At 42.5% G+C, this 1,146,173-nt stretch overlaps 5 protein-coding genes and 2 long non-coding RNA genes across 10 annotated transcripts; 3 read left to right on the top strand and 4 right to left on the bottom strand.

Moving 5' to 3' along the window:
• The first annotated feature begins 104,407 nt into the window (after positions 1 to 104,407).
• AGAP1 (ArfGAP with GTPase domain, ankyrin repeat and PH domain 1) lies at positions 104,408 to 757,939 on the top strand. The gene is given in 23 exon segments (XM_030579564.1): positions 104,408 to 104,601; positions 332,941 to 332,999; positions 353,867 to 353,954; positions 354,743 to 354,754; positions 383,744 to 383,829; positions 399,685 to 399,826; positions 405,055 to 405,189; positions 458,684 to 458,811; positions 468,584 to 468,739; positions 474,073 to 474,165; positions 539,959 to 540,063; positions 560,794 to 560,962; positions 593,212 to 593,373; positions 620,689 to 620,850; positions 687,043 to 687,202; positions 687,819 to 687,827; positions 689,522 to 689,595; positions 697,550 to 697,557; positions 697,559 to 697,627; positions 697,629 to 697,673; positions 697,675 to 697,775; positions 747,762 to 748,017; positions 748,591 to 757,939. Coding segments are annotated over 23 exon segments (2,586 nt in total). The 5' UTR covers positions 104,408 to 104,438; the 3' UTR covers positions 748,795 to 757,939.
• On the top strand, positions 219,159 to 228,626 carry LOC115659437. The gene is made up of 3 exons (XR_004002551.1): positions 219,159 to 219,234; positions 222,615 to 222,621; positions 228,614 to 228,626. It is a non-coding gene; the product is annotated as an uncharacterized LOC115659437 (long non-coding RNA).
• A 20,881-nt stretch (positions 757,940 to 778,820) lies between the features above and the next one.
• Positions 778,821 to 781,427, bottom strand: GBX2 (gastrulation brain homeobox 2). The gene is made up of 2 exons (XM_030580379.1): positions 780,887 to 781,427; positions 778,821 to 779,780 (listed from the first exon to the last, which is right to left on the bottom strand). Exons 1-2 carry the CDS (start codon positions 781,395 to 781,397, stop codon positions 779,260 to 779,262), a joined length of 1,032 nt encoding a protein of 343 aa, XP_030436239.1. The 5' UTR covers positions 781,398 to 781,427; the 3' UTR covers positions 778,821 to 779,259.
• A 21,903-nt stretch (positions 781,428 to 803,330) lies between these two features.
• Positions 803,331 to 864,409, bottom strand: ASB18 (ankyrin repeat and SOCS box containing 18). The gene is made up of 5 exons (XM_030581020.1): positions 864,140 to 864,409; positions 835,881 to 836,148; positions 812,650 to 813,154; positions 808,838 to 808,951; positions 803,331 to 804,348 (listed from the first exon to the last, which is right to left on the bottom strand). The coding sequence occupies exons 1-5, from the start codon at positions 864,342 to 864,344 to the stop codon at positions 804,163 to 804,165; spliced, it is 1,278 nt and encodes a 425-aa protein (XP_030436880.1). The 5' UTR covers positions 864,345 to 864,409; the 3' UTR covers positions 803,331 to 804,162.
• A 38,321-nt stretch (positions 864,410 to 902,730) lies between these two features.
• On the bottom strand, positions 902,731 to 1,058,720 carry IQCA1 (IQ motif containing with AAA domain 1). Of its 2 annotated transcripts, XM_030580166.1 has the most exons (19): positions 1,058,336 to 1,058,720; positions 1,042,782 to 1,043,109; positions 1,037,709 to 1,037,828; positions 1,035,251 to 1,035,442; positions 1,033,310 to 1,033,381; positions 1,020,772 to 1,020,977; positions 974,951 to 975,035; positions 964,336 to 964,473; positions 959,114 to 959,189; positions 950,936 to 951,042; positions 950,620 to 950,718; positions 940,607 to 940,665; positions 937,112 to 937,194; positions 933,629 to 933,736; positions 929,273 to 929,472; positions 916,184 to 916,270; positions 911,198 to 911,375; positions 907,401 to 907,639; positions 902,731 to 903,339 (listed from the first exon to the last, which is right to left on the bottom strand). In XM_030580166.1, the coding sequence occupies exons 1-19, from the start codon at positions 1,058,344 to 1,058,346 to the stop codon at positions 903,199 to 903,201; spliced, it is 2,529 nt and encodes an 842-aa protein (XP_030436026.1). In that variant the 5' UTR covers positions 1,058,347 to 1,058,720; the 3' UTR covers positions 902,731 to 903,198. The 2 variants fall into 2 exon arrangements, with proteins under 2 accessions (XP_030436026.1, XP_030436027.1); XM_030580167.1 differs by lacking the exon at positions 933,629 to 933,736.
• Positions 1,058,721 to 1,084,441: 25,721 nt separating this feature from the next.
• On the bottom strand, positions 1,084,442 to 1,105,065 carry LOC115659339. The gene is made up of 3 exons (XR_004002525.1): positions 1,105,055 to 1,105,065; positions 1,099,614 to 1,099,650; positions 1,084,442 to 1,084,484 (listed from the first exon to the last, which is right to left on the bottom strand). It is a non-coding gene; the product is annotated as an uncharacterized LOC115659339 (long non-coding RNA).
• Positions 1,105,066 to 1,130,701: 25,636 nt separating this feature from the next.
• ACKR3 (atypical chemokine receptor 3) lies at positions 1,130,702 to 1,141,258 on the top strand. 3 transcript variants are annotated; one of them, XM_030581096.1, is made up of 2 exons: positions 1,130,702 to 1,130,807; positions 1,139,295 to 1,141,258. In XM_030581096.1, the coding sequence occupies exon 2, from the start codon at positions 1,139,322 to 1,139,324 to the stop codon at positions 1,140,414 to 1,140,416; it is 1,095 nt and encodes a 364-aa protein (XP_030436956.1). In that variant the 5' UTR covers positions 1,130,702 to 1,130,807; positions 1,139,295 to 1,139,321; the 3' UTR covers positions 1,140,417 to 1,141,258. The 3 variants fall into 3 exon arrangements, with proteins under 3 accessions (XP_030436956.1, XP_030436957.1, XP_030436958.1); XM_030581097.1 differs by having other exon boundaries at positions 1,130,706 to 1,130,811; XM_030581098.1 differs by lacking the exon at positions 1,130,702 to 1,130,807 and adding an exon at positions 1,132,003 to 1,132,118.
• The last annotated feature ends 4,915 nt before the right edge of the window (positions 1,141,259 to 1,146,173 follow it).

Consider the following 1,146,173-nt stretch of genomic DNA (forward strand, 5'->3'; position numbering starts at 1 on the left):
CACTAGCAGCTCTTGCATATTCCCCAAGATCCACTCATGGTATGAGCTTTCTGGTTAACACATCACCACTTCAGGGGTACGTGACAGCCCCTGTGACAGAGACAGCAACTTGACAGAGGGTTCTGAAACACTAAGACTGAAACTTGTTACTAAGTTGCAGGAGAAACAGACCTATATGCATTTCCTTGCCTCAGATTCTTCACCACCCTGGAGAAGTCTGAGGGCTTCCGCAGAGCCCTCTGGAGCGCCTAGGAACCTTCCTCTGCCCCTCATTGCTTCTCTTCAGAAACACGGACTTTTTCCAGCTCAGCTGACTCTCTGATCTCAGCTGGTCTGCAATTCAACAGGACAGAGACACAAGAGCCTATCTTTCCCCTTCTGCTGCAGGATTCCTGTTCCAGTCTCAGATTTAAATGCTCCCCTACCAACAGCATGTTCTTTTCTCCCACTGCTAGTGTTTTTCTACTCTCCAATTCACCAGCCCACTGCAGATAAACTGGAAGAAGCAGCTTCTCTCAGCTCCAAGCAACCTCTTTAGCACAGAGGTTCTCAACTGGAGGTACGCAGAGATCTTCCAAGGGGTACATCCACTCATCTAGATATTTTCCTTGTTTTACTAAAGGCTACATAAAAAGCACTAGCGAAGTCGGTACAAACTAATATGTCATACAATAGTATATACAGCAGCATAAACAAGCCATACACAAACGTAAGGACAATGTTTATATTCCATTTGATTTATTTTATAATGATATGGTAAAAGTGAGAGTCAGCACTTCAATAATCGTGTGCAGTAATACTTTTGGATTTTTATGTCTGATTTTGTAAGCAAGTAGTTTCTTAAGTGAGGTGAAACTTGAGCGTACTCAAGACAAAAATCAGACTCCTGATTATAACCGTCTGGAAAGGTTGAGAGCCACTGCCTTAGTATACCAATTGTTCTATCCAGGGCACAGTCATTAATGTTGACAGTTCTTCATTGTATCTGGCCTGGGAAACGTGCTATAGCTATAGCCCTACCAAATTCACGACCATGAAAAACGTGTCACGGACTCTGAAATCTGGTCTTGTCCTGTGAAATCTGGTGTTGTGTGTGCTTTTACCCTATATTATACAGATTTCATGAGGGGGAGACCAGTGTTTCTCAAATTGGTGGTCCTGACTCAAAAGCAAGTTGCAAGAGGGTTGCAAGGTTATTTTAGGGGGGTTGTGGTATTGCCACCCTTACTTCTGTGATGCCTTCAGAGTTGGGTGACTGGAGAATGGCGGCTGTTGGTAGGTCGTCCAGCTCTGAAGGAAGCATCCAGCCAGCAGCAGCACAGATGTAAGGATGGCAATACCATACCATGCCACCCTTACTCCTGCGCTACGGATGGCAGCTCTGTCTTCAGAGCTGGGCTCCTGGCCAGCAGTCAGCATTCTCCAGCTGCCCAGCTCTGAAGGCAGCGTCACCACCAGCAGCAGTACAGAATTAATGGTAACAGTACCGCAACCCCCCCCCACCACACACACACAATAACCTTGCAACCAACCCCCCCCCCACACACACACACACACTCCTTTTTGGGTTAAGATCCCTACAATTACAACACTGTGACATTTCAGATTTAAATACCCGAAATCATGAAATTTAAAATTTTTTAAATCCTGTGACCATGAAATTGACCAAAATGGACCATGAATTTGGTAGGGCCTTAGCAATAGCCCATGTCAGAATAGGGTGACTGGATGTTCCGATTTTATAGAGACAGTCCCGATTTTTGGGTCTTTTTCTTATATAGGCTCCTATTACTCCCCACTCCATGTCCCAATTTTTCACATTTGCTGTCTGGTCACCCTGTGTCAGAAAGCTGTGGATTCCACAGCCACTGAGGCATTCCCCAGATACAGCTTCCTAACCGGATTTCATAAGTTGTACAGACAGATTCCTCAAGTTGTCAGAGCCCCGTGTGTGTGTGTCTAGACACACAGCTTTCATGGCACAAACCACTATTTGGCTCCAAGGGGCTAGAGGTGGCAATAGAAGAAAAGCAGTATTGATGAAGCAGATCATTTCAGCCATTAAATACTTTCTTTGGTTTCTGTTTATCTACTCCCTTGCCAGGAAATGCCTCCTCTGACTGGTGTTTTTCCCCACCTGAATGGCCATGCCTGTACCCAGTGCTCATTTGTAATGAAAGGTGCCAGGGCTCAGGTAATTTTTTTTAATACACATCCACCCCACACACACTCATAATGGATAAAGCAAGCCCAGAGGTGCCAGGGCTCAGCCCTGCCAAGCCCTGGCACAAATTAAGCACTGCCTGCGCCCTATGCAGCCATCTCACTTATCCAGCAGGCAGCTCAGCGGCTGTCTCTGTCAGGATAGAACCTTTGACACCAAGTGATGTAGGTGAAAACTAGGTCAGTGCTATTAACCCCTAGTTACTCCACCCAACCATCAACTTCCCCAACAAGTTTTCTAAGCACTGGCTGTGTCAGATATGAGCTCCACTGTACGCAAGATTGTGAAATCCCATGGTGCCTGCCCTGTTCACACAGTAGGACATACCACATTGACATAGGGACAACAGATGGGCCCCAATGTGGAACTTTTAGCCTTTCCTAAAAGGTCATGTTCTACTTGAAGCAGCCTGGGTTATTCTCTTACATTTTCTCTATAGCAATACAAGTTTCCCTGCAAAGACTGGAATTCCTAGGGGAAAGAGAAATGCTTACCTACCGTATTTTCATTTCGAGACAAATGCATCTCCAGCATCTTTACGCACCTCCACTATGCTTGCACACGTTGATAGGGGAAGAATTTTGAGGTAGTGTTTGAACAGAAATTAATTGGAAGCGAAAAAGCAACATTCAGTAAAGCAAAATACTCAACATTCCTTACATTTCTTAAAACCACAAATATTTCCCTCTTCCTGTATCTCCCGTTACCAGGTCCTGAGGGGGTGTCCCTCAGCCCTTTGAGTCTCATGCCTGCTTGTGGGTTTGTGCCCTCTTTGATTTCTCTATCAAAGGGCTGCAGACATGACCCTAACCCTGCCATTGATACTCCGCCATTTAAGAGGTGGTACCGAATGACTACAGACTACCTGTGAGAAAGATAGGCCAGTCACTTGACATCCCTCAGCTGAGCACCATCATGTCTTATTTTCAATAGTAAACTGTATATGCATCAGGTTTCACTTAGAAAGGAGGCCCTCAGTCTAGAGCCTCTGCATTTCGTCTTTGAATGCATGCTACATATTTGTTAGTGTGGCGATTCAGGCTGCCTCCCCTTATACCAGTGATGACAACCGGGAGGGGCTGGGGAATGGGGCTTGCCATTTATATTCAGTCAGCCTTTATCCCCCTACTCACCTCTCTTGCCTGGAAGGCTCAAGGGAGGTGTGAGAAGGCTTCCCAGTTATGTCTGCCATAACAGTACTGCCAACTTCCAGAGCTGGAAGGATCAGGAGTTGCACCCCCAAAAGTCATGAGATTTTAATAAGAGGATATTGTGGTTTTTAGGTCAGTCTCAATTTTTTATCTCCCACTTCCCATCCCCAGGGTGTCTGCATGTGACAATTAGGGTCACCCAAGCTCCCACATGTACTGGATAAGGTGATTTTGACTCCCTGCTGCAGGAGCTCTCAGCCCCACATGTGCCTGTCTCCTGCCCAGCAATTAATCCTGTCCTTCAGTGCCCCATCAGTTCTGTTCCCATCAAATGCCCCTCAGTTCAGCTCTGCCTCAGTTTGGTCCTCCAGCACCCTGTCAGTTCAGCCCCCTACTCCATCGATCCCTACCATCCTCCCAGCACTCACCCATCTGCTCAGAACCCATCATTGGTATAGCCCCCCACACCCCAACAGCCCTCACCCTCCTCACTTCAGCCTCTCTGCAGCCCCCAGGCCACAGCTTCAGCCCTCCCAGCCTCACCTCTGCTCCTTAGGGTTCTTCACTCTCCAGGCCTGGGGCAGCTACAGTGGGGTCCCGCTCCCACTTACCAGGCTGACAGTTGGAGCCCCATGGCCCAGGGCTGAATAAAATCCTGAGCTTTGAGAGTTCTTTCGCAAGATTGTGAGTAAGGCTTAAATTTTACCCAGAAATCGCATCTCACAATCAATTTGTGAGAGTTGGCATGTCTGCTAAAGTGACCCTTAAGGCTCAGCCAAAGGTCTTACTTGAGGTGGCCTTTAACACCCTACCATAAGGATTGCCAATGATGGGAGAGCCCTGTGACTCTCAACGACCCTCTCATCTACCCTCCTACAGATGAGCTTCAAGGCACGTTAGATGTGGCATAAAAAAATCTAAGTCTTGTGCTGATAAGGAGTTTCACACAGCCTGCCATTGTTATCATTCCACAACAACCTCTGCTCCTAGTTAAATTCCTAGTCCCTGTCCTCTGACCAGGAAAACGCTTAGCTCTTTCAAGTTGATTGGGCAGAACTTAAGCATGTGATTGCAGACTCACTGATAGGCTTAGAGGTTGTGTCCGGAGATGAGTGCAATGGACACTTGTCCTCATGGCAACAATAGGAGAAACCCTATATCCTTAGCGTTAAAGGATATACTTTAGTAACATCCCCAAACTCCACGGCAACACAAGCGTAAGCTAGAGAGGTTTGACTCATTACTATGAAACACACTATTGGATTTTTCTTCTTAGAGACAAGCAACAGGGTCATTTCTGAACTAGGTTTCTATGAGTCTTGGAAAGAGCCTCATACTTCACATCATAGTCAACTATGATGTGAAAATAAATGACCCACAGAAATAATGCACATTCAGAAACTGCAGCTACTGCAAGTCTCTCCCTATTGTATATTCCTCTAACACCAGCCTAAGGAAAAACTACTTGCTGGAGAAATTGCTGCAGAAAAAAAATCAAGGCAGCATAACCTTGGGGGCGGGCCCAGAAATATTGCAACACTAACTCCCAGCGTCACTGTTAATGCTTCCATGTACATTCGTGGGGCATCCTCACTAGGTATGGATTTTCCTCTTCCCTCATGTGAAGGTGTGGACTCACCACTAGAGTGAGAGATTGCAGACTTTCCCTGCAGGCCTCTTCTGCTCTTCTATTCCTCTCCCAGCCCCTCCCCAACTGTGCTCCATCCTCAGTTAAGCCTGGCTCTCCCTCTGGGTGCAGCCTGTTATGTTAATTGTCCTGCCAGGCCCCACATTAACCCTTTTGGAGCTTGTATGGGGATGCACTCACCATTACCCCTCGCAATACAGTTTAAGGAGGTGTTATATTCATCTGGACCTATCAATGAAAACCAGGCCAATGCTGCTCTCTTAAGCCCCCTTCTGCCCCGCACCCTGAAGACTGACAAAGCAGATACACATCTGTGTTTATCTTCAAAAGATGCAGTGCTCATTGCCAGAGAGGTCTGTATCGTTTTCAGAGATAGTGCTGGTTCTTGGAAAATGCATTCCCTCACAATGCGCAGAAAACTGACACATTGCCCCTGCTGTATTTCAGAAGTGAAGCAGGGAGTTCCCCTGCGTGCCACCCCCGCCCCCCTTACTTGCTGCAGGCGGCCCTCCCCGCGCTCCCCTGCCCCAGCTCCCTCCACCTAAATGCCGGCGGCGACCGGGGCGGCTGAAGATCCGGCCGCCACGGTCACTGCCGAAGAAAATGGTCCCCCCAAATCCCAGCACCCTAGACAACCACTTAGGTCGCCTAAATGGTTGCACCAGCCCTGTTCACACCCCCTCAGACATAGGGGGAGGGATAGCTCAGTGGTTTGAGCATTGGCCTGTTAAACCCAGGGTGCTGAGTTCAGCCCTTGAGGGGGCCATTTAAGGATCTGGGGCAAAAATCAGTCTGGGGCGGGTCCCCCTTTGAGCAGGGGGTTGGACTAGATGATCTCCTGAGGTCTCTTCCAACCCTGATATTCTATGATAACTGGGTCAACCTAAGGTGTAGGTGATGCCTAAGGCACTCTTTTCTATTTCCCACCATTAAATAGAACTCCATCATGTCATTTTAGAGATTATAAAGCATTTCTGCAATGGTGGCGAGTTTGCCTCAATACAGAGGAAAAACTTCAATTCGTGAGCTGAGAATCTTTACTTCAGTTTCCTGCTCTGCTGTTGGCTCACTGAGTGACTATCCATCTCACTTTCTCTCACCAGTTTCACACTTCACTTCCCTGCCTGCACTACAGTATGTTAACAGTAGGCATCTAACTTCAAACTGACTGGAGAGAGACTATTACTTCTGCATGATTGCATCACCTAGAGACAGGACTTCTTGTGAATTCATAGCTAACGAGGGATTTGGTGAACACAGGGGATCTGTGAACAGGTAACAGGAGGGGCACTTTTGAGATTGTCTGTACTTTGTATGATTCCAGAGCACTGCTCACAACAGGCTATTTAAGGCAGCAGGTTCCTGCACATGGTATTGTGGCAAGGCAACTCCTCCACCTCAGTGGGCTCGGTGCTTCCCCCTCCGGCGGTGAGGGCCTGGAGTAAGTCAGCCCCACTCTGGATGGTGTTTACTCCACCCCCTCCCCCTGGTTGTGGGGAAGGTATTTCCCAGTCTTTTCCAGGCAGGCCTCTGGCAGGGGCAGTGGAACCATTTGTATAGTGGAGGTGTTGAGTGACATTGAACCAAACTGTGAACCCAGTATAGGATGGAAACCACTTGCAGCATCCAATCACCCCTAGTTCCAGCACCCCCGGCCTCAGGGTAGGCCCAAGGTGTGCCCCTCTGCCAAAGAAAAAGAAACCAATTCCAACACTAAGCCAAGGGGACCACCTTTTCCTACCCCCCACCCTGAGGGTGGGTGGCCTTGTTACAGGCCCTGGGGTGCCAGTCCTTTGCTGAAACAGGCAGCTAGTTCTGTAGCTTCCTCTGTAGGGAGAGCAGCTCTCTTCCCTGCTGCCACCAGCCCTGCAGCAGCCTGTCTCTCCTTCCTCCTCGCATTGCAGGAGGAGTTTTTAAAAGGTCTCAGGCAGCCCTTAGGGCAACTAGGGACACCTGAGTCCAACTGAAGTGTAACCTCTTTTCAGTTTACAGGGGAAAAGGGCCTTTATCACTCTAGGGCTAATATACCAACCTTCCACCACCCTCTTACAGCTGTCCAGCATGACTGTCACAGTGGGCTTGCACACAGGACCAGATCAGCCCCTAGGGTGAGGCAGTGTAACTAGTGTCAGGATTCTCACTGCATCTGGCCATCCCCTTCCTCCCTTCCCAGTGGCTGCGTGTATCTTCTCCTGTAGCACTAGCCCTGTCTCCTATCCCTTGATGATAAGCTAGCTGTCCTTCTGCCTCCCTCCGAGCCCGGAGCCAGAGCAGATCCCCCCCTGCTTAGGGACACCACAAGCAGCCCAAAGTGCCGGAACAAGTCAGCCTAGTGAGATCTCTAAGCAAGCCACAACCCAGGGCAATGGCTAATGAGGGAACGTGCATGAGCAGAGACCCACAGCCAGTGTCAGCCTCACCAAGTCAGTGCTGGAGTCGTCATCTGTTCAGACTGCAAACAGACAAAAGAGAGATTTGACCAAATGCATCAGCACCACCTCTGAGCACTCTGCTTCACTCCCCAAGCAGCCTTTGCACTAGTTTTGCCAGCGGATGGTCCTGTGCAGGGGGTGATGGCAATAGCTACCCTGGAAGGGGTGTGGCAGCAGTGAATGCTCCCAGCAGAATGCTTGGTAGGACGGTACAGACCTGCACAGCCCACAGGGCACAGTCAAGCTATATACAGCATGTGACAGAAATAAGGATTACAGGCCCCTCTAGTTTACTCTACAGTACCTCTTGAAACACCTTGAGGGGCAGGAGAGCAGAATGTGGCTGTGTTTTTGCACACACACGCTCTTTTCTTACCATCCTCCTACAATAACTATGCATATTTGCAACCCAGAAACACAGGTAGCCCCTTGGAAATATATCTGAATGATGGGGCATTCTTTAGTATTGCATTTTAATTTTACTTTGATCCCCTCATTTAAGTCTGTAAATTCTCACTACATTTACGAATATCTAACTGGATGTTTCAAACGCCAATCTTTCCTCGGCGAGTGGTTTCTTTTTACAGTAGAACCTGAGAGTTACGCACACCTTGGGAATGGAGGTTGGTTCTAACTCTGAAATGTTTGCAACTCTGAACAAAACGTTAGGGCTGCTCTTTCAAAAGTTTACAAGTGAGCAGTGAAACTTTGCTGCACAGAAGAAAAAAGCTGCTTTCCCTTTAGCAGTTGACGTTTAACACAGTACTGGACTGGCTTGTTCTGTGTCTCTCTGCGGCTGCCTGATTGCATACTTCCCGTTCCAAATGAGATGCGTGGTTGACTGGTCAGTTCGTAACTGAGGTTTTACTGTATCCCACGTGCACACAGGTTAGCTGTTGTAGAGTTGCAGAGGCTGAATTTAACACACCCCAAAAAGCTCTCTGCACTCTATCAGTGAGGGTCAGAATTTGAAGCGACACTCCAGGAGCAACAACCATACTACCACATGCATATGCACACTAACTCAGCCAGCCAATATACCATAGCAGAACAGCCCCTAACTGCTGCCAGGAGCTTACCTTTGGTTTGTACAATGTTCTTAAGAGCCAGTCCAAGTTATTTGGACCTTCATAATGAATGCACTTCTCAGATGGAGAGGAGCATCAAAGCACATTATGAAGAAGGGACATCTGAAGACTTCCTGGCAATTTGCAAAAAATAATGGGGCAATAAAAGTAGGTCAAATTTGGACCCTACCAACTTTGACTGTCATGTCCTCAAGTCACCTTAACCTCAGCTGCTCAGGGCTGGATCACTTGTTTGGTTTCAATCCAGACAGTCTGTGTGGTAGTAAAAGCTTCCTTTTGTTGTGAGGGCAGAGTCATCTGTGTGTTCATTGAGTGCCTTCACGCACTGCAAATGGGACTTAATCCGGCCTTTGCACTCAGTAACTTAGTTTTTACAGGATCCTCTATGGAGTATTTAGTCTCTAGTCTAACTTGACAGTGAAGTGGTTCCTCCCTTTTTAGACTCCAAGTAAGGGTGGGGGCAGTTGCACTCAAAGTAAGAGTGTAGGACCTGTGCAGGCAGAGCTGAAAGTAAGTCGGGACGCCGTGCCGGACCGGACCGGCTTCGCCAGTGGTGATTTAAAGGGTCCAGGGCTCCAGCTGCTGCAGGGAGCCCTGGGCCCTTTAAATCACAGCCAGAGCTCTGGCAGCTGGGCTCGGGCAGGGATTTAAAGGTCCTGGAGTTCTGGCCCCATTGAGGCCACGCCTCTTTCGGTTGAGGCCACACCCTGCTCAGGACTCGGGCATACCAGTAAGTCCTTTAAACTACTTTCACCCCTGTGTGCAGGGCTACTGCTGCTAGCGCCACCAACCACCCTGGGGAAAGTAGAAGGAAGCAAGGTCATGGGAGCCACCTGCCGTGACAGTCTGCTACAGCCCCTTGAAGGGTTTCAGCTACCACACTGCTCCTGGTTTGCATCCCAATGGCATGCAGCTCCACATGCCCCTAATACAAGCCTGGGCCTATGGAGCCCTATCCCTAGGTGGCCAGAGAGAAATACCTGTTTAACAAGCCTGAAAAGCTTTAACAGGTTTACAGCATTTTCCTCAGGGGAAGTGCAATATTTGGTTTGCGGGGGGGTAACAACTGTAACAGACTGTACACTTCTGTAATACAATAACTCCTCACTTAACGCTGTAGCTGTGTTCCTGAAAAAAGGGACTTTAAGCAAAACCATGTTAAGTGAATCCAATTTCCCCATAAGAATTAATGTAAATAGGGGGGGTTTAGGTTCCAGGGAAATGTTTTTCACCAGACAAAATACTATATATTATATAGATATACACACAGATACGTTTTAAACAAACAATTTAATACTGTCCACAGCTATGATGATTGTGAAGCTTGGTTGAGGTGGTGAAGTTAGAGGGTGGAAGAGGGAGGGATATTTCCCAGGGAATGCCGTGCTGCTAAATGATGAACTGGCACTTGTCTGAGCCCTCAAGGGTTAACACATTGTTGTTAATGTAGCCTCTCATCAAGGCAGCACAAACAGGAGGGAGGGGAGACAGCATAGCAGACAGAGACAGACACACCTTGTGTGTGGGGGAGAGAGATGCACACTGCCCCTTTAAGTAAGCTGACCCACTCTTAAGCGTGTTGTCTTTTTAAGTGGATCAGGAAGTTGAGACAGCAGCTGCTGCCCCACGCTGTCTCTCTCCTTCGGTGTCCCCTCCCTACTCTATATGGAGAAGGGGTAAGCGGGGTGCAGGAGTAGGGGGGAGGGGGATACCCTGACATTAGCCCCCCTTCCCCTCCCACACAGCAAGCAGGAGTCTCTGGGAGCAGCTCCAAGGCAGAGGGCAGGAGCAGCACATGGCAGTGGGGGCAGGGACAGTTGAACTGCGGATCGATAGCCTGCTGGGCAGCTGCAGCACAGGGAACTTAGGAGAGCTGGGAGCCGGTCCACCCTGGTTCCAAGCCCCCACCAGCTAGCTGCAATGGGCTGCTCTTCCTGCAAGCAGTGGACAAAGCAGGCAGCTGCCAAACAATGTTGGAAGGGAGCATCGCACAACTTTAAACGAGCATGTTCCCTAATTGATCAGCAATGTAACAATGAAACGACGTTAACCGGGACGACTTTAAGTGAGGAGTTACTGTACATGTTAAGGAAGTCAAATGAGTGACTACGCCCTCCATCTGCTTATGGTAAGCTAAGGGGCAGGTCAGAGCACCTTATCAAAGCACCTTTTACGTAAGGGTAGTAAAAAATCTAAAATAAGCAGTATCTGCACAAAACACTTAGCTAGTAGCTTAGGATACAACTTGTGAAAATTTGATGCACAATTCATCTACAGTGTGCTTCTTGGCACCCTTTCTAGGGCACAACTTTACTATTTTTAATTGCTTATGGCAGCGTCCGTCCTGTCTACTTGTGCTACTGTGTAAGAACACACCCCTGCTGTGTTTGTTGGGGGCTACTTTAAGAGGACTGAGTATAAACGAGCTGGAAGTCTTACTTGCTACTGCAGGTGACTGCTGCTTGGAGGGGACCACAGCCGGGATTTAGCAGCTGTGGGCAAACTGAGTTTAGTGACATCATGGTAGATATTTTACACCTTGCATTAGTGCAACAGTTTTCACTCTTAAGAGCCATGGGCTGTTTCTGTACAACTTTGAAATCCACATCCAGTCTTCCATGTTATGTGTGGACAGTTTAGACTGAACACCTCAGGGTAGGCAATGCCTCCACATATGAGTCTGTAGAGCACTTAGCGCATTGAGGCTCCCATAACATTAAATTGGGCCCTAGGTGCTAGTGTAAATTAACTGGCTGGGTTTTGCCTTGGCTGTTTTCACTCCTGTCGCCTCCTCAAGCCTGTTCTCCAGACTTTAGCAGCACTGGAGATGTCCTACCATGCCAACTTTACATACAGTTGTGTTGCAGCCTGCTTCCCTCCCTGTCACCCATTCTTTTCAGGTTCCAGATCCAGCTCGGTCTCTCTAGTTTGCCCAGCCCATCCCAATCTCAATTCCAGTCTCATTTATACCAGTGTAAGTCCAGCTAACTCTTGACTTCAATAGGGCAGTGTTTAGTCCCTGTCTGATTTACCATCGCTCTGCCTTCCACTCCCAGTATTTCACTGTTCAAGTAAGAGCAGCTCCCACATACAAGAAACCTCTTGAGAAGCTCTCCAACTCAGCAACTAGCATCTGTTCAACTGCAAGTTGAAAAAGTTTGGATCCTTCCCGCCTCTCTCTCTCTAGTATCAAGGGAGTACTGTGATTCTGAAGCATTTTAGGACACTGTCGGCACAGAGGGACTGCATCAGTAGCATTATTCTATAGTATGGTGCTGTCTGCTGCCCACTACAGGCCTGCTCCTTCTTGCAGGCCAGTGTATGCGAAGAAAACCAAGGCCTCAGTGCCGTTCTGCCCACCTTGCGGCAATATCTGCCCTCTGGACTGCATAAAGTGAATGATCTCTGCTCCCAAGCATAGACATGAGGGTCAGCCCTGGTGCGGGACTTGATGCAAGTCTTCCAGAAGCCACTCCAATCCTCTAGCTGCAGAGAGCAATTTTCCCCACATGACCTTCCCCTATGGAAACAAGGGGGAACCCTGAAATCTGACCACCAAAAATGGAACATTTCAAGCCAAAATAAATTGCTTAAAATTTCAAAATTCAGAGTCTTAAAACAAACGTACTCAACCAACACATTTAGCTTCAGTGCAAGTGTTGAAAGGAGGTTCCTCTTCCCCCAGAAAGAGTACAGAAAATCAAGTTTGTTTGTATCCTTCTCATTGGACAAACAGTCATTCTTCAGGCCTGGTGAGCTGATCACTGTGTAGTTCCGTTTTTCATACTTTGGCACAGCAACCTCAAGCACTCAGATGCTAGATGTGCCATGCAGAGAACCCAGCAGATACCAGAGCTGGGGACCCCTTTTAGTAATAGCCTAAAGGGAGAGCAATGGATGCCAGTGGAGAAGGCAGGCAACAAAGCTGCCAGGCAGAAGGTAGAGTCCAGGTGTACCAGCCCAAGTCATCTTTCCTGTTCCTAGGTAACTACAGTTTAGATCTTGAGCTGTGAATCTCCTCAAGTTATAGGATTTGTCTACACTGCAGCTGGCAGCATGCCTTCAAGCCTAGCTAAACAGGCAGGTTAGCTCTGTTTGAGCAAGCACATTAAGAAGTGTTGATATGCAGTACAGACCCAGGGGGTTGGGTGGGTTTGTACACTGTCTGGGCTAGCCCGTGCCTTCATCCTTGCTGCAACATCCTTGGCACTATTTTCAGCACACTAGCTCGAGCGGAGCCGGTGTGTGTCTGTCTGGATACTGACAGACATGCTCCCAGGTACAGCTTAGAGACATACCCTTAGTATTCATGATTTCCAGCAATGAGCTTTATTTCTCAACACCACATCTTAAGTTTGGGCCTAGATTCCAGCTCCTATTCAGGATCAAATCCATAGCCACTTTGGCTATCAGCCTCCACTTTCTACCTTAAGTCAACCAAGCTCTGAAGAGCTTCAGAGAAAAAGTTTGGTTTGACGTCGAAAAGAAGAGCACTCACACAAAAACTCTGAAGGTTTTGAAAGCTACTTCACTGATTACTTAGCACATGTTGAATTCATACAAACACACTAACTGCCTGCTTGAAGACTTAATCAAATGGAGATTTACCGCAGCCAGGGACATACTTGCATCCTGCCCACTTTACAGGAGGTCTTGGAAGTTCAGAGTGACTGTTTCAGACAACAGTGAGCAGGTTCTGGAGTCCCAGGACCCTCACTGACTTCCTTGCCGGCAGCTGCCTCGCCCTGTTAATAATGAGGCAACGTCATTATACCCAGCAAGGAAAGCTGTGTGCTGCTTTGTGCAACATAGGCACTTTCCAGTAAGAGACATTGTTCACTTTTAACCAAGAGAAATCACAAGCAAGAGATTTTTTGGAGACTAAGCACCTGATAACTAGCAAAGGGCCTCACTCAGCAACTCTTTATTCCCGTTCCTTCCCTGCTGCAGGGAACAGGTTAGCACATTAATAAATGCACATGTAGGCATTTTAATAGTCTTACTTAGCTAAGAAATCCAGGTCAACTCCTTTAAAGACAGTGGACACTGAACCTAGTGGACATTTACACCTGAAGGTTCAGCATAGTTCTAATAATAGTGCAGCATTGTTACAGATTCATGTACAAGCAGTTTGTTTAAAGCAGTGGTCTCAACCAGGGGTACATGTACAGAGCCGGCTCCCGGGTTTTTGCTGCCTCAAGTGGCGAAAAAAAAAAGCCGCGATCGCAATCGGCGGCAGCTCCACCGCGCCGCTTTCTTCTTGGGCGGCAATTCAGCAGCAGGTCCTTCCCTCAGAGGGACCGAGGGACCCGCCGCTGAAGAGCCTGATATGCCGCCCCTTCCCCTTGACCGCCCCAAGCATCTGCTTGCTGAGCTGGTGCCTGGAGCTGGCCCTGTACGTGTACCCTGGGGGGTATGCAGAGATCTCCCAGAGGTACCTCAACTAATCTAGATATTTGCCTAGTTAAACAGGCTACATAAAAAGCACTAGAGAAGCCAGTACAAACTAAAATTTCATAGAATATCAGGGTTGGAAGGGATCTCAGGAGGTCAGCTAGTGCAAAAGCAGGACCAATCCCCAACTAAATCATCCCAGCCAGGGCTTTGTCAAGCCTGACCTTAAAAACCTCTAAGGAAGGAGATTCCACTACCTCCCTAGGGAACCCATTCCAGTGCTTCACCATCCTCCTCGTGAAAAAGTTTTTCCTAATATCCAACCTAAACCTCCCCCACTGCAACTTGAGACCATTAATCCTTGTTCTGTCATCTGCTACCACTGAGAACAGCCTAGATCCATCCCTTTGGGACCCCCTTTCAGGTAGTTGATTGAAAGCAGCTATCAAATCCCCCCTCACTCTTCTCTTCTGCAGACTAAATAAGCCCAGTTCCCTCAGCCTCTCCTCATACATCATGTGCTCCAGCCCCCTAATCATTTTTGTTGCCCTCCACTGGACTCTTTCCAATTTTTCCACATCTTTCTTGTAGCTCAAAACTGGACACAGTACTCCAGATGAGGCCTCACCTATGTCGAACAGAGGGGAATGATCATGTCCCTCGATCTGCTGGCAATGCCCCTACTTATACAGCCCAAAATGCCGTTAGCCTTCTTGGCAACAAGGGCACACTGTTGACTCATATCCAGCTTCTCGTCCGCTGTAACCCCTAGGTCCTTTTCTGCAGAACTGCTGCCTAGCCACTCAGTCCCTAAACTGTGAGCAATTTCATACCAATGACTTGTTTATACTGATCTATATTCTGCACATTAAAAAAAGTACACTATATTTCACTTGATTTTATTGTACGGTAAAAATGAAAAAGTAAGCAGTTTTTCAGTAATAGTGTGCTGTGACACTTATTTTTATGTCTTATTTTGTAAGCAAGTAGTTTAAGTGAAGTGAAATTTGGGGCATGCAACAAATTAGACTCCTGAACGGAATACAGTAATCTGGAAATGTTGAAAGCCAAGTGTTCATGCAAAGGTAGGGGCATGTATATTTGTTGCAAGATTGTTCCATTCAGAGAAGCATAAAGGTATTTGTGCCTTATCAAAGGTGATTCCAGTATTAGTACAAAGCTGTATTTCTGATGCCTGTGTTTGTCCTAGTCTCTCCAAAGAATTCTTAACCCTAAGCAAGGTACATACAACGCATAACAGAGGATATAATTGTCTGAATCTCCTGTTACACCTGTTCAAGACAGAAGCCCTCCAAAATCAATATTAAGCTGGTTTAGGGTGACCAGATGTCCCGATTTTATAGGGACAGTCCCAATATTTTGGTCTTTTTCTTATATAGGTGCCTATTACCCTCCACCCCATCCTGATTTTTCACACTTGCTGTCTGGTCATCCTAAGCTGGTTTTACCCCTACCTAGGGGAGAACAGAACCACTGCCATGCCTAAAGTTTGGAAGTCTTGCAATCGAAGTAATGGATGTATTTCCAGTCAGACTGGAGTCTGGGAGGCAGCTTACCCAGATCTTATACTGATTTTACAGTGATGCCACTGACACAAGAATCTCTGGGCCTAACTTACCCCTGGCGTAGCTCCATTTAATGTGACAGTTACATCAGGTGCTGTTCAAAGGCGTTGCAGTTGGAACTTTGGCTGGGATTCCAACAGCAAGTGCTGGACACTATATCCCGGCAGAATATACCGGAAATAAGGCATCTTTTCAAGCCATTTCCCCTTCTTCTGCTGTGTCAGAGAATTGGCATTCCCAGACTGACACAAAGAGGCAAGGGTAACGTCAGGCAAACCAAACAAACCGTGGCACTGTCTTGCTGAAGATCATCTAAGACTGAGGAAGCTCGGGATACTGGGCTGCCTCCAGTGTGAGTCGTCACAGCTGCAGTTCTCACTTGTTCTGGGAGCACTGTGAATACGCAGCATTGATAAGTCAGCTTGCACCTGTGAAAGTAGAATGAACTATATTGTAAAAATAAGAATGGATTCAAGAAATGCTGTATGTTCCTTTAAGCAGAAATAAGGAACGTTGAAATACAATTGTCAGGAAGAGAAACATTAAGGTACGAAACAATGGGTCCACTTAAGCTAATGGTGGGACATTAAACAGGAGAGCAGCAATAGTTAGTAAGGAAATAAGATATGCATGTCTAGCCCAGGTAAACTTATCAGATTCTGCTTCCTTTGTTATCTTGTTAAGTTCGCACCTTTTTATCTGTATAAATAAGATAATGTGAGCACCATGCAAGACACACACTATCTGGGTGTATTAGCAGAGCGCTTTGCTAATAAAACAGAGTGGTCTGACAAATTGTGAGTCCTGACTCTGACTTTGACACACCTCAATGAAGAGCTGTGCATTTCTTCAAAACGAACAGGAGTACTTCTGGCACCTTAGCGACTAACAAATTTATTTGAGCATAAGCTTTCGTGGGATACCGCCCACTTCTTCGGATGCATAGAATGGAACATATATTGAGGCGATATATATACGCAGAGAGCATGAAAAGGTGGGAGTTGTCTTACCAACTCTGAAAGAGCAATTAAGTAAGAGGAAAAAAAAACTTTTGAAGTGATAATCAAGATAGCCCAATACAGACAGTTTGATAAGAAGTGTGAGTGTACTTACATGGGGAGATAGATTCAATGTTTGTAATGGCTCAGCCATTCCCAGTCTCTATTTAAACCTAAGTTGATTGTATCTAGTTTGCATATCAATTCGAGTTCAGCAGTTTCTCATTGGAGTCTGTTTCTGAAGCTTTTCTGTTGCAAAATTGCCACCCTCAGGTTTGTTATTGAGTGACCAGAGAGGTTAAAGTGTTCTCCTACTGGTTTTTGAATGTTATAATTCCTGATGTCAGATTTGTGTCCATTTATTCTTTTGCGTAGAGACTGTCCGGTTTGGCCAAGGTACATGGCAGAAGGGCATTGCTGACACATGATGGCATATATCACATTGGTAGATGTGCAGGTGAATGAGCCTTTGATGGTGTGGCTGATGTGATTAGGTCCTATGATGAGGTCACTTGAATAGATATGTGGACAGAGTTGGAATCAGGCTTTGTTGCAACGATAGGTTCCTGGGTCAGTGTTTTTGTTCAGCGGTACATGATTGCTGGTGAGTATTTGCTTCAGGTTGGGGGGTTGTCTGTAAGCGACGACAGGTCTGTCTCCCAAGATCTGTGAGAGCGAGGGATCATCTTTCAGGATAGGTTGTAGATCTTTGATGATGTGCTGGAGAGGTTTTAGTTGGGGCTGAAGGTGACAGCTAGTGGAGTTCTGTTATTTTCTTCATTGGGCCTGTCCTGTAGTAGGTGACTTCTGGGTACTCATCTGGCTCAGTCAATCTATTTTTTTCACTTCAGCAGGTGGGTATTATAGTTTTAAGAATGCTTGATAGAGATCTTGTAGGTTTTTGTCTCTGTCTGAGAAAGCAGTGCCGCTGACTTGACCAGGACACACCACACGATCCATTGTCTACAGCCAAACTCTAAGATACAACCACATTTGCTCCAACCTCTCACTTCAAAAGTTTTTTGTTTTAGTTTGTTTTTTTCTCTTACTTAATTGGCCTCTCAGAGTTGGTAAGATAACTCCCACCTTTTCATGTTCTCTGTATGTGTGTGTATATATATATATATATAGACTCATAGACTCTAGGACTGGAAGGGACCTCGAGAGGTCATCGAGTCCAGTCCCCTGCCCTCATGGCAAGACCAAATACTGTCTAGACCATCCCTGATAGACATTTATCTAACCTACTCTTAAATATCTCCAGCGATGGAGATTCCACAACTTCCCTAGGCAATCTATTCCAGTGTTTAACTACCCTGACAGTTAGGAACTTTTTCCTAATGTCCAACCTAAATCTCCCTTGCTGCAGTTTAAGCCCATTGCTTCTTGTTCTATCATTGGAGGCTAAGGTGAACAAGTTTTCTCCCTCCTCCTGATGACACCCTTTTAGATACCTGAAAACTGCTATCATGTCCCCTCTCAGTCTTCTCTTTTCCAAACTAAAACAAACCCAATTCCTTCAGCCTTCCTTCATAGGTCATGTTCTCAAGACCTTTTATCATTCTTATGCTCAAATAAATTTGTTAGCCTCTAAGGTGCCACAAGTACTCCTGTTCTTTTTGCGGATACAGACTAACACGGCTGCTACTCTGAAACCTGTGCATTTCTTAGTACTGCTACCTCACTCAGAATAAACTTTTGCTTCCAAGTGATGGCTCTTTACCCTTTAAAGTTTCCTTAGTGATCTATCTTCTGCAGTCGCCACCAGCCTTCTCTCCTTTGACTAGGAAAAGACCTTCTTGAAGCTTCAGGCTTCATTGTAGACAGTTGAGTTTTAGATACTCAAGTTCAAAAAAAAAAAAAAAAAAAAAAGTTCAAATCCTCACTCACCGATTCAGCATAACCCTCAGCCAGAATGGGAAAGAACCTCTACAAAGTAGTTTAAGCTTAGTTCTCAGCTGGTTCACAGGAGAGCCAGGCTTCATGTGGAGGTTCAGAGGGTTTGAGACTAGGGTTAGCCTCTGAGAGTTTCCAGATAACATCCCTGTCTTTAATGCACACTTTGAGACCTAGCTTACTGGCACTCACTTCTTTGGCAAAGGGGAAGAAAAAAAGACTGCTCAAGAAAGTACTGCCACTGAGTCAGATTACGGCCCTGGAGAACTGTGTAGGCTGACACAGGGCACATTAAGTTACATGTTTTGCAAGTACTCCAGCAGTAACTCTTTCCTTACAGAGGAAATTTGCACATAAAGGTAGAATATAGTAACCCATGTAGAAGCAGGGTAAATTTACAGCAGACTCGTTTATAAAGGAAATATGTATGCTCGTTTGGGTGCAATGCAAGATGAAGGACTCATTAGCCAGTTGCTGCTGGAAAATGGAGCATGGAGGTCGAGGAGTCTTGAAAATGAGGAAGAAGTGCCTGGTTTTATTTACATTATTGGTATGTTGTTTCCGCAGGACTACTTTATAGGAAGCTATGGAGTTAGGACATTACAAGCAATCAGAATAATTTCTGATGGTGGCACTAACGAAACCCAGTCACTCTGAAGCTGCTTTTGGTTTCTACCCATCTATCCCAACTTCTTCACCATCTGACAAGCTTGGATAAAAGCTTCTGGGCAGTTAGACATTTAATACCTTCTACAGAGAGTTCAGAAAAGTTCCCATTCTGGTTCTCTGCTCTTCCAGCAAACCCAGTTAAAGACCAGATTTTATATTCCCCTATTTCCAAGGTAAGTTTGGTGCTGTTTCTCCCCACTCCCAACCCATTTTCTTGCTTTTGTCCATCTCCTGTTAAACATGACTCAGACAGTGCTGAACTGGAAGCTACTATGAGACTTTCTTCTGCAGCTACTTACACTGGAGCTGCCCCTCCCTGGGGCAGGGAGCAAACATTCGTACTGCAGTGGTTACACTTTAGGAAACAGATGAAGCAAGAGAGTGGATGGAAATGTGCATGGAGACCTCCATACAGGAGAGAATTTCCCTTTTCAACATCCAATCTACATATTGGGTACACAAAAAATGTAAAGTAAGTCTGATACCCTCGTGGGATTTCTGGTGACACTTGAGAGTGTTTCATAATATCAGAAATTCCATGATGGAATTATATAACCTTGTAGTCACCTACCACTTAGTTCATTGTATTATAAACCATGGTGCCAGTTACTTGGAAATTGCTATAGAATCCGCTAGCTGATCTAAAAAGGACATGGAAGTAGTTACCCATTTCGCCACATGGTGCTTGGTCCATTTACGATGGTTATTGCATAAATGAAGAGCAGTTGACATTTGTGCCCTCGCTAACACAAAGCCCTGGTGGTGCTCGTGCACAGGAAAACAATTGTCAGCAGAACATGGCAGCTTATTGGCTGGACAGATCTCAGAGGCAGTTCTGAGCCCTCCACTCCCATTGTAAAAAAGGAAACAATACAATGGTCTGCTGTTCCCTGACTCATGATCCCCTGCTGGCCTCTTAACAGAGATTCAGTAAGGCAACATTTCATACAAATACATATAAACACCATAAGGAGGAGCTTTATTCTAACCCACCATCTTCAGATTCAGAACTCTTGGGAAGACATTTATGCTTGGGCTAAGTCTAGAAAAGAGGTTCTCATCAGAAGAAAATCTTTAAGAATTAAGATTCTAAGAACTCCCATACTGGGTCAGACCAATGGTCCCACTAGCTTAGTATCCTTCTAAGATAGTCTCTGTGACAGGTTGGATCATAGAACCCCCCTTGGGAGCTGCCACCAATGTGCCAAGACCACTTCTGCCTCTGCTTTCCTGCCCTGGCAGCCTAGGACTTCAGTGCCCTGCCTGGTTTGAGCCAGACTCGCTAGCCTGCTGCAAATGCAGACCCAGGTCTGAACCACATCCCCTAATAGCTGTAGACTTACCTGAAAGCAGCTTACAGAAGTATCCCTGTCGTTAACACTCAGATGCCCAACTCCCAATGGAATCTAAACCCAAATAAATCCGTTTTACCCTGTATAACGCTTATACGGGGTAAACTCATAAACTGTTCACCCTCTATAACACTGATAGAGAGATATGCACAGCTGTTTGCCCACCCAGGTATTAAACATACTCTGAGTTAATTAATAAGTAAAAAGTGATTTTATTAAATACAGAAAGTAGGATTTCAGTGGTTCCAAGTAGTAACAGACAGAACAAAGTAAGTCAACAAGCAAAATAAAATAAAACACGCAAATCTATGTATAATCAAACTGAATACAGATAATCTCATCCTTAGAGATGCTTCAGTAAGTTTCTTTCCCTCAGACTGGACACCTTCCAGGTCTGGGCACAATTCTTTCCCCCAGTACAGCTCTTGTTCCAGTTCAGGTGGTAGCTAAGGGGATTCTTCATGATGGCTGCTCCTTTGTTCTGTTCCACCCATTTATATATCTTTTGCATAAGGCGGGAATCCTTTGTCCCTCTGGGTTCCCACCCCCCACTTCTCAATGAAAAAGCATTAGGTTAAAGTGGATTCCAGTTCAGGTGACATGAGCACATGTCACTGTAAGACCCCAAGCCTTCATTCTTCCCAGCCTGACTCACAGGAAGGCTTGCCTGCAGACACAGCCATCCACAGTTAATTGCCCTGGTTGATGGGAGCCATCAAGATTCCAAACAACCACTAATGGCTCACACTTTGCATAATTACAATAGGCCCTGAGAGTTCTCTCTCATATTTCTTGTTTCAAATACAAGAGTGATACGTTTATACACATAGGATGACCACACTCAGTAAATTATAAGCTTTGTAATGATACCTTACAAGAGACCTTTTGCATAAAGCATATTCCAGATACATTATATTCACTTATTAGCATATTTTTTAAAATCATATAGAGTGCAACGTCACAGTCTTAACTCCAGTAAGTTAGACTACAGCCTCAGACTTGGGGAAATTAACAAGTTTGAGTGTTAGTGAGGGTCCGATAGAAATGTGCCAAGCATTTGAGACTTAATGTGCAAGGTGAGGAGCACCCTTGATTTGATTCCTCTCCAGAGGTCAAATTAACTTAAAGGATTTACTGATACGCCGGAGTCCTGAGCAGGGCCTCAACTGGAAGGGGCGGGGCCTTAAAATCCCCTGGCCCTTTAAATCATCATCGGAACCCCACCGCCACTACCCCAGGGCTCCGGTAGCGGGGCTCGGTCAGCGATTTAAAGGGCCCAGGGCCCCGGCTGTTGCTACTGCCCCAGGCCCTTTAAATCTCCTGGGGCCCCCAGCCACCACCACTAACCCGGGGCTCCGGCAGCGGGCTCTGGTGGCAATTTAAAGGGCCCGTGGCTCCAGCCACTGCCGGGAGCCCCAGGCTCTTTAAAATCGCCGGCCTGGGGAAGCCAGTCTAGTACTGGCTTACTTTCACCTCTGTTCCTCTCCCTTCTTTTCCACTTTTCTCCATGTTGCCCCCTACACTTACAGTTCTTGTTAAACTTTACTTATCAACTTCACTTTACGCATCAACTCTAGTGTCTTGGCCTGCTATATTTTTCTTTAGCAAGGTTTCTCCAACCCCATTCAACACTGGGAGAGGAAAAGAGGAAACTATTTTAGTTTGTGTAATGAATAGTAAGTTTCTAATGCACTATCTGGGCCCTATTCTCATTTTAATCTAGATCAGAGGTCACCAACCTTTCAGAGGTGGTGTGCTGAGTCTTCATTTATTCACTCTAATTTAAGGTTTTGTGTGCCGCTAATACATTGAACATTTTTAGAGGATCTCTTTCTTTAAATCTATAATATATAACTAAACTATTTTTGTATGTAAAGTAAATAAGGTTTTAAAAATGTTTAAGAAACTTCATTTAAAATTAAATTAAAATGCAGAGCTCCCTGGACCAGTGGCCAGGACCCAGGCAGTGTGAGTGCCACTGAAAATCAGCTCCCATGCCAGCTTCGGCACATGTGCCATAGGTTGCCTACCCTTGATCTAGATACTCGATTGAAAGAAATGCATTGGAGACAGGAGAACTAAACTGGTTCACTGAGCAGAGATCCCATGCAGCATACAGGAACTTGACTACTGATTTTATGTAGAAAGTTCTTAGATACAATAATCTGCAGCAGTGTAAAACCTTAATGTGTATAGACAAATAGTACATTTATGTGCACATATAGTAAATGGCTGACATTTGTGAAGGGCTTTAGACATGAGAACTTTATGACTTAACCAGCCGTAAGTGTACAGGGGGCTCTTCCCTAACTGAGTAAGCCAGGTGGCCCAGTGGTTCCTGTACAACTAAATTATTCAACTGGATCCCTAATTCACTACTAACATGAAACATTGTTCTGAATAAGCACATTAATTTATAAGACATTAATTCAAACCTGTTGTACAGCAGTTCAGGTAATTCAGAATTGCACTCAGCCCTACTGCACTTGTTTCTACAGTATCCCCATCCATTGAAGCCCACCAGTGGGAATTAGGGTTAAACCTAGTAGCATACGTGAGGCTATCGGTGGCCACTGGGGTGTGTTAGCAGCCCTGCTGCCCAAACCTAATGTGAATAGGTTTGCATAACATGGTTGCAAAAACACCACACAGCTTCTGGTGCTCTTTAAATTCATGCTCCCATTGTTGCTACGTCAATGGAGCTACACCAGTACTACCAGTGGGCTGAGGGTAGGTTTCAGAACAAGGTTCTTGCAGAAAAGGCTATAGGAGGTGAAGACACTTCCTCTCAGCAAGTCAGAGGCAGACCCAGAACCACCCAAGAAGCCTGACTTCCTTTCTTGCTCCAACTGCAGGAACATGAAGCTCTCTCACGAATCCTTACTTTTAAGCAGTCTCTAGCTTTAGGTGCTATTCTTATCTTGCTATAAAAGCTAGGAGCAATCATCTTTTTTATGTTTGTTCACTCATTTGTGAAGCTTCATGTGTAAAACAAGATGCATGAAGCTGTCAACTGTCTCCTCAGCGCTGAGCTGAAGTCACCTTGCTACAGCCTATAAATCTTGCAACTAAAGAGTCTGCAAAGCCACAGGCATTTTTCCAAACTCTGACTTCCAACAGAATCCTGGGATTAGAGTCCTTTCAATCTTTTTTGAACTCTGAAGGATGGTGGCTTACGAACCTAAAGGTACAAAACTGTCACTGCAGAGTAAATTGTTGTCAAGCTACAGTGGCTGAATGACTCAAAATGCTGCCACGGAGAGATTAAAGATAACCTCAGTTTCCTGAAGCATTGCCCGAAATACCATTTGGCATATTTAGCAAGAAAAAAAAAAATCACGTCACCCAAGGGACCCTAAGCTTCAGCTAATGACACTCAGTGACAGTAAACCAGTAGTTTAAGAGTTTCTGAAGCAGGAGTTCAAGTTCAACTAATAGCTTTCACCACAGCAGACAGAGGCTGTTATGAATTGGATTTGAAAGTGCAGCTGCAGTTTCTATTATGTCTCTACTCTACAATATCTAATACAGATAGCCAGAGCACTCAGTGATAGCCATGTTCCAACAATGAGTTTAATTGAATCAATGTTCTTAACTCGATATGTGGGAAGAGCAAACATTACATTAGACTATAGTTCAGGGATACCTGTAACTGACAAGTCCAATAAACTGCTAAAAGGATCTCATAGAATAGAATGTCAGGGTTGGAAGGGACCTCAGGAGGTCATCTAGTCCAACCCCTGGCTGAAAGCAGGACCAATCCCCAGACTGATTTTTGCCCCAGATCCCTAAGTGGTCCCCTCAAGGGTTGAATTCACAACCCTGGGTTTAGCAGGCTAATGCTCAAAGCCACTGAGCTATCCCTCCCACCCATGAGCTGTTGGCCTCAGCACAGGATTGTATAAGCTTCACGGCCCTGGGTCTAGCACCATGTCTTTACTGTTGGTGAAGCACTGTCAAAGCTGACCTATTAGGTAGTTGACAATGCCATTGGCGACCACTATTAGACATCTGGGGTACATTTTTCAAGAGGCTCTCAGTAATTCTAGAGCCTAAGTCCTCCTTTCAACAATGGACATGGACGCTTATGAAGCTAAGTGGCTTACTCACTTTTGAAAACTAGAAAGGAGTCACTGGCAGAAGTTTGTATCTGGATCCATTTTCAGAGGAGTTTGGACCAGACCTACATCTGCTCATGAGACCCACTTGAGGTCCAGCAGTACTAGCTCTTGCTGGAAGCAGGGCCGGCTCCAGCTTTTCTGTCGCCCCAAGCAGCAAAAAAAAAAAAAAAGCCAATCAGCGGTAGCTCAACTGCGCCACTTGATTCTTCAGTGGCAATTCAGCGGTGGGTTCTTCACTCCCTCTCTTCCTCTTCAGCGGCACTTTGGTGGCAGCTCAAGGAGGAAGAGAGGGATTGAGGGACCTGCCGCGGAATTCCTGCTGAAGACCAGGAGGTGCCGCCCTGATACCGGACAGTGTGCCACCCCAAGCACTTGCTTCCTTAGCTGGTGCCTGGAGCCGGCCCTGGCTGGAAGGACAATTTACCAAAACAGACAGTTAAGTATTACTGAAATTGACTAACAGTATTAAGAGAGAAAGTGCTAGTACACATGACAATAGAGATTGCCTGCTTATTGCAACTGCAGCAGAGAGTTTAGGGGAAGGTAACAGCTTTCTTGAAAACCAGGCATATTTGGGTTCCTCAAATATTTGGCTGCTGATTTCATCCTAGATCTTAAGCCAACAGTTCACCACAGTCTATTACAGAGAAATCCACCACCAATTAATGTAGAAGGCTTCTTGAAAAATGATTTTTTTTCCCATGCCCACAAGAAACTGTGCTTATTTTTGGAGTTACTATTATAGCATAATGAGCACAGCTTGACTGAGCCTAGTATAAAACATACATATGCTCAGATGACAGTTCCTGGAGGTGTCTTCCCACATCCATTTGTTCAGATTCCCAGCTGATTCTTCCCAACAACCCTTTTCACTTATCTGGTTCAGTGAATTGATTCTCAGTCGTCTACTACTTTATACACAAGGGGATGCCTTGAATTTAGACACTGTTTGAGCCAAACCACATTGGGAGCACTCAAGTCTTCTACTGATGAGCAGGGTTTGCTGGACCTTTTTTGTCCTGCTGTCCCATCTCCCAATGGTTCTTGCTCTACAATCTCAGAGGGGATCTTTGAGTAAGAAGTTATCCAAATGGGCCTAAAGCATTGTGGAGACTGAAGGAAGGGGAGAAAACTGAGTATTTTCAAGTCACACACTGAACTGTTGCCTAGCAGCAGTCTTTTGCTATTTGCTGTGCTAAGGCGATCAAAAAGGACACAAACTCTAAACTGGTAAACCCAGCTGCAGTTTTATTAAATTACACCAAAATCATCTTTTAAGCATGGAGTTGCGTTTTTAAACATGGGGGGTTTACAGTTAGAGGACTTTGAAAGTATCCTAATATTGTCAGTCCTCCAGCATCTGGAACATTCATGATGTGGTCTGAAGCACGAGGTTGGCAATGAGGTAAAGATCAAGGAAAACGCACTGTATAACTATTACTGCACTCACGTGCTCAAGGTAGGATGATGGGCTTTCTGCCTTGACTAAATAATATTCCATAGCCATAAAACCAGCCTATCAGTTGCATTGACTCGAAGTGTGTCAAACAGAGTTGAAAGTGAGGCACCAAATTCCCCATCTCACACTATATGACACTGCACATTTTCACTACAATCCCGAGGTGCTAAGACCTTTGCAGCACAGCCCTTTTCAGTACACGCAATAGTGCTTAGAGGGAGGGCAGTGACTGGAGCGGCTATACTAAAAGGTAACAAGCCACCCAAGTGCCGCTCTTGAAGTTCACACCTCAGTCCTTGCCCTTAATTTTTGCAGGGAGATGGAAACAACTGCACTGTGAGAGCGGGCTGAGATTTCCAATCGCAATAAAAGCCAAAGTTCAAATGATTTACTCATTCCCAGTATCAGAATTTTTCCCCATATCAAGTCTTTAATCTTACTTGCAAGTCAAATTTCTATCAATGTGTTTCGCCTGTGCTGAGTTCTCAGGTCTGTTTTAATTTGAGCTCTCTTAACAAGTTATGAATATCGGCTAGTTTGTCATTTTGACAACGGAGCTGCATTAAGTTTTATTATAGTGTCTGCAGTTCTACAAGCGTACACCAGGGAATACATTGTGATGGCCTGTAAAAAAGATTCACTCAGGAGCAGCGCCAGGGTTTCTGGCGCCCTAGGCAGAATTCGGGAGGGCGGCATTTTGTGCACGGGGTTCATGGGAGCTTCTGGTTCCGCTCCCATCGCTCTGCCGAAGAAGGACCCTCCGCCAAAATGCCGCAGGCGACAGCGGCAGTCATTGAGCTGCTCAACTGCCTGCTGCTGTTTTCTGCGGCACGTCAGCAGAAGGTCCTTCTCCGGCGGTGCGACAGGAGTGGAACTGGAAGCTCCCGTGCGCCCCGTGGGGAGCGCACAAAATGCCACCCCCCAAATCCTGGCACCCTAGGTGACTGCCTAGAGTCGCCTAATGGAAGCACCGGCCCTGGATTCACTCTTCCATCTTCTAGCTGATTTCTCAAGTCCTCACTAACAAGCACTTACTTTGAATAATTTGGAGCGTAATGGTGTTGCATTCAAACACTTACTACTGTACAAAAATGTAAATAGCCTTATTTTACAAAATGATTTATATCAAGTAATACCAGGCTGGCTGTTTCAGTATGTAGAACCAGAATTTATGAGCATTGATACAAGAGACAGCAGCCAGAACTGCCAAGTACAAGATTTACTTTGAAATGCTTCAGTTCTCCTAAAAAGGAGTAGCTCTCTAGCCATAAGGATTTGGACAGGCTGCTACAGAGGCTGGGGTTTGATAGTGGTTAGATCTATATGGAGAGGGAACTTGTGTTACATCATTTTGAAGAGGGATCCATTCTGTTCTTGTTCAATAAGTAAAGAAATTTTGTTTTCTATCATGGATATTTAGGGCCTGCTTCACTGTTAGAAGTAAAACGTTCTCATTTTAAAAGCCAGACTCAATACACCTATCCACAGTGTTGCAAACTCTTGCGATTTTATCACACATCTTCCAAAACTTGGCATTCTGGAACCCTGCAATTGGAAGAATTGTGGATTTCCCATTAAGTAAAAGCTATTAGCCCTCGTGGTTATGGAGAACCTAGAAAGTGTTACCTAAATGATCCCAACTGTTCAAACCCAGCAGGCAAAAAACACACCCAGACCAGAGGTGGCCAACCTGTGTCACACGCAGCTCTTCAGAAGTTAATTTGCGGCTCCTTGTATAGGCACCAACTCCGGGACTGGAGCTACAGGTGCCAACTTTCCAGTGTGCCAGGAGGTGCTCACTGCTCAACTCCTGGCTCTGACCCAGGCCCTGCCCCCACTCCACCCCTTCCCACCCCCTCCCTTGACCTGCTGTGACCTTGCTCCTCCCTGCTCGCTCCCAGGGCCTCCTGTACACCAGGAAACAGCTGATCAGGAGGTGTGGGGAGGGAGGGGAAGGCACTGATCAGTGGGACTGCTGGCACTGGGAGCAGGGGAGGGGAAAACTGATGGGGGGCTGCTGACATATTACTGTGGCTCTTTGGCAATGTACATTAGTAAATTCTGTCTCCTTCTCAGGCTAGCTGCCCCAGACCCAGACACTTTCAGGAAAATCATTTTTCAGCCACGTGTGACTTTGGAGGGCCTGATACGCGAGGCTGGCAATACTATGCACATTTAGGCATGCGATGAAATGAGAGGCTGTCTCCTCACAGTCCATATTAACCAGGTACGTGTCCCGCTTTTCCTCTCACACCTCCTGCTCATCCAAGTCAAGGGTCTGTATTATGCTGCAGTAATTATCCCTTTGTGCATTCCCACCACATCAGAAACCCTGTCTGCCTCAACGTTCCTGATTATTAAAGCCACAATTTCGCTGGGTGTTTGCTTTCACCCATAGCTTACCTGATTCAACTTGGTATTGATATACATTTAGTCAAGTTGTTTTAACCAATGTAATAGTGACCACACAGTTTTGCACCAGTTTATCTGTTTAGCTTGCGCTTGTAAGTTACATCCGGTAAGCTTGTCCTGGTAAAGCCAACTCCACACATTGGTGTGCACAAGTTTAAATCAGCAGAAGCAAAACCGGAGCAACTCACTGTTAGACAAGCCCCAATTCTCCACCACTAGCAACAGGTGAAGTGGCAGAGTCTTAGCCTTGACCAAGAACCTCAAACCTGAACTGAAGCATTAAGGATCTGTGTGGTTTAGATCAGGATTTTCCAGTCAGTAATTAAACATTTCATTACTTCAACACAAATCTTCATTCTCTAGGAGAAGAGCTCTCTGCAGCCAGTGCAGTCTCCAGAGGACTATTAAGGGTTCTACTGCTGAGTACATAGGCCACTCACACCTCAGATGATGTCAATTTTTGGGAGGAGTGAGCCTAAAGACTTACCCTCAAAGTTGGAGGGCACTGACTAGGCTAGCCAGCTGCCCCCCCAAGATTGGAGAGATGCAGTGGTTGCCATGGCTGGAGCAGAGTAGTGTTCTACCTTCTTATTACACCAAGGTAAGGGGGAGTAGGCTCTACTGGAAAATCATGGGGTATTACTGGGGAGGTTAGCGTAGTTTAGCAGGCAAGATACTAGAGCTTTGATTAAGATCCAAACCCAAGTCTCAGTCCTTTGGCAGTTGGTCAGAGCTTCTTCATTTTTGCAGTAGGTCACTGACCAACTAAGCACAGATTTGCTAGCATTTATTGAAGGCAGTCTGCCAACTCTACAGAAACTTGTATGCCACTGCACAAGCACACAACAGCTATAAGCAATGGCACCATTATTTTAACAAGTTACTTCATGCATGAGCAGCCTTAATATCAGTTCATGCCCCATGACAGAAATAGTAAGCCATTCTGCTACACTGACAGGCACACACCCTTCACAGAAGAAAGGCTACTGATACAGAAGTCACTGATCAGCTAATTGTTTCCTTCACCCATTTCAATTTGTTCAATTTCATATTGTTGATAAAATACTGGTTTCAATATGAAAGATACAATGGGAACCGACTTTGCCCTGCAATACAGAATTAGACACTAAGCAAGAAGAAAAATTCTACAGTAACACCAACTAGTGAAAACAGGAAACTCTATAAATAGAAAGATTCCTTTGAAGCTGCTTGTAACTTTAAGCCCAATTTTGAGCTAATATCTTTCTATGGAAAGACTCTGCAGGAGAGCTCCCACTACCAGAGCTATAAATAGCATGAATGCATTAACAGAGATCTTTTCATGACCAAAGTTATTTTCCTGTATTGCATCATGTCACTGTGGCTCCCAACCCATTCTCATTGCACAGACTACAATTGTGTAGCTTCCAACCCAGGCTATTTGCTGAGAATTTCACAGGAAGAAACCAAGATAGATACAAAGAGCTGAAGCTTATTATTCCCATGCCAAAAACCAGTTTAAAAAAAGGCTAAGAAGCATGATCTGTGTCTTGAGCATTTTCAGAGCTCCTGTAAGCTTTGTTCTCATGACGTGCTCACATACCAAATGCTTCATACAAAGAACAGGGTGTTTTATTTTAGGGACCTATAATTATTTTCAAAAGGTGTTCAAGGGAAGCCAAGTTCAAAGTCAAGGAAATTCTCAGGATCAACTACAGTAGATTCTTGTATCTATGTATGTACCAGCTACAGCTCAGGCAATAAGTGTGAGCTTCCTAACTCTCCTGAAGTGCTTCAGTGCCTGGGAGACCCTGCTTGATTTGAGGTATTTTGTACTCATGTAGTTTCACTGGCACAAGCCTTCAGTGTAGATGAGCTGCATGAGGTTAACGACTTACACTTTTGTCATTGCTGTGACGGGCACCAATATGGCATCTACATTAGGGGGGTTGTATGGGTGTAGCTTCACCAATGCAGTCACATCAGTGCAAGCCTCCTTATTCTAAGCAAACCCTTTTCCATGCCCACTCAGTTCTCTTCTCTTCTGGACACCTTTTTCATTAGTGCCACCTACCTTTTATTGTGTGGACATATGTCCCCTAGGGACTAAACTTGGCACACTTTTCCTATAATGGAGGCAAAACAAAGAGGCACCACATATCACTACCAGTTTGGGCTGGGTTTGAAGCAGCCTAGAAGCTAAAAACATAGAATATCAGGATTGGCAGGGACCTTAGGAGATCATCTAGTCCAATCCCCTGCTCAAAGCAGGACCTATTCCCAATTAAATCATCCAAAATCTATGGACATCAATCCAAACCGCTTCAAGTTCTCGTTTTAGTCTAAATTGTAACCCAGCACCACTAAGTCAGCATGGTTATTTAAATTTAATCATGTATTAACATCTCAGGGGTCCAGAACTGATCCAGGTCCTCTTCAGTGCTAGATGGGAGGTAGGTTACCAAGTTTTATGGCATGGGATTGTGATATGTAAAGTTGAGAACGATCCGTTTACACAAACGGAAGCTCACTCATTTCCTGCATGTCTGATTTATAAACAAACATTTGGCAAGTCACTCCAGAATGTTATCAAAACATCGCTCCACTTGAAGGGCAGCGGTACTTCAGTACAAGAATCCATGTGATAAACAGATGTGAAGAAGTTCGACTTTCTGAGCACTAACCATTCAAGTACAGCATTAAACTGGTAGGCACAAACTGATGTTTGCAGTCTTACCTCTTTTGCAACAGTAAATTCGTTTACAGCCTCGCTCGTCCTACCATTCAGCAGGACACCTTCCTCCCTCTCCTTGCCACACACACTGAATAAGTCCCTTCCAATCTCCCGAGCACCTCCTTGTAGTTGTTAGACAGCCTCTGCTCAGTCTCAACCATCTCAACTCAGATATTTCCTTTAACCTCCTAGCATGGCCGCTTGTCCCAGGGGACAATCAGAAACCAGATATGATAAGTGTTGGGTGGATTTGTCATACTGAGAGAGTAGACAAGTAAATCTTAAAAGGTACCTCTCAGTAACTCAGCTCTGGCCTCCACAGGACAGTGCTTTCCGCAGTATCACCTCCCAACCCTAGGAAACTAGCCAGTCCCCACTGTATTTAATAATTAGAGGTAATAATTTTGTTCTTGGCTTTTGAAACCTTGGCAGTGAACTTGCCCAAGTGGCCTCTAATTTTGGAATCCTAAAATCCAAAACACTGGGCATTGTTTCCAAAGCCTTGAGCACCCAGGAAGCCAGTTAAAATCAGCGAGACCTATTCAGGCTAGATTTTCAAATGCGGTAAGACTTCAGAAGCTGTACACTCAAATTAGAGGCCACCTGGGGAAGCAGAGGTTAGCTGCCATGTCCAAGTTTCCCCATGTATAAACAGGAACACTATTTCCTCATGTGCATAAAGCTCTATGTTCTTAAGAAAGTTATCTGAGGAATGGCTAACACTCAGCAACAGCTGAATGGACACAGAGGGATGAAAACTGAAAGCTGAAATACCCCTAGCACATTTAACAATGAATAAATGACAGATCATTGCATGTTACCACTAACCTGAGGAGTCCATGCGGGTTTTGCAATGCCGAGGTTCTAAGCACTTGTGAAGGAAAGAACTTAAGGGCAGATTTCAACCTGAATCAATCTGCTTCATGCCAGTAACCTGGTAATTGCTACTGTGGATTGCCCAGCACAAGGAGTATTTCTGTGTGATGTAGGGTCTCCTCACCCAAGATGTCTAACAGGCAAGACATGCATAGCTGGAGCACCTTAATGCCTTGGCAATCCTTGCCAGCCTGAATGGCTAGTTGGGGTCATGGCAGCTGTTATTTTAGAATCATAGAATCATAGACTATCAGGGTTGGAAGGGACCTCAGGAGGTCATTTAGTCCAACCCCCTGCTCAAAGCAGGACCAATTCCCAACTAAATCATCCCAGCCAGGGTTTTGTCAAGCCTGACCTTAAAAACCTCTAAGGAAGGAGATTCCACCACCTCCCTAGGTAACCCATTCCAGTGCTTCACCACTCTGAGTGAAAAAGTTTTTCCTAATATCCAACCTAAACCTCCCCCACTGCAACTTGAGACCATTACTCCTTGTTCTCTCATCTGCTACCACTGAGAACAGTCTAGATCCATCCTCTTTGGAACCCCTTTTCAGGTAGTTGAAAGCAGCTATCAAATCTCCCCTCATTCTTCTCTTCTGCAGACTAAACAATCCCAGTTCCCTCAGCCTCTCCTCATAAGTCGTGTGCTCCAGCCCCCTAATCATTTTTGTTGCCTTCCACTGGACTCTTTTCAATTTTTCCACATCCTTCTTGTAGTGTGGGGCCCAAAAATGGACACAGTACTCCAGATGAGGCCTCACCAATGTCAAATAGAGGGAAATGATCACATCTCTCGATCTGCTGGCAATGCCCCTACTTATACAGCCCAAAATGCTGTTAGCCTTCTTGGCAACAAGGGCACACTGTTGACTCGTATCCAGCTTCTCGTCCACTGTAACCCCTGGGTCCTTTTCTGCAGAACTGCTTCCTAGCCATTCGGTCCCTAGTCTGTAACAGTGCATGGGATTCTTTCTTCCTAAGTGCAGGACTCTGTACTTGTCGTTGTTGAACCTCATCAGGTTTCTTTTGGCCCATCAGCCCTGAGGCTACTCAGGTACCCCATGGACCAGGCTGGTCCACAACCAACCCTAAAACAAGCAAGCCAGCCTAAGCAGTTCAGGACAATGTGGGAACACAAGAACATTACAGTGCTCTTGCTTTTCACATACGTCATCAGTTTGTGGAGGTTGGGATCTTCCAGTATTTAAATAGATTTATGCACCGGAAAGCGATTTACAGTCAAGCAATACCAGTTCTCTACAGTGGCAACACTGAACAAGCCTTGGTGTTGTGTCTAGCGAGGTGCAGATACAAACTGAAGTAGTTGTGTTTTTCCCCCAGATGGTTCCTAGCTTTGAGTCTAAGAACTACAATTCCCAGGATGCACTGGGCAAAGGGGGAGAGGAGAATGAAGAGAAGGACGAATGAAAGCTCTGTGCAAGAGGGAGGGGAATAAACATCACCTTTGCTATTATCAAGCTTCCTGAGTCTTCCTTAAAGAGGTTCAGGTACCCCAAAAAAAAAAGAAAGAAAGAAACCCACACTGGTGATGAGCATAAAAGAACCAGAGAGAAACATAAATTTAACTATGTAAGTACCTCATGATTCCTGCTGCTGTGACTTGCTGCTCACAGGGAAACTCCACAGGCCTAAAGCCTGCTGCTATCTGCGACTGCAACTTGCTGAGAAGAGAAATGCCTATTTCTTCATAGTGCTCCCTCTTCCTCAGCCAGTTCTGAGTACCCCAGCTGCATCACAAACAGCTTTACAAGGCCAGCCAGCCATTTCTGTGACCAGCATTTCTTACCAACTGATTCTTCAGCTTTCTTGCTCAACTCACCAGAGGTCTCCAGCCTGCTTCCATACTTGTTACCATGATGCAAGTTTTGCCTCCATCATTGTTCATCCCTACCCCAGGAGATCCTTCACAGCCATGGTAATGATGCAAGTATTACTTCAGCAGCTATGTGCTTGCTATAGAAACTACTTACACTCCAGACAGTAGAAAGCCTTACTGCTTCAGTTCCTCATCCTGCAGGAAAACAAGTCTTCAAGCATCTCCTTCCAGCTACTGGCTAACCTCAAGATACAACGCCATATGATGCTGCCTCCAAGCCATGGCTGATTAGTAGAGGATTAAAACAAATGTTGATGAAAGCTTCAGCTTCTATTCCCATGCACAGATGCCTCAAGCCCAACCACTATGTAATTGCGGTATGTGAGTTCATTGCAACCTGTGAATTTCCTAGTTTCACAGATGAAATGATCAGAGATCAAATTGTCATTAAGATGACCAGTTTTAAGATTTGAGAACAACTCCTCATAATGGAAGGCCCTACTTTGGAGAAAGCCATAGAAGCCACCTGGTGAGTGAAAAGCATTAGCCACTGTGATAAGTCACTTTTTGTGACACCTGGTGTCTTTGAGCCTGCAGAGATTAATGCAGTCCAATATGAGACTGCAACCCACAAAGCTCCTAAGTCTACATCCACAATACTTTTACCCTGCTACACACCACTAATGCTACAAATGCAGCAATCCTGGTCACAAGGCAGACTTTCAGGGTGTCCTGCCACAAAATCAGCATGCAAGAAGTGCAACAAAAGGACATAAGAATGGCCCTACAGGGTCAGAATAAAGGTCCATCAAGACCAGTATCCTGTCCTCTGACAGTGACCAATGCCAGGTGCCCCAAAGGGAATGAACAGACAGGTTATCATCAAGTCTAGTTAGACTCATGAATCACTAATTATGTGTTAACGAGTAGTTTTCAATTTTTTGGTAGTGGGCTGAACCCAACCCAAACCAAGAAGTACTGACACCACATAATCAAGCTTCCTTACAAGACAACTCAGGGAGTCGGTAGGTAAGATCCCATGGGAAGCAAGTCTAAGGGAAAAACAATTGAAGACAGTTGGCAGTTTTTCCAAAGACACATTATTAAGGGCATAAGAGCAAACTATCCCACTGCGTAGGAAAGATAGGAAGTATGGCAAGAGACCACCCTTGCTTAACCAGGAGGTCTTCAATGATCTAAAAATCATAAAGTCCTACAAAAAGTGGAAACTAAGTCAAGTCACAAAGGATAAATATAAACAAATAACACAAGTATGTGGGGACAAAATTAGAAAGGCCAAGGCACAAAATGAGATCAAACTAGCTAGAGACAAAGGGTAAAAAGAAAACATTCTACAAATACATTAGAAGCAAGAGGAAGACCAAGGACAGGCTAGGCCCATTACTCAATGGGCCGGGGGCTGAATAACAGAAAATGTGGAAATGGCAGAAGTGCTTCATGACTTTTGTTTTGTTTTTCACCAAGGTTGGTGGTGATTGGACATCAAAAGTAGCGAATTTCAGTGAAAATGAGGTAAGATCAGAAGAGGCTAAAATAGGGAAGGAACAAATTAAAAAATATTTGGACAAATTAGATGTCTTCAAGTCACTTGATGAAATGCATCCTAGAATACTCAAGGAGCTGACTGAGGAGATATGAGCCATTAGCGATTATCTTTGAAATAAATAGGACAAAATTCAATAAGGCAAATGCAAAGTACTCCATTAAGGAAGGAACAATCAGTTGCACACATACAAAATGGGAAATGACTGCCGAGGAAGGAGTACTGCGTAAAGGGATCTAGGGTTCATAGTGGACGACAAGCTATATATGAGTCAACAGTATAATGCTGTTCACTTTTTTTTGCAACAGCATTATACTGTTGACTCACTACTCCAGATGAGGCCTAATCAGAACAGAGTAGAGCAGAAGAATTACTTCTCGTGTTTTGCTTACAACACTACTGCTGATTAGGCCTCATCTGGAGTAGCGTGTCCAGTTCTGGGTGCCACATTTCAGGAAGGATATGGACAAATTGGAGAGAGTCCAGAGAAGAGCAACAAAAATGATTAAAGGTCTAGAAAACATGACCTCTGAGGGAAGATTGAAAAAATTGGGTTTGTTTCATCTGGAAAAGAGAAGACTGAGAGGAGACATGATAACAGTTTTCAAGCATGTAAAAGGTTGTTACAAGGAGAAGGAAGAAAAATTGTTTTTCTTAACCTCTGAGAATAGGACAAGAAGCAATGGGCTTAAATTGCAGCAAGGGAGGTTTAGGTTGGACATTAGGAAAAGCTTCCTAACAGTCAGGGTGGTTAAGCACTGGAATAAATTGCGTAGGGAAGTTGTGGAGTCTCCATCATTGGAGATTTTTAAGAGCAGGTTAGACAAACATCTGTCCAGGATGGTCTAGATAATACTTAGTCCTGTCTTGAGTGCAGGGGACTGGACTAGATGACCTCTCGAGGTCCTTCCAGTGCTATGATTTACAGCTTGATCAAGACTCAAGATTCAGATGGGCAGCCAAGCTTGGGGTTCACCATCACTGATGATGCACAGGCTAACCCAGCTCCCATTTAAATCAATACAGATTTTATCTCCGGGTTGCAGTAGCCCTAATAACATTGTTCTATTCCTCTTCCTGGGGAGAAGAGTGTTACACTACCAGCCCAGGGTGCTATTTGAAACCAGAGAGTTTTATTGAACCTCATTGGACTCCTCCACAGAGATTGCACAAGCCCCACTGCTGGAGTACGTTAGGAGCTCCCAACTCTGGGCCAACCACACCTTTGCCCTCCAGGGCTGCACCCTCTGATCTCACTTCCAACACTTAAAGGGACATGATACAGAAACACATAGCCCAGACATTCCACCCAGTTCTTGCTCCAAAAGAGTTTACATGTTGTACCAACATACTACTCAGGCAGTGGCAAACCCAGTTGCCTGCCAGTAGGCAAGCAGGGAGCATAGTGCAGAATCTCATACTAATGAAAATTTACCACATAACCCTGGGCATAGTTTGGGGAGCAGAGGGCATTGCCCCCCAAACTGAAATCCTTGGGCAGGTATGGAATTTGCCCACACAAGTTGGCTTGACTGGACTGACTCCCCGCCCCAATATGGAAGTCAACCTAAGCCTATAGGGCATGGTGGGCTCCTCTGCTTCCCAGGTAGTCCCAGTCGATAATTTAGCCCATTCCCCAATATCATAACTGAACTGTGTTTGTTAACCCGTGAGGAAAGATGGCAAGTCCAACACAGGGATGAGAACTCATCTCATTTACATAGAAGGGCTAGTTGGATTTAAAAATAATGTTCGTTTATTTTCATGAACTCCCCCTCCTCCTCCTCAACGGTGAGCTAAAGCACTTATAGCAGGCAAAGTCTACAGCAAAAAGTCCCCAAGCAGTGCTATCCAGTTCAGCAACACATATTAGTGTCTGATTTCCCTTCCACAGTTTTATCTTGCCACTTCAGCTTGTAGCATGCTACAAGAGCTAAACTGGACACTCAGCCAAGTCTGCTTGGGCTATTACTCCTTTTCTCTCTCTTTCAGTCATCCTCAGTTTTGTATAGGCATCTTCCTATTTTTTTTCCTCTTTCCTCTTATTTTCTACTCCTCTCAAACTGCTCTTCCTCTGGATGGGTCATAGTTTAAAGGAATATTGCTGCCAGACTTGGACCTCTCCTACAAGTTTGGAAAGACTCTTTTCCAAAGGTGATCAGTGATTGGTTACCATGAGGGTGATCAGATGTCTTGTTTTTATAGAGACAGTCCCGTTTTGGGGGACTTTTTCTTATATAGGTGCCTATTACCCCCCACCCTCTGTCCTGTTTTTTTACAGTTTTTATCTGGTCACCCTAGCTACCGCTATCAGTAATGATTCAGATATCTGCTAAGAGCAGCAGCAATATAGAACTGCTAGAGACCCAAGTAGTGACTACAGTTCTAAGTTTCTGCCAGTGAGCAGTTGGGCTCTGGTAGGTATTCTGACTGTGGGGGAGGGGGGAAATGGGCATTTTCAGTGTGGCCTACTCCAGTGGGCTTCCTCCTCTGTTTAAAGCCTTGCAGTCATTCAAGTTGACACCTACGTGAAATACTTTCAGTCTAAAAATGGTGCTAAGAAATCATGCTCTGAAAAAGTCAGTTGTGTGGCTTTGGTTGATCAAGTATCCATCCCTCCAAATTGCCAGAGCAATATGCCAGGTAATTCTCACACTGCTAGGGCTATAGCAGTTTGGCCTTGTCTACACTAGGATTCTTGATTTATTATTGCCAGCTCAGTCCTGCCACTGCCAGTAGCAAGAGTAGCTGCGGACGAGGTGCTGCCTGCCTTCGGTACCAGGTTCTCTACACCTGCTCTCAGCAGGATGGGGTGTCAGAATGCTCAAAGCAACAGTAACGGCATGGAGCCTTAACACTGTTTCTGCTCCACCAGTACTGCAGTGGGAGGGAGGTTTAGACAAGCAATTCCCCCCCAAGAAAGCCAAGCTCTAGAATGCTAGTGGTGCATATAGGCCTCACTGAGAAGCAGCCACATGTAAGGATCCCAGCAGGATCCACGTATGTATTCAGCCCCCCCTGCAGGGAAGCTGAGCCCAACGCACATGCATGATTCTATTTTAACTTCTGCACAATCTGAGTGGTGTCTCCCGGGGACACAGCTTGTATTATGGAGGGAGCTTGGAATATTATCACCCCCATTCTCCAAATGGAAACCTGTTGGAGTACAGTGCTGCTTGGTCAGGATTTAACCTAGTGTGACTGGAGCTTTTAAAGTTCCAAGTATGCATAATAAGCCTTTTCCATCGAGCCTCAGTACACGTATACAGCCCATGACGTGAGCCTCCCAGCCTGGATCAACAGATGGGGGCTCACAGTGCCAAGCTAAAAGTGAAGATGTGGTGGCATGGGCTGGAGCTTGGGGCCTGAAGCTCATCCCCTCGCTAAGCTTCAGAATCTGAGCATAGGTGGCAGTTTTGTATAATTTTTGGTGGTGCCAAAATGGTGGTGCCCCCAGCTCCTGCCCTGTAAGCCAATATAAAATGAAGCTACAATGCTTTGGCACCACAAGATTACAAGGGTCAATTAAAAGTGGAAAGTCAGATGCAGCACTTGCCTGCTTCAATATACGGTATTATATTTTGTTGCACCTGTTGTGCCAAAGTGGAAATGTTCTTAATGTTTTCTCTGAATACTGTGTGGGTGCCTCAGTTTCCCCTACAAGGTGCCAACTGAAGGTGTTGGGGACAAAGAGATCAGGTGGCCTCCTTGTCCAGAAGAGACACAAAGGCCAGAGGAGGTAGTGTCAGTTTGGAGCTGGCTGGGGAAATGGGGAGAGGCTCAGAACTCGGGTCTGGACTCCTCACCCCCCAAGATGGACTTGACTGAGGGGTCCTGTTTTCTGTACCTACAAGCTCTATTTTAGGCTGTGTTCCTGTTGTCTAATAAACCTTCTGTTTTACCGGCTGGCTGAGAGTCACATATGACTGCACAGTTGGGGTGCAGGGACCTCTGGCTGCCCCAGGATCTGCCTTGGCAGACTCGCTGTGGGAAGTGCACGGTGTGGAAGGATATGCTGAATGCTCTGAGGTCAGACCCAGGAAGGTGCAAGCTTCTTGCCCTGGAGACACTACGCTCAGAGAGAGGAGGCTCCCCCAAAGTCCTGACTGGCTTTGTATGGAGTAGTTCCAAAGCATTTCAGCATCCCCTTCCACACCATGCGCTTCCCGGAAGTCCGCGCAGACACTGACACTCCCTCCTCTGGTCTTTGTCTCTTTTCCAGGCATTAGGAGGCCACCTGATCTCTTTGTTCTCCAACACTTTCAGTTGGCACCTTGCAGGAGAGTGGCCAAGGCCATCAGTTGCCCGGAGACAGGGTTTCAGCCATTCTCTGTGCAGATGGCATCACACTGGCCCTCTTGAGCTCTACAACAATCACATCCCCTTATCCCACCATCTGGATCCTTGAGAAATGCATAGGGGACCTGAGGCACCCACACAATATTCAAAGAAAGCATTAAGAACATTCCCACTTCATAACACCTGTATACGACTAGTTATATACTTTAAAGCGTGTAAAATAATCAAGTATTGTGCTAAACACAATGATACTCCAAAGTGACCACCAAATTTAAGTTGCACGTTTTCCCCCTCAAGTAAGGGCTCTGGGGTGGGGCTGCGGATGAGGGGTTCACAGTGCAGGAGGATGCTCAGGGTTGGGGTGCTGGGGGTGCAGGCTCTGGGGTAGGGCAGGGCTGGGGATAAGGAACTTGGGGCGCAGACAGGCTGCCCCAGGGCTAGGGCCAGAGAGGACCACCCCCCACTGGCAACAGCAAGCTCCAGGAGAGGGACCTTTCCTATCCCCCCCCCCCCCCCAGCAGCACACTCACTCTGCACCATGATCACTGCTAGGGTGACCAGATGTCCTGATTTTATAGGGACAGTCCTGATTTTTGGGGCTTTTTCTTATATAGGCTCCTGTTACCCCCCACCTCCGTCCCGATTTTTCACACTTGCTCTCTGGTCACCCTAGTCACTGGACATGCTCCTAGGGCCTCTTTCAGGTCAAGAAAGCCCACTTGCCTCTCCTATGGTGGATACCCGGGTGGAGGTTGCCATCACATGTGGCCTCCCCCGCTGCTGCCCCTCACCATAGCCTCACTGGGGATGGGGCTGCCCCTCGCCCAGCATGGGGCAGGAGTGGGGACTGCAGGGTGGTGGCTGGGGAGGGGCAGGGGCAGGGTGTCACAAAATTCACCCAAGCCCCAGTTGCTCAGGTCTAGGAAGACCCCCTCCCCCATCTCCCCTGTGGTGGGTGGGTGAGTGAGTGCTGGGAGGGAGGACTGCCATCGCATGTGGCTTCCCTCTCCCCTGCTGCAGCCTGCTGCCCCTCGCCCTAGCCTCACTGGGGATAGGGCTGCCCCTTGCCCAGCATTGGGCAGGAGTGGTGGCTGCGGGTGGAGGGGGTGGATCACAGGGTCAGATCTCACTGAAGCCCCAGCAGCTGCTCAAGTGAGTGAGGTCCACTCCAGATGTTCATCTCCTCCAGGTGGGTGCCGGGGGACGGGAGAGAGGGCTCCCAAGCTCATGGGTGCCTCCTCCCGCCTCCTCTCTCCCTCTCCCCCTCCCCCTCCTGAGGTGCTCCAACAGTCTGCAGGCCGCTGCTCTCTATAGCCTTAGGCAGAAGCAGCGGCAGGCAGCCAGCAGCACAAGCAAGGGAGTGGCAAGGGCTGTTTTCTTTCAGTCAGGGAAGCTCCGAGGCGGAGGGGGAACAAAGCTCCAGGGCAGGGCGGGGGGCAGGAGAGAAACCCAGCTCCAAACATTGGTGGAGCACAGACCCCAGCCTTGAATATTCCTGGTGCTTGGGCACCACGAGCCCATATAACCTACCGCCCTTGAACTCGAGTGCCAGCCCAGGCCACAGCTTCAAAGCACTGACTACACAGCTCTTTTTAGCACAGCAGCACAAGCCCAAGTTTGTTGACCTGAGCGGCTTGCTGCTGTGGGCTGTGTAGCTGTATCCTCAAAGTGTAAAGAAGTGAATGCACCGTGCCAACTTCCCAAGGAAGTCCTGTGCAAGGCTGGACTATCAGCAGCTTGTTTGGTTTTGGCTATGGCCTTGAGACCTGTGAGATGAGACAAGTGGTGGAGTGATTATAGTAACTCATCCTAGAGTAACCCACGTGCAGATTTCATCTTGCTGGAGGAGTGTATGTGAACCAAGCTGACATGGGTAACAGCTTTCCCCCTTGCTTTCTGCTTTGGTTTTGTATACCGCATATCCAAGTTACAAGAATGTTGCTCAGGGAAGCGCAGAAAGTGGGTTTCTTGTAAAGATGAATATGCTGGTTGACAATAAGCATGCACTCACCCTACACTAGCCCTGCAAGGGCAGAGGTCAACTAAGTGGGCCCACTTAGCTAGTTTGGCTGCAAACAGGGGAGCATTTGGCTGAAGACAGCTAATTACAGCGAGGCTCACCTGTGCAGGGACAGTGTAAAGCTATGTAAGTTGGCTGAAGTGGAGGGTTTCTCCCTGCAGCCACACTCTGAATGGAGAGAGTTAGAGGCTGGCAACCCCAGACGGGGAAGCCAGGTAAGGAGGAAGAAGCCCAGCGAAACAGCGCCGAGAGGTAGGACTGTACCTGCTTGTTATAGTGTCCCTGGGCTGAACCCAGGTGTAGAGGTCAGGCCCATGTTCACCTACCAAGGGCATAAGAGAAGAGATGACAGCTGGCCAGTCAGCCTGGAAGGCCTTTGATTTCTCTGGAAGGGGAGGACTTTAGTGACCTGGCCAGAGAGCCAAGCCACAAAGAGGACGCTGCAGTTCATGAGGCTGGGAGAGAGAGGGGCTGCAGACCAGACAAAGAGACAGATGATGGCCTACAAACTCCAGATGGGGGCATTGGACGAGCTAACCCCCAAAGTGACCAAGAGGAAGTGCTGTACCAGAGACAAGTGGTGCACCCCATGACACATGCAAACATTCATATTTGATACAGGGGAAGGGGAAATGCTAGGTATGTGAGCCTGCTACTTACACTACAACTAGTGTGTCTCATTTTTGCCCTACAAATCTTTACCATGTCACTTCAGTAACAAATGTGGCCCCGTTGGCAAAGGCAAAGTACCACCTATGTTACTACATAAGCTCGGAAACCTTAACTTGTATCTTAGTAACCAACCCTTTGATATATATCTCATGACTATTCCCGATTTTTCCTTTCTTCAAGAAAATAGAAACTGTGGTGAAGTGATTTGCCCAAAGTAAGCTGATCGTGATGCTTTGCATATTAACTGGACTTACTGCAGAGCCATACATGAGCAGTGTGTTAAACTACAATGTTCTCCATCTCACTCGTATCACGAGACTTGTGCCCCATCCTACAAAGCTTGTCACTCAGACTGTCCTTACCTCTTGGGAATGCTCCTGTTAGCTACAAGCTGCTGCAGCCCCACTGAAATGTTGTTAAATGCACTCTGCTTTCAAACAGTCTTGTTTGTGGTTTTTATTTCTCTGCCTTCTCTTTTTAATAAAGAGAAGTATAAAAGCAAGCCTTCATTTGCACCTAGATCTTTAACTTCCACCAGAAATGGTCTGCAATCTCAACTGATTTTTGCAGAACTGATTATGTTGTCCAAGCCAGGGGTTATGATTAGGGTGTGGGGGGTAAGCAGCAGGAAGGGGAAGGCTTGAAACAAATGAGTTTTGTTCTAAATAAAATGTGGTGAACAAAGAACAAGGAAAAAGAAACAAAGAAAACTGTGACAAAGGAGCGTTGTTTCCAAAGGGAATGTTTCATGTTTTTCCATCCGGCATCAGCTGCTCTAGTTCTTATGGAATATTTTGTGAATATGCCTGCTAATTTAACGCCCAGCTCCAGCACTGCATCAAGAACACAAAGGCAAAACACCAGCCGTCTTTTTGTCATTTTGTTTTCTTCCCTGCTGACAACTGAAAGTTTAATTGTACCCACATGCAATTTACACATTAGCATTCTCTATTTTTCAAGATATTAGATGAATATTCCAGTGTCTGTAGCATAAAAGACATTTTTTTCATACTAGATTGACAATTGCTTCATGCAGATAAACAACAGGATGTGCCAGACTGCTTCCTGGGCACCAACCCAAGGAATACATTTGGTCCATGACATAGCCTGTGTCACACAAGGCCAGAGCCTTTAGACAACAAGCAGGATAGCATTGAAGGGGAATAACTGTACAATATGGCTTGCAAGAAAATTAGTGTGTTTACCTCTCCTCTTAAAACGAGCTCTAGCTCGTCTCCTGGAGTTGCTCGTGGGCTTAGCAAATTGAGCTAATGCATTTTCCTAGTCTTCACTCAAAAAAATGTTAAAAATCAAGGCATCCAATATATGTATAGGTTCAGATTATGCCAAGACCACTGTAAACTACATAGGTCCACAATCCTCAAGTACCTCTGAGGTGTACTATGCCTCTGAGTCCCTGCACAACACTGCCCCACCTGTTGGGAGTTTACTGCACATGTGGGCCTGATTCCTACCCGCCCCAAGCTAAGGAGGCTTGCAACCAGGCAGTGCTAACTGAAAACAGGAACTGCTAACAGCGGACAATAGGGGCTACACTTTTGACTGATCCTTGAGTGAAGGCGTATGAAGAATGCCTTGTGCCTTCCCAAGTGTGCCAGCTTCAGTCTGGCCCCAGAAACAGACCGACATTCATCACTCTAGAGTTCCACGGCTCAGCAAGAGGGCGGCAGTCACAAAACTCAAGTCAAAGTTCAGGGAGACTAAATCACATTTATAACATTTGCTTGTTTGTTTGTATTTATTGAGAATGAGAGAAAGTGTTACCCTCTCCATAACTGATCTTAGAAAAGCCATTTTATAGCTTATAGATGTAATTGTGTACATCTCTCAGCACTTTGTCCCAGTCCTGGATAAACTGAGACTTGTTCAGAGTTTAGCACATGAATCAATCTTCATTTGAGGCAGGTAGGAATGATTATCCTTTTGTTAACAGGAAAGAATGAGGTTAAGTAACTTACCAGAGCCAAACAAGGAGGCTGTCAGAGCAGACAATGGAATACATACCATTTAACTTCCAGTGCTACACTCTTGTTTCTTGCCTCGTTAAAAACGGCTTTGTGGGGCAAGCTCAGTTATAGAAACCTGTAAAATTAAGTATCTCCATTTTTATAATGCAGTTGATACCAAGAGTACAGTGATGGTAGGTCATCATGACAGCTATTAAATGATCAGCAATAGCCCTAACCTCTATGGACGTTGGAGCCTCCTAAGGCTTGTCTGCGTTAGAAAAAGGGTTGCTGTTACAGGCAAAAAAATTTAAAGAGAGTCACACACCGTCCAATATTACTCTACTGGCAACAGCTTTAAGTGTAGACCTGGCTTACAATGACAACGACGGTTCCATTTTTTTTTTTTTCTGGACAGCGTTCATTTTCACAGGGACAACCACACAACTGTTGTTTAACATGCACACTACAAGCTTAGCCCAAACAGGGCCCCTTTCCTGTATTTTAGTGCAACCCCATGCGGCATCACTTGAGAGCTCTGAAGTTCCTATCAGTTGGTGTTGTAGCCACTGCTGTAGCCGCCTTATCGGGTTCAGCAGTGGCTGCCAGCCCTATTAGTGTGTAAGCTGAATCCGCAGCTCTGGCACAAAGGTAAAGTGGGCAGTTCTAATGCCTGGCTAAGGGTCAAATGCTGCTCCTGTCTAGTTCAACAACAAAACAAACATGGGCCAAAGAAAGCGTTTTACAGTTCAACTCCAGCTGGAATTAATATAAAAGGATGTGGAAGTAGTATAGTGAGGTACCAAAGCAGTTAAACAGCCAAAGCAAGGTTAAAAACTCAAGCCAGTTCAATACGTTTAAGCAGGGCCACCCGGGGGGGGGTGGGGTAAGAGGGGCAATTTGCCCCAGGCCCCGCAGGGGCCCCCACGAGAGTTTTTCGGGGCCCCTGGAGCGGGGTCCTTCACGTGCTCCAGGGGGCCCAGAAAACTCTTGCAGGGCCGGGCCTCAGAGCTTCTTCCGCTCCCGGTCTTAGCCGGCGAGGGGGTCCTCCCACTCCGGGGTGGAAGGACCCCAGCCAGCAAATTACTGCCCAAGTGGGACCTGCTGCCAAAGTGCAACCCAGTCTTCAGCGGTAATTCGGCGGCGGGGGGCCCTTCCGTTCCAGGACCTGTCTCCGAAGTGCCCCGAAGACCTGCGGCGGGGACCCCCCGCCACCGAATTACCACTGAAGAGTGGGCTGCACTTTGGTGGTGGGTCCCGCTTCGGTGGTAATTCGCTGGCAGGGGGCCCCCGCCACGGGTCTTTGGGGCTCTTCGGTGGCGGGTCCCAGAACGGAAGGGCCCCCCACTGCCGAACAGGGCCAGCTCTAGACATTTCGCCATGCGGGAGGTCCACCAGAGCCGCCTGCCGCTGACGGCCCCAGGCCCCCAGAATCCTCTGGGCGGCCCTGCGTTTAAGCCTATCGTTGTCCTCCTCCTCCAGCCTTTATAATACAGGTTAAGAGATGCACCCAAATCTGATCTGTTTTGCCAGGCTAGAAAGCCAATGTATTCAATGGCTTCAGTGGGGCAAAGACTATGAAACATGCCTTGCATATCAAATACTGTATGTAAAGCAAAAAAAGCTACAGGAGGGAAATCAGGTATCAGTATGCACTGCTGAAACAGATACCACTAACCAGGAGTCCCTGTTGCATCAGCACTACTCGGTTACACATGCACTGCAAGAGACTCATAGGCTGAGAGATCATTGTTACAGCAAGGAAACAAAGTTAATAGAGTAGAGGACAAGCCTCCAAGGTACCTCCTGACATAGATGCTGGAACTAGGGGTGCTGGGGGCGTGGGGGCACCCCCTGGCTTGAAGTCATTTCCTTCATACACAAGATTTACAGCTGGGTTCAATGGCTCTCAGCACCCCCACTATACAATCTGTTCCAGCACCCCAGCCTCCTGAGAGGCGCTAGACTCCTTCAACTCCCATAGCTCCAGTTCTCCAGCCTTCATTTACAGCAGAGCTATTACTGACAGACAGGGCTGGTTTTCTCTCATGGCAAGGCACCCGTGCAGTGCTAATAGCAAAACTGCAAAAGCCAAAAATGTGGCTGTCTCCCCCAAGTAAGCCCTTTATGCACTCCGCGGACCCATGTGGGAGCAGTCCACACTTCACGAGCAAAACATAAAGCTCACGTTTTAAGACACTGGCATGTACAGCTAGAATAATTGGAGTCTTATTTGAAAAATGCATTTCTTCTACTAGAAATTCAGAGCCTCAAATACACAGTACACAGCAGCATATTCCTGCTAAGGATAAAAAAATAGTGTTTGCTGAATCATTGCATTAGTCACCATTGATAGCTGGTTTTAAGAACTAGTCAGGCTAATCAGACTGGAACCAATTATTCTATTAGTGTCAGATAGCCATAAGTGGCTAGATTGGGGTGTTGTATTCAGGGATACACTAATGATTCAGAAGGGAACCTCGATTCAGAAGAAAGATGCACACATTTTGCACATTGGAAAGTCAGATACCACTTATAGAAGATGTAGAAGTGCATCTGAAAGCCTTGTGCTTAAATAGGAAAAAGTAGCCTGCTCCAGGCGGAGATACCACAAGTTCAACAGGGTTTTTAATATTTGCCAGTATGATGGGGATCCATTATGGGATAGAAAAGTCATTTGGGAAAGGCCAGGAAAAGCAACTGCAGGCAGGGCCGGCTCTAGCAATTTCCCCACCCCAAGCACAGCGGCACGCCGCGGGGGGAGCTCTGCCGCTCGCTGGTCCCGCAGCTCCGGTGGACCTACTGCAGGCATGTCTGCGGACGGTCAGCTGGTCCCGTGGCTCCGGTGGAGCTGCCGCAGGCATGTCTGCGGGAGGTCCACCGGAGCCGCAGGACCAGCGGACCGTCAGCAGTCACGCCTGCAGCAGGTCCACTGGAGCCGCCCTCCCAGCAACCGGCAGAGCGCCCCCCGCGGCATGCCGCCCCAAGCACGCGCTTGGCGCGCTGTGGCCTGGAGCTGGCCCTGACTGCAGGAGCACAGTTTAGTCAACAGGATACAAATTACAAACTCAATTTTGGGTTCCATTTTAGACAGTATGTCAAGTCACTTGCCATCTGTGATTTCCCCATCTTTTCTAGTTTGAAGTTTGTGGGGGTAAGGGACCATCTCACCTTGTTGTACAGCACCTAACACTATCTCCGTGCTTCTGAGCACCTATAGGCATTACTGTAATATAGACATGCACTTAGGCCTCTCAGCCCCCAGACATCTCTACTTGAGGGCCACCCTTCCACCCACAGGAACCCAGAATACAATAACCCAGAAAGTTACTAATAGCACAACACCAGTGCAATAGCAAATCCTATCCTGGGGTTCTCTAACTCATGAGCACAGGTTAGAGGATCTGGCACACACATGTGGTGACATGGCTCCAAAAACAAAAGCATCTTAATTGTCTGGGGATTTGCAGCTACACCTAAGTGCATCCCTTTAACATCAGGGCAACCCATCAACTCAGGATTCAGTAATTTAGAAGCATGATCTCACCATCTGAAATGTTAGCTAGCCATCTGGAAACTAGAGGCAATTAGCCTGATCCAATGGGTTACCAATATACTTTCAGACACATGAAAGAGTAGTTAGAGGTTATTCTTTGTTGGTTCTTCTGTCCCACTTCAACCTGGTAAATACCCGATTACTATTTATAGCTAGTAATAACTTGAATGTTGCTCAGATCCATAGCACTTTTAAATACTGACATACGAGTATATTTTCTAGCCACCAGAAAAAACAATTCTTTATGGCCAGCATAATGGTCAATACTAGGGAGATGCACCTAATGCAGTGTGAGAAGGCTGCCCTCTAAGGTGAAGCCATTCATTTCTGTTGAAGGGTCTTAGTTCTCTACCTTAGAAATAAGGTAGTTCAGCTACTTTATCTTATACCCATCAAACAATAGGAGAGCGGAAATATTTACATGCACCCCCTCTCACTTGCAGTGTCCAATGCAAAAGAGTGAGGGAAACAGTGGGCAATAGTAAACGCAGTATTTATTCCGAGCTTTCAGAAATCATGTGTTGACTCCAAAAAGATCATGAGATTCATGAAAATCAGTTCAGGGTTTTTTAAGTCAGAAGACTCAGCCCAATGGCACCTTTCTGCTCATCAGGCTGGAAAGAAAGCACTTATGAATGCCACCTCCAATCAGTCCTAAATGGCCAAGGAATGACCTAGGCATCAGTGACCAGAACCACATTGATTTTGGTGAAAAACTGGGAAAAACTGTAAAAGGAAAATGGGAGGGGGACAGCTCCTCCCACAGCTGGTTAGCACAGCCAGCAGCTTCAGCCACCTCTAATTGTGTATAGAGCACAGAACTAGTAGATGGCAGCCATCAAGACAGTACACCTCACTTTAGCTCTGCCCATCCTCCCAATTCAAGGCATCAACATATTAAATTGTGAGACCTTGAGAGACCTCTCCTAGCCAGAGAAGAGAATGGAGGGCACACAGAGTCGCTGGCATGGAGAGTGGGACACTTGTATTTCGGGGACCTCCTACAAGGGGATGGCACATCGGGAGCTCATTGGAGGAATGCCTGGTGCTCACAGTGTTTGCTGTAAGCTTGACCTACAGAAGCAATCGTGGGAGAAACAAAGTGAGAGACCATCCAGTTAAATTTGCCCATTGATCAGAGCTTTAGGGTGCACTCTGGTCAAGTTTTCAGACATCACTGCAAACATGAAGGCTAGACTTCTTTCCGCTACATGAAAATAGATGATCTCACAGAGTCCATTGACTCCATGGGCCAAGTTTTGAACAACAGCCAAATAATGATACTTGTAATAAAGTGGTTCAAGTCGGCAACACTTAAGAATATCTGCTAAGTTCATTTTAGTAAGATGTATGGGACTAAAAATAAGACTTTTATAAGCATGCTCTAATTTTGTTATTCCAGCACGCTTATGTCAGTATACATAGAATGTATGGTAGCAGCCTTCGGTGAATGCTCCAGAATAATGCCGTCAGGACAGAATTGACATGTTTCTAATGTCTGTTAGCCCAAATGTGACCCAATCAAGCATTCTCCCTTTCAAGTATAGTTGTTAGTTAAACTGACACTCGGCTACTGCCAAGCTCTGCTCTCGGGACAAAGCCTACTCCACGCAGGCAGAGTGCTCTCTCTAAGCTGAACAGGGAGTACTCTAAAGCTCAAGATATGCTGGGAAAGCCAAGCATGCATCATACATGGAGTCCAAATACACTGTTCCCTACATGGGATATTGCAAGGAGAACTTACCACAGAGCAGGGACGGCCAAGGCTAGAGATTACACTGTTACATATCCTGCTGCAGAAAGTGATCTCTGGGTAGCAGAGGTTACCTTAATCATTAGGCTGGAATAGCTTCCACAGAGAAGCCTCAAAAATTCTCCATGGTCTGGAGGATGGAAGGAATTCTCCTCTACCCCTGATTTCCTCTGGCCAACTTTTCATTTGAGATAATGGTATAGATTTGTTCCTTTGTTACACCCATGATATCCTACTGACTTCAGTGGAACAGCACTAACGTGAGGGAGGGATAGCTTGGTGGTTTGAGCATTGGCCTGCCAAACCCAGGGTTGTGAGCTCAATCCTTAAGAGGGCCATTTAGGGGTCTAGGGCAAAAATCTGTCTGGGGATTGGTCCTGCTTTAAGCAGGAGGTTGGACTAGATGACCTCCTGAGATCCCTTCCAACCCTGATATTCAATGATCTCTGAACTATCCCCCATCAGATGCCAGACCTATCTATCCATGTGTTTGGAAGAATTCTTGTCATGCTTACTGGGAAAGGCAATTAAATGCTATTTTCTGTATTACTACCAAAAAAAACTTTAAAAATTAGTCACTGAAACAGGAGAACCCCCAAGAGTCAAGTACAACTGCCTCACACTAAGACAAGAGGGACAATTGGCCTTTTCTAGCTCTTACCTGCCACGAAATCAGAGGCCAAAGGGACCACCATATCTAGTCTGACTTTCGCTATATCACTGGCCCCTAAGCACCAGCCAACCACCTCTACACCAAGCCCAACATAACCAGAATTTGATCGATGTTTACAGCCCTCAAGGGCCTGAACTATTATGTGCTACAGGCATCGAACAGGTCATTTGATCAAAACTGCAACCTGCCTTCAAGTCAGAAGTAAAGCCACCTTGGTTGAGATTAAGTTCTTCCAATGGGAGAACCATACTAATGAGAGGGCAGCAAGGCATGATTTGGTTTCCATTAACCACTCGAAAGAGAATTGCTCCTACAGGTTACAGAGCCATGACTTAGATTATGAAAGCCACAACAATATGCACTGGAATTACAGTATATAAATTTAAAAAAGAAGAGGCATAGAGAAGGGCAATGAAAATGAGGACGACTATGCAAGCAGTTCCATTCAAAGGAGAGATTAAAAAGATGGGGACTATCATCTCAGGAAAGGGACAACTAAGGGGGGGTATAATTGAGATCTATAAAACCATGAGTAGGGTGGAGAAAGAATAGGGAAACATTATTTACCCCTTCACAAACACAAGAACTAGATGTCACCCAATGACATTAAATAGGCAGCAGGTTTAACACAGACATAAGGAAGTATTTCTTCAAGCAATGCAGTCAACCTGTGGAACTAGTTGCCAGAGGATGTTGCCAAGGCCAAAAGTATAAATGGGTTCAAAAAAGAATTAGGTAAGTTCATGGACAATAGGTCCATCAATGGCTATTAGCCAGGATGGGCAAGGCTGCAATCCCATACTCTGGGTGTCCCTAAACCTCAGACTGCCAGAAGCTAGGACTGAATGACGGGATAAATCACTCAATTGCCCTGTTCTGTTCTTTCCCTCTGAATGACCATCGTCAGGCAGAATACTGGGCTAAATGGACCATTGGTCTGACCCATTCTCAAGTCCTAAAGCAAGACCTTTGACATTCTGTATTCTTGTACTGCAAATCAGCCTGTGTATGCAACAGCAGTGTTTAGTGATGGACTACATAAACGCATAGCTTTCAGATTTCTCTTGTCACACTCAATAGCCCTTCGTTCTATAGCCAAGAACAGTTTGTTCTCAATATTACCACCAACCCAGGTGTAACTTCATGTTAGAAATAAATCATTTTAACAGGGACCTAGAACATTAGAATCAAGCTAAGTGGAATACAGGCTAACATTTCTCTATGCTCCCCCCACCCTAAGCAATTCCAATAAATCCATCACCAGAGTCTTTGCTCCACCAGTTTACTTAGATCACAGTAACGTCTGGAGCCAGCCAAGGTCTAGACCCCAATCTGCTAGGCACATTAGAGATGCAAGACAGCCACTGCCACAAAAAGTTTAAAACCCAAATAGATGAGAGATGGGGGAGAGGAGATTCACAGAGAGAGAGAGAGAGAGAAAGTGACTTGTGCAAGGTGTCACAGCTCCTAACACAGCAGGTTACTGGCAGAGCCAGGCCCCAGGTCTGATTCCCAAGCTTACTATCCTAGCCAACGCTACCTCCACATACACTGCTGCTGTGACAAGACACTAGTAAGCACCATGCGTGGTCAGCTACCTGAACCCCTGATTCATTCCTATGTTCCTCCAGTATCCTGCACTGAGACACCCAATTAAAAAGACTTCATCCTCTTCTAAGTCGTGTATTTTAGAGCATGTAGGTATTTATGACATGTTTTCACTTGCCTGACTTTCCAGCGAGATGCTCCCCCTGGTGTTATTAAAGCACACGTTCCTCATCTGACCACATGCAAGTCAAGAACCAGACTCTGGCCTTGAGTCAGGTTCAAATAGATGGCAGACGTACAAAAGTGCAGAGTGTATATTTCATCACTGAAACACTGTTTCAATGCTTGAAGATAACTGAGTTCTTTGGCTCCTCAGCCAAGTCCAGGGCAGACACCCCCTGGTTTTTAGAGTGTCTGTTCTTCAGTTTACACCATCTTGACCTTGAACCGGAAGTGCCACTTGAGCTGTAATTGCATCACTTAGCTTGGTGCTACAATGTACATCACTAGTGCCTGGGTGCGTAGTGTTAAAAGGAAGGAGTAAACAGCTCTGTCAATATCCCCCAGAGGGATCCAATAGAATTGCAGTCCAGGAGCAGAGCATAGGATACTCCAGCTCTACTCCCACAGAACCACTCACACCAAAGGCCATGAGTAGACAGGTAGGTGTAGACTGTACCCCACAAAGAGTTTACTGTGCTTATGCAGCCTCTACATGTCCAGGATCTCTGGGAGTTAATGCCTTCTATTGTCCCTCCAGGTAGGGCCGGCTTTAAACCGATTCACCCGATTCCCCAGAATCGGGCCCTGCGCCGAAGAGGGCCCCTTGCCCAAGGGGGCCCCACTTCGGGGGTCTTTGGCAGCATTTCAGTGGCAGGGGGTCCGCTCCAGGGGTCTTCAACGGCATTTCGGCAGCGGAGGTTCCTTCGGTGCCACAGAGAACCAGAGTGGATGCCCAACTGCTGAGTATTCTAATCAGGCCCCGTGGGTCATAAAGCCAGCCCTGCTCCCAGGGCTCTTCAACTCTCAATTATGCCCTATGCCTAAGTGACAATCTCACCCTCCACACATCACTTGTACCCATGTACCATGTGAGTTCCACATTAAGATACTGACACTACAACTAACTACACCATTGCTACCATCAGGGCACCAAACTGGTACAGTGTGAAGATGAACGGTGATTTCTTCCAAAGAATGCCTCTCCAGACAAAAAAGCAAGAGAACTTCATCAAGTATAGTTCTTTGAAAAGTAATTAAGCCACGTTATTACACTAAATCAATCAGCCCTGTATTCCTTTTTTTCAAGAGGGTGCAGGAAAAAAGTTAGGCTTGGCACACAAGATCTTAGATGTGACTAAAATACAAATGCTTGGTGGCAGCAGCAAACCGTATATATATTCCTTAGGTGAGAAGCCGCATTCTTTTTGTCAAGTCCAATTCATTTTTGTAATGGTTAAATTACAAGAGGTTTCAAACTACATTGATGTAATCATTTCCTTTTAAATGTGCATATGCATGCAAGATCTAATCTTAATTGTGATAATTAAGATTGACATTTCATGTACCCTGTGTAGGTGTAATTAATAAGCAAACTGTAAAACCAAATCCAGCAAGCATAAAAAGGAGGCTGAATCTTTTCCTTATTATTGGAATTTTGCAATGATGGGGCGCATGTGAATTAGCCAAGGTTTCATTCAAGTCGTTGCTGCCAGAGTTTACCTTGATTTGCCAAGTGTAATGAAGCCTATTGGAAATTATCCGGTTAAATTGCTAGATCTTCAAAGGAAGGTGTTATATGCTCTACTAAAGGGAATTTCAGTGTAATAAATGTGGTTGCAAGTCAATGGGTCACTTCAGTTTTGTGGCTTTTTGTGCACATCTTGCTTCTGATTCTGTTCTGTAATTGTAAGATCCCGCTGAGAATTGAGAACTTCATCAACAGAAGCCCTATGTGGTGAATACTAGGGCATTGATCAAAGTCAGCAGGAGCTCACGGGAATGGAGTCCCAGCACTTTCTAACAGCAGGAGCCCATGCTTATTTTTTTCTTTAACCGACTCACTGGAAAAAGGGGAAAAGTGAAGCCTAGTAAAGAAGGTAGGATAATTTGAAATGCAACAAAGGAAAAATTCTAGAGGAGTGCTCAGACACTGACATTACCACTATAGGGTACTTGCTTTAATGCTCTGACATTCCAAAGAGGGATGGAAAGGAAGCCACTCAACACACTCAGATCAGACTGGGTGTGCAAAGCTGAGCTAGGCTAACACAGTTAACGTCGCCTCTCAGTTTAAGTTTTTAAAGGTAGGACGCACAAGGTGAAAGTATAACTGTCGTTAGCTACAGGGGTTAAGTGAGCACCAGTTCCAAAAAAAGTAGCCTCGCTGGAAGTGTGCCTGCTTACAGAGCCAAGTGTGTTATCCCTGAATGTGTCAGCATCTCTAGCCACTCAAACTGCATTCAGACAAGGACTTGCACTTGAATACTGAGACCAAGGCCCCATGGATTTTGGCACCTATCCATTTTATATTTGTGTATGGAATGCAGGGAGCTCCCCCCACAAAGATCATTCTCTTGCTCTGCCACAGGATTCTTTGCTGCTTTTACAGATCCAGACTAACACGGCTACCCTCTGATACCTGATAATAGTCCCAACTGGCGTACTACCGACTGCCTGGACCTAATAGGCGTGAGGGCTGTCAGCTATCCGCACCACTCAGAGTCATGGCACAACTTCTAGCGACAGCAGCAGCTACTGGAGGAGCCGAGCACCGTTCACCAAAGCTGTGTGCGCTTGGAGCAATAAGAAAACCTTATTATACTTCAGCTTGTCTCACTGCTGCATCTTTGTTACCCTTAAGGTACATCTGCACTGCATAAACCTTAGCACAGCTGTAGAGTATAGATGCTGCGCCCCCCTCCAGCACAGGTATACACAGCAGTGTAAACAGTGAGGCACTGCCTAGGCCAGTAAAGAAACCTGAACCTGTGAGCATGTACCCTACACAATTTTATATACGCCTGAGCAGTGCTTCACAGTCCATACTTCTCCCCGCTGCTGGAGCCTTTCCCCACCATAGGGGGCTGCCAGAACCTTCCCCCCATGCCAGAACCTTCCACTGACACGCATAGCTACACACTGCAGCTTGGATCCAACTTCCCTTTCAATGCAGCATGTAGTTACACATACCCTACATGCCACCTCCAGGGCTGTGCACCGTAGATGTAGTGCTAGCAAAGTAGGCTGGTATTTTGGGGCACTGCATTACAGGGTAGCTATTGAGCGCTCTATTTAAGAGCTGTCTGGGGAAGCTATTTCCAGTGCACACAAGTTATTGGCCCAACATGCAGGAACTATGCAAAGTATTCTTCAGTGCCATCCACTGGCACCATATTTATTTAGACACTTGTGCAAGAAATGTGTTTATTAAAGTAGATTTATTCAAAATAGACTGAGAATTCCACTGGAGGCACATGCACTGTGTGACTGGAAAGCTTTCCAGCATTCTAAGCTGAATACATAAATGGACCAGTTGTCAAAAGAAAAAAAATAGGTGGCATTAGTTGGTAGGTTGACTCATTAAAGTAATAATTGTGCTTTAACACCATGACCTTCCTTTCCCCCTCTCCCAGATGGGTAATAAATTCACCACTAGTGAAGGTAAGAGTCTGCAAAATTCCAAGGCAGAGAGCTCTGCCAAGCGTGAGGGTCACATCAGGAGCATGCATCTCCCAGGAGAGAAAGTGAAATGAAGTATCTCTGCTCATGCCTCTGGTTTGATGGCTGAAGCTTGGTTATCACTGCAGTGCTATTTCAGTTTGAGCAAAATTAGGCTACAATCTCAAAATTTAAGGCCGCTATCGAGAACTAGAGATTAATGGATGCAAGGGATAGTATTGTGTTTAACCTTCTGTATTCGAACTGCAGGTATCTACTACATTGTTCACGCTCCACTTTACTAAGGATAAGGGTTTTACAGCAGTGCCAAGCCAATCCTGAGTTCAGTGTGAGATTATTCCTCTGGAAAGTGCTAGTACATGTGCCCTCCCTCACACTACATCACCCCAGCCCAATCTGACATCATTTATCTTCTCTGCATATGTTAGGATCAGGAAAGGCACAAGCTGCTTTCTCGGTATGTGGTGGCTGTTCTTGCCTAGGTTGTATGTGGTCAGACAGGATGGCTGCAAGTCTGTGGAAATGCTAGCCCCACTGGGAATAGAGGTTAAGTTCCCATGACAACCATATGGCTGGGGGAAATGAATTAGATAGCTGAAAAGCAGCAACGAGATTTAACGGGCAGGGTTGTCAGGTGTGACAGTTGTGCTCAGAGAAGGATAACTGATTGAGTCATAATTAAATGAAAGACAATGAGATTTTAGAGAGGGTGTCTGGATGTGAGAGCACACTGAACACTGCTTTTCAAGTCCCACTTGATAGAATGTTATTCCATGTAATTTGCATCATGCCGTTTTACTGGAAGCACATAAAACTCATTTAAACAGCAAAAATGGAAGAGACTGAACACACATAATTGCTGACTAGTCATGATTGTTACTGTAATGCACAGTTGAAGCACAAACATGTATTGAAGTGTTTTCTTCTTAATGACTAGCAAGAACGTTATTGGCTAAAAATAGGACACACTCTGCTATTGCTGGGATGAAAATCATTGAGGACTAGATCCTGCTCTAATGCAAGTCAGACAACCCCAATTATCTCCACCAGGAGAGATTTAGCCCTGTGTTGACAGTAGGTTTTAGTACTTCCTCTTCAGACACCTTATTCAGATTTCTCAAATCCCCCCTTATTTTAGATTTTTGAAGTATTCCTCTAGTACTCTTTTACTAGCCCTATTCCTTCCCACAAGGGAGGGACACTGGCCATATGGTTATCACACGGGACTGAGTCAGTAGATCTGAATGAAGCCCAGCCACAAGGTTCCTGTGTGACCTTAGTTCAGTCACTTCATCTCTTCACGCCTCCATTTCCTAGTCAGCGTACTGGAGACAAAGCTACTTCCTTCTCCCTCACCTAGCAGTAGCGTTTGTAAGATGCTCCCGTACTTTGGGGTTGAGTGCCATAGAAATGACCATGACTGAAATCATGGCCCCATTGACAAAGTAGATTTTGCGATTGGCTTCAACAGCACCACAATTTCACCCTATAAATCTGATTAATTTTAATAGCAAGTTCATGTTTTGATTTACCAGATCCTCCCTGCTGTAAAGAAGGGTCCTCTACAGTGACTCCTCCATTGGTAGGATTATACACATCATAAAATTTATACTTTGACTTAGACACACATGGCTTCCAGCAGCTTCAGTAAGAGCTATATGTATGCCTGATGGAAAAACTATACCCTGTGTTACGTAGGCACCTGACACTTACTGACTTCTTGGACTTCAACTAAGTTGCATCTTGGACCAGCTTTACAGCTGATGCAAGATTGTTTTCCCATCTCCCACCCCAGGTCCTCTCTCCCTTATCATTACTTGAGGTGTTCTTACCGAAAGAATCCTGCTACCTTTATATTTTTTAGCTATAGCTCTTTGGCATTGTAAAACTTGTGACAGCACATACTCTGCAGATATTTCATTAGAGCAGCATCCTACTCTTAGAGTCACAGAAGATTAGGATTGGAAGAGACCTCAAATAGTCTTCTGTCCAACCCCCCGCTCAAAGCAGGACCAACCCCAACTAACTCATCCTAGCCAGGGCTTTGTCAAGCCAGGCCTTAAAAACCTCTAAGGAAGGAGATTCCACCACCTCCCTAGGGAACCCATTCCAGTGCTTCACCACCCTCCTAGTGAAATAATTTTTCCTAATATCCAACCTAGACCTCCCCCACTGCAACTTGAGACCATTACTCCTTGTTCTGTCATCTGCTAGCACTGAGAACAGCCAAGCTCCATCCTCTTTGGAACCCCCCTTCAGGTATTTGAAAGCAGCTATCAAATCCCCCCTCACTCTTCTCTTCTGCAGACTAAATAAGCCCAGTTCCATCAGCCTCTCTTCATAAGTCACCTGCCCCACTTCCCTAATAATTTTTGTTGCACTCCACTGGACTCTCTCCAATTTGCCCACATCCTTTCTGTAGTGGGGTCCCCAAAACTGTACACAATACTCCAGGTGTGGCCTCACCAGTGCTGAACAGAGGGGAATAATCAATCACTTCCCTCTTCCACTTCCCTATAGTACTATATATTTGTGATGCAAGTACACTAATCAGTTTGGGTATTAATGGACTGGAGTACAAAGAAAAAGCAAGGGAGCCGAAAGGGCTGAGAAAGAAATATTAATCTATACATGCTTAGCTTAACTAAGAAGCAGAGATGTAAGTAGAAACTACACAAGTGCAGACAGAGGGAATGGAGCTTATGGTGCAATGTAGAGTGGAGTTAAAACTATATAGAAGTGAATTTGGACTGATTTAGTGAATCTTTATGTCCAGTTAAAGTTCTTTCTAGTTGCAGTAAATCAGTTTGTGATCAGACAAAGCCAAAACTGGCAGGTGTTCCAACTCCAGACTCTTCACATGAGGAAAAGTAGAAAACCCCTTTGGTAGAGACATTCTGAACTACACTGGACAATGCACTATGAAGTTTAGTATTCAGATAAACATTGCATTGGAAGGAAGATGAATTAGACATGCCTTTTCCATCTCTGTGTTCTATTAGTGAGAGCTAGAAACTATGCCACAAAAAAGTGGCAAAATAGCATGCTGCAGATAAAGAGTCTGAAACCATAAGTTAAAATTGTACTCTGTGCTTATGGATATTTTCTGCAGTGGTATTAATTGTGCTTACTTTACAAGGACAGTTAGTGTATTTTACTCCAACAATCAAAGTAACATTTAGAATACTGTAAAAAATTTGTTTAAAAAGCACTTACTACAGAGCATTCTGTGCAAATTTCTGCAAGCCACATCCAGTGCTACACCTCTTAAAAGGGAGGTGGAAGTTAACTAGTTAACTATTAATTGTAATTAATAACAGAGAGCCTACAGTTCCAATATGATTTAATGCAGCTATGTGGATGTTTCCCTTGAGGAAGTCCTGGAGTATTTATTAGCAATTAAACCAATGGCTTTTGTGTAAGACACTAGAGAATATGAGTTTTTAAAGTAATCCTTGAGATTCCTACAACTGTCCAGTACATTCCACCTGGATAAAATCTACAGAGAACTAGTAATGGATGGGGAAGACATCACATGACATCTGTACCACTACTTCAGATCTATTTTGCTGCAATGGTAGTTACTACTCTATGGGTCTGAAGTGGCAAACCTTTACATGCGAAGTACTTACTGATGCACAATCTGAACTGAAGCCAATAGGTCTATTGATAAGGCTTATCAGTTCAGTCATGCGCCTGCCTATCTTCTGTTATTGAGGAATGAAGTGACAAAAGCATTAATTCATTAGCCATTCTTCACACAGGCTGTCTAGTTGAGCCTCCATGATTAGCTGGCTAGAAAACCCTGTTCCTACCCATTTCATACAAGCTTGATAAATAACTCCTTTCAGCCACTTTCTGGCATCTCCATACTGGGGTCAGGGTTCAAGTGATATGAACCTTTAGCAAGAGGAACTGAACTTCTGATATTTACTGAGTAAGCTGAACAGCTGTTCACTTGCTCCTTAACATCTCTGGATTTGTATTTTGAGTTCTGAAACTTCAAAACCACGGTTGTTACAGAGCATCACAGTACTGAGGTCAGGGGGCAAGACACCACATGTGTAGATGCCTGAATAAATTGCCTTCTTCTAAGGAGTGCTGAGCACCAAGCAACTGGAGAGATGCTGGCTACTCAGCCCTTAAAGAGTATTACTTTACATCTTTGATTCTGCACCATGATCTCCAGTGTAAACAGAGCTGAAGACTCTGGTTTGGGTCAGGAGTCCACAGACAGATCTCATTAACAGATCAGAGGCCTCGAATCTGTTCTGTCCCAAGTGTTTTGGGGCCAGTCTAATGCAGCTGTGCAGGTCAGTGAGGGGGACTGACCACTTGTACAGCTGCATTAACATTCCCCACACTTCAGCTGGAGGAGAACCCCCAAGCACCTGATCAGGGAGGGAATAGAGTCCAAGCTCTGCCCCACAATGCACCAAGCAACCACTGAACTAGTGTAAGGACAGAAAATAGCTTGCACTCAGTCAAGGGCAGGCTGAATTCTTTCCTCCATCCAACCCCAAAGCAAGGGAGAATGTGACAGGTGCAATTCTTTCCCAGGGCAGCTTTTGACACAGCACAGCAATGCACTACCCCTTCGTAACAAGAGGTAAAAGCACCATTGGGCCCCTAGTTTGTGAAGATTGGACGCAGTTACAACATAGCAGCAGCTCCTGTGTAAGTGCATTTCTGACAGGGGAAAAAAGTGTCAGAGCCTGAAATGGCCAGTGTAGGGAGATCACCGAGTAAGCAGACAGATTGTATTTATTTGTGAAGAATCCATTACTCTGTAAAAAACTATGCTAGGAGCCTTTTTGGCGCAAGGTGAGGAAAAGAATTATTTGCCTTCTCTCCATAGCATTTCTACAACCCCTATAACTTAACCCAGGCTGTACTCCATGTGTGCTGGGTTGTGCCAGGAGTTTATGCCTTGGGCAACACAGGTGTGTCTTGCAGAGTTCCAATCTATCAGGTGCAGAAGAGCTGAACAGAAACAGGACCTGAGAGTGCCAAGAGTAGGTTATGTGCTTCAGAACATGCAGCCCCTGCCCTGAATAGTTTACAGTACATTTTAGAGATGAGTGTAACCAGAGGGAAACAGGATGCGTAGGTCATAGCCAGTGATGCTTCATAACAATTCAGTATCATCCCTGGAGTCCCATTTCTCCCCTCTCACTCAGTCCCACTCTCCTGAGCCATATTAAGACCTTTCTCCACTTCGAGGTACTTTAAGAATTCCCCCATAAATTGAGCAGCAGTCATAAGAAACCAACACTGAAAGTTTGCTAAGGCACAAATTTTGCACCCAGTCTCCCCCACCCAGAACCACACATCATTGCACTGACACCTGCAACATGCCCTACCAAAGCCCACATTCTGAACCAATAATCATCCGAGTCTCCAACCAGGGCCTCATTGTGCTAGGTGCTATACATACCACAGAGGGACTGTCTTTGGCCCAAATCTTAAAACTCAGTACAAATCACAGGCAAGCATGTTACCCACAGGGTACATCTATATTGGCATTAAAGACCCACAGCAGGCTTGGGTTAGCTGACTCAGGCTTTAAGGATTACTCCAATTTCCAGCCTGCATCCAAACAGCTGCACAGCAATGTTACAGCTCCATAGCCCAAACCTAAGCCAAATGACCCAGACAAGACATCTGAAGTCTCACTGAATACTAACCAGGTCAAATGTCTACCAATTGCACCTTTGTATTTCAGTTAAGCTATCAGCAGCTTTTGATGTAGAAGTTGAGGCTCAGTAGCTTATAGATGTGAAAGGCTCTTCAGCTCTATTCTAGGTATGCTCAACTTTACTGCTGTAGTTGAAATGACAGCCCCCTCCCAGATGTTGCTTTGGTTTTGGGGGTGGGGGGTTTACTAGATCAATCAAACTTACTGACATCTCTCCCCAGCAAGTTCAAAGCCATTTGTGTGAAGATACCTTCTCTTAGATCAGAAAACAAATATGTACTTTGAGTTGGCTGAAGAGAAATGTTAAGTTACAGGATGTTGGAGGCAACCAGCATCATATATATATATAATAAAAACACCACAACTGTCTATATAGACTGTAAACTGGCAGTGTCGGAGCTCGTCCCTCTCAGGCGCGGCGGGGAGCCAGGGCACCTCCTTACACACAGCAGTCTGGGTAGGCCTAACCCCTCAGCAGGCGTTGAGGGAATAAAGGGTCTGTAAACAAAGTATATCAGCCCAGGCCCTTGGACAGGGCGGGGCAGTAGCAGTTCAGGCTCAGGCCTTCAGCAGGCTGAGCAAACACAGTATATCATACGTCCACACAGAAGGCCTCCTCAGGCCAGGGAGGGGGGAGTCTGCCACCCTCGGGAGGATGGCAGGGGGAACGCAGGCCCTCCCACTCCACTGCGTTCCAGCCCGGGGCCCTAGCAGCGGCAAAGGCACGCTGCTGTCAGTGGGGATCCTGGTCGAAAAACACTGACATGGGTTCAGGCTCTTCAGGAGCCAAACCAGGGTCGGCTACCCCTGGGCCACTTCCGACCTCCCGCTCTCTGGGTACCTGTCTCTCGCCAGCTTCGTCTGGGGGGTCCCAGACCATGGGCTCCTCCGGGTACCGGTCATAGGGAGGCTCAGGCAGCTCCTCGGGATACCGGTCGTAGGGAAGCTCAGGCCGCTCCTCGGGATACCGGGCGCAAGGCAGGTCAGGCTGACGTTCCTCCGGGTATAGGGTAGGCTGGGCCCGGCGGGAGCTCGGGCTCCAGCATCTGTCCTCTCTGGCAGCCAGCCACCAACTGAGTGCTTGGGCCGGGGTTTTATACTTCCTGTCCCGCCCCTTGACTTCGGGAGGGGGGGAACAGGCGGCGGTGGCTCCGCCCACTGAGGCACCTGCTCTGGCTCGTCCCTCTCAGGTGCGGCGGGGAGCCAGGGCGCCTTCTTACACACACACCCCCTCAAGGCTGTCTCCCGGGCAATGGGGCCAGGCTCGTCCATACCTCCCAAGCGGGAAAGGAAGTCAGCATTGGCATGGTCCTTTCCAGCCCTGTGGAGGACGGTGAAGGTGTAGGGCTGCATAGCCAAGTACCACCGTTGAAGTCGCATGTTGTGGTCCTTCATACGGCACAACCATTGGAGGGCGGAGTGGTCAGTGACCAAGGTGAACGGGGCCCCAAGGAGGTAGTAATGCAGGGCATCGCAGGCCTACTTCGCCACGAGGGCTTCCTTTTCAACCACTGCATAGTTCTGCTCTCTGGGGAACAGCTTCTGGCTGATGTAGATGACCGGATGCTCCTCCCCATTCACCTCCTGTGAGAGGACAGCCCCGAGCCCCACTTCCGACGCATCGGTCTGCAGGACGAATGGTCGATGGAAGTCAGGGCTAAACAAGACCGGCTTGCTACAGAGGCTTGCCTCGTCACACTCGGAGGTCCCCCATACTTGTCGCGGGCTGTCCTTGGTGAGGAGCCCGGTCAAGGGGGCGGCAATTGCCGCAAACTGGGGGATGAACCGTCGATAATATCCCGCCAGCCCCAAGAACTGGCAGACTTTGCGCTTCATAGTCGGCGGAGGACAGGCTGCGATGGCCTGAACCTTGTTCACGAGAGGTTTCACTTGCCCATTTCTGACAGTATACCCCAAGTAGGTGGTCTCCCGCCAGCCGATGCGGCACTTCTTAGGGTTGGCCGTTAACCCAGCCGCCCGCAAGGACCTTAGGACAGCGGCGACCTTTTCTAGGTGGGTCTCCCACTGCCGACTGTAGACGACTACGTCATCTATATAGGCTGCGGCGTAGTCGTGATGTGGTTGGAGGAGGCGGTCCATCAAGCGCTGGAACGTGGCGGGTGCCCCATGAAGGCCGAAGGGCATCTGCATGTAGTGATACAGGCTGGTCGGAGTGGCGAATGCGGTCTTCTCCCTGGAGGCCGGTTCCAGGGGGATCTGCCAATACCCCTTGCTTAAGTCCAGGATAGTGATATAGCGGGCCTCCCCCAAACGGGCCAGCAGCTCATCTATCCGGGGCATGGGGCAGGCATCAAACTTGGAGACGGAGTTAATGCGCCTAAAGTCAATACAAAATCGCTAGGAGCCATCGGGCTTTGGCACCAGGACGACTGGACTACGCCACTCACTTTGCAAAGGTTCGATTACTCCCAGGTCTAGCATCGCCCGCACCTCGTCGTCAATGATCCGCCTTCGGTAATACAGCAGGAGTCTGGTCGCGGCCTGGATCACCACCCCTGGCTCCGTCTGAATCCGATGATAGACCATGGAGGTGTGTCCCAGCTGGGCCGTAAAAGTACGGGGGAACGCTTGAAGGAGGCAGCGGGTCTGCTCGAGCTGTTCTTCTGTCAGCATTTCCCCAAGCTGGGGTCCCTCAGGGTCTTCATTGGGGTGTACCTGGGGCCCTAGCTCGGGTTCCGGTGGATAGGGATTGATCAACAACCCTTCTCGTTCTCGCCAGGGCTTGAGGATGTTGACGTGGTACCGTTGGAGCTCTTTCCGCCGGTCAGGCTGACGAATTTCATACGTAACAGGGCCCACCTTTCGAACCACCTCATAAGGGCCCTGCCATCGAGCCAGGATCTTGGACTCACTGGAGGGGAGGAGGAGTAAGACCTGGTCTCCAGGTTGGAAGTCACGGGTGCGCGCATCCCAGTTGTACATCTGGGCCTGCATTTCTTGGGCGGCTTTCAAGTTTGCTTGGGCCAGGGTCCCAGCCTGTTTGAGATGCTCCTGGAGCTGGATCACATATTGTAGGAGACCCTGGGCGGGTGATGGGGTTTGCTCCCAGGTTTCCCTCATCAGGTCCAAGAGGCTCCGGGGTCGTCGGACATACAATAATTCGAAAGGTGAGAACTTGGTTGAGGACTGGGGGACCTCTCGCACTGCCAAGAGTAAGGGCGGGAGTAGCTGGTCCCACCGGCAGAGGTCCTCGGGGGGAAATTTTCGTAACATGTCTTTCAGGGTTCGATTGAACCTCTCTACCAACCCGTCAGTTTGGGGATGATATACTGATGTCCGCAGCTGCTTGATCCCTAGGAGCCCGCACACCTGCTCCAACAGCTGTGAGGTGAAGTTGATCCCCTGGTCCGTGAGGATCTCCCAGGGCAAGCCGACACGGGCGAAGACCTTGACCAGTTCGCCTGCGATGGTGCAGGCAGTGATGTTACGGAGCGGGATCGCTTTGGGGAACCGGGTGGCATAGTCCAGCATCACTAGGATGTACTGGAACCCTGCAACACTCTTAGAGAGGGGCCCCACCAGATCCATGGCCACACGCTCAAAAGGGGTCTCGATTAGTGGCATCGGGACCAGCGGTGCCTTGGGCATCCTTGCCGGAGCGGTCAACTGGCAATCCGGGCACGAGGTACAATAGTCCTACACCTCACGGTGTATCCCCAGCCAATAGAAGCATCCCAATATTTGGGCCAGGGTCTTTTTGGTACCCAGATGTCCGACAGCCGGGGACATCATGGGCCAGTTTCATGACCGCCTATCGATGACATCGGGGCACGAGGAGTTGAGTTCGGGGCTCCCTGGTGTGCCGGTCCCTCTCGACCTGATACAAGCGGTCCTGCCGCAACTCAAAGTGCGGCCACCAGGCTGCTCGACCCGGATTGAGGATAGTCTCATCCACGGCAGCGAACTGCTCATATGCCCCGCTGAGGGTGGGGTCAGCTCTTTGGTCCCGGTAGAAGTCCGCGGGGGCTGAGAGACCCCTTGCCTCCCCCGGGGAAGCATCGTCCCCATCCTTTATCTCGACGGGGTGCTCGGTGGGGTCCTGCTCATCCTCCTCCATTTCGGGGGCCCCCCGCTCATCTTCCTTCCCTTCTGGGGTCTCTCCTTCCAAGGCCGGTACGGGACCCATGCCGCCTCCGGTATGTTGGCGCGGGACGGCCGGAAACTCGGGCCAGTCCCAGCCCAGGATCACTGGATACGCCAGCCTGGGTGCGAGGCCTACTACCAGCCATCGGGTCACCCCGTCTATTGTCAGTTGGGCCCAGGCGCTGGGGTAAGGCCATATGTCGCCGTGGATGCACTGCAGGTGAATTTCCCCCAGGCGTGCATCCGCCTGGGAACCTAAGTGGTCACAGATTAACGTCTGTCCGCAGCCGGAGTTGAGGAGGGCCACGGTCGGGTACTCCTCAATCACCACGGGCGCCGTAATCTTGGTGGGCTGTCGGCGACGGGCCCGAGCCTCCCTGGAGCAGACTTGGCCAAAGATGCACTCCATGTGGGGGCAGTCTCTCTGGAGATGTCCTGACTTGCCACAAGAGAAACAAGGCCCCAGGTCGGTTTGTCCCGATCGGGGCCGAATCCTGGGGGAGTCCCGAGCAGGGTTCCAGGGCATCTTCCGGGGAGCGGGAGTTGGGGCTTGGGCCGGCCTCGCAGGTGGGGCTGCAGCCCGAGTGGGCGTCGCCTTCTTCTCGGGGTTGGGGTGTTCTGGCCCCGATGGGGTTGTTCGGCCATTTGGGCCCACCGGGGCTTCCGCCACTAGGAAGTCCTCCATCAGGGTAACAGCAGTGGCCAGTGTTGCCGGTCGATGACGGAGGACCCAGGCGCCTCCTCGCGAGAAAGGATGTGAGTGAACTGTTCGAGGATCACCTGCTCTGCCAGCTCTTCCGACGTTCGACGTTCAGGCTGCAACCACCGCCGGCAGGTCTCCCGGAGCTCCTGGGCCACCGTACGAGGCTGGGCCCCGGCGGGGTACGTCAGGCCCCTGAACCGCTGTCAGAAAGTCTCTGGGCTTACATCGAGGGCGTCCAGGATAGTGGATTTCACCTGACTATAGTCCTGGGCGGCCTCGGCAGACAGGCCTCGATAGACTGCCTGAGCCGTTCCTGTCAGGTATGGGGCCAGGATGGAGGCCCATTGGTCAGGGTTCCACCCCGCAACGGTCGCCACCTGCTCGAAGGTGACCAGGAAGTCCTTGGGGTCATCGCCGGGGCCCATCTTAGTCAGTCGGATCGGTGGGCAGGGGCTCGGGCCCCCATCGGTGCCTCCCGACTGGGCCCCCTCTCGGGGAGCCCGCTCCGCGGCAAGGTGCTGGAGGCATTTCAGCTGGAACTCCTGCTGCTGCTTAACCAGGTCCTGGATCAGCTGGCGTTGTTGAGTCCCCAGCTGCTCAACGAGCTGCTGCTGCTGCTGAAGCTGGGCGGCCTGCTGCTCCTCTTGCCGCCGTGACTGAGCCGCTTGCTGCCGATCCTGGTTCTCGGTCAGAAGGGCAACGAGTTGGGACATGTCCATCTCAGGGGAAGGGGCTCCCTCTCCCGCGGCCCCCCGTTCACCGGCGTTAAGAGTCCACGCCCACATCCTGGGCGGAACTCCCCACTTCTGGTACCACGTGTAAGCTGGCAGTGTCGGGGCTCGTCCCTCTCAGGCACGGCGGGGAGCCAGGGCGCCTCCTTACACACAGCAGTCCGGGTAGGCCTAACCCCTCAGCAGGCGTTGAGGGAATAAAGGGTCTGCAAACAAAGTATATCAGCCCAGGCCCTCGGGCAGGGCAGGGCAGTAGCAGTTCAAGCTCAGGCCTCCAGCAGGCTGAGCAAACAAAGTATATCAGCCCAGGCCCTTGGACAGGGCGGAGCAGTAGTAGTTCAGGCTCAGGCCTTCAGCAGGCTGAGCAAACACAGTATATCATACGTCTACACAGAAGGCCTCCTCAGGCCAGGGAGGGGGGAGTCTGCCACCCTCGGGAGGGTGGCAGGGGGAACGCAGGCCCTCCCGCTCCACTGTGTCCCAGCCCGGGGCCCTAGCAGCGGCAAAGGCACACTGCTGTCAGTGGGGATCCTGGCCGAAACACATTGACATGGGTTCAGGCTCTTCAGGAGCCAAACCAGGGTCAGCTACCCCCGGGCCACTTCCGACCTCCCGCTCTCTGGGTACCTGTCTCTCGCCAGCTTCATCTGGGAGGTCCCAGACAATGGGCTCCTCTGGGTACCGGTCGTAGGGAGGCTCAGGCAGCTCCTCAGGATACTGGTCATGGGGAAGCTCAGGCCGCTCCTTGGGATACCGGTCGTGGGGAAGCTCAGGCCGCTCCTCGGGATACCGGGCACAAGGCAGGTTAGGCCGACGTTCCTCCGGGTACCGTGTATGAGGCAAGTCCGGCCAGCATTCCTCGGGTAGTGAGTGCGGGGCAGGTCAGACAAGTGCTCCTCCGGCTACCGAGCGCGAGGCAGGTCAGGCCAGCGTTCCTCCGGGTAGCGAGCACAGGGTAGGCTGGGCCCGGCGGGAGCTCGGGCTCCAGCGTCTGTCCTCTCCGGCAGCCAGCTGCCAACTGAGTGCTTGGGCCGGGCTTTTATACTTCCTGTCCCGCTCCTTGACTTCCGGGGGCGGGGACAGGCGGCGGTGGCTCCACCCACTGAGGCACCTGCTCTGGCTCGTCCCTCTCAGGCACAGCGGGGAGCCAGGGAGCCTCCTTACAAGACCCACTTTTATTTTTAAAGTCTTATACTAAGGTACATAGAAGTCAGGGATACAGCTGAGCTGCTATATATATATATTTAAGTTCAGCAGCTGAACCAAGAAGATCCAACACAAACTTTTTAAACAATGCAAAATGAGGATGTCACCAGCTGCTTTACTCACTGCCTGTGTGGCACCTCTTCCTGGTCACTCTGGGGACTAGCTCTCAACACCAACACCCCCATCTGCAGTCTGCACACAGTGACACCCACTCTGGTCTACAGCTCCTCTCACTCCAGGACCGCCAGTGTCCTCTTCACAACTTACCCCTCCAGCTAGGTCACTGAGTGTTCCCCCTTCCAGGATCAGTCCACCAGCAGTCCATCCATTCACTGCCTCAGTCCTGCCCTTCCAGGGTCAGTCCATCCATTCACTGCCTCCATCCTATACCACACCCTCAATAGCTGATCAGGGCAGGCCTAGGGTCCCCTTTCTCCAGGTTGGATCCTCATCTCAGCAGTTGTGACCTTCTGCTCTCTGCCCTCCCTGGGTTGCTTCCTACCACTCTGGCTCTACTTCTCTCTCTCTGGGTATCTCAGCTCAAAGAATCCCCCTCCCTCTCTCCAGAGTGGGGCTAGGGGCTGTTGCTACCTGCCTGCAGCCTTTCCCAGCAACCCCCAAACACTTCTTCTTCCCAGTGAGTGACTTCCACCTGCCCCCTTCCAAGATCCCAACAGGGGCAGTCTTTCCTAGGAGCAACCAAACACTTCTTCTACTTCCCCTACAAGCGATCACCCTCTCTCAGCAGCCAAGCCTGCTGCCTGCTATCTGGCTTTATAGGCCCCACCTGTTCCTGCACAAGTGAGTCTGTTCCTAATCAATGTCCTGTTCCCAGACTCCTGCTCCAGGCACAGCCTGTGGAGTTAATGGGCTAAGGGGCCACCTTAACTTCACCTCACCATACCTTCCCTCAGGCCTGTGTGGGGTGGACACCCCATCACAGAGGGGGCTTGGTCTTTTTGGCATTCTACCTGTACTTTAAAATGAATCCACTCAATTTTGACACTTTTGATACAAAAAGTCAGTGTTTTGTTTGAAATGTTAAAATGTTGCCTTTTTTTAAAAGTTCATTTTTCTGGCTGAAACTATTTGCTGAATTTGACCTGAGTTCATAAATAGATTCAGTCAACCCAAAACTTTGGGTTTTTTGGTGATTAAACTATTCATCCAAAGACATTTTGCCCAGCCCTAATCAGGGCCTATTAAAATTAGAATTAGTGCAGGCAGGCACACTGTAACCTCCCCCCGACAGCTCTGCAATAAGGCTTAGCCATTATGGCTACCCCAATAGGTACACTAGCAATGAAAGTTGCTACAATCATGCTGAATGCCTGGTTAGGTGTTTGGGAGAGAGAAGCATGGAGACTAGCCATCTACGAACTTTGTGTCTGCTTTGGAATCCCACTTGTAATTTGGAAGCTGAGTTTGGAGGTTAATGAACTAGTTTACAGCTTTCCCTAGGCTCCCAATGCTACGTACACTGTAAGAGGCACCATCTGTTGTTTGGAAACTAGGGCAGAATCCTGGGTCCTGGAGTAATTGGCTGCTTCCTGAAAGGGCATCCTGCAGAGCCCATAAGGGAGCAGGGACATGAACCTCCATTTGGAGAGGGCAAGAGGATGCCCTACATTAGCAATCTGTATATGTAAATACTTTGAGGGACCTATCAAGTTTTGTACCTTGGTGGGCTGCTTCATAAAGCCAGTGCAAAGCAGCTTCTGTCCCAGAAGGCTTTAGGCTCTGTTGGCCAGACCAAGAGTAGGAGAAATAAGTTAATTCCCATTTGACAAATTGGGAATTGAGGCATAGAGTTTAAGTAGTCTGCACGGGATCATATAGGTAGCCTTCAACAGAGCTGAAAACTGAACCCACATCTGAGTTCAGTGCCTTAGACATGAAAACCACGCTGCCTCTCAAGATAATCCACTGTAGGCAGAGGGTAGCTAACAGGAACATTGGTCAGTGGGGGCTGATGTTTAGACTTCTCATTCACGTCCAGCTGCCTTGCTGATACATAGCTGACACATTTGACCCACAGATTAGCTAGGTAGCATTCATGATGTGTTCTTGGGACACAGAGACTGGAGTTAAACTAATAAATCATTCTGGGGATACAGTCATTTCCCTCTCTACATTTGGAATGATTACACTGCTCTACAGCCAAAATGCTTCTGAAATAAATGTAGTCCAACTTTACTAATTCTGGGTCACTGAGAATGAAAATGATGCTTAAAATTGTTGATTGGCTCTAGTTTTCAAGATATGCTATTGGATCAGTATATACGACCCTTGACTTGGGAATGGCGGAGGATAAGTGAGTTATAAAGGGAAGGGATCTCAATTTAAACCAGAAATGACTAAAATACATCTTTGACTGGATCTATGAATAAATCTATGACGGGGTTTGGACAGTACTTGCTTTTTAGGCAAAACAATGAATGACGCAATCTGAAGCTGGTATTGCGTCATACATTATATGAATTGCATCATGTTATTCCTAGAAGTCATGGATGATGCAATCATAACGAAGCTTACATCACTCTGCTGAACAAATTGCCCTATATCAGCTCTAGAAATCAGACAGTGTCATGCTCTCTTATTTGTCAGTGTTTGATTTTGCAAAGGGACACATTTCTGTATAGCCAAAGTGAGCAGAGATGCCTCGTACTTGTGTGAACAGTGCAGATAACTTCTGCTATGTTTGTGGTGAAGTGACTTTTGCATCACAAAAGCGCAGTCTAACCACTATGGTTAAGAAAGCCTATCACCTTTATTTTGGCTGCAAAATTGGAGATCAGGACAAGAGGTGGGCCCCACACATATGCTGCAACACTTGTGCAACAAATCTTGGCCAGTGGTTGAACAGGAAAAGGAAATCTATGCCTTTTGCAGTGCCAATGATTTGGAGAGAGCCAACAGATCATACCAGCAATTGTTACTTCTGCATGGTGCCTCCAGTTGGGAAAGGTATGTCAAAGAAGAAAAAGTGGACTGTGCATTATCCAAACATTCCATCGGCTATACGCCCAGTACCCCACGGAGAAGGACTGCCGGTTCCTGATGCACCAGAATCATTCTCACTTGAGTCAGATGAGGAAGAGGAAGAGGATGAAACTTCTGGTCCTGAACCATCAATGTCACAGGACCCACATTTTCTCCCATCCTCCTCCTCTGAACCACACCTCATAACACAAGGTGAACTGAATGACCTTGTCAGGGATTTGAAACTACCCAAGAGTAAGGCAGAGCTGTTGGGCTCCAGACTACAGCAGTGGAATCTCCTGGCAGGCTATCAGGGCAAATGGAGCCCATCAATGCCTGCAGACTATTGCTGGACAGTGACAAGAGATGCTCCATTTAATGAATACAAGAGACAAGCCAAGAAGCGCCGAGTAGACACTGAATAGGACTAAACTATGTACATAATAGTTTTTTGCCTTTTGTTTCATAATAAATTTTATTTATATAACCCTTTTGCTGATTTTTAAAGTGTTACATAAACAGGACAGGTGAAATATTATCATGTTAAGCAACCATAAACTCATGAAAAGACCTAGCTTTACAATTTATGATTAAAACTCTACTATCGACACAATATACATAGACATAAAATATAAAAACTTAAATATCTTAGAAACAGTAGCCAATCAGTTGTTTTAATTGTCATATTTGAATTCAGCACATCAAAATACATAATAAATATCACATTTTATCTCTGAAGCAGACGACTTCTCAAAAATTGTAGACCAGTGTTATTTCAGTCATTTAAGTTGGCCTTTTACAGTCCCAAATAGCCTAACCCTGAACTTATTTTCCTAAGGTCTACTATGTTCTTCTGTTTCAGATTTTAACTACGTCTTGCAGACTCCTCGATTCCCCTGTATACTCCAAGGATACTCAGTCACTCTACCGTTTTACAGCTGTCATTTCTATCACTGAGATTAGTTCCACTCACCAAGATCCCTGTTGCTTTTCCTCCCACTATTTTGACACCCCTTAGCAGCCTCTTAGCTTGTTTTGATTCACTGACTTCACTAATTAAAGCAGCCAGCAGATAGCATGCAAGATGGTGTAGTCACATTTCAGAAAACACTGCTTAAGATCAGTTTTTGACTGTACAAGTGAAGCCACTTCAAAGAAGCTTGGCCCTTGCTAAGTACTGGACAATGCTGGAGATTTTATATGCCCTGTCGACGAAGAGCTATGCTTTAGCCTAGGAAGCTTATTAATCCTTTTGGATACAGAGCGTGGTGGCCTAGAATAAAATGTTCCTGTTGCATATATAACAAAGGCTGCAATATGCTATTAGTGCAATCTTAGTGATGCATAGCGACGCTATCCTCTCCTGCAGATCTTTCAGCATTTCTTTTCCCATCATGTTTTATTATGTCTCATCCTGCCTACTGGCGGACTTACTAGAAGATTGGAGGTGTTTTTTAAACTGTAACCCTATTTGACTGTACCCCTCATTCCTCCGTTTCGTTACCAGTTTTCACTTGTGCAGCACTTAGTAAAAGGAGGCCTACCACAGTTCCAATCTTTAAGCCTTCCTGTAACTCAGCCTTTATTGGAAGAGACAAGTATTGCTAGTACATTCACCGTCTAGTTGCTCACTCTGGTCTGCATACTGTGTTAAGACTCTATTGTGACAGGCCCATGCAAATAGATATATCAGCTACTGACTTGATTTGTTATTCATTTCGTATGGGTCTACCCTGGAAGATCCCATGTAAGGTTCAGCTAGTACAAAGTATAGTTGCCTACTTTTCTGTCTTTCATGGAACAAATTCACCTAGTCATAATGTGATCAAAATTCACTATCTGCAAGTCTTCTGCAGTATTCACTTACAGTTCATCAGTAGTCACAAACTTGCTTAAAATATTAGTGAATAATTTTGGTGAAGTTTCACTAAAATTTTGCAGTGTTCACCCAATTCCAGGCATACACCTGCTAGCGTCTCCAGTGAAACAGCTATATTTACAATGCTTGATGTCAATCTCTAGGGCTTCCATTCTGCAAAACCATTTCCAAAAAGCTGTGGAATGCTTACCTGACAGCTGCCATTCTCTTATAAGTCAACAATCCTACTGGAAAGGATCAAATGGATTCTGCTGACATGCTGAAAAATGTGACTTATTACCACATCTAGCTGTGTACTGAGAGAGAGGCTCTTTAGTGGAGGGATCTAGGCCAGTGATGAGCTGGAGCCAGTTCGTGTGAACCGATTGTTAAATTTTGAACTAGTTGTTAACCTGGTTCCCTGTAAGGGGGAGCTGTGGCTTTGATGGGCTCCAGCTGGGAAGTGATGGTATTCCTCCTCTGGCCGCTGGGGGCGCTGCGCTGCAGAAGCCAAATAGGCGTCCGCCTGGCCCTGAGCACAGGCCCTGGTGCTGCTGCTGAGGCTCCTCCTCCCCTCCCCTTGCCCTGACCCTGACCCTGACCCTGGGGCTCCTGCTGCTGCCTGGTGGGTCCCCGGCTGCTCTGCTGGGCCTGCGCTGTGTCCTGCTGCTCAGGCTGCTCCAAGCCGCTCTCCTCATGAGTACCCACCACTCTGCCCACAGCCAGCCCCTGCCACACCCCTGCCCTGCTCGCACCAGCCCTGCACCCCCTGCTTGCAACCAGCCCCGCACCCACTGCCCATAGCCAGCCCCTGTCGCCAGCCAGCCCTGCACCCCCTGCCTTTCTCTAGCCAACCCCTGCTGCACCCCCCTGCCCGAAGCCAGCCAACCCTGCACTCCTCTGTCTCCAGCCAACCTCTGCCACACACCCCTGCGGCCCTGCCGAACGCCAGCCAGCCCCACACTCCCCTGTCTCCAGCCAGCCCCGCATCCCCCTGCCCTGCCTGCAGCCAGCCCCTACCTCCAGTCAGCCCTTGCCCTGCCTCCAGTCAGCCCCATGCCCCCTATTTCCAGCCAACTCCGCACCCCGGCCCTGCCCACAGCCAGCCTCGCACCCCCTGCCTCCAGCTAGCCCTGCCCCATGCCCCTCTCCATAGGCGGCAGGTTATATGGGCTCGAGGCGCTCAAGCACCAACAATATTCAGGGCCGGGTGCCCTGCTCCAGCAATATTTGGAGCTGGGTCTCTCCCCCGGCCCTGCCTGGATCAGGCCCCAGCCCGCGCGGGACTCCCCTCCCACCCCGCCGCGTCCCTGCCTAAAAGAAAGCGGTGCACGCCTCTCCGGTGCCTGCTTGTGCTGCCAGTGTAGCACATTCCTATGTGGAGCGGCTCCCGGCAGAACTGCTGTCTGCTGCCCCAGGGTCCTAGTGCCCCCCACCCCAAAATGGCAGGGCAGGCTGCCCTTACCCTGGCCTTCCGCCCTAGGCCAGAGCCTCTCCAATGCCACAAATCCCTCATCCCCAGCCAGAACCCTCATCCCCCTGCACCCTAATCCTCTGCCCCAGCCCTGAGCCCCCTCCTGCATCATGAACCCCTCAGCCCCAGCCACAGCCCTCACCCCCCCTGCACCCTAATCCTCTGCCCCAACCCTGAGCCCCCTCGCATCATGAGCCCCTCATCCCCTCGCACCCTAATCCTCTGCCCCAGCCCTGAGCCCCCGCATCATGAATCCCTCATCCCCCTTGCACCCTAATCCTCTACCCCAGCCCTGAGCCCCCTCCTGCATCATGAATCATGCATCATCCTCAGCCCTCACCCCTGCATTCCCTCCTATCCCACCCCCTCCCAGAGCGTGCACCCCCTCCCTTCCCACACACCCCTTCCCCCCCAAACTCCCTCCCAGAGCCTGCACCCCTCACCCCTTCCTACGCCCGCACCTCCAGCCCAGAGCCTGCACCCAAACTCCGTCCCAAAGCCTGAACCCCTCACCTCCTCCTGCACACCCACCCCCGTCTCAGCCTGGAGCCTGCACCCAGCACCCAAACTCCATCCCAAAGCCTGCACCCTGCAACCCTCCTGCACCCTAATCCTCAGCCCAGGACCTGCACCCCAGACCTCCCCCCCTCAGCCCCCTCCCAGAGCCTTAGGCAGGTGGGGGCAGAGTTTGGGGGGGCAGGTTCTGGGTACCACCAAAATTTCTACAAACTTGCCACCCATGCCCCTGTCTGCAGCCGGCCCCACGTCCACTGGTGCCCTGCAGTTCCGAGGGCAGTAACCCTGCAAACCTGCTTCAATGAGGGGGGCAGGGAGCAGCTGGGATCCACACATGTGCACACCGGATGACTATATAGCAAGTGTGAAAAATCAGGATGGGGGTGGGGGGTAATAGGAGCCTATATAAGAAAAAGACCCAAAAATCAGGACTGTCCCTATAGAATCAGGACACCTGGTCACCCTAGCACACCCCCAGGGAGTGGTGGAGACCCACACATGTGAAACGAAGCTCATTTCTAGTTCAGGCCCATCGTTTTAAAAGAGAACTTTAGGTGGAGTTAACATACATCCGTAATTTCCCGGACATGTCAGGCTTCTTGGTTCTTAAATCGCCATCCAGGGAAAATACAGACTTATGGTAACCCTTTTGGTACAAAAAATACATATTGTGGCACATCCCTTAAATCAGAACTTTTTATAGTGAACCAGTTGTTAAGATTTTGGCAGCTCATCACTGATCTAGGCTATAGGTTTGTCAGTCCCTGAAGAACCCTAGGAATGTGGGAAATGCTTAGCTGAAGCCTTTGTAAAGGGAGGATACTGCCTTCCTTTCTCTGATTGTTACCTTACACTTGGCCAAGCAGGGAATTAAGCTCCCCTCTTGTTATATTCTCACCTCGGCATTGACAGAGAAATACAAAAATACTCTATCTGGAAGGTTGCACCATAACACTTTATTTCTTGGAATCCAGAATCTAACACATAGACCAAATACAGATACAAAGCAGGCTGCTTTTTAAAGCAGAGAGGCACATCTCAACCTTCCTTTTTCCAGGCTGGCTCTTTGCAGACTGCCCAAAGAGGACCTCGATCATAGGCCTTCCCTCAGAGCAGGACCAGGCAGGAGCGGTGCCAGGGTTTCTGACGCCCTAGGCGGATGGCCATTTCGCCGCCCCCCGCGGGTCCGTTGGACCTACCGCAGTCATGCCAGCAGACGGTCCGCTGCTGGAAAGGCTCTGGTGGAGCTGCCGCAGTGACGTCGGCGGGCGGTCCGCTGGTCTAAAGGCTCCGGTGGACCTGCCGCATGACCAGCGCACCGTCTGCCGAAATGACTGCAGAGCTCCACTGGAGCCTTTCCAGCAGCGGACCGTCCACCAGCATGACTGTGGTAGGTCCAACAGACCCACGTGCTGCCCCCGCGGCAAAATAGTGCCCCCCAAAAATTCTGGCACCCTAGGCCATTGCCTAGGTCGCCTAAATGGTAGCACCGGCCCTGGGACCAGGATAACCCCTGTACATTGTAACCGTTTCCAATACCCTCCCCTTCCTATCCCTTTGCTTGGACTATCCTCTTTTGGGTCAGGTTCAAAATCATCCCCTTCTATTGGATTATTTGCCACCTTGAGGAAACAAGGGGGCAGGGAGCTGAGCCTTGATTCCACTATGCCCCCTGAAATGTTTGAGTAAAACACGGATTTCCCCCTCCCTCGTTGTCTGCAGACTCTGTACCATCCAGATGAATGGAAAGGTTTAGTCATCTCTGACACCCCTGCCCCCCAACATATTTCATATATTCACAGACTGAATGCACTCATTTTGTCTATTCACTCCTCCAGCTTACAAGGTCAGTGAAATGTTGCGGTTGTGGCCAATCCAGCCTGTCTGAATACATTCCATGAACTTCACTCAGCTGATCAGCTAACTATTTGAAGTTTCCTGCCCTTTTTGCATGTAAGTAAATTGGGGTGAGACTGGCTCTGCGTTACTCCTTGAACAATATCAATAGATTCTGTTTCCAGAGAAACACTTCCCCCGAAGCCCTTTCAGCAATGTGCATCTGGCAGTATCTCTCCGCACTGAAAAGTAGCTTTGAATTGAATGCATTGCTGTGAAAATTGTCATTGCCTGTACAGTGCTTTTAGCAGAAAAGAAGAAGGCAACCTTTTACTGCAGCGTCTCTACTGGAAAAGCTTGGACAAAGTTTAGTCTTCTTGCTTGCCAATATTTAATTGCTGTGTTTTATCATTGTTTTTTTCATGAAAGAGTCATCTGCAGGGTGAAGTGCCTTAGTTGGATATGCTTGAAGGCACTTTAATCCCATGTTTTAACAGATTCACACTTCACCTCAGAAATGTTTGTTTCTCTTTTTACATGATAGCTCTGAATACTCTCCCAGTAAAATATAAATTATGACCGAATTAAGATAGAAGGAGCCTTAAATTTCAACTTTAATCCCTGAGTATACACAAGTCACCTCCAAATATGCCCTACACTTTTGGGTTAATCCGGATCATTTTTAGTCTTAATCTAGCCCTGTAAATGACAGCACAACAACAAGTGACTCCTAGATTCTATATTGCAAGTCTGCCCTGGTGTCAGTTCCGTGTAGATGTATCAGCCCCAAGATATTAGAGAGACAAGGTGGGTGAGAAACAAATGTGGCTTAAATAAATCTTTTATTAGAGTAAAGAGTCCTGTGGCACCTTATAGACTAACAGATATATTAGAGCGTGAGCTTTTGTGGGTGAATACCCACTTTGTTGGATGTGGCAAACATTTATTGGACCAACTTCTGCTGGTGTGAGAGATACGCTTTCGAGTTTACACAGAACTCTTCTTCAGGTCTGGGAAAGGTACTCTGAGCCTCACAGCAAAATGCAAGATGGAACAGTTTGTTTAGCGTTAGTAGTTAGCACACATTGTAAGGGAACCATTCAAGGTAGAGTGGCCCGTTAACAATTCTGCAGTCTTAGAACAAACAGAGGGGTTAGTGGGTTACCGATGATTGTAATAAACCATAAATCCAGTGATCACCCTTCAGTCTCCCTAAGCCAGACACACGAGCATCTCACCTATGTTTATGTAAATAGAGGGTATGAAGCTTTATCCTTTCCCCACTATGAGGAGACCCCAACATATCACACACACACCCATTATTTGTATACGTCCCAGAAATTACCATCCCACACCTAACAGTTTGCCATTTTAGAGGCCAGTAATTCACTTTATCTGTAAGGACTTAAGACTGAAATACAGCTTCCATGTAAATCCCCCAATTGAGGATCATAGACCTTTACCCAATCCACTATACGTCATCTAAGCAGCTGAGTGCTGAGTAGCCTATTTAAAACTAGCCTAGTTAAGATTTTTATTAAGGAAGATCTCTGCTTTCTGTAGAATGGATTATTTTTGTTTTTATTTCCATGATTTGCAGTCTCTAGACCTCTGATCTAGAAATGTTAATTTAAAGTCTTTCCATCCATTGGGAAGGTCTAAAAGTTTCATGTTGCCTTTTACTTTATCCAGTCTCTCCACTCTGTTCATCCATCAGTGATTTTGGATCAAGGCTCAGGTTTATCTCCAAAAGATGACAATGTATCTAGTCCTGTTATTTGGCAGCAATAAAAGCTTTAGAGACCTCCCAGTCTAGTTGGGAAGATAAGAAAGATGGCTGCTACAGTATGCTTTGCATCACTCCAGTTTTACATGTAATATTCTCAGATCTGAGGTTTTTTTGAGAATCACCTCTTGTTTCTGGTACCCAGAAACAACTAGCTGCTGAGATTCCAAGCAGGTTATGCCAATTAATATTTTCAGGATTTATTAAACTGTTATTACTCAATATTTTTATTACAGTGCATCCCCAAGTGTCCACTGAACTAGATCTTGTGCCAGGACTTTTCTGGGTTACTCTGTCCCCTGAAGAAACAGAGAGGCAAAACCTTGACTGATCAGATTGCTGCACCTGGTGCATTTTTGAGTGAGTGTAATGTCATCTACCCCAGAAGACTGAAATTTACATAAATACTAGCCAAATAGCTAGCTGTACCCCTGATCCCATGACACACTTACAAATATCCAGAGGATATTTCAGGATGTTTCCACTAAGTAGAAATCTACCATCACCTGTTACAAATAGGGTGACCATATGTCCCGATTTTGGAGTCTTTTTTTTAATATAGGCTGCTATTACCCCCACCCTCGTCCTGATTTTTCACACTTGCTGTCTGGTCACCCTAGTTACAAAAAAAGAATTCTAGAGCTGCAGAAGAGAGTTAAACAGTAGGAGTGCTTCACTGGCACTAGATCCTGGTTGGGGGAGGGGAAGGGGGAGAGGATCATACACAAGTTTTAATCAAGGAACAAGAACGCTTACTATGTCACTGCTTTGAATACTAGAACAAGGGGAAGGAAGCTCAGAATTGCTACAGGAAGATTTGTTCAGACTTGCCACAGTTAATCAATTGGCTCAAGAAACGAGGGAAGCATGATTTGGAAACTACAGTTCTAACTTTTAATTACATACCAGTGTTGTCAACAAGGCTTCTCTTTTGTTTATGAAGTAGCTTCAGTTTGTTCATGCCTAGCCATTTCTTCCCTTCCCTTTAGAATTTACACTTCCTTTGCAGTACCCTATGATGATGCTGACATAGATGCTGATAGAGGAGTTGTTTCGACAGGGAGGCATTCTTCAGAAACAGCAGCTCTGAGGAACCTCCCCATAGATTTCAACATCCAGGTTGTGTATTTAACCACTAGAATATTGGGGAATTATGCACCTGTCCCACCCTTCAAAGCACAACCAATGTGTCTAGCAGATAGGGGCTGTTCAGGTGGCACAAGCATTCTGGAGCAATTTTACGTGTTCCTCCTGGTGTGGCTGGCTGGCACTGCTGAGCTTCTTCTCGGGTGCTCAGTCCCCTCAAGTCATCTCTACATCCCCCCAAGATCAGGGTCAACAATTCTAAGCCCTTGTGGGAGTGACAGGCTAGTTGGTGGCCACAAGATGCTATGTGTATGTTAGAGCAATGCATCCCCTAAAAGTAAGAAAATCTAAACAAAACATCAGAACAACCAAAGACCAGCAAGCCTCAACTTCAGTCTACCCTAGTAAGATCAGTAGGCTTGAGAGAATTCAATTTTTAAAAACAAATTACAATGTCCATGTTTATGTTTAGCTTTTCTTTTAATCTATTTCAGTTATCACAGTTGTGGGAAATTATGGGCAGGGAGCAGATAACTTAATGACAGTTGACTTGGGATTCAGAAAGTTAAATGTTTATAACCATTAAAAGACAAAATTGTCAACATCACATGTCAAAATCTTCAAAGTGAATACCTTTAATGTAAACTGTAAAGTTCTCAAACAGCATTTTTTTCTTTCTTGTCTAATGTGTGTGGCAGTTATCGATGGAAATATTTTTGTTGGTTTCTGTGTGTGCGCTGTGAAATTGACCTTTACTGATAAAAAAATCTAATTCTTCCAAAGTCCAGTATCTGTGTTAAGAGTTGGGCTGTGAGAGCAAAGTTTTTTTAAACGTTATTACAATAATTTAAATACTTCTACCACAGTGTGAGTAATTCAGTATCCATGAATTGGAAATTAAGTTTCATCAGGCCTTTAAAGCAGATCAGTTTAAGTCTCCACCTTCGCATGGAAGAGGCTTGAGGGCTGAGCTAACACGTCAAGAATGAAATATTCTAGAAGTCAAATTATTAGTAGAAGGGCCACTTAGGTAACAAGAACTCAGCTCCCTCCTATGTGGATGTCTAAAATGAGCATGTTGGTGCTTACCAGCCTTCCGTGGCTGTTGAAGTTTGAGTAATTCATTTTTGCTGGCAAAAGTTAAAACAGAAGAGATTCACACCAAGAACAGGCAATATACTATTATTAAATAACTTAGTATTATTTTATGGTTCGCTTCAATGTTTCCTGGTCCTTCTGAGCAAGACATTTTCTACCTGGAAGTGACCAGCTTTCCCTATCTCTTGTTTCTGTTCAATTTATACTGTATGTTCCTTGAAGAAAAATGTGCACATTGTTTAACTTGAAAGCCTCAAATATCCTAAAGTTTAAGTGCTGCAGCTTAAACTGTTCAGGTTAATAATGTAATGTACCTACCATAATGTAATGATGTATTTTTTAGGTTTACAGTCTCCATAGGAATCCCAGCTACCCAGCTACTGCCAGAAATAATATTAAGTCAACTTGACACTATTGGTGACTTTGTTTACACAGTCTTTCTACAGCAGTGGAGCTGTAGTTCTGATGTATGCATTCATCAGCTAAGCATTTGTTATTAGTATTCATTTTATACTCCATTTTCCAATAATCTCAATCTAGCATCACTGAAACAGAATTACTGAAGTCAACATTAGAACTCAGATCTTGTGTTGTGTCAATTAGTTTAAAAAATGCTGCAGACAGCTAAGGTCACCCCTTTAGAGATACAGTTTCAGAATAATTTTTCTTGCAAACTTAAATACAGATGAAAGACAGTAGGCTTTGGTAATATTTCTTCCAGCCCTACATTGCTTTGATTCCTTAAATTAAGATGTTAATAGGACCTGCCATGTGTAGACATTAAGCAGCAGGCACTCAAGTTACAGTAGCTGAAAAGCCATGGGATATTCAGAGCCATAGAAACATAGACTGGGTGGAATCATAGAGGACCTCAGAAGGTCATCTAGTCCAACCCCCTGCTCAAAGCAGGACCAATCCCCAAACAGATTTTTGCCCCATATCGCTAAATGGACCCCTCAAGGATTGAACTCACAGCCCTGGGTTTAGTAGGTCAATGCTCAAACCATTGGTTTATCCATCCCCCATTGCAGCTTATGCTGGAGATCAGATTCTCAAGACCAGGGATTCAGATGTGCTTGAGAAATCAAGAGGCAATGCCCATACAGCTATTTTTAGCCCACTAGCTAGAGCTTTGCTTGTCTGAGTCAATCTCTCTGGACTGGGTGGCTCACTGCCAGCTGCAGAGTAGCCATACCCTTATTATTTCCTGGACATAAGAGAATCTTGTATGGTGGTTTGATCTTTGAAGTGCAGTTTAAGTCTGGAGTTCTATAATTTATCCTGATCACTACATAGCAATTCTACAGCTCCTTTGGCAATCTCAGCACCTCCTTCTGAGGGTACTCCATACCCTAAGCTGAGGAACCCTACCATGCTTTGGAGGCTTACAGATGTGATGAACTTAAGGAAATACTGAGGCTGCAACCAGAGTACTTTAATGTAACAGATTGCCAGCCAATATCCTCACTACAATCCTCCTGTTCCCTAAAAGTTTAAAAAACAACAGAAAGCCAAGTCTCATGCAACAGTGCAATTTTAGGCCATTTTAATGCAGAGAAAGTATCCTTTTTCAAGACACATTTGCTTCTTGTTTTCTCCTATAATTCCTGTGCACTTCCCCCTATTCAGGCTAACCAGGCCCCTCTTCCTGTCACTTGTTTCCCTCTCTTTTTGTTCCCTTTTTCCCTGCATATGCTATCTGGTTCCCAGGTCTGCTTCTCCATCCTCACATGCCATCCAGAAACAAGTTATCTGCATTGCTTCTGTAGATGTTCCATTTTAGGCTCTCATTTCCACCCTCCTCCTCCTTATGTATCACAGCCCTTGGAGACAGCTAGACTTTTAGGTGTCTCAGGCACAGTGCCAAAAAGAGCAGTGGGATATTAGACTATAGGATTGCATCTCTTAGCCTTCTCCAGTGGAAAGAAACTAGTCAGGCAGATCTGAGTTGAGGAGCAGAGGGACCAATACAAGAGTTCTGCAGCCTTGTCTCTTCCCACCCCCACTCATGTTGTTGGTGCATCATACATGGGGCTTTGTTCTGCTGGTCAGGGGTGACCAGACTAGGACATACAAGGTAAAGCCATAATGCTATTCAACTTACAATGTGGGGATACCCTGAGTAACAGAAAACTGGATCTGAATGACCTCATGCAGCAACTCCTACCTACTCATCAGGTAGGGGAAAGAGGAGGGGTGGGAACAACAGCATCACAGAGTCCCCTGGCCTTATGGGCAAGCACTGGGTTTACATGGGTTTTCCTGACCTTTGCTAGTGTCCAAAAAGCCATGCAGATTTGAAACCATCTGCAGTTTGACAGGCTCAGACATTCAGTATATCCCGTAGGAAACAGATATTGCCCTGCCTGGAGCGAGCAAGCAAGCTCTATGACTGCAAAATTTCTGTGCACCATTCTCCATGCCTACATCTAGCTAGCTCAGTTTTAGTCAGCTCAGTGCCAGTTTAGATCTTGTCATTTCCACTGTCTCCAGTGGAGTGAAGCAAGCACAAAGTGTATCTTTTCCTGTTCCCAGATTTCTCTGGGGGAATAATCACAATAGAATCACAGTACTAGAACCACATTTCATTCCATAATTCATGTGTCAGGTACCAGTTATGGTAGATGAGCATTTGTTCAGCCCATGGGACACTAAAAACTGGCTCCTTGCTCTTTAAAAAGAGAGTCATCAATATATTTTCTAGTATAGCCTTCTCATGGACTTTCAGTATTTAACTCAGAGAAGATGCCTATGGTATTTGATGGACATTTACTGTTGTCTATGATTGCCTTGCCTGGATTGGTGCCCATGTCCCTTTTTGTCAGCACCCTCCTCCCCTCTTTCAGCTACATTCCCTTTCCCCCACTTTCCTTCCCTTCCTTCCCAATGCTTGTTCCCCTCCCCTTCTCCTGAATAGTGGTTGTACTCAAGGGTAGGGCTCCCTTGGTTGCCCTGCCCCCATCTTTTCCTGTGGTGACCATCTCGACTGCCACTGCTGAGTTACTTGCCATTGCCCCTACTGGGGCACTAGTGCCAGCAGCATGGTGGGGACTCCATTCTTGGCGTGACCTCTGCCTCCTCCACCTCTGGGGGGTGCCCCCTCGGCCAGCAGGAAGAAGGGGCAGGAGACCTCCCTGGAAGACCATGAGGGGGGCACTGTTGCTGGGCCTTCTGCCGCCTCCCCTGCTGGAGCCCGGCAGTTGGATCTCGCCGAGGTCATTGTGGCAGTGTCCCTCCCCTTCTGCACCGCCCCCAGAGGAGGCCCTGGAAAAAGCCCTCCTCACCCTGTTGCCACCTGTGCCCCCTGTCAGCACTGAGGTGACTGCTACCTGCATTGCTGCTGAGGGAGACCTTGTGGTGGCAGGTGGGAACTTTACCTCTGTCTTTGGGGAGATTGAGGCCCTGGGCCTGACCCTGGCTATTCAGGGAGAGGACAACTCTCTGTTGGAGATACTCGGTCTGGGCAGTGACTATGTTCAGCCACCCCCTTCTCTTCCTTCCCTTTCTTTGCAGGCCACTGTTCCTGCTGGCATCTTTGAGGCACCCTTGAGCTCGTCCAGCTGCAATCTGCACCCTGTCTGAGGCTGCTGAGCCCATTGTGGCGACTTTGGCTTCTGCGCGTCCCTTCATGGTGGGACAGCTACCATTTACCTCATCTAGGGGCTTGGGTTTAGGTGCTCTCCTATCTGGATCCAGTACCGTAGAGGGCCCATTTTCTCCATCTGTCCCTTACACCCCTGTGCCCAATCAGGAGGCACTGCACCCCGAAGACTTGGCCAATGGGGCCCCCATTTCTATTCCTGTTCCTGTACCTGATCCCCATCCTGTCCCTGTCCCAGATCCTGATCCCAACCCTGTTGTTGACCCTACCCCTCTTCCCTCTCCTTCCCATGTTGTCAAGACGCTGATTCCCCACTCTGGCATTTGAGTGTAGAGGTGGGGGCCTGCAAGGATTTTTAAAATTAATACTGGCCACTCCAGGTTTGTATTAAACTCCCAAGGCTACACCTTTACTCTGACCTTGGCTTAATAAACGCTGCCACCACCCAAATGCAAACCCCTTTGGACCCAGGAAGGAGCACTTGGGAATTCCTTCCTGTGGGGTACCCTCAAGCCCTTTCACACACCCCTCCCCCTCAGGGAAGAGCTGAGAAAGAAAACAAAGGAAATTAGCAGTTGCCACCAGCTAATTAAAAAACATGCACAAACTTCTTAGGGACACAACAATCCAATTCTGTTCTTAAAAAAGGTAAATTTTATTAAACCCCAAAAGAAAGGAAATACATTTGAAATTTAGGCTTTTGTTAGATTTTAAAAGAAACAGTTACAAAAATTAAGCATCAGGATAGCTCTCTTGAGGTTCAACTTAAAGGTTACAAGCAAAACAAAAGCATCAGGGTTAACACAGAAGAGTCCACAAGCCAGTAAGAAATAAAGAGAAACAACCCTAAACATGTCTTTCTAAACATTCCTGATCTACCTACATATTTGGGCTGTTAAAAGTAGTTCTAGATATGATCTGATGATTTTCAAATCTGGCTTAAAGCTTCTCACAGTATAACTGCTCCCTGTTCCCCTCTTTCCCGGAGAACAACAACAGAACACAAAGGGAAGCCTTTTTTCCCCAATTTTAAAAACTTCTAGCCTTCCCATTGGTTCTTTTTGTCAGGTGCCCACTCCCTTTTCTTTACCTGGGGACTTACAGGTAAATCAAGTAGAAAACAGCTATCAGGACGAACTATATAGCTAACTGGCTGGCTGGGTGTCCATAAAAGGGAGCTCCCCTACTCCTTCATTTATCACACATATGTTGCCATCCCTAGGTTTGTCTCATTTCCTTTTTCTGATAACCCCCCAGAGGCAGCATTTGTGTTCTCCCTCTCCTGACCCATTTGGGGCTGCTGTCTTCCCTCTGACTGCTGTCCTCTATGCCGGGGTTTGTGTGGGGCCGGTAGAATGGGTGCCTCATTGGAGGTCTGCCCGTCTCAGTAGGCCATGAGGCTGTTGTGGGGACCCAGCCAGAGGACAGCTGGGGGTCTGTGACCTCTGCCCATGATGTGCTGCAAGACAATCTGCGCTGTTTTCTGCTGGATACTCCTGGTTCCAGGATTAGGATGCAGCTTGCTCTCCAGTGCTGGGGGGATTTCTATCTCATCCTCTGGGCCATGAGGGTCATTTCTGGGGAGAGTAAAGAGACCTACCAGTGGGCCTGCAGCTTCCATGACTCTCTCTTGGCTTTCAGGGTTGGTCACGGATTGCTGTGGGGTCCAATAAGGGCTGCTAGCATCCCTGCCTGTGAGGATCCTCCCCAGCCCTTGCTATGGCAGTGACCATCTTCACCATGTTGAACACCCAGAGATGTAGGTTGGGTCTCTGCAGGTGCCAGGTGCTCTCCTTCCTTTAGGATGGGGGATTACTCTGTGACTTTCCTGCAGGAGACCCACATGGATCCAGCCACTGAGTCTAGCTGGCAGATGGAGTGGGTGGCAGGTGTATTTCAGCCACCTCACAATTCGTTCGGCTAGGGTGGCCACCCTGTTCTCTCCCGATCTATGGACTGCAGTGCTGGGGGTTACCGAGGTTGTGTGAGGCCGCCTGATGCACCTTCAGGCTCGTGTGGAGAGGCTGACATTGAATCTTGTCAACGTCTACGCCCCGACATCGGGCCCTGAGTGGGTGTGTTTTTTGTGGCAGGTGTCCATCTTCCTTGGCTCCCTGCCACTCTTCCACGCTACTCAGTCTCCATTTTATCCCTGATACTGATCCTAGACCATGCAAAAGCCGCCTTGACTTCTGGAGAAGATGACTGTGCTGTAATTGTGCCTACATGGGAGATTTATTTGCAATATCCCCTTTGTGCTTGGATCCAGCAGCTAGGATTTAAGCAATGCTATCTATTAGCCATGATCTAAATGCTTATTTAGGGCTAATAACCCGCCCAAGCTGCAGTAATTTATCTGCTTTCCTCAGGAAACACAATCTGTGTAAACTATTATTGCCCGATAAGTTGTTTTCCAATCCTGCTCTGCAAATGGGAGGGAAGTTAGAAAGGAAAAAGGCCCAGACCAATCGCTACAAAAATAACTTGGTGTCTCACTTCAACAGTTTTTCCTATATGTCCCTTTTAAACATATTGTTTTATTTTCCAGCCTGATCTGTGTGCGGAGCTGTTTGTTATGGGTAGCACTAGAGACCAGCTATCAAGTCTTAGAGCCCCATTGTGCACAGTATGGCTTGGAACTGAACAGAACTGCTGCTGGATGAAGCTTGTTTAAAGCTTGAAATTCACTGATGCTGCATATTTTTCTCTGTTAATTTTATGTTACATAGCCAGAGATGATTCTTGAACCACAATTAGTCGCTGCGGAAGGAATACCCAGGTTTTAACAGCTGGGGCCATTCCCAGCACTGCACTGTTAAGCCGGCCTTACTGAATAGAACTAAGTCATATACAAACCTGAGCAAATCAAAGACAAATGTGACCATGGATCCATGCCCAGGAGCCTGCGTTAGTTCTGGACAAGAGAAATAAGCAACTGGAGTTGATTACACATTTATGAAAGAGAAAGCTACAAAAAAAAGACATGTAAGATGACTTCTACTAGGGAAAGGATTCCAGAGCAATTCAGGCTGGGATATTCCTTAGTTAATCCATGGACAGAAAAATGTGCTAGAAGAGGCATACAGTTGGGACTCTGTTTTAACTACGGACTTAGACTTCGTCTTCTCTAGAGCAATACATTCTCTCATGAAGTGAGTTTTTCAGATAGCTTGTCTGCTTAGACTAAGAAGCCAACAGCAGATGCTGAGAAAGGGCAAATAGTAACTTCATTTTAGTTTGTCTTTGAGGTCTGTGTTAAAGGTAGCAGCTGATGGCAGTTCCAGTAGGGACGTTCACATTTCTATGTGAGACTATGGTCAGTTATTCTGGATATTATATATTAAGTTCCGATTCTCTGCACTGACTCTTGGCATCTAAGAAATCTTCTACAAGAGTTTCATACCCATAATAAAAGGGTTGCAGTGCAGCCAGTGTGCTAGATAAAGTTACTGTTGGTATTTCAGTAATTGTTTCAATACAAATCTCAATCACATTAAAACCAGGCAATGGGAGCTCCATATAGAATCACAGGGTTAGAAAGAACCGCAAGGGTCATCTAGTCTAACCTCCTGCGAAGATGCAGGATTTGTTTTGTCTAAACCATCCAGGATAGAAGGCTATCCAGCCTCTTCTTTAAAACCAGCAGTAAAGGAGCTTCCACAACCTCTCTAGGCAGTTTGTACCATTGTCCTACTGTTCTTACAGTTATGAAATTTTCCCAGATATTTAATCTAAATCTGCTATGCTGTAGTTTGAACTCATCGCCTCTTGTCCATCCCTCTGGCAAGAGAAAACAATTTGTCACCATCTTTTTTATGTTAGCCTTTCAAGTATTTGAAGACAGCTATCATGTCCCCTCTTAATCTCCTCTTTCCCAAACTAAACAGACACAGTTCCTTCAACCTTTGCTCATATGGCTTGCATTCCATCTCTTTGATCATCTGCTGCTTGCCTCTGGATCCTTTCCAGTTTCTCTACATCCTTTCCATACAGCTGAGACCTAACCAGTGCTGAGCAGAGCGATACTATCACCTCCCATGACATGCATGCTGTGCCTCTGTTCATGCCACTCAAAATTGCATTTGCCTTTTTTACAACAGCATTGCATTGTTGACTCATTTTGAGGTTGTGATCCACCACAACTCCCAGATCCTTCTTAGCAGTGCTGCTGCCAAGCCAGTTATCCCCCATTCTGTATTTGTGCATTTGGTTTTTCTTCCCAAAGTGTAGGGACTCACATTTGTCTTTGTTGAATTTCATTTTGTAGTCTATAGCCCAGCTCTCCAAATATGTATTGGGATGGATGCCTTAGCCTGCTTGCAGCTTTGGAACAGAACCAGAGTTGTCAGTCTCTAGCAGCACAGGAATATCCCACACCTGGAGTTCCCCTCAGTTCAGACAACTGCCACAGGCAGGGTAATTCTGTTCTACTTACCTAAATTAAAGGTTGTGCTAATGGTACTCAGGTCTCTGTGCTCAGATCATGGAATTTCCTGAGGAATCTGACTTTTCACCTGACATGCAGTTCCATGTTTGGCCATGGGTCTGCCATTTTGCTGCAGCCAGGTGCCTGATGTTTTGTTCTGTGCTTCACTAGGGGCTGGCTGCAGCTTCCTCTGTGCTGCTTTCACCACAACAGGGAGTGCCTGACATAAGCAGCACACGCTTGCTGCCCTGCCACATGAGTGGTAGAGTCTGAAAGCAGGACAGAAGTTCTCCTGGCTTCTCAGGACCACTCTTAGGGTACGTCTACACTATGGGATTATTCCGATTTTACATAAACCGGTTTTATAAAACAGATTGTATAAAGTCGACTACACGTGGCCACACTAAGCACATTAATTTGGCGGTGTGCGTCCATGGTCCGAGGCTAGCATCGATTTCCGGAGCATTGCACTGTGGGTAGCTATTCCATAGCTATCCCATAGTTCCCGCAGTCTCCCCTGCCCCTTAGAATTCTGGGTTGAGAGCCCAGTGGCTGTTGGTGCAAAAATCATTGTCGCGGGTGGTTCTGGGTAAATGTCATCAGTCATTCCTTTCTCTGGGAAAGCAACGGCAGACAATCATTTCACGCCCATTTCCCCTGGATTGCCCTGGCAGACGCCATAGCACGGCAACCATGGAGCCCGTTCAGCTTTTTTTTTTACAGTCACCGTATGTCTACTGGATGCTGCTGACAGAGGCGATATTCCAGCACTACACAGCAGCATTCATTTGCTTTTGCATGATAGCAGAGATGGTTACCAGTTGTTCTGTACTGTCTGCTGCCAGTGTAATTTGGCAATGAGATGACGGTTATCTGTCCTTCTGTGCTGTCTGCTGCTATCATGGGTGCCCCTGGCTGAGATCGGCCGGGGGCGCAAAAGCAAAACTGAGAATGACTCTCCGAGTCAATCCCTCCTTTATGGTTTCTAAAAATAGAGTCAGTCCTGCCTAGAATATGGGGCAAATGTACTAGAGAAGCAGTGTATCAGAGAGCACAGCCGCTCCGTGTCAGATCCCGCTGAAATGATGAGCTGCATGCCATTCACGGGGGGTGCCCCAGCAACAACCCCACCCGTTGCTTCCCTCCTCCACCAACCTTCCTGGGCTAACATGGCAGTGTCCCCCCAGTTTGTGTCATGAAGTAATAAAGAATGCAGGAATAAGAAACACTGAGTTTTTAGTGACATAAAATGAGGGGGAGGCAGCCTCCCGGTGCTATGATAGTCCAGGCAGGACATTAAGCAGTGTGGGGGAGAGGAGCCCAGCATCCCACTGCTATGATAGTCCAGGTAGGACAGAATCTTTTCTTTTCACATGAAAGGGAGGGGGCTGATTGAAGCTCAGCCCCCAGTTGCTATGATGAAGACGGTTACCAGCCGTTCTGTACCATCTACTGGGAATGACTGGGAGTCATTCCTATTTTCACCCAGGCGCCCCCGGCCAGCCTCACCTGAAGCCAGCCAGGAGCACTCACGGGTTCATAAGAAGGACGGTTACCAGTCCTACTGCACTGTCTGCCACCACGGAGGGGAGAGGAGCGGATACTGCTCTTCACTGCTGTAGCATCGCGTCTACCAGCAGCATTTAGTGGACATAGGGTGACACTGAAAGAAGTCAAGAAATGATTTCTTTCCCTTTTCTTTCGTGGGGGGGGGGAGGGAGTAAATTGACGAGCTATTCCCTGAACCACGCCAGACAATGTGTTTGAACATACAGGCATTGGGAGCTCAGCCAAGAATGCAAATACTTTTTGGAGACTGCTGTGGACTGTGAAATAGCTGGAGTCCTCAGTACCCCCTCCCTCCCTCCATGAGCGTCCGTTTGAGTCTCTGGCTTCCCGTTACGCTTGTCACGCAGCACTGTGTAGCCTGTAGATTTTTTTTTCAAACGCTTTGGCATTTCGTTTTCTGTAACGGGGCTCTGATAGAACAGATTTGTCTCCCTATACAGCGGTCAGATCCAGTATCTCCCGTACGGTCCATGCTGGAGCTCTTTTTGGATTTGGGACTGCATTGCCACCCGCGCTGATCAGAGCTCCAGGCTGGGCAAACAGGAAATAAAAATCAAAATTTCGTGGGGCTTTTCCTGTTTACCTGGCCACTGCATCTGAGCTGAGATTGTTGTCCAGAGTGGTCACAGTGGTGCACTGTGGGATACCGCTCGGAGGCCAATACCGTCGATTTGCGGCCACACTAACCATAATCCGATATGGTAATACCGATTTTAGCGCTACCCCTCTCGTCGGGAAGGAGTACAGAAACCGATTTAAAGATCCCTTTACATCGATATAAAGGGCCTCGTAGTGTGGACGGGTACAGCGTTAAATCGGTTTAACGCTGCTAAAATCGGTTTAAATGTGTAGTGTAGACCAGGCCTTAGCTACCTTTGAAGCCTGGGAAGAAAGTGGCAGCCAGGGACCAAGCAGATCAACTACAAGTGCTGGGCATAGCTCCAGGTCACCTAGGCTGCAAGTGTGCAGGGCTGGATTAATGCTACCTGAGGCCATTAACACTATAAAAGACCCTTTGTGGCTCTATCCCTGCACAATAGCCACACCCTCCACCTGAGTGGCAGTTGCCTCCTCCAAAAATGGCAGGAACAGTAGCATAGGACCCCCTTCTTAGTTCAAGAGTGGCCTCAAGGGGCCTCCTCCCACTGAGAGGAGTATATGCAACAGCAAGGTCCCCCATACAAGCCCCAAAGAGGCATGTCAGTGGGCTGTGTCTCCGCACCACTACATAGACCCTCAGCTTCTAGGTAAAGTGGACAAGGTCTGCTGCACTATTCTCCTGCTACGGAGCCCTCCATAAGGGTTGTATTGTGAGGCCTCCTGGAGCAGTAGGTAAGTCATGTGGTTCATCCCTCTCTGAACTATTCTATCGGAGTCTGCAGACTCCAGGGGACATCACTGCATTGAACACTGAGGACTGGAAACCTTTAGCTCCCTTCTGGCCCTACATTTATGTTTTAGAGAGGTCATCTAGTCTATTCCCAGTACTGCAACAGCACCAAGTAAACCTAGATCAGTCCTGGCAAATATATGTGCAGCCTCTTCTTAACAACTTCCAATGATGGGGATTCTAAAAGCTCCCTTGCTAAGCTATATCAGTATTCAACTGTTCTTCTTGTTAGAAAGATTCCGCCCCCCAATAGCTAATTAAGTTTCCCATGCTACAGATTAAGCTGATTATTTCTTGTCCTGTCTTCAGTGAACATAGAGAACAATTGATCACCATACCATTGTAACAGCTCTTAAAGGTATTTGAAGACTTAGCAGGTCTTCTTTTCTCAAAACTAAACATGCGCAGTTTATATAACCTTTCCACATAGTTCAGGTTTTCTAAGCCTTTTATTGTGTTTGTTATTGTCCTCTGCACTCTCTCCAATTTGTCCACATCTTTTCTGAAGTGTGGTGCCTAGAATTGGACACAGTACTCCAGCTGATACCTCAGGGCCAAGTAGAATCAGACAATTACTTCCCATGTGTTATATGACACTCCTGTTAATAGCCTCCAGAATATTAGCCTTTCTTGCAACTGCATCACGTTCTTGACTACTATTCAGTTTGTGAACCACTATAACTCCCATGACAGACCAGATGCAGCAGTGGTTCGGGTGGGTGTGGGTGGTCATTAAAACCCACTGGAAGTTTCGCTTTAACAAGATCTCCCCCTTGAAAAGTGGCCTGGCTTAATGCGCATGATAGAGGATGACCCAATTCTCCAGGCCCGTCACCAAAAAATGAACAATGGGCATCCCTTCACTTTTAGCACTGAGCAAGAGCCAGGCTTTGAAATGCTGTAATCAATAAAATCATGTTGTACCTGATCAAGCATGTCTGTCCTTATTGCATGCTACTAAGGAACTAAGACTGACCCATGAGTCTCAGTGGGGCAAGCACTGGGATTGACACTCAAATTTCTATCGATTTAGTTTAAGAATTTTAGCAAAAGGAAGAGTTAACAATACTTCAGTGACAGGTTTCAGAGTAGCAGCCGTGTTAGTCGGTATCCGCAAAAAGAACAGGAGTACTTGTGGCACCACAGAAGACATTTATACATACATACATGTATAAATGTCTTCTGTCTGTGAGTTCCACTCTATGCATCCGAAGAAGTGAGCTGTAGCCCATAAAAGCTTATGCTCAAATAAATTTGTTAGTCTCTAAGGTGCCATAAGTACTCCTGTTCTTTTTGCAATACTTCAATGTGGACCTTAAATTACAAACAAGATAGTTTAAAGCATTTGAGTTTTTCCAAGCTTTCATCATGCTCACAGAGCAGTTACAAACATTTCCTGGTCTGCAGAGTGACCAGTGGGAACAGCACAAGTTATATGGATGTGCAGAGAACTACTAGGAGTTCAATAGCTCTTGGCATCTTTTCAGGAAACTATCCCTAGTGTTCCTCCCCAGCCTCTCACACCCTAAAGTGTGAACTTAGAGCTAAAGAGCTGACGCCAGAGCCACGAACTTTCAGCAATTTCTGAGGCTATTCTGTGGACTTGCCAGAGGAAGATGCCATGTAGAGTGGTTGCCTTCAGTTCCAGATGTACTCTGCTACTTGTCCAGGCAGAACCTTCAACTACATGTCCTATTCTGCTTGAGAATATAGCTGTGAGGGCTCAGTACCTCTTAAAGTCAGGTCAAATACATTGGCCGTGACTTGTATTTGGCACAGGAGCCAGGGGAGAGAGGAACGCTTCCTTTAAGTGACTTTTGCACTTTCTGTATTCTGGTCCAGGCTCCCAGTGTAGATAAGGCCTAATGCTACTGTCAGACATCCTTGGTAGAGATGCAATTTATACTTGCGCAAGAGTTCTTTTGCTAGCATAGTTTATAGAATCTTAGAAATATATGTACCCACGTTGGAAGGAACCTCAAGAGAACATCTAGTCCATCAACTCATGCAGTGATAGGACCAAGTATACCTACACCTTCCCTGACAGGTATTTGTCTAACCTGTTATTTAAACCCTTCAGCAACAGGGATTCCAAAGTATCCCTTGGTAAACTATTCCAGTAGGTAACTTCCCTTATAGTTAGTGAAGGGTTTCCTAATATCTAATCTAAATCTCCCTTGCTGGAGATTGAGCCCATTACTTCTGGTCCTACCTTCAGCGGGAATGGAGAACAACTGATCACTGTCCTCTTTGTAACAGCTCCTGATATGTTTGAAGACTATCAGCCAGTCTCCCCTCAATCTTCTTTTCTCAAGACTAAACTTGCCCAGTTTTTTTTCTTAACCTTTCCTCATAGGTCAGGATTTCTCAACCTTATAATTTTTGTTGCTCTCCTTTGGACTCTCTCCAACTTGTCCACATCCTTCCTAACACCTGGCACCCAAAACTGGATACAGTACTCCAGCTGAGGGTTCACCAGAGCCAAATAAAGCAGGACAATTACCTCCCGTTACATACATCCCTGTTGAGACACCCCAGAATATTAGCCTTTTTTGCCACTGCATCACATTGTTGACTCATATTCAATTTATGATCCACTATTACTGCCTAGCCAGTTCCTCCCCATTTATAGCAGTTCCCTAAACAAAATAAGCCATGCCAGCAAAATAACTTAGCCAGTAAAACTGCACTAACACAGTAGGATTTATTTCCAATGTAAAAATTGTTACGCCAACATGATGCCCACAAAAGTCTTTAGTGTAGTCTTAGCTCTTTCAGTCAGAACAGCCTCAGGGTATCGGTAGCTTGTGCTCAGGCTAGCCAAGAGTAGTTTGGAGGACTAGACCAGGGCTGCCCGGGGGAGAGGGGGGCAAGTGGGGCAATTTGCCTCAGGCCCTGGGCCCCACAGGGGCCCTCACAAGAGTTTTTCAGGGCCCCTGGAGCGGGGTCCTTCACTCGCTCCAGGGGTCCCGGAAAACTCTCGCAGGGCCCGGGCCCCCAGAGCTTCTTCCGTTCTAGGTCTTCGGTGGCAATTCAGCGGCAGGAGCCCCCCGCCGTCGAAGACCCCAGGCCCCCTGAATCCTCTGGACAGCCCTGGACTAGACAGTCACCCCCCAGCATGCTGCTGAAACACTGCCTCTGGTGGAGCAACATAAAGGGGTCTTAGGGCAGTGGAGAATCAGGCCCATACCTTTTTGTATAATGACTTAAAAATATATTTTGTCAAAACAGCCACTTTTATACAGAATAATGTCCTTTAATTGCAATCTCAAAACATAAGCAGAAAATCCACAATGGATTATGCTGTCTATTAGCCTACCTGTAAATTGAACTAAAAATGGTACATTTATAATAATTATGTAGTCAGCTGACACATTGACCAATAATAAATTCCCTGTAACATAACCTTTGTAAAGAAATGTAGATAAAAATACAAGATTGCAAAGCTATATTAGAAGAATCCATAAGTCAAAGTTAAGTCTGTTGTGCATCTCTTTGTTCTTGGTAAGATTTAAGGGCCCAGTCTAATGCTCCATTACCTTACACCTTGTGTATCACTTATGCCCATGCAGCTGGTAGCATATGAAGACCGCCTTGCATGCACTTTCACCATGCGTAGATGACTACACAGAATGTGAGACAATGAAAAAAAAATCAGGCCTAGTATATTTATATTTTGTTATGTGGGCAATTCAAGATTGGGCTCCTTGACTATTGATGTCCTTACTGCTCAGTGGTTAGGGTTGGTGAAAGAAATTGTCACCTGGAGAAGGTACTTAATACTTTTATTCAAAAAGAGGTTCGGGAGAAATAGCAATGGATAAAAGGTAGACACATGGAAGGCCAGGTATTATTAGCTTTCATTCGGTAGCTCTCCAAAATAGAATAGTTAATTAAATAATCTTGTGGTATTTAAAGCTTATGTGTGCATTACCACAGGGGTGGGCAAACTACGGCCCATGGGCTGGATCCAGCCCCTCAGGGCTTTGGATCCAGCCCGCGAGATTGCCCCCTGTGGTGCTGCGGGCCCCGCACCACTCTCAGCAACGGCTGGCCCAATGTCCCTGTGGCCCCCGGGCCCTTACCTTCAGGCACTGCCCCTTGCAGCTCCCATTGGCCGGGAACGGGGAACCACGGCCAATGGGAGCTTTGGGGGAGGTACCTGGAGGCGTGGCAAGGGCAGCACACGTGGAGCCCTCCGCCCCCCGTCCCCCAGGGCTGCAGTGCTTCCTGGAGTGGCGCAGGGCCGGGGACAGGGCAGGCATGCAGGGAGAGCCTGCCCTGGCCCTGGTGCGTGCCACTTCCACCCCGAAGCCTGAACTCCTCCTGCACCTCACCCCCCAACTCCCTGCCCTAAGCCCCCTGCCTGCACCGTGCACCCCTCCTGCACCCCAACTCCCTGCCCTGAGCCCCCTGCTGCACCCTGCACACCCCAACCCCCTGCCCTTAGCCCCCCTGCAGTCCACACCCCTGCCCTGAGCCCCCTCCTGCACTCCACACCCCTTCTGCACCCCAACCCCCTGCCCTCAGCCTTCTCATACATCGTGAACACCTCCTCTGCCCCAATCGCTTGCCCTGAGCCCCTTCCTGCACCCCACAACCCCTCCCACACCCCACACTCCCTCCCACACCCCAACCCCCTGCCCCACATACAATTTCCCCACCCAGATGTGGCCCTTGGCCCAAAAAGTTTGCCCACCCCTGCATTAGCAACAACAAGGATGTTCAGGAGTTATATCCTGATCAGCAAAGGCCCATCAAAAATTGCTACTCACTACCCAAGAGTAGAGGAATGAGGAAAACCGTTTCTATGGTGTTCTCCTTTCATTGGAAGATGTTAGCCTAGGGCCAGGGAATGAGTGAAGGTAAGGAGAACCAATCTGACAAGAGTGGTCCTCATCTGGAATTACCACCCCAGCCACAGGAATCAGGGAAAGCTGAGAAGGAGCCATTTCTGACAGGAATTACTACCCCAGGGAGAATGAGAATCAAGCTTTTCGCAACGAGAAGCTAGGCATGATAGAGAGTTAATGCCAGATTTTGCCAGTGGGAGAAAGACAGCCACAGGGTGGTTTACTGATACAACCCTAGTTTCTGGGTATTACAGTAAGGTATTGAAGATATATTGCTGAGATTGACAGTGAACCAAGTTCTGCTGGTGTTCTAAAAAGGGAGCTAAGGCAGTCTGACCAGAGATTCCTGTGCTAGAGACTAACAGTTAGTACTGGTAAACCATGTTAGTCTCAATCCGTAAAAAGTGATAGAGTCCGAAGTGAGTATTCACCCACGAAAGCTTATGCTCCAATACGTCTGTTAGTCTATAAGGTGCCACAGGACTCAGGCTCTTTCTGCCACGATATAGCCACTTTTGGGTATGGGAAAATTAGTTTCTTGTCAATATATGACAGGATAAACAATCCAGTGCTAGAAGTGGGGAAGGAACAACTAAGTTGATGGAACTGGGACCTTGTTTGTGACAGAAGTCTGAGCAAAAGCCTAAGTGAGTTTGAGTGGAGCTATTCTAAACAGAAGGAAGGGTTGGTTCTCCAGTAAGAAAAATCAAGAGAAAGCTTTGTAGAAAAAAGGGAAGGCGTTTATTTTATCATGAGTTGAAGTACTAGAGATGATTAGTTTGATGAAAGGCCCCGTTAGAAAACAAAAGAGGAACTGCAACCACAGACTGGTCCACATGCAACTCTAGCAAACAAGACATTGGTCTTATTTCAGTTCCACACATGTAATATCAGAATTCACTATTTAATGAATGAAAATAGGATATATTGTTGAAATCAATTCTATGGAACTATACTGTAATATGGAAGTTAAGCTAATTTGGGTGTATTAAACTACAAGTTATTACCCTAAGAACATACATTACAGGTTACTTGACATTAATGATAGTGTAAGCATTGAAATAGAGGACATAATACTGCCCTCAAATGCTGCCAGCCTATTTCCATACTCAGCAAGCCATGCACTTACAAGCCATCCACCTATATAATTGGGTTCTCCCTTTCCCTAAAGTATTCACAATACTTACCAACAAAGCAAGAAATCAGCAGCCTATGGATTAGAAAAACATATGTGCAAACTTTTTCCGTTTACTTTATTTTATATCTCTATATTAGTTTCTAACATCAAACAATATTTCACCTTCTCTTACAACTGCACAAGTTCCTAAATTGCATCTTATAAGATAACATTACAGATGAAGATAGATATAAGGCTCCAAAGAATCAGTTTGTATTACTGATTAGTCATAGCACATCAACACAGCCCTAACTTCTTTAGGGGGTAAACAGGAAAAAAATATTTTCCATCTATGGTTAAATGACTTATTTCACCTGTTAGGCAAAAAGATTCTTTTCCCCAAGAATCAGGCAAGCACAGACAGTACTGAAGGGGGTTTATTTACAGTCTTGGGAAGACTGACCAGCAGCTTCAAAAATATGGTGCCACCGTGGCCAGTTATATACATTCTTTTATTAATTCATTTGCATTTATTTGTACATACAGAGACAGACGTTTCAAGTTGAGAAAGAACCCTGAACAAAGATAAAAATAAGAACAGTACATACATATAGAGGTCATTCTAATTACATTAAACATCTATGACTGCCTTACGGGGGAAGGAGGCAGAGTGTGTGTGTGTGGCGGGGTAGGGATGACTGCTTACAGATATCCAGTGGGCTGTGAAGGGAGGGTTTATTCTGTTCTAAGAACTAAGTTACTGGGCAGGCATTGTGCTACTGAAATATTCGTGCTTGCTTGTTTGGGCCCAATCCCGCTTTCCTCGCTAAACTGTCCCTTTTCATGGGCACAAGCTTTGTTCCTTCTTACCAATAAGCTGAACTAAATTATTATGTATTGACAGAAAATATGTCCTTGCTACTCAGCAGTTTCTGTCTTTTTTGCTGGCTGAATTTTAACTCCTTCCTGACACACCCAAATGACCAGAACAGCCACATTAAAAAAAAAATATCCCAGTCTCCAGTCCATCTGAGAAAATGATAAACTGCATTGTTCTTTTCATTCCTTAAAGAAAAAACACTAATGTTTTTCTCTCCAACTCTGTACCAGCCTACAAACTTTAACAATAACACACCTTATATTAACCAATAACACACCCCAAAATCACCATGCATAACCTAAAGTTCTTATTTATGTTGGAGGCAGTCCTTTTCTCTTTCCAGAGTCATTTCTGCCTCATCCTGAGTGTCTCTGTGGTAATGAGAGACAGTTGTGGCACTTCCCAGAGGAAAAGAAATTAACTACTTCCATGCCAGGCCAGAATAGGATCTGTACACCCAGTGGCAGGGATTTTGTGAAAGGGCTTTTGGAAGGACTCAATAAATTACATATAAACTCTTTTATCCACTATTGTGTTTACATGGTGAAATAATTTTACTGGATTAGAAAGGCACAAGTTTCCTTTCTGGAGCTCTTGCTAGTTTGTGTATATTACGTTATGTTCTTCTAGAAGATGTTATAATTTAGGCCACGAATTCAAAACTGGGAGTCAAACCAATGCTGTTAGTAGGATTTGTTTTATGCTAATGTAAAAATTTACCGGGGTAATGAAAAGTATTTAGTTTACAGACAACTGCTTTCAAGGGTTTCTATCTAAGAATGATATTTTATTTAACTTGAAACCAGGACTTCAGTTCTCTGCTGAGGTCATGGCAGGGCTCACAAAGTAATACTGTATTTTACATCCCCTCTAATACACTATGGATTGTCTTTTTTTTTCAAGACAGAAATGCAAATAACTGAAATGTTAATGTTTGAACGTTTACTACTGCAATTATTCATGCAAACTTGTCGAGAGCACTTTAAATTAACATTCTGTCTTTTGTCCTTTTTAGTTATTTAATGGTCAAAAGCAAACAGTGATAAAAAGCTCTGCAATGGTTCTGAGGAACCACTGAGTTATGTCTCATAGATTCATAGACTTTAAGGCAGTGGTTCTCAAACTTTTGTCCTGGTGACCCCTTTCACATAGCAAGCCTCTGAGTGTGACCCCCTTATAAATTAAAAACACTTTTTTATATATTTAACATCATTATATATGGTGGGTGCAAAGTGAGGTTTGGGGTGGAGGCTAACAGTTCGCGACCCCCTTTGTAATAACCTTGCAATCTCCAGAGGGGTCCCAACTCCCAATCTGAGAACCCCTGCTTTAAGGCCAGAAGAGTCCATCACGAGTCTGACCTCCTTCACATTGCAGGCCACAGACCCTCACCCACACCCACTCCTGGAATAGAAACCTAACCTCTGGCTGAGTTACTGAAGTCCTCAAATCATGATTTAAAGACTTCAAGTTACAGAGAATGCACTAATTTAAAGTGACTCATTCCCTCTCCTGCAGAGGAAGGCGAAAACTCCTTCCAATCTGCCCCAGAGAAAAATTCTTTCCTGACCCCAAATATGGTGATCAGTTAGACCCTGAGCATTTCAGCAAGATCCACCAGCCAGACACCTGGGAAAGAATTCTCTGAAGTAACTCAGAGCCCTCCCTATCTAGTGTCTAGGGTTGCCTCCTTTCTATTGGCTGGTAACCAGACCCCGAGGCCCCATCCCTGCCCCACCTCTTCCCCCAAGGTCCCACTCCTGCTCCACCTGCTCACTCAAGGCCCTGCCCCCTTCTCTGCCTTTTGCCCTGGACCCCCATTCGCCACCTCTTCCCCCCACGGCCCCACTGCTGCTCCACCTCTTCCCCTATTGCTTGCTCCTCTCCCCCCACCCATCACTGGATTGTCTCAAGGAGCCTGCCTGCAGGTAGGAGGCGGCCCTGGCTGAGCATTAATGTCGGCTAATGACCCAGTGCCTCCCCCGTACCATGGTAACTGGACTTTTGGGTTGGGTGTCATTTAGGGTTGCCAGGTCCCCTTTTCAGCCAGACTTTCCAGTCAAAAACTGGCACCTGGCAACCTTAAATGGCACCCAGACATAGAAGCCAAAACCCAGACTGTGTGGGTAAAACCCGGACGAGTGGCCTTTGGAGATATTTGCTGCTAGCATGCCATTATAGGCAGTCTCATCATACCATCCCCTCCGTATACAATCAAACTCAGTCTTGAAGCCAGTTAGGTTTTTTTGCCCCTCCCGCTCCTCTTGGAAGGCTGTTCCAGAAATTCATTCCTCTGATGGCTAGAAACCTTCATTTAATTTCAAGCCTAATATTGTTGATGACCAGTTTGCATCCATTTGTTCTTGTGTCCACCCTGGAGCTTAATTTAAGTAACTCCTCTTCCTCCCTGGTATTTATCCCTCTGATGGATTTGTAGAGAGCAATCATATCTCCTCTCAGCCTTCTTTTGGTTATGCTAAACAAGCCAAACTCTGTGAGTTTCCTCTAATAAGGTAGGCTTCCCATTCCTCAGATCATCCTAGTAGCCCTTCTCTGCACTTGTTCCAGTCTGAATTAAACTTTCTTAAACATGGGAGCTTAGAACTGCACACAGTATTCCAGGTGAGGTCTCACCAGTGCCTCGTATAATGCACTTCCCTAGCTCTACTGGAAATACCTACCCTGATGCATGCTAGGATCACATTAGCCTTTTTCATAGTTGCATCACACATAGTTGTCCTGTGATCAGCTAAAACACCTAGGTCTTTCTCCGCCTCTGTCATTTCCATCTCATTCCCCAGCTAATAGCAAAAATTCTAGTTGTTACTCCCAAAATTATGACCTTGTGCTTTGCACTGTTACATTTCATCCAATTTCTATTACTCTAGTTTACAAAGTTGTCCAGATCTTGTATGATATTCTTGTCCTTTTCCATATTGGGAATACTTCCCAACTTCGTGTTATCCGTAAATTTTATTAACACATTCCTACTTTTTATGTCAAGGTCATTAGTGAAAATGTAAATAAGATTAGTTCCAAGACTGATCCCTGAGGAACACCACTCATTATCTTCCTCCGGTCTGACAGTTCACCTTTCAGTATGACTTCACCTTTCATCAGTGGTCTTATTGATAGATCCATACTGGTAAGCATTACTACAGATGACAGTTCCATGCTGTGCTGACAGGGTGTTAGGATGCACATTTGGTATCAGTGATCTTTGGATCCATATTATGGATTGACACCAGCTCTGGCTCTAGTATTTCTGTTGCCCTGTCAAACTGGAAAAACATCCAGCCCACACAGCCTGCAGTCACTTACAAAATAAAGTCACTAAATGACTTTCACCCCCTAATGAGATAGACCAGAATGAAGTGCAGTCAAAGATTATTGCAATCCAACACTTAATGCAAATTTGTTGGTTTTGTGCTTAGTACATGGGTGAATGTAATAGACATGCAAGAGATTATAGATAGATAGATTAGATACCATGCCTCTTTAATCTGGAATTTGGAGTCAGTACAGTAGTGATGGAGTCTATTTCAGTCAGTGCCAGACTCTGGGGCTTCAGGATTCCATGTGAGTATGTCATTCAACCAAATCTCCCTCTCCTCCACTATCACTTTTTGTAAGCAATGTCCCTGATTATCTCTGTCACTATGTGGTCAAAGTCCTCTAGCTTTGGTCAAGGTGAGCTATTTTCAATATTTCACCTGGCTTGATTAGTCTTCAGCTGTCGCTAAGACTGCGCCGATCACAACACGTCCGCCATTCTTCTCGCATTCTTGCCTTTCTTCTCCATGTTCGTCCGAAACATTTTACAATGTCATCTTCCCATCTTCTTGGAGGCCAACCAGGTGGTCTTTCTGTTCTCGTGAGTACCACTCAGTAATGATTGCGGTCTACCTATTGTCCGTGAACCGTGCTATGTGGCCCGCCCATCGTATCTTATTATATCTGCTTTCCACGACAATATCGTTCACACCGCTGCCTTCTCTAATCATTTCATTTGGGATACGATCCAGAAGGGAAACTCGCAACATAGCTCGTTCCATATTTAATATTTATTAATTTATTATTAAGTTTTCAAGGGTGCACAAAACGTTCAAGGTGCCTCCCAAAATGAGAAAAGGCTTGGTCTCCGCCACATACCAATTCAAGGAGACAAGCTGAGTGAGGTCCTGACCAGAGAGGAAATGGGGGGCATATGGGGATGGAGCACAAGTCCATATGGCTGGTCATTCAATGAGATGCGTGCACTCTTGGCAGGGTTGCTTTCCCATTTGGTGTCGACTCACACTTGGGGGCAAAAGGGGAAAGGGAAAGAAAATCTGGTTCCCGCTAAAGAGATGACTTTCCCCTCATCACGATAAACCCCGCCGCATGGTTTCAGATAGTTTTTTCCCTTTGAACTGAGAATGTGTAACCCACTGGTGAGTGTATGTTACAAGTCACCCTTTGTGGTGATCCACAGACCACAGAGGATATGAGTTGTTACAACCACAAGTTAAAGTAGCTTGGATGTTTAGTTCAAGCTTTAGTAACTCATACTTTTAGCTCTATAGGTCCCTGGTTCAATCCTCCATGTATTAGTCAAGATGGTAGCCATTACAAGTGCGCCTCAGGGACTTCGATCCCTGTTCCCTGCAGAGATGAGGCTAGTGATGTATTGAGAACTGTGTTAAATTGAGGGCTATCACTTTAAATTTGAAAGGTTTTCCTGGTCCTGCTTGCAGGCTGGGGCCTCTGTAGGGAAGCATGTGATGTAGCTATAGCAGCAAGCAGCCAGTGTGCAAAGAACTAGCCTAGAGCAAGGTGTGGTAAGTTGTGCCTCTCTGCCTTAGGGACCGTGCTTCTATATCCTGGGAAATTTCCCAAAATCTGGGAATTTGTGAGTAAAATGTTTGAATGAAAATTCCCAATTTCCCAAGTTGAAACATTTTACTCACAAATTCCCAGGTTTTGGGAAATTTCCTAAGATATAGAAGGACTGTAAAAAACCTTATCTGGGAATTTTTCACCAGATTTGGGAAATTTTTAGCGCTACGTTGGGAAAAGTTAGCATCAGGATACAGAAGCACTGCTTAGGGAGCAGTCTGCTTTGTCTGCTTCCGTTTATTGGTTCTCGTTTGTTCAGATTCTGGATTTTAAGAAATAAAGTAGTGGTGCAGTGCAACCTTCGCGCAAGAGCCTTTTCTGTTTCTATCGAACTTTTCTTTTCCTAGACCATGAACATAACAGGCTTCAGGGTGGGAGTGAGGGGTACAGGGCAGCAGACACCGATTTAGCACCACCTCCCCCTCTCATCATCTCCTCCCTCCTCCCCTTCACTTCCCCCTCCCGCCCCCTGATCCTGCCCCTTTTCTCTCTCCTCCTCTTCCCGCCCCTGATCCTCCACCTTCCCTTTTTCCCCCTCCCGCCCCTTCTCCTCCCGCTAATTCTCCCTGCTCCCCATTCCCTTCCCCCTCCCGCCCCTGAACCCTCCCCCTTGCCCGCCCGATGCTCCATTCTCACCCCCGTTCCGTCCGGGCTGTGAAGGGCCAGGTGCCTCGCAGGGACTACAACTCCCAGGAAGCAGCGCGCAGGGACCGGGGAGGGGGCGTGGCAGCAGAGGAGCGCGGTGACGCAAGGGGCGGGGGCGTGGCCTGCGTGAGCGTGCCGCGGGGAAGGACGCGGTAGCTGTAGCGGGGCGGCCGAGCCAGGTTCTGTGGCGCGCGGGGTGCCCGGTCCCTCCCCCGCCCCCCTCGGCTGCTCGCGGCCCCGGGCACAGCAGCGCGGCCGGGCCGGGAAGCTGTTGGGGCTCAGGAGCCGCCGGTATCCGCCCCGCCGTGGGGCTGGGCCCCCCGCGATGAAGTGACAGCGGGCGGCCCCCTGTGCCCGCGGGGAGGCGGTGGCGCTGCCGGCGCGGAGCCGAGCCGAGCCGAGCGGCCGCGCCATGAGCTACCAGCAGCAGCTGGCCAACTCGGCAGCCATCCGCGCCGAGATCCAGCGCTTCGAGTCCGTGCACCCCAACATCTACTCCGTCTACGAGCTGCTGGAGCGGGTGGACGAGCCGGCGCTGCAGGGCCAGCTCCGCGAGCATGTCATCGCCATCGAGGGTAAGGGGGCCGTGCCGGGCCGTGCCGTGCCGTGCCGTGCGTGGGGGGTGGGAGCTGGGATGGGACTGCGCCAGGGCCTTGCCTGCAGTGCCCGCAGGGGTGGATGCTGCTGTGCATGGTGGGGGTTGCTCTGGGGTCCTGCCTGCTGTGCTTGTGTGTGGACGCTGCCCTGCTTGGGGAGCTGCACCGGCGTCTCTGCCTGCAGTGCCCAGGCTGGTGGATGCTGCCCTGCAGGCTGGCTGTATTGGTGAGTGGGCTGCTTTGAGGCGCAAGAGCGGGGCTGGTTGGATCTGTCCCGTGCAGTGGATGCCGTTGCCCAGGGCAGGGCTGGGTTCTTCTTTACCGCTCTCTTCTCCGCATGGGATAGTGGGTCTGAGCAGAGGAGCAGCATAGATCTCCCACCTAGCTAAAGCTGAATTGTGCTGAGGCTTGAGACGGGGGAGCAGAGCACTGTGGAGTCAAGTTTCTAGGTGCTTGCAGATTACTGCCAGGATAGGGAGAATAGCGATCTTATTAGGCTAAGGGATGAGTCTTTCCTGCATTCGAGGGACTTGGTGCAAAGAATTCTTTGGCATTCAGTTCTGTTTGTGTAGTAAACTCTTATGCTATAAATTCTGATTTGGATATATTAAAGGGCAAGCAAGATCTGCCGCTGGTTTAAAAGACAACAGTATGTACAGTGTAAGGACATAGGTGTGGAGTCTTCATAGTAGAGAGAACCAGTTGTATTTCATAGATGTGTATATACATAAATTTAAAGGACATGTCTGAGTAGGACATGGATGTGCATGATTAAAAGTCCATTTCTGAAAACTCAGCTAAGAAACTTTTTCCTTAAATATGGTGATGCAGCTGTATGGGGATGCATTGGAGAAAAAACTGTATATGAAATAAGGAAGCTACTGTATCAAGGTCAAAAGTTGATGACCTGAATCAAATTTAGGGCAGTAATTACAGACTTTAGCAATAACTTTGAGTATTCTCTTTACTGTAGGGGACCTACTGAGTTATGACCTGTAGCTTTAACATATATGGTGGTCCTACCATTAATCTGAAGCAGAAATCAAGTTAGTAGAATAACATTTGGAATTGACATCTAGCTAAAATCATTCAGCTTGGGTATCTGATTTGTCTTTTTAAAGCATCCGTAATGAAAACCTTATAGGAATAGATGCTGTTGAAGCACAGTCATTTGAAAGACTCGATTACCCATCTGAGTGTTATGAAATACAATTTGGGTGGAGGCATACATATAATGTTACATAGTGAGTTAGCATTTGAATAGCATGATAGAGTTGACTAGCAAAACACAGAATGACAACAATGACCAATTTGATAAGAGACATAATTTGATCCAGTGATGCATGGGGGAGGGGGAAGGGTTCAAACAAACACATCATACTGCTGTGTTTGCTTTGTGGTGCTTGTAACTTACCTGAAATCATAGCATATGGTTGCCATTCTGCTTGATCCTGTTTCTGATTCCTCTCCTCTACTTTTCGTTGAAGGTAATGGAAACTTATTAACATATGTTGTTGAAAGAATGTAACACGAGCAACCACTTTTTTTGTTAGTACTATAATTTTTTCTCCTTCAGGGAGAGAAAATGCCCTGCTTTGGAATGTTTTCATTGGTAGGTAACATGAGTTATGAAGGTTATGCCTCATCTTCTGTAGATAAGATGCTCTGAATGTCCTGCTACAAACAAGTGCATATTCATCCTTCTAACAAGGTTTTAGATTAGAAGAGGCTTTCTATAATGCATCATTTTTTCCACTAATCTGTTGATCCATCTAGAGGGAATGTGAAATCAAACTGTGTGTATAGCTATCTGCATAGCATATGATTTATGTATGTATTGTGGTTTATCCCATGTTATCTATATCTGGCTCACTTCATATGAAAATCATTGAGATTTCTAATAAAACTAGGATGATGCATGGCAGTACTGATATTCTTCAAAAGCTGGGTCTAGGAGTTGATGAGTAAAAATTTCTCACAGCATTTTGTAGCTGTGTAACTTGCATAGGACAGTGAGTCAGGAAACCAGTAAAACTGACTCATGAGAAACATGAATGGAAAAAAAAGACATTTTAAAATCATGCTTATGTTCTGGAGGCTTCCCTGGTAACTGAGAATCTTGTGTGGCATTCTATTTAATCAACCATTGGATTATAACATTTAAGCTAACAAGCTCACTCTTCATTCATGTTCACTTTGCTTTAAAAGATACAGACATCTTCAGCGATAATTGATCAGATCTGCAGTAATTTCCTACAGTGTGTAAGATTACTATCCTCTATATTAGCTCAGCTTCTTTTGGTTATATAAGAAACAAATATCTGCACTTCTGTCTGAGCTTCATTGAATGTAGTGATATTTATGAAATATTGGTATATTCTGCAATGGGCCTTCCCCAAGAGAGTTGTCTTTCAAATTAGTTTGCAAGATTGACATATTTAAGTAAGTAACAAACAAAAAGTGGGAATATACTGTGTAACTTGCTGTGGTTTGTATACAACTCCATAGTTACTAGTAGTCATGTGAAATGTTGGGGGGGTAGTTACAGGAAAACTGATATATATGGCATGACAAATTTTGGTTAAAATGGAGTATAACTTATACCTTAGCAGATACAACCTCTGCAAATACTATATTTGCTGGATTTCTGATGTAGTCAGATTAAAACAGATTTCAAATCTAATAATTGAGTGAGACTTATTTTAATGAATTAAAAAATACATCATTCTGAGAAATCCCTAAATAAGTCATTCATCTAACAAATCCCTTCAAAATTAAGTACTGTAAATCTTTAATTTCAAAAGCTATTGTGACATTATTATTTTAACTTTAATACCTTTTAAAAGTGGGTTATGTCAGTGCAGCTGCTGGAACAAAAACTCTTGAAATACCTTGAAACTCAGCCAGTGACCCCATGTTACTTATGATTTTTTTGGTGTGATTTCTTTGCATTGATTTAGCCCTTGAGTTGTATTTAGTCCTATAGAAGTAAATGTATTTGGCAATCACCGAATGTGCCATCTCACTAAACCTATATTATAGTAAATTGCTTACCTTACATGATTCTCAAAGGTAGTGTTAAAGCATTACAAAAAATCTTGCTAATATTTGTGAACTTGTGCATATCTTTGCCTGAGTTATGACAATCCATAATGTCAGTTTCACTTTAGGTTCTTAGAGTTGCAATATTTGTGTTCAGTCACTGCTTGGAAATGTTTTGTTTAAAAACTATTTAATTAAAACTTGGACATTTTGTTGTTTTTGTATTTAATATATGTTGGCACAAGTCTGTGCCTCTGGCTTCAAGTTCAAACACCACCTAACTAACTGAAGTATAAAATGAGTTCTAATTTTCATTTGTTACACTTGAGATTTAATTAACCTATCAATATTTCTTAAATGTTACAAAACCCCAAGCAGTAACTGAAGAAAGTAATGTGTAGTATTCTTTGTGTACAGTGACTTAAAATAGGGTTGTTTTAAGTAATTTATCAAATATATCCTGAGATGCCCAAAATATTTGAGATTCAGTGTCTGAGTGTTATAGCAGGCATGTTGATGCCATTAAGTGAAAGATAATTAATGAAATTGGATCAGTTTTCATGTTCTTCTCTCCCCTGCTTTTATCAGTTCCAACTCGCATTTGATTATGAAAGCTTAACCATTGAATGGTGTATCTAGCATCAGTAATATTTTAGTAATTCTTGGCAGTATTATAGGACATCATTTAATGATCTGTGGTCTGTAATTAAACCATCATTACCTACTACACCAAACTTTGTTGTGGTACTTCTGGTTGCTGCACACAACATAACTGACAGCTTGAGTTACTTGGTCTAGGTTTTGTGTCTTATAATAAATCATTTCTAATTCTTCATCCACAGACACACTTTTTGCCATAATACAGCTCCTACAACCGTCAACACTGTTTCCTCAACATATCCTTCTGCAAACACACCTTTTCCAAATTTCCCCTGCCAATGCTATATATATAGCACAACTATTAATTGTTAATATTTGTAGTAGTCTGTGTTGGGTGGGGCTAATCTGGTAAAACACTGCTTCAGGTGGTGATCAGAATAGATTCCCCTTTATTGGAGAGAGTCAGGAACCAAGTGTGTGCAGGGGGTGGGTTAAACCTGCTTTTGCTCAAACACTAAAGGACTGGGGCTGAAAGATTAGCTTTAATTGACATCTGGAAAGGACATAAACTGTGTTTTCCCCCCTTCATTTGCTTCTTTAGGATGTATAGAAAGCCTAAAGGGTTTCTTTTTTTTGGGGCGGAGGGGAGGTGATGGGGTAAGGTAAGGGTATTTTTCTTGAAAATTTTTGGATATGTTAATTGGATAGCCTTCAGATTTGGGACACAGAGCAGGACCTTCACCAGAGTGTTCAGTGTGAATCTCTCTCCCTTTAATTGGAAGGGTGCAATAGCTAAAAGATTCAAAGATGTAATGTCTCCAGAATGATGGTTACTGAATTAAGTAACCAACTAAATTCTAGCAATTGTCTTAAAAATAATTATCCTCTGTATTGCTCATATGACTAGAGAAATAACATCTGTGTTTGAAAGTAGCTAAGACCTGAATTTCTAATTTAGGGGAGAGGGCAGGTAAGTTTTTTTTCTTTTTTTTCCCCAAAGGGCAGCTGCAAAGAGTCTTTTTTTTTTTTTTTTTTTTTTTTAATTTTTTTTTTTTTTTTTTTTAATGTATAAAATAGGTTGAAGCCCAATTTTAGTTTTCTTTTGCCAGGTCATCTTTAAACCTCCCATCCTACTACTTGTGGGTCAGTGCACCTGAAAGGTGGCATCTGACGCAACCTTTGGAGTGGGGGGGTGTGGATTGGGGGGAGGAAGGAATTTGGCTCTTAAAGCTGGTGAGCTCATCTCCACATGGCTGCTTTTAGCTCTGTTGTCCTTGATTTGAGAGCCCATTAATATTCCCACAACGGGAATAGTTCTAGTATATCAACACCAGGTGTGATGTGAGAATAATACAAAAAATAGGGACTAAATGGTAGAGAAGGAAAAACAGAACTGAGTTCTTGGAGTTGGAATTGCATTATTTTCCTGTGGTTACTAATTCGAAAACTAACATTATTGCATTCATAGCTGCAAGACACAAAGTAAACACCTGCCTACTCATAAAATAAACTTTACTTGGTATACCATAATGAGGTAGTAGCCTGTCCCAGATAGCATAGTTATTGCTGTTCTTCCTCTAAACTTCTACTCTGTCATGTGCCCCCTCATTCCCTATGAAAATGTGGTCATGGCTAAGTGATGATTAACACAATAGTGCATTAGCAATTTCTGTGCTTCCTTTTCACCTCTCCATCTAGTCAATCCTAATGTGCAATATTTTTAGTTTTTAGAAAACCTGACTTTGATGTGCTAATAAAAAATTCAATTTGAACGGTAACTCATTTTTCAAGATCAGAACTGGCATATGTAAGCTGCTATACTTAATGTGTGCCTCCTTATAGGCCTACAAAGACCTTATTACATCATCTTCTCTTTTTTTTTTGTTTGACTTTCCCTAAACACACACACTTAAGCAAAAAGGGTAATAGTATTTTAAGTTTTCTATGAGGTTGGACTTAGTTTATTAAGAGATCACTTTCCGTTCAGGGTGTCCTCCCATAACAGATAGGTTTCACTGCAACAGAGAATCTGTTGACCAGAGGCTGACTACAGGAAAAAGAATTGTACACGTGCTGGACTTAGGCCTGGTCTACCCTGGTGGGTGGGATTGATCTAAGTTATGGAACTTCAGCTATGTGAATAAAGTAGCTGAAGTCGACGTACTTTGATTGACTTACCATGGTGTCTTCATTACGGTGAGTTGATTGCTGCTGCTCCCCTGTCGACTCTGCCTGCACCTCTCGCCGATCTGGAGTACAGGAGTCGATGGGAGAGCGCTCGGGGGTCGATTTATCTCATCTAGACTAGTGTGATGGGGATCCTATAACTTGGTGAAAATACATGAAATCAAACTGGAAAAGAGCAAACATTGCTTGCAAGAAGGGCAGTTGTCTTAGTAAGTAAGACTATAACTTTGTATTAACTGTTTAATTGCTCAGTACTCGCCCTGTTAAAGTTACTGGTCTTGTGTAAGATTTATTTTTGACTAGTCGTTAGATACCCTATTCTTCAGTGCAGTGGCTCTCAACCTTTCAGGCGTCCGATTTGTCTAGCTTACAAAATCAGACCTAAAAAGACAAAAGTCACAGCACACTATTACTGAAAAGTTGCTTGTTTTTTTCATATTTATCCTACTATAAAATGAATTGGAATACAAATATTGTCCTTCCATATAGAGCAGCATAAACAAGCTGTCTGTATGAAATTGTAGTTTGTACTGACTTTGCTAGTGCTTTTTACGTAGCCTGTTGCAAACCTAGGTAAATCTCTAGATGAGTTGATGTAGTCACTGGAAGGCCTCCGTGTACCCCAGGGGTACATGTACCTCTAGTTGAGAACCATTGCTTTAGTGCAGCAGTTTTCAACCTGTGATTTGCAAACTATGTCTAAGATTTCCAAAGGGGTCCATACCTCCATTTGAAATTTTTTAGGGGCCTGCAAGTGAAAACAGGTTGAAAAAACACTGCTTTAGTGCAAGACCTTGCTGTGAGTCAGCAACATCATTAGAAAGCTGTCTGATATTATCTTTACCTCCTGAGGTTTCTTTGCTGACAAGTATTATGAAAATTTTTTTGCCTCAGGTATTGAAACCTTGAAATCAAATGGCAGAGGTCATTGAACCAAAGTTCATGGAAGGGGAAGACTCTAACCTGTTTCCCAGGTATATGGAATAACTTGCCCAAATGTGGCTCTTCAAATTGGATATTGAATGTGCTACTAAAATTGCTTGAGATATGTGTGGTTGCAAATACAGGTTCTGGGCTGACTTCTTTAGCTAGTGGAGAAACACCCATGTGCATGCAAGTGTACTTCATGTTTAAGAATCCTATTTAAATGAATTGTAGCTTGCCTGCAGTGCTACTCATGCTCCACACTCTATTTTTGGGCTGGATTGCTGTCATTACTTGAGCTGCTGCTGCTTCCCTTACCATACTGAATAATTTAAACACTTCTGTAGCCATGGAACTTTGTACTGAAATACTGTCAAATCTTGAGCTGGGGCTGGGTTGTTATTTAAATAAGATGTCTAAAGATCATCTGCTGTATATGTTTATAAAGTGCTGTTAAACTATGTCACAATGTGAATAAGTGTTAAAGGAAGCAGTGCAGGTGAGTGCCAATCAAATGTAATGTAGTGCAAAGGTTCTAGCCGCATGAGATGGGCGTGGACATTGCACATGTTTATCATTGAAATAATGAGCATGCAATGCAGATCAACCCAAACAAGTGACAGTAAAATCTTGATACCACATTGCCTAATATCCTGCCATGTTTTTGAGACACTCTGATAGATTTTTCTGAGGGTAAAAAAATTCAGGGCAATGTTTCATTTGCATGTGTATCATTATGCCTTAGTTACTATGTCTCAAGCTGTGTAGTGCTTTGAGCTGGTTTAAAAAAAACCCAAACCCCAGAAATCTAATAAATATAAAACAAAAGATTTTTAAGACTTAGTGTAAGGACTCTAAAGTCTGACAGCTTGGGACTGTCGCAGGTCTGGACATGTGTATCTATTTGGAAAGCTGGCAATCTCCCCTTTCCAAAAGCAAAGCACCTGTTTCTAGCTGCAAGAGAATGAATTTTAAAGATATTTCCAGTGACAAAAAAGCTGTTCCTAGCTCAGAGCTAAGTCTTGTCATAGTGGGCGTAATTTTTTGGGCAGTGCTGAGGGAGCCCTGATTCTGGCAAGACAATAAATATTTTTGAGAAGGGGAGGTTGAGGACTAAATGAACTTCAAATCTTAGAGTAAGTCCTGGGGAGCTGGGTTAGTAAGAGGGGGGTTCAAGTGAAGCAGTCAAAGGTGTAGGGTAAGTCTTAACACGTGAATCTTTTTCACAGATCTGATTTGTATGTAGTTCCTGTGTGTTTATGTAAAAAGACACTATGAGATTAATGGTGATTCGAAATAGAGATAGTGGTCTAAATATATGCATTTGTATACTATCAAGAGGTTAGAGCAAATCTGTATTAAAGCCATTTGTATATTGCCACTATGTGGGAACAGATTTGTGGTCTTGTATCCACAGTCTGTTTTGTCAAACTTAAAAGTAACACTTCCTTGTTTTGGTGGTATGATAGCATTAGTTCCTGATTGCACATTTGTTCAGCCCTCTCTACGCACATTTAGTTCTACTAGCTTCAGTCACATATAAATAGTTCATAATGCCCTGTATCAAAAAAGAAAAGGCATTCCTGCCAAATTAAGACTACAGTAGGTTTAAAAATCATGACAATACTAAAAATTAAATAGTCTCAATTGCTTGGTTTCGTTCTTATCTGGTGGAGGATACATTCTGCTAAGAGTTGAATTATATAGTAATATGGTCTTAATTGTTTGGGATATGTCTTTCTAAAGGTAGAATTTTGTTTGCTTTATTCTAGCTAACAAAAAATTACTGTAGAAATTTGTAGCTGCTTTTCCTCCTGCTTCTAAGAGGACATTAAATTGATACCATTGTCATAATATCAGATGCTTAGTGAAGGAGTGGGTATAGCTGATTAAAAATACAATGCTGTGAACCAGTGATAATAGTCTGTTCTCGAGCCAGAAATGGACATTTTACTATTAACTGCTGATAATGACCTCTGTTTTCTTAAAGCAAAGAAATAAAATAAGAGATGCTCTTGCAATGAATTATTCTGATATCTTCAGTCAATCGTGTTATGAGGATTTAGTGGATTTTTCAAGGGAGTGTGCAGGCTTCCCCTGCCTTTTTGTTTGGGAGCATTTGTGTATGTCTGTATGGAATGATAACACAGCATAAATTAGAAGTTCACACTGCAATGTGTATAAAACCATTGTTTTAATTTCTTTTTAAATTAACAAATAAGTCTTATACACTCAGTAATCGGTGTACATGCAGTAAAGAAAATCGGGCTCAAGCTTTAAAATCAGATTTGGACAGATCTTGTGCACTTAAAGTGAATACACACATACTGTAACAAGCAGCTCTGTTTTTTAATACATTGAGATCAAAGCTATCTTTACACTGCCTCACAATTGAGACTGGGGGTGTGAATAGCAGTGTGCACCAAAGCAGAGTGTACCTTTTGAAGAGGATGGCAGTAATGAGAACTAGGAACCTTTTAGTTTACGCCCACAGGATCCACATGCTGGCAGGGGTTACAGTGCAGCGCTTTAGTGTACTCTGCTATTTACAGCTCTGTAGTTTCAACTGCGGGGCAGTGTCATAGCTGACTATTAATGTTGGGTGCTCAATCTGAGCCATGCTAAAGGGCTTGACTTTTTTTCTTTCCAGGTAGTGGGTGTCCCCCAGGAGTCTGTACTAGGCCCAGTCCTTTTCAACATATTCATCAATGATCTGGAAAAAGGGGTCAACAGTGAGGTGGCAAAGTTTGCAGATATAAAACTACTCAAGATAGTTAAGACCCAGGCAGACTGCAAAGAGCTACAAAAGGATCTCTCAGAACTGGGTGACTGGGCAAAAGAATGACAGATGAAATTCACTGTTGATAAATGCAAAGTAATGCACATTGGAAAACATAATCCCAACTATATATACAAAATGATCTAAATTAGCTGTTACCACTCAAGAAAGATCTTGATGTCATTGTGGATAGGTCTCAGACATCCCCTCAATGTGCGGTGGTGGTCAAAAAAGCAAACAGAATGTTGGTGTAACCCTTCTGCCCCTCTGAGTTGGCAGCAACAAGGGCCGGGTTCAGTATCCAGGGGTTCCGTTTCAGTAACACAATGCATAACCGGCTCGAGCCCCCACCCAGTGACCTGGGACACTCACATACCACACTCCCCTGGGCGCCTCTAGGAGGCAATACTTCCCCTCTCGCAAGCACGGAGTCTGAGTGTAGCAAAATCTTTTTAATAAAGGAAGAAATCAATGCGGCATCCCATTGGAGAAACACCACAAGCAGGGTTATAACACAAACCATAAACAAAAACCCACCTCCAAATATGTTTGGCACTGTCCTTTTTCCCCTTAGGGTTTTAAGTCCAATCACTCCAAAGTCCAACAACCCAAAAGTCTCTGGTCAGTGCCACCCCAGAGTTTGAGAGTTTATCTGTAGAGGTCCCTCCCCTCAGCCTGGGTAGAAAGAGGCACCTTACATGGTCCGGGGCCAACTGCCCTGCCTCTCCGTGGGTTCTGCTTCCGCCTTCTCCACGAACTGCTCCGCTTCACCAGCCGCTCCACTCTGCTCCTCCAGCCATCCTCAGAAACTGCTCCGCTCCACCGGCTGCTCTCCTCCATGAGCTGCTCCAGTTCTCGGCTCCGCTCACTCTGAGGGCCGCTCCACCCGTCCCACAGCTACTCCGCTCTGCCAGCCGCTCCGCTGCCACCAGCTGTCCCGTGATCCGCTCCAGCTGTCCCCGCAACTGCTCCACTCCGCCAGCCGCTCTGTTCCACATTATATCTTCAGGCTCCCCTACTAGTTAGCAGAGTACTCAGTGCTCTCAGCTCAATAATTTCAGCTCTTATAGTGATTTCAACTCTTAGTGATCTCAGCTCTTAGTAGGGGAGCCCCAGTGCTAGTGCACCATTAGCCCAAAGTGAGTTCAGCTCAGTAACCTGTATATAGATTCTTGAGGGAATAAAAAAATCAATTCTGACATTTCACAGTGGAGAGAGGAGGAGGTGGAACTGGTGCTTCTGGCTCCACAAGGAGACTGCACCACCAGGCACAGATACCTGTCCCCAACCTCTCTCTCCCCTCACTGGGTTTTGGAACCCATGTCCCTTGTCTAGCGAGTACTACCCAACTGAGGGTGAGTCATTTGTCACCAAGCAGTCCCACAGCTCGGCAGTCTGGGATAGGGTAGGTGTGCCTATGCAAATACACTCTCTGAAATTCTTTCCACCAGATGTCAGGGTAGATCTTATCCTGACTCTTCTTACATTGGGAATCATTGAGAAAGGGGTAGATAAGACAGAAAATATCATATTGCTTCTATAAAAAATCTATGGTACACCCACATCTTGAATACTGCATGCAGATGTGGTCGCCTCATCTCAAAAAAATATAGTGGGCTTGGAAAAGGTTCAGAAAAGGGCAACAAAAATGATTAGGGGTATGGAACGGCTGACGTATGAGGAGAGATTAATAAAATTGGGACTTTTCAGCTTGGAAGAGAGATGACTGTGGGGGGATATAATAGAGCTCTATACAACCATGACTGGCATGGAGGAAGTAAATAAGGAAGTGTTATTTACTCCTTCTCACAACACACAAACAATGGGCCACCAAATGAAATTAATAGGCAGCAGGTTTAAAACAAACAAAAGGAAGGTGTTTTTTTTTTTACACAATGCATAGTCAACCTGTGGAACTCCTTGCCAGAGGATGTTGTGAAGGCCAGGACTATAACAGGGCTCAAAAAAGAACTAGATAAATTCATGGACGATAGATCCATCAATGGCTATTAGCCTCTGTTGACCAGAAGCTGGGAATAGATGACGGGATGGATCACTTGATTATCTGTTCTGTTCATTCTCTCTGGGGCACCTGGCATTGACCACTGTTGGAACACAGGATACTGGGCTAGATGGACCTTTGATTTGACCCAGTATGGCCGTTCTTATGTTCTTAAAATCAGGCACCTTTGTTGAGCACTTAGAATCACTCTTCACTTCCAAAATTACTGTCTCAATGGTTATTTTTATCTTAATCATCTTTTTTTTTTTTTTAGGTAGTAAAGGATTAAAAGCTGTTCTCATGTCCACTTCTCCTTTTTTAAAAAAAAGGATTTAATTCTTTTCACCGCTTGGAAATGGTCATAATACTTAAGGCTATTTAATATTTGAAAATCCTTTGTAATTTGTCTTTGACATCCTTGTAAAATGAGTATTAGCTTCAGTTTCTGGATGAAGAAACATAACCACTAGAGTTCCTTGAGGTTACAGGCACAAGTAAGAGTTCTTGGTCCCTTGCTCAGGTTTCACCTCTCTCTCAATTAACAGCTGTCCTGTCTTTGTGATACAACATTTTGCCTGATGTGAAGTCCCATAGGCAGAATTCTTAGTGGATAAAAGTTTAAACTCACGATGCTGAAATTGCTACCAAGGGATGACGGGTTCTTGCCAGCAGTTAGTCTGAGTTGTAACAAACCATGATGAAGCAATCTAAAAATAATGTTTTCAGTGTTTGAGTTCTTGGTACCTTAAACGTTTTTATGCTTGGGTATCTGCTGGTCAGGATATTTCACCTCAGTAGAGATGCTTAAGGCTCTTTTCCTGTTCCTTCTTTGAATTCAGGCTCAATGCTGGAGTGCTGCAACACTTCACTCTGATGTCTGATCTCCCTGCCAGTTTACTTGGCCTTAATCTGAGAGCTACTCTAGGGTCACTGCTTTTCACAACAGAGTTGGAAAATGTACATATTTCACCTCTCAAACTGCTGGGAACTAACTATGCATTTTCAGTCATTGAAACCTGTGGACATTTTTCTAAAAGCAGCCTGAAGATGCTGGTTACTAAATCTGCCTTCCTGCTGACTCTGTCAAATGGTGTTGTTTCATTGAGAGGAGCCATTTCCACTCTGGTCTGTCTTCTGCTAGTGAATTTACAGTTAAAAAAAAACAAAAAAAAAACCCTTCAGGTAGGGAAGACATCCTGGAACTACCCTTATATCATCTAGGTATTTCCTTCACGTTGTAGTTTATTTTATGAAACAGGGCTTAGAAAAGAGTATTGCATGAAGAAACCACACCACTTTTCCTTTTCATGCTCCATATAACTCAAGAATGAGACATTCTCTTCTCATCAGTACTGGTTATCAGTGTTATTTAAGACAAAATGTTGTTTTCTTAATTTGATATATTGCCTTTCCTTTAACATTAAACTGATATCCATATAGCCTATATGGAGAAAGTATTTACATCGGTTTAACTTCATCAGCAGTAGATCATCCAGGTTTTCAACAGTACATTTAATCATGATACCTCATTCATCCTGACCTTCATAGACACAATTTTAACAAAATATGAAGCTTCTAGATGTGTGAAACCTGGAAGCTACTTTAATTCCTAGTTAAAATGTCAAACCTCTGTTTCATGTGAGTGACTAGCTCACCTGATGTTGGCCTGCTCCAAATATCAGACCTTCTCCGAATTTTTATAAGTAGTATACATTAGGGATAGTTTCACTTACCTAAAGATCCACTTCTCTGTCCTTAGTTCTTAAGCTCAGGTTTTGTCTACACTGTTAAAAATAAAATGCCCATGGCAGCAAGTCTCAGAGGCTGGGTCAACTGACTTGGACTTGTGCTACAGGGCTAAAAATAGTAGTGTAGATGTTCCCACCCAGCCTGAATGGGAACAACATAGATGGAAGCTTTGGGACTCTCTGCTGCTGTGTTTGTGATGTTGATGTACCCTCAGATTTCTGTCACTGGACTTCTTTACTTTCATGTTTGTTTGCTCATAGCTGGTGGACAAGACTTCTCGGAAAACTGCAGCTCCAGGGTGCTGGTTCAAGTCCTTACCACAACCTTCTTGCAGTGGATGACTCACTACTTCTTGATTAGCTGTGAATTGATATAAACCTATTGGGAGTCCTGTGCATTATAGAACCCTTATATCTGTCCTTGAAAAGATGGAAATCTGGTTAACCAAAAAAAAATCTATTTTTTACCTTTTTACTTTAAGCTCAAATACTAGAAGGTGAAATTGGCTTTAAAGTCATTCTACAAAAGACCAGAGTGGATAAAGTCTATTAACATCAGTTGTATTTCAGGAGATATTAAAATGTTTGAGGGCCTCCAATATTTGTTTGTAACAGATCAAGCACAAAAATAATCCAATAAAATGACTCCTGGAAGCATTAAAGTGTATTTTGCAGGGTATTCTTACTCTTGAACTCAGAAGCCTACAGCTCTGTCCAATGAGAATTGCAGTGCAATCTCTTAAATGGCAGTTACTTTAACAGGCACTTAAAGAAATTTTCTGCTTGGCTAATGCAGCTTTCTTGCTTCCCTGGGTTGAAAACAAGCAACGGATTAAATTCACCAAAAACCTTTATTTTTTTTTTTCATTTTTCTTGAGATAACTTGTTGCCTAGTCTTTTTCATTCACTAGGAACTACTGCTTGCTACTTCCCACAAGTAATGGCCAGACCACTGGATAAGCAGATAGGAGAGTAATAGGTGACTTGTCTCTCTTTCTTAAATGGATGATATCCACTGTTCCAGCAGAACCTCATTATATTTTTTTAAAAATTGTATGATCTCTACAAGTTAATAGAATTCTAGCTTTATCATCTATAATACTGGTATTGATATCCTTGACCTAGTAATTAAAAAACCTGCTGGTTTTGGATGTCACTTTTGTCAGGGTAAGGCTGCAGCAGTTCAACAGAATGAACTTAAGTGCCTCATGGTAGAATGAGAAGAGCCTAGTAGATGAGTTATAGCTAAAGCAGTGCTTGTCTTCCATTTTGATAATGAAGTTGCTTCCTTTAATTTTTTTTAATATAGCACCAAAACAATTCTAGCATGGTTGAACTTAAGTTGAATAAGGTGTGCACTTAATATGATGGGATGTGTAGTAATGGAATATCTAGCATATTGTAAGTGGACTGTGAGGGACAAGGTTGAAGACAGCATACTTCAACTAGCCAGATGAATGTGATTCCAACTGCTCTGCCTTGGATGGGACTGTTAAAAATTAAACATTTGTGAACCATCATTTTTACACAGCTCAGAATCCTGCTGTCTGACTGGATTTTTCCTTCATTCAGCCCACTTTACAAGTAAATGTTTTCCATGAGTCCTTTATCTTCAGATGCACATGTAGTATGTCTGCTAATAGATTCTACAAGATGAGTTGTAACGGTGCAATATTGTAATTCCACAATTAGACCAGAAGTTTACAGATTAGCTTTATTGCCATCTCAGTCAACTTTTGTATGTCTTCCCATTAAGTTTAGCTTTACAAAGGACTGAGCTTTATCTCATGTCCTAAATCTTTGCTCCTCCAAAATTAAATGCTAAGCACTATAATGGGAAAGGTCTACTTATCTTAATCTCATAGTAAAACTATGGAAAAAATTGCTCACTGTGGGGATGGTAAGCTTGCACTGAATCTTAACTGTAAAACACCATATGTAAAATATTGTACATGCAAGAGATGTGTGCTATAAAAAGGATTTTTTTATCAGTTGTAGATCTTGAGCATTTTTGCTGCCTTAAGCGTCAAAAATTAAGTATCATGTGCACAGTTGGATCACAATGGTAAATTACCCATTGATAAACTAAATAAATATGAACAGATTTTTTTTTTTTTAAAAAGCAACTGAATGTGTGGTAGTCTTAATTACATCTGGAAGTTTTCTGCTTTCCGTCAGTTTACATACACTTTTTCAAATGCCTTAGCTTATTCTAAGTAGATTTCTTTTGATATGGACATGGCATTCTTGGATTTCAAGCTGCTAGTTTGGAATTTAGATGAAAATCTTAAGTGTCTAACTTCAAAATATAAGGAGAAAAATATTGATGTACTTAAATGAAATGTAGTGAAATTTGTAGGAAGAGTAATTTTGATCTTAATTGGTGTTTCCATTAGTGGAGAGAAAAGGCAGTCATATCCGCTGGGGTTATAGTGTTAGAAAAACACGGTTTAAGATTTAATATTTTTGTGAATTTATCAGTGGAAAGAGGAATTCTCCATATTGCCACCAATAACAGTCCCTGGTTAGTACTGTATCTGTGAGACATCTCTCCAAAACTCTATTGGTTGAGTTCAAGACAGCCTTGAAATGAATGGAAACAGGAGCTATGACACTTACAAGCAGAGGATTAACCTATCAAACAGGATTAACTGTTTACTCTGAGTTTCTGCAAAAGAATGCCATACAAATAGCTTACATAATGCTCTTAACAAGGAGTATCAACCTCACCCCCTCCCTGTGATGACCCAGACTTAACTACTTCCTTCTCCTTTCCTTTCCCTTTTCCCATTGCTTAATTTCAGTAAGCCACTTTACCAAATACCAGAAATAAACATATAAGATCAATAGTAAGGTATGTCATTTTAGCTTGTCTTTTATTAGCTTTTTTGCTTTCATAGAAGGATAAGGAATATAATCCTAGCATATTAACAAAAGAATATTTTTGTTTGGTGTTACTCTTGTTCTTCATTTAAAAAACAAGCAGACCTTGAGACCAATAAAAGGAGGAGAATGGCATTTCGACTGTACTTCAGTAAATGTGTTAGTTGTTTGAGCTGTTTAAATTTCGCTTTCAACTTGCTCATTTTATAACTACAAGTGAAGTTTTCTAACTGTCCTTAACTCATGCTGGGTTTTGTCCATGTGCATTATCACCAGTAGGGTGATGGGTAGACAGTGCCTTGAGTTACAGCTGTACATACCTCTCATTTGGCTTTATGGTAATTCAGGTTTTAGAGAAGATTATTTGACTTACCCCAGCAGTGTAGACAAGGCCTCAGTCTACGTAAGTTATGCTTCTCTAGCTACACGAATAACATAGCTGGAGTTGACGTAGCTTAGGTCAACTTAATGCAGTGTCTTCACCGCGCTGTGTTGATGGGAGATGCTCTCCCATTGACTTACCTTACTTTTCCATGGGGCGGGGACTGGAGTACCAGAGTTGACTGGAGAGCACTCCGCTGTCGATTTAGCAGGTCTTCTCTAGACCCATTCAATTGACAACTTCTGCACTGATTGCAACAGTGCTGGTCTTCCCGGTAGTGAAGACAAGCCCTTAGTATGCGGAGGAGAACCCAGTCTGACTTACTCTTTGTACTGTCTTTGTACTTGTGGGTTTAGTTTAACACAGCCTTTGGATTTTTTGTTGGAACGCTTCTTTTATGAACAAGAGCTGTAATGTTTAATTTTCCAACTACTTCTTTTGGGCTGCAAATCCATGGTAAAACTACAGAGCAGGAATCTTTCAAAGTTGCAGGTTCATGCAGTGTATGAGGTGCTGTCTGCTCTATTCTTGTGAGCCAGTAGGCTGCTGACACATAAATGTGGGACTTCTATTGTTCTATCTCCCACAAGCATGAAGCTAGTAAGGCAAAGGGAGTGACATAGCATGTCAGCCAAAAGAAAACAAGTCTAAATTTAGGCCTTACAGAAACCCTGTTAGAGCTCGCCGGCGGAAACCCAAAGGAAGCCTCAAGTGTGAAACTTCTTTTCTGGTTTTGCAACCACACTTTAATAATGCAAATTGAACTACCCGCTAAAATCAGATACGCTCACTTAAATATAAATAGTTGAATATATAAATACTTAGCTTCCCAAATGTTGGGGTCAGACCCTTTGATAAATGTGAATCAAAAGCAAGGCTCTCTAAACATGCAGTCTATGGCAGCTTTGTCTTGCCGTAAATTTCCAGTGGGGCTGGAGGGGTTAGCGACCCCAATGAATCTTATAAGGCTTATGGGGGTGGCATGTGAACCGGTGTTGGGAGCAAACATCATTTGGGAAGCAGCTGACAGGCATGCTGGGGTAGCACTTAGGATACCATCCTTTGAGTCCAACAATGCTTTGCTCAACCTTGAATTGCTCTGGCAAGAATTCCTTGATACTGCTATCAAACAGCTTGCAGTTCATATAGTCTAGCACCGTGATACTCAGACCTCAGTAGTACAGGAGCCAAATTAGTGATCAGCATTACCCAAAAGATCCACAGAAGTGTGAATTCATTGTTTCATTTACTATATATATTAAAGGTCTGTCAAATGATTAAAAAATCACAATTAATTATGAGATTAAAATCATGATTGATCGCAGTTTTAATTGCACTGTTAAACAATAATGGAATACCAATTTAAATTTGGCGTGGAAGCTTGTCCTCTGGAATGGTGGTTGAAGCATGAAGGGGCATGTGAATATTAACATATCTGGCATGTAAATACATTGCAATGCCGGCTACAACGGTGCCATGCAAATGCCTGTTCTCACTTTCAGGTGACATTGTAAATAAGAAGCAGGCAATATTATCTGCATTAAATGTAAACAAACTTGTTTGTCTTTGTGATTGGCTGCACAAGAAGTAAAACTGAGTGGACTTTGTTTTGTTTGAGTGCAGTTATGTAAAAAATTCTATATTTTTAAGTTGCACTTTCAGGATAAAGAGAGTGCACAAAAGTATGTGTATGAGGTGAACTGAAAAATATTTCTTTTTTACAATTCAAATATTTTGAGCACCGTACACTCTCTATTCTGTGTTGTAATGAAAATCAGTATATTTGAACAGGTAGAACATCCCAAATATTTATAATATATTTAAATTGGCATTCTGTTATTGTTTAATAGTGCAATTAAAACTGCAATTAATCACAACTATTTTTAAAATCTAGTTAATTTGTTTTGCATTAATCGCTTGTGCTAACTGTGATTAACAGCCTTGTATATTATTCTCACACCAAAATGACTGGCCTATCATCATCATCAACTACAATTGGTTAATAACATAATAAAAGCATCTAGATTGGTTAATTAAATCATAGTGTTTTAATATCATGTGCTGCAGAGAGCCACAGGAGACGCATTAAAGAGCCACTTGTGGCTCATGATTCTCCGACTGAGTATCACTGGCCTAGCACTTGCCCAGTGTAGTGAATGGCACTAGGTAACTGGATGCCAGCATCTGGTTTGGAAATCACTATTTCTGTTAGCTACCTGTGGTGGCATTTGTATAATGTTGCTATAAAATAGTTTACCTGTTCATGTCACTTTCTGGCCTAAGGCTGGCAGGAAGACATTTAGAATGAACTGAGAATGATTCAAGCAAAGCTCAGGATCCTGAACACCCTGATGTGTGACAGTGTCCCAGAGGCTGCTTTTCTTTGTCTTTCACACTATTAAATAGTGCTGAGACCAAATGCTTGCAAATGTGCTATATTAAGCAAGTAAGCAGATGTCTGTGGCGAGAGGCATATGTGATTTTTGTGACTAGTTCAGCTGATGGATTCTTGGGCTTATGGCATTCACTGTAGCTCTGGACACAAAAAAAACAGTTGGGTTTTAGGCATATCTTCTCATATGGGGTGGATTGTGAAGTTCAAGAACATGAAGAGATTAGGGACATGCTGGGAATTGAGTGCCCAGGACACTATGACTTGCTGTTGGACTTGAAAGCCAGTACTGGAGCAAAGAAACTGGCAGACAAGGGATTTTTTCTCTCTCAGATTCCCAAACTATTTCCAGATGGATAAATAAGTAGCATCTGGGGGTGCTAAAAAACAATGATCTAGGCAAAGTTAATAATCTGCCACCTTTTTAACATGATATTGTGCTTCAGCAGTACACCCAGCTCCAAGATATTGGTCTGAAATTGCCTTTCTTTAAACAGTCATTACCATAATATTTGAGTACCTGTCTAACATTATCAAGTTCTCCTACCTCATGGGTGTATTAAGGAGATATGAAAAAACAAGACACAAAGAGTTTGTGACTTGCCAAAGATTGCAGACAGAATGGCAGAGTTGAATTGGGGCTTCCAGAATCCCAGTCTCGCACCTTAACAAAAGACCATCCTTTGTGTTAAAATGATCACATTTTGATGGAGAAAATGCCTAGCAATTCCACTGGGATTTGTGAACCAAGGTGACGAAAATTAAATTTGCATCCAAAGTAGAAAAATGACAGTGACCCTTCACTGGCATTGGAATCCTGTCTGGTTGTTAGTGAACAAAGTTCCAGATGCATTTGGGTTTGCATCTTGAAATTGTTCTAGTTAAATAAAAATTTAACATGGTATGAGTTTAGCTTTCAGTAAGGACTACCACACAGGAGGGCCACATAAACCTAAGCACAACCTTGTGTGGTCCAAACAGACTCTACATATTTAAGATTTGAAGGCACCTGTATTGATTTATATTTTAAATACATATGAAACAAGCTGAGTTTACATAGGTTGTTTCTATGTACAGTATGGTTTATTTACACACTGTTTTATAAATTAAAATGAGAGAAACATGATGACAAAATGCTAATGAATCGGCTGTTAGTAGTGGGGTTGAAGCAGACCACATGTCTTATGAAATGCTTTGGTGGCACATAGGTTGTGCACCCCTCCTTAAGCAATATTAAAGATTTTGGAATCCCATGGGGGGAAGTTAAGATTTCCACGCTATTCATAATCCTTGGTATGAGACACTAAGAGCTGTCAAGGCATTAATGTTCATACAAACATGTCTCCTTGGAGATGCCTGATTTGGTGGTGGTGGGTGACACACCACTGTTATGTTCCTGTGGCTATAGGTAAAGACGTATTAAAGGAAGCAGATCCAGAGAGCTGAAACTAAGATGGGAGACAACGGGGGGTTAAAACAGAGAAGCAATTGCATTAAGAATGCCCCTTTTTTGGTCCAGGCAGCTTTATTGTGCATGTTTGAATTTTTTTTAACAAACTTTTATTTTAGGTACTAGAGTAAAATTATAACTATAAATTAATTTTTTTTTCCTCTGTGGTTGATAGTATTCTTGTCAGTTTAGGAGTTTCTGGACAATCTGTACAGGCCTTTTATACAACCACAATGGAGAGGGAAAACTGGAATTGCTGTAGTACTTTAAAATAGTTCTGGCCTTTGACTAGATTTCAAATAGATAATCTTGTTTTACCTGTAAGTGGTGTCAGTGTGAAATGGTGTTCCAGAACTGAATACAGTTCCTTGGGCATCAAGAAATTCATCTCTGCTTTGTACATACACGCCACTTGATGACAACCATAAAGTCTATTACAAAATAAAATGAAAATAAAGAAGTAAATGAATGTTTCCTCATTTTCTTTCATCAATAAAATCCATGCATAACCTACTTATGATTCTGCAATACACTATAATGTAATGCTAATGTGGCCAAGACAAACTATTAGCATCCAGCATACTGTAAGTGGCTTTAAAAAAAGGGACTGAGTCTTATATGCTTCCCCAGACAGCATGTCAGGGTGGACTGATTTAAATGAATGTTATTTTAATCACAATTTCAAGTAATTGTAATCATGTTTTGTATTTGTTCTTTTTAGCTACTTCTTAAAGTAAGGTTGATTCTCATTGGTTGGTAACCATTAGAACATGTTGATCTGCAATTAAATATAGCCTTTAAACTACATTTGGTTCTGTTTGCTAACCAGGAAGATACACTTACCTATACATAGTTAAGTAGTTATATGGTTTCATTGACTTTTGTTAAGATTCCCATTTTTTTTATTATTTTATAAAATGGTGAATGATGTAGTTCTTAAGTCCTGGAGGAATTTATTTGATTTGTGCCAAGCTCTATGTAGAAACAAATTCAAATTCAATTAAAATTCACAAAACCAACATGTTCAAATACTTTAATAAAAATATCTTAAATGTACTAGATACATAAGAACCTAGTACATTTTCCTATCAAAACTAAAACAAAGGAAGTCTTGCCTGTAGTTAGTGAATTGAATTGATGGCTTCTGGTCACAATGTCCTTCAAGATTTTATAACTGGTAGGTCTCATCCTCTCACACCTAGTTTTTATTCATAAATTAGAAGAGGAAAACAAGCTTTCCTGCTTCTTCTTTTTTTTTTTTTTTAAATCTTAATTTTGAAGGAACTAGTGATTGAACTGAACTAACTGAATTAAACCAAAATGAAGAAAATACCTCTGGTGATTGGGGAGGAAACTACTGTTGTCAAAAGCTGGTTTAGCACTTGAGCAAACTCTGGTTCCAAGTGCATAGCCAATAACTGCCATCACTTGAGTGTCTGACTCTGTTTAAAACTTGGCAGCAAATGTGCTACTTAATGTTTGTAACCCTTCTGCCCCTCTGAGTTGGCAGCAACAAGGGCCGGGTTCAGTATCCAGGGGTTCCGTTTCAGTAACACAATGCATAACCGGCTCGAGCCCCCACCCACTGACCTGGGACACTTACATACCACCCCCCCCCCCGGACGCCACTAGGAGGCAATACTTCCCCTCTCGCAACCACGGAATCTAAGTGTAGCAAAATCCTTTTAATAAAGGAGGGGAAACAATGCAGCATCACATTGGAGAAACACCACAAACAGGATTATAACACAAACCATAAGCAAAAAACCCACCTCCAAGTACGTTTGGCAATGTACTTTCTCCCTTAGGGTCTTAAGTCCAATCACCCCAAAGTCCAACAACCCAAAAGTCTCTGGTCAGTGCCACCCCAGAGTTCAAAAGTTTATCTGCAGAGTTTTACCTCCCTCAGCCTGGGTGGAAATGGCCGGGGGGGCCCACACAGAGTGGTAAGGGGCACCTTATGTGGGCCAAGGCTAACTGCTCCGCCTCTCCGTGGAGTTCTGCTGCAGCCTTCACCACAACCAGCTCCACTTCACCAGCTGTGCCACTCCTCCAGCCAACCCACAAGCCGCTCCACTCCGCTCACTGCCATGGGCTGCTCCAACATGCTGCAAAGTGCTCTGCTCTGCCAGCCGCTTAGCAATAGGTCTTCAGGCTCGCCCACTAGTTAGCAAAGCACTCAGTGCTCTCAGCTCAGTAATTCCAGCTCTTTAGTGATTTCAACTCTTAGCGATTTCAGCTCATAGTAGGGGAGCCCCGGTGCTGGTGCACCATTGGCCCAACATGAATTCAGCTCAGCGGCCTTTAGATGGACTCCTAATGGAATCAAAATTAGCTCTACTCTTGAACAGTGGAGAGAGGAGGATGTGCAATTGGTGTTCCAGACCCTCAAAAGGGCCCCAATCCCATCAGGTACACACACCAGTCCCCAACCTCTCTCAATTCACTGGGTTTTGGAACCCATGTCCCTTGTCTAGCAAGTGCTACTTAATTTATATTGAGACATCTGTCATAAAGCAGTCTCATAGCTCCTCATTCACATAACCAGGTGGCAGCACTTTATTTATCCTGCCCCAATAACAAAGAAATTGGGGATCCCAGAGCTGTCAAAATAACCATCCCAGGCTGCCGTGGGCTATGCTAGGTAAGGTGGATGTGCCAATGTAAATACCTGAAATTCTTTCCACACTCCCCATAATTCACCACCAGATGTTGGGTAGAGCTCATCCTGACTCTGCTTACATGTTGTTTTTTAATTTACAGTATATGAATGGATTACCATAAATTTAGGCCTCAACATAGGTTGTCATAATTTTAAATTTTATTTTAGGTACATTTATATTTTAAAATAAACCTGTATTTAAACTGATTTAAATAATAGTTATATTTTTAAATAGTTTTTATCAGCTCTCTATCATCTAGGAACCTTAACATTTAACCTTTAAACTACACTGCTTATTTTTATCTCCCTTTGCACAAAATATAGACAGTCTCAAATACTAGTTCGCTTCTTAAGGCATGAAGCATTCAGTTGTGTGATTCTTTGCATGTGCGTTTGGCTTCAAGTGCTAGAGTATCCCTTAACCTGAAAAAAATATGTACCCGCTCTCACAAACGTCGTGTATCTGCAATCTTTCTAGGATAGCCATTGTCATTCATCATTTGCAAATATACACCACCTCAGTTCTTGAACTGTAACCTCACAAGTTCAAACTTACAGTTGACATGGGGAAAATAAAGAATGCTAAATATTCAGAAAAGTGCTTCAGAGTAAGATTGTGAGAACTTTGAGAACTAGAATTTTTTTCACTCTGGGAGTTACCTTTCCAGCTCCGTCTAATTATCCTTCTCCCCCCAAAAGAGGCAAGGTTGTAACACCTGGAGCTGAATAAGATAAAACATGTTCTTTTGCCACGGTATGCTTTGCATTTAGTGACATAATGTAGGTATATGTATTTCCCTCATGTATGCAGAGCTTTTGTTATTGACTTGTGTTGAAAGACTTAGACTCCTGAATAGAATGGATCTCGCGGAGAGAAGACTCTTTGCTGTAAGGCAGTGAACGGTGATCCCCAACCTTTTTGTGGTCAGTAGTACATTCATGTTTTCAAAAGTGTGTGGAGGGTGCAAACAATTACTCACAGGGCCAGCTACAGGCACCAGTGGAGCAAGCATGTGCCTGGGGCAGCACGTGGTATGGGTGGCATTCCATCCATTCTGCAGAGTAGGAGCGTTTTTGGCATCAGTCTGGGTAGTGCAGAGAGAAGCCGGGAGGACAGAGAACACTGGTGCCTGCAGCCCCAGAGTACTCTGTCCTAGCAGGTGCGGGGCTGTGGCTTCTCTCCCCTGCTGGGCACTAGGCGGGCGCACATAAATGCCCTGGCGGGCACTATGGTGCCTGCAGGCACCACGTTGGGGACCACTATCCTACAGTATACACTCGTTCAGTGGTGGGTGTACAAATTTAACTGCAGCCCTTGGGGAGCAGTAATTGATGTGCAATCACAGATAAAGGTGCCTGGTAGCTCAAATACTCCAGTACTTAGAGGGCATATTTCCTTTGGCAATGGCTGCTTAACACATTTCTTAGCTAATGCTCGCTCTACCCAAAGTCATGAAGCCTATGCGTACTTTGACAAATACTTCCTCTTTAGTTTAAAAAAAGCTAATAGAGCACAGAATACTTTCCTTAAACCACTAATAAACTTTTTACTTTCTTTGAATTACAGTGGAGTATCATTAAAGGACTAGTAAATCAGTGTATTATGCTAATTTGGCAGTCTGGGCAAAGTGCATGTGCTAACTGTCCTGTTGCAATCCTCCTCCAATGTCTTCTATTACAAAAGGTCTTCAGAAATGAATTTACATGTAAGTATCTAGATATTTTAAAACTGTACCAGCGATACATAGTGAATGTGTTAAAGGAACAAAGCCAGTTCTATTCATTTATCTAATGTTAGTATGGGTTAATTTCAGATACGGTCAGATGCCAGTGAAATAATCCAGCTGGCTCATTGCACAGGGTAGTCTAAAGCAGTTTTATAGTAAGTTCCACACCTGCTGTGTAAATATTTTTTGAGTTCTAAGAAGGAACTCTTATAAAATAACTTTACCTCAGACTTCCAGTGCAGCTGCAGAAAGAGAGAGATCCACAAACAGTTTTGTGGTGAGGTAAGAATGAAATGGAATACAATGTAATATTTCAAGAACTATGAACTTGTCTTCTCCTGGCACAAGGACTCTGTGTTGTTTTTGCTGATACAGACCACTCTGAAACCTGTGAATTTACAGATTATCAAGGATATTTTTCAGTGGCCCATCTCATTTGTACATAATTCATGTCCAGTACATAGTGAATTTACTGTAGATGGGTTATAATGGACACTGTAGGAAGAGGATTCTTTTACACTCAAAATGAATTCTCAATACAACAAACTATCTGCAGAATAAGAGAAATGGACAAATTTACTCTCATTCTGAACTTCAGAGATCATCTGCACCTTTGAATGTCTGTCTTAGAGCATAAGCAAAGACTTCCTGTACAAATACCATAATTACTAGAATCTATTTACACAAGTTAGGTTTGGCAGATTCTGACTTTTTTAAATAATTTTTGTGTATAATATCAATCTTTGTGTTTAAGCATTTTTAGACCATTTTAAATTTTCAGTTGTGCAGAGTTATGGATTTCAAGCATTTATCTGTTTAAATTTTCATAGTTGCAGGAAATGATGGGTGAAAAATCAGAAAGTTTAATGACTGTATATGTTGAGATTAAAAAAGTTAGTTTTACAACTGTTTAAAACAAATTGTAAAAATATACAAAGTAAATATCCGTCAAGTTTGATTGAAGTTCTCAAGCGGCATTTTTCTTTGCCTGTCTGTAAATGTTGATTGTTGATGGAAATATTTTTTTCATGGTTTGTGTAGTGAAATAGTTTACTGATGTTTACTAATATAAATCAGATCCTCCCAAGCCTAAATATAATGCCCAGAATGTATTGAACTCTGATGTTTAGGTAGCATTTGTGTAATATGAAATATGTTCACTGCCTCTTTAGCCTTTAATTCTTTTTTCTGATGGAGGATAATTTTGATTGCCTTGAGATATTCTAATTTATACATTGTACTAAGGTTTTTACAGGACAAATAAATATCAAGTATTCTATACCTGTCATGCTTTGCAAATGTTTTCATTTTACCTGTCATATGAATTTGTTTGAAGCCGTCCATAAGATGAAAAAATTAATAGTAGGCTTCCAGGTTTGTGATTTCAGCGTGTAAACAATAGTGATCAGTTTTACAGGTGTAGACTCATAGACTTTAAGGTCGGAAGGGACCATTATGATCATCTAGTCTGACCTCCTGCACAAAGCAGGCCACAGAATCCTACCCATCCACTTCTATAACAAACCCCTAACCTATGTCTGAGTTATTGAAGTCTTCAAATTGTGGTTTGAAGACCTCAAGCTGCAGAGAATCCTCCAGCAAGTGACCTATGCCCCACACTGCAGAGGAAGGTTAAAAACCTCCAGGGCCTCTGCCAATCTACCCCGGAGGAAAATTCCTTCCTGATCCCAAATATGATGATCAGCTAAATCCTGAGCATGTGGGCAAGACTCACCAGCCAGCACCCAGGAAAGAATTCTCTGCAGTAACTCAGATCCCATCCCATATAACATGCCATCACAGACCACTGGGCATACTTACCTGCTGATAATCAAAGATCAATTGCCAAAATTAGGCTATCCCATCATACCATCCCTTCCATAAACATATCAAGCTTAGTCTTGAAGCCAGATATGTGTCTTGCCCCCACTACTCCCCTTGGAAGGGTGTTCCAGAACTTCACTCCTCTAATGGTTAGAAACCTTCGTCTAATTTCAAGTCTAAACTTCATAGTGTCCAGTTTATATCCATTTGTTCTTGTTTCCACATTGGTACTAAGCTTAAATAATTCCTCTCCCTCCCTAATATTAATCCCTCTGATATATTTATAAAGAGCAAGCATATCCCCTCTCAGCCTTCTTTTGGTTAGGCTAAACAAGCCAAGCTTTTTGAGTCTCCTTTCATAGGACAGGTTTTCCATACCTCGGACCATCCTAGTAGCCCGTCTCTGAACCTGTTTCAGTTTGAATTCTTCCTTCTTAAACATGGGAGACCAGAACTGCACACAGTATTCCAGATGAGGTCTCACCAGTGCCTTATATAACGGTACTAACACCTCCTTGTCTTTACTGGAAATACCTCGCCTGATGCATCCTAAAACTGCATTAGCTTTTTTAATAACCATATCACATTGGTGGCTCATAGTCATCCTGTGATCAGCCAATACTCCAAGGTCCTTCTCCTCCTATGTTACTTCCAACTGATGTGTCCCCAATTTATAACTAAAATTCTTATTATTAATCCCTAAGTGCATGACCTTGCACTTTTCACTATTAAATTTCATCCTATTATTATTACTCCAGTTTACAAGGTCATCCAGATCCTCCTGTATGATATCCCGGTCCTTCTCTGTGTTAGCAATACCCCCCAGCTTTGTGTCATCCGCAAACTTTATTAGCACATTAATGCTTTTTGTGCCAAGGTCAGTAATAAAAAGGTTAAATAAGATCAGTCCCAAAACTGATCCCTGAGGAACTCCACTAGTAACCTCCTTCCAGCCTGACAGTTCACCCTTCAGTACGACCCGTTATAATCTCCCCTTTAACCAGTTCCTTATCCACCTTTCAATTTTCATATTGATCCCCATCTTTTCCAATTTAACTAATAATTCCCCATGTGGAACCGTGTCAAATGCCTTACTGAAATCTAGGTAAATTAGATCTATGGCATTTCTTTTGTCTAAATAATCTGTTACCTTCTCAAAGAAGGAGCTCAGGTTGGTTTGGCACGATCTACCTTTCGTAAAACCATGTTGTAATTTGTCCCAATTACCATTGATCTCAATGTCCTTAACTACTTTCTCCTTCAAAATTTTTTCCAAGACCTTACATACTACAGATGTCAAACTAACAGGCCTATAGTTACTCGGATCACTTTTTTTCCCTTTCTTAAAGATAGGAACTATGTTAGCAATTCTCCAGTCGTACAGTACAACCCCTGAGTTTACCGATTCATTAAAAATTCTTGCTAATGGGCTTGCAATTTCATGAGCCAGTTCCTTTAATATTCTTGGGTGAAGATTATCTGGGCCCTCCGATTTTGTCCCATTAAGCTGTTCAAGTTTGGCTTCTACCTCAGATGTGGTAATATCCACCTCCATATCCTCATTTCCGTTTGTCATCCTACCATTATCCCTAAGCTCCTCATTAAAGACTGAGGCAAAGTATTTATTTAGATATTGGGCCATGCCTAGGTTATCCTTAACCTCCATTCCATCCTCAGTGTTTAGCGGTCCCACTTCTTCTTTCTTTGTTTTCTTCTTATTTATATGGCTATAGAACCTTTTACTATTGGTTTTAATTCCCTTTGCAAGGTCCAACTCTACATGTCTTTTAGCCTTTCTCACTTTATCCCTACATGTTCTGACCTCACTAAGGTGGCTTTCCTTGCTATTTCCGCCCATCTTCCACTCCTTGTACGCTTTCTGCTATTTCTTGATTGCCTCTCTGAGATGCTTGGTCTGCAACTCCTGCCTATGGTTTTTTTTCCCCTTTCTTGGGATGCAGGCTTCTGATACTTTAAGTCGAAAGTGCAGAAACTAATTCCAGACCTCCTCCGCCTTTAGATCCCCAAGTTCTTCAGTCCAATGCACTTCCCTAACTAATTTCCTTAATTCTTTAAAGTTAGCCCTTTTGAAGTCAAAACCCCTAGTCCCAGATCTGTTTTTGTTTATCCTTCCATCTAGTTTAAACTGAATTAGCTCATGATCACTCGAACCAAGGTTGTCCCCTACAACCATTTCTTCTATGAGGTCCGCACTACTAACCAAAACCAAATCTAAATTGGCATCCCCTCTTGTTGGTTCTTCAACTACTTGGTGAAGAAATCCATCAGCTGTCACATCCACAAAAATCTGAGCCTTGTTACTGTTACTAGCACTTGTCCTCCAGTCTATATCTGGGAAGTTAGTCTCCCATGATCACACAATTCCCATTAGTGTTTACTTCACTAAAAACATTAAAGAGGTCTCTATCCATATCCAAATCAGATCCCGGCCATCTGTAGCACATCCCAAGCACTATCTCAGGGGAGGCTCTAGTAGCTTTCTTTCCCAATGTGATTTTTGCCCAGACAGACTCTGTCTTATCCATTCCACCACTTCTTATTTCTTTACAGTTAACCTCATCATTGATATACAATGCTGCTACACCACCTTTGCCCTTATTTCTGTCTTTCCTAAACAGCACATAGCCTTCAATACCTGTACTCCAGTCATGACTACTATTCCACCGTGTTTGTTATCCCTATAATATCCAGTTTCACTTCCTGCACCAGTAGCTCTAGTTCCTCCATTTTGTTACCTAGGCTCCTCGCATTAGTGTACAAACATCTTAATTTTTGCCGTTTGGCTTTACTGACATTCTTTACCCCGTTAGGCACAGACATTCTACCACCAGCATCACTTGTTAGACTGATATCTACACTACCCTTCCTCCTTCTGTCAATTCTTCTGTCCACGGCTGTATCCTCTCTTACTTTGTTTTCTTCCCTCTCAGTGTTAAATTCCGGCCTGGAGATTACCCGGACATCTCCCAACCATCTTCCCCCAATTCTCTCTCACATCAACAGAAGTTGGTCCAGTAAAAGATACTTCATCCACCTTACCTCTCTAACTTTCACATGCTCATTTTAAGAGGGGAGAATAGAGTATATATACATTGTGGCAGTTAGAATTGAGGACAAACTCAGTGACAACCTAAACTTTGCCATAAGTTGAGGGGGGAATTCCAGTACTCATTGCTAGATGTTCTGTTCCCTTCATGTAATATATATTGTTAAAATAAACATGCTGGTTCCTTTTTTAGCTTTGGGAATCTCCACAGGTGTGAGTTGTATGTTGTTGTTCCAGCTGAACAGTCTTCTACTTTGGCTTGATCCCATAACTAATCTCAATGAACATTTAAATGAGACTAACTAGTAACAGTTACAATTAAAAGCTTCTACTATGTTTATGTTACAAGGAAGCAAAGGAGATGCATGTTGATATACTGTTTCCTTTCTCTCTGAAACATAGCCCCTGAATAGTTGGGCACAGAATAAAAATTGTAAGCACTTGCTCCCTCACTGAAAAAGAACAACCAACCAACGCGTTCCCTCCCACCCAGTCCCCCTCCAGTAATGGACCTTCAGGATAAGCTCCCATAAACAACTCCTGTGTTGCTGCTCAGTAGCAGCATGTTTGTCACTTAAACTTCCACTTAGGTTTTGTGGAACCCAATTCTTACACTTGCCTTCTAACAGCTGAAAAATCTCTCTTCTGTTCAAGTAAAATACTGTTGCCACGATGGCCATTGAGGTTTTTTACAGCATGTTCATAAAAGTGAATTATATTTTGCAGTCAAAGATCTTCTCACTGTATCCAATTAAATCTGAAACCTAATCTGCATACAAGCCTAGCTTTGCCCCTCGTGCGTATATTCTGACACTTTCATTATGTGACCTACAAAAAACCTACATGAATGTTAAGAAAATAGAGTTCAAAGGGAATATAGACATATTACACTATATTAAACTTCATTAAAACTTTAAGGTTGCAAAGTTAGGAAATGCCAGCCTTAAGGTTGCCTGCGGAACCTTAATTAAGCCCCTTTATGGATATGCATTATGAGACTCTCTTCAGTTACACACTTTTTTCCACAGCATTTCTGCTTCATTCAGCAGCAAAGAATCCTGTGGCACATTATAGACTAACAGACGTTTTGGAGCATGAGCTTTCGTGGGTGAATACCCACTTCGTCGGATGCATGCCACAGGATTCTTTGCTGCTTTTACAGATCCAGACTGACACGGCTACCCCTCTGATACTGCTTCATTCAGTGGACAGGATGGGTGTTGCTCACTTGAGGACCAGATTTTGTTTTCTCCTCATTGTTCAATGTGCAACCCTATGCCTTATTTACTGAACACTATTCAAAATCTGCTCTGAATACAGAATTATTCATTTTCTCATGGGGTTTTCTCAGGTGCTCATGGCTATAGTATCTCAGTTCTTAATATTTATCTTCCCAACATCCTTGTGGGGGTGGTATAGATTCACAGATTCTGCGACTGGAAGAGACCTCGAGGGATCATTGAGTCCAGTTCCCTGCCCTCATGGCAGGACCAAATACTATCTAGACCATCCCTGATAGACATTTATCTAACCTACTCTTAAATCTCCAGAGATGGAGATTCGACTACCTCCCTAAGCAGTTTATTCCAGTGTTTAACCACCTTGACAGTTAAGAACTTTTTCCTAATGTCCAACCTAAACCTCCGTGGCTTCAGTTTAAGCCCATTGCTTCTTGCTGTATTCTTAGAAGATAAGGTGAACAAGTTTTCTCCCTCCTCCCGATGACACCCTTTGAGATACTGAAAACTGCTCTCATGTCCCCTCTGTCTTCTCTTTTTTCCAAGCTAAACAAACCCAATTCTTATCTGCCTTCATTCATAGGTCATGTTCTCAAGACCTTTAATAATTCTTGTTGCTCTTCTCTGGATGCTGTCCGCTTTCTCCACACTTAACAGATGAGGAATTGAGACATTAATGTAAAAAAAAAAATCCACTAATTTTGGGTGCTTAATTTGAAGTAGCTTGGACCTGATTTTTCTGAGTAGTTAGCATTATATAGCACTTAGTATGTTCACAGCACAAGTCTCCTTGATTTATTGCAGTTGAGCATGAGTGTTCAGCACTGCTATAAATCAAGCCTGAGGTTCCCAAGTCAAATAACAGAAAGTGAGGAACACAGTTAGTGTGTGTTAGTGACAACCTGCAAAGAGTTGAGTTAAGTGACTTCCTGAACATCACACAAACTCTGTCAGAGCCAGAGAGACTGTGCAGTTCTGCAGGGCAGTGTTCAACTTCCCTAAACATGAGAAGACCATCTTTTTCCGTTCCTGCAATCTTTTTCCTCATTTACTACTCACCTTCCAAATGCTGCAACAAATGAGTCTGGGGTTCTTCACAGTACACTGTGTGCTAAGTCAGGCTCTGTGGACTTGGTGTTTCTAGGCGCGTGCTTGACCATCCACACTGCATTGTAAACCTGGGTTTACAGTCACTGGATGCAGATCTCTCAGCCATGCTAATGTATTCATACTCCACTACACAGAGCTTCTGGCTCAGGCCTGCAGCTTAACCTGTGTCCATGCTGCAAAATGTCAGGGCTTGAGTCATGGTGAGACTTGGTCTCCCTTTTCCCCCCTCCATTCCCACCCCACTAGGTTCAGAACCTGGGTCCTGCATGCCTGTTGACCTAAGTGAGGCTGACTTGTGTGTAGACAGAAGGGGGGCTTGGGCTTAAACCTGAATCAGAGCCTGGGCTTGGTGAGTGGTGTCGACATGCCTTTAGACAGCAGCCTCCTTCCATACACAACCCTGATTCATCCCCTGGGAAAGCCCACCCTTTGCACAGAATGAGGTAGTGTGTTGTAGAAAAAAGTGTGTAATTAAAGATTGCCTCGTAATGCATATGCACTAGGGAGCTGAATTATGGTTGCAAAGGACAACCTTAATTCTGGCATTTCCTAACTTCTGCATGCTTGACTCTGCAGCCTTCGTAATGTTCTTGCAATGTAGTTTTGTTGTATAAAACTTCTCAACTTTTAAATAAACTGAAAAAATATTAATCCCATTGTTACATGATATTGACACGCACGTGGCTTTTTAGCAAGGTTGAAACCTTTAGATCAACTGCACAGACCTCTGCCACTTGAAGAGTAAGTGATAGCAAGAGCAGGTTGTCATTCTCTGTGGACCAGCACTAGAGAGGGATGAGACACAAACTTAGCCAGTGGTTTACTGATAATTGCTGATAGCAAAGGAATGCCATCAGAATCTTGGGTTTCATTCCAGACTCTCAAGAGCAGTGGCCTTTAGTGGGCACAAACTCTTCAGCTCATTCACCCAAGCTTGACCCTTTTTGCTTTGTCCCTTCCAACCTGGGTCCCAGGTGCTGGCTTGCAGCCATATCCCGGTCTGAGTTTTGGTTTCCTACATTAGAATTAAATTGTTTCTTCTTCCATGCTTCCTGGCTGCCAATAGGATGGTCATTGAGAGCATAGGAGTGAGGATAAAATGCTTAAATTATCTCAGCCACCAGAGTCTGGCACAACTTTTCAGTATAAGTGTCCTGCAAATATGTGAAACGGCATGACAATTGAACATCTGATTGAGGATGGAATTCTTTTGGAAAACAGTTTCCAATTTTAGATGAGCTAAGTTGAATTAGTGTCTTCCTGCTTAACTTTATAGGGACAGTCATGCTTTTAAACTGAAACGCTATCAGTAACGTAAGCTAAAAGAAAATCAGTACACTGTATTCAGATGTAGTTTTCCCCCTGTTCGTCTGAGTCTTTCCTGTTTGCGCAGACAAAGCAAGTAAGTGAGACCTCCTACATAGAAATAGACTTTTCTTGGTAAGCCAGAGATACTAGCTTATGAGCATGGTTTGTGTGACTGTTCAGACAGAATGCCCCCCCACCCCAAATCCTGACTCTTCAGAAAAGAGTAACAAGAAACCAACATTGTCCTTCAGACAGTTTTTCACATAGCTTGTCTAATCACTTTGAAAATACAGTAATAATATTTAATCTGTGTGTATAGAATGGGCAGTGTCTAAGGCAGAACACTTGATTCATAAAGGAAAATGAAGCACTATGGATGTGCTATGTATAGTTTTAATAACTGTTAGTTAAACCAAAAGTTTTCAAACCTGGCAAAGCATGCACTCCCCACTGAGGACTACATAAATGCCAGTTTTGAAGCTTCAGATGAAACTGAGTCGTCAGACCATAAAATTCAACCATAAATTAAAAAAATGACTCAATAGATCTTGTCAAATTTCATGAAAGATTCTGGGCTGAGAATGATCGTGACAAACTTTCTCTTTGAAAAGAGAATTTAGTGTAATTCTGACCGTGTAATACGATTTAGAATGGAAGAGCCATCAATTCAAGCCATGTGTTATAGCTTTGCTATAGTGTCTAAATGGTCAGCTGCAGATGTTCACATAAATGAGATTTTTAATTCTCAAGTGGTAGTATAGACATGGCTTATGTTGCGCAGGGGTGTGAAAAAAAATCCCCTAATGGACATAAGTTTCGCTGGCATAAGTGGTATTGTACACAGTGTTATGTTGGTGGGAGAGCTTCTTCCACTGACGTAGCTACTGCTGCTCATTCAGGATGGGTTATATTGACAGTAGAGCTCTCTGTTGGCATTGGGGAGGCCACACAAGCAATCATATGCCTGGTCTACACTACGTGTTTAAACAGAATTGAGCAGCGTTAAACCAATTTAACCCTGCACCCGTCCACACAACAAGGCCCTTTACATCGATATAAAGGGCTCTTTAAACTGGTTTCTGTACTCCTCCACGAAGAGAGGAGTAGCGCTGAAATGGGTATTGCCATGTCGGATTAGGGTTAGTGTGGCCGCAAATCGACGGTATTGGCCTCCAGGCGGTATCCCACAGTGCACCATTGTGACCGCTCTGGAAAGCGATCTGAACTCGGTTGCACTGGCCAGGTAGATAGGAAAAACCCCGCAAACTTTTGAATTTCATTTCCTGTTTGCCCAGCGTGGAGCTCTGATCAGCATGGGTGGCGATGCAGTCCCAAATCCAAAAAGAGCTCCAGCATGGACCGTACGGGAGATACTGGATCTGATCGCTGTATGGGGAGACAAATCTGTTCTCAGAGCTCCGTTCCAGAAGACGAAATGACAAAGCATTTGAAAAAATCTCCAGGCTATGATAGACAGAGGCCACAGCACAGTGCTGCATGACAAGCGTAACGGAAAGCCAAAGAATCAAATGGACACTCATGGAGGGAGGGAAGGGGGACTGAGGACTCCAGCTATCCCACAGTCCCCGCAGTCTCCGAAAAGCATTTGCATTCTTGGCTGAGCTCCGAATGCCTGAAGAGTCAAAAACATTGTCAGAGTGGTTCAGGGAATATCTCGTCAATTTACCACCCCCCCCCCATGAAAGAAAAGGGGAAAAAAATAGTTTCTTGCCATTTTTCAATGTCACCGTATGTCTACTGCATGCTGCTGGTAGATGCGGTGCTGAACAGCAGCATCCCCCACCTTCCTTTCCTGATGGCAGACAGTACAAAATGGTGGAAAACTGTCATCAGCCCTTGAGTGCTCCTGGCTGGCCTTGGTGAGGTCGGCCAGGGGCACCTGGGTAAAAATAGGAATGACTCCCTGTCATTCCTGGCAGATGGTACAAAATGCTGGGTTACCGTCCTCATCGTAGCAGCTGGAGCCTGAGCTCCATCAGCCCCGGTCCCCCTTTTTGTGCCTAAAGAAAAGATTCTGTACTCCCTGGACTATCATAGCAGTGGGAGCCTGCGATACTCTCCCCCCCCCCTTTAATGTCCTGCCTGGATTATCATAGCAGAGGGAGGCTGGGCTCCTCTCCCCCGCCACCCTTTAATGTCCTGCCTGGACTATCATAGCAGTTGGAGGCTGCCTCCCCCTCATTTTATCTCGCTAAAAAGTCAGTGTTTCTTATTCCTGCATTCTTTACTACTTCATCACACAAATGTGGGGACACTGCAACGGTAGCCCAGGAGGGTTGGGGGAGGAGGGAAGCAACGGGTGGGTTTGTTGCAGGGGCACCCCCTAGAATGGCATGCAGCTCATCATTTCTGTGGGATCTCGGGAGCCCTGACCCAGAGCGGCTCAGCTCTGTGGCTTTCTAGTAGACTTGCCCCATATTCTAGGCAGGACTGACTCTATTTTTAGACAAAACATAAAGAAGGGAATGTCCTGGGGAGTCACTGCCATTTTTGTCCATGCGTCCCCGGCCGACCTCAGCGTGGCCAGCCAGAAGCACCCATGACAGCAGCAGACAGTACAAAATGATTAATAACCGTCATCGCCACTTTCCAATGGCAAATGGTACAAAGTGATTGATAACTGTCATCTCACTGCCAATTTACAATGGCAGACGGTGCAACAGGGATGGTACCATCTTTACCTTGCAAAGGCAAATGCATGCTGCTATGTAGCACTGCAGTACTGCCTCTGTAGCGGCATCCAGTACACACATGGTGACAGTGACGAAAGGCAAAACAGGCTCCATGGTTGCCATGCTATGGCGTCTGCCAGGGGAATCCAGGGAAAAAGGGCTCAAAGTGATTGTCTGCCATTGCTTTCACGGAGGAAGGATTGAGTGACAACATTTACCTAGAATCACCCACGGCACTGTTTTTGCACCATCATGCATTGGGATCTCAACCCAGAATTCCAGTGGGCGGGGGAGACTGCGGGAACTATGGGATAGCTACCCACAGTGCAATGCTCCAGAAATCGACGCTAGCCTCGATACATGGACGCACACCACCGAATTAATGTGCTTAGTGTGGCTGCATGGACTCGACTTTATACAATCTGTTTTACAAAACCGGTTTATGCAAAATCGGAATAATCCCATAGCGTAGACATACCCTTACAGCTGTGCTGCTGTAAACTCTCTAGTGTAGACATAGCCTTGGTATTCAATAGAGAGATGCTTTAGTCTGACCCTTATTTTGTGGAGTGAAATTTAATTAAGTCTCTTACTTTCTAAGAAATTTTGGGATAAACTGGTCTTCTTAAAAACTACTCTGGATAAAATATATAAGAAATGAAACTTTTAAATCCTCTTTATGCTCCTTCTCTATTCTGCATGACAGAGGTTGTGGGGAATACTAAAAAGGGGGGAGTCTTCCTCAGATTATATTATGGTATTGAACACCTGCAGAAACAATATTAATGTAGTTTATAGTAGTCTTTGACCTCCTTAATCACTATTTGACATGCATTACTCACTACTTTAGAAAGAAGGCTGTTCTGTGGCTTTTTAAAAAGTGTTTCAACAACCAGTAAGTGATATGCACAAAAGTAGTAAGCTTGTGAGGATGAGGAAGAGTTAAGTCTGGCTGAAGCCTAATAAAAAACATGGTGTTTCTTTTTAGTTTTTCACTAGCAAGCAGGACCACAAGTAATCATAAAAATAGCAACTTGAGAACTGAAATGTTCTGGATCGTTATATTTTTCTCCTCTTTCAAATATTATTAAATCATTGCTGTGCAGTCATTTACTGTAATCCATTAACTCACAGTATAACACAAATATCATATGGAATCTTTTTTAGGCTTTTTCAGTAAATTGTAGCTGATTTATATTTCCAGTTTGGATTTTTTTTTAGCAACCCAGCATAAAACTAATAAGTCTTGGCAAACAGAAAATCAGTAGTTTTGAGAAATAGATTGTGTATACACGAGAGAGTTGAAACACAGATAGCTAAACAGATGGGACACCACCAGTAAGTACCGATGGCATGGTATCCTCACTGGTTATACTGTCATGCGTGCAGTTTTGCCCCATGTGAAGACTTGACTTGACTTGTCCAATAGTTGCAGTTGCACAGCTTTCTGACACCTATCCCACAGATCAAAAACCAGCTTCCTGAAGTCTTTTGTGGAGATTTCATATGGTCTCCAGGAGCATAGGACAATTGTGGGTCAAGAGGTCACACATGCATAAATCCAGAGGGGAGACTGCCCTAAGCACCCAGGTACTAGGCTGTTTCCAAGTTATCTCCTCAAATTGGAAGATTCAGTTCTTGCTCAACAAGAATTTTGTTGGCAATTATGGAGAAGTACTTGCGAGGTAGTGAAAGTTGTTAAAGAAGCTACTGCAGGGAATGACTGTATGGCTGCAGAGGTGGTTCTCCTCCATTCCCCCTTCCTCGGCACAGTGAGAGGCTCCATACAGGCCTGGAACTAGCAGTGATGTCTGTATAACTTGAATTTCCTTCTTCATCCTGCTCTGTTATAGTGAGCTGGGTCTGCATTGCACCAGCAGGTCATCAAGATGCGGGCATTACTTTGGAATGGTCCTGGCTCCCATGTGCAATCTGTCTATCTTGCATGTTGGCTGGTCATTTGGGTACTGTCTTTAATCTAGGAAATCCATGGAAGTTGCTGCAGTGGTGACAATTCATGTGACCCTGCATGTAGAATTGTTGAGGTTTGACAGAGATGGACAGTGAGCCAGATATCAATGAGGGCCAGACAGCTAACTGTCTTAAACTGTGAGGACTAGGGATAACACTCACATGCATGTTCTTTTTGACAAACCGAGGAGTACACTGCCAGAAGGGGTACCGATCACCGGCTGTCCCGCAAACATTGGTTTTGGTCATTGCAGGTTCCTGGCCATGTATATGAAATAGCCAGGTCAAGTATATTGGGTTAGAATTTCTGAAAATGCTGAGCAATCAGAGGGAACTGATGACACTGCACAGTACTACAGTGAACTGCACCATCCCCATGGTGACTGCTGGCTTAACAACCTTGATTACATAAATCCAAAAACATCAGAGCATCTGTGTGCTCAGCAGGTGCATGATGGTGGTGGAATGTGTTTTTGGGTGTGAAAACAAGTGAGAGAGCTGACATAAAATCTTAATTCACTTGCTAATACAATTTAACATGTTGCTGTTATATGTCAATGCCATGCTGAAATGGTCTTTGAACAACTGAGTAGGTAGTGGGACTTGGAGCAAATTGTGCACAGCAGATAGTCAAGATGTTGCATCTGAGGCTAATTCCTTATATTAGGTGACCTCTGTCTGCTTCCCTAGAAAAAGCAGCAGATGTTGAAAAGACCCCCCTTTTTTTTAAACCAGTTTCCCTATACTTTGCTATAAAGCTAGAGCTAGAGAGGCGCTTGACCCTCATTTGTGGCTACACCTACTGACTCAACATTAATGACAGCGTTCATTAGATCTACCTCGGTGCAGGGGTATTTGTACAAATAAGTGGCTTCCGGTAAAGTTGACCCTTCTTTAGTAACATCCTGACCGGTCACCTAATCAGTGAGTAGAACATCAGGTGGTGGTATTGGCATTGTTGGGGCTACTGTATCAGAGCTTTCTGGTCAAACTGGCACGTGCTGGTGCAGAATGACACACTGGATGACTAATGGCTAACCTTGCCTACAGCAACATTGAGATGATGATTATTGGAAGCATTTTTTGTAGGTGGACACAATGTGTTAGTGTCAAAGGGATCAAAGTGCTTAGCATGCCAAGAGTGCCTATTATGGATAAAGCCAGAGAAACAAGATAGCAGGTCTTGATGACGACGTGAAATAAAGCCGAACTCTTAAGGTAGATGGAATTTTCAATGAATATTTCATGCAAAAGAGAAAAATTTGGTGATGTGGTCATTTTGAGTTAATATAGAAGTCTGAGCACTAATCAGGATTGCCCTGGCAATTTATAGATTCATAGATTCTAGGGTCAGAAGGGACCAATGTGATCATCTAGTCTGACCCCCTGCACAAAGCAGGCCACAGAACCCTACCCATCCACTTCTATAACAAACCCCTAACCTATGCCTGAGTTATTGAAGTCTTCAAATTGTGGTCTGAAGACCTCAAGCTGCAGAGAATCCACCAGCAAGTGACCCATGCCCCACACTGCAGGGGAAGACGAAAAACCTCCAGGGCCTCTGCCCAATGTGCCCTGGAGGAAAATTCCTTCCCGACACCAAATATGGCCATCAGCTAAACCCTGAGCATGTGGGCAAGACTCACCAGCCAGCACTCAGATCCCATCCCATCACCAACCACTGGGCATACTTATCTGGTGATTTGCCAAAATTAGCTCTCCCATCATACCATCCCTTCCATAAACTTATCAAGCTTAATCTTAAAGCCAGATATGTCTTTTGCCTCCACTACTCCCCTTGGAAGGCTGTTCCAGAACTTCACTCCTCTAATTAATTAAACATTAATATTTAAGTCCAGCAGAACAGCTGAAAAATAGGAGGGCTGTTAAATGGACAAAGAATTTCTAAATTCTGCAGACAATATTTAAAATTCTGCAAGTTTCATTTGTTAATAAATAAATGCAGAGGCTCAGCATGGCAGTGGAGAGCACAGGTCACTGGCTGCATGAAGGTGGGAGATCACCCTGCAGCCCCCCCCTATCCCCGGGACACAGACTTGGCACTGAGGCTGCATCCGACCCTGACATAGCACAAGGCCTGGGCCTGCCCCAGAAATATTCTGGGACCCCACCCCTCTGCACCAGGTGTGAGGCAGGCAGGCTTAACCAGGCAGGATCCAAGTGTGGGGGGATCCAGGTTTGGAGTGAGAGGATTCTATGTGGTATAATCCTGGGTGTAAGCAGCTCAGTGGGGGTGTGTCTAGGTGCATGGGGGATTGGGATGCACAGAGGCTTAGTTGGGGGTCGGGTTCCAGGTGCAGGGGCAATGGGACTCTGCAGGGGCTTCCAGATGAAGGTGGTTGGGGCTCAGCAGAGGGGTTTGAGTGTGGGGATCTCAGTGGGGGTGTCTGGGTGCTGGGGAAGTGGGGTTTGGTGGGATCTGGATGTAGCTAGTTGGGGGTCAGTGGTGTGGGGGTCTGGATGTGGGGGCTCAGTGTGGTGCAGAAGGTGGAGGTTTGAATGCAGGGAGCTCAGTGGTGGTGGTCTAGGTGCAGGGGTGCTCCAGATGCAAGGTTGGAGGGTCAGTGGGGTAGAGTTTGGGAATGGTGGGCTAGAGAGGTTCTGGATTTACCGGGTGAGGCTTGACAGGGGTGTCGGGGAATGGGAGGTCCAGATGCATGAGCATTGGGTGGATGGGTGAGCAGCCCCGTACAGTGACCACTCCCCCACAGCTGAAGAGGGATGGGGGCAGGAAACAGGGGAGAATACTGAGCTTCCTGCAGCTAAGGGAGGTTACAAGGGGTGGGTCAGACACAGCCCCAGCCATTCCTTGCAGGGGAAGAGGAAGTTCTGTCCTCTCCAGCCCAGCTGGGAGTAGCAGCTAATCCTGGCTCAGGATAGGAACCACTGGCTGGGGTCTTTTGTTAAAATAAAATGTGGGGAAAAAAATCCTGTATGGCTGACTTTGTAAGATGTTCCATAGCTTCTTGTGGTGGTCTCTTATCAAGTACAAAATCTGAAGGAAAGGCTATAATCTGTTAAAAAAATTTTTGGTTTAAGAAATTTTGCCTTTAATCTGTACATGAGTCTAATTTCCCTTTTAGGGCTGGGTTGGGTGGGAATACTTAATTACAGATACCCTTTTAAACATATTTAACTTTAATATTTAATGTTAATATTAAGTCTGGTTTGATTTCTAATGATGGTATCAGTATGTGTATGAACCCTGATTCGTTACATTTAGCATCAAGTATTAGAAGTAATTACTTTGTTTTTCTGCAGAGCAGCAGGGAAGAAGAATCCTCCCATTTAAAATAAGGGCTAGTCTATACTACTGCAGTGCAGCTGCAGAAGAGGCAATTGCCGATGGGATAACGCTTTCCCGTTGGTATAATTACTTCGTCTCAACGAGAGATGGAAGCTATACCAACAGGAGAATATTTTTCCTAGTATAGCGTGGTGTGAACACACCTTTAAGCCCTGGTCTACACTGTGTGTGTGGGGGAGGGGGAGAGATCAATCTAAATTACACAACTTCAGCTATGTGAATAACGAAGCTGAAGTTGATGTACTTAGATCGACTTACTATGGTGTCTTTGCTGCGGTGAGTTGAGTGCTGCCACTCCCCAGTCGACTTTATCTGCGCCTCTCGTGGCGGAGGAGTACAGGAGTCGGCGGGAGAGCACTCAAGGGTCGATTTATCCCATCCAGACTAGATGTGATAGATACCTGCTGGATCGATCACTGCCCGCCAATTGGGCGGGACGTGTAGATGTACTCTTAGTCCATGTAATTTACATCACTCAGGGCGGTGGCGTTTTCACATCCCTGATCAACATGAGGTACATCAACTTAAGCGGTCATGTAGACAAGCCCTAAGAAACCCCCAGTACAACACTGGGAATTATTGACCAGAATAGTATTTTGAAACCACTTTTGAGCATTTTCAAGTTGACTAATTTAAAATGGGGTTTTTCCACTCATATAGGTAGTAAAAATAATTAGACTGACATTTGTAGAACACCTGGGATTCAAAACTTTTGACATTCATCCAGTTTTACCAAATGGTAACTTAAAAGACCGTGTGAAGAAACTCGCCATATTAGTATTTGTTCTTTATATACTACATATCCTCTGGCTTCATTGTGGTTCCTCTGTTTACAGTTTTAAAAAGCTTAGGGCTGAATGTTGTGAAAAGGAAACAGCTGGAGTACGTGTGGGTATGTTGTAATGTGCTGCCAGTCCTGCAATGTAATTCTTTACAGAAGAGGATGAGACCTAATTGTTAATACAATTAAAGTTAATATAGCATTAACCTAAGGTTATAAAAGAAGTATTTATTGTCTGAAAAGGTGTCAGTGTGCATAAGATGAAGTTTGTAGCTCAGATATTTGCTGCTTTATCACTGAGAGAATGGTGTTGCTTTGGCTTGGAAGTTGAAATGTGGAGCCAGACATGTACTCTCACCTATCAAGTGTTTTTGACCAAAATTATTTAAATGTTCTTTAAATTTGAAGGAATGGCTAAGTTGCTCAGAGGAGGTTACTTCTTCTGGATTGCTCAATCTACCTTTTAAATTTATATTACTTATCATTGTCCTGATAACTGCACATGTTTTACCCAAGCCAGGCTTCCAGTGTAGCTGAAATTTTATTTTAAATATCAGTGCTCTTGGTGCATAGCTGCTGTGTGCATACTTACACTGAACTGGCCCAAAGGCCATTAATTTGACCTCCAAATACTCTAAGAAACTTAGACTATGTCTACACTGGCACTTATGTTGTCAAAACTTCTGTTGCTCAGGGGTGTAAAAAAACCACACAAAACACCCCCTAAGCGACATGAGTTAGTGCAGTCTACACTGGCACTTTTATTGGTGTGGACTGCACTATGTTGGTGGGAGAGCTCTCTCCTGTCGGCATAGAGCACCTGCACGGGAGAGCTTACAGAAGCACAGCTGCGTCGGTATAGCTGTGCCACTGTAAGCTCTCTGGCGTATATGTAGCCTAAGTGTAGACATGGGCTTAGACCTGTGCATCTTTGTTCAAACTCTCTCTTCATTCCACCAGCTAAGGACTTTATTGCAAGAAAACGACTTGAGTTATATTTATAATCAGTCCGAAAAGCCTATTCTCCCCCCTACCCCACCCTTGTCGCCATTTTTGGGCTTCTGCGTTGGTCTTTTGTTTGCTCTTTCAGTACCCTGAGTTTATAATTAATCTTGAAGACCCAGTTTAGTTAAAATGACTTATTTCTATTTTTTTAACCTACTAGTGTTGCAGGTAGGATTCAGTAACTTCCTGTGACCTCTGTGACTTCTTCAGCAACCAGTGTGACTGACCTCAGAGCCACCCAAGCAGCTGACCCCGGGACCAGCTGCTTGGCCAGCCACATGGGCCGCTGCTAGAGCTGCTCTGCAGCCAGCCGCTAGGGTGGCTCTGCAGCCAGCTGTGTCAGCTGCTGCTCTGGTGGCCCCGGGGACTGCCTGAGCAGTGGCCAATGCGGCTGCTGGGGCTCCTCCCAAGGGATATCTATGGTATAAGTCATGGACACATCACAGGCCATGATTTTTCGTTTCTTGCCCATGACCTGTCCATGACTTTTTACTGAAAATACCCAGGATTAAATTGTAACCTTATGTATGACCGCTGTAACTAAAAGATGAGGAAAAGCAATTACTTTGATCTTGATTCAGCTCATTGAGTTTGCAGTTTACAGCACTTCGGATAAGCCTGCTTCTATGCTGGGTTTTTCACACTAACAAGGAGGAATCAGTGTCTAAAACCAAGTGGCAGGAGGACTAGGGGCAGATTTTAGAAATAGAAGCAAATATGAAATTTTTTACATGAGCTGGATTTTAGGGTGATATAAATTAAAACACTAATCATAAGAGTGAAAATAAGCGTGAACACTTGTAGAGATGAAGCATACTGGCATTTTTTGCTGATTGAGTATCTGCAACTCTCAAGTCTTTCTATAAACAGCAGGAAACACATATTATAGTTAAAGGAGGTGCACCTTCCAGTATTTAAATTAGTCATAAAACTACTCAAAGATAGACCTTGGCCTGCAGATTTTCCATCATTTAGATCAGTCACATGTATGTAACTTGTGGCACTTGAATCCGAACTTGTCACTTGAAACACCTCAATATTTTGGACGATGGCGGTAACTTGATCTTAACATTTTTTAAATGTGTTGGGCAGCGTATGGGATAAGGACCCTTTGACAGTTTTCCACTGTGTGCACAATTGGTCACAAATGTGAAAGATCTCTAATAGTTTGCTTAGGATTACCATATTTCAGGTTCCCAAAAAGAGGACACTGTAGTTCGGGGTAGGGGTGAAGGCAGAGGGACCATAATTTGGTAAACTGGGGTGGAGGGGGCGCGGTTACCTGCAGCAGGGATACTCACTGAAGAGGGGGGCAATGTCACTCCCTCTGTCATGGTGACAGGGCAACTGGCACAAACACAGGATGTATCAACAGCTGTCAGTCAGTGCCTACCTGTGGGACCCTCTCCCTGGGGCTGAGGTCTGGGTGAGTGGGATCCGGCAACTGTGGCTGCAAGGAAATGGACCTATCTGCTGATGCATGAGGGACTAATCGGGAAGTGAACCAATCGGACTCTTTCTGAGCTGCAGTGTCTGCTCTGAAAAAATCCTGGCTGCTGCCTGTTTGAAAAATCTGCCTGGACAGAGGACAGAAGCTTAAAGAGGCAGTGTCCTGGAAATCCTGGACATGTGGTAACTCTAAGTTTGCTAATCTTTTTTTGTAGTAATTTAATTTTATTTTCTCCTTGCAGCCTTATGACTGACTGACTGTGCAGTAGGAGTTCCTTCCTTAATATGTAAAATTTACAGGGAGTCCAATTTTGAAGAAGTTGTATAATCAATCAGGTATTATCAGGCTCGTTCATTCACTATGAAATCTTAAATTTGTCTAGATTGTCACAGCCTTGAACTGCCTCCTGCTATGGGGCAGTGTGTATGGGGGGGAGGCATAATGGAGAGCTATGTGCTGCTGTAAAGTACACCCACTAAAAAGATGAATAACCTTTCCTGTGTATGGTCATTCCTTCACATGACTTGGAACGTGGCCCTGTTGAAAGAAGTCTAACTGGTTAGAGTACGTCAGTAACTTGAGGTCAGAAGTGTTGTCCTCAAACACAGCTCCATCCCCTGTTAAGCACTTTACAGTAAATCTGAAATATTTGGCTAATTTGACAGTTTGGTTCAAAAGTCAGATTTGTAGCTCAGCTTGTTTCTGACGTGGTTCACAGTGTTTTTTGTTGCAGATAGGACTCATTATGCTCTAGTTGATCCCATTTTGGGGGATGAACTTTTTTCAGTGGGGGAAAAAAGAGGTCTTCCTCATAATTCTGACTTTGTTACCAATGAAGCTTGTTTCTTAGGCAATATACCTAACTTATTTTAAAAAAGTCACACTAAGTTATAAAAACGGTCAAACTGCAAACAGGATCTACATACAGTGCTGACCCCACATGTGAGAGGAACTAACTTTGAGATGGTGGATGATAGGCTTGTGTGACAATGCTCCGAGCCTGTATTGGTGGGTCCTGCGCTTCCTGGCGGATTCAATGGCTTCAGAAGCTTGCTAAGGCCCTCAATATGACCTCCCTTTCTCTGTATGGCGGCAAAGGTTACAGTTTATTGAGCTACTTTCATCACAGGCCAGTATGGGATGTGGGAAGGTGAAATACCCACAGTCTCTGTGGTTAAATTGGCGTCAGGTGTCTTGATTGGCCTGAAGTAGCCCTTGTTTGGCTATCCAGGGAACAGGGACCTACTCATTCTGAGGCTGATATACCTGCCTTCCACTACCCTCTTATATCCTCCTGGCCTGAGTCCGTCACACTTGTTAATTAGGTACTACTTAGAAATTAAAGGGAAAGGCTTTGGATCATAGAACAGTAGGCTTACTTAGAAATGTTGCTAGTTACCTGGTTTAGAAATGAGACTGATAAATAGGTCAGCTGATCTACAGTTCACTGTACGAATTTTTACTTGTTTTCAGTACCAGCAAATTGATTGGTATTTTGAGTTATTGGGATGTTTCACTCATGTTCAAACATTGTTGTTTAAAAATCCAAAAATTAATTTAAATGAAATTTGGAACACTTTCAATTCAGTCATCTCACAAGTCTGTCTGTTTCAGGAAGTCCAAAATAAACTCTTGATGCCTTTGTTGTGTCAAGGACACCTGCAAAACTGAAAAGGAAGTGAATGTGGACTAATAAGAAATCAATGAAACTAATTGTTAGTAACAGAGCCATTAGAAGCTTGCTGAGTTATTGCTAAATGCTGTGGGAGGAATGCCTTAAAATGACAGATCTAACTACATCTGGTGGGAGAATATCATATATTCAGTATTTGAAGGTTATTAAAAACTTTTTGGCACAGGTAGAAAAAGTGTATCCTTGAAACCACATTGGTTTTCATGTAGCTTCTGCAGCATCAGTTAAATATTTTCAAGAGAATTTGTTCATAGTTCATAATGGCTGGTGGGAACAGTAACAAGGTTCACTAAGTGTTGGAACTGTTAGATATTTCTGGAAGTTAGAACTTTTTAAAAGGCAAATAATGAAAATTCTTGAGTGGAGTATAAATGTTCAGTGTACAGAGTGGGAAGGCATTCTTTGTAATAAACCTTCTGCAATGTAGAATGGGAGGGATAGCAAATTCCGATGTAGCTGATAAAAGCAGCAAAGAGTCCTGTGGCACCTTATGGACTAACAGACGTATTGGAGCATGAGCTTTCGCAGGTGAATACCCACTTCGTCGGATGCATGTAGCTGATGACATTTTACAGTAACAGGAATGGTCAGCGTTTGTGAGTATACAAACTGTGGGCTGTGCTGAGCTAATGCTACAACAACAAAGCAGTTAGAAGATTGTTAGCCCCTTAACTGACAACTACTTGTTTACACTGAGGTAGAGATACGCTTGTTAATATGTTACCTCTGTGTAAATGGCTTCCTAACACTTCTGTACAAAAGTGAGATGGACTCAGTTCTATTGGCCCGCTTGCTTGTATCTTAGTTTTGGTACCTGATGTAGTTACTTATATCTGTCCTGGGAGTAGTGTGGTGAGTGTCGATGTAGCTAAAAATTTCCTCCTTGCCTGAAGAAAAATTACTGCAACTACTTAAACTTGCTGCTTACAACATAAAAATGCCCTGATCGTGTGCAGGGAGACCTGTATGCCCATGTAAATGAAGCTCTGCATGAATATAGGGGATCTTCTGTGTAGCGCACCTTGTAGGATTAGGCATAAAGCACTTGTTTAAGACTTGTATAAATCCTATTTAAATCAGTTTCTCCAGCCTTGTCCAGTGTTCCCTCTATTTTTTCCCATACATGTGCAGAATGAATTTTATTTGCACCAGTTTGGAGGTGCTGTGTGACACAACACCTCCATATTGGAGCACATAACACAATTAATGTGGTGGGGATGGGGCTGAGGGCTTTGGAGTGTGGGAAGTGGCTCAGGGCTGGGTCAGAGGGTTGGGGAGTGGGGGGTAAGGGCTCTGGCTGGGGGTGTGGGCTCTGAGGTGGGGCTAGGGATGAGCAGTGTGGAGTATAGGCTACCCCAGGGTTATGGCAGGGAGGGAGAGAGCTCCCCACAGCGTGCTCTCCCTGCAGCATCACCTGGGGTGGGGCAGGGAAGGAGGAGAAGTGCCATTTCCTGCTGCAGAAGCTCTGGGGCTGGACTGGACTGGGGTTGGGAGAGGGGCGCCTCTCCACACTGTGGCAGGTCTGGCCTGGGTTGGGGCCGGGGGAAGGGTGCTTCTCCCCTGGCTGCGGCAAATCCAGGGCTGGGGGAGAGGCGTCTCTCCCCTCTGCAGCCCTGAGCGCCTGCGCGGCCCTTAAGATGCTGCTGCACGGCCACACAGCTTAGAGGGAACCTGAACCCTTGTCACTGTTTTTGCTGCTCTTTGGTGCCTTCTGGGCTTTTTTCTTCGCTTTCCACTTAGATTCTTACCCTCCCATCCTTGGCTAGGTCTTAAACCTTCTAATCTCAAAGTACGGCATTATGTTTGTCTCCAATGTTAGAAAAGCCAGTAACCCTTACATAAAAAAGAGCTCCCCTTAGAGAATGTAAGAGGCTAGGAAAAAATGTGACCAGGGAGGTCATCTGAGTCAATTCAAACCAAAGGATATTTTGGGATGTTAATAAACAGCTTTAACTCTACTCCATAGCAGTTTGACATCAGCTGATCCTCATTATTGGATTAGTGCTATCTTCTGCACTTCTAGGGTTCCCTTTATATTTATATAGCATATTATAGTAAAATCTATACCTTTGTACTGGTATCTGTGATCGCAAAGGTGGAGCTCTTAAAATGCAATGTAAAAATTAAATAGTTTTTTTTTTTTCCTGGTAACTTGAATATGCTTGTCTATGAAATTGCAGTGCCAGCTTTTACTTCATCGATAAAGCTTAATACTGCTAAATAAGGTAGAAGATTAAGGAAGTTACCTCTGCTGTGGGATTCCCATTCCCTCTGCAGACCAGAACAGATAGTTTTTTGAAAAATGTCACTCTTGTCTTCACCATGCAGGATATCCTCGTACATTGAATTGCTTGGCTTGATGTAAAGCTTAACAATAATAGGTGACAAAAACAGTTGTGGTGCGAGTTCACCAAAATGGGCCAGTAGATCTTTAGCCTGCCCACTGTTGACCTTATGTAAGTACATGGCCACATACTGCACATGTTTGTTTTTACTTTAAAATAGTATTTGTTCACTGAACAACAGTTCAGATAATCTTAATTCAAGAACTGTAGCAGGTTATGATAACAGTTGGCATCCAGTAAGAACTCTACTGAAACAAACGGTTTTAGATTAGCAAATGTATTAAATACCAGTTTAGTGAAATCTTATTTCATACTTTGAAAGCTGGAGCTTTATTTTAGGAATGACCCTTAATAACTTTTTCATTAGCCAGAAAATAAAATTAAATTGATAGTAAATTGTCAGTTTATAACTGGGAGTAGTTTAGGAAAATAAGGCAGCAACGGAACTTCAAGACTCCTGATCTGGCTGTTTTTGTATTCTGCCACGTGTTCTCAAACACTGGCTTTTAAATCAGTTGTCTATCTCTGACATCACTCCCTTAAGCTTTGCAAGTGCTTCAGTTCATCAAAGTAAGGATCCATTTTGAACTTGGTATAGTAAAAACGAGCTTCTGCATGAATTGCCAATGTATGTACCTCAACCATCTTAGGCTTTCTGTTGTAAAACCATATTGAAGTAGAAACTAGCCACTGTCAGAGTGTATTATCTTGAATAGAGAAGTGAGGACTAGGATCATACAACTAAATTAATTACATAACTGAATCCCAATTAGATTTTTTTTCTTTCAAGGTCAAAGCTAGTGTGTTTTTAAATGTATATTACACATTTGGAGAAATGACACCTCTGTCATTTGTTTGCTACCTCATTGGAAAACAGACCTTATATATGTGTTCTTTTTGCTCTTGCCCAAGAAAGTAGCAATCTAATATGCTTGTAACAAAATTTCTGACAGGTAAATGTGATTTGCCTGCTTTAATTACACCAATTTGGACAGCTGGGCTCCTCTGTGATTTCTGCAGCAGCCAGTGTGGCTGACCTCAGGGCCGCCCAAGCAGCTGGCCCTGAGGACAGCCACATCGGCCACTGCTGGAGCAGCTCTGCAGCCAGCCGCTCAGGCGGTCCCTGCAGCCAGCTGCACCAGTCGCTGTTCCAGCTGACCTCGAGGGCCACCCGAGCAGCAGCCGCCAGGAGCTGGTGCTGCTGGCTCTCCCTCCTGCTTCCTCCCTTGCCCCCAGCAGCAGTCTTCACCAAGATTTAGTCAGGGACATTTTTAGTAAAAGTCATGGACAGGTCACAGGCTGTGAATTTTTGTTTGTTGCCTGTGACCTGTCCGTGACTTTTACTGAAAATACCCATGTCTCAATCGTAGCCTTATTCATGATATTTAAAGTTCTGTTTACAACCAAACTGTGCATCCATGATGCTGTGGAGAGGGGTGAAATCACCCACCAACCTCTACCAGTTGGGTCCAGTGGGAAAAATTCTTTGAGTGCAAAACAGGCAATTTGTCAGACCTCGAGGTTCCTAAGAATGCCAGTTCTGGGCTGCAGGAGGAAGTGGTAGTTAGCAGAAGCAAGAGACTTTTGAAAAGCCAAGGAGAGCTTAAATTAGCTATGTGGGGGCACATGTGAGAGCCAATGGGTGAGCCCAGCCCCTCATCCGATGGAAAAGTTGCAGACGGGGGAAGCAGCTCCTTTCTTGCCATATTATGTACTCCATCCCTACCCCTGTTAGGAACTGTTACATCCTTTGCAGCCAATTCAGGATCCCCCTGTTCATTGCACTCTCCCAGGCATTGCTCCGTGAAGTCTTGTGGGAGGGTTACAGAGATGGACTCCACAGAGAGGAACAGTTCAGTAAGATGGCAAAGATGATGGTGCAGGTGACGGGTCAGTGGATCAATCATCCATTAGGCAGATAATATGTCTATTCTTTCTGTGTAGGAGATGTGCAAGGACTCCCAGATGCTGCTATAACTAGTGGGTTGAAGTTGCAACAGCTGCTTCCCAAACTACTGAGGTGTGGGGGGGAGAATTCCTTCAAATCTCATCCAGTCAGTACTGACCCATGAATTCCATTGCTATTCCTGCATCCTAGTTAATGTCAGTTTTGTCCATTATTGCTGGTCACTTGCACACAAATATTAAGTCAGCAGGTGGTAGTGGGAGCAGCTGGGTTGTGGGAAGAGCATGGGTAAAATAGAACTAATCTCTTTCTTCCCAAAAGAATACACCCTTGAAAACTTACCTCAATATATAGTCTACCTGTAGCTTGAAGTTAGCCAGGGAAGTTGATTTAAATCTGTTTCACCCTCCTCAAAAGTGGCTGAAATTCTCATAGAAATCATTAACACCTGAAATAAGTATCTTCACATTGCTTGGGACCCGGGTACCTGAGAGCTATCACTTCTCTTCTGAGCATCAGCTGCCACAGTTGAGTTAAACAGAGGTGTATGAGTTGGGATCTCCCTCATTATAAATGAAGGAGTTGCTGGTGGGTTTTCTCTGAGGAGTGTTTGGGCATATTACAAAACCTAAAGGGAACAGTCTTGAGCCACTTTACTTAAGAAGATGGCAGAAGGGGGAGGGATAGCTTAGTGGTTTGAGCATTGGCTTGCTAAACCCAGGGTTGTGAGTCCAATCCTTGAGGGGGCCGTTTAGGGAACTGGGCTAAAAAGAAATAAATTTGTCTGGGGATTTGTCCTGCTTTGAGCAGGGGGTTGGACTAGATGACCTCCTGAGGTGCCTTCTAACCCTAAGATTCTATGATTCTATGACTGGATGGGTTGAGGTGGATATCTTAATGGGTAGTCCATTATTTGGTAACTTCTAACTTATAGGAGTGGTGTCTACTGTTGTGTTTTTACATTTTTAAAATACATGTCAAATAAGATGGTCCTGAGATCAAAAACCAGCCTGCCTCATTTTGTGAGGTATGCATAGACATGCGTCTGACAAAGTGGGTATTCACCCAGAAAAGCTTATGCTCCAATACATATGTTAGGCTTTAGGGTGCCACAGGACTCTTTGTTGCTTTATGCATAGAATTGTTACTCCTGAGCGCATTCTATGCCCACACATTAAAAATTCTGTACACATTTTAAAATTCTGCATGTTTCATTTGTCACTAAATAAATGCAGAGGCTCAGCATGGCAGTGAGGAGCACAGGTCACTGGGTGCATGAAGGTGGGAGATCACCCTGCAGCCCCCCCCCATTCCTGGGACACAGACTCAGCACTGAGGCTGCATCCAACCCTGACAGAGCACAAGGCCTGGGCCTGTCCCAGAAATACCTTGGGACTTCGCCCCTCTGCATCAAGTGTGGGGCAGACAGGCTTAACCAGGCAGGATCCAATTGTGGAGGGGCTCAGTGTGAGGGGATCCAGGTATGGAGTAAGAGGATTCTGTGTGGCATAATCTGGGTGCAGGCAGCTCAGTGGGGGTGTGTCTAGGTGCATGGGGGATTTGGATGCACAGAGGCTTGGTTAGGAGTCGGGTTCCAGGTGCAGGGGCAATGGGACTCTGCAGGGGCTTCCAGATGAAGGTGGTTGGGGCTCAGCAGAGAGGTTTGAGTGTGGGGGTCTCAGTGGGGGTGTTTAGGTGTTGATGGAGTGGGATCTCGTGGGGTGGGATCTGGATGCAGCTAGTTGGGGGTCAGTGGTGTGGGGGTCTGGATGTGGGGGCTCAGGGTGGTGCAGGAGGTGGAGGTTTGAATGCAGGGAACTCGGTGGTGGTGGTCTAGGTGCAGGGGTGCTCCAGGTGCAAGGTTTGAGGTTCAGTGGGGTAGAGTTTGGGTATGGAGGGCTAGGGGGGTTCTGGATTTACCGGGTGAGGCTTGACAGGGGTGTTGGGGAATGGGAGGTCTAGGTGCACGGTCATTGGGTGGATGGGAGCAGCTCCCTATACAGTGATCCCTCTCCCCACAGCTGAGGAGCGATGAGGGCAGGAAATGGGAGGATGCTGAACTTCCTGCAGCTGAGGGAGATTTCTAGGGGTGGGTCGGACACAGCCCCAGCCACTCCTTGCAGGGGAAGAGGAAGTTCTGTCCTCTCCAGGCCAGCTGGGAGTAGCAGCTAATCCTGGCTCAGGGTAGGAGCCACTGGCTGGGGTGTCCCCAGCCCTGCTTTGATCTGCCTCTCGGCTGGCTGCTCCAGGTGCCTGAAGCAATGTACCTGCGCTGCTAGGGAGTAGTGCATGACTGCTCTTGCAGCTTCCCTTAGCTTCTCTGTCAGACAATCATTTTTTTGCAGGGAAGTAAAGAGATTTGTGGGGGGACATGAATTCTGCGCACGTGCAGTGGCACAGAATTCCCCCAAGAGTAAATAATTGTAATGTAATCACCTGCTACTTAATAAGAGGATCAAAGTTCTATTCAAGGACTTGACAAAGGAAGGGAAGGAAATTATATTTGATACCGTTTCTTTAATTTGCTTTCAGAGATGCTTTGCTACAGCCATGTCCACACATTAAAATCAAGCATAAATATGACATCAGGAACTGGCTTCCTGAAGGAACAGTGAATCAAAAGCACTGAGCAATTTTTGGTATGTATGTTCCATTCTGTGCATCCGAAGAAGTGAGCTGTAGCCCATGAAAGCTTATGCTCAAATAAATTTGTTTAGTCTCTAAGGTGCCATAAGTGCTCCTGTTCTTTTTGTGCATACAGATGAACACTGCTGCAACTCTGAAACAAATCTTATAATAAAGTGTCTTGCCTCAATTGGAGTAATCTGTTTTGGGTCTAAGATAGTTTTATCAAACTTGTAATTTTATTGTATTACATCACGTACTTTTAGTTTATACTTCTCAAATAGGAAGTCTCTGTTTGCTTAAATATATAGAAGCCATATTTTATAAACTTAGTGACAAGAGCTTTAACTTCTTGTTGATTCTTGTTCCATATATGATACAGGACAGCAGTAAACCGTACAGACTCAATAAATTTCCTTTGTGTTTCCTTGAGTTTTGTCACTGGTATATATTTCACATTAGTAAACAGTTATCTTGCCTATCTCCTCAGTGTCTTTCGAGGTTTATTTCAAAGGAGTCAGTATAGTCAGAGGTGCATTCAATGGTGTGGGATATGAAAAAGCAGTATGCAGTAATTCTGTGAGCCTAAAGTATAACCGTGATTAACAGATACATCATATTGAATCAGTCTTCAACAAGATGGTAAATTATACTGTCTTCACTAACCTGACTTTACACTTCTGCTGAGAAACATAACTCATTTAAATAAGTAATCCAGCTCAATGTAATGGTAGGCAGTAAAGGTCATTTGAGACTTTTGACTAGGCTTTGGGGGCATAACTGTTCCTAGACCTTGCATTTTCAGGTTCATACGATATGCTTATTCTTTAAATAGAAAGAAAGATTAATGAAATGTGCCCTCAAAGCAACGTTTGGAAAGCTTTTTTTTTTTTAAAGATGAAACTGCCTCTGAAGAAAGTTGACATTGAATGTAACTGATCCAGACTATAAAATGTGATGCAATCATTCATCAAACTAAAAACAAAGTAACAATGTCTATATGTTGTATAGGCCTGGTCTACACTACAGACGGATATAGGTATAACTGCATCACTAGGGTTAGAAAAATCCACACCCCTGAACGACATAGTTATACTAACCTAATCCCTGGTGTAGACAGTGCTATGTCAATTGGAAGAGGTGGATTAACTACACTGGCAGGAGGGCAAGGAGTGTATTGACTTTAACACTACAGTGGCAGAGCTGCACCAGTGCAGCCTTTTAAGTGTAGACCTACCCATAGTAGTAGCTATCAAATTTGACTTGAAGATTGCGTAGGCGTAACTATTTATTTGTTGTGTGTAATGAATTAGAATCTTTTGGTTTCTGTGCATTTCAGTAAGTGCAATAATACATGTCAATATATTTGAAGTAATTTATCAACACAAGTATTGATTAAACACAATTAGGAACTCCTGAGTCTAAGGCTTTGTCTACACTACCACTTCTTTTAGACACAAGATGTACATTACTCACTTCATCTCTCTACAAAGGAAAAAGGACTGTAAGCTGTCTAAACTCCTACCTGCCACATGGGTCCACAATCGTGGTACCCCCATCCCACCCAGCAATATCATCAATCTATCCAACTGCATACTCAGCCCAGAAGAAAAGTATGTCCTATCTCGGAGACTCTTTCTGCCCTGCCACCCCCACTAACATGATACAATTCTGCGGCGATCTGGAAGCCTACTTTTGCCGTCTCTGACTCAAAGAATACTTTCAGGACAACACTGAACAGTGCACTGATACACAAGTACCCTCTCACCAACAGCACAAGAAGAAGAACTCCACATGGACTCCTCCTGAGAGTCGAAATGACAGTCTGGACCTATACATGGAATGCCTCCGCCAACGAGCACAGGCAGAAATTGTGGAAAAACATCACTTGCCTCATAACCCAAGTCATGCAGAACGCAATGCCATCCACAGCCTCAGAAACCACCCAGACATTGTCATCAAAGAGGCTGATAAAGGAGGTGCTGTTGTCATCATGAACAGGTCTGACTACCAAAAGGAGGCCACCAGACAACTCTCCAATACCAAATTCTACAGGCCACTTCCCTCAGATCCCACTGAGGAATACAATAAGAAACTGCACCATCTACTCAGGACATTCCCTACACTAACACCAGAACAAATCAACAAACCCTTAGAGCGTCGACCAGGGTTATTCTATCTACTACCCAAGATCCACAAACCCGGAAATCCTGGAGGCCCCATCATCTCGGGCATTGGCACTCTCACTGAAGGACTGTCTGGATATGTGGACTCTTTACTCAGACCCTATGCCACCAGCACTCCCAGCTATCTCCGTGACACCACTGATTTCCTGAGGAAACTACAATGCATTGGTGACCTTCCAGAAAACACCATCCTAGCCACCATGGATGTAGAGGCTCTCTACACAAAACATCCCACAAACAGATGGAATACAAGCTGTCAGGAACAGTATCCCTGATGATGCCACAGCACAACTGGCTGCTGAGCTCTGTGCCTTTATCCTCACACACAACTATTTCAAATTTGATGACAATATATATCTCCAGATCAGTGGCACCACTATGGGCACCCGCATGGCCTCACAATATGCCAATATTTTTATGGCCGACCTGGAACAACGCTTCTTCGGCTCTCGTCCACTCACGCCCCTTCTCTACCTATGCTACATTGATGACATCTTCACCATCTGGACCCATGGGAAGGAGACTCTGGAAAAATTCTACCACGATTTCAACAGCTTCCACCCCACCATCAACCTCAGCCTGGACCAATCTACACGAGAGGTCCACTTCCTAGACACCATGGTGCAAATAAGTGATGGTCACATTACCACCACCCTATACCGAAAACCTACTGACCGCTATGCCTACCTTCATGCCTTCTGCTTCCATCCCGGGTACATCACACGATCCATTGTCTACAGCCAAGCACTGAGGTACAACTGCATCTGCTCTAACCCCTCAGACAGAGACCAACACCTACAAAATCTCCACCAAGCATTCTCAAAACTACAATACCCGCACGAGGAAATAAGGAAACAGATCAACAGAGCCAGACGTGTACCCAGAAGCCTCCTACTGCAAGACAAACCCAAGAAAGAAACCAACAGGACTCCACTGGCCATCACATACAGTCCCCAGCTAAAACCCCTCCAACGCATCATTAGGGATCTACAACCCATCCTGGACAATGACCCCACACTTTTACAGCACTTGGGTCGCAGGCCAGTCCTCGCCCACAGACAGCCTGCCAACCTGAAACATATTCTCACCAGTAACTGCACACCGCACCATGGTAACTCTAGCTCAGGAACCAATCCATGCAACAAACCTCGATGCCAACTCTGCTCACATATCTACACCAGCGACACTATCACAGGACCTAATCAGATCAGCCACACCATCACCGGTTCATTCACCTGCACGTCCACCAATGTAATCTATGCCAGCAGTGCCCCTCTGCTATGTACATCGGCCAAACTGGACAGTCTTTACAGAAAAGGATCAATGGACACAAATCAGATATTAGGAATGGCAATATAAAAAAACCTGTAGGAGAACACTTCAACCTCCCTGGCCACACTATAGCAGACCTTGAGGTGGCCATGCTGCAGCAAAAAAACTTCAGGACCAGACTTCAAAGAGAAACTGCTGAGCTTCAGTTCATCTGCAAATTTGACTCCATCAGCTCAGGATTAAACAAAGACTGTGAATGGCTTGCCAACTACAAAACCAGTTTCTCCTCCCTTGGTTTTTCACACATCAACTGCTAGAACAGAGCCTCATCCTCCCTGATTGAACTAACCTCATTATCTCTAGCTTGCCTGCATATATATACCTGCCCCTGGAAATTTCCACTACATGCATCTGACGAAGTGGGTATTCACCCATGAAAGCTCATGCTCCAAAACGTCTGTTAGTCTATAAGGTGCTAAAGGATTCTTTGCTACTACCACTTGTTGGTCAGGGGTGTGAAAAAAATAACCCCTCTTACTGACCTAAGTTTCATTGACAAAAGTGCTGGGGTGGATAAAAGTATGCCGCCACTCGTTGGAGGTGGTTTAATTATGCCAGCAGGAGAGCAACTACATTAAAGAGAGCTTACAGCAGCACAGCTATAGTGGTACAGCTGTGCCACTATAAGGTCTGTAGTGTAGACATGGTCTTAGTGCCATCTGTCATAGACACTCTTTGCATCAAGTAAATTAGTGAGTCAGTTTGTTATTGAAATGAGGATAAAAACCTTAGATCATGGATGTTGTGAGGATGAAAAGCTATGAAGTACACTTCATGTTTTTGTATTACAGTAAAGTTTGGAATTGCACTAGAAGACCCAAAAAAAGATTTACTTTAAAAACAAATTCAGTAAAGATCTCGGTTGAGTAATATGTGCTAGATAATTTTGTTTTAGTCTTGGAAATAGAACAGCTTCCTTGATAAGTGTATTCAGGAATAGTAAGGAATGAGAACAACTGTTACATAGTGAACAATGTTACTGATGGACCAGAAAACTAATATCTACTTTAGAGACACTTGGATTCTCTCCTCTGGCTGCAGGCAAAATGACATGATGGCAAGACACAGATTTTGAGCATTTAATGATGAATTCAACCCAGGTTTTTGGCTGGTACCTGTGTTAAATTCTCTTGACTTGCTCCTTAAGGGACTAATCCTGCATTATTGAAGTAAATGGGAACTCTTACAAATGTCAATGGGAGTAGGATCAAAACATTAAACGGTCAGGGGGAGAAGGAAGTCCATCTTAATTGTTCTTGCTAATCAAGTAAGGAATAGCATGGAACTTAGTGTGCAGACCCTTTCTTATCTGGTCTTCACTACGGAACTAAATTGGCGCTGCTGCAATTGATGCAGCGGCATCGATTTAGTGGGTCTAGTGAAGACACGCTCGATTGACGGGAGAGTGCGCTCCCATCAATTTCTGCACTCCACCTCAACAAGAGGCAGAAGTAATGTGTGTCGGTGGGAGAGTGTCTCCCATCGACATAGCGTAACACGGACCCCGCAGTAAGTAGGTCTAAGCTACGGTGACTTGAGTTTTGCTACTAATATAACTCAAATTGCGTAGCTTAAATTGACCAGCAACTGTAGCGTAGACAAACCCTCAGTATGCAGCTTGCTGGTAGTAGTGCAGGATCTCGCAGGTGGATTTGGATGCATGTCTTAAAAACAAGAAAAAATGAGAATCCTTGATCTTCCAGAGCTGTATGAATTACTATCATTTTTCTGTACCGCAAAAGAAATTGAAAAGGCAGTTGACTTCAACTTTTTTTGCAGCATTATTTCACATACATACATATGAAGTGTAACTTCTAGACACATTTACAACCAAGGTTCCAACATGTAATTTAATGAAAATATTAGTAGACCTCATGTGGTTTCTAAAATACTGAAAATACCTCTCAGTAACTGTAAATCAATACATAGGCCTTGCAGCCTGTCATGGAGGTCCACCATCTTGGGTCCCCTTAGACAAGTGTTCAGCAAATCCCAGAATTCGGGGTCCTCTGAGAATGGTTTCCAATAGCTCTTTAAATATAGGGACTCTTCCAGAGAATATACCAGGCTAAACAGTAAAGCTGTTACCCAAACATACATAGCTTAAGAAATCAAAAGCCAACATCTCTACTTACATGGGGAAAAAACTTTGAAATGGTACAAGAAGCACTGCTTTCATAACACTGTTCTAGTATGTACCTCAGTCTCGTACAACCTGCTCCACGAATCTGAGGGCAGGACTACACTTAAAGAGCTTCTCCCATTGGCCTAGTTAATCCACTTCCCTAAGAGGCAGTATCTGTGTCAATGGGAGAAGCCTTTGTGCCAATGTAGCGCTGTCTGTGTGCTAGGGGATAGGTTGGTATAACTATGTTGCTCAGAAGTGCGGATTTTTAAGAATATAAATCTGTACTGCTGGAGTTATTTCAAAGGGAAGTTGAGAATTTTGTTATGAGGAGTAAGTGAAACTATAGGTGTAGCCCTTTAGTGTAAGCTACGTGGTGCTAGAAATGTCACATACTACTTTTGAGAAAGTATTTTGCCATTGTAAGTTTTACATACCTAGGAATGTTGAATGATAGTCTAGTAAGAGCCTAATTGTTCCTGACACATTTTAAATTTTGATTGTGTACCTTCAAGAAAATATATGTATTGGTGTTCTAGCTTAATGTTATTGGAAGCCATTGTCTTTAAGAGTGCTGAGCTGTAAGTAATGCTGCTGATCAGAGCATTGCCAGTGTTGAACGTACCTTATTAATGTTTTCCTATTAAAGCACTATGACTGTGTGTACGTGTGTGTGAAAGAGAGAGGGAGCAACAGTACATGTATACTATGCTGTTGAGAACACTTGGTAAACAAAGATCAGATTTTTGGAGATAGAATCATAGAATATCAGGGTTGGAAGGGACCTCAGGAGGTCATCTAGTCCAACCCCCTGCTCAAAGCAGGACCAATCCCCAACTAAATCATCCCAGCCAGGGCTTTGTCAAACCTGACCTGAAGGAGATTCCACCACCTCGCTAGGTAACCCATTCCAGTGCTTCACCACCCTCCCAGTGAAAAAGTTTTTCCTAATATCCAACCTAAACCTCCCCCACTGCAACTTGAGACCATTACTCCTTGTTCTGAAATCTGGTACCACTGAGAACAGTCTAGATTCATCCTCTTTGGAACCCCCTTTCAGGTGGTTGAAAGCAGCTATCAAGTCGTGTGCCCCAGCCCCCTAATCATTTTTGTTGCCCTCTGCTGGACTCTTTCCAATTTTTCCACATCCTTCTTGTAGTATGGGGCCCAAAACTGGACACAGTACTCTAGATGAGGCCTCACCAATGCCAAATATAGGGAAACTATCACTGCTTGAAGTGTCCCTACTTATACAGCCTAAAATGCCATTAGCCTTCTTGGCAACAAGGGCACACTGTTGACTCATATCCAGCTTCTCATCCACTGTAACCCGTAAGTCCTTTTCTGCAGAGCTGCTTCCTAGCCACTCGGTCCCTAGTCTGTAGCAGTGCATGGGATTCTTCTGTCCTAAGTGCAGGTCTTTCACTTGTCCTTGTTGAACCTCCATTAGATTTCTTTTGGCCCAGTCCTCTAATTTGTCTAGGTCTCTGTGTATCTTATCCCTACCCTCCAGCGTATCTACCACTCCTCCCAGTTTAGTGTCATCTGCAAACTTGCTAAGGATGCAATCCACGCCATCCTTCAGATACTCAGGCACTTCACTCTCTCCCATTGATTTAAGTGGGAGTTATATGTCCCTTGACCATGTAGTACCACAGATCAGGCTGCCCAATTCCTGCAAGTGAATCTCCTCAAAGTGCTCTCTCCTTATATTAAAGGGCTACATGAGAAGAGTACTGGGTTGGGAACATGCTAGGACAGAAGGAGGCTGGTGTTGGTGTCAGTTTTGTAGGCAGATCAAAAGCATGGACCCAAACATTTCATCAGCGGAGGGCAAGATTTCAGAGACCACCTTTGTGCGTAAAGTGGTGAAAGCATGCATCTGTCCTTCTGTTAACTTGTATGCCTGTTGTGCTGGTGAATGGTATAAGTGTCCACTGTAAATTCATCAATTTGCAGAACACTTATCCAAGAGGAGTTGAGTATAGTTTGTATTGCTTAGTGGGAAAACAAAATGGGTATCAATAGTGCAAAATCTTGACTGTTTTATATGTAATTGCTGATGCCCTTGAATTGGTGTTCATGGAATAATTTTTTTCAAGAGCGGCCTCTTGATCAACTCTTTTTTTAAAAAGGCAGAGATTCAAAATACTCTTTAGTTTTTCCTGTTGACTTAAGACCATAAATATTGTTACTAGATATGAACGCTAAGTTTTTTTATTTCCATCCATTGTCATTCACGCTTAATTAAATGCTTGTGAAGTATAAGCCTTTTTATCCAATAACCATGTGACTACTACTCCGCAAAGTTGATCAGAAGTGCAATAATATGACATAAACCATTGTTCTGAACTAAACTGAAAGGAACCCCAGTGACATATGAAAGATAGAATTCATAATACAATATTCAGTCAGAGTTGTTTTTCTTTTAACAATTACTCAGCTCAGCATGCTTGTTAACGAAGGCCCAGGAAAACCTTTCCCATTTTGGAAAGGCTTATATGGGCTACAGAAATTCGCTTCTTGATTGCTGTTGTATAGTTCTCAATACAGCACTTCAGATGCCTATTAAAGTGGCCAGTGGCCATTTAGAAAATATATGGAATACAGTACGCAGTGGAAAATAATTGAATGGAGATATAATATTCATATAAGTAACATAAAAGCCTGGAAGGTGCTGAAACTATAGTGGAAATTGGAGTGCACTTTTAACTCGGAATGAACAATTTTTCCCACAGTCAACAGCTTTGTGCGATTGCTTTTCTAGTGGAGAACACCGGGAAAACAGTGAACTAAAGCATTTATCAAGCTGAACATCAGATGTGTAGGATGAGGACTTATGAAAAGTTAAATGGCAATTCATTAGCTTTTAGAGATTTTTAAGGTGCGAACTAGTAACTGTAAAAGTCTGCAAGTCAGTCTAATTTAGGTATGTATAACTGAAAAAAAAAACTTTTATAATACTGTAACCCATTATTACTGTATGAATAAATTGTACTTATGTTCATGGGCTCATGATGTTGACCTAGAAAGCATACCTACAAATGGGGAGTGAGGGTTGGCAGAAAAAATGTTTTCAAGGGTAATTATGCCAGTGGGATTTAGAATGTATAGTGAAGTACAGCTATACTCTAAGGATTTGTCTACACTGGAACCTGAACTTCCCTCATTCAGAGGTGTGGAAAAAACATCCACTCAAATGACAGAAGTTTTGCTGACGAAAAGCGCTGGTGTGAACAGCGCGTTGTCAGAAGTAGAGCTCTTCTGCCCGCAAAGCTACCGCCATTCGTTGGGGGTGGAAGTTTTTTGTCGGCAGGAGAGTGCTCTCCTGCTGACAAGAGCTACCCTGTGTGACTTTGTCACTGGCAGGTGCGTAGTGTAGACATAGCATTAAAAGGTGATGGGGCGAAGTGTTAGATTTTGCTCAATATATCGAAGAATTTCTTTGTATCACTAAATCGATATTGGCATTTACTGCTGCTTATTTCTGGTAAGATTCCAAAACTGCAAATGTGTGAGATGGACTTGCTTTCTTTACTGCATAACAACTAAACTATTTACTGTGTTGCAGTTGGTTAAATCTGTCCAAACTGTTGAAAGCCGTGAAAGGAACGAGTGTCAACATGGACCTAATTTGTCCTAGGAAAACATTGAGTTGGTGATTTAAGGAAAAGGAACTTCAACTTTTACTATTGGTTCTCAAAGCAGATGTTGAGCAGGTGCTTGAAAAAATAAATATATAAACGGAGCATTTTTCTTATGAAATATTGTTAAAATAGACAGCCCTCAATACTAGTTTTAATGTATCTTTTTGGAGCAAAGGTAGAGGAATAAACTGAGCAAACGTGAATACACATACATCTCTTCTCATTTTTATTCTGTGGCTTTCCCCTATGCCTCCACTGCTTGGCTTTTTATCCTGTTTTTCTTTGGTTTCTGTAGCAGCCCTGTGCTGCAGTGTTCCAATCCTGTCAGTTCCGCTCACTGTAACTGAGTTTGGGGAATGTACAGAGAGACCAGAGTTAGATTAAAAAAAATAGTGGAAATTAAGCAGCCAGTTGATGATAAAGGTAATATTTAGCAACTACAGTGCCTTACTGTGCGTATATTAAATGACAGTTGGTGAATCTACTTCACAGGCCAGTCAATTTCAGAGGTTATCAAGATGTTCTACATGCAGGGTGAAAGTAACTTAAGGGACTTATCGGTATGCCAGAGTCCTGAGCAGGGGTGTGGCCTTAACCAAAAGAGTCGTGGCCTCAACCGGAAGAGGCAGGGTCTTTCAAGATTTAAAGCCCCTGGGGCCCCAGCTCTGTCTGGGAGCCCTAGGGCCTTTAAATCACCCCGGAGCTACCAGCTGCAGAGGCGGCTGGGAGCCTCAGGGCTCAGGCGAAATAAAGGACCCAGGGCTCCCCGCAGCGGTTGGCACACTGGGCCCTTTAAATCACCGCCACGGAAGCTGGTCCAGTCTGACGCAGCGTACTGGCTCTTACCGGTACGCCGGACCGGGCCGGCTTACTTTCACCTCCATCTACATGCAATGTCCTTATTATCCTCTGTGATACTGCAGTCTTTAACTAGCTTCACTAACACTGGTTTAAAGCTGTTCTGCCTGATGAATTTGCTGTTCACAAAATTGGCTTATTTCAAAACTTTAAATTTAAATGCTGACATGGGTTGAAAACAATCCTAAAAGGGGCCCCAAAACACCTGCCCTAGTGTTAAGAATTATTAAACATTTTGAACTCTGAAACTTGTAAAGTCCTTTGTAAAGTACTGGGAGGGAAAATGAACTGAAACAACTTAGATGAAACTTGACAAACTTCTTATTTTGACAAAATTCTATAAAACTATTGAAGTTTTGATGAGCCATTCAAGCATAGCAAAAAAGCAGTCTTTCAGATTAATTTCACATTGAAATATGACCAGTTAAAAGGATGAATTCACTTCTGTTCTGAGAGCCAGCATGGGGCCTATGAAATATTTTAAGGTCTAATTTAGAAATCCAAGTCAAACTGAAGTGGAAGATATGTGCACCGTGTACTTGTCCTCTGCCACAGAGTGAATTGTATTCAAAATCATCTCTGCTTAAGTGGAAGGCTGTTCTTGTAAGAGTGATGCAATTTTTAGCTTACAAAACCTTAAGTATTGGCAACAAATGTATGCTTGTACACTAGTAGGAGGTTAAACAATAAAGTTAAATAAGAAATGTAAAACACTTAAATCACCATAGGAAATGTTGGGTGCTTGTGTGCCATGCTTGAGACAGAGCAAATGTAAAGCTGCGAGGCTGTGTACTGCTTTTACTGGCATCAAGAATTTGCTTTCTTTCTGCTCATAGAGATACTAAGGTATTCCTTTGTAGTCAGGACTGGTGTAAATGAAAGTAGCAGGGCTGTGATTGTCTCATAAGGACAAATTTTAACTTGGGTTCTCAAATCTGGGACTTCAACATGGCTAGGAATTACATTTGTTTAGGCAAACAATACAGTGTTTTAATGTTACTTTGAGATGTACTGGAATAGTTTCTTCATGTACTTTATGCCTGTCTGTTGAATTTGCATTGGCAAGAGGCCCTATTTGCATTTATTTCTGTCTGAGATGTAACCCTGAAGTCATGTTAAACCTGTGCCACAGTTTAGGTTTCTTGAATTAAGAAGGTCAGTTGTAATTATTTTAAGGCAAAAAGTTCTTGGATTCTTTCCAAATCTGTCACACGTTGAGTCTGAGTGAGGTCAGAATACTTTGGAAATGCGTGGTTCTAAGACTTTTTTAAAACCTAGCTATTAGGAAACTGAAGTGGGATAGAATCATTTGAGTATACCTGACTGATTGGAAAGGTGATGAGGCAGTACTGGTTGAACCTCTCTAATCCAGCACTCCCTGGTCTGGCAACATCCGTGGTCTGGCATAGGCGCTGACTCTGTGGGTGCTCCAGGGCTGGAGCACCCATGGGGAAAAATGAGTGGGTGCAGAACATCCTCTGGGGTCAAGCTCCTCCCTCACCCCACATCTCTGTGGTCCTAACCTGGGGCAGTGAGGGGCATGGAAAGGGGTAAGCCTGGAACCACAGCTGGGGTGGCTGCAGAGGGCCGGGGCCAGGAGCAGACCCTGGTGGCTGGGACCCCAGGCAGCAGCAGAGGGGCTGGCAGCTGGAACCCTGGGCAGAGGGTCACGCTGGGCACAAAGCCTGGGGGTGCTCCAGCATCTGCCACACCCCTACTTCCCCTGCTTATGGAGGCCCGCTGGCATTCTGCATTGACCTCCCCTGATTCAGCAAATTCTCTGGTTCGGCGATGGTCAGGTCTCAAGGGTGTCAGACTATAGAGGTTGAACCGCTATAAAATCTTGGTTAATAGGTCATGCTGCTCAAATAAAGGTCAGGAGTATTTGTAATGCAAGTAACAAACGGAAGTTGCAAGAGAACCAAAGTATATTGATTGGTTGCTTTCTTATCCTGAAATGTAGGCATTGGGGAAGAAATAAATCTGCTATACTGAAAGGAGGAATGTTTCAATACTGGAAAGTAAACCTCTTTGCATTTCAGCCTGCAAAGCTTTTCACCTTTGAAGATATTTTCAAAAAAATGTATCTTTGACAAATGTGGAGTGGAGTCACAAGCTAGACGAAAGGAAGTGCACACAAACAGGAAGGCTTGGCTGAACTTGGCAGAAACTCAAAGTGATTAGTGACCCAGCTGTGATTTGATTGTTCAAAACAATAAATATAGGAGTTCAACTTCTAGTGTTCATGCTGGCCTCATGCCACGGCTACTGTAAAGAAGAGTATCCTTTTGATCCATTAAATACCTAGTGATACTAACTTTTAATAAAAAAGTATGAAATTATTTATACTCCAGCCTATATAGGTAGGGAGATTGCCATGAGGAATTGCTGGGTTTAAATTTGCATTTCAAAAAGGCCTCTTGGCAGTAAATGACAGGCAACCTTTATGTAAGTATAACTATCCTTTGTAAATATGAAGGGTTTTTTTGCGTTCTAACTTGGGATTTCAGCTTAGGTTGGGAAATTAATTAGCATTCTCCTAACTAGTCTAGGTCAGTTCTCTAGGTTAAATAGGAATGACAAATCTGAATTCAACCGTGTTAAAGACAATGAATTTAGTGCATTGTGGGTGTGTAAATGACAATTCCAGGTTTTTCTGGACAGTTGTCATAAGGTATTTGTGGACTGAAAACAGAAAAAAAATGCTGTTACTGCACACTAATTACTGTTCATAATTCCTTGAGGAACTGTTGATAGAAAATCATGACCGTAGGTCCACATTGACAAAATTGGACCATATATCACTAGTAGTTTGTGGTGCAACTATTGGTGGTCAGATGCTGTGAATGCTTGTCCTTGTCTCCACTTTCCAAAAGGCGTTATAAGACATCTAAGGATACATAAATTTTTATATTGGATGTGTATGGAGGGGCAGGATAGCTCAGTGGTTTGAGCATTGGCCTGCTAAACCCAGGGTTGGACTAGATGACCTCCTGAGGTCCTTCCAACCCTGATATTCTATGAATTGCAGTAGTTGCCACAGTGGTGTTATGTGGAAGCTCATGGTGGAGGGGACTGTAGTCCTCACTGCAGACAATGCTGAGAACTCCTGTCTTAGGCTGTGTGCCAGTCATTGGATCAGTTTAATTCAGATCATTATAATGAACCTTAACTGAAGACAAAAGTTGAATTCTGTTTTAAGATTCTAGCTTCAAAACTGTTTTCAGCAAATTTTAGACACTGTGGTTTAGTCTTTACTTCCGTGAGGTGAGGGAAATTGGGCCAGCAAAGGACAAAATTAACGTACTGTAAAAACTGCTGGCGTGATTTATCTTTGCTGAATGAGTGAAGACTGAAGGGTACATCAGAACAGTGGCAGAGCACTTGTGAATCACGTCCAAAACCTTTTAAATGGATTTTATCTGTTTCCTCAAGGAATTAAGGAAAAACAATTTTGAACTGGTTTATCTAGGGAGCTTGAAGATGTAATTAGACGGCAAAGATAGTATTTAGCAATGCTAATTTGTTTAACACTGAGTTTTTGCTAAAAACAAGCTAAGACTTAAAGAAATGTGAGCATGTTCTCTCATGTGCACTGCATTCTGATTGATATCCTTGGTAATATTTAAGCACATTAAATTCACTGTTTAAGTGGTGTTTGGAGCAGTAATTCATTGTTTCAACCTTGTACCTGCCTATTAGAAGATGCTGAAAGACTTGATCGTATGTTAAAACTAAAAACATTATTTTTATCAGATGAGCTGTCATTTATAAGCAATCACAGCACACTGAAAATGCAGCCTTTCTCCTGTTAGGGGTGGGACACTAATTGTTTTCTTTTTTTATTTTAAACAGTTTTCCTTGGATTTTCCAAAATATTCTGTCCTATTAGCTCAGTTTCAGGTCTTGTACAGATGCTGTGCTCAAGACTATTTTTGAGCAGGAAATGTTTTGATGGAGGCTAAGGCATGTAGTAGGAAGAAAGTATACAAGGGTGAAAAAATCTGCTTATTTTAGCCTTTGATTAGGGAATAGGCTTCATGTTTCAGTGTAAATAAACTATGTAATATACTAATCATGGTTCAGAGACAGTTGCAGGAAACAGTGGACTAATGTATTAGCCTCTTTCCGAACTGTGTTAAAATTGAAAGCTTGGCTTTGGTCCAGTCCAAGTGGCAGTTGTTAAGTGTATTGTTTGACATAATGACCGCCTGTGTTTTAGGAGGTTGAGTACTGGAGTAGGAGAGGTGGGACTGCAGTATTGCCAACCTCGAGCCCAAGAATTGAGTCAGACCCCTCTCCTTCCCCCCCTGCCCAAAGAATCATGAGATCCTTGAAGACCAAAACCACAATATAATCAGTCTTCGCTTTTGAACTCCCCCTGCCCATCCCCAGTGTGTCTGTAATAGCTTGTGTTGCCCATTCTCCCAAATGTGTATGGGTAAGGTGATTTTGGCCCCTGCTGCAGGAGCTCTCACTCAAACATCTGCCCCTCCCCTTCCAAACAATTCTTCTTCTTTATGCCACCCCCCTGCCCACCTTCAGCCCTCAAGCCTCACCTCTGTAGGGAGAAGTGGGAGGAGCAGATATGCAGTCCTGTAGGTGTTTCTCACAGGAGGAGCTGTGCTGGGCTCTTTGCTCCCTCTGCCCTTACTCCCTTCTGTGAGAATGGCAAGCTGAGGGAAAGGAGGGATTGGAGTTGCAGGGAGCTGCTGGGCTCTTCCCCCTCCTTCCTTCCTGTGGGAATGGTTAGCAGAAGGAAGAGACTCAGCTTGCTTCTGGGATAGGAGTTTCTTGCCTCGTTGCAAGACCAGCTCCAGATACCTCTGAGTCCCGTCACTCGTGAGAAAATCATGAGAGCTGGCCATACTGGGGGACTGTTACAGGATTTGAGAGCATTGGCAAAGCAATGTGGCAAACCCTGTTTAGCGTTTTCCTGCATATACTATTAATACCTCCTTTTTAGCACTAAAATGATCAGATGTGCTTTCAGAAATGAGAAAAATCTGTCATTCACACAAATTGAGATCTGGCCAAAAAGTAGCATTTGAACTGCTGTAAATATATGGTAGTATCTGATAGGACTGTACTCTGTACTATGAAATGTTGGAGGGCAAAGGGGATCTTGTTTGATTCTCTTTTGAGTATATATTTAAGTTGGTTATGAAAATGTAATTTTCAAATATTAACCTGCAAAACAGGAATTTCTCTAAGTTCCAGAACTATAAATTTTGAAGAATAGCTTTGAAAAAAACTAAGCATCACTGAGGCCACTAAGATGAATCATAGATCAAAAGTACTCAATATATTAGTGTTTAGGTACGTTGATGAGACCTGTGGAGTACCTCCTGGGCTTTCTCATAGAAAGTACAAGGGGGATTGTTACCCAGATCCCTTAAGGAATCGCCTGCTAGCACCGAAGAAGCCCAAGTGGCATGTTTTTCACCTCCTTTCCAAATTAAAGGATTTCCAGTAGTACTTTTTAGAAAAGGAATCCTCATTCAATTTAATAAATAAAACTTTAAAATACATGAATTAGAGATTGTAAAATGTTACCTTAACCAGTTGGGGCCAGTCTCACGCCCACTAGGTGGAAGATTCATCCAACTGTTTAATACATAACTAAGCCCTCGTCCAGACTAACCCGCGGCATCGGCGGGTTAAAATCGATTGCTCGGGGATCGATATATCGCGTCTAGTCTGGACGCAGTGTATCGATCCCCGAGCGCGCTTACATGGATTCCGGAACTCCATCAATCCGAACGGAGTTCCGGAATCGACACGGAGAGCCGCGGACATCGATGCGGCGCCGTCCAGACTGGTGAGTACCTCGATTTTAGAAATTCGACTTCAGCTACGTTATTCTCGTAGCTGAAGTTGCGTATCTAAAATCGATTTTAATTCCTAGTCTGGACGTGGCCTAGGAGTTGTGGCATCTTGATGTGTTTAATCTTTCCTCAGAGAAGCTACCTCAAAGCAAAAGCAATCCCTGTTAGGGTTTGCCCAGTCTAATTAACTGTAACTTTTTCTAATAGTTATGGCTAACTCTGACCTAATCTCTACCTCTGGAAAAATGTTTAGGTGGGGAGATTTTAGGATTTTTCTAACGAGTAAATGCATCTGTAAAGGCTTATGTAAATGCAATAAGGTATATTTTGAAACGTACAAGCTATGGTGTTAACTAATGCAATTTAGAACTTTCAGTCCTTTAGTTAAAAACATCATAGTTTGCACAGCTCAGAATACATCTTTCACTGATGTTTAGCTAAGCTCCAGATTCAACTCAAGTGGCTGGCAGAGAAGGTTCCTTTTTTAGTTCTTGGTGAGTACTGAACAGGGTAGACACCAATTTCCAGTATTATGTGGCATTTTCATCTGTTCTCCTGTGTGATCCAATTAAACTAGCCATGCCTAAAATCAGATCAAATTTTCCTGCTGTTGTGGGGCATCTCTCTCCCTCCCTCCCTCCCTCCCTCCAGGGACATGACTATGGTAGCAGCCTATTCATGGATTTATTTTGTCCATCTTGTGGACCAGTAACCAGTACTGTTCCAAATTAATGTTGTTTGGGCCTTCATTTTTCTGTTGCTATAGTTTAGAGCATCTGGGTTAGTTTCTGATTAATCATGTATTACTCAGGAGATTAAGAGATAAGGAAAACCCTCAAATCCCATTCAGAAATCTCAAATCTGTCAGTTCTCATAGGTATGTTGTATGAACATGTTTATGTATTTTTGGCTAAATAACTATGTGAAAACATACATTAAAAGGGGGAAAATTGACATTCTTAATACCCTGAAGGAAAGATCTCATTCTACTTAAGCTTCAGCAATTGAATTGGTACACTGAGGATTGCTTTCATCTCATACTACTGGTATTTATATATTCTTAGACTAGTGCTTGTGGCCTCAGCATAGTACTTGTCTGTAACTAAGCATCAGGAGTATAAACGAGGAGTCCTTGTGACACCTTAGAGACGAACAAATTTATTTGGGCATAAACTTTCATGGGCTAGAGCTCACTTCATCAGATGCATGAAATGGAAAATACAGGAGCAGATATAAATACATGAAAGGATGGGAGTTGCCTTACCACGTGTGAGGTCAGTCTGAGGCAATTCACTTAACAGCAGGATACTAAGAGAGAAAAGATAACTTTTGAAGTGGTAATGAGAGTGGTCCATTTCAGACAGTTAAGAAGGTGTGAGTAACAATAGGGGGAACTTAATATTGGGGAAAATAGGTTTATGTAATGACCCAATGACTCCCAGTCTTTATTCAGGCTTAATCTGATGGTATCCAGTTTGCAAATTAATTCCAATTCTGCAGTCTCACGTTGGAATCTGTTTTTGAAGTTTTCTTGTTGAATTGCCACTTCTAGGTCTGTTTATTGAGTGACCAGAGAAATTGAAGTGTTCTCCAACTGGTTCTTGAATGTTATGATTCCTGATGTCAGATTTGTGTCCATTTATTCTTTTGCGTAGAGACTGTATTAGTCTCTAAGGTGCCACAAGGACTCCTCATTGTTTTTGCTGATTTAGAGAGTGGTAGCCATAGAATAGAATTATAGGGTTGGTAGGGCCTCAGGAGGTCATCTAGTCCAACCCCCTGCTCAGAGCAGGGCCTATCCCCAGACAGATTTTTACCCCAGTTTCCTAAATGGCCCCCGCAAGGTTTGAACTCACAACCCTGGGTTTAGCAGGCCAGTTCTCAAACCACTGAGCTATCCCTCCACCCTGTGTTGGCCTGTAACTCATCAGGAGTATGTTACAGTTTCTGCCAGGATGAGATGTGAAAGTGAAATCTTCTTTTCGTCTGTAATTGCTTTCCCTTTTCTTTTTATGTGCTTGCTATAAATCACTGGGATGAATTGAACAAGATCATTATGCTGCTGTAATTGTTAGCAAATGAAATGGGAACATTTTGTCTACATACAGAAAAGAAAGAAGAGTAAACGCAACAGCTCTCAATAGCAAATTTAAAAACAAGTATTTCAAGTAAGGAATTGGAGTAGTGTGTCCATTTCTTTATTCAATGTAGGCATTTTATTTCACTTTGACAACACTGTAAGCAGTTTTCACATAGTCTTTAAAATGCTGCCCTCTCCTGGTTATTGATATATCTGTGCTCCATTCAGTGGAATAAAGGTAAAGATTGATATCTACTGTGTGTAAATAACGTTTAAAGTGTTAAGAACTTAAAACCATATCTCTCTCTTCTCACATAATACAGATGGAAAAGCAGAAAAGAGTGAAAGTACTTGATTTTAAGAAGATGCTATCAGACGCAATAATTCATAATTAAAATATAAATTGTTGGTTATAAATATGGCAGATAGAACAAACCCCAAATTCTACTAGACCATAACTTTGAAAATACAAAAAGTGCTTGAAAACCGATGCCTTATATTTCCCTACAATATTTGCAACATGAATTTTCTAGTTCTCATGTGTTAGCCCAATACAGTAGAGTACTACTGATTAAATAGATGTAAAATGAGCAATTTTCTTTTTCTGAATTGTGAAACCCTGAGTAGATGGTGAAAAGAGTATACCTTAATTATTCCTGCTTCCTTTACTAATGTAAGGTGCACCGTTCCAGAATTTATAAAATTAATGCAGAAATAATACAATACATACTTCAGATGTAATTATTTCAGCCCTGTTTGCACTGTTGGGAAACTATTGCAGCTTGAGGTTGGCCTTCAAAGGAAAAATAAGTAGAAATATCAGCATTTCAGGAAGATGTTTTTGTCTTAAAATGCAGTGCTTACTCAGCTAGCATTTCTGTTCTTCACATATGTCTCATGTATGCAGGTGCCAACTGATGTTACTCTACAGCCCTTAGGAGAAAGAGCTGTAAAAACAGTTCTGGAGATGAGCTAAGCAAGAAGCATTTCTTTAACATCCCACCAATGCTCCCTTCTTTAGGTTCAGATAAAATACAACAGCAGTTCTCAAACTGTGCGTCGGGACAGCAAAGTGGTTCATGACCCTATTTTAATGGGGTTGCCAGGGCTGGTGTTAGACTTGCTGGGGCCCAGGCCCGAAGCCCAAGGCCCGCCAAGCTACCTGGATAGTTGGGCTTAGGCCACAGGTCCCCCTCTCTCCTCCCTCCCCCCTCAGTGGCAGGGCTCAGGTAGGCTCAGGCTTTGGTCCCCCTTCCTGGGGTCGTGTAGTAACTTTCATTGTCAGAAGGGAGTCACGATGCAATGAAGTTTGAGAACCCTTGAAATAGGATAATATCCCAAGCCCTTCTGTAACAATTGCAGAATCTAAATAGTACCAGTTTTCATTGTAAATACACTTACAGCTTGATACGCTCAGCTCTTAATGCTAAGATGCATTAAATGCCTAACTATTCCCTTGGGCTAATTTTAAAGAAAATAAGTCCCATTTCTTTGTTGACAGCATTAGGAATAAGGGATTAAGTTTGTGAATTTAGTCATTAATTACCTGGTAGCTAGAATGGATAATTCTTGAGAGAATTGGAAACAATAAGCAAAAAACCTCAAGCATAGTTTGTTTTAGTTTGCCATCTTTTTCACAACTACATTCCAAGTAGGGGCAAACCTACAAAATAAGAATATTTTGACACCACTAAAACTGGAATGTAGCTGATGTTATCCAGTTCATGAATAGTTACATGAGAACTGTTTTTTTAAGGAAACAAGAAAAAATATTTTGAAAACTTAATAGAAATTGAACCTGAACAATGGCCAGATAAATCAGACTATGGTAGAAGCAGTGTTTCATGTGTGGTTTCCAGCAATACTATTGCTCCTCTCCAGCTTGTGATGAAACTGACAATCAAATCCATGCTGAAGGAAGTGTAAACAAAAGGAAATATATAGCACATAATTTTGCCTCAGGTTGCATTCCTTTTGGAACAGTCACATAAAATAGTCACATATATAATAGGAAAAAAATCCATTTTGATCGTGAACTTGGCTCCCAGAAGGACAAACTTGCCTTAATCGCAGATGATCAGAGATGATAAAACTGCTCTTTCTGGTGGATATGTGCTAACTGGTTTTAAAAAAATAAAAACCTGTGCCAATATCTTCTGCCTTGGGGGGGCGGGGAAGGGAATATGGTAGAAACATAATATGGTAGAAACATAATTCTGTAAGAACTAAAATAGTAAATGGAAAAAAGCGATCTGCCGTCCTAGAATGTGCTTGTGTACACTCTGCCCCTGAGAGCAGAAGAAACAATCACAATGGCTCCCTGGTAGAAGACTGGGAATTTGCTTCACGGAGTTCATGGAAATAGTAATGTGGTAAAGGTAATAGTGTTAGGGAAGGAATTGCAAGAGTAAAGATAGACTACACTGAATTTAGGAATTGCTTTCTAAAAATGTTTCCTAAATCCAGAACGTATAACTGTGCCTTGTAATTTTAGACATTGCCTTTTAAAAGGGTAAATGCTATTAAACCCTATTTCTGAAGTTAAAATAATGAAGGATTTTAAATGTGAATGTGTGCATTTGCCTAGTCATGGTACAAGGAACATATTAAAAGTAACTGTACTTATATGTTTGATATGGAATATGCCTAGTACTAAAATTGTCATCTAAGTTTTATATATTGAAACTTACGTGGGCATTCTGATGTACTGAAAAGTTTGTTTGCTGCTGTACTGCTTAACTTGAGATGTGTTTTACAACCTGATCTGGAAATAAGGTGGTCAGATTGCTAGTGCACTGCTGGAGTAGTTTTTGTTTCATGCTGAATTAAACTACTGTTCAAAATGGACAGATTTAGTGATCAGATTGCTGTAACTTCTATAGTGCTTCTGCATTTTGTAAGGTCAGGCAGTCAGCAAATGTGAACTTGCAGCAAACTATGGGATTGACTAATTTAAATTGTTTAGAAAATGGTAAACACTAAGTGTTCAATATTTGGATCACACTGGTTCTGCTTTTCCTTTTGGCTATATAGTTGGATTAATGCAATTCCTTTTTTCACTTGTTGGTTTCATCAGGTTTGTTCAAAGAAGGAAGCTTTGTTGAATGTGTACATATATCTTATGATATTGAAGCTTTTGTACGTAAACGCTGCTGTTTTAAGACCGAGATTTTAAAATATAATCAAGAATAAAATATGAAGTGTTTTTTGTTTAAACAGGATTTTACAAGTGTTAACAGTAGGTGGAGGTAGTGAGATGTGTAAGCAAGTCTAAAATGGCTAGTTGGCATGTGGTAAAATAAAACAAAAGATACAATATTGAATTGTAATTTCATGGTTTATATTTCCTCCATATAAATTTCATTGAAATTTCAGATGAATGAAAACGTAACTTTTACTGATATAAAACATTTTACTTGAGCAAACTACTCAGTATGTTTGCACCGAGTTGTTTTCCTGACACCTCTCACAGGAAAAAAATTGCTCTTCATCTTTTTAAGGCCATGTTGAAGTTACTTTTAGAGAGGACTGTAGAATGATAGATAACACTTGATTTGCTCGTCTGTAGCAGAGTTTTTTCCTAGGTGTGCCCTTTACTCACTATTTTGGCTAATATTTCAGTGTCTGGTTTTCAGACTTCATTCAGTGAAGTTAGCTGCAGTCTACAGGAACAAATGTCAAGATTTAAATAACAGAAGAATTGAGATGTTGACTTAACATAGGGATTAATGTACCAGATCTAGACAGAGATCCTTCTTATCAGTATCTTGTCTGACAATACCCGTACTAGATGCTCCTCAAGAAGGTGCAGTTATATTGTGTCCCCAAGAAAAGTTTTTCTAATTTTTAGCAGTTGTTTGCTTACCCTTCTAAATTTTGTATCCTAAGTTATGTAATTGAGTTTTCATAATCTCTAAGCATAACATTAAAAAAAATTCTACTAAGACCTTTGCTTCATGGGATTCATTATTTTGTGGTAATGAGTTCCTATCTGTAAAAAGGGGAATAAGGACAGCCCACGGGATAACAGATCAGTCAGCTTAATTTTGGTACCCTGAAAGATAATGGAGCAAATAAACAATCAGTTTGTAAGCACTTAGAAGATAAGTAACAGGCAACATGATGAATAGATGTGAAATCAACCTAATAGCCTCTTTTGACAGGGTAACTGGCCTTGTGGATTGCAGGGAAGCAATAGATGTGGTATATCTTGACTTTAGTAGGGCTTTTTTTTCTATCTCGCATGACCTTCTCATAAACAACTAGGGAAATGCAACCTAGGTAGAGCTACTACAAGGTGGATGCAAAACTGGTTGTAAAACCATTCCCAGGGAGTAATCAGTAGTTCACAGTCATGCTGGAAGGGCAAAAGGAGTGGGGTCCCACAGGGATCAGTACTGGGTCCGGTTCTGTTTAATATCTTCATCACTGATTCAGATAATGGCATAGAGAGTACACTTTTAAAGTCTGCGGACGATACCAAGCTGGGAGGGGTTTGGAGGATAGGATTAAATTAAAAATGATCTGGACAAATGGTCTGAAGTAAATAGGATGAAATTAAATAAGGACAAATGCAAAGTGTTCCTTCCTAAGTGGAGTAATCAGTTGCACACATACAAAATGGGAAATCACTGCCTAGGAAGGAGTACTGTGGAAAAGGATCTGGGGGTCATAGTGGACCACAAGCTGAATGAGTCAACAGTATAACACTGTTGCAAAAAAAGCAAACATCATTCTGGGATGTATTAGCAGGAGTGTTGTAAGCAAGACCTGAGAAGTAATTCTTCCACTCTACTCCATGCTGATTAAGCCTCAACTAGAGTATTGCGTCCATAGTTACTAGTTTATAGATTCCAACACTAGAAGGGGCCATTGTGATCATCTAGTCTGATCTCCTGTACAACACTGCCCAGAGAACTGCTCCAAATAATTCTTAGAGCAGAACTGTTCAAAAAACATACTCTTGATTTGACATTCATGTGTAACAAGACAGTATTTACCACAGTAAACAAAAACAGTGCTTTTGAGGTGGCTTAGGAATAAAAAAAAACCTGCTTAATTATTGCATTATTTTTACAGGTTTAGTGCATTCATGTTAAGTTACTGATACAGCAGTGTATTTTTCACTGCAGTTAAAATATATATTTGAAGCTGGCTTCTGATAATTCTCAAAAGCAGCTGCATTAAATTTCTGAGAATGGCTGATGTTTCCCAAGCTTGCCTCACAGATGTTAGTCACAAAGGTTTGATAGTAATTCAGGGAATGTTTTTACTGTAGAATACTTGGAATAAGAGGTTTTTGGAGTGTTTGCGTTACCATTCTTATTTACTTTATTATATCTTGTACTGGGAATTGCTGCACCCTATAAAGGACATGCAGTCATTCAACAAAGCCCTGGGAAACCTTGAAGTTGTTCTTCACGGTTCCCTCTTGAGCAGTGAAGAATAGATAAATATGCACCTCTGAAGTGTGGAAGTTGAGATGACTAAAAAGAATGGAATGAAGCAATAGAATCTGAAAAACCAAGGGAAAGAGTGACTTATCAGAGGGGGGTAAAAGGGTAAAATGATGTTAAAGGGAAATCAAGAACAGGGAGTAAGTGACAAACTGAACATGACTGCAACTAAAATTAAATTGAATGGCCAAGAACGCTAAGAAAACAGTTGAAAAACCAGATAATCCACCCAGCAGCTTTTATTACGTTTTCTGTGTGCCAGACTTAATGATTAGTTTTGTTTCTACTCCTTCACCTAACCCATCCCTCCCATAATTGCTTATTCCTTTGGTGCTTCCTAGAAACTACCTGATAATTTTAATGTCAAGTGTTGGTCTGTAAATCATAGTTTTAGTTAAAGCTTTCTATTTTATGTATGCGTGTAGGTGTGACAGTAGGAACTGGGCTTCCCAAAATAGGGGCCCCCTTTCTTTGTATCTGATGCAACACAACTTGTACTTTGTTCTCACATAAAATTAAATTTAATTGGTTTCTATTGCTGTATTTTCAGGAGTTAGTGGTAGTCATATTTCATTTCAGAGGAGCTGGAGGCTGTTTTGGTCCCCCCCATCCCGTTATAACAAAGCTTTGACTGAGCACTTCAGGCACGTGTACCATCACTACAGTGGATTAAAATTGCATTAGGAAAAGCAAGAAGAAAGAAAAGCCAAGAGAAGCAGAAGAATTCACTGGAAGATTTTGAATCCCAAAACTATTTGAGAGCCATAGGCATGGAATTGGAAATAGATGCAGTCTGGGAACACTGCAGTGCCAAAACCATGATCTTCCCTCTTTCTCTTGTTTCATCTTCTAATTTAAATTATAAATAACCACTTACTATCTTAGATCAGATGATGCATGTGTTTTCTATCACTCCCACTCTGTCTGAATATACTCTTCTAGAGGCAGGAGTTCAACTCATAATTGGCTTAGGCCTGGTCTGCACTTTGCAGTTAAGTCGATGTAAGGCAACTTATGTCAACCTCATTATGTCGGTGTACACATTACAGCCTTGTCTCAGCGATGTAAGTTCCCTACTCCACCGACAACATAACTCCACCTCCAGGAGAGGCATGGGGCTTATGTTGGTATAGTTGGGGCAACACAAGCTCATGCTCCAATACGTCTGTTAGTCTATAAGATGCCACAGGACTCTTTGTTGCTTTGTTCTAGTTTCGGAAGGGTAGCCGTTTTAGTCTGGATCTGTAAAAAGCAACAGAGTCCTGTGGCATCTTATAGACTAACAGACGTATTGTTAGTATTCACTCACGAAAGCTTATGCTCCAATACGTCTGTTAGTCTATAAGGTGCCACAGGACTCTTTGTTGCTTTGTTCTAGTTGAGAAAATAAGCAGACAGGTAAAGGAGAGTTAAAGTTTTTATATCTTCTATTAACTTTAAACTCTGAAAATCAAAAGCAGCAAAAAGTTTGTACAGCACTTGACTGCTGTGGACACCTTGCTTTTTGAGAGAGAGAGTTCAGTTCACTCTATTGCTTAGGGTATTCATAAAGTTAGTACGGATGCAAGTTGATACTTTAATCATTGGTATTATGTTTCTAAATATATGATTTGAGTACTTTTCTCGTCAGTCTGTGGTATAGCATTGTAAGTTATTTATGTGACTTGAGTGGGGCTGGGAGGATAGCTAGGTTCTAAATCCCTACTGGGTGGAGTTTTGGGGGACCAATATGATGTAATCAGAACAATCCATAATATTCTGTTGCTTGGCTATTTCAGCTTCTCATACTTTTAATCTTGCTAAGAAAAAGATCACTTTACATAAAGTAAGTTTTTTTTATTTTTTAAATCTTTGCAGTTGTGTTGCATTTTTCCTTAGTCTACAAAATTACTCAACTTGCAGAAGTTGTGGCTGCTTGTGGATAGAATAGCACACCTTAATATTGGCCAATATTAGAATATACGTTTTTTCTGTTGAAGGAAAACCGTTATCCAGAACTTTCATTACTATCTCTATCACAAAGCAGAGTATGAGTTAATGCTGTTCATAAATGAACTTGGAGCTTTAGATTGGCGTTCTTCAGACTGACTAAAAGTAGACTGAAACCAGCCTCCTTACAATCGTAGCTTAATCAGGAGAGATGCAAGAGCTGTTGGTGGTGATATACTCTGGAAATCTTCTTGTCTGTCTATTCTGAGGTCTTTCAAATAGAAGTAGTAGGAAAAGATGTATGAGGTGTTAGCTACTATCTAAATAAGTGAAGGCTATTCCCTTTATTGCTATTCCTCCTTGGAGGAAAGGGGTTGTAAGAGGCTATACCTGATTCTCTGTAATAGGACAAAAGGACTAGTTCCAGAGTCTCATGGGGAAGGATCTCCTAAAATATGCAGTGTGCATTGAGTAGAGGCTTCATAGGGACATCAGAGGAGCGAATCCTGTGTGAGGGAATTAATGGTGAGGATTAGCATCTGGAGGAAGCCAGATTTTTGGGAGAAGTCTGTTTTCGGGAACAGTGGGTTATCAGTGACCACAGTTTCAAATCCACTAAAAACCCTTAGAAATGTATTTTGTGGTAGAACCTAGTGGCATACTACTTTGTGTACATTACTGTGTATTGTATTTCTACTGAAACATTAAAATGTTGGTGTTTGCTGCCCAGATGTGTCATCTTTATTTACTGTACACATGCATGTACTCCCTATTTCGTGTATAAGGTACTCACATAACTGTGAGAACTACGTAACCTAGACATTAAAATGGCACAGGTGTGGGAGCTAAAAACTGCTTTCATATGCCTCTTACACTACTGTGCATAATTCTGACAGGAACTAACTTTCTAAGTAGCTGTTTCTTCTATTTATAGCCTAGGGATGGACTTTTCAGAAGTGCTTAAGGGAGTTAGTCAGCTCCTTTTGGAACTCCAGAGGAGTTGGATGCTTAAACTTGCTCTTAAAAATTCTACCTGAGATGTCTACTGTAGTTTATTCCATTTAGCAAGGAAAGGAAAAGTTACCCATCCCTATAGCTTGGATCTCTATTCCTTGTCTACTTAATTGGTCCCTAGGTTATTGTGGTGGTAAATATTTCCAACTAATTTGTAGTGGAAGAGAAGTTCCAGATTAAAACTGGTGCCACAAACACACATGCTGCTTTTGGTCCACCTGTTTCAGATAAGGATAACATATTTCTTTTCATAGTGCGTTTATTTGGTAAGGCATGGAGTCAAAACGATCCTCTTGGTCCTAAACATAGTGCGTAAGAATGAGGCAACACTGAAGTGCGAGGAAGGCTATAAAGCTGCTTTTTATATGTCGTCTGAATTTCAGATAAATGACTTGTCTCAAACTTTGTTTTGCTTGTTATATGATGCTGAACTGTCATGCCACAAAGAGTAAAGTTGAGGGAAGGAGAAGAAAGAGGGCTTGATAAAACCAAAAGCTTCAATATTTTCTTCCTTCCTCAGAAGTGATGAGCCATGGGCAGAGTAGGACAAAGATTACTCTGAGGCCAAAATATTATTGGCTTAGAAACAAGAAGACCTCCTGCAAGCCCTGTGAATAGACAGGTCTGTTTGCCCTCATTTATCAATAAAACCAATAGGTGGTTATCACTCATATTATTATTAATATAATCACTCATTATATTATTAAGTGATGGGTCTGAACTTGGACATAGAAATAACATACTTGGTGCATTTTGAAAATTTGTTGTGAATTGATATCCAAACAATGTGTTGGAGTGTCCTTGTACAGGCCTTAGGAAGTGTCAGGAATTATTCTTTGTTTACTCACATGGCAACCACGATTCAGAATTTGTTTACAGAATGTATGTACTTAGTATGCTGAAACAGCATTCAGCAGGAATATAGTGAGCTCTCTCTCCTGGCTCTTACTGTATAATAGAGATTTTGTATAGATGTTGTCATATGGTAACATGGTTTTAATCCTAAAATAAAAAAAGCTCTGAGCTTTTACTTAGCGATTCCAGAGGTGGGTGTGAGGATGAGATTTTTACTGTGGGATTCCTCAATGTAGTGCCTCTATGGATGCATGCTGATTAAGGAGATATTAAATACTCAGATGAAGGTTTCAACATTTCCCATAACATAACATTGAACATCAGAAATTGACTTTTTAAAATGAAGGGTTTGTCAGTGGGTCACTGTACATTCAGTTTATTTTTACATCTAAATTTCCTTTCTTTAGTCGTACAATAGGAAGAAGATGAAGTTGAAACTGATAAGTATGATAATGCATGGGGACATTTTGTCTGGATGACAGCATAATTGTCCAGACACATGCCTGTGTAATATTTTATTTTTTCATTAATTTGGTGATTTGTGTACATGTGATTATGAATGTGACAGCCTTTGAAATGGATAAAATTGTATTATTGTCAGTGAAGTTTTACAAATGAGGAGACGATTAATACACTTGAAATGGTCATTTTACTAACTATTTGCTTTCACCTTGTCTTTTCTCAGTTTTATTGGAAGGATTTGTGTGTGTAGTAGAGCAGAAATAAAGGCTGATATCAGTACAAACCCACTGTTTATCCTCTTTTTGGCGATTTCTAGCACATTTAGCTAACATTACCCTTGGTGTGATATGAAATTTATTTTTACTCAATTGCTGGGCTTTGATTCCACATGGCTGTTTAAACTGGGGCACAGATGCATCTTCAGTGTATAATGCATGTGCATAATCATAAGCGCAGGATTGCAGTAAATAATTCATGTCAGCTGGGGCCCTTGGTTCTCGTAATGAGATCTCAGGGGCAAAGCCTCGAGCGTTTGGCTCTTTCCAGATCTATGAAATGAGCTTTGCTGTTATGGTTATTCAAACCGACAAATACTTAGTTAACAACTAATGGGATTTGTGTGTTATGGGGAAAGGAAATTCCTCAGCAGTTCATTCTATCCTACTTTCATTCCTCTTTGTCTCTTTAAGGATGAGATATAAAAGGTAACAATTGTAGATGAAAAATTTAATTTTTTTTGTAGCACAGCTGATCACTAGCAATGACTTAAACTCAGAGTGCCACAACAGATTAAGGATATTTTCAGATGGTGGCTTCCTTTTATGGGTGCACACATGACATAATGTTGGTGCACACCCTCAATGGGAAGAAACTTTAAAACCTGTGGGGTCAGGTGTTGGTGCTTGAAAAATAAATGTGTAGAAAGTGTATGTGCATGTGATCAGGTTGAGGCTGGTTTGAAAAATTAAGTGATTGTTCTTAGCTTTATTTGATTGAAGTATATCAGAGTTAAAATATTGTGAGGGTATTGCTAGTTTCAAACATGGTTGGTTCTCTGAAAGGATAAATTTGGTTGTTCTTGAGCTGAAACTTCTTGCTTGTATTATGTAGCTCTGGTAGTAGTGTAACAGGCTTGTATTTTTGTCTCCTGATTTGCAGCTTACTCACCACCTACTGAATTATGTAGGAGAGAAGTGATGATAAACATGACTTTACTTGCCTAACATAGGTTGGTTTCCTTTCATACAAGTCTGGTAAAGTCTTGTAATCAAAACCTTCCAGTTTCAGTGAAGCCTCTAATTAGATTTCTGAAGCGCATATAGGTGAGATACTGTAATTGGGATCATCTTTCAGTTCGTGAACTTCCACTATCCTTTCAGTGCAATAAGGGTTGGGCTCTGTGTGTGTGCTAGAGGACCTCAACATGTATTTTTCAACCATTTATGGTTTTCCAACCATATTGAAATCCTGTAGGAAAAAGGTCAAATTAGCACACATAACTATAGTCTTAGCCTAGTGTTTACCAGGTCACATTATTTAGTTATAATTATGAATAAAAAGAAATATGAAGTTATTAATATAAATTGTTAATTACTCTAAAATATTCCTTTGTGAATGTGTTTAATTGGTACAGACTTCCCTAGTGTGTAGTACTGTAGCAGTCCTGAAAAGCTCTTGTAATTAATAGTAAATTAGCATATGGTTATGCTTTGTGGTTTATGCTGTATCTCAGCCCATCTGCTCTTCATGACACCTGGCTTTCAGTAGTCCTCCTGCATTGTTGCCACTTCAGATGTTACAGATCAGCCAGCTTCTCTATTAGTATTTTCTCTTTGCTTGCCTTTCGAAGTCTGTTTAAAAAGCACCCCACCTGTGGATGCATGACTGTGTTTAGATTTGTATTCCAGAACAACCCAACTCCTGTGAGAGAACTCCCCCACATAATCCATTAGGGTAGGGTAGCACAGTTCAGAAGTGAAGTGGACTGCTAGATTCTACTCTTGAGGTGACTCTAAATGTCTCCTCTGCTTGGCATTGTTCCTAACTGCATCGCTTGTGTAAGCTTTCTCTGTCTCATTCCACTGTCAGTCCCCCTCTGCATAGCACAACCTCCCTGAGTGCATCTGTAAGTGCATTTTAGCTACACGTAAGTCTCCCTTGCAAACTCCCCTCTGTCATGCTGGTCACTGTGAAATTCACTGACTTGTATGTAAACTGCAGCCTTTCTCCTTTGTCTTAATCTTGCTAGCTGTCCTGTTCCTGGATTGAGAGTTCCTTGGATCAGGGACCACCACTCCCGAGGACATTTGGAAAGCCTTTAGCACCTAATGGATATTATTGTAAACAGATTTTAAGATAAGGAACTGAACTATGGAAAGCTGTTCTGCCATTATTGGAGGAAATTGGGCAGAGAGGGTATATCTGTCTACATGGCACCTTAGAGTGCGTGTCCCGTCTCCTCACAATCCACCCACGTAGACAGACTTGTGCGAGCTCTACTTGAGCTAAAAATAGTAGTGTGGATGTTGTTGTACAGGCAGCAGCTTGTGTTAGATGCCAGGGTTCAAGCCTGTCTTCCCCTTCTGCACCCCCTGGGTTTGAACTTGGTGGCCAGCCTTAGCCACCATATCCACACTGCTCATTTAGCATGCTAGCTCCAGTGGAGCTAGTGCAAGTCTGTCCTCATTGGCTGAGAGGCTCGCACCCAGCTGCAGAGTAGATATACCCAGCATGGCTTGTTTCAGGCCAGGGTTTTCTGGATTTGGGATGGGAGTATGTGTGTGTTTGGGAGTGGTGAGGTGGGGGAGATAGGATGTCTGGTGGAGGAGAAAGTGAGTGAGCTTTAAAACCAAAACCAAAAGTACATTTTTGGTACATGTTCTCTTGGGAATAACAGGTGCTGAGAGTACAAAGCACTGCTTTGAATGAGTTACCTGTTCAGTGTTTAGCTGTGTGGTACAGTATTACGTATATTTTACTTTTGATTTTCAGTTCCTTGGAAACAGGAGTTGTCTTCCTGTGTTTGGTGAGAATCCGTGTTTTTGTAAATGCTACCATATTAGAAATAACAAATAATTATGTGGTCACTTGATGTAGTAACACTCAGACAAAACTCCTAACCATAAGGATGTTGCTAAATTAACACACAAATATTGCCTTCGTTCTGTTAATTAAAGCAGCTTGATGTTCTGACTTGAGCTTTCTAGCTTGAGTGAAAAAGCTGAAGTATTCAGGTATTCCCTACACACTTACAGCACAGAATTACAGCTTATTGCTTTTGCAGTAAAATGACCCTTGTGGGAGTGAAGTTGACATTGTTGACAAAGTAAGTTGTTGTTGTTGTTTACTTACACACAGATTGCTTTTCCTTCCTCTCTTTTAATCCAAAATATTCTTCTCTTCCTAAACCCACCAAAAGAAAATGACTGTTTATCCTTAAAAATAGTTGAGAGGAATGTAGCATGTTAATTTCTTACATGAGTGTACATGGCAAATTTAGTGCAGAGCATAACAAAACAGTTAATTTGGCTGTTCTGCAGAGGCTGAATTCACAGAATAAGCTAGTGCTCTGTTTTTTCCCCCGAAGCTTAGCATGTAATGGTCCTATGGGTTTCTGCAGAAATGGTCAGATCCATTTTTCTTTTTGCCTCTGGCCATTAAAAGAGAGAAATCAGAGGCTTGCTTTTCAAACAAAACATGCCAAACCTTTTTCTTTCAACTTCAGTATCTCCCCACTTTAAAAAACGTCCCCTTACTCCCATTTTCACAAGAATTGCACCATTGGAAAATGCGGATGGACACCTGCTAAATAAACATGATTAAGACAATTCTGAAAATATGTCATAAAGACTGAGTTCCAAGTCTTTAAACATTTTAGCAAAGGATGGAAAAATTGTATATACTTATTTCAGTCATGCTGAAACATTGATTAAACAATGGACAGGTTTAATTCTAAACTTCATTGGCTGTCCTGGAGTTTATGTTTAACATTGGAATGTAACTGTGAAATAAACTCTTTCTAGGTCTTTAGGGGTTGGACATGGCCCTGTATTTTGTTATCATATTAATTTGAAATACAGTAGAGAATATTTTTGTTTCTTGGCTACCTGAATTAATCTTAGCTAACTTCGTTGCTAGCATGTTTAAAATCTTCTAGTTCGTGTTTTAAAGTAAAATAATTAGACTGCTGTGTGAGTGAATAAAAAAGAATTAGGTTAAAATAACAAGTATAATTTAGCCTGCCAAAAGCACTGAAATGCAGAATTAAGGCTTCCACTGTTATCCTTATGTCACCCTGTTGTCCTTAGCTACTGGAATGATCTCAGAATGTTGTCTATTCTTACATACCATATGTGCTGCAGTACTAGTCAAAATATGGTGAGCTAAGGATGGAATAGTAGTGCTAAACTGTTTCATAAAGTTCTTAGAGGTCATTATATAATTATGTAAGTGTTTTGTGTGGACCCTTCAAATGTGGTGGGATTCATCCTTCACCTAGTATCTTAACACAAGTGAACAAAGGGGCTTATGCTGTTTAGAGAAAGCATGCAAACTTAAAATTTATACTCCGTGTTTTTAGGCAATGAGATTCAAAGTATGGGGGAAGGTGGTGTCATAAACAGATAGCTAAGGGTTAACGTCTTTCACTTGGAAAGAAGTAATCTGAACCACCTGACCAGAGGACCAATCAGGAAACAGGATTTTTTTCAAATCTGGGTGGAGGGAATTTTGTGTCTGAGTTCTTTGTCTTCTGTCTGTCTGCCTCTCTCTCAGCTATGAGAAGGATTTCTATTTCCTGCTTTCTAATCTTAGGTTTCCAAGTTGTAAGTACAAAGTTGGTTGTTTCTTTTGTATTTACTTGTCTATAGTTGCTGGAGTGCTTTAAATTGTATTCTTTTGAATAAGGCTGTTTGTTCAATATTCTTTTAAGCAATTGACCCTGTATTTGTCACCTTAATACAGAGAGACCATTTGTATGTATTTTTCTTTCTTTTTTATATAAAGCTTTCTTTTAAGACCTGTTGGAGTTTTTCTTTAGTGAGGAACTCCAGGGAATTGGGTCTGCAGCTCACCAGGGAATTGGTGGGAGGAAGAAGTCAGAGGGAGATCTGTGTGTGTTAGATTTACTAGTCTGACTTTGCATTTCCTCTGGGTGAAGAGGGAAGTAATTCTGTTTTCCAGGACTGGGAACGGGGAGGGTGGAGTCCCTCTGCTTAGATTCACGGAGGTTGCTTCTGTGTAGCTCTCCAGGAGCACCTGGAGGGGGGAAGGGAAAAAAGGATTATTTCCCTTTGTTGTGAGACTCAAGGGATTTGGGTCTTGGGGTCCCCAGGGAAGGTTTTTTGGGGGGGACCAGAGTGCCCCAAAACACTCTAATTTTTTGGGTGGTGGCAGCAGTACCAGGTCCAAGCTGGTAACTAAGCTTGGAGGTTTTCATGCTAACCCCCATATTTTGGACGCTAAGGTCCAAATCTGGGACTAGGTTATGACAGGTGGTAACAGCAATACCACCACTTTCCCTTCTTCAGTATCTATTCCCTCTGACAAATAGCAGAACATTACATCAGAGGATGAATTGGACCCGGTTTGTAGCGTAATAGCATTTACGTTATGTTCGCAGGTTGACTACATGGGCTTTCAGAGATGGGCAGCTTGAAATTGGGAGCTTCAAACTCCAGTGATGCAATCTTACCTAGTATTTGGATTCAGGTTTGCCATTGGTAAAATAGGAATAGTTGCATCATAGAGCTATGTGAGGTTTCATGTTTGTAAAGCATGTGGAAGGTATAAAGCCCTCAGGTACTAAATATGCTTTTTTGGTAGAGGATTTTTTGTGCCCTTGTTAACTCAGCTGCTTTGTTTGCTGTTAGTTCCTGTAACTGTCTAAGAATTGACAGAGGACAATAGTGTCTACCCTTGAATACAACACCTAGCCTTCACTCTGTTGAGAGTTAGATGATGCCGGTCTGTCTTGACTGGCAGTAAAGAGACACGGCTTTCTTCACATACAGATTATATCAGCAGGTATCTGTGGATTTTTCATAGTGCCCTTCAGTTTTTGCCAGGTATCAGTTTCACTTGTAGGTGACAGAAAATTCAACAACAAAAAAAAAGGAACCCTATCTCAGGGGATGAACAACAAAGGGATTTGGTCAGGAAATGAACCACAGTTCATTTATTTTAGGCTTCTGTGCCATAAGCCATTGTACTATGTATTAAGTCATTTGCAGTGCATCTCAGCAGAAAGCCAACTTCTTTGTCACTTGGATTCTTTTTTATTATCTGGGATCTTTTAGTCAGTCAGAGGGATTTTCTTTCCAAGTGAAAGCATCGATTGACGTGTGTGTGTGTGTGTAGGTTCTGAACATAATTTAAAACTAATATTGCAGAATAACAGATAAACAATGTCCAAATTTAGGGTTAAAGACTTAAAAGTAGGCATATAAGCAGGGCTTTGGAGCTGTGCTCCGGCTCTGCTCCAGCTCCAGACAAAAACCTGCAGCTCCACTGCTCCGGAGTTGCTCCATGCTCCAGCTCCGGGCTCTGCTCCAAAGCCCTGCCTATAAGACATGCCTTTTGTCTTACATATTCATGGAGTGAAGAGGGTTACTAGTTTTGATTTCTGTAGCTTTCACCTCAGAAGGCAGAAAAATAACTTCTCACATAAGGAAGAAATAAGACAAGTTGCTTTCCTTCTTTTTTACCAATGTAAACAAGTGGCTACTCAAGTTTTTCCTTACTAGTGAGTCTGACAGGATGACTACTAAACTAAAATTGTCTTGAATTGACTCTGGCTGTTGACCCCCTCTTTTGATGTGTGTTCCATGAATCTCAAGATCAACAAATTGTACAGAGAAGTCAGGAAGCTTGGCTGCAGATCCATGGTTGAAAGGAGCTCCTTGGCAAGCCATCCATGACAGCCCAGTTTGTCTCTTCTGCTGTCAAAACCATAATAGATTTTTCCGTCCTTTCTTGCTTGCTCAAGTCAGAAATACAACCTGAAGGCAATTAGAAGTAAAATTGGAGTTTTAGGCACCAAAGACTTAAACATAACGTGTTTGGCAGTTGCAAGATGACATTGCCTGTAACAAGTCAGTTCAGAAAAGCATTGTTATTTACTAAATAGATTTAATAAAGCTGTATTGTGAGAGTCAGGGGTCACTTCCTGTGATCTTTTCCTTAGGTACTGGAGAAATGTTTGCAATTCAGTTGTTTCACTTTTTGTGAACAATGCCTAATTGTTCAGTTGACTTAATAGGCTTTTCTTACAAAAATGTACTGAATGTGTGCATATACCGGTGTGTTAATATTACACGCACAGGTTAGTTACCATGCTGCTGCACAGGATTCTATCTGAGAAGCAAGAGACCTTGTACAGCTGAGGCTGGGATTGTGAGTGCACCAACATGATACACATATACTAGCATTCAAGTGTATTATGGTGACAGCGGCAGTCAACATTCTAATCACATTACTGCAGTGACGGTTCACCCTGTATATGATGATGGCATAAAATAAATACTAGAGTAGAACAGTGTCAGGGTTCCTTCCCCACTCTGAACTCTGGGATACAGATGTGGGGACCTGCATGAAAGACCCCCTAAGCTTATTTTTACCAGCTTAGATTAAAAACTTCCCCAAGGCACAAATTCCTTTCTAGCTTTAGTATCGCTGCCACCACCAAGTGATTTAAACAAACATTTAGGGAGGGCCACTTGGAGCCCTACCTTCCCCAAATATCTCCCCAACACCTCCTTTCCTGGGGAGGCTTGAGAATATCATCCTCACCAATTGGTACAGGTGAACACAGACTGAAACCCTTGGATCTTAAGAACAATGAAAAATCAATCAGGTTCTTAAAAGAAGAATTTTAATTAAAAGGTAAAAATCACCTCTGTAAAATCAGGATGGTAAGTACTTTACAGAATAACAAAAGACTCAAGAACACAGAGGATTTCCCCTCTAGGCAAAACCTTAAAGTTAAAAAACCGGAGTAAACCTCCCTCTTAGCACAGGAAAAATTCATAAGCCAAAACAAAAGGTAATCTAACGCATTTCTTTTCTGCTATTGCTTACTGTTTCTGCAAGACTAGGTGCTTAGTTCAGATATACTTAAGAGGATGGAATTTCCTTGCCTGGTTTCTTGGCTGGCTCCGAGAGACACAAACCAAAACCTTCCCCCACAGATTTGAAAGTATCTTCTCCCCTTATTGGTCCTTTTGGTCAGGTGTCAACCAGGTTATCTGAGCTTCTTAACCCTTTACAGGTAAAAGAGAAATTAACGCTTTACAGGGTAAAGAGGGACTTTATGCTTCCCTTAGCCATAATTTTATGACAAACAGAGAACTAATTTAAAGTCATTTTTCTTTATCCTTAGCTTGTAGGAAAAAGAGGAGCAATAAATTAAGAGGAAGAATGGGTGACAATTGACGTCAAATTCAGAACTGATTATAAATAAGCAAAATGCCATTGGTAAGGTGGGGGTCTACCAACTTATATCTGGTTTGAATATGTGAAAAAGTACTTGTTTAGAAATATATCATCAGTAACTCCAGACAAATTGTAGTTGACTTTTTGCACTGATTTCTGTTTGACTAATTTTATCGTGATGTTCTTTAGTCTATGGAAAATCTAGCTTTTTATGCTGCTTTGGTCAAGCTCAGGAAAGCATCAGTCATAAATCTGTGTTCTACAGCAGGTGTTAATTCACACACTACATTGCAGAGAGTTGAGAGTAACAACGGTGAAATGTCTGTATATTTTTGTTCAATTTTTCTTAATTGGGGAAAACCAAACACATAAGCAATTTGTAGAGAATAGCTGAGTACAATTTGAAAAGTCATATCTAAGCCAAAATGTACATCGTATTCTGAGCAAATGTTATTTATTATGTTATTTCCTTGTTGATCCAGTAATGTACTTGCAAAAAACACTGAGCTCTGTGCCTCTGTCATACCAATAGTCATGAGTATTTTTGTACTAATAGACCTTCCCTTTCCTTGCTGAAAGTTAACACAGCTGCAGACATAGTCTGCATGATGTAGTTTGCCAGCTGACTGAAACATCTGGGATTTATGTGCTTTCTGCATGATGACCTCTGCTTGTGGATTCAGAAATATAAACAAGTGTGCTCTCCTGTTGTTATTGGCTTTGGTGGAACTTGACCAAAAATCAAGACTACTTTGCGGTGCAGAACTTAAAGGTATGTTCTGAAGCTCTGGATGAAAAAAATTGCCAGAGTTTTGAGAAATTCAGTTCAACATTTTTAATTATTTTGTCTGGAATGCAGAAAGCAGTTTCAAGGGTCCTGGGCCGTCAGGTTTGGGGCTTTCACCCTATTACTGCCCTTTTTGTGACTCCAGCAGAGGAACGCAGACTGAGAAGCGAAGCTACTGTGTGGAGAAGTTTGCACAAAGCCTGCCTGTCTTGTGCCTGATTTAATATTAACCCTGCTTTAGAAATATAGACACAGATTCTCTTTCCACCTTTTCAAGAAAATTAAAGAAAAACCTTGGTTAATATTTTCAAAACTGACTAGAAAGCTCACATCTGATTGAAAGTCAATGAGACTTAGCCTTCTAAGTCACGTTGGAAAATGGAATTTAGGCTCCTAAGTCATTTAGCGGCTTGGAAAATTTTACTTTGAGACATTTTATGGCTTGTCTAAATTTAGTAATAATTGAATGATGGTGCTGCATAAGTACCGTATTGTAATTTTTAAGGAAATCCAGCAAGTTTTAATCTAAACCAAGGTTTTTAATGAAGTTGAGAGCTTCCCAACTGAAACATTGTATCTGCTATTTTGGCTAAAGTAGCTCTGTCTGTTTTAGCCTGTCCGTTATGCGCAAATACAAAATTTCAGCAGTAATAATATTGGTAGATGTATTGGTTGCACCGTGTTTGCGGATGGCAAATAATTTTCAAACCGCAGGAAGTGACCTCCTTTTCCCTAACATTTGACTTGCTTCCAGCTATGTTGAGGGCTATCTGAATATGTAGACCTTTTGCATTAAAGAGAGAACCTTTTACTTTAATATGTATATCAGTTAAAAAAAAAAAAAAAGTGTGATTTTTTTCAACCAATTGGGATATTATAGTATAATGCATAGCAAGTGTAAAAACTTAAACAAGCTTGAGTGTAGTTGGCTAGTATAGCTTAAGCTATGTGTTTGACTCTGTTCCCCGTGTGTGAAGACTACCCAAGCTGCACAGTTATTTACCTGAAGAAACGGAATATAATACAAGCAGAAATTTAAAAATGATTTGTTGATTTACTGTTAAGTTAGGCCAATATTGTTGGCATCTTTGGTTAAATTATTAACCTTGCTTAGTTCCTGATATTTGTTAAATGAAAGCTTCTTATTTCATCATTATGGGATTTGATTTATTTTTTAAATTTGGCCTATGTACAACTTTGTGAGCCTCATCTGAGTCGTCACTGACACCTGTCAATTCACATGTTCCAACACTGTTTCTGTGTCGAACAGATGGCACACACTGTTTGCTCCTGTGGCCCTGAGAGTATGGAAGTAGCTCCAGTATAGTTCTACATCTTCCCCTCTTTCCATAGTTAAGAAATCCCACTCCTTTATCAGAGGATTTCTTTTTTGGCCTCTGGTGTCTGTATTTAACCACTCCATTAGTCATTTTGATACCATTTAGTTTTTTAACTTGATTTATTTTAATGGTGCTGTTCCCAGGGGCTCTGTAGCGTGGACAACTAGATGATTTGGAAAAAAAACAAAACCTTCTTTTGCTTTTCAGGTAGCACAGTGAATGTTGAGGTCTTTTTAAAATTGCATATTGACTTTAACACTGATTTTTAAAAGCAGTTCTTCAGATTGGTAATGACCAGAGATTAAAAGATTACTATTTTGTTTTGTAATTTTATAAACGTATATGCATAAGACTTGATATTGGATGACCAAGAGTCAAGTCAGGATACGCTTAGCTCAAATGAAAAGTAGCTGTCTTGTGTTGGGTGGGACTGAAGAGCACAGCGTATAATTACACAATCTTCAGAAATAGAGATCACAGTAATTTTATAGTGTAGAGGAATTATATTTTGGTAGATTGTGGGACTTGCCATATCAATTTACTTCCTGACAATTTTTAAGTGATTCTGAATCCAGAGCAAATCATTATTAAAACTTGCACAGTAAGAGCAAAAAATAAACCTCACGGGAATAGGAACAGTCTTTCTTACCTGGTTGCTGTCTGATCAGATGGGGGTTTCAACCTTTTCATGTTATTACTGTATGGTTTTTTTCATCATCTTCAAGTTGGGGGGGAACTTGCCTCCCAGAAAATGATGTGGTTGATTGTTGCCCCACAAAGGCTTCTGACACTGAAATATAATAAAAGTGAGGGGGAAGATGAGTAAATGACAAGCTCTGTCTTTCTATTATTTTTGATGTTTAGAACCTATGACTGATTTTCTCATTATCCTTTTCCTCAAATGGATGCTTCACTCCCTGCTCAAGAAGGTTCATTCATCAAGAGGTGAAGCAATAGCTGCTGACACAACAGAGGGTTCCTGAAATCCTGCTTAAGGAGCAGTAGCTCCACCTTTCTTCTGAAAAATCTCAGGGAGCAGCAGTTATGGAAGGATGGCTGACAGCTGATGTGTGCAAGGAATCTTACCAATTACTGTGATATTTCCCATGGTTGCTAAGGTCATGTCTATACCTTACACTGCTTTCCAGAAATTTTTCGATCTATCTTCAGGAGAGTAGCGATAGACTAGCCTTGTTCATCCTCCACCACACTCCTAGGATCTCTGAGAGATTAACTCTTCTTTAGCTGGAGAGGAGGAGGAAGTGAAGTGGAATACATAAGATCCCCATGGCCTCTTGCCTCCCTCTCTGTCGTAGGCAGATTGCCAGGAACAGGCAGTGGTTTCTTGAGCTGCAGCCAAAGGAGTAGTGAGCTCGAGGTCAGTTTCATAGTAGGGAACCTATTGAGTTTGCCTTCAACTCATGCTCTTTGTCTCTAGCTCTGTAGCATAATTTGGTAAAGGTGCTTTCCCCTAGCTTCTGCTCCTCAGTCTATCCTTGACTCTTAGAGAGGGGTTCTGCTCCTCTCCTGCTTCTTGAAGGAGAAGTTTCTATTGCCACAGGTGCAACTGGTCCTCCTTGTTACTGGTTGCTGTGGCTTCCCTGCCTCCACTTCCTGCAGCAAAGAACATGGTGACTGGAGCGGCACTTTCAAAGTGTCAGTTCTCAGCCTCATTGATAATATAGGAACTAAAAGAACAATCAGGAATGTATTGCTGTAACTGAACACTCCAAATCCTTGTGTTCCGTATTCAAGCTCAGATACTCTACTCTTAAGGGCATATTTGAAATATTGATGTAGGTAGGTAAGGGAGAGAAGGGCTTAGGCATATCCCATTGCATTTTTTTGGTGCTTCCACTTTATCTGTGGCATCCAAATGCACCTCAGTGGTGGTCCCATGGTAATCTCCTTGCTTAATTTGGGTTGCCAGAGCCTCAAGTTTGTCTGCAGGCAGCTATGTACCTTTCTGCAAGCTTTTTGTTTTTGCTCAATATTTCTACGAACGTGTATCTAATTTAAGTTTCTTGCCTGCAGACACAGTAAAGGGGGTCACTTGTGACAGAGGAAAAAAAGCCTGTTTAATGCCTGTGAGGAAGCAGGAAACACGTTGGAGAAATCAGTCCCTTGATTTTTACTTTTTTGGCATTTGTGCCTCTTAGTGCTCTTTGATCTTTGAGGCAGAATGTCTGGGGATGCAAAAGAGTTTGCTGTAGCAGTCTTTCCTTACAATAATTCAAAGCAGGATACCGTGGGATTGTAGTACATACAAAATGTCTGCCATCGTGGATGACTGATTCTTCTCTCCCTTTTCTGGTGCTTATGGACAAAACACCCAGTCAATGCCACAGAGCTGTTTCACTTAAGTTTCTCTTTGCAGCTTTCTTTAATTCAAAATTTTACTGAATTTACAGATAATTTAATAATTGTGTGTGTATGTCTGTCCGAGGTGAAGATACAAGCACTTGTTTTTTGTATTTAGTCCTATATAAAGCTAAGTGAAAAAGCTACTAGAAATGCAGTGCAACGCAGACCGTAGCATTTTGAGATGAGGAAAACAAACCTTTTCTCTAAGTGAAATTAATGCTCCCATGCTTTGAGGAATCAGTAGGTGAATGATTTCTGTGTGAGTAGTTCGCGTAATTCAAGATTTAAGACTATTTTGCATAGGTGTATAGATTCTCATATTCATGTGACTACTGAGGATGTGTATGAACAGTCCATTATATTTTGTCAAAATTACTTTTACAGACACTTCACGTGGCTCACACACATTTTTCTATATAGATAACCATATCTATCCCTTATCTTCAATGATTTGGTCCAGTGCAGACTTATCTGAATTAATCCACATGATCAATAATTATCCTGCTCTCCACTCTCAAGAGAATGGATTTAGAAAAGAACGTGTTTCCAGGACTGATAAACAATATTAAGTACTTTTTTGGCATTACCTGAACTTTGCCAACCTTCTTGCAAGTGGTTGAACATATGTGTACCCATAACCAGAGTAAATACAGCTTTGGGATGATAAATACAAAAAGGATCTGGTAAGAATGGGAAAAATAACAGGGGACACCATGTGAGTTAAATCAGTTCAGTTATCATTCAAAGTTAAGGGAAAAGGGTACACAGAATAACTTGGTTTTCTGCTGTCTGAAAATGATGGATTAATTGAAATTTCAATCCAATCTAGCTTCCACTGAGCTTTTATTTAAGCATGACATAATGTAATAGCCTTGGTTTTGGTTTTTTGATTTAATATTTTATATTCATTTGGCTAATTTTCCACTACTACATTTATTCATTAATTCACTTACTCGTTTATTCCTTAGTTCCTTCGTAATAAGCACTTTAACACTTCCATACATGTGACATTTTTCTTTGATTTCAGTATCACTTTGTTTGGACATAAAAGTTCTTGAGCATCACAGACTCAATTATACTCTCAGATACAGCTGCGTAACCTCACTAACTTCAGGTTGGGGATGGCATCCTTTTCAAAAGCTTAGTGTTAATCCTGATGTCCTTGCTGACTTTTGGCTTCAGTAAAATTTTTTGTAACCTGAGTTAGCTCACAGAATTCCTCAGTTAGATACATTCTGCTTCACTTTGTGTTCTGCTTCACGTCTGCCACACTTAACCCCAGAAGGGGTTGCATTTTATTGGTGAAGAAAACTATCAGTCGCTGCAAAATGTATGTCTGGATAATATTTAAGGAATTGTCTATGCTGAAAATTAAATTCTTCAAGGGGTTGCAGACATGCAATCAACTCAGGTGTGCACGTGCCCAGCACACTGAAGGCTGAGTACTTTGCCTCACAGTACCCATAAAGGCAGTTTTCATGCCTTCTAAACCCTTAGTCGCTCCCCTGGCTATTTGACAGTGCCTCCCCAGGTCCCCTCATGTTCCTTCTCTCTACCAACGGCTAGTCTCTGAACATTCTGTCTGGTATTTTACCTCACACTTCGGTATCATAGTTCGTCTACACTTCAGGGTAAGTCTATATAAGTTACACGGCTTAAGTTATGTAACTTATGCCAATGTAGTTTACATCGATTTACCACGCTATCTACACTGTGGTATGTCAGGAGGGGGAGGTGGGATGCTCTCCCGTCAACATAGGTTGTGCCTCTCGTTGAGGTGGAGTACTGAAGTCGACGGGAGAGGTACTGCCAAGCCTAGTTACGATAGTTATCCTGGTGAGATGCCCTCACCAGGGTTCAGACGTCTGTGTGGGGCGGCTGTCCCCAGTAGCGACCTCTTCATGTGGTATTTGTGCCTGGGAGAAGGTCACATTAAAGAAGGAGGTCCGTCAGAAAATCATTTGAAAAAAATGGAAGTGGCAAGTGATTTATATTTGAAGCAACACCTTTAGGAGCAGGCTATGAAACCTATTGTGGCATTGGGCACCTCTGCTGATCTTCAGCCCCCTCAGATGTCTGAGCTGCCATGAGCTGTTCAGCTATCTCAGATTCCTCTCCCAGGAGAAAGACATCATTCCCCTTCTGCTGGTCCTTCCTAGAGTCCTCCTTCTCCTCTAAGAAGAGTGCAGACTGGCACTGTGCTTCATCCAATATGTGCGAGAGAGCGGGACTATCTACTTGCTCTCTGGTATTGAGGCGAAAGCAAGAGGGCATTACCACAGACTCTGGTACCATCCATTGACATCGGTATTAGCACCAGCTGTTTCTATGCCAATGATGTATCAAGCAGCATTAAACTTGCCTTGCCTGTCTGTTCCTGACAAGTGTCTAGTTTGGGAACATTTAGATGTAGTAGCTTCTTCGGTATCTTTGACACCGTCTAGATTGTGCCAGCAAGAATGGTAGGTTTTTAACCAGTGTTCTGTGCCTCTTCCAGATCAAGGTGCAGAGTTGAGATTTGGTTTTCTTGTAATTGAGGGTCTTGTCAGCCTAGGTGCTATTTTCTGTGCCAGTGATGACTCTGGATGTCCTCACAATTGGTTACTGATATCCTCACAACCCTGGATGCCTCCAGGAAGGGTCACACCCATGACTCCTTCCCAGCTAGGTCTAATAATGAAATAAGGCCATCTGATTCAAAACTGATGAGAATAGCTGCGCTGTCACAGGTGAGGATAGAGCCAGCTCCCCTTAAAGGGCCAGCCAGACTGTGATAAGATACTTTAATGTGAAAATATAAGCTCCTGGGTGTGTGGAAGTTCAAGAATACAGTAGGTAAAATAACCTGTTCAGAGAGCTTTTTTTAGGACTTAATCCCAAATTGAAGAGGGACTATTTTTGCTGAAGGCATCTGCTGTTTGTTTAATGGAGGTTTGTCAAACAATATCTAATGTTGGGGACTCCTGGCTCTAGGTCCTGAAAGAGAGAGTGAAAATGTCATGAGCCATACAGTAAGTGGTCCTCTGGTTGTTTGATGATCGCTCTGCTCAGCATGGCTCATGGTTGGTGTACATAAAAGCTCATGATGTATATTGCAAGAGTGTCGGAGTAAGCTCAGCATGTGGAGAATGTCACTTTGGCATATTACAAGACATTCTGAGAAACCACGTTTTCAGGTAAGAAATTATCCCTTCAGTTAATTTGCATTAAGCTTGTAAGGAGAAAAACACCTGTAAGAAGTTATTTATGTAGATGTAATTGTCAAAAATCCTTATTTGAAAGTACTTACTATAGGATTCTTAATTTTCAGCTAATTTTATCCATTTTTCTTTACGTGCAGAAAAATCAGTTGTCCTTGTAATACTACATCAAATTAATTTTCCACTTCAGTTAGCAATGCTTGATAAACAAAGAACAGAATGGCAGCTCAGAGGAGTGTAGCATGATTTATTCTTTAATTGTCCATTTTGTGGTGTTTTTAAGTCTCCTGTCATCTACAGCTTTCAACTAATGACAGAACCATTGAAGGCACGTTTGTGCTCTTCCATCAGTATGGGGCCACCTTTCTTTGCTGCTGTCATGGCAACAGCTCCTCCCAACACCACTACCTCCATTAGATGTTCCCTTAATTATTTGAAATGGGGCATGTATGTTTGTTCCAGCTCTGAGATGGGACTGCATTATGTATGACTCGAATGACAGACAGCAGCAATGTGAAAAAACAAAGGGAAATGCAGTAAATGATGGACCGATTGCTAGTGTGCTTTCTGTTGAGTTATTTGATGTAGTTGACATTTCTTAACAAATTGTCAAAAAAACCTTATTATGGGGCCTGTGGCCTGCATCCTAAATATGCAAATAGCATTAGCAGTAGACAAATGGTAAGCAGTCACTCAGAGAATCCACAGAACTGGCAATAATCCTGTATTAAATATATAGAAAATATTTTGAATATTTCTGATGTGCTGTTGCCTAAACAGCTATGCTAGTCTTCAGCTAACTGTGTCTTGCATGTTCTGGTAGACTGCATTAATTTATTATCACAGGCAGCCCAGGCTGTTAGTTTTTTCCATCAATTGTATTGAAATACTTGAGTTTCTGTAGATGACACACTTAAAAAAAAATTCTGGGAGTTCCTACTAACTGAAAGATATAAGATCAAGATGAAGGCAAATCTTCTTCAAGGGATGGTCCCTATATGTGTTCCACACATGGGGATATACATGTGCCCAAGACAGGCATTTTTTTTGCAAACGTCTGTTGGCCCACACACATGCTCAGAACTGAAGATCTAAAAGGTGGCTTGGACTGATGTCTTTCCAGTTCCTTCTTATCCCTGCATGATCTGGGTCAGAATCTTCAGTGTCCTCAGCTCTTTTTTTACTGCATCATTGCTGTAAGCAAGTATATATAGCTAGTTTTTAAAGTAGTTTTGGTAGAGTTTGTAGTATAGTTTAGCATAGTACTCTAGAGAGTTTCACCCCTTTTCTTCCCCACTAGGGAATCCTCCATCAACCCAAAGAGTGAGATTATGTTCTATGTCCTGGGGCTCAAAAACTGTTTACCTGCCTTTTCGGTGAGCAACAAACATCAATGCTATGTGCTGGATGAGGCTAACATTTCTTTTAAGTACAGCATCTGCTACTCTTTCTCACTAGGCAAGGTGGTCTTGCTCTGTACTCCTGACCATAAAAGAGAAAGGTAAGACCACCTCCTTGTTCCTTTTACCACTAATATCCTCAGGGGCTGTCACATGGAGCGTTTATACATCTAGAAACACACAATGCTATATCCACTGTTGCTTGGTACTCTAACTTCTAAGCAAAGAGTTTCTTTATGGGATTGCTGAAACCTCCTTTCCTGTATTGATTCAACTTTATTCCGTTCCTCTGACATTTGGAGGCCACCGTGTCCAACTTGACACAAACTGGAGGGTCCTAACTACAGAAAAATGGATATTAGAGATTTATGGTGGCTGTCTGAGTTTCTGATAACTCCTACCCACAATCCCTCTTCCTGGTTCCTTTTCAGGGACCACTGTCATGACAATACAGTGGAGCCATGAAAAGGGTTCTATATCAACATTAAGGGAAGGGATTCTATTCTCCTTGATCTCCAAGGAGAATGAGGAATAGAAGCTAATTCTCTTTTTGACAAAGCTGAGTATGTTCACTAGAAAGCTAAAATTCTCTATGATATCCTTGGTATTGCTAATTTCCTCATTAAAGGAGGGCACATGGTTTGCGGCTCTCTACATGAGACACACATTTTCATATAGACATTCACCTAGCCCCCATGTGATTACTCTTTAATCAAGACCATTACCTGATCAGGTCCTCCCCTTTGGTCTACCACAATACTCAGGTCTTCGCAAAGGTTTTTTCAGTAGTGGCAGCTTCGGAAGGAATTTTTATGATTTTCCCTTACCTCAACCACTGGCTTAAGACTGTCAGTTCCTACGAGGAAGTCCAGCAGACAATCAGTATTCTGCTCAGCTTTGTCTTCCCTGGATGTTTGCATCAATCATGAAAAATCCATGCTGACCCCCACGAGTTTCATAATTCTATGCGAGAGCATATCTACTTTTGAGGTTTCATGAGTGCTCTCATATTTCAGGGCACACTCAGACCCAGTCAGGACATGAATCAGAACTTGTGTTTCCCTCGTTGGCCACATGGCTTCATGCGTATAGGTAATGCTATTCACTAAGTTTCATCTTTGCTGCCTACGAGCCTTGTTTTTCTCTCTGTGCTTACCAGAGATGGTCAACATAAATAACCATTCTGCTCAAATTTTTAGGGTCTCAGTTGCTGGACAAAACCAGAGAAGGATTGGGTGGGCATCTCATTCTTCACACTAATTCTCAAGATAACCGTTGTTACCAATGCCTCTCTCTTGGGTTGGGGTACTCCCATGGGTGATCATACAGCACAGGATATCTGGACCCTATAAAAGTCCATAATGCATATCATTCAGTGCCTTCTGCCCACTCATCTGAACCCGACGTGGCCAAATATTATTGGACACCATGACAATAGTATTTTATATAAACAAGCAGGGGCTGAGCAAGATCTCTCCTTCTGTGATGTAGGTAATCACTTGCTAGAATTGGTACTTCAGCCATAGCATAATCCTATCAGCAGCATATTTACCAGGGGTGCAAAATTCTATAGTGGACTATCTGAGCAGACATTTTTCCACAAATCATGCATGGAGATTCACAGGCTGATTCTCAATGACGTCTTTGCCCAGTAGGGAATGATGATCTGGGACTTTCTCCCCTTGCTGGTGAACAGGAATCATCCTGGATACTGATCCAGAGTAGCCCAGGGCAACGATTTAATGGGAAATGCATTACAGGTGTCATAGAAGGATTGCCTGAGGTACACCTTCCCTCCTAATCCATTGATACCACAAGTTGTACAGAAGATTCACCAAGACAATTTGAGTCATTCTGATTGTACCCAACTGGTCAAGACATTTCTGATGTACTGCTGAAGTTTTCAGATTAACCGCCCAGCTTAATCACGTTGTTGGACCTGCTAACACAGCACAGGGTCAGGTTCAAGCACCCCAATCTAGGGTTTCTGCAGCTCAGAGACTGGTGTTTGGATGGACATCTGAAATAGAGCGCTCATGTCCAAAAGGGTCCAATCCATCCTTAATCAAAGCAGAGAAGACTCTGAGAAGCTGTTGTTCAGCAAAACGGAAGTTTCTCTTCTTGAACTCACCAACGTGACTAGTTTCAAGAATCTGCAAAGAACAAAGACGCACACACTATTTGTTGCTGTAGTAGAGTGATCAAGGGGTCAAGCTGTATCATTGCAGAGACGTTCAAAATGGATCTGAGACTGTATTACCCTTTGTTTCCAATTAGCTCTTATTTCCCTGTGGAGGTGGTGAGGGCTCATTCCACTAGAGGGTGAACTACTTCAGCTTTATCTCAGAGATGTACCCACCTAAAGAGATGTAAGGCAGCTCCTTGCATACTTTCATGAGACACTATGCTCTGGTACGGTCATCAGTTGTGGATACAGCTATGGGGACAGCAGTACTATAGGCAGCTGTCACTTTTGCATCCTCTCACCCATCCCCTGTCTGACTGCTTTCTCACGTATGGATCACACACAGGTACCATCACTCAGAGAAGAAATGGAGATTATCTACCTGTGAGTTCTTCAAGAGATGCGGTCCCTATGTATATTTCACTATCCGTTCTCTGTCCCAATCCACCTTGTCTCTTGAATATTCTTGGACCAACCCAATGACAAGACCACTGCATAAACTGTTCGATGTAATTTTTCCTTTTGCCTTAACCAGCATATTTTTTATGCCAAGTAATAAGTGCCCATTAAAAAGAAGGCTAAGATGCCAATACTCAAAACTTTCATTTTAAGTTGTCATAAGGTGGATAGTTAAACTGTTGTCTTAAAAAAATGCACACACACGTTCTTGCTTTCTAGGTTATCCATGTTAGCCTATATACTACTGTAAGGTGTTATTTTGTAGGTTACTGGCGTCTTCAAGAGCTAGCTGCACTTCTAATTGCCATTGACAAGCTTTCTCCACCCTGTAGATTACTAGTATAGAATTGGGAAGTGTTTTTGATACTGACCCACTTGTTGTTTATACAGACTATGTATTATATGCTGGTAAATGCAATGTTGACCCTTAAATTGGTGAAATATAAAAAAAAAGCTTGTATTAACTAGCTCAAACCTTTGAACTTATTCTCGTTTGCTACTTTAGTTTTGTTTTAAATCAGTGTTTTAAGATGCATGTAAGAACTCTGTACTATGTTTTAAAAAAATATACAGAATAATATTTAAGGTTGATACTGCAGGAAAGAGTTAAGCTTTTTGCATTTGTGGGGCCCTTGAGACACCTCTACAATTGGGCTTGACCAAAATATCTGACCTGCCCAGACTCAATGTAGAAATACGGAGACAAGTCAGTCTGGTGTTGGCATTTCCCCTACTCCTACCAACTGAGTCCATGTAGATAAATTCTTAGCATCCAAATTTATACATAAGTTTGTGCTCAGTTTTTAATTTTCAATTTACTTTAATGTCAGACAATTTAGAGTTGCATTATGATTGAATATGCAGAAGGCCTCAAGTTCCAACAGGTCAGTAATACTGTGGTAAATGTGTCCTTAGTGGGCAGGCCATCCAACTTTGAAGTGAAAATGAATCTACAAATCTGTGATCATCTTTTCTAGGGAATATACAATAATTGAACTAAGCTTGTATTACACCTTCTCACTCGTCATTGTCTCCAGGAGGGAGTTGTTAATTATGCCCATAAGAGCTTTTCTACTGCAGAGATCTGTTCCCTAGTGTTTTTTGTCTCTGATCATACTGGGTTTGAAAGAGCTCTCCGTGGGATAGCCTGGGTACAGCATGCAAAAGTGATAGCACAAAAATAAACACGTAGTAGTTTTATATTGACAAAACAAGTGCTTGCATAAGAGGAAAGCTAAAGTGGAGCATAAATGTACTGCAAAGGAAAAAGTATTTATGATAAAGGAATAACAAAATCTTAATATTTTCTGCTTTTTTAACATTAGGAAAAATCAGTCTGATTATAGCTCTTCTGCTGGTGGACTAGTATAGTCATCTCTCATGAATGAAATGTGATTTGCTGCTCTCCCAAATTTCTTTTAAAGGGAAAAAAGATGTTGAAATTAAGGCCTGATCTACATAGTTTTAGTACTGATGCAACTATTCTGCCTATGGGTGTGACTGTCTTAGACTGAAAAACAGGATGTTTTAAATATGGAAACGTCTCCCTCAACTGGGAATTAGGCAAGCTGCAGATCAGTTGGCGATGGCATAAGCCTGTTGTGATGTCACTTAGTCCTTCGGTAATAAACAAGGCAGTCCAAAGCTGATAGTCATGAACTTTATTAAGTATTTCAAAACAAATCAGGTGAGTAAAAACAAGTATTACCCAATAAACCATGATTTGTAGGTGGCCTGGAGATGCAATATTTTATGTTTAATCTGTTGGGGGCAGAAAAATCCAGTTACAGGCAATCAGAGGACTGTCTTGAAGGGTGTTTTTTAGGAATGTGACTAGTAGCCATACATGAAACTGACTTGAGGGTTTATGTAGGGCACATTGCTAAATATCTGTGCATGTTTTGGGACTAGACAAAGCAGGACCTACATCAAATGAATTCATACTCATTTCTGCTTCAGTGGTTAGGTCTGGGGTGATGCAGTGTGTCCTAACAATAAACCAGGCTACAGCAAAAAACAGCCCTAAGTTAGGGGTCTGTGCCATTCTTGTTCATGTGACTTGTTTGTCATTCTTGTTCAGGGGAGGGATAGCTCAGTGGTTTGAGCATTGGCCTGCTGAACCCAGTGTTGTGAGTTCAATTCTTGAGGGGGCCTTTTAGAGATCCTGGGATTTAGCAGGTCCTGCTTTGAGCAGGGGGTTGGACTAGATGACCTCCTGAGCTCCCTTACAACCCTGATATTCTATGATTTTTAGCTAAATACTGACATGATGAAAAACTTTAAAACAACCACAGTATACTTCACTTTTTCTTAAATATACTGTGATGTGAATTGCATTGTTTCGATGGTTGTATTAAGATTACATTTGTTTTATTCTTTGTTATAGACTTAGACTTTGTGGAGCTTTGTAATGTTGGTGGACCTTGAAGCTTAAATCATTTCCACCTGCTCCAAGTATGCATGTTGGGCAATGTGATGAAGTAAACTGTAAATATTATCTTATGATGCAGTGTACCTGGCTCTGTGTGATGGATAGAAGAAAATTGAACTTTTGAGGCATAATTATGGTTATTAATCAGTTAAGATATTTACTTTTTTCTGGTTAAATAACACCGTTGCACAAGCAATAGTAATATTTCTTAATCATCTTGGTCAATCATCATTTGCTAATTAGTTTCTCTTGCATTATCTTAGAAATTATTCAAATACTCATGAGTATTTCTGGATTGACAGTCCAAAACCGAAAATCCTGCTTGTTCACAAAACCAGGTAAAGCCCAAGTGGCAGTATACAAGCTTTCCCACAAAACTTTGCCAGTGGGTCTCAGCTCTTAGCAAGAAAGAACACCTCTGAAGTCTAAAGTAGTTATTCCCTGCCTAATGAACCATTGGCAGGTGCCTTGTCAGCGCTTGTGAAATTGACCTGTTTTGCTTGCTGCCACTTGAATGTATCTGATCCAAAGAAGAGCTCTGTGTAAGCTGGAAAGCTTGTGTATCTCACCAACAGAAGTTGGTCCAATAAAAAATATTACCACATCCTCCTTAACTCACTAGCAACCAAGAGGGACCACTAGGAATGACCTTGTCTCACTACGAGCTAGATACTATCACCTAAAGCCACTGAACAGCGGTCAGGTGGTTTTGACTTTCTGTTAAGAAGCTGGGCCAGGTTTGATCTGGTGAACTAGTTTAATGGTTTAAGGTTAGTAATGTTCTGAAACATTAGCCCTTCTTACACCAGAACTGTTTGGAAGACAACTTGACTCTTGCTAGCTCCGTAATATACTCAACTATAGTAACTGTCTTCAGATGGAGAATTCACACATTTTAATATAGGAAAAAAAAACACAACTGGGTATTCTGTACTGAAGGAATGTGTTGTCAGCCACATGGGACATGTATTGATTAAACAGCGTCTACGAGTTTGTTTCCCAACACGTACCTTTGCATAGCAGAAGGATATAAAAAATATAATAATTTATAAATGAGGGAACAAAAGTTAAGTTCTCTGCTTCAAGTCAGATCTACATCCCAAAATGTCTTTATCTTTTCCTGTTCACTCCTACCTCACCAGACTTTGAGCTGCCTTCAAGATATGGTTTGGTTCAGAAAGTCTCATCAAATTACATGGCAAGTCAATTAACATGCTCAAATAAATAAAGTGTATTAAAAACATTACACTCACCTGAAAGTTGCTGTTGGGAATATAACTTTAAAAGTCACCTTTCCTCTCAAATCCAATACTACTTGTTTTGAGCTTTTAATTTAAAGAAAAGCTAAAATGGGACCTTCAAACAGATCTTAATGCGTCTCTTAATTAAAAAGCAAGATAAGACCTCTATGATACTACTTAAGAGTGTTGGAAGTAGGTAATGAATGCAGCAGCAAGAACTTAGTTGTGGTTGCTCCTATCTGCTGTCCTTAGCATTTTCTCTTTTGGCTTCCAATTTTTTTCTAATAGTTTTTCCTCCTTCAAGCTGCAATGGAAGTCATCTGATGACAAAATCCTGACTTATTCCCCTGATCTGAGAGCCTTATGGCTTGGAGGGAAGGAGTTAAACAGCATTTCATGAGGAAAAATGGTTGCTGCAGTCCTATACTCTGAGAAACTTGATGGATTAGGATAATAAGATTTTGGGAGATCACTTAAGTATCCAGACTCCTGGGAGGGAATCAATGTGAAAAAATGGCAGAGGGCTGTAACACAGTTCACATATGAGGCTGATTGAGGAACTGTTGTCTGTGCTGCATTTTAAAGTTACCCTGTTGTGTTCATGTTTGCAATAACTTCTTCAGTCCTGTTCTATAAAGCAGTGGTTTCTGTAAAGGCTGTCCAGGCCTAGAGACTTTCTGTATCAAACTTACTCCAAATCTTTAAAAAAGTACAACAGACTTGCAAGAATTCACTAGTCATTCAAAGGTTTTTATTACTAATGTATTTTAATTTGTGAGTTAATACATGCTACTGAAAGATTACTTTTGTTGTTTCATTCTTTCATGTTACCAAGAAATATAAAATGCAAAATTTCCCCCACCTTTTCCTTTCATCGACGTTTTCCTGGTAACTCATAATGTGAATTGTTTGCAATATTTGTCCTTCACATGCCATATTTGAAAACTCTCTCATGTTGAGGGCAAACATTAAATTCTTTTTTCTCATTTATTGGAATATATGCCTACTCTAATTTTGTATCATTATAGAAAAAGTAATCTCTTCTTCTTTCAGTCCTTTCACAAATTGCTAAAATACTGTGTAGTTGCAAGTTTGACAGCAAGTGAATGTTCCATATCCACACACAGGGACACCAGATTAAGTATTTGCTTTCTGGCTAATTTTTATGTGAGTTGACGATTTCATTACTACTGCTTCTCCAGTCTGCTACCAATTTGTAAAGGGAGGAAATTTTTCTAATTTGCTACGAGCATTGTGACTGCCACCAAAAGGTATATCAAGGTATGGTGGTAGCTGTAGTTACTGACAGTCCTAGTAAAATCACTAAGACAATTGGATAGTGTGTGTTTTATGGTCTTAGATTTTTTTTTTTAAACTCAGTGTTTCTGCGTGGTTGGCTGTTCCCATCAAAGATTTTCTTGAGTATGAGAATTGCATCTGGAATGGCATCTTATCTGACAGTGACCAGTACCAGAGGCTTCCCATGTGGATGTGAAAACCCCACAGAAGGCAGATGTGGGAGTAATCTTCCCACCTTATGTCTCATCTTTGTCTCTAATAGAGATAGTTTAAGCCCTGAAGCTTATGTTTTAATATCCCTTTCAGAATTGTTATTGTACCTTTGGATATTTTTGTAACTATAAAAACTGCAGTCTCCTCTTTAGAGTTCATAGCCTTAGCTTCCTGTGGGAATGGGTTCAACAGTCTACATGCTGGAGTTTCCTTTTATCAGTTTTGAATGTCAGCTTTTAATTTTGTACTGAATGTCCCCTTTTCTCTTATGACTCAAAAGGAGAATAAAAGCTCCATATCTACCTTTTCTATACCATTTATATGCTTTTATTGTGTCCTCTTATTTATGTCCTTGCAAGGCAACATATTGTTCCTTCTGTTTTCACTTGTGAGAGATGGCTTCAATACATACACTTCTTCAGTCCTAAAAGCAGAAGTTTTTTGCCTTTCTTGTCAAATTACCTTTTGCAGGTTTCCTATTTTTCATTCTAGTATGCTTGTACATGGAATCCATTGTACATAAAATTCTACACATTAGATTACCTTTTCCTATTTATCGGATATTTAAGAATTCAAATGAAATGTTCTATATGTCCATATTGTGGCTATTTTTGCAAATACTGAAAGAATGGGTAATTAATCTTTTTAAAACTCCTGTATAATACATGAATTTATCAAACAAACATTCTGTAGCATTAGCCTTCAATCCTTCTGAAGCAGTATTTCCTTTAGGGTAATTGTGGTCTATGATTTGTGCTAAGGGCATAGTTTCACTAGCATCAGGCTAGTAAAAGTATATGAAAAATGCTTCTGTTCTTTCCTGAAGTTTTTTTCTATGATTAGTCTGAGAACTCAGTATGTGCACTGGAAAGCTAGTAAAATAAACAAAGTTCAGTACTGTGGCAAGATGCGATGTATGCTCTGTGTGTTAAACTCTTGTTTCAGTTCTGTAGCGGTTTTAATAGAAGAAAAACCACAACAATATGTCTCCCAACTTAGTAATTGACTTTTTAGCTACTCTTTCAATTACCCTACAAATAGATTTCTAAGTCAACGAACTGTAGTTCTGAATATTGAAAATCCCCAATAATGAGCTGATACTTCCCATGTGATTTACTGGGAGAGCCACATAACTTCTTTTAAATCCCCTGGTGTGGTACATATCCTACTCAAGCTCTGCAGCAACACTCTAGCATGTGCCAGGCTGTGGTATAGCTCCCATGGTGCCTTGCTGAATCACGGAGTGAGGGAGCTGGGTGAGTGATAACTTGTTCAGCACAGGAAGTGGCTTTGAAATCTTTTAACATGATCTGTGATCAGCTATGCTACTTTGCCAGCTTGCAGAAGCACATGGAGTAGTAAACTGCTTGTGTGTCCCATCTCAGACTAGCTCTGTGAAACAGCAGGACTTGAACAGACTGTCACAATGTGATATCACCGCACACATCACGTTGTAGCGTGGGTGCTTTTGGCAATATGTGATTTAGGGGGATCTGAAGTAGAGAGTGAGAGAACTTGAAATGACCTCTATACTGAGAGTTTTATCCTTTTGACACTTGTGTGGCAAACAAATGCATATACTTCATTACAAATTGATTTCACTTTCAAACATAATTTATGCTATGTAACCTGTAATCACCTGAGTAAACAAAGTGATCTTGTGCAGATATAGATGGATATTAACTAAGCGATTGAATTTCTTTGATCCACAGCAGCTTCTAGTTAGCCCCAGTAAAAATAAGTGTGTTAATGATGCTTTATAATCTTGGTTGCTTGTTCTTAGTGGTTAATGGCCTGTGTCATGACCTAATTTAATCTGTATTTTAATATGGATTTACTGTATTCCCTCCTGTATTTGCCATACTATGCTTCCTGTTGAATCAGAAATAGAAACTGAGTTCTGTTGGTAAATAGCACATGAAAGAAAATACTTGTTTTATTTCCACTACATTTATGATTGGAAGAAATCCTGATAAAATAAAACCTATTTCCTGTGCTGCACTGGAGTTGAATTGGTGTCTGCGTTTATCTGGTTCGGCATGTTAGGAAGAACTGCTCCTAATGACCTTCATGGCCACAAGCAATAAAAGGTGTTGCAAATTGATCCAAGAACACTTCATGCCACCTGGCCAGGGAGTTACAAGAATATCCTGATTTTAAACATTCTGGTTCACCAAAGAACATCATGTAAGGTCTTAAATGAAAGTCAGGGGGAGGCAGGTCATTAATATTGATGTGAAATGTACATACAGATACTATGTAAGGAGGTAAGTATGTATACTAGAAACATGTTCTTAGATTCTGTGTTACAGCACAAGTGGAGAAATGGGTTTCCTGTAACACAAGATATTGATTCACCTGTCTCTCTGTTAGCATGTAAATAAACATTGTAAGGTAACACAGTGGAGGCACACTTACATATGAAGTCAACAAGGAAAAGCACACAGCAAGCAGGGATAGAGAAAGTTTTGCTGTACTATATTTGGGGAACAAAAGACACCCTGTCTCCTGCATCTAGCAAGTAAATGAGCAGTGCATTTATGTTCATGAAAATGACTTCACAAAACCCGTCAGAGGACATTATATGATGGGATAAACTTCTTTATACAGGAAGTTAGCCTACTAAGGTAAGTTTTTAGTCTCTAGAAAATGTTGTGACTTTGTTTTATATGTAACCTTCTGTTTCTGTTTCTTACTCCCTCTCTCTTGAATCTCCAATCTTTGATATTAAACGTATTGTTTTTCTCACTACAAATATATCTCAGTGCTGTAGTATTAAGCAAGGACTTGACCCTGAGTTGACTCAGACAAGCTTGTGTGTGCCCTGTTCCCTTGGACAGCAAACCTGGTATTCCTGAGTGTTCAGTAGATAAGAGCCTGGACACTACCAGGGAATGCTTCAAAGGGACTTGGGGACTGGGGCCTGCCTATTGTTAATCTGCAGGGCAAGGTAAGGGCTGGCATAGCACAGAGAAGAGAGCTTGGGTGGATATTGGGCTGCTGGTGGTGTCAGTGCACCACCCAGTTAAACACAATCAAGTCTTCCTCACAGTAGAGGCAGGGGGTGTAGCAAGGTGACTTACCGTTCTGGGTGCCTCAAGAACCATCACACAGGTCTTTCACCTTCCTAAAGAAAGGCACGAGGAGTGCTGGTGTGAATGATAAATGGGTCTCTAATACATCCAGTAGTTCCATTTACTCAGATATCACTGACACACAACTTGCTAAGAGTAAAATTATCTCTCTAACCCCATTCTGAGAAGCCATTTCTTCTCCTGTAGACAGGTGAGCTTAATGTAATTGGATACCAGTGGACAATCTTTGATTTTTCTGAATTGTGATCCACTCTTATGATCTAGTAAACTGCTCATTGTGATTGTTTACCAAACTATCCAGTTCTCTAAAAAAAATTTTAAATCTCTAGACTGTCCATTTTGAAGCTTCTGAACTTAAAAAAAAAATAAAATAAAATAAAGTTTTATAATTCATTGTGTTAAACTGTGTATATTGGCCCATATTCTGTTACCTATCACCAGAAGTAATAAAAAGAACCACTTGGGTGTATGTTGCAAAGTGCAGTGTTAGTCTGATGTGCACTCAAGTTTTAATTTTATCATGTGCATATGGTACTAAGTTTAAGTAATCAGATTGAAAATTTTCCCACTTGGAGAGCAATGTGGTGGGAAATTTTGTGGGCTGGAACAGACTGGAAACACAAACTTCCTGGGTATCTCTTCTTGAGAAAATTTCCTTTTGACTTAACATCTGTTTCTCTCTATCTCCAGATTAACCTTTAACATATTTGTTTTAAAGTTAACTCTTAATTATACATGGGGAAAACGGGACTGTCTTACATGTTTGTAACTGTAGATTTTCTGTGCATGTTTGCAATGGAAGTGTGAAATTACTGTATACTGGGTATTATCCAACCAGGATATAGAAGATGATAATTTGATGCACTATAAAATACGTGGGACATGTTTTTCACTCCTGCTGTAGGTTGGACTGCATATAATGCTAACAGTGCTCTAAATTAGAAAACATTTGTTTAAACGTAAATTTTCTATTTTCCAAGTTATCATTCGGCAAGAATTTGAAATCAGACTTGTGCTTGGTTATAAATTTGGGCAACAATGCCACATATGAAAGTTCCAAGCCTGGACTTGCTGCAGAGATTGTTTGTCTTATGCCCATAGGTTATCTTCAGGGCTAATGAAAGCAATGTGCTTTCTGAGCATGTTTAGTAATGCAAATGTCCTAGAAGTATTTTCAAACAAATATTTGTGACAATATTTTGCCTTAACTAAGGCTGTGGAGAAGTATGGAAGGCTTTCGTTAATTTTAAACATATGCATTGTCTAAGTTGTAACTGTGCAAGTACTGACTTAGGTGCTTGTGACAAACTACATTTTAACCCCAGCTGTTCCACCTTTAGATCATACTCCTCTTTGCTCATTATGGTAATTGGTACATTCATTCAAATATTAGTACAGAGACATCCGTCTCTAACAGGTATTAGATCATACCTAATATCCCTAGCCATATCTACTCTGCAATGTAAGCCTAGGGTTAGTAGAACTTGGGTTAGGAGAACCTGGGTTTAAGCTAGAGTGTGACCGTCTCCATGCATGTGTAAGCACAGGTTAGGAACTGTTGAACCCTGGATCCCAACTTGTATCTCCATTATCTACACTGCATTATGTGGCCACCCATATCCCAGACTTATTAATGCCCTTCCAAAATGTGGCAGTTCTATCCCTTTGTGACACAATGTGGGAAAACGTGACTGTCCACCAGACTTGACTGTCCAGAGGAGAAAAGTCAGCCCATGGAGTTATGGTATTCTTTTGGCAGACTCCCAGAGCACGAGTCTGGTGAGGCTGCATCTACACTGCAGAGCAATAGTGCTTGACCCTGGGTCCTGGCTTGACTCAGTTTTGGACCTTTCATCCCTATAGCGTCCTGGGATCCTGCATCTGAGCCTTGGGTTGGTGCAGTTAGTGTGTAGATGGATGGGAAGGTTAGGCTTGAGTCTGAGTTGGAACCCTGGGCTTATTTTGCAGTGTATACATACCCTGCTTGTCTGAAAGCCAGGTGGGCTTTCAGATGTCACAGCATGCATCAGTGGTGCTCATCTGGGAACTCCTTGCCTATGTAAGACTGGTTGGGGGCCAACGGAAAATAAGAGAAGGTGACAGTCTTGTAAATTCCCTTCTCCCTCCCAGTGCACTGCTTTCACAGTGCTGATCTGCTCTGTCAGCAAGTTTGTGGCCCATTGAGTCGCTTTAAACTCCCCAAATTTAGCTGTCACAATAGGAACTGCTCAATATTAAAATGTTAATGTTTATGAAAGTGAGTAGGCCACAGACGGGTACTGAAAGCTGTCTAGATTCTGAGAGGCCAGTCAAAATAATCTAGTTTGAAGGACATCTATTAAAAATTAGAAAATATGTTGTTTAGTTTCTCTCTTTTATCAGCCTTTTACTAGCACCTACGTTTTTAGAGTGAAAGGCTATACTTATAGCCCTACCAAATTCCCGGCCAAGAAAAATATGTCACAGACCATGAAATCAGATCTCCTGCTGTGAAATCAAGGCCTTTGTGTGCTTTTACCCCAGTGGTCCCCAACCTTTTTGTCTGGTGGGCGCCAGATGAAGGACCATAGCAGCGGTGGAGCATCCACTGAAATGCCACCGAATTTCTGCGGCGTTTCAGCGGTGATGCCTCTCAATGATGTCACCTGTCGGCAGCAAGCAGCATCATCGAGAGGCATTGCTGCCGAAATGCCGCAGAAATTCGGCAGCATTTTGGCGATGCTCCACCACTGGCCAGGATGTGGGCACATTTAGATGCCCCCATGGTGCCCGTGGGCACTGTGTTGGGGACCCCTGTTTTATCCTATAGTTATATAGATTTCACCAAGAGACCAATGTGTTTCAAATTGGGGGTCCTGACCCAAAAGGGAGTTGCGGGGGTGGAGGGTAGGGGTCACAAAGTTATTTTAGGGAGCTGCAATATTGCCTCCTTTACTTCTGTGCTGCCTTCAGAGCTGGGCAGCCAGAAAGCAGCAGCTGTTGGCCGGGCACCCAGGTCAGATGGCAGTGCCCCACTCCCAGCAGTGCAGAAGTAAGGGTGGCAGTACTATATCATGCCACCCTTAATTCTGTGCTGCTTCCTTCAGAGCTGGGCAGTCGAAGAGTGGCGGCTGCAGATTGAGGGCCGAGCTTTGCAGGCGGCAGCGCGGAAATATGGGTGGTAATACTATCCCATGCTGTCCTTACTTCTGCACTGCTGCTGCCGGCAGCTCTGCCTTGAGAGCTGGGCTCAGCCAGCAGCTGCCTAGCTCTGAAGGCAGAGCCACCACCAGTACCCACGCAGAACTAAGGGTAGCAGTACCACAACCTCCCCACACCCCACAAGAATCTTGCAACTTCCCCACAACTCCTTTTTGGGTCAGGACCCCTACAATAACACCATGAATTATCAGATTTAAATAGCTGAAATCATAAAATTTATTGTTTTTTAAAAAATCTTATGCCTGTGAAATTAACCAAAATGGACCGTGAATTTGGTAGGGCCCTAGCTATACTGCATGAACTGACAATATTTTCCCTGTGCTACTTCAGGTTGTTCAGAGACGTGCTAAGCAGGATAGTGAGTATCAGGTGTTAATACTGCTGCACTATTGTGCATGACCCCTGTACAAGACTGCTTCCTCTGTTATACTTTTTTGAAGACCAGTCTAAAAAGAAATCTGAGAGTAAACAAAAGTTAGTTCTCTTAAGGTAAGAATGTAAAGCTTGTGCTAGTGGAAAGTAGCTTTAAAATTGAAAAATAAATTGCATGAATGGTAAGAATATGCAGTTGTGATGTTTTTACTAAATATTTGTAATTTTGTATATTCAAATTCCTTACAAATTACCGCATTAACATCTTAATTTGTAGAATAAAAAACTGTTTGCCAATGTCATCTATTGATGCACTTTCTTGAATGACCAGTGACTGGTGCTGACCCTCATTCAATCTTTTTTATGACTTCCTTAGATTTTCAGGGAGAACTCTGCATTTTCTGTCTGGGAAGCACTTATGACATTGAGTGCTATTGGAGAAACAAAAATGCTATTAAGGCTTAAGTTAGCATGTGCTCAACTGCTTTTATCTTCCCCTTTGTACAACAAAACGTCCTTGATTTTGATAAAATATTGAAGAAAGCGATCTTGAAAAACTCTGCTTTGCAATAGAATAGGTTTGAGTTCTGTTACAAGGAGCTGCTTAGGTGACTGTCGGTAGAATTTTGATGTACAATTTCTGACCATCAGTGGGAGAGCTTGTGGAGTATGTCTACTTCGCAGTGTAAGCTCAGGGTTCAAACTCAGGCTCAAGCCTAACCCCCCTTCTGTCTACACACACATCACACTAGCCCAGGGATCGGTCCCAGGACTTCACTGGATTGGAGGGTCTGAGCCTGAGTCAAGCCAATACCTAGGGTTCAAGCCCTGTTGATTTTCAGTATAAACGTAGCCTCATAGAAGTGTCGGACTGAAAGGGACCTCGGGAGGTCTGCTAGTCCAGTCCCCTGCACTCAAGGCAGAACTGAGTATTATCATGACCATGCCTGACAGGGGTTTATCTAACCTGCTTTTAAAAACCTCCTGTGGCAGGGAGTCCACAACCTCATTAGGCAATTTGTTGCAGTATTTAACTGCCCAGAAAGTTTTTCCTAGTGTCCAACCTAAACCTCCCTTGCTGCAATGTAAGCTTCTTGTCCTATCCTCAGAGGTTAAGGAGAACAATTTTTTCACCCTCCTCCTTGTAATAATCTTTTATATATTTGAAAACGGTCTTCCAACCAATTATCCACCCACCTTATAGTAGCTTCATCTATGTTGTATTTCCATAGCTTGTTTTATGAGAAGGTCATGTCAGACCATATCAAAAGCCTTACAAAAGTCAAGATATCACATCTACCACTTTCCCCCTCACCACTCACAAGGCTTGTTACACTGTCAAAGAAAGCTCTTACGTTGGTTTGACACAATTTGTTTTTGACAAATCCATGCTGACTGTTACTTATCACCTTATTATCCTCTAGGTGTTTGCAAATGGATTACTTAATTATTTGCTCCATTATCTTTCTGGGTGCTGAAGTTAAGGTGGCTAGTCTATAATTGCACAGGTTGTCCTTACTTCCCTTTTTATAGATGGGCACTATATTTCCCCTTTTCTAGTCCTCTGAAATCTCTCCTGTCTCCCGTGAGTTTTAGAAGATAATCGCTAATGTCTCAGATATCTCCTCAGTCAGCTCCTTGAGTATTATAGTATGTATTTCATCAGGCCTTGGTGACTTGAAGGCATTGAATTTGTCTAAAGTAATTTACTTGTTCTAAAATCTCTATTTTAGCCTCTGATCCTACCTCCTTTTCATTGGCATTTACTATGTTAGATGGCCAATTGCTGCAAAACTTTTGGCTGAAAACTGAACCAAAAATAAGTCATCTTGCACTATTGCCTTTTCCACACTTTATTATTGTCCCCCCACCATTGAGTAATGGGCCTACCCTGTACTTGGTCTTCCTTTTGCTCCGAATGTATTTGTAGAATGTTTTCTTGTTGCCCTTTATGTCTCTAGCTAGTTTGATCTCATTTTGTGCTTTGGCCTTTCCAGTTTTGTTCCTGCATGCTTTTGGTGTTTGGTTTGTATTCATCCTTTGTAATTTGACTAGTTTACACTTTTTGTAGGACTCTTCCTTGAGATTCAGATAATTGAAAATTTCCTGCTTAAGCCAGGGTGGTCTCTTGCCATACTTCCTATCTTTCCTACACAGTGGGATAGTTTGCTCTTGTGGCCTTCATAATGTCCCTTTGAAAAACTGCCAACTCTCTTGAACTGTTTTTCCCCCTAGACTTGCTTCCAAGTCTCTGTGATGCCAGTCTTATCTACCAACTACTGAGTTTGCTAAAGTCTGCCTTCTTGAAATCCATTATCTTTACTGTGCAGTTTTCTCTCTCCTGCCATTCCTTAGAATCGTAAATTACGTGATCACTTTCTCCCAAGCTGCCTTCCACTTTCAAATCCTCAACCAGGTCCTTCGTATTTGTCAAAATCAAATCTAGAACAGCCTCTCCCCTAGTAGCTTTCTCCAACATCTGAAATTAAAAAAAAATAGTCTGAGGTTACAAATGAGAGTAGATGGTCACATGCTAGCTCAACAAATCAGCATCTGTTAACTCAGGGTATGTCTACGCTACGGAATTATTCTGATTTTACATAAACCGGTTTTGTAAAACAGATTGTATAAAGTCGAGTGCACGCGGCCCCACTAAGCACATTAATTTGGCAGTGTGCGTCCATGTACCGAGGCTAGTGTCAATTTCCGGAGCTTTGCGCTGTGGGTAGCTGTCCCATAGTTCCCGCAGTCTCCCCTCCTATTGGAATTCTGGGTTGAGATCCCAATGCATGATGGTGCAAAAACAATGTCGCAGGTGATTCTGGGTAAATGTCATCACTCATTCCTTCCTCCGTGAAAGCAACGGCAGACAATCATTTTGCGCACTTTTTCCCTGGATTGCCCTGGCAGACGGCATAGCATGGCAACCATGGACCCTGTTTTGCCTTTTGTCACTGTCACCATATGTGTACTGGATGCCGCTGACAGAGGCGGTACTGCAGCGCTACACAGCAGCATGCATTTGCCTTTGCAAGGTAGCAGAGACGGTTACCAGTTGTTCTCTACCGTCTTCTGTGCCATTGTAAATTGGCGATGAGATGACGGTTGTCAGTCGTTCTGTACCATCTGCTGCTGTTATGGGTGCTCCTGGCTGGCCTTCGCTGAGGTCGGCCAGGGGCGCAAAGACAAAAATGGGGATGACTCCCTGAGTCAATCCCTCCTTTATGGTTTATCTAAAAATAGTCAGTCCTGCCTAGAATATGGGGCAAGTGTACTAGAGAACACTGACTTTTTAGTGAGATAAAATGAGGGGGAGGCAGCCTCCCCGTGCTATGACAGCCCAGGCAGGACATTAAATGGTGCGGGGGAGAGGAGCCCAGCATCCCGCTGCTATGATAGTCCAGGCAGTACAGAATCTTTTCTTTAGACATGAAGGATGGGGGGTGGGTGCTGATGGAACTCAGCCCCCAGTTGCTATGATGAGGATGGTTACCAGCCGTTCTGTACCATCTACTGGGAATGACCAGGAGTCATTCCTATTTTTACCCAGGCGCCCCCGGCCGACCTCACCTGAGGCCAGCCAGGAGCACTCACGGGCTGATGATGACAATGAATAGCAGTCATACTGTACTGTCTGCCACCGGGGAGGGGAAAGGATGCTGCTATTCATTGCTGCAGCACCGCATCTACCAGCAGCATACAGTAGACATAGGGTGACATTGAAAAAAGTCAAGAAACGATTTTTTTCCCTTTTCTTTCATGGGCGGGGGAGGTGGAGTAAATTGATGAGATATACCCTGAACCACCCCGGACAATGTGTTTGACCCTACAGGCATTGGGAGCTCAGCCAAGAATGCAAATGCTTTTCGGAGACTGCGGGGACTGTGGGATAGCTGGAGTAACAATACCCCCTCCCTCCCTCCATGAGCGTCCATTTGATTCTTTGGCTTTCTGTTATGCTTGTCATGCAGCACTTGCTGTGGCCTCTGTCTGTCATAGCCTGGAGATTTTTTCAAATGCCTTGCCATTTCGTGTTCTGTAATGGAGCTCTGATAGAACAGATTTGTCTCCCTATATAGCGGTCAGATCCAGTATCTCCCGCATGGTCCATGCAGGAGCTCTTTTTGGATTTCGGACTGCATCGCCATCCGTGCTGATCAGAGCTCCACGCTGGGCAAACAGGAAATGAAACTCAACAGTTCGCGGGGCTTTTCCTGTTTACCTGGCCACTGCATCCGAGTACGGATTGCTGTCCAGAGCAATCACAATGGTGCACTGTGGGATAGCAGCCGGAGGCCAATACCGTTGATTTGCGGCCACACTAACTCTAATCCGATATGGTAATACCGATTTCAGTGGTGGTACTCTTGTCGTGGAGAAGTACAGAAATCTGTTTAAAGAGCCCTTTATATTGATATAAAGGGCCTCGTTGTGTGGACGAGTGCAGCGTTAAATCGGTTTAACGCTGCTAAAATCGGTTTAAACGCGTAGTGTAGACCAGGCCTCAAACTCTACTGACCATGGGCTTACATTATAGTGTAGACATACTCATGTAGCACACACATCCATATTGCTACATAAGCAGCAAAGAATCCTGTGGCACCTTATAGACTAACAGACGTTTTGGAGCATGAGCTTTCGTGGGTGAATACCCACTTCCTCAGATGCATGTGACATGCATCTGAGGAAGTGGGTATTCACCCACGAAAGCTCATGCTCCGAAACGTCTGTTAGTCTATAAGGTGCCACAGGATTCTTTGCTGCTTTTACAGATCCAGACTAACACGGCTACCCTCTGATATATTGCTACATAATGCATTTAAAGTCTCATTCTAGAACAACATGGGAATAAATCAGTTTAATCTGAAACAAAAATCTTTATAAAAACTCTTCACTTTCTGAACCTCTGAGAATAAGCATTTCTGCTTGGCCAATTTTTATTCAGTAATGTGACTTGCAACACAGATGCACGTGAGTCTCATCCCTGAAGTCAGGTTATAATTAGGAATGTGTAAATCGGCTCATTAATATTAACAGCCCAGTAGAGCGCAGAAGATTTGTTTTGATGCAGTGTGGAACAGTATGTTTGTATCCAGTGATGTTTACAATCTCTGAACCATAAGTTATTGCCTGGTAGTGAAAAGTTAAAATTGGCTGAGTTCATCCACCTGTAAATTCAACCAATGTGTTTTGACAGCAACGTGTTTTGCTTTTTTTTTTACTGCAGGAAATGGCAAACAGCTGTTCAGTTCCCTTGCGTTTATTTGTAAGAAATCAGACTTGGGGCATGCCTGCAGATTTTGCTCTATATAAAAGGGTACAGCTTGCTCAAGGTGGAGGGGTGCCTAATTCTGCATGATACATGAAGTGTGTTTCATGCCCCCCTAACTAATGGTTTGTTGTTTTACCATTGAAAAACAGCATAAAGATCCCAGGGAGGAGAAAGATAAGTAAACTAAGGGCATGGAAGAAAAGTACTATTTGAAATCCCTTGGTACACCAATAAAGCTGTAAAGCCCTGAAATTGTGGGAGAATGGAAAGAAAAACACTTTCTCCCTTGCAGCAGATAGGGTGAGGGACTGGAGCTTTAAATAGATCAGATATCTATTAGAGATTGTTATGGAAGTTAAAGCCATCAAGCATTATCCACATAGCATGGAAAGAACTCTGGTAGACATGGAGGCATTCTCTCCCACTTCCTAATAGCTGACTATGGAAGTAGGTGGCTATCCCTGATGCAGGGGATGTAACAGTCTCCGCAGAGTGTTTCAGATTGGTGTTTGGTTAGTAGCTTAATGGCAAACTGCTTTGGACCTAGTATTCTTAGCCCATGATTATGTGACAGGTTTGCAGAATCAGCTCTACGACACTGCAATTTATTGTAATCTTGACTACCCAGCCCACAGTGTACTCCAACCCATGAGCACCTGGCCATGTCCAACTCTTCTGTCAGGCCTGGTCTGCGCTACAGAGTTAGGTTGACTCAAGGCAGCTTACGTCGGACTAACTATGGAAGTGACTACACTTAAATTTGACTCACACCAAAAGCAGCAGAGTCCTATGGCACCTTATAGACTAACAGATGTATTGGAGCATGAGCTTTTGTGGGTGAAAGCTCATATTGCAATACTTCTGTTAGTCTGGATCTGTAAAAGCAGCAGAGTCCTGTGGCACCTTATAGATTAACACAGCTACAGCTCTGATACTCGCACCAAAGTAACTGCCCCAGTATGCTGGCTTAACTCCATGCCCCTGAGCTGCGTAGAGTGAAGGCTGATGTAGTTATTTTGATGCAATAATAGAATTGCACTATAGGAAGGAGGAATTGAATTTAATGAGACTCTCACGTCATCATTCATATTCTGCCAGGGATATTCACTTGGTGTTCCAGTAAGTCTTTGCCATTTCTGGGTGCTATGATCATAACATCAGTGAATCTTGTGAGACTTAATAGTGGCATTATTGGATTTTTCCACAACTAAAATGCTGGGATACTCAAAGCAGTTAACAAAGTGTCCATTACTCTGTTGTGTAACAAAATCTAGAAATGTAGTTGTATGTGATAGGCTAGAGGAAACTTTAAGTGTTGATTTTAGTGGGTTTTGGTGTCTTGTGTTTGTGTCGGACTCCAAGCAAAGTACACTTTTTTTTCTGTCTTCTGTGGTTTTCCTTTGAAGATAAATTTATGTAATCTCTAGTAGACAAGTGCTCTTATGATTCTGCTGCATTCACACGTACAACTGAATGCCAGAAATAGTCCCCAGGATTTTTTCCTAGCCTCCAAATGATGAAGAAATAACCCATGTGGTCTGTGAACCAGGACTTTGAGACCTTCCTTCAAGATCCCCCTTACACATTTACAGATGGGGTGAGCACATACTTCCCCATGCTGTGGATGGTTACAAATCACTGCACCACTTTCAGAGAAGAAGAGAAGGAAAATCCCCTTGGTTTCAGTGTGTATTGAGCGGTATATTTAGTCCAATTTTTCTCAAGTTAAATTTCAGGTGGAAATACTTCAGGATCCTGAGTGCTCTTATTTGCGAATGTTACATTACGAAACAGATTTTACTAAATCACATGGATCAGAGCATTAATTTTACAGGTTAAAAAAAAGTCACATATGACCCAAGTTGTAGACTTAGATTCTTAGGTGCTGAGTCCTCTCTTTTTGAGCAAGACTGCAGAAGTAATTTCTGCCAGTAGCTCTATGTGTTGCCTGTTATCATATAGGGCAATGGGCAAATGTTAGTAACCATAAAGGTTGGATTCAGAAGGATTTTGCATGTTTTTGAGTTATGGCTGAGTAGCTGCAATTAGTGGAAATTAGTATTCAGGGTAGCAATCGATTGATTTGTATTGTAAGTTGATTCTTTTGTTAAAGATCACTAGTTGTATGAACAAAGTTGAAATAATTCTAAAAATACAGAAAATGTCTTTTGACCCAGAAGCTTCGCCAGAACAAAGTGCAATGATGTCCTAACTTCTCACTTTTCACCAACAAAAAAGTACATTGTCATGTTAACTTAAACGCCAACCTTAAATATTGTAGAAACCAGCTATTGCAAAATGTGACTACAGATTTCCATTAAATATGTTTTAAAACTATGGAAGCATTTCATTCCCCTGAAGTGCTCGAATCAAACTCTACTTCATTATGCATGAGAACCAAATGTTGTAGAAACTGACAATAAGAAAATGAGTTGTCAGTTGATTTTCTCCCTTATGGGCTCCTGATGTTCCATGTTCCTTTATAACTAGGTTCTTCCTCATCTTTTAAGGCTGGGGATCCTCCTCCCTTTTAACAAACCAACCCATGGGGTTCACAGTGTAGTGCCAGGAAGCAGACCTGCTCAGAGAATTGACTGCCTCTCTAACTCCCCGGTGCTTTGCCTCCACTTAAAGTTAGCAGTTTCTCATTCTCCTTTCTCTTTAGGCAGGAACTTATTTCCATTATGTTTTGGTTTTATTTTTCCTTCAGCTTGTTGCACCTGGTAGGGAGAGAATGCTTGAGTACAAAATCCTCAAATAAATAAAATAAATGGTTGGGGGGACACAGCAATGTAACATACCCAACTAAAATCAAAGGGTTCCTGCTCACAACCCCTCTGAGCAATATTGCATTGCCTCCCTAATGTGTCAGGCAAGCCTTGAGCTGCTTAGGGTGGAAATTCAGCCTCAGGAACTTGGCATTTTGGACAAAGCAAGCCAGATGGCTTTCCCTTTTTTGAACTGGGGTGTGAAATAATAGTGCCCAGGAGCCTCCAAGAGGCTACTAAATCAATTGGTATGAAAAACCCACAGCACAGGATCACCTACTACTTTCAGGTTGCCTCAGTAATCAGATATTTTCTCCCCAGTTCTTGTGGTAAGTTTCTTGAACCCTTGCCTCATTGGTGGTTTTGATGGGTTCCTCTATCGAAGGGCTGGTTTGACACTGAAACTACAGTTGACACCAAACCAACCACTCAGGTGGCTCTAATTCCCGCTGTTTTGAACCAGTTGCCGTTACTTCGGGGAAGCCTGAGGGTTCTGTTTACTAATTCTGTTCTTAGCTCCCTCAAAGATGGATTTGTGCTGTGTGGCAATTGAGCGTCTTTCCTTTGCCTCCCTCAAGCATGGCCTAGTCAATCCTCAGTTGTACTGCTATGTTCAGGCTTGTTTTTGTGAGATGTGTTAGAGCCATCTAGTCCCTGCTGCTAGCCGAGCAGTGTCAGTAGAGTTGGGTGAAATGTTTTGAATTAATTTATTCATGGAAAATTGTGTGTTTGGATCCATAGAAACTATTCAGAATAGTTTGGTCAAAACAAAAAGGAGATTGTTTGGGATACAAAATGGGAGGAGGTGCTTGGGATAAGAGGTGTCAGACTCCCAGTGGCTAGCAAGCATCCTCATCTGGCAGAACCACTGTGTATAGTAACAGGAGTGGGGGCGTGAACTTGGATCTCCCCCCTCTCATGAGAATGCCCTGACCACTGGACTATAGTCAGTCTTTCTCTCTCAGGCCCAGCGACTATTCAAGTATTTTATATAAAGTGGAACAGCTTCAACAGGCAAAAATTTAAATAGACCCACCTCAAAATACCCTATAGCCCAATGATTAGGTCACTTTTCTGGGGGGTGAGAACCCTGTTCAGAATCTTCCTCCACATCAGGCAGAGGGAATGAACTCAGGTCTCTCACATCTCTGGTGAATGTCAAAACAACTTGGCTGAAAGTTAAGGCAGCTGCTGCTGCCTTGGCCTCAAGATGTTTTGTGAATCCAGCCTTTAATTTCCTTTGTTCTTATTTTTTTAAAGTTATGAATAACCAGAAAGGAAAGTTTGTGGTTGGTTGGTTTTTTTTTTTTTTGTTTGACCTGAATCGATTTTTCCCCTACATTTTTTTGGAACTGACAACTGAAAAATCATTGTTCCCCTAGCTCTTGTCAGTAGCTCTTCTGTTTTGTTTGGCTTCCTTTAAGTTAGCATGGTCTAACCAAGCTTGCCTTTTTACAATATCTCATGGGTAACAAAAGCTATGCAGCAGAGTAGATAGATCATGAAAACAGCAGGAATCTGCAGGCAGAGATGCAGGTATGCTTTGTCTTCTGGTATCCCTTCATGTGTGCTAGTTTCACCTAACTTACCACGTTATTGAGCTTGAAAGCAGCGTTTGTCCTGGTGATGTTGCTTAAGGTCTAGTTTGCTCACACCATGGGCCTGCCTGTTCTGATGGATAATCTGAATGGTTGATCCTACACAAAAATGTCAGCAGGAAGGGAAGAGAATGCACCCTTTTAAAATCACTTCACAAAACTTTCAGAGCATTCATACTCAAGGAAAAGGCTTCAGCATGGGACCTCATACTTAGGTCTGCTCTTCTCCCCTCCCCCTTCCCAAAAATAAGAACTTAGCTGGTTTCAAGACTTAGCTTGATAAGTTTATGGAGGGGATGGTATGATGGGGCTGCCTGCAATGATATGTAGCTGATCTGTGACTTCTAGCGCAAAAATCTCCAACGGCCAGTGATGGGACACTAGATGGGAAGGGTTCTGAGTTACTACGGATGATTCTTTCCCAAGTGTCCAGCTGGTGGGTGTTGCTGAAATGCTCAGGGTCCAACTGACTGCCTTATTTGAGGTCAGGAAGAATCTTCCTTCTTGTTAGATTGACAGAGACCCTGGTTGTTTTTTTTTTTTTTTGCCTTATTCTGCAGTGTGGGTCATGGGTCACTAGCAGGTTTAAACTAGTGTAAATAGTTGAGTTTCTGTAACTTGAAGGCTTTAAACCATGATTTGAGGACTTAAACTCAGCCAAAGGCTGTGGGTCTATTACAGGAGTGGATGGGTGAGGTTCTGTGGCCTGCAATGTGCAGGAGGTCAAACTAGACGATCATGATGGTCCCTTCTGGCCTTAAAGTCTTAAACCTTGTTGTCTACACTGCAGGGTAAGTCTATGTAAGTTACGCAACTTAAGTTGTGTAACTTAAGTCGACATAGTTTACATCGACTTATCGCAGTGTCTAGACCATGCTGTGTTGGCAGGAGATGCTGTCCCGTCAACAAAGCTTGTGGCTCTCATTGAGGTGGAGTACTGAAGTCAACAAGAGAGCGCCCTCCCATTGACTGAATGCGTCTTCATGATGCAGCAGCGCCGATTTAACCCACAGTGAGGACAAGCCCATAGTCTGTCTGAGATACTATTTGTAAATACTGTATGGACACTTCAGTTTTTCAAGTGCTTAGGTGTCATCTTTTTTCAGAAGAATTTCTTAGCATTCTTTCTGCATCTGGACCACCTTTGGTTACTCTGTCACTTTCCTGGTTTTAGTCCTGTTGCCAAAGAGAGATTCACTGTTTCTTCTAGGAACTCAAAGTATTCTCCAGGGACTCCAGTTACTGTATATGACACTGACTGGATGTGGAAACTGTTGTGTGCTACTGATGTATTTATGTATTCTACAGATGTTCCTGATTATCAGTGGAATTTATAGAATCTGGAACCAGCATTTCTACAACCCTGAGGGAGCTTGGATAGACCCCATTCACTTCAAGTCAGATGGTAGTCCCAGGAAGCTCATCAGAATAAATTCATAGAGTAACTTTTTCTTTTTTTTATACAACAGATAGATCAAGAAACTATCTTGTCTGGAGATAAATAGTTAATCTTTTGTGATGTTTGTTAATCAGAAATTAGTTTGGGCAGTAAAATGGGACTTCAGGGGTATATCTACACTGAAATAAAACACCTGGAGCTGACCTGTCAGCTGACTTTTGCTTGGACTGCAGGGCTATAAAATTGCAGTCTATGCATTTGAGCTTGGGCTGGAGCCTGGGGTCTGGGACCCTGCGAGGGAGAGGGGAATCTACATTGCCATTTTATTGCCTTGCAAGTCCAATTCAGCTGACCTGAGCCAATCCGTGGATGTTTTAGTGCAGTGTAGATATACTCAAAGATACTCAAAAAGCAGCAAAGAGTCCTGTGGCACCTTATAGACTAACAGATATATTGGAACATGAGCTTTCATGCTCCAATACATCTGTTAGCATATAAGGTGCCACAGGACTCTTTGCTGCTTTTACAGATCCAAACTAACATGGCTGCTACTCTGATACTTGACCTCAAAGATACTCAGTTTTCTGAACAGCTCCATTTGTAAGCATTATGTTATGAAGCCAGAGACTAGTTATTCGAAAGAAAAAAAATGAGACGTCTCCAAGCTTGGAAGATGACCAAGAATAACCCAGTTATAACAGGTCATGGGGCACCAGATAAGAACATATTATGGGTACTGAAATGCTACCTTTCATTTTCCAAATTGAGAAAAATATAACTCAGATAAAAAGTGAAATAAACTTTTAGATTATAACTTTAAAATAATATTTTAAAATGCTGAGATTTAATAACTAAGGTTGCAGTATTGAGGCAAGTTCTATACATTCCGCGTGACCTGGAAGTATCTTTACTCAAGAACATATCTAATTTATTAGTGATGATACTAATATGGAATTGAACAGTCATTCTGAATAGAGGAGTCCTAAAACATTTGCTCTGGGGGACATAAGTAAGAGGGGTTTCAAAGACCTAGTGTGGTTGTCTTCTGAGTGCCACACCATTTTTCACTTCTGACAGTTCTTTTCCATTTCGAGCTTCTGTTAAATGGAGTCCATTTTGTTGCAGTGTCTTCCTCCCACCCCAACATAGTACACATTAAACTCTAATCTGGAACCCAGGATATCATTCTCTGAATGACTCTTACTCTCTAGATCAGTCTAGCCTGCTGGCTAGCGTGGTCCCTTGCGGAAATATTAAATTCTAAAGGGTTACTTTCTTCAGGCTGTAGAGAAATAAATCATGGAAAGAGAGCATCTCACTAGTAATATTTGAAGACTTCAGTGCAGAGTCTAAGAAAAAACATTTTTGTTGTTTTCAGAAATCTTTGCATGTTATGAGACATTAGCATTTTTTTAAAAAAAACCTGTAAAGCAGAAACTGAGCTTAACATATTTTGTTTAACCAGATCTTTACTAAACATGATACGTAAAAGCAGAAATGCCAGCACACCTATTATACCATCTGTTAAGACACTTGTGCCTTGTCTCTTATTAACAACTATATTCTCTATGGTTTAATGTGCATAACACCGTTAGAATGTTCACACAACTGTGTCAAAAGCCGCTCCACTACCCATCAAGAACTAGTTGAGGTGCTTGGCAAAGTGTGAACTGAGGGATAGGGCAAAGGAATACTTCATAGCTATGGCTGACACATTTTACACTGACCTGCATTGCATATTTGGTTTGGAAAACCACTTCGTAATTATTTGGTTTACTGAGATTGTGGTAAGTCTTGTGGGATTGCTTGGGAGGACTCGCTAATATGGTTCTTTAATGGGATGTGGTACACTGAGCTCTTGGCAAATGCACACTGATTCAAAGCTTACCATTTAAAGGTGACCTGCAGAGGATTTTTTTTTTATGTGGGTTTGTACTCTTTATAGGTGCAAAAAAAAAACCCCAACCAAAACCCAACCTTTATCTGAAGTACCAGAAATGCCAATCTAGTACTAGTATTCTAGTTGTAGTGGAGGATGTCTTGGGAGTTTTGCATTGTAACTAAAAGGCAGATGTGTTGAAGCAAATATACTCATCTCCATAAAATCATAATCACTGGGGTGAAATACTGTTGAAATTGATTAATTTTTGTTTCCCTGCCCCCCCAGGTTGCTCAGCTGTCCAGTTTTTGCTGCTTTTTGTCATTTCACAAGTTCTTTAGGAAGGGATTTTTATGTGCTCCTAGGTCCCGTTGAAAGTGAATGTGACACTTAGTCATTGTCATACATTGTGTTTTAAGATAGACAAGATGATAATGTACAAGCCTTTTTTTTTAAAAAAAGTGGGGTGGGGAGAGCACTTGTTGGGGAAAAAAGGCCTGGAAAGTTTTTGATGATCATGAAGAACAAAAGCCACAAGCCGTGTTACATTTCTTTCCCCCATCAGGGAGGATCTTAATTTAAAAGAAAGGAACCACCTATTCCTGAACTTCAAAAACAGCCTTTGCTTTAGTTCCTTGCACTTAGCAGGGCCCACAGGTTTCTCCCTTAACTGAGCCTGACCCAGATTAAGGTCTAGTGTTAACAAATTCCAAGATCAGCTTTTTTTTTTTTTTTTTTTTGGATCAAGCATTTTGCACCAAACAAATATTGTGCATGATTTTCATGATGTAGAAACTAACATTCAAGTCAAATGAAGGCACCTGCAGCAGAATAATTGTAACAATTATAAACTCTAAATTATGAAAACAAATTAGTAACGTGTTTAAATTTATGCCTTCTGAAATAAATTTTAATAAACTGAAAGGGCAAAGCAAGTAATTTCATTTCATACATATAGTAATTTAGAAGTGTGATTTGTCTAATGATGCATACGGAAAGCAGACATTTCAAAATGTCAGTAAGTAGCAGTGGGAAGTATGCATAAGAGGTTGATAAAGAATATTGTTAAACATTGGTGAGTTGTAATGTTAGTCCCACTTTCTATACTTATATAAATTATTTGATCTCCAGGAGAGGAAGTGTGAAGTTGTGTTTTACCTTTCTCAGTCTTGAAAAACTATCACTAAACATCAAATCCATTAATGCTGTTTACCCTTAGTATTCAAGAGTTTGTGGAACATAAAGATGTGAACAGCTGTGTTCCGTACAGGGAAGAAATAAGAACAGTTGGATAAGATTTGCAGATGAAAACTAATATCACAAGCAAAGTAACCAATGGTTTGAGTGAGAGTCAAATCAATTTAGGCATGTTTTGCTAATTTTCTTAGCCCTTCTTTATCAGCATGTATTGATTTAATTGGAAAAATCATTTATAATGTCCCTTTATTTTGAGGACTTCACTGCAGGTTTCTCCCTGCCATTACTCATCATTTAAGTCCGTGTCCTTCATCAGGCAGTGCTACTTGAATACTCCTTGGGACGGATTGGGCTTTGTCTTTAGAAAGCATTCCCAGCATGCCTCAGTGCTTAGTGTTTTCTCCCTTTTTATGTGAAGCCCCCCCCACCAGAAAAGAGAGGCTCTGGCTGTACCATTACTTCCTTCTTGGTGGCGCTGTTCTAAACAAAGGACATGCTTCATTAAGGTAGGTTTGTTTTTTTTTGTCACTTCTCTAATGCTCTCAACTTACCGGTCAGCTCAACACAGGAAACTTCAAACAAGCTCTCAGCAGAAGTCCATAAAACCTTATCAGAGAATGCAACTCACTCCAGGAATCTGTAAAAACCCATTCCAGGGAAAGTTTGACTTCTCTGCGTCTCCTGATTCTGTTGTTGACAACCAGAAGGTGTCCTTTATGGATTCTTCTGTTGACTATACTTTAGCAGTTCCTTCAAGTGCACCATCTTGCTCTAGAGAGGTCACCCAGGCCAAGGACCCAGGTAATTATAGGCTTATCAGTCTGACATTGATTCTGCAAAGATAATAGAGTGGCTGATCCAGGACTCAATTAATAAAGAATCAAAGTAGGTTAATACAATTAATGCCAAACAACATGGTTTATGGAAAATAGAGCCTTTCAAATCTGATATCTTTTGCTGATGTGATTGCAAGTTTGAATGATAAAGATCACAGTGTAATATACCTAGACTTCTGTAAGGCATTGGTACCACATGACTTTTTGATTAAAAAGTAGAGTAATATACATTTAAAATAGTACACATTAAATGGATTAAAAACTGACCATCGGATAGGTTTGATATAATTGTGTATGAGGAATTATTGTAGAGTGTGTGTGTTTCCAGGAGTATCCCTCAGGAATTTGTTCGTAACCCTATGCTATTTAATATTTTTAGCAGTGATCTGGAGGCAAATATGAAATCACTGATAAAGTTTGCAGATGACACAAAAATTGAGAGAGTGGTAAATAATGAAGAGGACAGGTGAGTCTTGCCCACATACTCAGGGTTTAGCTCATTGTCATATTTGGGGTCGGGAAGGAATTTTTCTCCAGGGAAGATTGGCAGAGGCCCTGGAGGTTTTTCACCTTCCTCAGCAGCATGGGGCACGGGTCACTTGCTGGAGGATTCTCTGCACCTTAGTCTTTAAACCATGATTTGAGGACTTCAGTAACTCAGACATAGGTTAGGGATTTGTTATAGGAGTGGGTCAGAGAGATTCTGTGGCCTGCATTGTGCAGGAGGTCAGACTAGATGATCATAATGATCCCTTCTGACTTTGAAGTCTATGAGATGAACTGCTGGTGGTGGGGGGGTGAGTACTTTGGCCATTTTATGAAGAGTCCAAGGAAAGGGGAGAGAGATGATTACTGGAGACTGACTTTATGGCATTCTTTAACAGGGGAAAGGTCTGAGTGTGACAATAGGAATTATCAGCTCTCATATACGTTTTTGGAGTAGTTAACGTCCATTGGTAGGGAAAAGAGATGTTTTTAGTTACTCTTACTCAACAGACTTTGGATATGCTACAGCAGGGGTCAGCAACTTCTGGCATGCAGCTCAATAGGGTAAGCACCCTGGCGGGCTGGACCAGTTTGTTTACTTGCCTTGTTGGCAGATTCAGCCGATTGCAGCTCCTACTGGCCGCGATTCGCTGCTCTGAGCCAATCGGGGCTGTGGGAAGCCATGGCCAGCACATCCTTTGGCCCGTGCTGCTTCCCGCAGCCCCCATTGGCCCGGAGTGGTGAACCATGGCCAGTGGGAGCCGCGATTGGCCAAATCTGCTGATAGGGCAGGTAAATAAACTGGCTCAGGTGCCAGAGGTTGCTGACCTCTGTGTTACAGTAAACCAGCTTACTTTTGCTCATATTTCAACAAAAAGCTTAAAATAGTTTGGTAATTTTTCTATTGACTGTAAACTTGTGGCAAAAATTGTAGTGTTAATACAGTACTTTCTCTCTGCTTCATGGAGAGAGAAATCAGCTGAGCAAAAACATTTTAAATTAAGGACGATTATCAGACTGGACCATAATTTTGTCACGGGGAAAATTAGTTCAATATTAGACTTTTAAAGTTCCCTTGTCAAATTGTTGATGATTCATTACGTAAATTAAATGAGGGAGTGGGGACATGAAGCAAGATCTGTAACTGGTTTTACCACTTGAGTCCTGCAATCATATAACTAGTTGTTACATTATACAGAAAAATGGACGCAGTCTGAGGTGGTGCCGGTTCTGATGAAGTTAGTGAATGTCTATTGTGCAAGTGGAGGACTGTTGCACTGCTGTTGGCTACTTTACTGATGCTACTTGACAAAGTAGATGGCTGCTGATTGCCTCTTGGGGATGAGGTAATGGGAAAACATCATATGTTGCTTTCTCACTTACCTTCTGATGGAATTCATTCAGAACTGAATTTGTAGGAGAAAGTATAACTGAATAAACTTTGTAACACAGAATCATGATGTATATTACGTAGGTATGAGTGAATCAATTAACAAACCATCTTAGGAACATCTGCTATGCTTGGGCTATAAGCGTCTACATACAAGCGTGAAAATATACAGCTGCCAAAACTGCAAGTATCTCTATGCCAAAACAATTGAGTATTAAAGCTAGATATTTGTATGTGGGCAAAAAATTGCTTGTGGGTTAGATCTGCTCATTCTACGACTGGAGGCAGCTTTGGCTTTTAACTTTTCTTTGGTGAGTTCAAATACTTCCTGCTGGACTGCATTAGCACTGCACTCTGACCCCTGGTCATTGCCACCTCAAAGGGCAGCTCTAGGCTTGCTGCTGTGCTGAACAGGGTTTAAGTTAAAATGTACTGCTGGGACTTTAAATGAACATTCTGGAATAGTCGGAACCTGTTGACCCTCCTTTTAGGGCAACCTGAGAATCAGTTAGTGTTGCATCTGCATTACTTTAGCCTCCCTCGGGTGTATGCATGTTTTGTCTCCTAGCTCAGCCCACTGTTTCCTCGCCTTTATTACAGTAATGCAGCAGATTGATTTAGCCCATGCTGCCAGCCTCACACCACTGTCCCATTCCAGATATACGAATCCCTCTTTATATGGCCTGTTCTTTTTGTTGTGTTCTGGGCTCATTCTTTGCTCATCACAATTCACATTTTATTCCTTTCCTACTAATTCCCTTTTATACTCTAAACACTGGCAAGTATTTCCCTATCACCTAGAACTATGAATACTATTAGCCTATTAATGCTTCCTGTTATGCAATACCAGCATTTCCAGTGCTGTTGGTGTTCCCCAGCCAAGGGATGTCTGGCATGCTTTGCACTGTCTTTTTCTCACAGGATTAACTTTTCTAACTTCTTCACCTGCTCTGTCAGTAGGGCTTCAAACACCTCCTTACATCCTTTGAAAGCAATGCTTTTACAGTCCGTTTCCAAAAAACTATTCTTTTGAGAGAGTTCAGAAAACTGCATTGCTGGGCTGTTACAAGTGCATTCTTCAACACTTAAATACCCTGCTCCTTTAAACAAACAAAAAAAAAACAACAACCCACCACCAAAAAAAAATTGCTGCTTTTAAAATCCTGAGTTTGGTTTGAAGGAGCGGTAATGAGTTTGAAATCTAGCAAAAGTTTAGACTTGGATATACTTGTGTTCAGGCCAAGTTAATAAATAGTGAGAAAATTCTGCTGATACCTTATGCAAGACTTTACACAAGCACAAGTGTTTTTTTGTGAGGAAGCAGGAAGCTCATCTGTTTTTCTATCTTTCCGTTATTCTTTGTTTTCTTGTAGGCATACTAACTGATGATGTTCATGGTGTTCCTCCAAAACAGAAAAGCTCAGTCACCTTAAGTAAAGTGGCTCTATAAGAGTGTTTAATCAGATTACACAATAATTGCAGCAGCTATGAGTATTCTAGAATGAAATGTCAACATCAGGGTCTCATTATACTGCCTCTACTAATTTAATAAGGTTGTCTGCTTAAAACATCTGTTAGAATTTTGTAAAATAAATTTTATGTGAAGTATTTGACAGATTTACACTGGAAACATTCCACTGTTTTTTTGTTTTTGTTTTTGTTTTAAATAAGATGTTAGTACAAATTCTGCAGCAATTAAAAGTTCTGGCTTTTTTGTTGAAAAGTTTTTTCCAGCTCAATTCCTTAAGTGCAGCCATTTTAGGAAGAAGGAAAACTCTAGAACCAACAAGGAACCCCTTTGGAATTGCCAATATTTTCCACTTTTAGTATTGTCCTAGTGAACTGTGGCTTTCCCCCATAATTCTTGTATTTAGTTGTAAGGTACAAAAGCAGTACTTTATGCAGAAAGATAATCTTTAATGTGAAATGTCAGTGTAGGAATTTTCATTAAAATTTCACCTGATACAATGCCATGGAAGTGAACCTACGTAACTGAGGAAAACTGTGGTTGGAATAGATCTGTATGGTGTTGCAGATGAAACGTTTTGTTAAAGTGTAGAACAGATGTGAAGTAAATTTCTGTAATTATGCCAGGAATTTATTTTTAAATATCCTTTCCTGAACTGTGTTGACTAGAGTGGTTATGATAATGGACAGCTTAGGTGCCGTTGCACGTGTTCTCTCAGTTGGTACTGTGCGTGTATGCATGCACACTAAAAAGATGCTTCAGAAATACTGAGAATTGCTTTCTGCTCTGCAAAGCAGTGCTAATGAAATATAATCTGAGCCCTTTCAAACTTGGTCTTCAGGCCCATTGAATTAAAAGATCCTTCATTACGTCTTACAAACTAGCTTATAACTTCCCTGAATCAACTTTAAAGATATTGAAGTGTGGCTAGATAAAGCATAAAAGCTAAGTGGTGTGTCCTCATTACCCTAGCTGCATGCATGGAATGAATAATAGACTAACAACTATTTGGAAAGAGGCCATTTTTTTTATCGCTTATGAAAATGTTAGCATATCCCTTGTGATCATTTCTGGATTGACCTGCAATTATATGTAGTATGGGACTAGCTGTTACACACTCTAAATGATGTAATATTTTGTGGGTGGAAGGAAATTTCCAAGAAATCTAGCTAAAATCTGTAAGTGTTTTGCTTTTATATTATGAATTTATGAAGGGGAGCTAGTGGAGAACTCACAGTAAAGTTGGTGTGTATGTGATATTTAACTGGCTCACAGTTTGAATCTTTGAAACATGGTAACTAACAGAATTTTAATTCTTTATCCAGATCCAGAATGTCTGGAAAAATTGAAATTAACACTATTGTCCCGCTGTCCCATTCGCCATACATGAACGCTGCATACTGAAATGTTGTTCAATTACTGAATTATTGTAGGGTTGCCCAGGAATAGCATTTCTTAATTTTCTGACTTCTAAACGCTTCATAAAACTGGTTAGACATTACTCCTGTTATACAAATAGAGTAACTGGGAGAAAGGTTCGATTGATTGCCCAAGGTCGTACAGTGAGTCTTGGCGGTAGGATTTCTGAACTCAGTCTTAGCTTCAGTTAGCTCAGCTGTACCTGCCCCTTGATTCCAAGTTGTCACTCTTAAAAGTATCTGAAGTTTCTCTTCTGTTTTACTCAGAGTTGTACAGAGGTTTCAAGGGGCCTGGGGCAAAATCTGAAACTGAACCCCCACCTCTTCCAAAAAAATTACCCCCAAGGGTAGGCCTTAGAGAGGGAAGGTGGGCTAGAAGGTGAGCTTGCACCACACTCATCCCACAGCAGCATCTTGGCTTCTGTCCTTCAGGGCTGGGCCTGGCTCCCCTTCTTCAAGCATTGTTACACCACTCAGGTTTGGCCTGGCTGCTCCTCCACTGCGATGGAGGGGCTGCCAAGCCAAATTTCAGTGAGTGACGTTGCGGAATTGCAATGCCTCTTAGGTTTGGCCTGCCTGCCTCCATCATGACAGAGGGGTCACTGAGCCAAACCTGAATGTCAAAGAGACTCTGCACGCCTGGTCACATCACCACTTGGTTTTGTGAGCCCTCTCAAATGGGGGCCTAGGGCAAACTCCCTCTTTTGTACACCCTGAGTGGCCTTGATTAGTAAGTAAAAAACAATAAGTACAGTTATAGCCACTTCACTTTTCTGTATTGTATGTGCCACCTAATGATCTTACAGCTTCACATACACTAAGCTTCTCAATGCTCCTGTTACATGGGAAGTATTACACCTATTTTGCAGAAAGCAAAGTGTACAACAGTTAACTTATTTGACCAAGGACATTCAGTTGTTGGGAGAACAGACATAGAACCATGGAATACTACTTTCTACTAAATACTGCTTTTTCCTACTTTGCAAATACTTGACTGTGAGACCATGTTATCTACCATACCTCATTCATTAGATTAACTGAAGCATGTTGATTGAACTGGTAGATCCCTGTGTGTTTTGGCCAGGAGTTCCTCTGATCTCGCTTTCTCTGAGATAGAAAACAACACCCTTGCAAGGCAATCTTATTGAAAAGTGGTGTAGTCGTCAACCAGACGGTGATTCTGCCAATGAACAAAGGCTGGAAAATGCTAGCTAATCAGAAAGGATGTGTTAATTCTAGCTTGCCTGAAAGGAATTATAATGCAATGGATTTGACATTTGAGGGAGGAAAGTGGAAGACAGGAAAACACAGAATAGAACAGGGAGTTTTAAGGTACTCTAACCAATTGAAAAAAGGAAAACTTTACAGAAGGGTCATCATAGAACCATAAGTTTTGAAGGGAGCGCAAGGATCGTCAGTCTAACGCCTGCTAAAATGTAGAATCATACAAGCAGTCTTTTCTGCATTGGTTTTACAAGTGTATATACTTAAACACTTGAATTGCACACTTGCATGAATTTTATCAAAGTACTTGTTCGTTAATTTTGTAGACTCTTAAGTGCCTAAATCTCTTTCACAATGAGATTTAGGCTCCTAAATCAATTAGACAGTGCAATGCTGAACACATCTAAATACCTTGAAAAATATGGGCCTTGGGGCTAAGGGGAGAGAATCCTAAACACACAGTTAACATCTAATCCAAGGTTTTTTCAAGGAAGAGCAAACCGCAGATATGCGCTTCAGAATTAAAATTCTCTTAATGCCCAAGTAGGAAAGCTGAGTTATGCCAGGGTGTATGAATGCAATGCTGCTGGAGCTCCTGGACTTTCTCTCTGGGGTCTCTGCTGTAATGACTAAAATGCTAGGTAAAGAATATTACAGTCCTGAGGAAATTATTGAACATAGTGTTCACATTGAATCTATTATGTAGCTGCAATAGCCATGATTTTCTTATGCAGTTGAGAATTCTGTTAATTTAGCAACATCAGCCAAGCAGAAAAGGTGAGGGGGAGCCAACCCCCAGCCGCCTGGGATGAAATAGGGTAAAGTAGCCTGCTGACTACAATGTTTTGGTGAGATGTCCAGGTCAAAGGAAGATTACCAAAAATAAAATGCGCAGCAAAATGAGTCATTTTGTTTTTCATTTGGAGAAACAATTTTTTTTATTAGAATGGCTCTTTTGCTTTGATTTTAAATGTTTTTCCTGACCACCGCTTATTTTAACTTGCTCTAAACCAAAACCTGTGTACAAAGTGTCAGTGATAAGTGTTGTTTCTTTTTATCTTGTGTCTACCATTGTGAAGTCAGCCTGATTCATTCGGACAGTTCTTTCCTATTCTTATTCATGTGATATTTATCTACATACATAGTTCTGTGCTTCAATTTTGAATGTGATGAAGTCATAAAAGAAGGTTGAAAGAGGCTTTACTTCATAAGCATAAAATTTTTCTAATGTAGCGTCTTGATTTCTGGCCTGTTCACAGTATGTGAAACCTTTGACAGAAGTCCCGATTGATTCTTCCATGTTAAATGTATTCATTACAATGGTATTTCCTGGACAGCTGGGATTGCTTAGCCTTAGAACTAAAATGGCAAAAGCAAGGAAGTGAATTTTCCAATCAGTTTTTTTAAAATGTAAGAAATTTGTGCTAAATATCCCACTTTCCATATTGATGGAATTAAATGGAAAATGTTTTGGGGACTGGGGAGAGGGAGTGGATCAATGCTATGCTTTTTATGCCCCTGTGTGTATTAGAAGCCTAGCTTCAGAAATAGCCTTGGGCCCTTCAAGGTGAGTGAAAACAAGTCATTGCAGTAATGACGTGTTTTCAAGTAGTGTGGTGGTTACGGTATTAATCAGTGCTCCCATTCCAGGCACGATAGTGATTTTTAAAATGATACAAGACTAGGTCAGAAAAAGGACTTGGTTTGATATTGATACCATATGGGAGGTCTTAACTTCTGCAGTTCAAATATCCACATTTTTAATAATATTGAGCCATGGTCTGTAGTAAAATAAAACTAAGCCAATGCATAACATAATTTTGACAATCCGTAAGCTGGTGTATTTGCAAGAGAAAATGTACACTAGTTTGTAACCTTTATCTAAAAGGTGGATGGAAGAAGTGCTTGCAAGTGTGTTTTCACTTTTAATCTAACTTAATTTTTAAAAAGTCTCTCTTGCTTTTCATGTTTTTTTCTCGTTTGACGTTTATTTAAATTAAATGAAGCATGTTGATTGAGCGTAACTGATAATTCACTTGAATTTAGATCACCTAAAGGACTGTGATAGGATCTCAGAGGATTTCACTTAAACTGCATAATAGTGTGTAATATCACAAGGTAGGCGTTTCCTCTCTGGTAGGTTGAATAGTTTATAGAATAAACAAGTTTTCTGATATTTGTCTCTAAAAGTCTATAACAAACTTTTCAACTTACAAGTTAAATATCTCAAACTTGTCCTTTTCCACCAGAAGCAGGCCAACAGTCCAGACTTCTCCCACTCAAGCGGCTGCTATTTTCTTTACCCTTTTTAGGCATGTCAGCTGTATCTGCTTTCCAGCCAACTGATAGCCCTGTAGATCTGGCAGTGAGGCTTGGCCCTACTGGGACAGCCCCAGACAAACCATCCAAGTGCCTCCTTGAACTTAGACAAGTGGTATGCTCAATCTGCATTATATCCATTCTATGTGACTGTGCCCATCATCATGGTATGATTGCCTGTGAGTTCCTCCTGTCGGTTGGGTGTGAACCTGTGTGCACACTCTGCTCACCGCACCCTTGTCAGCTGTTGGCTTAGTCAGGGGGGTCTTGAGTGGCCCAGCCCTCTAAGTCACACTGTCTAAAATGGACAAACAAACTCCTTCCAGGGTAACAAAATCCAACAAATGGTTGACTCTCTTCATTGTCTTCAGCCCTATCTCTGGGCCTGTTTAAATTCCAGCCCCTTTCTCAGGCTTTTTAATGCTTTTAGCTCCTCCTTGTGGCTTAGGCCACTTCACCAGTGGCCAACAGAGTGGGAGCTGCTTGCCCACTACTCCGGGTCCCAAACCCAGGGACCCTATAAATAGCAGCCATGTGCTGCTTTCTGTAATAGCTGCTGCTGCTGGGATGCTTCCTCCTCTGGCCCATCACCTTTATGGAGTCTGTCTGTCTTCCTTGTTTGAGCAGGATATTTCCCAGGCCTCCTTGCCTGGAGAGTTTATCTGTTTCTGCCCTGACTTCTCATGATCTTCTCTTCTCTTCTCTCTCTCTCTCTCTCTGGAGAGCTTGTAATAGTCTCTGCTGCCTTTTTAATCAGGTTTCTCTCTCCTAGGCCTCTTTGTCGGAGGAGTATCCCAGCCCTCTATTTGCCTGAGTAGGGTTTCTCCTCGGTCTCTTTCCCTGTGGAGTTGCCACTGCCTTTTAATCCTCCTCCACTCTGCTGATTCCAGCCACTGACTGAACAGCTCAGGCCCAGCAGCCCCTTTTAACCAAGCCTGCTGCGCCTGGGCTGGCTGCTTCCCTGCAGTCTTTCTATGCAGGTCTGGAGGACCCACCTTCACTGCCTCTTTTTCTGGACAGAGTGTGGTAGGATCATGAGTCCGTCAGCATATCCCATCACATGCCTATATATAGAATTGTTGGGGATACATGAATAGTCCAATAGCATTTTAAAAAATGTACGAGACTAAAATCTTTATAAAATGGATAGAATAGTAGAAAAGCATGTAATAGTGCCCATGTGGGCTGATAGGCATAACTTGTTTGTGACTTCAGAACTTGATTAATGTGAATGTCCTAGACTCATGTGGGTTAGAACCTTTGTGCACATGATTATGGATGTTACATATATATATTTTTGTAGCAAACGTTTCTCTTGGTTTTAGGAGGAGCAAATGGCTGAAAAACTATAGTTTCCTGTGACCCAGGGGAACCAGCTAATATCTGACAGTCTTACAGTAGCCCACACACCACCTATTCCTTGTGAACTCGTACTCTCAGAAGGGACTGGATGGATGCGGCCACATTGCTACTATATTATGGTGCTGGGTGGCCATAGCTAACGAACATGCTTTAGAGCCAGTGTAAATCCAAGCACCAGAATGAGGGAGTCACAGCTGGCTCTTCTGTGTACTGCCCTGGCTGTGTTCAATGTGTTAGCTGACCCATGATATCTCTAGACTGTACGTACTGAGTATCACGCCCTGAGGGGAATATTCAAAAGCCCTGTGTTGGCCTAATTCTGCTCCAACAGTGTAACGCTCCTATTTATTTCAGTGAGAGTAGAATTAGTGAAAGCTTAGAGCACATGAAAAAGGTCACCCACTATATACACCTGTATTAGCCTACACAGTTTGTGTGCATGTATAGCTGTATAACCCACATGCTTTTGTATGGCAGCATTTTATTTGTTTGTTTGTTTAAGCCCAAAGAAAAGGTGGGCAGCAATGGGGAAGAATGCTTGCTGGAATCATCTTTCTGCACGTGTGCAGAGAGCAGAGCAAGGGACACAGCTGCAAGTGTGAGACTGTTTGTGTGGTAAGTGAAGGATTAGAAACTCTATAACCGAGGTAGCTGTTATAACTCAGGTTTCTGTTACATTAATATGTATAGTATAAAAGCAATACGGGGGGAATGAAAACTTGGCTTGGAAGAATTACACTGATACTGAATGGTTTGGTCTAAAACACTTTCAAATTTCAAGTACTGCTTAAAATACTTAACTTGCTAATATTAGCTGGAAATATAAAAATACCTCATTTAGTACAGAAAACACTATGGTTGTCTGATAACTATTAAAACTTAAAAATCCAGATTTCCAAACATGTTCGGCAACCAACAGCTTTTTGTAAAAAAAGCTGAGCTGTTGTCAAAATCTGAACTCAATTAAGGATTGAACACACATAAATCTTGGCCTCAAAGTTAATTACATTGCCCTAAGTTTGACTTGACATAATCTTTCTTGAAGACCGAACCAAGATATTTTCCTTTGTGCACTTTAGCTCACTAGCAGTACGTATGTTGTCCTGATAAGTTGATTACATACACTTGGGAGGTGCCTCTTAGACATCTGCAAAGCTACTTCATTATTCATCTTCAAATCCCTCCTCAGAATTCTCTTTTGCCAGGATGCTTACCAAAAAATTGACAATGACTTGACAGTGGTTAGGCTGCTGGTGGTGTGCTGAGAGATATCATACTAACCAGTATTGGCTCATTGTTTTCTTGTACTCCCCTATCTGTCCATTTCTCTTATGCTTGCTCCTGGAGACAGGCACCATCTTTGTTCTGTTTGTACACACGTTGCACAGCAAGGGCCTGTTCCATGCCTAGGGTTCCTAGGTGTCACAGTAATACAAATAATATGCATATTATAAATACATTGAGATCTTTCTCTCAACTACATAGCCATATGGAGTGCATGGTGGTGTGGTTTGTCATACGAGGTATTACTGGTGTAAGCTTGATACATAAGTAATTTTCTATTACTGCCACTTGTGAGCTATGAAGTTCAGCCCAAATGAGTACTGGTAGAATTTTACCGTAACACATTCTGTAAACTCTACCAGTCATAGTGGATTTTAGCAATATGTTCGTTTTCCAAAATGTATCGGGACTGATTTTTTTTATCTCACTTGTAAAGCCAGATGACTCTCAGTTGCCATGATTACAACTACTCAGAACGAAGAAGGAGAAATGAAAGTAACTTCTCTGCACGCCATTTTTGCAGGACCTTGCAGGGCTAGAAGGTCAATATTTCAGGGGTAGAAGGTCAATATTTCAGGAATCTGTCTCTCTCCCTCTCCCTCCCAAGATAAAGTTCAGATTCTCAAAAGTGTGGGGGCCAATGCCCCCTTTTTAAAAATGGGAGCAATGGCTATTTGGCCCCCTATCTTCAGCGCCCATGATCATAATCTATTGTCGTAATGCATTGAAAGGCATGTTTTTGTGTGTTTAGTACAAAGTCATAGGCTTAGAACAACAGATGTGATTTTTGAAAATAATAGAAAATTATTTCTGCTGGAATGTGATTAATTGCTGGAACCTTTTCTGGTAAGTAGAGGTGAATTATTTCTGAAATTCTAACTTAGATGTTTTGTAAGCAGCTTTTCTCTTGATTAGTGTTCAGTTTCAGAATGTGGATGTGTTGTTTACTACTAAACGTAACTGTTCTATAAATCTATTCACACTTCTGGGGGAATTCTCCATTACTGCTCATGTGCAGAATTCATGTCCCCCTGCAGAAAATAGATTCTGCTGGAGAAGCACAGCAATTACACCTTTTGTCCACCATTGGCTTCTGAGGCCCCGGAACAGAGGGCCACCAGCTCACAGGCTGGAGCAGTCAGCTCCGGATAGGGAGGGACAGTGGCTCTGTTTTTCACAGTGCTCTGCCCGCGGGGCCAGGTAGAGAGGCATGGGATATGGGATGGCGGATGGAAAGAGCAGGACACATGGGGCCTCTGATGGGTCTCAGACTGGGATTCAGAAGGACTAGTGGGAGGCAACTGTGGCAGGGGCACAGGAGCTAGTTGAGTGACAGCATTGAGCCAGAGGCTGAATGGGAGTTGGAGGTGCAGGACCACATGGGAACATGTGGGTGCAGGGCCACATGGCATAGACGCTGACTTGGTGGGTGCTCTGGGGCTTGAGCACCCATGGGGAAAAATTGGTGGATGCTCTGCACTCACCGGCAGCCAAGTTCCCCGTCCCGCCCCCCTGCCTCACCTCCTCCTCAGCCTATGCCTACTCCCCAAGTGCAACGTGTCTCCACTTCTTCCTCTCTCCCTCCCTCCCAGCGCTTGCTGTCGCCAAACAACTGTAGCAAGTGCTGGCAGGGAGGTGGGAGGAGCAGGAATGTGGCATGCTCAGGGAGGAGGTGGGGCTGGGGCAGGGATTTGGGGAAAGAGTCAAATGGGGCAGGAAGGGGGTGGCATTGGGGTGGGGACTTTGGCAATTAATTGATCTTTGACTATTAGTGGTAAATATGCCCAAAGGCCTCTGATGGGACACTAGATAGGGTGGGATCTGAGTTACTATAGAGAATTCTTTCCTGAGTGTCTGGCTGGTAAGCCTTGCCCACATGCTCAGGGTTTAACTGATCACCATATTTGGGGTCAGGAAGGAATTTTCCTCCAGGGAAGATTGGCAGAGGCCCTGGAGGTTTTTCGCCTTCCTCTGCAGCATGGGGCATGAGTCACTTGCTGGAGGTTTCTCTGCACCTTGAAGTCTTTAAGCCACAAGTTAAGAACTTCAGTAGCTCAGGCTTAGGTTAGGGGTTTGTTACAGGAGTGGGTGGGTAAGATTCTGTGGCCTGCGTTGTGCAGGAGGTCAGACTAGATGATCATAATGGTCCCTTCTGACCTTAAAGTCTGAGTCTCTGAAGGGGTTGGAATGGGGCGGGAGGATGTGGGGCAGGGTTGGAGTTGGGGCAAGGCCAGGGGCAGAGGGAGAGTCAAGTACCCACCGGTGCCAGAAGAAGTTGGTGCCTATGCCACATGGGGCTGAGGGGGAGGTGCAGACACACATGGGGACAGGAGCAGAAGTGCCTGACTTAATGCATGAGGCTGGGAATCAGCCAGGATCTGAGAGAGAGGCTCCCTAACAACACCTCCCCCCCCTTACATACTATTTCCACCCTTCCCAATAACCCTCCAGGTCCAGTCCCAGCTCCTTCCCAGCAATTACTTCCCTGTCCTTCAGCTTCTCCATTACCTCTGACTTCCCCCAAACCTTTGCACTGCTTCTGGGGGGTGCAGGAAATATGTTTCTGCATTGTTGTTTAGATGAGTTATTACGCAGTTTTGTATTACTATGCCTAGCAAGGAATCTATTTGTTTAAAAAAAAAAAAATTCCCAAATCTCTTTTGTTGTCTATATTGTTCCAGACATACTTGCTGACAGGTATTTTGAAATAAATTACCAAAATAATTGAAACTGGCATGATTGTATTGTTATTTTGACAAATATATAATGTAGAATTTTGCAGAATTTTAAAAGATTGTGTGCAGAATTTTTAATTTTTTGGTGCAGAATTCCCCCAGGAGTACTGTATAAGCTTACATGTGCATTCTCTCATTGTTTCTTACCTTTCATTACATGCATATTAATGTGTACAAAACATATGAATTCAAATATTTGCAAAGCATAACTTAATGCTATGTAATAGTTCTGCAGAGAATTAGTTGATATTAAATTTAGTTGAAAATGTACATTTTTCATTTTTGCTCACATCTAGAGAGGTAACATGGAGTAACTCAGCCAGAGGTTATGGGTCTGTTACAGGAGTGGGTGGGCAGGGTTTGGTGGCATGCAATGTGTAGGAGGACAGACTAGATGATCACGATGGTTCCTTTTGACCTTAGTCTCTGAGTAACCCTTCCCAACTATTAATTTGTAGACAAACTATCTCAGGTTTTCTTCTTTACTGTGTGGACTGCCTCACTTGAACTAACAGCAGTAATGTACAAAATGGGGAAAACTAATCTCTAGTCTCTTCAAAAGTGTCTTTAAAATTCAGTATCCAAAGATATAGAGAGGTGACATGGAGTAAGGGAAACTTAAACATTGTAAGAGTTAATTAGGTGGCAGATCAACCTTAATTTATTTTACCTTTTTTATTGAAAAATCTATCAAATAGCATTATGCAGCCAGCTGTTTGGATAAGATTCTGAGGCTACTGCAAGAGTATGTATTGCAGTACACTCTATTGTTTCATGTGTTCGGTTCTTTCAGCATTCTTACTGTTGACTGGATTATTCTCTCAGTGAACTTTGTTAGATACATAGAATGTTTTGTGATTAAAACCTTTGTTTTTATTTAAAAATCTGAATAAAACGGGTTATGCATTTTTTAAATATTCATTCTACATGTGTTATTTTACTTTGATAGGCTGCTTCACGAGTCTTCTGACATCAAAGAGGATAGGCTTCCTTCAAAAAAATCGTCACAGTGAGAGAGAGCTCATGCAGAACTCCTCCTTTTGGTTAAGATTAACTGTCTAGTGAGAAGACAACCTTTAAGGTTAGCTTGTTATATCAGTATAGACCTGACTGCAGTCAGAATGTTGTAGGCTGAGGAGGAGGAACAGAAAGAGGAATAGGCAAAATGTGTTAATCATGCTGGCTGCAGAAGATTGAGGACAAAAATTAAAAAGATGCTGCTGCAGAAGAACATTAAGATTTTCTTCTTTTTCCTTGTAAAGAAACTATTCTTAGTTCCATTTTAAAAAAAATAAATGTTAGATGGTATGTCTTGTCCAGCCATCAAAATTTAAAATGTAACAATATAAATCCATTAGTTTTCAAACACCTTCATAACTCTCCCCCTTAGTAGAGGTTGTTTAAAGAGAACTTACAGTCAAATTTCTTACTTGCACCTACATTGTGTTAAGCTGCCATAATTGTTTGTGACATTATAACCATTGTCATAACTGGTTATGGCCTATTAAACATGAGAATGAATGGAAAGAAGAGGAAATGGAATATGCGAGCAGTAGTTTTATTAAGGGAATGAGCCTTGGTAACAAGCATGACGTAAATGGGAGTGAAAAAAGCATAAAAATCCACACTTTGAAATTTAAACTCTTACTATACCTTATAGTTTAATAGCCACTATAATTACATATTCTGTACTATTAGAGAGGACAACCATTGTTTGAAGTTGAAAAGGAAACACTAGTGTTGTTTAATTTCTTAGATCTGTATTGCATTAAATGGTGCCTTCTCAGCTAAGAGCTTTGGATAAAAATAAAGGTTTAGAATAGCTTGCTAAGATTTTTTCTTTCATAAATGAAATTGTAATGGAATCAGCATATTTATCAGTTCTTCTTTTCATCAGCATTTTTTCTCTTCTTGGTTTTAGGTTTATAAAAGGATTAAAGTAGTTAATTTTCCAAATGTAAATGTGATGGCCTAGGACCTTCCTACCTGAGATATTGCCTCTGCATATGTAATCAATAGAAGCATGTTCACTACAGCCTCCTCATTTAGACACAAGAGGTGGTTTGCTGACAGGACATTTTGCATAACTTCTGCATTCATTCCTCCCTTATTATTAAAAGCCTGAATTGGTTGAGGCATGCTGCAAAGACCATTTTGTTTCTCCAAGCATTTAAGGAGAGTGAGGATGGGGAGAATTGAACTTTTTAATACAGAAAATAGGAAATAACTAGTGAGCAGGGGTGGCTCTAGATATTTCACCGCCCGAAGCACGGTGTCATGCCGCGGGGGCGCTATCCCGGTCCCACAGCTCCGGTGGACCTCCCACAGGCGAGCCTACGGAGGGTCTGCTGGCATGCTTGCGGGAGGTCCAGTGGAGCCTTGGGACCAACGGACCCTCCGTAGGCATGCCGCCAAAGGCTGCCTGCCTGCCGCCCTCCCAGCGACCGGCAGAGCGCCCCCCACGGCATGCTGCCCCAAGCACGCACTTGGGGCCTGGAGCTGCCCCTGCTAGTGAGGTGTCTTGGCAAATGTTGGTTTTTCATTGGTAGCTACTATACTATGTACCTTCAATTTGGTTGGGATAACTTAATTTAATCTTTTGCAGACAAAAAAATTGCCTTGCAGTGAATTGAGGCCTTGCTTAATGGACGGCTGCGTAGTTGCACAAGAGCTCAGATCAGTGATTTAATGCAAAACCCTGTGGCTTGAGGTAGAGCTTGGGTTTAGATTCTGGGTTACTGTTACCCTCCAGCACGATATTTATTCTTATCCAGATGCCTTCTCTTATTCCTTCATTGCACATTGATTTGTAGTGACGAACAGTGGATGGAAAGCTGTCTGTCTTTATCTCTAGATAAGAAAAGAAAGTGAAATCACATCTCATTTTATTGAACTGAACTGTTCTTGTGACCTAATTTCCCTTTATTCCGCAAAGGAACTTTGCTCCAAGAGGCAGCTATCTGGAGTGATACTTTGCCTCTAGAGTTTAACCTATATTAACTGTACCACATTATACACAACATTAAGGCTGTGACAGGTGCTAACAAAATCAAGTAATTTAAATGTAGAGCATTAAAATGGTTGGATATCTTCTGGCACTAAAGCAAAACAGAGGCATGTAAAGAAAGCTACACTCAGAGTTCAGCTCACTGCGTAAGAAGCTGTATCCATCTAAAATGAGGACTCATTACAATGAAACAGAATCATAACTATGTAAGATAAGCTACATGATGTATAGTTTTTGTAACTTTTCAAATGTCGAGAAGGGAAGAACGAAACATCCCTTGACTTTCAACATGCATATAATGGAGGGTAGTGATAGGCAATTTCTACAATGATTAACATTATTAAGAGTATTGAATTTTTAAAATAGTTTTAAAAACCCACAATCATGACAAAAATGAAGATACCTTGATAGCTGTAGGATTTCAAAGCTTTATCCAAAGTGCTATATTATACTGTTTGCTTAAGAAGGGAGTTTCATCTTGCTATAACTTCATTAAAGATGAGCATTAAAATATTACTAGATATATTTAACTTTTAGAGTGGTTGCCGTGTTAGTCTGTATCAGCAAAAACGAGGAGTCCTTGTGGCACCTTGGAGACTAACAAATTTATTTGGGCATAAGCTTTCGTGGGCTAAAACCCACTTGATCAGATGCATGGAGTGAAAAATGCAGTAAGCAGAATATATATTATAGCGTGTGAAAAGATGCGTGTTGCCTTACAAAGTGGGGGGGTTAGTGCTAATGAACTGATTCAATTAAAGTGGAAGTGGCCTGTTCTCAACAGTTGACAAGGGGTGAATACCAAGGGAAGGAAAATTACTTTTGTAGTGCTAACGAGGCCAATGGAATCCAGGTGAATGTCGCCCATTTTCAACAGTTGACAAGGTGGTGTGAGTATCAGCAGAAGGAAAATTACTTTTTGTAGTGACCCATCCACTCCCAGTCTTTATTCAGACCTAATTTGATGGTGTCCAGTTGGCAAATTATTTTCAGTTCTGCATTTTCTCATTGGAGTCTGTTTTTGAAGTTTTTTTGGTTGAAGAATGGCCACTTTTAAGTCTGTTATTGAGGGTCCAGGGAGATTGAAGTGTTCTCCTACTAGTTTTTGAATGTTACAATTCTTGATGTCTGATTTATGTCCACTTACTCTTTTGCATAGAGACTGTCCGGTTTGGTCAATGTACATGGCAGAGGGGCATTGCTGACGCATGATGGCATGTATCATATTGATAGATGTGCAGTTGAACGAGCCCCTTATGGATGTGGCTGATGTGGTTAGGTTGTATGATGATGTCCCTTGTATAGATATGCAGACAGAGTTGGCAACAGGGTTTGTTACAGATATTGGTTCCTGGGTTAGTGTTTTTGTTGTGCGGTGAGTATTTGCTTTATGTTGAGGGGCTGTCTGTAAGTGAGAACTGGCCTGTCTCCCAGAGTCTGTGAGAGTGAGAGATCATCCTTCAGGGTAGATTGATAGGATAGGTAGATCCTTGATGATGATCTGGAGAGGTTTTAGTTGGGGGCTGTAGGTGATGGCTAATGGTGTTCTGTTACTTTTTGTTGGGCCTGTCCTGTAGTAGGTGAGTTCTGGGTACCCTTCTGGCTTTAGTTACTCCTTAGCCATAATCTTGGGTAGTCAAAAGATTAAAAGGAATGTCATGAATGACCATCTAAATGTCATAAAATATACTTGTCTTTGACAAGTGCCCTCCTGTGCATTTGTGTGGTTCCACTGTCTGTGCTGATAGCTTTCAGAAAAGAATTAGAAGAAAGATTTCTGTTGAATAATAGATATGCAGGGCTCTTCACCATATAGTTGCTGAACCAAGAAGAGGTGAAGACATTTTAGATCTTGTGTTCATGAGTAGTGAGGACCTCATAGAACTGGTTGTAGAGGACAACCTTGGTTTGAGTGATCATGAGCTAATTCAGTTTAAACTAAATGGAAAGATAAACAAAAATAGATCTGCAACTCTGTTTTTTTATTTCAAAGGGGCTAACTTTAAAAAAATTAAGGGATTTAGGGAACTGGACTGGATTTAAGAACTCAAAGATCTGAATGTGGAGGAGGCTTGGAATTACTTTGTCAAAGTTGTAGAAGCTATTTGAAGCCTGCATCCCGGGCAAGGGGAAAAAAATCATAGAAGGGTGCAGACCAAGCTGGATGAGTAACCATCTCAAACAGGTAATCTAAGAGAGAGCAGAAAACCTACAAGGAATAGAAAGTGAAATGGATCAGCAAGGAAAGCTACTTCTTGGAGGTCAGAAAGTGTAGAGAAAGTGAGACCTGCCAAAAGGAGCTGGACCTTGCAAAAGGAATTAAAACCAATACTAAAATGTTCTATAGCTATATAAAATAAAAAGAAACAAGGAAAGAATTGGGACTGCTAAACAGTGAGGATGGGGTGGAGATTAAAGATAATCTGTGCATGGCCTAATGCCTAAACATACTTTGCTTCAGCTTTTAATAAGGTTATGAAGAGCTTAAGGGTATTGGCAGGGTGGCTAATGGAAACAAGGATATGGAGGTAGAAATTACCACATTGGAGGTGGAAGTCAAATTCAAACAGTTTAAGGGGACTAAATCGCGGGGCCTGGATAATCTCCATCCAAGAATATAAAAGGAATTGGCACATGAAATTGCAAGCCCAATAGCAAGGACTTCAATGAATTTGTAGAGTCTGGGGATCGTACCCTATGACTGGAGAATTGGTAATATAGTAGCTGTTTTTAAGAGAATGTGATCTGGGATACTACAGGCCTATTAGTTTGGCCTCAATTGTAACAAGGTCTTGGAATACATTTTTAAAGATAAATTAGTTAAGGACATAGACTTTAACAGTAACTGAGATAAAACACAATATCATTTTGCAAAAGGTTGGTCTGGCACAATCTATCTGATCTTCTCTGAGAAGATAACAGATTATTTTAGACAAAGGAAATGCAGTAGTGGATTTTAGTAAGGCATGTGATACAGTTCCACAGTGGAAATTATTAGTTAAATTGGAGAAGTTAGGCATTAATATGAGAATTGAAAGGTGGATAAAGAACTGGTTAAAGGGAAGACTACAATGGGCCATACTGAAAGGTGAACTGTTAGGCTGGAGGGAGGATACTGATGGAGATAACACTTTCATTACTGGCATTGGCTCAAAAAGTGGGAGTTTGCTAATAAAATTAGTGGCTGACCCAATGTTGGGAGGTATTGCAAATACGGAGGAGGACTAGAATATCATACAAGAAGATCTGGATGAGCTTGTAAACTGAAATAAAAGCAATGGGATGAAATTTAATATTGCAAAGTTCAAGGTCATGCATTTAGGGACTAAGAAGAAGAATTTTTGCTGTAAGATGGGAACTTATCAGTTGGAAGTGACAGAGAAAATGGAAGACCTGGGTGTTTTGGTTGATTACAGGATGACCACATGCCACCAAAATGATGTGGCCATGAGAAAAAAGTAATGTAGTTTTATGATGCATCGGGGAGGTATTTCCAGTAGAGATAGGGAAGTGTTAGTACCATTATATAAGGCACTGGTGAGACCTCATCTGGAATACTGTGTGCAGTTCTGGTCTCCATCTTTAAGAAAGATTAATTCGAACGGGAATGGGGCAGAGAAGGACTACTAGGATGATCTGAGGAATGGAAAACCCACTTTATTAGAGGACACTCAAAGAGTTTGGCATGTTTAGATTACCAAAAGAAGGTTGGAGAAGATAGGATTGCTGTCTCCAAATACATCAGAGGGATAAATGCCAAGAAGGGAGAGGAGTTATTTAAGTTAAGCTCCAATGTGGACACAAGAACAAATGGATATAAACTGGACATCAACAAGTTTAGACTTTGAAGTTAACCATCAGAGGAACAGTCTTCCAATGGGAGCAGTGGGAGCAAAAAACCCCTAACTGGCTTCAAGACTGAGTTTGACAAGTTTATGGAGGGGATAGGATGATAGGACTGCCTACAATGACCTGTAGCCAATCTGCAACTGCCAGTTTCTCTTTGAAGTCTGGTCCTGAAGTTTTTTTGCTGCAGGATGGCCACCTTAAGGTCTGCAGCAAAAAAACTTCAGGACCAGACTTCAAAGAGAAACTGCTGAGCTTCAGTTCATCTGCAAATTTGACACCATCAGCTCAGGATTGAACAAAGACTGTGAATGGCTTGCCAACTACAGAACCGGTTTCTCCTCTCTTGGTTTTCACACCTCAACTGCTAGAACATGGCCTCATCCTCCCTGATTGAACTGACCTCGTTATCTCTAGCTTGCTTGCTAGCATATATATACCTGCCTCTGGAAATTTCCACCACATGCATCTGAAGAAGTGGGTATTCACCCACGAAAGCTCATGCTCCAAAACGTCTGTTAGTCTATAAGGTGCCACAGGATTCTTTGCTGTTTTTACAGATCCAGACTAACACGGCTACCCCTCTGATACTTGAGTCTATGAATGCATTCTATGGCTACACTTGACATTTCAAAGTGTGTGAGTGTAGTCGGAGCACCAGCGCTGGGAGAGAGCTCTCCCAGCACTGCACGTAAACCACATCCCTTACGGGTGTAGCTTGCAGCGCTGGGAGCCGCGCTCCCAGCGCTGCAGCACGGATTACACTGAGGTTTTACAGCGCTGTATCTTGCAGCGCTCAGAGGGGTGTTTTTTCACACCCCTGAGCGCAAAAGTTGCAGCGCTGTAAAGTGCCAGTGTAGCCATGGCCCTAGTCTGGAAATTAATGCTACTAAAGTACAACTGCCTTTTTTCCTTGTAATTTTTCATTTGGCTTGAAATTGAGTGTGTGGTGTTTTCTTCTGTCACCTGTTTATCTCTAATAGGTTTGGTCATGCAACCCATACAGGCACTCATTGTTAGGCATCTTGTCAGATCAGCTAGGCGTTTGTAGTTGCAGATTTAACAGGAGGCATAGATGTTTGCTTTTGCATCTGAAAGCAGCTTAAAGCCTATTTTTTTTTTACAGTGGTGTATTGGGGAAAGGGTGTGGCTTTTGCACTGTTACAGAAATGAATGACAAATCTTTAGAAGCAGTCTGGATAACTGGCTTGTGTCTTACAACTGGGAATTTCAGAATGATTGCTGTCTGCCAGAGTGTTTTCTGGAAGAGGTGTTGAGACTTAAGTGCAGAGAGAGATTCTCTGCTAGGAGCTTCATGTGTATGTAGGAATCTGCTCGCCCAGAGCATCTTTCAGAATTGAAGCTGAAATTATCTATAATCAACCAGCAGCCAGCTGGAAATATATTTAACATTCGCTATATGCTTTCTGAGCTGTTACATGGAAAAATAGGTTTTCTGGCAACCTTTAAAAGAGTAAATTGTCTTAATTGTTATTAAGGGATAATTTTATGAGCATTTTTAATCCTCCCCAGAGGCTCAAATGGAAGATAGTAAAGGCCAAGTTAAAAATAATTTTAAAATTATAACCTCTTATAACCCGGGATGCTGAGGAAGTTAAAAATAGTTCTAGAAACAGTTTGTATCTGTAGCAATGGCCACTACTTCATGTTTTGATCACGTTGCTATTACTGTTAAATGTTCAAAAAGTAAAATGTGCTAGAGGCTCATATTCAGCAGTGCTTTGAAACTAAACTCGATTGTGTGCCTGGAAGTGGGAGATTGACAACACTGGCTAGAGGCAATGCATGTTTCGAAGAGGTGCACGGCAAGCCTTCATATGGTTATGCTGATCCACCTGAGTCTGACCTGCTGTGTTCTAGTTCTAAGCCTCTCCTGTGCAGGCATGTGTAATGAGTTGTTACCTCAGTCTAATCTTATGGCAAAGTAACTTGGTTTGTGTAAAGCAAAAGACCCACCAAAATACTTCGCAGTTAAAGCTTCTTCAAAAAATAGTAGTTTAAACACGTGCAATATTGGAGTAATTGACAAGCAGCATATAATGGATGTTTCATAAATTAATAGCCAATTAATATCCACCTATGATATAGCTGGCAAAATTGTTTGTATCAGCTAATTGTGTGTATTAACATTTTTAAGGTATCATTGCAGTTTATTTTGCAGTAACTGTTAGTAGAGTAGCTGTTTGTCCTTGAAGAGAAGCTAAAGGAGACTTGGATCACTGTGCACGTCTTCAAGTGTAAGATAAAGCAGGCTATCTTTATGTTAGAACATGCATCCACCCTGATTTTTGGTAGAGGAGAGGGGGGAATCTGTGAGGAAGCCAGCAGAGTTAGATTTGGATATTTTAGTTCAATTCTTGGATATGCCACAGATTTCCTGAGTGACTTCAGACACCACAGTCTTTGCCTCAGTTCCCCACCTGTGAAATAAGGATACATTTTCCTGCCCCACAGGGAGATAGATTTTTAAATATTTCTGTTGCGCTCAGATATGAAATTGATGAAGGTTGTAGAAGTCCCTTGAACTTGGCCAACAGGCCAAAAGAAGTTATGCTTTTATTTATTAGATATACATATTTATGAAATATTTAACTTGTTTTATAGTATTACTTCATTTAAAGGAATTTCCTGGAGGGAAAATGACTCCTTTAGCAAACAATATTTTCCTGTTATTTCTTGCTTTTAGTATGTACAGGGCCTTTGACATCTTACTTTTTGGTTCAGTGACATTTATTTAGTTCTCTGTGGTGTACAGTAATTTTTTAATAATTTTATGTATGGCAAACTAAATATAAAGTTTACAAAGTTGTATTCCTGCTATGGTAATCTTACAGTACATTGTTAGGGTGAAATACCTATATATTCGAGACTGCTCCAGGGCAGTTGGTAATGACATGGGGTAAGTCCTTTGTCAGTTATGGAGAGGAGCAATGACTGCACATTCAGATGATACACATTTGAATGCCAGCAAACTTGGTTGCATTAAAAGAAGTATTATTTCAGTTGAAGGATGGTAAATAATGCATGACTTGTCAGTCTGAACAGCAGATGAGTCCATCCACCACTGGTGGCCTCTTTGAAAGAGATTGTGTTTGTTCTGTGTAGAATGGTATCGGAACCATTCTTTAATATATGTACTCTCATAAGTGATGTAGATTGTAACAAACCCACAGAAATAAGGTTTGACTGAAATAGGATAAATTCCATTGTAACAAAATCCAAAACCTGTCTGCAGCTTTCCAAGTGTAATTAAATGTTTACCCTGGCAAGAGCTTTTCACATGTGCCATCCTTTGCATTGGGTCCTGCTATTTTTTTCTGGTGGGGAGAAGTGGTGGGACTTGTGAATAGATGATGGAATATACAGTCAATGAGGGATGTAACAGCTGTGTTTTAGTTGAAAAGAATAGTGTGTTTAACGAGAGGTTGAAAGAACATTTGTAGACTATGTGTGCTTGAAAGAAGTTCCAGGGAAGATTTTCATCTAAAGCAGACAAAAATGGATTCTTCCACTTTGTAGTAAGAAGCCTACTTGCATGGTACAGCATAGTGGAAATTGTGGCATGGATTATTTTTGGAAGAATTTGCAATAACTGATGATGCTGAACACTAATATGTCTTAGTGTTAGTTGTATGAAGTGGTGGTGTAGTTGTGTTGGTCCCTCCCAAGATATTAGAGAGACAAGGTGGGTGAGGTAATTTAAGATGTGTAATCTTGAAAGCTTCTCTCACCAACATAAGTTAGTTCAATAAAAGATATTACCTTACTCACTTTGTCTCTTAGTGTTATGTTAATGTTTTGTGACACTGTTACACCTAGTGAAGGTATTGTGTGCTTTCACAAATACTGTATGATTCAGGACTACTCTAGCCCTGAAAAGCTAGAAATATTAGTCTGGAAATGTTAAATTTATAATGGTTTGCAGTATAGTGGAGTGAAATGATTAAATGTGTTGTAACTAGCACTTATAGCAAATGACCATTTAGGAGAGGAAGTGGCATTTTCAGTATTCTGAAAAACTTCATATAGCTTTCAAAGCTTTATCTTACTCTGGGAGTAGAGCAGCAAACATCCACCCAGAAAAGATGGTAGAAACTGTGAATATTTGCTTTTTTTAATCTGAGTGCATTGGTGTGACTGAAGTGTGCAAACACTATTCTGGCAGCAAAATGAGCTGTAAAAGAATGAATCACAATGTTACAAAAAGAAAGGTTACATCGAAAGGAAAGGATGACTGACCTTAATTCACCCTATCATGTGAAGTTATTTTAGTGGGTTCCAGCTAGGGTCAGCGGATGTCTCGATTTTATAGGGACAGTCCAGATATTTGGGGCTTTTTCTTACATAGGTGCTTATTACCCCCTATCCCTTGTCCTGATTTTTCACACTTGCTGTCTGGTCACCATAGTTCCAACTAATGAATGATCTATTAGATGTATTACGGTACATGGAGACATTAATAACACAGGTAGTGGCTGTAATACAGAATCTTCTTGTTTGAAGCTGCAGTAATTTTTTGCATTCAGGTGAGGCGGTTTCCCCAATACTAAGGTTATTGTAGCACTGAAATAGATGCATCCAGTTTCTGTTTGCATTTAGTTTTGAAGGCATAATAGGGGCTATCATCTGCAAAGCTTTGGTTTGCTTTCTTGATGGTGTTAAAATGTTCTTAGCTTCTCTAGTTTACTCTGTCCCTGCCCCCCCCCCCAAAAATGTGTGTTGCTTGTGAAGGGTGCCAGATGTAACAGCTCTGGAAAATGAATTCACTATCTATGCACCAGATAGGTCAAGAGCAGAAACACTTGAAACTCTCCCACAGTTTTTGACCTGCCAATGAGTTTCAACCCTGACCTGGTGGCATCTACAGGGATGAGAATATAGCTCATTCTGGGTATCCTTTCCATTTTTGGCTTCTAAGAGACTGACCATCCTCAATGCCAATTAGTGCCCTTGATAGTTCACTGAGACTATGCGACAAACTCAACGTGCTTTACCCACCAATCAGCTCTCTTTGGGAAATGACTGTGTATTAACACTGACAAGGACTGGTTTAGGACTGGAGACTAACAGGTGAAAAGCTGCATATGCCGGGGGTGGGGGAGGTTCCATGTATTTTTAAATCCCTGAACATATTGATATCAACAAGTGGATGAGGAATGATTGGAGGTGGTCTGAGATTTTTGTAGGGCCATTAGATGAGTGACTTCACTTTGGAAGCAGTGATCTGGCTGGGGCAAGAGGAACAATGTTTTCTCTCTTGTTGTGTTCTTTCCACGATTAAAAAAGAAGCTCTTGCTGCTGTGCAATGGGCGTGTTTGGGTTTAGCCTAATCATTCCACAGAAGAGCCGTAATCCAGTCCAGCATTTCAATCCTGCCGCTGCTGCTGGAGGCTGAGCTCTCCGAGGAGTGTGTGGACTATCTGCTGTTTCCTGATGCCGGGGGACTCGGCGGTGCGCTGATTGCGGTTGGAGGGGATGTTTGTCTGGGGAGTCGGGTTACTCTGACCCTCTGCAATTGGCGGCAGCGGGCGTTTTCGTTTTAAACATCTCCCGCTCCTCCATTCGCGGCAGCTGATTGCGGGGATAATTCTGCGCGATTTTCCGTTCGCAGCGCGGAGGAGAGGGAAGATCAGCGGATTTACTCAGCAAAAAGGACACACAATGTGCCAACGTGCAATCCACTGTAAACAATGAAATTGCAGGCGGCTTCGGCTCCAATGCTATGGCTAGCAGAGCCCGCTTCTCCTGAGCGGTGCATTTCGGGATCTGCGGCAGGATGCATGCAGTCACTAGCTGGATTGTAAGCGGCGGTGCGGGTTAGTTTAGGGGCGGCTGGAGATCGCGTAGATGGACGTCGCGGTGCCGAGAACCGGCGTGGGTCGGCGGGTAGGGCTGGCGCTGTGAATCCTGCCTGGCAGCCCCTGCGCCCCGCGAAGTGACTCCGCTTTGGGGCCGCCCGAGGCGGGAGTGGTTGGCGTCGCCGCGGTCTCTGTGGCTGTGCCGCCGAGGGAGCGCTCGTCGGGGCGGCCCGGGCATGGCTCGGCCGGCGGCTGCTGCCTGACGGGCGGAGCGGAGCCATGTACCTCCTGGACAGCAGCGAGCCGCCCTCCGCCGCCTCCCCCGAGAGGATGCAGCGGGGGACCCCCCAGCGGAAAACCGTCTACCGCATCTCGCTGACCATGGTGAAGAAGGAGCCGCTGGCAGCCGACGGCAGCGCCCCCGCTCCCGGCCCGGAGCCGCCTCGCCCCCGGCGGCGGGCAAGGGCCCCGCAGCCGGGCTCCGCCAGCCTGACCCGCGCCGGCCTCTTGCTGGAGGAGGCCGAGGAGCTGCCGCCCAGCCCCGGCGGCTTCCGCACCTTCCGGACCCTGAGCAGCGGGCAGCTGGAGCTGGGCCGGCTGCAGGTGGCCAGGCGCGCGGGGCGCCGCGTCCCGCCCGAGCTCGCCCGCCGGGGGCCGGGGCCGGCGGGCAACGGGAGCGGCTCAGCCCCCGGGGCGCCCCCGCAGGCCGGGCCGGCGGAGGCTGAACGGGGGCTGCGGCGGAGCTTCAGCTGCGGGCCCTGGAGCGGCGGGGAGCTGGCGCGGGCCCTCTGCCGGGACAAGCGCCACAGCAGCTCGGGCTGCCTGGCCCCGCCGCCCGGGCCCGCGGCCGCCCGGGCCGAGAAGCGCAACACGCTGGACGTGGGCGAGGTCCTGAGCCCGGCGGAGCCGCTGGAGCGCTGGGAGCGCGGCAAAGCCAAGAACCGGACCCTGGATAACAGCGACCTGCAGCGGCTCTCCGAGCGCCTGGGCCGGGGCAGCGCCGCCTCCCACGAGCACAGGCTGCTTCGCTTCTTCAGCGGCATCTTCACCCGCAGGGGCGGCACCTCCACCCCCTTCGGCAGCCCCAGGCCCAGGGGCTACTTCGGCAGCCTGCGGAGAGCCGCCGCGGATGTGCAGTCCAGCAGCGAGAGCATCGGCGGCTCGCCCCACAAAGGTGCCCTTGGCTGGCGGGGATGCTTGCGGGTGGGCCTCGCAGGGTGACTACCAGCACCCCTCTGAGGAGACCTTCCCTGGGGCTCCTGCTGCTCCCCTTCCCCTTGGCCTCAGCTGCACTTGTAGGGGTCCATTGAGCGCTGCCCGCCACCTTCTACTCAGGTGCAAGAGGTACTCGCTTATGGTGAAGGCGGCTTGCTTAAGGAGTGAGGAAACGCCTTCCTGTAGCTTTGTTCACTGCCAGCATAGTTGAATGTGACACACGTGCAGCTTGTTCCTTTATATAGGTTACTAGGTCACTCAGTGCTGTACTGTGCTTTAGAATCCTTTTTACCATTTGGCATAGTAAAGAAACTGTGGTAAGTCTGTTCTAGAATACTTCCAATATTGGTACGTCTCTTTTTTAAAAGTTTGGTAGTGAGGATAGGCAAAGTATCTGTCCATAGATGACTGCTGAAGCTAAAAAGCCATAGGGATATCAGGAATGTGACATATTCCTTTGACACTTTCCATGTAAATTAGAGCTTGCAGTAGTTAAGTATTATAAACTTACCTAGAAAATCATGGTGAACTTCTGGGACTCAATGCTACTGATCTTTTTGGAATACGAAAATAAACTACCTTTTCACATTATGTTCATGGGAAGTAAGAATAGTTGGGACAGATTGCCCACACTGACAGCAGTTTGTAAGGCCATCTTTTTAAATCTGGCCTGGAATGAGTTGTCTACTCAAAAAGAAAAACATTAAAAATCAACCTGAATTTAAGTTATGCAGCATTAGTGTAAAAAATCCTGTTTTTCTACTTCCCAATAGTGCTGTTTTCTGGAACTGTAATAGATAATTATAGATTTTATATGGCATTAATTATATCAGCATCTAGACTAAAAATACTCGAAAGATTAAGAAAAAACAGTTATGGACAAATAATAGCTTACAGCTGAAGTACTTCCACTGACACAAAGGTTTTTAGTTTTTTCTTTGCATGTGCAATTGACAATGTTTCCAGAGTGTGTACAGGTGGGTGGTTTATTTTGAAGAAGTAACTATAACTTTTCATCCTTAGCGAAGTGTTGCAGATCCAGTGACCCAACTGTACAGGTGCAAATAATGGCTACATTCTTTAGGTTGTAGACATCATTATAGCAAAGTTGTAATGTAGGCAACTAATAACTTCATGCATAACACTACATCAATAAAATATTAAATATGTCCATGTGGGATTGTGGCAAACGCTACCCTAACTTGTGGTCTGACCTCTGTAAAGTTGAAGTAACCACAACAAAGACATTAATTTATTTCACACAGCTTTTGGTATTCGTTTCATGCCAAAATGCTTAAGGTGTGTATATATATATGGAAAGTACAACATTCTTACATTGGGGGTAAATATGTAAGGAGAAAGGGACCCTTTCATCCATCTTATAAAGAGGTATGTTCAGTGTTGGTTAAGCAAAAATATTTCCAGAGACATTTTTTCCAAATGCAAATACCGTAATGCTTGTCAGTGAAAAATTTTCAACTAATCGCAACCCTTAATATGGGCTAATTCTTACCCTGCTTAAAAAGTTTGTATTACTGTACTATATATGTGTAAATATAGTTAAATGTCATGCACTGTTTATTGTGTAAGTCCCATTTTTATGTTTTCAGCCCTGGAGGGAGTGTGTGTGTGTGTGTATGTTGTTTTTAAATTCACGAACAATCTTTATGTTGTTTTGCCTCCAACAGTAACTCCCTCCTTCTCCTCCAGAAAAGAGTATTTGGTTTCCATGCAGTTGTTTGTTTGTTGGTGGCTTTTTCTCTTTGTTGTTGTTACTACCAACAATGTACTTCTTTCCAAAAAACACATTTTGAATTTAGTCTTCAGTTTTGGGCTGGTGCTTCTTGGTATAATGCCAAGAAATTCAGATTTAACTAATTTTGTCCTTTATTCACCCTCTTTTTGTTTTTGGGTGCTGCTAGGGCTTTGGAGCTGACATGTCAAATAAGTTCCAGTATATAAATAGACTGTGTCAAGATAAGAATGGAGTGGCAGTCGTTAAACTCTGCAGGCTTTCACTCCTGACAGTTCAACTCTGACCCTTAATGTAACCTTTACATTTTGTTGCCTTTGGTTTTTAGTAGGCACCAAATGATATTTTAATTAATCAAGGTGTTATGGGAATCAGAGGTTGAAGTAATGGTCAGCAACAAACATCACACGGAGCAATGTATACAGGAAGGAGTGTTTGCATCTCATTTTCTTTTTTGTAGAGAGAACTTAAGTTATTAAAGCAGCTTCAGTATCATCTAATTCAGCTTTCTATGAATCTTATTTTGCAGGGTTGATATTTCTAATTTTGGTAGATATTTCTGTGCATAGATATTTTTTAGTTCATATTTTGTATATGTTAAGACAAAATGGTGAACCAAAACAAAGTGCGTCTAAGGCAGGGATTCTTAAACTGGAGGTTGGGGGGGCCGTATGGTTACTACATGGAGGGCTGTGACCTGTCAGCTCCACCCCAAACCCTGCTTTGCCTCCAGCATTTATAATGGTGCTAAATATATTAAAAAGTGTTTTAATTTATAAGGGGGGGGGGTCACACTGCAGAGAGGCTTGCTATGTGAAAGGGGTCACCAGCACAAAAGTTTGAGAGCCACTGGTCTAAGGCATGTATAATGAGTAAGAAAATAGATGGCTTCCAAGCCAGTACAGTAACTCCTTGCTTAACATTGTAGTTATGGTCCTGAAAAATGCAACTTTAAGCGAAATGATCTTACACAAATCCAATTTCCCCATAAGAATTAATGTAAGTAGGAGGGGTTAGGTTCCAGGGAAATTTTTTTCACCAGACAAAAAACTATATGTTATATAGATATATACACAGTATACGTTTTAAACAAACAGCAATGATGATTGTGAAGCTTGGTTGAGGTGGTGAGTTAGAGGGTGGAAGAGGGAGGGATATTTCCCAGGGAATGCCGTGCTGCTAAATGATGAACTAGTACTTGTCTGAGCCCTCAAGGGTTAACACGTTGTTAATGTAGCCTCTTGCAGAAGGCAGCACGAACACGAGGGGGGGAGACAGCATAGCAGACAGAGACAGACACACCTTGTGTGTGGGGGAGAGAGATGCACACTGCTCCTTTAAGTAAGCTGACCCACTGTTAAGTGTGTTGTCTTTTTAAGTGGATCAGGAAGTTGAGACAGCAGTTGTTGCCCCAGGCTCTCTCTGTCTCTGTCTGTCTGTGTCCCTTCCCTGCTCTATATGGAGATGGGGTAAGCAGGGTGCAGGAGCAGGGGGGAGAGGTACACCCTGACACTAGTCCCCTCCCTCCCTGCACAGCAAGCCGGAGTCTCTGGGAGCAGCTCCAAGGCAGAGGGCAGGAGCAGCACATGGCAGTGGGGGGAAGGACAGCTGAACTGCCAATGTATAGCCTGCTGGGTGGCTGCAGCACGGGGAACTTAGGGGAGTGGGGAGCTGATAGGGGGGCTGCTGGTCCACCCTGGTTCCAGGTCCCCACCAGCAAGCTGTAATGGGCTGCTCTTCCTGCAAGCAGTGGACAAAGGCGGCTGCCAAATGACATTAGAAGAGAACATTGCACATCTTTAAACAAACATGTTCCCTAGTTGATCAGCAATGAAACAGTGTTAACTGTGACGACTTTAAGTGACGAGTTAGTGTATAAGGGAAAGGAAATTGGTAGCTATCATTCAATGTTTACTGAGCGTTTTATTTGTGTGGCTTTTGTTTTAAAATTGGCTGCTTGTCTCCAGGTAGTATGTGTTTGGCTGGCAACCTCAAATTTCTAAACTTTTTGAAGCAATAGGATAGAAATATTTTTAACCTTGGAAAGTAATTTTGCTTTAGGTAATGACACTTTACGTCAGTGTTCTTCCAACTTTAAAAAGTGGAGCCTCCTTCAGGAAACCTAAGCCAATTGTGCTCCCTGCGATCCCACCATGTGCTGGTGAAGGTTCCATACCCATTCCTGGCGATTTCTTTGCCTTGCCCTCTTCCCCCTCCCCACCAGCTTTGATAAATACATGATTTGATACTTTCCCTTCTTTCTAACATGCTTTGAACAACCTGACTTAGTTAATGTTGGCATTCAAAGTATCACCAGCATCAGAGTTACACCCTTAAAGTGGATGGTGCGGTTCTCACCTCAGCTGTTGTTTAGGCATTGAGCTAAAGCATACAATTTTCAAAAGCACCTAAGTACCGTTGAAAGTTAAGACTTAGGCTCATAAACCACATCAGTGCTTTTGGGAAAAAAATGCCCAAAGACTTGACTTAAAAACAAACAAACAAAAGAAGGCCTTTTTGCCACTGAGACAGTTGTTTGCATCTGCCTTCAGGAGGTATGTGTGCGCCCCACATTTTGTGATGCTCTGCTTTGCATATTGAGCTAGTCATTAGCTCACTCATGATTTTTGTTTTCATATGCATCTTATTTTTTGATATTTTTTAGAAAAAATCGTGTATTTGTGTGTGCTAATGCAAAACCACTCAAGGGTTGAGGAAGGAACCAAGAAGGCAGGAGTCTGGGGCCTTAGAGATTTTGTACTGGAGTTATTGATAAAGCAAATCCCAATGAGAGATTGAGATCTAATTATCCTTACAAGCTCTTACCTGAAATTCCTCTCTAGGACAGAGACCTAGGGGAATTTCATAGGACTCCATAGTTTACACCATTAGTTTTTTGCTTTTGTGCTCTGACCCAGAAATCCCCTTCTTTCCAAGCAGCTTGTGTTCAGTGACTCTCACTTTGAGCTAGGGATGCTTACATCTCAGTTGTTTAGATTTAGGGTCTTAAACATAATGGATGTAAAATATTATTTCCATAGTAATTTTCTAGTCAGTAAGGATTAGCTGTGTGTTTGAATTAGAGACTGGGCTTTGTCCAGACATTGTCATGATAAAATAAAATCCAAGTGATAAAGGGATTCTAATCATCTTAGGCATGGTCATGGCTGGTTAAGAGGTTTTATTTTTATTTATTGGGGAGGTTCTGTGTCTGATGCCAGCTGTACTGATACAGCCAGATGATTAAAAACTGAACTGGTATTCAGGTCACTGGCTGCATTAGAGAGAAAGGGGAAGATTAATTTTTGTGCATTATTCAAGTATACACCAGATGCCAGCAGTGATGGCTTTCACATTTTCTGTTTAGACAAAAATCACATTTTAATTTCTAAGGTTGCTCTGTATTTAACTTGACTGAATGAATGGCATTATGAGCTGTGTAACTTTCTGCCCAGGGCTGCAGTCTTGACTGAACACTGAATGCTACAGTAATACAATTGATAGGTAATTCTGCATGTTCGGTTATTGGCATGCTTTCCCCTCTTCTGTCCCCCTCAAGCCAAGCACTGTTGGCTAAATGAGTACACCTTTTGCCTGAAATCTGGCATTTTCTTGGCTTATGTTGTCATAACTCTCCTACTCAGATCTGAACCTTAGAGTTCAGAACATGAGAAGTTAGCATGAAAACTCCAAACTTAATTACCAGCTTGGATCTGATATCGCTGCCACCAGCCAGAAAAATTCCAGTGTCTGGCTCACTCTGGTCTCCCCAAAACCTTCCCTGGGGAACCCCAAGACTCAGATGCCCTGAGTCTCTCCACAAAGGGAAATAACCCACTTCCCTTCCCCCTCTTTACCTTCTCCCAGATTTCCCCACCCTGGGGACCCTAGGATACTCCCTCCTTCAAGTCCTTGAAACACAAGTACTGAGAGATCAAATCTCTCTCTCCCCTCACCCAGAGAGTATGCAAAGTCAGGCTTAGTAAATCTAACACAAAGAGATTTTCCCTTTTCCCCCCCATCTTCTTCCTCCCACCAAATTCCCTGGTGAGCTGCAGACTCAATCCCCTTGAGCCCCCACTAAAAAAAAAAAATCCAACAGGTCTTAAAAAGAAAGCTTTATATAAAAAGAAAGAAAAAGACATAAAATGGTCTCTGTATCAAGGTGACAATATACAGGGTCAATTGCTTAAAAGGAAAAAATGAATAAACAGCCTTATCCAAAAAGAATACAATTTAAAACATTCCAGCAACTACACACATGTAAATACAAAAAAACCAATATAAACCTATTGTCTTACTATCCTTGTACTTACAACTTGGAAACAGAAGATTAGAAAGCCTGGAGATTCCTGTGGTCACTCTCAGAGCCCAGAAAAAGAACAGACCAAGAACAAAGGACTCACACCCAAAACTTCCCTCCACCCAGATTTGAAAAAGTCTTGTTTCCTGATTGGTCCTCTGGTCAGGTGTTTGTTACCCCTTTCCAGGTGAAAGAGACATTAACGCTTAGCTGTCTGTTTGACATATGTACATGTCAGTTGTAATATTTGGCAGACCAAGAGAATTATGAAGCTTACCTAGATCAGTTGCTCTCAATGTTTCCAGACCACTGTTCCCCTTTCAGGAGTCTCGTTTGTCTTGCGTACCCCAAGTTTCACCTCATTTAAAAACTACTTGCTTACAAAATCGTCACAGCACACCATTACTGATAAAATTGCGTACTTTCTAATTTTTATCATATACGGTAATTATAAAATAATTGGAATATAAATATTGTCCTTTCATTTCAGTGTATAGTTATATAAAGCAGTATAAACAAGTTATTGTATGAAATTTTAATTTATGCTGACTTCACTAGTGTTGTTTTTTATGGAGCCTGTTGTAAAACTAGGCAAATCTCTAGATGAGTTGCTGTACCCCCAGGAAGACCTCTGTGTGCCCCTGGTTGAGCACCACTGAGCTAGATGATTAGACCATTAGCTACCCAAGGTCTAGTGCATAGAAACACCATCTTCTCTCCCCTCCCTCCCTCGTCTTGCCCTGATCTTGATGAGCTCAGGTTGCACCAGGTAATGATGGTGTGTTTTTGTTGGCTAGAGCGTGGCAGCATGGGTCCAAGCTATGTAGCAGGACTGAGGGTATGTCTACATCTACAATTTTGCAGCGCTGGTTGTTACAGCTGTATTAGTACAGCTGTATAGGGCCAGCGCTGCAGAGTGGTCACACTTACAGCAACCAGCGCTGCAAGTGGTGTTAGATGTGGCCACACTGCAGCGCTGTTGGGCGGCTTCAAGGGGGGTTAGGGGAACGCAAGAGCTAACCGCGGGGAAGCAGGTCTCCTTCCCCGCGGTTTGCTCCAGTGTTCCCCGAACACCCTCCCCCCCCAAGCAGGTCTCCTTCCCCGCGGTTTGTTCTCGCGTTCCCCGAACCCCCGTGCAAGCAGGTCTCCTTCCCAGCGGTTTGCTCCGGTGTTCCCCGAACCCCCGTGCAAGCAGATCTCCTTCCCTGCGGTGTGCTGTCGCGTTCCCCGAACCCCCCTGCAAGCAGGTCTCCTTCCCAGCGGTTTGCTCCGGTGTTTTTTGAACCCCCGTGCAAGCAGATCTCCTTCCCCGCGGTGTGCTGTCGCGTTCCCCGAACCCCCCTGCAAACCGCGGGGAAGGAGATGTGCTTGCACGGGGGTTAGGGGAACGCGAGAGCAAACCGCGGGGAAGGAGACCTGCTTCAGCGTGGTTTGCTCTCGCGTTCCCCGAACCCCCCTGCAAACCGCGGGGAAGGAGACCTGCTTGATTACCAGAGAGGCTTCCTCTGGTATGCTGGGATACCTGTTTATTCCACGGAGGTCAAGAAAAACGCTGGTGAGTGTTTACACCTGATCACCAGCGCTGGATCACCAGCGCTGGATCCTCTACACCCAAGTTTCAACGGGTGTACGGCCGGTGCTGCAAACAGGGAGTTGCAGCGCTGGTGATGCCCTGCAGATGTGTACACCTCCTAAGTTGCAGCGCTATAACTCCCTCACCAGCGCTGCAACTTTGTGGTGTAGACAAGGCCTGAAAGTCCATTTCAGGGCATTGGTTTTCAGAAGTATACTTGAGCAGCTCTGGTTACTTTCCCTAAGGCAAGACAATAGAGCTGTAAAGTGTTTGAAGGTTCTGCTAATAGAGAACTTAAAACCTGCGTGGTACAGGCTTTTGCAGTTTCTAAAAGAACTTAGGCCATGTCTACATCTAAAATTTTGCAGCGCTGGTTGTTACAGCTGTATTAGTACAGCTGTATAGGGCCAGCGCTGCGGAGTGGCCACACTTACAGCAACCAGCGCTGCAAGTGGTGTTAGATGTGGCCACACTGCAGCGCTGTTGGGCGGCTTCAAGGGGGGTTCGGGGAACGCGAGAGCAAACCGGGAAAGGAGACCAGCTTCGCTGCGGTTTGCTCTCGCGTTCCCCGAACCACCCTGCAAACCGCAGGGAAGGAGACCTGCTTGCTCGGGGGTTCGGGGAACGAGAGAGCAAACCGGGAAAGGAGACCAGCTTCACCGCGGTTTGCTCTCGCGTTCCCCGAACCACCCTGCAAACCGCAGGGAAGGAGACCTGCTTGTTCGGGGTTCGGGGAACGCGAGAGCAAACCGGGAAAGGAGACCAGCTTCGCCGCGGTTTGCTCTCGCGTTCCCGGAACCACCCAGCAAACCTCAGGGAAGGAGACCTGCTTGCTCGGGGTTCGGGGAACGCAAGAGCAAGCCGGGGAAGGAGACCAGCTTGATTACCAGAGGCTTCCTCAGGTATGCTGGGATACCTGCTTATTCCACGGAGGTCAAGAAAAGCGCTGGTAAGTGTCTATACTTGATTACCAGCGCTGGATCACCAGCGCTGGATCCTCTACACCCGAGACAAAACGGGAGTACGGCCAGCGCTGCAAACAGGGAGTTGCAGCGCTGGTGGTGCCCTGCAGATGTGTACACCTCCTAAGTTGCAGCGCTGTAACTCTCTCACCAGCGCTGCAACTTTCTGATGTAGACAAGCCCTCAGTCTGTTGACACTAGAAAAGTGACCCATTACTGACAACTTTTGGTTCACACTTTCCCCCTTCAGCTTGTGTTGTTGAAAACCATTTAATTGCTACAGTTCACTGACATTTCACATTCATCCAGACCAAAACTTACTCTGATCTTTTCTTAGTTTTATGTAACCTGTTAGCAGTCCCAATTTTATAGAAAACAGTACTTGAGAAATTCAGTATTAAAGTTTTCATACTATTATGCCAAATGCAGTGTTTAGAAGTTAACATAAAACAGTTGTTTACACTGGAACATTATTCTTCACTTGTGTTCCTACTATCATGTTTCCAAATAAGTGTTTTGTAGGGGGTGCAAATTAACTGCTGCTGCACTGTGGACTTGTTTCATTCCTGATGTGGGTCAAATATAAAAAGGATTATTATCAAAGATTACAAATATATCAGTTTTGCCCTTTACAATACTGTTGGGATTTTCTCTAGGCAACTCCAGAAAACCTACAGTAGAGAGAGGTTGTAGGCCAAAAGAATCCAGAGTGGACATTTTTATATGTGAGCAACAGAAATGCCATTAAAAATCTAACTTGAAAAGCAGATATCTATTCTGTCTTACGAACACAAAGTTAACTTGAAGGAACCTTAAAAATCAAGTATTAGCTAGACTTTGTTTGCATATCTCAAACAGGTACAATTACAATGTTTGTTGTCAAATAATTCCACAGTGTGTACAAAATAACTCCAAATGTTTCTTGTAGCAAACTATCCAGCAAGGTTAATGTTACTGTGATAACACATGATATGCACCATGGCTTTCAAAAGTGTCACTTCCTTCATTTCTTCTCAAACCTAGTAATCTGGCACAGTATATTAATTTGTATGCAGGAGCTTCTCATTATTATTTTATTGGAGCTTTGTGTAGTTGTGAATAAAATACCATGATCATGGGAAGAATGCATATAGGACCTAATTTTTCATAGATTGCTTAACACCATAACTCCATTTACATTCAACAGGAGCTGTAGGTATTCCACCTTTAAAAATGAGGCCGATGAGCTATGAAAGCACATTTAAGTTTTGTAAGAAAATAAAATAATTAAATTCTTTACTGCTACGCATGAGCATCCGGGTGAGAAAAGTAATAGGTATACCGTTGCACCTGATGACCAGTATGGGGGTGAGTTTGATACTTATGAATAAGGGACAGTGCACTTGATTATAACTTCTTAAATTTTCTGTAATTTGCAGTTGTTGAGGATGCTTTTTAAGGATTATCAGTTGTTCATATAAAGTTACCTTGATGTAGAGTTATTGTAGTTACCAAAACAATGAACATAATTATAACTTGGAAGGCGATGGTAAAGACTTGGTTTTCCCTGAGTTACATAGCGTGTGTCTAGAGAAAATCTAAGCCTAAGAAACATTTATATAGCGTGATGGTTTTCTTTTGATAGTAAAAAATTCATTTGGGATCAACATTAAGATATTGTAGAAAAATGTTTCAGTAAAATATTTATAATAATTACTAGATGACACACGTCATAAATCTCATATCCATGACCGTTGGATTTTACAAATGAAGATTTTAGTAGAATGTGTTAAAAATTGTGTACTAGTTTCTAAGACGAAGTCTGACTCCTACTATTTTAATTCTGAGAGCCTCAGTTACCTCCATAGAGTAATGAAGGGCATTTTGGTTTAGGAGAGAACAGTTTATGGATATGGCCTTTTATCTCTGGTGCTGCAATAAACTAAGAATGCTGTCCTTTGGAACTGAAATGAATCTAGCTGTTTGTTACTGGCAGTCCATATGCAAGCTTCTTAGCATTTGCTAGCTTATGTAATTCTGTCTTACGTTCTTTTATTCGCCATTTCAGGGTTAGGGGCACTTTGGGAGACAGATTCCCAGTTTTGGATATGTATGAATTAAAATTCCTCTTTCTACGTACAGTACCATGACAGATTTCAAGCAAATTGCTATCTTATCTGAGGTTTTAAGTGCTAATCTTTATTGAAACGGGAGTGAATTTGAGATGCCAGGAATCACAAGTGGAGGGCAGAAAGCACTGTTCTGATTGCTACCAACTCCAGTGTTTCTGATTTGCTGTTCATGCATTGATCGCTTCAAATTTCCATGGATAAGAACTTGTTGGTGGGCTTGTCCAGTTAATTGGAGAAATAACCCGTTAATACTGTTCAGATTTCCAGAAATATTTCCCAGCAGCTGTCGTTTACCCAAATTGTTAACAATTTGAAACCTCTAAGTAAATATATTTTGAGAAGAGGTGATTCTTGTAACACTACTGCTAGTTTTGGCCACCTATCCTCATGATGATAATTATTTCACTTATTCTAGTCATTAAGACAGGAGGAAGCCATATATTAAAATCTTCCTTTTGATTTGAGAATCTTTCCTTATGGTGCATAGTATGTATGCCTTTGTGGAAAGGACTGCTGCTTCCTCTGTTTTGTAGAGTGCCAAGCACACTGACACTTGGTGAATTTGTACATATGCACATAGTTGTCTACTAGGGGCAATCCTCCAAATTAGTCATGTCCCGGGAGCCTGCTGTTTTGGTCATCACTGTACTATGATGAGCCCTAATTTCAGATTGTTCTGCTGTAAACATTACTGACCACAAAAGTGTGGTATTTGAGAAGAAAGCTGTGCTCCTTGACTCTGAAAATGAATCCATTTTAGGAAAGAGGTTCAGAATTACTGATGTTTATTCTGAGTAAAACTGTTCTACTTACGTGGACATTGTTATTACATGTCTGATTGAGAAACTGGGACAGTGCCCCTCGTATTCCTTATGCAGTTGTTTCACTCTGGAATCTTCTGGTTTGACAAACATTTTTATATATGTTGGCAAGGGAGATTGCTTTTCCATCTCAATCCCTAGATCCCATGCAGAAAATATTTCATTGTGTTAATAGAGAACATGAGAATTAACTCTCTCTTGTAACTGTTTAGAGTCAACTCTATTTCAGCTGTTAAAATGGAACTTCAGGCCTGCATAGAATGTTTGACAAGTTGGCTTTATTATGCACAGGACTTGAAAAACATACCTGACACTTACTGGCTCGAGCCAAGTAGCCTGTTCTGCCATGCTAGGGGGATTAAAACAAAATAAAGTAAAAGTTGTGGACTGTTGTTGTTAAATAAAGTAAGCAACATATTGTCAATAACTTTACTATTTCAGCTGTAATAAATATAACTTATAACTACCTCTTTCTGTTAAAATGTCAGTTTATTTATAACCTGAAACTATAGTCTCTGATTTGTAAGCACTGGGCAATGGTAAAGTGAGAGTGAGTGAGCTGAGTCTTGTTTAACTGCTTCCCTGACATCTCTATTGTTTGGTGCTGCTTACTGTTCACGGGTTCTTTAATTTTGATAGTTCAATAACCTGGAGCGTCCTCAAATTCAGATATCAAAGAGCCTGGCATCCATCACTTCTGCTTCATTTAGCTGTTCAGGAGCCACTTGCTTGGGAAAAAAGGGAGTGAAAGTCTACCTTGTTTTGGAAGGCATTCAGTACATTCTTGGTCAAGGTATTTCCAATATAAAAGGAATAGTGCAGGGGTCGGCAATCTTTTAGAAGTGGTGTGCGGAGTTTTCATTTATTCACCCTAATTTAAGGTTTTGTGTGCCAGTAATATGTTTTAACATTTTTAGAAGGTCTGTTTCTATAAGTCTATAATATATAACTAAACTATCCTTGTATGTAAAGTAAATAAGGTTTTAAAAATGTTTAAGAAGCTTCATTTAAAATTAAATTAAAATGCAGAGCCCCCTGGACTGGTGCAGTGAGTGCCACTGAAAATCAGCTCGTGTGCTGCCTTTGGCACACGTGCCAGAGGTTGCCTACCCCTGGAATAGTGCAATCTTTATTTTGTCCATTTCTCATCTAAGCACTTTTCATAGTTCAGTGGCTTTCCACTTGTTATATCGAGCAGCTTTGAGTTTCATTAATCATGTTATACACAGGTCTTTGTCTTGCCAAGTAGAGCCAAATTATAAGAGTTGCTGTCGTTACTTCCTGTAATTAGGATTCAGAGAAACCATCCCTCTTTTGGTTTGTAATTTTTAGTCATTAATGGTCATTTTTGTTTGTCCTATGAAAAGTCAAAAAACTAAGAATTGACTGTGCTCTAAATTGTCTTACTGCCATAAAACCACCTCTAGCTTTTCATGCTGCTGTTCCCCACAGCAAACAGTTTGATCCTAGTCTAAGAACACACAGGATGATAGAACAGCAATTGCACTATTATTATGCATATTAAGGTTGTTAGATCAGGAAAACACCCTGATTTTGCTCTTGATAGCTTCAGTATTTCTGCTGTGCTGTGGAAATGTCTGGCTGAGGACAGAGGCAGGGTTTGCTTTGTTAAGGGGGAATCAGTGTTCATGAAGAGTACTGGATTGATAGCCCTAAAGGCTGAAATCTTCAGTTCATTCTCTGAATAATTATAGTACTTTATGGGCAACAGTATGAGCCTCCCCACTACGCTGCAAAATTAGATCACCCCAACAGAAACAGTCTCTTGGAGAGGCGCATAACCATTCAGCTAGCATTCGGTTAGGCTACCAGTTTGTTCATCTTGTGATGGTAGTTTTGTGATATGGTAAGTGTACACTTCACCATCCATTGGCTAAGTGACTTAGGTGGAATAAGTTGGTAATATCTTCAGTTTCCTGCCAAGTGAGGTGGAGTTTAAATGGATATAGTAAGAGTACCCTGAGCCATCTATTTCCCCAAAGTTCTTACACTGATATTTTTTGAGATTCTTCTTTGAGTAGATGCAGACGTGTATTCCAAGCAGGGGTGTGCACGCTCCGTGCACTGGAGATGGAGACTTTTGCCTAGCAGTAGCCATAGAGGGGCGTTGCTCATGCCTCTGATTATGTAGCTCTTGCTCTGGTTATATGATGAGGCACCATACCAACCCCCCTCAGTTTCTTCTCTCTGGCCCATCAGCTGGAGTCAGAGTTCTTTGTGGTTGTTTTCATAACCTTACATTAATTCTTTTAGCTTAATCTAATGACCATAGTTAAGAGTACATTTTAGTTAGTTAGGATTAGTTTTAAAAAAAACAGAGTGTACTGTTTGCAGCGTGCTCCCTGGTGATGCCCCACTGGGTTTCAACCATTGCCCTTCATGTGGAGTGATGATTCCCAACAGTGACGTTCACATGCAGTGCTCTCCCTGCCTTGGCGAAGCCCGCCTTAAAGAGTGCTAGTCGATCTGTAGATCATTCAAGACAGGGACTCAGGTGGTGCAGGACCTTTTACCTCAAAGAGCACCTGCTTGAACAGGCCTTGCGGCCTGACCTGTTACGTAGGTTTACCTTGGGCCACAGATGGCCTTCAGGCTTGGATAGCGCTGCTACCTTTTGTTCCAAGGCAGGAACCTCTCCAAAGAGGCACAGGTGCTGTTCTCTGTCATTGGTGCCAGAGAAGAGGTCTCAGAAGATCGATTGTGAGTGATCCAGGGCCACTCTTCTGCTTCCCATAAGAAGAGTACAGACCGGTCCCTGCAAACTTCCCTTGGTATAAGCTAGGGAGGGCACAAACCCCATACCTTTGACTCCGGTTCCTGGTATCCGTTGAGTCTAAGGATTGGAGCAATGGTGGCATGGGTGGTGTCTGACACTGTCGTACCATGCTGTGGTGGATCTACTCTGCCTTTTGGTCCTGTCTTCACTGCTAGTCCAAGAGTTTGCAGGGCTGGTGCTTGTGATAGCTCCGGCAGTTGAAACATACTTTCAAACTCTCAGGCCTTTGGGTTCTTGAACTGTGACGAAGTGAGAAAGTTTCTCAATATTTTGTGAGAGTGCCGCATATTCAGTTAGGTGGTGGGAAGAGGTTTTACTGTTGCAGAGATCCAGAGGACCAGGTCTGACTGTCACCTGGGCCCAGACAATGGCCAGAATGTTTTGTAACCTAGCAGTTGATGACCCTTGAGACCACCCTCTGCAAGAAACCACCAGGCTGCAACCAACTGGAGAACAAAGATGGACCAGGGGCCATTAGGTGTGGTATAGTGTATGGGGCTTGAAGCAGGTCACATGCTTCTGGACTAGGGCCAAAGGAGTCTTAGCCCACCTAGGCTCTGGAGAGACCCAGAAGGACTTTGCCAGGGGTAGGCAACCTATGGCACATATGCTGAAGGCGGCACACAAGCTGATTTTTAGTGGCACTCAGACTGCCCAGGTCCTGGCCACCAGTCTGGGGGGCTCTGCATTTTAATTTAATTTTAAATGAAGCTTCTTAAACATTTTAAAAACCTTATTTACTTTACATACAACAATAATTTAGTTATATATTATAGACTTATAGAAAGAGACCTTCGAAAATGTTAAAATGTATTACTGGCACACGAAACCTTAAATAAGAGTGAATAAATGAAGACTCGGCACACCACTTCTGAAAGGTTGCCAACCCTTGGACTGTAAGTTGCTGTAAGTTTCTATTCTCTGTGCTGTTCCAGTCATCCAATGAGCCCTTCTGTTTTTACAACACTAAGAGTCGCTCCAGTCTAAAGAGGTTGGGGTTGCATTGCTCCCTTTTGAGCATGCAGGTCTTCCCCAGTGGTCCTGTTCGAGTGAGCTCACGGAGGGGAGCTCCCGGAACGCGGCAGGCGTGCTGAAGGCTCAGAGGGTTTGGATTGAGGAGATGGTGAAGTCAAGGGGTTTACCCCAGCAAGAGGGTAACACTCTGAAGGGATCCTCCCAAGAACCGTTCCAGAGCCATGCAAGAACACTGGACCAGTTCTTGGACCTCGTTGCTGTCAGTTCAGCCTCCCATGGCGTTTCCTTTCCTTGCTGACGACCTTGTGCAGGACCGCAGCTGCACCCTGAATCTGATGATCAGTTTCCTACACCTTACAGCGTGGGTGCTGCATGGCTGAATGAGAAGGAAGAGCATTGTTCGGAAGCTGTCCAACAGATCCTACTTAAGAGTTGGAAACCTTCCACTTGGATGGCCTACTTGGTGAAGTGGAAGAGGTTTTCCATGTGCTCCTTGGCTTGTGAGACCCAGCCAGTGGAGCTTCCATCCAGGACATCTTAGAACTGAGTTTCTCAAATGTGGCCACCAGGGGCTTTTCTTGCAGCCACAGCTCCTGGGCTCTGATGGGGGGAGGAGGGGCAAAATAGTAGCTCCTTCCCGTTTCTCCTGGATACACTGCCTTGGTGTTGATTGCTGGGGCCACCAGCAGTGGTTGGGCCTTGCTTCCCCTGTCCTGGGGCACAATGATGGAGGAGCAGGCAGCCTGTGAGTTTCCCACCTTCCCAGGGGTGGTGGAGTTCAGGCTTTGGTTTTCAGCCCTGGGGTGACGAGCTTCAGACTCTGGTCACAAGGCTTTGGGCTGCAGCCCCCCAGTGTATCTCCCCTCCTTACCCCCATTCACTGGCCCTCACTGCCTCTCCGGACCCTCCCATCTAGGGCTTAGTTTGTCCCCAGGCTTGTTGGCAGCGCTGAGTAAGTCTGCTGTGAATAGTGATTTTTGTATATTTGTTAACTCTTTTTTCACAGTGGACTTACTAGCTAGCATAAATAAAAATTAGTGATTTGGCCATGTATTTGTGCATATTTATTTGTTTTCCTTAAAGCTAATTAAGTATATTGGGGAAAAAGTCACTAGCAAGAATTGGTGGCCACAGTCTGAGGCCACCAAAAATGTCTTCGTAGAATCCCTGTCTTAAAATCCCTACACCTTCAGGAATTGGGCTTGGCACTCAGTTCAGTGAGAGTTCACTTTGCAGCAATATCCATATTTCATCCACCTAGCCAAGGGAAATCGTTTTTTCCAACACTGTGGTGATGAAATTTCTTAAAGGACTTCTCCGCCTGCATCCTCTCATCTGAGAACCTATTTGAGTTTTGCAGGCTTCTGGTATGAAGGAGTTAACTACATAGCGCAGTACTACAACTATTTATATCCATGTATAGTTGCATAAATTAGGGCTGTTTGCTGGATGCCAGATGAGGATTATAAAGTTTAAATGAGTCTTGTTCTGAAGAACGCATTTTGTAAATAGTGTTCCAAGGTATCTGGCAGTTAATGGCCTTTTCCAACCCACGCTGATTCCCTTGTTAGAAAGGATGCTGGCTCTGTTCAGAATAAGGAGTGATAGCTAGTCAACTGTAAAACTGTAGAATTTTGGCTCCTTAAATGCGCATTCCAGATGGGGTTAATATTATACCTGGCTGGTTTTAGGGATCTCTGAGAAAGTGGAGGCTTCTGATTATGAAATCAACTGTACTGTGGGGCTGGCCTGTTAATGCTACTGAAGAAAATGCACAATGTCTTAACTGTTTTTCATGGAGAATAATGCGGTTTCCTTTTTAACTTTTTGCCCTTTGAAACTTTGTATTTTTGTTCACTCTAGGCATAGCACCGAGGTAGTTAATCTGACTATTGCTGGTGTAGAGGAATAACCTTTGGTGCTCTGTGATGCATACAAGAGATTAGGTGAATACTAAATGCTGTCACGTCAGCCAGTAGTTTCATTTGACATTGCCAACACTAGTCTGGTTTGAACTTGCACATAAGTATTAAGTATTATTGTTATACAAAATACAGTTTTTTTTATTATGCATCTTAAAAAGCATGACATTTTGAAAATTTTTATTGCTACAGTTTTATGCATTTAGTTTAAGAAAATCAGTGCTGCTTAAAGGAAATAGTCTTGATCCTATCATCTTGCTTTTAATTACTAAAAGTGCAAAAAATTACCTTAAATGAGAACAATATTATTTTTCTTTCTTGGCAGTGTGTTGCTGTGCCTGAGAATGAACATAAAGAAATTAACAGGAATTTGTTCTGTGTTTTAGTCTTTGGGAACCTGAAGTTACTTGAGTTTCTGTCAACATGAAAATAAAGAGGATAAAGAGAGAGCTTTTATTTTTCCACTGAATTAATGTATTCAGTGATCTCTGTAAGCTAAATTCCGTTTCATGATTGTCTATACCTCTGTCGTATAAAAGGTTAGACAATGGGGGTATGTCTACATCTACAATTTTGCAGCGCTGGTTGTTACAGCTGTATTAGTACAGCTGTATAGGGCCAGCGCTGCAGAGTGGCCACACTTACAGCAACCAGCGCTGCAAGTGGTGTTAGATGTGGCCGCACTGCAGCGCTGTTGGGCGGCTTCAAGGGGGGTTCGGGGAGAGCAAACCGGGGAAGGAGATCAGCTTCGCCGCGGTTTGCTCTCGCGTTCCCCGAACCCCCCTGCAAACCGCAGGGAAGGAGACCTGCTTGCTCGGGGATTCGGGGAACGCGAGAGCAAACCGCAGGGAAGAAGACCTGCTTGCTCGGGGATTCGGGGAACGCGAGAGCAAACCGCAGGGAAGGAGACCTGCTTGCACGGGGGTTCGGGGAACGCGAGAGCAAACCGGGGAAGGAGACCAGCTTCGCCGCGGTTTGCTCTCGCGTTCCCCGAACCCCCCTGCAAACCGCAGGGAAGGAGACCTGCTTGCTCGGGGATTCGGGGAACGCGAGAGCAAACCGCAGGGAAGGAGACCTGCTTGCTTGGGGGTTCGGGGAACGCGAGAGCAAACCGGGGAAGGAGACCAGCTTCGCCGCGGTTTGCTCTCGCGTTCCCCGAACCCCCCTGCAAACAGCAGGGAAGGAGACTTGCTTGCTCGGGGATTCGGGGAACGCGAGAGCAAACTGCAGGGAAGGAGACCTGCTTGCATGGGGGTTCGGGGAACGCGAGAGCAAACCGCAGGGAAGGAGACCTGCTTGCTCGGGAGTTCGGGGAACGCGAGAGCAAACCGGGGAAGGAGACCTGCTTGATTACCAGAGGCTTCCTCAGGTATGCTGGGATACCTGCTTATTCCACGGAGGTCAAGAAAAGCGCTGGTAAGTGTCTACACTTGATTACCAGCGCTGGATCCTCTACACCCGAGACAAAACGGGAGTATGGCCAGCGCTGCAAACAGGGAGTTGCAGCGCTGGTGATGCCCTGCAGATGTGTACACCTCCTAAGTTGCAGCGCTGTAACCCCCTCACCAGCGCTGCAACTTTGTGATGTAGACAAGCCCTGGGATTCAAAGCTTCCATTAACCCAAAGTCCAATGTATCTTGACCCCTAAGGACCTCTTGCAGGACCTTCTTTAGGAAAACAAGTTCTGCACTAGTGCAATTATATTTGTGCCATCAGCAATGGGGGCTCTGGCGTAGACATGGGACAGGTGTTTGTACTACTTTGTTGCCTAGCTTTGCAGGTTTGTAGGTGCTACCTATAGTGTCAGAGCGATCCTGGTCTTTAGGATGCTTTATTTTTATTCACCATCTTGTTTTCGCTTCCCCAGTTGTGCTGCTTTGCTTCACCCCATTCTGTGAGGTGAAGGAAGGGATATTTATTAAGTCTTTTGTCTTCAGCAGTGCTGTCGTTGCTTGAAGGAGCAGTTTTAGTATTGATTAATCCTGCCGTGTTTGTTTCAAAACACAGAATGACACTGAACAGCACGGTAGGAGGGAGAGACTGCAGAAAGGGGAGGGGAAACAATAAGTCAATGACTATTAAAATAGTTTGTATTCATCCAAAAGCAAACTGGAGATACAAAAGCAACCTGGACCCGAATATGTATCCTGAAATAACAGTGGAAGGACCAGGTACTGAAAACACTAGCTTCTCTTTTGTGTCTGCAATTTGTGGGCACAATAAAGCTCATTTGAATGTCAAAGCATCTGATTTGGAGGTTTGGTTAGGTCTTTGGATGTTTAAGTAGCATTAATTGTCCCTGCACTTTTGTGGGCTCAAAATTGCTTTAGACCTGCCTAAGGCTAGGCTGAAAGTTTGGCCCTTATGGGTCCTTCCTTTTTTGTCTTTTCATATAATCCTAGGCTGTGGCTACACTGGCGTTTTACGGAGAGGTGGAGTACGTGGAGCTCTCTCCCAGCGCTGGCATCGCGACCACACTCGCACTTCAAAGTGCTGCCGCGGGAGCTCTCCCAAGCGGCGGCACTTTGAGTTTCGAGTGTAGCCAAGCCCTTATAGATGGATGGACGTAGAGTTGGTGGTGATTCCGAAAGCAGAATCTAGTGATGCTAGTTGCAGTTGATTCATTGTGCACTCAAACTTAAATATGCTCCTACTATAGTGTTCCCATGTCTAATTGTTTCCTCTTCTGTATTTAAATACCTCAGATCTGGTTGTTCATAATGGTGGTTAAAGTAATGATCCAGCAGCAGACAGACATGTGTGGTCTTTGAATTTTTGGCTCTCTGCTAACCTGTTAACACATTTGATTGCCAACACACTTGCATCAGTTCTGTTGTTAACCTGAAGCAGGGAAGTGGCGGGGGGCAGGAGAAGTTTAAAAAGAGCCCACCTCAGATGTAGGGCTAATTATACTGCATTGTAGCCACTTAGTGCCTGTAACCTAGTCTTTCATTTCTCCTCGGAGACCAGTAAACCTGACATAGCCAAAGAATGCTTGTCTGAAAAACATGTTACAATGTTTAAATCCTTGGCTTTGACACAGGAGCTGTAGACGCTGCTAGACACTGAACTTAGGGTCTCTAAGATCAAGCCAAAAGGATAGTTACTTTTTAAGAGCTTGATCCTGGGAAACCAATTGTATGTTTAAGGAGTTAAAATTTTCAGTTTGATGGGATAACTCATCCAGTTTGAGAGCATAAAGTTTTTTCCCTTATGATCTCATTTGGAAATTATAGGTGGTCTGGGACAACAGACTTCCTGCAATTTGCCCTAAAAATATGTTCGGGGGATGTATCAGGTAACTCATTTTTTGCTGTTATGCAGTACTTGCCCCCTCTCCATATAGTCCTGGCTTTTTTTATAGTGAAGTATTTTGACTGTATTCAGCAACCCATATTTTAAAGTTTTAGTTAACTTGCTCTGGTGGATGTAACAAATGGGCACTAATTTTGCCCTTTAATTGTCACCAAGCAAAACAATGCTAGACTGATGAAATAATGTCTGAATTGCCAAACCAAGACTAAGCAGTACCTGCAACTGGTACTGTAGATATGAAATCTCTGTCACCGGGGGTGTGAATGAATTCAGAGGCAAACCAACCTCCATCTGAGTTACAAGGTTGGATATTGGGGAAACTGGGGCAGAGCAAGCCACGGAACAGCACCAGAGTTGTGCTCTGGTCTAGCAGCCAAAGTAGTTTCTACAGCTATACTGCTCGCACTCAGCGCGTGTGGGCAAGGCAGAAAGGAATGAGTGGTCCATGGTGGGAGATCATCTCCCCCAGTTCTCTCCTCTTTACATACATAGCACCCCTCCAAACATCTGGGGAGCTGTGTGCTGTGGTTCCCATGCACTGCCTTACCCAAATTCTTTGGATGCACTCTCGTCTGCTTTTATCAGTTATTAGATACCCTCTGGACCTGCAGAGGTAAGGGCTGATGTTGCTTCTTACTGCATTGGCACTTCAGATTGGAAGTCTTAGTAGCTGTCATCAAAAAAACATCTTGTGTATTATTATGAGATGCATTTCATTTAATTTCTGAGGACAAAATTTACCTACTTTGAGAAACAAAAATTGAGTGAGTGTGCGCGCACACACACACACACACACACACACACACATTTATTTCAGCCAGTGAAGGCAGCAGGTTCCTTTTGTCAGTGAAGCAGGGAATCAGTCTGCATGGGAGATTTTGGTGCCTAGTCCTTGTCATCCTGGCATGACTCTGTTTCCCAGTTTTTCCTTGTCTTTCTGCGAGAAGCCACTTGAGTATAAAGGCTTTCTTTTGCTACAGCTTTCCTCGGTTGGCCTTGAGATTCAACATGGAGCTGAAGCTCTGCTTCTCTTATTTCATTCATCTATAGCTGCACCCATTGATAGTGGGAGCAGTCTGCACTGTGTTCAGACCTGCAAAGACTTGTAACAGCCAGTTGGCAGCACACGAGCTAGTGGATGGGAACCAGATAAAAAGTATTATGATTCCCGGTACAGAGAGAACAGGAATTGGTGCTAGGCTATTAGAGCCAGGGCAGGGATATCAAGGAGGAGCTATGACTGGTTCAGAGTGGAAATGAGAGGGATCCCACCCGTTACCTCCCTTAGATCAGAAGCATGGCTCAAAATGGCCTATGCAGCCTCAGTTTCCTCATGGAAGATATAGTTGAATGTCATCGCTGGAAAAGGATTGAAAATCTGGAAGCATTAAAACTTTCCCTGAAAGTCTACCATAGAGACATTCCTCGGGTGCTTATTATCCCTACTGGAGTATCCTCCTACCTTTCCAAGAGATGACTTCCTGGGGTCAGTGGCACCTCTGACCACTCCCATAGTTACTGCTCCATTTCCTCTCACCTTCAGTTAGATCTCCAGGAATTCCCTGGAAGGCTTCCCTCATCGATGATGAGGGACCTGGGTGGATAGAGGGGCCTGGTTCCATTCACGATCACCCTCCCATTCTTCACAGAAACTTTGGTGCCAGCTTGTATAGGTGAGGTGCCTAGTCCCCTATTGATACAAAGGGGGGAGAGGTAAACATCTTTTAGACAAAGCTCCTTATATTAGGTGACAGTCCTGAATTACATTGCTAGATCTACCATATTGGAGGAATCCTATCACAACCACCAGCAGATCTTCATAAACCAGCCTGTCAGAGCCTGGAAGTTAATATGTCTGCCGCTCTGCTCCTGCCCCCCAGTACACACACACACACCAGTGAAGCCACTGCTGTTACTGCCAAAGCTCCTAGGAGCCCCTTTTGCTAGGCCTGTACAAACACAGAACAAAAAGGAAGTCCCTGTTTCAGAGAGCTTCCAGTCTCTTTTGCAAGTTGTTGTAAGCCTCACTTTTCCCAGAGGATGTGTGGGAGCAGCTGTGAGAGTTTTTCTGGATTTTCTGGAGTCTGGCTGAGGAGGGGAGAAGGGGGCTTGAGAGGGGGCTGTGACCTAGAAGGGAGAGACTTGCAGGAGCTTCTCAACACCCTGTAAGGCTAAATTGGTGTATTAAAAGTGCAATTTCAAATTCTGCATGAAAAAATCACATTTAAGAGATTAGACTAATCGTTGATTCCTCCTTTGGTTTTTACAGCCCCCTTCTCTCCCCAAATCAGGCTTAGTTACACTTGCATATTGTACACTTTCAGTCTTAAAATAGTTTAAATAATGTATTTGAACACATTGAAAGATTATACTCAAGCATCTTCCTCTGAAATCCCAGCAGCCCCATAATGTGATCATGGGTCTTGGCTAGAGAGGCTCTCTATCTGGGACAGACCAAGCAAATTCAAGGGAGGGAGCTTTTGGACACGATACCTTTTCCTGGTAAATGCCATTCTGATGTTAAAAACTGGAAACTGCCCCAAAGGAAACTAGAGCTAACAGCCTCCATATATGTATCTAAAAACATTTGTTATGGGGAAGGTCTTTAATACTGTTGTTCACTGATAAAATATGGTCCTGTCACAGCTCTTCTTTGCTGTACCCTCTTGCTAAACATGTAAGAAATTATAAAGGGATTAGGTCAGAAGGCTACAGATATATATGCAGAATTAACTTGTATTATCACATTCCATAGGTTAGGATTTTAAGTCATGCAGTTGGCCTTGAGATTCAACGTGGAGCTAAAGCTCTGCTTCTCTTGCTTCATTCATCTGTGGTTGCACCCATTTTTAGGGCAGATAGAAAACTGTAAATAAACTACACCGAAATTACCCTTTTTGACCTGAGTGGTTAGCCAAAATTTGGGTTCCTATGGGTTGATTCCCTTAGGAGGAGAAATTGATGGTGGAGTCAGGTGTTTGGTGCAATCATGTTATGTTACAAAGAATGTAGACATGCTCCTGTTTCCTGAACACAATAGGAATCATACAGCTGGAGGCAGTTTCCTTGTTCACAGTTCCATGCCTCTTTCCAGCCAAAGCTCTACCAAAAAGCTCTAACAACTTTTTTGAAGTCTGGGTCCACGCTACTACACTACAGATTTTGGCCTGCATGTTGGTTATGGTCAGGGATATAAAGATGTGTGATACCTGACCGACATAGCTGTGCAGGCAGAAGTCTCTAGCATAGATACAGATGTACTGGCAAAGCTGGGGGTTTGGAGGGAAGTTTATTATGCCAGTAAAAAGTGCATCTCTGCCAGTATAGCTGTGTCCACGCTAGGACTATGTCTACACTGCTCATGTTACAGTGTGGCTGTGGCACTGCTGCCATGGCAGTACTGTGATGTGGACAAGGTAATCACGCTTTATCGCCGGGGGAGAGCTTTCCCAGTAATAATAAAAAAAAAAATAACCACCCCAAACAAGGGAGGGTAGCTGATAAAGCACTGTCTATACTGGTGCTTTTCAGTGCTAAAACTTGTGTTGCCATGGGGGGTGTTTTTTCACACCCCTGAATGACTAAAGTTTTAGTGCTGAAAGTGGTAGTGTAGACAGGAGTGTTTTACGTGTATAGCATGCTGGTATTCCTATACCCATAAAGCACTCCTAGTGTAGTCATGGCCTCAGGGTCATGCTCTTGCTGTCTTTGGTGCTTCCTTACTGCTTTCTGTGGCCATGTCTACATCTAAAATTTTGCAGCGCTGGTTGTTACAGCTGTATTAGTACAGCTGTATAGGGCCAGCGCTGCAGAGTGGCCACACTTACAGCAACCAGCGCTGCAAGTGGTGTTAGATGTGGCCACACTGCAGCGCTGTTGGGCGGCTTCAAGGGGGGTTCCGGGAACGCGAGAGCAAACCGGGAAAGGAGACCAGCTTCGCCGCGGTTTGCTCTCGCGTTCCCGGAGCCACCCAGCAAACCGCAGGGAAGGAGACCTGCTTGCTCGGGGTTCCGGGAACGAGAGAGCAAACCGGGAAAGGAGACCAGCTTGATTACCAGAGGCTTCCTCCTTCCACGGAGGTCAAGAAAAGCGCTGGTAAGTGTCTACATTGGATTACCAGCGCTGGATCACCAGCGCTGGATCCTCTACACCCGAGACAAAACGGGAGTACGGCCAGCGCTGCAAACAGGGAGTTGCAGCGCTGGTGGTGCCCTGCAGATGTGTACACCTTCAAAGTTGCAGCGCTGTAACTCCCTCACCAGCGCTGCAACTTTCTGATGTAGACAAGCCCTGTGTGTGCATCTGTGGTTTCGTCTACTCTGCCTGCTGCTTGCTTGCAGACATATATAGTTGCAATCAAATCAATACCTGGCCTCTGCATTTGTTGTTAGACCTCCAGGGGAACTCCTTGGACCACATGGTTCATCTACTACCCAGGCTGGTATGTGGTCTAGTCATTGAGTGGTGGATTTCCATTGATTCAGCTGTCATTAAACAAAGGGGCATTTAATGTTAACTTCCTTCTATTCAGGCCAATGGGGTGCCATGCCCAGCCCTTCCAGAGAGGTTCATGGGTTGCCCATCCTCCATCTTAAGTGTTTTAGCTTTGTGAAAATAAACTTATGAGCAAACAGATACAGTTAGGAAAAGATGGAATTACTTCACTGGTTTGTAGTACACAACCAGTCCATTACCCCAGTATTATACAGTACAGACTAATTGTAAGAAGTTCATTCTTTCATTCACTAGCTTAACTTTTCTGCAGAATAATTCTAGGAATGTGCCATTGTCTTCATCCCATATAGTGCTGGGCGTGTTTATTTACACTTGCTGCCCTTCCACGGCTACTGTTGTTGCACCAGCCTGTGTGCTGGCACAGGTTTAGAAAGAGCCATACTTTAAAAAACAAAACAAAACAAAAAAAACAGTAAAATCCTTTAGAACCTTTATAGAAAAAAGATTTGGCAGGAGAGCTGTGACCTCAACAAAAATATCTACGCCTCTATCCCAATACAATGCTGTCCCTGGAAGCCAAAAAATCTTACCGCGTTATAGGTGAAACCACCTTATATCGAACTAGCTTTGATCTGCTGGAGTGCGCAGCTCCGGCACCCCTCCCCCCCCAGAGCACTGCTTTTCTGCGTTATATTCAAATTCCTGTTATGTCGGGTCGCGTGTATTTTTCTTTTTGCTAAAGTAATTAAATGTAAAACTCTAGGTATTTGTTTCTTCTGCTGCAGAGAACTGCTCAGTGAACAACTGAAATTAGTACTGAAAGATGCAGGTTTTGGGATGAGATATATGAGCATGGAAAGGTTAGCCTGTGTACGGCTGATGAGAGATAGGGTTCCTGTGGCATATTATAATTATCTTTAAGTGCTTTAGTCACATACTGACTAAATTTAGCATACGAAAACAGGCAGGATTCATAACATCTGCTGTAAGATAGCCTGTTACATATACATCTGAAGAACAGAATGTCTTTCTGTCTATGTATTGTTGTAATAGATTTTTGTTGATGCTTTGAGGTAGGTATAGTTTGTGTATGCATTTTACGTTTGACTAGTCCTTCAGTGAGTGCTGTCAGTGTGCTGTTGGTTTGAATATTTGTTTTTGCTTTGATCACAGTTATGATAACTTCAGTGATTTTAATAACTACAAAAAGATTTTATTGCTAAAGCTAATATTTGTTGTTTGGGTCTGCTTGTATATCTGTGTGGCAGTTTCTCTGTGGAGCTTATAAATAGCCAAGTGTAACAGTACTGTACAGTGAATCACTGTTAGAAGAAAAACTTCTCTTCATCTTAGTCTTTTCTAAGGGTTCTTTTTATTTACAGCTCTCTTAGCATCTCTTGACATTTACTAAAATTAAAACCTCAATATAAACAATGCAGTTTTGATTGAAAAAAGAATACAAAATTTAAGTGGGGAACTGCTCAATTATGTATTAAATTGTGGCTCAAATAATTAAAATGGCTTTTGGAAACACTGTTGACTTACTGGACGTGAATAACAGAAGGTTGCCATAATTAGACCATTACCTGAGTATGTTGTGATCCAGAGTTTGTGCGGTGGGAGGAACTGCAGTCCTAAAAGTTTACTGCTAAGAAGAATTTCCTTACTTTCAGTGTTTCCTTTTTTTGAAAAAAGACATGCTGTGGTGGAGTGGCAACTGTCTGCACAGTGAATGGGAGGGCAGGGGATGACTTTTTAGGTGATGGACAGTACCTGAGCCTGTAACCTGAGCCAGACGAGGGGGAGGGGAAGTCAACACCTTTGCCCGGGAAGCCAGACAAAGGCAGAGGGCCTGCTGGAGAGGGTTGGGTCAGTTTCGGTTTTGGGCTGGGGGGTGCAGCGCAGGAAATCCCAAGCTGGGATCTAAGCTCCCTGAACCCCCAGAAGAACTTGACTGAGGGGTCCTGTTTGTACCTACAAACTCTGCTGTAAACTGCGTTCCTATTGTCCAATAAATCTTCTGTTTTACTGGCTGGCTGAGAGTCACGGTGAGTCCCAGGAAGAGGGGTGCAGGGCTGACTCCCCCATACTCCATGACACATGCAAGTTAAATTCTACTTCTGTCTGAAATGCTTTGCAGTGTAACTCGGTTAAACACCTACAATTATTATAGTCAAGAGTGCAGATTTTTTTTTGGCTGGCTCATGTAACATGGGACATTGTGGTAAATTATAGATTACTACTACTTGCATTATCTATATCTCAGGGTAACTCTTGTTTGCCGTATGGAGCAGTGTTGTGTCAACCATAGATGTGAACACAGTCAATCATTATTAGACATCAAAAGTAGACGTTTTATCAGAATGCTTAGATATGCTGCTTGGTGGTTCTGTGCTCTGTGGTACCAGTGCAACAGAACAAGCACAACTGATGAATAGGCATCAGAGTTCTCTTTTGCACTCAAACCTCTGTCTCTCTCACCAATCCATATGCCTTAATTGTCAATCTTACTTCCGCTGTTATCAGTGTGAGGCCAGCAGTGGTAAGAAAAGCTCTGCAGGGAACCAGCCCATGTCTGTAAGCACCCATGATTTCGGGTAGTATCTATCCTGTAAACAGGGGTCAGAGCATATGACTGCACTGTATTTCCCCTTTTTTGAGAAAATCAGTGTTAGCCAGTCGAAGAGAAAATAAAGTGTGTATTTGGATGCTGTGTCTGTCAGGTGAGATATTAGGTCAAATTGTTTGAGTACTATTGCGCTTCCCTTTCTGTGCCTCATTTTAACTCTTTGCTGAAGTGTAGACTAGAATTTTCTTCTTCAAGACTTTCCAGAAACTGTTACACATAGTCAAACCTGGGGTGTTGTATACAAAAACCTCAGATAATGGCCTAACTGCTCCCAGGAAGGTGAAGAAAGAGTACCCCCAACATAACGTGTAATCATTTAATACAATCATTTTCAAACAGCATATGAAATCTTTGAAACAATGTTAAGGGTGTTTCTGGGTAGTAAGTCTAGAGGTAGTGTGCTCTTTCTAAAGAGTTTTCCAGTCTGAGGGTGCTGCCATTACAATGTAGCATTTCCACAAGACTTTGAACCTTAGAATCATAGGGTTGGAAGGGACCTCAGGAGGTCATCTAGTCCAACCCCCTGCTCAAAGCAGGACCCATCCCCAGACAGATTTTTACCCCCGATCGCTAAATGGCCCACTCAAGGATTGAACTCATAGCCCTGGGTTTAGCAGGCCAATGCTCAGACTACTGAGCTGTCCTCTCTCTCCTCCCATTAGTTCAGCATGCACACCCACATTTTGTTTCCCTGTGATTATTTTAAAAGATTGTATTTTGGGAGATTTTGAGAGAGAGCTACTCTCAGTAGCTCCTGTGTTCCACCTTGAGTGCTTAGTGGCTCAGGTCTCAGGCTGAGGATGTGTATGACCTACAGAACTGCCTGTGTGTAATAGCAACTTTCTGTAACTTCGATAAAAGCAGCCTCCACAGCCAGCAAGTCAGACTCTTTAGCTAGGTTCTTTACTTATTGAGAATCAGGTTAATATTCAATATACAATGTAGTATTTTAATTTTTTATTGGAGTGGCTTTTTTGAGACTTTTATTAAGGCAAAGCTTCTATTAGTATCGCCATCTTCTGGCTTTGTCTGGGTGCTTCTGTCAGAGTCCTTTGCACTGCACAGCATGAGTTTACAGACAGATTCAAGCCAGTCCGTTCCATGCCTCATGCCCCCTGCTTTCTTTGGACTACAGTAAAATAAAGTGCTGCAGTAATAAAAGCACATGGGTTACACTTCTGGCTGTTAGGTCTATAGCCATTACAGTACAGTCATTTCTTTTGATGTTTGGGTCATTGTGGCCACCAGGAACAGGGAGAGAAAATTCTAAATATGATTGTAAAACCATTATAATTGGCAGGGGACTGGACCAGGTCTAGTAACTGAAACTGCTTTTAGCTAATCTTGTAAGGACACTAACTAGATTTCATGGTTTGTGTCTTTTTATTCTTTCTAGTAGAGGGGGAAAATCATTTGGACTTTTAAGACCTTCTGTCTCGTCATTCCTCCTCTCATTGCATCTTGGGCAAACTCCTGTGAATTAGGACGGAAACTAAATCCCCAGCAAAGCTGGTGTAAATGTGATTGTTGATCAGGTAAAATGGCAAGGTACATCTTAATCTCAGATGAAGTCTTTCAGTTTCTGGGCAGGTATCAAGTTTTAGGAATAACTACACCAAATGCTATTCTCCCATCAAAGTAAGTTTGTATTTGAAAGCAGTTTATGTGGTGTTAGAAAGTGTATATAAGATATATTCAGATTTTCCACAGTGGGTTTGTTTATAACATATAGAATAATTGAGTAGTTGATATATGTCTTTACCATGTTGGATACCTGTGTATGCTGCCACCTGCTTCTGTGCTCTGCCTGTAAGAGACACTGTGCTAATTGTAATATGCTTCTTAACTTGGGTGAGCAGTGCTGGAGATCAGGTGATCCATTTATTTACAATTCACAAATCTCCAGCTTTCACACTCAATAGCTACTGAAGTGTATCTAATTCACTGTTTGACTTCCCATTGTGCACAGTACAATGCGTATTTAAGGCACTGTAAGCAGGCACTAATAATTTAATGGAGGGCTCCAACTATAAAAGCCATTGTTCTGCCTCTTACTGATACAGTACTAGGAGTTTACCACCCCAGCATAATGAAAGAGGTTGGTGTAGTGTGATGTCATCAGCTATAGCCGTAGCTTTTTAGCTGGTGAAATGGAGCCCTTTCACTACCATGTTACAAGCATCTTCCAGAGGTGTACAACACTGTGTTTCCACAATGCACTCCGGCTACTGTTTGGAGTGTATCTGCAGATAACGTAGGTTATAGTGTACATCAGTGGCACCACACTAAGAGAAATGTTGTGAAAGTGAGTTCTTTGAAACAAACTGTAATTAACCCTATTCTTTATTCAAGGTAACATTAAATGCAATAGGATTTTCTGCTGTGGCTTTCATTCTCAGGGTGTTTCAGATTGTGTTCCACAGTAATGAATTCTATTTCTGAAGTAAATTATTGAAGTGGTGATTGATACCACAGGCTGAATGACACATTGTAATCGAGAGTCCCTATGAGAGTGGGCTGTGCACTTTTTGTGATTATTGCTTGTGTGTAGGCAGAGGTGGCAGCAATGATATGCTCAGCAGTAACTCACCTATAGGTTTGGACATTGGAACTTGTTTATTGAAAGAAGGGCCATTTTATGTTTTAACTGTAATCTTCAATAGGGGCTGGTTTCAGAACATTGAGAAGTTTTGAATCACACCTCAGTTTGGGTTTTTGGAGGATGTTTAAGCTGCAAATATTAAATTGAACTACGGTATTGTAAGGTTGATGGTTATATACAGGAGTTGCAGTGGGAGGATAGGTGAACTTCTTGCTCTGGTGTTTGAGCAGGTGACAACTTGTGGAGGGATAAGTTGGAAATTTAATTATTTAAAAATAGTGTTTGAACTTCAGATGAATATGCTACCTTGTGCTGAATCAGAAGTAAATGGTAAATAGAATAGTGTCTGCTTTCAAACATGAAAGGCACATGCAGACAGTATATATTCGACACTTCTTCATATCCCTTCTGGTCATTTATGCAGCTCTTGCTAGAATTCCCAGCATGGCTCTGCATGTTTGAATAGGTGTTGGTGAAATTTAAACATCAGTGACAGTATTGTTGATCATCTTAGCTTACTGTTCCTTTTACTTTAGTACATGGTACTTGTATTTCCAAGCAGTATTGTTTTTGAGGGGTGTGGAAGTGGGGATATATTTTAATAACATAAAACCAAATAATTCCCTTTTGTAAAACTCAGATAATTCAGAGAGGAGAGGTCAGGGAGGAAGAGATTTTTCCATCAAAAACGGTTAGTACAAAATTCAGTCAAAAATGTAAAGAATTTTTAATTATTGCATTAAAATATTCATTTTCCACCTGTCAAATTAAGAGACTTTCTTTGGTCTCAGTTATGTCTTGACTGTGATTTTAGTGTCAATTGATTTCTATATCCTCTATGTACCATTATGGAATAACTGTTACTGCTCTTGTCCAGGAGACTGAGCAGCAGAAGGTGTCACTCTGCTGTCCCCCTCCACCCCCCTCCTCTCTGGCTTCTCATGTTGTGGTTTCTGTCCTTCAGTGTTTTCTTTGCATGACAAAGGTAATCACATTTCTGAGATGGCTAAGTGCCAGAAGGGAAGAAAAGTAAGCTTATCACTGTCCTTCAGTCAGCTACAGAGATTGAAGACTGGGGTGGCAGTAACTTGTCCTTAGATTTCACAAAGAAAATCTTTCCTTGCAATGTGCAGGACATTTTATTTACAACACAGGCCAGAATTAACCACAAATTGCATCCTCGGGTATGTCAAGCATTGTAGTGGCTAGGAGTCTCTTTTGGTTGTGTCTTTTGATGGAGGAATTTCCAAGATCCAGACCTTGCTATTTTCAATTTTGATCTTTATTGCACAAACACTGGTAGAATAAAGGACCATAGGTGATTCTAGAGTCAACAACTTTTTAGAAGATTGCAGCTTAATTTAAAAAAACAACCACCTTAATTGCATTGAAATCGGAAGTTTATTTCGGTGAGATCATACTATAATCGTGGTTTAATGCAATGGTCTCAAGCACGCGGCCCACAGGCTGCATATTTGCTGCATCCCGCCAGCTCCTTGCGGCCCCCCCCGCCCTCCCCCATCATTTACCTAGTGTGGCTGTGGCCTGATGCGCACTGGGGGCAGGGCAGGCTCTCTGCCTGCCTGCCCTGCCCCCATGCTGCTCCGGGAAGTGAAGAGAACCGGGGGGAGGAGAGGTGCAGAGGTGTGTGTTGATGTTGCTTCAGGCACCGATCCCCAGCGGTTCCCCATTCCTGGCCAATGGGAAATGTTGAGGGCGGTGTTTGAAGCAACAACAACACTCTCCGCCTCCGCCCCCCCACCCCCCGTGCCTCTACTCCCCCAGGTTCCGTCCGCTTCCCAGAGTGGCGTGGGTGCAGGGCGGGCAGGAAGGCAGGGAGCCTGCCCTGCCCCTGGTGCATGCTGGGCCAGAGCCCATCCCCGAACCCCTCCTGCAGTCGAACTCCCTGCCCTGAGCCCCTTGCCGCACCCTGCACCTCGACCCTCTGTCACACCCTTCTTGCACCCTGATTCCCTGACACACCCCACACCCCTCCTGCACCCCCTGGGGGCAGGGAGGGGGCAGAGTTGGGTTGGGGATTTCAGGGAATGCATTGGAATGGGGGGTGGGAAGAGGTGGGGCAGGGGCAGGGCCTTGTGGAATGGGTGGAGTGGGGGCAGGGCCGAGGGCGGCGGGGAGAGGTGTCAGTAATGCGGCCCTTGGGCCAATGTACTAGTCCTCATGTGGCCCTGGTGGTCATTTGAGTTTGAGACCCCCGGTTTAATTACTATATAGCCTTTTTGCCTTTGCCTTTGCCTTTAGTTCTGATTTGGTGTTGGAAGATAGTTTCTTGAGAGAGACTAGAGCTAAAAACCAGTGCTATACAGTATACCAGCTTCCAGAAATGATAGACCACTGGTCTTACTCCAGAAGTCCAAGAGGTCCTGTGTTATACAGGAAATCAGACTAGATGATCACAATGATCTCCTCTGATTTTGGAATCTACAAAATCATGTATATGACTCCTTGATTTAAGGAAAGGAGACTCTGTTTGATGCTGTTCTATACCAAGGACAAAAGATCTTTGCTCTTAAAATAATTTGTCTTCAGAACAGAATCTCTTTTTCAAGCTGTCAATTGTTCCATAGATCTCTGTTGCTCTTTCATTGATCAGACTGGAAATGCTCCATGCAGTTGTCCTCTAGAGCAGTGGTTCTCAACTGGAGGCCCAGGGCCCCTGGGGGTGCTGCGGGCAGGTTTCAGGGGGTCTGCCAAGCATGGCCAGTGTTAGACTTGCTAAGGCCCGGAGCAGATAGCCAAAGCCGCGCTGTGCAGGACTGTAACCTGGGGCCCCAAGCCCAGTCATCTCAAGGTTGAAGCTGAAGCCTGAGCAACTTAGCTTTGCAGTGTCCCCTGTGGTGGGCGGGCCCCAGGCAACTGTCCTGCTTGCTACCCCTTAATGCCGGCCTTGGCATTTATATGCAGGAAAATAGTTGTGGCACAACTGGGCCATGGAGGTTTTTATAGCATGTTGGGAGGGCCTCAGAAAGAAAAAGGTTGAGAACCCCTGCTCTAGAGTGTGTCAACAGATGACTACCTAAGGCCACCTCTGCATGAGAAAATTGGACCAGTTTTATTTAAAGGATGACTTTTAACTGATTTTAGTTAGACTGGTGCAAAAATATGTTACATGCTTTCAGTTTTAAATCAGGCTTATTTTGGTTTAGTTTAAATCTCTTTTGGAATCTGTGAGCTAAGCCAAAATAAGCCACTCATAAACTGGTCCAAATCCTTGTGTAGACACTGCTTAGGCTTCAGTAACTTGGTTTAAAAACAGTTTAAGTTCAACCATGTGAACTTTCTTGTGTAGACAAGACTATTTTGTCCCTGACTGTCAAGCTGTTTCCTACAGCTCTATGAGATGCTGTCTGCTGGTTTTCCAGAAGCTATAGGCTCCATGTCACACACCAGCATGGATCTTGTAGTGGTATTCCCAGTGATATTGCTTCATCAGTCTCTGTTCTCTGGTGGAGGGGAATTAGTTTGCCATCTCACACTTTACCCATAAGGGCAGTAGTATATATCCTTAAATCATCTCTTTGTGGCCCCTAACAGATCAAAAGGGAAACTGACCTCACTCTCACTCTCACTCATGCCCGTCGCCCGAATTGGGGTATGAGCCGCCAACCACAGATCTCCAGAGTCCTCTACCCTGGGCCATTCGCTCCAGCTGGTTCCAGGTATAGCCCATTTTTTTGCTATCAGCCTGCAGGTCGCGTCGCCAGGTGTTTCTTGGACGGCCTCTTTTCCACTTGCCTTGGGGGTTCCACCGCAGTGCCTGTCTGGTGATGTTAGTTGGCTGCTTACGTAGTGTATGTCCTATCCAACCCCACCTTCTCCTTCTGATTTCTTCCTCTGCTGGGAGTTGACAGGTCCTCTCCAAGAGGTGGATGTTGCTGATGGTGTCTGGCCAGTGGATCTGGAGAATCCTTCTAAGGCAGCTATTTATGAGGGTCTGGATCTTCCTGATGGTTGTTTTGGTTGTCCTCCAGGTTTCAGCTCCATACAGTAGGACTGATTTCACATTGGAGTTGAACAGTCGAATTTTTATTGCCAAAGACAGCTCTCTGGAGCTCCAGATGTTCTTGAGCTGTAAGAAGGCTGCTCTTGCCTTACCGATCCTTACTTTGATGTCTGCGTCTGTGCCACCCTGCTGGTCGATGATGCTACCTAGGTAGGTGAAGGACTGCACTTCTTCCAGGGGGCTTCCATTCAGTGTGACTGGGTCATTGCTGATGGAGTTAATCCTAAGGATCTTGGTCTTGTCCTTGTGAATGTTGAGGCCAACCTGTGATGACGTGGCTGCCGCTACGTTGGTTCTTCTCTTGCATCTGCTGTGCGAAAGGAGTGCAAGGTCGTCAGCAAAGTCCAGGTCATCAAGCTGGGTCCACAACGTCCGCTGGATTCCGTTCCTACGCTCGTAGGTGGATGTCTTCATAATCCAATCGATGACGAGGAGAAAGAGAAGTGGTGACAACAAGCATCCTTGCCTGACTCCAGTTTGCACCTGGAAGCTGTTAGTAAGCTGCCCTCCATGGATCACTCTACAGTGTATACCGTCATATGAGTTCTTGATCAGGTTGACCACCTTTGCTGCGATGCCGTAGTGCCGACGGAGCTTCCCGAGGGTCTCTCGATCCACGCTATCGAACGCTTTCTCATAATCAACAAAGTTGATGTACAACGAGGAGTTCCACTCCACAGACTGCTCAACTATGATGCGAAGCGTTGCTATCTGGTCTGTGCATGATCTATTCTGCTGGAAACCTGCCTGTTCATCTCGTAGCTGTGGATCGACGGCATCCTTCATTCTCTCTAAGAGGACTTGGTTGAAGACCTTCCCTGGCACCGACAGGAGTGTGATTCCTCTATAATTGGCACAGTTGCTAAGATCTCCTTTCTTGGGGATTTTGATGAGATATCCCTCTTTCCAGTCTACCGGAATCACTACTTCTTCTCATATCTTCTCAAAGAGGGGGTACAGCATTTCCACTGAAGCATCCAAGTCTGCTTTCAGGGCCTCTGCTGGGATGTCATCAGGTCCAGCCGCCTTCCTATTCTTCATCATGGTGATGGCTTTTCTGATCTCATCTCTGGTTGGTTTATCGCAATTAATTGGGAGGTCCTCATTGGCTGGGTTGATATCTGGTGGATTTGGTGGTGCTGGTCTGTTCAGGAGTTCCTCAAAGTGCTCCGCCCATCTGTTGTTCTATTCCTGTTATAGACTTTCCCTGTTTGTCTTTAACGGGACGTTCTGGCTTGCTGAACTTTCCAGACAGTCGCTTGGTAATATCATACAGCTGTTTCATATTACTGCTGTATGCTGCCTGCTCTGCTTCTGCTGCCAGTTCATCCACATACTCTCTCTTGTCCTTCCTGATATTCCTCTTCACTGCTCTATGGGCTTCAGCATACTATTTTTGAGCTTTGGCCTTTGCTGCTCTAGTCCTGCTGTTGTTGACTGCTGCCTTCTTCTTTCTGTTTTCTATCTTGATCAAGGTCTCTGCTGTGATCCACTCTTTCTGCTGGTGTTTCTTAATTCCAAGCACTTCCTGGCATACTGACCTAAGTGTGTCTCTCACTTTCTGTCATCTGTTTAGTACACTGTCTTCCTCTTCCTCAGACCGATCCTGTAATACTGAAAACTTATTCTTCAGCCTCAGTCCAAAATCTTCCTTGGTCTTATGGTCCTTCAGAAGGCTGATGTTGTACTTCACTCTTCTGTCTGACGCGTCTATCCAGTTCTTTTTCAGCTTCAATCTGGCCACCACTAAGTGATGGTCGGACGCCGCGTCTGCTCCTCTTCTAACTCTAGGAAACTGACCTACATGGGCCCAAAGTGGCTCATCAGCTTTGTAGTAAAACTCCATTTCAGGATGTGGCTGTCAGTTTATGATATTAACAACTGGTTTGGGAGACAGGTAGGCACTGGCCAGTATCCAAGATATGTACATTCATCATCTCCTGTATGCTGCCCCAAATGCTGATCAAGGTTCACGTAGGGCTCACTTCAACTCTTACACTGGCTGTGTGTGCGTAGCTGATAACACTTAAATCTCTTTGCCACACTTGCAGAAACTACTGTGGGAGTTGCTGGAGCCCTCTAACTGTAAAAACTGGCATCCATCCCCCCATTCTGAATGACTGGCTAATCTGGGCTGTGTCCCAAGAAGCCTAGCTATGTGCAATAGAGAGTACTATAGTTAAGCATGATATGGTTAAAAAAATCGTTTTCATTGGCAGTCGTTATCACATCTAGAAATGTGGTTCAGCAGCAGAAAGGATAAATCTATTCTTTAGAGTACACAATATAATGGAACTGCTCAGAAAAATCAGTTCTTCCCCAGATTCTTTCCATCACAGGGCCTGAGATGACTTATGCTACCACTGGGGTCTCTTATGTAGGAGTTCACCTCTGTGTGGGATTGCATTTCAGAGCCTTCCTATTGTTTCTACTGCACGACGGCGCGGTGGATAAACAGACTTTCATTTAAAAAAAAAATCCAATTTTTATTTAAATTGGATTTTTTGATTTTGTTAAATTATATTGTTTTAAAATAAACCTGTTTTAAAATGAAATCTGAATTTAATACAAAATATGCTAAGACTCTTTTAGTATGATTTAGTTGGAAGTGTAAAACATGTTTTGGTAAGAAAAGTGTATGTATCCAAAACCTTAGACGTTTTGTGTAATAAAAATAAATTTTATATATTGTTTTGTGTGTGTAATTTAAATTCTGGTTGCCATCTTAAAGCAGCTTGACACAAATCATGAGCAAAAAGTGAGCTAGAAATAAGCAATGTGTCATTCACCATTTTCTAACATACTAAAATATAAAATTAATGAGCATCTGAAAACATTAAGCTATATAATTGCTTAAATATATATAGTGTACCCGCTTGGGTAGCAAAAAGATGTACAAAATCTGGTATGAAGGCTCCATTTAATTGTAAATCAACGTATTTTAAAGATTATCTCAACCAATTAAAAGGCACATTTCTTTAGAAAATAAATGAAATAAAATGGAAAAGATGATGAAAATTGGTGATTTAAATTGAGTTTTTCCACCTGGTAATTTAAATCGCCTTAATTTAAAAATCAATGAATCCTGCGCAAGGGGTCCCCAAGTCTTTTTAAGAATAATTGGGCAGTCTGTTAAAGAGCAGCTCTTCCATTTTGGTTTTGTATTATGAGTATCAGAGGGGTAGCCATGTTAGTCTGGATCTGTAAAAGCAGCAAAGAGTCTTGTGGCGCCTTATAGACTAACAGACGTATTGGAGCATGAGCTTTCGTGCATCCGACGAAGTAGGTATTCACTCACGAAAGCTCATGCTCCGGTATGTCTGTTAGTCTATAAGGTGCCACAGGATTCTTTGCTGCTTTATTATGAGCAGTCATGCACAACGCCAATTGATGGATAAGCTTTCTCATGTTCCATTTCAGCGACTTTTTCAAAGTTAACTTTGAAATGGAGTGAAATAGTTTTATTTTTAGTAGTTGTTTCCTGTATACATAACAGAGGATCAAAACCCTCAATACTGTACACAGACCCTACCTCAGTGAAGAGAACTGGATTGGATTCCTTCCTGTCCTGCGTTTCTATGATTGCTGTAAATAGAGCATGCACCCAATTTAGTCATGCACAGACCTGAATGCACAAGTGCAAGTTGGAGTTTGTGTGTGCAAATGTTGACACAGCCATCCATCAGGAATGAGGGGTGGACTTGCACGTGTATTCTTTGAAGATTTAACCAAAAATGTACCTGTTTGTATTGGGAGAAAAATTATGCTCCCCACATAGTCATAAACAATGACTTGATTGGGAGGTACCAGTAAGTGCAGTTTAAGGAATGTCTCACATCTCACTGCTCATAATTTAAACAAAACATCTGGCCAATTTAGAGGCAGAATTTATAGGCTTTGAAAGGACTCTAATGCAGTTTTTGACTAAAAAGTAACAATTATGTGAAATCTGGAGGGAGGAGTGTAACTTGGGATTGGGGATTGAAAGGAAGTCAGCATTTCAAACGCCTGAGGTCTGTTTTTTACAGAGAAAATTCCATTTTAATGAAAAGTTACATTGATGTTCAGTATTTACTTTATTGTTTAATGTGACAATGAAATTGGTAGATCCACCATGAAATTAGAGCCCACTTTCTGGGCACTGTTTACTGACTGGCATATGATAAATCTGTTTAGGTTAATTTGGCTGAGTGCCCTGTCTCCACCACCACCACAGGAAGTGACAGTACCTTAATATGGCTCATTCCATTTGGTTGCCTAATTGCTTATATGCAATATCTAAATATAATTTTTAATTACCAACTGATCTTGCTCAATGTGATGTAACTGTAGTACCAATAAGATGCTATGAACTTATATACTGGATTGGGAAAGCTGTTTATCAGATGTGATATCAGGATGGCTGCAATTAAATACTAGAATTGTGAAGCAAGATCAGGTTTATTCTAACCAAATTGGTAATCCCTCTTTGGGAAGTGATCTAAAGAAAATTTTCTTAAGTATCCTCTGTTTCAGTGCTGTCTCTTTCTGATTCCTGTCCCAGCTCATCTTACTGTGTTCAGAAAAGAATTACCATGTGGCGGCAGTTTTGTCTCAGTGAGTTGGCCTCAGTTTACTTTTTATCAGAAAACATCATAGCATCTCTGACTTACACTCTTGTTGGTGGAGTCAGCAAGGAGGAAGGAAGAATCGACTGTCTTCACCCTTTAACAAATTTGTTACTGATTAATGATAAAGCTGAAGTGTGTATTTAGTGCAGTATACATCATCCTGCTCTAACTACTGTTCTGTGGACTTGGTTTTCAAGTGCAAAGAATCCTAGTACTTGTAGCAAGCACAGATTCTGCAATGAATTGAGTGTTCCTGGTTGGCTCTTGGTAATATTTCAATAATTAAAACTGTTGCATAGTAGGAACTAAGGCCATGTCTACACTACAGACCTTACAGCAGCTCTGATGCTATAAGGTCTCCCGTGTAGCTGCTTTGTGCTGGCTGGAGAGAGCCAGCATAATTAAACCACCCCCAACGAGTTGTGGTAGCTACATCAGCGGGAGAGCATCTTCTGTCAACATTGTAACTGGGTGTAACTTAGGCTGGTCAGGGGTGTGGTTTTTTCCACACTCCTGAGCAGCATACATTTTACTGACAAAAGTGGTAGTGCAGACATAGCCTAAGCATCAAGGTGGAATAGTAAACATTTAACAATGGGAATACCCTTCCTTTGGTCCTTTCCCTATATTAAATTATTTTATTTCAACAGGGGCAATAGTTTGCAGCTTATTCATGTGCCCAAGGGGTCAGAACTAATGTTGCATCTACAAACTGTAAATCTGCCGTTTCCTGACTTTCAGGTGCATGACCTACCAACCTAAATAATGCACCTTTTAATGTATATTCTTTGTATGTAATATCCCAACTTTTAAAAGGAAAAATAAATTCTATTGTGCACAACTGTAACAACCCCTCCCTGCTCCAGCCTCCTTCCATAAATCAAGAGCAGGGTTTGAATCCCCAAAATTGCTTTGCCTCAGGCCCCCTGAATCCTCTGGGCGGCCTTGGTTCTGCATCCATTTCTGTTCAATATCTTCAGTGATTTAGATAATGGCAGAGAGCGTGCACTTGTAAAGTTTGCAGACAACACCAAGCTGGGAGGGGTTGCAAGTGCTTGGAGGATAGGATTAAAATTCAAAATCATCTGGACAAACTGGAGAAATGGTCTGAAGTAAATAGGCTGAAATTCAGTGAGGGAAAAATGCGAAGTACTCCATTTAGGAAGGAACAATCAGTTGCACACACACAAAATGGGAAATGACTGCCTAGGAAGGAGTACTGTGGAAAGGGATTTGAGGATCACAGTAACTGTTGCAAAAAAAGCAAACATCATTCTGGGATGTATTAGCAGGAGTTTTGTAAGCAAGTCACAAGAAGTCATTCTTCTGCTCTACTCTGTGCTAATTAGGCCTGAGCTGGAGTGTTGTCCAGTTCTGGGCAGCACATTTCAGGAAAAATGGGGACAAATTGGAGAAAGTCCAGAGAAGAGCAACAAAAATGATTACAGGGGAGTCGCATCTTATGCGGGGGTTAGGTTCTGAAGTTAGCACGTAAGGCGAAAATCGCGTGTAGTCAAATGCTCATTGAGTGGAATAGTGGGCGGAATCGCCCACTCTACCAGTACAGTGTTTAAATTGTGTTTTTCTCTTTTTTTGTTTTGTTTTGCTGAGCGCGTATAGTTAAAATCACGTAAGTTAAATGCGCCTATGATGCAACTCCACTGTAAAGGTCTAGAAAACATGACCTATGAGGGAAGATAGAAATAAAAAATTGGGTTTGTTTAGTCTGGAGAAGAGAAGACTCAGAGAGGGCATAAGTTTTCAAGTACATAAGAGGTTGTTACAAGGAGGAGGGAGAAAAATTATTGTTCTTAACCTCTTAGGATAGGACAAGAAGCAATGGGCTTAAATTGCAGCAATGGCACTTTAGGTTGGACATTAGGAGAAACTTCCGAACTGTCAGAGTGGTTAAGCCCTGGAATAAATTGCCTAGAGAGGTGGTGGAATCTCCATCATTGGAGATTTTTAAGAGCAGGTAGGACAAATACCTGTCAGGGATGGTATAGATAATATGTAGTCCTGCCTTGAGTGCAGGGATCTGGACTAGATGGCCTCTCGAGGTCCCTTCCAGTCCTATGATTCTGTGACTAGTGAGGTGTTAATATTTGATATGGTCTGGTTAAATTGCAAGCCTGCAATAAATCCTGATTTGCTAGTAAAGGGCAGCACAGTCAAATTAAACTGTGAGCACCTGCTGATTGTGGTATAACAAGGAAGGAAAAGCCTGCTTTCCAGTGTCTTTTTCTCTCATGATGATCCACGGCAAGTCATCGTCTGACTATTTGGATTGCCAGCAAAACCTCTGGTACTGCTGAAAGTACTAAAAATATATCTCGGCTCGTACAATAATGGTTTATTGTTCCTTCCTGAAGAGCTGAGTCTCTGTAATTAGTGAGATTGTGAAGCCTATTTTCGGTTTTGGTTTTTTGTAGTTTTGGATGCTAAAGCTACGGTATAGTAGTTAAATATTGACACTGCCATGGTGAGACCAGCTGCAATTGTTTCAGCTGCTGCAATATGTACCGTTGATAGAGTAAATGGATGCCCTGAGTGTTGTCTCCTGTGTCTCCTTTCCCCCCCGCCCCGGAAGAACAAATTCTTATAGTTAGGGCCTTACCAAAATCAAGGCTGTGCAAAATGCCATGACATTTTATATCCCCTGTGAAACCTGGCTAGTGTATGGGAGGGGCAGGGCCATGTGCCAGGCTCCAGAAGCTAGTCTGGATGGGCTGTGGAAGGACAGGACTTTGTCTTGCCCTGCAGGGGGCTGCTTCTGGAGCTGGGATAGACCCGGGCTGCAGGAAGCTCTGCTGGCGTGTTAACACTGTGACCCCCCCCATAATAGCCTTGTGACACCCCCCCATAGCCCCCTTTTGCGTCATGATCCCCATGCTTACAACACTGGAAGAGTAAAATATCTGAAATTGTTACATTTGTGATTTTTAAAATCCTATGACTATGGAATTGGACAAAATGGGCCATGATTTTGGTAGGGCCCTACTTATAGTGGAGGATCTGCCAAACATGATGTGACTTAGAACAGAAGATAATGAGGATTTTGATGCTACATTCGCTATCAACATATTTTCTGTTGGAGATGGTTCTTCCATTTTGCACTTACTTAGGAGGGGAAGATACCTACACAGTTCCATATAGAAATCAAGGGCAACAAAAATGATTGCTGCATTTCATTACATGGTCCCAGTGAATTGTTTAGGAGCATTTATCTAACACATGCTTTTTTGTTATTTCTTAAATGTATTACTTTTTTGTGTAAATAATTGTCCTTTTTTCAGCGGTGTTTTCTTAAAGATCACGATCAATGTGCTTTAAATGAAAAGGTGGAAAAAATCCCTTTTTTTGCTGAGTTGTCCAGTGAGACCATAGGACTCACTTACTGAATTATTGCAAGTAGTTGCAAGGCGTGAGACAATAGCCATCCTGAGTATCTCTTCCCCATCTCAGCTAGTTGTGCAGCTGCTTTGGGATCCTGCTTTCCACTCAAATGGAAAGAGGAATGCCAGGACTGCAAGAATATTTTGAATTTATGCAGTGTCTGTTATCCAAGGCTCTAAGATCACTGGAATAAAAACGTAACATGCTTAGAGGCTAGCAGTTGCCTAAAAGTTGGTGTCTGTTGTCAAACTTAAGCAGAGCTCAGATCTCTTGATTTTGGTCCTCTGCTCTTACTATTAGGATTGATGCCTCTATCCTGCTTGTCTTTTGCCTTTTTGCTGTAACTAAGTCCTTTGCAGTGATTCCAGCACAATATCATTTCCCTTTGAGAGAGAGCTGGATTGCATTAACATTTTTTGACATTTGATGAAAACCTTTTTTTAAACAAGTCAGCTGTGCATTAGGCCAATAAATGTAAGAAGAGAATAAGATTATTCCTGCTGCGCTGTGCTCTGTTCTCATTTGTATGTTTTCCAGGAATTGTCTCCAAATCATTGCATGAATTATATCAAATTAGGAAAATTGGGCTCACTGTTACATATGGTATGAGCAGGGAAAGAGACAGTCTGTTTTGACAACCAGCACTGCAATCTCTGAGACATGACTTGAATTCTAAAAAATGTTTATACAACAACAACAGATTTCTGAAAACCAGTCATAATTCTCCACATAGAGAAAATGAATATTTTTCCAAGAGTGCTGTTATGCTCATGTGTTGGACTCATTCTCTGTGGCTATGATTTAAAGCTTGTAAAAGCTAACTTAACTTACTAATAAAATGCAAATGAAACGGCATTAAAAATAAACTATGAATTGATTAAGGAATTATAAAGTTAAGACTAACTCTTAATTTTGCCCATTGTGTCAGTATACTGCAGAGTCTTACTATGGTGACGTCTCAGAAGATAGTGTATAATAGTAATAATTTTTTAGATAGAGTCAGGAGGCGGGCTGGGTGGAGTGTGTGCTGTGTTTGCATTCTTGTTTAAAAACTGCATTTTAAAACCAGCTGGCATTACACCAGCTTCCAGCTATGCGAAGCTAGCTACTATGGATGAAAGTGGACTGATCAAATGCTTCTCTACAGTTTTAACAATGGTTTTAATATGTTTCATTCCCGTCGCATGTAGACCATTTTAGGGGGAATGTCTTCAATTGCTCAAGCACTGTCTGTGTAGAAAACCTTTGGGCCGTGAGCCAGATTATTCCCTCACACCCATATAAGCACATTGACTGGATTGTACATGGCTGTACAGGCAGAATTTGGCTCTATGTATGTTAACCACATCCACTGCTAAAATACAGTTACCTCTGAGGTGGAATGTGATGGCCAATTCCACAGCATCGCTATTACAGTTATTAGAAGTGAAGAATGAAAGGAGTTTTTTTAATTCCACATAAACATTTCAGTGTTTTAGAAACATTCCTTTGTGACTTCGCCTCCATTCTGATTACCCGTCTATGGCTCTGATTGTCCTTCTCACCACGTGGGTTGTTGACTTCATTTGGTCTTCATGAAGCACTTCTTTTTTTCTGCTGTTGTTGAGTCCCCCCTCTCCAGCCATCACCTGGTCTCTTTCAGCATCTCTCTCTCTCTCTCTCTCTCTCTCTCTCTCTCTCTCTCTCTCTCTCTCTCTCTCTCACACACACACACACACACACACACACACACACACACACACACACACACACACACCTTTCTGTGATGTCCAGTCCAACGTCATTGGCAACTGCTCTCTTCCCTTGCACTTACACTTCTGTCGATTCTCTCCATGCTTCACTCCACTCTACCTTTGACTCTACAGCTTTTCTCTCACGTTGCAAGTTCTGCCCTGCCAACCACCGTCCCTGGCTCACAGCCAATATCTACTGCCTCTGCTCCTGCTTTCATGGTATAGAGCATCCTTGGCAGAAATCTTGAGACCAGGCTGACTTCCTCCACTATATATTTGTTCTCTCCACCTTTACTTCTGCCACCTTCTTTGGCAAACAGCTCTACTTCTCCATCTTAACTGAATGGCACATCTGCAATCCTAGTCACCTTGTCATCATCTTTATAATCTTTGACTCACTCCTCAACACCCTACCCTCCTTCTTCCTGCACGGGATCTCACCATTTTTTTTTCCAACACAAAATCTGATGGCTTCATTTCCACTCCCGCCCCCTTCAGTTTGTTTTCCCTCTCTCCCATACCATCTCCTCCTGCTCCCGATCACAGATGCAGAAGTTTCTAGTCTGCTTCTTGGCTAACTTCTCCATGAGCTCCAGTGACCCCATCCCATCTCCTCTGTGCCCATTCTTATCCCCTCCCTCACTCTTCCCCTTAAACTCTCACTCTCCTCTAGCTTTCCCCTCATAGTACAAACATGCTTAAGTCTCTGCCACCTTTGATTCCACTTATCTCTCCAGGTATTGCTCCATCTCCCTTGTCTCTTCCATCTTCCATCTCATTGAATGTACTGTCTACAATTGCTTTCTTGAGTTTCTCTCTGTTCACACTTCTGTACCGTGCACTCCACTAAAACTGGTCTCACCAAAGTCTGTCTTTCTAACCAAACTCAGAAGCATTATTTCATCCTCCTCCTTTTCGACCTGTTAGTCATGCTCTTCTTGAAATGTTGTCCTCCCTTGGGTTCTTTGATTGTCTTGTTCTCCACCTATCTCTTGATTTACTTCTTCAGCATGTCCTTTGGAGGAACCTCCTCATAACCCCCATGAACCTTCTGTGGGTTCCACAGAGCTCTGTCCTTTTCCTGTTTTTTCTTTCTCTACAATTTTAGTCTGGGTAACTTCCTCCACAAATTCAACAGCTGATGACCCACAGGTCTGCTTTTCTATTCCTGACCTGTCTTCTGTCCAACCTAAAATCTTGTCCTATCTCTGACATATTGTGGATGTCAATCTGGTACCTTAAGTCCACATGGCTAAAACAGAGCTCTGACTCTCCCCTGCTTTCTTGGTCATTGTGGGCACCACCATCAATCCTGCCTATGAACATCCTGATTATAGGGCTGGATATCTTATAGATGCAGACCTCGCTTGGTCCTCGTATCCTGGCTTTGTGTAAATGTTGCCAAATTTTTCTGTGTAACAGCTCTGCGATACCACCTTCCTGTGGCCACACAGCTAGAACTCTCATCAACTCACATCTCAATTGCTGTAGTATTCTTTTTTCTGGCCTTGCCAAATGCAGCCTTTCCCTGCTCATATCCATTCCAAATGCTACTGCAAAGATCATTCTCCTAGCCTGTTACTTTGACCGTCTCCCTCTCTTTGAATCCCTCCACTGGCTCTCCCGTCTTTGATGGCATCACACACAAACTGATTGTCTTCCCTTTCATGGCCTTTCACGACTTACTCTGACGGTTCCTGTCATCTCTCATTCACATGCATGTCTGCTCATGTCTCCAGTCGATGCATGATGACAGCCTCCGGCTCCCTCTTAAATTTTTAAACAATAATCTTCATGCTGCTGCTCACGCTTGGGAAGAGCTCCCTGCAAACCCTTGCAAAGCAGTCTCATCCTCTTTAAACCTCTCTCCTTTCTGTGATGCCAACAAAAAACTTAGTTAAGCCAATAAGGTACAATGTGTCATGTTGACAAGTATTGTCTCATTGTTTCCTAGTATTCCCCCATCTATCTGTCTCAATCTGTTGTCTCCTATTTTATACTTAGCTGTTCGGGGCAGGGACCATCTTTGTTCTGTGTTTTGTACAGTGTCAACACCAGAGGGTTCCTGGCTCATGACTAGGACTTCTAGGCATTCTGGGAATACAAATAATAAATAATTGTAAATAACACTTTCTTCACTTAAAGGATTTTCTGAAAGGCTCAATTTAGTTCTGATATAGTTTATATTAATCACCTGCATTTATTGTATCAAATGGCATCAAAGAATCTCTGTCATCCCTGTTATATTGATTCATTGTCACCACTAACTTTTTAAAGCATTACATAAAAATTAACTATGAGAAGATAACTATTCAGTACAGTATACTTAGGAAAAAATGCATGAATACTACAGAATTTCGTATGCAAATTTACATCCAGGAAGGAAAGAGGCAAAGATTTTCAGTAGTGACTAGTGACTTCGAGAACCTCAACTTTGGGGTCCCCAGTTTGAGACACATGGAGTCTTTTTTTCCCACTATTGGCACTCATTATGTAAAACTCAAGCTTCTTAGTTATTCCAGGTTGAACATTTCCGAAGGGATGCTTCCTCCTACAGTCACTACTTGTTTTTCAAGTCTTGTTCATAGACTTTCTGCTCATTACAGTTTAAAAATTGATTCCCCCTCAGACCGAATCTAAAACAGATAGGACACTTTGACCTCCTTTCTGGCCAAGTAAAAACAATAGGATAGATCACAATGACATGGAGTCTGCTTGGGCCTCTGATTTGTTTTATAGGCTTATGTGGTATTGAAATTGTCTACTCTCTGCACCTTTAATAAGTGCATTTAAACAGACTTTGAAAAGAGATGCACTTAAATCTCATTTCATTTACAAACCTACATGTCTTGTGCCGAACGAAAGATCACAGCTTTATGGCAGTTCCCCTGGCAGATACATATTAGATTTCAGGCACCTGCACAGTCCAGTGACCCATCACCGTAAGACAGGGGGAGGCACTTAGGATCGCTATTGGCTCGCACACCTAGCAAACAACTGGAACCAAGTCATGCTGCGTGATAGAGCCAAATGACCTGGCTGTAGAAAGAATTTTAGTTGAGGCTCCTTTTCCTACCTCTCTGTATATCATTGTGCACTGTTTGAGTGGTAAAGTCAACTTATGTCTGTATAAGAGGATATATTATTTTGTATTTTATTGACTTATCGGTCAAGAACAAACAGTAGTAAATCCATTGCAATGGTAGGATGTCAGACCTCAGTGTGATTTGAAATGTATCGCATTTTGATAAATGACTCTGGCTTCACTTCCATCTTTATTTAGCATCAAGAAACCAAGATCCCTGTCTGTGACAACTTTTTTCTCCTTTGATGTTACTGTTCCTTGAACTGGCATTGTGTGGAATCTAATTTAAATGGGAAACATAGCATAATTTATACTGAAAATAAAAACTCCCTGAGAGAGCTTTGCCAGGCAGAGCAAAGAATTTAAGTTAAGAAAGATGTTCCATTTTCACCCATAAGACTTGCTCCATTCATAATTACGCTATGCCTGCCTAAGTTTTCTCCTGTAGTTCCAATTGGGAAAGGAAAATTCTGTCGCTAACAATCACTTCCTTCTCGTCTTCCCTACCTGTGCCAGCATTTCAGGTTTTGCATGAGTGAAAAAATAACATACAAAATCAGTGTTTGTTTTACTTTTCAGTGATTTCTGTGCACCACATGGATTGTCTGGCTGTTAACTTCGTTATTTATGTAAACTCTGTATTTCATTAAATGTTTATTTTATGAGTTCTGCATTAATGATGATCAACAGCTTACTCCTGGGGGGGTTGTGCGTCACTGCGCATGCGCGGTATTCACGGCCTGCAGATTTCTTTGCTTCCCCACAGAAAAGTGACTTCTTAATGGGAAGCAAAGCGCAGTCATGGGCCCTTCCCCAGCAGTGCAGGCAGGTCGGTTTGAGTGCCTGGAGCAGCCAGTAGAGATGTAAATCACCGCTGGAGGGGAGAGGATGGGCAGTTATGTGTGTATGAGAGAGAGACACTCTGTCCTGCTCGTTCGCTTGCTATTGAGGCACACTCAGTGTGGAGGGGCAGGGCTTTGGGGTGTTTCTGAGGAGGTAGGTGTGGGACAGGCTCTGTCCCCTCAGGCAAAGAAGAATGTAGCAGTTTGCCTGCTTAATGAATTGTTCCCATTGTTCTTAGTGAATTCCCCTAGGCATATAGAACAGGTGTAACAATGTGAAGGCAACTTTACATTGCCAGAGTGGTGTAAAGGAGCCTTGTTTTAAAGGACGGTATGACCTTAAGTGTTTATGGTGCGTTAGTGATTAGAACTGGACTACATTTTTGGACTGAAAAAATTTCCTATCAAAATGTGCTCCATGAACTGTTTGCTATGGACCTATTTGGAGCTGGTCAGTAGCCAGTATAAATTGTGAGTTTGAGTGCCCAGCCCTTGTTTGCTCTTCAGCTGTGTATTATGTAACACTGAGCATCTGGCTGCGTACATTGAATAATCACCAGAAGTAAAGTGTCAATACTAATGACATTACTATTAGAGGGAGTTTGGTGATTTCTTCCAATGCTCCCCACTCCTATTCTCTATCCATTGTATTGTAGTTTAAATCAATTACCAAAATAATTGAAACCAGTGTGATTATACTGCATTATATTAACAAATAAAAGATGCAGAATCTTAAAATATTGCATGCAGAATTTTTAATTTTTGGTGCAGAATTCCCCCAGGAGTAACCGTTCATACCAGTGCTGAAATGTCCAGTCATATTTTAATTTTACACCCTCCAAAATGCCTTGACAAGGAAGTCTCTTGTGCTTCTATCTTGGTTTAAAAAAAAATCTACCATAATAAACAATCCGGCTTTATTTAAGAGTCTTTCAAACACCAGTATTATTCTTTGATAGCTGATACATTTTGGAGGTTGTCTTCACTCTTTACTAAAACTTTGTAGAGAGAGAACTGAATTCTACTTCTAATTGTGTAATCCTATTTAATCCTAATCTTTTTGTACATTTATAAATGTACATTTTGTAAGTGTTAGGTTAGAATCTCTTATGGAATAATAAAAAAATATTGACTGCAACTTAATATATCCTTTCAAGAGTTTTGTAAGAGTAGAATATTATTGCTGCAGAAGTGTGATCTTCTCTGGTGACATGAAATCTCACTGCAGATTTGTATGTAGAACACACTTTCTAGCCTCTCCATCCAGACAGTATTGATTGGAAAGATTAATGGAGCTATAAGTATCCATAAACTAGGTATAATTGTGACTTCGTACTGTGCATCTGGTTGATAATTTGAGAACAAATAAGAGGTCAGTTTCCTTTTGTGGAGACAGAAGAAAGATGGGAAGATTGATGGCACATTTAACTTAGTGAAGATGAAGTTTGATCTGGGTGATGCCCTTTAGCATCTTAGTCTTTTCGTTTCTGCTTTATTTTTGCTTAATGAGGGAGAACTGGAGAATTGGACAAGCTAGTTGGAAGTTGCAGAAATTATGTACAGCAACTTTTGACAAATTATTTTATGAAGTGCTTTGTTTCAAGGTAAATTGACTTTAATTTTTCCTCTTTTATGTTTATGGAAGGGGGCTACTTAGATGCCTGTTGAAAATTCTCCTTTCCTTGCCCCTCACTGTTTTTGTCTACTTTATATCCTTGGCCTTGAGCCCCCATGGTGTTACCACCTTCCTTTCCCTAAAAGAGATTAGTTGGGTTGGTTCATCGGTCTGTTGGCAATTATACTGAATGACAAGGAAATATGTTAATTCATTTTCTTTTTAAAACATGCTGTATTATCTGCAATTTAAAAAAAATGTTTAGTTAGGATCTGTTTAAAAACAATGCAAACATGCTCTTTTGCTTTGGCTTTGCGCCAGCGTATCTAGGGCTTTTCACAGCCACTATATGCTCTTCAGGCTGAGAACTTATTAGAATTCAGAAAACAATTTGATTATTTGTATAGATAAGAATAACCACTTATACAGCAGCTAGAAAAAAATACATGGCATTATGCCAACATTTCTGATAGAGGAGTCCATGTCAAGTCTAAAAACAAACTGATATTTCATGATGGCGAGGAGATGATTTCAAACATCCGAGCCCAGTGTTTATTGTATTATATAAGAGCAAAATATAACCTTTCTGTGTTTGCTATTACATTTTGTAGCCTTGGCCATCTGGCTAATGTAGGTAAGGCTTTGTCTTGCTTGCTTATGTATTGATAGGAATATTAAACTGTTTTGGAAATAAGTCTGCTAGTTAAATGTACAACAGCACCAGTACAATACTGTTGCAGTCCGAATTAATAGTTACGTAAATGAACATTGAAGTATTTGTCAGTATCTTTAAATGTATTTCTGTCAAGAGGGTAAATCCCTTCAGAATTCAGTAAATTAGAGGCTTAGATCTTTAGTCATGTTAGGTCTAAGCTACTTATGTATCTTTGTACAAGCACTAAGTATTTAGATCCTTTTGCCTGTTTCTCTACGTTTTACTGACATGTCTTGTGGGTGGGTAGTGCATCTATGTGACACAGAGAAAATGTTTAAATTAAAACCATATGTGTTGTTAAGTTTTCATTCTTTGCTCCACTATGGAAAGTAAATGTGTGAAACAATTTGTCCTAATAACAAATGAACTGTGATGGAAAAAGAAACCATTAGATTACATAGATATATCATTGTTAAAAACAATGACATCATTTACTTTTTGTAAAAAGACTTCTGCTCTTCAATACAGTTTTTGTGCTTTAGAGCTGTGGCTTTTCGAGTGCTTGTTCGTGTGGATTCCAATCAGGCATGTGCGTGCGTGGTAACTGGGAGATTTTCCCCATAGCAGCATCCGTCAGGTTCGTCCGGGCACCCCCTGGAGTTAGTTGTGCCTTCCTGGCTCTCAATATAGAGCCCTGCTGACCCACCACCCCCTCAGTTCCTTCTTACCACCCTTCCAACTCTCTGGAGCCATGGTCCCCAGGGTTTAAAAACTGTGTGATCTGCCCAAAGCGCATGCCAAAGAACGGTCCACGCTTCTTGTGTTTACGGTGCCTAAGAGAGGGTCACCAAAAGGATCGCTGTAAGATCTGCTGTGAGTTCCGCCCTAGAACCCTTAAAGAAAGGGAGCAACGGCTTAAAGTGAGCCTCATGGAGGCAGCCCAATGCCCCAATTCGGACTCTGGCTCCTAGCACTTCCTTGTCGACACAGAGTGCCCTGGTACCATCCTTGAGTTCGGTGCCAAGAAAGGACTTATCCCGGGATGCTCAGCACTGGTGTGGCACCTCCTGAGGCCCAGCGGAGAGCAGGCACCAGTCTGACTCACTGGTGCCTCAGAAGAAAAAGAAGCTGGACAGTTGGTCACCCCTGGCTAAATCTAAGGAAGTGAGACCCCAGGTGGGCCACAGCTCCGGGTCCCCCTGTTAGGGCTGTGTCGACTCCTGTCCAGGAGAGGCGGTTGAGTCCGAGCCTTCCATGTTCACCAGTCCCTACAGACCAGCAGCTTCCTTTGACGCTGGGAGCTTTTGAGGCTGCTCGGAATTTGCTGCACCTTATAGTGCTATTCTCACCCCCAGAAGGGAGGAACCTCCGGCGCTGGCAATCTCTCCCTGCCCCTGGGTGCAGTTAAGAGGGAAGCTGGCAGTGATATCCAGGCATTCCTGCTCTCCACGTCCTTCGGCACTGGCCCGCTTGGACAGAGAGCCTTGTCACTCCCCAAGTTCTGGACACTCAATGCACCGAAGCTTGGCTCCTCCATGGTCTTCAGTCTCTGAGAACTCGGAGTCAGAATCTGATTCCTACCACCCGCAGAAGAGTAGGAGCCAACTATCAAGGTCAAGGCGAGACAGGTGAGAGCTCCAGGCATGGCGATCTCAGTGGCAGAATCCACTGCAGTGGCCATTCTGAACCCCCTGGGCCTTTCACCAGAGCAAGGGAGGGATCCAAGAGCACCACTCCTCAGCATCTTTGGCTTCAGCCATGTTCGTCCCGCCGTCAACCACGCAGCTCGCTTCAGCGCCTACCCACATGCCAACACCGTTGGTTGTGGTGCCGGCACCAGGGAGTCTTTAGACCTTGGCGCCAACAGCATTTTCAGCACGGACAGCAGCCATGCCACCTTCATCGGCACCAGCTCCACCATCAGTGTCTCCGCCCGTACCAATGCTGAGTTTGGCATTGACAGCCCCATTGGCACCGACGGTTCCCTGAGAGTCATGGGACCCCTTGGGAGCTGATGGCAGGGAACGGCCACTGCTTATAGGGGCTTCCTCCTCCAGTGCCTCTGGACAAGGCATTGGCAGGCACAGCCATAGCCCTGTAGCATGAGGACAGACCACAGGGTGCTACAACAGTTGCCGTGAAGAGTCTGGGCATTAAGGGTGAGGAGGTGGTCGAGAAGGCTGATCCCGTGGTGAATATCCTTGCCTCCTCAGGACCATCTCGTATTGCCCTACCACTTAAGATTATTATGGATACCAGCAAGACCCTGTGTCAGACCCCAGCTTGCCTGTCAACCACTGCCAAGTGCAATGAGAAGTGTTATTTCATGTCCTCCAAGGGATACAAACATTTGTACTCCCACCCAGCTCCCGACTCTCTCTTGTTGTGGACGCTGTGAATCAGTGTGTGTGGCAGTGTTTCTAGAGGCCTTCCGCTAAAAACAGGGAGGCTATGTGACTATACCTTATAGGGAGAAAGGTCTACTCTACAGGGGGTCTTCAGGTCCGTATTTCGAACCAGCAGGCCCTCAGCAGGTACTCCTATAACACCTGTGCGGCGATGGCCAAATTCGTGAAGCTGCTGTCTTCAGACTCCAGAGCTGAGTTCTCGGCCGTGGTGGAGAAGCTAGTCTCCCTTGCTCCCCCCCACCCCCCGGCTGCATTGAACGGTGCTGATGCCACCACTAGGGGCGTGACTACTGGGGTGACCATGAGAAGAGGCTTCAAGTCTTGGGGCTCCCTTATGAGGTCCAACGGACTACTCAGGGCCTCCCATTTGAGGGTGTGACTCTTTTCTCTGAAAAAACAGACAAGAGGCTGCATAGCCTGAAAGACTCATGAGCCACCCTCAGGTCTTTGGGCCTGCACACTCCCACCACACAGCAGAAACACATTAGGCTGCAACCTCCTCCGAGGTTCTGTGAGTAGAACCACCAGGACTGTTCTCTGAGGAGGAACAGGAGTGACAGGAAAAGACAACACCTGTCCTCAGACCAGGGCTCTGGCCAATCCAAACGATCTTCTAGCCCAAAACAGGCCTTTTGAAGGTGCAGTCGAGGACGGCACACCAGATGGCCAACTGGATAGACCCCGCCTTACCTTCTCATCCCAACTATCCCATTTCTACCATGCATGGTCCTGGGTTCTCCGCATGGTAGAGAGGGGATACTCCATCCAGTTCTGTGCCCTCTCACCCTTCCACCCTCCTTCCCTATCCCTCTTCAGGGACCATTCTCAGAAGCAGCTCCTTGTCCAGGAGGTGCAGTTGCTCTTATCTCTAGGGGCATTGAAGGAGGTTCCTCAGGGGCTTTTATTCCTGGTATTTCCTAATACCAAAAGCAAAAAGCAGCCTCAGGCCTATATTGGACCTGCGAGAACTCAAAAAGTTTGTGAAGCATCTCAAGTTCCACATGGTCTCTTTGACCTTCATCGTCCCCTGACTAGATCCAGCAGACTAGTATGCCACCCTTGAGTTCAAGGATGCATATTTTCATATCACAATCACTCAGCCCCTAGACATGTCAGTGGAATCCACAATCACTCGGCTGCTCTTCCTGGACCTTCTGACACAAGATTATGGTTGTCTTCAACATCTGAACCTTGAGTTACTTCACCTCAGAGTGTGGAAGCTCCATGGGTGAACCTGATGGAGCTTTTCTATTCAAACCAGGTTAGACAGGTCCTCCTTGGCAGCAGAAAACCCTCTGCGAGAGCCCCATACCTTGCCAAGGGGAAGAGGATTTTTAATCTGGTCAGCGCAGCGCCATTCATCCTCGATGCTAGCCTCAGTGCCACTTATTCTGGACTCTCTCCTCCATCTGAAGCATCAGGGGCTTTTGTTGTCATCAGTAAGGGTGCTCTGTGTTTGTCAACCCTATGGTCAGCTGGTTCTTAAAAGGGCTTGACAGGCTATATCCGAATGTCTGTCAGCCTGTCCCTGCCAAGGACCTCAACCTGGTCCTTTCTAGGCTCATGGGACTCTGCCCCCCCCCTTTGAACCATTAGCGATGTGCTCCCTGCTCTACCTCTCTTACACGCTGGCATTTCTTGTAGCGATAACCTCAGCCAGGAGGATGTCTGAGCTCAGGGCCCTAACATCAGAGCTTCCTTACACCGTGTTCTATAAGGACAAAGTGCAGCTCATGCCTCACCTGGCTTTCCTCCTGAAGGTTGTCTCCCAGTTTCACATCAATCGGTATTCCTGGTATTCTACCCTAAGCCTCATTTCAGCATCAGGGAACAGAGGCTTCACTCTCTAGATGTCCATGGGGTACTGGCCTTTTACATCAAGAGAACGAAATTGTTCAGAAAATCGGTCCAGTTATTGTGTCAGTGGCGGACAGGATGAAAGATCAGCCTGTATCGTCACAACACATCTTGTCATGGATAGTGTTCTGTATCTGTGAGTGCTATAACCTGACAGGTGTCCCAGCACCCCAGATCACTTTGCACTCCACTGTGGCACTGGCTTCTTTAACAGCATTCCTGGCTCAGGTTCCCACTCAGGAAATCTGCAGGGAAGCGACATGGTCCTCTAGCCACACTTTGACTACGCGCTGTGTGATTCCCCAGCAGGCCAGAGAAGATGTGGCCTTTGGATGAGCAGTGATCATATCAGTGGAAGACTCCAATCCCACCACCTAAACTTAGGTTTGGGAGTCACCTGATGGGAATTGACATGAACAAGCACTCGAAGATAAAATGGTTACTCACCTTCTCGTAACTGTTGTTCTTCGAGATGTGTTGTTTATGTCCATTCCAGTACCCCCTCCTTCCCCTTTGTTGGAGTAGCTGGTAAGAAGGAACTGAAGGCGTGGCAGGTTGGCAGGGTTCTATATTGAGTGACATGGAGGTGCGACTCCAGGAGGTGCCCAGGCCGGCCCCACAGATGCTGCTGGCGGAAAAATCTTCCAGCTACCATGCACATGCCTGCGCACACACCTGATTGGAATGGACATGAAGAACCCCTCTTGAAGAACAACAGTTATGAGAAGGCGAGTTACTGGTTTTTTTTGCATTTTGGATTTTTGTTTTATCAGCAAAGATATGTGCCTAAAACGGAAAACCTGGCATTTTGCATAAAAATCTGTTTGTTTTGTATTTTTAGAATTGAATTGGGTTGCACATAAACATTGGCAGCCAGTCGTTTATTCAATTTTCCATTACAGTTTCCAAATATAAGAGAGCAAAATAAAAGGAATTGACAGCTTTTCTAATGGGTGTTTGCTTTCTTTTTGAAAAATAATGTAAATGGACTTTTTTAGGCACTATAACAATGTTTGTGTGGTGTGAAGAGAAAGGCAAACTGCATAAATTCTGTACTTCTTTTCCTATTACAGCCAATTTTTTTAAAAATTCACTTTGCTTACTGATAAGTTGGTAGTAAATGTCACTGTTTCTTTTTACAATATTTTGTGACTAAACTTAAATCAGTGAACTCTAAAAATGTGGCTAACAGTATGTGGGGTCACTTCTGTATTTGATTTTTGAGTTTGTGATAGAATAAATGATAACACTGAGGTTCATCAGGAGGAAGTCCAGGAATCAGCCATTGTTCAGGAGAATATTTAATTTGTGTTTGAAGTGAATCTCCGTTGAATGGCCTGGGTTTCTGGCTTTATGATGAATGTCAGATGAGTGAAGAGACTGCATAGATATGTTTTGGTTTTCTCTCCAATGCTTTATAAAATCAAGTGTGTTTGAACAATACTGTGGTGGCACAATTTCCTTCTCTCTCTTCCTTTTTACGGTAGTGATACAGTGATTATTGATGCAAGTTCTAGAGCAAACAAAAGGAAAATTAGGAAAATGATGTGAAATCTATCCTTCCAGCATTCCCCCCACTCCCTAAATAAACAGAATAAATACAACAAATTTTGAAGTTGACTTTGAGTATTAAATCTACTGGATATTGTGAAAGTATTTTATTCCTTATATTTATTCTTGTTTGTTTATACCACCACCATCATTGATTTATATGGAGCTTAACAATCCAAAGGAGATAAGATCTCTGCATTCATAAGATCAGTCTGACTCTAAACTGGTGTAATATAATGACTTAATATTTAAGTGTGAGTAGAACAAGATGGCATTGAGGAAGGATCAGCATTGGAACATGAGTGGAAAGCAGTAAGTGTTAAGGAGCTATTGAGAAGAAGGGAGGAGGAGGAGTTTGGGTGTATGGGTAAAAGAGGCAATGCCAGGGATAAAAGGCAGGAGATGACAGTACTGGAAGGGACAAGGACAGCAGTAGGGGCTACAGATTAGGTAGAGCATAGAGTGGAAGCAAGATGTAAGAAAGGAACAACCCTAGAAAGCGTAACAGGAGCTTGAGTTTTATGCCCACGGAAAAGGGTTGAGGGTTATGTCCTCAGATCCAGAGAGAATATAACAGTGTGATGCTTGATATTCTAAGTATAGAGATTATTTCTTGGATATCTTATAACAAATTACCTAGGGAGGTGGTGGAATCGCCTTCCTTAGAGGTTTTTAAGGTCAGGCTTGACAAAGCCCTGGCTGGGATGATTTAGTTGGGAGTTGGTCCTGCTTTGAGCAGGAGGTTGGACTAGATGACCTCCTGAGGTCGCTTCCAACCCTGATATTCTATGATTCGATGACATTTATAAATGCACAGAGTAAAGGGTGTTGTTTTTGAGAGAGACTGGGAAAAAACAAACCAACCATGGCGTCAATGTGTTTCTCTTATCTGACTGTACCTGGTTTAGATTTAAATTGATTTTCACTGTAAATCTATTGTGCAATCAAGAGAGGGAAATGAAGCAAACTTCTCAGGTATGTCTAACCTCTAAAATTTTGTGATATCTGCACCCCATCTCTCTGCCAGTAAGATAAGTATTGAAGGATTCATGCTCTTGAGCCCCAGTGTCAAATTCAAAACTAGGTTAAAAATTTTCTCTAGTACACAAGTGTACCTGTGTGCTACGCAGAATGATGCGTAGGGTGGGTTAGAGGGAAGGTCTCCTAAAAATGCTTCTCAAGTTCTCAAAAAACTGGGCATTTCAACTTAGTTTTATTTATAAATATCTGTTTCTAAACAGAAACTCTAAATAGTCTTGCAACCTTTAGACAAAATCACTGATTCGTCTGAAACTCATAATACCTCTTATTCAGCCTTTCTAGGAATACACAAATAAGTAGCCACAGCAAATATGCTTCTGAGAAACTTTCTAAAAATATTCCATATCTACAAACAGAGGACTATATTGAGTACATGTATGTACTTTTGTGTGTTGTTTTTGTATGTGATACTAATTTGAACATGTATATTATGTAGCGTGTGTATTGGTCCCATATTCTCAATAGATACATAATTACAAATTACTAATTTAATAAAGTAGTTGAAAGTGCTTTTTGTCATGCAAAACCCAACCATAAGAATTCCATACAATTTACTACATTTTTACTTTCTTATGATCTGGTGTATCATTTTTCTTATTATGTTGGGAAAATATCCCTTTGCTGCACTTATTCCTGAAATAAGCCCCTTGCTTTCCTTGTAGTGCCTTGTCCTATAAGAGAACAGGAAAGGGACCTTGGGATACCCAGAGGCAAGCTTTTAAGAGGCTTTCTAAGAATCATAAAAGATTCAAGCCTTTTATGTCTTTTCTTGAAAAGCCTTTCTTCTCTTTCCTCTTTGTTCCCTTGAGGAACATTTGCTATGTTTATGTCAAAAATATATCTGTACAATTCATGGGTTTTGGTTTAAATTAATAGTCAAGGTCAAAATAGTGCAGTGGTACAAGGGACAAAGTACACAGGCGGAACAAGAGATTGTACAGTAAATCAGATGGGCTAGGCATGAGTGCAGCAGCAGATGGATGTATTAACCTTGTCAGGTTGATGACAATTGATTGCATATAGAATCAGGGCATATAGGCAGTTTGATCAGGTCTCACAATATAAGCTGTCTTCTCTTGTCAAAACCATGACAAGATACAGACGAAGAGAATTTGGATGGTTTGAACTCTTTAAGCAGGAGAGACAAAAACGCGGAGAGGGAATATCTATTTGATAACGATCAGATACAACTGCTGAATCAGTAGCATGGCTGACTAGCTGCTTTGATAATGAAGCTCTGTGGAAGGAAACCGTTTGATTGGAACTTCAGTATGACACAAATTCCCAAGTGTAAATTAAGGCATTTTAAGCAAATGTGATCGTTTTGGCCCTGGAGCTAGGAAGACAACTACTTGCCCTATAACTATGCTGTGAAAGTCAGTTGTAGTGCTTTTGGTGTTAGTATCTGAAGCTGGAGCGGGGTGGAGAGGCATAGCTCAGTGGTTTGAGCATTGGTCTGTTAAACCCAGGGTTGTGAGTTCAATCCTTGAGGAGCCACTTAGGGATCTGGGGCAAAAATCAGTACATGGTCCTGCTAGTGAAGGCAGGGGGCTGGACTCAATGACCTTTCAAGGTCCCTTCCAGTTCTAGGAGATAGGTGGTATATCTCCAATTATTATTAAGACTTAGTAAAAAGTTATCTGATTTGGCACCCATTTCCATAACTGTATGTGCTCAAATTACAATTTGGTGGCTGTCAAGGCACAACGGGGCAGGTTTATTGTATTTTGCTTAGTGTTGTATTTAAATGTTTTTGTGATGGCATGAGGTTTTTCTCAGTTAACCAAAGTGGCATTTTCAGTAACTTTCAGGGTTCATGCTAACTGGTATGCATTGTTTGTATGCCATCTATCCAGATTTGATAAAATGCCTGGGTATTAAGTTGATTGACATTTAAGAAATGATTAAATGCTACACGTAGTAATATCTGAATTTGATAGTTGTGGAAGAAAATGTTATCATTTTGTTGGGGAGCTCAGCTGACTTTGTGCAGAGTGAAGGTTCACCCCCTTGCCTTCCCTCAGCTCAGACTGGGCACGCTCACTTTGGTGTGGGCAGGAAAGGAGCCAGGCAGGATGGAAAAGAACTAGCTTTGGGCAGTAGTGTAGACTCATAGACTTTAGGGTCAAAAGGGACCAGTATGATCATCTAGTCTGACCTCCTGCACAAAGCAGGCCCCAGAATCCTACCCATCCACTGTAGTAATTAAGCAGTGGCTAAACTAAACTCCATATTCCCCAAATCTGAAGTGTGTAAACTGCATTTGCCCGGCTTTACCCTCAACTCCACCACTGGCTCTGGGGCATGCAGTCCTTCCTTCCTTCCCCATCTCCATGAGAGGAGCAAAGCCGAAAGGGCAGCACACCAGATGGAAGATTAATATATCCTAAAGCCAAGGTGGTTATTCCAGCTTCTGTTGTGGGTTGCTATGCCTTGCCAGTGCTGCTGCCTCCTCCCTGTAGCACCTGATCATGGAGGGATCAGAAGGACAGCAGTGCAGATGTGGAGGAACAAGCAGGCAGTAAGGGGCCTCTTGGCTCACTGCTTATTTTATTTTGTGCCTCTTCCCCTCCCAGCATTTATTTTATTTATAAGGTCCCTTAGTGTGCACCAGTCCAAATTTCAATCTAATTTCATTACTGAAGGTAAATGTGGCTATTTCCTGAGTGACCAAGATCTCAGTGTTGCTAATGGGGAAATTTTTGCCTTATAAAGTAGCCTTCTCACTATACAGGCCCTTCACAGGAAGCCGTGTCTGTGCAGATATTGTCTCACTTGCCTCCTTTGGGCATGAAACCTCTCATGTGACATCAAACCAATACAAAAAAAGAATTAAGATTTGTCCTCCGACACTATAAAGAGCCTCTTCAGGCTTTCACAAGCAATGCTGATGCGGGTGAACAGTAGTATACACGTGGCCTCCCTCAACCTGAAACTTGCACTGCCTCTGAGAAAGATAAGGGGGCAGAAATCTTTCGCGCAGATGTAAGGGACTGTGTTTTTACTGGGCATCTGATCTCAAGTATTAATTTCCTGATCTTAGTGATACAATGGGAACCATTATGTAAAGCTGAGACTATTCAGTCATAGGAAAAATTGACTTACAGTCCTGGCTACTACCAGGCATGATAGAAATGAGTATTGGTCATATGACAAGTTGAGGCAGTCCCTAAGATACAACAGGAGAAAGTGCCACTTGGTACCTGGTAGCTAAAACAAGTGCGGGGTGCTGATGTGAGGTTTACAGGCATGCTCAGTTGTTGCAGAGCTATCTGCATGATTCCCAACCTGCCCTGTCTGGAATTTGACCATGTTTCAGGCTCATTCAGTTTGGGAGAAAGTCTGCCTATAGCTTTGGTCAAAATTAAGCCAGTGGCTGTTGTCTGGAGGGGGTACTGTATGGAGTTGTGCAGGAATTGCAGGAACAGCTAGGTGTTGTTCCCATGGGTATGACAGGACATGATTGAAACCATCCATCTCTGTATAATCAGAGTAATATAACCCATTTTCCATATTATTTCTATCGTCAGACAGTAGAGCACAAACAGTGGAGGGCTCTATCTACACCATGGTTTTCAACCTTTTTTCATTTGTAGACCCTTAAAAAAAAATTTCAAATGAAGATGCTGACCTTTTTGGAAGTCATAGACATAGTCTGTGGACTCCAGGTTGAAAACCACTGATCTTACAAGATCTGAAAAAGTTCCTAAAAGAGGGTTACCTTCACATTCCCATTTTATCATCCCCCAGATAATTCCTCCTTATGGACAGCAGTTCTCCCTACACCCCACTCTCAGCTTGATCAAGACCTTTTCATTTGATACATGCTCTGAGTCTCTTCCAGGATCATGGCAGTATTCATACAGGCTTTAAAGAACAAGTAGACTCAATTACTCTCCCAGGACAATTTGTTCTTATTAAGGCTTTGTGCAGAGAGCAAGCTGAAACAAACACAGTGATATGGTTTGTGGAATATATCTTGTGTTCGTAATAAACAGACATACAGTGTCAGTCAAGTCAGTCCTTGGCCTGGGTTCAGGATGAATACTATCAAATCCAAGGTGTCATCTTAGGAGAACGTTAACAGAACATGAAAAGGAAAACACAGGGCATAAAAGGAACAATAGTCCACTTCATATTATTGGAACCTATTGGGAATATGGATTCCATACACAGATATGCTTCAGTGATCCAGAGTTCATATGAGACATGCCCAGTAAGTCCTGTGATTCCCTCTGCATCTTGCCCCAATCATATTCGCTGTCACAGATAAAGGTTCCGGTGTATTTTCTTAACTGCCTTGACTGGTAATGTAGCAAATCAGATTGTTTTGGAAGGATCCACTCTTTAGTGACTCAGGCAGAGCGAATCTTACGTCAGATGTTAGCTGGATAAGGGAGGGGGGCTCATTCCGGTCCCAATTGGGTTCAAGGAATAGATATCTCTGAAAAAGAGCTAGGACAGCATCCACCAATTGGAACAAAATGATTCATTGCCATCACAGATCACTTGTTCCTTACATGGGTACTCAAATCTGTGGTGTTCAGGACAGTCAGGAAGCTTACTGGAATTTTCATAGATAACCTAGAACAACACAATCATTCCTACTGCAGAGACAATCAACCCCTACTAACTTTTGCAGAGCAAAATTTCCTATCTCTAGCTGCACTGCCCAGTGATGGGGAGGAGAACTCAAGACTTCATGTCAGAAGTTGGTTCTCAGAGTGGCTACTGCACTCAGGAATATCCTCACTCACTGATGATTGACCTCTTTGCTTCTAGAAACAGTGCCCTGTTGCCTTTCCACGTGTCAGGATCTAGGATGTGAGGTTGTGAATGAGCTCTTGCAAAGATGGACAGTGTCTCTGCAGTATGCCTTCCCATGTTTTCCACAAGTTTCTATGACAAGGGAAAGAGAACACTAGTGAGCAGCAGTTTATACCTTTCTGCTGAAGAAGCTACAGCTCTCAGACTTGATTAAATTAATGCTGGGTATTTGGATTTCTTTCTCTGAAGTTTGATATTGCAAGACCAATCCTCCATCTGGGGCTAGACAGGTTAAAATAGATGAAGTTCTCACTCTCAGGGACCCTCAGAAGTCGATAAATAAAACTTATTGTACTGACTGCAAATTCCATAGCTGAATTGCCATGCTAAACTAGTGTGCAGTGTTGTAGCCCTGTCGGTTCCAGGATATTAGAAAGAGATGTTGGATGAGGTAGGATCTTTTTATTGGATCAACTCTGTTTGTGAGAGAGGGTCTTTTCTTTTGTGTCTCACCAGCACAAGATATTACCTCATCCACCTTGTCATGCTAAATTTATTGAAATACAGCCTTGAGTTCTTCCAGGAGGGCCAGAATGTGAGTTTGTAAACAAAAAGTCTGTTCTTTTCAAGACTGATTCCCTACAGATGTCATCTTCCTTCCTATCCATTAAAGTAGACCTTCTAGTAGCTACTATCTCCAATCTTATGAATGTTATAGTGGTGAGTTTTCTCAGCTAAGGGCATGGCTACACTTACGGATGTAGAGTGCTGTGCGTTAAACCTGTCTTCGTAGAGCACAATAGGGGAAGCGCTACAGTCTGTCCACACTGACAGCTTCAAGCTCTCCGGCATGGTCACATTTGCGGCACTTGCAGTGGCACTGGGAGTGGTGTATTATGGTCAGCTATCCCAGCATGCAAGTGACTACAGTGTGCTTTTCAAATTGGAGGAGTGGGTTGGAGTGTGACAAGGAGAGTGTTGTGTGTATGTGTGGGGAGAGAAAATGGGTTTTTGGGGTGCTGAGAATGCGTGAGCATGCTCTTTTGTAAGTTCAGACCCTTCTCTCTCTCAAAGCAAACAATAAATGTTTGCTTTTTCTCAGAGCTGATAAGCAGCCGACTTCTCTGAAATGGAGCTTTGAAAGGGCATTTCCACATTCTTGCAGCCAATTTCACAACAATGACAAGGATGGTCACTTGATTTAAGGGGATTATGGGATGTTTCCAGAGGCTGATCACAGCGCAGTAACAAAACACTTTGTTCACACTGGCACTGTGGCGCACCAGCAGGGGTGCAGCAAACGTTATTCCTCATGCAGAGGTGGAGTACCAGCAGCGCTGTAGCTGCAGAGTCAGAGTGCTGTACGTGCCTTTCCAGTGTGGACGGGGAGTGAGCTAGTGCGCCCGGGGCTGCTTTATTGCGCTGTAACTCGCAAGTGTAGCCAAGGCCCAAGACTCAGTACTGTTGTATCAATCCAGATAAGTAGTCTTCACAACTCAATAAATATTCTTCTGACAGCCCCTTCCTCCCCCCGAAAAAAAAATCCTGCTGTTTTGCATTAGTGTCCATGCTCTTGAGGACTGGATGATCGCAGGGGAGAGTATTTGTCTCCTGTATGCGATCTAATAGGTGGCCACATAGCTATCAATATATACATTCACCAAAATTCCACCTGTTGGTCATCCAGTGTTCACCCATTCCCATATTTGGCAGTCTTAACACTTTCCCAGGGAAGATGGAGGTTATGCAATATGTCTGGTTTTGCCTGTTTCCCACCCTGGAAGGCTACAGAAATACCATTATGGGATCTTTGGACGACAGCACAAAGAAGAATAGGAAAATGCACATGCTTACCTGAAAATTTCCTTTTTTTGGATGATGAGTTCCACAGATCAGTCCCAGAATAGAGGTGGAAATGGATATCCATGGACTTAAGTTAGTTTTGTTAGGGAGAATTTCCTATAATCCTCAATAGGATAAATTATTGTTCATTCTTTTCAAAGTATAATTAACACAATCCTTAATTTAGGAAAGTAGAATTGGATTATCTTGGCTATGGAAGTTGACTTAACTGGAAGAAACTTCAGGTTGTGGGCATTACCCCGCTGCTAGTGACCAACAGGTCTGGTTCTACCCTAAGCTACAAGTAGACTGAGGTATGCAGTGTAATGGGTCTGTGGACATTATTACTGGAAGAAAGGAAATTTTCAGGTAAACACATGTATATTTTTCTAGTTTCAACAATACAGATGAAGTTAAACATTTCAGCACTAACTTCTAATATCTTCAGTACAAATGTTAAATAGTTTAAGTAAACAACCTATCTTTTGTGAGGGCGTGGGGGAACAACTGAACATCTCATTTAGTACTTTAAAAAAAGTTAATCATTTTTCAGTGTTTGCAGTTATACTACTGCAATTTTTATTTTAACAGTAGAACTGGAAAGTGAGACTAAAAATAGAGTTTATGTTCAAGGTTAATGAAAGTGTTAATTAACTAGCAAAAAATATATATATTCCAGATTCATTTAATGCATTGTGAATAACGCAAATAAGGAAATGTATTTCGAGACTATTTTAGGAATATAGTTTTACTTGACCTTCACCTTCTAAAAATCAAGGATTGGCAACATACAAATTTTAATCAATGTGTAACCTAAATGAACAAGACACATAGTGATTATTTTTAAAATTTATTCCTTTCCTATGTTGTTAAACACTATACATTGCACTCACTTGAATTCCAGAGTTAAAGAAATGCAAACATAAGCCTGACAGTTCACCTACTTCATAAATATGATTCTTTTTAATATGCAAATCCAGTATATTTCTGTCCACACTTACTAGTTTAATTTTTATTGCACTAACTGTGTACTAACCCAACTTTCCCTTAATGTGCTATAAAGTGTGGAAAAATAGGGGAAAAACTGTATATGGATCTGTCTAATTTGTGACATAACACACCCACTAACTCAAGCTGTGTTGCTTTCCTTGTATGAAAAGAATGTTAAAAATCTTGTCAGTCCTATTTTACCTGCAAGGCTTTGATCTTTCTCACCCAAGTTCTCAAAAGCCCAAAATTAACTCAGAATCAATCATTCATTATTCCAAGGTTTCTGAGTTATAGTACTAATTGGTGAGCTGTATATTTCTTCCTCTAACTTCCACTTAGGTAATGATTTATTAATCTTTTCTTGCAAGTCATTTCTGCTGAAATTATTGGAGGTACTGCATGCCATAAGGAGAGGTGAATAGGTGGTGCTTCATGAAATAGTGTTTCTAATTCTAGTTCATAATTGCCCTCTAAAATTGCCATCTTAATTTCTAGTAAGAGAGAAATATTCCATCCACACAATTAGGTTAAAAAGACAAAATAATAAAAATGAACTTTTTGGGGAGTAGGGGGAAAATATTTGTTTATGGACGATAATTGACTTTTGCAAAGACTTAACTTAATTTTCTGGGCAGACGTAGCATTGCTCTTTTAGTAGGTTGTAGGTTTTTATATAAAATGTCTAGCGTCGTTAAGATTGGGGAAAGAGAGTGGGGAAAATAATTAGACATTGAATTTGTTGTATGCCATAGGTCACTTGCAGATCATTGTTAAAATGCAAAAAAAAAAAAAAGCCCCCAAATCCCCCCCCCCCACCCAATCCCCTAATTTAAACCAAAATGTCAGTTATATAATAGATTTATATTTATTGTTATAAAGTCCTGGGATATGTTAGGCATGGAGTCATTGCTTGTCGACTAACTCCTTCTACTTAAAATAAAACTGTTTGTTTTAAACATTTCCAAATGAATACATTATTTACATAATCGTTTAAACAGGAGCCACTGTTTATGCAACCATTTTGTAAAAGGCAGAAGAGTCTTCCAATAGCTCAGTTCTCTGGATTTCACTTGGTTTTGTGCACAGTATTTTTATGGTGGCCTTTTAGTGAGGAGAATGGGGTCAGAAGGGAAACAGGCATGTATAATATACCACTGGCCCCTGGTTGAATTGTGCTTTACTCATCTGGTATGCCTACTAATGATTTCTCACTTCATATTTTCTGTCACAATTTACAGACTCTTGGGAATGACAATTCAGGGCTTCAGACCACGGTGGGATATTTGAATTCTATTTTGGGGGGATGGCAAGGGCTCAGGCCAGCTCTGCACAGTGGGGTCCAGGGGAGCGTCACTTCCACCCCTTGACTCACTTCAGCAGGCCACTCACCTGTCTGGCTGAGGGGTGGGTGCTCAACCTAAAAATATAACTCAAAGGAGGGCCTCAGCTCAAAGTTTGAAAAGCACTCCAGGTGCAGGCAGGGTGTAGCTAAACACACAGACCTAAGATGATCCATTCACTTTGACAACTAACTGCATTGCCTCTGTAATGCTGTTGCCTCAGCTGGCCCATAGAATAAGGAATCAAATAGATTCACAAGCTGAACTGTTGCATATTCTCACAATTTATTGTTCTACCTCTTGGTCAGCAGCGATGTCCCCTCTAATTTTCCCCACACGTGTACGGAATGAATTTTGTTATGTGCACCAATATGGAGGTGATGGCTGGGCTGGGTTGGAGCTGGGGGAGGGGGCACCTTTTCCCTGGCCACAGATGGTCCAGGGCTGGGCTGGGGCTGGTGGGGAGAGGCCCTTTTCCCTGCCGTGGCAGGTCCGGTGCTGAGGGGGAGGCATCTTTCCCTGCCGCAGCACCCGAGCGCCTGCGAGGTGCTTAATAGGCTGCTGCATGACCATGCACCTTAGAGGGAACTCAGGTCAACAGCCTCCTCTCTTCTCTGTGCACCGGTCTCCCTTACTTTTTCCTTACTCTCCACTCCATTCTGACTTCTTTCTGCTGTCTTGTTTTTATTTATCCCACTGTTCTTGCCTCTCTCTTGTAGGTGCACATGCGCTGCTCCTTTGTGCAATGATTCTCTAGCTGGAGTTATGCCTTGCAGGAGGAGCGAGGCAGAGTAAAACAAAAGTTTGTCAGTGTCCTTCTATTGCTTTTTCTAATAACATAAGTGCAGGAGCAGCACAGGCACAGACGTGCAATCCTCCTTGTGAGCAAGACACGAGAAGTCGTTCTTCCGCTTTACTCTGAGCTGGTTAGGTCTCAACTGGAGTATTGTGTCCAGTTCTGGGCACCGCATTTCAAGAAAGATGTGGAGAAACTGGAGAGGGTCCAGAGAAGCGCAACAAGAATGATTAAAGGTCTTGAGAACATGACCTGTGAAGGAAGGCTGAAAGAACTGGATTTGTTTAGCTTGGAAGAGAGAAGACTGAGCGGGGACATTATAGCAGTTTTCAGATATCTAAAAGAGTGTCATCAGGAGGAGGGAGAAAACTTGTTCACCTTAACCTCTAAGGATAGAACAAGAAGCAGTGGGCTTAAACTGCAGCAAGGGAGGTTTAGGTTGGACATTAGGAAAAAGTTCCTAACTGTCAGGGTAGTTAAACACTGGAATAAATTGCCTAGGGAGGTTGTAGAATCTCCATCTCTGGGGATAATTAAGAGTGGGTTAGATAAATGTCTGTCAGGGATGGTCTAGAGAGTATTTGGTCCTGCCGTGAGGGCGGGGACTCCACTCGATGACCTCTCAAAGTCCCTTCCAGTCCTAGAATCTATAAATCTTTACAAGATTCTTCAACAAGGGAATTTCTACTGTGGGGCCTGTTGGGATTAATGAAGTCCCTACAGTGTGTGTAAAATCCTGGATGTTTGTGAAATCCACCTACAGTTCGGATAGAGAAAAGTATTGTGAATAATGTTACTGCAGCAGATGACTGAGGGCTAGTCTACACTAGAAGCGCTATAGCAGTATAGTTGCAGCACATGTGGTGAAGAAGTTCTATGGCGACAGAAGAGCTCTCCTGTCAGCATAATAAATCCACCTCTGCGAGAGGAGAAAAAACATATGCTTACTGTGTAATGGCTTGTAAGTGATTCACTTTAGTACTTGCAGCTTCTGCATCCCCATATATTCCATATACTGTATTAGAAGCGATAGTCAGCATCTGTTAATTATGTGGCTTTTTGAAAATGAAAACTTAATTTGTTTAATACTATGATTTTTTATTGAAATTATTTATATTAAAAAAAAATCAAAGGAATGCCAAGTCCTTACTAACTCCATGGAACTGATACTTAATTTAATCCAGTATTTTCCAAACTTTTGAAAACTGAGTCCTCTTTCAGGAAAATGAAAGTAATGGTACCCTGAGCCTCCCCTCTCTCCTTACTGCACTTTCTTTTCAAGTCTATCATGAGGTATTGAGGTCCTAACACATCTTAATTTATACATCTTACTTGCCACCTTTGGTAGTCCTGTGCATGTTTCCCCAACCCTATCCCTGCCGGGAGCACACTAGGCTGTGACACTGCCTAGCTGAACCAGTGAAATTAATGACAGGCTAGCTGGGTACATTTGCTACAGGCCTATCACAGGTTGCCATCCTGTTATTCTCCCTCTCCCCTTCCTATGCAAAATGTGAAACCACTCTCATTGGTACCTTTGACATGTCACTGAAATCATCGTCTTTGTGCTGTTTCCCTGTTCTTTACTTTGATCTGTTTAGACTAACTACATGGTAATAATAATACATAGCTCTTACATAGCACTGGTTGTCAATAGATATGAGAACTTTGTGAAAGAGGCCCACATCATTATCTCCATTTTACAGATAGGAAAACTGAGGCACACAAAGGGGCTGTGGCTTCCCCAAGCTCATCAGCAGGTCAATAGCAAAGTTTGGAATAGACTCCAGATCTCCTAAGTCCCATTTCAGTGTACTATTCACTTGGCAACACTGCCTCCTAATAATTGGCAAAGCCTCTTCCAATGGCTTGTAAATTAAAGAGCTAATTCTTAGTCTGTATGTGATACGACTAAATATTTCTATTCATTATTCACTGAGCTATAGGATTGTATCATTGCACAGAAGCAGTTTAAGTCAGTGTTGCTAATGGAGAATTATTTTTGGTGTAACATTTAAAATTCTGAAAATATTCAGTTACTTTTCATCTTGGTTTATCTGGTTTTCCTTGTTGCATAACGAACATGTATGTTCTAGAAAAAAAGGTCATTTACACGCAGACGTAAATTAGATGAGAAAATTACATTTGCAGCAATAGTGTCAAAACGTACTGCTATGTATGTATGTTACATAACCTACTGCAATTTGCCCCCTCCCCCGCTCTCCCAGAAACACAGAAGCGCCAAATCTTTATGGAGTGCTTTGAGGTCTGACCTTTATCTCTTTACCAAGGAGACTTGCATCGTAACTGAGTGGCAATGTGTTCAGTCTAGATTTCAAGCTTCCATGGGCAAAGACTGTAACTTGTATGTATTCCGCATGATTGAGATCAGTGGCTGTGTTCAAATAATAATGCTAAAATTAATCCTAGTAATTTCTCCTGTAACAATAAGGATAACAGAATATTCAATCTAAATTCTGTGATAGATATTGCTAAACAGTTTGAGGTTTGGTCCACTGTTGGATTTTATGTTGACTGGGTGAGTTCTGATCCTATAGAACTCCTAGAAACGGCAGGTATAGCTGACCTTAGAGACCTAAATAAGTGGAATTCATCCAGAAGATTTCAAAGCCTGCTGGGCTGTCATCTGAATAACCCCCTAACTAACAGGAGAATTTGTGTGTCATTGTGATCGTCACAGAACTGGAACTGTACAGTACTTGGATATGGATGTTTTGTGTACTTGCATATTTGGGAGCCTTTTCTGAAATGCTGTGACTAGTCCCACCTACACAACTATCTGAATTCAAAGGCAGAATTGAAATGTAAAATTCTTTGAGTGCTTGCTCATGTCAATTCCAATGAGGTGTGTGCATGCTGCGTGCACAGTCGCTGGAAGGTTTTTCCCTTAGCGGTACCCATTGGGTCGGTTCAGGTGGCGCCTCCATGGTGCTGAATATAGGGTAGTGCCAACCCGCCGCCTCTTCAGTTCCTTCTTACCGCCTGTGACAGTTAGCCGGAACACTCATTCCTCTTGCTTCAGCGGGACATTGTTCTTGCAGTTTTTTTACTCTAAGCCATTTGTAAACAGTCGGGAGAAAAAATTCCACTTTTTGGACAGTAGCTGGGATGTGTTGCTCATGTCCATTCCAAGACCCCTCTGTCAGAACAATGCGAGTAAGAAGGAACTGGAGAGATGGTGGGTCGACAGGATCATATACATGGCACCATGGAGGCGCCATTCCAGGATGCGCCTGAATCGATGGCTACCGCTAAGTGAAAAACCTTCCGCCTACTGTGCATGCAGCACGCATGCACGCACCTAATTGGAGTGGACATGACCAACACATCTTGAAGAACAACAGTTACGAAAGGTAGGTAACCGTTTTATGTGGGCTGAGTATAAAAAGGAGAGAGAAAATGCCTCCAAATCAATGAGCGATACCCAATTGTGTATTAAATAACTACATTTTTCTTTGAGGGCTAGTGAGGGGAAAATGTGTTTAGAGTAATGAAACATTAAGATAGAGTGAATGCTCTGGGATTTCTCCCACATTCATAAGTCACTGGCGAAGTTTGCATGTAGTTCTTGCTTAACTTGTAGGGAACACAGATGGAGTTTGTAAAGCATTTCCATAAATTGTGGTTTTTACCAAGTCCATAATTTTTTATGGTGCAGTAATTTAGGGCACTACTACTAGGACTTCAGTGCCTGATACTTATTTCTTCTCCAGTATGTTAAATAAACTTTATCGAGAGAAGAGTTACTGAACCCTTGCTTAAATGTAAATGTTTCTCCACAACAGAACTAGAGGTTTATTTCTGTCACTTATAGGCAAGACTAGAAACTCTGGGTGTGAGAAGTTGACTTAGTGTTTACTGAGTTTAGGGTGTCGTGTTTGACATTTTCAAGTTGGCTGTGAAGAAAGCCTATATCTCTCTAGTTTTTAGTCAAGCACTGTTGTCAGCGAAGAGGACAGTTTCTTTGAGAAAGTGTGTGTGAATTGCTCTGTACAACCAGAACTTGCTGATGCCATATGTTTGTGAGAGATTAATTTATTTTATTTAAGCCCTAAACTTTACATAGAAAGCACTTGTGATACTTGTCACAGTTACTAAAGTGCCCCTCTGACCCCTCTTCGGGTCTCTGAGTGCAACCCCCCTACCCCCAAGCCTTGGGCCTCTCGCTTCAGCTCTCAGGGTGGAATCGCATGATTCCCTGCTCTCAGGTCTGGCCCTGTGTATAAAACATTATTACCTCAGCAGCTCTGATTTATGTCCAGGCCCTGTAATATTGTTCCCTCAAGACGTGCAAGTGCTAAACAGTTACTAGTCAGCCTTCTTAGAGCAACATTTTTGTGTAAGATCTGTTTGTCTTAAATACTTTTGTACTAATATACTGACTATATGCATGTCTAGTTTACAAGGTGTCTAGTCACCTTCTTCTTGGGATCCCTAGTTGGTTTAACTTACTATAGACTCCTCCTCAAAGCCTCTTTCTCTTCCCTTTATGCACTCTCTTCCTGCTTGGGGGAGTGTCTTTCAGTCTTGCCCAGTTGTTTTATCACTCCCTTTCATGAGAATAGTGTCACCTTTTAACTGTTTATATCCCTTTGACCTGGTAACTCCCAGCTTTAGCAAAACGAGGCTTGCAACTTGTTGAAGGCAGGAGATAGAATCCTCAATGCTGATAGTTCACCCTCTCCGCTCGTGTCTTTCACGTGCATGCCTGAATGCCATTATGTTGTCTTCCCGCACAGTCTGCATTGAATTCAAGCATTACAGGCATATAATAAACATTGCACCAACGCTCATAGAAGATATTGTGGCAGGGTCAGGCCAGATGGCTACAGGAGAGTGTTAGAAAGCAGAAATATTAGTCCCAGATTAAGTAGATCTCTTTTCCCTGGGTAATGTAATAGGGGCAGGTCCAGAGCAAGCAGGAGCTTGCTGGAACCAGTTAAGGCAGGCAGGCTAATTAGGGCACCTAAAGCAAATTGAGAAGAATCAATTAGGGCGTGCTGGTTAATCAGGATCTCACTTCAGTTTGTAGTGTGCATGTGAAGAGGTGGGAGCAAGAGGCACTAGGAACTGAGAGTTGGAAGTCATATTACTGGACGATTGAAGAGTACAAGCATTGCTAAACACCAGGAGAAAGGTCCTGTGGTGAGGATAAAGAAAGTGTTGGGAGGAGGCCATGGGGAAGTAGCTCAGGGAGTTGTAGCTGTCACCTCCTGGAACAGCTGCACACTATAGACAGCTGCAGTCCACAGAGCCCTGGGCTGGAACCTGGAATAGAGGGCGGGCCCGGGTTCCCCCAAACTTCTGAACTCCTGATCTGATCAGATACAGGAGGAATTGACCTGGACTGTGGGCTCTGTCAGAGGGGAAGGTCTCTGGGCTGTTCTCTGACCCACATGGTGAATCTCTGAGGCGAACAAATCTGCCAATAAGCACAGGACCTACCAAGATAGAGAAGGAACTTTGTCACAATATATAGTCTGTCTCAGTAGTTAGGTCACATATAAGTGTTTTTCCATTATTATGTAACTGGCTCAACAACTGTTCAAATATTGAAAAATCAGGTTGGGCTGGGAAGTCTCTGGAAAGGAGACTTGTTATAAACTTTACCATTCTCACTTGTCTAGGTGTAGGGGGAAATAACCATTGTTGGTAAGAATTGCAGTCCTTGATGTTCAGCTTGACATGCTGTCCATGAGTGACTTGGTATGGTGGAGAAATTGAATTAAGCATCTCATGTAACCAGTTGATCTCTATTCAGATGAGGGGGAGAGGAGAAGAGTTTTTTCCATAACCTGCAAGGATTGAATTAAAATTCTGACTGCAATATAAATCCCTGTTGGGATCACATGATAAAATTAGTTATGTCTGTGCCTTTTGCATTGTCAATACATAAATATTTATTTTTCTTACTGTATAAAGTAAGTTTTCAAGTTAGAATTTATTGAAGTGTTAATCTTTTACTGAAGTTTGAATGAGGCTTTTCCTTTATTTGAAGGCGTAGGTGCTTTTTTGCCTGCTTCAGCAGGAATAAAAAAATACAGCTTTAGTAAAGTAAGTGTGTACCTTTCTAAATATATGTTTTTTTTACAGATGCTTTTGTAAATAGCCAGGAGTGGACACTAAGTCGATCTGTACCAGAGCTGAAAGTGGTAAGTAATATTTCATATTTACATGTCTTTTCTTTACTTCTGCGTTCCATTCTTACTGCATTACACAAGTGGAACATTCGTAAGGTTATATTTTAAAGTCTGCCAGATTTTTCCTTTATAAAAACATTTAGATGATTTTAAACCTTGAATATAAATATTAATGGGGCATAACTTACAGACTCTTCTGTCTAAAATTTTAACATCTAAGAATATTACTGAGACTGGATACAATGCTTTTTCCTGTTTGTTTGTTTTTTTCAACTTAGTTACTTAGTGCAATTAACAATGTTTTGTGTGTAGTAGTCATTTTCCCAGTGTAACTTGCTCTGTATTTTGGGGGTAGAGAGTGGGTGGAATGGGAGAAAAAAATGTTTGAAAATAAAAATATTCTAAAATGCAAAACTGGGCAGGTGGACTAGGAGGCACATGTAGTACCTGAACAACTTTTAGCACACTGTTTGAAACTGATCACTTTTTAAGTGGAATGTGTCTATTAGATTCCTCCAGGGTCTCTGCATAGGACCATTCTTTTTCACTCCCAAGTTTTAAAAAAGAATTTCAAAATGAATTGTCTGGCTGATATGATTTTTTCTGTTGCTTCTTGTCAGGACTCCATTTGATTTTCTAAAAGACTGGAGATTAGTGGGAGGCAAGACACCCAATTGTCTTAATGTTAGTTCCAGAAGAATGCGAATTAAAGCAGCATTTTAGAAATGGTTTATTTTTGGCATTACTTTAGCTGAGCTTGAAGGGAGCGTATGTGGGAGATGCCATTGACGAAAGGAATATCTGGAGATAAAAATGCATGGCACAGATGAGGGAATTTCACAGAGCTGCTGTTTTGAAACCAAAGAACCACACTAGAGGCAGGAACTGGAGTTCCCCAAATGATAAGGGGGTTGATACACTAGCTGAGAAGCTCCCCTTCGCAAGTTTTGGGTTGAAGATGGAGAAAGAACGTCCTTCCAGCATTCAGATGGGGACAGGAAGATTTCAAAGTTATCAGGCACCCATGAGATACTAATACAAAGCACAAACTGTTTATCCTGCTGGGGACAACCTCCTAATAATCCCAGCACTAAGACACGGAGCTAGACTTAGTGCCTGTGAATGTCTGCAGCTTGGTGGTGGGAACTGTTTTGTGTGTGCACATTTGACTTTTATAGTGATTTCTGGTTAGTGAGTTTAGTTCTCTGTCTGTTAAGTGTGGTAATTTTTCAAGTCCAGAGCATAAAGCAAGTTACAATGAAAAAGATCTTGTTGTGGCCCAGAAGAATTGAATCAGTAACTCTCCTGTGAACTCTCAGCTGTGTGTCTGTTCTAGGATATATAAGTAACAGTGGGACTAGAAACACAAGAGCAGCCTCCTCTGAGTTTCCTTTGACTGTAGGGTTCTTATGACAAACCTCCTACTTTTTACCTCATTGAATTGGTCATAGACTTATTGTGTCTGCATTAAACTGTTACACCATACATAATATGTCAATTGATCCTACAGTAGCAAACATTTAGTTAACAGTAGGCATTGGCTATTCCCCAACAGTTCAGCACCTTGGGGACTAACCAGTTCAAAAAGCTGGGCATACTACATATGCTTGCTGCTTTCAGGCATTGTTGGAGGAGTCGAGGTAAGTAAGGGGCCTTTGTTTAGTCAGAGGCTTTGGCTTCATTGCCCCCCAAAAAGTCAATTGTTACTGTGGGATAACTAATACACATTAGGATGTTACAGAAATATAGCTAGTGGAGACAGGGCACATTGTGGTTTTACCTGCAAGGTAAAAAGTCAGGGCCAATGCTCTACCCTCGTTTGTGGCTGACCTCACCTATTTATGTCACAAAAAAAACTCCAGTGCCTTGTCTCGACTAAGTTTTTGCAGCAGTATAGCTGATGTGTGTTAGTTATCCCTCAGTGAAAACAAAGCCGAAAACAGGATCTCATGCTGTTTGTGCAGGATTCCCCCTCTTGTCTCCTTATCTTTTTTCTATCTTCTCCCCATCTTATTTTTTGTTAGCGTAGAGGCTGTTTGTATGTATGATGTGAATAGTCTGAATTTCTCTTTTGCCTTCACTCTTTTGGGGATATGAAGATGTTCCCTTGCCGCCTCATATTTTTCTTGTGCAACCAGATCAGAGCCTGTCTCTCTCCTGCTGCCTTTTAAAATAGAATCTGCAAGACAAAACTGATATGATTCTGTAAATTTGTGCAAGAATTTATTCCTGGTCTACATTACACAGGTAATTTGATGCAAGACAGCTTACATCGACATAGCTATGTATGCGTATACACTTAAATTTCATTCCCGCCCACCTAACTGCTTTGTTATACCAACTTAAAGTCACCTCCTCTGGTGGCGTAGAGTCACGGCTGATATAGTTTTATTGTTGCAGTGTCAGTGTAGACATTGTTACTTATATCAACTGTTAATGGCCTCCAGGAGGTATCCCACAATGCCCCACCCTGACCACTCTGGTCACCAGTGTGAACTCTGCTGCCTAGCAGCCAGCTGGCCAGAGAACTGCATCTCTCCTTTAAAGCCCTGTGAATTTTTGAAATTCCATTTCCTGGTTGACTGGCTTGGAGAGTACACCTAACAACTGCCTAGCTGACCACGTTGACTACATGCTGCGGATGCTCCCCTGCCTAGAGAAAACAGGAGATGGTGGATTTCCTGGGTCTGTGGGGAGAAGAGGTTTTGCAGGCACAGCTCTGATCCAGCTGTAGAAACATCGACATCTGTGAGCAGATTGCTTAGGGCATGGAGGAGAAGGCCTACAAGAGGGACGAAAAGCAGAGCTGTGTGAAAGCCAAGGATCTGCAACAGGCGTACCAGAAGGGAAGGGAAGCTAACAATTGTTCTGGTGCATAGCCACAAACTTGCTGCTTTTACAAAGAGCTGCATGCCATCCTTAGATGGGACTCCACCACCACTCCCAGGAGCCCTGTGGCTACTTCGGAGAAGCCAGAGTCAGAGGCCTCTGCTGTGAACAGTGAAGAGGACATGTTGGATGAGAAAGTGGAGGAGGGGTGGCATGGGGGGGACAGGTGATTGGGGGAGGCAGCTGCTCAGTGAACCAGGACATGTTTTTGACTCCAGCGCAGTCTGGCCAGTCCAGCACAGTCAATCCTGATGCAGGGGAAGGAACCTCTGGTAAGTATGCTGTTTGCTTTGAAATTACAGGGATGGAACCCACAAAATAGCAGTACACATCTATTGATTTACTCTATTCTAAAAGAGGCAGTGAAACAACTAGCAGAGGAAGAGTTATTGTCTGCTTCTCATCCCCCTCTCGACAGTTAGGCATAGGGGCCCTGTGGAACACGCTATTTATGTGCCCCAGGATGTCCCATGAATCTTCATAGATAGCTTGATGAGACTTTCCTGGAGTTTGCTGCAATCCGCTGCTGTACATTTCGGGGCAGGGCTGCCTTATTTCTTCTCCCGTGGTAGGACACTTTCCCATTCCCATAGCGATTACTTGAGCGGGAACCATTGCAGCATGGAGGCTAGCAGCATAGGGTCCCAGCCTGCAGTCAGCCTCCATTACTCTCAGAGGTGAAAGGTCAGCTAATATCACCACCGCCTGAGGAAAGCGGTGCCAATATTCAGTTCATTTGCCCTGTACACGCATACTCATGCCTGTGAGCTATCTCCCCTCATTTCCCCAATTTGCCCCCCACCCCAGGGCTGTGCTCGCCATGGCTCATGCTGTATAAATCCCAATGAGAAGTGAGAATGTAGTGCTAACAACTTGTGTGGATCAAAGGGAGTGAGTTCAGCCTCCTAAGTTTTGGTTTATCTCATGAATACACTGACAATGGTATTTCTGTATATTGTATCTGCAGCAGCTGCAAATGGGGCCATGAGGGTTCCTTCATCCACACCAACAGAATGGACGAGCTGGATAAAGAGAAGAAGGAAAAGGACTTGGGATGACATGTTCCAAGAGAGCCTGCAAGCCTCCTTTGCCTCCAATAAAAGCGCAGGGCTTAGAGGATCACCTTTGCAGACAGCATGGAGAAGGATAGACTAGAGAGGAAAAAGCTGCAGGAAAAGGAGAGGGACGTGCAGCTGGAGATGCTTGCACTTCTCAGACAGCAGACAGACATGTTGCAGACTCTGGTGAATCTGCAGGTTCAACAATCCTGTGCTTGCCTCTCTCTGCAGCCCATACAGAACCACATGTCGGGAACTCTCGGTGCCCCTTAACATTCTGTGTGGCATTGGACTGCTGCACTGCGCTTACCATTCCACCCCTGGGAATATTAAAGGCATTCACAACTGCACATATGCTGACCTGGGAAAGACATGGTTGGTGTATATGAATTTGAAATGGAAATGACTGTTCTTTCCCCATCATAAGTTTTTTCCTTAATGTATTAAGTTAAAAATATTGTTTCTGTTTGTATCATTGTGGAATAAATGTGTTTTTGGAACCATAATTCATGTTTTAGTTCACAACATATGCTAAGTGGTGCCGGCATTGTTCACAAACAATATTAATAGATGCATTGGCAATGTTAGAATATCGGAGTTGGAAGGAACTTCAGGAGGCATCTAGTCCAACCCCCTGCTCAAAGCAGGACCAGTCCCCAGACAGATTTTTACCTCAGATCCCTAAATGGCCCCCTCAAGGATTGAATTCACAACCCTGGGTTTAGCATGCCAGTGCTCAAACCAATGAGCTATTCCTCCCCCTGCCCCCCGATCACCAAATACTTCCTACAGGGCTTCAGAAGAGCAAGGACAGGTAGAGTAAATTACAGCAACACTTTCTACTCTGGCTTACTATTTAAATGGTCTTTCAAAGCCTCCCTGAGCCATATAGCTCCATGTTGAGCTCTTCTTGTAGCCCTGGTATCTGGGTGCTCAAAATCAGCGGACAGCTGCTCCATCTCCACTTTGATTCACAGATACTATGCAGGGCACACCAAACAGCTATAACAATGTTTTTCCCTGAGGGTCCAACCTCTTGAGTAGACAGTCCCAGCAACCCTTCAGATGCCCAAAAGCCCATTCAACTGTCATTCTACACCTCCTCAGCCTATAGTTGAAGCATGCCTTGGTGCTGTCAGTGTGCTGGTGTACGGCTTCATGAGCCATGGGAGCAAGGGGTAGACTGGGTCTCCCAGGATCACTGTTGGCATTTCAACATTGCTAGTGGTAAGCTGCTGGTTGTGAAAGCAAGCCCTTGCTTGCATCTCTCTGAACAGTCCTGTGTTCCTAACGATGCGTGTATTGTGCACCTTCCCTGGCCAGCCCACACTGAGGTTGGTGAAGTGTTCCCAGTGATCCACTAGTTCTTGTATTACCATGGGAAAGTAGCTGTATGGCAAGATGGTCTGATGCCAAAATGGGGATATGCGTGCCCTCTATCACTCCACCGCAGTTTGGGAAGCCCATTGCTGCAAATCCACCCACTATGTCCTGCACGTTGGCCAGATTCTCAGTTCATCCTAGCAGGAGGCAATTAAAGGCCCTGCACACTTGCATCATAACAGATCCTGTTTTGGATTTCCTAACTCCAAATCAATTACTGACTGATCGGTAGCAATCTGGCATTGCAAGTTTCCACAGTATGATCACCACTCGCTTTTCCACTGTCAGAGCGGATCTCGCTTTGGTTTTGCTATGCTGGAGGGAGCTCTGCATGCAGATCCAGAAGTGTGACCTTGAACATCTGAAAGTTCCGCAGCCAGTGCTTGTCATCCCAAACCTGCATGACCATGCTTGTTTCTTGGGCCCAAAACTGACACTCCACTGTCTGAAGCTGCTCCATGAATGCCACCAGCAACCTTGAATTGTTTCTTTCTATGTCCTACAGCAATATAGCTTTCAAGGAATCATCGTATTCCCCGCAGCTCCTCTTGCAGCTCTGCAAATATTGTCCTGGGCTCACGCTTATCACAATAGTGCAGAGCTGCTCAGGATCCATGCTTCTGTCACAGATGGCGGACAGAGAGGTGGAACACGCAGGTTTGGGTGGGTGATTTTGAAAGGTGTGAAACATTATGGGATACAGATAAGATTATGGGGTAGACTCATAGACTCTAGGACTGGAAGGGACCTCGAGAGGTCATCGAGTCCAGTCCCCTGCCCTCATGGCAGGACCAAATACTGTCTAGACCATCCCTAATAGACATTTATCTAACCTACTCTTAAATATCTCCAGAGATGGAGATTCCACAACCTCCCTAGGCAATTTATTCCAGTGTTTAACTACCCTGACAGTTAGGAACTTTTTCCTAATGTCCAACCTAAATCTCCCTTGCTGCAGTTTAAGCCCATTGCTTCTTGTTCTATCATTGGAGGCTAAGGTGAACAAGTTTTCTCCCTCCTCCTGATGACACCCTTTTAGATACCTGAAAACTGCTATCATGTCCCCTCTGTCTTCTCTTTTCCAAACTAAACAAACTCAGTTCCTTCAGCCTTCCTTCATAGGTCATGTTCTCAAGACCTTTAATCATTCTTGTTGCTCTTCTCTGGACCCTCTCCAATTTCTCCACATCTTTCTTGAAATGCGGTGCCCAGAACTGGACACAATACTCCAGTTGAGGCCTAACCAGCGCAGAGTAACGCGGAAGAATGACTTCTCGTGTCTTGTTTACAACACACCTGTTAATGCATCCCAGAATCACGTTTGCTTTTTTTGCAACAGTATCACACTGTTGACTCATATTAAGCTTCTGGTCTACTATGACCCCTAGATCTCTTTCTGCCATTCTCCTTCCTAGACAGTCTCTTCCCATTCTGTATGTGTGAAACTGATTGTTCCTTCCTAGGTGGAGCACTTTGCATTTATCTTTATTGAACTTCATCCTGTTTACCTCAGACCATTTCTCCAATTTGTCCAGATCATTTTGAATTTTGACCCTGTCCTCCAAAGCAGTTGCAATCCCTCCCAGTTTGGTATCGTCCGCAAACTTAATAAGCGTACTTTCTATGCCAACATCTAAATCGTTGATGAAGATATTGAACAGAACCGGTCCCAAAACAGACCCCTGCGGAACCCCACTTGTTATACCTTTCCAGCAGGATTGGGAGCCATTAACAACTACTCTCTGAGTACGGTTATCCAGCCAGTTGTGCACCCACCTTATAGTAGCCCCATCTAAATTGTACTTTCCTAGTTTATCTATAAGAATATCATGCGAGACTGTATCAAATGCCTTACTAAAGTCTAGGTATATCACATCCACCGCTTCTCCCTTATCCACAAGGCTCGTTATCCTATCAAAGAACGCTATCAGATTAGTTTGACACGATTTGTTCTTTACAAATCCATGCTGGCTATTCCTTATCACCTTACCACCTTCCAAGTGTTTGCAGATGATTTCTTTGATTACCTGCTCCATTATCTTCCCTGGCAGAGAAGTTAAACTAACTGGTCTGTAGTTTCCTGGGTTGTTTTTATTTCCCTTTTTATAGATGGGCACTATATTTGCCCCCTTCCAGTCTTCTGGAATCTCCCCCGTCTCCCATGATTTCCCAAAGATAATAGCTAGAGGCTCAGATACCTCTTCTATTAACTCCTTGAGTATTCTAGGATGCATTTCATCAGGCCCTGGTGACTTGCAGGCATCTAACTTTTCTAAGTGATTTTTTACTTGCTCTTTTCTTATTTTCTCTTCTAAACCTACCCTCTTTCCCGTAAGCATTCACTATACTAGACATTCCTTCAGACTTCTCAGTGAAGACCGAAACAAAGAAGTCATTAAGCATCTCTGCCATTTCCAAGTCTCCCGTTACTGTTTCCCCCTCCTCATTGAGCAGTGGGCCTACCCTGTCCTTAGTCTTCCTCTTGCTTCTAATGTATTGATAAAAAGTCTTCTTGTTTCCCTTTATTCCCATAGCTAGTGTGAGTTCATTTTGTGCTTTTGCTTTTCTAATCTTGCCTCTGCATTCATGTGTTATTTGCCTATATTCATCCTTCGTGATCTGACCTAGTTTCCATTTTTTATATGACGCCTTTTTATTTTGTAGGTCACGCAAGATTTCAAGGGTAAGCCAAGGTGGTCTTTTGCCACATTTTCTATCTTTCCTAACCATCGGAATAACTTGCTTTTTGGCCCTTAATAGCGTCCCTTTGAAAAACTGCCAACTTTCCTCAGTTGTTTTTCCCCTCAGTCTTAATTCCCATGGAACCTTACCTATCAGCTCTCTGAGCTTACCAAAATCCGCCTTCCTGAAATCCATTGTCTCTATTCTGCTGTACTCCCTTCTACCCTTCCTTAGAATTGCAAATTCTATGATTTCATGATCACTTTCACCCAAGCTTCCTTCTACTTTCAAATTCTCAACAAGTTCCTCCCTATTTGTTAAAATCAAGTCTAGAACAGCTTCCCCCCTAGTAGCTTTTTCAACTTTCTGAAATAAAAAGTCTGCAATGCAGTCCAGGAACTTATTGGATAGTCTGTGCCCCGCGATGTTATTTTCCCAACATATATTTGGATAGTTGAAGTCCCTCATCACCACCAAATCTTGGTCTTTGGATGATTTTGTTAGTTGTTTGAAAAAAGCCTCATCCACCTCTTCCACCTGATTAGGTGGCCTGTAGTAGACTCCCAGCACGGCATCACCCGTGTTTTTTACCCCTTTTAGCCTAACCCAGAGACTCTCAACAATTCCATCTCCTATGTCCATCTCCACCTCAGTCCAAGTGTGTACATTTTTAATATATAAGGCAACACCACCTCCCTTTTTCCCCTGTCTATCCTTCCTGAGCAAACTATACCCATCCACACCAACATTCCAGTCATGTGTATTATCCCACCAAGTTTCAGTAATGCCAATAATGTCATAGTTGTATTTATTTATTAGCACTTCCAGTTCTTCCTGCTTATTACCCATACTTCTTGCATTTGTATATAGGCATCTAAGATACTGGTTTGATCTTGCCTCCCAGCTTCGCCCTGACCCCCTTTCCTCTCTGCCATTATAGCCCGTGCTCCCTCCTGTTTCCAACCCGTCTCCCAGGTCTTGTTCCCCACTTACCTGTGGGCTTTGCTCACCTGTCCCCGTCGAACCTAGTTTAAAGCCCTCCTTACTAGGTTAGCCAGTCTGTGTGCAAATAAGGCCTTTCCCCTCTTCGAAAGGTGAACGCCATCTGTTCCTAGCAGTCCTTCCTCGAATAGCATCCCGTGGTCGAGGAAGCCAAAGCCCTCCTGGCGACACCATCTTCGCAGCCAGGCATTCACCTCCACGATGCATCTGTCTATGCCTGGACCCCTACCTTCAACAGGAAGAATTGAAGAGAATACCACCTGCGCTCCAAACTCCTTAACCCGTACTCCCAGAGCCCTGTAGTCGCTCTTGATCTGCTCAGTGTCACACCTCGCAGTATCATTTGTGCCCACATGGATGAGTAGCATGGGATAGTAGTCAGAAGGCCGGATAATCCTCGACAATGCCTCTGTAACATCTCGGATACGGGCCCCTGGGAGGCAGCATACCTCCCTGGATGAACGGTCAGGGCGACAGATGGGTGTCTCCGTCCCCCTCAGCAGAGAGTCTCCAACCACCACTACCCTACCCTACGGGTAGAAAACACTGCATTATGGGAAGTTGAACCTGTGCTCCCCAGGGTCCCTGTATGACTTGTTTCTGACCTATGAGGCATTGTAAAACCTTCCCCAAACACCCTACACTACATGGTGGCAAGTTGCACAGTGGGATAGCTACCCATGGTACAGTTTTCTTTGCATTGATACAAGCGCTTCTAGTGGGAGGCGCACCACCAACATAAAGAAAATAGTGTTGACACACACACAAACTATGTAATAATTGTGCTGGCTGAATGCCCTTGTAACTTAAGTCAATGTAATTCTGCTGCTGAGATGAGGTGAGAAAAGAAAAGACTAAACCCAGCTGAAAATGCATAGCGCAGGTTTCCAGCAGGAGCAGTGGTGAAAACTAAAAAGATTATGCTAAGATTCACTCATTTTTGCTCAACTTTTCCAATCAGCAGAGCACAAAATGAAATGTACAAAATTGTATTAGTTTAACTTCCTCACTCACTAAGTAAACTTTCCTGTACTGAGTGGGAGTTTCCCACCACCACCAAAAGCCTTGGTTAAAGTGGAGATTATCCCAGCATGCAAGAAACGGCAACGGTAGATTTGCACTTGCCAAATCCACCTATCGGTCAGAACAGCATCACAGCTGACAGTCTGTTAATGACAAGTCAGCCAAGTTGTTTGTTTTTATTTCAGATGCGTACATGCTACACAGAGAGTGAAACACACGGCAATACCTAGAACAAAACGATATTGAATTAAGTGCTAGTGTCACCACAACGGATTGACTTTCGCTAATACTTAAAAAACAGCCTATTGAATTTTGAAATAAACTACATAAAGGGAAATTGGTTGTGTACTCTGTTAGTACTAGCAGTGTTCTGTTGTGCAATTGTACTGGTTTGATAGATAAATCATTTGCTTAAACCATGGTTAATGACACACATGATACATCTCCTCTTCACTTCCCTTGTCTCCTTGCTGGCTGTCTGCTTTACGTACCACACTTTTTGGAATGCTTGCATTTCCAAGTGATCACATCTTGGCTGAATATGAGAGCCCATTTCACCATGATTCCTATCCTCCTCTTTCCACAAAACTGGGGACAGGGTCTTGCAAATAGTGGAGACAAACTTTTGATGAGCAGCTGCTGCAGAGAATGAAATTCAGGTTGTCAGGCGGTACAAGTTTTACGATGACCTTCTGCTGGTTTCATTTTTGTGCAGACCCTGCTAAAAGCAAAGCTCCATTTTACCGTTTAATAAAAACAGAAATTTGATTACACTATTGAAATATAATTGAAATGAGCTACACCAGCTGTGCCTGTGGCACTTGTGCTCGAGCAGGAAGGATGGCCAAGTAATTCCACCTCAAGTCTACATTCATTCTTAATCTATAAATCTGCTGTCATGAAGGAACTTGTGTAGTGAATCATCACCCTATAATAGGCCTTGTTCCCAGACTAATGATCAACTCCATTATATGCCCAAGGAAGTGAAGGGCCATGTTAACTGCTAAACCTGCTTCTCTTGTGCCACAGCACTATTATGTTCACTGCCACTTAGATTAATTTTGGGTTGTGTGTGTCTGCTTATGGCTCTTTTGTTTAGAGATGTAATGGAAATATGAGAAGCATATAGCATTTGTTCCTGTCACAAACTAGCATATTAACAGCCTTGGTTAAATGGAGCAATTAGGATGCAGACAGGAGAAGATGTTTACTGTAGTAAATATATGCTTAGGGGCTTGATACTTTAGATTGCTGAGAACTTCATTCAAGGTACTCAGTGCCTGCAACTTTCACAAGTTATTCAGGGTTTGCTCATTTAGCTTCGTTGCGCTCTTCGTATACAGAGTTCTATCTTGTCCTCTCCTGATTTCATTAGTTCTCTTTGCAAGCTACCCCAAAATACTGGGAGTTGCAAGTTAAACATCAGGAGAGTGTGTTAATGTACAGTGGAGCAGAATAGTACATCATGTGGTGGTTTTTCTGCAGTGAAGTTAGTGTTACCCAATCTACTGTAGTTGTTGTGTTGTGTACCGATGAAGAAAAGGAAGCACAGGGAAGTTAAGTGACTTGTCAGAGGTCACATTAGCAGTGTCATTGAAATACAATGCAAATCTTTTCATTCCTAGTGTGAGGTTTTAATCACAAAAGCATCAAGCATCCTTCAACTTGCTCGTATAGAATGACTGACTGTTACAAGGGGTTCTCAGGAACAATATCCCTAATGGCGGACAGAACTGTCTCTAGGGACTGCAGGCAGCATGAGGCCAGCAGCCCGGAGCCCCTAGACTTCCAAGAGCTAAGCAGATTTTTAGAACTACACCTATTTCTGGTAGCTGTTTGTCAGTCATCTTACTGGGATGGAAAAAGACTCTTACAAGTAATACTGTTCTCTCACCAGAACAATAACTTCCTATGCGGTATACTCTACAGTACTGCTACTCCTCTTTGAACCATCACTGTTAGGCCCTGTCAATTGTCTGTTGTATTATTATAATAGATTTTTGTTGGTGCTTTGAGTAGGTATAGTTTGTGTATGCATTGTACGTTTGACCAGTCCTTCAGTGGGTGATGTCAGTGTGCTATCCTGTTACAAATATTAAAATCTTAGAGAAGTTTCTGTGGATGGGCTTGCCTGTTGTGACAGCCACTGATTACCCATAAGACTTTCATTTTGTCCAATCTGAGCATGCTCTTTGCTGAGAAAGATAACCCTTATGGTCAAGACCTCAGAAGCTCCTGCCTGGTGCAGCTTCACAGCAGACGGCAGCTAGACTGTAGCCAGTCACAAACAGTATCTTTCTATGATCTTTGTTGTTGGAAAGCTCTAGGCTGTGATCGGTTAAGGAATAAATAAATACCCAGCCTTTTCTTTGTCAGGAGTTTGCTTCATTTCTGTTCTATAGAATGCCTGCAGTATCTATCTGCTAAACCGGATGACATCCATGTAATATGTTGAATATACTTTTATCAGACAGAACAGTAAATTGTACTCTTCTGTTACCTGGAAAACAGGCTTAGTTTTTCCACAGTTCTTTAAAATTTAGGCTATATACCCTTATCATAGTTTAGCCCATCTGGAACACTGCAAACAAAAAAAGCACTCCAAACTCATTTGCATGCCACTCCTAAACATGCTAGGCACCATACAATTTGCTTGTCTGAATCCTTTGATAATTTCCTGATTGGTTTATGAAGGCATCTCAGATTACATAAAATGTACATATGTGTGGAAGAGGGGAATGTTTTATGTTGTCTGTGCACGCTAGTTCTCAGCAAAAGTATCAACCTGATGCGGTTAAAAAAAAATTTTAAAGTAAAAACGGATCAGTCAGGAAGATAACTACATAGTGAAAACAGGCTGGTGTATTCGTGGTTCCTGTGGTCCCTCACAATTGCTAATCTTGATTAACAGATTAATTCCTTGGTACGGGGCATCAGATTTTCCCAGTATTTACTCTATTGCCAGCAATCTTCAGTGATTAATAACAGTTAGGGGCCCTGAGTTTTGTGAAAAATGATTTTTATTTTCTTATAATAGATACATTCATGAACATGGAGGACACAATTAGATACAACCTTACACTTCACAGATGGAGGCAGCTGAGTTGAAGAGATTTTTAAGAATCTGATCTCCCCTTGAGATTGAGCGGAGGGTGTAACTAAGTGCCAAAGGGTGCCATTTAAATCATTGAAGCTAGAACAGAGAATAAACAAATGAAGTGTTACAGAAGTAGACTTGATGGAGAACCATCATAACTATTTTTGGAGCCTTCCTGGGGTTAATGAATGTTGTTGCTATGGGAGGAATGAGCCCAAGTCAATACTTAAAAACGTAAAACTGATCTTACACACTACCCTTAGCTAATTGGATAAAATGATTTGTGTTAATTACTCCTAGGGGAATTGTGCTCCACTGTGTGTGTGTGCAGAATTCATGTCCTCCGCAGATTTCTTTGCTTCCCTGCAAAAAAAAGACTTTCTGACAGGGAAGCAAAGGGAAGCTGGAAGAGCAGTCATGCACCACTCTCTAGCTGCGCAGGTACATCATTGCAGGCACCTGGAGCAGCCGGAGGAGAGGTAGATCACTGCAGGGCTGGGGACACCTGAGCCGGGATCAGCTGTTAGTCCGTGGAGGTGGGAGAGGATGGGACTTACTCTTTCCCTGCAAGGAGTGGCTGGGGCTGTGTCAGACCCACCCCCAGAAACTTCCGCCAGCTTCAGGAAGCTCAGCATCCTCTCCTGCTTCCTGCCCCCGTTGGTCATCAGCTCTCCGGGGAAGGGCCACTGTACGGCAAGCTGCTCCCGCATCCGCTCAACCCCTGTGCATTTGGACCTCCCATATCCAGACACCCCCACCGAGCCTCACCCCTTACTCCCAGAGCCCCCCATCCCTCCATACCTGAAGCACACCCCACTGAACCTCAACCCCTGCATCTGGAGCCCCACCTGCACCCAGACCCCCTGCCTCCGGACCCCCACCCTTGAACCCAGACCACCCCCCAACTAAGCTCCCTGCACTCAAATCCTCACCCTTATGAGCTCCACCTCCCTGCACTTCCCTGAGCCCCCATATCCAGACCCCCACACCACTGCCCCCAACTAGTTGCACCCAGTCGCCTCTGCTGAGCCCCAACCACTTTCACCTGGAAGCCCCTGTAGAGTCCCATTGCCCCTGCACCTGAACCCCCCCCTCCCCATGAGCCTTTGTGCATCCAGAACCTCTCTCACCTAGATCCCCCACTGAGCTGCCTGCACCAAGATTGTTCCATATGGAATCCTCTCACCCTACACATGGATCCTGTCTGGTTGAGCCTACCTGCCCCACACCCAGCACAGAAAGGCAGGGCCCCTGGTTGTTTCTGTGGCAGGCCCAGGCCTTGTGCTGTGCCAGGGTCACGTGCAACCTCACCACTGAGTCCGTGTCCCGGGGTGGGGAGGCTGCTGAGCCTCAGCATTTATTTATTGAGAAATAAATCTTGTAACATTTTAAAATATTGTGCACAGAATTTTTAACTTTTTGTCACAAAATGCCCTCAGGAGTAGTTAACACATTCCACAAGTCAGGTGTATTACTTACACTCATCATGCCTTTTTTAGCCAATGGATTAAAATACAGTAACTCCTCACTTAATGTTGTAGTTATTTTCCTGAGAAATGTGACTTTAAGTGAAACGATGTTAAGCGAATCCAATTCCCCCATGAGAATTAATGTAAATGGGAGGTTAAGTTCCAGGGAAATTTTTTTCACCAGACAAAAAACTATGTATTATATAGATATACACAGTATACGTTTTAAACAAGCAGTTTAATACTGTCCACAGCTATGATGATTGTGAAGTTGGCTGAGGTGGTGAAGTCAGAGGGTGGAAGAGGGAGGGATATTTCCCAGGGAATGCCTTGCTGCTAAATGATGAACTAGCACTTGTCTGAGCCCTCAAGAGTTAACACGTTGTTAGTGTAGCCTCTCTCACAAGGCAGCATGAACTTGAGGGAAGGCAGACAGCATAGCAGACAGAGACAGACACACACCTTGTGTGTGGGAGAGAGAAAGATGCATTGCTCGTTTAAGTAAGCTGACCCATCCTTTTTAAGTGGATCAGGAAGTTGAGACAGCAGCTGCTGCCCCAAGCTCTCTGTATCTCTCTACATCTGTGCCCCTGTATGGAGAAGGAATAAGTGGGGTGCAGAAGTAGGGGGGAGGGGGACACCCTGACAGCCCCACTTTCCTCAGATATTAGGAATTGCAGTATACAAAAACCTGTAGGAGAGCACTTCAGCCTCCCTGGCCACACAATAGCAGATCTTAAGGTGGCCATCCTGCAGCAAAAAAACTTCAGGACCAGACTTCAAAGAGAAACTGCTGAGCTTCAATTCATCTGCAAATTTGACACCGTCAGCTCAGGGTTAAACAAAGACTGTGAATGGCTTGCCAACTACAAAACCAGTTTCTCCTCCCTTGGTTTTCACACCTCAACTGCTAGAAGAGGGCCTCATCCTCCCTGACTGAACTAACCTCGTTATCTCTAGCCTGCCTCTTGCTTGCTTATATATACCTGCCCCTGGAAATTTCCACTACATGCATTCGATGAAGTGAGTATTCCCCCACGAAAGCTCATGCTCCAAAATGTCTATTAGTCTATAAGGTGCCACAAGACTCTTTGCTGCTTGTACAGATCCAGACTAACACGGCTACCCCTCTGATACTTGCCACTTTCCTCACCTGCACAGCAAGCAGGAGTCTTTGGGAGCAGCTCCAAGGCAGAGGGCAGGAGCAGCACATGGCAATGGTGGGGAAGGACAGCTGAACTGTTGGCAATTGATAGCCTACTGGGGTGGCTGCAGAACAGGGAACTTAGGGGAGCAGGGAGCTGATGGGGGATCTGGTAGGGGGGCTGCTGGTCCACCCTGGTTCCAAGCCCTCACCAGCTAGCTGCAACGGGCTGCTCTTCCTGCAAGCAGTGGACAAAGCAGGCAGCTGCCAAATGATGTTGGAAGGAAGCATTGCACAACTTTAAACGAGCATGTTCCCTAATTGATCAGCAATGAAACGACATTAACCAGAATGACTTTAAGTGATGAGTTACTGCTTTGGAATTGTGAAGCCTTGTATGATAAATGAATGTGGGCACTCCGTTATGTTGTAAGATTTGGAGAAGCTTGTATATTAACGGTGTAAATATAGCAATGAATAACATTTGTGAAGTGTAATGCTTTTGATCCACGATCCACAATGCTTAGGACTTGAAACAAATACATAAAAAGAAAACAAATAGTGGGGAAAATATACCACAATTATTGAATGAACTGTTGGACCATAATTACATTTCCTCACTGGGACCCTTCCAAAAGACAGTGCTACGTCTCACAACCAGAACATTGTGTGTGCTTTTCTTCCTTGGTCAACTGTGTGCATCAAATGACAGTGGAGTTGATACAGATTTTAAAAGAAATAAACTTCAATTTATTGCAGACATCATTAAAGTGACCCCTTACTCTTGACGTTTCAGTCCTTCCTGCCTAGTCCTGCCCTGCTGTTTCATTGCCCTCTTCTCCACCAATTGGTAGCATAATTTCTCAGTTAGGTTGTGAGCTTTTCAGGGTATGTACCTTATCTTTTGTGCATACTGTGTGGCACTCAGCAGAGATTTTCAAGTGATGTAAAGTAATTATGGAAATCTGGAAACGGCCATGAATACATCCAGTAGAGAACTCATGTGCAGACTAAGGCTATGTCTACACTACTGCGGTAAGTCGTCCTAAGAGTCACATAGCTGGAGTTGTGTAAAACGTATTTGGAGTTGACTTACTTTTAGGTCGACTTACTGGGGTGTCTGCACCGCACTGAGTTAATGGTAGACACTCTCTCTTTGGCGTACCTTACTCTTCTCATTCTGGGTGGAGTTCTGGTGTCAACAGGACAGCACTCTGCCGTTGATTTAACGGGTCTTCACTAGACCCGCTAAATCGACCCTCGGTGCATTGATCACCAGAGCGTTGATCTGGCGGTAATGTAGACATAGCCTGAGAAATAACAAAATGTCTTTTCTAATATTTGAAGTCTTTGGGTAGATTAAAAAACAAACAAACAAAATATCTAGCCATGGTAAAAATAGACTTCCTTTCTTTGTACCTCTGTTCTGTCATTCTGGAATCTGATTTGATGCTTTTTTGATTGTTGCAGGCAGTTCCACCTCTAACTGACTTCTAGGTTTTTGACAGCCAGAATGGCCTACATTAGAATCAACACACACTTGCTCATGTTCTTAACTACAGCCTTCTTTGCTGTGAGACAACAGCTCCTGCCACTGTGGTGGCAGGAGTGATATAGCAATTCATTGGGGGGCTGCAGTGACTCTGGAGTAGACCTTGGGTATTGTATGGCAGGCCTATTCTCTTCTGTTTGCCTCATGTGACTTCCACCCTCTTCCTTGGGGGTAAGACGGGAGCAGATGGGACACTAAAGCTCAGTGCCTTCCCTCCACCTCCCAGACTTCGCCAGGCAGATATCATCCTTCCCTCTGATTCTTGGGATCCTGGGGAAATTCTGGACATAAGGAGGTTCTCATTCACTTCAGAATGGTCCTGCTAGTTTTGCTGTTCAGACAGATGACCCTTTTGTTCAGAGAGCCTCTTCTCCTTCCTTTCTTACCCAAGCTCTCTTATTCAAGGCCCAATGTATTGCCAAAATCCCCCTCCCCGCCTCTCAAAAAAACACAGTAAAAAAAAACAATCTCCATTAAAGGTCTTGCTCAAAAAAGAGAGCCCCTGGCTAAACAGCACTTGTCAAACCAGGTAGTCTCCACTTACAGAAATAATGTTGAAGGTCACATTTTCAGCCAGACTGCAAATTCACCCTATGCCAGTTATGTAACTAGAGATGTCAAGTCAATTTGATCACATAAATGTTTGTTTTCATGCAGGTTGGTCCTGGGATGCAATTTTCAGAGACAAGTTTTGAAAGTTTGGCCCAAAATGTTTGCAGCCACACAATTATGTAGAAAGAACAAGGAGTACTTGTGGTACCTTAGACTAACAAGTGTATTTGAGAATAAGCTTTTGTGGGCTAAAACCCACTTCATCGGATGCATGCAAAATAAAACAAAAAAAAAACAAAACCTTTTGTAGTGATAATCAGGATGCCCCATTTCCAACAGTTGACAAGAAGATGTGAGTAACAGTAGAGGAAAAATAAGCATGGGGAAACAGTTTTATTTTGTGTAATGACCCATCCACTCCCAGTCTTTATTCAAGTCTAATTTAATGGTGTCAAGTTTGCAAATTAATTCCAATTCAGTAGTTTCTCTGAGGCTTTTTTTATTTTATTTTTTTATTTTTTTTGAGTATTGCAACTTTTAGGTCTGTAATTGAGTGATCAGGGAGATTGAAGTGTTCTCCAACTGGTTTTTGAACATTATAATTCTTGATGTCTGATTTGTGTCCATTTGTTCTTTTACGTAGAGACTGTCTCCCTACTGTTACACCTTTTTGTCAACTGTTTGAAATGGGCATTCCTGATTATCATTACAGAAGGTTTTTGTTTTTTCTCCTGCTGATAATAGCTCACCTTAACTGACCACTCTCGGTATAGTGGGTATGGCAACACCCATTGTTTCATGTTCTCTGTGTAAATATATCTTCCTACTTTATTTTCCAGTGCATGCAGCTGATGAAGTGGGTTTTAGCCCACAAAAGCTTATGCTCAAATAAATTTGTTAGTCCCTAAGGTGCCACAAGTACTCCTCGTTCTTTTTGCTGATACAGACTAACACAGCTATCACTCTGAAACCCGTTACAATTATGTAGCAGTCTTGTATGCTTTGGGGGGAAGGAGAGGAATCTTCCAAATGAATTGGCATGCCCTGTCAGTCTTAGCAGGATTTCCGCTTTTACCTCTAGCAGTAACCTAGAGATGTTTTTGCGTTCAGTTGAAGCAATGTCACAGGTTACAGAGCGCATCCTTTTGTTTAGCTGGTATTTGAGAATGAGGCAAATGCAAGCTCTCCATGTGATGAACTTGTCAAGAATCTTACCTCACACTTATTTTTAGATGTAGATGTTTTGCATATACCAGTGTACTCAGTAATTCCTCTTGGGTGAAAATTAGATTAAAAACTTCGGGTGTACTCCTTTTAAATGCTTTTCAAAGTCAGTTTACACAGAACCTTACTGAACAGATGACCTTCCTACTACCACTTAGCTCCAGCTTTACTTGGGATTTATTTATTTTGGTCTGTTGCTTAGGTTGGTAGCACATACGCTTGTAAATACAGTGGCATTTCCCTTGACATAATCCTGTTAGTTTCTTTGCTGCGACTTCCAAGCTGCTTGTCTTCAAGCTCTCCTTCCCACCCCCACCCCCCATCACTGTGGCCCAGTGCAGTAGGTTTGATCCCTCCATTTCCTTCTGTCTGTCTGTCTATCTAAATTCCTTTCTGCTTTTATTCATGTTTTCCCCTTCTTATAGTCCACATCACTCCCTGCACCTATGGCCTATTGGACAAGGGCTGGATCTATGAGCTTTGATTATGAGCTCTATGCTTAAGATACTTCCACAACTGCATTATTGGCAATCTTTGGAGTATGGAAGGAGAGTGAGCAGCTTTCAGGAAGCTATCTTCACCTAGTTCTTTACTGGAGTATGTTTGCGGTGAGGGAGAACAGATCCAGGATCATAAGGCTTTCCCCAAGCCCACTTCTCCCCAAACTGTCACTTTGGGATTGTTTGGCATCCTACCTGCTGTTTTGAACAAACTTTATTAGGAAGACCACCTTAGTTCAGCATGCTGATAAGAAGGATTCCATGAAATGGATAGAATGTCTGTTAATATATTATGGGTTCATTGAACACTTCTGTTGTGTTCGGAGATCAAAAGTGCACAGTGGCGCACAGTCACTGACCCAGGAGCTTACGTACTGAACTAGATGGATGATAAAACAGTTGAGACTCTCAAAGGAGAACCAGGAAAAAGTGTCGTCTTGAAATCATGTATAGTATTCCACCTTTTCAAAAAGGTATGATCAAGTAAATACTTTCAGAACTGTATTTTAAGGAGGAATTTGAATACAAGGGAATGATTGACAAATGCACAAGAGGGTGCTTCTTCCGAGTGTAGGGGTCAGCATATCAGAAAGTGAAGTAAATGGGCTACCTAAGGGGTAGTTTTAAAGCAAGAATTTGGTGAAGCGAACAGAGCAATTGTAACTGCCACTTACTTGCAGGTTTTTAACAAATAAAAATTTCCTTTGTGTGACTCATAACAATAGTGTTTCTTCTGCTGACTCTGCGGCAGCAGTTACACCAGAATTGCTACCTGGGATAATTGACGTTAATGGACAAAGTAGTCCAACATGGTCTGAAAGCTTTAGATAAGTTGCATTTTTTTAAAAAAGCATGAAGGATAGAATAAATGTTACTTCATTTTTTACTCAATCTTGATATGCAGTTGAATAAAGAATGTTCTGGAAGTTTGGCATCCTTGGGGGTGGGTGGGTGGGTTAAGACTGCAGTGCATTATTGTATAAGATGTACAGTATTGGTGTTGTGTGTGCCTAAGGAGGAGTAGAGGGAAAGGACTATAGATAGCTTCACTTCTCTGGCATTCCTTTTGCACTATGTATGTGATGTGCTCTCACAATGAATTTTTTGGGAGTTCTGAGATACATTGCTTGTTTTTCTTATAAATGGTATTTCTCCTAAACACAGATGTTAAAATATTAAATCTGCTTTTGGGGGCTGAGACGTTCTTTGTTTAAATAAAATTATACAAATCATACTATTGATTATATTTTTTAAATATCAGAAGATTTTATTATTGCTCAATGTGTATCATCTTTTAATTGTAGGGAATTGTGGGGAATTTAGCTAGTGGCAAGTCTGCACTTGTGCACCGGTATCTGACTGGCACGTATGTCCAGGAGGAATCACCTGAAGGTAAGTGGATATGCAGATGATTAAAACCATGCTGATTTTAGTTCTTTTGCTTTCATGCAATGCACTGTTAATCCTGTTTTTATATATCATACAGAAATATACAGTAAAAAAAAAATCATCATTGGTTGTTCTGCAATGTTGGTAAAAAAATAAAGTATGTTTCCTTTTAACATTTGTCATAGTGGAGATAAGTAGCAGCAACGACAACAATTGCATACCTCTTTTTTTGTAATATCTTAACATTTTAAAATTCTTTCCCATGAAGTATTTGTGCATATGGGAAATGTTCTTAATCTCAGTTTCATAAATGCAAACACTACCCAATGTAGTGTTTACTACTATGAGTACTTCCATTAATTCCAATTTGGCTGCTGAAGGCAATTACTACTACTCTTGGTATTGGAAATATACAGGATTGGGCCCTTCAGTTGTTGTACAAGAGACAGTAAAGATTTTCAAATAAAACTCGTGTTATGAATTTGCTCCATTATTTTTGGAACATTAATTTTTGGGCCTGGAGGAGAACAATTTTTTTTTCCAGTTCTAGTTTTATGTTACAGTTTAATATGTAGTTCAAAACTTTCATTGTATTTGTTATTTTAATTTAAGCTTAGTCACTTGTACCGTTTGAGATCATGTATATCATCGTAGCACATAATTGAGGTATATTTTTCACTAAAAATATTTTCTTGATTTTTATTTATTCTCCTTATGAACTTTAAATCCAACTCTGAGACACTGAATTTCTGGTTCCTTCTTTTCCTTACTGGCTGTTCCATTCTTTGCAGATATGGATGCAGGTAACTATTCATTCTCTTCATGGCAGTGCTTGTCTTGTTTTGAAGAGGGAGGAGGCACAGCTTTTGTACTGTAGTGTTTTCCCTTTGTTTTGTGTATCATCTTAATTTTGTTTTTCTTTTGATTTTCTTAAATTTTAAGCACATCTCTCTCTGTCTTGTCCCTTTCTGTAGATGTCTTTTTAGCAGTAGTCGTATGTAGCTTCATGTGTCTACTGTAACACTTGTTTCAAATTAATGCTTGCCATAGGAGGTTATACAGTTCAGAGTGTTAGAGCATAGTATTCTTGAGGTTTTAACTAGTCTTGGTAGTTAAAATATGCAAGGCTTCACTGTGGAGTTGGCCATTTTCATAGTGGTGCAAACATTTTCTAGATTTTATTACTTTGCATAAAAGAGACTTAGGTCTCATCTCTACTGTTGATAGAGGTGATGTGTGAGGGCCATTGCAAAAGGAGCAATAGTTGGATTTGTACATTAATGCTCAGAAATCCTGTACTGGACTGTTGGAAAAGGTGTTGGAAAGTCACTACCTAGTACTGCCGCTTCAAGCGGCTATCAATAATGAGAAATAAATGAAGATAAATGGTGGGCAAGTCCCAAAACAGAGTCTGACAATGAACAGAGCATAATCAGTATCGCCACTGGTTTTTATTTATTTATTTATTACTCTCATAAGCAGAAGATAATATTTGATTAGTTCTTTCAGGAGACACACTTGTTTCTGTTCTGTAGAATTTTAATGGCATTCTTTCCCCTAAACCTGGAATATTTAGTTTTTCTTGATTCTGTGATTTGTTGCTCTGTTCTGAGCATATTCCCATCTGTTCTCTTTGTCTTTAGGGATAGTTATTTACTGTACTTGAAAGTGACATTTAGGCTGTTTTCATGGACAGGATTAGATCACCAGAGCAGAGTCGGATCATTTCTTTGCACATCAATGTAGCTGACAGGCCTTACTAATGGCACCATGCATTTTCATTAACAGGTAAAACTGGAACAATTAAAAGCCATAATTCACCTTGTAAGCAATAGGGTTAGGCTGTCCAGTGAAATCAGTACTTAGGAATTTAATTAACTCTGACAGCCTGTCGTTAGTAAACATCTTTGGAAATAGCTCTAGCCCCACATAATTTGTGACAGTAATAGTTTATCCTCTCCCCATATCCTTGTGTGAAAACATACCCTGTCAATCTGGATCCATACTGGCAGTTCGAGTGAATCTAGGCAAGGGAAGGAGCTTGTTGCCCCAAGATCTGCATTGGGATTTAGGTTCAAGCTCTGTGCATAAGAGATTCGGCTGACCTGTTAGCAGTAACCTTCAGATTGGATGCTAATGTGAGGAGTTGCCTTTGCCCCTTGCTGATGACTGAAAAGGAATATGGGCTCTTTAAGTTGGACAAAGAGTAGAACATACCTGAGATGATGTGGCTTATGCCATTTCTCAAAATAAAACAGGTTCTTATCTCAGTAGTATTTGTGAGCTGTTGGTGAGTGCATGCTGGGTGGCATGGTAATTTACTCAGCGGCTCAACTACCAGTATCTAACTGTAATGTACTTAGGGTATGAAAGGCACCAGATACAGCCCCACACTGTTTTTGTTCCCTTTATCATTTGTGTCCCAAGTTGCTGCCACCTCAATAAACCACCTTCTGGCATGGGTTGGCTAAGTGCCAGACCTCCTCGATGGCTGTCGAATGTTTCTCACCACGCCAGCAACTGTTTCTAGTGAGCATTTAAGCATCAATATGGGCAATGTCTGTTTTCCTTCCACTTTCTTTGAGCCTAAGTGTTTCTTCCACCCAAAAATACACTTGAATTACATCAGCATATGGTGCAAAAAAATCTTTTCTCATCACTTATCTGGCAGCTCTTTGGATTTTTAATTCTAAGCGAAAATTAGAAAATGAAAGCTGATTTATTTCCTTCAGTAACAATCCAGGAAATAATGCATGTTATAGCAGGCTTTAATTCATTATACCAACCTCCCACTATGCATATATGCATACCCAGTGGGACAAGCATTTTCATTATGGAGGTATTTTGGTGTCTGACTTAAGAGAAAATAGATGTCTGAAACAACCTTGAAGCCAGAGTAGTCTGAGATTTGCAGTTACATCGCACTGATGTAGAAACAGGGAGCTGATTAAATATAGAAGACCTGTTGAAGTTGTCTGCCTTCTCATAGTAAAACAGGGAATGATTAGAAAAGCAGCCACCAATCAGCAACTTGTATTGTGCAAGTACAAGACATGTAGTTGAGCTGCGAATATGTCACATTCAAACTGTCATCTTCACACCTACATTTGAAGAGTAGTTCTGGTTTCTTGAGAGGGGTGAACTGGAAACTGTTCTCAGTCACCAAACTTGTCCTCTTAACAATTATCTGTGAGTATATGTACACTTCAGTTAAAAACCCATGGCTGGCCTGTGCCAACTGACTCAAGTTAGCAGGGTTCTGGCTGAGGGGCTGTTGAAGCTCTAGCCAAGCTTTGGGACCCTTCCATCTTGCAGTGGTTCTAGAGCCTGGGCTCCAGCCCGAGACCAAATATCTACACTTCAGTTAAACAGCCCCTTAGCCTGAGTCAGCTGGCAGTGTAGGCATACCATAGAATCATAGAATATCAGGGTTCGAATGGACCTCAGGAGGTCATCTAGTCCAACCCCCTGCTCAAAGCAGGACCAATCCCCAGACTGATTTTTGCCCCAGATCCCTAAATGGCCCCCTCAAGGATTAAACTCACAACCTTGGGTTTAGCAGGTCAATGCTCAAACCACTGAGCTGCCCCCCTCCCCCATGTTTGGACTAGTAAAAATCTAATTCCATGGATGGTGTTTTTCTGCATGCACAAACTTTGATACCTCTTTTGTGTGGTGCATTCCATTGTGATGATACTGTACAGTTCTAGGTCCCCTTCTATTTGAGAATATTAAAATGTTTTGCAAACATAAATGAATTAAGCCTTGAAACACCAGTGTGAGGCAGGTACTGTTGCCATTTTATAGAAAAAGAAACTGAGGCATGGAGCAGATACATGACTTGACTTAACCAAGGTGTCACATATAAGAATAAAATCCAATCTCCTTACTTGTGTCATGGTTATTTAGAGAGGTTTTGTCTGTTTCAGCCTCCTTTTGAAGTTTCAAGCAAGTTAAATGGAAACCATAATAAAATACTTCTCCTATCCAAGAAGCAGCAGCATGGGGGGGGAACCCAGTACGCACAGTAAACCTGGACAGTGTGGGAGGGTCAAGTAGGCAGCTGAGAGAAGGTAAACAAAGAATGTGAGGTGCTCAGTCTGCCCAGGGCATTTTCTAAGGATTGGAGGAGGGAAAGGAAGTAATAAGGAACTGTTATCTGGGTCCCTTTTTTGGACATAGGAAAGTGTAAGAGCTGGTGCTGAGAGGGAAGCAGGTCTCCTGCAGGAGGGATTAGAGACAGGATGAAAGATAGCACCAGGTTATAGCTAGCTACCAATTTTTTTTTTTACAATTCAATATTAGAACACAAACGCAATGGCAACTTCAAACGCTGTTGTGTGTTTAAAGATGTACATTCTTCTATAAAGATATTTAAGATAGTAAATTCTTATAAAATATGCTGATACTTTAAATTACCAATACGCGGACATTGCAAAAATCATCCTTTACGTAACCGTAGAGATTGGAGGTTACAGTTCTTTTCCTCTCTTCTAACAGCTGATATCTTCAAGCAGCTCTGCTTTAATTGTAGAAGATTATACACAGCTGTGGTGGTACAGGACCCTGAGTGGCTGCACTTTGGTACTTATAATTAAGGAAATATGCTCAAAATATTAAATTATATTTAAAACTCTAGTGTTTGAAATATTTTTTAAAGATTGGGAAAAAAAAGTCCGTAAAAGCAATAAAAATCCTCCTCTTCCCTCATTTGAAGTGAACAAACATAGCACCCATTCTTGCAACTGATTGATTTAGGCAAGTACGTGATGAGGTCAGCAAGGCTCTGTATGAGCACAGGAATGCCTATATGTGGGAGAGTTTACAGGATCGGGGCTGTAGTGTGGATCGAAATGTGGCACAACGCCATCCCCCACCCTTTACACTTCAACTCCTGCTTAAATCTTTACTGTGACATGCTAGAGAGTAACCTGCTATTCTGAAACATTTAAATGGGGCATGGTTTTTCTTTTTCAGAATAAGGATTTTTTTCTATGTTGTATAGTGTCTCCAAGGCTGGACAGGGCATGTCACGTCAGATTATTCAGCTTCACAGTGGCTTTTTGTGTCTACCATTGTCTCCTTTTACAGATTATTGAAATATTTCATCTTTGTATATTTGCTTTGGTTTCAGGCACCTTTCTAGAAAAGATTCACATGGTATCAGGTTTTATTCCTCTTGTCTCAAGGTTTCTCCAGACTTGGTAAAAAGTATAGATTTCAGCTTGTGGTAAACTTGAGTAAAAAATGGTTTTCTAGTGCAGGTTGGCCATAGAAAGTGTGAAATTTGTTACTTTTTTATGCCTTGATGCTTCTAGCCATCATATGAACTTTACTCTTCTTAGTTTTGTTCTTCTGTTGTGTATTGTCCAAGCTACGGTCTCTAGTGCCTATTTATTTTTACTTATCTTACAGTTTTGACGGGAGAGAATTCTGTGCAAGAAGAAGTGGGAGTAAATGTTCCTTTTAGAATTTCAGCCACTTCTGTGGTTTAACTTTCCCCTGACATTCCTTTCATCTAATCATAAACTCATCATAAAGTAGTTGAATACATCTTTTACTGGAAAATGTAAATCTAAGAAATACTTGATTTGTTAGTCTTGATAACCTTCCCTTTGATTTGTTCATCTGGGCAGTTCACTAACTCATAACGATGCTTGATGGTTGAATAAATACATGGATGGAGTTTGAGCTTCTCCTGTTTCTCTAGTCAATTGAAAGCTTTTACTTTGTGTTTAATGTGTTTTGCTTTGGTGAAGTGTTTGGAGTAAGAAGATTTGAAAGGAACATCTTGTCCTAACACTTTCATTTTTCCCTCCAAATGCTTCAGTCACCCCAAATTTCCATTTTTGCAACTGGGACCTCCAGTCATGCCCTCCAGTTCTGATGGACTTGAATTGTAGCAGGTTCTACCTATCATTCATTATAGAAGGATTATCGTGTGTCTTTATCCCCTGAAATGCGTATATGAGGTGGAGCTATTTAGAAATAAGATACTTTATGCATTTGTGTACTCCTAATGTTATAGAGAATAAAGAGAGACAGTATACAGATTTAGATGCTATGGTGTAGATCTTGCAATTAAGTCCACACAGACAGGCCGGGTGTAAGGCGCTTCCTGTGGAAATATGCTATGTAATCTCCGATTTCAATCATCTACTGCCCAGCATTATATTCTGAGTTGAGGGGAATAGCTCTGTCCCAAAGGTTACATTTTTTGTTTACTATACAGTGCAAGTAATCCTTCAACTTCTGAGCAAATAAAGAGTGCTAAGTAATAAAGGTCACTTTTTATCCTCTGAATAGAAACTTCTCAAAGGACCTCCAGGCCCTGCTGAAAATTCCATAATTGGTGATTGAATAAAAATTCATGGACTTCTAAACCATGTAAACTAACTCAGCTGTGCAATACCTAGAAAAATGAAAATAGAATTCCAAATGCTAAAATGATAGGATTTTCAGTCTGCAATGTGTTAGAATGTAATCTGATGTGATTACACAAATGAAAAAAGGAAGACCTTGAACTGCACATAGATAAATACTTAAATACTAGGGCTCTATTCTTGGCTTGCTCCATGTCCCTTTTGAGTGGGCTGAAGCTATCTACTGTTCTACTAGCGTGTAGTACCTTTCGTGATACCATTGTGCTCCACTGAAATTGTTTAGGTGTTGCACACGTGTATTCAGTGTGGAGAGTTGGGAAGCCAGGCATTGCTGTCTGGACAGTTGATATGAACTCTTTACAAATGATGATTGGGGCGCTTTAGAAAGATAAAGGATGCTGTCAGTATGAAGAAAGTTAAAAATAATTTCAGTGTTTTCTTTAAAAACAAAGTCAATTTTGCATCATATTGTCTGACTCTCCTTTTGCCAGCAGTCATCATATAAAAGAGCCAGGTGTATAAAAAAAAATGATTTTTTTTTCTTGCACACAATACAATACACTCAACCCTCCTCTCACTGCCCTCCCTCCCCCCGAGATGCCTTGCACAGATATGTTTTGGTTTCCAGGAAGTTCAAGATTTTTTAAATTTGCTTCAGTTTTGAAGACTGCTTATCCTCCGTGGCTTTTCTGGGAAGCTGCTAGTGGGGGAATCTGTGACCATGCTCTAAATACATGCTGCCACACTAGTATTTACAAAGGTCTTCCAAACATCTTGGGGTTTTACCTACCAAAACCATATTTCAGTTATAAGTGAGAGTTGAAGAGAGAGTTTCTAGTTGTATATTAATGTAGAATAGTAACGTTAAGTTGACTGGTGTCCCTGTAGATTGTACAGAATATCCCACCTACTAACAGAAAGCTGTGTAACAGCTGAAAGAAGCCAAAGTTATTTGAAGTGAGTTGGAATATTTCTCCTAGCCTTGCAGACTGTCCAGCTAGTGTTCTGAGGCTGTATGAGAGGATCGGGTTTTTGTCCTCAGGAAACTGAAGCGCTCTTATAAATAGATTTAGAGGGAAGCTAAGTGTAGTTGCATGAAATTGTTCTTCCTCTCTACTTTTTGCTCTTCACAGCAGCAGGAAAAGGAAGAAAATGGCTAGTCAGGCCTAGTTGCTGATGGAGTGACTGATTAGGTGCAGGATCAACATATGCCGCTTTTGCAGTGGAATATCACAGACTCAGAGACATGTAGGGCTGGTAGAGACCTAGAGCGGTCATCCAGTCCAGACCCTTGAGCTGCGGCAGGACCCTAAGTATACCTAGATCGTCCCTTTCAGGTGTTTGTCTAACCTGTTCTTAAAAATCCTCCATGGAGGGGTTTCCACAAGCTCCCTTGGAAGCCTGTCCCACTGCTTAACTATTCTTATAGTTAGAAAGTTTTTCTTAGTATCTAGCCTACATCTGTTGCTGCTAATCTGAGAACAATTAATCACCATCCTTTTTACGACAACCCTTAAAATATCTGAAGACTGTTACCAGGTTCTGACCCTTCAGTCATCTTTTCTCAAGTCTAAACATATCCCCATGTCTTTCTTCATAGGTCAGGTTTTCTAACCTTTTATCATTTTTGTTGCTCTCCTCTAGACTCTCTCTCTCTCCAGTTTGTCCACATCTTTCCTAAAAGTGTGGCATCCAGAATTTGACACAGTTCTCCACTTGAGGACTCAGCAATGCAGAGTTGAGCGGGACAGTTACCGCATGTGTCTTATATATGATGTGCCTGTTAATACATCCCAGAATATTAGCCCTTTTCTCCACTGCATCAAATTGTTGATTCATATTCAATTTGTGATCCACTATAACCCCCAGATCCTTTTCAGCATTACTATTAACTGGCAAGGCAGTACCCCATTTGGTAGTTGTGCATTTGATTTTTCCTTCCTAAGTGTAATACTTGATATCATGTAACACTTGTTTTTACTGAATTTCATCTTGATTTCCATCCAGTTATCCAATATGTCTGTTTTGAATTCTAATCGTGTACTCCTCTTGGTTTGGTGTCATCCAGAAAAGATATTAGAGTATTCTCCACTCCATTATCCAAGTCGTTAATGAACATATTGACTAGTACTGGACTCTGGACTGGCACCTGTGGGTCCCCACTAGATATGTTCTTCCAGTTTGGCAACAATCCTTATATTATGGATTGTTGTGGATGTCTTAAGATTTCATGTTCTCATTACTCATCTCTGTGGAAGATTTTTTGGCTTTGTCTTCTTTGTCTTCTGTTTAGAGATGATGTTTCAAGCAGATGAACTATTTTTCTTCAGGTTTTTTTTTACTGTTGACATTCAAATATGGAATGATTTTCTGGATTTTTAATCTCTTGATATATATATATTTTGTAGACTATAAGAACTTGAGGTATATATAGATATAGATATATATAGATGTCAAGTTCTTGTAGTCTACAAAATCCTTGCAACAGTTCATTAAAACAGCATCTCTGTTTATATATGCTGAATCCCCCCTTTCTCATTCGCTGATAAGACTAACAGTGCAGTTCAGAGAGAATTCTCTGAATGCTGCTGCAACCCAGAGCAATACTGTTTAAGCATCCCACAAATAAGGAGATGTTCCTTTTGTGGTGCATATTCATTCTAAAGCAGAAATTTGTGCCTGCTCTGCTACTAAGGAGAAGTTTCTAAAGAAACTGTTTCCTGGAAGGAATTTACCTCTTTGCTGGTGTGCATGGGGGAAAAGAAATGATTATGGTTAAATAGGGTTGCCAACCCTCCAGGATTGGCCTGGAGTCTCCAGGAATCACAGCATGTCATGTGAAATGAAATTTCCAGGAATACATCCACCAAAATTGGCAACCCTTTTATGGTCTGAATTAGTCTTTTTTTGAACATCCCAGTTTTAATACATTTCTAAGAGTTCAACAGCTGACTCCCACTTAATTTCAGTGGAATTTGGGGCCCTAAATATCATAGACTCCTTTAAAGATTCCAGCATAGATAACAACAATTGCAGTCAACTCAGATTTATAGCTAAGATTACAAGTAAATCTGCTGCTAGTGATAAAGATAAATCCTACCAACAAAGCACTGATGGACTTTCTGTGAGTCTGAGTGAGATGGGGTCACTTGATAAGCTATTGATGGAAAAAAGGAGTTCCTCACTTTCTTTTATATATTTGGCTTTTGGATTCATTTTAAAAACCACAAGTTGACCTTTCTAGAAATACCTTTATTGTTAAGCATCTTAAATCTTAAAACTAAGTTAAACTTCCCTTGACCAATAATGCAATGGAATTTTCCCCAACTCCTGTTTGATTTGATTTTCACTAATTTTCATCCATCTGATTAATCCGTTGCTCCTTTTTTGGGGTCTAGTCACAAATATATGTGAAGCATCAACTGCTTGCAGGTCCTTAAGTTTTCTTTGCATCAGATATCATTAGCTGAAGTCCATTGTGGTTGATGCCAAGAAGGGTCTCCTGGTCAGCTGTTGTAGATGCTTTTCTACTGGCCTCCCACACAGCCAAGCATGGCAGGCACCTTCTGTCTGACCTTTGGAGGTGTGACGGGAGGGAGTGGTTGGTTGGACTCTGAAGAATCCCTGTTTTCAGAGGAAGTGGGAGAGCAGAGCTTCCTAGACAGGGAGGGTAAGGTTAACAACCGCTTCATGCCCAGTATTTCAGTCATTCTGACTCAGTAACCTGTTTATTTTCCCCCCTAGGTGGGGGGAATGCCTAGGTGAGCCTGTGCAGGGGAAATGAGGGCTGGAATGCAGGACCAGCCTTGCCCCTCACACCCATAGTGAGCAGTTCCCAAGAGGAAAAACCAAGCAGAATTATGAGGAGAGAATAGGTGTTAAGTAGACTCTCTCTGTTCCAGAAGGTCACCAAGAAGATTGTGAGCTCTTTGGGATAGGGACATCTTGATTATTTGAGTACAGTGTCCACCACAGCGGGACCTTTATTCTGATTCTGGCTTAAATCTTACTGTGTTACATATTAATAAACTATATCTGTGTGTCCCAGCTCCCATCAGTCATGAGTAGCTTTTCACTTTCCTCCAGTAAAATGTCTGTAACAGGAAATCAGAGGATTCTGATTTCATAGTCTGTGCAGCATACAATGTTCCCCATAAATGTCTGGGAACAATGGCAAAAGGATATTATCGGAAGAACTTTCAAAACTCTGCCAGATATATAATTTCAAGTGAAAGAAAAATGTAGCTTTTGCAACTTATCTTCCTGTAAATGATCTTTAAACCAAGAAAATAAAATGGGTAACTAAAATACTATCATTGGTTGGAGAGAGTTCCTAAATTAGTGGACCTGGATCTTAAATTGTCACTGCTTAAAGTTAACTACTTAATAGACTGTTTTCTTAACTTAGTACCTCCTTTTCATTTCACTGGAGCTTCTGGGTGCTCTCCACTTAAGAAAATAGGTAATTTAGGTACGTAGTAGTAGGCCCCTGTTTTTGAAAATGTTATCTGTGGGCTTTCAGGTGTTCCCTTTTCTCTGCATTATCTCTCAGCAGTGTTTGGTATGGACATGGAAGATGGTTAGTAGATATATAAAATAAAGGTGAATGTTACATGTATAGTTTCTAACTTTCAGTTACATGGTAGTGTGCTTTGTCAAAATTACTGTACATTTAAAATAATCTTGGTTCAAAATAGAAAAGAGAACATGTTTTTGTGTTGCATGAAAATGCATTGCTATTATTCCAGGTTTCCTTTAGTTTTATTACAATTCTTTTCTTTGATTAGTTTACAGGTTAATTGCTGCTAGATCAGTCTAACTTTAACTTCAGGGGTATTAGCTGCAGAGTAATATTGTGATGAAAGGGCATCTACTGTATAGAAGCTTGTGGAGTTATGTTTTAGATCGGGGTAGGCAACCTATGGCACGCGTGCTAAAGGTGGCATGCAAGCTGATTTTCAGTGGCACTCTCACTGCCTGGGTTCTGGCCACCAGTCTGGGGGGCTCTGCATTTTAATTTAATTTCAAATGAAACTTCTTAAACATTTTAAAAACCTTATTTACTTTACATACAAAAATAGTTGAGTTATATATTATAGACTTCTAGAAAGAGACCTTCTAAAAATGTTAAAATGTGTTACTGGCACACGAAACCTTAAATTAGACTGAATAAATGAAGACTCGGCACACCACTTCTGAAAGGTTGCTGACCCCTGTTTTAGATAGTCCTGGTATCCAATCCAGGCTGTGTATGTTTGCTAAACTGTGAAATTATGCTGAAAGCTTGGGAGGTTTACCTGACCTAAAGAAACTTTAGAGAGCTGGTGTTAGTGAGAGATTGTTGTGTGTTCCGTAAATAACCTACAGAACATGTTAATGTTTGGTGAAATGAGCTAATATTATGTAAGCTGAAACACTGAACATCTGTCAAGGTTCGGATTTTAGGAGATACTTTTTGGAAAATAAGTTTTTTGTTTTGTTTTGTTTTTCGTTGGGGAATACAAAATTAAAAGGGCAGAAGTACTTTCAGTTGGTAAAAGACTATTCAGCGCTGCTCTTTTTCAGTAAGCACTGTTGTGTATTTAAACTTTTAGAACTTAAACATGAGTTTGAGCACCTTTGGTGTCCTGTCACCAGCACCGAAATACACATTTGAGTGTATTGTATCCTGCCCAACAAAGCGGATCGCTATTTTGAAAATTTTGGAGAATGGTGTATTGATAAAATACATCTTACATAGACTCTAATACAGAATTGGGGGGAGACTTTCAGAGACACAGATGGTAATTAGGTGTCTGACTCCGGTTTGTACATTAGAAAATCTCCCACTTAATGCCTGCACCTAACAAGAATTCTTTCTTCTAGATAAAACTAAGCATCACTAAATATGCTTCATTATAAATAAATAAATACAATGAAAAATGGAAGCTGTGTGTGCCAAAACTGAATAAATACATTATCACATAATCTGGAATCCCTGGCCCTTCATGTCCCTCCCAGATGCTGGTGTGTTCTTTCCTAGCTCCTCTAGGGAAGGTATCATTTAGGTTATAAGATCTTAAGAACATGGACTTCTCTCCCATGTTTTGTGTAAAGCATCTAATATTTGGTCCTAGAAAATAATGATGAAAATGGTTTTAGAAGCAGATTGTTGATGGAGATTATGAAAAATTCATTTTCTAATAGTGAGAGGTGTTGTCGGGTACTGATTGTCTTGTTATAAAATAGGTTGGACAGATGGTTTAATAGGTGATTTAGGTAACTCCTAACTACGTTATGGGGGGGGGGGGAAATTCCCTGTAGGTTGTAATTTAGATACTGTGTTTCTATACTAATTGGGGGATGGGAAAGGAACAAAATATGTGGGGAGAGGAATATAATTTAGAAATTGTGAGGACAAGCAGAGGAAAACATTTTTAATTTTTATATTCTTGTGCCATGCTCAAAATTTTTATTTGAGAATAGTTTGTATTTGGAGTTTCGTGTAGATTAAAGGGTCAGAAAGATGAGGGGAAAACAGGTAAAATATTTGTGGGATATTTTAAAACTTGTAATAAGATACTTGAGTTATTAAAGGTTTTAAAGTCCTTTTAAAGATCCCATTAATAATTATTCTTTTTCACTTAACCCATTTTAGCACAGAGAAAAATCATAATTTACTTGATAGCCTCAAAAATCTTTGTTAGCCTGCTAGTCAGAATAAAATTGTAGTCTAAAGAAGCTTGAGCAAATGTGATGGTATTGTGCAATCTGAATTAAATAAAGCAAAGAGGAAATGGTGCTAGGAAAGGGTACTGAAAATAAGGAACAAAAGCAAAACAACAGTGTAGGAAGAATGCCTTTTAAATTTGCAGTAATAGGTCTTCGTGGAAAGGAGGTAAACTAGGATCAGGAGCAAACAGTTCACTTCAGTAAGGATTGTTGAGAGCGTGGCTGGAAAAATCCAAGGAATGGAAGCTGTACAGCTGCAGTTTACATTCACTTTTTATTTTAACTGCTAAATGAGTTTTAAATACAGCCTGAAAAAGGAAGGCGTGTGGCTATGAGCATCTGGGTGCAGCATGGGGTTGAGTTGGGTTGCTGCTGCTGCCCTCCGCTTTCTCTGAAAATGTCCCCCCATTGCAGCTCTTCCAGTACTTGCAGCAAAGGAAGTTAAGAGTGCTTGCTGGCACTTTTCTCATGCTGTTCTAGAACTGTGCTAGTGCAGATGACATTGTTAAAAAGTCAGTGGCCAGTCTACATGACCTATGACAACACAGCGAAGGTGGGAGACTTAGGAGGTCCCCAGGGTAGGTAAGTTCTGGGAGATTCATGTGACAGAGCTTCAGCCTTCATTCACGTTAGTAGGCATTACATGCATCATTGAGAAAATGTATTTACTTTTAAAACATGCAGAGTCTGCATGTAGATGTCACAGTTCATGACAACTGCTCTGACCAAAAACAACGAGGAGTTCTTGTGGTGCCTTAGAGACTAACAAATTTACTTGGGCATAAGCTTTCATGTGCTAAAACACACTTCATCAGATGCATGGATTGGAAAATACAGTAGGAAGATCTATATACAGAGTACATTAAAAAATAGGGATTGCCTTATCAATTCTAATGAGACAGTTCAATTAAAGTGGGCTATTATCAACAGGAGGAAAAATCACTTTTGCAGTGGTAATCAGGGTGGCCCATTTCAAACAGTTGACAAGAAGATGTGAGTAACAGTAGGGAGGAGAGTTAGCATGGGGAAATAGTTTTTAGTTTGTGAAATGACCCATCCACTCCCAGTTTTTATTTAGGCCTAATTTGATGGTGTCCAGTTTGCAAATTAATTCCAGTTCTGCAGTTTCTCGCTGGAATCTGTTTTTGGAGTTTTTTGTTGAAAAATTGCCACTTTTAAGTCTTTAATTGAGTGTCCAGGGAGGTTGAAGTATTCTCTAACTGGTTTTTGATATTATAATTCTCGACATCTGATTTGTGTCTGTTTTATTCTTTTGCTAAACTGGACAGTCTCTATGCAAATGTACATGGCAGAGGGGCATTGCTGGCACATGACGGCATATATCACACTGACCAAACAAGGGCTCTCATACTCAGGCTTCTGGCTTCCCAGACTTTGTCTTTCTGGAGTGAAGTCCTGTGCCTCTCTCCCTCCTGACCAGGGTATTTCCAGGCTGAACAGTTCCCTGCCTTCATTGTTATTCCCAGCAAAAGATAATCTGTCTATACAGGCCTGCTTGCTTTCTCTGCAGAGAATAACAGTGTCATTTCCAGAAATTTTAAGTTATCATACAGTTTTTTCTAAGCAAACATAAGGTAGAAGCACCACAGAGAAAACATATTGAAAACTGTAAAAGAACTTTCTTGTGTGAACAAGCTTACCAGAGGGTATCTGCCCCATCCCTGCAGTCTCCAGAAGGGCTCTCGTTGGTGTCGGTCCTTCCAGGCTTTCCCTAAGGATTGAGCCCTCTGTGGAATGGAGGGACTGTCTATTTGCTGTATCAGAACAAAAGTCCTCTACCTGCTTAAAACCAGCTATTTGTCCCAAAATCCCTAATTTGTCATTGGTCCCTGGAAAATCGAGTTTGAAGTACCAGGAGATGTTTTCAAAGGGGCTGATTGCCAGAGGAATTACCTTAGCATACCACCTCCTTCTAGAGAAGCTACCTACAATCTCACAATAACACAAACAATTGCATTTTTAATACAGTGGACCCCAAAGATATTAAACTTAGTAGAGTAGATTTGTCCAGGATATGGCAGGAAATTGTCTTCATTGTTGCAGTAGTTTCCAGGGTTTGGGGCATATGCTTCTTACAGAAATGAAGAAGTTTTTTCCCCCTGAATTTTACATTCTTTGCAAAACTGAAAATACTTACCAGAAGAAAATGTGTTGATTCACAGTGCTAGTTTAGTATTGTGGACTCTTTAAAGCCATATCTGTACTTACAACACTTAGTACACCTCTACCTCGATATAACGCTGTCCTTGGCAGCCAAAAAATCTTACCACTTTATAGACGAAACCATGTTATATTGAACTTGCTTTGATCTACCAGAGTGCGCATTCCCCCCACCACCACCTCCGCAAGCACGGCGTTACCACATTATATCTGGATTTGTGTTATATCGGGTCACATTATATCAGGGTAGAGGTGTTCCCATATTCTTGCAATGGTCCAGCTGTACAGATCTGCTCCCTAGTGTACACAGTGCTCAGGTGTTTTTACTGCCTTGTAATGTATACCCCTGAGAAAGTGGTAAATATTATGCGGTCATGCCAGGTTCAATCCTGAAGAGTACTGAGTCTCAAATCTACTTCGTTCACTAGTTAGATATCACTGTCATATGCAGGTTTCTTGTGCATCATGATAGGAGAGAACGAGTGATTTTTAAATACAAATCTGTTTAAATGCCATAGAAATTATAATATTTTAGATGTGATATGAAATATACATTTAATATTCTAAATATGAACACCTTTTCTCTTTGTTAGGGCTAAACAATAAGGTTCACAATGAGATCAGGAAGATACCAATTAATGCTTCGTTTTTTGATCCGTCACAGCAGAAGCAGTATCAGGTACCTTTATGTAGCTTAGTGTTTGCTTTTATGTCAGCTATTATGTAGGGAGATTAAACATCATTGAACAGATCATGGACAATAACAGATATTTTTAAGTTTAAGTGACTAAGGGCCAGATTTTCAGATGATATGAAATGATGTTGCTTTACTGAATTCAGTGGAACTATGCTGGTTTATATTTCTAGTTGTTCAGATATCTCAGTCTGGCCCCCTGTACTGACATGAGGTCCTCCTATATGTCCCCTAAACACTAACTGGTACATCTATGGTAGGAGCAATACAAGCTTCTACCTTGGTGCTATAAAGTATGTAAAGGCTGATGTATATGAACTGCTTCTGGGAGTGTAAAATTATGCATAAATCAGGGGTTTTGGCAAATTTGTCACTGATGCTACCACCAGTTTCGTTCCGCTGACATTAGCTATTGTGGGAGTGCTATTCCAGACAGGATGTCCATGGTCACTGTTACCACCAATGGGAAAAGTTTAACAAAGTCTACTGTAGACAAGACCAAAGCCTATTCAGTACTTGGTCTCTTGGTAAGACTCCCAATAAGATGTCAAATGTAATGGTGGGTTTTGGGAGTATGCAGTATTTTTCTCTGCAGAAAGTTCCACATTTCCTAACAATGGGATTCCAGAAGTGTGGACTTATCATTGAAGAGAAACTTTGAAATGGCTTTGGTGATACTAAATGCATCAGCAACCACCATATGTTCAACCAGATTTGTCAGAAACAGATGAGACAAGAAATGATCCACTCCTGTGCTAGTGATGTTTTACCTGAGACATTGGTTTCTGTTGCAAAGGAGTCACCAGAAGTTAACAGTAACATTTGTGGCAAAAGGCATCCCTAAATCCTGCACTTGTGGGCCAGGGGACAGTACGTTCCTAAGAGATCACACAATAGCTTAGCCAGACAGGCTGTTAGCTTAGTGGGGTACTTCTGTTGGTGGAAACAGAGCAAAGTACTTCATAGAGGGCAGAATAGTCACAGTAGCAACTTGTAAGAGTTAAGGGTGATATGGAATGGCCTTGAAGCATTTAATATAGCTTCTCAGTTGAAATGACCACACTATGATGAGGCTTGGCAGAATACGTTCTTCAAGTAATTGCTTATGGCTATTCCAGTTAGGTCTGTGCACACTGTGTGCACGGCAGCCAGAAGGTTTTACCCCTAGCAGTACTCGTCAGGTCAGTCTGGGCCCCCCCGGAGTCACGCCTTCATGGCATTGGATACAGGGCTCTGCCAACCCACCACCACATCAGTTCCTTCTTACTGACTGTGATGGTTAGCGAGAATGTTCGTATCTCTTGCTTCAGCAACACTCCCCTGTCTGGGAGAGCCACAACCTGTAGCTGCCATCCATGCTGGAGGTATTCGAGGTGGTCAAGGATTTTATTGCCCTCATGGCACCACCCTACCCTCCACGGTGGGATAGGTCTCCTACATTTGTCTCAGTGGCATCCAGGAGACCCTCGGTGCTGTTCAGGGGTAAGCCAGTAATGATGTTGCACCAGTCACCTTCCCCCTGTGCTCACGTAGGGGAGCTGCACCAGTCCCCAAGTTCCTGGCACCAGTCTCTGGCATCGATGGGCACCGCTCCTCTGTTGTCCTCCAAAACAGAGTCCTCTACTGGTTGAGGAGAAGCAGGAGATTCAGGTCTAGTAAGCATGGACGGCAGCCTCATCTGGGACCGTGGCCTGATCAGTGTCAGGCTCCTGCCTAGTGGCCGTTCTGGACGCCCTGGGCATTCCACTAGGGCCAGAGTCAGAGATCCTATTCCAGGTTGGCTTTGGTGCCTCTGGTGTGTCAGCAGGACCAGGCGTTCCCCATGCCAGCACCTACTGCCCTGGAAGACTGGGCGCCGAGAGATCCCCTTGGCGCTGAGGGCAGGGAACAGGGCCTGCTCCCAGCTAGGGCCTCATCCTTGTCCTTGCCTGATGAGGTGGTGGCGGGAATGTCAACGGCCCCTGCTCTGGAGGAGAGCAGGGTGCTCCAACCACTGCTGAGGAAGGAGGCACAGAACCTGGGGATCCAGGCAGAAGAGGTCATTGAGACATCAGACCCCATGGTGGACATTCTCGCCTCCTCTGGTCCCTCCGTATTGCTCTGCCACTTATCAAAACTATTAATGATACCACCAAAACTGTGTGGCAGAACCCCGCCTCCTTACCACCAATGGCAAAGAGGAACAAACAAAAGCACTTTGTTCCCTCTGAGGAGTTCAAGCACCTGTACAGTCATCCCCTGCCAGACTCCCTAGTGGTAGCCGGAGCGAATGAGCCGGAGCGCCGAGGCTACCAGGGTCCCTCCCCAAAAAACTGGGAGGCTAAAAAACTGGACCTTTTTGGGAGAAAAATCGACTCCAAAAGAGGGCTCCAGCTCAGAGTATCTGACTACCAGGCCGTCCTCAGCAGGTACATTTACAACTCCTGTGGAGCAATGGCAACATTTACCAAGCTGTTGCCAGAGGACTCCAGGGCAGAGTTTTCCTCCTTAATAGAGGGCAAGCTCATTGCCCAAGCTTCGTGGCAGGCAGTCCTTGACGTGGCGGATACAGCTACCCACACCATAGCCTCGGGATAACCATGAGAAGGAGCTCCTGGCTTACAGGTTTCAGGGCTCCCATATGAGGTCCAACAAACCATTCAGGACCTCCCTTTCGAGGACCTGGCACTCTTTTCAGAGAAAACTGACTCTTGGCTTCATAGCCTGAAGGACTTGAGCCACCCTCAAGTCCCTTGGCCTCTACACTCCGGCTGCACAATGGAGACACTGTAAGCTGCACCCATCACCTTGTTTTTTCCATCCACAAAACAGGCAGAATTTTTCTCGGAGGAGTGGAAATAATAGGAAGAGGCCACCCCCTCCCCTCAGGCTAGGGCTCTGGTCAGGCAAAATAGTCCTCTGGCTCAAAGCAGAACTTTTGACGGTACACCCAGGGGCAAAGCACCAGTCTGAATTCTGGATCCATCCTGCCTCACTTTCTCATGCTGACTGTCCCCGTTCTACCCTGCATGGGCTCGAATTGCATTGGATCGTTGGGTACTCCGCCCAGTAGAAAAGGTGGTTTGAGCATTGGCCTGCTAAACCCAGGGTCGTGAGTTCAATCCTTGAGGGAGCCACTTAAGGATCTGGGGCAAAATTCAGTACCTGGTCCTGCTAGTGAAAGCAGGGGGCTGGACTCGATGACCTTTCAAGGTCCCTTCCAGTTCTAGGAGATGGGTATATCTACTATTATTATTATAAAAGGGATATTCCCTCCAGTTCTCCCTCCCTCCCTCCCTTCCACCTTTCTTCTTGTCCCTCTTTAGGGACCCTTTTCATGAGCAACTCCTCGCACAGGAGATGCACTTGCTCCTAATGCTGGGGGTAGTGGAAAAGGTTCCTCAGGAGCCGAAGGGCAAGGGGTTCTATTCCTGGTATTTCCTAATACCAAAAGCCAAAGGTGGCCTCAGGCCCATCCTAGACCTGTGAAATCTCAAGAAGTTCGTGAAGAAACTGAAGTTCCACGTGGTCCCCTTGGCCTCCATTATCTCTTCCTTGGCTGTGGGGGACTGGTATGCTGCCCTGGATTTTAAGGGTGCTTACTTTCATATTTCAATACTGATGTCCCTCAGAAGGTACCTTAGATTCATGGTGAACCACAGTCATCATCAGTTCACAGTCTTCCCATTCAGCCTCTCAGTGGCTCCTCAAGTGTTTACGAAGTGCATGGCAGTCATGGCCGTGTTCCTTCACGAAGATCAGGTGCAGGTGTTTCCATACCTTGATGACTGGTTAAGCAAGGACCGCTACAAAGTGCAAGTGGAGGCTTCATAAGGGCTACTTTCGATGACCCGGGCCTTTTACGGAATGTGCAGAAATCAACCCTATCCCCCATTCAGCGAATAGAGTTTATAGGGGCAATATTGGACTCTACACAGACAGGCGTACCTCACAGAGTCACGTTTCCAGTCCCTGTGCGACATCATACAAAGCCTCAGGCAGTTCCCTACTACCGCAGCAAGGAATTGCCTAAAGCTTCTGGGACACATGACCTCTTGTACCTATGTGGTACTGCATGCCAGATTGAGACTCCGACCTCTTCAGGCGTGGCAGGCTTCGGTGTATCAGCCGATTCAGGATGGTCTAGAGTTTTCTAGACAAAGTTGTCACTCTTCCTCATCTGGTCCTTGACTCCCTCCTATGCTGGCTCAACCTGCAGGAGATGTGGACAGACATTCTCTTAGTCAGACCCCAGCCATCCCTCTTGTTGGTGACCGACACATCAGCATTGGGGTGAGGTGCGCACCTGGGAGACCTCAGGTCTCTGATCCCAAGTGGAGCTCTCACTTCACATCAATGTCAGAGACTTGAGAATGGTCGGTCTGGCATGCCAGACGTTCCAAGTTCATCTGGAAGACAAATGTGTGTCGGTTATAATGGACAATACAATGGTGTGTTTTTTATAAATAGATGGGGGTGCACGCTTCTCTCCCCTGTGCCAGGAAGCCCTCAGATTGTGGGACTTTTGCATAGCTCACTCAATACATCTGGAGGCATCATAGCTCCCTGGAGTACAGAATGAGTTGGTGGACTATCTCAGCAGGTGCTTTCAAGGCCACAAGTGGTCCCTATGCCTGGATGTTGCAAATACCATTTTCCAACAGTGGGGGTTTCCCCAGATAGACTTGTTCACCACGCAACACAACAGGAAGCGCTTGCAATTCTCCTCCTTCCTGAATCATAGCCCGCACTCCATCGTGGATGCATTCCTCCTTCCCTGGAAGGGACACCTCTTATACGCATTCCATCCCATACCTGTCATTCACAAGGCGCTTCTCAAGGTTCGAAGGGACAAAGCTTCGGTGATATTTGTAGCTCCAGCCTGGCTCTGCCAGCACTGTTATACATCTCTCCTGGAAGTGTCCGTGGACAACCTAGTCACCTTACTCCTCTTCGTGGACCTGATAACTCAGGATCATGGCAGTCTCCAGCACCCAAACCTTGAGTCGCTTCATCTCATGGCGTGGAAGCTCTGTGGCTGAATCTGATGGAGCTTGCCTATTGGGGTCTGGTCCGGGAAGTTCTCCTGGGAGTAGGAAACCCTCCTCTAGGCTACCTACCTAGCCAAATAGAAAAGATTCACAGTTTGGTCTTCCCAATATCTCCTGTCTCCAACATGTTCGTCAATACCCATGATATTGGACTACCTACTCCACTTCGACCAGCATGTTTTTTCCTTGTCATCAACAAAGGTCCAGTTGGCCGGTCGATGTTCGCCAACCCTTTGGTGAGTCATTTCCTAAAAGGTCTCGACAGACTATACCCTCACATACAGCAGACGATCCTGGTCTCAGACCTTAACTTGATCCTATCCAGGCTAACAGGGCCATCCTTTGAACCGCTGGTGACATGTTCTTTGCTGTACCTCTCATATAAGGTGCCGTTCAATAGCGATAACATCGACCAGGAGGATGTCTGAGCTCAAGGCCCTAACACTGAGCCTCCTTACACCATGTTCTTTAAGGACAAAGTCCAGCTCAGACTGCATCCCGCTTTTCTTCCTAAGATTGTCTCTGAGTTCCATGTTAACCAGGATATCACTTCCTTCCAGATTTCTACCCTAAGCTGCACGCAAGCAGCAAGGAGCAAAAACTTCATTCACTGGATGTTCGCTTTCTATATCTAGTGCACAAAACCATTTCAGAAGTCCATTCAGCTGTTTGTTGCAGTAGCATACAGATTGAAGGGGCTTCCAGTCTCCTCCCAAAGGATTTTGTCATGGATCGTGTTCTGTATCGGGCCATACCATAATCTGGTGAAGATACCTGCCCTTCTGCTTACAGCACACTCCACAACGGCACAGGCATCATGGGTTCCTGGCCCATGTTCCAACCCAGGAAATTTGCAGAGCTCTGATGTGGTCAACAATACATATTTTACCTTGCATTATGCTATTACCCAGAAGGCTATAGATGATGTAGCCTTTGGCAGAGCGTTGCTGCAATCAGGGGGCCTTTGAGCTCTGACACCAAAACTTAGACCTGGTAATCACCTAATTTGAACAGACATGAGCAATCACTCGAAGAAAAAACGATTACCTACCTTTCGTAACTGTTGTTCTTCCACATGTGTTGCTCATGTCCCTTCCAATACTCTCCAGCAACCCCTCTGTTGGAGTGAAATGGCAGGAAGGAACTGGAGTGGTGGTGAGTTGGCAGGGCACTATATCCAGCGCCATGAAGGCGTGACTCCTGGAGGCGCCCGGGCCAACCCAACAGTTATTGCTAGTGGAAAAACCTTCCAGTTGCCGTGCACGCAGTGCGTGCACACCTAATTCGAATGGACATAAGCATCACATCTCGAAGAACAACAGTTACGAAAGGTAGGTAACTGTTTTTTAAAATTTTGTATAATTTAGGCAGATAATATCAATATTCATTTCAAAACTTTTTAATTTTTTATCAATTTTAAATTTTCATATTTGTGGGAAATTACTAGGGGGATCTGGCAATGAGGGGGTCGGACAATTTATTTAATGAGATATTGAGATTCAAAAAGTTGCTGCTTTATAACTGTTAAAACACAAATTGTCAAGATATGTCAAAATATACAAAGTAAGTAGCCTTCAGTCAAACTCTAATATGTTCTTAAGCAGCATTTGTCTGACAATCATCAAAAATGTACAGATAGGCAATGGAAATATTTTTTTCCGTTGGTTTGTGTATATAGGGTGAAATCAACGTTAATCAACATTTATCGATAAAAATCAAATCCTTCCAAGCCTAGCTATAGCATATCTGAACAAGTAGAGAAGAAACGGATCTCCCAACCTGCAACAGGAGATTAGTCTTAGAGTTTGAGCAGGAGAAAAACCCACAATCGTTATATGCACATCGCGTAAAAGGGAAATTTGATCTCAGCACGTATTAGCTTAGCAGGTCATAGCTGTAGCTGAATGGAATCTCCAGCTCAGTTTCTTCCTTTGCAAAAAAAAACAAACAAACCGAACAACTTAGCTATTGATCTGTTTGCCTACAAGACTCCAGATTTTTCTCCAAGAAAAGAACTCAACTGACATCAGTGACTCAAAATTTGGACAAGGTTAAGGTACTGTTGCAAAGAACATGGGTTGTCTCCAGCACCGGGAGAGGTGAATCGTATCCGACCTAGAATTAAAGATGGGCTGTCCTTTAGAAGGAAGACTCCAGTGCTAAAAGGCCAAATAACAGCATTATTTGTCCTACTGGAGTTCGTGGAGGAAGACGAACTTGTTTTGACCAGGAAATTAAATGTTTTGCAGGTTCATATGACTCAATTGTGGTATTTATCTGTGCATCAAACATCCAACCTTGCTATTGAGCAATCTGTCTCTCAATAGGTTGTCTATTTAAGTGGTTGTTCTCGCAGCTGTTGCCACAGTAAGGAGACTTGGAATTTAGTATGCTACCTGTGGGTGCTCAAGATTGGTTCTGAGGTCTATCTTTTCTGAATGGAAACAATGACATTTTTCTCCAGGGTCAACTTCTTGTTCCACAGGACACAGCGAACAGTGCAGCAGTCACCCTATCTGAGGCCATCACATATATCAGAGAGATTAGGCCTTAAGTTAGATGTGTGCAGGTGCTCTAAATCTAGAGAATATGCATAAGTCGCTTCTGAAGAGTTGGCCTTTTTTTAATTTTATATCACCTAGATGCAAAGGATATGAACACTTCAGTCTCCATTTCGCTGAGTGGGGACTATGAGAGGAATGTAGCCAGGAGATAGATTTGAAGGTCATCCACATGATAATCCTAATCATAGTGCCGTATTATTTTATCCCAGTGGCAATTTTCAGTAAAAAAGATGGTGAACAAAATAGAGCCAAGGGGGACACTGTGACAAATGACTGATTGCTTGAGTGAGTAGTTAGCCAATGAAACACGTAGTCGTTAGCAAGAGAAACTGAGATTTGATACTCTTTGACTCACAAGCTCACCTGGGTGATGTAAAAGGATCCCCTAATCTGCAGTGCCAGTGCATAGAATTAGCATTTAACATATGCATGTTAAACTAAATATTTCAACAAGAGACACAGAGTTCCTCTAGCTGCTTCTCAAACCAAACGGTGCTTGACATAGGGCAAAAATAGAAATTAGATTAACAAGCCTGCCCTGATCTCAGCCCAATATTCTGATGCATGCCAGGCCTATACTGTGGCTGACAAATCTGTGACTGATGCATGGATTTATTTTAGTTTTATATTTACTGAAGCCAGGCCCTTTGTCAGATGGCTGGGCCACCTTTCAGTGACACTCTAGCCTTTTATAACTATCCTAGAATTTTAGTTGTGTGCAACATGGGAGAGGGGAGCGTGAAAGAGAGATAATATATATATTTTTCCTATTCATCAGCACTTTCGTGAATATGTGGATTATGTAGGCACACAGATATCTCTGTGCATGTATGCATGAAGTTTTCACATATGTAATAGTTGAGTTTGAGTCCATGCAGCCCTAACTTGCACAGACATTGACATGTTTGCACACATAAGTTGATGTGCAGGTTTGAAAACATGGGCGTGTGTGAATACTTCCTAAATCTGCTCTGAACAGACTGAGGAGATACTACTTCTTGCCTTGTGTAATATTTTCAGTCATAACACTGAAGTTGAAAGATATCACTTGTTTAAACTGATCTGGAACTCAGCTTTCCTGTATGCTGAAGTATCCCTCCACACAGTCTTGTGATTTTCTCCTCACAAGATTTTTTTTCTTGTAAAGCTGATGTGACTTCTTCTGAAGTCAATATATGGGTAGTATTTTTTTTCTAATTACACTGGTCTGCCTGATAGCAAAGATTATTTGTCCATAAATTGATCAGTATGTTTAACAGAGCTTTCCCCAGCCATCTTTCTAATAAACATTGCAAAACAGGTTGAAAGAGGGTAGCCATGTAGCCCTGGCTGCATGTGTTTACAAAGCAGTAATAGCTTGGATTTAGCATTTAGGGAGGAATTCCTCCTGTTTCTGAAACAGGGGAGCCCAAACTGTCTTATTCATTTAGATCTCTGGTTCTGTTTAGAATCTCTCTTAGGACTGGCCAAACTTCAGGATTTTTTTTTCCTGGCTGCATCCTTCAGGCTTTTAAATTGTGTAGATGGAGTATCTTGGAAGGAATCCTACCTGTCATTTATAACTTAAAGCCAACCAAAATGAGTATTTGAATGAGGCCAATATCAGTATATTTTCTGTTGTTGTTCTGTTGTTAAACATTCCTCAGTGTTGTTAGTAACTCCTCAAACTACTTATATCCTGAAATTAGAATCCTGCACCGATAACTGTTATGGAATGAACGTTCATTAGAGGTGTGTCAGTTTTTATAGGCTAATGTTTTCCTTTTCTACCCTCTTAGGGTTAGAGTTTCTCACTTTACAGTCCAATTTATTTTGTATTTGCTTCATTTTTGAGGGATCTCTTGTTTCCCAATCAGAAACTGTCTGGAAAGTTCCAGTACACTAGATGGCTATGCTGGTGTCTTTGAGAGCACTAGTAGAAAGTATATTAGTATGTTCTTCTAAGCTCTGCAGACCAGAAAACCTTAAAATACTTCGGGAGTTTTTCCTGCCTCTCACTGAAAACTAGGATCCCCCAGAGCGAAAATCGGGCAAGATAACTACAGAAAGATAGGGTTATAAGGAAAATAAATCTTTCTTGCATCTATCCATATGTAAATCCAGGCTGTCATAGTATCACAAGTTACTATGCAGCCTTAGAATGGCATGAGAATTGTAAATAAATTGGAGAAATTTAAGAATTACTTCAGTAACTTTTCTGTATGTGATCTTTTGATTTGAAGATTTGTTATTGCTGTACTTCTCAGGAATACAGGAAATGGTTGCATTAGTATGTAAGTATAAGGAGTAAAAGATTAAAATAACACGCAAGGAACCAATGTACTCGACTTTAAAGGCAAGGTACCAGGCTCATTGTATTGGAGTTAGGCATATATTTATCCACTGTAGTGCCATTCATTCTAGCATGATTTACTTAATTAAATTGATGCAAATTTGATATAAGTAAGGTAGGAATGCAGTAGTAGAAACTGAATTGTAATAACTGCCCTTTTGGTTTCTGAGACAAGGTGGATGAGGTAATATCTCTTATTGGATCCACTTCTGTTGGTGAAAGATAAGTTTTCTGGCTACACAGAGCTCTTCAGGTCCTGGAGGTAACTGAAAGACAATGAAATATAGTTTTATGTAAAGTGAACATAATTCAGGTCCCGAAGAATTCTCTGTGACGCTGGAAAGCTTGTTTCTTTCACCAACAGAAGTGAGCCCAGTAAAATACATAGCCTCACCCACCTTGTCTCTCACATGTCCTGGGACCAACACAGCTACAAAAACACTGCAAACAACTTCTGGTTCATGGCACATGATGTTTTGGGAGGAAAAAAAAGCAACCCGTCAAATGAGAACTTGTGGATAACATTATTCATATGGGTGTGTGTGTGGGGGGGAACTGTGGCTCAAGAGCTGCATGCAGCTCGTTTATAGTTACTGTGGCTTGCGGAGCACCCCCCCCAAATCCATTCTCCACCTACCAGACTCAGGAGTTGGGGGGGAAGCTCAGGGCTTCTGCCCTGTGGTGGGGTGATGGGGCCAGGGTCTCTTCCAGAGACTACTCATGCCTGCTGAGAGTGAGGGGTGTGTGTGTGTGTGTCACAATTTAGAGGTTCCCCTACCCCCCCCCCAACAGTTTGACTTTGGCCCCCAAGCACACCTTCCCTTTTATCCTCAGCGGCCCCTCCCTGCAGCTCCCAGGTGTTAGCTCTCCAGGGAAACAGCTGGGGACTGCAGGGAGGGGCTGCTGCTTTAGCTCTGCAAGAAGAGGCAGCTACAAAAGCAGCGGCTCTCCCTGCAGCTCCCAGGTGTTTGCTGTTGCCTCTCCCTATGGCCACAGCTCCCAGCTTATCAGTTCCAGCAGCTGCTGCACAGGGAGGAGGCCTAGCGGCACCATGTGACCAAGTGGGACCAGCAAACCCTGGCAAAATTCTGGGTTGGGGGGCACATGACCCCACATGCTCCCACCATGCATCGCCTGTGGCTTCTGCCCAGCGGGGAGGGGTATCCTGGGGCTTCAGCCCTGTGGGAGATGCGGGGGCCGGTGCGCCCTGGCTCTCAAACTTCTGGAGATTGTTGTATGCAGCTTGGAGGGTCAGTAAGTTGGCTACCCTTGTCAGATGTTGATTTCCTACTTCTGCTTCCCCCAAAATGAATCTTTGACATGTCAGACACCTTTAAGGATGTTAGGTTCTCCCAGTGTAATGCTAGTAAACTGCAGCTGCCACTTCAGATGACAGGGAGAAGTGGCAATCCAGATAAGTGAAATCTCTCTCTATGGTGGTTGCAGCCGCTTTCCCCTTACCACATACATACCGTACACACTTACTGTGTTGTAATTCTCCACTTACGCCTATATTCCTCTTTTAACCTCTGAAGACTGTGTGAAAATGCATTGAGATCTACATGGCCCAAGACTTTCTCCCCCTCCCCCCCCCGAGTGAATAAATGATGGATCGTGAGTAAGATGGATGCTCTTTCTTAAATGGGTATACGTTAACCATTGTATAGTTAGCCTGTTCAGCGTTCCAATATTTACTATTAAAAGATGGGAAGGCCGAAAACTGAGGGCTGCTGCAACAGTTGCTCAGAATCTTCACTTTACGTCAAACTACACTACCTTGTCATTCAGCTATTTAGAGCTTAGAAATGTACATGTCCCCAGAGGAGTATATTATTGAGCATTTACAATACTGAATTCTATTAATTCTTTACTAAGCCTGTTACATCTTTTTTGATAAACTTTATTATTTTTTTCGAAAGAAAATAATGAGATTAATGGAAATTCAGACTAAGTGATCTAAGAGAGTCTGCTTTCTTTAATCTCTTTAATTTTATTTTTAGAATTCTATTAATGTTGGACTTGAAAGGATTTTTGTCTGGGACTTGATCTTGGGAGCCAAAAGTTCAATCCAGCTAACCAAAAGCTTCTACTGAGCTACAGTAGATCCCAGTTTTGTATAGTTTGATGACCAGACAAATCAGTATTTCCCACGCTTTTACTGGTGCTTCTGAGCTATATGTAATGAAGACGTGTAAAGAAAAAGCTGTGGTCTAGCCACTTTTACTCAATGATTTGTAGCTATCTTAAAAACTGAATTCATTGCACCTTGCTGAGCTGTTCAGTAATCTCAGCAAATCAAGCAATTCTATACTGATACAGCGTTGTAGCAATCAAGAAGGGGAAAAAGGTGGGTCTGAAGTAGCCAGTGTTTAATTTTGTATTACTTCCCTGAATTCCATTCATAGTTCTGTTAAACGTTTCAAAGGATTATTGCTGGCTTCTGCTTGCTGACCTTTTCTCTTTGTTGTTTGAAGAATGATACACAAAAGACTTGAGTTGAATGCTCTTCTATAAGAACACTTATTTCAGTAGTTCATTTTCATATGAAATATTTTTTCTAAAGTATTTTTCAGTTTTACTAGTATGACAAGTTTATGAAGAAAAGGTAGAGTTGAGAAATTAGGTTGAAAACAAGATGAGGAAGAATTGGAAGTAGCCCAAGTTTTAGTACAAGAAGAGGAAAAACTGGACATATCTTATACCAATAATATAACATCATTAGCATATCTTGGCCTGTTGAACTCAGATGTGGGTTAATTGGAAGGCATTATGCATAGAGGCTGAGGGCTTGTGTGGCTTAGTCAGTAAGATAAGAATGCTTTCACTTCTAGGAGCAGAGTATAAATCCATCCTAAGGCCTTAAGTGGACCAGGTTTGCTAATCTTGGTTCAGGCTCAGAAACCTAAATGTAATCTGGCATTATCTGGAGTCTGTCATGAGAAACAGCACGGTGCCTGAAATACCTCTCAACCAAGGGAAGGGTAATCCCTATCTCACCCGCAGGTCAGACTTGAAGTCATTGACCAGGGCAGTGGTGAGGAAACTTTCCGTGCCGCTGCATGCCTCATTTAATCTGTGACTGTTGAAGAGGTCAGAGTCTGAAGTGCCAGTTCCTTGGTCTTCACAAGCACTAAATACTCCATTTTCCTTTCAAAATATGTATTTGAAGCCCAGAAATAGTTCTTGCTTCAGATAAGGTTTTGTAGCTTCTACCATTTTGCCGCTAACCCAAAAGAAGTCTCTAATTCATCCTATTAGTAAATGGTACAGCACTTCTCTCATAGTTTAGTACATCTCTCAGAGGTGCCATCATTGTAGTTCTTCTGTCTAACGTGTGTAGTGTTTCAGCATCCTTTCCCTAATTGTGACTTGTGAGTAGAGAATACCATTTTCATAATGTTAAATGTTGACTTTTAAGAACTGGGCTTCTCTTGAGGAAAAATAAAGGGTGAATGTAGCTTAATTATATTAGTTTGCATATGAGGTATTGTGAAAATTCAGTATTGTATGTAACTTCAGATTAATATCATTTTGTCAAAACTTGCATTTCCCAAAATTACTATTTTAAACCACATCAGGATTGTGGACAAAATGACTTGACTTCATATACTAGCTATCAAAATTTTTAGCAATCTCTTATTTCTTTAGCAGCATGTGAATAGAGCCCTTGAAATATGCTTCTCACTCAGACATATAACTCCTTAAAAAGATGTAATTGAATTAGCTTTCTTAAATAAGTCTTGCATCCATGAAACTTGATAAATTTGAGCTACATTTGTAATTAATACATAATACATTATTCTTATGTGAGAGTCTTAGAAATGTTATTTTCCACAAGTGAAGCCTTTGTTTGTGTTTTATTTTTTCATTTGTGTAATGAGTTACTTTGTGTGACAGGTGGGAGATTCAAGAAAGAGATAGTAGTTGATGGACAAAGCTATCTGCTGCTGATTAGAGATGAAGGGGGACCTCCAGAGGCACAGGTGAGCATTGCATTTACAGCTTTAATAGGCTAGACTGTAAATCATGAAAATGAGTAACAACTTTAATGAAATTATGTCTCACTTGGTAAAAGAAAAAGTGCAAAGGATTAAGACAGTAGGTTGAGAAAACTTGATGTTTTTATAGGAAGTTGTTAAATGTGTTTAAGAATATAAATGTGATGGATTAAAACTTGCTCATGTAACTCAAAACAGAATGCACTGATTGCACTCCTAGGAAGGCAGTGATGTGAACAAGCTATATCACAGTCTGCTCAGGTCACCTAACCTGAAAGCAAAGCTGGCTTGTTGCCCCACCTTTTCCAACAGCCTGAGGAAAATGGAGATGTCATTTAAGTCTACCTTTTTAGGGGAGAATTTCCATACACTTGAACATGTAATGATGTGTGTATTTTAAAATTACATATGATTAATCAATAGTGATGGTCTTTGGGGCAATAGTAAACGTTCTCTGGTGAAAACTAGTTCATTTGTACCTACAAAAGGGGCTAAGTTGTAAATTTCACTCTGATACACTAGAGGAATGTAGAACATGTGGACTTCTCTCCCATCAATGCACAATTCAGGGCTACAAGGCTGCTTCACTGACCAGGTAACTACACTGCCTTATATTGTTGTTAAACGTTCATATTCAAGGAAATGATTGAAGTATGCTTTGAAGTCCTTTCATATTGTTATCATAGCAGACGTTCTCATGCTGAAATGTGTTAGAAGTGTCTGCTTTGGCATCTCTGTCCTTCTCCTTCATTCTGCCTCATCTCTGCTGTTTCTACCTTATTTCTTCCTTGTAGTGTTGTGAGGCTCTCTCTAGCTCTCCAGGCTTCAATAGGGCACCATTGTAATCTTATGCATTTCCTGTTTGGTTATCGAAGTTTTATTTAACTTCTTTTGTCCCGTACAAGGCTGTTCTACTCCACACAGAATTTTGATAACTCTGAAGAGGAGACAAATCGGTCATTTTTCTCTGGTTCCTATATTCTCGGCTGATACAAATTGAAACGTTTAACAAATTTTGTCAGCATGTGCTCATATGGGCATTAGTACATATGGTGAAACTCTGGCTACAGTCAGTGTGTCTGGGGCTATGAGGACAGATCACCCTCTGCCTCCTCTTACCTGGTTATTAGCAGGGTTGCTCCATAGAATCTACTGGCCTCACTGCCCTCAGCTGTTCAGTGATGGAGCCGCTTCAAAGAATAAGCAGCAGGAGCTGCTGAGCTGCTCAACAGCTGAATGGAGTGTTTCAAGCAGCATCAGCAGCTTCTGTTTCAATGCCCCATTATTGCCCATTAGCCATGGGAGGATTAAAGCATCCTTGAAGAAGTTCAGACAAAGGAAAAGGGAAGAGGTTAGGCAGGGGAATGAAGGAGACTCAGAGGAGAAGCCATTAAGGGAAGTTACAAACAAAAGACATGCTTACTTAATTCAACCTGGATCTTGTGAGGTAAATGTGTGTGTTGAGGTAAGAGAGAGAGCCAGACTACTTGACACTCAGTGTGAATAACTTGTCCGAGAAATGTGTTCACAACAACTACACACACAGTGGTTATAGATGCAGAATTTAGGACATGACACCCAATTTTCATTGTATCTAGTGCTGTTACAAAACTGTTCTTTGGCAGATAAATTCCAAATATTAGATTGAAATGATCAGAATTTGTGTCCAACAAAACACTTCATAAAAGTCATAATACGTATCAGAATGTACATTTTTCTTCCTGTTTGCCAGTCAGTATTTTGCAGAAACAAACTGTATGTATACATGAGTAATCTCTCTTCTTAAGTTATTTTAATTATAATTTGGTCATGTAACATTGTTACAGAAAAGATCTGAATTTTTGTAATAATTTTTTTTTAATATATCTAATTCACCAAATAAATAGAACTACTGTTTCTGGACAAATTACGATCATAAGCCAGCTGGTTTATAAGCCAAACCCTCTCTTCCCACCCGCCCCTGCCGCCCCCCAAGATGGATAAGGAAAAATGGAAAATTTTTATGACTCATTCATAAGCCAACCCTGTAATTCAGGGGTTAGCAAACTTTGACTCCCGGGCCATCAGGATAAGCTGCTGGTGGGCTGAGATGGTTTGCAGATGTTCGAGGTAAACAAACCTAAGTAAACAACATGTCCCGGAGCACCAGCTGCTAACCCTGATGGGCCGGGACAGCAACTGGTGGGGAAATGTTTTTTTGTTTTGAGGGACGGGTTGGGGGAGAGGAGCTGGGGGTCAAGGGAGTAACCGCTGTGACCACCCCCCACATTACCCTAACCGAGGAGCCCCACACTCTCCCCATCCCATCCCTTCCCACCTTATCTGGGGAGGGTCAGGGAAGGATGTCTCTGGCCTGGCTGGAGGCTGGGGGCGAAGTAGCGTGGCCAGAAGTGGAGAGGCTCTGGCCCCGCCTCTTCTCTTCTGTCTCTGCTGGCTATGCTGACTCTCCTTGCTCCCATCTGGGGGAGGGACTGTGTCCACCTCTCCCTTTCTATACTCCTTCATAAGCCGACCCCCTTCTCTGTCGCTTCCCTTTTTTACTAAAAAAAAAAAATTTGGCTTATGAACAAGTATATGTGGTAATATTGATAATTTCTGTAATAGAAGTGGAACACCTGGAGGAAAATATTGTTTGTAACCTTCACTGCTCCTTTATAATTCATAATGATGGCATGAGAAAGTTTTCTGGGTTTTAAAGAGTTTTTCTATGTTGTTTTTACTCATAGACTTTAAGGTCAGAAGGGACCATTATGGTCATCTAGTCTGACCTCCTGCACAACGCGGGCCATAGAATCTCACCCACCCACTCCTGTAACAAACCCCTAACCTATGTCTGAGTTATTGAAGTCTTCAAATTATGGTTTAAAGACCTGAATGTGCAGAGAATACTCCAGCAAGTGACCCGTGCCCCACGCTGCAGAGGAAGGCGAAAAACCTCCAGGGCCTCTGCCAGTCTTACCTGGAGCAAAATTCCTTCCTGACCCCGAATATAGCAATCGCTTAAACCCTTAGCATGTGGGCAAGACTCACCAGCCAGCACCCAGAGAGAGAATTCTCTGTAGTAGCTCAGATCCCATTCCATCACAGACCATTGGGCATATTTACCTGCTAATAATCAAAGATCAATTAATTGCCAAAATTAAGCTATCCCATCATACTATCCTCTCCATAAACTTTTGTCAAGCTTAGTCTCGAAGCCAGATATGTCTTTTGCCCCCACTACTCCCCTTGGAAGGCTTTTCTAGAATTTCGCTCCTCTGATGGTTAGAAACCTTCATCTAATTTCAAGTCTAAACTTCCTAGTGTCCAGTTTATATCCATTTGTTCTTGTGTCCACATTGGTACTAAGCTTAAATAATTCCTCTCTCTCCCTGATATTTATCCCTTTGATATATTTATAAAGAGCAATCATATCTGCCCTCAGCCTTCTTTTGGTTAGGCTAAACAAGCCAAGCTCTGTGAGTCTCCTTTCATAAGACAGGTTTTCCATTTCTCGGATCTTCCTCGTAGCCCTTCTCTGTACCTGTTCCAGTTTGAATTCATCCTTCTTAAACATGTAAGACCAGAACTGCACACACTATTCCAGATGAGGTCTCACCATGCCTTGTATAACAGTACTAACACCTCCTTATCTTTACTGGAAATATCTCATCTGATGCATCCCAAGACCGCACTAGCTTTTTTAACAGCCATATCACATTGGCTGCTCATAGTCGTCCTGTGATCAACCAGTACTCTGAGGTCCTTCTCCTCCTCTGTTACTTCTAACTTATGTGTCCCCAATTTATAACCAAAATTCTTGTGGTTAATCCCTAAATGCATGACCTTGCACTTTTCACTATTAAATTTCATCCTATTACTATTACTCCAGTTTACAAGGTCATCCAGATCTTCCTGTATATCCCAGACCTTCTCTGTATTAGCAATACCTCTCAGCTTTGTGTCATCTGCAGACTTTATTAGCACATTCGCGCTTTTTGTGCCAAGATCAGTAATAAAAAGATTAAGTAAGATTAGTCCCAAAACCGATCCCTGAGAAACTCCATTGGTAACCTCTTTCCAGCCTGACAGTTCACCTTTCAGTATGACCCATTGTAGTCTCCCCTTTAACCAGTTCCTTATCCACCTTTCAATTTTCATATTGATCCCCATGTTTTCCAATTTAACTAATAATTCTCCATGTGGAACCGTATCAGATGCCTTACTGAAATCGAGGTAAATTAGATCCACTGTGTTTCCTTTGTCTAAAAAGTCTGTTAACCTTCTCAAAGAAGGAGCTCAGGTTGGTTTGGCATGATCTACCTTTTGTAAAACCATGTTGTATTTTGTCCCAATTACCATTGACCTCAATGTCCTTAACTACTTTCTCCTTCAAAATTTTTTCCAAGACCCTGCATACTACAGATGACAAACTAACAGGCCTATAGTTACTCGGATCACTTTTTTTCCCTTTCTTAAAGATAGGAACTATGTTAGCAATTCTCCAGTCGTACGGTACAACCCCTGAGTTTACTGATTGATTAAAAATTTTTGTAATGGGCTTGCAATTTCATGAGCCAGTTCCTTTAATATTCTTGGATGAAGATTATCTGGGCCCCCTGATTTCGTCCCATTAAGCTCTTTGAGTTTGGCTTCTACCTCAGATGTGGTAATATCTACCTCCATATCCTCATTCCCATTTGTCATCCTACCATTATCCCTAAGCATCTCAATAGCCTCATTAAAGACTGAGGCAAAGTATTCGTTTAGATATTGGGCCATGCCTAGATTATCCTTAACCTACACTCCATCCTCAGTGTTTAGCAGTCCCACTTCTTCTTTCTTTGTTTTCTTCTTATTTATATGGCTATAGAACCTTTTACTATTGGTTTTAATTCCCTTTACAAGGTTCAAGTCTAGATGGCTTTTGGCCTTTCTAACTTTATCCCTACATGTTCTGACCTCAATAAGGTAGCTTTCCTTGCTAATCCTTCGCATCTTCCACTCCTTGTAGGATTTCTGCTTTTTCTTAATCACCTCTCTGAGATGCTTGCTCATGCTTGATCTACAACTACTGTCTGTTAATTTTTTCCCCTTTCTTGGGTTGCAGGCTTCTGATAGTTTCTGAAACGTTGACTTGAAGTAATCCCAGGCCGCCTCCACCTTTAGATCCCCAAGTTTTTCTGTCCAATCCACTTTCCTAACTAATTTCCTTAATTCTTTAAAGTTTCAGCCTTTTTGAAATAAAAAAAACCCTAGTCCAGATTTGTTTTTGTTTATCCTTCCTCTAGTTTGAACTGAATTAGCTCATGATCACTTGAACTTAGGTTGTCCCCTACAACCATTTCTTCTGTGAGGTCCTCACTACTCACCAAAACCAAATCTAAAATGGCATCCCCTCTTGTTGGTTCTTCAACTACTTGGTGAAAGAATCCATCAGCTATCGCATCCAGGAAAATCTGAGCCCTGTTGTTATTACTAGCACTTGTCCTCCAGTCTATATTTGGGAAGTTAAAGTCTCCCATGATCACACAATTCCCATTAGTGTTTACTTCATTAAAAAGACTAGAGGTCTCTATCATATCCAGATCGGATTCCGGCGATCTGTAATACACCCCAAGCAGTATCTCAGGAGAGATTCTAGTAGCTTTCCCAATGTGATTTTTGCCCAGACAGACTCTGTCTTATCTATTCCATCCCTTCTTATTTCTTTACAGTCTACCTCATTGTTGATATACAATGCTACTCCACCATCTTTGCCTTATTTCTGTCTTTCCTAAACAACACATACCCTTCAATACCTGTACTCCAGTCATGACTACTATTCCTCCATGTTTCTGTTATCCCTATAATATCCGGTTTCACTTCCTGCACCGGTAGCTCTAGTTCCTCTATTTTGTTACCTAGGCTCCTCACATGAGCGTGCAAACATCTGAATTTTTGCTATTTGGCTTCACTGACATTCTTTACCCATTTAGGCACAGACATTCTACCACCAATATCACCTATTAGACTGGTATCTATACTACCCTTCCTCCTTATGTCCATTCTACCTACCTACGGCTGTATCCTTTCTTACTTTGTTTTCTTCCCTCTCAGTGTTAAAATCCGGCGTGGAGATTACCTGGACATCTCCCAACCATCTCCCCCCATATTCCTAGTTTGAAGCTCTCTTAATGAGTTGTGCCAGCCTCCATCCTAGATGTCTATTTCCCTCCTTTCTCAGGTGAAGTCCATCCCAAGAGAACAGTCCTTTGTCCATGAAGGCTTCCCAGTGGCCATGCATCCCAAAATCCTCCTTATAGCACCACTGCCTGAGCCATCTGTTGATTGCCATAATCTTGTCACACCTTTGTTGCCCTTCTCTAGGGATATTCTTTTTACTGGAGGAATAAAGGGATGTGACATCACAATAGGCAGAAACCTGTGCTGCAGCCTTCCCAGTTCTTGGTTCAGCGGTTCTCAACCTGTGGCCCAATTAGCACAGAGCTGCAGCCCATGTGACATTCTCAGGGCCATACGGATAGTATTGGATGCAGCCCACATAACACACATTGGGGTGCATATGGAGCCGAGAATGGTAAATAAGTTGGGAAACACTGCCTCAGTTAAAGTGAATCTTAAATCCCTTGACATTCTCTTCTTTCTTAAGTACCAACTACTGCTCGTTTCAGCTTATTGTGATGTCACCATTTGAGTCCTCTAGCAGAAAAGGGAACTTGGAATTGGGAATTGGTGTTTCAGATCCGATCATTTGTCTAATACATGAAGCTTCAGATTAAGGTGAAAAATCCTGAAGCTGGCAGTTATGGGGTAAATTGCCTGTAGAGAACTTTCTTTTCTAACCTCTCGATTTGGAGTTTGGGTTATGCCCTCAAAAATGAGAGTTTATATTCTAGACTAAACAAAAGTAGGAAAATTCATGATAAAGGTATAGTAAAGGACAGTCACTGCTTTTTGCTTTACATTTTTCTGTGCCAAATTAATACATAAACAGTTTAAAAAATCTCATTTTAAGGATGAAATCAGAGTGAAATATATACTACTGGTCAGTTGGTGGTAGTCTGTTTTTCATCCTCATCCTTTTTAAAACATTCCAGTTGTGAGTAAATCGCCATTTCCATTGGTCACCAGCCATGATTTTAGTTCTTCCGGGCCTACCACAAAACTGTTCAAGTCTCCTATGATAAAACACCACACAATAGGTATGAGGGATTTGGATGGCTCATGATACTTGTTCTGGGATGCACGTTATAGGTTACTAGTGTAATTTTTTTTTTTTTGGCCTCATTTGAACAAGTGTTCACCTTAATTAAAAAAAATAAAAATGGATGTCTTTGGTGCCATTCAAGACACTGAATGCATTTGAAATTGAACTGTCCTCTCTGCCCAGACTGCTGTTCTCTGCCACAGTGGGAGTTGAACGCTGGTGAGGAAATGAAAGGGAAGCTTGAATTTGCCATTGCTTTTGCTGTTTTTCAAAGACTTCAGTTCTTCGAGTGATTGCTCATATCCATTCCAGTTAGGTGTGCGCACACCAAGTGCACGTTTGTCGGAAGATTTTTACCCTAGCAACACTCGGTGGGTTGGCTGGGCGCCCCCTGGAGTGGCAACGCCATGACGCCGGATATATACCCCTGCCGACCCAACCGCTCCTCAGTTCCTTCTTACTGACCGTGTCGGTCATTGGAACAGTGGAGCGCGGCTTAGCTGATCTCCACCTCCCTAGCTTCTCGTAGTTCTTTCATCGTTATTCTGTATATAGTTCAATTTTCTATATTTCTACTTAGTTTTATTAGTTCTTTAACGTAGTTATTATATATAGTTAAGAGGGGTTGGGGATTAGCCCTTTCCCCTCACCCGGTGCCGGGGCCCATGCCCGGTTCACTGAGTTTCAAACCGTGCTCGGCTTGTCACAAGCCAGTGCTGACAGGAGATCCTCACAACTCCTGCCTTAAGTGCCTGGGGAAATCCCACCTCGCAGACAAGTGCTGCATCTGCAAGGCTTTCAAGCCGCGGATGAAAAAGGAGCGGGACTTTAGTCTCAAACAGCTCCTGATGGAGGCAGCCCTTACTCCTCCGCCCTTGGCACCAGACATTCTGCAGTGGGGACAAGTGCATCTTCAGCACCGGAGCGCACTGGCACCGCGATGGCCCCTCGGCACCAACTGTCGCTGGCCCAGAAGCCTGCCCGGCACCGCTCTCTCTCCCCACGAGTCAAGAGGCACAAGACTCCTGCGATTCCCGTGTCTACGTCGCAGTCAGAGGACCTGCCTAAGTCGGACTGCCCGGCACCGACAACTGCCGCGGCACCGACAACTTCAGCGCCGTTGATTCCGGCCTCGCAAGAGCCGTTGAGTCTGATGGCTGACAGCTCCCTGGCACGCGCCGTGGTTGAGCTTATTGTTCCCTCCATGCTGGAGGCATTCTCTACGGCAAGGGAACTGATTGCCCTGACAGAGCCTGCACTACCTCAACCCCCGGCACCGCCAGTGCGGGTTATTCAATCAGTGGGCAAGCCTTCTCTCATGAGACCATCCTTGCTTGGCACCGCTGAAAGGCACCCGTCACGATCGAGATCCCACCGGCACTCTCGGTCCTGTCACCGATCCAGGTCCCGACGCCGCTCGCAGTCCCGGTACCGTTCGTACTCGCGGCACCATTCGAGATAGCACTCGCCAACCCGATACGTTCTGCACCGATCCAGCTCATGGCACCGCACTTCTCACAGCTGCTCTCAACGTAGAGCTTCGAGGTCCCGGTCGACCTCCCAGCACCGCTCCGGTCGTAGGTCCTGGTCTCATTCCTGGTACCGGTACGGCGCCCGGTACCGTTCTCCGGTGCTGCATGGAGACAAATCAACCAGATGCAGAGACCCTTCCCAAATGGTTTCAGCTCCTCTGTGGCTGTCTCGCCATACATCGGTATCATCACACGCGGACAGTGCCTTCTATGCACACGACCGCGATTCGGATACACACAGCCGAGTCTTCCAAGAGACCCATGGCCCAGACCAGGACCTCACCAGTGTTCCTTCTGGACACCTTGGGCATATCACCAAACCCAAGGTGGACCCGCCATGACATCACACTCCGTTCCATCGGAGCACCGGTTGCCAGAGGCCACTGTCAGCCGCCCCCCTCCTGCAGGTACAGAGGAAGCTTCCACCCACGCTCCGGACCCTCAGGTCCAACCAGTCCCTGACGTCCCCCACGATCAGGAGATCATGCAGGACTCACTCTTTTGGGGCCTTTCGTCTTCCTCTTCCCCGGATGAAGCAGTAGCGTGGACATCCTCATCGGGCCTGCCTCCAATTGACCTCAGGGCACACCAGGACCTCCAGAGGCGCATTGCCCTGAATATAAACCTGCAGGTGGAGGAAGACCCCGGAGGTTGAGGACCCCGTGGTAGATATATTGTCAGTGGATGCACCAACTCGAGTGGTCTTACCTTTCATTCGGTCGATTCAAGCTAAGACAGATACCATCTGGCAATCCCTGGCATCTATTCTGCCCACGGCCAGAGGAGTGGAACGGAAGTACATGGTGCCCTCTAAGGGGTACGACTACTTATACAGGCACCCTGCTCACTGGTTGTACAATCCGTAAATGAACGGGAGCGCCATGGCCAGCAAGCCCCTGCCCCAAAATCCAAGGAGGCTAGGCATATGGATTTGTTGGGCCGTAAAATCTACTCCGCGGGGGGGGGGGGGGGCCTCCAACTCAGGGTAGCAAACCAGCAAGCCCTACTTAGCAGGTATAATTACAACACCTGGGAAGCGGTAGGAAAATTCATAGAGCTGGTCCCGCAAGACTCCTGCCAAGAATTTAAGGCACTATTGGAGGAAGGAAAAGGAAAGAAGGTTGCGAGAACCTCTCTCCAGGCCTCGCTAGACGCTGCCGATTCGGCAGCCAGAACTGTGGCCTCTGGAATCGCCATGAGGCATATATCATGGCTCCAGGTGTCAGGCCTGCCAGCTGAACTTCAGCACACTATCCAAGACTTGCCATTCAATGGCCAGGGTCTATTCTCCGAGAAGACGGACCCTAGGCTACAGAGTCTAAAAGACAATTGAGTGATTATGCGTTCGCTCTGGATGCATATACCACAGACTCAACGAAGATCCTTCCGCACCCAACCTCAACGCCCTTACTCCCTGCCTAGATCAAGACAGGACTTCGGCAGAAGGCGAGGTCGAGGCAACTGCAGATGGCAGTTTGGACCCCAAGGGGGTCACAATAACGGTCCCTCCAAGCCAACGACGAGATCCAAACCAAACTTTTGAAGGTGCGCCTGAGGACGATGTATCAGTTGTCTCTCAGGATCCTCTTCAGTTTTACAACTGCCTTTCCCCTTTCCTCCCTGCGTGGACCCAGTTAACCTCAGATTGTTGAGTCCTACGCACAGTAGAATTCGGATACCACCTCCAGTTTATTTCACTCCCTCCCTCCCAACCCCCCTCCTCGTCCCTCTTCAGGGACCCCTCTCACGAGCAATTCCTCTTGCAAGAAGTACGGACGCTCCTTGCCATGGGAGCTATAGAGGAGGTACCAGAGGACTTAAGGGGCAAGGGGTTCTATTCCCGGTATTTCCTAATCCCCAAGGCGAAAGGAGGCCTCAGGCCTATCCTAGACCTGTGAGGACTGAACAAGTTCATGAACAAGTTGAAGTTTTGCATGGTATCCCTGGGGACAATCATCCCATCTTTGGATCCGGAGGCTGGTATGCCGCCCTCAACATGAAGGATGCATATTTCCACATTGCCATTTACCCTCCACACAGACGGTACCTCTGGTTTGTGGTCAACCATCAGCATTTTCAGTTTATGGTCTTTCCGTTTGGCCTCTCTTCAGCCCCTCGGGTATCCATGAAGTGCACGGCTGTAGTCACTGCCTCCCTCTGTCAGCGTCAAATGCGTCTTCCGGTACCTCGACAATTGGCTCATTTGGGGGACCTATGAGGCCCAAGTCACCAATCATGTGGGCGTAGTCAAGGACCTCTTCATACGACTAGGCCTAATCATCAACCTGGAGAAATCTACTGTAGTGCCCACACAAAGAATAGAGTTCATTGGGGCCATCCTGGACTCTAATCTCGCAAGGACCAATTTACCACAACCCCGATTTCAAGCAATAGTATCGATTATACAAAGCCTTCAAAACTTCCCGACAACTTCGGCTCGCACTTGCTTTGGCCTCCTTGGTCACATGGCTGCCTGCACGTTCATGACCAAGCACGCCAGACTATGTCTGCGTCCCCTTCAAACTTGGCTCACCTCGGTTTACCGCCCAGGCAGGGATGCCATAGACATGGTAGTCACCATTCCCCCGAGCATCCTAGGCTCCCTCAACTGGTGGCTGACGCCCTCCCTGGTGTGTGCAGGACTGTCGTTCCATCCGCCACAGCCCTCCGTGTCCCTGACGACGGACTTGTCATCTCTCGGCTGGGGTGCTCACCTCAGACATCTTCGCACTCAAGGCCTTTGGTTGTCTCAGGAGCTGGCGCTACACATGAATGTCCGGGAGCTAAGAGCAGTCCGCCTGGTGTGCCAGGCGTTCCAGCAACATCTACAGGGCCATTGTGTCTCAGTGTTTACAGACAACACGACGGCCATGTACTACATAAACAAGCAGGGAGGGATACGATCATCCCCCCTTTGTCGGGAGGCTATACAACTATGGGACTTTTGCATAGCCCACTCGATAGACCTGGTAGCATCCTTTCTCCCAGGAGTTCGGAACACTCTGGCAGATCAACTCAGCAGATCCTTCCTGTCTCACGAGTGGTCAATTCGTCCATACATAATACATTCTGTCTTCCAGAAGTGGGGATTTCCCCACATAGACCTCTTTGCTTCCTGTGAGAACAGGAAATGCCAGAGGTTCTGCTCCTTCCAAGGTCTCTCCCAGAGTTCGATCTCGGACGCCTTCCTGATTCTGTGGAAGAGCCATCTACTTTATGCCTTTCCACCATTCCCGTTGGTTCACAAGGTCCTCCTAAAGCTCCACAGGGACAGGGCTTGCCTGATCATGATCGCCTCTGCGTGGCCCAGGCAAAACTGATACACCATGTTGCTCGACCTGTCGATAGCCAACCCAATCACCCTGCCTCGTCATCCAGACCTGATAACTCAGGACCACGGCAGACTTCACCACCCAGACCTGCAGTCCCTTCACCTCACAGCATGGCTCCTGTGTGGTTAACCCAGTCAGAGTTATGTTGCTCTGCCCCAGTGCAACAAGTACTCCTGGGTAGCAGCAAACCTTCCACCCGGTCTATGTATCTGGCCAAGTGGAAGCATTTCTCCTGCTGGTGCGAAACGCAAAATGTTACTCCCATCGAGGTCTCAATCCCCACCATCCTGGACTACCTCTGGTCTCTCAAACAACAGGGCCTAGCGGTATCATCTTTGCGGGTGCACTTGGCAGCCATTTCTACCTTCCACCCAGGAGAAAATGGCCGCCCCATGTTTTCACACCCAATGGTTTCCAGGTTCCTCAAGGGCTTGGAGCACCTATACCCCCAAGTACGCCGCCCTGCCCCTACCTAGGACCTCAGCCTAGTCTTAAACAGACTTATGTCTCCACCATTCGAGCCGTTGGCAACTTGCTCGCTGCTATACCTGTCCTGGAAGACAGTTTTCCTCGTAGCCATTACATTGGCCAGACGAGTCTCCGAGCTTCAGGTGCTCACGGTGGACCCACCGTATACTGTGTTTCACAAGGACAAGGTGCAGTTGCGACCACTAAAGCGGTATCTGCCTTCCATACCAGCGTTCCTCCCTAAAGTGGTACTGTCCTTCCATACCAATCAGGACATCTTCCTTCCGGTCTTCTTCCTGAAGCCGCACTCTTCACGACAGGAACAACAGTTACACTCCCTAGATGTCCGTAGGGCGCTCGCATTTTATATTGAATGGACGAAGCCCTTTCGTAAATCGCCCCATCTCTTTGTCGCAGTGGCAGACCGAATGAAGGGCCTACCTGTCTCCTCCCAGAGGATCTTCTCTTGGGTGACGGCGTGCATACGCACTTGCTATGACTTGGCTCATGTTCCCTCGGGCCATCTCACTACACATTCTACCAGGGCTCAGGCTTCATCTGCTGCCGTCCTGGCCCATGTACCAATCCAGGAAATACGTCGCGCAACTACCTGGTCCTCGGTCCACACCTTTGCTTCGCATTATGCTCTGGTTCAACAGTCTAGAGATGATGCAGCCTTTGGCTCAGCAGTTTTTCTGCCACATCTCACCCTGACCCCACCGCCTAGGTAAGGCTTGGGAATCACCTAACTGGAATGGATATGAGCAATCACTCGAAGAAGGAAAGACGGTTACTCATCTTTGTAACTGTTCTTCAAGATGTGTTGCTCATATCCATTCCAAACCTGCCCCCCTACCCCACTGTCAGAGTAGTCGGCAAGAAGGAACTGAGGGGCGGTTGGGTCGGCAGGGGTATATATCCAGCGCCATGGTGGCACCACTCCAGGGGGCGCCCAGCCGACCCACCGAGTGTTGCTAAGGTAAAAAATCTTCGGACAAACGTGCACGTGGTGCGCGCACACCTAACTGGAATGGATATGAGCAATACATCTCGAAGAACAACAGTTACAAAGGTGAGTAACCGTCTTTTTCCAGTACTGTTAACATGGCACTTTCATAACATTAAATTACTTAAGAGGATGTGTAAATTAGTTCTCTGTACACACACACACACACACACACACACACACACACACACACACACACACACACACACACACACACACACAGAGTGACTGAAGGGAACTATTTTAAATAGTCTCCTTTGGTGTATCTCATAACCGTTAATAGATGGAATGCCTTTCCATCATTGTACACTAGTTCCAAGAAATTTCAATACGTTCTACAGAAACCATTAGTCTCATAAATTATTCTTTAAGAAAATCAGTGCTGCAAGCAAGAATTCTAGACAGAATACAATTGATTCTATGGCATGAGATTAATTATACATTAAAATCCACCAGCTAGACTTTCTCCAGTTTTTTATATCTCTCTCATGCTTTTCATTAGGCTTCCAGTGTTGAGAACAGTTCAGCTCACACACATTGACCGCGTTGAACATTTCCTGCCATATATTGTGTATTAGCACAATACAGCATTGGCAATACATTGTAAGGAGTTGGTTCATTAAGTATCTGTCTTGAGAACTGCAAAGATTTGTTTTTGCTGTTCTTACACCTTGATCCTACATGAAAAGACGTCCTTGTGTGTTAGTGTTCAGATGGTACATAATCATTTAATTTGTGTAAATTCTTTTAATAGAAATAATGAAACATGCACCCCAAAAATAACCTGTGGATTCCTATTTTCTTTCTGTGCGTTGAGCCTTGAGGGTTTTCAACCTTTTTTGCACAACTGTGAAAGTTAGTAACTTTTAAATGTAAAGAGGGATAATCACATGATCCTAGGAATAGATACTTTTAAAAGATGTGAAGCGTTACAAACTTAAAATTGCAAGAGTTAGCAGTACTGAAGTAACAGTGGAGAACAGGAGAACAATAATGCATAACACACGGATGTAAACATAAAATATGCTAGTTATGGAGAGCATAGAGGCAGTGTTGTCCATGGATAGAGCATTGGACTGGAGATTAGGAAACTTGTGTACTATTCCTGCTCAGACACAGGGCTGCTTGATGATCTTGGGTAAGTCACCTTACCTCTGTGCCTCCATTTCCTCATCTGTAAAATGGTGATAGTGATATTGACCTGCTTGAGATCTACTGATGAAAAGTGCTAGATAAGAAGTAGGTGATGTTATTTTTTGCCTTGTCTGCTCTTTTCATAGCATCTTTTGCTGTGTATATATACAGTGGGGCCCTGGCCTTGATTGGTTCTGTAAGTATGATAGTAATACGACTAATAATTATGGAAAGATAATGTCTTGTTTAAGGTTGCAGCTGGTTAGCTTTGTATTATTGATGGAAATTTTAGTCTTGGAATGGACTCATTTATAAACACATGCTATTTATTAGCTTAAGAAATCCTCTGGCAATCTGTAACCAAGATGAATTTGCTGCCTCGTTAGTTTCTTTTAATATTTCTAACCAGTATTTGTGATATGAAATTTCCCCTGCAGCTATGGTTGTTTTAAGCCTTACCTGGGCACAGAAGTGCCTCTCCTTTAGTAGATTTACGACACCCAGGAAAACCAGTTCACTTTCTCACTACAAAACCTTAAGGCATAATCATTTTCCTTAAACTTCTATAATTATGGCATTTGCAAATTCAGCTATCTTAAAATTTGAGTTTTAGAATATAAAAGAAATGCAAGCAGTGTTTGAGATTTTGCTCAAATCTGATATTTAGTGGGTAAACTTGTAAACCCTTGAATGTAGTGTTGTGCTTTTAATGTCAGTGCTGATGTTAGTTAAGAAATATATATATGATGAACGGAAAGTAGCGTAATAGTTTTTTGCACTAACCTTTCATTTCTAGATACTAGTTTTCAAATATTCCTTTCGTTCACAAGTGCAGAGGCAAACTCATTTCATTACCAATTTTTCTATGTAACAAAAATCGGTTACTACTTAGAATATACCCGGAATTAATAGCATACATTTTGTCTCCCAGATTCTTTCTGATTCAAGCCAATATTTTAATATGTGTATCAATCCCTCACCATATGCACCAAACTCCCTGTAAAATGAAAAAGCAAGTTCGGAGTTCATAATGTTAATGGTTAGCTTTCTCGAATGCAGCATTCTTTCTCCTCTCCCTTCAACACAGGATAATCCCACTAATTTTATTGACTATTCCTCAGTGCTTTCCCACTGAATATCTCTCTCCTGCCCCCTCCCTCTTTTTTTCCCCCTCTATAGTTTGCCATGTGGGTCGATGCTGTTATATTTGTCTTCAGCTTGGAAGACGAAATAAGCTTCCAGACAGTTTACCACTACTACAGTCGTATGGCTAACTATCGTAACACTAATGAAATCCCAATGGTACTAGTGGGAACTCAGGGTAAGTGCAGTCTTGATTATAACATCTCTAAGATGATACCAGTATTCTAGTTGCTGTCTTCATATTCTGTTATCTTTGGCTGATTACCTGTCTGAAAGTGTCTTTAGAGTGACAATTTTGTATTCGAACTTCTTTTTAAAGACAAACATAGTTAACTTGATCTATTTCCTTTCATACTAACCTTTTAGGGGGCATAACTGATATTTCCAGGCACTTGGTTGGTAAAATGCAGTACATTCCAGATGTTAACAGAAAATGGCTGTTCTGAACCTCTGGGGTAGTTTAAAGTGTTCCTAACTCTGGCCAGTTAGGTTTCATGCTCTGAATTGGGTACATGCAGAAGTATTTGCAGGATCATGACCTAAATTAGGATGGGACTCAAATTGCCTAAAGATCCAGAATAGACCAGTCCTTTGTTGCCCTTAAATCACAAACAAAACAAGAGAAAGTAAGACTTGGCAATCATTCCACTATAAATATTTATAAAAAATGAAGGTTGTCATATACAGACCAGACCTCAATCCTCGTTATTTTAGATTTGCTGCACACTCACTTGCGTTTTGTGTCACTTAAAAAGAAACCCCACAATTCTACTTCACCCCATTTAGGAAAAAGCTATCCTGCAGCAACAGTGCTAGAACAGCAATAGGCTATTGCAAGACAGGCGAGCACTGAAGGTGGGCGCAATTTCAGATCTTCTCCTGAATGTTAGGTACTTATTCCCCCTCTCCTCAGTGTTTTCAGCTGTGGTTTGACTCCCGTTCCCCTCTAGCCTGCAGCAGTGTGAGAAGTTGGGGGTGGTTTAGTGCTGATCTAGGGCTTCATTGCTTCCTCACCTTGTCTTTTTGCCAATTAAGACACTGCCTGGGGACAGGGAGCGGCTTGACAGCCCAATGCCTGATTGCAAACTCTGAAACCAAAGCTGTTCATTGTGAAGCCCAGGAAGTAGGAGGAACATGGAGGGGAAAGAATAGTAACAACGCAATAAGGCGGAAGCAGGTGACAGATAAAAGGGGGAAGTAGATGGGAAAAAAATCCTAGGGTGAACAGAAGAAGCTGCAGTCAAAAAGGGAAGTGAATCGCTTAAAGGGACGTTGTCAACTTAAACATTTCACAATGTTTTAACACCTAAGATTACTGTAAGAGAAAGGTTAGGGGGCAAAAATATTTATTCAAGATTTCTTTGCTTGGTGTGCCATTTTCAGTGTTTTCCCTTACAGCGTGGTGGTCAGTGCTAGAAGTTTTGTATAGGTCTTTCCCAGAGCAGCATAGAGAAGGAGGGGGGAATTTTAATGATAGCAGCGCTGGAAGGTAGAGAGGCAGGAGCCAAGGGTAATTAATAAAGGGCATCACTCTTAGCCCCACGTCAAGGTGACAGTGTCCTTTTTAATGTTATGGTGTCGATTATATCTGACTGGTTTCTGCTACCGATTCACTAGGAAATCTCCCTAAAATGCTAGTGTGTGCCCTGCTGCTGCTCCTGCAACCAAAAGTGAACCATCTCCCCATTGTGAATATAGAGGGGGATATGTTCTCCACCATGTCCAGGTGAAATTGAGGTCCAGATTTTGACATCAAAATATCTTTTTAAGTGATGCTGCTGCTAATTTAAGATGCATTTATTGTTCACATGCCTTCAGCACCCTCTGCTGGTTTTACAAAGAAAAATCCTTAGACTTGCTTCCAAGCAGACATGTTTGTTTTTACCTTTTATGTCAGGTAATAGATAGCAGTGTAAAAAACAGTATGCTTCAGTTGGTAACTCACAGCACATGTAAGTTTTAAAATGTTTGAAACATTAGTCTAAGTAATATACTTCAGACAGGAATGCCAAGTGTGGTATTGATTCACAGTAATGGCAATTTATATTGAAGTTCAGATGAAATTTTATCTCATGGGAACCTCATTGGTTTCTACTGAATAAATTGTAGCTGAATCTTAGGTACATTTTCTGATCACTTTTGTGATACTGCAGTTCTTTGCAATGTTACTAAGAGCTGCCATGGGAAACAGGAAAATTTTATCATTGTGTGTGTTGATCTGAATTGTAATGGGTTTTAGTGCTATATGACTCAAAGTATTTTACAATATTAACTAGTCCTTATAATGCCCTGACAAGTGGGTAAGGTAATGCTAAAAACCCTATTAAAGTAAATTGTGGTTTCAAACAATACATACATTATGATTAGGTCTCCTTGCTCTGTCAATTGTTCCGTGAATAAACTCTTTAAAAAACCCCTTTACATTATTCCTTTCAATTTTCTGCACTACCTCTTCAAATCTTCCCATTACCTGTGTGGGATAACTACATCTCCCCACTGTGAAATGAATGAGGATCATCATGAAGGTAATAGCTTAGTATACAGAATTCAGAAATGTATATATAAAAATATAGGTTTTATATATATATATGTTTTCCTAAATAGCAGCTGATTGTATCCAAAATGTGCTGGATTCTTTTTTCATATGAGATATAAAGGTAATATAGACCTTCATTTAGCAAAACACTTAAATATGTATTTAACTTTTAAGAATGTGACTAGTCAAAGAAATTAATGGGATTTAAGCATGTGCGCTTTCCTGAATTGGGGCCATATAGCTCGTGAGGAAGAGGTGTGTAATTTCACACAGTATCAGTTTGTAAGTGGTACAGGTGAGAACTGCAATGTAAAACACTCTGCTGGAGTGGAGTTTTTATCAGGACTAAACTAACCACTTTCTTAGTTAGTTGCCATTCCTCAGAGTTCTGAGAGCTGAACAAGGTGGCAACGTGAGTACAATCATATCACTTCAAAATATTGGGAAATCCTGGCACATAGATGATGATTTATTATGGTGATGATACTATAGCAGCAGTTTGGTTTCTGACCCTGGAAGCTGAAGGATGAACATCAGTAATAGTTTGTGTAATATGATTGCTATGAGCAGTCAAGAGTTAATCCTCGCAATGACTCTCTAATTATGTTAATTGTTTATATTCAAGCGCGTTGATAAAATCTATTGCTTGATTGGTCCTGCTGGACCAATGGATATCTACAATCAGCTGCTATTTAGGAATACCACTATCCTCTTTTAAGTCAGTGTCATCTGTTGGGTCCTAAGGTGCGAAATTCATTTCTCCATGATATCCGTTTCTTTACTCCAAAAATTTTAGTGTGATTAGTCTTGAATTATTTGATGTTGCCTCAGATACCATCAACTACTTCTGTTTATGTTTCCAGAGGGAAATGTTATCAGTTATGTATGTACTAGGTTACAATAGGACATTGATTGTAACCCGCTATACTGAAGATTGCATAACAGTTGCTGTTACATCCCCTTGTTTTCAGTTGCTCATTACTAACTGACATTTTGATCTTTTGTGGATGAAATTTTCCAGAAATGATCTCTGCCCATAAGCGAGTGGTTTTTGAAAGTTAGAGCAAAAATGGTTCAGTCTTTTTGAACACAAAGAGAAGGAAACCAGTAATCTTCCTATAATAAAATAATTCTTGCAACCTATTCAAATCAGCCCTACAGCTAAAATGCCTGACAATTTAGAATTGAGATTTGCATGGAGAATAGTCCTGACTGAGGAGTTTTGCATGTCTTATTGCATCAGAAAATGGGTTTGATTTCTCTGGCCTTTAAAATGGCATTTTGAGCATGTACAGGTGTGTTTGCGAAGCTCATGAATGGTGTAATCCAAATTCATTGACCTGAATGGGCTTTGGATCAGGCCCTAAGTGTAAATGTAAGAAAAGATGGGCAGTGCATGTATGCATTGCCACTTTAATTTTGCAGTAAACTGGGCTATTCACCTATGCCCAGACCTGTGCAAAGGCTTCTGAGGACTATTTCAAGTTGCAGTGGTTGTAAGAAGGGCTGCTGTATATTGGATGTGTAGTGGTCAAGAAAAGGGAACTGGCTGACTTGTGAAGTATGCAAGTGAGGTCTCCTAACTGCCACCTATACCTAGGCAGGATGGCTGGAGATATATCCTCAGGTAAGCTAAATGTAAACTAAACTTAATGCATAGTTTGTGGGATGTGTAGGGGCTGAACCAAGGGTTTGCAGAATCTGTAAGGAGAGAAGAACTCTTGTGACCCTTGTAATGACTGCAAGGACTGTGGTGAGAGAGTTGAATTATGGAATTTACACTATACGTTTTGGAACCCGGTAGAGTTCTGTTGCCCTTGGTCCTTAGCCAAGTCTTAACTTTTATTTTTTCCATCTTTTTATTTCTTAAAATTAAACAGACCACACTACCCAACAATACTACATGCAGAGGCCATCAATATTGGTGGTTAAACACTTAAGTGAAGAAGTGTGCTTATGTATTATGGTAGTATCACTTCCAGGTCCCTACATCCTACTACTCTCTATATCAGACTGTCCATGAAAGTCATTTTTACATCATGCTTAGAATATTAGTCATTGTTCTGGCGTTAATAAGGGATCTAAAAGCAATTTGCTTCCTTAAAGGATTACAGCAGTATTGGTTGTATTTTGTTAATGTATCTTACTCTAAGTATATTGTTACTATTTAATACAGCTAAATATATTCCACTTGGTAGCCTTATATGTGTTTTTAAGGTAACTTAGGGGGAAAAGTTAATTTATTTTCCAGTTAGAATTGTGTCAGTGACTTGAAGATCAGTAGTATAGAACTATGAACTTTGAAAACAATTTTTTCACTAATTACAGAGTTAAATGGTATTTTGAAGTATAGCCAGTTCTCTGGTGAAGTAATACTTGACTTTATTAAGACAGCTTGTTAGGTCACAATTAAAAGTACAATATAGTAGAAATCATTGAAAAAAGTAATACTAATAATAGAACTCTGTGTTTCCTGAGAAGAGTCCAAGATGCACCTCTGAACAATGCTTTTATTGTGGAATATTACTAGAGGAAACATTGTCCCTTTATGATATATACGTCTTAGAAATTAGAGAATTTATATAAAAAGCAGTTTGTGTTGGATGTGTATTATATGCTAAACAGGAAAGTTATGGTTCTGCAGTCTTAAATGGACAGTACCTGGCTTTTTTGCTTATCTGTCCAACCTGTAGTCTCTTTATGAAGTGTTTTGTAGGAATTTGTATTTAGGGTTTCATTTAAGCACCTTGTAGGCTCTGTAGGCATAGGATGTTCTGTAAATATAAACTGCTGCTGTTGAATACAGGCTTTATCACGATAACACTGCTGATGCTGTTGCTTTTTTCCCCCTCTGCATGCTGTTACTATAGATGCTATAAGCTCTAGTAATCCACGTGTTATTGATGATGCCAGAGCAAGGAAGTTGTCGAACGATTTGAAGAGATGCACTTACTATGAAACCTGTGCTACTTACGGACTGAATGTGGAAAGGGTCTTCCAAGATGGTAAAGATGGATTTTTTTTTTCTACTCAGTATCTCACAGCATACTGTAACCAAAGTGTTCTCTAGATTAATGACCACTGCCTGCCATAGAGTTCAGAACATTTAATCCTGGTTGAGATTTTTTATTTTGGTAACACCTAGAGTCCCATTGGGAATTGCTCAGCACTGTGCATACACATACAGCCTTCTGTACTCCAATTATCTCCAGCTGCTGGGTTCAGTACCTTCCTGGCTGGAAAGAAACACTATATTAGAACCATAATATCATAAGTACATTTGTTGTTTATGCAGATTATATTTATATCTACTTAAGAAATGTCTTTATGCAGGTATACTATATAACAGACACTGAAGTTGTGTGACTGTGGGTAATCTTTTGTATAATTACCCTCACTTAATAGACATATATAATAAAGACATAACTAAACACATTTTTAAAAATTAGTAGAGAGTAGATGTGAAATCTGATGAGATAAATAAAATGCATAAGATCAGTATTAAAATTATCTCATGGCATCCACATAACTGTTATCAATTGGCAATGTCACCTAGCCATCAGAGTAGAATTGAGTCTTAAGGAGGGATTTAAAAGATAGGGAGTAATGACTTTATGGACTGGTGTGAGAAGATAGCTCAGTGGTTTGAGCATTGGCTTGCTAAACCCAGGGTTGTGAGTTCAATCCTTGAGGGGGCCATTTGGGGATTGGTCCTGCTTTGAGCAGGGGGTTGGACTAGATGATCTCTTGAGGTCCCTTCCAACCCTGATCATAATAATAATCTAAGATGTTCCAACTCATTATTACAGCATGGAAGAAAAACACTAAATATGTAACTTGACTGACAATTGTATACTTGGACAGTTACTCCTGGAGAAAGCTCCATTGTGTACCTGGGGGGAAAACACAATGGCTAAAGAAAATAAAACAAAAAAATGGAAAAGAAATATGCAGTTCCTAAATATCTTCTGTGTATGAAACAAGTCTCTGTGCTCCCTCTAGTGGTAGTTCCACATACTGTGTATATTTGAGGCATCTATCTTCCACTGTACTAATCAATACGTTACTTTATCCCCAGCTGTAAACTGGCCACTACAGAAATTATTCTAATTAAAAAAGAAAAACTTTTAATTAGTTAAAATTCTTTCCTGAGGTTCCTGATCTCTGCCATGTTCTAGTCTCTGGGTTTTCTCTTGTAAGAACCATAGTTACATGAGATCCCATCTCATCAACTAGTGTCTAAGGTTATGTCTACATTACACACCACTTTTGCTGGCATGTAGTATATGTGTAGCTACATGTTGCAGTGAAAAGCAGGCCAAGTCCACGCTATGGTGTGTCGCTACATGTGTCAGGGAAAGGTTCTGGCAGCTGCCCCTCCCCTGCCAGAGCCTTTCCCTATTGCAGGAATGTTTCCCTGTGGTGAGTCAGGGCTCGAGCCTGGGAAGCTGCCCGAATCTTTCTCCATTGCCTCCCCAATGCCAGAGCCTTCCTCAGTGATGGAGAGAGGCTCCATCAGTAGGGAGGTAGCAGCACATTATACTGCTAAAAATGACAATGTAGACAGAAAGGCACTGCTTGAGCTAGTTCACTTGCCTGAGCCATTCCTCTCTGGCTACGCTGCTATTTGTACCTCTGCTAGGGTGGCTACGCAGGTGTGGACACTACATACCACCAAAAATGGTGTCTAGTGTAAACTAGTGTAAGTGGTGTACGTGCAAAAGAAGTGAGGACAAATAGACCAAACGGACTTTCTGTAAGTGGAAGTACTGAAGTGCATTGCTCTTGGTTTAAATTCCAAATAGGTTTTTATTCTTAATAGTTCAGCTAATACAATTTGTTTACCCACGTTGGTCTTAGAGTATTGAGGAGAAATCTTTGTGTTCTCTTCGTATTTCCTGTATCAAAGACTAATTTCTAAGATTGTATGTGCAAAAAATAAAAGTTTAATTTCCTTTTTTGCTATTAGCTGCAGTTTATTTTTCATTACATATACCCTAAAAACTTTTTGGATTCCATCCTCTCTCATTTCTCAGGGAACTCTTGGGAGATGGAACTCGCAGAATTATAGTGTGATACAACTCCTCCACTTCTTGTGCATATCTGTACGGGATAAGCTGGTTATTACATACTGGGGCCTTCTCCTGTAATGTTAGTGATGCTATGTAGTGAATACAAGGAGTAAATATACTCTGGGAAAACATTGTTAGAATATGTGAAGTGGTGGTGAATTTTAAATGTTCAGTATGCTGAGTGGCATAGAATTGCCTGTACATAAAGTGAAGCGTTTTTCAGACTAGGACAGCAGCCCCTATTGTCATTGGAGTCAGTGAGAGTTGTGACATTGACTTCAATAAAAAAGAGAGAACTTTGGGCCAAAAAGATAAATTTATGGCAGGTAATACAAATCCTGATCAATGGCCAATTGATTAACTGATTTCAAGACATCTTCGGGGAAATACTTACCAAGATTAAATATGACTCACCTGTGATTTACAGCGATAGGAAACACCAGATTCAGTTTAGTCTTTACAAAATCACTGCAGCATTTCGTAGAAACAAAATTACAGTTCCTTGAAAGTGAAGAGGTCTTATGTTACCATATGTCAGTGCTTGGCCTTACGTAACAATGATTACGGGGGGAATAGCCTTTTTAAGATGTAGGGTTTTATCCTTATAGGACTATGCCTGAGTAATTCCCATTAGTGCTCTGAGAAAATCAATGTGTGTAATGAGGAAAATCTTATATAATTATTTTGTCTTTGTTACCGTCTTACTTTTTGGCTGAAGAACAAAAAACCTTTTGCGAAGCCATATTTAATAGGTAAGGAAAATCAACCATTTTTGAAAGATCCTATATTTAAAATATACTGTGTTCTATTTTAATTTCTGTACTGGATGGCAGATGGTGTTAGGGGCTATTTAATTTTGTATATATACTTCTGACCTAATTTACTGAGGGTGCCAACAACGTGTCACTACTAATGCACTAAAACGTCTGAAAGGTTGCCCACTGTAAGAGATTTTTGGTGGAGAGATGGCAGACATGGAACATTTTAGCTTCTTGTAGCTGTTTTGAACATGCTATATTAATGTTTTATTAGCTTTTATATAGCACTTTGTATGGTCGAAACTCTGTACAGGCATTCAGTTGTTATCCCTCCTCTCCTGTGCTTCCCACTGGTGATACTGAAATAGATGGAAGTAAGAATGATTATCCTCATTTTATGTATGAAGAGTCGGAGGCCCCAGTCCTGCAAGTTACCTAAACACCCACCTAACTTTAAGCATTCCATTGACTTGAGTGCATCTGTTCACATGCTTAAAATTAAGCATGTGCTGAACTACTTTACCATGTCAGATCTTGTCCAAGTGACTTGTCCAAGGCAGCACGGCAAATAAGTGACGCAACCAGGATTAGAACCGAGGCCCGCTTTCATTCCTCAACCAGGCCACTTTCAATATTAGGAGGAGTGGGGGAGGGGTGGTGCTGGTGGTAGTTACTGTTTGTTCAGGCACTTTACAAAACAGGAATACGTTATCCTGTGCCTGAAGTCTAGTTTTAGGGACCTCCTATGATAAGCATGTATGGGGGGGGGACGGGGGTGAGAATGGGGTGAGTGAAGGAGTATTGTAGCAGTAAGATTAAACTCTGATCCTGTATAGGCATGCAAAGATATTTTCATGGCCTGATTACAATTTTAAAATTCTATTTAATTAAACATTTTTGATTTGAATCTTGCAGCCTTTGTAGAATGTCAATTTTGAAGAAAGATTTGATGGTTGTACCTAATGTAACTGTGTACATGGTGGTGATAACCTAATGTGTGTGGTAATTCCTAATAAAATTTGGTGGTAGAACAATTTCTCTGTATCTATGGAACAAACAGGCTTTAAAACATGACTTTTTTTGCAAAATCTTCACCAATTAAGCAGTCTTCAGAAAGTACTGTACACAGTATGATGCAGGCATGCAGCAAGTTACCAGTATGTATGTAAGGAAACTAGTTACTGGAGCCATTAATAGGACACGTTTATGGGTACCAAAATTAATTGTAAAACACACCAGTTCAATAACTATCTCTTCTTGGATTTTACATATAGATTTTTATCACTTTGTTTTAACCTGATAGGGGGTAGGTAACACACTGTATTAGATACCTCATAAACCTTCACAACTGTTTGTTGTTTGTATTAATATGTGTTTATGATCATCACTATATATTATACAGATGCATATGTGCTGTCTAGTCACCTTTTTTCTTATTCTCCTACTTCTTCCTTGTCTTTGTTGCTGTCCTGTCATTCTGTTTTAGATTTTCCAGTAATGGTGCGTGGTAGTAAGCATTGTATAAAGAATAGGATTATAGAATTAGTAATAGTTGATAATTTTTAGCATTAGGTTTGGAGCTCCCATGTTAGAATTCGAGTCATATTTAAAAATTCACCTGTAATTTTGCACTCACAAATACTTGTGGGTATAGGTGATGGAATATAGTCATCTACCAAACAGGTTACTTACACTATCAGGAAATTAGGCTACATAAATTCAAGTTCAGAATTTCTAAATTCCTACCCAATAGCAACCCTAGGTTTCTTTCATCTTTTCTAGTTGGAATTTAATTTTATTATTTGTCCGCTTTTTAAATATATCTTCTCTTGTGTATTTTCTTCCTTGACAAATGTTGGTAAATCCTCCTAGTTAAATTTTGTCTACAAACTTCAGTAAAGCACTGTTGGCTGCTTCATTCAGATATTGTTAAGTAAGACTGGACGGAAAATTGATTTTTACTTGGCTGTTGTTGACCTGTAAACATTGATGATCTTTTTGCCACTTTTTAGTCTACTTCATTGTTCCTGTCAATAAGCAAATTGAGTTTTTTTAAGTAAAATTTTGTGAAATGGTATCATGCTTTATGAAAATCCAGATATATTGCATCTAGCATGTTCTATTAAAGTAATGGAAATTTTGCTCTTGACATAAATCACATCTGTCTCGGAAGATCTATTCTTTAATAAGTTTGTTGCTTTTGTTAATATATCAATGGTATTTTCTAGGATTAGGTAGTTAATAATTCTTCTCAATATTATTTTTCTTTGAAATTTGAATTGTAGAAATTTGAATGGTCAGGACAACGTAATTTTATCTTTTTTGGAAATCTGTTTGCCGTAGTCTTACTGTTCAGTATCCTCATGGTGGTTGATGATTTTTCAAAAGTGATTATTTGTGGTATAATAAATGCAACTAATTCTCTCAGTTCCTTAAGATCCAAAAATTGGGTCTGTCTGATGTGTTTATGTTCAGACTTTCTCTTATGTGATTTTCATTGGAAGTTATTTTTGCTTGGTCATCTTCTCTTACTAATTGTTCAAACTTAATTAAATTGAAATTGAGAGTGCTTTTTTTTTGGGGGGGGGGGGGGGAATTAACGTGATAAATAAAAGCCTGGTTTTCCTGCTTTTCTGCATTGACTTCTATGGGATTACTTTGAGATAGGGCACTATTCAATGCGAGTAAGGATGGCAGAATCAGGCCATAAATCACTGCTCTAAATAAAAGAAAATGGGTTTTCTCTTTGTGTGGTATTCTGTGACCAACTTTTACAGGTCATAGGCAGTTTATATATATTTTGGTAGTAGGAAAAATTGTTTGAAGGTTTTTTATAAAATTACAATGGATTGTTTAAAAGGTCTCCTCATTAAGATGTAGTTCTCTTTAGCCACACATCGAAATAGTTTTATCAGTGAAACCGAAAATGATTATTTTAATATTTCTTATCAGCACAGTATTGTACTGTCTGTGTTCTGCCCCAGCATATCTCTCTAATTACTTTAGCCTGCTTGAATTAGCTTGATGTACTGTTAATACTTAAGAATAGGGTTTTTTGTTCATGATGTATTCATAATTGCATGTCTATGTATTCATAATAGCATGTCTTAACCCCATGCTATGTAACTATCTCAGTGTACACCAACAGAGAAGAATATCAAAATGTTATCTGCCTGTGTAGTTTGCTTGCATCAGGTGCAAACTGATTTAAAGTTGTTAATGTGGGCCTATAATTTGAGTTTAATGGACAGCCTGATACTGTAGTTTAGCAATCAAATTTTTTTTTTTGCATTTAACAGTTATGGAAGTTGGAGACAGTTGCATATTTTTTTTATAAGCACAGTTTAAACATGAACATCACGCAGGGTTATTGTTCCTCACTAATACATTGTTGTTAATATAAATTAAAGTTATGCAGAACACAGACATGTTTATAGGTTTTTTTCACAGTTCTAAATTTCTGGGGTATTTCTCTTTTTTAAATCGATTGCTTTAAGAATATGAGCTACTCATTTTGGTAGTGGTAATGCACAGTTTTTCAAGCATTGCTGAAATTTCAGTATTGCTTACTTTCTAATTGTTAAGGTGCCGCTAGACAAATTAGAGCAGGCCCTGGAAATAAGTCATCACTTGAATGGAATCTTTCAATGTGATTTAATTATCCCAATTACTGTGGGTAGTGTGGCTGCAATCATGTCTAGTGAAAGGTGAATTCCTTAGCTTCTGAAATAGTTCAGAACATGTGCCGAAGGAGGAAAAAGGTACAAGGCTCAGAAAAATAGCTTGTTTAGCTAGGGATTTAGTACGATAACTAATGAGGTACTTGTATGGCTGTGTGCAAGATCTAGCCTCTTAAATCAGTTCTGCTGCTGCGTCTCGCATTTTTCCTTTTCTAATTGACCACATATTAACCACCGCCACTAACAGTCGCTACCAAAGGCTTAATGTAGCGATGAGGTTGTAGACTTGAATGCACTGTGTTTTGAGTTATTTGAACCAAGTATAAAAACCTCAAAGTTGGATGAGAAGAAAATTGACCACAGTTTATAATTTGTGCCCTTTGCTATGTCCCCCTTACTGTGTCAGGTTGAAGAAATCTGGAAGTGGAGCTGTTGGAATCCTGAAATGCCTACTGAAAATTAAATTGATTTTGTTGGATGCAGTATGTATCCAGTGTGGTGTATATATATATCAAAGGTATATTTTATTTCCCAACCCTGCCCACTGTAGTACTGACCCAACTGTGTGAGGTATTTTAAAGTGTAAACTACGAACTCTGTTAAAGGGTAAGGATGACTATTAGTGCTTGTACATTTGGAATACAGGGAGAGGCTGTCGCTCACTATCAGTCTTATAGAGTCAGTTTTTACAGATATATTTTCATTAAGAAATGTTAATCAGCTTAATGGGTAGAGAATAAAGTCTTAGTCCTATTTACACTGACAGATTTTAGGAAGAGGCAGTCTTCACTCTTATACTAGATGTGGCCCCAAGGGTTCCTCAGTTGGAAGTCAGATGCTGGAGCAGTGTGGATCCAAGTGCTATGCAGAGCAAGGGAGCAGGTCCTCTGGCTTCTGTAATTACTTGGATTTCAGTAATGTACAGCTGTGACCTTTTGGTAGAATGCTTATGGCTACAGTACAGCATCTGAAGTGACATGTGTCCCTGATTAGCCATTAGCCAGACTAGTCAATGCTGGACAGTATCAGTCTGTTTAAATTCTGAATTGCTGCAGTGCAGCAGTAGTACTGGGGTATTAATCCTTTGGCTCTAGTTAGTCTCAGGTATTGGTATTTTTTCTTTTTTAACAAAACAAACAAAAGATACCCAATTATTTTTGTGCACATTTAGCCTAGAGTACTAAAATCTCATCTCTCCCATTTATTTTAAGCAGTTATTTGCATCATATGAAGGCACATTTTAGTGTAAAACATTTTTTCATGGAAATAAAACATGACATGTTTATTTGACCAGTATTCATAAACAGCTAATTGTTATGGCACAGTATTTAAGATCTGTATCTCAACTTGCTGCATTCTTACTCTCAATCAAAGACTAACATGACCGGATAAAGACTGCAGTTTTGATGTAGTCCATAAAATACTTGGTAAACTCAGTGTGGAAGTAGAAGTAATTATGTATCTATTATTTGGCCCTTTTTCTGCTAATGGTCTGTTCTAACTAGTACAGTATGTTTCTGTAGTCGATTAATTGAAGAGCATTCAATATCTAATTTCATTACAGAAATGCATAGAGAATAGGCATGCCAGTCCATCAAGGCTGTTTTAGTTTTGGTGTTATAAAAAACATTTTGTCTTCTCTTGTTAACTTGATTTGGAGAATAAGATTTTTTGAAGTAGCTACTGCTTTAAGCCTCTTGTGTAATGTCCTCTTCATTTCCCTATATGCATATACATACATATATATAAAATCTAGTGAATGACTCATGGAGATATACAAATTTTAATATATCCCCTTTATTAAAGATGTTAAAACAAATGTTCAAAGTGTACTGTATTTATAAGACTTTAATATTCTCGGGACACACCCTTACCCTTATACTGACATTAGATATATGATAAAATTTTCAAAGATTCCTAAGTCACTCTGAATGTCAGAAATGCTTAGACTCCTGTCACTTAGGTGCTTTTGTAAAATTTTACCCCTGAAGGGCTAGATTATTTTGTATTTTATTTACTAAGCTTGGTTTGGAGCAATCAAGGCAGAAACTACCTACTACTGAGTTAGTTTTGTTTGTTTGCATAATTATTGTGTTTATATGGAATATAGAATGTTTTTCTTTCAGCAGAACTTGGATATTTTATCAAATATTGTGGGAAAAAATAAAGTATCTTGTAATTTAGGAAGAGATCACTAGGGAGCAGTGTAACAGTATCCAAGGATTGCTTTTATGCAGCTTCCACTCCTCCCCGTTACTGTTGAGAATACAGGCATAATAAAATTAACACACTGGTTTAAGAGATCATTTAGACCTGCAATAAGACACACTCCATAAAGTATGAGAAGTTATTGGATCAGCAGTATACAGAAGTAGAAGTTTAGAAGAAAAAAAAAACTCCTTGGGAAAATGGAGGGGAGAGGAGTTGAAAGGTTAAATAGTATAGAAAATCTCTCTGGATTTCTGCAGCCCATTAAAAACAAAAAGTGAAGGTCAAGATCCAATAAATGACTCATTTGATATTACAATATTAAAAGAATTTAAATATAAAATCTCCCCATGCTCCTATTGGAATCTTGGGCATCTGCCCAAATTTTTCCATTATGAAGACTGCATTCTGGAGGGCCCCGTGTTGCTGTCACTGTAGTACTAGGTTGGATTATCTTCATAATCAATTAACTCTGCTCTTAAATTGGCCAGTGAGACTGTAGTAGCATGCTATGGATTCTGCAGGACAGTGACCTAGCATTCCAAATGTTACAGTGCACTGAAGTTAGCTGAAGGTGCTTACATTTTTTTTCAAGTCAGAGCCCTTTATGAATGAAATAAGAAGAGTCCAAGCAGTGCAATATATATCTCATATTATTTATATTGATATTAAAATCAATATAAATTTCTCTGGGAATGTGTTTTCAACATATGCTGTTCCTAAATTTGGAGTTTGCATGATGCTGCAGGATTTTGTATTAACAATGTTGCATTGCAGAAGTAGTTGAAGGAAAGTGGGAGACTTTGGCACAGTGTATGGAAAAGGTGGGAGGGTCTGGCAACCTGGAAAGGATGAGAGTTGGTTTGGGTGTTAGTTGCTTATAGGGGATATATTTATTCTTTACTTTCTTCCTGTAGACAAATACCTCATTTGGGAGGTGGTGGCTGGAGGCGGTTGATTTGATTTTCTGGTTCCTTGTACCATTAACTCTAGACAATGAGCAGGCACCCTCAGCCTCCATTCTGGCAACAAGACAGATACTTGCTAGTTGGATGTTTCTGCTAAAATGATCAGCAACTTGATTTTTAAATGACATAGGTGTGGGTTTTTTTGGTGTTTGGTCAGTCTCTAGTCATAAAGAAGAGCAATGACTGTGATGATGGCATTTCAGAGTGCCTAGCATATACTTACTGTTGGAATGTCTCTCTTACTGGAATCCATAAACTGTCCTGCATGCTGGATTTGCTGTATAGGATGGCTTAAGAAATGTGCTCAGTACCTGACAGACAAATAAGAAAGGCATGTTGCTGCACTGAAGAACTTACAATCAAAATATAAGACACAATGGACGTGGTAAAAACAATGGGAGAAAGGAAGCACGCATGTTACAAATGTAAGGTTATTTAGATGCATCTTAAGCAAGTCTTAAATTGCTGAGATATGTACATATTGCTTTTTAAAATCTAATTAAAACTAATTTTAATAGTGAGGCTTTTTAGGGGGAATAAAGCTGTTAACAGGAGTTTGGGAAGGAATGTGAAAGTGGGCAGGGACTGGGAGAGCAGGGAGATGGGGAAGAGATGATGGGGCAGAGAGGGCTGGGAGGGACACAGGTGTTGAGAGAAGCTGAGGATCAGGAATAAGAGAATGAGAAGCATGGTGGAGTAGGGTAGATGGATAGACTGAGATGTCATTGGCTGGTTCTAACAGAGATTTGCATTCGGAGGGGTGAGTGCACTGCTGAATTTGAAAGAATACGGGTCTTGATATTACAGAAGGTGCTACTGCTCCTGAGCCCCCTGGAGATTTTCAGCTCCACACTTGGCAGACTCAGCTGGGAAGGTTGCTTCATGGTGGTGATCTGCCACTTGGATCTATTGATCTTTGGGCTGACTGTCCCAGGATCCAGTGATGGGAATGATATGTAATCTTTCGTGCGATTTATAAAAATTTAGCTTTGGGGGAAAGGCTTGATTTAATACCAGGTGCTTGGGTGTTTTGTTTCCTTTCTAGCTACTAGTTAAGATTACAGTTGGTATCACATTACATTCATTTCTAGCCTATATCAAACTGTATTATTATGTTACACTTAGTAATTGAATCTGGTTTCTGCTGTTCTTCACTAAATACCATGTTAAATTCATTGTTGCTATTAAATGCAGACTATGTTAGCAAATATAAGATTCTGCATAAATACCTGTCTGCAGTATAATGCCCTGTTATTTAAGGTGGTATGCAGCAGTATCTTTTAAAAATGTATTACACATGCATTTCTATTGCTAATCTGTTTCTGCTGTATTGTTATTTTGCAGGCTGCAGTATCCATTTATTTCAGGTTTTGCAGTTAGCATACTGTGAAAACATGCTGCTGCAAAGTGTTAGAGAATCAGATCTTGCAGAGCTTTATTCTGAATAGATTGGAAATAAGCAGCGATCCTGTCAGTATGAGAGGTGAGGTTATAAAAACCATCCTGCTGTTAGGTTTTGAGTGCAAGATTTCCTGGTGGGACCAGTGGAAGAGGTTGAACAGAGGAATGATAAATTCCCAGATTCAGTGCTAAGGGATCTGAATCACAGTCTGATTACTTAACTTTGCTTATTGAGTTATTCTGCAAACTCAGGATGTTCAGTTGCAGGGGATTCATCTAAATGCATGAATAAGAAACGCAGCTCACTTTTTGTAATGGTTAGCTAGCTAGAGCTTTAAGCTCTGCTTTCAGCTGTTGCAATGAGGGCTGGTTGAGTTCACCATAAGGTTAGATAAGGGCCAGGAAGGGCTTCACCAGAGCATATGCTGTTTTAAGTGGTAACCATTTAAATCTGTTTATCACATTTGACATCCTTTTCCTTACTTCTGACAGTCTTTTGTTTTCTGAAGCACCTTCTAAACTACTGCTCATTTTCAGCACAGTTGCCATGTGGTAAATAAGCAGCCTGACTTTCACAATAAGCCAGAAATAAAGCTGATCCCATTTCAAAACAAGACCAAAACGAGCCAATCCATAAGAACACACTGTGACTGGATCCCCCCGGTGTGCAGTCTGGGACTGTGGTGGGCCCACTGTGCACCCCTGACGCTCTCTCTCCCTTGCCGGGAGCTGATTAAAAAAAAAAAGCAACAAGCCAAAAACTAGCCAACAAGCAACTCACAAGCCAATTATGCCCAAAACAAACCCAATTTCTATTGTTTTCTTGCAGATTTGGCATGTCTAATTTTCAGCACTTTTTTGGGGTAGACTCCTTTTACATTGCTCTTTTTTACTGTTCTTACTGTAAAGGCTCTTGAATTCTATATCTTGCCATATACAGGTTGCTCAAAGTTAGTATTTATAGTGAGGGTTTTAACTGAAGTTCTGAGAGAACTTCAACGCTTACATTTTCTTCAGTAATCCATTGTGCCCGTTCTTAAAAACGTGTATAAGTACCACAGTCTATTTTTCAGCAAGGCTGGAGTTTAGCATGACGTTGTGTGTGAAGTGGTTGATTTTTAATTGTGCCTAACGTGTCCTTGTTCTGTCTATTTTACAAGGTTTTGATCTTCCAATTATAAATATGGTGTTTCATTTTTAGTTTAACTTTAATTTAACCTCTAGGTCTTCCACAGATTCATTTCAAAACATATTCAGTGGCTTAGTAATAGTGAATGAACAGAGTTGGGGTAAAATTGTCAGATGTGTCTAAGTGCAAAGATCCTTAGCAAGAGGTATGAAGATATATAGCTTTCTATCATTATTGTAAGACTTACTCTGTAACAAAAGGGTACAGAATATGAGCTTCCAGCTCAGAATGTCATTAGAACAATGTCACTGCTTGTTAAGTTTCACAGCTTTAAACAAGAATTAAACATGTGTGAAAGTAGAATTAATTATATAGTAAGAATAAAAATGATTAAAAAAATGTTGTCTGTACCTTTAAGCAAAGTTGTTGGAATGCTGCAACCAGGTGTCAGGAATACAGACATTAATATAGAGCAATTGCACCGTTTAAGGGCAATTGGTAAAGCATTAGCCTTAGATCGATAACAGCTAGTAAGGAAATAGGATATGCATGCTGTGCCCCAGGTGAATTTTACTGTTTTGATTTCTTTGTCCCTTTGTCTAATTCCCGCTCTTTTATCTGTATAAATAAGACTGTTTGGGCCTTGCATGGGCACTCACATATTCTGAATGTTATTGGCGGCGCGCTGCGCTAATAAACAGAGTGGTCTGACAAATTGTGAGTCCTGATTCTAACTTTGACAATTTGGAGGTTCCACCGAGATGGCAACCGTCTTCACTGGGGCTGTGTGATTCCTGACTGTTTTTGTAGGATGACCGTGGCAGCCGGCACCTGGGAATTTGGCCCAAGCGGTCCTCCACTAGAACGGAAAGGCGCACAACCACAGTGAAGTCTATGCCATCGAACCTGTTGGTTCCCACTCTGTTCTGGTAGGGATCCTGGGATCTGACATCAGGAATCTGGTCAGGTAATTATTTCTGTGTTTTTGTCCGGACTGAGGACTGTCCTGTCTCTGTGTCTATCTGTCCTCTTGTGGAGTGTTTGAGTCTGTGTGCCATCTCCATCCGGGGATAGGCCAACCAAGGGGTTCCTGTCCCCGCGGTCTGAGTGAGTGGAATCTGCACAATCGCAGCCACACCGCACTTTGGGTAAACCCCCTGGTGTGAAAGCAAGGGCGACTGAGGCAGTAGCTTGTGGACTCCTTTTGTGTGTTGCACTGGGCATCACTCTGACTAACCCAAATTTCCTTCTTGTGTGATTGGTGTGTGAAGTCCTCGTGTATGGGTAACCAGACGTCTAAGTTGGGACAGTTCCCTAAATGAACGCCGGCTCATTTTATGTATTTAGGATGGGTCCAGACTCCTGTAAAAAGGGTCCAGACTCCTGTAAATTTCTGGGAAAATGGTCTAGGCTAACTCAGGGGGATCCCAGAACTCAGTGGCCACTGTTAAAATCTTGGAACAAAGACTGAGTGGACGTCTTAAAGGACAAACTCGGCCAACCTAAAACTAAATTGGCTAAAGGAGAGGTTAATTGTTTCATGCAGTGGTGGCAAGAGGCAAATCATAGGTGGACAAAATCAAAACTGGCCTCTCTCAATTATTCAAATAATAAGTTAAAAGCTTTATTAAAAGCCTCCTCTCCCACCACTAGACCGAGCGCTCCTCTTTACTCTGTTCTCCAAACCCCGGATCGATCCAACCCCCTTCATACTCCCATCTCATTGTAAAAATGACCAAAAAAGCTCCTTGTTCTGTTCCCCTTTGTTGTCTGCCTCAAAAACTGATTCTTTAGTGTTCCACTACCAATTCAGCAAGGAGGGTGGGCTCCTCAACTAGCCCCCACCCTTCCTGGTCCCTTTCCTTGAACATTTCTTTCAAAATTGTGAAATGACCACAATATTACTCACATTATCTGGGTGTTATTGGCAGAGCGCTGTGCTAATAAAACAGAGTGGTCTGACAAATTGTGAGTCCTGAGTCTAACTTTGACACATGTCAGATCAAGAAATGCTCTTAGTAGACTGAGTGGACACAATCAAGATACACATACCTGTGTGCACTTTGGGTGAGCTGTTGAAAATGTGTCAAGGTTTAATCACAGTTTGCTGTCAACTTTTCTCACACAGCTTCGTATGCATAGTATACACTCCATTGCCTTTACTGTGAATTTCTTGACTTTTCACTTTGAGCAAAACTTTTGTAGATTCCTGTCATATTTTGGTTTGTTTTCTGTGTTTTTTGTAAACTTAAAATATTTTGATGCAAGTAACTGAATAGTTATTTCATTTTCATCATATAAATACACTTGACATTGGCTACTGTGACTTCTGAGTTGTCTACTGTCAGTCTTATAATATGTCTAAACTTAACATAATCTATTGATGGCATTGGATCCTGGTAGTGGACATGTATGAAGTCCATGTTTTAAACAGAGTTGTATTTATTGAAAAATGTTGCACTTCAAAAAAAGTTTCTGAACTACTTGGCTAATTCTGTCTTTAAGTACCCATTCACAACTCCCACTGAAATATTTATTTATAGGGGAGCTGCATTTTGTATCCAGTGGCAGAGTTCAGCCTAAACAACCCCACAAAAGTTCTTTCTCTTTCCTCTCTTATGCATGCATATAAAAGTGCATGTGCACTCGTATGTAATGATCCCATACATCACTTTCCATAAATGAGTGCTTGGACCAGTTAAATTACCAGTTAAAAATAGGGTTGAGTTTTAGGAGTACAAAAGCCTTCTGCTTTGTAATTAAAAAATACTACTTTTAAAAATATGGTTCATATAGTTTATGGCTGATTGATTAAACATTGAAAATAGAGGTCTTTAATAAACCTCTGACCATTGTTTTAACTATAGTGGTAACGGTATGTTGCTACAGTACAAAGTTTGTTATCAAAGTTAGCAGTTGTGGTAATTGCCTGATAAGAATTGTAACATTTAAACCTCATATAATATTTTTAATCAAATTTTCATCAGTACTACTGTACGGTTACCCTTAAATATAAGTTTCTCTTTACTCAGTTTTTAGTTAGTTTCATGTTCTTCCAATGGCTGCAGTTCGGAAAGTCAGATCCTGTCAGGTAACAAGCATTTGAAATAAATATTTAGAACAAATAATCTGCACTTGAGTTAAGTTCTCTGTTCAGTTCATGTCTTTAATTGTTCCATTCTTTGCCATCAAGACATATGTCATAAGAAGTTTTTAAAAGCCATCCAAAAGAGGTTGAGTGTGTGTGTATGTCTACTCAGTACACTAGTGTCTAGGGCTCCATGTTTGTCACAGGGGCCACGAAAATCACGGATTCTGTTACTTTCTGCAATCTTCGTGAGTTCTGCAGAGGCCAGTGTGGCTGACCCTAGAGCTGATGGAGCACGGGCTCTGCATCCAGCCCCATTGGCTGCTACCTGAGTGGCCAGAGCAGCTGTTTCTTGGTGGTCCCTGGCAACTGGGGCCACTGGCCCCCAGGTGCAGCCCCTCCCCCCAAGCAGCAGCCAGCGCTGCCCCCCAGTTTGGTATGAGGTATAGTATAAGTCATGGACAGGTCACGGTCCGTGAATTTTTGTTTATTGCACGTGGCCTGTCCGTGACTTTTGCTTACACTACTCGTGACTAAATCGTAGCCTTAACCTTGTCCACAGTAGTAAAGTAAATTTAAATTCTTTAGCAAGGCCCTTGAGTTCTTATTCTAGTGCAGTGTTCTAGTGGCAGCCACTTCTTGTAACTCCAGAGTGGTAGGTTAATTCAATATAAAGAATAATGCAGTCTGTCAGGATAGATAAAAATAGATTTTTTTTAAAATATTTTTTATTTAAATAGGATTTGTTTGAATTCAATACAAGTTTCTTTTTTAAAAATCTTTTTTAAATTAAATTTGAAATTAACAATCTATGTTAAGGCTTACATTTATTGTAACTTGGGCTGTTGATTAATCATAGTTAACGCATGTGATTAACTCAAATTAATTGCAATTTAAAAAATTGATTAATTGCAGTTTTAATTGCACTGTTAAATAAAATACCAGTTGAAATGTATTACATATTTTTGAATATTTTTCTACTTTTTCAAATATATTGATTTCAAATATATTGATTTCAATTACAACACAATACAAAGTGTACAATGCTCACTTTGTATTATTATTTTTATTAGACATTTGCGCTTTAAAAATGATAAACAAAAGCAATATTATTTTTCGGTTCACCTCATACAAGTACTGTAGTGCAATCTCTTTATCATGAAAATGCAACTTATAGATGTAGATTTTTTTTGTTACATAACTGCACTCAAAAACAGAACAATGTAAAACTTTACAGCCTACAAGTCCACTCAGTCCTATTTCTTATTCAGCCAATCTCTGTGCCAAACAAGTTTATTTACATTTATGGGAGATAATGCTGCCTGCTTCTTAAAATGTCACCTGAAAGTGAGAGCAGGCATTTGCACAGCACTTTTATTTTTGAATGCAGTTATTTTTTTGTACATAATTCTGCATTTGTAAGTTCAACTTTCATGATAGAGATTGCACTATAGGACTTGTATTTTTCAATTCACCTAATACTATTTATTTTGGTTTTTGTATTTTATTTTGCAAATATTTGTAATGAAAAAATATAAAGTGAGCAATGTATATTTTGTATTCTGTGTTGTAATTGAAATCAATATATTTGAAAATGTAAAAAACATCCAAAATATTTAAATAAATGGTATTCTATTAACAGTGCGATTAATCACATGATTAATCACAGTTAATTTTTAATCATGCAATTAATCACAGTTAATTTTTAATTGCTTGACAGCCCTAATTATAACCTATTAAAGTCATTTAAATTAAATACAAAACAATAATAAGCAGTAAATTTTTGCTGCCTAGTTTTACAGTCAAACAGTTGAACTATTGGATGTCACCCGCTTATCACATGGGACCAGAGTTTGTTGAAGTGCTCAACAAGTTTTTGACAGCAGTAGCCCCTTCTGCAGGTGCAGAGAGAATATTTTCTTCGTTTCAGTTTAAGTAGTTCAGTTAAAGGACAATTTGATTTAAAGTTAAGAAATGAATTGGGAATTGAAAAAGCAAAAAAGCTTTTTCTCTTCTAATCTCTGAATAAAAAACTAAGTGTGAAAGGATGAGATCTACTAGTTCTAAAATCTTGAGGGGCATAGTCACCAGAACCCCTCAATTCAGTGCCCTGGCTACAGATATCTCCTTTGTTTAACAGATCAGTTTTAAATGTAAAACATGTTGGATCAACTTTTTGTTATGTACCCAGCAGATTTAAGGTAGACTGATATAATAATAATGTAATACAATTCTGCTTTTGTGAATTTTTAATTGAATTGAAATTCCATCTAAATATTGACATCACAAATAAAAAGCTAATCATCTAATAAAAAAGAAATGCATCATTTACAATTTTAACGTAAAATGTAGAAATTAAAATCTAAATAAACATTTAAAGAAAATGTGCATAAATATAGTTTATCTTGGTCAGCAAAAAGAAGCATGCCACGTTTTGTGTAGAATTATATTTAGTCATAAGTTAGCATGTTTTAATGGTTACCAACCAATGAGAATCAACCTTCTTTATGAAAACACACACACAAAGTACAAATGTAAAACATGATTAAAATCAATAATTTAAATCAAAGTTTCCTTTTTGCTTATTTAAATCATAATTAAAATCAGTGATTTAAATTGTGTTGATTTAACAAAATCCACCCTGCTGTCTGTACAGTATTTCTTGCTGGTATTTTGATAGTCTGATTTGATCTGCCCTAAATAATTTTCCAACCACAATAGGCCACAAGAGGTGACTTTTTATTTTAAATTGACGCTGCATGGTTGCATTGTGGAAATGTTCAGAGAGAGGCTGGAGAACTTGGCAGATGAGCAGGAATAGTTCAGACGTTCCTACACTAGGAAAATAACCCATTCCTTAAAAATGGTTTTAGCAGTAGGGGAAGCTGAATGAATTCTGAAAGCATAGGTCAGAACAAACTGAGTTTGGTATCAGTTTGGAATTGATCCCTGTGTATAATTAAAATTCAAAAAATATTTTTACATCTTCTGGTTTGAAAGGCACTATGATGCTTATTTCTTATTTTGAGCATCTTTAAAGCTGAGATTGATAGCATCTATTACTCCTCTTTGCATGATATTTACGCCAGTTCGAGCACTTGTTCAGTCTGAAATAAAGCTTCTGTCCTGCCACTGTTGCAAATGTCACTTTTTTAGCAAGAAGGCTGTCACCAAGTCTTGGTCTTGGAAATGCCAAGTTTAATGGGGAAAAATTAAACTTTTAAATGTAATTGTTACCCATTTTGTGCAGCATAGACGTCTGAAAGCTAAAAAAGATAATACAGCAGAATTCACTTGATTGGCAGTCTGAAAGCAGGCATATTCAGAATAATCATGTAAAAGATTTAATAAAGTGCATGTCAGTGACTCAATAGATGAATGAGACACTGACTGTTATCTACCAGTAGTAAACTGATGTGAAGTAGTAGCTGGCATGCATTCTCATTTAGCTTTCAGTTCATTTCATGCTGCTTCTCTATTCTGTTTAATGAAAGTTGTTTTTAATGTAGTCCATACAATATTGTTTGAAATATTGACTTCTGCATCACACTGACAGTAAACAAACTTTCCCAACAATTACAATGTAAGAACCACACAATATGAGAAGTTTCAGAGTAGCAGCCGAGTTAGTCTTTATCCGCAAAAAGAACAGGAGTACTTGTGGCACCTTAGAAGCTAACACATTTATTTGAGCATAAGCTTTCTTGGGCTACCGTCCTTATTTTCTATACTTGTAGGGAAATGCTGCAGTAACTCATGTAACACTGTGTGGTACTGTGCGTCAGCTGAGACCTTTTAATGGTGACCATTGTAAATATCTCTCAACATAGCGTGTTCTTAAAAGTATTTGCTGTTTGGGAAAATCACTTAGGTCTGATCCTGGAATGATTTAAGCACTTACTTGTGTGTGTCTCTCTCTCCCCATCCCCCCACCCCTGCTCTTTTGCTTACTGAAGTAACCAAGTCCCTGTGTGTAAATGTAATCGTGTCTGTCTTTGCAGGATCAAGGCTTTAATTGGGATGTTTGATTTCCATTGGTGCCTGTGTCTAAAAAGAAAATTCTTCTTTGTTTACCTTCCAATCTCTATTGGGTCATGAAGATATTTGCCTTCCATTAGTGTAAATATTTAGACAGAAGAACAGAGCCCTTGTTAGTCCCTTAAAACAGAGTGTGTTGGCTACACAGATTTCTCGTTAATTAGTTTTTTGTCCACCAGGTGGTGCTGCTGTTACAGCAACAGATAAAAATGTCTAACTCCTCTGTTTTAGCTCAGCTTCACCTTTTGGGGAGAAGCAAGAATCATGTCATCTAATCTTGGGAAATAGTCATTGTGTTCCATTGAAGAAAACAATTAATATAACTAGACATAAAGCAGGTGTGGTGGGCAAACTGAAAGCTATTTACTAGTCTGTTTACTGAGAGCTGGCATATTGCTATTGCAATCTCACAGTTCAACATGCTGCTTTTGAATTATTCGTGCTTTGTCTGTGCTCCAGAACAGGAGGAAAAGCACTAATAATTGGAGTGGGAGCATGAGTGTGAGAGTTTTCTGACTCGGATTCTAAAATTGGCAGTCCTAATTTGCCCTGTTGAACCATACATAATATATTGCATTTGGGTGATCGATCATTCTGTCTCCTAGGAGAAAGAGACTTGGCTACCTTTGTACAGCAGTGCCCTTTTGTCAGCCAGTTAGTACGGCAATGGTATTAGTTACAAAGAGATCCGCTTGCTGTTCTTACCACTTGAAGTAAAGGTACTTGGAAAATAATTTAGGAAGCTTTTGTAGAATTTGTCACAGGGAAGAAGTTAGAAAGGAGAGCTATTATTGTAGAGCAGACATAATGAGACAAGTTCATACCTCACAAGTTAGCAAGTTTCCACTTGTATTAATACCATATGTTTTCTCTCAGCAGTTTTAGTATCATAGACCCCAAGATTGCTGCCAGTGTTCATTGTCACTTTTTTAACACACAGGATATTCTTTCCTCAGCTAGAGCCTCCCTGACGGCTTAGTTCTCTGCATTGCTTATTAATGCATGTATGCTCCTTTAAAAAAAAAAAAAAATCTGAAAATAACTTCCAGTTTAAAAAAAAATTAGGTACTACAGCCTAGGACTATGATTTTGTCTTCCAGGGACCTCTGTAACTTGAACCCCCAGCGCCTGGGAGCGGTAGGGTCTCCCGCCACCTCTGGCGGCTGGAAACTGCAAGGGCCCAAGCTCCCAGCCGCAGAGGGAGATGGATACCCCGCAGGCAGCTCCCAGCCGGGGCGGAGGCAGGGGTGTCCAGAGCTCTGAGGTGGCGGGCAGACCCCAAACTCCTGGCCACTATGGGTAGCGGGGCTCCTGAGAAGTCCCAACAGCCATGTGCGCCTTGGGGCTTGAAGCCACCACAGGGCTTGGAGCCACCACAGGCAGTGGGGGACCCTGTAACTCTGAGCCAGGCCCCCCTGGGTGATGTGGGGAACCTGCAGCTCCCCATTTTGTCATGCATATTTTTAGTAAAAGTCACCAACAGGTCACGGGCAATAAAGGAAAATTTACGGATGCCTGTGACCTATCAGTGACTTTTACTAAAAATATGCGTGACAGAAACTTAGCCTTACAGATAACTGCAAGGAACATAATTGGCAGAGAACAGAAGAAATATTTTTTCCATAGAAAATGTTTTATACATAAAACTTGTTTGTTAATAGAGAGCAGGTCATTACCTATTTCAAGTCAAATAATCAAACTCCAAGAGATGTTGTCCATTAGCAATGCATCTTTTTTTTTTAAAGAAGGAATTGTGAGAAGTCAATCAGCTACAGATCATCGTGTACAGTTGACTTGCTTGTATCATTTATGCCACTTCATATAGTGGCAACAGTTGCTTATATCTTATTCATAATAATTTTCAGTGCAACAGAAATGTATGTTTACATTTAAGCTATGCAGCAGTGTAACCAAAAACACCTTGATGATCAATAAGAAAGCCTCCTAGACATTAATTGAAATCTGAGGTCTCAGCAGTTTCAGTTGAAAGAAAAATCTTTGAAGACAAGACAAACTGACTCACATGCTCAGTTGTTACATGAAAAACAGTCCAGATAAATATTTGGCATTAGTCTCATCCATAATCATCCTGTTTCATTGGTCAATCTCTAAAGGAATCTCATGGCTCTCTTTTGCACCTGTCATTTTGTAAATGTACCATTCTTGCTGAACCTTAGTCTTGTGAAAATGTCTAAATTTCCCCATTAAGTGCTTAAAAAGTAATAAAACTAAATCCATTAGCCTTCACTCATCAGATCTGTATCAAGAAAAATATTATTTGGTGCAATAAATCTGATCAAGTGTTCGACATTTATATCATTCGAATTCATTCTCTGGAAATGGACCTTTGAAGGTAAATTGCATTAAGCAGGGCAGTTTAAATTTTTAATACAATCTTATTGTAACTGTTAGCAAATGATTAAAGTGCAAGGGGGGGGCTTTATATGTTTTGTAAGATTTATTCAGAATGCTGTTTGATTCTTATACTCAGGCAGGCCACTGATTTTATGACAACGAAAATGCCAGTCTCCCGCATAGCCCCCGTGTAGAATTTAGCCATAGTTATGGACTCAATAGCTTTCTGTCAACATTCTTAACTGTGGAGAACATTTTGGAAAGAGGGATTTATTTCACATTGGACTTCAGCAGCAGTCTTATTAACAGGCTTAACTACTAAAGTAGCAGATTTTAAGGGGGGAAAGTAATGTATTTTCTAATGGGAAAATTAGTGTGTCTGAAGTAGATTTTGTTGTCTCATGAGGTCAGCCTGAACTCATCAGTTAAGGGGTTTTATCTTATCAAACTGAAGTGGTGTTTTACTGGCTTGGTTTGAGGGATAATTTCAGTGTCCCTTATGGAATAGGAAAACAGTGCTGTCATTTATTTCATCTTGATGACTGGGCTATATTTGCATACCCATATGCTTCAGATCAGTTGACATTCCCATGCACATTTTGGATGCTGCTGTGCTTACGCTCATGTTTATTTAAATTGGGCTTTTTTTGAAAAATGTGTTTCATATTCAAGTCAACTTGTAAACTGCCCATTAATTTCATGAAGGAGAATGGACATTTGAGGATCATGTGTTGCCAAGCACTACACTTGTGAAGTTAGAACAGTTGTCCTAAAGTCTTTTGAACCTGAAGGATTCTGTTTGATTATATCATGGTGAAGCATAAATGGATGGTAATTACTAACAATCAAAAATGTTGTTCCTTTTGATTAATATTCCGTTGGGATGATTTGAGCGTGCAAACTGAACCCTTTCTTGATATCACTTAAAGGTTCTGATGGACAGAGTGAACTCTTTGGTCAGTAGTATGAAAACGTATATGTGGGACTTCAGTTTAATTTGGTTTATAGAGGAAAAGTGATGGCAGATTAAATATTTATGGTGGGGCAACAGTTAAAGTTGGTATTTCTTAAATAAGAGAAACAGGGTGCTTTTAGACACCTTCATTTACGTTTATACAGCATGTAGCCCAGTGATACACTGGTCCTGACTGAAACCTTTGGGCACCACTGGAATGTAAATACATTACATTCATGATCACATAAATCCCACTTTAAAATGAATTAAACTTTTTTTTTGTTAAGAACTCGAAAACTGCATTGCAACAAATGTGACCATGTAATCAATTCCTTAATTTAAATAGAAGAGGAGTTGGATTAAATGACTTTATCAGTGATATGAAACTGCAACAGATTAAAAATTCAAAATCAATCAGCTTTCATTGTTTAAATAATTAACATCTGCATGTGATTAGTAACAAACATGACATCTTAATCAGTAATGAACTCAGTATTCTAAATCTAAATACAATTAGATTTAGATCACTTACATGTTCATTCTCACTTGGACTATTAACCCTTTGAATAGCACACACAAAAATTATCTGCAAAAATGGCTCTGTCAACACTAATTCAGTTCTCACTTCATTTTGGGATGTATAACATTTTATTACTGTATCATTCCTCCTTGTCCCCATATGCATTTCTGATTCATAATGTTTCCTTTATTTTGATGAATGCTGTACTTCCACTGTCAAATGCTCATAAGGGTTTTGGGTTTTTCTGGAGTTTAGTGTTTGACTTATTGTGTAACCCATGAGAGTTCAGGGTTTTCGGGAATAATGTTTAAAATTAACAGCATGATTATTAAACTACATAGGACATTGGTAACAGTTTTCACTAAGCCAAATTTAAGATTTTTTTTTTTAAAGAGAGAACTATAATTAAAAGTTACTAGGTAGGAGACAGGGAAGTATTGTATAAGTTTAATGCACAAAATCCTCTTTGATGAAAATGTCCTGTCATTTAATCACACTTTCTAATTGCATCATAAATTTACTGTAATTTGGCATGACTAACAGTCTCTGTCCATTCTCAATTCAGGACTGGAAGAGTTGGGGTGCTTAAGATTAGGTTTTAGGTTCATTGACATATCTCATGCGTGGAAGACAAGCGTGGATTGCGTAGCCTTGTTTGCAACATGTGTGGCTCTGTATAGTGCTATTAGTCACTTGCATTACAAAAGTGATACTAAACACTGCTTTTAACAAGTTTTGTCGAGCTTTTTGTATCACTTAAAATCAAAGTAGTGATTTGTGACCAACAAAATACTCCAGAGATTACAATAATGCAAATCCTATTTCTTACTACAACTAGGAGAAAACTTATTAGTAAAATTACCGAATTCACCAGGAGTATGCCGTGTTACCTACTATCAAAAGAATTGTTTGTACCCTGAGTGAACTTTCTTTTGGCTGTTGGTGCTCTCTTTAGCATTTTAAGAGGAAGGATAACTATTTGTGTAAATGGCACATGTGCCATGGGGTAAACCTTATTCTGGTTACTAATTTCCAGTGGGTTGGTGACATACCATGCCTCAGATTATACTATGTACATCTTCATACAGAATATGTGCTATATTTTTTCCTTCGAGACCTACAGTGCCCCAGAGTTTAATGACACATGCCTCAGTCTTGCACTAATAACTTTTCACAGTGTGAGGTGGTCTGAAGGGCTAGAGATAGATGCTGTATCTCAGTGGGGATGTGGAATTCCGGATGTACTGTTGTTGAACCACCAATAAAGATCTTACTTTCTAGATGGCCGAGAGAGAGAGAGATTGATTCCCTTAAACGTGGCTGTACAGGTGGCAAGGAAGGACTCTTCAGACCTCTGGGGGACACGCTATAGTTTGAGAACCTTGATTATAAAGCGTGAATTTCTAGATTTGGTATTTCTGAGTATGCATACAGTATTATACTCATCGCAGTGATATCTGGGCACTCTATTGAACTTTGGGATTGTAAGACTTTGACTTATAAGGAAAGCTATTTTATATCCCTTTTGGAGGCTTTAAAAACACTTCCATGCTATTCTTTCTGGCATGCCTGATTTTGGTACCTAAGGGAACTTGGCTTTACAGATGGAAAGGATAAAAAGTGTTACCATTTTAAAAAATGTAAACATGAAAAGCCCTAAAGAAACTTTTCTCCGAAGGGAGGCAAACTAAATAAATGTGACAAGGCATAAACTTTCCTTTGTACTCCTTGAACTAAAGTTTCCATTTATGGATAATGGAAATCTCAGAATGTTTCCTGTAAAGCCTTTCTCCCACCACACCCTGTATACGTGTGTGTGGTCAGCAATCTTGATAGAGAATTGTCAAGCTGTGTAGACATGACTAAAGTTGTTTTTTTAAACCACAATTTTATACTATCCCTGAATATGTTGCATAAAGCACTTCAAAATTTTGCTGCCTACTGAACTAGCGTGCCAGCTAGTAAAATATTTACAAATAATACTGTAGTACCTCATTTATTTAATAATTGGTTAGATTACTCATTTTTGAAAAGGTTCTTAGTACAGAGTGTTTCTGAGAATCTTTATTTTTACAGTGATATGTTAAAGTTAGGCTATGGAGACGAAGAATGTTGACAGACATGCGTCATTTGCGTATCACCTTTCATTTAACTTGTATGCTAGCTTTTTTTTTTTTTTTTTTTTTTACTTATAACAGTCTGTTTTAAGGACAGCACTTACTCACCTCACGTAATATAAGGTGATAGCTGAATGTCTCATCTCACAGATGAATTCAAGTGCAAAGATCTTCACCTTAAGCGCTATGTCAGAAACATTTTTGTCGTGGAAAACTCTTTCTTCTCACATGGCAGCTTGATGAGTTGAGAAGAAAGGATGGGCTCATTTTTTCTCATTTGCCATTTAGAAGCCAGACGCCATCCAGATTGTGTAGGCAGTTAATTGGAATATTCACCTGTTTTATCATGGGAGGCAATGATTTGCGTCAGACTTGGGGCTACGTGTTACGGAGTGTGAATCATATTCTTACCTGTCAAACAGGTTTAGTTTGGCAATGATTAGAGATTTTTAATACAAAGCCTTATTTATAACCAGATTTCCATGCCTGGTAAAATGTGAATTGTCCTAATCTTCAACTTCTACAGCAAGGTGCTGAAATCTTGATTTTGACTGACATATCAATAAAAATGTAATGCCTGACTAATGTAGAGTTTTTTAAATACTTGTAAGGGGGAGTGCATGAAAAATTGACCTCTGAGAACTGAAGTTGATTAAAGCCTTGTGTCTGGAAAACTCACTAGATAATAGAGGTGGTTGTGTAACAGTGTATGACCATAAAGAATTCACCTATTACACAGACATTCCTCAATCAGTTGAGTTATGAATTACCCAAACAAAACTGTCTCAGAATCTAGCTGCTGGGATATGAGCACTATAAAATAACAAATTTATCAGCAAGAGAGTATAGAATTATTCTTCCTAAGAGTGAGAGGATATGTCTCTAAATTCTTCCAAGATTCCCAGTTACTGTCAAGAATTACACTTTACCAATGTGTAATACTAACAATATTAATGCTTTACCTTGTAAAAGTTACTGTATGCAATGCAAGCTCTTCCTGAATTAGAAATACAATAGCAGGCACTAAAAGAACGTTGTTACAAAGCCTCCCAATTGATTTTTTCCTTGGATTATGTAAAGAACATCATGACTTGTGTGTGCAAATTGGGGGAAGGACAGTCTAGGTTGCATATTATATTGTTAATAGGACAGATTTTTCACTTCTAGGTCACTAGAAATTTGGATTATTAGTGATTTAAAAGTTGTTAGTATCTGAGTTTTTTTGGGTCGATAGTATATATAGTGAATTGTTGACCTTGGCTGAGTAACTAGATTGGAGACATTCATGAACACATACCAACACAACTAGTAGTATGTCAAGCAAGTAAATGAGATCCTGTTAGAGGTAGCTCTTGGAACATTAACTTGGTGTAATGGTGAAGCTTCCTTGCATTTTCTTGTGCTTAACCTTGGGGACTAAGTCCTCTATTTATCACTCTGACATTCTTTACACATTCACTAAATGCACTATGAAGGATTCTCACTAAGCGGTAACCTCAGCTTTTCTATCCCGGCATGTAAACTTAGCCCAATAGAAAACACAGCAGCACTAGAAAACACCAAACCAAACTAAATGTGGAAGAGGAAGCACTAAATATTTCCAGCAGTTCTTGAACTGCACCAGGAAAAATGAACTAATGAAGGAAAAATAAATCCGTTTGTCAGGAAACTGGAAGAATGAATGAGGAAGCTGAAATTAGTCCCAGTTTATAGAAAATACAACAACTGTCCTGAAAGCAGGCTCTGAAATGAAGATTTCAGTAACTTCCATTATTTCTTGAAAGTGAAAAATCTTTCCTTGGGTTTGTGGTTTGAGTAACATGGTTTGCTAGTGACCAAAAGCATGCTTATTGTCGAGTATGCACAGGAGTTCATAATGTCAGCATCTTGTTGACAGAAGAGTATAAATGATCAAATCAGATCACAGTATATTAATTTGAAAAGTTTGGACCTTTTAAACAAAAATTTAAGCAGAGAAAGTTTAAAACGAATGCATTTAAATACCAAATGTACATAGTATTATCTACTCCTTTAGCTTTTTTTAAAAGGGGGAGAATATATATAAATATACACTTTTGTATATTTGGCTGCATGAGAAATTTTCTCCATTCCAAAATTAACGTTAGCAGCCTTGACTTTGTTCTGTCCTGAAGGTAACTGTTTATTACAGTCAGCATTTAAATCCCCCAATTAATAGGAGCAATTAAACAATAGCTTCATTTCCAGCAAATTAACAGCCCTAAGAGGTAATTGCGACATAAATGAAGATAAATTTGTTTTAATACAATGAGATAAAAAGAATATAGACAAGAACTGAATCTCAGATTAAAAATTCAGTCTTCATTATTTCAGGAAAAATTTGAAAGTTTCACTAGTCATCTGAAATAAGTTTTTGAGTAAGATCTGGTTAAATCTTGAAATATGTCTGAGCAGGGCCCGTGTGCACATTCTGAGGCATTATGCTGTGTATGCACAGTACGCACGCTACAGATGGCTGAGAAATTTCAGGTGCTTATTGGAAATGTTTGAATCTGAGTGTGTGTGTTAAAAAGGATCCTAATTTTTTTTTCAGTCTCTTAAACTGATTATAGACTCATAGACTTTAAGGTCAGAAGGGACCATTATGATCATCTAGTCTGACCTCCTGCACAATGCAGGCCATACAATCTCACCTATCCACTTCTTTAACAAACTCCTAATCTATGTCTGAGTTATTGAAGTCCTCAAATTGTGGTTTGAAGACCTCAAGCTGCAGAGAATCCTCCAGCAAGTGACCTGTGCCTCATGCTGCAGAGGAAGGCGAAAAACCTCCAGGGCCTCTGCCAATCTGCCCTGGAGGAAAATTCCTTCCTGACCCCAAATATGGCAATCAGTTAAACCCTTAGCATGTGGGCAAGACTCACCAGCCAGCACTCAGGAAAGAATTCTCTGTAGTAACTCAGATCCCATCCCATCCCAGACCACTGGGCATACCTACCTGCTGATAATTTGGCAACTGATCTTTGATTAATTGCCAAAATTAGGCTATCCCATCATACCATCCCCTCCATAAATTTATCAAGCTTAGTCTTAAAGCCAAATATGTCTTTTTCCCCCACTACTCCCCTTGAAAGGCTGTTCCAGACCTTCACTCCTCTAATGGTTGGAAACCTTCGTCTAATTTCAAGTCTAAACTTCCTAGTGTCCAGTTTATATCCATTTGTTCTTGTGTCCACATTGGTACTAAGCTTAAATAATTCCTCTCTCTTCCAAATATTAATCCCTCTGATATATGTTAAGAACTCTCACGAGTTTACCTGTGCCATGTCAAATGAGGGAAGAAGACTAATGCCTCTCTGTCTTCGAAAAACTAGTTTTTTAAAAGCAATGTTAACTTAGTGTGTCATAGTTTAAAAACACTTTACAGACATTAACCAAGCCACCCATCATTTCTACGACTTAAATAATGAAGGATGAACTCCAGATGGGGAAATTGAGACACATTGAGGGATCACGTCTTGCCATAATTAGAACGCTAGAATTCTAGGTGTAGGCTCCCAAGTCTATACAGTGCTCCAGATAACACTGGGGCATGCAGAAGGTGCAGCTTTGATGGAGAGACCAGACCATTGCTGACAGTAGTTTGATGGTGTTTGCAGCTCGCAGAAAGGAATTAGGAGGTAGAAAGAGCAGTTTACAGGATCGGTTTGTGTATGTTGACGGGCATTGCAGACAGCACAACTCTTGAGTAGGACTAGGCAGTCAGAAGGTGAGTTATAAGTGAGATCATTGTCGGAAGCATACCAGAAGAATAAAAAATGTTGTTCCATGAAGATAAAGGGCTCAAGTTGTAGGAGAGTTGTGCATGATCCTCTGTGGGGTTTACTCATTGAAAGAAAAATGTGATATTTTCTTGGATGTGTAGAAACTGTGCTCAGTGCTGTAGATATTGCAGATTAGTGCAGATGGACTTCACACTAAATCAGTTTTTAGTTACAAAAGGCCATGTTATATTGTCATTCATCACAACATTTTTCTGCATTACTCTTTGGCTGTCTGGTCACAGTCTGAGGTGTCAGTGATTAGATGCTGCTATTCTTATATACATGACAGTTATTTCAGACATTTTGTTCCCATTGTATTACTTGCAAGAAGCAGGGCTTCTCACCTTTTGATGGTCAACGAATTTTGGCCCTATTTATCTATTTTGGGGTGGGTATTGTATAGCACCAAATGCTCAAGCTCATATTGTGGTAGCTATCAGATTTGCTTGTTAGCCACTTTTAGAACCAGGAAAAGCAAACACTGAGGCCTTGTCTACACCACCATGGTAAATAGATCTAAGTTACACAACTTCAGTTATGTGAATAACATAACTGGAGTCAACGTAGGTAGATCCACTTGCTGCAGTGACTACACTGTGCTATGTCGGTAAGAGACGCTCTCCTGCCGACTTATCTTACTCTTCTCAGGGACCCGGAGTATACAAGTTGACCAGAGAGTGCTCTGCCATCAATTTAGCAGGTCTTTACCAGACCTGCTAAATCAACACCGCTGCATCGATCTCAGCAGTGCCAATCTAAATGTAAGTATAGACAAGCCCTGACTTTCAGATGGGGACAGTCAGAACTGGAGGGTGCTTTAGATGACTAAACCATTAAACATATTTATGTCTACTGTCCTCTTTGATCTACTGGTTAAGCCAGAGAAGAGGCTCCTTTTATATTAATTAACTTTGGTCAGCTACAGTGTAGAATGGTCAAGTAGATTAGCATTTATGCCTCTCTTTGCCTGCTTGTGGATGTGTATTGAAAAGGGAGTAGAGGAGAGAAACTCTTAAGCACATGACTAAAGTCATTCTATGTTTTGTGTGACATCTGCCCAATGTTCACAAGTCAGTGAGGTTTAATGGAATAGTCAACATGCAGTGATTAACTATACAACCAAATATAAAAAGACTGTAATGACTTGATTGCTAACACCTTCTGAATTGGAGTTTTCTTTTGACACATTAAAAATGATATATCAAGTAGTCTCCCTCTTTGTATGTAGATATCTACAAACTAAAGCTGTAATACTGACTAATCTATATGTTAAATGGTGTCTGAGTGTAGATGGTATTTTATCCATCCTGGTTTTGTACAAATATATATTATACATACAAGGTCTTCGCTAATTTGGCTGTCATGGCAGCCTTGCTTACATGACACAGAATCTCTCTTATTAAAATAGCCACACTGAAATAGATTAGTTAGGAAGGGGAGAGGATATTGTGTTTTTCTTTTTGTAGTTTTGTTCTTAACTGAGGGTGCTGCTTGATCGTGTGGCTCCATAAGAGAGGTGGTCCTCTCGGTTGATATTGGAACTGACTGGCCCCTTCCCAATATACTTCATTGTCCTTGCTACTTACCCATGCAACTTAACTGTTACCCTCTTGTGTCCTGAAATGTCAGGTTGCTCCATAAATGCAGCAAAAAAACAGACTAAAATTTCCTTGAGAACAGATTTTCTCTTGGGATTTGGGGTTTTGTACTTGTTGAAAATGTCAAAAACGACCTTCATCACAAAACTACATTGGTTTTCCAGTCCCACCTAAAACCAGGATATTCTAGATACATGTGATAAATATATTTAACTTGCTCTTTGGGGGAATGGTTTTGGGTTGGTTCTTTTTGTATCCATACTTAGCATGCAGAGGATCATGATACAGGATATATGAATTGCATGTTAATTGATTTTACATTTATTTAAATTTTACATGATGGTTTGTCTGGATAACCATACATGCTAAAATAAGTGCAGGCCCTCCTTTAAAAGTGCCATATGAAAGTTGTTAGGCCTAGAAATTGGCTTGCATTTAAGAGAGCACGCAGAGTGATTTTAAAAGTGGATGCTTATGTTAATGTTTCCTTTTTCACAAACATTTTAGTTTTAGTGCCTGTTCTTCTTGTTATTACCGCTGTGCTCGTAATGTGTAATTGCAGAATAAATTTATTTTTTATTGAACATTTATTTATTGTAAACATGGGATATTGAACTAAAATACAGTTGCAATAAAGTTACCAACCAGACTTACATCCCCAGTTCTAGCAATATATTGTGCATAATGGCTGTTCAGGAAAGGCTGATAAACAAATTGTCATCAACAGGGTTCATTGGAGGGATGGAGAAAGTAAATTGTGTGAGAGTAATGCATGAATGTGTCTCATTCCTCCAACTCTGCTAAAGCACAATTCTACTGGTGCTATACTAATCATGGCTAGATTCCTTCCATCCTTTTTTTCTCTTATTTAGCTTAGGTATGTTATTTAGGAATAGGGGCTACTACAGGGATTGGTTTATAATGTAAGGCTACTTATTGGTATACTATGGCATTTTTCCCATTAGTGAGCTTAAATGCTATTTTCTACTTCAATGTCTTCTCCTTTCCTATGCCCAAAAACCTATTGTTTCCAGTCAGAACAAGGACAATGATTTAGGCAATTTAAAGAACCAGAACTCTTTGGTAGGAGAAATCAAACTAAATCAGACTGTTACAGAGAGACTAATTTGAGAATGAAATAACCAATTCTGTTTTGAGAAACTGAAATGTTTAAAGTGTGCTAATTATGGTGAGACCGTTTTATGGTGTTCCATTTGTGTTATATTGCTCTCTTCTTTTTCAGAGTATATCTATACATGATGGATGGACAGGGAAATACATGTAGATATTAATTTATAAATATACTTGCCAGAATATATACTCTAGAAGTGTATCTAATTACTTATAAAAACTTCACTGCATCTCCACTATGGGACCTAGGGGAAATATTTTTTTTAAAGGAAGGATTAATTCCTGTAGTTCCCCTAATGTGTAATTCCCCCAATTAGTTATGTATATTTTGCTACTGCCCTTCACTGAATATGTTCTGTCAGTCCATCTGTGTTGAGAAATCTCCTGAAAGTCACTTAAAATAAGCTTTGTTTGTATCAGATACACAACTTGACACAGCACAACAGCTAGGCTGGAAGATTTACACCACAGTGCCATCCAGTTTTAAAAAAAATTCTGACCACAGCCATGATTAATGGAGCAGTAGTTGACCGATTTAGGCATTAGTTGCCAGTTGAGGACTGATTTGGGTCATGGGATTCAAAAAGGGCCTGTGAGAGTTAAAGACCCAAAGCAGAGGATAATGGACCATTTTCTTACAAACTAAGGATCACAGTTTTTTTTCCCCATGTAACCTTTGGGATTAAGTGTTAACTTTGTCACTTTCTAGAGAGATTACCATCCAGCCCTTCTAATGGTTGGGCATCCTACTACTGTTTGCATTGCAAGGACCCAGCATAACACAAACATTGCTCCATTGTCCTTATGATCAATTTAGCTTCATGAACTTGAAGGCCAGATGGGACTATGGGATAACCTAGTCCAGGGGTCAGCAGCCTTTCAGAAGTGGTGTGCCAAGTCTTCATGTATTCACTTTAATTTAAGGTTTCGCGTGCCAGTAATACATTTTAACGCTTTTACAAGGTCTCTTTCTATAAGTCTATAATATAGAACTAAACTATTCTTGTATGTAAAGTAAATAAGGTTTTTAAAATGTTTAAGAAGCTTCATTTAAAATTAAATTAAAATGCAGAGCCGCCAGGACCCAGGCCGTGTGAGTGCCACTGAAAATCATCTCACGTGCCACCTTCGGCACATGTGCCATAGGTTGCCTACCACTGATCTAGTCTGACCTTCTGTGTGTCACAGGCAGCTAAATTTCATCCAGGTACTCTATAGTGAGTCCAGTGACTTTAGTTAGTCTAAACTTCGAGGATTTCACAGAGTGCGAGTTGTTCCAAGGGCAGTAATAACATCCTGTGCACCTGTATCTAGGGAGGAATCATCTGAAAATACCATCAGAGCAGCATATTAGCACTGTTTGTAAATGGTGTTCAATGTCCCCAAATCTGTAACAGAATTAAGATGTGTTAGTAACTAAAAAAAAAAGCTTGTTGAGCTCCTTTGGATTAATTGGCCATTAACATCAGCAGGAGTTTTCAGGTTTCATTAAAGCCGACACTTGCAGTTTTGGTTGGTTTTTTTTAAACTCTTGAGGTGCCATATTTAATAAGAGTGACTTTTCTGCATTGGCATAATATATATATTTTGGACATCATTTGAAAAGTGACCTATCTGATCTGGAAGATGGCTAGGAAATCTTGCTCTGTATCCTCACTAGTTGGTTGTGGTCTCTGTTGGGGTATATTTTTTTAAATAGTAAATATAAATGGATAATGAATAGTCCCTCCTTCTATTGACTGGGCTTGATGCAGCCCCAGGTTACACCAGCTTCTCCGTTTATACCTGCTGGTCCGAGAACTGTCCTAAACACAGTTTTGGTGGGTCTAATGGGCCCTCCATTTGAGCCTCTGCTGCCTCTCCTGTGTCGATAAATACCGTTCCTGATTGCCATTATGTCAGCAGCTTGTGTGTATGAGTTGCAGGCTCTGATGGCAGGGGCTCCTTACACACAGTTCTCCAAAGAGAGACAGCCAACGTTTTTATCCAAAGTGGTCTTTAGTTTCACACGACTCAGCAGTGTGTTTGCCTGTATTCTTCCCTAAGCCGCATTCATCCCCTGAGGAACAACACCTCCATACTTCGGATGTTAGACAAGGTCTAGCCTTTTATCTGGATAGAACTGAACCATTATGTGCCTTGCCTCGCCTGTTTGTGTCATTCGCACACTGTGCGAAGAGGCAAGCAGTCATTTCACAGACCATCTCCAGATGGATAACATCCTGTATCAAGACTGCATATGAGATAGCTTCAGTTACTCCCCCTCGGTGGAAGTGAGCTTATTTGAAAAGAGCACAAGTAACATGGATAGTGTTTCTCAATGACATTTCCATATTGGACATGTGCAGGGTGGCCACGTGGTTGTCCATACATATGTTTATGGACCATTATGCTATTACAGCATCTTTCAAAGCAGACAGAGGCCATGGTAGGGTGGTCCTGCAATTCCTATTTTGGTAGACTCCTGGACAGGGGTACTGCTTATGAGTCACCTAAGTGGAATGCATGTCTGCATCTACTCGAAAAAGAAGCAATGGTAACTGTAACTGTGTTTTTTTGAGATGTGTACTCCTCAACCCACGCTCCATCTCCTCTGCATCAGTCTCTCCTCTCATGAGCTTTCAGGGCAGAATCAATCAGGGGTGTCAGAGCAGTGCTGCCACTTACAGCCAGAGCGGGGGTCACGGTGGCGTTCCCACATATAGCCAAAGGAGGGATCACAGCCATGAAGCTCGAGCATTCCCCCTCTATGGGTACTGCTAAGCAAAAGTCTCTGCCTCTGCAGTGTTGGGTGTGCACACACCTAAGTGGAATACATGCCTTCATCACATCTCGAAGAACCACAGTTATAGTAAGTAACCATTTGATACCTTACACCTTTTGAGATATATTATGACAACAATGTGTTGCCAAAATGTGTGTCAGGCTTGATGTGGGTTACAATGTGGGGGGCCCTCTGCCAATTGGCCTTGAGGGGCTCCTGGGGCCACAACTACTAAAAGAACTGTGGAACTGTCAATGACTATGTAGGTGACTTCTTGAAGTATACCTAGTATGCCTCTGTCTGCAGCTGTGTCAGTGAACCTTGACATTGGTACAGGAGCCAATTCATGACAAAATTTTCTCGATGTCAGCCTCTTGAGAACTTACTTGTGGGCTTGTCATTCTTCAGTAGGCAAGGTCAATGTTGAATACCTTTGTTGAACCAAGATGTACATGCTTTTTTTCACTGGCAATGTCTCTACTATACTTGGTGGTGTATCACAGAATCCTGGGGGCCATCTGTGTTCAAATCCTTGATTTGTCAAATTCCAGCTGTACGTACATCATCTACACTGACTGGTGGTGGTGCCACTCTCCCACAGACAGTGTTTACTATTGCCTCTACATGCTCAGTGAGGTGCATCAAACCTGTAGTCAGCTCTAGCTTCTTACTAATGACCTCTCTGTCCATTGCATCTGCAGCAATCCTTGTCTACATTTCTTCTTTGTGGATTTCTTGTGTTTGTGCCTCTTTGGTGTCATTTGTTTGCGATGTCTTTCACCAGTCAGCTGCCTAGGTGGAATCTTAAGAGTCCAAGTCTTGAGAGTCAGACCAGTTATGCCACCATAAAGATGGTGATTCTTCAAGTGCTTGCTCATGTCGATTCCATTGTAGGTGTGTGCACGTCCATGTGCACAGTTGTTGGAGATGTCTGGCTTAGCGGAATCCTTGGGGCCAGCTGGACTGACGCACTCATGCGCTGGTATATCAGATGCTGCTGGCTCTATGCCCTCTGTTCCTTCCCTGTGACAGTTGGTTGGAGTGTCTTGCCTTGCATCACAGGAGCATTAGCGGTTTCTTCATAGTCTTTCTCATAGACTTCGTTCTACTGGTTGTTGTTGATAGTAGCTAGCTGATAGTGTTAAGTTAGTTAGTAGAGTCCCTGTGGGGACTTTTCCCCAAGCCGGGCATGTCCCCCTCTTCTGACTTCAAGTTGTGTTCGGCATGCAGCAGGCCGATGCCAATCAGTGATCCCTACAACAGCTTTCTCAAGTGTCTGGGAGAAAGCCACAGGAAAGACAACTGTGGCATCTGCAAAAACTTGCACTCTTGGACCCAGAAGAAGTGAGATATTAGCTTGAGGGCCCTCCTGATGGAGGCAGCTCTTTGCCCTGTGTCAGAGCCCTGCACCACAGAACCCACTCTGAGTACATCGGCCTCAGTGCGCAGTGCATCGGCGGCATTGGACTCGGCCCAGCACTGTGTCCTTTTGCTGTGCCAAGGAAGCATCAGACGAAGCTGAGTCCCTTGGCGCTGAAGGACAGGGGGTCATGCGCAAAGGACCCGTGTTAGGCCATGTGCCCACTCTAGGGTTTCAGGGGATGCCAATCAAGTTGGATCTCCCAGCCTGGCTCGGGACCCACCCCCCCACTCCAGGCATCGGCAGGACCCCGAGCCTATCGTGTGGCCTTCAGTGCCTGAAGCAGTCCTGGTGGCTAGAGAGCAAAGCCGACCAGCTCCTTAGGTGCCATGCCAGGTGAACGCAGCGACTTCGCCCCCAGCATTGAAGGGCAAGCCCACCAGGGTGGAACATAGGCAGAGCTTCGCCGTACCACAGACTCAGGTCTCTAGTGCTGTGGCCCCGGACCCCGGCATTCTCAATGGTTTTCAAGTCCCATAAACAAATTAAATTTGAATCCTGAAAAAGGAATGGTGCTACATACCTCTGGGAGACTTAATAGCACTTACCTACCATTGTTCTTAGTTTTCATTATGTCAAGAGTTTTAAATAAAACCACCAATGATTAATCCAATTTGTGCATTTTGGAAACAATAGCCATATTAGTTAAATGTGGGGGACCTTGCTGACATCTATAGGCCCATCCTAGGATGTACCTTTTACTTTTTCACAAATTTATGGATACAGTGAAAGTTTTGTTCACCCCAGATAAGGCAAGATTTCACTTCACTGCTCTGTTGTGTGGTTTGAGGTATCCTTGTACTCCAAGTTTAAAGAGAGAGCGCTAGATCTCTCTCTCTCTCTCTCTCACCTTGTGCTTTAGACTTTGCAAGAGTGTTTTTCCCCCAGGAGTCTGACTTTCTTTACCTGAATGAAGCTGTACTAATGAGATTTTAGAGTCATAGCTGCTCCTGCCAAAGAAGTTTAATACTGAACAAGACGTTGACATGAACAGCTCTTTGAACCAACAAAAGACAGCTGTCTCAATCCAGTTACTCTAGCAACAGTGTTTCTAATGGCAATTAGCTCAAATATTGAGCACAGTGAGGACTTGGTTCATTATGGAGGCCTAGACCTTGGTTTCAGGGAGAAGACTGACCTAATGTTCCTCCCTAACATGAATTCAGACCTCAGCTAGGCATCCTACCTTCCTTTATGTCGCACCCTTGAGAGCGAAGCAGGAGTGTGTGATTTGTTTTTTAAAACTGGTGTGATTTTTGCTTTAGCAATGGTTAACTCTTCTATGTGCGTGTGTATGGGAGTGTATGGGAAAGAAAAAACTATTTGCTTAAATACTTGTTTAACATGACAAAAATGGTGTCCTGGATTTAAAACACAACATTCATGTTGAAAAATAGTTGTTTTTTTTCCTTTGTCCATATTTCAGACTACTCTGCTACTTTTTTTCTTATATGGTAATACTCTGATTCAAATGTTCAAGATTAAAAACAAAAACAAAAAACTGGGGGGCGTGGGGGCGAAAAGACTATTATCTTCCAGGAACCATGGTCCATTATATCTGTGGTTTGTAGGGGATGCTTACCAATGGAATGATTTCACTAACAAAACAGTTAAGAAGAAAGTTGTGAGGAGTAGGAAGATTAAATTAGTTTTTGTAACGTAGGTCAAGCGTGAAAAAGAGGCATTCAGATAAGGACTTCTTGTGAAAATTTGCTCATTTATTACAGACCAAAACCTTTCCATGCCCTAATTTATCAAGACTTTAAAATTAAATCTGTTGTGTGCCTATTTATGAAAGTGACATTTTATTTTAGAAGGAGTTCATATGAATCGCCTCTTTCAAACACACTATTGTTAAACATTTAATTGTGTTGGGTGTTAGTTTTATACTACTTTTATGGATTTTTTTTGTTTTGACTGACTCCTGTGCTATGGCCATTTTTCGTTTTTTAAATAAAACCTATAATCTGGGGGGTTTTAAAGTTTGCAATTAGATTTTTTTTACGTTTATATCTCTCTAGATCATATGGCTCACAGTAAAACCATTCTGAAGTTGATATCTTTTACATAAGCAATGAGAATGTAATTTTCTTTAAACTAAGAATACTCTCAGTATCTTTCCTACTTTGGAAAATGTATTTTATAAAGAAAATGCCAGTATTATAAGCTTCAGTTTTTCATTTTGGCAGAAATCCATCTGCAGAGCTTTTATTCAGATTCACAAATAACAAGATTAGCTTTGTGGGCAGAGCAGAAACTGGAAATATGCAATTAACTGTATTTTTCTTCTAACACAAAATAAACAGGTTTTATTTCTGCTATATTTATCGTATATACATACCATATGAATTAAAAACTCAGGATTAGTGTTCAGATTCAGTCATTTTCTTTTGATTAATCTTGTATTGCAAATGAGAGAGATGCTGCAGTGTAAAGATAAGCTTTCCAGCAAAGGGAGTCTGGCTTTATCTCAATTAGAGACACAAAAGACTCATGTGCCTCTCGCACATCATGAGTCCTAGATATGGCTGCAATAAAACATGGAATGTATGTTCATGTCATGATAGTGTCCCTGTAGTTATGTTTTAGGAGGCCAATCAGTACTCTAAACCCCTCTTTTCAGTCTTTCATTGCTAGCAGACATGAACTTTTTGGTTGAATATTTCATATTTAGAGCCAAATCCTAGTTCGCTCATTTGGATTCAGTGGAACTGGGGTCTTGCCTTTGAGTCTGAGCCCAGAGATTTAATCCAAGCTTTTGGTTACGTGTGTTTGTGTATGCAGGTGATGAGGCATGGATATATTTATGTTCTATTTTAAATATTTTTTCCAATATTAAATCGTCTCCTCCTCATACGGTCAATTAACTCAGTCAGGAAGAAAATGTAATAAAGTAGAAAACCCGTGGAATGCACCAGCACAGTACGTTAAGATACTTTCCAGTTAAGATACTATTGTGTTTAAGTTATAATCTAAACAGATTTCAGCCTTGCCACACACCCGGCTAACTGTACTTTTCCCCTTCCCAACCACTAAACAACTGCCTCTCAACGAAAGAAGGCAGCAGGAGGAGTTCAACTGATCTGTGGGGGTTTTGAGTGCCTGTCATTTTAAATTTTAATTATTTTTTCATTTCTTCTGATAGGCAAGGCTTGGATTCAATTCTTTCGCAAGGTAGCTTTTGAAGGAGTTGGCAGTTCAGCTATTATCCCACAGATTAACTGTCATTTGTTTCATGTGTGTCAAACTTTGTAGGGTCATGGTGCTTCCTTAGGTCCTTCTAAGGCTTTTAGTATCACAATATGCAAGGGGAGGTAGCCCAGACCATCCAAAATGCTAATTGAATATTGAGTATGTGATCTAATTAAGGGGTGACAGCTACATAAGTGTAATGAAAGAAGTCAAGAGCGTTTGCTGTCTGAGATGAGATCAGATTGTATAATTTTGAATGGAGGAGAGTTATTTCAGGAAGAATTGGCAACTTTGGGGAGATATCAGAGTTGTTGCCGAAATGGGAGAGGATCAGAAAGGTTTGCCCGCTGGGAAGCGGGTTTCAATTAAGTGCAGATCATTTTCTCCCTCTAACAAAGGATAAAACTAAGAAATTCAGTGCTTAAAAGTACGTTCAATTTGAGAATTTATAGATATAAGAAGTTGTCATGATAGGGTTCCCACAACAATATTGCCATGGTTACATTGAACAAATGAGTACATAGTATTTTTAATGACTGTTCATTAGGGGTTTTTTTTGAGTTTGATTATACTTTCCAGCCACACTATGGATATCTCTCTTGCCTTTTGTAGTTGTTTACCAATCTGAGTGTTTCTAAAACAGTTATTTTCATATTTTAGTCTTTGCTTGGATTTTCAGTCTTCAGATGCTGCCTCACATGTGATTGAAGGCAGGGGTTTGTGGGTAGAGTCCTGGGTGGAAATTTGTATCCACATCTGATCCACAAACATGATCCACAGATATCCGCATCTGTGGATATAAAGTGGATCTCCGCAAATTTGCAGTACTCTATTCGTGGGACACTGTGCTTGTGACACCGTGAGTAGCACAGAGTAATACAGGGAGCTGGTAGACATGGATGCTGCCATCCCCACCTTTTCTAGGATACAAGTTTAAAAAGGTTGAGGTAGGAATAGCCATGTGAATCTCAAATGTACATTCTCTACTCAAATAGTGCTAAAATGAGATCAAAGAAACCTGTCTCCTCTTATATCCACTTTTATTAACTTAGATGGTTTGAAATACACCCCTTCTGTTTTTCACAAAGACTTGACTCAGAGCAACTGTGCGAAAAGACAGGTCATAGTAGGCCATCCAAATCCTAGCATAGGATTGTGACCCTGATATCAGTATTGTGATCAGATAAAGGAAAAGCACACACACCACCCCTCTTCTTCACAGCAACTAACTTGGGTGAGCCTGGCTGTAGTAAATGTTCAGACAGACGAGAACTTGGAGGAAATATTTCTCTTTGAAAGTCCAGAAAAGTTTCTCCTTACTTCTGGGACTTTTGTATCCTTGTGTTAGGCTGTTTCCTCAAACAATTAGAAGTTTCTAGGAAAAAGACTGGCTAAGTCTTGCTGGAGCTTTTGAAATGTACATGAAACAATGTACTGTGTGTTAGTGGGTAGACCTAAGGAGAAAACAGTTCTTGCACCACCTTCTTGTGTCTGCTATTCTACTACATAGTATGGTCTTTGCTTTTGAGTAAGAATATTTCACCTGTTGTGGGAAATATTTAGGGCTATATCAGCCCTTGAGGAAAAATAGGTCAGGTATATTCAATAGTGTGACTGTGATCAGGTGGTTGGTTCAAATAACAGTTTATAAGTGGAGAGGGTAAAATTGTTCCCTATGATAGTTTAAATAATCAACAGTTTATTTGAAAAAGAGCACAGGGCCAACATTTTAAATGTGTGTGCCTGTGTTTATGCTGTAAGTGGTAACTGCTTAGTGGCAATTTCAGGAAAGAAGCAAACATTTGCCTTAACTGGTAATATGTCTAGTGTAAGACAGAAAAAGTTTTGCAAGGAAAGTGGCCTCTGTTTATCTATGATATTTTTAATTCAGTTTTTGATCTTAATATTGGCCTTTAACATGTATAGTGAAGATCTGACCTTCGCTTTGCTCTCTGCATTCAGATAATGATTTTTAAAATATTCTAATATATGGCTTCCATGACGCCAGATCAATAAACCAATAGTTCTGAAATGACAGAGTATTACGATATTCCTCTGTAATTTAAACATGATTAGCTGTTGAAGGTTATGATCAATATGCTAGAAGAGGATAAATTAATTGATATCCTTTCAGGATGATAAGAGGCTTATTGCAGGTGGGATGCAACTAATGAAGCTGCTTCTTCATATAGATGAGCCATTTTTAATACAACATATTCTCACTAAATCATGGTTCTGCCATCATTCATTTACATGAAAAACATAAGCTGCAGACCAGTTCCTTATTAAAATTACATTCATTTGAAAAGAAATTGTATGCATACACAATATCTAAACTAAACAATATCTCTGTCTACATTATAATGTACTGGGAAAAACTAGCTGCTTATTTACATAAATATCTTTTTATACTATCTGAACAAGACAGGGATTGAATACTATTGAATGTAATTACATCAGACTTCTAATTTCTTATATCAACAGCAACAATGGTTGCAGTATTTCCAGTGTAGTTACAGTTACTGGAGAGAGTTACTGGAGTGGGCAGAGCTAATGGACTACAGACTCCTTTGCAGATTGTAGGACAAAGTTCATAAAACAAGTTTCCCAGTTTCCTTTAGAGAAACTAATTTAGATCTTAGCCTGATCAGCTTTCAGAGTGTGCGCAAACTGAATGGTATTTGAAATTAACTTCTGTACTAACAGACAAAAAGAGGTGGCAACTATGTATAACAATGGCTATTACTATTAAAAACAGAAGACCCACTTGACATTTTTGAAGTATGGAAATGAACAAATTAATGGAAGGTAGATAAGTGTTCATATACAGCTCATACGGGCCTTTTTAAATAAATGTGTGTAAAATACTACACTGTATGTTCAAAAAATAAAACTTCGCCCTTGTATTCTTGCCTCACCTTACCCTGTAGACCAGTATGTTTGTTATATTCACCCACACTGCCTCATATACAGTTCAGCATCTCAATACCCATTACCTTGTCTGGGCCATAAAAACGTCCTCAACTGTGAACCAGCAAATAGATATGGCCTATAGGCAATCCTCCATTTCCCACACTCTTTATCAGCAAGACAAACCAAAACAAACATAGTCCATCCCTTCTCTGTTCAGAGTACTGCCCATTGTGGTCAATAGACCCCAACAAATCCCATCCTATTCCTCAGATATGGTCGAATAACACATTTACCCAACCCATAATTCCACTATGAGGCAAGAAAAATGGATCTACTTTTTCTAACCTCCATGTATGCACCAGAAATCCCACCATAGCAGACAGTATATTTTATGTTCCCAAGAAGCTGCAAACCTTTAGGGTAGCCTATCTATCAAACCATAGAGGAGAGAAAGGAGTCAACATGTCTTTTAGAATGTGTTGCATTTTCATTTGCAGTTTATGATTTCAAAAGTGTCTAAAACTGGTGTTGTGTGTGTAACCCAGTTTGATCAATGGCAGGTGCCTGTGTGTGGGTGATGTGCTATTTTTACATGTCTGTTGCATTGTTTGAATGCTTGAAGTGTGACTGTCCTTGAATATTTGTTTACCTTTCCTTTAACTGTTTGTTTCCTTACTTTAATAAAGCTAGAACATTCTTTACTACACATATCTAGTAATAATCTTAATTTACGCTTAATAAAGCTTGTTTGCTTTTTTAAAAATTGCAGGGTCAGCGTAGAACATACATTCTCCAAAGGTTCTCACTACTTCCCAGGGTCTCTGGTTCTTTGCCCTTCAGCATTTTGTAGCACATTGTTTCCCAGGCCCCCAGCTTTCTGCCCTGTGAAGCTTAGGAGTGATCCATAGCATTCCCTTTTGTCACTTGTATGGATTCAGAGGGCACCCCTTAGGCCATGTAGGCTTCCTAAAGTGTACATGGCTGAAAAATACAAAGCTAGTTTTTGTAAATAGTAGAGTTAGGGCCCTACCAAATTCACAGCCATGAAAAACACGTCACGGACTGTGAAATCTGGTCTTTTGTGTTCTTTTACCCTATACTGTACAGATTTCACAGGGGAGACCAGTGTTTCTCAAATTGAGGGTTCTGACCCAAAATGAGTTGCAGGGGGTGGTCACAAGATTATTTTAAGGCGGTCACAGTATTGCCACCCTTACTTCTGTGCTGCCTTCAGATCTGGGTGGCTGGAGAACAGCAGCTGTTAGCTGGGCACCCAGCACCCTGCCAGCAGCAGCACAGAAGTAAAGGTGGCAATACTGTACTAGGCCATCCTTCCTTCTGCGCTGCTGACTTCAGAGCTGGATGGCCAGAGACTGGCGGTTACTGACTGAGGGCCCAGCTCTGCAGGCAGCAGAACAGAAGTAAGGGTGGCATTACCATACCTGCCATCCTTAGTTCTGCGCTGCTGCTGGCGATGGCTCTGCTTTCAGAGTTGGGCTCCCGGCTAGCAGCCGCCGCTCTCCAGCTGCCCAGCTCTGAAGGCAGCACTGCTGCCAGCACCAGGACAGGAGTTAAGGGTAGCAGTACCACAAAGCCCCTAGAATAAACTTATGACCTCCCCAACTCCTTTTTGGGCCAGGACCCCTATAATTACACACCATGAAATTTCAGATTTAAATAGCTGAAATCATGAAATTTACCATTTTTTAAATCCTATAACTGTGAAATTGACCAAAATGGGCCATGAATTTGGTAGGGCCCGAAGTATGGTTGATTAGCCATTGCTGTAGATATTAATCTACAGTTAACTGTATATAAATTTGAAATATTACCAACATCCTATTTTTAGCTAGTGACCCAAAAGAATTTGGATAAAGTTTCAACAGCATCCATCGCTTGCAAATGGTTTGCCCATAACCCTAACTTTCAAAAAGATTCAAGTGTATCCTGAAAGTTATCCCACAAATACTGTACTTTTCTTATCCAAAGTTATATGGTGAGTGTGGATAATTGAACCCTTCTTGCAGTCTTAACTATAAAGCTGTCACTGGATGGCTCCATATTCAATGTTATTTTAATCATCTCTAACTCAGTTTATATAGTTTTGTGTGTGTTGCTGAAAATTTCTCCTTAATCTTCCAAATGAATTTGGCATTCTTCATGCTGTATTAGTGTTGCAAACTGAAGAAATAGGGGACTAAAATTAGAAATTATAGTGTAATATTTTTGCCGTTTTAGTTATTGGACTATCCTCATTCCATAATTAATTTGGATATCTTTTATCAGTTGTCTTGCCTGAAAGGTGACATAATTTGAAGCAGAGGTAATATGGGGACTTGATCAGCAACAATATATCTGTGTCTGTCCTTCTCAATCTTTTTTCTCTTGTGTCTGTTCAGAGTTGGCAGCTGAAAGTACTTCTAAAGGTGCCCAGCTTTAAGCCACAACAGCCTTAATTTAAAGTAAGGCTGTCAATTAATCACAGTTAACTTGTGATTAACGCGCACACACAAATAATCACGATTTAAAAAATTTAATCGTGATTAATCAGTTTTAATCACTGTTAAACAATAGAACGCCAATTGAAATTTTAAAAACGTTTTTGGATGCTTTTCTACATTTTAAAATATATCACTTTCTATTACAACACAGAATACAAAGTGTACAGTGCTCACTGTATATTCTTTTTGATTATAAGCATTTGCACTGTAAAAATGACAGAAGGAAGAGTATTTTTTAGTTCACCTCATACAAGTACTGTAGTGTGATCTCTTTATCATGAAAGTATCAGAGGGGTAGCCATGTTAGTCTGGATCTGTAAAAGCAGTAGAGAGTCCTGTGGCACCTTATAGACTAACAGACGTATGGAAGCATGAGCTTTCGTGGGTGAATACCCACTTCGTCGGACATGCATCCAACACAGTGGGTATTCACCCATGAAAGCTCATGCTCCAATATGTCTGTTAGTCTATAAGGTGCCACAAGACTCTTTTCTGCCTTTATCATGAAAGTGCAATTTAGGAATATAGATTTTTTTTTGTTACATAAATGCACTCAAAAACAAAACAGTGTAACACTTTAGAGCCTACTAGTCCACTTAGTCCTGTTTGTTGTTCAGCCAATTGCTAAGAGAAACAAGGTTGTTTATATTTATGGGAGATAGTGCTGCCTGCTTCTTAATTACAGTGTCACCTGAAAGTGAGAACAGGTGTTTACATGGCACTGTTGTAGCTGGCATCACAAGATATTTACGTGACACGTGCTAAAGATTCATATGCCTTTTCATGCTTCGGACACTCTTCCAGGGGACATGTTTCTATGCTGTAGCTGCTCATTTAAAAAAAAATGCTTTAATTAAATTTGTGACTGAACTCCTTAGGGGAGAATTGTGTGTCTCCTGCTCCGTTTTAGCTGCATTCTGCCATATATTTCATGTTATAGCAGTCTTGGATGATGACCCAGCACATGTTCATTTTAAGAACACTTTCACTGCAGATTTCACAGTACACAAAGAAGGTACCAATGTGAGATTTCTAAAGATAGCTGCGGTGCTTGACCCAAGATTTAGGAATCTGAAGTGCCCTCCAAAATCTGAGAGGGACGAGGTTTGGAGCTTGCTTTCAGAAGTCTTAAAAGAGTAACACTCCAATGTGGAAACTACAGAGCCCGAACCACCAAAAAAGAAAATCACCCTTGTGCTGGTGGTATCTGACTCAGATCATGAAAATGAACATGTCAGTCCGCATTGCTTTGGATTCTTATCAAGCAGAGCCCATTGTCAGTATGGATGCATATACCCTTGAAGCATGAAGGGACATATGAATCTTTAGTGCATCTGGCACATAAATATCTTGCGTTTCCGGCTACAACAATGCCATGAGAACGCCTGTTCTCACTGTCAGGTGACACTGTAAACAAGAATCAAACAGTATTATCTCCTGCAAATGTAAACGAACTTGTTTGTCTGAGCGATTGGCTTAAGAAGAAGTAGGACTGAGTGGACGTGCAGGCTCTAAAATTGTACATTGTTTTATTTTTGAATGCAGTTTTTTTGTACATAATTCTACATTTGCAAGTTCAACTTTCATAATTTGATTGCATTACAGTACTTGTATGAGGTGAATTGAAAAATACTTTCTTTTGTTTTTTTACAGTGCAAATACTTGTAATAAAAAATATAAAGTGAGCACTGTACACTTTGTATTCTGTGTTGTAATTGAAATAATATATTTGAAAATGTAGAAAACATCCACAAATGTTTAAATGGTATTCTATTACTGTTTAACAGTGCGATTAATCACAACTCATTTTTTTAATTGCTTGACAGCCCTACAGATAATCTATTGTATTTATCTAGACTCCATTTGAAAAGGCAATGTACAACACAAGAGCCATGCACATAGCCCATTGTAGAGACAAGGTGGGTGAGATAATCTCTCTTATTGGACCAATTTCTGTTGGTGAGAGAGACAACAGAAATTGGTCCAATAAAAGATATTACCTCTCTAGCCTTGTCTTTCTAATGTCCTGGGCCCAACACAGCTACAAGTACACTACACAGTTTATTGTAAAGAGATGTATTACTGCAAGGTTAATTGGTGAATGTATAGTGCTAGTGGAATGCTCCTGTTAAAATGAAAGTGAATGGGAACTTGAAGTGCTGGTCCTTGTGTGTATTCCACTGTGGTGCACATTTGTTCCATGTGCCTGACAGGAAGATATTTGCTAGAAGTGTCTGTTGGTCTGCACCTGCACCCTTCTCCTTGTGCTCCAAAAAGAGGGCAGTTGGGGAGCAGGGATAACTGCCTCTCCAGGTCTTTTCTACCGCTGCGTAGTGTGAGAGAAAACTCTTCAGCGTCCACAAAGTTTATCTTAAACATTTTTCCTTTAAATATTGTTAATCCTTCCTTCACTGAGCGGAGATGACTGCTTCACCTCTCTTGAGATGAAGGATGCCTACTTCCACAGAGACATCCGTTCCTCACACGAAGGTTCTTCTTCAAGTGCTTGCTCACGTCGATTCCATGTTAGGTGTGCAAGCGCCACATGCATGCTGCTGAAGAATTTTCCCCTAATGGCATCCATAGGGCTGGCTCTGGAGCCCTCTGGCCCAATTGGTTCTGCACCCTCTCAGTTCCTTCTCGCCGTACATGACAATTGCTGGAACAGTGCTCTTGCTTCGGCAAACCTCTAGTGCTTTCTCCTGATTTCCATTGTAAATAGTTGTTGTTACAGTTAGTGTAGTACAGTTTCTCACTGTTAGTTAGTCCCCTTAAGGGATGGTGTTCCCAGGATGGGGCATGCCCTAGTTCCTGGGCTTCAAACCATGTGCAGCATGTGCTAAGCCCGTGCCAGTCAGCGACCCTCACTCTAGCTGCCTGAAGTGTCTGGGGGAAGCCCACATTTGTGATAAGTGTAGGATTTGCAGGGGCTTCCTCCCACGGACCTAAAAGGACAGAGACATTAGGCTCAGAAGCCTCAGCATAGCTTCCATCAGGACAGCTTTGAGTCAAGTCCGTCAGACCGAGCACATCCTCCTCAGTGCTCGGTACTCCTCCGGCACTATGTCCTCCTTGGCACCGTTCAGTATCCCTGGCATCAAGGAAAGAGACAAAAGAAGTACACTGAGAGAGGGCTCTCCCTAGTGCTCACAGAAATATGAAAGACTCGGGAAGCGAGTTGCGACCCACTCCTGGCCGCTCGCAGTCCCTGCTTGCAGTCCCTCACCAGCGGCCAGTCCAGCTTGGGACTGACCTCATACACCCGGCAGAGATGTGCCACATCTTAGGGTGCCCCTCCACGTGTGAGGCCTGTTAGGTAGCAAAAGGACCTCATGGCTTTGCTGGTTCTGCCCACACTTCATGACTGGCAGTCGGTTACCAAGCCGACTAAGACAGTTGTCTCACGGCACAAGCCTGCGTTAGGGTCTCCGCAGTGGTCACCTACTCGGCACCATTCACTGTCCCCAAGCATGTCCTGAGACTCAAGATGGCATTCTCCGGCTGGCTGGCATAAGTTGCCATCCCCCAGGTGTTGGTCATCCAAGCCCTGACATCAAGCTTCTGACTCCAAACGTCAGTCACCAGAACCTAAATGCCTTTCTCCCGCCCCCCCCAACTCTTGTCCCCAGAGTGGCACCGATCTCCCAACCGGAGATGATGCTCACCGGAGTCCAAACACCAATCCCTGGACTCCCAGCCCTGGGTACCCAGGTCCGGGCACTGATCACTGGTCTCCCATAGCCAGTCCTCAGTGCCAGAGCATCTTACCATAGCTGGCAGGAGTGTTCCATGGGCGCACCTCTATGGCCTTCCTCATCAGACTCCGAGACCTTGCCCTCGCAAAAGAGGTACCATCCCCTGGCATACCAGACTGATGTGGGTACTGTCTTACCCATGGGCCTGTGGTCCCCGGTCAATGGCCAGTCCAATGGCAATGCTGGAAACCGTGGGGGTTTCTGGTGGTACCGAGACCTTTCTCTCACCCACCTTCAGTGGCGATATCTGAGACACATAGCACAATCCTGCCGCAGCTGATACCAGAGCAGACCTCAACTCGGAGGACAGGTCTGAGACTCCAGGTCCTCCCCCAGCAGAGACAGTTTCTGGAGAGGTAGAAGCCCCCATTGCTCCCCCACAAGTGGTATCTTCCTCATCTTCCCATGACAAAGTACTCGTGGGGCTCTTTAACCTTCTACCGCTAGATGATTTTAGAGCTCTTCGAGTCTATGGTGGGTCACAAACACTACCACTTTACGGTGCTCCCCTTTGGACTCTTGGCCACCCCAAGAGTCTTCACAAAGTGTATGGCAGTGGTGGCTGACTTCCTCAGGTGCAGAAGAATGCAAATTTATCCGTATCTCGACAACTGGCTGATTAAAGGCCGTTCAAGTGACCAAGTTCAGAACAGCATTGCTATAGTGTAATGACCATCTGCAGAGCTCTGGGCCTTCTCATAAATCAGCAGAAATCAATGCTGATCCTGGTACAGAGGATAGAATTTATAGGAGCAGTGCTCGACATCTCTCAAGCCTGGGTGTTCCTCCCAGATCCAAAGCCATCACGGACTTGATCTCTCAGCCGTTAGCTTGTCCACTGATGTTGGCCCAGGGATGTCTGTGGCTTCTGGGCCACTTGGCAGTGTGCACTTAGATCATTCGACACGCACGGTCACACCTCTAACAACTCCAGATGTGGCTTGCTTCGGTTTTCTAAGCAAGCAAACACCGTTTGGACTCAATCCTCACCATCCCAGGGTCAGTCCTGGCTTCCGTGATGTGATGGCTGGACCCAGTGATTGTCCTCTCAGAAGTGCCCTTTGAGACTCCACAACCTGTGATTATCCTGGTATCTTAAGCATTGGACTTAGGCTGGGGAGCCCAGGTAGGCAGCCTCAGGACTCAGGGTCTCTGTGTGAGAGACAAGTTGCCCCTACACATAAATGTGAAGGAGCTTAGGGCAATCCACTTCGTATGCAAGGTGTTCTTCCCCCAGCTTGCAGGCAGGATGGTGCAAATGTTGACAGACAATACTGTGGTGGTGGTCTATGTCAACAAGCAAGGATGGGCCCATTCCAAGGTCCTTTATCAGGAAGCTCTCTGGCTATGGAACTTCTGCGTGAAACATTCCATCGACAGAGACCACACGCCTGCTGGGGGAACGGAATGTGCTAGCAGATTGCCTCAGCAGGTTCTTTTCTTACCACAAGGGGTCTCCACCCAGAGGTAATCAGTGCCCAAAGCATGGCAGGTCAGTCTTCGCACAGGAAATGACAGGCAGAGTCATCAAAGGGCTAGAAAGGCTCTATCCGCAGGTTTGTGACCCATCCCAACTTTGGACTTGAGCCTCGTTCTGTTTAGTCTCTGTGGGCCACCCTTCAAGCCTTTGACTTCATGGCTATTCTGCTACTCTTCTGGGAGATTGCTTTCCGGGTGGCGAACCCTTCAGCAAGAAGGGTTTCTGAGCTTCAGGCTTTAACCTCTGAACCTCCTTATACCACTTTCTTCAAGGACGAGGTCCAGCTGTGTCCCCACCAAGTTTTTTTGCCTGGGGGCCTGGCTTGGAACAGTTTATTCTCCAAGCAGAAATAGTATGAGCAAGCTAGTCTAGCTCCCTCAAGGGTGAGAGCTTTTCTCACCTGATGGGAGAACAAGGATCAGGTCTTAGTTATTCTTCCCCACCCCACCCCTCCTATCCGAGAAGACATTGATCACAGATGCTTGGCTGTTCCTGCCTATTCAAGTGCTGTCACACAACATGTCAGCAGTGTTCTACATCACCTAACTGGGAGCAATAAAGCTTTGGAACTGGTATATTCCCCAACAAATCACTCCACTTGTCGGTAGTATACCTGCCAGGGATGTGCAACACGCTGGCAGACTGCCTCAACAGATATTTCTCTCAGGATTGTGAATGGGAGATTCACAGTTCCATGTAAACAAGGTATTTCACTAGTTGGCATCCCCTGGAAACAGTAAATGTGCAATTTATTGCTCTGCAGGAGCACAGGGTCAAGATACCCTCACCAGGGACCCAGGAGTGCAACTGATGTATGTCTTCCCGGGGATTCCTCCCTCATCTCAGGGTCTGAGGAAGTTCAGGCAGCATGGGATACTGGTTGTGTTGCTTTCCTCTCAGGTGGCCTGGGCAGCCTTATGATTCCCTAACCATCCTCAGATGTCAGCATGACCATGCATTAGTTCCCAGATCTTCCTGGACCTACTGACTCAGGATGGGCAAAATCAGTCATCGCATTCCAGCTACCCTCCACTGAGAGCCTGTTTTTTTTGGATGGACATGAAACCTAGAAAATACGTGCTTGGAAGCACTTTAAAGACAGTAGTAGAAAAGAATCTACTAGGAAATGTTACACAGCCAAGTGAAAACTTTTTTCAATCTGTTCACAATCGTCAGTTCCTGTGACATCCCCGTTTATTTTGGAGTATCTTTTATTCTTAAAGACCTTGGGTCTCTCAATTAGCTTATCTCAGTTCATTTGACAGCTATAAGCACCTGTCATCCTCTGACTACTCCTGTTTTTACCTTCCTGTGACAGTACCTTTTTTGAAAGGCCTGGTTAGAGCTTTTACACCTGTGAATAGGCCCATTCTGACATGGGATTTCAGTTTGATCCTCTCAGCACTCACAAGATCTCCATTGGAACTGTTGTCTTCATGCTCCTTATCCCACTTATCCATTAAAGTCACCATTCTAGTGGCCATCACCTCAGTTAGAAGGGTTGATTAATAGGGAGCTCACCATATATGCAGTCTTTCACAGGGATAAAATGGCACTGAGGCTACATCCTAAGTTTTCTCCTGAAGTGATCTTGGATTTCTATATGAATCAGTCAGTCAACCTACCTAACCTCATGCTGTTAGTGAAAACAGAAGAGTTCACTCCTTGGCATACATTTAGCCATGCTGTTATACCTACAAAGAACAAAACTATTAAAAAAAAATCATCTAGACTATTTGTATCATTCTCAGAATGGATGAGATGGGAAGCAGTCCCTTCCCAAAGGCTTTTCAAGTGGATGTCGGGATGCATTCTACTATTATGAGTTGACAAACGCTCCTCTGCTAAAGGCCAGGCCGCCTCAGTAGCTTTTCTGCAGGTTGTTCCTATTGTCAGTTGTATTTGCTTGAAGAAGAAAGTGAAGTTACTTACTTGTACATTAACTGGAGTTCTTCAAAATATGTAGTCGCTATATATATTCCACTACCTCTTTCCCTCTGCTTTGGATGTTAGATGCAATTCGTTGTAGAGAAGGAACTGGAGTGGCACACGAGGAGGAGGAGGAGGGCGCAGGCATAAAGTAATGGACATTGGTAGCAAAAAGTCTTCTGGTCTCAGGTACATGGAGCGCGTGTGCAGACGTTTTTGATACAGACCACACATCTTGAAGAACTCAGTTTTGGTACATGGTAAGTAACTGCTCCTTTCGTGTCTGACCTCACTGGGGTGTTCTGGAAGTTCTAAGTCTTTCTCACTCTCCCCTCTGCCCCTCCTCCCATTTTGACGCAGTAGCTAGTGATCATTCCCACTGACTAACCTTTTGTAATAGTTTAAAATGAATATTTATTAAATATAGTAATGCAGGGGTTCCAAAATGTTGGTTCCTGGCCACTGATGGTGGTTTTCAGGAAGCTGACTGGCCAACATGGCCTGATTCGTGATCCACAAGTTTCATTCATAATCATAGGAGCTCTAGATTTTTTGCACCTATGAAAATCAGGGCAATGGTGGGTTTCTCTTTTTCCTTTCCTTAATTCCAGCTGAGAAACAGACTAAATAGGGGAATGAAATAAAGTATCATTCTACAACAGTTTTAGTCTGAGATTAGTCGAGAACTGTGTGTTCACTTTACTTGGATTCAGTCCCCATTCTTAGCTTCCCCTCCCCATATAGGAGGAAATATTAACCTCTTCACAACATATAGTTCATTATGGAGCATTGTTTCTGTAGCTATGTTCTGTAATAATTTACCCTTTAATCTCCTCTTTCAAATGAAATATTGTATTTACTATAGGAAATAAACAGGAAAAGGTGAAATTATAAAAAATACCATGACAAAGTTAGTGGTATATGGTAGCCCTGTTTTAAAACTGGGTTAATAAACATAAGTGATACTGTGTTCATTATATAAATATTAATGTTTATGCAGTGAGCATCTCATGTTTTCAAGTATTACCAGTGAATTTTCAAGAATTCTATGCTGTTTAGGGTTGCACATATAGTAGAAATTTCCATAACCATTATCAGTTAGTAACCCTGCACCAGTGTGTTAGTAAAGGCACAACAAAGGTGTTTTTACCAGGATTCTTTAAGGGTTTATCTCCACCTGATGGGTTCCTGTGCAATTGTTCCTAATAACTCCATGTGTGGATGCTCTTATTACGGAACAAGAGTGCTTTGTTTGTGGAGTTATTCAGGAGCAGCTATTGCAAATTTACACTTGTGTTTACTTGCAAGTTTAGACAAGCTACAACCATACTTATCGCAGCTAGCATGCTCTAACATTTCCTTTGTTACAAGAACCGTTGACGCGCTACCCATTATCAGAAATGGGTAAGAATTTCTAGTTTTCCTTATGTTTTAGTTGGATGAAGCTGACTTTCAAATATCCATTGACTGAAATAAATGCAAAGAGATGCAATGATGAGCACACCACAGAGGAACACAATAATAGTCTGCTAGCTTAGATTTTTGTGAAGTAGTACCTTCAATTTTAGGACCTCAGACCTTGAAGATTAGTAGTGTAGAATTGTTTCCCGCCTGTGTTCTTGTCTGTGTTCTATGCACGTTTGAACTGTGATACCTTGCAGCCTACCCTTTTGCTGAATTATTTACATGTTTATCTCTTTTTTTGTTTGTTTTTTGTTTTTTAGTTGCCCAGAAGATTGTGGCAACAAGGAAGAAACAGCAGCTTTCAATAGGCCCCTGCAAATCTTTACCAAACTCTCCAAGTCACTCGTCTGTGTGTTCTGCCCAAGTTTCTGCTGTACATATCAGCCAGGTACAGAATGAAATGTTTGCTTTGAAAAGAAAATGATGCAGTGTTAGAGTGCATTTAAAGCCATTACTTTTTTTTGCTGCTTTGTCAGCAGTTAGATTTTTCTAAAAGCGTACTGTGATCTCTAGTATAAAACAGTGTGTTCATAATTGGCTCGACTTTGCTTTAAGTAACTGCTGTGACAAAACATTTTTATTGGGAATTGGCTTTAAAACAATCCTTGATCATGCTGGTTATGTTCTGCAGCCTGCTGGTATGGCTGGAGGGATTGTTACAGTCACAAGATTTGCTGTTCTGCTTTTTTAATTAGCTTACGGTGCTTTGGTCATTGTCCTGGTTTAATCATCCACTGAACAGTAGTTGATGCAGCTTAATAGTTAACACACTTCAGTCTCAAATTTGGCACCACCATTCAATTTTATTACCCGTCCTGTGCTCAATTGAAACCATACACCTTTAGTGACATTACTGTGAATGTTTGCTGAATTGTTTACATTGCAGTAAATTGTTTGACAGCCAGCAAGTACTAGGTAAAAAATTAAACTGCTGTCTTCTATGCTGAAATACATTACTAATTTGCAATCAATATTATAATGTATACCAACTTGATACCTGCATTACATTTAATGCTCGTAACAATCCCATACTTTGTATGCTAGTGAATCTTTCCCCAGTATCTAAATTGAATTTCCCGAAAAGTGTACATTATAATCTTACTTGTACTTACTGTGTTTGATATTTTGAAAGATCTTAAAATAGATTGTGAACGTAGTGCAACATTGTCTTACACTATTTATTTTTGTAATATCTTGTTAGGTGCCATTTTCAATGAAAATTCCATTCTGTTGAAATATTTGGAACATTAGGAGTAGGCAGGTTTAATTGTTCCCTTGCTTTTGTCAGCTTAACACAACACTCATAGGGTGTACGTCCAGACTACCCGCCGTATCGGCGGGTTAAAATCGATTGTTCGGGGATCGATATATTGAGTCTAATCTAGACGCGATATATCGATCCCCGAGCGCGCTTATATCGATTCTGGAACTCCATCAACCCCAACGGAGTTCCAGAATCGACACGGAGAGCCGCGGACATCGATCCCGCGCCGTCTGGACGGGTGAGTAATTCGATCTTAGATATTCGACTTCAGCTACGTGAATAACGTAGCTGAAGTTGTGTATCTAAGATCGATTTCCCCCCTCTAGTGTGGACCAGCCCATAGACTCTAGGACTGGAAGGAACCTTGAGAGGTCATCGAGTTCAGTCCCCTGCCCTCATGGCAGGACCAAATACTGTCTAGACCATCCCTAATAGACATTTATCTAACTACTCTTAAATATCTCCAGAGATGGAGATTCCACAACTTTCCTAGGCAATCTATTCCAGTGTTTAACTACTCTGACAGTTAGGAACTTTTTCCTAATGTCCAACCTAAATCTCCCTTGCTGCAGTTTAAGCCCATTGCTTCTTGTTCTATCATTGGAGGCTAAGGTGAACAAGTTTTCTCCCTCCTCCTGATGACACCCTTTTAGATACCTGAAAACTGCTATCGTGTCCCCTCTCAGGGCTTGTCTACATCAGAAAGTTGCAGCGCTGGTGAGGGAGTTACAGCGCTGCAACTTTGAAGGTGTACACATCTGCAGGGCATCACCAGCGCTGCAACTCCCTGTTTGCAGCGCTGGCCGTACTCCCGTTTTGTCTCGGGTGTAGAGGATCCAGCGCTGGTAATCCAATGTAAACACTTACCAGCGCTTTTCTTGACCTCCGTGGAAGGAGGAAGCCTCTGGTAATCAAGCTGATCTCCTTTCCCGGTTTGCTCTCTCGTTCCCCGAACCGCCGAGCAAGCGGTTCTCCTTACCTGCTTGCTCGGGGTTCCGGGAACTAGAGAGCAAGCCGGGGAAGGAGACCAGCTTCGCCGCGGTTTGCTCTCTCGTTCCCGGAACCCCGAGCAAGCAGGTCTCCTTCCCTGCGGTTTGCAGGGTGGCTCTGGGAACGCGAGAGCAAACCGCGGCGAAGCTGGTCTCCTTTCCCGGTTTGCTCTCTTGTTCCCCGAACCCCGAGCAAGCAGGTCTCCTTCCCTGCGGTTTGCAGGGTGGCTCCGGGAACGAGAGAGCAAACCGCGGCGAAGCTGGTCTCCTTCCCCGGTTTGCTCTCTCGTTCCCGGAACCCCCCTTGAAGCCGCCCAACAGCGCTGCAGTGTGGCCACATCTAACACCACTTGCAGCGCTGGTTGCTGTAAGTGTGGCCACTCTGCAGCGCTGGCCCTATACAGCTGTACTAATACAGCTGTAACAACCAGCGCTGCAAAATTTTAGATGTAGACATGGCCTCAGTCTTCTCTTTTCCAAACTAAACAAACCCAATTCCTTCAGCCTTCCTTCATAGGTCACGTTCTCAAGACCTTTAATCATTCTTGTTGCTCTTCTCTGGACCCCCTCCAATTTCTCCACATCTTTCTTGAAATGCGGTGCCCAGAACTGGACACAATACTCCAGTTGAGGCCTAACCAGCGCATAGTAAAGCGGAAGAATGACTTCTCGTGTCTTGTTTACAACACACCTGTTAATGCATCCCAGAATCACGTTTCCTTTTTTTGCAACAGTATCACACTGTTGACTCATATTAAGCTTGTGGTCCACTATGACCCCTAGATCTCTTTCTGCAATACTCCTTCCTGGACAGTCTCTTCCCATTCTGTATGTGTGAAACTGATTGTTCCTTCCTAAATGGAGCACTTTGCATTTATCTTTATTGAACTTCATCCTGTTTACCTCAGACCATTTCTCCAATTTGTTCAGATCATTTTGAATTATGACCCTGTCCTCCAAAGCAATTGCAATCCCTCCCAGTTTGGTATCGTCCGCAAACTTAATAAGCGTACTTTCTATGCCAATATCTAAATCGTTGATGAAGATATGGAACAGAGCCGGTCCCAAAACAGACCCCTGCAGAACCCCACGTGTTATACCTTTCCAACAGGATTGGGAGCCATTAATATCTACTCTCTGAGTACGGTTATCCAGCCAGTTATGCACCCACCTTATAGTAGCCCCATCTAATTGTACTTTCCTAGTTTATCTATAAGAATATCATGCAAGACTGTATCAAATGCCTTACTAAAGTCTAGGTATATCACATCCACCGCTTCTCCCTTATCCACAAGGCTCGTTATCCTATCAAAGAATGCTATCAGATTAGTTTGACACAATTTGTTCTGTACAAATCCATGCTGGCTATTCCCTATCACCTTACCACCTCCCAAGTGTTTGCAGATGATTTCTTTAATTACCTGCTCCATTATCTTCCCTGGCACAGAAGTTAAACTAACTGGTCTGTAGTTTCCTGGGTTGTTTTTATTTCCCTTTTTATAGATAGGCACTATATTTTCCCCCTTCCTGTCTTCTGGAATCTCCCCCATCTCCCATGATTTCCCAAAGATAATAGCTAAAGGTGCAGATACCTCCTCTATTAACTCCTTGAGTATTCTAGGATGCATTTCATCAGGCTCTGGTGACTTGCAGGCATCTAACTTTTCTAAGTGATTTTTTACTTGCTCTTTTTTTATTTTATCTTCTAAACCTACCCTCTTCCCGTAAGCATTCACTATACTAGACATTCCTTCAGACTTCTCAGTGAAGACCGAAACAAAGAAGTCATTAAGCATCTCTGCCATTTCCAAGTCTCCCGTTACTGTTTCCCCTTCCTCACTGAGCAGTGGGCCTACCCTGTCCTTGGTCTTCCTCTTGCTTCTAATATATTGATAAAAAGTCTTCTTGTTTCCCTTTATTCCCATAGCTAGTTTGAGCTCATTTTGTGCCTTTGCCTTTCTAATCTTGCCTCTGCATTCCTGTGTTATTTGCCTATATTCATCCTTCGTGATCTGACCTAGTTTCCATTTTTTATATGACGCCTTTTTATTTTGTAGGTCACGCAAGATCTCGTGGTTAAGCCAAGGTGGTCTTTTGCCACATTTTTTGTCTTTCCTAACCATCGGAATAGCTTGCTTTTGGGCCCTTAATAGCGTCCCTTTGAAAAACTGCCAACTCTCCTCAGTTGTTTTTTCCCTCAGTCTTGATTCCCATGGGACCTTACCTATCAGCTCTCTGAGCTTACCAAAATCCGCCTTCCTGAAATCCATTGCCTCTATTTTGCTGTACTCCCTTCTACCCTTCCTTAGAGTTGCAAACTCTATGATTTCATGATCACTTTCACCCAAGATTCCTTCTACTTTCAAATTCCCAACGAGTTCCTCCCTATTTGTTAAAATCAAGTCTAGAACAGCTTCCCTCCTAGTAGCTTTTTCAACTTTCTGAAATAAAAAGTTGTCTGCAATGCAGTCCAGGAACTTATTGGATAGTCTGTGCCCCACGGTGTTATTTTCCCAACATATATCTGGATAGTTGAAGTCCCCCATCACCACCAAATCTTGGTCTTTGGATGATTTTGTTAGTTTTTTGAAAAAAGCCTCATCCACCTCTTCCACCTGATTAGGTGGCCTGTAGTAGACTCCCAGCACGGCATCACCCGTGTTTTTTACCCCTTTTAGCCTAACCCAGAGACTCTCAACAATTCCATCTCCTATGTCCATCTCCACCTCAGTCCAAGTGTGTACATTTTTAATATATAAGGCAACACCTCCTCCCTTTTTCCCCTGTCTATCCTTCCTGAGCAAACTATACCCATCCACACCAACATTCCAGTCGTGTGTATTATCCCACCAAGTTTCAGTAATGCCAACAATGTCATAGTTGTATTTATTTATTAGCACTTCCAGTTCTTCTTGCTTATTACCCATACTTCTTGCATTTGTATATAGATATCTAAGATACTGGTTTGATCTTGCCTCCCAGCTTTGCCCTGGCCCTCCTTTCTCTCTGCCATTATAGCCCATGCTCCCTCCTGTTTCCGACCCATCTCCCAGGTCTTGTTCCCCACTTACCTGTGGGGTTTGCTCACCTGTCCCCGTCGAACCTAGTTTAAAGCCCTCCTTACTAGGTTAGCCAGTCTGTGCGCAAATAAGGCCTTTCCCCTCCTCGAAAGGTGAAGGCCATCTCTGCCTAGCAGTCCTTCCTCGAATAGCATCCCGTGGTCAAGGAAGCCAAAGCCCTCCTGGCGACACCATCTTTGCAGCCAGGCATTCACCTCCAGTTCAATGTTAATACAAATGTGAAACGCAAGAGAAAAATAAACTAAAAATTAAAAGATATTTAAGACCAGTATCATAATATGCATAATGTTTCTGCTGTATTTACTGCTTCTTTGTAACTTTGGGGGTTTTTCCTTTTTTCTAATGATTTTGAAGGGTAGAGAATAAATACTTCTCAAAGTGTATTTTCATTGGATTCCCACTCATGTCCATCCACTTAATGTGAGATTATGCGAGAGCTGCCGTTGGACTCATATTTTGAACCTTTTGAGGCACCACAGTTGTGCCTCTGTCTCATTTTCTCTCTTCTCTTCCCTTCCCCCCCCCCCCCAACCAGTCAGGTATCAGTGTTGCCTGGTCACTTCCTCTTTTGCTGCTGTTAGCAGTGTCAGATGCTGTCCTGGCTCAGGGATGGCATTCAGTTCATAAAATATTTTCGGCCACTATAGCAGTTGATAGAGCCTTTCATTAATCCCCATTAATAAAATGCTATGACTAAATATTTTTCATTTTTGTTGGACAAATCAGCTGTCTTTTTGCCAGGCTATTTTCAGACTGTCTGGGTTTTTGTGACGCTTCATTGTATGCCTGTGACAGGGCATATGTATGCTGCTCTCCTTTCCCCCAGTTACTCGCAGCTGGTGGAAGAAATGGTAAAGCAACTCCCTGATAAGAGGGAGAAGCTCTGCCATACCTCAGAGGCTGTCTGTGAGATACATAGAGAGAGAAGCAGGCACCTGGACCTTACTGAGGGAAGACTGAACTTGAGTTAATTTGTTTATCTAGAAAATGTCTAGGACTGGGCTCGGTAAGTGTCTGGCTTAAATTCCATTGTCAAATACATTTGCAGTGCCTTTAAATTGTCTTTTGGGCTGGTTACTGAAGGTCTGGTAGCATCCTCGTTGCAGCCTGGTTCTTGCAGAGGCAGTGGAGAAAAACCCATTTTCCTTGAGGATACTCTGGATGTGTGGTAGTCACAGGCTGTGGCTGAAACTGGCTGGACTTTTGTGGTGTGGTGTTTTCAGGCTGTAAAGTCTGACCAATGGGATGCCCATGTTGGCAAAGGCAACATTTTGCTTATAAACTACAAAACCTTTAGACAAAGGACGTAAATTGATCTGTGGAAGTGGGCTCACCTTCCAAAGAATATACTCAAACTCTATTGTCTCAATAATAGAAGATACAGTAAACCGAATTTGTCCTGGCAAAGAATATCATCAAATCCATGCTATCAAAAGAAGTTTATTATATTATTCCAAATACTTCCAGGTGCCTTAAAACCCAGGAAGACTTTGTTCTGTGTTAGATCTAGATAATACATTCATTGTCTTCTAGGGAATAATTAACAATTGTGTTGCTGGTGTCTTCATATTTCTTCTAGACACTATAGAGGGGACAACTAGCTACATGCACACTTCTCAGACAGGAGAGTCTGTTTCATCATATTCTAACATTGCTGCCAATACTGTTCTGGCCTGGCATCTGCATTGCTTGTTATGAAGTACTTAGTGATAGCAACTTACCTGCACAAGATGTCAAATGAATATGTTGTACTACTTGAATAATCTGTCAACCTGGAAGAGATACGAGGATCGACTCAGCCACTGTTGGGATGCTGGTGTCAATGTGGTTCAAAGTAAATTGTCTGACCTCCCAGCTAGTCACCAGAAGACACGTGGGAGTATACAGGAGCTATGACTGGAGTCTGCGGGCTTTGACTTAACTTGTCCTTTCTTCCAAATGCAGTATGAGAAAAAGGGTTTATCTTTGTCACCAGCAGGCATTGGCAAGAATCCTGTTACAAATTTTGGGTGGCTTGATGGTCATAGATGTATTGGCAGTGTCCATGGCATGTCTGTATGTGAGGCAGCCTTACTGTATCATGGTTATTGGTAATCTCAAGCTACGTGGTCAGATTACATCAAGGAGGTGGGTTGATATATGAGCCTTTCTGGTTTGGTTGCAGTACAGGGGCAATAGTCTTTTTGAATTCCAGAATCTGTATGAACAGCAGCTGAATCGTTATTCAGTTGAGGAGCTCACTCAGAGGGTCCATCGTACTTGGAGCACTCGGTTTCTCCAAGTGTAAAGTCTTCTCATAAATATCCTTTATATATCCATAAATAAGTAGGCTTAGTACAATACTCTGAAAAGTTGGTGGCCTAATCAAACGAGACAATCAGGTTACTATGGTTCCCGTGAATAAAGGAGAATATCACACTATATATCCTGAAGCCTTTCCAGTGTGGGTGTGAGCTCTGTCCCACAAGGCATTCCTGGTGGCCCCTTTTCTGCCATGGAAGGAAAGTGTAACTTCAGATGAAGCAGCCAGGAATGGGCCTGAGTGTATAGTGTATAGATTTAATAGTGTATTAAATCTTTTATCACATGTAATTGACCTGAACAAACAGCTACTAGTATCTACTCAAGGCATCAGGAAAAGACCACCTCTTGCATGCACTGGAGAGGCCATCTTCATATGGACATAAAACTGCCTGTGCCTTCCCATCAATATCTCCAGCAACAGCAGTTCCTAACCAGTCTTGGGAGAGACAAAAGTTAATCTTATTAACCCCATGTTTGCCAAGGCAGATATAGTTCTCAATCTTGTTAGAGATGCCAATAAGGAAACTTAGCATCTTTGGGAGCTGGCTGAAATTGATGACTCAGAACAGGGCACTCTGCTCAATAGCAGAGCTGACAATTTCTCTGCCTATCCACGTGGCTCTGGGGGAGGATAATGATCCAGATAAATAGCCGTTTGGGCAGGTGTTTCAGAGCCATCTGGCTTCTTGAAAGGATCCTAAAGAAGAAGATTAAAAGTTGAAAAGGTTAGCATTCCAGTGTGTGAAGGCCCCTGTGGAAACTGTTGGACAATTTCTTCATTTGTCTGAGTAGCTTAAAGACAAATTTCTTCACTGTTCATTTGATAACTGTTTTTGGCTGCAATGAGCATGTCAAAGTTAGACCAGCTTTTCTGTTGGGTTTGTACAGGACGTGAGACTCTTAAATGACCCTACTGCAATGGGTGGTTAATGAAGTCCTAATCAGACTGATTTGGAGCCACTTGATACCTGTTGGCTCAGGTTTATTATGTGGAAGGTTATCTTCCAGATGTGTGACTTCTTTTAATGCTATGAGACTTCAGTGACACATATCTTATATTCTGCGAAGAATAGCCATTCATACAGATGTGTCCTAAATCCCTTGCATAGCTGGTGATTGCGATTCACTTCAATGAACCTGTTGTCCTTGCAGATATTTATCTTATGCCTGCATGCTCATCCCAGCAAGTTACTATTTCACAATCTTGATGTGAAAAGGTCCCTAGGTTTTATCTGGAGCAAGCAGAAGGCGTTAAAATGCCACCCAGCTTTTTGTTTCATTTGACAGTGCATTAGGTTCTAATGTTACCAGACATATCATTTCAAAGTGTATCTGATTGCATTTTCCATTCTTACTGTCTGGAAGGCCTGCAGCTTGAAAATCATCTCAAGTCTCATTCCATTCTAGGCAAGTCAGCTTTACCTAGTAGACTCTGAACTAAGTAACCACACTGGCTTACACGCACTTACCACGTGTTTTCTTAGACTCTAGCAAGAATCCAGGATTTAATTATTAGTGTTGGAGCCCAGTCCCCAAGCTCCAACTCTGTCTGGAGTTCTGTTCACTATGTCCTTCTTCTATTGAAATGAGTCCATCTTTTGTACTTTCAAGATGATACTGTAACCCTACCATTGCTGCTTATGTTGTAATTTAGTCCTCAAATTTAAAGAAAAATTTCACTACTTTCATACTTCAAGGCATTCCATTATTTTTTGTTTTTGTTTTTGTTTTTTTTGCTGATTACAGATTATTTTAGCTTTTGTTCTGTTTTATTTTCAAGTCCTCCTTTGTGACTTTGTCTGCAAGAATGAAAATCCAATAGGGTTAGTTATCTTTGAAGAAAATAAATTACCCATAGTTCTTGTCTGGAGAGGCATATCCCGGTGGATTAACACTCACTCAGCTCCATTTAGAAACTTCTCTGCTTAGTCGGGTGGTTTCTGTAACATTTTGCTATATATAAATTTTACATTTCAATTTTTTTGGAGGGATTGGTGTTCACCATTGAAATAATTGACTTTAATATGCAAGACACAGTGTAGGAAATGAGTAGGGTGAGCATAAAACGCATCTCTGATGGTCTCTAAACTTGACTTGAAATCTGTACCTGCTCTCTGACTGAAGCAAGACGTACAAATGTTTCTACATATGACTGGGGTGAATGTGGCTCCAAGTGTCAACCAAACTTGAAGTAGGAAAATTAAGCCTTTATTTTTAATATGTCTTGAAAAATATATTGCTTTACAGTATATTGAAACAAGTTTTTAAACCAATTTGTCACATTGTGGAAGATGAAAATGTATCTACCTTAGCAGCGGAAATCTGAATTTTCTCTAATGTAAATAGAAATGGCATTTTTAAAAAAAAGTTCAACAGTGCTATCAAGTGCTCCTAGGATAGATATCACTAATTTTGTAAGCCAAGACACCATTCTTCCATGTGAGGATTAAGTAAATAATGCTGTGAATTTCAGGTTGCTTGAAAGCAGCATAACACTGTTAAAACTAACTTTAATCATTGCAGACCAGTAATGGAGGAGGGAGCTTAAGTGATTATTCCTCCTCTGTTCCATCAACTCCAAGCACCAGTCAGAAGGAGCTACGGATTGATGTTCCTCCCACTGCCAACACTCCAACACCTGTTCGTAAACAGTCCAAGCGCCGCTCCAACCTCTTCACGGTGAGTGAGCCAGAAAAGCAAATGTTGCTGTTTAAGTGTGACTACTGACTACAAGCTAGTCTAGTCTAAATAGAAGTGCCAGGAAGGTTCCACTAGTTTCAAGGCGAAAGTCTGAAGATTTTTGAGGTTTTCCTTTATGTTGGAAAACTCATCTAGACACAATGACGTTTCCTAACATGATCCAGGTATTTCACTGTTATCAAACTGATCATTTACTACTGGAACAATTTCTGTTCAGGATATTCTGAAGCTTCTGCAATATGTTATAAAGCCCCAGCAGGTTAAACATTCCATATCATGGATACATGACTTTCCTTCCCAGGCCTCCCTGTTCAAGCCTAAATTCTCCAGTTTTGTCACCTTCTGAGTTAGCAGTGAGAAATCTGGACCTCTGGTCCAAAACAGCTGATCAGGAAAAAAACTCGACTGATTTCATCTGTGGAAGCATCCAGTATATATTGAGAGAAAATTCTCAGCTGGTGTCTCTGCAAGATGAACACCACGGTACCAGAAAACTAAACTGTTCCATACTGGCTTAAAAATACAATATCTCAATTCATGTTTCTTCATCACATTCTTTTAACTGTGGGAGAGGATCCTAATTATGTCTATTTTCTTCTGAAGCATCTGACATTGGCCACTGTAGGAGACAGGATTGTGGAGTAGGTGGAACATGAATCAGATCTAGCATGGCAGTTCTTATGTTTCTGCATAAGTATTTAGGGAAATGTAAATAAATGAAGAATTTTCATGTGTTTAGTATTGTGGTTCCATTGTGGGCCATTTTTATAAGACAAATACATTTGTGGTTTTGTACTTAGCTTTAAAACTCTCTTCTCACAGGGTTATAACAAACAGAGTTGATTTGTGTGCACACACAAATTCTTTTCTCATCACAGCCATGTGTCGGTCAAGTTCATACACCGACACGTACCTCACTGTGTGTGTCTGTACCTTCTGGGGGAATATCCCATACTGCCTCATCAAGGGACATAGTGCCTGAGGAACATACACAGAGCACCACTAGTTGTGTGAGGGAAGGTGAACCCTGGCTGGGAGGAAGAAGAGACCAGACTGGTGCGGGTATGGCTAGGGGAGTGTTTAGAAAAACAGCATGCTGAATTATTTATTAGAAGGCACGTGTGCCAGCCTAGACATTTGGTGAGTGCAAAACACTGTTACCTGCCATGGTTGCCGAGTATAAACCATACTGGACACACCTCATGTTTAGTACCAACCTGTTACACAATCTTTAAAATGGTTATAAAGACAGGCCCTAGAACATCATACAAGTGGTTAAAATTATAATGGATTACTGTCTAGATATTACAAAAGAATTTTAAAAAACGGTATCTGAAAGCTTGTCAGAAATTGTGTTCTGACCTTTTATAAAGTGGTCTGTTTTGATTTTTAAATTTAGATCTTGTGAATTATTAACTCCACTAGATGTCAGTGTCATCCTAGGAACTGAATGCAGGCTAATAAATTTGAAAGTACTCACAACTGAAAACTGTTACAGCTCCATTTAGAAAAGCCTGCCAGCTTGCTCTTGTTCTAAATATGAATAGGATACAGTGGGGATGGTTATATGTAGTGGTGATATAGAAAACCAAGGATGGCCTAAAACTGGAAGAGGCAGAAGAGATGCATAAATGGTTTTTTATGCCTTTCCTATCTTCAAGGAGAGAGTTATAAAAGAACATGTAAAGTAACCTCTGTCAGCCATAAGCCAACTGACTAAAAATCTATTTGCCAAAAAACCAGTATTTTAAAGTTTTAAATGTTTTATTGAAATATTTATTTATTTATTTATTTATTTATTTTCTGTAATCATAATAAACAAAACCCTTAGTTTTCATTGATAAGCCCCTGTATTAACTATTACACTATTGATATTGAATAATACTTAACATTGTTTAATTATTGGCCCTGCATAAACCTTCATTTTGGAGGGAAAATCCCTCTTATAATCAAGAAAGTTCATTGCTGTCCAGTAATATGTAATTGGCATAAAAGTGTATATAAATAATCTTAAAAACAAGTTTTAGACACCTTTTAAAGTGATCTACTTGTGAGACACATGGAAGGTAATTTAATTATGTAGTACTGCATACTATAGTGTTTTACAATAACTTTGTGTAAAACCACGGATACCTTAGAAATAATGCCAACTATCTAGCCACTTGGAATAATATTGAGTGAATAGATGGCAAATACTTTTCCGTTAGTGCTGTGGTGAGGAACAAGGATTCAGTTCTTACTGCAGTTTTGTAACATAAGTAACATAGGAAAATTGTGTTTTTTTTGGTTGGGGGCAAGGGTTTAGTTGGATGGATCTTAATCATTGCAGTTTTACTAAACTTGACACTGGTTGTCAGCCATGATATGTTCTCCTCCTCCCCCCACATAGTTTTCAGTTAGCATTGGAGAGGAACCCTTCTACCAAATGGTTTTAAATGATAAATGGATCATGTGACCTCAGGCCTATTTGTGTTTCGAGTGAGGATGGGTTTGAAGAATTAAAAAAAATAGTCAAGTTACAGTATGGTATATGCAGCAACTGGTCTCACATCTTCACTACACATCAGCTTTCTGTATCAGAGTTGTTGCCGTGTTTATTTTTTCCATTGGCAGCATAACAGATCAATAAATGCAGCATTTCTGCAAATGTCTTGTACCTTGTATTTACTATCAGTGGATGAAATTCATCGGTTTGTAGATCTCATATTAAGATTTAAGATGTGCATAAGTTTCCTGCCTAGGGTGTACTTCAACCTATATGATGAATACTATCCAAAGCCAGGTTTTAGATAGTAATAGTAACTATTTTTCTGATTACAGACCTGATCTGAATGAGACTCCAGTCAATGATATGTCAGTAGAAGCATCTGATTTCTCATATGAACTTAACTATCAGTTATATCATTTATATAATGTTACTGCACAATTTTAAGAGCGACTTAATAGTGATTCTAAATTAAAATTGTTACCTCTGCATCACTGAAGTGGCACTTAAGGATTAGTACATGTAACCATTGTGCTACCTAGATCTCTTTCTCATTATTATTGATATTCTGGTAATGCCCAGACTTGACAATCAGGGTTGGATCTGCATTGTGGAAGGTGCTGTACACATGCATAATAAAACACTTCTTGCACCAAAGGAAGTATATTCTGAATAACTGATTGTGATAGGATATTAAGTTTAGATATTAGGGTTCTACTGTAGTTCTGTCCAGGCTGTGTCTGATCCAAAGTAGGAATGGACCGCATAGAATGCCAGTGCAAGGTGGTGGTGTTTGATCATTTATGTGGTGTTATATTTTTATACTCCCTTAATGAAATTTTAGTAGAACTACTAAGGAAAGTGTGTGAACTATTAAGCAGAGAGAATTCATTAGGAATGCTGCCACTGCTTTGTCAACTTCTGTTTCTGTATACTGAAGCATGTAAGTTGCATCATTGTTTAGGGATCTCGGTAGCACATTGGCACAATTTGATGAGTTAAAGAACCATTTCCAAATTGAAATCTGCATTTGTCGGAAAATGTTTTGTTTACCATTGTTTAAAATAATAGCGACGTTTATTATAACTAGCTAATAGACTAGCAAAAAAAATCTATTATGTACTTTGTGCATTTGACAGCACCTAGTGTACAGACACTTCCACTGCTTCCCTTTACATTCAATTAATTACTTCCTTACTGAAAAGACCCTTATAAAGATGAATAGGGGAGCAGAAAAACCATTGCATTTGCATATATATATATATATTTTTTTTAATCAGGACATAGTACTTAAAGCATGCTCCATTAGAAACTGTTTTTCTTTTTTAAATTAGATAGATCTAAAATATATCAAGTTGTTAATGTCCCTTTTAAAGGATGGACTGGTTACCTTCCTCACCTTCCTGAAATCTGTTTTAGGGAAGAGAAACAATGGTTAGTTATCCTGGAAATTGGATCTCATCAGTCCCACTTGTTTTGCTTTCTCTCAGTTATTCTTTAATTCCCTGGCATGTCTTTCACAACGTTGAACCATAGTAACTAGTGATAGGTTCCTGCTCGCACAGAGTCAGGAAAAGCACAGGTCCCCTGCTAGGTTAATGTGCATAGTAGAATGCTGTTACTTGGAATCTTTCTCTGCTTTCTGTCTTCCCCTCAAGGCAAGTGCGTTGGGTGATCTTCCTTCCTTGTATCCCTTCACCCGCTGGCTAACCTAATATGGAAAATGATTGTGATTCTAATCTGCGCCTCTATTTTCACTCTGTTGTGACATATCTTTTTAACTGTATTAAAAATCCAAAGTAGCATCTTGTATCACTCTGGTTTTCATTAGCTCTCTATTCTGGCACTGGACGCTACAAGTGTATTTATTTCATATATCATTGGCAATTTGAAATCCACATGAAAATGTTTCCCCATTTTCAATTTTCTGTGAGTAATGTTCCCATTGGAAAGTAACGGAGTGAAGTTGTCACTTGTCAGCGTGGTTATTAAGGAGGATGACTCTCAGATCCTTCTCTCATAATAAAATAAATCTGTCAGAAAATCTTTGTGCTTGTGCATCTCACACTGTAAAGAACAAGGATCTAGAGTATGTCTTAAATTTCAGTGTGTATACTTAATGGCCAGACAAAATTACACTGCAAATCCCCAGCCCCTGAAACAATTCATGAATAGGTGGAGCTCATATTTCATTTGCAGAACATCATAATAAAGCAATTTACAGACTCTTTTTAAACTCCTCTCTCTTCCTTCGCCCACCCCCCATTCCAGATTTTGCTTCTCAGTGCTCTTATGCTTTGCCAAAACAGATTGAATTTTTCCAGCATTGGCCACTAGGTTGACTTTGAAGTTACTATTTTCTAACCATTCAAAAGAAATAGGGGAAAAAATGAAACTTGATATAATCAAGAGTGCATCATAAAATCACACATCTGAGTAGTTAATAGCATTATGAACCAATCAGACATTACTTAAATATATACATTTATATAGTAGGATTTCCTAGCAGGAAGCTAGAACCCTCTTTTTTCTTTGAAACTATTAGAGGCGGTTTCTGAAATGTGTTCTTTTGGCAGGCATTATTTTCCTATCTGACCTCTTGGTTTCCAGTAATTGAAATATGAGCTCTTCAAAACTTAACAAATTTTCAAATGTGGGTGGAGGAGGAAAGTATTGGGAAAATGAACAAGATTATGTGACTGTCACACCATTTTAAGATCTTTCTTTCATTTCAAAATATACATTCAAAACAATGGCTTCAACAGGGCATCCCCTCTGTGTCAACCGAAATGTTTAACAGAGTGTGAACTTTCATTTTGCTCTGCAGTCTCGGAAAGGGAGTGATCCAGACAAAGAGAAGAAAGTCCTGGAGAGCAGAACAGATAGCATTGGAAGTGGCCGTGCAATCCCAATTAAACAGGTATGCTGCTTTTTTGCTTTCCTATAGTTAGAGACACACCTCGGGTCTTAAACACTACGATGCTGGGCCTGTGTGTCAAGATTTGTTTGATGTGCTCTGGTGATGAATGTGGAAGTCACTCACTTGACATCAATTAGGAGAGGTTCCTGTGTGTATTAAAATAGGATCATTAGAATAAGAAGAGGGAAAATGTGACAACAGGCCTAATGAAGTGCAGTCTGCCGTCCTGCATATGGAGCATGTTTCTAGGCTGAGCTGGCTTCAAAGCCTGCCTTTGTAGAGAATGCTTTGATTGGGCCGTTTGCTGCCAGTCGACAGGGGTAAATCAGATTGCTGTACAAGAGCCCCTTGTGATAGCAGAAATAGCCTGATGTGGCCCTAATTTGCTGTTGCAGACGGACATCTGAACACTGTTTCAGACTGGTTTGTAACAACGAGGCAATTAGTTGTGATAATCATAGCCGGTGTGTCAGCTGTGTGCTCTTGTTTGTAATTTGCTAATGAAGGAATTGTAACTTTGATTAGGTTCAGTTTCATTTAGACCTTATTATATAAGAGAACATTTACAGCTGTAATCTGTGGCTTTAATTAAACTTCCTCATTACACAACAGGACTTAAATTCAAGGATTTGTTTTGGCCTCTTTTTACTAGCCTAGATGCACTTTCATTAGCCCAGAAACTGGATGCTAAATTGTTACCATGTGCACTGCTTCATAAGGGAGAGATAATATTAGAATCTGTAGTGCAGAGTGGAATAATTGACTTGTTCAATATAATTTAATCTGAAAGCATGCAACTGCGAGAGCTGAGCATTTTAAGCATTTGTGTGGGATAGTTTACAAACAGTTTTGTTAGCACTAGTTGCAAGTTGTTTTCAAGTGTGAACTGCTATTATATTAGTAGAAAAGGTGCCAAGTGAAAGACAAGAAGAGATTCTTTCCTTCCTTCACAGCTGCCACCAGTTCTTCTTTTGTCGCTTTCTACAGGTCAGTTTTCTCCCTCCTTGCTTGGGCATGGACTCCTCTCCTCCCTGCATCATCTTACTGACAAGCCTACATTCTCCCGTTTTGCTTTTGAGCTCTACTTTTATGTGGCATTTTCTTTTCTAAAAAGCAGTTGAAAAATTTTTTGTGGCACCTCAAGTAGTGAAATTTTGTGCTATTATCACTGTAGATTTTTAGTAGACAAATGTAATCAAGCACGTTGCTATTGTGTGATTCCAGCACACAAACTCTTTTACATTTGGCACTGCAAGTAGTGGAGGAAATTCCAGAACTGGAGGAGGAATGGGATGAGACAGAGAACTTTTTCTACCACCCCCTCTTCCCCCCCCCCAAAAAAAACAACAGTTCTAGCACTTATGGTATTAGCCATGGTAGGCTCAGTAATATTTTTGAGTAGATAGAGAGTTTTTTACATTTCAGCACTATGTAGTGAAATGGGGCTGCTACTCTTAATGCAAGAACAGAAATGGGGAAAACTGAGGAATATTATTGATGCACATTTTTTCAAAATTGCAGGTGCCATTCTTGCTAGAACTCAGTTACACTGAGAGGGTCAGAAGAATCTGAGCTAAAATGGACTCTTCAGAGGATATCTTAGGGTAATGCATATACAGAGCAAAAACATCTCTTGCAGGGATGTAATAAAATATCCACTGCATACAATAAACTGGACTTCTTTTTCACAGAACTTTTACCTCTTGGTTTGAAGACTCCTGTGGCTGATAATTATCCAACTGGGCATTGAGAGGGATGTCACTCCTCCCCTCCCTCCCTCCTTCCCCAGTCTTTGGGGAATGGATTTTCATTTATTAACCCTATTCATCATATATTTAAGTGTAAGCAACCAATTATCTAGTGGGTCATTAGTCAAAAGACTTTTTCCTTGTTCACCCTAGGATTGGGGGAGTAAGGCGAAGTAAGATTGCATTGCTCTATCACAGCACTCACCATCAATTCAGCTCTGCAAACTCTCAGTAGGGGATTGAATTTGCAGAGGATTTGGCATGTGGCTTTTTTCCATTTTTTAGATAGTAATCTGCACTTAAGATCACTAGACCCATCAGGGGTTGCTATGGCCTGGTCTACACCTAAAGCGTAAATTGCCCGAGCTGTATTGCTCAGGGCTGTGAAAAATGTCGTGCGCTGTGTTACACAGGTCAGCCTAACCTCGACTATAGATGTAGCTATGTCGTTGGAAGAAGGGGAGGGGGTGGATTTACTACAATGCCGGAAAAAACCCTTCCGTCGCTGTAGTAAGTGTCTGTTGTACAGTGGTGTAGCTACGATGCTGCAACTGTGCCACTGTAGTACTTGTAGTGTAGACAGAGCCTGAGTTATATACATTAGGGAGCTTTAGGAAAAAAGTGGTACTTTAGCCAAACAAGGGCACTTCATCAACATATGTATGAAAGCAGCTCACTTACCTATGCTACCCAGTGGAGATTGACATTTACAGACTAGTGAGTGCTGGGAGGAGCTTTGGCACCACTGAACCTCACCTTGTTCAGAGCATTAGTTGAATACTAAGTCCTTGGGTCGGTCTTTACTATAATTCTTCCGTTTTATCTAAAGAATCTGAACCCTCTGTTCCTTCTCTGGTTTTGAATAGATTGGCAATTGACTGGCAGATTTTAATCTTCCTTTTTTTTTTCATTTTCCATAGAGGTTGCCTGATAACTTTCTTTCTTCAGTTATTTTCCTTCATCAGATGTAAATAATCTTTGAGTCTGCTACTTAGTTTTTCATATTGGAAACATTAAGTATTGGAAACACTAGACATACAAACTGAGAATTTTTCAACAACCATTAAAATAAAGAGAGAGTAGTTTGAGGCTGTCAGTTTATTAAAAATGTATAAGAGGGGTAGCCGTGTTAGTCTGGATCTGTAAAAGCAGCAAAGAATCCTGTGGCACCTTATAGACTAACAGATGTTTTGGAGCATGAGGTTTCGTGGGTGAATACCCACTTCGTCAGATGCATCTGACAAAGTGGGTATTCACCCACAAAAGCTCATGCTCCAGAATGTCTGTTAGTCTGTAAGGTGCCACAGGATTCTTTGCTGCTTTTACAGTTTATTAAAAATGTAACACAATTTATTTAAAGCTAATTTGCTCCATATGCTTCATTTTCAAAGCTTGTGTCAGTCATAAGTCGGGAAAATATTATTCAGTGCTTGAAATCTTGAAGGTGGTGAATGATCTTGCTATTAAGTCCTCTTTAAGTCTTTTTAAAGTTATTCAGGTAACTACTCCCACATATTCATCCCGCCTCCCATACACTGAATACGGAAAAGATGCCTGAATATGGGATGTCTGTCTCACTTGCCTAATTGTTCAGTGTGTCGTTTTTCATCAGCAATGAATCCTTGTTTACAGCTGCATCTAGGTAAATGGCCAACATGGCTGTATTGCCTGAGCCTTTACAGATTGCAAGCACTTGGAGGTAGCTCAGAAACCGTGTTCGAAAATCTTACCTGAGAAGTTTCCCTCTTATGTTTATTTTCCAGTTTCATGATTGTGAAAGAGACAGGTAGAGACAACAAAGAGGGCTCTTAGATGTAAGAACTTGAGTAATACTTTGTGTTTACGTTTACATGCAATGGTTTAAAAAAAAACCCAATATAGCATTAGTTTATTTAAATGAAAAGGAAAGAGTAGGGAGATAGAAAGATAAATCCATTTTACTTCAGGAATGCAGTACAGATGGCAATATTCATAACCTCTCTGTTGCAAGAATATCATCTTGTATTGTTAAAAACAAAACAAAACCAACTTATTTCATCCCCATATTTTCCTATATTTGTCCTCCTATTAGCCCAATTGTGACCTTGCAATAGTGCCTCATACTAGAGGTTATTGTCCATCAGTGACTCCAGCTATGTTAAAGGTCCTGTGACTGCAGGACCATTCCTTAAACTGCTCTTGTGAGTAATGGCTTTGCCAGCTTTACGTGTGCGCACGCAGTCTTCCATTATGCCATTGGGCCTTCTTTGAAAGCCTGTAGCCGTTATGCTTATTTTCAGATCTGTTGTCAGTGCTACTGTGTAGGTTCTTATATGGCAGTCATCACTGTAATAATATGCAGATGTGCTAGCAAGCCAGTGCTTTAGGAGCAAAGTAGAAAATAGCCTTTCCTCCAGGAGTCTAGTCTCATCATCATTGGCGAGAAGGAGGAGAATTTCATGCTGGTGTTTGTGCAGTAGTACGTACTTGCAAATAAAAAAAACTTTGCTATAGAATTATGGTTGAAATTATGTTACAATGGATTCTGACTCCCCCGTCTCTCCAACCTCCGGAAAAAGATTGCATTCTACGCTATGTAAAAAAAGTTCAGATGTTGAAGGGATGGGATAATGGATCCATCTGGTTCCCCCATTTCTCCTAGATGGTCCTTCATCACTTATTATGTCTGAATTACATAGTCACCCAGCCTTGGTGTTGCTCCCTAAAATCTGGGGTGGGGGGAGAAATATACATTTTCTAGGAGATTAGAAATGGATTCCATGAGTAAGAAATAGGGTTTTATCTTCTCTAGTTTTAGAGGGCAACATTAAGGTTGGGTGGACAGTGTTAATCAGGTGTGTGGATCAGTGAGTGAAGAATTTCATGTCAGGGAGGAACAGACAGGATCTGTTCATGTTCAGATGTTCTAACCTTTTTAAGGTCTAGATTTTTTTTGTCTAGAAAATGTAATCTCGTTTTGGATGTTAGACTGCAGGGAAACCCACTCTCAACCTTTTTTCTTTTCTAAGGCCAGGTCTACACTAGGAATAGCCTAGTGATTTGAGCATTGGCCTGCTAAAGCCAGAGTTGTGAGTTCAATCCTTGGGGAGGCCACTTAGGGATCTTGGGCAAAATCAGTATTTAGTCCTGCTAGTGAAGGCAGGGGGCTGGACCTGATGACCTTTCAAGGTCCCTTCCAGTTCTAGGAGATAGGATATCTCCATTTATTATTATTATTATAACATATTTCCACTCCAGTCTAATGTGCAGAGATTGAGAATCAGGGCTTGCTTCAGCCTTCGCCAAAAAAACTCCAGCTTGCCACAGCTGGCTTCAGCCAGGGAGAAAACAACCAGCCCTTCATCTACTAAAATTTTTTAAAGCAGTTTATCATAATTTTTCCAATTCTTCCTTGCTTTCTAACCTGATGGGCTGGATGTTCCTATGGCTACTTTTTATAACTCGGAGCTTAGGTAAGCCCTTTTTTGCTTATCCTCAGTGGGGTATCACAAATTGTTTTGATACTTTTATAATGTATCTTCATTATTTCTCCAGTGATAGTAAAAAAAAATAATAATAATTCACAACAGTGTCAACAAAATAAAACAGCCATTTTGGAATGTTTAGCTAGAGCCATTTTGAAGCTTTTGTGAATAACCTTCCCACCCCAAAAATTAACCAGTAGTGAACTTCATGTAATTTTTCAAAACACTATAATTTGAAAACTTCTCTGCTGATTTTTACCAAATTTACTCTAGTATGAAATATAGCATGTGAAATTTCAGGAAGGTCAGTTTCTTTTCAGGAATTTCAGGGAGCTGAAAATCAGGTTTAAGATGGGAAGCTAGCTTTAAGCTTCACTGGAGAGTAGTATTAGCCCTGTTAGCTGGCCCGAATAGCTCTGTGTTCCATGATTTTCCATTAAAAACAAAGAAAGAAACAAAATTATGCTAAAAGAATAAGATTGCACAGTTAATACCTCAAAAATCAAGAATTAAAAAAAGATGCACATGAATTTCACTCTTCCCCTCAGTGTGTGTGCATGATGATACATGCTTTAATTGCATGAACACATACTAATTTCTCAGATACAAGAATAGATTCTTCCTGCAACCTTAGATATACATGTGTAGCATCTTGTAATATTGTATTTCAAGCTGTATGCCAGTCAAGCAGAGTTCAGGGAAATTATTTCTATAAAAGCCTGAAAAAAATTCAGCCAAAAAGTTGAAATTTCTGGAAGATTATGAACAACTAAGAAATAGGAGCTTAAAATGGGAAGACTTAAGAAACTTTACTATAGCTTTTACTGGCTTTACTGTTGTTATAGGGTTAAGATAAATGGTTAATGCAAGATGAAATAGGAAAAATAACTCCATCTACTCTCTGTTGAAAAACATTTATGAGAATTAAGTTTTGTTTCCTGCAGAGAGTGTGAATTTTCTAAAAACTCTTATCAGTCAATCCATTTTATTTATTTATTTATGATTCATCTGCTCCCTACTAAGCTTCTCTAGTTGGAGTGTTTTGGGAAGGTTCATTTTGTTTATTTTTGTGGTCTTGCTAGATCTCCATTAGTAGGACATATTCAAATAAAAAAAATCACAACAAGAAAAATAAAAGCAAGAAGCTCGGCTCAGCGGTGAGTGGGCTTGTCATGTATTAATTTTTCATTGCTGTGGAGAATTGTACATACATAATCACTTGATTGCAGTGGGAGTTAGCGAGCTCCTATGGTGTCATTTGCATAAATCTTGTTAAGTCAATGGCAGTTAATGAAGTACAAATGAGCCTGGAGAAGGTGACATGCAAATCGTGGGTGGCAGATGGGAGGTCTGTTTTTGGGACGGCAGCTGTGTGCTCTTTCTTTTTTTCTTTTTTTTTCTCCTCTCTCTAGATTTGTGTGTAAATAAATACGTAAGAGCTAGCCTGGCTTTCTGGTTTCATAGATTCTTATGTTTATCATTTGCACTTAATCACAGATGCTCATATTACTGTATAACTGAAGTATATATCCTTGACTCTGCTTTTACCCAAAATGGGAAGGCCGGGGCTTTGTTGGAAATACCTTTTGACGTGACACTTGAGCCGTTTGGTCACTCTTGCCAATATGATATTTTTGCCCCACAATGAAGGTTTAAAAAATTCCTGATGCATTTCCTAGAATGACAAATGCCAAATTTTATTTCAATGTAAAGATTTCTGGTGACACTAAAACTGACACCAGTCACATTTATGGAAAAGCTGTTTTGAGGCAGTGAAGGAAGGGTGGCAATATCTATGCTGTCCCAAGATTGAAAGATGACCTGTGAAGGGGAGGTACCAGAATCCAGTAATTTTTATCAATCTGTAGAGCCATTTTAGGGGAGACTGTTGGTTCTTCACCATCTAAAACCTAAGTACTAAAAGGCTTTCAGGCACTATACTGAATGACCCTCTGTCATAAACAGATTGTTAAGGATTAATGTCTCTTGTACCTGTAAAGAGTTACAAACAGGGAACTGGACACCTGACCAGAAGACCAATCAGAAGACAAGATACTTTTAAATTTGGGTGGAGGGAAGCTTTTGTGTGTGTTCTTTGTCCGTTGTGTGTTCTTCTCTCGGAGGGTCTGAGAGAGACCAGACATTACTACAGGCTCTCTAAGTTTCTTTTCAAAGAGTAAGTAAAAACAGGCGGTTTAGGCTTTTTGATTGTTTTACTCTATTTGCAATTGTGGATCTGGCTGGTTAACTTTTATATGTGTAGTTGCTGGGAATATTTTGATTTGTATTGGTACTGGGGGGAAAGTCTCTTTCTGGTGTCTGTAAGCTATAGGACCCTGTAATATTTACATCTTGAAGTTACAGAGATAATTCTTTACTTTTTCCTTTCTTTTATTAAAAGATTTCTTTTTAGAGAACCTGATTGATTTTTTTTTCTTGTTTCCCTTGTTTTGTTCCAGGGGATTGGGATAACTCACCAGGACGGGTGGGGGAGACGGGAGGGGGGAGAGATAGAATCTCTCTCTGTTTTCCTTGAATCTGTTTGCCTCTTTGTGGAAGGGAAGGGAGATGCTTCTCTGTATGGTGAATTAAGAGGTTGGAGCAGTATCTCTCAGGATAGCCCAGGAAGGGAAATTCTGGGAGGGGGAAAGGTGAGGGAATGGTTTATTTCTCCTTGTTTTAAGAACCCAAGGGATCTGGGTTCTTGGGGTCCCCAGGGAAGGTTGGGGAGGTCAGAGTGCCCCAAAACACTATATTTTTGGGTGGTGGCAGTGCTATCAAATCTAAGCTGTTAATTAAGCTTAGAGGATTCAGGTGCTAGTATCTCATTTTCTGAACTCTAAGGTTCAGATCTGAGAGGGAAAGCTATGACACCCTCTTCCTCTAGAAATTTGGGACATTCAACACATATTGGAAAGATTATTGGAATTTGGTACTTTGCCAGCGTAGCTCTTCTCATTTTAAGAAAACGTAACAAAATAATATGCGCTTTAAATATTTGTCTATGCCAAGATCAATGGATCTTCGTTAGTGAGTAACATGAAGTAACTGCATTGGTTAAACATTCACATCTGTTAAAGACTTATCCATATTTTTGGAAGTGTGCATTATCGCCTCTGAAATAGTGGGTCTCAACCAATTTGAACTTGTAATTTGTGAATCTGACTTCAGTCAGGAAAAATATAGCATTAGAGCTGGTGGAAAATCCTGTCCTCCCCTTCCCACCCCCACCCCCACCGAAAAAGCTATTTCAACAAGTGAAACTGTTCTTGGAAAAATTTTACTTGGACTAAACTTCTTGTTGTTTGGTTAAACAAATAATTTGGAAACTTTTAAAAAAAGTTATTTTATTGTGAAAACACTCTTTAACTTGCTTTTTTCTCACTGGCAAAAGCAGGAGAAAGGCAGAAAGTATTTTATGTTGTTTCTTTCCCCACCCCCAAAAAAGTTGTGAAATTTTTTTTTGTCAAAAAACTCCAAATGAATACCACCATTGAATTTTCTTCATTTCTTGTGAAATACTTTCGCAAAATATTCTCTCTTCAACCAGCACTATATGGAATACTTGCATATTTGGGATGTTCATTCTAGGAACAGGCATTGGGTTATCTGTCTGTTTTGAATCTATGACTAGACACATGAAAACAGAGAAGTAAAATAAAAATGACTAGTGACTAGGGAAAAACAGCTCTGGTTTTAAAATGCAGACAAAGTCAAAATCAGTTTTTTATTTTAGTAGTTTGCCTGCTTTTTAAATTACAAATATCAGATCTTTTCTATGCTGCTCTTACTGGAAGACTCTACGGAGAACTAGTGGGACAGCTTTGCTGCCCCACACCTCATTCCTTCCTACTCTGTGTGTCTTGTTTATTTAGATTGTAAATTTTTCATGGCAAGAATTCTCTATGACATACGTTCGCACGGTGCCTGTCACAGTGGTGCCCAAAACTCCGAGTTTTGGGGCACTGCTGTAATTACAAACTGAAATGGAACCGTTTATATGGAGATAAATTAGTATACAATACAGTCCGTTTAAAACTTGGCTTTCTGTTTTCTGTGACAAGTAGAGAAAGTCTGTTAAAAATTCAAACAGCCCAGCTCCTTCAGTTGTGGTCAGAGCCCACATTCCATTTCAGCAGTGTCTCCATCAGTTAAAATGAGAGAGCGAAGGCTTGATATTACTGTTATTTCTAAAGGAGGAGGGGCGGATGAGGGAAAAATACCTTTAAAACATTTTACAAGGTGGAAACAAAAAACTCTTCAGGCTTTAGTATATCACAAAGAAGATAAAAGTATAAACACGATTCTATTTTTCCCCTTGCTTAAATGTGAAGGAAACATGTGAGAGCTGATCCCTGCAACCTGCTGTAGCCTGCTGCCCTCAGCTGGCTGGTGCCTTGGAGGAACATGAGGTGGTGCATTGTGTGGTGCTTATTAAATAAAGAAAACAATAATAGATGTTTTGAAAAGGATCCACATGAAGATCAATACCATACACTGATGATTGGCCTGCGCTTTGGCAGGGTGCTCCTTTTCTGAGGAAACCACAGTAGAGATCAGTCTGAAGACAGCTGCTAGAAAGGGGATGGGTGGACTGAAACAGGGGAAGAGAAATCTGTTGCTTTTTTGTTTCACTGGATGGCAGTGACTAGCCACTTGTTTAACATTAAAAAACAATTTCTTATGATTTTCTGTACAGATCATACATGGTTTCAGTTCCTCCTTTTTTTTTTCTTTTTTTTTTTTCCTGTCTTCTGATAAAATACAGTGCAGTGCAGGCCAAAAAGAACCTTTCCAGTAAAGGACACACAATGGGTTTTTTAATTCTTTATCACTAAGGTTACGGAGATCATGGAATCCATGATTTTTTGTGACCTCTGCAACTTCAATCCCGGACAGAGGGGCTCAGGTTGTTAGCCCCAGGTGCCAGAGCTCAGGCTTCCATGATTTATTGTTTATTTCCCACCTGTGGTTAACTCTTAGCCTACTTATCATTGAACATATTCCTAAATATCTTTTTGACATGCTAACCAACTGGAGACTATAGTTAAGAGGGGATTCAATAATTTAGGTCTTCAAGGAATTTTCCTGTGTTAGTGTGAAAGCTGCCGCCTTTTGGTCAGGATTTTGTTGGCTTTACTGTGAGTTCAGAATTCAAATAAATGCATATAACCATTCCCAGAAAAATGCCTGAATTTACCGCATTCGCTAGAATTTGTTCTCATCTAGACCATGAAATCTTTGTTTGTGCCTGACTCATGCAGTTCTTTTTGTATGGTCTTCGTGAATTTCCAGCCTTTAAACTTCAAGATTATCCAGTCTAGTGGCATTACATTCTACAGTCTTGCTCCAAGCGGTGGGACCATATGATACCCATCCTTTGGCATCTTCACTGCTTTTCTGTATTCACCTTTGTATCTGACTCAAAACTGCCTTTTTGAATTTTCACAGCTTTTAAAGGACTTCCCCTTATTTCTCTGACCTCATGTCTATCTACTCTCCTGCAACTCTCAGCTTCTCTCTCTCCCCTCTCTTCAGCGTCCAACAATTATGGGTCACTCTTAGTCTTCTGCTGCCTTATCTGCAGTGGTTTCTTTCCTCATCCTAGCTAATTTTCCTTTTTAGCCTGTGTTTGACTGTTGCTGGTGAGTTTTTTCTGTGTGATACTTTATGGCACTATATACCAACTAAATGTCCAGTGCTGAATAATAAACCAGTTTGTTTAATCTGACCCTTCCACTGAACCAAGTAGTATCGCTGTTGTATCATCTGACATACATTTTCCCATATAAAGTATTTAGGCCTCTGCAGACAACTGTTTCAACATTTCAGCAAGGTTCAGTGGAAATATCTTTGAAATAGGTTTTGAAAAGAGAACCGGAGCTACACATAGTCAGTCAAACTGATTTCATTAGTTCTCTTCACTAGGAAAGGAGCACTGGAGTGCTTCAGGCAATTGTCAGACCTGAAACCCACTATCACCATAAATAACAAATGTTCTTACAACAGGTTTCGTGGATGTAAGTGCTTATATCAAACTTATGGAAAAAGAAACCAAACAGGCAACCATCTTAACAGTAACTGTTGCCGTTTAATTCATTCAGTTTGACAAGGTGGAGTTGGTATTGCAGGAGTGAAACTGATGCACGATGCTACCAGAAAGAATAAACACGTTAAAGGGTTTGTTGTTGTGAATGTCAAAGTTTAACCAACTATTTTCCCTATTATGTATGTAATATATTTTGTTAGTCTGATTTTATAACTTGACTTCTTAATGCCAAAAACTTTTTTTATTTGCTCAAAAACATAACTAAAATCTAACAGATTTGCTGAGTGACCTATCAAACTCAGTTCTAAGTATCTCCCCAATCTCAAATGCATGTACCTTCGCACAATTTCTCTGTTCCTCTGAGCAAGCAGTGTATGAAATATGTACGGAGATCATGTTCTGAAGTTCTCAGGGCTACACTGTTCACTTTAACCCACAACATTTCTGTCCTGTTGCTCTTGATTACTCTTGTCTAGCTACAGTATATTTGAAATCCATTTTTCGAGGAATATAGTCAGCTCATTTGCCTCTACTCCCTCTGGCAGAGGATGTGTAAATCATAAGTATTTGCCTCCTTTCCGAGTCTCCACGTTTTGTATTTTTCATCACTTTGCCTTTTATTAAGGCTGACAGTGTAGTGGAAATGTTTGTTTCCTTCTTGCTTATCAGGAAATGGATCCCCTCGCTTATGACTTTTGCCCCCTACCTTTGAAGCAGCACTCAGCTTTGAGCTCTCATCAAAACTGCTGTTGCAGAAAGTATACCTTTTTATGGCTGCTGTTGATCTCATTCAGGACATCTTTCAAGGTTGAGGTTTTGTCCTTCTGTTTGCACCAGAGACATTGCTTCTAACACCTAAAGAAGAGGGCAACTGAGGCCTTCTTATTGGTTGCTTTAGTTAAATAATTCTAGATTAGGTTTTTCCATCCTTCAGGCATGCTTTCTCTGTGTGCCATGTTAGGTCATATTTGTATATCATGGGGAGTCATTTGTGAACTGTTTAAAATCTCCAAAATTTGAAAACAAAGGCCAACTGATATGGTATGTCTACAGAACTCTCAATGTCCCCATGATCTAATATATAGTTTTATACCTTTCTCAATGCATTTCTACAATGGGGAAGAATTCCTTATGGGACAATGTCCTCAACTGAGAAAAGAGGAAAAAGATATCAACAATTACACCTCAAGTAAATGAGGTCTCAGAATGAGGAATCATCTTCTTTACACCACGCAGACATCAAGGAAAATATTGCCCAAGTGAATGGATGTGTCACAGGGATTTAGATACCAGATTTGAAAAATTAAAGCAGAAAATTGAAAATTATCAGCAGATTTCAAAAGATACCATAAAGCAAAATATTTGAACCTATATAAGAAGGCAAAAGAAAGTGGACTTAAGTATACTGCCTTTGAAATGAGTGAAATCTCTAACTGAAAAATTTCAAGCCCTTTATGTGTTGATTCAGCATTAGAATTTCAATATTATAAGTGGCTATCTGTCATCCCTGTCTGATCAGCTGGGCACACAATACAACTAAAGTTTTTTTTGTTTGTGTTGTGTTTTTTTTCATCAGATCAACTCTAATTTTTGCCATTTAAGTTGTCCAGGAATGACTCTGTCCTTGCAGACCTCATTTATATACTATGTACTTTGAAAGTGATTGCGTAAGGCGTTATTTCTACACACACACTTTTGTATATTACTACTGTTAATTCAAGTAAGACTTCACCAGGTATTGGTAGGCAGATTAAATACTGAGACTGATTTGCAGACACCAGCATTAAAAATGGACTATCCACAATAAGTGAGAGGTTGCAAAGAATATGCAAGTAAATTACTAAAAGAATTAAGAAGAGCGCTGTGTAGCTTGAAATCTTGTCTCTGTCACGAACAGAAGTTGGTTCAGCAAAATATTACTTCTCCGACCTTGTCTCTGTAATGTCCGAATTTAATAATCCTAGGTTGAATTATAAAAGATAAGTGTTTCTATCAAACTGCAAAACCAGCTTTTCTCTTATCCCTAACTCTGTCTTTGAAAAGTGAAGAAGCTACAACAATCAACCCATCAGTTGACTAGCTGTGTACTCCCTGGAAGGGACACTGGAGACTTCAGTCTAAACATTCAGACCTTTAGTCATCTTATTGGACAAGCCTGGTCCTTTGTTTTCACTGTAGGCAAAGGATCCACTCAGATTCCCTTAATTGAGACTTCTTCCCTTCCCGGAAAGAAGTAATGGAAACTGTTCCCTGCTAGCTTCCTTGGCAACTGGTGTGCCCTAGCATGATCATCTGTGGGACTGGCTCACAAACTTTCACATGATAGAGCCAGTATAACGATACCAAGGATGTGAGTCCATCAGTAAAAATGCTAAAATATAAAGAGAGAAAGCAATGGAATCAAAGAGTAAACAGATAGCAATTACAAGCAGATTTCACAACTGATCTTGGAGAGGGAACAACTCTAGGATTATTAGGTAGTAATCCTAAGAGAAGTGCCTGTGAAGAACAAATCCATGTTGCCATCTTGTATTCATCAACTGTAGGGAAGACAAACTCCCAATTTTCAGATTGGGGTTTAAGGCTTTTTTTTTTTTTTTTTGGGGGGGGGGGGGCAGGGGAGCGGGGAAGGAATCCCAAGGCTTTCTACTTTACTTACAAGATAGGTGAAGTGAGACCAATAGGGCTACAACAACACTGCATAGGCTTTCTCTGGTGCGCCTCACTAATTATCTGACCCATTGACAAGTACTAATTATATGTCCTTTCAACTGCCTAGAGAGGTAGGGAGGTGTTAATACTCCCATTTTATAGAGAAGTACCAAGGAACAGAGAGATTAAGGCCCAAGCTACACTTAAAATGTTACATTTCACACCCTCTGAGAAATGTAGTTAAACTGACCTAATCTACAATGTAGACACTGCAAGGTGAATGGACAAATTCTCCTGTCACTCAAGTTACCTCTTCTTGGAAGGATAGCTTAACTAAAGCAATGGGAAAACCCCTTCCATTGCTGTAGCTGTGCCCTTGTAGGGTCTGTAGTGTAGATATAGGCTTAGTGACTTGCCTGAAGCCACCCAGGAAGCCTGTGGCAGCGCAGATAATAGAACCCTAATTTTTGGAGTCACAGTCTGATCCATAAGGATCATCTTCCTTCTCTTTCTAAATAACCTATCTGGGCACTGACTGCAGATAATAAGATGAAGGTAGCGGGTGTCTTTATAGTTCTTAATGACATTAGCTTGTAATTGTTTGTTAATATTGATATTACATGCCTTTTACTGAACACTTTTTGCAACATGGCTGAATATTACATGGAAGCAGAAAAATTCCTCTGTGTCATGCGTACCTCTGAACTGACTTGAGAATGCATACAGTTCCTTCCTTGAGTGTGTAAAAATGGTTATAACCAGTGTAACATAGAGTACTTGATTTGGATTATGTTAAACTGCCAGTTAATGTTCCTTAAACAGAATTTACTAATTCTTTTTGGATTAGCCTGTTTTACGTAATTGTGCAGGCAGCTGATTTTGAATGTCAGCATGAGGGACCCTAAAATACTGCGTTCTGGACTGATGTTGTGGTGAGGGTGTTATTTTCCCAGAGCCCTTTCATTTATTTTTAATTTACAACACAGGCTAGCAAACTTTCTCTCCCACTCATCTCGTGCTGCAGAATCCCATGCCACTTTCTAAACTGAGCCCCTGCTTCAAGAAATGTAACTGCTGTGGATGTCCGTTGGTGTCACACTTCTAGCATGCACATTTTTGAGCCCTGAATCACATACTAAAGTTTGTTTCCCACCGTCCATATTACTTATTTTTACTGCACTTCTCCTGTTCTCCCTTCTGCTGCAAATTCCTCTCCCACTACTAAGAGCCTTGATCCCTACACGTAATTAAACTAAGAATGCACTTGTTTTTCCTGGCCCCATCCACAGGAATTGTTCAGATAAAAAAATCTAACCTCTGCTGCTGCTGCTTCCAAGTTGACTACCACTCTTCCACACTGACTTTGACCACTTCACAACTGGTGTGGTCAGTGAGAATTTCAGCAGTGTCTGTTGCACCTGATTGAAGCTATCCGGCAAACCCAGAAAGAAGGAACCAGTCAAGCTGCACATGTTGCTCTAGCAAGCAAGGGAGTTGAGCCAACATTTTTCACGAAAACATCTGAGATTGTTCTTTGCTCAGAATTCATATCTGTAGTGAATAGCTCTTTCCAAAACTCAATAATAATGAGGCTAACAAAGAGAGAGTGTTTCTATTTGTGTATCTCTGATTTGAGGTGTGAAGTCTTGATTAGCACTTTGATCTAACCTTTCTTCCTTCCCAGCACGCAATAATGCATTCCAAAATATGCTTGTAGAAATACAAATACCCTTCATACCCAAATATTTGTAATGCTAAAATCTTCTATGTAATTCTTCTGTAATTGTTTTAGTCATAGCACCCGCAATTTGCTATGTTTTTAATTAGTTGATTACTAGTTATAAAATGTTCCATACTCACTGTGGTTCTGTACATTGTTAACTGGTAGCTACCAGTATAATTAAATATTTCAGAGCACTTGGCTACAGTTCCATTGAACTGTGAAGAAATAATATTATATAGCCAATCAAAAAGAGATACTTGTAAACTCATTTAAAGCGTCAGTGTGTGTTAGGACTATCATGGTGATGCTTATTGCAAGAGAAATTAAAGATACAGTTTTGTGCTAAGAGGCAATACGGAAATTAGTTCCTGAATTAGTTGTTAATTGATTTGATAATTCCCTCGGGTCTGCATGCTCTTTTTTCCCTGTTTTTTTGTTGTTGCATTCAGTTAACAGTGACTATTCCCAGAACACTCAAAATATTGTTTCCAATTAGATCACTTTGCCCTCACATCAGAGGAGTGACTGTAGCTGTGTGTACCTGCTTAGAATAATGCTAAATTGGAGGGTGAAGGCTATTTTTGTGTGGTGTTAACGTTTTCACATTTTGTATCAAGAAACCCAGTACTCCTAGGTATTTGCACTGATATCCCATGCAAAAATGTGTTCCAGATCTTGGTTTTAATGGAATTTTTCCTCATGTTCAACAGGAAACTTCCTTTAAGTTAGTTCTTTATGATTCTAAGTAGTGGAACAAAGACTATGAACTTGATAGATAGATAGATGATAGCTCTGCTGTTGTTTCTCCAGTTTAGAAGAAATAGCCCAGCAAAACTGCCAAATGTGGAAAAAGTAAATGTTTCTGTGAGATACACAATTGTAAGACTATTTGGGACCTTTTGTTCTGATTGTCATCTTAGATTGTATGCAAAGGGCAACCATCAAGTTTCTGATCTGCTACTTTTAAGTCTTTCCCGTTGTCCTGTCGTTGAACATTTTGCAATGAACTGGAATTGTGAATGGGCAGAGTCCATCTCTCAACGGAGCACACAGGCCAGTGTTAGTTCCAAATTTGCCCTTTTTCTGGGATTGGGGTTTAGTTTTGTCACTCAGAGAATAACCCAGCATAAAGCCTCAAACAGTCTTGTGAAAGAGAGTCGTTGCAGCCTTAGGCCACGTCCAGACTACCCACTGTATCGGCGGGTTAAAATCAATTGCTCGGGGATCGATATATCGCGTCTAGATTAGACGTGATATATCGATCCCAGAGTGCACTTATATCGATTCCGGAACTCCATCAACCCCAACGGAGTTCCGGAATCGACAGGGAGAGCCGCGAACATCGATCCCGCGCGGTGTGGACAGGTGAGTAATCCGATCTTAGATATTCGACTTCAGCTACGTTATTCATGTAGCTGAAGTTGCGTATCTAAGATCGATTTCCCCCTCGTAGTGTGGACCAGCCCTTACTCTGCGAGACCTATGTCCGCTCCTACAGGGGAACTGAGTTGACGCCAATCTCTCCACCTTGTTTTCTCAGGCTAAGGGAGCTGCACTCCTCTTACACAGAAATTGAGGATCCATATGCATTAGATGTGTTTAGAAATTGAGGGATACTCCTAGGTAAGGTTTGTGGCTTCCATAGGGCCTCTTCAAAACAACACTGTTTCACACTTCTTGACTCAGACTGCTGCTTTTAAAGGTAGACTTTATCATCATTGAAGGGTACTTAATCATCACAACTGACTTGTGCTGGACCAATCCTGAGCTTGCCAGGGACCTGTGTCCCCCCTGAGATATGTGCTGTTAGTACTCCAGAATTGGTGGATATCTGGTGGTTGATTATCCCCACTGGCATACCTTCGTCGCCCCAGTCCACAATTTCCACTCAGTAGATCTGTTAAAAACTACCAATCCTGTTAATATTGCAGCAATATTGCACTGTAGGTATCTCTGATGGTGGACATCAGTGTGGATGAATATTTGCCCTGAGTAGATAATGTTTTAGTATATTACTTCTCCTATATCCCCTGTTCTCCTGCTACCTAAAGAGAAGCTTAAACTCAACATCCCTTTTCTAGATAGCTCTGTAAGGGTCTCTGAAGACCTAAGTTCATGGCAAAACTATTTCATTCTAACTCAAGGAAAAGAGAGTTTAGATGAAGAAACTCTTTAGATAGCTAGAACAGCTTAAACAGGAATACACATTCGATCCAGGGGGAACAATCCAGAACCTGGAAACGCTGTTGTAAATGCTGATTTACTGGTAGACTTCTATCAACACCTACCTGAAAACACTTGTCTTCCTGGTAATAGCCATGTTTAAGAGGCTCTAGAAAGGGTGTTGTCTATCTCTCATACTGCAGACTGCCCTTATCTCTATTGCTAAAAGCCAGAAAGGGTCTAGACTAATGTGCCTATTACTTCCCATTGCCGTCAATCAGTACTGACTATAAGATATTGACAAAATATTTTCTCCAAACTACTATTCACTACAATCAAGTTTGCTTAATTAAACATAGATATGGGACTAGTACAGAGGTGGGCAAACTACGGTCTGGGGGCCACATCTGGCCCTTCAGACATTTTAATCCTGCCCTCGAGCTCCAGCTGGGGAGTGGAGTCCAGAATTGGGGGCTTGCCCTGCTCTGCGCATGCTGGGGCTCTCTGTGGCTGCCAGAAGCAGCGACATGTCCCGCTTCCGACTCGTACGCATAGAGGCAGCCAGGGGATTCTTCACACTACTCCCACAGCTCCCATTGGACAACAACCAGGAGCTGGAGGGAGGACATGCTGCTACTTCCGGGAGCTGCTTGAGGTAAGTGCAGCCTGCAGCCTGCACCCTGACCCCCTTCTGCTCCCCTACCCTAGCCCTGATCCCCCTCCTGCCAACTGAACCCCTCGGTCCCAGCCCGGAGCACCCTCCTGCACCTCCAACCCCTCATCCCCAGAACCCGCACCCCAGCCGAAGCCCTCACTCCCTTCCACACCCAACCTCCAATTTCTTGAGCATTCATGGCCCAGCATACTATTTCCATACCCAGATGTGGCCCTAGTAAGTTGCAGCAATCAGCAAACCGAAACACAGGTATGAGGCTAGTAATTTGCAAAAATCAGCAAACACATAATGTACCTCTTTCAAGACTCCAGATGGTGGCCTCTATGATGTTTGTGTGTGGAGTGTGGGTCGTTTAAGTCATCATGTAATCTGTGAGGGTCCTGCGTTGTGTTTGAGATTTCTCCTTGAGGTGACTTGCTGATACGGTGATCCTCATGGCATCCCAACATTTCTCTGTTTTCTGTTTGTGTTGGTAAAGATACGTATAAGTTAGCAACTTCAGCTGTCTTTAAAAGGTAGCTTCTTGTTTAATGAGTTTTGTTAGTTTTGAACTGGTTTAGTGTGTAGGCTTCCTTTAGAAAATATTATTCCAATTGTCAATAGGATACGATCTTGGAAAATGCATTGAGGGATAGCATCATATCGTTTAAGGGGAAAATGAAGAAAAAAAACAGTAAGAATCTGACAATGTGTGAGGAAAACCCTAAATGATTCTGTTTTCTTAGTATCTGTCAAATATTTTAAAATTCAGGTAAATGTCATAAGAATTCATATAGCCTTATGACCAACAGAAAAACTATGCGTTTTTCCTCTTCCCAAATTTAACAATTCAAATGTTTCTTTCTCTTCAAAGCAGGTAGGAAAGAATCACTGAATTGCAACTGGTAGCTAATGTTTCTTGGTTGGCAAAGCAAGTGTGAGAATAGCTCTCATGCATCACCAGATTTCCAGGGGAAATAATCAGGGCTCTGCTTGGGAATAGAATATTGATGAGATCAGGCGGTGCTTCCAGAGTCAGGGGAGACACATGGGAAGTATGGAGATTTAATGTGGGGAGATTAAGAAGAGTAGAAGGAGGATGCTGTCAGGGTCTACAGGCATACCTAGAAACAGGGGGTTAACCTTGGTGATATTAAAAATAATCACTAATCACTGGTTAATAAAACAGTTGCTGCTCCTCAGGGTTGGTTAACTTGCTTTCCAAGACCACATAAGGTCTCTTAGAACTAGGGGAAAACAAGCAGATAACTCAGCCTCTAGGATGTTGAGGATTTGGGCTACTGCAGTCTGGGTTTTTCACCAGCTCTCAGGAAGATTCCAGCAGAGGCTGCCTGTTGTCCCATTTCTCCACTTCTGGTGCTACCAGACTGGCTTCCTGAAAACTGACTGTTTGTTATCCCCTTCATAAGGCACCATCCCTAGCTTGAATCTGCAGTAAGAGAATGAAACAGTCTCTCCAATGAGAGCAGACACTTAGGAGACCTTCACCTGCTTAGGAATGATCTAATTCTTCATCATTCCAACACAAGACAAAGTCAACATACCCCAGCAAAGGGGGCAGAAGATGCAATGGAAAAAGATGTGAGACTGTTTTGGGGAAGTACGCGGGGGAGATTGAAAGCAATGAAGACCACAAAAAATATGACACGCAAATTCTGATTTTTCAGTGGTGAAGTGTTGTAACAAATTATGGTGGCATCTCAAAGTGTGACATACAGACATTGACAGGCATGAGATCAATAAGGTGGTCCTCATGGCATCCCAAGGCTGAGATCTGATCTTCCAGGCAAAAGTCGGTGACTAATACAGCCGTAAGAGGGTATTTCTTGAATTGTTTTGTCCACGTTGCACCTAGAAAATGCTTACAAGGGGTATTCTTTTTATTTCAGCCATCTGTGTGTACCCAGATAATTAAAAAGAGCCACAGAATCACTCAGTAGCTTATTGAGTGGGTGAGATTTATAAATGGTGATTGATAATAATTGATGAGATCTGTAGAGGCTTCATAGTGGTGTGCCCTTTTTTAAGAGAATTGTTATAAAGGATTTAGTATAGCAAACTCCTCAGGATTGAGATTTTCTGTTTTAAAGTTGTGTATCATGTATTGCCTCTGTATGTGGAAGTTCATTCAAACAATCAGTATAAGATACACCATGGTGTCCTGCAAAAGTTCCATGGTTTCAGGGCACACCTTTTGGGAGAGAGAGAATGTATAATACATTAAAATTCTGGGAGGCAGAATCTTTTCATTGTGTGGTATAGGTGGGAAATTAGAATGGAGATACGTGACATATGTAAGATTAAGTAGAATGGTGATGACTGTTAGCAAGTCAAATTGCCTGATAGAGTCTGGTTGACACAATGATTACTAATGTGTTGTAAAGATGTTTTGGGGATTCGCCATATTTGTATGGTTGCCAACAAAATGTTGACAGTTGCATTGTGGTTAATAAATTCATTTAGATTTATAAGCATTGTTTACAGAACCTGTTCGCCTGCTGAAACTCTAACAGCATCTGTTCCTTCGTACTAATTAACTGCTAATTACGAATGAGCTTTGTGTGTTGTCAGTATAACTGGTTCATGCATTTTGTAAGGAACATTAACAAATTGATTTACATAGTGGTAAAGCAATCAAAAGAGTAAACTGAACAGCAAGCATTTAAAGCCCTTTAGCCTAATTTTTGAATGGAGCAAACTTTTGACATTACAAATATTTCCATAAATGTTCTGCTACCTTGAATTCTGTGGCAATAATAGATCATCAGAATCGGTGTTTGAGGGCGCACCATACTATAAATTTGGAGCAGAACAATGTGTGAGGAGAGGAGTGTACAGGGTGCAAGTAACAATGGCATATTAAAAGAAGCTAAAGGAGGGGGGAGAAGTGCTGGAAAAAACATTCACACAGTGTATACTGTGCTGAATGACTCCCTTGTAGCAGGTCATCTACAAGAGTAGCTGTCTGAGAGTTAAAATCTCTTCCACGAAATATTTTTTTTTTATGGTACAAAAGTAAAGGTTTTGGCCTGTTCTTACTCTGGCATTCATTTGAAACCTCTCATCCTTATTCTCCAAAAACTTCCAACTACACTAATTAGCACTACATGTATAAAGCTGCCTTAGCAGATGTGCCAGATGTTGACTCTTAAAATAAATCTTCAGAATTTAAAGGGAAGGATCCAGCAATGCAGCTTTTGAAAGTAATTTTAAGGTTATTTTACACAAGTTAGTTTGTTAGAGATGAAGCTGTAAATACTGACCATTCTGCTTGGGACAGCTGAAGACAAAGGCTCCAGCATTCTAACAATATATGTATTATTTGAATAACAGGATCATAGATAATAAGACAGAAATGATATGAGGTATGGAACAGTTTCCGTATAAGGACAGATTTAAAAGACCAGGACTGTTGAGTTTAGAAAAGAGCTGACTAAGGGGGGGCATTATGACAGAGTTCTATAAAATCAGGAATGATATGGAGAAAGTGAATAGGGAAGTGTTATTTACCACTTCACATAGCAACAAGAATTAGGGGTTACCCAATGTAATTAATGTGCAGCAGGTTTAAAAGAAACAAAAGGAAATTCTTCTTCACACAATGCATTGTCAGCCTATGGAATTTGTTGCCAGGGGATATTGTGAAGGCCAAAAGCATACCCCGGTTCAAAACAGAACTGAATCCGTTCATTGAGGATAGTTTTTAGCCAAGATGGTCACGGATGCAACCCCCTGCTCTGCGTGTCCCTAAACCACTGACTGCTAAAAGTTCGGAATGGATGACAAGGTATGGATCGCTCAATAAAATGCCGTGTTCTGTTCCTTACCTCTGACGCATCTGGCTCTGGCCACTGTTGGAAGATAGGATGCTGAGTTAGATGGACCATTGTCTGACTATTATGGCTGTTATGTTAATGCCATGCTATAAACACACTTCCTTGACAGCTGACCAGAAACGAGGTTGGTAGCAAATACTTGGGATTTTATCAATTTTACACCCAATGTAAGGGATAGAACTGCAAAGACACAATAGGAGCACTTTGTATCCTGAACAGTATAATAAAGCCATAAGTAATAGGCAGCATGGCTTATAAAGAATAAATCTTGCCAGACAAACTTGATTGCTGTTTGACAGAATTTCAAAATTAGTGGATGAAGGGAACACAACAGATGTAAAATATTTGGATTTTAGTAAAGCATTTGCTACTATCTCACTAAATTGTAATTGAAAAATTAATTCAAATTAGCTTGGCTAAAAACAGTTATGCTGATTGAAAACTGTCTAAAAGATTGTAATCGAAAGGTAAACCAGGATTTGAGTTGGTGGAAGTAAGTTGTCTAGTTGGAGAGATCAAGGATTCATATTATGTCTTTTTCTATTTAACATTTTCCTTAATGATCTGAAAGATGGAGCAAACAGAATAATGGGATTCACAGATTCTTCTAAATTAGGAAGAGCTCCAAACATCAGTTGGGATGGAAAAATCATAAAAAGAGACAAGGTCTGGAAACAGTGCTAGACAATAAAATGAGGATCAACTTGTAAAAAAGCAAGCAAATATATATAGGCAACACTAATCCTAACCACATGTACTCAGTTAAAGCTTATTTGTCTTGATGTTTCTCACCAGTGCTCCCGCTAATGCAATTTCATTAATGGTAGGAATGATGAGAGAACACTACTGTGCCCAAGGCATTGGTAGCTGCCAGCATCTCAACCGCCATGTCAACTAGATTTTCTTTCAGAAGTTTTACATGGCACTGGTGAAAAGTTGCTGAGCTGTCTAGAATAGCACATTCACCATTGCCTCTGAACTGGTGGTAGCCAGGCTGTGGGAAATTTTAGGGGAAAAGGCTAAATAAGTAGGAGGAAGAAGCCTGGAAAGCGCTATTGCTCAAAGTGCTGCAGAGATGTCACTGGTCAGCAGGTTAGACTTGAGGTGGGTGCAAAACAGGTCCATGTTGTTTGGGGCTGTATACAAAACTCATCTTGTCAAAAGAAGGAAGGGGACGTATGTGGCTATAGTCCAACTACATCTGAAATGTCAATTAATTTCTGGGCATTATAGTACCAATACTGTTAAATTTGAGGGAGTTCAAACTAGAATAACAACTGAAGAAATTAGTATATTGTGAGGAATCCATAAGCTAAATAAACAGGCTCACTGGCTATTAGTGAGTGCAGCACAAGAGTGAACCTAAGGTTTTGGCTCCAAAAAGAGACTCCTGTAGCTTCTTTAGTTAAAAGATCCTTTCCAAACCTGCAGTAGTAGTAAATGCTGTGGCCACCAATGGGGGTGGGAGGGGCAACATGATCAGTTGTATTCACATCCCACATTAGAAGATCAAAAGGGCTAATAATGTTTGGCTTAGGTAGGCTAGTGATGGGGGCAATGGTAAGTATACGGGGATCTGAAGGGTACAGCACTGAGGAAGAGAAGAGCTAGTTTTTATATATATGTGTGTGTATATGTGTGTATATAAAAAAATGTTGAGGAATACCTACATAGGTTTGGGTTAACAATATGGAATGAAAACTTCAGGCATGTTAAGGAAAAACTTCCTTACTGCAGTATCTGTTAGTCTGTGAAATATTCTCAGTAGGGTAACAATAGAAGCCAAATAATTTACACTTTTAAAAGTAGATAGAAAAAAAACAGAAAATGTATTGTAGAGAGGAATCCTGCATTTGTAGATAGATCAAATAGTTCATGTCCTTCTCTGACTTCTGTGATTCTTTAGCACAAAACTAAAATACACTGAACTGAAAGGTCCAATTATGAGTTGGTTTATAGTACAATATATCACCTATTATGAATGACAGTATTTAAATGATTGGGTAGAGGACTGAAGAATAGTTACAAATCAAGTAGCTAGATTAACACCTAATATGCTACTGTACTGAGTGATTATTTCAGAAAAACATGCAATTGTGAGAGGTCTTTTGTATTCAGAAACTGCTGTAAGTGTTGGAGAGAAAAAGTTTAACATAGTATAGTGTAAACATGGAACCCCAGGGCTTTGATGAAATTCTCAAAAAACAAAACAAAAAAACCTCCATGCTTATTTTAAAAAAAATTCTTAAAGAAATTGTTCAGAATGTAGAATCTGAAATTGAAGATTTTGTATAAATGAACTGTTCATCTAGTGATAGAGGCTGCCATTTTTATGTTTTGTTTAACAAGTATTTGCAGGTATAAGAAAAGGTGCTTCTGATATGAGGATATATGTCTCAAAATACAGGTGATAAATCAAGCACGCAAAATGCCTCCTTATATAAAATGAGAGATTAAAAATACAAACTCATTATTCAGTGCAACAAAATCAAAGAACAAAAAAGCATTAGAGGCACCCAGTAATCTAGGAAACATAAACCAAAATTATAACATCATTCCATGCCCAAACATATAAGTGTTTATATTCTCCAGCAGAAGTTATGTTAGGAATCCCAGAATGCAAGCAGAGTCTGTGAATTTCATTGTGGACAGATTATAAAAATAGTTTCAAGGACATGAATTCAGGAAGCATAAAAATAAGGAAACATGGAGTTGGTATGCTTTTAATGAGAAACTGTCTCAAGAATATTTTCAAAGAAAAAGTACTGAAAAATTAGAAATATTGAGGCATAGCTTTTCAGTGTCATATCCAGTAGACTAGTCACACACGCATCTTCCAGTATTAGAATGAAAGCTGTGCATCTACTGAAAATATGTTCAAAACATCAAAGTCAATGTGTTGACAAAGAACTGCCATAATTTCATCTAAGGATCTGGACCTTTGGTTCTGTATGGTATGTCACCACCATCTCTTCATCAGTAATGACAGTACATGAGTACTAGATTAGCAGAAGTTGAATTTGTGCATGCATGATCACTGTGATACATAAGAATGGTCATTCTAGGTGAGATCAGTGGTCCATCTAGCTCAGTATCCTGTCTTTTGACAGTGGCCAATGCTTTAGAGGGAATGAACAGCACAGAGCAATTTATCGAGTAATCCATCCCCTATCATCCAGTCTCCGCTTTTGACACCAAGAGGTTTAGGGACACCCGGAGCATGAGGCTCTGTCCCTGACCATCTTGGCTATTAGTCTTGGTGGATCTGTCCTACAACTTACCTTATTCTTTTTTGAATGCATTTCTACTTTTCGCCTTCACAACATCCCCTGGCAAGGGGTTCCACAGATTGACTGTGTTGTGTGCAGGACTTCCTTATGATTTTTTTTAAGCCTGCTGCCTATTAATTTGTTGGGTGATCCCTGTTTCTTGTTGTAGACGTGCGGACTCACCCCTGTGGTGCCTCCTGCTGGTCGTCCTCGGGAATTAGCTCACTTCCAGCCAGGAGTGCCCTCTGCAGGCTGGTGATCCACCTGTCCTCTTGGCCCCCGTGTCCCTTCCTGGACCCCGGTGCCCTTTTAACTGGGGTGCTGCCCTCTGGCAGTACCTGTTCAACTGGGGCAGACTGCAGTATCAGCCACTCACCATAGGCAAAGGGGTTTGGACCTGCTGCCTCTGCCTACCCATGGGGTGCCCCTTTGCAACCCCAGTACCCAGTTGGCCTTACCCTAGGCCTGCAGCCTGGGGGGGGTTTCCAGGCCAGAGCTCCCCAGCTCCTCTTGCCTTCCCCCAGCCCTGCTCCACCTTGGGCACCCAGGTACACTCCCCAGCAGCCAGGCCCTTCTCCCTCTAAAGGCAGAGAGAGAATGTTTGCTCCTCGCTTCCCTGGCCTTTTTATATAGGCCAGCTGTGGCCTGATTAGGGTGTGGCCCAGCTGCGGCTGCTTCCCCAATCAGCCCAGCTTTTAGAGCTGCAGCTTTTAAGCCCTTCTTGCCCCAGCCACAGCCTTCTCCTGGGCTGTTTTAAGCCCCAAAGGGCAGGAGCGGGTAACCACCCCGCTACACTTGTGCACCATTTTTTTTTTGCACCATTCCAGATTTTATACACCTCTGTCATATCCCTCCCTCCCCTAAGTAATCTCTTTTCTAAGATGAACAGTCCCGGTCTTTTTAACCTCTCCTCATATGGAAGCTGTTCCATGCCATCGTGATTTTGCCATTCTCTGTACTTTTTTCAATTCTAGTATATTTTTTTTTGAGATGGGACGGCCAGAACTACACACGGTATTCAAGGTGTGGGCGTACTATGGATTTATATAGTGGCATTATCATAGAATCATAAAATATCAGGGTTGGAAGGGACCTCAGGAGGTCATCTAGTCCAACCCCTTGCTCAAAGCAGGACCAATCCCCAGTATGATGATCTCTGTTTCATCTATCCCTTTCCTAATGGTTCTTAACATTGCTAGCTTTTTTGACAGCTGCTGCACATTGAGAGGATGTTTTCAGGTAATTATCTATGACTCGAAGATCTCTTTCTTGAATGGAAACAGTTATTTTGGACACCATCATTTTCAGTGTATAATTGGGATTATTTTTTTCCTATGTACGTTAATTTGCATTTATCTGTACTGAATTTCATCTGGCATTTTGTTGCCCTTTTGCCCAGTTTTGTGAGATCCTTTTGTTACCAACGCTTTGAACTAGCATCCTGGTTAATTTTATAACTACAGGCACTTTCTAAAATAAATCAGGTGTATATGAAAATGAGGAACATTTCATAAATTAAAGAGCTTGGCAATAAAAAGTGTTTTCCTGTCCAGTTGGGTTGCCCATCAGCCATCTTCTGCAGCTCTTGTCTCTGGTAATATGTTTTCAGTTACTGAGACTCTGGCTTGGTTTTGTATATTGCCTTAGAAGGCCTGGCTGTTTTTAATATACAGATACTTATTTTTTCTCTGGATATGAATGTAATATTGGAAAGAGAAAAGGCAGTGTTAATTGTAAATCTCTTTGAGATGCGCCTGTTTAACAGCTTTTGGGCCCTTTAAAACTGAGAGCTGTACAAGCAGGGCGCAAGAATGGGAGTAAGCATGTGATCTACAGGAAGCAAGATATAAGTGGTCTTGCCTTTTGAACAGTGCTAGAAAACAGGAGATGTCAGGGAAGCCCCAGTGTGGGTCTCCCCAGAGCAGACAGGAAGGCCTACTAAATGGGATGGGTGTGTCCTCTCCCTTCCCAGCTGTCAGATAAAGACTCTTTACTAGGAAATAATTAGTGGGAGAAGGGAAAAAAACAGTAAGCTGTAAAGGTTTCTAGAAAATATGTTGTCCATTTTTAAAGTTAAAGAAAGGAGGGGGAAAAGAAACAAAAAGAATGGAGGACAGATTTTTAAATTTTGTTGAAAGGAATAACAAATTAATGAGGAGTGCATAAACACCAAAAGGCCATAGTACTTGAGGTGCTGATGGCTTCAGGCCTGAAATGCGAAGATGAACCACCAACTAGAAGCAACTCATCAACACCTCTGCCAATGCCTAGTAGCTCAGCACCTCAGAGCTGCTTCCCACTGGCCAGTTTTCACGTTTTTCATCTATCGATTTCAGTCATGAACGCATTGACACTGATGCACCACAGCACTCAAAATGCAGTTGTGTCCATTGTCGAAGTCTATAAAGGTGAGAGACAATGGCACATTGGCAACTGTTTTTTTAAATAAATTTTAGCTAAACCTCTAAAACCTACATTGAGCAGGGGATATGTGAGTTGTGGAGAATAGATGGAAGGGCATGAAGAGCCACAACATGGCTCCCCTCTTTCCCAGCAACACTTCCTCTGTCTGCCCTCCTCTTCTTTCAGCCCCTTCCCATCCACTGCCCTCAACCAATTTTAAATGTAAAAAATCAGTACATATGTAAACACCTGAAGCTTCAGTGGGTCAAAGGGAAACCGGGAGAGAGGAGAGTAAGCACCAGGAGTAGAAGGGAAAGTGTCAGCAAGGAGTGGGAGGGTGACCGTGAAAGGGTGCAGGATGGGCATGTTGCTGGAGGAGCAAAAAGAGCATACATGGGGAGAACACTAGTGGTGGCCAGGGTCCTGATTCCATTACATTTCCCATTGCAGGATAGGAATGTAGGAATTAATATATTGGATCAAACTGACGGTCCATCTAGTTCTGTATGTTGTCGTGGACGGAGACCATTACTAGATGTTTCAGAGGAAGGTATAAGAAACCTTAGGCAGTTGTGGGATAACTTGCCTACTGGAAAAATTTCTTCCTCTAACCCCCAATCTTTAGAGGTTGGCTTTAACCCTGGAGCTTGAAGGTGTGTGTGCCTTTTAAAAATCCTGTTCCATTATTTTCATATTTAGTTTTGTAACTCTGTTTCTTTTCTGTCTAATTCTGAATCCTGCTGAGCTCTTGACCACAAAGATATCTTGTGACAATGACCGTTTTGTAGATATGTTCAAGTTTTGTAAGTGCCTGTCACCCTGGTATCTGACCGTTAGCGTTATTGTACAAATTATAGAAATATTGACACTTTGCTGTTATATCTACCAACATATGTGTGCTGCCCGTTGGTTATCCCCCTTAACATTATGATCAAAGAAAGGTAAGAGAATGGCAGTGGCAGTTGTTACTGTACCAATACACTGGCATTTTAAAACTTTGCAAGCCACACGTGAGGGGGAGGGTCCCAGAGGCCAGGCTCCATCCTGAGCTTGAATGCCTGCACTGCATTTTACAGCCTGGCAACTTGAGTCCCACAAGACCAAGTCAGCTGATGCAGGGCAGCCCCGGGTGTTTAAGTTCAGGGTAGACATACCCCTTGCACAAAAGGAACAAAAAAGGAAAGGGTGGAGGCTGACACCATTATAGGAGCAAAATAAAGGTAGCTGTGTTGTTGCTCTGACGGAAACATGCACTTTGTAAGTTTGTGTTAATGAATGACATGCTGAGTTGGGTGCCAGTGCATGCAGGTTAGCTGGAGATTTCAGTTTATTTTAAATTATTCATCTGGTGTTACATTCCTCAGCAACAGCTGTTAGCTAACTGATATTTTGTCTAAGCTTGCATGTGCCCCGTTCATTGTCACCATTAAATGGGTTCAAATATTTACAATTATTGATTTCCTAATTTTCACTGTATTGCCTATGACAGGTTTTAAAAATGCCACAGTAACATTAGCTACGTGCAGACAACATTCTAAATATTTTAATAGTGACCTGTGGGTGTGTACTACTTTCCATAATCTTCAAATGTTAAAAATATAATCTGTGGTAGTGTTGTTAGCTTTATGCTTTAAGATATTTAACCAGTAGTAACTCTATCTTTGCCCTAGTTATTTTGTTTTGTGAAGATCCTGGAAGCAGTTTGCCTTTCCATTTGAGCTAAGCAGGTGTCCTGTCGGTGTTGTTCGTTAGAGCTCAAAGTAAAAATGACTTTGTTCTGTGCTATGTTAAATTGGCTGGTTAATTCTGGTGTTATTTACCCTGTAATTCATTAGTTTTACTCTACCATTGGCAGCTGACAGGCTGTAATTTCACGCCTTGCAATAAAAGATGTCTCATAATCTGCTTCATTTAGCAGCAAGAGAATTTAATGAAATTAACTGCAGTCCTAATTATGCCAGTGAATACTAAAGACTGCTATCAAGTTTCCTGCGAAAAGGACAAGGTCTACCTCATGAAGGATTTAGAATATAATTTCCTGGGAAAAGTTGCAAATGTCTCCTTCTATTGGCCAACAAGGGCCAATTAAAAGTGCTGATGTGACTTCAGTGAACTGGTTTGTTCTGAGGATCTCTCACAAGGAATCATTATTTTTTAATCAAGTTTTTTAAAGAAGTTCCTTCGCTTGGTGGTAATAACTATCCTGCAAATGTACTTATTGTGCTTACGTTTCCAATGAACTGTTTTTTTCTTTTTGTAGTAACTTGTTGCTAATGCGCTATTCTCTTGAAGCTGAAATTCTGGGTTCAAATGCTGTGTTGATTGTTAGTGAAAATACTGTATTGCTCTTTGTATGTATAGTTCTCAGTGGATGCTTCTTAGTTTGTCCTAATTTGGCATCATTGCTTGTTGTTTTTCTTGAAGAGGTGCCCAGGATTTCAAAGTCATGTAAGATTTTCACAGAGCCTAACAAGCACCCCATCCAGGCCACCCACTAGGACTGCTGCTGGGAAAGGATGCTTGCTAGGATCAGTGACAGAGATCAAGGTATTCAGGACAGAGCTGTGAGCGGAAGCTTACCCAAAGTCAATCTACCTGCACCACCCTGTATCTCCAGATCTGCTATCAGTCCCTTAGTTTTGCAAATCTTAAACATGTTGAAGATTTTGAATGGGGGACGAACTATTAGTAATTATTTCAAATTAACTGTATGGCGCTGGCAGTCTGAAGTTCTGTAGCCCTGAGCTTATTTGTGAGCTGCTAATGTATATGCATCGGCATGAAAAACAGACTGAAAAATCCAGTGTATTGAGTGACTTCTTCCTAGTGATTGTGAGAGATGTTTTTAGAGGAGCAGACCTATGTTGTGGAATCTTTGAAACTTCTCTTTGAAGATTTTGCAAAGTGTTTCTTCTGACGCATACATTTTGTGTGTATTTGTAACTGATATTTTATGAATCTTACATTGACTGTTAGCAGACTTATCTTTAGTTTCAATTTTTAAAAATGTATTGGTGTCTGAAACCAAATCTGCGCTAAGCGACTTCTAAGCAGTTACTAGTGCCAATGTTGGACAAAACGCTGTGGAATTTAACCACCATTTTATGGCTTAAATGCTGGTAAAAGTAGTTAATTGGAAAAACTTTTAACTGCAAAGAATTTCCCTATGACTAGCCTTCATAATAACCATCTCACTATAAAACGCAAAATGCGTTGCTCACAAGGACAACTGTACTATAAAGGTGAAGTGTATTGATCAAATTACCTGAGATGATAAACTTCGGGTGAATAGCTTCTGTATTGATGAATGGGAAAAGTCGTCTTTTCTATCTAATATTGTCAGTGTGGTGGGGAGGGGAGCAGGGTGAGTGGTGGTGTAAGTGCACATGCAGTTGCCTCCATAGTTCTGTTTATATTTTGGAACTAAATGTCTACAAGTTCAACTTTCAATGATTCAGTGGTTATGACCAGCCCTCTGCCTCTCTCTTCCTCTGCCTGCCCTTCACGTAATACTTTGTTTTCTGTGGAGGTAAAACACTTAATATTTTGGAAGCTTAAACAGTCACTTCTCCCAAACAACTTACAAAGCTTTCAAGGTTGAATTCTGGCTATGAACTTCTCTGTAGCCATTGGTGAGCCTACTAACCTGAGGTCAGAACACTGTTGGAGTGCAGTGAAAATTATGGAGATCCATGTATGTTAGGAAGGAGAGATTTTGGTAGTCAAAAGAGAGAATAAAATCTGGTTGGAGAGACTTGAAAGGCTAAAGAGAAATGTATTTTATCTTTGCATGGGATTGCTCTTAACTTCTGGACCTTTTATTGCATTGTTAAAGGTCAAGAAAGAGGAACAGATTCTTCTCAATGTATTAAATTAGAGATATATATTGAGGTCAAAGAACCCTAAAAAAACCTGTGCTTTTCCATGAAAATCTCCTTTGTGAATCTGAGGGCACTTCGAAAACTGGTTTGTGATGTGGAGAAGCAACATGATGCACAGAACTGGGATCAAACCAAAAAATAAAAAATAGCTACCTAGACAATGTAAAACACACCGACTGATGGAAGTAAACATAGCAATATAGTTGAGAAAAATAGTGCAGGACTTTGTTTTTTACAGCATAATGATCGTGTCGAAAATGAAATGTGAAAGAGTATCTGAGGCACAGTAATCATTTACAATTTAGAAGTAAAATGAGATCTCAACAGCTGGGGAGGTCAAAATAAAAGTACACTGAAACTCAGTAGATCAAGTTTTTAGGGGAATAGTAGAATTCTGGGTCAAACTGAACATGGTAAAATAACAAAGGAAAAGTATTCAAAGATAAATATATTGCTAATTGCTAAAAATGTGATCAAGAAAGATACTAGGAATGAAAGAGAACAACAAGAAAACGAGGTGAATATGTAAAGCTGAATTTAAAGAAGCATAGATAATGGTTACAGAAAAAAATAAATGTGGAACAATAAAAACAAATGCCAAAATACTGTACATTTTTTTTTTCAATTTAAGGCACAAGAAGTTAGTGAGACTAGGCCTTGCAGATGTCCAGGATTATATTTTAAGAGGTGTTAGTTTACGAAGTTGTTTGCTTTCGTGTTCACGATGAAGAATTGTGGGACAGATGTTGATGACGTATGTTTCTGAAAGGTGGAAAGAAAAAACGACACTAAAAAGAGACTCAGGATCATCACATCTGCAAAGACACTCAAGAAATTAGTTTGCCTGAACGCTGATAAGAGTTCAAGTCAAGAGGCTTCCTCCTCACATTTCTAAAAGATGAAGTAAATAAGAAGGAATTCCTTGTTCAATTTTTTGTTCGATTTTTCATTTGTCTGTATCATGTGCTCTCTGCACAGTAGACACACTAAAATACCAACCTTGATACAAATGTATAAAATAATTCTCCTAAAATTTGACGTCTGGAAAACCTTCCCAACACCAGACTGTCTTCATTCCCTTTTCTGGAAACAGGTGAGCCTTAAAGAAGATCCTGAAGGCCCTCAAATCAAGACCCTGGCAAATCAAATAGGAAGTGAATGGAATACAGGGAGAATCCAGAAAAGTTTACTTCTGAATATGTACTCTGCAAAGGGGGAAACCAGTCCAGATCTGAATCTGCAAAGGGGAATGTTCAAGGAGCAATGATTTAATGACAAACATTTAGATTTTATAAAAAGCAAGTGTTCAGAGTTTAAGATTGATAGAAATATCTTGATGACCAGTGTCTTAGATTTGAACTTTCTCATGCAGTGTTTGCAACGCTGCCATTGCACCATTGTAGTATTGCACTAGTATATGATAGGCTAAAGTTGGATAATGAAATCCAGATTAGTCAGTTTCATTGCAAGTCAAAAAGCAAACATTCTTTGTTAATGGTTAAAAGTAACTTCTTATTTTTCAAATTATTTCAGTTTTAATAATCTAAAGTCTTGGCAATAGGTAACACTATTTAATTTTTAATTACAGTTTTAACTTGACAGTGTCATTTCGATGAAGACTGAGAGTATGGATTCACAAAACTGAAATCATGCCTAACAAATCCACTAGAATTTTTTGAGCAGAATCACTATAGGTGGGTTTTTCAACTGTATTAATACAACATTGAAGAAGGAGAGAGATTTCCAAATATAAAATACTTAATCTCCAGGTTATTATAAAATATTGCTAAAGTATTCTATTGTACACAAACGTATGAAGGATTGTGGGAAGAAAGTTGGCTGATGCAATTGAGTGTAGACAAAGTCATGAAATGAGCCTATGAACAGAACATGAATAGTTAATGTAATTTATGATAACTCTAGTTTAATACAGATACTCATGAATTAAGACTACTTTGTAGATAAATTACTATTTTCCAAATAGTGTTTAACAGCAATTTAAAAAAGGCAAACCAAAAATGCTTGGATGCACAAATAGTTTCCATAAATTGGAAGGCATTCTTCTGCTGTAAAAGGGAGCAATGAGACAATGTGAAATATTGTACAGATCTGGTCATCTTATCATTAAAAAAGATACTATAGAAATGGAAAAGCTTCATCAGAGGGCAATCAGAATGATACAGGGACTTGAGGATCTGACTTATTCAGAAAGGTTAGAGAAACCAGGTCTGCAGTCTTTGGAAATGAGATTAAGTGGAGCCTTCATTGAATAGAGTGGATTGATGCTACAAGGCTGTTTGAGCTGAAAAGTACAAGACAAGGAGGCAGGAACTTAAGCTAAGGAAAGGCCAGTTATCCCAGGAATTTAGATAGTGATAAAATAGAAACTGTCGACATATTACATGGAAAACCCAGTTTGGAATATTAGTGAATGTTAGCTTGGTTAAGGGTTTAAATGTTCATTTCTTAGCTGCACTTGATTTGTCCAGTTAACTTCAAACTTTGAAGGAATAAGGTTTAGTTGAGTACCAATGGACTAGACTGCCAAACTTTTAGCACCCAAAATTAAAAGCTCAGTTTAAAATGTGGAATAGATCAGAAGCTCATGAAGGCAGAAACTTAGCTGGGAAAAGGGGCTTTGATGTACATAATGTCTATTGTTTAATGTCTGGTTTTTGCTTTTAAATGACAGTGCACAGCATGGGAGCCTTGCCCTCCCATTGTGCAACAGAGGGTGCTTTGGGTGGTAACGAAAAAAAGAAAAATGTTCCATCCTGTGAGGAAAAAGTTGACAGGTATGAATACTTTTGGAGCTCTTTTCTAAGAAATTGTGTGTTAAAGTGTGCAAATTTGAAGTAAGCATACTGTGTGCGTATGTGCAAGAGAAAGTTAGCAGTCAGTCAAGTTTTATCTCTTAATGAATAGAGACTGCTGAAGTAAGGATTAGGTAATTGAGTTTATAATTAATTAGCCATAACCCTCATCAGATAAAGCAGTTGTCGAAGATTTTTTTTATCTCTTTTCTCTCCCCAGGGTCTGCCCTTCTTTGTCCTTGCACTGACAGCCAGCACTTATCTTAGGCCTTCTCCAGGACTGTGCCCATCAACCCCTCCCCCCTTTTGCTGATTTTGGTGGTCAGCCGAGACCCTTATTGTACTATAAGGCTCACAATCAGCCTAGCTGTCGGGTGCTTGGATGATGAATTAGCAGTAGGAGTTTACGTATAGGTGAACTCCAGATTGGACCACCGATAGCTTGCAGAGCGGCTTCTGTTTGTTAGCCTCTTTCTACAGCTCTGATATACTGCTGACACTTTGCAACAAAGAGGTTAAAAAGGTAGATGTAGCAATGGTGCATTCCTTCAGAAAGTTAGGTTACTTACAAAGAACCCTTAATTCCTTCTGCCATGCAATTCATTATAACAATACAGAGAAAATAAATGAGATTTTACACCATTTCTTTTGGTGACCTTATCTTCCTTATATTGTGGGTCAAACTACTTTGCTTACAAGGGTACAAACTTTGGACATATATTTTCAAAACTTACAAGGTGGATGGTATCATCTTGTTGAACCCGATTAAGGGGACTTACATGTCAAATGGCTTCCTCTATCAAAGCACTGTCCTTCTATAGATGTGTTGGAGGAAAGGCACTTTCATGCTGTGATTACAGTCGGTTCATGTCATTGAGTTGGTTTTAGACAGGTTTACCTGCTGGAGAAGAGTAGCTTTCAAAAACAACGCTGAGGGTTTCTGTTCATTTAGAATTTCTGAATTAAAGATGAGAGAAGACTCCTGTGTCTTGTAATATTGACTTTCAGGCTTATGATCAGTGCCGTTTCTTCTTAATCTGGATGGGAGCACCACAAAATTGTAGCTGAATCTCCTGATGGGGGAGGGGAGTTGATTCTTCTGAAAGTCTGTAAAGCCCTGCTCCCCTATGGTTGCCATTCATTTTTAAGTAGATTGTTAAATCTTTTCTTTTTTCCTTGCAACGTTAGCTGTAACATGTATTTCTAGCTTGACTTTGACTATCTTTTGTGGAATCAAGTAACAGAAACCTTCATTGGGCATTCGTGTGTATTCCACAGTACAATTTTACTGCACGGTAGTGAAGTACTTAACTTTCTTTAAGACTGTAGTTTGTGTGGGAGATTACTGATGAGACAACAAACCAATTACATTTTGTGATAACGGTAGACAACCAATAAGCTAGAAGTTGACCAAATAAGTCTTTAACGCTACAGCTATTCTGCCGTAGCAATCATCATTATATTTCTTGTTGTGAGATCTGTACTCCAGATTATCAAAAGGCATAAGGCACAAAATTAGCTGTTCTGAATTTTAACAATGTTTTTGTTGTTGAAAATCTTCAGTTAGGTAACATTGTGCATATGGTCCAGTCCAGGAAAGTGGAATTCCATTTACCCTTCCCTGTAGTTGAGTAGTAAAGGGAAGGAGTGAAGAAGACAATTCATTGGACTACATTTTGCTGTAAATCTGGGTCACACTCTGATATCAATGTGATAAGCAGAATATAGATTTGTTTTTTGAAAATAAAAGTTCAGCGTTCATAGCAAAACATTGAAACATATGACAGACGTTGATCTGCACTAAACTGAATTTCCTGCTTGCATCTCATACTGTTCAGCTTAAGGGTGGTTATTTTATTTTGCTGGTTAGTTCAGCTGCAACAGTCTGATATGATTTACTACAGCATCATTTTAGAGAAGAATCAAAATGAGTAGTTTACTAGTAAACCTCACCATTTCCTTTCACCCTGTGAATGTTCTGCCTGCCTCTAGTCATACCTGATTTTCTTTCTAAATGGATTGACAGAAACAACTTGCTGTGGTGTTTGCGCATTAATTGTTATCATTAAGGAGAGAGAGTGTGTCCAGATCCTGTTTTGTTTGTGTTTAGCCTCTTTAAGTTACCAAAATATGTATCCCTTAGATATATTACTTTGGGCAAAATGAAAAAGAATAAAATGGGAAGAGGGATTGTTTTCCCTAGAGGGGTTGAAGCTGCATGGGACAAGTGTCAGTTACTCTATTGTGGAGGTGTTCTAGTACTTGTTTGGCTATGAAATGTTCTGAATCATTAGTTTTACGGCTACCGTAAGGCAAATTCAGTTCTTCCTTGAGTGCTTGCACACGTTAGGTGTGCGCGCTGCGCACTGTTGGCTTGAGATTTTTCTCTCAGTGGTGTCCCTCGGGCCAGCTCTAGAGCCCTCTGGTGCCGCACACACATGTGCCAGTAAAAGGAGCAGTACTGGCCACACAAGCCCTCAGTTCTTTCTTACGGCCCATGGTGGTTGCTGGAACATCTCCTCTCGCTTCAGCAAGGCGTATTCAGTGGTTTTTCTCTTCGGCTTAGTTTGTTAGTTCAGTAGTAGTGTAACTAGTATTGGTTAGTCCCCCTCTCTTAGCGTAGAGGGGCTCCCCTTGCCCCTGGAGCCAAGCATGTCCAGGTTTCAAACCTTGTACCTACTGTGGCAGTGTTTGTGTTTCTGGCACTAAATGCCATAAGTGACCTATGAGCTAGTTGTCTGAAGTGTCTGGGAGAGAATCATATACAAGAGCGCTGTCAGATCTGTTGGGACTTTAAGTCTCATATGAAGAAAGACAGGGAGGCTAGACTGAGGGCTATCCTGACGGAAGCCACACTTAGACCGGCATCTTAGCCAAGCCAATTGGACCAGGCACCGAGCACTTTGGCTTCAGTGCAAAGCACCCTTCTGGCACCGCATGTTTCTCGGCACCATTCTCCATCCCCAGTGCAGAGGAAGAAACAGAAGAAACAGTGATCCAAGAGAGAACACTTGCCAGTGCCGAGAAAGGATGAACGGGGAAGGCAGCCGAGTGCGACCCACGTCGGACCAGTCCTGCACCTCTGGTCCCCTGATGGCACTGTCAGTTCCACCCCGTGGGCCATTAAGTTTGGTGCAGGACCTCCCTCCGATGCCAGGAAATCATTGCAGTGCCAGTGGGATCGCAGTGCCTTCTACCCTGGAGGCCTTTGCAGCTGCTAGAGACCTACTGTCTTTCTCGGTACTGCCAATGTCGATGGGACAACCACCGGCTCCGATGAGCACAAGCGAAGAGCACATGGGGTTCCAGTCTCTTGCCTGGCACTGGGGCCCTCGGTATTATCTAGAGGCAAGCCAGCCTTTCTTTCATCGTGAGATCATCCCCCATCTGGCACCAGTCTCCACACCCTTGGCACTGACCAGTGGAAGCAAGGAGTACCACTTCCCCATGGTCACCTCAGGAGGACCTTTTTTCAGACTGAGTGGAACCCTATGGCCTTCCCAAAAGCCACCACCATTACCCATCCTACATCCTGTAGGAACCCGGTACATGTCCCCCAGTGTCAACTCGCTGGGAAGACAGTCGCTGATGTTGTGGCTGTTCTGGAACCCATGTGGGTTTTCCCCAGTACGAGTACTGCCGTTGCACCCATCCTACTCTGTTGCGTCCAGGAAGCAGGACCCCACATCGCTCCATTGGGCACCCAGCTCTGACTCTAATACCGAGCCCAGTACTGACAGACAAAACATGGGCCCCAAGGACATAATAGGGGAAGAAGAAGAGACAGCTCCCCCGCTGGTTCAGGCCTCTTCCCCCTCCTTAGATGAGACCATCTTGGGGCCAAACGGCTCACTGCTGCAAGATGACTTTAGGGCCCATGAAGAGCTTCTAAAGAGAATAGCTGCTAACCTGGGCCTTAAGGCTGAGATACTCATGGAGTCTTCCCATAGCATCATTGATACTTTGTCTGCAGCAGCAGCATCTAAAATGGCCCTACCCTTCAACGAGGCTGTTACGGGTCTGGTTAGAGCCCTGTGGCAGACCCCATCTTCTCTCCCTCTCACTTTTGAAGAGGGTGAGAAGAAGTACCACTTGCCAGGAAAGGGGTGTGAATACTTGTATTCTCACCCTTTTCCCGAGTTTCTAGTGGTCACAGTGGCAATGAGAGGGACAGACAAGTCCAGACAAAGCCAGGCAAGTGCCACCTCCAGACAGAAGACTCAATTAAACTAGATCTGTTTGGCAGGACAGTTCATTCAACAGGCAGATTACGGTTTGCTATCTCTAACTAACAAGCTCTGCTTCGGAGGTACCATTACAATATGTGGCACTCTGTGGCGAAATTTAAAGACCCGCTGCCTCAGGACTCCAGGCAAGTGTTTTCTGCCCTCCTTAGAGGAGGGAAAGAACATAGCCAGAGCTTCATCCCTGATTGTCTGGGACGCAGCTGACACAGCAACCAGAATGATGGCTTCCATGGTGGTCATCAAGTGATGCTTATGGCTGCAATCTATGGGGCTACCACCTGAGGTCCAGCAGTCAATCCGGGACCTCCCATTTGAGGTTACCTCCCTTCTTTCAGAGCAAACAGACACAAAGCTCCATGGTCCGAAGAACTCTGGGACTATCCTCAGGTGCCTGGGCGTCTATGCTCTGGCTCCTTTGAAGAAGCATTTCAAGCTCCAGCAGGCTTCCCACTTCTCAACTCCACAATTGCAACAGGATCTGTTCAAGAAAAGGAACGGCAACTGACCCCATCCACCTCAGCCTCACTACCAGGGTCTCATAGAGACTTGTGAGGGCCCAAACAGAACTTTTGAAGGTGCGCCCGAAGGTGCTATACCACTTCCCACATTGGATCCTGGCCCCCTTTTGTTTTGGTCCGACTTTTCAACTTCAGCCTGGCATAGTCCTTCATCACGTCGGACTGTTTGGTGCTGAGTAAAGTGGTGGATGGTTGTTCCCTTCAGTTTTCCTCCACCTCTCCCTCCCATCCCCGTCCCTCTTCAGGGGCCTTTCTCATGAACAACTTCTAGCCCAAGAGATGCAAACTCTCCTCTGGGTGGGGGTTGTGGAAGAGATGCCTCAAAACTTGAGAGGGAAGGAGTTTTACTCACGATATTTCCTTATCCCAAAGGCCAAGGGAGGTCTTTGACCCATCCTGGACCTGCACCGCCTCCACAGTTATCTCAAGAAACTGCAGTTCTGCATGGTCTCCCTGGCCTCCATCATTCCCTCCCTGGATCCAGAGGATTGGTACGCCTTCCTCAACTTAAGATGCCTGTTTCCACATTTCCATCTTCCAAGGTTACCGAAGATTCCTCACATTTATCATAAACCAGTCCCATGACCAATTCACCGTTGTCCCCTTTGGACTGTCTATAGTCCTTTCAAGTTTTGTGAAATGCATGGCGTTGGTACTGATCTTCCTCAGAAGTTGAGGTGTCCAAGTCTGCCAGACCTTGATGACTGGTTGATCAAGGACCACTCAGAGGCTCAAGTAAAGAACAGCATCAGCCTGGTCCAAACCAGCTTCTAAGCGCTGGTTGATAAACTAACACAAGTCAACTCTCGTCCCAGTGCAGAGGATAGAATTTATCTGGGCAGTGCTAAACTCGATTTCAGATAATGTTTGATGTGATATCCAGGGTCCAGGCCCACCCTGTCATGAAAGTCTAGTTTTGCCTCAAGCTTCTGGGACTCATGTCTGCATACATTTATGTGGTAAGACATGCAAGGCTGCACGTCAGATCACTTAGTTTACGTGTACTCACTGAACAGACTCCACTTAGACTCTGTGATTACAGTTCCAGCCCCAGTCCTCACCTCCTATGACTGGTGAAAGGACCTCGTTCCCTTCATCACCCCCCAGCTGTCAGTATCCCTAGTTTTGGATGCTTCTGATCTAGGTTTGGGAGCTCATCTCGATCACCTCAGGACACAGGGCATGTCATCCTGGGAAGAGCTCTCCCCGTACATAGATGTAAGAGAGCTCATAGCCGTCCACCTAGCTTGCCAGGTGTTTCTTCTCCAGATCACAGGCAAAGTAGTATGAGTGCTTATGGACAACATGTCAGTCATGTTCTAGATCAACAAACAAGGAGGATCGCTCTCCTCCGCTCAGTGCCAGGAGGCTGTCCATCCGTGGGACTTCTGCATGAACTGAGACTATTTTTTTTTAATCTCGCAGTTACCTGCAATTTTTTTTAATAGTTACAGAGCGCTACTACAAAACAGTGTTTATTCTGTGGTTATTTAAAACCAAGACAGCAGTGGCCAGCAACATTGGGCATGGACACACCCACTCCAATAGTACTGGTGCAATTTTTAGTTTGCTTTCTACCCCAGCTCTTTCAGCTGTTTTATGGACAATTGGCAAGGATTGCTGTAATTGGAAGTGTGTGTGCTTTCCACTCTCTTTGCCTTCAAAAAGGAGAGAAATTTGTTTTGCTCACAATCAAAAGATTTCACCTCTGGGCAGTGAAAAATTCAGCTGAGTAATTGAAATTAATGACTCAGATTGCTGTGGATTTTTAACTATAGCTCTGGAGAGTGTGCACATGTATGCATATTGATATGTAAAATGTACTTGTGTATCCACAGCCACTTTTGAGCAGTAGAAGAGCAAAATGCATATTAAATAAGGAAATGTTGTCTTACCCATCTAATTTAAAAAATTGCCCCCCAAAATATACTTCCGGGTTGAGACTTTATACTTCAAAATAAAACCAATCCTGTTTTAGGTTTATATAATGCTTCTCAGCCGATCTCGAATAGTTTTGCAGACAGTGGACTGTCCACACAAGGATAGCTTCTGAAAGAAGCTATGTCTCGAGCAGAGCAGGGAGCCATTTAGTGCCAGAAACACAACACTGCCATTTTTCGGAAAGTGTGAAGAATAGGTTCTCACATTTAAAATTATGGGTCAGGAATCTAAATTATCCCAAGTTTGAGCCCAAAGCAGATTTTTAAGACCAAATTAGTAATACTCCCTGAAAAAAGGGTGTCGAGTACTAGCATGGATGCATCCTTAACTGTACTAGTGCCTGGGCTGCTATAATGGTATGAGAAAAAAAAATGATACTGTTAAAACGTCTTTCTGGGAAATCTTTGGGGGAAATATTGGCGTTTCAGACTTTCACTGGGCTAACATAACTTCGTTATCAACAGACGGCAGTAGTGCAACATTACTTTTTAGTTATTGCAGTTTTAATAAAATGTCTTTTAATGTCTATAGTATTTTAGCAGTCTGGCACTACTAGACCAAATTACAAGTCATAATTTGAAGATGTGGTTGCTTATGAGCCTCCCTTGCTAGAGAGGGATGTTGTCTCCAACTTTGAAAGTTGGAATCTCTGATTTCCAGTGGTATAAAGTATTCTTTTCTAGACCTGCCAAGATGTATCTTTAAAATCACATCATTCTGTTTACTGTTTTGCTTGCTTTCTCCCCTGAATTGTAACATGATATCACTGGCTACTCTCTTGAGAAACCTTAGAGCTAAGAGCCATTGGAAATCAAACTTTCAGACGACATAAAGCATTACTCTATATACATAGCTTTGAATTTTAAAGCATCACACTTGAAATGTTGAATTGGAGAAGTAGGGAAATGAAGGTGGTTGGAATGAGGAGTTCTTAAGGGCTGATATCTTGTGAACTTCAATGGGTACACTAGGACCAGCGCAAATGCCTTCAGGACCAATAAATCTTTTCAAGAATGGGACTATGACCAGTGACCAGGAAAAAGTTCCAGCTTTGTAGAAGGTTGTATAGAGCAGTGCTAATTCAGACAAACAAGCAAAGTGTGTTAAATCTAGATAAGTACAGGGGAATATCTCATCACCAAGGATTTCCTTTTTCTAATTTTTTTCAGTCAATAGTTTAAAAAAAAAATTTATTTCAGGTAATTAAGAGTTTTGAGAAAAATTCTATGGTTCTGTTGGACTACATTAGCTCCTTTCTCTTTCCATATTACAGTGGATTTTAGAGGGGGGGTTAAGGGGACAGTTGTCCCTCTTCCTTCATGAGCCTTGTGACTTGATTAGGTAATTGTGGGGGTTTTATTTGTTTTGTCACTTTCATAGAACTAACATTTAAATGACAAAAATGTCTGACACGTCTGTGACAAAAAATGTCTGTCTGACACGCCCGAGCATGGGAGTTTTAAAGTTGGTGGGGCCAAGTATCATCATCAGCTATAATTGACAAATAATACCCCTCATAAATACTGCCAGTCTTTTCAATTAGTTTTCATCTAAAATTCAGGATGCAAAATGATGGCCTGTCAACTGACAATGGATGACAAAAATTAATAAATTGTCTTCTAAATAGTATGGACACTTAAGAAAAATTGGGCAGCCAATTTAGCACAGCGTGAACTGGGGGTGTGGGGGGGAGCCTTTTGTACTGTTGCCGTGCCACTAATGTTGTCTGGGTCTTTATTAATGGTGCTTGGCTGCTGCTGACAGTTTTGTTGCTACTGGCAACTTTCTTCATTAAAATTAAAGCCAGTGTCAAATCCCATTAGCCGCACTCTGGGTACCTTGCATTTTTATTTATATATATATTTTTCTTTATTAACGCATTCTCCATCCATAAAAAGTTGGAGGAGGTGGTTTAATAAATGGCCTTTCACTTTGTCCAGAGCTGGCCACTTAATTAAAAAATAATAATAATAAAAAAGACGCATACGTTTTCTAACGCGGTATATTACACTCTTTCCACAGCTAAGTAAGCTTGCACAAAATTCCATATAAGTCCCTTTTAAATTCTCTCTTGTGCACACAGTGTTTTTCTAGACAACCTGCAAACTCATTGGGTCTTCCAGGCATGTCTTTATGAAGGAGTAATGTCCTATGAAGAAAACCAAAGGCCTCTTAAACCAGACTTACCTCGTGCATCACTTCACTTGCCGATCTAAAAATATCATTAACTGTGGCACTCTCTGCTTCCGGAAGGAGCAACTAATTAAAGCAAGTTACCTATCTCTACTTTTACAGGAAAAAGCAGCTGCCTCAAGTCTCTCAAAAACCCTTATTTGGATGAATTAAACTTTCTAGAACAACTCCTTAAAAATTTAATACTTAGTTTTGTATGTGAAAATGGTAGTATTCTGTGTCTAAGTAACTGATTGGACTGGCATGAGGTAGCTAGATAGGCACGCCCAGGATTTGCACCACATCTAATTGGAAACCAAGCTGTGGCCCCTTTAGAAATTTGGCCTTTATTTGCCATGAGGTTGGCAAAAGGTTGAGAGACTTTTGGATGTCACAAATACTGAATTGTGGTGGTGTCAAGAATTGAATGATATTTTCATTTCTGGAAAAATTAAAATAAATAAAATTTAGTCATTGGCACGTTTGTTGCTAATAAGATTACTGGAGGTAGTGCTTTGTGCAATGGATATCTATTTACTAGAAAGGATACCAATTCATTTCATGCAAGCTGCGGAAAATTAATTTTTTTCTGATGTGGCTTGGACTTGAACTAGTGATCTGGAGGTGGAAAGCTTTGCCCAGTTACCAGTGAGCCATCTGGTCTGCCATAAGGCTTGGATTTAAAGACAGAGATTGTTGATGTTTTAGAAGAATCAAATTCATTGTTTGTTTTTTGGCATGGGTAAGGATGTAAAATGTGAAGTGTGTTCCTGATATGGCACTAAAAAATTCCTCTTTAAACTTAAATCAGTTTTTCAGAATACAATACGTGTAATACATCATATCATGTCCAGGAATGAAAGCACTTACCATTATATCAGTTAATTGCTTAGTGACTATTTGTTGCTGTTTGTGTGTATGAGAGAGATGGTGAATCCCTTTAAGAAAACTGGCAAACAAGTGTTCAGAATATAATGTTTTCCGGCACACCATTTTTATCCCGGTATAAATAGTGTAAGTGCTCTATAGAAAATACCACTTAAATTTTCACTTAAATGGCGGCATTTGAGTTATCTTGTCTGGTAAGTGAAAAGCAATTAACTGTTTAAATGCTTTTTTAAATAGTTGCACTGACAGTAATTCTTTTGACTAAAATCTATGCTTTATGGTTCTCAAGTCTGAATTTCAAATAAACTGAAATGTAGATTTAAGTGGTTTTATCATTCTTGAGAATGGATATTTGTATAAAGAAAATAAACCAGGAATATAGAATCAGCACAAGTACAATTAAACCTAGCTCTTCCCAAAAAATACCTTTTATGCTTAAGACTTGTACTAGTTGTTTAATTGTTGAATGAAGCTTAATACCTATGGAGGCAAATTAGGCAATAAATCTACTATATAGAAAGTATTGTATCTCAAGTGATTTTAACATTAAAGCAATCATACAGTTTTTAACTTGCTGACATAGTATATCTCTGATCTGAAGCTCTAGCCTCCACCATCTTGGAAGAAGATGATATTTCATAAATCCTCTAAACCCTTGCAAATATTCCACACAATCTCCAGTTGTTTGCATTTATCAATGGACAGAATTATAAGTGCATCCACATGTCCTGGGATAGAGTGCTAGTATAAGATACATTTTCGCTTATCTGTAGCAAACATTTGCCTGTTGTATGTGTGCATGTGCTGTATATTGTATGTAAATAAGAATGTTTCACAGAGATCCTATAATAGCAGCTTTATTTATCCTGAGTAGACTCTGGTGGGACATTAAGGACTATATTGTTGACTTAAATCTCTTCTCATGCTGGAGAGAGAGAGGATGTAGAGGGGACCCAAGGAGGATTTCTAACCTGCTCAGCCAGAAAATCTTCTGGTATTCCCAAGGTGAGTAAGATACAGTGGCAGCTCTGTCAGAATGAAATAGTATGTGTTCTTTACTCCCATCCCACCTGCCCAACTCTGTTGGTCAGTAGAGGGTGGGTGGAACCCTGACCTGGACTCTGACTCATAGGAAGACATCTTCGACAATGAGCTGATGTTCCAGAAAGAGGATTACCGTGCTGGGAGGGGCTCCATCTATCAAATACTGGGAAAAGCATCTTTGGACATCCTCTGGCTAACCTGATAAAGAGAGCTTTAAACTAGGTCTTACTGGGGATGGTCACAAAAATCCATCCAATGCATATCTAAGCTCAAATAATGAAAACAAAGGGAGGGGCCTGATCTCTGGAGAAGGGACTTGAAACCACATTGCCATAAAAAGGCAAGAAGATAATCAACAGGGCTGTCTGCAAAATAGCTTGGATGCCCGTATACAAATAGCAGGGAGTATGGGGAACAAGCAGGCTGAACTGGAAGTCATAATATGAAGAAAATTATGACTTAATTGGCATTACAGAGACTTGGTGGCACATCTCCCATGATTGGGAGTACCGCATTGAGGGATATAGCTTGTTCCAGAAGGATAGGTATGGGGAAAAAGAAGACAGCATTGCACTGTACGTCAAGAATGTATACACTTGCTCCGAGGTCCAAGAGGAAATGAGTGACAGACCTACTGAAAGTCTTTGGGTGAGGGTAAAAAAAAAAAGATAAAGAATAGTAACAATGTTATGTTGGGGATCTTTTATAGTCCACCCAATCAAGAGGAGTAAGTGGAGGAGTCATTCTACAAGCAGGTAACAAGATTAGCTAATGCACAAGCTAGTACTGAAGGATTTTAATTTCCCTGATATCTGTTGGAAAACTATTACAGCAAAATATAATATGTCCTGATTCGGAAAGTTAAGGAAACAACAAGGGGGTCATCTATTCTGGATCTGGTTTTGACAAATTTGAATTAATTGCAAATGTGAAGGTGGGTGGAAACTTGGGAGGAAGTGATCATGATCTAATAGAATTCAAGATCCTAAGGAAAGGAGGATATGAGAACAGCAACATAAGGGCACTGGACTTCAGAAAGGCAGATTTCAACCAACTCAGAGACATAGTAGGCAAGGTCCCATGGAAAGACCAATTAGGAAGAAAAGGAGTCAAAGGGGGCTGGCAGTTCCTAAAAGATGTAATACTAGAGGCTCAACATCAAGCTATTCTGATGCAAAGAAAAGATAAGACGACCCACAGGAGGCCAATTTACCTGCACAAGGAGCTTTTTAGCTATCTAAAAACTAAAAGGGATACATACAGAAAATGGAAGGTGTGGCACTTCACTGAGGAAGTATACATGGGAATAGCAAGATGTGTAGGGGCAAAATCAGGAAAGCCAAGGCAAAGAATGAGTTGCAGCTGGCAAGAAATGTTAAACAAGAAGAGGTTCTTCAGATATTTCAGACAAAAAAGAAAGATCAGGGATCGTGTGGGTCCTCCACTCAATGGAGAATTTGAACTGGTAACGGAAGATGATCAGAAGGCAGAGCTGCTCAATGCCTTCTTTGCCTCAGTCTTCTCACAAAAAATAAAATGTGACCGGACAACTAGCAAAATTACCATAGACAATAAAGGGGAAGGGCTGCAGATTGAGATAAGTAAAGAACATGTCAGAGATCTTCTGACCAATTTGAATGAACTATAGGCCAGTTAGTCCGACTTTAATACCCGGGAAGCTACTAGAGAATGTATAAAACACTCCATTTGAGAATACCTGGAGGCTGACGGGGTAATCACTAGTAGTCAGCATGGATTTACTAAGAACAAACCATGCCACACCAACTTGCTTTCCTTCTTTGACAGGGTAACTGGTTTGGTGGCTAGGATGAGTGCAGTGGACATAATATACCTGGACTTCAGCCAGGCTTTTGACACCAGTCCTACATGACATTCTGATAAGGTAAGCTGGAGAAATGTAGGCTCAATAGAACTAACATTAAGTGGGTACATAATTGGTTAAACAACTGCAACAAGAATAACTATGAATGAAATATCAGATTGATGGGAGGTCTCAAGTGGGGTTCCGCAGGGATCTGGGTCTGGTGTTTTTTTAACATCTTTATTAATGACTTGGATGTAGGAATAGAGAGCACACTGATCAAATCTGCAGATGACACAAAGTTGGGAGGAGGTTGCAAGCACTTTGGTTGGAGAACTGGGCTCTAGCCAACAAAATGAAATTCAACAAAGACAAATGCAAGGTGCTACACTTAAGAAGAAAAGCCATGAACACAAATACAGAATGGGGGATAACTGTCCAGGCAGCAGCACTGCTGTGAAGGATGTGGGAACTGTGGTGGATCACACCCTTAACATGAGTCAGCAATGCGAGACTGTTGCAAAAAAGCCAGTGCAATTTAGGTTGCATTACAGAAGCATAGCATGCAAGTCATGGGAGGTGATAGTTACCTCTCTGCTCAGCACTGAGTAGGCCTTAGCTGGAGTCCTGTGTCCAGTTTTGGTCACCAGTGTACAGAAAGGATGTAGAGAAACTAAAAGGATCCGGAGATGAATGACAAAGACAATCAAAGGATGGAACGCAAGCCATATGAGCAAAGGCAGAAGGAACTGGGTACATTTACTTTGGAGAAGAGGAGATTGAGGGGGATATGATAGTGGTCTTCAAATACTTGAAAGGCTGACATAAAAAAGGTGGAGGAGTTCTCTGTTACCACAGCAAGCAGGACAAGTGGCAATGGGTTCAAACTACAGCACTGCAGATTTAGAACAAATCTCAGGAAAAACTTCCGAGCTATAAGAATATTAGGACAATAGAACAGATTGCCTAGGGAGTTTGTGGAAGCTCCTTCACTGGAGGTTTTCAAAAGGAGGCTGGATGGCTGTCTGTCATGCATGTCTTATACATAACAAATCCTGAATCTTGGCAGGGGGTTAGACTGGAGGACCACTGCAATCCCTTCTAGCTCTATGATTCTGTTATCAGAGCTAAGTTTCCCATTCATATTGTCTGTCCTCCTCAGGTGTAATGTGGTTGCTGGCCCTTCTGAAGGGGTGCCAGGTTTGGGAAGCGGGGTATGGAAAATGCTCCTTTTTTTCTGTCCTGTCTTCCCAACTTTCATTGTTGTGACAGCCCTTAAGCAGGTGCACAATGTGATCTTAAATCTGTTAGTCATCAGAACCTCATGATAGAATTCCTTTATATTGGTACCTATTGCTTTACAACCTCGTTTGTTTGTATGTTACCTAGATTTACTGCTCTTTCCAACATATGCAAAACTGTGTAATTTTAATGGGGAAAGCAAATAGCTAAAATACAAGAAATTCTTGTTCTCCCTTTTTGATTAGGAGACTAACCCTCAGTACATCTTCAGATGTTCGTTTATATATGAAACTTCACATGTTTTGTGGATTGTGCTATGAAATGAAATTACATTTTTAACACTATCACAATTTTTTCTCAAATTTTCATTTTCTTATTTCTTAATTTACTAGTATAGACTGCACTTAGTGAACAAACCATCAGCCCCAAATTCAGACCGATATAAACCAGCAGGCTTTATATCCTAGTTGAAATGGCTGCTTTGTATTTGAAAGATACTAAGTTCAAACATTGGTGTGGCTGTGCGTGTTGTGAACATTTCCATATAATTCTGGAAATCATAACAGTTGCAAGGCAATTGTTTGTATTATCCAGAAATATTTGGCATTTACCAAAAAAAATCTCTTATTGAAGAGAAAATGTAATATTAAATATTTTCCCCCCTGAAATACAGTGACAAGGTGTTATGCATGTATTTCACACATATATATCGTTTGTTTGACCTATGTACTGTTACATTCTTTGTCTTTCTGTTGTTCTCATGGTTCTCTGGTAGCTGGTTGTATAATTTCTCACCTTTTTTATTAATAGTGTAGATATAGATTTCTGTTTTTTCCTCTGTTGCATGTATAAATTAATTCTTCTTTCCTAAAGCACAAAAATAAATATCTATTCCACCCCTCCCCCTCAAAAATACTGTATGGAAAAAATCACATTAGAAAAATGAGTCATCCGTACAGAAAATGTCCTCTGTTTAAAAAAAAAAAAAAAAAAAAAACCAAAAAACCTCATTAGAGAAGTTTAGTCAAGTTAAACAAGATAATATTATGACTCCGTGGGTTCTCCCTCTCCCTGCCCTTTTCTGTGCAGAACGCGTATGTCTTTTTATGAACCTTAGGAAGCCGGGGTCCAGGTTAGCCCTAATTACAACTTGTTTGACTTGACCATGTTAATGGCTAACCCTTTTTGAATGTATTGCTAACACATTGATATCTCTGTGTGGCTGCTTTTTCTAATTTTCTTTTTAGGATTTGGAAAACATTTTAAGTGTGTGCGCATGTACAAGCTTGTGTCATGCATGTACACACACACATTTATGTAATATAATTATGTATTATATTTCCACTAATGCTACTCAAATATATATAAGCTATGTAGCATTACTAAAGAAACCTACCTTTAAGACAAACGTTTCAAGGCGTAGGTTTTGCTAGTTACTACCACTTGATTCTTGTTCTTTTTGGCAATTGGGCATTGGCCTGTCTTCTTCCAAGTTCTATATATGTCTGCCACCGGGTTAAATGAGTGCAACAATATTACCTGTATTTAGGGACAGTAAATTGGTCTCTGCAAGTATGATGCATTTCCTTAATTAAAGAAACACTTTGCAGCATGTATGCCCCTGAAATAAGCATAAGTGTCTGAAATGCCCAATCATTGATGATTAAATGCATAGTTTTTGTGGCAGGTTGTATATCAGTTTTTCAGAAAGAACTTAAAAATGTTTTTAATTGAATTCCTTATTGTTCCTTTTGCCAAATGTGCTGGCTAGAGCAGGGGTCGGCAACCTTTCAGAAGTGGTGTGCCAAGTCCTCATTTATTCACTCTAATTTAATTCGTGTGCCAGTAATACATTTTAACATTTTTAGAAGGTCTCTTTCTATAAGTCTATAATATAGAACTAAACTATTGTTGTATGTAAGGTAAATAAAGGTTTTTAAAATGTTGAAGAAGCTTCATTTAAAACTAAATTAAAATGCAGAGCCCCCGGACCGGTGGCCAGGACCTGGGCAGTGTGAGTGCCACTGAAAATCAGCTCACGTGCCGCCTTCGGCACCTGTGCCATAGGTTGCCTACCCCTGGGCTAGAGTATAGTGGGTGCCTAAGTGCGAACATCCTGCATCTACTGACGATTTCTGTTTTAATGCTCATTCCTCTGGCTGAACTGGAATTCTCATGCAGACATAGAAGACGGTAGATTTCTATACCATTATAAGTCAGAATATGGAATTGTTGATTTTTTTAAATTTTTTTGTTGACCTTAGGGGAAGTTCGAGGTGGGAGTAGGGGATGCGCCGAAGGGAGAATGATTGAGGATCTTTGCACCACTGAGCCAGCTCAATAAGTCCCTGGGTGATGGTCAACATCCAGGAGCAGCAGAACTAGTTTCACTACCCAGTTATTAAGCATAGATACTGTAGTCACTGCTGCTGAGAATCCTGTGACAAGAGAGGGACAGGGTGAAAGGGAAGAAAAACGAGGCAATCAGAGATATTAAGTAGAACAATCAGGAAGGTACCTGTCAGCCATAGGAAAGAGATCCCCCCCGCATCCTCTTGCAAAGGGTTACGGGCCAAATATACAGCAGCTCAATTAAATTATTTTTTAACATGGAACACTTCTTTTATTTAAAAAAAATCTCCTCAGTTTCTGAGGGTTGCTCATGGAAACCTTTTTGGTCCCAAAACTTCACAACATGAAGTGTGAACCCTTTCTTCACAATAATATGGACCACAATTTAAAAAATAAATCTTCCTTTTCTCCATCAATGTTCCCGGTTTTGTTATTCAGTAGATGCTGTATTAAATTGGGTTTTGCGTCCATCATTATTAAAATGTGAAGTGTGTCGGTCACAAAGCATACATTTCAGGGCAGTTAGCTGAATAATTCTTTTCTTTATTATCCCAAATTACTGCTGAGCTCTGGAGAGGTGAGCAGTTTAGCCAATTATTGCCATTTGAGCTGGATTTGTGGGTGATTAGCTCCTGGTCGAATTCAGTCCTGGCAAGGGCTTTGAAGCCTTCGCTTGTGTGATTTTCACAGCAGTGAGGTAGGAATAGACGCGGCTAATGACAGGAAGGTCGCTTGGGTTATGTGACCTGTGAGGGGAGGGTTCGGGTTTAGCAAATAGGGCATCCACAATAACAAGTGTGTCACTAACCCTGCCGTGCATAATCGGAGTTTTATAGGATTGTTGGAGATGCTGACAGCTCAATTAAAGTGTAACCCTTTGTACCATACACCCTGGCAGAATGACAGAAATATTACCAACAGAAAAAGGAGGGGGCCACAAGGGAACTGGTTAAAGATCCAGTATTCTTTTTCTTCTCCCCTTCATGGAGCTTGCACAGACCAAGCAGCAAAAAGTATCCATTTGTGAAATAATAGGCTGTCTGGGGGAGGGGTATGGTTCCAAACATGTCTACCAAAAAAAAAAAAAGCCTCTGTTAAGTGATCTTCCTAATGTTTCTATGGAAACACTTTAGATCAGGATGGAAAGTTAAAATCTGTTTTTAAGCCTGATAGGGCTTCGTTCCATCAACGTACTCCCTTCCCCATATAGCTCACTTTATACAAATACAATAAAGAGAATTTCATGGAGCAAGGAATTGAGTTACAGTAGCTGTAGTGCTCATGTCGGTGTTGAGATGTCTGCATAATGGTCACTTTTGATTTTTTCCTTTATTGCCTTTATCTCTTGATGAAAAATTGATTTGTTGTCTTGACAGTACAGCCTACTTTGCAGCTGTTATGTCATGGTAGGGCCATTCCTATATTCAGTATGTAACATTGTAATATTTGTGTATGCTATCAGTTTGCAATGTTTGTTTATTTTACTTTTAAGTAACAGTGTTTCGTTGATGTTTTGTTTGTACCGGGGTAACATTATTTGTCCAATATAGTTCGAAGACCGTGCATGGTACAGTGGCCACAGCAAGAAGTATTGTTCAAACAGAGCTGATAGCTCCTGGCTTTTGTACTTCTGACTTAGATCCCTTGGTATCAGCCCTCTGGTTTCCTGAACACTAAGTTAATGATTTGTATTCCAGTGAATTTTGCATGAGCACTCAGTGGTCTCAAGGAAACCACAACTGCCAATTCCAAAGGGTTAATAAACTTTTGATTATTAAAGGCTGTGATTTCTACAACGCAGGATAAATGGGAATAAATGGTGAAAGACAACAGAGCTCTGTATACGGTAAGGCAAAATAAAAATGTTTGACTTGCTTGGTGACATGCCTAGACTAGACTAGCTAATGGCTATTCATACCAAGGGATGCACAGTTCCTTTTTAAAAATGAGTAAAACTTAAAAATGACTGTACATAAAACAGAAATCACGGGTAATAGCTGCATCAGAATATAATATGCTATTGATACAAAGCCTTCAATAGTGAAAGTAATGATGAGCAAGGATAGTGTACTAGATGAGTACTCATTTATCATAATGCTGTCGCCACAGGAGTGATTAAGAGCTCTCACAAAAATTACAGTATTTCCACTTCCTTCGGAAGGTACATTCATTATTATACTATGCATTGCCCACTGTACTACCAGCATGTGGCTGGTGGTAATTCCTATAGTTTAGGGTTATGAAACTGTTACTATCACCTCATCAGAGCATTGTGTGCACCTATAGTGGAGTTACAGCCATACCTACTGCCTTTAGCCATCAGTTCCTATTTCACTGCTGACAGTAGAGGAGTTGTCTTAATCTGCTGTTGCATAGAAGCTTTTTTGCCTTAAAAATAAGGAAGCATCCTCTCAGCCAGCTGAAGAGGATATTGTTGCACAGCTGATACCAACCCACCTCTTTTGGTTCCCCGTACAATGATTTCTTGTCACTCTCCCTCCGATAGTTTAGTAGAGATGACTATGACCAGAGGTAAAACTAGCAGCAAGTCCCACAATTCAGCATGATTTCAAGTACCAGGATTCCAATAGGCAGAGATTGTTATATTGAGAATTGTCTGTATTCAACATGAAGGTCAGTAAGCGAACCTTACACCATTTTCTTTTGTAGATGAGACAAGATGATGTCACCATGAGACAATTCAAACTTCTAGGTTCAGTTTCAAGGGTGCTCAGTACTTACATTATCAGAGGGGTAGCTGTGTTAGTCTGGATCTGTAAAAGCAGCAGAGAGTCCTGTGGCACCTTATAGACTAACAGACGTTAGATGACGCAAGCCATCTCAGGATTAAACAAAGACTGTGAATGGCTTGCCAACTACAAAACCAGTTTCTCCTCCCTTGGTTTTCACACCTCAACTGCTAGAACAGGGCCTCATCCTCCCTGATTGAACTAACCTCATTATCTCTAGCTCGCCTGCATGTATATACCTGCCCCTGGAAATTTCCACTACATGCATCTGACGAAGTGGGTATTCACCCACGAAAGCTCATGCTCCAAAACGTCTGTTAGTCTATAAGGTGCCACAGAAGTCTTTGCTGCTTTTACTTACATTATGTTTCAAGAGCTTGAAACTCCAAGCTGTCGCCTGCATCTATCAGCCCTGTGTGATCTCCCTATGGAAAGGAGATTGTAAGATATCTATCTTGGATTAACCAAGTCAACTCAGGCACAGGTGTCTTGAGAAGTCTCTGAAATACAGCAATATTAGGTACATATTCTGCAGAAAAAGCCAGTCTTGCCTGGCACGTAGTGTCTTTCATCCCATGTCACCAGATGAGGAAAATATTTGTATTCTTGGTAATTCTTGATAATCAGAATTTCAGGCCTAGATCTCACAGCTTTCAACTAGTGGTAACTAAAGTTAAGTTCAAAACAATATGTATGGGAGAAATTCTACCTCCTGCTAGAGAGAGGCTACTCCCTATGCTTTATGGACCTGATGTGTGCTTCCATGAGCATAAAGACAATGTGCATCCACCTTCTGATTCTTGCACTATTGTCTATTTGGGGGGGGCAAGACATAATCTTACATTGAATCTGGGTGACAGACTCCCTGTTAGATGCAGTGGCCTGATCAAAGTCTAGAGGCCACTTACAATCTAATGAGGCTTCCAGATTTATTCTGCTCTGAACTATAACTACAGATGCATCCACCCTAAGTCACAGTGGTTTGGCTTTCTTCAGAGGGGTGGAGGCAGCAGCTGTATACACTTCAGTCTGTCAGAGGTCTGTTATCCAAAAGATGGCTGTAATTCAACGTGGACAGTAAGGCTGTCTTATCCACCAACAAGTAGCAAAAGATTTCTTCCTGTGACAGAAAGCCCTGCAGAGGTAGAACTGGCAGTGTCTCCAAAATGTTGCTGCTTGTTACGGACTTGGCAGGAAAAGCAAACGCGGTGTAACAGGTGTGCTCACCTGGTAGTAACAGGTCCTCACATGTTGGTACCAATATTGGAAGGGATAGGTAGCAATCTTTCTCAAGTGGAAAAAACTTAAGACTGATCTGTTTGGCATATAGCTGAACAGAAAGATATCATTTTTCTAAGTTCACATGCACAAGACATACGTAGCCCATGGCGGTAGATACACTCTCATACACTTTTTCACCATCCTTTCTGGTAGCAAAGGTCCTCCCCAAGAGAAGAATGTTCCATGAAGCTTGTTACTCATTATTGGCCAGGGTTTAGGACAGATCTTAATCCTCAGTCACTGCCCTTTCATTAGGGAATCCTTGGGTAGCATAGAATGGAATAGCCAGTTCCTACTTGTTTGTTGTGGTCCTGCTAATGGAAGGAACATCTGGGAGCAGGAGGTGTTGTGGCTGTGGGACCTGATGATCACGCAATCCCATGCTGCTTGATGGCCCACTATTGGCCCATTACCAACTGGTGGAAGCTGCACTAAGTTACTCCAGGAGCCAATCCTGGGATCAGAAGTGATGGAAAGATGGTGTATGTGCTGCCCTCCTTGAGTTCTGCACTTGAGTGTAGCTTGCCCGTGGCCGGAACCAAGGATCTATCACTTTTTAAATGGGGTGTCTTGTGAGGTAGGGTGTAATGGGCCCGTAGCTGATCACTTTGCTTGTCCAACACAACAGTTATTGAACTGTTTCCTCTTACCCCGGTGTGAACTCCATACGTCATTCCTAGGGGTGATCTTTTCATGACATGGTGTAGGTAGACCAGCTCCTGTTCAGACCCCTAATGATCAGAGTCTCTGGGGTCTTAATGCATTTTAAAAAAAAATTATGAATCCTTTGGAGCTTAATGTTTTTCTTTCAAATTTGATCAGACTCCCAGTGAACCATGTTGTTTCTCTGAGCTTAGATATTTTCAGTGGAAAAATTGGTTCCTGGCCACAAAAAAAACAAAAATCCTCCCCTGACCGACAAAAGCTTTACCAACAAAAGTGCCACTGTGGACAGCACTATGTTGGGGGGTGGTTTAATTATGCCATCTGGAGAGCTCTCTCCTGCTGGCATAGAGTGGCTACAGAGGAGACCTTACAGCTCCACAGCTGTAGCGGTACAACTAAGTGTATGTTAGCAGGGTTATAGAACTTCTGAGGTAACACTGCCCCAACATTCCCATTCTCTAGGTATATTTATTTAGCCAAGGATTGTGCTATAGTTCATTTTTCTTTCTTACCACTCCGTTTTTTATTAATTATGTTGGCAGTGGCGATCACACCATTCTGGTACTTTGAAGCTTGGTTTTGTTTTTTAGTTTCCTTTTGCTTCCTGGATAGTGCTCCAAAATGCAGACTAATGCTAAACTCAGTTTCTAGGAACAGAGGTTTCATTATACTTCACTTCTGTAGAATAGAAAGATACTTACCTGTAGTTGTACATAGCAGGTATGTTGCAATGATAGATGTCCACACACACACACACCTTTCTTCCTCTCAATGTTAGGGATACATTTTGAACATTTTTTCACCTTGTTCCTCAGATGAACTGATGCATAGAAGTAGCAGGTGCCACTGCCATTGCCTTAGCAGGTGCACATGCTCATGCTGCTTGCTGGTGAGATGGTTTAATATTTATAGAACTGTAGTTGTCGCCTGTCACACTCTGGAAGCATGGGGAGAGTTGGAGATCTATTATCATTAGCATTTCTTGAGAACAAGAATTACTGATTAAGACACTTTCTCTTGCTTAGTTGGACAAACCAGACAGTTGCAATTACAGTTAAGAGATCACAAGACTTCACAGGCCATCTTATGTGATCTATTGTGGGAACTACAGAGTTTGTCAGACTGTTTACAGCACTAATGGATTTGGAAGGAAGCGGATGCTTTATTGACCAAAATTCATATACAACAGATGTTTGTGAACTTGTCTGTGAAAATTGACTCAGGACTGTTCTGTTTGTTTTTTTTAATGTGATTTTCCTTGTAAATAGTATGCAGATTACATGGCCATGGGAAATATTTAGCACTGTTAGCTGCTAATTACAATAGCTACTGACGAACTGGAGAGCTCTGTGGGAAATTAAGGATTTATGCAATTTATGATTAAGTGAAAGATGACATGTTTCATTCTGTCTAAACAGCAGAAGGAGAATAGAAACAAATATATACAAATGTTTTCTTCTTGAGTTGGACACCTTGGGTGAAATCCTAGCTCCACTGAAGTCAATGGGAGCTTTGGCACTGACTTCAGTGTGGCCAGGGTTTCACTCCTTGATTTTAGCTCGCCATTGTAAGAAAAATCAAATATTTCTGAAAGTCCTCTTTGTTTAAAAAAAAAGGCAGTGCATCAAAGAGCAGTCGAAAAGTGTAGTAAGACTAGAACCTTTGTTTAAGGAATAACAAAAAATGGAGGTGTATTTTTGTTCATTTATTAATTTTGACCATCTGGAAGCTCAATGAGTCCCATAAACTCTACTCTTCCTGTCTCCATAACCAAAGCAACAGTTTATAAGTTCCTATAAAAACAGGGACGCAAAGGCAATGTTAAATATCCGTTAGCTTTTTCAACAAAAAATTGTTTAAATGGTTTTATTGTGTAAGAATGAAAAAATGTAGGAAATGGAGAGTTATTACGCAGCCTTGTGTATAATACAAGAGCCCCCACTATGTAGAACCAGAACACACACACCTTAGACAAATTCATGGTGATTTCTTCATTCACTTGCATTTAAAGCTGCTTACGCAGGTAAGGATTGTTGCCCAAGGCAAAGGATTCATAATTTCTAGATTTAATTGTTAACTAGATATTCAGACTGAGCTGACTTTTAGAATACATACTATTCCCTAGAGTTTCAGCCCACTGCCTTATGTGCAATCGATCCCACATGGGAGTTTTGTCATTAACTGTTCCTCGTGTTGCCATAATGATCAGGACGCCAAACCTGACAGTGGTCTGTAGCATCTCTTGGTGCCTTGAAGCTCAACACCACAGCTGATCGGCACAGTTAGGGCCCGATCTCTAACAGCAAATGCAATCAATAAATCTTTGTTGGTAAATAATTGCTATTGAACAGTGTTTTAATATAAATTTATGAGCAGAGTTTTATTTGCAGCTTGGGGCTACAGCAAGCCACTGAGTGATAGATTTCAGATAACAACTTACATTCATTACATTAACTTTGTAAGTTATTTAAAGCTTGTACACTTAACATTGCTTTGGCTTGCAATGACCTCCTGGGACTAGATACAGAATATATAGCTACTATAAAGAGATTGCAATACAGACAGACAGTTCCTCTGTTTTTTGCATGATGAGAAGTCCTTGAGCAAAAACTAAGCAATGAGTGTGTGCACTCAAATCAAGCATTTTTTCCTTGTAGCTCATTAAAACCCACACAAAATGACCTAGTTTAAATACCGTAAATACAAAGTATCCCACTATTAAATCCACCACAGTTTTTGGGGAAGGTGATAAAATTTAATTTGAAGTGTTAAATTCTTCTCATAGTTGGTGACACATGGATTGGAAGTGTTAAAATCTGAAAGTATTGAGTCTTGAAGTCAACCATTGCCTTAATTGTGCTGCTAAATGGTTGAGCTAGAGGAAAGTACGAAACTGAAGTGTGTGTATGGATCAATTGTCAGATGAAATGATACTGTCTGGTCAATGAGAGTTTTGGAACAGACTTTTTTAATAACAAAAAGTGATATCTTGGAGAGATTTGAGGGCTAGAAATTATTATTTACTAAGATCAGGTATGTCCTCAGTTGAATGGCTTAGGATAAAACATGACTTCATAATGTACTTCATGTACACTAGTAGATCTTAGAGGTAAGCGCCACTTGAAAGTGGAGTGAGCTGAAGGACTTTTTAAATGCAAAGTCTGTTTCTTACTTTGTGTACTGTATCTATATTTTAAATATAGTTTATGGTCGAGTGTGTTTTAGCTATTCTTAACTCCTAGGCTCAGAACATTTTTCAAGGCCATTCTCCTGGGTTGTCACAGACAGAGTGGCTCTCTTACATTAGAAAAATAAATATGTTTACATTTTTGCTCGATTAAACATTGTGTTAAAATGGTGACTGCATATAATTGCTTTTTGATCAAGATGATGTTAATTTTGACAGTGCTGTTTAACTTAGTGGAGCAGGAAGTAGGTTTGTATACACTTTCCTACCTGCCCTTTATAGTCTCTGAGTTCCTGGGCTGATGTCCCCTGTATTCAACAATTAAAATACCTCCCTTCCATTTTTTCCCATTGTTTTCTTCCCTGATGTTTCTATTCATTTCAGAGTAAAGAGCAAATTGAAGTGATTCATCCAGTCCCCTTTTTGCCTCTCTGCAAGGGGGACCCGATTCTGTTCTGCATCTGAGGAGTATGGAAGAAATGAAAATAAATTCTTTATGTCTTGCTCTGATGTGGAAAATGAGGTCAGGGAGATCTCAGGGGCTGGCGCCGGGCCATGGACCGGCCGTTGAGAAACACTGCATTGGAGGAGATGATGCAGGGAGGACTGTAATGTAGTCTCTCTCTTCCTTCCACTGTCTGCTGCCTAACATGCACTTGCACAGGGTCTACAACAGTGGTGTCCAATCTGTGGCTCTCAAGATTCTAAATGTGGCCCTTGAGGACAACTGTGTTAAGAAACGGTGTATTTTTATATGTGTATGTATTCAAGAATAGAAAATCTGCTTCCTGAGCGTCACCCTGTCACTTTTAACCAGCGGGTCTGAATCAGCTTTAACACCACAGGGAGGAGTTAGGGGATCCTGCAGTCTCAGGGTATGTCAACATGGGGATTAAAAACCCATAGTTGGCCTGTGTCAGCTGATTCAGCCTCACAGGTTTTGAACTGAACATTGCTGTGGAGATGTTCAGGCTCAGGCTGGAGCCCAAGCACTGAGGCCCTTCAGCCTCGCAGAGTCCCAGAGCTCGGGCTTCAGGCCAAGTCCAAACATCTACATGGCAATTTTTCAGCCATGGAATTTGAGCCCCACTAGCTTGAAGTCAGCTGAGCTGGGCCAGCCGTGGGGTTTTATCCCAAAGTAGTCGTACCCTCAGGAGCATTCTGAGCAGTTACTGTGTCCCTTCTCTTCTGCAGCTGAGTACCCTTTCCCCACGGACGTATGCCTGGGGACGTGGAGAGAATAAGTTCTAGCTGCACCGTTGCCTGTTCCCTCCTGGCTGTGAGAGCCCAGGCGAGCACAGGAACTCTGCAGAACTCTGCCTGAAATTTAAGAGAAGGCTAGCAAAGATGACTTCCCCTTCTGAGCCACCTGGGATAGCCCAGGTGAGGAGAGGAGGAGAGCCTGAAAAAACAGTTCCCTGATTCTCATATATCATGATTTAAAGGTTTCAGAGTAGCAGCCGTGTTACTCTGTATCTGCAAAAAGAACAAGAGTGTTTGTGGCACCTTAGAGACTAACACATTATTTGCGCATAAGCTTTCGTGGGCTACAGCCCACTTCATCAGATGCATAGAATGGAACATATAGTAAGGAGGGGTGTGGGTGTGTGTGTGTGTCTGTCTGTGTCTGTGTGTATATATGTATGTGTGTGTATATATGTATATATGTGTGTGTGGTGTGTATATAAAAATAATTTACACACACTACAGAGAACATTGAAAAGGTGGGAGTTGATTTTAAAGAACCTTGGAATTGCTTTAGCTTGTGCTGCCTGACTTTGCTCTCCAAGACAGGTGTGTCAGCAGTACTTCAGCCACTCTCCCCACCTGGCACCCTGCATACTCTCCACCCTGGACTGAGGGAGGAACGTGTAGGAGCCGCCTATGATGACTCTGCATTGCTGAGCCAATCCCTTACAGGGGAATTACTGAGTGGTTTTCTCCACTCTCTATGCACACCCTGAACAAAGTGAATTAGATCAGAACAGGGCCAAACAAGGGAATCTTCCCAAAAGTATTGATTGCAGCCCCTTGATCTCTTAGAAATAGTACATAGCACTAGCCCTCAGGCTGAAAAAAGTTGGGGCAGGAGATGGAGCAAGCCCTTCTTTTCAGTAAAACCAAAGTCCCCTTAACTACAGCTAGGTACAAGTGATGTTTAATTCCATATTTTCAACTTGGTGTTTTTAATGTTGAGAATACCGTGTTTCATGGGGATATTAATAACCTTGTGTTGAAATAACTTACTTTGTGTGTACACTGACTATTAAAATCTTACAATTAGTCTTTGCCAGAGGGGTAATTTTGCCCTGGACACTTTTATGCTTAATGAAGAGATACTGCAAATAATGTGGGTGATATGAATTACTTCTGAAGTTATTACCGCTGTACTAAACATGAGTGTGAACTAGAACCCCAGATCTTTTCCTCCTCAGACTTTGGAATGTTCTGATCCAGAGTAGAGCTGGAGGTTTCATTTTGCGTCCTTAAATGAAGCAGTATTACTTGTTTACTGTGTTTGAATGCCATTGTGGGTCAAATATATCTGTGAAGTATTTTATGTTTTGACTGATGGAATGAATGGCTGACAGTAGCATATAAATATACTTTAGGTCAGTTAACTCAAATAGGTAAAACTACGGCCAAAACAAATCACATCATGTTAGGGTTCCCTCCCCACTCTGAACTCTGAGATACAGATGTGGGGACCCACATGAAAGACCCCCTAAGCTTATATTCCATCAGCTTAGGTTAAACACTTCCCCAATGCACAAATCCTTTCCTTGTCCTTGGATAGTATTGCTGTCACCACCAAGTGATTTAGACAAAGATTCAGGAAAAGGACCACTTGGAGTTCCTCTTTCCCCAAAATATTCCCTCAGGCCCTATCATCCCCTTTCCTGGGGAGGCTTGAGAGTAATATACCAACCAGTAGGTTAACAAAGTGAGCACAGACCAGACCCTTGGGTTTTTAGGACACTAAAAACCAATCAGTTTCTTAAAAGAAGAACTTTATTATAAAGAAAAAAGTAAAAGAAGCATCTCTGTAAAATCAGGATGGAAGGTAATTTTACAGGGTAATAAAAAGATTTAAAACAGAGGATTCCCCTCTAGGCTCAACTTCAAAGTTACAAAAACAGGCATAAACCTCCCTCTTAGCATAGGGAAAATTCACAAGCTAAAACAAAAGATACTGTAATGCATTTCCTTGCTATTACTTACAGTGTCTGTAATCTTAGATGTATCATTTCGGTAGAAGCTGGGTTACCTGCTTGGTGTGTCTCTATCTAGAAGGAACAAAAACAAAAAGAGCACAAACAAAACTTCTCTCCTCCCACCCCCAGATTTAAAAGTATCTTCTTTCCTTATTGGTCCCTTTGGTCAAGTGTCAACCAGGTTATTTGAGCTTCTTAACCCCTTACAGGTAAAGGAGGGATTTTATGCTACCCTCACCTGTATGTTTATGACACGTCACAAGGGAGGTTAGATGTATATAATGTTCGATAGAATGCTACTATACATAAAAATAGAGTGGAATCCTCTTTTTACAAAAATATGAAGCGGTGTAACTTGCATTTTGATTGTCAGAGTCATGACTTCACCCAGATCCATGAAATGTAGCTGCCTAACTCTTACATGGACAGTAGCAAAAGTTTCTTTGTGCAAGAATCAAGTGCATTTTAGACATTTTAGTATCATCGAACTTTTAGGATTGTCCTGGAGTCTCCAGGAATTAAAGATTAATCTTTAATTAAAGATTGTCATGTGATGAAACCTTCAGGAATATGTCCAACTAAAATTAGCAACCTTACACTTCACTGAGCTTATAATTGCCTTGAACAGGCACCTCCAAATAATAAAATGTTTTACCTGTAGCTGAGTGGCAGTCAAAAATGCGTAAAGTGCATTTCCACTTATTGAAAATATGCAGGAAGTAGAAAGGAAAAAATTACCAATGTGATGCTTTACAGTTTAATTCCCATTAAAGTCTATGAAGAAAAAACATATCAGCACCAGTTGAGGAATAGGTTTTGTAAAGTAATTTTTTATTTACATAGCACAGTGATAACATTTAGGGGAATTTAGTTTTAGTTAGGTGCCGGTAAAAGACTGGAAAGGTGAAATGACATATCACCTGTTATAGACAAACACAGAAGTCAAAGGCAGATGCAAGCTTTTATTTTTAATAGAAGAAAACAACTTCTCTTACATGAGAGAACAGTAATTGGCATATAAACCTGAAACTTGCAGAACCATGAAAAGAACCTTCAGAACCCTGTTTCATTTTTACAAGTCTGAGGTCTCCAGTGCTGGGAAGTTGCATCCAAAAACAAAGAGAAACCTGACCCCCCAAACTATCAGAAAGTTACTACAAGACATTTGTGCCTAATTTCAGTCATTTAAAGTGTGCTTTTGGGTACAGTGTCTTTCATAGCCGATGTGGATTCTGAAAGGTCACTGTTGCCTTTATTTGAGGAGTGTGTCAAGTAAAGGGAAATTAGGACCCTGGACTCCCCTGTGTGTGGAACCATTTCCATAGTTGCTAAAGGAGTATTATGAATCCATCTGGATTGTGGCATGGGGGATTTAGTTGAGGATTATGTCTGTCAGTGTTTGGGGGAGGGAAACGGTTTTCTGAAGCAGTGGAGCAGTTGTAATTGTGCATTGGCACAGGCCTGACCCTTGTCCCCCTGTATTGTTGGGACTCATCTGAAATGACATAATTTTATAAAGCAAGCTGTTGAACTAAAAAAGTAAGCATGCATCACAGCTTTCTTTAGGTTTATTCATTTTTTAAAAATATACTAAATACAGTATAATAATAGTTGGCCATATTATACCTTTTACTTTCTATTTCCTGCTGTATTTTCCATATACTAATATCAAATGCTATTCCTTCATTATTTAATTTTATTTAAACATAAGAACCTGATTTTGGTTTGAACTGATCCATGCTGTTGAGCACCTTTGATACCGCAGGATATACTGAATTTGCAGATACTTCTCAGTACAAAATGACCAGGCCTACCTGCGGGTCTCCAAGATGGTACTTGGATACGAAGATAAAAGTTTGATATTTGCCTGAGTAAGAGCAGTTTAACTAGAAATAGTCCTCAACCAAATTATACTGTGCAGCATTCATTAAGAGATGCCTTATAATTGTGTGTTTAATCAGAATTTTCTAGACAAAACTGTTCCTAAAGCATTGGTTGGCGTACCTTGATTAGCCTAATAGGCTTAGTTTTTTATTTAGTTCAGGATAGACTAAAATGCCATAGAAGTTCCAGCCAATCTAACTGTGATAATGAATTTTGAAAATATAAATCATGGCTTGTAAAACACTAAAATTCAGCTGAGAGGTGTTTAGATCAAATACCTTATTAAGGTGGCTATCTTCATAGTGTTTCAGTTTTTTTTAAACTCATGATGAAAGATCTTTTAGTTATTAGTGCTAGTTATTGAAAGTTGCAAGTTCCACGTACATGTTTGTATAAGTTCACTGTTTCAGTCCTTTTCTTTTGAGTATTACAATTACCAGTATAGATGTAAATTGTCTTTCAGCATGGGCATAACTGGATGGGAGAAACCAAGTGATTAATTGAAATGAATTATGTTATTAAAATTGTCTGTCCATGAAACCACTCCTCAGTGAACTTGGTTTCCTGTCTCTCAATGCCTTAACCAGTCACTTATACGTAATGTTGGGGGGAATGTCCCCAGGTGAGGCCACTTCCTTAGTTAACATGAAATGGCACCATGTGTTTGAATTAGGTTGGTAGTAGATCAAGTACATACAAATATTAGTTTTTTCTCATGGTTTTGTTTCTTGCCCTTCCTTCTGTATTTTTCCTGTGTTCCAGTTTTTTCATAAATTCCATTTAGTTTTGTCTGCATCTGGACTTCCTTACAGATTGTTTGTTTGTTTTTTGTCTTGAGTTTCCTTTTATTTTAGTTCCTTTCTTCTCCATGTTTTGTGTATTTTCAGTAGTTTTACATCTAATTCATTGTTCAATCGTCTCTTCGCACTGCTGTGGTAAATTACTTCCTGTTTGGCTGCTCTTATTTTCCCTTCTGCTCCCTGGAAAAACAAAACTTGGCCTCTTCCCTCTCCCTCTCTTACTCCATGACCCCCAGGTTATCCTTCCATCCATCTTCTTCCAAGGTTGCCCTCTGGATTACTCAGGTTGCACTCTCAAAATCTCTCCCCACAACCTGCTTTTAGCTTTATTTCCTTGTAAGGGTCTCTCCTGCTGTCACCTGCATCAGTAGTGCTTCTCCTTGCTAGGATTATAAGTAACTGAAAGAATTTCTGTGCCGTGCCACTGCTTGGGAAAGGGAGAGAAAGCTGCACCAAATTAGATGAGTGTTCAAGCAGAAACAATCAAATTGCTAACTGCTGCCTTTCCATTCCCAGTGCTGCGGCTGAGCTCAGATACAGCAGAAGAATCCACAAATAGCAGTTGACATAAAGGAATCCAGGAGCCCACACTGAAAATACTAGAATCCATAATTGCATGGAAAATCCATTCAGACAGAAATTTATTATTTATCATTATTTTATAGTGGCCCACAAGTGTACTAGGTGTTTGATCTTTGCTCAACTTAGAGTTTATTGTTATGGCTATAAATCTGACTGAGCACCACCATTAAAATATAAATTCCAAGGGAGGTATAATTCAGTACAAAAGCTTCTCGTGATAGCCCTAGTGGACAGAGCAAATGTTGACACAGACGATATTTTGTTGGGCTAACCTGCTTTATTGAAAACCACGTTGAAGAGCTACTACTCTACTATTACTGAGGTTGCTGGTAGCTGCCATTCAATATATTTTGGCAGAAAGAGAAGGGAGAAACAAAATGAAGAGATGGAGAAGCTTGTAGGGAAACACAGTACTGGAATGTTAGTGAATATGTTATAAGTCTCAGCTGCCCTTGCCTTTGAATGGCAATGCATTTGCAAAAGATCATGTTTAATTCCTTTCTCTGCCTTTTTCTTCTCTAACAGGGTGTGCTGCTAAAGCGAAGTGGCAAGTCATTGAATAAAGAGTGGAAGAAGAAATACGTTACGTTGTGTGACAATGGTGTACTGACCTATCATCCCAGTTTACATGTAAGTATGCCACGCTCTTTGCAGTCAGCACTTGTCAGACCACAGATCAAATACTGTTAGCAGGCTCATCTGGACAGGGTTTGACAAAAATATCCTGTCTCTGGTGGAAAAAAAATCCTGAAGTATGAACCTGAGGGGGCACTGGAGCTAAAATTCCATAGTGTGATCACATGTATGACCTAGATAACCTTCCTTTATGCAGTTTACTAGTTGTTCAGTAGATGTAAGAGTTTATTTCATGTTGAGCTTCTTCTAGACTTGCGGGAATGGCTGTAAATATCACTATTTTAAGAGATGACACTTCTTTATTTGTGAAAGGTGATTATGAATGTAGTAAATAAGAATGTATTTTTTAAGCTTTCTATAGCTTGTGTGTTTCCCTGTAGCAGTGATGGTGGCATTTTTAAAAACAAAGACAAAAAAATGTTATCACCCTTTTAGATTTTAAATTACTGTGGAATTTTCACATACACTATTAAAATACCTTATGTGGAAGACACTATTGCACTGATCTTGCATCAAGAAGGGGTGAAAGCATGAGGCACCTCGCCTCCCTTTAGGCCCCCCTAACGTAATCCACAGTCACAATTGCCTGGGGGAGCTTGGTCGCTGCACAGTGCTAGCACTCCTCTGAGCACTAGCTACCTGAGAAGAGTGGAGAAGAGTTTGCTCCATCGGTCAGAGCTGATTGGGTAGGGATGGGAGAACATGCTGCTGCATCTCTTTGGAAGGTGGTGGAGCCAGAACTGCTTCTGCAGTGTGGGATCCCAATACACTCAGGCTCTTCCACGTGCTGTCCAGCACAGGCCATGGCTTAAAGCCACAGTCTAGCCCTATGTTCTGATTCGCCAAGACCCGCAGAGATGTGGGAGGGGAGTGTATTTTTATGTTGTAGAATCACATTCCTCACTATGATCAAAGGTCTGTCAATGTATTGTCATATAAACCCAGCATTCCAGCAGCTCATCTGTCTTTCAACTGACATTTAAATCGTGAGCTCTCAAGCATAAAAGAATGTAAATCTGTTCTCTGAAGGGATGCAGCATAGTGGAAATGCTTTGGCGTTCATAGATCTGCGCATTGATCCTAGTTTTCGGGGGCTAAAACTGTTGGGGCCACCTGCTGGGCTGTTTCCAGTGCTGCAACAATCAAGTCTTTCTTGAGCTCTTCTGCTGAAGGCAGTCTCCTGGGAGTACAATCCACTGAGCACTAGTCCTTGCTATGGCTTGGTACAAAACTTCTCAGCCTTACTTTCTACCCTCTTGGGAATGTTTTACTATCATCTCTGATGTCACTTCCTTGACTCTTTAGAGCTATTGATTTCATAAATTGCATGACAGTTAGCTGCAAGGCACTGACTCGCAACAGAATTCGTATCCCAGAATCTTTGTCCACTCCAGCAGGGTTTCGTCCCGTGTTCTTGTGATCCCTTTAGAACAGCCCAACTGCATCTGCTTCTCTGGCTCTTCCATTAAATTGTGTGAGGCTGGCGAGAGAGCCTCAAAGCATTTGACCTTGAAGCAAGAGTTGAGCCTCCCTGCTGCAAGTCAAGACTACCAGCATTGCACTTTTGCAAGCAATGCTGATACAGGGCAATCAATTCTGTTTTTTGCTGAAGGTATATCTCCGTGTACGATCACTTGCTCACTTTCCTCCCGTTCATCTAAGGTTTTTATAACTTCTCATTACTTTTCCCTGGCAATTTGTTTTAAAGTAATATCTCCACTACCACATTGAAAGGAACCAGTCATTCAAGCACCAGGAGCAGAGAGTTTCCTCAGCAGGCGTGTCACAAGATGTCTCACTTGATCAACTGGCTTACAATTTTAAAGCTATAGGAATTTCCACCAAGTTAGTCTGTGGGTGCACAAAGCCAATAGTAATCCACTGAAATGTTCTATTACAGAACAGGGTGAAGATTGATACTTTAACACACACTCCTTGCTGTGTGCAGTAAAGTGAATTTAGCAAATTTAAAATGCCAGTCTCCTTAAGGTTGGGAAGCAGCTACTGCACATTCACATTATAACATTACTATAGAGTGAACGATAACCCATGTTATGTCATTTTAAATGTTGTTTCCATTGGCATTAGTCTTGAAGAAGCCATTGGAAATCCATTGCAAAAGTAACGAGAGTACCCAATGAACATTTTTGTTTTTGTTCGTTTAGGTATTATCAGTGTAAAGTGTGGAGCACTCTTATTCTCTCTATCAACCAGGTGGCAGCCAATCACCATGAATAGGGTTTTTTTGCATCCTCTAGGCCATAGGTGCTTTCTGCTACTCAATCTGCAGCAGAGTCCCACACAGAGTCAATGGTCTGCAGAGGAAAAGGGAGAGCAAGGCCAGTTGTAGATTTTGGTAATCCTGTCTTTATCCTTCATCGTGGACAACTGCTGCTCTCCCCTTGGTGGGTTGGAAATGGAAACAGCTTCTGCCTAGTCATATATGTAAACCACAGCTTGAGGCAGAAACAGATATTCAGCACTCAGTTACATGCATAGACCTGTTTGTACAGAATTTCTATGTAAGCAGTCTTCTGTGTAGACTCCCTGCTTGTTGTGAATATGAAACTGGAGTGAAATGCTTGGTTCATCAGGCTTTACACGCTGCATGGTGTACAGGAAAGCTGTTTGTGTCAGACGGACACACTTAATATGTCTGTTGCTTGGGGGCAACACACACTGCTCAGAAATGTGCCCATTGTAGCAAGCTCAAAGCCAGGGCTTATAGAGATAGAGACCTGAGCCTGAAACCCTTTTTGATGGAGAAGTCTGTACAACCAACCTCTGACCCAGGGCAGGAAACCCCTCCCAGCACAGATCACCAGACATTTCTCTAGCAAGGTCTCATTCTTCCAAAAAAGCTGCAAGGAAATGAGCATCCTCTTCATCTTGTAGAGAGCAGATCAAGAGGAAGTGGCCTCCAACCAGGTCACTCTCCTCGGTGCTGCTGACCACACTGCAGCTCAGCACTTACGAGGCTCCAGGAATCTCCAGCACCGCCCGTGCAGTTGCCTCTGCCGAATCCCAGCTCTCCAGTGTGGACTCAAGGGGCAGCAAGCCTACCTCCTCCACCACGGCACCGTCGACGACACTGAAGGAGTCAGAACCGTCAGTCACTCTGCCAATTATACCACCTCCCATGATATCAACAGCTCTGACAAAGACCACAGCAGCGGCAGTGGTGCTAACTGCTACATCAGTGAAGCAATTGGCACCCACCTTGTCAACACTGAAGACCCAGGCACCATGCCTATTTCTGCACCAGAAAGACCACCTTGTCTCACCTACACCAGAGTCCCCTCTTCTGGGCAGCGACTGCTCCCTAGTGCATGCAGTAAAGGAACAACCTCTATCATTGGTAGCCCTCTCCCCATTTCAAGTAAGGAGGATGATAAAGAAGAAGGGGTGTTCTCATCTCACCATTCCTCTCCAGTCAGAACGTCTGTGATACCTGGACCCCTATGAGCAAGGTTCACATAGGGACAGAAGGCACCACTATGGTGTGGACACCCCTGGATGGGTCCCCCCATGCCACTCCCCACTCACTGGCCTTACTGGAACCTGTGGGGACCTTACAGAAGACACTACAGCAGAACCCTCAGTCCACATCAGGAGGGCATTAAATCCCCACCTCCCCTATCGGAAACTAGAACAATTGAACCAAGAGAGGAAACCGCAGAGGAACAGGAGGAAAGTATGGCACCAGACACTTCACCTAACATTATAACACCTCATGCTCTCCAGATGAGGCAATAATGCCCCCGCCCCCAACAATCACCGATGATTTCAGCCGTTTCTAGGATTTGTTCAAAAGGGTGGCTGAGAAATTGAAAATACCTCTTTAAGAGGTGCTGGAGGCCCAACACAAACTACTTAACATCTTGCAAACATCCTCCTCATCTAAGATAGTGCTCCCAATAAATGGGGCGCTGATGGAACCTGCCAAAACTCCAGCCACTATACCACCAAACTGTAAGAGGGCTGACAAAAAGTACTCTGTCCCCTCAAAGGAAACATTTCTTATTCACCAATCCAGCACCAAACTCACTTGTTGTGGAGGCCGCCACCCAGAGCGGGAAGCACTACATTATAGGTCAACACCCAGCGATAAGAATGGCTAGAGGTTGGACCTATTTGGCCGCAGTCTGTTCCTCCTCCACACTCCAGTTCAGAGTGGCAAACTATGCAGCACTACTTGCCAAATATAACCACCGAAGCTATGGTAAAGTCATGGACTTTCTTCCTCAGGAATATTGCTAATAAAGAGAGAATTTTAAAGCATGGTTTCTGAGGGGCAAATGATAGCGAGGATGGCCCTACAGTTGTCCCTAGACATAGCAGACACTGCAGCAAGATCTACTGCTCCCACGTTGGTCATGTGATGGCTTCATGGTTGAACTCTTAAGGGTTCCCCCAGAAAATGCAGGCTACTATTGAAGACCTCCCATTCACAGTCAAACCAGCGAGGTGTTACACACCATGAAAGATTTGCAGGCAACACTCCGCATCTTAGGCATTTACACACCAGAAACAAAATAGTTATTAATTATACAAAGAAACAGATGTTCACCCTACCCGCAACAACATCAGCACCAATAAGAGCAACAAAAACAGAGACCGCAAAGACTCAGACCCTTACCACCTGCGGCAACCCAAACTCCTTCTTCCGAACAGCAAATTTGAAGACTTGGTCAATGGTCTGAAGGACCTCTCTCACATTACAGTGCCAACAACCCAATCTATTTGGGGATTATCTCCTCCCTTTCTACCTGTAGTGGTCTTCCATCACCATGGACAAATGGACCATAGAAATCATCCATACGGGCTATTTTATAACCTTCATTTCTATACAGCTACCCACACCCTATCCCCGTCCCGCTTCAGGTACCCACTCAGACCACCTACTACGACAAGAGGTAGATCACCTTCTACAACTAGGTGCAGTGGAAGTGGTTCCCACTCAGCAGAGGGAAGGGTTTCTGTTCCCACTACTTCTTAAAACTGAAGAAAAATGGGATGGAGACCTATACTGGATCTCAGAAAACTCAGTAAATTCATAAAAAATGACGATTCAGAATGGTCCTGTTAACAATGATAATACCGGCATTGGAACCGGGGGACTGGTTTTCAGCTCTTGACAACTAAGATGCTTATTTTCATACTATAGTACACCCTGATCACAGGCGGTTCCTAAGATTTACCTTAGGCACAGACCACTATCAATACAAAGTCTTACCTTATGGCCTATCTATCACCCTTGGCACCTCAAATCTTTCCCAAAATTCTCACGGTAGTAGCAGTACACTTAAGAAAACAAGAGATAATAATATTCCCTTACTTGGACGACTGTCTTCGGAAGTCGCCCACTTGAATAGTCACCATCCAGACTACCCAACAGACAATAGACTTTTTCTAGAGTCTAGGTCTATAAATAAACCAGAAAAAGTCAGCCTTAGAATTTATCATGGCTTAGCTCGATTCAGTGGAAGCAAAAGTGTCCCTACCAATAAACAGATTCGACCCAATGACCAAGCTGATATCTGTAGTAATGAGCAGCCCACATATATGAGCCTTCACGTCTCCCGACTTTTGGGTCACATGGCAGCATGCACATTCGTGGTGAAACATGCACATTTACATATGCAATGCCTTCAAGGATGGCTCGGAACTGTCTACAGGCCAAACAAACGTGGCCTAAACAAATGACTAATAATGGCACCCAAAGTCAAGGAATCCCTAAGATGGTGGATGCAACCCAACATCGTGTGCTCAAGGATTCCATTCACACAGGAACCACTGTCACAGATGCTCACATCAGATGCCTTCCTATAGGGTGGGGAGCACACATGCAACATCTCACGATTCAAGGACAGTGGTCCCCCAATGAAACGCACCTACACATAAATCTGTTAAAACTGCACACAGTTCACAGTGCTTGCCTCCATTTCCCACTGCTGCTAAGGAACCAGAACATATGAGTATGACCAACAACATTGTTAGCATGTTCTATATAAATAGGCAGAGAGGTGCCCAATCACACTCACTGTACACAGAAGCCATGAAATTCTGGAATTGGTATGTCCAACATAGTATCATCATCTCTGCCTCCTGCCTGCCCAGATGTCAGAACACCACTGTGGACAAACTTAGCAGTCAATTTCCCCATGATCACGAATAGGAGATAAACAAGATGATACTGGAGAACATATTCCAGCAATTGGGTGTCCCAGCTATAGACCTCTTCACGATAACTCGAAACCGCAAATGCCTGCAATTCTGCTCGAGAGCAGATCTGGGAATCTGATGGATGGGGGAATCATTCCTAATCAAATGGGACACATCTCTCCTGTACGCATTCCCACCCGTACCACTGTTATTGAAAATGATACACAATATAAGGACCAACCAAAGCAAGACAGCTCCCACAAGGCCCAGACAGCCGTGGTATCCATACATAGCGCAGAGGGCAGCATGTGCTCCAATCACCCTTCTGCTTTAGACAGACCTGCTAACACAACACAAGGGTCAAGTTCACCACTCAAACCTAGAGATGCTCCTTCTGAAAGCATGGCTCCTCTATGGTTCACTCATGATGAATTAGCCTGCTTGGAACAGATCAGGTAAGTGCTGCTACATAGTAGAAAGTCTATTACTAGTAAGACTTACCTACAGAAATGGAAGAGATTCTCTAAATGGTGCAATGCCTAACAAATCACCGCTGTGTCAGCACCCCTTCCACTGACACTAAATTACATTCTCAAATTAAAAACCTCTGGCATCTCCATAAATTCAAGCAATGTACACCTTGCTGCTATCGCTGTCTTTCATCAAAAAATCCATGAGGCAATGCTGTTCACCCATCCAGTCACCAAATGATTCCTTTAGGGCCCACAAATCTACCCAAAAGTATGCCCATCTGCACCACCATGGGACCTTAATTTGGATTTAAAAGGTCTCACCAGAACCCCATTCAAACCCTTGGTGACTTGCTCCTTAATGTGCCTATCAATGGAAATCGCATTTTTAATGGCAATCACATTGGCTCGACGTGTGAGAGAGGAATAGGGGCTCTCATGTCAGACTCACCACATGCTATCTTTTTTAAAGACTAAGTTGCATTAAGAATCCATCCAAAATTCACCCCCAAGATATCCTCTTCCTTCCATTTAAATCAACCAATACATCTACACACATTCTTTCCCTAACCACATGAGAATGTACATGAAGCTACACAGCACGTCTTGAATGTTAGACGAGCTTTAGCATTCTACCTGGATAGAACCATACCATTTAGAAAATCCCTGAAACTCTTTGTTTCTATCGTGCAAGGTTCTAAAGGATCCTCTATGTCAGCACAGACACTATCAAAATGGATTTCCGGGTGCATTTGCCCATGCTACCAATTAAAGGACATACAATCCCCATAGGGGACCAGATCACATTCTACCAGATCAATAACATCATCTGCAAAACACTACGCAATAGCACAAGGTCCAGAATCAGATGCACGGCTAGAATTAGCAATGTTATCCTCCAACAACCAACTCCGAAGCCCCTTCCATCCCCAGGAGGGCACACTGTCCTCTACAGTCATCTGAAGTGGAGCACCCACAGGGACATCACTAGAAGAAGAAAAGGTTATTCACCTTGTGCAGTAACTGAGGTTCTTCGAGATGTGTTCCCCTGTGGGTGCTTCACTACCCATCCTCTTCCCCTCTAAGTTGGAGTGTGCAATAGGACTTTACAGTAAAGAAGGAACTGAGGTTCGGGTCACATGCATGCTAGATGAGGTATCAGTGACGCCGTGACACCAGTACCACACATGTGCAACCTGTATGGGCACTGCTACTAAAACTCTCCGAGCAAAGGCACAGGGATGTACTGACACCTGAGCTGGAGCACTCACAGGGGGGCACCTCTTGAAGAAATTCGGTTACTGTATAAGATGAGTAACCTCTTCTTCAGAGCTCTGGAGTTGTGGTTCCCTAATGTGTAGCACTTGGCAACCCTTTTGGGAATAGTGGGGATGGGGAGGGTATATGGGGGAGAAATAAATGAAAAGGCAATTTCAATCCCTCTGTACTGCAATTTGTGTTGATGCAAAAGTTGCAGGGACAAAACTCATTAAAATATTTGATCTATTCTTTGAGCACTGACAATGTGTTTGGCAACATTGCTTTGTATCAGATCTAAGGTCATAATGATCACAGATCCTTACTATCAGATATGTTCAGCAGTCTATGAGAAATTACTCAGTGGTCTTGGACCATTTCCGCATGAAAAGTCTATATCACATAAACCGGTATCAAAACTGACACACTGTAAGCAGTCTAGACAGAGAAACAAAATATCACAAGGGTGTGGAAAGTGAACTAGCATCTGAGTTCTAGAGGTGGTGCCTCCAGAAGAGTTGAGAGACAATGGCAGGGCAGCTTGAGCTATACTTTGTTAGCTAAATAAGTAACTTCATTTGTTAATGCTGTCAGCCTGACACTTTTCACAATCACTAAATGCATTTTCCTTTTCTTAAGGAAGGAGAAACTATATACATAAGCAACCTACATTTTCAGGACTTGCTGCCGACAGTTTTTTTCCAAGAACCTTAAACCTGCCCTTCCCTTAGTGTGCCTAAGGGACTACCTTGATAGAAAAATGGAGGGGATAATGAGAGAAAACTTTGACCTGCAGGTTTCACAGTTCACTGTGTCTACCTATTCATCTTACATGTCTGTCTTGCCTTCACAAAGGGACCCACGAAAGTTTGTCTAGTCATCTCTTGGTTCCTAATGGCATAGTGCCGTGCATCAGGGCTCCCTGTGTATATTCGCTAGGATACTTGCTGGGTAGTGCTATTTTAATGGTGAAGGACAAGTTTGTGTTTGAAGCTTCTTTAACTTAGCGTCATCCTGATGAATACTTATTTTGACACCCATCTTGGGTGTCTTTTGGGGTTTTTTACCAGCATGCCACAGGTCAGCAGATGACACAACTTTAGCTTTGGTTGTCCTTCATGTAAAATACTTTGCCCCAGGATCCACTTCAATTGTTCACTTCCCCACTTCTAATAAAGAGAGATGAAAACATAACTTTTTCCTGAGGGGATTATAATTTGTTTTATATGTGAATCAGTTTGTTTCTATATTTGTGTTTGTTACATCGGTACACAGCTCCATGGTAGACTTCGAGAAGGGAGAGTTTTATCCTTATCCTGGTTATATGGATCTCCTAGGAAACTGCCTTTCATCAAAGCTCCGAATGGTCTTTGTAGTTCAAGAAATACAGCTTATTTTGAGAATTTCTGAAGACTACGCTCAAGATTGCTAAGGAGATGCTCCCTGTGTCGTATTCCCAAGATTTCAGTTCTTATCTACTTTTCTTGATACTCAAAGCTATTGTTTGGTCTTGCCTCCATGGAGACACTCAGTAAAATTCATTTGAATTAATAAAAGGTGTACATTTAAAGTGGATTATTTAAACTGCATTAAACTCCTATGTGGACATACTCATGCAGAATTAAAGTTGTCTTAATTTGCTTTAGGTTGCTGAATCCACTTGATTCAAATGGTCTTTCCTGAGTGTCCCCATGCAGACAGATCCTGAGATTCCCAAGCAGAAAACCAAAGCCTAAACTTTTCTAGAGCAGAAAAAAAGCTCCAAGGGTTCCATTCCAAAGGTTCATCTCATCTCAGAATAAGGATGAAGTGGGGGAAGATCATCTAGTTCCAGCATGCATGGCTCACCATTGGTCTTAGACACAGTGGGTTCAAAAGTGTTCCAACAATTCTGCTGTCTCCCACCATGCGAAAGGTGGTAAGTTCCAACATTTCTCTAAAGGAAGGGTCTCCTCTTCCTCATGATGCCTGTGGGAACTTGAAACCATTTAATAACTTCCTTCTAGGAAAAAGTTCCCAAGGCTTTATTCTTATTTCACTGTCTTCCAAAATAACCGAGAATGAGAGAAAAATCGTGCTGACTGTCCTTATAAAAGCCAGCTGGCCATCTAGCATCTATATATCTTGGGTACATATCCAAGAGAATAGTTTGACTGTGTACAGAAAACAGCATTGTATGGAGGCAGTTTGGCCTAGGGGATAGTGCACTGGGACTGTGGAGACATGGGTTCTGTTCCTGGCTCACTCATAGGCCTTCTGGGTGACCTAGGGCAAGTCATCTCATCTCTCTGTGTTTCCATTTCCCCTTCCTTAAAATAGGGGTACTGGTACCAACCTCCTTTGTAAAGTGCTTTGAAATTTACAGATGAAAAGTGCTGTATGAAGGCTGGGTGTTTTTATCATAATGTTCTGAGGTCCGAGACATAAGAGCAATGCTTCTATTTCATCTTTCTCCCATTTGGGATAGACTCTGTTCAAATGACCTTCACAAAGGTTGTTGGGATTCTGGTGGTGCTGCAGAACTGACTTAAAAAAAAATTGTTATTCTGTATCCAGATGAGACTCATCTAAATAAGTTTGGCCTGGGAAATCACTAGGTGGTATCCACAACTCTGGAAATCCATTTTCTTACAAACAGTGCTAACTGAAGGAGAAATGAGCTCATTGCATCATTCATAGAAGCATAGTTCATGTTGGCTTAATGATAAAGACCTTAGGAATGGTTTTTCCATCATCAGACAAAGTAATCATGTTGCAATAGTGGTGTGTGAAACTTCAGCATGGCCAGGAGTTGTTTGGCTTCACACACATCTGCTCCACTATATTGTAATGACACTCACTTTCTTTGGAGACAGCCTAAAACTACCATAACAATACCTCGGCTTGTGAAATTCTACAGGCACGGACTGATCTTCTAGGACCCACTCAGAGTTTAAATGATGATCCATGTAAAAAACTGTTGAAATGTGACATGAGCATCTAGCACTGTAGCCAACTCCAGCCATGTTCTCCCGTCTCATTATATTGAGTGCTGTTTTCTTAAAGCCTTAGCTCCTCAAGACATATGATTAAATAAAGCTGGGATTCTCATGTTAAAAATAAATTCCTTGACTTCAGGCTTCTGCAGAAAAGCTTGAAAATGGGAACTTCAAAAATTCAGTGGCCAAAAAGAACCCAGAATATATTATTGTTTTTAGGCCAATTTCATGATTTTGGGGGACCTGACAAATGATTTTTGTAAGTATGGGGTCTGGCAACAATGTGTTCTTGCAGTCTGCCTATCGTAGCTAGGGTGACCAGATGTCCCGATTTTATAGGGACAGTCCCGATATTTGGAGCATTGTCTTATATAGGTGCCTATTACCCCCCACCCTGTCCAGTTTATTCACACTTGTTGCCCAGTCACCTTAATTGTAGTAGTTAAATGCTGTGTTGCACAACTGAGTATATGAATAAATTTGTGCAAACATCTTTGTCTGGCTCTTCTCTTGCTCCAAAAAGTGAGTTTCCCCTTGAACTGTTTCCCAGCCCCAAGGTATGTATAAGTATGTTGGATTAACAAACTACCCACGCTTTCCCTGATGATTGTAGTTAATAAAAAATAGTTTGCTTCATATGAAAATACAACTCTAGATATTTGTAAAATCTGAAATCTCTTCTTTAATACCTTTCTTGGAAGGGCAAAAGTAATCATAAAATCGGGTCACATTAAATAGGTCTGGGAATTGACCCAAAGATAGCTTTGTTTATGATTTCATATTGCTATGTATCAATTAGGATGCAGATATGCTCTTTCAAACCTTTTGCATTCAGGGCAGACCCTGGGAAAGGGAAGTCGACAGAGTGATTTTAGGGGTAAGATATGTTAGACAAAATTATGGTGGCTCAAATTTCTGTTATAGTTATTTTTTATCAGTTAATATATATGAAACATTGGAATACATGGAAAAACAGGCATGAAAGATGTACTGTGTTGTGTCTAATCCTTGCTGCATATTTGATGTATTGATACCATATATATTCCACACACAAATAATTGTGAACAAGTTTAATAGCTTCTGTCCTAAAACCTTTTCTAGACTAGTATACTGCTTTATGATGTCATTTTGTTACAATTTCTCTGGGCTTCATTTCTTAATTCTGTCATACTTTGATACATCACTACTATTATTTTGTAGAAACTACGTGGTAACCTCTTCAGAAAAAATAATTAGTCTGTTTACCACCTTATGCCATGATAATATGGGATATCACAGATCACCTCTGTGTGTTTTCAACTAATACATATATTGTGTGTGATAGCATGTGTGCTCATATGGGAAACAAAGGGATTGGTAGCACGCCAGAGGGGACCACTACAGGAGATCATCCATGCAGTGTGTTGTTTACTGGGAAATAGGCTGCTTTGTTTCCTTGAAATAGTGCTGCAGTAAGGATTAGTTTAAAAAAAAAACAACCCTAAATACATCGCTGCCACCCTTAAGGTAAGGCTTGCAATGTGGGGAAACTGTTGAGGTAAGTAAATTTTAAATCCTAACAACCTTAACAGTGTCCCTTCAAACTGAGTATAGCCCTAAATGAAATCACCACTGCACCTGCTATGCCAAGTGAAAAATCATGGCAAGTCATGGGCATAATGAAATGTGGAGTTCTCAGTGTCCTATATAATGGTCAGTAAGTGGTACCATAGAAGACTCCCACTTAAGCAATCTGTGCTTAGGGTAATGAAGACTGATTATTCCTGTTGTTTCTATGTAACTAGTCCCACAACCGGGTAGAGATTCTCCTTGTTTGTGCATTAAGTGACCTGTGAATATATAAAGCATATTTAGCTTGGAATCCATTTGTTTCTGAGCATATGACACAAGATTTATCACATGTAATTAGTGTAGGGTACTGCAATGCACATGCAACTATTCCTTGCCAAACAGTGTAAATGTGCAGTATGTAAGAGATCTCAGGAAAGAGTGAAGCTCATTGTCAAAACAGACAGGTCTGGAAGTGTTTGGTTACTTGAAAAAGCTGCAATGTAAATAGCAAAAGGCCAGGGATTGGTTTATTAGGAGCTGCTTTATGAAAATAAAGCTCCATTTCTAGTAGCACTAACCAGTATAGACATAAATGTTACATAAATTATTTGTGATAGACAAATTATGATCTAGTGTTTACTAAATGTTAGATCTGTTCTTGCTATGATCTAGTGAGAGCAGGGGGGAGTGAGGGGCAGACACAGAATAACCTGTTCAGATTTCCATGAAAATGTGCAAACTATGAACAATTCAACATTCTGTATGTTTGAGATCTGGTGTTATACATCGAACGACTCTTCCTAACCCCTCCCTCCCCGAGCACCAATTGATCTGATTAATATTGTAGCATAGACACAGTGAATGGCTTTTGGTTTTTTATTCCTTTAACTTCAGGGTCTCAGTTCCCAATATTAATAGTAAGGAAACAAGATGACCTTCTTGTTACCAAGACCCAGGAGGAGCTTTGGGTTGATCAGAGTGTTTTCCAGAACAGACTGACACACACATTTTAAAATGACTAATTGTCCCCCAGTGTTGTTTTCTGGGGAGGTAGCTTTGTAGTACCTTTTAAGAAATCACAGTGTACTAAGATGTTAAAGGATGTAATGTCCATATTTCTGTGTAGGAAGGCGTTTAGGGAAAATGTTCTTTCACTGCTGCTTGCACAGAAACTTATGAGCCACATAAGAAAATGTTTATCACAACATGACTGTAGGTTTTTGCTGAGGTCTCTGCAAAGAATGGGGGAAGTGGGGTTGGAGATTGTTGTTTTTTCTCAGGTGTGCCTGTGGCCCCAAATGAAAACCAATCAAGGTGCGATTTATGTTCATTAAGTGCTTGTCAAAACTGAAAAATTTTCTAATCAACAGCAATCTAGCTGAGGCCCCCTCTATGGCTGGGAGTGTCGCCTCCGCAGTATCGGCTATTTGCCTGTTACAACTCTAGGCTAGAAATCCGCTGATGATTACATTAGGCTAAGCTGCGAAGTAAATGAACCATGTCTTATTTAGGTGCAACTAGCTTCAGTGTAGTCCTGCCCCGCAGGGCACTTTATAGCGTTTTATGGCTTTAAAATTAGTGTAGCTTCCCATTTGCTGCAGGGTGCTGCATGTTATGCCTTTGAACTCAATAAGCAAAGGGAAGGGGGCCTTTTGTTTTTCCCCCTAATTTTTTTTTCTTTTGCAGTTTAGCAATTTTGTTTTGCATCTTTTCCAGACGGCATTTTGCAATAAAAATGTCTGACTGCCATGTACACACAAAAGTACGGCTTCAGCATTTACCAGTCCACGTCTCGCACCCGCTTCTGACAAAGCAGTTGTTCCTGAAGATGAACAATAGCTTTGCAGGTTACCATTCATGGCTCCCTAAGTCAGTATTGTCCTCTAAAATGTGCCATCCTGATTTTAACTTCCTCTGTCCAAAAACTTCCAAGATGCCATCCTGAGATACAAACACAGGCTTCCTGTTTTAATACTTCTGGAGCATTTTTCACCTACGGATCAGGAAGTGATATACCAGCCTTAATGCAGAGAGCCTCACAAACATCTCTATATGATAGACAAGCAGGGTCTCCTATCTGCTGACAGGGAACCTAATGTACATATATCAAATATCTGGCCCAGCACCAGCAAACCAAAAACTGTAGTGGGAGTAGAACTCCTAACTACTTGCCCTGTATCTTAACCAGTTTCTAGCATGGGAAACGGGAGCTGTTAGATTGTCTCAACACAAGTCACAGAATGGAAAGTGTGTTTTTTTTCTGGCTGTTAACACTTGGAGGACTGCAGAAATATTCAGGCACTGCTTAATATTTAACTGGAAAAAACCAACACTCTGCGAGTTAAATTCTGTATTTTATTACCTTAGAGTAAGTTATCAATGGGGGATAGAAAAATGAAGGGAATGCAAAAGAGGAAATTAAAATTTGAGGAACCAGTTTTTTCCAGGACTTTCTGAGAAGTGAGAGGTTAGATTAGGTTTAGGCACATTGATTTTGTGACACACAGCAACCTTGTGATGAGTGTGTTGGTGTTGAGTATGAAAGAAGAGTGTACTCAGCCAAACAGCTATCATGGTTAGGGCCCTACCAAATTCACAGCTATGAAAAATGCATCACGGACAGTGAAATCTGCCAATTGCAGCAGGGTGTGTGGTATTGCCACCCTTACTTCTGCACTGCCTTTAGAGCTTGATGGGCACAGAGCGGGGGCTGCTGGGCAACAAAGCAGAAGTGAGGGTGGCATGGTATGGAGAGGTTGTCACTTTGTGGGGGGCAGGGCTGGCCTTTTGGATGGGCACTTTGGGCAACTGCACAGGGTGTGGTTAGGGGGCTGCTGTGGTCACCCCTCCCCACAGACAGACAGACAGACGGACACACACAGCCAGCCACGGACCCCTTTAAACCTGAGCGCCAGGCCCAGAGTCGGGAGGGGCAGGGCTGGGAGCATCCTAGCTTGGGGCTCCTGCAATGCACCAGGCTTCAGCTGCTAGTTCTGCCCGAGCAGGGATTGGACTTCCTCTTTCCCAGTATGGGCTGCTCCCACGCCAGGTCATACTCGCCTCAGTGAACCTCTGCCAGCTTCAGGAAGCGCTGCACTTCGTGGCTGGGGGCCCAGTTCTGAAGGCAGTGCTGTCACAAGCAGCAGTGCAGAGGTAAGGGTGGCAATATTGCAACCTCCCTACAATAGTCTTATACCCCCCCCCCACACACACACACACTCCTTTTGGGCTGGGACCCCCACAGTTACAACACAGTCATTTAAATATCTGAAACTATTAAATTTAAGATTTTTAAAATCCTGTAACCATTAAACTTACCAAAATGGACCGTGAATTCAGTAGGGCCTTAATCATGGTAAACAGTATGTGTATTCTATTGTATGAGGGGAAGGATTGTGGAGAAGGGCTGCTCCAACTATAGTCCATCCAAATGCAACCAGAGGGAGTCCTAAGAATCTCTCCCCCCCCCCCCCCCCCCCGAGGCCTCCCAGGGAAAGAAATGATATGGTTTCTATGCAAGGAGGACCACACTGCAACATTGGACCTTTTACTGTAATTTAAGAACTGTCCGGTAGCAACAGTACAAGGCACAGTGTCTCCCAGTCCTGGTCTGCTTTGGCAGCAAGACTCTGAGTCAGACTCATTTTTGTATATCACATAAAGCAGTGCAGAACTCTCCTACTTAGGCTCCCATGGTCCATAGCTACCTACTTAATCATTTCATTCTCTTTTAAAGGTCTCGCTTGCTCTGCAATACTCAAGCTCAGTCTCTGCTTCTGTAACACTGATCGACCCCGGTCGTCAGCAGGCAGGATTGAACCTGGGACCTCTGAAGCTTAGTGAATGAGCCTTTACCTCATGAATTAAAAAGCCAACTCGCTGTTAGCTAGGGCTGTAGAGCAGACTCATTTTCTCTAAGTGGTCTCGATGCCACTAGATGGAACAGAACACCACACCCAGGAGGTGTGTGGGTTATACTATTTTGCTGTTTGTATAGTTATTTACAGCTGTGCAAAGTAATGGGAATGGTAGTATTTTACACCTACTTTGCACAAGTGTTGTTTAACCACAAGGAGCAATGCACGGGAGATATGGTGGATTTTAAACCTGAAGTAAGTTTATGGTATTCGGTATCTAAAAATTCAGTTTGCATATTTTATTAGTTTGTAACATTTCACTAGCTGTTCTTAGCTTATTAGTCAGGTTGTAGAAACAAAAGTGGCTGGGTGCTTGCAGGCGTAACTGTTTAAATGTAGTGTAGCCACAGACGCATGGAGAGTGTTCTTGCATAATAAATTAGGTTTGGGAGAAGAAAAAGTGAAATGCAGCTGATAACTGTGGTAATTTGTTTATCTGTGTTTCCTCCACAATGTAGTGTACTATGCACTTAAATCATATTAAAAATATAGTTCTTGTGCCAAGGAGTGTAGAGTCCAGACAGGCAACATGCAAATGGAGGGAACATAGAGCAGGAATGAGCATGGTCCTATAGTTCTGCCTTTAAAATAAACTGTGTCTGTGTTTTAAGAGAGCATTGTACAGTCCTCTGAACCGGGTGGAGCTACGTTCTGATTTTTTCTTATTTGAAGGGGTGCTGAAATAAAGGCATATTCATGTGCAGACAGTAGTGTAGAGAAGAAATTAAACTACTGTGCCCAATGTTATGATATGGAGGAACATTTTTGTGGTTCCTTTCTTAAGTCTTGAAAATTAAAGTTTGATTTTTTTCCCCTCTAGACAAGATTGTGTGTGTCCATGACATGAATAGTGGTTTTGTTGAAGAATTCTTCATAGCAGTTTTTTAGAATTTTTTTTAAATAAAAGAGGATTCTAATTCTCTTTGGAATGAATGTGTGATAATTGAACATCTGAGTTCACTGAATTTGTGTGTGTGAGTGATTTTAAAAAACTGAAGCCCACCTGAATGTATACCAACAGTTGGGTAATGTTTTCATTGCAATTATTGTTCCAGTCAGTAAGGAACATCCTTAAATGCCATTACTAAATATTCTCAAGACAAGGCCTATTTAGAAAGGCAAGTCATATCTATCTCTTTAGTCAGTCAGTGTGTTTGCCTAAACAGCTTCCATCCATTTCATTGTTTAACTTAATTATATTTCCATTTACGGTTTTTCTGAAAAGAAAGCTGTATTATTGCATATCATGTCTTTTCACTATGGGCAATTCATTTTGAGGTGTTATCAAATAACATTTTGTTGCTTCCACAAGTATTTGTCCTTTCTATGGCAATCACAGATATTTTAGTAATTAATTAAGTCTTATAGATAATAGTCACTTGCCTTGAGTAGTGAAAATAACACTCAGTGGCGCTATATTAGAGCAAACTGCTAAAGGTTTTGCCTCAGGATGAAAAGCAATGAGAATCAATATGGTGAGTGTATTTTTAGGGATTATTGATTGATTGATGTGTTCTAGGCTTAACTTCAAGTACCAGCATGCCCCACAGCTGACTAAGATGAAGTCGCCAGTTACTGATAACTGTAGGCCATTACCTATGTAGTATTTCATAAGCTCGGAGATTAGATGAACACTTTTTAAAACAATTTTTTAGATAAAGAAGTTGTGTACGTGGTAGTTATAATGTGGTAGTAACGCCTACCAAATCCTAGTAAAGTGCCTCTCGTTTTCCCCACTTGCAGTGCGGCTACCAGCCATTGCTGTGAGAATTGGAGACGACATTGATTTGGTTCAGTGCTGCACATTATTCCTGTAGGGATCTGTTTGGTACACTGAGGCATTAATGGCTTATCTCCCTTCCTCGAAAGGCAGCTCCACAGAAGGTGGTCGCCATGTTAAACTATGCTTCTGTCAGCAAGCTGAGAGCTGTGTCTCTGACACAACTCTCGATTGCTAGCAGGTTTCTCTCATTGCACCTCATTTGCATCTGGGACATCAATTAGCATGTTTGTTGAGGCTAATTGAATGAAACTCAATCATAGCTCTTAATTGCTTGACTATGTGAAAAGAAATCACATTAATGCAGCTAATTAAGTGTATGGCAATAGATGCAACATAATTAGGAGTGAGATGTGAAAAACAAGCGATGGCAAAGGTGTAAGAGCAGGAGTGCTGGGGGGGGGGGGTTCAGGCACTCCGTTATCTTGTTATTGACGCATTTGGGGAGGGTTCCCTTTGCTCTGGTGCTTGTTTTTTTCACATTGCTGAATGATGAACATGGACAACTTGAGAAGAAAAATGCAAATGGATTTGCAATTACTAGTTTTCAAGCTGTTGAGGGGCAGAAGATGACACTTCTGGGGTGGCCCGCTGTTGAGTAGGCTCTAGGGACTTGTTAAGTGCTGTTTAAAAGTACTTGGCTTTGAATTACCCTCAGGCCTTGTTAAAGGGTTTTTTCCCCTTTTTTCTCAGATCAGCATTTTCTACAACTAACATCTAGGGGAGTTACATCTGTAACATTTGCATATCAAAATCAGACTTGCTCTCTTCTCTTTAACACAGCATATTCCAGATGACAGCGAGACCCTCGTCTGTTCTAATCTGATCAAACTATACATCACACTTCTGAACATGCTGCATTATTTTGTAGTTGTAACTTTAATTTCTCAAGTACAGATCTAAGATGGGTGGATGCAGGGCTAGGAGCAACTCCCTCTGCGGGGAAGTATACAGGATTATTGTTAAGCACCCAGCACAGAATGAAAGGGTCTTTGTCATGTGTATTCAATACATCCATAGAAAACAATAATCTAAACTGTCATTTAGTGCTATGGAGCTTCTGTTTTGTTTGGGCACCTTTGTTTAATAGTAAAATAATAGTTACAGTATATTTATTCCCTGCTTCCCAACATTCATTTACCCTTTCTTCAGTAAGTTTATACCTCACTTTCAAACCTGATTCCTTCTCTATTTAAGGCAACTTATTGTATGCCTGAGACATTTCCAAAACTGAGGGTTAAAGGTGATTTGTTTACTCTCTCCAGTTCCAGAATTTGTGGAGAAGACTTTAAACTTCTCCATTAGCAGAATTTCAATGGAATACATCAGTTATTGTATGTTAAATAAAATGTGTCTATTAAAAGAGTGCATGCTGAGGTTTAGTCACTCTCTGATTAGCCTCATTTTAGAGCCCATAAGCAATAAATGCTCAATTACGTTCCTCTTATTGTATTTTAATTTGTGAAGAATTGGCTTTGAACAAGAAAGTTAGACTAAGTTGATGTTTTATAAGGGGAGCTATTCTTTTCATCTTGTACTGTATCCAGAAACTAGTGAAGGGACTTTTTTTTTAAATTTTTGGCTACCCCTCTGATACTTAATTTTCGGTGTCACTCTGCACTCTAATACCTCCAGTGAACTGTTCCAATTTCCCTTTTATACCATGTAGATATTCACTGCATTTGCAAACAACCTGAAGAAAGCTGATATAATTTTTTTATCAAATTGGATAAGTCTACCAGAAAATAAGTATTGCCCCACTAGCAGAGTTCAGCATGTTTTAAACAGAATGTGTATTTCATATTGTAAAATGTGTATTGCAGTGTCAAAGGTGAAGTGATGTTTATGGAAAAGAAATAATCTACCAAATTGTAGCCATATAAGAGTTGCAGTGATTTGGACCTATAACAGGCCTACGTGCCAAACTATTTTAATCCTTCTGCCTTTAATTCATCCTTCCTCATCCCAACATTATGGAATTGTGTCAGTTACCTAATGGGAAACAGCCCTGAAGAGAACATCGTCATTATCACAAAAATAAATGTTAGCCTGGCAACTAAGAATTTTAAAAAAGAGAACGCTATAGGATAGTTTCAAGCCATTTTACTTGCATAGTTACCTATGTAATTGAACTCAGAAATATGCAACTCTGTTTTTTGTACATGCCATTTTGTACCACTAGCATACTAACCACTTAATTTTTGGCCCTATTCTTGAAATATCTGGTAGCTCCAGATGTAGTAGCTATTAATCTGGCTAAGTCTACATGACAATACTATTACACTGGTCACTCCACATACTTTTAGAGAATTCTGTAAAAGAATTCTCTTTGGAGAACAGACGCAAAGGCCCCTGTATGGGTATAAAGAAGAGGAGTGTAATTGCTGTGCTGTGGAATCCTGGTAAACAGGTGGTTGTTTCTATTCAAGCCACTAACCAACCTCTTTCTGCATTAGGATCTGTCCTCTTGGTGCATTTATGTGTTTGATAAACAAGAATTATGAAAAGCTTTGCCCACTTTTAGTCTCCGCTTCTTAATATACTATTCTAACTTCTAGGTTTCTTGTACCTTTTTAATTGTTTCTTATTGGTTTGTTTCTCTTCAGGACTATATGCAGAACGTTCATGGAAAAGAAATCGACCTTTTGAGAACTACTGTGAAAGTGCCAGGAAAGAGGCCACCTCGAGCGACATCAGCTTGTGCCCCCATTTCCAGTCCCAAAACCAATGGCATGTCCAAAGACATGAGCAGTTTACACATCTCTCCTAATTCAGGTAAGAGAATAGCATGTTGAGCAAAACAAAAGGATTTATGTTCTCTTCCAGTCAAATACGTTAGTGTGTGTGAGTGCATGCGTATGTTCAGACATACATACCACCTACGTGGGAAAGGTGGCTATGAAATAAATTACAAATTCATGTGACAAATGACATCCATGACTCTTAAACTTTCCATCTGTCTACTAATCCATTTCCCACAAAAGATCTCAAACCTCTGAGCGTCTTTAAGCTGCTACCTTTTTATTTATTTTAAAGTGCTTAGCCAGTGAAATATTTCCTTATTTCCCTTCTAAATTACATAAAGGCTCACAATGAGAAATATTCAGTCCTGTCCCAGTGCGAAGTTGCATCCCTGCTGGGCTAGAAACAGGAGATTTATGCCATTGGGAAAGGGTGCGTCCAACTTGCCAGTGGGATTCACAGCACCCGTGTCTAACTTCTGTCTCTTCCCTTTCCATGTTATTGTCAGCTGTTGGAAGCTGGGTCAGAAGAGGAACATCTTCATTTGCAGAATCTTCCCATACGCTATGCTACAGAAAGTGAGAGAGCAGCTTCCTTTTTAAAATGTCCCATGCTCCTCCCAACCAGCAGCAGGAAACAGCGGGTATGGGTGTGTGCTTCATTTCTTAGAGAACATAAGAATGGCCATACCAAGGATCTATCTAGCCCAGTATCCTGTCTTCCGACAGTGGCCACTGCCAGATGCTTCAGAGGGAAGGAACAGAACAGGGCAATTTTTGAGTGATCCATCCCCTGTCATCCAGTCCCAGATTCAGGCAGTGGGACGTTTAGGAGCACCCAGACAATGGGATTGTGTCCCTGACCATCTTCGCTAGTAGCCCTGGATGGACCTGTCCTCCATTAACTTATCTAATTCTTTTTTGAACCCAGCTATAGTTTTGGCCTTCATAACATCTCCAACATTGAGTACTACAGATTGACTGACTGTACATTGTGTGAAGTATTTCCTTATGTTTGTTTTAAACCTGCTCCCTATTGACTTCATTTGGGTGAACCATGTTTTTTGCATTATGTGAAGGGATAAATAACACTTCCCTGTTCATGTTCTCCTTGCCATTCCTGAATTTATAAACCTCAGTCATATTCCCCCCTTCATAATCTCTTTTCTAAGATGAACCAGTCAGTCTTTTTAATCTGTCCTCATATGGAAGTTGTTCCATACCCCTAATAATTTTTTTGTCCTTTTGTGTACTATTTCCAATTCTAATACACCTCTACCCCGATATAACGCTGTCCTTGGGGAGCCAAAAAATCTTATTGGGTTATAGGTGAAACCGCGTTATATCAAACTTGCTTTGATCCACCAGAGTGCGCAGCCCCACCCCACCAAAGTGCTGCTTTACCATGTTCTATCGGGTCGCATTATATTGGGGTAGAGGTGTATATCTTTTTGGAGATGGGGCAACCAGAACTGCACGCAGTGTTACATAGGAACATAGGAATAGCCATACTGGGTCAGACCAAAGGTCCATCTAGCCCAGTATCCTGTTTTCTAACAGTGCCCAATGCCAGGTGCCACAGAGTGAATGAACAAAACAGGTTGTCATCAAGTGATCCATCCCATCGCCCATTCCCAGCTTCCGGTAAACAGAGGCTAGGGACACCATCCCTGCCCATCCTGGCTGATAGCCATTGATGGATCTATACGCCGTGAATTTATCTAGTTCTTTTTTGAACCCTGTTATAGCCTTGGCCTTCACAACATCCTCTGGCAAAGAGTTCCACAGGTTGACGGTGCGTTGTGTGAAAAAATACTTCTTTTTGTGTGTTTTAAATCTGTTTCCTATTAATTTCATTTAGTGACCCCTAGTTCTTGTGTTATGAGAAGGAATAAATAACACTTCCTTCTTTACTTTCTCCACGCCAGTCATGATTCTATAGACCTCTGTCATATCCCGCCTTAGTTGTCTCTGTTTTCCAGCTGAGAAGTCCCAGTTTTATTAATTTCTCCTCATACGGAAGCCGTTACATACCCCTAATCATTTTTGTTGCCCTTTTCTGAACCTTTTCCAATATATCTTTGTTGAGATGGGGCGCCCACATCTGCACACAGTATTCAGAATGTGGGCGTACCATGTATTTATATAGGGGCATTATGATATTTTCAGTCTTTCCTGATGGTTCCTTACGTTCTGTTAGCTTTTTTGATTGCCGCTGCACATTGAGAGAGTGTTTTCAAAGAACTTTCAACAATGGTGCAAGATCTTTTTTTTTTTTTTTTTTTTTTGAGTAGTAACAGATAATTTAGACCCCGTCATTCTGTAGTTATAGTTGAGATTGTGTTTTCCAATGTGCATTACTTTGAACTTATCAACACAGAATTTCATCTGCCATTTTGTTGCCCAGTCACCCAGTTTTGTGAGATCCGTTTGTAACTCTTTGGAGTCTGATTTGGACTTCATTATCTTGAGTAATTTTGTATCATCTGCAAACTTTGCCACCTCACTGTTTATCACTTTTTCCAGATCATTTATGAATGTGTTGAACTTGTACTGATCCCAGTACAGATCCTTGATGGACCCCGTTATTTTAACTTCTCCACTGTGAAAAACTGACCATTTATTCTTACCCTTTGTTTCCTATCTTTTAACCAGTTACTGATCCGTGAGAACCTTCCTTCTTACCCTGTAACTACTTACTTTGCTTAAGAGCCTTTGGATGAGGGACCTTAAGAACATAAGAACGGCTATACTGGGTCAGACCAATGGTTGATCTGGCCCAGTATCCTGTCTCTGACAGTGGCTAGTGCTAGATGCTTTGGGGGGATGAACAGAACAGGGCAATTTTTGAGTGATCCATCCCCTGTTGACGAGTCCCAGCATCTGGCAGTCAGAGGCTTAAGGACTCCCAGAGCATGGAGTCAAAGGCTTTCTGAAAGGCCAAGTACGGTGTATCCAGGGGATCACCCTTGTACCCATATTTGTTGACACACTCAAAGAATTGTAATAAACTGGTAAATCATAATACCCTTTACAAAAGCCGTGTTTACTCTTCCCCAACAAATCGTATTCTTATAGATGTCTTATAAGTCTCTTCTTTTCTATAGTTAAAACCAGTTCGTTGGTATTGAAGTTAGGCTTGCCAGCCTGTAATTGCCAGGATTGTTTCTGGAACCTTTTTAAAAAATCAGTATTACATTAGTTATACGCCAGTCATCTGGTTCAGAGGCTTGTTTAAGCAGTAGCTTATATATCATAGTTAGTAGTTCTGCAATTTCATGTGTGAGTTCCTTCACAATTCTTGGGTGATACCATCTGATTCTGCTGACTTATTACTGTTTAATTGATCAATTTCTTCCAAAATCTCCTCTATTTACACCTTAAATTTGTCATCTAAGAAGAATGGCTTAGGTGTGGAAATCTCCCTCATATCATCTGTGGTGAAGACTTGATGCAAAGAATTAATTTAGCTTCTCCACGATGGCCTGGTCTTCCTTAAGTGTTTCTTTAGCACCTCAATTGTCCAGTGGCCCCATTAGTAGTTTGGCAGGCTTGTGTCTGTACTAAAAAAAAAACGTCACTGCTGTTGCTGATCAGACACCTCTTTACTTAGTCACCCAAACAGCCAATTTATCAGAACACTGCTGATCACTGGGAGGGTTTTTCCCCTTTATTACTCAGTTAACCATCAAATTTGATATTTGTGACCTTGAATGTAGTTAGCATAACACGTTTTTCACTCACATTTGAAGGGAGTGGATGGATTGTTGCTGTTTACATTTAAAAAATGTAAATAAACCCTTTAAGTATTTGACATTTTTTTAAATGTATGAGGCAGTGAAGTTACTTAGTAAGCAAAAGAGGCTTTATTGTCCTGATGCAAGTGTCTTTGCGAGGCAGTTATACTGTTTTGGCGTCCTCTTGAACCAACTAGAGTGAGGTATATATCCAGGTCATTCTTTATAGACATCAGTCCTTGCAAAGCATATGCTGTCCTCCAGTGCGTGATGTAGGAGGAGAGCCGGACTGCTGCAAACCCATATTAATAGGATTGTGGAAAGGTTCACACTGAGAGGTGCAGGTGCATATGGCATCTTTCCCATTGTCCAGCTTGGCCTATCATTGCAATATTAGCTCTGTGCTTAACGTCCCTCACCGGAGCAGAGCAGGGCCAGACTACAATTAAATGCCAAATGGGGAGTGGCATTGAGGGAACAGTTCCTCAGCACAGCTTATTCCTGTCTCCGGGCAGCAGAATTTCTAGTGCCCTTTCACTGCTGCCCTTTAACAGACATGGGGGTGGATGAGTAGAGTGGGGATGTTATTAGACTGGCCAGCCAATTGGCAGCATGACAAAATCAACAGCTCTGCTCTCGGGAGCCAAGATCTGTAGGACAAGGTTCTTATTCCTGTGTCATCCTTTGTAGGGAATTAGCAGCTCTGCCCTCCTACCATTCATTGGTGCTATTCTCACAAGACGGTTGAGGAGAGTATCAGCCCAACAAAGGTTACAAACCTCTAGAAATATGCTTTCAGCTTTCTCTATGAGACTCCCATGACCTGGAACTAACAAGCTGCTTCTCACTTCCCGCAGGGCAGGTGGATGGATTGCTCTAGTACTGAAAGTTTGGTGCCAACACTGCCCCCTCTCAGGAGTTGCTTGCCCAGCACTTGGGAATGATCCTTCTGTCCAGCAGAACTTGAACTGTCCATTCCATGGGCAGAGCAGATAGAAAGGCCGGAAGAAAGCAAATTGTAGTGAGAGTCTGAAATGGAGGAGATTCTCTTTCTCATGCTGCCAGCTACATCCTCCACATGGGTGGGTAATTAAACAAGACCTACCTCTCCTAGGGCAGGCTTCTCAACATTCAGAGGATCCTTAGGGTGGTTCTACACCATAAACCTTGTCTTTCTACCAGGGCTGGCACCCAGGTATGGTTGGTGCCTTTGTTGCCAGAGCCCTCTTCATGGCTTATTAGGACAGCTATTAATATTGAGTGGCTGAAGTCTCCCCTGCACCTAGCAAAACTGAGTGAGTTAGGTGCAGTGAGGAATGAAAGGGAACCGAATGGTCAGACCACTCTCACTTCTTCTCCTGTCCTGCTTTGAAGGTTATGCCCCATAGTGGTTTCCATCACTCAGTTCATGCAGCCATTCTTTAGCCTGTGTGTGTCTTAGACAAGCAACTCTTTGATTTCCTTGGCTTGGGGACTGCTTCATGTGGATCCCTGATTATTATTTTTTTTTATATAAACTGATTGCAGAATTGTCAGTTTGTATGATAACAGAGCAAAGAAGATGGTATATATTAAAGAATAGCAGAGCTCTGTAGCCTTAAGTATGTTATTTTTTGTGCTGTCTGATCCACGATCCCTTAGCCGTAGCATGGTAGTGGTCTCTTTCAACAGAACTTCCCAAAAGTGGGAAGTACATAATTTGTTAACCATCTGACTCTGTGCCCAAGGATGCCTTCCTTAGGATTCCATTGAGAGAACAAAGACAATGTCAAGTGTTGAGAGAGTTGCTGCATCCTAATCCCTATCAAGGATGATATAATTTCCATAGTTAAAGAGGGAGCTACAAGAGTCTTCCATGAGAGCACTCTTTCTTACTTTTTAAGCTCAGTTTGGTTCAAGAGAGAAGAATCTGGCTAAAAATGTGAAACCAAGAGCAAAAAGATCCTCCAGAGGGACTTCTCCCTCTTCCTTTAGAGAGACCTTTTTTTCAGCTCTGTAAATCTGACTGCTTCTGGGGGCTTTTTGAAGCCTTTGTTTTAAGGTTCCTGAATCATCAGATTCACAAAAGAGACCTCCTGAACATCCACAAGTGTCTGTCTATTTGAGCGTCCTGGAAAGATTATGGGGATTCTGAGGAGTTGGTACCAGGTAATGAAAGGTGAATGAGCGCCAACTGTCTCAGGATGTATATAGAAGAGGAGTGATGGGACCAGTGTCATCCTAATAGGCCCACAGGTGTGGATTCTCTCGACTGGTGTAAATCTCAGCCTCTTGTCCACGGACGTAACTTCTCTGCAGAAACATACAGGACCCAGTGTTGCCAGTACCCTGTCAGGTTCAAACTGATGGGCTGGAACTTAAGAGAACAAATATTTTGGTTATGCTAAATAGTTATTTGATGTCTTCCTACAATCTAGAAAGACACCACATCCAAAGTCAAGTGGCATTTCTAACACATTTTCAAATACTAGAGTGCTAAAATCTGTCCAAAATCAGCAATAGTTGAAACTTGCCTTCATTTTCTTTGTGATGATTTGATGAAGGTCTGACCCTCAGCATCTCTCTTACAGATGCATCTAACTACCTTAGTCACCTTTGATTTATATATGGGGGGAAACATCTCAAGCTGCTTATTCTGACATTGCCAGGTTCTCCAAGGCAGTGGTAAAACTGTGTCCTCTAGTCATACTCCTGTAGCCAGCTGGAAGATGAGCTATTCTTTGAACCAGTAACTGACTTAATAGTTTTTTATTGTCTCAAGTTTTACTCAGTTGTTTCTTTTTACCATTTTTTAAATCAAGACATCACACGTCCTTTTCAGTGGTTTAGCATTGGCCTGCTAAACCCAGGGTTGTGAGTTCAATCCTTGAGGGGGCCATTTGGGGATTTAACTGGGGATGGTCCTGCTTTGAGCAGGGGGTTGGACTAGATGACCTCCTGAGGTCCCTTCCAACCCTGATATTCTATGGTTCTATGATCACCAGTATGTCTGTCAGGCTATTAAATTACCTGGACAGAACAAAGACTGTCAAAGCAAGAGAATTCATTTATTTCTTCCCTGGGCAAAAATTATGGTTTCAGAGCTTTAAAATCAACCATCTCTTGCTTGGTCTCAGCTGCAATTATTGAATAAAAACAAGATAGCATTAAAAACAAATAAAAAAAATGGTACCTGCTTGGGCTGGTTGTACAGTCTGTCAAATGTATAGCAGAGTTCCATTCTCATCATATTTTAGCATTCAGCTCAGATACAATTGAGAGGGTATATAACAAGCGAAGGCTTTAAATAATACTATGGAAATGTTAGCATTTTAGAGGATTACATCACAGTCAATAAATTGGTTTGCTCTTCTGACCCTCATAATGGTGAAGGATGCTGGAAATGTTCTTCACACAGATAGAGGATCACAGCTTCAATTCAACTAAAGACGAAATATAGACAGGTGCAGTTCAACTCCCATGCACAGCAGATAAGGGTCCAAAATCTGTACATATTTAAATTATACAATTGAATGTATCTTTTGGTTGGTCTTTATATATATTGTGCTGAAAATATTTTTTTCGAAAGCTTCCTCGCTATGACATCTTGCACATGAGTATAAAGTGACTGCAAAGAGAAAATGCACATAAATATGTTTGAAGTACAGGAAACTTATATGCAGTATATTTTTCTCTAATTTCAGGTATGGTATTTCACATTTGAGGACCTATTGAAAAACTAGTACTGGTGGGGAGGTTTCAGTACTTTGTACAATACAGTAATGACAGATTGAAAATGCTTCTGTTTCTGCATTGGAAAAAGTTACTGAAAAACAGTGCTAGTGTGTAGCTGATAAGAGTTGGAGAGATGGGATGTGAATTAGCCAAAGAAAATCTTTTTCTGAGGAGGGATGAAAGGGGAAATTTCATGGCCTGCTGTAGAAAAGTGCAAAATATTTGTCACACAACTGAAAACATTTGTAATTTGACCTTCATTGTGTTCATTGTGCTTTCACAGAAAAGCAGGGTTTTTCCCACAGGTTTAACTAAATCTGTGTATAAAAATTGTAATGTAGTTGCCTTCAGTTTGAGTGTAGTTAGCTGAGTGAAGTCACCTGCTATTGTTCCCCGACTGGGTGAGTCTATTCTGTGTGCTCAGGAAGGCTCAGCAGATACTATTTTCACCTTGGGTATTTCTAAGACAAATGGTATGTAACCATTACAGTAATATTTAAACTGCATTTCTTTGAGGGAGAGACTACAGCTAAAAAGTTAGACAGAAAATAATTATATTTTCCCCAGTTTTTTAGAATCAATAGTAATTACACAGTCCAGCCTGGAAATGAATTCTTGTCAAAAGTATATTTGGGGACTAAGTTCCTGTTAAAATTTATGAGATGCCATTAGCTACATAGATTTTGAATATTATTTATGGTTTTAACACAGAAACATAGGTAGCCCTCTGAGAAAGTGGGAAGGTCTGCACTCCCTTTGCTGTTGCCTTATTTAATCCCCCCATTTTATACAGGCAAGGAACTGTTGCATTTTCCCAGGTTTGATATTACCATATGTTTGTTTATTGCTTCAGAGTTCACCATTTCCTAAGAGGAGCAGTTCTCTATGGGGTTTTTTATGCTTGTCATTGTAGACCTAATGTCTTTGGTGCATGATAGAGCTCCTCATACCAAAAAAAGCACGCCTGGCTGGCTTTCAGTCTTATGTGAGATAACTACATACTTTAAAAAAAAAATGTTAAAAGAACATGAAGATTGCAATGTCTAATACCCATTTAGAAAATGTGAGATTTATGATTGCTGTCCAACTTTTAAGTCAGCTTCTTTGCACTTATGCATTGTGATAGTCTTGGGCAACATCTCATAGGAAGTCTAATGGAACCCAGCAGTTCTGTGTGGTATCATCAACACAGGAGAACATACCTTCTTATTTAACAATTGTGTGTCTTATTTAGTGTCTCTCCTGTGTGCTGCATAAGGGATCCTGTAAAACACATGATGTCAAGTATCAAAGGGGTAGCTGTGTTAGTCTGGATCTGTAAAAGCAGCAGAGTGTCCTGTGGCACCTTGTAGACTAACAGACGTTTTGGAGCATGAGGTTTCGTGGGTGAATACCCACTTCGTCGGATGCATGTAGTGGAAATTTCCAGGGGCAGATATATATAAGCAAGCAAGAAGCAGGCTAGAGATAACTAGGTTAGTTCAATCAGGGAGGATGAGGCCCTCTTCTAGCAGCTGAGGTGTGAAAACCAAAGGAGGAGAAACTGGTTTTGTAGTTGGCAAGCCATTCACAGTCTTTGCTTAATCCTGAGCTGATGGTGTCAAACTTGCAGATGAACTGAAGCTCAGCAATTTCTCTTTGAAGTCTGGTCCTGAAGTTTTTTTGCTGCAAGATGGCTACCTTAAGATCTGCTATTATGTGGCCAGGGAGGCTGAAGTGTGCTCCTACAGATTTTTGTATATTGCCATTCCTAATATCTGAAAGAGAAATTGCTGAGCTTCAGTTCATCTGCAAATTTGACACCATCAGCTCAGAATTAAACAAAGACTGTGAATGGCTTGCCAACTACAAAATCGGTTTCTCCTCCCTTGGTTTTCACACCTCAGCTGCTAGAAGAGGGCCTCATCCTCCCTGATTGAACTGACCTCGTTATCTCTAGCCTGCTTCTTGCTTGCATATATATATACCTGCCCCTGGAAATTTCCACTACATGCATCTGACAAAGTGGGTATTCACCCACAAAAGCTCATGCTCCAAAACATCTGTTAGTTTACAAGGTGCCACAGGATTCTTTGCTGCTTTTGTAAAACACATGATAATATAAATCAACCTGTAACATAATGCATTTCCACAAGAGGGCAGAATTAAAATTGCATCTTAATTCTGGGGTTTTCTGACCCTTGAGTGCTTGATTTTGCAACCTTAACATTCTTTTAACATTTTTAGTATGAACTGTCTTGGGGTTTTTTAAGCTGACTGGAAAAAAAGAACCATAGTGCCCCCTACATGGGCCATTTGCATTTTAATCCAGGACCATAATATGCACATCACAGACCTCTACTGCTCAATCTAAAGGAGTAAACGACAACAGTAATAGGCTGTTTGTCTTCTGTGAGAAGAGGCCACTAGAGGGGAATGCCACATATGCTTTGCTTGTGCCTTATACAGCTGTTGCTAGAAGCAGAAAAATTTGGGAATCTGGAATCCTAAGTTCTATTTTGGGCTCTTTAGGGAGTGAAGCGTCATCTGGCGATGTAGTAGGAAGAGAGTCTGAGGCATAAGCCCTTGTGTCAGAGGCCTGGTATGAGACAGGACCTACTCACAGAATCTGGCAAGAACAGGGCTAATATTGCAAAAATACACATTCCTAAGAAGTGCTAGTCACAAAGTACTCACGCAAACACATCCTGATATCAAGTGGTACCAGACTATCCCAATATCAAGGACGGTACAGAAACTTTCTCCCTGGATAACAGGAATGCACTCACTCACTCCTAAAAGATAAGGTCAGGATGACAGTAGGTAATAAAGGTGTTTTGATCTAACCAACATGTACAAGGTGATGGGTAATAACTAGCCATGTCAAGGGGCAGAAACTAACTATATCAGAGGGGCAGCATGTAACTGGTTTGTATCGGGATGTAAAGAACTATCTATCTCAGAAGGAGTGTCTTTGTCTGACCTAGGGAGGCATGGAAAACCCTGCCATTCTCTGAGCTGGTCCATTGTTACAGGCATACGTATATTAGTGGTCCAGTAGAGTCTGCAGAATATTAGTACCGTGCTTCATTGACAATAAACCTGGCTGGGTTCCTTCATCCCTTAACTGATCTTGTAGTTATTGGGTGGTTCGCTTGAGGTCTGCTGTGCCAGCTGTCTGCGCAGGGCTGGGGCGACACACAAAGGGGACACACACATACAGAGCCAAATGTCTTATCAACATCTAACCACAGGTGGTTGCTGACAGCACAGCATATGGTTTTGGCTTATTAATTTTGAATAATATTGTAGCTACATCGGTAACACTGGATTTTCTTCAGAGCCATGCCAGAACTGACCTTGTGCTCTTTGAATTTCCTTGTTTGTAAAATGATGAGTGATACTTGCCTCCTTCCTAAGGAGGCAAAATCCCCCAGTAATTGTCGTGGGCTGTGCTTTTGCCTTCTGGGCCACAACCACCTTGCGGCCATTTACACCTACTTCAGTCATGAGACAGCTCTACTGCAATACTTTAATGTTCAGCAATATGAGCTAAGAATGCTTAACCAGCACCTACCCTCGCTTTTCCAGAAGATTATCATTGGAACCCACATGCCTGCATGAATCATTATCCATGTATATGATGAGAGAGATTGGGATGTGTGCTTCAAAGATACCTCCGTTAATTGTGCTCCAAATACAGGGCATAGCGCTCCTTCCATAACTGGTCACTCTCAAGATGTCATTAAATAGGTGCCATGCTCCCCATCACCACTGTTTTCTGTGATGGTGCTGTAACAGCCCAGCTCTTTCCTGTCCTCTCACCTTCCATCTCAAAAGCCTCCCTGTACGTGTGCATCTGTTGCCCATGCAATCTCTCTCGTTCTTCACCTACCAAAACCCAGATGTATTTCAAAGATGTCTGCTACAGTATTTCTGCTTGCTTGAACATTCTAGTGGAAAAGGGCCTTACAGATTCTTTTTCATGTCGCCAAAATTTTTAGAAACAAAATTTCAGCATTTGAAATAGCAGGCCAAAAAAAGGGCAGGATATTTTTCATTTAATACCAGTGAAATGTTTTTGGCATTTCTGCATACTGCTACTACAAAATGACAAATGGAGTTCCATATCAGTAATTATCCCTGTTGACATTTTATTTACTGCTGAGAGCAATGTCCCAGCTTTGTAAAAAATATATTCTTCAAATAGCATGACCAAAGACTACAGGATGGCTTTGCTACGGGTAGTCTTGTGGTAAAAAAGGAAGCAGGCTAATTGTGGTGAGGATGTAATGAGGCTCAGCAGTTACCCCATAATGTAAAATTTGTGAGCCAAACAGCACCTGGAAGTTTTCTTCAAACAAGATTTAGTGTTTTTCCACCTCGCCCCATCTTCTTGAGAACAAAGGTTTTGCCTTGCCTTGAGACATGTATCCCAGTTCCAGCAGAACTCTTTTGCTGGCTTTCCTTATTCCTGACTTTAAAGGCTTCACTAAGGGCACAGACGTAACTATCCATAATCTTTACTCCTGCCAGGTTGTTGTCACATCCCCAGCATCTAGGAGAGTAAGCCAGGAAAATAAATTAACATCCTTAAAAAAAAATATCAAGTTCCCGTTCCCCCCTTACTTAGCTCTAATTTTAGAGGCTCTCCAACTTATTGAGGGAAAATAAATCCCTTAGTGAAGGTCTGAAATGAACAATTCTAAGTACTATCAATCACTTCCTTTCCAGAACCAGTAAAACTGATAGCAGAAAAGCTTTCCCCACCTAACCTTGAATACATCTCTAACTAGGGCAGGTGAGTCACCTGTTGGAGGCAAAGAAAAATAACCTTCTCCTTTCCCCTGTCTCTTCCTAACAAGTCCTAGGACCCTATCTGAAGACTTCTAAGGGCTTGTCTATATAGTGCATAGTCCGCACTAACGGGGTCTAAATTCTTGTGCACACTAAGCGGCCAGTGTGGACTATGCTGGGCGTATTAAAGTTCCCTAGCACACATTAATATAGACCCGGTTCAAACAATATTACATTCATGCACTCTAGGGAACTTTTAGTGTACACCAGCAGGATCCACGCAGGCCAGTTAGTATGTAACATAGCTGGCATGCCCTAGAATGTACACCCCTCTAGTGTAGTCTGATGCACTGTGTAGACAAACCCTAAGGTAAGAAGTAGGGGAAGGAGGTTCTGGGTTTTTTCAGTGAAGTGCTATTTGTGGGAAGATCCCTTTAGAGGTTGAAGCTGTAGAAGGTTAGTTTGCTTGCAATGCCTGTGATCCAAACTGCAGGTTTTAATTGGGGAATTGTTTTTGCACAGACTTACCCACAGGTTGGCTACTTGCACACCAGGTTGAGCAGAGAGGAGGATAGTACAAATTCTCACTTCACTTAGCATTAGCAAGGCTCATTTCCTTCAGACCACACTTTTAAAAAGTTGTATTGCTGTCATGGCACCCCAAGTCCAAGTTGTAAACACAACATTTTATTTATTAAACTTTAAAGGTGAAGTGAAGTTCTGTTTAGCTTTTGTGACAGGCACAAAATAGACCAGCTTCACCATGCTGACCAGTCAGTGTGCCTCAAGCCTGACCTGGGACTACCTCTACAGGGGGTAATTTCCAGATCCCTTCAACTTCTGCTGTATCCAGCGATACTACCAAAAGAAGGGCCAATTCTAGGGTAGTATTACTAGATGTGGACATGTGTCCACCCGCTACATCAGCTGCTGAACAGCCCTCCTTCTATAGAAGTTATTAGCACAACTCTCAGTGACTTCAAATGGAGCATACTCACAGGTCCAGTTTTCAGTTACCACTGACCTGGGTTAGATATGAGTTGGTGATCTGTGTGTCTAATGATTTGTGCCAGGAGCCATCCATTTTTTCTTACAAACAAACAAAACCACATCATAGTTAGAGCCGCTGATGTAGAAAGTTCACATCTAGAAAAGTTTACTGTACCAATAAATTGTGGAATGTTTAACACTAAGTTTGTTGAACACTATCATCTAACACTGTGTGACACTTTGGACATGTTGCAAAAATGTAAAGATGCTGTTCTCATAAATGTGAGTTTCTTATCTGTTAATAATCCTGATCATCTATCAAAGCTATGCAATGGCCATTAAGTAATCTTATTGTACACTGAAGTGCTTAGAATCAGATTAAGTTGTAATGAACTGCCTTCCAGACATTATTTAAAAAATGTTAAGTACAGAATTTATTTTTAAGTTAGACTAATATACTTTTAAAGTATCTAATATGACATCATTGGGTTCTAATAGTGATAGTTTTTCCTTACAACTAAAAGTTATTTCCTTTTAAACTGAAATGGAATATATAGCCTGGTCTGTGTCACAGCATATAGTTTCCACAAAATATTTCATTACAGTAAACCTGAAGATTAGTGGCAATAGCCTCTAAAATGCATTGTGGTACTCATTTAAAAAAAAAAAAGCAGGAGACACGCACAAGGAAAGCATAATATAAAACCTAATAATACATGGATAAGGTCATTTATCTGTCTTAGATATGTATTGTTAAAATTCGGCCTGATCCAAAACTGACTGAAGTCAATGAGTCTTTTAATTGACTTTGGTTAACTAGTGCGTATGGCCCGTTTTAAATTGGAGGTATTGTGATCAGGCACTTGCACCAAAAGCCAGTAAGCACTGGCCAAGTACTAAATATTCTCAGGATCAGTCCCTAAATTCTTTAATCTGTTCTGGATATAAATGATCAGCAATGAAAGTAAATGACCCAGAGTGCTGGAGTATTCTTCTAACACTGAATATTTTCATTTTAAAATATATTTTGATAGTGATATATTTGATATATTTTGATAGTGTTGGCTGACAGGGGTGTAAAAAGTAGCAGGAAAGAATATTTTCTGAAGAAACACCTACTTTTTGTCTAAAATAACTCTTACACAGTGTGTAACACTTATAACGTGCTGTAAATGTGCATTATTTTAGCCTATTCCAGTACACTAGCCAGCATTATGCAGTTAATATGAACTGTTTTCTCTCCTTTCTTTCTCACTTGGATATATTATATGATTGTACTGCAGACTGGAAACTCAGCAACTTGTAAGGATTTTTTTTTCAAATTTTAACATTAATCACCAAAGTCTCTGTTTGCTTTGATTGAGTTTCTACAAAAAAGTCTCAGGTGGATCATTTTATTTCTGTTGCTAATTCAGTTGCAGATAGCCCAACAACACGGATCCATCCTACACATTAAAAAAAATGGTCACTTTTGTCACTTTGCACACAAAAAAGTCAAGTCATAAATATCTTGGAGATTACCCTTTCATCCTGCTAGAGGGTCATCCCTCAAGGTCATTTTTTCAGTTCTTTTCATGACACTGTTTCCCCCTCGCCAGTACTAGAGAGAAATAAACCTACTTTTGCTTTCTATATTCTGTGCTTCATAGAAAAAGGAGGGAAATATCAGGGCTACTTGAGTAAATGTTTTGGGGTTTTGGTTTTAAAACAGCATGAAACACTTTTGTGTTCATTTACAAATTTCTTGTGTAGTTTTTAAGTGTGCAGGAAGTTTGAGTGGGTGGGATTCCTTCTTCCTCCAGTTCACAAATGGGGCTGAAGTCTAATAACAATTAGCAAGACAAACATTAGAAATATGTTCTGAACTTTCATGGACCTGAATGTAGGTGCCAGAGAAGATGAGATAATTTACTGATGAGACTGCATTTGTTCCAAGCTGACTGATTTTTATGCCTCACTGTACTCTTGCACTGTATCCGGGATAAAATCACAGATTTGTCCAGTCTCATTGATGAGATCTTGACTATTACATATTGTAATATTAACCAGTTGGATGTTCGAACCATTGCAAAACTGCTAGCTCTTTTATTCCCCGAATGATTTTAAAATATTAAAGCCATCAAGGGGGTTGAAGCTGATTTATCAAAAGGAGGAAAAAATGCACAAATGTGTTTGGAGTATTGAAGTGCCGTTGACATCTAAAGTCCTAACCATGCTGTTTTCCTCCACACTCCAGCAATCAGGACATCCAGCAAACCCATAAAAAACCAAACTAATAGCATGAATATTCAGTGACCTAGAATACTAATTATTGTCATGAATATTAATGTGATCGGACTTGCTTTTTCCCCTTCTCTTTCTCTCTTGCTCTCTTTTTTTTCCACTCAGCCGGCTCTAAAGATGGGCCATAATGAGAGCATTTAAGAGAGAGAGCGCTCTCCGCCGTGACAGGGACTGGGGTAATAAGGAGAGCTTGATTAACGTGGTGCACTTGGGGGAGAGATGAGAGGATTCACGTGGTCCTGTTGTGGGGGAGGCAATGAGGCACCGGCGGCTGTGTTGCTACTCCCTCAGATTAATGAGGCCTAAGAGTGCATTAGGAACAGTGACAAAGGTTTGATCTAATGGGCTCAGTCATTTTTCCTTTGAGTGACAGACGCACAGAAGTAATTGGCTGTGCAGAATGGCAGCTCATTGGCAGTACTTAAGGATACATTATCCCCGTTGTGTGGCCCGCAGAGGCTGTTTATCAAAACTGCTCACACTGCAGACATGCATTCACTGAGCTGCTGTTACAGTGATAATAGCTATGAAAAAAAAAAAAGTAACATCAAAATCATAGCTATTGTCTATTAGAAAGAAAGTTTCTCTGTTTTCGTTTAAAATGGTCTAGAAAATATTTTAATAATGATAATCTACTTTGTGCACCACACATGAGTATTTTTAGGCGCACGATTATGGGTGATAATTTGGGGAAGTCTATTTTACTGGTACAGGAAGTATGAAGTTAGTTTTTGTCCCATTTCTGAAGTCATATGTTAATTATGTCCAATTTAGAGGTTATTTATCTAATGCACAGGTAATGCTTTTTTCCAGTTTAGTAGTTATTAAACAACTTCCATAAGTCTTCGCAGAGATCCCAAAGCACTTTACAAACTATGGCCCCAACCTGCAGATATTTCCACATGTCCTTAACTTTACACATGGGAATTGTACTCTCTTTGAATTTACTGGTGTAACATTATTGAATTCAATGGGACTACTCCCATGCGTAGTGTAAAGCACGTATATAACTGTTGGTGTGGTTTGGGCCCAGATACTTAACACACACAAATCACTTCACAAAGAATGTAGCATACCCACATCCGGGATGTTACAGCATACAGTAATAGTCAACAGAATTTGCTCAGAAAATGAATTGCAAAGGAAATATAATATGAGCAAACTGGATTTTAGTCAGGATGGTTTAACTAGAAATGTCCTTACTTTTCAAAAAGTGCCATGGGATCTTGAACAAAATCAGTTGGACACGGTTGTGGTTTAATTTGTGACCGAGAGGTGGTACATGTGAAAACATAATGTCCCTAATCATATTTGGAGTTGAAAGAAAAGCGTGCCGTCCTATTGAATCATTAATACCACTTCCTGCAGCACCAGAGTATTTTCTTGGAGTCCTCCCATCCATTCATTAAACTTGACTCTACTTAGCTTGTGTCTACCAGTGAGATCCCAGCCTGAGGTTGTAGGGCTTCAGGGTTTATTACTGTATTGGAGTGATTACTGACTTTGTGCGATTTCAATAGTTTTCTTTCAAAGTAATTCACTTAAGAAAACGGCATTAGACAAATATACCAAACAAAGCTCTTGGAGGATTATTGAAAATGAGTTCTCGGAATTTTGGTGGGGGAATTGGGGGTTTATTTCGGCCCCCAGTAAGGTCCAGGAGAAAAACAGGGCTGACATGTTGTAGGCTGGTATTGCAGCTGGGTCCAAATGGAATTCATAGCAAGAAGACAAGTAAAGAAAACATGTTCTTTTGCCTTTCTCCATTAATAAACCCTGCCAATAACCTATCTGGCTCTAGTCCCTGCTCCTGCTGCTCATGGAGCCTAACTGACAATGCTCCTTACAGTAGATAGTTTTTCTTCCCTCCACCCCTGATTCTGAATGGGTTTGTGGAGACGCTGTCCAGTTAGTAAGAAGTAGTGGTGCATCTTGATTTCAGCACTGGGCACAAATTCTGCCCTTGGGCCAGCAGGGAAAGGGAAGAAGCACCTTCTCTGAGAGAGTTATGATGGGATCCTAGGTGACATGCTGTCACATTCCTGAGAGATGTTTCCAATCGCTGTAGGGAAGGTCATCAGAACATGTATGTTAGTAGGCACTGAAGAGAGCACAAGACAAATGGGAAGGTGCTGGAAGATTACTTGACTCCCACAAAAAGTTAGTCTGCCAAAGGTGATTTCTGCATCGCTCTGGGAATCAGATTCATTAGGGCAATGGAAGGCTAAAAGAAGGGGGAGCTTAAAGCACTTCTCACAAAAGTAGTGTCTTTCCCCTCTCCTCTTCTACACCCTTATGCCCAAAATAACCCCAAATACAAAAGATTTTTGGCCACAATTTTATAACAGCGGGTCAAGCTGTGGTCTAATCTACATGACAGTGCTGTTTAAATGAATTAGAGGGCATTTCAGGAATATGCAGTATCTTGCAACATAAATTCACCCAAGATGATTTGGTACAATTAACCCTCTGTTACCAGGAGTCAGGATTTCCTGACCCTCTGCTCTAATGTATTTTTCATTAGTGTTAACAGCTGGGGAGCCGAGTTCTCTGGCCTTGAGAGGTTTATTTCCTTTTGGAAGAGAAACTCATAGTGATCATGAAGAGCATAGCACAAATAAACCGTGAATATAGTGAAGGCAGAGTCATGTGCTAGAGTTCACCCTATGCTCTGTCGTCTTCTGTTCTAATGTAATCTCTCTCTCTCGGTCTCATATATACACAGATTCTTGCAAAAAAATGGATAATGGTAGATTACCCAACTCTAGCATCATATATTCACCTCTTACTTTGAAAATAGTGTACTGGGTGCACCCTGAATTAAACCTCTTGCAACTCAGTTATTTGCCTTGGGGATAGTGGGAAATCACAAATGCACATGCTACAATGAATGCAGGCTGCTTGCATGCATTTAAATGATCTGTATCTCACTTTTTTATGGTACAGTTGTGAGTTATATTCTTGTTGCGTTTGTAATTAGTGGGTGGAACAGATGGTGAAGGCTTAGTTTGAAGTGATGTGTCCATTAAAATGACCTGTGCTGCCCAGTGATGGTTCATGATAACATACTTTTGTTAAGATGAAATATACTGGACAAAGATAGGAGTTACAGGAGCACTCACCATTAGTGATTCAGTAGATACTAAAATTGTGCAAACAAACTACAAACTTCTGCAGAGCAAATGACTGCTTCAGAATAAGAATACCTTTTTATTATCCTCACTCTATAGTCAATAATTTTTATTGAAAATTTTCATAACTTACAATTTTTGTCATCTCTCGGTATAATTTAATAGGTGGTACCAGATAGGCATTGAATGGCATGAAATCATGAGTTTGGATAAATCTTCATTAGTGATATTTTAAAGATATTTCTAAATATTATGCAACTGAATTCTGTGGGGTCTAGCAATTTTGTGACATATTTGTGAAGACTGTTTAATCAGGCAGTGTATGCCATGTGAATGGGGGTCTATTAATCCAGCTGTTTATTTCCCATTAATGAGTTGTTCACACAGGCACTGATGGGAACAATACTACCCTATTTTCATCCATCTACATTGGGCCTATCATAGGGGCAAGTAAACCCCAAGCAAACTCTCTTTGCAGTTTGATGCTGTCCACACTGGCTTAATGAGTAAATAAAGCACAAATTTCAATCCTCATGCATCTTCCAGTGCCTCATATTAAAAATCTCTCTTTGTTGAAAGGTGATTTTTTTAAGCATAGACTAAAATTGGGAATGTGCCTTGTATTCTATTTGTGGTGGTCTTTGGAGAGATTAATTGTTTGTGAAAGTGTAATTGAATGATATGCAAACTGAATCATAACAGGATATTTTATAATATCAGAAAAGAGTTTTAAATGTTCTAAAGCAGTCTATAGCTAGAAAGAGGAATTCTTCTTTTGATGCTGTTTTGGTAGATGAAAACATTTTTGTTCAATAGGAAACCAGCATCATTTTTTTGCTCATTTAAGACCAGTTCTGGCAACATACTGTTATTCACTCAAATATAAATGCCATGTTCACTTTGAAATGCAAATTGTTTAAAGAAAAATAGCATATGGTAGAGGAAAGTACCTTTTCAAATCAGCTCCTACACTTTAGGGTTGTGAGTACAGCTAAAATTATTCTTTGGAAAGAAACTGGAGCCTTTGACACATTGAAGCTTGAACTAATCAAGGCTTCCCAGTAAGCATATACACATATCCATATCAAGGAAATAGTGCGGAGAATACACGGATTAGCATAGTAATTTAACTGCCCCCTGCTAATCAGCTTAAGCAACCAGCTGATGCATATATGATGTATTTCAAAATGCACTTTTTCAGAACACAGAATGGACTAGGTAGTTGACCATGTATTTCATGTTAATGTTGATATATTGAGAGGGACAGAGAGGGAGACAGATATAAAAGTGCAGCAAGTCCTTGCTTCTAAGGTTTTTAGATATAAAGGCTTCATAACATGTATCTTGCCATAATATGCAGAATCTACTTCTCAGTGAACATTGTTGGCTTCATATTTTGAGCTGGCTGGCTGGCTTGTCTGCCAAGAGACTGCTATGATTCCCTGCCACTGGCTCTGTATCCTGACATATAAAATGAAAGAAATATATTGCTTCTTGAAGGTGAGAAGAGGAGTTTGCCTCCTGGAGGAGAAAAATGAGTAGGAGTGTTTCCTGAAGCTTTGTGTGGTAGAACAAGTCCATAAGAACAGCAGTTGGCATTAACAAGGCTCCATTTGGATGCGAGTATGATAGCATTGTTGTTAACTTGACACGACTGAATAAAAGAGTCCGGGCATGTTATAATTAACCTGAAGGAGGAGAGAAAAATGAGCAATAGGTTGGGAAAACATTTAAATTCAAATAAATATTGTCGTCATTCAAGGATTGGACCTGTATCTGGTCAAAGTATGTTCGAGAAAACTCTCTATCTCTTATTCAGCTTTTATGTAGACCAGCCTTTTCGATACGTCAGTGACCACATGGGGACTTTTATGAGGCTTGGTTTATTTAAAAATTTTTAGTAACTTCAAACAAGACTGAAAATTTACTAATGCCTGTGATGGATTAAGGTGCTCTTTGTGCTTGATTTTGCAACCAAATCTGATAAATTGTATCACTGACCACAAAATAAAGCTGCATTATGGATCACCAAGAAATTAACTTCTCAGATCCTGCCATATTTGCTCCCAACTGTACAAAATTCCTCATGAATCTGAATTGACAGAATTATTATATGATGCTCCTGAGTTACTCAGTTTCTCTGTGGTGAAACTAATTTCACTTGCCAAATTGTGTTTCTAAATAAGTTTAAGGAATATATAAAATTTTGAACACTGCAATTTCAGTATAAGAATCAGCATGTTATGGATATTCTCTGTAAAGTTTTGCATTTGTATCCCATCAAGGTTTAGAATGTGACTGGGCCTTGTTGTTCTAAATCTAGCTAAATGGCCAGAAAATGTTGACATTCAAAATATGCCTGTCTTCCCCACTCAGCCACCAAATTCAGACTGATGGCAATGTGTTATTCAAGCAAAGTTGTTCAATAATTGTTTTCCATCGTCTCGCAAAAACATTTCATCTTTTCTTTCACATACCAGTTTTCTCCTTCTCTATCTCTGTTATGAAGATTATCGCACAGGAACTCATCAAAAATAACTCTTTCCATTCTACTAGGCAAGGAATGAGAGATAGTTAAAGGTAAAAAATGGACTTACATAGCATCACTCTTCAGTCCAGCATGTTGGATGCCACTTGTAAGGTCTTTGAGATGTCTTTCAAGGCATTTCTCTAATTCTGCTTCTGAAAAATAATGCATTTCCAAAGCCATTGTATTCTGTCAAAGTTAGAATCAGGACTTACAATTTGTCAGACCACTCTGTTTATTAGCGCAGCACTCCGCCAATAACATTTAGAATATGTGAGTGGCCATGCAAGGCCCAAACAGTTTTATTTATACAGATAAAAGAGCGGGAATTAGACAAAGGGACAAAGAAATTAAAACAGTAAAATTCACCTGGGGCACAGCATGCATATCCTATTTCTTTACTAACTGTTATCGATTTAAGGCTTAAACGGTGCAATTGTTCTATGTTAATGTCTGTATTCCTGACACCTGGTTGCAACATTCCAACAACTTTGCTTAAAGGTACAGACAACATTTTTTTAATCCTTTCTATTCTTACTATATAATTCATTCTACTTTCACAATTCCTCCTTTTGGTCAGGCGTACGCCATGACCAACCCTTACTGAGTTTTACAAATTAACCGTTTTTTATTTCTTAGTTTATTAGCGATATTTAAAATTATTATATTAGCACTTTGTTTTGGGGCAGCCATCTGGGGACACAATTCTGGATAAAACAGGAGATTAACTGAAAGCATACAAAAATTACTAAGATTTTAAACAGGATAGTTAGGGCTCCCTGAAACAACCAGTTTTTATGCCAGAGAAATTGAACAGGTTACTTAGCCACTTTCATAAAGAACTTGGCTTTTTATGGGGAAGATATGCGATTTGTTTTAAGTGGCTAGCGCCATTTATTACCTTATTGGTATTGTTAGGTATAAACACACAACATTTTTTTTTTAATGAGAGCACAGGTCCCTCCTTTGGCCGCCAGCACTATGTCTAATGCTTGACGGTTTTGGAGGGCAACCTGTTTGATTACCCCTGTTTTTTTGGCCAGGGTTTTTAAACTTTCTTCGGTTTTATTTGCCATTGTTTTAACCACTGCTTGTAACCTTAGGAGTCTTTTTGTGTGGTGTATTACTCCCCCAAGTGGGATAAAGGAACTGCATATAGCCTCTTCCCAGGTGTCATTACTGTTCCATATTGTGTTAAACGGACAAGGTCCTCCAGTGAGGTCTGGGGAATTGAGTGGGATAGCCAGGACAGGAACACCAGTTTGAGAGTGGGCTGGGATGTGGCTGCAGACCCAGCATTTAGAAATAATAAGGGTCTGAGCTATCCACACTTGCTGCTGGATAAAAGAATTGTCATTGTGGACTCCCCAGACCTTAAGACACCAGCAGCCGAAGAACAGGCACCACCAGAGGCGCATGTTGGAGGCAGGGCCCTTCTGGTTCTGACAACCTCAACTGAGGGAACTGCAGTTACAGTTTTATGTCCACCAGGCAGCAGGCGCTAGGCTCACTACTGCTTCTTCTTGGGCCTTGCTTTATGTAGTCATCTGCTTCTGGCAACCCTTACGAGAGCGTAGATTGTAAAGTATTACAGGCTGTTCCTCTACGTCATCTTCTGGAGTCAAAAAAATTGACTCTGTGTGGTCCTGAGGTGATGGTTGGTTCACTAGGGGTGGTGCATTCTTACACTGCGAAGCATGTATCCACTCTGAGATGCCAGACAGTTTAACAGCCTTCCCTTGACTCTGGCTATAACAATGGCCTTTACACCTTATTTTTTCCTGATGCATACATTTCTTATTCACACAAATAGATTGAGAATACAAACAGTAGTATTTTATATTGAACAAAAATGCATTGCAAATTAAACCTTGCTAAGTTTTACAATTGATAACTAAGACAATTTACATTGAGACCCAGGCCTTCAATGTTTCTCTAACTTATTTAACATAGACACAATAGAGAATCCTGTCTCTTACTACCTAAATCTTAAAATAAAGAGTTAGAGAGGGCCCAATTTGTAATGCATATGGGAAAACAGAATCTTATAGTCCCAGGGAGTCATTTCTTTCTGGTATTTAAGAAGGTGGCTAGCAGGATGAAATCAAATTATACTTTAATTCTTATGGGACATTATAAAATCCTGCTCCTACATATCCCCCTTTTGACACTAAGATTTGCTATTGTTACAAAAAATACAAACCAAACAAACAAACAGATTTTAGAATTTTTACCTATTTTTCTGATTTTGACTGCCCTATTGCAGCCATGACTTGGTCTTTATTTAAAAACATTTTAATTTTTGTAAAGAATGAAGTTACCCCTTAAGGGTTAAATGCTAAATTCCAAAGCCAAACAACACTAATTACCTGTGTTTTGCAAAAAGGTCTGTTAGTTTTGCAACTTTGAATTAGAGTTAAATGAATTTGTAGTGGCATTAAAAACAAAAACAAAATTAATTTATTTTACCCCTACAAAACAGGAGTTTTACAAATTAGATGTGTTGGTTTAGATTCTTAGAACTTTACATATTTTTACAGACAAATAGATACCTACACATTTTCTTTTTCTTAATATTTTTTTTTACACTGCTTTGTTTTTACATAGCTGTATATATATATGGATTATTTACAGGCACTTTTCTGTAAAAGGGCCCATTTTTTCTTCAAAATGGCTGCAAAGAAACCAAGAATTTTTTTTCTTTAACATGGTTCTTTTTAACATTTTTCACAAAGTTTAACTGCTTAATTTTTTCCAGCCTCTGTAGAGTTAACTTTTCACTTTTTTCCCTTAAATCACTTGTTTATGTCGCAAAATGACACCTTTATTACCTCAGATTTTACCATTTTAAGTACTGTTCCAGGGGTTCATGCCTGCACTTACTGCTTTTTTTTTACTCCTGACACTATTTCCTTAGGGCTTTCAACCTGTTTTTTTATCTGTTGCTTGCCTGCTTGTCTGGGCCCGATCCTGCTTTTTTTTTTTTTTTCCCCAAATGAACCGTTTGTGAGTGATATTGTGGTCATTTTACAATTTTGAAAGAAATGTTCAAGGAAAGGGACCAGGAAGGGTGGGGGGTAGTTGAGGAGCTCACCCTCCTTGCTGAATTGGCAGTGGAACACTAAAGAATCAGTTTTTGAGGCAGACAACAAAGGGGAACAGAACAAAGGGCTTTTTGGTCGTTTTTACAATGAGATGGGAGTATGAAGGGGGTTGGATCGATCCGGGGTTTGGAGAACGGGGTAAAGGGGAGCGCTTGGTCTGGTGGTGGGAGAGGAGGCTTTTAATAAAGCTTTTAACTTATTATTTGAATAATTGAGAGAGACCAGTTTTGATTTTGTCCACCTATGATTTGCCTCTTCCCACCACTGCATGAAACAATTAACCTCTCCTTTAGCCAATTTAGTTTTAGGTTGGCCGAGTTTGTCCTTTAAGACGTCCACTTAGTCTTTGTTCCAAGATTTTAACAGTGGCCACTGAGTTTTGGGATCCCCCTGAGTTAGCCTAGACCATTTTCCCAGAAATTTTCAGGTGTCTGGACCCTTTTTACAGGAGTCTGGACCCATCCTAAATACATAAAATGAGCTGGCGTTCATTTAGGGAACTATCCCGACTTAGACGTCTGGTTACCCATACAGGAGGACTTCACACACCAATCACACAAGAAGGAAATTCGGGTTCTTCAGAGCGATGCCCAGTGCAACACACAAAAGGAGCCCACAGGCTACTGCCTCAGTCGCCCTTGCTTTCACACCAGGAGTTTTACCCAAAGTGCGGTGCGGCTGCGATTGTGCAGATTCCACTCACTCAGACCGCGGGGACAGGAACTCCTTGGTCGGCCGATCCCCAGACAGAGACAGCACCCAGACTCAAACACTCCACAAGAGGACAGATAGACACAGAGACAGGACAGTCCTCAGTCCGGACTAAACACAGAAATAATTACCTGACCAGATTCCTGATGTCAGATCCTGGTATCCCTACCAGAACAGAGTGGGAACCAACAGGTTCGATGGCGTAGACCTCACTGTGGCTGTGCGCCTTTCCGCTCTAGTGGGGGACCGCTTGGGCCAAATGCCCAGGTGCTGGCTGCTACGGTCATCCTACGAAAACAGTCAGGAATCACACAGCCCCAGTGAAGACGGTTGCCATCTCGGTAGAACCTCCAAATTGTCAAAGTTAGAATCAGGACTCACAATTTGTCAGACCACTCTGTTTATTAGGGCAGCGCTCCGCCAATAACATTCAGAATATGTGAGTGGCCATGCAAGGCCCAAACAGTCTTATTTATACAGATAAAAGAGCGGGAATTAGACAAAGGGACAAAGAAATTAAAACAGTAAAATTCACCTGGGGCACAGCATGCATATCCTATTTCCTTACTAACTGTTATCGATTTAAGGCTAATGCTTCACCAATTGCCCTTAAACGGTGCAATTGTTCTGTGTTAATGTCTGTATTCCTGACACCTGGTTGCAACATTCTAACAACTTTGCTTAAAGGTACAGACAACATATTTTTTAATCCTTTCTATTCTTACTATATAATTCATTCTACTTTCACAATTCTAAAGGTGCTAAAATAGATGCCACGGTGAACAGGAATGCAGGATCACTCTGTTGCGGTGAATATCTGTCACCTTGAATAGGTGGTTTTGCTTAACAAAGCTAATTGAGACGTTAAGATTAATGTAGAAAGTTGAGAAGAAGCCTAGAAAAATGCTGTAAACATTCTAAAAAAGGCTTAAAACAAGTAAAATATAAAACATAATACATGTAAAAATCTTTACCTTCCTCAATTGTCCAAACTTAAAATTAAGGGAACCCAAAATGATATGTGGATGGGGAGAAGGTACTATTTTGTTGTGTGAGGACTTTAATATGGTCCAAATAGTTAAGGAGTTTAGAGTTTAATGCAATACAAAAGTGGTTTCTGAGATCAAGGAAGTGTAGGTAGCATTGTTTTGTTTCCAGATGAAAGAAAAAGTGAAAAGACCTGACTTATTCATCCAGCTGCTTCTAAATTAGTATGCCATGACAGAATTTACCTGATTCCAAAACAAACAACAAAGATTTCTAGCACTCGGGTCAGCAGCTATCTCACTCAGTAGTCCTCTCCTAACATAAGCTATAAACTAGGCATTATTTCAAATATAAGAGAGGAGAATTTCTAATATCTCAAGATCAACAGCTAGGAGGCATGTTAATAGCACGTGCTTCCACAGCCAGTATGGGCTATTTAAGCCACGGATATTAAATATCTTTAGTGTAATCATAGTCTATTATTTGAGATGTGTGACCTCATATATCTCCTAGCTGTGGTCTGAAGACAGGACAGGACAATAGGCAGATCAGAAAATCTTGGAGTGTAATGCTCGGAATGCAAGAGTCAACCACCACGCCAGGGAACAATAAGTCTTACTGGAACATTAAAGCAGAACAAGTCAGCTAGTAAGACTGTTTGACACCATAGTGTGACCAGATGAGCAGCAACATTTTGCTCTTGACTAACATCTGATCTCTATGCTTATTGTGAATTTGAGACTGTTTTCAGCTGGGCTACTGGCTCACTTGTGCTATAGTTTGCTGTGAAGAAAAGATCACAAAGGACTGTGGTCGCTAAGGGCCCCAATCCTGCCAAGAGTTGTGCATTTTGGTGACTTTATATCCGAGTAGTCCCTTTGAAGCCAATGGGATTATTTGAACAAATACAGTTGCACATATGCATGTACGCTTGTAGGATCAGGGTCTATCATAGCAGCTTTCTTGGGGGGGAAAGGGAAAATTTCCAAAGAACTCCAGCTATGAGAAGGCTAGTTAAGCACTTTACTGTTTGTTTTGGTTTTGAAGAGGAAATGTAGTAGTCTCAGGAAGGCAGAAAAGTTTGTCAGAACAAACCCTTCACAACCCAAGACTGGGACACTGGGAAGTAGGATTGTCTAGGGTCCCCATTTATCTGCAAGCATTTACAACTGGGTAGTATCAGAAATATCAGCATTAGCAGATCACCCTATCTACTGGAAAAGTAGGGGGTAGTTCTCTGCATGGAAATTACAAGCAATCAATTTCTGCTATTTTGCTTCTCCAAAGAGTTTGAGATATGGGTTCGAACTGAAGTGTCATATCAGTTTCTGTAACCGAAGTCTTTAAATATAAAAACTCTAAAATCAGTTGTGAGGGAGTACATTTAGTCCTTAAAGGAAATGTGCATTTTATAGATGCCTGCTTATTAAGGCCAGAAAAGATCATTGTGACCATCTAGTCTGACCTCCTACATAACACAGGCCATAGAATTTCAGAAAGTTGTTTTTGCATGAAGCCCATAAGTTCTGGTTGAGCTAGAGCATATATATTAGGGTGACTTTCTGTCTTGATTGAAAAGATGTAGTGATGTAGAATCCACCACATCCCTTAGTAAGTTGTTCCAATTATTCATTATCCTTTCTGTTTAGCGGGGGGAAGGTGTCCTCTTATTAGTCTGAATTTGTCTAGCTTCAGCTTCTAACTATTGGATCTTGTGTTATGCCTTTGTCAGCTAGATTAGAGAGCCCCCTACTATCATAGACCATGCCGTATAGGTACTTATGGACTTCAAGTTAAGTTGCCTCTTAACTTTGTCTTGTATAAATTGAGCTTCTTTAGTGTCTCACTATAAAACGAGTTTTCCAGACCTCAGATCATTTATGTAGCTCTTTTCTGAACCCTTTCCAGTTTGCAACTTTCCTTTAAAAGTCTGGACACAGGATTCCTTAAAGGTCTCACCGATGCTGTACCCAGTGATAACGTCTCCGTACATCTACTCAGTATTCCCCTGCTTGTGCATCCAAGGATAGTATTTGCCATTTTAGCCACATCATCATACTGGGAGCTCATGTTCAGCTGGCTATCCACAATGACCCGTACGTCCTTGTCACTCACTGGTTTCAAAAATACAGCCCCTTTTCCAATAAGTGTAACTTACTTCATAACCTCCTAGATATGACCTGCCATTTAGCTGTATTAGAACATAAGTGAGCCCAACTTACCGTGTGATCCAGATCACTCTATAGAACTGATTTGTCCTTATTATTTACCACTCCATTAATTTGTGTTATCTGCATACCTTACCAGCAATGATTTATATGTGATCACTGATAGTGTGTAATAGCTCTGGGGCAAGGACAGATTTCTGAGAGACCCCATTAGAGAAACAAAGCAATACAGCTTAGCCTTTTTACAGCTCCCTCACATTTGCAACATAATAGCACGATAATGTGATGATAAGCGAAGTGATTCACAAGTAGAGTAATGTCTGGTCTCTCTGGTATATATGTCCCTGTATGTGTGATCCGCGTAGGATAGGAGTCTTCTGCAGCTCACAGTCACAGAATTTGGCTGTTTCCCTCAAACTGTAGAGAATCATCTTTCAGCTCTGGAAGTTTCTGATGTGTCAGCCAAGATGGAGCTGTCACAATAGATGTTTTTTTTTCTCATTAGCAATTTTCTGACTCAAGTTTTTTTCCCAGGCTATAAAACCTGGAGGAAAAGTGTGCTGATACTATACCAGAGAGAGCATGAGCTGAAGCGCAGAGAGATTCATTTGGAGAAAAAGTATTTATTTAATTTTAAAGAATGCAAAAAACAGTGTGTGTGCTTGATTCAGTATTTTAGTGAGACTTCAGTTAAGAGTGGGGTTCTAATGTGAATCTTCATCACATATGTGCTGTTTTGTGGGCAGGGTTTCATTGCTGAACTTTACATGTGTTCCCAGTGCCTCTTTAGAAAACACTGGCACAGGATGGTCAGATACTAGCCTTAGAAAAAATGCATTAAATTGGTTGTTCAAACAGGCTCAAAAGGAAGTGTTCACCTGTTGTAGATTTAACTTGTGACCAGTGTAATAAATGCCAATCAGCATATGGAGGTCACATGGGTAAAAGAATGGCTCGGGAAAAGGGGTTAGAGAGGAAGTCCAGTGGTAAAGGTACTGGCCCAGGACTTAGGAGAACCAGGTTCAAATACATGCTCTGCCATAGGCTTCCTATGTGGCTTTGGGCAAGATATTTAGTCTGTCTCTGCCTCAGTTCCCCATCTGTAAAATGGTTGTGTTGCAGACAAATTCATTGAAGATTGAGGTGCTCAGATCTTACAATAATGGAAGTTATACAGGTACCATAGACAGGGCCGGCTTTAGGAAGTGCGGGGCCCAATTCGAACACTTTCGGCGGGGCCCTGGCAGGGATGACTTAAAAAGAAAAAAGTGTAAAAAAAAAAAAAAAAAAAAAAAAGCCTTCCATTTCTTCCATGTATTATTTACTTTCCATAACTATACAAATAATAAAATTGTATATTATCTACATTGCATCATATATGCTGTTGATTGGTTATTAATGACTACCGTTTCACATGTGTGGGTCCCCACCACTCCCTGGGGGTGTGCACATGGGTGGGTTCCCACTGCTTCCTGCCCCCCTCATTGAAGCAGGTGTGCAGGTTACTGGCCTGGGAATTGCAGGGCAGCAGTGGACATGGGACTGGTTGAAGGCAGGGCAGGGGCTGACTGGAGGTAGGGTCTGGCTGCAGGCAGGGCAAGGGGTGCAGGGCTGGCTGGAGACAGGGGAGTATGGGGTGGGCTGGCTTCAGGCAGGGCCACAGGGGGGTACAGCAGGGGTTGGCAGGGCTGGAGACAGGAGTATGGGACTGCCTGGCTTCATGCAGGGGGGTGCAGCAGAGGTTGGCTGGAGACAGGGCAGGGCGGGCAGTGCAGGGCTGGTGCGGGCAGGGGTGTGTGGCAGGGATTGGCTGGAGACAGGGCAGGGGGGTTGGTAGGGGCTGGCTGCGGGCAGGGCGTGCAGAGCTGGCTGCAGGCAGCAGGGGGCGTGGCTGGTGTGGGCAGGGCAGGGGGTGCAGCAGAGGCAGCTGGAGCCCCGGCCTTTTAAAAAGCCCCCAAGCCCCCTGCTATCCCAGGGCTCTGGGGGCTATTTAAAGGACCCGTGACTCCCCTGCTTCTACCCCACCCTGGACCTTTTAAATAGCCGTGGGAGCCCTGGGGAATGCATGGAGGGCGGCGGGGCTCCGGCGCCTATTTAAAGGACCAGGGTGGCAGAGGCAGCTGGAGCCCTGGCCCTTTAAATAGCCCCCCCCCGAGCCCCCTGCTACCCCAGGGCTCTGGGAGCTATTTAAAGGGTCCGGAGCTCCAGCCGGGGGCACGGGGCTTGCCACGCTCCAGCCGGAGCTCCAGCCAGGAGAGCCGGGCCGCAGAGCTTGCGGCCGGAGCTCCAGCCAGGGCCGCGGGGCTTGTCGCGCTCTGGCCGGAGCTCCAGCTGAAAGAGCGGGGCTGTGGGGCAGCCACGCTCCCGCCGGCGCTTTGGTCAGGGGAGTGGGGCCATGGAAGACCCTGGAGCAGACCTCAGCCAGGGTAATTAAGAAAATTTAAAAGGCACCTAAAGCGCGGGGCCCTCTTAGGCCCGATTCCCAGGAATCGGCCTAAAGCCGGTCCTGACCATAGACAGATAGCGTTTGGTCTCAGGGAGGCAGTCTCACAAACTCTAATAAGCACAACGTGTTTCACAAAGCTGCTCTTTTTTTCAGAACACTGCTGTTGGGAAAAGTCATCATGATGGAACTGGGAGTCAGGAGATATGAGTTTTATTTCCTGCTCTGCCACAGTCTTCCTCTGTGACCTTTGGTCCTTTACCTGTGGAAAAAGTGGGAAACAACAGTAAATAATAATAAACTCCCTCACAAGAGTATTGTATCTTAATTCGCCAGTGTTTCTGAACTCATCAATGGTTGTCGAATTGAAAGTGCTGTGGAAGTGCAAAGTTTTAGTATGAAAGTATCTTAAAAGTGTGGGTATGTACACATAGAGTAGAGAGAGTCTTCAATAGCAAAGAATTGCAAGGTGCTTTGCAAACTTTACTAACTGTATGTTGTATGTAGGTTTAGATGACTTTGCTTCCAGTTCAGCTCAGCTGGAAAACCATTACCAGTTACTTTGTCTTTGGATGAAAATACTAAATGCTTTAAATCTGTCTCTAAAAATAGCATTCTTAAAGCCATTTATAACCCTACTGTAGGCTAGCCTTAACAATGGATTCACGATGTCCACTCTGTTTTGATAAAGTCTGCCATGAAGAGATTACAGCTATTAGAACATTCTTACAAAAATCAAACTAACACTTTAAAAATATTTTAAATTTGTTTAACCAGTAAATTCTAGATCAGTAATGGAGTGTATGATTAAAAACGAAACTGCAGAGTGAAATTTCTAGCCATGTCAAACACAAGAACAGGAAAGATAGACTGAGACCACTAGAAGTCTGTTCATGGAAAGGGTTTTCTTTGTTTTGTCATAAAACTTGATTCAACTAGATCACCGTTCAGCTATTTCCTCCATTCAACTTTTTCTCTGTCACAGCCCTTATGGATCATGAGAGTGCTAAACACATTTGCCCCCTGGTATTGCCTCCATGTTGGTGATAGTTAAAAGTCTGTGAAAGATGGGTTTTATAGTTGATGTTTTGCTACTAGTACCAGTTTATTTACTGGCACTATAGATTTTTCGATTTTGGCTTTATTCAGCGGTGGGGATACTCAATTAAAATAATTGAATTAGGATAAGAGGGTTTAAAGTGTCTCCATTTGATGTAGTTATTACACGTTTCGTATGTTATAGTTCTGTTTAGAGGGTCATGTTACATTTTCAGGACTTGCTTTTGTAAGGGTACAACGGATGGTTTGCTTAATGCTTATTAGTTTTTAAGAATTGGGTTTTTTCAGCATGTCTTTTATGTACTAAGCCAACCCTTCCCAAAGCATGAGGCGAACACCCGCTAGGTGGGCAGGAAGGGCTAGCTAAGGCACTGGAGAGGATATATAAATTAACATGTGTAGGCTTTTAACAACAGATATCAGGGATGCATTTGGGGGCTTGCAAGTTTTTCTATTTTCTAGAAAAGGGTCAGGGGGAACTCAGCTTCCAAAAGTTTCGCGAACGCTGCATTCAAGTGCTGCTGCTGTTCTCCACATTAATGAAATTAGTGATGTCTCTGCTCTGTGGTATTGTAAGATTTATTCTCCTGAATGTAAATCAGCATTATCTTGTATAGTAACGGAGGGGTTTATGTCGTGTTTTTTGTTTCTAGGAAATGTGACTACTAGTACGTCTGTGTCTCAGATGGCAAGTGGGATTAGTCTAGTCTCCTTCAACAGTCGCCCCGATGGTATGCATCAGCGCTCCTACTCAGTTTCCAGTGCTGACCAATGGAGTGAGGCGACAGTCATTGCAAACTCTGGCATCAGCAGTGGTAAGAGACAAGTTGGGTTTTTTTGCTAGAGTTCTTCCCTGTAGACTTATGTCACTCATCTGGGTACATTGTCCTAAGCAAAGCTGCAACCATTTAAACAGAACAAAAAGGATGAGAAGGGGGGAGAAGAACATAAATTAACAAAACATCTCTTCTTGTGGCATGGAAAGGTAAGGAGTACTGTGGAAGCAGCAAACATAACTGCACCAGGACGGAGATGCCTTGTGTTCTCAACTACCCCATGCCTGAAAGTTCGCATAGGCCCAACATTATTAAAAGCATAGCAAAGCCAAGGTCGCTTTCTAAGTGCATAGCTTCCAAGCCATCTTCTCTGCATCTGTGAATGAAGGTACACAGTTCTCATCCCCTTTATAGTCCCTTTGTGTTGAACAATTTATTATTTTATTTTTATTCTTGTAATTGGCGAGCTGCAGGCAGAGCCAGCCTTTGGAATGAATCCCACAGCCACTATCTCCCTAACCTCAGTTGGAGGAATTTGTAAATGTCAGAACTACTCTGTTTCCTTTTTTAAAGAGTTTCTAGCCATCTGTCTTGTGAAGAGAGCCTTGAAACTGCTGACCAATCACAAGGGTTGCAAGTTTGTCATAGTGATTTGTCCAGCAAAATCACAGGGTATATTCATGATTTTCATATAGCGACCTAATGATAGTCTGTGGGGCCAACAAATCAGTTGTCATTGATATCTTGATTTCTGAAAAAATCCCAGACCAATTTATTGTTACCTCTGAGGTGTTGCCTGAGCTGCTATCAGCTCCCTACAAACGTGTAGCAAACGGTTTGCAGTTGAGCTTGTTCCTCTACTAAGTACACAGTGTGGGCTTTGGCCTCAAGGGGGAATGTCTGAATAGCCTGAAAGGTGCTGTGGTCTAGTGGACTACACATGGGATTGAGAACAAGGGAGTCCTTTATTCCAATCTTAGGTCTAACACATAATTTGTCTGTGACTTTGGTCAAGTCACTTCCTGCCTTAGTAGTCCCATCTGTAAAATGGGCCTATACCACTCACTTCACATAGGGAGTTGTGAAGATTCCATTAATGTTAGTAAATCACTATGAAGTGCTAAATTTGTAGTATTTGAAAGAGAGGCAAAGGGAAGCATCATGGAGAACCCACGAAAGTATGGTGGAAGTAATGGAATGGAGAAATAAGAATGTGGAAAGCAAAGGGAACCTTGATCAGAGTAAATGGTGGAAGGGTGTGAACAGCACAAGATGAAGTGACCATGAAAGAGAGTTAGAGAAAAAGAAACTGCTGCTTTTGAGGCTACCTCTTAAAATAGTGACAATTATAAGGGTCTCAGAAGGACACATTTTGTGGCTCACACGCACACAGCTGTTGCTGTTTTGGGTGTATCTGCTGTTCTTTGCTTTTTGTCTCTGATGTCGGCAAGCCCTACAGCATTCATGAGTATGTTGTCTGTGCTGGTATGAAAAAGAGGCCCTCTCTTTCTCCTGCACACAGCTGCATTTTATACGTCTTACATTAAGGACATCTAATTCTGTTTTATGACTTGGCGATCATATGTTATTACTTCTGGATCGTAAGAGACAACAGCCAGGGTCAGCTGTGCTACATTTACTCAAATGATACAGAAAGACTGAGAAGTAAATAACGATAGAAAAGTGATATTTGCATCATTTTCTGCTTTGCTTTTTTACATTTTGAAAATACTGGGAGAACTTATTTTCACTAGGTTGGTGCTTAGTGGGCAGTCTTAAACAAACAAATGTCAACATAAACATTAAGTATTGTGATTGATAAAACTACTTCAAAAACTCAAACATGATTCCTCTCCAGCAGTGTGCCCTCTTTCTCTTAGATTGTAGAACTTATCCTTTATGCTGGCAGTTGACACATGAAAAACTCTTTAATTTCAGCGTTTTTGCCCCAATAAAAGGTTTTGAATTTTAGAATGGTAAAAAGATAATGCTGTGAAAGCAGCAGGGATAGGGAGAAGCTAAGCATCTTTTGGAATTCAAATGCCAATGTACTGGAGAATATACCTGCTTATTGTCACATGGTTTTATTGTAGACAAAATAACATATTGGGATTCAATTTTTCTCTGCACCTTTTTTCACATTAAATTAATACTTTGTGTGGCTCCAGAGAACTTTTCAAAGTCTTCCTATCCAGACCTTTGGTTTCCTGGGGCTTGAGTCTTTTAAGCAGCTGTGAACATCTCCTAATTAGATAAATTACTTTGTAGTGGGCAGAGCCACAAAACAGGAGGTGCTGGTTAAATTAAAGGGGAAAAAATAGAAAAATCCATTCTCTGAAATGGAATGCCCCACTGCTTTATGACTATTACTGTTGTAAGGTTTTACATTTAAGTACCTGAGGTTTAAAATTAAATGTCTAATATAATTTGGCACTGGTAACAGGAAGCCTGTGACTGCCCTTAGAGAAAATCTAGACAGCTTAGTTCAATGTTTGAAATTGCTGTCTGCTTGATAGTGAGCAAATCATAGGTTTGGGTCGCTATTTAGCTAAATACCACATGCTGCTCAGCATAATTTTAAATGCAGTAACATGTTCGTCTTTAAGTTTCTGAATTTAAAAAGACTGTTCCAGGACTACATGAAAAATTAATTTTTGTACCTTTTTTCTTACTCTTGTAAGTGTTTGACAGAAGTAATTTTAGCAGCAAGAGAATAAAAACTGAGGGCAGTAAATCCCTGTCTGGGAACCTCTTGTGTAGATTCTTTATGGACGTAGAATTGATCTACATGTCAGATCCTGATGTAGCGTAAACTGTTTATCACCCTAATGGCAGAAGTAAGACCATGAACATCAACTTATAATCCTCTGTGAAAGAAATTGGTGTTTGCAGTCAATGAAGGAGCAGCTTAGGTTTATTGATAGATTTAGAACAATTACCTCTGCAACAACTGTTGGCTGATGGGTTTTCTTGAATCTGATTGGAAGCCTGTGATTTTTTTTCTTTGATTAATCATTTTCTTGATGGATAATTTTCTTTAAAGATGTGGCTTCACACTCCTGGGGATAGGAAGGTCATATGGTCTCTGAGGAGCTATTGCTAACTTCCTTAGTTGTTAAATTTTACTTCAAGACAAGATCCTTTGTGTGTGCTTCACACATGCTTTTAGTGGAGTAAATACTGCCTCTCTTCATCTAACTATCAGTTCCATTTTTTTTCTTGGCACAGGAAGAAAGTACACACCCACTTTTTCATTTTCTTCAGATTCAGTTCTAGTTTTCTCTTCGTTAGCATTTAGACTTCAGAGTTCTTGTTGTTTGTATTTTATTATTTTCTATTGTAAAAAATGGAAATTGCTGTATTTTGCTGGGCCTATGAATTTTTGGTCAATCATTGACTGTTGCTTGGATTATGAAGTATCTCAAGCTTGCGTAGGAAATTCAGTCTTCCAGAGGAAAATATCAGTTGATGTTACTATCACTTGATACAATCACTGGTGAATACTGATCACATCTGTTCTCTATTACATACAATTTATAGATCTTAACAGAGCTCAAGAGAGAGAAATTCTGTGATCTTAATAGGACCATCTCTTTTGATAGAAGGTGACTATAGCCAGTTTTATGAGATCAGGAAACTAAGTTCTCCAGACCTCATTAACAAAAGTCTGAACATTCTTTTCCATCTCAAGATATGCAATGCAGCTCATTCATTCTCTCTTCTCAGAAGTTCATTCACCCTCTCTTCTGAGAAGTTAGGATTTAAGGTTTGATTTGTTGGAATGTGTCCCAAAAAGAGCGTATTAGATACTCTTTCCTTTTCAAGCGTAACAAATGTTTATATGTACTAATAGTATTGATAATACCTAGCTCTTGCATAAGTTCTAATGCCTCAAACTACATTAATTCACATGCGACAAGATATTTGTACTCTGCTTTTATGGAGTACCACGTTTCTAGTATAAATTATTACCATATTGTCACATGAAATCTTCTTGAATGCCGTCTGCATATATTTAATCTCTGAAAGATTGTTGATTTGTATTTACAGTGTCATCTCTTCAATAAGTTGTATAAAGCACAACTCCTAGTTTCTATTCAGTCTCCAGCAGTTTGGTGTTATCAGGGTTTATCAACCTCAAATTAAGATCCTGCTGTGCCAAGGGATATAAGTGGTATTTTGAGCTTGTACATTTATGCAAACCGTACCCAGGTTACTTTTCTGATGGCAATCACTTTGTCTCGTATAATTAGTGAGTTACGGGTTCTGAAGACCTACGGTACATTTGAATAGAGAAGTTTGGCTTTGTGTGCACATTCAGGAAGTTTCTTCTGGCAGTAATAAATGTCAAAACTCAATTTTGAAGGTGAACTGGAAAGATTTTAGTTTTCAAGAATCATTTATAATCCCAAATCGAGAACAAAGTTTGGGTAAGGTAAACTATATTGTATTTTTAATACATTCATAAAGCTTTTCAAAATTAGTTCCTCTGTCACTTATCTGCTAAGTCTTGCATACAAGATTGGGTACGTTCCCTATAATAGTATCTTCACAAAATCCTCTAAAATGATGCTGTGAGATTCCTGTTTCAGGTGGTAATATTATCAACGGTTGCAGAACATGTACAGAATCCTGAACTCAAGTCTCAAATAGTAAACGAGAAGGAATGGATTTTCCAATCTTCTCTTTTAAAATGCAGATGTGTGTGTGTTTTTTACTTTGTTTATACACGCAGGTCAGGTTACTGCTTTCTGCATTTCAAATTCAATGTTTACATTATGCTTTCAAACAAGTATTCCAGTGCCACTATTTTTGTTCTTCCGAGCTTTCAACTTGGGGGGACGTTTGTTCTGCAACTTAGTTGCATCAACAAAGTTTCTTTGAAAAGTGAGGAACGCTTTTAGAGAATTAATCCACCGTTTTTGTTTTTCTATAAGAGTGGAACATAAAGCAAGGCTGTGTCCAAAAGAACCCTTTTTGATAACCTATTAGTGTGCATTTGTCACCGCTGCACCATAGTAGCAACATTGAAATTTGAAGGGGCATGTCACAACTCAATCAATCATGTTGCAGCATCTACAAGACCGGCTTTGGTCAGTCCCACTGGATGAGATCTGCAAGGCGGCAGTATGGTATTTTGACCATGTGTTGTCCAATCATCTTGACAGTATTTTGCTGTAGTAACAAAACCAAAACAACAACAACAAAGATTTAAGGTTTGGGCTATTATCTAGCTGAGTGCCCATATCTTCCCTATTGTATTACTTCTAGATTCAGAATTCTCTTAAAATTTAGCCACAAGTAAAAAGCATTGCAGTTCTCCAACCTGCAGTTACCCAAAATAAGGATAGAGATGTCAAGATCCAGACTTAAGAGGAATAGTTGCAGAAGTGCAAATAAAAAAGATGCTTTTGGTATCTCACATCACTGAGATTCCCAGAACAAATTGTGAATTAATTCAAAGGCAGCACCTTCCTGATCTCAAAACAGAGGACAGAACTCTCCTTACCGTATGTTCCCCCAATCCCTAGTCATCATGACCAACTTGTCCAGGTTAGCCTTCTGCCAATTTGCTCTCATCCAGATTGCATTTCTCACCAGACATTATATCCATCTATCTAGGTGCTATACAGGGTCCTCATCACCACAGTATCAGAGCAGCGTGCTAAAGTACAGACTCTGACTTCTGTGTTCTTATGGGAGTGACACACAGCAGCTCATATCATTTGCATGTTCACAGTCTTGGCTGCATATTTTGTCTTACTTTCCCTTAGCAGCATCACATATGTGTGTAAACAGGAGAGGGCCACAGAATAGAGCCATGCAGAAACCTATAAAAGGTGTCAAAAAACAATCTGTAGAACTGCTTGAGAGGGAAGAAACAGGACTGTTTCAGAACTAAAGGTTACTTAAAATCAAAAGCTGCTAACACACATAAAGAAGAATCATCATGGACATCTGGTCATTGTCCACCAGCGTGAGATCATCAGCCAGCATAACCAGTGTGGTCTGTATCATGCTTAGGCCTAAAAATAGACTGAGATAAATGAAGGAAATCTGAGAGCTCCAAAGGGCACTGCAGTTGCCTGACTATAATTTTCTCATGGTCTGTCTGGATAAGGAAAAATTAGTTAATAGCAGCAACACATGGTGGTTCCTTGAGTAAATCCCTGATGACCTAAATTAAGTGAAGCAAAGTACCCTCGCTCTCCATAGGAAGATATTGTTAATCTCAGCCATCGGGAAATCCAGTGCTTCGCAGTTGCTTTTCACAAGCCTTGAAGACCATTGATCCAATTGGCAGGTTGTATGCCAAGCTCCCTGAGTAATGCTAGAATCTCACTGAGGAGTTTCTGCCAGCTTCACTCAATGAAGACACTATATTTGTGCTCTCCACACATGGAAAAGATCCGGGCTGGGACCATCAAATCCTGGAAATAAATGCATGTCTACACAGATGGTATCAGCGAAAAGGCTTTGTGTTCTGACAACGAGTTGATGTTCCAGGAAAGAGGATTACTGTGTTGGAAGGGGCTCCATCTATCAAATACTGGGAAGAGCATCTTTGGACATCTTCTGGCTAACTTGATAAGGAGAGCTTTAAACTAGCTCTTAGGAGGGGTGGTGACAAAAATCCAGCCAATACATATCTAGGTTCAAGTAGTGAAGACAAGGAAAAGGGGCAAATTTCTGGAGAAGGGACTTGAAACCACCATTGCATTAAAAAGGCAAGAAGAAAAGCAACAGGGCTGTCTGCAAAATAGCTTGGATGCCTGTATACAAATGCAAGGAGTGTGGGGAACAAGCAGGATGAACTGGAAGTCATATAAGATGAAGAAAATTATGACTTAATTGGTATTACAGAGACTTGGTGGCACATCTCCCATGATTGGAGAATCAGCATTGAGGGATATAGCTTGTTCCAGAAGGATAAGTAGGGGAAAAAGGAGGCAGCATTGCACTGTACGTCAAGAATGAATACACTTGCTCCGAGGTCCAAGAGGAAGTGAGCGACAGACCTGCTGAGAGTCTCTGGGCCAGGGTAAAAAGGGAAAAGAATTGTAGCGATATTATGGTGGGGATCTGTTGTAGACCCACCCCCCAATCAGGAAGAGGAAGTGGAGGAGTCGTTCTACAAGTAGGTAACAAGATTAGCTAATGCACATGAGCTGGTATTAATGGGGGATTTTAACTTCCCTATTATCTCTTGGAAGACTATTACAGCAAAACATAATACATCCGTCAAGTTCTTAGCATGTGTAGGGGACAACTTGCTGATTCAGAAAGTTAAGAAAACAACTAGGGGGTCATCCATTCTATATCTGGTTTTGACGAACCGGGATGAATTAGTTGCGAGCGTGAAGGTCGACGGAAACGTGGAAGTGATCATGATCTGATGGAATTCATGATCCCATGGAAATGAGGACATGACAACAGCAAAACGAGGACACTGGAATTCAGAAAGACAGATTTCAGGCAACTCAGAGACAGTAGGCAAGAGCCCATGGAAAGACTACAAGGAGTCCGGTGGTCCATGCATCTGAAGAAGTGGGTTTTTTACCCATGAAAGCTTATGCCCAAAGAAATCTGTTAGTCTTTAAGATGCCACCGGACTCGTTGTTGTTTTTGTGGATACAGACTAACACGGCTACCCCCCGATACATGGAAAGACTAATTAGGAAGAAACGGAGTTGAAGGGGGCTGGCAGTTCCTAAAAGATGTAATATTAGAGGGTCAATATCAAGCTATTCCAATGCAGAGGAAAAATAAGGCGACCCATGGGAAGCCAGTTTAGCTGCGCAAAGAGCTTTTTAGCAATCTAAAAACCAAAAGGAATACACCTAGGGAATTGAAGGTGGGGCATATCACCAAAGTAGTACATATGGGAATAGTGCAAGTGTGTAGGGATAAAATCAGGAAAGCCAACACTAAGAATGAGTTGGAGCTGGCAAGAAATGTTAGAGACAACAAGAAAGTGTTCTTCAAATATGTCAGACAAAAAAGAAAAATCAGGGATGGTATGGGTCCTCTGCTCAATGGAGAAGGTGAACTGGTAACGGAAGATAAGAAGGGTCAATACCTACTTTGCTTCTGTCTTCTCACAGAAAATAAAATGTGACCGGATGACTAGTTACCATAGACAATAAAGGGGAAAGGATGCAGATCGGGATACATAAAGAGCACATCAGAGATCTTCTGACCAGTTTGAATTAATTCAGATCAGCGGGCCCTGATGCTATTCATCCCAGAGAATAGAAGGAATCAGCTGAAGCGGAGCCACTGGCAATAATATTTGGCAAGATCTTGGATGACAGGAGAGGTCCCGGAAGACTGGAGTAGGTCTAATGTAGTGCCCCTCTTTAAAAACAGGGAAAAGGAGGAGCTGGGAAACTACAGACTCATCAGCCTGACTTCAATACCTGGAAAGCTACTAGAACAATGTATAAAACATTCAATTTGCAAATATCTGGAGGATGACTGGGTAATCCTATCAGCCAGCATGGATTTACTTAGAACAAATCATGCCAAACCAGCTTGCTTTCCCTTCTTTGACAGGGTAACCAGTCTGGTGGATAGGAGGAATGTGCTGAACATAATATACCTGGACTTCAGCCAGGCTTTTGACACAGTCCCATACGACAATCTGATAAATAAATGGGAGAAATGTAGGCTCAATAGCAGATACATACTTGGTTAAACAAGTGCGAAAAAAGAGTATGGAATAAATGAAATGATGTCAGATTGAAGGGAGGTCTCAAGTGGGGTTTCATAGGGATCTTTTTTGGGTCTGGTGTTGTTTAACATCTTTATTAATGACCTTGATGTAGGAATGGAGAGTATATTGATCAAATTTTCAGATGACACAAAGCTGGGAGAGTTGCAAGCACTTTGAAGTATAGAGCTAAATTTCAACATCCCATCCTAGGACATCAAAGACTTTATATATGTTATTTTTAAAGAACCTGTTATCACGTTATCTAGGCTGAGTCTTCCACTACTGCCATTCTTATGTTTCATCTATAGCAGGTCGTGTGTTTACCTCATGATCTCTTTCAAAAGAGAGATGTATAGAAAGCAGCTTCTTAGGAGCCACATTGATTGTAGAGGGGAAAAGATCATCCTAATATACTATCAGTAAGGCTACAATTTTGTCATGGGTATTTTTAGTAAAAGTTATGACAGGTAACGTGCAATAAACACAAATTCATGGAAGCTGTGACCTGTCCCTGACTTTTACTAAAAACATCCCAGACAAAATGGGGAGAGAGGAGGGTCAAGCACCCTGCCCCACTGCATGCAGCAGCTGGGAGATGCAGTCCCCTGCCCCTACCCAGTGGCTGGGAGCTTGGGGGGTGATCCTCCACCACCCTGAAGAGCTGAGGGGGGGTTCCCCATGGCAATTGGGTACTGCGGGGTCCCCCTTTGCCCACAGCAACTGTGAACTGCAGGGGAGGCCTGTGCCAGGGTCATCTAAGCTCCTGCTGGGGTCTCTCCACCACCCATGGGGCTGGGAGGAGATTCCATGCACAGCTGGGGAGTTACAGAGGGGGTCTTCCACCGCTCGCAGCAGCCCGGGCTCCTGCAGTGCGCCAATGTCATGGAGGTCTCTGGAAGACACAGATTGTGACTTTCAAGTCCTCCGTGACATAATCATAGCCTTAACTATCAGTCCTTCAGTAGTGAGTCACCAGCTGCAGAGGGTTTGAACGAAGTTTATACTAATCTTAATGTTGAAAAATTTGAATAAGTGTTTGGGCATTTGGCATTAAAAATAATGTTTTGGATTTTTAGGTATGTTCTCCCTGTGGCATTTTGGAGTTGTACAATTGCATAGTGCCACAGATAGATGTTTTCTGTAACTTTACATAGTGTTGCTGTTTAAATATAGAATTGCACAACACAGCTTTTTACAGTTTCATAGTGTTACCGAAACATACCTTCCTTTTTTGTCTTTTAAAATACCCTGGAAAATTAAATTAAGAAATTATTTTTTCAGGCTGTACATCTGAAAACAAAAAGGGTAGGAAACGTGAATGTGTTCCAGTAATTTCACCTTGGCCACCTTGAGTATATATAAGTATTTTGTTTACTGCGTAGGTTGCTGAATGTTTAACTCAGAGTTGTTTACAATGTGATCAACTCAACTTTGCCACTAGAGACTTAAAGCTTTTCATTTCTTGACATTTTGATATCCAGATTTACAGCCTTAATGTTGATTTAATGTGGATTTTTGCCTTTAATTTAATTTAAGCTTTAAACAGAAATGATGGAATTGGGTGTGGCATATGCCATCTGGCTAGAAAAATATCCTGTTTGTTTTTCGTCCGGATTATTAATTAATACTGATTTAATTTGACTTGATTGTCTAGAGAGGTTCAATAAATCAGTCTCTTTTCTGCACGTAGTAAAATTTGTTTTTCCCCCTTCCTCAGAAAAATTGCTCCTTTTATTATGGAGAATATAAACTATTGCTTCCCAAGATGTAGTCAGAATAGTGAATGTTCTCTGTATCAGGCCTTCAAGTTTCTATCCCAGAGAGATCATAGGATTCTGACCTTTCAGGTAAAAGGTTAGTGCTGCAGTGTACTGTGTGTGCAATTTAAACACCACCAAAACTTACTACTTATAAGGTAAGGAAAGTGGAAATCCGGCACTAATATCCCTGGAAAGAGAGAGCACTTTTAACTTCAAGTTCTGTAAAAGCGACTGTCTGCTTGTCTGACTTCAACTGCAGGATTGTTCTTTGTAGCTCAGACACTTGACATTTGACTCATACAGTACTTAGAAGATTATAAAATACCTTCCATTTTCAATTTTTGTATTAATATTTGTTAAAAATTAAAGGTCATTATTGAAGTTGATCGTCCTACATACCATATACATTAATGCATTCTTCATCAGTAAGCAAATATTTGAATCTCATTTGTGTAAAAAGATGGTTTAATTTTTTAATTGTTGTTTTAATCTTCCAAAGATATGGCCATAGTTTGTAATATGGTTTTATTATGATGCCATTGTCAGGTCAGCCACCACCTAGTTTGAGATATAGTTTCAGCTATAATGGGGATTTTTCCACCCTTTTAGAAATAAACATTAACTGTGTCCTTAAATTCCCTACAATATATATGCAGTAGCAGGTACTTCATTGTGATGTATAAATTCATCAACAGTAGGAAAGACAAATCTTTTGGCAATAGCTGTTAAATGTTAGCTGATTGTATTTTTATCTGAGGATATATTTATGCATTCTGAAGGTATTTCTCATTATAAATCATAATCAGAAATAAGTATGTGAAACTCCTTCCTATAATACTGAGGTTGTAGAGGATTTTTTGAATAAGAAGATATTCGTAGTAGTTATGGATTGTGTATGCCAAAGGCCAAAATTTCACATCCCCCGCTGAGCAAATCATTATCATAAGAAGAAAATGTGGGGCTTTAAAACTCTGCTGGTGGTTTCAGCAGAGTTTATAAACTCCATAAATTTAACAATTTTAGTTCAGTGACCTTGCCTTCATCTTTGCCAGTGGAATGAATATGCTCTCCAACCCAGTAGGTTTGGATTTTTCATCAGTTCTGTTTGAAATAAATATGGAGAAATAAAATACCAAATTTTCTGTTTATCTTATAAAGTTTAAGTTTAAACACACAAAATCAGGGAGCAAACGGATTATAGTTCCAACGGTATGTAAATTCCTAACCTTAATGTTAAAGTATCAGATTTTTATTTATTTTCATGTCTCTAGTTTTGCATCTTGATAGCTAGCTATAGGTATGTTTTAGCAGGTAGGTCTGATTAGCATCCTAACAATACGGTATAGTGCAACACTTGGTTTTGTTAGTTTCTGGGTAAAGCATGTTACAAGCATATTTGATGCATTTCTTTCCTCCCAAGCTTAATGAAGTTTCTGTTCCAATTAATAATGGGAGAGTAGTTGTTTCATCAGGCATGTCTCTTTGCAGGCTTAGATTCTTTCCAGTCTAGATCACAGAGCTTTAGGTGGAAGGTCACCATGTATACCTTACCTATGGAATCCAACACTTCAAAGCTTCTTCATATTGTATACAGTTCAAGGAGCGAAAGAGACCTGTGTGCTAAATCTGATACACTGCTCCTTCACAACTTTGTGATTGTTAGGGCACAGGTGAAGCACAGAAATTGGGACTTCCTGCAGATGGAAGAGCATCTCTTTTCAAGTTGCTGGACCCTTCATTTGTTGCAATTGATACCATCACTTAACTCAGCAATCATGGTGTGCTACCCACAATCCAGGCTGGTGTAAGAGATAAAATATCCAATTTCAGCATTTCTCAGTAGAGATACTGTGCAACTGTTTCTCCTGGTGCAGGGCTTTCATAGAGCAGGAAGGGAACTCCTGAGGGCTGAGAATCCAGGACTAGCACTTTTTTCAGCTTAAACACTCAAATGAGCTAGTAATTTCTGCAAAGATAAAATAAAGAAGTGATGCAGTCCAAAAAAACATCTGCTCGCCAATGACAATTATGTACACTCATATAGCATCTGACATTTATAGGAAGAGAATGAGGATGTCATATCAGTAAAATTCAACATCTTTCTACTAAGAGCAAGATACTATAATTGAAAAGTAAAATACGAAGTTCAGCTAATTTGAATCAATTAATTATAACTATTTAAAAGCATAATTTTGTTTGGCTCCAATGCTGCTCAGCTGTTTTGGAGCAAACATGGCTTCTGTGCCATTGTACAAGTTTTCTCATTTGAAGAGAGTTCAGTTGGTGTCTCTTCCCGTATTTCCTTTATTTTCTGATGCTTATGTTCTTGACATACATTACGAGAAGGATCTTAACCTTTTTCTACCTAGCATGAGGCAAATTAGCTGCTTGTTCGTTGTATAGCAGTTGCTCAGCTTTAATTGTAACATGCTAATAGCAAATGTCTCTTGATTTTGAAACCCGAACATCAAGGTTTCTCATTTAAGTCCTGTGGGCTGACAGTTAAGATTGTCCTAACTTCTTCTCAATTACCAGTGTATTTTTTGATGCAGGAGGTTATCCGTAGGTTATATGGAAGGTCAGAGAATCTTGTGATTAAGGAATAGGTCTGGAGTCAAGACACCTGAGTTCTGTTCCTAGCTTTCACAGATTTCCTGTATGACCTTGAGAAAGTTGCTTCATCTCTTTCAGCTTTTATTAGCCCATCTTGTAATGTAAGGATAATAGTTTACTAAATGATTATTTAGCAAGGCATGCATTAATATTTTCAAGTGATTTGAATGATTGTTGCTGTTATTAAAGCACTTGCAGTGACAGCAATAGTTATATTACAGAAGAACCGCGCTCCCACCCCCAAGACTTGGGTTTGTTAGGAGTCTGCCAGTGTTACCATTATAAGCCCCATATTTTAGAAGATTGAAATTTAACAATAAAAATGTGCTTCGTGTGGAAATTTGGTAACTAAAGTTTCCACTCAAAAATTTTTCCTATGCATTCTGGTGCTTATAAGGTTAAAGGAAGGCAAAAGAAATAATTTTGCATGGTTTAGAGGTAACAGACATTCTAGAATTGTTTTTAAAGAAAATAACACAAAGCTTGTTTTGTTTATAATAAATATTGTGGGAAACCAATTGTACAGCAGACAGCCAGAACCCAGATTGAACCAACCCACAAGGGCACACTGATGCCAAATGCATCTAGAATTGAATAGCAGCTGCTTTCTCAATCATTATCCCTTAAAAGGAGTTGTTCATGAGTTGGCAGTGTTGGCATGTACACCAGCATAAGACAATTTGAGGAGGGGACAGAACTCCGCATACTTGAGGTTGATTAGTATTGTTGTCTCAATAAGCAAAGGGTTAATAATGTTTGTCAGTAATTGCTTCCCAATTCCATCACTTCCTGTAAACACTGAGAATGGGCAAAGGTCAGATCTGCAAGGGGCAGATCTCAAGGAATGCAGAAGATATCCTTCACAACATTAAATAGAAGTAGCCCATTGTGAGCCCACATTTCTAAGAGTCTAAAAGCCTGGAGATGATCTAGGTAACCCATCAAACACATAGCAGATTCGTTGTTATAATCTGCTGAAGAAACACACTACTTATAGATGTTTATGACTAAGGAAAGGAAATGTCTCTTGGCCTTGGTCATGTAATCTTCTATATGCTTGAAGATGATAAAACACCAAGCAATGTCCTAGACATATCCCTCCATCTGCATCCCAGCTTCTTCCACTCCTGCAGATCACCATTAACCTGTGGGTGTCTCTGGCTATAAAGATAATGTGGTTGTAAATGAGGGGGCGTTGAGCAGCGGTAACAGCTGTTGCTGAGCTGCTCCACCCCCTGGCTTCAAGGTGTGTTAGGTGTGCCTCATGAAATGCAGGGGTCACATGGACACCAAATATCAAACAAGACTCTCAAGAGACCAGAGTCAAACAGGTCAGTCCTGTGGGGCCTCTCTTCACCACTTGGATGAATTCTAGAGTCAGTTACGTTCAGGAGAGTTGTGTATGCATCCTTCTGAGCAGATACCATATTCACATTGATATCTCGGGATAATATTCCACAATGACTCAAACACTGGTACCAGCACCTACTCAGAGGGCTCAGCTCTGAAACTCTTCATATAACCTCATGATGTGTATATATAAGCAGGACCATAAATTTTGGTTCTACCTAAGAGAACAGGTAAGAATTGTTTGCTTGAATAAATGAATCTCCACCATTAGTCGTCATTTGTATAACTTCCTATTTCTTCATTCTGTATAAAATTGGTGACCAGAGCAAGCTATGCCTATAGTATCTGTCATCCACCCAATGAACGTTCAAGGCAACACACTGTTATAGAATCATGAAAAGTGCTGGACAAATTCAGAACAGATCTGACACTGACCAACCAAAACATCATACAAGAGGAATCTGAGTTATCCATTAACAGTCTATGTGGGGCCATGGAATTTACCTTGAGATGCTATGTTATCTTATGGTATGTCTGCATTGCAATTAAAAACCTGCAGGTGGTGCATGCCATTTCACTTGGACTTGCAGGGCTCAGGCTAAAGGACTTTTTAATTGCAAAGTGGGAGGGTCCCAGAGCTTGGGTTGCAGCCCAAGCCTGAATGTCTAGGCCACAATTAAACAGTCCCTTAGCCTGAGACCCGCAAGCCCAAGTCAGCTGGCATGGACCAGCTGTGGGTGTCTAATTGCAGTGTAGGCATATCCTCAGAACATATGAGACTTACCTCTCCTTAGAGAATCACACTACTTGCTCATTTTCCTTGTCTACCCAAATCACTTGTCACTTTTGATCTCATCACATGGAGCATTCAACACATAATGGCAAACAAGGCAAACACAAAAATGCTTCAATGTAATATAGAATAAGACAAGTTTCCAAACTCAACTCTAGGAGTTGATTTATATGACAGTAAGGATCTGAACTAAATCATATACATGGTAGTGATTCAGAGTGAAGGGCTGGAATTCTGTCCTTATTCATCTCTGTGATGCTAAGTATCACAGGCTCTCCAAAATGCGGCTCATGCTTTTTGCAATATCTCAGTACAGTAGGGGGAGTTAGGGATGGATTTGTTTCCTGGTGGTAAAGAAAGGATCAGTATTTTTTTATTGGTTAGCAAGCTTTTAAACTAATTTAACGTATATGATCTTCAACCTTCATCTTCTCCTCCCAATGCTCAGATTTCCAGGGGCCAAGTGGTCTCATATTAGTGCTGTAAAAAATTGTCTTTTGGGAAGAAGACTTCTGGAAGACAACCTGCTAAGATAAAAACTTACACACTTCATTGTTTACTTTCATGGGTCCTTCAGATATTCAGAAATCACAGGCCAATTGGAAATTGAGATCTTAAATAGAAGTGCCTTAGTGTTCCCTACATGTAAAATGATTTGCATAGGGGTCTTCCTCCACAAAAGTCACTGAAGACAATCATTCTAATGTGTATACTTTAGTTGCAAGACGATTTTTCTTCCCACAGTTTTGCAAATAAAGTAACAATATACTTCTGTGTTTAAACGATCCTTGTGTTCTAAACTTGACTCCATGTCTTTTGCTTGAGGCATGCAAGAATATCTCAAAAGCTGCAGCCACAAAAGTAGGGAGATTTGTGTTGTCAAAGAGAAATCTTTGTTTTTCTTATTTAATTGAAATTGCCATAAGAGGAAGGAAAGGCAGCCAGTGACTTGGGCATTCTGTACATGACAGGATAGCGTTGTGATTTATAGGCTCTAGGCATGAGACTGGAAAAGTGGTAGATGCAATGGAAAGAGAATACTCCTGAGGCTCTTTCATCTCCATCAAGCTTAGAGCTCTCTCTTAATTTCTTCAAGTGCAGTAGGATAATTTAAACCCTCTACAGCTTGAGTGCGGAACCACATTCAGCTAAACAATGACCAGCTGTCCAGTACATAATTCCATTACAAATTTGGCCTAAACCCATCTTTAAAATATTTTCATCTTATTTCTTTGTCTCCTTCTTCTCAGAACCCCCTCCCACCCTGCAAAAAAAAAAAAAGCTAAATGACTACCCTGACTTTTACCAAGGGACAGTTTTGTCAGGTTTCTTACTTTAAGTACTGACACCCATGCCTCCCTGCCTAACTTCAGCAGCAGCTGCTTTGAGCACAATCGTTGCATCATTGCAGCATCCCTTTAACTCAAGTTTGAGGCAGAATGGAAATATAAAGAGCTTGATAGAACGTTTACGATGATCCCTGTAAAGGGACATTATAGAGCATTGGATTTCACAGTCAGAAAACCACAGCTCAGGAAAATGGGTCTGAAATATAACTATAGATAGTTTTAGTCTGGTTCTTCCCTCTTTAAATGAAAAGGTTGCTGTTTTCACCTCTTTATTTAAAACACACATACAGTAGATGAAAGTGTCTAGCTATTTTTTTTATTATTCTGTCCAGCAGCTACAGATGTCTTTGGTCTACAACACTAATAGCGAAGTAAAAGTTCTGAAATGCTCTCTTTGGATTCAGTCTTCCTTGGCTCATGGTGAAGATTCCTGCTGCAGTCAAAGCTGTTGCTGTTGTTTTCGTCATCGGTCCTTTCTTTTTCTGTTGAACCTCGTGGTGTTAATTGTGTTGCCGCTTCTGCGCTTTAATTGAGCCCATTCAGAGGTTCTGCTTTTGTAATATCTGACTTTTTGCCACTTCGAAAAATCAAAAACCAAATTAATCAATCTCCTGCCTCTTGAGAATAAGACCGCATTAGGGAGCAAGGCTTGACAGAAAGTCTAATTTCACTTTGAAAGCCTGTTGGAAAATTTTAACAAGAAGATGCAAGAAAAATGTAAACCAGATCAAGCCAGACTTTGGTCTGTGGAGAATAGCATCACCTGTTGAGGTTTTTTTTCAAGTTTTGTAAATAGATGATTTGACAAAAATATAAAATAAATCAAAAGATGAATGGGTAGCAAAGGTCAGAATATCCTTGTTTCCATTTTAAATTGTTACATGGGAGAGACAGGATTGTGTGTGTGAATGGGAACTTTGGTCCAAGAAAGAAACTCCATTCTTCTGTTTTATCTGTCAGCTCATGCTTTGTGTTGCATATCTTCCTTTGCACATCATCCTTTGTGTTGTCCATCCCATGTCGCCTGTCTTCCCATGGTCACACTCTCTGCACCCACCTATCCATGTCTAATGTCACTGATTTTCTTCCCCCTCCCTCATTCTTGCGTTAGCATCTTCTGCTGCTCCACTGTGTGTGCACTGCTAGCAGCACAGTAAAAATTACTAGAATGCCAGTCCTTGAAGTGCTTTATGCAGGCACTTCCGAGATTGGGATTCAAGTCAGTTTTACTTAGGGTGACCAGATAGCAAGTGTGAAAAATCAGGACAGGGGTGGGGGGTAATAGGGGCCTATATGAGAAAAAGCCCCCAATATCGGAACTGACCCTATAAAATCGGGACATCTGGTCACCCTTATTTCACTGTGCTACGAACACCTGTACCAGAGGACAATAGGCAGGGGATGATTTTGAACTAACCTCCTCACCCTCCACAAATCCCATGGGAGGGCTCTTGCATTGTCCTTGGCTGGTGAAAATTGGGTTGTCTTTTTCTCCTGATCCTGGAGCACATTCAGTTCTGAATAATAGAATCCATAAAGAAATGTAATACAATGACACTGTTATCTGGATGAGTTTGGGTTTGATCTTGTTCATAGGAAGTGTGTTGCACAGTTTGTGTCAAACTTAAACCAATTCAAACATAGTATTATGCCATAGTTTATAGAAAAATGTAAGAACTTTTATTGAAATCATTGGGACCAGTTTTCCCTCTGCCTGGTAAGTCAGGGGCCTTGGTTATCGAGTGTCAATTGTACAGGACTGAGGTGCAGCCATAAAAATTCTAAAAATGACCTAAAATAACTGTGACACTTACTAAAAAAAAAAAAAAAAAAGTTCAGTACCTTGAGACTTTGAGGGGCTGGAAGTCTTTTTTGTGTGCCATATAGGAAAATGACTCTGCCCTTTTCTTTGGTGTAATGCTCCTATTATTATTTCACGACTGTGTAGAGCTAGAAATGGAAGTTGTGTGCCATTGTCAAGGGGAGATTCCCGATCCAGTATAGATCCTGCCTTCTGCTTCATGGGTATATTATGATGAAGATGTAAGTAGCCACTGTGTCTCAAATTTCAAACTACTGCTTGATTAGGGCTAACAGCTGCACCAACCCATGTATCAGATTTCCAAGGGAGCGTGGATATGGGGGCATATCTATCCACAGCCAACTAGTGTATGTTGTGGTCAGCAGCAAGTGCTAGTCAGAAGTACATGGTGTTCCTTTTCAGAGGAAAAAGTGCTCTTCAGTGGATTTTACCCCTCATGCATTTACAGATCTGCCACAGGAGTTCTAGACGAAAGGGTGCACTGACCAGCATACCGGGTTCCCTAGCAATGTGGACAGGACAGGATTTTGTCCTTAATGTTATTTAATATAGATATACACCCCTGAAAATGATGACCATCATCAGGCAAAGCTGCCTGTGCAGTCCATCAAAAACCGCAGAGCTAATGATGGGTTGGGCAGATAATCGTGGGAGAGTTAATTGTAAGGTTCGATGTGGCATCTTGTCAGTAGAGATAAGTTGTCACGTTTTCCACTTGAGCTGAAACTAAATGATTGTAAAATAAGTTATGAGTGTCCTTGGGCCTGTCTGCCAGAATGATGGCTAAGAATACATTCCTGGCCCATCAGTCTCAAGCAGCCTGCTTGATATTTATGCGAACTGAATGTTATTTTATTCCCCCTCTAGTCATGCTTGTCAGCTTCCCGAGTGAAAAGTGAAACTGCTTCTTTGACTCATACTTCAAGTATTGAAGCTTGGAGAGTCTGCAGATTGTTATTATTATTACTGGTATTATATATTTTTTTGGGTGTGCATTGAACATTGATGCCCGATTGGGAAGAACTAATGGCTGACATTGAACGTACAGGATGGCTGCAAAACAGCCCATCCCAAATCAGTGAAACGCATCTTATGAGTTCTAGTGCCTCTGTCAAAGCTGGTTTAGATGTGGAGTAATGAGGCGCTTGCTTTTTTTAATTTGGCATGCCTTTTTCTTTTCCTTTTTTCATATTTAATAGCATCGGCAGTGGTCATCTGTTCTCACGCGTGGTAATTGATACAAAATAAAATGCGTTATTTGTATTCAGTCAGGAGTAAGAAATTGCATTCCGTGGGCTGAAGCTTGAACTCATTTACAGTTTTCCGAAGCCAGGTTTTCAGGAGCCCTCTTTTCAATTTGAAGAATACCTTGTCAGGCAAGAGAAGTAGTTGAAGATGGGAAAGCATAGCATATAAGCCTAGTACATTTTGATTGCTCATATTTTAAACCAGTAGAATGTTAAATAACTTCCATCTTCAAAAGGTGGTCTCTGAAACTAGAATATATGGCTTTAATACACTAATAATATAAGCTCAGCATCCATTTACCAAAGCTTCACATTTCTCTTCTGGTTGAGGAGGAGGGAGTACCTCAGACTCTTCACTTTAGAGCTGTTTGACTCAAGGGTGGTAGGTTATTATCTGAAAAGGTTTGTTAGATCATAAGGATTTACCATATTAGGTCTCATATATGAGAAAAGTTAGATTATACATATTTCAGGGCAAAACAATCTTTACATCTTACCACAGATTCTTTCTATGTAATTCACCTATCTTCAAGAAATTAAACTAAGGCAAAGCAAAGATAGAGAATTATGTTTTTTTAAAAACAAGTGTCTGAGTGAAATAGTGAAATTTTCAATCAAAATTTTTATTTAACCAGGCTAAATTCTTGGGAGGGAGTCAATCTTCATTTACAAAGACCAAGACAAGCTAGTTCAGAAACACTTTAATACAAATATAATCCTTCATGTACCATTTTATATCACTATATGGTTCCATTAACATATTAAATGTCAACATGTAAAATATCATTACTGGCATCTGAGCTAGTGCTCACCGAGAGGAATATGTTAGTTCATGCCTCAGAGGTATTATTTCAGGCTCTCTTCAAACTCAGGCAGGAAAACTGTGAATCAGTTGCACTCAGGTCACCTTTTTAACGTTGGCTTTGCAATCATAACTAGATAGCTATTTTTAGAATGAAAGCTGAAACTCTGGATAACTGTTAGGCCTGTCCGTGACCCCCAAGTAGTCGTCCTCACATTCCCAGGGGGGTTTGTTGTGAAACAAACAATCCTTGCAGACTCAACATACTCTCTGGTGTGTAGGTTCAACAGTCTCAACAATGTAATGTTTTTAGCAAATCTTCGATTCAGCAAGCAAGTGAAAATGAACAATTAGGCCACTTTATTCATCACCTTATCATTAGTTACTCCTGGGGGAATTCTGCGCCACTGCACAATGCAGAATTTTGCAGAAATTAACGCTGAGTACGCAGAATTTCCTTTCCCCCACAGAAATGAGCTGCAGTGCTGCCAGCTGCCAATAGGGGCCGCTTGACCCGGCAGAGCCCGGCTCACGCATAGAAGACGCTGCTGGGGGGAAGGAGGTAGACAGTTCCTAGCAGCTGTAGTTCCCAGCATGCCCTGAGGGAAGCAGATGGCACTATGCAGGAAATGCTGTGCAAGCCTGGGACCAAGCATCAGGCTGTTTCTCCCTCTGGATCCCTGGGCTCTGGGGTGGGAGAAAGGGGACGGGTGTCTGGGCTGGGCTCTGGTGGGGGGGTTGTGGGGATCTGGGCAAGGGGGGGCCCTGCAGCTGGGCTCTGGTGGGGTGGGAGAAAGGGGACGGGTGTCTGGGCTGGGCTCTGGTGCGGGGGTTGTGGGGATCTGGGCAAGGGGGGGCCCTGCAGCTGGGCTCTGGGGCAGGAAGGGGGGTGGGTATCTGGGACGGGGGACTGAGGCTGGGCTTTAATCGGGAGGGAGTGCGGGTATCTGGGCTAGGGGGCCCAGCAGTTGGGCTCTTGGGGGAAGGGGTTGTGGGTATCTGACCCCCTGGCTGGGCTCTGGGAAGGGTGGGGAGAAGAGAAACAGGAACTGGGTTGTCAAGGGGGTTTCTTTAACTCTCTACTCCTGGGGGGATTTTTGTGTGTGTCTGTATTATTACAGATATACTTGCTGACAGGTATTTTGAAATAAATTACCAAAATAATTGAAACTGGTGTTATGTAGTTTTATTCTGACAAAATTTGCAGAATTTTTAATTTTTTGGTGCAGAAGGCCCCCACACAGGCATTAGAAATTATTAACAGCCATAAGAACATTAACCATGATTTGTACTATGAGTAAGACTACGTTTTAGTCATGGGTGTTTTTACTAAAAAGTCATGGACAGAAAACACAAAATTCATGGCCTGTGACCTGTCCATGATTTCTACTAAAAATACCTGTGACTAAACCTTGGGGGGGGGGGCCATGAGCGCTCTAGGGAGAGGGTGATCGGGGGGGCACTGATCCTGAGGGAGGGGGAGATGAGGCATGGCCTGGGACTCGTGCTGGGGGGAAGGGTTGGCAGGGCTGACAGGGGCTCCCTACCCGGCTCCTCGTCCTTGCAACTCCTAGGCGGCAGAGGGGCACAAGTGTCAGCTTCCGCTGCTCCCATTCACCAGGAACGGCAGCCAATGGGAGGGGATGGGCCTGCGGGCACGGGCAGCACATAGTGCTGAGCCACCCCCACCCCGGCCCCTCCGCCACTTAGGAGTGCAGGGACATGCCAGTGGGAGCCCCGCACCCCAAGGTAAGCAGCGCCCCCCGCAGCCTCCAACCGTCTGTGCCTAGCCTAGAGCCCCCCACACACACACCCAAACTCCTGCTGCTGGCCCTGGGGCTACCTGGCTCAAGCAGCCCCTGAACCAGCACCAGCCATTGCAGAAGTCACAGAGGTCACGGGAAGTCACAGAATCCGTGACCTCCGTGACACTCACAACCTTAACTATGAGTAGTCGCATTTAAACATGAGAGTCTCTTCTTTTTTGGCAATGTCATGTTTCTAGTGTCCTAAGTACAGATCATTCCTGGCGTCAAACATAGAGGAAAACATACAAAACAAGTGATGATCTATCTGTTTGCTTCGCTAATTGGTCTTGCATCTGTATCTTTTTCATCCATTTTATTTTTGCTTTACTTTCTCTCAGTATCGAATGGAGAGGAAAAGAGAAAAGACCCTTCCCCAAATGGATTTTGAATCTTCTCAGGAGTAGCAACTTGTTCTAATCCAATATTTATTTTCTTATTTCTTTGCTCTTGGAGAAGTCACGGTCTTTAAAGCTGTGTCCTGCTCCAAGCACCTCTTTTTACAGATAGTTAGATCTACTGTACAGTGAATATGTACCCCATGCTTCTCTTTCAGGTTACATCATAAAGTGCCTAATTTAAAAATAGTCCTACAGATGTGGAAAAAGGAATAATGAAGCTTTTACAGGAATTTTTTTAAATCTCTGCAATATGCCTGTGTCATTTCCCACCCACAGCTCTTTCAGTATTTTCAAACTAAGCATGCAATTAATAAACAGCGATTTATTCAATAATTAAATCAGATACTTTCTTATAAGGTGTTTCTTAACCTTTCATTAAGAAATTAGTTTGATTTTTGTATGAAAGTATCAAATCAGCAGTATTGCAGTGTTATGGTGGCTGTGTTGGTCCTTGATTATGAGAGAGAAGGTGGGCGAGGTAATATCTTTTATTGGACCAACTTCTCTTGGTGAAAGAGACAAGCTTTTGAGCTCCACAAAGGTCTGTGGAGCTCGAAAGCTTGTCTTTTTTACCCACTGAAGCTGATCCAGCAGAAGGTATTACCGTTCCCACCTTGTCTCTGTCAAATCAGATGTAAGCAGTTTTAGATGCTGAGTGGAAAAGAATTCATCTTCATTCTTGAAATTCCGGCAGTTCCATTTTCTTTAATCTTGTAGAATATTTTTTTAATGTGTGGGACATTATACTGAGTAAATAAAAAAATAATTATAGCCATTTAACACTGTTCTTAGCCAAAACGTTAATTGCTATTTAACTGAAGTCCTGTCTGCCCTTGATCAGAGACTGAATGAAGGACTCCTTAAGAAGTATATCCTCAGTATAAAACCACCTACAGATTCAGAGGAAAAGTACAGTAGAAGTATTTCTTTCAACACAGTATCCCATCATATAATTAAAACTGTGGTTAAATGATATTCCTGTTTTATTTTTTTAAGACTGATGTGCTGAAGAGGGTGGGAGCTAGCAAATACTTTAAACTTTTTCTTTGGGGTTTATATTTGGCTTTGCTTATTTTTAAATACTTTTATCAAGTTTACAAGGGAAAAAAAGATGTACTCTGAATTAGTATTTTAGAGCTCATTGGCTGATTTCCAATATGCTTTTTTTCATTTTTCTTTTTGTATTATGTCAACAAACTAACTAAATAATAGAACATTAGGTATAACAAATATATAGTCTGCCTTTTTTTGTGCATTATACATCTCTTGTCAATTGGTTGTTGATTGTGTTGATCCATTCAATCAGAGGGCCCCAATCCTTTAGTGGGGTCTTCTCGTGTAGCGCCCTGTGCCTGTGCCGTGTCCCGTGACTTTATTAAGGGAATTAATTTGGACTTCAGTGGGACTGCACATATTTGAGAAGTCCTCATTAATAGATCCAATTGCAAATTTTTCACATGAGACTGTGACTCAGTGGTAATGAATCACAGCTTATATTATTTTTCTCTATTCAAGAGAGAGGAATTTTAAAATCTATTTCAATTGATAACACTGCTCTAGAGCCAAAATGCTTCTGAAATAAATGTAGTCCAACTTTACTAATTCTGGGTCACTGAGAACGAAAACGATGCTTAAAATTGTTGATTGGCTCTAGTTTTCAAGATATGCTATTGGGTCAGTATAGACGACCCTTGACTTGGGAATGGCGGAGGATAAGTGAGTTATAAAGGGAAGGGATCTCAATTTAAACCAGAAATGACTAAAATACATCTTTGACTGGATCTATGAATAAATCTATGACTGGGTTTGGACAGTTCCTGCTTTTGAGGCAAAACAATGAATGATGCAATCTGAAGCTGGTATTGCATCATACATGATATGAATTGCATCATGTTATTCCTAGAAGTCATGGATGATGCAATCATAACGAAACTTACATCACTCTGCTGAACAAATTGCCCTGTATCAGCTCTAGAAATCATACAGTGTCGTGCTCTCTTATTTGTCAGTGTTTGATTTTGCAAAGGGAAACATTTCTGTTTAGCCAAAGTGAGCAGAGATGCCTCGTACTTGTCTGAACAGTGCAGATAACTTCTGCTATGTTTGTGGTGAAGTGACTTTTGCATCACAAAAAGCGCAGTCTAACCACTATGGTTAAGAAAGCCTATCAGCGTTATTTTGACTGCAAAATTGGAGATCAGGACAAGAGGTGGGCCCCACACATATGCTGCAACGCTTGTGCAGCAAATCTTCGCCAGTGGTTGAACAGGAAAAGGAAATCTATGCCTTTTACAGTGCCAATTATTTGGAGAAAGCCAACAGATCATACCAGCAATTGTTACTTCTGCATGGTGCCTCCAGTTGGGAAAGGTGTGTCAAAGAAGAAAAAGTGGACTGTGCGTTATCCAAACATTCCATCAGCTATACGCCCAGTACCCCCCGGAGAAGGACTGCCGGTTCCTGATGCACCAGAATCATTCTCACTTGAGTCAGACGAGGAAGAGGAAGAGGATGAAACTTCTGGTCCTGAACCATCAGTGTCACAGGACCCACATTTTCTCCCAATCTCCTCCTCTGAACCACACCTCATAACACAAGGTGAACTGAATGACCTTGTCAGGGATTTGGGAACTACCCAAGAGTAAGGCAGAGCTGTTGGGCTCCAGACTACAGCAGTGGAATCTCCTGGCAGGCTATCAGGGCAAATGGAGCCCATCAGTGCTTGCAGACTATTGCTGGATAGTGACAAGAGATGCTCCATTTAATGAATACAAGAGACAAGCCAAGTAGACACTGAATAGGACTAAACTATGTACATAATAGTTTTTTGCCTTTTGTTTCATAATCAATGTTATTTATATAACTCTTTTGCTGATTTTTAAAGTGTTACATAAAACAGGACAGGTGAAATATTATCATGTAAAGCAACCATAAACACATGAAAAGACCTAGGTTTACAGTTTATGATTAAAACTCTACCATCTACACAATATACATAGACATAAAATGTAAAAACTTAAATATCTTAGAAACAGTAGCCGATCAGTTGTTTTAATTGTCATATTTGAATTCAGCACATCAAAATACATAATAAATAGCACATTTTATCTCTGAAGCAGACAACTTCTCAAAAATTGTAGACCAGTGTAATATATTACTGTAGAGGATTATTAGATTATTTTTTTTGCTGACATTTTTTGTAATGGAATCTATAAATATGTTAAAAGAAGATTAAAGTTGCAAAGCAAGCACTCAGTTAAGAAATACCAATATTAAGGTTGCCTATGAAAATTTAGTGTCAGTTAAAAATCCAAAATAACATGGTTTCGACAGTATGACAAGTCTAGGTGATATTACTAATTCCTACCACTTGTGACTAGTGGGTTCCTTGCACTTTTTGGCTTGAATCAGTGTTGTGGTGGTGGTGGTGGTTTTTTAAAAATATATGAAATACATGGTTGTGATCATGTAATTTTTATACTGTATTGCTTCCATATATGTACTGAGTTGCCAAACCAGCAGACCAGAGGGACTTTCCCCTTTCTCTGTATTTGCCAACTCCTATCAGAGAAATTGACCCTTAAGAGCTTGTATACTATAAAATAACCCACCAACAGCACATGTGCTTTAAGAATGATAGAAATTTTGAGATGAGTCATTCTGTTTCACATCATTATCCCTCAGTACCTCAGCATGGGATTTAGAATAGACATGCAGGAATAGGAAGGTATTTATGAAAGTATGAGAGATGGCATAGCTGCTATGTTTAAGTAATCTTACCTTTGATTCGCTGAATACAAAAGGAGTGACTTGATTTATGTTTGTAGTGTTGTAGCTGGGTTGTCCCGGGACAGGGAAGACAACGTAGGTGAGGTAATACATTTTATTAGATCAATTTCTGTTTTAACAAAGTTTGGTCCAATAAAAGATATTACTTCACCCACCTTGTGTCTCATTTATTTAATTATGGAGGGAAAAACTACTTGCCATCATTATTGCTGAGAAAACTTTGTATATTATCCTGGAATATTACAGTAGTGCGAAAGTAGTGAGAAAAGGTTATTTTTGTAATATATTGGCTATCCGCAAGTATACACAAATCAGATACCCCATCGTCGTCATGTGGGAGAAATGATATTTTAATAATATGACATTTTGATTTTTTTTTATTATTATTCACATTAAAAAGAAAAATGGTGGTTCTGGTTTTGGCCAACCCCACCATTTTTATCTTCTTTCTAATGGATTAGCATTGTTGAAGACAACTGAACAATGCTCAGTGGAAGCATGCAGTCACATCTCTTCCCATATATTTTCTGATTTCCTAACATGAACTGAGTGTTTTGGGTAGCAGTAAACTCTCTGTGGTGAGGAGAATACCTGGAATTATTAAACTAATCTTCCACCTTTATGTCCCATTTAAATTCCCATTAAAGTCAGTGGAAAGACTCCCATTGATTTAGTTGGAGTTGGATCAGTCCTTAACCAATTTGCTAGTGAATGTTTTTTGCAGAAAGTAGTGGATTTTCCTGTAGTCTTTGGATGGTAAATTAAAAAGAATGTGAATATGCCCTAATATAAATAACTACTAGGCAGTACAGAACTGTCATCTCTCACAACATCTCTCAGGATCTTTCAGGCATTTATTTAAAATGATGCATTATTCACTTTTTGTCTGCTTTGTGTCAAATTTCAGATACTGGTTTGGGAGATTCAGTGTGTTCAAGTCCAAGTATATCCAGTACCACAAGTCCCAAACTGGATCCTCCTCCCTCCCCTCATGCCAACAGAAAGAAACATCGTAGGAAGAAAAGCACTAGCAATTTTAAAGCTGATGGTATCTCAGGCACTGCTGAAGGTAAGCTTCCTATGCTCTCGGGGCGTCCAGATTCCCAGTGTTCTTTCATTGTCCTGAAAGCTTCCAAGTGTTGTCTTGAATCTCTGTTGTTGGATACTGTTTTAACTTGATTGCTAGATTTATGTCTTCAAAGGTGAACAGAAACACATGTAAAGAGAAATCCAGCAATCCAGCCTTTTCATGAAAAGCTGTATGGTAAAAGAGACATCATAATAGACACATTTCTGTGATCTTAAAATCTTGTTTCATCAAATGATGTTTGCTTTTAGAAATGTACCCAACCTGTTCCTTAGTCATTTGCATGTGTCTGTCATCATGGGAAGCACAGATGAGGTTTGGGACTTTTTATAAGACAAAAGTAAGTTAACATATATTCAGTAGCAAGTGCATCATATTAAAATGTATACATCTCCAATAGGCACAGCTTAAATCGTATATTATCTTTGCTCATTAAGCACACTCCATGTTCCAGAGCCAGTCGTCAATGCTTTTGCTGCCTGCTGTCGTTTGTTTGACTATTCAGCTGCTTGTGGAAAGATTGTATTATTAAGAGCAGTAAAGGAAAGGGGAGAGAAAAATGTTTGGGTTCATTTTTAAGAACTAGACAGCAAAAGCCAAAAGAGCTTTTTTTATTCCCTTACTTTATCTTAATATTTCCAATGCTATCAGTGCTAGTAGTTCAGTATCCTACTGAAGAGGTAGCAATATATACACAGTAGCTAGATCTGATATAAAAACTTACTTATATCTATACCAGAAAAAAAAATGAACAAGGGTAGTGCGAAGTATAGAACCTGGAGAGTCAAAAGAAAGAGAGTGGAATAACAATGTGGAAGAAGAGTATTAAGAAAAGCATTGGAAGGTAAAACTAGCTAATTCAATATTGAAGAACAAAGGGACAAGTTCTGGAAACGGGATGACAATTGCAGGCATCTAAGGAGACATTAAAATAGAGGCAGGATAATAGTATACAACTGTGAAGGAACATAAATACTACTTAGTCATCCTTATTTTCCATTTACTTCAATTTCTCAGTTGTGGTGCTATCACCTCTGGATTATGTTTTATTTCCATAGCTGCATATGCGAATTCTTTGGTGAAAACCTTGGCTTTGTCCATGATAGCTCCTGCTGCTTTCTCTCCATGTTATATGTCACCTTTACCACTGGACTCCCCCTAGTTTGACTGAGGAAAACCAAATTTTATTTTAGACTTTCATTTTTTACTTGAGTTCTTTTTCTACTCCACTTTACGCATTTACACGCCAAGATATTAAGAATGGGATTTTTCAAAAGTGCTCGAAGTCAGCCCAACAGAAATTGGTCCAGTAAAAGATATTTACTGACCCACCTTGTCCCTTCACAATTCAGCATCCTTGTAGTAGATGCAATGGTACTTAATGTTTGACCACTAAATCTTCTTCTACTGCACTAGCAGTTAGCCTCAGAGAATCCCAGTTTCTGATACCAAAGGGTTAAAATGCAGAATGCAGAGTCTAAAGATCTTTGGTTAACATTGGAGAGGAAAGGACAGTCTTCAGATTCCTTCAGCGTATGGAGGAGTCCCCTTCATGCTCTGGCAGAATGTTGTCTGAAACATTGTCAGAGGACAGTGTGATGTCCTACTCAGAAATCTCTTCAGCACAAAAAATTCACTGTGTTATCACTCCCTTTTCACAAGAAAGAAGATATGAAATATGTCTTGATCTGTTGCTAAACAAGGAGAAGCTGCTCACTTAGTAAAGAATTTATAACCTTTGAGCTCAAATCTGTTAGATGTCAAGGTCATGTCTGAATTATGTTGCAGAAAATAATAATGTCTAAAATTGAGTAACATTATTAAAGTTTAAAGGTCTTCCAGATTAACCACATCCAAATGAGGAGTATTACTGTGATTCGTATAAGTAAATAATCATTTTCCTTACAGTAAAAAGTTATTTCTGGTAGTGCTTTCATACCAGTTGTGATAGATGGTAAATTCACTGGATAGGAGGAGCAGATGCAGAGGCATTACTGAAGAACTTCTGTTATTTTAGTAAGTGGAATTTTCTGTCGTAGTTTTACAGCCATAATGAATTCGGTAAATCAGTTAAAATTCAGGGAAGGCCGTGATTCCTAGTGAGTTTGTGAGATGTTCTGATCAGTTTGCTTGAAAATCCATATAATACCAGAGTTAAGGTTGGGGATAAGTAAGTGGGAAGTGTCAATTAATAGCTCATTCAGCTTCACACAGAGAGGATCAAAGTTATTTGTCTCAACTGATTACATGTTATAGGATGTGTAGTAATTGACATCTTATCAAGACAAGCAGTGTAATTTGGGGTAAGTACCTAACACATTGATCTGCTGGATCTAAATGTAAAGAAGTGTCTTGGTTTCCAAAGTAGAAAAAAACAGATGAAATATATATAATATAAAATATGTGACCTTAGGCAGTATTGCATTTTGCAATCCTAGAACAGGGATTTATGTGATGGGACTGTTAATACCAAAGACAACTTTTTATTTCAGAAAGTTGAAAAAGCTACTAGGGGGGAAGCTGTTCTAGACTTGATTTTAACAAATAGGGGGGAACTTGTTGAGAATTTGAAAGTAGAAGGAAGCTTGGGTGAAAGTGATCATGAAATCATAGAATTTGCAATTCTAAGGAAGGGTAGAAGGGAGTACAGCAGAATAGAGACAATGGATTTCAGGAAGGCAGATTTTGGTAAGCTCAGAGAGCTGATAGGTAAGGTCCCATGGGAATTAAGACTGAGGGGAAAAAAAACTGAGGAAAGTTGGCAGTTTTTCAAAGGGACGCTATTAAGGGACCAAAAGCAAGTTATTCCGATGGTTAGGAAAGATAGAAAATGTGGCAAAAGACCACCTTGGCTTAACCACGAGATCTTGCATGACCAACAAAATAAAAAGGCGTCATATAAAAAATGGAAACTAGGTCAGATTACAAAGGATGAATATAGACAAATAACACAGGAATGCAGAGGCAAGATTAGAAAAGCAAAGGCACAAAATGAACTCAAACTAGCTATGGGAATAAAGGGAAACAAGAAGACTTTTTATCAATGCATTAGAAGCAAGAGGAAGACCAAGGACAGGATAGGCCCACTGCTCAATGAGGAGGGGGAAACAGTAACGGGAGACTTGGAAATGGCAGAGATGCTTAATGACTTCTTTGTTTCAGTCTTCACTGAGAAGTCTGAAGGAATGTCTAGTATAGTGAATGCTTACGGGAAGAGGGTAGGTTTAGAAGATAAAATAAAAAAAAGAGCAAGTAAAAAATCACTTAGAAAAGTTAGATACCTGCAAGTCACCAGGGCCTGATGAAATGCATCCTAGAATACTCAAGGAGTTAATAGAAGAGGTATCTGAGCCTCTAGCTATTGTCTTTGGGAAATCATGGGAGACGGGGGAGATTCCAGAAGACTGGAAGGGGGCAAATATAGTGCCCATCTATAAAAAAGGGAAATAAAAGCAACCCAGGAAACTACAGACCAGTTAGTTTAACTTCTGTGCCAGGGAAGATAATGGAGCAGGTAATTAAAGAAATCATCTGCAAACACTTGGAAGGTGGTAAGGTGATAGGAAATAGCCTGCATGGATTTGTAAAGAACAAATCGTGTCAAACTAATCTGATTGCATTCTTTGATAGGATAACGAGCCTTGTGGATAAGGGAGAAGTGGTGGATGTGATATACCTAGACTTTAGTAAGGCATTTGATACAGTCTCGCATGATATTCTTATAGATAAACTAGGAAAGTACAATTTAGATGGGGCTACTATAAGGTGGGTGCATAACTGGCTGGATAACCGTACTCAGAGAGTAGTTGTTAATGGCTCCCAATCCTGCTGGAAAGGTATAACAAGTGGGGTTCCGCAGGGGTCTGTTTTGGGACCGGTTCTGTTCAATATCTTCATCAACGATTTAGATGTTGGCATAGAAAGTACACTTATTAAGTTCGCGGACGATACCAAACTGGGAGGGATTGCAACTGCTTTGGAGGACAGGGTCAAAATTCAAAATGATCTGGACAAATTGGAGAAATGGTCTGAGGTAAACAGGATGAAGTTCAATAAAGATAAATGCAAAGTGCTCCACCTAGGAAGGAACAATCAGTTTCACACATACAGAATGGGAAGAGACTGTCTAGGAAGGAGTATGGCAGAAAGAGATCTAGGGGTCATAGTAGACCACAAGGTTAATATGAGTCAACAGTGTGATACTGTTGCAAAAAAAGCAAAAGTGATTCTGGGATGCATTAACAGGTGTGTTGTAAACAAGACACGAGAAGTCATTCTTTTGCTTTACTCTGCGCTGGTTAGGCCTCAACTGGAGTATTGTGTCCAGTTCTGGGCACCGCATTTCAAGAAAGATGTGGAGAAATTGGAGAGGGTCCAGAGAAGAGCAACAAGAATGATTAAAGGTCTTGAGAACATGACCTATGAATGAAGGCTGAAGGAATTGGGTTTGTTTAGTTTGGAGAAGAGAAGACTGAGAGGGGACATGATAGCAGTTTTCAGGTATCTAAAAGGGTGTCATCAGGAGGAGGGAGAAAACTTGTTCACCTTAGCCTCCAATGATAGAACAAGAAGCAATGGGCTTAAACTGCAGCAAGGGAGATTTAGGTTGGACATTAGGAAAAAGTTCCTAACTGTCAGGGTAGTTAAACACTGGAATAAATTGCCTAGGGAGGTTGTGGAATCTCCATCTCTGGAGATATTTAAGAGTAGGTTAGATAAATGTCTATTAGGGATGGTCTAGACAGTATTTGGTCCTGCCATGAGGGCAGAGGACTGGACTCGATGACCTCTCGAGGTCCCTTCCAGTCCTAGAGTCTATGAGTCTATAAGGGCAAATTTATATAGTGCCATTTTAAATTAGAGATACACCATTTAGTAAAATGCATAATAGCAGCAATGTAATGGGGTTCTTCTCTAGTGTGGTTCCCCCTATTGACCAATTTGTGACAGGGCCCATAGTCTCTTTCAGGGATTGGATGACCACCTCAGTACCTCAGAGGTCTAAGCTGCCTCATGCTACACGCTCTGAGGCTGTTAGTATCATTGGTATGAACATCATGTGTAAGGGACTCATCAAGCAGATCTCTCTCCCGTCTCCAATATCTTACCCGGTAGCACTGGAATTTAGCTACTCCAAGACTCTGCATATTTCCAATGAGCCAGAGTTTTCCTTCTTAATGGGTGCTGAGCACCAACTGATACTGAGATTATCGTGGTCTCCAGAGTTGCATGTCTCTCCGGCACCGCCAGATTCTTTACCAATTTTGGAGCTAGAGAGGGCTCCCCTTCTGGACATTGAGGAGGATAATTTGTTTCACATGTCTCGATCCAAGATTCCCCTACCTACCGTCAGAGGGGCTTCCTCCCTGAGACTTACAGGGGGAAGGACTAGTCACGTGAGAGACATGCTCCTCCTCCATGGTATAAGCATCAGTGGGTGCCAACTCCAATGCCTTATGTTCCCCCCAGTCGCATATTGAGATTCTTGGGTTACCTACTGTCAACAGTTTTCGCAAGCCCGCAGCCTCTCTGATCAGGACAGTCGGAACAGGCAATCATCTGCTCCATTTGTTCCTCCTCAGCCTCCTTAGTTGCAAGAGGAAATCTCTGAGGAGCAAGAGGCCAGAGTAGATAACGAGACTACTCCAGTAACCAACATCTCCTCATCTTCCCCAAATGAGGCTGTGATGCCCTCTCCACCTTCCTTGGCTAATGATTTCAGGCAGTTCCAGGATCTATTGAAATGGATTGCAGACTCATTGCAGATCCACTAAAAGAACTCTGAGAATTTCAACATAGACTCTTGGACATTCTGCAAATGTCACTTTCTGCAAGTGTGGCTCTGCCCATAAATGAACCCCTTCTAAATTCTGCCAAAACAATGTGACAAACCTCAGCAATGGTACCGCCTTTGTGTAAAAGAGCTGAGAAAAAGTAGCAACAAAGATTCCAAATTTTGATTTTCACACCCTGCACCCAACTCCTTGGTGGTTGAAGCTGTAAATGAATGTGGCAGACAGCATCAAAAGCTCCTAGACATTTTTTACCATAAAACTTGTAACTTACAATTTAGCAATGTGAATTATGGCACTTGAGGCAAAGTAAAGTTACACCAATTACTCAAAATTCACTTTTTATTGAACACCTTCCAGCAGAATATTGGGAGCACCATAGCCGAAGTCCATCACTATGTGCCTCTTTGAATGCAGATAATATGGCAGTTTGTTCCATCTCCATGGATTTATGTGACAGATATTTTGGCTACAGATACCAGGATTCCCAGGGGAGGGCCAAAATAATGTTAAAGATCTCCCATTTGGCAAGTCATTACACACCTTGAAGGACTGTAGGGATCTACACACCTGCAAGCAAATGAAAATTTAGTAAATCTCAATTGGCACAGAGATCACACTCCTTACAATTCTTGGGTTTCCAGAGACCCACTAAGCCACCTAGGAAGAGACTTTATGTTTCAAAGAAAAAGACCATCCACTACATCTCCTTCGTCAACAACCATGCTCATCATCAAAGCATCAATTTGGGTGATCTGGTCAAGTGTCTGGATCAACCCTGCTTTGCCATTTCTCAGCTGCACCAGTTTACCCACTGGGAGCAACCTCCCTTGCTTCTAGCTGGCATGGGAATAAATTACTTCAGGTTGGAGGTTATAAAATCAAGTTACTCCATCCATTTTACATCTCTCCACCCACCTCTCCTCCCCTCCCCTTCTCTGGTCCCCTGTCATAATTGCTTGCTGAGAGAGGAAATCAGCTGTTCGTATACTTGGGAGGGAGAGAACCAGTTTCCGTCTCCACACAGGGAGAAGGATTTTTACTCCAAGTATTTTCTGATTCCTAAAAAAAATGGAGGATGAAGACCAGTTCTAGATCTAAGACTCCTAAAACACTTTGTGAAAACACAAAAGTTCAGAATGGTGACTTTGGTGGCTATAATTCCATCATTGGATCTTGGCCTTCAAAATGCATAATTTCATATTACAATTCACCCTTCCCACAAGAGATTTCTTCCATTTATGATTGGTCAAGACCATTTTCAGTGCCAAGTTCTTCTTTTCAGCCTTTCTTCTGCCCCAGGATTTTTCCCCAAGGTGTTAGTAGTGATTGCTGCCTATCTGCGTCACCTGGGGATAATAATCTTCCCATAACTCAAAGTGGCTGATCAAAGGCCAGTCTTACAATGAAGTTCTTTCTGCTGTAACCCTTCCACCGGGTGCAGTCGGCAGCAACAAGAGCCAGGTTCACTATATAGGGGTTCTTTTTAACAATACAACACAGAACCAGCTTGATCTTCCACCCAGTAATCTGGGAAAATTGCACACCACATCTGGGCACCTCTAAGAGGCAACACTTCCCCTCTTGCAAGCAGTGAGTCGGAGTATAGATAAGAAAACTTTTAATAAAGCGGGGAAAAGAACTCAGCCTTTATTTGGGGAAATGCCACAAGCATGATTTGCAGGCATGTGACCATGAGGAAAACACCTACCCCAGAGTATATTGGGCACTGTCCTTTGCCTCAGATTCTCACCTTGTGGTGAGAGAGTCTGACAAACAAAAGTTCCTTTAACATGCCACTCCCCTCTCCCTCCAGCGCACCCCACTCACAATTCTTGTCCTTGATCAGCGAAGACCCGGAGTTCAGAGGTGTGTTTGCATGAGTTTGCCTCCCATCCCGGTGGGGTGGGGTGGGGGGAGGTGTCAAGCAGTGCCTCAGCTGCTGCTGCTGCTGTGCTGTTCACTTTGCGTTGCTGCCTGCTGCCACCACCGCTACATTGTTTACTCTGCCACTGGCAACTGCACCATTGATCACTCTGCTGCTGCAACGTTGGCTGCTGCCTGCATCGCCGTGCACTTTGCCACTGCACCTCTGGACATTGCCTGCATCGTTGTTCATTTCACCGCTGCACTGTTGGCTGCTGCATCTTCATTCACTCTGCTGCTGCATCACTCTATTGTGATGTCTTGAGATTCCAGCACTTAAGACAGCTCTCAGTGATTTCAACAATTAGTGGGGGACCTTACTATGAGGGCAGGCTGGTCAGTCTCTCTCAGGGCCGCGCTTCCATTTAGGCGACCTAGGCGGTCGCCTAGGGCACCAGGATTTGGGGGGGGGGTGGCATTTTGCCACCATCTGCAGCGGGGGATCCTTCCACGCTCCGGTTCTTCGGCAGCAATTCTGTGGTGAGTCCTTCACTCACTCTGGGACCTGCCGCTGAAGTGCCCTGAAGACCGGGAGCGCGGAAGGACCCCCACTTAGGGCGCCAAAAACCCTGGCACCGCTCCTGGTCTCTCTCCCTGGAGACTACTGCCCCACAGCAGGCTTAAGACTTAGCACTTAGACCTGGTTATCAGTGATCTCAGTTCTAGTGATCTGTAACAAAACAAGAGATTCCCAATTGAATCTAATCAGCTCTGTCATTAGCAGTGGAGAGAGGAAGGGTCAAATGGTGTCTAGGACTCTTTGGGCAGAGAACACAGCACCAGGCACAAATATCTGTCCCCACCCATTCTCCTCTCCACTGGTCTTTGGCTCCCCTACCCCATGCTTAGCAAGTGCAGTCGAGTGTGACCCACCCTCAATCATGGCACACCATGTCCTGTTCTGTGGCCCTCTACTCACACAACCAGGGTGACAACACTTTATTATCCCTGCACCCAATACCAAAGTGATTTGCAATCCAGTACCAGCCAACAGTGATCATTTGAGCAAAGCATCTCCATCATGCTGAGCATGTAGACATAGTAGGTTTATGCAAACAAGGTCGGTTCCTTGAGCGTCTTCCCCTAGCTCGTCACTAGATGTCAAGGAAGAACTCATGCAGACCCTGCTTACACAAAAAGATGTAATTGTCTCTGTTTCTCCAGTTAGGTCTCCAGCTCAGTGCTGAAAAGTTCATATTGACTTCAGTACAAAGGATAGACTTTATAGGAGCCTCCTTGGACACAGTGACAGCCAAAGCCTGCTTCCCCATAAACAGATTCAACACTCTAGTAAATTTGATTGCAAGAATTCAGATAAGCCCACAGACATCAATAAGAAGCTTCCTTTAGCTACTGGGACACACAGCAACTTGTACCTTTGTGATACAGCATGCCAGGTTATCCCTTTGGTGTTTCCAGGAGTGGCTCAGGATGATTTATAGCCTGAGCAAATCCCATCTTAACAAGCTAGTATTGATCCATCATCAAGTGTGGAACTCCCTCAACTGGTGGAAGGACCTTCACAATGTCTCTGAAGTGTTCCATTCATTCAGCATGCTTCTACTGTCACCATAATGATGGATTCATCTCTTGTTGGCAGGGAAGCACATTTGGACTATACGCCACACAAGGCAAATGGAGGCTCATATACACAAAAAACTCTTAGAGCTGAGGAGAGTCAGAATTTCCTGTATATTCTTCCTTCCATTAATAAAGGACAGACACTTGGAGAATATGAAGAACGGAGTAGCTTGCATATTTTATATTAACTGGTAGGGAAGGGCAGGATCCCCTTCAATTTGTGCCAAAAGTTGTGGAAATGGTACATAACAAATCACATTCTGATTTCAGCAGCCACATTCTGGGGATGTTGAACACCATAGTCAACAGCCTCAGCAGTTACTTCTCCCAAGATTACACATGGAAGTTGGACTCTCACATTCTTAAAAGTATTTTCCTGACATGGGGAGTCCCAGTGGTAGTCCTTTTTGCCACTATCACCAACAGGAAGTGCAAACAATTCTATTCAAGGTGGGAACAGTTCCTCCTTCTCTGGGGAATGATTTCCTCATTTCTTGGACAAGAGGCCTTCTTCATGCTTTCCTCCCAACACATCAGATGTTCAAAGTGATAAGCTCAGACAAGACAGAGCTAAGGTTATACTAATAGCTCCAATGTGACCCAGACAGGCTGGCACCCTTAGCTGACTTGCCTTGCAGTTTGCCCAGCAATCAGTTTTCCATCCATTCCGTACTTTTTCATTTTGACCTCATCCTAAATTCTTACCTAAGGTATCATCTTTATTTAATATCAACCCAGTTATTCATCTCCCTGGGTTTTTTCCCTCTGAAGGTACATCAGAACAAGGCAGCTGTGGCTTTCCAAACACTGAATGTTAAGAGGGCATTAGCCTTCTATTTGGACAGAACAAGCTTATTGAGAAAGCATCCCAGAATGTTCATCTGCATTGCTGAAAGATCCAAAGCCTGCAACTTGGTCTTCAATTCATATCTTTCTTAAGGATTATGCATTGGTTCATTCTTGTAGATTAGATGCTGCCCTTGGGAAGGCAGTCTTGTCTTGGGCTGTCCTCTGAAGATTGTTCCTCCTGTTGAGAGTGTTGCTTGGAAGTCACATGAACTGGAGCACCCATAGTGACACTACTTGGTGAAGAAAGAGAGGTTACTCACCTAGTGCTGTAATTGGAGTTCTTCCAGATGTGTGTTCCCATAGGTGTTTCACTACTGGATCTCCTTCCCCTCTGCTTCGGAGTTTTCTCTAAGGGACTTTGTGGTGGTAAAGAAACTTAGGGAGATTCATCCACGCAGCCCTGCATATCCTCATTGTGGGGCATAAGGAGGTGAGAGGTAGGGCAGATACATGGGCCAAACAGGCACTGCTACCAGAAATCTCTAATCAAAGGCACATGGGCACCTGAAGTGGCACACCCATAGGGCATACATCTTGAAGAACTCCAGTTACTGCACAAAGCAAGTAACCTCTCCTTTTTCAACCCTCTTAGTCTGTATTAATACACATCTAGTTTTGGACTGTTCCTTTCTAAAACCTTCAATTGTTTCTAAGTTTTCGAGTGCTTAATTGGACATTTCAAAGAGTGTCTGATTTTCCAAAGGCAGGTACTCTGCTGTTTCTGAAAACCACGTAGCAAGGAAGTCAAATTCTCCATCCACCAAAACTTTTACCATAGGTAAGTTTGTATTTTTATTATTTATCCAGGGCTGCTATTGTGCCTGTATGATTTATCTTAAACCCTTTACTTACTGCAGTTACAAAGGTAATTGTTACACAGATACATTGCTAACAGTGTTTTGTAATTATGGAATCTTGTAAATTATTTGAAAGAATTAAACTGGTTTGGAGTAGATTTGTTGCATTGGCAAACAGGTTGTCTAAGAACATTTATAGTTCTTTTCTGAGCCAGAGGTTTTTCGTGCAGAAAGTATAATGTCTTAAGAGATAAAAATGGGGCGCTGATTCTGCATTTGAAAAAAATTGCTAATAGCAAATGGTTTAACAACATTTTCCTTCCATGCCTGCATAGACATTTATGAAATATAAACTGCATTTGACTATATTGTAATCTGTGATATTGAATGTATATGTATCTTTAAGGATACTGCAACTGTCTCCTAAGGTTTCCACCTATTCAGTGTTTAGTGTTAGCTATAATTCAACGGATCATAATGACTTCATTCACTGCCTTTTAGGAGATATAAGAGTGGACTATCACTGCACACCTGAGAAACAGGAGGGCAGAAATTAATAAAATCTAGACCGAATCTGCAGAGATTCACTTTTAACCATGGGACAAAGGTCACAAGTTGGGAAACCTTCAGCCTTAGTTGTCACAGCCTATCTGACATGAAAGGTTTGCTGCTGAAAGGCCTTTATGTTGATGCTGAGGAGCGGAAGATAAGGGAGGTGAAGCTCATCTATTGTTTTAACCTACTTCATTGCGACCAAACAAGTTGAAAGGTTCCTTCTGGTCTTTAAAAGTCCTGTTGACTTCAGGGTCAGAAGGGCCTGCCGTTCCACCTCCCTGGTTGGAGGGAAAAGTGTCACAGTGGCAGTCAGCGTGAAAGGGGATTCTGGGAAGGGTGAGTCCCAGGATGAATTGGTGATTGCAGGTACTTGCATCCCTAGATATCTCCAAAAAGATATAGAATAAAAAAATCACTTGTCTGTCTCAGAGAAGTGATCCAGTATCCCTGTGGCATTTTAGGAACTATGCAACAGTTTGGCGTCCAGCACCTGATGTATTCTGAACGGGGTAAGGCACTGAGTGCTGCTCTGATGTTATGTTTTGACCAATCTTTTTCTTGATGAGTAAAGGTTAAAATACAAGTACTCACTGTAGATAAATGACACCTTGGGAGTCCTACTAACTTCAGGTACTACGGTATACTTAAAACTATTCTATCAGTCAAAGGCAGGTGCCCTCATCAGGAAATGATTTGTGGCTCATTGCCCACAAGGTGAGTGACTGGGAATAGAAGGGGAAAGCATTTTAAATGGGAATGGAAAATATACACAATTTCAAGTTTACTGTTGGCGAGGGATCAGAGTATTTCCCATAGTGCCTCTTGTTCTCTCTGTCTTGGATATCATAATATTCCTTGCCAGTTCCTCAGGTAGGGAAAGAATATGTTGTGTATATTAGAGACAATTATGCATCTTGTCCCGAGTAAATGTCTCTTTGTACACTGAACTTCAAACAGACATTGGGCAGAGGAGGGACAGCTCCGTGGGTTGAGCATTGGCCTGCTAAACCCAGGGTTCTGAGTTCAGTCCTTGAGGGGACCATTTAGGAATCTGGAGCAAAAATCTGTCAGGGACAATACTTGGTCCTGCTATGAAGGCAGGGGACTGGACTTTACTCAATGACCTTTAAAGGTCCCTTCCAGCTGTGAGATAGGTATAGCTCCGTATTATTTAAAAAAGAAAAAGAAAAAAAAAAGCATTGATGTCATCAAGAGCTAGTAATAGAATAACTTGGCAATAATATTTTAAGTTTTTGGGGTAGTTGTGGTTTGAGCATTAGCCTGCTAAATCCAGGGTTATGAGTTCAATCTTTGAGGGGGCCACTTAGGGATCTGGGGCAAAACTCTGTCTGGGGATTGGTCCTGCTTTGAGCAGAGGGTTGGACTAGATAACCTCCTGAGGTCCCTTCCAACCCTGATATTCTGTGAACCCTGATGCTAATACAGATGCTCATAAATAAAATCAGCTTCCTTTGAGGAGAATAAGATTACATGTGACTGGACTCTTGTAATTACATAAATTTTGGTATTTACAGAAAGGAAGGGTTCATTGCATATTGGTTTTGCATTTTATCTTTTGCGTTCACAGAAACTTACAGTAACTTAAAAGTTGCACATTGGATAACATGGAACTTTAGAACATGGTTCTACTTTTATAATCTGGGTAAAACTAGAACTTTGCAATGTATCATTTGTATAAATTTGTTTTACATTGTTTATTTTATTCAGCCTGAAGCACAGCCCTGCAGGGGGATATTACATCTAGATATAGAGCATTTCCTGGTACCAACAAGACTTGCAGTACCCATCCCCCCAAAAGATGGATTTTCCAGTATGAGCTTCAAATGGACAGGATGTTGGACTAAGCAAGGGTGCTAGTTCCAAAGTTGAGGGCCCCTTGTAGATGGTGTCCTACCAGCAACTCCCTCTGTTTTATCCTTGCGCAGACCAGCGGGAGTCCCTCCACTAATCATAGCTGTCTCAGTGTGGCATGGGAAAGAGGCAGTCTTTCAAGTAGGCAGCTCTCAGGCTATTTAGTGTTTTATAGGTCAAAACCAAATGCCTTCAACTACACACAGAACCACACAGATAGTCAGTGTGGACTGCAAGCTGCTAACATTGCTGGGAGCTGATCATATACTGCAATCTATTTAATACAGACTTGCCCCTGAAGGCACGCAGTGGCCTCTTTTGTGGGCAGAAGATGTCAGCTGACTAGAATCTTGTTCTTGGAGTCATGCTGTATAATTAGGGCCCTACCAAATTCACAGTCCATTTTGGTCAATTTCATGGTTATAGGATTTTAGAAATCATAAATTTCATGATTTTAGCTATTTAAATCTGAAATTTCACGGTGTTGTAATTGTGGGGGACCTGACCCAAAAAGGAGTTGTGAGGTGGTCACAAGGTTATTTGGGGGCGGGGGGGGGAATTGTGGTGCTGCTACCCTTACTTCTGCACTGCTGCTGCTGTTGGTGGTGCTGCCTTCAGAGCAGGGCAGCTGGAGAGCAGCAGCTGCTGGTTGGGAGCCCAGCTCTGAAGCAGAGCTGCCACCAGCAGCAGCACAGAAGTAAGGGTGGCATGGTATGTATGGTATTGCCACCCTTACTTCTGTGCTGCTGCTGGCAGGGTGTTGCCTTCAGAGCTGGGTGCCTGGCCAACACCTGCCACTCTCCAGCTGCTCAGCTTTGAAGGCAGTGCAGAAGTAAGGGTTGCAGTATGGCAACCCCCCTAAAATAACATTGCAACTCCCTGTCACAACTCCCTTTTGGGTCAGGCCCCCCAATTTGAGAAACTATGAAATCTGTATAATAGAAGGTAAAAGCACACAAAAGACCAGATTTCACGGAGGGAGACCAGATTTCACAGTCCATGACACGTTTTTTCATGGCTGTTTAATTTGGTAGGGCCCTATGTATAATGCAAGCGTATTGACTAATAATGACTTGATCAGGAATGTGGCCTGTGATTTCTGCATGTTTTTCTGAATTCTGGCTAGATTCGGACCTTTGTTAAATGAGACATTACCTTCATAGACTGGTCTTGATGAATCGAGGGAGAATTGAGGTGGTGGTGTGGGTATGTTGGATCCCTGTGGCCTCAAATGGAGGTCTCCTTCTCCAAACCTAATATAATAATGAATCATCTAATTTGTATGTTTCCAGTCAGTTAATAGGGGCTGATATTGGCCTACGGGTTACCCCGTAGCTCTTAAGAGTTGCTCTTTGAGTTGATAGCCCCTCTCCATGGTGGCACTGGGAGTGGTTGACTCTGATTTAACACAGGCAATGGAGGTTTACACCTTTGTCAAAAACAAAGGTGGAGCAGGTCCTCAAGGAATCCATTTTTAAACACTTGGAGAAGAGGAAGATTATCAAGAACAGTCAACATGGATTCACCAAGAGCAAGTCATGCCTGACCAACCCGATTGCCTTCTCTGATGAGATAACTGGCTCTGTGAATATGGGGAAAGTGGTGGATGTGATTATATCTTGACATCAGCAAAGCTTTTGATACAGTTTTCCACAGTATTCTTGCCAGCAAGTTAAAGTAGTATGGATTGGATGAATGAACTATAAGGTGGATAGAAAGCTGGCTAGATTGTCGGGCTCAACGCCTCGATGTCTAGTTGGCAGCCAGTATCAAGCGGAGTGCCTCAGGAATCAGTCCTGGGGCCAGTTTTGATCAACATCTTCATTAATGATCTGGATGATGGGATTAATTGCACCCTCCGCAAGTTCACAGATGACACTTGAGATGAGGGGAGAGGTAGATGTACCCTCCAGCATATTAAGCAGATCTAAGATGACAGGATCAGGACCTAAGGGTCTTTTACACAGATTTCTAGCAGCCACTTGACCATACAGTCCTGGGTGAACAATGGGCTTTTGATGGAATCTACTGTTTCCCAAACCTCACGGATAATTAGCTACACAAATTAACAATTTATCCTTTAGGCAGTTTACCACAAACTTTAAAGAGACATATAGACAATGACTTTATTGCACCCAAGATTAATCTAAATGTTAATATTTCCTTTTGATTTCTAAATCAATAGCTATAGTGACAGACAGGAATTGTCTGTTTACATGGGTAACATTTAACGAGTAAACACATACAATTAATATCACCTTAATTCTTTAACAATACAGGTTTGCACTTCAAAGTTCTAGCCTATCTAACATGGAATGGCCTTAATTACCATTCACATACTTTTCTAACGTCTCTAAAAGTTGAATCTGGGTAATTTATCCCACAGGATGCTTAACTCTTTCTGGCCATACATCACACATTGTATATGATTTGTTTCAAATATATAACAGTGGTAGCAACAATGATTTCCATGGTTATATTTTAATTAGATAACGTCACACCAGCTCCTGGACCATTTAGGACTTTAAAGGTTACCAGCTCCATCTTAACTTGCACATGGAAGTGAAGAGGGAGTCGTCATTAACTTAACACAGCTCTTGTGTGTTCATTACAGTCCGCAATTAAGGCCACAAACCACTTATGATGGAAGTTTGGTATAAATCTTCAACCGATGGTGCAGGCACCTCTTTTACTTCTGAAAATTATCCCCTGCCTACAAACAATTTTCACCTTACAGATTGAGTCACAGCTAGTTAATTTTCAACCACATCTTCATCCCTGTTAGAAACCGAGAGAGTAATGATACAGAATTTGGATTTGATGAAGAGGAGCTGAGTATCATTAGCTAACTGGTGACACTGCAGTGTGGGAACATCTGTCTCCCCTGGTGGCTGCCTATGCACATAACATAAGAATGACGACATGGATCCAAAGGAGTCCTTGCATGTAAAAGGTTTAGGAATGACAGGCAATGTGGTTTAAATGAAGTTACTATAAGGTAAGTGCAGAACTGGTAGGAAGTGTACTCAAAGTAATTAATTAAAATGGCTTGCTGTCAAACTGAGTGTGGTCCCACAGGGTTCTGTCTTGGGTCCAGTACTAGCCAATATTTTCACTAATGACTTGGATGATAGATGCTTATAAAATCTGTGGATGACACCAAGCTGGGGAAGGGCTTGCAAGCGCTTTGGAGGACAGGATTAGAATTCAAAAGGATCTTGGCAAGTTGGAGAACTGATCTGAAATCAACAAAATGAAATTCCACAAAGATAAGTGCTACACTTTGGAAGGAAAAAATCAAATGCACAACTTCAAAATGAGGAATTAACTGGCTAGGTAGTGGCATGGCTGAAAAGGAACTGGGGATTATAGTGGATCACAAATTAAATGAGTCACTAATGTGATGCATTTCTGAAAAGGGCTAATATCATTCTAGGGTGTATTAACAGGAGTGTAATATATAAGACATGGGAGGTAATTACCCCACTCTACTTGGCAATGGTGAGGCCTCAGATAGACTATTGTGTCCAATTCAGGCACCACATTTAGGAAGGATGTGGACAAATTGGAGAGAGCTCAGACGAGAGCAACAAAAATTATAAAAGATTTAGAAATCCTGACCTATGAGTAAGGCTAAGTTCTCATGCATATTTTTAGTAAAAGTCACGGTCAATAAAGAAAAATTCACGGAAGCCCGTGACCTGTCCTTGACTTTTACTAAAAATATGCATGACAAAATGAGGAGCTGCAGGCTCCCTCACACTACCCAAGGAGGCCTAGCTAGGAGCTGCAGGTCCCAGCACCACAGATGTCTCCAAGGTTGGGACACTGCCACCTGCGTGTCTCCGAGCTCCAGCGCAGTGGCTCGGAGGGGGTTCCCTCTCCGCCTCCAGTGGCTCCTTGCTCTGGGGCACCCCGGCCTCCCACGACAGCTCCTTGCTTCCCCGGAGGTGAATGGAAGCTCCCAAAGTCCCTGCTGCCCATAATGGTTGGGAGCTGTGGAGCACCCACATGCCTGCAGCGACTGGGAGCTCCCAGGGGCCGTGCTGCCTGCAACGGCGGGGAACTGCAGAGCACCCGTGAGCCTGCGGCAGCCAGGAGCTCCTGGAGGCCCTAATGCCCGGTGGCCGGGAGCTATGGGGAACCCCCGCTGCCATGAGCAGCTGGGAGTTCTTGAAAGCCTCGCTGCCCACAGCACCTGGGAGCTCTGAGTCTCTCCGCCGCCTGGGAGCTCTGGGCACCCCTGCTGCCCTCTGTGGCTGGGAGCTCAGACTCCCACATTTCCCAGCCGCCAGGGCTGGCGGGAGAACCCGACAGCTCCCAGGTGCCGGTGGGCTCAAGTCACAGAGGTGTCTGGAAGTCATGTGTTCCATGACGTCTGTGACAAAATCGTAGCCCTACCTATGAGGAAGGGTTGTGGGTGTTTTTGTTTTTTTGTTTTTTGTTTTTTTTTTAAGAAGGCTGGGTGTATTTAGTCTTGAGCAAAGAAGACCAAGGGGAGACCTGATAAGAATCTTCAAATATGTTAAGGGATGTTCTAAAGATGTTGGTGTTCAATTGTTCTCCATGTCCTCTGAAGGTAGGACAAGAAGTAATGAGCTTAATTTAGGTTAGAAATTAAGAAAAACTTTCTGACTATAAGGGTACTTAAATTCTGGGCTAGGTTTCCAAGGCAGTTTATGAAATACCCATCAGTGGAGGTTTTTAAGAACAAGTTGGACAAACACCTGTCAGGAATCATCTAGGTTTATGTGGTCCTGCCTCAGCACAGGAGTGTCTGGACTAGATGATTTCTTGAGGTCCCTTCCAGCCCTACAGTACTATGACCCTGGAAATCTTTTTTTGTTTTCCAGGGATGACTGCTATGTAATGAGTCATTATCTTTATATTCTCTTAGATAGTTGTTGACCTAATACCATGCTATACATATTTGTTCAAAGTCCATGGCAGAGTACTTGCCATCTTTGTATTTGGTTCCCTGCCTTTTTGCGGGGAGATATACAGTACATTGCTAATGTGTCCTGTTTTGTCCTTGTGGATACCGGAGACCATTTTGATACCCTTACTGAAAAGTCCTATAGAATTCAGTGGAAAGTATGTGGACCTTTCTTATTGTACATTGGATTTATAAAGCACATAGTTGACAGTGTGTTCAAAAGATTCCTTAAATAGGATGAACACAATACAACAGAATGTGAACTGAAATATGGAAGAGAAGTTACCAGCATATGAATAAGTAAGTCTCCTTGTTAGACAAAAAAAAACAAACCTGAAAATTCTATTCCTGTTTACTGTTTTGTCTGCTGTGACCCATTCAGGAGAAGGTAATTCCCTTCCTAATAGACTGTGGAGAAGTCCCGTTGAATGAAAATAAGTAAACCAACAAGATTCTGTTTTGATCCTACAAAAATTACTCTTACAGTTATTATAGTGATGACCTTCTCTATGATTTTTTAAAATAATCATGTAGAACTTAATAAATAAGTAGATCCCTGCTATAAAGTTAATGTATATTTGGTGCCTTTGTGAGCAGCATTCTTCAGCTTGCTCTTGGGCTAAGAGCTAGTGAGAGCATCACCTGAAGGTGATCCTACTGAAGAAAACCTGTGTTCTCAGTCCCTCAATAGGTAGCACAACAATGTCTGGTCAAAAGTCTATAGATCCAACTGAGACAATAATTGGATATGTCTTTTCTGTATACCAGAACACTGCAGTAGTTCGTTCTTCTGAGTTTAAACTAAAATCATTCCAAGCACGTCTTGTGAGCAAGTCTCTCTTTTACAGAGGCGGCACTCCAGATCCAGGTGTACTCTAGTGCCACCTAGATTCTAGGGGAGTGACAGTGAAGATGTTTTCAAGGAGTTCAGATTCAGAAGTCTATGTAGAAGATATTTTCTCAGTATTGACAGGGTCCTCAGATCTGACATCTCATTTAGTACCATTCCATAGGCATTTATAGCCTTTGGAGCATGAGTTGAGTTGCACTGTAGGTTGATGCCCACTTTAGGTTTCAACAGTTCCAGCCAGGTTTCCTTCCAGTAGAGTGTTTCTGAATGGGGTTGCTTTGAGCATCTCTCCTAGGCTTCAGAATCCAGTGAGTGTACTGTCCTTTTCCACTCTTCTTCCCATTCAGTTTGTTTGTCAAAGTGTTTGTGATTTCTTTTTGAGGGCAGATCCAATACTAAATTGAGCAAAATAAGTCTGTATCCATATAAGTGCATTAAATAAAAATAAATATCAAGGCAAACCAGTCTCTTGCCACCTTTGGGGTTCATGTGGAGCTCATTTTGCTGATTTGTAGAAGAGGCATTCTGGAGATACCAGTTACCACAGCTGCCAGTACATAACACAACTTCTGGCTTACATTTTCTTTGCCCACATATGTTCCTTCCTGTGATTCCAGTAGTATCAATTTAAGACGGGTGTAGGCAATTTACTCAGATTTATTGGGGCTTCAAAATGAAGTTCTTTCTTCCCCTTGGTCAGACAAGTAGAGTGTCTTCCCCCATCCCTTTTGTCCCTTTTTTTTATTCCCTACACCTTTGTAGTTCTGATGCATCTATACTGATTACTTATTGATAACTTAATTTTTCTGCATCCATTCACTGTTCCCCTCTCCCATCTGGTTGTGGGTTCAAACATGTTAATAGTGCCTAGAACTAACACTGTTATTTTGGTGGGATTTGGCACATTCTAAAATGTGAGAGATGCTAAGCTTCTCCTGCTGCCCTAAGAAGAGGAGAGCCTGAGTATTACCAATTTGTGTAATTATGTGCCGCATTAATAAATAAGCTTTGTGATAGGGAGACACCCAATGTCCAGAGTGATGTGTGGAATTTATTATCCCAAATTTCACCCTGATACTTTTCATCTAAGATATAGTGATACAGAGTGAGAGAGAGAGAGAGATGGCCCTTCGGTTTAAAGAATTATGTTTTAAAAAGATGGGCCCAGGAGGTAGGAAAATGGTAGATTTTGACACATTCACTGTTCAAGAAACTGTTCTGTGTTGTCTCTGCCTGAAGGAAAAATAAACAGAAAAAACAATGTGGTGTTGTTTTTAAATGCTCCCAAGTTCTGACTTGTGCCTCCCTGGGAAGCAGTAGGTGCTTCTTCAGACAGATCAGCCTCCCCATTTGAGAAACGCAGCACAAGAGCAATTCCAGTTTTGAAGCTCTCGTGGTATTGGTGTTGTCATGACAGGGAGGCATTCATAAGACAACCTTTAAAAAAAACTCCACATCGCTGTTGTTTATTTCAAACTCCTGATCATTCAGTCATTTTAAACCTACATTGTTGTTCTAAGTTTTAATCAGCTACTTCCCTTAAATTGGCTGTCAAGTTCAGTCAGCAGTACTCTGTATCTATCTATTTGCAGTCTACCTTTCATCCCATAGCTGTGTGTAGTTTTGGTTGCCCTGCTGCATGTTTGTTTAGTAATCTGTTCATTAATCTACTTGTCTTCCTTTTCCACCTCTGCACCCTATGTTCTTTCATAGATCTGGATTGCTCATAATAGACCACAGGCATTAAATGCACTGTGTATCTCCATAAATATAGGTAAAAAGAAAACTTCAATAGGCTGTGCCATTTACCTCCCCCCCCCCCCCGAAAAAAAAAAATTAATAAAGGCTTCCTTTGTAAGTGAGAAATAAAGAACATTGGCCATTTGTGTGTGAGGTAATAGGCTTTGCTGTAATATGAAAATCCATCAAATGATTAAATTCAGTAACATTAGAGTTCATGAAAAGAGAATACAGTACACAGTTTAATTTTATTTAATTTTTAAGAAAAAAAGCAAAGAAAAATTGTTTGAGTTTCTCTTAAGCTGGTTTCTCTGCTTTTTCTTAAAAGTGCCTTTCTAGTTGCACACAGTGATGTGATCATTATCTGTCACCTCGTCGCCTTGCTGCCTCAACACACAGTAAAATACAAAAAAAAAAAAAAAAAAAAAGACCAGAGGAGCTTGTGAAGTATGACTTCCTATCCCAAGACTCATTGCCTGCGATTCGTACCGCTTGACAGTAATGATCTTATTACAGTACTCTGGACCTTGAAGAGATTTCATGAGGAGAGTGAAAGGACGTGCCTCCATGTAATCAAGTGGCGCTGAATATTCCACGCGTTTTTGATCACACATTGATTGGGCACAGTTTTAGCCCATCTTCTAGTCAATTATGCATGGCCCCTTGTGCTCCTGTGATAGTCAGAAACATTGATAGCTGTTGTCTGGGATTTGGCAGCCAGCCAGGGGTTTGAAGTGCCTTACACACAGTCATTCCAGGATAAGTGCTTTTTAGTTGGAATTGATTACCTTTCTTTGGGTTTTGCTTAATAACAAAACTGCATTGGAGAGGGCTTCAGGTGAAAAATGGACATATTAGCCATTTAGAGATCTGAACTCCTAGTCAATTTTTAGCTTTCCACTGTTTCCATCTAATTTATATTTAATGATGTAACATTTGATAATATTTGAGATATTTCATTTCAGTTGCTGCTGAGCACACATGTTGAGCGTGTGTTAAATTATAGCATATCAATTTTCAGGTTTTCCAAATTAGTCCAGTTTAACCTTCAAACTACAAGTGAATATGTGTTTGTGCCTGTATTAGTGGGTACTTGGGTTAGCCACAGATATTACAGAGTTTACTTGATCATTTAGAATGAACAAACTCTAATCTCACAGTGAGGGTAATCTGTATAATTTTTTTAAAAATCAAGGGAAAATATTGTTTGCTTTGTTTTGTTCTTGGTTTACATTCTTATATTGTAGAGACATTTTTGACTTTTGGTAATTTATCACAAGTCTGTCGGTCTTAGCCATTTTCTATGCAGCCGTACTACCTTTCCAACACCGAAAAGCTGGCATTTTATATCTGAATGTCCTAAAAAATATGAGCTATGGATTAGGAAATAGAGAAACAAATATATGCTGGAATAGAGGAAGAAATAAATCTTCTGCCAGTGCGGACATATACTCTCTACACAGTGTGTGTGTCTGTGTGTACTCTCTACAAAGTGTGTGTGTGAGAGAGTGAGTGTGACTTTATTATAAACTGGAATAAAACACTTTTGTATCAGTGTATCAGATCTGCACTGATGTTGCCCATCCTCTGAATTTGCTATTCAGGGAGTGACTGTCAGTGAGAATATGGGATCAGAGTAATCTGGAAGCACCAACATTTTCTGTCTGTTTTTCAGTCTAATTCAGTTCCAGTTATCAACAGCTTAAAACATATAGTTGTGAAATAAAACAGCAGCAGGAGAGTGAAAATGATGCAAGTAAATGAATGTGGTACACCTCTTCAGTCCCTCCATCATGGGACTGCTCCACTAAAACAGATGGAACATCAGAATCTACAGGGCTCCTGAAACTAGCAGGATGTGTACAAAAGCTCAGCACTCAAGTTTAAAAACAAACCTCCCTTTTGGAGCATAGCAGTGCCTATTGTTTCCTTTTTTTAAAAAAAACAAAATCAGAATTTTGCGGTTCTTACAGAGAGCATTGTAAAATTGAGCATAGATTGACCAAGCTCTTACAAAGCAGCTTTGACTTCTGTAGATTTCCACTATTCTTTTTCAAGGCCAGTTGTGACTTCCTTCCTATTTAGAGAGCGATCCAGAGTCAAGTCTAAGCAAGGTCATCAAAGTCGCTTCCTTTCTTCAAGCTTTTCAAAACAGAACCCTTCAATCTTCTTCCAACGATCTGAGGTTCAACTGATGTCTTAAATTCCAAAGGCTAAGGTTTTGTTTTGTTTTTTAGCCTAAGACCATGGATGACATTTTACTGCTCCTATGTAGGTCACGAGGGTTCATAGTTCCTTTTTTCTTTGAAAGAAAAATCTTCTCCCCAAATCCACTATCTGTTGACAGAAAAATAAGTCCTCCTTCAAGGTGGCCTCTGCATATTCCCACATACCCTTGTGTCATGCAGTTTAAGCAACCTTCTGGAAAACAGGGTCCACTGGGACCAAATTAACATCCTTTTGTGGCACCAAACATTCAAAGACCAGGTTATAGAGACCAGGCAGTGTCCAACCACCTCCTTTGTTTACTTTCCATGGCCAGCTTTAGGTGTTAGGGACCATCTGCCCCAATCAAAGCAATATCTGGGGGATTTGACAAAAATCCATTAATTTGTAGCTAATTAGTTAAGAAGTGTTGGTCTGCTTTCTTATTTAGTTTTCATTCTGGACATAGAGACCCAAGATTTTGGTCATTGCTAATCAGGTTTTCAAAGACAGTGATAGAATAATGGATTTAAGCAACATGCTTCGATCTCCATGTTCCCAAAGGTAGACATGAAAAATCAACTTTATCAGGTGAAATGGCAGGTGTTCATTGTTTCTCAAACAGCTGGCAAGGGTCACAATCAGTGAAAGAGTGAGAAATTCTAAGGCACGTCAGACCTTGCAGTATTAGAGATTCTGAAAAGATGGATTTTTAAGGGAGGAAAGTTGTCTTCTCTGGTACTTTGAATGTCTCCATGAACAGTTACTGAACTGTCAACCTAGCATGAGTTTAATATTTGGGAACAGGTGCTTCCTTTAATCAGCTAAAGAAATATTTCTAAACAGTAATAAGTCACCGGGACCAGATGGACTTCTGAAGGAACTCAAAGGTGAAATTGCAGAACTGCTAACTGCAGTTTGTAACCTTATCATTTAAATCAGCATCTGTACCAAATGACTGGAGGATAGCTAATATAATGCCAATTTCTAAAAAGGGCTCCAGAGGTGATCCCGGCAATTACAGGCTGTCAAGTATCAGAGGGTAGCCGTGTTAGTCTGGATCTGTAAAAGCAGCAAAGAGTCCTGTGGCACCTTATAGACTAACAGATGTACTGGAGGATGAGCTTTTGTGGGTGAATACCCACTTCGTCTCATTCATCTGCCACAGGACTCTTTGCTGCAATTACAGGCTGGTAAGTCTGACTTCAGTACCAGGCAAACTGGTTGAAATGATAGTAAAGAACAAAACTCTCAGACACATAGATAAATATAATTTGTTGGGGAAGAGTCAACATGGTTTTTGTAAAGAGAAATCATGCCTCACCAATCTACTAGAGTTCTTTGAAGGGGTCAACAAGCATGTGGACAGGGGGGTTCCAGAGGATATAGTGTACCTAGATTTTCAGAAAGCCTTTGACAAGGTCCCTCACCAAAGGCTCTTAAGATAAGAGGGAAGGTCCTCCCATGGATTGATAACTAGTTAAAAGATAGGAAACAACAGGTAGGAATAAATGGTCAGTTTTCAGAATGGAGAGAGGTAAATAGTGGTGTCCCCAAGGGAAAAGGGGGTAAACAATGAGGTGGCAAAATTTGCAGATGATACAAAACTACTCAAGATAGTTAAGTCCCAAGCAGACTGCCAAGAACTACAAAAGGATCTGAAAAACTGGGTGACTGGGCAACAAAATGGCAGATGCAGCAAAGAATCCTGTGGCACCTTATAGACTGACAGACATTTAGGAGCATGAGCTTTCGTGAGTGAATACCCACTTCGTCATGGCAGATGAAATTCAATGTTGATAAATGCAAAGTGATGCACATTGAAAAACGTAATCCCAACTATACATATAAAATGATGGGATCTAGATTAGCTGTTATCACTGAAGGAAGAGATCGTGGAGTGATTGTGGATAGTTCTCTGAAACATCCGCTCAATGTGCAGTGGCAGTTAGAAAAGTGAACAGAATGTTGGGAATCATTAAGAAAGGGATAGATGATAACAAAGAAAATATCATATTGCCTCTATATAAATCCATGGTACTCCCATGTCTTAAATACTGCATGCAGATGTGGTCACCTCATCTCAAAAAAAGATGCATTGGAATTGGACAAGGTTCAGAAAAGAGCAACAAAAATTATCAGGGGTATGGAACAGCAGCCATAAGAGGAGAGATTACTAAAAACTGGAACTTTTCATCATAGAAAAGAGAAGATTAAGAGGGAATATGATAGAGGTCTATAAAATCATGACTGGTGTGGAGAAAGTAAATAAGGAAGTGTTATTTACTCCTTTTCATAACACAAGAACTAGGGGTCACCAAATGAAAGTAATAGGGAGCAGATTTCAAACAAAAGGAAGTATTTTTTCCACACAATGCACAGTCAACCTGTGGAACTCCTTGCCAGAAGATGTTGTGAAGGCCAAGACTATAACAGAGTTCATACAAGGACTAGATAAGTTCATGGAGGATAGAATTGGGACTGAAAGGGACCTTGAGAGGTCATCTAGTCCTGTCCCCTGGCTCGTATGATGGCATCAGAGGTTTCTGTGAGGTTCAAGCCCATATGGAAGACCTCCCATTGGCCAGGAGGGCGTATTCGGCCTCAAGATGGACAAGATGTGTGGGGCCAAAAATGAAAGGCACTAAGATATTTCTGTGCCAGCATAGAAGTGAAAGGCATCCATGTCCTCGTCCTTATGACACTGTAGATCTTACCCAACATCCTCTGACTTCCAGTCTCAATTCCAGAAAAGGCTGTCTTCAAAACATCAGAAGAAGCCAGGCGGTATACAACATTTTGGGCAGAGGCACCAGCCACACATTCACCTTCCTTCTTACAAGTCTCAAAATGATGTGTGCTTCCCTTCCCACCTCCCCTCCCCTAATCCTTTCAGTCCACTTCTTTGCAGTGTCAGGGCAGAATTACTACCGTTCACAGGGAACTAGAAATCATTCAGCGCAGCTTTGTGATTCAGTTATGCTTCGTTTTGCTTAGAATTTGCAGCTCTGCCCCTAAAACCACTCTCCCAATTCCCTTTACTAAATACACCGAGTTCTCCTCCTCCTATGTTTGTGCACAGTGCATGACACATGTAATGTAAGTGCTCGTCTAATATTTCATTGTTTTGGGAAACAAATCAAACTATTTTATTTTAGAAATAAATTAGCAATCTCAGGCTACCATTGGTGGTGCCTTGATTTCTGAAAGTGGTGGTATTTGTGACATCATAAAGATAACCGTGTAGAAGACAGCCAACTATTTTCCAACTAACTTTTAACAATCATTAAAAAAAAGGATAAATTTATATATAAAGTTCAATTCACGGTTTACTTAACCTGCATTGAAATTGGTTGGAAGCTATCCTATTACATAGAGTTTTAATATTGTCATTGTCACACACATAATTACTTTTTGGTTGGGTGGCTGGCAATGAGTAGGCTGCGACTGGTCAGTTATAAATAACTTGTTTCTCAAAAACCAATTCAAATTTATGGTGAGACATGCTTAACAGGAGTGAACTGACAGATTGCAGCAGAGTGAACAGAAAAGTTTATTCAGTGAACGAAACTGAGTTCAGTGTGGAGTTCTTATCCAAAAGTCTGAGGAACTTGGGTAGGTATGTTTTTCTGTGGAAAGGCTGGGTGTTTTTAATACATTTGAATTAATCAACATGATAGCTACTGTGTGAGGGGAAAGATGTACACATTTATTTCCTTATTGCAACCTGATGTGTAGCCCATTGATTTTAGTTTGTCAAGGAATCCAAATGTCCAGGTATGAAATTAGGATATTTATACCACACAAATGATGGCAAATCATATTCATAAGTGATACTATCTGTGGGCTCTAGCGATGTGGTGTATGGACAATCATATCATCTATAGTACCTTTGAGACATTCAGCTCTGTCTCCTTTTCTCTGCACTGGAAGCTGTCTCAGTTACTGGTCAGAGTAGGGGCTTGGATGAACTTCTGTTTGGACCAGAATTAGAATAAGGCTGCTGGGGAAGCAGAAGCATGTTGAGGAATTGCATACTGTGTTTCTGTCCCAGCTTCTCCATAACTCACATCTGTTTTCAGTATCATCTATTGTCAACATCTTTTCAGAATCCTTGTACCAAATATGGTTGCAGGAAGTTAGGCCCGAAGTCTCTTAACTACTACACACTATCATGCAGTCTCTCTCTTCTCTCCCCACCCCCCGCCCTATTTCCCTGTGTGTATATATTGTAGAGATATCATTACTGACTCTCTATTTACATTATGATTCTATTTAAAACAGGAGTAAAATTACTCTGTTCTCTATATAATTAATTGAATATAGGGGTGCACTGAGTGAGATTTTGTACATAATATAGTGAGGGTAATGGCTGAGATTAATGAACAAGAATCTTTATTGGGAATGGCTAAAATTTAACACATGCTTAAAATATTATTACAATGAGAATTTATTCAAAACTATTTTAGGACAGATAAATGTATTATTTCTGCAAATTACACTGACAGAATTGAACAAAGTTATCTTATTAGAATCTGTCAGCACCCACCTCTTCCGAGCACCCCCTTTCTCTGGCCGATATGCCTGCAAACACAGACTTTCCAATGGGACGGCACCCACCTCTCATGGGCAGCCTGCTTTGCTTGCTTGGGTGTGAGCCTGCTTATGGTTTTTTGTTCTGATGGTTCTCTCGGCAGGTTTTCAGTGGCTCAGTCCCCCGGCCGAGCCACATATGCTGTCCCCCATTCTGGGGTATACAGTCCCAAGTTCTTATCATGGCTCTGGTATGGGGCTGTAGCTCTTTGGCTTCTTCCCAGAGGCACTGCCTTCTTCAAATACCCAGCCGGGGCCCATCTCTTTACCGTCAGCTGGTGTCCTTTTCAGCTGCCCTCCCTGGGCTCAGTCTGCAACCAGACCAGCAGAGCACTTCGCAGTACCCTCGTCTGGTCTGGCCAGGTTCTGTGCTCAGTCCCCTGGGCTCAGCCTGCCCACACTGACCTTTCGATGGGCCGGCTGCTCGTCTATCCAGACAGAGACACACGGTCTTTGCCCGCCTTCCCTGGGCTCGGTTCTGTCTGCTGAGCTCTCTGCAGAGAGCTGTCCGCAGTCCTGCTGTTCCTCTAGCCAGCGAGGTGCCCACTCCTTCCTCATTGAGCCCCACACAGCAAATAAAGGCTCTGCTCTGCTCTGCTGCCTGCCTGCCTTTTATCTGCCCCTTTACTGGTCGCTCCAGCAGCCCCTCTGATTGGCTGCTCCTCTGCAACTGCCCTAGGCTGTCTGGAGGACTTCTCACTCCTCTGTTCTGAGGCAGGGTGATGCAGGGCCATGAGGCCTCCAGCAGGGAGCCTCTGGACCTAGTCCATCCTGCTAATTACACTGTCATTTTATTGCATGTAGGGTGACCAGACAGCAAGTGTGAAAAATCAGGACAGGGGGTGAGGGGTAATAGGAGCCTATATAAGAAAAAAACCTTAAAATCGGGACATTTGGTCACCCTAATTGCATGAAATGTAAAACTTGTAGATGCAGTTGCAAATTGTGTGAAACGTGTTTTTCCACATGCGTTTTCTGACTTCTGATTTCCCCTTGCTTTGAATTTTAATGTAAGTAGATGAAAATCAATGAGACTGTGACACTGACTTTCTAGTGCTCAGGATTGGGTGGGAAAACTGATTTTTATATGCATACGAGCTAAGTATGATCTTATAAGTTGCAGTACAAAATAAAATCTTTCAGACAGTGAAATCTGCTCTAAGAACTCACCTGGTGTAGATAAACAAAAAATATTTCAAAGTATCCTGAAGGTTCTCAACACAGCTGTGTTCAAAAAACCATATTTACTAGACAACTGTATTGTTCCACTCTCTAGGGGAGGGTGCATAAGTGTGGTCTAATTGTATTATAACCTAAACAGAATAACTAATTTCCCCTTCCTCCCAAATGCTTGATTCTGAGCTACGGAGCTAGTTCCAGACTCCTGGGAGAAGTCTAGTTCTGGATCTGCTTCTCCAAACTGGAACATGCTCAAAATTCAGGGGGTTTCAGATTCAGGATACAGGTTTCAGCTGATCATACACTCAAAGACATTTGTACAAAACTCTCATCGAAATCTATGTACAGGTTTTATTAACAATGACATGAGAAAAATAAATGAGGGGAAAATTGAGCCTGTCCTTATCCATAGTATTAATTATTCATCAGCTTTAGAAGCACAAACAATCCACTTTTTGTGTAGTAGCAATACAATTGATATGCTTTTTCTTGGATTCAGCTTTATTTTGCTATTATTTTTTAGTATATTTCTCAGCAAACAGCTGAAGACCATTAGGAAATACTTAAAAATATTCTATTTAGAATGAACTCTGCTTATTTTCCAATATATTTTCAGGTCTTTATTTCACGTTTACTGAATGAAAACAATATACCCCTAGGATTTTGGCTGCTGCTTCCGCTAGCTCTCCATTTGCCTCTGTTTGTGACATCATAGTACTTTCCTCAGCAACCAGTGGTGATATCACAAATGGAGAATTATTGCTTTCTGTGAGCAAAGAGCAGCAAGAAACGGCTGAACTCAAACAAAATCTTGCTTTCATATTAACTATGTCTGGAATAAAGAATGAAAGATTAAAAATATAGAAAATATGATGTAAAGACAGTTTTGTTTCTAATTAGAATAATTTTCAAAGGTTTTTATGAGTTGTCATAGATCTTTAAGAACAGGACAGAGTGCATGAATTGTTCATATATCAGTTTTTCTAGAAGTCAACTATCTTTGGACTGGTCTACATTGGGGGGGTAGTTGATGTAAGATACACAACTTCAGCTACGGGAATAGCGTAGCTGAAGTCGACATATCTTATTTCGATTTATCTCCTATCCTCATGGCATGGGATCGACTGCTACGGCTCCCCCATTGACTCCACTTCCATCTCTCACCCTGGTGGAGTTCCAGAGTTGACAGGAGCACGTTCGGGGATCGATTTATAGCGTCTAGATGAGATGCGATAAATCGATCCCCGATAGATTGCTACCTGCCAATCCGGCGGGTAGTGTGGACATACCCTCTAAGTGTGCAATCACTGCACAAAGATACCCTTCTTCATGGGTAATTAAGGTATTTCATGTCTACAATTCTTTATCCTAATGAAGAGGAAAAAGTTTCTTTTTGCCAGAAATATTTCTTTTAAGCTTTTTTATTTCCTCTGTAGGCTTTGACTTGGGAAGATGTTCTTGTAACATATCATCAGGTCCCATAATTTGTCATAATACTACTCAATGGCTCATCTCAAAAATTTAAAGGAATACTGTCAAGGTTGTTAGGTCCATAGTTTAACCTACAGTGCCTTTGGAAAAAAAGAAAAAAAGATTAACTTAAATCACTCCCCAGAGCCTGAAAAAATCTGAAAGCTTCCAAAATTAAAGCTGCAGCCTGGTTAAAATCCAAAATCATCTGTTGGGCAATTTGCAAAGTCAGTATATTGGTTTCTTCAAGAATATGCATGTGAAAATTGTTCTGTACTTTGTCATGGCCTGTAAACACTATTTCTAGGAAGATATAAAACAAAAAAAAGCTTACTCTACAGTGTACTTAGACAACAGGATTCCTGTATTTGTCAAATATCCTCTTTTACTCATAAGAATAGAGTAGGTTAGAGAAATAATCCCATGTGCATGCATTTGCAGTCCAAAGGACAGCTAGTCAGTTAAACTTTTAAGCATTATAATATCTAGCTTTGATGCAGTACTTTTCATCTATTGCTTTACAAATGATTTACTCCTGGGGAAATTCTGCACCCAAAACATCAAAAATTCTGCACACAGTAGTTTTAAATTCTGCAAAATTCTGCATATTTTATTTATATAATCACACCCGTTTCAATTATTTTGGTAACTTATTTTAAGATAATTCATTTAAACTACCATGCAGAAAGGTATTTCCAACACCCCTCAGAAGCAGTGCAAAGGCTTGGGGGAGTCAGGAGTAATGGAGGAGCTGAGAGAGAGGGAAGTAATTGCTGGGAAGGAGCCTGGGAGTGAACCTGGAGAGTTGTTGGGTGTGAATGGGAGAAATATGGAACAGGTTTTTTTGGGGGGGGGAAGCAATTGTTAGGGTATTGGGGAGCCTTCCTCATGCAGACCCCAGCTAACCCCTAGCCTCTTCCATTCAGTCAGGCACATCTGCCCCTGTCCCATGTGTCCCTACACACCTCTCTTTCCCCAGCCCCATGTGGTCCTGCACCCCTACTTCCATTCAGCCCCTTGCTCAGTGATGTCACCCCACTAGCTCCTGTGCCCCACCCCAGTCTGTTCCCCCACTAGTCTATCTGATTCCCAGTCTTTATGACCCCCCAGCAGCCACTCTTTCGGTCCCCCCCCTCATATCCCATGCCTCCTCACCTAGCCCTGTGAGGAAGGCAGTCACTGCCCCCTCCCTCTCTCTGCAGCTCACTGCTCCGGCCATGAGCCAGCTGCCCACTCTTCGGGCACCACAGCAGCCCCTGCTGGGCAAAAGGTGTGGTTGGAGCACCTCGTGGCAGAATCTATTTTCTGCAGAGTGCGGGGAAATCTGTGAGGGATATTAATTCTAAGCAGTGGCACAGAATTCCCCCAAGAGTAACGGTAATAGTTTTGTCCCATTCCTATGATGGGCAAACCACAGTAATTTTTTAAGCCTCAGATTTTGATTTGTAAAACTGATGTCAACATGGTTGCGATCCAGGTTTCATTCTGTTTATATTGCTAAAGGTTTTAGGGGCTGGAAAGTTTCCAGATTTGCCCATTTGTAATTAAAGGTACTGTCAAATGCTATGCAAGCAGAGGTGTGTGCCCTGGGGGCAATATAGGTAAGAGAATCATTCACGTTTCCATCAAGGTGATAGGAATGGACTTGACTGAAATAAGAAGGCAGTGCACTGTGTTTGCCATAGTTACTGGAGAAACCATGCCTTAGACCCCTTTGGGAATAGATTTTGCTACCTTCCCCCTCTCTAGGTGGAACCACACAGTCCATCCCCTTAGTATGTCCGCACTGCACACCACTGGCAGTGGCATGTAGGATATGACTAAATACATGCCATAGTGAAATGCAGGCTGTTTCTTCTATGTGGTTTGTAGCTACACATGGCAATGAAAGGCTTTGACAGATTGGGGACAACAGGGAATGGCTCCCGCAGTGGGGAGCTGCTGGCGCCATTCTCTGCTGCCCTCCCCTTGCCAGAGCCTTTCTCCACTGCTGGAGTCTTTCACTTGGGCAGGAAAACCTCTCTCAGGGAGCTGCCATAGTCTTTCCTCACTGCATCTCTCCTGGCAGAGTCATTCCCTGCAACAAGGAAAGTGTCCAGGAACAGGGAGCTGCCAGAGCCTTTGCCCAGTGTCTCCTTTGCCAGATCCTTTGCCTGCGATGTGGAAAGGCTCCTGCAGCAGGGAGGCAAGGGAACCCTATACTGCTAAAAATAGCAGTGTAAATGGGGGAAGCACTGCTTGGGCATGTGCCCAAGACAGCTATGTACGGTACATACTTTTAAGATTCAAGCATCTTTACTCATCTAAGCAGAGCCTCACCAGTTACACTGCTATGTATACATCTGCTAGGAGGGTATGCAGTGTATGTACTATACAGGCTACCATAAGGAGTGTTCAATGTAGACATACCCTTAGGCTGAGGCGAAGAGATCCAGTCTATCTTTGCCAACTGTGTTATCCCCGCCAGTCCAAATGGATGTTTGGCTCTGCTGTTAATTTCCCTCCCGCATCTGTGACAAAATAAGGTTGCAGTAGCACAGGAACATCTTGAAAACTAAGTAGTATTTAGTTGCTAAAAGGAACTATGCTTTTCGGAAAATGGGTTAAAACATTGTCCTGTGTGCATGTTTCCTTACCTAAACTTTCTCTCTCTATCTCCAGCTCAAGTAGGTTCAACTTATTCCATCTCTTACTGTAGAAGTCAACTGTGCTATTTGCAGTATGCTTGCTTTCTCTTTCTCGCCACGTGTATCGGTGCTGGAAGTTTTTCGTTCAGTGATATTTGTCGGGGACCGGCTCTGGCACCCTCTGGAATGGTGCACATATGCACTGGTATAAGGGGCAGCACCGGCTCCCCCCTCCCTCAGTTCCTTCTTACTGCCAGTGACAGTGCTGGAATGTCTCCTTGCCTCAGCAAGCTTTCCTTCTTAACTACGCCGAGGTGTGAATTCTCTTGTGTATAGTTCTTAGAAAGTTTGAGTAGTGTATTAGTTCCCTAGTATAGAAGTTAGAAATAGTCCCCTGTGTCATTTAGCCTAGGGACAGGGCATGCCTTGCAACCTCTGCAAAAAACCTATGCCTTTGAATGATCCCCATCAAAGCTGTCTTAAGTGTTTGGGGGAGACCCACATGAGCAACAAGTGGCGCATTTGTAAGAGTTTCAAGTCTCGACTCAAAAAGGAGCAGGACATTCATCCTCAAGCCCTCCTTATGGAGTCGGCCCTTGCACCAGCCTAGGAGCTGGCTAGATTGTACTCCGCTCCAAGCACCACAGCTTCAGTGCAGAGCCTGCTGCCAGCACCAGCCTCTGACCAGCGCCGATCACCCTCCCCGGTACTGGCTAAAAAGCAGACACGCTGGAAGGAGGGCATTCTCCTATGTCCTGTAAAGGGAAGGAGAGAGCTGACACCAGTGCATGTGGTGAGCACACACACCTACAATGGAATGGACATGAGCAACACATCTCGAAGAACAACAGTTACGAAAGGTAACTGTCTTTTTGCCAGCCTGGAGAGAGCCAAAAAGAGACAATCTCCAATTCATAGCTTCTGCCTTGTTCCAGTAAGGAGCCTTAGTATTCCTTGTGATAGTACTTTATATTTTCCATTGTTTTTCTTTGCTGCTTGATTCCTCTAACAACCCCTTGTTGATCTCACCCCCTAGCAAGTAATCTGTCATCCATCAACACACAGTGGTATACACATTTATTAAAAAATAATAGACATTTCCCAGCTCATAAGTGCGTTTTAATAGATATTTGATTTTAATACCATTTAACATTGATCTTGTACTATTAAGTGTCTTTGGGGTTTTATGTACTACTGTTGTTTAGTACCACTGTCCACATCTTTATTGACTCAATATGAAAAAACATCACACTTTGCTCTCAAAATAGCAGATTGATGGTTTGGAATATAGTGGAATCTCCCTGATTCCTAGCAATCCATTGTAAAGGAATGAATTTTGTGAATTACTAAGTAAGGCCTTATTTTAGCTAAACATTTAAACATGCTAAAGTTACGATTGTCTAGTTTCATTTGCTATGTGCAAACAAAATATAGTCTCGTTCAGATAGATATAGATATCGATACACACACACACATATACGTACACATACATACATACATACTTGGAGCTTTAAAAAGATGAAAACAATCATGAGCAAACTTGTGTGGGAAGAAATGCTTTAATCGTAAAAAATGTGAATGCTAATTGGGAATTGTTTAGGAATACTTTATTAAATGTTCAAATAAACCACAATTCTGTGCACTCAAAAGCAGGCTTCTTTGGTTAGAGCACCATTGTTAGGAGGGGAAATGAGAAGCAATAAATTATATATATAAATTTGAATAATCGGGAAGGTGACAGCAATGAGTATAAATCAGCGGTTAGGCAGTGTAGACAATTCAGAGAGGATTCTGAAGATATCGGTGTAAAAAAAAAAAGCTTATCTTGTCAACAATAAGAAGGAATTATTGAAATATTCAACTAACAAATAGAATTGTAACAGTGGTGTAGGTCTGATAGTGTACAACATGTGGTAAGATGATTAATCATGATACAGAAAAGGCAGAAGTAGTCTGTTCATATTTCTGTTCTGTATTTGGAAAGAACCAGGATGATGTATTAATATCTTACAGAGGTCATGAAATACTTTCTGTTCCATAAATAAGTAGGCAGGATGTTAAACACCATCAATTGAAGTGAATTATTTTTTAACACGCGGAACCAGATAACTTCTGTCCAAGAGTATTAAAAGAATTGGCTGAGGAGTTGTCTGAGCCATGAATATTGATTCTCTTTTTAACAAATCTGAGAACCCTCTTAAAGTTCCAGAAAACTGGAATAAAGGTTAATGCTGTGCCAGTATTTCAAGAGGGTAAATGGAACGCCTTAGGAATTGATAGGTCAGTTAGCCTGACATTGATCCTGGGCAAAATCATGGAAAGGCAGATTTTGGACAATCATTAAATAATTAAAGATGATGGAATAATTAATGCCAGTTAATGTGGTTTTATGAAAAATAGGTCTTATAAAACAAAGAGTGTGTTTTGATCAAATTACCAATTTAGTTGATAAAGATAATTATTGGCATAATATACTTAGGCTTCTCTGAGTCATTTGACTTAGCCCATGTGTCATCCTGATAAAAATATTAAAAAAAAACAACATTATACAAAATCAACATAGCCCATATTAAATGGATTAAAAACTGGTTAACCCATAGATCACAAAAGTAATTGTAAACTGGTAATTGTCATCCACTGAGGATGTTTTTGAGATCTGTTCTCAGCCCACTGCTATTCAATTTCTTTGTCAGTGACCTGTAAAAAATCCTTGTTGGTAAAGTATACAAAAACTGGAGCAGTAAATCATTACTGGGATAGGTCAGTTATGCAGAGTGACTTGAGATGCTCTACTCTCTGCTCTCTCTTCCCTGGCTTCCATTGATATGGGTGTTGATTCTCTCCACGCTTCTCTCTCATCCACCTGTGACTGTTTTGCATTCTGTCCCATCTAAGGGTGCCATCTCTGAAAAGGACTTGGGGGGTCAGTTGAACGTGCCCAGTGTGATGTGTAGCGAAGAGGGCGTAGGTGATCTTTTGGATACATAAACAAAGGGAATATCAAGTAGGAAGAGGGAGGTGGAATTAGGTCTTTGATATTAGTGAGATCATGGCTGGAACACTGTGTCCGGTCCTGGTGTCAATGCTTCAAAAAAGGGATATTGGCAAATTTGAAAGAGTTCAGAAATCAGCTACAGTACAAGAATGATTCGAGGTCTGGAAAATATGTCTTTATAGTGAGAGAAGCTCAGTCTGTTTAGTTTTGTCTAAGCGAAGGTTAAGAGACTAGTTGATCACGATTTGCAGGTATGTATATGGGGAAGAGATTTCTGATAGTAGGCAGCGCTCTAATCCAGGGGTTCTCAAACTTCATTGCACCACGACCCGCTTTTGACAACAAAAATTACTACTGGACTCCACAAGGGGGGACTGAAGCCTGATCCCGCCCCAGGTGTGTCTGTAGGGGGAGGTGGCAAAGCCAAAGCCCAGGGGCTTCAGCCCGAGGTGGGAGTGTCTGTAACCTGAGCTTTGGCCCTAGGTGGTGGGGCTCGGGCTTCAGCTTTGGCCCTGGGCCCCAGCAGGTCTAATGCCAGCCCTGGCAACCCCACTCCGGGGTCCTGACTCACAGTTGGAGGACCGCTGCTTAATCTATGGCTTGTGTTATGCAGAAGGTGAGACTAGATGATCATAATTTTCTTCTATCAGTGTCTGCTTATGTGGTTTGCTGAATCAGGGCCTAGGTGAGCAAATACTAAGAAGAGTAATGCATAACAAACGGTACTTGTTCGTCCAGATAAACACTTACAGATGTTCTTAACTTTGAATATGAGAGTAATTCTGATTGGTCAATGGTAATTCAACACAGGCTTAAGTACTTTGCTGAATCAGGGCCATATTTTGTGAACTGTTTAGTTTTATTTATGATAAGCTAACATCATGAAATGTTTGTGATATGAGAGCTCAACTTAGTATCTGCCTTTGTAGATTTTTGTACAATTTATAAGGCATGAGGTTTAGTATTGTAGGGATTTAGCCAAGCTGTACTTTGTGAATATAAAAACCTGAACATCTCTGAAGTGGCTGCGTGGGGCTCCATTCACACATTTGGAAGACATTATGCCCTGGTGTGGGAGTCTTCTGCTGATGCCTCCTTTGGGATGGAGGTACTCTGCTCAGTCCTACCATCTACATCCTCGCAGTCTCCTGCTTAGGTACTTCTTGTCAGTCACTCACAGTGGAATACAATAGGGACCATCACTCGAAGGGGAGGTTGCTTACCTGTAACTGGAAGTTCTTTGAGATGCCTTCCTCTTTGCTTTGTATCTTATACGATTCGTGGTAGAGAAGGAATTGGAGAGGTGGTCCGCTCCGCCCTTTATCCCCTCATTCGGAGGCAGAAGGTGAGCCAAGGCACATATGTGGATCAATGGATATTGCTTTCAAATTCTCCAGCTCTGGACACACAATGCACATGTGTAACCCACAGTAGAATACAGATAGGGACCACACATCTGGAAGAAGATCCAGTTATACAGGTAAGTAACATCCACTTACCCCTTCACATAACACAAGAATCAGGGTTCACCTGATTAAATTAATAGGCAGCAGGTTTAAAGCAAGCATAAGGAGATACTTCTTCACACAATGCACAGTCAACCTGTGGAACTCATTGCTGGGATTGTTGTGAAGGTCTGAAGCATAACTGGGTTCAAAAAAGAACTGGACAAGTTCATGGAGGATAGGTCCATCAATGGCTATTAACCAAGAGGTCTGGGATCCCTAAACCTATGACTGTCAGAAGCTGGACGACAGGATGGATCACTTGCTGATTGCCCTGTTCTGTTCATTCCCTCTAAAGCACCTGGCACTGGCCACTGCTGGAAGACAAGATAGTCGGCTAAATGGACCAGTAGTCTGACCGAACATATCAGTTCTTATGTTCTTAATTGTGCTTCTAATGAAAGGAAAAGCATAGTAACTGAGGTGTTTGCCTGTCCTTCAAAAGAAGGAAAAGAATGATAGAATACATTTGACTTCTGCAGGAAGTAGAATGAGGCTATAGTACCATCCAGATAAAGTTTCTATTGGTGTGCTGCTTATAAATATAATATTTCATTCATTTTTTCCAACAAAAAAAATCACATATTGTAACATCTTCAAAAGAAGCCACATCCCTTTCCTCCATCTGAGGGAAAATGGGATTCGCTGCACAGAGCAGGAAATGTAATATTACACTACAACATAACAAACAACCTTGACAGGTTTGTATGATGCTGCAGTTCAGATTTTGCCATCAAGGAAATTTATAAACTATACTGAGCTTTCTGAAATCATTAATGCCTCAGTTGTATTGATGATTTCATTTCTCTGTTACAGGAGTGTGGCCTAGATATCTAGCTGCAAGCTGCAGCTTATTGTTTTTATGATACTCCTCTTTCTTTCCACGCTGTCCCTCCCCCGTAACCAAAAAAAATCCATTGCGTAAATTGATTTGGAGATCAGCCTTGATAAAATACCAGCATTCAGCCCCTCACAACATCATAGCTGTATTGTTAGCTGTTCTTGATTATTTGGATGCTCCAGTAGAAGCTGCCACATCAGAGTTGGAGGTGTGCAGAGATTAACTGGTGTCTGTCCGACCATTTGTCATACAAATAACAGTGCCGGTAGAGTGAAATACTATAAATCATTTTTTTCCAGGATTGAAACCTTTTATCAGTTGTGTCAGTTTCATTATTCAATAAGCGATTAGTAACAGCCATTGTCATTTAGCTGTTTAGTAGTTAACTCAGATTTTTGGCTAGTAAGGGAACTGTTTGACACTAGCATCTGATGTAAAAGGAAGTTTTAATATACAGGTGAAATGCAATTGGACTTGCTGGTCAATTACTTTTAATGCGTTTTGACAGATTAAAGACAATCAATCCCTAGACTTGAGACTCTTAATTTTATGGTGGTTGTGCTTTCTCAAATGGCTACTTTGAATTCAGTTACAAATAGTCTGTTCCATGCAAATGTTTTGACAAGATATGTTAAAAATATGCAAATATAAAATTGGCCTCTTAATTTTCCCTTTTTTAACTTTAATTGTTTAAAAGGCTAATCACTGTAGTTCGTGGAGAGTTTTTTTCTGCTATTCCAGTTATCTTCTATATAAGCCGAGTTATAACACTGCTAATATTACACTAATGTAAAAATTACTGAGTAGAGAGAAAAATTAACCCTGAGCATGCTGGCTTATCTCAAACATTACTCAGAATTCAGAGTGTGCTTGTATATTGTGTGCCCTCACCAGACTTCATTATAGTTTGATTTAAGTATGTCATCTGAAAGGTCCTGAGAACCAACAATAGGACATAAGTAAAGCTGAGGAGTGCTATCCAAGATGAACCCGAAATAATACACACATGAAGGAGTGAAATTTAAAATAACAGGAATAATAGAAAACACAAAGTCAAATCTATTTTGTTAACAGCAAGAACATTTTCCTACCCTGTCTGTAACCTTAAATTGGAAAAATCCAAGGAGTTACAAAGGAGCACCTCAGTCCTCACCTGCATCGCAAAAGAAACATGCACCTCTAGACAACAAACTACAGATGATGCTAGATTTTGCAACACACACCTCTACCTCAAGATAATGCTGTCCTCAGGAGCAGGGCCGGCTCTACAGTTTTCACCGCCCCAAGCAGCACGCCAAATTGCCTCCCCAGCCGCGGTGCAGTCCGTGTGCCCTTAGGGCAGCAGGCGCGTTTCCGCAGCGGCGGCAATTTGGCAGCAGCTTCTATGTTAGCTGAAGCCATCGCGGAAAGCTAAACATAGAAGCTGCAGCCGAATTGCCGCCACCGCGGAAACGAGCCTGCAGCCCTAAAGGCGCACGGACGGCTCCCCTCCCGCCCGCGGCGGCAATTCGGCACGCTGCTTGGGGGGCAAAACAACAGGGACTACCGCCCCTTGCAGAATGCCGCCCCAAGCACCAGCTTGGAATGCTGGTGCCTGGAGCCGGCCTTGCTCGGGAGCCAAAAAATCTTACTGCATTATAGATATAATCGCGTTATATTGAACTTGCTTTGATCCGCTGGAGTGTGCAGCCCCGCCCCCAGTAGCACTGCTTTACAGCGTTATATCCAAATTCGTGTTATATCAGGTCATGTTATATCAAGATAGAGGTGTATATGGACAGTAGGAACCATCAAACCCCTCATATGTTTTTGTAGCAGAGAATTTCACCTGAAAGAGGGCTAACACATGGCTTTCTTTTCCACCAGTTAATTTTCACTTTAAACCTCAAAACAGGGCTGAAGTAAGATTTAACAACCTTCTAGTGGAAACTTTGTTTTACATGTATTACTTTCCCTTCAAATGCCTGCCTAAATGGCTCCTGAGCGACACCATTAAACATTACCTTATTTCTTGTAGATACCATGACTAAGGCTGAGTCTATCACAGAAGTCCTCCATGACTTTTGCAGCGGCTGGTGCTGGCTGGTGTAGCCTTAACCATGACAGGAGTTGGACTTGAGCAGAGTATTTGAAGGAAGATTTCAGTTCAGAGAGCACATTCCAAACTCACATTGTACATAACTATTTGTCTTTGAAGAGCACATTATTTTTATACCATGTTAGAGAATGGGTGCTCTGGAGGCTTGTCTCTAAATTTCATGGCTTTGTTTACATCATGGTAGCCTAATTAATAGTAATTTTTTTTAATTTACTAGTTTTTTCACATTGGAAAAGAGATTTCATAAAAAAATGGTGGCAAAATAAGTTCAGAAATTTCAGGATCCCTGCTTTGAGAATAAAATTCCTTTTAGCAGAAACATCTTTCTGCTGTTTTGTAACTCTTTTCTTGACAGGAATTGCTTGCACTATCAACAAAATGTGGCTGCGTTTTGTTCAAAGAAAAAGTACAGAACAATGCATCTTTGGTTAGTGGATTTAAATGCTGCTTGTTTATCAGCCTATAACAGGCAAGATTGCAGGCTCCCTATCTGTAGATGAAACTGATGGTCCAAACCAAGAATAAATCCATCATGCCATAAAAGTAGTGGGTCTTTGTAGGTAAGCAAGTAAGCATTTTCTCTTTGCTATGAATCAATATTGAGTCTAAACAGAGGAAATAAGATCAGCTTATTGAGAAGAACGTGTTCACCTATGTTCCATACTTGTTCTTCTAGTATTCATCTCCTTTAAGTCCATTTTGGGCAGTATGCCCCGATGGTGGGGGGGGGCGTTCCCCTCACTCCCTTTCTTTGCTGCCATCTCTTATTTTTCCCTTCCTCTTTAGGAGTAAATCTGTTTGTAATGCTAACACATTTTACTGTATGCGGTGGCAGCATTGCCAGTTGAGGATTGACTACCAAAAACCATTTCATTTGTGATCTAGGTTTGTACTTGAGTTGTTGTTACAAATGTAGAGCTTTAATCTCCTTTCTAGCAGAGTGAACAGAAGTCCTGACTTGCATAAAAGCATATTATCTGTGATAGACCCAGGCCAGTTGGGGACAGCAGAGTAGTAGAAGGGAGATATACTGGCCACTGGATAAGCAGTTTTCTGTTCCCTGAGTGACCAGAGCAGGGGCTGCTCCAGGCTAACGAGAACACCTGACTCCAATTAACCTGCTAAGACTCAGGTGAGGCTGTTAAGCACCTGACTCTAAGGCCCCTCTGATGTAATAAAAGGGCTCACTCCAGTCAGGCCAAAGAGGGAGCCAGAGGAGAGGAAGTGTGTGAGAGGAACTGGGAGCAAGAGGCATGCAAGAAGCTGAGAGTGAGTAGATATACTGCTGGAGGACTGAGACGTACAAGTGATATCAGACATCAGGAGGAAGGTCTGGTGGTGAGGACAAAGAAGGTGCTGGGAGGAGGCCATGGGGGAAGTAAGGAGTTGTAGCTGTTGCGTAACTGTACCAGTAGGCACTCTAGACAGCTGCAGTCCACAGGACCCTGGGCTGGAACTTGGGTAGAGAGCGGGCCCAGGTTCCCCCCCAAACCTCCCAACTCCTGATCAGACACAGGAGGAATTGACCTGGACTGTGGCTTCTACCAGAGGGGAAGGTCTCTGGGCTGTTTCTCAACTCACAGGGTGAATCTGTGAGGCGAGCAAATCCGCCAATAAGCACGGGACCCACCAAGGTAGAGGAGGGACTTTATCACGTGTCCTTAAATGATAAGACTTGAAAAAAGCAGTGGCACATGAGAAATCAATTTGGCTCGAGTGGTGACTTGTCTTTGCAGTATCCAGATCTGATAGTGACATCCCATGTTTGTGAAGCTTATTCTATATTAATTACACAATTGAACCTTCACTTTGGCACAAGTACAAGAATGTTGATTGGGTATAGTTTTGGAACCCAGCAATCTTTGGAATACCAGAATTTACATGGAGTACCTTCTTAATGTACCCTAAAAGGAAGTGTGAGAGTTAATAATGGTAACAATGTATATTATATATTTAGCACTTGGTATTAAGTTCAAGAAACTTTTCTATGATGGAATATCTCTAGTTAAGTATCTTGTTCTTAAACACATGAAAACACAGATCATGAAAATAAATGCAAATTGTTGACAGGTTTAACAATGACAAATGTACCATCAGGTGTTACACTGCAACATGTCTGTACAAGTCACTGATAGACTGATCTTTTAAAACTTTTCTGTAGCTGTTCCACAAACTCAGAACAAATGGAATATTGATGGTAAATATCAAAATGCAGTTAAGGACAAAAAGCTCTTTTAGCTAGCAGTGTCTTCATTTACATTATAATTACTGGAATAAGGTGGGTCAGAATTTATAGAAAACTTCCATGTACCATTAAAAAACACTTGGTGATGTTGACCCCCAGTATGGTGTGTCTAGGGAAATATTTTTGTGTGGTGATGATAGAGAGGTTTTTCTTTTCCCTACCAATTCTCTCTAGCTAAAATATGTGCAACAAAAATGGAGGTGGACTTATCAGCTGATTATCTAATCTCATAATTCAGCTAACCTCGTGAAGCTGACTCGGTTGTCAAAACTAACTTAGAAATTGGTTGATCAAATGCTACAAGCAAAGTACTTGTTTTCCAGTATAGAAGCTGGTGGTCTAGTGATCACAGCCAAGCAATTATGTCCCTCTTAGATAGCATGAGTTCTAGTCATTAAATAATTATAACTTTGATTAGTTGCTTTAGCTGTTCGTTGCCTTTGAAATATGATAGCACAAATTAAAGCTTTTATTAAAAGACAATTTTTCTGGGTGGCTGAAAAAGATTTGTGTGTGTGTGTGTATAAAAGAACTGTAATTTTCAGCTGCAGGAAATGAAAAAGCTGAGAAAAAATAAAAATGTTTCCAATTAACATCTATTTCTGTCTTTGTGAATCTTGAATGTTTATAGTATGTTGCTAATACACTGGATAGATATGCCAGTACTTTACCTTCTGCAGAAGTTTGAGGAGGGAAAAATCTTACTCAGATGGAAAGAAGAATTAATTGTTGTTAAAAAACACCATTCTTCATTATTAGTTTGAGATATTAACTTTTGTGTAAATAAGTAAATATAAAACTTTAAATTCGAGTTAAGTGATCAAGATGGACTTTCCCTCTCCCAATTTTCATCTTTTCTCTCTTTGAAATATATGAAGATGAAAAATCTGCAAACCAAATTACTAATATGAATACAATTATTACCCTTAAATTTTTTCATGGTTGTAAAATAGAGCACTGATGGTCAATTTCCATTTTGTTGTCAGATGTGAAATTTTAGTGTAGCGTGTAGGTGATCTTCAAATCCAGAATTCAGTATTCCTACCAATTTCCCTTCTCAATCACCATCCTTCCAAAAACATTCAAGGCAAGATTATTTAAAAGTGGGGCCAGATTTTCCAAATAGTTCCGCACCCTCCAAGCTTGGATTTCTGATTTAATGACGTACCCAGTTATCTTTGCTTTTGTTTTTGTTTCAGCTCTTGCCTTGGTCTGGTGGTAAGTCTGTTAACCTGCTAAATGAAAATCTTTTGAAGCTTTCAAATTTCTTTCAAGTTTTTAAAGCAATTTTACTGTGGAAATCTAGTGTAGTGTGAACTGCAACATGAGCTACTCTGAGAATTTGCTGGGAAATGCAGAAAAGTGACAATAATTCTTTGTGTGTGTTGTCAGATATTTGCACTGTTATGAAATTTTTTTAATTAGGATTAATTTTTATATTCATTTTGAGTAGAATTTACAGGCATAATGTTACTCAGAGTCAGAAACTCAGTTCAGCCGATTTATTTTACTTTTTAAATACGTATCCTGTGTTGTATTTGCTTGGTCTTAGTTTTTTAATCCTTTCAAAGACCTTTTAATGGATGTTTCAACTTTACTACTTCCCTGTATGGCATCCTCTAGGAAAAGACCATTGTGTCAAGCCCCTTTGCAGTTGAAGTAGGGAGTTCACATAGTGTAAGAATCTTCTGGGTTCCATCTTATGAAATAATTCTACTCCTGTTATGAAAGAACAGAACATTTACAGTCTTGTTGAGCAAATGAACGTTCAGATGGCCAGCATAAAAGAGATCCCAATCTGCAGCTTCTCAATGAAATTACAATTGATAAAAGATTATGGGATGCAGAGCATACTAAAAAATGTAAGAGAAGAACAAAACCGCAGAATCCTATCCCCACTGTGTTGTGTTAGCTTTATGCAGATTGTCCTGGAGCATGGGGTCACCCTAAAATGCTCGTCTCTCATGCAGGCCTGCCTTTCTGCAAATGGTGATATTTATACAAGTCTAGCATAGATATTTAAAATATACAAGTTACGATGGTATGTGTTATCTGGAAAGGTTACCTTACATTGTCTCTTGCTTTACCTTGTGTTTCATAAAAAATAAAACTTCTTTATGTGAATGGACAGGGTTATTTATTTTGTGCTGGTGATGATGAGATATTCTCAGAAATGAGTGGCACACCAACTACATCCCCATCCCCCTTCCTCTGGTGTAGGTGAAAAGATCCTATTATTTCTGATAATTGATGCTGAGGGCTGTGGCGTGCCTCATTTAATCAGTACTGTTCAGCACACTCCAGGGATGTAATTCATGCACACTTTAACATCCAACATGGCTGACAATGCTTGGGCACACAACCTAACGGCTACATCATTTTTTAATCAGCTATCTGAGGACTATTTATCTAATCAACAAAGAGCTCTGTCAGATGGAGACCAGAGGTGACATTAATAAGTCTGTAGTTTCTTGGTACAATGATGGAAGGAGATTTTAGAATCCAACTGTAGACATTAGAACACTCTTAAGAATGGAAGTGTATTGTTATTTCACTTACCAAAAAAAAAGCAATGAGTTGTAATGAGGTTTTTTTAATAAGATTTACAGGAGATTATATTCTTAGGCTCCACTAGGGAGTGTTCCAGGTCCTAAATAAATTTATATACAAGCACCCAGGTGGTACAGTGGTTTTGGAAATCACATTTGTAGTAGTAATGGTGGTAAATATATTTGCTATAATATCTAGATAATAAAAAAGCAGTGGAAAAATAGATTCATAAAACCGAAATACCTGGTATCCCTATTAAAGAAAACAAGCACACAAAAATCCTGTCTGCCATGGGAATGGTCACAGATGTAAAGCTGTTGATTGAACAAATACAAAGATGTGCAGTAATTGGGAGACTTTAAGTTTAAATGATTCCCAGTTACTCCATATCCTAGCAAAAGCAGCATTTCTCTCTTATAGACACACTGTCCTCTTTCTTTATGCATATATATTTTTAAATATAGAAATGCATGCTACATACAAAATACACCTGTGTTCAAGTTGCAAAATTGAGCACTTGAAAGTTAGTGAATGGCAGAGTTACGGTTGCCTTTGCCTCACAAATACTTACAAATTTATCTTTGTAACACTGCTGTGAAATAGCAGGGAATTATAATCCACATTTTACTGAGAGGGACCTGATACAGGAGGAGACAGGCCAAAGCTGTATAGTCTTCACTAATTTTGGGGGGACCCAGTGATTACAACCAAACTTGAGAAACCCCCAGTATTCAGTATTTGTATAGCATTTCATGTTCAAAGATCAAACTAATTATTGCTTACAAATCCCGAATGTGAGCGTTATCCCCATTTTACAGATGGGAAAACTGAGACAAAGGCAAAAGTGATTTGCCTGAGGCCACACAGTGAATCAGTTGAAGAGTTAGGCTTAGAACTCTGGCCTTCCTGGCTCCCCACTCTTTGTGCTCATTCTCCAGACTACACTGCCAAACTGTTTCAAAGGCTGAGGATCCACAGGTCCCATTCACTCTGGTTGCAGGTGAGTGCTCAGCACTTGTGTCAGGCCCCACGTGCCTCAGGCGGTACTCAGAAAATGAAAATACAATTAGTGGAACACCTGGAATTTTGATATTAGTGATTTGCCCAGAATTACCTTAAAAGTCTCTGACAGAGGGGGAATGAGTTTTCCTAGCATTCGCCTGCCTGAGTAGCAGTAGCGGCCTCTGCTGTGTATCTGAAGGTTATAGGTTCAAATGCAGCCAATGACCCATCGGAGAGACGAATTTATGTAGGTTAGTTTGAAAACACTGGAATAATTGTTGAAATTTATTTTATATTGCAAAACAGCATGATTAGAGGTGAATTTGGATGTTTTGTTAATATTTGCTTTATTGTATTGTATGTATTTTGGTTAGTAGGCCCAATCCATTTAAGAAAGGGTGGGACACATTTTTTGTTTGAAGAAGATTGTGAGCAGGTTGCGGGAGATGTTGCTTGTGCCTACAGAGTGTATAAGACCCTGCCTGTGTAAACTCCAGAAAAGGTCAGAACTTGACTTAATAAATTTATCTTCCAGAAAACAGGCTTCACACTTGAAGGTGTAACATTAGTACAGATTGGGGGCTTGGATGCCTGAGGACATTTGCTAATGATGAGCGTAAGAGCCTTTTGCCTCTTTGGTTGCTGGTATGAATCCAGCCCCACTCAGTAAGGATTAAAAGTGGTTTCTGTCTAATGGATGTTTGGCAGCCCCTATATCAGAAGAGTTTGGGGGAATCTCAGCTCCATCTCTCTAAGCACACATTCACCACTGTGCTTTGCTCTAATTGGCAGACTCAGCAGACAAGCTAGGAACTTCATGAGGCCTGGAACCTGAACTTATCCCGGTTACCCCTCAAGGAAGGTCCTCCACCCTCTGATCAGGGTCGAGACACGCTTGGAGGGCAGTGTGTGTGGAAACCTTAACCTTACCTGCTGTCCTGTAGATAGCACTAAATCCACACAACTTTTCTGAAGCCAGAGTTTATGGTTACATACAAACTAGTGGAAATAATTTACATTTCCATAAAATGTTACCATGGAGTGAACAAAACTTGGCAGGTATGTAGACGACATCACATACCACATTGAAACAGTGGATTATATATGCAAGAATAGCCCTGTTCTTATAGACAACAAATCCAGAACACCTCACATGTGTTATGACTAAGATTTGGGTGTGCCACACTGGAGATCTGAGTTCCGTTTCCAGCTTGCGTAACTTATGAGGCATTGTTTACTAATAAAAGCAGTGAAAAAGACAGGATTATTAACACCAGCTGGTAAAAGTGGTGAGTCTAGAATGTATGATCTCCTGGGTCCCAGTCCATTGTCCCCTCCCCCTAGGCCACATTTTGATTAGACAGAAGATGAGGAGGAGGATCCATTTTCTCTGTGTCCTGGCCAGAGATTCCACACAGTGTGGACTGCTGAAGTGAGGTGCTGAGGCAATTCTAAGAAAATCCTGAATGTTTCTGGCAGCAAGTGAATATAAATGGAGACACCAAAAGAAAGATGCTTCCCTGATGGCAGATTTCAAAATCCTCCTATAAGCCAGCCAGGGAGGGTTTAAAGTACTTAAAATACTTTTGCAAATTCTTTTAATAAGATAAGTAACAAGCAGAGGTTGCTGCCACTCCTTCTATAATAACCACATCTTATTTATGAGGAAAGAGAATCATACGGTCGTGTCATTTGGGTACACAATTCCCTATCAGGAAATATAGAAGAAATTGGGGCACTTTAGCCACAGTGAACATTACTGCATATAAGAACCCTTATAATTAATGTTTTACATTGATCCTCCTTGAAGATTGGGAGGAGGTCTTAAAACTGTACAGAAATAACTAGAGAAGTTCCTAGTTTCACCTCTGATAAATGGTGTATACTATTGCATAACTGTGCAGCCAGGGCTGTGCATTTCCAACGTGGGTAGACACAGCTGTGCTCTTTAATCAAGCTTGCTCACTAAAAATGTCAGTGTAGCCACAGTGGCTTGGGCTAGCTGCCCCAAGTGCAGTCTCACCCACCCCACCGGTATACATTCAGGCACCTAGTCCCTGCTGCTGCCCGCATACTTACACTGCTATTTTTAGCACGGTAGCTCAGTCAGAGCTAGCAAGCGTACCGAGCCAGAAATTGTCACCAGCTGCAGTGTGGACATAGCCACAGTGTGCTGAGGGCCCTGCTAAGCCTCTAAAGTTGCAATAGACATTTGAGGGAAAGAGGGGGAACAGGTTCTTAACTTGAGCATTAGACAAAAGATAGAATATTATGCAGTCACTAAAGAGGGAAGACCAATGAGTTTTCATGAAGTATATGGCTGTATCACATGCTGCAACAGGGCATATTAATGGTCGTTCTCTTTTTCCTCAGAAACTTGTTCACACAGGGCATAGGTCCCAGCAGTTGCTGAATTTAACTAGGGAAATATTTAAGAGTTTTTAAAATGCCTAAACACAATAAAGGAACCACTCGTTACCTCTCTTGTACACGAAAACATCTGTATACAAGCTACACTTTATGAAAACCCATCAGTCTTCCCTCCTTATGGATCAGTCATTCTGCAGGATTCGACTGTCTTTAAACAGTATATTTGACCTACATAGTCAAGTAAGTTTGTGCCAGGCAGAAGTAATAAATCAAATCACAGAATGAAATGATTTAATCAAAAGTGGCTGGCTTGCAAGATTTCAAGAAGTCTCTTTGACCCTTTCGTCATAGAAAACATGCTTCAGAGCCATGTATTCAAAGTCTTTATGGCTTATCATTGTGTAATCTCTTGCTATGATAATTATAACAGGAATTGCTGGGCTATGTTTTGTGCTGAAGTAAAATATAACAATTTATGCCATTGTTTCACAGTGTAGTACCATAATGCAGCTCTGTAGTTAATAACATAGCTCTGTATTGCTGAGCTACATTTAATGACTTATTGTACCAGTCCGGATTGGGAGTCAGAAAGCACAAATTAATTTTCTTGAGTGAAGAGAGAGAAATTTAATCTCAGCAGTCTAAATTCTAGAAGTTAATTAGTTTGGATGAGATCAAAATTATACTTGTAATCTAGCTGTGCGCTCAGGTTGGAATGTTTTCGTTTTTTGGTTTGTTTTTGATAGACAATGAAGCCAAAATCAATGCGAGTTCAAAGACATTAATAAAAGAGTTTGTTGAAACCCTTTAAAATAATACATTAATAATGCAGGTTATGGTATTTCAACATTGTAGACAGAAAGCTAGATATGTCAGGGCAAATTAAAGAGCTAAAACTTGCATTTCTTGCAAAATTAATAGGCTAAAAAAAGGACCTAGTATTTTTTTTTAATGGAGGAGAAGCCTAGGGAAAAAGACTTTAGCAAATCCAACTATTTGAAGATTCTTTTGAAATAGGAAGCTGTTACCATTAAAAACAAAAGAAAATAAATATTTATTTTACATTCTTTATATAGAAAGCTTGTTATGAGATTTAATAAGCAGTGCACATCAGAGGTTGGAGATATAATCATCTTCTGTTGAACTGGCTTTTGAATTAGAGAGTCCAAACTAGCTAGATTGAATGTCCTGGAATGTGAGTCAGTGACATATCAGGCACGAAACTACCTGCAGTGCCTTTTAAGGCCTTGTTTGTAAGTTACAAACATTTATAGTCGGTGTGTAATCGTGAAGGCAGTCAGGGTAGGCTGTCTAAGATGGGCCTTGGTGTTCTCACGTACATCAGTCAGAATCCTGGAGGCTGCATTTGCCATTGTACAAAGCCTGCTGATGATAACAGTATTGTATTATCTGAGGCAGTGAAGCACCGCAAAAGGTAGACTGAAGTCCAGTCAGTGCTGCAAGACACACAGGGATGTATCAGGACCTCAGCTTCAGCCAGAAAATGTCCATTTGTTTAAAGGAAGAAAAAGGCATGACATTTAACACATTCAAAATTGATTATTTCATCAATAGGTTAATAGAAAACCAGGCTGCAAGTTCACTTCCTGCTTATACATCCATTCTCTAATGTGCGATTAGAGTATGAAAAATGAAAGACATAAAGCAAACTGGGAAAGAGGCTTTATGTACTGGAGACAGCTTTCCCTTTCAGAGGGGTGCTAAGTCTAGACTTTGCTATTTATATGCAAATTTTTTTTAGAAAAAGTAAGTTTTCAGCCGCGAGATTGAGCCTCTTTAGTTGTTACTTCCTACTGTGACTTGCTAAATGTCTCCTAAAAACTAAAGGATCGTAATATTAAGGGACACAGTAGACACAGACACTTTTAGGCTTGACCAACTTAAATGTATACATAAATCTGACTGAATCAGTTGGTCTCCTGGATAATATTGTAGATTTTCATTTCGGTAATAGATTATCTATTTTTTAAAGTTGAGGGGATGGGTGACGGCAGTCAAGTGTCCAGGTTTCCATTTTCCCCCCTTATCAGTGCATAGTATTAAAAACTGAATGCCATTACATGTCTGGGTACCGCTCTTCAATTACAGTTGAATTTCCATTTTATAATAGCATTACTGGTTGCGTGCAGATGGTAGTTATCATTCTCCGCTGTACACGAGGAACTGCTTCAAATAGTCAACATTCTAATATAAGGTAGTAGGACAGGGTTTCTCCTTACAGCAGTAAACTGGATTCAGCATATGATCATGTCACCTACTGTACGAATCAGGTTACGTGCTCAATCTTCTGATTGAGCTGCTTGTCCATTATGGGAAAACAAGTATTTTTCTATTCTTAGCCATTCAACTGAAGATGCAGCTTTTTGTTAAACATTTGAATGAGTTAACTATAATGTTTCTTTTCCGTATAAACAATCTTTTGGTTGAAGTGCTTCTTGGCATTATAAAATACACATCTGAAAAAGAAAACAAGAAAAAGACTTTTTCAGAGTTTGCATATTTTATTTGTTGTATTCATATCATCTCAAAGGTTGAAGTGGCATACTGGGCAGGAATGGGAGAAACAATATATACACCTAATTGTGACAGATTTGTTACCAACAGATCCTATGTTGACTGAGATGATAGACTAACCAGTTCCAAAGTGTGCACTGCAATGCACCATCACAATTAACCCTGCAGTATTTGACAGCCTTAGGCCAAGCTTTGAACGAGGGAAGAGACCAGGTGGAATATAAGGGCTGCTAAAGTGTCTATCAGTTGGCACTTATTCTCTTCTGTCTGGCTTGAAGATAGGTATGAGCTCTAATACTTCTGACAGCTGATGGAGGTTTGCCTTTATCACTGTTAGTATTGTGAAGTCTCCTCTCCACGCTGCATGTATACAGTTACCTGAGAATCGCAATGCCTGCCAAGTGGTGCAGCCATGAATCGCGGGCGGCTTTACCACCTCATCCTGAGAAGTGGCACCAGTAGGTTACATTTGAGACCTATTTTGAGATAGCAACGGGGTAGCTTGCTCTGCCACTGTCCATACATACAAGTTTGGTGGATAAATAACAGATAAGATTTTCCAGTGTGTTAATGTTGGTTGCTGTTAAATGCCAACAGTGTGTTTCTGTGCCTGGTGGTGTTTTGAAAAGAAAGATACAGGCCCTGCCCCATGAAATAGGACTTTAAAAATATTGTTAATCTAGTGTATTTCCCATGTTGTGAATTAGCTTTTGGGCAAAAATATATAGATTCTGCTAAAAGACAGTGACAGAATTAATTTCCCATAATGAGCAGAGGATTTAAGTGTTTTTTGTACCGTTCTGCCTATTAATGTCAAAAACGAGAACTTGAAACGGAGAGAGATTTAAAAGTTTGATGGGATTCTAAGAAAGCAATGATGGCGTTACAGTTTCCCTTCCAAACAAGAATTTATACTTTGCCAATAACCTGGCCCTGAAAAACCAAGATGTACATAATAACGATGTCTGCTTGACACTTATAATAATCATAGAGTAGAACAGCTAAGCATAACATTCGAAATAATTCTTACGGTGGTTTAGATTATTTGAACCGGTTACATCATCACCTGGAATTAAAGGTTTTACGGTTACAGGTATCTAGGATTCATGCATCCTCTTAGCAAAAGGGGAAATCCTTTTATTTGGCAATTTTTGCTACGATTTAAACAGCATTATACCTCAGTAGTTGTCTTGTCTCTAATAGTGCATCATGTATACAAGCAGTACTGAGTGCATTTTCTATTCCATTGTTCGTTGCTATTTCAGATCCAATTACTATTGACAAGTCTTGTCATGCTGTAAAGTCTTGAAAGTATCGTTTTGGGGGGGAGATGAGAGGGGGCACAGCCTTCTGAGTTGGTGGTGGCTCTGAAAAGCTATGTTGTTGTGTGTGTGTGTTTGTATAGCTGCTTCACATACGACAGGCTTGTGCTGGTATTTTACGTCACGTGCTACTTTGACATTTCTTTTCTCCCCCTTTTCATATTTTCCTTTTCTTTATATTTTATTATTTTCTCTTTTGTTTTTTCTCTTCCCCTTCTGCTCTCTGGATGCAGCCAAACGCAAAGCATGGAAACTAAACCGTGTTGGTAGCCTGCGAAATATATACAGCAGCAGCAGCACCAACACTGAAGGTAACAAATGAAAACAACACGTTTTAGATGAACACCTTCCCCTCTCTCCCCTCTTTACGTGCGTCTCCAGACTTCTTCCCCTTTCCTCTCCCTTTCCAAATGCAGGAATGGAAATCAGATTTGCCCCAAGCATGCGTGCTTTCATCTTTTGTTTGCAGAGTCATTCCCATGGTCTTTTCATCTTTTTTGTTTGTGCCTTTTATTTTGCCATTCATGTTCCTTTCAGCTTACTTAAATTCTGACCTTTCCCTCTAGTCGTGGAGTGGTGATGTTTAAATTACTTCGGGAACCCATTTTCTTTTATTTATTTATTCCCCCCCCCTTATACATGTGGGCACTCAATGTAATATTTTCCAAGTTATTACAGTTTTTAAAAGTGTTAGTATCAGGTGTAATGATCTGTAGCCAAATACAATAGTGTGCCGTGACATTTAAGTAACAGTCTTAATTTGTTTTGTGAAAGCGTTCTCCATAATGCTCTTTGCAGCTCTAATCCAAAGGCGAGACAGAGCCAGGTCATTTGCATGTGCTACTCTTGCTTGTAAATTCTGTATATTGTTGTATTTCTAAAGGTCGCCTGGTGCCAAAGTTCACAAATTGACTTACATTGCTTTTTTCACTGAAGACAGCCGTCATGCCTTTTGTATAATAGCAGATTGAATTTTTCCCCAACCTTCATTTGAACAACACAATTATAAACTGTCTTCTTTTTTTATTATTATTACAAATGTCAGAGGTCAGAATTACTTGGAAGCCAGGCAAGGAGAAAAACCCTCGGCCACCATCTCAGACAGCGCATAAGAGGGGATGGTGTATGAAATATGGAATGCAAAATAGGTCACATCTCGGTAATCTTGGTATTATAGGGGGGAAATCTTTTTTTCACTTAAGTGCGAACCAAATGGGTCAAGTAATCGCAAGCGCATGCCCTAACACTAATTGACTTATTTTGGAATGATTATAACTGTAATATTTTTCTTAATGTCACTGTTTTCTGGGCTGTTGATTTTAGCGATTGCCAAGTAGTGGCATTAAATCTCTTGTAAATTTTAAATTGCATGCTATTTCTGTAAACAAGTCCCTCTGTTCACATCCTGATCATTAACCTTTGGTGATTTATATCACCAGCCTTTTTTTGCACAATTACTACCGTATTGCTGTCAGATGCCTTGCTTTCACCGACAGATAAAATGTGTCTGGGAAACAAAAGTGTGTTTTTTACTGCGGCTTGTTAAGGAAACACATTTTATTATAATCTTGATTTAGTCCTCATTGTAAACTTAAAATTCTCACCTTTTAAGTAACAACAGCAAAGCTATATCCATTGTGATACTTCTGTGTTACCTTTTAAAGCACTTAAGCGCAAAGTGTGAAATGAATTGAAGAGAAATAAATACTAGTTGCTGAACATGAATAAATAAGCATTTTGCTATTTAAAAGGAAACTTCTGAGATACTTTTTTGTAATTTGCAAAATGTGTTCTTAGTTTTTCACTGATCTTTAGACTTGTTTTTTTCCCCAGATCAAACATGCAGGCCTGTTTGCTATTGTAGGATGACTCTTGACAAGCATGGAATTTATTGTTCTGTTTTTACTAAAATTTTAACAATAAAATAAATAGAAATAATTGCATATATTTTACAGAAAAGGAGTTCATAATTGGGGACCTGTTCAATCTTAGGTGCCATTTAACATACTGATACCCATATATTAATATGAAAGGTATACTAGGGGTGTGTTCATCTGTGGGAGAACATAACTGTAAAAGTTGAACTCCTAAAACTGCAACTAGCAGCACCAATGAGATTTTTCTCTATCTTAACTAATTAGGCAAGGCAAGGGGTGGTCTTTCTCAGAAGTACTCACCACATGGGAAAGAGAGTGTCCAGGAAAATTGTGAGTAATAATCTTGAAACTTTGAGCTACTAAACAGAGTCTCTGGATAATGGCCGGCATTGCAAAACTGGGGAATGCGCAGATAATCAGGAGTATACATAGTAGGAGTCTGTTACCGTGCCTCAGTGGGTCACCGCTGAAAATACTGGATTCAGGACAAACTGCTAAGAAATGGGGCAGATCTCCTTCCCCCAAACTGGTGGATATTCCTTCATAAAATATACTAAGCCAATAACAAAAGTAAACTTCTGTCTCACCACACTGGTTAACAAGAATTCATAAATGCAGTCTCGAGTATCCCAGCCCTTGTTTCACCATCCAGACACTAGACTTAATGATGAGTGGTTATTTAAAGCCAATTTCATCAAAGGGTTTTTCTAATCCCAAGAGATCAGCCACGTAGCCAGGTCAGTATAGAACTCAGATCTTACCCAATAATCATGCTGTTGCCAGTCCTTTAGTATCTAATATCTAAAGGTTATTTATAAGAGGAAAGAAAGAGGAGAGAGTTATAATGGTCAAAACAAATGCATACACTCATTGCAGAGTTCTTGTATCAGGTTTGAAGCAGTGATGTTATAAACTGCAGGCTTGTAAAGTCTCTGGTAATTTCCAAAAGACTGAAAGGTCACTTTTTGTCCAGCTTATCCTCGTCCGTCCCTCCACAAACGCAAGTCAACGCCACACCATGCTGTTTTGTTGCAATCACGTTCCTTCCACTTCTGGCCAAAAAGCTTAGTCATGGGATCAGCCCAGTGTGTTTTCGGTCTGCCCAACGATCACTTGTGGTCTCTGGCGATTCAGTCACTGATGATTGAAAGATACTCAGTCCATTAGTAGAATGGTCCTGTTAGTGTAATTCCATAGTCCAGAGATCAGAGCAGGAAAGAGGCAAAATGCAGATGCTTCTCGGGTTTTTTGTATCTTCTCCCATGTGGAGGGACTGCTCTCAGTCTTAGTTTGTGGAAAATAACAGGCACAAAAAGGAGTCCAGGGTCACATGAGCTAGTCACGTGCCCTTGCATGATGAGTCATGGAAACAGTCATTACCCATATTCTGGCTAAAACATCCCCAGGAAGGCCCATCAGGTGGAGACAGGCTTCTTCCATCATCTGTTGCGCAAGCTAAGTGTCGTTTGATGGACCATCAGTTTGAATAGTCCATTCACAGTGTGCTGGCCAGACTGGATGTAAATTACCTTGTGGGTTTATCCCAGGAGCAAACACACTTGAAATACTAATACTGGTTAATATTCATAAATATTTGACAGATTGTAACTTTTCCATTGACATATTTCATTTAAATTTGTCTTAATTACATAACAGTGGTGGCAATAGTGATATATATTGTCATATTTTAATCATACAACAAGTCTGAAGTGCCACCAAACAGCTGTTAGGCGGTGGGGGAAGCACTGGGAGGGAGAGAGGAAGGGAGGATGAGGAGGCGGAGAAGAGGAACTTGTGCAATTCTCCCTTGTAAAGTCAGCCAAACGACATTATAAGGGAGCATTGCACAACTTTAAACAAGTATGTTCCCTAATGGAGCAGCAACATAACTTCGAAACAAGGTTAAGCGGGAGGACAGTAAGTGAGAAGTTACTGTATTCTGTTGGAACTCTTGCATCCACAAACTGACTAGGCTCATAATTTCTTAAGTGGGATCTTTTCAGTGTCCTAGCCCATGACAGCATGGCTTTAGACCAGTGGTTTTCAACTTTTTTCATTTGCAAACTCCTAAAAAATGTCAAATGTAGATATGGACCCTTTTGGAAATTTTAGACGTCGTCTGCGACCCCCAAGCATCTGCGGACCACAGTTGAAAACCATTGCTTTAGACTATTGATTTTTTGACATGCAGAGAAGTCCCATAGAGAAAGAGAGCTAACAGGAGCTGGAGCGAAACCAGGTCTCACTCCCTAGCATGTTATCATTAGGTCATTAATATATAATAGGTAATATATGCTAAAAGTGATCAGTGGAATCCCAGCAATTCAACATCTTTACACCCCAGGGCCCAAATTCCATCCTCGTTTAGACTTGATCAATCATGCTGATTTCATTGGGAGTTATGTGGATGTAACTAAGGGCAGAATTTGGGCAACGGTACCGGTCCAAGTAATAAAAGGGACTAAATTTGTCTAACTTGTATAATCAGATAAGAACAAAGCTATTTAGACCAATATGGTCATCTGAGTTCAAGGAATTACCCCTCCCTCTTACCTGCAATTTAGTGAGACTCCCATTATATAGTCATTCACTGATTTAATTCTACATTTGCAAGGCCATTATTAGGGTTTTCTGTAAACATGAGGTTTAAGATTTTATTCTACCATAGAGAAGTGACAAGTTGAATTTTTTTTGCAGGCAGAACAACGGTCACTCTGAGTGAAAGATCCAAAAAGTTTAGAGGGGAAGATATATAATGTAAATTTGGTGTGTTTATAAAAGATGCCTGACCCCTCTCACCATTGTAATTTCAATTATCGTGATGCTATTTAAATACAAATGTGATTTTTCAGAGATCAGCATGTTTGAATCATTGTACACCAGTGTAGCTTTCTAAAATTAAAGGAACTGATGCTGTGCTTGCTCAGTATGCTATATTTAAACATCTATAATTATATCAAAATCACATTTCTTCTGGTCTTCATTCAGGACTGCATGCATGACAAATTTCAAGTGTTAAACCCAAGTTGTATTTGAGTTACCAAGTATAAAAAAAAATCTGAAAATGTCTAATCGTGAAAAAAATTGTCCATGTTCATTAACTCCAAAATGCCTGAACAGATTTTTATGAAACAGTCCCTTTAAAAAAGTAATACAGAAGTGACATTTCAGCTGTAAGAATGGCTTTGCTTCCTTGACACTATCAATGTCTCATTTAAATGTACTTAAGTGTTAAGAAAGCTCTTAACATTTGAATTATATGTCCACTTTGAAATGTAAACTATAGAATGGCAAACTGAAATGTGAAATTGTTTTTAAAGGTATTAGGAAAATTATCAGTCTAGCATTGAGGTAGATTCTGCATAAACTGACTGAAAATGGTTTCATGGATTTCCTCAAACACAAGTGTCCTACAAAAACAATGAATGCCTACAATAAAATAATCCACTCCCCTGAGCGAATAGCAAGCTTTTTGTCTCCAGTTTGTCACATAAGGGTGGTGATATTATTCATTCAATAGATCACAATCTTTATCAAGAGCTGTGGGCCAGAATACCTGTGGGTGACTAGTGGCAGAGTCACATTGTCCTGATAGGGTTGAATTTCAAAACTAATTAGATTTAGACCACTGGATTTGGAGAGGGGAGAGAAGTATTAGCATAGTCATGCCCAGTGGGACATGGCACAAATTTATTTCCTTAATTGGGGCTTCTAATAAACATACTTATAATCTTCCAAGATATGAAGATAAATTACACTGAGTGACAAATGGTAATGATAGTGAAAATTATCAGGTACCTAAATAAATTAAAACAAATTTCTTTGGTGGTGTATTTCTTTCACAACTACATGGGTAGGGCGCAAGTATCTATTGCTTCTTTTAGAGCATGAATACAGTTTTTTTGCTGCAACCCTAAGTCTTTTCAAGTGACTGATTCAAAAGTGGGAGTGGGTAGGAATTTTATGTGGGAGAGAGCTTGACTGGGGAAGTTTAAATCAGTCTTTGATACCACATTCTTATGAAAACTAAGCTTGCAATATGTCATTTCAGGCATGTGCACTAGAAAGAGTTTCAAGCTTCAGTCCCAACTGTTGAAGTTGTTTTTGGATCATTAAAAATATGCCAAGATCTTTAGTCCTACACATCACTTGTTACTATATTTAAAGGGAAAGTATATGGTCCCTGTTGCAAAGTTAGTTGACTTATCCAATCTAAATATGCAGTGTTGTTATTAATTTACCAAGTAAGCAGCCAATCTGAGGTACCTATGATAATGGCTACATTATAGTAAGATCAGCATCCCAAAAATACGAAACTTGGTACCAGTGCAAAGAAGATTAATTTTATGATTAAGGCACTGGTCTAGGACTTGAGAAGTCTGGTTTTGCTTCCTGCCTCTTCCAGAGACTTCACACGTGACCAAATGTCCCTTACTCCCACTATACCTTAGTTGCGAATCTGCAAAATCTCTCTCCCTCGTTGTCTATGTAGATTGTAAGTATTTCAGGGCAGGCCCTGTTTCTATATCTTTGCATGATGCCTAATTCAATAGAACCCTGATCGGAGATGAGGTCTCTAGGAGCTGCCCTGATAAAGGCCACCACCACCAATGGATGCATAGTGCAGCATATGTTTGAGGTAACTCGCGTCATTTAGATTAGACGATGCTGGAAGTGGCACCTACTATCACAAATTGATCTATATATGATTTTAGAATTACTCTTCAGATAAAAAGCCAACTGACATTTGAAAAGTTTTCTGGGAAGAGGTGTTGCCTTTATGAATATAAAGTGATTTGAGTCAATGTTATGAGTTGGCAATGTTCAATATAATTAATCAAACCAGGCCACTCCACTTCCTGTCAGAATGTTAGAAGGGGAAAGACATTTTAATGTCATTCATTGTGGGCCCACTGCCTTCCACTGTTTTCCATTGCGATGCTTCCTCACTGTGCATTTATGGGCTTAAACAGAAGGCATACCAGAGGTATATCTTGACAAAGAATAAAGTTTATTCAAAAAGGAAAGCGTTGAGGGATCTGTCCACTGAGGTAGCCTGAAATAATACATTATAACCCACTGTAAGCCTTATTTCATTGGATCCATAGGACGTGTTATCCATTAATATATGGTATATCAATGTTTTTCACTTGTATTGTACTTGGTATATAAGAAATATTGCTTTCTTTCCTAGGGTTGGTGGGTTGTTGATGCAATAACATTCCTGTTGCCTCAATGAAAGTAACTGATAACTACAAATAACTGAAGATGAGTTAGGCAAAATTAAAAACCAAAGGTGGTGGTGTAGGAAAATAGTAAAAGCCAGATCTGCAATACGAGAGGTGATATTCTAACATGAAGGGCAGCTATTACACTGAATCTTAAGAGAACTCTACAGTTCTTTTTATATGCATTGTCTTGGATATCCAGTTCTCATTGGTTCTTTGAAAAAGCATCACAGTGATGCATTACTCTTTAATTATGATGCACTAGAATCCGTACATACGTGTCTTCCTCCAGCTCTTTCCAACTCCTGTTTTCCCATCCAAAAAGGTATTCTTGTCAGCCATCTCCTGTTGATAACAACATCCAAATGTAAAACAATTGCAGCTGTTTTTTAGCACTTTAACCCTTTGTCTGCTAGGTTTCCAGGAAATAATTGATGACTGATTGGCCCATTAACCTTTTAAAAAAAAAATGTTTGACAGCCTGGACTTGTGTAATGAGGAGGGATTCCTTGTGAAATCAGTTTGATGGCTGAGTTGCTTGCCCCTGAGGATGCAAAATTAGCCTCGTGGGACCTCGTCTGCATAGAAACTGGACACAATTAGTATAATATCCGGTGTTATTAATGTAGTTTGGAGTAATTGGGCAGGTTGATTTCGACAGGTTGATGGTGCTAAAATACTATTATAGTGGACCTTTCTATGAATAACTGTTAAACATGGAAAAGTGTTTAATAAAATTTTGTGATTAGGCTTGGAGGGGTTTAAACAGCTCAACGTATAATATTGCTGGATAAAAAAACCAAACATGGTTTTGTTACATGGATTCTTCTGTCTGTGTATGTAGTATTTTTAAATTGTCAACATACACTACCTAGCAGTGCGTGCGTTTGCACTATAGGCATTGCTTTGTGTAATCACAGTAGCATATAATATGCTGTAGTATTCGTTATTTTAAGATCACAGGTTTGAAATGGTAGTCTACCATATCTGGAATAGTTTAAACAGAAAGCTTCTTATAAGACAAATCTTCAGCTGGTGCAGTTATTTCTGATCTGTTTTTAGTCTCCTCCCCCCTTTTTCTGGGCTGGGGAGCAAATTCAAAAGCGGAGGGCATGGGAAAGAGAATACGGACTTCCACTTGCTTCATGGGCTGCTTCTCTCAGCCAGTTGTGGTGAACATTTTGGCAGGTTTTAAGACCAAAATAGCATTGTAACCCAACCTAAAAGATTACATTGCCCCTTTTACCAAGATGGGAGTACATGTAATAACCCGCTGGTTGTGTGTTATCTGTGCCCGAGCCACAAAGGATGTGAGTCTGTTACAGCCCACAGTATGGCGCCTAGCCAGAGACTTCTGTGTTTAGCTTTGGAGGCTCCCAGCTCATCCCCCAATGTGTCAGCCAAGATGGCAGCTGTCACAATGTCATCTGGCCACAGCAAAGAGGGTCAGGAGATGAAACAAGAAATTTGTGTGTCAAAAAGTATTCTTTGGAAAAAGAGAGTTTGTATGTAAAAATGGAACATGCCAAAAGGTGCTTCTGTACGACACCATGTAATTTTTTTAATAGATTGTTTTGGACATAATGAATTTTGTAGACGTTTCTGTAAACAAGGAAAAATGTATAATTTGACTGAAATATTCCTGAAAAGCAAAACTGGAAGTTGACAAACATGTTGATGGAAAATCACATTGGCCAAATGAGATTCTAACTTCTGGTTGTCTAGAAAGGGATACTGTGTGTTCAAAACCAAAGTCAGTTCTGCCTGCAATACCTTGGCTGCCAAGAATGCCTGTCTAGAATATAACATGAATTGTTATAGAGTTTTTAATGCAAAGCCAGCATGATGGTTGAATACTAATATGTGAGGACTGCATTCTGCCTGTAATCTACTCCCATTTTAAATTCCTTGCCATTGACTATGAATGTTCAGAGCTGACTATGATACTGAGATTGGGGAAGGAGGAGGAGGAATAATTAGTAATGAGAGAGCAGTTGGCTCTGTCAGAAAACCAGATAAAATACCTAAACATAATCAAGTGTTGATGCCAAATTTTACTGGATATAAAACTGGTTGAATTGTTGAATTTATTCCTAATTCCAAATCCCTTGTTCCCACTTACGAAGTTAGCTTCTCTAGCCATAGTATGATTTAGACTATAACCAATGGAAGGTAGGAGAATTTAATCATACATTTTTAAAAAATTTTCATCTGAGTCACCAAGCAATTAGCAGAGACTTACCAAATCCATACCAAGTCAAAATACAGTTGAATTACAAGTAGAATCGTAGTCCACACAGCTCCATAACTTGTTCAAAAATCAATTCTTTCTTATGTATGGAGGGATCTCCCCTCTGTATCATTAGGATCCTCAATTTTTATTTTTCTATGAAAAAGAACAGGAGTACTTGTTGCAACTTAAAGACTAACAAATTTATTTGATCATAAGCTTTCATGGGCTACAGCCCACTTCTTCAGGTACATAGAATGGAACATATATTGAGGAGATATATGTACACATACAGAGAGCATGAAAAGTTGGGAGTTGTCTTACCAACTCTGAAAGACCAATTAAGTAAGAGAAAAAACTTTAGAAGCGATAATCAAGATAGCCCAGTACAGACAGTTTGATAATGAAACCTGTCATTTTTCTATGAAGATCTCTGGGATCTCCACAGAACCTTCTGTATACTTAGCAAAGGAGTTGCCTCAGTTCCAATACATGCATTTTTTTTTTATTATTTTGAAAGGGGCTATAATGAAAATTTTACCATACGCTGTTGCTTCTCGCTTCTCTGACAACACATCTTGTAGCTGAGCAGATATATTTCTCTTGTACAAATAGAAGGGAGCCTATTTATAGAATATACACCAGGAGGTTTTTCTTAAGTGGCAGAGGTGATGCCACTGGGCCTATAGAAATTCTTCTTCAATATTTGCATGTTTGAAGGAACGGCCTATTAATCACTTAGGCCTGGTCTACACTGGCGGGGGTGGGGGGGGTCAATTTCAGCTACGAGAATAGCATAGCTGAAGTCGACGTATCTTAGGTCGAATTAAAATTACTTACTTCGCATCCTCACGGCGAGCCACGGCCCCACCGTCAGCTTTGCTTCCACCTCTCACCAAGCTGGAGTTCCGCAGTTGACGGGAGAGCGATCAGGGATCAATTTATCGCATCTACACTACACGTGATAATCGATCCCTGATAGATCGATTGCTGCCCGCCAATCCAGTGGGTAGTGTAGATGTACCCTTAGAGACCGTTAAAAAGAGAAGTAATGATAAACTCTTGAAGTTGGACGACTTAATACAGGAAGCTTCTAAAATAGATGCTTGATCCTTCCCTTTCTCTTCTTCAACTAGCCTTCCACAATCTTTGTTCTGGCTCTCTTCCCCCTCAACAGCACTTGTAACTTATTTTGTTAATGTAACTTTAGTTTTGATAGAGATGATATATCGGAGTTGTGAACAACAATCTAATCATTAAAGAAAGCAGCTTGGATGACATAATCAGAAGAGTTTGATATCACTAAGACCTGTGATAAGTAAATGCAGGTTTCTCCATGGTTTAACTATAGTATTTTATGTAACGTGAATCTGGCTATATATTTTGGCATTACACATCTTGTTTTGGCGTAGAGTAGTTATATTGATGTCCAAGTAGGAGGTTGCCGATTTGAATCTTATTACAGAAAGTTTAAATAAATAAACCCTGATGAGAGCTACTGTTAAATGTGGCTGGATTTCAGATCCTTTTCAGGCTTTCATTTATGCATAACTTTACTCGCTTGAGTATCAGAGGGGTAGCCGTGTTAGTCTGGATCTGTAAAAGCAGCAAAGAGTCCTATGGCACCTTATAGACTAACGGACATATTAGAGCATGAGCTTTCATGGGTGAATACCCACTTCGTCGGATGCAAGTGGGTATTCACCCACGAAAGCTCATGCTCCAATATGTCTGTTAGTCTATAAGGTGCCACAGGACTCTTTTTGCTGCTTTTACTCGCTTGAGTAAGCCTGCTGAAGTCAATAAGACTACTCCACATTAGTGAAATATTTGTAGGATCAGGGCTCAAATTAAGGAGAAAAATTGTTGATCTTGTCCCTTACAGTTCTCTGAGTCAATTCTTGAGCTCATTCTCAGTTCTTACTCATGCATTGGGAAAATTCCCACTGAAGTTATGTGGCACCACATGTGTAGATTATGAAGTCTTCCTTCTAGTATTTATGTAAATTAATTGTTGTTTGTGATGCTGGTAGAGCCTAGAGGACCCACCTGAAACTGGAGTCTCATTGTGTTAGGCACACAAAGATTGAAGACGCAGGCTGTGTCTTCACTGCTAAAAAAAAAAGTGTTTTTGCCATAGAATAATTAATGTGCTTTAGCTATGCTGCTGTCAAATTCTAGAGGAGACACAGTATCTGTAGTTTTTACTGTGAGGTCAACCATAGTCAGGACAGGATGTTGACCTCACCTCGCTACCTCGTGGTAAAAAGTACAGGGGCCTTATCTCCGCTAGGGTTTTACAGAGGGATAGCAAATGCATGTTAGTTGTCTTGCTGTAAAAATCTCATCTGGTAATGAAGACATAGCCATGGAGTAAGAGACAATCCCTGCCCCAAATTGCTTACAATCAAAATAAGCAGGACAGAAAAAGTTGAGGGCAAGGGATATAACAATCAAGCAGTGTGCATAACGTAGTGATTTCCCAGCACCATATTACTTCCAAGTTTTTTTTTAGTTTGGATTTTTGTTTAACTTTTTAGAGGTGGGAAGATTCTTGGAGCTCACATAACAAGAGGGGGCATGGTGTCACGTGAGTCCTGAGGTTCCTAGGTGGTGATCTCTAGCTACACTGTTTTGGAGTGTAGGGGGAAACGGGTAGTGTAGTATTATGTAATTTATGTAATAGTGTAAAGAGTGATTTACTTGTTGGTTAACCAGTATATCATTGTTTTGCATAGATAGGAGGGACTGTATCTCTCTCTCTTTTTTTAATCATGTTTTTAAAAGTTGTAATTCACAATATTTTGATGCCAAACCAATGAATCACCAACTTGGGATTCCTTATAATTCACTGATGTGGCATCATGATCAATAATTGCAACATATAATTCAAACGGTGGGCCAGCCCCAGGGGAGTACTTCTAAAAGCCGCAACTGGTTACAAAAATGAGCCTGCCAAACAGCCATGGTTTTCATAAGCCTTTGCTGGGTTTTTTGTCCCTCTTATGTTTTGATTTCAAAGGCCAACTTGAGGTATCCTGATTCACCACAAAATAATGTTTGCATTCTCTTCCCCTTGCAATCACAGGCCTTATCTCAAAGCTGACTTGCGCCTGAGGAAACCTTTTGTCCAGCCTTTGATAGATCTCTTCTTTGAGCCAGGCTGGGCCTGACCCATCCTGGACACGTCATTTAAGTGAAAGTGAACCCTGGGCATCTTAAATTTGGGGCCAAATTATCTACTGATTTTTAATTGGCAAAGCTCTAATGAACTTTGTGTCGCTCCGCCAATTTACGTGAGTGGACACTTGGCCTGTGGACTGGAGTTTGAGTTTATTGGGGAAAAACTGTTGCCCCAGAGATTGAAGGAATGATTTCCAGTGAGCACTAAAGCTGTATTTAAATGGCTAATTTTTAGACTTGTCATTTATCTGTACATGTTTATGAATGGCAAAATAATGCAAAAGTTCCTTGGCTGTAAATGTGTAAGTCTCTCTAAAGCAAACCCGTTATATTTTATATTCACTGGTACATTGTACTCATTTATTCTAGTCGTTCAATGATTCCTTGAGCTTTGTTCAGCTTCCTTGAACTCTTTTTATTTGGCTTCGAGTGGCCCTGTGTGTTTGGAATCCCTGTGTCCATCCCTGCAATATTGCTGATACTTTCTTACACTGTGTTCCTCTGGCCTTGAAGTATTTTTCTTATGCTCCTGTTATCTTTGGATATTCCAGTGACCCTTTCTGTTGGCTTCTCAAATCATTTTCACTGCTCGTTTAGTCTCGCTGAGCTGCTGAGAAGAGAGTATTGAACTAATTTTAATCCTGTATTGCAATTTATTTGAGCTGTGGGGAAAAGATATTATTCAAGACAGTTATCAGCTGTGTGTATGTGCATGTGCATGTACACTTAAAAGGTATTATATATTATGTATATTGTATATGATACGTACATATAACATATACACCAGAGGATTTGTATTATAATTTGTTTATTCAGTAGACCATTCATGTTAAGTTATTTTTCTAAGTGCTTCAGCAGATTTTACAATAGACTGATTTCACTTCAAATATTGGTTCTTAGCTACGTCTGAGGATTAACGGAATATAAGCTGGGGTTTTTTACTAGAATTTGCAGATCTCCCTAAAATAGTTGGTATTTCATCCTCATGAAATAAATTTATGAAGCCAGGAAAGAACCAATAAAAAGCTACAAAATCTTTGAGGCATTTTCTGGCAAAGCATGATGCTTCACGAGAGAAGAAATGTGTTTGGATTAGAATCAGATGCGCAAACATTGCTTTTGCGTGTAACACCATAGAGGTTCTGTCCAAGTAAGACAGTTTTTAGAATTGATTGCTGGTTTCATTGAATGTGAACTGTTCATCCCACTGCTGTTTTTCAGAACAAGAAGAAAACTTCGAGTTTATCATCGTTTCCCTCACCGGCCAGACCTGGCACTTTGAAGCAACCACATATGAAGAAAGAGATGCGTGGGTACAAGCCATAGAGAGTCAGATCCTGGCCAGTTTACAGTCCTGTGAGAGCAGTAAGAATAAGGTAAGGTGCACAACATCACATTGAAAGCGAGAATGGACCATTGATCATTAGAGAGCATTCAGGATCTAGGGTATTGCGAAAAGTAAACATATTCAGCAAGGTCCATGTACTTGTTGGGGACAGCTAAGGAAAAGGAAACCATGCAAACTTGTATGCTTCCAAAATAATTCAATACGAGACACATTACATTCTGATTTTATATTTAAATAATTAAAATTATGTAATTTTTTTTCTTTTCCATCTCTCATAATTTCAGATGTAGAATATTTATTAATCTTTTGGTTGCTCATTTGCTCTAACAATACAAACTGTATTCTGGTGGGGAGGTCTGTGGGAAAGCCTTTAAGAGCTGAGAGAAGAACAGCTTATATACAAGCTAAGTCGCTACTGTGCTTCTCCATGGCAATGCTCCATTAAATGCTCTGGATTACTTAATAGTAATGTGCACTGCTATCCCTATGAGTAGGAGCAGACTTGTGTCTAAGGTGGTACATGTTTCAGAAGTAATGATCAATTATTCTTGTATCCAAATCCTGTTTTTGTGAAACTACTATGTAGTTTTTCTTTCCTTTTATTAAATGTAATTCATTCTTTGTGATTTTGTTTTTAGGCCAGTCTCAGGGGGAACCAGTCAGGAAGCAAAAGCATGGTCCTTTTTGTGGTGTCCTGGGGATAGGCTTCCCCCATCACATTCATATTTGGCATAAGCAATTTCTTCTGCTTTCTCTGCAAAAGTAAACTCTGATACCTCCCCTAGCCCAAACAGTTTCTTTCTGTAGAGGGCTGACAGCTGGCTGTTCTTGAGCCTCTTGATTTTTCAAACATTTAATAATTAAAACACAAGAGGTGAGCGGGGAGATTCTTTTCACAGATCTGTAGATCCTTTTGCTATCCATGTAAAGAAACTTCTTAATGATTTATGTTCTTTTTTGTCATTAAGTAGGGGACCTATATTTTGAAATGACTGCCTTTTATTTATTACCTCTATAATCAGGGTAAACCAGACCAAAGTAATTATCATCGTCATGTCATTTACTTCCCATTTTTTTAAAAATTGACTTTTGATATCTGAGGTGGAGAAGAATCACTTCTATTTCTCTGTGGCCTGTCTTCACTGAGATCAGTACATTACAACAAGATAACAATGGAAATTAGGCTGCAAACTTTAGTACAAAATGTTAATATAATAGGAGGTAAAGAATGCTGGTTTGAATATTGAATACACAGTAACTGAAGAGAAAATTACATTTTGGTTATATAAAGGCAAGAGACTTTAAAAAAAAATAGAAAACACTTAAAAGTTGTATTTGTATGGAGGTTTTCTGGGAGAAGTTAGTTGGGGATTGGTCCTGCTTTGAGCAGGGGGTTGGACTAGATGACCTCCTGAGGTCCCTTCCTACCCTGATACTCTCTGAAGTTTTTATCATTCACCTCTGGAACTAGGGCTCAAGAAGCACTTGGAAGGCATAAGTGAAATGAATTAGATTATCTTAGGGCTCAGTGTCCTGTTGACAGAGCAGAAGTATATATGTGAAACTATCATATATATGACCCGTTGGAGCTCTTGTTTAATTCAGTGGCGATAATTTAGTGCAGTTAGCACATTTTGCCTAGGAGAGATTGCAAGATTTAGCTGGTTTTGAGGCAGAGCTACCTCTACATGGGCAATTGTCTTTCCAGGTCAAAGTAGAGGTTATGGGCAGGCCACAGTGGAAAGAAACACCCATTGTAGCCATCTGATTAAATCTGATCTATTGATGATAAAAGGCTTCCAGTTCAGATTCCTTTGCAGACCATCCCTTAGTCTTCATGTACACAAGCATACATACCAGTAAATAATAATAATAATAAAGAGTTTATAAATAGAGTTATATAATTTATCTCCAAAAAATACTTTACATGTGATCATAAATGCTGTGCTTCATTTTTCAGCTCAGCTTTCCTCTACACAATCCCATTGTTGGTCAGAGTCCAGTCCAATACCTCGTAAATGCACACAGACTTCCTGTGTTCTATGCAGGGAGCTTCAATAAAAGTTTGAGCTGTCAGAAATATGGATGAAAATGAGTAGCTATGCTTGTCAGGCACTGAGCTGCAGTACTTAAAGATGCCAAAGGATCAACTCTTTGAGAAGCAAACTAAAGATGTCCAATTCCCTGATCATGCTCATTCAACCCTGATCTGAACTTTCTTTTTTTTTTTTTTTTTTTTTTTTTTTTTACTTTTCACATTGCTGACAATTGTGTTGTCTAACCTTTTCACTGAGTTCTTATTTCTTGTGTGTGTGTTTCTTAAATATACACAGTCCCCGACTGACAAGTCAGAATGAGGCCCATGGCCCTTCAGTCAATAAGAAACATCAGAGGCAATTCTCACTGTGTGGACTGCGAGGCACAAGGTAAGTATAACTGTTGTTATCCTTGGCTTTATAAAGCTTACGCGTTCTCTTTGGTCCAGGGTTACGTGAACACCTGTTCTGATTCTTTTCCTCTTGGTATTGTATTCCACGTTCCTTTGCAAGCTTGGTGTTCATTATGAAGGTTAATTAGTCAGGTTTACTTTACATTCATTTGTTATTAATACATGCTGTGCTATAATCCCTGATTTTTCGCCCGTATTTCATCTGTCACATTAAACATAAGTTCATACGTTTTGTCTTCGAAGTTGCAGAAAAAATGGTTTTTTTTCATATTTCTTTTCAACATAAGATGCTACCATTGTCCTCCAATAAGGAAAAAAAAAATCATGTGCCCTAGCAATGTTAGATGTGTAAAGCTTTGCACAAGCTTTGTGCAGTTTTCATATTACTGACAAAGAAGAATAAAACATTCGCTGGTAGTGGAATACTGCAAAATTGATTTTGTATTTCTTTCCCTTAGTGCTTTTTTTAAATTATGAGTTCTTTCAAAATATACGGACTAACAGTTAGCAAAGGATTGGCCAGTTTAATTTCAGAGGTGCTGTTCTCACTGCTTCTAGGGGTTTGTAAGTCAGCTATAAAAATTAGCTCTGGGCTAAAACTTAACAATACAAGATCCCAGCTGAGAAACAATCAATTGGAGAAATAGGACGATAGGGTATTTGAAAATTCTTTATTTCTTTTACATTTGAAAATCATACTCATTTCTTTTAATTGTACAAGGACCAAAAATGAAAATTTAGTAATTTGTTTCTTTTTTGTGCTTTTATCTTAAAACTGAGATTTTACAGACCCGTTGTTTTATAAACTTGTCTATGTAGTTATCAACTTAAATCTTTGTAACACCTTCCCTAGACTTAATGCGGAAGGTTTCACACATTTAATACACTGTCCATATAATGAACAATAAAACTGATCTCAATAACCCGCCAAGAAACTCACCATAACCCTATCCCATCAGCCTGCTTCTTCCTCACATAGCTTGGAGGGGATGTGGGTATCAAAAGACTACTGGACATTTAGAATAGAAAGCTAATGTGTAACGAAAACATTTAGATGTCCCTGTTACTTTAGAAAGAAATGTTTTACTTTTTAAAAATGTGAGTAGAGTCCACTAAGATCCTCTTTGTTTTCTCCCTTTCATTGCCCCTTCAGAGGGCCCAGTTCATGACAACACCTGTTTGCAATTAAGGAAGGCTTGACATTACTTCCATTGAAATCTATCAGATATTCATAGGTTGTTGAGAGTGGGTCAAGAGAAATGCCAGGAGCTGAGCATGCTGGTTCTGTGGTGTTGGCCTAGTTGGTTTGGACACTGAGTACTAAAGCTCTGGATCCTAATTTAGATACCATCAAGGCAGCACATTGACCTGCTCTGCACAGATCTTTGATGTAAATTTTACAGATACTTTTTACATGGACTTTACATTCTATAAGCCAGTAATCCAAAAAAGAAGAATATATATGATAAACTAATGGGTTTGTTGCTTTAGGATATATTCTATCATAGACAGACTAAAACAATTGTTTATTAAAACATCTTTCCTGTCATTATGGTTATCAGTGTTGATATTTACTCAGCGACTGATAGAGCTCAAGTGAAGTATATATAATATACGTACAAAAATGGCTCATTCTATACGAGTGCTGAGAAACTGCCTAAATATGTATTTTGTTCATTCAAAATACTAGTGTGTGTCAGTAAACTACATTGTGAAATTCTGTTTTCCTGCTCCTGTCTTTTACTTTATAGGATTTCACTAAAACCTCACTCCAGTTGCCCAGAACAGGTTAGAAGGGGGTATATGATACCTTCACAGGTCTACCTCATAGACCTTGCTGCTAAAGTTCAAGCAGTCAGTTATTAGCATACTCAAAGGCTTAGCTCAGAAGTTCTGTGAGAGAGGCAAGTGGCTAAAAGTCTCCATTTCAAGGTCACCATTAAATGTGAAGCTTTTATTTTGAAAAGGAATTCTTCAAGCCTGCATTCTGAGAGAGCATCTTTAAACAGCATTTTGCCTTCCTGGGCCTGCCAGGGTCTCTTTTTTCAAGCCTTGTTTTTGTGGGTCCCCATTTCTGGCAAGTATGCACTCCAAACACTAGAGCTCAGAACACTTTGGAAAGCAATGGCCATTATGGGCCAACTCTGCACTCTCACAAATCCAAATATTTAGAAGCAATGGGATGCATAAGAGATTGCATCCCCCAACCAGCCTTCAATTCCTTTCAACTACCACCAACAGCTTCATGATCAGAATCCTCATTCATCCTGTTTTGCCAATGTTCTCATCAGTTACCTTGCTAGCCGTTGGTTTTAGTGATTTAGGTTCTATTGGTGTTACTACTTTTGTGTTTTATTGGTTAGGAATAGCCATTGCTGGGTTCCAGCAGCCTGGATCTTTAGAAGCCTTGGACTTAGGTTTTATCAGTGCCCTTCTATTCTGTTCTCATGTCAGCACAGAGTGATAGAATAGATGTCTCAGGGCAGAACACTGTACCTTTTGCATGCCTCAGATGTCATTGCCAGACCAGAGTATTTGCTGTGTCTCAGAAGGATGCTGTTGTGACAGTGCACAGCTTGTGTTGCCTTATCCCAGAGGATATGAAAGGAATTGGAGTCCCTGCTTTGACTTCCTTCTCGAGGAGCCACATAAAACAAGTGGTGTTGCTGAGGAAAACCCAGCTGAGTCTGTGCCCCAAAGTGCTTTGGCTCTTTCCATGAAGAGGCCTAAGGGGAGATCCAAGGATAGATGAGTCAGGTCCAACACCTTCAAAGAAGCTTCCAAGAGTCATGGGTCCAGTGAGCTTAGAGTCTCCAAGATCATAATGAAGAAAAAAGAAGAATGGATGTGGTAGCAGTTCGGAATAGGGCAAATCATCTAATCCAAAGGAGCTGGGACAGTTAATATCTTGGTACTATATGCCCTTTTTTTAGATGATGACCAATCTGATTGTAGTTCTTTTCCAGGTGAAGAGAAGGAGGAACTTTTTGGCAGGGATAATGACTCTGAGCATCTCCTTCATCTTGATGCAAAAGTATTTGTATCGCCATTATCTCTTGTGGATTTCAAAAGTTTTAAGAACTTCCTACACATGTGCTGAAGCTTTTAATCTGGGAATACCAATAGTTCTACAGAGGTCACATTTGCTGTTTGACATACTGGAGAAAAAACAAACGGGAAGAATGGCTCATCCAATAAATATAGCTCTGCTTGAACAGTTTGCCTTTGGCTCATTCTAGCATTGTCTTGCCGTATCCAAAAAGGAAAAGAGAACCAATCATGTCCATATAAATGGCTTTGAGTATTTTTACAATACTCTAACCCCAGGATTATTGGCGGTATCAACAGGGAGTGAAGCAGGTTGGTCCAAAAAGTCCTTTTGATATGCATCTTCTGAAAAAGGCAGCAAGTGTATTGTCAGTTATCAAGCTCTACTTGATAGATATGTTTTTTCACCCTGTATCAGCAGTGAACCTTTTTTGCAACACATGACATGAAATTACAAGGGAAATACTCACTTTCATGTGGCATGCTGGAGGCGCAGAGGTCAGTGGCACTTCTGCTATGTTAAATTTCAGAAGAGAGCTTTTCCGTGCTCTTATTTGAATTTTACAGCATCACACATGATGAACTCCATATCATTCACCCATCAGTTCCTGATGTCTGCCTTTAATTCGTTTTGAGAACAATTCTTCAGAAGAGTGCATTGAAACAAAGGTCATCAACAACACTATTGCTTTTTTTCACAGAATCAAAAAAATCAGACCATTTGTTCCAAGCTTGCAAAAATTTGTTTTTGGGACTGGATTGATTATTTAATTCAATCCTGTCCCTTTCTTGATTTTCTTGTTGGAACTGAGGTCAACAACCTTGGTTTTCGTGGAGTCATTTCCCAGGACCTCAGCCATCTCATTCTTAAGTCTGTCCATATCTACTCACTTAAGATCTGTAATCTTCATACATGACCATATTTTCTAGCTATTGAAACTCAAGATACCATCCTGAAAAGATTTCTAGTGACTTCTTGATTGTATTAGAGTTTGGTACTCTACTTTGATGTTACCACCATTGTCCATGGAAATAGATGAATATTTTGTCAGCAAAGGATAGGGAAGGTGAATTTAACAATGCTCAGAGACAGTATACATCTCCTGTCATCTTGCCATCTGGGATCCAACACAGAGATCTTTAGTCTTGGCATGTGCAATTATTAAAAGATCTCTGAGAAGACTAAGCTAAATATTTCCTTAACTGTGAACTAGCTCGTTTTGAGCTAGCTCTGTTCTTAATTTTTGTGCAAATAAATCTGCTGAAGCCACCTTTTGAGTTTCTTGCAGAATGTTCTCCTTTCCACTGGAGTCTGGAGACATTTTTAGTGGCAATCACTTCTGCAAAGAAGAGTCTGAGTGAGAGATACAAGACCTCAGGACTGATTCTCAGTGTTTCATAAGAAAATACTGTAAATTCTTTGCTTTGCTTATCAGGGCCTGTCATGGTATAATTCCCCACTCTGAACCTTAGCGTCCAAAAGATGGGGTACCAGCATGAATTTCTCTAAGCTCAATTACCAGCTTAGAACCTGTAGCGCTGCCACCAACCAGGAATTCCAGTACCTGGTACACTCTGGTCCCCCCAAAACCTTGCCTGGGGACCCCCAAGACCCAGACCCTTTGGATCTTAACACAAGGAAAGTAAACCCTTTCCCTCACCGTTGCCTCTCCCAGGCTTCCCCTCCCTGGGTTACCCTGGAAGATCACTGTGATTCAAACTCCTTGAATCTTAAAACAGAGAGGAAAATGCACCTTCCCCCCCTCCTTCTCTCTTCCTCTCCCAGATTCTCCCTAAGAGAGACAGTAATCCTAACACAGAGAGAAATTAGCCTCTTTCTCTCCCTTCCTCCTTTCTCCCCACCAATTCCCTAGTGAATCCAGACCCAGTCCCCTGGGGTCTCACCAGAATAAAAAACAATCAGGTTCTTAAACAAGAAAAGCTTTTAATTAAAGAAAGAAAAAACAATAAAAAATATCTTTATAAATTTAAGATGGAATATGTACAGGGTCTTTCAGCTATAGACACTGGGAATACCCTCCCAGCCTAAGTATTCAAGTACAAATTAAAATCCTTCCAACCAAATACACATTTGCAAATAAAGAAAACAAACATAAGCCTAACTCGCTTTATCTACCTAATACTCACTATTCTGAACTTATAAGAGCCTGTATTGGAGAGATTGGAGAGAAACCTGGTTGCACATCTGGTCCCTCTGAGCCCCCAGAGAGAACGACAACCAAAATCTAACAGCACACACACAAACTTCCCTCCCTCAAGATTTGAAAGTATCCTGTCCCCTGATTGGTCCTCTGGTCAGGTGATAGCCAGGCTCACTGAACTTAACCCTTTACAGGCAAAGAGATATGAAGTACTTCAGTTCTATTAACCCTTGGACTATCTGTTTATGACAGGGCCTTAGTACTTATATGTGTGCTTAAATCCCATTTATTTTCATTGAGGGTTAAGCACATGCTTCAGTGCTTTGCTGAGTCAAGGCCCTATGATGGTTTCATATGTTCTTTTATGACACTCTATAAACGTGCTAATAGTTTTTCAGAAATCTGACCTACTACCCCGGGAAGCCAGATTACATAGTGTGGATGATGAGAGTGCATTTGTAGAACAAACATATTTGCCCATCTTTGATACAGTCTGTGGCTTGTGGGAATAGATCTAAGGGAAGTCCACCTGTGCTGAGAGAGAGTCTCTAAATAGGTGAGACTGTCTATTAAATGTTGCTATGGCCTTACCTCCAACACTTGAGGATGCTGAGTCATATTCTGTTAGATCTCAAGCAAATTTTACCACATACTTGAGGGATGACTGTCACAGAGATATATACTGCTGGTATTTGCAGTTCTGTTCAGGTTTTTTGCACAACTGTTTGCTTAATCTGGTTACCTGATATGATGCCCGGTACAGAAGAGCTGTCTTGCCATTTTTATTTAACAAATACTCCTCAAAACCACCTCCTATCAAACACTACTTGATAATCTTTCAGAGCAGATACATCTGAAGAACTTCGGTTCTTTGAGATAATTATCTATATAGATCCACATTCCCACCCTGCTTGCTCATGTAGTCAGAAAAGAAACTTTATGTATCCTCACTTCTGAGTATCACAAGGCCTAATATAGAGTACGGAGCTGCAGTTTCCCCTTTGGGTGTTAGCAATATCATCAGTGTTGGTGGAGAAACACAAAACCCTGAACTCAAGCTTTCGCAGGTTAGTGAAGGAGATTTTATTCCAAGTTGAAATTGTTTGTAAATTGTAATTTATCACACATTCTCTTACTAATTTAGACCTTAAACAATTACTTTTTTAAATCTTTTCAGTTAGCTTTCAATACTACACAAGTCCCCCAATGTACTGTCTGAGACATGAAAATTATCTCTTAAAGATGGACTGGAGGGTGAGGGGAGGGAAAATAATTTGTGCCTTTTGTAGATCCTGTATGATGTACAAAGAATGCATGAAAGGAATAGCAAGTTGTGTCTTCCTTGTTTTCACAGGACTCTTTGGAAATCTAAGATTTGTATGGCGCTTTCTCAACACTTAAAGGATGAGGAGTGACAATTAATCTTTAACAAATAATTCTGTTCTTCTGTTTGAACTATTTTTTTAAAAATTCTTTATTAGGGCTGTTCACAACATTTTCATCAACTTTTTTGGAGGGAAAATTGGGTTTTCAATTAAACAAAAAAAATGTATGGAAAGTGTCAGCCTCCTTGAAAATATTTGAATTTTTGTCCAAAACCCAAATTTTTTGACTGAAAACCAAAAAAATATTTTCAGTTTTTGACAGCTTTCAGTTGCAGAAAAATTTCAGTTTCTGTTGCAGAAAATTCAGGAAAAAATCGTTCTTCTTGAAATTGAAATTCCTACACCAATGGGGCATCCCATTTTCTGACCAGTGTGTTAAAATTTACACAGTGTGAATAAAAATCTCCTGCCCTTTGAACCAGGTTTTTCCTGCTTGATATTGCAATATCATACTAGCTCTTCAAATCTCCAGAGTGTCTACCAGGAAAAGAATGGTAGACAAGATCTGACATCAAGAAAAGCTCCTCCAAATATCCTCTCCTTGGAAGTGTTTCATTGCATGTGGTTAAAATTAATATTTGTTCAAGAGAGGTTCAGACACACTTACATTTAAATAACATAGCATGGTTATAAAAATGAAACATCTTGGGAATGACTTTGAATTTCTTGGCTTTTGCCAGGTTTGTCATAGCCTTGTCTTTTGGGGGCTAATTTTTTTTCTGTAGAATTGTTCTTGCTCGTACACTAAAAAAAATTGCACATTTTCATCTTAGTACTTATCTCCCTGATCTTAGAGATGAACACATACCCCACTGCATGGTAGATGTATAAGTCGTAAGTAGGTGATAACTATATTAACTCCTTAATACCATCTATTTTAACAACAGCAACATTATATCAAGTAACTTTTTTCTTTTGTTAGTAATTGACTACAAGTGGTTTCAGTTTACCCAAGGAGGAGCTTTTTCTACCACTCATCTGAGCTACCTGCTACACTCTTTTTAATCTTCCCTGTTGCTTCTTTTCTCTTTAGAAGCACAGATTCTCTTAGTCTGTTGGGGTGTTGCATGTGCCTTCCTTTGAGACCACCACTATTTCTCTGTTGGAGGAATGGCACATTGAGAGGGCTAGACCTAGGAACCAAATTTTTGCCTCCATTTCCTGTCATGCTTCCTAACAGTGCTGTGAGACCGAGACCTGAATATTACTCCTCTTGCTTCCCCAGCCAGAATCATATCCCATAAGTTCTTCAGTTCTAAGAGAGGTTTTAGAATGTGTCACAAGGAATTTTGTTTCAGTTTTTTTTCAGTGATTGTTTGTGTCTGTCTTCCTGTAGACCCTGACCTGGGCCAGCCTGAATCTGGGAGCCCTCATGTGTATCGAATGCTCAGGTATACACCGGAACCTTGGCACACCACTTGTCACGTGTCCGGTCACTTGACCTGGATGATTGGCCTATAGGAACTCATCAAGGTGATGTCATCCATTGGGAATGAACTAGCAAACAGTGTCTGGGAGGAGAGTAGCCAGGGACGTATGAAACCCTCTTCAGACTCCACAAGGTAGGCTATTTTATTCCCTTTTGTGTACAAGGCATCCACATGTCAAAACTGTGACTAAGATTTTTAAAAATGAGTATCTAAAACTATGCACATAAATACATATTTAGGCATCTAAATCTGTGTCTTGATTTTCAAGGGGAGCCTGCTGGGTCTTAGCACTTTTTACTACATATCGACTTCTAGGAGCCAAATTTCAGGCACCGTATTAGCAGTATGTCAGGGTAAACATGAAGTCTGACCAAAAAGTGCCAAAAATTGAGTGAACTTGGTAACTCTTGTGCTTGCCAAGGCTGCCTCAGCAGTTTAGAAGTCTTGGAAACAGTGGGAAATTTAAGCCTCCCAAACTTTTGTTCCATCATTTTCATTAGTCTGTTCGTGTGTTTTAGCTTTTGATAAACCAGTAAATCTGACCCCCTGGATACTTTAGTGTAATTAGCAATGTGCTTTCCGTAGTCACAAGCTAACCCAGCAAATTGTTGTCTTCTTTTACACCTAACTGTGAATTCTTGGGGATAGATGTTGTTGCTCTTATTGTTCTGAGAGTTCTCTTCCAGATGAGGCTGCTTAATTTCCTTATGCAATGTATGTAAAGGAGTCAATCTTTTGAGTAAGTGTATGTTTTTCCATAATTAATACAATATTTTATCTACAAATCATAGGCCAGCATCCAGAAGATCCTTTCGCTATAGTTTATCCTAAAAGAAAACTAAGTTTGTTTTTGTATTGCATCCATATTTTCAGTGGCAAATGGCTTAGAAAAAAGTTTAAATGGTGTAGAAAGAAACGTTAACCATGATGGGTCTTAAATGTAAGAGCCGATATTCACACTGAACAATTAAGAAATAGTGGCTTGGCAGTCTCTATATCAGTAGAGCAGATTTCAGACATGAGTAGGAGCCTGGACTACCTTGCCCAGCTAGTCCAATCTTTTAAGTTGCCTTCAGAAGTGTGTGTATTGCAGTTGTCACAGTGCCACACTCCAGGGGGCTAGTGTGTAGAGCTGACTGCATCTGAGCACCATTTAGTCCCCAGGTATCAGATATTATGATCGAGGTTTCGCACTTGCTGTCAGTGTTTGCCTCCTGGATGTAAGAGAGTTAAACAGAAGGGTGTCTTCTACTTTGTTTTTAAATGCATATGCTTCATTTCTGGAGTTTATTGTATCCAATACCAGATTTACTGAAAGGATAACCGAATCTATACCTGTGTCTCCTCCTACAGAAGATAAATAGATTTGTCCTGTTGACTGTAATAAAGTCAACCATATCTTACTGCATTATTTCGTTAGCACTGAAAAATGAATTTGTGGTGCCACCTTTGGTTCATCTTAGAGAATGAAGGCAGTGTATTAATCAGGCTATTTATATACACAACTGTCCATCTAAATACGTGCATGCTCAGATATACATGGAGTTCATATGCATAGAAGCTGTATATGCATTATCTAATAAATGTCGACTTAATCTGAAGACTTTGTTCTGTTGTTTTCTTTGATTATAGATCTTTAATAATGAGGCATTGGAAAAATTTATCGATTCCGAATATTAAAGATAGGCTTCACTCTCAGTATTTCAAGTCACAATGTTTTTAAAGATTGCTGTAAGGCTGGACATCATAAATGAAAGAAATTGTCTTGGTTAACCCAGGCCCCAAAAAAGATCTCAGTGGAACGAGAACACTAGTGTTGAAGTCAAATAATTCAGTTCTCTGACAGTGGCTTGGTTGGAGGTTTGCATTTTCTCTTTATATTCCATACTTAGAATTAATTTTAATCTGTCACTGCATCTACACAATTCTCTTATGTATGTATTTTATAGTGTAGTTTTCCAGCTGTTTTTGTATTTGTCAGTAACTTTTTTTTTTTAGGGTAATTAAAAGTTAATACTTTTGAACACAGTGGTATCGTGCACATTTATAAATGCTCATTTCAGGCTCCGTGTGTGTGGGTGTATAAATATATATAATGGAGGCACTGGTAGCAACAGCATAATTAAGGTTGTGCTGAAATTTTAGCTTAAAACAAGATTAACTTCCCTCTGTTACACACTTTAATTAATGATTTTGTTTCTCAGAATTTAGAACAATAACTCATCATGGGACAATTGCATTTTTGATGGCCTTTAGTAAAATATTTAGTAACTTTTGCACAAGAAAATTTTAAAATTCTCCTATTTTGAAGTTTAACCTGTTCTGTGACATTTACTTGGGTTCATCTGGTGTAAAATAATCATATCATACTTGAAGTTTCACAGTTTTACTCACCACCTCTTGAACATAAGTTAGGCACTGGAATTTTAAATATAACAAATTATTCAGCTAGTAGTTGTGTTACTCCTGAGTTGAGTTTCACAAAAGAAGGCCAACAGCCAGACATTCTAGTATGGATGTGGAGTCTTGAGGAAAAAGTCCTATGATGGGACATGAGATAGGTTATGGAGCTGGAGAGGAGAGCAGAAATCTAGATGGAGAGCTGGATGTTATTAGTTGTAGTGGCTGGGTGACTTTATCATGGGTTTGGAGGCTGAGAGCAGGAGGAGAAACCAGTAGCAGAAGGAAAGTCAGTCTGCTCTGAGCCATAGCAAAGTGCTGCATGAGCTTCCCCTCCACACACTATGGCTTACTGGTCCTTCATACAACTCGGAACCTGAGGTCTGCTGGCTGGCACATGAGGAGCCAGCAGCTCAGACACTCACAGCTTAGAGGCTACCCGTCCTAGTGAGTTATAGTAGCTCAGTCGGGCAGAGGGGGGAGGGAATCACTAGTGCCTCCCTGCTTTCTTATCTTCCTGCACTTACCCATTCGTCCTCCACCCCAGCATGGTCACTCATCTTTCATGGCCCCACTAATATCTCCGCTTCCCCTATCCCACACACTTCCTCTCTCTCCACAGACCTGCTTAATTTCTCACATTTCCCACTCCACTCACCTCGCCCACTGATCCACACTCCCTCTTGCTTGCCACATACCCCTCTAGCCTCTGAGCAGGGCCTGCAGACACATGCTAGGAAATGCAGGAAGAGAGAATAACACTGGGGAACAAACAGTAGAAAAGAGTCAGAAGGATACATAGTGTTTTCTCCCATTTCACTCTTTACGGTAACATGTCCTGGGTTTCATTTAGAAAACAGGTGGGGAAAGATTGGATGGGGAGAGGTAAGGAATGAGGCCGTGGCTGACAACTTCACTCTAGCACAATGGAACTTCGTACATACTTGTAAAGCTCATCTGTTCTAGAGATGCGAGCCCACAACTGTGGAACTAACTCTCACAGTAATGTGTAGCCTATAGGGCTAGCCTGCTTGCTTACCCGTATATCTTTTCTTATGAGTTTAATCATTTGTATATTATAGGTTTGTTATTTGTTGTTGTTATGGCTTTATCAATTTGTATTAGAGTATTTAGGCTGTTTGTATTGGAGTATGTTAGCTGTAATGCAAGGAACTTACAGGCAACATCCTGTATGTTAAGCTAAGGCAAGTTAACATACTTATGTTTGAGACCTGTACCCTAGATAGGTGGTGATGAGCTAAAGCATACAGGATATATGTTTTTTACCTTTAACATAGATAAATGGGCATATTTAGAGCTAGTTGGTAGGTAAGGCCACCCAAGTTCTTGGCCTTTTTCAGATTTAACACATACACCACAAGAACATGGAAACAACCAGTTAGAACAGAAATAACAGAGGTGAGGATGAGCTAATGGTCACTAATAGTTACAAATATGTCATTAATAGACGTGGAGATGCCAGCCTATAGAGTAAGGATACCCTAACATTTTTGTAGGTGAGGAAATTAAGTTTGGACATGGAAGGAGGGCACTTAGGGCTCAGGCCCTGTAAGAGGGGCAGCTCACCATGTTGGGTAGGTTCTGCTCGTTGACTGGTAGTTCATCCTTGTTAGCTCTTAAGTTCTTCACCTCCCACTCAAGACTTAAGGAACCTGGACCATGAAACTCTCTTGGCGTGCCAGAGGCAAGGTTGGTCTTTTTCTCTTGTCACCAGGTTATCAAGGAAGGGTGTGAGTATATTAATCAAGAAACCTTTATAGTATATCATACCACATATACTGCTAGTTTTGCTTTTGTAATTAATTATCTGATTATTAGTTGATTACTATTCAATTACTAATGTTGATAAATGCAATGTAATGCACATTGGAAAGCATAATCCCAGCTATACATATAAAATGATGGGATCTAAATTAGCTGTAACCACTCAGGAAAGAGATCTTGGAGTCGTTTTCAGAGATGTTGTGAAGGCTAAGACCATAACAGGGTTCAAAAAAGAACTAGCTAAATTCATGAGGATAGGTCCATCAATTGCTATTAGCCAGGATGGGCAGGAATGGTGTCCCTAGCCTCTCTTTGCGAGAAGCTGGGAATGAACTATGGGGGATGGATCACTTGATGATTACCTGTTCTGTTCATTCTGTCTGGGGCACCTGGCACTGTCCACTGTCAGAAGACAGGATACTGGGCTAGATGGACCTTTGGTCTGACCCAGTAGGGCCAGTCTTATGTACTATTCCATTTATCTCAATTAAAGGCTTAAGGCTGCATTTTGTTCTCAGTGTGAGTTCATTGTCATACGTCCTGAGGGCCCCAGCAAATCTGTGTAGCCTGATTGTGGGGCAAGAACCTTGTTATCTTCTGATCAGATTAATTGGCGAGCCTGTAACCCATATTATCTATTAATCTCCCATAAAATCAGGCAACAAATAAGGATTAATACAAACCTCATCACCTTCTGCTCTGATGTAAGACGCCCTTCTTTTGCTTTTGTCTTTCTCCAACACAGCGGTTTTTAAACTGTGGGTTGGGACCCCAAGTAATGTTGCTACCCCCTTTTAATGGGTCACCAGGCAGACATTAAACTTGTTCGGGCCTGGAGCTGAAGCCCAAGCCTGACAGCTTCAGCCCTGGGTGCTTGGGGCTCAGGTTACAGGCCCCCTGCCTTGGGCAGATGACCTGAGGGCTTTGGCCTTCCTGCCTGGGAGTGGTTTGGGCAGGGTCAGACTTCGCCCACCACCACCACTATGGTCATATAGTAATTTTTTTTGTCAGAAAGGGATTGTGTTAAAATGAAGTTTGAGAACCCCTGCTCTAACATAAACATACAGCTATGTATGTATATATAAATATTTTTAATTTTTAAAAAATACTGCCGCACACACTTCTCCCCCTGCTGAGAGGATGAGAGAACAAACAGATGACAGTCATGTATGCTGTGTCACTCATGTCACTCAATGCACTTCTGGAAGATGCTCAGATCCAGTAACGTGTACGTACGTACACACACACACACACACACACACACACACACACACACACACACACCACACACACACACACACACACACACAGTATAAGCTTGGTTGAGATGGTGAAGTCGGAGGGTGGGATATTCCCAGGGAATGCCTTACTGCTAAATGCTGAACTAGCAAGTGGCTGAGCCCTCAAGGGTTAACTCATTCTTAATGCCTACAAGGCAGCACGAATGGAGGGAGGGGAGACAGCATGGCAGACAGAGACACATGCCATGTGTATGAGAGAGAGATGCACACTGCTCCTTTAAGTACGCTGACCCCATTTTAAGTGCATTGCCTTTTTAAGTAGATCAGCAAGCTGAGACAGCAGCTGCTGCTAGGAAGCTTCCTGAGTCCTGTCGTGTGTCCCTGTTGCACTATGGAGATGGAGTAAGTGGGGTGCAGGAGCCGGGGGAAGGGACACCCTGGCACAGCAAGCAGGAGGCTCTGAGGAGCATTTCCAAGGCAGAGGGCAGGAGCTGCACATGGCAGTGGAGGGAGGGACAGCTGAACTGCCGGCAGTTGGTAGCCTGCAGGGCAGCTGCTGCACAGGGAACTTAGAGGAGCGGGCAGCTGATGGGAGGCTGCCGGTCCACCCTGGTTCCAGGCCTCCACCAGCTAGCTGCAATTGGGCTGCTCTTACGGCAAGCAGTGGACAAAGCAGACGGCTGCCAAACACATTATAAGGGAGTATTGCGCAACTTAAAACAAGCATGTTCCCTAATTGATCAGCAACGAAACAACCAAACAACGTTAACCAGGACGACTTTAAGTAAGGAGTTACTGTACTGTGGTGATGAGGGCAATATAAGAACCTGTATAAGAGTATGGATGAGTTGGACATCCGTCTCTTTCCTCCTAGCTGCTAAATTCTCCTGTGTGAACCTCTGTAGCCCCACCAAAAGTTTTCTTTGCTCCCCACATCCACAGATGTCCTGTCTTTTCACTTTGAAAAAGCTGGATTAAACATTCTACAAGAGATTAGCACAATGGTCTCTTCTGACCTTAAAGTCTATGGATTGTCCCCTTCTCCCCCCAAAAAACCCTAATAAGATAAATTAAACATAAACTCTCTGTCTCTGACAGGCATGGTTCCCAAAATAATACTACTTACAAAAGAAATGGTGGAAGGAAGTGTTGATTTTAAGGAAAACAGTGCTACATGGGTTTCACCATTCCATAGTATAGTTTGTCTGACATGAAGCTACCAATGGCTGCCTGCAGGCTTGGGGTAGGGGAGGGGGAAGAATGATTGACTCTGGTCCACAAATAGAGCACGTTATGTAAGGGTGCTCAAGGCAGCATTGGGGTAAAACTGTAGTAAAGACATTCTCTCCAGTCTCTTCCACACTGGACCAGGAGAAGCTGAAAGTGCTGGACATCATTTCAAGAGCAGTCCTTCTACCATGTTAAGAAGCATCATTGACTGGCCATAAATGGAGTCCCATGCATTTGTCCTCTGTGGAAAGTGTGTAAGGGGGTGAGATATGCAGGTCCTTTAGGATAAAATTGTGGGCTGGTCAGTAGTAAAACACAGAATATCTGAAAAGCTGTTTCCCAGAAAGTGGGAAAGGGCAAGACTGTCGTCTCCTAAACATTTCATTTTATACAGTTTATTTAAGTGTGCCTATCCAGGACTGTAGCTGCATGCTTTTTAGGTACACGTGTAAAATGGAGCTGAACCAGTATCAATACCAAAAACCTCCTAATTAAAATTCTTCCTTCTCGACTCACTCAAACCTCTCTTTGAGGAGGACTTGGAAAGCAGACAGGCTTTCCAACATGTTCTGAAGATCAACAAATGGAGACTCTATCAGACTGGGGTACATAAGTTCCAACACTGAAGATTCTTTACTGAAAATCTCCTGCCACTGGCAGTCTTGCTTTATACCAGGGGCTGTTAGCTCAAACACCTCTGCTGATCTTAAAGTCTACAGTGTTACATGAGGGGTCAGAGACAGTCTGTGAGATAACCAGGAACCCAGGCCATTTAGAGGCTATATGTCAAAACCAACACCTTGGATTGCACCAAGAAATAAACTGGAAGCCAGTGCAGGCTATGGGAACACGGGTGTAATGTGCTCCCTAAAAGAAGCACTCCTGTGTAAATAAGCAGCTGAAGTTTGGGTTAAGGACAGTTGTATGAAAATGATGAGGAAAGAAAGAAATGTGTGTTGTTAGTAAGCATGGAAACTTTGTTGGAGGGGGGGAACAATATGGTAGAATTTGTGAAACTAGAAAGAAAATGTGAACAGCTGGCCTTCTGATTGTTGTCCTTGGGCCCCTGATTAGGTCAACTTTAGAAAGCTTGTAATTGGTTCCAGCAATTAGCAGTAGCCCTGAGAACTGCCGTTCAAACTTCTGGAGCATTGTGACAAATTGAAGCGGACTGCTGCTGAAGGAGTATCGACTTCCCATTTCTAAACAGGGGGATCATTAGTCAAGAAAAGCATCTTTTAATTACTCCCAGGAAGAAAAAAAATCTTTTTGGTATGGATCCTGCAACAACTTCCATTTTTTCAGGTGTATTCAATATTAAATTTATTGTCTAAGGAGGTGATTTGCCCTCAATCCCTCCCTCAGTAATGTGGGTTTAATTTGGAGTGAGAAGTCAAATTAGAGTAGATCAATGTTGCAACAATTAACCAGATCTGAGGGTGAAATCAGGATTTTCCTCTCTAATTGCTATTGATACTATTTAAGCACACACTTAAAAAGTTGATTTTGAATGGTGTAATACTGAAGTGGTTTGTGGATAGTAGCAGTGGCAGCTGGACAGAATTTACTTGATAAAAGAATGTGAAGATATTGTTTAAGGTAGGTGATGGAAGTCAGCCTTTGGAATCATCATTAAACATACATTTATGTTTGTATGTGCTTTTGTCAGTGTTGTTTTGAAGTTGCATCAGAATAGTGGATTATTTTGTGGACCTTTACGTGTGTGTGTGTGTGTGCATGCATGTGTATGTGTTAATGCTGTTGATTAATCGCAGTTAACTCATGTGATTAACTCAAAAAAAATTACGATTAATCACACTTTTAATTGCACTGTTAAACAATAGAATACCAATTGAAATGTATTCAATATTTTTGGATGTTTTCTACATTTTCAGATATTTTGATTTCAGTTACAACACAGAATACAAAGTGTACACGGCTCTCTTTATATTATTATTTTTTATTATAAATATTTGAACTGTAAAAATGATAAAAGAAATAGTATTTCTCAGTTCACCTCATACAAGTATTGTAGTGCAGTCTCTTTATCGTGAAAATGCAGCTTACAAATATAGATTTTTTTGTTACATAACTGCACTCAAAAACAAAACAGTGCAAAACTTTAGAGTCTACAAGTCCACTCAGTCCTACTTCTTGTTCACCCAATCACTAAGACAAACAAGTTTTGTTACATTTACTGGAGATAATGCTACCCACCTTTTATTTACAATATCACCAGAAAGTGAGAACAGGCGTTCACATGGGACTTTGTAGCTGGAATTGCAAGGTATTTACGTGCCAGATATGCTAAACATTTGTATGCCCTTCATGCTTTGGCCACCATTCCAGAGGACATGCTTCCATACTGATGATGCTCATTAAGAAAATAATGTGTTAATTAAATTTGTGGCAGAATTCCTTGGGGAGAATTGTATGTCTCTGGCTCTGTTTACCCTGCGTTCTGCCATATATTTCATGTTACAGTAGTCTCCGATGATGAGTCCGCCCATGTTGTTATTTTTAAGAACACTTTTGCTGCAGATTTGACAAAACGCAAAGAAGGTACCAATGTGAGATTTCTAAAGCTACAGCACTTGACCCAAGGTTTAAGAGTCTGAAGTGCCTTCCAAAATCTGAGAGGGACGAGGTGTGAAGCATACTTTTAGAAGTCTTAAAAGAGTAACACTCCAATGGAGAAACTACAAAACCTAAACCACCAAAAAAGAAAATCAACTTTCTGCTGGTGGCTTATGACTCAGATGATTAAAATGAACATGCATCAGTCCACATTGCTTTGAATTGTTATTGAGCAGAGCCAGTCATCAGCATAGACACATGTCCTCTGGAATGGTGGATGAAGCATGGAGGGGCATATAAATCTTTAGCACATCTGACATGGAAATATCTTGCGACACCAGCTACACTAGTGCCATATGAATGCCTGTTCTCACTTTCAGGTGACATTGTGAACAAGAAGCAGGCAGCATTATCTCCTGCAAATGTAAACAAACTTGTTTTCTATGCAATTAGCTGAACAAGAAATAGGACTGAGTGGACTTGTAGGCTCTAAAGTTTTACATTGTTTATTTTTATGCAGTTATTTTTGTACATAATTCTACATTTGTAAGTTCAACTTTCATGATAAAGAGATTGCACTATAGTACTTGTATTAGGTGAACTGAAAAATACTATTTCTTTTGTTTTTTACAGTACAAATATTTGTAAAGAAAAATTAATATAAAGTGAGCAATGTACACTTTGTATTCTGTGTTGTCACTGAAATCAATATATTTGAAAACGTAGAAAACATCCAATAATATTGAAATAAATGGCATTCTATCATTGTTTAACAGTGCGATTAATCACAATTAATTTTTTAATAGTACGATTAATCGCAATTAATTCTTGTAATCGCTGACAGCCCATATATAAAAATCAGGGTAAGCTTTCTGCATGCACCATTCTTGCCCATATGACTGCAGGCCTGAGGAGTTTTTTTGGCACTGTCTACAATGAAGCAATCCAGCAGGCGTAAGAGAAGCAGTATATGCTGGCAGTGATGCTTTCTGTGCACTTATTTTCATTAAGGCCAACATTTTCAGAAATGTTTATTAATTGATACAAGTTTTGAGTGCCCAACTTCTGAGTTGCCTTGTTGAGGATTTTCAGATTTTCAGGACCCTCTATTCCCACTTAAAAATTTACCCCAAAATTGAGACGTGTACAATGAGTGAACACTATACTGGTAGCTACCTTTTGTGTACCAGCTGAAATGTATAAGCTCTCCTGATGCAGTGATAAGCAGAAACCTGCAACTTAGTTTGTTTTTGTGTTATACTGCGTAATACACACTTCTGAACATGGGTACAACAAATGTGTTGGACTCTGCAGTCCATTTTTCACATTCAGCTGACATAAGAATGAGGAGAAATATTTTGCTTAAAAATTTACATCCTTTCCTTCAGCATTGATTACAAAACATCTCTTAGCTGAAGTTCTTAGGGATGGTGGGGAAAAAATTAAGCTTTATCCCCTACATTATATATACTTCCTCTTTTCCTACAAGCACTCTAGAAATATAGTATGACTTTAAAGTCAGCACCAACATCAATTCTCTTAGAGTTCCTCCCAGGGAGTCCATTTACACAGTGTTTTTTCTATTTGGCAAAGCTCAGAGGAAACATGAAAAGGTTCTTAATTCAGTCTGAGAACTTTTGAATTAGGAGTTGAGAGTTTCTGAAATTATCCTTTACTTTAAAATATGAAATCCAGTTTGACCCCCACTCTCAAATGAACTGAGCCAGATGGTCTCAGAGAAAACATTATGCAGTTTGGCAGGGGGAAAAAAAGTCTGTTAAATATACCAAACTCCAGGCTAAAGTCTAAACTATCTCCTTACCATACAAAGATAATGGCCACTACAGAGGATGTGTTGGTCCCCTGGTACTGAAGGTTCCTTCGGGTTAACCCGAAGCTGATTTATAAGTTAAATAAGTTTGTCCTCCGTTTTTCTTCGAAAATTAGTTCATTCCTATTTGTGCACACGGTAAATATTATAAAGGGTGAATATATCAAAACTGAGAACAGTTGGAGCCCTGTAGCTTATACTGAGTGTGTAAAGATAGTCCACATCCACCTTTCTTTGTTTTGTTCAGCTTGATCCTAAGATCACAGTATAGCCATGTCAATCTCAAATTTCTGGCATAAGGATGCACCATTACAAATGCAGCCTCAGGGAACATTAGTACCCATATATCCAAAATTGTCAGGTCTTATTATTTCTTAACAGCTCCTGGCCTGATGAGGTCAGTGTTTTGTCCCTTTTGAATGTTGTTTCATGCTTGACACCTTTCCCATTTTCTGGGGGGAGGGAGAGAAGGGGTAAAAAAAAAAAAAAAGACTTTATTGTGATGGGCTGACCAGAGCCCATCTGCAGTTGGGTGGCATCTGCTCCCCACATGTCACTTCCCTCATTAACAAGCAATTGAATTAATTAAATGCTACTCAGAACACGCATAACAAGCTACCGGCAGTGTCCAAATTAGCACTGATAATCAAGGATGATTTCCTTTATTATCCTGCTAAGTGGTGTGCAGGCTCTGATCTCCCTGTCTGCCCTCATCTATTTACATACCCCCAGCTTCTGCCTTTAGAAGCTGAGGTTATCTTACCTAGTTAATTTGCCACGATCACCAAGCATGGCGGATTGATATTCCTGCCTCTGCTGAAGCAAACCCCCTTCTCTCCCCCTTTCCTCCCTCCCCAAGCCTGGTCCTTTGTATCTCTAGCTCACTGATAAATTAAAAGCCACCCCTGTGGTCTCTCAAGTGAGTAATAGAGGCAGAAATTTCATTTTGCAACTGGCTGATTTAATGATCCAAAGGGTAATTAATGGCCTGATTATCTTAATGTTAAATATGTCCGGCAGCAATTACTGTGACCTCCCGCTTGTCAAGGTCCGGGCTATGCTCTTCTTTCAATTAAGTTCTCTGGGGCTTAATGGTATGAATAAACTCCTCTGATTCTATCATTCCGGACTCTGAGATTTAAGCGAGCTAGGGGCTCGTTTGGAGTTTTAATCAGCCCGTCTTCTACTTGAGCGATCAGAGTTAACAATTATAACAAGGACAGTTTAACTTTCTTCCCCCTAACCCCTCTTCTACTTCCTTATATTCTATTTTATTTTGTTTAAGTGCTCCAAGGGAATTCTGTTGGCTGAAGCAGCAGCATTGCTAGGCTCGTCTCTCCCTATATAAATTATCATGTGAATGCTGCTGTTTTTCCATTTGACAGGCTTAATTAATTGGCAGAAGTGCCCAAAAATGACAGTGCTACTAATTGCAACTCAAAGTACATTTCTGTCATTGTGGCACGCTTGTCAGCGGGCATGCCCCAGTCCGCACTGCGGCCAGAGTTTGTTGACGTTTTCCATTTCAGTTTTCACATCTCGTCGGGGAGCGTGATCATATGTGATGGCACTAACGGACCAAGATGTGCCTTTGGGTTTTCCAGGCACACAGTTTGTGTGCAAGAATGACATTTACTGCCAATAAAGTTTAGACAGCTGTGCTTCTGTGGACCAAACAGCTGCTAGGGGGCTTAAGATTTTACTTAAGATATTTTAGTAAGTTGTATTAGACAGGAGACTTTGAATCAAACTGTGAGTTATAACTTACTCATTGTCTCATGACTGAATTACCCTTATTACCACATCTCTAAGAATGCTAGATTTTACTTCAGTTGTGCATTAGGATGCAAATATTTCATTGTAAGCATTCAGTCAATTATGCAGTTGCATAAATTAGAAGTGCGTGAATACTAAATTTTTAGAAGTTATGCACGTAAATAAAAAATACTGATCTATTACCACCTGTAAACAAAAGCTTTTCAAACCCACATCACTGTAGGAATGAACCAATTCTGATGCGCTAGAATGCAGTTCTTTTCAGGTGAAGCTACTGTCACTTCTCAGTAATTCTCAGAAAATGCACCTTCGGAGAATAATTCATCAAAAAAAAGATTGTTATTGCTCATCTTCCACCGTCAGGAGGCCTGCAACTCACAAGAGAAAGCTAAGTGCTACAAAATGTTTTATTCTTCTCAGCATTGGAGTCAGTAAACCATTGGTGCCTAGATACACTGATTGGTGCACGATAGATAAAAAGGTAGTCCAGGCACATGCTGATGACCGGTTCAGATAGATATCATGCTTCCCAGTGCAAATGTATATGTTTATGTAACAAAATTCGCCTTTCATAAAGAATGAAGGCTCCATAAAACCAAACTACAGCTCACAAAACAGTTTTAGTTAATACCACTAAAACCAGACACAATCTTTGTCAAAATCTGTGTGTATATAAATTTAATGTTTCTCCATTACAATGTATATAAAAGTGAATAACCTACAAAGGAATATTTTGGATCCCTCAGAGGTTTACAAAATAGTACCTAAAAGGCAAGAAATGTATAAAAAATATTTTTAAAAATCTTTAACTTTCTAAGCCTTTTTTAATTGTTTTGTAAATCACTTGCCTTTTAACATCTTTGTATATATATTATTTTGTATCTCTGGCATGTGTGTGTATGGTGCACACATACATGACACATCCTCTGTGTGGGTTAGATCAATATGATAAATTATGGGGCCAATTGATAGATTGACATGCCTTCCTTGAACAGAGATTTCCAGTTGTGCTGAGTGGATAATAGTGTTTTATACACCTTCTAATTCTGTTTGACTCCCAGTAGCTTTTGATAACATTGACAAGTTGGTATTTGAGTTAATTAGGGATCTTGAAGGAAAGGGCCAAGCAGCGCTTCACTGGTGTCTTTCTGCATATAGGGGTATTGCTGAGTAGTTGCTTGTCCTTTTTAAATCTTTCACATTCAAGGCCCCCTATGGTTCCATCTGTCACTCCTCTTTTGTGATATTCATATGCAGCCACCAGGGGAGATTGAGATGTTTCCACACTGCAGTGTCACCAGTTAGCTAAAGATACTTTGCTACCCATCTTCATCAAATCTAAATTCTATAATATTACTCTCAGAGTTTCTAACAGGGATGAAGATCTGGTTAAAAATTAACTAGCTGTGACCCAATCTGAAAGTAGGCAGGGCATAATTTTTTGAAGTAAAAGAGGTGCCTGTACTATCAGGTGAAGGTTTATACCAAACTTCCACCAAAAGTGATTTGCAGCCTTAATGATCCAACTTTGGAACAGGGTTCCCAGCTGGCAGGGGTCTCTTGTCACCTATAACTGATCAGAAGACAGTTCCTCTCAAGTGTCCTGCTTTCAGTTGTCATGCAGACCTTTATCTCCTGGCTAGCCACCTGCACTATGTTCTGCTTTGGGCCTAGTCTTTGAAGTCTGCTCAGAAGCTCCAAACAATGTACAATTTCAGCTGCCAGAATTCTGAACAGTGTGGACTATAATGAACATTATAGTTGTGTTACGTCAACAGTGACTCCCTCTTCACTTCCATGTGCAATTTAAAGTGAAGTTCATAACCTTTAAAGCCCTAAGTGGTCTGGGCCCTGGTTATCGAAGAGTCTTGCTTTTGTCCCATACCATATCTCACCTGTGTGGTGGAGAAATACTTGCTCTTGGAAGACCAGTGTAAACACTAGTCTATTGCCTAGTGACAGGCCATCTTATCAATTCTTTCAATTTTTTTCCTAGTCTCTCAATTTGCTGTGTTTTTCTTAAAATGCCGACCTCTAGAATTGTGGTACTCTGAGACTTAATTTATTTAAATAAGTTTCTACCCTTCAGGGATGTGGAGAAAAGCTTAAAAACATAACCTGAAGGCTCAGAAAACAGCAGAAAAATTAAAAGGACCCCAAATTATTAGGCTTAAAAATCAGGAGGTGTTTTTTTTAATCTCATAATTTTGTGGGTCTAATTCATGGCTTTGAATGATTGAGGGTTCCAGTAGTGGATAGAGGTTTCTCATTTGAGGGGCCTTGCCTTTGAAATTCACTCTTTTAGCAGCCTGTTAGTGACTGGGTTCAATGTCCTTCAGAGTATAACACAAGATGCATTGATTTTGTTTAGCATTAGACATTTTGTTCTGTTTTTGTGTTTCTTCGTCTATAATTAATGTTACCGTAGCAATAGACACTGTGTAAATTAGTCATAGGAATATATTTAGAAATCTGCTAGGAATTAGGATGATACTGTCAAACTCATTTTTCGCAGTTGAATAAAGCTAGGATTTGAATCCAGGACTCCAGAAGTAAAAGGGAGAGGACATTTTCCATTGCATGTCATCTTTTATCAATTAGAGAATTGCATGATATGGTGCAGATACATAGTTTTTCAAGTTGTCACTATTAGCTAACTAGTGCAGTATTAATGAGGACCAGACTTCTGTTGCGTGTCTATGTTCTAAAATTCTCTCTGAGATCCTGGAGAAGTTCTTCACTGAACCTCACTTTGAAGTTAGAAATGGATTGGCCTTCACTGTCAGCATTTCAAAGAAGTATCACTTCTACACCAACCATAGAGAGTGGTCTTCCAATTCCAGGATATCAGATGTGCAGTGTTTTATCTGCTGGTTTAGAAGACTGTGAATAAAAAAGCCCAGTTTAGAAGATACCAAAGAACAGAAAACCATTTCTGTGCCTAGAAGAAGCTACGTGGGACAATGCTGAGCAATGTTCCTATGACTGAAAAATGGAGGAGCTAGTTAGAGCAATAATGTAACCTTCAAATGGAGAGAAACTGGATTATGAGTATTTTTAATGGTAATTGAAAAAAATAATATTTCTCTCAAACTGTGGTCTGGAACGGCAATGCCACCTTAAATAATCTGGGAACCAACCACCATAAATTAATATTTATAACTCTGAAAATAATATATCCACTAAATCATTTTGGAAAGACATGAATGAATCAGAACCTCTCATCAATATACATACGAAAATTTACCTTTGTTATAACCACAGAAGGAAATAGAACTTCATATTACCAGTATAACAACTATTCAGACCACAATGATGAATGTAAGAAGCAATAGGAGTGATGTGGATAATAAAATTATTGTCCTAAAATTGAGTCCTTCAGATTTCCACAACACAGAAAAATGAACAGAGATCTGGAATACATAAATGAATTGACAATGATCTGTAAGAGAGAGAAGTTCTAAATTGCCCCACCATGCCGCTTTACATGTTACACGTGATGCCCAGGTCCAAGAGCATAGAAAGCTGAAGATGGATCAGAGAGCATTCCTGCACATAATACCTTTTGAATTAGATTGCAGCAAAGGACAGTTGCAAACTTTTATAAGAAGTTAGTCCAATAAAAGATACTATCTCACGCACCTTGAGTCTCAACCTTTATAAGGACATTATATGATCATCATCCTGAATCCAGACCAGGTTTATTAGTTAAATCTTGTGTGGGAGTACAAAATGAAGCTTCTTTCCTTAGAATTTCAGCAAGAACTGGAAGTTTGGAGATAACTTGATACATCTTATCTGATATTCGCAGTTCTGATCAAGATACAAGGTGCATCAGTGATTAATGATTTTGAGATGAGTAACAACTGGGATCTGATAGAATACATTTTCTGTATAATAATCAGAAAATTGCCGACATCTTGATGAGCTTGAAATCTGCAGTGTGAATTTAGAATTAATGATATCAAAAGTCTGAACCAAGATGAATGGCCTGAACTGTTTGCCTATGGGTTTGTCTATACAAACTGTTGGTTGGTGATAAGCTGGGGTATGAATCTACTCTACATTATCCTACCACAGACTGCCTGTATGGACCTGCAAACATTAACTAACTGCTTGTAGTGCACCTTGATCTAGTCCTCTTTGAAATAGGAGTAGATCAATGCATATTAGCAAATTGTTAATGAGCATCAGCAGAGTCCACACAGTTAGTCAGTCTGTGGTAGATGCTGGTAGAGTCACACCCCAGTTTGCTGCAAAGAAAATGTTTGTGTAGACAGGCTTTAGCGAAGAGTAAAGCAGGGGCATTGCTTAAGGCATGATAATTAGCTAATGAATCTTTCAAGCTGAAAACATCATTATCACAATGGCCCTCCAATGTTGTTCATATCTCCAACCAGTAATTTTTAGAATTCAGTGATCCAAAGTGAACCATGGAATTTGAGGTTTATGATGTAAATTTCATTTGTTTAACATAAAATAAATATTATGACATTGGGCCTAGGAGCATGCTTAGTGCAGCTGATATATAGATGCTCCATGAGGCTGTAGCACTAGGGCCGGCTCCAGGTTTTCTGCCGCCCCAAGTGGCACAAAAAAAAGCTGCAGCAGCACAATCACGCCGCTCCGCTCTTTGGCAGCAATTTGGCAGCAGGTCCTTCGCTCCGAGCGGGACTGAGGCATCCGCTGCTGAATTGCTGCCGAAGACCCGGACGTGTCGCCCCAATAGTGGCCAGAATGCCACCCCTTGCTATTGGCCGCCCCAAGCACCTGCTTCTGTAGCTGGTGCCTGGAGCCGGCCCTGTGTAGCATGCTCAATACAAATAGAATCTTTTGAAATCTTAGCAACAAAAAATTCTACTGAGCATGTAGAAAATGATGGCTTTCAGAGGATTATGACTATGCCAAATCTGGATGGCTTTTCTCAGGGACAGCAAAAGGTACCTTCCTGTCTCCAGGATCATCTGTTTCTCAAATTCAAGCTCCTGAAGCAAAGCTAGAACTCTTCAAAGAAACAGTTGGGGAAAATATTTACATTGACAAAAGTAACTATTCAGACCCTCCCTGGGTTACGCAATCCGAATTTAGGCAAATCTGCATTTACGGAAAAAATTCCATAAGTTCCATAACCTTTATTTGTTGTTTTTTGCATAATTGTCAGGTATATGTTCCCGACTTACTTAAAATTGAACACCTTGCTTAAGTCAGGGAGCGTCTGTATATCCTTAATCTCATTCTTTTCTTATGAAGAGCTTAATTGTTTTTGCTGAAACTTTAAGAAAACAAATCAGCCTGCAGTATAGCGCAAGCATGGAAAATGTCTGACAAAGTTAAAGGCAACTGAAAATGGGTATTTACAGTGTAACGTGTTATGCATCCTTGATTGTAGGGGTTCCTGCCAACTCAACATTTTTTTTTTTTTATTTTTTTAAATTTAGAATTCTTGAAAGAAAAGAGTTCAACTTAACACTGTCAGTACTAACTCGAAGACATTTGATGGATGTAACCCTGCAACAAGAGGAAAAACCCAGCAGCGATCAGAAAAAGAACATGCCGAGGGCTTTTCTACACAACGACTTACTGCACAGCAAGCTGGTGTGCTGTCAGGTCATACCCCGGCTTGCCATGTGGTAACCTGTTATGTAGACAAGCGTAAGTACCAAACATCAGCAATTGTGAAACCCTTAGAAAGAATCATAGCCCAAGTGTGATGTTTGAGATTTGTTGCATTTGGACACCAAATTGGAGCAACTGGTGTTGCTAAACGTACAACTTTATATGTATCAAAGACAGGTAATAATTGACAGAGGGTTTTTTTAGCTAGCCAGCAGTGGTGAGTTTTTTAAGGAGTGGCTAGAGCTCATCAGAATACTCTGAGAAAAATCTATTAAATCTCTTCCATGTACTCTCTGCTGAAGCAGCTGCATTTTCATTGCCCCTGACTGAAGATCACAATATCTTCTTCTGTATCTTGGGACTTGTCTAAATACAAGGTTGAACCAGTTTAACTAAAGGAGGTAAAATCGTTTTGTTAAATTGGCACAAAACCATAGTGTGTTATATTGTTAGTTTATTTGGGTAAAGAATTGACTTAATCTAAATAGATTTCAGTGTGTCCGTAGAACAGATTTGCACTAACTAACTAAATCTGTTTTTAAATCAATTTTAGTTAAACCCATGCAGCTTTGTGTGTAGCCAAAGCCTCAGTAATACACTGTTTTGGCTGGAGTCAGATAAGATATGACCTGCTGTCATACATGACCCTAGCTAGAAGTTCTTTAGTCCTTGTGTTGGTTAATCAGCATTTTGTGTTTCAAGAGCCAAGAACTGCAGGCATTTAGTAGTGGTCACCCCAGATTGTTCTTCACCAGGTTGTGTTGCGTTCAGTAGTTGTCAAGATAGTAAGAAGCTTTGTGTGAACTTGTGCCATACTGAAAATAGGAAGATGCCTAAAAAAGAGAGCTTGTAATGGCAATGGTAATAACCCTTTAAAAAAGAAAAAAAAAAAACCCTGCAGCTTCAGGACCTTGCAGATGATACTTGCAGCTTTGCTGGTCAGCACCACAGTGACACTGGGCATAGAAGTAGGAGCAACAGCATGCTTCTGCTTTGGTCATAGTTACAGAACCTGCAGGGCTCCATAATAGTAACTGTGACCAACTTTCTGTATCCGGTGATTTTTTTTTCCCCCACTTTTTTCTTTGTTTAAGACTGAGCTTTGTTTCTGTCTCTGCAGGTAGCTGGTAGGGAGATGAGACTTCAGTGAGAGAGAACTAAATGCAAAGTGCAGCAGATTGCAATGAAAAGATGGTGCTGGCTTTTCACTGGACTGAAACTTTGAGTTGTCATCTCAAATGTAGTTTTCTTGCAGGTCTCAAACTTTGTGAATTTGTAACATAGAATCATGGGACTAGAAGGGACCTCAAGAGCTAAATACGAGAGTCTAAGAATTTTGTCTGTGTTGAGCCTACAGAGTGAGATAGCAGGAAGAAACCATCTCTAATGATGGGTTTAATAGATGATTATTCTATAGTCTAGAAATCTCCCCAAGTATAGATTTTCTCAAGAAATTTCAAGTACATCCTGGATTAAACAAGGTGAGGAATTCTAGGTGAGAAATTTTTTGTTTTCACTTCCCATGCCAGCAGTAGAGCGGTGCACACAAAATTAAAACATAAGGAGAACTTATCGCTTGAACTGAAAGAGTGACCTCCAGTGAACACCTTCAGCCTCCATTATCAGATATAACTGAGATGCACACTGGGTCACTTTTTCAATCCAAGGAGCAAGACTTTTCAGCTATAACTCTCAAGAGCAAATATATACATATACGTGCACATACTCTTTATTTTAAGAGCCGAGCCAGACCCTCTGCATGCCTTTTGGCTGCTTTGTGCCACTCTTGCAGTGAAAAGTAGCCAGAAATGCAACATAAATGACCACCTAGGGAATTCCCTATCGCAAGGGGACCAAACTGGCACACAGTCCCACTGATGGAAAAGTAGCAATAAGGCTTCATTTTATGGAAGTGAATATCAGTTTGGTTGTAATTTTGTAAGTGTTTCAGAAGTTTTCTTTGCACAAATTCAGAGTTTGGGTTTTTTTAAAAAAGCTTTTGAAACAGCTGTGGTTGATTTTTTTCACAGTTCATTTTAAGAAGTAGCTAGTACACTTTATTTTGCTAGCCATAATTTCTGTGTAGCCTCTGTACTGCACATTTTATAAGCAGTACAGCTATGCAAAACTGAATGGTTTCAGTTGGTAGGGGATTCATGCAAACCTATTTTTCTTTTTTTGTAGGGAGTCACAGCTTCCTGAGTTTGATTTTGAGCTTTGGCTTTGAATGAAACCAAAAACTCAGAGCAACAGTGCTGCATTTTGTATAGCTGTCTATCATAATCTTGTGAAAACCATCAAGTTCCATGTAACGGATGGGTAGAAACCATAAAGTGCCTCAGGTTCACTCAAAACTTGGCTTTGGTTTTCTTAAAGATTCACTGTCTCATCAAACCTAGCTTGAATTGTAGATTTATAAGGAAACCCAAAAGCAGGTGATATCAACCAATTTAAAATTTTATAAAAAGCGACAGAGTCCTGTAGTACCTTATAGACTAACAGACGTAGTCTGCAACTTCGTCATGCATCTGATGAAGTGGGTATTCACCCACAAAAGCTTATGCTCCAATATGCCTGTTCTTCTGTAAGGTGCCACAGGACGCCTTGACGCTTTTTACGGATCCAGACTAACACGGCTCCCCCTCTGATACTTAAAATTGTATAGTTACGTTTTGTACAACTCTGGATCCCTTTCGTTTTCACTCTTAAGAAGCCTTGACTTAGGCTACTGTTGTGCACTGAGCTGTCCGTCAAAGCCAATGACAAAAGATGGATTCTGGACTTTGAACAAACATAAACCAAGATTGTCAAAGTCATGAGGGCCCAAAAGGCTATTGCACCCGCTGAGAATCAGGCCCCTGTTGGACATCCGGTCAATTTTACTAGTCACTTTTGAAAATCTGGGCCACTGCTTTGAGTTAGTACATTGCAGCTTATGAATTTATTGGATTATAATTTGATAGTATCCTTTCTTTTGTATTTCTTTATGTAGCATAAATCAAAAATCCCATGGAGCTACAACTTTGCAGACACGATATTAGCCACTATGGGGTTTTTTTTCCATTAACGTACACTCTAAAACATTAAGCTTAATTTTAAAGGTCATAGAACAACTTCAAGGAAAAGAGAACCTCTTTCAATTTCAAACAGGCACAGGCAAGAGCTATGGACAGTCTCCCTGTCAAGACAGCTAGCTTTTTACTTTTCAGAGTCCTCCAACCTCACTAGGCTCATTGCTCTAGGGCAGATTTAATTAAAGTCAGCAGAGAATTTAAAAATGGGAAAGGGGGAACAAGAAAAAAAATGTTTCTTAATTATGCTGTGGAATTTCTCCCTCTAACATCTCCGGCAGCTCCTTTTGAAACCAACTTTTAGTGAAGTGTTTGGCATCCTCTACAGATCAACACTGGGACACTACAGCTGTGCGCGTACAGGTTTTTGATTTCTGCATGATTTAGCAATTGGGATTTTTGGAGGTTAAATAAACTCTTCTGTTTCAAATTCCTTTTAAATATCATGAAGTGTCCATTCTACATTATTAATTATTCTATTTTTAAAAAGTCGTCATAATTTGTACGTTCGCACAAATGTTGTGAGGTTTAATATATAATTGTATATAATATAGCTTAAGATCCTTAGAGAAAGGGCACTGTCTGGATTTAGAAGGAGAGTCTCAAACGTACGAAGTTAGGTGTCCAGCTCCTTTTGATTTTCAGTGGCAGTTTGGTGCCTGATTTGTTTCTGCCTTTGAAAATCTCCCTCGTATATATAGCTGCTACAATTACTGTTACTGTGTAAATAAATTAAAATATGAAGTAGCATATAAGTTATATTTCATAACACATATAATTGTATGAAACTATTCCAACCTAATCACCCTTTTAGGACTGCACATGAGTCAAATCAGATAAGCTCATGAATGTCCCTCCATTTGTAGGTAACAAGCCATATTGATTTTGACATGAAAAAGTCCCATGCAGTTTGTCATATCTTATTGATTAAAACGTTATGATCTGAAAGAACATAAAGCAAAAGTATCAACAAAATCTGAAAGATAGCCACTAAACCTGAATGAATATATATGTACACACACACACATGTGCAATTATTTATTGTAATATAAGAAAATAAGCTATAAATCCTAATGTACCCATCCTACACACAAACACCCTCATGACAGTCATATTGTATATATTGGTTAGCAAACTCTTTTCTTAATTAATATGAGACTTATTCTGGTTTTCTCTGCATCAGAGTCTGGCACTGAGTCACCACTGTTCTCTTTGCTATTAATTTTAGCTCATTAAGTTTCAGCTGATGTTTTGACCCAGTAGAAATATTGTTTGCTCTGTTATGTGACTCCAGGTCTTCTTGGGTGAAATACACTATCTCCGTATCATGGTTGGTGAATGATATTTTTACTGATAAGAAAGGTGCCTTCATTTAGTTTATGTTGTTGGTCCCAAATTTGGAAAAAATAAGAATCCATCTCTTTGTATTATTGCCTTTCTTCTTATGAGCTGAAAGTAATCGTTTTTTCTTTATCCTGGTAGTCATCCATTATGTACAATTACAATTTGTCTTTGTAGCTGAACCACTTTGGTTATTTTTACTCGTGTCACAGTGATGAGATGGTCATCTCTCACATTTAGATTTAGTGTCTTTAAAATCATTTCTCAGCCCCTCTTTCCCCCTCCAAAAAAAAACCGCCAACCCATCCAGTGGAGGTTCCCCACTCTTCTTCTTGTCAGGAAGTCCCAGCGCATATGGCTGGCTCTTAAGTAGGTCCATCCAGGAGCGCCGCCAGCTTTTTTGGTGCCCTAGGCAGGGAAAGATCCCGCCCCTGAAATACCGACGACGACCAGGGCAGCCACTGCCCCACAAATGTTAGTGCTCTAGGCGACTGCCTAGGTCGCCTAATGGGTTGCGCTGGCCCTGAGTCCATCCCATATGATGTTTTTTAGGATATTTTCCTTGTCCCTAAAATATCTGTTTTGAGGCCTGTGTTAAAAATCCCAAGATAGTCTTCATTCTCCTATTTTCAAGTTCTAAATTCTACACTCTGCAACGTCAGTGTAGTGTTCAGCCAATTCAATGTACCGTTCATCCAGTAGTACAAGAATGGGACCTTCAGCCTAGCTGTATCCAGACTAATGATGGAGGGCATATCAGTGAGGCCTGTGGTCTCACTTACCACAAAGGGAATTTTAGGGTTGAAAACAGCTTGCTAGTAGATTTTGGCACCATAGAAACCTGAATGTTTATATTCACTCCTTGACTCCAAACTGGACTGGACACTTTCTCTTCCCATTGGATCTTCCTTCGCATGCGGTCTACATGTCCTCAGCGTGATCTGCTTCTTCATAAGCTGTTAGCTCTATAAATTCATGCGAATGAATCAACACTTAAAAGCCAAGCAAAGATTGTACATATTTTTCAGAATCTATCATTTTGTTACACAAGGAAAGAGATGGGCAAAACAATTTACAAATTGGAATTTTGCTTTTCAAAATAAGTAAATAAAACTTCAACTCATTCGGTGGCTCTAGAGTATCTTAGCATCAGTCCTTCCCAGCCTGGATTATCTTGAAGCCAAAGCTACCACTGGGATGGGTGTGGAATAGGAATCTAAATAGAGTGACGAAGGGATTGGGCACCAGGATTTGTGTTCCGGGACCAAATCCTGGGACCAAAGTGTAAATGTGCACTTCGTAGGGGAAGGTGATTTAAAGGGAAACCAAACTTATGTTTTATTCCATTCTAGACATGTCATTAATGGACAGATAGCAGAAAAATTAAAGAGAGTCCCAAAGGCTGCACTGAATGACTTATGAGGAAGTATTAAGAGTTAACTATTTATATCTTGGCTAAGGGGTTACTATGAGGAAATGTGGGGTCAGAATCGTTGGCCAATCTTTGAAGAGTGTACACGCCAACAAGGAACGAATTGACACAGTAAAAAGAGTTATAGCTAGGAATAATGGGATTAAATTAAGAGAGGAAATATTTAGGCTGATTATCAAGAAAATCTTCCTGGCAGCTAGATCTATTAGGCTGTGGAGTAGCCTCCCATGGGAAATGATGGAAGCCTCATCACAAGTAAATGTACAATGGGGAACAATCCTGTACTAGCAAGGAGAGGCACTGAATGATCCAAGAGGGCTTTTTCTGTTTCTAGAGTATTGATTCTGTGATTAGGGATTTTAGAAACAGACCATCCAGACTAACGTAATACACTTCTTACATTTTTGTTTGGCTTGAGCACTCAAACAAAAGCAATGAAGTACACAAAAATGAGCCTGCAGCTGAAAGGCATGGGAAGGAGAGAGACCCTGAAATAAAGGTCTAATTCCAATGCTGATTCCTCTTGTGTGCCCTCTCCCCCCATTGCATCCGCTAGATGTCCATTCTTGTAAGTTTTCCCTTCAGAACAAACCTATCATTTTTCACCACAGGATATTTACAGCTTCAATCACTGCCAAATTCAATTGGCTTCTGATCTCATTGCTGGAAGTTATAGATGCAGATATTATTTGCACTGCGGTTAATTATGGAGCAATCAAACTTTGGCTTTTCCACTGTAATTTCCTCTGCCAGCTAATTTAATTAATCACCCCCAGCTCAGCTCTTCCAGCTGCGACCGGCAGGGTCATTAATTAGGCATGTGGCGGTAGTTCATAGACCAGTTCCTGTTAAGGGGCTGCTGCCCACTTGATCTCTAAGGGAGTGATAGCTTTTCCTAAGCATCCAGGCAGGATTAGAGGTGGGTGACACATTGTTTTCCCTCTAGAAGGAAAGGCTGTTCCCAAAAGGTGTTCTAGAAGCAAACAACATGTTTGCTGTGACTACTGGCTTAGTTCACTGGCATGGCTAAGAAAAGGAGGGGGGTTTATCTCAGGCAATATTTTAGGATTTTTTTAAATCATGTAGCTGACAGATGTGAGTGCACACTGTATAGGTGTGGAGACTACCTGCAGCCCGGCCAAGCATTTACAGGTTCCATCCTCGGTATTCCTAATGTAGGACACCCCAAAAAAATAGAATCTGACTGCTAACAGCCTCTCTGCAGCTATATTTGGGAACTGATCAGTTTTCAACAAATGCATCTTAAATTTCCTGTTTCAGAAAGGCAAAGCACGTTTTCACTGCTAAAAGAAATATAGTTGTAGTTTTGTCTGTTCCGTTAAAAAAAAAATGGTAATAACCCAGTAGGTCTGTGTCTTGTTCTTCTGATCTGAAAATGATCAGCAACAAACTGGTTTTCTTTTTTTACATAATATTCTGCAAACTAATTTGTATGAATCACTTTGTAGTTGTTCAGATTAAGAATCACTTGCTGAATGTAAACAGGAAAGGCCAGTAATGTAACACACAGGTCTGATAGGCTTCAAAATACCAAGCTCAAAGGCCACAAATCCTAGTCCCCTCCTTTGGGATCACGTATTATGATATATACCAACTACATATCTTTCCACCAGGTTCTACCTTGTATCCCGATGCTGCTGCTTGTCTGAATTTCCAACTCAATCTCTAAAGCTCCTTGGTGGCCAGGCCCTGAAAACATTATTATAAAACACCCCAGCTTACGTGTGAGTTCTTTCTGTCCCTCTCAGATGACAGGAAAGCCTTAGTGTCCCCTTAATATAGTGTAATACTGTGCCAGCATGGGTTATTGGAGCAAGTTTGATAGAAACACCAAAAATAGGTAAAGTTAAATGCAACTCTCAGGGAGCCACTGACTACAGCAAATAACTTTGTAAAGAGTTTTAACAAACTTTGAATCTGCAGCCCATCTCAGTGACTGATTGGTATTTCTAGTCAACGTTCCTATCCACCATATGTAGGTCGCTGTTGAACTGGTTGGCAATTATCCCCTTCCTTCTAGAATAGACAGATTGTACTCAAGATAATTGTGTTTTAGGAATAATTTGTTATAGAACTACTAGCAAGTGCTTCAAAGTGCTTTCTTCCATTCACAACCTTCCCAAAAAAACAATCACACACACCAAAAGAAAACTTAGGATAAAAGAGATCAGGTGCCTCCATTGAGAGAATAAGTGTAATTGAGCCGGTTTCAATAGAAGAGTAATTGCTTGGACATTCTGTTTCTAGAAAGAAGACAACATTTCTGATAAAAACTCACTTCAGCACTTTCTCTGACGACTGCCTTACTTTGTTGGATCTCTCAGAAGCCTATCTGCACACTCACATAAGAACTTTGTACCAGAAATCTCCCGGGTCCCAGACTTTTCTTTATCTGGTTACAGACAGCCCTTTTCTCAAAGATACAATTAATAGTCATATCTCAACTGAAGACACAGAGAGTGCACACATCCCATTTTCTTATCAAGCCTAGATCCCAAAAGGAATCCATTAACAGCAGACATCCATGTCACCACTGAGACCCTGGGTGAAACAGATTTGTAATCCACATACCCTAAAGCAGCCTAATTCCTCTCAGAAAATTCTGCCCTTTCAGGTCTTCCTAGCTATGAAGTAAGGATGAGTTACTTTGTTTGTGGTGAGTTTCTGCAAACTCCAGCAGACAATAAGTAAATTACTAACTCAATATCTATCCATTGTGCAATCTTTCTTCAGGCTTGTAGGGTTTATGGCCTGAAAATTCTACCATTAGAAGGATGGAACCTGAGACCATTAGAGCCTGATTGTCACTGAGTATCCAAAACCTCAAATATCCCTGGATCACAAGTTAACAACATGCCAGGAGGTGCAAAGGGCAGACCAGGAAACAATATTTTTCTTCAGCTGAGTAGCTGAATTACCAATTACATCTGTTCATGTAAAAGAAGTGCAACCATAAACATGGACTGGCACAGTCTCCAGATAGTCCATTAGGAAGAACAGAACCTGAAATACTCTGAGTTGCAGCAGATCATAGTAGCATCAGGAAATTCAATGGTAAATGCTTCTGCTTCAGCAGAGAACAAAGTAAGATGCACGTTTCCACAGAAAAAAAATCTGAAAGATAAGGCAGTGATTTTGCTATCATATAACTAGTTAGTCAATTTATATATGCCTTTCCCCAATTTCTCTTCTCACAGGAAGTGCAGAAAAATTAGAATAGAATTGGTCATTTTAATAGTCCTTCCATTAGCCCAGGAGATCTGATTCTCAGAAGTGGTTTAAATTTCACTAGAAGGCTGTTTCAGTCTTCCTGGATCGTCTATTTCAGGTTTCTGTAAGCATCAGGATTACTAAAATGGAGATAATAGAAAATAATCTATGCTCCCAAGCAGGGGTGGCTCTAGGTATTTTGCTGCCCCATGCACGGCAGGCAGGTGCCTTCGGCGGCTTGCCTGCGGGAGGTCCCCAGTCCCGCGGATTTGGCGGTACACCTGCAGGAGGTCCTCCGAAGCCGTGGGACCAACGGACCCTCCACAGGCATGCTGCCAAAGGCAACCTGTCTGCCGCCCTCGCGGCGACCGGCAGAGCACCTCCCGTGGCTTGGCGCCCCAGGCACGCACTTGCCATGCTGGTGCCTGGAGCCGCCCCTGCTCCCAAAGTAGAAGAAATGCTGATGTCATCTAGAAGAACATCTACTGCAAGAATTTATTCTAGAATGAGTTTCTGTAACGGGGGTAAGGAAAAGGAGATAACCAACATCTTATATATTCTATAGCAGAGCCTGAAAATGAATTTGTTTTAGCTGTGCAAAAATTACAAGTGTCAGCGTTACACTTGGTCTGATCAGCAGAATGCAGTCATCCCATCCCAGTTCACCTACACGTCTCACTTGTTTTTCTTGAGCAATAAATATCTTACATCTTCCCCATGCTATTGAATGCCTTCATTGAAGACTCACCATAGTCCTTAAGGCATTCATCAAGGCCTTCACTGAGCCACTGCATGAAGGATCCTTCTGCTTCTTAGCAATCAAAACAATTTACTTATAACTCTTTTCTTTGGTTTCCCAAAGTAATCAATATTTGATATTCCACAGATTGCAGAAAGCTGTCCCTCCCACATTGTGTTCTAATTCATCACACGAACAGGCATAATTTGGACAGAAGAGCATTAAAGATTTAAATGAGCAAGTGTCATTCCATAAGTGAATCTGGTAACTGCTCCAGATGTCAGAGCAAAAAAGTATTCAAGACTCCAGCTAGATGACTCAAGAATTGCCATACTGAAACATACAAAGCAACAGGAAGAATGGATCCTGCAACAAGAAAACAAGTTTTTCGCAGCATCTATGTCTCTGTCATTGGCTGAAAAAGCGAGTGTCGCAATAGAAGAAATACGTAAACCATCCGTATCGCCCATTATGTGTACCTTCACAGAGCACAAATTTAACTTTCAGTATTCACTTGAGAATCCTTTGGAAGGAGTGCTACAAGATGAAGTTTCCACTTATCAGGGTTTTACAGGCTGTTGAGGGGTCAGATATACTAGTTTTTTCCTGATCTTACTTCCTTTCCTTTTTGCTAGCATTTTAGCACTTCCCAAAAGTGTTGGATTAGTGGACATATGCTTTCAAAAGAAGCTTGTCCACTAATCAAATGTCTTCTCCAAAAAAAAGTCAGATTTACTGCCCATATTTGTAGAGAGGAATTGGCATCATTTATTCATAATTTCACTTGAGTATTATTACTAGTTTATTAGCTTTGGAAGAACTTTTTCTATGGTTAATACAGTGGACCTTAACTGACAAGAGCACCCTTGGGAGACAGGTCTGTGACTTTTTATAGTACTCCAGAACTCAGTTTAAGAAGAAATCTAAAAACTTCTTTTGGGGTTTACACCAATTTCTGACTATTAAGGATTACAAGAAGGCTGTTCTGGGGAATAGATTCTCCCACATGCTGTCCTGCAAGGTTTTCTACACTTTCCTCTGAAACATCTGGTGCCAGCCACTGTTGGAGACCGAATACTGCACCAGATTAACTATAAATCCAATCCATTATGGCAATTCGTATCTTTCTGTTCTGTGGTAAAGGACTCAAAGGTCCCATCTCAGACAAGAGAAAATGTAGGGGAAAGAGTGTTTTTGGGTAGGTAAAATGTGATATTTTTTCCCCTCAACGTATGGGAAAAATTTATATTATTCTCTTTGATATACAAATATTGGACCTAGAATATGGATTCTGTGTATACAGCCCTAGTAACAATCCTGAATAAGGCTTCATGCTGTCCAGTGTGATGTGTACCAAACTGTGCTGCAAGACCCATTTCACTCAGGTTTTCTTCTGAAATAATTCCCCCTTTCCTTCCTTAGTAGTAAGTGTCCATACATCATCTCCCTCTAGCTGGCATTACAAACCAGTATGTCCCTTCTGAAAATGATACTGTATCCAACCAGTGGGGAACTGTGAAACAGAAACACCCTTCTCACATGCATATTACCTTTAAAACAAACCAAAGAAGAAGAAATACCATAGCAAAAGAATTTTAACCCGTTTTTTTAAAGGGTGAGTGGCAAGGGGAAATTATAAAGACTTGAGACAGTAATTATCAGTCACTGAGACAGCAAATCAAGCTGTCTGGGCCAATATACAGGAGAAATGTGCTGCAGAGGCTGGGTAGAACGGTTAGATTAGGCCCGCTTGGGTGCGATCTGTCTGATCAGTATAAGGTACTGATTGTAGTTGTCAGTTTTCTGCTGTTGTAAGCTCTCCTGTTATAAGTGCACCTCATTCACCGCCTTTTAAAAAGGTTCCCTAAACCTCCCTTCTGCTTAAAAAACACAGTGGCTGACAGTCCAAATGTTTGAAATAATTGGATTCTGCATTCTAATTCATCTGTAAAGTATTCGTTGATTAAATTAGCCTAATAGATATTATTTCTTACATGACTGCATAATTTCATCCTGATTGGATCTCTATGGCACTGAGTCCCCCAATTTACTATTGACTTGAGAATCACAGAAGGCTAGAGATAACTATCCTCTTGTTTCAATTTTTTTTTCTCAGGCTAAAAGTTAAACTGATTTATACTAAAAGGGCATACTGCTAATGCTGCACTGCAGTTGTGCAGTGTATTTGATTCTTCAAGACCAGTGGTAGAAGAAAAAATATTGTTTTATATAATCTTGAGCCCTTGTATTTACTCAGTGGGTTGTTCTTGAAGCAGAAAGATTAACTAACCATTTAAATTCCTTTGGGGGCAAAATTGGAATATTTTTAAATAAAATAAGGTTTTATCTCATCAAAACAATTTTTCAAATCACAAACACACCCCATAAGAACACACATTCAGTGAAATAAAAACACTCCTTTAAAGAGAGTGTTTCAAATAAAGCAGCTTTATCCTTTATCAGCAAGATTATCTTGAGCTGCAATTTGAATTTAACTAAGAGAAGATAAGGAAAACAAAAGCAGCCATTAAACTAAAATGATGTGGAGCAGGGAGAAATTAAAAATAGGTACCTTAGAATCCCACTCTGTCAATTTTTCATAAGGAAAATGCAGCCTCTGATTGTACTAATATCTTTTCTATTCTCAGCATGAAATTAAACCACTACCCAACAAGTTCCAGTTCTGGAAGTACCTTTATGTTGGGAAGGGGTTAACAGTAAAATTTCCTTTCTCCCTTAGCCAGGAGCTGGAAACAGCTGGTGGGTTTTGTATAGTGCTGGTGAACTGAGCAGTAGGATAAAAAAAAAGTTTTGGCAAACACTTGGCCTACCCAGGACAGAAGAGGTGGGTAAACTCAGGAAACTGTTTTCATGAGTAAACGGAGGAAACAAAGGCAGCTCAGCAGGAACAGAAAGGATACCCACTCCCTCTGAATAGCTCCCCTAAAAACAGGGCTGAAAAGGAAGAAGGCCCATTTGCTTCTGGGAATCCAATAAATTGTTTCAGGAAGTGAAAGTCTGTCCACACTAATGGAGCTGTGATTGACAGTTGGATCTCATTACGGTGCCCATCAGGGGACAAAGTGCATTCCAAAGTTATTTAAGAGGTTAAGTAGAAGTAAAATGCAGGTGACAGCCCAAGGCCGAGGCATCTGTGACAGTGTTTGTATGTTTATATGGAAAGGCTCTGCAAAACTTAAAATGGATAAAAATAGCAGGCAAAATAAAATCTTATGAAGACTGAAATTTAGTGCTCCCAGCCACACAAACCAAGAGAGCAGGATAGAAAGTCCATTTTTTTTCCTTCGATTTGGAAATTTGTTTCAGTGAATTTTAGTGTTCGGAGTTCGTCTTCATGAAAAATATCAGACTGTCAGTCACTGAAGTTCTCTATCTGCAGAATAGCTACAAGATAGGTTCTTCACACTGCCCGCTAATGAGTTTCAGTCCTCACTTGGACTTTCTAGCATAGGGATAGGAGGTTAATTTGGCCCCTCTGGCCAATTAGCTCATGTTCAGTCAGTGCTAAGGTTGCAAACAAGGATATCATATGGATGTCACGTTGGGGTTTTTTTAATGTCATCTTTGTCCCCTAGGAACAGGACTAAAACTGCTAACTCATTTAATACAGGCCACAGAACATATGATATGTAATGACCTAAGCCCGTTGTGCAATGCAGCAAGCTGGAGCCAGATCCTCTGGCATGGGAGAATGGCATATCTGCTGCAGCTTTATTTAAACTTTAAAATGAAGTTTTAATTAAGTTGAGAAATGATGAGTCCATTCAGTAAAATTGCCCCACTGTTATTTCCCTTGGCAATAAATTTGACATGTTTCATGCTGTCCACATACTTTCAATTTTTCATACCCACAGGTCTTCATATTGGCAATGCATAACTGCATTGTAAAAGTAGTTGGGACAACTGGTAGTAGGAGACAGCTGGAGCTTTTGTCAGCAAGTGAGGATGGGAGAGGTAGTCTGGAATTGTAGAATAAGCACCTGAGTGTGATGATTCTGCTAAAATTATCAGCAGTGAATTAGTTAATATTAACATTTAAACTGTAATCTGTAGGTTTCAGAGTAAACACTATGAATGGGCCAGTTTTCATCTTGCATAGCTATTATTTCAGCTTGTGCGCTAAAAAGGAGAATAACACTGAATAGGTGTATACTCCCCATGTTTTCAAGTCTTTATTATCGTAAGGGCTGGACACTTTTTTTGTTTTTGTTTCATGGCAACATGGATTCTGGAGAACAATTGAGAGGCAAAAAGTGGATTGCATACAGTGCAATGACTTGAATTCAGTACTAGCCTGGACCAGTGAAAGGCTCAGCCCATCACTTAACCACTGAGCCATGCAGTCCCTGTTAAGTGAACTCCATTTTGCTTATGTGATAGAAATTCTATAATTGTACGATAGTTGTCCACATGAGTAGAGCTGGGCAACATTTTTTAGCAAACAGCAAATTTACCGAAAAATGAAGACTGAAACTATTTGAGAGGTTCAGGTGAAATTTGGCAAATAGTTTCAACCAAATAAAAAACAAAGGGAAAAAACTTGCAAAAGTCAGAATGTTGTTTCACCATTTTCTAAATGAACCATTTTAACATTTTGTTCAAAAAGGAAACAAAATGTCTTTTCTCAGCATTTCATTTTTAAAAAATTCAGTTTTGTTTCAGCAAAAAAAAAATGAAAATATTCAGTTTTGCTTAGGCAGGAACCAACATGTTTTGAGATCTTTCAGTATGGCTACCAAACCAAAAAAAACAGTAATTCAGTCAGGTCTGAACAGGAGGTTAGTACCCTTCGTGAGGTCTGCCAGTATCTCACAGCTTGTTAATATTACTGCAAGTTATAGAGGAAGATGGTAGAAAGAGTTTGCATTTGTTCATTGCTCTCCTTGGTTGCAATTCAGTCAGCAGGCTCCTGAGCTTCCAGAGACTTTTCTCTGAGCCCCCATAAGTGTAAGGCTGCAAGAACTACTGAGATGCATAACCGTGTTAGGTTTTTGTCTGCTGATGGTGCCGTTCGCATGTGCCAGAACTTATACTGCTACACTTACTGAGGCAAATCATGTAACATTTAGTTCAATCAGATCAGATTTGATCAACTGCTAGCACAAATGGCAAGTAGTTTTGAAATGAAATATGTAAAGGCCCATACAGTGATATAACAGCATGTTTACATGACACCTTGTCAGATTCAGATCTCAAAGACTGCTGAATGAAAAGAAGAAAATGTGCTCCAAATTATTAATCTAAGGTGCCTTGTACTGCCCGTACATATTAGCATCTTGATCCATGTCAATGCAGTGCGATCGTGAAATGAGTCTGGCATGGCTTTGGACATTAGAATGCTGACTTACGTGCATCTTATATTGCAATGAGTCAGAGTTAAAACCAGAATCCTTATGTGGCCTTATTCAGCATACGCTTTATGTAATCCAAAGTACAGTGTTTCTTGTATAGATATAAGCACCAAAAGATATCAAAAACAGTGGCCGGAGTAGAAAATTTGTTGAGCAGGCTGAAACCAGACTGGATTTTTTTTTTTTCTTTCTGTACTTGATTTTTTTCCTTGCTGACTGTGATGCCAAACTAAGCCATTACTGGGTATCTGGCACTTTTGGGTGTCATAGTGAGAAAAAACTGTGAGATGATGGATCCAATATGAGTCACTGTATTGATAGACTAATACATGGTGCATGATTAAATACAAAGATGTAATTTAACCAAGAGATTCACGGATGGCTTGTGAGTGACGGTGAAACTCCCAAGTCTGAAGTCTGTAATAAATCTGGTTCTGTACAGAATTAATGTGGTATTCAGAATTATTATTTACCATTTGAAGTACAGGCACAACTGTACACAGAAAGAAAAACTATGCACAGGCTATAGGGAGAGGGTACTTAGAGGGGGGAAATAACCCAGTGGTTTGTTTCACAAATAAATTTCTGGGTTAAGGCTAATGAGAACTATGCTTTGGAAATCTAAATGCAGGATTGATTTGTGATGAGATCAGCTCTAAAGAGTACATTTATGGAATGATAACCTGATTGGTGGCACTGCTTCTTGAATGGCTGAAGGGGTCTAATTGGCATATAACGCACTATAAATCTATTAGCATGTTCTGCTTTCTCATTGGTAGGCCCTTTACTGCTAACCACCAGGAAATTACCAATTTTCAGGAGTTAGTCACTCAAGTCGCACTGCATCTGGGTTTAAAAAAAAATCTACTTTGCTGCTATTATAAATCATGGGGTTATAGCTTGTACACCAATAGTCCTTTGAAAATTAGTCACTTTACTAGTAGACTCCTTGAATAGCATGGCAGGCTAAGTGTTTACTGTTAAACTTTCCTCCTTCCCTTCTTATTACTTCCCTCCCCCATCCAAGTTTTGCACAAAGACCATTAGAAGCTAACTAATCAGTTTGGCAGCCCTTGGGCTGCAGCTGCCACGGACCAATGTACGCACTTTGTAGAAATTACAATTTTGTGGCAGTTCATGTTCAGGGCTTTGATGTACTTATTGATACATTCAGCCCTAGGGCACATCAGGCAAAAGAAGACATACCCACCCTCTTATTTCAAGAGCATAATAGAAATATTCAGGAGCAGACATAATTATTTCAATTACTTCTCTCTGGTTTTGAGACACACTCAAGAGTCACAAATTAGAAAATAATATTCACATGTTTTTTTCTAATTGGTAACAGATTAGAGACATTTTATCTTTTTTAAAATAATTTCCAAATGTGCCCTGAAGAGACTATGCGGGCAAATGGCAACAACAGCCAAGTCTTTTAAGCAAATATTGCTTTGAAAATTGGAACAGAATAATCCATTTTGGTGCACATCTGAAATTTCTTGTAGATACTTCCATCAAGTCTCTTTATAATAGGAACTTCTTGGCCTTACAGTTGGTGTGTATCACCCATGCATATTTTCTTTTGCTTACAAACTGTCAGATTTTATGTGAGCTTTTCATATTTTACCGATATAGGTTCTGAGCCTATTGCTACTAAACCATAAAAGCTTAAAAGTTACCAGGCATGGCTAATGATTTTGTATGCTCAGCTTCAGTCACATTAGAGAGACCTGACTTTCAGAAGGTGCTGGGCGCTTACCTACTGAAAATCCAGGTCCCTCTTAAGTGTCTCCAGTTGGACACCCAAACATTTTGGCCAAGGGACTATTCTAACTTTGTAAAACTAAGCAGATCTTTTTATCCTCTCTTCTCACCTCTTCCCCCAGCAGCACAGTCTAATCTCCCTCCTCACTTTCTTCCTGGCAGCACGGTTACATTGGCAGCACAGTGACAGTCCAAAGAATACCCCAGCGTATAGTTCCATAGTGGGCTGAGGGTGGTGATCACCAAGGGCCATGCTCCTGGCAATTTTTCATTGATGTTAGACTAGAAGAGTAGCAGAGAGCCTTCAAAATTCAGTTGGACTGTGGTGATTCCTTATGGGGTATCTAGGAGAGCATTCTCAAAGACTGGTGCAGGTTTTTTAGTAGTATTATTCCCATTAAAGTAAATGGGACTCGCACAACTGAAATCCCAGGTAACTCATTCAGAATGAAACTCCTTCCTTTCCTTTTCCTCCAGTCCTTCCAAGCGTGTCAACATCTGTTAACTTACTGTTCTTCACTGGAACTCAGCTGAATTCCATTTTCATGGCACTTTTTCGAAACAGTGTGTGAGATAGGAGAATTGAGCAGTCAGAACTAGACAGGCATTTTACACAAAGCCTTCTATTTTCCTCTTTGCAATTAAGGGGGAGGGATAGCTCAGTGGTTTGAGCATTGGCCTGCTAAACCCAGGGTTGTGAGTTTAATCCTTGAGGGGGCCACTTAGGGATCTGGGGCAAAATCAGTACTTGGTCCTGCTAGTGAAGGCAAGGGGCTGGACTCAATGACCTTTCAGGGCCCCTTCCAGTTCTAGGAGATAGGATATCTCCATTAATGTATTTTAGTTTTTATAAATAACTCATTAATGGTTCCTGTGTTGGTAAGAGTCTGAGATTCCTTTGCTTTTCAAGTTATTGTTTGTTTGATTTTTGTTTCTAGAGGAAGTACTTGAGATGCTGTACACTTTCAGAAAATGTTGGATGATACACTTTCCCAACGCCAATTTTAAATTTTACTTCTGGCCTGATTTTTCAAAGGTGCTGAGCACCTGGACTCCATTAGCTTCTAATTTAGCCCTTAAGTTATAGGAGGAATATGATGTATTGATGAAAAGAAAGCACTCCTTCAGTTGACCTACCACGCCAATAGATAGAGCTTTATCACAAAATGATGTGGCAGACAGTGATGTGACATTTTAAACATTGTTAATACACCACCAGACTTCTTCTATCAGTTTTGGCTCCAGAACCTTGGATTAAATTATGATGGAGGTAAGAGAGGCCTAGAGTGGCTGAAGAAGTAGAGATGAAAGGTGACATGGTAATCTGGACAAAGAGAGATTTTGGGGGGGAAAGATAGAAGAGACTACAGTGTCTGAGAGAGGAAATGAGAGCAGCTCAAAGTGGTAAAGGATTGGAAAGGGAAGCAGTGATGATTGAAGGATCTCAAATGGAGTCACTGGAAAGGGAGGTAAAGACTATAGAAGTCAGTTGCAGCAAAGCAAGGAGAACTTTCTGCATTAAAACTTTGATTACCATTTATAATTTGGATATTTTTGTGATGTATTCTTTGGTTTTCACGCACTAAAACTTCAGCTGAAATTGTGCCTGTTCGTTGCTTCTGACATTGACAATATCAAAACGTTTTTGTATTTGCTCGTTGCTCTGAATGCAAGTTTTTTTTCATAATCTGTGCTCAAGTACTGAGTTGTAGTACTGAAGTTTTTTGTTTAGCTATAATTTCATATGTATGAGCCAGTATAAGCTTTTTTTTTTCTTCCTCCCAAAGAGTGTTTTTATTTTCTATGGAGGCATAACAAATAAATCTTCACTGATGGTTTCACTGGTTAAATATTTGTTTTTAAATTATAATGTTATAACATCATGGAACAGTGTGCAATGTAGTTGTAGCTGTGTCAGACCCAGGATATTAGAGAGACGAAGTTGGTGAGGTAATACCTTTTATTGAACCAACTTCTGTTGCTGAGAGACACATGCTTTCGAGCCACACAGAGCTTTTCTTCAGGTCTGGAAAACATAGTCACAGCGAAAGGCAAGGTGGAACAGATTGCTTAGCATAAGTACAAGGAGTCAGGTGCCACCGGGCTCGTTTTTGTGGATACAGACTAACATGGCTACCCCCTGATACTTAGCACATATTGTAGGGGACTATCAAGGTAGAGTGGCCTGTTATGCAACATGTGGTGTACCTTATCCAGCGCACTGAATGCCCTGATAACTATGTGGGTGAAACCAGGCAAACACTGCTCTCTTGAAGGAACTCACACAGGAAAATGATAAAAGACAAAAACACACACTCACCTGTGGGTGAACACTTTTCCCAAAGCGATCATGCCATATCTGACCTAACAGTCCTCGTCTTCAAAGGAAACCTGCACAACACTTTCAAAGGACGAGCCTGGGAGCTTAAATTCATTACTCTGCTAGATACTAAAAATCATGGGCTGAACAAAGACACTGGATTAATGGTTTATTACAACAATCTGTAACCCACTAACCCCCTCTTTTTGTACTATGACTGCAGAGGTGTTAGCGGACTACTCTACTTTGAATGGTCCCTTACAATGTGTGCTAACTATTTATATTAAACAATCTCTTCCACCTTGCATTTTGCTGTGACACTGGGAGTACCTTTCCCAGACCTGAAGAAGAGCTCTGTGTGTCTTGAAAGCTTGTCTCTCAGTAACAGAAATTGATCCAATAAAAGATATTACCTCACCCCCTTGTCTCTCTAATAGTTAACAGGGTAATTTTCTTTTTTTGTAGCCCAAATGGTTATATAATAGGTTGTTTTAGAAATTAACATTAGTAAGAGCTTTGGATTTTCCAGTGATTTTAAACTTTCTATGTAAGCGCCCACATGTACACGATATGAACATCCTCCTCTGTTTTTTAGTCTTCAAACAAAAACTGTATACAGATTCTGTAGCTCAGGTCTTCCCATGTCTTTCCATTCCCACTCAACTCAGCCACTCCTGTGCAGTCCGTTTGGCTATAAGCATGTCTCTGGTTGAGACTTTTTTTTTTAATGTGTAAATCACAAAAGTTTATTAGCTCTTGGGTGGAGCCTGGATTTTCCCTTTCATTATTTGTAAAGCATTGGTGCACTCATAGCTATGATACTTATCCACTTTATAATATTATGAGCAGAAGAAAAGCTCCATTTCTCTTCTTTCATCTGTTTATGATGCGATATGTTCCAAAGCAGATCACATCAGCGACTGTTATGGTATCTCTAATGCAGTGTGGTAGTTGCATCACAGAAAGAACTGCTGTAAAGTACATTGCTGATGTACATCCCCGCTATACGCCACATTACACTGGGTCTCTGAGAACCTCACTTGACTACCTCGGTCTGCTTCTCACCTGGCACAGATTTATTGAAATTTATGCATTGAAATATTTGTCACATTTTTCTACTGCTTAAATATTGTACAAAAAACTCTACAATGATATGAACAAGGAAGCAGAAGCCTGATGGATTTTGGAATAATTTACATTAAAATAGTCACTTTTTCATAATTAGATATGATGAAAAACTGCCTTCATTTGCACAAAATGTTGTCGTGTTCATTTTGAATCGAAATGTCCATTCAAAGCAAGTCTCCAGTTTATGGTTTACCTTTGGTGTGACAAATTAGCATAAGAACAGAATTGGTATGCTGTTTTTTGAAAAAGAGAGAGAATGCATTTTTTTACAACCCCTTGAATGGAACTTTAAAAAATACTTCCACTTTTGGCAAATTAATGGAATGCTCCAACACTAAGTGTTATATATTAAATTGTAAACTGAAATTTCCAATCAGTCTGCATTTAAGAAATGACACAATGGAAATTTATCATTTACATACTTAATAGATATCTAGATAAATCGGATCATACATGTCTGATGAAATGCAGTGGGCATACCATTGCAATGAATTACTCCCTTTGTTTCCTTATTACTGAATTCCAAGGCAGTCTTGTCATCAATTTTGTGGACTTTCAAAAGGAATTCTATAAACAGAGAAACAGTGTGGAACAATATGGAATTCCAACAAAAGTAATCAACATTAGGAAGGCATTCTACACCAGCTCAAAATGCTGCATGTAAGCCATTCAGCATCAAGACAGGTGTAAGGCAGGGTTGCATCCTGTCTCCTTCTTTGTTTATGCTAGTCATTGACTATGGATCAAAACAATGCAGCAGTGATAACATATGGCCTAAAATGGAACAATTCAAGGACATTTGATCTAGAATTTGCTGACAGCATCGCTCTTATCACTGAAGATGCCAACCGACTACAAAAATGCACAGACCAAGGAAAAGAAGTAATGGAGAAGATAGGTTTGAGATATGACTTTACATTTCTTTGCATCATGTTAATGGGGACTACAGGGACAGAAATCAAAATTGAAGAGGAGAAACCGGAGAAGGGGGACAGTTTTACAAACCTTGGAAGTACCATCAGCCAAGATGATACTAGTTCCAAGGAAATAAGAATCAGGAAGGCAAACGCTGCATTTGGAAGACTCAGAAACATCTGGCAACTCAAAAAATCTCCCTCAAGACAAAACTGAATGTGTTCAAAGCAATTGTTATTGCCGTCACAACATGTAGTGAGATATAGCAACCAGGGGCATCCAGGGGGGCTGTGTGGGCCCTAGGCTCACTCCCCCCCGGGTATGGAAGGCAAGAGCTCTGGGGGCCACTTCTGGGGGTGTCCACAGGCCCAGAGTGGGGGGGTCCACAGGCCCAGAGTGGCCCAGGGGATTAGCAGGGGGGCATGAGCAGCCTGCTCCGCTTTCCACGCCCCAGCCCCAGCTGTATCTCTCTGGGGAGGGGATTTGAGGGAAGGGATCCCGCCACACGCTCTTACCGGCAGTGGCAGAAAGCGGAGCAAACTGGCCCCAGCCTGCTCTACTCCACCAGCTCCCTGCCACGGCGCTCCGCTTCCTGGCACCGGTGGGAGCCGGGGTGATCCTTTCCCTGAACCCAAGTGACATGGCTGGGGCCAGAGCAAGGGAAGCGGAGTGGGCTTGGGGCTGCGTCGCTCCGTTTCCTGCCGCCGATGAGTGCAGGGGGCAATCCTTTCACTAGGGGAAGAGGTGGAATGGGGGTGGCCCGGGGATGCAGCCGGGGGAAGGGTAAGAGACAGAGTGGAGGGAGTTGTCTGGGGCCCCACACTGCCCTAGGGATAGCCCTGCCCCTTGCATGGGGGGCTAGTATGCAGCACAGCAGCTGCCTAGGGCACTATGAAATTTGGGGCAGTTTGGTGCTGCATATGCCTAGGGATGGCCCTGATGGCAACTTAACACGAAAAATATGCAGAAGATGGATGCATTTCATCACACATGTCTGAGAAGAATATTGGGAATAACATACAGAGATAGGAAGACAAATGAAGAAGTCAGAAGAATTACTCACAAACCCTAAAAAGAAATCAGTGGCTGGAATATGTGTTGAGAATGGAAAAAGAACGCTTACCAAATACCACCCTTGAAAGGAAGCCAGAAAGCACAAGAAGAAAGAGGGGAAGACCATGAATAACATGGAAACGAACAGTTCTGAACAACATCAAGAACCTCAACATGAAATGGGACGATATGGCAAGAAGGGCAGTTGACAGACAAGAATGGCAAATGTGGGTAGCCCAGTGTGCAGCAGAACACGAGATGGACTAAAGTCTAAGGAATCACCAAGAATGTACTCAAGGGTTTATAATTTGTTAGTGTATCCGCTGTAAAATAACTTTGGTGACTTTCTTCTTCTTAAGTAATTTTTAGTATGTTTAAAAGTTGCCAGATTGGCCAGGCTCTATCTATAGGGGCTGCTACATAGTTTCAGTGTAAATTTCCCCATGCTGCTCTGACAGCGTGCCTCAGCCCCGTTCTTAGCTGGGGTCATCTCTATGAGAGACGAAATAATGTACTCTGTGTTCCTTGTATACATCCATTGCCTCCCAGTGATGACACTGCCTGCAAGAAAAACAAATAGGGAGGGAGGGGGCACTCAGGAATCTGCGGTGGGTGGGGACATCTGTCTGTTAGGAAATGCTCTGGTGGCACCAACTCTTCTCAATTTCTGTTCACCTTCAAACCGCTATTGGAGGATAACTTTTATTCACTTCTGTTGTGGTCTGGGTTTGAATGATTCCCTGGCCCACAAGCCACCCTTCCCTCCCCCACCATGTTTAATTCAATTTTATTACAGATTTTTCCAAGCTGTGCATTGAAAAGTGTTACAATTCGCTGTATTATGTTTCCTTTCTTTACAGCTGTTGATAGTACAGGTACTGTCTAAAAATTGCTAATTGTTTTGGCTTCGATGAGAAGATACAAGCTCTGGAAAGCCTCATGGTTTATGAAGTGCATGTCTGACAGAAAATATGGTTAGATTTGAAACAGGAAAAGACTTAACGTATTTATAGGGTTTATAGTTGTCACACTTACAACCTTGTCATTTGTCTTTGATAACTTAAGAAAGCTTTCCTTAGTATCTGCTGTGTTCCCTATACTGTGTTGTGTGACTTTTATTTAATCACATTCAGAGTAATCCTCAGCTGTGATATATTTTATCAAATGTGCCTTAAAAATTATTAGGTTTAGTGGTGTGTGCTGCAATGAAAACACTACATTTACTGCTGATGTATATAGTGTAGCAGAGTCCACAATTACAGTATATTTATCCAGTTCACTTCATGTCAGTAAGCCTTGATGTCCTGGCCAGGCTGGTAATTAATGTTACACAGTAGTAACTCCAGCGGTTGTCTAACACCTGAGGGAAGCTCAGGTTATTTCATGACATCATTGAAAAACAGAGCTTGAAAACACATGAAAGACCTGGGTAGTGGCGGAGTGTAAGAAACGAAGTAGATATGTGGGGCTGGTATCTTCAGAAAATCCAAAGGATGATTATTAAATGATAGGTAGTTTTCAATAGGTGATTAAACCAACAGAATGATTCAAGTCAGAATGCTTGTATAAGAAATCGCTGCTATTAGGAGCTCCTGAAATTTGTAACACAAGTTTGTAAGAGTGTGACTGAAGTACTTAATATAGTTGTGGAGTTACTGATAGAAAAACTTCTTGATTTGTGGGCTACTGAATCTCTCATGAATGATTTTTGTTTTGTTAAATATCAGGTGAAACTTCCAAAACATCAGAAAATGTGTCTTTTGCATCCTTTTGGTGTGAAGCCCCCTTTGTTTAAAAATAAATAAATAAATAAAGTTGGGGGGAGGAGGGAGCATTTCCATGTGAAAAATTGGCCTGTTATTAATGAGAAATTGGGCCTGTGTTCATATTCGTTATGAAATGAGAATAAACTTGAATTTGGAGTAGCTCTGTAACACTGCATTATGAATGTTACAGCTCTCCTGTCTAGTAAACTGGAAATAGATTGAACACCATCCTCATCCAGACAGCTTCTCTGCCCACAACAGAGAATAAAAGCATTTCTCAACAAGATTCCCTGCATTGACTGGCCCTGAGCTCACTGACCAAGTATTGTAGGCCCTGCTTGTCTGCTTACTGCCGCAGTACATTTGGATGTTGTCCTGTCCACAGCTTTTCTACATGGCCCTATTTCATCTGCCTGGTGTATCTAACTGTAACTTGTAAGGAGTAATAAGCTTAATAGATTGACTTAATTTATTTAATTATCCTTCTGTGTCCTTAAAGTTCATAAAACACCCTGCAGCTTGGCAAAACACTCATAATATTGATCAAGAGCCACAGGAATATTTATTTCCTCTGTGCCCTAGTGCACATAATTCCTTGTCCTTAGCTTCCCTTTCTCGGCATGTGGGATTTACAGTGGCCAGTTTCTTAAAGGCTTTTGGTAATTAAGGAATAAATATCCATCGGTCTTTGTTTGCTGTCTGCGGCCCCCTTGTTAGCCAGAGGCCTGCATCCCTAGCAGGCCTGTGCTCCTTCCCCCTTAGCAACGCAGCCTAGGAGAGAAGGCATGCATGTGAGGAAGCAGTCAACTGCTAAGCACTTACTTTGCAATAGAGTGGGGTCTTCTCCTGCAGAGAGAGGAAGCCCCCTCTGTTTTCTCAGCATATTGTTCCTAGCTCCTCTTCCATGCCTCTCCTCCCAGTTCCTGCTTTGCTAGAGGCAGGAAGACACTTTGGAAATTCCTTGCTGCTAGCCCATTCTTCTTTCCATCTCTCCCCCCCACCCCCGTCAAAATTTTTAAAAAATTGTTACTGCCTCCTACCTCCTCACCCTTTCAACCAAATGTCTATGCTCCGTTGCTCTTCCCTACCAAAACACTGCATTGCAAATTCCAATCAAACCTGATGATAATTTATCGAATACTGAAACGTAATGTCTTGAACAGCTTTCTGTAAAGAAAATTGCAGCATGATCTAATGCCAAGATAGTTTATGATGAGGTTGCAGCTTTGCTTGTATGATGCATGTCCCTACATACTGAATCACTAAGTTAATGACACATCCTGGGATACTCCAGGAGATGCATGTAAAGCCAGTTTTAGGGGTGTTGAAAGAGTGGGGGGTTACTTCACTTTCTTGGAACCGACACATTATCCTTGTCAACCTCTGTCAGGCTGGCAAGGCTGGACGACTCATGCTGAGATAGCCAGGTTACAAGAAGTTAAACATTAGTAAACTTGTTGCCTTAAATATGCAGCCATAAATGGGACAGACACACGATGCTAAGGTTTGAGTTATCAAATATATAAAAGATAGTGAGAGCCGAGAGACTGTCTCAGATAGAGCATTATCTATGACAATGGAGGTGCATTGTTTACGTATTTTTGTAAGGTTGGGGGATGTAGGTTGGGAGATAAAAATACATTTTAAAATGCTGACTCTGCAGACTCACTCTGTATTTTGCCTGGTACCTGAAATAGGCGTGATAGTGATTTCCTGATGCAATAAACCACCTCCCACTTTTTGTAGCATTTCTAATATAACCTTGCAACATTCCATTCACCTATTTACTTGGGGTGAATAATTTTAGATAATGGGTGACTAGAATATAACGTTTTTTCTTATCAGTTTAACGAGACGGAGCTCATAGATTTTATGCCTGGGCTGGTGAATTCTCATGGCAAGTTCTCCAGGCTTTTGTCTCATATACCGTATCGACTAAACAACGGATTGTAAATTCCCATACTAACGCTGTTTCTGCTTCCAAAGTGCATCTTATTTTGTTATCTTGCTTTCGGGTTTCTCTGCTTAGTACATTTGAGGACAGGAAATGAGGTTGGACGTAGAAGTGAATGTATGGAGGGCGAGTAGGAATAATGGTAGCGATATTAAGCTTTTACCTGGATCTGTGTCAGGTATATAAATTTGCATTCCTGATAGAAAAAAGAGAGCCAAATGATGCAGTCGAAGTGAGTCTGGACTCTTAAATGAGTATTTTATGCTCCAGCATGCAAGTACACAACACAATCGAGTTCATGAAGCAAAATAATTGTGTCTTACGCAATTTTGCTGTTTCTGCCCTCTCATCCTACCTACTCTGTCCCCTTCCCTTACAATCCCTGGTATTTATGTTTCCATAATAGTGATCTGATTTGGCTGGCAGAGTAATTTAAATAATTGGACATTATCTTGAGGAGCAAACACCTAATTAGATCAGAATAAACCGAGGGTTGAGTTTTGTTCCATTTCTCATAAACTTTGGCTCATCTACAGTATCAGAAACATGGCACCGTTTTCATTATTCACACTAAAGTGGATTAGAGTTCAGTGATGATGGAGAGACACTAAAGTAAGGAAATTGATGGTGCTTTTTGGTCAAGACTTAGTGGCTCATCACTTCCCTGACACAGAGGAACAACATGATGATTATTCAGTTGTGTCAGACCTTTATATAGACAACAAAGCTTTAAGTTTATATCAGTAAACTAGCTTCAAATGGATCGGTATTCACCTGAATAAAGGTAAAAGGTGCAAGCACCACCTTATTTAATTTACTGTTCTTCTGCTTGTTTGTTTATCCATTAATTTGTAGATGATTATTAATCCACCGTGCACGTTTTTTAAAAAAAGTACCGTGCAAGTAAGCTATATTTTGAAGGTCATTGAAGAAAGGCTGTGTCCTTCTCAATCACTGCCTACTAGGAGAGGCGGCACATGCATTCTCCTGGGTCAGGCAAGCTAGAGAAGACCCAGACACATCATGTTGTAACATCTCCCAGGAGCTGGCTTTGGCCTGCTCTCTGATCCAGAGATAAGTATGTTAATGAATTTTGGAAGTCACAGTAAACAAGCAAGCTAATTTTGTTTAAGATTAGGATTTGGCATGCTAGGACTACATCTGGGGTCCCTAGCACAGGCGAGGTTACCCAGAAAAGGGATTAACAGGGTTATACGTGAAAAGAAGAAAAATATTTACTAGCAGATGTTCAGTTGCACATTTATTTTTAGGGATTGGTTCAGTGTCTTTCTCCTGATTAGTTACTCTTTCTCTCATTTCCTCTCACTCTTATGCAGTTGATTTATTTAAAGGTATGTCAGCACAGGCTGAAATGAACTGCTATGCCTCCTCTTTCTGCTTATTGCTGACCGTTCCAATCATTCATTTTTTAGCTCATTAGCTAACGGGGGATGTGAACAGTGGTCCTCCAGGGGATTGGAATGAGGTTAAGTGATCTACTGCTGATAACTCTGCTCTTGGACTGGCCTTCCTTTGGGAAAATGAACGCTCAACCAGGACAAGCTGTGGATCCCAGAAATGAAATTGTGACATCAGAGAAACAGTTACAGTATTTATGTCTTAGTGTCATAATTCCTAGGGTGAGCAGGTACAGTGAAGCCAAAATAGTCATCCAAGAAAATCCTGAGAACTTTCCATTTTAAATTAAATCACTCACACCAAAAGGGAGAGAGCCTGTATTAGGGGAAATACAGCAGGAGAGGATGTCTCTGAGGCTTTCTGGATTTTTACTCAAAAGAGTAATAATTCAGAAGTTTGAACGTACCAACCCAGGGGAGTTTGGGGAACACAGCCAGCTCCAGACTATGATCAGCCAATAAAGATAGTTTGCTATAGGAATACCCAAATGGAATGTCTCACTTGTGCCCCATTTTGCCCATTGGTTGCGTTTGGAACCTCACTTGCCATCAGAGGTCAGAAATGAGCTGCCCCAGGGTGTGCTAAACATTTAAAGCTTTTTATTTGTGTTTGCGCTGATTGCTCTTCGCATGGCTTTCCGCTAGAACCCTCAAGTGGAATTTTGGGACTCCTTAACCAGGCCAGACATTAACATCATGTGGTATTCAGATGAAAGTTTGTGTTATTCATCAGGAATGTGCTTAAATAGCTATTGTCTGTCTAGATATATAACAGGCTGACATTTGCTATCCAGTATATTCCCCAATAACTACTGTGTCTAGAATTGTTTTTAAATAGTCTTGCAAACTAGAAACAATTATTGACATTGAAGTATCTTCCATCTGAGGATCTCAAGGTGCTTTACTGACAGTAAGGAGAAGATTCTGCAACGCTGACACACCCTGAATTGTATTTTACTCCACAAATAGTCCCACTAATTTCAGTGGGACTACTTATAGAGCAAGGTTTTACTCAATGTGAGCAAGAGTGGAAGAATCTGGCCCTATTTAATTCAGAGACTCAGTACCCATAGGAGGTATGTGAGTATTATGCCAGTATTATGTTACACATGAGGAGATTGAAGTAAAGTAAAATTAAGGAACCTCTCAAGGTCACACAGCAAGCCAATGACATGACACAGTGGCAGAATCTAAGATAGAATGCAGAACCCTGTTCTTGCCTCTCTCCCATTTCCTGAATATCTTTGATTACCAGTAACTCTAGCCATTGCCCAGCTCTGCAACAAATTTACTACGGTTGTACAGAATTCTGATCACAGCATACAGTAAGAGTCAGAGGGTGAGACAGTGGTTTGTGTCACCAGGTTATGTAGCAGTAGAAATCTTTGAGGGGGACCGGCTGCGTCCTGCACTATGCCTCCCCCCCTAAGCCAACAGGAGAGCGAGGGTGGATGGTCTGTTCCCATCCTCATAGACAGACCCTATTAATGGATTACCCATAATAACCTAACAAGTTTGTGGTCTGTCCTCCTTACTCTTTTTGAAATAGGATGATAATGTGGTCCCAGTTTGGAGCTTAATGGCTTATTCCTGATTCCCCCAGGCAGTCCTAAAATGACCCCATCTCTTTGTCCGATAAGCCTTTGCATCACTCTCAAGCAGCTTTTTTTCCCCTTTGCATAAGATACACATTTTTAGAAGAGTTAATGTTTCTCTGTAAAAACTGCTTTTGGAGCATATGTAAATGCTGTGGAGAAAAAATAGACAAATGTTAAAAAATAGTGTAAACATAAAATCCATTCTCACGAATTTTGTAAAACTTTGGTGGCATCAGGCTCTGAAAACTTGCAGCTGGTCCTGGCATGTTGAGTTGCTGGTTCTGTACACTCTGAGGTATCAGCTCTCATGGCTCTTACTGAAGTTATGCTCATCTTTAACCAAAACAAAACTCCTTTTTCTCATAGCTGGATTTTGAGTAGAATAAAAGGCTTCTTCCAAACAGCTTCTTTCTCTGAACAGCGAGCAGCTTCTCTTCAAGTCATGGTTCCCACAACTGATGCCACAGCTGGGATTAGAACCGTTACCACCTATTGCAGAAACAACGGCAGGTTGCTGTTGCTGACAGTCCCCAGTGCCCTTTCAGTCCTTAAATTTAAGATTTAAAAGTTTTGTTATGGAGCATACAGGTAGAAGCAGCTTTTGAAAAAAAATTGGATGTATGATTTTAAGAGAGAGAAATTGACTGTCCCCTGACCTATGTAGTGGTCCCAAAATAATGCTGTGAAATGCACTTAATCTGGGAGTCCTGCCCATTTTGTAAGGGTGAATTATATATTTATAAAATACTTGGTATATTATACACACTTGTATTTTTAACAAATATTAAAACATTTTAAATGAGGCTTTCCAAGAACTGTACCTGCTTACTCCGTTGACTTGGATATGTAAAAGACCTGGATAAATAATAGTTTTACAGCCATCTGTGGTTATTATTTTTTAAGAGTGCATAGAATACTGAAATGGCATCATGTGACACAACTCCACAACATTAATGACCTTTTAGGCAGCTGGAGCTATGCTATTCCATCTTTCTCACAGCATTGGTACTTGTTGGGTTTGATTTTATTTGTACACAACAGCACAAGATAAATGAAGTATTAACCTTCCCTGTCAATGTATGTTTGTGTCACAATTTTAACATTATTCAAAAAAATTTTCTTATATTGAATATTTTAAAATGGAATGTACTTTTAAGCATCAGCATCACAGGATATTTTTCAGCCCCCAAGATGCTTTCAATATTATTCAGAGTGTGGTGGCCATTTGAAGGATTGTCCAAGCCATAATTTTTGGAATAAATTGAAAAACGTTTTCTTTATGGGGAAAAATGACTGTATATTGCATAGTTATAGGCTGAATTGTCATTTGTGTAGAAAAGTGCATGCTTTGGAAAGCTTTGCATGAAAGCATCCAGAAGGGTCAATGTAAGGTCACTCCACATGTACCAGGAAGTGATGCAAAACTAATCCAGATTTGCTGTTGGAACTATCTGTTTACATAAGTATTTAAAAACAGATTAGGGCTAACCTGACACTAGATTACTGGGAGTAGTGTAAACACGGCTGAAAGGTGTAAACAGAGCTTTTCTTTCTGTACTAGAGAGGGAAAAAAATGTCACCACTAAGTAGTTTTCCTGCTATGCGCTGTATGTGGTTTTCACAGGGCAGACAGATTACTATGTAGATACCTAAAGTATTAGGCAAAGGGCACCTATAAATGGGAATTTGCCTGTGACCAGATCCCCCAAAGCACATCAGTGTGTTTTGAAAAGATTTTAATAGAAATTGGAGTTACTTGTAAAATGTGGCATTATCCTACAATACAACTGTATCTAGGAAGCTTTTGGTGCTTACTTGGTACAGTGAGAGGAAATGATGCTTCAAAGTCCTGAGATTTTCCTTAAAAAAACAAAAACCTCTTGATCCTCTGTCCCGTTCTGAAACAAATTGGGATGTTGTTGTTCAGTGACCAAATCCTACAGCCTGAAAAAGCAAGGCAGTATCTTTCATTGATTTTCCCTTTTCATTCTTTAGATGCAAGCAGGAGTCAGTTTTTTTATGGGAGTGAACTTGGGGGAATTTAGTGCTGCCAATGGCTACATCTAGGCCCAATGCAGGCAAATTCTGTGCACACTTCCGCCTTGTAGCTTTACCAGCATGTGTCAGTCCTGAACTGGATCTCCGCTTGGCTGCCCCAGTCTTAGGCCTCTCTTGAGTAGAAGTGGCCAGTTTTGCTGACCTGTGCCAAACTGCATGCACCAAACTTGTTCCACTTGTGATCCAAGGCATGCTTGAGTCTCAGTTCCTGGAGGTGAAAGGCTGGTACATGAACTCAATATGTAATGTAGCTCTCTGGCCAGGTACAACCAGGTGAGAAATGTTTAGGGGTCATAAACTTTATCACAAGTATAAGGTGTAAAGGAAATGTTTCTGAGAGAAGCTTTTTTGCTGACATTTACAAGAAGAAAATGTTTTCTTGCCAGTTAGCCTCTCGGTACGACAGTGTATTTTTGGATTGTTTGTCTCCAAAGGTGAATATATATCACACACAGGCAATGGAACCAATTTTTGAATGGCATGTCTCTTTTTGCTTCTCTAGGGAAGAAAAAGAGCGCTGGATACGTGCTAAATATGAACAGAAGCTCTTCCTTGCCCCGCTGCAGTGCTTGGAACTTTCTTTAGGCCAGCATCTGCTACAGGCGACAGCTGATGAGGACTTGCGGACTGTCATCCTGCTCCTGGCCCATGGAACCCGGGAAGAAGTGAATGAGACCTGCGGAGATGGGGATGGGCGCACAGCCCTTCACTTGGCATGTAGGAAAGGAAATGTAGTGTTAGTTCAGCTCTTAATTTGGGTGAGTACCTGCCTTGTGGTGTTGAGTATGCAGTGCGGAGTTACGTTTCGCTCCTCTCTATTGTCTAGCAAACATTATTTCAATATGGCTTTCCAAAATATTGCCATGAGCATACTCCAGTGGGGTGCTCAAAGTATCTCCCTCTTTTCCTTAGTCTAAATGTTTCTATTCCTTTCAAATGATGGCACTTAAACCTTCTTGAAGACCACTTGCAAAATGTGTCTTTCGCCACATCTGTTGAAATGTGGTAAAAACTGGAGTGAGGCATGGGAGATGAGGAGAGGGATAGGTGCGCACACACTGGGAAATCCACATAAAATGCAACGGTAAGAGATTATTTGCGTGACCGGCAGCAGGTGAGGATCTTCCAGTAGAAAGCTGTATGTGCATGAAGCATGTTTGTCATGTTCAGATTTACAAACCCTTAAAATAAGGAGTGTCTATCTTTGAGTATTTCTCTCTGTCTGTCGCACCTCTCCCCTTAAACTCAGCTGTAGTTGTGCTGTTTTCTTTCATTCCATTTTAACATTTTGTTAGAAGCAGGTTCTCAAATGGCATCTGTTTTTTCCACAGTATGGCGTGGATGTTATGGCCCGTGATGCCCATGGGAACACGGCTTTAGCCTACGCCAGGCAAGCCACAGGTCAGGAATGCATTGATGTTCTCCTGCAGTATGGCTGCCCTGATGAGCGCTTTGTCCTGATGGCTACTCCCAATTTGTCCAGGAAGAACAATAACAGGAACAACAGCAGTGGAAGAATGCCCACCATCATCTGAGGAACTTACTCATTTCTTCTCTGACCTGAGTAACATCCACAGCCTCATATTGCTCCATTTTCTTCCCAACTCTGACCTGTGAGTCTTATACCTCCCCATCTCCCTTTTCCCCTCAGTCTCTGTCCTCTCCAGAAAAATCACATCTGGACAGTGTGACGGGACCAGAGGAGAAAAGGGGGCTGCAGAAACCCTTTATTTTAATAAAAGGTCTTGAATAAGGAAAACTGAAAAAGGGAGGGGTTGTGAGAGAGAGTGGTTGTGAGGTCTCTAATTATAGCACATGACATGGGACCATTTTACTAGTAGTCTTCAGGCAGAGGCTCTACAAGTGTTGAAGAAAGGGGTGGAGGGAGAAGAAAGGAGGAGGAAGAGGAGATGAAAGAAGAAATGGGAACTTTCCTTAACTGACAGTTAAGCACATCAGTACATTTCACCTCTACAAAACGGAACACTTGGATTTCATTCTCTTCTCTGAAGAGCTTGACGGCATAAATCAGAAGCAAGCACAGAGTTTGTCAGGTTTGAAGCTCCTATGATGGTATGTGTCAAATCAGTTGTAGCTAATCTGTCCAGGGAGAATACCGGCTTCATTACACTTGTATAGTTGAGTTCTTCCAGCATTACTGCTGTTTAATAGAACATGATTAGTCATCACGGAGAAAAAAGCATATTAGCTGAGGAGGTAGTTACATGGCACGCTTCGGTGATTGCTTGGATGTGATTGCAATATTCTTAGAAGCATCATATTATCTCAGACATGTTCTTTCAAGCCCTTGGAGCCCTCCTTTCTAAATTCACTGTCATAATTTAGTATCTGTTTAATTTTTCAGTCCAAAGAGAGGAAATCGGTTGCTGAGTGTTATTTGACTGCAGTCTCCTTGGTGTAAAAACAAAATGGAAAAAATAAATAAGAATAACTATGAAACAAAAAAAGAAATAATGAATACTGCTAAGGAAAAACATTTCAAGTACATTTAGTAAAATAAATAAATGCATTAAAGGCTACTATTTTTTTCAGTCACAAGAAATACGTTGGGTCATTTTGCCAAGTAAGTGTGTTGAGTTTTTTTTGGTCACTGTTGTGATGCATTGCCTAAATTATACAGATTTTGTATTGTGTCTTTAGATTATGTGTATGTAAATCTATTTGAATAAACAAGTTCGTAAATATGCATTGATTTTTGTACAGATAAATGACACCTCTGTTAATTTATAAACTATAATGGATGTGAACTAAATAACATGCAAGTACTTAGGATCTGAGGTTTACAAATAATTGCACATTGAAAATATTCCCAGCAGTGAACTGTATTTCCATTTGTTTGATGCAAACCTTTGAAGAACATATTGGAATGAGATGATAGCATATTTGGCTTGCAAAAAAAAGGTGTACGGTATCTATTAGGAAGAAAAGGAGGATGTCTCTCAGTAGCGTAAACATATTTTACATTAGAAGCTATGATGCTTTCACAGACCGAGACAAAGCCTGGGGGCGGGAGGGGAGATCAGATTTGTCTAATAGCTAAACTTAATGTCGTTCTCTGAAGTGGGCATGGCCTGGCTCCTTTGACTCACAACTTGGCTGCTTTGTGGAGCAACAATGATATGTGGAAGGAGTTTGGACAGTTCATCCATCTACCAGTTTTAATACTTGATTCAATATTTTGGTAACTCTAGACTGATGCTGGTTTCTGAAATTTTCTAAAAACTCAACTTGTGGCACAGAGAAATAGATGGCAAAAAGAGAAGTGATTTATAAGTGGCATATGGTAAAATGAAGGTGAGAGAAGGGTGTTTTTCAGGGAAAGTTGAAATCTGATCTGACTCGTGGCAGAGGAACAAGTGTATGAAGTTGGTCAGGTGCACCACAGCACACTCATTTGCTAATCTACCTGATCTTGGTGTATTTCACGAGTTTCTGTACTATTTGAGGCTCTGTATGTCTGTTCAGATCAGAATAGGAAGAGAAAATAATAAAATTTATGTGGACAAAATTGCAGGGGGGTGGGGGGAATGTAATATCCCATGGGTATCCAAAAGAGGCAGGTTTGGCCCAAAAGCCATAGTCCCCAAATGATCAGGTGTGAGAAGTCCCAAGGGCTCAAGCAGGTGGACATCGATGGGCTTTCCTGGTCCTTTATGATTTGTTGCAATAGGGACATTTGAAGGGGAATGGAAAAAGCTTTTAACATTCATTTTACCACCTTAAGTCAGCAGCATCATACGCGCACATGTGCATTCCACATGATAAAGCTATATTTTGGTGGTGTTTTTTTTTTTAAAGTAGTTTGCATAATGGCGCCATCTTTACTCACGCTGCCATCTGGGCTTAGATATTGACAGGTATCTTCCTCCAGCCTTGGATGACTTCACTAACATCTACAATTGAATATGAAACTGCACACTGTGCTGCTGGGTGTTGGCGATCTTACTGTCTGTAGCAGGGGACACAGTAACCTGCTCTCCAGTCTCTTGGCACGCTGGTGAAGTAGGAATTGAGAGTCTGATTTCCAGAAGTGCTAACCAGCCCCCCCGCCATTTAAAATACTTAGTTTTAAAACAAGTTGCCATTTTTAAGCCTATAACACATGCTTTTTCAGAGCTGGTATTCTGCCAAGTTTAAAATGCCTTTCCATTCACCTTTCAATGATCTCTTTAAACCAGTCTTCCTAGCATTAAACATACCAGCGCACTAAGAAATAAGGGGAACCAGGCTAAATTGTAACAAGTTTCTGACGCTGTAGAGGTCCATCATATCCTTCTATGGTAAAGGAAGACATTCAGAAAGTGTAGCAAAAGTTTAGAAAAGGAAACTCTACTGTATCGTAGGAAGGATGGTTTATCCAGACAAACAGAATATTAACACACTACTTTAGATAAAGCAGTAACACAGTTGTGTTTAAATTAGCACATATTTTTCTTAGACATATTAGTAAGGGATGATAATAGCATTGTAGACCAGTGCTTTTGTAGACTATGAGATAGCTTACCTCTTTCTAGTGGCATATCCCAAAAGTCAAGGGATGTCTGCAGGGAAAATATACAGCCCATCCACTTGGTGGCATTCTCTTTGAAAGACTGGGAAGGCCACCCAGACATTGTCCCTGGGGACAATGTAGTGCGCACTAGATGTGGAAGGCTTGTCATTGCTTTGATAGATGTGGCTTAGGCCCTAACAAACCTACATTTTTGTGCTATCTAATATTCATACCTGTAACAAATTCCCCCCTCGCCTCCCACTGAGATGGGAGGAGTAGCAAAGGGGTTAATGAGGCACAAGTTACCATATCTGAGCAGATTCAGGGCCACTTGTCTCCCAGGAAGTTTGAGGCCTCAGGTACTTATTCAAGGAAGATTGGTCAGAAATGGCTGGAAAGGGGTAAGGCACTGCTTGGGCCTTTGGTCTTTAGGACTCACACCGTGAGAGGCAATGTGACAAGATCAGGCCAGTGTGAATACCATCCCCTGCTTGTTGCTGGCTCTCTGTCTTGTGCAGTATAATATGTACTGTACTTAAAGAAACAACAAAAATCTTCTCGCCTGGTGTTCCAGACTGTCTCCTAAGCTTCAGATTAAGAAAAGTTTCATGTTTTCCTTTGTAAGATAGACCCCATTTTATCTCCTTCAGACACTAGGGTACAAGGTGCCCAGAGCTGATGCTTAATAAATATCTCCCAGAGATCCAGCAGAGCTAGTCTGATTCTGATTGGCATTAGAAGCTGATATTTTTGACACTAAGCGCCTATAGGTGATGTGGTAGCATTTTGCAGAGGGTGCTCCTGACCCCACCAAGCCATTGAAACACAAAGGAAACAGTAAGACTTCTAGACTCCACAGCCATTTTTTACGCTGATTCTTCTCTTTTAACCTGTCCGCTTCAGTTCCTCACTTCTGCTTCTAGCCCCTCTTGCGATTCTGGAACCCACTTACTAGAATGTTTACGCCCTTTGAGCGTGTTAGGAGCAACTTAAAAACAATGTCACCCATTCAACCCTTTTCCTGCTCCCGTTATCTTCTTCTCTATCTCCTCTGCAGTTTATCCACGAGTAATAAGACACTAAAATCAAAGCCGTCTTTGCTATTAGCATTGGCATTTCCATTCTATGTATTTTAATCCAATTGCTGTTGAACCATAGAGATGACCCTGATGCGCAACACCTGGCTCTTGATGTTCCCAGAGTTTGGAAAGCTGCTTTTCATCTTGTAGACAAAGGGGCCAGATCCAAACTTCTGGAAAGTTTAGGATTTTCCAGGTCAGGGGGTTTGGTCAGAGCTCCTCTCTGTTTAATAGATTTCAATTTTATTACTGAATGGAGGCAGAAGAATGTATCTTGAAAATGTTGGTGCATTCTGGTTCACATGCTATTTAGGAAGCTGTTTATTCGTTGGGAAAGGGAGAAGATTTTTAGGCATTGCTACCTAGGTACAGTGTGTAACTGCTGTGTAAACATTTATACTGTTTATTTTACTGTCTCTTTCCCCTGCCTCCTTCAATTATACTTTGTAGGGAGCAAAGAGCTTCCCCTTCACTTGATATGAAATTTGTTCATAGGAAGGGGATGTTGGGTAAAATAGGAAATAAGTTTGAGAAAGATTGTGAATATATAATGTTAAATACATTCCCCTAAAAACTGTATCTAGCACTACTCATGTGTCCTGGACTGAGGGTCCAATTTGTTGCTATTTTCATCTTTTATATTTGTACGATGATCAGGAAAGATGAAGCAATATGTGGGTTTAATAATGTAGCAGTAGCTAAGACAAGCACAGATTTCAGAAAAGATTTCTAAAAAGTGGATTCCTTCACTACTGTTTTGGGGAGCTGTGTTTGCACCCCAACAGGGAACATGTGTTCATTCAAGCTATCACTACTCTACTTTGAAAATGCAAATGTAGGGGACCAAATTTTGAGCAGTTTAGCCCTTGCTTGGGAAAATGCTGATAATTCCCTTGTTCGTGTTTTATATTAAAGCACCTTTATTTTCCCACAGTGGGCTATTATCGTCATTAGTGTGTGGGATCTCTGACCTTTGCTTCATTGGTCTCGGACCCCAGATTTATTTTAACTTCTCTTATTCCATTTTTGTAGATTTGTCATTTAGAAAGGCAATCTTTGGCATTTTAACTGTTTGCTCCACTATAAAAGCACTCCTGGTCGCAATTCTTTTTGTTGAAAGAATAAAATAAATCTCAAGTCTGAAGTTGTGTTTTTCAGATCATATTGCATATTGAACTACAAGAAGAAGAGTGGTTAAGTAGTTATAGTTTGAAGGGATCTCCCAGCTGGAAAAGATATAGATTACAAGGCAAATAATAAAAAGCCATAGGCATATAGATTTGTTATATGACCATGTTCTGTTTGTTGTTATGAACCAGGGTTTTTTTTAAATCTTTGGTGCTCCCATTCTCATGGAAACTAATCTTTATTTGACTGAGTTCAAGTCACATATTTTAAGCAGAGGAGATAAAAGTTTTCAGCAGCAGTTAGTAATTTGGGGTGCCTAAATTGAGAATTTCAGAGAGCTGGGTGCTCAACACTTACTGAAAATAAGGCCCTCAGACTGGCACCCCAAAATCACTAGTCTCTTTTTTGGAAATCATGGCTTTTGTTGTTTTATTTCAGGTGACAGCAATATATGGGTGAATTCATTCCCTATACTTGTCCTCTGAGCATTTTAGAGACTTTTGTTTAATGGGCAGATAAAACATTTAAAGATGTTTATATTTAACATGTTTAGCTTTCTTATTTACATCTAACATTTCTGGCACGTCCACATGACAAAGGTGAGATTCACTGACTCTCAAAACTTCAATCTTCTCTCTCCTCTCTTGGCCACCAACCTGTGGGTGTTTGTACTGAACGCCTACTGCTCATAGTTCTGACAGCTCCAGAGCTAGTCATTTTCAATATAGTGTGTATATTAGATTAAAATGTGAGGGAGAAAGTGGTGTCGGGTGTTAAAGCTTTTATTGCCATGAGTTTGGAATGACGGTATCATTGACCAGCAGTGATTACACCATCAGGCACCTTATGTCTGCCACATATAGAAAAACTGATCAGCGGTTTCCGGTTTCTGCAAATATCAATGGTACAATTTTTCTTGTATCTTTCCACCTTTAAAGCTAAGTTATCTAAGTCAAGGTGGAGGATGGGAAAAATGAGTACTTTTTAGAAACCTCTTAAAAATTATCCAAAACTTTTTGTCATAATATTGCAGCTTTAGTCTGAAATCTCATGCCTGGTCACAGCTATGAACAGATACGCTATCTGATTAGAAAATTGGGTCTGTCCTTGTTCCTTTCCAGTAGCATTTAATCTTTTCCTAGTCCTGATGGACCACAAGATATGGGACCTTAAACCTGCCACTAGTGGAGGACTTAATTATTGTCCAACCTGTAGATAAGGCCAGTGTAATTCTCAAAGCTAATTTCACAATTAGGGTGGGAGGAAATGTGTGGCAGGTTCATTGGGGGGAGGGGGAGAGTGTGTTTGGCAAGCAGCTCATTGATTTGTCATCTTAGAATGAGACCCAGTAAAGTTGGATTATTACTGGGCAGAGTGCAAGAGAAACTGGCAAAGTTGCAAGATAAAGGCAATGGATGGATACTACTAAATGTATGATATACAAATATTTTGCAGTCTGTGTATGCATATGTTAATATATACATATATGCTATATATAACACATGCGATATAATTTTATATATAGTGTGTGTACATATATTTACATATATGCAAATTATAGTGAGTGCCAGGTTTTCAGTTAGGTGTACATAACTGCACATTTTCACACTCCTAATTTATATGCATGAATATGTGCATGCATGAAGCAGGTGTTTGCAAGCATAAATGAGGCATGCACAGATAGATGCACAGAACTGTGGCTGTCCAATCAATAGTAGACACTGTGTATGTAGAGATAATTATGCAGAAGGAGACATACAGTGGTACTTCTGGGTGCCCACTGAGTGTATGGGACTCTTAGTTCAGATGATGGTGAGGCAGGCAACTGGTTGGGAGCGTCGATTCAGCTTATTCAGAAAACTCCTTCAAACTAAAGGCGCATGCAGTGTCTTTATCAAAAAACCTCAAACTCACCACTCGTCACGGGATTAGCTCTACCGTGATTAAAAATGGCATAGTCAGCCCGCAGGGTTAACCACTATGGGCTAGGCAGCCATAGTGGTGTGTTTATATTCTATGAAAGATGAGTAAAATGCTAGGGTGGGAAAGAGATGCAGAAGTTGAGAAGGACAGCGGACTCACCAGTCAGAAGCCTATTTTGATGTATATAATTATGGGGAAAATGCTGAGATCTTCAGTTGACTGGCTGAATTGAACTGTGAGAATGACAGTCTGACCTTCTGCAACTGTTTTGAATAAATGCCATTTGACATCTTACTGCCATATAATGTGTGTGTGTGTGTGTATGTGTATGTATATATATATATATAGAGAGAGAGAGAGAGAGGATAGTTCAGGAATCCACTCTGAGGAAGATGTTTAAAAGAGCACTGTCCAGGTTGACCCTTAGACCACTCCCTGCTCTTCCCTTCACATGTTCGTTAGCTAAATTGTGGCAGTATATTAGTTTCTGATGAGATTGTAAGCATGAACTCTAGGGTATGTTAAGGCACTGCATAATAGTGGGCAGTCCACAAATATTAGATCATGATTCGCACCCTTGCTCTGAGTGACCACTGCAGTTTGTAATCGTGGTAGGGGAAATATATTAGAGAGCTCAAAGCTGATAAGGTAAAGATGCCAGTTCTCTGCAGTGAACGGAGGTATGTTGGAAAACACAGCTGTGGATGTGGAATTTTTTTTTTTAATTTTTCCCCTCCTTGTACTTGAACATCTTATAGGACAGGCTAATTCTTCTTTTAAATGACTGATGTATTCCAGGCTTGAATTGGATTCAAGATGCACACTGCAGCTCTGCACTGCATCTACTGGGATCATTTTGCCAATCCACAGATTGTCCTCTGAAGCACAGCCCTCTCTGTGGAAATACAAGGCTTCCTGAGCCACAGAATGAGGGACACACATTGGTCCAATCAACTTTATTTTTTTTAGGCTAAAGAAAACTTTAAGATAGTTTTGAATTGTTACACCATTTGTACAGACTGCACAAAGGGAGAGAGAATATGTGGACTGATTGTCTTTTTAAACACTTGTTAGGGAGTTGTGCTGTGTAGAAAAGATTCGATAGCTCTTTGTAGTTTCTCACTTTGTCTCTCCTAGGTTTCATGTTTGCCGTGAGTCCAATCCTGCAACCTTTACGGTGACGATCCTCCCATTGGCTCCAGTGGGATTTAAGCACGACCTTAGGTACTTGACTGAATCAGAGCCTGAATAAAGGCTGCAGGATCAGACTAGAAATCACAAAGGGCTAAATTCTGGACTCATTGAAGTCAAGGGGAATTTTGCCACTGAGATCAGAATTTGGCACTCAAGCCGGACAACATGGCTTATAAGATTCCTTTCTTTTGGAAGTCCCATTGGTCACCCGTTTGTGGTGGTTAAACGTTTGTGTTTTATGCCTGCCTGAATGCAGCCCTTAAGAATTCTACACTGTTTTACTGTTCTGTCCCATTCAGCCATCAAACCCTTTAGTTTCCTTGCATTGTCACATTCGCATGTTTCTTAAAGTGGGGTTTGGGGGAGGGGGGAAGGGAACAGGTGAATGGTGATGCCCAAGAAATGTTTCCTGGGTGGAGGCAGGAAATGCCTAGCACACGACAGACTTTATAGTGTGTGGTTTCGGTTTCTGTAAATAGTCATGTATAAATGATGACAAAGCAGTGTGGAAATTATTAAAAGAAACAAAAAGTCTCTTCTGTTGTTTTTTTATATTACCTCATTCAGCAAGTTTGTTTTACAATGACGCAATGATGCTTTATTTATATTGTTTGTACTGTAATTAAAACAATTGACAGACATTTCACTTTGCTTGTTGTTTCATATGATCTTGTTTTGATTAAATATGCCAGTTTGTATTATGTTTCCCTTCAACCCATGCTCCACCTTGAGATTTTGTGTCAGCTGTACAGTATTCTGAGTTTTTAAAAAAAAATGTAAAGTAATGCAGAGAGGGACTGCCATACTGTATAGGTCTCTTTCTAATAAAGACAACAAAACATATCTGTCGTGGCTTTGGTTCTTCGCCTTAGTCTTCACCACAGGATGTTGGGAGATAACTACTCAGAACACCTGTCAGGCATGGTCCAAATATACTCAATCCTCTTTGCGCACTGGGAGCTGGAGTAGACTGCCTTTTGAGGGCCCTGCCAGCCCTACATATCCAAGATTCTTCTTTTTTCCTCTTATGAATTATTTGAGATGCTTTAATTTTATTCGAATTCTTTGGAAGGGTCAGCTAAAGTAGCGCACAAACAGACAACTGGTTGACGTAACTAATGTTGAAAGTCCTTTGACAAGATTCCTCAAGTACGCATGGGGTGAAAGGCAGGGCTCAAAAACTATCTAAGAGTAGTAAGTGGTGGGTTTTCATCACGACAAAAAGTTAAAAAGCACAGGCGCACAAGGATCCTTACTGGGACCAGTCTGTTTGTTGTTTTCATTAATGTGCTGCATTGCGGGCGGGCAGTGAGGCAGCAAAACTTGCAGACGACACAAAATTATTTGATTAGTCAAGTCAACGGATGACTATGAAGACCTAATCAAAATAGGTGGATGGGGCAACACCATAGCAGATTAAATTCAATATTGATGAATGCAAAATAGTGCAAGTTGGAAGGAAACTGGAATTATCCACTTTACTGGGCAATAAGTTAACTATCAACTCTGGAAAGGGACCTGGGAATCATTGTGAACAGCTCAAAGGAGACTTCTGTTCAATGTGCCACCATGGTGGAAAAATCCAATAAAATGTTAAGAAGAATAAAGAAAGAGGTGGAAAATAGCATGGGAAATATAACGCCATTATATAAATCAATGGCTCATCCTTATCTGGAATACTCTGTTCATTACCAATTATCCCATCTTAAAAAGAATATTGCAGAAAGAGAGTGGCCCAGAGATGAACCAGGAGAATGGTTAAGGACATGGACATGGAGAAGCTCTCGTGTGAAGGGAGATTGAAAAGATTGGGATTGTTTACCTTAGAATGAGTATCCATGTCTCCTGTCAGTTGTCAAACATTGGTCTGATTTCAGTTGTTGGGCTTTGTGTCCGGGTGCTGAGTGGTGGTGGTGCCTTGTGATATGCAAAAGGTCAGATTAAATGATCTAGTCTTAAGCTGTATGATTCTAAGGTGGATTTATTTTCTCCCACTGTCATAACAAAAGACTAACCGGACATGCAATGAAATTGAAAGCCATCAAATTCAAAACTGATAGACAGTTTCACATAGCACATAGTTAAGTGTGGAACACATTGTCACATGATGTTAATGAAGCCAAAAGCTTAGCAAGATTCAAAAAGAGATTGGACATTTGTATGGATATCAAAACTATCCAGAATTATAGTAATAAATACTAAAAAAAGAAAAAAGAGAAAAAAAAAGCTTTAAAAGGGACATAAAATTATATGCTTCAGGGCTTACACCAATTCCCTAACCATTTCTGGTGTTAGGTCAGTGTGCTGGGGAGGGAGGGGAGATTATTTCTCTTACCAACATGCAGTCTTTCTTGCACCTTCCTCTGAATCATCTGAAAGTGGCCACTGTTGGAAACTGGATACTGAACATTTATGCAAATCTATAGTGAGTGCCAGGTGAACTTTTCAGTTAACTCAAACGGGACATTTTTCACAGACAGGTTGAAGACCACGTTTTCCTTGTTATGTCCACATGTTTTTCTCCTCATCCTCCAACATATCAGGGCTATCACGGTTTTCCTGCCTACTTGGAATAGAAAATAACTGGATGGTATTGGCCAGCAAATGCTGACTGTGCAAAAGTAACTTCTGTGTCATGCTAAACCCTGTAGCAATCTCCTTCCTTTGATGGAGCTCTGTGTCCTACACATAGCAACACAATAGTACAAGGACTCAAACACCCCATGTGATAATACAGTACAACCCCTATTTTTTTAATTAATTGGGGACTGAGAAGATCATAAAACTGAACATCTCCAAGTTATGGTAGGCATGGGGCATAAGTGGCAGTACGAGGCACTGAATTGCTTTCTTGTCCTTCACACTACTCCAAAGCAACTTCTAATGCATTGACGGCATTGTTCTTCACTGACATCGCTTTCATTATGTGATTTCCCCGACCACCACCCTTTGGGAAAAATGGTTCTTATAACTGGTCATTGGTAAGACTTGTGTTTGTAAAATCAAGGTGCTACTGTATCATGCATTCCTTTCAGGACAGTCCTGGATTATTTTTTTCACACTCTCTGAGGAAGGAGCCTTGTAAAGTGATATACTCTGCTCCTAGGGCAAAGATTAGCCTCATGCCACCTTGCTGAGAAACCTGCTCTCCTAAATGAGGGGTGCCTAAATGATCCCCAGCACGTACATTTAAAACAGCATCTGTCACTACAAATACCATATGAAAAGGCCAATTACAAATAGACTAACGCAGAGTAGTCATGAAAATCTGGAAGACAAAAGTTCAGATGAAAACGCCATTCTGTGTGTGCCATTAAAAATGATTTAATTAGTATATACATAGATTTCAATATTTTATGTAAATGTTACCATTACGTTGTATTTTGTATAAACATTTCTGTCTGTTTTACAAATAGATAAATTAAGGCACCGGAGATAGCTAATAAAGATTGTCACTGGACCAAAGTAGCACAATAAATCAGTGGCAGAACTGGGCCTAGAAGAGAGATCAGCAGATTCCAGTTCTGTTATTCTGTATACTGGAAGTTTGCCAGTATGCTCCTAGATGGCAAATTCAATAGAAATATAAGCCCAGGAAGCATATGAAGGCTTGAGTAGATCTGAGCAAAAAATGTCGTTGCTTTGGTAAATTTCCTTTAGACTCCTTAATTTCCCACTCCACTCCCACTATATCCAGGTCCTGAGATTCTTCTGAATGGGTTGTAGGTAGCATGATTTCCAGCTGATGCAGTGCTGTATAGCTGTAGTGCCGCTGTGTAACCATTCCTACCGACAGCTGGAGTGGTACTCCCGAAAGCCCTAGATTGGATGAGTTACTAAAAAAGGGCTGTGGAATTTATTAAGAAAATGCATTTACTTGTAGTGAAACCACTAAATGTAATGCAGTAAAACCACAAACCACATTCCCTCTGTGACATGCTTGGTGAACCCACTAAGCTGTAATTTATCTCTTCTGAAGTCCAGTAAAGCTCTTAATTGGCCAATAAATGTGGTCACAATAACTGCACTTGACACACAGTGACACTGCCTGCAATTAGCACTTATTTATTTGCATGTGATATTGACCGATCTCCAGCGCAACTCGTTTTTAAGATCTGTTTGTTTTGAACCCAAGAAGCATCTCATTTGCCACAAAGGAAAGAGAGAAACTAAAACAGCCAAAGAGTAAAAGGCAACACCATCCCAGCAATCAGGAATGATAAAGGAATCTGGCCTTGCAAAGCTAGCTGCCGGGCATGGTACAGCATTTCTGTAATTAATTTTATGCTGGCACTGAATGCAATGCATCATCTTAAAAAAAAAGATTACTAATTGGTGCTGAGATTCTGAATTCTATTGCAAGGAAGGGAAAGGGGCATGTGGATTAAGACACTAAAAATCAGCCTGATCAAAATGACTATGATTTGCTACAGCAGTTGACAATACCTCAGAAGAACCTTGCTGGGTCAGAGTAGGCCTGACACCCTACTGACCAGCTGTTTGTATGAAATTGCTTGATTGAGGCAGGACCTCTTGAGGGTTTTTCTCTCCTACATTTATCCAACAGGCCAGGTGCAGTTCAAACCTTTTCTATTGATGAATTAAGTCCTTATCTTGAGGGGTGCCATCCCTTTGGGGGGGAAGGGAGGCTGGCTAAGGGACAGATAGTGTTCTCAGACCCGGTAGCTAAGCTGCCATTGCCAGCTGTCATGGATTCTACCTCATTACCCGTACTCAGTTTTGTGACAAATTCATCAAGAGCTGAACAGCAACCAACACTAAATAGGTTTCATCCAGGCAGAGACACCCGTGGCTGTGATTTTAAATGGCAAGCTCTGTTACGACAACAAATTCAACCAGCTCTCTCCGACTCACTATTTGATTTTTTTTCCCTCCCTTTGTTTCTTTGTGATTAAAGCATGTGGGACAGCATAATTCTTGGGAGTCCTCCCCACCTCTCCTCTTCAGAGATGCTGGAAAGTCCCTGTAAGGTGCTAAATGCCCTCAATTTCCATTGACATCAGTGCAATTTGGTGGGACTCAACATCTTGCAGATTAAGGTTGTTACCTGGGACATCCCACCTACCCCTGACCTCACAGCTGTGTTAGCAACTTCCCTGCCATATATGTAAAAACTAGAATACATCAGGGAAAATGTAGACAAAGAGAGAACCCATCATCATATAATTTTCATGACTCTTATGTGTAATCTATATTGTTCTGTATTTGCACATTCATTATAATACTTTGCCGTTCTATATGGTGCTTCCCATCTGATGATCACAAATCTTTGCTCTGCTGCGTTGTACGTTTGTTAGTACAGAAGTCATGCTTCTGTCAATGGAGACTGCACCGAGGAGACGCTATGACTGCAGCGTGTGATGAATCCAGATAAAATCTCTCTCTTTTACTGATAGCTCTTCGACATTGTGCTGTCACTAGGCCACACATCAAGATTCTGCCATTGCTGGCAGCCATCACTAAGGACTCCCGTGCCCCAAAGCTTTAGGTTGGATGAAGAAGATGGTGTGAGGGAAGAAGTTGGATCCAGGCAGAGAAAATTGAGCAGCGCGTGGGGGTGGAGCGGGGTAAAAAACAGTTAAATGGGCCAAAAAAATAGAAATAAAATACCATGTTTACCCTTCTGAATGTGCAGAATTTTGTGATAGTAGCCCTTGATTTCTCAGACTTTGTGGCCCGCAAAGTGGGTGTGTTGCCAAAATGTGCTGGTCAGAAGCAAAGCAGTGTCATTTTACCTTGCACGCCACAGTGGGACTGAGATCTTGAGGCTTCGTACTTTCTCCTTTATTTAATGATCCCCAAGATGGATGGTCTCCTGTGACTATTGACAGATGAAGAGGACTTGGGGGCACTGTTCCTGCCCACCCCCCCTTGTGAACCCCACCCTCCACAACAGAAAGCTATCATAACACCAATCTACTGCTCACAGTGCACAGTTCCAACTGGTAATGGCCAGGCTGATTGACTGCAGATTTCCCTGTAACTGAACTTAATTAGCAAGCCATTCAGGTCTGAAGATGGTTCCAATTTATTTATTGGCTGATGGCATCCCACAAATTGGCCTGGCCAGTTAATATCCACAAAGCTGAGGTTTTGTGCCAAGTGAATAAATAAAACCAGATTTATGCATTCAGCTATGCAGTGACTTGAACAGAGCTGGCAAACTCCTCTTAAGCCACTGGGAAGTCTCTGCCCTTAGATTTTAAAAAGCAACGGGCTGGAGTGCTGGACAGTAGCTGCAAATCACAAAATCATGTTCCAGTGACAAGGGGTAACAAACAAGGGTAGGGAAGACCTTGTAAGAAAAATCCCACCACCTCTCTGTGGTCAATTAGAAAAAGAGATGCATGAACTATACAGGCTGTGAAGCAACATTCAGAGTCACAAGACTTAGAATTCAAAAACTCACCTACATACATGTGACATGACCGTGTGTGTGTTATGACTTCTCCTAATGGTGGAGGAAACTGAACAGAGCTAAGGAATTTCTCTAAGTTAGCCTGCTGTAATGGCTGTGATGCTCAGCTGAATGTGAATGGTCAGTCATGTGGTGTACGTGGTTAGGTAACTGAAAGGAGAACGTGGCATCCTGTTTTCTGTGTGCTTCACCTTTCAATGTAGAGCAGTCTCTGCCAGCTGCAGAGGCAGCTTGAGGAAGTTGCCATGATGTTTTTCAGTTCAGAAGCATGACTGACTTAGTGATCTCTTTTGTGGAGACTTTGTATTTGTTCTTTCTTTGGAAGTGGTTTTCCTGATTCAAAAGTAAGTCATCTAGCCAGAAAAGGGCTCATTTTGCTTGGAAAACTTACTACTTAACAAACCTGAGGAAATTACTGAGTAGCTTTGTTATGTAGAAGACACTTCAGTCAATAATACCCTTCTTATCGACACTGCTAATGGTTACCTACAACCAAGCTTTTTCCTTCATTGGTCCTGTACCCTTTTCAGCTTGTTTGCCTTGGATAAAGATGACATAAGAAGTGAGGGGTTTTTTCCCTTTAAAAAGGAAAGAAGGAAAAATAGCAGCAGATGTGGCATTCTTGATCTCTGGTGTTCCTGGAAGCAGCTGTGACTTTCTTGGGGAATGTGCATTGTTAGTGCTCTCACTGCAATTTAAAAGGCTTGATAAAAGGTTTGAATCTTGAAAACACTGGTTTTGTTTAACAAATTTTACATCAATGGCTAATTAACATGTTGGAGAGAGGATGTCGTCGTTAAACAGTCTGCCTAAAAATCCCTTCCCCTCTCAATTGCTTCAGTGTTCATTGTTTTTGCTCTTATGAGGTCATGTTTTCATTAGATCTCTAAGCGCCAGAATCTTTCAGCTTGAAACAGGACCTACATTTCTAATGGAAATAAGAAAGGGACGAAGAGACTTTCAGGCCACCTTTAGCCATCATAAAGAAGTGAAAAAGGGCACAGCCATTTTTTTTTCATTGCACTCACTTTAAATTTCTTGTTGAACCTGTAAAGTAATCAGCTAAATCAAATCAAGAAGTGGCTCGGTAGAGTTGTATCTCCTGGTGAAGCTATTTGTAATGCTACCTGATGGCTCATTATTGAGTTTATAACAGAAGCCATTACATTTCACCCAGTTACCTCTGTGTTGAGCCCAGTAACTTGAGTTTAACCAAAGCATACCTTCTGTTTGGCTAAAGTATATCTTCCTGGAAGGCCTCCCATCCTGATGTCAAGACAGCAAGAGGAGAATCCACCACTTCCCTTGATAGTTTGTTCCAATGGTTTATTTCTCATTTTTGTCTGGCTTCAACTTCCAGCCATTGGTTCTGGTTCTGCCCTTGTCTGCTAGCTTAAAGAGCCCTTTGGCGAGGCGACACATAGGGTGGGCACGTGAGGTTCACTGTCCGTCCCCCCACCCCAGTAGGTGGTCCAGGCAGGGAACAGAAGGGGCAGGTCCAAAGCCTCTTTTCATGCTGCCCACTCAGGGCCAGTGCAAGGTAGTTTCGCGCCCTAGGCAAAACTTTCACCTTGTGCCCCCCAGCCCTGCAGCAGCTCCCAGCCCCCCCTCCGCCCTGAGGTGCCTCCCCCACAGGGCAGCTCCCACCCCCACGGCAGCTCCCCGCTCCCTGGCCCGGGGAACTGTGCGGTACCTCCCCACCCCAGCTCACCTCTGCTCCGCATCTTCCCCGAGCACCCTGCCCCCGCCCTAATTCTCCTCCCAGGTTTGCGGCACCAAACTCATAGACTCATAGACTCCAGGACTGGAAGGGACCTCGAGAGGTCATCGAGTCCAGTCCCCTGCCCTCATGGCAGGACCAAATACTGTCTAGACCATCCCTAATAGACATTTATCTAACCTACTCTTAAATATCTCCAGAGATAGAGATTCCACAACTTCCCTAGGCAATCTATTCCAGTGTTTAACTACCCTGACAGTTAGGGACTTTTTCCTAATGTCCAACCTAAATCTTCCTTACTGCAGTTTAAGCCCATTGCTTCTTGTTCTAGAAACAAACAGCTCATTGGCGCCGCAAGCCTGGGAGGTGGGAGAATTAGAATTAGAGCGGGGGCAGCATGTTCGGGGAGGACGTGGGGCTGAGGTGAGAAGCCCTGTGGCAGCTTTCCCCCCCCCACTCCCCTGCCCTGAGGCACCCCCACGGCAGCTCCCCATCCCCTCGTCGGGGAGCCGTGTGGGACCTCTCCACCCCAGCTCACCTCTGCTCTGCGTCCTCCCTGAGCATGCAAGCCTGGGAGGCGGGAAAAGCAAAGCAGCGACTGCGCGGTGGAACCCTGGGCTGCCAGAGGCGTGCAGGCTCAGAGTCCTTCTCCCTCCCAGTGCAGCGGCCGCTGAAACTGCTTTAAATGTTTTTTTGGGCGGGCGCCACTTTTTGGCACCCCCAAATCTTGGCGCCCTAGGCAACCACCTAGTTTACCTAAATGGTAGCACTGGCCCTGTGCCCACTGCCTGCGAGAGAGAGCCTGGCTGTGGTGGCAGCAGGCTGACCCCCCAACGAGGCTCGGCTTCTGGGTACAGGAGAAGAGACCCCAGGAGGTGAGGCCCGATGTCCTGAAAGGCAGGTTGGCCTTGTGATTCAGGCACTGCACTGGGACTCAGGAGATCTGAGCTCAAGTCCTAGCTCGGTCACAGGCTGCCTACGTGACCTTGACTTAATCCCTGCTGCTGACACACGCCCTTTTGTGCTTCAGTTTCCCCTCTTTAAAATGAGGATTACGCTTTCCTGTCTCGCCAAGGTCTTCTGAGCCTCAGCCATTAATGCTGGCCAGGGGCTAGCTACTCCAGTGATGCCGGAGAGTGGAGTCATAAAAAAGTCTCTAATGAAACACTGGCCAGACCCCAGGATGTGAGGGGAGGGGGGTAAGATCTGGGGATGGAGATGATGACAGGTTAGGGAGGGGGGAGCCATGGGCTGCGTGGGAGAGAGGTGGAACTTCTGGGTGCAGGGAGCCCTGGGCCAGCAGCAGCCAGCAGTTGTGTACATCAGGCATCAGAGACCCAAACACCTGACCTGTGGAGGAGTCAGAATTTACTACTATTTTCTCCTCCCCACCCCTCTTTTTCTGTTTCTTTCTTTCCTTCTCCTTCTCTGAACTCTTAGGCTTGGTCTACACTTAAAAGTCCAGTTGTCAGAGTTACATTGGTCATGAGAGTGAAAAAATGACACCTGCAAACAGCATCGCTATGTTGACCTAAACCTTAGCGTAGTCACAGCTAGGTTGATGGGCTAATGTTTCCATTTACCTAGTTCCCATCATTCATGGGGGATGGTGTTCCTGCACAGATGGTAAAACCCCTTCCATCAACGTAGGCTGGGTCTCCACTACAGGGTTATGCTGGCAGAATGTAGACACAACTCTAGTCTTCTTCCCCACCACCACCACCTTGTTTTTCTTCTTTCTCTGCTCTCCTTCTGCTTTCTCTGCAGAAAAGCTCTGTAGGGGCCTTATCTAAAGATAATTTAAGTCTGTAGAGTCGACTTCAGTGAATCCTGCTGGAAATGGTTCCACTCACCCACAGCTGCTGAGCCCCAAGCAATCAGCTGAGCTGTCAGTATGTGCTGTGGGGAGGTGGCTGCACAGGTACTTTCCCTCTGGAAGGTGGGTATCAGGTTGCACTTTCAGGTCCTAAATACACTGCCATAAACCAGAATGTCAAACTAGTGCTGTTGGGTCCATTCGGGTGCGAGGTCCTTCCCGAGACTGAGGCTCCACTGTGCTAGCTGATGTACATGCCCATAGTACAAGACTGTTCCTTCCCCATAGAGTTTGTAGTGTAAATGGACAAAAGGCGAGAGAATTAACAAGTGTGAAGAGATGACATGACTTGCCCAAACTTCCTCATCAAGTCAATGGCGGAGTTGGAAATAGAACCCAGTTCTTTTGAGTCCCAGTCTTCTGGCCAGTCAGTCTCTGACTTCTGCCAGGACTTCCTATGAGGATGGCTTTTATGATGTGCGCTGAGAACACCACAGGTCGTGGAACAGTTGTCATATGGCAAGTGGTGACTCAGTAGGAAAAGCTCTGTCTCCCATCTCCAACCTCCTCAACCACCCAGTGCCACCAACAAATGAAAAATCGAACAGCCACAGCTGTATTTTCATGGAAGAGCTTCCCACACTACAAGCAAGTACAATGGAAGCAAGTAGAGGTGAGATATTATAAGAACAGAAGAAATTGTAATAGAGATGCAGTAATTGCTTAGTATGTAGAATACATGAATCCTGAGGCGCACGCTAGAATGTATTTATATTAGAGACTGTTACACGGATAAGCAATAGCGCCCAAAAGAGCAAATTCACCAACGAGGGGTACAAAGTTGGTATAAAGGCTTTACAGTAAAAAGAGGGTGAGCATTGTAGAAGGTACGCATGTGGAATGAGAGGCTTGCTAGTACACTGCTACCTCAATATAACGCCACCCCATATAACATGAATTTGGATATAACATGGTAAAGCAGTGCTCCGGGGGGGCGGGGCTATGCACTCTCGTGGATCAAAGCAAGTTCAATATAACATGGTTTCACCTATAACGTGGTAAGATGTTTTGGCTCCCAAGGACAGCGTTATATCGAGGTAGAGGTATATTGCCTTATATTTCATATGTTTTTGCATGCACAAACAGCAACCATACACTTCTGGTGTAACGTTAATTTAATTTTAGCTTAAGGAAAGGCAATTATAAGAGAGAACAAAGGTCATAGAGGTTAAGGCCCGGAGGGACCACCAGAAAGTAAACTCCCCTTGGGTGAGAGCACAGTGAGTGCATGTCTTCCCTTTGATAGTCTGCATTGATCCAGGGCCGCCCGGGGGGGGGGCAAGAGGGGCAATTTGCCCTGGGCTCCACAGGGGCCCCCATGAGGGTTTTTCAGGGCCCCTGGAGTGGGGTCCTTTACTCGCTCCAGGGGCCCCAGAAAACTCTTGTGGGGCCTGGGGCCCCAGAGCTGCTTCTGCTCCGGGTCTTCAGCAGCAATTGGTGGTGGGGGGTCCTTCCGCTCCGGGACCCACCGCTGAAGTGCCCCGAAGAACCGTGGTGGTGGGGTCCTTCCGCCCTGGGACCCGCCGCTGAAGTGCCAGCTCTTCGGCGGCAATTCGGTGGCGTGGCCCCAGGCCCCCTGAATCCTCTGGGCGGCCCTACATTATCTCAAAAACAATTGGCTGCCAGTCTCTGTGGTCAGAAGAGACCTTGGAGATTTAAAGGTGCAGTGCACAGAAAACAAAAACAGTTACATAACTGAATACACCATAGTAGCCACCATTCATTATGTGGATGGTGTTTGGGTACCACTCAAGCAGTTCTCTGTTGATGCTGAGATTCGTTTGGTATTAAAAGACCTGCTTTTTTCCCCCTGGTTTCCTCAGCATAACTGTGAAACCTCCTTCTGAATTAAGAGTTATTAGAGGGAGTAATTGGGATCACCTTACTTTACAAATGTTACTTTGCAAAATGAGTCAGGAAGACAGATCCATCTCAACTATTATTCATTAAGGAAAGTCCTTTATAAATCCCAAATTAACAATTTCTCTTAGAGAGACTTGCTATTATCCTTCTTTCGTGGCAACTTATCACGGCTTTGAAAATGTTGAAATATGAAAATAATAGAGGGGAGAAGGGAGGAATATAACAATTTTAGACCTAGGAGCAGGCCATCTGCTTAAACAAATACTGATGTGTGTTTAAAAAAAAGACCATTAGCCTGTTGGTGTTTATTGATAGATAATATTAAACTAGGAATATAATGATCACAAAGCACAAGTATGTTTTTAGTGGTGAAGAGGTTATTTGTAAGTGCTTAGGGCATCATGTCACTGTAGAACTGCTAATGGTTTTACAAAGTTCCTTTATGTCGTATATTCATGCCCAGATCCTCAATGGTAATTCCATTGATTTCAATGGAAGTTGTGCGTCTAAATCCCTTTGAAGCAAGGTGAGGATGCACTACATGGGTCTAGGAAGCCATGGTTGCCGGATCCACTAAGTTACTTTGCCATGTGTTAGTAATGTTCCCTACAGGTTTATGTAGCATTATATTTCTGCTGAGCCACCGGGAATGTTTCATAATTTGGTCCTTTACATATACAGTAAAACTATGTTTATTCAGAATCCCTTGGATGCATCAAAGGCATTTGGCTGTATAGCATTTGGAGTGAGTGAGTTATTGGTGAAGAGATGCACAGTCTGGGGTTGTTACTAGGACTTGGATGAGAGAGTTTCAGATTAAAAGGGTTCAGATAAACAGGGCTTTGCTGGACTGTATCAGTTCCATTTCCTACAGCAGGAAGGAGGAACCAGCCCATTTTGCTTTAAAGATTTTTTTTTTCTTCATTGTGATTCTTTTTTCAGGCATAGCTCTCAGGCATTCTTGTTTTACTAGGTTGTATTATTGTTTCTGTGTCACAGCTTTCACAGGCAAAACTCCCATTGACATTCATCTTGACTCAATTGGGAATTTTGCCTGTGTAAGGACTGTGGGAATTGGCCCCATGGAAGATCTGTGACCTCAACATTCTAGTGTTTCAGAGTCAAACAATGGGATGAATCCTGTTTGTCACGTGTCACTGATGCCAAACCCGTCCGCTTCTCCTTTTGGTGATGAGCCGAATCGGCCAGCGGATAAACAATTATTTAATTTGCATAATTACATCACTATTTTGATATCCCTGTTTTTTGTAATTGTTCCTGTTCTGAGGATATGATGTAGTGAGGCTGTCCCTGAAAATGCTTGCTGGTAAGTTGCAATGGTACATTTTTTCATTGTTCTCTTGATCAATTCTAAATGCTTAAAAAGCAGCAGCAGTCATCCAGAAAAGCATATTGGAAAGCACAATAGCAAGCTATGGCGTTGAGGAGTGAAAGCGTGTAAACCTTTGCCACCTATTATCAGGGCCTTCTCACACAAAGCATCATGAAAAGTCATCTTAAAAAAAAATAATTAAAGGAAAAGCCCATATGTGAGGCAACAACCTTCGGCTGATTTTGAAGGAAGTTCATAATAACTCCACTCAGGTGACTGCAGATAAGCCATATTTGTTCATAATGTATGTTCAAAATCTGCATTTCTGGGTTTACGAAACAGCAATATTTTGTGTTCTTATTCATTTTTCTCTCTCTTGCTGTAGAAAGAGAACAACAACAGACACTTTGAAATGTGTATTTACACCCTTCAGTCAATCTACTCATTGTTTATGGGAACCCTCAGTTTGTCTTTTGAAGTATCTCAGTTACACTGTTTGAGTGTTGAAACTACGCCCATGGAAATTAATGGCAAAACTGGCATTACTGCCAATGGGACACAGCTCAGACCTTTTGGGCCCAGATCCTCCAAGGGATTTAGGTACCAAACTCCCATTGTTTTCACTAATTCAGTCATCCTGGTGGATTGATATACATTTCCCATATTTTTCCTCACGTTTTTAGAATATACTCTAGCTTTGTGATCATTTTCCCCTTGGAATGCAGGGACTAATTCCAAACATCCGTTCCGTCACAAATAGTGCTGCGTCCTATCATGAATGGAAATGATGATGCTTCCACTAGAAATGGATAATGTAGTTCAGTGTTCTTGTTTCCTCCACACTTTATCTGTCCTAAGACAAATAAGAGAATTCCAGCCCCACAGAATTTACAGCCCAATACAACACGACCCTGAGCTGGGTTGCTCTTGTGACCCAAACAATAACAATGAGGGCAGATCCTGTTCCCATTTAAATCAGTGGGAGTTTTGTCCCTCAGTTTGATGAGAGCAGCATCAGGACCTTCATCTCTGTCCTCCACTGCTCCCAGTTTCCAAGATAAAAACGGCAACGTTTTCAGGGACTGCAGTTGCACCTCCATGGTGTACTCTTGGCCTGATTCATTGCAGCGTTACCTGGGGTGCCTCCATGGAAATCAGCGGAGCAGAGCTGGTTAAGTAACATAGCTCTGCTGCTGCTGCTTCCTCTGCGCTATAGAATTGAAGGCAAATGCGGGGAGGAGGAAAGAGACTTAAGAGACACGTGGCTCAGAACTGCCTTGGAATCATCAAAACTCCATGTGAGACCCAACTCGAAAATGAACCTTGTCCTGCTGACGCTTTGGCTAAAATCGGTCCCAGTGCTGGGGGGTGGGGGGGGGGGACGGGTAATAAATCACCGGAGAAAAGTTAAGTAAGTTTGCAGACCAAGCTGAAGGGAGGTCACTGCAGATCGATTGGCAGAGTTTAACAGGATCAGGTCAGTGTAATCCTGTTTTATCTATTGTAATTCAGGCAGCCAAGGAGACCCCGAACTAGAGGGGAAGGGGCTTTAGAAAGATCAGCGGTCATACCACAAAGCCAGGGGCTGGTGCCATGACAAAAGCAGGAGAGTGGATGAAGTGGCTTGAAATAAATAGATTAGAGTTCGCTCTATGGCCGAGGCTCAGCAGGAAAAAAGAGCAACCGAGGGCCATGCAGACTCGGTTCTCTAATGCCTTTGCCTGGCCCATCCTCTTTTCCCAGGGCCGGGCTGCGCTTGTGGGAAGCCCGGTAATTTTCCGAGAGGGAGCGAGAGGGGCAGGATTGGGTCCCTGCGCAGCAGACCCCAGGAGTACATGCACTATTGATTGGGGAAGCAAGCCAGAGAGAACAGAGAATCGGTGAATTAAGGGAGATCAGAGTGAAACATTCTGAATGGCTGGAACAAAAGGCAAAATAAAAGCATGTCTCCCCCCCCCCAAATTCGGTGGTGTTTTTTTTACTGTCTCTCTCTCTGTTTGCCCCGAGGCTCTTCTTACAGGTGCTGAGATCTGTGCAGGGAGGGGAGGACGTGCAAACATCTCGCTGCTTGGTGAGACTCTATCACCCTTGTTTATTACACTTCTCCTGCCCTTGAATGATAGCGCCACGTGAGTTTCTTCAGAGCCCAAACGCAAATAGCCACTGTCTGCTCAAGAAGCGACTATCCACCGGGTGGGGGGGAGGACGGGACCTGCATTCACCATGGCAGCCAAGGATCTGAAACCAATGCAAATCCCAGGGGTGTCTGAGGCTCCGAATGGTCTCACAAACTGAGGTTCCGGGAGTCCTCCCGAGTGCAGGATTCACGGGTGTTTCTAGGCAGGCACTAATAGACATGTGACCGGAATGACTGCGTGCTGCTTGCGATGCACAAGGTAGGGCGAAACAAGCAACCACCCCAGCGACACTTTTGCTTTTGTAAACGCAGGAGGGCGGGAAGAGCTGCTGCGAACTGTGGAGCGCAGCCGGGAGCCTTGCACCGGGTTACATGAAGAGCTGCAATCTGGGCATTTGGAAAACAATCCGCTGGCTCCATTGCTGCGTATGCCGGAGCCAACTGATCTAGAGTGGGGTGGGGGTGTCGTGCTCGTGAGGCTCCCGAATGTGCCGGCCTGTCTGTTATGCAACAGAGTCCGGATTTAGATTTTGTCTGTGACCCCCCCCGGTCACATCCAGGGGTGGTTCTGTCTGACACTTTCTCCCAGGGTAGGAAGATGATGCAAGCACCTATGCTAGGGGTGCACTGGGACTTGCCTTACCACGCAGCTTGACGGTCACAGCCGCAACTTCCGCTAGCGGGGCCACTGGCTCGGTGACATCTGGCAGATGGCCGCCTCCATCTCCAGTGAGCCCCTGCCCGGGGCAGCGTCTCTGGCGCCTCGCCCCCAGCTGCAGGCCATGCAAGCAGCTGCACGGCCAATGCCGATGCCTCTCGAGCTGGCCAGCAGAGGGCGGTGGCGGACGGTGCAGGCTGCAGTGGCGTTTGGGGAGGGCACCTGGGCTTGTGGCTTGGAAGTTAAGGTCCCTTGGTCCAGTCCAGGTGTCACCAGCGGGTTTGAGAGAAGGAGATTTGTGCCTAAATTACCCGAGTTTGAGAGATGGGAAGCAGGAGGGTTCAGAACTCAATGAGAAAGTTGTGTGCTCGCCTGTAATCAGAGGCCACCCCAAGATGGCTGGGACTTTGGCAAACCACTAAGGCTGCGTCTCCCTGGCCCTGGCCCATGCCAAAAAATTGGCTTTGCAACACGGATGCGATCCCTGACACTGGAAGGCACCGTGACCTTTAGCGAGAGCGAGGTGAAAGTCAGCACCGATTTGTGTGTGTGTGTTTCTGAACGGGTGAAAGAGGCAATCAATTTTTATGATGTAATTTATAATTCATACAGGTTGTCTTCATACATATGGTGTTGCTTTTGTGTGTCAGTGTTTCAGGTACTTTATTACGGTGACAGTGTGATTTGCATTCATGTTCAGTTACCCTGCTCATATTTCTCGTGTTTGCACCAGAAGGGCCGAATTATGAAGATTGATCTCGCTGGCGATGTTTGGCTACATCGCAGCGCAGGAATGCGTGAGCGTGGCTTGGTCCAGATCTCGCTATCCGATCACTGTTCGCCGGGCATTTAAAAAATGCGGATATATAGTCACACCAGTTCTTATTCTTAAATGAAATGCCGTGTGTCCTCTCTCTTCAGTTCAGAGACTGCTGTTTGACCAAATTACTCAGTCTGCCTGGACAGCCACAAACTTTCTCTCGAAATAGTCCTCACTATAATTAATATTAACTTAGCCCCAGGGGAGGATTTTGGATATTTTCAGATTTTTTTTAACCGATTTAAAGTAATGGTCACATTGAAATAAGAGTCATCTTGACGTGATTTCTTAGGGGGACAATGATCACTTTGCAAACTGCTCGTTCTCGGGAAAAGGCAGAAGACCGGTTCTGTTTTACTTCTGTTTTCCTGACGTGCTGTTGCTCCGCGTAGGTTTCAGGTGCTGCTCCAACCTTTCTGTTTGGTCACCGGCTTACCGACACCATTATTTGCAAACGATCTTTCAAATCTCCAACAGATTGCGTTGTCCGGTGAAGGCCAGTCGGGTTACTCCCTCCCCCCCCCCAGGTCTGAGAAGAGAATCGGCGACCGATAATTAATTGCGAAAGCATAATCTCCCCTCCCACACCGCCTTTGCTGGGGTCTGGGATAATAAATTCATCCCGCGTTTCCAATGGAAAGCGAACAGTTCTACTTTTATCTCGATTCTGCAGCACAAAGGGACTTTTGTAAATTGCAGGATGGCTAAGCAATCTGCATCCTTCTGACAGAGATCACTGGCAGACCCCTGGGGCAGTTAAAAAGGTACAATGCTGAGTATTGCCAATCACAGCTGAAATAATTAAACCAATTAAGTCAATACAAACAGAAACAAGATGGAAGAGAGGGGCTGACCCTTCGGAGGGGGGGAGGTGTCTCGGCTTCTGAGAACAGATGTGTTTGCCCCAGAGACGTGTGTGTAGTGGTAAATTGCATGCAATATAGGGACTAGCATGATGAGTTTACAGTAATACAACATGTAATGATCATCAAAGCTACAAAAACACGAGTGGGAAACGCAGTCAATGGGGAACCTAGAGATCACCCCCAAGGAGAGATGAGAGGTCATGTTAATAATAATAAAAAATCCAAACCCGCGGACTCAAGGAGCAAAGCCATAGCTGTGGTGTGTATGCGGGCAGGAGAGTATCAAACCCAACTCGGCCACAAGGATTGGAGTGGTAGCAGACCCACAACACAGCCCTTCCTGCTCGCTGGGACAATGTTAGTGCCTGTCCTTTTGAAATGATATCTCACCGGTTAGCCCTTCCTTCTGCTTCCCTGACATCCGTGCAAGGAAAGTTGCTAAGTTTAAACACAGTCTGCTTGTCAGCTAAGCACAGGTCTAGCGTGGCAAAACTACAAAGCCAGTCTCTTCTCAGAGCTTTGGTTTGTGTGTGTGGAGTATTTTCTAACAAAATAATCCCCGCCCCCTATTTTCCTACTGAGAAAATGATTATAAATACCAGGAGTGTATTTAAAATGAATGAATCTGATCTAATAGAATCGCATCGTACCAGGAAATTAGAGGGATTGTTTGTATGAGCATTAGTGGTAAATTTTACTTTTTGGGGAAATTATTTTGTAATAAAGTGTCAAATACGAGGGCCCGATGAGCTGCGAGTGGCTTGGGGAAAACTCCCAACTTCGGAGTGGTGCCTCTTGGGCCCGGGTTTCTGTTCGGTGACGGAGGCATTGGAATTGTTTGAGCTGCAGATGTAGCTGGAATTTATTGTAACAACAAATATAGTGATGTCAAAGCCCAACCTTGGATTAAAGCAGGCAGCCAAAGGGGGAAGTGTATTAATTTCAAACAGAATCACAGGCCAGCGCCTATTAGGACGAGCGGTTCCTTCAGGCCCCCCCATCAGAATTAATCATTGGGAGTTAATTTGAAGCTCAGACAAGTTGCTGTTAATTTAGTGCAGGGAGGACGGGCTGGAATAAAAAGCTGAGGTGCTGGCCAAGCCTCCTGGGTCTCATTAATCAGCGAGCTGAGACGGCCTGGCTTGATTACAATTTGCAAAAAAATTCATTAGAGCCTGGGCGATTGACAATTTTTCTCTCTGCCTGTGATCTGACTCATTAGGCAGCCAAATGAAAGCCATGATAGTGGTGATGATGACAGCTATCAACCCCCCTCACTTGTTTATCTTCTTTTCTTCTGTCCCTGTTTCCACTTCAGGGCACCTCGAGCCCTGGATCTCCCTTTCTCTCTCACATAGTTTGCAGCTATTTTATTTGGGGGGGGGGACTTGATTAGTAAGTAACTTTGCTAAGCGTTTGGCAGCTGCTTCCTTTTCTTGTATTTACTGTCGCGTGTGTCTCTCCCCTCCCAGCCCCCGTGGCAGAAAAGGGGTAGAGAACATCTGTTCTTTCCTAAAATGAAACCCTCCCAGCTCTGGAGCTGTGTAACTGACCCGGATCCGAAGCGCTCGCGTCATTCTCGCATTCCTCCCAGCTAAGGACGGCTGGAAAACTCCTTAAGTGACTTGAGCTGCTATTTTCAGGGTCTTCTAAGAAGGGACAAACGGTAGCCCCATAACTGCCTGCGCTTCCCTTTGCAGAATAAAGATTGCGCTGGAGTGCTTCTGGCATCGCTTAAAAAATACACAGAGAGCATGGTATATACTGAAAATGTAGGGTTTGTCATGGGGCTGCGCATTTTTATATTCCCCATGCTTGCTTTTCACTTCTCCAGGGGGTGTCGTCAGCGCCTACATTTCTCTGCTTGATCTGCGGGTGTCAGTAAGTCTGTCTTTGACAACTCTATGGGGACAGCACGTGGGTTTTTATATATGGCCACACATATAGAAGCCCCACACTCCAAATTCCAGGCAGACACACACCAGCCCCTCGCCTGATGAGCACAGGTACCTGCTAGCAATTACTTTGCTTCTGCACCTGATTCCCCTAAAAGAACCATGAGAGCCACCACTCCCAGTCATACTTTATTCCTTCAATGCCTCTGGGGCTATAAATTGTTTTCTACGAGGCGTGATTCGTGTCAAAGCCTCTGTATCGATAGATATTTTTGTAAAGGACCGGTCATTATCTGCGGATGCTGAAATATTTGGCCTTGTCCTTTCAGTGGCCATGATTCAAATGTAGGCTAGTTCTTCAGGACCCTCTCTTGTCTTTCTCTTTTAATCCGTCTAGGCCGTTTCTCAGTCATTATAAATAATATAGACCGTAGTGCAAAAGGGGGGGAGGAATCGATGTTGATCAGGCTACTTACTTGGAATATTTTTAGGGCAGTTTCGAAGGCAAACCACTCACAAGATGCTGTGTCCTGACAAAGCTTCATTTCCAGACCGTTCTAATGCAATTTATACCCCGGCATTTAAAAAAAAACGCAACTGATATAAATTATGTCAATATTGGTATTGACCTTCTGGAACATTTCATTTACTCACTGACGCTTAAACTAGAAGGCTCGGCGCTATCTGCCTAGCAAATCGCTCCTTGCAGCTCTCCGTAATGGCCCACTTCCACAGCCTGCTAGGAGTTGGCTGCTTTTTTGGGGGCTTGTTTTTCATTTTATTTTGCGAATTAACGCTTTTAATTCCTGTCTTTCTATTTATAGATCGCCTCTGTCCCTGATACCCACGGTAGAGGCGTTATAGGTGAGTTATAGAAACGATGCTTTTGTTTAAATAGCGGGGGGAGGAAAGGCGGTATTTTGCCTTCACTGATTGTTAATAATCAAAGTCTTTTTGTTAGCAAACAAGCTTTCGGTGGGGGAGGGAGGAAGTGGACGATCAAATATATGTTTAAGAACCAGCTAGAAACAAGTTCTAATCGCATGACCATGTGGAAAAGAGAAAAATCCCCATTGCAATGAGTTAATTTTGGCCGAGCTTTCAGCAGAATGCTGTCATTTTTGTCATGTCCTTGCAGATTATTGCATGGTGCACATACCAACTAGTGTGGCATCATGACAACTTGGGGGGGGGAGAGGATAGGGGGATTTGTTTTTAAATATCACTAAAGACCCTCCACCGTTCTGACAACTTTGCGGAGTTCAAGTTTTTCTTCCTCCTAACCGGACAGATCGTAGGCAGCCAGTAGATACGGATTTGGCCCTGTTAATTTCCTAGCGCGTTAATCAGATACAGCGCGGCGGGTCAGATAACAATACAAGAGTAAAGTGCCTGCATCTCTCTCATTGTCTGACACTCCCCGCTAACCCTGCCCAGCACTGGAGCAGGAGTAAAACCAGAACAGTTCATTTACAGACCTTTCAGTACTGGCTGGTTTTAAAGCTCCAGGTAGTCTGGTGCATGGGTGTGTGTTGGATATTTACGGAGGGGGCAGAAGACCTGTCTGATCCTTTTCAATTCAAGGTACCTAGAATCACAGGCCTGGCTACCGTCTTCCCGTCTGGTCAGCTCCCTCCTGGACTAGGTTCTGCAATGCCAGCCTGTTTCTATAACATCCTTTTCAGCAGGGTTTTGTTTACAATTTGTTATAGAAGAAATTCGCTTCCATGAACTCAGCCATCAGCTTGGGGGGGGGGAAGCTTTGCCTTCCCCCATAGTTAAACTTTAGGTATTTTGCTAAATGTTTCCTGTTGACAATAAACCTGACCCAGACCCAAAATGATACTGTCCTAGGAGGGAAAATGCTCTCACTCTCACACAAGAAATTCTGTACAGAAGGCGGTTGGCTTTTTTTTTTCCTTTTTCGTTTTTGATTTTGTTTATTCACAAGACTGAGCTTCTTTTTAAAATTTCATAACTTATCAGGAAAAAGCTACATTGAAATAAATTAAACACAATAGAGAGGATCGTGCTTTTCAAACATGGCTTAGTAGAATATGCAACCAAATCGACAGAAAGCCAGGCAAAATAATAATAATGAAAATAATTCACCCAAATGTCTGCCACTCAGCCAACCCAAAAAGGGAAAAACAAACCTCTTAGTTTTGTTTCATTTTTACCTTTCAAAATGATTAAAAAAAAACCCAAGACTCAAAAGATGAGTAATATGCACTGCAGTTTTTTGTTGGTGGTTTTCTTCTGGAATGTAAGAATTCATGTTACTGGTTATTTGGTCCCATAAGAGTCAAAACACTGCAGCTGAGATCCAGCACTTTATATACAAAGTAGGACAGTATAATAAATATTATGTCTCTTCAAGGGTTTGATATTCCCGCTCCAAAACAAAACACAGTTTTAAGCCTCTTAGTAATAGATTCTTGCTTTACTTGATATGCCGAAAGGTTCAGATTAAAGTTTGTGTTTGTTTTTTAACCCGATTTCGAAACATTGATCAAAACTTTTGGATGGGGGGCAGGAAGGGATGGTGGAAATGTATCAGGGTCTGGCTTGCTCCAGCTGCTGGTGCTGACTTCTGATGGCAAATCTGCTGACATGGACAGGGATGGGTACCACGATCTTGGGGTTTCTGGAGGGCTCTCCTGTCTTCGAGTTGGCATTGCCGGCTTTCACCCTTTTCCACTTGGCTCTTCTGTTCTGGAACCAGATTTTGACCTGCACTTCACTGAGTTTGAGGGCATGAGCGATCTGAGATCTCTCTGTCAGAGACAGGTACTTTTTGCAATGAAATTCCTTTTCCAACTCAAGCAGCTGCTCGCTGGTAAAGGCTGTTCTCCTCCGCCTGTTTTTGCCAGTGGACGTGGTGGTGTTGGAGTTATTTGTGCTCTGAGTGTTTTCTTCTAGTGCGTTGCCAGAGTCCTCTTCTTTATGGGCGGCTTGGCTTGTGATGTTGTCATCAGAGCTATAGTCTAGGTCGCTGTCCATCGAGAAACTTTCCTCTTTGCCTTTGGAGTCGTCTTCCGCTTTGGAATCATCTTTGGCCTGAGGCCGGACAGCCCCTAGTGAAGGGAACCAAAGGCATTGCGTTACATTTGGCACGGTTAGCTCTGCAGCTGTCTAGCTTCCCAGCACATTTCGCCAGCATCAATTTTAGTTCTGCTGAATTAAATCCTCCTCGATTTATGTCCCTGTATTTATCTACGGGAGGAAGCTCTAGTGGAGTCTGAAGAAAGCAAGCGGGCTCATAGGGAGGAAAGAGAACCCCGATCTTGGCAGACACAAAGTAACATTTCGGGACATGTAGCAGCTTCCTTTAGTCTGAATTTCACACGGCCCGTTTCAAAACTTCTTCACGGGCCGGTGTGTTCTCGTTGGAATATCATCCCCCCTAGCCCCGCACCAAACCAATTTAATGAAATGTTACCTTCTGTCACAACACAAGAGTGAAGAGACAGTTCTCTGCAGGTACCTACCGGTAGCCATGTATCTTTCACTTGCCAATATTTGTGTAACAATGGGAGGAAAACGGAGGACGGGTCCTTTACCTCTCAAAAATAAAACGGAGAAAGGGAAACTAAATTTGTCTGGGAAGTACTTAAAACTTCTCCTCTTTGGACAGCACTGTGAACAATGGATAGAAAGGGTTTAAACCGAGATTAGTTCCCTTTGGAAAACATCTTTTTCCATGGGAGCATTAAATATTTCAGAGATGAGACTCTTTCCTGAGTGCGATTTTTTTTAAACCCGTTTAAAATCAATTGTAAGATCAAATTGGCCCCCTGCAGCACAGCCAGCGCTGTTTAAATAGCGATTAGACAGAAGGTAGTAATTAAGTGGGACAGATTTTAAGTTTTCAGTTTGATAAGGTTGCGCTTTTCAGTGTTATCTCATCCACCCTTGTCGAGCGCATTCCTTTGGAAATAATGTGGGGGACTCATCACCTCCCCCAGGATTTGAGTTGGGCGGGGAGAGGGGTTTATTTTCCAGCCAAAACATATCTGGAGATCACCTCTCTCAAGGGAATGGAATTGCTACGTTTGTGAAATGTACAGGGTTATGGTATGGACGGAGACACACCAAAAAAAAAAAAAATCTGCCTGACAATAACCCTTCCTCCCACCCTGGCTTCGCTGAGAGGGAGGAAGAAACTTGTGTAGCCACTCACCCAGGGACGCCTGCACGGCTTCTGCGGCGGCGAAGGACAGCAGGGATCTCTCCTTGCTCAGGAAGGATTTCCCCTCTTCGGTCTCCTGCTGGATCCCTTCGCCTTTGTCGAAGTTGCCCTGGAGAGCTTGGGGGGCAAACTTCCGGGCCGCCTCCTGGTGCTGCGGGGAAGCGGAGAAGCTGCTGGGCAGCGTGGCCATGAGCGTGGAGGTGAGAGCCATCCCTTGGGCCAGGCTGGAGCAGAAGCCGGTGGGCAGGCTGGGGATTTGGTGGTGGGGGTGAGAGGGCGGCAGGGCTGGCTGCAGCGAGGCTTGCGGGAGGGTCGGCGGGGGCGGGGGCGGCGGGGGCAGGACCACCGGCCGGTAGGGCATGAACATGGGGTAGCCGGTGTAGACGAAGTGGCCCGGGCTGGGCTGGGGGGGGCTGCCTATGAGCGAGTCTATGCTGAAGGCCGTGCTGCTTCCCAAGGGGCGCTGCATCATCATGAGGGAGGGCTGGAAAGCTGCACTCATAGAGCTGCTGGGGACCGGAGCCGGCGGAGCAGAAAGGCAGGAGCAGGCGGCCAGTCCCCCGGCGCGCCAGGCAGATCCAGGAGGCGCCTCGCGGTGCCCAGTCCCGGCCCGGCCCGGCCCGGGGGGGGTGCAGGGCAGAGCAGAGCAGGAGTCAGGCCAGGGGGAGCGCCGGGGCCGCTCCGGGGCTGCTGGGGGGCAGCGGGGGCATCCCCTCGCCGGCGCCTGGGACCCCGCTGGGCGCTGAGCGGAGCCGCTGCCGCGCGGGCCGGGTGCCTGGGTCGGAGCGCGCGGGGCTCTCGCCGGGCGCCGCCAGCACCTTTAAATTGCGCTCGCCGCTTCTCATTCACATTTCTCCAGCTTGCGAACCTTGCCCCGCCTCACGTGGCGCCCGCCTGGCCGCCCATTGGCCGGCGGCGGGGGAAGGGGGGCTCGGCCCCGCCTCCCCGCTCTCGCCGAGGGGGCGGGGTGGGGTCAGGGATGCTGCAAACTCATGCAAAGCCCTTAACGCTGCCCAGGGGCACCCTGCGCCCTCCCCACTCCCTGGCAGCGCCCCCGGGCGTGCAGCAGCCTCGGGGCCACGGGGCACTCCTCGGTCTGTGCAAACACCAGTCTCCCTTTGCCCCTCCAGGCCGAGCCTGTCTGCGGCTGGAGCCGGGGTCCGAGCCTGTGTGTGTTTCACAGGGGACAGCCCACTCCCGGGTGGTTCGCACTGTGGGATTTCTCCCTCCTCCTTCTTCAGTTTGTTTCCTTTTCCGCGGAGAACTAGGGTGACCAGACAGCAAGTGTGAAAAATCAGGACAGAGGGTGGGGGGTAATAGGATCCTATATAAGAAAAAAGATCCAAAAATCAGGACTGTCCCTATAAAATCAGGACATCTGGTCACCCTGCGGAGAACAGAATTTACAGAATAAATTGGTATTGGTCTTTTGAAACCATAATACACATTTTCAGGGCAGGTACCCACCCGTAGTAAGGGCAGTGGTAATGACGCTAATAAAGGGCGAGTTTTTTTGCTTTTGAATGTGGTCGGTCCTCAGGGAGAAGTAGGGGGCTTGAAATGGTCGCCTGATTATATGGCTGGAGCCTGATGGAGGCTTTACGATGTTTGTCCAAATAAAAGCCCACTTTTAAAAATATGCACTAAGTGATTTTTTTTTAAAAAAGGACAGTAGATCCGCTTAGTTAGTAGGAAAACGAAGATTTAATGATGAGCTGTAGCCCCTATAGGCATAAAACTATCTTTCACTGGGCTGATTTGCTGTTATTAAAACGTTATGAAAAGTTGATTTCTCTCTCTCTCTCTCTCTCTCTAAACTAAGATTAAAATATAAAAGATTCCACGGAAACCTAAACGGGGGAAAATACAAATCTAACCGGTGCAGATGCCAAACAGATCTACTGAACAGATCCCCGCTGATGTACCAATGTTTTGCTGTTCAGTTTTAACAGCTGCAATAGGACAGAAGTGTGTGTGTGTGTGTGTGTGTGTGTGTGTGTGTGTGTGTGTGTGTGTGTGTGTGTGTGTGGTTGGGGGGTTGTGGGATATCATCCTTTTGAAACATTAAGCAAGACAGTGATCAGAGAGAGGGGAGCTGTTACCCTAGTGATGGGAGTCTTTTCACAGGTACATTTAATTGGAAGATAAAGGCAAATCGATAGTTATGAATTTATCGACCCAACTCTTTGCAAATCTGTCTTTTTTCTCTCGCAGACTCCTAACTTTATGGCCCGGTAGGGAATGTCTCCATCCCAGTAATGGGATGGAGGTTCCGTGATGGGGGGAATCCACTTTGCATCCCACCAGGCTGTCTGTAATGATGGAGACCTCACTGTATTTTATCTCCTGCACATTTTGAAGCCATCTGGTAAGTGTACCGGGAGAGCCATCCGAATGCCTGTAGAGTTGGAGGCAATCAATTCGAACGCAGTGTGTCTATTTACATCAATTCGTTATGGGTGCAGAGACAGAGGGGGCATGGCTCTGGGGGTAGCAGGAAACACTACTTCAGAATCGACTGATGTCATCGGAGTCAAAATCCAAAGAGAAACTCCGGAGGACATTAAATAATCCCACTCATTGAAATACCAGAGCCATCCACTCATTTACTGGCGTGTCAGAATGGTGCTGACAGACCCTTAATCTTTCCGAAAGTTGTTGGGTTTAGCTTTCTCTGCGGCTTGTCACAGATGTGCCCATCAGCTGATTTTTAAACGGCCAGGCCAGCAAATATTTCTAATCAATCAAGAAACAAACATCTGAAATCGTACTTTCAGGTATCATGGTGGGAACTTTCGATGTCTCGGGGAAATTGCCATCATTCTGGATTTAGATTTCACTCGCCAGACGATTTAAAATCCTCCGAAGTACCTCCACATTTAGAATAATTTGATGGCATATTATTTGCATCTATAAAATGCTACCGGAGATACCGACTGCAGAGGCTTGTTGTATAGGGATTCCGGCATAGTCCCATCAACGGGAGGTTTTAGTTACTGGTGTGCTTTTCCTACAACGCAAAAGTAATATTTTCTCATTTCATGTTTAACTGCTTAGAAAACGACTGTACGTGTCATAAAAGTATCCTTGAGTTTTGTAGTGATTAGCAAGATCGATCTCAGACACCTTCAACTATCTGCAATGCGTTTAAAGCTAGAGGACTGCAGATAATAAAATCCTTTACAGTTTTTAGTCTGCTCCTTGTACAGATTAAGCAGTATCTATCTATCTATCTATCTATCTATCTATCTATCTATCTATCTATCTATCTATCTATCTATCTATCTATCTATCTATCTATCTATCTCATTAGCAGAGGGCCGCAGCCTATTATTCTCGTGCACTGTATGCAAGCCAATTTGCATATATTCCTTTGCAACTTCCATCAGCAGAGGAAGAGCAGAAATCATTTCTGGAAAGCCACCGCCGCTTCTCAAGCCAGGCACAAGTTTAGCTCCGTTGGTAAAGCAAGCACCCTGTCCGTAAGCAAAGTTTACAGCACACCAGGTGATGAGAATACTCCTGACACCAATGTTACACTGGGTAGAGGCCAGGATTAGTCAGCATCACAGACCCCAGCTAAGAGGTCTCTGTAGCAATGCTAGATTTTGTTTATTTCAGCGCACACATGTTAGCGTGTAGGTGTGTAGCGCCTGGAGTGAACAGCATTTCGATGGTTGGGTTTATGGCTGAACACAAGCAGGGCGAGGGAACTTTAATGTGGAGTCCTTGTAATTTTCGGTGGAGGAAGCTCCCACCTGGTCGTTTGCTGATGTTGCTGGGAGTGGAGAGGAAAGAACTGAATGAAACACAACACGCAGGCAGCATGTGAATGTCAGCTTGCAACACTCTTCCTTCTGCTCGCGGCGTCACTCTGCACTTCTTGCTTGTCTGACAGAGCAGCCCCATTTGCCCGGGGAAGCGTGTTGGCTTCGCAGGGAACTAGTCTTATTTGGGGTTTCATTGCAACGCCCGGATCATCCAATCGTTATTGCAACCTGCCCTGGTAACGCGTTGGGAAATAGCCCGGGATGGTTTTCTTTAGCACCAGGGCGATTGCATTCACATCCAGCTAACCTAGGCGAGTCCCTCAAGTGTCCAAGATGGGCTCACAAAGGGCTGCTTGTGTAAAATTCCCCATCAGACACACCAATTTGCAAGTGGCAAAGCATTAAAGCCTCATCTTTTTAAACGATTTTATTCAGGCTGCTGCTTTTTTTTTTTTAATCTGAAAGCCCAAAATAGACTCCATGCGGTTCCAAGTGAAGTCAGCCTCTGGCTTGGCTTTGAAACAGCTCCTGCAATTATGTAAAAGAGCCATTCACTAACACGGTGGAATTAAAAGCGAGCTCGCCTGCTCCCTTTTCACGGGCAAGCCTCTCATGTTTAGCGTTTCAAAGCCCTTCCAACGCGATGTCTTGCTCGAGGACAAAAGGCAGAACAAAAAAAAAGTCCCCCAACTTGTAAATTGAACGGCAAGGGAACTTTAAACAATTTACAGCCCATAAATAATGATAAAGAGACCTGGCAAAAAGGCAAACCCATTCAATTAAGAGCGTTTCCCAAGCAAAGAGCAAGTGCTTTACAAAATGCAAGAAAAATAAAGTTCGCCTTCTATTCTTCTGCCACGGTGGAATTTAGAAATGGAAGCAGCAAATCCTCCCCCCACCCCCCAGTCTGCTACAAACATCACTGGGGGATGGGAAACAAACTATTTACTGATAAACGTGTAACCAGGGAGTGTAGTTCCTGTGATCTTGTTTTAGCTGCAAAGCTGGCTTGCGGGAATTTGAAACTTTGCATCCACCAGGATGACTTTTTCTTTCCTTTTCCTTGAAAGAATTTGCCATACACGCTCTGGGTGTTAACTTGGGTACTTGAAACTTGCTGTTGTGTTCAACGAGACTTTGCTATGCTGGGGCCATGTTTTCATCGCCTCTCATTAGCATTTCTACACTCAACCCAAGCAGCACATAACGCTGGGCTCTGTGAAAGTCACAACGTGTTTACAAGCTGCGATTGTCCCGTGCGGTGCTCCTTGGCTGTTGTACTGCAGCCTGCCAAATCTGAGCCCCTATTGCCGCCTCGGGATTTCACTGATGGCTGGGGTGGGGTTGGCATCTATTGATTGCGGAGTGACCACCGGGGTAATGAATAGCCTTGTCTGTTTCCCCCCACCCCACTTACCTTTTTCCCCCTTACAATTTTCTCCCGAGCTCTTACTGTTCTCTGCCAAGCGGTTGATTTACCACATACACACAGCATGATCAGAGGGAAGAGGACAAATGCGGCTTTCCCGAGCAGTACCGGTCCCCTATTTCAATCGGCTAGGTACAGCTCCTGGCTAGTTGCAAAGTTAGTGGAGGCAGAGGGTTCATTCAAAACACACAGTCCGTGCAATGGCTCGCAGGAAACTCTCTCGCAAACCAGAGGGAATGGAGCCTATGATAGGGTTGTTCAGACCGAGACCAAGAAAAGGCCGAAAAGAAGTGTGGAGTGACCAGCTGGTCAATGAAAGGGCTGGCTGGTCTAGAGGAGATCGGGAGAACCCCGAGGCCGAAGGAGGATGAGCAGCTATTCAGATGGCTAATGCTACACTTTGGAGGTTACGAAAAGAAATTAAAATCCAAGGAGAACTGAATTCACAGACCCTCTCCCACAGGAGAGCGGGGCTGCCCTCACATCTGGGCTGCTGAAGCGGGCAGAAGAACTGGTGTTTGGCAACCGTCTCTGGCAGGTAGGAAGGCTTGGACAGCTCACCCTGCGGGTTTCCAGTGGCCAGGTGAGTCCTTATCTCCTAGCCCTAGAGATTTGTATTCCTGCCTCCAACCTGTTAAACGAAGCTACTGATCTCCTGTGAACTTCAAACGCAGAGCAGTAGCCTCACTTTTTTATCTGCTTCCACAGAGTATTGTCTGAGAGATCACAGATATGCTAATCCCTGGTACCTGTAAACAGAGGGCAGGGACAGGAGAAGGGTGAAGGGGTGACTGAAGCACTGCATTGTGTGCTTGTGTTTGTGGATTTGTGACTCCCAGTGGCTGCCTTTAAGGGCTGTTTAGCAACCCTCCCCCAACTCTGATTAATATTCCCTGCCAGCTAATTGATCTCCTAAGACCAAACGCTTATGAAGCTTACTAAACAAATCTCAGCCTTTGCAATCGAAATGGCCCAGTTGGGTCAAAATGCCTTGAAATTACTCCTCAGGACAGAAAAATGAAACAATCCAACCTTGTTGCACTGCTTGTCCAAAGGAAGAAGGGGAAAAAAATTTGGCCCCTGTGCCCAGCCAGTTCTTAATTACAGGACAGGCATTTATAAATAATTGGATCAAACATTTTCTGGGGAAATGAAAGAAAAAGCAAGACAGATGTTTGGCATTTGGCTAAAAAGAAGAAGGGGAAGAAGTGAGCAAAATGACAGTAAATCAAGGTTGAATGGTGGGTGCTAAGGAGCCAAGTCAGGAAGGAGGACTAACTGGCATGCATGCATTGCTTATTGAGCTTTTCCCAATGAAATGCAGAGTAAATGAGCTCTAGTATTGCTGCGGACCCCTCGGAGGTAGAGCCCATGCTAAGGCATCGCTGTCATACAAGTTTATAAAGCAGGCCAAAGCTCAGTTGGAGAAACCCCTCGGGAAGAGCAGCATGTCAGTGAAGGGATTCAAGTTCTCCAGGGGGAGCTCTGTTTTCATTCCTTCCCCAGCCCCCTATTATTATTGCATTTGGAATGCAGCTGCACCTAGAGGCTTCAGGAGAGATCAGGGCCCCATTGCGGTAGGCACTGTGCAAACACATAGACTGAGTGGCCCTCTAAACTGACTGTCCTAGGCCCAAAGACTTTATTATCTAAACAGACAAGACAGAGAGAGGGAGAAGGGAAGCAAAACAGAAGCAAACAACTAGAGTCACAAAGGTATTTAGGCTCCTAACTTCCATTAATTCCTTTGTGGGTCACTTTGTGGAGCTGGGCCAAGGTGAGAGAGTTTCATTATATAGTAGGATTTCTTTCCCCGGTGAAGGTGTAGTGTCTTGATACATCAATACATCCCTTTACAATCACATATTGTGGGGTAGGGGTCTCAGCTCCCCTCTCTCCCCACCTCTGCACCCATCGATTTCAATAGGAGCTTTGAATGCACAAGGGAAGCAGACATGGTGGAGTCCTCTCAAGACCTAAGGATCTGGGCCCTATACTCCCATGGCTTGCAAGCTGTAAAGTGCAGCAGCTTGCTAGACATCTGCCTCCATGTCCTCTGCACAGGCCAAATAAGCGTTTCCTTGGGAAGCTGTCATATAAATTACAACACACAAGGCAAAATGACACTGCAACCCCTGAAAAAGGGGGCATGGCTTGAAAAGATGGGAGAGGAGTTAGGGACATGTACTGTTGCTGCTATCCTGGAAAAAAACAATTCAAAGGCAAAATACTGCTCATTACAAGAGTGGGACTCAGAATAATTCTGTCCAAAGCCAGTTAAATCAATGGCGTTAATCATGAGCTCAACCCCTGTAAATGAGAAAATTTGGTCTTCAGCTACTACTCCGCCAAGCGGACAGTAAGTCAATGCTGTGCTATGTAGGGCTGTGTCTTTCCCGGCCCTGCAGTTGGGGGCAGGCTGTCCCTTGCTTAGTCCACAATGACCTTGCAATTCATGCCCAGAGGACCACAAGCTTACTGCAGTTTCCTCATAAAAAGGTTTTGTTCAGGGCCTCCCTCACAGCTGTGGTGCACAAGGGGGCTGCAGCATGTGCACTCATGGGACTGAACAGCCGCAGCTGGGTGATCCCCATAGCGGGCTGCCTTTGTACTCATAGCCGGCAAAGTTGTAGATTGGCTCGAAGGTCCATTTGTTGATTTATAGCCCTTATTACTGCAGTGTTGGCTATACCGATGTCCGCCTGGATCATTTCGGTTAGCCTCCAACTTTCAGGGACCCCAGGATCACATCTCAGGTTGGCCGGTGGTGAGTTACTATGATGTAATGGTAGCTCTAGAGGTCCCATTGTGCTGTGCAAACACTCAGTAAAAGCAGTCCCTCCTGCAGACAATTCAAAATCTAATCTAATTTTACAAGATAGACTAATATAATCTAATTTTATAATCTAAGAAGATGGTCAAAAGGTGGAGAGAAAGGAAAGATTCCCAAACGGGGAAGTGAGGTGCAGAGAGATTGAGTTTGGCTACACAATGGAAATTGAAAGGCATAGCTATAAGAATAATTATCCTGCTACAGCTATGCTGATATAACCCCCTATTTGGACACTTTATTCTAAAGTAACTTTTAGACTCTCCCAGTAGAATTACACCACTTCCAAAGTGGAGCAGCATCTAAATGCCTTGAAAAATCTGCACCAAAAAGCCTCAGACCTACTCATCTGAGACTTGCAGAAGCTTGGAAAAGTTTTCTTTTACTACTCAAATCCATACGCCCTGCCCCCATGTTACAGCTGCTGCCATGGGTGTAATATTCAGGGCTCTGCAGCTTCCCCAAGGCAGGGTCTGTAACTTTTTGATCTCTTCAGCGAGTGTTTTCTAGCATGCCCACTGCTGGTTCCCTCAGATGTTTTCTTTTTCTCTTGTGACTGCAGGATCTCTCCATGTTCATTTTGTGCGATCGTTTGGTGACCTCAGCCCTCTCTATACATCTTGACAACAAGAAGGAGTATATGGCCCATTTTAATTAACAGAGGCCTCCTAATCTCACAAACCTTGGGCTGCACTCTTTTCTGGCATCCACCCTGTGTTGCCCTGCTGAAGCCATTGGGGCTGCAGAATGTGGGGTGCTCAGCACTCTGGGAAATCAGGCTGCTAATTGAGGTGCCAAAATATGGAGTTAGGAGGTTACATTAAGGCAGCTGTTGAAAAGCTCATCCATAACTTTATCTTCAGCTCAGCTACATTCAGATGCATCAGAAGTATCAGTGTAGCCTGAATTCAGAAGCATCAGTTTTGCACTCCACTCTGGCCTCTGTATACTGTGGGGGCAGTTTGCAGAGGTAGAGGGAAACAATTCCCCAGCCTGGCGCATGTGGCCCTGTGCTGCTTTACAAGCCCAGCACAGGGATGTGTTGGGGGTGGAAGGGTGTGTGTCCATAGGCACCATGAAGGAGTCTGGGCTCTGGTGCAGCCTGTAGACAACCCTGAGGAGAGCAGCCCTTAGAGGCCAGTTTGGCTCCTGCAGAAGCCCAGAATCAGCGCAAAAGTAGTGTAAAAGTCACCTATGTTGTCTCTTCTCTCTAGGCTGCTCTGTCTGCATTTCCCATCTCAGGAGATGCAGCTATCCCAGAGTGTTATTCCTCATAGAATATCAGGGTTGGGTGGGACCTCAGGAGGTCATACAGTCCAACCCTCTGCTCAGAGCCGGACCAATCCCCAACTAAATCAGTTGCCTTATGGTAGGCTACCCAATGCGGAAATCCGAAAGCCCAGAAGACAGCATTACACTGCGAAGAGCAGAAAACTAAATATTTATGAAGATATAATTGGTTAGAAAAACTTCCAGGGAAGGACATTGGATTGTTGGCATGCCAGATAATTAGCCCTGGTAATCCGTCAGCACATGGCACTGTGCACCAACATACCAGCTCTTGCGTTGTCTGACCCCTTAAGAATCTGCCCACAAACAAGTGCACTTGTCAGACAGGAGTATGAGTTCAGATTAAGGGGGAAGAGATAGCTCAGTGGTTGGAGCATTGGCCTGCTAAACCCAGCGTTGAGAGTTCAATCCTTCAGGAGGCCATTTCAGGATCTGGGGCAAAAATCTGTCTGGGGATTGGTCTTGCTTTGAGCAGGGGTTGGACTAGATACCTCTTGATATCCCTTCCAACCCTGATGTTCTATGAGACTAGGCTTTTGTGCACCACATAATTAGCTCATTTTTCTCTAGCTAACTGCTGCGATTTCTGATTGGGGAGGAAGTGAGCCAGGTGTGATTGCGCCCATGAAATGGAATGCAGGAAGGCCAAATTGTGCCCAGGATACCAGGATGCAAGAGAGCATGGGAAGGCCCCTAAACTTGTGGAATGGGGGGAGTTATCCTTATTCCTGAGCATGTTGCAGGGCTCTGTGGGTTTAGGGTGGTGGGGTTAAGGCAAGATGGGGGGAGGGGAGGAGGGAAGCAGAGGTGGGTAGCAACTGCAGTGCTTTGGGTTCCAGCCTTACTTTCCATCTATGTCTTCTGCACCCTCGGCCCCCAGGAAGAGGCTAGTGCCAGGGGCAGATTGTGGGAAGGAGAAGGGTGACATTCCCCAAAGTGCTGCCCACACAGCATGACTCCCTCACTTATGGTACCCAGACGAGCTATCCCGGGCTGGGCTCTGGGCTAGGCTCCCCCTGGCTGGGTTGGCTTTTTACCCTGCCTGTGTTCTGACTTTGGAATTTGCAGGGGCTGCCTGGACTCCCTTCAGCTCTCATGTGCCCAAGTGCAGGATCAGCCTCAGCCGTGGTGCTGCGGCCCCTCTCTCAGGGGTGTGGTCTGCAGGCTCCTTCTGCAGAAGGGGCCAAGCCTTGCTGTGGTTTCATGCTGCAGCTCCATGACCTCCCTAATGGCCAGTGGCGCTGAGTCCGGGCAGGGGAACGACGTGGCAGAGAGTTACAAGAAAGTACCAACTCACTGTATGTACATGAAATGACCCCTCCGGCTGCTCATGGGCTGAAGGTGAGTATGGCAGGAGAGCTCCTCAGAGAGCCGCTGGCCCAGGCCCCGAGGAGCCCTGTATTCCTTTCCCAGGTATCATGTGTTCTGCAGTGTTTAGTCTTGAGTCCCTTGCAGAACTGGTGGATCCACGCGCTCTACAGGCCCTGCTGCTCTCTCCTCTATGAGGCAATACGTCCCTCCTCCCTGAGGGGAGCAGGAGGCACCAAGTCTCATGCACAGAGCTGTGGGCCCTTTCCATGGGTTTTTTCTGCTGGGATGGTCACATTTAGCCCTGAGTTAACGTTCTGTGTAAATGGAACTGCACAGAAAGGCAGAAAGAACGGCTGCTTTCCCCGGGGATTATCCCCTCCCTCAGCCGCGTGGGCATTTCTGCTGCACCAAGTCAGCCAGCATTAATGTGTATGGCTGTCCCCACCCCACAGCAATTGGTAGCTCTGCTCCTCTGCAAGGTTGGAGTGAGGGATGTGGAGGCTCTGCTCCTTCATGTGGATAGTTCTGGTGTCTGGTGGATCTCCTGGTTCATGGGTATCCCAGCCACTGTGTGGACCAGGAGCTGGGGTAAATGCTACTCCCCTGGGTGAATGAAACTCTGCAAGTCCTTACTTCAGTGTTCTCTCAGGGCTCACTAACAGTATTCCCATGCACTTCTGAAGTCTCCCATTAGCATAACTGGGCTTTGGATCAGACCATAGCATGGGACTAAGCACTCCAGGGGATGATTTGGCCCTCAGTTATGGAAGGTAGTTGTGTCTGAATAAGAGACTTCTCCATTACAACCCGGCTTCTCTTTTTGTCTGCCCTTGCAGCTGCAGTGAAGTGACAAAAGACCTATAACATCAAAGAGTCTTGCCAAGAAAGTGATTGCACTGCCACAAGCACAGCATTGGGATGTCACAGGAGGGTCAAAATAGCCAGGCATCTTTGCAAATCCCTTTGAGTAGTGCGTACAAAAATGGCAAAGGGTAAAATTTTCAAATGCGCATGCATGACTTAGGAGCCAACGTCCCATTGCGTTGCAGTGGGATTCAGGCTCCTAAGTCACTAAGACACCCTTGAAAAGTTTGCTCAAGTCATCCCCCATAAAAGCAAATGTAAGGTAAACAGAAAAATCCTATGTTTCAGTAGGACACAATTTAGCGGGGGAAGTTTAATTTGAGAGGAACCTTAAAAGGCAAGAAAAAAATGACATGAAAGGGAGCATGTCACAGTAAGTAACCAAGACAGCTGGACTAATCAGGAGCTAATATGGGAATGCCCCAGCACTGTACAAGGGGGTGCACATCAGTATCAAATAACAGTACATTCCCATGAGGAATACCAACTTCCTTTCTGGGAAGCGGATTTTGCCCGTTTTGAAAATCCTGGGGGTGACTGTTTCATGTAGGATTTCCATTGCTGCCCTCTTTCCCAGTTCTCGGCTGGGGAGCAAGAGCAGGATTTACTGGGGGCGTGGCACTTTTCCTGTACATTCCTGGGAGTAAGCAAGCCTTCATCTGACCACCCATCTCAGAGTTAAACAACAAAACGGGGGGATTGTCCTTGCATGTGGGGTGTCTTGCACCAGTCATCAACCCTGCATTACAGTGTATTCACTAAGTGGGGTAGCACAGGATTTTGTCTCTGTGATAGTCATTGGTTCATTAAGATTTTAGCCATTTTTTTTCCAAGAGCGGGCGAGGGCAAGTTTGGGAAATGGTGATGGAGGAAAATGTCTAGAAAGGCAACTTGCAGTACACAAGAACTAAACGTGAGGGAAAGTGGCACATGGCCCCTTTAAATGTAGACAAAACTCCGTGCTACAGGGTGGTACACACTGCCATGTCTGGAACTGTACTGTGCTTGGATCCTTAACTTTGTGCCCCACGCTTACATGGATGTAAATGAGGAGTAACCCCATTTTGACCAAGGGAGTCATATCGATGTGATAGGAGATTTGAGCCCTTTATTTTCCTTATCCAACTGCAGAGAAACCTTACAGCTCCTGACTTTAGAACTCCCCTGAGAGAACTGTGCGGGCAGTTACTCCATGTCTGAGGGGACGAAGTGCCGTACATATCCAGCATGCAGAGTCTGTTGGGCTGAACTCCAATGCGTGCCTCCTTTCCAGCCCAAAGCTGCTTCTACTGTACAGGCAGGGTGAGTAGAAAAGGGATGGGAAGAGCCCCTGCAGGCTCCACTGGGAGGTCTCGTTGCAGGATTAGATGAGCCAGAGGTTAGAACGCCTGAGTCTTTACTACACTACGGCTGCCCCCTTTGCAGTGCTCTGCATTACATGTTCTAATTTTCCTCATGTAGACAAGGCCCTTTCATGCTGGAAGGGGTGTGCAAGTGGGTTGTTAGAGGGACCTATCTCATGCAGGAACATACTTACAATATTAAACAATTTAAGGGCCAACTCCTTCCAATGTGGAGACTCACCTTGTTGGTATATGAAGAGCAGCGCTAAGACATGGGACAATCTGTACTGAACATGCATGTGGCCTGTAGTTGCCAAGTCATTGTTCCTAACTATGAGTGTGAGCCAAAGGCCAATGGAAAGACTTGTGTTAGATTTAATGAGCTTTGGATCAGGTTTAGCGGCCCTGCTGACTTAAACTGCAGGACTGAAGCCTAAGGGACCGTCTTGAAAGCTTTGTTTTATGTTTTTTGGTTTAAACAGAAAAAAATTATCTTACATCATCATTCAGGGCTGTACATTTTAGGATTACTTAACAACAGCTGTTTATTTTTAAATCTGACAGGTTTAATTCCTGGCATTAGGTAGAATTTTTTATTTAAAGTCAAATACTGCAAAAATAAACTAACAAATTATAAAGCAAAACTAACTTACAAAGGCCCTAACAAGGCAATCATTTAAAACAAGCCCTGCCTTCATCTGGGAGATGTTCTGAAATTGTAATTACACAGTACATGCATTTTAAAGCTCCTCATACTAATATGTAAACTACATGCAATTAAATCAATTTTAGGGGGAAAAAAACATAATGTGCCAGGGCAATGTTTAATGATATGTAGTTGACATGTGATCACTCAGGACTTTAAAATAGGAAAGAGACACAGATCGTATCCTTTAGTCCTTAGGATTTCATTAGGAATTTTGCCTGGTTGAAGATTGCAGGATTATACCTGCATTTTCACCACTTCACCCTAATAGCACTGGCTACTCATCCGATGGATATTTACTCCTGGGATAGCTCTGTTGTGATTTGCTATGCTCAGTTGGATATGGAGAAGTGTTTTTGGTGTCTAGCATGTGGGAGAATTCCTGCTTTATCCCCCTTCTTTCTCCTTTGCCACTTCCCTTTTGTGCTCAAAGGGCAAATCCTGCAGGCCTCACTCCCGGCAGTTTTGCCTGCATGAGGGGAGCAAGATTGGATCCTGTGCAGAGGAAGCTGCAGAAGGCTGTTCTGCACTGATTTCTGCAGGGCTGATTGTGACCAAATCACAGTTAGTGTGACAGGCCTGCTAATTATCCCCCTGTCAAGTGCAATCAGGCTGCTGCTCTTTGACACTGGGAGATCGCACAGCAGAATGTGACCCCCAAAGCAGGATCCCTGCAAAACTCTAGAGCAATGTTACAGATCAAACTCGTCATTCATGAGTAGTATTTCAGAGTGAGATGGGTATTTCCATCCTCCCCATCAGTGGTGCTGGAACAATTGGAATAGTGGGGGTGTTGAAAGCCATAGAACTCAACTGTAAATCCTGTATATGATGGAAACCACTTCAAGCCAAGGGGGGGGCAGGTCCAGTACCTATGCGCCGTCAAACTGCTTGTCAGCTCCTTTGATTGAAATCTCTCTCTCTTTTTGTTCTTCAGGAAAAGAGAAAACATTCATGCTTAATCCAATTAGCTCTTTGCATGTTTCTCTTTAACTCATTTCAATCTAGTGCCTATGCTTCAACAACTAGCTAATTTCTCCCGGATTGCTTTCCCGATTTGCATAGAAAGCAGATTTATGAATTCTGTGCTCAGTGGTGTCTCTTTTAGGGAGGGCTGTAGATTTCCTTCTTTACATGGCTCCTGGCTACTGTATGCATTTGCTTTGTTATTTAATTCATACTTGCTGCCATAAAAGGAAACCATAGATGCCGATCTTAATAAAAAAGATTTACAAGATTAAAAAAAAATATCAGAGGATGGCAGAAAAATGAGAAAGAGTTTGAATAATCTTGGTTTATGTTCTTAAATTATTTAATTCCGATGATTTGGTGACTCAGATTTGGAAATATATTTCCCTGGATTTTTTTGAAAGTAGTAAAAGTAAAAAATACTGTAAGAAAAGTAAAGCAGAGGTTAATAAAACTCTGCTTTGCAAAATTCTCCCTCTTTCTATCTAGATATACCTGTACAAACACATGCATATTCACTCACTCCTGCATGGAATAGAGTTGAAGAATCTGCTGGTTTAAAATCCCGAATACAAATCTAAAATATTCCCAGGTCAGAGGGGCACTGTCTCATTAAAACCACCATGGTCCTGAAACTGCAATGCAGACATTAAAGTGCAGTATTTTTCAATTAGAGCTGACGAATTCAATCAAAATTCCATAGATTAGGATGAAATGAGGCATGGGTCATTTACAGGGGAATTTAATTGCAGAGCCATTAGACAAATAGTATATTTGCCATTCTCACATTATCCATCATTTTAGACATCAATAGAAGGAACAGCATCTTCAGCACTTCCCAATCTCAGCCTGTAAACACTCCCTTTCCCCATAGCTCCTGATTATATCTGATTTCATTTAAAGCCATGGGGGATTATAAATGTTCATGCAATCAGGTTCATTAGGACTCTGAAATCTCATTTCTGATTTGTACTGCTTTGTGGATCACCCGCCTCAGTGCAGCTTGTGGAAAGCCTCTGCTTTTAAAATCAGATGCTATTTCATTACAATGGCCAGCTTGGGGGGTTGTTGTTGCGGTTAGCGATTTACCCATTCAGCACCAGATCATTTTGTAAGTATATTGCCCCCCCCCCCCGCAAATGAGGACCAGCTGCTGAACTCCAGTGGGAGTTGTGCCATTGTGTCTCATGGGGGGCTGATCGGGACCCTGGTTAGTAGTGTGTATGAGGTGCGTGTACACACACACACAGAGCAAATATAGGAAAGCACATTGGAACACTCTGGCCAAACGGGGGATCCTGCCTGGGCCAGGGCGAGTTTTGTTGTTGTTGTGTCTGTAAGGTGATTGTTGCGTCTAGAGCCACTCGCTGGGAATGGGCCAGAATCTGCCCCTCCCAGGTTAAAAACCTGAGCCACAATGTAAGTAAGAGTTGGCCAAGATTGCATTGCAACTCGCCCTTGGCCCTAAATATGCGGGGTGATAAGGAGACACACGGAGATCGTTGCTAGATAGAGTCCATTGAATAGATCTTATTTAAGAGGTTTGTTTTTTAAAGTTTCCTGCAAGCATCCAACTATTGAAATTTACTTGGCGACTATAAAAACCTTTAACACTCCCTTATCGCTGCTCTTTATTCTGCCCAACGACGTATATTTTAAAAAGCCAGTTCACCAAACTTCTGTGCAGAGTATTTTCATATTTGTATTGTTGCAAGACACACGCTGGATAAACAACTCGTGCAAAGCGTAAGGGAGACTTGTTAAGGTCACTGACATTTCATCCAGAATAGCAGCTTAATATTAACTGCATTTCATAAAACACACGCGCATCCAGAGAGAAGAAAAAAACCCACCACCAGAAAAATCCTCATTTTACCCAAATGTAATGTGCGCTCATTGCTGTGTTAGCTGCCTCAGTAACTTAATTGGAATGAAACGTGAAAAAATGTGTCATTTTTGAAGAATTTATGCATCACTTCCTAGAAATCTCATTGTGTTAACTAGCAGCCTACTGTGTTCTGTTTAGCAGTCATAATCGCATTTTTATGTGTCTCTGTATTATAAGTTAATGTGACCTCCTGTCTTTAGCTGATGAAAAAAATGATCCCTTCCCATAACATCTGCATCAAAACCAGGGGCTGGTAGGAAAGTACTGAAATGTGCATTTCAAAATGTTCCTAGGAAACTTGCTAACTTTGCTCAGAGCTGGGGAACCAAATATGTACAGAAAAAAGCTGCCTACCACATGAATAATGACACAGAGAGTTAGAAACCACTGCATTGAGCATAGGCAACAGCAGATACTGCATTTTCAATCATGTTTATTGCTTACAAATTGCGTTACAAAAGAAAGCTCCTTTTTTTTTTTTAGTGGAGTGCTTAAGCAAACACTTCTAGAATTGCAGTAGCACTGAAATGCCCAATCTCAAAAAGCGATGCCTGAAAAGCTCACGTACTTATACCCCAGGGTTAAGTGTATAACTCTGCTAAAGAACTCGTGGACCACACGGTGGAGAATGATGTTGTCATTAGAGCATCATGATCCAAGAGAGGCTGCTTAGCCCTGCATTTATGTACAAACTCAGAACCTAGCAAATGTTCGTGATTAACACACAGACGGCACTAACACAATCCAATAATCAATATTTGAATTACTGAATGTCTTGGGATAGGCAGTACAGTCCTACATTCTGCTAGGGCTAAGGAAGACGGCTACAAATATATACCCCAGAGGAGAACAATCCACTCCCCACCTCCAACGCCCTTAATTCGGATGAAACGCAGGGAACTACCACAGCCGAGGCTATGGCGCCACCTGGAGGATGTAAGGAAGATGCCTTTAAACAGCACAGCAATCAGCGATTTCCCTTGATTCAGCAAGCTGGGCTATGCTATTCTGGAGGTCGCCTTCTCTTAGATATTTTGCAGTGGCTGTTGATGCATGTAGCTCTGGAGCTGACACCGGTTTCCTGTGCTATACGTGGACTGGCACTGACGACACAGGAAGAGATATTTAAAGAGACCGAGGTGGGAAACCTATTGGTTTCTGGATGTACTGGTTGATCAAGACAGGAGAACTTTGATAATAAGACAGGGGGCAGATCTCCCTTTTCCCTTGCTAAGCTCACATTAAGAGGGCCAGATTTCTCATCCGTGAAGAAGGCCAGTTTACTTTCTCATTATACGTTCTGTTGGCTTCTACGCTGCACTGTCAATTTACTACCTTGTCCTGTGCTTTCATTCTGAAATATGTTTTGAACACTACATTTAAATATGTACTGTTTTATTGAGTATGCCCCTTTGAGAAGTTGCCCTGCTAATTACGTGACAGTTAAAAAAGTGCCAGTAGGATATGTGAATGCTACAGTGAAAATGGTTTTTTTCTATATGCAACCGTGCAGATGGACTATGAAAAACAAGACAAGGATGAAAATTAGACCTATCTTTGCTGGTTTGGATACAATGGAGCCCGGCTCTGACACCCCTTATGCCCAACCTGCCCCAGATAAACCCATCCAGAAGCAAAACACAAACAATCCCCGAAAACAAAACATCCCCCTGAAACAATCAACCTTTAAAAAAGGTTAATGAAATCTTATAAATCAAAACCAAACCCTCTCCACCAAACAGAGTTTTTGCCTTTAGTAGGGTACCAGAGACTCCATGAAGGCCACCAGAGACGTCAGGATTGCTATAGATTTGACGTGAAAGGTGCTCAGATAGCATGGTGATGGGCAGCAGTATGGGCAACAGCTGTTGAAGTTCTGGATGCATATGAATCGCTGGGACTATGTCAGACAAGTGCATGTTTAGGTACTTTGCAAAATGTGGGCTTAATTCCAGTTGCCATTCCATTCTCCTGTGCATATATGTTACTAGCAACAGCCCCCGCTACCACCTAAGCCTTTCAAGTGTGGCAGAGAAATTTGGTAATGGGGGCTCTTCGGTCTAGCAAACAAAGGCATAATAAGATCCAATGTCTGGGAATTGAAGCTAGAAAACTTTGGACTTAAAATAACAAGCACGTTGAGGCCAAATCAGAAAGGCTGCATTATGTCTAGCAAGGGACATAGAAGGCAATAAAAAGAAGTTCTTTAAATACATTAGGAGCAAGAGAAAGCTGAAGAAAAGTGTTGATCTTCTACTCAGTGGGGAAGGAGAGCTAATAACTGATGACACCAAAAAGCTGAGATGTTTAATACCTACTTTACTTCAGTCTTCACTAAAAAGGTTAACGGTGACCAGATACTCAACCCAACTAATACTGTGTTAACAACAAAGGCGAAGGAATGCAAGCCAAAACAGGGAAAGAACAGGTTAAAGAATACTTAGAGAAGTTAGATGCATTCAAATAGGCAGGGCCTGATGAAATTCATCCTAGGGTATCTCAGGAGCTAGCTTTTGCAATGTTGGAACGGTTAGCAATTATCTTGAGAACTCCTGGAGATCCCAGAGAACCGGAGAAGGGCATACATAGTGCCTATCTTTAAAAAGGGGAACAAAGAGGACCCAGGGAAGTATAGACCAGTCAGCCTAATTTTGCTACCGGGAAAAATACTGTAACAAATTATTAAATAATCAATTTGTAAGCACCTAGAGGATGACAGGACTACAAGGAATAACCGGCATGGAATTGTCAAGAACAAGTCATGCCAAATCAGCCTAATTTCCTTCTTTCACAGATTTATTGGCCTAGTGGATGGAGGGGAAGCAGTAAATATGACATATCCTGATTTTTAGTAAGGCATTTGACACAGTCCCGTATGACAGTCTCATAAACAGACTAGAAAAATTTGGTCTAGATGAACTTATTATAAGTTGGACGCAGAACTGGTTGAAAGACTGTACTCAAACAGTAATTATCAATGGTTTGCTATCAAACTGGAAGGACATATCTAGTGGGGTCCTGCAGAGGTTAGTCCGGTATTATTAAGTATTTTCATTAATAATTTGGAGAATGGCGTGGAGAGCACACTTATTAAATTGGCAGATGATACCAAGATAGGAGAGGTTGTGAGCATTTTAGAGGACAGGATTAGACTTCAAAATGAGCTTGACAAATTGGCGAATTGGTCTGATTTCACTAAGATGAGTGTCAATAAAGACAAGTGCAAAGTGCTTCACTTCGGAAGGAAAAAATCAAATGCACAACTACAAAAACAGGGAATAACTGGCAAGGTGGTAGTATTGTTGGCAAGGATTTGGGGGTTATAGTTGATCACAAACTGAATATGAATCAACAATGTGATGCAGTTGCAAAAAAGGGGAATATTCTAGGGTGTATTAACAGGAGTATTGTATGTAAGATATCAGAGGTAATTGTTCTGCTCTACTTAGCGCTGCTGAGGCCTCAGCTGGAGTGCTGTGTCCAGTTCTGGGTGATACACTTTAGGAAAGATGTGGACTAATTGAAGAGAGTCCAGAGGAAAGCACCAAAAATGTTAAAAGGTTTAGAAAAACTCGACCTATCAGGACCACTGGATATGTTTAGTCTTGAGAAATGAAGACTGAGGGGGACCTGGTAACAGTCTTCAAATATGTTAAGGACTGTTATAAAGAGAATGGTGATCAGTTGTTCTCCATGACCACTGAAGGTAGGACAAGAAATAATGGGCTTAATTTGCAGCAAGGGAGATTTAGGTTTGATATTAAGAAAAGCTTTTTCTCTCTAAGGGTAGTTAAGCTCTGGAACAGGCTTCTAAGGGAGGTTGTGGTATCTCCCCCTCAAGGCAGTTTTTAAGAACAGGTTGGACAAACACCTGCCATCGATGATCTAGGTTTACTTGGTCCTGCCTAAGCACAGGGGACTGGACTTGATGACTTCTCGAGGTCCCTTCCATCTCATTTCTATGATTCTATAAAGTAGTGTTTCCCAAACTTGGGACACCGCTTGTGTAGGGAAAGTCCCTGGCGGGCCGGGATGGTTTGTATACTTGCCGCGTCTGCAGGTCTGGCTGATCGCGGCTCCCACTGGCCACGGTTCACTGCTCCAGACCAATGGGGGCTGCAGGAAGTGGTGAGGGCCAAGGGATGTGCCGGCCTTTGCTTCTAGCAGCTCCCATTGGCCTGGAGCGGCGAACTACAGCCAATAGGAGCCGCGATCGGCCAGACCTGTGGACGCGGCAGGTAAACAAACCTGCCCGGCCCGCCAGGGGCTTTCCTTACACAAGCGGCGTCCTAAGTTTGGGAAACACTGCTCTAAGGCATTAGTTTTTATCAGCTAGGGTAATTAACCACTGGACCAACTTACCATGGGTTGTGGTGAATTCTCTGTCAGTGGAAATCTTTAACTCAAGATTGGATATTTTTCTAGAAGACGTGTTGTAGTGCAAACTGGAATTAATTCTGGCAAGTTCTCTGGCCTGTGTTATACTGGAGTGTAGCAGGGTGGTCCCCTGCTCCTGCCCTGAAGGGTTTAAAACAGCCCAGGAGAGGGCTGTGGCTGGGGCAAGAAGCCTGGGCTGATTGGGGAAATTAGGCCCAGCTGTGGAGCCCAGTCAGTCTTTCTCTGCCTGTAGAGGGAGAAGGGCCTGGCTGCAGGGAGCTGAGACAGGGTACCTGAGTGGAGCAGGGCTGGGGATAGGCTGGGGAGCTCTAGCCTGGAAAGCCCCAGGCTGCGGCCTAGCATTGGGCTAACAGGTACTGGAGGTTGCAGAGGGCAGCCCAGGGGTAAGCAAAGGCAGCAGGTCCAAACCCTCCTTGCCAGTGATGAGTAGGCTGATAATTCAGTCTGCCCCAGGGTGTGTGGCTAGACGATGACTGGCAGTAGCCTTATACTGAGACGAGGTGGGAATAGTGGGTGGGGGCTCCCTGGGGAGGGGAGACCCTGAGACTGAGGGGTTACTGCCAGGGGGCAGCACCCCAGGTAGAAGGGTACTGGGTCCAGGGAGGAACACGTTGGGGCCAGAGGACAGGCAGATCACCAGTCTGAAAAGGGTGCTCCAGAGCTGGAAGAGCTAATTCCCAGAAGTCACCAGCAGGAGGCGCTGCAGGGGTAAGTCCGCTCGCCTACATGCAGTTGGACTAGATGATCACAATGGCCTTGGAATCTCTGAGTTTATCCTCTGGCCTTGGAATCTCTGAGTTTATCCTCACTTACTGGGTGAAATTCTAGCCCTACTGAAATCAAAGGGAGTTTGGCCACTGATGGCAATGGGGCCAGAATTTCACCCACAGTGTAATGTTTCTTTGCCTTATTTGCTGTAGGCTGGGATGCTTTCGAAAGGAGCCTAAGGGAGGTTAGTGCCCAGTTCCCATTGGAAGACATAAAATGATGAAACTCATTGGGAGCTGGACTCCTGACTGCCTAAAACACCTTTGAAAATACCTGCTCCGGTGCCTAGATGTAAGAGGGTTAAAGAGAGTGCAACTGCCATTAGTCTAATGCTCCATGTTTTGGTCAGAACACTATTATTTTAAATTTATATTATATAGATTTAGAAAGGATCCTAATGTCTTCCCTTAGTTTTCAAACGAACACTCCCCAGCTGTCCTGCGTTAGTCCATACCAGTGTGATCAGAGGGGCCCGACCATGTGACTAGGGTCAGTGCATCGTGACACATGCTCAGAGCAGAGCTGCACTCATGTGTGGTGCCAAGACCATCTTTGGAGATACTGCAAGCTGCCTGTGGTAGGATGGAGCTATTTTAATTTTAATATAGGGATCAAAGAAAAAGTTTATGTGTGTATGTAGAGTAGCCAGCTTTCAGTCAGCAGCCTATTCTTTAAAGGACAATTGAAATGCTAATAGAGTCTAGAATCTATTTAGGCTTGGAAGAATTAGATTTTTATTGGCAAATGTCAGTAAATGCTGATTCCACCATACACACACAAAGTGATGAAAAAATATTTCCATTGATAATAATCAAAATTTACAGCTAGGCAAAGTAAGACAAATGTTGCTTGAGAACTTCTTAGAGTCAAAGTCCAGTAATTTAGAGCTTTGAATTAGGCTTGTTACAAATGGAGTAGCAAATGAATAGTAAAACCAGGGATGCATTCCAGATTTAAGGCTTTGTATATTTTAATGTGTGTTGTTGACAATTTGTGCTTGAGTGGCTTATAAAGCTTTGACTTTTTGAATCTTATCAGCCACTGTCATTAATTAATTGTCTGCCCCTGCATAATTTCCTGCAACTTTGAACATTTTAATTGATAAAAACATGCTTATAATCCATAATTTGGTTAACCATGAAAATTTACATCGATAAAAATGCTGAAAAATAAATATTGATATTATCTATCAAAATGATAAAAAAAATAAAAATAGAATTCTGCCAAGCCTTTCTATATTATAGGTTATCCTCATCAGTGCCAGCATTCTGCCAAAGATTACAGCAGAGACTCTATTAAGGGCCAGATTTGGCTTTCTTTACTCATGGGAGTAACACCACTGAAATAATTAGGACTGCACATGGGTTAGATCCTGCTGATGCTTACACCCATTTAACATTATGCATATGCTTCTTCTCATTGACTTCAATTAAGTTTTTATAACACGTACTACTCATGTCTATAATATGCTTATAACAGTTATTACTCATTTGTTAACCCTTTATAGACAATTGATAAGTGTAACCTTAACATACAATATGGTTAAATAACATTCTATACAAAGTTTCAGCTGAAAGCAAATTTTTAAGTTACAGTGTATATCCCTGAAAAACAGTTATTTATAATGGAAATGGCAGATCCTGAATTCTAAAGGCACACACAAAAGATACCGTAATACCCAGCTGAGGTTCACCTTGCACCTCAAAGCAGTATTCCTTCAGGCTCCATCAGCAGGTAGTTTTGTAGGGGTTTGGGCACAGGTAATGAGGGGATAAGGTAGTGGCATTTGCTGCCAAACTGGTTCCGAATGGCGAAACGGCACAAATGTTGCAGACACCGAGGTGTGCATGTCAGCATGAAAAAGGATTCATAAAAGGGCAGGTGCATCTGTAAAGCAAGAGAGAGTAAACCTTGAATTCAGTTTTTGGATAAGCTAGACAAAACAGAGCATTTTCAAACTGAAAATCATTGGCACGATGAGATTAAGTAAGGTAACAGCATTACCGAAACAGCTTTATTGCACGTTAAGAAGTCTAGGTATTGGTAGGATTCTGTGAGATGAAACACAACTATAAAAGTAGTTCCCATCCGAAAGGACACACAACATTTCTGCAGGTACAACACCTCATTGTGGAAAACCGTTTTATTTGTTTGTGATTTTAAATGTACTTGACAGCAGAATTCTTCATAAAGCATTAGCGTGCTGACGCGAAGTACAGGAGACATGGAGCGTCTAAGATGGCTGCTTAATCCTTGGTAGAAACAACTGCAGAAAGCACAGAGAACAGCCATTAGATGCCACTTTTCTTTTTCTTAACAAGTGTGGTTGGGGTAGATCTACAAGGATGAAAGGCTGCAGCAGCAATCAATGACTGCCATTGTAGTGCTCATTACTGCATACCTATATGCTGCCATCCACCGGTTGTAAACATACAAGGGTGAGATTTTAGCTGGGTTGAGGCCTGGTCTCCCTGGCTAACAATTTGATGTGCACCCAGAAAAGGAAGGAGGTGGGGGAGATTTTAAATGTTGTAGCCCTAGGTCTTCAAAGGAGTTTGGGCCCCATTGACTCTGTGGGGCAAGGCTGGGGGTTTTCAAAGGATTGACAAAGGCCAGGTTTGTGCTTTGTAAACCTCAGCCTTATCCCACAGCAGCTATCTTGGCTTTTATGACCCGAGGACACAAAAAACACGGGTCTGAGCTTGGTGAGCTAAGCAGCAACTCTGCTAGTGGAAGGAAGCAATAGAAATAGTGGGGGGACATACTGCAGCCATTCAAAGCCGTTCACAAATACACCAAGCGACAGATGCTAGATCTCTGCTGTGGTTACAGGAGCAGTGCAAAGAGACCGAATGCTGCCATAAAAGGGCAGCTGATGATTACCCTGGTATGGGGCACTGTGCCAGCCCCTCCTGGCCTCCTTAAAAACAACGAGGCATCTGGTGGCACCTTAAAGACTAACAGATTTATTTGGGCATAAGCTTTCGTGGGTAAAAAAAACCCACTTCTTCAGATGCATGAAATACCCATGAAAGCTTATGCCCAAATAAATCTGTTAGTCTTTAAGGTGCCACCGCACTCCTCATTGTTTTTGTGGATACAGACTAACAGGGCTACCCCTCTGATACTGGCCTCTTTAGGAAGGGGGCATATTGGGGCTGGCTAGGAGTAGGAAGGGGGGGGTTCCAGGTAATAGGGGAAATGATGGGGACTAGAGAGGGAGGGGCCAGAGTGCAGTTTGCTGGCTGAAGGAACAGTCCCTAGGGAACAATTCTAGCTGGTGCTAGCTAGAGATGTGCAGTGGCTTCCTGGGACTGGGAAGGGGGTAACAGTGGCTTAGAACCACTCTTGCCTTCCTTCCCTGACCTATGCCAAATGTGAACTCAGAATATTTGGGGACTGTCCCACAGTGGCAGGACTGAGAGGGGATGAGAGCACATCTGAAGGTAAATTGGAGGTTTGATTGTAGCATTGGTAGGCATACCTGGGTGAGCTTTATTCAAACTAGCATGGCAAAAGTAGTACCTGTGAAGATGTAGTGGGACAAGTGTACATATTCAGAGTCCCTGGGCAGGCATGTACAGCTCACACTGTTGCATCTACACTCATATGCACCGACTTTGCGGGTGCTCCAGCCCTGGAGCACCCATGTGGAAAAATGGTGGGTGCTGAGTACCCACCGGCAGCCCCCCATCAGCTCTCCTCCACCCCCCAAGTGCCTCCTGACCACTATGGGCCCCATGGATCAGTGCCTCCCCATCCCTGCCACAGTTTTGTGGTGTGCAGGAGGCTGGGAGGGAGGAGCGAGGACGGGGTATGCTCAGGAGAGGGGGTGGGAAGAGTGAGGCAGGGTTGGAGTGGGGCAGAGTGTGACTTTGAGGGAAGGGTGGAGTGGGGGGCAAGGTCTGGGACATAACCGGGGGTCAAGCACCCCCTGGCACAATGAAAAGTCTGTGCCTATGTCTACACTGCTGTTTTTATTGCTGCTAGCTAGATCAAATCTGGTGCGGGTATCGCTAGCTGAACTGCAGTATCGTCTTAGACTGTAGTGAGGCATGCCCTGAGGAGAGAGAGCAGGAGGGCGGGTGGCTTTGTGATTAAGACTGCAGCCTGGAGACCGGGACTGTGTTCCCAGCTCTGCCACAGACACCTTGTGAGATCCTGGGTAACTCCCTTACAGTTGCTACGTCTCCGTTCCCCCTCTGTTGTGAGGCTTGCTGCATTAAAGATTGTGTGCTGCTCAGATGCTATAATAGCCACTCAGATGGATCATCTCAAAACCATATGCCAGAGATTTTTAGTGCAAATTTCTATCTAGAACTATAACAGGGTTCAAAAAAGAACTAGATAAATTCATGGAGGATAGGTCCATCAATGGCTGTTAGCCAGGATGGGCAGGGATGGTGTCCCTAGCCTCTGTTTGCCAGAAGCTGGGAATGGGCAACTGGGCTTTCACTTGATTACCTGTTCTGTTCATTCCCTCTGGAGCACCTGGCATTGGCCACTGTTGGAAGACAGGAGACTGGGCTAGATGGACCTTTGGTCTGACCCAGTATGGCCGTTCTTATGTTCTTATCTAGGGATCATGGTGCCATGAGTTTCTATATGCCAATGCGGCAAAGGTGCAATAAGTATCTCATGTTCTAACACTCTCTGCTGTCTTCACTCTTCAGTACTTCATCTTTTCAGCATTCTCTCACAAATCTCACCAGGAAGGGACACGACCTTATTTCCAGAAACAGCAGCAAAACAGCTTTCACTGAATTTTTCCTGAACATCTACGTTTTGTTGGGTGACTTCAGCACGTGTGACAGGGACAGGCTTGGCCATTCTCCTCTGTATGTCCATGGCAGGGAGACAGCAATAGACGTGCAAATGCTTCCCCCCCTCTTCACACCAAGGCAACCTCAGCTGGGACCTGGAGGAATCTTTCCTAGGAACGAGATTGTCGTTCAGATTTCAGTCCTTGGCTCCCCTGCTACATAAGGCCAAATGGCTTCATGATGTGGAAACCTGCATACTAGTAGCTGACCTAAGATCACCTATTTATTTCCCAAACATCCATCAGAGGGTAACAACTTTTGATTGCTATTAATCTTATTCTGGGTATGCCTGGCAAGGGTCCTGTGGAAAAATAGTATGTAATCGAGACTGTATCGTAATGCATATGTACAAGAGGGGTTGAGTTAAAGTTCCCAGGCATTGCCTAACTATTGAATGCTTAACTTTGCAACCTTAATGGTCTTCTAGTGTAGGGTTTTTGTGTGTGCAATTATTATTTCTAGTACAGTAATGCTCAGAGGCAGATTGAAATTGGGACCTCATTGTGCTCGGTGCTGTACAAACAAGACAGTCCTCGCTCCACAGCACTTTGTCTAACTAGACAAGCGGAGGGAAGGGACATAGAGTGGCTCATGCAAGGTTCCACAGAAAGTCAGTGGCACAGCCAGTCTCCTGAGTCCTAGGCAAGTGCCATACCCATTGTACCATGCTGCCTCCAGCAGAAATAGAACTGACTGGAGGACTCAGGCTGTATTTCCCTTTACTCTCAGCTATGCACTGCCCCTCCATGATTTTTGTTACTTTCCAACATTTAATAAACTGAAAACTAAAGCTATTCTGAGCCTTTCTCTTATAACGGACATTGAGCTAAGTAAGGCAGGCTTTGTACAGACTGTCAATATGGAGAAAACTGGAAAGCACATTCAAAACAAGTGTTCGGTTGTTGGCCCTTTTGACTGTAACTTTGTATGCTTGGATTTGTGTTGACCATCGCAACTCATTTCTCTGTGTCATCGGTGCAGGACCTGCAGGGAAGTGATGTCACAAATGCACGTATCCGTTACCACGTTGGGCCATCTTGTGCTCTCAGGCCGGTATAAATCAGGAGTAACGCTTTTTGAACTGGTGGTGTTAATTGAATGTGAAACTGCAAAGATGAAACTTAGGTCTGGGCTATATAAAATGTTCCCAGAGTAAACATTCTCTTTTTTTTTTAAGGTCAGTTTGAACATATTTTAATCTTAAATTTGGAGTTGCTGTATTCCATTTGCTCTATCCGCTGGAAACTGTACTTGGCCTGGATGCCATTTGGTTATTTTTTCATTTTTAGAGCAGGCTCCTACGCGATTGGGTGCAAAAGCACGGGCTTGATTTTTCCTTGCCTTGCACTGGTCTGGTTATTGACATGTGTGCAGGGCAGGTGGAAGAGGCAGCCATTCTGATGGTGGGAGTGGTGTGGGAAGGAACTTGCAGTGCTCAAAGTCTCATGGTGGCGTGGCCTCAGGCACTGTGGGACATCAGCCCATGTCTTGGGAGGCAAAACTACGCCACTGGCTATAGGCATATCTAATAAACCAGCCCAGAGCTTTCCTACCTGAAATATCTCCTCTGGAATAGCCTCCCGCCATTGCTCGGAGATGGGGACTTGAGAGTAGGAGTTGAAGAGGATTTCGATGATCTCTGGCACAGATGCACAAGACCTCAGCACCTAGAGGAACAAATGCAGAGGTGGTGTTGTGAGGTTTCACTGGGGGTGCCGTCCACGCCTCAGGGCTGAGGCTCTTCAAATACCCAAATGTGGATGACTGGAAGTTTCACTTTTCATCGTGTCACTAAATGAAAGGATCAGAGGTTCCACCAATGACAGCTCAATTGTCTGTGTGAGCTACTTAACCAAGGCAGTCCTTGGGAATGGTGCACACAACATTAAAAGAAATTCTGCTCTGTAGCAAGTCCCTAAGTCTCCTTCATATGCAAAAATCATTGGAAGGCTTGCTTTCTTTATAAGGTTATTTTTGCTGGATGCACCATTTGCTTTTTGTTTACGCTCTTTGCTTGTTGCATGACAAGCCAGGATAATATTTTCTTTATGGTTTGAGGTAAAATCCATGAAATGCAAAGCAATAGTAAGACTACTTTGATGACAAAAATACAAAGTTGATATGCCAAGGCTCTGTGATAGATAGATAGATAGATAGATAGGGCACTCTCTGTTTCTTAGCCTCCACAACAAAGCTAGTTTCAGCCTATCCTAACCCTTTCCCCTTTACCCTCCTATAGACATCATACACCCATCACCATGAAACATTTCACTCACATTTTAATGTTCATTACTCCAGGCAGCAAGATCCCAGTGAAAGGTTACCACCTCTCAAGTCAGATTAAATTTGAGCACTTTCTCAGGACATCAAAAAGTCACCCCTTTACAAAGCAAAGTACTCTGGGTAAAATTTTAAAAAGTGTCCAAATGACGTAGGTGTCTAAGGCCAATGGAATATTCTCAGCAGGATATAAACCTCTCTGATCACTGAACTAAGTTTCCAACATATATTTAATTAACACAAACATGGAGGCCAATAAGCCCCTGCACTTTTGAAACTTTACCCTCTGTCTGCATGTGACCAGCATTTCTTATTAAAAGGTGATTTAAAACCAAATGATATAGGACGCTAAGGGCCTGATGCTGCAATGCACTCAGCACCTCTCAAGGCCAGGTGGCAAAAAAAATATGCGGTGTGGTTCACCACTGTGTGACTTAGGCTATGTCTACGCTGTGGGCTGCTACAGCCGTGCCGCTAAAAGCTGCGCAGCATAGCTGTTGTTTGTCGGCAGGAGAGAGTTCTCCTGCTGACGAAGCGCTGTTCCCACCGATGCTTTCCGTCAGCAAAACTTTCGTTGTTCGAGGGTGTGGTTTTTTCTGACTTTCAGGTTCCAGCATAGACGAAGCTTTAGTAGAGGCACACCAGCCACAGACTGGACTAATGAAGTGTTGAATTGGGTACATAAAAAAATAACCCTGTACACAGTTGTTCACATGACTTCTTAGTGTAACTGCACTGACTTCAGGGAAGTTATCCCAGGGAGGAACATCACAGATTTTTAGACAGGTGGATAAATCGAACAACCCTATCTTGCCTCCTTCCCAAACCCAGAACTATTTGTTTATGTCAGGGGATGCGATGGTCCTTTAAGTTCCCAATGGAACTAATTAGCTGCATCCCAGGGTTCAGGTCATAGCTGCAGGTCATCTGGTCCTTAGATCAAAGGCCAACAAGCAGCTAAATGGGGACTGAGCTCTAGCTACTTGCTGGGAGCAGGTAGGTACCTGCCCAAGTCCCCCAGCTCAGGCGAGAAGGCTCTAGAAAGGGGCCAAGTAGTGGGACATGGTTTAGCTGTTTAATTTATCTTGGACTTTTTTTGTTTTGTGAAAGACACTGACATTCTGCTGCAGTTTGAAAGCTTTCATTTGATGCTCTGCCTGGCTTAGAGTTTACTAGCTAGATGCTCCCAGCTCTGATGGTTCTGCCAACACACATGTGAGCACAGAGTGGCCTGTGTACATGGGACAGAGTTCATAAGACAGAAGCCTTCAAGGGCCAGGTTAATATCTAGGGTAATTCCAATTTCTTCATTGGCGTTACCCAGAGGAAATGTTTAGTCTTCAACATGTAAGTGAATTGAATGCATGTTGGCAGCGTATTTCAAGTTTGTACCCTGCTTTGGGTGCTGTATTCACTTGACAAGTTTCTAAATAAAATGATGTCAACCTACCGCAAGAAATGTTTCCCTCTCGAAATGGAAGCTGACAGTCACTATTATCGAACTGGGGAACATTTCCCAAAGTGCCTCTGTTGATTTAGGCTCTTCAGGCCCATTTTCAAAAGTGACTTAGGAACCTTCATCTAATTGCAGATCAGTGGAGCTCAGGTTTCTAAGTCTATTTTGCAACACTCCAGTGACTTGCAATGAGGTGTAAGTTAAGAACATAAGAATGGTCGTACTGAGTCAGACCAAAGGTCCATCCAGCCCAGTATCCTGTCTACCGACAGTGGCCAATGCCAGGTGCCCCAGAGGGAGTAAACCTAACAGATAATGATCAAGTGATCTCTCTCCTGACATCCATCTCCACCTTCTGACAAACAGAGGCTAGGGACACCATTCCTTACCCATCCTGGCTAATAGCCATTAATGGACTTAACCTCCATGAATTTATCCAGTTCTCTTTTAAATGCTGTTATAGTCCCAGCCTTCACAACCTCCTAAGGCAAGGAGTTCCACAGATTGACTGTGCACTGTGTGAAGAAGAACTTCCTTTTGTTTGTTTTAAACCTGCTGCCCATTCATTTCATTTGGTGGGCCCTAGTTCTTATATTATGGGAACAAGTAAATAACTTTTCCTTGTTCACTTTCTCTCATGATTTTATATACCTCTATCATATCCCCCTTAGTCTCCTCTTTTCCAAGCTGAAAAGTCCTAGCCTCTTTAATCTCTCCTCATATGGGTGCCGTTCCAAACCCCTAATCATTTTAGTTGCTCTTCTCTGAACCTTTTCTAATGCCAGTATAGTACTAAGTTCCTAAGTCACTTCTGAAAAGGGGACTTCAGAGCCTAAGCCACTTAGGTGCTGTTGAAAATGTTCCCCACTGTCTCTCCACGCTTTGTGAGTGGGGCGCTATTAGCTTGTTGTTCCCGTTCCTACATCAAATAGAGCTGCTCACCACTCACACAGCAGCCAGCTGAGTGCTGACATCGGCCCTTTGAAAGAGGCTTTGTCCTCCCTTCTTTAAAAGAAACGTGTGAGTGAATTTAGTGCTCAGGCAAGGTGCTGGGTGTCTGGCCTCAGAGAGCTAATTCCTCTGCTTAGTTACAGATCAAGGACAGTCCAGGAAACTGAACTGCAAGTTTCAGCCCTCACTGCCCTACTGTAGCCAAAAGGATCACTTCAGAGGAGGCTAAGAGAGCAGGTCAGTCTCTGCTGAGATGGCTAATGGTAGGGATAGCTCAGTGGTTTGAGCATTGGCCTGCTAAACCTAGGGTTGTGAGTTCAATCCTTAAGGGGGCCACTTAGGGAACTTGGGTAAAAATCTGTCTGGGGATTGGCCCTGCTTTAAGCAGGGGGTTGGACTAGATCACCTTCTGAGGTCCCTTCCAACCCTAATCTTCTATGATGCCAGTGATGTGAACTCCTCTCTGCTGGAAAGTTGCCTGCAACCACCAAATCCTTTTCATATAGGCCACTGCACAGCCCTGGGATGCTAATTGCCTTCCGCCATTACTGGCCTGGATTAGAACTAGCAACCAATTGGCCAATCTTACTGTAGCCCTTTACTGATCGCCTCAGAAAAGCCTTGCCAATATTTAAACTGGCTACTGCCTTTGCCTCTAGCCAACGCGTGAGACTGTACCTTCCCAAAGGCCATAGGCCAGATTTTTTGGGAGCCATGGTTCAGCAGTGTCTGCACTGTGAGATGTGGCTTCCATTGCTGCTTGAAGGCTGCGGACTGTAGGATACAGGAAAGGGGGGAGGCTCCGTTGTAATCAATGGCATTCACATCCGCTTTATTCTGCAGCAAAAACTGGACCAAGCCGTGACTAGCATTCTTGCAGGCTTTGTGGAGAGGACTCTTCTCCTCTTCATCCGTGGTGTTGACATCTGCTCCGTACATAACCAGCAATCTGCACACCTGCAAGTAGCTTCCTTGCTCCTCTTGTTCTTTTGCCTGTCCGCAAGTCACGCTGAGTGCCGTTTCTTTCCGACTGTTCTTCCTATCCACACTAGCGCCGTACCTCAAGTACAGGAGCGCGTGATCACAGAGGCCATGTTTAGCTGCTATGTGAAGTGGTGTCTCCTGTGTCTCTTCATTTGGTAGATCAACCATCGCTCCATACTTCACCAGCAGTTTGGCACATCTGTAATGAAGTGACACGGCCGTTTACTGAAGGAGAAATGGAAGCTGAGTTGCATGACTTGGTTATTATTGGGCCATCTTTTCCACCTCCCATTAGCGAGACCACTAAGATTAGAGAAAACAGATCTAACAGCCCATAAGCTCAAGTGGCCTCTACTGACTTTTGATGGGATGTGTTGTCCTAATTCACTTAGGTACTATTGACATGATGGGACACGACGTTGAAGGAATGGAAACAATGTGGTTAAGGCTGGGGTGGCTCACCCTGACGGGGTGCCCACGCTCATCCAAAACATATGAGTGGCCTTTATTTAAAAATGAACTGAACTGAAATGTAATGTAAATTGTGTTTTCTTTAAGAACAATGCACAGAAAAATCCTCAGCGTCTGCCCGAGATGGTTGCAATGTGGCAGATGCAAGGCAGCCAGCACATGCTGGGCCACCAGAAGGGGAAAAAATGTTTTGTGTGTGCGCTTTTTAGAAAACACTCAACCTGCTACTTGTGGCCAGTGCAGAAGAAGTGATTCTTTTGGCAAGTTCTGGAGGTGGGAGTGTGGGACCTTTGGCAAGCTGGTGCTGTGTGGACATCCCGTGTATCGAGGGTGGTGTGCAGGAGCAGGGGGAAGCCTAGAGATGAAACTAGTAAAAGGAAGCAGGTGGACATCCTGGGTGGGCTGGGATGTGACCTGATAGGAAGTCTGAGATGGAGTGCTACGTAGGCCCTGGAAAGGGAGAATAAGAAGGTTAATCTTGATGCAGCGAGGAAAGGAGAGACCATGGAGGTGTCAGACAGGTGTAGATGCTGCAGTCAAATCAGTGGGTGAAACATCTATGTTTTGAAGGGGGTGGTGGTCAGGACCAGGGTTCTGGCACCATCCCACCCAGGATAGGGAGCCCAGCATGAGGCTGCGTCATGTCGCTGCATCTGGAAGCGGCTCCACACACAAGGGAGCCGCTCGGAATAAGCACTGAGGGTGATGTGCAGGGAGAGCTCTCGGAGTCTGGTAACTGCATAGCATTGTATGGTATGCATGGTAACTGCATAGCATTGGCGACTTGACCTTGAGGCAAACGCCCCTTGATCCAGTGTACAGCCCCCTCTGTTCTTCAAACAGCTGTGAGTCATCAGACCTGGTAAGTCTCCTCTGGAGACATCCAGTTTCCAGCCCCCTCTCCTGGGCTTTTCAGGCAACCTCTCAGGAACCCCAGAGAAGGAGCCTGAAATGAGCCCAGAGGCTCTGCATCCTGGCAGGGATGGCTTCCTTGCTTCCCTCTCCCTTATCAATGCAAGGTACTTACACGGCTTCCATCACCTCAGTGTTTAAAGCATTCATCCTCACAACACTCTCACGTGGGAGTGCAGAGCTGCTATCCCCAGCCAGAGGGGGAACTGCAGCAAGGAGAGACTCAGAAATGGCCACACAGGATGGTTGTAGCAGCGTAGGGAATTGAACCTGGGTCTCCCTGGCAGAGCTACACAACAGCTGTGGTTTCCCTGCAGAGCCAGCTGGTCAGCAGGGGGAGGGGAGACAGCAGACTGCAGTGCAGAGTAGGGGGCAGACAGGAAGCTCATCAGCAGTTTGGGGAGAGAGAAAGATTCTGGCTCCCCCTCCCCAGAAAATACTCCATAGGGAGAAGGGGGGATCTCCTGGCCCTGCCAGAGCTTAGGGGAAAAGGTCTTGTTGCCTCAGGCAAGACAGGAAAATCAGGGGTGAGAGGGGGAAGGTGAAACTCGAGGAGGAAGCAGAAGCATGGGGGGGGGAGTTAGAGAGGATTATGGAAATGAGGTCATGCATGTTCATTGAGCATGCGTATTGGGGTATTATTTGCATAATCCTCCAAATCTGCAGCCTTATCAACACTGGAGCAAGGTGAGAGCAGCCCGCTCCCTGCATGCCATGGCTATGCCTAGCCGTTAGCTCCTCTATCCAGCTTTGGGGACTGTGGCCCACTCAGCCACCCACAAGTGCTTTCCGGGCGCAGGGGAGAAAGGCGGTTGTCTTTGGCTTATGTGAAAGAGTCTTCTAGCCCCAGCTGTTGAAAAGTTAAGGCTGTGACTCTGGCTGATTGCTGCAAGTGCAGCAAACGCTAGGCTAAGGTCCCGGGCCTTGGCCACATGAGAAGAAAGGAAGGGCACCAGTTGGAGAGGTTCACACTCAGTACCAACCCTAGGCAGTTGACAAATGTTGGGTGTCAGTGACTGGCTGCAATGCCTGGGCCACGATGGGGTCTGGCTGTATCAGTATAGCCTACTGCAGTTTCTTCTCCATACGGAAAGCTACGAAGCTTCAGCCAGTACTCCCAGTACCATCCCTACACATTTGGGAACTGCCCCAAAGCCCCAGCTCTCAGCAAGGTCTCTGGGCATTACACAGTAGGTGGTCCTGGAGACCCAGTGTCTACTGGTACAGGCAAGGTTACAAAGGCGGGCACTGCGTGTGGATGTGCCAGAAAGGTTTTGTCAAAATCAGTGTTGCTCTGGTGACACATTAAACCATTGCAAGGACACATGAGACCATCAGCCAGTTCACGCAATCAATGTGTCTGCAGTCATTTCATCTCTCGGTGTAGATAACATCCCCGGAGTGTGATGCAGACTATCCATATAATCCAACTCTTGTCTGACATGTATGCCTTAGGGCTAGGGTCTGTGTGTAGGCAGTAGGCAGTGTGGAAAGGCAAGGTTCTTTAAATAGACATCAGCTGTAAGTGAATCAGAGAATGAGTCTCAGCTGAAAACATCAAACCCACTGTCTGGACCTTGGCTGCCAGTGGTCAAGGCTGTTCACACTGGTATCGAGCCAGAATAACTAAAAGGGAAAGAAACTTCTATAGCTACCTAATGCATTGGCTTGGGCTGCTTTGAGAAGCATGGGGGGATGCACATGGGCAGGTTTGGCATTAAAAATGCTTTCTCCACCCATTTCTGACTCTGCCATTTAAGTGACCAAAACTACCACCCAGGCCTTATCCTAGTTTCAGAAACATGGAAGGTGCTGAAACATATTCCCTCGCTTTCCAAACGTAGCATAACTTTACTCACACTAGAATGGTCTATTTCCAAATTGTTGCAAGGGAAATAACATCAATGGGAAAACAGATGTTTTCATTCTGAGGTTAAACCTTTAAGCTGGAAGTGAATTGGGGCATGAGTGGCAATTATCCAGCAAGAACTGCTTTTCCCATTTGTTGTCTTTCTCGGTTGATCTCTGCATCTTTCCTGAGTCCCTCCTTATTCAGACAGAAATTGCACTGATGTCTCTTGGCGCACGTCCAGACTAACCCGCGGCATCGGCGGGTTAAAATCGATTGCTCTGGGATCGATATATCGCGTCTAGTCTGGATGCGATGTATCGATCCCCGAGCGTGCTTACATCGATTCCGGAACTCCATCAACCCGAACAGAGTTCTGGAATCGACACGGAGAGCCGCGGACATCGATGCCGCGCCGTCCAGACGGGTGAGTACCTCGATTTTAGAAATTCGACTTCAGCTACGTTATTCCCGTAGCTGAAGTTGCGTATCTAAAATCGATTTTAATACCTAGTCTGGACGTGGCCTTGGAGTTTTGCCTGAATAAGGAATGTAGGATTTCATCCCTTGTGTGTACTGCAAGGGAACACTTCCTTTCTTGGTTCAAGCCCACTGAAAGGAACGTGTTTTGTGAGCAGTGTATAGAATTGCTTGCTATCCAACTTTGGGGACTGTCCCATGTGGCAGCACTTGCTATTTCAAGAAGAACAGAGTTTGTGTTTAAACAAAAACATTCCTGTAATATAAGTAATCTTGGAAATTTGCAAAAGAGTGATCTCAGTCTGGGGGAGGCTGTCATGAAACCTTGGCCATTAAAAGGACACCCCACCCCACCTTTACAATATTCTATCACAGCATAGAATGCCTTCTGACAAACAGAAGGAGGTTAAAGATAAACAGTCCACACCAATGGTTTTTTAGTGCAAGTAAGTGAATGTGATAAGCCAGTCTAAATGAATCAAAATTACTGCTACTTTTTCTACTAGAAGTTGACGTTGTAACCATTGTAACGGTGACATGGTGGCAAAACAATGTCAAGTTCTGCAGTACATGCAAAGAGCAGTTGGCACCAATGCCGGTACAACTGGCCATGCTGTGATTAGGATTCCGATTAGGTAATGAGAGAAGGGAGGAGGGGAGACTCACAGGTAATAATGCAAGACCTTGAAAATATTCTGGGATGTATGTTTCATGATAGAGACTGATGTGACAGTAGTGACAGCTGAACAGCAATTCCTATCTCATGGATACTGCCCACATCTGATTTATTTGGTTCTGCGGAGATATTTACTCTTCTTTGTGGCTTGGCCTGTAAAAATCCTGTCTAAACTTTCTTCTTATATATACTGTGCCCCTGCTTTTTTTGCTCCAGTATGCTGCTACAGAGTTCAGTGACATTCAGTGCTGATATTTAACTGAAATGAACCTTGCTCAGATCCAGACTGACTCATGCAAACTTCAAGCAGGTTTTCTTCCCCCTAGCTCTCCTTATACATTGCCATTTGGCTTTGGTGCCAAGAACAGTCTGACTTGTAACCATGTTAAAGACTACTAGCCAGACGCCTAATGAAAAATATGTTTGGAGACCCTTCTGACAACATGTTATGTAGCCACCTAATTCTCCTCTTTTCCTTCATTTTTCTTTCATTCAGTGGTTATATTTCCATGGAAATTGGAGCCCCAGCTCGTGCAAATTGACATAGCTCCATTTGGCCCTTTGGTTTTTGAAGGTGGCCTGTAAAGGACAAATTAAAATCGGACTAACCTCAGCACTGTGGTCCTGGTTTAGGAAAGCCCTTAAGCATATGTATATACCAGTGTTTGGTGCATGATATGTGTCCCCCTCTGTAACCAGTTCACAGCCTGCTACAGGCCCTGGTTCTTTAGATCAGCCTATAGAGACTCACATATTTAGCTCTGAAGGTCCCTGGTCCAATAGCCACCATCTTGACTAACAGCAGAGATCACATAGCAGGGGCTCATGGGGACTTGAACTGCTCTGGGCCTGAGAATGAGTATCTTCTCTCCAGGGGAATCATGTAACCCACTGGTTAGTGTACTATGTACCTGCCACTATGCCTGATCCACAGAGGATATAGGTCTGTTGAAGCTCTCAGCTTGAGGCTCTTTCACTTGTGCTTTCTGCTTTGGTGGTTCCACCTTCAGTCCTGATGGTTGGTTAAGATGGGGACGTTTTTGCATTGCTTAAATGCTTTCCTGAATTGTGGGTGATGAGCTTAGTTCTTCCATTGAACCTTTAAGGGGGACATTCAGTACATAAATAAGTGTAGTATAAACTAGCCTGTAAAATAACAATTCTTCATCGTCTCACAAAGTCAGATGGCTCGTTCTGAGAGGCTGGGTGATGCCAGAGAAAATTCAACAATGTTTATGGCCTCATTTTTTATTTATTTTCTTAAACTCTTTCCTCCCGAAGTTCACTACCATACAGACACTGCCTTTGATGTTCTTCTAGGCAGTTTGCCAGGATTCTTAGCTTCCTTCTCCACTAGCTGGAGAGACACTTTGGGCATGTCTACACTGCACACGAAGCGCAGGATCTGACTCACGTTTGAGCCTGAGCCCTCCTTCTGTCCACACATGAATCAGTCTGACGTGGGTCAGCAAGCACTCAGGACACAGATCCTTGGACCCTGCTAAGGAGGGTGGGTCAGAGCCCAAGTCCTGCTGAGACTTGGGTCTAAGCCCTGTCATTCTGCTCTGTGAATGCAGGCCAAGCCACAGACCCAAGTTAAAAGGTCTTTGTAGCACAGCATGGATGCGTTAGCACAGTTGTGAGACCAGAGTTGGGTCCAGGTTTACAAGGCAGAGTGGATTCTCAAATATTGTCTTGGAAAACTGAACCCACAAGCTCGGGTCCGACCGATTTGAGTTTACAATGCAATGTAAACATACTCTCAGTGCAACATTAGCTTTGGAGGTGTTAACTTTATGTTTATTTCTGAGAGCGCTCTGATGCCCATGTAATGAGGAGGAGACAGAAAAACAGCTATGAGGCTAATTATGGTTATGAAGCTCCCTGGAGACCCTGCAGGATGCTTCCTGCACATCAAGCTGCTTCTGTTCTGCTTCTGTTTTATCTTAAGTAACCAAGTTTATAAAGATAAAAGTATCTCTGCAAACAGATATGAATAGAATACACTAGTACAGAAGCGATCCTGTTTATCTCAGTGGCTGCCTCTCTCTTTGTGTCTTCCTCTTACAGTTGAGACCTTCAAGCTGATAGTCCCTTGGTTTTTTCTCTGGTGGCTGAAGACGGGGCATTTGAGAAGAAGGTCCTTGACTCTTGTATTCTGTCCACACTTTTTGGTGTGACAAAACTCAACTTAGTATTAGAGAAGCTGACCTATAATATTGCTTTAATCGCAAATATGTGGTGATTGGTCCATGTTATCAATGTAAGTAAATATATTCGTAGCTAGGCGACAGGGCCTGTATGCTGCCATCTCCTCTCTGACCTCTAGGTTACGGGGGATGGTGGATGTTGGCAGGAGTGGCTCCAGGCCCCAGCACGCCAAGCGCGTGCTTGGGGCGGCGTGCCGCGGGGGGTGCTCTGCTTGTTGCCGGGAGGGCGGCAAGCGGCTCTGGTGGACCTCCCGCAGGTGTGCCTGAGGAGGGTCCCCTCGTCCTGCGGCTTCAGTGGAGCATCTGCAGGCATGCCTGCGGGAGGTCCACAGGAGCTGCGGGACCAGTGGACCCTCCGCAGGCACTCCTGCGGGAGGTCCACCCGAGCTGTGGGCAGAGCGCCCCCCCAGGGTGTGCCACCGTGCTTGGGGCGGCGAAATGGCTAGAGCCTTCCCTGGATGTTGGTGGCCTGACATATACAGGAGGTCAGAGTAGATTGTCTGGTGGTCCCTTCTGGCCTTACACACTACGCCTTATGACCTCACCTCTGCTTTTGACACTATTGATCACACATCCCTTGAATTCTTGTGCTCTTTTGGCTTTCCTGACTCCTTCCTCTCCTGGTTTTCCTCCTACCTCGCCAGTCACTCCTTTAATAACTATTCTGGTAATAAAGGTGAGTGGTACATGAGGGGCTACTATAAGGTGGGTGCATAACTGGCTGGATAACCGTACTCAGAGAGTAGTTATTAATGGCTCCCAATCCTGCTGGAAAGGTATAACAAGTGGGGTTCCGCAGGGGTCTGTTTTGGGACCGGCTCTGTTCAATATCTTCATCAACGATTTAGATGTTGGCATAGAAAGTACGCTTATTAAGTTTGCAGACGATACCAAACTGGGAGGGATTGCAACTGCTTTGGAGGACAGGGTCAAAATTCAAAATGATCTGGACAAATTGGAGAAATGGTCTGAGGTAAACAGGATGAAGTTCAATAAAGATAAATGCAAAGTGCTCCACTTAGGAAGGAACAATCAGTTTCACACATACAGAATGGGAAGAGACTGTCTAGGAAGGAGTATGGCAGAAAGAGATCTAGGGGTCATAGTGGACCACAAGCTAATATGAGTCAACAGTGTTATACTGTTGCAAAAAAAGCAAACGTGATTCTGGGATGCATTAACAGGTGTGTTGTAAACAAGACACGAGAAGTCATTCTTCCGCTCTACTCTGCGCTGGTTAGGCCTCAACTGGAGTATTGTGTCCAGTTCTGGGCACCGCATTTCAAGAAAGATGTGGAGAAATTGGAGAGGGTCCAGAGAAGAGCAATGAGAATGATTAAAGGTCTTGAGAACATGACCTATGAAGGAAGGCTGAAACAATTGGGTTTGTTTAGTTTGGAGAAGAGAAGGCTGAGAGGGGACATGATAGCAGTTTTCAGGTATCTAAAAGGGTGTCATCAGGAGGAGAGAGAAAACTTGTTCACCTTAGCCTCCAATGATAGAACAAGAAGCATTGGGCTTAAATTGCAGCAAGAGAGATTTAGATTGGACATTAGGAAAAAGTTCCTAACTGTCAGGGTAGTTAAACACTGGAATAGATTGCCTAGGGAAGTTGCGGAATCTCCATCTCTGGAGATATTTAAGAGTAGATTAGATAAATGTCTATTAGGGATGGTCTAGACAGTATTTGGTCCTGCCATGAGGGCAGGGGACTGGACTCGATGACCTCTCAAGGTCCCTTCCAGTCCTAGAGTCTATGAGTCTATGAGATTGCAGGGAAGTAGAGCTGCTCAAGATTTTTTGACTGAAAATATCTTCCACTGTGAAAATGGGGTTTCAATTGAAAGGAAGATTTGTGTGTGGAAAATGTCATTTGATGCAATGTGTGCAGTGCTGTTGTAGCTAGGTTGGTCCCAGGATATTAGAGGGAGAAGGAGGGTGAGTAATATCTTTCATTGGACTCACTTCTGTTGGTGAGAGAGCTTGATGAAGAGCTCTGTGTCAGCTCAAAAGCTTCTCTCTCTCACCAACAGTAAAATACATTACTTCACCCTCCTTGCCTCTCTAATTGGAGGCAAGGAGAATTTTCATTTTGTTTCTATCTGAAATTTTTGTTTAGGTTTTTAAAAATCAAAATATATTTGAAATGTAGAATTTTCATCTCCTCTTTTTGACGAGGTGCAATAACATTAAAAAATGTCCAAGTTTTCCTTCCTCAGCACACACAGCTTCTCCAACATTGGAAAAGTTAGAGAGGGAAAAGGGTGGAAAAAAATCAAGGAAAAAGTAGAAAAATTCCATGACATAATTCGTTTTGTGGTGAAAAAGAAAAAATAAATAAAGAAAAGAAACTGATTATTTTAAAATCTAAAATAAAAAATGCAAACCATTTCCAAAAAATTGCCACAGAAAATCAAAATGTTGAATGGCAAATTTTTGTTTACAATTTTTTTTAGGGGAAAAAATGGATTTTTTGACCAGCTGTATTGGTAAGAGTAAATGTTTTCCTCCTGCTCCTGTTGTTCTTACCCTGATCCATATTAGCTAACATCTCTTTGACATATCAGAACTCAGCATCCTATTTCTCCAGTGGTTACTGTTACATCTTGCCTTTAAAGAAAATGTATGCAAATTAAATCAGCCAAAAGTAACTACAAGCCAGTCCAGCTAATTAATGTAACACATATGGACACATCTAGGCTGGAAGTTCAGGGTAAATGCTCTGAGTCCCCTGACAGAGGAGAGGCTTATCTGCCTCATATTGGTGGACATCTGTCAATAACAACTCTGAAATTCAGTGGTTTGCTAATCCTACTTCTTCTGCAGAGGCTTGTTTTGGCCATTGAGTTGACTGCATCACCTGGAACGTCTATTTGCTGTGTACTACAGCTCTCAGCACAGAAGCATGGACAGTGGCTTTCGGGGTGCTCTCCAGAAGCAGAGGCAGTATCCTTCTTGGTTTTGTTGAGATGTTTCCTGTTCCTCCTCTGGGACTAATCTCAGGAATTGTTCTGATGTAGGACCTTGGTGCACAAAGTTTGTTGGAGTCTACAATTCTTTTTCCTCCAGCAAGGGGTGGGGGTTAACTATTGGGCATTCTTGGTGTAATATTTCTTCTCTTCTAGTTTCCTGTTGCAGAGCTCTTTGGAAATTGCTTTAAGGTTAATTATTTCTAGCTCAAGGGCCTTGTTAAGCAAAAGAATAAAAAAACCTTAGTACCAGTCTATGAACCGATGGATCTTAAGTTGTTGTGGAGTGTATTGCAATATTCCAGCAATGCTAAATATGGGTCCCCTGAATTTGCAAAGGGGTATTTAAATAATTGTTTTTGCTATTTGTAATGACTATGCATTAGCAGAAGAGTATGACGTGGTGTGCTTGAATTGCTATTTCAAAAAGAAAGGTTACAATGAGAGACTAACTAGTTGTGGGCCATTTTCTCTTAGTTCACCAGGTTTCCATGAGCAAGAAGTGATACATGTTCAGTTGTAGCACTGCTACTTGATAGGTCTGTGCAATAGCTGAGTCTTAAAAATGACTGAGTTGTAGTTTGTTACCAAGGAATTATCCTTCCCCTTTAATTCAGGTAGCCCTTCACCAGCCCTTCACTTAGTCCAAAGGCCATTTGAAATCACACATGGTTTCAGTGGATCTTTTACATTCTGTTTCCTATAGCGTAGCATACAGGTCATCTGTGATATCCCCCTCTTCCTAGGCTGAAAATTTCACACATGGATCTTTAGCAGCAGCAGCACCCTCTACCCTTTTGATTTCTTGCAAACATTATTTTATGGAAAACTTGGAAGCATCAAAACCGCCACTCCCAGGTTGCTGCCAGGTTCCTTTTCAGACTGAGGAATTCAGCTGGCTTAACTTGCTGTCTTTTTGCAAAGATTCAGTTTACTTCTGACACCCTATAACAAGAGCATGAGACACACAGGATGACAGTAAGAGGCTGCATGTTATTTCTTCGCCTCAGGACCTGGTGGCACCCGTAATAGGGATTGCAGTTCGATGACTGCTACTCCACTCTCCATGGGGGTTCCCCAGGGACTCTGCCATTGGCACCTCACCCCTCTCCTTTATAGACCTCAGAGTGATCTTCAGCTCTTATGTTGTCAGCTACCATATGCATGCTGCTGTCTCTCAGATCTGGGTCTCCACTCCTGACCTCTCCACACCTATCTATATCCACACCTCAGCCTGTCTCTCCAAAACTTCCCCTGTGCCTTGGGACTGACTTCAGCTTAACATGGCCCAAAACTCACCTCCTTATCCTGCTTCCCAATCCCTCCCCACCATCTCTGTCATTGCAGTTGCCACCATCCTCCTCCCTGTCTCTCAGACCCAGTGCATACAGGTCATCTGTGATACCTCCCTCTTCCTAGGCCCTGTGTGTAAATCGTGCTGCTTCTCCCTTCTTAAAATTGCTAAGACCTGACAGCCAAAGCTGCCATCCAGGATCTCACCATCTTGATGGCTACGACATCCTGCTCCCTAGTAACACCCTTCACTAAGACATAGGTACTGGTCCCAAGTGGCACAGAATTGTTATTTATTTATTGTTGGGCCAGGTCAAAGGGGAAAACTCTTACGAGATTCACAGGAGGCATACAGCCCTATGAGGTTTCTTTTCTGGATTTCCCTGGCATTATCCCTACTCCTGGGAAGAGACCGTAGGGGAGCTGTGGGTTCTGGAAGGCTGCACCCTTTCCAACCATGGGGATCTCCAAAAGCCTCCATGGCAGAGGAGCTGCAGCTGGTTGTGATGGCACTAACCATCAGCTGTGATTGGCAAGGCTCCCTACCGCCATGGGCTGGGGTCCCAGAACATTAGTACAACACAGAAACACCCTCTCCCATTGCTGGCCTCCAGTGCACGGAGCTGCTCCAGAAACACATCTGTATGAAGCAATGGGGTGAAGTGTTGCATTGCAACAGCAGAATCTCTCTTCTCCCATCCATGTGGAAAGCGGGGGATGTGTGAACGGAGGGCCTCGCCACATGCGCAAGTTGACCTAGAGCCTTGCCAGCCCATTGCTAATGTTCATGTTCCTCACTGAAAACAAAGGATCTTCTCATTTCATACAATTGTGTCTCCATCTCAGGCTGAAGCAGGCAGAAATTTTCCACAGATCCCTGTAGTTCAGCACCAGCGCACCTGACTCTTTCCAGGCACCTGTGTTTATTTTCTCCTGGTGCCACTGACAAAGTTTAGAAGCAAAGAACCTTTTCTACCCCTCAATTTTGGTCTCTTTAAAAGGAAAAAAAGGAAAAAATCAACTCAATTCTCCTCTTTTTAATCATCCCACCTTTAGCAAAAGGGAAAAAACGACTGAGTGCAGTGAATTTAGAGACTTGTCTTACCCCACCATGTTAATTATCTCTGCTGTAAAAAGGAGGTCAAGGAGAGGAACTCTCTACTAAATAGGGCGAAGTTGGCATGCATGGCTCCTAAAGCGAAGAAGGTAAGAGTGAACTTTACTGCAACTTTTTTTTTTAAACCTCTTCAAAAAGCTCCTAGATTAAAGCTCTGATATGCTTTTTTTTTTTTTTGTTGAATTCTCATGGATTCTGAAGCTCAAATGGCTGGAAGGAAGCCCAGGTAATTTTTTTTATCCCAGTCACTCAGAGGCTCAAAGGTTTTAAGTCCTGCCCCCATGGTGAATTGCCGACTATATGGGAATACAGAAGAACCTGACACATAGGTGTCCTGGCCATTGTTATCAAGAGGGAGAAAAATAAAATAGCTCTGTATGTAGGTCAATGACCTGCTCTTTACTGTCAGTAAAAAAATTAAGGATGACCTAAAATCTACTACTCAAAATCAGGGACAAGTAGTCTCTCTTAATCAGACGAAATGTTTATGTTACCAAAAGCTTGACCTCCTCAGTGTCTAACTTTAGCAAAAGTCTTTGCATTGAAAAGCAGTGGTCAAAACCTCAAAACCTGTCTGAAATGTCTATTAATTTTTGATCCTGCAAGGTAGTTGGCTTAGTTATTGTAGAGGCGCCCGGTAGCGCTGCTGTAGTTAAGGTCTGCCAGCATTTCCATTATAAAGCCCCAATATTCAAGGGCTTATAACTCAGCTGTTTCCACATTGTCTCTGTCTGATTACAGGTTGGCAGCTCAAATGCCATGTCACCCCTGCCTCCCCATTCCTGTAAAAACAGGTGCATCGGCTAAGGTTGGAGACTGACTAAAAGAGCCAGGCAAAAAATCCTGTGCGGGAGACTTTTATCTTTTATGCCAGCAAGTAAAACTGTCACCCTCCTTCCCATCATTTTTATGGCATGGGAGAGTGACTTTGGCATCTAGGAAAATAAATAGTTACGATTGCAGGGCTGCGGTTAACAATTATTTTAGGTCATAGGCTTGTGGAGCAAGCTTTCTCTTTCAAGAGAGAAAATGTTAAAAGGGAAATTTAGGGATTAATCCTGCTCCGATAGAGATGAATGGGGTGAAAATCAGGTCCTTTATTAGTAATTGTGGCTCAGTGTCACAACACAATATTCATCCAGCTACTCTCTTGGAAAGTCATTTTCGTTTTGTTTGTGTCACACAAGAGCTTCCCTGCATCATCAAGTTGTTCTTTGGTCCTCCCACAGATTTTGGTTGGATCATTAGATCTTTCGGTGCTTTGCGAAGATTCACATTTATAGGAATTGCTTGAGAGATTTATGTTTGAAATCTGCCTCCCCTGAGCGGATACCTTCTTTTCTCTGGAGCCTGACTCACAGACCTGTCCAACATCTGGCCCATCTTATTTGTGTTCTGTAGCGTTACCCCAGACTCTCAACCTAGTTTTGTTTAGCATCTCTACTTGTCTAAAGGGGACTGGTTTGAAACCAGGGTGGCACTTCCTTGAAGCCAGCAGGCAATGAAGTTCGCTACACTTGTAAGCATTGCTACCAAGATATCGAGGCAGCCTAGCTTTTTAAATAAAAAGCTTTCCAAGTTTTTAATGATTCAGACACTTCAAGTCATACTGGGCTGAAACTTGACATAGGTCACAGCCAGGATGAATGTTTCTTTAAACATTTATACCAGCGTCTTAATCTATCCTGCTGTAACACATGGCACGTGTATTCTTCCTGAGGTTCTAGCTATTACTTTATTGCCATGTCAGACTAGAATCAGTGCAGTATTTGTTGCAAGACAGAAGAGGCCACAACCCTGATGAAGTTGGTATCTTCTACTCACAGGGCCTCACAGAAGCTGAGGGAATTCACTCTCGGAAGAGGGCATGCAGTGTTTCTACTACCACACCCCTGCACGAGATAGTCCAGCAGAAGGCTGCTTAAAAACCTGCCAGGACCCCTACGTGCACTGCTTGCAGAGACTACCCTGCAGATGCACTGAATCATCATCATGTTCCCGTATCCTGGCTACTCTCTCTCCCCAGTCATCACCTCCCCATTGCTCTGCCGACCCCCTGCAGAGGGGGAGTGGGTGAGGGCTGGTATTGTGGCTGCTTTCCACAGTCACAGCCTTCACTCTGTGGACTTTCTGCCTCTGGGGATTCTGGGCACGTGGCAGAAAGTCTGTGGAGTGGAGGCTGTGTGATGGGTGTCTGCCCCATACAAACTCTGAGGGGGTGAACGTGGGCCTGCAGGGGCCCATTAACCTAAGATTTGTGCAGCCCAGCTAGGCAGGAGCTAGAATGGGATTATGAAGCCAGGAAGTGAGAGCAGGGAGGAGGTCTGCAGTCACTCTGCAGAACAGCAGTTTTTAAACTTTTTGAGCTGAGCCCCACCCCCTCAAGTTACAATTTTGGGTTGCATCCCCGAGACAAAAGTAGACCCAAGCAAAAGTATGCTCAATATAGCTGCTCACAAACCTAGCAGAGACCTTTGCATAGCTTTAATTAAGTTACCTGAACCTGTAAGTTTCAAATACACAGCTACTTTCCAATGGCACAGCCAAGACTTCCTCAGCAGTGGGCTGCTTCTACCTTCTAGCCAAGCAGTACCGCTTGGGCAGGGCTATTACCTGCCCCTCACCCACGTCGGGAAGGCACGTGAGACAGTCTCTGGGGGCAGAGCCAGCGCGGGGTGCAGAGACTACTTGGAGCGGAAATGGGTGTGCCACAGTGGATGTTGATGCTGACCCACAGGCTGGGTGGCTCACTGAGATAAGTCTGGGTGTGGGGGGGAGGTGGTGCTCCCTCCCCACCCCCCATAGAGGCTGTCCCAGGCCCTGCCATGTGGGGCTGGAATGAGCTGCCTAGCATTGCCACTTGCTCCCTCAAATGTTCCTTCAGGCCCCCCTAGGGGGGCGTGCCCCACAGTTTGAAAACCTCTGCCCAAGAGGGAAGAGAGTTGGCCACGAACAAAAGGAGGTCAAGCCCTGGGGTCCTGCCCTGGACTAGAGAGTCTGACAAGAGATCTAGAGAGGTGAAGTAGCCATGGGGAGTGGAGGAAGCTCCTAGGGTAAAGCCAGAGATAGAGAGGGGGGGGGGTAGGGAGAAGTCCAGGGAAACAGCAGCCAGCTTGGAGACTGAGCAGACCTGGATTGCCAGTGAGAGGGTCCCTGGACTGGGACTGGGGATAACAACTGGCCCAGGTTCCCAGTAGCACAGGACCTGGAGTTGGAAGAGAAGATCGCCTCAGACAGTGTCTGGACAGCTTGTCTGGTGGGACTTTGTTATACCAGAAGGAAGAACTATATAGTGATCTGCCCAGAAAGCTGAGTCACAGTGAAGTAGGACCGAGTCAAGGAGAGGGGGCCGCAGTGCAAGTAAGCATCAGAAGGGGGCCCCAGAGGGGGTGAAAGCTAAATCCCCAGATCCAGCCACAAGGAGGCACAGTAGCAGTGAGTGGGGAGCCTGTTACAGGCTGTGACTGTGGGAAACAGCCACAGCACCTTCCATCACTCATTCCCCCTCTACAGGGGACCCACAGGTAGGGAAGACAGTGGATGAATTCAGCTTAGGGCTGGGTTTTTGGTGAGCAACCATTTTGAAACAGTGAGCATTTGTTGGTGTTGTGTGAGTATGCACAGAATCTGTATGGCATGGCAATGCTGTGACCAATACATTTGCTTGTCTTCATCAGCTGCCATGTGCCGTAGGGCCGGGTGGGGGGGTGATGTCTCTGATTTGTGCTGACCCTCTGCAAATGATCAGTGAAGTCATGTTTCCATAAAGTGTGGTCAGACCATCCCTCCTGAAATTTCACTTCTCTGTGGAATGACTGTAAAAATTTCAGACCCGGTATTTCTTTTCAGATTACTACAACTTAATTATTTTCTAGTGCCAGTAAATTTTTTTTCACAATTAATAATAATAATAAAACTTGTACTGTGTTTAAACTTCGGTTATTTTCATTTATGAAAATATTTTTGGATAGTGGGTCAAAAAGATTACTTTTTGTACTTTTTTTGTGGGCTTTATTTCCCTGTTTGAAATTCACAATCAATGAAACGTGGTCAAAAAAATCCAAGTTTGAAAAATGTTGACCTGCTCTATTTGAATCCTGCTAGCACCCTTGTTCTGGCTACTGGCCACAGACAACAAGGGCATGGATTGTAAAGGCCCTAACTAGGTCAACACTTATGCATATGCTTTACTTTATTGCCATGAGTAGTCCCACTGAAATCAAACACCTGTGTAAGTATTTGCAGGATTGGGGCCCAAGACAAGAAGTGGTATAAATGGGGTGGAAAGAGCGATGCAATCATAGTATGCACATTTAACGTATTTAAATGCCCCAGCTATATGCAAGTGCTCTATCACCTATCTTTTTAATGGATAACTTTTGGTTGTAGGCATTATGGAAGAAAATGGGTACTGATTTTGCAGTTCAGCCTGGGGGCAGGGTGTTCCACGGAAGCAAGGTACAAGTAGTAAAGGAAGAGAAGTGCCATAGAAATGGCCTCTGAAGAGCTCTGGGCAGTAACATGGTAGGTGTGGTAAGGACTGACACAGGACAGATGAGATTTGCTCAGCCATGCTCAGGAAAATGGCTGAGGTCACCGTCTGTTTGGTGACACAGCCAGCTATCTTACAAGGGAAAGTGACTGTGAGTCAATGGCGTCTGGAGGGAGGAAGTTCATATTGATGAGGTTTCTGGCTGTGGGAAGTCTGAGGAAGAATTTAAGATTGAAGTAATTTCGTAAGGCAGTTGTGTGGCTGCTTGGCTAAAGTGATGAGGAGAGTACGCTGAAGCAAACCCAGTGGCATGTTTTAGGGCATGTGCTTGATAGAGGATGAGGGAAGAGCCAGAGGACTCCTAGAGCCAAGCTATAGGACTGTATTAGAGCTGATGCTGCTTCTAGATATAAAAAATGAAGGCAAATTTATATCTAACTTATCCTCAAAAGGCCAAGCTGTTTATGTGACTCTAAAGCCCTAAGGATGTGGGCGAAGACACCAGAGGAGGGATGATGCAGTGGTTAGGGTGCTAGCCAGAGACCCAGGTTCAAGGCCCTGCTCTGCCACAGCCTTCATGTGTAACCTCAGACTCTGTGAAATGGAGGTAATACATCCCTACCTCCCAGATGCATTGGGAGTGGTGAAGATACAATGGTACGGGGCACCGGAGGATTTAAACAATCTCTTAAGCAGGCTTCTATTGACCATAGCCCCATTACTGGCATTTGATGGTGTTCCCAAACCTACAGTCATTTCAGCAGATGCCAACAGCTACACCCTTGGTGAATTGCTACTCTAGTGGCACAGATACGGCTGGCAGTTTATGGCCTATTCTAGGTACCTTTGTCCCCCAAGAGAGAATGTTTGTCTCTGTAGGGGTGTGCAAGAGTTTAATAGGCTACTTGTACAGTCTTGATCATTTCAAGTTGCCCACAATCACAAGCTGCTCTTGCCATTAGTAACTGGAAAAGACCTGGCCTCTGCCTGACCCACCACCACCACCACCAAAGACAAAAATGATTAAAATAGCCATTACTGCTGGAACGCCCCCTCCAACAGTGTGCAATAGACATTATTGGCCAAGTTACTTGCCATGGTCCCACATCCAGCTCATGAAATCTATGCTCTGAAACTGAAGGTCTGATTAAGTATGGTGATACTACTCCAACAGTCCTTGCAGGATATATGAAGGATACCAGGGCTTTAGAGAATGTTGGGATTGAGCCCAAATGGCAGTGTGGTGGCCCAGCACAGGGAAGAGCCTAAAATTTAAGATAGAATCACATGAGTCTTGCTGAATAGAAAAGGTTCAGAAAAGGGCAACTAAAATGATTAGGGGTTTGGAGAGGGTCCCATATGAGGAGAGATTAAAGAGGCTAGGCCTCTTCAGCTTGGAAAAGAGGAGACTAAGGGGGGATATGATAGAGGTATATAAAATCAGGAGTGATGTGGAGAAAGTGGATAAGGAAAAGTTATTTACTTATTCCCATAATACAAGAACTAGGGGTCACCAAATGAAATTAATAAGCAGCAGGTTTAAAACAAATAAAAGGAAGTTGTTCTTCACGCAGCGCACAGTCAACTTGTGGAACTCCTTACCTGAGGAGGTTCTGAAGGCTAGGACTATAATAGTGTTTAAAAGAGAACTGGATAAATTCATGGTGGTGAAGTCCATAAATGGCTATTAGCCAGGATGGGTAAGGAATGGTGTCCCTAGCCTCTGTTCATCAGAGGATGGAGATGGATGGCAGGAGAGAGATCACTTGATCATTGCCTGTTAGGATCACTCCCTCTGGGGCACCTGGCATTGGCCACTGTCGGTAGACAGATACTGGGCTAGATGGACCTTTGGTCTGACCCAGTACGGCCATTCTTATGTTCTTATGAACGACCAGGAAGACATCTCAGAGAACTTAATATCTTCCATGTAAGCATTCCAGACACTACATATGCCTTTGGGAAAGAATAGCACCAGAGCTGCATGAAAGGGACGCACCTACATGGAGTGACAATTTTTTTACATCTGTAGACATTCTAACTAGACTCATAACTCTCCAAGTCAGAACATCTTGTCTCATGTGGCATTCTGGAAAGCGAGTCCCTAATAATGGACTACAGTTTGCTGGCTCTGAATTCCATGCTTTTGGGAGACTGTGTTATTTCATGCATATGAACTGACCGGTGGAGAGAGAAGTACAACTAGCTATGAGCATACAAATAATTCCTGTATTAGCTCTGCTGAGTGATAGGGCATGGCAGCTGATGATAGGTCAATGGTAACACTTGGATCCAGTGGGGAAAAAGTAAATCATCATCCTAAATGGCCTGGCTTAAAGTGCGCAATGCTAAGAGGTGCCAGATCTATGAAGTTTCAGGCTGTCTTCCTTAGCTGCTGGTATGTAGCTCAAAACGTACCCACATTTATAAGAAAGACACTTAGTCTTGATAAGACTGGATAAGGCAAAATGTTGGCCACCACCCATTGTCACCAGATGTAGCTGTGCTCCATTCCTGGGCCCCATGTGAGTCCACCTGACAGAGACCAATTAAGGTCCTCACTAGAGATGGCCAGGATTCTTAGATGACATGTCTCACTGTTGGGAAAATACCAATTTATCGGGAAGATTTCTCAGCTCCATGGTGGAATTTCTGGTGAATGAGAGATGGCAAGCACTGCCTGACAATAGCTTAGTGGCACTCATTTGGGATGTGTGATATCAAGTCCTGCTCTGACACCACCAGAGCAGAGACTTGGACTTGGGTCTTCTATATCTCCAGTGAGAGCACTGACCAGAGGGCTATTCTGGGGTGGCTCACTGATGCGCCATGAAAAAATTCAAAAGGTCTTGATTTTATCCAAGTGCCAAAATGCCAACACTCTCAAACTTTTTCATGACTAGAATTCCTGTTTTCCCCCCAGCCACTGAGTCCTCACTGCAGAAGGAGCAGGCAGCACCTGCAGCAGGTTCCAAACCCAGCTCATTTGTGAACCTACGCACATCATGGCCAGGATGAAGGGAGATAATCCTGCAGAGGAGAGTCCTAACCATACTGAACATGAGTCTCCACTTGTTTGGATTTGATAAACACTCCTCAAGGCTAAATTGTGACTGGATCTCAACCTAGAATTAGTTAAGCAATCTATAACAATAGATAATGTTTATGGGGAAAAGACGGGGGGGGGGGAAGATGTGAAGTTGCGGGTACTGCTTCTTTACATTTGTTGCAGTGAGCTGGAAGCAGCAGATGGGCAAAGCTTGTAGGCATAAGTTCTACAGCGAAGCAGCGTCACTTTATTGGAATATAGGAAACAAGCATTTTTGCTGAAGCTCCTTGTTCAGTGTTAGAAGAAAGAGACGGATTTTGTCATTGTCATATGGCATTAATATGTTTGGTAAAGCAGGTGTGCTGCAACTCCCATCAGTTCCCTCCCTACAACTACAACTCCTACCAGTTCCCTCCCCGCTGCACATCCTTCCTGCTGGCTAGGTAACAAGAAAGGTCCTGAAAGTGGTTGGGGTTAGTTGGAAAGTGGCAGCTGGCCTGTGTGGTGAGCCAGGAGCTGCAAAGACGCTGAACGCAAACTGGAGTCCCCAGAAACAGTATGCAGAGCTGTATGTGGAACAAGGCTGTGGGTGCCGGTGTTACAGCTGGGTGAGGCTTATGGCAGAGCACTAGTGGCTGAGCAGGGAGCCAGTGCAGAGGGGCCCCAATGAGACGCTAACTGAGCCTGGCCTGGAAACCTACAAGCTCTTATTTGCTGGAAGAGAGACTGGGCTGTTTTGGAAGTTGGCCTGAAAAGGTTTGTGCCTAATTCTGCTTTCAGTTAGTATAGAATAAATCAAGAGTAATTCCACTGAATTGAATGGTCTGATAGTAGCGTGGACTTGGCTTGAAGTCAGAAGCCGGCCAAAAGGGCCAAATTCGGCTTGAATATAAACAGTAGTGAGAAGTTATGTCACGGGTCAGAGAGGGGTAACACTATCACTTGTATTCAATGGGCATGCAGAGTTGGTACCCCTGCATGCAGGTAAATCTTGATCGGTCACATGATGTAAAGCCAATGTGACACCAGTGGGGGAACTGCTTCAGTTTTTTCCATCAGAATGGAAATTACAGCATGGAGGGGCTTGATCTTTTGTTGTCCATTGCTCTTCCCGCTATACTCAACTCTCATTCCCTTGGCTTGTAAGTTACCCGTTTTGCACAACCACCGAATACCAAATCAGTGGAAGCGACGTAGCTTTACCACTTTCATCCACTTGGCATTGGGTGGTCCATGTTTATTCTTCTCTCCAGGACTGTGGCATATGTAGGTTGTGGTTAATAGCATTGTTTTTAGAGTGACCAGGCAGCAAGTGTGAAAAATCGAGATGGGGGTCAGGGTGGGGGTAATAGGAGCCTATATAAGAAAAAGACCCATAAATCAGGACTGTCCCTATAAAATTGGGACATCTGGTCACCCTAACTGATTTATATGTACTGCTGCACCTTGATATTTTTAAAAGGGGTCTGCCTGGCTGTAGAGGTGACTGGTGCCTGCTGATAGTAGGGGGGCAGAGGGAGGGCAGCCGACTTCAGCAGTGTTACTGAGCATGCTCAGTACAAACCAAGCAGCAAATCAGTGGAGGGGAGGGCACATGATCCTGCATGGCCATGTGTGTCATTTGCCTGGCTGACTTAGTGAGGCAAAGTTGATACAGGATGTTAGAGGCAAGAGAGCCACATGTTCACATCGAGATCTCTCCTGGAGACAGTGTTGCGGTTTTCCTTATTCCAAGATATGAAAATCAAACTTGTTTTGTGGGGAAATGGAAACATTTCCCGGTTTTGCTCAGACATACTCCATCTAAATCAACGTTTTGTTCTGTCAGTCTGAAAGTCTGACGGGTCTTGGTGTTGCATAATCTCTCATCATGTAGATAAAGCAGAGGGGTATGATAGATGGAGTTAAGCTGCTATTGTGGTCTACACAGCTGTGCATTGGACTTAAACAGTCTATGCCTGGAGAGGTTAGCCAAGCCAAAATCCAGCTCTCTGTTGCTATATTGGCTCTGCAGGGCTAACAAGTAGTAAAAACCTATTCCAGTAATTAACAGAGTCAGGAGAGGAGATGCTGACTACGCACAGGATGTACATCTGGCGTGTAAGAAACAGTTAATTTAATGCAAGTTCTTCTGACTCGAATTCCCCTTGAACTCAGTATTATAGGGGAAAGTCACTTTGCTTGGGGCAGGTTAGTGCTGAGCAACCACTGACATGCTATAGTATCAGAGGGGTAGCTGTGTTAGTCTGGATCAGTAAAAGCAGCAAAGAATCCTGTGGCACCTTATAGACTAACAGACGTTTTGGAGCGTGAACTTTCGTGGGTGAATACCCACTTCGTCAGATGCATGACGATGAAGTGGGTATTCACCCACAAAAGCTCATGCTCCAAAACGTCTGTTAGTCTATAAGGTGCCACAGGATTCCAAGATGCTATAGGTTCTATAGGAGTCTTTCTATAGGCTCCAAAGGGCTCTGGATCAGGTCCAGGTAGAGAAGAATATATGAACTGGTGGAGAGAAGAACTGCACAGGGAAGGTTAAATGAACATGTCATAAACAGATCGTTAAGAGTTAATGCCTCTTTTACCTGTAAAGAGTTAAGAAGTTCACCTAGCCTAGCTGACACCTGACCAGAGGAACCAATGGGGGAACAAGATGTTTCAAAAAGGAAGGAGGAAAGTTTTCCTTTGTTTTAGTTTCAGTTTCAGCCAGAGTGGAAAAGATCAAGGAACCAGCCTCTTATCAGAGTAGTTTTAGAAAGGAATAAATAGGTTTATGTTTATTCTCTTTTGTAACTTGTCTTTGGGAATTAGGGAAGTAATCAAATTTGGGTATTCTTGTGTGTACTAAGTGTTTTGCCCAGGGGAACATCCTGTTTTAAATCTGTTGTCTGTGAGATCAGCTTGCATGCTGTTTCCCAGAGATTTTTTTTCTCTTGCCTTACTTTTCTTTAATTAAAAGCCTTCTTTTTAAGAACCTGATTGATTTTTTCCCTGTTTTTTGAGAAATTGGGAATTGGATCTGGACTCACCAGGGATTGGTGGGGGGAAAAAGGGAGGGGGAAGGAGTAATTCTTCCTTGTTTTTGAGATCCAAGGGATTTGGATCAGTGTTCACCAGGGACTTGGTGGAGGAGTCTCTCAAGGCTACCCAGGGAGGGGAAGGTTTTAGGGAGGGGGGAGACAGAGTTTTCCAGATAACTCAGAAATCTGGATGGTGGCAGCGAGACCAGATCTAAGCTGGTAGTTAAGCTTAGAGGTGTTCATGCAGGTCCCCACATCTGTACCCTAAAGTTCAGAGTGGGGTGAGACCTATGATAGAACATTACAATTGCAAGGGAAATGCTGGTTAATAATGGGAGAGAAGGGTGTGTGTGTACATGCTGCCTGGCACAGCCCTCTCCTTACCCCAGCGTGTTCTGGTTCGTGCACAGATGCAGTGGTGCCAAACCTTCCTCGCTCAGGAGGTTGGGGTTGGCTCTGTGCTCCAGCAGCAGCTCCGTGCAGTCCGTGTGGCCCCCCTCACAGGCCTCATGCAGAGCACTCTGGCCTCCTGGAGCCATGTTGGGGTCTGCCCGCCAGAACAGCAGGTGACGCACACAGGCAGTGTGTCCATTTCTGGCAGTGATGCATAGTGGGGTGGTCAGTTCCCTCTTGTATTCTAGGGTCCACACACCTGTAGGGCAGAGAGAGAGAGAGGTGAGAAGGATGGACTTGTGGTTATGGCACAGGATAGGGACCCCTGACATCCAAGCTCTGCCACAGGCTTTCTGCCTGATCTTGGGTAAGTCCCTTAATTTTTAAATGCCTCAGTTTCTGATCTGCAAAGTGGAAGCCATGCTTCCCTTCCTCCCAGGGCTGAGGATAACTTCATTAGCAGCTGCCCAGCTTTGATCATTACAGTGCCAGAAGGAAGCAGATAAATGACTGGGGGGAGTGGCAGACACAGATGTCAGAGACTTTGACCTTTTACACCAGATAGACAGGTGGATGAGATGGGATCTTTGATGGACCAACTTCTGTTGGCTCGAGAGCTTATCTCTCTCACCAACGGAGCTTTTATTCAGGTCTGAGAAAGTATTCACAGGCTGAACAGCTAAACACAGATTGAACAGCATATGTGCTGCTAACTGCTTCTGCTACGCTAAGAGCCCATGCAAGGTGACATGGCCTGTTATTGTATACAAGACGTACAGTAAATGTTATACTTTTCAGCTGCACGAACTAAGGCCCTGTCTACACTACAAAGTTATGTCAACGTAACTTACATTGGCATACAGCCCTGGCAGTTACAAAATGGTTCGTGTGCGCTCCTGGTGTTGGTGCTGTGTAGCCTCACCAGTAGCGCTTGTATCAAGAGTATTGTCAGTGTGGGGCATTGTGGGATGGTCCCGAAAGGCAGTAACAGTTGACGTATGCAGTGCTGTGTCTACAATGATGCTGTGTCGGCCTGTGTACATTGACCATGACTGTACACCACTTGGGGAAATGGTGTAACTAAATCAACATAGTGTCAAGTGTCAGGGGGTAGACATGTTAGTCTGTATCCACGAAAACAACGAGGAGTTTGGTGGCACCTTAAAGACTAACGGATTTATTTGGGCATAAGCTTTCGTGGGTAAAAAAATCTGAAGTGATGTTTTTTACCCATGAAAGCGTATGCCCAAATAAATCTGTTAGTCTTTAAGGTGCCACTGGACTCCTTGTTGTTTAAATAAGCATCGAGGGGCAAATTACATTGATGGGAACCAAATTTAAGTGAAGACATTTCCACAGTGACATAAGGCAGCTTATGTCGACCTAACCAGGTGGTGGAGACCAGGTCTGACAGCGGGAGCTATTAAAATACAAAACAAAACAAGGAGATTCGGCACCTGTGGGCCCCCTCCTTTCTCCTGCCTGGCACATGGTTGGCAGGAAAAGAATTTGAGACAGTTTTGACCTGCAGAAAATGCCTGTGCGTTTGCAGCTTTTTAATGCACATTGCTCTTGAAAAGGATTCTTGGCTCCTCATTCAACACCATTCTGGTTTATTTCTTTCCCTCTTTTTAGTTCTCGGTGTGTGCAGCTGTTGCCCTTTGCTGAATAAAACAGAGCAGTGCACTGTACATTTTTTCGCTCTCTGAAAACTTTGGGGCTTTCAAAAGGCCCGTTTAAGGTTGTTAGCCACTCTGAGCAGTGGTGGCTATAGGGGAAAAGATAATTCCCCAGTGAATGCACATCAATGGGCAGGATTTCACATGCCAGGAATACTGGCTTATAATGATGGAAGAATCGATATCGTGCCTGTAATGAGCCGCAAAGGGCACCTTATTCAGAGACTTAGCTTCTTCCCCTAAGCCCACGCTGAGAAGTTTTAAAAGACAGCTCATTAATTACCCACCTGCATCTAATACAGATTTGTAACCTGTTGAAGGCCGTGCCTGGCCCCTGGGTGTCAGTTTATTGTTCATCCAGGTGGAAGGCCTGCTCTAGCTGGACATATAGCGGGCTTGAAGTAACAGCCAAAACAGGAGTTTGATACTACAGTCACCCTGGACATGTGTACCTATTGGGTGTCTGGGAAGTGGGCGGGCGAAGCCCGTCCACTGCTAAAGGATCCTCCCCCAGCCTAAGGGGAGGAACCACAGGGCCACAGAATCCACTGAGTGCGGGGGACAACTAATAAAAGAACAGGGATAGGAGTGAAGTCAAAGGGTCAGAAGGAGGGAACCTAATGGGGACACCGAGCAGAGAACCCCGGACAGTGCCCACTGCTCCTCGAAGGCGTCAAGGGAGCCAGTGGACGCCGCCCAGAGGAACTCCGCCCGGATGCATGATCGGACCATGGAGCGGAAGCAAGCCCCACAGTCACCGGAGTCTCCGTCGGCCAACCTCCCCTCCCTGGTCGCGTGGATGGCCTTTTTGCCAGGGCGAGGAGGAGGTTGACCAGGAGGTCCCGGGACTTCGTGGGCCACGGATAGGGAGTGCATACAGAAGGAGGTGAGGGGAAAAGTGTAACCAGAAACGTAAGAGGATGGCTGTGAGGAGCCGGTGTAGGGGCTGCAACCTGGCGCACTCTAAGTAAACATGCGCCAGGGTCTCCCTCACGCTGCAGAAAGGGCAGGTGTCCGGGACAGGGGTAAACCACGCCAAGTACACGCCTGTGCTCACGGCCCCATGGAGGAGCCGCCAACTGATATCCCCAGTGGGCCTTGGGACCAGGGTGGAGTAGAGGCTGGCCCACCGGGGCTCCTCACCCTCCAGAGGTGGCAGGAGGTCCCGCCACTTCGTATCAGGGCAGGAACGAGGGTGAGGAAGTGAAGGGTGTGGAGCACAAGCGTGTAGAGCTGTTTCCTCAGCACGGTTTGGAAACGGACCGGCTGCAGGTTGTGCAGCCGGCTTGCGGAGAAGGGGCAGGGGGGGCCGGTCGGGCCTACGGGGCAGAGGCCCGATGAAAAGGTCCGGAGGGCTTGGGGTGGGGGGTGGGCGGGGCGTGCCCTCCCGCAGGACCCGGTCGAGGTAGGCCCGAGCAGCGGGCGGCAAAGTGGCCTCCACCTCCTGGAGTATGCGCCGGGGAGTGCAAGGTCTGGAGAGCCCCATGCGGTGAGCGAGCGTCAGGGGATCCAGCCAGCCTCCCCGGTCGTAGTCCAGGAGGTCTCTGACCCTGGTGGCTCCTGCCAGGACCAGCCTCCGGCGCACCGCGGGGGACTCCGCCACCTGCACACGAAGCTGGGGATTGTGTAGCAGGGGCTCCGCGAGGAGGTTGGCCCCCACGGTGGCCGCCACGGACCTGGTCGCAGAGAACAGCTTCCAGGTCCGGAGGAGGTCCTGGTAGAAGACCGGCAGCCCGGAGAGGTCTCGCGGAAGACCTCTCGGATGGAGGTAAAAGAGCTGCCGGTCGTATCGGAGCCCTCGAAAGCGGCGGAGGAAGGCGTGCGCCAATACGCTCCACGCCGGACTACCCGCACCAAACAGGAGCCTCTGCAGGGCCTGGAGGCGGAAGACGTGGACCTGAGTGCGCAGGCACTTCAGGCCCTGCCCCCCCTCCTCCAGGGGCAGGTGGAGGACCCCTGCAGGGACCCAGTGCAGTCCTGGCCAAAAGAACTGCAGAATCACAGTCCGGAGGTTGGCCAGGAATCCTGGGGCTGGGACCAGGGTGTTGAGGCAGTACCAGAGCATGGACAGGACCAGTTGGTTGAGCACCAGTGCCCTCCCTCGAAGGGAAAGGCACCGGAGGAGTCCTGTCCATTTCCGGAGCCGCTCCGCCACCCTGCCCTGCAAACTGTGCCAGTTCTCCAGCGGAGACAGATGCGTGGCGGAAAGGTAAACGCCGAGATAGAGCAGCGGACCCACACTCCACCGGATGGCCTGAAGCGCGGGTGGGAGGGAGCCTGCCTGCCACCCGTCCCCGACCACCAGGCCAGAGCTCTTGACCCAGCTGACCCGGGCGGAGGAGGCCGCCGAGTACACCGCCTGGCAAGCCTCCACCCGCGCCAAGTCGCCGGGGTCCTGGACCACGAGGAGCACATCGTCGGCGTACGCCGACAGGACCAGCCGCAGCTCCGGCTCCCGAAGCACCAACCCCGTCAACCTCCTGCGGAGGATACAGAGGAAGGGCTCGATGGCCAGAGCGTACAGCTGGCCCGAGAGGGGGCACCCCTGCCGCACTCCCCGCCCGAAGCTGACCGGTTCGGTCAGGGTCCAGTTGAGCCTGACCAGACACTCTGCGGAAGCGTACAGCACCTGGAGAAAACCCACAAACTGGGACCCGAACCCCAACGCTTGCAGAGTGCCCAGGAGGTACCCGTGGTCCACCCTGTCAAATGCCTTCTCCTGATCCAGGGACAGGAGGGCGAACGACAGACCATCCCTGCACCCAAGCTCTAAGAGATCCCGGACCAAATAGAGGTTATCGAAGATGCTACGGCCTGGGACGGTGTAGGTCTGGTCTGGGTGGATCACGTCCTCCAGCATGGACCCCAGCCGCAGCGAGATGGCCTTGGTGATGATTTTGTAGTCCGTGCTGAGGAGCGAGACGGGACGCCAATTCCGTAAATCGCGGAGGTCCCCCTTCTTCGGCAATAAGGCGAGCACAGCTCGCCTGCACGAGAGAGGGAGGACCCCGCCCTGCAAGGACTTGGCCCAGACGCTGGCCAGGTCTGGGCCGAGGACGTCCCAGAACACGTGGTAGAACTCCACGGTCAGCCCGTCCATGCCCGGAGACTTGGTGGGCATGTGACGGAGGGCGTCCGAGAACTCAGCCAGAGAGAGAGGCAGCTCTAGCCGGTCCCGGGCGCCCACGCTGAGCGTCGGGAGCTCGTCCCAAAGCACTCTGCGAGCGGCAGGATCGGTCGGATCCGGAGAGAAAAGGTGCGCGTAGAAGGTCCGGGCCCTCTCGCACATCTCCGCCGGATCCGTGAGGGGGATGCCGTCCTCCGCCAGAAGGCAGGTGACGTGCTTCTTGGCCCCCCTCCGTTTCTCCAGGGCGTAGAAGAAGCAGGAGCCGCGATCCATCTCCCGCAGGAGGCGGATGCGGGAGCGAACAAAGGCGCCCCGAGCCCGATGGTCCTCGAGGACCCGGAGCTCCTCCCGCTTCTCCTGGCACGCTCCGCAAAGGGATGGATCCTCGGGGCTGGCGGCCAGACGCCTCTCCAGCTCTAAGACCTCCCGTTCCAACTGCCCTATCGCCGCATCCCTCCGTCGGCTGACGCCCCGGGTGTAGTCCCGGCAGAAGAGCCGGGCGCGCACCTTCCCCACATCCCACCAGCGCCGTGCCGAGGGAAAGGCGCACCGCTGCCCTCGCCAGGCCAGCCAGAACTCCCGGAAGGACGCCACGAAGCCCGCATCCTCCAGCAAGCTGTTGTTGAAGTGCCAATAGGCCGGCCCCGGCCTCTCCGCACTGAGGGAGGCCGTTACGGTGACGAGGTGGTGATCGGAAAAAGGGGCCGGCCGGACGCTGGAGGACTGGGCCCGTGAAAGGTGGAATCGCGACATGTAGATGCGGTCCAACCGGGAGTGGCACGACCGATGGGCCCCCACCCGGACATAGGTGAACGTAGAGACATCGTCTGGGTGGTGGTCGCGCCAGACGTCAACCAGGGAGTGATGGTTGACGATCTCCCGGAGGACGTCCGCGGCAGCCTGGCTCTGCTCCGTTCCGGAGCGGTCCCGCTCCTCCAGGATGACGTTAAAATCCCCGCCCAGGACCAGGCACTCACGAGGATCCAGGGAGCCGAGGAAGGCGGACGCCTGCTGATAGAACGGCAACCGCTCCGGGGCCGATGTCGGGGCATAGACGTTCACGAGGTTCACCACGAGCCCCTCCAAGCGGACCCGGAGGTGCAGCAGGCGACCCGGCACAGCCTCGGCAACCCCCAGCACCTCCGGCCGTAGGTCGGGGAGAACAGGGTGGCCACTCCAGCACTACGGGTGGTAAGGTGGCTGAAGTAGACCCCGTCCCCCCACTCCAGCCGCCAGCTGGCTTCGGCGGCCAGATCCGTGTGGGTCTCCTGCAGGAAAATCACAGAGTACCCCCCCTCCCGAAGGAAGGAGAGCACCTGGCTCCTGCGGAAACCCACCCTACAGCTCCGGGTGTTCAACGTGGCAAAGATGATGGGCGCCATGAGGAGGGCTGGGGGGGATCCTCGCCGGCAGGGACGCCCATGGCTCCCAGTGGGCCGCGCAGCAATCAGTGACCCACCCCGAAGGTGAGCAAGGCGTCACGGAAGCTGCGGACCCGGTTGTAAGTTGTGGCACCCTGCTTCCCGGTCCTCTTGCCCTCCCCCATGAGGGCCCTCGCGGCCCGGAGGATCTGATGGAAATCCCCCCAGCGCTGGAGAGCAAGCGCCACCTTGTTGCGGGAGCCCCTGACGTCTTCCAGGAACTCCTGCAGCTCTTCTCGCAGCACGTGGGGGGGTGGGGTCACTGGCCCCTGGTGACCCACCAGTGGGGCCTCTGGGACAGCCCCGTGGCCCGCGGGGATGAAAAGGCAAGGGGCGGACCCTCGACGTGGCGCCCGATGGGCCGACGCCACGCGCTCCGCCTCAGACCCCGGCTCGATAGGGGGCGGTGGAGGGAAGAGTGCAACCCCGAGGGGGTCGGAGCTGTGAAACGTAAAGGCCGCTCCCTGGGGGTCTCCCTGCGGGAAAGGGAAGGAGACAGCCCCAGGGGCGGCAATAACAGCGTGGGAGGTGGAGGGGACAGGGACGGGGTCAGGAGTAAGGGCAGGGCTGGGCTCAGGAGCAGGGTCGGGAGGAGGGGCAGACATGGGACTCTGGGCCGCAGGAGCTGAAACGTCAGGAGGCGGCTCCTCGCGGCCAGGCGCAGGGGTTTGAGGGGCAGGGAGGGGGTCCCCGGGGACACCGGGTTCGGGCTCAACCGCTGGCAGGGCAGCCTCAGCGGTGAGGGATGCAGAACCCTCAGTGGGGCCCCCGCCCTGGAAGGAAACTGGTTGCCCCACGCCACCGAGGGATCCCCCTGGTGGCTCGCCCCCCGGCCCTGAGGCACCGGCCCTCGCCTCAACAGGCTCGGCAGCCGTCAGCGAGGTGCCCTCCGCGGCCGGGCAGGCAGAAGAGTCCAGGGGGCCCCCGGAGGCGGGAGTGGACACAACAGTCGGGGCAATAGGACACAGGGAGGGGGAATCCGGGGTGAGCTGGGCTAGGTCGGGGCCCGCTGACAGAGGGTCATTCTCCCCCAGGGTAACCGGGGTCAGCCCCAGGGCCTCGATCTCCTCAAAGAGGGAGGGGAGCTCACCGCCCACCACCCCGGGGTCGTCCCCACTCGCGCCCGAGGTGACGCTCACCACGGGTGTTGTAGGGGGCACAGGCGGCACGGGGACAGGAGGGGACTCATCAGGGGCCTCCGCCGGGAGGGGCTGCGGAGGAGGGACGGTGGTACTCTCCAGTGCTGCCACGTCTTCCCCAGCTGGGACTGGCATATGGTCCGATCCCGCGGGCATGGCGGAAGGCTCGGGGTTTGCGGCCCCCTTCCTGGTCTTACGGGGGGCTTCCGCATCAGATGGCGCGGGCGGAGCCCGAGCCTTCCGCTTGCCCCGCCTACCCTGTGCTAAGGTCCAGCCCTCCATGGCATCACCTGTGGGCTGATCGACAGGGGTTGGGTCGGAGGGCAGGGATGGTGGTTTGTGGACTTGGAGGGGCACTGGTGGGACAGCCGGAGGAAGGGAAGATACCCCTTGGGGAGGGCCCTCTCCCACGCCCGGCAGTACACCTGCCGCACCCTCCTCCACAGGCCCTGCCAGGGCGCAGGCGGAGCTCTCCCGCTCGTCTGGGCATGCCGAGGGAGGTACCCCTGCAGCCCGAGCGGGAGCAGTGATGGACTGAAGAGGAGGGGCGGCCCTGGGCTCCGGGCAGCCAGGCGCGCCAGCGATGACGGGGCCGGCAGTCTGCCGGGGCTCGGGGGTCCCGGGTGCTCCTCCGAGCCGGGCCAAGGGGCAGTCCCTCCGGACGTGCCCCGTCACCCGGCAGAGGTAACACCGGGCCTCCCCCGTAGAATAGTGCACCCGGTAATGGGCCCCCTGATAGGGGACCAGGAAGGACCCCTCGAGTGCCTCTCCGCCACGCGCCGCCGGTGGCAGTTGAAGCTGCACCTGCCGGCGGAATGAGAGGACGTGACGGAGGGCGGGGTCCTTGCAGCCCAAGGGGAGAGGGCTCACTATAGAGATAGGCTTCCCCAGAGTCGAGAGGGCGGGTAGCAGGGCGGCATTGGGAAGGAATGGAGGGACAGACGTCAGAACAACACGGACACCCAGGTCTTCCAGCGGCTCCAGGGGGACGAACACGCCCCCCACCGCCAGGCCCTTCTCCACCGCCTCCTGGGCGGCAGCCTCCGAGGCAAGGAAGAAAACCACCTTGCCAAACATCTTGGAAGCCGCCACAATGGCCGTGGGCCCCACCACCCTTGCCAACGCCCGCACGTAGGTCTCTACGTGGGGCGAGGCGGGCACCAAGAGGCAACGGACGCCATGCTTCCTGGTCAAGGTGGGGAACGGGCCCCGGCCGCCGTAGGTGGTACTGGAGGTGGCGGTCGGGGGAGATGACGTAGAGGCGGGCTGGGGGCCCGCCACCACCTGGGCATATGCCCTGGGGGCCGGGGGAGGGGCACCCGCAGAGCTGGTGGAGGGAACAGCGGGGAGGGGCGCCGCGGCCGGTGGCGGAGCCGCGGCAGCGGTGGCAGCCACTGCCATGGAGGGCTTAGTCTGCCGAGCAGGACCCTTCCCCTTCTTCTTGCCCTGGCCCTTTCTGCCAGCTGGGGGGGATCCCCCAGAATCGGAGGGGGCGAGGGACGTGGCAGCAGTGGAGGTCACCCCAGCGCCGGGCGCTGCCGGCGCTTTAGCGGGAGAGGTGGCAAGCGGTCTGGCAGCGGCGGTTGAGGCTGAGACTGGGGGGTTTGGGGGTAGAGCAGGCGGGGGAGGGGCGACAGGGGTTGTCCCAGGAGTCCCACCCGCCGCATCTCCCACCATGGTGAGTAGGGAGGGAGGGGAAAAGACCCGAGAAGGGGAAGGGAGGGAAAGCAGGTCAACCACTCCTCCCTACTAGGCTGGAGGCAGGGGAAGAGGGTGCCAAAATGGGGGAGGGGGCAGAGAAGGGGCCTATCAAGGACTTGGGGGGGGGTCAGGCACCGACACAAGATTGAAATCCGGCTCCTCTAGCTGCACTAGGGGAGGGGAGGGATACAACAGCAATTGGGGGGTGCAGTGCAAGAGGGGCAAACTCAAAGGGGGAAGCACAAGCGCACTAAAGGGGCATGGGCGCACGAGGGGAGGGGCCGATCAGGATGAAGAGGCCATAGGGAAGGGGAGCAACCAGGCTGGGAGTGGGGCAGAGGGACCAAGGGGCTAGCTGCAGGGCTGGGGCAGGACAAACAAAGCTGCAAAGGGAGACGGGCGGGGCAGGCAAACAAACTGAAGCTGGGGGGGCAGGGAAAAGCTACAAGAGGCAGTGGGGCAGGCAACAAGGGGCAAAGCGAGGGGGCCGGTTGCAGAGGGGAAGGGGTCAGTCCAGGGGAGGAGGGGTGCGTGCACCCAGGAGCACTTGTGCAAAGTCAATATGGGTGGCTGGCTGCTGCTGCTGGAGGCCCAAACAGTGGCAATAGGGCGTGGCAAGCCAGGCAAGCAGCTGAGTCCCAGAGGCAAAGACCAAGGCAGGTGGCAAGCAGTCTGTGGGGGTGGTGGAGGGGGCAGCGGTGGTGGTGGAGGTTGGGGGGGGCACAGATGGACCAGGGGGCAGGCTCCACGCCACACCCCTTGTGCCCCCACAAGCACAGTCTACACCCCCACCACTAGAGCACAGTCAAAGAGTTACTCAGTTCCTGAGGGCCCCCTCCACAGTGGTCTCCAGAGTCTTCCTGTGCGCTCCCCCAGCAGCCGGTGGTCTTCTCAGTCCTCACCTTCCTCCAGGCTCCAGCAGCTCCCCAGGCAAACACAGCTCCAGCAGCAGCGGCTCCTCCTCCAACAACCTAGGTGGCCAGGCAGGAAGGACCCCACGCAGGCGATAGCAGCGGTGGTGGTGGCAGTGGTGGGGTCCTGGCTTCTCCCTCCGGAGGTGGAGGAGTGGGGGCTGGCCCACAGGGCCCCCCCACCCCTCGCTCAGCAGCAGTCCAGGAGGGGAGCACTCCAGCTAGCAGCAACAGCAGCAGCAGCAGCAGCAGCCCAGGAAGGGAGAAGGAGCTCCAGCCAGCAGGGCAGCTAGAGAAGGGCGGGGGAACACTCCAGCCAGCAGGGCCACCCAAGCAGACACAGAGCGCTCCTGGTAGCACGGGTGGGTACCCTGACCCTGCTCCTGCTCCTGCCCTGAAGGGGTGAAAACAGCCCTGGGAGGGGGCTGTGGCTGGAGAAAGCAGCTTTTAGGCTGGGTTGATTGGGGGAAGTGGCTGCAGCTGTAGCCACTCCCCAAACAAACTCAGCTGGCCCTATAAAGGCAGAGAAGCCAGGGACAGACAGAGTGTCTTCCTCTGCCTTTAGAGGGAGAAGGGACTGGCTGCAGGGAGTTGCAGACAGGGTGCCTGAATGGAGCAGGGCTGGGGAAAGGCAGAGGAGTTGGGGAGCTCCAGCCTGGAAAGCCCCAGGCTGCGGCCTAGCATTGGGCCAACAGATACCGGGGGTTGCAGAGGGCAGCCCAGGGGTAGGCCAAGGCAGCAGGTCCAAACCCAACCTTGCCAGTGATGAGTAGGCTGATGCTGCAATCTAGCCCCATGCCCTGGGGCAGACAATGATTGGCAGTAGCCTTATACTGAGGAGAGGTGGGGGTTCCCCTGGGAGGAGGAGACCCTAAGAGAAAGGGGTTACTGCCACGGGGCAGCACCCCAGGTACAAGGGCACCAGGTCCGGGAGGGACACGGGGGCTAGATGACAGGCGGGTCACTGGCCTGCAGAGGGCGCTCTGGGGTGGAAATCGAGCTAATTCCCTGAGTCATCAGCAGGAGGCACCACAGGGGTGAGTCCGCTCCTCTACAACATGACAAATGTCCTTGCACAGATAGAGTTTAGATTTGCAAAGAACTATATGCATATATTTCATTCCAGCGACTGGCTTCTCTGCCTTGCAGTTCCTGTGTGAAGCTAGCCATCAGAGATGTGCTGGCTGTTCGGTTCCACTGCCCCCTGCTTGCTTTATGTACACACAATCCCCTAAAGTCAATATGCGGTCACACACAGCAGGTCAAACCCTGCAGGCTGCCTTTTGTAGATCATGAGCTACATATGTTTGGGAGCAGGTACACCCTCTCTCTAGGTACTCCAATAGCTCTAGAATACCCAAGTTGTGCCACCAAAACATACATAAATAGATTTCCCCAGCATGCTGGTGAGGCATTGGCAAGGGAAGTATTATCCCCTCTTTAGACATGGGCAACCGAGGCAGAGAGATGAAGTGTGGAGTGATGAAATTCCAGATCTCACAGGGAGTCTGGGGCATAGTGGGGGTTGCCCAAGTCCCAGGCTTGTGGTTTCCTCTAGTGGTCTAGTGCCACATAACCAGCCTTCCTCCTTATGCACAGGTAGAAATCCTGCAAATTATTTTATCCCCTTCCCTTCAGTTGCAGCCTCAGGAAATTAAAATCCAGTGGCCAATGATGCATGCATGTATGGTGTAACTCCTCCCCCAGATCCTTCCATTGCAGGAAGGATAGAGGCTATTGTTTCAGACCGAAGTTTTGGATGGGAAGATTTTGTGATTGTGTTGTCTCCCTATTCTGGGACTGCATTTGTCCCAGCTTTTCCCATCCCTTGAACCAAAGGAGGCACCGGATAAGCGCTATGAAATGTTACCGATCCCTTTCGGTATAGACACAGTGATACATCCCTAGTATCCAGGAAAGCATTTAAAGAACTGCTTAGACAAATATCTCCCCTTGAGCCTCTGGGATCGTTCAAATCCTATTTCTGACACCACTCCCCACGCAAGGAAACTTAGCACTTCATGGCAACAGCAGAGAGGGAATTCAGCTTTGTCTACTTCAGAAGCCACTTGAGCTAAAGGGGCAAGTACAGGGCCTGTGACCTCTGACTGAGCAGTTACAACTCTAGGTGGAGGCACATGTTCATACTAGTCGTGTGTTTGTTCATAGGGGGCGAGGGCTCAGCCTAAAAGTCAAACTCTCGGTTTCTGCATATTTTAATATGTACAGTGTAATAAGCGCAATTAAAAATAAACCTAGTCAAAGCAACTTAGCCCCATTCTGACTTGAATGCCTTTTTTGTCAGTTGAGACCGTTTCAGTTACGCTGGTAGGATCCCTGCTTTTTCAAGCCCCGCCTCAGCAGCCATATGTCTAACTTCAAGCACGGGAATAGTTCAACTTCGCCTGCTTTAAGGATAGACACAAACTGAGCTGCACTTTAGCCCTCTGCAGTGTGGCCTAGTGGACAGACTGGTACTTGGGAGACCTGAATTCTATTCCTGGCCTGCTGAGGGACCTGGGAGTCAGCCTGGGGAGTGATCTCACTGTGTGCGGTGCTTAAGGTTGGGTAGAATGGATTGGAAAATGGAATTTCCATCCTGTGGGAAATGGATGTTTGTTTGTGTCCTGAACTTGGACAAAAATCTGAAATAACGAAGCTTGTGGCACACTAAGGAGTTTAGAAAGACATTGATTTGGAAAGGTTGAAACGCCATGGAGAGGCAGTGGTGCATCATGGGAAATGTAGTCCAGACAGTGAGCTGGGCTCTTGGAGAAGAATGGGAGCATAAGGAATCCAGAAGTACAACTCCCATCAGGCCCTGTGGCAGCTCAGGTGGTCACAGGGATTAACGCTGACCTGAAGGAAAACATTTAATTTCAATTTTCTCTAATGGAAAATCCTGTGAAAAGCCCTCTCCTTTTCCACGGGAGATTTTGTTTTCGGTGAAGCCACATTTTCTGACATGCTGGGGTTTGTTCAGTGTTTTTATCCAGCCCTGGCGCTGGGCATGTAGTTCCATTGCCCACGATGGGCTAGGTTCAGCCTAAGCATTATGTAGGTGCACAGTGGGAGGGAGGGAGCCTGTGCAGAATGGCATTGCGTGCTCTGGGTATTGCAGGCTCTGCTCCCTCTCTACTTCCCTAGGGCATCCTAGTGCTAATGAGGGGCTAAGAATAGGAACAGCCTGGGTGTAAAATGCTGCAGGGATATTGCACATTGCACACTGCCCCTGTCACTGCAGAGCTCCAGTAAACCTTCCGTCTCCCCAGGGCAGGACATCTCCAGAGCGCCCCCTGCTGCAGTGTCACTCTGCACCCCTTTATTCTCCTGCCCTGAATGCACAGCTGCCCGTGAGCTGCACAAACTGGTCCCATGGGACTATGCTTGGCAGTAAGCACTGTGGATGCAATGTTCAAACATGCCAAACTGACCTATTATTAAAAACAAGTTAGGCACGTTAGGCTCCTAAATCACTGAACATTTGTACCCTAGATCTGTTAGTGAGAATTTGCAGAATCAGGCCCTTCATTTTTCCTGTCTAGAGCACTTGCTAACAGCGAGGCACTGCAAACATTTAGCACAAAGGCGGCATCCACAGAGCATATGGTATAACCATCTCAAAAGAAATCAGACTCCCGCAACATATTAGCAGGCTACTTAAAAACAGAGCGTAATTCATTTAATATAAACACACCGCACCATTCTCTCAAGCAGTGTTAGTAAGTGCCTGTTTACTTTTTAAACTGGTCCTTGAAAGCAAGAGTACCTGACAATCCAAAAGAGGCCAGGCTTTTCACTTGCCATTCCAGCTCATTTTTAATGATCTCAAAAATCAGATTGACGTCTTCATAATATTTATCAGTCAGGACTTTGATGTTTCTCAGGTCTCCCTTGACCAGTGCTGTATAGTACTTTTCCACTGGAGCATGAGGCATTAATGGGTGCTCTGATTCCACTTTCTGAAAGATCTGTAGCTTCTCTATAACGGGTCCTGGCAGCTCATCCATTGCAATGCACTGCAACTTATTTTAGTACAAGACCTAGCTGTGTGGATAGATGGTCTTTTATAGTTATTTCCATTGTCCTGTTACCATTGTCCAATTATAATCCAGTTAGGGCTCTATTGTTGTATTTATAACTCCAGTGGGGTCAGATGATAATGGTTACTTGATACAGTAAGGGTCATATGGACTTCTGGATACAGCAGCAGCAAGTCTGCCTAGTTATATATATATATACATATGTATGTATGTAATCACAAGGTGATAGCTAAGGTCAAATGTTCACAGTGCAGCTTTGTGTCAGCACCTCTGTGATTAAACTCCTGTTTTAATTCCAGACAGCAGGTTGGCGGAGAAAGAGACCAGTTTAATCTGGGAGGAAAATTTCCCCATAATAAAAGAAACCACTCATCCCAAGGCCTCTAACTTCTCTTTTTCCCTAGCTGAATTAATTTATATCACTTGTATTCTTCTGGATTCTGTGTAAAAATACATTTTGTAAGTGGTTTAGCTAGGAGACTGATTTTTTCAGGACTATGATTCATATTTCCGGCGCTATCCACTGTCATATGCTTTTGAGCACAAAAGAGCCATTAGGTGCAATTGGGTTTCACATTAAGTGATAATATTCTGCTGCAAAAGCCGTGCTCAGAATAGCGTCTTCTGAGTATCTCAAAGCACTTTATAAACATGAATGAATTAAAAACTCTCAGCACCTCTTGATCTAAGGCTTAATATCCTTGTGCTATGTATAGCAAACAGACAGAACCTAATCCTGTTACCACTGAAATTAATGGCAAAACTCCCATAGACTTCAATGGGGTTGCAAAGGTGTGAGGGTCGGTTCAGCTGCTTTCACTGAAGTCACTGGGAGTTTTACAATGGGAGCAGGATCAAGCCCTAGCTAATATACTCAAGCTCACGCAGGATGACTATGCAGAGTCAAGAACTGATGATGGATCTCATGACTCCCAATCTGACGGCTTAAGCACAAGAACATTCCTCTCAATGAATAGGTTTCATATAATCTAAAACATTAAGATCCATGTCCTAACTGCCCCCTTCCCGAGTAAATATCCAAAGAAAGCTCCTTGAGAAAACACAATGACCTAAATAAATTGCAACCTAATGAAGCCAGCAAACCATGTACAAAAATGGAGGAGTCGTGGCCTTGTGCTGCAATTCTATTACATATCCCAAACTAAAGAGGGTCACTAGTGGAATGGATTAGTTGACAATATGTAGGTGAGGATGGAAGTGATTTTGACGTTTCTGTAGAGGGTGTTCTTTACAATCTGACAGCTTTCCATTGTTTCCCAGAGTTTGTAACTGTATTGCTTTGTTTTCCTTTTACCTTCTTTCCCATAGACCCATGTGTATCTCTGCATTAATCATAGATTCATAGACTTTAGGACTGGGAGGGACCTCGAGAGGTCATCGAGTCCAGTCCCCTGCCCTCATGGCAGGACCAAATACTGTCTAGACCATCCCTGATAGACATTTATCTAACCTACTCTTAAATATCTCCAGAGATGGAGATTCCACAACCTCCTTAGGCAATTTATTTCAGTGTTTAACTACCCTGACAGTTAGGAACTTTTTCCTAATGTCCAACCTAAATCTCCCTTGCTGCAGTTTAAGCCCATTGCTTCTTGTTCTATCATTAGAGGCTAAGGTGAACAAGTTTTCTCCCTCCTCCTGATGACACCCTTTTAGATACCTGAAAACTGCTATCATGTCACCTCTCAGTCTTCTCTTTTCCAAACTAAATAAACCCAATTCTTTCAGCCTTCCTTCATAGGTCATGTTCGCAAGACCTTTAATCATTCTTGTTGCTATTCTTGCTCTTCTCTGGACCCTCTCCAATTTCTCCACATCTTCCTTGAAATGCGGTGCCCAGAACTGGACACAATACTCCAGTTGAGGCCTAGCCAGCGCAGAGTAGAGCTGAAGAATGACTTCTCGTGTCTTGTTTACAACACACCTGTTAATGCATCCCAGAATCACGTTTGCCTTTTTTTGCAACAGTATCACACTGTTGACTCATATTTAGCTTGTGGTCCACTATAACCCCTAGATCTCTTTCTGCCATACTCCTTCCTGTCAGTCTCTTCCCATTCTGTATGTGTGAAACTGATTGTTCCTTCCTAAGTGGAGCACTTTGCATTTGTCTTTATTGAACTTCATCCGGTTTACCTCAGACCATTTCTCCAATTTGTCCAGATCATTTTGAATTTTGACCCTGTCCTCCAAAGCAGTTGCAGTCCCTCCCAGTTTGGTATCGTCTGCAAACTTCATAATTATTGTGCTATCATGTCTGCAGTACAGACGGCCCTATAGCCTCTTGTGCCACCTCCTCAAGGCTACTGCAAAGAATCAGGGGACCCTGTAACGAAGCGCGTCGTGAAAGCCGCATTGAGCTTTACAGTGCAGCATCTTGAAAGTTGCGCTAGACCCCAGCCAAACACCCAGGTCTGAACACTTTCAGTCTTTGGAGGGAGGGGTGAATTTGCAATCCGATCTGGACATGACTTTGATGCCTCAGCCCCTCCTGCTAGAAAACTAGAACTAAAATAGAACATGGATTTATCCTAACTGGTAAGGCTTCAACTCCTCAATATTTTATTTTTCCTTTAGGCTTTGAGAGAGGGACTCTTCCTGAACCATTGAACGACGTTTCCACATGTATCAGCACCTGAAGTTCATCTAAGATCATCTAAATCTTTTAACATTTTTCTTAGTTTTCCTTCTCTTTCCAAATCCAATCAGATTCTTCCCATCCTCCTGTCCACTCTTGCTTCTCCAACCTTTGGCTGATCCTTAGCCTCCAGTGTCTCTTCCTCGTCTCATCCAAGCCTCTGTGCTTGTTGATATTCCACCAGGCAAGGGAGGTATCTGGCTATGTGCTCTATTCATCCTCCTATTCATGTTCTATATTACGTGGTTGACTTGAATGATGCACCATTGTAATATGGCAGATGTCCCAACAGATCTTGCTGATCCTTCTGCTCCCCAAAGGTGTCTTTGAGCAAAGGCAGTAAACTTTTGGGGTAAGTAAGGAAGGTAGGGGCAGGAATGAGTGTATCACTTTAACTGTTTTGAACCTGTATGTAGTCTGGGCTTGGTTTGAGATTTGGATTGGTGTTTGGCAGGGTTCATATCGTCTCATAATTTCTCCCAGCAATTAACCTGGGTGGTTGCCATAGAGGAAACCTGGATTTTGCTCCTGATCTTTTATTTCCGACCCCAGGTGCAGCTGGGAATGCTGGGAAATCAACATGTTCTACTGTAGGAAGGGATTATCTTCTCCCATCCCCCATGCAAGTTAGGGAGCAAGGCTGATATGTTCAGTAGAGAGCCTCGTCCTTGGCCACAACAACGTGAAGTGGGACGTGTTGTGAATGGAAAAGAGGGGTGTGAGTAGCACAGGAGTGGAAAGAATGGGGGAGAAAATCCCCCAAATTTGCACAGCCAGAGACAGCATGTTACAATATTCAGATCTGCGTTTCATCCCTCCCCCTTTTTATGAGCTATTATTTCCATCCAATTACTCAAATGTTGTGGTCAGCGCAGGAACACAGCTATAATAATAGCAGCATTACTAACATGTGAGGCTAAAATTAGCCACGACTGGGAGGATTTTAATAATCCCTAAGTGGTGCATGTTACAAACACCATTCTGTCTCAGTTACTTCACTCACATGCTTACCTAAGGCAAGCTGCTTTTCCAACTGATTAGAAGCTACAGTATGAAGCTCAGGATGAAACCAGATTTTCATGGTTTTAGTTAATCTTAGTGGTCATAAAATGAGCACTGATTCCTGGAAGGTGGATTATTGTGGATTTATTGGTCACTTTCTGAAGTCTGTGCACCTCTGACTGAAATTTTGGATCCATAGAAATGCTGCTGGCTAATAAACAGTAACGAGCAAGGAAGGCTCCCCAGCTGGATTGCTAAAAAAGCTGACGCTATAAACCTCATTGCTCCATGAGAGAAAAGACTGTAACAAACCAGCAGCTTTGGATCTAAAGTTGTCCTAATTTGTTAGAAGTACTGAAGAAACTTCATCGTTGTGACAGAATTTGGATGTATATTCAACAGATTTTCAAGAAAGGGAACTTCATACAGACACCATGGGTGAAATCCTCACCCCATTGAAATCAATGGGCATTGCACAATTGACTTCAGCAGAGCCAGGATTTTACCCCATATACCTACTTCGGGACACTTTGAGTTGCTTGCTTTTGGCCCGTGCATCATCTTAGTATACTCTTCCCTGGAAATCAAGTGTTACCTGGTTTCTTTTGTTTTCTATGAATGATATTCAATGGTCTGAAATCACTGTATTTTTAAAACCAAAATCCATTTCAGAAAATAAATAATCCTGATCAAAACTACAGTAGATATTGTCCTATGCTCCTTAAAATATGCCTTTTTATACCATTTGCCATGCGCCGATCTCAACATGCTTTACAAAGGAGGTCAATATCAATGATCCCTTTGTACAGATGGAGAAACTGAGGCATAGAACGAGGAAGTGACTTGACCCAGGTCACCTAGCAAACCAGGGGCAGGGCTCAGAATTAAACCCAAGTCCCAATTCAGTAACCAAGACACTAGGCCGCACTGCCTCCCAAATAGACCACAAATATATGCTCTATGTAACTTGAAGAAGTAGACATTCTGTGTACTTCATTAAAAGTACAAGATTCTCTTCCTGTGTGCAACATGGGAACATGTGACGCAGCTACTATCTTGCATTTCAGGTCAGCATGCAGAATGTTAGTGATAATGATCTCTCACTCATGGAGACTTGATATTTGTTCTTTCTGTGTTGTTTTTCTTAGCATAAAATAATCTAGACTGAAACAGATCTCTTGCTCTCTTTGTATGGGAAAATTAATTTTTGTTATGACTTGGTCAGAAATTACATCAGTGATGATGAAACATCATTCTATGATCTTGGACAAAGCTATGTTCTTTTGGTTGCCTTTATATGTTATGTTTTGGATGCTCTTTTCTACTGTCTATTCATATGCAGAGTAGGAACTGCTGTTGACAGAGGGTCAGTTTCTGATTAGTTAATGATGATGAGCAGAGCTGAGCAAAAAATGCACTTTATTTTGGGCACTTCATAGGCTAAATTGAAAAAAACCAAAACAAGATACCAACCTCCTCAAAAAATCTGATTTGATTCAGACTGAAATGATTTTTTTTGTCAAACTGAAAAATTTTGTTTTGAATGGACCAAAACATTTTTCAAGGTTTTCATTTTGAGTTGCCTGTTTTGGGTGTTTTTCATCTTTTTTGGTGTGCATGTGTTTTTTTTTTAAGTTGGTCAAATTTGAAATCAAAATGCCATTTCAAAGCAAAAATCAAAACCAAAATGTTTCAAAACAGAAAAGTTAAAAAGAAACATTTTGGCTCTTCTGATTGAATTCAACCTGAATTTGGCAAATAGTTTTGGGCCCTCCAAATGGCTTTTTCATTAAAAAAAAAAGTGTTGTCCAACTGAAATAAGTTACTTATGTCTCATTCAGTTGAAACCAATGGCACTAGTTGTGGAGTAAAATGCTTCCCTACCTGACTAAGGTTACCACAATCTGTTCCAAAGTGATCTTCCTAGTTTCAGTTTTTTTTGTCATTCTTCCTTCCTTGTAATAGTTTCACTTTATTATTTTGGGTGGGCAGACTAACAAACAGGTTTTAGTTTTAGGGCCTGATCCTGACAATAATTATGCATGTGAGTAACTCTACTTAATGGTCTGACTCAGGTCTGTAAATTACTCAGGGATGTATTTTCAGGATAGGGCCCACAAAGGTACAGCTCACAAGCATGCCCCCTCCATTAGCAATAGCCTTGCAACCATTAATCTTTAATATGTTTAGTATCTTACCCTTCTTTCTGAATATGAATGTTTGTAGAGTACACCTCATTTAACAAAACATTAAGCAATTTTACTTCTTCAGATCAAGTGTTTCTATTAATAATGACTCAGATTGTCTGAGCTGATTTCACATTATTAGGAAAACTCATTATTGTCATGTGAAAGAGCACAATATGCAAAACTAAAAAGAGTAAATTGAGAGCATGTTTACTAATTTATTACCCTGAAGCTGCTACATAACAGCTTTGTTAGTTTATAACATTATATAGGCTTCAAATCATAACTTCCAGTACTGCCAACCCCAGGATTCAAAATCACAAGATTGGCTTAAAAATCAGGAGATTTTTACATATAAGTTTTGGGGTTTTTAGAATCCATTTGTCTTTCAAACCTTTAGGGTGTATTCTGGTTAAGTTTTGAAGCCTTGCTCCACAACCAAGAGAACTAGACATTTTTTAAATGCTTTGCTAAAAGCAGGTTGACTGAGGCTTCCCTTTTCCCTGCTCTTTCAGAGAATCATGTCTGCTCTAACCATGTCTTAGGTGTGTTCTCCAGGTAAGGATGAATTTTTCGGGTCTGCTTCCTCACTTTGTTTTTTCTCTCTCAAACCATTCTGTCCCAGATTGATAACCCTGGGGAAGAAAGAAGGGACCCCTTCTTTTTCAGGGCTGCTGAACAAACAGAGAAGGAGGATGCATTTATCTTGTTACAAAGCATGGTACCTTTTCTCCTAAGGCCCTTTTCTCACTCCCAGAGACAGTTTGCTTTATTTCAATAGCATTGATATGTTTATTATTATTGTGCTGCTTATTTACCTGTGGAAATTACTCATGTGACTTAAACATCCAATTAAAAAACAGCTCATTTTTACATATCGGGTTCTTGCAATTGATTGCACACATGCTATATGCTAAGAACTTACCGCCAAGCTGAATCATAAATAATTTTGAGACAACTGCAATGGAGAAAAAGGCAAAATTTGTCCAATAAATTATTAATTATAAATAATTTGTCCAGCTCAAGCATAAACTTACTGTTCTTGAGACTGATTCCCTGCTGTCTTGTATCTTGTGATTTTGGGAGCATTTTGCACACTCTGAGATATGTAAATGAAGGCACAAAGTGCAAGGCAGGGGAGAATGAACGCCCTTGGTTAAACTCTGGATCTGACACACAATTATGTAGGTCAGGGAAGAGCAGAGAGGACTGTGAGGGTATGGCTACATTTGGAATTTCAAAGCGCTGCCACGGCAGTGCTTTGAAGTGTGAGTGTAGTCAGAGCGGCAGCACGGGGAGAGAGCTCTCCCAGCGCTGCATGTAAACCACATCCCTTACGGGTGTAGCGTGCAGCACTGGAAGCCGCGCTGCCAGCGCTGCTGCCCTGATTACACTGACGCTTTACAGCGCTGTATCTTGCAGCGCTCAGGGGGTGTTTTTTCACACCCCAGTTGCAGCGCTGTAAAGTGTGAGCGTAGCCAAGGCCTGAGAGACCAAGCAAAGCTAAGTGAATGGGCAACATGATGGCAAATGAAGTTCAATGTTCATAAATGCAAAGTAATGCACATTGGTGGGAAAATTTAAATGACTCGTACACCTTATAAAGTTCGGAAGTGACCGTATTAATTCAGGAAAGAGATCTGTCATTGCAGACTGCTCAATGAAGACCTCTGCTCAGTGCGGTTAAATACACAGACCTGGTCAAAATTATTCCAGTGGAACAGCTTTCCATTGGAAAATGCTGATTTGACTAGGTTGCCCTGTTTTGTGGGAACATATTGATTTCATCAACATTTTTTAAGGGAAATTATCCAAGCATTTAGATAAGGTCACAACGTTTTGTTTTGACTCGTATCACGTATATCATATATAACAAATTTTAACAGAAAATTCCTGTTCAGCTCCAATAATAGTGTACTAGTGTCCTCTGCTGTCTTTTGAATTTGGTTTGGTGCAGGTAGAAAAATTATAGTTCTTTGTTTAATTAGAAATGAGAATGGGAGTACTTGTGGCACCTTAGAGACTAACCAATTTATTTCAGCATAAGCTTTCGTGGGCTACAGCTCACTTCTTCGGATGCATAGAATGGAACACACAGACAGAAGATATTTATACATACAGAGAACATGAAAAGGTGGAAGTAAGCATACCAACTGGAAGAGGCCAATCACCTTTTCATGTTCTCTGTATGTATAAATATCTTCTGTCTGTTTGTTCCATTCTATGCATCCGAAGAAGTGAGCTGTAGCCCACGAAAGCTTATGCTGAAATAAATTGGTTAGTCTCTAAGGTGCCACAAGTACTCCTGTTCTTTTTGCAGATACAGACTAACACGGCTGCTACTCTGAAAACTGTAATTAGAAATAGACATTCAAATATGGATTTAGTTTTTCACTGGCCAAAGAATGACCTTCCGCAAAACCTATGTACAAATTTAATCTGAATTCACATCAAATCAAATTTCCCATGAAGTTGATGTTGGCAAAGAGAACTTTGCCTATTATTTTTTCCCTGTGGCACGCAGCTATGAAATGGTAAGGTGAATAATGGTGTGTGAAGCTTTGGCAAACTGGCCTTATGTCATATGGCTTGTGAAATTCCATCAGTTACAGTAGGCCTGCATGTTAGCACACCCCATAGTGCTCTCACATATACAATGATCTCTCCCCACTTCTCAGCGATAGCTAAGTACAGTAGTGATGTCTCATGTTACCAAGACTTCATTACTTTCATAAATTGTGCCAGAAGATATTTGTACACCAGGAAGTATCGTAAATAATTTAAAGTAAGCTTCATTTGTCAGAATCAATGCCCAAAGTATGCTATGATGCATTATCCTTGCTCTCCTAAACTGTGTGTTCCCACAACATCTGGTAACTCGCAATGGGGCTTCCAGTCATTAATGTGAATTTTCAAGGTTTTACCGCCTTGTTCAAAGATGCAGCATGACTGTGAGGGCAGAGCTGAAACGTCATCTTTGAACACAGTTGACTTTAAATATGTGGGGAGCAGGGGCTTGAATTCCTCTATGTTAGCAACTCCCAGTTCGCTTCCTCTGTCTCTCTAGCAGCTTTTATATGCCCTATTGCTATGTGCCTCATGATTGTTAGCGACTTTATCCCTGCAACACCCCGTGAAATGGGGCGTTACTTCTCTTCCTATTTTGCAAAGGCCCAGAGACTCAGACTTCTAAGCACCCATATCTCCTCTTGAGGTCAATAAGCGTTGTGGATGTGTGGCACCTCTGAAAATCAGGCCCTGTGGGACTTGCCCAAGTTCAGCCTGTGGCAGAGCTGGGAATTGCACCCAGTCTCTTGATACCAGGCCAGTGCCTCAACCACTGGTCCATCCTGTCGGAGAAAAACTCAGTTCTCACTTTTTGGTTGGGTGCAGCAAAGTCAGATACTTTATTTCTCTAGCAATTGCATGGAGGGAGAGAGTGCGCTAGGACATAGGGTTTCCTCCTCCTAGGCAGGTCTCTCCAAAGATAAACAATTACAGCATTTATACCTTTTGTTACATACAATAATAAGCAACAGCTGCATTTTGTTTATATATAGGTCATCATGATAACTTATTTTTCTCACTTATTTTGACTCTAGTCCACATTCTATCTTATCTACACAAGGTCGCAACAACTTCTCACACAGTTCTTTCGCATTCGCCTCACACAATCCTCGCTTCTACAAATCTTGTGTTATTAGGGTTACAGCCAGCCTGACTCCTACTCACAGAGGTGACTGTTTGCATTGAAATCCCCTTCCAATCCCTGTCAGGCCTGGCTTTACTTCCACAATCCTGACTAGTCTTCATTGCCCACAACCTCTGCACTCTAACCCCGTGGACTCTAGGCTCCAAAAGCTAATTCAATACAGGGCATTTAAGCAGCAGATTCTCCACACTGATCCCCCCAGGCCTGGGGACTGGGCCTAATCAGCAGTCCTCCCAGACCTCTGACAGCACTGCTGCTTCTCCCCAGCTGCTCTCTGTGTGCCTGCTTCATGGCTCTTTCTCTGAATGCTGCACTGCGTGGGAAATCAACTTACCTAAAAGGGGAAATTTAAAGTCTGATTGTTCTCTAGGCTAAGTTCTGGCCATTCCCTTTGTATTTCTCCCTCCCTGCAACTTTGTCGTGTATTTGGAAAAAAAAAGAAAGATATATAACAGTTTAAAAACAGAAGAACCAGGAAAATAATATACCCCCCCGAGTGGATTAGACAATGACAGGACATGCTCAGTTGGCTTACTTGGACAAGACTCATCCTTTTCCTCTCTCTTATGCTACATGACTATTAGAATTACAGAGACTATGGCCATGGTGCCTCCAGCATGGCCAAAAGTCCTGAAGGCATGGAAGCCATCCTGACTGCCAGTGAAATCCCCTTCCCATGCACTACGTCCTGAGTCCATGTCTCTGCCTTCCTCTGAGAAATGGGTATAGGTCACTTTTGAAGCTAGCTCTATATTGTACTTTCATAAAATATCAGGGTTGGAAGGGATCTCAGGAGGTCATCTAGTCCAACCCCCTGCTCAAAGCAGGGCCAGTCCCCAGACAGATTTTTGCTCCAGATCCCTAAATGGCCCCCTCAAGGATTGAGCTCACAACTCTGGGTTTAGCAGGCCAATGCTCAAACCACTGAGCTATCCCCCCCTCACTGAGCTATCCCACTTTGTTCTGTTTTCTGGCTGGATAAAGAGGCTGTGATGGTCAAAAGTATGCCCATTCTATTTTTCTCATTGTTTCCATGGAAGAGAGGCTCCCATGTTGATACAGAGGCATAACACTTTTGTCTGCACATTGTCCTCATACACGCGGTGCAACGATAACTTCTGGTTGCTTTAATTTTAAGAAATGAAGTAGTGTTTGCACTCTGGTATCAAGATTTTCTTTAAAGGGTTTAAGTGTTTAATATCGAACTCAAAACAGCTGAAAGGGAAGGCAAAATAGTTGTGTGGCGGTTGTTTTGGTGCAACACTGCCCCCTATGGGTGAGAAAAAGTAGCTGTAAAAGCAGCTATGTAATGAATTGTTCAGTGTAACAGAGGAGATTGGGAATGTTGGGGTCAGCACCATGTCATAGGGTGGCTCGCCCCACTAGGGCCAGAGGCCTGGAAACAATTAGTCTGGGCTAATTAGCTGGCCCACCACAGCTGAGTGGGGATGTGGGTATTAATTGGCTGGCTATAAAAAGGAAGCTGTAAGCTAAGGTGGGGATGTTACAGACAGCATCAGGCATGAAAGCCTGAGACAGAGGCTGAACCAATAGAAGGGACTGCAAAGGTGTCCAGCTGGGGAGGCCTAGGAGAGACTCTGACCATCTAAGAGAGAGACTACAGAGCTATCCAGACAGCAGAGAAGCCTGAGGCTTACAGAAGCAGGAGCTGTTGCTAACGGAAGCTGAGACTCATGGACTAGCAAGGGAGACTCATCCTGTCCTAGCTCCCTGAAGAATTTTCTGAACAGATTCAGAAACTGTTATACTGGGGACTTTTAATGTTTTGCCTGGGCTCTGTGCTAAGGGTCTTTAAGCCATTGTGCAAATGATCCTTTCAGAATGATTTATTAAATGGAGCTATGCTGAAGTTAGTTAGGCCTGGTCTATACTATGAGGTTAGGTCGAATTTAGCCGCTTTAAGTCGATTAAAAAATGAATGCGTCCACGCAACCAATCCCGTTCCGTCGACTTAAAGAGCTCTTAAAATTGACTTCTGCACTCCTCCCCAGCTAGGGGAGTAGTGCTAAAATCAACCTTGCTGGGTCGAATGTGGGGTAGTGCAGATGCAAATCGATGGTACTGGCCTCTGGGAGCTATCCCAGAATGCTCCAATGTGACCGCTCTGGACAGCACTTTGAACTCTGATGCACAAGCCTGGTACACAGGAGAAGCCCTGGGAACTTTTGAATTTCATTTCCTGTTTGGTCAGTGTGGCAAACTCAGCAGCACTGGTAACCATGCAGTCCCCACAGAATAGTAGAGCATAGAATATTTCTACACGCCCCCATCATCTCCGTCTCTGAGGTTATCGCAGACTAGAAGGTGAAAAAAACGCACTCGCAATGACATGTTTTCCGAGCTCACGCAGTCCTCCCACACTGATAGGACACAGCTTAATGCATGGAGGCATTCATTGGCAGAGGCCAGGAAAGAAGTGAGTGCAAAGAGCGGAGGCAGGACGCGATGCTGAGGCTAATGGGGGAGCAAACGGACATGATGAAGCGTCTGTTGGAGCTGCAGGAAAGTGTGAAAGTAGAATGAATTATATTGTAAAAATAAGAATGGATTAAAGAAATGTTGTATGTACCTTTAAGCAGAAATAAGAAATGTTGAAATACAGGTACCAGGAAAGAAACATTAGGCATAAACAATGGTGCTAATGGCGAAACATTAACAGAAGATCGGTAATAGTTAGTAAGGAAATAAGATATGCATGCCTCGCCCAGGTAAATTTATCAGATTCTGCTTCCTTTGTTATCTTGTTAAGTTCTCACCCTTTCATCTGTATAAATAAGATAGTTTGTGTCCTGCATGATGTTCACATTATCTGAGTGTTATTAGCAGAGCGCTGTGCTAATAAAACAGAGTGGTCTGACAAACTGTAAGTCTTGAGTCTAACTTTGACAAAAGCCAACAAGATCACAGACCCCTGCTGCATCCACTGTATAACCACCTACCCTCCTCCCCATGTGCCATAGCCTCCTCTCCCAGATGCCCAAGAATGTGGCGGGGAGGCTCTGGGCACCCAGCCACTCCACTCCAGAGAATGGCCCAAGCAATAGAAGGCTGTCATTCAAACACTTTGATTTTTGGTGTGGCTAAAATAAGCAATGTGGTCTTGTCCTTCCCTCCTCCCCCACCCCACCTGGGCTACCTTGTCCGTTATCTAATTTTTTTATTTAATAAAGAAATAATTTATGGTTTCAAAACAATAGTTACTTTATTTCGAAGGAGGGAGGGTGGTTGGCTTACAGGGAATTAAAATCAACAAAGGGGGCAGGTTTGCATCAAGGAGAAACACACACAGCTGTCACATGGAAGCCTGGCCAGTCATGAAACTGGTTTTCAAAGCCTCTCTGATGCACCGCGCGCTTTGCTGTGCTCTTCTAATCACCCTGGTGTCTGGCTGCTCAAAATCGGACACCAGGCGATTTGTCTCAATCTCCCACCCCGCCATAAACATCTCCCTTTACTTTCACAAATATGGAGCACACAGCAGGCAGGAATAACAATGGGAATATTGGTTGCGCTGAGGTCTGACATAGTCAGCAAACAGTGCCAGTGAGCTTTTAAAGAGCATGACGGTGAGCTGAGCGGGGTCCACGAGTAACCCAGCAAAAAAGGCGCGAAACGATTAACAGCTGTTGCTTTCACGGAGAGCGAAGCAAGTGATGACATGTACTCAAAACCACTCGCGACAATATTTTTGCCCCATCAGGCATTGGGAACTTAACCCAGAAATCCAATGGATGGCGGAGACTTAAGGAACTGTGGGATAGTTGCACCGCTCTGTAAGTCAGTGCTATCACAGTAGTGAGGATGCACTCCGCCGACTTAATGCGCTTAGTGGGACATACACAGTCGATGGTATAAAATCAATTTCTAAAAATCGACTTCTATAAAATCGATTTAATTTCGTAGTGTAGACATACCTTTAGAGAGTTTGGCTTCTCTTTGACAGGGCTGTTAAAGTGAACTAATTGTTACCTTGTCATAGGGGAAACTGAGGCAGGCTACAGCAGAGCCACATGCAGCCACAAGTGAGTGCTTCGGAGATGCCAGTGACCCTTGGGCATGCCAGGAAGACAGAGAAGCCAGCAAAACTCAGTAACTTGGAACTTAGAGGCCTGAGTGCTGGGATTGCAAAAGATTCATGTGATTATTCCTGTTAGGGAGTGGATGGCATACTTAGCTCCGTTAGACAGGCTTTTGTCCAAACTCTAATTTACAAAGAGAGGCAGATTCCAACCGAGTTAAATTTATGAGCGTTATCTGCCTGGAAATTGTTCTAATGCAAGGTAGGGTTGAGAAACACTCTTCAGTGTGGAGAGCAAATTGATCTTTGATCCTGACCTGATTGCTGCACTTACGGAGGCCTGTCTGCTAGAATAATGTATTCAATTGTTTTAAACATGGCAAACACCGAGCATAGGGTGGAATACTGGAAAGAGGTGAAACTAGTGTGATAATGATGAAGCTTAGAGCTAATCTAAAGTGCCAGCTCATAGCATGGAAAACCGGTGCCCTGTTAGACTAGATCTAATTTTCAGGTAAACAAAATGTCATCTGTCAATTTCTTCCCGTTAAGGAATGCTAATTCTTCACACAATTAAAATAATGACTTTTTAAGTATCTATCTTTGCCATTTAAAAAAATATCGCAGTTACCTACTAGCACTAAAGGGTCCAGGTGAGCTTCTGGTTCCTTCATCCAGTCGTCATTAGAGAGTTCGATGGTGGCATTCACATGTTGAACTTCAGTGCAGATCAAACCCATCACTGTGTTCTCATCCCCGACGTCCAGGGCAGACTTTAATCTCCTCACCAGATCGGAGCTGGACGGGTGATCAGGAATACAGTCGATGCTGGACATTTTCAATTCTTTGCACTTGGGAAGCACATTTTATTATTTTTAATAGAGTGTACAAAGGCGGTCAATTGTAAATGAGAAGCGTGTGTGCTTTTGCTATAAAAAGACAGCTCCGCTCATGTTACACCAGTTGGGAATTACAAGGGGAGAAGGAGCCAGATGTAAGGGAGCTACTGAAAAGAACCATACACAATAAACTATCCTTCAAAAGGTGGAGGTGATTTTTTGTGTGTGTTAACTTTGTGTTTATACCATAAGTGTAGCAGGGAGAAATTGAGACAGGCCCTCCCAGAGGACTTCCGGAGGAAAAGCTGTTGCATTCAGAACTGTCACACAGAACGAGGAAAAAGAAAAACTCTCATCCAAAACACAATAAACCCTCTGTATAATGCTTAAAAAATAGTTTGCTAAGATTAGAGTTTCAAAACCTCTGCTTAGCAGGAGAGAAACCTTTTGATATTTCTCTCACTTGAGAGATCAATTCTAGTTCAGCAGGGCGTCAGTCTGACCAGAATGGTCTAATTGTGACAGAACGTTGTTTTAATTTCCAGTTTTTCCTTTGTCTGCTGAAAGGACAATAATCATCCAAAGAAAGAGAGACAAATAAAATAAGGCCATGCTCAAAAAAGAGGTCTGCTGATTAAACAATGCATCACACATTGGAGCATTTGAACTGTAGGATGGATTTAAGGAAAAATCCTGTATACTGTGTATTAGGCAGAATCAGAAAATGCTTGGGTAGATGGACAAGTGTTTTCATTAGTGAGGTGAGCTGGTTAATGATTTTGTAGTCCTTGTGGCTAAATTGTGTCCCCAGGCTAAAATCTAGGCCGAACGTGGACTGACTAGCTGAGCTGGATGCTGGGAGATGCAGTCAGGAATTTTCCTCCACCCCTGGTCGTAGAAGCTGCTTTAGCTCAGTGACTGCAGTGGCCTATGGAATTGCATATTTGGAAATGGCCACAGATCGGCCAGCAATCAGTGCAGCTGCTTTGGTGCTGACTCTTTGGTATAGGCCTGGGCAAATCAGGGTTTGGACTGATTGTTAGTGACTTTATCCCTGCAACACCCTGTGAAATGGGGCGTTACTTCTATTCCTATAGATAAACCCCAGGTAGCTCAGTGTATGCAAATCCCTACATGTAGAGGTCACCACGAGCTCAGCTACGCTGAGCCCTAGCCACTGATAGTTGAATTGAGGCTATGCCCCAGTATTAACCAGGCCTAGGTGCGGATCCTATGTGGCCTTCCTGGGCTGAGATCTGCGCAGCAATGGATGCCCTGCCTCATGCCCATTCATCCAGCTAGTTCCCTCACATCCAGCTCCCCCATTAACACAGCAGAACCCCACGAATTGCACAGGTCCCTGGCCCAGCTGCAGAGGAGAGAGTTGGACTTGCTCCTCATTGACTCTGAACATACGCTGGGGTAACCCAGTAACATCAATGGAGTTTACTAGAGACTCTCACTGGTGTAAGTGAGAAGAGAATCGGGCCCAATTTTAACATCGTTTTGAATCGGCTAAGCAGGAAACTAGTATTCCCATCAATCCCCTTCCCACTGAGTGATAACCTTCCAGGGTGGAGACACAGGCATACACCCCTCCCCTGGTTAATATGGGAAAGTGGTAGAAACTTTTCCATGAAACACCCTGACCCAGGAAATAACTACCCGCTTGGAAAAGACAGCAGCCATATGGTGATCAGCTCAGGGCAGTTGACTGCAGGGGAAGCTGCTGTGATACGTGGGGGAGCAGGCTTGGACTGGCAGACATTGCATCTGGACTAGGGTCTGTACAGAACTTGTTGGGAAGCTGCAGAGACTGGGTAGGGGTCCTGAAACCAGAAGGCTGAACAGAGAGGGGCCTGAGGGAACTTGCTGAGGTGCCGAAACAGCAGCTGGCCTGGACTTTTAGAGGAAGAGTGGTCTGGAGAAGGCTACTTCTGAGAAAGTGCCCTCGACACTGAGAATTAGCTGGGGCAGTGTGCCCTAACTGGGGTTGGTCTCAAGGGACGGTCTCAAGGGACTGCCCTTGTAAAGGGCAATTATATACAGCCAGGACAGTGTGAGGTCTTGCAGACTGGTTACCACCATGGCAGAAGCAGCATGGTGTGTGGAAGATGCCATTTTGCATTACAAAATGGTGCCCACCATGTGGCATGACTTCTCAAAAGTTCCAGAATGTGTCCTGGACCATTCTAGCTCCACTATGCCACTGACCCCAGGGCCAACAAGGAATCGCACATATTTACTTTCAATTGTAACTAGTTAAGTTACTGCACATAGGATTTGCAACCTTCTCTTTTTCTACTAGCCCTATTAAAATATCCCTACACTTACTTATGTGGGACCCACCAGGGCTATCATCTATAGGGCCCAGCAGCTGACACACCTTTAGCACTTGCCTCCAAGTCATGGTACATCTGGTCTCAGAGGACAAGTTGTGTACAGTCTCTGAAGAAATGCTGCTTTGTTAGTTTTGTGATGCAGGTTCTTTTGGGGAAGCTGTTGCTCTGTGCCAATGATTGACACTCATCAGAGAGATTAGAACGGCGCTGCTCCGTGAGAACTGTGGGCTGAAATTCCTGAAACAGAGGCTGAGATTCCTGAAATGGGTTTGCTGAGGATGCAGATGATGTTTGTCCAGGAATCTGCAGTGTCCATAACAATCCAAATTCAGGATAATGGGAAGATGATTGCAGGAATTTGGGTAACAGAGATGGATATTAATTTTGAAGTGGACTCATTTTTTCAGGGAAGAAAGTGACCATCAGCTGTGGGGAGAAAACACTAAAAATAGCATATTATGGAGCTATTCTCCAGGTACCTGCTGCTAAGAAGTTATGCAAATAATTGCTTTCCTTCTGGGATGCAGAACAATACACTTGCTCATTCTTTTAAAATTTGTGCTTTTCTGGGGGATTGATTTATTCCTTACCAGTGGATATATCTGAACTTCACTTGTCAGCATTAATTAGTGGGGACTCTGCCTGCGTAATTGTGGACACAACATCTTTTTGGCACATCTGGAGCTTTATGAGAGAACCATCTGGTTTCTTGAGATCCTCTTGCACTTCACTGCCTTCATTCCATGTGTCTTTTGGATGGCTAGGAATAATGCAAAGGAATGGGTTATTCCTCGTTAACATCAGTTTCTGAATTTGAAATAAAATGTATCTGGGAGTTGACACATTCTAAATTACAGGATGCTGACGTTTTGGGACAATTTGCTAGATTTTTTGGGCTGGGCACTACACCTGGTTCCATATATCATTTTGTCAGCTCTCAGCATTTTGCTGCTGAACTTTTTTCCCTAATGGTGAACTATTTGTCAATAGGGAAGCAGCCACTATACCCAACAATTACCAAATTGTTCCCTGTCTAAATGCTATGTTTGTCCGGTATTTGTTGCTACAGTTTTCACGAACCATTTAAGAGTAAGATAAAGAAACCCAAGTTACACTTTTCCTAGTAAACTCAGTTAATTGTGTTGATTGGTGAATATAAAATAACAGCTAAGGAATGTTTATGATCTTGAGAGGTTATGATTAATAGCGCACCCAAGAGAAATGTAAACACCCGATTCTTACTGGTGACTAAGGAATGCCAGAGGCTGAGAGAATCTAGAAAATATAATGGAAGTGGATTGGAAAATAGATGGTAATTGGTAACTTACTGTTGCAGGTTGATAATTATGCTTACTCAGTACATTTGCCTTTTTCTGTGAAAAATGGCCCACAACTTCTAGGTTTCTCAGGGGTGAATCTGAGAGGAGCCAGTAGATTTTGGATCTAATTTCAGGTTTACAAATTGCCCTGAGATGACAAGAGCCGGTGACATTTTTTGTACAGGTAGTGTATTTGCTGAAAAATGCAGTTTTCGGTTGACCAAAACAATTTGTGAATTCAATGCTGCCCCACAGTCACGGCACAGAGAGGAAACCAGGCCAACCTGGCACATCATTGCAGCAACTCTGCATGAGCCAGAGAGTGGCCTGTTGAGCCTTGATCTACGAGTAAGCGGCCAAGGAGACAGGTGCAGTGATGGTCTCCTGAAGTTACTTAGAGTGTTAGACTTTCTTTCCCATTGATGCTTCCACTTGATAAAATTTAGTGTTTAGCTTTCGGGACCCCACTACTGAACCTCTGCACCTCAGTGGTGCTGTACCTCAGTCTTAGTGCTAAAGGCCTGTAACCTCACTATACTAAACCGGTTGGAATGTTAATATCCACCAAGGATATCCCCTTGAGGCCTTGGATATTACAATGGACTTCATGGTTAAATTACCAGAATCGGAGGGATGCCATACCACAGTGGATCAGCTGACAAAGATGGCACACTTAATTCCCTGAGCATTTCCTCCTACCACTGAGGACGCTGCTCATCACTCATGTGTTCCATCTTCATGGTCTCCTGGACCACATCCCCTTAGACTGGGGGACTCAATCATATCTTGGTTTTGGCGGGAGGTGTTCTGCTGGTGGGAGGTGTTCCGCCTGCTAGAGGTGTGTCACTATGCATCAACTGCCTACTATCCACAAACTGATGGCCAGTTAGAAAAAGTAAACTAGGTATTAGAAGAATACCTGCGAAGCTTCACAAATTGCCATGAAAATGACTGGGCCTCACTGATTTCATATGTGGTATTGGAGTACAACAACACAGACTATGCCTGACCAAGATGAGCCCACTCTTTGAAAATTATGGCTTCTAACTCTATTTTCAACTTGCACTGCCCATGGCACTCACAGTTCTCACAGCCTCAGACCTGGTTCATTATACCCATCAAACATGGGAAGAGTTGAAACAAAAGGTAGGTGCAGCTAACATGGCATACAAACATCATGCTGACCATTGCTGGTGGGAGGACCCTACATTTGCAGTAGGCCAAAACCTCAAGAAGGGCAGACCCATGTGTGAGGATACAGGCTGCAGGAGTTGTCCTGGGAACAAGCCCATCGTGTGGACGCTCACCAAAAAGTCAGAGCCTTCCACAGAGCCCATCCAGATAAGCCCCATCTTTCAGCACATTGAGGTTACTCCAAGGGAGGAGGAGGATGTCAGAATCCCGGTATTGAACTTGGGCCCTGTGATGGGGCGGCTGCCCCTCACTGGTATGTAAGGGGTTAAAGCTACCTTAAGGAGGCTGCGTGGGAGGCAGCCAATAAAGAAAAGTCTTGTCGTACCAGCCAATTAGGGGAAGGTTTGTTGGAGGAGCCAATCAGGGCCAGGCTGCCCATATATGAAGGGGCCACTGAGCAGAGTCATTCCCTGGAGTTTGAGGGAGGAGGACTGGTTGATTATAGGGCTGGAGCACCATGGACAGAGCACAAAGGATAGAAATAAGACATGAGTTAGATGAAACCTCTGAGAACAATCTATCTCCCTAGTAGTATTTGTTTAAGTGGCTACACTTGGAAAGAAGTGGTAAAGATAATGTTATTTTTGCCTTGAAAATGCTTCATTTTTGGAGCTTTTTATAAAGTAAATTAATGGCAAATACAGAACTTATTTTGTTATGGAAGCTAATATTTATTTTCCTTTTAAAAATATTTTATTTGATACATACAGAGCGGTTTTATTTTATTTTCAGTATCAGCAGAGTATGAGAGAGCTCCAGGCTGATGGCTGCCAAACTGAGGCCCTGATACAAGAGCAGAGGAGGTGCTGGGGCTGCGGGGGAAGTGGCCCAGGGAAGGAGATGGTGGAGTTGGAGGAGGGGCAATGCATGGTTGCTGGGTAGAGGGACCCTGGGTCAGGCCTGGAATAGCGGGCAGGCCCGGGCTCCCCCCTTACTGCCACTGGCCACTGAGGGAAGTGGGCAGGGCATGGACTGCAGTCTGCCACTGAGATGAGTGGCTAGAACCTGGACTGCAGGTTGCCACTGAGGCAAGTGGCAAGACTGAGGACTGTTGGTCCCCCGGAAGGGGGAAAGAACCGAATGGGGCACAGCCGCAGGGCTGTGTCCAGAAGAGGACAACATGGTCCGGGGGTGGGGAGAGGGCGATGCAGGTTCTGGACGTGGAGACAGGAGTGGCGAGGGGTGACACCAGCTGAGGAGGGTGCACTGGCAGCTGCAACTAATTCCCAGGGAGGCAAGCAGGAGGCACCGCAGTGGTGAGTCGAACCCTGTCACAGGCCCATTTAGTCCATATAAGGCACCCTAAGTCTCCGTACCACGGTATTGCACTGAACCACCACCTCAGACCAACAGCCAAAGTGCTAAAGGCCTACAGCCCCACCGCAGCCATGCCACCGGCCCATGGTTGGCTACGGGACAGAGAGCATTCTCATTGGGAACTTGAGCTGTATAAAGACCCCAATGGGAAGAGGAAGTTGTTTGAGCAACAGGCCATTGGCTGCTGGCGGCTTCTTAGACTGCCTTGCCCTGCTGCCTCTTCTGACTCTGCCTTGCCACCTTGTCTAACTTCGCCTCCCTAATCAGCTGACCTTGGATTGGATCTTTCGGCTACTGACCTCTGTGGGAACTCCGACCATTGCCATGGACTGTCTCTGATATCGATTGACCTCTTGGCTACCTGACCACCCCCACACACTTGACCACTGTTCTGGACTTGCCTCCTCGCCTGCATTGTCCGCTGGGCATTCAGTCAGCTCCCTGGTGGCGCTGATCACCCATGCATGGTAAAGAGCCAGGAGTGTATGAGCTGTCATAGCAAAAGGGCATCAAAAGATCATCTATGGTGACACCCCTTGATCCATGGGAGTAGCACTCCACCTCTGAATACGAGCAGTCCTTCGAGTTGGCTCTGTGGGTTTTTTCCTGGGGCATCAGTCCACTGGAGATGTAGTAGGTTGATTTTACCTGTCACAGCTCTCCAGGCAGACTGAACAGTAATGACATCTTGTTGAACATCTGGAAGAGCTGTGTGCTCCAGCACATACAGACCGGAGGTTGGGGTATAATTCAAGCAGCCGCTAACAATACGAATGAGCCGAGTGTGGTGAATACACCCCCAAACTGCTCAGCAGTATTCAGCTGGTGCAAACACCAAGGCCAATATAGATGTATGAAGGACTGAAGGGTCTGCTCCCAAGGAGGTTCCCAATAATTTTCATATCACAGTGATACAGGAAGAGATCTTCATTTTTCATGTGTTCCAGGTGAGGCCGGTATATCAGGCTATGGTCAAGTTTTACTCCCAAGGACATGACAGCTGGTTGCAATGGCACTAGCATCCTTGTACATGGATTGAGGTGGGTTGACTGGCAAGATGATTGTTTAAATGGAAAGTATTTGCTGCTGTCTTGGTCTCACTAAGGATTAGTCTCCATAATTTTCAGTCTGTGTTTCAGAAAGGTCGTATGTATCTATATTAAACAAAAGCGGAGCCAAAAGCTTTGTGGAAGGCTTTTGCGGAGACATTGAAGGTGATTTTCTCCCTAACTAGCAGGATGAAGTTTTGGATGAATCCTGTCTTGGCTAAACACACCATTGGCCTACAAGTAATTTGCAGCAGCTTGGTTGTCAGCCAGGCATGCTGTGCAGTGTCACAGGCTGCCGTCAGGTCAATAAGGATGGCATCGACTTTCCTGACTTAAATTTATTCTCTATATCTTGAATCAGACAAAGTACCTCATCTTGGGTGCATCATCCTCTCCAGAATCCAGCCTGCATGCCAGGCAGCTCAGGATCAACTGCCTCCATTAATCAGCATCAGGATTAGTCTTTCCATCAGCTTTTAGGTAACACGGAGCAGAGAATTAATTTGTTAGCTCTTTGTGTCTAACAATGGTTTCACTGGCTTGGGAGCAGCTACAACCTCTGCTCTGTGCCAGACTTGTGGAATCCTACAACGATTCGGAAACTGAAGCAGGCAGCTTTTGCTGATTGGCCCAAAGTGAGTGAGAGATGAATTCATTGTGGATGTTATCTAGAATTCTGGTCGAATGTGGCAAATAGTTTTGTCCAAATTTTTTTGTATATGTGGAAAAAGTCAAAATGTTTCATTTTGACATTTTTAAAATGAAATGTTACGCCTTTTTGTTTTGAAAGATGTTTCATTTCAAAATGTAGCTAGCTGTATTTAAAAAGCGTAAAAACAAGATGTGAAAACAACTCCAGAATTAAACAAAACAAAAAATCTGACACATATTTAGCTTGACTCAAAAGTTTTTCATTTTGCAAAAAAATCTCAAAAATATTTCCATTTTGGGGCGACCCGAAACAATGTTTTTTTGATTGTTCAGTTTGGTGATCGAACTGAAAAATCAATTACTTGCTCATTTCCGCTGAAGAGTACTCCAGCTGAAGAAATGTGCCATAACTAAAGTGTCTTTAAAGGAAGACAGTAAGGGACTTTGGGCCGAATTCTGCTGTTACATCTGGGCAAATCAATTGATATCAGTTACCTGGGTTTAAGAGAGAGCAGAGTTGAGCCATTTGATTTCATTTCCAGGATACGAGGAATTCACTTGTCAAGTAGATACTGTCTAGCTTTTACCATTGCCTGGTCTGTTAAAGAAAAATATATCTGGTTGTATTTTTATGGCTTGTTTCAAATTAGTTTGGTTATGATTCAAGGGTAATTGACATCTGATTTGCTTCTTACTTTGCATAAAACAAAGCCGATTGCACTCACTATCATCTTCAATCCACAGTCACAGCCTGGGCATGCTACAAATCCAGTCATGCAGAGGAACGTTTGTTGTCTCTGTGGCCCACACCTGTCTTTTAAAGAAGGGAGTAGCTGCCAGCTACATTGAAAAACTCTGTGGGCTGTGCTTTGGCCAGTGGGTCTCTATAATCTTGGTTGAAAGCAGATTTAAATAATTTCACTTTTTCACAGAATAAAGGATAAATGTTCTTATGAAAATATTTTCCAATATTCCCCGTTAATATACTTTGTAGCATATTGTTTGCCATGTATACATGCTGATGCTATTAGCAAGTCACATTGTCTTCCCAGCGAGCCTACTTATTATCTAAGGTTTCTAACAGTTTGCACCTTTTGTTGCTTTGCAGCGTTTCAGCTGGGTCTTACTGGTTGGATCTGTTCTAGGCAAAGCTGTAGGTGGTGCTAAAGAGGACAGAATTCAGTAGCAGTATAAGGTGTGGGCGGAAGTTCTCCCTTTCCCAGTGAGGATTCTGGATTTCAAACACTGTCGGAGGCTTTGTCTTCTATTAGAGAGAGTTTTAGACTGTAGGGTTGAGACACAAGGTCCAGGGAAAGAAATCAGAACGTATCATACAGTAATGTGCATTAGTGCCGAGGAGGACTAGAGGCATCACTGGTAATTGTGATGCTAACTAACATCTTTTGGATATGATGTATAATTAAGAGCTCGACCCCTTGTAATTAAAACTCTCATGGCACTTTTCACAAGAGCTGGTGTTAACTCTGATAAATTGAACAAATTCCAGGCTGGAAAAATGTCTTCTATCATTTTAAATTCCCCCCCTCAATGTAATATTCGGTTTCTGTCTGAAGAGATTTTTCAATTTGTGAGGGAATTGTAGAAGTGGGAAATACCAGGGGTGGGTTTGGTTTTACAATTATAAAATTACCTCCTTGTTTTGGTTGTGGATTTACAGTCGTGTAGAGAAATAGGATTATTTTATACGCTGTTGATTAAAGCTACTGTTGCCCTTTTAAATTCTTGTCCTGCTTCTGGGACTTGGACTTACTAATTGCGCATGCAAACTCCATATTGCTTAGACAGGCACAGTAAGTCAGCGTCACTGTGCAAAATGATATAATAGTAAAGCAGCTGCGCTACTGGGAAAAACTTAAACAGAGGTGGGGGTCTTAATATGTCTCCTAGTTGGGCTAAAGTAAGCAACCAAAGTTGTGGCTTATCTGTGCTATTGCATTCCTCACATGTCCCACCTTGCTATACATCCTCTATCCCCGTGCAAACCTATTTCTCACAATGGGCTGTGCAACAGAGACTCTCCCCCAAAGTATTCCCTTCTCTCTATTTGGTGTTGTCAAGGTGGCTGGCAGTGGGGAATGTCCAATGAATCTGACCCGTGTGGGAAGGACGTATATAGGTGGATAGGATGGGAAATATGATGAGCATGATGATGATGGTGTGTGTGTGTATCTGTCTGTCTGTCTGTCGCTCTCATGTGATAGGACACACATAAGGATGGAGAGAAGATACGAAATCAGCCATTTCAGGCTAATTCGTGTACATATCAATATACTGACCTCACCTAAGTCCAACATGTAACATTCAAGCTAGTTATATCGCATTCACATATAGACTACCTATGTTTTTGTCCCAAGTGGCAGTGTCCCCCTTGAGCATCTTTGGGACAGCAGATCTGGTCCTGCCTTCAGTGTCTTCTGGATGAGGTTTGTCGTTAAGATCCACAGGAGCCAAGGAAGGAGTAGGAGCAGGACTGGAGTGGTAGAGATGGGGCTGGAGCGATGGAAGAGTCGACTTTACTCCCACTCAGGGATGGGTGCAGCAAATAGCACTACAACTTACCAAGAAAGGTCCTGCACAGCATGAATCCGGGTGGCAGAACCAGACCCTATGTGAACATTTACTCATTCCCTAAGCTGTACGCACTGGCAAATTTTTAGAAACACATTCAAATAAACAGACCCATACATTCCCCCAGATCAAGTCAGAGAGGAGTAACATGAACATAAGTGAGATCAATCAACCCTAAACACACACCCCAAAGTCTCTATACCTATCTCCCCAAGGGGCCTTGGAGAGAAGCTGGACCTTTCTGCCCTCAGTGCTAACCACTGCAAATGGTTGACGGGAGGAGGGATAGCTCAGTAATTTGAGCATTGGCCTGTTAAACCCAGGATTGTGAGTTCAATCCCTGAGGGGACCACTTAGGGATCTGGGGAAAAAATCAGTACTTGGTCCTACTAGTGATGACAGGGAGCTGGACCCAAGGTCCCTTCCAGTTCTAGGAGATAGGTATATCTCCAATTATCATTATTACAGGCCTGGGGAGGAAGTGAATTCTAAAGGCCCATAGCCTTAAGACAGATTGTTCTACTAGCTAACCCCCCTTTTATACTGAAGGAGCTTCAACTCCAGTGCTTCCACGGTGTGGCAATGTGTTGCATGAATGGCATAAATGTCACTTCTAGTATAGAAACAGCAATGGATCCAGGCCTATAGGAGTTAAGGATCTATGTGGAAAAAACACTTGAATGTACCTGTATGTGATTATCTTTATTTTAAATCTGGCCTCCCATTGCTCTTAAAAAAACAAACAAACAAACAAACAAAAAATCTCAGACAGATGTGAAATCTGCATGTAGCTTGAGGATGCGAACTGGAACACTGTAACTCTTTCATACCTCACCAATACGCGTGTGAGTAATCAGCTGTGAAACAAGTGCTTCCAAAACAACCTACTTCATCAGAAGCATTTTCATTTCCAGAGACGGGTTGAGCGAGTGGCATACAGATAGAGGGAGCGTCCCAACCTTCATCTTCCCCAATCTCTCTTTCAGATGCTCTGAGTGGTGGTTATAAATCAGCTTGAGCCCTCTATAATCTCCAGAACTGCTTACTTGACACAGGCCTTTTGCCCCTAAGTTAAAATGAATCCAGAAGCTAAGGAACCGACTGAAGCAGAAATAGCAACATTTAGAAAGAAGACAAGGGGGAACAATCTGTCAAAGAGCAGCTTAGCTTGTTAAGAAAACTCCGTTTAGAATGATCAGGCCTGTCCAAAGCTGCTGCAGGGAAAGCTTCAAGAAACTTGTCAAAATAAGCGGCGATGAACCAGCCAATGTCAGTCTTTTACTAGACCCTTTCTATTCCCTGTGGGTTTTCACTGTGTTTGGAGTCTCTCTGTACTTTGACCTGAAACAACACAAACAGTGTAATCTCAAGCACAGGCCTTCCTCAGAACACTGATAGGCCACAGTATCAAAGGGTAGAAAAGGGAACCGGGGTGTTTGTTCCTGCTGGCTATTCACACGCTAACCTGGCTTGAGGGACTCAGGCGCGTAGAAGCAGCCAGTGAGCTAGCAGGCTTTAAACTGTTTTACCAGCCAAAGGCTCAAATGAGTAGTATGTAATCAGGAGCATCTGGGCCAAGTATTTGAACAGAATAAGACGACCTGTATTGTATGCATGGGCCCTCTTACATGTCTGGGGTGAAAATGACCGTGCTGTGTGCATAAGTCAAGGCTTAACGGCAGTAGGAATATACTAAACCACAGGGATATACATTAAAAGAACGGCAGCCCCCACTGTTCTGCAGAGGTACTACAGCAAACACTGCTGGGCACGTACAGCTACTCACCATCTGATGACACCTGAGCACAATGAAGTTGTTTAAGAAGACGCTATTTCAGCCTGACCTCTGCAATGCTGAGCTCTTACTGGTTTAACCTGTCCGAGATCTGCTGGGAGCGTCACAATCAATAAACACGAGGCTCCCTCCCAATCCTTTTTCATAAAATATATGAAATCCCATCGTCTCAACAAAGTTTCCCAACTCTAAGGACCACTCAACACTCCATATGCGTTCTGCACTGTATTTACTCCTAGGGCAGGGATTGTAAGTCAGCTGTAAAGTGTGCTAGATACCAATGGTACTCTAGAAATGGGTAATCATTACCAGGTACAGGCTTGACGTGTTTTATTGTTGTACAGGGTTCAGGCCCCGAATAAGAGCTCTGTGTGGCTCGAAAGCGTGTCTCTCTCACCAACAGGAGTTGGTCCGATAAAAGATATCACCTCCCCCACCTTGTGTCTCTGTCCCTTAGGTCAGGGCACAAAGGAGGCTCCCCCATCCCTGTCTATCCTGAGCCATTCTTTGCATGTCCTTTCTGTTGCTATGTGTCATGTTTTACCTTGATGGAGAGATTCTTTCAATCGGTCCCTTTTGTGTATCCCGCCACTGCCCAAGAGTGTCCTCTGTCATGGCAGATGCTCTGGCTTCAGTCTTAACACAGGTCCCATATCTTTCCATCTTCTTTCCTGGATAACTGTAGAGACAAAGGGGTGTTGAACTCTGACACAGCTCAGCACTTGTTGTAAATTCATTCTATTTAATAGCTAGTGTTCTGCTAAGGCATTTGCTTTCGAAGGCATTCTGGATGTCCGTACCTTTGGTGGGTTTATAATGGAAACATTTTACACACCTTTAATTCAAGTAGAACTGTGGGCACAACTACAAAAACTCTCACTAGAAAGCAGGAGACAGCTGTCTGTTCCTCAGCTTTTGCATTGTTTCTTTGGTTGGTTTGTCCAATCTCTTCATTGCTCCAATTGTTCATAATGAGAATGTAATATTCTACCTAACATCTGTTTGCTTTATTCAGGGTGTGGCCTATAACAACATTATATGCTTTCCAGTCTAACTGGTCCTTTCACAGATATAATCTTCCCTAGTGCTTTTTGATTTTTCTGGTGCTTTTCTTTAAATTTTAAACACCCGAGTTTGTTTGGTACTTGTTACATTCATGGCATACAAGCAGAGAAGTTAGATCAGTGGCTCTCAGACTGTTTTTACTGGTGACCCCTTTCACATAGCAAGTCTCTGAGTGTGACTCCCCCCATTAATTAAAAACACTTTTTATTATATTTAACACCATTATAAATGCTGGAGGCAAAGCGGGGTTTGGGGTGGAGGCTAACAGCTCACGACCCCCCATGTAATAACCTTGCGACCCTCTGCGGGGTCCTGACCCCCAGTTTGAGAACCTGTAAGGAGGCACCCTGGCTCCCCGCCACGCCTGAGAGGGACGAGCCAGAGCAGGTGCCTCAGTGGGCGGAGCCAGCACGGCCTGTCCCCGCCCCCCGGAAGTCAAGGGGTGGGACAGGAAGTATAAAAGCCCGGCCCAAGCGCTCAGTTGGGAGTAGGCTGCCGGAGAGGCCAGACGCTGGTGCCCGGGCTCCCGCCGGGCCCAGCCTGCCCCGCGCCCACTACCCGGAGGAGCGCTTGGCCGGACCCGCCCCGCGCCCACTACCCGGAGGAGCGCTTGGCCGGACCCGCCCCGCGCCCACTACCCGGAGGAGCGCTTGGCCGGACCCGCCCCGCACCCACTACCCGGAGGAGCGCTGGCTGGACTTGCCTCAGATCCGGTATCCGGAGGAACGTCGGCCTGACCTGCCATGTGCCCGATACCCCGAGGAGTGGCCTGAGCTTCCCCACGACCGGTACCCGGAGGAGCCCATGGTCTGGGACCCCCCAGACGACGCCGGCAAGGACCAGGTACCCAGAGAGGTGGAGGTTGGAAGTAGCCCGGGGATAGCCGACCCTGGTTTGGCTCCAGAAGAGCCCGAACCCATGTCAGTGTGTTGCGGCCAGGATCCCCACTGACCACAGCGGGTCTTGACCGCTGCTAAGGCCCCGGGCTCGAACGCAGTGGAGTGGGTGGGCCTGTGTTCCCCCTCTTCCCGCCTATTGCCACTGCTCTGCCCTGACCCAAAGGGCCAGAGCGAATTAGACTTGTGTTTGGTGCCCCACCCAAACCAAGGGCTGGGCCCCTTTGACTTTGCCACTGCTCTGCCCTGACCCACAGGGCCAGAGCTAATTAGACTTGTGTTTGGTGCCCCGCCCGAACCAAGGGCTGGGCCCCGTTGACTTTGCCACTGCTCTGCCCTGCACCAAAGGCCAGAGCTGTTAGAACTGTGTTTGGTGCCCCACCCGAACCAAGGGCCGGGCCCCCTTTGATTTTGCCACTGCTCTGCCCTGATCCAGAGGGCCAGAGCTAACTACACTTGTGTTTGGTGCCCCGCCCTGCCAAGGGCCTGGGCAGATACTGTGTTTGCTCAGCCCCTGCTAGAGGCCTGAGCCTGGACTATTACCGCCCGCCCTGTCCAAGGGCTGGGGCTTATCTACTTTGAGAGCCCCGACCCCGGCTAGAGGGTCAGGGCTCTACCTTGTTTACAGACCTTGTACCCCGCTCAGCCCCTGCTAGAGGCCTGAGCTTGAACTGTTACTGCCCAGCCCTGTCCAAGAGCTGGGGCTTATTTACTTTGAGAGCCCCGACCCCGGCTAGAGGGTCAGGGCTCTACCTTGTTTACAGACCCTGTACCCCGCTCAACACCTGCCGAGGGGCTAAGCCTACCCGGACTGCAGTGTGTAAGGAGGCGGCCTGGCTCCCCGCTGCGCCTGAGAGGGACGGGCCCCGACACGAGCGGCTTACAGAACCCCTGAGTCAGATAAACAACAAGAAGTACTCTTGCTGGAAGGTTGCAATGTAACACTACTTTATTTTTTAGACTTCAGAACAAGGGAACCCCAAAATACAGGGAAACAAAGCAGGCTGCTCCCTAGAACATTCAGATTACACTCACCCACCTTATTCTAGGCTGTTTGCAAACTGATGCTTCCCCACAGAGCCCTCTGCCCTACCCTGCAAGCAGGAACCCCCCCTGAAATTTAAAATGACAGTTTTTACAATTTTAGCATAGCTTTCAAATACACCACATTACTTCATCTCAATTCAATTTTAGTTAGATACCTAAAGGCTCATTCCTTAAAATAACCTTTATGTGGTCAGATTTGGTGCTTTCTCTCCACTTTTCCATATGTTTCACAACAGCTGAGATTCATAGCACAATTATGGTGCTGTGTGGGATTCAAATGCCAGTGTGTTGCTTCTTTTCATTATAAGTTAATTTCTATAAAAATGGGTTCAGACAACCATATTTTTGGCTTATATTTTGGCAAAACATTACTGTCCTGTTCTTGTTTTGCATGAAAATATCTGGTTTTGGGCTGAATACTTGGTCTGCGTGGCTCTGAAGTGTTAGTCACTTGCCAAATTCCCTCTAGTCGCTTGTGACATAATCAAACTCAATATCTCCATTTCCCCTTTAACTCTTACTCTTCTTCTATTATTATTAGGGGGATTTAAAAATGACAACAACTCAAGCATCCGAATGACAAATCTATAACACTGTGTTCAAATAATAAATTGTGTTCACGAGTCTATTCAATGATACATGCCAAAGTCCATTGGATAAAGTATTGAGAATGGGTGGTCTGACCAAACTAGTCCTAACAGGTGTTGTAGCAGGCACGCAATAAAGCAACCTCTATAATTTCTCAAATATTCCTGTGTAGTGAGAAGAACTCAGCAAACCACCTCAGAATTTAGCCAAAAATAAAATGGAAGGTATGGTCCCAGCTCCAGCATTGCCAGATACTTGAAAGAGCATGTGGTAAACAAACCTGCTTTTCCCCCACGAATTATGGCCTTATGGGGATGATTTGAGTTTGAGATTTTTATTTAATTTTTATTCTACACTTTCAAAAGATCTGAAGTCAGAACAAGAGACAACCAGAGCTGGGTCAGATCACATAACAGGCCCAAATTTCTTTGTTTGGCACTCCATGGTTTAGAAAAATGAAAGGGGCTGGGGAAGTGTATATAATAGTAATTATGATTGTTATCATGGAGCCCAATCATGAACCAGAACCCCATGGAGATAGGTGCTTTGCAAACACAGAACAAAAGGACAACCCTAGCCCCAAAGAGCTTGCAAGGAATCCTAGAAACTAACTAGGAGATAGGCCCTTGGTAAGCACATTCTATGGCCAGGATCAAGGATAGGGGTCTCTTGACTTTACCCCCATATCACATATTATGCTTCAGGTCATAAGATAGTCACTCCCAGCCTGGGGTTAGGGTAAACTTTCCACCTTAGGCACTTTATTGCGTAATTCTCCGTTATGGTGATGGTACACCTTCCCTCCAAGCCTCTGGAGCTAGCCACCATAGGAAGCGGGATACTGGTCTAGAGAGACAGCTGGCCTGATCCAGTGTGGTGTCCTGTTCCTATTATTACCAGTCTTGGGACTCGCTCTGCTGACTACCCTTTAATGGAGTACAGGCTAAATGCAGGTGGTGCATTTCCTGGAATCTGCAAGCTTTGGTCAGGACTGGAATCTGGCTCCATGGTGTGGCTTGGGGATGGGAGGGCAATCTCTGTTGGAGGTTATCATGAGCGAGGCCTGTAGGTGTAGATGGAATGCATGATTTCCCAGCTCTAAACCTAAACTATCAGGAAGAGAATATGTAACAATGGTGTTTTTTCCCTAGGTGAAGAAATTCAAAAGGATCATGGAGAATTTGCCAGATCACATCCTGGGCTCCCTCATCAGCCCACCAGCTTTAAGGAGAGGCAACCATGAAGATTCTAGGTAAGAACTTTATTTCCTTCAGCAAGTAACGACTGGTCCCATTGCCAGTCTTCCTGCACTGTGAGTGCCATAGCAACCCAGATGAACTCCGTAGCAGCTGAAGTTCTGATTTTCTGAGCTGAAGAGTTTATGATACAAAATGCTCAACACTGCAGGGGGCAAATTTAGCCTTTGAATCTGTCATTTGAGCTATAGGAATCTCTCTGACTAGCTCACTACTCCCCCAGAGCCCCTGTAATGCCACTGCTACCCTTTTAAGAAACCCTTTGTGACAAGGGAGATACAATGGCCTTTGGAAACAGGCTTCACCAGAACCTCCTGGGTGCCTCTCCACCAAGGAGTTTTGTGAACTAACAGTGATGGACTTATGGAAGGCCAGACACAGGGCACAGGGGGCCTTCATGTCCTGGACATGTCTGATCCCAGTTTCCCAGTGAGAGAAAAGTATGTGTTGGTATTTCTCTGTTTATGGAAGGAGTGAAACTTCCATAACCTTGCCTGAAGCATGTGAGAAGTGATGAGCTGATTTGTTTGTTAATCATATGTTCCTGGGTTCACCCACCATCGCATATAGGTGGGTAACAAGGAAGATCAACAGGTTGGTATGGTGGTAAGTCATTACGTCAGCTTCACACCAGCATCTCTGTGTGAGCAAGTATTCATGCATGTGTCTGTAGGCCATACCTGTATTCTCAGGTGGAGAAAAGGACATTTTAGCTACATTTATTAGCCATTTCTAATAGGTGTTAACATCATTCAGTGACACTAACTGATAGAAATTGTTCACATCCCATGATTCCTGGCTAGGTTCTACTGATCTTAGAGTAGGCTAAGAGAAGCATTTGTTTTATTGTAACTCCTTTGAGCGTTACTCTAGCATTTTAAAGGAGAAGCTGCAGAAGATATTAAATTCAGGCTGCTTTTCTCTGGATGGCCCAGCTGGCTGATTTAGGCTTGGGATGAGTGTTGGTAGGGATACAGCAATGGAAACAACAAGGTCTTATCTTGCCCGGCATGTTGATGGATTGCAAGTAGTATCTCTTATGGTAGTGCCCTGGTAACACCCTGGATAACACTGAATTACTGAGAGCTTCTGAGACTTCTTGGGTCAATGAGGTCCAAGGGATAAGTAGGATCTAATCAGCACTAGATCTGCATTTCTGCTTTCTTTTAACTTATCAGACTCTTCAGTAGGACCCAGAGCCTTCTGGTTCCTGCCTTGACACTCAGACCATGTGTCACTGGGAGGCCAAACGGGAATAGGGCTACCTGCAAGTGCTTCAGTTTCTTCTAGAAATAGTAGTTTGGGGCATTCTGGGGATTAGGGTGACCAGACATCAAATGTGAAAAATTGGGATGGGGGGGGTAATAGGAGCCTATATAAGAAAAAGACCCCAAAATCGGGACTGTCCTTATAAAATCGGGACATGTGGTCACCCTATGGGGGATGGAGGTACATAGATGGGGTCTCCTCAGTTCACAGTCCTCCACAGTCTGTCCAAGCAGGGGGACATGTGACAGCCCAGCTGGACTCAACTGCTTGTAAGTGAAATAGGAGAAGAAACTGCTGGAGTCCCTGCTGATGACATCACTGCTCCTGTTGCAAGGAGCAGGCAGAAATATTCAACAGCTCCTGCAGGAGTGAGAAGGAACCTGCAGCTTGCTACCAGAGAGGGAGAGAGCCCAGAGCACCTGTCCCTTCACCAGAAGAGACACCTTTCCCCACACCCATTTCATCTACAGTAGCAATAGACCTGCAGAGGAGACTGTTTTGGTTTTTCAGATCGAAATCCAGGGGAGTTGCAGATACAGATTCTGTCTTATCTGGCCCCACAGTTACAGGGGATTAGGTAAAAGGCTATGCCCCATCTCTAGGACTGAAAATGAACCCACTTTCACCAAGGTACCAGTGTGGTTTTCAATGTGCTTAGGAGTCAGTCTCTTTGACATTGCAGTGTTTCAAGTCCTCTCTCTTTTGCAGGGAGATCTATCATGTCTACCTGGAACTATGCGAGACAGCAAACGGGTGACACAATTTGCAGAGAATGCGGCAGCTGTCATCGGCTCACGTTAGGCAAAGAGGATGGAAAGAGCTAGTCCTGGTGTGGAAAGTCTAGTAGCTTGAAGTGCTGAAACTGCTCGCTGGAGCATGTGACAGTGGCTCAGGCTGTGGCATCCTGCTTTGGAAAAAAAAAAAAAATCCTACGAGCAGCTCCCTGGACCTAGGGAAATAAATGTGTGAGACAAACCTGTAAAAGTATCTCAGCCCAGGAGATCAGTACTTTTAAGGCTTGATTTTGACCCCATTACTTACGGACACTGAGTAATGCCTCACTGTGTTTAAATGGGATTACTCATGGAGTAAGGTACTACTCATTAAGGGCAGCAGAATCTGGTCATAGTGACTGACATGTTCAAAGTGTGCTCACTCCTCTCCTGGCAGAGATAAGCATTATCTCCTTTTTCTAGATTGGGAAACTGAGGCAGAGATGAGGTGCAATGCCTGAAGCCATGCAGCAAGTCAGTGGCAGAGGGTGTTTTTGGATGAGTGTCCACAGCCACCTTCTGATTGGCTGGCTGAGTTTTTCTTTCTTTCTTTCTTTTGTTCTTTCTTTCTTTTTGATGTCACACTTACTAATCAACTCCCAATAGTGCACAGCTAGAATTTCATCACCAAAACATGTTTGAGTGTCAGCGGTGGTCTTCAAAGCTGAATCCCTGTCCATTTTAATAGAGGGAGGACTGGCCATAGAGTGTTTTCCGTGAGGGGCTCTCAGTGGAGACTCAAGTGTTTGCCTTTGTCTGAAATAGTCTGATTGTTCAGGGCATGCTGCTAAGCCCATCATGTTCTGAGCTCCAGGAAAGGTTGGGGCCAAATGGCAGGAGAAGGGGGCGGGAAGGGGGGATGGAGCATGGGAGATGGAGGTTTGCTAGGAGAAGTCCTGCTTATTGGGTTGAGTTGTGGTGGGGTTCCATTTTGCTGGAATCTTTCTGGTTTGCTGCCAGGTTTGTAGTATTGTCCTAAGTACCACCAGACACCTAGAGTAGCACAGTACCTTTTTATGATGAATAAAGTAATGCTTGTGCCTTCTTTCTGCTTTAAGGTTCCCTAGAGTCACTGGACACCCCCTCTTTTCCCTAGAATGGCATGGCTGCCCCTCCCAAAAGCCACTTTCAACTAACTTTGTGTGCAGTGGGTATGTTTGGAATATTGAACAATTCCCAATTTAGCCTTTAGAACAGAAACTGTTCCAAGTGAATTAAGCCCATCAAGAATTTTCATATTAAAAACTTGCTACCAATCTTTGTTACACAATAGGTTTTTGCTGTGTTTATGTTGAAAATTTATATCAGTGGGGAAATGTCAATTTAAGTGTATTTACCATAAAACTATTCATAACACGTTGTACTGGAAATTCGTGCATGTGGTATAAAAGTTAAAGTCTTGGGGTAAAATTTTCAGAGACTCAGTGTGACTTGGGACCCTAAGTCTCTAGGAAGATCAATGGGATTTAGGTTCCTTGGTGCTTAACTTGCTTTTGAAAATGGAACTTAAAGTCCCTTAGGCACTTTTGAGCAGCTATGAGGATCAACGTTGATGCACATGCTCTTATATTTAAAGTAGAACAAACACCCTAATAAAAGGTACTATATATTTGCTCTTTTAACTATAGACTAAAACAACAAACATTTAAAGAATAAACCAGGAACAACAACACTGTAGCTTGCACAGCAACTATACAAGTGATATGGGCACCCTAGTGTTAATATATTAAATACTTGATCTATTACAGTTCTAGCTAGTTGGTAAAACATTCTGAATAGCTTGACCCAGTGCCTAGAATAGACTCCCACTGGATCAGGCCCACATTGGAGGGTTCTGGTAACACTTGCTACTGAGAAAAACAAAGATAATCCATCCTTTAAGAAATGCACTGTTTGGCAGGCTTTAATGGAGACAAACATTCCATTGGTTTAGGTTAGCTTGGTGTACATTTCCATGGTGCCTACCATGCTTCAGACTGAGTCCTGAAGAACTGAGTTGAATTCACCAAATCAGGCTATTTGAGACCATCATTTCATCTGACATTCCACTTCAGCCCATTAAATGCTGCCTTCTTCTTGTTGAGGTTGGTTGAATTACCTGGACCAACGTCCATCTTGCGGCCAATGTATCTTAGCTCTGCCATTTGGTTGGCTGAATTGATCAGGTGTTTATCAGAGAATTTCAGCTATATCATGTCACATCCCTTGGCTAAGAGCTTCCCTGCCTCTTTTCATGAGCTCCTTCCTTGTTCTCTATTGAGCAGAGGGAGCTCTGTGTCTAACCTGACAATAGCTGAGAGCTATTACCAATATTGTTGTCCCCAAGCAGCCAAAAATCATAAGTCAGGCCCTTAAGATGTGACTGGCTAAAAAAAAAACATTAAAAAAGTGGGTTCTTTTTATTTCCTATCTAGTTTTTGAGCCTTTAAGGATCACATTTTCAAGCTTTCTCCACAACCATGAGTTTTAAAAAAAAAGAAAGCTGAGATTCTCACAATCACATGGTTCCAGGAGCTGGGGCTTTAAAAATAACCCCCAACTAGAGCTAGCAACATTGTTCACCTTCTAACTTCTATAATGTTCAGTACAAGAAGCCTCTTGACCAGTTTTCCCTCATCCTCTGCTCAGAGAAGATATCCTCCACACTGCCCCCTTTCCACTCCCATCCGACTCCTTTCTTTCAATAGTTTCCTTTTCATAGAATCGTAGGATTGGAAGGGACCTTGAGTCCCCTGCACTCATGGCAAGAATAAGTATTATCTAGACCATCCCTGATAAACTGTCTAACCTGCTCTTAAAGATCTCCAGTGATGGAGATTCCACAACCTCCCTGGACAATTTATTCCAGAGCTTAACCACCCTGACAGTTAGGAAGCTTTTCCTAATGTCCAGCCTAAATCTCCCTTGCTGCAATTAAAGCCCATTGCTTCTTGTCCTGCCCTCAGAGGCTAAGGAGAATAATTTTTCTCCCTCCTCCTTATAAGAACCTTTTATGTACTTGGAAATTGTTATCATGTCCCACCTCAGTCTTCTCTTCTCCAGGCTAAACAAACCCATTTTTTTCAATCTTTCCTCATATGCTTTTTAGATCTTTAATCATTTTTGTTTTTCCTCTCTGGACTTTCTCCAATTTGTCCACATTCTTCCTGAAACGTGGCACCCAGAACTTGACAGAATACTCCAGTTGAGACCTAATCAGCATGGAGTAGAGCAGAAGAACTACTCTCTCTCTCTGTCTAATAGAGCTGGTTGAAAAATGGCAACATAAAAACTGCCCCTGAATGCAATGGAAAAAGTTATTCGTTTTTTCCACTACTTCCCCTCCCCACCCCCACCCCTCTTTTTTTTGCTACTCTAACTTTCCCAAAAGGAGGAAAAGAAAAAAAAGTGTGTGTGGGGGGGGAGGGAGAGGAGTGGAGAAGGAGGAGAAAACCATACTCTGATGTTCATTCTTTTGCCTTCAGTGGCAAAAAAGAGAGAAAGAAATCCCAACTTTCCAAAAGTTTTGGTTTCAAAAACCGAAATGAAAACTTCCATTAGAAATCAAAATATTCTGATTCACTTGAAATTTCCTGTCACAAAATTAAAAAATAGTCAATTCTTTCCCCCTGGAACATTTTTTTTGACACAACTCCTCCTCCTCCCAAATTTCAACCAGCTCTATTTAATTAAGACATTCAGAATTTGGACTCCAAAAGATTTACTCCCCCAGAAATGTTTTAAAGGGCTGGATAGTTTTTCTGCAAGACGACTCCCCTGAGGTGCTCTATCTTGTGCTGGGCCTTTCTCTGCTGCTGGCCAATCAAAAAGGAAGTCATTGGCGTGAGTTGGGCTTTAGCTGTTTATTGCTTGTCTGGCCTGAGGCGGGGAAGCCCCAGCTGTCAGTGGGTTGCAAATCCTAAGCCTTGAGGCATGTTCATCCATCAGGTCCTATAGAAATGTCCGTCTCAGTGATAATCATGTTACACGTTTCCTCCACGTTTGGTAGCTCTGCCATTTTAACACTGTGGACTTCTTTACATGCCACAGCACCCATTTTAAACGTAGCTCTTTATACTGGCTCCCCTTCTGCCCCTCTCGGGGTGTTGTACTGGGAAACGTTTCACCTTGCCAGCTTCCTCGTCTGCTCTGTTCAGAGCGCTAACCTGAGCCATTTTTAAGCACTTACTTGCAGGAAACAGCATGGCAGTAGAGGTATTACTACAATTTACTGGCCATTAGTTGGAGACAGCTGCCTCTAAGCAGAGAGGGTCATCTGCGAGGGCACCGGCTGCTGTGCTGTGGGCCAGGAAGGCTCTTTCCTGCCGCTACAAATCAAGTGATTTCCCAGAACAGTGGGAATCCAGCATTGGGGTCATAACACTGAAGGGCCAACTCGAAGGCATGCCAGGTCCTTTCATGTGAGGCAGGCACACCAAAGTGCACCAGCACTTGTTTGGTCTGCAGGAGAAGCCGCCCCACTTTTGCAGCGCAGAGTGGAAAGATGTCCTCCCAGGGCCCAGGCTTTTCAAGGCAGAGCCCTGTCAGTACCTTTTGTTAGAAGAAGAGTGGGGAATTAGACAGAACCACGTACACGTTTGCCTTTGATTGCTCTGCGGCAGGGGTTCTATCAGTCAGCCTGTGAAAGGTTTCCTCAGACTGATGTCATCGTTGTAGGCCACCATCGGTACGTGCTATGGGCATGTCACGGCAGCAGGCACAGTGTGTTGTCCAAGCCCAGATTTTGAATTACGGGACAGGTCTAGAATTTCAGATCTGGACTCATCTCCTCAGGAGCTTAGCTAGGTCAGCCCCACGGATGCAGCACTACCAGGAGCACATAAGACAAATGTGGAAGAGAATAGAGCCCTAAATGATTTGGGGTTTTTATCCAGCTTGTTATCTTATGTATTTTTTTAATCCCAGCAAGAAACACTCCTCTTTTTTGTCAGAATAAAAATGGCTTAATGCCAGGAGAAAATAAAAGGAAGCTCTACACGGTGCTGTGATGATTTGCAAGGCTAGAGAGAGAGACTCCATAAGGCTTTTTCAAATAGACTCCAATATTTTCAGTGCTTAAAGAGGAGCGAGTATGTGACACTTTTTGAAGTGCTGATTTACAATGGGCCCTAGCTGAGTGCATTATAATTTGCTACCAGAAGTTCCAAAGTGCCAGTACTTTCAATAATGGGAAGAGAAACCCTAATATGAGACGGCTTTTGTATTGTGTTTAATGAAAAGCTAAAAATGTGCTAATTTGTAAGTCCTGTTGTGGTAGTAGCATTAGAGGCTTTTGAAATGTATTACTGACTTATGAGATATTAAGAAAAAGTGACATTTTGCTACTAGCAGAAAAGTCAATTATAACATTTCAACACTTTAGAAACTTGCTGATGCAGGATGGGAGTTAATAGAACAGTCGGTTTCACTTTGTATTATGGGATTTTGTTTTTGCTGGGGAGAAACATGTTCTATTTTTTAATGACCACTTAAACAATACACTTCAACCAGCTGTGCATGAATGGCAGGCTGGTGCATGCCTGGAGAGTGATATAAGGCACAAAGTTGATGTTAGATTTATTTACCGCGGCAGTGCCTAGAGGATCCAGCTCTGATCTGGGCCCCTTTGTGCTAAGCGCTGTACCTACATGGAGCAAGAGGCAGTCCATGCCCTGCTGAGGTTGTATTCGAACCAGTAGAGGGGTGGGAGTGGAGACAGAAGAGAAGAGTCTTGCCTAAGGTCAGACAGCTAGACAGTGGCAGAGATGGGACTAGAATACAGGTTCTGATATTCTGTGATTCTATGACTAGAATACAAGTGTCCTGAGTTGTAGTCCGGTGCCTTAATTTCCAGGCCAGACGGCCTCCCACATTGAGACCCTTCCTTGAGAAGACACACCAATGGCCTGGAGTGTGTACTCTGGTGCTTGTTGCTGAGGAATGGATTCCAGATTTGGAAATGTCACTTTTTACAGTCAATTTGAGACTGAATGCAACATTCTTTGATTAGAAACCATAGTCCAGGTTGGAATTAGAGAAGGAAATTTGAGCACGTGCACTCTGGTAGGACCTTTGTTGGTAAAGGAACTTCCTCTGACATTGCTTTCTCTTTCCTCCCTCTGCCATCCCAGAAGAGGCTATTCCTTCAGGAGCTATTTGTGGTCTAGTGGTCATTTTCAAGTCACTTACCAAGGGATGGATCCTGTAAGCACAGTGCCTGGCACTCTCAGGCAGCTTTATGGCCACCCTTCCCAGAGTAGCTGAGCACCGCTGAATTTTTGTAATGGATGTCTCCTCACAGCACTCCTGTGAGGTCAGGAAGTGCTATTACCCAAAGAGACTATGGGGATCTCTATGCTGCAGCTGAGAGAGAGCCTGTCCGCCCGAAGGAGACAGACTTGTGCTTGCCTGAGCCGAGCTGGCATGCTAAGAATAGCACTGTGGACATGGTGGGACCCGTTAGCCGCCCAAGCTCAGACCCAGAGGGTCAGGTGACTAGCCCAAGCTTCCACTGGTGCCACAGCACCCACACTGCAATTTTTAGTGTGCTACCTCAATTCTATTTACCCAGACTGCTGTGTAGATGTACCCTAAGCAGCTAAATGTCTTTCTGGATCTGGGCCTAGGTGACTTATCTAAGGTCATGCAGAAAGTCTGTAGTAGAGCAAGGACTTGAACGCCAGTCTCCCAAGTCCTTGGCTAGAGCCCTAGCCACTGCACAACTCTTCCTCTTCCCTCCTCTTTAGCGGGGGTTCAGCCTGCCAGGAGCTCGCAGTATCAGGCCCAACGTTGGCAGGGTTAACCAGCTCCCGATGTAAGCCCTGTAATAAGTGAAAATTGGAAGAAATGAGAGAGGGGCTTATGAGAAATAGTGACTCTCACTGCAGGTAAGATCTACGTGGAGGCTCTGGCCCTGGAAATACACACACATTTTTCTGGGAGCACATCGACGTGAAAGGGGCTACTCACATGCATAAAGCTGAGCAAGTATGAAAGTGTTTGCACCGAGTTAAGCTCTAGGCTAAGGGAGCCTGCACCTGCTCTCTGCACCACGTAAGCCTTAATGTGAGACTAAAATGAGATTTAAGCCATGCATAGGGACTTGTGAGTACTTTTCACTTGGGGTGAGTTTCACCCTATGGCAGTAATGCACATGCTAGAACAGCCTGGCTTATTGGTGATTTTGGTAGAATCCTGTACAGTCTATTACATGGTACTTAGGAACAGACAATCCACTTTCTTTGTAGAGCAGAGCAATGTGTAGAAAACACAAGAATTTTTGCATTCCTTGCCCCACCCCTCTTCTTTTGAGCACTTTTTTTCTTCTGCCTTGACACAATACAATATATTTTTATTGAACTCCCAGAGAAAAGAGTTTTGCAAGGAAGCAGGAAACTATTGGAGTCTTACTGCGATATGGTCAGGATACTTAAGTGCCGTCTGTAAAATCCACATCCAAAAGGAGTCAACTCTTTCTGGAAAGCAACTGCAATCACAGATACAGTATCTCTAAATTGGTCAGTGAGTAGTACCAAGAAAAAAATATTTCATTTGAAATTTGCAACGATCAAAGGGAAATGCTGGCTCTGGTTATAACAGGAGTTACGCTGTCTGATTAAAGGACTTTGGCATTAAAGACGTGACCTGAGAGCTTGACATAAACCAGGTCTCTCATAATACCACATGCTTACATTGTAAAAACATGACTTCATAGTGCTTTTAGCCACCTCTATTTTTAAATCAATGTCTTGTACTTGGATTAGACCAGTGCTTGGAACGTAGGTACTTCGGTGTCTCTGCTTTGCTAATATGATTGGGTGTAGGCACTATTTGTATGTGTTGTAAGGATTTCTTATGTGCCTGAATCAAAGGTCAAATTAGATCCTACAAGCTGTGTCTAAAGCCTAACATTGGTTCATGGGGCTATTTTGGCTGCATCGTTGACTTTTCTTCAAAAAGCAGTTTTTGCTCAAAAGAGCAATTAGGCTTCTAGCCTAAAGTGCATATGTGACAGATTGGATCACAGAAACCCCCTTGGGAGCTGCCATCTGATGTGTTGAGACTACCTCTAAGTCCGTTTTCCCTGTCAGCTTGGGACTTCAGAACCCTGCCTTGTTTGAGCCAGACACGCTTGCCTGCTGCAAACACAGACCCAGGTCTGAACCACGTTATCTAAAAGCTGCAGGTTTAACTGAAAACAGCTTAAGAAGTGTTCCTGTCTCCAACACTCAGATACCCAGCTCCCAATGGGGTCCAAACCCCAAATAAAAGCGTAAAAAGCTTATGCAGGGTAAACTCATAAATTGTTGGCCCTCTATAACACTGATGGAGAGAGATGCACTGCTGTTTGCCCCTCTCCCCCAGGCATTAATACAGGGATCTCAAACTCAAATGATCATGAGGGCCATATGAGGACTAGAACATTAGCTTGAGGGCCGCATCACTGACATTTCACCCTGCTGCCCCTGGCCCCGCCCCACTCCACCCCTTCCATGAGGCCCCGCCCCATCCTGCCTCTTCTCACCTCTTCCCCGCCCCCATTCCAACCCCTTCCCGAAAGTCCCCACCCCAACTCCTCCCCCTCCCTGCCCCTATTCCAATCCCTTCCCCAAATCCCCACTCCTACCCCGCCTCCTTCTCTGAAAGCACGGCTCCCCGCTCCTCCTCCCTTTCTCCTGGAAAGCACTAAGTGCCACCAAACAGCCAAAGGGAGAAAGCGCCTGGAGGTAGGCAGAGGAGCAGGGCTGCGGAGCCCTGAGGGGAAGTGGGGATGGCAGGTGAGGGGAGCTTGGCGGCAGCAGGAAATAAATCAGGGGAGGGGCAGGGGGGCCATGGGGAGCTTGGCGGGCCATAGCAAATAACTCCACGGGCTGCGTGTTTGAGACCCCTGTATTAATACATACTCTGGGTTTAATTAATAAGTAAAAAGTGATTTTATTAAATACAAAAAGTAGGATTTAAGTGGTTCCAAGTAATAACAACAAAGTAAATTACCAAACAAAATAAAATGAAACACCCTAGTGTAAACCTAATACAGTAAGGCAATGATTACAGATGAAATCTCACCCTCAGGGATGTTCCAGTAAGCTTCTTTTACAGACTAGCCTCCTCCTAGTCTGGGTCCGGCAATCATTAACACTGCCGTGGTTACTATTCTTTGTTTCAGTTTCTTTCAGGTTTCCTTTGAGGTGGAGAGGCTATTTCTCGAGCCAGCTGAAGACAAAATGGAGGGGTTTAAATAGACTTTCTCTTGTGGGTGGATACCTCTCCTTCCCCCTGTGTAGAATCCAGCTACAAAATGGAGTTTTGGAGTCACATGGAGTCACATGTCCATGCATGACTCAGAACTTACAGGTAGCAGCCATTGTTCACATGCTACCTTGAATGTCCTCAGGTAGACTTCTTATGTGGATTGGAGTCTTCCAAGATCCATTGTCCATTAAGTGTTTCTTGACTGGGCACTTAACTTGTAAATTCCTTTTTAAAGATGCTGACCAAATACCTTACTGAGGCTACTTAAAGTCAAACAAGTATACAGCCAATATTTATAACTTCGAATACAAAAATGATACATGCATACATATAGGATGAATATATTCAGTAGATCATAACCTTTGCAGAGATATGTTACATGGCAGATGTAGCATAAAACATATTCCAGTTCTGTCATATTTACATTCATAAGCATATTTCCATAAAGCATTATGGGTTGTACTGTCACAACATAGAAGTAGGATTGTGCAAAACATCTGCACCAAGCCTGAACCCATGTGTGGTTTTGAAGTTTAATAGAGTATGTGTGTACAGGCAGATTGTTTGCATGGCTGAAAAGTCCATGAACAGCCAGCCCCAGCTAATTTTCCTCCCGACATTTGCGCCGCTGGCCCTTTTCCATCTGGGCATCAGGGGTGGACTTCTCTGTAGCACTCAGTGTAGGCCTAATTGTTCCCTCAGTTAATTCCATGGGAGCTTTATTATCAGCTTCTATGGACACAAAACTAGACGAGCAATGAGTGCTTTTAAGAATCCCACTCCATGTACGTGTGTTGAGGGCAGTTCAAGAACAACATAGCCAAACGGTTTTAGTTTGTGGAGTATTTTTATTTATTCCTTTCCTAAGGTACCTTTTTCATAAGTGATTTCCGTTTCTTGAAACATGACCTCTATTGCTTCACATGTGTAACAATAGCCTACATCCATGCTTAGGGAAGGGTTGATGGAGAACTCCCATGTTAACTTTTGGGAGCAATTGTTGCTGCTGGAAATTAAAGTGCTTTGATGACATATTTGCCATACCCAGACACTTGACAGCAGGAATCCCTTAACTCCCTCCTCTGGTCTTTGCATGTTGACTGTCCATCCAGCAGAGTGATACTTGCATATCTCCTCACAATCAGTGCAAAACAGTGGCACCACTTCAAAACAGACTGTGCGCATATTATGCTTGACTCTCAAAGGATTACACTTCCTTTTTTGGTTTTGCTTTTTAGGCCCGGTCTACCCAGCTAGTGACGATATAACTGTTTTGGTTAGTGGCATTTATTTGACCAGTAGTTATACTGGTATAAATGTGATTATACCAGTATAGCTGATTTCCTTATGGGAATAAGTTATACCGGTATTATTGAGCCCACACAAGTGGCGGGGGACAGGGAGCGGGGAGCGGGGCTGATGAGACTAATAATGAGATTTTAACCATTCATATAAAGATTGCTGGTTCAAATCCAGCCTAAAGCATTAGTGACTTAGAGATTTTACTGGCTGGAAGTGCTCAGGTTATACTATTTTAACAATACCCTCTTTTTTGGTATCGAAGTTTGTTGTCCAAAACTTCAGAGCAACAGCAAAATGCTGGTACAGTTAAAGCAGTACAACTTGTGAATAAATAAGACGGATTGAAACCTGGAATTTTTCCTTAGTACATTTAATAGGTTGAAAAATACTCTAGGTACTTTCCATATCTGAGGATATTTACAAACAATACATTCTTGTAAACCGTGAAAGGTCTTATCTGGGCCTGCAAGTACCAAAAGGCTCTGTTAGACTTAGGTTTAGAAACTATGCAAAGGCCATAATCACCTTTTCAATGTTTTAATTCCCCCCCTATATTTTGTTCTAGAGTAATAAATGTTGATTGGAAATGAATGAGTGAATATAAATGATTTATTTGTAGCTCTGGCACGCAATAATACATGTCGTTTGCCTTTTCAGCTCTGAGAAATTGATTTAGTTTACTATTATCTAATTGTAATCTAATTATCTAATCTAATAAATTATCTCATTGTAATCCTTTGTAGGAATTTTATTTCTAAAATGCAAGCCTTGAACTTACCAGTCCGGAGAATGAGCTCATGCATTTGTTATCTGAGACCATTTCTTGTTTTTTAAGGTGACATTTGTATATTTGGTATTGAGGTTATTTGCCTAAAACTTTCAGTGCAATGGCAAAATACACCGCTACCTCGATATAACGCCACCCGATAGAACACGAATTTATATATAACGTGGTAAAGCAGTGCTGCAGGGGGAAGGGGTGTTGCACTACGGTGGATCAAAACAAGTTCAATATAACACGGTTTCCCCTATAACGCGGTAAGATTTTTTGGCTCCCAAGGACAGCGTTATATCGGGGTAGATGTGTAGTTTCAGCTTCTTATCTGTCCTTTTTCCAAATACTACTGGTAAATGACATATGTCATTTTAGGCTTATCAATTAAGTTTGTAAGTGCCTCAGCTTAAATAAAAACACATTGCATTATTATAACAGAAACACATCTAAATTTTTTTGTAATATATACTGGACCTTTTAGCCAAAGACCTCCAAAATGCTGTACAGACACTAGTTAAACCTCACAACACCTCTGTGAAATAGGTTAGAAGTAGACCTATTTCACACACAGACAAGTTGAAGCACAGATACTTAGGCCCTACAGGTCATTAGTTTTGGGTGCAAAGTTTAAACATCTAGGAGTCTCCACCTGGGCACCCAAATTAATGGGCTCCTTTGAAAACTGGAGCTAAATGATGTGCCAAAATCATACAATTAGTCAGTTGCTAAGCCCACAACTCAGGGCTTCTGACTCTGGGATCTCTGCTATAACCACTAGACTGTAGTCAACTTGTGAAAATTTGTAGGTCTGTTACTAGCCTGAAATATCCGCACTGAAGTCTGTTCTTCCACTTCAAAACACTGAAATGGCACATTAACTCTAAAGCTATGTTTAAAACACTGTGAAAATACGAAGGGCCAATGCAGATGCCTTTGTGCCCATTGGGGTAGAACTATCCAATTCTGCTTCCTACTCATGGTGGAACCTTAATGGCACAGAAGTATCCTGAAAATTTCAGAGCAACTTTTTCACCTGATGAGCTTGACCGCTAAAGGATTACAGAAGAAACGGGACGGAAAGATGAACATTGAAAAAAATTCATGTCATATGTAGTTCTCCTGGGTTTGTAGAAAGCAATTAAGCCAATTAATTTATTGGTAAATTATCTTATGATGAATTACAGAATAACTGCAATGAAATGCTGACACTCACATTAATACCAAATTAGTTACTGTATTATGACTGTTCTTACAATGAATGCCCAGTAATTTAATAATAATGGGACACTTAAATAATTTAACCAATAATTCTGTAGATCACTCACATATATAAATGAGCTCGACAGCTTCCTTTTGCTGCTTTGCTGGTGTTCTTGGCTTAGCTTCCTGGCAACCCAGTGAACAATTCTGGCAGCCAGACAGCTCCATGCATTTGCACTGGGATTCCACCAGGGGTAGTAAAATAAAGAAATCGGCAGGAGGTTTTGTTACACTGGGCCCCCATCAGAAGACACTTCACTGATTTCTTCTACACTGTTGCAAAGTGGTATTGCTATAAGAAATGTACCCATTCTGCTGGGACTTTTCAAGATGAGGGATTCCACTCCCTGCAAACTCTGGGTTATTTTGAAGCTATGGCTCCGTTTGCCATAAATGCAAAGTGTCAATAGACGTGCCATTGGTATGTTAGAATGAAATGGGGAGCCCAGCTACCATGCTGTCCATTATAAATATTTGCTGTATTGCAAGCTGTGGCAACTGATATAAACATCCTTTCCCTACAGTCAAGCTCTGCCGGGGACCTAGACAAATTAGAGGTTTGGGCCAAAAGAAACCTGATGAGGTTCAACAAGGACAAGTGCAGAGTCCTGCACTTTGGCCAGAAGAATCCCATGCACTGCTACAGACTAGGGATTGAATGGCTAGGCAGCAGTTCTGCAGAAAAGGGCCTAGAGGTTACAGTGAACGAGAAGCTGGATATGAGTCAACAGTGTGCCCTTGTTGCCAAGAAGACTAACAGCATTTTGGGCTGTATAAGTAGGAGCATTGCCAGCAGATCGAGGGACGTGATCATTCCACTCTATTTGACATTGATGAGGCCTCATCTGGAGTACTGTGTCCAGTTTTGGGCCCCACACTACAAGAAGGATGTGGAAAAATTGGAAAGAGTACAGTAGAGGGCAACAAAAATGATTAGGGGGGGCTGGAGCACATGACTTATGAGGAGAGGCTGAGGGAACTGGGATTGTTTAGTCTGCAGAAGAGAAGAGTGAAGGGGGAATTTGACAGCAGTCTTCAACTATGTGAAAGGGGGTTCCAAAGAGGATGAATCTAGACTGTTCTCAGTGGTACCAGATGACAGAACAGGAAGTAATGGTCTCAAGTTGCAGTGGAGGAGGTTTATGTTGGATATTAGGAAAAACTTCTTCATTAGGAGGGTCTCGAAGCACTGGAATGGGTTGCCTAGGGAGGTGGTGGAATCTCCAACCTTAGAGGTTTTTAAGGCTCAACTTGACAAAGCCCTGGCTGGGATGATTTAGTTGGGAATTGATCTTACCTTGAGCAGGGGGTTGGACTAGATGACCTTCTGAGGTCCCTTCCAACCCTAATCTTCTATGCTTCAGTGATTCTAACCCAGGCTAACTTGGGTGCTCAGAACCAGGATCCAAGTCACCCAGGTTAACTGAGCAGTAGAGTTACCCTTAGAGTTCTGAGTATTTCTCCTAACTGCTCTTGTAAATAACTGTACTATCAGAGTGCTGTAACAGGAAGACTTAAAAATAGGTAGGAGTCTAATTACACTGTATCTGGTATACAGCTTAGAATCCACCCTGTAATTGTTGCAAATACATAAGACTCACAGAACACCTTTAGCAGCAATACTTTTAAGAGTGTTATTAGCCTCACAGTAGGACCTAATGTTAGAGAATCAACTGGGGCCACTTAATTACATAGTTCAATCATTAACACTGAAATTACAGTGAGTGTTGCCCCTGCTTGACGCAACAGTTTTATTTTCAAATAGCTACACATTCCCTGATAATAATTATACCTTGTATTTAAAAAGCAATAAAATCACTCCCTACTTATTTTTAAAGACTGATGCTCTTTGGCGGTGGTGTAGGTATACATCTACACACACCAAAGCAATCTGGCGGCTTTGTGCCATTCTGGCAATGCAAGTCAGCTGTAAACCTCACTTAACCAGCCACTGAAACTGTCCCCTAATGTTCTTTTTTGCTACATAGATAGGTCAATTGTGGTTTCCAAGTCCCAGTCCTATTAATATCCATGTACAATCCAGCTGTATGGCTTACAAGGGCAGAGCCAGGAGAGCACCACTGTGATAGTCAGTTGAAGGATAAATTGAGATGAAATTGAAACATTTAATTACTTCTGTCACATGGAAGAACACATGGAAAAAACTTGGAAGCCAAATTCTCTCCTGTCATGCACACCTGTGCAGGCACATGAGTGGGCGTGAGGTGCTCCTCACCTCTGCGTATATGGTTAGAAATGTCACAATATGCCAAGGGGGACATACACTATGCCACTCATGTTGGATGGAATCCAGGGAGCTACTTGGATGCCTAAACCCAGAATTAGGCACCTAAATCCTGTTTTTAGGCACCTAAATTCCCCACCATGGTCCGCAAAGCTCCACGGAGCCATGTAAGCACCTCTCAGGAGAGAGCTCTAACCACGGGACTAGACAGTCCTTCTGTATCTGGCCCAATCACTCCGTCTTTATTTAGCCACAGTTGAACAACTTCCGCAGGAGATACTAAGAGATACTCCCACATCAGACTGTCCTGTAGCTCAATGGTTAGAGCATGTTCCTGAGAGGTGGGAGACCCCCCTTCAAATCCTTTCTCCCTGTCTGCCAGGAAGAGGGGATCTGAACCTGGTTTGCTCATCTCCCAGATGAGCACTCAGACCAGGGGGCTAAAAGTTATCAAGCTGGCAGCAGCACCACCACCTTCTCCTCCAGCCATTTTGTGTAGTGGAGCAGGCGCCTTATTCATTCCCGCAAGAAACTAGGTACCTAAGAGTGGATCATGGGTTCCTGTTTGTGGACTGCTAGCAGAGCTAGGCACCTCCCTGCATCTGGACTGAGGCCCTTATCACTGAGGAAGGGCAGGGTGTAGCATATTGGGGTCTCCCACTGGCTAGCTTAGACAGGGAGTTGCCTAGTGTGCTGGCTTTTGTGGATCTCATTCTTAGGTGCCCATTTCTTCCCATTCATTGCACAGGAAGCCTAGATGCCTACCTCAGGTTTTGTGTATTTTAGTACAGGTTTTGTGTGTTGTTCCTGTGATACTTTAGCTGCCTAAACATTGGGTGTTGTGATGCTGATTGATCAGGGCCAGTGCAAGGATGTTCTGCGCCCTAGGCGAAACTGCCACCTTGTGCTCTTCCCCCCCCACCCTGAGGAGCCCCCCTTGCGGCAGCTCCCCACCCTCCACCCTGAGGCGCCCCCCCGCCCCAGCTTACCTCTGCTCTGAGCACGAGTACCCCGAGCACACCATGGCTGCTTCACTTCTCCTGCATCCCAGGGGCACCGCAAACCTTGGAGGCAGGAGAAGTGAAGCAGCTACAGTGTGCTCGGGGAGGAGGCGGGGCAGGGGTGAGCTGGGGCTGGGAGTTCCCCTGCTTGCCACCTCCCCCCCTTACTTGCTGCAGGCAGCCCTCCCCGTTCTCCCCTGCCCCAGCTCCCTCCGCCTAAATGCCAGTGGCGACCAGGGCAGACGAAGATCCGGCCGCTGTGGTTGCTGCTGAAGAAAATGGCGCCCCCCAAGTCTTAGCGCCCTAGGCAACCTCCTAGGTCACCTAAATGATTGCACCGGCCCTGTGAGTGGTGCAATGCCAGAGTCCCTTCCTGGATTCCACCAATAGTTACTTTAGTTTTCAGATGAATAATACTATTTAACCTACTTGAATGTTATATAATGGCTTTACTTATGTCCAACCTAATCTTATTTTTATCAGTTCATATTCTGCAATCAGTAATTCCCTAGCCACTCTGTTGGAGTTGACCGTTAACTATTATGTGCAAGAAATCCCCCAGTGGGGCTGAGGGTAGAATTTGTCCAAATTAGTTTTCCTGCTGACTGTAGAGGCTACAAAAGGTTAATACAAAGATTAGCAATATTAATTCTGGAGTCTGGAACTCTTTGAGAAGGATAGTTGGAGATTTTTTATTTGGAATGTGTTAAGATCAGGATGACTGAATTTGTAAAGCTACCAACAGGCTGCAGCCAAGCGTCTGTAAAAAAATTACACCAAATTTTGTAGCTGTTCTGTGCAAGTGATTAAATACAGGCCACTGTTCATGCTCAGAGAATCTCATTGTTCACCACCTGTTAAGACTCTAGCAGCCAGGGGACTAATTACCAATGGGATTCCAACTGCTGCTGATGGGGTGGCAAAAAAAAAGTCTGCACAAAAATAATCTTGTTTTTCGCTCTAAAAATTGTCAGGCTCAGATGGATTTCTATTGGGGATTATTTTATGTCCATTGAATGCAAGTAGTGTTGTAGGATGGATGGGTCAGTGCATAGGGTGGTGAACTGGGCTTCAGAAAACATGGATTCCATTTCCAGCTGAGCCACAAAATTCTTGTGGGACCTGGGGTATGTCATGCAATCTTCCCTATGTGTCAATACCCATTGGTAAAACTGGGGGATACTTCCTCACAGGGGTGAGGAGGATAAGAATACATGAATCATGGGAGTTGCTCAGGGACTGTAGTGGTTAGGGCCCAAAGAGGCCTATTTCTGAGGTAACACCACCCGTAGTAGTGAGTCAACGTGCCCCTTCCCCCTGGGATTAGCAGAAAAGACCAGAATCAACTAGTTCTTCCCACTGTGCTCAGGGATATGGTCCCCAAGATCCTCTTATATGCAGTTAATCTCTCACATAAGCTTTTTTAGACTTATTTTTCCTTGCTCAGGTTTCTCTTCCAAGCTAGTATCACCTTCAGTACCAACACCCTTTCTAGAACTAACTGTGATGTAAGAGAGTATGGCTTTTATAGGGCCTCAGACTCCTGCCCTTCCCAATATGCTTTGTTAAGAGGAGCTTGACAAGCAGGCTTTTCTTTCCCTTGGTCTTTCAGTAGGACACGCCTGTTTGGCAGCCTAATCTGACCATTTTCTAGGTAAGAACAAACCTCTTAGGATTTATTTCTGGGTCTTTTTTTCCTGAAACCACTGTGCTCTGGTGTGGAAAACTGGGGAGAAAGGGACTCCTTGACCTCATCCACTTTTCTCGCAGGACTTTAGCTTTGGGATCCAAACAAACCAAACAGAAGAATACAGGCAGTTTGTTTAAAAAAAGTCCCTTTTTTTCCTCTGAGGCCCCTTCCCAGCGACTCTGTCGCACCAGAATTAGAGCAGCAGTGAACTGGTAGCCAGAGGAGGGCATGGAAGACGGGTGTACTATGGTCTCATTGGACTGCCCTGCCTAAAAGTGAGATGATGCAATCTGCATTAGATGAAACTGCTGGCCGGCCTTCTAGAATAATCCTGTGTAGCATGTGTTACCATATACTAGCTTTGTGAAAACAAAGGTACGTATAGGCACTATGATACCATGATGATGATGCTCATTGTATATAAAATTAAATACCATGATGGAATACACATTATGAAGCCCACACTGAAAGGAAAGGCTGCAATCACTTGGCTAGTTAGAGATGAAAGCAGGTATTATCTGGAAATTTAGGCGCACATGTGAGTCCTATTAGACTTCCAGGTGTGTGAGCTAACTTGATAACAACCAGCCATATTCCCTCTACTGAGGTGCAGTGTAACGTTTTTCATTTCCTCAATGTTTATTCCTCCCAACAAGCACCAGGACGGTGAGATGGCAAGTTGTCGTAGAGGTTCCAGTCTTTGATAGATGTTGGGTAAAAGACCTGTGGAGGTATCACTGGAATACTGATGATCCTGTACCCAGTAGTGGCTCTGGCTCGCAATCCCCTCCAAAGGCATTAGAGCTGGTCCAGTCTCAGGTAAGTTTCCGTGGGTAAACTACTTTGTGAATAAATTGTGTCATTATTTGACTACTCTTGGTGATAAAGTCATATTCAGTGCGTGATTCATTTAAGGATTTTTTCCCGTCAATTCCCTAAACAAGTTACTCGTGAATAAATGCTTTCATTATTTGACTTGCCGCACTCTAGCTGTTAAACAAGAAGGACAACAATAGCAAATGCCCAAGGGAGCCAACAGTTAGAGAGTTGTCTGCCAGAAGCCTCTGGGGTCTCCCTGAAAGGACGAGACGATGCCATTTGAAGCTTCAGGTTCTGCTGCTACAAGCTTATACATACACAAACCACGGCCCCAATCCTGCGAAGACTGAAGTGCACGCATGATGTCATACACATGAGAAGTCCCACTGAAGTCAATGGCTCTGTTACGTTGAAGTCAATGGAATTGCTCAGGCGTATAATGTAGGTCTTTGCAGAAGGAGGGCTATAAGGTGTGCGTATTTTTGAAAAGCTTAGTACAGGTCAGGCCAAATTTAGCCTAAAACCTAGGACCAATGGAAGTATTTCCATGGCTTCTTAAAGTTCCAACCTTTTTTTTTTTAATCTTCCTACAGTGTTAGCAACCTGAACTTTGCAGCGCTGTGGTTTGAGCTAGTCAAATATCACAAAACAGGATTCACAACTGCTCTTTGAAATAAATGCCATCCAAGTGAAGTTCCTCTGCGTATGAGTCTTTTAATGTGTTCTCTGCTAACATTTGTATCTGTGAATGTTTGTGCATGGTGCCATTTGTAGAAAGATAAAGTGCTGTGCTGGTTCTCATGTGAATACCTACATGCTTCTGTAACTAAATGTTGGTCAGCCTATGGTAGCCTACATTAAGTGCTTGGTAACAACCCATGGTCAGAGAAAAATTAAAAAGATCCTTTATAACTGTTTTATTGGGAATTAGAATACACTAGACATACAGGTATGGAAAGCAGTTAGTTTTACAAAGCATCTAGGTTAATAAAATAAAAGTAAATAATTAAAGGCTCTTAAAATGACATCAGTTTTTAAGCAAAATTCCTCATTGAAATCAGTCAGGAGTTTTGCCTAAAAACTTGATGGTATGATATAGTTCTAAGTAATTCTTAAAAAACTCTTTAGAATAAATGATGCTTGAGAAAGTCAGTGGTCATTAGCTCTTAATCTTGTGGGAATTAAATGTCACACTGGTGTCTCATCCTATTTGTAACTTTTTTTTTTCACGGAACACACTTAGGAATATAGCTTTCCTCCAGAGCTGGCCACAGATTTTTGTGTATGTTGTCTCTAATGTCCTCATCCCTCTTCAGAGAAATGGATCAATAAGCTTCCTGTGATGTATTCCCAGATGAGATCTCCTCAAGGAAATAAATTACTTTTTCTTCTTTTTCCCTTTCTTTCCTCCCTTCTTTTCCTCTTTATCCTTTCCTTTTCCTTTTCCTTTTCCCACTTCCTCACCTTCCAGCAGTGCTCTGGCTCGTGCTTTCCCCAGAGGTGTCTTGGCGTACCAAACCTGGTGAATCAAATAAGTGGTGAGAAGGGAGGAAAAAAAGCATGAAAGAACGTTTAAGTAACTTTTGCATGTATGATGAAGTGTTCCTAACAAAAACCTTACAATTCGGGTTGGCTTGTGGAGAAGCTGAAACAAGATCCTTCGAACTCTTGAGAACACCATTATAACAAGAAGTGTAGCAATCATCTGCTTTCAGAGTCCCTCATTAACGTGAACACTTAGCTGTGCCACTTGTGTTGCTATAGTTATGGGAGAGTTAGAACTTCATGATCAACCCTATTTTCAAGGATATGTTGCTCTTGTCAAAATTACCTCTGATCTGAAGCTTGGCAGTATAAAGAGCATATTTTTTTGGTAGTTCTTAATATCTGTTCAGTTGTTTTTAATTTCAGTGGGAAAGTTAAATCATGATTTTTCAAAAGCTGTTTATTGGTTTCATGTGCTTGTTCATAGTCCTGTGTCTTGTAAACTGTTTTGTTTCGGTTGCTTTGCAAATTTGCAAAGCTCTTGGACTGTAATGGCAATCAGACCTCTCTGGGATATGTTAAAATAATTTAAAATGGCTGAACTGGTAATATTTGAAAATCACTTGTGCATAGGAAATAACCTTTTCCCAAACTTGAAATGTGCGTGTCTGTATTAACAATGTCATGGTCCCTTCTGTAGCTCAGGATGCGACTAGATATTGATGCGCATGATGAAAAAGCTATTAACTGTGTTCATCTCTTTTGTTATGCTAGGAATGAATTTGGCTTTTCCCCTCCAGAAGCCTAAGGACCAGTATCCTGATGTCTTGACTTCTGCCTCTCAGCTCAGAATCCTACTTAGGTCAACTCCCCTCTCTCTCTACTCCTCTCCATTCCCACTTACACCTACATTATCTCCATTCACAATGGTGTTCACTCTGTTGAGGCTTGTAGTGTCTTGTGGATTAAATGCCTTAAACAGGTAAACAAAATGCATCAGTAGCAAAATGGCCAACTGGTTGTAGAACAGCTATGATATTGTGAAGCACAATCTAACTATTCTGATTTAACTGAATACATATTCTTCAAACCTCTCTATCTTACCCCCTCTGCTAACTCTGCATTATACCAAATCTCACCCAAAACTAGGTGGGTTTGAATAATTAGGCTGTACTTTACTGTACTTGGTGTGGGGGCAGGGCAGAAGGGACTAGTTATGGTGCACATACATTATGGGCTTGTACAAACTTTTGAGGGGTTGCGCCTAGAAACCGTCGGGCTGTTAGACTTCTCTGAATAAATTCTGCATGGTGATGGAACTCTTAGGACCAGCTTATTAAGGACTAACTAAACAATGTGGCAGCACGTAATAAATGTGAGGGAATACTGAGACCTACTCCAACCCGCTCTCCATATTACTAGCAAAGGCCTTGCCTTATGTGGCAAGGTGTGGTTAATTATTTCCAATGTCATAGAATCACAGAATATTAGAGTTGGAAGGGACCTCAGGAGGTCATCTAGTCCAACCCTCTGCTCAGAGAAGGACCAATCCCAACTGCTGTTGGTATCATCCGTTGTTTCCTTTTCCTTACTTCTGTATATTCAGTTTAATTAAATTATTAACCTATTTACTGGCATGTCCCCATGATAGTTTCTTCTCAGATTCTGCAACTAGGGGAACTGCTCCAAGATATTACTGAAGCCAACCGCTTAGCAAGAATGCCAACCAGATTAGATTTTCTCTAATGAATAATAAGATACACAGTTTGGTTTCTGTTTATAAGAGATTTGAACCCTGAAGTTTCAGGGCATAAGCCAACAAATGACTTCCTTGAGTTAAGAAAGAACTTCCCCTGGGGGCATGCTGATCTATAGTTATCAGTATAGGTTTTCTTCCACCTTTCTCCGAAGTATCTTGAACTGACTGCTATCAGGGAGAGGATGCTGGAGCACTGGTTGATCCAATAAGGTGATCTGTTTGTTTCTACTTAACTATTTTGTATCAGATAGGTGCAGTAACTAGGTCACTTTTTAAATGGGTGTATATAACTGAATTTAGGAAATCCTATTATCACCATTTTCCATTATTTATATTCATTTGGGGAAAGTGGCAGAACATAACTGCATGTCAAATAGGGAGATTCATGTTCAGAGTGAATAGAAATCAAAGATTCATCAGTGTATTAATCCTCACTTTGAATACTGCTTTAAGTTTTAGTCATGTCACTTCAAAAAGGACAAAGCAATACAAAAGGTCCAGCAAAGAGCAATGAAAATGATTAGAGGCTCAGGGGCCAGCCGCTTCCATGTGAGGAGAGATTAAAAGACTTGAATTAATTAACATGAAAAAGAAAGCTACGAGTGATCTCTGAATGTTAGAGTGAAAGCCATTTTGGCAATCAGTTCCTCTGGGCCATGATACAAGAACCGGGGCTACACTACCTGACATTTAAAGGAAACAGATTTAAAACAGGTAAAAGGAAATACATTTGAAAGAAGGATATAGTTAATGCAAAGAAATCATTGCCACAGGATAGTGAGGGAAATATGTTAGCTAGCTTCAAAATTATTTGATTGCTGTCAGAGTACATTGTGCTGTGCAGTTGTTTATAGGAATAACATCTGCTGTTTTAGCCCTGGTCTACACTAGGGGGGAGGTAATGATCTAAATTACGCAACTGTAACTGAAGTCGACATACTTAGATTTATTCACCTTGATGTCTTCACTGTCTTAAGTCAACAGCTGACACTCCCCCATCGACTCCGCTTCCGCTTCTCGCTCCAGTGGAGTACCAGAGTCGACAGGAGAGCGCTCTGCGATCGATTTATCGCATCTAGACTACAGGCGATAAATCGATCCCCGCTGGATCGATCGCTGCCTGTCAATCCAGCGGGTAATGTAGACAAGCCCTCAGTTAAAAAGTAACAACAAATATCAGGCCTCATATTTCAGGGCATAAGTGGATTGCTTCTTGGTATTGGGAATGAATTTTCCCTGCTGTGATACAATGCTGAAATATTAATCACACCTTGAAGTAAGATACTGGACAGATAGTAAGGGTGAGCAAAAAGACTAAAATGCCAAATAATACAAGTACTGACCATATTCATAGAGCCAAATGTTTCTGAATAGAAATTGGAGACTGTTCAACTGACTGGGGGAATGTGTGCACCAAGCTGAGATTAGAAGTTAGAGAGAGACATACACGTCTCATGAGAGCAATCCAGCCAACCAGTGGCTGGGTTTAGCCTCAGATGATCAGTAATTCAGTCATTTTTGTGTCTCGAAGTTGCTGGGAACTCTATACTGCTTGTTGCTGGAGAAGTAAAGAAAGAAAACCAGATTGCAGCACTGACAGCTGTTAAAAGTTCCCCCTTCTAGCCTACGTAATATTTGATTGTGTGAATGTAGGAGAAATGAGCGGCAGAGAGGGGCACTTAAGGGTACATCTACACTACCTGCCGGATCGGCGAGTAGTGATTGATCTATCGAGGATCGATTTATTGTGTCTCGTCTAGACGTGATAAATCGATCCCCAAACACGCTCCCCGTCGACTCCAGAACTCCACCGCTGCAAGAAGTGGAAGCGGAGTTGACAGGGGAGCGGCGGCTGTCGATCTTGCACCGCGAGGATGCGAAGTAAGTTAATCTAAGTCGATCTAAGATACGTTGACTTAAGCTACGCTATTCTCCTAGCTGAAGTTGCGTATCTTAGATTGACCTCCTCTTTCCCCCCCAGTGTAGACCAGGCGTTACACTCTGCTATTGGTTGCAATGTAAGGGCCCTGTCCAGAACGGTGTGGGGTATTCTCAACATCCATTACCTTCACCTTTGCTCAGTATGTGGTAGAGCTGAGCCTCTTGTACAGCAGAGAGGAGGCATGAGCAATTAGCAGACGCAATGGGTCTAACCCAGTGAGACACGCAGCACCAATCCTGTTCAGGTGCAGACACGTTCTAAGATGCAGCTTACTACAGCTAGTCTGTAGCAGGTCATGTTTTGGTTGTAGTTAGAGGACGTACCTGTGGGAGGTGAGTGAGAACACTGAAAGGGAGAGTGAAAGGAGCATTGTTTATCTAGATGTTAATTTCACCTTATACGTTTCTTCTTCCTCTTTGTACACTGGGTCCTGCCTGGCCAGGGAACTCAGGAACTCAGCAGCTGTCAGCGGCTTGTTAGTCATCTGCCTGAGGCGTCGTTCACTGAGGACAGTTTGCACTGCATAAACGATGTGTCCCTGGGTGAAACCATCCGAAACTTTTGCTAGGCAACTTATGTTCAGTGATTTGGTGACAGCCCCTCCATTCTGCAGGATGATGTGTTTCCATAAGACTGTTCATCATCAACAGGAGAGGGAAGAGAAACCCAAAAACATGTATTAAGGAGTTGGAAAAGTAATCTGAGTGACCTGGCTAATTGCTTTGAACCTAAGGTTCTTTCTGAGAAGGAAAATGAAAACACAGGACATCAATACAATCAGCAAAACCAAAAGATTTGATTAATATATATAGATTTGATTAATATATATAGATATATATTTATGTATGTGCCCTGCACATATGGGGGAAATACATGATTAAAATAAGCATATTTTCATCTACTCTGTATAGATCTGTATGTGTCTGTATATATGCATACAGATAATGTGGCCAGATTTTTAAACCAGGGTGCCTAAAGTTAGACACTTACATCCATGGCATGATTTTAATAGGTGCTTAGCTGGCAGCTTCCACTACAGTCAATGGCTCACTACTACACTTTAGGTGTCTAAGGCCCGGAGCCTCCAAAGACTTGGGCACATGTTTAAAATAATATGTATATGTCTTTGCAGGCGTAGGGCTCTTTCTGTAAATACTAAGGTGCATTAATCTCATGCCTTTGTCTTTTAGCTTGCAAACTCTGGAGGACAGGGACCATATTTTTCAAACTTAGAAAGCACCTAGTGCTGTGTGGGTGGCACAAAAATATCATAATAAATAAGACTAACATCCTTCACCCTTTGTACGGTAATGCATATATCCCAAAGTCATGCTGATTACAAGCTTTATACCACCATAGGTTCCACAGATTCTTAAACATGTCGCCCTAGAAAGTCTTTTAAAAATATTTTCTTTGTCTGAAAAGTGAAAATAGTGACTTAGACAAACTGCATACAGAGGACTGAAATTGTAGCAGTGTAGTATGGTAGTGCAGTTTGCGCCACATGAGTGATCTATGTTTGAAGACACAGTACATGGCATAATAATATGTGTGGGGAGAGCTACAATTATGAGACTGATGCAGCTTCTAGTAATAGTCTTTGTGTACGAGAAAAACTGCATCACCTTTCCTTCTATTGTAATGTAGATATTATGGACTTTTACTCATAACCACTGACTTCGTTTTTCATTCTAGAAATCAGTGTTCTTCAACTTGATTTATACCTACTCTCAATAGCTATTGGCTGAATCACTGATTCATAATAGGGAAATTGATACATGCAGCAGTGAACATTTATTTTGTGTTTCCCTGTGTTGTGCAGCGTAGCTTCCACTTCAGGCGAGGATCATGGATAAGAAGAGAAACTGATGCACATCATGACTAATATCAGATCTCCAGATGTAATGACTGCCATTGTGTGTTTGCTGTACCCCTACTGGGTATAAATGAAAGATCTTGTGCTGTAGAAAAGTAGAAGGGTTACAGGCTACATGTGAAAATTGGGCATCTGTAGTTATGAATGCCTGGCTATTAGAAATCAGCTATAAAAATTCAATTGGATTCTCAAACTGGAGGACTGGCCATGATAGGTGCGGAGTTCCTCATGCTAGGGAGTCAAAGGTGCTTGGCACCAAGAAAGCGATCTAGCATGTTGCAAGATTTCCTACAGTTTGTCAGTCTGATCTCAAGAATAAACTTACTGTTTGGTGAAAATGTGTGTGATAATTTTAAAGGGGCAGTGTTAAATAATTAAGGCCTAATTTTTATCTATCTTAAAATTTAGATGGTGGTGACTTTTCTTTGCATGCTAAGATTAAGGATATAATCCCTTTTGGTTATAACTCTCCTTTGGATTCTAAATGAATGATGAGTAAAACCCATCAAATGGAGGTTAAGCCCCCAGTGGCTTATCTGAACTATTCAAACTCACTTTCTTCCCTCTCCCTTCTTCACATCCTAGCCACTTCCCACTCCCCTAACTTAAGAAGAACCATATCTGTTATCGACTTGCCAGGGCTGCAGCATGCGTGTCCTACTGTTGTTATACAGTCTGGTCCTGTCTAGAGGCCAGTGTTCCATCTGCACTATGGAAATGATGGCATGTAGGACAGAGCTGAAACAGACTAGCCCTTAACACAGTTAAAAAGTTGCTGTTTTGTGCACCAAACTGCGGTGAGCAAGCTCCTTAATGGTGGAATGAGGCTGGGCTTCACAGAGCTGTTGTATGAGCTGATAATTTGGTAAATGTATGACGCAAACCTGTGTACTTTGTTTGAGGCACAATCAGGTTGTAAACAAGTGCCCCAAAATGACTAATTGTGGTACAGCTGGGACTTAAGTGGTTTGTTTTAATTCTGCCTGGGACTTCAACCACAAGTGATAAAATTGTATGAAGAAAGTCTGTTGTCTTAGCAATTGTGAGCAGCTGAGGTGCTTATGCTAACAGCCCCTGGCTCAGATAGGAGGGGATTGGTGGCAGGATATCCTCAGTGAGGAATCTGATAAAAGAGCCTTAGTTTTAGACCTCTAGTTCACCACAGCACCTCATTCCAGACTTTTTCAGGAGTGCGAAGGGGGACTGATTGGCCTATTAAGTTCCCTGGGGTCTGTAATTCAACCCAAATTGACCTAAATTAACCTAAATAGCCTTTGTGGTTTTGAAAGTCACCAAGTCTGGGCTCTTCTGAACCATGGGGAAGTGATTTCAAAAGATGAAAACACATCACTGAGAATGCTCTGCTACCAGTCCCTTCCCATTCCAGTCAGGCAGCTATCCACTTACCTGCCTCAGCTGCTCAGAGCTGTGCCAAGATATCAAGGGAAGAGAGGTGATCCCGACCAATAGCTAGTGGGACTCAGGAGTGAATGCTGGGGAGCAGATTGCTGTGGAGTTTGGCAAGTCTTTTAAAATGTCTGTTTGATTCTTGTTTGTGGTTTTAAATGGCATGAGTGCTCACAGAATTGATAGCCACTATGAATGGGTAAATAACAAGCAACTGTTAAGATTTCAAGGAACCAAGACTCCAGGAAATTCACGGTTGAAGATAATATTTTGTTTTGGGTGTCTGCGTGGCAAGGGGAAGAGTGGGGGGCTGCAGAGATGTATGAGATGAGGGCTTAAATCTTAATGGTGACTTTTCTGGCATCTGCCAAGTTTGCCTTGGAATCTTACAGTTGATCTATAAACCTAAAAAAAAGGATTTTTGATAGTGATAAAACATAATCTTCCAAAAATGAAACCATTTATGAATAGAACCTAAATTATGTTCTTTAAAATGTGGAACCCCAGTTAGAAATAACAGCCGTTCAGACTCTACTTCCTGTAAAAAGTTGGGTTAAAAATAAAAATGAGCACCCAGATGGGTTCTTGTCATTTATAGAGCCAAAAATAATAGTCCAAGTCCAGATTCAATGTATCTTAAACTGATATACATAAAATAAAGTACAGCCACTGGAGAATAAAAGTTTTTTCTTCATTTTTGAGACTGATATTTTTTTTTAGCATGTCTAATACCATAATGTTAACTGAAAATCTCAGGTGCCTAGGTGCACACAGTGTATGAGGTCAGGTTAAATCATATTTTTGACAATAGCCAGATAAAGTCATCCCTCCTGTGGCATGTTATTTCTTTAGCATGTTTTAATATAAACAGCTGATCTTGATCTGCCATGATGATTTAATATACTTGCCAAATCTTGAAGCATAGTCTGGCCTGGGAATCAGAAGGATTTTTTTGTAAACTTTGCAGAAAGGTCGGAGGTCGGCATCAAAGGGCCGTTGGGTAGTCCCTACAACCAGGACTCTGTCCTCTGCTTTCAAACTCTTCAGGATTTTGGGGAGATTCTTTTTCAGACGTTTAGGTTCCATCTTCAGGAGCAGAGATATATATGGAAAAAAACTGAAATGTTAGCACCCAGCCTTTCGAGTTAGGCAGGTGAAAGAACTGTCCTAAAATAACACCTTCTGAATGCTCTATATAAAGAAAGCTTTATGGCTCTCTGTTAGAGGTACACTTACCTTTACACTTAAAGTAAAGAGAAGAGATACTCAGCATAAATGGGACTAAGTTAAGCTTTTGTCTCCTGGGTCAAGTCTGGCTATTGCAGGTTGAGTCAGCACTTAATTTCTATTATGAATTTGTGACTTTGACTTCCAATGTTTCCCTGTTTCATCTGCAGGCACTGACTAACTGGAAGGAAGGAAGCTAGCTCTTTTTTTTAAATCCCTTAATATCAGCTGGATAATATCAGTGTACTTGGTTAATTTCAATACCAAGAAAACTGCTAGGATTTGTAATGCTTGCTCTTGTATCTTGGATATCTAGATTTACAAACAAGCAGCTGTGTTTTCAAGGAGATAAGTGGGTTCCTCACATTCCACCATGGTTTTAGCTTAGCAAGGCTCCAAGTTCATAAACTTACACACTTGGCTGTGTAAATTTAGTGCTTATATGACTGCAAACTATTGCAAATAAATTTCATCATTGATATTATATCACTAATGAGCAGGGCCTTGCAGAGTTTATATGATGATGTGGTCTTACTGTACCTTTAAAATTCATAAACTGATGCATGTAGATAAAAAAATAATCTGCAAAGCAGTGGATTGGGGTAAACATTTAAAAAGGGCCTAAGTGACTTGAGAGCCTAAGTTGTATTTTTAAAAGACACTTAGGGCCCAATATTTAAAGGTATTTAAGCACCCAAAGAGATTTTCAAAAGCACTTTGACCTCAATGGGTGTTATGCACCAATGAGAGTTTGGTTCTTAGACATGTAATGTGATTTTCAAAATACCTTTAAAAATCTGGCCTCTAGGCACTGGGAGCCCAAATCTATTGAAAGTCAATGGGTCTTAGGCTCCCAAGTCACTTTTGGGTCTTTTGAACATTTTACTTTGTCTCCTTGTTTCACTGTATGTCAGGCTGCAACATGAGAGACTTTAATTTAGCTCTGGACTCAGCCTTCCATAGTGCAAATATAGAGGAGACGCTGTACTCTGAGGTATCTGAGTTTCAAGGATGGACTATATCCTGCCCTGTGAATGCCCTTGCCAGGCAAAGTTTTTCATCTGCTTGTATCAGCAGTTGCTGAAAGGAGGGAAATGCCTATTCTTTGGATTAAAGAGTACAAAGGAGGAGAAATTAAAAATGAAAGCAAACTCCAAACAATCAAGGGGAAGAGGAAATATCATTTTCTTCTAGTTTAGTTAGATAAATATATATATAGTCTCTCTTTTTCTAAGTAATTCTTCAACGTTGCACTGAGAGTCTAAACAACGAGGAGTCCTTGTGGCACCTTAGAGACTAACAAATTTATTTCGGCATAAGCTTTTGTGGGCTAAAACCCGCTTCACAGATGCATGGAGTGGAAAATACAGTCGAGAGGTATAAATACACAGCATATGAAAAGATGGGAGTTGCCTTATCAAGTGGGGGTGGGGAGGTCAGTGCTAACAAGCCAGTTCAATTAAGGTACAAGAGTCTAGTTTATTAGATTGCCAATTGCTTAATAATATTAGAACTGAAGTGTTAGTGTGCAACACAGTTTAATGGTCTGAAATAAGGACTTCAAACAATCTCCTGGGTTCTTTACCCAGCTTTGCCACTGATTAGTTAGGTAGCCTTTGGTGAGAGATTTCACTTCTCTGGCCCTGTTCATACTAGCCAGAGTATCTCTGAAAGCACTTCTTAAAATAAAAGTTTGTGCTACCGGTGAGGATTGGCCACACAGAGTTGTGTTAAAAAGGGTTTGTAGCCAGTTCACACTAGTTGCACAACTGCCGAATATTTAGGGAGACATTTGGATTTTTGCTTGCCTATCTTATAAGGATGTTGGAAGGAGTCCTTAATGTGAGTATAGTGTTTTGAAAATGAAAACTGTTGTTTGAGAGAATTATCATTATTAAATGGCACTAATTAGGTTCCAAAATTAGCACTTTGCTGAAATAAATGGTAGAGGTTAAACTATTACTGCTGGTTAGAGTTCCTGGTTTATAGGCTGCTAATACATCCCTTCTACTGGGAAGGGTATCTTGGCAACAGGAATTGTCAGATAATTAACTAAAAACAACAACAAAATTCTCCCCTGCTCTTTCCCCTGCTCTTTGTGATAAGTCCTAATTCAGCCATTACATTTTGAGCAATCTGCTTTTTGGTAGTGATAATAGCTTTCTGTATTTCCATTGATCTAGAGTCAGTTACACATAAGAATCTTATTTTAAAAATCTAAATGACTGTCCTAGTGCCAACCCCCAACATTGCCTATATTCACCGCTCCAGTGTGAGGCCTAGAAAGCCATTTTGGCATTAGTGTGTCTACAGCTCCTGTTGTGTATTTGAAAGTAATGTATGTCCATTGTATTGTAGGGATATATACCGAAAGCTAATAATACTCCCATTCACTTTAAAAGAAAAATGTCTGTAGCAAGAAAGGCTGTTGAACAGGGTCCCTAGGGGTTTCAGCTGACTTCTAAATCTGGAATGGAGAATGTGGGGTGTATTGTGAAGGTACCCCAGGTTTCTGAAAAAAGATAGTGACCATACTGCTTGCCCCATTAGCAACTGGGTTATCATGACAGATTTAATACTTGACTATCTGGTTGTCAATTCTGGGAAGGCAGGAAAGGGCTGACCCTGAAAAGAGGAGGGCAGTGGAGACCAGTTTTATAATAGGCCTTCCACAAAATATAAAAGCAGCAAAGAATCCTGTGGCACCTTATAGACTAACAGACATATTGGAGCATGAGCTTTTGTGGGTGAAACCCGCTTCACACCCACAAAAGCTCATGCTCCAATATATCTGTTAGCCTATAAGGTGCCACAGGACTCTTCTCTGCTTTTACAGATCCAGACTAACACGGCTACCCCTCTGATACTTGACACAAAATATAAGGTTTTCTATTATCACAATCTAAGCCATCGTGCCACAGTCATTTCCTGGGGAGGTGTTCAATTGGCTCTCATTGACTGTATCCCAAGGCAGAATTTAGCTTACCATCTCCAGCTACCTTTCTGCTTTGTTACCTGTCTTCCTTGATTCCTCTTTCCCTATGCTGTCATTACTGTTGGGGGTTCCCTCACTGAGGCCTGCTCAGACTGCTTGTTAATGCTATTAGGAGGACTACAGACTCCTTTAGCTGGTTCAGAACGCTGGATACAGCTTGTGCTGTTTGTGTAGCAGTGGGACTAGAGACAAGTGAGCTCAGCCCTGGAGCCTATCTATTTCAATCAAGGAAAATCCTTGAATTTCCACTAAATGTGAAAAGATCAGAGTGTGATTTATAGAACTGTCCCTAGCATTGTGTTTTGGAAGTGATACCAGGGCAAAATTCTGTCCTTAGATGAAAAAAGAACAGGAGTACTTGTGGCATCTTAGAGACTAACATTTATTTGAGCATAAGCTTTCGTGGGCTACAGCCCACTTCATTGGACACATAGAATGGAACGTATAGTGAGGAGATATATATACAGACAGAATGCAAAAAGGTGGGAGTTGCCCAACCAACTCTAAGAGGCTAATTAATTAAGATGAACTGTTGTCAGCAGGAGGAAAAAAAACCTTTCATAGTGATAATCAAGATAGCCCATTCTATGTGTCCGAAGAAGTGAGCTGTAGCCCACGAAAGCTCATGCTCAAATAAATGTGTTAGTCTCTAAGGTGCCACAAGTGCTCCTGTTCTTTTTGCGGATACAAACTAACACGGCTGCTACTCTGAAACCTGTCTGAGATGCGCACAGACTGCTGCTAATGAAGCCAATAGACAAAGGCTATGAACGCTGAAGGTGGTATTTGTCCCATAGTCTTCTTTACAATAGTAGTTGCAACCAAGATTGGAGAATTAGAGAATTAGTTGCTTTCAGTATGGTATGTCAGCCACCAGAGGGCATCAATCACCACATATGCAAGTCATAAAATAAGCACTCTAAACAGCTTGTGAAATGACAGGCTAATCTATGACAGTATGTCATCGTATCTTAAAAATATTGCATTTGTGCCTTGACAAAAAGAACAAGCTACCTTTTAAAAACAAATAAATAAATGGTTCAGTTTGACAAAGAATCAGTTGTGGCTAATGTCCTGAAAAGCTTTGTGGATTGAATGAGTATTTCACATGTGACCCTGTTTGCTCTTGTATAAGTTGCTTTATATGAAACTGTGTGTTTCTGGATGGTTTTTTTTTTTCCTTTTCTTTACTAGTGGGAAATTACTGATCATGGGAGGGAAAGAAAGTAATTAAAACAGAAATTCCAGGAGGTAAATAAAAATCTGTTAACTCTTTGACCTATAGGCTTGGTTTTTACAGTGCAGATTTGTCCTTATTCCTTTATTGATAAATAAAGCTGAATAATTTAAGCTTGTCTTAAGTCTTAGTTTCTTCCTTTGTCTTTTTTAGGTCTCATTTTTCTTTCATTGTTGTTTCTCTTGCTGTGCCATGAGCACTGGGCAAATTACTTTTAAATAAGGGTAGTTTAGGTGACTTCTTCAAGAGTTTGTGAGAGGTCATGAGACTTTCTTTAAAAAAGTAAGAGAGAGGCAAGCTATTATACAGTGAGCATTGGCAGGTCTGGTTGTAGTGGTTCACGTTAAGCTGGGAAATGCCCCTGTTCCTTTGGATCAGGTCTACTACAGTATGTGAAATTATAATGGGTTTAGAAATCAAACAGGAGCCCCTCACCTCTTTTTCAGACTTCGGCACTTTTTTGTAGAATGTTTTTTCTGCATCTCCAATCCAGATGACGGAAGGCTGTAGCTGCTTAGCCACCTAGGTGAAATGAGAGGAAATGTATGAAGTTAATTAAAATGGCTAAAATTTCAAACCTGCCCTGCCTGCGCTCACTTTTAGAGTGGCTATATCTTACCAAATCTATTCCCTGCTATTGCAGGAGCCTTTGACATTGGTGCACCGTGGTCCCTTATAGTCTCTGCCTGTGGCACACAGTAGTTTAAGCTCCCGAGGGCTGTACTGCTTTTGTCTAATCCAGGGATGACTGGTGGGGTAGAGGGGCCTGTGATGTGCAGGAGGTCAGAAAAGATGATCTCTAGTCATAGATGAACTGTGATTCTACATCGACATGTAGGTATCAGAGTTGACTGTTTTCTTCCTCCCGAAGTGCTGAGTGCTTGTCGCCGTCATTGGCTTTATTGCTGAGCACTTTTTGCCAAATCATGCCTCTTTTATTTAGAAATCTAATGGAATGGACTGAGCCATGGCTTGAAAACTTTGGCCAATATGTTTATCTCACATTAATTGCTACAATCTCTTGTCTTAAATTCGATACCGAACGCCTAGTACATTGTGGTGACGTGCTATCTGTTTTATTTGTGCAACAGGAGGCCTGTAGTGCAGCGTTACACGATGTATTTAAGCAAAATAGGCTTATGTGAAATGTCAGCATTCACAAGAATCATAGAACATCACGGTTGGAAGGGACCTCAAGAGGTCATCTAGTCCAACCCCCTGCTCAAAGCAGGACCAATCCCCAACTAAATCAATGTTGCTCAGGCATGCAAGAGTGAAATCAGGCATCGCACAATTTGCAGCTTAGCTAAGAATTAGGATAATATATTAAGTTTGGGTGCACATATTGTGCTTTCTACATCAAAACTTGGATGTACTATACCTCTGGCTCACAGCAGGATGGCAGCAATGCTACAGGCTTCTTCATAACTGCACTTCCTATTGCTATAGTAACCCTAGTGGTTTAGGAATTCTGCTGCCAAGTGTTAATCACATTGCAGTTGTTGCTGTCCTAGCTCTGTTAGATCGCTCCGTGATGGACGTGCTGCTGTATGAGTAAATCGTAACTAGGATTATTTTTTCTGCCATGCTCTTGTTCCATTCCACTTCTTCAGGTGAAGCTGTTGCTACTGGAAAGGGGGATGTAAATATCAAATATAGCTTGTTTGCATTGTGCTAATGTATGATTAATGACCATTCCAGGATTTATAGCCCATGTACGCTCACGTGGGATGTGGGAGACCCAGGTTCAAGTCCCTGTTCCAAAGTAGGCAGAGCAGGGATTTAAAGGAGGGATTTCCCACATCTCAAGTGATTACTTTAGCTAACAGGCACAACTTTTTCTTTTCTCTTTTTTTTTCATGTAAAAATTTGAAAGGTCCTATTTTCATTCTGCACTGGAACAAAAAACAATTTTCAAAACCTTGAATTTTTTTTTGTGTGATATGGAATTGTTGTTTTCCGGCCAGCCCTAGAAACATTCTTTTGAAAGTACTGTTAGCTTGGGTTTAGGCATTCTAGCTGCACAAAACACCGCCAGTAGAAATTAGTCATTTAAAGTGGATTTCTAAACGTATGCTTGCCCTTTCTTACTGTTGGTGGTTCCAAGAGGAAGTGATGCAATTTTAGACATGCAATACTTCAGTGGAAATAATCCACCAATTCTGAAAAATGTCAAGTGATATCCCTCAGTTCGTTACTTGACTAGAACTGTTTTAATGAAGGAAATGGAAATCTTCACTCATTTTGGAAGGCATGAGCTAAAATGTTGAGTTATAATACTGAAGATTAATTAAAATAAAGAGACTGGATGATAAATGACTATATGTGAACTCTGCCAAAATTTCATGTGTGCAGATAGGCAGATATCTGCGTCTCTATTTACCCATATGTATAATTAGGGAGATGAGGTGTGAAGAGTGATCAAATAGCATATGGAGTAAATAACTTGGATGAATGGCTAAAGGTATAAAATTATACAACAATAAGGTCACATGGGCTTACATTGAAAATGTAGAAACCAGATAATTTGAAGAGTTATACTTTGGTCCCCTGAAACTTGCGCACACACTGCCGGGATAAATTTAGAAGGCACTCTTGAAAATGTGGTCTTTATTATTGTGTAGCAGAATGGCAGACTCTTATCTTTATTATATTGGAGCTGAATGGCAGATTTGGGGATGCTGGGCTCTTCTGCTGAGTCATCTTATCAGGTGAGACCTGCAGTGTAACCATTGCTGAGTCATACTAACAGGTAGATTCTGCTAGCTCCAATCAGGGTATGAGATGGGTTGGGTTCTCTTTCTCAGGAGCTGAGGGAATTAAGGCCTGGGACAGAAGTCATGCATTGAAAAACCTTGTTTGGCCAAGCTTGGGGAAGAAAACTTAGGCTGAAGTCTACGTTGTTAAGTTACCGAGAAAGCCAAAGCTCCTTAAAGGGTTCATACTGTGTGTGTGTGTGTGTGTGTGTGTGTGTGTGTGTGTGTATATATATATATATATATATAATCTCTTCAGAGAAGTGCAGGAACTCTGCTTGCCTGCATATATTGCTTGGGGGGTTAGACTAGATGACCTTTGCAGTCCCTTCTAACCCTATGGTTGTATGATCTAGCACCTTTTATCGAGAGATCCCCAAATCCTCAGCAAGCTCTACACAACTAACAAACCTTTTGTCATCTACCACTTTATGGTCACCTCAGGGACAGCTTGTGCTCCAAAGGACAGAGTAGCCCATGGACTGCCCTTGAGTATAGAGCCAGGGAGACCACAGTGAATGGGAGTTTGAAGCAGGACTGTGCTTTCCTTGGGGTGGAGGGTCACCTCCCTGCCCTTTACTCAGGACTGGGGCTAACTGCTACAATTTAGTCTTCTGTTAATTTAGTCTAATTATAGGATATGCACATACACCTCAGCACACCCCACAGATTGTTGCCTGATATACAAGGGGTTTTCCATATTTCTTTCATTTAGGGGTCTGTTCTGCCATCACTATATTTATGTGACTCCCATTAGTTATTCAATCACATGGTGCGATGGGGCACTTCTCCCTTAATGCTTACACTAATTGCTAACGTTAATGCGAAGCGGAACTGCATGTGAACACTGAAGGGGTATTTTTTGCTTTCCAAGGTAAATCAGTTGTACTAAGCTGATAGTCAGTTCAGTCTTTCTGATGCCCAGGGAAAGATTACAGGAGAACATGTTCCATACCTGTTACCTGACATAGTGGATAGTGCTCTGCAGTTTGCCATGTGGAGAACAAGGGTGGGGATTTCCAAAAGCACCTGGCTGTGGTATAACTCTGTTTCCTTTTGAAGTCAGTAGTGAACTTCCCTTTACATCAATGGGAGCAGAGTTAGGCTAATGCTGAGTGCTTCTGAACATCCCCTGCTAAACATGGTATGTTGTGTATGGACACTCTCACTGAAGTTGTATACAACACCCTGTTCTTTTGGAGGTATTCTCTGGGATCCCACTAGGGCCTTTTCCTCTAGCAAAGAAGGCTCCCTCCAGATCCTCATCCCCTCAATATTGTTTCAGCAATGGGGTTGTTAGAGAGGTGTGAGGCACCTGTCCTCCTTCCTCAGATGGCTCTGATGCTTAATTTGCGACCTGTACCTGTTGCAGCACTTTGCACTACTAACTAGGCAACAGACCCACTTTTATTCTAAATAACATTTACCCTTTTTCTTCCTTTTGGCACCCCTGTTCCTCTTTTCTTATCTTCAAAAATGGGGAAATATACCAAACTGAAAACAAGGTAGTGAGTGAACCTACTTTCTACCAGCTCTTGAATAAAGCAGATACTTTAAAGATCTCTGCTTTCTAATTCACAGAAATGAACTGTGAATGAGCAGAGGAGCAGCAGACTTCCACATATATGCTAATATGACATGATCCAACACACTGCTCTTGTGCTAATTATTAAAAAAAAAAAATCAGACACCCATAATCCATTGGTATCTAATTTAAATTGTTGGCAGATACAGAGCAGACTGTATGTCCCCCTGAAAGTGCTTTATCTGAATTATCCATGGGTAGTTTGAATCCATGGATAATTAAATGCATTGTACATAATTAATTAATTTATAATTAAAATTTTATTAGCATTGCTGCATTCAACAATTTGTTGAAGTCACCAGCAGGTGGCTCCTTAACCCTTCTAATACTGCATTACGTTAGCAACATTTGATAAAAATTGATCTTCACTGTAGTTTCAGCTACTAATTTGATGTACATTTATAACAAATGTTCTTTTGCTGTAACACTTGTACCTTCTGTCCATCTCCATTAATCAAAAATGCGTACAATCTGCATGTACTGATCTGACTTTGTGTTTTTCATGGCAAATTCTCTTGCATGTGTCTAATAAGGACTACGTTATCCTGCATTTCTGAATTAAAGCAGAACAAAGTAAATACTAAGTGGATTTTGTTGGGTATAATGGGTGATAACCACCATGGTTCTGCTGCTCCACGGTTCTGTTGTCAACATTTTGTCTTAGAGCTATTTCATTTACTCTCCAGATTGCTTTGGTTCATGTTTGGAAGGAACGATATAACTGCAACTGTAAGAAACTTATGCTAAAATTTTCAAACTTGGGTGCCTATAAATTAAACACTTAATGCCACACCTGGGCACCCAAATAAACGGCCCAATTTTCAGTCGCTGAGTATGTACAGCTCCTCCAAGCTCAAAGATTCCAGCCTTAATTTAAAATGAAAGAATAAAGTTATGTTTCTGCAGAAATTGATGGGTCACTGAAAATCGGCTCAGTCGAGCCCCATATCACTGTATTTTCTACAGTTGCTATATTGGCAGCACAAGCCTAGATAAAGCACTTGTGAGGCCAAACTGATGAAAATCAGAAATGAATATTTGGTCCCAAATGTGTGGGGTTGACTAGAACAAGTAACAAGTAGAACAAGACTTCAGTAAGAATGTGGAAAACATAAAATTGAGTTACTTTAATAGATATTGGTTTTATAGATAATATATTTTGACTTGCTATAGAGACAGTGTAATAATAAAATCCTCTAACAGATTGACTTTTATTACATTTTAACTTTAGGAGATAAAACAAGATAAATCTGCTCCCTTCCTTTGAAATGATATTGTACGTTTAATTTATTTGATACTTGGCAATATACATCCTTTCATGAATATAACCTTCTCACAGCTTTTCCTTTTAGGCAGGCTTCATTGCACCATGCATAAGAGTTTACACCTTCTGATGATTGGAATAAAAGTCTGATCAGTATTTCAATCACAGTCGGGAAATACTTCACAGCAGCGAAACGTTTAATGAAATGGGCTTTTTACCAACATTTTAGGGTAACTTCTTATTGATCTTTTTCAGATTTCAGAAAGCCCCAACATAAATGAAAGGACTGATTTATCTTTATGGAATTTACCAAAGCCAGAGACAATCAATACCTTTTGTTACTCAATCTTCCAATAGTGATGCTGTTTGATATAGAATGCAGTGTGTTTCAACAGAAGGAGCACTATTGTGTCCCTATGTGGCTTTGTGTTTGAACTAAGGTGTGTTTGTGTGTGTGTGTGTGTGTGTGTGTGTGTGTATACACACTGTTTTCTCCTAGCCACTTCTTTTCCAACCCTTCAGTCTGATCAGTACTGTACCAGTAGCCCTTTCTCATCTGTGGCTCCTTGTATGATGCCTTTTCTGTGTGTTGCTGTTGCCCTGGGAAAGATGTCAAGTGAGGGGTGTCTGTTCTTGTGATTAATCTGATTGTTACCCTTTTCAGTGTTGTTGCAATGCCAGTTATATATTTTGCCTCAGAGCTGTGGCTTACAAACCGCCTACAGTTTTATACCTCGATGCCTGAGAGGTTTATGTCTTACAGCTTTTTCCCTTGCTGCTATCATGTCTAGGCTGCCTCCACTAACCTTTTATTTTGTCAGATAAATTGGACTATTATTTCTCCCGTGGAAAACTTTGCATAAGGTATGGTTTGCTGAAGCGCTACTCATGAACTGAGTCCCAGCTCAGCCTGCATAAACTGACAGTTCTGTTGACTTTAGTCAGGCGCAGGGTATGGAAAATAGTTATAAGCAAAATACTCCAATGTATGTTGGTTTTATGGGAAGCAGTGGCACAAGAACCGGTGTCTGTGTGTGTGTGTGTGTGTGTGGCAGCGGGACATGGCTGGTCCACTTTTTGCTGGGGCAGACTGCAGCCCCTTCCCCATCTTTTCCTTCTGAGGCTCCACCTCTGGCCAGGCCAGCATCGAGCCCGGCTGGGGAGAGGAACTCGGGCAGTTGTGGGAGCCGTACACGCAGACCCTCCACCTGCCCATGGTGCGGTGGGGGTGGGCGGGGTCTGAGAACAGCCCCTGGTCTGCTCTGCACTGGCTAACCACAGCAGCCCACGCGGCTCTAACCCCAACCTGGCTCCAGATGCGGGGGAGGGCCTCGGAATAAGAGCCGGGCCATGGTAAGAGCTGCGTGGGCAGCTGTGGGGCCGGAGACATGGAGGGTGGAGACATGGGTCGGGGGTTGCTCTTGGTGGGTTCCCCACACCATGGAGGGGTAGAGGGTCCATTGTGGCTCCCCTGCAGCTGCCTGTGCAGCTCTTACCAGCTCCAAGCCCTTCCCAGTCAGAGCCAGATTGGGGAGAGCTGTTTGTGGAGCCTGGGTTCCTCCACTTGCCCTGGGTGGGGGGGCTCAAGGGGCAGGGACACAGGCAGGGGACTGCTTTAGGCCTTCCCCACCCTGGGGGGGCGGGCTCCCCAGCTCCACTCCAGTTTGGCTGGGGGTGGGGTCTCTGGCGGAACAGGGAGGGTGAGGGTGGGCCCTTGGGGGAAGAGGAGGCCTCAGGGGGGTGGGACCCCTGGTTCCCCACCTATGGGAAGGATCCAGCACCCTTGATGTGAAGAATCAGATTCATTTTAGGCACTGCTGGGACACCATTCAATATCAGATGGAAATCCTGTCTCTATACTCTGAATCAGATCACGGTGCTATATGACTTCTCTGTGAGAACACGCGTGCTTATTTTTTGACACTCACAGCTTCCTTTAGTAATTTTACTGTTAAATATTTATGTTTTTCAGTAAAGGCAATGAAATTTCAGTGTTTTCCCACTAAGGTCATTTCCTCTAAATTACATTAAAAGTGACAGTTTTTTTAATACCTTGAGTCCCATTTTTGTCAGAGCTGGTTTGTATCTTGCAACAGAGCCCTTCCAAAAATAATTATACAAAAAAGGGATTTGGATTTTTGCATCTGAAACAAATTAAAGTCTCATTTTTCCCCAATGTTGTGCTCTTGTTTAAGGTGTCTCCTGTGAAATGACTGCCATCAGTTCAATTATGGATAGAAAGTTTCCTAATGGTCATTAAATGCTCTCTAGAGTTTAATTTAGTTACCAAAACTCTTTTGTTTGTTGAAGTGATTGGTAATCAAGAGTTCTAGGTTACTTCACCTTCATCATTAGACACCATAAATCCATATTTAGTAAATCTCATGGTTTAATAATGGTTACATGGATCATATAATATGAAAAATAACTATCGCAATGTTTCCTATAATTCAGTTACAATTATAAGTACACAACTTTATTTTTGTTTGGCTAACTATAAATAAGTATCTTTGTCAATACAAATGCCTTCTATGCCAGTCTGACTAGGGTAACAGTTGCTGTTGCGTGCAAAATTTATAACTGAAACTATCTGTTCTTGAGACCTGTGAATCTGCACACAAGGAAAAATGTAATGAGGTGAACTACTATGTGTCGGACAGTGAGATTCAGAGAGCTGTGAATATAAATGCCACATAAATGCTGCAATATACTGAAGTATTTTATGTCAAGAATTATGCTGTCCATATACTCTTGCAGTGATCAGATACGTTAAATGTGCATATACGTGCTGTGATCAGATACTAGTCTATCATGGAGAGGAAGAAACCTTTGGTGGGAACAAATAAGCTTCCCTCCTCATGTATTGTGAATGTGTGTGGCGAACAGACGACAGGCAAACAGAGGGAGTTTGCCTGGGAGTTCACTTGGGGGGAGTTCTCACAGAGTATTTTTGCCTTTCAGGCTTCTGTGAGCAGTAAATACAACATCTGAAGAGGCTCTTAGAAGGAAGACAATATGGGTAGTGAGCGATTAGCTGTTGTGACTTGTACGGGTTGTGCCATGTTTGTCTTTCTCCCAGAGAACAGAAGCGACTTTGACTCTACAAAGTGCAAACTGGTCTCCGTATTGGAAGACGAGGTTAAAGGACTAGAGACCCAAGTATCAATCCTGTGTTGCATCAGAGAAAATAAAGATTTTCTGGATAGAAGTCAGCGTTTGGTACTGCAGGCACAGTGTGCTGAAGAATCAGAGAGTGCAGTGCAGAACAGGAAGAAAATTGGCAGTATGTGACTTCCAGAAGAACAAAGAGGAGAACCCATGTACCCCCAATGCAGATAGATATAAGAAACCGTTTTCAGGCTCTCTGCAGAGATACTATGTCAAAGAATGGTTTGGAAGAGTCATCTGAGGGAAGAGATCAGAAGGAGACCCCATCAACCAGAAAGTATGGGATGCATTGTCCTAGGGTTGGAGGTTCCATGACCACCACTCCCAAGAGGAGGAGAAGGATTGCTAGGAAGAGATGGAATCCACCTAACGAAGAGAGGAAAGAGCATCTTTGCAGGCAGGCTTGCTAACCTAGTGAGGAGGGCTTTAAACTAGGTTTGCTGGGGGATGATGACCTAAGCCCTGAGGTAAGTGGGGAAGTGGGATATTGGAAGGAAACACCAGGAGGAGAGTGCAACAGGGAAGGCCTCCTGATTCATACTGAGAAAGTAGGGTAATTGACTAGTTATCTTAGGTGCATGTGCACAAATGGAAGAAGTCCGGGAAGCAAGCAGGAAGAATTGGAATTCCTGGCACAATCAAGAAACTATGATGTGATTGAAATAACAGAGACTAGGTGGGGTAACTCACATGACTGGCATACTGTCATGGATGGGTATAAACTGTTCAGGAAGGACAGGCAAGGAAGAAAAAGTGGAGGAGTTGCACTGTATATAAGAGAGCAACATGATTGCTTAGAGCTCCAGTATGAAACTGGAGAAAAGCCTGTTGAGAGTCTTTGGGTTAAGTTTAGAGGTGAGAGCAACAAGGGTGCTGTCGTGGTGGGCATCTGCTTTAGACTACCAGACCAGGAGGATGAGGTAGACGAGGCTTTCTTTGGACAACTAACAGAAGTTTCCAGATCACAGGCCCTGGTTCTTATGGGGACTTCAATTCCCCTGACATCTGCTGGGAGAGCAATACAGCAGTGCACAGACAATCCAGGAAGTTTTTGGAGTGTGTTGGGGAAAACTTCCTGGTGCAAGTGCTGGAGGACCCAACTAGAGGCCATGCTACTCTTGACCTGCTGCTCACAAACGGGGAAGAATTGGCAAGGGAAGTAGAAGTGGGTGGCAACCTGGGCAGCAGTGACCACGAGATGGTTGAGGTCAGGATCCTGACAAAAGGAAAAAAGGAGAGCAGCAGAATATGGACCCTGGACTTCATAAAAGCAGACTTGGACTTTCTTAGGGTATTGGTGGGCAGGATTCCCTGGGAGGTTAATATGAGGGGGAAAGGAGTCCAGTAGAGCTGGCTGTATTTTAAAGAAGCCTTATTGAGGGTGCAGGAACAAACCATCCTGATGTGCAGAAAGAATAGCAAATATGGCAGGTGACCAGCTTTCCTTAATGGAGAAATCTTTGGTGAGCTTAAACACAAAAAGGAAGCTTACAAGAAGCAGAAACTTGGGGCTGGTCTACACTTGGGGGGGGGTATTGATCTAAGATACACAACTTCAGCTACGTGAATAGCGTAGCTGAAGTCAAAGTATCTTAGATCGATTTACCTCGGGTCCTCACAGTGCGGGATCAACGTCCGCGGCTCCCCGTGTCAACTCTGCTATTGCTGCTCACTCTGGTGGAGTTCTGGAGTCGACGGGAGCACGTTAAGGGATCGATATATTGTGTCTAGATGAGACGCGATATATCGATCCCCTAAAAATCGATTGCTACCTGCCGATATGGTGGGTAGTCTGGACATACCCTTGGACAGATGACTAGGAAGGAGTATAAATATAATGCTTGAACATGCAGGTTGTAATCAGGAATGCCAAAGAACAATTGGAGTTGTAGCTAGCAAAGGATGCAAAGGGTAACAAGAAGGGTTTCTAGGGTTAGCAACAAGAAGATGGTTAGGGAAAGTGTGGGACCCTTACTGAATGGGGGAGGCAACCTAGTGACAGATGATGTGGAAAAAGCTGAAGTACTCAATGCTTTTTTTGCTTTGGTCTTCACAGACAAGGTCAGCTCCCAGGTGGTTGTACTGGGCAGCACAATATGGGGAAGAGGTGAGCAGCTGTCATTGGTGAAAGAATAGGTTAAGGACTATTTAGAAAAGCTGGACAAGTCCCTGGGGCTGAAGGAGTTGGCTGATGTGATTTCAGAGTCATTGGCCATTATCTTTGAAAACTCATGGCGATCGGGGAAGGTCCCGGACGATTTGAAAAAGGCAAATATAGTGCTCATCCCTTAAAAAAAGGGAAGAAGGAGAATCCAGGGAACTACAGCCTCACCTTAGTCCCTGGAAAAATCATGGAGCAGGTCCTCAAGGAATCCATTTTGAAGCACTTGGAAGAGAAGAAGGTGATTAGAAACAGTCAACATGGATTCACCAAGGGCAAGTCATGCCTGACCAGCCTGATTGCCTTCTATGATGAGATAACTGGCTCTGTGGATATGGGAAAAGCAGCGGATGTGATATACCTTGACTTCAGCAAAGCTTTTGATACAGTCTCCCACAGTATTCTTGCCAGCAAGTTAAAGAAGTATGGGTTGGAAGAATGGTGGATAGAAAGCTGATAAGATGGTTGGGTTCAATAGGTAGTGATCAACATCTCAATGTCTAATTGGCAGCCTATATCAAGCACAGTGCCCCAGGGGTTGGTCCTGGGGCTGGTTTTGTTCAACATCTTCATTAATGATCTGGATGATGGGATGGATTGCACCTTCAGCAAGTTCGCGGATGACACTAAACTGAGGGGAGAGGTAGATATGCTGGAGGGTAGGGATAGGGGTCCAGAGTGACCTAGACAAATTGGAGTATTGGGATAAAAGAAATCTGTTGAGGTTCAACAAGGACAAGTGCAGAGTCCTGAAATGAGGGTGGAAGAATCCCATGCATTTCTGCAGGCTGAGGACTGACTGGCTAAGCAGGAGTTATGCAGAAAAGGACCTAGGGGTTACAGTGGATGAGAAGCTGGATATGAGTCAACAGTGTGCCCTTGTTGACAAGAAGGCTAACAGCATTTTGGGCTGTATAAGTAGGAGCATTGCCAGCAGATCGAGGGATGTGATCATTCCCCTCTATTTGACATTGGTGAGGCCTCATCTGGAGTACTGTGTCCAGTTTTGGGCCCCACACTACAAGAAGGATGTGGAAAAATTGGAAAGAGTCCAGCCGAGGGAAATGGAAATGATTAGGGGTCTGGAGCACATGACTTATGAGGAGAGGCTGAGGGAACTGCGCTTATTTAGTCTGCAGAAGAGAAGAGTGAAGGGGGAATTTGATAGTAATCTTAAACTAGCCGAAGGGGGGTTCCAAAGAGGATGGATCTAGGCTGTTTTCAATGGGGACAGATGATGGAACAAGGAGCAATGGTCTAAAGTTGCAGCGGGGAAGGTCTAGGTCGGATATTAGGAAAAACTGTTTCACTTAGGAGGGTGGTGAAGCACTGGAATGGGTTACCTAGTGAGGTGGTGGAATCTCCATCCTTAGAGGTTTTTAAGGTGAGGCTTGACAAAGTCCTGGCTGGGATGATTTAATTGGGGTTGGTCCTGATTTGAGCAGGGGGTTGGGCTAGATGACCTCCTGAGATCCCTTCCAACCCTAATCTTCTATGATTCTATGATCGTTTCCTTTCTAGAGAAAAGGATTCTGAATCCATAATCTCTCCTGGCGATTCTGTCACTGGGAAAGGGAGATCTTATTGGTTTTTTGTCTCAATCTTAAAGGATTCCTCCTGGCCTACACCCTTTCTCATGAGAAATGTTAAGATCATGGAATAAGGAAGAAATTGGGCCCTGACTATGTCCATAAGTAAGGGTTCTGGATACGTTCATAATTAAAACACATGGTTTCATTTCCAAGCCCATCATATATTATCTTATGTTTTTGTTCTTGTAATTCGAAGCTAGAATTCCTTTTTCAAAATGATGACTACAGCTAACCAGACAGCCGTGTAGCAGAGAGCCATTTGTGGTGACTCCTGTGCAAGAAATATACACCCAACAATAGGCAGCTTTATTTGACTATACGTTGCATCTCAAATAAATATTCCTGATTGAAGGAAACAGAAACATAGAAGAAAATTTTGTTTTATATAATGCTTTTCATACTCAAGGTAATTCAAAGATCATTCAAGCGGTGACATGGAAAAACCTTCTTTCATCAAGTGATTTCCCTTGGGGCATTAAATCCTCCACAATGGTGAACATATTGGTTGTCAGAACATTGTTTTAAGGCAATTTGAAAGCCATAAGGGAGTTTCAAATCTGGGATGAAACTTGTTTTGACCTTGGACAGTTGTGCCTTCTTTTTGGCATACTCGGACTTTGGTTCTTGGCTTTATTTTAAACCCAGAGCAACCGGCCTGTTGAAGATCTACTCTTTGAAGTTGAGAAAATGGGCATAAGGTGATTTATCATCCCCAAGGGGAAGTGGAATGAAATGTGGACATTTCAAGGGCGCCATACACTCTCTTACCTCTTAGATTCCTGGATTTTAAGGCCATAGGGACCACTAGATCTCCTAGTTGAACCTAATATAAAATGCAAGCCATTTAATTTCACCCAGTGGCCCCTGATTGAGCTCAGTATTTGAAAAGTGGAACTTATTTAAAAGAAAGTAGGATATGATTCCACAGGAGTTTAAAGAGAAGAAATAAAAAAGCACACAGCAGACTGGTGAGAATCAGCTGTCAAAAAATACAGTACCTTGAACACCATGTGGAGCATCATTTGTAGACCACTCTTGCCTGGGTATTTCCCAGCAATGTTAGAGGCAGACAGGTTGAACAGGTTGGCTCCTGTTTCTGTGCAGAGGGCATGCACCAGCATTTTCTTTCCTACTCCTGTGGGCCCAGCTAGCAACAGGGCTTTCACCAAAGGAGCCTTCTCATGTACTGCTTGAGAACCTATAAAAAGTAATAAGGCACTATTATTGCTTTCATTTAAGTCTGCCATAAATGTAATGGTGAATGATTCTTCAGTTTTTCTTCCTGATAAATATTTCATAATGTGAACTCTTCATCTTGCTAACGTAGAGCAAGTGGTGTAGAATTCACTTTACAGCTGTAGAATATGTTAGCCTTTGTTCGTGGCAGGAAAACCAGTAGTACTGAACTTATTTTAATTGTGACTTTCAGCAAAATTCTTTTCAGGTCCAGGGCGCTCGTTTCACTTTGCTTAATATTGGATATGGGCTGTAACGGGCTAAGGAGCATTGAAATGAAAATGAGACACATAGTTACATGCACATGACAAGCCTGACACTATGCATAGTACACATCTGCCTTCAATTACACCTAACTGTTAACTGACTGCCTGTTGGCTGTCAGGCAGATGTACGGTTGTAGGTATACCTGTGGTCTAATTTAAGAGGAGACAAACATTATACCTCAGAGCTGCTCCCCACTTAGTAATTGGAAAGGGGAGGAAATTCCTGTCATATGTCAAAATAGCAGAATCCGTTATCTGCTCCAAAAATGACACTTTCCAACTTCCATAAGAAAACAAACTAATTGGAGTACTTTCCTGATCAGCGTTCTTCTGTAATTTAAAACCAGATGTCATCCGTCTTTCTTTTGCCCCTTTCTTCCCTCACTACTGTCTTTTTGGAAATTTCTCTCTTTATATATTTCTGCTTTTAGTAAGTGTGGGAAAGTCTGATCCCTTGATTGTAGGAATGGAATGTAGCTGACTGAGCTGGGCAATGACAGCACCCGGGAGTGGGATTGCTGTGCGTGTTGTCAAGTCATTCTCCAGCAAGGAAAGATAAAGCCCTATCTAGAACTCTGCTACTTCATTTATGAGTAGAGGTATGGCATATACTCATTTATTGCCTAATCTACTTTCTGTTCTCTGCTTTTTTTGTTGAGACAGTGCAGATGTTGGGTTCCTCCTCTTCACTTGCTCTGACAGGGAGGATGATGACTAACCACCAACCAAGATTTCACTGCTCTTTACGGCTCTCTCCTTTGCTTCTCCAGTTTAAGCTCTTCCGATCTGAAAGAAATGAGGTTGCCTGTTCTACTTTGACAGTTGGATCAGTGAGTATTATTGAAGCCTGGGCTTGGAAAGCCCAATGAGGAGGGTGTCTGCACTGTCTTAACAGAGCTACAGAAAGCAATTTAACAGGGAAGGGGCAATGTCACATGCTTTTTTGTGGCTCTGGCTGTGACTGCACAGATTGGGTTTTGTATCGTGGCATCCTATGAAAAGCTACCCTACAGAGGGAGAAGGAGAGACAGAAGCCTGACTGAAAATAGGGAGCCTGAGGTCATGAAAAGTCAGGGCCAAGCGCCTCTGACTCTTACACGATTCCAATGTCAAAGGCTGGTAGCCACCCCAGACACGTCTTTGAGGAGACTCTCTACTGGGGGTGAGCTTCTTTCCCTTTTAAGCAAGCTGAGCAGCTGTTTTCTGCTGCACTTCTGGACATTATTTCAGCCACTGCTTTGCTCCACTGACTGATTGGAGATTTCCTCAGTGAGAGAAGGAAAAAGTGTTTAATGCTCCAGCGAGAAAGTGCTGCTGCAAGATATTCAGGTGAGATTTCGTTGAGAGCCAGATGGCGCAAGATGCGATGGTACAGAGGTTATCTTCCTCTGCATTGCTCACTGCTCTTAGTGAGGGAGGGATTGGAGAAAGGAGGTGTAGAGAGCTGGAAAATGCTGAATGGTAGTTGCCATCATGCCTGTCAGTGGGAAGGCAGGACCCAGCATCTGTGCTGTCATGGACAAAGCCACAAAAATATTATTTAATATATTATGGTCAGCATCTCTCATAATAGAATTTGGACAGTAAACTTAACTGCAAACATATAAATTGTCTCTCCCTTGATGATCCAATAAAGTCAGTACGTTTTACATGCCACATAAAAACATGCCCTTGTCTTGATATAGTGATTACCACTCCAAAGGAACTTGAGCAGTTATGCCTCTCATCATGGGCTGAGGGTTTGCAAACTTTCTGTCTGCCAGCTAATTGGTAAGGGAAAAAGTCCAGAAGGTGAGAGCCCTTTGCAAGAGCTTTGCCAGTTCTGGAAAAGTTCTATTCCAAGTACCAAGAGCAAGAGAAACTCCGACTCCTACAACCACCACAGAAGAGGGGACAGTTTAGCTAATAATGCTATTCAAAGTGAAAACAAACCCATCCATCAATATGTTAATGACTTAAAGTAGCCAAATAAATTACAATGAAGTATTAAGATGAATGCCACCGTAAGCCTTTATTCCAGCACCATGAACCATCTAGTGAAGTTACCAACCTCTCAAGTTATATGGATATTTTTGGTTATTTCATACCAATTTACTGCTATTATACACTGATTATAATGGAGCAATAGAACCCCCCTCTAGAGAAATGTAACTTCCATTAAAAAGTCTCCTTTCTACTGCTTAAAATTTTCTGATTCCTTTTCGGCTGAAATTTTCTCTATCAGGTGAATATTTTTGGGAAAGCTTTTTCTCGCACACACCCACGCACACATGCTCATGCTCTCTCTCTCTCTCTCATACAATGATTAACTAGTTCTGAGGCCAGTTAAGTAAAATGTCATCCAAAGGTAAAATAATTGCTGAGACTTTTTGGCTTCAGACAATATATATTTTTTAACATACATTTGCTATTGCAAATGCAGAATATACTGGTTGAGGGTATTTTTCCTTTCTCACAGTTTCTCTTCATTTAATGGGAGGAGGTTTATGGGCCCCTCTTACCTTGGCAGGAGCAGTCTTTGGGCTTGATTATCCTAAAAAATTAGGTTAAAACATGACCTTGCAGTGTAGACAGGGATGTCATGTTTATCTTTGTCATCAGCTGGTTCTAGCAGAGTTAACCAATGACCAGCTGACATGGTCTTAAAATGAAGGTCCCTGTCTACGCTGACTGCAAAGTTCCATTTAACATAATGTTAGAACTACTTCTTGGGGGATCAAGTTAACTAATACAATCTAACTTGCTACTGGAGGACAAGCCCTTTGAGGGAAAGCTCTCGCTCCCTCTTTTCCAAATTCCCATTGTTGTAGGATGGGAAGAGTTTTCTGAATGACGCAGCCTTCTCCCCTTGGTGCAGTGGGCCCACCCTATATGCCTGTGCAGAGGGGGCTGGCACCATGGAATGCACACAGTGTGTTTCAGTGTGTACAGAGAGAGCAGCCTGAGTGCAAGGATTGCATTTGTCCCTGGTCTTTGTTAAAGGCACACAAAAGGCAGGGGTGGGGGAAGAGAAGGCTCCCTGCTCCTCTCCATCCCAACACCAAAACAAGAGCCAGAGTGGCAGAGAATGAGGCTGTTGCTGTTGGTCCTGCTTTGAGCAGGGGGTTGGACTAGATACCTCCTGAGGTCCCTTCCAACCCTGATATTCTATGATTCTACATAGAACTGAGTTGGTTGGCCAAGGACTTGCCTGTCCTCTGACAGAGGTCTCCCAAAAGTGAAAACATTATGAAAGGAAATTATAAATAGCACGTGCTATTTATGTAGTGCTTTATGTAGTAAGTATCTGATTGGCCTACAGTCCGCCTGTCAGTATAGAGAAAAATATTGGGCCAGACATTGTTTAAACTAAGTCTTGTTTCATATTAATAGTGGCTGGCATTTAAAACTACAAGGACATTTAAAAGTGCTCTCTTTCAGCTATCTGGCATCTACTCAGACTAATTCCTTAACTGCTCACCTTGCTTGGTGCCAAGTAACATTAGCCAGCTTGTAAAAGGTAAATTGCAACCTTAACCCTTCCCTTAACTTGATTGATTTTAATCACTGGAGCTTGTTTTAGCTATTATCTTTCCCATGTGATTTTCTTTATGTGCTGCCATTCACAAACTCTTAAAATGCAAACAGAGCTGGCAAAGAAATGCAATACCTGACAATAGCATGTTCATGTTCTTTTATACACTATAAAATGATATGTCCTTCACTCAGAATGCTTAATTGAAAAACAATTATACTGCAAAATGCTTTAGATTACAATCAATCAAGCACTGTCAAAGCTAGTAAAAATGTACATTACTGGCAGGAAGCAAACCATCATATTCTGCCCTTTAGTAATTTTTGCTGTGCTCTTACCTAATGGCAATATTCCATACAGTGCTATTAGCTGTCTGACATCTGTGAGAGAGGGCATTGGCTCTATATCTACCTGACGAAGTGTAGTCCCCAGATAGCTGTACTCGCCTGCAGGAGGAAGCATGGGCTTAATAAATGTGACACTGTATTGTTATAAAATGCATAATTCAAATAATGAAAAACTACCACGGAATACAAATTTTGCATGCTCTGAGCAAACCCAGTTCTGTCATGGGAAAGGACTCTGGTAGGGAATGTTGCTATATGGAATACAGGCCTAGAAGGAAAATGAAGTTAAGCACACATTCCTGTGCTGACTCTCCCTACTAAGCAGATTGTGGAGGGCATGCAGCAGAGAAATAAGTCTCAAATAACCTTTCAAAGAAACTTTGTGGTTCATAAAAGAATCATTACTGACACCATAAATCACATCAGTAGCAGAGAATTTGGGGAGTTGAGATGTCATATTTTTGGAATCACCAATGAACCAAGATGTATCTAAGGGATTTCAAAGAGGGGAAAATATATTGTTTAAAAGGTTACTTAATTTTTTGTCTGAATGCTGCCTGCCTCCATAATTCCCACCACATCTTAGTTAGTGGGGACACTCTGCACAGCAGTCTGTGTTCAGTTCAATGTTTGTTTTTTGCATTGCCCTCCTGCATACTGAAGCAGTCTAAAACAAGAGTCCTGCCTCATCTCGCTAGAGAGCTGTAATCACATATAGGACACAATAGGACAAAGATCCAGAAGGATGGGACACAAGCAAGAAAATTAATGCTATGTCTATGCTGGATCTGGAGGAGAATCTTCCAGCTTGAGTAGCTGCATGTTAGCTCGCGAAAAATAGCAGTGTAGCGATGGGATGGGCTAGTCGCACCAAGTACATACCTAGGGTTACAGACAAGATTGTACTCGTGAAGCTAAGACTACACTGCAAGCTGGAAATGTCACCTCCAGCTCAGACATACACTAATAGTGCAGGAAAAATACATTCACAAAGGATTCATTTCTTTAGCATAAATAACATGTTCTGTAACTAATCCCATTTTGTATTTCAGTGATGATAACTTACAAATAGGAAGGAAGAACATCCAGCTTATCTGGGATAGATGTAAAATTAGGTATAAAATGAGAGAGTTGAGAGATACAGTCATAGTTTGGGCAAGGAGATGGACAAGCACTGGCATAGCCTCTCCTCCCCCTTTGAGGGTAAAATTCATTTCAGGTTTTATCTTTTATTTAAGGAGAAATTAAAAGAACTGGCTAGAAATTAATCTTCAGAGATTTAATTAGAAGGCATCAAAGGGTTTAATTGCAACTGGCCATAAATCATGATGGATATTCTCTGACTAATTTAGATAAGGTCACCAAGGAAATTAGTTCAGCAATGTCGGTTTGTCATAGGGGCAGATGTTTCAGTACCTTTACTCACTGTGTGGCTTCTTGCACGGTTCTGCCCTTTGTCTTCTCGCCAAGAACCATGAGTGAGTGAGCAACCTTTCTAGGATTTCAGGATTCAGGGCTGAAGGGCACTCATTTATTTCTCTATGGGCTATAACTCTAACCTTGTAACTTTAAATGTTGCTTTTGATTTCATATCAAACCAAACATTTTAGGCCTCGCTCCTGGGAAATGCCAAGTACCATTTGCATCAATCTAGCAGTGCAAGTGGGACTCACAGCTGCCCTAAATGGAAAGCTGAGAATTCCCTGAAAATGAGAGAATCTTCTGCTGGGGCAGGATTGGCTTTGACAGCTCTATACCTCCCTCTGCCTACCCAGAGTAGGGGCTGAGTGGGGATGTGCTGGCTATGATCACTGTATTACAGTGATCCCCCACCCAGTGTAATGGCTCCTAGGAGGTCAGTGCTGCTTTTATGTAACTTAGAGCAGCCCTGAGGCTACTCTAAGCTATGACAGGAGCCAAACTGAGTCCTGGACAGCTTCAGGATCAAGGGATTACAAAGATGGCTCAAAGCCATCATTGCCCCCCTATCCAGCTCTCCAGTTGGTGTGGTAGAGGATTTAGTGCTGAGTGTTTTATTAAAGTTGTGAGAGGATGTTTGGATTTTTACAAAACTCTACCATGTTACCAGCCACTAACTATCCTATTGGCCAAGATGTTCTTTCAAAGTGTCTGTGATTGAAATGTCTGTCAGCCATAAATGACCTTGGAAAGGACAGCTGGTAGTGGTTGGGCGCGTGGAATAATAACGAAAAGCTTCCATTACTACTCACAGCACTCTATGCTCTTTAATGAGTATTCAATGAATAGAATACCAATACCAGCTCACTCTCTAGCGTGGGCAAGGACTCTGTTGGCAATAAATGCTGCTTTTAACAGTTTATAAAAACATGGCACTTACAGCTGATATGAGAGACTCCAGTTTTTCCTGCTGAGATATATACCATATTAATGGCCAGATGCACTGTACGGGCTAGATACCGACAAGCTCTTTAATTGTGGTCCTTTAAATGAGTGGGTCCTTCCCCTGATATACTGCAGCTTGTTCCATTTTAGGGAATGGCCCAAAACAATCAAAGGGTGTATCGAGCCAGTCTGCAACCTGTGAGATTATATTTCTTCTCTGAACACTAAGCCCACTATACTCAGATCTTTCTATGCTGCTTGAGGTTTTTTATCTGTGTATGTGAGTCTATATAATATTGGCTACTATTTTATTTTCTGGAAAATATTTTGGACACAATATAGGACACAATATAAAACACAAGCTCACTATGCCCTCCAGTTCCATTGTCTTGCCAATATTGCCTGCAGCTGCTTGAATGGTAACTGACATCTGACAGCTACTTGTGACAGCCTGAAATTCAGAATTTTCAAACGTGGGTACATAAAGCCAGTGCTTACCTCCATAGTTAGGCACTTCAACAGTACAAATTGTGGGCACTGAGCACCTCTGAAAATCAGGCTTCTTTTGATTTGGGTGCCTAACTTTAGACACTTGTCCTGGAATCTTATTGAAACTGTAACTGTATTTCATTTCATTCTTGACGTGGTTGGTCATAGTGATTAGTGAACCTTGGAAGGTTTGCATGTTTCATTAGCTAAAACATACAAACACTAGGATGTTCAAAGTCCAAACAGCTTTGAATTGGAAATCTGCTAGGAAAAGGTTTTCCTGAAATCTTGGTTATGTCTGGATTATAAATAACACGAGAGCAACTTCTTAAAATATTTTAGTACTTCTCTTTCTGGCACCTGGCAAATTCAGGAATGACAAAGTAATTGCATGCAAATATGTTTAAAAATGTAGAAAACAAGCCCACATTTCAAATCTTAAAAAAAGGGTTGAATTTATTCTGACTTGAGTTTTTGGTCTGTTGTTTCATTCAATCTATTTCATCCATCTTGGATCAGCAGCCAAACTGCTGTAACTGAAGTTCACTATGGATGAAACGTTCTCATAATATTCAAGATATTAGCTCTGATATGCAAGACATTAAAAAATGTATACATTACCAACATAATCAGAGAGTTTCACTGTCTTGGGCTTTATTAGTAATCCTTCTTCTACTAGTTCCTTGTACAGAGAATCAATGGTCCTACCGACAAGATACATAATTTCAGAAAATTCTAGAGATCTGCAAAAACAGTCAAATCTGTCGGTAACAAAACTGAATGGAACATTTACACATCTTTAGTTTTATAATATGCAATTTTTTACTGGGTGGTAAAATTGATTATCTCCTTCAATATTTAATCATTATTGACTTTTTCTGTCTCATCTATTATTTGTTCTCCTTCTCCGTTAAGTAATACTCCTACACTTTTATACCATATGATTTCTTATAGCAGTCATGACTACCTGTTTCCAGGTGATGATCACTGACTGCTGTTGTACTCATTCATTATCAATTACTGAGAAATTCTTTTAAAATCCTAATAACAGCACATATTATGCTTCTGCAATTAGTAATTAATTAATTTTCTGGAATTGATTCTGTTTTCAATGGACCAACTTCCACTCCTTTAAGAACATCACATACTTTATTATACTGGATAAACCGATAGTCCACCTAGCTTGGCATCCTCCCTGATGGGGGCCAGAGCCAAATGTTGTAGAGGCAGGTGGGAAAAAATCATGCCGTGGACAATTATGGAATAACATGCTCATTGAGGAAGTTTCTTCCTATCTCTTGTCAATTTGTGGGTGTCTTTTTGCCCTAAGAAGTGAGGATTTATATCCTTGAATTTTTTTTTCTCTCTTTTTTTTGGTATTCTGCTAAACTCGAGGCCTCCATGATATTTTGTGGCAATGAGATCTACAGATTAATTAAAATTGCTTGGAGGAAATAATTCTTTGTACATTATATAAATATATTCCTTCCATTTTTATTGAAGGTCATAGTCTTATATTTTGAGGGTACATAAGAATGCCTAACGTGACCTTCTTTAGATCTTTCATTATTTTGTATACCTTTAACATCTCTTACTCATCTCGCCTTCAAGCTAAACAGTTCCAATCTGTTGTGTCTCATAAGGAAGTCTTTCCATGCCTCTAATAATTTCAGTTACCAATCCTAACTGAGGCATTTCAGTACTACTAAAAGAATACAAATATTTAATAATAGGTATCAGTTGGCCAATAAAATCAATATACCTTTAATTTCATGTCTCGTGTGTTTACCAATAGACATTTCATTTAAAATTATGCCCACACAGTGCATAATTAATACATAAGCAGTAATAAGAAAAATGCAAAATTTAATGTGCCTACAACATTAATGCTGCCAGTCTGGTTCTTGTTTTCATAGCTGAATGTATAACGTGGTGATTTTTATGTTAGGTGTATATCACAAAATGTACAGCAGGTACAGCAGTGCTATCTTGTCCATGTTATAAGAGCCATAACTTCTGCATTTCCTGCCTTATTATTTTAAATGTGCAAATTTAATGATGCCTGAACTGCATCTCCTCCATGTGGAAGTGTGTTCTGCTCAGTCCCGTCTGTTGATTGAAGCCCCTCTGTTTCTCTACTGTGTAACAATACACAAAGATAGACATGAGCCCCTTTTGGCTATTTCTGAACTTTTACCCCTTTTCCTGAACAGCAAGCAGGAGCAATGCGTGAAACTTAAAGGCCAAAAAAACTATTATAACAAGCTAGCTACTACAAAGCATATAATATAGTATTAAAATAATAGTTACTAATAGCATAGTAGTATAGTAATTACATATTTTCTGAGTAAGCCTTGCCTGTTTGGTGTAGCACTCTGTCCCCCTCTAGAGGTGGATAGGTCAAATAGAGGTTGATTGTGCTTGCTACAGCCTTGGCTAAGAGGGCCGGGTGTTTTAGTTCAGGCAGTAGAGCCTCATGCATTCAGATCCAGAGGTCCCAAATTCAATCCTTGATGCTGCTGACCCACTCAGAGGCATCAGCATTACAGCTGTACAAGTATATGTTCATATATGTGTGTATAAAGTAAGTATCATTGTAAAAGTGAATATGCATTTAATTGATAGACCCTGGAGCTGCTATATCAGGTTTTCTCAAACTGGGGTTGTCGTTTGTGTAGGGAAAGCCTCTGGTGGGCTGGGCTGGTTTGTTTACCTGCTGCTTCTGCAGGTCTGGCTGATGTGGCTCCCACTAGCCGCGGTTCGCTGCTCCAGGCCAATGGGAGCTGCTGGAAGCAGTGTGGGCTGAGGGACATACTGTATGTCAGTATGAGAGGTCATCTTCCATACACTTCCATGAAATATTTCTTCAACCCTTACTTATTTGGCTTAAGAAATTTTTACATTTGAAACCCAAATAAGACACCATTCTTGATCGATTGTATTGCAGTAGTGCCCAAAGGGCCCAGTTGTGCTAAATCCTATACAAGTGAATAGGATTGGATCACAATACAAGGCACTTCTTTCCACCAGGTGCTGAGCATACTTGTCCCTACAGTGCTCTTGGCTCCTGCTCCCTTAGGAGTGCAATCTGTCCTTGTTCCACGCTGCTACTAGATAAACTGGTGCTTGTTGTTACATACAATACAAACCTATGCTGAGTTATCACAAGTGAAAAATGGGCAGATTATCAGTAGATGTATCATGTGAATGTTGAAAATGCAGGTATCAAAACATGGAATTTGCTCAATCCCCTCAAGGAAAATAAACTCTGCCCTCAGCACAGAAATATTTAACAAATTGTAAGGTGCCCTCAAGAATTTATGTTGGTCAGACAAGAAATAAGACTGATCTATGACATGTACTTGTTACGTGAGAAACAAAGGCTGCTTTATTGTGTATTTCACTAGGGCTGACTACAGCCTCTCTTCTCAGGGACTTTAAATTGGATGGAAAATCTGTAGACATCTGAGACTGCCAGGTGTTCCTGCATCTGCTGGTGAGGGGCTGGGGGAATAAAACTGCAAGGGGTTTCATTAAAGAATTGGGCCCAAGAGCCTGCAAGGACTTACACGCATGCTATGTTTATGCCTGAGGATTCCTATTGGCGTCAGTGAAGTCTGGCTGTTGAAGTACGTGAGTAAGTCTTTACAGGATTAAAGCCTTGGCTTTTACAAACTACTGAAAACAGTATAGTTAAAGGGAAACGCACCCAGCATGGGTCATTACTGTACAGCGTAAACCATCAAAGCACCATTTGTCTTGTAATGGGTAGCACTACAAACCTATTGGTCAAGAGGCGATGTGGCATTTACTGACAACACAGAAACGGATTTTACTTTGAAAGATTTCAGAGACTAAAATGAACATTTTGCAAATTCATGATGGATTTGTTTTATTTTCTAGACATCTGTAGATATTTATAGCTGTTTGTTTGTTGTAGGGCTCTTCATGAGTGTGAGGCTGCTGGCACTGGTAAGTTGAAATGTAAACCTACCAGTTATGACACTGTCCTTTTGTAATTAAACAAAACAAAAAGGGTTTGGCAGTGTGGCAAATATAAAGGATACATAATTTCATCATTCTGTAACTCTTAGACTGAACGGGTGCATTCCTTACCTGTTGGGAGTCAAATCTTTCTCCTTCTTTTTCTTCTTCTTCTTCCCTTTTTTCTTTTTCTGAGGACCATAAATGTAGACAGCAATTAATGACATAAGTAGTAGGGCTGTAGAATTGAAATTGGAATGGAGATGAAGGCCAAAGCTTGCTGATCCAACTTTAATAATGGAAAAATACAAATGCTGAAGTATTTAGGCTTATCTATGTACTTTTATGTGGTCCTCACCACTATAGTACCTGAGGAATAGATTGTATCCATGCAGCACTCTGTGAGATAGGGAAGTACTATTCCTATTTACAGATGAGAAACTGAGGCACAAGGGAGACTAAGGCCTGGTCTACACTACGCATTTAAACCGATTTTAGCAGCATTAAACCGATTTAACGCTGTACCGGCCACACTACGAGGCCCTTTATATCGATATAAAGGGCTCTTTAAATTGGTTTCTGTACTCCATCCCGCTGAGAGGAGTAGCGCTGAAATCGGTATTACCATATCGGATTAAGGTTAGTGTGGCCGCAAATCGATGGTATTGGCCTCCGGGCAGTATCCCACAGTGCACCACTGTGACCGCTCTGGACAGCAATCTGAACTCGGATGCAGTGGCCAGGTAAACAGGAAAAGCCCCGCGAACTTTTGAATTTCATTTCCTGTTTGCCCAGCGTGGAGCTCTGATCAGCATGGGTGGCAATGCAGTCCCAAATCCAAAAAGAGCTCCAGCATGGACTGTACGGGAGATACTGAATCTGATCGCTGTATGGGGAGACAAATCTGTTCCATCAGAGCTCCGTTACAGAAGACGAAATGCCAAAGCATTTGAAAAAAATCTCCAGGCTACACCGTGTTGCATGACAAGCGTAACGGAAAGCCAAAGAATCAAATGGACGCTCAGGGAGGGAGGGGGTACTGAGAACTCCAGCTATCCCACAGTCCACAGCAGTCTCCGAAAAATATTTACATTCTTGGCTGAGCTCCCAATGCCTGTAGGTTCAAACACACTGTCCGGCGTGGTTCAGGGTATAGCTTGACAATTTACTCCCTCCGCCCCCGTGTGAAAGAAAAGGGAAAAAAATCATTTCTTGACTTCTTTGAATGTCACCCTATGTCTACTGAATGCTGCTGGTAGACGTGATGCTGCGGCAGTGAAGAGCAGTATCCGCTCCTCTTCCCTCCCTAGTGGCAGATGGTGCATTAGGACTGCTAGCCGTCCTTGTCATGAGCCTGTGAGTGCTCCTGGCTGGCCTCAGGTGAGGCTGGCCAGGGGCGCCTGGGTAAAAATAGGAATGACTCCCGGTCATTCCCAGTAGGTGGTACAGAACGCCTGGTAACTGTCTTCATCATAGCAACTGGGGGCTGAGCTCCATCAGCCCCCTCCCTTTAATGTGTAAAGAAAAGATTCTGTATTGCCTGGACTATCATAGCAGCGGCAGGCTGGGCTCCTCTCCCCTGCACTGCTTAATGTTCTGCTTTGACTGTCATAGCACCGGGAGGCTGCCTCCCCCTCATTTTATCTCACTAACAAGTCACTGTTTCTTATTCCTGCATTCTTTATAACTTCATGGCACAAATGGGGGGGACACTGCCACGGTAGGTTGGGGGAGGAGGGAAGCAACGGGTGGGGTTGTTGCAGGGGCACCCCCATGAATGGCATGTAGCTCATCATTTCTGCGGGATCTGACATGAAACAGCTGTGCTCTCTGATACACTGCTTCTCTAGTACACTTGCCCCATATTCTAGGCAGGACTGACTCTATTTTTAGAAACCATAAAGGAGGAATTGACTCAAGGAGTCATTCCCAGTTTTGCCTTTGCGCCCCCGGCCAACCTCAGCCAGGGGCACCCATGATAGCAGCAGACAGTACAGAACGACAGATAACCGTCATCTTACTGCCAATTTACAATGGCAGTAGACGGTACAGAACGACTGATAACCGTCTCTGCTGTCATGCAAAAGGAAATGAATGATGCTGTGTAGCGCTGCAGTAACGCCTCTGTTAGCAACATCCAGTAGACATACGGTGACAGTAAAAAAAAAAAAAAAAGCTGAACGGGCTCCATGGTTGCCGTGCTATGGCGTGTGCCAGGGCAATCCAGGGAAAAAGGGCGTGAAATGATTGTCTGCCGTTGTTTTCCTGGAGGAAGGAATGAGTGACGACATTTATCCAGAACCACCCGCGACAATGATTTTTGCCCCATCAGGCACTGGGATCTCAACCCAGAATTCCAAGGGGTGGGGGAGACTGCGGGAACTATGGGATAGCTACAGAATAGCTACCCACAGTGCAATGCTCCGGAAATCGACGCTAGCCTCGGACCATGGACGCACACCGCCGAATTAATGTGCTTAGTGTGGCCGCGTGCACTCGACTTTATACAATGTTTTACAAAACCGATTTATGTAAAATCGGAATAATCCTGTAGTGTAGACGTACCCAAAGTGACTTGCCTCAGGTACCATAGGATGGCTGTGGCTGAGCCAGGAATTGAATCCAAGTCTCCTGAGTCCCAGACTAGTGCCCTAACCATTAATCTCCTTCCTACCTCCTCAGGGAAGAAGTAGCATGAGGTCAGGATAACTAGAGCAGGTCTTCTCTTGGGATTTTCTCCACAGTAACTGAAGGATTACGAGAAGACTACATATTGTGCAAATGGTTTCCTCACACATTGCAAAACCCCATGGAAAACAAATAAACACAAGGGTGGGAATCTCATATGCTAGTACTCTCCATAGTCATTAGAAGTCACTGGACACAAATCTACTTATGGATTTCAACACAACAATTAACTAAGGACAGCGCCTGGTTAATCCATGTGTGTAACACACAGTGAAGTTAGAGCTTGGTGTAGCAGGCCCAGTCCAGCGAAGAACTTAAGCATGAGCTAATGGGATTGATCATGCTCTGGTCAATAGACTACTCCACACATTAAAAGCCAGGCATGAGCATAAATGATTAGTTTCCTCAGCCCTTGGGAAGAAGAGACTATATAACCTCCTACTCATGCATTTATTTATTATTTTATTCAATTATTCACAAACCCTTATGCAGTGCTCCAGGGGTTGCACATTTAAAATAAAAGCCTATCAAGCTATCTGGAAAAGGCTATTGTTCCTGGAGTAAATCAGCACTGATTAGAAATGAATCAATCATAACTGTCTAAAGTATGATCCGGTCATTAGAAAATCTACTGCTCATATAATCGGTTACTGTTCATAATACAATGTAAATAATGTAGATAAATCCAGAGTTATATAGATAAGAGAAAGCTAATATTTTTAATGGCCCTGCATTAGAATAATACAAACATGTCCAAATATGCAGAACTATACCACAGACTTCTTTATGTAAATAGTCCTAGCAGTATGTGGTGGTTTATAGGACAAGAAACATGTTCTACGTTGCACAAACATCTTTAGTGATGGCGTCAGAAAAGTATGTTTCACACTATAGTAGCAAGTGGGAGATTGCAGAGATACTGGCTCTAATGCAAGGGTGGGCAAACTTTTTGGCCTGAGGGCTACATCAGGGTTTCAAAACTGTCCAGAGAGCTGGGTAGGGAAGGCTGTGCCTCCCCAAACAGCCTGGCCCCTTCCCCCTCCCACTTTACGCCCCCTGACTGCCCCCCTCAGAGCCCCTGACCCATCCAACCCCCCTACTCAGGGACAGTTCCAGGCCCCAGCACGCCAAGCACGTGCTTGGGGTGGCATGCCACGGGGAGTGCTCTGCCGGCCGCCGGGAGGGTGGCAGGCAGGCAGCCTCCTGCAGGTATGCCTGTGGAGGGTCTGCTGGTCCTACGGATCTGGTGGACCTCCCACAGGCATGCCTGTGGAGGGTCTGCTGGTCACGTGGCTTCGGTGGAGCCGCGGGACCAGTGGACCCTCTGCAGGCATGCCTGTGGGAGGTCCACCGAAGCCGAGGGACCGGCAACCAGCAGAGCGCCCCCTGCGGCATGCTGCCGTGCTTGGGGCGGCCAAATGTCTAGAGCCGCTCCTGACCACTCCCTCATGGGCCCCCAGGCCCCTAACTGCCCCCCCGGGACTCCACCCCCTATCCAGATGGGCAGCTGCACTGCCCAGCCAGAGCCAGCCATGCCACCGTGCAGTCTAGAGCACCGGGGCAGGCCGGTGGCTCTTGCAGCCGCACTGCCTGGCAGGAGCTTGCAGCCCCTCTGCCCAGAGCACTAGCGGCTTGGCAAGCTGAGGCTGTGGGGGAGGCAGTACAGTGGGGGAGAGGCCGGGGGCTAGCCTCCCCAGCTGGAAACTCAAGGGCCGGGCAGAATGGTCCCACGGGCCAGTTGTGGCCCGTGGGCCAAAGTTTGCCCACGTCTGCTCTAGCAGGGTATTGCCAGTACTTCTCTAGCATTGTTTCTTTATATTTTTTTAGGAAGTTGTAAGAAGTTATAACATCATGGGGACTTATTGGGAAGGTAAGATTTTTTTTCTTTATAAAGACACGGAACATATGCTGAATTTATTGGCCAACTTGTAATTTCTTCAGGGCATTTTCACCAGTAAACTAACTCAAAAGCTTAAAAAAATGTTATATGTAAAAAAATATATTTTCCTAATTGACACCAGTGTTTCTGGGAAATTGGGCAAGCACTGAGATAAGAGGAAATGTGAATTTTAAACCGTGGCTTTCCTACAAAATGTATCTTACTGACAGTTGCTTTTACTATATAGTAAATGTAAACAGGTTGATCAGTTATGAAAACCTATTTGATTTTTACCTTTAAATGTGTCCATCTATTCCATCCCCTAACCCATTTATTCGTGGTTATTTTGCACTTTCTTGCATATCCTCTACTGTATAAGAAACTGCATTTAGTTCTGGTTGAATTAATAGTACCTCGTCTCCATTCCTAAGTGGGGTGTGCACAGGGTCTTGTCTCTTTAATGTGTGATCACTAAGCGGGTTTTGAGCAGTTCAGGTGTTGCTGTAAGCATACACAGAATCAGTTTGCAGCAGGATTCTAGAGCACAATCTTGTAGACACTTTCCCTGCAAGTCAAAATTGCATTGACCATTTCCACTTCATTTGCAATTGTACAAGGTACCTGCCTCAGGTACATCAATTGCTTATGTAGACAAGTAGCATGGAGAAAGTACTTCATGCTTTTTTTTATATTTTTAGCTCTTTTAAGTGCAGTTCAGGCCTGGAAACCATGTAACCAGCTTTCTCTGAACCATTTGCAAGTGTTTCATGGACTGCAGCTGGTCCCTAAATGGCAGGTGAAGAAGCTTTTGCTTCTCATGGAGGGCAGCATGGGAACATGCTCACCAACGTATTTGTGCCATGTCATATTACATTAACTCTCAGGGGACATTAGAGAAGAAGACAACTTTTTAAAAAACGATAGAAGCAGCTTCTGAAACTAATCACAGCAGCTAATGTATCTCCTCTACAGATTGCAAATCATACAGCAATGGCCTTGTGCTGCTGCACATTTCCGTAAGCAGTGCAGGGAACCGTGTCTTCACAGCACTGTACCGAAGCACTGAGTATCCTAAGGCTATGTCGACACTGCCCCCCAGTTCAGACTACAGGGCTGCACACCAGAGTGCTGTAACTCCCTTGTGTAGACGCTGCCAGTGCGAACGGAAAGGTCCCTAGTTTGTACGATGTAGTCCAGTCTGAAGGAGGGTTACATTAATGGGAACTATGAACCTTTTTGTTCATGCCCACAGTGACCACACTGGGCAGTTACAGTGCAGCACTTTGGTGTGCACTACTGTTCACACCCCGATAGCCAGAATTGCAAGACAAGCCCTTGGATGCCTCTCCAGGCTTTCTGGCTAATGCTGCTGTGGTGTGCTGCCACTCAATGTGTTATGTCAGAGATCAGTTATGAAACCCTTTTATATTGGAACTATGATGCAAGTAACACATGCACACACAATCTGAGCCATTTTCTTTCCTTAAAGTTCACATTAGTTTCTTGCTCATTTTTCCCAATCTTTGCTCAATTAATTTGTGACCAATCGACTAAGAGTGCCTAGAGAACATGACTTGCGAGGCATAAATGTCCCTGAAATAAAAAACCCAAGGGGAGAAGGCAAAGCCAGGACTTGTGTATGCAGCAAGTGCGCTATGTCGGTGTAGAGGGCCAGATTCTGATACCCTTATTCGCACTGAATAGCGCCTTCTTCCATGGCAGTCCAAGTGACTATTGAGCAATTTCTAAATCTTGCCACTTTTTCTTCACAATATCTCTAAAATCCTGCTTTTCTCTTCTGCCCATGCAGCCAAGGCCCTCATTATTACTGCAACCTCCTCTTTTCTGGGCTTGACTGGCACACTTCAAGTCTATGTAGCATGGATTTTCAATGTCACTTCTGAAAATTGTACCCCTCGTAAAAGTCTTCAGATTACTAAGGCAATTAAATAGGATGGGGCTGTTAGAATCCTAATAATGTTGACTCTTGCCTTCATTCCCAGCCTGCACCATCCACCAGTAGGCTCTTCTGTATGCATGAGGCAAATTCCCTGATGCAGTTAAAACTGACAGTATCTTCCTTTAAATCCATCCTTAAAATTCACTTCTCCCTGCTGCTTACAAACCTTGTCTGCTCATTATGGTTGCACAGGTGACAAGGTGTGACTATGCCTCTTTTCCACTTCTACAGTCAATTAAAAATAACCCTCAATCTATTTAACTACCAAGCTGGATCAATTCTTCAAAAGATTCATTTGCTTCAGTGTTGCATTCTCATCTCTATCCTCTGCCTGTTGATGTGTCTAGCTTGTAAGCCCTACAGGGGCCCAAGAATGATGTCTCTTCAGTGTTTGTACAGGGCCTGCAATCCTTATGAGAACTTTTGGCTATTACTTTAGTATAAATATTTAACAGTAATAAAATATTTTAAAGGGACTCTTATGGAGTAAGGCGCTGTTTAGCCTAAGTAAGGGTATCTGAGTCTGGCCCAGAATAAGAAGTGATTTGGCTTCTTACCCATCATGCCTGGCTGATTGATGTATTTTCATCAAAGCCTAATGGCTAATATTCCAAAATCTAATCCGCCTGCCCTTTGAGTGTGAGGCAGCAGGTGAATATTTAGGGTCCTTCTAAAACTATTGGGCCAAATGAAACTCTGGTGTAACTCCACCGATGGGATAAAATGGCCTGTTATCTTCCGAGGGAATGTAAGTGATTTTGCTGATTTTTTTTTTAGACTGTTAAATGGTATTTAAAAGTCCTGAAATCAAAGGCAAGGCTCTGCTTGGAGGTAAACTGTGTGAAGTAGGAGGGCTAACAGCTTCCTTCTGGATTTTAATGGGATGTCTGAAAGAATCCAACTTGTAAAATCCAAGGTCCCGTTTAAGGAAAAAAATTTATATTCATCTAAACAGTTTTGCAGGGAGAAACAGTCCGTTTCCTTACAATGGGCTTCCTAAGAGTTTAATCTCAATGGTGCTTACACATCTCAACGCATGTCAAGCTGAGCTGCCTCAGAAAAGGGAATTCTGGGAAAGATGTATATCAGGAGTGTTTCCTGATGGATTGAGAGATTTCCTTTTTCTAATTCTTAGCATTTTTTTTTTTTACCTGTGACTACTTATTCTAATGTGCCACTATGGAGACTGCAATGGTGCTTTTGACCCGCACATCAATTCCTAGTGTGTATATTTCCTAGGACCAAAGAGGAACAGCACTAAGATCTGCGGGCTTGCTGTGAATGGCAGTTGCAAAGCAAATAGAAAAAAAATCTTTCTAAAAGCAAAACAGCCTCATGGAAATGGAGCATGCCCCAATGAAAGAACATGAACTCTGCTTTTAAATATTCAGCTTGACAAGACATTATGCTCACTGCCAACTTCGCACTGGTAACTGGACATAGAAACAAGGGTCTGTCTCTATAGTAATTGTCTTGGGAATGCTGTTTCCAAGGCAGGTTAACCCCCTTGAAAAATTTGTTTTACATCTGGCATCACTTAGTCTTCACTGGCACCATGAAATCTAGAAACATACCCTAGTTTGTATCACCTGCTCCAGAGGCCCTGGCTCTCTCGAAAAAGCGCTGGATAGGTCTGCCAACCGTGGCCCTTGATCAGACAGAAGGGTTACTATTGAATAATTAAGTACTCTTCATCAGTGAGTTGGCAAGCTGCTTCCTAACTGCTCCTAGTCTACATTATGCACATTATAGAAATCCAAATTCTCAAAAATGCAGTCTAAGGTCCATAGGCCTCACAACAGTGACTCAGTGTGTATGAACTGGGGGATATTGTGTACACAAATGAGATCAGAGGTGTCTTAACTGCCATGTGTGCATGCAACTATCCATTTTGTGTGCTGAATCACTGTAACTTCACATGCATTTTTGTGCATTGCTTCCTTCTCTTCAAAATTACCCTGACATTATTTTAATTGAGTTCATATAGTATTCATAGATCAATTTTCAAAGATGCCTCAACCTAGATTTATTTAATTGTCCTTGTAATTTTTTTTGTCAGGCGCAAAGAGCTTTCTAAATTTCCAAAAGGGCTGAGATCTTACTAGAAGTACTGCAGATGAAGGTATTGGCATGCACAAACAAGTCCAAGAGTGAAACTTCAGCACAAGATTAGAGTTTGCTATTTGCCTTCAGCGTTTTAAATTGAAATGCTGATTCCACCTGTAAATGCTGAATGCCTGCTGTACAGATGTTGTTTGGAATGTAAATCATTCTGTAAAATAAAAATGCACATGCAATTCAAAGGAATATGCTGTTGTGAAGTTCTCTGCATGCTGTAATGCTGTGAAACTAGATGTCAACACTATAGGTCAGCACTCAAGTTGTGCTAGAACACTTCAGAATGCTGTTCTGGTACTTTTTTAGGAGCTGGAATGGTGTTCTGGCACTTCCCTTGGGTCTGGGCCAGGCAGCATCTTTCCCTACTCAGCTGCAGTATGTCAGGCCATCTGGTGCCATTGGCAGGCCCAAACAAGGGGTGCTGGACAGTGGGTCAGTGGAAGGAGCTGGGGACACTACAGCCAGGAGCGGGCAAAGGAGCATAGAAGTGAGGTGGGAGATGTCGGGAGTCAAGTAGCAGGGCCATTCAGACAGCAGAATCCCCCATAGGGAGCAGGAGTCAGGCACAGCTAGGAGAGGTGGGAGCAGGACAACGGCAGGGAATCAATCTCCTGCTCCACTGGACCTGGACCTCTCCCAGCTCCCCCACTGCCTTCATCCTAGCTCCCCCTGCTCCCTCCTGGGGCCTCCCACTGCTCTGCATTCCAGCACTTATTTTTTTAGGACTCCAGCACGGCTATATTTGCTGCGTTTTAATGGGTCAAATACACTAAAGTAATTTATGCTGCTAACTTATTTCCTTTTCCTAAATAAATGTGGTTTAATTGCATTAAATTCTTCAATGCTGAGCAGAATATATTTAAATAATATTTACTAAAATGCACACATTTGTGTGTCAGTCAGTTCAGATACTTGAATAATTAGACCAAGATTTGCAAAAGTGACTAGTGATTTTGGTTGTCTTGGTTTTTGGGTGTCCATTTGGAGACAACTTAAAGGGACCTGCTTTCTGAATGGAGGAGACTCAGTCCATGGAAAATCTACTAGCTCCCAGTCCCATGCCTTAATTACAAGACCATCATATTAACCTGGATCAATCAGACTCACAATATATGGTCTGATTTTCAAAAGTGAAGAGCACCCTCCACTTCTGTTGGCTTCAGCTGGAGCTGTGGTTTCAGCGTACTCTTAAAAATCAGATCAATATTGTGGGGTTGTTCCCTCAGAATGGTTTGCCTGGCCCTAAAATATAAATTAAAATAAAAGTGTAAGGATTGGTCAACATTGAAATCTAAAAAAACTACAAAGAACCCAAAACAAAGCTGCCTAAGAAATCAGCTTACATGTAAGGTGGTTTTGACCTCTTGTGATCCAAGATTCACTTAAAAACTCACAGAAGGAGTATCGCTATTGACTTTAATGGGGGTAGGATTTCTTCCTTGGTATTTAGGGGTAGAGAATTGTGATGCATGCTGGCTTCCCATCCTTTGCTGCACTCACCTTCTTTCCACCTTTTTTACCCTTTTTCCGTTTTTTGTCCTTCTCTCTGTCCACTGCCAGTTTCAGATTCTTCAATTCCTGTCGCATCAGCTCATCAACCTATTCAGACAGGCACAAGGTTGAATTTTTTCCTTAGTTTTTCCATGCTGCAGCCATGCACCTGAAATCACTCTGTAGACAAATATTCAGCCAAACATTTAAGGAAAAGACTGGATAGGGCAAGGTCTAGATGTCAGAGCCAGGTCTTACAACCATAGAGAAACCCATGCCGGCAATAACCATTCTTATAAATGTCCTATTGTTGTTGTAAGCACACCTGCACTCTGATCTCCTCCTCCACTTCTTTCCGCTTCTCCTCTTTGATCAATTCTGGGTCATACTCCTGGAGGAAATTCCATCGCTCATCTCTGTTCTGCCAAATGTCTGTTATCCAAAAGCAAAGAAAAGGGGCAAAAAGTTAGAGGAGGCATTGGTTTTTTAGATGTTGTTGAAAAAAACCAGGGTAGTTGAAATCATTATTAATTATATGTAAGTAGCAGACCCTAGAAACCCCAAGCAAGATCAGAGCACTATGTGCTAGGTTATGTGAAACTCAAGGTTAACCTTTTTTGCCTTGTATTGTAGTTTGGTATTGGATTTCAGGGGGCCAGTAATGGATATCGAGGTTGTCACTTAGAAGTTGCAAGTCCTAATCGCTAGAGCATCATTGCTTGTGTTTTTCACTTGCAACCTTAAGGAGTAATGATATAAAATGAGTTTGATCATGTCACTGTACTTTGGAATCCCTTCACTGACTCCCTCTTACTTACTGTATCAAGTTTTAAACTGTAGTCATGGGGAAGTCACAAATATCTCCTACCCAAGGAGCCTACAGTCTAAAAGACGGACACAAAAAAGATAAGGCAAGCTGTGGGACCAGAGGCATGGGTTAATTTAAAACATTAACTCCTCATCATCCTCATTCTCCCTTGCCCGGTTATATAATACAAAGTTGCATTAAATACAATAGAATGAGAGGGCATTTGACTGATGTGGGATAACATTTGTGCCTCACAGGCTATGTTTACACTGCCGTGGTAAGTCGACCTATGCTATGCAACTCCAGCTATGTGAATGATGTAGCTGGAATCGATGTACCTTAGGTTGAGTTACCATGGGGTCTACACCATGGGGGGTTGATGGGAGAAAATCTCCCGTCGACTTACCTTACTCTTCTTGTTGGGAGCAGAGTAGAGAGGTCAACTGGAGAGCGATCTGCTGTCAATTTGGCAGGTCTTTACTAGACCCACTAAATCGACTGCCGGTGGATTGATCTCAGAGCCTTGATCCCCTCTGTAGTGTAGACCTGCCCAGAGAAGAAGTGAGTTTTGGGAGTAATTTGAATGACGATGAGGTGTGGGCCTGGACCACTGGCTTGGGAAGCCATTCCATACATAAGGGACAGCACAGACAAAGGCATGAAGATGGGAGTGTGAGATGGAGGGGGCAGTGAGGCTAGCATCATTGGTGGGGCAAAGGGGAACAAGATAAAAATAGGATCCAGCATATACAGGTACGGCAGAGCTATGCAGAACTTTGAAGGTGAGGGCAAGAAGTTTAAACGTCATATAGTAAGCAAGGGGGAGGCAGTGGAGGGATTCCAAAAAAGAGTCATGTAGTCCAATGGACATTACATCATTACTTTTTAATGTTGCATGGGACAAACACAAGAAATAAACAACTACATTTGAGGGAGGGAAAGCGAGAAGAGCAAGTCTATGGCAAAATTTCTTTTTATAATAAAGTACCTAATGATTTTACTTTGTGAATATTTTTAATGAAAACTACCTTTTGTTTTCCAGAAAAGTAAACTGAAATTTGGAAAGCCCTGTATTCGTTTGAATACTGTGGTATGAACAAAGGACACAATTTTAACAAGGGAAACTCCTCATCCCCTCTTTCAATAGATTGAATTAATTTTAAAAGGACAACTCCATACCTTGAGTTTCCCTACATTCCACACCCTGATAATATCTTTATAATGACAGCTGATCTCCAGCAGTATGCACTGATTCAATTTCCAGATGATTTAAAATTAGTTTTCTACCTTAAAACATAGACTCCATTATGAAGCTGTTTTTCATGGGCTACTTTTTTCACTAAGACACTATAAACTGAGAAAGGTATTCATAGCACCCACAGGAGATCATGCAAGGTTTATTCTAGTTAATATAATACACGCTGCTATCTACTGCTTCTGAGAATTCTCTTGGATTCCAATTATGTGCAAAGTTTCTGTGGTTTTACACACAGGGAATAGTTTTTGCAGGTGAAGAGTCCTAATTTTATAACTAAAAATGGTAATGATTAAGGATGACAGTGGATTTTTGGTAACGAGGAAAGGAACAAAAAGGTATAGACGTCAATTTCTTGAAATGACTCCAGGCCTGTCAAGTAACATGACAGATGCCACATAATATTTCAACAGGAAAGGTTGACTTGCCCTAGTTAGAAGGCACGTCCCCCAGGGTTACCCTAGTTTGGAATTTCAGCCTTGGGGAAAGAAGATATTACATAGAAGAGATGTGAATTTTTAAACACTTTCCTGGCTGGGTCAACAGGTTGCAAGTGCTATGTTTTCACAGGAGTGTTAAGCTTTAGGTATTTATTTTTCATAGACTGAGCCACACTTTTTATTTTATTTTTCATAATTGTTTGTCGTTCTGTGCATGGATTAGTGGGTAATAGGCTCTCCAGACAAATCAGTGACAGCCTTCTTCCTGCACCTTAGCCAATAGGCTTTATTGATATTACTTGGCAACTGGCTCACTGAGGACTAAATTGGTCACTAGGTTAGAGGTCTCTAATTTTAGAAGATAGAGGTGAAAGTAAGCCGGTCCAGTCCAGTACGGCGTACCGGCAAGTTCTTTTTAAAGCAAGGTCGGAAGATTAAGGACCTGATATTTTCACTGAGTGGTCAAAAGTGCATGGTGTTCAATTACATATAGGGCCATTTAAGTATGGGAGTGTGTGCATGTTTTTGTGAAGTGCCGTTGAATCATCTTTTTGAAATGCATATAGCTTTCTCTAGATTCATCTTTTTTCTCTATCTCTACAGGGCTGCTAGCAGGCTGCCCTTTGGGCTCACATGGCTGTCAGCGTCAGCACTTATAGTGCACTTGCTCAGACTCAGAAACCTTCGCCTTTTTAATGTAGGAAACATTATTTAGTGTTAATATTTTAATTGCAGAGAGCAGCCAGGGTCAATGCAGGGGGATGCTTAATCATCACACTCTTATGGAAACTTTCAGCCACTTGGTGACAGGGTTTGAGATCTTTCAACGCAAGATAAACATGAAGTCATGTCAGCACAGCGTACAGTACTGTCAAACACATAGGAAGCATTGTCCAGTGGTTAGAGGACTGGGCTGGGCTATAGGAGCCCCAGATTCAATCCTGCTCTGTCACAAACATCCTGTGTGACCCTGGGCAAGTCATTTAGCCTGTCTGTTCTCTGTAAAATGAAGGTAATAGCCCTGCCCTACAAGGGTCTTGTGAGGATAAATACATTAAGAATATGAGGTGCTCAGTGACAGAGGCCATATAAGTGCCTTTAGTAGGTAGAATATCACAAGAACAAATTATTGCTTGTACCACAACTTGAAGTTGTGCAAGTAGTACTTTCACAGTGTTCTGGGAGAGGTTGCTTTCCTATATACAGAGTGTGTGTGTGTGTGTGTGTGTGTGTGTGTGTGTGTGTGTGTGTGTGTGTGTGTGTGTGTGTGTGTGTGTGTGTGTGTGTGTGTGTGTGTAAAATGTGTTTTTAATGGATGTTAAGGTTCCCAAAATGTTTCCATTGTAAGCATCTGCTTTTGGTCACTCAGAATAATGCTTACCTATTAGATTGAAATTTCCTAGGCTTATTCACTGCTAAAGCTGAGTTTTCCTCAAAATTTCTATAGACAATAGTTAAGCACTTTCAAGCAAGGGGAAAGTGAAAAAAAATCCATTATTAAAAAACTGTGACCTTTTCAGAGTCACTCTACCATCTATCTGATTTGATTCTTGAGATTTTGAAAAATTGCTCTTCACACGTGAGCAGTACATTTTTGGCTGTTTGTAATTTAAATGAGGATTGCAGAGCGTACTAAGTGAAGATAGAGTACATTATGCTTACCTGTAGAAGGATAAAGCTATGTAATAAACTATACTGAATCATAGACTCATAGAATAGAATCATAGGACTGGCAGGGACCTCAAGAGGTCATCTAGTCCAGGCCCCTGCATTCATGGCAGGGCTAAGTATCTAGACCATTCCTGACAGCTGTTTGTGAAGGTTAGCTGTGAATGAGCTGGGGGATGTGCAGTTTGTAGAAATTAGTAACTTTTTGAAAAGCAGTGAAATGTGCATGATCATAACCAGACTTTTGGTTCAGATCATCTCAATCCACAAGTGGCAACGATAAAAGAAGTGAGGCAAAGCTTAACTAGCGTGACCAGACAGCAAGTGTGAAAAATCGGGATGGGGGTAGGGGGTAAGAGCCTATATAAGAAAAAATAAAGACTGGCCCTATAAAATCGGGACATTTGGTCACCCTAAGCTTAACAGCTCTGGATACTTTACCGTGAATACATTAAGCTTGGACATTCCCATAGCTATCCTTTGAATCTCGTTGGAGTTACTGTTCCCTCTCTAAGGATTTCTGGATGTGCTACAAATTGGTTAAATCTGAATCCCAGGCTGTAGTTTCAATTTACCCCAAATGGATTCTAGCAGTGTCTCTTGCCTACACAAGCTCATTGTTAAGTGCTCCTGGAGGCGTTTTCAGTGCATAGGGTAGTCACAATGTGTCATATAATTTATCAAGACTCTAAACCTGCATATTTGGAGCCCCTACAAGTGTATCCTGTTAGGGAGGATTTAAGAAGGAACATACCTTGGCTACACATACAATTTATGGCAACATGTACACATCTGTTTTCAGTTACACTTTTGACAATTAACTTGCCCCTCTCAGCTCTCAAGCAGAAGTAATAATAAATGGACATTTTTTTGAAAGGGCTAGCTGTGAGATTTGGGAAGTCTCTCTCCCCCCATCCCATCCATATCACGGAGTCAGTACTCTTAACCCAACCATGCATATTAACCTAAATATTTTAAATTATTTAACTCCTCCCTCACCCCTCCAGTGATGCACACACCACTTACATAGGTATGTGAATGGAGCATGCTGTTTTGTATTTCCACCTTTTACATTTGTAGCTGAGCAATGTTTTCAGTACAGCTGTAGACAATCAGTATACAAAATTTCTGAGGAATTAACAGGTAGAATTCGGGGCAGCATGGAGCTGCATTGCCCCAGAAGGAGTTCCAGGACACCTTCTGGCCCTCAGGGATCAGTAAGGGACCACTGTGCATGCTCTCACACAAGCCTAACCCATCCCATTTTCTCCCTGCCCCTTATGCAGAGGCTGGTGTCGGCAATGCTGCTAGCCCTGAGTGCAAAGATTCCTATTGTTGTTGCAGGATGGGGAGACACTTCTTGTGCCCTCTGCCTCCATTTTGTGCCTATGCAAGGACAAGATCCAAAGTGGCCCCAAACATGCTTAGCAGCACATACAAAACACTCCTTGCAAATTAAGGAGCAATTTCTCTGGTTCTCACATCTGTGCAACTCCTGTTGATTTCAGTGGGAGCTGTATGTGTGCATTCAAGGGCTTTGAGCCCTCCTTTGATTCTTACCATGAAGCAACTCTCCATGATTTATAATTTACAAGAGAAATTCCATGAGTTAACAAGGTAGAGGCCGGGCAGCACTCCGCTGATTACAACTCATTTTCAAATTGATAACTTCTTTTTCCCACGGCTGACCTGAGGCAACTCAATGGGAGTGATTGCATAACAATAAAGGGTTTCAGGTGAGGAATTCAGCAAGTCAGTAACACTGCAGAGCATTAAGAAGAAAAAGATTTAAAAAAAACCCTTTCTCACAGTGAACGTAGGCACGGAAGTAGTGACAGCGAAACTCAAACCTTTACTTCAGAGTTTGGTCTCAGGAGTTCCAAGGTCAGATAGCTGTAGCTTATTTGCACCTTTGAGGCCTTACACTGGCTCATGAGCCAAACTTTCTATTCAGCCTCTTACCTCAAGACAGGGCTGCCCGGGTGGGGGGGGGGCAAGTGGGGCAATTTCCCCCAGGCCCCTCAGAGGCCTCCATGAGAGTTTTTCAGGGCCCCTGGAGTGGGGTTCTTCACTTGCTCCAGGGGCCCTGGAAAACTCTCGCACTCCAGGTCTTTGGTGGCGGGGGGTCCTTCCACTCTGGGACCCACCTCCAAAGTGCCTTGAAGACCCGTGGCAGGAGGTCCTTCTGCCCTGGGACCTGCCACCGAAGTGCTGGGTCTTTGGCGGCTATTCAGCGGTGGGGGCACTCCGCTGCTCTAGACCCCAGGCCTCCTGAGCCCTCTGGGTGGCCCTGCCTCAAGAGACTCTTGATCCTCCTGGTTGGGGGAGTCTTGGAGTATGTCTTCAAAGTGAAGAAAAACCTGCACCTGGCTTATGCTAGCTGACCTGGACTCCCTGGGCTAGGTGACTTGGGCTCGCTGGGCTTGGGCTGCAGGGCTGTTTCATTGCTGTGTCGACTTCTTGTCTTGGGCTGGCACCCAGCTCTAGGGACCTGCGAGCAGGGCCGCTGCAAGGAAGTTTTGTGCCCTAGGCGAAACTTTCACTTGTGCCCCCGCCCTCCAGCCCTGCGGCAGGTCCCTGCCCCCCCTTCACCCTGAGGCGCCCCCACCCCCGCAGCAGCTCCCCCCCTGCCCTGAGGCCCCCCCTCAGAGCTGTGCAGCACCTCGCCACCCTAGCTCACCTCTGCTTTGCGTCCTCCCCAAGCGCGCAGCCCTGCTCTAATTCTCCTCCCAGGTTTACAGCACCAAACAGCTGATTGGTTCTGCAAGCCTGGGAGGCAGGAGAAGTGGAGCAGCGACCGCGTGCTCTGGGAGGAACTGCTGTAAAAAAAAAAATTGAGGGCACCACTTTTTGGTGCCCCCAAATCTTGGCGCCCTAGGCAACCTCCTAGTTTGCCTTAATGGTAGCACCGGCCCTGCCTGCGAGGTGGGAGTGTCCCAAAGTTTGGACTTTAACCCAAACCCAGAAGTCTATGCAGCAATGAAACAGCTCTGCAGCCTGAGTTGGCTGGCCAGCCACAGGTTTTTTTTGCTATGTAGAAATACTCTTGGTAGCTCCTTTGAGTAGCTAGGGTATGGATTGCAGAGATTTGGATAGCGAAAAGGAGACAAGTGTGGAGGAAGGGGTAGAACAGAGCTGGTTGAAAATTTTTGAAAAATACTGAGAGAAATTGAGAGAAACTGCTGAGCTTCAGTTCATCTGCAAATTTGACACCATCAGCTCAGGATTAAACAAAGACTGTGAATGGCTTGCCAACTACAAAACCAGTTTCTTCCCCCTTGGTTTTCACATCTCAACTGCTCGAAGAGGGCCTCATCCTCCCTGATTGAACTAACCTCATTATCTGTAGCCTGCTTCTTGCTTGCATATATATACCTGCCCCTGGAAATTTCCACTATATGCATCTGACAAAGTGGGTATTCACTCATGAAAGCTCATGCTCCAAAACGTCTGTTAGTCTATAAGGTGCCACAGGACTCTTCGCTGAAAAATACTGGAAAATTTCAAACTTTTTTTTTTAATCAAAAACGTTGTTAAAAGTTTTCATTTGCCAAAAGCAGAGTTTTCTGTAAACAAAAAACTTCGATGTCAGTTTGACTAATCATTTTGACTTTAAAAAAAGTTGCAAAAAATCTTTGCAGGAAGCACAAACATTTAAATCAACTGCTTTTTGAAAAAAAAAATCTCCATTTTGAAAAGCTTTCTTTCTACAGCCAATCTTTTCATTCAGAAAATGGTGACCAACTGTAGTGTGGAAGAGTGTGTATCAACAGCCTTGTCAATGAATGAGAGGGCAAAGAAGGTAAGAAATGTAAGGAATGAGGTTGTAACTGCTAGACAGAGCTTTCCATTTAGTGGCCAGTCAATACTATACATAAGCACAGATGACTCTTCTGAAATAAAAATAACAAAAAATTAAAGCGCTTACAGATGCACTACAAATACTTTGGGCCTGATTCTGCCACCTTTCCTAGCACTGAGTAGCACTTCACTTTAATAACCGTCCTCTTGAAATCAAATTATCTAGTCACAGAGTACAGTCCTGATCTTGCACCTATAGTGAGAGCAACTGCTTTGACTGCATACTGTCAGCTGTATGATCGGAGACAAAGGCCTGAGTCAGGGTATTGGAATCTGGTCCTTGCTTTATGATGTCCAGAAAGGTCAAAAATCAACTACAGGTGCAGGAGGAATCCCCTTCCAAATTTGACTTTGTCTAAACTCGCACTTCTGTAATGTTCCATGCTCTAGTTTGATGTTACATGGACAGCATCCAATCTAAGTTTAATTAGAAGAAGGCTCCAACTATGATTATTATCTCCCTCTACTGACCTTTATATTGGTTGTTTCCTTCCTCCATTATAGGGAGGAAGTTACTAGGAGCCATTTTCCAGCCCTCCTCTTCTTCCTGTGTGAAGAAAATATAGAATATCATTGTATTAATCACCGAATAGACGGCTATTAAAAAGACAGGGTCACAGAATAATGAAAAATGGGATCAAGCATAGTTTTAATTCACAAGTGATTATCAAAAAGTTATTTGGTGAAAATTGTTGGATGAGACCCCTGAACTAAATCATATTTTTCAAGCTGATCATATGGTTGGACTTCATCCACAGAGATTGAGACAGTTCATGTTCAAAACCAGTTGGGTCACATTAATTTAAAAGTTGTTAAACTCACTTGCTTTTGTAGTGTAGATGGGACCTTTGAGCATGGCAATCTATTTACCTTCCAATCATTCTTCTTCACGCTGTAGCCACAATGTGATAAGCGCTTTGGTGTCATGAAATAAGGATTGTTTTTAGGCAATTAGAGGATTACAGTTTGAGAGAAAAAAATGGGTTTTGAGAGGAGAAGTGTGCTGTGAAGGATCATAAAGGATATTGCAGGTACAGGGAACAGCCTGGGAGATGGCATGGAGGTGATTTGGGGGCAAACAAAGAAAGGAAGCATGAAGGAATTTTAATCCGTAGAGTGCATGACTTGACAAGGAGGTGGTGAGGATTGGCTGGAGGGGTATGCTGAAGAATAATGCAAGCAAGAGGATTCAGGGGTGGAACTCAAATTCTCTGCTGCACTCCCACCTTCTGCAGGACCTGAGGTGTCTGGGACCCCTATCTGGATCTCCTGCAGTATGCGATGGACTGCATTTAGACTATCAGACCAGCCCTGTTGCATTGCTTTTAAATTTTTAAATCAAACTTTTTACACAAAAAGACATTTAGGTGATTAGAAGTTGCATTTATAACAGACATGCATTTATATTTTGTTAATGACACAAATATTGCTGTGAAGCCTGAAAACTCAATTGCTCCCCATTGATTTATTTAGCCACTGAACAGCATAGTGCACATATATTAATTATTTCTGCTATCCTTAGGAATAAGCAAAGCAGTCTTTTTGATGGCTAACTTCACTGATTTTATACTTTGAAGTAAAGAGTGTTTCTATGCCAATACATTTCAAATATTAATATACAACTTATTTAAATAGATTTTTTTTCAAAATAATTCAGTATATAGAGAACAGCTACAATGAATATGGGCCTAAATTCTACATTAGCGGTAAGTGTTTTTCACATAGTTTTAGAAAGATCAATTTCTTGATATTTTTTCTACATTCAGATGATCGAATAGCTGAGTCAATGTTGTGTGAACTGTTGTGGGGTACCTTGAACCGATGATACCGGTTTCAATCCAGCCGTGGATATGGGGTAACAATTGGATGAGCACTAAGCATGTGTCTGAATCTTTCCACAGACTGATCTGCATGGGGAAATCCACACTGCAAGGCTGGGAAGAATCTGAATTGATTTTCACTGTGCTGCTTGGCTACATTTTCCTGGTCACAGTGAAGAGGTTCTGCCTGTGGATCTCCTTGATAGCAGAATGTTGCTTTAAGCTCCATACGGCTGGATGAAATTTGTAGAGAGACCACCGCCACATTTATGTCTTACAAGCAGGTTAGTACACAGTATATTACTATATTAAATAGTTCCAAATGGTTCAACATATGTCTTGAAAAGTCACAAAAATAAAAGGCTTGTGAAGAGAGATTATACTGTGCTAGGTTTCTGTTATTTCTTTCTTAGTGCCCAATGGGAAATCAGATCAGCGCTTAACAGGGAAGAGAATGAAGTTACTTTGATATCAAATGCATATTTCTAAAGATCACTATCAGACTTAAGGAATATTTAAATCTCCTTCTGGGATCATAATCTTGTTTTCTTTAAAAAACTGAAGTTAGGAACAAGGCCTTGTTTGACTGCGTCACTATGACTTATAGCCTACGCTTATTTTAATAAGGTCCTTCTGTTAGAACTTTTCAGAATACTTCTGAACCATTCCAAGATGATTTTTTTTCAGTATTACAAGCAGGAAATAATGTTCTCTTTGTTCTATCTCAATGAGCCACAGAACACCTGATATAATGGACTTGATTATTACTTTACAGAGGCTGGGGCATGAAAAGAGAGGAGAACTACAAAAAATTATAAAGCCCCCATAGTTCTGTACTTTTTGTTTCTTCAGCAAATCTTCAAAATTTCCTATCAAGACTCAACCAGAGCTATGAGAGGACAGGGACACATTTTTGGTATCACTGTTTATCTGCTGAGGGATACAAAGCAATCACCTTACCTCGTGAATAGGGTGACCAGATGTCCTGATATTTAGGTGTTTGTCCCAATATTTCATTCCACTGGCAGCACTTACTTTTTTTTTTTTGCTCGCTGCTCCGCTGGCAGCACTCCCCCCGCCCCCAGTCTGGTCACCCTACTCATGAAAGACTAGAAAGTTGGGTTTTTAAGTCAGGGGCGTGAATTTCACTGCAATCTTTGAAGCTCAGAATTGGTTCAGAATGTTCAGTGGGTCTGAAGCTATTTCCTCCTGACCTTTTCCTTGGTGACTTAAAAACTGAAGTACTGTTGGGATACATTTTTGCAGCACATGTGGAAGGACCCTTTCCAATGTACTAGCTGAGGGACAGGATAGAGACATACTAGGGTTTTGTTTTGGGAGGGCCATTTAGGGAAGAGTGGGGGAATTAGAAGCAAGGCCTCAGTTAGCAGTACAAGGACATATTGGTAAATGCTTCTCAGGCTGAAGAGAACTGCTTAATATCCTAGATTGCATGGCTATGTTTGACATGGTCATTTAACCAGTGTAATTCTAATTATTCCTTTAAGCCCTCACTTAGGTAGAGATATACAACGACTGTCAGTTGGTTCTTCTCTTAGGGCTATATTGTGTCCTGCACTGAGGGGAGGGGCAGTGCAGAGGTGCTCTGTACCAGTGTGAATCAGTGGAGGCATTCTGACTTGGTAACCCAGGATGCAGCAGGTATTCTGCTAGCTCTGTAGTCCTGACTGGAGCAGAAGAGGATATCTTTGACATATGAAGACAGCTACTTCCAATATACTGTAAATGGATGCTCCCATGTTACAGTGTCAGAATCTGATAACCTCTACATTAGAAAGATTGACACTTATTTATTTCACTTAGTTTAGTCTCGTGGCCAGCTGTTTCTATTTTTTCAGACAGCTTGATGGACATTGCCTAAGAAACCCTAGTCTTCATGTTATATGAGTGTCCCACAGTTAGAGCTAAATGTATAACTTCTCTTCAGAAGAGTTTACAGTCAGGGAATGTCTGGGCCCCAGAAGTCCCCTCCTCCTGACACTCACTAAAAGATTAAAGATTGATGGTATCTACAAAAAACGAACTTACTCTAGAAAGTTCACAAGCAACAAAAGTTGCTGTTACAGCAAAAGTCAAAAATTCTGATTGCACAGCATGATTTAGAATTAAGACAATGCAGCTAAAATCCATCACAACCTTCTGCTTGGCATATCATTTGTCTGGCATGTTCTTCCATGAACCTGCTATTGAAAAAAGCCAATTGGAGTAACAGAATCTCAACCATTCAAAGCCTTCAGGGAGGATAGCATTCTAGTAGTTTTGTTAGCAAAACCATAAATTTGGCCTACAAACAATGTGAGGTGAAAAGAGCTCATACTTTACGTCATTTTAAGTAAGCGAATTGAAAAAAACATGACCACTATCTACAGAATAGCAAAACATTGGTTTACATTATAAAATAAATGGTTTGCAGATAGTAAATTGTACTTAAAAAAATTAGTCTGGAATATAAGCAAGCATGCAGATTGGATTGGCAAAATGTTAGCTTCAGGGAAAGAGTTTGCCTATTTCACAGGGCAGGAAGAATGCTGGTCTTTCCACCTCTTGAGTGAAAGGGTGTGGGGGGCTAACTTTGCCCAGGTAATCCAGGCTTCAAAGAGGTAATGCTTGGGCAGGGTGATAGCCAGCATTTTCCCATCTGCACACCAAGGGTATGTCTACACTACAGTTAGACACCCATGGCTTGCCCGTGCCAGCTGACTCAGGCTTGTGGAACTCGGGTTAAGGGGTTGTTTAATTTGCATCATAGATGTGCGGACTTGGACTGGAGCCTGAGCGCTGGGACTCCTCCTATCTTGCAGGATCCTAGAGCTTGAGCTCTGGCTCAAGTCTGAATGTCTATACCCAGGGCTTAATTTGTAATGAAAGAGGTGCTGGGGCTCAGTAATATTTTTACATTCATAACTGATGCAGCAAGCCCAGCGGTGCCAGGGCTACGAACTTCCCAGCCTAGAGGTCCTGAGACTCAGTCCTGGCAAGCCCCAGGGCCACCCAGAGGATTCAGGGGGCCTGGGGCAAAGCACGGGAGCAGACATAAAAAAAGGTACCACCCCCTGCTGTGCTCGTACTCACCGTGCGGTGCTCAGAGTCGGCGACGGTGACGGGTCCTTCACTCACTCCGTGTCTTCGGCAGAACTGAAGGACCTGCTGCCAAAGAGCCGCCAAAGACCAGGACTTCCACCGGTGAGTAAAAATTAAAAAGGTGCCTCTAGCCAGGGAAGGGATTCTCAGCCAGGGCTCATGGGACCCCTGCGGGGCCCGGGGCCTGGGGCAAATTGCCCCACTTCCCACCCCCGCTCTGGGCGGCCCTGGCAAGCCCTGGCACAAATTAAGCATTGTCTATACTGCAGTTAAACAGTCCCTTAGCCCGAGTCCTGCAAGCCTGAGTCAGTTAACATGGGCTAGCCACAGATTTGGAACAGTAGCGTAGACATACCCAAAGAGACCTGTGCTTGGTGGAGAACACATCATACTTCTAAAGCAGTGTAACAGCCTCTGCGCGTCTTCTTTCCCATCCATCCCCCCAGAGTCAATCGTCCCACATCAACATTCCACAGGCAGACTTCCTCCAGCGATTGCCAGATACAGGCAGCTACACAAACACCCACCCCAAGCCTCTGGTTTTGGAAGCCTAAATAAAGTCTCCATGGCCATCAAACTTAGATGAGGTAAGATGCACGAGGACCTCATCCTCTTCCAACCCTTCCTAAGTGGGGCTGAAGCAATGGTGGCAAGTCAGTTTGTCTACACACAGAAGCCCTGAATGGATGGAGGCCAGCGATGCCATATGGATTGCACAGGCCTGAAGCTTTCACAAACTACTAAACAAATTCATATTTTAAAATGCCTTACAGTATCCGTCTTTCCTTTTTTCTCTTTTCCTTTCCCTTTTTCTTTCCCTTTCTTCTTCTTTTTCTCTTTTTTCCCCTTTTCTTTGGGTTTTTTCTTTACTGCTGCTGCTTCTTCTTTAGCAGCCAGCTCAGCAGCAACCTGGGAGAGAGTCAAAGTAACACACACTATTATCTTGGTGTTTTTAAATAGAAGGAATATTAAAGTATAGGAAGCAGGATAAGGGACGTTTCTGCCAAATTGAAATACGTTTTAACTTTCAGGATGGGTCATGATTTGATATTTCTCTCCCTCTTTCAGTTTCACATTCTTGTGCTTTTTTCATTAATTGATCTCTATTTTCAAAATGTCACCCCTTGCTAAGTGGCTGTGAGTGAGTATAAATGGACTGGATTTATTTATTTCACATGTCAAAAATGTAATGATAAGCACTCAGTCTGTGCTCTGGACATCTACCTCAATGGTTAAAACCACAAAATCAGCAAATGATTTCCCATAAATGTATTCACCTCAACTCATTTCCGTTACAATAGCCTTAGAGAAGAGAGGTCAAAGATGGGCTTTGTTGAGTGGCCAGAAGGCTACCATATCTGGGTTTTGGCAGACCCAGGGGGTTGGGAGAGCAAGTTTCAAAGCACAGAGAACACGCTGCCTGGTGTCCTCTTTCATTTACACTGAGGAAGCTTCAGCTCGAGAACTTCTGGTTAGATCAGCGATGGCTATATACTGTGGAAGAGGGGTGATTTCTGAGGTAACTAGGTCCCAAACCATTCAGGGCTTTATAGACTGAAACAACGTTTTGAATTCCACCCAGAGCCATAACATATCAGTGGGCCCAGAAGCAAGAAAAAGTGGCATAATCTAGACCCCTTCTAGTCTTGGACTCGCCTCAGAATTTGGCCCAGTGTTTCCAAAGCAGATTGATTTTATATAGATGGACTTTGAGATGTTTCCTTTAGGGATGTAGTGGATGTCTAGCTTTAATATCTGGCTGAATATAGGGCCCCCTTGGAAATGGTATTCGTCTGAAGCCAAACACTATACAGGACCATAAACTCAGAGGTCCAGATTGTCAACTGGTATAGCCCTGTTAAAATCAATAGAGCTAATTTCTGACAGCTAAAGACTTGGCCCATTATATTTTACTAGTTGTAAAGGTGTTGGGTCTTAATTCTTTGTTTCTTTATGTCATTCTCTCTCCCCTTGCCCCCTTTTATTTCCCACTCTCATGCATATGATTTATATGCAACTGTTTGCCTTCTATATCATTCTTTCAATGAGTCTCTCTCTCCCTTATATTTTCTTTCCTGTCCCCACGTTTTTCCTTTTTAATAATTCCTCTCCCCCACTCTTCTATATTAATTTCTTTACTGCCTCTGAGTACACTCCATACTCCCTTCATCCTCCTGTTTGAACTCTCAGGAGAAAAAGGGGCATCTGGGCCCTGCTTTCCCAGAGCTGAACTCCCAGAGACACCAGGAATCATTTGGGGCCTTGCTTCAGGCTTGCCCTGGATAATAACCTGGCTTGTTTTCTCCATCTTGATAGTGTTCCTCCTGTCCAGTGTAAATTGGTGGAGTTCATGGCCTTCTGATCTGGCTGTTACAACCCTTCTGCAGTGTGCTGAAATCTAGGACTGCTGCTCATTCCAAAAACACATTGTTGCAATGTGTTTTACGAGGCATTTTGCAATGTGTAATCCTAGACTTCTGTCAGCTACTTTTTGGCTTCAAATAGGTATTGGAAAACTGACTTGCTATAGCTAAATGGAATCATTTCATCCAAAAATTCAGCTAAATATTTGCAAAGCCAAATTCTGATACAGTCTTACATGTACAGTAGGAGTAGGATATGCTAAAGAAAGGGCAACCACAAACAAAGAGTAACTTAATGGAATGCTGTCAGATTGGAAGGAGGTCTCAAGGGGATTCCACAGTGATCTGTCCGAGTCTGGTTTTGTTTAACATTTTTATTAATGACCTGTATGTAGGAATAGAGAGCATACTGATCATGTTTGCTGATGACACAAAGCTGGGGCAGGGGAGGTTACAAACACTTAAGAGGATAAAGCTAAAATTCAAAGGGATCTTGATAAATTGGAGAACTGGGCTATAGAAAAGAAAGTGAAATTCAACAAAGACAAAGACACTATTTTCTTCCCTAATATAGAATGGGGGATCACTGCTGAAAAGGATCTGGGAGTTGTGGTGGATCACAGCCTCAACATGGGTCAACAACAATACAATGCTGCTGCAAAAAAGCAAATGCAGTTTTGGGTTGCATTAACAGAGGCATAGTATACAAGTCATGGGAAGTGATAGTACGGCTCTACTCGGTGCTGGTTAGGCCTCAGCTAAAGTACTGTGTCCAGTTTTGGTAAACAATGTCTAGAAAGGATATAGAGAAACTGGAAAGGATCCAGAAATGAGTAACAAGGAGGATCAAGGGGATGGAATGCAAGCTATATGAGCAAAGGTTATGTTTAATTTGGAAAAGAGGCGATTAAGCAGGAGCATGATAGCAGTCTTGAAATACTTGAAAAGCTGCCATAAGGAAATGGAGAAAAATTATTCTCTCTTGCCGCAGAGGGCAGGACAAGAGGCAATGGGTTCAAACTACAGTATGGAAGATTTAATCTAAATCTCAGGAAAAACTTCCTAACTGTAAGAACAGTAGGACAATGGAACAAACTGTAGGGAAGTAATGGAAGCTCCTTCGTTGAAGGTTTTCAAAAGGCGGCTGGAACCATCTGTCTTGGATGGTTTAGACACAACAAATCCTGCCTCTTGGCAGGGGGTTTGACTTGATGACACTTGCCATCCCTTCTAATCCTATAGTTCTATGATTTTATGATTCTGAGGGAAAAACCAGGAAAAAGGAGGAGTCCTAATAGGAAGCACCAAAAACAGGCTCATACACAAAGGCACCCCAAGAGAGGGTATTAAGGCTCAAATTTATCAAGGAAAAGCAGATTATTTCAAAGTGTCCAACCATATGAGTCATCACAATCAAGCGTTTATTTGCAGTGATCTTGCTATTTTTGTTTTGCAACATAGACAATGTTAACTAGTCCCTTATAGCAGGACTATGGTGACCATAAATCTCAGTATAAGGGGCTTTGTCTTATATATGCCTGGAAAAAAAGGTGTCCTGATTTTTCACACTTGCTATCTGGACACCTGAAACAGGACTAGCATGAAACTGAAAGGAAGAAGATGACATTTCCCATCATGAATGGTGATGTCTCAGATGGATGGAAATGTATAGAATGTTAGAACAATACTTATAGACAATGTTGGAGATTTAATTCTCATGTCAGGTAACTAGTGGTAATGATGAAATACAAGCTCCGTGACACTGTTTAATTGCAAAAATGCATTTTTAAAATGCTGACAATACAGGAAAAAATAAAATAGGGAAGACAAAATATTTCTATGGCTAAAACAAACATATCTAGAACAGTAAAATATATTTTCTGAAGAATGCCTTTTAAAGATGCTCACAGTGGAAAGAAAGTGACTATACGTTGCAATCATTGGAATCTCACTAGTGGATTTCCCCAAGCATTTCAGTATCTTATATTTAATTAAATATGGTAATTCAAACTCCAAGCACCATTCAGTCATATCTTGCGTTGATAAGCGGTGAAGCATTTCATTCTTCTGGATATCCTTCTATGAAGACAGTTTTTGCCTTTGTTTTTATACTACTGCCAACAAAATGACAATTTGTTTCTGCAATTAATCCTTTTTAATAAATGACTCTTCACTAGAATTAAGCCACTACAGTTGCTGTCTAGAAATCACATCATCCCTCCAATTACTTCCAACATTCAGAAGCTTAAGAAAAGAAAGAATCTGCTTCCTGGGATTTTTGGTTGCAAATGAAATGTGTGTGTCAAGAATAGAAAGTCAGTTCTGAATTACTGTAATTTCAGCTTCATAGTGTGCAGACAGTAATAGGGATGGGGGAGATTATGTGCTGTCTGCTGTGCAAACACATGTGCGCCATCCGGACTGGAGACTCTTTGCAATACTACAATACAAATGATCATAATTATTATTATCAGCACCATGAAACTAAAATAGTTCATTTATTCAGACAGTTTGTACAGGTATAAATAGCAATGCTTTAGTTACCCGCATTATACCTAGGAAAGACTCAGGTTGGAGAGTTACGTCATATTTGACCAAGGTATCCTGAACCACACTGTTTCACTATGTGTTAATGTAACCCTATATTGAAACATTCACATACACTTCATATGGAATGTTCTGTTCACTTGTTAATTAATACTTTGAACTGTAGTACCTACAGTGTGAAAGACAGATTCTGGAGTTTCTATAGAACAATAGCTTCCTATAGCCAGCTCTGCAAACGCACTTAATCCTGACCTGCAACACGCTGTTTACAAAAGGTTCAGGTAGTGAACACAGACTGAAAAATTGTGCCAAATTACACAAGCCCAGATTTTCTACATTTCCCGCTAATTATGAGTGCCCAACTTAAGAAACCTTGGGCAATTTTCAGAGGTGCTGATCATGCACCCCAGAACATCAGGGCCTAAGTATCTCAAGTTAACCACACAGAAACCAAGGCACCCAAAGTTTCAAGTGTTTACTGGGGAGTAGGCAAAGCACTAAGCTAGCTGTGCTTGTGAGTTAAACCAGATTTGAACAGTGTCTGCAATACTAAAGATGAGTATTAATCTGCCATTGATCACAAAGTGTGGCAGACCCTCATAACAAACTAAGACTTTGCAAAGTCCAGGGGGACCCTCAAAATCTCACTCATCATCTAGGATCCATTCCTGCAAAGTACAAATCCCTGTGGCTGCTTTTAAAGGTTTAAAAGCTTAGGTTTTGTTTGTAAATGCACACTGGAGTGTAAACAGTGTTCAAACATGCCTTACCAAGAGGAAACAAACTTAAAGGTAGCTAAGGGAATTCATTTCTCAAATAGAGTGAATCCAAAGTGTTACCTGCAAGTAGCATGATGGGATTTTGAGGCTTCCAGTTCTGCCACACTTAATGGAAATATGATTAGTCTAAGTACCACGAATAACTGATGTACGATGGCACCATCTTAAAAGAAATATTCAGCATATCAGAGGACCCGTAATTTAGTTTATTTAAGCAAAAGAAGCATTAACAGGGGTCTGGATGTTACATACAACAAATACAAGACAAAGAACGGATGGTCCAGTTGTAAGGCACTAACCTGGGAGTTAGGCACTCTCTGCGCTATCACAGGATGAACTTGGGCAAGTCACTGATGGTGGGATTCACAGGGGGGAGTTAGGCATTGCCATGCCTAGCTGTTAGACACCCTGCCACCTAGTGCAATTCACAAGCCTGAGTTCAGGCCCAGGGTCTCTGTACAAAGCATGGAGACAGGGATTCACAAAAATCAGCCCAATGAGCCAAAGAGAGGGGTACGGCCTAAGTCTCACCCTTCCACAGTAGTGAGAAGCCTCCCTCTACTTAGAATTCACAGCGATAAACCTCCTGGAGTTAGGCGCCTAAGCCAGGTTCATGGTTTTTAATGAGGAACCGGGTGGGACGGGGGAAATGATGTGGAGCAGGAATTTGAACTTAGGCCTCCCAGGAGAGTGCCTTAACCACTGGGATATGGGGTATTTTGGGGCTGGTACCTCTCAATCTCTCCTGTTGGAGCTGTTCTACTGTGTATATATAATAAAATATTCACTGGGCCAATAAGCGGGAATGGGAGTTAGTCACCTAACTCCCGTAGGCATTTTTGGAAATCTCACGAGGTACCTATTGCATCTTTAGGTACCTAAATACCTTTGCAAATCTGGCTCTTCACTAAGTACTATAAATCTAAGCTCTCCATGTAGGAGGTAGATTGCCTTTCTCAGGTGCCACAGCAGCATTATTTCCTACCCCATCTTATTCCTGGTTCACTGGTGGTGTCAGTCAGTGAAGGGATGAGAAGTCCAAGGCACGTCAGGCCTTCTCAACAAGAAGAATGCCAAAGAGATTTACATTTAGGGGAAGGAAAGTCTACTCCAAATATCTGCTTGGCCTGTTACTGACTAAGGGCCAGTTTCACCTTCAGGAAAGATGCTGCCTTTAATCAAGCATTTTCCTGATGATCTAGAGGCTTAGTAGCATTCAAGCAAGTTCTACAAATGGATTAGGATTTTTGGACACCCTGACTCATACACTGGCCTCAGCAATTTGAATTGGTACTCCTAGCTCAATTTAAGAGGTTTGCATGGACTTAACTACAGCCATTTAAATATTTATTTTAATTAAAACTGATGCAACCTGTGAGTAGTCAAAGCCTTTAGGCCTGTGTGGAGGACCTGTTAGAAAGGGAAGGTCTTTTCAGTTTCAAAATGGACAAGATGCTAGGGAAAATATGCCTCTAGGTTTCTGGGACTACTTCTGTCTTTCTTTTCTGGCCTGATTGTTTCATCTTCTGTCCAGTATCAGGGACCTTATCTGGTGTTTTCAGGTTTCCAGCATCAATCCCAGAAGAGGAGGCTTTGGCAACATCAGAAGTGGAAGGACAATCTAAAACATTTCAAGAAAAGAACAACTTTTTCCAACATGCTTTCCTTCAGGAGAAAGGCTGCAGATACGATGGGTTGCTTAGGAGTCCAATACTAGTTTTCACTTCCAGTTCCTTTCCCCCTCCCTTGATTTTCTGGTAGCCTAAAGTAGAATTACTATGGACCGCTGGATACTATAGACCATTTACCTTGGATAGGCAATCAAGATCTTCTCTATGCCACATCCCAATGTTCCCCTCCATTCTTTCCAGGAATCTCTTTCATGAAGAATGGCTCAGAGCAGAGTGGAAGTAGGCCTGTAGAAGTAGCATCTCAGAAATACAGAGGGAAAGGCTTCTATTCATGGTAGTTTCTCATATGGAAGAGGAAAGAAGATTTTTGCGCCATCATTAACCTCTGGAAACTGAACAGCTTCTTCAGAGAGTTCAGGTTCCACATACTGACAATAATTTCTGTCACTGTTTCATAGTTTCAGTGCAATGAGACTTCTGGCACCCCTGGATGTCTATTAGAGTTAGGTAAACTCCACCTAGAATATGGCTACACTCTGTTTGGGGTCTTGATCCTCCATGTCCATTTGTCACTACTGTTCATTCCACTTTCCTCTAAAGACTGATCTGAGAAACTCAGTTCACAAAGTGCCTGCTTTCACAGAGCCATCAGACTAGCTCAGAGCAGATACATCTGTTCTTATCTGGTGGCTGACCATTAATAGCACAATCCTTTTAGCTTTTTGACTGCAACAACAGTATTTATCAAGCAGCTGGTCGTGGTTAATGCTCATCTCAGGCATCAGTGTAATCCTGTATCTGGATGGGTAGCTAGTCTAGGCCCATTCACACCAAGGATTAGAAGAGTCACTCAGTCACTACAGAGTCCCTAGGGCTCCAGGTAAAGGGAGAGATGATCACTCTTGAACCATTCATGTGTGACAACCCCCTATTCAGCTTTGAAAATCTCAACCAAGATTCTTATTTTTCACCCTTATAAAATTAAGCCAAACAAGACAGAAGAACTGTAATTCAATACCATTACGGCAGGCTGGTGAATACAGAAAGTCTGTTCAATCTCTTTCAATATCACATTATTCACATATATAAAACAAATATCTATGTTTAATCATAGTCTGGAGATACTTTACTTTTAAAATAATGCCAATAGAACTCAGAAGTGCCGCCTAAAATAAAAATATTTGGTAACTTTCATGCAGAGTTACAGACGGGATAAAAATCTGAAACAGATGCAGTAAGATTATATTGATTTTCATCAAAATCTTAAATTATTTCCTTAAGGGACAAAAGCCTCTTGTCAACAAAGAAATCATAAATTTTTCACTAAATAAATAACCAGAGAATTTCCTACAGGGACACCTTTTGCACACTTTATTTTTAATTATTATGATTAATATTTTTTATTATTTATATTTCACCTCAGTTAAATATATGCACTCAATTCCCCTCAAAGTACAAAAGCATAGTTTGTGTAGAAGTACCAGGCTATATTATAAAGTCAAATAAGGTCATAGTCATCAAAGGATAAGGAAATATTGAATGTATACTAATGTAGCAATAGTTTGTGAAATGATACATTTTTATTTTATTTTCCCTTAAGTGTCTTTGCCCAAGGCTTTATCAAATGTTCACTTTTAAATACAATCCTGTCTTCATTTTTCATAGAGTTTAACTGATAGTAACCAACCTATTCACAGAAGGCAATACATACAAGAGGTGAAGTGCTGGCCTCATTGAAGTCAATGGCAAAACTCCCATTGATTTATATTACCCAGAATACCAGAGTTGAACAAAAACAATTACATAGTAGTTGTTGTTCCGGCATCAACAATTTGTTGAGTCAGACAAACACAAGATCTTTTACTTGTGTATTTGACAGTCAGGTAGCAAATTCATTAACATACTTCGGTATCCTCTCTATAGGGCAAACACATTCTGAATATCTGAGAGAACATGGGTCATGTTCTGATTGCAACTATGCTGATCTTAAGGAGAAAAATGGAGGCAGAAATTCTGTCAAATCAGATAATTTTGATAATGTTGCCAGAAGAAATAGGGGTATTTTTCTTCTCTATTGTTTTCTTTTAGGGCAGGGAGAAAGTGGATAGTAAAACAATCTCTCAAGCTGTTGTTCCAGGTTTTAGAATTCTTGTATTTAGAATGTAATGATGAAGTAGACGCCCAAGAAATATAGCAAAATAAATGAAGATAGGAATTAAAAAAGGGGGAAAAACATACTCCAAAATCTACTGCAAATCAGTATTGCTTGGTGGTACCATTTCTTTTCATATTTTCTTTTTGAATTTTGTTTGTTCTTTTTATTGGCAGGGGCAGGTCTAATTATCCTCATGTCCCCTGAAGCCATCTCTAATAATAAGCAATACCTGCTGGAGAGCTCCCCTGCTGCTTAGAACAGCCTACCGAGCCCTCTTGACTCCAGCATATGTTTCTACTTTAAAACCTGAAAAACTTAACGGACTGTTTTTCCTCATTCTGTCTGGGATGGAACAACAATGAGGTTTAGATAGAGAGACTGGCAGGCTGACCCGAGCAAACTGTAAGCTAGAGTATGCCCAACTTCAGTTTGGGTGAGACACAGACACCCACTTCTCATCATTTTCCTTATTCTGAGCAAAGTAACTGACATTCAGAGCACTCTGCCTTCCACTAGGCGAGTCAATATTTACACAATATTTACAGCCAGTCTGGTTCACTCAGTGGGTCAAATACTACTCTCATGTACAGGAGTTCCCAAAGTTATTTCCCTAACAGATTCATCATCCAGCTAAGGTCACTTTTGGTGGAGGAAATGGCTCTGAGTGCCAATCTCTGCCTTTGCCGTGCCAACTGAGCTTAATCACATTCTCCATGTGACACCTTGATGGTCAAGGAAAGAGATTACAAGCTGCTTTTATTGGTTAGAGGGGCCAGAAAAAGGTTTTAACAGGAAAAGCAACTGAGAGGGGTTGCAAAAAGGTGTAAGATAAACTAAGCCTCTTCCCTCACTTTAACTCAAACCTTTTTATTGGTCAGTGGCAGTAAATTAAAGCAACTTAAGCCTGGTGTATATTAGAAACCTTTATCTGGTTTAACTAAATATTTTAAAATCAGTGTACTTAGACTAGTGCAAACACCTATGTAGAGACATACCAGTCCTTACTTAAAATGATTTAGCTTAATTTGGTAATTTACTGATGCGAACTAAACTTCTTAAAACCAGGTTTAAAATGGATTAAATGTATCTACATTGGGGGTTTGCATCAGTCTAACTGAATAAATTTAAAAAAAAATTCATTGAGGTAAACTGGTGTAACTCTTCTAAGAGACTTGACTCCCTTACACTCACTCATCAATGTGTAATTTACATACTTTATATATCGCCTTCAAATGTGGCTTAGTTGCTACATGGGAATTAATCTCTGCTTATAAAGGCAGAGGAGTAATGGAAACACTAAATTTACTTGCTTAAGAAAGTAAATAAGGAAGTGTTATTTCCTCCTCATAGCACAAGAACTAGGTTTCACCAAATGAAATTAATAGGCAGGAGCTTTAGAACAAACAAAAAGAAGTTTTTCTTCACACAACACACAGTCAACTTGTGGAACTTTTTGCCAGAAGATGCTGTGAAGGCCAAGACTATAATAGGGTTAAAAAAAGAACTAGATACATTCATGGAGGATAGGTCCATCAATGGCTATTAGCCAGGATGGGCAGGGATGGTGTCCCTAGCCTCTGTTTGCCAGAAGCTGGGAATGGGAGACAGGGGATGGATCACTTGATGATTCTCTGTTCTGTTCATTCCCTCTGGGGCACCTGGCATTGGCCACTGTCGGAAGACAGGATACTGGGCTAGATGAACCTTTGGTCTGACCCAGTATAGCCGTTCTTATGTACTTTGAGCACATAGCCATTGCCATCCCGATAACAAATTTAACCAAAAAATTTTAGAGCAGTGGAGACCATTGGTATAAAATCTCACTTGGGTAGGCGTGGACACTTTTGTGTCTCTTAGTTTCAATCTCTAAGCATTTTATCCCTTTTTGAAGGGGGAAAGACATTAAAATACCTGGTCTGGGGTTTTCTGAGAAAAAATCGCAGTTGAACCTCCCTCCTCTTCATTAGGGTAGTCAGGAAACTTGCCTGTAATATGCCTGCATGTAAAACAAAAGAAGCAGCAATTAAAATACAATACCTGCCAATCCTATTATTAACCTGATAACATCAATGTGTTATGGAGGATCATCCCATCCCATCATACTCAAGATTGAAGGAATAACATCACCTTCTAAGTCAGATATTCACTCAGCAAATTCATTGTCTTTCTGTTATGTTTGTACAGAATCTTGTCTATGATTGGAGTCATTAATTACTACTGCAATAAACATAAGAAATAAAAATACATGTATTATAATTGCAGGCACTTTGGCTCGCATGCTGAACAATTTCTATTTGCACATGTATAAATAGCATCAGATGGAAAAACTGGTTCCCTGCATTTGCAATAAATCAACATACATGTGAAAAAGGATTTTCTCACTTATACTACCAACAGTTTTTAGAGGCCAGTTGAAAAATGGCCCTTAGAACCAAAAGAGAAGGATAGATCGTCTGTTCTGTTTAATGTTAGGCCATATTTGATTTTAAAAGCATGCTTTATCTCTAAGATAAGTAAGGATTCATTCACATTTTTGACTCAGTGAAATAGTTTAATATTATATTAGATGCAGCTCCTATGTTTAAATAATGCTAAGAGTTTGACTTAAAGCTGAAAAAAGCCAGGGCATTAGACATTAGGGTGGTTACTGCTTTCTTATTAATGCTAGCTGAAGGGGAAAAATGACAATGTGAACTAAAGTGAAGAATTAGTCTGAACTCAACCCCTTTACGTAATTTACTATAAACATGTATTACAAAAATGTTCTATTTTGCTATTTTGTTTACTTTTTATTTAAAAATCGTTCACAGATGCAAATGAATGTTACTTTCTTGAGAGACAAAACTTCTGTTTCTTGAGCAATAGCCTAGGCAGATTTTCAAAAAAGTTAACTGTGAGAGGCATTTTTTTTGTTAAAAGTTGTTAAGTCTTTTTAAGATAATTAGGGTATGCTGAATCCAAATATGGTTGTTACCAATCTGTATGCTGTGTATAAAAGCCTCACAAACAAAGTAACATGTAAATTGCTGGAGTGTAAATCTTTATTTCCCTTTTTGTCTAGGGATTAACATACTTCATTTGGATATTAATGAGCAATATGATGTAATGAAAGTGATCAAATAGTGATCAACCTTTTTCGAAAGCCTTTGGATTTCAGTTTCTTATTTGCAAGACGTACTAGAAATATTTTAATGTTATACAACCATGAAAGAGCAACACATAATCTGAAAACACCTGTTTTTGAAACAAGTGAAAATATTTCTTGACTAAACCTTAAGTAAGCATTTTAAAGCACACAAGTTAAGCACACATCTTAATGTACTATTTCAAGAAACGCTGGTATACAGTGGCAGATTGAATCAGTCTTTTTAGGTCACATATTATGGCACAGCTATTTATTTGATAGTACTGTCCTTGTGACCTGTCATATACGTTGGTACAACCTTGTTCCAGTTCTCTGCATTTGCATGCTCCTGCACAGACAGGCTGCGCTGCCCTGCACCTGCGTCACTGACTTCTGCACCCTCTTGTACAGCCACAGAATATTGCCTCCATGCAATCTGCTGGCATTGGTGGTTGTTACATGAACTGTCCTCCAGTTTCCAACCCATTGTCTTTGGAGGAGGAAATACAGGATTTTTGGGCAGTGGGACTGTCTCCAAGCTAGTGACTGGTAGTGAGCTTTCTGCATGTGACCAAAAAGTTCCTCACTTGTTGGGGGTAAAGCTTATGATAACTACGTGTGTGAACAAAGTAACGTGCTTTGTCAGTGCTGGGGACCTCTGGCATGCCATACATTTTATAAATAAACTTTTCTGCATTCTTCACTTCCTTTGAGTCTAGGTCACATTTTACAAGATGGATGGTGTTGCTGAAAAACTTTACATGAGATCTTCTTGCTTTGTCCAGCAATAAAAGTAGTACCGGTCAGGGCATGAAACGGGAGCAGAGTTCTCCGAACAGTGGGTCCATATTGTACTTTCTCACAAATGGCATGAATAGGAAAGTACTTTGGCTTCATCCAAAGCTGCCTACATGACATTTTGCTGTAGCAACCCCAACCCCAAAAAAGCCTACATCAGCATCCCTGGCTGCGACAACCACACTGTCAGCATCAGTGTGGACAGTGTAAAATCATTTTTGTGTCTGCTTCTTCCTGATGAGCACACACTTGATTGGTGTCACAGACTGCTGTTGAGCACTGTATTTCAGCCTCATCCTGAAACCCACCAGCCAGACTGATGATTTTGTCATGTGGTTCTTCTGTCATTAGTTGCTTATATAAAAATGTTTCAAGGTCCTCCTTATTTTCTGGAAACGCAATGAACTCCATCCAGTTACTTGGAAGATGCACATAATTTGATTTCCACCAGTCTTCAGATGGGTCTTGTACCTCTTTAGCATTTTTGTGTTGTACCACACTTAACAGATTCCTTGTAGGACCTGTCAAACACAATGTCTATTCTGTGGAAGTCTGCTCCAGTCCTAAGTACTGTTTTTACAAATGTCCCTGCAAGGTCTCCAAATATTTTGGATACTGATGGCTTTCCTATAGCTTGTCCCAAAGCTTGTGTGTCTGTCACAAGACAGCTTCTCCCCAAAGGGGTAACTAATGGTGGGTACATCACCCAGTACTGCTTTTGTACTTGTTCTCGGACTGCCGTTTATGTGTGCTAATGCCAAAGGGGCAGGCATTAACTCATGTTTCAAAATATGTTGCAAATTCATAGTCCTGCCGGCTTCATAGGCTGTGATAAGTTGCTGAAGAATATTTCTGTCTGCCTTCATGCTTGAGGTTTTTTCTTTTACTTCTTTCCCTATCTCATGTATCATGGAAAAAGTTGGAGCATTATTTTTTGGTAGTGGATCATGAATGTGTACACATTCAGGTTCTCCCTCTTGTGCCAGAAGCCATTTCTCCACAAAGCTTTCCAGCTGCACTTGTTCTAGGATCTATGCCTTCAACAGTGTGTCTTGTATCGCTCCAGCAGCCAGATCTTTTGTTGCAATATTTTGCAACCAAAAATATTGTTCCTATCTGGAGAAAATCTTGAACCTCTGAAGTGTTCATAAGTGCGCACTTTCTTCTTCTTTGGCACACTGCTTGGCTTTCTTGACCCTGTAAAGGGTGCACCAGTCACCACTCACTGCTAGGGCACCTCCTAACTGACTGTTCTGGTGATTAGCTTCTTCCAGGTCTGGTGCCCCCTCATGTGCACTGCCATCCCTCTCTCTCTCTCTTTCTCTCTCGGAGACTCAGGGTGCTCTCTCTACATGGCTTGGCTGTTCAGCCAAGTTGCTGTGTATTTTCCCCTTCTGGGAGGTTATCAAAGCCTCTCCATCCAAAGTGGCAGTCTTCTCCCTCACTGCCCTGACTGTGCCACTTCCTCAGTGGCTGGTAGGGGAACCCAGACCTGTCCTCTACACCAGGTTCAGCTCAGGGACTCTATTCAGTGACCAAGGTCTGCAATGTCCCACCTTGCTGCCATTTTCCTGAGCCTTTTTCTACTCTGCGCCTCTCAGGATTTTGCTCCATCATCCTTCTGAATAAACTCTTCCTTCATGGCCTAAATCTCCTGGGGTTTTTACTCCCCTGCTGAGTTTTCTTCCTTCTGAGTGTCCTCCTGACATCCAGAGAGTGGCTGCAGGCTCCTTCACTGCAGCCCCTTTTGATTGCCAGCTTCCTGGGTTTATATTAACCCCACCTGTTCCTTCTCAGCTGGGCTCCTTCATCAATCTATGGTTACTTAGCCCACCTAATTTCCCTCATCTGTGGTCTATCCACTTAATTGGCCCCTGCTCATCCTTATTAACCCTGCCTAGGCTAGTGTGAGATGAACACCCCATGAAAGATTCGTGAATAAATTGGTCATCCAAACCAACACGGATGTCTAGTGTCTCCTGTGATAGGGACTCTCAGGTTGTAAGAAAAGGCCTGTCTGCTGAGGGCTGAGTGTCGGCAATGCCTAAAATTCCATCTCCTTTCTTTCCTGTGCCATTAAGCTACTCTTGGCTCTGATCAGGGTCTACTTGGTTGAACTTCTGACATGATCTCTTGACAACAAAGTTCCCTTGCAGGAATTCCTCAAGCACTTCAGCTGGTAGTTGATGCATTTCTGCAATGCAGATGGCACCCCACTTTGCATAGTTTTTGTGGTCATATCACATGAAAAATGGCAGTGTACACTTGAAGGGTGAAGAGATGCATCTCCCAATTTCTTTCTCTCTGGGCATGGTTGAACATGAACAATAGGGCCACCATTTTCATGTGCTGTCACCATAACCTGAAGTTCACACTACCTTGACCTTTGCTGCTCACAAACGTGGATGTGAGATTTCAAACTCTTTCAAGTGCAAACGGACGTGATGTCACTAGAAGAATGTGACTGGTGAGCTTTGACAATATCCTCTTTGTGCTCTTGATCGTGCACTGCTATAAAGTCCAAGAGTTGTGGAAGAAGCAGGTACCACAGTAGCTTAAAATGTCAGTTTGTGGGCCCATGTTGCCTTAATGTATGACTTGCCATTCGTAGCTTGCTCGGTAGAGTTTGGATCAAGAACTCCACTTTCAATCCAGTGCAAGTCCTGAAGCCTGTGTGTGCTGGCCTATAAGTTCATCCCTCCTAATCATGGAAAAGTCACTCTCTCTACTCTAGTGTGGCCCATTTCAGTTCCATCAGTTTATGGTACAGTTTCATCAACAGTTAGACCCACATACTGCAGCCTGAGCACAAACATGTGCACATGTTTGTATCTCCATACAGGAGTATTGAGTGTGTCTAGTTTATGGCAGAAGCTTGAATGACTGGCAAGTATCCAGTAGCAGTTTATTTCTGGTTCTGTTGTGTACAACTGGTTGAAATGGGCCCATCCACCTCTTGGGTTCTCATTTTGATATTTAATGATAAAGCTAAATATCAGAAGCTCTTGTCTGCACTGTTCTTCACTGTTCTTCAGAGTCTTAGTACCACTCTTTGCAAACATGGTCCTTGAATACTGGTTTAGCTTTACCATTTCTTACATTGGCTGCTTTGATGGTGTCGACTGCTTCGGGAGCATTGAGCATGCTCCTGTTTAGATCATTCAACATTTAGATAAGGGATAGATTCTCTTTGCCAAACTTGGGTTGCATGGAATATGTTCTTGCCATTCAGAGAAGCATCATTTATGGAAATATTGGTGGCTTTATAGTGAACAAACTTCCTGGGAACCAGGTCTTGGGGGAATAACAGCACCATTCTCAGCATCCATATTTTGTATGGTTTTCTCTGCAAGGGCTGTGTCCACCTTTAGGATTTCTTCATAACCACATACTGTGGACAGCCTTATGGGAAAAGCTGAACAAGTTGTTTTGACCTTATTACCTGATGGGAGGTGCAGCCCAAGTCCAATATGCTTTGGCCTCCCTTTCTTTGCACCACTCGCACCGTATAAAATGTCTTGAGCTACACTAAGCATCTTGAATTTCCCTAATTCTTGTTTCTCCAGGTTCTCTTCAACAGCATCACAGTCAAGGAGAAATTGGCCTTATACTACTGGTGAACGAACATGTACAGGCTACCTGGAGTACAAGCAACTGCGTCATCCTCACTGACGTTGAAACCTTTGTGGCCAGGATCTGACCAAGTATCTCCCCGAATTTTCAATGCAACATGTACCAGTGACAGAAATATGTCTTCCTGGGGCTGGTAAAAGCAGATGGCCATCTCATCATTGTGGCAAGAATTCATCGTTTGTGAGATGGGTACATATTTATACTTGGCTGGAACTAAGAGTGTTTGCCTCGATCCGTCTCCTGCTGAGACACAATGAAATGAAGTGAAATAAATCATAGAACCATACGGTTGGAAGGGAGCTATGGATGCCATCTAGTCCTACCCCCAGCTCAAAGCAGGACCTGATCCCCAACTAAATCATCCAAATGAGCGTGGTGTTTTCCCTTGAATGATGATTGACAACTGATATAGGAATGGGGAATTTCAATGCCAGTTTCCTTTGCAAGATTGCTGTAATGATGCCAAAACTCAGATACTTTCAAAACATGGCCTTTGATTGGCTGCATGCTGACGCTCATTTTGAAGCCAAAGTATTGCTGTGTCAGTAATTTTGGTACCCTCATTCTTTTACATAACAGACCTCATAAGTGGGGTGTAACAAGTCAGGTAGTACCTGCCTTCAGCAGCTATGAGGTCATTTACTCCAGTAAACAAACACTAATTTTGTGGTCAAATACAGCTGCCTTCGTTATCTGTTCACTCATTTTGAATGTAGTTATGAAGGTAAATCTCTGTTTAGGGCATGCTTCTTGACAAAACAGGCAGCATCTCCAGCCTATAAGTTTCAGAGAACTGGACTGTCTTGTGTTAGACACTGGTCTCTTTATTGGGGTCACTATATCTTGCCCAATCTGATACAGCAATTGCAGATGCTTTTGCTTTCTATGACCTCTGGATTTTGCCTTTGTCAATGTATTGGGCATAGAAATTTCAGTGCCAGATGACTGATAGTGTCTGTTCTGAATGAAAGCTGGACTCACTTGGGTCAATGGCCTCTCTGTATTTGACATCTCATGGTTTCTTTCTCGTGGCTGTTGCCCTCCTTCTTGTGCATGGGCTTCACGCACATCTTTTTTACTTGATTTTTGGCAAATAATGCCGACATTCTAGGAAACTTGTGTGGATCTCTTGAGACTTACTACCAGTTCCATGGTTTGCTACAACTGGAACAATATGAGTGCCATAAACCACCACCACCTCTAACTACTGTCTCTATCTGTTAAAAAACAAAAACAAAACACACAACAAAAAGCCCATCACCCTCGCTTCTATGTTAATTCTATTCTCCAAAGCATTATGTACTATAAAACAAATACTAAGCATGCAAGAAAATTAAAAAAAGATTTCACATATTACAAGAAAAATGTCTGTGTTATGATTAATTTCTAATATTATAGTATATGGATGACTAGATGTTATAAAAGTTGCAATAGGTGTAAAAACCATGCTGTGTGCCTTCTCATTGCTTTACTTAATAGATGAAAAGGACATGGGCTCACAGGGCTTGAGCTCTGGCTCTAGGGCTGAAAAATTGCTATGTAGGTGTTCTGGCTCAGGCTGGAGCCTGAGCTCTGGGACCCTGGGAGAGGGGAGGGTCTCAGATCTTGGGCTTCAGCCTGAGCATCTCCACAGCAATTTTTAGTTCTGCAGTCCAAGCCATGCAACCCCCGGTCAGCTGACCCATGCCAGCCGAGGCCATGTCGCCGGACTTTCATCCCTGTATAGACGTACCCCTAGTGTACTGGATGAGGGGTTTATTCTACCCTTTCTGGGGGGACAGTGCCCACAGAACATATGGTCCAATATCCATCCTGGTGGGCCTGGGCATCAGTGGAAAACTTCTCCTGGGCACACAGCATTTGCTGATCCAGAATGGAGCAGCATGTGTCCTGGCCTGCCTAATATGTGCTAAAATGCTAAGTAGGAATCCTGCCCTGCTTCTGTGCAGCTGTACTTCATAGGAAAGAGGCTCCCTTCCCCCAGTGCACCCATGCAATATATATAGGGAGCCTTTTGGCAATAACCTCATATTCAGATAGTTTTTCAAATGAAGTTGCTTGGTTCTGTTACATATACGCATAAATACTTTTACAGACATATGCTTTATGTAAGTGCTACTGCTGTGTAATTAATTCTAAACTGACACTTGCTTTGAAAATTCTTGGAAACTATTTAATATTCATGACTATAACAGGATTTTTAAATGCTAAAAGCAAGTAACCAGAATACATGAGATGCTGTGTCAAATTTCAGCCCAGAATGAAGTTTTACATTCTCCATATTATGAACTTTGGCATGACAAGGTTTCTTATGGGAGTCCTCCTCCATTCCAATTCCATGGTGCGAATGGCACGGTTTTGTTGTAAGCCAAGTATTACAGATGATATACCAGCAGACACCTCTAGCAAGCAACAGCCCTGATAATCAGAGTGGTGACTAAAATAACATTATTCTAATTCCCACAGTGTTTCCGGCTCAAAGAGCTGGGGTATGACAGCATTTATTGCAGGCCACAGCCCATTTGTAGAGTGCTGGAGATTAATTGAGAACATCAAACTACTTGCTGTCAGGAAGATCACTCTTCATTAAGAAATTTTTTAAAAAGTATCTGGTCCATGTTTCCCTCTAGTCTGTTCAGTGCTCAGTTCCCACAGAAATATCATTTGAATGTTTTCTCAGCATCCATAATGGTCTCTACATCTTTATTTCACTAGGAGGGTGGTGAAGCACTGGAATGGGTTACCTAGGGAGGTGATGGAATCTCCTTCCTTAGAGGTTTTTAAGGCCTGGCTTAATAAAGCCCTGGCTGGGATGATTTAATTGGTGTTGGCCTACTTTGAGCAGGGGGTTGGACTAGATGACCTCCTGAGGTCTCTTCCAACCCTGATATTCTATGATTTTATGATTCTGTGACAGATCACTCACAAAATGCATGGGCCCTGTGGCCTTTTTGCATTTTCATTTGTCAAGGAAAGGGGAATAGTGTCCAAAAACACTGTAGTCAGGTAAGTCTTAAATTAACCAGTTACATAGCGGGGCTTGGTATGGAAAGCTTATCCTGGGGTAAGAAGAATAACATTCTGCTTGTACTAGAGAGCATAATGTAGTCAGGAGAGATACTGTCTGAATGTAAGACTTTGAAGAGAGACCCGATTCAGAGTCAAGCTTAATGAGTGTGGCACTGTTCTTGTTTTCTCTACATTGCAGAAAAATCCAATCTTGCTTTACCGCATCTCACAGAAATGTAAACACCCAGAGTTGGATGAAGCAACCCTCATTTTTAACTTGATGATCATATATGGGAGGCGAATCAAAGAAAGCTCGAGAAAGGCAGAAAGCAGCAGCAAGTGGTACAGTTTCCTATCAGATTTTCATATATAGCGTACAATTTATCTGTAAAACTGTTTAAAATGATTATGATTGGGAGATATTAGTTTGCAGAGAAAAGTTTCCTAGCATGGTCACTGGGTGGGATTGGGTTCAGTGGCTGCAGCAGAAGCCAAATGGAAGACGCTGCAGATCAGGGTGAGGAAGAAATCACTCTCTGTCCACCATATCTGTGGAGACTAGCTCCAGCAGAGGCAATAACCTAGAGAATCCCTTGTGCCCACAGAAGAATAAAGGCTACCACTTTCTGGTCCTCAGGCAGGGACACAGCAGTGCACTTGCATAGCGCTGGGCAAAATGAAGCCTCAAATGATCAGGATTTTTCATAAATAAACTGCTTCTGACTCAGTTAATGAATTCTAGGGAGCACTGTAGGCAAATATATTTCCCTCAAACTAGTGAGTCTGGCTCAAGGAACTATGACGTGTTTCTGCTGCAAAAGACAGTGCATTTCTCAGGGACTGTGGAGAAAGGGGATCTTGGAAAATGAAATAGTACAGTGTGGTGATCTGTAAGAGAGCCAAAGCACTTGAGAAATTCATTTCCTTTTTGGAAAGCTCTGAAATGCTTTCAGCAGGAGCGTAGTACATTTGGCAATCCTTACTTCAGTGAACAGACTTTACAGACACATGCTCTAAACATTAGGCATTGTTAATCAACAATTAAATTAAACCCAATGAGAAAGTTAAACCAAGGGCAAAATGTAGAAAAGAGGGATCTCTTTGGGTTAAGGAACTGGAGAAAAGACCTTTTGAGATTCATCCATCACTACTGTAGATGTCTCCATATATTTTTGTGCTCATCTACCTGCTTCACTATTGTGTTACTCTTCCCTTTTAAAAAATGATTCTTCTTCTTACTTAGATCTGAATGACCTTCTCAGGCCAAGGACATTAGCTTTTCATCTAGGGACACCTAGGGTGGAATCCCTGGCTCTATTTATGTCAATGGAAGTGACTTCAATAGGGCCAGGATTTTACCAGTTTTGTCTTGGGGCACAAAGTGAAATATGTTTTGATTTTAATGAGATCTGAATGGTAATTCTTTGACATTACCATGGGACTTGTCACAAATCAGTGTGATTGGAAGTCTGCATTCGGGATAGGCCCAAGAGTTGAAATGTCAGGTACATCTCAATTCTGACTTTCAACAAATTCTTACCAGATATGGGTGAGAAAACAGGACAATGCACAGTGGATACGTTTGCTCTGCTGGGCTTAAATCAGTGTGTAATGTACTCAGGAGAGAGATTGTATGAATATAAGACTTTGAAGAGAGACCTGTCAGTCACTCCCTTTCATGAGCACTACAATTTATTCCTAACTTTAATATTTTCCTTCCTATTCTGTTTTGTTCAAAGATGGTTATAGTAAAGGCCCAATATAGATGTTGATTTATGAGAACACAACATTAACCTAAACATTTTCCTAGTAATAGACTCAGCAACTTACTACCTACTCTTCTTATTCTGGCATGGTTGTACATGTATTATTCTTTCATCTTGGCCAGGACTTCTCTATCTAATTGCATAAAAGGCCCTGTCAGAAAAGTAAAAAAAAAATTGTTCTTTTGAGGAAAAAGAATATTTAATTCCTTTCAAGGTAAGAAAGCATGTGGGATTTGTACAAAAGAAAGGGCATGAATAATTGCTGTAGACACTAGGCAGAAGTTTAGCAGTACAGACTACAGCAAATAAAGGACAACATACAAATAAAAATCCTTTAAAGAAACAAAATCCTATTTGTTATAATTCCTGCCAGTTTCAAAAATCCCACCTACTATGGGCTCAGTATAACAATTTATATGGTTTATTTTAGTTTTCTTAACTACGGAATTTTCCTTCATTTTCTTGCTTTTCATTTTTTAAAAACCCTTTGCAATCTGCTTCTAAAATAAATCACACATCCAAATGTCACGTAACCATATATAATGCTTAATTTCCACACAAGACTTGCCATCTCTAATGGTATGGTACAGGAGTGTATTGTGAATAGCGTCACCATTTATGATGTAGGGCCCTGAGCCTCCAAATGCTTACATGAGTAACATTATGCTTGTGAGTAGTTCAGCTGATTTCAATGGGACTACTCACGTATGTGTCTGGAGCACTGGGCCCGTACTTACTGTGGTATTTTTCATGTGATGTTTTAAGAAATGTAAAATGAAGTGTTACCAGGCCAGCATAACAGGAATAAAAAGATAAAGTACTGTCATAAAGGAGGGGGCCACAGACACAAATGGACTGTTTGGTGATTAACTGCCAGTATTTTATTAGCTGCAACCTTCCTAGAAGTGCCCAAGAAGATAGTTCTTGCAAGAAAAAATTAAGGAATTTTTCATGACACCTTCTATTTGACCTTCCTATTGGGTCCCTTTCCTCAGTCCTACAAAGTGAGTATTCTGCCAGCTAGCAAGCTGGACGTTTGTTGATGCATAACAATACTCCTTTAAGATCTGTCTATGCTTTGACCCGGAGGTATGAATGCCAGCTCAAGGAGACAGATGCATGCTAGTTCTGATTGAGCTAGTGCACTAAAAATGCAGTGTAGCTGCAGTGGCAATACAGGCTAGTTGCCCCAAGCATGCACCCATCTCAGACTCTAGGCATGCACTTGGGATGGCTTGCCACTAACATGGCAGGGGCTACACTCTGATGTTAGTGTGCCAGGTTGATTGGAACTAGTGCAAGTACATCTCCTCATGCTGGAATTTACTCCTCCAGCTTTACGTGTAGACAATACCCATGTCCCCAAATCTTGCAGTGAAATATTGATTCTCTCCCACCAGAGTGTGAACTCTCCATTTAAGGGTAGCTCTGGGTCCAGTCCATCCCTGTTCCTTCTGGCTTTTTAAGGCCAGGAGCTAGGATGCTAGGACATCAGAGATAAGAAGACCCATTGCATCCCTTTTCAGGCAACCCCCCATCCATACCCTAATAGTGGTCTTGTTTCCCAGTCTGTCTTTCCCCTGCCAGCAATTATGGTTCCCTTGGCCCCTGATCGCACCAGGATTGGAAAACAATGATTTCTTGTCCTCTGTAATGCCTTAAAAAGGCCAGATGACCTAAACCCTTTTCAAGGGCTAAAAAGCCCAACTCATACTGCAAGTTTTGACAAAACCAGAGAAAACTATATTAACTTTATCAAGCAGAGAATAGAAATAAAATGAGATCAAGTGAGAAGAATCCTTCCCTCTTCCCCGGTAGGGTGTTGCACTTCCTTATGCTCAGGCCTTGCAATACAAAGTTGTCTCTGACCCAATCCTACATGCCAGATCAAGCAGAATACAAGGTTCTTCCCAGTGCACGGTTTTCTACAGCCATACATTGTAACTTTCACTCTGTTCCAGACAGAATGCAAACTCCTCACGCTGGACTCCAGGACTGGTCAGTGCCAGCAGGCTAGCCTACCTGTACTTTGTATTTGGGCAAGGGGTTGTGAGAAGAAAGCAAGAGAAGTAATTGTGCTGTAGTTTCCAATGGTTTCATTGTCAGCCAATCAATAACTGCCTTGACAGTGACACACTCATCAGTCTCGGGGTTCTGTGAAAGTGAATTTCTGAGAACTCCCTTGCAAGAACCCCTTGAGAGGCAGAATACCTCAATTTGGTTGCCTCTCTAAGACCCACAAAAAAGCATATCCCAGGGACATTGTTGTTGATGATATGACAGCTAACAGTAAAATAGATACATATTTAAAAAAACAAACCAAACCACAGATCATATGTGGTCCATCTATGCTATCACTTACCTGATTTGAAATTATTTTAGTTTTGGCTGCAGGTTAATGATAGTGTCAGAAATTCTTTTGGATATAAACCCTCAGCGAGTAATATCTTGCTATGTACCACATTTCATGTCATTCGCTTAGGTACTCCTTATACTAACTTCAACTCCTGTCATTCTAAGCTGGCCTGATCCTGAAGGGCCAGATCCTGATATGCTTGTTCATGGTCCCATTGGCCCCTCAGTGGGACCACCCATGAAGAGAGATGCTGTTTACCTTTTCTCACATTACTGGACTCTGTCCCAAGATTACTGGAAATTGTCTATGTCCTTTGTATGGGCCAGCCTCTGACAGCTATACTTCATTTGGACTGAGTTCAGAGTAAGTCTTCCTGAAATTGAATAGCTCCTATCAGAACCTGGTTTTAATTGTCTGAGGGACTCTACTGTGTTGGACCAACATGTATGTTGAAGCTCAAAATTCTCCTTAAACTCTCATCTGAAATAATTTACTTTTATCTTTCCGTTCCCTTGAGGCTGAGGTCAAAAGTGCAGAAACTGGCTCCTTGCAACAGCAGACCAAATACCTCTGTGCTTCCTGAATTAAAAAACCTTCTCGCTCTCAGTCAGACCTGATTCTTTGGGAGATTTTAGTGAAATGAGGTATGAGTATATTGATTTAAAGGTTCTCTGTGAGAAATATTTATGCTCCTAGAAGTTAAGGCGGTGTCAGCTATGGAAACTGAATACACCTCTTTTAAAAAGAAAAAATCTACAAGCCAGGTAGAGACAGGCAGTTGTAGTGTGTCTCTTTGCAATGCCCCACCACTGACCTCCCCTTTGACCTGGAGGGATTACTTTCTTTATGGGTGAATAGTGCAGCCTGGTAGACCATAAAGATACTAGTCACAACCGACTCTGTCAGCTCTCTGATCTGTGACCCTCCACTTCCTATAAAATGTTTTTGAAAAAGTTTTATTTCTTTCTCTACTAAAAGGTATCAGAATCGATCTCAATGGAAACCTGACTGCAAAAAGTACTCCAAGTATTTCTTGGGTTAATTGCTTTAGTGACAGATTTCATGGCCTCAGTGGAACTGTTTTCAATACTAAAGGGGTGGGAGTGGGGGAAGCGGATTCAGCAACATTAAAATGTTTCATGGGAATATATCAATTTTGTTGAAATTTATGGGAAATTATTGAAATGTTTTGATAGTATTGAAACATTCCTTTTCACCTTTATTGTTTTTACTTTTGTTAGTTGTATTATAAAAGTCAAAATGAAATGAAACATTTTGACTTGTCAAAACAAAACTTTTTGGACTATTTTGTTGCATGAAAAATTCCAAGATTTTGACTTTTTGTCCCAATTTGGGAAGAAACAAAATTTTGAAATCTTGGAATTTTTTGGGGGACAGCAATTCTGTTTTTTGTCTAGCTCTATTACACAGTAAATGATGCTTGTTTGACATTAGTACTTCTTAAATAATTATTGCAGTGAAAATATGGAGATATACCTATCTCATAGAACTGGAAGGAACCCCAAAAGGTCATCGAGTCCAGCCCCCTGCCTTCACTATCAGGACCAAGTACTGATTTTGCCCTAGATCCCTAAGTGGCCCCCTCAAGGATTGAACTCACAACCCTGGGTTTAGCAGGCCAATGCTCAAACCAAAGCCTCGTAAGCTTGTAGCTAAGTTAGGCCTTCTCTACACTAGCAATGTAAGTCAATCTAAGTTATGCTAGTTAAGTAACTTACATCAAGCTAACATGGTGTCTACATCATGCTATGTTGACAGGAGATGCTCTCCTGTTGACACAGCTTCCGCCTCTCATTGAGATGGACTAATTAAGTGGACATGAGAATGCTCTCCTGTTGACTTATCATGTCTTCACCAGACCTTCTAAATTGATGCCCGCTACATCAATTGCAGCAGTGCTGATTTAGCCCGTAGTGAAGACAAGCCCTTAGTGTTATAATTAATGGTCTTATACCCTATACTTCACCTAATTAAAAAGATGCTGATGAGTAGGGAGAGTGTAGAGTACATGGGAGCTGACAAAGTTATGAATGCCATGGGGATAAAAACTTGTCATATCAAAATGCCTGTGTCAATGAAATGAGATCAGAGAGAGATCAGATTTACACCTGTAATTTAATTCATTTGAATTAATTTCAGAATAAATCTACCAGTGTAAGCAAAAGTAGAATCAGGCCCATTGTGTTTGTGGTGTAAGCAACACAATATCACCAAAAGAACTCTAAAATGAGGCGACTTTATTTGATTTTTAACTGTTAACATTGTCCCTGACCTGTCTAAGGAGACCTTCCCGACACAGACCAACTTTCAAACAAAGTCACAGATGATGCTTAAGGTGTTGTTAGATCCTCATCCCATTTCATTACTAGACCCCTATACATTGTTAGGCTGTCTTAGGCCTACTTCTACCCACTTTCCCAATAGGAAAGGGAGTCTACATTGATGTATCTTTATCACCCATCATCTGCTGGCTCCTTGGTGTTAAAACAAGGTGAGGGCTTGTGCTCCCCATGTCAGCAACCAATTATGGCTACTCCATGTGTGGCTCACTATGCCTCTCGCCACTCGTGTGCCCATGATCTGGGCCTAAACTTTTATAAAAGATTACATATAGTCAACCTCTGTCAAGCGCCTCACTACTGCTCTGGAGAGTGGTTGATTGCTACATTTTTAGACCACTATCATAGCACTGCACTAATGACACTATATTTATGGTTGAGAAGACACTTGTAATGGAAGTACTTGTGACATGCAAGATAAAATTTGATGGGGGAATGAGAATTATAACTATTTAAAAACACCAGAGTGCAGAAGAACAACATCTTACTGTTAATTTTTAAACAATCCACCAAGGTATGATGCTCCATATTTTACTGTTACTAACATTCTCTTCCACTTCACTTCCAGATATCCAGTTCACTCTGCGGTCTTCTTGAGTTTTTAAATGAACTATTGTATCATAAATCTGAAGCAATCTCATGCATATGAAAACAGACACAGTGACTGAATTTCAGTGTTCATTCCAATTGGTGTTTGGGGCCCTATTTGAATAAATCATAATGACATTAAACAGAATATAGAAAAGGGGGGTGGATGGGGGGAACCCTAGACTGATATTGATAATTTTTAAAGAGAGGCTGTGGAAACAGTTAATTAGAGAATGTTGGTCAGTTGTAATTGCAAAATACCTAGCCTTTTAATTGAAAGTGACTAACATGTGACCCTTAGCAATATAAATTGTCTGAAATCTCTACTTTATTTCCCGTGATTCCTAAAATGTGAAAGAACATAGGGAGAAATATTTCAAATGAGTTAAATCAAAAGCCAGTCTCAGTGCAATAGTAAGTGAACCAATTTATCAACATTGCTAATTGAAAAACTCAGTCATCTTTGCAGTCCAAAAAACACTTTACAGTTCTGTGATGCCAAGTTCATTAACCAGGGGCTGCTCCAGACCCCAGCACGCCAAGCGCGTGCTTGGAGCAGCATGCCCTGGGGGGCCTTCTGCCGGTCGCCAGGAAGGCGGCAGGCGGCTCTGGTGGACCTCTGTTTCTGCAGGAGGTCCACCAGAGCCGCGGGACTGGCAGAGCGCCTTCCATGCCATGCCGCCCTGCTTGGGGCAGCGACATGTCTAGAGCCGCCCCTGCCATTAACCCATTCTCCTGTTTGCAAAAGGAAAACCTGAGTGCCAGATTTTCATCTATTTGGGATATCTGGGGTATGCTGCTGTATATTCTTCTTAAACTGGCTGACAACTGTGATACTCTAAAAGAATAAGATATCTGATGCTGTTTAGAGCACTGTGGCCCTACCCTTAGTATAGCTTGAACAGTCTGAGGCTTGTTTATATGAACACTTAATTTGTGGCAAGCTGGGATGTAAATGGGGTGATCAGATGTCCTGATTTTATAGGGATAGTCCTGATTTTGGGGGCTTTTTCTTATATAGGCACCTATTACCTCCCTCTCCCTGTCCTGATTTTTCACACTTGCTGTCTGGTCACCCTAGATGTAAATATACCTCACGCCAGCCTGCTGCGCACAAAAAGTTCTGTAGCGTGCTTTGCTTTAGCCTGCTTTGAGCACACTAAGGAACTTTTAGTATATGACAGCAGGGTCCACATGGGCACTCAGTGCACACCAGGTTAGTGCAGGGTAGATTTAGACCCCCGCTTGCTGCAAACTGAGTGTTCATATAGACAGGCGCTAACTCTCCTGCACATGCTACTTTGTTGAATTCCGAGGGATTTCATTCAAATGAAGTGCAGAGAATGAGCCCTGAGTTTGACTTCTACCTGCTCTGGTTTAATCGAGTGCCTTTCAAACTTATGTTTAAGGTGGAGAGCATTTAGTTCACTGCAGTTCTTCTTATCAGAAAGTGAAATTAAGCAACAGTAGATCCGATGTTTATTCCTACATACAGGCTTGGAGCTTGGTCATGCACCTGGGAATCTCTGCGTAAAGATCTTCTTCCTCTTTGCAGAAGTTTAATGGTGTGTGTCCCCCCTTTCCCTGGGGCTGAGTTAAAGAACTCTGGGAGGTTGGGATTGCTGCACTGGATGGGGATTAGGGCTGGGGAAGATGAGTTTATCTTCCCAACAAGACCCTCGGAGACTACCTGGGAACTTGGGGTGGTATTACCTTATCCATGGAGTCCATTCTGCAGTGGAGAACTCCACTTCAGGGGTTTCCTCACACACTGGGGGCAGCTGTGGCCAGGTGAAGTCATTGGTAGTGAGGTTCTGATGAAGCTAGATTTGAGGCACTGTGTTTCTGTGGGGATTGCTCTGTCTGTGATTTAGGAATGCACCTGTGGTCAATTCTTGTGGGAGGTAGAGTGTGCACTGTAGTCTCCTCCTACAAGAAGATGTGTGAGTAACTGTGTCAGATGAGAGATCCCTTCCTGTGGATTAGTGCAGGGGGTGCATTCTGAGCTTTGGCTGTTTCTCAAGAGTTATCTTCCAGCCAGCACTGCAAACTACCCGCTGTGGTTTCAAATACAGCTAGGCTAATACATTTGCTTCAAACTGTCTAGGTGTTAAAGTCTGCCACGTAGTCTGAATGCTGAAAGTCATGAATTCTGTAAAGATTCTTAGATATTGGTGGGGGCAATGCTGAATACCATGAGCTTCCAGAACCCAGCTTGCACATTCCAACAGCCACCCATATGAGAGAATGCACCATCAGTTCATGGTTTGTTAGTCTGCTGAACAACACTGCAGGCTTATTTCTTCTTTTTAAAGGAAATTATGATACCATCAGGAGGTGGGGCTTTAAGCTGCACACTCTCTGCAGAGTAGCTTCGGAAGAAGATTCTTTACAGTAGCCAGGGAGCAATGATTTTTGAAGGGAAAGTCATACTTGCCTGCTGAACTGAAACTGTAAGGGAAGTCTTCTATGACACTGGAGTCAACCCTTGCTTACATATCTATTGCTTCACACTTTCTCAGAATTTGGAAAGATTTTCACTCAGCACCTACAATGGATCATTTCTCTAGACATCCTCCTTATAGAGAAGCACAAACATGATATAAACTTTCCTGGGAGCAAAGTGTAAGGATCGGACTTGGAAAACATTACCAGCGATGCGCACTTGTGCATGTGAAGAGGCTACAATGCGCTTCCTCCCTTCCTCTGCATTACACTGCATCCCCAGCTCTGAGGCCACCCACCCTTTCAAACCTCACACTCTGTGCATGTGTAAAATTGTCAGTGATGCTAGACTCCCCAGAAGGGTGTGAGGTGAGAATTGGGGCATGGCCCTGCCCTCTCTGCACCAGCCCACAGGACTGAGCTGATGATGGGGGAACATATATATATATATATATATGCAGTACAAAAAGTGGCAGAGCTCCTGCTGTGGCATTTGCTCCCACAAAGGAATTGGGATGTTTTAGGGGGTGACTCCTGCTGCCTCCTCACTGTCTCCTCCTAGTACAGATTGTGGCTTACATCCACAGAAGATGCTGGATTAGACACTTTCCAGGAAACCTCTAGTAATGAGACAGACTGCACCGTGATCAGGAATACAAAATGAGGAAGTAGATTCTCTTTTCAAGCCATGAAAGGATTATTTTATGAGTATGACTTTTTAAGGAGGGAGACAAAGAAGTACTTTAACAGATTTTAGTCAATGATGTAGTTTACTTATCCTACATAAATATTTTTTCAAAATGTATGCAACTTTTACATTTCAAATTTTTTTGCTTCAGTGAAATTCTTTCTCACACTTTGTAGAGATTTTATTAGATGGGACTTAATGCTCCTCTGATTTGTACAAATACAGGCCAACAAGAGCTAGCAAATCACAAGGGCTCCTTGTCAATCTCTTTGCTTTATGTTACAATGTTAACCTTTAACACTTCATCGGTGTAAATCCTAGCAATGATTGCGACCACAGACAAAACATGGCTGGTTTATGAAAGCTAATGGCTGGGTGTGTTTAAACTAAATTATTACAAATAATTAGATTTTCAGTTGTATATGCATAGCACTGAAATACAGTGTGACTCAAAAGCCATGGACTCTGACCTGGATAATAAAAACAACCTGCTTGGTGGGGTTTGTCTAATCCAATCTGATTCTGAAAGGAGTAGACCTGACTCAGATTTCACCCAAACTGTTGTTCCATCCACAGAAATACAACCTTTAACCTTCCCTGTAAACTTGGTTCAGCTTGAATATGGGGTTCAGATGAATCAACTTTTGTAGCTAACTTTGCACTGAGAAAAGTTTAAATTAAGTGTTTGCCAAGCCATGCAACATACTGTTCGTCCAGCAAGGGGGTACTTCTGGTATTCTAAGGGTGTATGACCTGTTTACCGGAAAAGCTTTGCCTCCCTTAGCATACTCTTGCCAACCAGAGGAGTGGATCTAATTCAGTGCCCTGTCAGTACTAGGCTGTACCAGCTGTTTTACTGCAGAATTCAAGCGACCATAGAGTACTCAGTTATGGGATAACCTGCCCACCCAGGGAAAGTTTCCTGTTAATTCGGGATAGAAGTTGCCCTAGATTGTGAGTGTTAAGATCCTGCCCCAAACTCTTGCTTGTTCTCTTAATATTTAGTTATTGCTCTGGATAACCTTATTAACCATATTAATGCCTAATCACTTTTTAAAGTACTGCTGTGCTCTTGTCCTTATAGTGATATCCAGTGGCAATGAGTTCCACAAACTGTGTGCTGCATCATTTGGTCTTTATCGGGGGAAAAGCACTTTATTCAAAGTACAAGCAAGGGCAAGGAAATTGAAATGCAAGGCTTGGGGAAGATATGTCTCTTGCCAATTTGAAATAGCAGGTTAAATTTCCTGCATTTTAGAACCACAAAACAGCTCCTGCTGTCACATACGTTCCCACTGGAAACACTGTGAACTCTATGCCATCTCTGATAGAGTGTGACCCAGAGATGTTGTATGTTAAGTGCTGAATGTGTTGTTCGTTTGAAATTTTGTCTAGAAAACTTGTCAGGGACTTGTTAAATAATCAAAATCACACACCCAAACCACAGACCTCTCCAAATTAGAAATTTTTCCCATCAGACACACGTACCTAGGCAGCCACCCACACTGCAATATAAAACCATCCTGAAACTCAGCATTAACACTGTGGAAAAAAGATTCAACAATTTTTTTCTAAACCAAAAATGTTCCCCATCTCCTCCTAGCTCAAGTTACCTCCTATATAAAAGATATGCTGGCTCTCATCTTGATATACAATCGAATATATCTTTATAGTTTAGTCCAATTTTTTTTTGCTTGCTGTGACGGATCTTCAGAGGTTTTTAAAAACAGGTTAAACAAACATCTTCAGAGATGGTCTACATATACTTAATATTGCGTGAGCACAGAGGGAATGGACTAGATCAGTGGTTCTCAACCTGTATACCATTGTGGGCTGCATTCAATACTACCTGTATGGCCCTGAGGATGTCACATGGGCTGCAGGTTGAGAACTACTGGACTAGAAGATCTCTTAAGGTCCCTTTCTGTCCAGCTTTTCTATGGTTCTGTGATATTGGGGTACTGTTCCTTGTGTTTTGCTGTGTTCTTCAAGTGGTTGCAGACGTGTGTTCCAGTCAGGTGTGTGTGCGTCCAGCACACTGAAGCTGGACTACTTTGTTTAACAGTACCTGTGGGAGCGGTGCTCATACCCTTTGTCCCTTGTGACCCCTCCCAAGGATGTATAAGGGTGGTGGCACTGCCCTGACCCCTCTTTGTTCCTTCTCTCCACCTTGCCTAGAGTCGGAGCATTTAGTGTAGTATTTACCTCACGACTTTTTAATGTCAGCCTGTGATTTTGTTGTAAATAATTTATAGTTAATTAGTAGTACCGTTAGTAGTAATTAGTTTAAATAGTTACCTTGGTGGGATGACCTGTCTGTCCTGTGGGGTGGCTACTCCTAATAGTGAGCCCCCCCCCCACAGTTTTTATTGTGCCTAGGAGAATAGCACATTAAAGACAGTTGCTTCTTCTGCAAACCTTTTGAGAAAAGAAGGCAGATGGCAGGGACTTATGCAAGACTTTATAGAACCATCCAGGAGGCGCACAGGGGACCGCCACAGAACATCCAGCTCCTCAGACATGTTCAGTGCCAGAGTGAGCCAATGTTCCTCAGCCAGGCTCTGATGCTTCTCCCAGGAGGAAGAGAGATTGTTCTTCTTACTCAGGTCCTCCAAGGAAAAGGTCTCATAAAATGGACTGCAGCCACTCCACAGCTCAGGGACATTTATCCTCCTCTTCTAGGAGGAGTGCAGATTGGCACTGTGATTCTTTGGGTATGCGAGATGAAGCTAGGCTGTCTACCCGATCTCCAGTACCAAGGCAACATCAGTTTGACACTGTGCCATTGACTCCAGTACCTTCAGTGGGATGCCCACTGAGTCTGGTACCAACTACATTGGCACTGAATATTTCTACACCTTTGCCATACCAGCCAGTGTCAGAATTACTTTGCCTCTCTGTTCCTGACTCCCCAATTATTCAGGAGCATTCAGTTGCTGGGATTTCTTCAGTGCAGTCCTTGGCATCACCTGGATTGATTGCAGACTTGAATCGGTGGTGGCACTGTCTTTGGAACTGCCTGCAACTTGAAGTGCACAGTTGAGGTCAGCCTTCTTATTAGTACCGAGGGTTCCATCAGCATAGCTGCAATTTTTGGTGCCGACAATGACCATGGTACAGACCTCATCTTCAGGTTCAGTACCGACTCTGGCACCAGTGCCATCTTTGGTTTTCATATTGAGTGGAACTGCGATGTCCCTGCCAATCCTCCAGGCTATGACTTTACCTGTTTTGGGGCTGATGAAATGGCATATTGGGCCCTGGATGAGAATGGACATTTGCTTGCTCCACCTGGGGTGGCTCCTTCATTACTTTCAGATGACTTCAGGGGTCATAGAGATTGAGCTCGGGGACATTCTTCCCCTCTCCCTCATACTTGATACATATTTGATGATAGGAGACTGTTGGGCCCTCCTATGGATCATGTTTGGTACCGGGATATGCACTGTTCATATAATAGAGACAGGGGCTTGGCCCAGTGCCTATTGGTCATCAGTGCCATATCCCTATCCCCAGTGGTCTTTATGGAATCAATGGGATGTTTCTCATTCTGTAAAATCCTAATCCTTAGCCCACTCCAGGGCAAGATTGCCCAACCATCCCATGGTATTACCTCTTCAGCCACTTATGTTGCAGACTCAGAGGGAGGTTGCTTCCTCAGAATAGGGTCATTCTCAGCCGCTTATACAGGGACTTGTACTGTGGCAGGAGTTTCCAATGGCTCCCCTTCCTTTAGCCTCCTCATCACTGGGTGACTTTATGGAACCAGAGTCTTCTCCTCCAGTGCCTGAGAATTTTAAGGTGCATCAGGAGCTCCTCAGATGAATGGCTTCAGCCTTGGGTATTCAGGTTCAGTTTGTGCAGGAAAATATGCACAAGTTGGTGGACATTCTTCAGTCTTTGGCCCCAAAGAGAGTAGCTCTCCCTATAAGTGAAGCACGGTTAGAACCTGCTAAGACTTTGTGGAGTACCTCAGCTTCCTTGACACCTTCAGCAAAATATACTGACAAGCAATATTATGTTCCTATATAGCGGATTGAGTCTTTCTATTCTCATCCTGCCCCTAATGCTCTCATTGTAACAACAGCTAGTGAGAGGTTGCAACAAGGAAGATAGAAGTCCACGCCCAAGGACAAAGATGCCAAGGGGCAGGATCTCTTGGGGAAAAAATTTATTTGTCCTCATTCTTGCAAATGCACATTGCAATTCACCAGGGGCTGCTGCTATAATATAATTTTGTGACTTGGGAGTGTGTTGCCAAATTTACGGACACGTTGCCTGAATCCTGTAGGGAGGCTTTCATGGTAATTATTGTGGAAGGTCATCTGGTTGCCAACAAGTTTTTGCGATCAGCACTAGATGTAGTGGATGCAGCTTCCAGAGTTATGGTGTAAGTGGTCACAGTGAGAAGGGCCTCATGGCTGCATAACTCTGGCACAGCTCTGGAGATTCAGCAGCGTGTAGAAGACTTAACTTTTGATGGTTGAGTTTTTGTTCTCTGATAAAAGGAATGAGACTTTATATTCATTTAAGGACTCATGAGCAACTCTGTATTCCTTGGGGATTTATACCCCAGCAACGAAAAGGCAACAGCAGCTCCAATACAACCCCCAGCAGTATGTCAGACAGACACCTTACCAGTGTAGGTACCAAGACTACTCCAGAAAGGGGAATAAGTCACATACGAGAAGACCTTCTGGATCCAATTTTACCCAACGAGCTTATCCACATTTGGGCAGGCAGTCTATTTCACTTGCATATCAAGAGCAGCATACCAGTTGTGAACCTCTCAACCCTGTGTCCTCGATTTGTGGACAGGCTGTCTTGCTTCTACAGTGCTTGAAAAACAATAACAACAGATAGATGGGTCCTAAATACTGTGGGATTAGGTTATGCCTCACAATTTCTCTCCATGCTCCCGTGTCCCTTTTGAGGGACCCCTCTCATGAGTCACTGTTTCTTCAGCAGGTCCGGACTCTATGTGCCCTGGGAGCTATAGAGGACTCTATCTGGGTCCTGATCTCCAAGTCCAATAGAGTGATGAGACCTAGCCTCAGTCTACATGGTCTGAACAATTACATCAAGTATATGAGATTCCACCTGGTTATTCTGGCTGCTATTCTCCCCCACATTGGATCACAATGACTGGAGTATTGCTCACAATCTTCAGAACACCTGTTTCCATGTGGTGATTTTTCAGGGTCACAGGAAGTTTCTGAGATTCCTAGTTGCTGAACAGAATTATCAGTTCACAGTTCTTCCCTTTGGCCTGTAATCAGCACCATTTGTCTTTACCAAATATATGATGGTGGTAACAGCCTGTCTCAGAAGGAGGGGATTCATGTCTTCCTGTTCCTAAATGATTGCCTAGTGAGGGGCAGATCTGAAGAACAAGCCCTCAGTCACATCCACACTGGATCTCTTTGATTGATTGGGGTTGATTTTGAGCAAAGTCAAGTCAACACTGACTCCAACTAGAACTCTAGTAGGGCCCAAGTGAACTCTACTGGAGACTCTGAATTCCACGGCCTTTCTCCCACACAGGTGATTCCAGATGATTTGGCATCTTTGCCTGGACCTCCAGTCTCATTCTTTGACCAGGTCAGATGCAAACTGTGGGAAGGCAGTTCTGCAATCATTGTTTAGGTAGGCTCCAAGCCCCACCATTGTGAGTCACCTGAGTAGAATACATATCTGCAACCACTCGAAGAAGAAAATGTGGGTGGAGATGTGTATTCCCTGGCCCGCCCTCTGTCCCGTCTGTATTGGAGTCTCCAGCCTTAGATTCTGGTGTGAAGGAACTGACAGGGGTCATGACAGCGATGTTCATGGGAAGGCCAGATGGCACAGGTATTGCTAAGCAAGGATCTCTGGCTTTGGTGTGTTGGGCACATGCACACCTGAGTGGAATACAGGTCTGAACCAACATCTCAAAGAACAGCTGCTAGAGTACAGGTAAGACAGTCGTTTTCTTTTTGCTACCATTAGCGTACTTTTTCTATCTTTACTGTTTTTTAAATATGTACTTTTCCCCCTACACATTCTTCTTTCATCCCTCTTTTCTGATTCTGCCTCTCTTTCTCCTCACTGGCTGTTTCTCTTAATTCTTCACTCAGGTCTCTTATTAATCTTGGTCACACTTCTTTCACCCTCTAGCCCTGGGATTCTCCAATCTTTTCATTCTACAGACTATAATGTAAGAGCACCATCTGCCCTCCTAACACCCTATTATCTCCATTGCTTGGTTCTCAGAACATTTAATTCTGTGAACGATAGGTCACAGTTTGAGAAATAATGTTCTTGCTTCTCATTAATAAATTCTCTCTCTTTCCCTCCCTCTACTTCAGATAAACCATCTCTTCTCTACACCCAATCACACTCCTACTTACCTCTCCGTTACCACCCAGTCCTCCCCAACTTGCAGCCTTCCCAAGGAGACATCAGTGACATCTTATACTGATGCATTCTGAAATGTATCTAGCCAACCCAAAAGAGCAACAGACCTTCACAGAGTGAGAAGGAAATTAAATATAAGTTAAAAATAATTCCTCCATCCCATACCCATACAATGCCTCCTTTTTTTCGTATTACAACTTGTTATTAGTGGGTTGTCTACATGGTGCAGAATGCATGCTACAGAGTGTAATTTCTAAAGTGTATTAGTGCGCACTAACATATTACACTAATGCATACAAGGCAACTTTTAAGGCATACCAGCTGGGTCTACACAGATCAATTAATGTGCAGCACTGTAGTATGCCTTAGAAACTGCACTGTGTACACAAGCCCTTTAGACATCGCTAATCCTTTCTCCCTCTTCACCAGCTGGCAAGCCCCCAATCCCTCATTCCTACCTCCCCATTGTACCGCAATTCCCTCTCCTTCAGTCTGCTGTCACACAGTGACAAGAGGAAGAATGAGTTCCTTTGCACAATGTTTCCTGGCTTTCAGGCGAAGAGAGCTGCCATATCTTTGAGAACTCATGGAGGACAGGTGAGGTCCCAGAGAAGCTTGTAGTGTAAGGGCCCAAGAGCTTGAGCACTTTCTGCAAGGTGCTGAGCTCTCAACTCCAACTAAAACTACCCTGCAAGATCAGACCCTTGTCTACACTGGCAAGTTTCTGTGCAGTAAAGCAGCTTTCTGCAGTATAACTCCCGAGGTGGACACACTGCCAAGCCACTTGGTGCGCAGAAACGGCGCAGTTGCAGTGCTGTAAAAAAACCCACCCTGACGAGAGGCATGCAGCTTTCTGCACTGGGGTTACAGCGCTGCAGTGCCAGTGTAGACACCCCAGTCAATTACAGTGCTGCAATTAGCCTCCGGGAGGTGTCCCGCAATGCCTGTTTTCGCATCTCTGGTCATTGGCTTGAAGTCTACTGCCCGGTGCTCAGGTGACCAGCCATGAGCCCCACCCCTTAAATTCCTTGAGAATTTTGAAAGTTCTCTTCCTGTTTGCTCAGTGACATGTGCAATGGTCTTAACACATCTTTCCAGGTGACCATGCCTGCTCCGCGCACCAGGCGATCCTCCACTTGGAGCAATGCCAAGCTGCTGGACCTTATCAGCATTTGGGGAGAAGAGTATGTCCAGTCCCAGCTGCACTCCAGCCGTAAGAATTATGATACCTATGGACAGGAGGATTAAATCTTGAATGAGGAGGGGGACCCAGAGCAGAAGATGACTCGGAGGTCAGAGATGCATGCAGCCAGGAGCTCTTCTGTACCCCAGAGCAGGCTGTCACAGCTGTCGGAGTTTGGTGAAGTGCAAACAGGAGAGGAGGCCCCTGGTAAGTGGCTTTGATTTTGTGAATCGCTGAAGTGAGTTGCTGGGGGCAGTAGGGTTGCAGAAAGCAGGCTTGTGTCTGTATGATGCGCATACCACCACATGCCTAGTCTGAGCCATGGAACAGGGTATTGATTGACTCCCTCACTTCATGGGAACCTGCCTCAGATCTCCATGAAACTCTCATGGAGATACTGGGCAATCCGCTGCTGCAGGTTCTTTGGCAGAGCTGCTTTGTTTCTTGCACCATTAAAGGTAACTTTCCTGTGCCACTGTGCCGTCCCTGGCAGGGGGGACAACCATTGCTGCACATAGGTGAGCTGCACAAGGTCCAGGGCAGAAGCTGCAGTCTTGGAGAAGACCCTCCCTTGATTCCTCGCTCACCCTCAGCAGAGAGAGATCTTCCATAATGAACACAGCCTACAGAAAATGTGGGGACAGGAATGATTATAAGTGCTGGCTCTCCCCGCCGGCCACATGCCCAGTGTACAGCAGGGTCCGGGAAGAGTGATTTGTCCTGCCCCTGCAGTTACTTACCATTTTTGGAGTCTTGTGGCTCATGTGTGCTTGTCTGGGGTCAGCCAGTTAGTGACAGCTATGTGAATAGTTGCTGTGTTTTAAATCACTGCATCAGTGGTCTCTGTGTTGCAAACAATACTGCTTCTGTAAAATGTTGCATTTTGAGTTCACATATATGACCTTGGGAGTCCAGCCTCCCTCTTTGTTATCACCGGCTCAACAGCTGCACAGAATTAAAAAGTGACCATGAAGAACTAAAGAGGACTTTCCACGTGATATCTTGATGCATTCCGCGGCCAAAAAACAAGGCTTGAAGGAGGGCGGGATAGCGTGAAGGGGGACCAAAAGGAGAATGCGGCATACCAGAATGAAGCCACAGAGTGGCTCTTAAACATTATGGAGCACCAAGCGGACCTGCTCCAAGCGCCACTAGCACTGCAAATCGAGCAGCTCCATGCCTGCCCTCCCCTGCAGCTGCTGTCGCAAAACTCTTTCCCATGTGCCCCCCAGACACCGCCAACACACTCTTACCAACCGCCTGGTTCCAGTCTGTACATGGTGCATTCCACTCCTGCCCTGTAACCATCCAGCCCTGTGGACTCCCAGTACCCACTGCACTCAACACTCGTCCCTCTGCAGGTTAGTCCTGCTGATATACAGTATCCACTACACTGTACTCCAAAAGACAAGGTTGCATACGATACCTGGACATACACAAATCTATAACCATCTCCTCCTGGGAGCCTCCCTTCCCCTTTCCCCATTCCCCACAGAGCTGATGTGTTTTTTTGTTTGTCTCTCTTCTCCGGTTGTTGTTTTTTAATAAAAGAATTGTTTTGGTTTGAAAACAATCTTTATTCTAATCATTGAGAGCAAACAGAGCCCTGCAAAGCAATCTGCAATATTCTTAAACCTTCACAGTGCATCGTGTGCACCAATCACAATCACCTCCTAGCATTACAAGCACTGCACTCCCTAGCATAGCAACAAATATTAGTGGCTTCCAGCTTCAGATTGCTGCCTCAAAGCATCCCTGATCCTTATGGCCCTGCGCTGCGCCCCTCTAATAGCCCTGGTCTCTGGCTGTTCGAATTCAGCCTCCAGGCGCTGAGCCTCAGTGGTCCAGCCGTAAGTGAAGCTTTCATCCTTCCCTTCACAAATATTATGGAGCATGTAGCATGTGGCTATAAGCATAGGAATATTGTCATCAGTCAGGTCCAGCCCCCAATATAGGCACTACCAGAGGGCTTTTAAACGGCCAAAAGCACACGCAACAGTCATTCTGCACTTGCTTAGACTGTCGTTGAACTGCTCCTTGCTACTGTCAAGTTCCCCGTGTTTGATTTCATAAGCCACAGCATTAAGAGGTAGGCAGGGTCGCCCAGGATCATAATGGGCATTTCAACTTCCCCTCCGGTGATCTGGTCCGGGAAGAAAGTCCCTGCTTCCAGCTTCCTGAAAAGGCCAGTGTTACAAAAGTTGCATGTGTCATGCACCTTTCCGGACCAGCCTACATTAATGTCCATGAAATGCCCACAATGATCCACAAGTGCTTAGAGAATCATAGAGAAATACCCCTTCCAATTAATGTACTCGGTGACTGGTGCCAGAATTGGAATATGCATGCCATCTATCGCCCCTCCACAGTTAGGGAAGCCCATTTGTGCAAAGCCATCCACAATGTCATGCATGTTGCCCAGAGTCATGGTCTTTTGGAGCAGGATGTGATTAATGGCCCTGCACACTTCCATCAACATGAGTCCAGTGGCCGACTTTCTCACTCCAAACTGATTAGCAACCAATTGGTCACAGTCTGGAGCAGCCAGTTTCCACAGTGCAATCGGCACGTGCTTTTCCAATGACAGGGCACCTCTCATTCTTGTGTCCTTGCGCCACAGGGCTGGGGTGAGCTCATCACACAGTCCCATGAATGTGGCTTTCCTGATGCGAAAGTTCTGCAGCCACTGCTCGTAATCCCAGACGTGCATGACCATGTGATCCCACCACTTAATGCTTGTTTCCCGAGCCCAAAAGTGGCATTCCGCTGTGGACAGCACCTCTGTGAATACCACAAGCAATTTCCTGTCATAGCTACTATGCGTGACGAGATCAATGTCGCGCTCTTCTTGCCTTTGTAGTTTAAGGAATAATTTAACTGCCACTCGTGATGTATTAGTGAGAGCAAGCAGTATATTGGTCAACAATGCAGGATCCATCTCTGCAGACCAAAGAGGCAGAGCGCGCAGTACACAAACAGTTGAAAGAGGGCGGACGGAAGCACAGGGATTGCTGGGATGCAAAGCAATGCATCACAGGGCATTGGGACAGGACCCAGGATGCACTGCGCCGCCCTCCGCCTTCCCACAACTCTTAGCAGCAGAAAAGGAAGAGCTGCTCCATGGGATAGCTACCCAGAGTGCACTGCTCTGAATACTGCTGCCAGTGTAAACACGCTATTGTGCAGGCAGCTGACAGTGTGAACACACAACAGTGGTTTCCCTTCAGTGCTCTCTCAGTGGTGATGTGACTGCCCATGATGTAGCTCTGCCAGTGTAGACATACCCTAAAATAGACATAACACAGGTATGCAGCACAAGACATTTTTTCTCGCTCCACTGGGTTATCTGTCTTCCAGGTGTGATCTCCTTGGATTGCCAGCTCTCTGAAGCAGGAGTCTGTCTTTTAGGTGCTTTACAGACATATAAGTGCACTTTTGCATGCTCTGGGCCTGATTCTGATATCCTTATGGTGACTAGCACCTTGCTCTATGAACAATTCTGCTGATTTGAATGGGAATACCTTTATGTGCACTGAAGGTCTTGAGAGGATAAAGGTTGCAACAGGGAAGATCACGAATAACTTTTGTGACTCAAGATGTTTGAACATCTGTTTTAAGCGGAGTTGGGGGGAACAGTACTGCTTGCAAAGGTTATGTGTATAACTTGTGAGTGGTTCAAACTTGAAATTATCTACAAGCAAACCCTTACATGTCTGTAAACTGCAGAGTGATGCATAATGTTGGATTTTTTTCAGAGGGGTCATTTGTTATACTGTAAGCCGGTAGGAATCTTGATTTGCACCTAAGACATATTTTATGCTCCTCGATTACTTCAAAGTTTTGACAGTTTAGTAAACAAAATAAGAAATTAAAGAATAGTAGCAGAGTCCTTTGCATATGTTTTAAATCACCTGGTAGAACTGGTAATCATTTTAATTTTCAGTATAAACTCAGAAGCCTTATGCGAATGTGAAATGACATGCTTCACAGTAATGATTCGGAAAGCAGAGCTAGTGAAATTATCAGTTTCTCTCTGGAGCCCTGACACTGGGCTTTAACTGGTCTGTTTTAAATGCATGCCACAAAGATTTATCTGTGTTTCACCAAGTATGAAAAATATATGAACCACGGGGCTTCCGGCAGATCTCCCCCAAAAGCCGTCAAGCAGCCTCCATTAATATTAGCACACTCGTAAATTTCCAGAATGCACTGAAGTAGGCAACTTTTGCCACTGCACAGAAGCTTCCAAAGTGTCCCCTGCCCCCTGTAAATCCAGCAACACCCTATAAAACAGGTTAACTACACATGGACTTAATTTCACATGACACTCATTTTGGAAATAGAGGGGTTCACACTTTTAAATTGGACAGAGTGGAGAGGGGTGTCCAAGCAATCAGAAAAGACAACTAAATTTGTCATTGTTTAAACTGCTAACAAATCCAGCGTTTTGACTCCCACCAGTGGGAAATGGCCGGTAGAATCATGGCTACAGATTTGGCCTCCTCACATGTTGTTCATCAGAATCATCTTGCTGGGTAATTTTCATCTTGCTCTTTTTTTTCTGCCCCACAAAAACAATACTTGTATTTATCATAATGTTACTTTTACTCTGTTCAAAGGAACATTACATTGGAAGTTGGGCTTTTGATTTTGGCTTCTCTTCTGCTGAGAAAGTCATGCATTTGCACTCCATTTTCTTTGGTCTTTCCAGTCCTCAATATTTCTACCAAAATTAGTACAAGTAACAATTAGGTACGCAATGGAAGCTTATTAGATAAGTGAGGGAAGACTCAAACATTGTCCATTAGTGTTTACATTTTCTTAATTATAAACTATTCTCAGTTTTACTCTTCCTTTCGTAAAGGAAAATTCCATCCACGTTTCAGCTTAGCAGCCTGCAAGCTCAAGTATTAAGCAGTTCATACCAAGAATAAATTGTCAAACTTTATTTGGAAAATATATTATTGCTGACTCTTCAAAGCCTGTTCCTGGTGGTATTCAGTATCTCCAGAAATATGTCCTGAGGTAGAAAGGCCATTGATCTCCTGGAGTTGATGGTGTCTCCAGTGGAAGTTACCACATGGCTCGGTACGATTGTCTGATTCACAGATACAGTGACTGAAGCAGGAAGTGCTTTAAGGCACCCAATGGGACAGAGCTGATCCCATGAATTGAATTCAAGAAAATGTGCTGGATACCTGTTGATGATTTTATGGTGCTATGGATAGGCCAGTGGGGAGCACTTTGTTCTAGTAGTGATTCTTGCCTATGCAAAATCTTACTTTGTTACCCTCTTGTATCTGAAAATATAGATGAACCTGTTGAGGCTTATCCAAGTCAAAATATAATTAATTCCTCTTGTCTTTTGGGAATAAAGAAGTTGCAGGAGTAAAGCCCTCTTTCCTCAGTTCTGATGAGGAACATCTTCTATAGGTCCCACTGGAAAAAGTGGAGTTTACTTAATCTCTCAGCAAATGGGAAGGATACCTGAAAAAAGGTGAGGAAGAGGGCTGGAGAGTGACCTAGAGTGGAACTGACTGAACTAACCTCTTCATTTTTTCTGGTCTGTATGGAATAGAATTATTACAGGTGGATGGTTTTAAGAAGTTACCCAGATATTTCCCAAAACATAAGGGGAGGAGTATAAACCCACCAAGGAGGTGAGTTGCAGGCTTCCAGGTATATCTTCTAAGTCACTGGGTGGCTGAAGCAGATGCAAAGGATGTGTCTGGTTCAGGGAACCAGCAGCATCTTCTGGTGTGTGGATCTCTACTTCTCCAAAACTCGCAGTTCATGGAAAGACTTCCTAGGACATCTGCCATGGGCATTCCCCTGTACCAGCCTTCCTACAAGAAAAACCTGATCCAGTTTTCAAGTCAATACAGAATTTTCCAACTGCTCTTTAAACAGGTCCAGTGCCTTGAAGGTCCTCAGTTCTGCTATAAAGCTCCTGATCATAACCATGGAGCCACAACCATCTCTGCACTGCTGTTGCATTTGCCTTGATACACCTGTAGTAACATCCCAGGCTGTCCAGGCAGCAAGATTAGTCTCTGCCAGTTGATAGAAGGGACTTAAGGGAATAGTGTCCTCATTACCTGCAGTGATTGAACAGATCTGAGGGGACATGGCAATGGCTTCTTCAATAGCCCTGCTCTGAATTTCTGGTTCTGTGTGAGATGGCACATGCAGGTGGTACCAAAGACTGGTGAGTATGTGCCGCCATCTCCTCAATCAGATAGAGGGAAGGACACACTGGGAACATTTATAAGCTGGAAGAGAGGGAGGTGGTGGTTTCTTTGGGAATTTAAATCTTGTGTCTTCTGAATTTAAAGGACCATCTATCAGAAAAACAACCTAGAAAAGATTCCTATAGAAGAGTAATGCTAAATGACAAGACAGTTGTAAAGAGAGATGATTGCAATGAACAGGCTGACCTCCAACTATATCATGGCAAGACAACCCCAGGATCTCAAGGTTGCAGCCTGTTGTTAAACAGCTATCTTTTTTTAATTATGTTTTTTATAGTAAAAATCAGAGTAGCTATTTTGATATTAGCTGCTTGCTGCCTTTTGTGTACTATCATCCTATTGTGTGGTCATTCATAGTTAGAGCATTCCAGCCAGGGTTGAAGATGTGTATGTACCAGGAAGTCAGGCTTTTTTCAGCCTGTGCTTGAAAGAATGGGTACAACCTCTTGGACCCATAGAAGCAGCTCCTCCAAATCAGGTATGAGGTACAGTGCTGGGGCCACTGCTCAGCATTACTATGGCTCAAAGCTGGATCCGTCCCATGGGCAGGACTTCAGTTGCTGAAGCTGTCAACCAGCACCTTTCACAAACAGTAAAGTTACCTATAGAAAGAGTAATGAGTTCAGAATGTGAAATATAATATGGCAGCTTCAGCCTTACACAAATAAATGCTTTCCCTAGTCTGTTGACTTTCAGTATGAAAAAACTCTTCCTCCATTCATCTTCCTCCCGCCTTTTTCTCTCCCTCCCTCTCGGCTTCCCATGGAGTCCTGTGAACAAGCATCTTGGCATTAATCTCAGCCCAACAAAACAGTCTTATGAAAAAAGAAAATATAACATGATCGCCTCCTATTTCTTTTCTACTTCCCTCTTGATCAAAAGCTGAGCTGGCAGTTAGGAATGCTTAAAATGAATCAATAAAGCACAGGAACCGCCTGCTTTAAAATAAGTCTCATTCATTCACAGTGAAGCTCAGATGGTTCATTTTGACAGGACTCAAGTCAACAGGCCGAGCAAGAGGATCTTTCAAAGCTAATCAGTAAAGTGTAAGCCTATTATGAGAGCACATTTATCCCTGGCTGCCTCCTTCGTCCAGAAAAGCAATCCCCAAATCTGTGGGAATAACACATAACATGTACATAAAAGTTGCTATTACTTAGATCCCCTGTTATTAGGTCAGCAATGCCACTGATGAAATGTTCCCTCGAGCACTGAGCAGAGACATATAAATCCTCCAAGAAATTCACTAAATAATTTGTTACAGCTAGAGGGCATAAGATACATTACAGTGAATCCTGTGTATTAGGCTCTCCCCTGTGACTCTTGAGGCTATCTCAAGTAATAAAAACCTCATCTTGATTTCTGATTTTTCATCTTGACTTCATTCCAAAATTAATCTAAATTCATTATCCCAAGAAATTTGACAAAGGTGATACTTTTTTTATTCAACGTACCCGGGAGCGCTTTCATGTCTTTTGACTGTTTAGTGCTGACTGTAGCTTGGGTTTGCAGTTATCACACACTAAGAGGTAGTTACTTTGAAGAATTACAAGTGAGTGCTACTATTGTGTTCAGGGTTGTGGTTTTACGTTGAAACCAGCAATAAAAAGCATATGAGAAACACTATTTTTCATGCTGCTTCTGCTCTCCCAACCCTTTTGCAAGCTTTTCAATGGAGAAAGAAGAGTGGCAGTTAGTTCATGGTGCACATACATGTGAAACCCTAAAAGGACTCAATTTGCAGAAAAATGCCTCTTCCATCTTGAATAAATCTGATGCCCTAGTTATGTAACTTCTAATTTCTATAGCAACATAAACTTCAGCATTGTCAATGTGGTGTGGGGGGGCTTCTCTGGGAGTTGAGTGGCTGAAACCCAGAACAACTGGAAGGGATTTAATTACAGATGCTATTAAGTTTCGAATGTTTCTGTCTTTGTTTCACAATTTGTAAGGGCACTTGTGATAAATAAGAGACCCTTATGCACACTGCATTTTTCTAATGTGAGTGGCTATATTTCTTTAAATGATTTTAAGCTTTTAACAATTATTTTCCAGGGTAGTGCACAGGAGCCAGACAAAATAGAAGCTTGGAAATGTTCAGATAAATGATTCACCTGGCAGAGAGGTACAGATTCAGGCAAATAAGCACACAGAGAGACAAAAAGAATGATGCATAGCAGAACTACACCCAGGATCATAAGAGGGAAGAAGTTATAAAACAAGAAATGTAGAATTCTCCAGTAAGACTCTGGTGACAGTGCTACAACAAAACAGACCTTTTCATTTAATTTACTCAGTTGGGAAGGTTTATTAGGACTTCTATTCCCATAAAAACTGTCTTGGATTTAAGAATGCCTGACTTTATGGTTGGTCTTTTCTGCAAAGAAAGGGGGTAAATATTTATAGCAGCACTGCCTTTTACAAGTAGGGAAATTCAATATCTGCCCATTGTTTTTATAATACAATAACAGCTGTCTTGAAAGGTAACACCTGCTAATTGTATGTGCTGTCACACCCTTTTCCAATTGAATATAAGGTATGGGAGGAATGAATAAACTTGGATTTTATTTTTTTAATACATGTGACATAATTTATCAGAAAGAAAAGGATCTTTGTAAACCTTCTTCAGTTACTCGATTTTTAGTAGACCATGGAAGATCATAAAATCAATCAAAAGTTGTAGTTAAAGGACAATGTATAAGCAACATTTAAAAGTTTATTTTGTTTCTTAATTTTAAGGCGATTAAAAATATATCCTGGCATGTAATAAGAAATGAAAAGCTTGGCACTTCAGATGTTCAGCCTCTGTTCAGTGAGGCATGCAGGGAAGAGGACACAGAAATTCTTCTAGTATTAGAAGGTTCCTCATGGATCATGCAGACAGTTTAGTTCTACATGTTACATACCCCTTCCATGTTTAGAAATCTGCAGATTCTCTTCTTACCTATTCAGATGGAAATGAATATGTCTGTGGGAAGCTTGTTTTGGTGAGTTACATGAAGCCTCCCACAGAGAGCAAAAAGGAGGGCAGATAATTCATTACAACTTGTGTCACTTTCAAGATATCTGGAATGGCTCATGACCAGGGCCAGTTCTACAGTTTTCGCCACCCCAAGTAGCGAACCGAATTGCCGCCGCGGGTGGCAGGGACAGTCCATGTGCCCTTAGAATGGCAGGCTTGTTTCCGTGGCGGCGGCAATTTGGCAGCGGCTTCTATGTTTAGCTGAAGCTGCCGCGGACAGCTAAACATAGAAGCTGCTACCCAGTTGCTGCCACCATGGAAACACGTCTGCTGCCCTAACTGCTCATGGACTGCCCCCGCTACCCGCGGTGGCAATTCGGTGCACTGCTTGGGGGCAAAACAACGGGGACTGCCGCCCCTTGTAGATTGCTGCCCCAAGCACCAGCTTGGAATGCTGGTGCCTGGAGCCGGCACTGCTCATGACTGTGAGTGCTAACCTCAGGGCAGACTGTCAGGAAATGGGGCATGCACCCCAAACTGGTTGTGTGTTCTATACTTAGATTTCATCAACCAAGTATCAACTGTGAACTCCTCAAACATAGTAACAGCCTTAACATGGAGTCACAGACAGTCCCCTTGGGCACTCCAGTCTGTCTTCCCACAGAGGCAAGCTGGACTTAGTGATGGTCCTTGACACCAAAAATCCAGGTCAAATGCACCTTAGATTTCTCCCCAAATGCTTGTAGCCAATCCTATAATAAACCAACTAAAGGTTTATTAACTAGGAAAAAGAAATGAGAATTATCTACAAGGCTAAAGCAGATAAACATATACATGCAAATGAGACATAGTCTTAGGTTCAAAAAGATGATAGTAGCTGCTATAATATACACACTTTATATGTCCTTTAGGGCACAAGTTCTCAACTCTTTTTGGACCAGAACCCATTTATAAACGCTGCTGGCCAGACCTGACCCAGTAAATAGCTTAAGTAGAAAACATACAAGTATTTTGCCCCCAAAATATTTATTACCCACTACATGTAATAACAGTAATGATACTAAGTTGAAGCAGCTCAACAGTCAGAAAGCTAAAAGCAGAAATGAACATCAAGAGGAATACATTAACAACAGTATAATAAATCCTAGGTTCCACTTTATGAGAAACCTGAGCTTGCTTCTCTTTGATGAGTTTATCAAAGTTTGGCGTAATTGTAGTCAGCACAATCTGAAGGTTATGTTCAACATCCGGTCTGTTCCAGCTTTTATTCTTCAGTTGAGTCAAGGCAGAGAATCCAGTTTTGCACAAGTATGTTGTACTGAAAGGCAAAATGATTCTAACAGCATGGCAAGCAAGAGAAGGCTATTCTTCTCCAGCAGCACTGCACCAAAATTGGGGAATGCTCAGTCCAGCATATTTTCTTTGTAGACTGTGATCACAAGATAACTCAACCAGTTGAGATTCTTGCTTCATAGGTAGACTCATGTTTTCCAACACAACTCCAAATGGACCCTGTATCCATTCTTCACCCTTCAGTTGCTCGTCTGGAAAGTGATCACATAATCTTGTGTGCAATTTAGTTAAACAATTACTGATAATTTTCTTCAAGTGCTTCTTGGCTAGCAGAGTATTTCCATTTTTTTTGTTTCTATAGACACGTTATGGAACATGTCCATCCTATCATTTGAAGCATGTTTGTTCCACAGAGAGGGGGTATTTTTGAATGGAGCAATTCTGTCAGTCTACTCAAAGCAATTGTGCCCTCTGCCCTCTAAAGACAGATTCAAATGATTCAACTGATTGAATATATCTCCCAGATATGCAGTTTGAGCAAGCCATGTGTTGTTACTGAAGTGCCCTGCCAGGTGAGACTTTTTTTCTTCAAGAAAAGCTGCCAACTCACTTTTACCTTCGTATGCACGAGACAACATTTTGCCACAGGATACCCAATGAACCTCAGCATGGTAAAACAGATGTACATGTGCACTGCCCATTTCCTGACCGAAAACTTGCAAGCATTGCGAATTCTTGGCATTTTGTTTGCTGTAATTCACCATTTTGACATCATCTTTAAGAGTTTAGTGATGCTCAGGTACATGTCTTTAGCTGCTCAGGCCTCCCTGTGCAGGAAACTGTGGTCCCACGTTTCATTGTATGCTTTCAAAAGGATTCTTTGAACAGCTCCTGAATGTTTCCCTGTCTGTCATTGAAGCGGCTCCATCAGTTGTAATACCAACACACTTCGACCAACTCTATCCCACTGACTCCAAGTAATAATCTAGTGTAACAAATATATCAGCAGCAGGAGTAGAAATAGGCAAATCCTCCAGAACCAAGTACTGTTCTTGAAAATCACTTTCCCATACATGCCTCACATAAACCACCAAGATAGCACAGTTTGAGACATTCATAGATTCATTTAATTGTAATAGTAAACAGTCGCTTAGTGAAAGATGATCAGTTGTTTGCAGTTTGATGTCTTCTAAGATATTGCAAATTCTTCTCTGTATTGTGTTGTCAGAAAGAGGGATTATTTTTATTTTTTTTCAGCTGACTCGCCCAACATTTCAGTGCACATGTCAATAGTAGAAGGTAAAATTAATTCCTCAGTGATGGTGTGAGCTTTTTTACATTTTGCAATGCGGTATACAACAAGGTAAGAGGCATACGATGCTTGCTCCCGGGCAGTAGATACACATTCAAATGTTTTTTGTGATGTTTCCAAATCTTTGCTTTTTTTTGTTTAAATAAATCAAGAGGCTTGTCTTTATAGCTAGAGTGCTTTGTCTCCAAATGGCTATGTAACTTTGATGGTTTTAGGGTTTCATTTGATAACAGTTTACTGCAGATGACACACTGCAGCCTGTGTTCATTATTTTGGTCCTCAGTAAATGAAAATCCAAACTATGAGTAAGCAGGGTCATACCTATGACTACTTTTTCTTCTCAGGTTGCAGGAAAAAACCATCCCAATGTGTAGAAAGAATAGTAAATATGGCAGGCGACCAGCTTGGCTTAACAGTAAAATCCTTGCTGATCTTAAACGCAAAAAAGAAGCTTACAAGAAGTGGAAGATTGGACAAATGACCAGGGAGGAGTATAAAAATATTGCTCAGGCATGCAGGAGTGAAATCAGGGAGGCCAAATCACAGTTGGAGTTGCAGCTAGCAAGAGATGTTAAGAGTAACAAGAAGGGTTTCTTCAGGTATGTTAGCAACAAGAATCAGAGGGTAGCCGTGTTAGTCTGGATCTGTAAAAGCAGCAAAGAATCCTGTGGCACCTTATAGACTAACAGACGGTTTGGAGCATGAGCTTTCGTGGGTGAATACCCACTTCCTCAGATGCATGTAATGGAAATATCCAGGGGCAGGTATATATATGTGTGCTAGCAAGCAAGCTAGAGAAAACGAGGTCAGTTCAATCAGGGAGGATGAGGCCCTGTTCTAGCAGTTGAGGTGTGAAAACCAAGAGAGGAGAAACTGGTTCTGTAATTGGCAAGCCATTCACAGTCTTTGTTCAATCCTGAGCTGATGGTGTCAAATTTGCAGATAAACTGAAGCTCAGCAGTTTCTCTTTGAAGTCTGGTCCTGAAGTTTTTTTGCTGCAGGATGGCCACCTTAAGGTCTGCTATAGTGTGGCCAGGGAGGTTGAAGTGCTCTCCTACAGGTTTTTGTAATATACGCCATCATATGCCAGCAATGCCCCTCTGCTATGTACATCGGCCAAACTGGACAGTCTCTGCGGAAAAGGATAAATGGACACAAATCAGACATTAGGAATGGCAATATACAAAAACCTGTAGGAGAGCACTTCAACCTCCCTGGCCACACTATAGCAGACCTTAAGGTGGCCATCCTGCAGCAAAAAAACTCCAGGACCAGACTTCAAAGAGAAACTGCTGAGCTTCAGTTCATCTGCAAATTTGACACCATCAGCTCAGGATTGAACAAAGACTGTGAATGGCTTGCCAATTACAGAACCAGTTTCTCCTCTCTTGGTTTTCACACCTCAACTGCTAGAACAGGGCCTCATCCTCCCTGATTGAACTGACCTCGTTATCTCTAGCTTGCTTGCTAGCACACATATATATACCTGCCCCTGGATATTTCCATTACATGCATCTGAGGAAGTGGGTATTCACCCACGAAAGCTCATGCTCCAAAACGTCTGTTAGTCTATAAGGTGCCACAGGATTCTTTGTTGCTTTAGCAACAAGAAGAAAGTCAAAGAAAGTGTGGGCCCCTTACTGAATGAGGGAGGCAACCTAGGGACAGAGGATGTGGAAAAAGCTAACGTACTCAATGATTTTTTTGCCTCTGTCGTCACAAACAAGGTCAGCTCCCAGACTGCTGCACTGGGCAGCACAGTATGGGGAGAAGGTGACCAGCCTTCTGTGGAGAAAGAAGTGATTCGGGACTATTTAGAAAAACTGGACAAGCACAAGTCCATGGGACCGGATGTGCTGCATCCAAGGGTGCTAAAGGAGTTGGCGGATGTGATTGCAGAGCCATTGACCATTATCTTTGAAAACTCATGGCGACTGGGGGAGGTCCTAGATGACTGGAAAAAGGCTAATGTTGTGCCCATCTTTAAAAAAGGGAAGGAGGAGGATCCGGGGAACTACAGGCCAATCAGCCTCATCTCAGTCCCTGGAAAAATCATGGAGCAGGTCCTCAAGGAATCATTTCTGAAGCACTTAGAGGAGAGGAAAGTAATCAGGAACAGTCAACATGGATTCACCAAGGGCAAGTCATGCCTGACTAACCTAATTGCCTTCTATGAGGAGATAACTGGGTCTGTGGATGAGGGGAAAGCAGTGGATGTGTTATACCTTGTCTTTAGCAATGCTTTTGATACGGTCTCCTCAGTATTCTTGCCAGCAAGTTAAAGAAGTATGGGCTGGATGAATGGACTATAAGGTGGATAGAAAGCTAGCTAGATCATCGGGCTCAACGGGTAGTGATCAACAGCTCCATGTCTAGTTGGCAGCTGGTTTCAAGCGGAGTGCCCCAAGGGTTGGTCCTGGGGCCGGTTTTGTTCAATATCTTCATTAATGATCTAGAGGATGGCGTGGACTGCACTCTCAGCAAGTTTGCAGATGACACTAAACTGGGAAGAGTGGTAGATACGCTGGAGGGTAGGGATAGGATACAGAGGGACCTAGACAAATTAGAGGATTGGGCCAAAAGAAACCTGATGAGGTTCAACAAGGACAAGTGCAGAATCCTGGACGTAGGATGGAAGAATCCCATTCACTGTTACAGACTAGGGACTGAATGGCCAGGAAGCAGTTCAGCAGAAAAGGACCTAGGGGTTACAGTGGATGAGAAGCTGGATATGAGTCAACAGTGTGTCCTTGCTGACAAGGCTAATGGCATTTTGGGCTGTATAAGTAGAGGCATTGCCAGCAGATCGAAAGACACGATAATTCCCCTCTATTTGACATTGGTGAGGCCTCATCTGGAGTACTGTGTCCAGTTTTGGGCCCCTCACTACAAGAAGGATGTGGAAAAATTGGAAAGAGTCCAGCGGAGGGCAACAAAAATGATTGGGGGGGCTGGAGCACATGACTTATGAGGAGAGGCTGAGGGAACTGGGATTGTTTAGTCTGCAGAAGAGAAGAATGAGGAGGTTCCAAAGAGGATGGATCTAGACTGTTCTCAGTGATACCTGATGACAGAACAAGGAGCAATGGTCTCAAGTTGCAGTGGGGGAGGTTTAGGTTGGATATTAGGAAAAACGTTTTCACTGGGAGAGTAGTGAAGCACTGGAATGGATTACCTAGGGAGGTGGTAGAATCTCCTTCCTTAGAGGTTTTTAAGGTCAGGCTTGACAAAGCCCTGGCTGGGATGATGTAGTTGGGAATTGGTCCTGCTTTGAGTGGGGGGTTGGACTAGATGACTTCCTGAGGTCCCTTCGAACCCTGATATTCTATGATTCTATCATTGGTACTCTCAGTTGCAACAGAATAGTTTAAAAATGTATCCATTTTACTGACTAAAGACTCACTTTGTGGTTAATATGCAAATTCTTCACTGGAAGTGTTACAGAACACTCTTTCCCCATAACTCTTCACATGTTGCATGCAATTGGTTAATAAGAAACGCTACGAGTGGGTCACTTCCACCCCACTCCTGCTGAAGCCCCGAGCCCTGGCAGATGTCTCCGGCAGGGCGGAAGTCCCTACCTCCACCAGAGGGCAGAAGCCCTGAGCTCCCTCTGCCCCAGTCTGGTAGATGGAGAATGGGATGGGGATATGGAGGACTCTGCAAGGCGCACTTTAACTGTAATGAGATCTTTAAAACTCAGGAAGTATGTACACACATACAAAGGTCTTATACGGCCTCTCCTGTGCCCAATGAAGTCAATGTAAAATTTCACCGTAGCTTCCATGGGCTTAGGACCAGACCCTTATCACTTTTGCTGGGATAATGTTCAGTGTACAGCAGAAAATAATGTCCTGGAAAACCTGGAAGATTTTAAATTTAGTTTCACTGTTCATATTCCACATACTCTTTACCTCAAGTTTTTTAGGTCTGTCTTTTTGAAGACTATCATCTGAATATTGTTGCTTTCACTCTTGCAGATTCTTATGGTCAGACTCTTGCTCTCAGTGAGTAATCCACCAGCAGCCCTATTGTTCTCAAAGGTACTACTCATTGTAAGTAAAGGAGGAAAAAAACTGCTCAACACTAATGCAATGATCATTGGCACCAGTTATCTATAACTTTCAGGCTTTCAACAATTCATATGTACGATTTAGTGTTATATACTAAACAGAAACTAAAGGACATCATGGAGCACGTTGACACAAGCAGAGCAAGATTTAGCAGACTATGTATCTTAGAAACACATGAAGACTCACTGGTGATATCACTATACAGTCAGTCCTCGAACTTATGACACAATTGGTTCCTTACAATTGTGTCGTAACTCGATACTGTGATCTACTCCATTGTGGGACCAAGCGTCGTAAACTTGAAACCTATAGTCATAAGCTGAATCAGGGTGTCAATGTAGAAGGATTGTAAATGCCTTTTCTGGTAACTCGAATGTTGTACAGTTGAGGACTGCCTGTATTTGTGACAGTTGAGTACCACATGAAGGCTCATTGTAGGGAGGTACAATCAAAAAAGCAAAATAGGAACCAGGAATGTAGATGACACAAGTCCTGAAGTCAAACTATCATCTGTCACGTAAATTGGGCAAACAACCAAAATGGCAAAACACACAGTAATCATGAACAAGTGTGCAAAGCAGTTGAAACTCGACTGATAAAACCCTGGATTTGCCATCTGAATCTCAATTTTCTTTTAGTTAACAGATCTCAAAGATTGTTTGCAGATTAGTAGTATTTTGCAAGCAATCTGTATTTCCTTATTATGCTACTTCACAACAATAATACCATGTTCGAGCTGAACATCTAGAATTTCATCAACTAAAGAATATGTGCCTAAGAGTATGTCTACACTACAGGATTATTCCGATTTTACATAAACAAGTTTTTAAAACAGATTGTGTAAAGTCGAGTGCACTCGGCCACACAAAGCACAATAATTCGGTGGTGTGCGTCCATGTACCGAGGCTAGTGTCGATTTATGGAGCGTTGCACTGTGGGTAGCTATCCCGTAGCTATCCCATAGTTCCCGCAGTCTCCCCCGCCCCTTGGAATTCTGGGTTGAGATACCAGTGCATGATGGTGCAAAAACAGTGTCGCAGGTGATTCTGGGTAAATGTCATCACTCATTCCTTCTTCCATGAAAGCAACGGCAGACAATCATTTTGCGCTCTTTTTCCCTGGATTGCCCCGGCATATGCCATAGCATGGCAACCATGGAACCCGTTTTGCCTTTTGTCACTGTCACCGTATGTGTACTGGATGCTGCTGATAGAGGTGGTACTGCAGTGCTACACAGCAGCATTCATTTGTCTTTGCTAGGTAGCAGAGACGGTTACCATCCCTATTGTAGAGTCTGCCATGCCATTGTAAATTGGTGATGAGATTACGGTTATCAGTCATTTCATTCTGTACCATCTGCTGCTATCATGGGTGCTTCTGGCTGGCCTTCGCTGAGGTCGGCCGGGAGCGCAAAGACAAAAATGGGAATGACTCTCCGGGTCATTCCCTCCTTTATGTTTTATCTAAAAATAGAGTCAGTCCTGCCTAGAATATGCGGCAAGTGTACTAGAGAACCAGTGTACCAGAGAACCAGAGAGCACAGCTGCTCCATGCCAGATCCCACAGAAATGATGAGCTGCATGCCATTCTAGGGGGTGCCCCTGCAACAACCCCACCCGTTGCTTCCCTCCTCCCCCAACCCTTCTGGGCTACCGTTGCAGTGTCCCCCCATTTGTGTGACGAAGTAATAAAGAATGCAGGAATAAGAAACACTGACTTTTTAGTGAGATAAAATGAGGGGGAGGCAGCCTCCAGCTGCTATGATAGTCCAGGCAGGACAGTAAACGGTGGCAGGGGAGAGGAGCCCAGCCTCCCACTGCTATGATAGTTCAGGCAGTACAGAATCTTTTCTTTAGACATGAAAGGGGGGGGCTGATGGAGCTCAGCCCCCAATTGCTATGATGAAGACGGTTACCAGCCATTCTGTACCATCTGCCGGGAATGACCGGGAGTCATTCCTATTTTTACCCAGGTGCCCCCGGCCAACCTCACCAAGGCCAGCCAGGAGCACTCACAAGATGATGAGGATGGCTATCAGTTATTTTGACTGTACCGTCTGCCACCGGGGAGGGGAGGGGAGGGGAGAGGATGCTGCTGTTCAATGCCGCAGCACCGCGTCTACCAGCAGCATGCAGTAGACATACGGTGACATTGAAAAAAGTCAAGAAACGATTTTTTCCCCTTTTCTTTCACAGGGGGGTGGTGTAAATTGATGAGATATACCCTGAACCACCTTGGACAATGTGTTTGACCCTACAGGCATTGGGAGCTCAGCCAAGAATGCAAATGCTTTTCGGAGACAGTGGGGACTGTGGGATAGCTGGAGTCCTCAGTACCCCCTCCCTCCCTCCATGAGCGTCCATTTGATTCTTTGGCTTTCCGTTACGCTTGTCACACAGGACTGTGCTGTGGCTTCTGTCTATCATAGCGTGGAGATTTTTTCAAATGCTTTGTCATTTCGTCTTCTGTAAGGAGCTCTGATAGAACAGATTTGTCTCCCCATACAGCGACCAGATCCAGTATCTCCCGTACGGTCCATGCTGGAGCTCTTTTTGGATTTGGGACTGCATCGCCACCCGTGCTGATCAGAGTTCCACGCTGGGCAAACACAAAATGAGATTCAAAAGTTCGCGGGGCTTTTCCTGTCTACCTGGCCAGTGCATCTGAGTTCAGATTGCTTTCCAGAGCAGTCACAATGGTGCACGGTGGGATACCGCCCTGAGGCCAATACCGTCGATTTGCGGCCACACTAACCCTAATCCAACATGGCAATACCGATTTCAGCGCTACTCCTCTCGTCGGAGAGGAGTACAGAAATTGGTTTAAAGAGCCTGTTATATCAATATAAAGGGCCTCGTTGTGTGGACGAGTGCAGGGTTAAATCGGTTTAATGCTGATAAATTTGGTTTAAACACGTAGTGTAGACCAGGCCCAAGATGAACGTGCTCAGAAGTCCATATGTATCAGTGGTCTGAGCTTCCACACATTTACATAGGTGCTTAACTTTACTCATGTGCTAAGTTCCACTGAACGCAATAGGAATACACACAAGTAAAATTATATACGTGTTTAAGTGTTTGGAGTATCAGGCCCCCTGTGGGATTTTCACACTAGCTATTGGACACTGCCAGTGGCTGGAAAAGGGACCTAAGTACCAGTTATTTGTTCCACTATGGCAAATCCCACTTCCTTTGTCTGATGGGAGGCTTGACAATTCCTCTCATCTCCTATACATTTGAACAGGAAGCATTACCTCACAGCTTGTAAGTATTCAGATGTAGACACAAAGCTAGGACACAAACTAAAGTGGAATTTAAACATCTCCTGAATTTTAATCTCCCTGCCTGATTCTGTGATCCTTGCTCACCTCAAGTAGTCCTTCCTCTATGAGTAGTCCAATTGGAACTAAAGATGCTACTCAGAATAATGCTGGCAGAATCAGGCCCTCTAAGGCAAATGCAATTGCTATAGTGCAAGTATTTTCTTTCTTCTCACCAGCACTCAATGAACCACTGGCGGATCTGATCCTGAAGACTTTCCTTGATGTCAGGACCTTCTATTTCTCTCAGATGGGTCTTGATGGATACCAGAGCTTTCTCGTACTCAGTCTCATGCCTCCCCTGGACCTCACACCTCTTGGTTTCCACATTCTGGGCACGTGCTACTGAAGCACTTATCCTCTGGAACTGAGGAGGTGGGTTCTGAAAATGAAAAGGGAGAATGAGGTTCAAAATAAAAGGTACAAATTAAAGAAACTTAATGTAGGTTGGAATGCTGGGTTGATACTCATGTTATCTAAGCCTTGTTTTATGTGTGAGAAATTAAAAAAAGGAGAGAAAAAACCCACCCTGGATGCACACAATGGTCTATTGTTAGTGTTTCAACCTTAATTAACAAAATTGTTATGTACAAAAACAATCCTTCTAGCGTGGGATCCTGGGATCTCAATGAGACAGGTGAGAAGACTGCTGTGCAGCAAATGCCAACTTTATCCATGTCAGAAGGGTGCCAGATATTTTTTTAATTGAATTTTCAAATGTTTGGATTTCCGAGTGGTTCTTTTTAATTAGACAGCATTGTTTTTAATTTGTTCAGTTAAAATGTTTTATATGCACTGTTTGGTCAGTTGTTTCCTGGTATTCTGTGGCAGATGGTAAAACTCCTTTAGGAAATCCACTTCCCTTGAGTAAAACATAACTTCATAAATAAAAATCTAAACACTGTGATAAAAAAGGAATTCCCCAGATTTCCCATGGTTAGATAATCCTGCCAATGAGAGCTTTAGGTGCTTAGAAGTCAGAATAAAGTGTTACAAAAATAAATAAATAAGTTCAGCTTTCTGATTGCTTTTATATATGCATTTTAGGATAGATACAAATGAGTCTTTCATTTGTGCAATCAAAGAAATATGAAAAACACCATCTGTGGTGTTGAGTTAAAACTTTACTAGGTTGTATTTTCCGTTGTGTGATCATTTATAAACTGAAAATGTGTTCTTTCTGTGTCAGTCAGTATTTTCCAACTTGGAGGGTAAAGATAATATATTTAAAACTGATTTAGTTCAACTTATCTTCTGTGCCACTCTGAGTAAATCTAACTCATGTACTTTCCCCTGACATCATTTGTAATTGTACCCAAACCCCACAAATCCAAACTTATTTCAAGGATCTGAGCCAAAGGCCATTGACTCATACACTTTAAGGTCAGAAGGGACCATCATAATCACCTAGTCTGACCTCCTGCACAGCGCAGGCAAGGGAACCTCACCACTCACTCCTGTAATAGGCTCGTAACCTCTGGCTGAGTTACTGTTGCCCTCAAATCATGATTTAAAGACTTAAGTCACAGAGAACCACCTTTTACTGTAGTTCAAACAAGCAAGTGCCCCACTCTGCAGAGTGTCTCCCAATCTGACTTGAAATTAATGGGAATCTTTTAATTGACTTAGACAAGCTTTAGGATCAGGGTCTGCATTCTGCTTGTTCTACCATTGTATATCACTTCACTGAAAATCACAGTCCTAGAGAATACCTACAAGAAAGAAAGAGTGAGCCCTCTACCATAGGACTGGCCAGCTTCTGTTTAGTTTCATTTAGATGGTTCTCTTCAGTGTTGGACCAGATTCCAGTGATTACTAACACATATCAGACAGAAAAGATGCCCAACAAGTACCAAGCAAACTTTAGTTTCAGAATATATAAAATGAATTTTATGCTATGTTAGAGGTGTGATCATCTTAGGCCCTGATTCAGGACAGTAGTTAACCATTTTTCCTGTAGCTGGACCATACTCAGGTGACTTACAATAAAATGATACAGAAACGAAATGGACAAAATCAGTCAATGAGCAAATACGCACAAGAAAACTAGAGCAGCAGTGTGCTCTTGGGATGCAGTTTGATATATTCTGTACCCAATAGTGTCTTCAGAAGATATTGCCTTGGGTTAATTCTCAGAGCTTCCAGAGTAGCCAAACCATCCCATCTACATTCAGCAATCCTCATAAAATACTTTGCAATAAATATTAATACCAGTAATTATTTACACTTGTGTCTTTTTGTCTAAGAATCCCAGTGTCCTTTATAAACATTAAACACGAGAGTACCCCTTTGCAGTAGGTATTTTGCAACTTTCTAAGTACTTGCCCCTTTACAGTGCCAAAAGGAGAACCCAGGACTTCTATCTCCCAGATCTTGCTCTGACTGTTGACGTTATTCCCTCTTAAACAGTGCCAGAACTTTTCTATCTGCTTGAATTTAAAGAAATTCTAGGATGAGATTCTTTCTTAGATGCTCCTATCAGATCAGTTCCCTATGTTGTTCTCAAAGGCAACCTACATGAGTAGAAATATTGGCCTGTGAAATAACATCAGGCCTGGTACTGTGTAGCTAGACCAGCAAAACTCTACCCTACTGCACCCTGCCCTTATATATTGCCATAATTGTTTCTGTGACTAGACAAGCTTACAGGTACTGTTGTGGTACAACAGAGTGGGTTGTTGGAGGGTGCCTTTCGAAAAGGAGATTCTGGTGGGACCCTCCCTAGAGGTAATTTTATTTGGAATCATTGTTTATGTTTCAAAGTTCTTTCCATCCATGAGTGGAGAGAAGAAAGGTGGAAGGAGAGAGAAGTGGGCGGGTGAGTGGAAAATAGTTGGAGGTGTGAACCGCATGAATGGTGGGGTCTGGGGCTAAGGTTAGATATTTCCCAATGAGCAGAGTGGGGTTCTCTGAGCATAGGGATTTGAGAGGAGAGAGAGAGAGAGAACCACACACACATTTTTTCTGACCTGGGGCAACTCAGTATCTCTCTTTATGAGGACTGTGTGTTAGCATATAGCCTAAACCAGCTGGCTAGGCCCTGGCAGAGCCAGTGGCCAAGTTAGTTCATGAACTGGCAAGAGGTGGACAGCGGGAAATTTCCTACTTTACTAATACAAAGGGCAGCCAGTGACAGGGAGATCGGCTGTGGCTGCTTCTTGCTGCAGAGACTATTCTGTGTTATCTCTTGTTAATTCTTAGGGTACTATTTTATTAGAAAGTAACAATATGTGCCACTTGTACCAAGGAGAGTGTGAGCATCCTCTGTACGTCTTGATAATAAATGAAAGAAAAAAGGGGAAATATTATAAAATTTACTTTCATTAGATGTTATGTATACTCTATACCCATCAATCCAAATTCCTTCCTTTCTTTTCTTAATATTTCCTAAATTAAATTACAGTAATTACTCATGTGAAAATGGTGTACTTAAATAGGGAAAGAGGCAGCTGTTGATATGACATGTTGCTGCTTGATTGTTTCCATCGTGGAGAAAATGGAGCTAACTCAAATATGAAAGACCAGATAAGCAAGAATTACAGAAGAGAAGTGGGAGAGAGATTCTGAAATGAGAAGCAACAGGAGCTAGGATAAATGACTACTGAAGGATTCATGGCAGGCTGATGTGGCACACATGTTATGATTCTGCCCGTGAGTGAAGGCCACGAGGTTTACACATGTAAGAAATACAAGATGACTTCTGTTCTCAAGGAAAATGAGGAGAGTGATGAACTGCAATTTAAAAATCATGTGATGCATCTTTGGCTTTTAGTAAAATGTTACATACATAAAATAGACCTGCTTCACCATTGGGTTACTCCTATTGAAATCAATGGAATTATACTGAGGGGGGAAAAAGGGGGGGGAGGGATAAAGCACAGGGTGAATTAGCCCCAGTAGTATGTCTCAGGATCTTTCAAAATAAATTCAGATTGGCTTAAATATAGAAACTAGCAGAAGGACCACAAAGAATATTCACACAGAGCAATATATCAACTTAGGTCTATGACTAGCAGGGAAAGGGATTGACACATGAGGAAAGGGGTGGAAAGAGCTTGTTATGTACACGTTGGCTAAGCAATAAGTAAAATTGAGACATAATCTATATAAAGTTCATTTAATCTTGGTATCTAAGTACTAATCACAATGATGACACAACAATAAGTTTACCAATAGGTGAAGGATATAAACAATGAAGAAAAGAAATTAGTTGATAGGGTACAACTAAGGATGAAGGGATGAAATAGAAGAAAATTAAAGCTGAACATGAAGGAAAAAACTCCTGGCATCGAGACTTACTAGGTTATGAATAGTCTCCCAAGAGAAGTGTTAGAAACCTCAAAACTTGGGTCAATTAAAAAGAACAGTGTCAACTTAACATTAGTGAATTTAAAAAATAAAAAACAATCACTATAGTTTTATATCAGATACACGATCTTGGTTCCTGAGTTCAACCGCCAGTTTTTTGTGCATTTACAATCATATTTCCCTACTTTCTTTAAAAAGGGTTTTTCTTTTACTCTTGCTTTGTGGAAGACTCAGACAACTAACAAAGGAAAATGACAGACTACACAAGGAAACGGTGCTGAGTGTGTATATAGTATGTTGGTTTTTTATACTAGTTACAAAAATTTACTCTACTTTTAAAACAAAATCTTTAAACAGGATCTCTGACCTTCTCAAATTGAAATGAAATGAAAGGAAAAATGAGCTGAACATTGCCAATGATGGTACATTTGTGAATTCGAGAATAATTTTTCTGCCCTCTTGCTTTACAAAGGAACAAAGCCAGTAAGACGGTACATTACTGGAGCTCTGTTTCTGTGGACCTTAGGCTGTTCTCTTTACACTGACAGTTTCATTTTTTATGTCATCTTAAGTGTCACTTGTTTGAGGTAGTATCAAGAAACCTATTTTCAAAAGTTGGGGCCTACATATGGTTCCTAAATCCCACCCTATAGGTCTCACCGACCTTGGAGATGACGGAGCACCTAGAGAACCCATCAGCCCTGCTGAATTTTCTTTGCATACTGCTTTCAAAGAGGGAGATATTCAGGGAACTACAAAGGAGACATGAGGCATGACCTACACACAGAGTGTCCAAGGATGCTGGGGAAAATAAACATTAACCTGATGGAGGGATTGCCCTGTTTTGGTAGTGGCTGTCCTCCAAGACAACATGACTTCAAACAACCACAGCTACTACAGCATTCAGATGACAATCTTTGAATACTACCAAACAATATTCCAGATCAATATTCCATGGACAGTCCCCAGAATACTGAATGTTTTCATAGATATCATCTATACACTTAATGCATATTAAAAACAAAAGCCAATTTCTTTTCTATGTTGTTTCTCTGAATTCTTTTAATGTGGCTGCTTTTGACTCCTAGGGAGGTATTCTGTAGTCAGACACTAATAAATAGCTTTTCCTTGGGGGCAGAAGCATTTTTCCATCTTAAAGAAATTTCTCTGGCCATGCAAAATTCAAATTTGTTAACTCGCCTTATAAACAGCAACTCATTTAAAAACAAATTACAAATATTAGATGGAGATAGTGAATTCAATAATGCACTATAGCCACATCAGCTATAGAATAATGCATCTTAATGAAGGCTTCCCATGTGAATAAACCATTATATTTACAAGCTTTCCATAGTTAATGACCCAGAACTGGATAACGAAACTCACATTTTTAGTGAGGTCCTTTGTCAGTAAAAGTATACATATTAATAATTGATGTTGCTGTAAAAATAGGACATAATATGAAGCTTCCTGAGTTTGTGGGAAAATAGGACTACATGGTCCATTAACTTAAAATGCTTATCTAATGTTTGATGGGCTTTGTCTTTAAAATCCTTGTTTAAATTAATAAGGCAAAATGGACATTTGTCTAAAAGAATGTTTTTCCAACTCATCAGTCACAAGTACACTGAGCGAGCTGCTTGCTGTTGTGTTCTTTGTGTTTTCTAAAGAGAATTTAGATTTTATGAAAAGACAAAGCCTAACAGTGGAACTTCCCTGAATTTTTCAAGGTAAACCAACATGATGAAAGCTCACCCAATGGTGGGTTTTTTTTTCGCTTGAGGATTCGCTTATACAGACCACCATCTCAAGGTGGAAAAGTCTCATTCTTTATGCTTAGTCAGCTCAACAGCTCTTTCCAGCACAGACTGCTTTGTTGTTCATTATAAAGCACTTAGAGGTATGCAGGCGGGCTGAACATGCTTGAGGCTATAGTTCTGCATCGAGAATGCCCCATGCTGTGTAACTAACTGCTCTTCAATTGTTCCATTAAGATTACATTTAAGAGGGGAAAATAGTCTTAATTTCAGTAAATAAAGACATTTTATTTGATTTCATATTTTAGGACTATGGTGCCTGAAAGGTAACTTTACTTTATTTTTATTATCAGGTATTTTGCTCGGGACACAGTATCTTGGACTCTTTTTGAAGACCTCAAACCCAAACCATACATTTTTGTGGGATTTCTGCTGTATGGATTCTCTTTTGGATAATTTTCTCCAAATTGTTTTCTTTAAACAGAGTTGTGTACAACAAATATCCATTAAACTAGTAACCCTGCAGGACTGAGCCGTGCATCTTATGCAATCCATAGTGAAATCCACACACCAACCCTGGTTTCAAATAGTCCCTGGGAGCCTATACAGCTACTCCACACTTATATTGTTTTATAATACACTTTGGTAGCAGAATATATATTTCTCAGCAGAATATATATTTATGCAGAGCCAGATGCCTTTACTCATATGTACAGTTCCACTGAAGTAAATGAGACTACATGTGTAACTGCTTATTAATTAGAGTAAAGGAGTTCATGATTCAGCCCTCTAGAATTCTGTTCTTTTCTCATGTCGTTATTCTATTGAATTTTAAACTTTGGTTGTCTGGAAATTCTTTTAACAAGTGTCATTGGTTATTTAGGGTTTTTCTATATTTCTCAATATATTTTGTTTGGAGGAATGGAGAATAGATTTTAAACTAGTGTCTTATCTTACTAAGCGTTTGTTCATAGATCTCCAATTTTAGCAAAATACAAATAGTGGTAGCCTTGAAGCACCATATAAATTTATATGACTGAAGTCCCAAATTAGGTACAAAATGGAATCACAAAGCGAAGTGTATTACATTCATTAAAGCTTCCCACTATATGATCCACTCCAATAGCTTTGCCAATTAAAGTCATTGTCACATGCATTCAAACAATGGTATTTATTTGTTGTAGGAGGCCTTGGCAGAAAAATATTGAAAATGACTGAGTTTATATCATGAAACTCACAGTACTTATTAAAAAGATAAAAGGAATATTACATTTGGTGTGGAATTTAAAAAAAACACCTTATTTTTATTCATAATGATGTTATTTTCTACAGTCCTGGTTGTATTTATTTCAGATATTAATCCTGGGCGTGCTGCCAAACTTCTTTTACTAAAGATGATAATGCATGTTTTTGATTGTAAAAGCCAATTGTTTAAATATTAGCACAATTTCATAAAAAGAAGGAGCAACAGCAGAAAATAACGCAGATGACTCTATGTTGCTTTCCAATATCTACAAGTTTGACACTAAACACATTAAAAAATCAGATTAAATCTAGGATAATACTTTTCAGATTTTGCACACATACTATGGGGAAATAATACAACCCCCCCTTTGTGCTGACTTCTCAAACATAACATAGGCTATAAATCAAGCCAAAATAGCATTTTAGATTTAGGTTTAATAAAAACAGACTTTGGGGAACCCTTCAGCTATCCTGTTTATCCACTTCAGGAGCTAGAGAATTATTTTATGCGCTACTTATTTAGAGAGTTTGCAATATTCAATCTAATTATTTATTTAGCTAGAGCCTCCAATGTTTACTCAGAAGGCTATTCTGGGGAATACTGATTTTTTTTTTTGGACTGGCTGAAATGTTATATATTTATTAGGAATTCAAAGGGTAAAACAATGTTTGGAGATTCCAGACTGTTTTCTCAGATAGAAATATAACCCTTTCCCAAGCCAATATGCCTAAATTAGGGTATGTTTAGAAGAGGTAAGGAGGGGAGAACATAGTTATTTACTGAAGAGCACGTAATGTCTTTCATTTGAAAATCCACATGAAAGGAGGAAAAAAATCCTCTAAAGGTATATGGGAAAGCTATGTATTAGCATATATTGTGCTGTAGACTCCCTTTGGATGGGAGCATAAATGATTGTATAAAAGGACACTGTCAAAGTGACCTAGCAGAGCACAACAGTACATATAAATATGTCCATGTCCAACAAATAAGGCCTCAGTCCTGAAAATCACTTAAGCTTGTGAAGTGCTTAACTTCAGTGGGACTGACTTCTTGTGCTTGAAGTTAAAAACGTGTTGAAGAGTTTTCCCAGATTGGGGCCAGCGTGCTCAGCACCCTGCAGGATTGAGACGTTCATTTCATGCAATCCATAGGGAAATCCACACATCAACTCTGGTTTCAAATAGTCCCTGGGTGCCTATTCAGCTACTCCACACTTATATTCTCTATTGACAAGATGCATAGGCTATTGAGCACCAGTTGCTGCTACCAAAGACTGATCAAATTTGCAGCATGGAAGTTTGTTGAGTTTCCAGGGTGTGTACTTTGGCTTTCCTTCCTGCCCTCTCCTTCTCTGACTCCTCCTCTCTTCCCATGGATCAGGCTTGTGTAGAATAAGTCAATTTGCAAATAATCTTTAATAATTTTTATGTTAACAGATTTTCCTGAAAGCTAGCCTGTGTCTTGAGACTACTAAGTACAGGGGGAGCCCAATATATCCTCACTTAAGGATCAGTCCTATTAGGAGATGAGAATCTTCACAGATATGTTGGAGACCCTCAACTCTCGATGACTTTCAGAGACACATAGCGCCTCACAGAATCTGGGCACAGCTCCCATTGATTTCAACGGAAGGCACACCTGTGTTAGCAAAAGAACAGAGTCCAGTTTCATCATTGTGCTTTGCACCACTTTAGTGAAACAAAGCAGCTATAATCACGGGTTAGCCAGCCAGCTAAGCTAGGTTTATGGCTGCTTTGGATCACTGGACCAACACAAACCAATCACAGCACACTGATGAATCTGCTCCCTGGTGACTGAAGTCTTAACACTATGCTATTCTTGAGTTATAGGTAAACAAGAGAAATTAGCTACTAGTTTTAAAAAAATCTGGCCTGTAACTTTAACATGGCTGGAGGAAGAAAATAAAGGTTTCTTCTGGATGAGGCATGTACATTTTCTGGACAATCTAATTATCCTGATTATCATGCCAAAATCAGAGTGGGTTAAACATAGAATTTAGAATGTAATGTTGACTGCTGAATTATCTGTGGAGCTGCTAATACACAGGAATATGAGGAAGACCAGGAAGCAAGTCAGGAGACAGTTATAAAGATATATGTGTTCCCGGTCAGGCCTGCGTCTTTTTACAAATGAAGCAGGTTTTTCAGATCATGATTTATCTGAGATTTAGAAAAACGAGCTGAGGCAATCATGCTGTTTCTGTAATTAAGCTCTAATAAATAAAATAATAACAAGAAGACTTTGTACTAGAGCCAAGAAAAATCTCTGGAACATGGACTTCTACTCTGTCATCAAGTAAAATAAGAAATAGACTCAAACTCAAGAAAACAGACAAAAAGTATGTCTGTCAGCAAGGCGACATAAGCGCTGACAGCAAATTGCACGAGCACTGTTAATTCAGAGGCAGTTAGATGGCTCTTGGATCATCTTCTTTGTGTATATTCTTGTTAGGTCCATATAACTGAATGGCCCAAAAGGCATTATTAATAATTTTTAGTTTTTCAACTCCTTCTGCAAAGCCCCATGTAAATTACAGTGCTTTATAAATAATTTTAAGATAATTTAAAGTGAATGTATATTTCTTCCAGTACGAGTCCTGACTGGTTTATGATGGGCTTAAAATAATAGATGGCCAAGTCTTCTAATTTATCTAAGTCTTAAAGTATTAGAAAAGCAAATTCAGCATGTTTACCCATGAAGACCTGTGATCATTTTTTAGAGGGCTGACATGATCATACATCAAAGGAGCTTGACCTTTGGAGCTCTCTGCAGATTCATCAATGTGAATTGATGCCTATGTCCCACTTGTTTTCTTTAGAGGCCGTAGATGGGAATGTGGCATAAAAAATGCAGGAAAAACACAAATCCGAACTATGAAAGCATTGGAAGACAAAGCAGTTTTCATTTCCCCCATCTCCCTTGATTAGATATTTCATGTCAAATAATGCCTCTGCTGAGTGCAGAATTGCAAACATCAATTCCATTGCTCCTAAAAACCGGTCAGAAAGTGAAGAATCTGGGTGTTGTGTTAGGTTTTAAGCCTTCTTCTCCCCATGAATGTATAGTTTTTCCCATAGGGTACAATAAATTTGCTGTCTTCACACCCATTATCCGTGTGCAGGCCACAGTGAAAAGAGGATTCAGCTGTATACCCAGTCACAGCTGTGACCTCCATTCCTCCGTCATCTTCTAGAGACTAGATTCCTCTCAAGTTACACCTCACTTAGAAACTACTTGCTTATACAATCAGACATAAAAATACAAACGTGTCACAGCACACTAGTACTGAAAAAGTGCTGACTTTCTCATTTTACCATATAATTATAAAATAAATGAAATGGAATATAAATATTGTTCTTAAATTTCAGGGTATAGTATATAGAGCAGTATAAACAAGTCATTGTCTGTATGAAATTTTAGTTTGTACTGATTTTGCTAGTGCTTTTTATGTAGCCTGTTGTAATATTGGGCAAATATCTAGATCAGTTGATGTACCCTCTGGAAGACTTCTGTGTACCCCCAGCCATACGTGTACCCCTCGTTGAGAACCACTGGCTTAGGGCACTGGTTTTCAACAGGGGTCTGCGGTCTCCTGGGGGGCCATGAGAAGTTTCAGGGGGTCCACCAAGCATGGCCTGAATTAGACTTTCTATGGTCCAAGGCAGGAAGCTAAAGCTCCACTGCACAAGACTGCAGCCTCGGACCCTGTGCCCCACCACCTGGGGCTGAAGTCAAAGCCTGAGCAACTTAGCTTCACAATGCCCCTTGTGGCGTGCGCCCCTCACAACTGCCCTGCTTGCTACCCCTCAGTGCCAGCCCTGGCTTTTATATGCAGAAAAACAGTTGTGACACAGCTGGGGCATGCAGTTTTTATAGCGTGTATGTGTCGGGGGGGGGGGGGGAGAGGCCCTCTGAAAGGAAAAGGTTGAGAACCAATGGCTTAGGGCAATTCAGATTCTTTCAGTAGGTTAGGTTTTGAAGAACATTCTTAAGTAACACTCTTTTTCTGTATGTTTTTGGGAGTAGAATTAGTTTTCATAAAGCAATGACCTGGCTAAGTATAATTTCACTGTTGGATAAGAAAATTGTCCAACCTATGTTTTGGGGGAAGCAGAAGGTATGTTTCAAAGATGGATTGATTTTTTATTTTTTAAAATAATATTTTAATAGCTCTCGAATACAAAAGTCATGCATACATCTAACAAAATACATGATGAGAATGAACATTACTGTAAGAGCAGTACTGTAGAAGGCTGCTATTTGAACACAGTACCAACAGCGCATTGTTGTAGTAGATAAGGGGACCTGGAGGGTGTGGCACCTATACTGTGTCATATCACATAAATACTACAGAGTGGAGAGGGCCAGGACAAATGCATTTGAGGGAACAGATGACAGCTGGAAAGATATGGGGAGAGGCCTCTCCCAGCTAGCTGCTGGCAGCACTATAATTTATTCCACACTTACATTCGGCACCGAAAAGATGCATAGGCTACTGGGCACCGGTTGTTGCTTCTAAGGACAGATCAAATTTGCAATATGGAATTTTGTTGAGTTTCCAGGGAATGAAGGGAATGGCTTTCCTTCCTGCCCTCTCCTTCTCTGACTCTTCCCATCTGCCCACAGACCAGACTTATGTAGAATAAGATGCTGCTTCCAGCTGCTTGGAGAAGCTCGATAGCAGAGGCATGGAGAGGTTGAGTGAAACATATACCTTCCTATTCCTGCAGGGAGGAGATGGTTTACCTTCCCTGATTATGGGAGAGGGAGAAACTCACCTAGGCTTTCCTTCTATTCTCCACCACTCCTGGTCTAAAAGACCACTGTGTATGTCTATTTTCCTCTTTTGACTCCCCATTCCAGGTGCTCTGAGGCGCTGTTTTGCCTCTTCTCCCCTACGTGGGCCTAGGGGATATATTTATTTGGCAACTTTTTACTCCTCTCCCGAACCACACACACAATGGGAGTGGGCCTGCAAAATGGTGTGTGGAGAAGACTTGACAGGTTCAACTCTGTTTCAGGAATAAAACATCTTGAGTCCTGACGCATTATCAACAGAAGACCGACTAATGTGAGTACCTTGCTCTGCCACGCCTGGCTCATATTCCCCAAATCCTGGAGCAAAGTCTGTCTGTTTCCACATCTGCAGTAGATATGGCACTAATGTATATCACAAGAGTTTATAGCAGAAGTGAGACTGTCCTACTGCCACATCATCAGTCATTTCATGAGTTCTTTGGTCTTAAAGACCTCTTTAAAATAGGTGGAGAGTTTTAGAAAATGAATTGCTTGTTTTTCCCTACTGTTAAATTACAATAATCCAAAGGGAAAACAGAATACAATCTTGAATGCACTTCATTTTCTTTGGGAAGCAAAACTTACCATCCCCAGAAATATCATTTCCTCTTCTCTCATTTTCACTGTTTTCTTCCATTGGGTAAATCCACGCCAAACCTGAATTGTAAACATGACTCTAATGAGATAAATGGGCCTTGTTACTGCTTCCTTTACTGCAGCAGGCACAGGAAAAAACAAATAGAGGAAGGAAAACCAGAATATACAATTGAAGCAATTACTCCTGAACAGGTTGCCATCTGCGGTATTATTTTAAACAAATTCTGAAGTCTGCTCTTCCCCCTCCTCCCAGCACATGTTAAAAGCATAATTGTTGAAAGCTTGTTTAGATCTAGGGTCCATTCCTGCTCTCACTGAGCTCTGTGATCCTGTCAACACACAGGAGTATTCACCATGTGGATCCTAGCTAGCAATGGCCTGCCTCTCAACCCCACACTGACTACACTGTCTCAGTTTTTGCAGGGTTGCTTTTTTCTATTTGGGGACAAACTCTCTTTTGTTCCAGAGAGAGCAGCAAGTTTTACTCCTCAAACACATGAATCCCCAATGATACACTTGGATCTTGGGGTGCGGATCAGAGAGGACAGGTTGGGCCACTGAAATCAGAGGACTGCCCCGGCAGGACTGTTCCCTTCAAAATAAATGATGGTCACATTACCACCACCCTATACCGAAAACCTACCGACTGCTACGCCTACCTTCATGCCTCCAGCTTCCATCCCGGGCACATCACATGATCCATTGTCTACAGTCAAGCACTGAGGTACAACTGCATCTGCTCTAACCCCTCAGACAGAGACCAATACCTACAAAATCTCCACCAAACATTCTCAAAACTACAGTACCCACACGAGGAAATAAGGAAACAGATCAACAGAGCCAGACGTGTACCCAGAAGCCTCCTACTGCAAGACAAACCCAAGAAAGAAACCAACAGGACTCCACTGGCCATCACATACAATCCCCAGCTAAAACCCCTCCAACGCATCATCAGGGATCTACAACCCATCCTGGACAATGACCCCACACTTTCACAGGCCTTGGGTGGCAGGCCATTCCTTGCCCACAGACAACCTGCCAACCTGAAGCATATTCTCACCAGTAACTGCACACCGCACCATAGAAACTCTAGCTCAGGAACCAATCCATGCAACAAACCTCGATGCCAACTCTGCCCACATATCTACACCAGCAACACCATCACAGGACCTAACCATCACCGGTTCATTCACCTGCACGTCCACCAATGTAATATGCCATCATATGCCAGCAATGCCCCTCTGCTATGTACTTCGGCCAAACTGGACAGTCTTTACGGAAAAGGATAAATGGATACAAATCAGATATTAGGAATGGCAATATAAAAAAACCTGTAGGAGAACACTTCAACCTCCCTGGCCACACTATAGCAGACCTCAAGGTAGCCATCCTGCAGTAAAAAAACTTCAGGACCAGACTTCAAAGAGAAACTGCTGAGCGTCAGTTCATCTGCAAATTTGACACCATCAGTTTAGGATTAAACAAAGACTGTGAATGGCTTGCCAACTACAGAACCAGTTTCTCCTCCCTTGGTTTTCACACCTCAGCTGCTAGAACAGGGCCTCATCCTCCCTGATTGAACTAACCTCATGATCTCTAGTTTGCTTGCATATATATATATACCTGCCCCTGGAAATTTCCACTACATGCATTTGACGAAGTGGGTATTCACCCACGAAAGCTCATGCTCCAAAACGTCTGTTAGTCTATAAGGTGCCACAGAATTCTTTGCGGCCCCTTTAGTTTCATTTCTAGTGCCCAATCTTGTTTGGAATGGCCCACGTGATGGGGTTCCAACTAGCTACACAATTAGGCTAATGCCAGTTCAGAATGTTCTGTATCACGAGGTTCATTTCTTCTCAAGCTGCTTTTGTGAACAAAAAGCATTGACAATTCTTCCAGCGCTGTTCTGACAGAAACAAAACTCACCTTTTGAATATGAAGTGCAGCAGCATCCAAATTTGGACCTTTTACTCCCTGAAGTCTGGCTTGTCTTTCTCTCTTTTCTTCCAGGTAGATTTGCTTCATGAATGTAGCCCTTAGGCGACCCTGCCGAGCCCTCTCCGAAATCTGGATTACTCTAATGACTTCCTCTAGAGGAAACGGCTTTACATATTTCTTCTGTGGTACGGTGAAAAACAAACAGATAAATGTTATCAGAACATGTAGATCATCAAAGTTATTTTCTTGAATCATTTTGAAAATTCAGATGTGTCTTTTGTTAACTCTATGTTAGTTGGAAAATTGAATAACTAATAATATCTTAGTGGAATCCATCCAAGACAAAGGTAGCCCCAACGCAGAAAGGGTGAAACCCATATCTCAGGACCACTTAATTTTACTTTTGACAGTTTGGCATTTTGATCATTGTACCAGGATCTTAATTTTAACCTGGAAAGCATTTTAAGGAGAAAGTGAACCAGACATGCCACTTCTATAATCATCACACCCTTTGATAAGGTTCAATTTTGAGGGGGCAAGGAGTTCCTGATGACATAGGGGTAAAAAGTAAGAATCATTCTTACTGTAGTTTATGTAACAAAGAACTTATAATTTTTATTTTGTTTGAGAAGTAAGCCTAAATATCAGTATGGCTAAATTCTATTAAACTAATAGACCTCTCTAGCTTCTTCTTATTTTCCTCCTAAATTCTGGAGCTAGGGGCTTCTGGATATGCCCATGAGGTTTAGAGTTCACCTGCCAGAAAGGCAGAATCTCTTTTCCTCTCCTGTTATTGACACCCTTAATTGGATACAGTTCTGTATACAAATATTGAACTGAGCTCAATGTACTAAATTTTAAACTTGGTTTTCCCTACAAGGAAAAATACACAATCTATGAATACACAAGAATGATATCTATAAAAGTCCCCTGCTGAGCTATTTAATTTTTAATGCATGCTCTGGAACAGTTTTTTGTTACATGCATATGGGAATACAGAAGCCTGTTAGCAGACAGCTAGAATTTCCTGAATGTATATGGTTCACTATGATGCATACGGAAGTGCAGAAGACTCAACAACAACCTCAGTGCCTGTAGTTAAGCATAGGAAATCAGTAGACAGAATTAACTGGAAGTAGAGCACAGAGCACATATACAAACTGTGTTAATAAAAAAGATTATTTATTCAGCTTTACATGCCTCACATGGTGGTAGCATGTCAAGAAAGAACTGTCCTACAGTTACACTAGAGTACAAATGTGTAAAGTCCTCACTGACATGTAATCTGGCTCCACACTGGGCAGATTCATCCTTAATAGGTCACTCCTGGTGAGGAAAGTGGGCAGAGCACAGGTGGGCAAACACACTTTTAGATGTGAATGGATTGAGACTAAGGCTCTGCATATGAACATTTTTGTTAGCTCATTATGAAATGCACAGGAGCCCTCGCTCAACTCCTTATTTTCACTGTCCAGATTAGTTCAACCACAAATTATTGGTGTTGATAGTCTCACGTATGTAGTAAGGAAGAATAATTTCCTCCACCACAGGGTGAAATTCTATGGCCTGGCTGTTGTAGGAACTCAGATTACATTATCATAGTGATCTCTTATGGCCATAAAGTCTATGAATCTAAGCTAGCCAGACATGCGTGCACACCTGTGCACTTTAGAAGGGAGAAAAGCTTCCAAAGAGTACTGCACATATACAGCAAAGTCAGAGTCTTAACTCCTTCTGCTCAAAAACAGTTTTCAGCAGACTGTTCAAAGACACTTCTCCTCTCTAAGGATTATCTCGATGCCAAATTCCAGTTTTCTTCTCCTAGCTATTGCAGCTGCATAGATGTACAGAAAAGATCACAGCATTTTTTCAGAATATTATCAACAATTGAAAATGGGAGGTTAGAATGCTAATACTTTGAGTAGGGGATTGGACTAGATGACCTCCTGAGGTCCCTTCCAACCCTGATATTCTATGATACTTATGCAATCTTAACTGTGATTTCTGTTCTTGTTATGGACCCTGACTCAGCACAGTACTTAAGCATGTACCTAAGCTGAAATCAGTGGGACTACTTGCGCAATAAAAGTTAGCCACATGCTTAAGTACCCTGCTGAACTGGGGCCATAATGCTGCCCTTCTATTACTTTCACAGGATAAAATGAAGACAGATTATTTTGCAGAGTTACCATTGTTAATATTGCTCAGATTGAAGACATTCATTCCTGGTAGAAATGTACATTACAGCTCTTTCCAGTTGTGATTCACCTGTCAATGCAGTTTGATTAAATATATACTACAAAAATATTTCTCACTTCAATGTTTCATTATAGATTGGTATGGGGAAAATGTATCTGCTTCACTCATATGTGTGAAAACATGTTCAGTTACAAGATAAAAGGGTAGGCAGATGACTGGATAATTACAGTGCCCCTGGTATACTAACCGGTTTGATGTCTTGCAATCCAGAATTCATTAAAATCTGAGCAAGGATTTTCTCCCTCTCTCTCAGCACCTTCACCTTCTCCTTAATGAAATACCTTGGGATAGGGATTTCTATGTGTTCCTAGGGGAGAGAAATATTCATGGGACACTGTTAGAGCTGTATTTAAAACCATGTTGCTTATTACCTTAACACCTTTCCTTTACAGATTAATTAAGTTGGCCTAAAGATTCTTGAACTTCCAGGAGTGTTGTGTGACTTGACCTATGTAACAGCTGCTGTGCTATTACTTTGCAATTACTCAAGGTCTAAATCAACAACAAAAAATCAATCCAGTTTCTGAATCATCCCCACCTGGTTTCATACAGGTTTCCACAGAATTTTTTTTAAATTGTGCAATTACAAATAAAAAAATTAGCAACTATTTTGAACATTTCAGAGTTTGCTGGTATATAAAAATGTACAGGCAGTGATTTCCTCTGAATTTAATAACCTCATTAGTATGATCCTCCCACATTATTTAATCAACATCTTGGAAAACAAATCAACTGTATTGCATTGTTATTATTACAAGGAATTAAGACTAGATTAATTATCTAGCCTCTTCAGTATTTCTAAGGTGGCTATCCTTGTTGTATCTAATCACCTCTCAGAATCAAGAATGATTGGAAATGTCTAGCCAAGAGTCTGCCTTTACTCACTTGTATCATAAGCAGGGGTGGCTGTAGGCATGCCTGTGGGAGGTCTGCCGAAGCCGCGGGACCAGCGGACCCTTCGCAGGCAAGCAGCGCTGGCAGAGCATCCCCCATGGCTTGCCGCCCTAAACACGTGCTTGGTGTGCTGGGGCCTGGAGCTGCCTCTGATCATAAGATGAGTATGTGAGCATGAGATGGTCAAGTTCAGGATCCTGACACAAGAAAGAAAGGAGAACAGCAGAATATGGACCCTGGACTTCAGAAAAGCAGACTTTGACTCCATCAGGGAACTGATGGGCAGTATCCCCTGGGAGAATAACATGAGGGGGAAAGCAGTCCAGGAGAGCTGGCTGTATTTTAAAGAATCCTTGTTGGGGTTGCAGGAACAAACCATCCCGATGTGTAGAAAGAATAGTAAATATGACAGGCGACCAGCTTGGCTTAACAGTGAAATCCTTGCTGATCTTAGACACAAAAAAGAAGCTTACAAGAAGTGGAAGATTGGACAAATGACCAGAGAGGAGTATAAAAATATTGCTCAGGCATGCAGGAGTGATCTCAGAAAGGCCAAATCACAGTTGGAGTTGCAGCTAGCAAGAGATGTTAAGAGTAACAAGAAGGGTTTCTTCAGGTATGTTAGCAACAAGAAGAAAGTCAAAGAAAGTGTGGGCCCCTTACTGAATGAGGGAGGCAACCTAGTGACAGAGGATGTAGAAAAAGCTAATGTATTCAATATCTTTTTTTGCCTCTATCTTCACAAACAAGGTCAGCTCCCAGACTGCTGCACTAGGCAGCACAGCATTGGGAGGAGGTGACCAGCCTTCTGTGGAGAAAGAAGTGGTTCGGGACTATTTAGAAAAGCTGGATGAGCACAAGTCCATGGGGCCGGATGCGCTACTTCTGAGGGTGCTAAAGGAGCTGGTGGATGTGATTGCGGAGCTATTGGCCATTATCTTTCAAAACTCCTGGCGATTGGGGGAGGTCCTAGATGACTGGAAAGTGGCTAATGTAGTGCCCATCTTTAAAAAAGGGAAGAAGGAGGATCCGGGGAACTACAGGCCAGTCAGCCTCACCTCAGTCCCTGGAAAAATCATGGAGTAGGTCCTCAAGGAATCAATCCTGAAGCACTTAGAGGAGAGGAAAGTGTTCAGGAACAGACAGCATAGAGTCACCAAGGGCACGTCATAACCTTCTATGACGAGATAACTGGCTCTGTGGATGACGAGAAAGCAGTGGATATGTTATTATTTAGCAAAACTTTTGATACAGTCTCCCACAATATTCTTGCCAGCAAGTTAAAGAAGTATGGGCTGGATGAATGGACTATAAGGTGGATAGAAAGCTGGCTAGATCATCGGGTTCAGCGGGTAGTGATCAAAGGCTCCATGTCTAGTTGGCAGCCGATATCAAGCGGAGTGCCCTAAGGGTTGGTCCTGCGGCTGGTTTTGTTTAGTGTCTTCATTAATGATCTGGAGGATTGTGTGGACTGCACTCTCAGCAAGTTTGCAGATAACACTAAACTGGGAGGAGTGGTAGATATGCTGGAGGGTAGGGATAGGATACAGAGGGACCTAGACAAGTTAGAGGACTGGGCCAAAATAAATCTGATGAGGTTCAACAAGGACAAGTGCAGAGTCCTGCACTTTGGACGGAAGAATCCCATGCACTGTTAGAGACTAGAGACCGAATGGCTAGGAAGCAGTTCTGAAGAATAGGACCTAGGGGTTACAGTGGAGGAGATGCTGGATATGAGTTGACAGTGTGCCCTTGTTACCAAGAAGGCTAACTGTAATTTGGACTTTATCAGTAGGGGCATTGCCAGCAGATCGAGGGACGTGATCATTCCCCTCTATTTGACATTGATGAGGCCTCATCTGGAGTACTGTGTTCCGTTTTGGGCCTCATGCTATAAAAAGGATGTGGAAAAATTGGAAAGAGTCCAGCGGAGGGGAACAAAACATGACTTATGAGGAGAGGCTGAGGGAACTGGGATTGTTTAGTCTGCAGAAGAGAAGAATGAGGGGGGATTTGATAGCTGCTTTCAACTACCTGAAAGGGGGTTCCAAAGAGGATGGATCTAGACTGTTCTCAGTGATACCAGATGACAGAACAAGGAGTAATGGTCTCAAGTTGCAGTGGGGGAAGTTTAGGTTGGATATTAGGAAAAACTTTTTCACTAGGAGGGTGGTGGAGCACTGGAATGGGTTACCTAGGGAGGTGGTGGAATCTCCTTCCTTAGAGGTTTTTAAGGTCAGGCTTGAGAATGCCCTGGCTGGGATGATTTAGTTGTGGATTGGTCCTGCTTTGAGCAGGGGGTTGGACTAGATGACCTCCTGAGGTCCCTTCCAACCCTGATATTCTATGATTCTACGATTCGATGATAAAAATCACAACTGTCTCACATTTCCATTGCTTGTTTTCTTACAGTATTACTCCCTGATGCAGAGAAGTGAAAGAAGAGGGCTTCTTTGAGAGACATGCAGAGAAAGAAGAAGCCCCAAAAGATCTATGAATTAGTAGAAGCCAAGGCACTACTGAGTAGCACAATTGATTGTTAGAACATTGCTTATGAATAGAGGCAATTCTTCCAAGAGTAAGCTATCACTAGCACTCCATAATGGCAAGTACAACTTATTCTTGAATATGTATTCTGCTGGTCAAAATAGTTCTCTGCTATGAATAAAATAGCAGAAAGATGGTTGATTGAAATAAGTGGCAATCACTGTACTATACACATTTATAAGTCAAAATCAGTTAAAAGCCGCAATACGTTTCATTTCTAAAAACTGAAGAACTAATTTTATAATATATTAAGATACCACTAGGCAATTTCTTTCACATTATAACCAGGATCCAGGAAATAGTAATTATTTAAACAATAACTTTGTTTACTTTTTCATTAGAGAAGCTGTTACCTACAGTACCCAACTTTGACAACAGGTAGAGTTGTCAGAAACAAAAGGAATTATCAGTCAAATCACCATTATTTCTCATCTGTTTTTTAATACCCTCGACCTTCAAGGATCCATATTATCGCCATACAGTAGAACCTCAGAGATACGAGCACTAGAGTTATGGACTGACCGACACCATGTGAAACCAGAAGTAACCAATCAGGCAGCAGCAGAGACACAAAACAACACAAAAAAGTAAGTACTGTATTGTGCCTGTATTGCTTCTTAAAGGTAGGCACATCTGGGCTGCAGAACAGGAGCAGCACTGGGGGGTCTGCGCAGCTTTTACCCCTCTCCTCCTCACCGGGTGGAGGGTGCATTGTTTTTACCCCCAGCCTCCCAGCTGGCAGTGGGACATGCTGTTTTCACCCCCGCCCCCGCCTAGAGGGGAACACGCTTGCAAATTCATGCTGGGGTTGAGTAGGGAACTGAATCCTGGCCTGGCGTGTTAGCTGCTGGATCTCGAGCTGCGCTTTGTTCAGAGTTACGAACATTTCAGCGTTATGGACAACCTCCATTCCCAAGGTGTCCATAACTTTGAGGTTCTACTATATTTACTAGGGTTGAGGTTTAGTTGGAATGTCCTTCAGACAGCTGCTCCTAAATTGGATAGAAGGGTTATTACAAGGCAATCCTTTTCCCTAGACACTGAATGTGGTCCCAGCCCCTTCCTGCCTTGCAATGAGAGGGCAGACTAAAGTTTCTCAGGTTGCAATGTGGAGAACTAACCATGGGGCCAGTCTATTCCCCACCTAGTTTTATTTGTAACCTCTGAGAGAGTCATGAGGTCAAACTGATTCACCTTGATGCAAAAGGCAAATGAAACTGCAGTCTGATATTGGCTGTGGCTTGGTCCTGAGTGGACCATCCTATGTGATCCTACAGTAAAATCAGGGTGGATTTGCAATGCTACCATTATTAACATAGAAGCTGACTTATTCTAGCATGAGTTCACTTTAGGACCAAGTAGAACAAGTCAGACATAAAGGAGATCACCTTTATTAAAAACTATACATCTTTGGCAGCATTACAGACATACTGAAATATAACATCTTGATCAAACTGACCCATTTTTAAAAGCTTGCTCCGGTGTGAAAGGCTCACTGTAGAATATATTCTGTATAGTTATTTTTAACACAAATACCATAAATAGTGACTATGCAGTAAACTAGTGAGCATATACTAGGCCAACTTCTCTGCTGATGTAAATTGGGGCAGTATCATTGAAATAAATGGTGCTCTGCCAATTTACACCAACAGAGAATTTAGCCCAGTACAGTTAAATAGTATTGACTTTCTGGTAAATACTAGGCTAGATACTCAGATAGAGTAAATCAGCATAGATTCAGTGACATCAACAGATTTACATTAGACTATAGAATATATAAAATATATTCCTAACTTGTTTATGATAAAAGTATACCTACAGGGGACAGCTTAAGATCTTGCAGGATATCATCAAAGTAATGAAACTCTGAGTTCTCCAGCTCCACCATTTCATTCTTCAGCTCCAGGATACGGCCCATCACTCCCTCCAGCACTTGCCGAATCACTAATCGTTTTTGTGGGTGAACGATCTGGTCATAGACAGTCTCCAAGTTACAGAAAATTTGCACATATTTGATGTAGAAGGTGGCTAAAGTCTGGAACACTGTTATGCGATCCTTCTGTGGCTTTAGGGACTTATCTTCTATCTCCCTCTGGAGCAGACCGTTGAGGGCTTCTTGGGCTTCTGCCCACATCTTATTATAAGTGCTAATTGAAAGGAGAAAAGAATATCTTAGCTGCAGATATAAGCATTGATTAGCACACAAGTGCATGCACAGTTACTGAGTGTCTCCAAGACTCCAGAAGAATGGATATATCGCAAATGCAAGCACTGAAGTGCATTTTAATTCCAAAAAGATTTTAAAAACTTGGCTAACATGTATTTTAAAGCAGAGTTTATGTATTTTATTAGGGTTGGTCCCTTCCAATCCTAATAATCTATGATTCTATGATTACTTAATTAAACTATAGCTCTTTTTTATTGTCTCTGCTTGTAAAGCAGGTTTGGAAATAGGAGTTTTAAAATTATGCTTTAATAACATAAAAAAGTTAGAAATTGTTGGAGTTCATCACAAAATATAGTTGTAACGACAGCCCCTGTCGAGCAACAAGCTCTGCATAGGCAGATCCCTGTGCCTATGTGAAACCCCACTGAAGGCAATGCGGGATCAGAACCTATGGCATGTACGTCAGGCGTCACAACCCTTATTGCATGATTCAATGTCCAGTGGTTGCAATTTAAAAAAATAAAATGTTAGGCTCCCTTTTTATTCTCCTGCCAGGAACTGGCCAGCAGTAGCATCAAAAAGGAGTTTAAAGGTTACAATGATGGTGATGTTTTTTTCATTGGCACTATGATGCAAAATGTGGACATAGAAGTTATATCACCTGCATCTTGGAAATTGTCGGTTCTGCAAGGAATTGCTGGTATTTCCACAGGCTGTGACAATAACAGCAGGCTTCTTTTACAATCCAGCCTTACCAGGATAGCTGCAACAGCGATGATTGTGGGGGTGTAGCGGAGTGGTCACCCACTCTAGTCTTAAAGGGCTTAAAACAGCCCTGAAGAGGGCAATGGCTGGGAGCAAGCAGTCCCCAGGCTGAGTGGGGAAGCAGCCTCAGCTGACCCTTATAAGATGGCAGTGGGCTAGAAGCACACTCTCTTTCTCTCTCTCTAGCCTTTGGAGAGGGAGGGACTAGGCTGCCTGGGGAGCTGAGGAAGGTACCGAGGGTGGAGCAGTGCTGGGGAAGGGCCAGGGAGCTGGGGACCTCCAGTCTAGCAGAACCTCAGGCTGCAGGCTGAAGTAAGGGCCCACTAGGCTGCAAAGGGGCAGCTCTGCTATAGGTAGAGGCAGCAGGTCCAAACCCAGCCTTGCCTATGATGAGTGGCTTATACTGCAGTCTGCCTCATGGGACGGGGCTAGTTGGTGACTAGCAGTAGCCTACGACTTAGGTGAGGCATGGATCGTGGGTGGGGGGTTCCCCGGGAGGGATGACCCTGAAACTGTGGGGTGTACTGCCAGAGGGCACTCTGATGGCTGGAGAGCTAATTCCCAGAAGGTACCAGCAGGAGGCGCTGCAGGGGTGAGTCTGTACGGTTACAGGGGGGATCAAGGAAGGTAGTGTGGCCTAGAAGATAAGTGTGTGAGTTCTAGTCCCAACTCTGCCACTGGCCTACTGGGTGACCTTGGGCAAGTTACTTCACCTCACCATGCGTCAATTTCCCTATCTGTAAAATGGGCATAATGATACTCACTTCCCTTTGAAAAGTGCTTTGGGTTCTACTAATGAAAATTCTATATCAGCACTAGTTTTTTTTTTCTTTGTACAGTGGCAACATACAGTATATTGGAACATAGGAATGGTTAAAAAGGTATTTTAAAAAGAGCACTCAGTCTCACAGCCATGCTGAAAATCCTGAACTAAGAAAGGAACTGCCATGTAAAAAGGGTTGGAACTCTGCTTTCACTGTTCAGCCTCAGTCTCTCAAATACTGATGCATGACAACTAGTAAGGTAGGAAAATAATGTGAGAAAGGACCTCAGATGACAGAATGTATAGTTTTGTGCTTAAGACCATGGGCTGGGACTCAGGATATGCATCAGTTCCTGGCTCTGTCATAGACTTTCTGTGTGACATCGGTCAAGTTACTTAAGCTCTCTGTGCTTCAGTTCCCAATATGCAAAATGGGGTTAATAATACTGTTTTTATCTGTCTTGTTTACACTGTGTTTCTTTCAGGGCAGAGGCTGCCTCTCACTATGTGGATGGGGCCTCTGAGTTACTGTAATACAAATACCTTACCGATTTAAACCTTGTTGTTTAAGGAGAAGAGGCAATTTAAAAAAAACAGATCTGATGCCCTCAGAATTCTGAGGAGATTTGTATCTAACGCTGAAAGTGCAGCTTTACTTCATCCAAAACCTAAAGCAAGCACCCTGGCTAGAAAACCTAGAAGGATGGAGTTCTCTGCTCCCTCTGTTGGGGAGAAGTGGAAAATCCAGCTCTGGCTAACTTTATTTACATGAATTGTAATATTGTTTACTCATAATTCCACCTTTTGAGTTTTTGTTCTTTTGGTTGGAAATGTTTGCTTTCATTCGTAAAGGTGATAATAGGTTGTTGCTGGTACTGTGCTCATGAAAGGACATAGAACTGTGCAAGATATGCCAGGGGTGAGGAATCACCCTGACTGAACAAGAAACAGACTTTGGTTGGATAACAAAGCTTGGCCTCAAAAAAGAAATAGCAAGTTTTGTCTTGAAGAACTATGATCTAGAGAATAGGGATTTTATCCTAGGGTCCAGTTCTGCTCTGTGTTCCCTATGTGGTGGTTCCCTAACCTCAGTGAAAAACTCCATAGAGAGGTCTGTCTGTGTCAGTAATGATGGAGAAGTAGAGCTGGCTCTGTGCAAAGGCCTCACTACCAGCAGTGGAGTAGAGTTGGTTCCACAGGAAGTCCTGACCAGACCAGTGATGACAATAATGAGCTGACTTCACAGTTTCCCAGCTCACGCAGCTTGTGGAGGCAGACCTGGAAGCACTGGACTAGACTAGGTTGCTGCTCATTGGCATCAGATCTGGCAGAATAGTTCTCTGACGTCTAGAGCTGACAAGCAGAGGAGAGCTGCCCTTGGATATCTTCTGGTTACCACTAACTCAACCTGTGAGTGAGGTTTTTGGTGGGTGGAGTTTGTGGTGATACAGGGTTCTGGAGCTCCATAAGCTGGACTGGGAGATGACTAAACTCTTGATGTATTAATTTGGGTTGTTCAGTTTCTCATATATAAATATATATCACTGTTTTGTTTCATGTTTCTTTTGGTTGTTTTGCCTTTCTCCCAAATTAAAGATTTGTTCCATATTTCTGAATGACTTTCAAGCGCTTGTGAGTGGGGGAAAAAACTTCCTATAAGCGTGACAAGGGAAGCTTTATTTTTATTTCCCACACCCAGAAACAAGAGTACTGCTCTGGGTGGGCTTCGAGTCATATATCAATGTACCTTAGATACATTGAACCTAGCCCTTGTTGCTGTCAGTGGCACCTGGCAGGAGGATTATTAACACATTCAATTGAATTATGTCTGTTACATTTTATAGAGCTATTTTGTACCAGTTATCTTGCTGGTCTGATTCGGACTAAGAATGCAGTTGCATATTAATTTTCTGTTGTGATGAAGAGGCCAAGCAGCTGCAACCGGTGTGATTGTCATCCATAAGTGTATGGGTTGGAATCTTCGTAAGCCAATCATATTGATCCCTCATGCCTATGCATTTTATAATACTGAATGATATACTTACAATTGTAATGAGGCTATGGAGATAGCAGGATAATATTTTTCTCATCTTGGACATAGTGGCTTGTTTATTTCTTCGGGATATTAATGGGGGTGTTTTGACTGACTAGAATGCTCAGCAAAAATATTAACCATCTGAGCCTGCTATTGAATTTACATGCTTTAGTTTTTTTAAAGTGTATACTATACTTTTCAGCTTCAGCAGGATGCAGCTGGCCCTGCTCTTCTTAATGTATTAACAGCCCACCCAGATCTTTCCCCCTTTCTTCCTACTTCATTTATATCCCATTGCACCAACTGACTCAGTAGATTGCAGCAATTAACCCAGGTGCAAGAGATAAACAAAATAAAACCACTGGGGTATGAAAGATTGGCACAAGCAAGAACGCCATTAGCTGTGCCCTGACAGCTCAGCCAATTGATCAATGGGGGTTTTGTACACTTTCTTAGAATTGGGGACTCAGATGAACGGAAACCAATGAGACTCATGGGGTACTCCAGCACAGAAGAACACAATACGCTATTGTACTTTCCTAGCTGTGTGTATCTAGAAACAATTTTGCAGTGGGGAGGTTATAAATCTTTGAGGATGTCTGGCCCTATAGTCTGTACCCCAACTACAGGCTTGATTTATGAACAGTGGGTATCCTCAGGCTAGAACATTTAAATGCAAGTTGTTTCAGAGCTGACAATAGGCATCAGTGCAACCAGAACTGCCCATACAACTGTCCACTCCATTTTACAATAACCTCTTTCTCACTCCCCAGTCTGGGGAGAATGCCAAGTGTTCTCCCATTGCACCAGCTAATATTCAGTTTCTTTTTATATTTTTGAATCATTTTTTTAAAATTAAAGCATGTTAACGTAAGGCAAAATAGTATCAGATAAGTGTAAGATAATGACAAATTACTGCAAGCATGTTGTTATGGATCGGTTTCATGTCTGTGGAGATCGTGACATTTGTTTGTTTTTCCAGCATTAACATTCAATCTAAATAAAGGATGGGAAAGGGGGGGGAAATAAAGTACAAAACATTAAAGAAAAGAAAAAGGAGGGAAAAGAATGACATCAAAACAACCACGGGCAGATCCTCACATGGTGTAAGTCAGCATACACCACGTGAGGATCTGGCCCCTAGTGCTTAAGATAGGGAGCCAGCTGACCCATAACCAGAATGGGTACTACTTGTTCAGGCAGTGATGGAGGAAGTGCATTTTAAGTGTCTCATATCCTATATTAGTTTGATAAAACGAACAAGTAAACGCACAGCCAGATGTTGCCAGACCTGATTATAAAGGTGCAAATTCTCATGTAAATATTCAGTGATTAAGGCCATACTGGTCCATAGGTGCAGTAAGTGCAGTAGCCTTAGGGCTCAAAGGTGCCTGAATGTGTGGCCTTTGCTGCGCTGCTGCACCACAAGTGCAACTCCAGGAACAATTGTGTTTCTGAGAGGCACAGTCTCCTCCTGAGCACCTAGGCATGACCACTGCAGTCTCCATTAGTTTCTACAGTCTCTGCTTCTCTGTCAGAGTGGCTAATGCTGCCTGTGTGCTAGAGGGAGCAATCTCTGTGCTGAGGGGAGGGCCTGGCCCCAGCCCAGGGACCATAGGAGGGGAGTGAGGCCCTTCAGCCCTCCCCACCTTACTAACCACGCAGCATAGGGCCCTTCACTCACTTTTCATTTTGCCCATTTGCTACAATTTCCTTCCCGCGAGCTTGAAAGGGCACCACACCCCTGTCTTCTAGAGAAAGAGGGACCTGTGGGCAAAAGTAGCTTCCAACCACCAAGGAAAGAGTGAAACAAAATCCTGACTGCTGACTTTTCTTTTAATCTTAAAGAAGAGTCTCTGCTAGTTGTGATGTACACTAGGAACTGTCATCAAGACATCATGAAGACTGGCTCTCTTTCCTTCTTTATTAGGCAATGGTCATTAGGGTCATATGTACTAGTGTGTGAAGTTACATCAGAAGTGGATTTAACCCATTAGGGTGAAGATCATGATTATGATCCTGATCCTGCTAATACTCATGCACATGCTTGATGTTGCTATCATAGGTAGTCCCACTGAATTGAGTAAGGCTACGCATGGTAGTAAAATTAAATATGTGTGTGATGTTCTCCTATGGTGTTTTCTGGACCAGTGACCTGCTAGGTGACTCCAATCCTTGACTCTGGGAGCCAGCCTTACCCTGCTCTGCTGTGAGAACCCCACTCCTGGGCTGTTCACGTGCGGTCTCTGGCATGTAAGCTGCTTCTGGCTACTTGCAAACGAATGACACTAGCCAATCTCTCCGGGCCCAGACACAACCCTAAGAACCTCCCTCTTGCAGTGTCCAGTTATACCTGCTGGACACTGCAAGCTTATATGAGTTCATCAATTTAACAAAGAAATTGATATGTATCAGGCTAGTTATCCTAAGGGGAGCCCCTGACACACTTCAAACCAAATGCACTGCTTCAGGTAGAATAAACAAATAGATTTATTAACTATAAAGATAGATTTTAAGTGATTATAGGTCAAAACATAACACATCAGATAAGGTCAAATGAAATAAAAGCAAAGCACATTCTACGCTGATCTTAACACTTTCAGTACCCTCACAAATTTAGATGCTTCTCACCACAGACTGGCTGGTTGCTTTTTAGCCAGGCTCTCCCCTTTGATCAGTGCTTCAGTCACTTGGTGTGGTGATGTCTGTATATGTAGGTGGAAGAGAAAGGGAGAGCATGGCAAAGGTCTCTTCCTTTTATTATGTCCTTTCCTCCCCCTTGGCTCTGCCCCCCTCCCCTGAGTGAGGTGAGCATTATGGAGTCTCTCCATGCAAGGTTGAGCAATTCCCCTGGTGTGGCCACATGCAGGTGAGTCATTGCATTGTAGCTCCCTTGCTGGACAATGGTTGTTTGACATCTCGCCTGGGCATTGGTTACTTTCCTTGCTGTTGCTTCTGGGGAACTAATATCTGGCTGATTCCCTCAATTTACAGCATGTTTTAGTGACAACTATACTACACAATTCTCACAACTTTATATGCATTAATGATATACATATATGGATAGAGAAATGACTTTTAGCAGATCATAACTTTTCCCCTGTTACCTTACAAGGCATATTTTATATGTAATATCAGGATTATATGAAAATGAGGAATATGGAAGTTACAGCATGCTCCCCCAAGGTATAGAACGTCACAATGTGCATGAGTGTTTTCAGAACGAAGGTCTATAATTGTTCCTGGGGCATCCAACATGCTTACTCAGTAGTTGTAGGAATCAGCAGCAAAAGTAGAGTGTAAATGACTGCATTCAAATTTTGAAAGTGTGATTCAAGGGATGAGGGAGATGCAGGAAGGATGAGTATTTGGAGGTCTAACCTACTCTATATTAAGTGTGTGTGCGTGAATTAATGCAACTGAGTGATAATTTTCATACTTCCAACATTAGAGGATGAAATTCAGGGGAGGGCAAGAGCCCAGGTTCTTAAAGTTAACCTCCTGTGCACTGTATATATATGTGTGTGTACACACACACACCCAGAGTATAAGCAGTACTGCTGATTGCCATAGCAGCTGAAAGGCATGGAATGTTACAGGGGAAAATAAGCAACACTGAGTAATGGGATGAGAAAAACATATACACTCACTTAATTCCAATGGCCCTATAGTGCATTCTGGCAGCTCTTATGGCTTTGGAGTAAAAGAGAGACCTGCCTTTCTGATCAATGTGTCCCTTCAACTCTCTATGCTCCTGGAGAGAGTGAACAAAGTACAGATACTACTAGTCAATCAAGAATACTTTATTAATCATCCAGCCTTTGTGCCATACTATGGCACCTTCTATGTAGAACTTCTCTTTGATTACTCAGAATAAAATATAACCTACTCATTTAAAAGTGAGGCTTAAAAATACATTTTTGTGGTCAAACTGACAGTAATTGTTTAAAACACTGTCAATTTATTTTACACTTATTTAATATTCCTGTATCCTCAGAAGCCTGACAATACATTTCTGCATGACATTTCTTTTTCAGTTTGGAAAAACTAACTTTAGTGCTGTTTTCAACAAAGCTGAAATTAATCTGGTTATTTTTGTTGCACCAATTCTGCATTCAGGCTGAAGTGTTTACAGAATTAACATTAAGCATGGGAGTTGTTCCATTGATTATTTGCAGGACTGGGGCCTTAGTGACTTATGTCAACTAATTTTTGTGAACCAGTAACAATTAGTCAACTTCTGCTGCAGAGCCAGCAGAGGGAGATCAAAATACTTTGGACCATGCTGATTTGCTTATGCCCAAATAAATCTGTTAGTCTTTAAGGTGCCACCAGACTCCTTGTTGTTTTTGTGGCTACAGACTAACATGGCTACCCCCAATACTGATTTACTAGAAGCTGCAACCCACTCTGTGGGGATGATGAGGACAGAGGAGCTATGCTCCAGCAGAAGTCACAGAAGATATTTTGGCTGTCACAGAGGAGTGCAAACTGCAACAGCCGGGCTGCTACTCAACTGCAGGTTGCAACTCACATGCTGTGCAGTGGCCTTCTGCTGATTGGTGTATACAAACAGAAGTGTGGGTCCCCATTGGCAGGCTTCTACATCAGGGTAAAGGAAGAAAAGCCCCCTCAAGCACACTCACCTGCTTTGCATGTCCACACAGTGCTGGACACACAAGTACTGAATGGGCTGGACATACCTTAAGGACACTAATCTCTTTCTTGGGATATTTTGGCTTTTGATCCCCGAAAGAAGTAGTAGTTCCTGAGGCCCAGGAGAATGAAAGGTGAGCTGACTTCCAAAAACATTGTCCAAATCTGTTCTGTTCAAAACCTTTCAATTCCAGCTTTGGACAAAGTTTTGGGTCAAACTTGCTCACTATCCCTAAATTTAAACATGGGTTTAAAATTCTGCCCAAGGTATTCCAGGATGAGGGAGCATACAGTGGAACGACATGAACTGCCTTAACTATTTCCCGGCCAGCTAATGATTTTCTGTAGATTCAGTAGCAAAGGTGCAAAATAAAGGAGGATAAAGCTCGACAGACTCTAGTCTCTGGGAGAAGTAAATACAGCACACTGGCATTGTTAACAGGAACAGCCTTGCACGTCTACCTTCTCCGATTTCATTCTTCAGTAGTAGAACAGAGTGAACACAGGATAAAAGGTTGTGTAGCACAAACGTAATGGGAAACCACAGCAAAGACAAGGAAGCCTGCTTCACTGAACATCAGCTGTAACACTGCACCTCAGTGGCTTTCAAGCACCTGCTCTTGCCCAAACTCACAAGGCTGATGAAAAGATACTTCTTTGGTCAAAGAAGGGTATTGTGCCAGTGAATTTTAATACAATAGCAGGAATAGAAATTTGAGTAATTTAGGTGGGGAAGAGATTACCATATGCTGAATTTTACCTTACCATGCTCTAAGGAGCAGCCTTTTATTTAACCATTGCAGTTTATCTAGTCTGAGGGCAATATGATGCCCTCTGCTTTGAAACAAGGAGGGAAGCAAATGCATGATTTCCCTGGCAAAATCAGAAGAATATTCCTATGTTGTCTGTGACTGGAGAAGTGTGTAAAGACAGCTCTGCAGTATGACAGTAGTACTGCATCCCCCTCACATAACCACCAGTAGCTACTCCACGTCAAAGAGCCTTTATTGCATTATGTGTGTTGAGTGGATGAATGGGATATGGCTAGCCAGAAAGGGTCCAGAGCTAGGGTGCAGCTGTTCTCCACTGTATTCTCCAGCTCCAAGATGCCTTAATTTACACAGCCCTGTTCTGGGCATGGTAATGAGATTTATTACAGCATTAACTCCCTCCACACAGCTTCTTAACCATTGGAGGGGGGGAGTATGGATCCTACAAACTGTTCCAAATTCTATAGATCTAATAATTATACAGGACAGTCTTTGAATACCTGAAGGATGGCAATAAAAATTGTTTCCATGATAACAGAATGAACTCCAACATGAAAATATTTTATCTGATAAGTATACTTGATCCTCCTTGAAAGAAATATGCTTGACTAAAAAAAAAGTCTTTTGCTACAAGTGCTCAAGGAATATCTTCATGCGTGTTTATAAAAGAATCTAATCCTTCAGTCAGCCAAAATGCTTCTTTAGCAGCTACAGTGTCATCACACTAATTCAAAAGATCTCAGTTCCTCATTTACTCTTGTCTTAACAAGCATATTCTCATAAATTAAACACAAAGAAATCTCATTTAATCTTTTTATTACTGACCTTGGCACAAAAAGTGGGAATGTGCTAATAAAGTTTGCAGATGACACAAAGCTGGGAGGTATTGATTGTCATAAACAGATTGTTAAGGGTTAATGTCTCTTCTACCTGTAAAGGGTTACAAGCAGGGAACTGGACACCTGACCAGAAGACCAATCAGAAGACAAGATACTTTTAAATTTGGGTAGAGGGAAGCTTTTGTGTGTGTTCTTTGTCTGTTGTGTGTTCTTCTCTTGGAGGGTCTGAGAGAGACCAGACATTACTACAGGCTCTCTAAGTTTCTTTTCAAATAGTAAGTAAAAACATGTGGTTTAGGCTTTTTGATTGTTTTACTCTATTTGCAATTGTGGATCTGGCTGGTTAACTTTTTTATGTGTAGTTGCTGGGAATATTTTGATTTGTATTGGTATTGGGGGGAAAGTCTCTTTCTGGTGTCTGTAAGCTATAGGACCCTGTAATATTTACATCTTGAAAGTTACAGAGATAATTCTTTACTTTTTCCTTTCTTTTATTAAAAGATTTCTTTTTAGAGAACCTGATTGATTTTTTTTCTTGTTTCCCTTGTTTTATTCCAGGGGATTGGGATAACTCACCAGGACGGGTGGGGGAGACAGGAGGGGGGAGAGATAGAATCTCTCTCTGTTTTCCTTGAATCTGTTTGCCTCTTTGTGGAAGGGAAGGGAGATGCTTCTCTGTATGGTGAATTAAGAGGTTGGATCAGTATCTCTCAGGATAGCCCAGGGAGGGAAATTCTGGGAGGGGGAAAGGCGGGGGAATGGCTTATTTCTCCTTGTTTTAAGAACCCAAGGAATCTGGGTTCTTGGGGTCCCCAGGGAAGGTTGGGGAGGTCAGAGTGCCCCAAAACACTATATTTTTGGTTGGTGGCAATGCTATCAAATCTAAGCTGGTAATTAAGCTTAGAGGATTCAGGTGCTAGTATCTCATTTTCTGAACTCTAAGGTTCAGATCTGAGAGGGAATGCTATGACATTGCTAACACACAGAAGGACTGGGATATCATACAGGAAGATCTGGATGACCTTGTAAACTAGAGTAACAGTAATAGGATGAAATGTAATAGTGAAAAGTGCAAGGTCATGCATTTAGGGATTAATAACAAGAATTTTGGTTATTAATTGGGGACGCATCAGTTGGAAGTAACAGAGGAGGAGAAGGACCTCGGAGTATTGGTTGATCACATGATGACTATGCGCTGCCAATGTGATATGGCTGTTAAAAAAGATAATGCAGTTTTAGGATGCATCAGGCAAGGTATTTCCAGCAGAGATAAGGAAGTGTTAATACCATTATACAAGGCACTGGTGAGACCTCATCTGGAATATTGTGTGCAGTTCTGGCCTCCCATGTTTAAGAAGGATGAATTCAAACTGGAACAGGTACAGAGAAGGGCTACTAGGATGATTTGAGAAATGGAAAACCTGTTTTATGAAAAGAGACTGAAAGAGCTTGGCTTGTTTAGCCTAACCAAAAGAAGGCTGAGGGGGGATATGATTGCTCTTTATAAATATATCAGAGGGGTAAATATCAGGAAGGGAGAGGAATTATTTAAGCTTAGTACCAATGTGGACCCAAGAACAAATGGATATAAACTGGACACTAGGAAGTTTAGACTTGGAATTAGAGGAAGGTTTCTAACCATTAGAGGAATGAAGTTCTGGAACACCCTTCCAAGGGGAGTACTGGGGGCAAAAGACATATCTGGCTTCAAGACTAAGCTTGATAAGTTTATGGAGGGGATGGTATGATGGGATAGCCTAATTTTGGCATATTTGGCAATTGATCTTTGATTATTAGTAACAAGAATATGCCCAGTGGTCTGTGATGGGATGTTAGATGGGGTGGGATCTGAGTTACTACAGATCATTCTTTCCTGGGTGCTGGCTGATGAGTCTTTCCCACATGCTCAGGGTTTAACTGATCACCATATTTGGGGTCAGGAAGGAATTTTCCTCCAGGGCAGGTTGGCAGAAGCCCTGGAGGTTTTTCATCTTCCTCTGTAGCATGGGGCACGGGTTACTTGCTAGAGGATTCTCTGCACTTTGAGGTCTTTAAACCACGATTTGAGGACTTCAATAACTCAGACTTAGGTTAGGGGTTTGTTACAGGAGTGAGTGGGTGAGATTCTGTGGCCTGCATTATGCAGGAGGTCAGACTAGATGATCATAATGGTCCCTTCTGACCTTTAAAGTCTATGAGTTTATGAATCTTGAGTCCCGTATCAGCCGTTCTGTTATTTAGCCTGAGACTGATATCAGACTGAGGTGCTTATCATTACCGAAATCTCTCTGTTTATCCTTTTAAATATTGGCACAACACTAGCTTTCTTCCATTCTCTGGGACTTCCCCAGTGTTTCATGACTTATTGAAAATCAACATTAATGATCCAGAGAGCTCTTCAGCTAACTTTTTAAAAACTCTTTGACGCAAGTTATGCAGACCTACTGATTTTTAAAATGGCTAGCTTTAGTTGCTGTTTAACACCATTGTTAGTTGCTGTTGGAATGGAAAGCATTTAATCTTCAACATCTAATAGGAATACACTTTCTAGCTTTTGCGCAAAAGAAATAGTAAAACCTCTGCCACCAAATCTTATCATAAATGTATGTTGATGTCTCAAATAAAATATCAGCTGTCATTCTGAAGAAAAAAAGGCATGCACTGTTATTCCGTTCATAAAATACAAACACCTTAAGAAATCCTCTTTAATACAGCCCACTGTCTGCATTAAACCAGACAATTTGAAGTTTACTGTGTTGCCAACGTAACGACTTCAGAACTAAATAGAAAATAAAGATACTTCGATAGTCTAAATAGTTTAAGTAATGTATCAATTAATCTGATTCACTTTCACAGTAACTTTCTACACCAAGAAAAATAATTTGCTACCCTAACAAAAATTGTATAAGATCACGTATATTATAATGCATACAAACAGCGGGGAAGGGGAGGACAAATCAAGGTTGCAAAGACATTCTTAAGTGTAGTACTTCCTCATTTTTGAGTCTTTGATTTTGCAAGCTTGCACAATGTTCTTTTAATGTAATTTTTTGGATGGAAGGTAAAATAAACTGTTGGTTTCTTTTAGTTGCTTGGTGAGAATTGGAAGGGAGAGACTAAAAATGGTCTTAACTTCAGAGTTCAGTTATCTATTTTATATCAATCCAGCAGTCTCCATTATGACAATTGGATTGTGTTGAATCATGATGATATTTAAAAGATCTTCACTATGTTCTTTTTGTAGCAGATGCCATAAAAAAAAAAGTTAGTGCTATTCATAGCACTGCCCAGGCTCTGCTGTCAGTAGACCTGACTTTGTGAGGCTTGGGCAAGCTGAGAAGTTACCACTCAAGCTCTTACAAGCCACATAAAAGGTTGAGGAACAAACACATCTGTGAAAATCTCCTGTTGTGTGTGGAACAAAAGTAGATCTGTATGTAAATGTTAGCATACTTTCTAAACTATTCGAATGGCTATGCTGAGCATTTCCTAAGCAGCACTAAGTGCATACAACATCCTGCACCCTTTCTAGAGTATTCCAACTGCAACCATCCTTGAAAATGTTGAACATATGACATGCAATCAACTAACTACACACACCTGTGGGTTACTTGGACTGAACATGCATTGCAATCACTTAATTCAGATGTGTACAGGTGGCAGATTATTCAGATATTTACTTGTGAGTAATTGTACTGAACACCGCAATCATCCCCATGCTACGCACTCCTATGTATATCTGAATGGTGTGATCACACAGACTGGGCCAACTAACCATAGGTACATGTAGCTGGATTATCTCACCAACTTCATTCTTGGTTTGGAATAGAACCTGTACAAGCTCTTACCTTGTGGTAGCTGGACTGTGTATCATTTTGGAAGAACCGATTAACACTGTTGTATAGGAAACCTTGCCCTGCCCTGATATAAGCTAAACGATTTTCAATAACAAATTTTGTCTGAGGCTATTTCTTCATGGCAGAGTTAACTCAAAATATATACACTTGAGTTAACCTCTCTTGAGTTAGCCTAACTTGAGTGAGAGAAGCCACTCTACAAAATAAAACTCCAGTTGCAAAGAGTAATTAAATTAGTAGCATAGAAAGATTGTGGTGATAGCTGATGAGTTGTACTAACTTGAGCTGTAGCCTAGACCCTTTAACAGGCAAGTGGACTTGAGTTTAAAGCATCCTCGCCCCTTAGTTTAATGGTTTCTGCGCGTTGATGGGACTTGTGCTGGGGTAACGTTTGTGTTATAACTCGAATTAACTGCAGTGAGCCTTAATTTTACTTCCTAAAAGGGTTCACACTAGTGCTTACTTTGCCTGTTCATTATTTTAAAAGTTGAAGTTTGGATCCTCTTAGTGAGAGCTAGAGTGCTAAAAATAGAATGTAGCCATGGCAACATGGGCAGGAGGGGCTAGCTGCCCTGAGGGTATGCCTGTAACAAATGTTGAATACATACTATGGTGGCTAGCCCCTCCTGCTGCTTGTGCTGTCATGGCTATGCTATTATTAGCATGCTAGTTCCTAGTGCAAATCTGTCTCCTTGAGCTGGCAATCAACCCCCCAGCTTGAAGTGTGGGCACACCCTGTAAATCAGGCCCCTTAAAGTTGGGCATTTAAAAACTGAGGCATCTGAAATCACTAGTCACTCTTGAAAATTCAGCCAGTAATATTTAATACATCGCCGGGAGTGCTTTTACAAAACAATACAAGATAATATTTTCGGCTTGAAAACTAAACCATTTCATTTTTTCTTTTTTTGTGTATAGTTTTTATTTGATTTGCTTTTCTCTCTTGCTGGTTGATAATCAACACAAACAGGAAGGGAAAGTGACTAATTATACATGGTAAACAGTGAAACTGACTGTACACAAAGTAAACAAACTGGAGGGGAAAGTTTTTCTCTTAATTCCTCTCAGGTAAATTTTAGGTGTTACTTTTAACAATGATATGTTAAAAAAAACAGACATAAGTATGATTTGCAAGTCAACAGCATTCCGTTACAAAAATGTGGCAATGCCCCCCTTAGCTTCTTGTACCAGCAATACTGCAAAGTAACCATAGAGCAAGGATGGATCCTTGCACAGCAGGAAATGCAACTGGGTTAATTTATACTCTCTCTCTCTCCATCCAGGTTTTTCAAATGGGTTAATTCACACAAACACACACAAACAAACTGTACATCTAGGTTTTTTCCACTGGGTGAATTTACACACACACACACACACACACACACACACACACACACACACACACACACACACACACACACAGAGCACTAAACTTTCTGAGCCTGGTTCTTTCCAATCCTGCCTTTCAAACAAACCATCCCCTGAAATCTCTCCAAACCACCAGGTGAGATGTTTACTTACATGTGCGACATGCTGTTGGCTTTTCCTCTTGGCTTTTCCTCTTGTTTTCACCTTGCTGCTTTCCCATCCAAAATACTGCAGCTGGGTTTATTGCCGGAGGAAGGTGAGTGGGGGTGGAAGGGGTTGCCTGAGCCTTAATAAAAAATAGAAAAGCTGGTGCTACAACCTCTTTCTGGTGGCCCTGGTCAGAAGTCACTTGGGAGGCCCCAAAGCACCATGATTTTGGGCCCCCTCTTGGGGCAGTCTGACCCCGCACTATGGGGCCAGCCTAAGGCTGCTGCTGATGCCTATCATCACACTAGCAACGGTGGCTTTTGTTTCACTCCTTGCAGGTCAGACTGGCTTGGCCCAGGCCTGCTGGAGGCTGCTTGTTGTGCCCAGCACACCTAGTTACAGTGGTTGTCAGCCTCCCCTCCTTCCCTTAGCAACTAGACGCCAAGCCTCCCAGTGCCCCCCCCCCGCCGTTGCTATGGAAGCCAGTGGGCCTGCTGCTGCTGCCTGTGCCTGTGTTTGCCTTTGTGGTGCAGACGAGGGTTGCCAACATTGTATTTTGAAAATACAGGACTGGTTTCTTAGCATGGCTCTGGAGGGCAGAGTAACCTGGGCCCACGGGGACCAGGGGTGGGGTGCCCAGTACCACGGGATGCGGGGTGCTAACCATGCTGCAGTTGAGGAAACCTTCCCGTCCCTGAAGCAGTCAGGCAGTCTCGGCTGTCTGGAAGTAAACAGGGCAGCACTGGAGGGCCAGGGTCGGGAGTGGGGGGTGGAAAGTTACACTGGTGAGTGTTGACCCCCTGCTGGACAGGGCCCAGCTGACTCCAGCCCTTGAGCTCTGTCTGGCAGGACAAGTGGACGGGGTTATGTGCCCTGGAGCTGTGCGGAAGGGCCAGGGTCAGAAAGGGCCTCTGTCTGGCAGTGGGGTGAGTACTTCCAGGGTGTAGCCTCCCTGCTCGCAGAGTCTCTGCCAACATCCCCAGCCGAGGCGCATCATTGCTGGTTGGTGGCTGCTGTGGCAGTGGGGGAGTGAGACGGGCAGGGAGCTGGTCCAGGCAGCCGAGACTACCTGCATAGAGTCCTGTCCACTTCCCTTGCTGGACAGAGTTCCACCCTGACTGCAGCCTTTTGTGCCCCCCGATAACCCTATTGCGCTCACCCCATAGTTTGGGAATCTCTGTGCTACAATTCCATTGGTTCAGTAAATTGTGGGACTGATTCTGCATTACTACATTGTCTTATTTTTACAAACTTTAGATCATTGGAAGATAAGATGATAATGAAACTGGCTTTGTATAATGATCATAGTTCTAGTATGTTGAAATACAGGATAAAAGGTGTCTTGTACTGATTTAGTATGGGACAGGCAATTTCCTGTTTAAATAAGGGACATTCCCTGTAGTACGGGAGTGTTTGCAACCCTACTGCAGACTCATGTGTCTGTTAGGGCTGGCAGAGCAGGAGGCTGCAGGGCCCTGTTTCGCTACCCCTCAGCCCAGCAATGTGGTTGTCCTTTGTTTTCCTCTGAACCATACCAGCCTCCACTCCATGGCAGGGGGAGGGAAGCAGTGTGTGCATAGCACAGAGGGAGGAAGAGGGTGCTGGGCTGCAGTTCATATACATTCAGGTGGTCTTTACACTATAGTCATGCTCTTTGGCTAGCCTGGAGCGCTGCCGCTGGGGGTGCATGCGTGGGGATGTGTGTGGAGAGAGATGGGGATGAGGCGTGGAAGGGAAGGGAGTGTGGTCATGGGCAGTGAAATTTGTGTGTGAGAGAGTGAGCAAAGTGGGGTGCATGAGAAAGGAAAGGCATAGGGGTGTTTGCGTGTGAGACATGGGAGCTATGTGTGAGGAGCGAGTGAGAGTTGGGGGTAGTTTTTGTAAGAAATGTGTGGGGCCGGGGTGCGGGGGGGGGGGGGAATGAGATGCCCTGTGGGCATTCTGTGTGTATAGGGGAAGCATATGTGTGTGACATGGCTGGTAGGTGTGTATGGTATGTGCCCATGTATATATACTGGACAGAGCAACTTTCTAAAACCATGGGATTAGTGCAATTTCTAAACTATCGCAGTCCAGGGAAGAAAGGTTATTTCAAGGTTATTTTGTTTGTGTCCAATTTTTTCTGCATCAGTGCCAGTACAAATATCAAGACTAATGTCTTTGGTGGTTTTCTGTTCACTTCTTACACAGAAAGTAGAAACTTTTTTTCAGTATAAAACACAAGGCGTTTTCATATATATTTTTTTCCAGTATCATTCCTACTTAACTATACTCATAATGGATTCATTTCAGAGTGACTAGGAAGTCTCGTTAGAGTTTTGAGACATTTTCCCTCTTTTAATTCCAACAATGCTATACTTACCTGTCAAGTCTCCATCATTTATACTGAGACTCATTCATTTTGGCTTCATTTTTTAAGCATCTCAATCAGCAATTAAGGACATGACAGGGATGCAGAAAGGGAAAGTACATTAAAAGAACAGAAACATTGTTTCAAATACTAAAGCAGGGTTAAAACCACATCATTCTGGAAAAAATAGATTTCCAGACCTCTCTTAAAAGAGAAAAAAAGAATGAAAGGACAAATATAAGGTTTGGGCATCCATGCAAATGTATTATTTTTTTCAAATCAGACGATTCCAGTGTCAATCTTGTGATTCTGGGGGGCTTGACTAATGATTTTGAACAGTTGGGGTTGGCGATAATGGGTTGGAGGTTATTTACATCTTATTGCCAGGTAAGGCTTGTAATTATACCAGTTAATTCCAGAGCAGTTATGTTAAAACAGTGCATCAGAAGCTGCATCAGACCCTCAGATGTTCTCAGACTCATCCTCATCCTTCTGCAATAAAGAGAGTCTCAAAAGCAGCATCCAACTTCAGACCAAATCTAGTTCATAGTTTTCTTCGCATCTAGTCATTCTTCAGAGCCCTAGTGGATCACTGTTAGAATTCTTGCAGCATATCATCTGTCCATCAATGTAGCCTTTTTGACAGCAGTCTCTTTTTGCTAACATAATTTTGAAGCTAGGAGCATTACTCATACCATCTCAGTTCTACATCTTCCATAAAACCATGCAGGTTTAAGGGCTGATTTGACCTTAATTCCTAAGCAATATACATTTTTTCCCATAGGGCACAGAAGATTTTCACAGAACCCAAACACTCAAGAGAAAAGGAATGACTTTTATTTGTTTAATGAGCAACTAAAACATATATCAAAAACTCCAAATCCTTCTAAAAAACCTACCTTAGTATTTTTCTTTCTAAATCCTAACAGTCTTAGGAAAATGTTATTTAAAATACTGATAGCTAACTGACTCAAGCATGCATGTGAGAGACTAGAAAGTGTGAGTCTTCTGAAATACATTAAAAGAAAGGTGACCAGATCACTAGATACAAGATGGACTGAAAACGGCCGTGTTTCACGTGAGATCTGTATATGTTTCATTATTCAGAAAATGTTTCCTTCCAGGGACATGCACTGCTCTTGCAATCTCACCTAATGAATGGCAGATATGTTTAAGATGGAGAAGGAGGGAAAAAAGTCTTAGTAGGTGATTAAGCTCTGTGGTCCTTTATTAATGATTTGTATTACGTTAGTGCCTAGAAGCCCCTACAGAGATGTGGGTCTCATTGTACTAGGGGCAGTACATATTCATGAGACAGCCCCTGCTTTGAGGAGTTTACCTCCTAAATAGACAGGACAAAGGAAGTATTATTAGTCCCATTTTATAGATGTGAAACTGAGGCACAAGAGATATGTCTGACTACACTGCATTTGGGAACCAGCCTCCCAGCCTGGGTAAACAGACTTGCATTGCCTAGGGAGGTTGTGGAATCTCCATCTCTGAAGATATTTAAGAGTAGGTTAGATAAATGTATATCCAGGATGTATTAGACAGGATTTGGTCCTGTCATGAGGGCAGGGGACTGGACTTGATGACCTCTCAAGGTCCCTTCCAGTCCTAGAATCTATGAATCTATGAATTTGTGCCTTGAAAACAGCAGTGTGGGCTTTGTAGCACTGGTGGGAGCTTAGCTTCACCACCTGAGCTCAGACCCAGGGGAGGGGTGGGCTTCAACCTGGAAGGCTTACCCAAGCCTCTGTCAGAGCAGCAGTGCCCACGATGCTATTGTTAATGTGTTAGAGTGAAACAGGTCTGTCTACCTGGGCTGGGAAGCTTGCTCCCAGCTGCAGTGTAGACATACCCAAAGAAATTAAGTGATGTGTCCAAGGTCTCATAGGAAGTTTCTGTCAGAGCTAAGAGTTTGTTTTTTCTTTTACACTTTGATGTGAAACTGAAAATGGAAACATTTGAGGGGAAAATCGTGCTTCAGTGCCACGCTCTTTGAAAAAAAAATCTGATTTCTCCCAAGAAAATGAGTCTGGTTATAAACACAAACAGGCAAGTGTTTGAGTGACAAATGGCCCATTTTCCCAGCGAAGATGGCTATTGCACTAAAACCAGGGAAGTTTGGGTTTCTACATGGTTTCATTCTGAAAATTAGAGACTACAGCAAGATTTGAGAAAGAAGTGGAACCGCGCAGATTGTTATGCGTCATTCTGGACATTGATGATCTCATCAAACTGCTCTCTACAGTTTTTACTCACCAGGTTCTTTTTCCTCTGCTGATTGGCTGATGGCTCCAGCTCCCTTCTGCCCCTTTCTTCACAGTCTCTTCACTTCAGGCTCAATCCAATTTCCTTCCATGTCACACTCCAACTTTCTCTCCTTCTTCTTTCCTTCTCATCTGGCCCGATCTCTATCCTCTCACCTAGTATGTCTCTGAAATACACGTAAATAAGCAAAACAGACTCCAAAATTATTCTTAAAAAGAACCCAAATCCCTCAACCAAACTAAAGAAAAAACTCATGGAACTCACAGGACCCCTGAAAATCATCACACCGTTCACTCTGCTTGTATGTTCTATTCCCTTTCCCCTGCCCTTTGTCAGTTATTGTCGGCTATTTAGATTGTAAGCTCTTTGGTGGAGGGGATAACTTGCATTTTGTGGTCTCGTTCCTGCAAAGACTTGTGCGGATGCCTAACTTAATTTGAAGTCAGGCTACTCATAATGTATAAAGTTAAGCATGTGTGTAAGTCTCTTCAGGATCAGGGCCCACGTATATAAAGTCTAACATAAGGGGGCCTGGAAGTGCTACATACTACCACAGAACAAATACACTAATAACTATAATAAGTTCTGCAAAACAAAAATCGTATATTTTGCACAACTCCAGCAGTGACCTCCTCCTCCTCTTCACCATTAATAGTCTATTCATGTATAAGACTGAAATGCAAGGGTAGTTTTTACAGAACATATTGCTTATGGGTGTCTGTCACCTGTTAGCTTCTTGTAAAAAGAAGTTTAAAAAATTGGCTGGCTAGGAAACTACTTGCCACCATTTTCACATTGGGTCTTTGTTGCAAGTTTAATAGGTTACTGGTGATCTTACGAGGCGATTGCCAAAAGTTTGAATTTGGAGGAACAAGCGCCTCCATTTTCATAAGCAATCAGCTTAGTGCACCTTTCCTAAAAAGGGAGCTGGGGGGCAGCTGGGAAGGGTGTTTGGAGGGGCTGAAGGTAAAGCATGAAATATTTCAGAAATAATTATGCCACTGCAGTTCAGGTTTCAAAGCATTTTTTGAAGGGCTGGATTGTGCCTTTAGGCCCAATCCTGAGCAAGGGGTGATTTTTAAATTGTACCATCCCAGCAGCAGCCCCAGAAGGCATTGTGCCTCTGAGATTCATAGACTCATAGACCTTAAGGTCAGAAGGAACCATTATGATCATCTAGTCTGACCTCCTGCACAATGCAGGCCACAGAATCTCACCCACCCACTCCTGTAACAACCCCCTAACCTATGTCTGAGTTGCTGAAGTCCTCAAATCATGGTTTAAAGACTTCAAGGTGCAGAGAATCCTCCAGCAAGTGACCCATGCCCCATGCTGCAGAGGAAGGTGAAAAACCTCCAGGGCCTCTGCCAATCTTCCCTGGAGAAAAATTCCTTCCCGACCCCAAATATGGCAATGAGCTAAACCCTGAGCATGTGGGCAAGACTCACCTATCCTCTTCATTATTTACCACTCCCTCAATTTTTGTGTCATCTGCAAACTTTATCAGTGATGATTTCATATGAGACCTTTTTCTCCCCTCCCCCACCAATCCCTAGCAAGGAAGGCTGGTCCAGCAGTTAGGATGCTAGCTTGGCACTTATGAGACCTGGTGGGTTCAATTCCTTGCTCTGCCACAGACCTCCTGTGAGATCTTTAGCATAACATTTGGCCCAGATCCTTAAAGGCAGCTAAGCAGGGGCATTGAAAACTGTGCCTTAATGATGTATGTAGGCACCTAAATCCCATAGGCGCCTAGGTTTACAGCCATTGGTATTTGCAAAGCCACCTAAGTACTGATGCCACACCATCGCAAATGAGCTGCTCAGGGCCTAATGTCAAGTGACCCCAAACTGAGATTCTCAAATTGGGAAGAGGATTGCCTAGCTCACCAAGGCAGCTTGATCCTGTAGGAATGAACAGAACATGCCAAACACCTGTCACCTGCCAGCCACTGCAGCAGCAGGACCAGGGGTAGGCCACCAGTCGATGGAGGGGCAGCAGAGCACCCAGACAAAAGGCAGCTAGGGGCTCCAGGACATGTAGGGTGAGCATGGAAGAAGTATTGAATGTGAGCAAGAGACAGCGAGAGAGGGCTTGGCTGCTAGGTCTGGGGTTACCTAAGTGGCTGACTTGGCTTAGGTGACTCACTCCGGGAGAGAATTCATGGCTGAGGATCCTGAGTGGAGGGAGGCGCCTGTCAGCCAAAGGCACCAGGTTGGCTGGCTGGCTTCTGAAAATTCTTTCTTGAGGCGTCGAACTCTCCATTCATTGTATGGGAGCTTGGGTGCCTGCACTGGGGATGAAAGTTACCCTGGGCAGCAGGCCGCCTAGGACTTAGGCATTGCAACGCTGAGCAGAGCAACACCAAAGTACCTTTAAGGATCTGGGCCTGAGTCTCTGTGTCTTGGTTCCCTATCTGGGAAAATTAGTACTTCTTTTCTTCACATAAGGGAAGTAAGCAGCCTTTACCTGTGTGGCTGGACCTAAGATTGGGCAGCCCACATAGGGAGCTGAAGAAGAGTCTTTTCCCCCCAGCTTAGGCCCAGTCCAAGTCAGAATCTAGCCCAAAGTAATGATTTAGGGCCTGATCCTTCTACCTTACTCATGCTGTGTAATACCTTAGCAGGTATCCCCACTGAAATCATCATGGAGTAAATTACTAGGCAGTATGAGCAAAGGTGGCTGAATCAGGCCCTTGTATAGTGGCCAAACAGAACAGCCACGTTGCACTCAGCATCATAAAGAACAGCACTGGACAGGAGGGTGCGCTGCACAGAGCACAAGAGTTATTCCCTAGACTTTTCAGAAGGTGCCAGGGATTCCTCATTCTGGGCAACCAACAGAGGGACTTCCATGTAACAGCCCATTAGAATGACAGCACCTATAGCAGGGCAGTTTATTCCTATGGCCTCCATCCAGCAATAAGCTCCATGCAGGCAGATCCACACACACACTTATGTGGGTCGCCTCTGAGGTCAGTGGATGAGTTCTGGGCAGGTGTTCATTAGAGGACTAGAGTCCAAGCAGCGTCAGATGCAATAGTGCTGCCAAATAAGCTGTAGTGACCAGTTTATTTAGTCCTCAAGCCAGTTGTCCATGAGAGGGAGTGGCTGCTGGCTAACATGAACTACTGTGATCTACAGGAGGATTGATGCTTAGTTCAAGGCTAAGTGAAGGGGATTTGACAGTAGCCAGGTCTATTTGACTTTGATACAGTACCAGCATGTTCATCAGACCCAGGCACAGTACATGGAGGAGGAGGATTGGATGAGAGTTAAAAGGTATAAAGTTCAAATTTAATTTGAAGAATTTTCCTCTGCACTTAAATGTGGAAAACTGTTCCTGTGGTTTCAAGTATAAAATGTCATACTTCATAAGGAGTGTGAGTTTTAAATCTCAGCCAGATATTAAATACCATGCCACACTCTACTACCTTTTTGTTAAAAAATGAAACCCCCAAATGATGGCTTATGAAATAATTTGCTCAATAAAATTAAAGGGTCTAAAAGATGTAGTTCATAGTATGTATACTCTCTGTTCCCTATCATTAGGAACAGCTGGTAGTGAAACATCTATTGATTTGTATTCAGTATTGACTATCGCTTATCAGCAGTCATTTATTTAATCATCTAGGACACTGCTCGAAAGATCTCTGCAGTCCTAAATCTTACAGTCAATAGATTGTTATTAACACATATCAGATGTTTTTGGTGAGAAAGATATAGAACTAGGGATTGATTCCAGGCTCCTGGCTATTATCCAAGTAATTTGTTAGCCGAGGTTTTAGAAAACTGTTTGGGTTTTAACATTTGGCTAGAGCCAGCATATTCATAATAAATCAACACAAGCATAGTGTCAGGGTTTAATCAATTAGGAGGATAAAGGTCACTTCTATATTGTGATGGAAAAGAAAAATCAGAAAATTAGAAACTAAATCGTGTTAGTTCAATATGAGCAGTGCAAAAGATTTATTTCGTACAGTCCATGAAAAAGCACTCTCAGAATCTGTCATGTTTCAATCCTTTTAATATGAATATAAACTATATCCATCTCTTTGCTCTAAATAGATCACCAGACAGCAGTTTGTATCCTTTTCTTTTTAGTGTTCATGCTAATTATGAGTACAGAGGGCCAGATACTGCCACTCTGACTCTTATTTGAGTATTACCTTACTCCTCAAGTAACCATGTTAATTTCGAGGGGGATCCTCATGGAGTGGACTACTACTCAACTTGAGTAAATGTGGCAAAATCTGACCCAGAACCACAATCCTAGCAAGTTTTTTTAATTCTATTTTCACGCTTTTGAATAACAAATGCCGTAAATTTCCAATAAAGTACATTTTTACATTACATTTCTTGAGCTAGAACAATACCAGATATTGCAGGAACCATAAACAATGAGAGAAGAAAAGAGAGGTGTGTGTGCATATGCGTAAAGAAAAGTCCCAGAGTGCACTTCCGATAAGTGATAGAACCAGAACACCATTTCAGTTCCCTAGATATTTATAGTTTAATTTATTATCAGCTAAACTATCATTTGAAATTTCAACATACATCACATCTCTTGTAATCTTAGAATCATAGAATACACTGGTCTACAATTTTTGAGAAGTCGTCTGCTTCAGAGATAAAATGTGCTATTTATTATGTATTTTGATGTGCTGAATTTAAATATGACAATTAAAACAACTGATTGGCTACTGTTTCTAAGATATTTAAGTTTTTACATTTTATGTCTATGTATATTGTGTAGATAGTAGAGTTTTAATCATAAATTGTAAACCTAGGTCTTTTCATGTGTTTATGGTTGCTTTACATGATAATATTTCACCTGTCCTGTTTATGTAATGCTTTAAAAATCAGCAAAAGGGTTATATAAATAAAATTGATTATGAAACAAAAGGCAAAAAACTATTATGTACATAGTTTAGTCCTATTCAGTGTCTACTCGGCGCTTCTTGGCTTGTCTCTTGTATTCATTAAATGGAGCATCTCTTGTCACTGTCCAGCAATAGTCTGCAAGCATTGATGGGCTCCATTTGCCCTGATAGCCTACCAGGAGATTCCACTGCTGTAGTCTGGAGCCCAACAGCTCTGCCTTACTCTTGGGTAGTTCCAAATCCCTGACAAGGTCATTCAGTTCACCTTGTGTTATAAGGTGTGATTCAGAGGAAGAGGATGGGAGAAAATGTGGGTCCTGTGACATTGATGGTTCAGGACCAGAAGTTTCATCCTCTTCCTCTTCCTCGTCTGACTCAAGTAAGAATGATTCTGGTGCATCAGGAACCGGCAGTCCTTCTCCGTGGGGTACTGGACGTATAGCTGATGGAATGTTTGGATAATGCACAGTCCACTTTTTCTTCTTTGACACACCTTTCCCAACTGGAAGCACCATGCAGAAGTAACAATTGCCGGTATGATCTGTTGGCTCTCTCCAAATCATTGGCACTGCAAAAGGCATATATTTCCTTTTCCTGTTCAACCACTGGCGAAGATTTGTTGCACAAGTGTTGCAGCATATGTGTGGGGCCCACCTCTTGTCCTGATCTCCAATTTTGCAGCCAAAATAAAGGTGATAGGCTTTCTTAACCATAGTGGTTAGACTGCACTTTTGTGATGCAAAAGTCACTTCACCACAAACATAGCAGAAGTTATCTGCACTGTTCACACAAGTAAAAGGCATCTCTGCTCACTTTGGCTAAACAGAAATGTGTCCCTTTGCAAAACCAAACACTGACAAATAAGAGAGCACAACACTGTATGATTTCTAGAGCTGATATAGGGCAATTTGTTCAGCAGAGTGATGTAAGCTTCGTTATGATTGTATCATCCATGACTTCTAGGAATAGCATGATGCAATTCATATCATGTATGATGCACTACCAGCTTCAGATTGCATCATTCATTGTTTTGCCTAAAAAGCAAGTACTGTCCAAACCCAGTCATAGATTTGTTCATAGATCCAGTCAAAGATGTATTTTAGTCATTTCTGGTTTAAATTGAGATCCCTTCCCTTTATAACTCACTTATCCTCTGCCATTCCCAAGTCAAGGGTCGTATATACTGACCCAATAGCATATCTTGAAAACTAGAGCCAATCAACAATTTTAAGCATCATTTTCGTTCTCAGTGACCCAGGATTAGTAAAGTTGGACTACATTTATTTCAGAAGCATTTTGGCTGTAGAGCAGTGATATTAGAGATGGAAGAGACCTCAGGAGATCGTCTAGTCTAGGGGTTCTCAAAACTGGGGGTCAGGACCCCGCAGGGAGTCATGAGGTTATTACATGGGGGGTTGTGAGCTGTTAGCCTCCACCCCAAACTCTGTTTTGCCTCCAGCATTTATAATGGTGTTAACTATATTAAATGTTTTTAATCTGGTGGGGGGGAGTGTCCCACTCAGAGGCTTCCTATGTGAAAGGCGTCACCAGTACAAAAGTTTGAGAACCACTGATCTAGTCCAATCCCCTGCTCAAAGAAGGACCAACACCAACTAAATCTTGCTCCTTGAAATAATTGTTTTGAAGTCCTGCTCTCTCTGAGTTATTAAATCACATTAATTATTTTCTGGAATCATGTGTGCAAATATCACTCTCACTTTTTGGTGGGGCTCGGAGTGGTTAAAGGTGGAGAAAGCAGGTGAAAAAGGACAATGACTCTTCTGTGAGCAGCTGTAGGAAGCAAAGTTATTTACATTGCGTTGGGATTTCTGAAAGTTAATTGAAACAAGATTCAGTGAGGTAAATTCTGCCTAGTGTAACTCCATTGTCTTCACTTGCACTGGTCCAATATATTTCACAGTAGCATAGTATTAGAAACAGCCTTACAAAAGCATTTCTGCCAATAGGAAGTCGATTTTGCTAGTTGGAAGGGTACATGCTGTGAGCTGTCTTAGGTGAGATCCAGATTTGGGAGCTCCATGGGTAGCATGGTCTGCCATTCTTTGAAGCTGTTCAAATGCCCTGAGAGGCTTTGGACACAAATAACCTAATTCTAGCCTCAGACACTTGTGTGCAGCTCCCATTGTACTCAACATGAATGCTTCACCCTGAAGCTGAGAAGCATCATGAATGGAATGAAAAGGGGTGTGAAAAATCCATAGCCCTTATTAGGCTGCTGGGAACTTTGGACAGAGAGATGCCATCCTCAGTGTTTGGTGCAGACAGAGTCCAGCTTGTTTCAGAGTAAGCCCTCACAGCCTACATTGCAATGCTGAATTAACTGTAGTGTAACTAGATTCAGCAAGAATTAATGTTTTACGTATTCTTACTTGACTACAGTGACCATTACAGGGAGTCAGTGCTGCTTAATGAGTAGAACTGGGGGGTTCTGAAACAATGTGGGGGTTCTCATTCTGACTACTGACACTGGGTGAGATTCTGTGCTGCACCTTTTCCAGTGGGAAGGAGTCTAGGGCCAGTCTACACTATAAACTTACACAGGGCTGCCCAGAGGATTCAGGGGGCCTGGGGCACAGCAATTTTGGAGGCCCTTTCCATAAAAAAAAAGTTGCAATCCTATAGAATACTGTACTCCCATGAAGGCCTCTGCAGGGCCTGGGGCAAATTGCCCCATGTGCCCCCCCTCCCCGCCCGGGCAGCCCTGAACTTACATTGGCATAATGACGTCGCTCAGGGTTGTGAAAAATCCCCCCCCCCCAAGTGCCGCAGTTATACCCATCTAACCCCCTGGGGTAGACAGGCTTCTCCCATCAACATTGCTACTGCCTCTTGCAGAAATGAACTAACTGTGCCAATGGGAGAAGTTGTCCTGTTGGCGTAGTAGCATCTTCACTGAAGTGCTACAGTGCTGCAGCCGCAGCTTAAGTGTAGACCTGCCCTAGGGCTTGTCTATACTTACAGCACTGCAATAGCACAGCAGCATTGCTTAATGAAGATGCTAGACTGACAGGAGAACTTCTCCCATTGGCATAAGTACTCCACCTCCCCGAGAAGCGGTAGCTATGTCAATGGGAGAAGCCCTCCCTTCGACATAGCACTGTCTACACTGGGGGCTAGGTCGGTATTAATGTATTGCTCAGGCCTTGGCTACACTTGCAAGTTAGAGAGCATTAAATCAGCCCCAAGAGCCCTAATTCCTGAGGTGTCCACACTGGCAAGGCACTTAGAGTCCCTGACCCCGCGGTTGGAGCGCTCCTGGTAATCCACCTCTATGAGAAGCGTAGAGCTTGCTGCACCCCGGCTGGAGCACCGGGGTGTCAGTGTGGACACAGTGTTGCATTACTGCCCTGTGATTGGCTTCTGGAAACGTCCCATAATCCCCTGAAGTCAAGTGGCCACTCTGGTCATTGTTTTGAACTTGGCTGCAGGCATGCGGATATCCCCTTTCAAAGCTCTGTTTCTGACGGTCGGTATATTTATCTGCCTTGGGACATAAAGCAAACCATTACAGCATAATGCTGCTTCTGCAGAGGCAGGCATTTGTGCATACGTGTGTGTGTGTGTGTGTGTGTGTGTGTGTGTGTGTGAGAGAGAGAGAGAGAGAGAGAGAGAGAGAGAGGCGGGAGGTGGGGGCTGATGTTGGGTTTTCCCCTTCCTCCTGCCTGTGTCTGAACTTACAAGATAGCATGATGACACACTCTGCCCCCCATGATTTGCAAACCCTTTCCAAAGAACACTGCAGTCACTTGCACACCAGGATAGCTACCACAATACACTGCTCTCTTTGACATTGCAAGAGCTGCTAATGTGGACATGTTCCTCAGTCACAAGGATCCCCGTGTGAATGCACAGCAGTGCTTTCTCTGCAGCTGTCTCCTGAGGGCTGGTTTAACTCCTGGTTCTCTACATCTGCAAGTGTAGCCATGCCCTCAGGAGTGTGGATTTTCCACCCTGGAGAAAGACGTAATTATACCAACATAAGTTTGTAGTGCAGACCAAGCCTAAAACAGCTCTAAGCCCTCTTTCCACATCCCTACTATTGTGCTGTTCCAAGAGAGATGCTTGGCATAATAAATAGTCCTGGCGGGGAGAGAGGGGGAGCTGTCTAACAGCAGCGCTGCTCAGAATTCCAGTAGTGATGTTGTTTGCTATGGTCCCACCCCGACGTGTCCCTTCCACCCCAGTTCTGCTGTCTGGTCTGGGACTTCCAAGGGTGTCCTCAGAGGGCATCTTCACACCTGTCACTGCAGTGCTTGCAGCAGAGGAATCCATCCCCAGCTGGGTATGGACTTTTAGGGCCCCTTTATGCCATTCTGGTTCTTTTACCTGATGTAAAGGAGCTGGAAGGAAGGGAAAGATCTCACCCATTGACTCTGCTAAAGCCTGTAAGATACTGAGTGCCTTCAGTGGCCAGTGAAGCAAATGAAATGTGAGGATGCACAGCACCTTGCTGGATCTGGCTCTCGCTGTGTGCTCTTGAGAAAATCACAACCACTGTGTGCCATAGTTTACTCATTTGTACAATGGCTCTTCCCAACCTAAGTTATGGGATTTAGAATCAGATTTGTCACTTAGACCTGGTCTACACTGGGGCAGGGGGGTGAATGTAAGATACGCAACTTCAGCTACAGGAATAGCGTAGCTGAAGTCAACGTATCTTATTTCAATGTACCTCCTGTCCTCACGGTGTGAGATCGACAGCCATGGCTCCCCATCAACTCCGCTTCTGCCTTTCGCCCTGGTGGAGTTTCGGAGTCAATGGGAGCACGTTCAGGGATCGATATATCGCATCTAGACGAGACGCGATATATCGATCCCCGATAAATCCATTGCTACCCGCTGATCCGGTGGGTAGTCTGGATGTACCCTTAGAGTATGTAACCCCCTAGTATGTACCCAAGATAGCTAGATTACTGCTAGTTCAGGTATGTCTACCCGAGCTGCGATCACACTATGTGATTGCTATGATGACATACCATTAGACTACATCTATACTATAGACTACTGCTGACATAGCTATGTGTGTCAGGGCTATGAAAAGGGGTGATCCCTGAGTGACACCGCTGTGCTTTTACTGGTATTGCTTGCTTCTTTTGTGGGCGGTGGTCAGAGTATAAATTAGTGCAAAGTGAATCTTTGCTAGTGTAGCTGAATCCACACTAGGACCACTTGCCATTGCAGTATGCTGGTATTTCTATACTGGTAAAGCGCTCCTAGTGTAGACATAACCACTACAGAAGCACTCTTCTGTTGGCATAGTTCTGTCTACACTGGGGGTTTTGCCACATACCTTTGTCAGCTAGGAGGAGTGTATTGTAACCCAGGCCTCAATAGCACCTTATTCCATAAATAGTCCCATGGATTTCAATGGTAGACTCCACAGAGTAAGCAATTATTCAAGGTAAGGAAAAGTGGCAGAAGCTAGCCTTTAACAAATGTTTGTGAAGGGCTCTGAGGGCCTCATGTGAAAGACATTACAGCAAGCATTATTTGATTCTGTTTTCACTGTTTACATTTTTGTTTTTTCTCCTTTCTATTTCTTTTACTCTTCTCCACCATTTTTTTTAGTGGCCAAAAGGGAAAAAAACAGGAGATGTAGGTTGGGAACACCCAAACCCTAAAACAAACACAAATATTTTCAGTTTGGTTTTTGGTTTAAAAAACCAGAACATTTTGGGATGGGTGTGTGTGGGGGTGTCATTTTTTCATAGAAAAATTAGAAACCTTCAATGTTTCACAGACAATTTGAAAAATTCTCATGCTTTTTTTTTTTAAAGAAAAAAATCACATTACATTTTTTTACTGGTTTTTTCAATCACCTCTAATTATTATTATTACTATTGGGAATGTTATTAAAGCTAAGAGTTGACTGTCATATGAACGGTGCATCAGAAATGAATATCCGCTATTGCTGGGGACTTGGCAATACAGTTTTTTCCCATTTATTATTGGAATCAGAAATGGGCCTGAGTAAAGAAATCTGGATCAGAATGAGGGAGCATTCAGAGCTTTCCTAAAGCTTTGTTTGGGATCAGAGGGAGGATGGATCCACAGTTCCAATTTGGGGTGCATCTTAAATTAGAAAATATTAATTCAAAATAGTAATTTCTAAACTCTACATTGATGAATATTTTCTTGATGCTATTACAACAGAATAAGACATGCGAAAAAGGTAGAAAATCAACCAGGTCATTGCATCACAGAATAATTCATTTCAAGCACTGACTTATTATGGGGGAGGGATAGCTCAGTGGTTTGAGCATTGGCCTGCTAAACCCAGGGTTGTGAGTTCAGTGCATGAGGGAGCTATTTAGGGATCTGGGGTAAAAATCTGTCTGGAGCTTGGTCCTGCTTTGAGCAGTGAGTTGGACTAGATACCTCCTGAGGTCCCCTCCAACCTTGATATTCTATGAATCTACTGTCCCAGTGATACTGGAACTTGAATGATGTGTCTTTGTTGTGCTTGTCTATCAATACGTTAATAGAATGCCCAACTTCTAGGTGCAAGCAATGATAAATGCAGCAACACCTTCTTGGTCTTGTTGAGAGTATTGTAATCTGAGTTACAGACAGTGAGATTCATTTGGATGGTGGTGATGGGAAACCCCTCTTGTGCCTGACTTGTTAAACATTTCAAATAACAAGTGAAAGGGTTAACAACCTGACTAGAGTTGGAAGAACAATACAAACTAACCACACACTGAAGTGCCCCTCTTTACGTTGCATGTGCGTCACTTCCACATGGAAGTGAGAATGAATTTCTTTCTTCCTCTTGGTTCAACTGTATGTTCTATAAATACAACTGTCCAGTGTGAGAAAAAAAGAATAATAACAAGGAACTGCAGTTTCTAAGTGCCAGTGGCAGGATGTTTTTTGATTATCCTGTTTCTTGTAAACACTGAGACAGCTTTTGTAGCACAGATGCAAAGGAGGCTGCTGTTCATTGTTTTAACACCTGCTATCCTTTTAAAATGGACCTGATTTCCATAAGCCATTGATAAAATTCAGACTCAAAAACCTGCAATGCAGAGTGACCTGTCGTGGGTTATTTGATAAAACCCCTGAGAATCTAACATCCGCCCAATTTTCTTTATATTTGATTTAGGGTGCTGGAAGGGGAAGGGAAACCTATTTTTTTTCTTCTCTTGTTCTCACAATAGTTATACAAACAATACTTTCAGGCTTCAAGGTGGTAAACTGTGAGAAATAAAAGCAATAGCTATATTTACTATGCAAGTCTTCAGCCAACTTTATGAATGAAGCCACCGGTTGCATTTTTTTCCAGGACTGCTGAGACAAAATGGAAAATTGTATTTCCAAATGGTGTGATAAATGAGTATGGACATAATTTACAACATTCTCCCCCTCTAGTGACACCCTTGCAACCCCTACTGGTGTAAACAAGTATAAACAAGGGCAAATATGTAACTTCATTGCAACTGCAGCAGGGATGTTCTTGGCTTTGTATTCATTCACCTTGTCCATCCCCTTGCCAGGACAGGATTGTTCCTTATGTATAATTTACTTAGTAATTTTAAAAAACTCAAGCAATGGAACTTCCATCATATCCCTTATGGATCTATTTTGCAATATCATGAAATAAATAACAGCAATAATTTACATTTATATAGGTGGTTTTGTATGGAATCATCCCAAACCACTTTGAAAACTACATACTCTCAGAGGTGCTGGATCAATTTTATAGTTGGGGTGCTGAGAGCCATTGAAGCAAACTGTAAGCCCTACATATAATGGAATCCACTTCAAGCCGGGAAATGTGGCAACACCCCTAAGAACATAAGAATGGCCATACTGGATCAGACCAAAGGTCCATCTAGCCCAGTATCCTGTCTTCTGACAGTGGCTAGTGCCAGATGCTTCAGAGGGAATGAACAGCATAGGTAATTGTCAAGTGATCCATCTCCTGTCGGCCATTCTCAGCTTCTGGCAAACAGAGGCTAGGGGCACCATCCCTACCCATCCTGGCTTATAGCTATTGACAGATCTATCCTCCATGAATTATCTAGTTTCTTTTTGAACCCTGTTGGCCTTCACAAAATCATCTGGCAGAGTTCCGCAGGTTGATCCCTCATTCCAGCACCTAGATACACTATAGATAGAGTGCCATAAAAATCAGTTCACCTCTGGGATGTACCATGATAACCCAATGGCACAGAAGCGTTGTGGGAAGGAGCCTTCTTCAAGGAGGTGAAAGTTACATCAAAGACACCAGTCAAATTTCCACTGCGATGTGGGATTTTCATAGGGTAGTTATACCTCTTAATCACACATTTGTGTTTAGTTAGGACCTTGAGAATAAAATCAGTGACACTGTAAGTATCTGTTTATTTTAGGATTGTGTTTCTTAGGGGTTGTCCACACACAGAGGTTGCACTGGTTTCATTTAAGTTGGTTTAGTTAAGCTAGTGCTTTTTTTATGTGTAGGCTCTCTCATATCAGCTTTAAACTGGTTATATTGGTGTAACTTGTGCCTACAAATTTACTGAGGCATGTTAAGCAGATATAAATCAGGTTAATCTGTTCACCGCCCACCCACAAAGTTACACCAGTTTTACTAAATTAGTCTAAACTCACTCCTTTTAGTAAAACCAGGATAACTGTGTGTGCAAACCAGGCCTTAGTTCACACAGCTCCTGCATTCAAGTCTGGTGGAAGGTGGGGTCTGACGGGTAATAACAGGAGAGGACTCTATGTTACTTCATAAAGAGGCAGTTTATTTTTGGAGAACTATTTATAACAGTGCTGCAGTTCCCCCCACTGACTGGCATTTGGGAACCGAAACCCAGGGTGGTAAGACAGAGGTGAAATAGTAGAACGGGACAGAGAGAGTCCTGTGATAGGGGACCCTTTCCACAGCTCCACTGAAAGCAGGAGAAGGCGGAGGTTTTCCCAATCTGTGACAGCTTCCAGGAACAAGCTCTTCGCTCTTATGCACACTGCTCCGCAACCCATCCATGTCTCTGGCTGGAAGGAGATGGGTACACTAAGAAGCCTACACATCTGCGAAAAGAAGAGGAAGTCAGATGGTGGCTGTGATTCCATCCCACAGTCACTTCAAACGTTTTCTTCCCTGGAAGTGAAGATCGGGGTTGTAATCAATGAAATCCAATCCTGAAATAATCACTTTACTCTACATTTGTGACGAGGTGGAGACTTAGATCTCCACGCAAGGAGGGTTAAATCCTCCGCTGTGCACAGCTCATGCAGAAGGCTGCCTGTCAGTAGAACCTGTGTGCAAAGCAGGTAGTAGGATCTGAAGGAATGCACGGGGTAGTTCAGCTGAGCAGGAGCTACCTTCCTGACCTCAAAGCTCAAGCCATTTCCCACAGCTCACTGAAAGTGAGGGAAAGGATCCCATTGACTTCACTGAGCTTTGCTGCTAAGTTTACATTTTATTTTATTCCCATTCATCCCATTCCCTCTAGATATACCCCCTTGGGTTGCGTTGCACAATCCCTTTTTCTCATTGGTGTTTGTACCTTTCAGATGTTTGTAGGCATTTGTCAGTGGCAAAATCTTGATCTATGCATGGAGAGGGGCAGATAGGTACCAGATGATATGATCATGTGACAAAGAAATATTTACACAATTAAAATGAAAATAAAAATAAAATTACAGCTAGGATTTTCAAATGAGTGTCAAGGAGTTAAGCCTCTAAGTCTCATTGGGTTTGGGCAGGGTGACCAGATGTCCTGATTTTATAGGGACAGTCCTGATATTTGGGGCTTTGTCTTATATAGGCTTCTATTACTCCCCACCTCCTGTCCCGATTTTTTACACTTACTATCTGGTCACCCTAGATTTGGGGACCCTGATGTCTCTAGACCCCTCTAAAACTATTGTCTTACATTGTCAGTGGGAAGTCTTAGACCTGCTTATATTTTTTTAGTGAGTGTCATGCAGTTTCTTTAAACTTTCTTTCCCTGGCCTCATTTACAAACAAGACAGAGAAATTGGATGGAATATCATCCTTAATTTTCCTTATTACATGAAGTTCAAGAAAAATGTCATTTGCCCATAACCTCTTTTATGGTAAAATGTCAGTGGTTTGCTATGATATTTACCAAGAAACCTTCCAGGGAAAGCTAACCACATGAAATGGTTGGTGCATCAATTTGTCTTGCCTTTTTAGATGTCCCTGATGACTTTTCATGGTAATTATGTAAGCAGGGGGATGGTTCCGCTATTGTGGGGAACTTTCCTGGCTTCTGTACTACCCCGGTGAAGTGGGCTAGCGAAAGGATCTGAGTCCTCGCTCCCACTTCCTTTATTCAGAGGCCTCCCTGCCCTTGAGGACTTCCCTTCCAATCTCCTGTCTGGCAGAGTCCTCGTAACCCCAACAAGGCTGGGCCCAGGATTCCTGGGTGGGGCTCAACCTCCAACCCTGCTGTGGTCACCCAGGACAGGGGCTAGGGTATCCCCACTCCGGGGTACTCTCTTTGCACTGCGCACCTCCCTGACCCACTGATCACATCATACAAGTTAAAACAAATACAAGTTATTTAATTAACAATTAATTTTAAAAAAGAATAAGGAAAAATGGGAAAGGTTAAAGGAAAAACACCAGAAGAAGGAAAGTTTCTTTTCAGGGGATTCTTAGCAGAACTGACACCTTGTTCAATCCGCTTGCTATAAATTACAACCTGTTTTACTTCCTGTTCCTGCTCTCTGCAGCTCACTTCTTGGGTACACTTAATTTTCTGTGTGGTTACATGCAGGGAAATCAGCAGGCAAACAAGAAATGAAAAGTTTTAAAAATAGTCTTTATTTAGCACACTGCTAATTAAGTTAATTGGTGCTTAAATGTATGCAGTTGTAGTTCAAATACAAACTGATTTTTTTATTAACTATAAGAAATTAAAATAGCCAAAAATAAACACAGAAAATGACTAAAAATAGAAAATGAAATTGACCATCCTCATTTAATTATAGTCCACTTTATGTGCAAGCATATAAGGTTTTGTGTGTTCTTGGGAGTCAGCAATTGGCAGCGAATAACTGGCGTAACTGTCCCAGCGCAAACCCCAAATATGCACATGGGAGTTGCTGTGATTTCTTCTGCAGGAGTTAGCTCAAGCAGTGTAAATCACAGCTTTCCTTGTCTATGCTTGGAGTTTGCACCTGTGCATCTGCAATAGAGACAAGGCCTAAGTGAGAAAAGGGTCTAAGCAGCCTCTCTCCCTTGTGCTCCTGTGCAGGGGAGCCAGGCACAATTGCAAGGACTCCGTGACACTGTGCTACCTCTCCACACAAACTGGGAGGATATGTGTGCTGAAGTCAGCAGAGTTATGCCAGTTTACATTAGCTGAGGATCTGAACCTATTTCACTTAATTTATGGACAGTTAGGGCAATCTGAACTTTTTGTACAACTGTAATGTGAATTGTCCGGGGAGGATTCTGCATCTGAATACATCAAATGAAAGAACAACATTACATGGCCTTCTTTTTTTAAAATATGTGAAATTCAGTATTTTGCTCAAGAGCACTGGTCTTAAAATGTATTATTGTGCTGAAATTGTTCTGGCCTTAACATTTTTATTCCATTTTCGTCTCTATCAGTGAAAGAGAGCAAAAGCAGAGGATGCTAGCTTGGAATTAAATTAATTTTCAAAACAGCCAGCAGACAAACAAGTTTGTTTACATTTGCAGAAGATAATGCTGACTGCTTCTTGTTTACAATGTTACCTGAAAGTGAGAACAGGTGTTCGCATGACACTGCTGTAGCCGGCGTTGCAAGATATTTACATGCCAGATGCGCTAAAGATTCATATGTCCCTTGATGCTTCAACCAACATTCCAGAGGACAGGTGTCCATGATGATGACGGGTTCTGCTCGATAACAGTCTAAAGCAGTGCATACCGAAGCATGTTCATTTTCATCATCTGAGTCAGATGCTACCAGCAGAAGGTTGATTTTCTTTTTTGGTGGTTTGGGTTCTGTAGTTTCTGCATCAGAGTGTTGCTCTTTTAAGACTTCTGAAAGCATGGTCCACACCTCATCCCTCTCAGATTTTGGAAGGCACTTCAGATTTTTAAATCTTGGATCAAGTGCTGTAGCTATCTTTAGAAATTTCACATTGGTACCTTCTTTGCATTTTGTCAAATTTGCAGTGAAAATGTTCTTAAAATGAACAACATGTGCTGGGTCACCATCAGAGACCTCTATAACATGAAACATATGGCAGGATGCAGGTAAAACAGAGCAGAAGGCATATAATTCTCCTCTCAAGGAATTCAGTCACAAATTTAATTAACACTTTTTTTTAAACGCGCTTCATCAGCATGGAAGCATGTCCTCTGGAACGATGGCTGAAGCATGAAGAGGCATATGAATCTTTAGCGCATCTGGCACATAAATATCTTGTGACACCAGCTACAACAGTGCCATGCTAATGTCTGTTCTCACTTTCAGGTGACGTTGTAATTAAGAAGTGGGCAGCATTATCTCCCGTAAATATAAACAAACTTGTTTCTCTTAGTGATTGGCTGAACAAGAAATAGGACTGAGTGGACTTGTAGGCTCTAAAGTTTTACATTATTTTGTTTTTGAGTGCAGTTTTGTAACAAAAAACTACATTTGTAAGTTGCACTTTCATGATCAAGAGATTGCACTACAGTACTTGTATGAGGTGAACTGAAAAATACTATTCCTTTTGTTTATCATTTTTACAGTGCAAATATTTGTCATCATAATAATATAAAGTGAGCACTGTATTCTATGTTGTAATTGAAATTGATATATTTGAAAATGTAGAAAACCTCCAAAAATATTTAATAAATTTCAAGTAGTATTCTGTTGTTTAACAGTGCAATTAATTGTGATTAATTTTTTTGAGTTAATCGTGTGAGTTAACTGCAATTAATCGACAGCCCAATAAAATACCTGTGGCATGGACTCTGCTGGCCCATGACGGTTGAATTGGGGTTGCGGGGCTTAGGTTATAGGATAAAAATTACAGTGACATTCAGGTTTGGGCTAGAACTTGGGCTCTGAAACTCTGCAAAGGCGGAAGTTCTGAGAGCCCGGGCTCCAGATGAACCCTGAACTGCTGCAATTTTTTGCCCCACAGCCCGAGCCCTGCAAGTCCAAGTCAGTTCACCTGGATTCTGAGACTTGGTGCCACAAGTATTTTATCACAGTGTAATAATACATACGTACAACTGCTCTGGTTGTTTCTGGTGGCTTCTAAAAAACTGGAACACAGTAAGTGCCACTAGAGGGCTCACAAACTATTTAAAGGGATAGTCTATATCGTATGCTGAGTTCTTATAAAAATCCTAGACATAGGTGTCACATTGAGAGAGTCTGGGTGCTAAATTCGTTTCAAAATCTGACTAAATAAGATTTGAGATCTTTTGAAAATCTAGTCCCAGGTGCATAGAAATCTGACACTGCACCCTTTTGAAAATTTATCTCAATGGAAACTGGCTGCAACCTAAACTATACAGAGACACACTTGCCTCTCTGCGATATGGTACAATGCATACAATAAAATGTATCTAGTGGTAATTAGAGAAACAAGCTGGTTGAGGTAATATTTTTTATTGGACCAACTTCTGTTGAAGAAAGAGAAAAACTTGTGGGCTATGCAGAGGTCTTCTTCAGGTCTGATACTGGTAACAGTGTTCAGACATTGAGTGGTTCGCAGCACTTCAAGATAAAATAGAACAGAGTGGCTGTTTTGGGTTATAAATTAGAAGAGAGATTAATTTGGATCTCATACTTTTCTGATTGTAGCATTTTAAGATGTTACTGCCTTGCTGCAATACTTGTCTTGTGAACAAAGGGCTGTTTTCAATTAAAGCACTGCTCTTGGTGTGTCTGTCAACATGGCAAAAAGAAAATCCACAAATCTAATTCTGAGGATTCAATATGGAAAGGAACCAACAAAAAAGAGGGCTATTTAAAAAAAAAAGTTTTGGTGTTTATTTACCTCAAAACATCCACGTTTTTCAGAGCCAAATTTTGCAAGTAATTAACCTTTCCCCCAAAAGGGTGATGCTGCTGCAATGGATTCCTGTCTTTCACGAAGCTGCAAAGAGAGGAACTGAGAACAGGTCCCTTTATAACAATGGGAGATTCATTTTTCTATACGAATGATTCAGAAATAGGCCTGGGACTTCAGTGAAAACATTTGGAGCATGGTTCTTGGTTAGACATGACTCATCCCGGAGCTACGGTAGTACAGGGGGAGTAATTTATTTAATATACAACAGTGCTAAGAGGGAGACCTCTCACACCTGCTTCTATGCAAGCTGCTGTGTGGGGACTGGCTACATACTTTCAGGGGAAATAATAAAGTGTTGCTGAGGGACTTCCTTGGAGCTGTACAGAGATAGCCCAATGCTGCACCAATGTTTTTTGGAATGCTTATTTGGGTCTTCTAGATGTATAGTCTCCTGGCACCTTCACTAAAATAATTAGAGCTGGGATTTATTTAACATTCAGTTGTTTAAAATGAGCTGATTATTTTTTCACAATCTCACCATCCCACTGCCCACTTTTTTGTTGAATTCAAAAAGTAAAAAGAGTTGAGTCGCTCTCTAGTAGGTTGAAAAATGAGAGGGTGAAATGCAAATATTTTGTCAATTCCTGGACTCTCCAGCCACTGTCTTTTCATGGTCATATTTCAAAATGTCAGTTCTCCTTTTTCATGAACCTTTTTAAGTGGGAAAAGTGTCACCAGCTATACACAATGCTCTTTGTGGGCCAGAACGTAACCCTCCCCCCAATTTCACTGATGTGCACTGACTCATGTGAGTTCAGTGGGGCTACTCACATGAGTAAATTACTCACCTGCGTGTATAAGGATACCACAATTTAATTGCATATAATTAAATTCCCAGCTGTCTCACTGTAATATATATTAAGACCTGGTCTACACTTAAAACTTAGACCTGCTTAGGTATATTGGTTAGGGAGTGAAAAAAACATACCCACTAGTGTGCTGACAAAACTCCCAGTGTTGAGTGCTTCTGTTGCCTTAGGTAATGTTGTTTGGGGAGATGGTTTTCCTACACTGGCAGAAAAAGTCCTTTTACACTAGGGTGCTATGCCACTATGAACTCTGTAGTTTAGACATAGCCTTAGACACTCTGGTGGGTGGGTGGGGAGAGGAATGCAACCTTAACTGCACTAGCAACATTTTCTTTATTAGGGTCTTGATTCAGGAAAGCATGGGACTTAAGCACATGCTGAAGTGCTTTCCTGAATTGGGGCCAAACCGATTTTGTTATTTCTCTTCTCCTTTCTCTCTGCCGCTGTCAGGCCCCGCAGGTCTTGAAAACGGGTACTTGGGGGTCCTGCAAATCATCACACTCCAATCCTTCACCCAGCAGCTGACAGTCAGCAACTGGGACTGGAGTCCGTGAGCTCAGCTTAGGCACAAGTCCTACCCCTACGCTCTGATTGGGAGAGCTCCAAGGCCCCTGATTGGGCTGCAGCCTCTATTTAAGCCACAGTAGGAAACAGAATGTTGTCTGTACAACTGGGCTTCACCCTGCCATGGATGACTGGTCTGTTGTTTACCTGGTCCTGCCTTCTGATCTTGACCTGGTAGAATCCTGACTTGGGCTGGCTCTTGGTAATTCCATCCTGGTTCCTGCCCTCTGGTTTGTCTCTTGACTCTGATCTCCTGGCATTCCAGTGCAGCCTGGTTCCTGGTAATTGGCTCCTGAACATTGGACCATCAGCGCGCCCCCAGTGCTGTCTCCTAGACCAGACCACTCCTGCCCTGGTCCTAACAGTAGCATATTTATTCATTGCAGCTTTTTGACTATCTATTGCAAGAAAGAATCACTTTATTTAGTTATATATTGCTGAGGAATTAAGAGTAGGCTGCACAGAATGATCCTGTATTGGCAAGAGGGAAGACATATGACCTCATCTTTTCTGTCTCTTGCTTCTACAGTCCTAATTATATTTTAAATGGATTCCTTTTGTTTAGCATCCCTCCTCTCCTCTGCCCTTCATGAGTTCTTGTCTGTACTTTTAGATCTGTCAGTGTGGAATGTTACAAATGGTAACATTGGTTGTTGATTGATATTATTGAATGTTAACATGCTTGGCTGCATTGCACTAATGATGGGGCCTTGGGGATATGTAAATTGATTAATTGAGTGCAGTAGCTGTTTGGAGTAGGCTATTGAGAAGCACCTGCGAGGGTAGACAAAAAGAGAAATTTGGAAGCAGTGAGGGAAAGGGATATTGGAGAGCTGATGGAAATCATGGAGTAGAGTTGTTCATTTGTAAAGGATTTGAATTCTACTCTCATAGGAATGTTGGGCCTGATTAATTATACAAAGATATACCTATCTCATAGAGCTAGAAGGAACCTTGAAGGTCATCAAGTCCAGTCCCCTGCTTTCATAGCAGGACCAAGTACCATCCCTGACAGATGTTTGCCCCAGATCCCTAAATGGCCCCCTCAAGGATTGAATTCTCAACCCTGGGTTTAGCAGGCTAATGCTCAAACCACTGAGCTGAGTATTGGCCTACTAAACGCAGGGTTGTGAGCTCAATCCTTGACGGGGCCATTTAGGGAACTGGGGTAAAAATCTGCCTGGGGATTGGTCCTGCTTTGAGCAGGGGGTTGGACTAGATGACCTCCTGATGTCTCTTCCAACTCTAGTATTCTATGATTTGTCACTTTGAGAATCAGTCCCATTGTATCCAGTGGTTTTGTCCTTAAAAAAAAAAATCACAGGTCTGATTCTTATTTACATGATGGCCCCTTTATATTACTCTGGCAGTGTAATGGAGCCTTAAAATGGGCAGAAATCTAATTTAAAGCTTCTCTACAGCTCATTGTATGAGAATCAGGCCCTACAAGGCAGATTCTACAGGTTGCATAGGAAGAAGCATTTTTCTGATTCCTCTTTCTGTCTATCTGCAGTATTATTTTTTATTCTTTTTTTCCTCTGCTATGCACACATTGTCTGTAGAAGCCTGGGCACTATGGGGTGAATTTTCAATGTGCTGCACAGATGGTGCTCAGAGAAATCCTGTTTAATGGAATTTGTGCAAAGTACCTTCTATGCATTACTTTAAAATGTCTGTGTAAAGGATGTCTACACTACTCATTCATCACACTCACCCTGTGAACTACTCTCGCCATTGCATCTGAGAGTCTAGCATTTCTTTCCTTGGGATTACTCAGACTAGTTCCGGTAGTAGGGTTGCCAGTTTTGGTTGGACGTATTCCTGGAGGTTTCATCAAATGACATAATCTTTAATTAAAGATTAATCTTTAATTCTTGGAGACTCCAAGACAATCCTGGAGGGTAGGCAACCCTCTCTGTTAGTGGGAAAGCAATTGCAGAGGCTAGGCTGCACTAAGAGGTAGAGATCTCTCCCTGTGTGGCAGAGTATACTACCACTTTAAGGGACAGTTTCTGGCTTACAAAAACCTACGCATAATCAAGGAGTCCTGCCCCACACTGGGGTGGGCTGTATAAACAGGAAATGAATGTTGGGATGTGTAAGAGACTAGGAGCTATACTGGTTGCTACAGGTTGCAGGCTCCAGGCCAGTAGCCTGACCTGGGCCCTACGGACTTTGTTTTCTGACTAAATTTAGTAGCTCTGAAGTAGGAAGGGCCTTATAAATTGGGTTAAAGGGCCTTATAACCGCCCCACCCCACCCCAGCCTACCTCCTAGAACATTAAGCAAGCTAGGAACTTGGTTTGGAGGCCTTTTTAAAGGGACATGTTTGTTTAGTTTGGTGTTGGCCGCCTCCTCTGAGCTCCTGTGCGAAGAGGAATTGCAATTCTAACTACCAAATTACATATTCATGGACAGATGGTCTCTTCCAGCTCATTACAATGATTCATCTGTGGAAGTGTCATGTCCCCATCATATGTCACAGCCAGACCTGCTGGGGCACAGCACTTCCTAGCAGAGAGGAACCCCCGCCCCCCGCATAGGTTTTGTATCATTTTATAGCAGGGAGTGGCCTTTTAGCCTCCCACTGGTGATAAACTAAGCAAGGCCTGAGAAGAGCCAATCTTCGGCTAGGTTGGGTGGTTATGTGCTGCTCCCACACATCCCATCTTTTATGAACTGCTTGGTATTGCTGATGCGTTGGCTGCTAATTTAGTATATGTTAAATTTCAGGCAGGGCACGGTCACTTGAGAAAAGATTAAGGCTTCAGCAGCTGCCGTGACTAACCGACCATTATGAAACAGTAGAGACGTGTTTCAGGAAATTCAGTGTACCTGTGTTTACTAACTAACTCAACACTCGTCCTACAGATGCTGTTCCCTGAACTCCTTTTCAAGCATGTACGCAATGGGAAGGTGAGTCATACAGTGCAGGCAGGCCACTGCATCATCCTCTCTTACTGTGAAGAGGTGGCAAGTGGCTTCCTCTGTGCAGCTAACTCACCACTAACATCAGAGGCTCCTCACTCCCACCCCCAGTTTGGAACGTATGCCTACCTATACATCAGGAACAGAGCATAGAATATAGAGTTTCCTTTGAGAGAATGAAACATGACCTGAAACCAACTAATCTTAGATCTAACGAAAAGCTGTTCAGTAGCCACATGAAGCTAGGAAAAGAACAGATGTATCTGTGCCCACTTAGCCCCAGCTAATGGTCATCTGCTTCTTCTGATCAGTCTTGGAAGGTTAGAAACAGAGTTCCTCTCCAGACTGGACAAGTTTTCCATTGATTGGACACGGTTGCCGCCAGTTCTCCCATCCGAAGCACACTGACGAAGGCTTCCATTAACTGGCACAGAAACAGCAGTTGCTCAAAGCTGAAGAGGCACGTGCTCCCCAGTAGTCAGAGCAGGGACTGAAGCAGCAGCTTGATTGTTACCAGGCTTTTACTGCCACCCTTGCATCTCTGAACCGCCTTCTCACCATGCATTGTGTTACAAAGCTCTGGCAATGGTCACCACGCCCTTTCACTTTCCACTGTAACAAAATAAGAATCTGCTTTCCGAGCAGGTGAGATGTGCTAATAAACAAAGTGGAACCTTTACTGGCCATAGCCATCACCACCTTCTGGATTTACCCCTCCAAGGCTGGCTTGAGGCCCATGTTTTCCTTGGGAGGCTATGACCCTGGTGGGGAGTTCTTGGGTAGCCAGCTAAGGTGGCTTTGTGGCTGCTTTGCATGTCCAGCCCAGCCTAGAGCAGAGTGGAAGCCACAATCTGGCTTTTTGTGTTTTATCTAATTTTCATATGGGCAATGATGACATACAGACAAGCCTGTGGAAGAAGGAAAATAATCTGTATAAATACTGATCCATGATAACATTTTCATGTTTTCTACAGGCTGGAATCCATCTAGAAAAGCAGCTCTTCTGAAGCAGCAGCCCTCCCTCCCCATTGCCAAATATCCATTTGTGCAGTTTCATAGCCAGCTCAGTTCTACAGATTCTATCACACTTCTAATAAGGCCGATTAGCTCTGATTTGTTTAAGTTATAGCCTGGCTGCTTTCAGCTCATGCAGACACAACGCTATCGCTCTGCACAAGAGAAAGTGCTGTGGTCACATCAGCCTGCTCAGCAGAGAGGAAGCCACGTTTTATTGCTATTGATATGTAGCAGATGGAATGGAATTACCAGGCCCAAGTCTGAAAAAGCAAGTAGATCCAAGGTAAAAGGACTGTGCTCATGTGAAACTGCCAGTGCAGTGGAGTTTGGGACTGGCGCTCCAGCCCCAACGTGGTGGTCAAAACTAGGACAGAGCTGCCTAGTTGCTTGTTACTAATAAGTCAAACAGTAGTGGATGTAGCCCAGTGCTGGCATCCTGTCCTGATCTGGGGCCATGCGGATTTGCACCATCCCCCATCTCATGTCTGCATTCCCAATGTTTGTGAGTGACACCATCAAATTCTCCTGTGGATTACTCTCTTGCAACTCACATCCACATTCCACATGGAGGTGCAGAGATCTACTGCTTTGCTCATTGGAGCAGAGGAAAAGCATCAGTACTTTGTTCTAACACCTGTTTAAACCACCTCAGGATTTGGGCTTTTCAAATCAGCAAGCCGTTCACAGCCCAAATTTGTACTCTTCAGTTCCTCACTGTAACCTTCTGCGGTAAAGAGTTGTCTTTCTGTAGCATGAAAGATGTAAATTAACTATTACAGAGTTGCCCCCATAAAACTGCAAGGCCCCCCTCCCTCACTGAACCCAGACACCGTGTTGGCGTCTGTATTTTATTCCTCTAAAACTTTCAATACTCTTGTTTTTCACTCTGAAGTCTTTTCTCTATTCCAAAAAGAGGCCAAGGCAAATAAGCCAAAGTATACACACCATCCATTGGTCTGATTCTCCTCATTCTGGAGGCATAATAGGTGAGTACAGTGGGGTGGAACTAGGCCTAGATTTCATTAAAAGCGCATGGAATTCTTTTTCTTTTTAATTTTTTTTAAAGAGATGGTTATTAAAAAAAATGTAGGAAATCAAACCTCAAAAAACTACATTAAAGTAATATTAAAGGTCTCCCAAAAGCCCACCAAGCCAGGAAATTTCAAGTTAAGTCTGAAACCCTATTCTCCACTCCACCTTAGTGAGGTTAATTGTTGCAGGGTTCAAACAACGGGTGCTCTTACATGCAATATGGACTGCAATACCTAGCCATAAATGAGTCAAACTGATCCCTGGAACAAGCTGATGTTTACAATGGGCTCATACCAGGGTTGAATTTGATCCAATATGTTGAGTTAAGATGGAGTTTCAACCTTAATTCTGAATTTCCTGACTCTTGTGGATTTAAGTCAGACTTTTGATGCTAGATGAATGTCATTTTTTTCTTGTGGTTGAATATAATAATTTAGCTCTGTGGAACAATTTAGGATACAGCTTTTATGAAAGATACTTGGCACAATAAGGCAAAATATGTCAGTGGGCTCGGAACAGCAGCAGGATCGGGCCTGAAAAACAAATCCTAAGATAAATGTTAAGAACTCTGCACCAATTTATAGAAATTTCCTTTGTTTCAAAGAGGCCTCTTCTGCTCTATTTGGGGAGGACAAAAAATGTTGTATTGGGAAGAGAAATTCCCTCTCTTGTTGCTTAATTACCAGTTCATATTGGTACTTCAGCAGAGCCAGGGAGATGGGCTTTCAGGTACTGGATTAGCCGTTGTCATGCATGAAACTGCATTGCTGCTGATGTTCAGGATCCCTTTTTTACAGGTCTCTGTGTTTCAGTCATGTAGTTCAGTGTATTCTATGGTAATTGCACACAAGTGCACTAGCCAAGTGGTTGTTGCTGTATGTATTGTAGTGACAAATTGTTAATAACAATATTAATTACAAAATTTAATAATAATAATAATTAATAATGAAAAAATAATTAAATGATCATGATGACTGTTAAATATTGCAATTCTACCCATACAGCTAGGTGCTGTATATACATATAGTAAATGATATTTTCTGTCACAGAAAGCTTCCATGTTAATGAGCCATAATTTCCACTGGCTAGGTTAACTTGGGATACAGTAATTCATAGAAAATATGACTGGGATCTCTGTGCTGCCAGGGCAACTCAGCTGAACTGCTCAATGGCTCAGTTTACCGAGCTGTAAAATGGGCATATCAGTATTCTATCCATCTTTGGAAAGCACTCTGAAACCACCGGGTAAAAGAGGCCATTTTTTAAGAGAAAATAAAAATGACCTGTTTTCTCACTTGCTGCTGTTTTTCTGAGACTGGTAAAACTGTCCCACATAATAGTACAGCACTCATTACTATTATTTATTTGTATCTGTGCGGGCAATGAAATACTTGGTTTAGGAAAAAAACATTTTTCACAAAAATCTTAGTTTCAAAATGTTTTCCTTTTTTATGAGGAATCCAACCTAAAAGCTTTTAGTTCTTTTTACTGAAAAAAAGAAAAGAGAATGCCCATGAAAAATTAAAACAAAAATCAATTTTTTAAAAATTTGCTTTTGAAATTTTTGTGATAATATTTACCATTTTCTGACCATTTTCTGACAAACCCAAATATCACTCTACTTGAAGTGGGGAGAGAGACACTGGGCCAAATTCAACCATGGGGTAGACCAGTGCAACCTGCATTGAAATTGCACCAGTTTACACCAGGACTAACTCTCACCCATGTTTTGGCCTGACTTCAATTTATCCTAAGAATCCACCTTCAAAATGGGCATGAACAATCCTGTATTGGACAGATTTTGTCATGCAGGTCTGTTCTGATCATATGTATGTTCCTAATACCAGGGTCACTATCATCCTTGAACTTCCCTGAAAAATCGTGATACAAGGCCCAGTTCAGTTCCCGTTGAATGGGACTTGGCCCTCAGGGGTTGATAGAAAGTTTGTGGAACCTTTTACTATCAAAGCTCATCATTTTTCTAGGGGTCGCTGACTGACATCAACTAGAGTTTTAGTCCTGCAAACACTTATGCACGAGTGACTTTATATATGTGAGGTCAATGAGAATACTTACATGCATAAAGTTACTCGCATGCTGAAGTGTTTTCAGAATCAGGACATACAAGATGCTTTCCTTAGATATAGAGATTCTACTTTGAGTTAAACAGAACACCAAGCACCGGACCTGCGTCTGTTAAAATTACCTTATACTTGTAACCAGCTGTTGCTGGCTGTTGACTGGAATCATGAATCTCTGTTCCCTCTGGCCCCTTCTCTTGCTATAGGAAGTGTTCATTTCCTTCCTAACTCAAGCATACCTAATGTGCCTAGTTGGTATGAGAAAGCTTCGTCGGGTGCAATTGGAATTTAGCTGAGTGAAATCTGACCAAGATTGATTTTTTTCACAAATTGGATCACTAAATTCTGGCAAGGAAATGGTCGGTTTTCAGCAAGGAAAGGAGCAAATGAAAAGGTAGTGACATAAGGCCTGCACTAAGCCATGTCAGTGAACGGGCCAGTAGATGTGGTCTCATTCAAAGTGATGAGAACAACTTCTGTTGTAGTAGGTTCTAAAATTATATTAGGCTAAAATTATTTGAAATGTATGCAATTAATTTTCACAGTGGATGGTTTTTGAAAGCCAGTTTGGTTTGTAATGATTCCCATTGTTGGAGTTGTTACTATGTATTCTTAAGAAACATTTCTTGCTGCATTCTGTCTTGGCACCAAACCTTTTGTGTAAGTATCAGACCTTTGGCAGCTACTCACTGACATTGTGCAATGCTCTCCTCAGATTCTTATCTTCAATATTTCAGAACTTGATGGTGCTAAGCACGTCTCCTGAACCTTAATCTTATATGTAAGATAGCCATCTTAAGTTAGAATGACTTCTTTAGAGATGTTCTCATACATTAACTATGCTTAAAGTATTCGGCTTGTTTGTAGCCTAGGTGTGAAATGTACAAGACAAGCATTTTTTTTTGATCAAGTTAAAACTACCTTGGTTGAAAGCAGCCATAATATAGAGCCAGACCCTCAGCTGTTTTAAACTGGCGTAGCTCTTTTGACTTCAGTGTTGTTACACCAGGTTACATCAGCTGAGGATCTGGGCAAAGCCACCCTCTGCTACTTGATCACTCGGAGGCCTGGTCTATGTGGCATTGCAGTGGCTGAATTAAAGTTCTGATTTTTATACTGCTTTTGTTAAACTAGTGCAAATGTGTGTTTGAATGCTCTAAAATCACTTTAAGCCTGACTTATAGCAGTTTAGCTTGTGCTGGTAAAACTTAAGTGTACCAAATATTCATTGATTCATAGATGTTAATGCCAGAAGGCACCATTCTGATTAGCTAGTCAGACCTTTTGCATAACCCAGGTCATAGAACCTCACCCAGTGATTTTTTTTCCATCAAGCCCATAACTTCTGTTTAGCACATCTGTTTGAAAGACAGCCCGTCTCGATTTAAAGGATTCACACGATGGAGAATCCACCCATCTCTAGGTAAATTGTTCCAATGGTTAATTACTCTCACTGTTAAAAATGTGTGCCTTAGGCTACGTCTTCACTACCTGCCGTATCAGCGGGTGGCAATCGATTTCTCAGGGACTGATATATCGTGTCTCATCTAGACGTGATATATCGATCCCCGAACGAGCTCCTGTCGACTCCGGAATTCCACCAACCCGAACGGCAGTAGTGGAGTCGACAGGGGAGCCGCGTACATCGATCCCGTGCCGTGAGGACGGTAGGTAATTTGATCTAAGATACTTCGACTTCAGCTACGCTATTCACGTAGCTGAAGTTGCGTATCTTAGATCGATTTCCCCCCCTAGCGTAGACCAGCCCTTATTTCTTGTCTGAATTTGTGTAGCTTTAGCTTTCAGCATCTGGATCTTGTTATGCTTTTATCTGCTAGATTAAAGAGCCATGTTCTATCAGACATCTCTTCCTACTGTAGATACTTATAGACCATGATCTAGTCTGCAGTCGAGAATATAGCCAGTTTTAAATCAATATCTGAGTGTCCACACAGGGGTTTGCTGTACCAGTTTAACTAAATCATTTTTTAAACCAGATTAAACTACTATGTGCAACTTCTTCATAGAGATAAGCCCTAAATGTAGAAAGATTGGTAGAATATCTTAACTGTTTATGATACACTAAAGAGGACTTCATGGCAAAACTAGTGTGGCAAACCTTGGAACTACTTATTAAGATACTGAACAAACGCTGCTTTCTGAAGGAGGCCATTAGCGTGTCAACAGTACATTTAAATCTGGCATTCACATGGGTAAGGGGAATTCAGTGACCTGTCTTGCTTCAGTGCTTCATGAAGACTGAGTACAGCATGATTTTAATGTATCTGAAGGAAGTTATGAATAACATGGGAGTAGTTTTTGCAATCTGGTGCCTTTTCATGTATTAAAATTAAGAGAGGCATGTCATTTATTAGACTTATAAAGCTAAGAGTCACAGCTCTTAATTGTTTGTTTTGCTTTAAACATTCCCATGTCCTTCTCATTAATTTACATTCCTGATGCCTTTGGCTACTTCAAAAAAGTCATATGTTAAAGTTAAAATGAAGCAAATCTCCATCAATGGCAGAAACTGTGGTTTTGTGCTCCCAGATCTCTTTTTCAACACTTAATTCTTGAGTGCAGGTTTTTAAAAATTAGCTATGGGCCTAGGCTATAAAATTAGGACCCAAATCCAGCTTTGAGACCCACAACGTTTGAGAGTGTGAGATTCAGCAGTGAAATCATCACTCCCACTGGCCCTTTATGCCAGTTCAAAGGACCAGGAAGGTGTAAAGGGGTCCTAAAAGCTTTGAGTATGGCCAGGGGAGGATTCCCCAGGGTCAGGCAGTGTGGAAACAGCCGCTATGCTGCCTTCTGAGGACCCCCTTAAAGGAGATGTTCCAGGAGTGGGGCTAGGAGCAGGAGAGGCGTGCTTGGCCAGGCATGCGGCACTGACTCTCATTTGCAGGGATTTGGTTCAAGCCCACATTTGGATCTGGTGGAGATCACAATCTGCCAATTTCCCACAAATATTAGCTGTTTCCTGCATTGCAGTTTCTACCCTGGCACTTATTATCAGCTGATGTAACCACTGCTAGGATTTATCTATCCATCTATATACAAAAGAGTTATACATGTTCTTTCTTTCTTTCTTTCTTTCTTTCTTTCTTTCTTTCTTTCTTTCTTTCTTTCTTTCTTTCTTTCTTTCTTTCTTTCCTCCTCAGCCATGCTGGGAGTGGGGTACACATATCACTTACATCTCAATAAACTATTACCAGGAAGTGTTTCTGGAGTCCTGAGTATTATCTTCAGTCAGTTCCGTTATAGATTTTGGTATGTTCTTCTTCAGTTTCAGTGTTTTAGGGACGAATAGTCACTGAGAGCTCGATCCAGCCACATGCTGGCCCTGAGCCAGCAAAGCATTTAAACCCATGTTTAACTGTAACGGGACTAGGCCGGGGCTTAAAGCTAAGCACTTGTTTATGAGCTTTGCTGGATCAGGGCCAGAGTGCTCAGCACCTTGCAGAATGAAGCCTAGACTGGATCTGGTGGATACCACAGTCTTCCCGTTGTCCAGGAATATAGCAGCTTCCAGCACTACAGTTTTAGCTCAATGATTCTTATCAGTTGATGTAACCAGTGTTCCAGTGCTAGCGTCGATTTCCAGTACAATGCAGTTGTACGTCTTGCAGCTTGGGTCATTGGGAGAATATGAATCTGGTAAGATCAATGAAATCTAGTCTGATCTCCTTCACCTGCAAATAACTGAGACCACTTCCTTCCAAAAACCTCAAAATGCTCTCCCTTCTCACCAGGTGTGAACATCTGCCCGTCCTGCTCTCCAGCACTTGTCAAGCAGCAGGGAATAGAACATCCTGGTGAAAAGGGGAAAACAGAAGATTTGATGGAGCAAATTTAATACAGTCCCATTATTTTCCTGTAAGCAGATTTTTATGGGCATTTAGTAATATTATTTCCCAATCTTTTAGCTCTAGTTGCACCCCTAATTGATATTGATCAGCCCAGGTGGGGGGGGGCGGAAGGGAAAAAATTAGGACAATTTTATTTTTTTTTTGTCCACCAATGTTCAAAATTTCAATGAGAAATTTCATCAGACATGTGAACTTTGAATTTTTTTCACTAGCCATATTGGCAGCCAAGTACCAGTAGAATTTTGAGATTATTTTAGGATTTAGCCACTGATCCTGCACCGTTAAAGTCAATTGAGAGTCTTGTCCTTGACGTCATTGAGTGCAAAATCCCTTACTGATCTTTTGACCAAAGTGATGGCACTTTATCAAAGTGGCCTGAAGAAACAGCTTTTTATTTTATTTTCACAGATGCATAGACTTTAAGGCCAGAAGGCACCTGTATCTCCCAGGCCATGGATTTATTAAACACTCCCAATTAGCAAAACTCAAGGCACATGCAGTAAAGTAAAAAACAAATCCCAAATCTACACTTTTAAATCACATTTGGGCCAGATTTGGCTACCTTTTCTTATGCTGAGTAGTCCCTTATTTCCCTACATAATCCTGTTTGTCACTGAACTTCTCAAGGAATAAGGGACCAATCCGTCTGAGTAAGTGTAGCAGAATCTGGCAAAGTGTAAATGGATACATCTTCTCTCCAAGCAAAGTACACCCCAACCTTTCCTCCCATCTCTCCTCTGCCAGGCAAAAACCTCATACAAGTGATGAGCATAAAAGCCAAAAAATCCATTAACATATCTTCTGTGCACCATGTAATTTATTGCATCCAATGAATCCATGTAATAAAATCCATGAAGACAGTTGATTTAAGTCTAGTCCTTTCTCTAACGGTTGCTAGACAAAACAACTAACTTCACACATGAACGAGTTTTTCATTTTCCTTCTTGTATTCTGATTATTCCTGCTCTAGAATGAAACCAAAACGGTAGAGACTGGAGCTGGCCAAACAATTTATAAACTTGAAAATGTGTCAATCAAAATTTGAAATATTGGAAAAAATGAATCTGAAATGACTACATAACTAAAACTAGTAAAGGGCAAGTAATGAGGTCTCTGGGATTTTATGCAGGTTGGGTTAAATAAACATTCCCCAGCCATCCAGCACCTTTGCCCCCAAGTAAAACCAAACTTGCTTGGTTTATAAAAGTTGTTGACTTGCTAAAAAAAAAATCTCTCTTTGCACATTTTGCACTGAAGCCCCAGGGGAGGCATTTTCCATGGTATTTCTGGGATACCCAGAAACAAAAGAACCAGAAGTGTTTTAAGAAAACCTATTGGAAAATTTTCAGGCCAGTTTTGCCAAGTGAAGATGTTTGGGTATTTCAGCTAAGCTTTGGATAAAACACCTGAAGTGAAATCCTGACCTCACTGAAGTCAGTGGGAATTTTGCCATTGATTTCAGTGGATCCGTGAATTCAGTGATGGAATCTGATTCTTTTAATTTACAACACTGTAAATCTCCACTGAAGTAAACTGGTTTGCACTGGTGTAAAAATGACATGAGGAATCAGCCCCTGGACTCTTAACCTAACAAAGGGTCTAGACTTGCAGTCCTTGCTCAGGCACAATTCCAATTCCCCTTGACTTCGGTGGTAGTTTCCCTGAACAACGAATATAGGATCAATCTTTACACTTCTTGAACTTTGGCCTCTACTGGAAACATTTTGCGTCTTAGTAAGTGTTGATGCTTTTTAGATGGATTTCCAAACCAAATCCAGCAGTCCTTATTCAGGCAAAACTCCCATTGGATCTAGTGTAGGACTGGCTTGCATAGTGCAGTTCCAGTATGTTGCTTAGTGGTGCTGTGCACCTGAGTGGATAGAGGAGTTCATTTGTGATCCCTAAGGCCCCTATTCTAGAAAAAACTCAGTGCCCTTTACTCCTGTTGACTTCAATGGGAGTTCAGGGTGCTCAGCACCACTAAGGTTTGGATCCTGTGTTAGCAACTGCAGTTGATCTCATACAATGAACTAGAACCACATGATGTAAGTGGGAGTTCCACATGCAGAAGGCGTGCAGGTCAGATGCAGTATTTCTCTCCAACAGCAAAGTGATTTATTAAGGCTTTATACTTGCTCTGTCATGTACCTGGTCATTTATTCCACCACTGCATTCTCCACTGTGGGACATATGAATTATATGCAGCAACAGGAAAATAAATAGAAAGAGTTACCACAAAAAGAAGGAAAATGTATGCAGCTGTCCCATCTGATTATTAATTATTATTTATTACTATTATTTTACTATAATTTATTTGTTTGTGGTAGCACCCATAATGTGTAAGCCATTTTCTGGGCATACAAGAAGCAATGGCCCCTGAACAGCCTAGATGCTTAGATAGTTGTCAGGGAATGGAACTAACAAAAGGGATTTTCCATACATATCAACAGGAGTAACTTACAAGCAACAGGGAAGAGGTGGATTTTTAAGAAATACTTAGTGGAGAAGGTAGGAGGCTTACGGATGAGCTCGGGGACATCTGATCATGTATAGGTGGCTGCACGTGTTTGCCTTTGTCTTGAACACGCAGGCAATCGGGGTAGTGGCGGAGTGCACGGGATGGAGGCAATGCAAAACTTAACAAAGAAAGAGAAGTAGAGAGGAGAAAAGATTTTACAGAGCCTCTAGGGAGGTGAATATGGATGAAATCCCACCCTGTTGAAGTCTTGGGGAGTTTTGCCATTGACTTGAAAAACACCAGGGTTTCACTGCAGTGGGTTAACAAGGATGGGGAGCCAGTGGAGGGAGTCAAAGAGGAGAGAGACATCTTCAAATCTACGACCAAGGAATCTACTCACTTGTCTACATGACTGCGATTTATAAACCACACAGAGAAATGTAATAACCCCTTCCTCCCAAAGCCAATGCTGGCTCATCACAATTTCCACCAGACTAAAATATGAAATGTTTCCTTTCCGGTTGCAGATCAGATCTATACATCAAACTGTACAAGACCGTGAAGTCCCATTGTGCTGCTTTGGCAATGTGGCAAGCCTCAGGCCCCTTGGGAGAAGATGGGGGTAAGTGTTTTCATTTGCAGCAGTATGATCTGCTGTCTCTTTCTCTAATTTAACATTACTATGATTTAAATGCTAGCTAAGGAAGAGACACCAACCATTCAATGAAAGCATCTGGATTCAGACAGCAGACCTCGCCAGGGCACTAACTTACGTCTAGGTAGCGTGGCTGCACCAGCTGGAGCACAGCACTTTCTTTTTACGATTGCCTTCTTGGGTCTGCCAGAGATAGTTCTGAGAGGAGTTCAGCTGGGTACCACCTCGGTTACAGCATTCAGACATGGAGAAAGAGACACACTCACAGCCTTATTAAAATGCATTCTTCTGACATCCCACCTCACTTCTCAAGCTGACATCCAGCCCACGTGCAGCAGAGTTGTGCTTCCCTGAAGTTCCTTCTCCTCCTCCAGTTGCTTACACAGCTGGTCTAAGTGCACTCAGGGAAAACATACATTTCATACAAATATTATCCTGATCCATTTTGCCCATGTTATGTAAGATCAGCAGTTACAAACTGTACCTTAAATACTGGAAGAGCACAAGAGCCACCCATGGCGTGCAGTTAATGTTAAAAAATCTCTTTCACTGTTCCAGGTATCATAGAAAGCTCTAATTCAATTCAGGAATTAATTCAGGGAAGTCCTATGGACTGTGTTAGGCCCTGTCTACACTACGGGGGGTAAATCAATCTCAGCTATGCAATTTGAGTTATGTTAGTCGTGTAACTCAAGTTGATGTAGCTTAGATCTACTTACCGCGGGGCCCACACTATGCTATATTGATGGGAGATGCTCTCCTATCGACTCCTCTTACTCTTCTCGTTCCGGTGGGGTACAGAAGTCGATGGGAGAGCGACCTGCGGTTGATTTAGTGGGTCTTCACTAGACCAGCTAAATCAACCATCGATGCATTGATCGCCGCACATCGATTCCCTGGTAAGTGTAGAGAAGCCCTTATATAGAAAATCAGGCTACATGATCACAGCGATGCCTTCTGGTGCAAACAAAGATTGTTTTATATATATAAAATGTTCCAATGCAGGGGGGAGGGAATTGTACAGAGTTAGTGTGCTGGGTTTGAGAAGGCTGTTACATTTCCCCGTGTTGATTATAAACGGCAGCACTATAGCTAAGTGATATTGACTTCATCTTCCCTGTGAAAGGAGGTGTGTTTTTACCTTGAATCATTAATGTGAGAGAGCTGACTTGCTGTAAAATTCTAAGGCAGATAAGGCACAGGTAGTTCTTGACTAGCTACATCAGCGTTAATCCCTATGTCACCCACCAGGGTTTACCTTGACTAGTGCCACTGAGATTAAAAACAAACAAACAAACAAACAGTCCCCCCCCCAAAGTATATTGCCTTGTTCTCACCAGGGTTTTACATTGAAATAGCTATCTTGAGTTAGCTGTCTCAATGTAAAACCGCACCATTTCTCAGTGAAGACAAAAGCTTAGATATCCTTGCTGAAGCAGATTACGTTTTAATGGAAAATTATGCCTACCATTTTTGAGAGACATGACCCTATTGACAGGTCTCTTGGGAAAGCAATATAGGCTGCAAGAAAAAGAGCACTTGAAACAGGTCCAGGTCATCCAGTTTCCCATACCCAGAGGTGCAGCTCAGTAGATCACTGTATTGTCTTGGCTAGAATCATCATAGAGCAATAAAAAGAGACTTATTTCCAGAGGTCATTAATAGTGGAGGAATGTTGCTGTGTGTAGTTAAAGTTCTGAATGGCTTTGCATCCATGACCAGGGCAGATTAATCAGTATTAAAACAGTTTACTTAGGGGCACATTTCTCTAGTAGCTTCACTGTGACTTACTCTGTTTTTAAACACCATCACTACAAGGTACATTTCTCAATTGCTATATTTTTTAAGTGAGCTTAGGACTTGCAAAAGGTATTGGACTGACCAGACATGTAAGTGATGCCAACTGTTTATGCACAGAACTGGCACAAAAATCCATCAGAGGGATAGCTCTCTAAACTGCTCTACCCATCTGCCCCACTGCTACATCGGGGAGGGGGGGACGCAGACCTGGACCATAATTCAGTCTCCATGAACATTCTTGGCCTCTCTGATGGGGGCAAAGTCTGAACCGTAAAAAGCTCAGTATTGCATTACCGGTTCCCTTCAGCCCCCTTCCTTATCTTCTTGTGGTTAGGAATGAACCTATCACCATGTTTCCTACTAGGGTGGGAGGGATAGCTCAGTGGTTTGAGCATTGGCCTTCTAAACCCAGGGTTGTGAGCTCAGTCCTCGAGGGGGCCATTTAGGGATAGGGGGCAAAATCTGTCTGGGGATTGGTCCTGCTTTGAGCAGGGGGTTGGACTAGATGACCTCCTGAGGTCCCTTCTAACCCTGATATTCTATGATTCTACCTATACCTCTTCCCACACATAAAGGATGGACACAACACGCATGCTTGCTAACATTTTCCTATATTCTTCTCTTATTTAGTGACAATAATGCAGTGAGTTCCCTGGTTGGACTTTAAGTGTGGTGAGTATTGAGTTCCACTTTGGAAACATTTAGCTTTGAAAAGATGATGTGAGGTAAGTACTTCGGCTGCTGCCGAGAACTCACTGTCATCAGAAGTTGGAAGGGTATATTTTCAAAGCTTCCTTTTCCTTCCATAGCAGTTGAGGAGTGTGTGTGGGAGCTTGTACAAGTTCTCAAGCTCTGGTTTATGTGTACATCTCTCTCTATCCCTTTGTAGGCTATATTCTGTATTTGATACGACAACATAAAGCCAGCAGAACTGAAGAATGCATTCAAGTTGATAGGTGTGCACCCCACAGATTTAACTGAAGATCATAACCCACTCATAAACCCAGAGTGCCAGCAGCTCTGAACCAGCTCTCTTACATTGATTTACATTTGCTTTTATTTCTCTGCAGAGGTAATAATTCTTTAAAGGTACAAGAGATTTGTTAATACAGTCGTAAATTATTCTCGTAAATACCTTAAGTGCATCGTGGGAATGTGCCATCACTTAGGACAGGTCATAATTTAGTACTTCTCACGTTTTAACTGTGCAATAAAACATTTGTAAATGTCCAGGTGTGCGGGTCCCTAAAGATGCCATCAACACCTGCACAGCTCATCTGAAACTCCTACAGGAAAGCGTAGAACAGGCTAGCAGTGATGAGGCTGATACCCCTGGCCACCTATTCCAGCAATGTGGTGTTAACACAGGTGAAGATGGAGTGAGGAGCTATGATTTTGCTGCATGGGACATTAGTAGCCTCTCCATCCCTACTCTGTGGACCTGCGGCTCTGATGCTGTGTGGTAAGACCCTCTTGTGACTCAATGGCTAGCTAAGCAGATAGCCATGTGGGAGTTAATATTCCTGAGACAGATTAGTATCCTCTGTGTGTCTCCATCCCCTCCAATGAGGGGGAGGCTGCATAGGAATGAGTAGAGAAGCCAATGATAACACAGCTCCTTCAGGAAGAAAAAAGAGGCCAGATTGCATTGTGGAAAGACTCCTCCACAAGGCTAGCGAGTCCTTTTATCTTGGATTCTCATGATTGGCCAAGTAAGAAGACCTTCCCCTCTGTGGGTACATTAGTGGTTAATTCCTCTTTTCATTACTGAGGGAGGTAGCTTAAAATAGTTATGATGTTTTGGCCCCAGCACCATGTAAATATGGTGTTTAGTTGCCTGCTTATAACCCATGGGCAGCTGATACACCGAAGGGTATTTCTGAGAGAGAAAGACAGACCAGGGCAGAACAGGTTCAGCCAGGAGACCATACTTCACTGAGGTGATGCACTCAGCATCACGATTTGCCTTATGATTGGCAATAAGCATTTTGCCAACATCTGACTCCTATGCATTCAGCTAAACAGACCTTGCTTCTCTCTCTGTAACAGCACCAGCTGGTGACTCCCAACAATGTTACACTCACTACTTACTAACAACCATTTGGTGGCATATTTGACGTGAGCGCGTAGTGTCTGTTCAGTTCCTAGTGAACAGGTTTATACACCACAAAAACGATTACCCCGACTAATACATTTTTCAGGCAGGCTCAACAAAGAGGCCAAGGACCAAATGTACATGGCGACTGCATTGCCTTTGTGTCCCCATAGCTACTCCCTCCGCATCATGGCTGAAGCACATTGGTGAGTGTGGAAAGCTTGCACCAGTGCTGCCCATACAGTACCAGTTCTATGACTAAATAAAAGACTTCATTCTCCACAGCCGTCAAGGTGGGATCTATCATCAGCATTCAGGCCATGCTAGGAGCTTTATTGCTTCTTGGTGCCATTTCCTCTCTTAGAATGCCTTGCTGAGCTCTCCAGCATGTACCAACCGGGTGCCCTGACTAATTTACCAGTGATGTGAAAATTATTTTAAAGAAATGATACCTTATGTGACCCTACTGTGCAACCTTCATGAAGGTCACGGTTCCTGTGTAGAGACTCCATACATTATTGACGACTGGGATGCTAAGTTGGCCTGTACAGCCCTACTTCATTTTCACATCCGTTCTTGTAAGACTCCACTCTTCCTTCCCGGTTCTGTTCAAGATCCCTATTCTACAGTTTGAACCAGGGTGGTCTGTAAAGTCCTTGTAACTGCTTCATCTGGCTGCATTCCCTAGTTGAAATTACGGAACAGTCTATGCTGATTTCATACAAACACCCATTGAAGCATGCCTTTTTCCAGAATGAGAAGGCTCCGGAGTTGCTGCACAGTAAGTAAATACACAGAAGAGGTATTTTTCTCTTACTTGGTATTGGGGTTTCTAGTTAATTCCCCTTTCAGATGCACATGCTTAATGCCAACAATTTTTTTTTGTAGCAACGCATGGCATGGCGGTCTTTTGACAAAACAGATCTTGAGGGGTTGAGATATCATCAGCATACCCCAGTCTGCTTATATTAGCTCATGCAGAACTGGCAGAAGTTATATTGCTCATGGCACAAAGTAAATACCAGACACAGAGGAACATTAATCTTCTTCATGAAGGAATTGTTCATGGCACGTTGACCTGTCCTGAACTTGCAGTAAATCAAAATGCATTATTGATAGTTTAGCTGATTTTCGAGATACAGCATAAACACAGTAAGTGTTACCTTGACTCTGTGTAAACACACGGCTCACACTTTCAATAACAATTAGAAGCCGTGTCCCTTTTACTGCCCTAAATTCCCTCTGGTTTAGTTTTTGACATCCCAGCATGGGCTTTACTGGTGTAACAAGCTGTAATGAAACTGACTGGTCATTGACTCCAGATGCTTATCCAACCGTGGCTAGTTCTTGTCTGTGGAAGACTGTCACTGCAAACCAAACACAGATCAGTGCCAGCAAATAGTTTTGTTCACAGACCTTGAAGAATAAAAAAGATGCCTCCCTAGAAAATGTAAAAAAACTCATTAAAAAAAAAGCATTTCCCATGTTTGTTTAACAAGAGCAGTGATAGTTGAGGGGCAGGCAGGCCTCTTCAATGGTCACTTAACTACTCGATGGATCTCTTTCAGTCCACTTGGATTTGACTTTTGACCTTAAACTCATCCATCTGGCCCTTAATTGTTTGATAAAGAAGCCAAATGGGGAGCAATGGTGGTTTAGGATAAACAGCGTAAGTCGGCCTTGTTGTATATCCCACTGATAGTGCTCGCTGCTTTGATGTCCCTTGATTGTATGGAGAAATTAATAAATAACCCCAGATGGTTTGGGGAACTCTCTGTGAGGGCACACCAGTTACATCACTACAAATAATGTCAGCATTTTAATGTTATACACCCTTATCATTAGGGCTTTCTAGCCTACTCAGAAAAACTCTGCTTGAGCATTTGGCCAGAGAACTCAGAGCTCCCTCTGCTTCTATGAGCCAAGAGCATCGGATCCAGGCAGAACCATGGGAAAAGATACCAGCCATGCAATACATTTGGAGCAAGGACCATGTCCACCAAGGCATGAGTGGGCAGGACCATGAGAAGAGCCAACCACTCTCTGCAACACCATTCCCAGCTTCAGTCCCACAGGGAATACCCAAGTAATTTCATGCTATGATGGGCCATCTTGGTTCTCTTGCTGCATCAGGAAACCACACCCCAGATGGTGGGTTTGGAGAGCTGCTGGCTGGTGGGGGTACCTAGGGATTATGGGTTTACAGGAGCAATGTAGCTGTGGAGGGGGAGAGTAGACTTGTAACCAGTATGGAGGTACAGGGGCTCTACACTGATGGTTCTGGAGTCTGAAGCTTCCCTAAGAGCTGCATTGAACTTGAGAAAGCAGTAGATGCCCATGCCAACCTTCTCCTAAGTAGAGTTGTTTTTATATAGCACCTGTCTCTGTGGTAACTAAACGAGGGAACACAAAAGTGTGTGTTTTTCTCCTCATTCTACCTGGGCAGAGGAGTGACACTGTGTGTTAGGGATGGAGTCCATTCTGGGACCAGTCCTATTCAACATATTCATAAGTGATCTGGAAAAAGGGATAAGCAGTGATGTGGCAAAATTTGCAGATGATACAAAATTACTAAAGATAGTTAAGACCCAGGCAGACTGTGAAGAGCTACAAAAGGATCTCTCAAAACTGGGTGACTGGGCAACAAAATGGCAGATGAAATTTAATGTTGATAAATACAAAGTAATGCACACTGGAAAGCATAATCCCAACTATACATATAAAATGTTAGGATCTAAATTAGCTTTTACCACTCAAGAAAGAGATCTTGGAGTCATTGTGGATAGTTCTCTGAAAACATCCACTCAATGTGCAACAATAGTCAAAAAAAGCAAACAGAATGCTGGGAATAAATAAGGGGTAGGTAATAGGACATAAAATATCATGTTACCTCTATATAAATCCATGTTACACCCACTTCTTGAACACTGTGTGCAGATGTGGTTGCCCCATCTCAAAAAAGATATATTGGAATTGGAAAAGGTTTAGAAAAGGGCAACAAAAATGATTAGGGCAGTGGTCCCCAACCTTTTTGGCTGGCGGGCACCAGCCAGAGGACCACTGTGGCAGTGGAGCACCTGCCGAAATGCCACCGAATTTCAGCGGCATTTCGGCGGCGATGCCTCTCGATGACGTCGCTTGTTGATGGCAAGCGGCGTCATCGAGAGGCATCCCCTCTGAAATTCGGGGGGCGACACCTCTTGATGACATCACTTGTCAGTGACAAGTGTCGTCATCAAGAGGCGTCCCCACCAAAATGCCGCTGCGGCATTTTGGCGGGTGCTCTCCCGGGGGCCAGGAAGCGAGTGCGTTAAGATGCACCCGCAGGCACCATGGCACCTGCGGGCACAGCGTTGGGGACTCCTGGATTAGGGGTATGGAACAGCTTTCGTATGAGGAGAAATTAATAAGACTGGGACTTTTTAGTTTGGAAAAGAGATGGCCAAGGGGAGATATGATTGAGGTCTATAAAATCATGATTGGTGTAGAGAAGGTAGATAAGGAAGTGTTGTTTACTACTTCTCACAATACAAGAACTGGGGGTCCCAAATGAAATTAATAGGCAGCAGGTTTAAAAGAAATAAAAAGAAGTATTTCTTCACACAATGCACAGTCAATGTGTCTAGCTCCTTGCCAGAGGATGTTGTGAAGGCCAAGACCATAACAGGGATTCAAAAAAGAACTAGATAAATTCATGGAGGACAGGTCCATCAATGGCTATTAGCAAGGATGGGCAGGGATGGTGTCCCTAGCCTCTGTTTGCCAGAAGCTGAGAATGAGTGACAGGGTTATGGATCACTTGATGATTACCTGTTCTGTTCATTCCCTCTGGGGCACCCTTTTCAACACTGGCCACTGTCTTAAGACAGAATACTGGGCTAGATGGATCTTTGCTCTGACTCAGTAGGGCTGTTCTTATGTTCTTATGGCTTTATTCAGAGATTATAAAGCCAAAAAAAAGAAAAAGAAAAAGAAAAAATAAACTCTCCTGTGAGCCTCTAGCCTGACCTCCTGAATAACACAGGCCAGAGAAATTCCCTGAATTAATTTCCCATTTGAATGAGAGCAGATCTTTTAGAAAAACCTGCAGTTCTGATTTAAAAATTAACGGTGATGGAGATCCACCACAAACCATGGTAAATTGTTCCAACGGTTAATTACCTTCACTGCTAAAAATATGCTCCTTATGTTTAGTGTGTCTTTGTCTAGCTTCAGCTTCCAGTCATTGGATGTTATAACTTTGTATGCTAGACTGAAGAGCCCTCTATTATCATATTTCTGTTCCCCATGCAGTTACTTACAGACTGTGATCAAGTCACCCCTTAACCTTGTCTTTGTTAAGCTAAATGGATAGACTCAGGGAGCTCTGTCACTATAAGGCACGTTTTCCAATCCTTTAATCCTGAACCCTCTCAAGTTTATCAATGTCCTTCTTGAACTGTGGACACCAGAATAGGACACAATACTCCAGTAGTGGTCACATCAGTGCCAAATACAAAGATAATACAACCTTTCTACTCTCCTATTCAATATTCCCAGGTTTATGCATCCCAGGATCTCATTAGCCCTTTTGGCCACAATGTTGCGCTGGGAACTCATGTTCAGCTGATTATCCTCTATAACCCACACGTCCTTCCCAGAGTCATAGCTTCCCAGGGTAGAGTCCCCCATCGTATAAATATGGCCTACATCCTTTGTTCCTAGATGTATGACTTTACAGTAGACTGTATTAACATTCATGTTGATTGCTTGAGCCCAGTTTACCAAGCAATCCAGATCACTGGGCATCAGTTGAAGGAGTGTGTTTCATTCAATGACCTGAACTCTCTCAGGCTTGGGCTCAGTCTGATCTTTTGTGGCAAGGAGTTCCATAGCCATGTAGCATCACTAAGAATGTTCTGTTCCCAGTTTGTTTGATCTGTGTTTTGAAGTGAATATCTTGCTTAACTTGAAGCATGTGCTTAGGTCCCACTGAGCTCCAACTTTTGCAAAATTTCAATTTGGAAATGTTGAAATATTTCATTTTGAGTGGGTTTGGCATCTACCTGAGCTGCTGTTGTGCCTTGTGGGAGCTGTAGTCCTGGTACCTGCTGCCACCATTCTCCTCAAACAGATAGGCTCCCCAGCTACACTACATTGCCCATAATGAACTATGGCAGCTCGGCCAGAGGGCAGACTGTGATTTTCTTGAAGCAAAATAAAAACATTTCAGCAAATTCAATATTTTCTCATGTTTCAGAAACAACATTTTCTGCTGAAGAAATGTTTTGTTGGAAAATTCCTGAGCAGTTCTACTCTTTTGGGCCAGGTAGTTTTCCAAGATTGGGCCTGTAGTTTGCATTTAGCTATGTAAGGTGATCTTGTTAGCCAGCCAAGCAAAAAACTGCTGGCTAGAACTTTAGAGACTGATTCTTGCCTGTAAAATTCTCTGCAAAATGAGGCAGCATTTCCAGAGCTATTAGTAGCTAGCTTGTACAAATATGTTTGCTTGACTCACCAGAATAGGAGTTAGTTAACTGCTTTGTGGTTTCATTTTGGACACCTAATCAGAGATGAATTTATTTCAGAAATGCCTTCTTAAATTCATTCTGCAACTCTGTAAATCTAACCTTTCCTTCCATTCCTTAAAATGCTGTAGTCTCCTTTCTAACAGTACCCAAAGTACAAGTATCTGGCTTTAACTTTTAAGCAAATATCTTAAATGGGCCTGATTCTGACTCTCACAATTGTAACTTCACTGACTTGGCTAGAATTACTGCAGATTTTTATTTTGAAAGATAATCCCTGCAAACTAAAACACAGATCAATGCCCCTCCCCCAAGTTTTGTTTCCCTCGTGTAGCTGAGATCAGAATTCTGGTCTTTTATTTTAATACCTTCTAGTGGTGGAAAATGATCTGGCTCCTACAAGATGGAAATGGAGCACCTTGGTTGAACTTCTCCTGTTTGATATGCATTAGTAATATTGCACTTTGCAAACAATTCCATTTATTTTTATTTTTTTCTTCCCAAGTGAAGTTAGTGCTGTTGAGAAGTGCTGGATTGGCAGCCCTGGAAACAGAAGTGTTCTATTTGTTTACAGAGCCCCAGTGGGAGCAGCTATTTCCTCGCAGGACAAGGTGGAGCCCATTTGCTGACATATGGGTGGGTGTTTCATGATTTTTAGTCCTCTTGTGCATCCTGGCATGTTGTAGAGGGAAGAGACACAACCCCACCTCCTGTAGGTTACATACCCATCCTTCTCCTTGCTACAGCAACCTGTGATGGCGTGTGTATCCCCACACAGGCTTTGAAGGGATTAATGTGGGCCTCAGAGGCCAATTAACATACTTAGCTGCACCTGAGTGACAGAGAAAGCCAGGCCTAATTGATAATGTAGCCTAGCTTGGGAGGGACTAGGTGGTGATTATAAAGCCAGGGAATTTGAAGCAGAAAGGGAGCTGCAGGGAGAGAGTCTATAGTCACGTTTTGGGGGACAGAAAAGGTAGGAAGTGGTCCAGAGAAGCAGCGAGAAGTCTGAGGGAGTACACCTTAGTTGCCAGATACCAGGTCCCTGGGCTGGAATCAGAGTAGAGGAAGGACCTGGGTTCCCTGAACAACTACCAAGAAAGGTGGTGTGAAACCCCCTTGAGGAAGGAGTATAAGGACACCGCTTTTGTAAATGGAAATCATGCCTCACCAATCTATTAGAATTCTTTCGGGGGTCAACAAACGTGGGCAAGGATGATATAGTGGATAAAGTATATTTGGACTTTCAGAAAGCCTTTGACAAGTTCCCACAATAAAGGCTCTTAAGCAAAGTAAGCAGTCATGGAATCAGAGAGAAGGTCCTCTCATGGATTAGTAGCTGGTTAAAAGACAGGAAACAAAGGGTAGGAATAAATGGTCAGTTTTCACAATGGAGAGAGGTAAATAGCAGGGTCTCCCAGGGATCTGTACTGGGACCAGCGCTGTTCAACATATTCATAAATGATCTGGAAAAAGGTTAAACAGTGATGTGGCAAAGTTTGCAGATGATACAAAACTACTCAAGATAGTTAAGTACAAAGCAGACTGTGAAGAGTTAGTGGGATCTCACAAACATGGATGACTGGGTAGCAAAATGGCAAATGAAATTTAATGCCGATAAATTCAGAGTAATGCACATTGGAAAACATAATCCCAGCTAAACCTACAGAATGATGAGGTCTAAATTAGCTGTTGCCACTCAAGAAAGATCTTGGAGTTATGAGGTTAGTTCTCTGAAAACATCTGCTCAGTGTACAGTGGCAGTCAAAAATGCTAACTGGATGTTAGGAACAATGAGGCAAAGGATAGTTAATAAGAAAATATCATAAAGCCAGTACATAAAGCCATGAATACTACATGCAGTTGCGGTCATGCCATCTCCAAAAAGATATATTACAAATGGAAAAATGGAAAGGAAACAAAGGTGATTATGGATATGGAACAACTTCCATACCAGGAGAGATTAAAAAGACTGAGACTGTTAAGCTTGGAAAAGAGACAACTAACGGGTGATGTGATAGAGATATATAAAATCATGAATGGTGTGGAAACAGTGAATAGGAAGTGTTTTTTACCCCTTCACATAATACAAGAATCCAGAGAAATTAATAGGCGGTAGTTTAAAACAAACACAAGGAAGTACTTCACACAATGCACGCTCAACGTCTGGGATTTATTGGCAGGGGATGTTGTGAAGGCCAGAAGTGTAACTGGGCTCAAAAAAATATTAGGTAAGTTGATGGCAGATAGGTCCATCAGTGGCTATTAGCCAAGATGGTCAGGGACGCAACCCTCATGCCCCAGGTGTCCCTACAGCTGATAAGAGGAAATGTTTTTTAACACAGGGCCTAATTAGCCAGTGGAACTCTTTGCTACAGGAGATCAATGATGCCAAGATCTCAGCAGGATTAAAAAATGGTATTTGCACATGGAATAAGGCTATCAAGTTATGATGATGAATCAAAGAGTTTTGCAAGGAATGTAAACCCTCATACTTCAAGGGATAAGTCACCCTCTAGCTCATGTGAGTTGGGAAGAAACATTCCCTGGGGACAGTTGTCCCACAATTGCCTGCTGCAGTTTCTTGCACCTTCCTATGAAGCAGCTGGAACTGAATACTGCTGGAGACCAGATACTAATCAGATAGGTCTGATCTGAACTGGCAATTCCTGTCATCTAAGTGTGACAGAGCTCAGAGATAACTAACCAGTGTTCTAGGTATAATGGGTTCTAAAGTAACTCTTTGCACCAAACGTTGATGTCGCACTGCTTCCCTCTGAGTAAATATTGCCCTGTTGAGCTGCTGGTGAGGTTGTAGGATGCTAGTAGTCTCCATTCCCTCCATCCCTGGAGGAGAGATATGTTCTATGAATTTCTTTACTGAAAAGCTTTTGTTAAATTGCACTGATTGGCTGTGAATATTCATAGCCAATGTACATAATGTACATCTGGAGGGAAGCATGAACCACATAGTGCTGTTAATTGCAATTTAATGTGTTAATTCTCACACTGTTTTCTCATTGGTAGTAAAAGAATCCCAATTAGTTATGATTTCACTTGATTCAGGAGTGAAGTTATCAACAGTTTAAAATATGCAGACCTGTGAAATGCTGAATTTGAATATTGCATCCCTTATAAATATTTTATCTCATTGGCAAGATTTCAAGAATCTCTGAGGTGTTACTTTGGCAATTCCACCTTTTTTTGTTTAACAAGTAAAATCCTGACTTAATGTTCAACTCTACTGTTTACCTTACTTTATACATTTCAGGATCAAGCATTGTACTATATAACTAGAAATCATGCAGTAGAACACAGTGGGGAAAAACAGTAGAAAAATTCACTGTTTAAACAAAGGTCTCATCTGCACTGGTGTGCAGTGGGGTTACCAGAAAATTTCATAGAAAATGCTGATACAGATTCCCTGTTCAGAATTTAAAAAGTCTGTGCGTTATAAACTAGAGCTGTGCAAATAGCTGTTTTTTTGCTTCAGTGGCCAAACTGACAAATCATGCAAAAAATTGATTTGGGGAGATTCAAAAAATTTTTTTTTAATTTTTCAGTGACCCAAAAGAGTTTTTTAAATTTTTTTAAATAGTTTTAGGTCAAATGTTTAAGTTGAAAAGAAACTTTGTTTTTTACTTTTTTTTAAAAAGTGTGTAATAAAATCAAAATAAAATTGGAAACAATGTCATTTTGCACCAATCTTTTTGACTTTCCAAATATACACACATAAAATTAACTGAAACAATCCATGAATTCAACACAAACTTGCAAAATATTTTGGTCAACCTGAATCTGCATTTTTTTTAAGCAAAAAAAAAAAAAAAGAAAAAGTTTTGTCTGAAAAGTTTCACCCAGCCCTGTAACAACCAGTTTTACAGACCAGGTTACTAGGTACTAGCACAGTTTGAAAAATGGCCACATGCTCAGGGCTTGTTTATGCTATAATTTTTAGGGTAATCGTTTCACCATTGCATCATACAGCTCCACAGATCATAGGTAGATTGGGCATGACCATGTTATTTAGATCTACCCTGTGGAGAATTAGGTGAGATGTTGGTGAAAATGTTTGTGCTCCATTTGCATGAGGACTGATGGAGCTGCATCAGTAGTAGTGCAATGGTGGCAGATTCCCTAGGAAAGGCTACTTTAGACACAGTCTTTTTTGCTACCAGGGTCTAGAACAGGGGTCCCCAATGCCTCTCGATGATGACGCTTACCACCAAGTGATGTCATCAAGAGGCATCGCTCGCGAATTTTGGTGGCGATGCCTCTCGATGATGCCGCTTTACCGTCGACAAGTGACATCATCGAGAGGCGTTGCCCCCGAATTTCAGCGGGGACGCCTCTCACTGACGCCACTTGCCATTGACAAGTGATGTCATCGAGAGGCATTGCCCCTGAATTTCAGCGGGGATGCCTCTCGCTGGCGCTGCTTGCCATCGACAAATGATGTCATCGAGAGGCATTGCCCCTGAATTTCAGCGGGGATGCCTCTCGCTGGCGCTGCTTGCCATCGACAAGTGATGTCATCGAGAGGCATCGCTCCTGAATTTTGGTGGGGATGTATCTCGATGACATCGCTTGTCGACGGCAAGTGGCGTCAGCGAGAGGCTTCCCCGCTGAATTTCGGGGGCGACGCCTCTCAATGACGTCACTTGTCTACGGCAAGCGATGTCATCGAGAGGCGTCACCGCAGAAATGCCACCGAAATTCGGCGGCATTTCGGCGGGTGCTCCACTGCCACAGTGGTCCTTCGGCTGGTGCCCGCCAGCTGAAAAGGTTGGGGACCACTGGTCTAGAAGTTTAAAGGGCACCATTCACCATTGCCTGCCCCTAGTGTAGACATTGTCACTGTTGCAAAATGGATGTGAAACACCACTATTCTGATTTGATAGTGTTTTACAACCATTTTGCACTGGTGAGAATGACTACACATGGGACAGGGCAATAGTGAATTGGGCCCAGGTGATCTTCACTGCAGAGTTAACTCAGATGATCAGCATTTGGGTGTGAACTATCACACTGCAAAGCCCTACTTGAGTTACTGAGTCTTCACTGGTGCTGCACTCGCCTGTGTGTGTTGCTAGGAATTCTGGGAGCATATCCAATGATTCTTTGTGTTACAGTAACCTGAGATGCTCTATGATTCCCAGTGAATTATGGGAGAACTTTCCTGTCCTTCTTGGCCAACGGAGGGGGGGAATTGTGGGAGTGAATTGGAGGACAATCAGCACTTGAGTGATTTAGCCTGCCCCCCTCACTTCAAAGTAGCTGAGTTAATAGCCCAAGTGAAAGCCCCAATCAGGCCTTAGCCTACAGTCCCAGATGAGCCAGCTTATCCGGGTTAAAAGTGCCACTAAATTCCGATGACAAGGTTTTGTATGTGGACAAAATCAGAGGGGGGTTAGAGGCCACACCCTGGTAAGAGCCCAAGTTAACGCTGCAGTGAAGACATACCCATCGTAGTCTCTGCAATTCTTTCCTTGTATTTCTGGGGCTTGAGTCTTCTCCAATGACAGTTTTACATCAGTGTAACTTTACTGACCTCAGCAATAAGACCCCTGACTTACACCTGTGTAAGCAAAAGATTTTATATTATGCTTCTTTTGACCATGAGCTAAATGATCCCTTAGAATTCTGTCAAATTTATAGAAGGTGAAACATTGAGATGAATATCAGCATCATTCTGAGCGAACAGAAGGAAAAATGGTGGTTTGAGACACCAGTTTTTCCTGAGATCTTGCAAATGGAGGGGGAAAAAATCCTCTTTCTTAATTTTATGTTATGTTTCCCGCATACATCCTCTTCATCATTTGCAGTATGGGACCAGTCAGTGCGGGATGATTTACAAATAGCTTTATCCAATAAAAGGAAAAAGTACAATGAAGGAGGGGAAATCCTGGCCCCATTGATGATGGTACAACTCCCATTGACTTCAGCAGGGGCAAGATGTCACCCTAGAATTGCAAATAGTGCAGTCTGCACTTCCTTCAACCATAAACCACAAATAATGCTTGGAGAGTTATTACTTTCATGTGCAGAGTTGTGCTTAGAGCATGTCCTCTGAGATCTTTCCATGGGGATCCATATAAAATACCTCTCCTGAAAGCTACCCGATATGCAAACAAAGGAACTCCATCCAGTGCCTGTAACAAAAAGCCTTCACATATGCATACAAGCCCAGACCTCTTATTGCCAGCCTGTGTAAGACATCAGTGAGATTAAACAGGATTGAGATGCTTTTACCACACAGGACACTGAGAATGCTACTTGGTAAGTGTCTTTTGTAGAATTCTGCGCCAACAAAAAATGTCCTCTTTGTCATGGAGTGAATGAAAATTGTTGTTGTTCGCTTCTCCTCGGATTTATGTTAACGCTGGGTTTAACTAGGCTGTATCCCTTACTTTATTGTAGCAAACAGTAGTCAGTGGCTTGTCGGTTGAGATCGCCTGGATTTGTTTTAAGGTTGAGTCAACTCTCTCTGACCCAAGGCTGAACTAAATCTAGTTCCCCGAAGATTCCGCCATAGGATATCAGATTCGAAGACAGAATGACATATATAATGAGCTCCTGGGTTCAGTTCAGTTACAACAGAGTCCCTGTTGAATTGAGCAAGGCATCAGAGCTGTACTTTTGTTTTTGTAGCAGGACCCTCACTTGGGGAAACTCAAGGACAGGTTCCTATACCTCCCTGTGACTTCTCCCCATGCAATGGAATTAGCAGTTGGATTCCTTGTATTTGCTGTCCAGATGCCTTCTTGCATGGATATTTACTTAGAAAATATTAGGCTGAGGTCTAGCGTGACAGCTTTGTGGGACTCTGTGTAAGAGCTTAAAGAAAGTAACAGAATTCGTGTGCTCTTTTAAAAAGAGAATGAAAAGCGGGGAACCCCTGTGAAGCTGCCCTTCTCACACAATGTCATTATGGAATGATGTTGCATTGAAAGGTATCAATACTGCATCGGAGAGTCAGGACACAGATACCACAAACTTTTGGATTCATGAATTTATCCTGGAGGACAAAGCTTCTTAAAAGCTTCTCGTTGGTGTAAAAAGACTGGGTGTGCTTTTTATTAAGTCCAAAGAAAAAAAAAGTTATAAAACTATTAAAAGTTGCCCAGATAACATGGGAAAGGCTTCTGCAAAGGCTTCTGCAGCAACAATTGACTTGGTCTGGTTGCACATAACCCAGATTCTCAGCTGGTGTAAACTGTCATTGTTTTGGAGTTCTGAGAATTTGCATCAGATGAGAATCTGGCCCATGTAAGATTTTTTTCTATTGCTATTTTTCTTGTTAAATGTGCAGCTAAATATATTTAAGTTAAGCATATGCCATCAACACGCAATGGGAATGATAATGATGTTAACCTTAGTGTTTGCATCTGTTGCTTTTGTTATGTTGGCTATGCATGATGAACAGATTTTTTTACAGTTAATCTCTTGTTTAACAAAATATACCTGCATTTAATAAATGGTCCTGATTAGATGTTGAATTTCACCCCGACTGGGCTAAGGGGGCGAGTGTTTACTGTGAGGACTGAATTGGCAAACGAGAAGATAAAAATGAAAGGTCCCAGTCTGACAATCGCTTCTGCATGTGTGCAACTTTATTCGTGCAACTAATTTCATTGAAATTAATAGGACTATTGGTGCGCATACATTTGTGCATGTGTATCCTGATTGTGGGATTGGGGCCTTCATTTAAAAAACCCATATTCTTATGGTTTAGAAAGTATTGCAGTATCCACAGCTCTTTCATGCCCTCTGTTCTCTCTAGTTCATTATGTTAGCCTAAGCCTTTTGAGTTAAGTTAAACTCCTAATTGACTGATCAGATTAACAGGATACCATCAACTTGAAATCTAGTCAGGATATATCTTTCCTGCAGAGTTTAATTTGAGTGTAGAGAATTTGAGTGAGTTAGCCTAGCTCGAGTCAGAGCAGCCACACCGCAGAATGATACTGGAAGAGTTGTCTTAGCAGTTGAGGAGTTGTGCTGACTCGAGCTGTAGCCTACACCTCCTGAGGGGCCAGCCAACTCTAGTAAAAAGCCAACTCGAGTTAAGGATTTTTGTGTGTGGATGGGATTCAAATTAGGGGCAACACCCATGTTATAACTTGAGCTGTGAAGATCAGCCCTCAGTTTCAAAGATAAAAGCTCCTCTCTTTGAGGCCTCGCCACCAATGTTAATGGTTTTACAATTCAATGTACATATTTGTAAATGTTTTTCTGTCACCTTTAGCTTACATGAAAGACTCACGCAAACAGAATAAGGCCCCAGTCCTGCAAGGAGTCCCCATAGGAGGAGATGATTTGGGTCTATATATATTTTCTCCCCTCAAATGTGGTTGTGCTGAAGCACTGAAGTCAATGGGAGCTGCAGGTGCTTAGCACCTTGAGGAAACAGATCACAACAATGCTGGGTTTGAGGACTATGTAGAAAAAGCATGATTTTTTTTTACATTATGGGACATATTGTTAAGGTAGGAGGCACCGAGTGGTGCTGTTCCCTAGTCATACAATTTCCATATTTTGTGCAGGGACTGTTCAGTTTCTGAAGAAATGCTGTATTGTCAGTTTGCTTTGTAATTCAGATTCCTTGTGTGTGTGTGTATGTGTGTGTGTGGGGGGGAGCTGTGGCAAACAGCAAGAAAGCTTTTCTCTGCTTTAATCTCTCTAACTGGAGTCAATGATCAGTGCAGAGTTGCTCCTTGAGAATTGGGCATTGGTTTTTGAGCTGAGATTTGAGAAAGGGTTTGCCTGTGAGCCATTTGTGACCACCTCTGTTCCAGGACCGATATGTATGGTATAAATAAACCAGATACACTTAAAAAAAAACAACCTACCCCTAGACTTTATATCACTAATTTCTTCTCCACCAGGAAGCTGACCTGCAGGGCTGTAATATCTGCTACCACTTTGCAGCAGGGTAAGAATATTTCCCCTCCCAAACCTCATCCCTGGCTCTTTCAAAGAGCTTGATTCTGCAAGAAGCTGAGCACTCTCATGGACCCAGCCACGGACGTAGGCATGTGCCAAGTGTCTTGCTGGATTGGGAAGAGAGTGCCCAGCATCTTGCAGGACTGAGCCCAGAAACAAGAACATAGATTTTCCTCGTTGTGCAAAATAACTCACATTGCAGCTGACACAAAGCATGGCAGAGGAGAATTCTTTAGAGTATTATGATTAAGGCTATTTTGTCACAGATATTTTTAGTAAAAGTCACAGAGAGGTCACTGGCAAAAAAGAAAAATTCACAGAAGCCGTAACCTGTCTGTGATTTTTACTAAAAATATCCCTGACAAAATGGGGATCTGCAGGTCTCCCTGAAGTGGGGTAGCTGCACAGGGGCTAGGAGTCGCCTGCAGCAGCTGAGGGCTTCAGGGTATCCCTGCTGCCTGCAGTTCCAGGCCTTCCCCCGCTGCTCGTGGGGTCCGGGAGCTGTGGGACACCCTGCCACCCACGGTAGCTTGGAGCTTCGGGTACCCTGCAGCTCCCTGCCCCTGTAGTGCTGGGGGACCCTGCAGCTCCCGACCACTACAGGCTGAAGTCACAGAAGCTGCTGAAAGTCATGGATTCCATGACTTCTGTGACTAAATTGTAGCCTTAATTATGATCAAATAAAACTGGTGAGGAAATAACTGAAGTAGTTTTGTAACCTTATGCAGGTGCAGCATTTTTTATCAAACTAGCGCAAATAGTGTCATGATTAGCAATGAAAAATTACTTTGTATTAGAGTTTACTTAATGTTGTAAGTAAGTCATATATAGAACATTATGAACCTGGTTCTCAGCTTCTATAAATGGGCTAGCTCCATTGACGTCAGCGGAGCTGTGTCGATTTACAGTGGCTGAGAATCGGGCCATATTTCTAAAAGCACTTGATTACAATGTTGTCATTTTTCCCTCCCCAGGGTATATTTGCTTTCCTTCCTAGAGGACTGCTTAAATATCCTACTTTAAAACAATGTCTTTTCTCCACGGAGAACGATATAATATGCCACTGTTGAATTAATACCTCCATGAAAGAGGAGTATGTTCTCTCACGATGATCCCCTTTCTGCATGATTTATGGTTTCATGCATTTTAATTTTATGCAGACTTCTCTTTTTTAGTTATTTACCACCTTACATCACTTTCCCCCCACTTTCTACCTCAATTTAAACTTCCTTTTCAAAGTGCCTTTTTTAATACGGAAAGTTACAACCCAGCTTTCTATAGGCAGGGTTCTGTCAGTATCTACTATACTGTTCATGCAAATATACCAGTTTGCTAATTTCATTGTTCCCACAGAGACAATTCTGCATGGAGGGGGAAAACATTTAAAATAGTGTTTATATCAAAATCAATATATCTAAAGATTTCATTGCTACTTGCAATAACTGCTGAAGGCAGAATTTCTTGCTCAGAATCCAATTTTATCTTCCACATGGTCACACACTTGTACCTTTTCAAACAAATTACAATAATTTCTATGACAGTAGGGTATGAAGCCACAAATAACATATACTGGTGCCACCTTTATGTAGTGGAGGAAAGGTAAAATGGAAATGGACTGTGAAGGAGAGAGCCATCTTCAATAATTATTAGTTACATGGGAAATATTCTTAATTACAGGCATATAGATTTTTCTTTAAAGCTCTCTTTGCACTGAAAGCAGCATGTCAATTTCTCTGCCTTCCACCCCCTCTTTCTTGGCCTATTGCAGCAAATTGGAATGCATGCTACACCTGGTTTGGGGCTCTCTGAAAACTTACTAAAAATGACATTGTTGCAATTCTTTATGTGATTGATAGAAGGTGTCCTGTGAGGTAGCTAGATCCAGATATTAACCTCTCTAGTGTGTTTAAACTGAAGCTGCTAATGTAATAATACCTAACTCTTATACATCTCTTTTTTCATCTGTAGATCTCAGAGCTTTACAAAGGAGGTCAATATCGATGTCCCCATATTGCAGATGAGGAAACAGAGGCACAGAGCGGTGAAGTGACTTGCACAAGGACACCCGTCAGGCCAGTAGCAGAGCTGGGGATAGAATCCAAGTCGTGGGGAGGAAGCATTGCCAAGTTATCAGGAAAGAACTGAAAAGTGCAGCCAAAAACTAGACTGCACCATTGACTTTGACAGACACATGTAATATACTGTATGGTATAATTAAATTCACATTGTTCCCTTTTCCCCATTAGCCCTAAAAGGACAAATGCTGAATACATGGGGGCGGAGTAAATGCCTGAACAGGAGGTTCAAACCTCACTGTTGACACACATATTTTCACAAGTGTCACAGTATTTTTTTCCTGCAAGGTCTAGCTCTTGTAGTCCTGGGATCATTCCCCTCTATTCGCCATTGGTGAGGCCTCATCTGGAGTCCTGTGTACTATTTTGGGCCCCACATTACAAGAAAGATGTGGAAAAATTGGAAAGAGTCCAGCGGAGGGCAACAAAAATGATTAGGGGGCTAGAGCACATGACTTATGAGGAGAGGCTGAGGGAACTGGGATTGTTCAGTCTGCAGAAAAGACTGAGGGGGGATTTGATAGCTGCTTTCAACTGCCTGAAAGAGGGTTCCAAAGAGGATGGATCTAGGCTGTTCTCAGATGACAGAACAAGGAGCAATGGTCTCAAGTTGCAGTGGGGGAGGTTTAGGTTGGATATTAGGAAAAACTTTTTCACTAGGTGGGTGGTGAAACACTGGAATGGGTTACCTAGGGAGGGGGTGGAATCTCCTTCCTTAGATGTTTTTAAGGTCAGGCTTGACAAAGCCCTGGCTGGGATGATTTAGTTGTGGATTGGTCCTGCTTTGAGTAGGGGGTTGGACTAGATGACCTCCTGAGGTCCTTTCCAACCCTGATAGTCTTTGATTCTTTTATTCTGTGATTACATGAGCATTTAGGCTTTCATTCAAAAAAAAAATGTTTCTGTGTTTATTGCTGAGAACAGCTTGAAATGTGACCCTAAGGACTCCAGATCTAGAATTCAAATAAAACCCCCTCTCCAGCTGAGCATTTTATGGAACCTGACTAATGACATATAATGCTTGGGTTTGGCCATGCTACCATCCAGAGGTTCGAGTGTGGGTCTGGCCATTAGGGGGTGTGGCTGCTGTTCCCAGTTCAGCTACAGAGAGGGAGTCAGTACCTGCATTTCCCACTTACGCAACACTCACTTTCCCTGTTCCAAAGTAATCAGGCCCTTTTTTGGTGACCTTTGGCTTTTTACTTTAGCCGCTCTGTGCCTCAGTTTCTCCAGCTATAAAACAGGACGAATACCTTCTGCACAGGAGATGTGTGGCTTAAATGTTAATTTTCTGTCAAAGATCCTTTAGCACCTTTCTTGGGAGGGTTACATGGAAGCACACGGTTTTACTACAAATAGCTACTTAATTCTAGCACATTATAACAAACAAGTGTTCTTCTTTAAAGCTGCTCATGGGTAAAAAGAACCCACCAAAATCTTAGAGAAACATTTTACTTAGGGTGCGAACTCTCTGGGACCAGGGCCGAGTGTTTGTTCCACGTTAGGTCCTGCTGGGGCCTCCTAGCTGCTACTGACACTCAAATAATAATATTTAGAAATCATTTTGCTCATCTGTGAGGTAAATGTCAAGCACCAAGTTATGCCAGCAGGCGAGGTCCATGTGTTGGGAGCAGGTGAACCTGTGGGGCCCATATGTTTGCATGCTCAGTGCTCTCAGTTGGGGCCAGACTCTCAAAAAGAGCTCAGCTCCCACTGAAGAACCTAACTAAGAGGTAGGTTTGGAAAAAGACCTCAGTACTTAGTAGCTCTAAAGGAGGAGGGTTGGGCGTAGGGCTAGCAACTCCACCCCGTAAAAAATCAACTTGCTACAGAAACGCCAACAATGGAGACAACAGAGACTTTTACCTTGGAAAAAGAAGGGTCTTCAATTCGAAGATGCATGATGCTGGGTGGTAAAAGCCGTGAGGAAGCCACTAAGCTGATTACCCTTCTTTCAACCAGGAGGATTACCATAGGCACATGGAACGTGAGGACCATGTACGAGTCAGGAAAGACGGCGCAGGTTGCAGCAGAGATGAGGAGCAACAACCTGACCCTATTAGGCATTAGCGAGACAAGATGGACGCAAGCGGGGAAGAGACGACTGTTGACAGGAGAGTTGTTGCTGTATTCAGGACATGAAGAGAGCGACGCACCCCACACACAGGGAGTAGGCTTCATGTTGTCCAAGCAGGCACAGAGAGCACTAATTGGTTGGGAGGCACACGGTCCCAGGATCATCACAGCATCCTTCAGAACTAAAATGAAGAGGATTAAGATGAATGTTGTTCAGTGCTGTGCTCCAATTAATGACAGCGAAGAGGAGGACAAAGATTATTTTTACAACACACTCCAGAAAATATTAGAGATTCTCCCAGACAAGGACATCATCATCCTTATGGGAGACTTTAATGCCAAAATTGGACCTGACAACACAGGATACAAACAAGTCATGGAGACCCACGCTCTGGGAGAGATGAGTGAGAATGGAGAGAGATTTGTGGATTTGTATGCACTTAACAACCTGGTCATAGGAGGTAGCATCTTTCCTCACAAGCGGATCCACAAGAGTACCTGGGTATCACCAGCAGGCAAGACAGAAAATCAGATCGATCATGGCTGCATTAGCAAGAAGTTTAGAAGATCCTTGCAGGACGTTAGAGTTAGAAGAGGAGCAGATGCGGCGTCCGACCATCACTTAGTGGTGGCCAGATTGAAGCTGAAGCTGAAAAAGAACTGGATAGACGCGTCAGACAGAAGAGTGAAGTACAACGTCAGCCTTCTAAAGGACCATAAGACCAAGGAAGATTTTGGACTGAGGCTGAAGAATAAGTTTTCAGTATTACAGGATCGGTCTGAGGAAGAGGAAGACAGTGTACTAAACAGACGGCAGAAAGTGAGAGAGACACTTAGATCAGTATGCCAGGAAGTGCTTGGAATTAAGAAACACCAGCAGAAAGAGTGGATCACAGCAGAGACCTTGATCAAGATAGAAAACAGAAAGAAGAAGAAGGCAGCAGTCAACAACAGCAGGACTAGAGCAGCAAAGGCCAAAGCTCAAAAAGAGTATGCTGAAGCCCACAGAGCAGTGAAGAGGAATATCAGGAAGGACAAGAGAGAGTATGTGGATGAACTGGCAGCAGAAGCGGAGCAGGCAGCATACAGCGGTAATATGAAACAGCTGTATGATACTACCAAGCGACTGTCTGGAAAGTTCAGCAAGCCAGAACATCCCGTTAAAGACAAGCAGGGAAAGTCTATAACAGCAATAGAACAACAGATGAACAGATGGGCGGAGCACTTTGAGGAACTCCTGAACAGACCAGCACCACCAAATCCACCAGATATCAACTCAGCTAACGAGGACCTCCCAATTAATTGCGATAAACCAACCAGAGACGAGATCAGAAAAACCATCACCATGATGAAGAATAGGAAGGTGGCCGGACCTGATGACATCCCAGCAGAGGCCCTGAAAGCAGACCTGGATGCTTCAGTGGAAATGCTGTACCCCCTCTTTGAGAAGATATGGGAAGAAGAAGTGATTCTGGTAGACTGGAAAGAGGGATATCTCATCAAAATCCCCAAGAAAGGAGACCTTAGCAATTGTGCCAATTATAGAGGAATCACACTCCTGTGGGTGCCAGGGAAGGTCTTCGACCGAGTCCTCTTAGAGAGAATGAAGGATGCCGTCGATCCACAGCTACGAGATGAACAGGCAGGTTTCCGGCAGAACAGATCATGCACGGACCAGATAGCAACGCTTCGCATCATAGTTGAGCAGTCTATAGAGTGGAACTCCTCGTTGTACAACAATTTTGTTGACTATGAGAAAGCGTTCGATAGCGTGGATCGAGAGACCCTCTGGAAGCTCCTTCGGCACTACGGCATCCCAGCAAAGGTGGTCAACCTGATCAAGAACTCATATGACGGTATACACTGTAGAGTGATCCATGGAGGGCAGCTTACTAACAGTTTCCAGGTGCAAACTGGAGTCAGGCAAGGATGCTTGTTGTCACCACTTCTCTTTCTCCTCGTCATCGATTGGATTATGAAGACATCCACCTACGAGCGTAGGAACGGAATCCAGTGGACGTTGTGGACCCAGCTTGATGACCTGGACTTTGCTGACGACCTTGCACTCCTTTCGCACAGTAAACAGCAGATGCAAGAGAAGATCAACGTAGCGGCAGCCACATCATCACAGGTTGGCCTCAACATTCACAAGGACAAGACCAAGATCCTTAGGATTAACTCCACTAGCAATGACCCAGTCACACTGAATGGAAGCCCCCTGGAAGAAGTGCAGTCCTTCGCCTACCTAGGTAGCATTATCGACCAGCAGGGTGGCACAGACGCAGACATCAAAGTAAGGACTGGTAAGGCAAGAGCAGCCTTCTTACAGCTCAAGAACATCTGGAGCTCCAGGGAGCTGTCTTTGGCAATAAAAATTCTACTGTTCAACTCCAATGTGAAATCAGTCCTACTGTATGGAGCTGAAACCTGGAGGACAACCAAAACAACCATCAGGAAGATCCAGACCTTCATAAATAGCTGCCTTAGAAGGATTCTCCAGATCCGCTGGCCAGACACCATCAGTAACATCCACCTCTTGGAGAGGACCTGTCAACTCCCAGCAGAGAAAGAAATCAGAAGGAGAAGGTGGGGTTGGATAGGACATACACTACACAAGCAGCCAACTAACATCACCAGACAGGCACTGCAGTGGAACCCCCAAGGCAAGCGGAAAAGAGGCCGTCCAAGAAACACGTGGCGACGTGACCTTCAGGCTGATAGCAAAAAAATGGGCTATACCTGGAACCAGTTAGAACGAATGGCTCAGGATAGAGGACTCTGGAGATCTGTTGTTGGCCGCCCATACCGCAATTGGGGTGACGGGCATGAGTGAGTGAGTGACTCAGTAGCTCCAGCTGTGACACCTATGGGCAGATTTTCACTCGTGCATCAAGAGTGCTCAGCTCTTTTGAAAATTTGGCTCTGACTGCAGGGGGAAGAGTTCTGGTCCAAAACCCACTGGAGTGTTCTAGGGCCTGGTCCCACTGACTTCAGGGGGCTTTGTTCCCTAAAGGTCTGCTTCAAAGATCCCATTTTCACACAAGGTGTCATAAGTATCTATAATAAGGGCAATACAGACTACACATACCCTATGATAAACATGATTGGACCCAGGCCTGCTCCGGTGGTGGTTTTGCGGTTGACAAATGCAGCAGGAGCAGGGAGAGCTATGGCCTTATCTCTATTAGATTTGCTCCCCCCCTTTTGTTACTCCATTGGTGACAGCAATTCCTCCAGTGTAGGCAAGGGGCAGGTGGCCACTAGCCTTTAAACTGTCTAATGAAGCAGCTTGGTCTAGTGCACAGGGCACTGGAGTTGGCCTCAGGACAGCTGAGGACAGGGCCTCGGCTGGTGTCAAACGTCATAGCTCCACAGTCAATGGAGCAATGACACTTTACACCAGGACCTACCCCCCCGGGGTGTAATCCTAGCTCTGCTATTGGCCTGTTGCACAACCTCTGGCAAATCTCCATGCCTCTCTTTCCCAACTCTTGTCTACTGCCATTACAGGGACTATATACAGTGCTTAGCACAATGGGGCCTCAGTCTCTGAGTGCTGCAGGTGTACAACCATGATAATGATAATAGATATGGTCTAACCCTGCTCTGAGCGTAAAGCAGGGGTGGGCAAACTTTTTGGCCTGAGGGCCACATTGGGGTTGCAAAACGGTATGGAGGGCTGGGTAGGAAACCAAACAGCCTGCCCTGCCCCCATCCGTCCCATCCCACTTCCTGTCTCCTGACTGCCCCCCTCAGAATCCCCGACCCATCCAACCCCCCCAGTCCTTGTCTCCTGACCACCCCCTCCTGGGACCCCTGGCCCAACTGCCCCCTGGACCCTATCCCCTATCCAACCCCCCCTTCTCCCTGTACCCTGACTACTCTGACTCCTATCCACAGCCCCGCCCAGACAGGCCCCCTGGGACTCCCACACTATCCAACCACCTCCTGCTCCCTGTCCCCTGACTGCACCCCCCCAGAACCCCTGACCTATCCAACTGCCTCCCTGCTCCCTGTCCCCTGACTGCCCCCAGGGCCTCCCAGTCCCCGTCCCCTTACCATGCCGGAGCCAGCCACGCTGCTGTGCATCCCGGCAGGAGCGGCGGGCCAGAGTTTTGGCGGTGCAGTGAGCTGAGGCTGCGGGGAAGGGGAGACAGCAGGGGAGGGGGGGGGGCTAGGATCTCCGGCCGAGAGCTCAAGGGCCTGGCAGGATGGTCCTGCAGGCCGGATGTGGCCCACGGGCCGTAGTTTGCCCACCTCTACCATAAAGGCTGCTTGATGGCCTTTGCTAGAATTGCCACCATCTGAGAAGCTGCACTGGTGATGTAGGGAATTTGGGGGACAAAGCCTGGAATGGAACAGGAATGTGCCTAAAGTTTCCAGGAGGCATCAAGCAACTCCATAAAGTCTCTATAGAAATGAACAAAAGCCAGGAAATTAACATTGCCTGCGGACGCCCAGCCTTTGCTTCATGTTTTTGTGCCTCTGTTTATCCAGAATGGTCCAAGTGAGAGAGAATAACAGCACTAACTTTGGATTTCCTGACTTTTATTGGCTGCTGCTTAACCTGATTTAGCTATAGGCTTAGCATGAGTTGTACAGAGTCAGGTGAAACTGTTGTAGAGAGTCAGGTGAAACTGAAAAGCACTACAGCCATTCTTAGCCCAGATAAAGTTTGCTCCTTTTTAATTTCTGTCTTCAAAGAACTCCACAGAAATGGCTCTGTAAGTGGTAATTTTCTTTTTTAATTAGTCTGGTCATTCATATAGTTCTTCCATCCATCATCACAATTACGTTATAATGCCAATGTCAGGGAGAGAACAGAAATCTGGCTGACTTGTAAGAGGGAGGAAATTAATATTGATTTTTTTGGTACTGACTCTCATTATGAAGATCATAGTAGGTTATATTAATTCTGAGTACCTGCCCCAATCTGAGCTTGACTTGAGTACATAGAGTTTACAGTTTGACGTTGTGTCTTCATGCTTGCAAAGGCTGTTGTTTTGTTTTGTTGTCTGAGAGAGGCCTGGGTGTGTTGCTGGCTGTGGATGACAGTAACAGGGCTGGCTAATTTATTGTGTTATGACACGGGATATATGACGATGTCTCTCTCCGAGACCTGCTCTCACAAATGTGTAACGCTGCTCAGTCTTGCTACTGCTTCAGGCCAAGTCTCGCGCAGTGCAAATTACAAATATTTCCGAGTCTCTTTTAAATGTTTTTGTGCTCTTGAAACAACCCCTCCCCTCCAGTTATTTACTTTTTTTATCACACCAAAAATCTTTCCAGCACTTGTGGCTGCCAAGTTACATTTTTGTAGTTGATTAAGCAGGGCTGGGATTGAGCGCCCATGTACTGGCCCATTAAAAAGGGAAGCTTAAAGAGAAAGCAGTTCTTGTTTCTAATACAATCAGAAGGTGGGTGAGAAGGGGGCAGAGCTTTCTGATTTGCTCCTTAGTGTAAACATTAGTGGCTTGTACTGCCAAGAGGCCATGCAGTGTAAACATTGGACTAGCACTCAAAATACCTGAGTTCAATTCACACCTCTGCTCTGGTCTCTGTGTGTGACCTTGGTTGAGTGGCCCTAAAATAGGGGTAATGCTCCCTTTGCCCAATTTCTTTGTATTGTTAGATATTTGGGCCAGGGACTGTCCCTTAGTACGTTTTATGTACGGCGCCTAGCACAATGGAGCCCTGAACTCAGATCGGAGTTTCCATAACGGTGATGATGAGGGTTTGAGAATGGCGGGGTACAAGAGCCCTTGTAAAAGGCCCATCAAGAGTCAGCGCCTGAGCTGTGTGAAACCAAACAGGATTATCAGCTATTACCATTCACTAGCGGTTAGTGGTCATGCTCACAATGGGCTAGGCACTTTCCACATTAAAATAATGGCCTGGAGATTAGTGTTTTGTTAACTGAGGTCATATGGATCTCACAAGCTGAGAGGAAGGAGCAGGGAAGGTGGGCGTGGGATGGGGGCTGCCGTCACTTTGCGGGCCCCACATGTTATCTAGAAGGCAACCTTCAGCTGCCTGCATCTTCCATGTGTAGCTGGAGCCTGCGGATATACAACCACCGGCCCGTATCAAGAGGCAGCATGGCATACAAGAACCGCTAGTCTCTAAATGATGGCAGATGGAATTTTTATGCAAATTAGATGTGGCCTCCAGTCTTGTGGCATGTTGCCAGCATGGCACCTCTCCCCTCTCCCTCTTCCCTGTCCCACCCCCAAGCTGAGCAGAGTTTGGGCCCTGACATCTCGGTGACTCTGCCTGCCGTGATGGAGAGTGATTTAATGTTGTATCGTTTTAAAGTTTTCCGCCCAAGCATTTCATCTGTGAGTGCCAAGCGCAATCTGGCTTTCATAAGGGATATGTTCGCCCGCCTTGCATGAGGAACACGGTCCCTGAAAATGATAGCTCAAGGGAGGAGAGTGGAAAGTTAGGCATAGCTCGGGCTGCCCAGAGTGTCTGGAGAAGGCTGCCAATGACTCGTGAGCGGCAGCCAGTCCAGAGCTGGGTATTACTGGGCAATATATTCAGTTTTTTTTTTTAAAGGCTAGAACAATTCCAACAGTGTCTGTCTGGTTCCTGGCAATCCAGGGAAGGAGGATCTGTGCTCCTTGCTGAGTGGCAATGGATTCCTCCCCTGCCAGGACATTTTTTGGGTCAGGCTTTTGGGCCCCCATTCGGCAAGGCACTTAAGCATGTGCTTAGTTTTACACATGTAGCTCACCCCATCCCTATTCACCAAAGCACTTAATCACATGCTGAAGTCAACAGACATAAATAAGCGCTCAAAGTTAAGCAGATGCTGAAATGCTTTCCTGCATAGTAGCCTTGGAGATTAGCAGGCCCCACCATGCCCTCTCCAGCAACAACCTGAGGAGGGAAAGGGAAACTGAAGCGCCCCATCTGTGGAGCAGAGGTAGGGCTGCCCCCTCACCCAGTGGGTGTATTGCATGTGCAGAGGAGCTTTGCAGGAATAATGGGACACCTGCAGGTCAAGGATATCACCATAGAGAACTGGTGCCTCCACACTACACTCCGGCTCCTCACAACCTCATGCAGCCTGGCTTCCTCCAACTCTATGCGGCCACACAGTGCTCGACAGTCACTGTCCCCCTAACCTACCATAGAGGAGGCCAATGCCCCTGGGCTCTGCCATTTCCCCAGCATCCCCCCCTTCTGATCTGCAGGGCCCTGCGGAGTGGCTTCCTCAGGACTGGAAAATGGAGACGATGACTAGGGTTCCCAGGTGTCTGGTTTTTGACCGGAACATCTGGTCGAAAAGGGACCCTGGCGGCTGTTAAAAGTCCAGCTGGCAGCGCAGTGGGGCAGGCAGGCTCCCTGCCCGGCTCCGTGCAGCTCCTGGGAAGTGGCAACATGTCCCTCCAGGTTCGTGAACCACGGCCAATGGGAGCTACTGGAGTGGCACCTGTGGGTGGGGGCAGCATGCAGAGCCAACTGGCCGCCCTTCCAATTAGGAGCTGGAGGGAATGTCACCGCTTCCCGGGAGCCGCCTCAGGTCAGCGCTTCCTGGAGCCCACACCCCAAACCCCCTTCTGTGCCCCAACCTCCTGTCCCAGTTCAGAATCTCCTCCCACACCCAAACTCTCTCTCAGAGCCCACATGCTTCCCCCCACACCCCAACCCCTGTTCCAGCCTTGAGCACCCTCCCTCACCCTGAACCCCTCATTTCTGGTCCCACCATGTCACCTGAACCCCCAGCCCAGAGCCCATACCCCCTCCTGCACTCCTACCCCAGCCCTGAGCCCCCTCCCACACTCCAAACCCCTCAGCCTAGGGCCCCCTCCTGCACCTCAAGTCCCTCATCCCCAGCCCCACCCCAGAGCCCAGGCCCAGAGCCCTCATCTCCTCCCACACCCCAACACTCTGCCTCAGCCCAGAGCCCCCCTTCCGCACTCCAAACCGCTCATTCCTGGCCTCACCCCAGAGCCCGAACCTCAGCCAGAGCCCTCACCCCCTCCGGCATCCCAACTCCATGCCCCAACCCAGTGAAAATGAGTGAGTGAGCGAGGATGGGGGAGAGCGAATGACGGAGGGAGGGGGGAATGGAGTGAGCAGGGGCAGAGCCGCAGGGCAGGGGATGGGGCAAGGTTGTTCGGTTTTCTGCAATTAGGAAGTTGGCAACCCTAATGATGATACTATGTGGCCAGTGTTTCTTTCCACTGCCCCACACCATCTCCACCCACACTGGCCACTCTAAACATGCAGAGGTGGAGGGGATAATCAAATCAGAATTGGGGGTGTGGGGAACAGGGCAAATTTTGCTCTCCTGTGGGCATAAATTTGGAGTAACTCCACTTCTTCCTGAGAGTAGAATGTGGCCCTATGGAGTCCTGATTGCTGGCAGAGGAAGAGGCAATGAAAAGCCCAGTTAAAGCAGAAATGCTTTTCAAGGAGAACGAGGGTGTCCTGGTGGTTAATAGGGATGTTTTTAGCCAGAGGCCCTGTATATACAACAGTAAATAAGCTTTCCTTTCCCATGGACTTTTGTTTAGGGTATTCTTCTTAAAAGCTCCTTCTGGCATGACATAAAGTAACAGAGTCCCTTTCTCACTCTGTGTGTTCTGAAGAAGTAACTGCTGCCCCAGAGAATCTCTTAAAAGGCGGAGGGTTTCATTCAGGCTCTTTCTTGAGCAGCAATATAGATTTTGGTTTAAGAACACATTGGCCAACAGATTTTAGCTAATATTCTTAATCACTAATGTAGACAGGGTGAAACACCGTAAAATATATTTGCTGGTGGTGGTCATCCCCAGGGTTTAAAGGTGCTAAAATCTGTCTACGCTAGTGTTTTTAAAAACGCACGGGTGTAAATGTGCTAGCTAACCTTTTTAGCTACACTAGACGAGGGCTCAGGTACAGACCCGCTGGAGTAACAGAGGAGAACTTGGTCCTGAGGTTTGGAATGTCACTGTCCTTTCCCCAGCTGTGTGTGTGGCGCATTAGGAAAAAAAAGAAGTGCAAATACATAATTTTGCTATGCCTATTTTAGGAATACATAGGACTGCGTGAATACCTGAGTCAGATCACTTTTAGCTCTCAGCACTATTTTCAAGCTGCAGCAGTTGTGTACTCACATCGCACAATTTATAGTTTCACTCAAGGGAATTACTGCTTTGTTGGCAGGTAGATTACTGTCTAGTCCTAGCATCTACCCCTAGGAAGGGAAAACATCAAGCTGTGTTGCAGTGTTTTCATCTGAGTTGTAGAACTGAATCCATACAAATGGCTTTTTAGCCTTTGCTTGGGCATTGCAAAATGCAGCCTTTAGTGCCTAATGGGACATTTTCATGATGTGCTTCCATTTCAGTGACAGGGAGAGTGATGAGATGAGTTAGCAAGTCTTACATTTTGTCATCTTACTTTGGTCAGGTGTTATTTTTTCTTGCCCTGGGAGCAAGAGAATGGGTGTGAGTCTACTGCCTCCTATTGTATAATCAGTTCACAATTTTCTGGTGTCAGGAGAACACTTGGAACTTTTATTTTCCTGGTAAAAGCTTTTTTTCCTCTCCATTGCTGCTTTATTATGCTGGAAGCATAGGTGCAGAAATTAGGGGTGTTGGGGGTGCTGCTGCATCCCCTGGCTTGAAATGGTTTCCATTATATACAGGATTTGCGGCTTGGTTCAATGGCTCTCAGCACCCCACTATACAAATTGTTCCAGCGCCTCTGGGTGGAGTCTTTCTAATCATATAATGTCTGAACCTTGCAATCTCTGCTGTCAATTTTAGTGGATGTATAAAAATAACTTTTTTGGGGGGGCAGGGTGCTTTTTTTTAGGAGCCAAAATAGAATTGGATGGCAGTTTATTTCAGAACAACCCTATAAAGTGTTATCTCAGTAAAGACTGCTTTGAATTTTATTTTTATCTTCATGTTAAAAAAAAATCTCAATCATCTTGTCTGAAGAGCTGCCATGGCTTGATTTTTTAAAAAGCTAAATTATAGATTCTCTGATCTAAATTTTTAAGTGACTAATGATTTTAGTTGCCCAGTTTGGGAAACTGTAAAGGGACCTGAATTTGGAGGAAGGGCGCTAAATACTCTCTGAAAATGAGGTGTCTCTAATTGGGCACCAAAAATTAAAGCACAAAAATATCACTTGTTGGAATATTTTGCACTTGAAATTATGGTTCCAGTCCCCAAATTTGTTGCTTCCTATGGATGGAAAGGTGATTTTCTTTTAAGCTGAAGTATCTTGGAATAAAATGTCAAAAAAAAAAACAACCCAAACATTTTCTGAACAGGAAAAACAAATATCCAACAATAACATAAATATTTATCTTAGATCAGCCAGGGAAAGAACATTAGCACTTGAAATTAGAATTAGACATTCGAATTTGGGCTTCTTCACAGATGAAAATACAAATGTCTTTCAGATTTTTAAGGGCCCTTTCCTGAAGTGTGTTTTGGGCTGTACTGAAACTGTAAATGTGATTTGTACTCTACAAAAGTGGTGATCAGACAAACAAATTAAAAATATATATACAGAAAAGCCACACAACACAGTGGGCTTTGAAGATTTCAAGAAATTGGCCTTAAGATCAAAGTCTTCAGCAGAGTTAGGAAATACACCTTTTCGTGTGTGCATGTTTGTTAAAGGGATCAAAGATCTATAGACACCCAAGACAAGACAAACATTTGATAATTGAAGGAGACAGGCTAATGTTGGCTTTGGGGCTTTTAGCTGGATGTAGGTGACAGATCCCATTCAGAGGGACCCTGCCTCAGCTGTACTCGGCTTTCCCAGGGAGGTGATTGTGCAGAACTGCCCAGGCAGGAAACAACAATCCAGCCTCAACTTTCCACCTCCCCGCCCCAAGGATTTTGGGCAGAAACCTACTTACAAAGCTGCCATCTAGAGGCGCTTTTCTGCGGTGTATATAACAGCGAGGCAGCTGGAAAGAGCACTCAGTCTCTTGAAAACTGCTCTGCAGCCAGGGTCTGAAGGCAGGAGGAGGGGGAAAGCCCAGCCGGTAGGTAAGGCAATGATCTCTGCTCTGCACTGCAGGGCAGGGCGAGAGAAAGGGACAGCGGGGGACTCCTGGGGCAGAACACGTGTCTGCTCTAGGGGGGAAATGCACCAAGGCTGGGAAAGGTGGGGGGCATCGGAGAGCTGCCTTGGAAATGAGTGTTGAACTGCAAAGGCGGGCAGCCTTCTCTCAGTGGGGCTGGGGAAGGCAAACCCAGTGCCCGGGGGGCGGGGGTCAAGTGGCTTTGTTTTGACTTCTCGATTATTCAGTTTGGATCTTGTATCGGAAAGAGTCACATCTTGCTCCAGTGCCTACTCCCCTCCCCTGGGCTCTGACCTCCAGACTTAACCCACTGACATGCCTGGGTCGTTTGGGCGAGCAAAGCCGCGTGGGCTACTTTATTCCGGCTTTCCCGAGACTTGTTAGGAAAAGCTGCCACGCGTGGGAGCCGCGATTCTTTCCCCGGGAGTGGCTCGGGGGAGACTGAAAGCTGCAAGGTGCGGGTTTGTGCCGGGTGGTATGGGTGACTGCCTGCTGATAACCTCTGACCTCCCCTCCAGTCCCAGGCTGCTGACCAGGCAGCTCAGCTCAGGAAGCTGCAGATCTCCACGTTACACAGAGTCCTGGTTCTTGGTGAGCTCCGGGCTCATCGAACTGGATCTTTGTGTCTTTCACTCTTACCCGACCGCCCCGCAGAGGCGAGGAAACCAAGGAACCGGAGCGCAGATGCCCTGGCCACAAACGCCCCCTTTGAGGGGGGCTGGGGAAGTTTGTGGGACAGGCTGCAGGGCAGGGGCCTGGGGGTAACTCCTGGGGGGAGCTGTGAAGTTATCCCAGCCCGCTGGGAGAAGCAGAGTAATGAGGGGTCAGAATGGGAGAGTGCCTCGTTCAAGGGTTTATGGAGGCGTTTGGGGACGTGCCCGGGAACGTGCATCGGAGGGCAGCAGTGGTCGCTTTTTGTCCGTTCTCGGACGCAGATGTTGCCTTTGTGTCTGTGCCTTTCTGAAAGCACAACGTGGGGGTGAAGGAAGGGTGCGTCGCGCTGCAGAGAAAGCACCGCGCTGCTGGGGCCTCTTGGCAACTTTTCACCAGCAGGGGGCCCGATTCGCCTCCCGTGGGAGTCCTGCCGGGCACAACTTCCCCTGGGAGCAGGATCGGGCCCGTAAGAGGGAGCTTATCTTTTTTGGTTTTTTTGCAGTTCATCCTTCACCTTAGGAATGTTTCCAGAGAAAATCATTCCCCAGGCTTCTAAAGCAGGGTTAGCACTTCTCTCCCCATTGTTGGGGTGAAATGTTGGAGTAAGAGATACAGCAGGTATTGGATGCAAAAATGTAAAATGATATTGCAAACCCCAACTATTCCCCCCAACCTGGGTGTGTGGGAGAGTCATCCCCCCGTGCTCCTAAAAGAATTCTGTGGAATGAAAAGCAACCCCCTCCCCTGCCAGACTGATCAGACCTAAAGATGTACGGTGTTGTTCTATGAAGTAATTCACACCATACAGAGAGAAGGCCCCCGTAGCAGCAATCCTCAGAGGATCTATAAATATCTCCTAATGGGGGCCCATCGGCTTTCTGGATTTGAGATGCCTTTACACTCTGAACAGTAGTTTTTTGTGCGACTGTTTCAGGCATAAACTGTTTCCATCCATTGGGAGAATGCAGGAGCTGCTTGGGTTTAACACAAACGGAAAGAGAACGCAGGCTAGCAGGGTAGGCAAAGTGAGCAGCATAACTGTATCTAAGCTGCTTATATGTGCTCCAGCATCTCTCTCAAAAGTATTATGCATAGCCACTGTCCACGCTTGTCTGAGAGGGACTTTAAAGGCCAGGCGTATTGATGGTGCAATGCAAACATTTGGCAGACGGAGAAATTCCCTCTCCCTGGGTTTGAAGAGGTGGTGATTGCAACAATATCTTCCTGCCCCTGTTAACTCTGAGGCTAGTTCTGCTTTCAGTTGTACACTGGTGTAAATCCAGAGTAGCTCCGTGGAAGTTAATGGATCTCCAGTGGTGTGGCTGGGAACAGCGTGGCTGTTTGGTAAGTGCTGACAGCATGCTTGGCCCTTCTCTAGAGACACAGCGGAGAGGGTGCCTGCAGTGAGCCTTCACAGGCGAAGGGTTTGATCCTGCAAACACCTGCCACTGAGTATAGTGCCGGTGTCAGACTCTGTAAGTGTTCCCAGGATCGGGCCCTAAACACCGAACCAGAAAAGACCCTGGGAAGACACAAGAAGGATTAACACAATGATATTACACCCATACAGTGATGGCTGAGGGTTTTCAATACCAGGGTAGATGGCTCTATCAAGCAGGACAGCGAAAAGTACCTTGCCTAAATGCTTCTTCATAGCAGATAGTTCTCATCAGCCCAAAGAAAGCGAGTGAGAGGAAAGAAGGGGAGGGGAGTGTAAAGCTGTCTGGAATTGGTCGGCTGAGACACAGATAGTGGGAATGATTGCAGAATTGCAGACCAGAGATAGCTTGAAGAAATCTCAGAACAACTCTTTGTTAGGGGTCCAGTGTATATTGATGGGTCGGGTAGCTACTCTCTTCTCCTGTATTGAGCTCTCTAATTTAAAACGGATTGTTCCTTTAAATGTAAGGTGACATCAGTTCGCAGCCTTCCACCGTGGTGTGTAAAAAGCAAGCTGAACCCGGAAAGGGTCAAATGGCTTTAGTCAGCCTCACTGAGGGCTTTTTTTCCACCCCCCACCCCCGAAACTAATCGGGATGGGAATCTGAGCTCTCGGTACACAGCCAATCCCAGACGACAGACAGACTGGCCCTTTGCATGCTGTAATCTCTGAATATAGCTGTCAGGATTTCAATTCCAGCAGCTCCTCCCCAGTTGGGGATTTGAGCACAATGGACCATATCAGCTTTCTAGATGGAGCTCTTTTATCACTGAGTGGGGCTGTGGGTTTATATAGATGCACACATGGAGGTACTCACACACACAGGGCAAAGGGCTAGTGGCCTGCTAAGATTCGCCCGATGTACAGGACAGCCCTAATTTGCATGCAGTAAGATCACGAGGGTCATTATTTAATGAGTGGGCAAGGTCGCATTGTTTTTGGCTTAGCTGGCTCACCAGACCAGCCAGCCTTGCTAGTCTAGGCTCAGAGGTGGCAGGTGGCCATAGAGTCCTCAGATCAGTTTAAGCTCTCTGCTTTCAAGGGATATTACACTCCCGTTTTTGCTTACATTTCAACAGGGGATAGTTACCCTGTATGTTTTCTGTGACCCTGATGACCTAACACCATGCATTGCCTTGGGTTGTCTTAGATTACATTTGCTTACAAGTAACCTTAGAGGCTTCCTAATGGTATGAGGATGATGTCTTCAGACTTGATGAGAGTTAACTTGGATCAGTGTCTTAGTTTGTGAAGTCAACCGTTCATTCAACTATTAATATATCTCCCTAGATCAGGTGATGCCTTCCAGTCTGCTTTTTAGGCATCCAAAGCAGTGTGTGTGTGAGGGGAGGGGGGCTAGTTTTACAAAAGGGGTAAACGTGACCCAAAGGTAAATCCTTTTGAATTGGGGCAGTATTGCCAATCCCCACTCTTCAAAAATCATGAGTCAGACCCCCCTTCAAATCACATGTTTGGCTTAACAATCATGAGATTTTTTTTTTAAAGTCAGGGGGCTGTTTGCTTTCTGGGTTTTGAGGGACTAAGGCATACAGGGGTCACATTTTCAAACTTTTCTCCACAACCATGAGGCCTTGAAATGTTTTTAAAAAACGAAAGCACAGATTCTCCCATAATCGTGCTAGCAACTGCAACTTTAACATTTTGACTTGGAATGACAGGTCGCTGAAAACAGACTGCTTTTTTATTTATAGCCCTCTCCCCGAGATGTCCCCTGGCTAAGATCTTATTGGGGACTTTATTTCCTATGCAAACTTAAGGTTATTCACAGCCTCGTGCTGAGGATGAGATAGCCTCTCTATAGGAAGTTTTATATGCTGATTTTTCCACATGGAACTCACTGGGGCATGTGGCTTTAAGCCAGTGTTGTCTTAACTAAGTCTTCTAGTCTCCTCGGACCAAACGCATTGCTCTTGTAACTCCCCTGATCTCGACAGCGTAGCACCAGAGAGGGATTTGGCCCATCTTTGGCAGCTGGCTCACAAACACACAACACGCAGGTGGATAGTTTTGGCAGATGTAGCTGAGAAATCCTCAGCAAAATTTCCAAGGCAGATGGGCTCAGAATGATTGATTTATTCCAGCAGAGGCCGGCCTCTCCTGAGATGCCATAACAGCAAAGTGCAGGGAAACCTCTGTCTTGTGCCCTCTGACTTTCATGTCAGAATAAATCAAGAGGTCAGCATGAGCTTTCTCTCTCCCTGTCCTTTGCACCAATAACAGTGGTTATTACAAAACTGTGGTGGCCTGTTCTGAGAATTGCTGAGCAGCTGGAAGTCCAGCTGAAGTCAGCAGAAGCTACGATTGCTCAGCACTTGGGAAAACTCGAACCCAATGGCTCCTGTCTATGGTATTTATCTGGCCCCCATCACAGCATCTCACAGTCTTTAATGCATTTATCCTCAGAACACCCCTAAGAGGCAGGGCAGGCCTGTTCTCCCCATTGTACAGATGGGGGAACTGAGGCCCAGAGAGACTTGCCCAAGACACACCGGAAGTTTGGGGCATGGGAGGGGATTGAACCCAGGCTAGTGCCTAACCACTGGACTGTCCTTCCCCGTGATGGAGAAGGAAGAATCATTGAATGAATCGTCTTCAATTTGTTCTCGCTCTGTGATGAGTTGATTCTCTTTGTGTGAAATGAGACGTGTTCTGCCTTTAGAGTGAGTGGGACTTGTTGGGCCAGATCCTCAGAGGGTGTAAATCAATGTAGCTCTATTGACTTCTGGGGGTGGATCTGGCTTACTGTGTTTTGCAGGCTTCTCTGTTTGTTGCGGCTGTTACGCTACAGGAGTCAAGTAACACCTGTGGGAGCTAATGCCTTTTGCAGTGGGAAGTGCACATGGACCATCATCCTTCTAGCCCATGGACATTCTGAAGGCAGAGCTTTGGGAGCGAAACGGGCCTTGTTAAATAAAAAAGTAACCCATTGTTTTAATAAGGACAGCCTCGCTTCAGCAAAACGAAGCTGTACTGTACAGTACCCAGTACTGGAGGAACTGCTCTTTGTGGCTAATCATAGAGGACAGGATCTTATTCGAAGAGCTGTGTTCCTTGCCGGTTTCCATTCAGTTCTGGGTATGTGCCAAGCTGTAGTGTTTAAATAACAAGCTCAGAGAGAAATCTCCTCTGACCTATGCAGCAATGAGGATTTCATTTTCCAGACTCTCTCTAGCGAAAGGAATGACCTGTCCGCTGTGGAAATCAGTGTGTTCGGGTCTCCTGATAGCACTGCTACAGGCACTGCATAGAATGCAAAGAGAAGAGTTAGTGCGCCTCAAAGAGGAGGCTAGACCTTCATGGGAAGGAGGGGGCCCTCAGGTGTACTTCCCACTGCCACCTGAACTGCGCTTTGTACGCAAGCAACTACCTCCCTGCAGGGCCAGGCTCTCCTCATGCACTCCTTGCAGTTTCAGTCCCCAACAGAGTAGTGCTTCGAGCAGCCTAATGTTATCTCACGTGGGGCTGATTTCCCTTGTTAGTTCTTGCAATGTAGCAGGCCCCACAAACCCTGCTGAAGCATCCCCTGGATCCGAAAGCTTCTTTAACGAGGAGAGAGGGAGATCAGGGCTGGTCACAAATGCGGACTGCCGTGTAAATGCTCTCTTTGGCATGGCACCGTAACAGTTTCTTAAATCAAATTAATATTGCCCCAAAGGCAGCAGCAAAAAGCAGAAGGAGTGGGTCATAGCTACATCCTTTTCCTTTAATGGGAGAGGCTGCGTATGTGTAAATAAAACCCCAACCCTTGGGCCTGGCAACAATCCAAGATGTTTAAATGTCAGAAAACAGTTCTGTCCTAAAGGGGAGAAGAGGAAAGGAAACATAAAATAAAGCCATGAAGTGAGGCAAAGATGGAGGAATTTCTTGTCCAGCTGACCCTGGTGTAGTACCCCTCTGGGCCTGCCCAGGAGGCCTGCTTCTAAAGCCCGGCCAAGTGGGCCGAGGGAGTAAATGAAAGCGCTACATCTTAAAGTGAAGGGACCAGCAGAACAACACTCCTTTCCACACAGTCTGGGCCAGATTGTGGCAGTTAATTACTGCCCTGGCCTGGAGGGGCAGCACTGCATCCTCTCCCTCAGTAACCCCACCCAGGTATTTCTGCCCACCACTTACGCCAGTGCCCTAGGAAGGAGTTGGTATGACATCCAGTGTTGTTCCTTTTTCCTCTTGTCAGGCTGGTATGTAGCATCCCTATGGCTTGCGGAAGGGTCTGTTCTCTTGTGACAGCAGAGCTCTGTGATTTCAGAGCACGCTCAGCTGAATGCAGATGGAGGCCTTTGTCCTGTTCTCAGTGACACCGCTTTATAAAGCGCGGGTAGCTCCACTGGAACCAGCGGGCCTAATTCTCCACTGCCCTGTTCCTGGTGGTGTCATTTACCCTAGTGCTAAGTGCATATAGGACGCTCCCAAACTGGGCCTCAGCGCTCCCTCTCACCAGTGCTCAGGTTTCAGGCTCATTGTATGCTACCATAAACAACTGCAGGCCATGGGGAGTTAGGCTGACTGGGGCGAAACCACAATGAGTGAGAGGAGAATTGGGTCCCAATTGCCCTTAATCCCTCACTCCTTCTGGCTGATCCCAGGCATAGCTGCTGCTCCTGGTCTTGGCTTCACACTCATGGCAACTAACTGGAATGGTTTCATTTTAAGCCCCAAATAAAACCTGGAGCTCAGAGCAAGAATCTATAATCACTTTGGAGAGCTCTGACCCTTTGCTTCCAAGGAACTTGTCCTCAAGCCTTCTGCTGCTGCTACTGCATATGCACAAAGATGGATGATGGCTAGCATATCCAGTAGGGCTATTAAAGATGTGGGGCATCTCATTAAATCCCTATTCACTTCTCCTTGTGGAGACCCTTCCCTGCCCATTTCCTGGCTGCACATTGATGTAGTTCCTGGATGGTGATCTGTGGCTTCAGCAGCCTCCTAAAGGTCTTGTCTATACTTTGAATTAGCCCTGGTTTCTGCCATTGGTATTGCTCCGCCCGTGCAAGCCCCTAGTGGAGAACAGGGAAACTACAGGAGGATTTACTCCGGGTTCATATCATGGCTTTGCCAGTCTACACTAAGGGTTTGGTGCAACAAAACTGGTGCCTGGCTGAAACGGGCTAAATCTAAGTGTAGTGTAGATATAACACACTGATCAGTGCATTTAAATGTCTCTGTCTGCCTGATCCACAATGGATGTGAGTCTGTTACAGTTCCTCCTATTGTGCCTGGTCTTTTAGCGCATGCGATAGATACTCATACTTTTATCTCCTGAGATCCCTGGTTCAGCCAGCCATGTTGGGAGCCAGCACATAGACAAGGTCTTAGAAAGGCTGACTTGCTGCTGTGGGTGGTATTGTACTGTCCACAGGGTTTTTTGCCACTCCAGATGCTTGGCAGTAACTGCCACAATGTGTCCAGGATTTTGTGGAAAGCTGTAGCATTCTGTTGGTCCCATCCTTCTGCTGGCAATACACGTAACAAATAGCTCACTTCGTTATCCACTCTGCAGACGGAGGAACTGCTGAAGCAAAAATAATAATAAAGCACATAAATAGAAAGTGTGCGGTGCTGAGAGAAAGGCTGAACTTTAGCAGCTGGGGTGAGAGCGTATTCTTAATTCCAAGATTTCGTCTAAAAAAGAAAAATGAGTCCTGCCACTCTAAGTTACACAGCAGTAAGGCTCCAGTTCTCTCAAAGCTACATCACAATTGTTAAGCACAGAGGGATGCTTCATTATATGTAATTGAGGGGGGCCTGGATTGAAATTTGAAATTGGAAGGAGAGTACAAAGGTCTGAGGTCTACACTTCTGTTTAATGCATCTGGAGCTGTACTTGATGTGATGCTTAACAGAACCTGTGGTAACTGTTTTACAGTACTCTCTCAGCCAGAGCAATTCTACTATGCTTGAGGGAGTGCAGATAAAATGGCTTAAAGATTTCCTTGCTAAAAGTGATAGCATCATCTTTTATGTTGCAGAAGACCGAGTCAGTCGCGTGACATTTATTTGGCCACGGTGTACTTTGTGGATTTCACACCCAGGGACTACAGCCAACCTGATGATGTCATACACAGACTAATAAAAAAGCACACAAAAAGCCAACGTTGTTTCTCTTTTGCAGACCAGATGAGTTTTGTTGTGTGTTCCTCAGTCCCAGTTTGCTCTCCTTTTCTCTTTAACTGAAAGTAGTTTATGAGGATACGACACAATTTAAATAAAGCATCCAATGGACAGAATGTTTGCAGAGTGATAGCACAAGTGTTTTGATACAAGGACAGTAGTGGAGAACTCTAACCATTGCTAACCAAGATATTTTCTTCTTACTCTTATATTGGTTTTAGGTTATTTGGATTCTGAATTGACTGGCCATGAGTGCAATTGACTTGACTTCCATCCTTGATCTTCTGGACGTGGGAAATTTCTCTGATAGCAACTGGACGTGCAACAATGGAGACTGCATCATTGTGGACACACTCTCATGCCCGAGCACACTTAATAAAAGTGTCTTACTGTACACCCTCTCTATCTTCTGTATCTTTATCTTTGTGATAGGGCTGGTGGCCAACTCGGTGGTTGTCTGGGTCAATCTCCAGGCCAAAGCGACCGGTTATGAAACCCACCTCTACATCTTCAATCTAGCCATCGCCGACTTGTGCGTTGTCATCACCCTTCCAGTCTGGGTGGTCTCCCTTGTCCAGCATAACCAATGGCACATGGGAGAAATCACATGCAAGATCACTCACCTCATATTTTCCATCAACTTGTATGGAAGCATCTTCTTCCTGGCATGTATGAGTGTGGACCGCTACCTCTCAGTTGCCTACTTCACCAACTCCAGTAACTGCAAGAAGAAGATCATCCGACGCTTCATCTGCATCTTTGTGTGGCTTCTCGCCTTCTGTGTCTCTCTCCCAGACACCTATTACCTGAAGACCGTCTCTTCAAACAATGAAACTTACTGCCGCCCTCTCTATCCAGAGGAGAGCTTCAAAGAGTGGCTGGTTGGCATGGAGCTCATCTCTGTTGTATTGGGCTTTGCCATTCCTTTTCCTATCATTGCTCTTTTTTATTTTCTCCTTGCAAGGACCATCTCTGCCTCCAGTGACCAAGAAAGGAAGAGCAATGGGAAGATCATTTTCTCTTACGTTGTTGTGTTTCTTGTCTGCTGGCTGCCCTACCACGTGGTTGTCCTGCTCGACATCTTCTCAGTCCTTCATTTTATACCCTTCAGTTGTCAAATGGAGAACTTTCTGTATGCTTCTCTTCACGTCACTCAGTGTTTCTCCCTCATCCATTGCTGCATCAACCCCATTCTCTACAGCTTCATCAACCGAAATTACAGATACGAGCTCATGAAAGCCTTTATCTTCAAGTACTCAGCCAAAACAGGCCTCACCAAACTTATTGATGCTTCCAGAGTATCAGAAGCTGAGTATTCTGCTCTGGAGCAAAATGCCAAATGATCACCACTCCACAGGGACTCCTCTTGGATCTTTTCATACTTGTCTCTGATGGGGCATGAATTCACAGCTTGGAAGAGAAATAAAGAACTATAATTTAAATTTAGAGTTTGGAGAAAAACCAAAATCATGCATTTATTTTAACGTGTTTTGTTTTGTCTACTGCTAGCTAATCCAGACTTTCTGGACTGAGACCAGGGTGCAAATTCTATGCAAATGGGGGAGAATTTGTAGTAAACAAAGCCATTGTGTACCACGGATATCACATGTTTTCAGGATAGGCTTTTTTCCCATGTGTAAAGGAGACCCTCTCTTGGTTTCATTGTATATGTGTTATATAGATATAGATATATATATATATATAGTGTGTTGTATTTAAAAACCCAAGACTTTATTTTCTGGCTGTTGGCGTACCTTATATAAATCTCTTTGAAAGTTTAAATATATTTTTATCATGTATTTGAAGTGTATTGCTGATAATTGTATCCAGAGCGCTGTAGTCTGAATGTTAGTCCAATTATAGTCAAAATGAATGACAAAGGATGACATTAATAGCTGTATGGAGATTATGTATTATATGTGTGTGTGTCTACTTTGGCGGGCACATTTTATTTACAACAGCTTTATGTTGTGGTTTATACCTATATGTATGGAAACAAGTTGTATGTACAGTGCTGTGATATAATTTCACATCATATTAAAATTAACAGTAAAGTAAGAGTCAGTTAACTCCTGTTTCTGTGTTTCACCAAGCAGTATCCTTATGCACAAAATGAATGACCTTATTTCCAAGAGTCCTCTCTATTTGTAAGTTATTTTTAAAAAAATAAAGATTTGGAAAAATACAGAACGGTGGTTTAATGTCTTTTCTTTTTTTTTTCAACTAACCCTTTTACTTCCTTTGATGCAGACCTGTCACTGGCATCCTATCTATCTGTCTATCTATCTATCATTTCATATGCTAATAGCAGACAGAAACAATTTAAAGAGGAATGTCAAATGGGATTTGCTAAGGGGGAAAAGCAGTGGTGTGGATGGGAGCGGTATTTTGAACAATCTATTTGGAAGATGAGTTAGCTTTTGAGGTAAAGGCTCTTAAGGTAAAGGCTGCTGGGAAAGACAGGCTCCTGAGACTGACTACACATACAAAACAAAACTTGGAGAGTGTAATAAAGCAACAAGATTTGACATAAACTAGGCTCAGTCCCTTGCTATTTCATTGCTCTAGAATTCAGAGGTTTGCAAGCTTCCTTCTGACAGGCCAACTATTTTTAACTCACTTTATGGCTTCCTTTATTATTATTATTTGTATCACCATAGTACCTAAGAGGCCTAGTTATGTACCAGTACCCCATTGTGCTAGGGGCTGTACAAACAGAACAGAAAGGTCCTCCTTGCCCCAAGCAGCTTCCAATGTAAGTACTTGCAGCATCAAATTTGCAAACCATTGGACCAAAGTCAGCCAACCAAGGAGAGCTACTGAAGCTCATGGCATCACAAAGGTTCTTTACTCCTTTGCCAGGTAATATACGATCATATGGGTAACCTCTTTCTGTGCGGACTGGCTTCCTTTCATTGTTTTGCATGCCTCTTTAAAGATGTCACTCTGGCAGTTATTTCCCAGTCAAGGTTGCTGTTGAGCTTCCATTACAAACCTCATTTTGGCTCCCCTTCAAAAATAAAGAAAAAATCAATTTTGAAATTGATAGGTTGGGGTTTTCCTATAAAATTTGGATACGGCATTCCTGAATCAGATGCCCTAAAAACTGTCTGTCAGGGTTCAAAAGTCTTCTATCCCTTCGCCCACACTTTCCTTAGGGCTGTTCTGTGCTGCAAAATTTTACAGGTTAAAAGTTTCCTTATTTCAGCACAGCCTTACATGCAGCCACACTCAAAAGCGAGACCTCAAAATCCTGATTTTTCTGTCAGTCAAACTAAACTGCCTCCCTAAAGGACAGAAGTCCTCTACTGCCACTCATTCACCAGTACAGTGCCAGAGTGGAAGCTACATTACCGTTACTGATTCCAACAGTCTTTCTGGAGCAATCCCACAATGCCCCTGTCCCTGCAGTGATAATTGCTCTGGTCGCAATTTTGAATCTGGTCAAACTTTGTAGTGAAAATATGGCCTTAGTTTCCTTTTGCAGGAAAAAACAAAACAGAAATCAGGAGATAATTAAGTCTTAGTTTACTAGATTCTCTTAGTAAGGACTTGTTTACTTAGGAAAGTTTGACCAGTTATATCAATATGGTGAAAGCAATATAGTAACCAATGTATAAATTTCCATGAGGACACTCTCTTATTCCAGCATAAGAATGTCTTTTAACAGTTTAGATTAGACAATTTCCAATAATACATAAACTAAACTGGAAAAAGGCACACACATATTGGAATAAGAGTGTCCACCTGAGGTGTTATGCCTGTATCAGTTTAAATTTACACCTTAGCTTAAACTTTCCTCTCTAGACAAGAATACAGTACCTGGGACCAAAACTGAATCAAATTAAAGTCTAATTTGAAACGCTGTCAGTTTTTGCAATTTGTAACATTTCTCTGGATTGTGAGTTCTGGGGAGAATTGTGTCAAAGTTCAGAATTGCTGGAGCTGATTTTTTAGATTAAACAGATAAGCAAATCTCAGGCCCTCTTCCTTTGCAGAGATGAATCTCAGAAAATGATTAGGCAGGGTGAGGCATGCAATGGGCAGGCAGAGCATAGACCAAGGTTCATTCCTTCCCTTCAACATTCCCGTGTCAGAAAGCATCTGTGTGAAGAGAGGAAGGGTGTAAATTCCCAGGCCCATGAGGAGTGGCAGTGAAATCACAGAGTAGTTCAGAACTTGAGGTGTTAACTATACTTGGATGACTTCATACAGGAAGAATGTGACCTACATTAAAAGTGCCACCTATGGGGTAGGAATATCTGTATAGATGAATGAAATGTAATTGTAGTCCCATTTACCTTCCAAGCTTCACACACCATCTCCCCTAAGTGCCACATTTTGTATTAGGGTCTGAATTAATAGGAAGATATCGACCATCGCCTGCTGTGAGCGAGCTCCGGACCTCCGCCCAAGGTGACTCCCAGTCCTTGTGTAGTCCCAGCATATGGATGGAAGATGTGACGAATGGCCTGGTAGGCTTGAATGAAAGGGAGGCGAAGCCCTTCCACTTTTTGTCTGCTCTGTTGGGGGCAATTCCAGCACAGAGGTGGAACACGCGTGTTGCTCCCCTCATGCATTATTTTAAGACTGTCTGTGACAGCGCCATCAGCAGCAGCCTGACCGCTGACACGGCCGCTGCCTGGAGAAAGCTGCAGGCCCAGCCCCGGGTAGGGGATTGTGAGCAGCTGGGTGACAGTCACTGGGCTAACAAGGTAATTGGGGGATAATATAAGGAGAGAAAAGAAGCAGGGGCAGCTGAAGAGGGTGCTCAAGAGGAGTGTAGAGGATGGGCCTGCGCTGGGGAGTAAGAGCTACAGGGAAACCGGTCCATGTTATAAGCCTGTGTTGCATGCTAGTGTGAGGTAAGAGGGTGGACAGATGGCCTGGTGTGTTTGTGACTGAGACTCTCTGAGTTGGCCCAGCCAGGGAGGCTCACCAGGTAGCGATGGGTCCCCCCCGGGACACTGCTGTAATTCGGTGTCACTGCAGTATAACCTGTAGGTTTCTTTGCATGTCCTGCAGAGGCACATGTGAGTCTACTGTTTGGTGATAAGTGTCTCAGCTCAGGGACTGGCGGTGACTGGTAGTAATAGAAGTGCTGACCGTGCTGTACAGACAGCTTCCTGCCCTAAGGAACCTACAGTATAAGGGCTATATGTTGCCTGCTGCAACCAGAAGCACGACGGAAGGATTGTGGCTGGGCTGTCCTTAAGTAGAGGGTCCCCCTTCAATCAAGAGAAATTCAGCTGTGATTCCTTGTGGCGGCTTCCCTGGGATAGACTCCAGAATGGCAGCTCCACTTTTCTTGGGGGAGGTGCCCTGTATAGTCCCCTGCATGCCTGGCCAGCTTTGGTGCCTAGTGTCAGGGGGCAGGTGGATCACATCCCTAACCCTTTTACGCACCATGGAGGCACTAGCATGGAGCAAAGCTTGTGCTTTCCAGCCACGTTGACTAGTCCGCATGCAGATGTGCAAGGGAGAAAGGCGTGGGCCTCGCACAGCAGATGACGCCAAGCTGGGCTTCATTTGGACATCCCACAGAATGGGGTGACAGCAAACTACAAGGCTGGAGGGATGGTCATGGGGCCGGGGGGCGTGTAACGTCACAAAGGGGAAAGACCGTAAGATATGGCTGTTCTTACATAGGCTGCATTTGGAACTTTTGAAATGGAGAAATCAAACAATTTCAGGGAAATGTTTTGATATTGATGAAAAAAGAAAACTGGGCCAAAAATGCCAACCCGCTGTACTCACCGGCGTCCACATTCCGCCACCTGGACTGACTTTGCTATTACAAAGCAGGACTGGACTGCTTTGAATGCTGGGAAAAGGTGAGTTTATCAGGACCACACAAGTAACTGAAAGTAGGGGTATAGAAGGGAACAGAAATGTCTCCTAGGGAGACCGAGCCCTTTAAGGAAAAAAGGGACCAGGCCTGCAGGTGTCATAATTAGCTGCCTCCCAGCCTGGACTAATGGAGTTGGGTGTTAGTCTGATGAACAGAAGGACCTGTCAGAAAGGGCTGAGAGCAGGTTAGGCGCCTGTGGGAGGCCCTGAGATAGACTCTGCAAGAAGCAGTCAGTTTCTGGGAGGGGAAGCAATGGGAACCTGCTAGGAAAAAGGGCCTTCAGGGAGAAAGCCCTAGGAGGCAGAGCTCTGCTAGGAGAGCCAGGGAGCTGGGATGACGAGCTGGGGACTTCCAGGAGTGGTAGACTGTGAGAGTGACTCCAGGGGCAGCAGCGTGGAAGTCAGTGCTCTGTAACAGGGCAGGGAAAGCCCTTGAGGTAGCCCAGAAGCGGCTGAGAACTGAGCCCAGAAAGCAGGCTGAAGAGGGGCAGAAGAACCAGTTGTTTGGACTTCTAGCTGGACTCTTGCTATCCCGGAAGGGGTTAGGTTTGTTCAGTGGCCTGGCCAGAGAGCCAAGCCACATCATCAACACTGCCCCGCATGGGGAAGTCTGAGGGGCCCCACCTTGGATGAGGAAACTGAGGCAGAGATGCTGCAGGGCCCCACCGTGCAGTGCTCCAGAGGCAGCAGAATGGAGCAGTGACTATAAGTTGTAACATTAACAGTAGCGCTGGTTAAAACAATGGTTACAACAAGCTGTCTAATAACAAAGGGTCCAGTCCTGCTTTGTGCAAGGGGAGCCCGGTGTGTGCACAGGGCTAATTACAGGCATACAACCTAAGAGAATGACTCAGAGACCTGCTTCCCAGATTTGCCAAGCACCCAGAAATCCTGTTGACGTCATTGGGCGCGGCACGTGCTCAGTTACCAAGACGCTGGCTTATGCACAAAAGCTCTGAATGGCAAAACGTATAAACATCAGACAGAACCTGTCATCATACCTTTGGAACCTGTCGTTCTGCTTTACTGGCCGAAAGAATTCCAGAGCAGTAAGAGTCCATGCCACATGCCTGAGAGGCAAGGACTAACCAAATAAAAAAATCCATCTGCTGGATGAGAAAAGACTTTTCTGCAGTGTGCAGGCCTGTTTTATTATTATTTAAACATAGATTTCTTTTTATGAGCCATAGATGACATTCAAGGGTAGCCCAGTGATTTTAAATCAGATCCTCTGGCAACGTTGTATTGTA

This window comes from Gopherus evgoodei, chromosome 11, assembly GCF_007399415.2.
Source record: "Gopherus evgoodei ecotype Sinaloan lineage chromosome 11, rGopEvg1_v1.p, whole genome shotgun sequence".
Classification (NCBI taxonomy): Eukaryota; Metazoa; Chordata; order Testudines; family Testudinidae; genus Gopherus; species Gopherus evgoodei.

What these genes read in the sequence shown, in the direction of transcription:
- GBX2 (XM_030580379.1), bottom strand. Translation starts at nt 781,397, where the DNA reads ATGAGTGCAGCTTTCCAGCCCTCCCTCATGATGATGCAGCGCCCCTTG. An exon ending in AGCCGTGCAGGCGTCCCTGG is followed by an intron (nt 779,781 to 780,886) that starts GTGAGTGGCTAC and finishes TCCCTTCACTAG; the next exon opens with GGGCTGTCCGGCCTCAGGCC.
- ASB18 (XM_030581020.1), bottom strand. Translation starts at nt 864,344, where the DNA reads ATGTCCAGCATCGACTGTATTCCTGATCACCCGTCCAGCTCCGATCTG. An exon ending in GGCCTATGGCCTTTGGGAAG is followed by an intron (nt 808,952 to 812,649) that starts GTACAGTCTCAC and finishes TTGTTCCTCTAG; the next exon opens with GTGCTGAGGTCTTGTGCATC. An exon ending in TTCCAGAGGAGATATTTCAG is followed by an intron (nt 804,349 to 808,837) that starts GTAGGAAAGCTC and finishes CTTGCTTTACAG; the next exon opens with ATGCACCTGCCCTTTTATGA.
- IQCA1 (XM_030580166.1), bottom strand. An exon ending in AAATGATATTTCTGGGGATG is followed by an intron (nt 1,020,978 to 1,033,309) that starts GTAAGTTTTGCT and finishes TTTCATTTTCAG; the next exon opens with AACCCACCTCCTCAGTTCCA. An exon ending in AGGAGGAGATCAGAGTGCAG is followed by an intron (nt 950,719 to 950,935) that starts GTGTGCTTACAA and finishes CTGTCTGAATAG; the next exon opens with GTTGATGAGCTGATGCGACA.
- ACKR3 (XM_030581096.1), top strand. Translation starts at nt 1,139,322, where the DNA reads ATGAGTGCAATTGACTTGACTTCCATCCTTGATCTTCTGGACGTGGGA.